Raw genomic sequence first — 1,153,433 nt, forward strand, 5'->3', positions numbered from 1 at the left:
GGGGTGGTAACTGTATATCTTAACCATACGTATGATTATGTATGTACTAACATCATAGTTGTTTACAAGCAGCTGAATTACAGTTTCTTTCTCGTTTCGTTCTGTCAAGTGTGAATCGACCTTCCAAGGAAGAACAAGTACAAAAAGTTGAGTTAATGTCATTAAAATAAGTTTTAGATCATTTCAGGGGAAAAATAGAGGAACTGCTGCATATATATATCTGCGTGAAAATTAATTTAATTTGGAAGTTTGTTTCATCCGGGTACTCCAAAAAGTTCGAATATTGATGTAAACTTTTATAAGTGATCCACGAGTGGGCAATTAATGAAAGCGATGAAATCCTAATACTTATTATGTCAGAAGACTACCATTTACAGTGTAGCGGTAAATACAGGTAGCAGTCGTGTCGTATCTACTTTCTACACGGAATATCTTTGTAAGTGTCAACCAGCTTCAGTTGTTGACGTAAACATCTGTGCGTAAACATGCGACTGGTATACTATACGCTACTTGTTTTTGTGTTTGATGTTATCAACGTAAGAGAGAAGTGTCACGCCGAAAGCACGGTACCATGGTACGAATCATTACCGGCAGTAGCGATGGACTACAAAGTCCACATAGACGCTGGTAAGGAAGACTGTTATTTCCAGTACGTGAATCCCGGTGCAACATTTTATGTTAGTTTTCAGGTGAGTGTGCCATTTTTCTTGAGAGGGACGTTAATTATCGATTCAACCGAATTCTTTAACATTAAATTTTCTAATTTGATCGTTATTTATACTTAAATTTTATGAAATAAATGGGTACCATATGGATAGTTCTAAAACGCGTTGGCGCATGTTGCCCATGAAGTTATGCAAAATAACAAAAAGATTTTGGTGTATTCTTTCGAGTTATTGATTTAACTTTTTATTCTAGGGAAAAAAAAACCGTAGTATTTGATATCTTCAACTCAAAAGAGGGAGGTGGCAAAAATTGGTGTCTGGCATGAGTATGTCGCCGAGAATTGTAATACAAATTTGTTGCTGGAATGTTAGAGCAGACCAAGGACAAACTGAAATATCAACGAGAATTAATTCTGTAATATTACTAATTGGGCGAAAAAAGTAAAGACCCAGTCTTATAATTTGTGTGGTTCCATATACTTCCTACACTTGACCCACTTTTCATCACCGACATTGTCAGTGACGCTGGCAGAGATAACCCAATGTTCGATGCAATCTCAGACTTCTGTTGCACTGACACCTATGTGGAATTTACAGTGGTTTCTTCCTGTTGATAAGCTCTGTACAGATAGTACTCACAAGGCTGTGTTCTGATTTGCAGTCCACCACCTGAATGTCTTTACCATCTCTGCACTGAATCTTTAGATGAATGTTATGCAGTTAAATTATGAATAAGAAAGAAAACAAATGTCATAATTTGTATGGAGAGGTGAAACCCATAATTGAGGTTCTTTATGGAAGACTTATGATAATCCTTTGGAAAGCCTTTGTTGTGGTGTCTACTGGCTTGAAGAACATATACATGCTCAAAGTGCAAGCAGTGAGCTATCCAAGACCAGTGGACACATGCAATAAAGAAATAGGCTGTGAATATCCACATTGACATGGTCTCAGGAGCTCTACCATTATCATGGTATGAAATCCTGATGAAGCATTGATCAGGAAGATGCTGCAGAATGCTTATTGGTTGGTTAGCCTTTCAACACTCTTCAGGGACTAGGCTGCCCATGCAAGTTGTTCAGTATGATCCACTCTCCACTGCACTTTATGAATGAGAGCCATGATCTTAAATTGATATGTTGCAGGGGTGACAACTTTATCTCATTTATTGGAGGAGAGAGGAATACCTTGACTGAAACTTAGGAAATCATGAAGGAGAAATAAATCCTATAGGTCTGATTGTTGTGAGCAGTAGCTATAATGTCATATATCTTGTGTTAACATGCCACAGGCTTTAGTATTCTATTGTTGTGTTTGTGATGTGTGCAACATTTAATTGAAGGTTTGTGAGTTCCACAAGAGGCAGATCACCTACCTGACAACAGAATTCTAGCTAGATGTCCAAATATTTGTCATTGGGCATTATGAAGATGCAGAATGCCGAATGAAACACAGTGCTCCATTTTTAATGCCAGCTCCTGTGGTCTAAACAGTTTTACACCCCCAAGAAGACTGCTGTGAGACTGATAAATCGTCGGGAGCATCTTGTTGTTCACAGCTATTTTGAATGGAACTTGATGCTATAGTCAAGAAACTGCTGAATTCTTTTTCTGGATTGTTAAGATAATGGCTAGAAATATTACTTCTGTAACTATGAGTATGTTATTAAAATACATTTGGTTGTAATGTAGAGGCACCACACTAAGGCAGTATGCAGATGCAGCTCTTTCAAAAATGAGTAGCTAGTGTAGTGCCCCCCTCCACCACCACCACCATGAACCATGCACCTTTTCATTGGTGGGGAGGCTTGCATGCCTCAGCGAAACAGATAGTTGTACCGTAGGTGCAACCACAACAGAGGGGTATCTGTTGAGAGGCCAGACAAATGTGTTGTTCCTGAAGAGGGGCAGCAGCCTTTTCAGTAGTTACAGGGGCAACAGTCTGGATGACTGACTGATCTTGGCCTTGTAACACTAACCAAAATGGCCCCTTCCTGTGCTGGTACTGTGAACGGCTGAAAGCAGCCCTGACAAAACTCTACCATCTGGTGAGCAAGATGTATGAGACAGATGAAATACCCCCAGACTTCAAGAAGTATATAATAATTCCAATCCCAAAGAAAGCAGGTGTTGACACATGTGAAAATGACCAAACTATCAGTTTAATAAGTCATGGCTGCAAAATACTAACGTGAATTCTTTACAGATGAATGGAAAAACTGGTAGAAGCAGACCTCAGGGAAGATCAGTTTGGAATAAATAGAAATAGTGGAACACATGAGGCAATACTGACCCTACAACTTATCTTAGAAGATAGATTAAGGAAAGGGAAACCTACGTTTCTAGCATTTGTAGAAGGTGGCAGGGGTAAAATACATGGAGCGAAAGGCTATTTACAATTTGTACAGAAACCAGATGGCAGTTATGAGTTGAGGAGCATGAAAGGGAGGCAGCGGTTATGAAGGGAATGAGACAGGGTTGTAGCCTATCCCCAATGTTATTCAGTCTGTATATTGAGCAACCAGTAAAGGAAACACCTTTCAGGCCAGGATACAATGAAAACTGGGATTAGTTTCTGCTTCATTGACCTTTTGGCTAAAGAAAGATATGCCACACTTTAAGATCTTTTAAACTTTATTTTTTATTATGAAGGATCCTTTCACTGCTCAGCAGTGTGGGATCCGCACCAGGTAGGGTTGATAGAAGAGATAGAGAAGATCCAACGGAGAGCAGCGCGCTTCGTTACAGGATCATTTAGTAATTGCGAAAGCGTTACGGAGATGATAGATAAACTCCAGTGGAAGACTCTGCAGGAGAGACGCTCAGTAGCTCGGTACGGGCTTTTGTTAAAGTTTCGAGAACATACCTTCACCGAAGAGTCAAGCAGTATATTGCTCCCTCCTACGTATATCTCGCGAAGAGACCATGAGGATAAAATTAGAGAGATTAGAGCCCACACAGAAGCATACCGACAATCCTTCTTTCCACGTACAATACGAGACTGGAATAGAAGGGAGAACCGATAGAGGTACTCAGGGTACCCTCCGCCACACACCGTCAGGTGGCTTGCGGAGTATGGATGTAGATGTAGATGGAATGACTCAGAAGTCTTACTTTGACCAGGTGATTGAGCTCTTTATGAACAGTCTTGAAGCACATTCTATGGAATAATCTTACTGAAATTTAGTTGTCATTGAAATGTTGCTTTGAAATCTTTTATGCATCAGGGATTCTGCTGAAATACGAAAGAAATTCTGTTTACAGGTTGCTCAGTTTGTTGAGTGGGAAAATTTCAAATACACGTCACTTTAAATTGACTACAGAAAACACATAAGCATTAAACGAATGCAACGTAACAATGTTTGGAATACCTTCTTGTGTGCGTTTCATGTACTTGAGGTGGTTTTTGTGGTGAAAACCATCCTGTGTGTACAGATTTTAAGAACCCATAATTTACTACTGAAATGGGTTTTGCTGTTGTTCCAGGATCCACTTGAAATGCAGTTTGTTGACTGGCTGTGGTGAGAATAAACTAAAATATATGTGTGAATATTACTGAGAGGGTACTTGTTACCCATCATGTCATGGAGATGCTGAGTCACAGATAAGCACAACAAAAATATATGAAAGTAGTATCTTAGTATCTGTTTCTGAAAGAACAGATACCTTTGATGACTGTGCAGATTCTCTAGAATGAAATGATAATTAAATCGACACTCTAGCTCCAAACAGGCATTGATGTACATCATTGGGGACATGTTGAAAATGTGTTCCGACCGGGACTGGAACCCAAGATCTCCTGCTTACATGGCAGACGCCTCTATCCATCTGAGCTACCGAGGTCACAGAGGATAGTGCACCTACAGGGACTTATCCCTTGCACACTCCCCGTTAGACCCACATTCCTAACATGTCCAGACCACTACCTTCGTAGTGCGCCTAATAGATGTTTCCCCATCACACTCAGTACTCATGGCAGATTAATCTACCAAGACCCGTATGAGTTGGGGTATAGCATGTGCATTTGCACAAGAAGGTCAATTGTCGGGTAGCCTGTTTGCAGCTAGAGTGTCGATTTAATTATCATTTCATTCTAGAGAAGCTGCTCAGTCATCAATAGTGTCTGCTCTTTCGGGAACAGATACTACCTTCATATATAGTTAAAATGTGGCTACCTGGCCATTGACTTTGTGCGAATACACATGTTATGCCTCAACTCGAACGGGACTTGGTAGATTAATCTGCCATGAGTAATGAGTGTGATGGGCAGACATCTATTAGGCGCACTACAAATGTAGTGGTGTGGACATGTCGGGAATGTGGGTCTCACGGGGAGAATACAAAGGATAAGACCCTGCAAGCCCACTATCCTCTGTGCCCTCAGTGGCTCAGATGGATAGTGTGTCTGCAATGTACGCAGGAGATCCCGGGTTTGTGTCCCGGTTGGGGCACACATTTTCAACATGTCCCTAATGATATAAATCAATGCCTGTATGCAGCTAGGGTGTCGATTTCATTACCATTTCACTAAAAAAAAGTATCAAGAAGTGAGCTTTCGTCATGAACACACACACACACACACACACACACACACACACACACACACACACGGGGTAAGGAGAAGGCTGGGGCGGGGAAGGTGTGGGATAGCAGGGTAGGGGTGGGGGACAGTAAAGTGCTGCTTGTGGGAGCATATAGGGATGAGGTGGAGAGAGGGTAGGGCACCTAGATGCAGTTGGGAGGTTAGACAGTAGGGGTGGGGGGCAAAGAGGAAAAGGAGAGAAGAAAAAAAACAAAACTGTGGTTGGCTTAGTGGAATAGAGGGCTGTGTGATGCTGGAACGGGAACAGGGAAGGGGTAGGTGGGTAAGGACAGTGACTAATGAAGGTTGAAGCCAGGAGAGTTACGGGAATGTGGGATATATTGTAGAGAGAGTTCCCACCTGTACATTTCAGAAAAGCTGGTGTTGGTGGGAAGAACACCGATGGCACAGACTGTGAAGTAGTTATTGAAATGAAGAATGTCATGTTGGGCAGCGTGCTCAGCAGTGGGATGGTTCAGCTCTTTCTTGGCCACAGTTTGTCTGTGACCATTTATGTGGACAGGCGGCTTGTTGATTATCATGCCCATGCACAATGCAGCGCAGTGGTTGCAGCATAGCTTGTAGATCACATGGCCAGTTTCACAGGTAGTCTTTTGATGGGATAGGCAATGTTTGTGACTGGACTGGAGTAAGTGGTGGTGGGAGGATGTATTAGACTGGTCTTGCACAAGGGGTTAGGAGCAGGTGTTGTGTAGCAGTGGATGGGGATATTGTGTATGTCCAATGGGCGGCAGAACACCACTATGGAAGGGATAGGAAGGATGATTTTCTGTTGTTTGACAATGTATGTTTGGGTGTTTACATGAAAGGCACTGCTTGTGTTTGCATTCACCTGCATCTGTAAATTGTGCAATGTATCATTTGTACACTTATTGTGACAGACTTACAGAATTCATAGTCACAGGCAGGTTCAGGAGCACATGGTGTTAGGAACACACTGCTTTTTTCATCTGCTTTGAAGTACTTGGTGCAGGATGACAAATCACCATGTGGCTGTTTCTGCAGTCATATTATGAGGAATCACTTTCCTGTGAAATCTCCTTCTGGAGCAAGGCAGCCAGAGGAAGTAAACTATTTATTTTTTCAAAAGCAAGCAATAAGAACATTATGTAAAGCACATGATAAAACATGTGTCAAGACCTCTTCTGAGGTAACTAGCTGTCCTCATCCTGAAAGTTGGTTTGAATAGTGCCTTACTATGTACTTGGAGATGATATGTCTGTGCATTCCTCTGTTTGAACTGACCAACCTAATCTGTAAGAAGAGACCTACAGTTTAACATTGACTCCGAAACACAGGGCAAGTTAGCAATTTCCAAATTTAACAAAGTGTTGCCAGAGAAAATTTATGGACCATCATAGGAATGAATCTTGTACCTTTGATTGTTATCTTACGCTGAGCCACACCAAGGACTGTGTGAACTTCTTACTAAGTTCTCTGTGGATTTTTTGTTCTTTTTTTGTCCAGTATTAAAGATCAAGTTCTATACTCAGTCATTTGATTATCTAGCTAGCATTACTGATACTCCAGTTAGTAGCACAGTTAATATCAACACTCATAGTAAATGGAACTCGGTATTTAATAATATATACAAGGTGTTTCACTATTAAAGGTACACACAAAACTGGGAGTAAAGAACAGTAAAACAAGTAAATAATCCCTGGTAAACATAGGTCCAGAAACCAGTGGTTCCCCAATATGATGCAAACACAAATTCAGTCATGTCAGTGTTACAATACTGTTAATGTCTGTCTGGATGGCATTCTGTATGGTTCCAAGGAAACGATACATGCATAGTGGTGCACCAGCATGCTTTCATGTGGTTGTTTGGTAATACATAGCATGGAATCTTCGACAACAAGTGTATTGGTTGTGGTTCGCCAGTAACATAGTGTCCTAGGCCCCTTACTTGAATCCATTAAATTGATACTTAAAATCTTTGGTGGAATGCAACCTTGTTGAAAGTATCAATGAAGTGTGAAAATGCATTATGAGTGGTCGCCAACGCATTTGGAACATGCCTGGGATTTTTGAATGTGCACGAGCATCTGTAAGAATTGTGATGAAGCCTGCCTTCACATGAACAGTGGCCACATGAAACACTTATTATAATGTGTTTGTTCTCAAGTACATAGCTGCAGTTTGGCCCCTGATGTTCTCTGTTATAAGATGTTCATTTAATCAGTCATAATATGTCTTATTGGGGAAACCAGTGGTTTCCAGACTCATGTTTATTAGGATTATTTGCCTGTTTCATTGTCCTCTACTTGCCTCTTTCATTTGTGATTATAATAATCAAACACCCTGTATAAGTAAATGATGTATGCTTTGCAATTTTGTGCGTAATGACAGAAATGTCAAGGAGTGGGTAGTAGATGTACAGCAGCTGAACAGCATAAAGAGAGAGACTGGGAAAAAACTTTTTCTGCTAAATGCACTCAGTATTCATCTGTAATATTTCTGAGCATAAAAGGAATACATTAAAATACCCGTAACTATAATTAATTGTTTCTGAAGCCTTTTGAAGTAGCTTATAATAATTAACCCATCATTATTTTCTGTACTTCATAAAACATGTTAATGAAGAGAGTAAGATTATGAGTATTAGAATTTCACATCAGTGTTTGTCTGTTCAGGAATTATTGCTGTTTCACGTGTTTGTTTAAGTGCATATTGTTTCTTGTAAAGAATTATTTTTGTTGATTTTTGTGTAGGTACTACGAGGTGGTGATGGGATGGCTGGCTTTGCTGTGAGGCATCCAAATGGGCAGATAGTTCATCCATATCAATGGCGACCTAGTGCAGAGTATCAAGAACAGACATCCACAGGGGGGTACTATAGTGTCTGCATTGATAATCAGTTTTCCAGGTTTGCAGCTAAGCTCGTCAACCTGTACATTACAGTTATCAGGTGAGCAAGTGCTTGTTAAAACTTAAAGTGGTATTCTGCCAGTTTCCACTTTCTCTTTGTAGATTTAATTAGATGTGTGATGATAACATCCTGTCATTATTAGTAGCATCTCCTCTAAGAGTGTGAGACTGCCTGCTTTTAGCTTTTACTTAACAATCGTACTGTTTACCTTGTGACATCCAGTAGTACACTTACTATACCTAAAGAAACAACAAATAGTGGGAAACATCACATTCTTATGATAATCTATGCAGAAATTTTGGTAGGTGTCATAACATCAGGAATGAAAGCTGAATAGTAACAAGTAGCTATTATGACCCGTTACTTATGAAATTTTTTCCTTACCTTCATGAATTAGTTTTTGAGTCTTTTCAGGCTCATCTTCAGATAAGACAGGCAGGAGTTAACACACTCCTGTTTTTAGCATTGTGCTGGCTTTGTTACTCTGATAAGAAGATGGGAAACACTTGAAAGTACTGTCTTGCATATTAGTTACATAGCATGTTGTATGCTTCTGCATGCCTTATCTGAAGCAGTATTACCATGATGGTAGTGTGTTTTTACTTCAAGAACATTGTTTCTAGAGTAGTTATTTAACTACTTTCAGACACACTCTTCTTAAATGTATCAGGTCTTTTTTGTCACTACTATATATGTAGTTTCACACATCTGAAAAGTGTGTTCCATTAAAGGTTGTGGTAAAATTGCGCTTGTGGTGTACTGCAGCTTTTCTGTTGTCTCCAGCTGTTTGTAAGTGTTGATGTGGTGAGTAATGGGAAATTAACACAAACAATTGTGAGTCAGTTGTCAGTAGCAGATCAGATGGTTGTTCATAATTTCCTATGATTCATAATTAAAGTTAGCAGGTATTTTGTTCTCAGTTTAATCACATCATCAGAATTCTCAGTTAAATCAGAAATCAGGCAAATAAAGGTGATTGCAATGATAAATGTATCTCTCAGGGCTATGACACATGTCAGTCTATGATGACAGTTGTGTTTTAGTGTTGAGATTCATTGCGATTGTCATTCATAACCAGTTTGTCACATTCCTACCTTAACTAGGCCTCAGGTTTTGCTACAGGTCAGTCTATCAGCACATATAGTTTTCTTCCCACTCTCCGTATTGAAAACAAATCAATGCATACACAGCTGAAAGGAATCAATTAGTGTCAGTGATTCTCATTGGGCATTATATGGTATCACCTGATTGGCTTTGAGCGATGGAACCTAAATGCCAACAACAGCACACAAGCACATGGCAAAAGAGATTAGTATACCATAAGTGCACTTTAACTCGGGACACTGCCTATACTATCATTTTTGCATATTCACAAGGTGGAAGATGTTGGTTTGGTTTATTTAGTTGTTCCATGTGTATTGAGTGGTGGAACTTATCTTAGATGAACAGAATTGAAATAGCTCTGCTGGTTATGTGGTTTGTGGATGTGCTTAACATTATCAAATCAGTTATTGATGTCGCTGAGCAAGAGTATTCTAACAGTTTTCAAATGAATACACCGCCATTTGACTGTATTGTTGTTTATTTAACTATGACCCAGGTTTTGGCCTTTTATGCCATTTTCAAGTGATTCAGTTTAACATATATTGCAGTACATAAAGCTGAAAATTAGCCATGAAATGAGAAATATAAAATATTTTTTCTTAATTTATGGCCAATTTTGAGTGTGATGTCCTGCAATATAGGATAATGATATAAACTCAATCACTTGAAAGTAGCATAAAAGGCCGAAACCTTGGTTGTAATTAAATAAACAACAATAGAGTCAAATGGTGGAGTGTTCATTTAAAAATTGTTAGATTTATGAGGATGACGAACTGAGGTGATCAGTGGTTTTTATGGGATGTGGGTATTTGTCAGTACTTAGAGTAGATTTTTCGAATAACTTGCCTCCAGTATTGCCGACAGCCTTGCCACAGTGGTAACATGGGTTCTCATCAGATCACCAAAGTTAAGCGCTGCTGGGCTTGGCTAGCACTTGTATGGGTCACCGTGTGGGTCTGTCGAGTGCTGTTGACAAGCGGGATGCACTCAACCCTTGTGAGGCCAGTTGAGGAGCTACTTAATTGAGAAGTAGTGACACCAGTCACAAAAACTGACAACGGCCAGGAGAGCGGTGTGCTGCCCACGTCCCCCTCCGCAACTGCATCCAGTGATGCGTAAGGGCAGGATGCATGGCAGCTGGTCAATACTATTGGGCCTCCAAGGCCTGTTTGGACGATGTGTGTTTTTGAATTAATTTTGCATGTGAGAATGTTTACAACAAAGGGCAAAGTGATAATGTTCAGAGTGGTATGGATCTGTGTGTCAGTCTGAGACAGCAGAGAATATGGTTTTATGATGAAGGTAGGCATGCTGGTTTCCCCCAAGTTGCTTCAGATGTCATCCTATTTATTATATCTGCGATGTATTAGTAACTTTGTTCTATTTAAGTCCTTAACCATGAAGTTAAGTAAAAAATAAAAATTTTGTTTAGCTTGCTGGTTACACTCAGTGACTGGGAAGCTACCAAATAAAGCATCCATCAAATGCCGTACTAATTCAAAATTAGGGAATAGCTGTAATACACACCGTATGAAATAGGGCAAACATTAAGTGCATTTTTTTAGAGTACCTGCTTTGTCAAGGAAAAAAAGAGGACTCTGATGTGTTACTTTCTTTATAAATATGGAAAGTACAGTCTGGGTGTCCAATGGTCTGAGTGGAGGAGAGGCAAAGAATAAGGAGAGGAGAAGCAGGGTGTATACGTGGACAAGGAAAAAAAAATCCCGGATTTTTACCGGTTAAGAATACGCTTTCTCCCAGGTGAAAACACACTTTTTCTGTGTTAAGTGACCGTATATTTTCCCTGCAAAACTTATTGATCCTTTGAATGGTTATGGCTTTATACACGGGCGCTGAATTTCCCAGCCGGAAAATATCTTTGATGTGCAGCAACATGTATGCTGTGTATTTTCATATTATGAAAGTATACTTTTGAATTCCACCTAACACCACATGTTACTTTCCGAATAATTGAAATCGAGATTGCGATGCGCTTTTGTAAGCCAGTTATTGCTCATGTCATGTGATCTCGCCAGCCGATGACAGCAGATATTCAGAGCATAGGACATGTGATGTAGCCAGCCAACAGCAACGTCACTGTTAAGTAGGGAAAGTTAATAGTTTAAATTAATATACACAGTGTTGCTACAAGGAAAGCAAAGCATTCACATATAATATTGGTCTCTGAGGTTAATAGGCTACAACAGACGCTAAGCTTTCGCGTATAATGTTGATCTTTTATGTGCGTGTTACACTTTAAGATATATCACACAAATGTGCCAGTAAAATTTTTAATAATGACTTAAATGTCTGATCTTCAGGGTTCGAAATTCTTCTAAATGGCTCGTCATCAAAGAGTTGTGAGAGTCAAACGCTCTGTGGTTTAGTTAATTCATGGTACATTCTCGCACATAGTTCAACTTACATAAAAGGATATTTACTTTGAAAGTAAAACTTTTCAAACCACCATTCGCAATAGTTTCGCGTGATCTGTTAGAAATAGGTTCATTTCAACAGTTGCCAGAGAGTGCGGAGAACAGGCGACACCGCGCTTGAGCAGCTACCACGGCGTAGGAAGCCCGTATGTACGTATGTGTAAAAACATTGAAAGATCATACTCATAAAAGAAACAAGACATCAGAGGATACTCCAAGAGCATCGGAATTTCGTGAACCATACTAAAATGTGGACATTTAAAATGCATACTTAAAGTGCACATTCGTCTATCCAGATTCCCAGTGAAGTAGACATCGACCTTACATTAAGCTTTTCAGTGTGGTTTTCGGGATGTAAATTTTCTTGGAGCACCAGTACTGTATTACATCATGTTTGGTTCGTTATTATGGCATAATGCCATACGGGCTAGAAGATGAAAACTTGCACTTGAAATGCTGCAAACAGTTGAAACTGGCCAGTACTGTGGAATTAAATATTCCGTTTGAAATACATTGACTGCTCTACCGAAAAGATTAATAAAAGTCAAATTTCTTTAGCAAACAGACAAAAATAACTTCTTTGTTCTGCAAGGTGATTAATGCTTGACTGTCAGAAAGGTGGAAATAAAACTAATAACATATTTGAGCCTTCCGTAATTAGTGAATGTGTTTTAATTCGTTTCATAGTGCCTGGCCACAGATATTCGTTTTGTTTTCATTTGATGTGAGAGTGAACGAAGGAGGAACAGCAAAATCATTAAATGTAAACATGAGTGACGTTGAGACTACCCACTAAACTCAGACTGCTTTGCGCATCATCCCTGGATCTATGATATTTGTTAACCGGGTCAATACCAAAAAAATCGAATTTTCAAAAATATGTTCATCTTGTAGCGCACATCTTCCTGAAAAGTCAAACATAAAACATATGTGTTCGAGGAAATGTAAGACATGTTGTTTGGTCTTAAGTATGCCAAAGTGCAGTGCCATGCCTCTTTAGACAGCATCCTTCTATCGCACGTCATTGTATTTTGTTCAGTGGAATTTAAATGCGTATATTTAGTAATGGATGCCATCAAACTATATTCAGAATAGTGGAAATTGAAATGTTCTGTTCTGCCTCTCCTGCTCCCATTCGGCCAGTTTGACAGCCTGGCCCAAACACCTTCGCGATTAATAGCGGATGGGATTTTTTGTAGTCGGGAGAACAAGAACTCTTCAGAAAATATGTACTCTTTATTGCCTATTAGCTAATAACTTGCTGTTTTGTGTGACATAAAATTAAATATAGGATACATAAAATCAATAAAGACAAGAGACAAGCAAGAAAGTACACATTTCTTCAATTCTTAGCTCCTAGCCTTTTTTTCTCTCTAAATTTGCTACAGATTTACATGGTGTGGTTTCCTTTCTGCGAAAGAATCTATTACCTCATCAAAGTTCGTCAAACGTTTTGCTACATGAGAAATCGAAATGGCGTTATCTAATACTGAAAAAGCTGTTAACACAAATATTACCCAAGACTGGTGTGGTTTCTCAATCTGATTATGTCTATTTTGTCACTGTCTGCTAGATAAAACAAAATAGGCCTTTCTAATATTGCAGCAATTTTGTAACACACCCCAAATAAACAATAATGTTTTGGCACAAATGGCCATTTTTATAACAAGACAGAATATAATTCACGAAGTACCAATATCAAATGCCTATTAGGCCTACTACAAGCAAAAAGCTTAATGTTAGGAAATAGTTTCACATTTTATTCACATGCACTAGTTTCTGAAAATGGTTCAGATGGCTCTGAGTACTATGGGACTTAACTTCTGAGGTCATCAGTCCCCTAGAACTTAGAACTACTTAAACCTAACTAACCTAAGGACATCACACACATCCATGCCCGAGGCAGGATTCGAACCTGCAACCGCAGCGCTCGCGCAGTTCCAGACTGAAGCGCCTAGAACTGCTCAGCCACACTGGCCAGCCCAGTTTCTCAAGCATGAGATCGAAAAGTAGTATTATGAAATTGTTATATAAATTTGGAATCATCTTATTCTTCCATAATTTGTATAATGTCCCTGTTTCATCTCCTTCCCCATTCTAACGAACAATCTTGTCATCACCAATTGTGTAGCTATTCCTGTGATAGTCAAAATTTGTTTGCCGATTAACTGCACTAACCCTGCCAGAATCACAGGTTTAGTTATCCCGCGATTATTCTCCGGTTAGGAGCTGTTACATATTCATACAACATGTTTTCCGCATTACTTCCAGAATAGAACTTACGCGGCTGCTAGCTGGGGACTGTACAACTGGTCCTGACTACTGTAGCGATCTGGCCCAAAATTTTCTGTCAAAATTTCATTTTCTTGGATACACCGAGAAGACAATATGTAATCTTTCTCACCAGTTATTCCTGTTAGTCGTGTATTTCCATTCAAGTAGTCTGAATCTAAGGATTTCGCTAGCAATTATAACAACGCTGATCAATCGCAAACCCAATCAACCACAAAATCAGACGGCAATTGGCATTCATCCATTTGGATTTACTAGATACTAAGCGCTTTTTGTGAAACAAGCTTTTATCCCTCAAGAATGTGAATTTGGTGCCCCCTTTTTCCAGTAGCATCTAGCTGCTTGCACAGCCAACAACCACATGCCTGTAGCCAGAAGTGGGACAATCTACTACTCAAACGCGACTCAACTGCGCACGCGCATGAGTCCGCTCATAACTACTGAAACAAATCTCATGTAAACAGTTGTGATTTCACACTCATCGGAGGCAATTTGTTGTTATAAAGCATTGCATAGTCTTCCTAAAGCCTTTGATCCTTTTTTCTGTTGGCACAGGCTTGCATGAGCACTGTGTATCATTGTTGTATATGGCCCATTTCCCTTGCAATTTAAGTTATATTCATTTTTTTCTGTCGTTTATGTTTTATTGTTGAAGAGTTATTCTGCAGTAGCGGGATACAGTAATATCCTTTGTCAGAGTACTGGTGCTTACCAGTGAATGTTACAAAAAGTTAACTGAAAACTAAAACAAGGAAAAATTCCCGAAATTCTAAAACATTCCCGGGTCTTTCCCGGTTTTCTCCCGGATGAAAAAATTCCCGGGTTTTTCCCGGTTGTCCTGCGTCGTATACACCCTGAGAAGAGAAAATGGGAAGAAATGTGATTTGCTGGTGGTTGGAATAAAAGTTAGATGAAGTTGTTCTACTACAAAGTAGAATAAATCAAGGCTTTCTCTTGGCCATCTACCAAATGCAATGTTGTTCTCCCTGTAGTTATTTGTTCATCAGTATTTGGTACCAGTTTTCTTATTCTCATACTTATTGAAGTACAGAAGTGAGATCCATATAGCATTTCTGTATTGAGGGTAAAAAAAAGAAACCATACACTTCACAATGAGATGTCATTCTACTTCTTCATTTATCCTTAATTGTACTCCAGTATCTAATATAATTAGTTGCACCCGCAGATGATGTACATTCGGCACACCAAAGTTTTATGTAACAGCATACCATTTCAAGTTCACTCCCATTTACAGAATGCAGTGGTAGTTTGACTTAAAATGTAACTGTCAGGCACATGGAGAATTTGTACCACTTTTATCAACTTAAAAAATTTCTTGTTGTAATTTTTCATGTAATTGCAATGTCACTCTTGCCCTGTTTCATTTCATTGCAGGTATGATCAGTGGGATAAGTTCACCAAGGAAATGGAAGAAATGAACTTAAGTGTGGAAAATTTCACGGTAAGTTTATTTGAGAGATGTTACTGCACAAAATATGTCACTCCTAAAGAACATGAGATTACAAGAATGCCACCAGCTGTAATTGGCATTACGGGTGGTCACTTCCATCCAGGAGTCTGAGTGACCTGCCTATCCTTTTTAACCTTACATAACCTATTCCTATCTCCTTCTTGAGAAAGGAACTAACAGTTGTGAAAACTAGGGTAGTGCAGTGTTCTTTTACTTTTATAGGTGTCTATCAGCAGTATTGAATATTCCACCTCAGAAAAGTATTTCCCAGCAGTTTTGCCTCGAAATAGTTTTCTCTATGAATTTTCCCTTTGATACATGTTGCCTTCAATGTGGTGCTGAAAGGTCTTGGCTGTAATACAAACCTGTGGGAGAAATTCAAATAAGCTCTCACTATACATTGAAGTGTTTTGAGGTAAACAGGCACATAAATTCATAGAATTCATTACTAATGCAAGCAGTATTCAGTAACTTTTGCATGTCGGCCACTATCCACCCCTTACCTATTGTAACTAGTGTGTCTTACTTTCACTGTATTTTTCTGCTTGTGTAAACATTCTCCATACGACTATACCCTCATATGTGCTTGAATGGTACTCTATTGGCAAGTGTTATGCATCATCTTGTGCGGTTTCTGATGAAGTTTTACACTACCGTTGTATCAATGTGTGCTGTGACTTATAAGAGCAAACAAACCTTTTTACATGATAAGTGAATATTAGCCATGTGCTCAGGCTGGTCTCTGCCCTGTGATGCATGGAAAATGGAGGTACATGCGTGGAGTGGTGGTATCTTGTGAAACGTATTGGCAACTGAGTTAGAGCACTGTCTCTTGTCTGTCTGCTGTTACAATTTGCAGTAATCGCCAACAACTCATGTCGTAGGAATACTGTTGCCCATTAGAATTGGCTCTGGTGGCAGCGATTTTCCCCAATTTGCCATATATGTGGTACCTCTTTGGCACAGTGGCATGTGTAAAGCTCGGTGCCTGCATGGTCTTGAATATAACTGATGCATTGAGATCCCTTGATTGACCCAGTCCACGGGGCTGATATCACATGTATTGCACATCCTATAGCCAAATTATTCCATTTGCGAGTGTAACAGGAGTGGTCTCTCTCCAACATAGCTTTTCATTAATGTACTTTAAGTTTCATAATTTAATAAAAAACTTTTTTTGCTATTTCAAGCACTAAACTGAACCTCATTTCTGTAAAAGCCAAAACCAGGTTGACTTTTAGTTACTCATGTATTCTAAGTCTCTGAACAGTTGAATTTCTGATTTTTAACTATTTTATTTACTTTCAACTGCTGTAACAAAAGGTGTCTTTATGGTGTCGTTAGAGGTGATCCACAGGGTTATTAGTTTTCTTATGCAACTACTATTTATCACAAAATTATTTGATCAAATGTTACCTAAGTTTCTACAGAGTAACTATATTTATTATCTTGATAATCTTTTTAGAAAGTTTCACAATAATGATTTTGTCACATCTTTCATGACAGTACAACAGTAATAATTCATGAGTAAAGGGAAACACTTACTGAGTAGCAGAACTGTTTAGTCTTTGACAATCTGAAACCTAGCGAAGTTCTCGTTCTCCTTCATATGTGCCTGTTGACAACTCAAGACTTTCAGTGAGTGTTCTCCTGTACTACTATATTATCTACATTCTGAGAGAACTTCCCTTACTATTATGTTTAGATAATACAGTGGTACATTTTATACACATGTTTAGTATTGTTGAATTGTCTGTCTGAGTTGGAGTCACCAATTTTGATTGGACAATACAAAATATTTGAAAGGTGCTTGTTAATTATTTTAGTTGCCTCGAATCAATACTGTTTGAATAGAAATCATTGTTTGTGTTATATTTTTATTTTCTGGGTAGTAGTAGACAACATTTCACTTTCATTCAGCTCCGAGGTGTATAAATTCCAAAACATTTCACATTGGATACGTAGTATTTTAGCAGGTGAAATGGAGAGTAAATTAATCAGATCCGTTTCAGCTGGTATGTGAGCATGTGGAGAATTACTTTTCAACTATTTTATTAGTATTGCTGAAAGACATCCATAAAACTGAAAGTGTTTCTGTTGGCAGTACTACACATTTTGCCTCTGAAGATGAGTACTTGCCGACAATTGTGTCTCATAATTGATTAGATTTTTGTAGAATGTTCATTTGATACAACTGTCTGGTTTACTAGCCTGTTTTGTGGTGGCATACCCAGTGTTCCAGAACATATTTTCTAAGTTAATACCTTTGGTGTTGCTTTCCTCAGTAGTATGGAACTCCATCTAATGTAATGTGGAACTCCATGCATAATTAAAGAGCATATCTCCAAACTGACACATCCAATCTCATACCAGTATTAATTTTGTGTTGGCAATGTTGCTTAGATGTTTTTCTGAATTATTTGATTGGATGGATAAAAATCTACTGACCAAGCGGCAGCAGAACACACACATAAAAGACTGTTGTAACTGCCAAGCTTTCAGAGCCAGTGACTCCGTCTTCAAGCAGAAGGGTTGAAGGAGAAGGAAAAGCACTGGAGAGGTCTAGGAAAGGTAGCAGATTTTGGGAAAGTCACTCAGAACCAAGTGTCAGGGGAGACTTACTGTATGGGGTGAGAAAGAGAGACTCTCTGTCCAATTAGATGTTTTTCTGTGATGCTGCTTGTTTTTTTCCCATAGTGGTGTTTATCTTGTTTACAATGGTATCTGAAAATGTGTCATTTCCTGGAGCTAGTAGAAACATTTTTGTAAATCACATGCTTGGTATATCATAGGTTTGACACTTCATTGTTGGTGCACAGGAGACCATTAGCTGCACAGTTGGTATTGATTTGTTAAGTTTGTGCAGATTTTGTGAATTATTTGTAATATGGTCGCATTTGGGGAAAAATTACAGCAAATATTATAAATATGCTAGAAAGAGCCCATATAATCAATCAAAATAACGGAAGAGTAATGAGTGGAGATGTGATGGCTTGCAAGAATGGTTGACTTGGCAGGCAATGAAATTCCACTGAGAAGACTACAAAACATTAAGCCTCAACAGAACATTTTTATTAACAACACTATTCTGGTACAGAAAACCGCAAAATAAAAAGGGAATGCTAATCATGGTGATAATTTCCAGTGCAATACTTCATGTGAACACTTGGTAGGGTTAAGCCATTGCAGCATAGTTATACTTTATTGAAGCTGGATATTATGAGTCAGTTTTTAATTAAATTAATAAATTGTGGAGAGTGTGCAGACCCATTTTATTGCAAGTTGTTTTCAATCAAACCATTCTTAACAAATAATGGTTATTTACCCATGGTATGAAATTAACCACGTCTTTTTAGCATTTTCTGCCTAATGTAATTATATTTTCTTAAGTACAGTAAATTAAACAATATTACAAGGTATGTAAACTGCAATTGGTATTTTAAATTAAATGTATATTTATTTTTAATAGCAGTATACAGACATTGTCTGGTTTTGCTGTAAAGTGAGTGAAATCTTAAACCCAAAGAGCATTATCTTCCACATCAAAAGAAGCAGGTTTTTTTAAATCCATTGTGTGCGTGTGTCGAGTACAAAAGTAGTCTCATGCAGAAAAAAATGGCTCTGGGAATGACAATTTACTGGATTATGTAAATTTTGTATTTTCTGAAAGTTTTCGTTATTTGGAGCTATGCCTCCTTGGAAATGGGGTTTTTGATTATGCAAAAAAATGGTTCAAATGGCTTTGAGCACTATGGGACTCAACTGCTGTGGTCATCAGCCCCCTACAACTTAGAACTACTTAAACCTAACTAACCTAACAACATCACACACATCCATGCCCGAGGCAGGATTCGAACCTGCAACCGTAGCAGTCGCACGGTTCCGGACTGCGCGCCTAGAACCACGAGACCACTGTGGCCGCTTTTGATTATGCATTCAGAGTTAATGTTTTAGATCTGCTATTGTGCCACTGTTACAGGAAGACCAGTCACTTATAAGTCAAACATAAAATTGATTGACGTTTCAAGACGTATAGCCTTCGTCTTGTTGATTGCAGATTGTGTTTTAAACAGGTAGTGTTGTTTTTAATTGTAATGACATGAAGAACATTCTGGCCCTCAACTCATATAAAAAAAAAGGTAGTTACACTGTTGAGAACTTGATCAGGGCAGCCATGCAGTCAGTTTACATTTCGGAGGTGATAGAAAGACTCCAGGAACAGATAAATTTAACTTTTCCCCAATTAGCTTTGTATCGGTATAGCACTAAAAATAGTGCGCAGCAGTGCAAATGTTGACTGTAAGCACTGCGGTTCCATTCACTCGTGGTACCTTCTTTTGACAACAGTAACCCCTTTTGAACTTTATGGCCGCCAGTTAGAATTCCTTATGGCTTGGTTCTGTTTTTTTCTTTTTCAGCTTTGATAGTTGTGTGCCAACAGTGATGAACAATATTATTGTGGTCAGGTTTACTGATGGAAGAGTTGTGTGATATGCACCTTGCTTATGTGTTCACTGAATGCAACAGAATAGTGGCACTGTGACACTATGCAGAGCTGGTCCTGCATTGGCAGCAACCACAGCACAGCCCCTTTGTGAAGAAGGGTTGCTGCATTACTTCGTGTTGTACCTTTTGGGACTGTACATTACAGGCTTTGTTACTCTTGAGAATATACATTCAGAGAAACAAAGCTGATTGTAGTAGAAACTGAATAAATCATAATTACATTATTACTTGTACCAAAATACTCAGATGGTATCCCTGAACAACCTCTGAAAGATTGTCGGAGTTCTGGTTCATCCTGTATTGTGTGTTGTTATAACAGGATGTTAAACATGAATCTCCTCCTCCATCCTTGTGTGGTATTAGGTATGATATGGTGTGGTTGGTTCTGAATCACCTCTTTTCAGTTATCTGGAAATGAACTGTAGATGACTTGGCTATAGAAATACTTTCATTCCAGGTAGTGGATCAGATAAGACTCTTACAGCATAAAAATTTCTCCTTTTAATTGATTTTGTTAATCAGCTGACAAGATGAAAGAAATTCACATGGAAATAAAAACAGTGTTAAAGCAGGAGATGCAGAAACAGATTGGACAAAGCAGACAATGAGTTTAAAACAAAGACATTCATTTTCATTCTTTTTGTGGATGTTATGGATGGCATAATGCTGCACAAGGTAACAGAGTTGGAAAGGATAATAAGTTAATTGCCTTATCCAGCTTAGGAGAATAAGAAAGATGAAGTTCACCAGTATTTACCGTAGATACGTGGGGAGAGGTTTTTGGTTTATATCGTATGTAATTTGATGTGAGCAAGAGAGAGAGAGAGGAATAATAGAATAATCTTTCTGATATCTGAAAAAAAAACTGACAGCTTCGAATATCTTTGAAGTGTAATAGAAGTGATGAGGGAGTCAATGAGAGTGAGGCAAGCAGTAGCATGTCTGAGAATTGTCAGGATTAGTACGAACAAAAGGTTTACCACAGAAGACCAAGTGAATATTATATCATTCCTATGTGCCGACCCTGGCCTATGCTTCTGAAAGCTGGACACTGGAGGAAAGGGATTTAAGCAGGAGACAGGCATGTAAAATGAAATTCCACTGAAACTGGGGTGGGCAGAATAAGAAATTATAAGATCAGGGAGACGGTAAGGAACAAATGGAATAAGCAAAGCTTAAGTGATACATACACAAAAAAGACATATGATACAATATCGAGGAAAATGAATGAATTGAGGCTCCAAGGCAAAAAAGATCAAGAGGAAGACCACTTTAGATTACTATTATCCCACATCCCTCCCTGTTCCTCAATTTGTGTGTGTGTGTGTTTGGTAACAATAATAACAGTAGTATTGTAGCATCTATTAAGAGCATTTCCACTTGTCTCAGGATGCATCAATTGTTCAACTTGCCAATTAACATTGATTGCAAATTAATACAAGAGTTTCTGACTTCTGTCCTTTATAATGTAGTCATGTTTGTCAGCATTACTTACTAACACTGTGTTGATATTCATAAACTTTATTTCTTTTTGCAGATGTCTATAAAGAAGGTGGAACATAATATAAATGAGATGCTGCAGTTGCAGTATCATAGTCGGAGTCGTGAATCGCGTGATTATAATCTTCTCCTGGATAACAACAGTTATGTTCAGAATTGGTCAATTGCACAGATTCTGCTCATAACATGTACTACAACCCTGCAAGTTTACTTTGTTCGAAAGCTCTTTGACGTGAAAGATGCCAGAGGTGGTCGCCCTCGTGCCTGAAACTGTGTCCTTAAGTTATGACACCAGAAGATAGTTGACATTGTTTTAGGAAGTAAAGTTATACACATAAACTTTCATCGTTGCCAGTGGCTTCTGAAGGACATAATACTACTTACGCATTTTTGTTCAGTATTTTTTGAGATAAGGTACAGGTAAAAGACTGTAATATAAGTTATTACTCATGTTTTGAAAAAGTCATTATTTTCATGATATTTAATATTATTTCAGTGCTGTTATGAAAAAAACTATTTTGTATTTGTTGTATACATCAGAATTATAGATATTTTTGACATACTGCAGTTCTTTTTCTCTTGATGCAGGGTTGAGCACTACCTAATAATAATCATAGTTTACCCCCAGTGTTAGATCCGACATAAGGACTGTGTTCAAAGTGTTCATATTATTTTCCAAATGCATTAGGCAGTACTTAATTACAATTACTAAAGCCTCCATCAGAAGTACAAATATTTAATACTACAATAAAGCCCCTTGGATGATAAATGCAATGTTATGTATTTATAGGTGATGAGATATGGGAAAATCTGTCAGTGGACTAGATTAGTAAGGGAAGGGATATTGTTGGTTGCAGTACTCTGATTGTCGTGGTCCCTGGCGAAGTTAAGTAACAAGTAAAAATCACCATACACCCAATAATAGATTACAATCTTTTCAGTAAATAGACACAGAGATCAGTTCATCTACTACAATCTTTGGAACAGAGAAAATGGCTTGCAGTACTGAAACAGATGGTTTTATTTTTACTGTACACAATACATATTATAAAAAAGTTGTTCATTCATACTGAATCTAAGAACCAGTTCTTTAGTTTTATAATCCTACATTCCAATATCATTTTGGTGCCAAAAACTCATTTATAATTGGCGCTACCCTTTCTGGATTATTCAGATGAACATGATGGGTTCCTTCAACAGTTTTATAAACAAATTCTTTTGACGATTTCTTCAACATGTTTAGAGTTTCCTCAATGATATTTTCCGGTTCTAGTTTTAATCCAGGCATGGCTTTGATAAAAAGGACACGACACTTAATTAATGCAGTCATCTCCATTAACTGATGATGTGTCCATCCTAGAAATCTACCTATCTTAAGTCTTTTATCTCTTCTGAAATAGTATTTTCCTTCAGAAGCAGGAATTATTCCCCGCTTCAGTAACACTTCACATGATTCTTTTGTCACAGATTTTGCAATCATTCCTTCATGCAGCCTTTCAATCATTTCCTCATATGTGTAGGAAGGAGTCTCCGCATCATTAAGAGAAACTGTGTCTAAGAATTTGTCCAAATTCTTGGCAAATTTTTTAGGCTCAGTGCTCATGTCAAGTGACCATGGCTTCAAAGCATCTAAGGCTATATGAGAGTCAATCTTGTCAGGAAATGCAGATGCAAAGATGAATCCTTCAGCTGCTCCAAAAGAATGTCCAAGCAGTGATACAGTTTCCCACCCAAAGTATTTCATTATTCTTCGTAAAAATAAAACTGATTCATTTCCATAATACGGAATGCCAGGAGGCAGATGAGAAGATAATCCATGGCCAGGAGTATCGATTGCAAGCACACTTATTGTTGGGTCCAGTAAAGGAATTAGAGTATCCCACGATCCAGCATTATCTTGCCACCCATGCAGAGCAAGGAGCGGTGTTTGGTTTTTTGGCCCCCACCAACGACCTGCCAACAAATAATACACTTTTTTTCTTTCATTGAAGAAAGACGAGAAGCACTAAAGAAGCTGCTTTTACATATTCTGCACACTCATATTTTAGTCAACTTATCACAAAATTCTCTCTAAAAGATATGTTGAAAATAAGGCTTGAATCCAGTCCCAGTTAAATGAGAATTCATAATGCCCCAGCAGTAAATCAATTCTAGTCTATAATCAATTACTGTATAGACAGCTTTGATCCCTTTCACAGTCATTCATCCATTCACATGTCGTGAATCTCATTATGAAGGACAGCCTTCAGAAATGCGAAACGAGTTACATTATACATTAACAGGCAGGAAAGTCATTGCAGAGTACCTGTGCAAAGCATTTTTCAGTACAACTTTGGTGCATAAAATTGGTTGATTGACATCTACAGAACAGCTGTTAAGAATGTTGGTTGACCACAAACAAACATGTTGGTAGGAATTTTTTTACAGTGCAGTTTCTGGGAGACACTTTTGATGTAAATGTAACAGAGGAAGAAGGCAAGCAGATGTATTCAAAATTTTCAACAATATTAAAGGCAGCAGAGAATAGTAATAGAGTGGTCACAGCTAACAATTGCAGAAAAGTAATGGACAATAGCTGAAGGAAAAAGATGCCATCAGGAAGTGTTTTAGCAAATAATAGCTTGAGTACAGTAGGTTGGAGGTCCAGTACAGAGGAGTAAAGAGTGTTAGGTTATAGTCTTGTAATGTATCTGAGTGAATATCAGTAATGCAAGGAGAGATACATGGAAGTTGAAGCAATTCTTATCTGTGACTTTAATAATTCTATCATCACAGTGCTTTACTCTCAAAGAGAGCACTGATCCTCAAATATATAGTCAGTATTTCCGTGTATGTTTTGCTTATGAGGAAAAGGTGAAAAATGTAAACCTGGCATTGAGACTTTTTGTTCCAGTTAAAAAAAAATCACTTTTCATATTCCTCCTTTTAGGACAACCACTTTGTTGAAAAAAGTTTCTTGTGATTAGTGCCCACCACTGAAGTATAAATATGGGTCAGTATCTTTAATGAACACTCAAAGTTTACAGTCATAAATATATTTTGTGATGTGAGGATAAGTTGAAATCATAAAGTAGCAACTTGATGAATAGAGTGGAAGTTCAAATAATCTTTACTTTTTATCCCACATATTTGTCATTGCCAAAGCACTTTCATGAGTAGGTGTATTACTCTCATGAAATATGACTTTTCTTGTGCGGTCCAGATATATTTCATCTAATTCTCATGAAAAATATGATCCTACTTGAAACTGGTTGCTAGTTTTTTTAACTGTTAAAATGAAAGAGTAGAGTCATCATAAACATTCAGTAACTTTGGTATTTTTGTGCATGTTACACATCAAAAACTAAGATTTTACGTTGATAAGGTATGCCAGTTTTACTGCACAGGGAAACTGGAAAATGTTATCAGTTTCTGAATTTGCACAAGAGACTTTTCCTAACATCAGCAGCCATCAATTTTAGCAAAACATTCTAACATATAATGTAGTTCCCACTTGTATCAAGAGACTTTTCAATAGAATTGGCGATAGCTCGCCATGTTATAGTCACTAGCTTATGAAAACTGTTATTAATAAGAAGATTAAATGTTTATATTTTAAAAAATATGACTTAAATAAAAAAAGCTAATTGCACCTGATAAGTCATTTGTTAGCCCAAAACTGGCTGAGAGTATGAAAATAAAAGCCTTACAACATAAGTGGTGATCTCCATGTCTATTGCAATGCTCAGTTGTGGATGTTCCCTTGAAAACCCAAAAGACTTTTATTTGTGGGAGCATTTGAAAGCTCATGTTTCGAATCTTGGTACAAGATGTAGAGTATCTTCATTGTGACAGGCTGTGATACAATAAACAATTCTCCAGGGATGCATTGGCATATCAAGGTTTCAATGCAATGCTGCTTGATACATGTATTCTTGTTAACAGAGGGCATTTGGAACATTTTATTTAGGAAAGCGTTTCATACTGTGCTGATAACCATTCTTTTCCTGTGTGTTTCCCATGATTAACAGGTTGAAGAGTTGTAGAAATTGAGCTCTAACGTAGAAATAAACCGTTTCTGGACCCATCTCCATATAACATATTTTCTTCCTGTACATATGAGGAATGTTTCCTGACAGATTGGCTATACCTTTATATTACACCCCATCTATATAAAGTCTTCCATCAGTTTGTGAGCATATCTTATTTCTTGTTATATTTTGAAGTAAAGGGTGTCCCATACTTATCCCTTTTTCTTTTATTACAAGTGCTGTGCAATTGTACCAATCATCCTTTGCATCCTGCCAACAGTGTATAATGTATATGGTCACAATGGAGGGATGTAGTAAGGATCAGTACTGGGCCCATTACTTTTCTTATTATTATATCTTAATGATGTGTCAGCTATTCTCCCCACTGCAAATATCACCTCTATGCTGAAGCTTTTAGTTATATCGAAATGCATGACCAAAAACTTGTGCAAACCATCCAGCACATAAATGCTGATTTATGTATCTTCTTTGAGTGGGCACAGAACATATGTTTGAAACATAACCCATCTAAAATTCAAGCAATCTTAATTTCTCACAAAAAAACTCATTGCAATGCAGTTCTAAGAATCTCTCTCACCCTTAAATCTCACAGGCACAGAAATAATCTTTTCTTCTTCTGCAAAAAACTTTGTCAATTCCGGACAATCACTTAAACAGGACTGAAAACACAACTGCAAGAAATTGTCAGTGTCACTTCATTCACTACCAAAATATAAAAAAGTATTTCATTTTGAGCTTAAAAAGAAGGTCATAGAATCACTAATACTACCCGTACTTGACTATTGAGATGTTATTCTCCAAGGACTTTCAAACAAAAGCTCATGCACACTAGAACTGGTGATGAATGCTTGTATGCAATGAGGTGTGCTACTTTGACCTATCGCTCCTGCCCATGAACAATTATCATGGCTGCATGCTGATGAGCATAGAGGCTATGATACTCTCTGTTTGCTGTATTGTCTTCTTAATCATTGCTTTCCCAATTATTTTTCTTTGACTCCTACTTTGCTGTTTGAATAGCACAGCAGAAATACTTATTCTCAAATGACAAAAATTCTCTCTATACCATCACGTAAGACTGTGATGTTCTCTAAATCGTTTCTGTACAAGGAATCCAAATTTAGTACAATATTCCTCAAAAAAATCAGAGAAATTAAACTCCTTCCAGACATCAAAAGATAGTTAATAGACAACCTTGTATCACGATAACCATCTCTCCCATAAGCTAGCCTGCAACTCCCTGTTGTCAGTCCACCATCCCCCATAATTTTCCCTCCCCTTTGTTGGCAGAGTTATCTATTTAACTTATTTTCTTTACTAACAGCCACTGTACAGTCATTTCAGTATCTTCTTTACCCCTTCCTCTTCCATAATAGTAAATGCCTGTTCAGATCTGCTAAACCGATCTGTATCACTCGTAAATGCCCTTTTACTGTTACTATTACTGTTATCATTATTATTAGTGTCAACTATTGTTATTGTCAATTATTATTATCATTATTAGTTCCTATTATTATTATTATTATTATTATTATTAATGTTTTGTAATATCTTTGGTATGTGTTGTTCCTGATCAGATATTATCTTTCCTAATTAACGTAACTTCCATAACAGATTAATTCTCAGAGATTCAACTCTTTGTAACAACTGCAACAGTTGCTATATAACAATATTACGACAAAATTAAAAATGTATAGAACATCCCATCATTAGGGTATTTACCCTGAATGCACTATTTAGCAAAGCTCAGCAAACATTTCTTACAGCTGCAAGATGTTTTATGGCTGAGAAATTAAAAAAACCAGACTTGAGTAATTTTATGGTAATGAACAAAATCATCTATGCTTGGATTCTACAGAGAAATCAAGTGTGCACACATTTTCCAGTACCTCCAAGACTGGATAACAGGAACAATTTGGTTGACAGCGTGTGTTACAGTAGCCTTAATCTGTTATCTGTTTGAAGAAGAGAAAACAGTCTTCTTTTTATTTAACAAAGTTTTTTAATATGAATTTCTTATGTAGAAAATGACACTTTACATGTTTTTCCAGTAATAACAAGGATTGCTACATTTAATTTTGCCAAGTATGGAGGAGCAGAGTGCGAGTTTCCTCAAGTCCATCCAAATTAAGATTTTTTGGGCAAATGCTCAGATAATTCCTTCAAAAATGTCACAGGCAGCTTCCTTCCCACTTCTGTTTGACAGAGTTAGTGAGTATTCCATCATCTCTAATGAATGACAATGGTCTATGAACAGATGTTGGCAAATCTTTCTTTACACTCTCTTAGAGAGAAAGTTCACACACACCTTTTAGCCAAGTGTGTGAAAGGAGGCATTTCTCAACTAGAAAGGGTAGTCATTTTAAATTCAGTGCCAGACACTGCTGGTCCAGCTGGGTAGTATTCGTACCTTAAAGTAACTTCTGCCCAAATATTAATTTTGTCAATAACAGTACACGACCACAATGCCACAACAAGGCTTTAAAAATGTCTCTTAAATTATCCATTGTTAAATTTGCATAAGAAAACTAACCTACTCAGCTAATCCTTAAAAGGTTTCCAGTATTTAAAATAAATAAGTTAATGACATGTAGCCTGGAGGTATCTGTTTTGAGTTCTTTGGCTGACTGATGATGATCCGAATTTTCACCAGGATGACCGGTTTACTTTCTCAAAGAATGGGATGAACCATTTGCAATTGAGGATAAGTCTTTGAGAATGCCACTCACTCATCCTGAGAGAAAAATCTGCCAAAAACCTGATGCAGGTGCCTCAAAGCAGTATGTGTAAGTTTGGCCATGGAAGTCTCAACAATTACAAATATGTTAAAGTTAAAAAGACTGGGTCATATTTTGGCTGACCATTTCATATGTGCTGGGGATTGTCTTCAGGTGGGATGAGATTTGTAATTTATACCTATACAATTTGCTGTTGATTATAGCTGTGACCTTCCACCATTTCTGCTTCAGCAGAAACAGCACCAAAAAGCCCCTACCTTATGCTTATGTATAAGCAAATAGTTTTAATTGTTTTGAGATATGTATTAAACCAGTGGCTTTAATCTTTTCTTTTCAACTGCTGTTATGGCATTTTATGGTAGTAAATTACACAAAAATATTATCTCGCCTGTTCAACTGAAAAATATTCCTTGGTTAAAGAGTCTGTCTGGCAGTTGAGAATTGGTTCTTCAACTTGAAATTAGAAAACAATGCACTAGATAACAATTTCTTAATGAGGAAAGTGACTTTAAAAACTGTGTCCCATACAGCAATATGTTCATCTGTATAGACGTGATCATCAATAATTCTGACGTTACGCGAGGTGCATTCAAGTTCTAAGGGCTCCGATTTTTTTTCTCCGGACTGGAAAGAGATAGAAACATGCGCATTGTTTTAAAATGAGACCGCATTCATTGTCAATACGTCCCAGAGATGGCAGCACCGTACGGCAGATGGAATTTTACCGTCAGCGACGAGAATGAGAACTGTTTTAAATACTTAAAATAGCGACATTTTGTATACTTAAACAGCGTGCAATCATTCGTTTTCTGAATTTGCGTGGTGTGAAACCAACTGAAATTCATCGACAGTTGAAGGAGACATGTGGTGATGGAGTTATGGATGTGTCGAAAGTGCATTCGTGGGTGCGACAGTTTAATGAAGGCAGAAAATCGTGTGACAACAAACCGAAACAACCTCGGGCTCGAACAAGCTGGTCTGACGACATGATCGAGAAAGTGGAGAGAATTGTTTTGGGGGATCGCCGAATGACTGTTGAACAGATCACCTCCAGAGTTGGCATTTCTGTGGGTTCTGTGCACACAATCCTGCATGACAACAAGAAAATGCAAAAAGTGTCATCCAGGTGGGTGCTACGAATGCTGACGGACGACCACATGGCTGCCCGTGTGGCATGTTGCCAAGCAATGTTGACGCGCAATGACAGCATGAATGGGCCTTTCTTTTCGTCGGTTGTGACAATGGATCAGACGTGGATGCCATTTTTCAATCCAGAAACAAAGCACCAGTCAGCTCAATGGAAGCACACAGATTCACCGCCACCAAAAAAATTTCAGGTAACCGCCAGTAATGAAAAAATGATGGTGTCCATGTTCTGGGACAGTGAGGGCGTAATCCTTACCCATTGCGTTCCAAAGGGCTCTACGGTAACAGGTGCATCCTACGAAAATGTTTTGAAGAACAAATTCCTTCCTGCACTACAACAAAAATGTCCAGGAAGGGCTGCGCGTGTGCTGTTTCACCAAGACAACGCACCCGCACATCGAGCTAACGTTACACAACAGTTTCTTCGTGATAACAACTTTGAAGTAATTCCTCATGCTCCCTACTCACCTGACCTGGTGACTTTTGGCTTTTTCCAACAATGAAAGACACTCTCCATGGCCGCACATTCACAAGCCGTGCTGCTATTGCCTCAGCGATTTTCCAGTGGTCAAAACAGACTCCTAAAGAAGCCTTCGCCACTGCCATTGAATCATGGCGTCAGCATTGTGAAAAATGTGTACGTCTGCAGGGCAATTACATCGAAAAGTAACACCAGTTTCATCGATTTCGGGTGAATAGTTAAGACAGATTAAAATTGTATACCAGAAGTTGCCTCCAGATTACATCTATGGTACATTCTACTGCAGGGTGAAAATTTGATGCTGGCTAATTAATTATGAGTGATGTATCACAGAAGTCAGTCTAGATGTCAGTGTAATGGATGTGGGCTGCTTCCTCATTTGCAGATGACAAGGACAAGGCACTAAAATACACAGAATGAAACTTTCGTGATACAGCCTCTGGCAGAATTAATAGTAGGATATAAAATGGCAAAAAATGTGAAACAAGTTGATAAATATTTTGAAACACATATTGAAAACAACATGCCCTTATATATCATATATACCATTTACTTGATTCTGATTTTAACACCATATGGTCACCATCCTGTTCCATGCAATCCTCTAGATGGCAAATGAAAGCTTCAAGCACCCACTTCAACATGTTTAATGGGATTTTCTCCACAGCTGTATATATGCTTTCCTTGAGTTCAACCATGGTATGGGTCTGTGTAGCATAAATTTAATTCTTTGAGTATACCCACAAGAAGAAGCCAGGGGCAGCCAAATCTTGCTACTGTGGTGACCATTGAATGTAGTCAAACCTGGAAACCAATCGAACAGGAAAATGATTCTGCAAGACATTCAGGGACTGCTGGGGCACTGCCTTGTCCTGTTGGAATCAAATGCAGTGTATAAAAAGGCCAACCCAAAGCTACACCGTACCACATTCACAGTGCATGGTTATCCACGCAAAGATTACCTTCATTATGTGGCACACAGTACCTGTTTCAAGAAGCACAAGGCCAAGGTTCATTACAACTTTAATTTGTTAGTTTAGTTTCCATACAACCTGCAATTTGTGTATAAGCAGAGGTTATCACAGATAATTTGCCGCAGGAAACAATCTGACATTGTTAGTGCCAATGCATGACTGGCAGCAGAATGGTGAGCTTCGAACGAGTGCTTGACATGCCTCTTACACTCGATCAGTGGTCCAATGTGTCCTTCATTGTACTGGACTATTTTCATTTACATAAGATGCAGATGGTGATGAAAGAGAACTGAACTGTGATGAGAGACTCAAAACAAACATGTCTCAATGCTCTGAAGTTCAAAAGGCCAGAATTACAAATGACTGTCCTTCCTCAAAGCAGTTTGTGCATACTTGTTTTGTGCAGGGGCAACAGTGATGCCATATTGCATGACCCAGATCCTACTGCTCATTCTGCCGCCCCCGTACACTGTCAGTGTGTATACTTGACAGTTCTACTAATGTAAATTAATATTTTTGAATTGGCTAAAACACCAAGATAGAGAGCTCTGTATTCAAATTACATAATAAATGAAGGCAATAAAATTTAAAGCCACATGAACACAGCTTTCCTCTTCAGAATTATAGTGAATATAATAATGAACTTGCTGAAAAGTATAAATAAAACTGGAAATGGTACAGGGTTATTTTTTAACTGTGATTCAATGACATATGTTTCATTGATATTTAGTTACATGATTGATAGTTTCCATTAAAATATTCTTAAAAGTATAATATATACATTTTTCTACAGAACTTAAGACAAGGATAGAATCAGTATTCAGTGAGTATAATGTCAAAACAGTCACAACAGTTTGAAAGTTTGCTTTAATAACTGAATAATGTACCACATTTGATTAAAATCCACCTATGTCAATCTGCTTCAACTTCAAGATTATGTTTGTGCAACATTCAATTCTTCAGAACAACATGGAATAGACTATAAATAAAAAACAAAAATACTTTAATCCAAAACATCTTATGGAACTGCTGTTACTCTATGTAACAATAGGATAAATCGGTTTTTATCACAGACATGATGACCGGTGATATCTATCTCATAGTATTATTTGGACCATTAATATAATTTCAGTGAGAGAAGCAATACATGAATCAGATACATAAAAAAGCTAATAATGCCAAAATATGTGCTCTCTATACATTAACATTTTTACATAGCTCCGAGGATGAGTTGGAGGAGACCACAACAGACAAGTTTGTGTGTTGCATTCTGCTGCTACACAGCATATCGAGGATCACAATGTGCTATATGTGTGTCTATTAGAGAAGAACAATCTTTGTGAGGGTTAAAACACAGGAAGATTTCTTAAGTAGTGATGTGAAACTTTTCGTATGGACCAGACATTATGAATGAGATCTATGGAATAACACGGTTAAATTACAGAGTAAAGCTATAAGGCTGTAGAGAAGTTTCCAGCAGGCATCCAGTGAGTATTCATTAAAATTGATACATACACACATTCTAAGTATGACTAGTGTTTCTTTAAAGTCAGTACCACCATTATACTGTTGTTTATTTACAGTGTTACATTTACACTTACATAATAATGATTTCAGCTTCAAAGTGCCATTATCAAGTGTTTTAAGTGTTATAAATTGCCTAAGATGGCATACTGTTGTATTAAAATACACTATGACAGTATGCCATCTTAGGCAATTTATAACACTTAAAACACTTGATAAGGACACTTCGCAGCCGAAATCATGATTGTGTAAGTGTAAATGGAACACTGTAAATAAACAACAGTCTAATGGGGGTACTAACTTTAAAGAAATATATTATGACTGTGGCCCCGCATTAGGAAAAAAAATTATTATATGACTAGTGTGTTTTCCCCAACAGAAGACCCAGCTTAAATAAGCCATTAATAAAAAGCATTACCAATTCATTTGATTACACAACCAAATCCATAATCCTGTCTCTGTCACGACACTTTTCTTCCCAGCCTGTATCTTTACCTTAGTTCAGCACATAAACTATTGTCATGATAACAGGAACTTGTTAATGAGATGTGATATCCTCTCTGGGTTATTTAGATGCAGATGATGAGTGCCATCCACATTATAATGATCCACTCTGCTGCCATTCTTCTTCATCATCTCTACAGTCTTCATGTACACTTCCTCATGTATACCAACAATAGAACCTTGATTACCTCTTATGCTAAGGTTGGAGCATTTCACATTCTGAGCTAAGCTAATAATAGCATCAAATGAGAGACGGCCCCAGACATGTATCCTCAGCCGTGGGTCCCGTGAGAAGTAATACCGGTCTTCATCACCATGAGGCACTCTAATTGCTCCCCTCCGAAGCAATATTTTACATGAGTCTATTGTTGGCGATTTTTCACTTCCTTCATAAAGACGTTTCAGTATTTCCTCATAAGTGTAACTTGGGGGCTTATTTTTTTCCATTTTGTCTTCGACAGATATGATCCAGTCAGCAAAGTGATAAGCTTTAACATCAACTACTGGCCTCACAGCCAACATTGTCCTGGCACATTCAATGCTAACATATTTGTCTACTTCTTCAGGATATGTTGCAGCATACGCTAAACTTGTCGCACTGCCAAAAGAGTGTCCAATCAGTGATACCTTTTTCCATTTGAAATGCCTTGTAATCAAACGTAGTGTTAACACAGCATCCACAAACTGATAAAATTTTCCAACTGGGAAATGGGATGAATGTCCATGTCCAGGAAAGTCAATAGCCAAAAGTCCATCCACATTTAAATGAGGAACTAAAGGGTCAAAAGTCCCAGCATTATCCTCATATCCATGCAAAGCAATTACTGGCTGGATATCCGTCCGTCCCCACCACTTACCTGTCAAAAAAGAAATACTGAAGTAGTCTGTAAAATATTGTAACTTACTAATGGTTTGTGTTGCAATTTTACCATGACAAGGGATTAAAAACACAATCTGTTGTTATTACAAGAATAATATTGTGAAAATACAATAGCCTATGTAATGTCTCAGCAACATTGTGCACAGAAATGATTGCTTCTTGTACCATAATAATATAATCAGGGATTAACAGCAAGTGTGTACCCACTTTGTGTTATGAAAATAAGATTGAATAGTAAAAAGAAGATACTGCTGAAATTCTGACTGAGATTTATTTTGGATGCTAACAATAAATTGCTAAAATGTGATCAATCTGCAAAATCTTGTGCAAATCAAGCTTCTAAAGAAAGTATCTGTTGTAGTCAACGAAAAACACAATTACTAGCTTCTGGTCAAATGTTAAATTTATAGCATTGAATAGTGACTTACTGGAGGAAACGTAACATCGACACCGCATATCACTGAATTATTTTGCTGAAGAACAGAGTTGTAGCCACCTGGGAAATATCCAACAGAGTGATCTGTCAGATACCTACATACAAGTCAATCAAACAGGAATGTGTACCGAATATTTTCTTCTCTTACTTTTTTATTTATTTATTTTAATTATTTATAGTTCCTTTTATTTTTTTCCTGTACTTTGTACAACATAAATTATCTGACCTCGATCTCAGTTAAGTAATCATTACCTGAACAAGGATGAGGTAATCAGTTTCTGAATGCCTCCTGCTAATAAATTGGAACATGCAGTTGGTTGTCTTAACTATAATATTATGTATTTTATTTCCAGAGGCTTTTATGCTTAAATGGTTGTTTCTTATTTGTACACAGTCTTAATGCTTAAAAGAGGTTTTCAGAATGTAATCTAATGTATATGAAATGTTCTTTGGTATCTTTTAGTAGTCTGAAGAAAACCACTCATGTTGTTTTAACATCCTCACTTGAATCATGGAAGAGTCACTGCACTAAAGTCTGTCATAGACCTGTCGACATTAATACCTACAGGTCCTACAAGCACATTGCATTAATAACATATCTCACTCTGGTGCTTAGCTCTGGGCTGTTGTATATGGGCAGAATTACTCAGATAAAACTCCAGACTCCTAAATGTTGCTCAACACTTCTTCAGAACAAAGTACATAGCTTCATACATCACTATTAACATACCTGTATCATAACAAGACAGAACAAGCACAATTTTATTACAAACCCAAATAACTGCAGCAATTAGGAACCATCACCTATGAAATTTTTTGTCAACCTATTTTCAAAACTTCAGTTATGAATATCTTTGCTTCTAGGATTTCTTATCATGATGCACTGCCTCAATCCTCTTGACCTAAATCTCCACTAACCTGGTTCACACCGCTTCACCTTTATGCTTTCCCTTCTCTCTTTTGTTCACACCAGTGTTGCCCCCCCCCCCCCCTCCCCCCAGATCATCTACTAACACTTCCCCTCCGCCAAGCACGCACATGCACACACCCTCTCCCCCCTCCCTCCTTCTGTCCCTTCTCCTCTCCTTCCCTGTCTCCCTCTTCATTGCCAAATTCCCCTCCTTTCCTCCCCTCCCTTCTCCCCTCTCTTAATTACTTATATGCTCTACACTTTGAACTCTCTTTGACTTGTTGCGCAGCAGTCATCTGTCAAAAGACCTGCATCACACTATCCCTCTAGGGGCCCTCCCTCCCCCCCCCCCCCCCCCCCACCACTTTGTGTGCCTTAGCTACCCCTCCATCTGTTCAGGCAACTGTTCCCTATAACTGGTAGTCAATAATCAGTCTATCGCAACTGTGTGTGTGTGTGTGTGTGTGTGTGTGTGTGTGTGTGTGTGTGTGCGTGTGTGTACTTCTACTAGAGAAAAACTAGAGCTCGAAAGCTAGTGTGAACACTGCTCTCTGTTATGTATTTCTGTACTCCTACATCGGTCTGCTAAAAGTGAGTGGTTGGCTTTCTGTTAATTTATGCATTTTCCCCTCCAGGAATTTCCATTATTGTTGAAAATAGTACACAGCTATTTAAGGCCAGCAAATTGATTGGTTTTCTTAAAAGAAGAGGCAGGACACGTAAGACTAGAGATTTTGTTAGACCTGTGTAGAATTAGACTGTGATTTTTTCCTTTCCTGTCGCAATCTATATGTTAGAATGTTTCTGAGCACAATGCTGAAGTTTTAGATCAATGATACAGCATCATTGTATAAAGTCATCAGAAAAATCCTATAATGACCAAATCATATTACGAGTTACTAATCTACCTGCTTAATATTACAACTTTAATTAAGGTGGATAGACATTACGAGTATGAGGACAAAATTATTTGTTTAAATAATGGCCTGGCAATTATCATTGCAACTCAGTACCGGTTGGATGACTGATCATGACTTTTTCTGTTAAGTATTCTTCAAATGAAGGGCAGATATGGTTTATATCATATGCGTTGTGTTAACTAATATGCATGAAAGTCCAATACAGCACACTCAGTCTGCAGTCAGGTTATTCTGTACATCCATATGAACTATGTATCCTTCTCTAGGGTACAGAACAGGGTTTTATATTATTATACTTAAGTCAATAACAGGTTGTCAGTGGAAAGCAGGCAAGAAATTGAAAATCCTCAAATATTTAATCATAAAGTAAAAGAACAGCTGATTAACCAATCATTCTATAATATACACTAATTCAGGCATGTACATTCTGCCTCCCTAATACTTGAATAAAATATATCCCAATTTTAGCAGCATATAGACAACTAATAGTGGTTTGTATAAAGATAAAATGGGTCATTTGGAGTATTAAATAATAACAGCAGCTGAGAAGTAAGGAGGAGGATCAGTGACATTTTTTTCCAAAGTAGTTGTCTTTCTTCTAAAGAATAAGTAATCTACAAGCACCGTATTTATTCTATTGTACCAGGTTTTTTCCCAGATTCATTATTTGAAAAAATATAGAATAATTTTACATTCATAGGTCAACATTTTTACACTGTTTGATAATTTAATATAGGGGTCATCTTACATTTACAGATGAAGCTTTGACAATTGAGATCGTGCAGATTTGTGTGTTAAACTTATTTTAAAACTATGTTTCATTCTGACAGTGTATTAATTCTGTAAATATTAACTGTTCCAGTTTACTGTAATGTACTATTTTGACAGTCTCTTGACAAATGACCAGGGTGGTAAGTATCATATTCAAACATTTTATGTTTTTTTATGTTATCCTTTCTGACATGTTCCACATTCACAAAAATCATCTCATTTTTTGGGTCTATGGAATGAAAACAGAATTTTATCTCATCTAATCTTACGTTGAAGAATTCAGAAAGGTTGGAGGGGGAACAGTGACACCAGCTTGAAATAGAATATGAATGAATGTGGGGAGGAGAGTGAAGTGCAGACAGCAAATTTTGTATTTCCAACTGTGAGAATGAATAACGTGTGCCTTGGCCTCAGTTAAACCGCATTTTGGCTGAATCCATTTGAACTCCGAATTGACATGACTTCAAACTTGGACAAGTATTCAACAATAGTATTCGTAATTATGTTGTTATTGCTGTCACTTGAGAATGGTATAATAGCCCAAAATCATGACTGAATAAACACTTTGGATAATATTCTAGATCGGAAATAATGTTCTTTCTAAAATGTTGCACGACTATGGAGGGGGAAAAAAAAGGGGGGTATTGTGGTGAAAACAGCAGTATTGGTTGCAGATTTGATTTACTTTCATTATTTAACCAAGATGTGTGTTTTGCCTAATACAAGGTATCTTCGGATTGTCCAGTATAGTGTTGGTAGGTGGGTTTTGGGTACCACGATTAGAGAAATGGCCAAAAAATACACTGTCCTCATCATACATAGTAAAATAAATCAAAGCAAGTATGTGCTCACATCATATGTTAAAAGCGTAACACCGAATAACCTTGCAGGTCTTTGTAGCACAGACCATTGGGTACAACGCATAGATCAGGCCTGTACGTAGTCCGTCACATGGTGGCACCGTTATTCATTCTTTGATCTGATATATGCCATTATGTGAAAATCCTTTTAAAGATGTTTAATAGGATACTACTTTTGCTACCAAAGAGACAGCAAATTTGTCATTTAAACCATAGTACAAAGTACACTACACTTACTCAGGTGGAAGAAGGAATTTATTCTGCTCACTAGCTTTAGAAGGGAAAAAAGGACTTTATTACAATTGTGTGTACTAATGTAACATCAAGATTCAGTATGTACAATGTCAAAACAGCTCTCAACAGTTTGAGAGTTTACTTTAGTTGGTAAATAATGTACCACATTTGATTCAGATTCACCTATGTCAGTCAGCTTCAACTTCATGATCATGTTTATGCAACTCTTGATTCTACATAACTAGATATATTGGATCGAAAACAAAAATACTTTGTTCTGAAAACATCAACTGCAAAGCTAGAATTAATCAATTTTGTCACAGACATGATAACTGATGATATCTCCCTTGTAGTTTTTCTTGAACCATTAATATCATTTCAGTTACAGAGAAATCACACAAAAATTCTATTAATGCCTAAATTTGTGGTCTACTTACGCAAAACACTTTTACATATATCAATGGAAGAAGACAATGAGTCCTCACGAAACAAGTTTGTGTGTTGCATTCTGCTACTACATACTACATAGGGAAAAAGAATGTTCTTGAGGGCTAGAGCATAGGAAGATTATTTTTGAAGCATTGATCTGAAACATTTCATATGGACCAAACATAAATCAGATCTACAGAACACCACAGTTAAACAAGAGGCTAAAAATATAAGGCTGTACAGAAGTCACTGTGGGCATCCAGCAAATATTCAATAACATTTCATTAAAACTTATACATACATACTATGTATGACTAGTGAGTTTTTCCCTGCAGAAGACCAGTTTAAACAATCTGTTAATAACAAACACTACCATTCCAGTTTAATTTACAACCATCTGTCATGCCTCTTTTCTTTTCTTTTTTCCCCTTTAGTTTATACAATTAATCTTTGTGTAGTAAACATGACTATGGTCATGATAACAGGAACTTGTTGATGAGATGTGATATCCTCTCTGGATTATTTAGGTGAAGATGATGAGTGCCATCCACATTGTAATGATCCACTGTGCTGCCATTCTTCTTCATCATCTCTAGTGTCTTCATATACACTTCCTCATATATACCACCAATGAAACCTTGATTACCTCTTATGCTGAGGTTGTAGCATTTTACATTCTGAGCTAAGCCAATAAGAGCATCAAATGAAAGACGGCCCCAAACATGAGTCCTCAACCGTGGATCACGTGAGAAGTAATACCTGTGCTCATCACCATGAGGCACACGAATTGCTCCCCTCTCAAGCAGTATTTTACACGAGTCAATTGTTGGAGATTCTCGACTACCTTCATAAATCCGTTTCAGTATTTCCTCATAAGTGTAACTGGGGGGTTTACTTTCTTGCATTTTTTCTTCGACTGATATGATCCAGTCAGCAAACTGATAAGATTTAATATCAACATCTGGTATCTCAGCCATCATTGTCCTGGCACAATCAAGACTAACATATTTGTCTACTTCTTCAGGGTAAGTTGCAGCATACGCAAAACTTGTCGCACTGCCAAAAGAGTGTCCAATGAGTGATACCTTTTTCCATTTGAAATGCCTTGTAATCAAACGTAGTGTTAACACAGCATCCACAAACTGATAAAATTTTCCAACTGGGAAATGGGATGAATGTCCATGTCCAGGAAAGTCAATAGCCAAAAGTCCATCCACATTTAAATGAGGAACTAAACGATCAAAAGTTCCAGCATTATCCTCATATCCATGTAAAGCAATTACTGGTTGGATATCCGTCCGTCCCCACCACTTACCTGTCAAGAAAGAAATGCTAAAGTAAAATATTGTAATTCACTAATTTTTTGTGTTTTAGTTTCACCTTGACCGCGAAGTCAAAACATAATCTGCTGTTATTTGTATAAGTAATATTCTTCATGTAAAAATTACAGGTTGATAGGCCGTAATCGATGTATAAAACTCTCCCCTGACATTTTGTCTCCCGCAGTCGGAGACAAAATGTCAGGGGAGAGTTTCATACGTCGACCACAGCCTATCAGCCCAGAAGTTTTAAGTGAAGACAATACCAGCCGTGAAAGCCTACATTGTATGATCATAAGCAATATCGTTAAAAGAAAATAGTCTTTCCTATGTCTCAGCAACATTGTGCACAGAAATTATTACTGACAGAAATGATTGATTCTTGTGCCACAATACTGAGTACTAACAGCCAGTATGTTCACACTTTTTTTTTGTTACAATTATGATTTAGTAGTAAGAAGACATGGCTGACATTCGTCAGTGAGATCAACTTTTGCTGCTAATGATAAATTGTTAAAAACTGATGAGTCTGCAAAATCAGTTTCTAATCAAGCTTCTAAAGAAAATGTCTGTTATGGACAACAGAGGAACATTACTACTACCTTCTAGTCAATCTGTGAAAAGTATAGTATGGAACAGTGACTTTTGGAGGGAGTGCAACATTGACACCACATGTCACTGAATTATTCTGCTGTAGTTGAAAATTTTACACAACAGAGAAATATCCAACAGAATGTCATCCCAGATACCTGTGTACAAGTCAATTAATCTGGAATGTGTACTGCATTTTTCTTCTTTTATTGTTTTAATTGTTTATAGTTCCCTTAATTTGTTTCATTACTATGTGCTACACAAACTGCCTGACCTCAACCTCGATTAAGTAATCATTATCTGAAAGAGGAAGAGCAAATAAGTTTCTAAATGTCTCCTGAAGTGATGGAGTTCATTAAAGACAACACTTGGCTTTCTCAACTGTAACATTATATATCCAGTTTCCAGGGGCTTTGATGCTTAAATGGTTGATTCTTATTTCTAATCAGTCTTAATGTTTAAAATAGGTTTTTTTGAAAATAAACTGATGGGCATAAGTTGTCCTTTAACCTCTTTTAGTAGTCTGAAATGAAGCTTTCCAGTTGTACTAATGTCACTGTACAAAGTCCATCTCGGAACTGTTGGCATGGATACTTACAAGTCCTACTAGCCTGCTGCATTAATAAAATCTGCCTCTATGGTGCTCAGCTCTGGACTATAGGTCCAGTTCTTTGATAATTATGAGTGCGCATTCAATAACAACAAAGAGTGAAGTTTGAAGTAGTTCGATGTAAAATATATCATGCTTGAAAAATCTTTAAAACAGTTTTGCATAGTACTATTTATTTCTTTCTTCTGCTTAAGATATACAAATAGATAGGCATTCAGTTATGATGGCTGAAAAGAGTTTTCACTGAGTAATGAGTCAACACTTTTTCAGAATGAAACACACAACTTCGTATGCCACCATTGACATGCCTGTATCAGAACACAAAAGAACAAGCACAGTTTTAGTACAAAACCAAATAGCTGTGGCCATAGGAACAACCACCTATGAAATTTTTAGTCAACCTGTTTTAAGAGTTTCAGTTATAAATGTCTTCCATTCCCCGAGTTCTTATCTTTGTGCACCGGAGTTGACGACAATGTGCAATCATTAGAGCACAGGAAGACAAGAATGTATCCTACTATCTAAGACTGGCAAATTTACTGGATTTCTAATAAAAGTGACAAGATATATATATGATTATAGATTTTGTTAGCCATACTGGTATGTATAATCAGAACATGAAATTTTTTCTCCCCTGGGAAGATTCACATATTTTAAGTTTCTGAGGACAATGCTGACATTTCAGGTAAATGATACAGCACAATTTTATAGAATTAAGAGAAAAACCTATAATTACCATATCACATTACGAGTTACTAGTCTATTTGCTTGATATTGTAGCTTTACTCAAGAGGATAGCTATTAAGTGTGCAAAGAAAAATTATGTATTTAAGTAATGTCCTGGCACATCAGAAGTATATTTAACAGAAGAAGTCACAAGAGCAGACATACATCGTAGCATGAGCATAATGCCATTTGAACCTACACATATGACAAAATACAGCACACTCAGCCCCCAGTCAGATTATTCTGCACTTCCATACAGACTATGCATCCTTCTCTAGGAATCAGAATGGTGTTTTATATTATGATGCAGAAGTCATTAATAAGGTGTCCCACATAATTAAACACAGAGTAAACCCAAATACTTAGAATCACAAATCTAAATTCTGCATAACTGTAACATTTGACTCAAATATATCCTGATTTTGACAGTATAGAGACAGCTGGTAGTTATCTGCATAAAGATGAAATGATTTGTTTGAAGTAATAGATAATAAAAGCAACTGAGTAGTATATAAGGAAGAACAGTGTTGGTTCCTCCCACCAACCCCACAGTAGCTATTTTTTTCCTAAACTACATGTATGAATTCCTCATTTGAAAAATACAGGGGTGTCATATTTGCAGATTAAACTACTGCTGCTGAGGCGAACATTTTTACAGTCTGTAATAGGTGAATATAGGGGTCATCTTATGTTTACAGATGAAGCTTGTGTAATTCAAGTCATGTACAGATTTATTTTTTTTCTTTAAACTACAGTTTGCCTGAATCTATTTGTAGTTTTAACAGAATTGACTTTAAAATTGGACAAATACTTAACTATTGTATACATTTCTGCAGGACATGAGAGAAGTCTAGATAGCAGCCATTGCTGTACATACATGTTTCATGCAGCAATGCAGCTGTGAAGTATGATGGGAACAAAAGAGGGTGTGTCAGCTGCAGGTTCTATGCAGCCAGTGAGAGAGCAGTGGACATATGACAGGTTTCAAAGCAAGAGACAAAGGAATATTGTCACATCCTCACATTAATAGAGACATGAAACATGCTATGTAGTCAGAAAAAAAGCAGCTGTATTCTCAGAGTCCACCAGAACCACAACCACAGAAACTGCAACAAATTCGGAAGAAACAACCAAATATTTTTGACAACCAAGATTATAAATTTCATTGCTGCTTTTACACAGAAGTACTTTGTCTCTTTTTTTTTCCGGCTTAGGTGAAACTATCATCCCAGATAATGATACCAGTGATGATGGTGATAGTGGTTATAGTGATGAAAAATAGTGGTACCACATACAGACGGCTTAGACAGCACGCAAAAATGGAAGTGAAGGTAACAACTAATGTAAAAATTTCTTTTTGTTCATTTTATTTCTCCTTGTACTATGGAGACTATCAATAAATATCTAAAGTTTAAAATAGGTATAATGTTAGCAAACGGAGAGCGATTTCAGTTGAGCAACCTTTTTTTTTTTTTTTTTTTATTAGAACTGGAAATGTTTTAATTACTTGACTGCAGTATTCTATGAAGTTTTACTGTATTTGGAATGTTTTCTCAAGTTAGAATGAAGGGAGAAACATCTCATAGGTATACAGAGGGCAAACAAGAAGTGCCATTCTGAGGAAGAGGAGAGGTCATGTTCGATCTTTTCCAAAGTAACTATCCTGGAATTTACTAAAACCAGTTAAGATAACCTAAATGTTGATAGCTAGATGACGATCTAAACCATACTTCTCTTTACTGTTGTACCATCTCACTCACTGCTTCCCTGAGTATGAGCCTGTAGACAACAGTTTTCCACCAGTAGCTCGTCAATTTCATGTGAGTGTTTAGCTGATTCTCAACACAGAATACAACATTTTATGGGTATCAAGTGGAGTAATGGATATTTAAGTAGGTCAGAGAATTTAAATAACTGAGGTCTGATTTATAGTAAAAGCAACAACAATAATATTATTTGAAAAATATCACCAGGAAGAAAAATTATAAAAATGGCCTTACTTAAGAAGATAAAATTTGAAGGTTTTAGAAATGACATTTCCCATCTTGTTTAGTATTCAGTGTATTTTTTCAGAACCGTAAGTTCAGCCTATTATGTTACAGAGATAACAACATAATTATGTCACTTGAGAATGACATAACAGAACAAAATCGCAATTCCGAATAAATGCACTGAACAACTATTTGGCCAAAAACTGTTGCAACTTCTAAAATATTGCAGGAGTTTGGACACAAGTAAAAAAAAAAAAAAGTTCCATAGGAGACTGATTTCTCTACCAAAGAGACAGTAAAATTGCCATTTAAACCTTGATAGGGAGTACACACATTCAGATAGAGTCAAGGAATTTATTTTGCTCACTAGCATCAGGAATAAGGGGACTTGTTTACAACTGCATGTACTAATGTAACATTATCTCTAGCATGAAGAATCTAGTGCAGAACATCTACTACCTTTTCAAAAATTACAGACTGAAGCACAGAAAATTTATATGGAGATCTGTTACTGTGAAGAGGGATATGTTCTTTAAGAAAATCACAAGCAAAGAGACAACAGTATTTAAGTCTGGAACTATAAGTAGTTTTCCTTACTTCACTCACAATCATCCCTAAAACATATTTTCATGTCAAATGCTTCTAGACAACAATATCAGTTACACGCCAATCTTTTCCATTATTACCAGCGGAAGTCTGTAAATGTTCACTGCTGATGAGATAACTTGTAAGGAAGTGTACGAGATGTATGACAATTTCCCAGACAAGCAATAAGATTCACAGCATTTGATCAACAGCCAGTACATTAGGGGCAAAGTATTTCACACAACACTAAAATCAACTATTAATATCTGTGAGCAGTTGAGTGAATACCAGCTGGCTACAAAATCATTATTTAAGCTACTACTTCATAACCAAAAGTCCACAGTTTTATAATACATCAGTCATATGGAATTATTTTTTACTTGGAGACAAAAATTATCTTGAGATAACAACACAAAATAGAAATACAAGGTCCAGGAGGGATTGTGTACATGCCTTTGTAGAAAAAGGAAGGGATGATTTTAACATACTGTCAGTGTAAATGTACTCGTTTGAAATGATTTACAGAAATGAACTTTAACTCTTTGTGATAAACTGTGTCACTAGTCCTTACTGTAAAGCAATGTGTGTGTTGCTCTTTGTCAACAAAAGTGGTGCAGCAACTGAAGGCAGGGTTAGGGGGTGGGGCGATTCAGGTAAATTCCCTTTTAAAACATTGCTGACGTGGCTAAAACGTAAGCATAAATATCATATCATCATTTAACTGAACACTGTGTTAAATTACACAACACATATTATTGTGCAGTGCTTACCATACGTACTCTATGCTCCATACAGACGACTACTACTATACATTCGTAATTTCTCCCCTCCCCTGTCCTTTTCAGCTCACACTGTTATTTCCTACAACAGCTACTGATGGTGATATGTGAGACTAGCTACACATCAGTACATGTTCCTAAGTTAACTTGTGAGATATAACTTATTGTCGGTGTGTCATAAAGCTGTTGCATTATTTCTACATCTACATCTATACTCTGCAAACCACTGTGAAGTGCCTGGCAGAGGGTATGTTCCATGATACCAGTTATTAGGTTTTCTTCTCATTCCATTAACATATGAAGCACAAGAAGAATGACTGAACACCTCTGTGCATGCAGTAATTATTTTAATCGTATCCTTGTGATCCCTTCGCGAGCAATACATACTGGGTTGTAGTATATTCCTAGAGTCATCATTTAAAGCTAATTCTTGAAACTTTATTAATAGACTTTCTTCAGATAGTTTACATCTGTCTTGAAGAATCTTCCATTTCAGTTTCTTCAGTATATATGTGACACTCTCCCATAGATCAAACAAACCTGTGACTATTCATACTACCCTTTTCTGTATACATTCAATATCCTCTGTTAGTCTTACTTGGTACGGGTCTCATACACATGAGCAATATCCTAGGACCGAATGCACAGGTAATTTGTAAGCAACCCCTTCGTACACTGATTGCACTACCACAGTATTCTACCAATAAACTAATGTACACCACCTGTTTCACACATGACTGAGTCTATAAGACCATTCCATTTCACATCCTTACAAAGTGTTGTACCCAGGTATTTGTATGAGCTGGCTGATTCCAACAGTGACTTAATGATATTATAGTCATAGGATACTATGTTTCTTCATTTTGTGAAGTGCACAATTTTACATTTCTGAACATTTAAAGCAAGTTGCCAATCACTGCGCCACTTTGACATCTTATCAAGATCTGACTCAATATTTATGCAGCTTCTTTGAGATAGTACTTCATCATAGATAAGTTAATAATTTACAAAAAGCCTGATTTTACCATTAATATTGTCTGCAAGGTCATTAGTATACAACATGAACACCAATGGTCCCAAAATACTTCCCTGGGGGGCACACGTTTATTTACTTCTCAATCTGACGACTCTCCATCTAAGATAACATGCTGTGCCCTCCCTACCAAAAAGTCTTGAATCCAGCCATAAATTTCACTTGATACCCCATATGATCCTACTTTTGGAGTAAGCATAGATGCGGTACTGGGTCAAACTCTTTTTCAGAAATATAGAAATACTGCATCTACCTGACTGCTTTGATTGAAAGCTTTCAGTATGTCATGCAAGAAAAGTACAACTTGGGTTTCACACAATAGATGTTTTCAGAATCCATGCTGATTGGCATTGAGGAGGTCATTCTGTTCAAGATACCTTATTATGTTTGACATCAGAATATCTTCCAAGATTCTACAACAAATCTGTGTCAAAGATATTGGACAGTAGTTTTGTGGATCACTTCTGCTTTCCTTCTTGCAGATGGGTGTGACCTGTGCCTTTCTCCAAGAATTGGGCATGGTTTGTTGTTCGAGGGATCTGTGATAGATTATATTCAGAAGAGGGGGCTGACTCAGCTGGAAATTCAGTACAGAATCTGACAAGAATTCCATTGGGCCCCACAGCTTTGTTCAATTTTAACGATTTCAGCTGTTTCTCAACATAATTGAGGCTGATACTTATTTCATTCATATTTTCAGTGGTGTCAGGATTAAATTTGGACAATTCTCCTGGGTTTTCCATTCTAAAGGAACTACTCAGTATAGTGGCACCCACCGAGTCGAGAGGACCCGCATCAGAGCAGCAGCAGCACTTGTGTGATAAACTGTAAATTAATTTAGTCATTGTTTTTTGTTCATGTGCTTCTGCAATGAAGTGAACTGTACATGTGTATTTTACTGTGATTAGAAAACTAACTGTAGTGTTCATTTTTGCGTGAGTCTTGTGAATATCATCATGTAGGGCAACTTCTTAGTGTAAATTTTCCGTGTGTAGAGAAATTTATTTCTGTTTAATAGCTTGCAGTCTCAGAGTTCAGTGAGAAAGCTGCACACCAACTTTTAGTGTTTCTTTAGTCTCCTTTGGTATATTTTTAAACTCAGTAACACCTTTTGAGACTTTATAATCTATTGTATACACAGTACTATATGGCTAGGGATTCTGCTTATGTGAGCAGACACAAGGAGAGTTGCCTGCTGTCAATAAACAGCTGGAAGCTGCGTTGGCTACCATCCACATTCTTCTAGCTAATACTCGAAGTTGCAGTGACGTCGGGGATCCATGGGCGAGACCTGTGACACTTTTGGTGTCACTGGAATCCCCTGGTGGCCTGGACATCACTGTGGCTTCCGATATGCAATATCTGACTGGTGCATCCTCACTTCCGAGTGGGTGGCAGACAGTGGTCGGTCCGCATGTCACTAGGCGCAAGGCGAAAGAGGGAGCAAGCAGTGCAGGTGGATCCCTACGTCTTTGCAACAGGTAAGAGGTGCTTCCCAGTGTTGATGATAACTTTGAGCCAGCAAGGGATGCTTTTCCTATTGGGCCAGTGATCGATTTTCCTGCCCAGACCAGACAAGTACAGAGGGTGGGTATGTTAGTCATCGGAAGCTCCGATGTTAGGCAAGTGATGGAGCCCCTCAGGGAGATAGCAGGCAAGGAGAAGAAGAATTCCAGTGTGTATTTGGTTTGTTTGCCAGGAGGTCTCATCCGTGATGTGGAGGAGGCCCTGCCGGTGGTTAACGAGCAAGCAGGGTGCAACCGGCTGCTTGTAGTGTCACGTGTCGGCACGAATGACACCTGCCACTTGGGTTCTGCGGCTATCCTCAGCTCCTTTCCGTGGCTGGCTGATTTGGTGAATGCAACTAGCAACACACTTAGAGTGCAGGTTAAGCTGTCTATTTTGTAGCATCATACGCAGGGTTAATCGCGGTCCTCTGGTTTGGAGCAGAGTGGAAGGTCTAAACCAGAGGCTCAGGCAGCTCTGCAAGATTATTGGATGTAAATTTCTCGACCTCCACTATTGGGTGCAGAATTGTAGGATTCCCCTTAATAGGTCAAGCATGCACTACATGCAGGGAGCGGCTACTAGGGTAGCGGAGTACATGTGACATGCACATGGGGCATTTTTACATTAGAGGCCCCCTCTCTTGGGAGCAAACACAATTTGCCTGTTAGACCAGTCACAGTGACCTCAGAGACTCTTGGTCCTCGCAGATAAGAGAGAGAAAAGTTTAATATGAGTTTAGTAAACTGCAAGAGCATCCAAGGAAAGGTCCCAGAATTAGTATCGCTTATTGAAGGTTATAATGCACAGATATATTTGGGAACTGAAAGCTGGTTGAAGCCAGACATAAAAGACAATGAAATCCTAAGTTCCAACTGGAATGTTTATGGTAAGGATAGGTTAGTCACCAGTGGTGGCAGCATGTTTATTGCAGTAAAAAATTCAATAAAATCTAGCGAGGTTATCATATTTTGAGTGTGAATTAATCTGGTTGAAAATGAGTATCAACGAATGGTCAAAAATGGTGATCAGGCTATAAATAGACCACCTAGGTCAGGATTTGTAGTTGTAGAGTACTTAAGGCATTAGTAATTTTCCTGATCATGCCATTGTAATAGGGGTTGACTTCATCTTGCCAGGTATAGATTGGGAACGTTATACCACAAAAACTGGTGACAGAGATAGGGAACCGTGTGGCATTGTTCAAGATGTCTTGTCCAAAAATTACCTTGAGCAGTTAGTTAGAGAACCAACTCGTGAGGGTAACATCTTAGACCTCCTGGCAATAAACAGGCCTGAACTTTTGAATCATTTAACATAGAGGAAGGTATCAGTGATCATAAGGCTGTGACAGCACCTATGACGACAGATCCTACAAGGAATGTTAAGAAAGATAGGAAGATATATTTGCTCAGCAAGGGTGACAGGATACAAATTTCAGAATATCAGCAGTCAGCATCAAATATTCAGTGATGAGGATGGAGATGTGGAGAACAAATGGAAAAAATTCAAAGGCATCATTCGATATGCCCTAGACAAGTATGTTCCGATAAGGTTTTAAGGGATGGGACAGATCCACCATGGTTTAATAGCCATGTTAGAAAAGTGCTTCGTAAACAAAGAGCACTTCATCTCAGGTTCAGGAGAAGTAAAAACCCCACTGACAAACAAAAGCTGAACGAAGCGAAAATGAGTGTAAGGAGAGCAATGACAGAAGCGTTCAATGATTTTGAAAGTAAGACGTTGTCAACTGACCTGAGTAAAAACACTAAGAGATTTTTGTCACATGTAAAAATCAGTAAGTAGGTCAAAATCATCTATCCATTCTCTCAGTGACCACACCGGCACTGAAACAGAAGATAACAGAGAGAAGGCTGAAATACTGAATTCCAGCTTCCAAAGTTGTTTCACCCGTGGAAGGTCCTAACGCTGTCCCTCGTTTCAATTGTCATGCGAACGTCAAAGTGGCAGATATTGAGATAACCAATCACGGAATTGAAAAGCACCTACAATTGCTTAGTAGTGGAAAGGCTTCAGGACGAGATGAGTACCTATAAGATTCTATAAAGATGATGCAAAAGAACTTGCTCCCCGTCTAGCAGTAATTTATCGTAGATCACTTGAGCAACGAAAGGTACCTAATGACTGGAAAAAAAGCACAGGTCATTCCCGTTTTTAAGAAAGACTAAGGCAGATCCACACAATTATAGACCTACATTGACATCAATTTGTTGCAGAATTATGGACCACATTTTATGCTCAAGAATTATGACTTTCTTGGAAGATGAACAGCTCCTCTATAAAAAATCAGCATGGATTCTGCAAACAGAGATCCTGCTAAACTCGGCTCGCTCTGTTCCTCCATGAGATCCACAGTGTAGTGGATGCTGTGTTCCTTGATTTCAGTAAGGCATTGGACACCATCCCACATTGCCATTTAATGAAAAAAAATATGAGCTTACAGAGTATTGGAGCAGACCTGTGATTGGATTAAAGACTTTCTTGCTGACAAAACTCAACACGTCACTCTTAATAGAACTAAATCGACAGATGTAAAGGTATTATCCAGAGTACCCCAGGGAAGCATTCCTGTTGCTGTTCACAATATATATAAATGATCTAGTAGAAAGCTTTGGTTGCTCTTTAAGGCTATTCACAAATGATGCAGTTGTTTATACCAAACTAGCAATACCAGAAGATAGTAATAATTTGCATAATGACCTGCAGAGAATTGATGAATAGTGCAGACACTGGCAGTTGACCCTGAACATAAATAAATGTAACATACTGCGCATACATAGGAAAAGAAATCCACTACTGTTCAGCTACACTATTGATGACAAACAGCTGGAGACAGCGTCTGCATAAGATATCTAGGCGTAACTATCCAGAGTGACCTTAAGTGGAATGACCATATAAAACAGATAGTGGGAAAAGGAGACAAGACTCATCGGAAGAATCTTATGAAAATGTAACTCATCCACAAAAGAAGTGAGTCATAAGGCACTTGTTACTCCACTGGCAGACGTTACAAGAGAGACATTGTGCATCATGGAGGGATTTGCTATTGGAATTTCGGGACATCACTTTTCAGGACGACTCAGACAACATATTACTTCCCCCCACATAAATCTCACGTATAGACCATGAGGAGAAAATTCGAGAAATTAGAGCCAATACAGAGGCCTACTGACAATCGTTCTTCCCACACACTATTCATGAGTGGAACTGGATTGGAGGGATCAGATAGTGGTACCGAAAGTACCCTCCACCACACACCATTAGGTAGCTTGTGGAGTATGATGTAGATGTAGAATTAATTGTTGGATGATTAAAGTCTGCAACGATGATTGCATTATGATTGGGGACTTGGGTACAAGTGAGCTGAAGTTTTCTGTAAAGTTCTGGTTACATCAGGATACACATCTAGTGGGCAATAGAAGGATCCAGTTACCATTTTATGCCCACCCTTGACAATGAGTCTTGCTCAGACAATCTCACATGCAGCTTCAGTTTCTATCATGGTGGGTCTGAATTTCTTATCTACTGCGGCAAATACACCACCTCCATTATCCATTTGCCTATTCATTTGATATACTCATACACTGAAATTTCCCCCCCAAAAATCTCACTGCTATCAGTTTCAGGTTTCATTACATAGTCAGATACTAGGCTTAGTTAAGCAATTATTACAATAAATTTATTTTAATCCTTAATTTACCATTGTGGAAACACACACCACCCCAACTTGACGAAAAGCTGTTATTTATTAACCGAACTGAAAAATCAACACAAATACTGGTGAATGATTTAGACAACAACAGTTAAGATGGTTGTACTTCCTATAATCTATTTGTATGTGTTAGACATTGAGTTTCAAACCATGTTTGATGTGAGCAATATACTGGCCACTGTTGTGAGTAATTCTCCTCAAAATTCAAAACCACCTCCTTGAGTCTTGACTCCAATTAATCCATACTCACACAAATGAGTGGACATGTCAAGGAGTATTTCCCATCTATGATTATGTTTGTCTGGAATCATACCACATTTTTATGATAGTGTTGGGAAATTAGTGTTTTTTAAGGTTGCTGTGCTTCCCTATCTTCATTACATTTCGCCCCTGCTACACATTTCTGACTGTTCGTTTCCTACAAACAAGTACAGTTTGCATTCTCTATCACCTGCCACATTTTAACCCAAGGAGTCTCTATAGCAGTAAATGTTCTATAAATTAAAGACCAAGGCTACATTGATATGTGCAAGCCAGCTGTACCAACAGTTCTGCTTTGAAATTTATTAAATGGTTGTGTATTCATGCTTGTTATTTGTATCACACAATGTAAATGGGATTAATTTCTCTCTCTCTCTCTCTCTCTCTCTCTCTCTGTCTGTCTGTGTGTGTGTGTGTGTGTGTGTGTGTGTGTGTGTGTTAAATTACATAACACAACTGATGCACTAGATATCAAGTGCAAATATGTGTACGTACCTGCAATATGCCCCCATGGTACTGGTATTTTTATCTCCTCTGGTTCTTTTCTTGCAGTTTCTGTACTGAAAAATTTGTTGCACCCACAACATGCTAAAACATGTGGAATCGTCCTCTGTACACCAGCAATGGTCCTTAATGCATTCATGCCTGGAAGGAGTTCAATCAAATATCATGTTGTCATCACTGACTTATGAAAGGAAACTATTTACAATCAAACCAGTTGAAATAATCGGTATCTGGAAATTATGGTTTTTGTATTTCCATCAATAGCTGGGTGCACCCCTATAGTTTATAGTTTATGCATGGAAAAATCTCTATGGAAGTAATTTTTATATGATTTTGCTGCAACCATCAACTTTTTTACTGAAATTTAATTATTACTAAAATACTGAGTTTGTGGAAGGAAGAGGCAGTCAACAGTGAGAATATTTAAATTTATTGTCAAAGAGATCAAGCAAGTGATTCTCTTCATGGGTAAGGATTTGGTGATATAAACAAAATGTAGCAGTAAGCATATGCTTGTAGCTGAACAAAAGAAATGAGCTTCAACAAGTGTTTAAGATGGGTGACAAAGAATGATGAACAAGATCAAATTAAGGAATTATGCTTAAGAGAGACAAATACCTTTATTTACGCTGCCATATGATAGTAATTGTTTATTACTTTAAAAGTGGCATCACATAAAAAATAATGCTCCTTCAGTTAGGCTAATAAGTGACAGTTTGAATCAAAAGTTGGAAATCAAAAAGTTTTCTAATTTAGGATAAGGCCTCAGCATATCATTCAAATTACACAAAGTGATTTGAGGATATGCAATCTCACTCCATCATTTTTAACAATTTCTTTTATCTGTAACATATAAAGAGAATGAGCACTGTAAGCCTCTGCTAACTGCAGCATTTCACATGCAGTGTAAACTGCATCTCATTGTGAAGCAGACAATTTCTCGTATTTGTTTGTGAAACATGGTGTGTAATGTAACAAGTGGTGGTTATTATTATTATTATTATTATTATTATGTATTCCTCATATTGTTATTGAATATAATTATTATTTTCATTTAATGCAATGACATGTTAAACTAGTGAAGTGTCATTAAATTGCCAGTCAAACACATTTAAAAAAATGGAACATCAAGGATGAACTGTAACAATATTATGAAAAGGGTAAAAGGGTAGTTGCTATTCACCATATAGCAGAGATGCTGAGTTGCAGATAGGCATAACAAAAAGACTGTCACAAAATGAGCTTTCAGCCAACAAGGCATTTATCAACAGTAGACCACACACACACACACACACACACACACACACACACACACACACACACCGGTCTCCAGCAGCTGAAGCCTGGCTAAATGATGTATAATAAAACAGCAGCTCATTGATGCAGTGTTTTATAGTAGCATCATAAATGCTGGGAGAAGTTCACTGTAACAGCCTGGGGCAATAGCTCAGTATCATCACTCTCATACCACTGAGCAACAATTTTACAAAAAAGAAGTTAAGCTAGCTTCATTTGGTGGAATGTCACGAGCTCATTACAAAAAATGCTAGTCACTCCCATGAAAAAGCACACCAGTCAGTTTGTACTACATGGCCATATGTCCCTTCACCACTGACGTTAAGCCACCCCAGTGACACTGTGTATATGTGCCATTCAGTTGTATGGAATCAGCACAGTAAGATGGGTCAACATGAAGATGCGTGAATGGTAGAGAGGAGCTACAGCTACATATATATCTACATCTACATTTACATATATAATCTCCAAGCCACTAGATGGCACATGCAGTGGAGGGTACCCTGCACCCCCACTACTCATTTTTTACTTGTTCCCCTCACCGAAAGAATGAGGAGAAAATGATTGCTGTATGCCTCCATGAGCCTCAATTTCTCAAATCTTAGCTTTGCGGCTCTTACGTGAAATGTTTGTTGGCGGCAGTAGAATCATTCTGCAGTCAGCTTCAACACCAGTTCTCTACATTCCCTCAACAGTGTTCCTCAAGAAGACAGTTGCCTTCCCTTCACTGATTCCCATTTGAGTTCATGAAGCATCTCCAAAATACTTGCCTGTTGTTCAGACCTAAAAGTGACAAATCTAGCAGCCTGCCATTGAACTGCTTCGATGTCTTCCTTTAATCCGACCTGGTGCATATCCCGAAGATCGTGCAGTACTCAAGAATATGTCACACTAGCAGTCTATTTACTTGCTCCTTTACAGATGGATTACACTTTGCCAAAATTTTCCCAATAAACCAAAGTCAACTATTCACCTTCCCTACCACAGTCTTCACATGCTTGTTTCATTCTACATTGCTTTGCAAGGTTATGCCCAGGTATTTGAATGACATAACTGTGTGAAGCAGGATAATATTCTTGTCTCTGCTGAACACTCAGAGACATGTGGATTCTAAAGTAAGTCTTCGAGCCACTAACATATCTGGAACCTATTCCATATGCCCATACCTAAATTACCCGTCTACAGTTTGGCAGTGTGTCAAATGCTTTTTGGAAATCTAGAAATATGGAACTTGGCTATTGCCCTTCATCCGTAGTTCACAGTATGTCATTAGAGGAAAGGGCAAGCTGAGTTTTGCACGAGTGATGCTTTCTGCAACCATGCTGATTTGTTTTTTGTTTTATGGTTTCAAGGAAATTTATTATATTCAACCTCCGAATACATTCAAGAATTCAGCAGTAAACTAATGTTAAAGATATTGATCTGTAATTTATGGATCCACTGTTTTTCCCTTCTTATATACAGGAGTCACCTGCAGCTTTTTCCAGTTGCTTGGGAGTTTGTGGTGGGTGAGAGATTCACATTAAATGCAAGCTAGGTTAGGGGGCAATGCTGAAGAGTACTTTTTGTAAAACCATACTAGAATTCCATGCAGATCTGGAGACATTTGTTTTCAACTCCTTCAGTTGTTTCTCCACGCCAGTGATGCTTATTACTACGTCGTCTATAAGGGAGTCTGTGTGATGGTCAATTTACTGTAGTTTGTATGATTCTCCTGACTGAATGATTCCTTAAATGTGAAATTGAGAACTCCGGTTATCCTTTTGTTATGCTTTACTGCCACACCAAACTGGTCAACAAGCATCTGGATAGAAGCCTTAGGCCCGTTTGGTGATTTTATGTAGGGTCAGAATCTTCTCAGGTTCTCGGCCAGATCTATTGCTAAGGTATGACAGTGGTGGTGGTGGTTGTTGCATGCTTCGCACATACAGGGTGTTTAAAAAATGACCGGTATTTTTGAAACGGCAGTACAAACTAAACGAGCAGCGATAGAAATACACTGTTTGTTGCAATATGCTTGGGACAACAGTACATTATCAGGCAGACAAACTTTCGAAATAACAGTAGTTACAATTGTCAACAACAGATGGTGCTGCTGTCTGGGAAACTCTATAGTACGATATTTCCCACATATCCACCATGCGTAGCAATAATATGGCATAGTCTCTAAATGAAATTACCCGAAACCTGGCGGAATGGCTTCACATGCAGATGAGATGTACTGCTTCAGCTGTTCAATTGCTTCTGGATTCTGGCGGTACACCTGGTCTTTCAAGTGTCCCCACAGAAAGAAGTCATAGGGGTTCACGTCTGGCGAATAGTGAGGCCAATCCACGCCGCCTCCTGTATGTTTCGGATAGCCCAAAGCAATCACACGATCATCGAAATATTCATTCAGGAAATTAAAGACGTCGGCCGTGCGATGTGGCCGGGCACCATCTTGCATAAACCACGAGGTGTTCGCAGTGTCGTCTAAGGCAGTTTGTACCGCCACAAATTCACGAAGAATGTCCAGATAGCGTGATGCAGTAATCGTTTTGGATCTGAAAAATGGGCCAATGATTCCTTTGGAAGAAATGGCGGCCCAGACCAGTACTTTTTGAGGATGCAGGGACGATGGGACTGCAACATGGGGCTTTTCGGTTCCCCATATGCGCCAGTTCTGTTTATTGACAAAGCCGTCCAGGTAAAAATAAGCTTCGTCAGTAAACCAAATGCTGTCCACATGCATATCGCCGTCATCAATCCTGTGCACTATACCGTTAGCGAATGTCTCTCGTGCAGCAATGGTAGCGGCGCTGAGGGGTTGTCGCGTTTGAATTTTGTATGGATAGAGGTGTAAACTCTGGTGCATGAGACGATACGTGGACGTTGGCGTCATTTGGACCGCAGCTGCAACACGGCGAACGGAAACCTGAGGCCGCTGTTGGATCACCTGCTGCACTAGCTGCGCGTTGCCCTCTGTGGTTACCGTACGCGGTCGCCCTACCTTTCCAGCACGTTCATCCGTCACGTTCCCAGTCCGTTGAAATTTTTCAAACAGATCCTTTATTGTATCGCTTTTCGGTCCTTTGGTTACATTAAACCTCCGTTGAAAACTTCGTCTTGTTGCAACAACACTGTGTTCTAGGCGGTGGAATTCCAACACCAGAAAAATCCTCTGTTCCAAGAAATAAACCATGTTGTCCACAGCACACTTGCACGTTGTGAACAGCACACGCTTACAGCAGAAAGACGACGTACAGAATGGCGTACCCACAGACTGCCTTGTCTTCTATATCTTTCACATCACTTGCAGCGCCATCTGTTGTTGAAAATTTTAAGTACTGTAATTTCGAAAGTTTGTCCGCCTGAAAATGTACTGTTGTCCCAAGCATATTGCAACAAACAGTGTATTTCTATCGCTGCTCGTTTAGTTTTTATTGCCGTTTCAAATATACCTGTCATTTTTGAAACACCCTGTAGCTATTGCCTATCATGTTTGCACATATACATGACTGCATTGTGAATAAGGTTGCCCAATATGTTGTTTTCTCAATACAGATTGCCTGATGTGTCTGTAGAGAATGGTGCACTACTTGCAGCCCTGTTGTACCATAGTGTAAGAAAAGTGGCTGTAAAAAGATTCTAGCCGACAGGGACAGGAGATGAGTGTCACACCTTGTCCATGAGAAACAGTTTCAAACCTGAATTGAATTAGTGTTGTCAGCGAATACAGACTGTTCATATCAACCAGTTTCTGAGTGAACACTGCGGAGGAAACTGTACTTCACAAAAGACAACTGCTCACAGTGTTACACAATTGGCCAAACAACCTGGAAACTGGATGAGAGAGGTGTGTAACTAGATCCAACAAGTGACAATTTTGCCTTTTTTTTTTTTTTAAGGATGCAAGGTGTCATGTGCATAGACAGGCAAATGAGGTGTTTAACCCACAGTACATGGAGGCTGTAGTTCAGGCCAGAGGTGGTTCTGTAATGTTATGGAGGCATTTTCCATACTACCATGATTGGAAGCCACTCTGGCTGATTAGTGTGAACATGAACCAAGATGTTTATTTCAATATTATTAGTGAGAAACTGTTCATGTTTATGTATACTGTGGACTCTCCTGTTGTCCAAGATGACGGCAGCCAAGTTCACAGGACTGCACACAAACTTTACTGGTTTGACACACATTCAGGAACTTTATGTCATCTCAACTGGCCTACTAAATCAGGTGGAAAATGTCTGGGACTGTTTGGAAAAGTTGATGAAATGTAGCTATCAACACTCTCACGACTATTAGCTCTACATGATCTAATCATCAGTGAGTGGCTTAAGCTGCTTATCACATACCTGAAGAAATTTGTGGACACACTTCTTTGACAAACTGAGGCTATTGTGCCATTATAAAGCACAGTCTGTACATTGAAAGAAGAGTACTGAAAGTTGTGGTAGTCTCTGCCGCGACTACCTTGCATATCTGCCACGACCAATCATACAATCTGATTTTTTATAGGTCTCTTAGTGTTGTTGTATCTCTATAGAAGGCTACTAATTTTGCCAGCCGCATTTTGCACTTGGCATCTGAAAGCTTTAAAAACTGCTGCCAGATGCCACAGCTTGTTTAGCATATGAAGTATAGAGGTGGTGTTACATGGTATCTCCTGGGATTCCTAATTTTTTTAATCTGATATGGTTGTCAACTTTTTTATTCAAAGAGCCAAGTGAGAAATATAGAGTGCCTTCTATGAATGATTACGAATTTGAATGAAATGTAAGCATTTTTAGGACATATTTCATACTATTAGAAAAAAAAAATTGTTCTGAAAATTACTGCCAGAATCAGATGTATATAATTATCAATTCATGAAAACACACAGAGACAAACACATAAATAAATTAAATTCCAATGATGAAAGTCTACTGGAGATACTAAGCAAATGTAACAGCACCACGAAGAGAGAAGAATATGGAAAGGAAAAAATTAAGATTGCACTTTTCAAATCAGTTATGTTCACAATAAGAAATAAGCTGGAACAAAATAAATGGAAAAAATAAAATAAACTGCTCAAAAAATGTTTAGAACCACCTGCATCTTTGTAAATATGTCCAGGCTTAGATTCAACAGGAGTAAGAAATGAAAGAATAAGTCTTACAAAACTAAAACATAGCTTTACTGTGAAATAAAAACAAAATACAGGTAGCCTGATTGAAAGTGCACATCTTTTTGCACGAGTTAAATCAAAATTTGCTGGTGAGTAATATTCAGTACTGTGCATTTTAACATGCTCAGATCCTCCTCAATAAGCCACCACAGGATGGTCAACATATTGCTACGAAAGCTGGTATTGATGGTAGCCCACGTGAGGTGAAACCATTATGTGCAAACCATTCAGTTTGATTGCTCCTTCCTCCTGGAGCAAGTTGTTCTTGATATGGGTGCAATGTAATCATGTATAATGTCTTGCATTATGAACGAATTGTCAAAACATCAACTGCTGTACTGGACAACAGGCCAGAGGATCCTGTCACAATACTGTACGGTCTTCAAATCCCCCCCCCAGTAGGGTGTAGAGGTATTTGACATATCTACACAATACTAGCCCTACATACAACAGGCACATTTCCCTGCTGAACTCTCCAAGACTGCATGCTGGAGATGTGCACAGGACCTGGTCGCCTTCACACTCTTCTATGACACTCAACAGGTGTCACACAAATTTAGGTCAATGTTCAAATCCAGTTGTTTATAATGGATACTTGAGAGGCAAAATTGATAGTGTGAAGATGGTTGTACGCTGTGCACTTTGACACAGACCTCCCAGTTCCCTCAAAAAATCATGTATGTAGTTCTGTTGCATTCTCCTCAGAGTATGTACTGACCATAATTTGTATGTAGTAGCCATCAGCTGGGGTTTTTCACTGTGGGGAACTACTACGAAGTAGATCTCTCAGTTGTGGTTCTCGCAACGGACGGTGGGGACTTGTCCCACTGGAAATTTAGTGATATAATTCTACTCCCTGTATTTTTTCGGGATTATTTCGAACAATTTGAGTACAACATGACTTTGCTATAGTACAAGTGACAGAGACCAGATGTAATCAGGCCCACTTTCTAGTGCTTTGTTGCAGAGACACGATGTCACTATGTGCTCTCTGTAGGTACGCTATTGAGCCAGTGTCACGGGCCAGTGTAAAGTGACCTGTATGCCCTCCACAACTCAGGCTTGTGAAATTGCAGTCATGGTGACACTGCTTCGCTCCCCCACTACAGCACAGTGTAGGGCCAGCTTGGGTGGGCCTGCTGGATGGAAAGCAATTCACGCATACCCCACACTTTCCCAACAGCAAAGTAAACCATGCTGTCTCTCTCCCGTTCTTGCCCTCCTTGGCTCCTTCCCACTTAGAGCGGCAACGCACTAGGCAGCTTGGCTGCGGCAGCCAGTACTACAATGACAGCTTATGGTAAGCCGCACACTGGGCAACCAGGATTCTCTGGCTGTGGCAGCCAGAGAAATGTGGGCAACTGCACGGTAGCCAGCTGGCTGCGGGCAACAGCATGTCTCGCAGTGAGCATATGTGGCTGCCTGCAGTCTCCGCACACTCGTCCAAGCAGCCAAGCTGTGTGTTTGTGTGACCGAGAAATGAAATACACCATGACTTTTGATATGGAGAAATTTATTCGTGAGGTTGAAAGCCGAAGACAGAAGACAGTGATAGTCATCTGAAGGAGGAGGAGTTGGGTGGAAATAACAAAAATAATGTGTGAGCAGAATATGAGTGAAAATGAGAAGAAAGAATTCGGTGTTTTTTTTATTTACTACATAATGAATATTTGTTATATGTACAATAATGGAGAAGAGGGTATCAATTTACACTTAACAATAATTGATACTAAATCACTTGGAAGCAGTAATAGTTACATACATTATCGCATAGGCTCAGTCGTTTATTGGTAGAATACCGGGAAAGTGCAATCAGTCTACAACAGAGATTACTTACAAATTACTTGTGTGACCACTCTAGAATACTGCTTATGTGTGTGGGACCCGCACCAAATAGGACGGGGGATATTGAATGTACACACAGAAGGGCAGCACCCATGGTCACAGGCTGGTTTGATCTGTTGGAGAGCATCACAGAGATACTGAACTGGAATACTCTTGAAGATAGATGTAAACTATCCCAAGAAAGTCTATTAACATAGTTTTAAGAACCAGGTTCAAATGATGATTCTAAGAATATACTGCAATCCCCTACATATCAATCACATAGGGACTATGAGAATAAGATTAGAATAATTACCGCACACACAGAGGCATTCAAACAATCATTCTTCCTGCGATAGGAAATAAAGGCAAAAGGACTACTATTAAGTTTTAAAAACACGTTCTTTTCCAAGAATTTTGTTCTTATTATATTATTACTTTCCATTTCCTTGCTTTGAGTGCAGTAAATTCCTTGATGATGGCACTGAAGTCAAATTTGGCAGGTGTATCATACTGCATTGACAAGATAACTGAATTTGACAGTCTGGTTCATTGTAAGTATTTTTTTAATCATCTTTAATTTGCTGAAATTGTCATAAATATCCCCAAAGATATTTCAATGTTTTGATAAGCATCTCATAACCCATACATCGAAAACAAAAATTTTAAAATATTCAAATGGGAATTGTGACCATGCTCTTCATCAGCTCTTTCTACTGGAGTTTGAAAGCAGCTTTTTAGTTAACTAGGTCTTTTGTGTCAACATATGGCACTAAAATCTGCTGCATATTTTTCAAAATAAGGTACACAGCTCTAACACTTTACTGGCTGGAAGTTAAAGTGAGATGAAATGACATGTTATATATGAGATGTGTTAACCGTGTCACTCACTGTTCTATCCAATATTTTGAAAAATTCTACCTTAAACAGTTCCACTCCAGTCCTCAGGTAGCAGAAATTCGCAAAAAACGGAAAGCTTTCAGTTAAACGGCATATTATTTGCTTCAAGACCTGTTGCCCAACCTTTGAGATTCAACAATAAGGTAGCAAAGTACTATCAAAAGCTCCATTGTTGAAATGAGCTAGCTGTCTAGGCAGCAGCTGTGTGAATTAAGCGCAGTATCAACACACAATCCAAGTGACTCATGTTTGGTCCTGCATTCATTCCCCCCCCACCCACCTCCACTCCTATTGCCATTCGTGAAGGGGAAATGTATAATGCGGGACCATCTCTCAGTTATGTTCCATATTCTGGAGTTGTGGGGTTGAAACATGAGTATACTTACAGTGATTTTAAAATGCATAAAGTGGACTGCTTGCCAAAACATCCGTTTAATTTATTAAATATGGAAGAGAAGCCAGGAACTAGGCTGTTAAGCATTCATCAGCCAACTACAATATCACACACACAACCCAAAAAACGAAACAAAAATTGAGTCCACTTCTGTGTATGCTTTATTAGTAGCTACAATATTTTTTGGATTAGGTCTAAATTTACAACTGTATAATTACCACATTTACTATTTTTAAAGTATTTTTTTAAAGCAATATGATATAAATGGAGCTGATATAACAAACAATTCAGAGCAATTCCATTATTTGGGTCCCACCAATGAAAATGAGCACTGGCCACCACTGAGATCTCTAGTATTGCCTCTCTCATGGCAATAGCTGAGTGTTCAAGTGACATCAACTCCTTGTGTCAAAAATCCTTGCACGGTCTCAACTTCGAGCGACCCTTTGAGGCGCAACAACTTTTGAACAGTGTACACATTCTGTACTGCGCCACTGACAATTGGAGACACAGAACTCTAACTGAACTGTACTGACAATCCAAGTTTAGTTTGGCACAATTATACAGCTGGCTATACCTAATGATTTCCTGCAGTTACAAAGAAATTATTTATAAAAACAAGACTGTGCCCAGTAGCTGGAAGAAAGCACGGATCACACCTGTTTATAAAAAGGATAGCAGAAGGGACCCACAAAACTACTGTCCAATAGCCTTGACATCCATTTGTTGTACAATCTTAGAAGATGTTCTGTGCTGTAATATAATGAGGTATCTAGAACAGAAGGAACTCCATGCCAACCAGCATGGATTTTAAAAAACGTAGATTATGTGAAACCAAACTTAAACTTTGCTCACGTGACATCTTTAAAGCCATGGATCGAGGCAGTCATATAGATGCAGTGTCTCTTGATTTCCATAAAGCATTTGAATCAGCACCACAGTTATGCTTATGATCAGAAGCGTGATCATATGGGGTATCAGATGAAATGCCTGACTGGATTGAGGATTTCTTGGTACAAGACTGATTGATAGATGTAGAAGTAACTTTGGGTATACCACACGGAAGTGTGTTGGATCCTTTGCTGTTTGTATTGTATATTAATGATCTTGTGGACAGCATTAATAGTAACCTCAGACTGTTTGCAGGTCATGCAATTATCTACAACAAAGTGCAGTTTAAACGAAGCTGTATAAATATTCAGTCAGACCTTGATAAAATTTCAAAGTGGTGCAATGATTGGCAAATGCTTTAAAAGTTCAAAAATAACTGTGCACTTCACAAAAGGGGGAAAAAAAACAAACATAGTATCATATGAATATAATATCGATCACAGTTGGAATCTGTAAACTGATGCAAATACTTGGGTTTGACACGTAGTTTGGACTTGGAGTGGAATGATCACATTGGCTCAGTCATGAGTAAGGCAGGTAGCATACTGTGGTTAACTGATAAAATACTAGGGAAAAATGTAATCAGTCTACAAAGGAGATTGCTTCCAAATCATTTGTGTGACCCATCCTAGAATGCTGCTAAAAGTGTGGGACCTGTACCAGACAGGACTAACAGATGATATTGAGTATGTACAGAGAAGGGCAGCACCAATGTTTAAAGATTTCTTTGACCAGAGTGTCACTGAGATGCTGAAAGAACTGAACTGCCAGACGAACTGGCTGTAAAGGCGCCGCTCAGCCATCATTGAGCTCGCGGCAGTTCGTTGCAGTTATGGTACCTGAAGTCACATGTCACATACATACGTGCCGTGATGAATTGTTCCAGAATCATAGTGTGTAGGTCACTTCCTCGCAAGTTGTAATCCACCTTAAACAAATTCACGCAAATGGCAATTTCTCCTCTCATTTTCTCTAAAGACCAATGGCGATGGAATAAGGACGATGGTAGCAGGCTCTGAGTGAGGCTGGAAGCTACTAGTCTGGACCTGCACATTGGCGGCAGGTGTGTGATGGTCGCCTTCCTGAGAACCTGTGTGACCACTCGGGAATCCGGTCCTGCATCTGCGACTGGGCAGGCCTACTTAGGATGACCACTGCCCACCCTGAATGGGGAAGGCCCTAGAAGATATGGGCTTAACATCGGAAGTCATACTTGAACCGGGCTGGGAATCCGCACCCAGTAGGTGAATCCTTATACTGCAGATGTAAACAAAAGAAGAATGAAATGATTATGACAATAGGGACATGGAATGTCAGGACCCTCCTGGATGTGAACAATTACAGGCCAGAGAGAAGAACCGCTCTTATCACCCAAGAACTAGCCCAGCTAGATATAGACACAGCTGCCTTGAGTGAGACAAGACTCTCAGCTGAGGGTCACATTAGTGAGGTACGTTCAGGGTACACCATCTTCTGGAAGGGAAAGGATGCAGGAGAACCAAGCATCCATGGTGCAGGATTTGCTGTAAAAACGAAAATAGTGAAAGATCATCGACTTACACCTGTCTCAATTAATGAAAGACTGACGACTCTTAGAGTACCCATTGGTTCAGACAGATTCATCACCTTCGTCTCTGCATATGCTCCTACTTTAGACAGTGATGAAGACACAAAGAATCAGTTCTACCACCAACTGAATAGTACTCTCTCTAAAATAACCATTCAAGATAAATTAATTTTACTTGGCGATTTCAATGGCAGAGTGGGAAGGGACAACCGTTTTTGGAGAGACGTCATGGGTAAACAAGGGGTGGGAAACTGCAATGCAAATGGGTTGTTACTTCTTGGTCTATGTGCTGAACACGAGCTTTTCATCTCCAATACCCAATTCCGTTTGCGTAACTGCTATAAGACCACATGGATGCACCCACACTCCAAACATTGGCATCTTATAGACTACGTTATTACGCGACAGCGTGACAAGAAAGACATTCTCATCACAAAAACAGCACTAAACATCGATGAGGGCTGTACTGACCATAGACTTTTAGTCAGCCGTTTCAGAGTACCAAAGTATCGCAAGCCACGATCCCACTTTTCAAACCCACCACAGAAAATTCAACATAAGCAACCTGAACAACAAAAACGTTCGCTCACATTTCCAAGACATACTGTCTGAACAACTTAACAAAGCTCCAGCAACCACAGATGATGTCTAACAAGAATGGACCACATCAAAGAAACTGCTGAGAAAGTTGTTGGTTTTGGTGCACAAAAAGAAGTGACTGGTTTGATGACAACCATGGAGAAATCCAAGCCATCATCAATGCAAAGCGGGATGCTTACCTATCCCTTGCTCAAGATCCGTCCTGCTCAGAAAAGAAAGCACACTTTCAAGAACTCAAGCAGAAATGTTAAAATGAAATACGAGTAATCAAGAACAAATGGTGGCAACAGAAAGCCACAGAACTCCACAATCTTTCCGATGCAAGGAACCTGCGTGGCTTCTACGCTGGTACTAAAGAGCTGTATGGATCTATCCACTCCTCATCAGGAACACTGAAAGCTGCTTACAACTCCACCATTCTTGCTGAAAGTCAGGACATCTTAAATCGTTGGAAAGAGCACTTTAGCTCACTGTTAAACCGCCCTTCTACTGCCTCTGGAGATTTTCTCAAAAATGTCCCACAGTACCCTCCAAAACCCTGGATGGCTGATCCTCCAACTTTTCAAGAATTTTGCAAGGCACTCAAGAGTGTGAAACCTGGGAAGGCTCCTGGACCTGACAGCATCCCAGTGGAGCTTATTGAGGGTGGTGGCTTGCCTCTAAAAACTAGACTCTTCCCTCTCATTCTATTAATGTGGGAAACCCGCAAGGTACCAGCTGACTTGAAGAACTCCACAATTGTCACCATCTTCAAGAAGGGCGACAGAAGTGTCTGTGGTAACTACCGGGGAATATCTCTACTCTCTGTCACTGGCAAAATTTTTGCAAGAATCCTTTTAAATCGCCTCCAGACACTTTCAGAGACTACATTACCTGAGTCTCAATACGGGTTTCAACCTTCAAGAGGGACAATTGACATGATTTTCTGTGCACGACAACTACAGGAGAAGTGCAGAGAACAGCAAAAGCCTTTACTACTTGTTTTCTACAATCTAGAAAAGGCCTTTGATACAGTTCCCAGAGAAGCCATGTGGATGGTCTTAAAATGCTTCGGATGCCCTGAACATTTTGTTGACCTGATTGAAGCTCTCCACGATGATATGACTGGACAGGTCCTCTGCCAGAATGAAACGACTGGTGAATTCCCAATAACAAGTGGGCTTAAACAAGGACGCGTTCTTGCACCAACATTATTTGCATTGTATCTGGCAGCTATGCTTTACGAGACAACCGTAAACAATGCAGGAATAGAACTAAAGTACAGGTTTGATGGAGGAGTATTCAACCAGTCCAGGCTCCATTCAGAAAGGTTCACCGGTACCACTCGTGTGACAGAGCTGCAGTATGCTGATGACAATGCTTCTCCAGCTCATTCACCTGCAGAGTTGCAGCTGTCAGTTGATTCCTTCAGCAGGGCATACGAACGATTTGGTCTCTCCATCAATATTCAAAAGACAAAGGTGGTGGCGCAACCAACTCCTGGCTCCTCCGTTCTTGACTTCAGCATATCCATTTATGATACACCCTTGGAACAAGTGGACCATTTCCTCTACTTGGGAAGCATACTGTCATCTAACTGCTCATCTGGAAAAGATGAGGAGAATAGATTATGTGCTGCCCATGTAGCATTTGGACGTCTTACAAAGCGTGTCTTCCTGAATAAAGACCTAACACTGTACACCAAACTGATGGTGTACAAAGCTGTAGTCATTTCCACCCTGCTATATGGTTGCGAAACCTGGATGTTATATTGCTGTGATCTGAAGAAACTAGAACGCTTCAACCAACAGAAGCTAAGGTATATCGAACCTGCTGTGCAGAGAGAATACAGGTGACCTCTGTCCACTTGTGTGTATTATTTTGTGTTTACTGGTGTTTAACAAGAGTTGCCACTCATTACACATTGTGTCAATCTGTTACAACTACTCTCTAACTTCAAAACGACTTTTACGAGTGATTAGTTCTCAGTAAATGACAGTGTCATCCTCAATCTTATAAAAGTACTGCTGACATTACTAAGTTAGCTATGTATATTGTAAATAGCAATGACCCTGTCATATTTTTCCAATGTGTGTTCAGTGTGACATTTGCTTCCAATTACAAGACTCCACCCAGAACAGTATTCAGAATCAAGTTTTAAAATACATTAATTTTCAAACACATATTTTATTAACTGATGGTTCACAAACTTATCAATAGTCTTTCATATATTAAGAAAGAACTCAGCCATTTGACCACCATTACCTACAATCTTCTGGATCCCAAAAATTAAGAGAGGAAGTTGTGTTGCACACAGTAGTTGCTTCTGATAAAGAAACTCATTTGACTTGAGACAAGTCATTATATTTGGGCAAAAAATAATTTCAACGCTATTATTATGTCAACTTCAAGTGTCAGGAAGTCGTTTCTGAAAGTATTTGCATGGAGTGTAGCCATGTATGGAAGTAAAACATGGATGATAAATAGTTTGGAAAAGAAGAGAATAGAAGCTTTCGAAATGTGGTGCTACAGAAGAATGCTGAAGATTAGATGGGTAGATCACATAACTAATGATGAAGTATTGAATAGAATTGGGGAGCAGAGAAGTTTGTGGCACAACTTTACAAAATAAGGGACCGGTTAGTAGGACATATTCTGAGGCATCAAGGGATCACAAATTTAGCATTGGAGGGCAGCATGGAGGGCAAAAATCATAGAGGGAGACCAAGAGATGAATACACCAAGCTGATTCAGAAGGATGTAGGTTGCTGTAAGTACTGGGAGATGAAGAAGCTTGCACAGGATAGAGTAGCATGGAGAGCTGCATCAATCCAGTCTCAAGACTGAAGACAACAACAACAACAACAACAACAACATGTCAACTTCATAACAGTCCTTCATAAAATCCTACAACCCACCTTAAAAACGAGTGATTGGGGGTTCTCTTGCAGCAGTCTGAGACACTGGAGCAACTTGAAACAAACAGCAGCATTAACAGACACTTAGATGCATATTCAGTAGGCAACCCATACACATATTCAGCAGGCAATTTGAAAGCCGTGCACTGGGTATCACTGCCCTGAATAATCTATGTTGGACCACAGATACAGTTTGCATGAGATGCCTGCCTTTTCTGCAGGAGACATATGTGGTGAAATAGAAGAATATGATCACTATGCAAAAGGCATATTAAATCTGTTGGGGATGACTAAAATTTTATCTTTGTTGTATTGCACTTTACCTTCAGAAGAACTTTGTAATATGTTGAATACACAGTCCTGTGGATCTAAAATATGCTAGCCGCATTGGAATAAGGCCTTACATCTTTCACTTGATTTTGTTCCATCACTATTACCACAGGTGATTCAAATTTTCAATGCTGACTAATGTCCTTCACAACCTATCTGATATAAAAAATGTACCATGTTGCACAGAAACAGATGTTTTTCAATGGCCGATAACTCAATGCACGTCAGAAAGTTTAACTATAGTAGTGACCACTTTACTTGCCTAATTGCTGCTTCATGGCTTCCCTTTGCCTGTGTTTCATTGAACATGTTTTGAGGCACCTCTAGGAATTTCTGTTGGTATTTAGATATTTGTTGTAACAGTCTCGCTTGCAATTAGACTGTTAGAATAAATATTTTTTTAAAGTTACCAGTTTCCTTGATTTTGGATATCCGCCTAAACATTTCCATGCTCACGTTTCTGTTGATGATAGAACATAGGACTCTATATGTGTGAAGCAGCAATGTTAAGAAAGATATTCTCCTTTCAGCCACACCTCTGTTCTCCACTCTGCAAACTCACCACTAGCCTGCGTACCTGTGGACACTTGACACACAGCTATGTTTGTGAAAGTAGGAAAGACTTGCAGCAGATAGTGAGTATGTTGCTGCCAAAACCGCTCTAAATTTGGAAGGCATGTTACCTAACTGAACAAGTTTCGCAATCACTTGATCCAATATTGAAATATGCTCATGAGCCAGAACATTATGACCACTTGCTTAATAGTGGTCTGTCTTTACAACTAAATAACATCACTGATTCCGTACGTCAGGGATCCGACAGATTGTTAGTAAGTTTGTGGAGGCAAGTGGCATTAGATATATACACATAGGTCGTGTAATTCACATAAATAAAGGGCCACTCATTTGCATATGTGGTGATGGTGCCCTATAGTGACCCAGAGATTTCACAGGATTTACATCAGGTGAATTTGGTCACCAAGACATCAGCCAACATGAGTTAACTATGATGCTCATTGAACCACTGTTGCGTGGTGTTGGCTCTCCGAAACAAAGACAATCATACTTCTGGAAGATGACATCACAGTCAGGGAAGAAATCAAGCATGAAGGGATGCAGGTGGTTTGCAATTGTTAGCGTGTCTTTGGTTACTACCAGAGGTCCAATGCGAGTGCAGAAGAATGTCTCCCACAGCATATTACTGCTCCCACCAGCCTGCGTCTGTGGCGCGCTGCATGTTTCGAGCCACTATTCAGCTCGATGACAGCGTTTGTGGAGACGTCCAGTGACCTAGTGTAGCAAAAATATGATACACCATAAGAACAGACACTTGTTCATTGATTGATGATTGAATCCCGTTGATCACTTGCCCACTGCAGTCGTAACTGATGATGTTGTTGGATCAGCATGTGAACACGTAAGGATGGTCTGCTGTGGAGCTCCACGTTCAACAGTGCACAATGAGAGGTGTACACTATCAGCAGACTTTATATAGCAGACAAGCCTCCAAACCCACATGTTCAGTAAAGGTTTGTGGACATCCAAGCATTAGAGCCTAGTTGTAGTTTCACTGTCCTACTTCTTCCATAGATGCTCATGACAGTAACATGTGAACATTCAACCGGCTTCGCCGTTTTCAAGATGCTGACTCACAAGCTCTGTGTAATAATAATCTACAGAGTCAAAGTTGCTTATCTCAGTGGATTTCTTGATTTGCAGCCCGCATTTTCATTAGGGTGATCCCCCATCAGTGTCTGCTCCACTTACAAACTTTTGTTACTGCATCATGTGCCCGCAACACCACCAAGTGGCAGCACCACCAAGTGGCATCCATCATCACAGTGGGCAGTGGTCATAATGTTTTGGCTCATCAGTGTATTCTATGGGCAATGAAGTCTCAATTTATGAGAAGTGAACATGGGAGTTCTTTCAGCAGATCATTCAGTACTACTTTTCCCAAGTCGTGTAGGAACAGGTATGAGGAACATGTCGACCTCTATCAGGACTTAATTCTTCCACACTGGTCCTGAATCTATGTGATTTTTTTGCAATGTGGGAGCCATATTATTAATATGGCTTGTGTTATCCCTCTGTGTCAGGAGAGGAGGTACAGGTGAGAGGGGACTTCCAACAATGATTAGTTGAAGAGAGGACTGTTTACCTCTTCAAGACACATTTCAAAGCCCACAGCAGGCTTTTTTTCACTTGCACTCTTTTGGTCTTTTGTTGATTTTAAAAAAAACTTTTTCTCCTACATACATTCTCTCTCTTTCGAAAAATATGTGGCAGTAATGAAAGATAAACACTAAACGTCACCCATACTTACTATTACATCTGACTCTGAAGATGAGCTGAAAAAACTGTTAAATGTGTTGACTGCATCCAAGTTTCAAAAACCAACATCAGGACCGCTACTAGTCCAGTACCACATGGCCAGCCTAACAGCAACAGGCCATGAGGGAAGACCTCGCAAGTGTCAGTGCAACATAATATAGGAGGGCCATCACCAATGCACCTCACTTGTGTACCATGTAGATTGTGATTTGACTGCTGTTTCCTGTGATCTGGTGTAATTTGATTTTCTACCAACTTACTGTACTCATATAATTGAAAAGCCTCTGACTTTGGGTGAGGGTGGCTATTTTCTGCGATAGTATTTTGACCTTGGCAAATGATGACTCTATGAGATAAGGATTAGCTGTTATATGAGAGGGGGGAGACAAATATTTGATCCTTGATTCACTCGTGCTTTTGCCACGCCAAACATTTTTTGTTTGATTCTGTATCATTAAGGCGATGTAACGATGTTACTGGCATCTAAAACAACATAGGCCTACATGATTAAGAATATGTGGCCTCGTCTCGAAATGAATAATTCCTGCATTAATACAACCTTGGAGAGTACTACAAACTGAATATTAAAATGAAGACAGGTGTTCTTTCAAATATATCTTTTTAATCTTTGCCTCAGCCATCTCTTCTTTCTTGTAATCATGCTGCTGGTCTTTAATGTCCATTTCCATTACTTCTCTGAAAGACAGCACACACTCCCAGAAAGTCATGACACTTTGTGGACTGACTACCACTGGAGCGGCACTAGTGTTTTACGATTAAGTGTTTCATAATTGGTATTTGTGAATTACTACCTGTAAAAGGCTATTTGATGGATTTATATGTCCTTGTTATAATCTCAAAATATTTTTAAAAATGAAAGAGGTCCCTTTTCCATTTGTATATCGACACACACATTTTACAGGCAAAAATTCCGAACCATTTTCTGCCTAAATGCAATACATGTGTCAGGTAATTTTTTAACATCATGCAAAATTTCTTTTGCTAGAGAAACACTGTGGTTCTGTGTAAAATCAAGGCACAAAATTCTATTATACCCACACAAATATCTTTCCACAAAAATTCTTCTCTGTTCTTGTTTTATTTAATAATATTCAATCCAGTGAGAGGATTTGTCATCCTTGTGCACAAAAGTAGGCCTATAGTAGCCCAACTTCTAACAAACAGATTCTAATTGACTAATTAGAGGGTTAAATTCTTTCCTGTGTTGTGTTTTAATATATTTTCAGCTTAGTCCCCAGCCAATGTCCAATCTAATTCATATACCATTGACAGATTACATTCTGATATGTACTTTATAACTATCAGATGAATTCTGAAAAAGCCCAGATTCCAGGTTTTACCAGTGTTCTGAGAAAATGGACCTGTAAAGCAATGAACTGTGATACAAATTTCTATCTTTTAGCTTGACAATTGCAGATCATCGAGTTATTTATATCTTTGGCTGACTCGTTACAACAGCCACTGAATGGAATTTCCCTGAGCCTTTTTCTGTGCAGATGAGACAAGAAACTCTTAGTGTAAATCATGGTGATTAGCTTTCCTGATAAACAGCCCATGTATATTTGAAGTATCAGGGAATGTCTAGATCCCCCATATGGGGTGTGTGTGTGTGTGTGTGTGTGTACTCATCTTGTGTTCCCTTCAGGTAATTTATCAGAGCAGGCAGCTAATTGATAGCCTTTATTGGCAGTGTTCATATGAATACCTTCAGCCTTGGACTTATATCTGGTACAGTACTGAGTCCAAATCTCTTACGTAAATGTCTTGTCATTTAAGAAATTATATGACTTCAGTCCAATAAGACTTTCCATTATCATCATCTCTGAACGCCTGGAAAAATATTTCACAGCAGCTTCTTATACTGTGTAATAGAAATGACTGCAATAAGTGCCACACTAACTCTTTTCTCCAGAATCAATCACAGCATGATGATCTAGGATTGAAATTCATATTAATAACAATGCAAAGGCTTAGTGTTAAAATTATGGGAAATGGACTGGACTGACTGAAGTATTGTAAGATAGCACTCACTCTGCTTAACACTGTTCAATATTCCGACTTTTGGAAAAAAAAAAAAGTACACTGGGTAAGATGTATTTTCATCTTTCAATGAAGTAAGATACTGCTCATATTTTACATCTGGCATACAAACTATTCTTTGTGGAGCATATTTATCCAATTATTATTTGGTTATGAATATATAATCAACAGAGCTCAGAACAAATAAAACAGAAAAGGATTTTGTAATATGCTAGTGATAATTCATTGTTCCCAAATTATTTTTAATTAAGGATAGTAGAACAACATGAGTTAAAGAAGTTGTTGCAAGTAGTCTACTTATCATCTGCACCGAGTTTTCCTTGTGTTTTATTTGCTATTAACATTACTTCAAAGAGACAAAATATTGTTGTTTTAGTTCACAAGGCTGTAAGCACAGCAGCAGTGTGTAATGAAATATGTACTTGACTCACAGAAACCTTGTATGAAACATATTACACTGGAACAGGTATGGAATATACTAGTGAAATGAAACTGAATAGCAAGAAATCCAGAAATTAAAATTAACTAAAGTGCAAAATTAATGTGAGTTACCGGGAACATACAAGGGATATCTTAAATTTTCCATGTTCAAAGGCATCGTTTCCTCGTCGCTTATACTTCTTTTCGCGGCATAATGCTTCAGGGTCATGCAAGCATTCATGTAATATAAAATGATTCAAGAGCAGTAAACTTAGAGTGAGTGATTGCTTTATTTCCTCGCAGTTAAATACGTTATGTTGGGAGAAATTGTCAAATTTTCTACTTTTGATGACATAAGTTTCAGATACTGAATCGTCTGCTTACTTGCTCTGCACGCCCTAACGGGTTATACGCAACGGATAAAATGTTCAATCCTTTTGTCGTACCTGTTCAAAGCTGCTGTTCACCTGCTCAACTGATGATCAACTGATGATTGTAATCGGTCGGTCGGGAGCAAAGTTCATTTTACTTCTTACTAATCCTTCATCTGCGTTACCAGTTACACATGATAACAGCCCGCATAAATACTGACACCCAAGGCATTTCCCCCGCCATGCTTAAACGATAATTTTAATTTGTTGAACACAATTAATCACAAATTTGGATAGAAATATATTTGTGAGAACAGATGCGCACGCTGTTTTTTTTATTTTAAAAAATCTTTTCCTTATTATTACTGCAACCACTGAAATGTTACGTCTATAAGAACGTTTAAAACTTAAAATTTTATTTCCTTTTCGTTGTAGTTAACAATGCAATCATTTTGATGTGAATACGAAAGCTTGAAATTCCTATATCATTACACAAACACCTTGTATAAAATAATATCCACATTTACTCCGGCACGGCCGCCCAAACAACGCCACCCGTCCCGTGGGTGGCGTCGGTCTCAGTAGAGGTGGTCGTGAGTATCATCTTTCCCTAGATCTCCATTAATCTTTCGTGAATGTCCCTTATTGCACACCAGAGAGGGAAGTGTGTTGATGTTACAGTCTCAAGGAAATGTGAAACCGCATAACATGTAAAGAAGAGAAATCGGTACGACTGCCAATTAATACTGTATGTAAAAAATTTGCCAACTCTCACCTAATGAGCTCAACTTAGTACCTGAACATGTATTACCTTTCTGACTAAAACAATTCTTTCCGGTTTCGACTACTCTTGGCGCACAACAAGCACCAAATATTAGCCCACCATATCATGGAAATATTTAAACGTCAGTTTTTTTTCCCCATGATCTTATTGACAACGCAAATACATCGTTATGTGCTGACATCCAAATTAATCCCCTTTACTACTTTTTAAGTTTCGTGTTATACATGTAACCATCGTCTGTACTAGCTGTTGGCCTAGTACATTAAACATCTCTTTTGTATACCCAAACTTGATAGTCTAACATCATCATACTGGTTCTAGATTTATAATTACGTAGATGAGCACCTACTTTCTGAACAGCCTAGAGTAATTTGCAATGCACTTTGGTTTCGGTGAGCTTTTGTGATGTATCCTTATCCAGAGCAGCAACTATTCATACATGTATCAGTGTGGCTTCTGTCGAAATGTACAGTGCAAAATGTAACTTCGCCCTTTTATGAGAACAGAGAAATTGGTGGGTGGGAGTCTGACCACTTCAGACAGGTATGAAATGCTTCCGTTTATTGCCATCCCTAGCAGCTGGACTTGGCAACACACTGCAGCACTGTAGCAAGCATCGTGAATACTTTGCTGCCTGCCCTAGGAGGAGGAAGCCACCTCTCCTCATCCTGCAGCAGCCATTAAGCTAGGCGACGATCACATGCTTACTCCCCCCCTGCATTCCACGTGAAAGGATTAAGTAGGTATAATACTGTCTTTAATCATTACTGAATTTAGACATTGTACTTTATTTACCTGCACCTGAAAATGTAGCTAATTTGATCTAGTCCTTCATTTAACTCCAGTAAGTATTACACTTGCATCTGCCACTCATCTCAAGTTGTTTTATTGTTTCATCCTTTGCGTGTTATTTACTTGATCAAATTATTTGACCCCACCTCACCAAACCCATCTTTTTCAGTACAGTGAAATACAGAGTGCGAGCCTCTGAACATCTCGTTAGTTCCAAAGGATAAAATGAGATGAATGAGAAGAATGAGAGTTCTACAGAGCCAAAAGTTCAACAGAGCATTAAGTGGAATGGCTGGGGGTGAGGAGGTAGGCGTAATACAACAGTTCTAAGCATAATTTTATTGTAACTAACCATCCAGTAAAATCCACTGATACTCTCAAAACCAAACTTTTAAAAACAACAATAAATAATTGATTTAAAACAATATGTCAAAAAACTTTACAATGCAACGTTTGATTTAATTTAAGGTGGCACCTTGCCCAAGCCCGCCCCCCCCCCCCCCCCACCAATGAACAATTGACCTTGCCGTTGGTGGGGACACTTGCGTGCCGTATCTGTTGAGAGGCCAGACAAACTTGTGGTTCCTGAAGAGGCGCAGCAGTCTTTTCAGTAGTTGCAGGGGGAACAGACTGGATGATTCACTGATTTGGCCTTGTAACACTATCCAAAATGCTGTTCTGGTACTGCTATGGGCTGAAAGCAAGGGGAAACTACAGCCGTAATTGTTCATGAGGGCATGCAGCTTTCATATATGGTTAAATGATGATGGCGTCCTCTTGGGTAAAATATTCCAGAGGTAAAATAGTCCCCCATTTGGATCCCCAGGAGGGGACTACTCAGGACGACTTCGTTATCAGGAGAATGAAAGCTGGCGTTCTACAGATCGGAGTGTGGAATGTCAGATCCCTTAACCAGGCAAGTAGGTTAGAAAATTTAAAAAGGGAAATGGATAGGTTAAAGTTAGATATAGTGGGAATTAGTGAAGTTCGGTGGCAGGGGAACAAGACTTCTGGTCAGGTGAATACAGGGTTATAAATTCAAAATCAAATAGGGGTAATGCAGGAGGAGGTTTAATCTACATCTACATCCATACTCCGCAAGCCACCTGACGGTGTGTGGCGGAGGGTACCCTGAGTACCTCTATCGGTTCTCCCTTCTATTCCAGTCTCGTATTGTACGTGGAAAGAAGGATTGTCGGTATGCTCCTGTGTGGGCTCTAATCTCTCTGATTTTATCCTCATGGTCTCTTCGCGAGATATACGTAGGAGGGAGCAATATACTGCTTGACTCTTCGGTGAAGGTATGTTCACGAAACTTTAACAAAAGCCCATACCGAGCTACTGAGCGTCTCTCCTGCAGAGTCTTCCACTGGAGTTTATCTATCATCTCCGTAACGCTTTCGCAATTACTAAATGATCCTGTAACGAAGCGCGCTGCTCTCCGTTGGATCTTCTCTATCTCTTCTATCAACCCTACCTGGTGCAGATCCCACACTGCTGAGCAGTATTCAAGCATTGGGCGAACAAGCGTACTGTAACCTACTTCCTTTGTTGTCGGATTGCATTTCCTTAGGATTCTTCCAATGAATCTCAGTCTGGCATCTGCTTTACCGACGATCAACTTTATATGATCATTCCATTTTAAATCACTCCTAATGCGTACTCCCAGATAATTTATGGAATTAACTGCTTTCAGTTGCTGACCTGCTATTTTGTAGCTAAATGATAAGGGACCTATCTTTCTATGTATTCGCATCACATTACACTTCGCTACATTGAGATTCAATTGCCATTCCGTGCACCATGCGTCAATTCGCTGCAGATCCTCCTGCATTTCAGTACAATTTTCCATTGTTGCAACCTCTCGATACACCACAGCATCATCTGCAAAAAGCCTCAGTGAACTTCCGATGTCATCCACCAGGTCATTTATGTATATTGTGAATAGCAACGGTCCTATGACACTCCCCTGCGGCACACCCGAAATCACTCTTACTCCGGAAGACTTCTCTCAATTGAGAGTGACATGCTGCGTTCTGTTATCTAGGAACTCCTCAATCCAATCACACAATTGATCTGATAGTCCGTATGCTCTTACTTTGTTCATTAAACGACTGTGGGGAACTGTGTCAAACGCCTTGCGGAAGTCAAGAAACACGGCATCTACCTGTGAACCCGTGTCTAAGGCCCTCTGAGTCTCGTGGACGATAGCGCGAGCTGGGTTTCACATGACCGTCTTTTTCGAAACCCATGCTGATTCCTACAGAGTAGATTTCTAGTCTCCAGAAAAGACATTATACTCGAACATAATACGTGTTCCAAAATTCTACAACATATCGACGTTAGAGATATAGGTCTATAGTTCTGCACATCTGTTCGACGTTCCTTCTTGAAAACGGGGATGACCTGTGCCCTTTTCCAATCATTTGGAACGCTTCGCTCTTCTAGAGACCTACGGTACACCGCTGCAAGAAGGGGGCAAGTTCCTTCGCGTACTCTGTGTAAAATCGAACTGGTATCCCATCAGGACAAGTGGCCTTTCCTCTTTTGAGCGATTTTAATTGTTTCTCTATCCCTCTGTCGTCTACTTCGATATCTACCATTTTGTCAACTGTGCGACAATCTAGAGAAGGAAGCACAGTGCAGTCTTCCTCTGTGAAACAGCTTTGGAAGAAGACATTTAGTATTTCGGCCTTTAGTCTGTCATCCTCTGTTTCAGTACCATTTTGGTCACAGAGTGTCTGGACATTTTGTTTTGATCCACCTACCGCTTTGACATAGGACCAAAATTTCTTAGGATTTTCTGCCAAGTCAGTACATAGAACTTTACTTTCGAATTCATTGAAAGCCTCTCGCATAGCCCTCCTCACACTGCATTTCGCTTCGCGTAATTTTTGTTTGTCTGCAAGGCTTTGGATATGTTTATGTTTGCTGTGAAGTTTCCTTTGCTTCCGCAGCAGTTTTCTAACTCGGTTGTTGTACCACGGTGGCTCTTTCCCGTCTCTTACGATCTTGCTTGGCACATACTCATCTAACGCATATTGTACCATGGTTTTGAACTTTGTCCACTGATCCTCAACACTATCTGCACTTGAGACAAAACTTCTGTGTTGAGCCGTCAGGTACTCTGTAATCTGCTTTTTGTCACTTTTGCTAAACAGAAAAATCTTCCTACCTTTTTTAATATTTCTATTTACGGCTGAAATCATCGATGCAGTAACCGCTTTATGATCGCTGATTCCCTGTTCTGCATTAACTGATTCAAATAGTTCGGGTCTGTTTGTCACCAGAAGGTCTAATATGTTATCGCCACGAGTCGGTTTTCTGTTTAACTGCTCAAGGTAGTTTTCAAATAAAGCACTTAAAAATATTTCACTGGATTCTTTGTCCCTGCCACCCGTTATGAACGTTTGAGTCTCCCAGTCTATATCTGGCAAATTAAAATCTCCACCCAGAACTATAACATGGCGGGGAAATCTACTCGAAATATTTTCCAAATTATTCTTCAGGTGCTGAGCCACAACAGCTGCTGAACCCAGGGGCCTATAGAGACATCCAATTACCATGTCTGAGCCTGCTTTAACCGTGACCTTCACCCAAATCATTTCACAATTCGAATCTCCGTCAATTTCCTTCGATACTATTGCACTTCTTATCGCTATAAAAACGCCTCCCCCTTCACTGTCCAGCCTATCTCTGCGGTATACATTCCAATCCGAGTTTAGGATTTCATTACTGTTTACGTCTGGTTTCAGCCAACTTTCTGTTTATGGGCGTTGTGACCGTTTATTAATGAGAGCAGTTCTGGGACCTTTCTATAGACGCTCCTGCAGTTTACTATTAGCACATTAATATTGTTATTCCTTGTTGCATTTTGCCTACTCCTGCCTTGCCGCGTCTCAGGAGGCGTCTTGTTGGGCCTAGGGAGGGAATTCTCTAACCTAAAAAAACCCCATGTGCACTCCACACGTACTCCGCTACCCTCGTAGCCGCTTCCGGCGTGTAGTGCACTCCTGACCTATTCAGGGGGACCCTACATTTCTCCACCCGATAGCGGAGGTCGAGAAATTTGCACCCCAGCTCTCCGCAGAATCGTCTGAGCCTCTGGTTTAAGCCTTCCACTCGGCTCCAAACCAGAGGACCGCGATCGGTTCTGCGAACGATACTACAAATAGTTAGCTCTGATTCCACCCCACGAGCGAGGCTTTCCGCCTTCACCAACTCCGCCAACCGCCTGTACGAACTGAGGATGACCTCTGAACCGAGACGGCAGGAGTCATTGGTGCCGACATGAGCAACAATTTGCAGTCTGGTGCACCCCGTGCTCTCTATCGCCGCCGGTAGGGCCTCCTCCACATCTCGGATGAGACCTCCCGGCAAACAGACAGAGTGAACACTGGCCTTCTTCCCCGACCTTTCCGCTATTTCCCTAAGGGGCTCCATCACCCGCCTAACGTTGGAGCTCCCAATAACTAATAAACCCCTCCCCCCGTGTGCCTGCTCGGACCTTGCTGAAGGAGCGGCCACATGTCCACTCACAGGCAGAGCGGGCGATGCCACACGGCCAGCCTCCACATTGACCCTCCGCCTCGTGCGCCGCGAACGCCGCTGAACCCGCCACTCCCCTTGGGGAGAGGGTGGCCCAACCGCGCCCGGTACCCGCGAAGATGTCTCGACAGCAGGGACAGTGGGTGAAGCATGTAACACCTGGGGTGTACCTTGCGACGCACCAGACTAATAATGAATAAAAAAATAACAATGCGGGTAAGCTACTACAAACAGAATAGTGAACGCGCGTTACTGTGGCCAAGATAGATACGAAGCCCATGTCTACCACAGTAGTACAAGTTTGTGTGGAAACTAGCTCCACAGATGGCGAAGATATTTATGAAATGCATGACGAGAAAAAGACAATGTTCAGACAGTGTAGGGAGACGAAAATTTAATAGTCATGGGTGACTGGAATTCGATAGTAGGAAAAAGAGAGAAGGTAACATAGTAGGTGAATATGGACAGGGTAAGAAATAAAAGAGGAAGCCGCCCTGGTAGAATTTTGCACAGAGCATAACGTAATCATAGCTAACACTTGGTTCAAGAATCATGAAAGAAGGTTGTATATATGGACGACGCCTGGAGATATTGGAAGGTTTCAGATAGATTATATAATGGTAAGGCAGAGATTTAGGAACCGGGTTTTAAATTGTAAGACATTTCCAGGGGCAGATGAGGATTCTGACCACAATCTATTGATTATGAACTGTAGATTAAAACTGAAGAAACTGCAAAAAGGTGGGAATTTAAGGAGATGGGACCTGGATAAATTGAAAGAACTAGGGATTGTAGACAGTTTCAGGCAAAGCATTAGGGAATTACTGACAGGAATGGGGGAAAGAAATACAGTAGAAGATGAATGGGTACCTTTGAGTGATGAAATAGTGAAGGCAGCAGAGGATCAAGTAGGTAAAAAGATGAGGGCTGGTAGAAATCCTTGGGTAACAGAAGAAATATTGAATTTAATTGATGAAAGGAGAAGATAAAAAAAGCAGTAAATAAAACAGGCAAAAAGGAATACAAACGTCTCAAAAATGAGATCGGCAGGGAGTGCAAAATGGCTAAGCAGGGATGTCTAGAGGACAAATGTAAGGATAATGAGGCTTATATCACTAGGGGTAAGATAGATACTGCCTACAGGAAAATTAAAGAGACATTTGGAGAAAAGAGAACCACTTGTATGGATATCAAGAGCTCAGATGGAAACCCATCCAAAGAAGGGAAAGCAGAAAGATGGAAGGAGTATTTAGAGGGTCTATACAAGGGCGATGTACTTGAGGACAATATTATGGAAATGGAAGAGGATGTAGATGACGATGAAGTGGGAAATATGATATTGCATGAAGAGTTTGACAGAGCAATGAATGACCTGAGTCGAAACAAGGCCCCAGGAATAGACAACATTCCATTAGAACTACTGATAGCCTTGGGAGAGCCACCCCTGACAAAACTCTACCATATGTTGAGGCAATACTGACCCTATGACTCATCTTAGAAGACAGATTAAGGAAATGCAAAGCTACGTTTCTAGCATTTGTAGACTTAGAGGAAGCTTTTGACAATGTTGACTGGAATATTCTCTTTCAAATTCTTAAGGTGGTAGGCTATTTACAATTTGTACAGAAACCAGATGGCAGTTATAAGAGTCGAGGGGCATGGAAGGGAAGCAGTGGTTGGGAAGGGAGTGAGACAGGGTTGTAGCCTATACCCGATGTTATTCAATCTGTATATTGAGTAATCAGTAAAGGAAACAAAACAAAAAAATTCGGAGTTGGAATTAAAATCCACAGAGAAGAAATAAAAACTTTGAGGTTCGCCAGTGATATTGTAATTCTGTCAGAGACAGCAAAGGACCTGGAAGAGCTGTTGAACAGAATGGACAGTGTCTTGAAAGGAGGATAAAAGTTGAACATCAACAAAAAGAAAACGAGGATAATGGAATGTAGTCGAATGAAATCGAGGATGCTGAAGGAATTAGATTAGGAAATGAGACACTTAAAGTAGTAAATGAGTTTTGCTATTTAGGGTGCCAAATAACTGATGAGGATCGAAGTAGAGAGGATATAAAATGTAGACTGGCAATGACAAGGAAAGCGTTTCTGAAGAAGAGAAATTTGTTAGCATCGAGTACAGATTTAAGTGTCAGGAAGTCGTTTCTGAAAGTATTTGTACGGAGTGTAGCCATGTATGGAAGTGAAACATGGACGATAAATAGTTTAGACAAGAAGAGAATAGAAGCTTTCGAAATGTGGTGCTACAGAAGAATGCTGAAGATTAGATGGGTAGATTATGTAACTAATTTGGGGGTATTTAATAGAATAGGCCAGAAGAGAAATTTGTGGCATAACTTGACTAGAAGAAGGGATCGGTCGGTAGGACATGTTCTGAGGCATCAAGGGATCACCAATTTAGTACTGGAGGGCAACGTGGAGGGTAAAATCGTAATGGGAGATTAAGTGATGACTACACTAAGCAGATTCAGAAGGATGTAGGTTGCAGTAGGTACTGGGAGATGAAGCTTGTACAGGATAGAGTAGCATGGAGAGCTGCATCAACCACAACAACAACCTTGCCCAAGAAAAACTTTACAACCAGAAGTGAATATAACACTTGCGCTCATCCTATCAAAATTACTACAGTTCCTCATTCATCTATGTTTGCTCAATGCAGACAGTTACAAAAGGAAACAACTATCAGAATTTGTCTGTGGAAGGGACACGAAAATAACCATCTGAATACAGTACATATAAGTCGCATGACAAGTTTTCAGACTCCTCCTCCCACTGAGTTGTCTTAGTTAAATATAAGCCACAGCTGAGCCACAGAGAGCACACCCTCTATTCAGACCCCTGGGCGACGATTGTTCCAATCACCAAATCTCACTATAACTCGAGAAAGTTAATGATCAGTACTATCCACGGTGTCACCGATACCGACCAAAGGCATGTTCTCCCTGGAAGATGTCGTTTAGCAGGTTGACACAGAATGTGGCTCCGCTCTTCCATATCGCTCCCTGGTTGCAACCATTCTCTCAGCTCCCGTCGTCCCTTACAGCATTTGGCAATGGGCGACATCCAAGTGGCACTGGTCACGCCACACTGTAGTACCAGTGCAGGAAGGTTGCACCCAACATTCAAAGGCGATGGACATGTGGTGATGATACCATTGGCACATCCTCCACTGCCAATACCAAGTCCACCGGAGTTGGGCACCTCTGAAACTTGGATCATGCTTTAGTCTTATCGGCCTGGCTGGTAACACGCATTCACAGAGTAGTCTGAGTGGGCAATGTGCATGCTCACCAAATGACTCCACATGAAATTATTCACATGGGAGACAAGGTTCATAGAAAATCTCTGTGGGTGTCTTTGATTGAGGTTCAATGATAGCAAAGTTTAAATTGACTTTGTGCAGAAAAGCATAGATGATTCAGTCCACTACAACACAATATTGCGTATCCCTACCAACGCTATGTTTTAAGAGGCTAACGACCCTAAGGATCGACATATTCAAGATTCAACATTTCCAGCACATAAACGCAACAAAATTATTTGGTTGAATCCACCTTAGCATAAGGCTTAACCTGCGATATGTGGACATGAAAAATTCTTTTATTTTGCGGGTAACTCACCAGCAAGGTGACTGGGATGACGAAGCGTAAGATTTGATGGGGAAATACTCCCCCATAATTTTACCCACCGCCTGACTTATTGCACCAAAATTCTTTACCCAAACCTGGTTGCCCACCTTCAGTGTGATCGGCCATCTACCGGCATTATAACGCCTTTCATTTGCTCGTGTCTCTTCTGCAAATTCTTCCTTGCATGCTTCCAGTTGGCATGGATTTGTGTACCGTCCACCCTTTCTGATAACAAATCACTAAGTGACCACAAATTCGCCAGGGGCGAATTAGGTTTAAAAGCAAACATTAAATTCGTTGATCTGGCCTTATGGGCCTCATGGGTATTAGTATTGAAGGCATACCCTAAGCATCAGAAGGTACTATCCCAGCGAGCCTGATCATTATGGTGGAATGCGATCAGCACTGCCCTCAAGTTCCAGTTCACCCATTCTGCCATAGACAGGTTGAGATAATATGGCGTGGTGGTAGTCTGAGCTACTCCCATTTCAAAAGAAAAGTTATGGAAAGCAGTGGACTTAAAGGACGTTGCATTTTCAGAAACCAACACGTGGCAGGGTCCAAACACTCCAAACATACTGCGTAAACACCTTATGAAGGCTTGTGAGGTTACACTGCAGGTAGGCATCAACCAGCAAAAACGCGTGAACACATCCACACAAACAAACATACAACGGTTTCCATCTTTTTAACGTGGAAGGGGTCCTACATAATCAATGTACAACCTTTCCATGGGCTCCCTCGCCTCTTCCGAAGCTAAGAACCCCTGCTTGGCGTTCCCCACTGGCTTTTACACTCTGATACCATTTGCTTAATCTGCTGCTCCATGCCTTTCCAAGTAAAATGCTGCTTCATTTTCATGCGAGTCTTAAAAATCCCCAAGTGTCCACATACTGTTGTTTCATAATAGTATTTGAAGACCATAGTGGTCAAAGTTTGAGACAGCACTACCTTGGGGTCACCCATCTCACGTGTCACACAATACAAAATACTCTCCTTCAGGCAATAGGGCCCAACAACCTCCCCACGCTGTATTCTCTGTTTAAGTTTGTGCAGTATGAGGTCTTACTCCTGCTGCAGAGGGACATCTTTGAACAGCAGTGGCAACCCACTCAAAATGGCAATACTGTGCTCATTGAACTCTCGTGACAAAACCCCATCACCCAGAACCACGCAGTTGTAGTTATCCCGACCGCTGGCCTCTCCGAAACCTCCCTCTTTCTCCTGCTGCTCCTCGAACTCTGGCTCGAAAATTCGGCTTAAGCTGTCAGCCCCAACATTCTCCGAGCCCCTAATATGCTTAACCCTGAACTTTAACGCCCAAATCCGTATCGCCCACCTCGCTATTCTGCCTGTTCGCCTCGGTCTTTCAAGCGCCCAGCTAAGCGATTGATTGTCTGTTTCCAACAGATGGTTGGTGTTCCAGATATAAATTAAATTTTTCGAGCGCGAACAGGACTGCTAAAGTCTCAAGTTCGTATAGGAATGCTTTGCTTCTAACGGAGAAAGACAACGTGAAGCGTAAGTGATTGGGCGTCTTCTCGACTCTTCTTCTGGCAACAAAACTGCAGCAACTCCCGACACGGGGGCATCGACCTGAACTATAAATTCCTTGTTGCGGTGACCAACGCTTTCTTTAAACCCTAAAAAGATGTCTGCTGCGAAAGTCCCCACTCAAATTTTTTACTCGTCTTCCGAAGCTCGTTTAAGGGGGTAGCTAACAGGGCAAAATTAGGAATGAATTTTCGAAAGAAATTAATGACTCCTATAAAACGAGCCATGGCCTTCACATTTTTAGGGGTTGCGAACGAATAAACGACTTTGGCCAATTCGCACTCCGCTCTGGGAGACGATATGCCCCACAAACGATATTTCAGGCTGCGCGAATTTAACTTTAGATGGTTTGACAGTACATTTGGCTTTTCGCAACCTATGGAGTACCTCGCAAACTTGCACAACGTGCTCTTCAAAAGTCTCACTAAAAATCACCAAATTATCTAAATAATGATAGACTCACTCAAACTTAAGATCCGAAAAAACTCTGTCAAGGATACCGGACAACACAGCTGCACCTGTCGATAACCCAAACGGAACTCTATTGTAATCATTAAGTCACCAGTCGGTCGCAAAGGCTGTCACCAGTTTAAATTCTTCCGCTACAGGCACTTGGGTTGTTTGGAGGAAGAGACCAAACATCGAGGTCATCGGTATCATCGGATTAGGGAAGGATGGGGAAGGAAGTCGGCCGTGACCTTTCAGAGGAACCATCCCGGCATTTGCCTGGAGCGATTTAGGGAAATCACGGAAAACCTAAATCAGGATGGCTGGACGCGGGATTGAGCCGTCGTCCTCCCGAATGCGAGTCCAGTGTGCTAACCACTGCGCCACCTCGCTCGGTAGAGGCAATTGACAGTATGCCTGATTCAAGTCGACGGTAGTAACAACCTTTGCCTTGTGGAACCAGGAAAAACACGAATGCAAATCAGTGAGACGTTTAGACTGTAGCACATATTTTTTTTTATTAAGTGCCCTATAATCCATCACAAGATCCACTACCCTCTGCGGTTTGGGTACCACAAATATAGGTGAAGAGCACGAGGATTTAGATGGTCTAATCACTCCGAATATTTTCCCGAGTAGTTTCCCTTAATGCTTTCATACGAGGTGGGGATAACCTATATGGTGGGCACCTTACAGGAATGTTGTCCGTTAATTCGATCTTAGACTCGGCTTCTTTAATCTCACCTAACTGATCGGTTAGTACATCACTGAACTCGTTACATAACTCGACAATCTGCTGTCTCTGCTCTGGCACCAAATTCTCCAGGTCATACACAGAAACGGTTTCCACCGTGTTCATTACGTGTCTGGAACCGTTAATACGGCGATGTACATGATACTAACAGAACTTGTAGGGATTTTCCCTGAAAAACGCGAAATAAAACCTCCTCTGACCCCACTGGGGCACCAGGCCTACCTTCCCAATAAAATCGGCAACCAGTATAGGCGGTACCGACAGACCACAAGACACTTGGACAGGAAATTCCCATGTAAACTCACCCATTCGTATCGTAACCTTAATTGTTCCCAAAATTTGCATTTGCTCTGATTTGGATGGTAGCAATAGCCAATTTTGTCTGATAAGTCTGGCAACTTGCAGTGTCTGCGGTGTGCAGACACCCATCTTTCATCCACTAAAGATGTGGAACTACCAGTATCGAGCAGAGCACACCCACGTTCTTCCTTTAGTGCTGTCCAAGAAAAAGGAACTCTATCGCTGGAACCGCTTCAATTCTCCTACCCCCTATCTCTTGGCAGTATGTCCCCTAGGCTTGCACTTGAAACATCTTACTGCCGTGATGACTGGGTGTTGTGTGATGTCCTTAGGTTAGTTAGGTTTACGTAGTTCTAAGTTCTAGGGGACTAATGACCATAGAAGTTTAGTCCCATAGTGCTCAGAGCCAACCATCTTACTGTAGGACAGTTCCTAACAACATGCCCACTGCTCTTACACTCAAACCACTTTACCCCCATGGAACCTGGCTGTTATATGAGGCCACAATTATCCTACTCTTGCTGTTGAGAACCTTTTCCTGTACCCCGTTGTTGGTCAGCACAGACGAGTGTTTGTACCCTTTTGATGAATTCATCTAATTGTCTAAAGCTCTGTGGGTGTTCACAAAACAGACCCTTGCAACGGTTGCTAGGACACATCCCCTGGAGAATATTCTTGATTACCTGCACTTCACTATATTTAAGACACAAGCTTCTGGCACTATGCTTTACCCTTAAACATACTCCTCTAACGGCTCGTTATCATGCTGAACTTCAAGATATCCTCTATCAATAGCTTCATATCACACTCGAGGGGACAAATAATTATGGCAGGTTAACTCCTGAAATGCACTAAACGACAGTATTGGGACAAGGCTGTTCTCACCTCAAAGTACTATTATCCATGATGGCGGCGATGACGTCATCCAAGATGGCGTAGTGTAGACTTGGCAACAGTGCATGACGTCATCCATGATGGCGGCTGTGATGTCCTTCTAGATGTCGGATTTTGGCGGGAAATTTGAATTTTGGGGGGAAAGTTCCATGCACCCCTCTCCCCCAGAAAAATGGCGGGAAGTTCAAATTCCAACTGGATAATGCATCACACCGTGGTTATCTCTACTAAGTCAACAAAAACGCAGGAAGATAGCTCACTTGGCCTATCTCCACTAACCTAAGACACCAGACCGCCACTTCCTTCTACGAACTGCCATCAAGTTTGAATTTTTGTGGTAAACAAATGTCACTTGGGGTTTCGCTACCAACCTAAGATAACTGCGTGAAGATAGGTCACTTGCACTAACATAAGTCACCTGACCGCCACCCCTTTCTACAAACTGGCACCAAAGTTGAATTTTGGCAGTTAGCAAAGGTCAATTCGCATATCTCCACTAATCTAAGAAAATGGCACAAAACAAAGGACACTTGTACTAACCTCAGTCGCCTGACTGTCACCTCCTTCTAAGCATTTGTGGGAAAAAAGCACTTGGACATAACTCTTGATTTAAACAATTTCATGCAGGTGTGTTCACCACGAGGTCTGGACTCCAACTTACTTAGTACACATCACCACCACCAGAGGGCCCTCTCATCTGTGACGTAATCCAAGATGGCGACACCCAGTGTGTTCACCACGAGGTCCAGAGCCCAACTGACTTAGTACATTTCGTCGCCGTCAGAGAGCGCTCCTTGATGTCAGATGATGACGCAAGTACCGCTATTCAAGATGGCTGCATACATTTTTTTAGCTATGTGCTCTAGGACAGTCACTGCACGATCCCATTACGTAATCTAAGATCATCTGCTTTCTCTCTCACGGGTTTATAATGGGATATGCGGCGCGTGTACAGCCAGTGAGCCCACGATTGCTGATGTCACAGTCTCTAGCCCACATGTTCATACTCATGCCACAGATAGTCTTATGGAAATATCCTAACGAATGTAACTGGACACGTGTGACATCCACATCGTGGATCTAACGTATCAATTACCTAAGTACTTTATTCCATTTCAGGGTTAATCATATTCAATAACTGAATGTATCATTTCGATATTCAATGATCAAATGAGAAGTTCCACATTTTCTCATTAGGAGCGCAGTGTTCTTTCATGATGTAGCACCCCCGCTCCTAGAATGCTACTCTCCTATTGGCTACTGCAGTAGTCACGTGATTCCACGTCACAATACACAGTCTGCAGACATGCAAACAACTCCTAGTTTTCCGAAATAATTTCAGTACAGACCTGTAAACTGTCCCTAAATGATGCAGTACACAGATGTGCAGACATCTACATCTACATCTACATGACTACTCTGCAATTCACATTTAAGTGCTTGGCAGAGGGTTCATCGAACCACAATCATACTATCTCTCTACTATTCCACTCCCGAACAGCGAGCGGGAAAAACGAACACCTAAACCTTTCTTTTCGAGCTCTGATTTCTCTTATTTTATTTTGATGATCATTCCTACCTATGTAGGTTGGGCTCAACAAAATATTTTCGCATTCGGAAGAGAAAGTTGGTGACTGAAATTTCGTAAAAAGGTCTCGCCGCGACGAAAAACGTCTATGCTGTAATGACTTCCATCCCAACTCGTGTATCATATCTGCCACACTCTCTCCCCTATAACGTGATAATACAAAACGAGCTGCCCTTTTTTGCACCCTTTCGATGTCCTCCATCAATCCCACCTGGTAAGGATCCCACACCGCGCAGCAATATTCTAACAGAGGACGAACGAGTGTAGTGTAAGCTGTCTCTTTAGTGGACTTTTTGGATCTTCTAAGTGTCCTGCCAATGAAACGCAACCTTTGGCTCGCCTTCCCGACAATATTATCTATGTGGTCCTTCCAACTGAAGTTGTTGGTAATTTTAACACCCAGGTACTTAGTTGAATTGACAGCCTTGAGAATTGTACTATTTATAGAGTAATCGAATTCCAACGGATTTCTTTTGGAACTCATGTGGATCATCTCACACTTTTCGTTATTTAGCGTCAACTGCCACCTGACACACCATACAGAAATCTTTTCTAAATCGCTTTGCAACTGATACTGGTTTTCGGATGACCTTACTAGACGGTAAATTACAGCATCATCTGCGAACAGTCTAAGAGAACTGCTCAGATTGTCACCCAGGTCATTTATATAGATCAGAACAGTAGAGGTCCCAGGACGCTTCCCTGGGGAACACCTGATATCACTTCAGTTTTACTCGATGATTTGCCGTCTATTACTACGAACTGCGACCTTTCTGACAGGAAATCACGAATCCAGTCGCACAACTGAGACGATACCCCATAGCTCCGCAGCTTGATTAGAAGTCGCTTATGAGGAACAGTGTCAAAAGCTTTCCGGAAATCTAGAAATACGGAATCAACTTGAGATCCCCTGTCGATAGCGGCCATTACTTCGTGCGAATAAAGAGCTAGCTGCGTTGTACAAGAGCGATGCTTTCTGAAGCCATGCTGATTACGTGTCAATAGATCGTTCCCTTCGAGGTGATTCATAATGTTTGAATACAGTATATGCTCCAAAACCCTACTGCAAACCGACGTCAATGATATAGGTCTGTAGTTAAATGGATTACTCCTACTACCCTTCTTGAACACTGGTGCGACCTGCGCACTTTTCCAATCTGTAGGTACAGATCTATCGGTGAGCGAGCGGTTGTATATGAGTGCTAAGTAGGGAGCTATAGTATGAGCGTAATCTGAAAGGAACCTAATCGGTATACAATCTGGACCTGAAGACTTGCCCGTATCAAGCGATTTGAGTTGCTTCGCAACCCCTAAGGTATCTATTTCTAAGAAACTCATGCTAGCAGATGTTCGTGTTTCAAATTTTGGAATATTCCATTCGTCTTCCCTGGTGAAGGAATTTCGGGAAACTGCGTTCAATAACTCCGCTTTAGCGGCACAGTCGTCGATAACAGTACCATCGGCACTGCGCAGCGAAGGTATTGACTGCGTCTTGCCACTTGTGTACTTTACATACGACCAGAATTTCTTCGGATTTTCTACCAAATTTCGAGACAATGTTTCGTTGTGGAACCTATTAAAGGCATCTCGCATCGAAGTACGTGCCAAATTTCGCGCGTCTGTAAATTTTAGCCCATCTTCGGGATTTCGCGTTCTTCTGAACTTCGCATGCTTTTTCCGTTGCCTCTGCAACAGCGTTCGGACCTTTTTTGTGTACCACGGGGGATCCGTTCCATCTCTTACCAATTTATGAGGTATGAATCTCTCAATTGCTGTTGCTACTATATCTTTGAATTTGAGCCACATCTCGTCTACATTCGCATAGTCAGTTCGGAAGGAATGGAAGTTGTCTTTTAGGAAGGCTTCTAGTGGCACTTTATCCGCTTTTTTAAATAAAATTATTTTGCGTTTGGTTCTGATGGATTTGGAAGAAACGGTATTGAGCCTAGCTACAATGACCTTGTGATCACTAATCCCTGTATCAGTCATGATGCTCTCTATCAGCTCTGGATTGTTTGTGGCTAAGAGGTCAAGTGTGTTTTCGCAACCATTTACAATTCGCGTGGGTTCGTGGACTAACTGCTCGAAATAATTTTCGGAGAAAGCATTTAGGACAATCTCGGAAGACGTTTTCTGCCTACCATCGGTTTTGAACAAGTATTTTTGCCAACATACCGAGGGTAGGTTGAAGTCCCCACCAACTATAACCGTATGAGTGGGGTGTTTATTTGTTACGAGACTCAAACTTTCTCTGAACTGTTCCGCAACTGTATCATCGGAGTCTGGGGGTCGGTAGAAGGAGCCAATTATTAACTTAATTTGGCTGTTAAGTATAACCTCCACCCATACCAATTCGCACGGAGTATCTACTTCGACTTCACTACAAGATAAACCACTACTGACAGACACAAACACTCCACCACCAATTCTGCCTAATCTATCTTTCCTGAACACCGTCTGAGACTTCGTAAAAATTTCTGCAGAACTTATTTCAGGCTTTAGCCAGCTTTCTGTACCTATAACGATATCAGCTTCTGTGCTTTCTATTAGCGCTTGAAGCTCAGGGACTTTTCCAGCGCAACTACAACAATTTACAACTATAATTCCGACTGTTCCTTGATCCAAGCACGTCCTGTAATTGCCATGCACCCTTTGACATTGCAGCCCACCCCGTACTTTCCCGAGGCCTTCTAACCTAAAAAACCGCCCAGTCCACGCCACACAGCCTCCGCTACCCGTGTAGCCGCCAGCTGAGTGTAGTGAACTCCTGACCTATTCAGCGGAACCCGAAACCCCACCACCCTATGGCGCAAGTCAAGGAATCTGCAGCCAATACGGTCGCAAAATCGTCTGAGCCTCTGATTCAGACCTTCCACCCGGCTCTGCACCAAAGGTCCGCAGTCGGTTCTGTCAACGATGCTGCAGATGGTGAGCTCTGCCTTCATCTCGTAAGCAAGACCGGCAGCCTTCACCAAATCAGATAGCCGCTGGAATCCAGAGAGAATTTCCTCAGATCCAAAGCGACACACGTCATTAGTGCCGAGATGTGCCACCACCTGCAGCTGGCTGCACCCTGTGCTCTTCAAGGCATCCGGAAGGACCCTTTCCACATCAGGAATGACTCCTCCCGGAATGCACACGGAGTGCACACTGGATTTCTTCCCCTCCTTAGCCGTCGTATACCTAAGGGGCCCCATTACGCGCCTAACATTGGAGCTCCCAACTACCAGTAAGCCCACCCTCTGCGATTGCCCGGACCTTGAAGGCTGAGAATGATCCTCTGAAACAGGGCAGGCAGCCGCATCTGGCTCAGCCAGAGACAGTTTCTGAAACCGGTTTGTCAGACGCACCGGGGAGGCTTTCTGATCAGCCTCCGGGGACGTCTTTCGCTGCCTGCCACGCCTTGGAACGACCTCCCAATCAACCACAGGCAAGGGCTCAGCCCCACTGCGGGCAGCAACCGGGGCAACCACAGCGGCAGACCGATCTGGGGACAGACGGGACGAGGTTGACATCCCCGTGATACCCAAGTCCGGCTCCCCACAGTGGTGCCCATTGGCAACAGCCTCAAGCTGCGCGACCGAAGTCAGCGCCGATTGCAGCTGTGAGCGAAGGGATGCCAAGTCAGCCCTCATCCGAACACAGCAATCGCAGTCCCTGTCCATTCTGATCGATGTTGAACAACAGTTACGGAAACACGAGTCCGTGCCTAGATAACGCAAGCGAAACACGCAAAGAATGTATAAACTAACCTGTACAAATGCCTAACGACTGCGCTACAATCTGCCGAATTTACGATTACAGTAACTAAAACTCGAAATTGCACCTCCTATACGAAACTCACACGCAATTTAAATAAAAATCTACGAAGTAAACACTAAAGCGCGATGCTACAACTGTCAAATACTATAATACCCCCGAAATATATGAATTAAACAATGCAAGTACCCAAAAACACGCAAAGAAATTAATTAAGCTATCTAACAAACAAGTAAGCTAGGGTTATACGACTTGCTGCTGCAGCTGCTTATCCAACGGCGGCAGGGAGCACACTGACCAACCGACACTGGCCGTTCACAACAAAAACAGAAGACAGACGACTACGCGAATTTACACTATTCAGGTACTAAGGCGCGATGCTACAACCCTCAAATACTATAATACGCCCGAAATATATGAATTAAACAATGCAAGTACCCAAAAACACGCAAAGAAATTAATTAAGCTATCTAACAAACAAGTAAGCTAGGGTTATACGACTTGCTGCTGCAGCTGCTTATCCAACGGCGGCAGGGAGACAAGGAGACAAGGAATCAACTCCTAAACTGTCCAAATAGCGCACAGCATAGCCTACAGGCCCGCTCCCAAAATAATACAACAAAGACTTGCATTCAACGCGCGCCACACTCCCTGCGAAGGGACGCGGCCGTCAGCTGTCAAAGCACACACAGACGTCTGTTCAGGACCGCACGCACTGTCACAGTCGCGAGCTGCCGTCGAAAGCAGGTACAAGTTGCCTGCCTCTGTTTTCGTGTATATAGTCATGGTTATGCTGACGTCACAGAATTCCAAGGCGCGCTCACACAAGACACGTCTCTACCGCCGATGACAAAATAGCACAGGGCGCATTGCTCCTAGCGCGACATGACACACCTGTGTAAACGTACTTAACTACCCAGTATGGCTCTCACCTCGCCGTGAAACGTCTGCATGGCGACTCGCCATCTAAAACCTTCTCAATCTTACCATCTAAAACCTTCTCAATCTTATTTCTTATTCTTATGTCGCAAAGCTTTTTTTTTTTTTAAAAAAAAAAAAAAAAGAGCCAAGTCAACCTCTCGAGAATTGTATAGTGTCCCAGAAATAGTTAACACTCGCTTTCTTGATGTCCCAGCTTGTATGAACGCAAATTCTTGTCCTAATAGAGCGAGGCATGCATACACACATACATACAAAAAACAGGGCAAATGCTGTCCAAACGTGGATATGACTGGATAAGTTCGAGTACAGTGCTATATTACGCCTCCTGATCAGTGCATCTGGGCTAGGTGTTGGCAGCTGTGCTACATTTATAGACAATTTTAGAACACAGAACGAGATGTTATGTCATGATCGCATGGATATATCAGACTTAAAATCGATAGAATTTCGAAAGACGACAAGGGATTAGGTATAAATTGACGCAATATACACAGAAATGCTACGAAATTGACGCAGTACTTGCTTACCTTCTCATTCGTGCTCAGCAGTTCGTGCACGGGAACAAGTATGTGGCAACAGGAAAACAGGAAAACAGGAATCAAGGAGGTAGTAATTTTTTTTTCTGTCGAGGCAGTATTATACTGTACGTCTGTTGAGGTACCAGTGATACACGTGAGTTGTCTACTGTACTTGATGCTTTTCGGGAGGACAGAGAACCATTCACCTCTCAACTGACTTGCATCTGCGTGAAAGGATAACAGAGCGTGGATGGGGTGATCGATTGGGATAGAAGTGCAATGAAGTACGATTTAATAGTTGACTGATTCATTCTAGAGAAGGAGAAGTTGCTGCAGGCGAATTTTTTTCCAGTGTTCTGTCCAGATGCATCAGTCACGTGACATAGCCTGCGTTCTACTCGTATACAGCCATGTGTTCTGTATGTGGCTTAAAGTACTGTCTGCTTGCGACCGTTAATGGTAAACCTGTCTGTCAACAGAGGACTTCAATCTCATGTGTGATGAAACTTGACACATTGCTCTAAGCGAACTTTGATTTATGTGATGTATTCCATCCCCCCTATCTCATCTTGGGTTTGAAATCGAGATTTCAGCGTCAAAACTAAGTTAGCGATAGGAGCTTGTGAGGCGTTGCAATCTGCGTGTACACATTTGCCCGACAAATGTGCTGTTTAAATAGTTAGTGATGGAAGGACTTGTAATTTTCACATGTCGGACACTGCTGCTATGATTTTATTTGTTTCCTTGTAGGATGTATCCCCCTCTACTAACGATCATTTCATATAGGTCTGCCGGCCGCGGTGGTCTCGCGGTTAAGGCGCTCAGTCCGAAACCGCGCGACTGCTACGGTCGCAGGTTCGAATCCTGCCTCGGGCATGGGTGTGTGTGATGTCCTTAGGTTGGTTAGGTTTAAGTAGTTCTAAGTTCTAGGGGACTGATGACCACAGATGTTAAGTTCCATAGTGCTCAGAGCCATACAGGTCTTTTCCAGGCATAGTATAATTTCTGAACGGTGTTTGGATCTGAACAGTGGACACTATATGTTTCCGGAAAGCTACATTGTGCTCGTATCACCCAGAGGAAATGTTTTACGGAAACAGTTTTTTCGTTTTACGGTTCGATGACATAGTTTATCGTAGAGAAACCGGGAAGACAGATGTATGTCACGCGCTTGAAATATGTCTCTTTACATTGGAATATTAACAGAGCTGCATTCCAAACAACTGATAGGTTGGAGACGCAGGCGATCTAACATTATAGCTTGTTTTTACTGCAGAAGGTTGTAGCCTTAGGAGTGCGAGTGTTTATGTTCTCTCATACCGATACCTTCCAGGTACCGATCCTAGACTCTAGAACAATACTTCGCAGTTGATAGCTTGGTTGATTTACGTAAAAAATGCGTCGAACTCCAGCCATCTCGATCTACATCATGCATAGAAATCAGTAGTTTCTTGTTCTTCTTAACTGTATGCCATTACATCATGACACTATGAAATCTGTTACTATAGAAATCTGTTACTATGCATCGATACGGAGTGCTAAGCTCCTCGACATGGTCACATCTCGAGAAATCTCGTGCACTTGCACGAGTAAGGACTTGGGAAGGTCGATTCATTCAGGAGACGTGGAGTGTAGCAGTCTTCTTCTGGTTGGTTGCAGATTAATTCGCTAACGGTGCTGCAAGGATGGTTGGTCGATGACAGTGTGAGGAGGGTCTTTCACTCTCTAATTTTACCTTAAGACAGCGAGAATGCTCTGTGACTCCCATACACATAGAGATAGGTCGTAAATTAAACACTGTGCTCGAAGTGATAGAAATGTGGAGTGCTGTCTGGTATAGTTAAATGATTTATGTGTTCGAGAATTAACACTGAATGTATGTACTGCTCGGTGATCTATTCATGTTCACAATGATACTTGCAAAGTGTAGAGGGGATGATTTAGCTGTTGTTTGTTGTTGTTGTTGTTGTTGTGGTCTTCAGTCCTGAGACTGGTTTGATGCAGCTCTCCATGCTACTCTATCCTGTGCAAGCTTCTTCATCTCCCAGTACCTACTGCAACCTACATCCTTCTGAATCTGCTTAGTGTACTCATCTCTCGGTCTCCCTCTACGATTTTTACCCTCCACACTGCCCTCCAATGCTAAATTTGTGATCCCTTGATGCCTCAAAACATGTCCTACCAACCGATCCCTTCTTCTAGTCAAGTTGTGCCACAAACTTCTCTTCTCCCCAATCCTATTCAATACCTCCTCATTAGTTACGTGATCTATCCACCTTATCTTCAGTATTCTTCTGTAGCACCACATTTCGAAAGCTTCTATTCTCTTCTTGTCCAAACTAGTTATCGTCCATGTTTCACTTCCATACATGGCTACACTCCAAACAAATATTTTCAGAAATGACTTCCTGACACTTAAATCTATATTCGATGTTAACAAATTTCTCTTCTTCAGAAACGCTTTCCTTGCCATTGCCAGTCTACATTTTATATCCTCTCTACTTCGACCATCATCAGTTATTTTACTTCCTAAATAGCAAAACTCCTTTACTACTTTAAGTGTCTCATTTCCTAATCTAATTCCCTCAGCATCACCCGATTTAATTGGACTACATTCCATTATCCTCGTTTTGCTTTTGTTGATGTTCATCTTATATCCTCCTTTCAAGACACTGTCCATTCCGTTCAACTGCTCTTCCAAGTCCTTTGCCGTCTGTGACAGAATTACAATGTCATCGGCGAACCTCAAAGTTTTTACTTCGTCTCCATGAATTTTAATACCTACTCCAAATTTTTCTTTTGTTTCCTTTACTGCTTGCTCAATATACAGATTGAATAACATCGGGGAGAGGCTACAACCCTGTCTCACTCCTTTCCCAACCACTGCTTCCCTTTCATGCCCCTCGACTCTTATGACTGCCATCTGGTTTCTGTACAAATTGTAAATAGCCTTTCGCTCCCTGTATTTTACCCCTGCCACCTTTAGAATTTGAAAAAGAGTATTCCAGTCAACATTGTCAAAAGCTTTCTCTAAGTCTACAAATGCTAGAAACGTAGGTTTGCCTTTTCTTAATCTTTCTTCTAAGATAAGTCGCAAGGTCAGTATTGCCTCACGTGTTCCAACATTTCGACGGAATCCAAACTGATCCTCCCCGAGGTCCGCATCTATCAGTTTTTCCATTCGTCTGTAAAGAATTCGCGTTAGTATTTTGCAGCTGTGACTTATTAAACTGATAGTTCGGTAATTTTCACATCTGTCAGCACCTGCTTTCTTTGGGATTGGAATTATTATATTCTTCTTGAAGTCTGAGGGTATTTGGCCTGTCTCATACATCTTGCTCACCAGCTGGTAGAGTTTTGTCATGACTGGCTCTCCCAAGGCCGTCAGTAGTTCTAATGGAATGTTGTCTACTCCGGGGGCCTTGTTCCGACTCAGGTCTTTCAGTGCTCTGTCAAACTCTTCACGCAATATCGTATCACCCATTTCGTCTTCATCTACATCCTCTTCCATTTCCATAATATTGTCCTCAAGTACATCACCCTTGTATAAACCTTCTATATACTCATTCCACCTTTCTGCTTTCCCTTCTTTGCTTAGAACTGGGTTGCCATCTGAGCTCTTGATATTCATACACGTGGTTCGCTTCTCTCCAAAGGTCTCTTTAATTTTCCTGTAGGCAGTATCTATCTTACCCCTAGTGAGATAAGCCTCTACATCCTTACATTTATCCTCTAGCCATCCCTGTTTAGCCATTTTGCACTTCCTCTCGATCTCATTTTTGAGACGTTTGTATTCCTTTTTGCCTGCTTCATTTACTGCATTTTTATATTTTCTCCTTTCATCAATTAAATTCAATATTTCTTCTGTTACCCAAGGATTTCTAGCAGCCCTCGTCTTTGTACCTACTTTATCCTCTGCTGCCTTCACTACTACATCCCTCAGAGCTACCCATTCTTCTTCTACTGTATTTCTTTCCCCTATTCCTGTCAATTGTTCCCTTATGCTCTCCCTGAAACTCTGTACAACCTCTGGTTCTTTCAGTTTATCCAGGTCCCATCTCCTTAATTTCCCACATTTTTGCAGTTTCTTCAGTTTTAATCTACGTAAAGCTGCATGTCCTCGGGAAAAATTACGGCTGTAGTTTCCCCTTGCTTTCAGCCGTTCGCAGTACCAGCACAGCAACGCCGTTTTGGTTAATGTTGCAAGGCCAGATCAGTCAATCATCCAGACTGTTGCCCCTGCAACTACTGAAAAGGCTGCTGCCCCTCTTCAGGAACCACACGTTTGTCTGGCCTCTCAACAGATACCCCTCCGTTGTGGTTGCACCTACGGTACGGCCATCTGTATCGCTAAGGCTCGCAAGCCTCCCCACCAACGGCAAGGTCCATGGTTCATGGGGGGGGGATGATTTAGCTATGATAATGAAATTGGGGAAACATGCTGTTACATGATTGGCCAGTGTTGAAGTTACTGTAAAATACTTCGTGCTATCAGCTGTGATGTTTATTATTTGAGTACATCGACGGTGTCTTTTCCATCCCATCCACGCACTGGTTACCACATAATAATTGACTGATATGGCTTGTTTGAGTTGGGGAAAAAGTTTTCGTGGATGGACAGAAACTTCTGGGGTTGTTAGCAGCGAAACAGTGATCGCATACATGAGTGGAATATGAGGAAACAGTCGAAAGGGAACGCAGAGTCGTCAGTGTGAGAGATGAGTCTAAGTGTAGAGCCTCTGAATGACATTTGGACTGTAATTTGGAGACCTACGCCAACTCCGTAAAACTCTTCCAGTTTGCTTATATTGTAACCGTCTTTTATTTAAAATCATCTATGTTATGCTATCAGCCGTAAGAATATGATTTACAACGTGCAACGTCTAGTTTACTGTGAACGGCCGTGGATCAGAACTTCTTAATGTCAGTTCAGAACCTGGCACTGGCCTCGAAGTCATGGCAGAAAAAAAACGACATGTTTGCATTGAACAAAAGCGTGATAGAAAACAGTGTTTGAAACAAGTAAACAGGATTAGAGGGATACGATCATTGGCCTAGAGTATAGCTGGTCAAACTTTAAAGTGGCCTCTCCAACGCCTGTATATTTAATAGGCGGAAGTAGCAGTAGCAGTTCGAGGAGTAAATTCGGTGAGGGACTAGGTAAGCCGTTAGGAATGCTTGGATGGCTGCATGCTGCGGTATTCTGGGGGAGAATTGCGAAATATCTTTCCCTGCGCCGGAGCCCCACCACGGCTTTGCGTAATTGCGTCAGCATCGGTGTCTACGTGGCTTCTAAATCGGTTGAGCTTTTATAGTTCTTAATTTTTCTCTGTTTGGGGGAAGAGAATAACGATGATAGCATGTTGGGGTGATTGATTTGAATGGACACGGATCTGTAGTACTTGTATGACGTTTGAAGATTTATAAGATTGCGTGCAATTCTATCGAATGGTCAAAACATGCTCCTGGCGCACTAACTGAGGTTGCTCTGTTTCTACACGGGTTGACTTCTGCTCAGTTCTGACTTGAAATGGAACGAACACATGCGCGGAGCTGTAGAAAAGGGAGCAGCTGGAGGATGTGTAGGGACTGGCTAAAACCAGGTTGTAACTTTACTGTAGCAGACAGGTTCGAGGAAGGTGACGCATTGCGAGATATGAGAGTGTCAGAAATATGACTGAGTAGTGGTTGTAATCATCAAAGTAATTGTCAGTAGGATCCAACAAAGGTATGTGCTTGAATGGAAAGTGCTGTTTCCACATCTCAGACATCATTTCTGAGAAGCTAGTGTACATTTCCTTATGACGTCAATCGGCACATCATCTACTACTACTGTTTGTGTTCCTTGTCAAGCAGTCATCGCCTATAGCTCTGTAGATGTATAGGAGAACCTCTGACATGGTATCAAGACAGAATATGCTAGATATACTACAGAAATATCTGGTTGGGGCGGTGTGAGGGAATCGCAAATACCGCTTAAATACTACTTCCTTAGCCGAACCACTTTCAAAATGCGGTAATTTTATCCCGAGGGTGCATTGTGGGCTTACACATTCCTACAATCACTGTCATGGTATTTGTCCGGAAAAAACCAACTCATTGAGAGGTAATGTCGTATCTAGATTCATAAAGCAGGTACACCTTTTAACCTGGATACTTGTGTGCACCTGCAGAACCAAAATCGCTTGGGACAGTAACGTGGGGTAGTGGCGATTGGCTTTTTGCTTAATATCTGGCCGATTACGTCTCTCTTTCTAAGACACAGTGGTAGGACTTGCAAGAAAAACATAAGAGACATGCCCACCCATCGTTGATTTTCGGTCAGTATTATTTCGTATTGTAGGCCATCAGTTATTGACGAAGTATTATACTTAGTAGTAGTGGTGGGTGGGTGATATGTTCACATTTGAGCAGCAGGTTTATAGGAACGGAAATGACTATGTCCAGTCGTAAGGATGGTATGGATTTGACTTGGAGTACTGTGATAGCGTAGGGAAGAGTATGTCAAGTCATAAGAAAGGTAGTGATATTTCTTTTTCCAGATTAGCTGCCAACAGCAGGGTGTATTTCCTATACTTCGCTCATTGTCGAATGCCGTTCAATCGAGACAGGGATCATAGTATTTAATTGTAAGTATAATAGTAAAACAAATATGTGATCGGTTTTCGTGAATAATTCCGTATATGTATGGCTTGAGGTGGGGATGGTTCACATTTCCCGTTAACGGCAGCAGCTGTCCGAATGCAGAGGCCTGTTGGAGTGTAGGACTGTATGTGAGTTAACTTTACCATCCTCTAGACGACCGAATAACGAACTAATACTTAGTATGTGTTGGGCTGCTTTAGTGATCAAGTGGAAATTTGAGAAAATTGTGTATGGAAGTGCGTTTACGCTAGACTGTTAGTCCCTCCCATGTAAACTGTTTGGTTGACTGCTTCTGCACATTTCACGCCATTATTTAGTTGAGAGAAGATCGATTGTGGTGTGTGCGTCTGGCATGTGGAAGACACATTTGCCTGTTCTCTAGATATGGGAAAGACCTTTGTTGGCATGTAAATTATAGGGATGATTTGGAATCTGTTACATCACCGACATCAGTATACGAGAGTGGAAATATCAGTTTCCTCTATATGTTTCTAGTTACTCGCGCCTCGCTAAAGTTTGGGGTTTGCAGAGAAATAATTTCCATTCTATATCTTGGTAATTATGTTGCACTAGCAATTGGTGGGATGCTGCCTAGTGTTTGATATCGAGAAGTAACGCGGAAATGGTATAATATTATGGTGAACCACGCGAAAATATGTGTGTTCTTGTAATACCAGAGTCTGGAGATGTCTGTAGAAAAGCGAGCAGGTTCGGAGCAGAAACAGTAACGCGTTTGTGCCGAGGGGAAACGATCTCGAATTTGTAGAAGAGTACTGAAAGCGAATTCGGCCCCCTGATGGTGCTTTGATGTAAAAGGGATGATTTTGTTTGGCGCTGAATGGCACGTCTGTCGAAAGAAAGAGAAGGCTGATGGTGCTTCCCTAGGACTGGGGAACATGGTGACATATATCCTGTGTGAGTGTAGGCATAGCATAATTTTTTCGGGTGCTGTACAGATATAAAATATAACTAACTGCACTGTAGTGTAAAATGTGTATAAATTGTATTGTAAAGTTAGTGTGGCCTACGTTGTGTAAAATATGTATACAGGATGCTACAAAAAGGTGCGTCCAAACTTTCAGGAAACATTCCTCACACACAAAGAAAGAAAATGTGTTATGTGGACATGTGTCCGGAAACGCTTACTTTCCATGTTAGAGCTCATTTTATTACTTCTCTTCAAATCACATAAATCATGGAATGGAAACACACAGAAACAGAACGTGCCAACGTGACTTCAAACACTTTGTTACAGGAAATGTTCAAAAAGTTCTCCATTAGCGAGGATACATGCATCCACCCTCCGTCGCATGGAATCCCTGATGCGCTGATGCAGCCCTGGAGAATAGCGTATTGTATCACAGCCGTCCACAATATGAGCACGAGGAGTCTCTACATTTGGTACCGGGGTTGCGTAGACAAGAGCTTTCAAATGCCCCCATAAATGAAAGAGGCCATTGAATTGGTCCGCCTCTACCAATCCATCGGTCACCGAATCTGTTGTTGAGAAGCGTACGAACACTTCGACTGAAATGTGCAGGAGCTCCATCGTGCAAGAACATGTTGTGTCGTACTTTTAAAGGCACATATTCTAGCAGCACAGGTAGAGTATCCCGAATGAAATCATGATAACGTGCTCCATTGAGCGTAGGTGGTAGAACATGGGGCCCAATCAAGACATCACCAACAATGCCTGCCCAAACGTTCACAGAAAATCTGTGTTGATGACGTTATTGCACAATTGCGTGCGGATTCTCGTCAGCCCACACATGTTGATTGTGAAAATTTACAATTTGATCACGTTGGAGTGAAGCCTCATCCGTAAAGAGAACATTTGCACTGAAAGGAGGATTGACACATTGTTGGATGAACCATTCGCAGAAGTGTACCCGTGGAGGCCAATCAGCTGCTGATAGTGCCTGCACACGCTGTACATGATACGGAAACAACTGGTTCTCCCGTAGCACTCTCCATACAGTGACGTGGTCAACGCTACCTTGTACAGCAGCAACTTCTGTGACGCTGACATTAGGGTTCTCGTCAACTGCACGAAGAATTGCCTCGTCCATTGCAGATGTCCTCGTCGTTCTGGGTCTTCCCCAGTCGCGAGTCATAGGCTGGAATGTTCCGTGCTCCCTAAGACGCCGATCAGTTGCTTCGAACGTCTTCCTGCCGGGACACCTTCGTTCTGGAAATCTGTCTCGATACAAACGTACTGCGCCACGGCTATTGCCCCGTGCTAATCCATACATCAAATGGGCATCTGCAAACTCCGCATTTGTAAACATTGCACTGACTGCAAAACTACGTTCGTGATGAACACTAACCTGTTGACGCTACGTACTGATGTGCTTGATGCTAGTACTGTAGAGCAATGAGTCGCATGTCAACACAAGCACCGAAGTCAACATTATCTTCCTTCAATTGGGCCAACTGGCGGTGAATCGAGGAAGTACAGTACATACTGATGAAACTAAAATGAGCTCTAACATGGAAATTAAGCGTTTCCGGACACATGTCCACATAACATCTTTTCTTTATTTGTGTGTGAGGAATGTTTCCTGAAAGTTTGGGCGTACCTTTTTGTAACACCCTGTATATTGCATTGTAAAGTGTTATTATGGTTTATATTATGGCCTGACTAGGGACGATGACTATGTGTCCTATATTAAGAGTGTTTCCGTATTTGACGATATGCATGGCAGTTTGTATGAATTAATTGTCACTACAATATGGCGATCTGTGTAAAATAACTGCTGAAAGTCACGTCTGCAGAAGGAAAAAAGGCGGGCAGTGCGTAGATATCGGTGGTATAAGTAATTCGATGGGTAAAGTCGATAAGAGCCAATCATAATGCTCAATTCATTGGCATCCTTTGTGCAGGGATATAGGAGCCTCGACATAGCAGACGGAATGTTTATGTGTGTTGAAAGCGGGAAGGGTGACGTGATGGATTTGGAGACCACTTTAGATCCACGAGGAACGCTACTTTCGGTGTTATTCCGCGCTATTTTCGTAAACCGGTTCTGTTAAGGCAAGAATTTTCGTTCATTCAAGCTGGGAATTCAAGAAAGCGAGTTTTAACTATTTCTTGGAGACTATACAATTCTCGAGAGGTCGACTTGGCTCTTATTTTTTTTCTTTTTTTTATGCAAAGCCATGTGTCGTAAGAATAAGATTGAGAAGGTTTTAGATGGCGAGTCACCATGCAGACGTTTTGCGGCGAGGTGAGAGGCACGCTGGGTAGTTAAGTATGGTAAAACACGTGTGTCATGCCGCGCTAGGAACAATGGGCCCTGTGCTATTCTGTCATTGGCGGTAAAGACATGTGTCTCGTGTGAACATGCCTTGGAATTCTGTGACGTCAGTATAACCGTGGCTATATACACGAAAAAAGAGGCAGGCAACCTTGCACCTGCATTCGGCGGCAGCTCGTGGATGTGACGCTGGATGCAGTCCTGAACGGACGTCTGTGTGTGCTTGACAGCCGACGGCTGCGTCCCTTCGCAGGGAGTGTGGCGCGCGTTGAATGCATGTCTTTGTTGTAATATATTGGGAGTGGGCCTGTAGGCTGTGCTCTGCGCTATTTGAACAGTTTAAGAGTTGATTTCTTGTCTGCACATCTGTGTACTGCATTATTTAGGGACAGTTTACAGGACTATACAGAAATTATTTCGGAAAACTAGGAGTTGTTTGCGTGTCTGCGGACTGTGTATTGTGACGTGGAATCACATGACTAATGCAGTAGCCAATAGGAGAGGGGGTGGTACATCATGAAAGAATGGGAAAATGTGGAACTTCTCATTTGATCATTGAATATCGAATTGGTACATTCAGTTATTGAATATGATTAACATTGAAATGGAATTAAGTACTTAGGTAATTGATACGTTAGATCCACGATGTGGATGTCACATGTGTTCAGTTACATTCGTTAGGATATTACCATAAGGCTATGCGTAGCACGAGTATGAACATGTGGGCTAGAGACTGTGATGTCACCAGTCACGAGCTAGGTGGCTGTACACGTGAGAGAAAAGGAGACGATCTTGGATTACATAATGGGATTGTGCAGTGTCTGTGCCTTAGAGCACATGGTGAACAAAATGTATGCAGCCATCTTGAATAACGGTACTTGCGTCATCACCTGACGTCATGGTAGTGCTCTCCGACAACAATGAAATGTAGTAAGTCAGTTGGGCTCTGGACCTGGGTGTCGTCATCTTGGATTATGTCACAGATGAGAGCGCGCTCTGGTGGTGGTGATGTTTACTAAGTAAGTTGGAGTCCGGACCTTGTGGTGAACACACATGCATGAAATTGTTTAAATAAAAACTTATGTCCAAGTGCTTTTTTCCCACAAATACTTAGGAGTAGGTGCAGTCAGTCGACTGTGGTTAGTACAAGTGTCCTTTCTTTTGCGCCATTTTCTTAGCTTAGTAGAGATATGTGAATTGACCTTTGCATTCCACCAAAATTCAACCCAGTTAGTAGGAAGGGGTGGCGGTCGGCATACTTAGATTAGTGGAGGTAGGCCAAGAGAGCTATCTTACCTCGATTTCATTAGCTTAGTAGAGATAACCAGGGTGTGGTAGGTTATCCTCTTGGAATTCAAACTTGGCACCTGTTTCTTAGGAGGAGGTGGCGGTCGGATGACTTAGGTTAGTGCAAGTGGCCTATCTTCGCGCAATTTTCTTAGGTTGGTAGCGAAACCTCAAGTGACATTTGTTTACCGCAAAAATTCAAACTTGGCGGCAGTTCGTAGGAAGAAGTGGCGGTCGGGTGACTTAGGTTAGTGGAGGTAGGCCAAGTGAGCTATCTTCCCTCGATTTTCTTTGCTTAGTAGAGATAACTATGGTGTGATTCATTATCCTGTTGGATTTTGAACTTGCAGCCATTTTTTGGGGGAGGGGGGTGTATCACTTTCTTACCAAAATTCAAACTTCCCACCAAAATCCGACAACTTGAATGACGTCACAGCCGCCATATTGGGTGACGTCATCGCCGCCATTTTGAATAATGGTTCTTTGGGGTGATAGCGCCCTTGTCCCAATACTAACGACAATCCACGATGCCTAGAGTCCATAACAGTTGTTCCAGATGCTCACTCACTATTGGATAACTCAATAACTGATAAAGATGAAAAGTGGTCAAGTCAAAAAATTCCCCTCTATCCTGTAACCTTGATAGAAAATGCAAAGCGCTAAGAACAGGATCAGTTGAACCTAGTGATAACGTACTTGACTCCCGTAGTAATTAAGTGTTTGCCAACTTAGCGAAAATATCAGTATCTTTCATAGAAGGAATAGAAGGTGCCTTGCTTGCAACTTATCCTAAGGTAGGCTGAGACAATTTCCCACCCATGGCACCTCTTCCACATACTGACATTGCCTGGGTACGTCCTAATAATGCGTTTAACTGTACAGACAATTTTTTACACTGGGTGTTGGATGGGTTAATGGTACACAGATCCTGTGCCCTACCAATGTAATGTGTAATCTCACTCTATTAATCTGTGACTGTGACGGCTCACTGAATTCAAAGAAGGTAACTATTGGCTGTAACTCGCCTAGTGCACACTTAATTGTGGATACAGCGTCACTCACCTCGCTTTCCTCCAGCTGCGGCGGTACAACGGGAAGGTCAACAACTTCCCACAACCACCGGAACTAATTCGGCCACACTGCCAGATGTACCTGTACACTTACTTTGTACAATAGTTACTTCTTCCGCAACTCCGACATCCCAATCGCCTCTCAGGCTGTCATGCTGAAACAACACAACACCAAAGTACTAATGGCATTACAAAATATAACAGTTCAATCTTAGTGAACTGTCATTATATATATATATATATATATATATATATATATATATATATATATATATATATATATATATATATATATATATACTTTGTACCACCCCCATGTCCAGACGCCACGACCACGATCTCTTCTAACCATAGTGTAACATAGCATTAAGTGGAAGGGCTAGGCGTGAGGAGGTAGGCGTAATACAACAGTTCTAAGCATAATTTTATTCTAACTAACCATCCAATACTTTGCACAGTTCCCCACAGTCGTTTAATGAACAAAGTAAGAGCATACGGACTATCAGATCAATTGTGTGATTGGATTGAGGAGTTCCTAGATAACAGAACGCAGCACGTCATTCTCAATGGAGAGAAGTCTTCCGAAGTAAGAGTGATTTCAGGTGTGCCGCAGGGGAGTGTCATAGGACCGTTGCTATTCACAATATACATAAATGACCTGGTGGATGACATCGGAAGTTCACTGAGGCTTTTTGCAGATGATGCTGTGGTGTATCGAGAGTTTGCAACAATGGAAAATTGTACTGAAATGCAGGAGGATCTGCAGCGAATTGACGCATGGTGCACGGAATGGCAATTGAATCTCAATGTAGACAAGTGTAATGTGATGCGAATACATAGAAAGATAGGTCCCTTATCATTTAGCTACAAAATAGCAGGTCAGCAACTGGAAGCAGTTAATTCCATAAATTATCTGGGAGTACGCATTAGCAGTGATTTAAAATGGAATGATCATATAAAGTTGATCGTCGGTAAAGCAGATGCCAGACTGAGATTCATTGGAAGAATCCTAAGGAAATGCAATCCGACAACAAAGGAAGTAGGTTACAGTACGCTTGTTCGCCCAATGCTTGAATACTGCTCAGCAGTGTGGGATCCGCACCAGGTAGGGTTGATAGAAGAGATAGAGAAGATCCAACGGAGAGCAGCGCGCTTCGTTACAGGATCATAATTGCGAAAGCGTTACGGAGATGATAGATAAACTCCAGTGGAAGACTCTGCAGGAGAGACGCTCAGTAGCTCGGTACGGGCTTTTGTTAAAGTTTCGAGAACATACCTTCACCGAAGAGTCAAGCAGTATATTGCTCCCTCCTACGTATATCTCGCGAAGAGACCATGAGGATAAAATCAGAGAGATTAGAGCCCACACAGAAGCATACCGACAATCCTTCTTTCCACGTACAATACGAGACTGGAATAGAAGGGAGAACCGATAGAGGTACTCAGGGTACCCTCCGCCACACACCGTTAGGTGGCTTGCGGAGTACGGATGTAGATGTAGATGTAGATCCAGTAACATCCACTGATACTCTTAACTCCATACTTTTAAAAACACGAAATAATAGTTTTATAACAATATGCAAAAAAGTCATACAATGAAACGTTTAATTTAATTTAATGTGGTACCTTGCCCAAGAAAAACTTTACAACCAGAAGTGAATACAACACATGCTCTCATCCTATCAAAATTACTGCAGTTCCTTATTCATCCATCTTTGCTCAATGCAAACAGTGACAAAAGATAACAACTATCAGAATTTGTCTGTGGAAGTGATACGAAAATAACCATCTGAATATAGTACATATGAGTAGCATGACAAGTTTTCAGACTCCCCCTCCCGCATAGTACACTCCCAGTATTCAGACCCCTGGGCTCTGACTGCTCCAATCATCACAGCTCACTATAACTAAAAAAGGTTAATGATAGGTGCTATCCATGGTGTAACCGATACCAAACAAGGATATTTTCTGTCCAGAATACTTCGTGTGAAAGGTTGGCTCAGTATGAGGCTCTGCTCTTCTCTCTCGCTCCCTGGTTTCAACCGTTCTCTCAGTAGCTGACTCCTGCCGTCCCTCATGACAGTCAGCAGAGGGCGACTGTAGTACATCCAAAGATGTGTAACACTAAGGTCTTTGAAGGTAAATAAAGGTCACAAAGGTGGCATGAACGTTCATTTGCAGAAGGTGTTTGAAGTGATGGTCATTGGTATCAATGCTATGCTGCAATCTTTTTATAATGGATTGAGTGGTATTCCTTATCACTTCGGCACTTATCGAAGCACATGCTCTGACAATTCTCTCTCGCATATCTTCACGAGTAGTTAGAACGTCTTTATAAACAATGTTTTTTGCGAATCCCCATAAGAAAAATATCCAGAGGCTTCAAGTCAGGCAAACGAGCTGGTCACTACACGTCTCCTATGTGTCCAGTCCAACGATTTGGGAGTTGTCTCTGCAACTCATTTCTAGTCATCAGTGAAAAATGTGCTGGACACCCATCGTGTTTATACCACTTCCTGTTCCTTGTTCCTAAAGGTATTTCTTCCAATAGCAGACCTAATGTTTCTTGCAGGAATGTGGTGTACTTCCTACTGTTAAGATTTCCTTAGACAAAACAGGAGGCTATAATTCTGTCCTCCAGAATCCCACACCACACATTCACCGACCACAGTTTTTGGTGTGCAGCTTGCCGCAGCCAACATGGATTTTCAATTACCCAATAATGCATGTTATGCAAATTAACATTTCCATGGTTTGTGAATGCAGCCTTGTGAATAAATAAAATCAAATTAAGACATGTGTCATCCCTCTGAATTTGAAGTTGAGCCATTGGCAGAATTCAATTCAATGCATACAATCCATGCCAGTTAATTCTTGGCGGAGACTGATACGTTAAGGATGACATTTATGGCGATGCAGAACACGAACAACACTACTCTGGGTCATACCAGAGTCCCTTGAGATTTGATGTGAACCAACACAGGCATCTCGAACCACAGTGGCAAGAGTACCAGCGTCCGTTTCCTCGTTAGTAACTTTCCTTTGCTGGATATGTTTCTGATGCATTATAGATCCAGTTGTTCTCAATTTATCATACACATATTTAAATGTACGACATGTATGGTGAGTATGTTGAGGATGCCATTCTCCATAAATGAGAAGCATATACACTTGTTCTTCGAAGGAATAAATCATTCAGATTGGCTTGCTTCAACCTTACTAGTCTTGATAATGATGATGATGATGAAGTTCCATACTCCTTGACAGACCGTAGGGGAATGACGCGGAAGACCTGCACTGCTGTACTAGGCAAGGTCCTAATGGAGGTGGTTTGCCATTGCCTTCCTCTGACCGTAATGGGGATGAATGATGATGATGAAGACGACGCAACAACACCCAGTCATCTCGAAGCAGGTGAAAATACCTGACCCCACCAGGAATCCAACCCGGACCCCATATTCGGGAAGCGAAAACACTACCGTGCGACCAGGAGCTGCGGGCATACTAGTTTTGCCATTCCTATTAGTGTTCTATTGCGAAACCATTGAATGGTGTTGACATGTCAATGGCACGTTAGATGGATACGTTGTATTTGTCGAATATTTACTATATACGAGATAGAATTGTCAGAGCATGTGCTTCTATAAGTGCTGAAGTGATACAGAATACCAGTCAATCCATGACAAGAAGATAGCAGCATATTAATGATACTAATGGGTATCACTTCGAACATCTTCTGTAAATGGACGTTCGTGCCACCTTTGTGGCCTTCGTTGACCTTCAATGACCTTACTGTTACACATCACTGGATTCGTCTCGATACCCGCTATAAGAAAATAAGAACCAAACTATAGCATCCCATTTACAAAAACAAAGTTGGCCTCTATATCTCTGACACGACCCCACCTAGCAACAAACAACCAACATTATATATATATATATATATATATATATATATATATATATATATATATATATATATATCCCTCAACACTTCTTCAATAAGTAGTCATAGACTTGTGAGTAACACTATGATCTGTTTCCATACTTTGATATAATAGACCTTTCCAAGGTGATACAACTCAAATGACAGACTATTTAATCTTCAATTGACCTTGTTTTTAGACATTCGTTAATGCTGATCCAAGGAAGGCTTCTGGTCGATGTATTCTTTAGACTGACGTATAGCATTGAGGTCTCTTTGCTCCACCTGTGCTGACTTCAAAGCATTGGTCACTGTACCCACAACACTGCAAACAGGAATGATAAAATAGAGGCTGGAGCATAAAGTAACACATGTTAAATAAATATATCGCTGATTTACAAAATTTAAATTATGTAAGTTTGCCTGAGATGCACAAATTGGCGCTATTCATTGCACACACACACACACACACACACACACACACACACACACACACACACACACACGAATTTTACACCATGTTAAAGAAATATTTTCTGTAACAGCAGCAAAAATTACATTATTGTGTAACTTACATTATTACCAACACCAAAAAGACGCTAGGATTTAAAGTTCTATCTCATCAATGAATTTTACCTTTCTCTGTTTCATACAGAACTAACCAAGAATTATGGCAAATACTGTACCTGTCATCTAACATGAGCTCACACACAGCATCAAAAAGGATACATGTTGCTATATTTCAACATCTGTATTAATTACAAAAAAATTATGAAAGGCTTAAAATTCTGCCTCGTCAGTGTAGGTACTGAATCATCAGCAACAGCAAGAAAAATTACATTCAGATGTAACTTACAATGTTTCTAGTACCAAAAACATATAAGCACCTAAAGTTTCTCCCTCTCTCAATGTGATGGTTACTTTCAGTAGCAGTACAAAGGACATGTGACTAAAAGAACATGTTTAGCAAAGCAGGTGACATTTGATTTTAGGCCTAAATTAGGCTGTGTGCAAAAACGAGCTTTTGAGGAAGGCTGCAACATTTATCGATCCAAACAGTGGGGCCACAGACCTCTGAAATAATAATAAAATTTAATTGTGATGCTCTAGAATATAAGGTGCAAACAAACGATGTTGCCGAAGATAAATGAACTGACCAAACATCTTTTTAAGGGCAAAGAGCAGGGGGGAAGGAGGCACATTGACAACATCTTTAATTTGTTGCACCACTTAAACTGTATATTTTCCTAATATGCAAATATAACTTCATAATGCTCTGAATAAGAGTTGTAAACGAAGAGCATGGGCAAAGAAAATCATGGACACGGTTTGCCCACTGAGAGGAAAGTTTGCTATCTCGAAAATATGATCTTTGCACCAAAATAATATTTATCAAATAGATAAAGATTGTAATTGTCAAAGCAAAACAAGTTTCTTATCATAATACACCAAATATAATTACAGATCTCTGATTGTTTATTTACAACATGTGTCATTGCAAACCGTAATTAGACATGTACATAATGTGTGTGTAGTGTAATGTTTATGTAATATGATGATGTTGATGGGAGAAGGGAGACAGTGTAACCCAGTGCCAGCACATAGCCTACTTCCCACAAATAGCCCCAAGAGCCTCACCGAGCTTAACATCCCCATCCGATGGATGCATAACCATCAACAGTGTCACATGCCCTTACTTTATGAGACACTGCGTAGAGTCTGTTGATCAGGAACTTTATACCACCACCTCCCCTCCCCTTGTTGGCCAAATACTGGCAGTGAACGTTTTTTTCACTGCCAGGTTGAAATAGTTCAAATGGCTCTGAGCACTATGGGGCTTAACAGCTGAGGTCATCAGTCCCCAAAACTTAGAACTACTTAAACCTAACTAGCCTAAGGACATCACACACATCCATGCCTGAGGCAGGATTCGAACCTGCGACCGTGGCAGTTATACGGTTCCGGACTGAAGCGCCTAGAACCGCTTGACCACTGCAGCCGCCTCACCGCCAGGGTGCAAACCGGTCTGCCCCCTGGTCGAATGCCACCACAAAAGTGTGTGTTAGTGACCTCAGCCATGAGGTCAGGTACAAATCTCTGCTTGTAAACGAAAATTCGTTCATGCACCAAAATAAAGTAATTTCTTAAAATATATAAGATTTTGAGTAGAAAACATAAATGGCATTAGTGTCATGGCTTAATTATTCCATAACATTTAGAAAATGACACATGTCTCATATTATAGCATTATACAGAAGGATTAAGTAAAACTTTGTCGGTGTTTACAGTTTCACAAATGCACCACACTTTGCAAAGCACATTGGAACCTCAAATGAAATATTTCCACATCTAAATTGTCTGTACTACTTATCAAGTACATGCATCTCACTTATTACCGCTACTGATATAACTTACAGGTTAGTTGACATGCTTAGTTCGATCTCTTTATCACACAATAAAGAAACCAAAATTTGTGAAGTGTATTACAAAACGCACATGGCACTACTGTTGATCTAACTTACAGATTAAAGTGAACTTATCAATGAGAATGTTTATATCTCCCAAGTAAATGATGTTATTGTCACATCTAAATTTGTCAGAAACTTGTCTTAGTTCAGCTAAAACCGATATCAAACCCCACCAAACATTGTAGTGACCGCCATGCTAGGGTATTAACTTTCTCTTGCAGTCGAAATGTTTGACTTTTTCCACTATTGCACAGTGGGGATTAAATAATACTTTGCATCGTAATTTTACAGTGAAATTGTAACAAATTCCTTCACTTGCTGCCATTGTTACAAGAAATTGTACCAAATTGCCTCTTACATCGCCATATCACATTAAATTGTACGTATTGTTCCATACTTCATTGATATTGCTGGAGCGTAACAGTGAGTCAATATGGTTACCACCACTACTTTGGATATTATTGGGAGGTCAATGATCGTTAATTGACGTTTGGTGACCATCATTACTCCAAATGCAATTTAACAATATTGGTCAGTTGAAAAGGTGGCTGCTATTGCCTCAAATGCAACTGAGCAGGGCAGTGATGGTCAGTTTACAGAGTCAGGGAATGATGGTTAAGCAGGAGTGTCATTATGTCCAACATTATTCGGGCAATGATGGTCAGTTGAAATGTCTTGACTACCATTGCACCAAATGCAACTGGAGCAATGATAGTCAGTTGACAAAGTCATTTCCCTTACCACAAACACAACTGGGGCAATAATGGTCAATTGACGTGGTGAATATTATTATTCTCAAAGCATAGTTTTATATAACATTTAAGGAAGATAATACATTAACAACGGATGTCAGCTATTGGATCTTAAATACTATTCTAACACTAGAAGCTTGTGAAAACATTGTAGTATCACTGCCTATACCACTTCCCTTTTATTGACTGTTGCCTCTCTGGCTAGTGTAGAGCTTAATTGTAGAGATGTGGCTTGGCTTCCAAGGTACGTATATCATGCAGTGTCAATGCAGAATCTGCAGAATGAAAGTTACAGTAATTTTGTAAAAGTAATTAAAATTCTTGTCACAGAAGTTGAGAATTTTAGGTGAATGTTGACAGTTCGCTATGGGTGACTTATTTGAGAACTATAATTCTGAAATAGTGTCATGTCATGAGAACAATTCCCAGTTGCCTCACTACAGTAATAGGACAAGTAATATGTTCTGAACAATTATCTGTGTGAGCATTAAAAGTGGGAGGAAGTGACATGTAATTGATTTGATCAAATATCAGAAGTATAGATACTTTCTGCTCAGATATTATACTGTCATATCTTTGAACACCCACGAAAGAAACAGCCATGCATATGCTTGTGAGAATAACTATGAGGCGTGTCTGGATACTAAGTACCATTTTGGACAAAAAACTCATAAATTTATGTTTTAAACCAAATTTATTTTTACAAGGAAGACCATTTCTTAAATTATTTTTCTACATAGTTGCCACTATTGTTTAGACATTTGTCATAGCCAGAAATCAACTTTTCTGTGACCTCTTCACAGAATGAAGCCACTGCTGTACACTGTTTTCTACATCGTCATCGCTGTCAAAGCGCCTCCCTCCAAAATCCCACTTCAAGTTCAGAAACAGAAGGTAGTCAGAAAATTCGAGACTGGGGCTGTATGGTGGGTGATTGAACTGCTCTGGACAAAATTATTGAATATTGTTTTGCGTGACTCTGGGAGAGTTGGGACATGCTTTGTTGTGAAACATTCCATTCCTTTTGTTTAGAACTGCCCCATTCTTGCACCTTCTGACTACCACTTCTTCTTGGACGTGAAGCAAGATTTTGGAGGAAGGAGCTTTGATGATGCAAAAGAAATGGTGTTCAGCAGTGGCTGTCTTCAATGATGGCTTCTTTATATGAAGTGGGTATAGAAAAGTTGGTTTCCCACCTTGAAAAATGTCTGGACAATGGTGGCTATTGTACAAAAATAGTTTAAGTAATGCTCTTTCTTGTACAAATAAATACTAATTTGAAAAAAATTGTGACTTTTTCCAAAATGCTACTTACTCTCCAGATTCCATCATAGTAACACCAGTCGAAGAGATTAGTATCAATTCCAAGAATTATTTCGTGTGTCTAAACTTAGAGCAGTTTGTTTTAACAGTGGATTTCATTTGTCTGTGCTCCAAATATCTGAACTGTGTGATTAACTTTATGACAGCAAATTTCAGTTCATTCCAATGGACTACAGAACCAAAAAGTCAACAAATGACTGCATTAATCATTCTGACAACATTAGTCATGAACAACCCAGCCCAAATTTGCAGTGCTTGGTTAACAGAATACATTTGAATAATATCAAAGTTGGATTTCGTTGTGTGAGCGTTCCCCAAACTCATTTACATAGCAGGAAAAAAAAAACATTTAGCTGGTTGTGGTGAACTAAGAGAACAGCTACTGGTGACGGAAACCAGGCACAAGGGTTTGGCATGTGGTAGTAAAAAATGTTACCTTCATCTCTGTATTTATGTGACTTATGCTGATTTGAAGTGTGAATGTCCAGTCAAGCTAGAAATTATTTTCCCCCCACATCTTACAGCATTTGACAGTGCGTATGTACTGTACTATAACCTGACACTGAGTGTCAGCAATAGGTTGTCAAAACTGTATTCTTATACCAGAAGGAGACGCTGTATATGGTGACTGCCATTACCCCAAAATAAATAGGGGTAATGATGCCATTGGTGGGTACCATTACATCAAAGTAATTGGAGAAATGTTGGTCAGCAGGGGGCAACAATGGTCAGTTTATAGTGTGGCGCAACGATGGTGAGTTTACAGGATGTCTGCCATTACTTCTTGGGCAATGATAATCAATTTACAGCGTGATTACCACTACCCCAGTCACAACTGGGTGGGGTAATGGTCGGTTTAGAGTGTGACTACCATTATCCCAAGCACAGTTGAGGCAATGATGGTCAGTTGACATGGTGCCCACTGTTAGTTCAAATATGTGGTTTTATTCCAGAATTAAGAAAAGTAATGCTTAGAAAGCCGTAACCTTATAGTGAGTCTTAGCAACTCGGTATTAAAACTGTGTTCTGACACGAGAAGCTGACAGTGTATGTGCCATAACCTGACAGCGAATGTCAGCTAATGGGTCTAGAATAGTATTCTAAGCATGGAACAAAATCATAACAAATTACCCCATAAATCATCATTGTTAGACAAAATAGGAACAAATATCCCTATACATCACCGTTGTAACATGAAAAAAAATTACCCCATCTGTCACTGACTATACAAGTTGAAACTTACTCCAACAAGCAAAAGCAATTAGTCAGCAAGTTGAGACATACCGATACCAGTTGTAGCAAAGGGGATGTGGCTCACTATGTCATGGACAGGGTACTGACTTGTGCATATGACATCCTGAATCTGACTAGGTATTTTGCGTGTTAGAACAACTCTTGACTTGCTGACATCGATAAGTCTGAAGTTATTACTAATTGATTTTGCTTATTGAAACAGGTGCAGCTTGTCAGGAAAAGTCTCAACTTGTTAGTTGATGACATATGGGCTATATGTTACAATTTTGTGTAATGAGGGTGATGCATTGGGCAATTGTTTCAGTTTCATTTGAATTGCATTTGACATTATGACCATCATGCCTCAGTTGCATTCAGGGTAAAGGTAGTCACCCTGTAAACTGACCAACAGTCACTAGCGTAATGGTAATCATGTTGTAAATTGACTCAAACTGCCTAAGGGGTAATGGCTGACACCCTGTTAATTCATTATCTTTGCCCCATCCTGTAAACTGACCATTGTTGCCCCTTTGCCAACCAACCGCCATTACCCCAATTACACCAGGTATGATGGTAGTCGCCAAATGAGCATCATAACCCTCAGTTACGTTTGGGGTAGTGGCAGTTACCTTGTCAACTGACATTCATTGCCTGAATTATGTTCAGAATGATGGTAGTCATCATATGTCAACTGACAATCATTACCCAGTTGCATTCAAGATAATGGCATTCACTCTGTAAATTGATGATCATTGCCCTCCCAGGATGATCAGTGCCCCAGATGTGTCTGGAGGAATATCAGTCACCTAGTCATCTGGTCATCATTACTCCAATAGCCTTTGGAGTAATTGTAATCAGCATATATCTTTTTAATATCATGTTGCATAATTTTCGTCTGTGGAATTTGAAGATGTTAAATTTGAATTATGAGCTGTTCAGAGTCCTATCAGCATGTTCTCTATGGGAAGAAACTTCTAAAGGTTACCACATTAGATAGAAATTTCATGTATAAATTCCAGCTCCAGCCCCATTAACTTTCACCAATCTGAAAGTGACTACTCTTAACTTTTAAATATTTTGACCCTCTGAATGGAACATGGGTCTGATGTACCACTATAGCTGGCGCTAACAATACTAACGCTGCATGGAGCCCATGAGATGGGAGAATCTGAGTAATATATAGTTGAGTCCCAAACGTCACCTAGTCAACAACACATTGTCAGAGCATTTGTTGTTTTCCAGTAAGTAAATTTTTTGATACTGTGTTCCGAAAACGTGCATTCTCTTCCTGGCCTGGCCTGGTGTTGCTAAAAGTGTCAAGATTTCGCTGGTCTCTCCAACCATGTGTTCCTAAAATTATCATTTACTTGTCAGTCTGGTTGACTAACGTTCCATTCTTCCAAGAGTTTTGTTTTCTTTGTCGGAACATTCGATCAATTAGAATGAAAATGTTGCTAGCACTCTATGGTTGATATTTTTGTATTCATAGAAGAACGAAAAAAATTATAACAACTTGCATTTTAAGTTTTAGTTTTAATCTTTGGGTTTTTCACACATATTTTACACTGCTGGCCATTAACAGTGCTACACCAAGAAGAAATGCAGATGATAAACGGGTATTCATTGGACAAATATATTATACTAAAACTGACATGTGATTACATTTTCACGCAATTTGGGTGCATAGATCCTGAGAAATCAGTATCCAGAACAACCACCTCTCGTCGTAATAACGGCCTTGATAGGCCTGGGCATTGAGTCAACAGATCTTTGATGACATGTACAGGTACAGCTGTCCATGCAGCTTCAACACGATACCACAGTTCAATAAAGGTAGTGGCTGGCGTATTGTGAATAGCCAGTTGCTCGGCCACCATTGACCAGACGTTTTCAATTGGTGAGAGATCTGGAGAATGTGCTGGCCAGGGCAGCAGTCGAACATTTTCTGTATCCAGAAAGACCCGTACAGGACCTGCAACATACGATCGTGCATTATCCTGCTGAAATGTAGGGTTTCGCAGGGATCGAATGAAGGGTAGAGCCACGGGTCGTAACACATCTGAAATGTAACGTCCACTGTTCAAAGTGCCGTCAATGCGAACAAGACGTGACCGAGACGTGTAACCAGTGGCACCCAATACCATCACGCCAGGTGACACGCGCCAATATGGCGATGATGAATACGCGCTTCCAATGTGTGTTCACCGCGATGTCGCCAAACACGGATGCGACCATCATGATGCTGTAAACAGAACCTGGATTAGTGCACCCAGGTTCATCATTGAGTACACCATCGCAGGTGCTCCTGTCTGTGATGCAGCGTCAAGGGTAACCGCAGCCATGGTCTCTGAGCTGATAGTCCATTCTGCTGCAAACGTCGTCGAACTGTTCATGCAGATGGTTGTTGTCTTGCAAATGTGCCCATCTGTTGACTCAGGTATCGAGACGTGGCTGCATGATCCGTTACAGCCATGTGGATAAGATGCCTGTCATCTCGACTGCTAGTGATACGAGGCCGTTGGAATCCAGCACGGCGTTCCGTATTACCCTCCTGAACCCACCGATTCCATATTCCCCTAACAGTCATTGGATCTCGACCAACGCGAGCAGCAATGTCGCGATGCGATAAACCGCAACTGCGATAGGCTACAGTCCGATCTTTACCAAAGTCGGAAACGTGATGGTACGCATTTCCTCCTTACACGAGGCACCACATAAACGTTTCACCAGACAATTCTGGTCAACTGTTGTTTGTGTATGATAAATCGGTGGAAACTTTCCTCATGTGAGTACGTTGTAGGTGTCGCCACCGGCGCCAACCTTGTGTGAATGCTCTGAAAGGCTATTCATTTCCATATCACAGCATCTTATTCCTGTCGGTTAAATTTCGCGTCTGTAGCACATCTTCGTGGTGTAGTAATTTTAATGGCCAGTAGTGTAATTTATTATGCAAGCTCGTTATTGCAATAATACTATATGCAATAAAAATTCGTTAAAACACGCTTTTTCTGTTCTGCTTATAGGTTTATAATTGAAGATCCAAAACACGTTTCAGACTGGACGAAAAAATCACAGCCCTCGCACTTACTCAAAATTACGTTGAAGAATCCAACTCGGAAATGGATTCAGATGAGTCATATGTTCCAGATGAGGACCTTACTATCCTAGATAATTGTAATGACATAGATAATGGCAATATTTCTCCCAATGATGACGTTTGTTATGATGAATCTTTTCAAGAAATATTTAAAGTAAATAGCGATAGCAGATAGTAACCATAGTTCAACACAACTTCTAGAGGAAGCAGAGTATCACTCCACAGCTGCCTACTGGTCATCTATACATTTTGATGGCGACGATAAAAATTAGAGTTGTCTTTCTGTTTTTTATAATGGTAATCAGTTCCCATACGTTCTCAGACGCGAACAGCAGCTTCCAACATCATGAAAGTACAGCTATCCAAGATGTGAGATCCTGCGAGTGCTGTGGGAGAAAACCCAGTGCTAGGAAAAGTGTAGCATGTTTTCTTTATTGATGACGTCATTGAGAAGATTGTAACACAAACCAATGAAAAGCCATTTTGAATGTACAGCTTACATAGACACTAATGTGCAGGAAATGTACGCTTCCATTGGAATCACAGTTCTTTGCGGGGTATTGAAATCTGTGAAGGAGCCTAGGACCTCATTCTTTCTGCTTCAGACTAGGAGAGGCCAAAGCTTTTAGGAATACTGTTTAGAGCATATCTATTCAAAGAATCAAGCATGAGGAAACAAAAGAAAAAATGTGACTCCTGCTGCTTCCATTATTGATGTGTTTAACATATGCCCATTAAATCCACCAAATATGGCATTAAAGTCATAGGCCTTGTAGATGTGCCTTATGCATATATTTATAATGCCTACATCTACTGTATCATAGGATGTGATGGAGCTACACTTTCTGTAGTAGAAAGAAAATATTGGATTCACACTTAATCTGTCTGTCTAAAGGGATATATGGCACAAACAGAAATATCAGTTTTGCAATTGGTTTTGTTCTTTAGAATTTGCTAAGGAGCTACTAACTCATGATTTGACTTTAGTTGGGACATTAAAAGTAACAAACTCCAGTATATCAACCAAGAAGTGATTGTCAAATTGGATCTAATCTTTATGGCTTTACGAAAGACAGGACCCTGCTTTCTTATGTTCCTTCAAAAAGTAAGGCAGCTCTATGCCTTTCATCAATGCAGTATTCCAATTTCACTGCTATTTTAAATAGTAAACTGGAACTCATATTTTTATAATACCAAAAATGTGGAACAGACAGACTGGATAATAAGTGCAGTGTTTATTCTGCTAATCATGAGACATGAAGGTAGGTATTGGCTATTTTTTACTACATGGTCTCCATGGTTGGATCAAATGCATGTATTCTTTATGTACTTTTTCAGGGACAAAATCGATATCACATTCTGATTTCCTCAAAGGAGTTCTCTATATTTTGTACATGATTCTGTGGAATCCAGACTAGCAATCCCTAGTCAGCCTAAAGAGCTACAAAATATCATTTCATCTGTAGAAGAAGAGGGAAGAAAGGAAAATATCGTCAGCCAGTGAAATAAATTTTAATTTCTAGTTGATGATGCTATATGTCCAATGGACAAGGGTAAAAAAAGAAAAACTTGTCGTTTTCGCCCATATAAAAAAAAGAGGAAAACTGCCTACAGGTGTACTTGCGAAGAGTCACTGTGCTTGGAGTGCTCACAAAAAGTGTACAAAATTTGTCCAATGAAAAATAAACCTTAAAGTTTCTTATTGTGTTACGTCTGAGTACTCAGTTTCTTGAGACTGTAACTGTAATAATGTAAAAAATTTATTTCTAAACGAGTAAAATGTAAACAACCGAAGACAGCAAATTAAAGTCATTTCCAATAATAAATTTGTATTTATTGCTGTTTTATCAATGGCAATGGTTTAAAATTTACTGTTATGTTTATTTGTACCTCAAGGAGTAAGTAAAAGATTTGGAAGATTGAAAAAGTCATAACGGGAGAGAAAAAATGTTTTAAGAGATTTAGCGATTTAGGAGATCGATTTTCCATCTTACTGCCAAATGAAAGATGAGCTGGTTAGAGGGTTAAGTTTCAAGTGTTATACTTGTAGTTTAGTTTTGGTGGGAGGATAAAAATGGATGAACATTAGTAAGAACTGCACATTTAATATATTAAGTGCTACATTTTATTTGCAGAGACCCAACTTTTCACTTTCAAAGATAATCTGATTGTAACTTTTGACTTGTCAGAGGTGACAGCCCCACTGGTCCAACCTATAAATTGATCATCATTGCCCCACCCAGTCGTTTTTGGGGTAATGGGAGTCACCTTGTCAACTGACCATTGTTGCCCCAATTGCATTAAGATAATCGTAGTCACCTTATGTCAAGTGACCATCATTGCTACCCAATAGTATCTGGGGTAATGGCAGTCACCAGTCAACTGATCATTTTGCCCCAATATCATACACCAATTGTTTGCTATCTATGGGGCAACTTGTGACAATTTCTTGTTAAACTGGTGAAGTATGGGACAATTTATTACAGTTTTGCGGAAACATAGCAATATACAGGGCAATATGTTACAATTTTCTGTAATATGATCATACATAGGGCAGTTTGTTACAATTTGCTGTAACATGTCTATGTATGGGGTAATATGGTACAATTTTACTGTAACATAGTGACACAAGGAGCAATGTGTTCCAATTTTTGCTATAACATGGCGATGTATGGCGCTATTTGTTACAGTTTTCCATTACGTGACGATGTATGGGAGGCGAAGTGTCAATTAGTTTCTACTACACGAATGCAGAAGATGACAGAAACTTTGTGCTGCAGGGTAAAGTTAATAACCTACTAGGTTATCACTTTAATGTTTGGATGACTTTGAAAAGTGGTTGGCAAACGTAGCAACCCTTGTTTCTTATCTATAAAATGTGTATTAATGCTGTTCAGTGTACTATTTCATTGAAATGTAATGGATCCAACATTACATGACAGCGCAAGTTAGTATTACAAGCTGAATATGACAAATGGTTTGGTCTGCAAGATCAAGTTAATAAACTATCATGGGGAGTCACTGTAATGTTGACTTACTTTGATATGGGGTTTAGCTGAACGAAAACGATTGTATGACAAATTTAGATATGGGAATAATGTTGTTTACCTTAGAAAATAGACCAATATATTGTCATTGGTAAGTACAGTTTAAGCTGTAAGTTAGATCAGCAGTAGCTCATGTGTGTTTTATAGCACTACAGAACAAAACTTCTCAAATTTTAGTTTCTTCCATGCTTGATACAGAGATTGAACTGAGCATGACAACTAACCTGTAAGTTAGATCAGTTCCGTCAATAAGTGAGCCATGTGTACATAACAAGTAATATATTTATTTATTTATTTATGCATTTATTTTACCTGGCAAGATTAGGGCCTTCAGGCCCTCTCTTACACCTAACCAGGCATACTCAGATTGAACGAGTTACAGTTTCTAAATAACATTAAGAACATTTAACGTATTATGCAGTATTGATGTCAAACAAAAAAATTTTAGATTATAACAGTAGTACAATGATAGTTATAACAATAAAAATAATTATAACAATCAACAATAATAATGATAATAATAATGATAATAATAATAATAATAATAATAATAATAGTGACTAAGTATATGAAAGTAAACATACATTTCTTTTGTGAATGTCAGTTAGTTGGGAATTTTCTCGTTATATTCTTGCAGCTTGTGAGTTATTCTCATCGAGCAGAGACATAAGACGATAGAATGGGGTGAAAGAGATATATAAGAGGTAGATAGGTTGATGTAGAACTTTTCATTTGAAGTTCCATTGCGCAAAGCAAAATGTGGCTCAGGTTTTGTAACTTTTGTTGCAACAAGTGCTGCTGAAAATGTACATTGTATGAGCAGTACTATTATGCAAGCTATGTCTATTTTTTTAAATACTACAGAGCAATCAAGTTACGACATTTGTGGACCGAGTTTTTTGTTCTCAAAATCGTATGTATTTTGAGAACTCACTTTTGTGTAAGTCTGAATTTTTGTTTGCAATCAGAGATATGTGAGTATGCTTGAATATTTCGATAAGCAACCACTGTGTGTTTTGATAGTCGAGATAGGTACTCACGTGATAAATAATTTTATTTTGGTGTGAAGTTCCTATTTTCAAGGTTTCGAACTTTACTCTCTGTGTATGGATCCTTGTCCACCATTATCTTTGGCTGTGTTCTGTGTTTGTACATCGCACTCAGAGCAGTAGATTTGCATATTACGAAAATATTGTGTTTAAGTGACACAACGAATTAAAGATCTTGTCAAAACGCTCTCTTCGCCCCTAAAATGATGTTTGGTCAGTTCCTTCGTCTTTCGCTATGTTGTGTGTTGCAATTGGTATTCATAGTATTACTGAATCCCTACTAATTTATTGTTTATAATCTTTAGTTCGTAATTTTTCTGTATGTGTTGTACAGGCCACCAATTCAGAAAGCATGAAGCTGTTGACCTCTGTACGTATGAAACTCGGCGTTTACAATTTTAAATATATTGTACTTAAAATGTGACTGCACCTGAATCATCTCGATGGTTTTATAATGGCTGTGACAACATAACTCCTGATGCCCACGATGTTCTACTACCTTGTTTACTTTCGTAAGTATGGTATGCAGACTTGGCCCTGACAAGCAGCAGTGAGTCCACTAGTGAGGAATCCTATAGATCAGTAACCAGTTGATAATTTAAAATTTTGTAGCACGAGCAGTGGATGCTTTTTTTTATTTGCAATGAGTGGCTTCTGACTTAGTCCACCACAAAAATAGAATTTGAGGGAGGTAATGGCAAAAACTAGTTTGTAAACTATTGTTTGAACACACTGTACGTCGTTCCGCAGTAGCAATCCTCAGATGTGTTCGACTTTAAAGCTTCAAATAACTTGAAAGCTTTAAATAATAGTGTACTTCAAGAAATAAACTATGTAACTGCTGATCCTGTGTGAAGGACACTAGGGCAATCTTCACCCACTGGAACTTTCAGACCACCAAGCCCCTTGTCCATTTTTCAGCACACCGATTCTGCACGATACTAGTTTACATACGTTTTGCTGATAGAACAAATGCTAGATGTTCCATGGTGTTGTATCTCTTACATTTTCTTAAAAATGTAATCCTTGGAATTACAAAATCACTTCTCTCCATAAGTAATTTTCTACCATCGTTCATTTTGCGATACTGAAAGTATATGTCTATGAATATTCTTAACATCGACCACAACCACCGTTAAAGTTTAAGTCTGTTTTTATCTGTAAAACTACATGGGATTTTGTGTATCTTAAAATGCTCTTAGAAAAATCAGCTATGTCACCTACTTCTTTCTTAAGATAGCATAACATCCTGGAGTGACGTGGATCCACTGCTTTTTACAGACACATTCACTTAAGCCACTTTCGCCAGGCAATTGGCAAACATGGTATGGGAACAATATGGGCAATAGTCTTTTGCTTCTGTCTCTCTCTCTCTCTCTCTCTCTCTCTCTCTCTCTCTCTCTTGATGAAACTGTACACATTGAACACTATATTTCTGGTTTGTTTGGGTAACACTTGTCGCTTTTCTAATCCATTACCCATAGCGAGCACTTTGTAAAAAATATAGCAGTCATCACATGCAGACTGGAGTGAAAATCACGACCTAACTCTCAAAGCACGCTCAGCAATGTGCGAAAAAGACTGAAACAGTGGAAGAACGCCATTGGCTAGAGTGCCACGTGGTACTCTTTTTCTTTCTACTGCTCATGTCCCCACCATCCAGCTTCTAGTTGCATGGGACTAGAAGCTGATCCACAGTCCACACTCAGACATTTGATGGATGGATATCTGCGCAGATGTATGTGTGTATAATTAATCGTTGCAAATGTTGTGTGTCCAAAAGACACAGTTTCAGGCTACTCCTGACCTGCTGTCAACCTAGAAAAGAAATTTCAGCCCCTATGGTCATGTGAAGGACCTTTTGGTCAGGACACAAACTTATAATGAAAGAACCTCTCCCGCAATGAGATTTTCACTCTGCAGTAGAGTGTGCCCTGGTATGAAACTTCCTGAAAGATTAAAATTGTGTGCCTTAACGAGACTTCTCCTGTGGCCTGCGTTCAAAACTTTTGTTGAAGGAGGGAAAAGAAAGGAAACGTATTGTCAGTGGGAGAATGAACGATCTAACTGGTGAAGACGGTGGCCTTTGAGGAGCGGCAATTTTCACTTACTAATTTACTTCTCAATTTACAGGGTGAACTCGATTATTAACATCTACACCTGCATGATTACTCTGCTATTCACAATAAAGTGCTTGGCAGAGGGTTCAGAGAGCCATCTCTATGCTGTCTCTGTACCGTTCCATTTTCGAACGGCTAGTGGAAAAAACGAGCACTTACATTTTGCTGTCAGTCCCACTTGATGCAGATCCAACACCGCACAGCATTACTCCAGGATAGGGCGGACAAGCGTGGTCTAAGCAGCCTCTTTAGCAGAGCTGTTGCACCTGTTCTGCCAATGCGTCGCAGTCTTTGGATTTCTCTACCTGCAACATTATGTATGTGATCGTTCCAATTCAGGTTATTTGTAATTATAATCTCTAAGTATTTGGTTGAATTTACAGCCTTCAGATTTATGTGACTTATCGGGTAATCGAAATTTAGCGGATTTATATTAGTACTCATGCGAGTAACTTCACACTTTCCTTTATTCATGGTCAATTACAGAGCATCATCTGCAAACAATCTAAGGGGGCTACCGAGATTGTCTCCTATGTCGTAAATATAGATCAGGGCCTATAACACTTCCTTAGGCAACGCCAGATATTACTTCTGTTTTACTCGATGACTTTCCGCTATTGCTACGAACTGTGATCTTTCTATCAGGAAATCACAAATCCAGTCGCACAACTGAGGCGATACTCCTTAGGCACGCAGTTTGATTGGAAGACACTTGTGAGGAACAGTGTCGAAAGCCTTCTGGAAACCTAAACATTTGGAATCAATTTGACATCCCCTGTCGATAGCACCCATTACTTCGTGAGTATAAAGAGCAAGTTGTGTTTCACAAGAACGATGTTTTCTGAATCTTTGCCGACTATATGTCAATAAATCGTTTTCTTCGAGTTAATTCATAATGTTAGAATGCAGTATATGTTCCAAAACCTTACTGCAAATTGACTTTAGTGATATGGACCTGTAATTCTGCAGATTACTCCTATTTCCCCTTTTGGGTATTGATGTGACTTAAGCAATTTTCCAGTCTTTAGGTATGGATCATTCTATGAGCGAGCAGTTGTATGTAATTCCCAAATATGGAGCTATTGTATCAGCATACTCTGAAAGCAAACTAACTGGTATACAATTTGGACTGGAGGTCTTGCCTTTATTAAGTGATTTAAGCTGCTTTGCTACACCGAGGATATCTACTTCTATATCCCATCTTAGCAGTTGTTCTTGATTGAAATTCAGGAATATTTGTTTCGCCTTCTTTGGTTGAGGAGTTTTGGAAAACCTGTTTAATATCTCTGCTTTAGTGGACCCTCATCAGTGACTTCACCGTTGTTATCGCGCAATGGAGGTACTGATTGTGTCTTGTTTCTTGTGTGTTTTATATATGACCAGAATCTGTTTGGGTTTTCTGCCAGATTCCGAGACAGACTTTCGTTGTGGAAATTTTTAAAAGCATCTCACATTGAAGCAGGCGCTATATTTCGAACTTCTGAAAAACTTTGCCAATCTAGGGCGTTTTGCGTTCATTTAAATTTGGCGTGAGGATCAGTACCATCCCTTATTAATTTATGTGGTATACATCTCTCAATTGCCATCGATACTATTTCTTTGAAATCATTCCACATCTTTTCTGCACTTACATGATCAGATGGGAAGCAGTGGAGACTGTCTCTTAAAAAGGCGTTAAAGGCATTATTCTCAGCTTTTTTAAGTAGATGTACTGTGTGTTTCTTTTCGATGGTTGTGGATGTTATGGTATTCAGCCCAGCAGCAACTGCCTTGTTGTCGCTAATCCCTGTATCCATCATGACTCTCCCTATTTGTCCAGATTATTTGTTGCTAAGAGATCAAGTATGATTTCGCAACCATTTACGCTTCGAGTGGGGTCATGATCTAGTTGTTCAAAATAATTATCTAAAGAAGCATTCAGTACAAATTCGGATTACATTTTTGGCTGCCGCCAGCTTTAAACGTATAATTTTTCCAGCATATCGAAGGCAGACTGAAGTTATCACCAACTACAATTGTATGATTGAGATACCTATTTAATACAAAACTTAAGTTCTCTTTGAACTTTTCAGCAACTATATCTTCTAAGTCGGGGGCGTCGGTAAAACGATCCAATTAACAGTTTAGTACGAATGCCAAGTAATATCTCTACCCATTCTATTTCTTGTGAACTATCTACTTTGATTTCACTGCAAGTTAACTACTTTGACAACAATAAATATTCCACCACCAACTGTATTTAATCTATCCTTTCTGAACACTGTTAGGTCTTTTGAAAAATATTCGACTGACCTTATTTCCGGCTTTAACTAGCTTTCTGTACCTATAACTAGTTTAGCTTCAGTGCTTTCTGTTGGGGCTTGGAGCTCTGGTTCTTTCCCAACACAGATACTACAATTTACAACTACAATATTGTTCGTTTCTACAATTACCTTACTGTGTTTTACCTGCCCCCTTTTAGACGGACGCCCTTTCTGTGGTTTTCTGAAACTCTCTAATCGTGAGGAATGTATAGATTAAGCACATCGATAAAGACTAAGGTATGAAAAAGTTTTTAGGTGGAAAATTATAAGCGCTATAGATACTGAAGCACAGCTGTCATGAGGAGACATTACATGTACAATGATTGGTGTCAGGCTGTAGCAGCAATGGTGATATTTAATTGTAGTTACATTGGTAAATATATTCCGGGCTTAGAATATTCTTGTCAGTCTGGTATGTATTTGATAAGATGAAGACAATTTTGTGGGTTTAACTGTCAGTGCAATTTAGCGATCTGTGTAAAATAACCGCTGGAAGTCCGAGAAAGAATAGTAAGATGGTGCTTAGACACCTGCGGCATAATTCGACGTGTAAATTCGATAAGAGCCAATCAGAATGCTAGATTCATAGACATCGTTTGTGCTGTGATGAGTCTCTACATTGCGAAAGGATCGTTTGCGTATGTTGAAATCTGGAAGGGTAAAACGTTACGATCGCTGGGAGACTGCATTCGGCGTTATTTTCGTAAACAGGCTCTGTTAGGGTAAGAATTTCCGTGCACACAAGCTGAGGCATCAAGAAAGCGAGCGTTAACTATTTCTGTGACACTAGACAATTCCCGAGAGGTCGACTTGTCTCTTATTCTTTTACAATGCGATGTGACGTAAGAACAAGGTTGGGAACGCTGTCAGATGAGTTTGTAATTATGCGCGTGCACTTGGCGGTGTCGCGTCGGTCGCGCTGGGGCGGGTACGTGTGGTTGAACGCATGTGTCAGCATACTCTGTGCTATTCCGCCTTCAATGGTAAAGACAAATGGCGCCTGGAGGTACCTCGAATATGAGACTGGCGTGAACGCACTTTGGAATGCTACGACAGTATAACGGTGACTGTATAGAGGCTGTTAGGTGAGGCGGAGCACACGTCGCTGGCCAGTCGCGCTACGAGCTGTCTAGGTGAACACGTATTTGGATAGGAATTTCTCAGAAATGATGTATGAAAGGGATGTAGTCGTCTCATGCCCACAGGACCCGAGTGGAGGCCTGTGCGTGGTTTGACAACCAAAGAATGCGTCACTTCGCGGTCCTGTGGACAGGGTGTGGCGGAGGGTGCTTGGGCATGTTGATTGCATTATTTTGCGAGCATGTCTGTAGGCTGTGCTATGCGTTATTTGGACAGTTGAAGTGTACTGAGAGTGTCTACACCCCACTGGGCTGCATTATTTAGGTGGAGTCTGAATGTCTGTACTTGAATTATTTGCGTAAATTAAGTTTTTTTGTGTGTCTGCAGACGGTGTATTGTGACCCCAAGCATAAAATGACGAGTGTTTTGGGTCAGTGTGATATATTCGATCCCTAAATAAAATGTTTCAAACTCCCCCTCCCCAGCAACCCAGCGCAGGCTGAGTCGTTTCCACCATTTTCCGCTCAACATCTTGGTTTACGTCACGAAAAGGTCGACAGCATCCTCTGCTGGTGGTAGTGAGTACTAGACCCCATGGAGAACAGCTTGCCATCACAGATAACTGTACTTGCGTCATCAGCTGGTGTCATGGAGGCGTCCTCTAGTGGCGACGAAATGTACTAATACAGTTGGGAGTCTGGAGCTCGTGGTGGCCCCAATAAGTGGTGCCCTCTTAGATTACGGTACCTGCGACATCACTACAGCGTCCTCTTGTGGTATCGATATGAACTAAGTCAGTTGGGCACTGGACTCAGTGGTGAATACACTGGGTGGTGCTGCCTGTAATTGTTTAAATAAAGGCTGGTGTATGGTTTCGACAGGTGATGATGAGCAAGCAGTCTTTCAGATGGATTATAATTTTTGCAAACAGACATAATGTCTGATGGGATAGCAGCAATCAGTGATTGTATAATGTTACTTATCCGTCTTGATTGCAATTTTTTATTCATATGATCGGTTTCGGTTCTTCCAGAACCATCTTCAGATCTGATATTTCAGTTACAGGAGTAACCTGTCCAAATCCAGCAACTTTCACATGCTGCGTGATGCAGTTACTCCTGAAAAAATATATCTGAAGATGGTTCTGGATTAACCAAAACCGGTCATATGAATAAAAAAAAATTGCAATCAAGACAGATTATAAGTAACATTATTATTCTGACAATTTGAGTTGTTTGGCTATCTGGATGTATATCTGTTCCATTATTTACTAGTGGATCGCATGTCTGTAGGCTGTGCAATGTTATTTTTGATGGTTTACAGTTAGCAAGCATATGTGTACAGCCTTATAAATGAGTTATGTAGGAGTGGTTTGCAGGTCTGTATGCTGTGGGGCCTGTCAGTGTGTGTTCTGTGATACATATACTCCATCCATAAATAAAATGCCCTCAAATGTACATTCCTTCCTCTCTCCATCAGCTTTTACCAGCAGCCCCTAGGAAGAAGTTGCGTCCTGGAGGCTTAGGTTAGTATGGTGAACTTGGTTTGCAAAAATTTTGTTAGGATGGTAGCAAAAGGGCAAGTGACCTGTCTTAAGTGCAAGAATTCAAACTCAGCCCTGGTACCTAGGAAGAGGTAGCGGTCTGGTCCTTGAAAAGAAGTTGAAACTAGGTAGTTGAAAGTGTAGCAAACCCCCTTTTCTTAGCTATATGAAGACAAATCATGTGGCCAATAGGAGTGCAGCATTCTAGGGGTGAAGGGGGGAGGGTGCTACGTCATGATTGAACACCACGCTGATAGTGGGGAAAATATGGAACCTCTCATTTGATAATTAAATATTGAAATTGTAAACTGAGTTACTTAATATGATTAAAATTGAAATGCAATTAAGTACTTCGGTCATTGATAGGTTAGATGCACTATGTGGGTGTAAGCATATTTACAGAAGACTGTCCAGCATGTGTATGGATGTGGCGGCCAAGGGTGTGTGATGTAAGCGGTCGGACACCCACAGGCCAGTGATGCGGCACGTGTCCGGTTATAATGTGTGCACCCTAGAGGGAGCAAACGACCTTGCATCATCACCTGGCGTTAATGGCATCATCTGGTGTTGACGATATGAACTGAACCACTTGTGCCCTTGAGCTTGTGGTGGATATGTCGGGTGCAGCCATCTTGAATAATGGTGCTTGCGTCATGATCTGGTGGCAGTGATATGAAGTAGACTCTATACCCTATGGTGGATGCACTGTTTGCCGCCATCTTGGATAACAGTACCTGCATCATCATCTGATGTAACAGTAGCGTTCTCTGCTGTGGTGCTATGTACTAGGTCAGTTAGAGTCCAGACCTCATGGTGAATACACCAGTTGTCGCCATTTTGGATCACAACACAGATGAGAGCACCCTCTGGTGATGGCACTGTGTACTAAGTCAATTGGAGTTTGGATCTCATGGTGAACATACCTGCACGAAATTGTTTAAATAAAGACTTATGCCCAAGTACTTTTCCCACAAATCCTTAGGAGGAGGTGGCGGTCGGGTGACTTAGGTTAGCGGAGGTAGGCCAAGTGAGCTATCTTCCCACGATATTCTTTGCTTAGTAGAGATAAACGGGATGTGCTGCATTATCCTGTTGGAATTTCAACTTCCCGCCATTTTTTCTGGAGGGTTAGGTTAGTAGAGGTAGCGCAATTGACTTATCTTCATGCCAAAATCCGCCATCTTGAATGAGGTCATGTGCTGTTGTCAAGGCTACAGGACGCCATCTTGGATACATCTGGCAACAATAGAATGTGCAGCAGCACACAGGTAGTCCCACTACTTACCTGCTCTCTTTTAACAGTATTTGTACACCATCTTGAAGCCTCATCTGGTCGTCTTTCTGCCATCCTTGTGACTGATTTCGGCATGCTTGCTTTTCCATACTAGAAACACGTTGCAGTTTTGCTTCGTCTCAACCCTACTGGTGTGATATAATTAAATGTGAGCATTTAGAACTGGCGCAAAATAATCGGCAACATCTACTCCCTTCAAGCCACACTGCAATGCATAATGAAGGCTACTTTGTGTACCACTGCCCCGCCCCTCTTCCCCCTTCCCAATTTTCACGTTAAAGTGGCAAATGGTGCTTGTTACAAACGTCCATTGGTGAGCTTAGTCTCTCTAATTTTACGTTGTTGGCCTTTCGTGAGATGTGTGTACGAAGAAACATGTTGACTCTTTTAGAACATACTCTTGTAATTTTAGCAATATACCACACAGTGGTGCACAATGCCTCTGTTGTAGCTTCTGCTGCTGGAAATGTATGAGCATCTCAGTGACAAATTCGCCATTACCAAACACATGTTTGTAATTTTCTCTATTTCCTCTATCAATCCTACTTCATAATAGAGCCAAACTGAATAGTGATGTTAAAGTATCAATTGAAAGGTAGTTTCGTAAGCTACATCCTTTGTGTGTGGATTGCTCGTCAAAAGGATTCTTCCAATGATAGTCTGTCACCAGCCTTTCCTAAGATAAGATTTGTGTGGTCAGTCCAGTTGAAATGTCTCCGCATGCATACTGACAGATGCAGTGGATGTTTTTGTTTCCACCAGTTGATCAGAGATAATGAGTGAGAATGCAGTGGGCATACTGGATACAAATTGACTTTCGATCTTTGTGGTACCTACATATATTGGCAGGGACAGTTGTCTGAAAACTACATGCCCCCTCCCCTTCCCATTCTTCTCCTAACTGACCCAGCTTTCTTGGAAACAGGCCAAGCAGAGAACATCTAAACCAACAGACATGTTTGGCTATCCTAATCACGACCCAGTATTTCACCGCCATAAAAATGGAACAATCACCATGCACCTCAATGTGGCAAAACGATCTGCTAGTTTGATTTCTGTACCCCTTATTAAGTCATTGTGAGAGCTTATAAAACAGCACACACACATATGCACATATTTTGCTCTTCTAATCACAGCCTAGTATTTTATTATGGCTCCCAAACCTGACTGAGGTTTCATCTTTCTACCCATTTCATGCATGGCACAATGGACCCTCAATTGATACAATGTTATAGGAACTTATAAACTGCCTGTATTTTGTGTCAAAATGCATAAAGATTGGTTCTTTTTTGAATCATCAGTATTCTAACTGGTACTACCTAATTACAACATTCTTCTGTAGCACCAAATCTCAAATGATTCAATCCTCTTTTGTTTCAGTTTTCCCACAGTCCATGTTTCACTACCATTCAATGCTGTGCTCCAAACATACATTCTCAGAAATTTATCTCTCAAATTAAGGCATATCTTTAATACTAGTTCATATCTCTTGGTCATTAATGCTTTTTTTGCCAGTGCTAGTCTACATTTTATGTCCTCCTTGCTCCATCCACCATGGGTTATTTTGCTGCATAGGTAGCAGAAATCCTTAACTTCATCTGATTTGTGATCACTAATTCGAATGCTAAGTTTCTTTGTTATTATATGTATTGCTTCAGATTCCTTAAGTTTTTCTTTGATGCACTCTCAATCTATATACTGCACTCATTAGACTGTTTATTCCATTCAAAAGATCCTGAAAGTCTTCACTTTCATTGAGGACAGCAGTGTCATCAGAGAATTTTATTACTGACATCCTTTCACCTTGAATTTTAATTTCATTCATGAACCATTCTTTTGTCATTGTTTTCTTCAGCGTGTACTCTGAACAGCAGGGGTGCAAGACTATATCTCATACATTCTCCACAGCAATGTCAATAGCTGTTGCCACTTCCCCCAATGATTTTAGAAACTCCTAGAAACAGTCATCCATCCCTTCTGCCTTATTTGCTCTTAAGTCCTCCAAAGCACTCTGGAATTCTGATTCTAATACTGGATCCCCTATCTCTTCCCTACTGACTCCTGTTTCTTCTTCTATCACATCAGACAAGTCCCCCCTCATAGATGCTTTCAGTGTATTCTTTTCTATGTGCTGAGTTAGTCCTCCTGACAATCATTCCTTTATTTTTCACATTTTTGTTTCAGCAATTTCGCCTTAGTTCCCCCGCACTTCCTATTTATTTCATTTTTTCCTCAGCGACTTGCATTTCTGTATCCTTGAATTCTGAAGATTTTTATACTTCCTTCTTTTGTCGATCTGCTGAAGCATTTCTCACTGTTACCCAAGGTTTTTTTTTTTTTGCAGTTACATTCCTTGTACCTACGTTTTTCTTGGCAGTGTGTGTGACTGCCCTAGTTAGAAATGTCTGTTTCTCTTCAATTGAACTACTCGTTCAGCTATTCATTGCAGCAGTATGTGTAACCTCAGAGAACTTAAAGTGTAGCTCTTAATTTCTTAGTAACTCCGTATCCCACTTCTTTGTACTCTGATCCTTCCTGACTAGTGTCTTAAACTTGTCTGCTTTTCATCATTACCAAATTGTGATCTGAGTCTATCTGCTCCTGGGTACACCTTACAATTCTCTATTTGATTTCAGAATCTCTCTGACCATGATGTAATCTAACTGAAATCTTTCTGTATCTCCTGGTATTTTCAAAGCACACTCCTACTCTAGTAATTCTTTAACAAAGTATTCAGTACGTGTTCTATAACAGTACAAAATGCACATGGCTTACTTGTTGGCTTGCTTTCAGGTTAAAGCATAGTTGGCACCAAAACACAACTCTGGTTGGATTATTGTACAACTTGGTAAAGACACAATAGACTTTCAAATTAAGCTGCTCATTTTTTTCCACGTCTGAATTGTCTGTTATTTTTCAAAATATGTAAAGATTGGTTCTATAACAAAACGAAAGACATGGACTTCACTTATTAGCACAAGTGGTGTAACTGAGAGGCTGAAGTCTACTTGGCACCATAACATGATTGTGGTTCAGTCTTTGTACTGACATAGTGGTAGGCACAATGGCCTGTGAACTTCAGTGTCACGGTGTTATATGCCCTTATAAACTGTATTTTTTGTCAAAATATAAAAAGATTTGTGCTACAACAGTAAAAAACACACATGGCTTACTTGTTGGCACTGCTGGTGTAAGTTACAGATCACAGTACATTTGGCACCAAAATACTACTCTAGTTGGTCATTGTATGTGCTTGGTACAAGATACAATAGACCCTCAAATTAAGAGGCACATTGTTATTTCCACATCTAAACTGTGTTATTTGTCAAAATATTCAAAGATTTGTTCTATAACACAAAATTCATGTGGCTCAGTTATTAGCACTACTGATGTAACTCACAACTTAAGTAACACTTGGTGGCAAAACATGACTGTGGTTGAGTCTTTGTACGCATGTGGTGTAATGTGCGATTGACCCTTCCATTAAGTGCCACAACATTCCTTCCACATCTAAGTTGTCTGTATTAATTATCAAAATGAGTATATATTTGTGCTATGACAATAGAAAGAACATGTGGCTCACATATTAGCACTGTTGGTGTAACTTATAGGTTAAGATAAACTTTGTTGATGAAGTGCCACAACTACCAGACACAAATAAGTTTTAGGTTACTGTATTCAAAAAGTATTGTTACCAGTTTCGAACTGATAGAACTTATCACTAAACGACTTTCATGCTTCTGCCAAAACAAATGTTACTTTGGTTTAGTGGCAACTTGCTCTAGGGTAAACAATATTTCACAGTTACAAGCGTGTATCAAAGATGGTTGTGCTAAGGACTGGTGTTTGAATGCAACTTACATGAAATTTCCATTTCCGATATTTGTTTTGAGTTTTTATCTAACTAATCATATTCATACTGTTGTTTGTATTTTCACACTTACACCCATTGGATTTCATTGTTAAATATTTTCGTTGCATCACAAAACAAACTAACAACGTGGGTCATGTGTTTCGAGTCAACGTATGGAAACAGAGTATTTACAAAAAGCATGAGTAACAAATGTACTGTGATATGGTGATGTAATAAAATGATATGGAATTTTGGGAAAGGAAGCCTGTGCTAGTTCGAAAGCAGTAACTGCACTTTCTGAATAAAGTAACCTAAACATGTGACTGATTGCTATGCGCACCATTGATATTGTTTCATAACAGCCATGGCCTCCTATAATGTCTTTATTTGCGTAATGTACACAAATTATCTTAGTTTGATAATTTGGTGCAAGACACAGTTGATATTCAATTAAGTATCGTAATATTATTACTATGTCTCAATTGTTACTCATTAAGAACTCGGCTTAGTTTGGCTACAACTGATACATGACCTGCCAGTCAAATGATCTGGGCTCACTATATTCAGAGACCAGAGCCCTTATCTTTCGTGCTGGAATCTGTACAACGCCAGACACAGTGCTTGGCTATACCCAGTACAAAACTCTGGATAAGAGTCAGATGACCGGGGCACAGGCGATGTGACAATCGAAGTCTGCCTACCTGGTGCTGGAATATGCACAATGACTGACACAATGCTTGCGTACATGCAGTAAATCACTCACACCCAGAGTCTGTTGGTTTTAATTTCTGTAATGTTGTATAATATATCTGTAATTTTGCATAGTAATGTTGTTAGGTCATTTCATTTCCAATTTGGTGTATATTGGCAGCTATTCCCAATATTTGAGGCGAAATCAGCATGTAGAATTTTAACACTTTAGGAAACGAATTAATTATGAGACAGACACAAGTGGATTAACAAACGGAATGAAATATTAATGTCCTGGCTGTGGGTGCTAAAGGGGGAACTGCACAGAATTATGAATGATACCTGTAGTCTTTTACTACTGCAAGGTACTGGTAGCATCAGCTTTGAGATCTTTTTTCGGATTTCCTAAATCCCAAGAATGACTGTGCAAGTAGAGCCTGTGTTTGCTTGCCTCGAACAAGTACCAAACGCAAAATTTCTGGATAGTGGACAAAGTTTATTTAAATATTAATTAATAAAACTAATAAAAAGGCGCCACCTCACAGATCGTTTGACAACCTAATGAAATACCAATCCATATATTGGTTATACAATAATCATGATAAACTTCAATGAAACATTATTACAGGGATGTGTAAACTGACTGATTTTAAGGATCCTGACTAGGAAGCGGAATGGTGCTGAGAGATGTAATTGTAACTAATATAGCAATAATTAACATTTATTCCGTCATTAAAAGTAACACACACAAAGATGTTAAGTTAATGCACAGTTACTTGGAATGCTGGCGTGTGAATCTCGACACATGGTACATTATACAACGCAACAATTGAAATGACACATGTGGGAGTAAGTTTGCTAAATTACTGGTAACAATTTACCAGCATCACACACACCACATTCACAACGATCACTCGCACCCCCCCCCCCCCCCCCCATGCGGGTTCGGGGCGAATAGGCCCGCGGTATTCCTGCCTCTCGTAAGAGGTGACTAAAAGGAGTCTTCAAAGTTTCGGCCTTATGTGATGGTCCCCACTTGGGTTTGACCTGCCATTTTCAAAATTTCCGTTGTTAGTGCGTGCCATTTGGGGAAGGACGCCTTACGTCGTGTTTTTCTATTGGTCCATCGTGCACCTCCATCTTGCATGCTATCTATTGTCGTGTGGAGGGATTTACACCCCATGTCTTCTGGGTTGCCTCCTCGTCTTGTGCGCAATCCACTTCTTAGCGCCCACGGCAACTGTGGACCCTTTCAACACCTAAAATCCAGCACGGTAGCCAGTCCGTTGTGGTGGGGTCGTCATGTACCCTCTTGGTGGTAGCCCCCTGACCACGCAGGGATCGCACTACAGATGCCAGAGCTGTTTCCTCCCCATGCATGCCAAGGAGTATGTGCCCATCTTGTCTGGGGCATGGGGACTCCGGGCAATGGGATATCGGCCAGGTACCCGTTGCTTTGGCTGGGTGGCGCCCTTGGGGAAAGCCCTCGTTCGGAGTAGGTGGCATCTGGGCGGATGTGGCGCAATGAAGCGCAATAAATCTCACCAAGCTGGTGGTCACACTGCCACCAGCATCTCTAAGCGAGGCAAAATTGAATTCGATGCTGCACAATACGATCCTCAGTCGTTCCCCTCGTTGGCTGCGCCATGGGAGGGACGCAGATCTAGTGCCAAGCAGGGGCCTTATGTACCACAATACCTTGTCTGCAGCAGGACTGATGGTGACTCCTTTCTTTCGACAAAGCCTATGTTTTTTGGGGAAGTGGCGGGTTTGTCTAAAATGAGGAATGGGTCCATCCTCCTCAAGACGTCCTCCCCAGCCCAGTCATGGGCGTTGCTCTTGTGTGATAAGCTGGGAGACGTCCCTGTTACCGTCACTCCCCACAGTAGCTTAAATATGGTCCAGGGGATTATTTACCATCGTGACCTCTTGTTACAGTCAGATGACGAGCTGAGAGCTGACTTGGAACGACGTGGTGTGCATTTTGTCCGTCGTGTGCACAGAGGACCCAAGACCAACAGGGTGGCCACCGGTGCCTTTATCTTGGCCTTCGAGGGTGCTGTATTGCCTGAGAAGGTCAAGGTAATGGTTTACCGTTGTGACGTCAAGCCATACGTCCCTCCCCCGATGCGGTGCTTCCAGTGCTGGAAGTTTGGGCATATGTCCTCCCGTTGCCCATCCAGCGCCACATGTCGAGATTGCGGACGCCCCTCTCATCCCGATTCTCCATGTGCACCTCCGCCTGTCTGTGTCAACTGTGGGGAACACCACTCTCCATGCTCGCCGGACTGCCCCGTTCTTCATAAGGAGCAGAAGATTATGGAATTTAAGACCCTGGACCGGCTTACTTATCGCGAGGCAAAACTGAAATTTGAAAGGTTGCATCCTGTCCCTCTTCAAACTTCTTATGCTGCAGCTACGTTATCGTCGCCCTCGCGAGCGGCAGTTGTCGCCTCCTCTGTGCCGCCTACAGTTGGCCCTCGGGGCCGTCCATCTCTGTCTGCCTCCCTCGTGTCTGGGGGCAAGCCTTCCTCTGTTGCCCCCTTAGCAGTTGGGGGCAAACCCCCTTCTGTCACTCCCCCCGCACATGCTTCAGGAGTAACATCTGCTCCAAAACCAGGGGGCTCGATCCCTCCCCCTCCCCCTCCCCCTTCTCTGCCGGCGTCGTCTCCGCCGGCGTCGTCTCTGCCGGCTCCTCTCTCGCGGAAGGGGTCCCTCGGGGCCCTCCCTTCTTCCGTTTCTTCTGCTACCCCGCCGGATGTCAGCCAGTGGCTGAAGGTTCATCCACCTGCTGGTCGTAGGGCTTCTGCGTCGTCGTCAGCCTCCGACGCTCCTTCAGAGAAACTCTCCCAGCCCTCTAAGCCAAAGGACAGACGCGAGAAGAAGGACCGGAACGTGTCCAAGAAGGAGGACGCTCCGGCAGTTTCAGTACCGCCTGCTGTCAATAGCTCTGGCTCTGGGGATGCGGTGGAGATCCTCGCCTCTGCCGCGGATCTCGCCCTCACGGAACCCTCGGGGACCTCTCCTATGGACACAGCTGACTCTCGCTCAGTGGCGGCCGTTGACTCTGCGGCGCCGTCTGCCTCTTAGTCGCCTTCACGCCCTCCCAGTCCCTTCCTGCTTCCATTCTCCAGTGGATTTGCGGCGGTTATTTCCGCCACCTGCCTGAGCTCCGGATGCTTCTGAGTGTTTCCCCTGTTCTGTGCATTGCTCTTCAGGAAACTTGGTTTCCAGCAATGCGGACCCCTGCCCTTCGCGGTTATCGGGGATACTATAAGAAACGCGCTGACTGTCAACGAGCTTCAGGTGGAGTTTGCCTCTTTGTTCACCACTCTGTCTGTAGCTCACCAGTACCCCTTCTGACGCCTTTAGAGGCAGTCGCTGTCAGGATTGAGCTCTCGCCGGCTATTACTGTTTGCTCTGTTTACGTTCCTCCGTATGGGCAACTCCCCTGACATGTCTTGGCTGCGCTGCTGGCTCAACTCCCGCCGCCATTGCTGCTTCTGGGCGATTTCAATGCCCACAACCCTCTATGGGGTGGGACTGTCTCTGATGACCGCGGTCGCGCTGTGGAGCACGTGTTGGCTCAGCTCGACCTTAGCCTCTTGAACACCGGTGCTCCCACGCATTTCAGTGTGGCCCATGGCTCGTTCTCGGCCATCGATCTCTCTCTTTGCAGCCCCGGACTTGTCCCATCGTCCCATCCCTTCACTGGAGAGTGCATCCTGATCTGTGTGGTAGTGACCATTTTCCCATCTATTTGTCACTGCCCCAGTGTCATTCTTCTGGGCGCCTGCCCCGCTGGGCTCTCAACAGGGCTGACTGGCCGGCTTTTACTTCCGCTGCCACCATTGCTTCTCTCCCACAGGGTGACATTGACGAGGTGGTCCGTGTCTTGACCTCGTCAATTATTTCTGCGGCCGAGACTGCCATCCCTCGCTCTTCTGGACTCCCTCGGAGGAAGTCTGTCCCCTGGTGGTCGCCGGAGATTGCTGAGGCTATTCGCGACCGTAGGCGGGCTCTCCAGAGTCATAAGCAGCACCCGTCTCTGGAGACCCTCATCGCCTTTAAGAAGCTCCGTGCCTTGGCCCGTCGTATTATTGCACGGCGTAAGCAGGAATGCTGGGAGAGGTACATTTCATCCTTGGGCTCCCGTGTCTCCCCGTCGCTCGTGTGGTCCCGCATCCGGCGGATTTATGGATACCAGACCCCTATGGGTGTCCCTGGAATCTCCCTGGACGGCGCTGTCTGCACGGACGCTGCCACCATTGCTGACCACCTTGCCACGCACTTTGCTACGAGCTCTGCGACTGCAACTTACCCTCCTGCCTTTCGCTCTCTAAAGGAGCGCGCCGAGCGGACGCCGTTATCGTTCCACACACGTCGTTCTGAAAAATACAATGCTCCTTTCAGCGAGAGGGAATTCCTCGCTGCCCTCGCCAATTGCCCTGATACAGCGCCAGGAACGGACTGCATCCACGCACAGATGCTGAAGCATCTCTCCAGGGACTGCCAGAGACACATCCTTACCATCTTTAACCGCATTTGGAGCGAGGGCGTGTTCCCGTCGCAATGGCGAGAGGGTGTTATCGTTCCCATCTTGAAGCCCGGTGCGGACCCTCTGGTGGTGGACGGCTATCGTCCCATTACACTAACCAACGTTTTGTGCAAATTGCTCGAACGTATGGTGGGGCGGCGTTTGTGTTGGGTCCTTGAGTCACGCGGTCTCCTCGCTCCATCCCAGGGTGGCTTCCTTCAGGGCCGGTCTGCGGACAATTTGGTGCGGCTGGAATCTGCTATCCATACGGCCTTTTCCCGCCGTCAGCATCTCTTTGCTGTATTTTTTGATCTGCAGAAGGCATATGACACCACATGGACATATCACATCCTTGCTACGTTTCATGAGTGGGGTCTTCGTGGTCAGCTCCCAGCTTTTCTTCAAAACTTTTTATTGCGCCACTCTTTCCGGGTGCAAGTCGGTGTCGCCTCTAGTTCATCTTATATACAGAAAAATGGGGTCCCGCAGGGCTCGGTGTTGAGCGTTTCCTTATTTCTAGTGGCCATTAATGGTCTGGCTGCAGCCGTGGGGTCGTCGGTGTCTCCTTCTTTGTATGCCGACGACTTCTGCATCTCATTTAGCTCAACGACTATGGGAGTCGCCGAACGCAGGCTGCAAGCAGCCGTTCGCAAGGCGGCATCATGGGCTCTGACTCATGGATTTCAGTTCTCTGCGGCCAAGACTCGAGTTATGCACTTCTGCAGGCGTCGGACGGTCCACCCTCATCCGGAACTTTACCTCGACAGTCAACTACTTGAAGTGGTGGACACTAGCCGCTTCTTAGGACTCGTCTTTGATGCCCGGCTCACGTGGGTTCCTCATATTACTCAGCTGATGCCAAAGTGCTGGCAGCACCTCAACGCCCTCCGCTGCCTGAGCTATGCGTCTTGGGGTGCAGATCGCAGCACGCTGTTGCGATTGTACAGAGCCCTTGTGCAGTCCAGGCTTGATTATGGGAGCCTGGCCTATGGGTCTGCATCGCCCTCAGTGTTGACGTTGTTGGACCCCATACACCACTGTGGGGTTCGGCTTGCAGCTGGCGCTTTCCGTACGAGCCCCGTGGATAGTCTGGTGGTAGAGGCCGGAGTTCCCCCGCTGCGGATTCGCCGCCACCGACTGCTCGCCGACTACGCTGTCCACTTGCATTGCTCACCGGGCCATCCCAATCATCGCCTGCTTTTCCCTGCCAGGGTTCTCCCTCTGCCCGACCGGCGACCTAGGTCTGGGCTTTCCATTGCTGTCCGCGTCCAGTCCCTGCTGTCTGAACTGGGGTCGTTCCCTCTTCTGCCGCCCTTCCGGGCCTGTGCACCCACGCCTCCCTGGTGTATGACCCGTCCGTCCGTCCGCCTGGACTTGGCACGGGAACCCAAGGACTCGGTTCCGCATGTGGCCCTCCGTCACCGTTTTCTTGCACTCGTCGCCTCATTTTCAGGCTGTGAGCCTGTCTACACTGATGGTTCCCTGGTGGATGGTCGTCCTGCCTACGCTTTTGCTCACGCTGCCCATGTTGAACAGTGCTCCTTGCCGGCTGGCTGCAGTATTTTTACTGCAGAGCTGGTGGCCATATTGCGCGCTCTTGAGCATATGCGTTCCTGCTCAGGTACGTCCATCATCATCTGCAGTGACTCCCTGAGCAGCCTCCAGGCTATCGACCGCTGCTATACCTCTTCTCCTCTGGTATTCTTTATTCAGGAGTCTGTTTTTGCCATTACCCGCTCTGGCCATTCGGTGGTCTTTGTTTGGACGCCAGGTCACGTTGGCATCCCGGGGAATGAACGTGTCGACAGGCTGGCCAAAGGGGCGGTCGACGCCCCCACTTTGGCGATCGGCCTCCCGGCTCGTGATTTGCAGCTGGCGTTGCGCCGTAAGGTGCTTCAGATGTGGCGTGACGAGTGGCGTAGCCTGACTTCTCCGAATAAACTGCGGGCTGTTAAGGAGACGACCGATGTGTGGCAGTCCTCCCTGCGGGCTTCTCACAGGGACTCTGTCATCCTGTGTTGGCTCCGCATCGGCCATACCTACCTGACGCACGGACATCTTTTGCGTCAGGAGGATCCCCCCCTGTGTCAGTGTGGGTCCCGGTTGATGGTCGCCCATATTTTGTTGGAGTGTCCCCGCCTGCGCACCCTTCGGCAGACTTTTAATCTCCCGGGCACGTTGCCTTTGGTTTTATGCGACGATGCCTCCATGGCTGATGACGTTTTAAATTTTATCCGTGGTAGTCGTTTTTATGGTTCCATTTAGGGGGGACCTGTCCCTTTCCCTTTCTGTGTATCTTGTCCTCGAGTGTCCCATTGGTCGCAGATTTTAATGTGTGTATTCGGGTGGTTGACTCTTTCCCAATTTTTGTTCCCATGGTCAGTCAACCAGTCTCCGACCCTCTTCTTTTCTTCCGTTTCTTTCTGCCCAGTGTTCGTCTGTACTCTTCTTGTCTCTAGTGTTCGCTGACACATTGGTGTTCTTTCAGTGACTGGGGGGAGGGGCGTCTTCTCCCCCCTTGGGGTTTTACTTGTTCCATAAATTTTGTTTCGCCGGTTTTTTGGAATGGGGGACTGATGACCTTAGCTGTTTAGTCCCCCTTAAACATCCCAACAACAACATCACTTGCACAACAAAAGTCGGAATGTAGAAGAAAGTTTCTTTACTCCATACGAACCTCACTGCATTAGAACTCACTGCATTAGAATTCCTACAACTCAGTAATTTTGTAAATAAATTTAGCAAACGGTAGCAGATCTACTCCATGATGAAACTAAGGATTCATTTCGAACACAAGAGGTGTTCACGCCAAATTGGAGCCTTGTGATTTGCAAAGAAACGCACGTGGTACGGTAGAGTAAGGGGTACAAAGTCTGTGGGAAACACACACATTGTATGGCAAAGTAAATAAAGGTTAACACAAGATTTCCACAAAGCGCACAACACATTCATACATGATACATGAAACCAACTAAGACTTTACATCACGTGGCAACACCACTCGTTCATGACGAGCTGCAGTTGCACAGATCGCATCGAATAAACTGAATACTCATGGAATTACTATAGTACCCGAAGTAGCAGCTACAAACCACACATGCATACTAGGACACGAGAGTGGCGACAGGAAAGACATGACATGAGTACATGGTAATGGATAAGTTATGAATTTGAAAATGAAAAAGATATTATCCTTTGGCGTTGACATGCCACTGTAATCATACATTCTCTAATCCATCTTTCTCTCCAGGCATAGTCGTACCGAACATCTGAGACGTTAAGAATTGCAGCAAAACCGAATATTGCTTTTCAGAATCAATGGAATGGCTCACAAAGAGATGTTTAAGATGTTAACAAAAACACGATTTGAATGAATATATTAATTTATTCAAATAAAGCACAAATATGGAAACGCATCTATCTGACGACAAATAAAGTTAATAGATAACTGTACCAAGATCTCCAAACTAAGTGATTCTTGGTGTTGACAAAATTACTTTGAAAGTTGAATAGGGCAGCAATGACTGCAACTGGCGTTCTGAAATAACTCACTATTTCCTACCAATTAATTACTGTCACTGTTTGGCTCAATGTTAGACTGAAGAAGACACGATGCATCTATTAATGCACTGATGGATGTAGAACAGATAACTGCAATGCTCATACTGAATTCTGACCACCGTGCAGGTGCTGCTAATCAGCTCACATTAAATTATCAGCGGAAGATGAACAGAGCCTTTAGCTCCATCTCTGGGTCTGGAATGTGATGCTAGGATCGCGCCTGGACAGACACAAACTTTGGACCTCAAATTCGTTACTGTAGTGGTGATGACAATAGGCTGCACAGATGTGGTCAGTGCCATGACCTATGTCATGGTCCCCTCCTGCTCTTTCGTTCGTTCCTGCTAAGACAATATGACCAACCACCATTTTGCGAAATTCCTTCATCAGAAATCCTGGCAAGATATAGCATTACGTAAAATCTCTAACTTCTCTTACCACTTCTCTCCTCTAAAATCTTTCTTCTATGTGATCTGCCACACAGTCATATGTGTTTTTCCCAACTGGAGTTATTCGCGGCCAGCAGGTAGACTCGCTTCCCAGGTCCTGGAAACGTTAAAAGCTGTGTTTTAGTGCCAATGCTACATACTAATTCTGTGCTCTCTTCATGTTCTTTCGATGGTCCTAGATTGATATCTACTGAAGGCACTCTTCTAAATATGCTGATACAAGTTCTTTTCCTCACCCTACAACTCTGCTTCCCCAGCCAGAGTGGAGATGTGCCATAGTCGAACGGAAGCTCCTTTACTCTAGGGGCTGCCTGGCGACGCAACTTTTACTTTGACAACACACAGCTTCCAAAGTGCACTTTGGACCAGCGCCATTTCTGCAAATGTGTACCAAGACTTTGTTTTTCTGCTGGTCCTGCACTGCCTGTCCTTATCCCATCGTGTGATTCCCTAAATTTCTTAGAGCGTACAACAGACCTACATCAGATTAAACTGGAAACATTAATGAAGACAAGAATTTACTAAGAAGTCAGCATGTACGATCACTGAAGTCATATTAATGTCCAAAGCTATTATTGTTAGATCATGACGCCTCATTCTCTTGTAGTCAATTATCATGCTGAATGAAGAGGCAAGCCGAATCGCTTACCGCTTTTGAGATGGACTATTGGTCCTGATGTCAGTCGGTAATCTGTCTTCTCACGATTTATTATATCTGGTTGTTCCATTTCAGATCTCTCCGCATGGAAGTAGCTGTTTCTAGTGATAGTTTTGCAATCGTGTAACCGTGTAATAGTGTCCTGTCAATGTATTCACAATACTTTGGATTTGTTTGTTCAGTCCATTGACACTCCCTGCATCAAACATCGATCCTCTCCGGGTCTTTCCCGCATTTCGCTACAGTTTAAGGTTCGTGAGTTCCTTGCATACAACAGCCTCATTGAGCTTCCGATGTTATCTACTAGGTCATTTATATATACAGGGTGTTACAAAAAGGTACGGCCAAACTTTCAGGAAACATTCCTCACACAGAAAGAAAAGATGTTATGTGGAAATGTGTCCGGAAACGCTTACTTTCCATATTAGAGCTCATTTTAGTTTCGTCATTATGTACTGTATGTACTTCCTCAATTCACCGCCATGATTTCATACAGGATACTCTACCTGTGCTGCTGGAACATGTGCCTTTACAAGTACGACACATGTGGTTCATGCACGATGGAGCTCCTGCACATTTCAGTCGAAGTGTTCGTACGTTTCTCAACAACAGATTCGGTGACCGATGGATTGGTAGAGGCGGACCAATTCCATGGCCCCCACGCTCTCCTGACCTCAACCCTATTGACTTTCATTTATGGGAGCATTTGAAAGCTCTTGTCTACGCAACCGTGGTACCAAATGTAGACACTCTTTGTGCTCGTATTGTGGACGGCTGTGATACGCCTTTCTCCAGGGCTGCATCAGCACATCAGGGACTCCATGCGACTGAGGGTGAATGCATGTATCCTCGCTAACGGAGGACATTTTGAACATTTCCCGTAACAAAGTGTTTGAAGTCACTCTGGTACGTTCTGTTGCTGTCTGTTTCCATTCCATGATTAATGTAATTTGAAGAGAAGTAATAAAATGAGCTCTAACATGGAAAGTAAGTGTTGCCGGACACATGTCCACATAACATTTTCTTTCTTTGTGTGTGAGGAACGTTTCATGAAAGTTTGGCCGAACCTTTTTGTAACACCCTGTATATTGCGAAACGTTGTGGTCCAATAAGATTCCCCTGGGTGCACGCCCGAATTTAATTTTACGCCTGAGAACTTTTCTCTGTTCAGAATGGCATGCTGTTTCTGTTTGCTATAAACTCTTCAATCCAGTCACATGGTTGACTGATAATCCTTGCGATTGTAGTTTCTTCATTATGTGGCAGTATGGAACTGTATCGAATACCTTCTAGAAGTCAAGGAACATGCTACTTGCCTGGGCATCTGTATCTACTGCTTTCTGAGCCTCATGGACGAACAGAGCGAGCTGGATTTAGAAGATAGTTGTTTTCAGAAACTGCATTGATTCCTATAGAGAAGAATTTCGGCCTCTTCTTCTGGCACAAGCATCGAAGCGCGCTGTGTGAGATCCTTCATTGCTCTGTACAACTATTTTGTTATATGTAAATTTTATATTAAGGCTGCACAATTAAATCAGGAGCCCAGGTACTAACATAAAAATCCGAATATATAGTGCATGACACCTGAGGAACTAATACACTACTGGCCATTAAAATTGCTACACCTCGAAGATGAGGTGTTACACGCGAAATTTAACCGACAGTAAGATGATGCTGTGATATGCAAATGATTAGCTTTTCAGAGCATTCACACAAGGTTGGCGCCGGTGGCGATACCTACAACATGCTGACATGAGGAAAGTTTCCAACCGATTTCTATTACACAAACAGGAGTTGACTGGCGTTGCCTAGTGAAACGTTGTTGTGATGCCTCGTGTAAGGAGGAGAAATGCGTACCATCACGTTTCCGACTCTGATAAAGGTCGGATTGTAGCTTAACATGATTCTGGTTTATCGTATTGCTGTTCGCGTTGGAACTAGCAGTCGCAATGACGGGCATCTTATCTGCATGGCTGTAACGGATCGTGCAGTCACGTCTCGATCCCTGAGTCAACAGATGGGGACGTTTGCAAGACAACCATGTGCACGAACAGTTCGACATTTGCAGCAGCATGGACTATCAGCTCGGAGATCACGGCTGCGGTTACCCTTGATGCTGCATCACAGACAGGAGCATCTGCGATGATGTACTCAACGACGAACCTGGGTGCACGAATGGCAAAAGGTCATTTTTTCGTATGAATCCAGGTTCTGTTTACAGCATCACGACAGTCGCATCCGTGTTTGGCGACACCGCGGTGAACGCACATTGGAAGCGTGTACTCGTCATCGCCATACCGGTGTATCACCTGGCATGATGGTATGGGGTGCCATTGGTTACAAGTCTCGGTCACCTCTTGTTCGCATTGACGGCGCTTTGAACAGTGGACGTTACATTTAAAATGTGTTACGACCTGTGGCTCTACACTTCATTCGATCCATGCGAAACTGTACATTTCAGCAGGATAATGCACGACCACATGTTGCAGGTCCTGTATGGCGTTTCTGGATGCAGAAAATGTTCGACTACTGCCCTGTCCAGCACATTCTCCAGATCTCTCACCAACTGAAAACGTCTGGTCAATGGTGGCCGAGCAACTGGCTCGTCACAATACACCAATCACTACTCTTGATGAACTGTGGTATTGTGTTGAAGCTGCATGGGCAGCTGTACCTGTACACGCCATCCAAGCTCTGTTTGACTCAATGCCCATGGGAATCAAGGCCGTTATTACGGTCAGAGGTGGTTTTTGTGGGTACTGATTTCTCAGGAGCTATGCACCAAAATTACGTGAAAATGTAATCACATGTCAGTTCTAGTATAATATATTTGTCCAATGAATACCTGTTTATCATGTGCATTTCTTCTTGGTGTAGCAATTTTAATGGTCAGTAGTGTAATAGACAAGGCAAATTATACTATTTCTTGTGTAATTAATTCTCAGTTATTTAATGCCAGAATGCACTCACCATTCCTCTGTCTAAAGCATTTAAGATGCACATCCTATGAATTTACAACTATGCGAGTGTCTGTGTATAAATACCAATGTGTTAGATACCTATAATATATTATTATTATTATTACTATTATTATACTGAGAGCCTTGTGAACAGCCTTTGGTGATGCCTGTGTTAAATATTTATGCGGCAAATTCAAATTTCTTAATCATTATTTGCAATAAATCCAATTTAATGTAATATTAACGTAATACTGCTGCCAACTACAACTATTACTGTCACAACTTGATTCAATACATCTTACATTTATTTAATTTGTGTGAACATTATATTGGCGGCCTTAACAGGACTTAATAATTATGTAGTAATTCATACGTGATTTCTTCTTTGTTTGTAAAATTCCGATTCCAACCATACTGAGTGGATGGATGTAAACCAGAGCAAAAGGAAGTGAGAAAATACCAGATGAACCAAAAGACAAATTCCATAACTGGATTTAAAACGTCACAATTTTCCACTTACCACTATTCATCTTCGTGAATAGGGCAGTAGTACTAATGCTTCAAAATTATTCTGTGTGCAGAATTTCTTATGGGTGGCAATCCGAGCATTACTGCTTACCAGTAACAGTAGCACATGTAATGGTGGCATTCCTGTGCACTACGCTTGCAATGAACCAAGCACCACTAGTTTGTTTCACTTTATAATAGGGCACCATTACACGGTATTTGACTATGTTCAGAATATTTCTTATATAAAAAGCCAAGTAACATAGAGTAGTGTGTTTGAGAAGTTGGATAATTAATTATTATTTTGTGCATTTAAATTTTCTATTTTCAGTTAATATCCTTCATGGAATCTGACTCTGACGATCAGAAACAAATTAAGAATCCCACATGTCAGATTGACGAGATCGTAAGAAAACTTGAAAAGTTATCTGTATCAGCACTGTTCTACAAATGCAAGAACAAACAGGACTAGTAACATAAATTAACAAAACTGCTCGCAACCGGGACGAATCGTCCACGATGGAAGCGAACTTAGTAACAAAAATGAGTGAAATTTCTCTTGCTCAGCAAGAGATTGCATGTATTCAGGACGAATCGTCTACAGCACAAAGTAACTTTTCTAACACAGATTAACCAAATTAATGAAATCGCACGAAGTCAGGGCGAATCGTCCATGGCGCAAGCAAACTTAGTAGTCGTAGTCAGCAGGAGAGGATGGATAATGCATGAAGGTGCACTGAAGGTGGAATATAGGTGTAGCGTCACATCAGGGTACCAGGAATGGCGATGAATAGGTGGGAAATTGGGTGCAAGGACTGGATTTTGCGAGTAATGTGTTGGATTCGAAGGTGCTCTAGGTAGAGCTGTAGTTGCGGAAAGTGGATGAGTTGGTATGGGATGGCAGTTGGGGAGAAGGTGAGAAAGAGAACATGCCTTTCAGGATTTCAAGCGATTCTTAAACTTTAGTAGAGACAGAGATCCAGGCAACGTTGGCAATAGGTGAGGATGGGGCAGATGAGGGATTTATAGGTTGAAGATAATGTAGAAGCAAGTAAATCCCAGTACACCCTCTTAGTAGTTTTAGTCAGTTTTGGGCTTTGTGTAGGATGGTAAGGAGATGTGCAGTTCATGTTAGTCTTTAGAGTTAGTTCTAATAGTTTATTGAAATAGCCAGAGGGATGGGTCGGTTATAGATGAAGAGACTGAAGTCTGGACAGCAAAAGTATCGAAAAGTGCGACCAAAGATGGAAGATTGCCTGTTCTGTGGATTTAATTTAAGTATACATGTATTACACCACTCGTCCAGGAGGAGATTCGGGTGGCCTTGGAGGGAGACATGGGAAAGTTGAAGGGTGTAGTGAGTGCCTATGTAGGCAGGTTCATCAGCGTACTGCAGGGGGTAGATTGACGAAGACAGTTTGGGAATGTCTGCAATGTATGGAATATAAAGGAAATTTGAAAGGATAGAACCTACAGGCAAGCTTACAGTAGGATAGAATTTGCAGGAACAGGTGTGATTGATTGCGACATGTGTAGGACGATGGTGAAGGAAGGATGCTGTAAGGTAGACATAGTTCACTTCGAAGCATAGATTTGTAGCTAGAAGAGCAATACGCAATGCCACACTCGATCAAAGGCTTTTGGATATTAAGGGAGAAAAATATGGCAGACTCATGTTTATTTAATTTATGCGAGATTGGGTGGATAAGCTAAAGAAATTGGTCATTGATGGATTAAATAAGACTAAAGCCACAATGGGTCTTGGTAATGGGTAGGTGGGTTGCAAGCTTCTGATGGATTTGTTGGGAAAGAATGGTTCCTAAGACTTTGCTGAAAACTGATGTGACGCTGTTAGATTGATTTGTCTGAGAGTGACTCATCAAGTTTCAGGCAGAGAAGGATTTGAACGTTTTATGCTCTGCTGATTAATAATCTTTGTGGAGAATGGTATTGTAAATGATGGCATGGGTTTTGTGATATGCTCTGGGACATTCCTTGAGGTGGCAATAGGTAATTATATTGTGCCCAGGTAAAGTGTTTCGCTATTTGGAGAGTGTCTATGTAATATCTTCAGCTGTTATTGGCGTGTTTAGTCCTATTAGTGGAGTGCTGCGTAAGTAATGGAAGTTTTATGAGAGAGGTAGGGTAGTCAAGTTGGTATGTTTATTTACAAAGGAGTCCCTTAAGCAATCAGAGCAGTGCTCATGTGAAATGGTAATGTCTTCCAGGTAAGGTTACCTGGAAGTGGTCTTTTGTTATGTAGGATGGGACAGGTGGGAGGTGGGGTTGTTTCTGGAGAGTCAATGGAATGGCTTCCAATAATCAGTCGATTTTATAGGTGTTTCGTTTAGTTTAGTGCATGCCATGTGCCAGTCCTGACATAGTTTGGGTAGTAAATAATTGCAAAGATGCCACTGAAGCTGTCAGTGGTGTGAAAGCGTTCCCAGTCATGAGTACAAAGTACTCTGTAGATACGAAGGGATTCTAGGAACAGGGAAAGAAACATGCGGAGGGACAATTATAGTACAGAGTTCAGAGTGGGATGATTTGGAAGTTGCATCTGAGATGGTGTATTCGTAGGAAGTCAGCCTCGCTTTGGTTGTCATCAGGATTTTGAAGGTTGGACTAATAGCTTTCGATTTATGGGTTTGGTAGAGCCATCCAGACAAGACGATTCCATCTGATGTGTAAGATCTACAGGACAGGTGAAATACTTTGATTCCAGGAAGAATGCAATAATTCTAATTACAAAGAAAGTATGCGCTAACAGTTACGAATATTAGCGAACAATCAGTTTAATAAGTCATGGTTGCAAATCACTAATATGTATTCCTTACAGACTAATGGAAAAACTGGCAGAAGCCGACCTTGTAGATCACTTTAGATTCTGGAGAAATCTAGAAACATGAAGCAGTACTGGCCCTATGATTTCTCTTAGAAAATAGGTGAAGGAAAGGAAAACCTATATTTATAACATTTGTAGAATGAAAGGAACTTTGTCTGAAATACTCTTTGAATACTCTCTCAAGTTAGCAGGGGCAAAATGCAGGGAGTGGAAGGCTATTTACAACTTGTAAAGAAACTAGATGGCAGTTATAATAGTTAAGGGGAATGAAAGGGAAGCAGTGATTAAGAAGGAAGTTCGAGAGAGTTGTTACCTATACACAATACTATTCAATCTGTACACTGAACAAGCAGTAAAGGAAACCAAAGAAAAATTTGAAGCAGGAATTAATGTTCAGGGAGAAGAAATAAAAACTGAAGTTTTCTGATGAAGCTGCAATTCTGTCAGTGACAACAAAGGTCTCTGAAGAGTGGTTGAACAGACAGGACAGTGTATTGAGTGAGGATATAGGATAACTATCAACAAAAATAAAACAAGGACAATGGAATGTAATAGAATTAAATCAGTCGATGCTGAGTGGAACAGATTGGATGAGACATTTAAAGTAGTAAACAAGTTTTGTTATTTGGGCAGCAAAATAACTGACAGTGATCGAAGTAGGGAAGATACAAAATATATGCTGGCACTGCCAAGAAAAGCTTTTCTGGAGAGAAGTTTAACATATAATATGGATTTAACTGTTAGGATGTCTTTTCTGAAGATCTTTGTATGGAATGTATGAAGGTGAAACACAGATTATAAACAGTTGAGGCAGGAAAAGAAAAGCTTTTCAGATGTGGTGCTACAGAAGAGTGCTGAAGATTAGATGGGCACATTGTGTAACTATGAGGAGGCACTGAATAGAATTGGGGAGAGAGAGATTTGTAGCACAAGTTGACTGAAAAAAGCACACATTCTGAGACATCATGGGATCACCAATTTAGTATTGGAGGGAAGTGTGTGTGTGTGTGGGGGGGGGGGGGGGGATAAAAATCGTAGTGGGAGACAGAGCTGAATGCAGTGAGCAAAACCAGAAAAATGTAGGTTACAATAGTTCTTCTGAGATGAAGAACCTTGCAGAGAATAGAGTAGCATGAAGAGCTGCATTAAACCATTCTTTGGACTGAAGGCCATAACGACAGCACTGGATTTGGGCTCAGCATACACTAAAGTCTGTAAGGGAATAATCATGGATTTGTCGGGTTGGATAGTTAGGTGTGTGGTGGGTTGGGTTCGGTACACAGCACAAGATTTGGTGTGGGACAAATAGATGATCAGAGCCAGTTGGATCAAAAACTTCTACTTTGGTTCGCCTCAAGATGTAAGAGGAGACAGTAATGACATCAGGTTTGTAATCTGTATCAGGAGGGGTGTCGACAGTGATGTGGATATCACGGCCATTGAGGATGCTAATGCAGTCTGGTTTTGAAGTAAGTGTTTAAGATGATGAACAATGTGCACGTGCACTAATAGTGGACTGTGCTATTGCAGCGTAGACTGCCAGAAAAAGAGTTGCAGACAATAGATGGACAGTGCAAAAGGAGTGATGATTGTGAGCTGCCAATTCCTTAAGGTGTGCACTGTGAGCCAGTGATTGGAGTGACAACTGAGAAAAGAAAACTTTTTGATTTTTTGATTGGGTGTATGTATTTAGCAGCCATTCACACAAGTAACACTTGTAAGAGTGGTTGGGGGGGGGGATGTATGGTACAGCCTTCTCCAGGACTCATTTGAAATGTTCGATACCACCTTCTTTATATGCATCCGGATAGTTATCGGACAATTCAGTACTTCCTAAGGCCGTGTGTGTGTGTGTGTGTGTGTGTGTGTGTGTGTGTGTGTGTGTACTGACCTATTTAATAAAGAACTTGATATTCATTGTGAAGGTGTGTGGAATGTTCTGGAAGGACGTGTGTTGTTGTAATTATCAGTGGATTGTTGTCATAGATAATATTATGTACATATACTTAATTAACTAATCAAGAAACTGAAGTAATAAGTCCTTAGCAATAATTAGGGACTGCAGAGATGTTAGCATGAAAAATCAATGCTTCTAATTAACAACCCCCTGCGGGTTCGTGGTTAGAATAGGCCCGCGGTATTCCTGCCTGTCGTAGGAGGCGACTAAAAGGAGTCTCAAACTTTTCGGCCTTATATGATGGCCCCCTGTTGGGTTTAATCTCCATCTCTCAAAATTTTCCGAAGAGCGAGCCGATTGGGGAAGGGAGCCTTACTTGGTGCATTGTGTCCATCTTGCGATCAGACCTTTCGCCAGCTTATACACCGTTGAATTGCAGTCCTGTCCACTCTCCATCTCTTGGGCATGACTCTTTTTCTGCGTGCAGATTACACCTTGCACTTTGCAGTGCCTCTTTCTGCACCGACGGCGACCATGGACCACATGTTGCATAACATCCAGCACGGTAGCCAGTCCGTTGTGGTGAGGCCGCCATGTACCCTGTTGGTTGTAGCCCCCTGACAACACAGTGATCGCTCTACTGATGCCTGCACCGTTAACTCCCCACGTATGCCAAGGAGTAGATGCCTATCCTCCTGGGGTATCGGGACTTCCGGCAACGGCCATCCTGCCAGGTGGCTCTTGCCGTGGCTGGGTGGCGCCCGTGGGGAGGGCCCTTGGTCGGAGTAGGTGGCATCAGGGCGGATGACCCGCAATGAAGCGTGGTACATCGGCTCTCGCTGGTGGCCAGCTGCCAGCAGTCTCTAAGCGTTCTCGGGCTCAGTTTAATGCTCAGAAGTACGATCCGAAAACGTTCCCCTCCCTGGCCATGCCGTGGGAGGAACGTAAGTCTCAGGATGGCAGTAGCAGTTATTCGCCCCGCTTCTTAGTTGGTACGAGGGTTGATGGGGAGTCTTTTCTCTCCACAAAGCCTCAGTTCTTCGTCGAGCATTTAGAGGACAAGTTTGGGTCAGTCCTGATACAAACGGCATCCTCTGCCCAGTCACGACGGTTACTCGCTTGTGACAAGTTGGGGGATGTTGCCGTTACAATCACACCCCATAAGAGTTTAAATATGGTCCAGGGAGTTATTTACCGTAGGGTTCTTGTTTTGCAGTCTGATGAAGAGCTGCGCGCCAATTTAGAGCGCCGAGGTGTACATTTCGTCCGGCGCGTTCATCGGGGTCCGAAGGAAAATCAGATTGCTACCAATGCCTCCATCTTGGCCTTCGAAGGGGATACATTACCGGAAAAGGTCAAGGTGATGGTCTACCGATGTGACGTTAAGCCCTATATCCCTCCCCCGATTCGGTGCTTTAAGTGCTGGAAGTCCGGCGATATGTCTTCTCGCTGCACTTCCAGCCTCACATGTCGAGATTGCTGACGCCCATCACGTCCAAATACTCAATGTGCCCCGGCTCCCATCTGTGTCAACTGCGGGGAGCACCATTCACCTTGCTCGCCAGACTGTCGAATTTTCCAGAAAGAGCGTAAAATCATGGAATAGAAGACCCTGGACCGACTAACCTATACTGAGGCCAAAAGGAAATACGACCGACTCCATCCTGTGAGGATGACATCTTCCTACGCTGCTGCTACAACACCTGTACTAGCCCCGTCTGTTTCTCCAATTGTGGCCAGACCCACGAGTAGTAAAACTCCTCCTGCCCCCTCGCCAGTGGGGGCTCTACCCACCGGGTTGCTCTTGTGCCACCTACCTCAGGAGCAACACCATCCCACCCATCAGGGACGTCTGTCCCCACTTCTAAGCTGGAGAAGTGTCCAACTTCTTCAGCTTCTCACACTCGCAAGGGGTCCCTTGGGTCCGTTCCTTCCCAGGTTTCCGCCAGCGAGAAGGCTGACGACAGACAGTGGCGTAAGTGCCCGCAATCAGTTGGTCGTAGGGCTTCACGATCCTCCTCCGTCCTGGAGACTGAATCGGTGAAGCCCTTCCAGTTGGTGCTACCCAAGGAACGGCGTGAGAAACCCAAGAAGAGCTCTCAGCCCAAGGAACTTACGGTGGCAGCCATCCCACTACAACCTTCCAGCTCTGCGTCTGAGGATGCGGTGGAGATTCTGGCGTCCGCTGAGGACCTCAATCTCGCCGGTCCATCAGACGCCATGGAAAGCACTATCACAGGTGCTAAATTGGAGGCAGCAGGTGACCCAGTGGCATAATCTTCCTTCCCAGTCCTGTCAAGCCTTTCTCAGCCATTGACAACACCATCCTCCAGTGGAACTGCAGCGGTTTCTTCCACCATCTAGCTGAGCTCCGCCAACTTATCAGCCTTCACACTTTCCTCTGCATTGCTCTGCAGGAAACTTGGTTTCCGGCAATGCGAACCCCCGCCCTCCGTGGCTATCGGGGTTATTATAAGAACCGGGCAGCTTATGAAAGGGTGTCTGATGGCGTCTGCATCTATGTCCTGAACTCTCTTCACAGCGAGTCTGTACCTCTCCACACACCTTTAGAGGCTGTCGCTGTTCGGGTGTGGACGCCACAGGCTGTTACCGTCTGCAGTCTTTAGCTTCCACTGGATGGTGATGTCACGCAGCATGTCCTGGTTGATCTGATAGTTCAACTGCCTCCACCTTTCCTGTTACTGGGCGACTTTAACGCCCATAACCATCTGTGGGGTCGGTCAGTGGCAACAGGTCGAGGCGCCATCATTGAGCATTTATTGGCGGAGCTCTATCTCTCGATCTTAAATGACGGTGCCTTCACACTCTTCAGTGTGGCGCATGGACATACTCCGTCACTGACCTTTCAATCTGTAGCCCTAGCCTTTTACGTCTGTCCAATGGAGAGTGCATGACGACCTTTGTGGTAGTGACCACTTTCCGATCTTTCTGTCACTGCCACAGCGTCAGTCTTCTGGGCGCCCTAGCAGATGGGCTATGAATCAGGCTGACTGGGACTTGTTCTCCTCCACTGCCGCTATTGAGCCTCTCTCTAACGAAGCCATTGATGCAGTGGTTCAATCGGTTACCACCGGCACCGTTACTGCTGCCAAATCTGCCATTCCCCGTTCTTCTGGGTCCCTTCGGCGGCGGACAGTGCCTTGGTGGTCGCCTGAGATCGCTGAAGCGATTAAAGCTCGCCGGCGGGCGCTCCAGCGTCACAAGCGACATCCCTCAATCGACCACCTTATCGCCTTCAAACGGCTGCGTGCACGAGCCCGCTGCATTATCCGCCAACGTAAGCAGGAGTGCTGGAAGCGGTATGTGTCCACCTTTGGCCTCCATGTCACTCCATCGCAGGTCTGGGCCAAGATTCGCCGCCTCAATGGCTATCGGACCCCTATCAGTGTCCCTGCGCTCTCACTGAATGGAGCAGTTTGTACGGACTCTGACGTCATTGCAAACCGCTTGGCAGAGCACTTTGCTATGAATTCCACTTATGCCAACTACCCCTTGGGCTTCCACTCCATTAAGGATCAGATAGAATGTCGGAGTCTTTCTTTTCGCACTCACCATCCTGAATTGTACAATGTTCCATTCAGTGAGTGGGAATTTCGAAGTGCCCTCGCCCCTTGTCCTGATACCGCTCCTGGGCCAGATAGCATCCACTCTCAGATGCTGAAACACCTTTCAGTGGACTGCCAGCGACGCCTCCTCGATCTTCACAACCGCATTTGGGTCGAGGGTGAGTTTCCGTCGCAATGGCGGGACAGTCTTGTTGTCCCCATTCTGAAACCAGGGAAAAACCCTTTGGAGGTGGACAGCTACCGTCCCATTAGCCTCACCAACGTTCTTTGCAAGTTGCTTGAACAGATGGTGAGCCGGTGCTTGAATTGGGTACTGGAGTCTCGGGGCCTTCTGGCTTCGTCTCAGGGTGGGTTCCGTAAAGGCCGCTCCACCGCCGACAATCTGGTGAGCCTGGAGTCGGCCATCCGTACTGCCTTTGCCCGCCATCAGCATCTGGTTGCTGTCTTTTTCGACATGAGGAAGGCGTATGATACGACATGGCGTCATCACATCCTTTCTACGCTTCATGGATGGGGTCTTCGGGGCCCTCTGCCGATCTATATCCGCAATTTTCTGTCGTATCGTACCTTCCACGTGCACGTCGCGGCCTCATATAGTTCCTCCCAAGTCCAGGAGAAAGGTGTGCCAGAGGGTTCTGTTCTCAGTGTGTGTCTGTTTATAATAGCCATTAACGGGCTCGCTGCAGCCGTGGGAAATTCTGTCTCCGCTTCCCTGTATGCTGACGACTTCTGCCTTTACTACAGCTCTATTGGCATTGCAGCTGCTGAACGTCAGCTACAGGGCGCAATCTGCAAGGCGCAGTCTTGGGCTGTAGCGCATGGTTTACAGTTTTCCGCAGCCAAGACCTGCGTTATGCATTTCTGCTGGCGACGCACTGTTCACCCGGAGCCGCGGCTTTATCTTGACGGTGAGCTTCTTAAAGTGGTGGAGTCACATAGGTTTTTGGGGTTGGTTTTTGATGCCTGGTTGACTTGGCTGCCTCATATTCGGCAGCTTAAACAGGCATGTTGGCGGCATCTAAATGCTATGCGATGCCTGAGCCACACAAGGTGGGGCGCCGACCGATCTACTCTCCTACGGCTTTACCAGGCGTTAATCCAGTCCCGTCTGGACTACGGGAGTCTTGCTTATGGCTCAGCATCCCCATCTGCGTTGCGGGTGCTGGACCCAATCCTCCACAGCAGGATACGCCTTGCCACTGGTGCCTTTCGAACCAGCCCTGTGGACAGCATACTTGTGGAGGCAGGTGTCCCTCCACTGCAGTTACGACGCCAACAATTACTGGCTGCTTATGCTGCCCATGTTTTTAGCTTGCCCAGGCATCCAAATTATCGTGTCCTCTTCCCGCAGTCAGTCGTTCATCTGCCAGAACGTCGGCCCAGGTCGGGTCGTATGATCGCCATACGCGTCAATCAGCTTCTCTACGGGCTTGGGTGTTTCCCTGTACCACCCTTTCCGGGCCCCTTTGCGTACACCCACACGGTGTGTGCCTCGCCCTTGCCTTCGGCTCGACTTGGCACAGGGCCCGAAGGACTCAGTCCCTCTGGTGGCCTTTCGACGCCGCTTTTATTCCATCCTGGCCACGTATCAGGGCTCTGGCGTTGTCTATACCGACAGCTCGATGATTGCTGGTCGTGTCGGTTATGCACTAACTCTAGGGAACCATTCTGAACAACGTTCGTTGCCAGCTGGCTGCAGTATTTACACTGCTGAGCTGGTCGCCATCTTTCATGCCCTAGAGTATATCCACTCCTGCTCAGGTGAGTCCTTTGTTATCTGTAGCGATTCCCTGAGCGGTTTACGAGCTCTCGACCAGTGTTTCCCTCATTCTCGTCTGGTGATGGCTATCCAGGAGTCCCTGCATACTCTTGCCTGTTGCGGCAGATCTGTGGTCTTTGTTTGGACCCCGGGCCATGTTTGGATACCCGGAAATGAAACGGTTGACCGCCTGGCGAAAGAGGCCACTAGTGCACCATCTCTGGATATTGGCCTCCCGGCGACTGATTTGCGGGCACTATTACGCTGCAAAGTTTTCGATTTATGGGACACTGATTCGCGCAACCTGCCCATGCCAAACTAACTCCGCTGTATCAAGGAGACGACTACTGTGTGGCGGTCATCCATGTGAGCTAACCGCAGGGAATCAGTCGTCCTTTGTCGGCTCCGCATTGGCCACACCCGACTCACGCACAATTATTTACTGTGTCGTGAGGATCCCCCTCTTTGTCGTTGTGGGGCGTCCTTGATGGTGGTCCATATTCTGTTGGAGTGCGCCCTTTTATCTGTGCTCAGGCAGACTTTTGCGCTGCCTGATACGCTCTCTGCACTTTCATCTGACGACTCTTCCATAGCCGACATAGTTTTGCGTTTTATTCGGGCAGGGGGATTTTATCACTTAATGTAAGTGTGAGTTTTTGTTTTGATTCTGGCCTATGGCCTACGATTTGTCAGATTTTTTTACATGTGTTTCTTGGTGGTTGGCTTTTCCCTTTTTGTTTGTATGGTCGGCCAACCACCGTCACACTCTTTGTGGTTTTAGTTCGTCTTGTCTGGTCTTTGTCTACGTTTCTCTTGTTCTGTGTCGTCTGTTGATCGTTTTTATTCTCTTTGGGTGTTTTTAGTATTTGGAAAAAGGGGCTGATGACCGTAGCAGTCTGGTCCCTTTAACCCCCACAAGCCAACCAATCTAATTAACAAAATGGTAATCTAAAAATCCAGTAACAGAAACCCTCACTATCTTGAGAAACAGCTTAAAAGTTATTTCCAAGCGATGTATTTTCATGTCTCCCTCTGTAATTACTATTCTTTGTAATCACATTTCAAATTAACTCTCCAATTTTTTTACATCTCACAGTTTTCCAATTTCTAACATTTGAGGCCTTATTTGTGCATTTTATGTATGTAATAAAACACGAGCTCTGCACTACCATTGTATGTTAGTAACCAAATCCAAATTGTAATTATGTAACTAAAATAATACAAGAGACATTATTGTAATTAAAGTCCAGAATGATTTTCTTATGGAAAACTAAAGATATTACTGTAAAAGAATGTCATTCAATTTTGTATTTTATACCTTATTTGGCTGTAACATCAGTTTCTTTACGTTTTGTAAATTTTAATTGTAACATCAGAATTGTATAAAATATATAATGCTTTATTTTGGAAGCTATTGTTAAAATTCTGTATAAAGCGATGCAGTGATGCTGTGACAAGTGAGTTTTGAAGTTATTTTTGGAAGTCAGATCAGTGAAATCGTCTGTGTTTTGTTTACATGTCGAATGTGCAGTTCGGATGTCAATGTGAATAAATTTTGTGAATCATGAAAATTTCGCATTCATTCATCAATGGACCAGGTAGAAGAAACATAAGTAACATTCAGTATGAATCGTTACAAGTTATTAAAAAAATGAGACACTTTGCATTGGAACAGTGAACTGCTAGTGTGGAGTTTTACCTAAAGACCTGGTAGTAAACTTCCCATAATGAGCACTATTCGGGATCTGTGCAAGAAATGGATGGCTGTAAGATCCATTCAGAATGAGCAGAGGAATAAGCGACCGGCAATGACTGCCCCTGAAACTATAAACAGAATTCACATGGAAATTGACAGGTCCCCTCAAGTATGTGAGGACGTTCACGACAGGCTGGAGTATCTCGTACATTTTCATATTTACCAAAAGATATGAAATTAAAAGATTGTGATGGATGGTGAAATTGTTGTAATTTGAGGAACAGGAGAAAAGAGTTCATTATTGTAACTGACAGCTAACATCAATTGCTAATGGTTACTTGGGCCCCTTGATTTACTTCAAATCAGATGAGGCCAAGTTTCATTTGTCAGGTAATGTAAACTCAGAGAACCTCTCTTCTCAGAGAAGATAAGTGTTTGTTGTGCATTTTCTGGCACATGTATTTTTGGCCCCATATTTTTCAATTACACGCTAAACAGTGCCAGATATCTATAGATATTTGACTCTGCTGTATAAAGTGTTCCAAAAAGATTGAGCAATCGCTCCCACATCCAGCCAAAGTATGGCGCACATCGTCAACTCATCCCTGGACTTAACAACGTGCAATTTTGTGAAGGGCACACTAAAAAGCTAAGTGTATGCTCACAATCCTCGCAAAATAGACGATCTGAAATGGAACAGTACTAGAGAAATTAACATCACAGCTTCAGAAGTAGTGTGTTGTTGGTAAGGTCACACAGTCAGTGATGCCTGGATGCCCTCGGCCACCACTTCCAGCATCTCTTATTAACAAGTAACTACATGTTTTTATCATTACTATTATCTATTTTCTTTGTTTCTTCATTGTTACTGGCATACCGTTTCTATGTGGGACACCTTATACAACATAGCTCAAGAGATGTTGAAGATCCTGAATATCTAAGTATAAACGGGGTATGTAAGTAAACAGTCATGAAACCAACAGGTAGTACAAATTTGTTTTAGCTTTATAAATGTAGCAATCCAGAACAAAGTGGACAGGGTTCCTTGAATATGTATTCATCCATTCACAGTGAATGTAATAGCTTAACATCTGCATAAGAACTGTTCAGTAGCACTCTTATTTCTTGTACATAAAATTAATACGACTCTGTGACACAGTGTTACTGCACATAAGTCTGAAGTTCAACAGCAACCCATTTTGCCTTACCTTATTTGATGTCTGAAAATAACTAACTACCAAACAGAGATAATGTGCCAAAATCTATCATCGGTCTCCAACCTCGCTTCGAGGTACATAATGTAAACCAAATAACTTTCTTTTCAGCTTATGTTTGTCTATAATTATAGAAACAAGAGGGTCGCGCCCTATGTTCAGTGCTTTTAACCAAAACATGAATAAAGTAAATGATCTAGCTGGAAATGACTTTGAAACCTGTGCTGTTAAAAAGAATATATTACTCTTAACAAATATAGGCACAAATCACAAGCTTATTGTGAGTATTTTGTACTTAATCAACCTTACAAAACAAGATATCGTCATTGGAAACAATGTGACATCATTTAGCAAGTCGACCTTCTTTTTCTCACATATTTAGGTTGAAGGCGTCGAATAAGACAGAAAGAAATATTAGCAACGCTGCAGTAAAGTTTCTCAGTACTTCTGCCTGCTGCTACATTAATTGGGACAATGTTGTTGGTTCAACATGCGAACAAACTGAAGTCGTCTGAGTTCGAACCCCTGTTCAGCAATAAGTGCTGGACGACGTGTTCCGAAAAACTTTTACCTGCGTGAGCATTGCACTCTGCTGTTAAATCTGCCACAGATAACCGCCTGTCTTGCTTTACAGATCGGGCAAGGATCTGCGCTCCACATTCTGTGATGAGGCGTGAACGTTCAAACCCCCTTGTTGGATGGTCATGGTTTTAGTGTCCTTCAATCACTTTGCACAGTTGCTCGCCATAGTATCACGTGAACAACCGCCCAACTTTGCAGTTCCCGTGGGGCTCGTTCCTAGACACCCGGTCATAAAAATCTGCACTTTGCTAACGTCACTTGTGTGAATGAATTTACCAATTTTCAGGAAGGATATATGGAGTGAAATACCGATGAAGCTTAATACTGAAGGCAAGCAAACGTTTTTATGTGTTACTATATTCTGCCTCACAAATGTACCGCACACATTACTTGTCACTAGTGGTGAACTGGTGCAGGGTATTCTCAAGTTGCCTCGATCTTTTTCGAAATACAGTAAAATGTGCTCAAAACTGAATCTCCTGGGACTAAAATAATTTTCCAAATTGGACAAGTTTCCGGATTACACCAGATTCACTCTACTACATAAAATTTGTCAAGTATCATGTACAAAAGTACAGTATTTTTTAAATTATGTATATACTGTATTTGTGTACCTAGACTCTAGCACAGTAAATGTTTATTTACTGTATATTGAACAATAGAACACAGGACTACTACAAATGGGTCAAATGGCTCTGAGCACTATGGGACTCAACTTCTGAGCTCATTAGTCCCCTAGAACTTAGAACTAGTTAAACCTAACTAACCTAAGGACATTAAACACACCCATGCCCGAGGCAGGAGTCGACCCTGCGACCATAGCGGCCTAATGGTTCCAGACTGCAGCGCCTAGAACTGCACGGCCACTTCGGCTGGCAGACTACTACACCAAGTGATGAATAACACATTAATTGAAAAATAACATCTCTATAATTTTACTCTAACTTTAAATTCGTTTATTACTATATTTAGATACATATCATTCCCAGGTTAATTTGCTTTAAGTTTCACTTTTTTCGACACATGTCAAGGAGGGAAACTTGTTTTAATTCCCCGTTCAAAAGTGTTTCTTCTAGGTAATTTTTTTGTACCAGACAATAGTTCCAACAAGTAGGGAGAATTTTGCATATGCTTCAAATTGCATAGTTTATGCATGTAATTGCCTCTTCTGGTGTATTAATTTTTCTTGGGACATCATTTTGCTCCTCTTTTTCCTTTGTCTCTTCATCATCCTCTGTGTTGTGGACATCTATTAAATCTGTTGCTGAAGTGAAACTAGTGAGTTGACCGAAAGTCATCACTTCGAATGTAATCCTCTGCACTACATGAAATGTTTCGCATTTTCATTAATTCAGCGACTGCTGTTGTATTTTCATCAACTTCGATGGCCACAGAAGCGTCTTGTTTTTCACCGCCAAACCCTGCTTTGTTGAAGCACTTGGTGACAATTTCAGGTCTTATTTCATTTACTGCCAATCCAATCCAATTTACTACATCCAGGACTGAACCTGACCATGCAAGAGCAAATGCACATTCGGCTTCAACTCTAAGAAAGAGATTGTATCAGTAATCGCCTATAATGACACTTGAGTGTGTAAATCTCCCTGGTCCATGGGTTGTGTAAGGCTGGTCGAATCTGCAAGAAAGCAAGCCAATTTCACGTTTGCTAACGTTACTTTCGGGTGGCAGGTTGCATTGTCTACGAAAAGGAGAACTTGGCGACTTCCTTTTTTTCATTTTGGCTTTGAAAGAGCCAACCATTCTTCCATAAGACCACTCACCACCCACGCCTTTTTATTGCTTCGCCATGTAACTTGAAGCTTACTGACATCTATGTTTTTGAAACAACGCGGTTTTGCCGTCTGTCCAATCACCAGTGACTTCTCATTTCATCTAACATGTTTCCACACAATAGTACAGTGAGTCTTTCCTAAGACATTTTTCTGCCGGTGCACTTTACACCTCGAATTGCTAGCGATTTTGATGCCAGCGCGCGACCATAATTCAAAATAATTGGACAGTATTGTCATCCATTCTGTTGCTACACTTCCCTGCACATCCTTAACTTCCCCACACACTTCATTCTACACGATATTGTGCCTAGCTTTCAAACTGTCCAACCATTCTGTAGATTCCTTAAACTCCGTAATTCCAATCTCTTTAGCGACTTTGAGTCTCACTCTGCAACATGAGCCTAGATAAAGGTAAGTTTTTTGGCCGCGCACTTAAGAACCATACCCATACTATTTCGTTGATTTCATTTCCGGCCTCCTTCGCCTTTCTTTCCATCAGTCCGTTTCCTTTCACCCATTCGTCCCGAATTTAATCCTTGTTTCTCAGTCTCATAAATTTGTGTTTTACCGCATTTGATACGCAACATAATTTCGCACACAGTTTCTTCCTCACTCGCGTCGATTACATTAATCTTTTCGGTAAGAGTTAACGACACATACCGTTTGCTCGAAATCCTGTTACTTTATCTCTTAAAGAGCTCTAGTCAACTGAAACTGGCAGAAAATGAGCTTGCCAACCGTACAAAATACCCACCTCTTCACTGCGCACATTTTAGCAGTGTGTTGGTAGATGCGTAACGATGTTCCTGAATGCGCCGGCTTGCGTCAATAATGAGGAAAACAAGAAAGCCGACAAATAGAACACTGACGATCGAATCGCTTCCTTTGATGTATTGCACCGACACTGAGCGTAACGTTTTCGTAGTTGCACAGAGCGGCGTAGTTTAAGTCCACACCAGCAGCGCCGTTCTGCGCTGTATCTCTTGGTTTTTCTCCGCTTAGCAGAGGTGTTAAAAGTAACGTCCTTATAGAGTCGTGAATAACTAATGAACTGTAATACAGTAGTGCCGTACAGGGTCTGTTCCGCATTATACAACGTCTTATTAAGTATGTTCTAATATTTACTTTCCGTTTCCGCGTTAGGCTCGTTCCGCTTTATACAAAAAAAATCAGCATTTAAAAGTGCACTGAATGCGTCGGGACTGAAATACTTGTAAAATTTGAGCACATTTCCGAACTATACACATACCGATTTGAGTGCCGTTTTACTGTATAATCGGGTGTAGAAACAGCTAGTATCATGGATTCATGGAATTTATTAGGATCTGATCGTAAACTCTCAGAGAGCGTGTTACACTCTCTGAACAGTTCTGTTTCACTAGGAAATGTGACACTATACCTCCGCTGAATAATTCGATTTTCAGAAATGCATTTTCTTCCAGTATCGAATCGGTTAGCAATGCGTCAGACTCCCTTGTTTGATCTCTGCAGAACGCTACTACTCGCCACTGGACAAGGAACTCGCCCATCACTCCTCGTGAACATGATGCAAAAACGTAAGACTCTCTTGAAGAAACATTGCTGGATGCTGTGGGTAATTCAGATAATTATTTCTTAGAGCTACAGAGGTGCAGCTGTAATGAGTGGTCGTCGTTAGTGTTCATTCTCTTCTCCAAGGCGTGTTGAACATGCCCATAAGTCGACTCGGATTAAAGCCCAAGCTATGAGTCAGAATACAGGTGTTAAAATGTTTTGTTATCTTAGTATCAGTCTGTTTTTTCTGTAGTTCTTCGCAACGAACACCTATGCTAACTGACACAGTGAGCAGGGAAGTCCCTTCTGTTTCCAAGGCGAGATGGAATTTTAAATCGAGAACTGTGCACGTTGTGAACAGAAAAAAAGTCTCTTGTACAATGCCAGCAGCACATTGAGCTTACATTTCAACAAACTACTACAATTACCCAAGCAAGAAGGCGGTGTCTGAAATTAGAGCATCCATCATTTCAGTTTGTTGTCGGTATTCAATCGTACTATGACACATGCTGATTCTGTAAAATTATTACAAAAACGAGCAGTTGATCCACTGACTCTACAACAAGGGTAGAACGTTTCAAAAGAGCCATACAAGACATCCCAGTTAGCACCACTGACAAGATTCCCAGTGCAGAGAATTGCTGTAGCCTGCGAAGAGACACAGGAAACTTCCACAAACTGTTACTGCAAAATAAATGTGTGATGGAATTATCGCTCAAGTTGTTGAATGCTTCCACTTTGCAGGGCATCTCGTCGTCATAACTTTAATTCCGAAAAGTTTTATTCGTACGCCAGCCGATTTCCACAAATGTTGCTGAAGAGGCCTTGTGAAATACATTCCTTCCTTCAACGCAATAATATGAGAACGGAGCTTCAGATGCTACAGTTATACATGAAAAATGAATTCAGAACTCGCACAGGTGCTGCTCCACTTCTGGAATTCGTGCTCGAAAATAATTTGCTAGAGTTGTTCAGTGAAACAATGAAACTCCTGAAAATGATTTTCAACGTCGCTACGAGGCTGTAGCTTGTCCCAACATGGAAGTAAAGGCTCCCAGTGTGAAAATAAATGTGAATGGAGGAATGTTGAAGAATTGGAAAAATTGGCTGAGGGAGCCATTATTATTCCAAGACAGATCTCACTCACAGCTATTTTCATCACCTGTAGATGACCAGACTGAATAGTTTTCAGTGATTAATACGCCATTTGGCATGTCACAACAGACTGACATTTCAGGTAGCAAACACTTTTGCAATATTTCGGACATACTTTGAGCTACTCATTCAAGGTATCCTCAGTTGTGTTGTTGTGTAGATGACATGTTGGGCTGTGTTATCACCTCATCAAATGTAGTTTTTTGAGCCAAGTGTGAAGAGCCTAGGACACATATTCAGTGAAGAACAACTCACGCTCCCACAGGAATATGTACATGCAAATCAGTAACTTACTAGGCCCCAAGAACCTCCAAAAATTAGTCATTCCTGAATAAAATTAATTACGTGAAATTCATTCCCAACGTGGCCCTGATTTACTGCCTGCTTTATCGACTGCATAAAAGCTGTTTAGCAACATTCCACTCAGATAAACGCTCAATGCTTGCCATCGATAGGTCATATTGTACCATTGATGCAGTGCTGTCCTACAGGTACATGTAAGACACAAGACAGCCCAATGCATTTGGGTCTAAAACATAAAATAATGCACAGCAAAATTATTTGCCGGTACTGAAAGAGGTATTGACTAGTTCACACATTGTCAAGAAATGTCATGTCATAACTTTATGGTATAAAATTTCACCATGTTAACAATCATTAGCCCCTCATTTCGCTATTTGATGCCCAGTCGAAAATTCCAGACAAGATGGTGCTGTTTTGGGTACTGTTCCTTGGTAACTACTGTATAACTACAACATCCAATATCTGCCTACTTAGCAGCAAAGAAACGCACATGCACTTTACCACATGTTACACGGCCCAGGTGTAGAGTTTGACTGGCATGAAGTGCTGGGTTTTCCCTTATACGTCAATCAGCAACATGCCCATGATGATTTCCCAATTACACCACGTGAAATAGCAACAAAGCAGGTCATGATCATCTGCTCTCAAAGATATTGTCGACTGTATGAATAGGTTGGTTGGACCACCAACCTAAAGGCACTGACCTAGCATAGGGCATATACAGGGGATAGGCAAAATAATGTGAACACCTGTACTAACTTTGGAATGGTTGGACCCCATTTGCCCATACTACAACTGTTATTCTTCTTGGAAAACTGGCCTATAATGATTGCATAGCCTCCAGTGGAATGTTATGAGGAAATCTGCCACGGAATCTGTGCTAGCATATGATGACAGCCCACACCATCAAGCTTCCACCTCCATGCTTAATCTTTGGAATCAAGCAGTCAGGATTGTAGGCATCTTTCGGCATTCTCCAGATGTAAGCCTGGCCCAATGTTTGAAATTGACTCGTCGGACCATATGATGTGTTTCCACTGATCAGCTGTCCAGGGCTTCTTTGTGTTGGTTGTCGTCACTAATGGTTTCAGTATAGCAGCTCGCCCATGAATATTCGCTTTATGGAGTTCTCGGCAGTCAGTGTCAATAGACACGGGGTCTTGAAGATGTTTATTGAACTCTGCAGTCACTTTAGCAGCCGTAATTTTGTGTTGTGACACAATTTGTGTAAGCATACGGAGATCCGTCATTTAGTTTTTATTTGTGCCCACTATTATATTTACACAATGCCTTTCCATGTTTTGTGTAGGCTCTCCTGGCTGTTGAAACATTTCCTCTTGAGACATTAAGTTGGTTGTCTTTGTTACTATTGCTCCAGCTAATAGAGATCCCAATATCTGCCCTCTTTGGAACTCTATTAGGTCTTTCATTGCATGTCGACCTCTGAACGCGAATAAGTAAGCGTTCACTACCCATAAACAACCTGCATTGATGTCTAGTCTGTACTGAACATGCACAGTCCAGCAAGACAACTTGCCTTACCTGTGCTCTTCACTGTTAAATGCAATCATCCAGTGTTCACATTATTTTTGCCTATTCCCTGTTTATGGCAACAGCTTAACACAACTAATGGTATCTTATTTTTAGCCATAGACGAATCTGAATAGTGAGTGGTAACTCTGCCCACACTCTGCCCCACATACTTGTGCTCCTCCACACAAGGAAAAGTGCAGAATGAATAGAATAGAATAGAATAGATCGGCATCTTGTGTACCGATGATGATACTGTCGAATAACATGTGGTGTGGAACTGCCAGGCCTGGGCCCATAATCAGTCACCCATAATGCAGTGTTTCAGCTCTTGGCCATTTGCTGATCACCTCTGATGAAGAGTATACATTGATTTCACCAGACCATTCTGAGGTGCATTGTGGCTGCTAGTTATCAATGCCCTCTCTAACTTTCCATATGTGGTGTGAATGGCTACCACCATCATACCAGCTATGATTCATGCTCTTTATCATATTTGTAATGGAAGGAGCATCTTCGGCCCTAGTTTCCAACAACAGCTGTCAATTCATGGCATTGGCATTTCAGGATTTTTATAAATGCAGAAGTACTGGTCACCTGACCTGATCAGCACCCCTTTCAATCCAGCATCCAATTGGGAAGCCAAGTGGAAGGTTAGCGCCTTCAAAGCACAATGGGCAAGATAATGATGACAACAGACTATGGGGAAGAGCTCAACATCTTTCACATAACCTACCGGTCCATGTCGATAAATGGACATAGCCCAGCTGAAATTTTACATGTGCACAGACCCTACAACCTGTTCGACCTGCTGTACCTGGCTGAGCTGGCCAATTACCCATGCACACAGCTATATTACTGCAAGAGCTCACATGTAAGAACTCCCACTTCTTGTCAGAGCCTCAGATGGGCCCTAGGCCCCATCATCAATGGAAAGTGGCAAATATTTGCAGTTGTGACAAACCAGAACATAATTCGGAGCCCTTTCCACCTTTCTCCTCAGCAGCTAACTAGACAAGACTCATGCTATCATGCCAGGGACAAGCCTGCTTGCCACTGCTGCAACCTCCACCAACATTTTAGGTGGCAACATGGGGTTGCCATTGGAGCCAATGGATGTGGCACTAATTCGATATCCTAAACAACTTCTGGCTCCCTCAGAGAACCCTCACCAAGCAGTGCCACAGAAACCATCAATCAGCTGGCAATTCCCCAGACTGAGCTGACATCCAACTTGGATGACTGTGATGAACTTCGGTGGCGATGAAGTCAGCACAGGCCAGACCATTTCTGGCATGATGTCCAATTAAAGGCTGCATGGGTTTAGTGTCTGACAGTGCTTTGGGTCTTCCACCCAGTCTGAGTCTTGACATAGAGCAAAGGTCATAAATAATCAGGCTCCATACATTGGCTGCAGCTTGCTCCTGTGGAGGATTCTGCTACAGCTGCAGGCATATCGTGTGGACTTGAAACATAACAGCCCATTAAGGCCTATTTAAAATGAACATTTCCCAGTCTAATTCAGGATTGCACATGTAAACAAAACATGTAACTCGTCTTGAAAAACTTATAACTGAAAAAATAAATGTTTAATCTATTTCAGTTCAAAGTGTAGAAGCTCTGTAAATGAAGGGAATAATTCCCGTGAAGGGAGTCTCCAGTAATTAATAAAAAATATAAATTATTGTAATTCCTTATTTGAGAGTTTATTCTCGAATGTACTAATATTGTAGTGTACTTACTGTTCTGAACAGACATACGTTTATATATGTATTTTCAGTTTTTATATGGAAATTTTAATTGTTAATTAATCGAAAATTCACTTTAAACAATGCCAAGGATTGTTCAGGATTGTTAAGAAATTATAAATAGTGACTGCCATGTTGGCATAAGGGGTAGGTCTGGTTTTAGTTGTGGGGCAGTGAGCATGTAGCTGCTCCTTTTATATTGTAAGTATTGTTTGCCTTTGTAATAATACTTTTATTTTGTTCTGAGGGTATAATAGAAATGATTCAAATCAATAAAAGATTAAACTTAATCGACTCTGCAGTAGTGTTACAGTGACCTTAATGTTCTCAGGACCACGGCTGCAACAGTTAAAGCGTAACTATAATCATCTCCATTATTACGAGTAGTTAGAGAAATGTTATAATTGGTGGAGCAGCTGGGATCAGGTATGAATCTGTAAACTAATCTTGTATTTTGTTTCAGAGTTAACCCGCTTGTTGAAATAATATTCCATTTTTACGAGAACAGCACAAAGAAGAGCGTGACTCAAACTACAAAGTATACTTATGTGGAAATGCAACTTGTGGAACCTGCTGTAAGCACAAAAATGTATTTGAATTTTGCTTTTGGAAACTGTTTTTTTCGTGTGGTTTGTCATTATGGAGGATAATTGAGAAACTAATAACAGGGAAGTTGATTATAATGGGGAGGTTCATGGAAACTTGGAAAACAGCGTAGATATTACTGCTAATAATGTAGTTAATCAGGACAGTGAAGTCGGAGTGGATAGTGACCACAGTAGGGAATGTTCACCCCTTTTGTGGATTTGCATGTAATGTATCAGCCTTTAATAGGTTAGTTTAACTTATGGAAGAACAAAAAAGATCAATGGAAGAACAGATAAAGACAATTGAAAAATCGTTTGATGAACAAAGAACTTTTTTGATCAGAAGCTTGATTCTATCGGTAAAAAGTTAGACAACATAAAAGCTAAATTCGTGAGGCAAAAGAGTTTCGAAAAATGCTGGGAAAAAGTAGACGAAAATTCCAGAAACGTGTCAACTATAGGAAGGGAAATTGTTACCCTAAAACAGGAAAACCAAAAATTCGAAGAGAGGCTAGATTCCATGTAAAATTTCGAGAGTTGCTACTTTAGAAGTGTTATAACTGTAAAAAGATTAGAAGCAGATCAAAATATACAAAATTTCACTAAAATTACAAATGATAATTTCGTGGATTTAAAAGAAGGCATAGGCACTTGTTTAGGTGAAATTTCGAACTTCAGACCTAAATTTCAAGAAATCGAAGATTCTGTTGCTGTGAAATCTTTCTGTAGTTAGTCCACCCTGGAGTAACGCAAACATAAAACATTTTCAGCGGAAGGCAATATACATCCAGTTGATTTCATGTTTCAGATTAAAGACAACGTGACTGATAAAATGAGCGATAATTTGAAAATGGGCAAATCAAGCAATCAAACCTGAAATGTCGTTTAATGAGGTAGAATGAGCTTTCATGAATAAATTCTGGTCAGAAACTAAACAAGCTGATAAACCACTTGATGAAATGAACCAAATAGATGCCCTAAAGCATAGGTTACCAAACAGGGTTCAATGTGGTAGAACAGAGTAGTCACAGTGTTGAGGTTGTTGAAGTGTGAGAAGAGAGAAATGAGTTTGGTGTTGAAAATATTAAATGTGATGATGTTTCTAATAAGAATGATTCATATGATGGTAAGAATAATGATGTTGATGATAAATGTTACTTACAGAATTAGATGAGATAGTATATGTAGAAGTTAAAGTTGATGATTTGATGCTGAATAATTCTGGAATCTCTGGTGTGTGTTCAAGTAATGAGTTAGAAACCAGTAGAGTAATGTCTGATGGATTAATGTTACCAGATGTCAGTGATGATGTGTCTGAATGTGTTTGTGAAAATGGAAAGGAAGATCTAGTTAGTGATAAGAGTACTAAGTGTAGTCAATGACCATGGTAGCAAATGTGTTCTCTCAGATGATAAAATTGTCATGGAAAAATGTGTAACAGTCTCCAGGTGGTAAAGTGATGAGTAAATGTGTAGACTCTGTCATAAAAACTAGTGATTGTGATTAATGGGTGAATTTTTGGGACATAGAAGAGGATTTATTATTTGAAAATGAGGTCAATGAACTGGATGAAGAATTTGGAAGTCCATATATTGTAGTACAGATTAATGATTGGATAAGAAACTGTCTTCTGGATACAGGCAGCCCATTTACAGGAATATCAACAAAACTAAGACAGGATCCAAAATAATAAAAATTTGACAGAATTTGCAGCAGCAGGGGTAAGGATAAAAGGGGCTACAGGAAAAAGCAGGTTAGTAACTGAGGATTTGAATGAAAAATTGATACTAGGAATGAACTGGATTGTTAAGGCTAAAGTAAATTTTATCTAGGGTGACAGGAAAATAACATTTCTTGAACCTGAAAGTGGAATTCATGGGGAAACGATTATTGTAATGGAAGATCATGTTCTAAGCAGTCAGATTAGAGATATGCAAGAGATTGATGGTGATGGTTATTGTGAGGAAGGGGAAGAATTTGATATTGAAGAGGGTAGTGCTAATTATTACAGTAAACTAGTAGCTAAAAAGGTATCTGAAACAGAAAGTCTTAGTGCAGAGAACAGTAGACAACATGAAAATTTTTTGTGCAATTATAATGACATATTTGGCATAAAACCAGGGAGAGTAAAAGGGTATCAATGTAGACTAAAATTGAAAGCTCATGATCCGTTTTTCACAAAACCGTATGCTATCCCAGTCTGTAAGAGAAAAGAGGTAGAAAGAGAACTTCAGAAAATGGAAAGATGGAAAATAATACAACGAAGTTGTAGTTCGTACAATAACCCATTAGTGATAGTTTCCAAACGAGATTGGGGGTATTTGTTTAGTGCTCGACTCTAGACACTTGAATAAATATTTGGAGAGAGAAACTGACCACCCTGAAAGTATAGATGAACTACTAAATAAATTTGAAAATGTGAAATATGACTAGTCCTGACTCGACTTAAGGATTTCATCAGATTGAATTAGGAGATTCTAGAAAATACACTGCATTTTTGTTTAATGGGAAATGGTTTCAATATTGTGTTGTACCATGCGGTATACATGTATCTGGCAGAATTTATAAGGGGATTGGACTTTGTTTTGGGTAAAGAACTCTTCTAAAAGTTAGTAATTTATGTGGAAGACATTTTGGTATCAAGTAAGACCTGGGAGACACATATGCAAATTTTAAAGGAAATTGTAGAGACAATGAGACAGGAGGGTATGACTTTGAAATTAGAAAAATTTAAGTTTGCAATGAAAGAATTAAAATTTCTTGGCCAGTGCATAAATGAAAAAGGGATTTTGCCTGATGGAAAAAGATTGAGGCCATCGCAAAATTCCCAAAACCTAGAAATAAAAACCTTTAAATTCTTTTTTTTGGATTAGTACACTTCTATAGAAAATTTGTGAAAACACACACTTAATGCACCATGCTTGAGCAACTAGTTAAGAAAAAATGCAGAAATAGCATGCCTTTGAAGACCTGATAATACATTTGTACTTTCTCATGACCTTTCTTCCCTAAATAACTTCTAACAAGCTTCCAATGATCACCACCATTTTGGTATCTTCTCAATTGATTACAGATTTTTCTAATTTCACTTTCCTCTTTGACATCTTTAAAATACACTCCTGGAAATGGAAAAAAGAACACATTGACACCGGTGTGTCAGACCCACCATACTTGCTCCGGACACTGCGAGAGGACTGTACAAGCAATGATCACATGCACGGCACAGCGGACACACCAGGAACCGTGGTGTTGGCCGTCGAATGGCGCTAGCTGTGCAGCATTTGTGCACCGCCGCCGTCAGTGTCAGCCAGTTTGCCGTGGCATACGGAGCTCCATCGCAGTCTTTAACACTGGTAGCATGCCGCGACAGCGTGGACGTGAACCGTATGTGCAGTTGACGGACTTTGAGCGAGTGCGTATAGTGGGCATGCGGGAGGCCGGGTGGACGTACCGCCGAATTGCTCAACACGTGGGGCGTGAGGTCTCCACAGTACATCGATGTTGTCGCCAGTGGTCGGCGGAAGGTGCACGTGCCCGTCGACCTGGGACCGGACAGCAGCGACGCACGGATGCACGCCAAGACCGTAGGATCCTACGCAGTGCCGTAGGGGACCGCACCGCCACTTCCCAGCAAATTAGGGACACTGTTGCTCCTGGGGTATTGGCGAGGACCATTCGCAACCGTCTCCATGAAGCTGGTCTACGGTCCCGCACACCGTTAGGCCGTCTTCCGCTCACACCCCAACATCGTGCAGCCCGCCTCCAGTGGTGTCGCGACACGCGTGAATGGAGGGACGAATGGAGACGTGTCGTCTTCAGCGATGAGAGTCGCTTCTGCCTTGGTTCCAATGATGGTCGTATGCGTGTTTGGCGCCGTGCAGGTGAGCGCCACAATCAGGACTGCATACAACCGAGGCACACAAGGCCAACACCCGGCATCATGGTGTGGGGAGCGATCTCCTACACTGGCCGTACACCTCTGGTGATCGTCGAGGGGACACTGAATAGTGCACGGTACAACCAAACCGTCATCGAACCCATCGTTCTACCATTCCTAGACCGGCAAGGGAACTAGCTGTTCCAACAGGACAATGCACGTCCACATGTATCCCGTGCCACCCAACATGCTCTAGAAGGTGTAAGTCAACTACCCTGGCCAGCAAGATCTCCGGATCTGTCCCCCATTGAGCATGTTTGGGACTGGATGAAGCGTCGTCTCACACGGTCTGCACGTCCAGCACCAACGCTGGTCCAACTGAGGCGCCAGGTGGAAATGGCATGGCAAGCCGTTCCACATGACTACATCCAGCATCTCTACGATCGTCTCCATGGGAGAATAGCAGCCTGCATTGCTGCGAAAGGTGGATATACACTGTACTAGTGCCGACATTGTGCATGCTCTGTTGCCTGTGTCTATGTGCCTGTGGTTCTGTCAGTGTGATCATGTGATGTATCTGATCCCAGGAATGTGTCAATAAAGTTTACCCTCCCTGGGACAATGAATTCATGGTGTTCTTATTTCAATTTCCAGGAGTGTAAATTATTTTAAACTCTCCGTCCTGACTATTCTTTCCATTATAATTTTCATTCTCCACTGACATTCTTGACACAGCATCGGCAATGACATTTTCCTTACTCTTTATAAAAAGAACTGTGTATTTAAACTGCTGTAAGAACATTGACCATCTGGTAATTCTCCCATGATACAATTTACACTCCTGTAAGTTAATGCTTTATAATCTGTATAAACTTTGACTTCATGCCCACACAAATAATTTTTAAATTTTTTGAATCTCCATACAATTGCCAAAAGTTCCTTGTCAGTACTCATGTAAAGGTTCTGCTTGCAAAGGCTATAGAATGATGATCATTTTTCCTGTTAATTTCTTTCTCTTGGAATAAATGTACCCCCAGTCCATAATCACAACTGTCTGTCATGATACAAAATGGTAAAGATAAATCAGGTCTAGTGAGGATTTCACTTTCTGCAAATTCTTTCTTAATTTTGTCAAATCAAGAGGGTAATCAATAAGCCAAAAATTGATTATTTTAGGACACTCCTCAGACACATTAACTAGAGTGATGTTTATGGTGCTCATGGCATGAATGAAAAATATCACATACCTACTAATAAAGTGCTTACCTTGGTTGAACACTATTCTTCCCCAAACCTATCCAAGGTTAGAGCACAGTCTACAAAGAAGCCCTGGATTACTCAAGGAATAGATGTATCTTGTAAAACAAAAAGAAAACTGTATCTGTCACTCCAAAACAGATCTGATGTTGATGCTGTTGCACATTACAAGAAATACTGCAAAATATTAAAGACTGTAATATGGATATCAAAGCAAATATATTACAAGGAAAATATAGTCATATCAGATAACAAAATAAAGACAATATGGGATATAGTGAAGGAGGAGACCGATAGAACCTGACATGAAGAGGGGCAAATAGCCTTAAGAGTAAATGATACATTGGTGACAGACATGTATAGTGTTGCAGAACTTTTTAACAAACATTTTGTAACTGTTACTGAAAAGATGGGGTTGTCAGGTTCTGTAGATGCTGCCATGGGATACTTCAGACCAGACATTTCAAGTAATTTTCATAGTATGAATTTGACCCTCACTGCCCCAACAGAAGTAATGTCCATCATAAAATCTTTAAAATCAAAGACATCTAGCGGGTGTAATGAAATATCAACAAAGTTAACTAAAGAATGCGATTCTGAGTTAAGTAACATATTAAGATCTCTGTGTAACCCGTTGTTTATCAGTGGAATATTTCCTGAATGGTTGAAATATGCTGAGGTCAAGCCACTGCTTATGAAGGGAGATAAATAAATAGCATCAAATTTCTGTCCAATTTCACTTTTGCCAGAATTCTCAAGATTTGGAAAAGTAATGTACAACTGGCTTTATAACATAGTGTCAGTCATCCCGGATGGAGTGGCCGTGTGGTTCTAGGTGCTACAGTCTGGAGCTGCAAGACCACTACGGTCGCAGGTTCGAATCCTGCCTCGGGCATGAATGTGTGTGATGTCCTTAGGTTAGTTAGGTTTAAGTAGTTATAAGTTCTAGGGGACTGATGACCTTGGAAGTTGAGTCCCATAATGCTCAGAGCCATTCAAAGTCACAGTTCAGATTTCTAAAGGGTTCTGATATTGAAAAGGCTATCTACACTTACAGTGAAAATGTACTTAACTCATTAGACAAAAAATTGCAGGCAACTGGTATATTTTGTGATCTGTCAAAGGCATTTTACTGTGTAAATCACAATATCCTTTAAAGTAAATCAGAATATTATGGTACAACAGGAACTGCTGCAAAATGGTTCAAATCTTATATCTCTGGCAGGAAACAAAGGATGTTATTAGAAAAGAGACATGTATTAAGCTATCAGGCATCATACAACTGGGAACTAATTACATGTTCCATCTTAGGGCCCCTAATTTTTCTTGTGTATTTCAATGACCTTTCATCAGTAACTTTACCAGATGCCAAGTTTGCTTTGTTTGCCGATAATACAAACATTGCAATAAATAGCAAATCAAGTGTAGTCTTAGAAAGATCAGCTAATAAAATATTTGTGGACACTGGTTCCTAGCCAATTCTTTGTCATTAAACTTTGAAAAAACACACTACATGCAGTTCAGAACTTGTAAGAGATGTCCCACGAGTATATGCCTAACATACAATGACAAGTGGAGGAGCACACCACAGAACTGCTGAAGCATCTAAACAAATCTCTATTTGCAATGCAAATTCTATCAGACATAGAGGATATAAAAATGAAAAAGCTGGCATAGTATTCTTACTTTCACTCCATAACATCATATGGGATTATTTTTTGGGAGTAATTAATGAAGCTAAGCAAAAGTTTTCTGGGCACAAAAACGTGCAATAAGAGTTATATGTGATGTGAACTCAAGAACATCCTGCAGAGGTCCGTTTCAGGAACTAGTGATACTAACCACTGCTTCCCAATAAATTTATTCCTTAGTGAAATTTGTCAATAAAAATATCACTTTTTCAAACCAACAGCTCAGTTCATGGAATCAATACTAGAGATAAGAATAATCTTCACAAGGATTTAACATCACTTACTCTTGTACAAAAAGGCGTGCATTGTTCAGGAGCACACATTTTCAGTTACTTGCCAGCTGGCATAAAAACTTAACAACCAATGAAATTCAGTTCAAGAGAAGCCTATAGGATTTACTGATGCCCAACTCCTACTCCATTGATGAATTTCTCAGTAGAACTAACTGATTTTGTGTGTGTGTGTGTGTGTGTGTGTGTGTGTGTGTGTGTGCGTGCGTATAAAGTACAATCTAACTTCTGTACCATTTCTTTGCAGTAACTTGTTCACTGTAAATAAGTATTGTGGTAGTTTCATTACATGTGTATTACATTATAAATAAAAAAAAATCGTTCTTAAATTTTAAAGCATCAATGTGATATTGGTAAATGAGTGCTGTAAAATGATCCTTCCAGATAGTGTTCATAAAAAAATAGATGGTCATTCCACTTGGGACCTGTGGAAGGTACATTAGCTTATTTGTTTTAGTTGTAAATATTTGTCATGTATTATTGTTTTTCTCCTACCTTCCAAACTTCACAGAAACTCTTCTGCGAACCTTGCAGAAGTAGCACTCCAGTTTATAATCTGCTACGAAGTTTCATATCAGCGCACACTCCACTGCACGGTGAAAATCTCATTCTGGAAACATTCCCCGGGCTGTGGCTAAGTCATGTCTCCACAATATCCTGGAAGAAGGGAGTGCTAGTTCTGCAAGGTTTGCAGAAGAGCTTCTGTGAAGTTTGGAAGGTAGTAGGCATGGTACTGGCAGTATTTAAGCTGTGAGAACAGGTTGTGAGGCATGCTTGGGTAGCTCAGATGGTAGAGTGCTTGCCCGTGAAAGGCAAAGGTCCCGAGTTCGAGTCTCGGTCTGGCACACAAATTTAATCTGCCAGGAAGATTCATATCAGTGCACACTCTGCTGTAGAGTGAAAATCTCATTCTAGGTTTCTTTAAAATCTACAGCAGATTTTTGAGTAAACCCCTTGGGATGAAGTCAAGCATGACAGTATGCTGCACCATTTGCATACCTTTTCAACTTAAATACCCTAAAGCTACAATGATACTTATACTTTCACTCTTCAGTGGTCTCACAAGTTCTCAGACATCATTATTTGGAAAACATTTTATTTCCCTTTAATGGCCTTTAACAAGTATTCTCTGCCACTCCTGGCCATGGTACCCTCCAGGTTCCCAGGATCTTGTCTCAAACATTAAAAGTAGGTGGCATAATGTGAGCACTCCTTGGGTTTGGGTGCATTGGCTGGCCTTATGACTCACTGGTGATTTTCTGGAGCATCACAGTACACTGGCAGTGTCTGTCATCTCTGTTTTCCAATGTCTGAGCATTGGAAATGTAGTCTTAATTGGTGTCTGCTTTGTCTGTCCCAGCACTGCTGACTTCCCCTACCTCCTCTCCCTCACCCCATTCATCAAGCTGTTCACCCAGCCAGAACACGTTGTCAGTGCTGCACTCATTCTCCAGAACACATCACTCTTGCCTTTCACAATTTTCTTTCAGATTTGTAGATAAGTTAGTCTGTAATCTTTAGTAATTTCACCATAACCTACATAACAAAATTCCTTTGCCTTGGCATCCTATTTTTTGTTTTAGTCTGGTATATGGAAAAGAGCTTAACAACCAAACGTATGTACATAATTCAAAGAAGATACTTTACCTTTCCAAAACTCCTGTGGAGTAGTACCATTCAGTGTTCTACGATGGAAATGGTTCTTTACGTAAACAGTAGCTTTGTATGCATCTTCCAAATGTAGCTTAGGTAGACCACAAGCAAATAGCATGCAATATGCCACCTGACATAGCTTTGTTTGTCCTTCCTACAGCACCATTCTGTTCTGGACTTTATGCATGCTGTTCTCCAGCTTTTGGAAATGGAAATTTAGACATCAAACACATGTGGTTTACTCTTGTCAGCAGGTTCAGAATCACATTTGAAGTGGTAGGGATCTGGTTGGAAAGCGGGAAGTTACTGGGACCACAAAATAAAATATACTAGAACACAAATTTATTGACAAAATATTAAAGTTCATACAGTCAAAAAATACACAGTTAAAAAAAATTCCTGAAATGCATGCAAGTAAGATGATTAAAAACAACAAGGGTCACTCCATGTTGGAAGGCCAAAATGAAATTATCAACTAGATCAAGTACTAAGCAGTTGCTAGAAAACTGATGATCAGCCAACAGCATTGATCATATGTATTCACAGAAAAGCCAGAAATAATTTAAAGTTTTAAGTAGCTGCAGTACAAGTGTTTAATAAGGGGTTAGAGATCAAGAACAATCAAAAATTATTCTTAGCAGCTGCACAAAGGTCTTAAGGTCCAGTGATAAGTATCTACCATGGTGAAGCCATTTCAAGTAATTCTACATGCAGTTTTCATTAACTTGATTGTAATACCAGTTTGCCAGTAACACCTACCAAACTTAAGTGGATAGAAAAACACCAAAGAACCTTAATGGCATTTATGATTCATACTGGGATAAAAGAATAAGTAGCAGGTGGCCATGTGACTATTTTATAATTGGTGAAGGTACTATGGGATTTACAAAAATCAGTAACTGTTTTGGAGAATTGTAAGTTAAACACAGAGGGCACTAATCATCTACAACTGACATATAAAACATTAGAGCAAGCGTCGATTTGCGTGGACACTCAAAAATAAACAGGGGCAATAGCTGATCCAGGGCGTATACGACCCGGGACAACCAGGAGATCCGGGAAAAACCTGGGAATTTTTTAGAATTCCAGGAATTTTTCGTTGTTTTAGTTTTCAGTTAAATTTTTGTAAATTTGACTGGTAAGTACCGACACTCTAACAAAGAATATTACTGTATCCCGCTACTCGGTCATTCTACGTCGAAGCAACAAATGAAACCATCGTTTTCAACCTTACTGTCTTGGATTTAAATGAAATTAAGTAAGCCTGTAGTACTCATAAATAGTACCACAAATTAATTTTTTTTCATATTTTTCTGATAAAAAAATTACTGTGTAACGGACTTTCAAAAATTGAAAAAATAACAAATGTTTGACTCATGGAACAATGTTGTTTTCTTTCTTTATAATTCGTGTTCTAATTAAGCTAGAACAATAAAATTTACGTCATTGTAAAGATCTTTTAAAGAGCTTTTATATGATACCAGTATATCTAAAAACAAAGACGATGTGACTTACCAAATGAAAGTGCTGGCAGGTTGATAGACACACAAACACACACACAAAATTCAAGCTTTCACAACCCACGGTTGCTTCATCAGGGAAGAGGGAAGGAGAGGGCAAGACGAAAGGATGTGGGTTTTAAGGGAGAGGGTAAGGAGTCATTCCAATCCCGGGAGCAGAAAGACTTACCTTAGGGGAAAAAAAAGGACAGGTATACACTCGAGAACGCGTGCGCACGCACGCGTGCCAACACGCACACGCACGGAGAGGGAGAGGAAGATTTGTAAAGGCAAAGAGTTTGGACAGAGATGTCAGCCGAGGCAAAGATGTTGTTGAAAGACAGGTGAGGTATGAGCGGCGGCAACTTGAAATTAGCGGAGGTTGAGGCCTGGCGGATAACGAGGAGAGGATATACTGAACGGCAACTTCCCATCTCCAGTGTTTGGCAGGTTGGTGTTAGTGGAAAGTATCCAGATAACCCGGACTGTGTAACACTGTGCCAAGATGTGCTGGCCGTGCACAAAGGCGTGTTTAGCCACAGGGTGATCCTCATTACCAACAAACACTGTCTGTCTGTGTCCATTCATGCGAATGGACAGTTGGTTGCTGGTCATTCCCACATAGAAAGCTTCACAGGGTAGGCAGGTCAGTTGGCAAATTACATGGGTGCTTCCACACGTGGCTCTGCCTTTGATCGTGTACACCTTCCGGGTTACAGGACTGGAGTAGGTGGTGGTGGGAGCGTGCATGGGACAGGTTTTACAAAGGGATCGGTTACAAGAGTAGGACACAGAGGGTAGGGAAGGTGGTTTTGGGATTTCATAGGGATGAACTAAGAGGTTACGAAAGTTAGGTGGACGGCGGAAAGACACTCTTGGTGGAGTGGGGAGGATTTCATGAAGGATGGATCTCATTTCAGGGCAGGATTTGAGGAAGTCGTATCCCTGCTGGAGAGCCACATTCAGAGTCTCATCCAGTGCCGGAAAGTATCCTGTCACAAGTGGGGCACTTTTGTGGTTCTTCTGTGGGAGATTCTGGGTTTGAGGGGATGAGGAAGTGGCTCTGGTTATTACCTTCTGTACCAGGTCGGGAGGGTAGTTGCGGGATGTGAAAGCTGTTTTCAGGTTGTTGGTGTAATGGTTCAGGGATTCCGGACTGGAGCAGATTCGTTTGCCACGAAGACCTAGGCTGTAAGGAAGGCGTTCGAGAAAGTGGTTGGTGTCTTTGATGAAGGATGGGAGACTGCCACCCATTCCACATCAATAATATTGCCAGCAATTTTCACCTATTGTTGAAAGTGACCCACACATTCCTTTGTTGTGAGGCAGCTGTAGTGAAATTATGTGATTAACTCTGAAATGTTTTGAACCTAGCTTAAATGTACTTTTGTACAAACTTCACAAGAGTCTGTAAGTACGTATGCCTACAACCAGTTAATGTTTGCATACTATTAACATAATGAAATATTTTTTACAGGAAGTGAAAGAATAGAGAAGTAATTTCGTGTAGTATTGAATATAGAAAGCTGGGGCATTCAACTTCAAAAATATTTTTAAAATTAGTTTGTTCACTTGAGAAATATAAAATGCCTAAAATTTAAGCTTTGTGCTGTAATCAATTCATTGCAAAGGGCCACAATAACCACAAGAAAAACATAAGGCCTGTTTCACAATGCATGATAGCTAGAAAACTATTCTTAACTTTAAATCAAGAAGTGTGTGACAATTGCCATAAAAAAAATTGCCGAAGTAGAAATTTGTGATACGTCTAGCACAGAAAATGATGGGGATATAATGTATTCTATGGTGAAATAAGAAAGTGACGTACAAGACATTGCAGCAAGTGAGGCCTTAAAAAGGTTGAATGCATCTTTGCAGTCCATTGGTGAATCACCAATTAAGAAGAAACGACTGTGTGAAGCAAAATCTCCTAAGGAAAACTAATGAAATTAACTTCAACAATTTTATTTATTTGTTCATCCGTGGAACAATAAATATTGCATAGATGTCGTCAGTTTACAACACATGAGCACAAATTTACATTTACAATGAAACATGTTTCTCATATTTCGTGTAGTTTTTATAACTAGTCATACACCTATTTATAATTACATTATATATTGGTGATAATGTCATATGTTGCCAATAATATACATCTATGTTAAATATTCTTTTACAGTATAACAACTTTTACTTACTAAAAAGGTTTTAAGCTTTTGTCTGAAAGTGAGGGGCTCATTTATTTCTTTAATTTCCTGTGGTAATTTGCTATACAGTTTTATCCCATTATAAAATATACTTTTTCGTGTCTTTGCCTTGTTCTTTCTATCTAGAGGGAGGTGGTGACAAGCTCTTGTTTCATGGTCATGTATTAGGCTGTTTGTGTTGTACATGTTGAGATTTTTCTTAATGAACATTATGTTCTGAAAAATGCACTCACAAGAAACAGATAGAATGCCTAGTTTTCTAAATAATTCTAGACAGTGGGCCCTGTTGTTGCTGTTTGTTATTATCCTTATGGCTCTTTTTTTGTACTTTGAACATAGTTTGTATGTTACCGGCACTTTTTCCCCAAAACATGACCCCATAGCTGAGGACTGAGTGTAGATATCCGTAATATGTTATTTTAAGACAGGTATTATTGCATACCGGTGCAAGGATTCTAAGAGCATAGCATGCTGTGGATAATTTCTTTGCCAAAATGTTGACATGGTTTTGTCCATTTCAATTGGCTGTCCACATTCAACCCCAAGAATTTGGTACTTGTTACACATTCTAATTCCTTACTATTAACTTTTATTCTAGTGGCATAGTGTTTTTTGTTCAATTGGAAGTTAATATAGTTATTTTTTATGTTTAGGGTTACTTTATTTTTTTAATGACTATTTGTGGACATCATTGAGAGCCTTGTTTGCTCTTTTTGACGGATGTGTTGGATTTTCACTAGTTATTACTATGCTGCTGTCATCAGCAAAAAGTATTTTTTCTCCATGTCTGATATTTTGTGGGAAGACGTTAATGTTTATAAGAAACAATATTGGGCCTAATACACTTCCCTGTGGAATGCCTATGTTCACATTTTTGGGTCAGACAGATGTTTTACAAGGGAATTGTTTGAAACTTGTGATATCTCAACTTGTTGAACTCTGTTTTCCAAGTATGATTTGAACCATTTCTTTGTCACACCTCTTATTCCTATTTGCCCTAATTTATGAAGTAAGATTTTATGGTCAACTGTATCAAAGGCCTCTGACAACTCTAAAAAGATACCACTTACATTTTCACCTTTGTCCAGTGCTTCTAAAATTACTTTAGTGAATTGTGCTATAGCAGACTGTGTACCTTTTCCGGGCCTAAAACCAAATTGGTCATTGGAAAGAAGGTTATACTTATTCAGGTAATTTAGCAGACTCTTTCTGACTAGTATTTCTATTATTTTAGAATTGATAGAAATCGGCATGTAGTTCCCTACATTTTCCACATCTCCGTATTTAAGGATAGGTATAACTTTTGCTTGTTCTAGGTGCTCCGGAAAGTATCCAGATTCGAAAGATTCATTATGTCTGTTAATGGTCCCTTTGTGGAGTCTATACATTCTTTAATTACCCAGACTGGGATTTCATCGGTCCTACTGAAGTTTTATGTTTTAGTTGGTGTACTGCTAGTGCCACTTCCCTTTCTGTAGTTGGCAAGAGCACCATTGAGTTGGTTGGTTCGTTCTGAGTAGGTAAATCATACGTATCTAGAGATTTCTGCTGTAATTTTTTTGCCATACTATTGAAATATGAGTTTACAAAATCAGCTAATTTTTTAGGGTTACCTACTGGTACATCTTTGTTTTTTAATATGTGAATTGAGGTCCTTTTTAGCACAGTTAGATGATTCCTGTTTGATGATGATCCAGGCTTCTTTGCTCGTTTTCAGCTTCAAGTAATATTTTATTGTTCAAAAGTTTTTTGCAGCACCTTTCTGTATATTTTCCTGTACTTTTTGCAGAATTGCAGAACTTCTGGGTTAGATTGATTATTTTTTATGGAGTTGAGATATCTAAGAGTTTCAAAGTATTTTTTGATACCTGTTTTCTCATGATTTCTCTTTGCAGTTTTAATTTGATAAAGAGTTTTGGGAAACATCTCTTCATACTGAGTTTAAAAATTGGCATGAAATTGATAAATTTCTGATTTGCATTGGTTTCTGCATAGACTTCCCTCCAATCTTCATATTCTAGCTGGGATTTAAACTGATACAGGGCTGATTTGGAAAACATTCTTTTGTATGTACACAGTTGGTCTGATAGGCCCAGGTTTTGAACAACAATATGACATTTTTTAATATCAATATATGTAGCTACATGATTTATAGATGAGGAAGATTCTTTCATTATTCTATCTGGACAATTAACAAGGGAGGATATTCCATAACAGCTTAGAATATTCACATATATATTGCTAGCCTTATCAGGCTTCATCATATTATTGTTTAAGTCACCACAGATAATTACATTTGCTTTTGGTCCAGAAACCTTGTCTAAGCTTTGATTCAATTTGGGAAGAATATATCAATGTCTCCACTGGGAGAGTGGTACACACAAAATATGACTAATTTTTTTGCTATGCCAGGTTCTATTATTTCAACCGCGGAAAGTTCAAAATGTTTGTCCTCACCCAGATCTGAAAGATCACATCTAACTTTAAATGACATACCTTTTTTTACAAAGATGCATGAACCTCCACCATTCATTGAGATTCTGCTAAAGTAACATGCAAGGTCAATTGAGGCTAATGCAATGTGTTCAATTTCCTTCCCTTTGCACCAGTGTTCAGTGATACACATAATTTGGCTATCAAAATTTTCCAATTCTACTTCTAGCTGTTGCACTTTGTTCTTTATGGCTTGAATGTTTTGGTGAAACACTGTTAGGCATTTGTTTTCACTTATCTTGGTGGTGCCTTTCCCTTTTGACCTGATGCTAAAAAATCCTTTAGATGAGCTGGTGGCATGGTTATTCTTCTGTTGATGATAGTGGAGGTGAGTCTGTTGGCAGTTAGAGTTGGAAGTTGGTGTATCTGAAGGTGTCTGCCTTATGTTAGTCTTGTAACTGAGGCTGGGTACCAACAAAGGTATTATTGCTTCCTTCCAAAAAAGAATAGGTACATGATCATGCAGAATCTGAGATGATCAGTCAGCTAAAAGATAAATTGCGGACATATACATCTCGAAATAAACAGATGGAAATTCTTACCATTTTTACCTAAAAGCTGGGGTGTTAAGAGGCCTCAAGATGAATTTAACGTAACAGATGACATGGCTCGAAGAGTAAAAGATTTGGTGAAGGCCAATGGAATTTTGTCTTCACCAAACCCAGAACCTGGCAAGACTCTTGATCAAACAACTGCTGCTTTTCTTAGAAACTTTTATTGTTCTGATGAGATAAGCAGGGCAATGCCTGGGAAAAAAGATTTCGTGCCTGTGAGTGATAACGGAGAAAAACTGCAAGTACAAAAACAACTAGTTTTCAATAATTCGAAAGAAATTTACGCGAACTTTAAAGACAACGATCCAGAGCTCCATATTGAATTTCCGAAGTTTGCGGACCTACGTCCCAAAAATTGTAGTAGTGGTACACAGTGTCTGTGTGTACTACCCATCAAAACCTCACTCATGCTGAATGTATGTAACATTCCTCAGCTGACAAAAGATGAAGATAATCCAATAAAAACTTACAAAAGACTGCATTGCAAGAGTTGTATGTAATCAGTCATTACCTGCTTGTCATTTTGGTGGCTGTAAATTCTGCCCTGGCTCAGAAACATTTAAGACATATTTACAAGATTTGTTGAATACTAATGATATTGGTAATGTAACTTATCAGCAATGGGTTTCCGTTGATCACACATCTCTAGAAACAATCATAAAATCATCTGACAACTTTATTGGTTGTTTTTTGATAAATTAAAATCGCTTACACGACATTCATTTGTTGCTAGTCAACAAACAACCTTCCAAAAGAGACTGAGAAATGAACTTAAAGAAGGCGAGATCTTAGCACTCAGTGACTTTTCTGAGAATTACTCCTTTGTCATTCAGGATGAATTTCAAGGCTATCACTGGACAAACATGCAAGCAACGATTCATCCCATTGTTGCTTATTACAAGGATGGGAACAAACTCGAGCACACAAGTCTTGTAATCATATCAGAAGCCTAACACGACACTGTTGCTGTGCATTTGTTCCAATTGTACTTGATGGACTTCCTGACTGTTAAATTGAGTAGAAAACCAAGAAAAATATATTATTTCTCTGATAGAGCAGCAGCTCATTAAAAAAATAGGAAGAACTAAGATGATTTCCAAACTGAAGCTGAATGGGATTTTTCAGCCACATCGCATGGTGAGGGAGCTAGAGATGGTGTTGGCAGAACAGTTAAACGACTTGCAGCTCGAGCAAGTCTGCAATGGCCATATAGTGATCAAATAATGACACCAAAAGACTTTATATGTTTGCCAAGGATAACATAGAAGGAATGAACTTAAAGTATGTTACTAAAGAAGATCACAAAAACGAAGAAATGAAACTTATGGAGAGATTTGAGAAATGTTGCAAAATTGTAGGGATACAAAACTTCACACTTTTATTCCTTTTAGCAAGGACAAAATAATAACAAAAGTATATTCAAACTCTGATGATAGTACAATTCAACTGGTGACAGTTTCATACAGCGATACAATACCTTTTGAAGACATAAAAGGATATGTTGCTTGTGATTATAATGGACACTGGTGGTTAACCTGTGTACTTAAAAAAAAAATTGGGAGAAGGATGAAATCACAGTTAGTTTCTTACATCCACATGGACTGTCAGCATCTTTGACATTTCCGAGTCATCCAGACATTCTTTCCATAAGCAGTAGGGAAGTAGTGGTAGTCGTGAGCCTTCAAACTGCTACAGGGCGAACATATAAGTTATCCAGTGCAGAATTGTTGACGTGCAACAGACTGATTAGTTCGAAGTATGAAGTGCACTAATAGGGTGCCTATTTGTAAATAATAGTAATTACTAACTTAATTTAGGTCTGATCTCAGGTATTCATCTTTCTGTGTTTTTTTTTTATCTTTTTAAGTTTTCACTTGGTATTTATTAATTACAGAAGCATGAAACATGTTCTTTTGTAAATTATAAGTTATTTTTAATTTCCACATTTACAACAACATACAGCTGGTGAGAAGTAGACCTAATATCAAAAATAAAGTAGTTTTCACAAATTTTTGAAGTACCACCCTTAACGTAAAATTGCGTTTGATAGTGATCCCATGCTCATCCCAAGTTGAAGCTTCCAGAATATGTAGATGTAAAGTGCATCATTCACATATATTTTTTGAGAATTTTAAAATTACAGTTTTTTTCAAAATTCTTTAAATTCAACAATGTTTTTTTTAACAATTTGTGTATATTTATTAAACTAATGATATTTGGTATCATACAAAAGCTCTTTAAAAGAGCTTTCCAATGAAGTATATTTTATTGTTCTAGCTTAATTAGAACACAAGTTTAAAGAAAACAACATTGTTCCGAGAGTCAAAAATTTGTCATCTTTTCAATTTCTGAAGGTCCATTATTTGGTAACTATTCGTCAGAAAAATGTGAAAAAATTAATTTGTGTCATGATTTATGAGTAATATATGCATACTTAATTTAAAAAAAAAATCTGAGAGGGTCAGGTTGTAGCACTTATTGATTTGATATGGAATTGCCCTACTGCAGAATAATACTGCAGCAATAAAACACGTTGTTGTTGTTGTCTTCAATCCTGAGACTGGTTTGATGCAGTTCTCCATGCTACTCTATCCTGTACAAGCTTCTTCATCTCTCAGTACCTACTGCAACCTACATCCTTCTGAATCTGCTTAGTGTAGTCATCTCTTGGTCTCCCTCTACGATTTTTACCCTCCACGCTGCCCTCTAATACTAAATTGGTGATCCCTTGATGCCTCAGAACATGTCCTACCAACCGATTCCTTCTTCTGGTCAAGTTGTGCCACAAACTTCTCTTCTCCCCAATCCCGTTCAATACTTCCTCATTAGTTGTGTAATCTACCCATCTAACCTTCAGCATTCTTCTATAGCACCACATTTAGAAAGCTTCTATTATCTTCTTGTCCAAACTAGTTATCATCCATGTTTCACTTCCATACAAGGCTACACTCCATACAAATACTTTCAGAAACGACTTCCTCACACTTAAATCTATACTCGATGTTAACAAATTTCTCTTCTTCAGAAACGATTTCCTTGCCATTGCCAGTCTACATTTTATATCCTCTCTACTTACACCATCATCAGTTATTTTACTCCCTAAATAGCAAAACTCCTTTACTACTTTAAGTGTCTCATTTCCTAATCTAATTCCCTCAGCTTCACCCGACTTAATTCGACTACATTCCATTATCGTAGTTTTGCTTTTGTTGATGTTCATCTTAGATCTTCCTTTCAAGACACTGTCCATTCCGTTTAACTGCTCTTTCAAGTCCTTTGCTGTCTCTGACAGAATTACAATGTCATCGGCGAACCTCAAAGTTTTTATTTTTTATCCATGGATTTTAATACCTGCTCCAAATTTTTCTTTTGTTTCCTTTACTGCTTGTTTAACATACAGATTGAATAACATTGGGGAGAGGCCACAACCCTGTCTCACTCCCTTCCAAACCACTGCTTCCCTCTCATACCCCTTGACTCTTATAACCGCCATCTGGTTTCTGTGCAAATTGTAAATAGCCTTACACTCCCTGTATTTTACCCCCCCCCCCCCCCCTTCAGAATTTGATAGAGAGGATACCAGTTAACATTGTCAAAAGCTTTCTCTAAGTCTACAAATGCTACAAACGTAGGTTTGCCTTTTCTTAATCTTTCTTCTAAGATAAGTCATAAGGTTAGTTCTGCCTCACGTGTTCCAACATTTCTACGGAATCCAAACTGATCTTCCCCGAGGTCCGCTTCTACCAGTTTTTCCATTCGTCTGTAAAGAATTCCCATTAGTATTTTGGAGCCGTGACTTATTAAACTGATAGTTCGGTAATTTTCACATCTGTCAACACCTGCTTTCTTTGGGATTGGTATTATCATATTCTTCTCGAAGTCTGAGGGTATTTCGCCTGTCTCATACATCTTACTCACCAGATGGTAGAGTTTTGACATGACTGGCTCTCCCAAGGCCGTCAGTAGTTCTAATGGAATGTTGTCTACTCCGGGGGCCTTGTTTCGACTCAGGTCTTTCAGTGCCCGGTCAAACTCTTCACGCAGTATCTTATCTCCCATTTCGTCTTCATCTACATCCTCTTCCATTTCCATAATATTGTCCTCAACTACATCGCCCATGTATAAACCCTCTATGTACTTCTTCCACCTTTCTGCTTTTTCCTTCTTTGCTTAGAACTGGGTTTCCACCTGAGATCTTGATATTCATACATGTGGTTCTCTTCTCTCCAAAGGTCTCTTTAATTTTCCTGTAGGCAGTATCTATCTTATTCCCTAGTGAGATAAGCCTCTACATCATTACATTTGTTCTCTAGCCATCCCTGCTTAGCCATTTTGCACATCCTGACAATCTCATTTTTGAGACGTTTGTATTCCTTTTTGCCTGCTTCGTTTACTGCGTTTTTATATTTTCTCCTTTCATCAATTAAATTCAATATTTCTTCTGTTACCCAAGGATTTCTATTAGCCCTCGTCTTTTTACCAACTTGATCGTCTGTTGCCTTCACTACTTCATCCCTCAAAGCTACCCATTCTTCTTCTTCTGTATTTCTTTCCCCCATTCCTGCCAGTTGTTCCCTTATGCTCTCCCTGAAACTCTGTACAACCTCTGGTTCTTTCAGTCTATCCAGGTCCCATCTCCTTAATTTAGCACCTTTTTGTAGTTTTTTCAGTTCTAATCTACAGTTCATAACCAATAGATTGTGGTCAGAGTCCACACCTGCCCCTGGAAATGTCTTACAATTTAAAACTTGATTCCTAAATCTGTCTTACCATTATGTAATGTATCTGATACCTTTTAGTATCTCCTGGATTCTTCCATGTATACAACCTTCTTTTATGTTTCTTGAACCAAGTGTTAGCTATAATTAAGTTATGCTCTGTGCAAAATTCTACCAGACGGCTTCCTCTTTCATTTCTTCCCCCCAATCCATATTCACCTACTACATTTCCTTCTCTCCCTTTTCCTACTGACGAATTCCAGTCACCCATGACTATTAAATTTTCGTCTCCCTTCACTACCTGAATAATTTCTAAAACATGAACGAGAGAAAAAAACGAAAATAAAAATTAAATTGCAAAGGAAATGCGCAGCAGGCTTGGATCTAGTGAGCTGTGGTAATTTCGGGGGCAGGAGGCAAATTCATATTATTGAAGGGAAAAAACCTTGTTTCACTAGGCACCATCATCCAGCGCATGTCGGTCTATCGATTATTCATATGATTTTGAAATGCACACCTGCTGATTTTTGCACACATTCTAAGTTGATTTCTGAATGAATGATAAGTTGATTTTTGAATGTGTGCCATGATTTCTCTGCCAGGGGAACGCTCGTCACATCTAGAAAAAAACTTTCCTGCAAACAACATGGGACAGGGCTATGCGAACTGAGAGGAATAAAGTCGAATCGGTGAATGCCAACTGCTGCTTGTTTCTGTGGTTGATTTGGTTCGCAAATATTCAGCATTGTTATAATGGCTAGCAAAATCCATAGATTCAGACTACCAGAGTGGAAATAAACGACTAACAGGAATAACAGGTAAGAAAGATTACGTCTTATCTTCTTGGTGTATCCAAAAAAGTGAAATTTTGACAGGAAATATTTTGCGAGATCGCTACACTAGGCAGGGCCAGTTGCTAGTCCCCGGCTAGCAGCTGCTAAAGTTCCATTCTGAGAGTAGCATGGAAAACGCATTGTACGAACACGTAATAACGCCTATCCGGAGATTAATCTGGATAACTAAACCGGTGATTGTGGTAGGGTTAATAAAGTTCACCAAAGAACGAGTTTTGACAGTGGTAGAAATAGTTAAAGAATTAGTGATGACAAGACTTTGTTAGAACGAGGGAGGAGGAGGAGGAGGAGGAGGAGGAGGAGGAGAAGAAGAAGAAGAAGAAGAAGAAGAAGAAACAGCGACATCACACAAATTATTGAAGAATATGACGATTCCAAATTTATAGAAAAATTCCGTCCTGCTACTTTTCGGTCTCGTGCATGAGAAAATGGAGCGTATGAATGAAATGTGAAACTATTTCCTAACGTAAAGCCTTTTGCTTGTAGTAGGCCAAATAAGTATTTCGTACTGGTACTAAGTGAATTATATTATGTCGTATTCTAAAAATTATCATTATTACCAAAACAGTCTCACTTATTTGGTGTGTGTTGCAATTGATGCAATATTAGAAAGGCCTATTTTGTTTTATCCAGCACACGGTGACAAAATATTTATTTATTTATTCATCTGTGGAACAATAAATATTATATGGATTTCACCAGTTTATAGTACATGAGCACACATTTACATTTGAAACAGGAAACAGATTTCTCATATTTTGTGTAGTTTTTATAACTAGTCATAAACACATTTATAATTACATCATATTTTGGTGATAATGTCACATGGTGATGATAATATACATCTATGTTAAATATTCTTTTACAGTATAACAACTTTTGCTTACTAAGAAGGCTTTAAGCTTTTGTCTGAAAGTGAGGGGCTCATTTATTTCTTTAATTTCCTGTGGTAATTTGTTATTCAGTTTTATCCCATTATAAAATATACTTTTTCGTGTCTTTGCCTTGTTCTTTCTATCTAGAGGGAGGTGGTGACAAGCTCTTGTTTCATGGTCATGTATTAGGCTGTTTGTGTTGTACATGGTGAGATTTTTCTTAATGAACATTATGTTCTGAAAAATATACTCGCACAAAACAGTTAGAATGCCTAGCTTTCTAAATAATTCCAGACAGTGGGCCCTGTTGTTGCTGTTTGTTATTATCCTTATGGCTCTTTTTTTGTACTTTGAACACAGTTTGTATGTTACTGGCACTTTTTCCCCAAAACATGACCCCATAGCTGAGGACTGAGTGTAGATATCCGTAATATGTTATTTTAAGACAGGTATTATTGCATACCGGTGCAAGGATTCTAAGAGCATAGCATGCTGTGGATAATTTCTTTGCCAAAATGTTGACATGGTTTTGTCCATTTCAATTGGCTGTCCACATTCAACCCCAAGAATTTGGTACTTGTTACACATTCTAATTCCTTACTATTAACTTTTATTCTAGTGGCATAGTGTTTTTTGTTCAATTGGAAGTTAATATAGTTATTTTTTATGTTTAGGGTTACTTTAGTTTTTTAATGACTATTTGTGGACATCATTGAGAGCCTTGTTTGCTCTTTTTGACGGATGTGTTGGATTTTCACTAGTTATTACTATGCTGCTGTCATCAGCAAAAAGTATTTTTTCTCCATGTCTGATATTTTGTGGGAAGACGTTAATGTTTATAAGAAACAATATTGGGCCTAATACACTTCCCTGTGGAATGCCTATGTTCACATTTTTGGGTCAGACAGATGTTTTACAAGGGAATTGTTTGAAACTTGTGATATCTCAACTTGTTGAACTCTGTTTTCCAAGTATGATTTGAACCATTTCTTTGTCACACCTCTTATTCCTATTTGCCCTAATTTATGAAGTAAGATTTTATGGTCAACTGTATCAAAGGCCTCTGACAACTCTAAAAAGATACCACTTACATTTTCACCTTTGTCCAGTGCTTCTAAAATTACTTTAGTGAATTGTGCTATAGCAGACTGTGTACCTTTTCCGGGCCTAAAACCAAATTGGTCATTGGAAAGAAGGTTATACTTATTCAGGTAATTTAGCAGACTCTTTCTGACTAGTATTTCTATTATTTTAGAATTGATAGAAATCGGCATGTAGTTCCCTACATTTTCCACATCTCCGTATTTAAGGATAGGTATAACTTTTGCTAGTTCTAGGTGCTCCAGAAAGTATCCAGATTCGGAAGATTCATTATGTCTGTTAATGGTCCCTTTGTGGAGTCTATACATTCTTTAATTACCCAGACTGGGATTTCATCGGTCCTACTGAAGTTTTATGTTTTAGTTGGTGTACTGCTAGTGCCACTTCCCTTTCTGTAGTTGGCAAGAGCACCATTGAGTTGGTTGGTTCGTTCTGAGTAGGTAAATCATACGTATCTAGAGATTTCTGCGGTAATTTTTTTGCCATACTATTGAAATTAGAGTTTACAAAATCAGCTAATTTTTTAGGGTTACCTACTGGTACATCTTTGTTTTTTAATATGTGAATTGAGGTCCTTTTTAGCACAGTTAGATGATTCCTGTTTGATGATGATCCAGGCTTCTTTGCTCGTTTTCAGCTTCAAGTAATATTTTATTGTTCAAAAGTTTTTTGCAGCACCTTTCTGTATATTTTCCTGTACTTTTTGCAGAATTGCAGAACTTCTGGGTTAGATTGATTATTTTTTATGGAGTTGAGATATCTAAGAGTTTCAAAGTATTTTTTGATACCCGTTTTCTCATGATTTCTCTTTGCAGTTTTAATTTGATAAAGAGTTTTGGGAAACATCTCTTCATACTGAGTTTAAAAATTGACATGAACTTGATAAATTTCTGATTGGCATTGGTTTCTGCATAGACTTCCCTCCAATCTTCATATTCTAGCTGGGATTTAAACTGATACAGGGCTGATTTGGAAAACATTCTTTTGTATGTACACAGTTTAGGAGTTTCTACTTGAATGTTAGGTTTTAAGATCTGGCACAGGTGGTCTGATAGGCCCAGGTTTTGGACAACAATGACATTTTTTTCTATAAATATCTGTAGCTACATGATCTAAAACAGCTTAGAATATTCACATGTATGTTGCTAACCTTATCAGGCTTCATCATATTAATGTTTAAGTCACCACAGACAATTACATTTGCTTTTGGTCCAGAAACTTTGTCTAAGCTTTGATTCAGGTTTGATAAAGGATATATCAATGTCTCCACTGGGAGAGTGGAACAAACAAAATATGACGAATATTTTTGCTATGGCAGGTCCTATTATTTCAGCAACGGACAGTTCAAAATGTTTGTCCTCACCTAGATCTAAAAGAACACATCTAACTTAAAATGATATACCTTTTTTACATAGATACATGAACCTCCACCATTCATTGAGATTCTGCTATAGCAACATGCAAGGTTATATGAGGCTAATGCAATGTGTTCAATTTCCTTACCTTTGCACCAGTGCTCAGTGATACACAAAATTTGGCTACCAAAAGTATCCAATTCTACTTCTAGCTGTTGTGCTTTGTTTTTTATGGCTTGAATGTTTTAGGGAAACACTGTTAGGCATTTGTTTTCACTTATCTTAGTGGCGTCCTTCCCTTTAGACCTGATGCTAAAAAAATCTTAGATGAGCTGGTGACACGGTTATTCTTCTGTTGATGACAGTGGAGGTGAGTTTGTTGCCAGGTAGACTTGGAAGTTGGTGTATCTGAAGGTCTTGTAACTGAGGCCGGGTACCAAAACTCCTGCAGAGTTGTAAGTTTCCTTGTTCTTGTGCTTCTTCTGTTTGCTTCTGATACTGCTGATGATGGTGAAGCTGGTGAAAAGTCTTTCACTGTTGAAGACTGAGGAGGGGCCAATACTGATGAAAGGTCGCTGGCTGCTGGCACATCAGTCGTTTTTTTTCTTTCTTGTCAATGATGCAGTTGCGTAGTATGTAGCTGCTTTGGAAACTTCTGTCCTAGTTGAATCATTTATCTCAGCTGCTTTTGAGGAAAGTGGAGATTCTAGTGCTGGACCTGTTGTCAGTGATTTAGTTTCATTTTCTTGTTGGAAATTTTCAGTTGCTGTGTTTGGTTGTGGAAGTGGTATGGTCATGCTGTTCTTGTCCTTAACTGCCTTCATTGCATTAAGGATTTCTCGACTAACGAATGATTTTCCGAGTTTATTTCTGTGAAGCCCATGCCTGGTAAAATGACTTCTCTCTGTAGATGGTACATCCACACATGTGGCATTTGGGAGGCTTCGGCAGATTTTCTCAAATTTCCTATCAGTAACTGTGATTTCTTTGTTGACACAGGATTGTTCTATAAGATCATGTCTTTGTGGGATACTGGCAATGAAGAAGTTAACATCTGTCATTTTCTGTAATGTACTTCTTAGAGCTCTTGTGGCGAGTTTGCCCTTGTTCCTATTTATTAAACAGTTGCTTCCCGGCTTCAAGGGCACCCGGTTTCGTTATTCCACTGACCTTGAACATAGTTTGCATATTTGTGTGAACAATATATTTCGTGTGTGACGGCGCAAAGTGCAAAATAAAATAGACCTCTTTGGCATTGTCTAACACTCTTTGTGTGCACTAATTATTCTGTTGTGTTTGCTGTAAATTTTTTTGTTCTTGAATGTGCAAATATAGTTATTAGTAAAATGTCCTTTTTTCTCCTTAATACTTATTCAGCTGCGCAAATTCAAATAGGTTATGCGCCCAGACTGCATTTGGAATAACTATATCAATAAAACAGTACGGAGAAAGAATTGGAAAAGTTCCAATTTACGTGAAGTGCGAGTTATCCTTAAAAGACGATCACAATTTTTTTCCGCATTATTTGTTGGTGTTCTTTACGGCAATAAAACTACGCAACCTGGAAGTTAGCAGTAGAAGCTTATTTACGTTTAGACGACCTATGGGACGTGGTAGATGGGACAATGAAATCCACAGATCAGAATTATTAAAGTAAGGATAGGAAAGCAAAATCAAAATTGATATTACTGATTGATTCAGTGAATTATGTTCATGTTCAAGAAGCTGCTACAGTGAAAGAAGTCTGGGACAATTTACAAAGTGCATTCGAGGATGGTGGTCTTAAGAGAAAAGTAGGAATATTACGTGAGTTAATTACCACTCGTCTGGACAAATGTAAGAGTGTAGACGAATACGTTAACAAAATAATAACCACGTTGAACCGACTGAGAAACATCAGATTCGAGATCGCTGACAAATGGATAGGAGCATTGCTGTTGGCATGACTGCCCGAAAGGTATGCACCTATGATTATGGGACTTCAAAGCTCGGGTATACCAATCACAGGCGGCAGTGTTAAGGTCAAAATCCTCCAGGACGTAAAGAGCGCTCCAAGCTGTTATACATTGGAGAAGGAAGGTGCATCTGCTCTCTACTCAAAAAACAAAAAGAAGAAACTGGTGAGGTGCTATAAATGTCAGAAGATGGGACATATTGAGTCTCAGTGCAAAGAAAAAGTAAGCCCAAGATCAGACACTCAGCAAAAGACGTATGTTACTGATAGCCCAGAGAGAAGGACCAATAACAAAGGTAGGCACTCTCATGTTTTTATTCTTTTGGTGGGATGAGTAATCGTGATATGGAATGGATTTTAGACTTGGGTGCACCTGTGCATATTGTTAAAGATAAATCACTTCTTTATGACATCAAAGATAACTCATATGCGAATATCTACTGTTGATGGCAACAAGCTCCAGTGTCACCTGGCTGGGAAACTAGATCTACATCTAAGTGTAAATGGTGAATCAGATATGGTTACAGCACACAATGTTCATTATCTGAAAAATATGGCAACTAACCTGCTGTATGTAGGGGAAATTGTCAAGAAAGGAAATACAGTCACTTTTGACTTGCAGGGTGCGAGAGTAATCAGTGAAAGTGGTGAAGTTATAGCTACAGCAAGTAACGGAAGGGTTATTTTTAAGTTGGATACCATTGACAGTAAACATAAAAATGTTATTCAGTATATTCAGCAGGTTTTTTATGGCACCTATTTAGATGTCCAAGCCTCCGGTGCCATAAAAAACCTTCTGCTGAATGTCTATAATAAAGGATATGGTAAAGGGAATACAGAATTTTAGTGTGTCCAAGGATCCTTGTGAGACATGTATAAAAGGAAAACAAGCAAGGTTACCCTTCAAGACTAAATCCACAGAAGTCTTGCAGTTAATCCACACAGATGTATGTGGCCCGATGGAGTGTGAATCCATAGGTGGGAGTAATTATTTTCTTACGTTTATTGATGATTACTCACGATATACTCATGTTTATTTTCTTAGTTCTAAAGACCAAGTGAGTGATATCTTTGAGGAATATTGCAATATGGTTGAAAGGTGGACGGGAAAGAAGATAAAGATCATCAGGTCTGATAATGGGAGAGAATATATTAACCAGAAATTGAAGAAACTTCTGGCAGAAAAGGAAATCGGGCATCAAACTACCATAAGGTACAGCCCATTTCAAAATGGGGTTACTGAGAGGGTTAATAGGAACATTGTTGAGAAAGCAAGGAGCATGACGACTGACACTGAATTATTCAAAGATTTCTGGGACAGAGGCAGTGTCAACAGCTGTATGTTTGAACAATAGATCACCTACAAAAGCATTAAAGAATAGAACCCCTTATGAGATATGGATAGGAAAGAAACCTGATATAAGCAATATAAGGGTTTTTGGGTGTGATGCAATGGCACATATTCCAAAACAGTTAAGAGGAAAATGGGATCCGAAAGCTAAAAAGTATATTTTTGTACGCTATTGTGAAAATTCAAAGGGCTACTGATTAATGGATCCATTGACTAAAAAGATTGTCACAAGTAGAGATATAATATTCTTTGAAAATAGAAAGGACTCTAAAGAGAGCAAAACCACTATGTCAACTGCACCTACTTCAGAAGGTGAAACCTTGTGTGAGGAAATAGAAAGTGAAGAAGAGGAAGATGACAGCCAAGGACAAATGGATACAATTTATGATGACAATGAGTTAGAGGATGAAAAAAATGAAGTAAACAATGTAAGGCGAGATTCTCGTGTACCAAAACTGAAGGAATATCCGGATTTTGAGATGTATACAGCACAGTCTTTTAATGATGAGCCAAGAACAGCAGAAGAAGCAGTGAATGGCCCTAACTCTCAAGAATGGAAAGAAGTGATGAAGAGAGAATTAGAATCTTTATATCAGAACGAAACCTTTGAATGGGTAGATATGCCAGGAGATAACAAACCACTGCAGGCAAGATGGGTATTCAGTTTGAAGAACCCTTAAAGCTCATCACCAAAATACAAAGCAAGACTTGTGGTAAAAGAATATTCACAAAAACAAGGGGAAGATTACGAAGAAACTTTTTCACCTGTAGTCAAGTATGTATCATTGAGATATCTTTTAGCCTTGGCAGTAAAACGAAATTTAATAATTAATCATATGGATGTTAAAACGGCATATTTAAATGGGAAATTGGAGGAGGAGATATGTCATTCCACCAAGAGAAGCCATAAAAACCAGATTAGAAAGTAAAAAGATTTGGTGTTTGAGAAAAAGTATTTATGGACTTAAACAAAGTGGACATTGCTGGAATCGATGTCTACATGAAACTCTAATAAATATGAATATGAAGCAATCCAAGGCAGATCCCAGCATTTACTATAACGGGAGAAAAGAAGAAATTAATAATAATAATAATAATAATAATAATAATAATAATAATAATAATGGCGATATGGGTGGACGATTTCTTAATCCTGACTGAAAGTGAAGACCAAATGAGAATTTTCAAGAAACAACTGCAAAACAAGTTTAAGGTGCATGATTTGGGAGAAGTGAAACGTTATTTAGGTATGCAGATTACTAAGGATGAAGAAAGACAAGAATTAAGCCTAAGTCAATCATCATACATGGAAAAAATATTAAAGACATTTGGCATCAGTGATTGCAAACCCATGAGTACTCCAATGGAAGTAAGAGGGAAGTGAAGTGCGAATGAGACTGATGTGGAATGTGACAAGAATGTTCCTTATTTAGAAGCAGTAAGGAGTCTCTTATTTGTCTCAAACATCACGACCCGACATTGCTTTTGCCACCAATGCAGTGAGCAGATATTGCAGAGACCCAAACGAAAAGCACTGAAAAGCTGTAAAGAGGACATTCCGATACCTAAGAGGAACCTCAAAGTATGAGTTAAAATACCATAGAGATGGTAACGCAAAACTAGAGGGATATAGCAATGCGGACTGGGGGAGTGAATTGGGAGACAGATACTCCACCACTGGCTGCTGTTTTAAATTAATGGGGGGCTTCACATCATGGTCCTGTCAAAAGCAAAAAACTGTTGCATTGAGCACCGTAGAGGCCGAGTATATGGCACTATCTTACACCACACAGGAAGCATTATGGCTACGAACACTAATAAGTGAAATAGAACCCAATTTAATTGAGGAGCCTATAACCATCTTCTGTGACAATAAGGGAGCCATAAGCTAGCTAAAAATAGTGCTAGGACAAAGTATATTGATATACGGCACCATTTCATTCGGGACCACATAGAGCGACAGAACATTGGCGTGGACTATCTGCGCACAGAAGACATGTTCGCTGACTTCTGACCAAACCCTCGGAAAGGGAGAAGTTTGAGAAGATTATGGGACTATTTGGTTTATCTTGTGGAAGCAACGCACAAAATATAAGTTCAAGGAGGGATGTTGGAATTGTGTGGACAATATATTTCGTGTGTGACGGCGCAAAGTGCACTGTGTAAAATAGACCTCTTTGGCATTGTCACACTCTTCGTGTGCGCTAATTATTCTGTTGTGTTCGCTGTTAATTTTTTTGTTCTTGAATGTGCAAATATAGTTATTAGTAAAATATCCTGTTTTTCTCCTTAATACTTATTCAGCCGCGCACATTCCAATAATTAGCACCTCCTATTATTAAACAGAATGTTCAAAGAATGTTCAGTTTTTTTTAAAACTTCACACAAAGTGGCACCCGGTTCCGTCATTCCACTGACCTTGTACATATTTTGCAAGTTACAGAAAATGTCGGCTAAGCCCTTTCCATGACTGTCTGAAAATATCTTCTTGTTCTTCTTACGTGTATCGATAGTTATCTTGTTTGCATGATAAGTATGTTCCACGTATTTTCTGGTATTTCCTTTCTTGTTATTATAGGGCTTCGTAGGCCTACTGAAATCATTTTTATCGGTGCATTTGACGAAAGTACTTCTTTCCTTTGGCTCTTTTCACATATTTCATATTCATCACACGTTAAAAATTTAAACTTATTTGCTTCTGGGAGACGAAAGTTGTTTTAGTTACGATTAACACAACAAAACTTTTTAGGCCTAATAAAGTTAGTTTTGTTCGTTTACAACCGTTTCACTACACTTCTTCCAGCTTCTGTACACTATCACTGATTCAAGATTCTCTACATATAGTTTAGCTAACATAAGATGGTATTTTAATGAAGAAGTAGTGCATTCTTCTTCGCATTCCGTTTGTAAACACACGATAGAACGATAGTTACAGTGCACATTTCCACAGTTTTTTTTCTCCTAAGGCATTTAAACATTGACGATGGATCCATTTTTGTGACCACGAACATAATTTAACATCATATTTCACCTTCTTACTACATTTTACACACACAGGATTTAAAAACTCGTATTTTTCCGCGGTTCGGTTTATTATTACGTCTATACGCGCCGCCATCTTTCAGATCGAGAAACCACAACAGTCTAAGATACTATTTTTGTTTTAACAGCTTTTTCGGTATTAGACAACGACATTTCTTTTTTTCGTGTAGCAAAATGTTTGACGAACTTTGATAAGGTGATGGATCTTTCGCTGAAAGGAAATGACGTCGTGTAAAGCTGTAGCAAGATTAGAGAGAAAAATCGCTAGGGCCTAAGGATTGAAGAAATGTGTGTTGTGTACAGTCTTGCCTGTCTCTTGTCTTAACTGGTTTTAGGTTTCCTATATTTAATTTTATGTCACACAGAAGAGCAAGTTATTAGCTAATAGGCAATAAAGAATCCAGATTTTCTGAAGAGTTCATGTTCTTTTGGTTACAAATAGTCCTACCCAGTACTAATTGTGGTTTTTTTTTTTAAGAGAGCGACAGGATGTCACCCGTGACTGGGAGCAGGAGAGGCACTACAGGAAATTTTAATTACCACTGTCCTGAAATAGTTTGATGACATCCACTACAAAATATACACTTTTGAGTTCCACAGAGCGAAATGCAGTGACGTAACGGTATAGGCATGTTGTTTGAAGAGGCGTGGCGCTGTACTGAACACTTAAGACAAAATAACGTGTCTTACATTTCCTCGAAGATATATGTTTAATGTAGCAGACTCTTCAGAAAGATGTGCGCTACAAAATGAACTTATTTTTGAAAAGTCTTTTTTTTTTATTTTTGACGTTCTGGTGCGCAGAGCAGTCTGGGTTATAGTGAGTGTGTGTGTGAGTGTGTGTGTGTTGCGGTGGGGAGGGGGGGGGGGGGGGGGTTGGGAGAGGTAGTCTTCACCTGACTCTCGTTTACTTTTTTATCGTTATTGATTTCTCTGTTTCCTCTAGGTTTACTGCTCTCACGTCAAACGATCAAATGAAAACAAGACGGATTTCTGAGGCTGAGAGCTATCGAGTGAATTTAAACACATTAATGTTTGCAGAGCAATAAAGTTATTTTTGTCGGTTTGCTAAAGAAATTTGGCTTTTCGTAAGCTTTCCTGCTGAGGCACTCAATTTATTTGGAACGAAGTGTTTAATTCCACACTATTGGTTAGTTTCAACGGATCGCTGCATTTCAAGTGCACGTTTTCATCCTCTATCACGTATGGCATTATGCTATAATAAAGAACCAAACATGAAATAATACGGTACCGGTACTCGAAGAAAATTTACGTCCCGAAAACAACACTGAAAAGCTTCATTTCAGGTCGAGGCCCACGTCATTGGAAATCTGGACATACGAATGTGCACTGTAAGACGAACTACGCATTTTAGTATGGTTCACGAAATTCGGACGCTCTTCGAGTATCCTCTGACGTCTTGTTTCTTTTATGACATAATGTAAAGCCTTTTAATGTTTTACTCGTACAAACATACGGGCTTTCTGCGTCACCGTAGTTGCGCAAGTGCGGTAACGCCTCTGGCAACGCTCTCTGGCAACTCTGCTGAAATAAATCTGTTTCTAACAGGTCGCGGGAAAATATTGGGACTTGTTCGAAAAGCTAATTTTCAAAGTAAATTTGCCCTTTACGCAAGATGAACTATGTGCGAGAATGTACGATTAATTTCTTAAATCACAGAGCGTTTCCTCTCTTTTAAAAATCAACTCTTTGATGACGAGCCATTTAGAAGAATTTCGAGCCCAGAAGATAATAGACTTATGTCGGTATTAAAATTTTTACTGTCGTATTTGTGTGATGTATCTTAAAGTGTAACATGCGCTAAACAGATCAACATTAAATGTGAAAGCTTATCTTATCTTGTAGCTTATTAATCTTAGAAACAAATACCGGTATTATATGCGAAAGCTTTTCTTTTCTTATAGCAACACTATGTATATTAATTTAAACCATTAACTTTCCCTGTTGGTGGAATTCGAATTTGTTGTTGTTGTTGTTGTTGTTGTTGTTGTTGTCTTCAGTCCTGAGACTGGTTTGATGCAGCTGTCCATGCTACTCTATACTGTGCAAGCTTCATCTCCCAGTACCTACTGCAACCTACATCCTTCTGAATCTCCTTAGTGTAGTCATCTCTTGGTCTTCCTCTACGATTTTTACCCTCCACGCTGACCTCCAATACTAAATTGGTGATCCCTTGATGCCTCAGAGCATGTCCTACCAACCGATCCCTTCTTCTGGTCAAGTTGTGCCATAAACTTCTCTTCTCCCCAATCCTATTCAATACTTCCTCATTAGTTATGTGATCTACCCATCTAATCTTCAGCATTCTTCTGTAGCACCACATTTAAAAGGCTTCTATTCTCTTCTTGTCCAAACTATTTATCATCCATGTTTCACTTCCATACATGGCTACACTCCATACAAATACTTTCAGAAACGATTTCCTGACACGTAAACCTATACTCGATGTTGACAAATTTCTGTTCTTGCCATTTCTCTTTCCTTGCCATTGCCAGTCTACAATTTATACTTTCGTAATACAGCATGCAAGTTACTGCACATCAAAGATCTTTCCAAAACGTGTTTTTTGACCTGAGTTTCGTTTTCTAAAGTGCCGGGAAACTCTATGCTGTTGTATAAAACCATGTTCATTCAAAGCATAAGTTTTACAGTTCTGAGAGAAAGTATACTGTCACTTATCACGGAAAAAGTGTATTTTCACCCGGGAGAAAATGTATTTTTAGCCGGGAGATCCGCGAAAAATTCTGGAATTTTTTCCTTGTCCACATATACACCCTGTGATCGCATATTCAGATGGAATTGCCTAAGCCAGGTGAGCAGCAATAGTAAATAAACAAATGGTAAGATAATCACACACAAATGAACAGTTCAGAAAATAAGTAATGCAGACTTGATGTCGTCAGCTGTCTTAGAAAATCACATACATTTTTCCAAAGGTGTGTTACAAAATCATGTGGAATGGTGCCAGCTAGACTGAAGCACACGGTGAAGCCCCTGATAAATAATGCATAAAATAATGACTTGACCTGTAACACACACATATAACAAAATTAGAGACTATTTTAATTAAATATAAAATCAACACATAAAATAAGTTTGAAAAGCACTGAAATTTTAAACAGTATTCTAACAAACTACAGGAGGCTGATGAATAAAGTCAATTGGGTAAGCACTAGGCACTAAATACTATTCAAATGAAATGCTAAAAATATCACAAATTGAAGGCTGGAAAACACTGAATAAATACAATTTTCATAAAATACAAGACACTAGATAATATACCAGGCAGGTAGTTTACAGTTAAGCTTAAGAGTAAGTACTTTGAACACTACTTTAATAAAATACAAGACACTTCAAAGTAGGCTGACAAGCATGACATAAAAGAATGAGGGACGATAATCTATAGAATGATATGACAGAAAATGGATATCTCACCCACAACAAGCCAGCTATGCTGATCAGTAATGTGGTGAGCCAACAACAAAATCTGAAATTTAATATATGTTCTTCACAAATTGTGAATGCACATCCAGAAAATCAACCAGACGCAGCCAAGTATTAAAACACTCATTGGTACCTTTTGCTCATAACAGCAGACTGGTAGGATGACACACATACTAGTTAGGCTAAAAAAGGAACCAGGATGCAGTGATTCATACACAGTCTGAGAACAAAGTACTGCCAATTACGAAAAGTTCTCACTGTATAGGCCCCATTAAGGGTACACAACCATTCCTTGAGCAGGCTTGCTCCCTTCAACAGTTGAATAACTGTCAGTTAAAACTCCAACTGTCATGATGGCACCAATACCATTCCACAGAGCAGGCCACTGCCTTCCTGCTATGTTTGGCCCAACAGAGGGCCCACATGTCCTCAGTAAACACAAATCTCCAACTACTCATTGCTGCCAACAAGTCACTTCCCCTTAGCTAGCAGTAAAATTATTAGGATTTCATGTAGATAAAAAGCTCAGCTGGGATATTCACATAGGGAAGATATGTGGCAAATTGACGCATGCCATATATCTGCTGTACAAGCTGAGGAGCAGTGTCAGTAATGCATTCTTCCATTTGCATGAGAGTTATGAAATACTATTATGGGGCAATTCCGTAGGCTCAAAATTAGTGTTTGAATAGCAAATGAAAGCCATAAGGTGCAAAGCAGAACTTAGCCCATATGAATCATGTCGAGATTATTTTAAGAAACTAAATATAATGACAGTGTCTGGTCTGTATATTTACAACTACCTTGTCTTTGTTAAAGAGAATCTGAGTAAATTTGACTTACAGTTCATTACCATAACATAAGAAGTGGACATACAATTAATATGCCATATGCTAGGCTTGCAAAGACACATAACAGCTACAAATATCTTGGTCCTGTCTACTTCAATAAATTACCTGAAAATGCCTACACAGTACCAATAAATAAATTTAAACCTAGTCTTTTGAAGTGGATCAAAAGTAAAGTAATTTACTCTGCTCAAGAGTTCCTTGAGTATGTGACAAATGACCTACTTTCCTTGTGAGAATGAATTATAAATTAACTGAAAACCATACATATGTCACACTGTGAACTATTTTATTACTGTTTCATGTACTTATTGTTAATTATTAATTATCTGTTGGATTATTTAGTTGTCATTCACTGAACTATGTAGTTCATTTATCTTGTAATAGATCTATTAGGAAACTTCTTGTGTTTATTTACATTTGCACAAATATGTATTGCATCCTTCCTGGATTACATATGTAATGCATCACTGACTCAGGGTATTTTTCCCAACAGGTGAAAATATTTCATTGTCAGGCCTCTCTACAAAAAGGGGGAAAACACAGATGTCAATAATCACCGGCCAGTATCCTTGCTTACAGCATTTTCAAAAATCTTTCAGAAAGTAATGTACTCAACAGTTGTTAGCCATCTCAACAGTAATGGGATACTTAGTAAATCACAGTTCAGACTTCAGAAATACTGTTCCACTGAGGCAGCAATATACAATTTCACTGTCCACACAATAGTCTTTAAATTGTAAAATTCACCAGTAGGAATATTCTGTAACTTACCCAAAGCATTTGATTGTGAGAAACATGATAGTATGTTAGAGAAATTACAATTCTATGGTGTAAATGGAACAGCATATGAGTGGTTTAAGTCATATCTACGGAACAGGAAGCAAAAAGTCTCTTTACATGCTTCAAGTGATTCAAAGGAGTTTGCCACTTCATCTAACTGGGGTGAAATTACATTAGGTGTTCCACAAGGTTCGATAATGGGTCCCTCCTGTTATTGATATGTGAATGACCTCCTTTCTTATGTGAAACAAGATGCTGAACTGACACTGTTTGCTGATGATACAAGCATAACTATCAATCCAATAAAAGAAAGTCCAATAGAAAATGATACAAATAAGGTCTTTGGAACAGTTATTAATTGGTTTTCTGCAAATGGGCTTGCTGTGAACTTAGTAAAAAACACAGTACATCCAGTTTTCTGCTGCAAAACGTATAGTTCCTTCAATATACATAACACATCAAAAGAAGTCAGTAGACAGCGTAGAGCATACTAAGTTTTTGGGTGTTTGTATAGATTAGAATCTTAATTGGAAAATTCATATTTTGGATCTCCTAAAGCGACTAGGTTCAGCAACTTTTGCAATCAGAATAATTGCCAATTTTGAGGATGTAGAAATTAGTAAGCTAACTTACTTTGCATACTTCCACTCTCTGATGTCATACAGAATAATATTCTGGGGCAACTCAACACTTAGGCGAAAGGTATTCACTGCTCAAAAGAAAGTAGTTAGAACAACGTATGGGGTTCATAGTCACACATCTTGTAGGCATCTGTTTAAAAGGTTAGGAATCCTTACAACTGCTTCACAGTAAATTTACTCAGTAATGAAATTTTTTCTCAGCAACATGGACCAATTTAAAATCAACAGCGATATTCACGATTACAATGCCAGAAAAAAGAAAGACCTACACTATCCTTTACTTAACCTATCTTTGGCACAGAAAGAGATAAAATATGCTGCTATAAAACTTTTTTGATAAATTACCAGATGAAATAAAACGTCTGACAGACAGCAGTAACAGTTTCAAAAACAAATGGAAATCATACCTCAGTGACAACTCCTTCTATACCATAGATGAATTCCTGAATATGAGTAAATAAATATAGAGATATATGCATTTTGTGCCATTTATTGGCATGGAACAGATGATATAAATATTTAGGTATAACACTATAATGTAAACAAAACAAAAAAATAAAAATAAAATAAAAAATTATTATTATTATTATTATTATGTTAACACTGTTGACCACAACTTCATGTAAATATGCTCAATGGTGGAATAAAACATTTTGTATTTATCCAAACTTGGCCCAGTATCCACATTTGATGCTGCTTACATGTGCTCTTTTGTTGCCTGGCTTCCACTGGCCTCCCAGCAATGTGCCAGAGATGAACATAGGGAACGTACAATTGATACTAGAGCACCAATGAGGTCATGCATTCACTGCACATCAACAGTCTTAACTCTATGCCTCCACTCTGACTTAAGTCCACTGTTAACCTTGGCATGAATAAGTCTATGATACTATAACTATTTCATATTACTAATTTTACAGACTGCTAGAGCATGGTCTACTGACCTAAGTTCAACATTTCTTTAATTTACAAGTACCATTTAGCTCTGAGCCACAACAAAGTAGCTCACCTCTTTTTAACATCTTGCATCCATCTTTGCCAGAAACAATATTTACATATTTCTTAACCAAGGCATAAAGAGAGAACAAATTTGTGGCTAAACCAGGAAAAAGTGTGACACATCTGATTGAAAATATACCTGGTGAATTGACAATATTATTTCATTTCTCTTCACTTATTTGTTCAACACTTTATCAGTACACTTCACAATTTTTGTCTGCTAATTTCTGGTGCAAAATCTTAAAGCCATCCCTTGTTGAAGTCACGTGTGATGATACTGTGGAATCAGTGGTTCACTCGTTCCAATTGAAATCCAACAAACCAGTGACTTGTCTACTCCCTGGGAATCCTTCTTTGATGATTCTTGCCTCTGGGCACAATTGGCCTGGAAATGGCTATTCCTCCAAATAATGAAATATTTGTCTTCTTCTTTTCTTGTTTGCCCCTGGAAAATCATACTGTGACTACTTACAGTGTTTTCTCAATAAAACACCATCAATGCCATGTTCATTCAACTGGAAATATTGTTACACGCTTCCATTTAGCAACTTTTCTTTGTTTTGTGATCTGAAATTTTCACCCATTGTACTCGATGCTATATCTATCAGATTTTGTAAACTCCTCAGCATAATGACTGCAGTTAGTCCAACAACTGGTTTATCTATACTCTGCAGTTTGTTGACTACATCTAGAATATGAGTTACGTAATTCCAAGCTTTTTTCAGTTTTGGATAATGAGATGACCAACAGAGCATCCCAGAGACGCATCCACTTAGATGAATTCTTCTCTGCAAGCGCACATTCCAGGGCATACCAAGCTTTCTGTGTCTCTGCTGTGTTTTCTGTATGTAGTTACAAAAACTTACCCAAATGCAAAAGCATGTGTCTGCATGTCTTTAGTCTTTTCTGCATTCACAGGAGCACTTACGGCCACAGTATAGTCACATAACTTTTCACGTTTTAGCATTATTTTTTCTCAAACTTCTGTGTGTTGTAATCTTCATTGCACTTCAGTTTGTCTACACTGGAGTAACAGTTTTCATAAGACTTAAATTTGAAAACCAAATTTGCAGACACTATGTCACACAATTGATTTCTCCCAAAAGAATGAGTTCAAACACTGATGAGTTTGATGAAACACTAAACCATGACAGTTACCACAAATCATGTGATCACACTTTCTAATACATTTGTTCAGTGATTTATATTCTTACTAGCATAACATACACAGCTCACTCCACAGATTTACCATCCTGGGCTCTTTATCTGTTCCAATGTGCTGTTGTTTGCAATGGGATGAATATGTAACACCTTACATAATTCTTAATGCTTTTATTCATATGTCTACCTTACATTGCAGACACAGTCTGACAAGGTGACAACACAAAATAGTCTACCACCATGAACGTGGTTAGAGAAAGAAGAAAAGACATGCCACTTTACCAACATAAAAACAGTACTTGATTCTTAAAGTGTTCCGAGAATAATTAATGTTCCATGATGTTTTGAAAATGCAGCTGGATGACATCTGGATCTTGCCATGATTTTTTTGAACGACAACCATTCAGGCATCTTCAGGTGCCACAATCTTGAACCTCATGGAATAATCATTATTCTGAGAAAACTTCAAGAATCAAGTACTGTTGTTATGTTGGTAATCTGACGCTGTATTTCATCACTGCTGTAACAATTTATCTGGCAGTGGACTACCCTTGTGTTGTTATTCTTTGTCATTCTGAATCTAATGTTGATAGTAAATACAAACGATATGAATAATGTAAAATATCCAGACCCATCATAAACACCAACAAATTCTAACAGGTTGAAGGAACAGTCAAATCTATATCAGGCTTCTTATGATCCCCTTGACATGAATTAATCTTTGATGATGAAGTCTGTAGGACTCAACCAGCAAGACTCAAAAACAGAATGTCTCTGACTACTGAGTGGCACTGAACTGAAACTCTTTGCCAGTTTAGTCTGGAATTGACCTGTGTCACATTAGGATGTTTGATGCGTGACAATGAACCTACAATTATGTGAATAAATTAATGAACTCTGATGTATAAATTCGTGTCATATCATATCGCACTCATACATACCCAAATTCCTATGTTGGTGACCCGGGACTAACTCTTCTCGCCATATTTTCTCACTTTACTACCCAGCCAGTTTCTGCATAACATCAATGCAGGCATTATCATACTCTGTTACTATGCATTTCACCTGAAGTCACATAGAACATTCATATGCAGGGCATCAAATTGTGTTCAAATCTGAACAATGACACAGTTGTGCAGTGTACCAACTGCCCTGTGAATATGTGGTGTCCTGCCCTCCATCAGTCTGCAAGAAATGGCTTGTTTGGACATGGAATATAAACTGACATGTTTGGTGCTCTGCAATGGCACTTTCAAAACTCTCCATGGGACTTAAATTCAAGTATGGAGCGTCATTACAGTGCAGGGTTGAGACACACTATCCATCCAGGTAGACAGCATGCTCTTATTGATGATACTGTTTTGACCATGCCATGTTCAGACAGTAAATATTTTCATGATTGTGCTGCTCAACCAGTCAAGCAATGCTCAGATGTAATTTTCCATCCTACTATTTTGTAGAACTAACAATGTGTAACTGAAGGCAAAAACTCAATCTTGGATGAAATCAACCGAAAATCATTTATCAAGACACCCTCATCACCATGCCATCCCAGCTGGCTGAGGTATCATGACTTTGCCTGACAGCTAACAAAGAAGCTGGCATCCCCTCCTTGCCATGTTAGCTGCTACGACACACTTCTGTCCAAATGACACTGAGATGACTCACTCGGCCTGATCAACACCTCGCGAGTGAATGATACTTCCCTGCAACAGTTGCCAGATGACATAACTTGTCACATAGTGCATGCTAATCTCCTGTCAGGTGCCACACGTCTATGCTGGTTCCACCTGCATTTTGGCTCTTCCACTCACAAGAGCCAATGGCTGTACACACTTTGCCACCATATTGTGTGACACACACTGTGAAAGCTGAATCATAGATGCTACCCAAGACACTCATCTACAGGATATGAAAATGCCCTCAATGATTGCAAACTGCAGCATTTGCGCCACCTGGAGAACAATGTTACTGCATTGAACAAGACAGTGCAGCAGCATGCCATGGTTCCACCAACATCTAGTGGGAAAGAAGCCATCTGCACAACATCTGTCCCTTCCTGAATGACTGCAATGGCTGCGTGACCAGATCACAACATACAATTTGCTGGTTTCAAGCAATCCTCTCTCACAACAGATGCCAAGTGCAGTACATGATCTACTGCCCCTGTCACAGTTATGAGCTCTCAACCTGACAACTCATATCCTATGATCTCTGTGCGAAATGTTCCAGTTACACCTCACCACAAATGCTTATGGACTTCCAGCCCACAAGAAATGATATATGCTTGCCCTGCCTTGTGGTCAGCCATGACTGGGTGGTCACATGCCCCTGCACAAAGATGACCATACCAATATTCAACCCCTCTTCTCTCTTCATCCTGTGCTTCAGTGCTCCACACTAGAGGGGGGGGGGGGGGCTGTGGGTGGGAGGGGGGAGAGGGGGGGGCTCTGTGGGTGGGAGGGGGGCGAGGGGGGGGGGCTCTGTGGGGACTCAACCCGTAAGACTCCCCAACACATCATCTCTGACTACTGAGCAGCAGTGAGTAGATACTCTCTGCCAGTCCCTCCTGGACTCGACCCATTAGGTTTGGACACTCAGTCCACAACAGAGTACTTACATTATGTAAATAAATTAGTGAACTGTAATGCATTGATTCACATCATATCATATTGCAGCTGTCCTAACTTGGGTTCTTACAGGACTTTGACTTGTTCTGCACCAAGTGTATGCTTTCAAATGATGTTGTTATGTATGTCACATATTGTGTGTTCTTTATATTCTTGAGTGAATAAATCAGTGACAACTAAAGGCTTCTTGCTTGCAAACACATTCTGCTAACAATTTTCTCAACTCAGGGTTGCTTCACACTCATCTGAAGAATGGTTGTCAGCTGAAATATTATGGCAAGATGTTGACATCATCTGACTGCAGTCCCAAAACCTCATGAAATAAGGAGAGGTGTTTTCAATATCTTATATTTTCACAATTCTGTTTTGAACTGCAGCTAGATTGTGTACAGTAAACCTTTACAAAATTTATTATGGAAAATCATCTATCTGTCACACACCAAAATTAAAAAGGAACAATAATTTGCCCATTATTTTAATGAAAATCTTGAGGTTGCTTTCTTGGGTGCCAGTTATTACTTTGAGAGAAATGGGAAGCTGCCAGACTGTCTTTTAGTTGGATGTGTTAGTGCTCGTCATTACCTATTGGTAACTAGTCTGTCAGCAGCACAACCATTGCATAATGGCCGTGTTGTTCCTTGGAGAAACATAGTCTCACTGTTGGCAAACAACTGCATGGTAGCAGCTGGACTTACCAAGCCCTCCCATTGCCCTTGATTGCAACTAGACTCAATCTCAAGACTGCAACCTCTCATCTGATATTCAAATGCCTCAAGTGTTTCATGGGCCTGGCAGTGAAATGTCTCATGCTATGATGATCCTTTCTCTAGTACTACAAAATTTCCTCAAGATGTGTCAGTTCATCTGATGGGTCTGTTATGCTTCTTTGTCTCAACAATGAAATTATTTCATTGTTTCACAAAGTCCTTCTTCCATTGTTTCACAAAGTCCTTCTTCACAAACTAAAACACACAAATTTTCTTTTTAAAAGCATCTCTGTATTATCAAGAGTAACCTTTAATCTACCAATGTTGGTAAACCCTTGTCCTTCTGAATCATAAATTTTGTAAGTTCCTCTGCCAGTTTTCTCCATTATACAGGGCTTCTATAAAAGATTCATTCATTTTCAAAGCTCTATTTTTTATTACATGTACAAATATAATTTCTACATTTATAGCTGAGTATGCCCATCTGGTCCCTCAGGCTATTACAGTAGTTGGGTAGCATGTCTGCCGGAGGTGGCATTGTTTAGTTAAACTAAATGGCTGCTCTGTCTGCCTCCAGGTATCTTGGGTTGACCTCTCTTACAGATACATCACAGTGTCAAAGGGCAATGCAGTGTCTGAAGTTTACAGAAAAGTGACTTACCTCGTGGGCATGTTTAGTTCCATTTGTCTTTAGCATATACATGAGTTACATACTAATAAGTCCAAATACAAGGAGGTCCTTATTTTGTAGATCATCTACCCTTTGCTGTATCTAGTACAAGTTTGAGGTTGTGGAGAGAAATCTGACCTGTGTGAAAGGAAATCTATGAGAGGAACCATATAAGGTCAAACCCAACAAAGACATATGTGTGACTTGAGTCTATGAAACAGTGAAGTCTGACACAAATTTCATGTAGAATGGCCAGGAACCCAATTACTGGATTGTAACACTCCAAAACTTTTGAGAGTAGTGCTTCATTGAGCCTTTATATTAAAGGACCAATTTATGAATTCCAAAATAAAAATATTATTTTCAAAGTAGCCGGTTTTCAGTGGGGTCCACGTCGTTTTACAACCATTGTTTCAAGATTGGCTCTGCATTTTTCTGTCGCTGAATTTGGCTACATAGTATAATACATGCCACTTCATGTTAGATGCATAGGTGCTCTTCTGAACAAAGCCGGTAAGCTGATTACAGGCTGTTTGAGGTTTACTTCACCAAATAAACCATAAGACTAGTGAATGAATGCTACCCAATTTACATGAAGAAGTGGCTGTCAGTGAGGACAAATATTGTTATATCCAAGGGCACACTCAGTAAGTGCCAGTGAAGTTCAGTAGCCTGCTCACCTGTCCCTACCTGAGGTAGAAAGAAATTAAATATATGTATCAGTCCAGCAATAGTTTAAAGAAAGTCTTAACATGGGTATTGACCAATGTAGAAAATGTGTTCAGAGCCATCTCTAAACTAATCCATAACTCATTAACTATTCTCCTTGCAGTATAAAAGGCAGATCTTTCTGGATGCTAAAAACCTCCAGCTGAAGTCAGTTTGACGTGTTTTTGTATCATCATTGCTGCAAATATAGAAAGTATTCACATCTGTCAAAATGTTACCAGTTTAAGGGCATATTAATGTGTTCAAATGCCATACAGACTACTTTCTCATAATGAAGTACACTGAAGGTTTATTTATCTGTTATAAAGTGATAGCACTAGTATGTCTGGATATTAATAAACACACTTTTTAAACGGTTTTGCATTTCATTTTTTAAGAAATCATGTTTTGTTTCCTCCACTTTGCACAAAATTAGTATTTTTCATTCTGCAGCAGAATGTATACGAATACAAAACTTCCTGGCAGATTAAAACTGTGTACCAGACCAAGACTTGAGCTCAGGACCTTTTCTTTTTGCAGGCAATTGCTGTGTTGCCTGATCTACTGAAGCACAACTCGCCACCCATCCTCATAGCCCTACTTCCACCAGTACCTCATCTCCTACCTTTCTACTTCACAGAAGTTGTCCTGCAAAACTTGGAGGACTAGCACACCTACAAGAAAGGATATCGTGGAGATATGGCGTAGCCACGGCCATGTTCAGAGTGAAAAATTTGCTCTGGAAACGTCCCTCTGGTTACAGCTAAGCCATGTTGTTTATAAGGTAGGAGGTGAGGTACTGGCAGAAGTAGAGCTATGAGGATGGATCATGAGTCATGCCTCAGTAGCTCTGTTAGTAGAGCATTTGCCTGCCAAAGGCAAAGTTCCCAAGTTCCAGTTAATGTGACAGGAAGTTTCATTTAGAGAATTCACCATTCCATCTCAGAAGTGAACAGTAGAACTGTGTAAGGAGATGACATCTCATAACAGCCAAATAATTAATCAGAGAGTGCAACTACAACAGGCTGGTGTATGAGACTCAAAAGATTCAAGAACAACATAATTGTGCATGTGCTCAACAAAAAAACTAGAAATCACATGGTTTAGTGCCCTTTGTAGACAAATCTCTATGTGGAAGATAATTTCCTGCAGGCTACCACAAGATCCTGGGGCACGTAAGACATGAATTCATCACAGACCCAGCACTCTGTTTTTGCTTCTAAGTGGGTATTTCATCTGTGAAGTCAAAGAATTTTTTTAAATTAGAATTTGTCAGTGCCAGTACATATAAAAAGGGTTATCAAAAAGTTTCTGTTCTCAGGCCATGCACTCCATATTTGGTGTGCCAATCAGGCAAAATCATCTTGAGCATTTTAAGGGATGAAGGTGTAATACTATAATCACATGGGGAGAGATCAGGACTCTAGTCTGGGGCAAGTGCTTGAGTGTTTCCCACTTAAGCTGGTGTAACATCTGCATCACAACATTTGTGATATGGGACATGCATTATCATGAAGCAGCGGCACCCCTTCTCAGTTTTTCCAGGAATCTTGCCTTAATTACACATTGTAATATCTCCCGCATTGTGCAGTACCATAATACTCCCCAGTGATGGAGACACCAGGTTCTTTGAAGTCAGTATAGATGAGTGTGGACTCCCAGCTCAATCAGCACCTTGTGTTGAATCATGGCAAGTATGGAACTTGATACATGATTCCACAATGGTGATTTTTGATAGGCATATTACCCCATATACAGTCTTCATTCTCCATTGGATGTTTACCAGTGTTTATTCTTTGGAAGACAAAAAAAGAATAACAACACATGGTACCGTTTGGACACAATTTCTAATAATGTTGGCATAGTTCTCATTTTCACATTTACTGCACGCATGTAAGAAATGCTTTGTTGTATACACACTGCAGCAGTGCCCTCAAATGGAAACTTTTTGATAACCCAGCAGTGCCCTCAAATGGAAACTTTTTGATAACCCATTATGAAAGGTTTCATCAAAATGAATGTGTTCTTCTCTCTCCTCATTAAAAAATATTACTACTTTTTTTGCACTGTAAAGTAGCTTTTACTACCCAGTCAATTACCTATAGTAAACAGCATGATTTTATATATGAAGAAGTAGGTGAAATATAGTGTTAAGAACTGTACTTGATTACTGATTGGCAATTGAACCAACATATCTTGAGAGCACTTGTAATTTTACCTTCCTGTAATCATTAGTTATCAAAACAATAAATAACATTTGTGATATTTAAAAAAAATAAAACTTCAGTAATTTACACATTTTATTTGTTCTATGTAACATTATTTACAGCAATGTAATTACATATGTTATATTTACAGAATGATCATATACACAGGGTTATGCTTTTCTCTTAAATACATCATCACTGCATTTCTACCATTAACAGAAATAAATAAATAAAGTTGATTCCTATCATAATACCTCATTCACACTAGAATACTGATCTCCAGCCTTACACAACAGAGTCAGGAACATTAATCATTACACTAATCAAACAGTACTTTCACCTATTACATGGCAAAGATCTGCTTTCAATACAAAAATATAGTAAAAATTTATTTTATGACAATACTGATTTAGAGTCATGGCCTCTCTTTTCACAGAATATTCTGCACTTGTAGAAAACAGCTGTAGAAAGCGTAAGAGACTGTGAACCTGTTGTAGATAAACTTATTCTACCTAATATATGAATTTAAATTTCAATTACTTTGATTATTACATATTTGGAATAATGCAGAAATTAGTTCCACTTTCTCTCTGTGGAAGGTGGTTCAAGTTTAACAATTTGACAATTGTGTATTTGATGACATTATCATTTATTAAACCAAAAATATATTTATTTAGAGACTGATCAATGGTGACCATGATGTGTTTTGTCAACATAAATGCAAAATATATTAACTATACCTGATTAATTAATTGAAAAATGTTTCTTTTTATAAAACTGAAACAGACAAATAGCTGTTTTCAGATCCCTGCATGAAATTCTAAAAAGGTAAACATGATGTTTCATAACAGGTCTTTCCCATAGTACTCAGCATAAGGTTTGATGTATGAAGAAATGAAGTTCTGTTTTCAGCAAGTAATGAAATATTACTTAACTTTTTAAGATGCTTAAGACTTCAGCTCTGCAGCAGACATAATATGTAAGGAGTAAATTTTTACCATCTCACCACCCATAAGATGCACAAGTAAATAACTAAACACATATACTGTAAACTTCTTGTGTTTTAAAATGCATTTTATTGAATTTTCATGACCATTTACTCTCAAATTTCCTTCAGTAATCACTGAATGTAGGACATAGAAATCATTTCAGCAGTGTGCTTACTTATTCCTCACTGTTGTATCAGGTAACATGGAATTGAAACATGAGCTATTCAAGAGGGAAAAATACCTTCAATAATTGTTTTCAGACATGGCTATAAATGGCCTGTGCAATGTAGTAATCTAACTTGTGACAAAAGAAGTAAAAGTAACAGATTATATCATATTGCTAACTGATCAATTAATATTGAATTAAAGAGTTTGTGTTGGCTAAAGGCATTGCATCCTGTTTCAAAGCCACAACAGACATTTTGCCATGGAAAATAACCAGGTATTTCTTACACACTACTGGTATCATTGCCATTTCACTTTTGTAGAGTTTCATTTGCCTGTTATAAATAAAAAATCTGCACGTATTAGTCCATTATGTATCAAATAACAGTTCAGTAAAAAAAAGAATCAGTCTTTAGCAAGTATCCAATATATTCCTCCTCCTCATCTACTTCATCTAATCCTCAGCAAGGAGTGATGTAATTCTCTGTTTTTATTTATTTTTAATCCAGTGAAGTAAGACTTTTGCACATTTTTCCTTCTTCTGGGGCTTCATAGAGATTCTCTATGTGTAATACTTACTGTGACAGGTAACCTACACATATGATCAAAATATTTTCTCCAATTTCCGCACTGAATTACAATAACAAACTAACTCACAAAAATAAATAACAGTGACAGAAGAATGAGTTCTCAAACACAAATTGTGAAATTATCTTGCTTAAGGTGAGAACTACAATATTCAGCTATTTTACAATGTTTCTATAGAATTTCTGCAACATTGTATTTGATAGTATTTAATAAATTAAGTAGCTTGGTAACATACTCTCAAATCACACTAATGCCTTACTTCTGTTCACTATCCAAAATTTTCAAAGTGATGGATGAAATAAGGCAATTTGCGACCTTTATTCACCTCTTCACAGGCAGCCATTATACTCTTTGTAAGAGGTCGAGGCCCACAGCTGAAGACTCCAATCTTACTTACCTGGAAACATAAAAAATACAAATAATAATAATAATAATGATAATAATAATAATATCCTGAAGATTAATGATAACAATAAAAATACTCTGCTTGAGTATTACAGAGTATCTGCATGTATCAGAAATAGCAGAAAATCCGATATTGAACCTTTTGGAACCCTATATTAGTAAGATATGAATTTCAGAGTTGATTTATGCGGGGGGGGGGGGGGGGGGATGCATTTGTCTGATGTATGTTAGTGTCATTTCTTAATTACACTAAGTTTAATATTTATTAGTTGTCTCATAAATTACTACGTTGGAATAACAATGGTAATAATAAAGATTCAAGGAAGTTTAAAATGTATTTCTATGAAACAGCGTTATCATCTACAATATGTTTCAGACTTTACATAAAAAATAGATGTATTCTAAAGTGAAGATGCTGGTGTGATGTGCTGTGAATTTACTTTATACATAAAATAGGGAGTTCGAATATAAGTAATACACATAATATAAAGGGGCAAATTTTGTAATTGTACTCACATAGCTATGCTTCTTCTGCACAAACTTGAGGAAAGATGACATATCTGGTCGACCAAAATGATTTATAGCTTTCAGTCCTGTGAACATGCTCATTTTTGAGAGTCTCTGGAAGTGATTCTCACAAATGTACTGTAAGAGATTTGTCACACTGCATTAGTGGGTATAGAAAGAATGTAATAATGACTAACTATGTGTACTTTTAAATCTCCTGCTATGCCAGACTTTGTAAATATACAATTAAATTAATATTTTATTGCAATATACAGTAACAGTCTTACTACAGAATGATTGAGTAAAATAATCTTGGGCTTCCCACTGTTTCAATTTGTTTGAATTCCATTTTGATTGGCTGTAAGACCAAGATACTATGATACTTCTGAAACCTGCAGCTAATCCCTTCAATCTTGGTAAATTTTGTTACACAGTTTCAGCTAAAAATCTTGACAACTTTTTCAGTGGCAATGAATGTTAGCTTATTATAGGTAAGTGATAACATGTAGACTTTTAAAGGACCTTAATTCTGTCTTACCAGCATTGTAGTCCTTAGATCAAACTTGTGGAAGAATTGTGTAATGAAGATGTGTATCTCCAAAACATTTGTTACATCCTTCTTCTCAACATCTCGCAACACTTCAATGAACCATTCAAAATGTCGATGTGAAGGACAGATCCACAAGAAATATACCTGAAAAAAGTAAATAATTTGTAAATGTCTTCTTCAGACAGTCTGGAATTATCAGTGTTCTGTTGTTTTGATTTGTACATTGTGTTCTGTAAATCCATATAGAAGGATAAATTTCAGGACTATGGAAGAAATCAAGTAATACATTAACAAAGGACAAGAAACTCATACAAATGTAAGTACACTTTATTAATAATTAAACCATGGAAAATCCAGGATAGAATAATGACAGTGTCATGAAAAGAGTAGATTGCTGCTCATCACATAGAGATGAAGCCCAATTGCAGAGAGGCACAACAAAAAGGCTAATGTACATATGAGCAATTAGCCAAAAGGCCTTCTACATAGTACTATACTGCTCAACACTATTTGTATTTATACTAGTTAAATGATACATGATATGCTAGAAGAAAATATAATACTTTAAAAACGCTGCTGTTTCCTGCTGTGTCGTATTATAAAGGTTCCTCAATAAGAAACATGCCAGAGGCATAATTGCAGAAAGCAGTACCTGTATGTTAGAAGTACCGACTCTGGCTGTTGAGACACTTGTCCCGCTGTGTTACAATGCACTGAGTCACTGTCTCATAAAATTCCTGGGGCTGTGATGTTAATCAGTTTCACACATACAGCTGGACATTGTCGTCTGAGGTGAATCATTTGCCCCTCAGAGCCTTTTTAAGGGGACCAAAAATGACGTAATAACAGGGAGAGAGGTCTGAACTGTGTGCGGAGTGGTCAAGAACCTTCCATATGAATTTCTGCAGGAGTGCCATGACTGTGTTGGCCGTCTGAGGTTTTGCATTGTCATGGAGCAGAATGACCCCCACAGGTGAGATTGCCTAGTCATTTTGATTTGATCGCTTAGCGAAGGGTGGTCAAGGTTTGCGAGTAACATTGGGTGTTCATTGTTGCCCCATGCTGCAGGAAGTGAATCAGAAGTGAATCATTTTTGGTCCCTTTAAAAAGTCTCTGAGGGGCAAACGATTCACCATGGATGATGAAATCCAGCTGTACATGTGGAACTGGTTAACATCCCAGTCTCGGGAATTTTATGAGACGACCATTCACTGCCTTGTGTCATAGTGCGACAAGGATGTGAACAGCCAGGGTAATTACTTCTAACATACAGGTGCTAGTATCTGCAATTATGCCTCCAGCTCATTTCTTTTTGAACACCCCTTATAAACAGCTGTTTGAATAAGCACATAGATTCAAATTTTTATATTATCAGGCTATTACCTTTTTGCATGCAACACCGGAATATCTGTTGGTGGATGTACCAAAGACAAGGTCATTTAGAATAGATGCATATGGAGTTACTCCTATACCACCTCCTACCATAACAGCCACTTCAAATTTATACCAATCTTGATTTCCACCTCCAAAAGGTCCCTCAAGACGAATCTGTAAAAACAGAAGCTGCAGTTTTTTACTAAAATTTTGACTAAAAATAGACAGAATGTGTACTGACAATAATGGACAAATGGAAAAATAACTTTTTAACAAACATGTGCACCCAATACCCAGCCCCTGCCCCTCTCCCCTCACACACAAAATAACATACTGTACTGTGAAAGGCTACGTAAGACAACATATAACGAACATATACATACCAGTGTAATGCATGGAAGAGGATTCTGACAAAAAGCTGCCAATGTATATTTTTCTTACATTCTCATAAGAAAATAATAATGGTTATTAAAAATGAGAGTGATAAAAATGGAACATTAATTTTGTGATGTATGCAAGTGTCAACAGTTCTTCTCTTTTCCAATTATTATATTCTATCGGAAGTGCTCATCAACATCAAAAGAATTTAGATGTAAGTGGGAAATTTAATAGATTTGTTAACTTGTTTTTCAATTAGTTTGAACCTAGTTTTCTTGTAGGTCAAAACTAGCACAAGTAAAATGGATTTAGAGATTTCTGTGGTAAAGCCAATACTGTAATCAGAGGTTTAATAATAAATGAAGATTGAAATTGCATTACGAGCATTGTCGTTATTTAATATAAAAATTATGAATGAAATTAAAAATGCAAGAAACAATAAATTCAAAACCAGAGTAATTGAAAAGTTGTCACTGTTTCCATATTGAGAGGGACATGAAATACTAACTGAATTCTATGGATTTTTTTCAAAGGTAGAAAATGAGGTTTCAGAATAACACATTTAAAGTTAGTCGGACAGATACAGAGAGATGGTAAACTGTTTCTGTAGAGTACAGTAACAGGAAATGATCATAATTAATAATACCTTATGTTACGTACCAGCGACATTTCCCACACATAATCAACATTTAGTAAGGCTGGATAGTGTCTTCACAAATTTTCAGAAAAAGTATTACTTAAAAATAAATATTCCTGATATTATAATTTTAGTAGTCACTTTAGTAGTCATCAGCTGATGATCATTTCTAGATTTTGAGTCCCATACATATGCTTATTACTCTGGATGACAACTGTTCATTCATTCATTCATTCATTCATTCATTCATTCACTTATTGTATTCTGCAGATCCCATCATGAAATGAATCCTCATGGATGTGAAACAGTCATATATACATTTAAAAAAATATGAGACACTTAACTTGTATAGTGTATTAACAATAAAATATTGTAGTAGGCCCCCAGTGCTTAATGATATTCATGCTTGTGCCACATAAATTTAATCAACTAAATTAGAAAGGAAGCTGCTACTTTTGACAATGGTTTTCTAGTTATGTAGAGCAGTGTAGTATAGTTATGAGAGCAGACATTTAATATTAATTGTCACTGAATAGGACAGCATATACTGTAACAATGGAAAACAGAACAGGATGAATCCAGCAACACTTATGAATGGATCACACAGGATATTTGACAGTGACAGAGTGATGCCTGTAACATAGATTCCACACCAATAATAGCCAGTGGACCAGAATGATTTCTCATACAAACTGAACGTTAAGAGAAGGAGATAGCAACAGCAAAATGACCAAAATGGTACAACAGACTATAACATCAGAAACATCAATGTAACAGCAGCACAGCTGCTCAGGCCTAAAATTCCTATAATTTTTTATAAAGTGGATGACAATGGTCCATATTTTGCATTTACTTGAAGACTTGATAGAATGTAATCATGTTGCCTGGAAAGAAACAAAGGCACTGTAATAATATATATGTGTCAAATATTTTAAATATGTACCAATCACCATCTAAATCTCATGACAGACATTATCAAATGATAAGAAAGCTGTAGTAAAACTACAGGATGTCTCACTCAAACCTCCCTGATACAATGTCACAATGTAGGAATATCGTCCACTTTGGTCGCATACACGCAGTCCGTCATGAATCCCCACATGAAGAAAGGGACATAATGTCGGGTGAATGTGGTGGCCAAGCAATGGGTCCTCTGCATCTGATCCAACAACTAGGCAGTTTACCATCCAGGAACTTGCGAACAGCTGTTGACCAATGCAGCCGAACTCCGTCTTGTTGAAAAAAGATGTTGAGTAGGAAGTCTTGTATCTGAGGGTACACAAACTGCTCCTACATGTCCAGATACACTGACCCATTCACTGTTTGTTCTGCAAAGAAGAACAGTCCAACAATCCTGTTGTGCATTACCCCGCACTAGATGTTTCATTTAGGGCTATCACGAAGATGTTCAATGACAATGTGCGGATTTTGCGAACCCCAAATCCAAACATTATGCCTATGAACCCTTCCTGATAGATGAAAGGTTGCCTCATCTGAGAATAAACATCTTTTCAGGAAGCTGGCATCCATGTCAATTCACTGCAACATATCTGCAGTAAATTGTTGTTGGCATGGTTTATCATTCAGTGTTAGATGTTGCAGAATTTCCACTTTGTGAGAACACATATGAAGAGACTGGTGAACTACATGATGCAACGTTGATCGAGGTACATCAAGTTGCCTAGATGTTTGATGAATTTACTTACATGGGCTTCTGAGCGAAGTTCGTCTGATGTCCTCCACTGTCTTTTCTGACACTCTGTAATGTGCACTGCCAGAATGCTTCAGAACACTTCTTGTAGCCAGAAACTTCCTATACCATTCCTTAATTGTTTTTACATCAGGTGGATCACATTCATACACACGATGATAATTTCTTTGGTCAATAATCGGCAATTTTGTTTCTGAAAACCACACTACTGCTTGAGCACATTGCTGTGGGGTTGCCATTTTCACTTCATGCGACCATACTGCCCTCTAGTGAGGATACTTGGCAGTTATGATGCAGAAATATAAATTCTTTGAGATGCTCTACAATGTGGTGCATTTTTCATTGTGATTATACTGTGGTTTTTCTCTCCTGGGTTCTTGAAATAAGGGAGGTTTGAGTGGACCCCCTGTACTTTAACTTTTGAACAGATGTTGGATATCACTGACTTCCCTATGTGTAAATCAAATGAGAATGATGGGCACTGAGTGATAGAGAGTGAGACCACTTCTTCTGCACCAAATGAAGTACTAGAAATAATGATGAAAATAGTTTAATGAAGGCACAAAAGTAATAATAAATTACTGAGAATGCAGGTTAGGCTTCATAAAAAGGAAAGGTAGAGTTTATGTAATTATACATTTAAGAAACTATATTTCATGGCTTTAGAGAAATAAGTATCTCCTTGTAGTGTACACAGACTTTGAAACAATATCTGGTAATGTGTCATTAACTATCTGTGGATAGAAATCACAGTAGCACTGCTAGGCATTAAAACTGCAACACAATAAAAATGGCACGCAACAAATGTCACATTGGCATGAAGTATTCTACACATTGGATACACAAAAGATTAACATTTTAATGTATACACACAAAGTGAGTTGAACACCATCTGCTTTGTGTATGTAAGGAAAGATTACAAAGTGAGTTTCTTATTCAGAAATCACAGTTCAATGATAGCTGTTGTGAAAGATGATTTTATGTCTCACATAACATGGAGAATCAACCACCAGCATGTACCTCAGATGTACTAAACAGGGCACTACTCAGATGACATTGGAAGCATATAGGGGGTGGGGAGGGAGTGGGGGGGGGGAGGTGAGGTGAGGTGAGGTGAGGTGAGGTGAGGAGAGGCGGTGGGGGAGGATGCAGGCAGGTGCTCTTATTGTATGGTCTTGCTAAAAAGTGGAAGTGAGCTGATGGCAGATAAAAAAGTAACCACAATCTAATAGCAGTTTTCTGTACTGTTTGCTTTGATGATCAGTGGTAGGCATACTAGGGATGCAGTTTCACCACTCACTATACAAAGGTACTAATATTGGCCTGAATCAAGATAGACTAGCAAGGGTACTCATTGCACATACTTGTCAATGTACCTGAATTCGGAACTGACATATACTAATGTGTGGCATGGCTCATCAGCCGAAGTGATCTTATACCACATTTTAAGCAACAAATGGCAGACTTTGAAATTGTTACTAATCCCTGTGTCCTCTGATATACAGATAGCAAATGTATTTTGGTGGTTTTTATTCCTTGCAATGAGAGCTTGTTTTCTATTTGAATGGATGTGTGTAAGTTTATGTGTAGCTTTGTATCTAACAAACTACCAGTTTTAAGCAGACAAGTGTTTTACTGCACTGTAGCATATCTATACTGTTACAGTTTTTCTCTAGTTGACAGAAACCTATAATGCACAATTTATTAACCATAAATGACAATCCTGGCAGTAGTTTTACTTCAAATACAGGATTCATCACATATCACCCACACTGTGACCTATAGGGAATCAAGTGTCAACATGATTTAATAGATGGTAGACTGCTTGTGCCTGCCTTCAGTATTTTGGCTTGAGTGAAATTCACAAAGAGCTAATATCTTATTTGACTTGTGTCTTGATAGCAGCAAACTCTTATTCAACAGCTAAGAGGTATCAGATAGATTATGTAATGGCAAGACAGAGATTTAGGAACCAGGTTTTAAATTGTAAGACATTTCTAGGGGCAGATGTGGACTCTGAACACAATCTATTGACTATGAACTGTAGATTAAAACTGAAGAAACTGCAAAAAGGTGGGAACTTAAGGAGATGGGACCTGGATAAACTGACTAAACCAGAGGTTGTACAGGGTTTCAGGGAGAGAATAAGGGAAAAATTGTCAGGAATGGGGGAAATAACTACAGTAGAAGAAGAATGGGTAACTCTGAGGGATGAAGTGGTGAAGGCAGCAGAGGACCAAGTAGGCAAAAAGACGAGGTCTAGTAGAAATCCTTGGGTAACAGAAGAAATATTGAATTTTATTGATGAAAGGAGAAAATATAAAAATGCAGTAAATGAAGCAGGCAAAAAGGAATACAAACATCTCAAAAATGAGATCGACAGGAAGCGCAAAATGGCTAAGCAGGGATGGCTAGAGGACAAATGTAAGTAAGTAGAGGCTTATCTGACTAGGGGTAAGATAGATACAGCCTACAGGAAAATTAAAGAGACCTTTGGAGAGAAGAGAACCACATGTATGAATATCAAGAGCTCAGATGGAAACCCAGTTCTAAGCAAAGAAGGGAAAGCAGAAAGGTGGAAGGAGTATATAGAGGGTCTATACAGGGGCGATGTATGTGAGGACAATATTATGGAAATGCAAGAGAATGTAGATGAAGATGAAATGGGAGATACGATACTGCGTGAAGAGTTTCACAGAGCACTGAAAGACCTGCACCAAAACAAGGCCCCAGGAGTAGACAATATTTCATTAGAACTACTGACGGCCTTGGGAGAGCCAGTCCTGACAAAACTCTACCATCAGGTGAGCAAGATTTATGAGACAGGCAAAATACCCCCAGACTTCAAGAAGAATATAATAATTCCAATCCCAAAGAAAGCAGGTGTTGATAGATGTGAAAATTACCGAACTATCACCTTAATAAGTCACAGCTGCAAAATACTAACGCGAATTATTTACAGAACAATGGAAAAACTGGTAGAAGCCGGCCTTGGGGAAGATCAGTTTGGATTACACAGAAATATTGGAACACGTGAGGCAATACTGACCTTACGACTTACCTCTAATCTTAGAGGAAAGATTAAGGAAAGGCAAACCTACGTTTCTAGCATTTGTAGACTTAGAGAGGGCTTTTGACAATGTTAACTGGAATACTCTCCTTCAAATTCTAAAGGTGTTAGGGGTAAAATACAGGGAGCAAAAGGCTATTTACAATTTGTACAGAAACCAGATGGCAGTTATAAGAGTCGAGGGGTATGAAAGGGAAGCAGTGGTTGGGAAGGGAGTGAGACAGGGTTGTAGCCTCTCCTCGATGTTATTCAATCTGTATATTGAGCAAGCAGTAAAGAAACAAAAGAAAAATTCGGATTAGGTAATAAAATCCATGGAGAAGAAATAAAAACTTTGAGGTTTGCCGATGACATTGTAATTCTGTCAGAGACAGCAAAGGACTTGGAAGAGCAGTTGAACAGACTGGACTGTGTCTTGAAAGGAGGATATAAGATGAACATCAACAAAAGCAAAATGAGGATAGTGGTATGTAGTCGAATTAAGTTGGGTGATGCTGAGGGAATTAGATTAGGAAATGAGACACTTAAAGTAGTAAAGGAGTTTTGCTATTTGGGAAGAAAAATAACTGATGATGGTCGAAGTAGAGAAGATATAAAATGTAGACTGGCAATGGCAAGGAAAGTGTTTCTGAAGAAGAGAAATTTGTTAACATCGAGTATACGTTTAACCGTCAGGAAATCGTTTATGAAAGTATTTGTATGGAGTGTAGCCATGTATGGAAGTGAAACATGGACAATAAATAGTTTGGACAGGAAGAGAATAGAAACTTTCAAAATGTGGTGCTATAGAAGAATGCTGAAGATCAGATGGGTAGATCACATAACTAATGAGGAGGTATTGAATAGAATGTGGGAGAAGAGGAGTTTATGGCACAACTTGATGAGAAGAAGGGACCGGTTGGTAGGACATGTTCTGAGGCATCAAGGGATCACCAATTTAGTATTGGAGGGCAGCGTGGAGGGTAAAAATCATAGAGAGAGACCAAGAGATAAATACACAAAGCAGATTCAGAAGGATGTAGGTTGCAGTAGGTACTGGGAGATGAAGAAACTTGCACAGGATAGGGTAGCATGGAGAGCTGCATCAAACCAGTCTCAGGACTGAAGACCACAACAACAGCAACATTGTTCATCATCATATATCACATAACACAGCAATGTAGTAAGTGAGCAATCACATACACTTTTTGAATAGCCTTTTGTCAGTCTCAAACAAGTATAAACATGCTCATGAAGGCACATATGTGAACTCAGTTTACTACAATTACTTAGATTCTCTTATGCATATGATACTGGAGTCTAATTGTAACCCATTTAGCAACAGAATTTGGAGGAGAATGTACCAATTTTAATACTTTTTTCAACACTTTTTTTAGGCATGTGCATGCCATATTAAAGTGATGCATGTGTGATATTGACTGCAGCCACATGGCAAAATGGCTTTGTCTGGTTGTTGGGTAACTAGCAAAAGCACTTCCACAAGGGGGCACTGATGTGGCACAGTGTGGTGTCATATGGCCATGCATGGCTTTCTTTAGAAGAGTTGCCTTATTGGAGGCACAATGTGCTGTTCAGGGTTTGTTGTTGCTGTAGAATTGTTTACCTTCCCAGAGGGCTGATCTCTGGGATAGAAATGGCACCCTGGCCTGAGGACTGTTGGTGTTGAGATACCTGTTTGAATTTGAGCCACTAGCCACACAGCCCATAATTTCTTCTCATCTGAAATCTGTTGAAATCTTTATGGTGAGCATCTACCATCATCTTTGAGTAGTAGTTTGAGAATCTTAAACACATGTCCCGAGCCCCCACATCCTGGTTAAGTTGCACATTGCAAATGTGTTTTCTATGCCTTGCATACATCCGGGTGAGCGCCAACTCATTAATTAATTGTATTAGGCCATTTGAAGCTGTTTTGAGCAAGCCTTGTGAGTTGCTGCAAGCATGTGTTATTTTCTGAAGTCTCTAGTCAACAGTAGCAGGGAAGGTACATACCTCATTGGTGTTCATGCCAGCTTCTCATGTTATTAATATAATTTAATGTGTTACAGGGGGCACAAACGTATTATTATTATTATTGTACGTACATGGTAAGGTAGCTTGGAAGGGAGCCTTACTGCATAGTCCTACATGTCTGCCATCAGGTTCCTCAATTGACAACTAATCCAAAGCAAAGAGCTAAATGATATACTGTTTAATTTCTTAATGCAGTGATTAATAAGGGTATCTGTCTCCTTTTACTTAAGCAGCTGGACACCTAGTTAAATTTTTGTGTTTGTACTGTAATTTTTGAATGGGTTTGACTACATTCGGGGTGAGCTTGACCTTTGTGATACTGCCACCGTTTTTTGTTGCTATCTATTGTTCTAACACCCTCTCCTGTCCCAGTGGGTGAAAGTTAATTTAAGGGTTTTTTGTTTACCATTCCTTGCCATTCAACAGCATTAACTCCTGATCTGTTTTCTTTTTAATTGGTTACTGAGAATTGCTCTTTATTTTACAACTTTTAATTTGCTTGTTGCTGTAAGGTATTTTACTTAGTTTATTAATTTGGTGTCAGAAGACATTGTGATTAAATACCTGGGTTGTAAGATCCACTTAGTGTCAAATATTTGCTACTCCATTTTTGTTTATTATTATTCTAAGGCACTTGTTCTGAGTCTAATTGTACATAGCCATTGATAGCAGTTTCTTTCTTACGGCAAAAATAAAGAAAAGAAAAAAAATCTTTGGTAGTACCATCATGAGCCTGGTTTTTAATATCTTACTTGTGAGTGAATTCTGACTAAAAATTGTTTTTATTATTCTCAGTAGACCATTCCTCCATTCAAGTCTGTCATCCTATGTATAGTAAGTACAATTTTGCGGTACCTCACTTACTGTAAACTTATAACTGGACATCGGCTGTAAATTTTGGAATGGCATGCTTTTTTTAATATTTCTGTGAGGCATTATTTTGTTACTAAGTGTGTGTTTATGGTACTAAAAAGTACAGTAGCCAACTGTATTTCTAAATTACTTTCTCTCTGGAGAATTGTAATATTTATTTATCCTGGCTTGCAAGAGATTCATAAGAGTTTCCATGTTAAGTGTTTGCTGTTTATTTATTTGGTGACTTACAATGTTAATAAATTGTTTTTAAAATTTTATTACTTTCATTGTTCCAGAACCTTATCAATCACCCTAACAGCTCCCTACCACTTTACTTTTGTATATTCAATTTATTGTTTATTGCATTTATTTTAATTTTTCTGAGTGTAATATGAGTTATTCCCTCTCTTCTACTGTGTACTTTAGTGTGACTTCCATCCAGGAATATAATACACATGTGGATTTTCTCCTCTCTTTTTTTGATCTTTTGTCTCATGTTTTGTGGTCTTGCATAAGGAGAGTAAGAAGGACAGATAAAACGAGCAGATATATATATATATATATGTTCAGTAAACTTCATTAAAAATATCACTAGTGACATATCTCAATGAGGAACCTGAAACTTTCAGCACAGGTCAGGAGCATGTAGAGGAACTCTGGCTCAAGTTCAAAAGAATAGTTGACGATGCACCATGCACTGGATAGTCATGTACCCAGTAGATCAGTTCATAAAGTGGGGATGGGGGAATGGAGGGGAAACCTTTGTGGTATACTGTCACTGTAAAGAAACTTCTAACGAAACAAAGGTTACTGCATGATAGGTGTAAACAAAGCATAGGGCTGTATATAGAGGTATGCTCTATGAAACACATTTGGCTGTCAAGGGAACAATGCATGATGCCTTCAGTGACTACCATAGCAGAGTATTATCAAATGATATTTCACAAAATCCAAAGAAATTTTGGTTGTATGTAAAGGCTGTTACTGGCACCACAGTTACATCCAGTCCCTAGTGAATGAGACAGAAAATGAAATTGAGAGCAGCAAATCAAAAGCTGAAATGCTTAACTCCATTTTCAAATGTCACTTTGCAAAGGAAAACTCAGGAGAATTGTCACTTGTCCCACTGAAAAGATGAACAAAATAAGTATTAATGTCAGTGGTGTTGAGAAACAACTGAAATAGGTAAAATTGAAGAAAGCTCCAGGCCTCGATGAAATCCCTGTCAGATCCTATACCAAATGTATGGCTGAGTTAGCCCTCTTTCTTACTGTAATCTATTTCAGATCCCTTGAACAAAAACAATGATCAGTTCCTGGAAAAAGACACAAGTCACACCCATCTACAAGAAGGGTAGTGGAAGTGATCCACAAACTACCATCCAATATCATCAACATTAATTTGTTGTAGAATCTTAGAACATATTCTGAGCTCAAATATAATGAGGTATCTTGAACAGAATGACCTCCTCAGTGCCAACCAACATGGATTTTGAAAACATCAGTCATGTGAAACCCAACTCACACTTTTCTCACATGGTATACTGAAAGCTTTGATCAAGGCAGTCAGGTAGATGCAGTGTTTCTTGATTTCCAAAAAGCATTTTACTCAAAACTGTACTTACAATTATTGTCAAAAGTACAATGATACAGGGTACCAAATGAAATTTGTGACTGAACTGAGGGCTTTTTGGTAGGGAGTCAGAGCATGTTATCTTGGATGGAGAGTCAGCATCAGCTGTAGCTTCAGGTTGCACCAGGGAAGTGCATTGGGACCCTTGCTGTTCATGTTATATATTAATGGCCTTACAGAAAATGTTAATAGTAAAATGAGGCTTTTTGAAGATGATACAGTTATCTGTAATGAAGTACTATCTGAGAGAAGCTCCATAAATATTCAGTCAATCCTGATGAGATTACAGTGTGGTGCACAGATTGTCAGCTTGCTGTAAATGTTCAGAAATGTGAAGTTTTGCACTTCACAAAATGAAAAAAATGTATTATCCCATGACTATAACACCAATGAGTCACTGTTGAATTCGGCCAACTCATACAAATACCTGGGTGTAACACTTTGTAGGGATATGAAATGCAATCATTTCTTAGTTTCAGTCACAGGTAAAGCAGGTGGCAGACTTCAGTTTATTGATAGAATCTTGGGGAAGTGCAATCAGTCTACAAAATAGAATGATTACAAATCACTCATATGACCAGTTTCAGAATATTGGCCAAGTGTGAAGGACCCCTATCAGATAGGACTAACAGGGGATATTGAAGGTACACAGAGAAGATCAGCATGAATGATCACAGGTTTCTTTAATCCATGGGAGAGTATCACAGAAATACTGAAGGAACTGAACTGGCAGACTCTTGGAGGCAGACATAAACTATCCCAAGAAAGTCTATTAACAAAGTTTCAAAAACTGGCTTTAAATGATTATTCTAAGCATACACTACAATGCCCTAAGTATCACTCACATAGGGGTCATGAGGATAAATTTAGAATAATTACTGCACAGACAGAGGTATTGAAACAATAAGTCTTCCTGTGCTCCATACATGAATGGGATAGAAAGAAGCCGTAATAACTGATACAATAGGACGTACCCTCTGCCAAGCACCTCATGTGGTTTGCGGAGTATACATGTAGATGTAGATGTAGATGTAAATGTAGAGTGACACACATTTTACCAAATCATCTCATCATTACTGTAGGTAAATAATTTGTTAATGGTGGCTTTACATTTACTCAAAAAAGTCACAAACACATACAACAGTAACAAAATAGTGTAGTCATTAAATAATGATGGTTCATCAAGTGGAGAATTATTTTTATAATAATTAGATGATGATCTAGTTTTGTAAATTTACCTTAGGATGATCTTCTTCAGGATTAAAGTTACAGGGGTCAAAGTAATTTCTTAGTTTCCAAGTCCATGGTCCTTGTGCTTTTATGTGGCAGGATAAAAAGTTTTCATGTGGAGCTGACGTTAATGTAAATGAATGGAATTCTTCTGGTTTGAAAGCAGTACAAGAGAGTCGTACCCACTGGCCAGACAAATATTTGAAATTTGGTGGCCTGTAAAACTTTAGTTTTATGACATCTGATGGCAGCAGCTCAGTCTCAATAATGTCAAGGGCCATATATTTTGTCCTCAGGCTGACAACCTGAAAAATAAAGTTTCCACACATAATGTTTTGCTTTAAGTTTTTTGAAATTTCTTCATGTTATAAACTGTCACTTATACACCTACTCACAAAAATAGTTGCAAGCTGTTTCAGAATGATGATAATTATATTGGAGTGAATGACAATCAAAATGTCTCCAGAATGAGATTTTCACTCTGCAGCAGAGTGTGCACTAATATGAAACTTCCTGGCAGATCAAAACTGTGTGCTGGACTAAGACTTGAACTCAGGGCCTTTGCCTTTCTTGGGCAGGTGCTGTACTAGCAAGGCAAAGGTCCTGAGTTCAAGTCTCTGCCTGGCATACAGTTTTAACATGCCAGGAAGTTTCAATCAAAATCTCACACTAATTAGATAGAGTGATACTTGGAAGGAGGAGCTGACAATCTGAAGTTCTTTCAGGATACTCTGCCAAAAGAAATAATAGTGCAAAACAAATTTATATTTCATTTAGTTGATAATTAAAGCAGCTGTGCAAATGGAGGAAATGTGACTGATATTCTGATATCATGAAATAATTTCCACTGCACTGAAAAACACAGTTTAGTATGGTTTGCATTCAGCAATACATCTCTCTCAGTTACTGTAGGTCCTCACAAATACTGGAACAATTTTCATGTTTCAGTTCAGTTCATGCTGTCTTGCATTTGTAGGTCTAGTACGAAAAGTTGAAAGGAAATAGTGCACTAAACATAACTAAATATCATGGAAAGGCATCTTCAAGAACATTTGTATTTTTAATGTTAAAGACTTTATAATTCACTATGTAATGGTATTCAAATCTTAAAACAAAAGAGAAATTCTAGTTAACTATTAAAGAAATGTGGAAAAAGTAAAACCAATAGAGAAATGAATAAAAATTTTACTTAAACTTTGAATCTTTGTCTAAGAAACAGACCAGAGTTATATGATCCAGGGCAAAAAGTTAAAAAAAGCCTTCAGCACCTGTTGCATTCAGACTAAGAACCCAGATACATAAGACAAAGATTATAATTATCAGTCAGTTATTATAAAGATTTCCAGTTTTTCTACAACCAGAGGTTTCCAGTGCAAGTTAGTATTATCTCCTTAATTAGTTAGACAGCACCATGTTCTGTGTTCTGTGAAAACTGGATTTATAAGTATGTACTTGACAGAAGCTACCAAGCATCAACTCCCATTGGTCAGATAAAACATATATTGTTCTTGAATATATCTGTAGAAAGCATGGAAGTAATTCTTTTTAATTTCTTGAGTGGCTGTTAAAATTTAACAGAACATGCAGAAAAACCTCAGAGAATGTAGGGATATAGAGGACACACAGGCTGTAGTTTCATGCCCATATGTAATCGTGAAATTAAAGTTCTTATAAGAAATGATCTATCAATATAAATAAATCTGGTTGAAAGCTATATTTGCTTCTGTACTTGTACGCCATCAGTACCAAAAAAGTGACAGAAGCATCTAGTCATAGATGATGTATCATGAGCTATTAGCCTGAAGTGAGAGCTATAAAGTTAATAAAATAGTTGGAATAACCACTAACTTCCTAACAAAAACTCTTGGGATTGTAAAAACCTTCTGGAACTAAATACACTGCCCAACAAAGTGTGAAACACCCAAAAACACATGGGTGGATATCAACGTAACTTTGAACACACACACACACACACACACACACACACACACACACACACACACACACACACACACACACACACACACACACCATTAGCAGGCATGCAAATAATCAGAGTTCCAAGACCCTATGACAGGTAGAGTGGCCACTAGTATTGTTCATGTTTTATTGTAGGCCAGGTGTGGTATATAATGGGTGTTAACAGCAGCAGATGGTGAGCGATTACTGGGAAGGACGTAGAGATACTAAGTACTCATGCGATTCAGGATTAACGGCAGATGACAGAGGTTGAAGGAGGCCTCATTGAGGACCTCAGTTTTGTTGGCTGGTCAAATTGTGCATTATCTGATGTTGGAAAAACAGGAAAATGAAGGCAGGCATATGTGCTGTCTAGGTTTCAGGCGACTGTGTCTGACCACCACACAGAAGGATCATCAGATTGTGCACTAAGCACACTGAACCCCTTCACACCCACACCTGCTACCCAAAGGCAATTAGTAGACACACTACAACATTCAGTATGGTGCGCCATTGGTCAGAGACTAGCAGCAGTCAGACTAGAGATTTGCTGTCATATGTGAAGGCTGCCATAAACACCACATCACAAATGGGTATGTTTGGAGTTCTGCAATGACTAGGAAACATGGACTGCTGATGAATGGTATCATATTGTGTTCACTGATGAATCACAGTTCTGCACTACCCTGGATGACCATTGTCGGTGAGTGTGGTGTTGAAGTGGGAGTAGTACCATTAGTACCATTTATCCAGTGTTTTGGAGAAGCAATGAGGTTTTGCTTCTGGTGTCAGTATGGGAAACCATCAAGTATAATTTCAGATCTTGGCTGATAGTGATTGAGTAAACTCTCACAGCAAAGTGGTGAACCGTAAACATCCTGGATTTCATGTATTTCATCTCATGCAATACATGCTCCCATTTTTCAACAGAACAGTGCTAATCCGCACATGGCACATGTCTCTATGAATTGTCTATTTGATGCTGAGGCACTCCTGTGGTCAGTTATACTCCCAGATCTGTTCATGATAGAATGTAAAGACCATCTCAGATTTCAGTTCCATCTCAGTGCCAATATCCAGGATATCAAGAACTAGTTAGAACAGCTATGGGCTAGTTCACTTTGGGAGAGGATACAATGCTATATGATACTGTTCCCAAACGAATCATAGCATGCATCCAGGGCAGAGGGTGTGCAACGTCATACTGATAAGCAGACTCATAATGCCAAGTCCTTACTAAATTTGCCTCAGTTTCTCAATTACAGCAGTAACATCATACAATCTCTCAACTCTTGAAGTATCATTTTGTATCCTCCTCTGCTAATGGATGCATAACATTTTTGTCAGGCAGTGTATATAACATTCACATAACTGTTTTCCTCATAACCTTACCTTATTTACTAAAAAAAAATCAAAATCATCCCAATGATGCTTTAATGTGTGGTGAGCTTAACGCTGATTCCTATTGACATTCGTAGTCATGTGAATCAAAAAGTTTGGGCCTGTGTGGAGTCATGATCATGAGTCATTTACTGAGCAGCTGTTCAAGGTTGCCCAGCCTAAAATTGGCCACTCACTATGAGTCGGACGCTATCTGTAGTGACCCCTATGGGGTACAGTATTATCTCTCAGCTTTATCCACTCAAAGGGAAAAGGTGCCTCTTCTGCCAGCTCCATCATTCCAAAAGACTCTTCTCTACCCTTGCTGCCATTAAAGCTTTACCGATACTCTGGCAAGGGGCCCTTACATGGTTGTGTCAATTGGAGGCAGTTGAACAACGGTTTTTTTAGTGAGATGTTATTCCTCTGACTCCTTCTTCCCTATTATTCATGAAATGGCGCCCATGTTTGATTCATTCCTTATTCTTCAGTTTACCATTTCACATTCAGATCCTGTACTACCCTCACCGGATATTATCAAATTATTTACAAGTATAAACAAACTTTCGCCAAAACTTACAGCCCATTTTTGCAATATACAGCATGATTAAGAAAGGCAGACACAATTTGAGCTGACTGTATCTTATGCACTATACTTGATTTCTGTCAAGTCTATTTGAACAATGAGGATGTAAAGTTTTGAATACTACCACTAGAGCAGCAGAAAGTGGTATAACGGAAGTAGGGTTCCTTATGATTATGAAGGTAGGGCATAGAGTGTTACTGTGAACAGTTCAGCGATAGGATTGTTCTTATTAGAGTTGACAGCAAACCAAAACTGACAACAATAATCCAAGTATACATGCCAAAGTTGCAAACTGAAGATGAAGAGATAGAGAAAGTCTGTGAGGATACTGAAAGGATAATACTGTACATAAAGGGAAATGAAAATCTAATAGTCATGGGGGACTGGGATGCATTTATAGGGGAAGAAGTAGAAGAAAGGGTTACGGGAGAATATGGATCTGGGACAAGGAATGAGAGAGGAGAAAGACTAATTGAGTTCTGTAATAAATTTCAGCTGGTAATAGCAAATACTCTGTTGAAGAATCACAAGAGCAGAAGGTATACTTGGAAAAAGGCTGGGTGGTATGGGAAGATTTCAGTTAGATTTCATCAAGGTCAGGTAGAGATTCCAAAATCAGATACTGGATTGTAAGGTGGTCCCAGAAGCAGATACAGACTAAGGTCACAATATAGGAGTGATGAAGAGTAGGCTGGAGTTTTAAGCAATCAGTCAGGAAGAATCAATATGCAAAGAAGTGGGATACGGAAGTATTAGGGAATAAGGAGGTACGCTTGAAGTTTTCTAAGGCTATAAATACAGCAATAAGGAATAGCTCAATAGGCAGTACAGTTGAAGAGGAATGAACATCTCTAAAAAGAACCATCACACAAGGGGGAAAGAAAAATATAGCTACAAAAAAGGTAACTGCGAAGAAACCATTGGTAACACAAGAAATACTTTTACATCTACATCTACGCCTGGTGGTTCATTGATCATCTGCCCGGCACTTTATTGTGAATAGCAGAGTAATCACGCAGATGTAGAAGAAATACTTCAGTTGATTGATGAAAGGAGGAAGTACAAAAATGTTCTGGGAAACTCAGAAATACAAGTCGCTGAGGAAAGAAATACACTACTGATCATTAAAATTGCTACACCAAGAAGAAATGCAGATGATAAACGGGTATTCATTGGACAAATATATTATACTAGAACTGACATGTGATTACATTTTCATGAAGTTTGGGTGCATAGATCCTGAGAAATCAGTACCCATATAACAACCACCTCTGGCCGTAATAACGGCCTTGATACACCTGGGCATTGAGTCAATCAGAGCTTGGATGGCATGTACAGGTACAGCTGCCCATGGAGCTTCAACACAATATCACAGTTCATCAAGAGTAGTGACTGGCGCATTGTGACGAGCCAGTTGCTCGGCCACCATTGACCAGACGTTTTCAGTTGGTGAGAGATCTGGAGAATGTGCCGACCAGGGCAGCAGTCGAACATTTTCTGTATCCAGAAAGGCCCGTACAGGACCTGCAACATGCGTGCTTCAGATAGTCAGGGAAGCAACCAGTTTTGAAGGATTCATTTATGATTTTTGTTAGTGGAGCTTTGATACCGTTTATGCATTTTTTCAGCGCACACATTGGGATTTCATCTAAACCTTTATCAAAGTCGGAAACTTGATGGTACACATTTCTCCTCCTTACACTAGGAATCGCAATAGCGTTTCACCAGCCAACGCCGGTCAACTGCTGTTTGTGTATGACAAATCGGTTGGAAACTTTCCTTATGTCAGCATGTTGTATGTGACGCAACTGGCGCCAACCTTGTGTGAATGCTCTGCAAAGCTAATCATTTGCATACCACAGCATCTTCTTCCTGTCGGTTAAATTTCGCGTCTGTAGCACGTCATCTTCGTGGTGTAGCAATTTTAATGGTCAGTAGTGTAAATAGGAAGCACAGGGAAGCTAGGATGAAACAGCTAGATGCAAAATGTGAAGAAATCGAAAAAGAAATGATTATCGGAAGGAACGACTCACTATGTGGGAAAGTTAAAACAACCTTCGGTGGCATTAAAAGCAACGGTGGTAACATTAAGAGTGGAACAATTCTTCTGTTAAATGCAGGGGAGAGAGCGGATAGGTGGAAATAATACATCGAAAGCTTCTATGACGGGGAAGATTTGTCTGATGTGAAACAAGAAGAAGCAGGAGTCGATTTAGGAGAGAGAGGAGATCTGGTCTTAGTATCGGAATTTAAAAGAGCTTTGGAGGACTATCAAATAGGCAGAAGGGACAGATAACATTCCAACAGAATTTCTAAAATCATTGTGAGAACTGGCAACAAAACGTCTGTTCACGTTGGTGTGTAGAATGTATGAGTTAGGCGACATACCTTCTGACTTTCGGAAAAATATCATCCACACAATTCCGAAGTCTGAAAGAGCCGTCAAATGCGAGAATTATCGCACACTGCTATCCTGAGTGGAAGTGAACAATAATTATATGCTAAATGGGATGAACAGCAGAAATGAGAACAGCGAAAAACTTAACATCAGGATGGATGGTCACGAGGTAGATGAAATTAAGGAATTCTGCTACCTAGGCAGTAAAATAACCAATGACGGACGGAACGAGGAGGACATGAAAAGCAGGCTAGCAACGGCTAAAAGGGCATTACCCCTTCCCATTGATTTGAATGACCTAAGAAAACGTATCACAGCCGCAGTGAACTCAGTGATGCAACACATCTGTCATGGAGAGCGGGATGAATTCAACTACCATCTAGATGTTATCTTTACAGCTGGAAGAGGGCATGCTGAAGGTGTAAACTTCCATGTATGTATGTTCAAATGTAATTTACAGAACTAACATGAAACATATATTGCAGGAAATATAGGCAATAGAAACTGTGTTCATCTTCTTTAATCGCCCTGTGAATACAGTCACTGCTACTTCTCACATCAGCTAGCTTTCAGAGGACACTTCTGACGTCTGATACTATATTAACATAGTCTTTTTCTGATTTTAAATGAAGATTGTTACACTCTGCAATTAGCGGAACTGAATTTTCCTCTCCCTGCTGGAGGGATTCTCTGTCCTAAAAACCTATATGTGCACACGACGCATACTGTGCTATCCTAGCAACTGCTTCCTGCACGTAATGTACACCTGGCGTGTCAAGGGGGCCAGAGGGTCCTGCAGGTCTCTTCACTCGAGAGCAGCAGTAGATAACTACACAGCCAAGGTCATCACAGAATCATCTGAGCTTCTGGTTTAAGTCCTCCACTTGCCTGCAAACCACAGGACCGCAACTTGTTCAGGAAAAGATGCTGCAAAATGCTAGCTCATCTTTCATCCTGGGTGCAAGGCTGATTGTCTTCACTAATTTAACCAGCCGTGTGTAGGAACCGAGGACAGCCTTTCAATCCAAGTGGCAGACGTGGTGGACCATGGTCTGTATCTCTGAAAAAGGCATTTGGTTACTGGCCTTTCTTTCTGACCCGACTAGTACTTACCTAGAGGTTCCTTCGCTCTCCTAATATTGGAGTTTGCAGTGACGAGCAAACCTACTCAGACCTTCCAGGGACATTGGCCTCAGCCTCTACAGACGACGCCTCCCATTTTGCCTTAACTGTCCTCTCAGCAATGTGCAATATCTCAAATCTGCTTTTGAACTGTAAGATGACAATTGTGCGGCCAATAGCCACTTTAGCCTTCCGCCTAGAGAAGCTAGTCACTACTCATCATCTGAATACTAGTGCTATGCTGTTTCTGGGTGTTGCTCTACCTTCAAGGGTTGGAACCCTATTATTTACAACGGCCCCTAATTCTAACAGAATCAGGCGGATGTGACGCTCTGGTAGCATGAAACTGACTTACTGACTCCGATAACTCCACAGCAATATTTGTGAGTTACGCCAACAATCAGGAAAATGAGAAGCACTGCTCAGCATAGACAATAAATAAATATCTACAGATCACTTATAAGCAACTAATAATGCAACTGAACCAGCCGATCTACACAAGGAAGCACTGCGCTACAGAGTCAGCTCATCCGATACTAGCGCTCGCAAAACACACAATCATAAAAATTAATGAGTAGGCATCGTGCAGTGGTCTGGTCTGATCGAGGAATTACGTTTTTCTGACACAGACAGTTAAGACAGTTAATCACCTCTTCACAGAAGTACGCAATACAACGACTAAGCTAAACACTAGATGCAAGCTAGATACTGCTGCTACAGACGGACTACTACTGCACTGAAAACACTTCCAAAGAATGTACAGCAAGTTCCTAACTTCATGAACACTGTATGAACATTCTCTTCATGATGTTATGTTTGGCAAACGTTCCAGTTGCAGTAAGTCATACTTGAATAACTTGGATTTTGGAAACAATATTTTGGGATTTGGCAGCTTTTGGTAACTTCATCAGACTTTGTGCTATATCTGCACGGTGCTAAAATGGGTTTCGGAACACTTTTTTTGGTGAAATAACATGTTTCACCTCATAAACCGAGAACTCAGCTTTTATAACAAGTGGATTTTATGCGCTTTGGAAACCTGCACACTTACTGTTCAACTACCACTTCAAAACTTGGTAGTTATTGACACGCTATCATTAATTAAAGAAGCGTTGGTTTGGTGTCTAAGGAATGGCATGTCCGCAGTGAGAATTGTCGTTCAAGATGACAAAGATCATGCGAGAGGGAAGCTAATGTGCGAACATGTAGATCCTGCTCTGAAGTGAAGAGCGAAGAGCAGGAATGTACTCCCACCACGTTCAAATTTTGATGGAGAAAATTTTTTGGTACTATGTAACATTTATTTATTTATTAGAAAGTATGATCTCTATCTATTCTTTTTTCTTATGCTTCTTTGGGAGGATGAGTGTGTAATAGGTAGGAGGGGGAGGAGGTTCATTTATAAATCTCCCTCCAGCTTTCTTCCCGTAATATTTCACTTAACACTGTGATCGAGCCTTTGTTCTTGATTTTCTCCTTTGACTTGGATCTAAGTTTCGAGTCACGTAAACGATTGACATATGGTTTTACAGCAAAATTTCTGCTGATTGTTGGGTCTACAAACAAGCAGTCGAAACCTATTGCACTACACCCTTCAATCCTCATAGGGAATTTTGTCGTGCAAAATAGCCCAAAGCTGGACATCAACAATTCTAGAAGCCCACATTCAATACTAGCTGACAGAAAATCGACATTAAATTCTTCACAAACAATGTTTCTTCAAAGTCTGCATAAACTTAACTAAAGACGTTTCTGGCTGCCAGAATGAGATATTCAGTCTGCAGCGGAGTGTGCACTGATATGAAACTTTCTGGCAGACCAAAACTGTGTGCCGGGCCGAGACTCGAACTCGGGACCTTTGCCTTTCGCGGGCAAGTGCTCTACCAACTAAGCTACACGAGCACGACTCACGCCCCGTCCTCACAGCTTTACTTCTGCCAGTACCTCATCTCCTACCTTCCAAACTTTACAGAAGCTCTCCTGCGAACCTTGCAGAACTAGCACTCCTGTGGGAAAGGATATTGTGAAGATAAGGCTTAGCCACAGCCTGGGGGATGTTTCCAGAATGAGATTTTCACTCTGCTGCTTTATCAAGCGTCAGATACTTCCAACTCGTGACCCGTAAACGCCAGTTATACTAGCCTCTGTGTGCTCTGACTCACTATTGCGGCAGAGCATTCAATGACCTCTTCGATACACGACTCATTAACATTACGGGCATGGGACTAAACTCTATTTTTTGCATATCTAGTCTTTCCCCCTTTCTTCTTGTCAGTTCTGCTGTAGTACAACGTTAACTGTTTCAATTGTAACCATCGAGTGGTTATAATTAAACATTCCCTATGTAATACATTATAAGGCGGAAACTAATTACCGTATGAGTATCAAACTTGGTACCATTTATATCCAAAGTATGGGGTGCATGATTTACATGCGTCACAGCGCCACCGTCCAATTCCAACTATGGCCACAGGTGCCGTGATCAGTCATCGTGATGCATAGTCTCACACACCCGGCCAGTACAGTGCACTTGTTGACGTGTCAACATGAGCTTGGACAAAAGGAGCAGGGCATTATTCGTGAAGCTGTATTATCAAAACAACAGTAATGCTGTAGCTGCACTCCGAGAACATTGTCGGCTGAAAGGATTACGGAAGCGTCTTCTTTCTCCACCTGCTGTGAGGAGCATGATGAAGTTCGAATCAACTGGAGAACTGGGCGTCGCTCCGAGAGGCAACCGACGGCGGTTGCGCCACAGGTATTTGATGCAATCACTGTTGCTATGGCAGACAACGCTGCGCACTATTTCTGATCGCCAGGCAGTGCACGTGCTGTGTTACGATAGTTGAAAATCCCGTGCTCTACTGTACGGAAGGTACTTCGAACCATTCTCAAATGGTATCCGTACGAGATCCACATCATACAGCAGCTTGCACCACAGGACGCACAACAACATGTTGACTTCGCTCTCCACTTTCTGGCATTGATTAAAGTTCATGAGAGCTGGCCCTTATCCATCCTATGGATAGACGAAGCTCATTTTTCTCTGATGGGTGAGGTGAACAGACAGAGTCTCCTCTGGTCACTGTGCATGAAGTTCCTATGTATGGTGAAGGGTCACCGTATGGTGTGGCTTCACGGCTACGTTCGTCACTAGCCCATTCTTTTTTGAATAGATTGGGACTCAGGGATCAAATACTTGCAGTGTGTCTCCAGCATGTCACACCTGAAGAGAGAGAGAGGCGCATTGAAGTCAACAGTTTTCATGCTAGATGGGGCCCCACGGCACATCACTCGTGAAGTTCACCTTCTTCTTCCAAACACTTTGGAAACGGTTGAATTATCAGCCGATTGTTTCCAAATGCTTGGCCGGCACTATCACCTGATCTCACTCCCTGTGATTTCTGGTTGTGGGGCTACCTGAAGGATAGGGTTTACCAGGGGAACATTCACACATGTGCTGATCTGAAGCGTAGCATATCAAAAGATGTAGCCAGCATACCTACGGACATGCTTTGTTCTGGTGTGCAGAACGCAATCCTGCCCTTTCAGACTCTTCGGGACACTGATGGGCGCCACACTGAGCCTCTTTTGTAGCAGTAACGATATCGGTATGTAATGGTATGATGTACCATAGCAGCACATTAAAAGTGTTTCAGCTGAATTGATTCTGCATTATTTCTCTTCCCCCAGGTCCTTGACGTTAATGCCATCAAGCTTGGTTCTCATACGGTGATTAGTTTCCGTGTTATAACGTGTTAAACAGGGGGAATTTAATTATAACCACCCGGTATATTTATTCTTAAGGTCTTTCCTAAAAAAAAAAGCCGAGGGTTAAAAACTAGAAATAACTGGGAAATGATGGGCAAAGCTTTAGTCAGGCTTGACGCTTCCTATATTATCTACAACAAGCAGTCTCTAACCAGGAGCATTCAGCTGCAGATCATGCCCTGTACGATGCCACCAGCTGATGGACGCGGTGTCACACCTAATCAGTTGTTCTAACTGTACATAAAGACATTCCATTGAATGTTTCATCATGGGCTTATCATATTGTTCAAAGAATAACACGATCCTTACACTACTAGTGGCAATCATTCTCAGTAACGTGTCTGACGTTTCCCTCATTTGTAGAATTAAGACTGCGTTTCAGACTATTGCTTGCACACACTACTATTATCATTTCACTGACCAGTCAGAACCTTATGACAACGACCTACTATCGATATAAACCCGTCCAGATGATAGCAGCGTCACCTGGCGAAGAATGACTGCTAGTCAGACACACGCACTGTGCATGTAGTCTTAGTGAGCATGCTGTCCGTATGTGGAACGGGTTTGGCCGAGGGCAGAATGTGATGGCCCGGAGATTCGGCACGAGTATTTCGGAAACTGCACGACTTGTCGTGTTCGAGGAGTGCTATGGTGAGTGTCTTGAAAACATGGAGACACCAAAGTGAAACACGTCCAGACGTCGTGGGGTTGGGTGTCCACCCCACATTACAGATATCGGACGTCTTAGACTGGGCAGACTCTGACAGAACTAACATCAGACTTTAATGATGGGCAGAGTACAAGTGTGTTTGAACGTACATGCACCGAATACTCCTAACGACGGGAATTCGCAGCTGGCGACCCATGCATGCGCCAATGGCAACAGCAAGTCATCGGCAAATACGACTGAAATGGGCACGTGACCACCGGCTCTGAACCATGGCGCAGTGGCAGATCGTTGCAATGGTCTGATTTATCCCGATACCTTCATCATGGCGACGGGAGGGCGCGAATCCGTCGTCTTCCAGAGAAACAGCTCCTTGCTATCTGTCCTGTGCGACGGGGGCAGCTGACGACGGCTCCATTATGCCCTGGATTACATTCACGTGTGCATCCATGGGTCCAGGGGAGCTCGTGCAAGGCACCACGATGGCCAATGAGTATCGTACACTGGTTGCAGACCACGTAGATCGCTTCATGTCAATCATGGTTCCCGACGGCACTGGCATTTTCAACAAGCTAAGGCACCATGCCAAAAGGCTAGGAGTACAATGGAGTGGTCGAGGAACACGATGGCGAGTTCCAATTGATGTGCTGCCCCCCTCCCCCAAACTGGCCAGATCTAAGCCCTATTGAACACATCTGGGATGTAACTGAACGTGGCGTCAGAGCTCATCGCCCATCTCACCCCCCCCCCCCCCCCCCCCTTCCAGGAATTTACGGGACTTAGGATGTAGGTTGCAGTAGGTACTGGGAGTTGAAGGAGCTTGCACAGGATAGATGCATGGAGAGCTGCATCAAACCAGTCTCAGGACTGAAGACCACAACAACAACAGGTTACTTGTGTGTGCAGATGTGGTGCCAACTCCCTCCAATGAGCTACCAAGGCCTCATTGCTTCAATCTGCTGTTATCTGTGCAAAATGTGGACGTACTAGCTATTAGGTAGGTGATTATAATGTTTTGGCTGATCAGTGTATCTAATCACGTTTTCCGAGATCCTTCTCAAAAGAGCCTGAATCATAGGTCACATCTGAGCTCTGCACTTGGCTTAAAACTACTAGTTACCTGGAAACTACTTCTGACAGGTTTTTTGTATCTGAAAGGGTTTCGCTGCAGAGTGAAAATTTATTCCCGTGTTCTGTACGTCTGGTCTCGAACTTCTTGGTGTACTTTCTTTTGTCCACATCCTCCAATGTATTAACGCTACGGTGCTGGATACACAGGAGATGGACAAAAGTATGGAAACACCAGACGTAACACATAACTGTAGCTAATACGGTGTAGGAAAACCGTTGGCATTCAAGACAGATGCCACTCGTCTTGGAATCGATAAATACAGGTTCTGTATGGCTTTCAAAGGTGTCTTATACCTTTATTCCAGAAAAATAGTGGCAAGTTCAGATAACGATGCTGGAGGTGGATACCGATCACGTACCTCTCTCACCAAAGTAGTCCACAGAGGGTCAGTAACAGGGGGATCTGGTGACTGCGGTGGTCAGGATAGATGCAGGAGATCATACTTGTCATACAATGAAGGCTTTCATGACCGGATATTTCAGCTGCCGAGATTTCTTCCAGGTTGTTTGGCCGCGGTCCACGGAACTCTTCTATTCCTGAAGTTTTGTCCAAAGATACGTCGGACATCTTCAGAGGTGCTCCTGGTTGTGCTGAGTCTTGCCGGCAAGACTTTGGACGAAACGTCAGGAATAGAAGAGTGCCATGGACCACGACCCGGAAGAATTCTCGACAGCTGATCATATAGTGTTCACAAAACAAGTGCTGGACAACGAGAGCCATGTGAACAGGAGGGACACAGCATCACCATTTCGAAACAAACTTTGTACCATGGGATGGACCTGATCAGCTGAAATGGGTACATAATCCTTGGCAGCATGCGACCTTACAGAGTAACCTTGATGCCCTTGGAATACCACGATATATTTGCCCAAGTCATCACCTCCCATTCCCTCCCCATGTTTCACTCTTGGGACGTAAACTCGACGAGAACTTGGAAACAGTGTGTGTAACAAGGCTGATCCGACCGAATGATTTCCTTACGCTGCTCCAAAATCTTCGTTTCATGTCTTCGGCGCCATGTTTTCCTGTTGCGGCCATTTTCACCACTGGTGAGTGGTTTCTGGAAATCCAACTCCCCCTTCAATTACCTGCTTATAGAGCTCCCATCGTGTTTTGGTGCTGACAGAGTTTGCGAGAGCGGCATTCAGTTCTGTAGTGACTTTTGCAGCTGCCGTTCCCTTATCTTTCGTCACATGCTCTCAAATGACCGTATTTCACGATCACTCAACACACGCATTCGTTCGTGTTGTGATTTAGCGGATTATGTTTTCCCGCTTTACGTGTACGCAGTATAAATCTTCTGTACAGTGCCTCTTGAAACACCCAACACTTCGGCTACCTCGGTTATGGATGCACCACCATACGAGCACCAACAATTTGCCCCACTTAACTGCGACATACAACACTTAACTACACAGAGCAATGTTCTGACCACGACTGTCACTTACATGTCGCTGAGACATGGCAAACGTATCGTTCATGGTTAAATGTAACAGCGCCACCTGCAGGCTTCGCTAGCATGTGCATTTACTTTCAAACATACGTTTGTCGCGATGTTTCCGTAACTTGCCCAATCCCTACAGGCTAGACTAAAGCTACCAGATTTGCAGCTGCTCCTGGATATTTCCACTGGTTGGGAAAGCCTGAATGTAAGCCAATCTTCTGGTCTAGGCCCAACATTACTATACCAAAGTGCATCTTGCGAACTGTTAACTCTTCTTATTGACACATTGCTCCAAACGTCTACTACCATTAGTGGACCAAATGGTACACGACGATAGCGAATATTTACACTACTGGCCATTAAAATTGCTACACCACGAACATGACGTGCCACAGAAGCTAAATTTAACCGACACGAAGAAGATGCTGTATATGCAAATGATTAGCTTTTCAGAGCATTCACACAAGGTTGGCGCCGGTGGCGACACCTACAACTTGCTGGCACGAGGAAAGTTTCCAACCGATTTATCATACACAAACAGCAGTTTACCGGCGTTGCCTGGTGAAAGTTGTTGTGATGCCACGTGTAAGGAGGAGAAATACGTACCATCACGTTTCCGACTTTGATAAAGGTCGGATTGTAGTCTATCGCGATTGCGGTTTAACGTATCGCGACATTGCTGCTCATGTTGGTCGAGATCCAATGACTGTTAGCAGAATATGGAATCGGTGGGTTCAGAAGGGATACGGAACGCCGTGCTGGATCCCATCGGTCTCGTATCACTAGCAGTCGAGATGACAGGCATCTTATCCGCATGGCTGTAACTGATCGTGCAGCCACGTCTAGATCCCTGAGTCAACAGGTGGGGACGTTTGCAAGAAAGAACCATCTGCACGAACACTTCGACGACGTTTGCAACAGCATGGACCATCAGCTGCGTTTACCCTTGACGCTGCATCGCAGACAGGAGCGCCTCCGATGGAGTACTCACGACGAACCTGAGTGTACGAATGGCAAAACGTCATTTTTTCGGATGAATCCAGGTCCTGTTTACAGCATCATGATGGTCGCATCCGTGTTTGGCGACTTCGCGGTGAACGTACATTGGAAGCGTATATTCGTCATCGCCATACTGGCGTATCACCCGGCGTGATGGTATGGGGTGCCGTTGGCTACATGTCTCTGTCACCTCTTGTTCGCGTTGACGGCACTTTGAACAGTGGACGTTACATTTCAGATGTGTTATGACCTGTGGCTCTAACCTTCATTCGATCCCTGCGGAACCCTACATTTCAGCTGGATAATGCACGACGCATGTTGCAGGTCCTGTACGGGCCTTTCTGGATACAGAAAATGTTCGACTACTGCCCTTTTCAGCACATTCTCCAGATCTCTCACCAATTTAAAACGTCTGGTCACTGGTGGCCGAGCAACTGGCTCGTCACAATACGCCAGTAGCTACTCTTGGTGAACTGTGGTATCGTTTTGAAGCTGCATGGGCAGCTGTACCTGTACACCCCATCCAAGCTCTATTTGACTCAATGGCCAGGCGTGTCAAGGCCGTTATTACGGGCAGAGGTGGTTGTTCTGGTTACTGATTTCTCAGCGTGTATGCACCCATATTGCTTGAAAATGTAATCACATGTCTGGCAGATTAAAACTGTGTGCCGGACCGAGACTCGATCTCGGGACCTTTGCCTTCCGCGGGCAAGTGCTCCACCGGCAGAAGTAAAGCTGTGAGGACGAGGCGTGAGTCGTGCTTGGGTAGCCCAGTTGGACAGCCGGCTCTCAGCCGCGGCAGCGTGCGGACGGCCCCGCGCGCCGGCCAGTGCTCCGCTGCAGGCGTTGTTTACTTCCGCGTCGTAGCTTTAAGGCTTGTGACCGTCCACCGTGAACAACATGTCGAGCGCTTACCGCCGTGCGACCCTTAAAGTTATCTTCCCAGCTGAACATGTGCGACCTCGTGCACATGAAGTTGAAACGTTCATACGTGAAGAAGTTCGTTTAGATCCTATCCCAATTATCGGAATCCATTTTTCGATCATGAGTAGTGTCGTTTATATTAAAATGACAAACATTGAGGTGTGTGAAGATGTTATTCGCCGCCATGCCAAATACTCTGATGGTCACGTCGGAGCTGTAACACTTGAACTCGCAGAGTACGGTCAACGCACGATTGGGGTGTTTGAACTACCTTTTGAAGTGCTGAAGGACGAAGTTGTCTCTGCGTTACAACCATACGGTAACGTAATCGGTTACGTAGAGGAAAAATTGCAAACCTTCACGACCTACCATGTCCTTAATGGTGTGCGTCAGGTCAAAATTGAACTGAAAATCCGTACCAGATAGGGTTGATAGAAGAGATAGAGAAGATCCAACGGAGAGCAGCGCGCTTCGTTACAGGATCACTTAGTAATCGCGAAAGCGTTACGGAGGTGATAGACAAACTCCAGTGGAGGACTCTGCAGGAGAGACGCTCAGTGGCTCGGTACGGGCTTTTGTTAAAGTTTCGAGAACATAACTTCACCGAAGAGTCAAGCAGTATATTGCTCCCTCCTACGTATATCTCGCGAAGAGACCATGAGGATAAAATCAGAGAGATTGGAGCCCACACAGAGGCATACCGAAAATCCTTCTTTCCACGAACAATACGAGACTGGAATAGAAGGGAGAACCGATAGAGGTACTCAGGGTACCATCCCCCACACACCGTCAGGTGGCTTGCGGAGTGTAGATGTAAATGTAGATGTAGATACCATCATACCTGACAATTGGCTGGATGCGAGCCATTGTCATGTACGACGGCCAACCCAGAACATTTGCGGGTTGTGGACAAGAAGGCCACGTCAGACCCGCCTGCATGCGACGCCGCCTGATCCAGACGCCGGTCGGCGAGGAAGCGTCCCCAGCGCTGATCACTCAGATCCCTGTCACACATGCCAAGTTTGCCAAGGAAGGTAGCACCTCTACACAGGGTCTTCGGGCTCCATTGACGTCTTCTGATCAGGTAGATGCAACCGCTACTGAGATTCCTTCTGAGGTGCCACAGACGCCAGATCCTGACCTGCCGAATCTTCGCAGCACTGTGACTGAAACTGCTACTGAGATGGAAGTTGATTCGGGAGTGGTACCTACTTCTGCTTTCCTTCAGACTGGCCCGGAATAAGACGAAAGCCACCCGCAATCAGACTCTGAATGACATGTTCGAAAACAAGGGTAGACACGAAAGAGAAAGAAACGTAGCCATACACCACCTGATGAATGCATTCTACAGATGGATACCAGGGATGCAGACCCGAAGATGAACGACAAACCGCTCTTTGATGACCAAAAGTCTGATGCGAACGACCCGCCGCAGGTGACCACTGGCAGCGAACACCCCTCCTTACTGGCGCCGTCGCCCCCACAGGTCGACGTTGAAGAGAGCCTATCCGCTGGGCCGAAAACTACGTCTCCTCTCCACGTGGATGATGTGCACAGCCGATGTCCTACCTCTGTATCAGTCTCCTGGGCAGACGACGTGGAGATCGAAGGGACTGGGGTGGACGGTGCTGATGATGGGGCGCCCCCATCGGTTGCGCCCGCGCCCGCAAACTCTCCACAATAGCAACCTCTTCAGCGGGCCGGCAAGATCGACTACCTCTCGCTCCTGAAGAAGGAGCCCCACCTGTGCCTGTGGGACTCCAACACCAGCATTATCGTGTCGCAACGATTAACCTCGCGACCATTCGTACGCCCCACAAACTAGCGCTGCTCCGCGATATGATTTATGATGCGGACATAGATATTGCGCTTTTTCAGGAAGTGCATGTCGCCGATTTTTCACCACCACATGGCTTCACGGCGCATATTTCTCCCACTTCGGACACCGGTAGTGGTGTTGCATTCATCTTACGAGAAGGTCTTCCTGCCGAAGATGTCCTATACCTCCCCAACGGCAGAAGTATGGCCTTTTACTCTCTTTGGTGTACGCATCGTCAACATTTATGCGCCGTCGGGCTCCAGCTACCGTCGTGAACGCAATGCCTTCTTCGAGAATGAAGTTACCCCCATTTTTAAGGGACCACACGATGACTGGGTCATGGGTGGAGACTTCAACTGCACCCAGCGACCTCAGGATCAATTGCCGTGTCACTCACCATGCGCAGCTCTGGAATCAGCCGTCACGCGGCTCCAATTTGTCGACACGTGGAGACATGTTCACGGTGATCTTATGGGCTTTATGTACTACACTGCGCACTCCTCTAGCCGACTGGATCGCATCTACATCTCGCGATCCCTAATTCAACACACTCGACAGGCTGAAATCTGGCCTGTTGCTTTCTCAGATCATGAGGCTTACTTCTGTGATGTTGTTCTCACGAGACAGGCAGTATGGCACGGACGTTGTTTATGGAAACTGAACACGGCACTTCTTAATTCACCTGACTGTCAACTTCTAATAGAAAACACTTGGATCACATGTAATAAACGCCGTCCAACGTATCTGTCTACCATATCCTGGTGGATCCAGTGTGCAAAACCTGCTCTTCGAAAAACTTTGATCCGGTATGACAAAGATGTTGTAGCCAGGATCCTACGAGAATGCTCCACGATGCCAGCCTCCCCTGAGCGCCATACAAGGATGAACCATGCTAAGGCACAAATCTCCAATCTCATGCGGAGGCATTTGAAAGGAGCGATAGTACGCTCTCGTACTGCTGATCGCATGCCTCATGAACATCCGTCGATGTACCTTATCATCCAAGAAAGCCAAAATCGACGCCGAAAATTGATTCACGCCCTAACAGACCTAGAAGGGCGTCGCTACGTAACCCAATCTGCAATAGGGAATGTGCTTCACGCCCACTACCAGCAGCTCTACGCCGCAATTCCACATTCCCGATTGATCGAGGAAGTCTCACAGCTCAACTTCGGTGGTATCCCAGGAGATACGGCGATTGACTTGATGTCAGAGTTGACTGATGATGAAGTCCGCGATGCGGTCCGGGCAGAAACCATCAATCGCTCCCCAGGACCCGACGGTCTTCCCCTCGAATTTTATAGCACCTTCCGTGATTTGTTAAGAGTCCATCTTCACCTCCATCTGTCGGGAACTGACGTACCTGTGCCGGACGCTGTCATGGGAGGAATTCTTATTCCTGTACATAAACCGCATGGTGGCAACAATATCAGTGATTATCGGCCCATCACCCTCCTTAACAGCGATATGAAAATCTTCAATCGCCTTTTGGCGGCACGACTTAAAACGTTGCCCGATATGTTGTGTCGCCAGACCAAGCATCTTTGGGAGGGGATAATAATGTCTGCACTACTTTGTGCCGCTACAGGGATATGATCGCCGTTACTCAGGCACAACGCCTGTCTGGGGCACTTGCATCTTTGGACTTTGGTCAAGCTTTTGATAGGGTTGACCATTCGTTCCTTACGGCCGTTCTTCACCATATGGGTTTCCCAGTCGCCGTTATCACGGTAGTGATGCGCCTTCTCCGGGGTGCCTCATCCAGGATTATGTACAATGGCAGACTCACTCCTCCGATAAAAATAGGTCGATCCGTACGTCAAGGTTGCCTTCTATCAGCGATTTTGGTAGGGTTGTCCATAGATCGCTACCGATTCTGTTGCACGGCCTATGCTGATGATGTAATCACCTGTTTACGTAATGCCGACGAGGTTCGAGCTGTTTTGACGTGGGTAGCGACTTATGGTGAAGCGTCGGGTAGCTCTTTAAACGTACGTAAAAGTCACAAGTTATGTTCATTGGCACGGGACTTCCCGTGGAGTGCGTTACACCTCTCACCACCGTTGATACCATTCGCTATTTAGGAATAGATTTTTCGTCTGATCTCCGGCGTTCAGCCACTATCAACTGCCGACGCCTGCTTTTAATGATCAAAGCAGGTCTTATGGACCATCGCCTTCGATCCCTAGCTATTCTCCAACGAGCTCGATATGTAAATAAATATATCGCATCCCGAGTTCCCCATGTAGCACAAGTTCTACCTTTTCCGCTTACTGTGGCACGTCGCATGCTGGCAGCGATGGCATCTTTCGTCAGCTCTGGACTGTTCTTCAGAGTTAACTATGCAACCCTTACTCTACCCCGTGAACGAGGTGGGATAGGTCTGTTTCACGTGCCGGATAGAGCTCGCGCCCTATTTGTCAGCTCCCAGAAGACGGTATGGACACGTTGCCCAGCGAGTCACACTGGTCCCCTCCTGTCGGCATATTCGCCGGGCTCACTGTCAGCCCCAGTGATGATCTCGGATGTTCCGGCCCAGTTCCATTATATCCGATACTTCTTTCTTGAACTCGGTTATCTACGCCTCACCTTGCCAAGATAACTTTTACTCAAGACAAAGGCAGTATACAATATCCTCCAATTAGGTCGTCCACCTAACCCGATTGAACAAAAGTTCCCCCAGGTTGACCGGCGTCATGTATGGCGCGCGGTGTTCGCCTGTTACCTTGACTCGTATGTTCAATCTGTATGGTACCTAAAGGTCAATGGTAGGCAAATCAACCAATTTCGCCTTCATCGTATCCACCTCACCCAATCACCTCTATGTTCCACGTGTGGAGTGCCAGACAATGACGAACATCGGTTTGTTTGCGGACCGGCGGCGGAGGTTTGGCACTTGGTTCGTCATATTGTGTCTTTTCTATCGCGGGACATTCCGGATCGGATTACTCCCCTTACATTATTATTTCCGGAACGTGACTATTTTCCTCGGACAAAGACCAACGCTATGAATTGGATTCGCGGACATGCCATTCACTACCTATCTGGACAAACTGTGGACTCTGTACTCGATTTTTGGACATACCTCAATGACCGTCATTATGTCGTTGTCCGACACCCAAAATACAAACAATTTTTCTCAAACTTCCTTGGGTGTGCTTTCCACGACGCACCTCGCAGCTGGAATGTGTTAAGCCAAGAGAGAAGAAGGTTTCCTGTTTGAACCAATGAACATTTCTGAACAACTTAACGGAACACATCAATTTCGAGAAGACGTGACTCAACATATTACCAGCGGGGCGCAGAAGGCCTCTGATCAATTACACAACAAAAAGAAAAAAAAAAAAAAAGAAAAGGAAAGGAAAAGAGAAAAAAATAAAATAAAAATAACAACAACAAAAATAAAAATAAAATTTAGAAAAAGGAAGATTTTGTTTTGTTTATAAGGATAGCCCTAACCTTGATTTCCCGTATCTCCCCTGGTATATAGGTAGCTCTCTGGAGTAGGTTTAGTCAGGAGCCAACGTCTGAAGTGGACCAGATTTATTTATTTTATTTATTTTTTGTTATAGGATGAAAAGTGGCGGTGGCACTTAGGTATTTTTTTGTAGTTCCAAAGGAAAAAAAGAAAAGAAACTACAAATTAAGTTAAACAATAAAGAAAAATAAAAAAATAAAGAAGTGGTTCTAGGAAAAATAAAAAACTAACTAAAAATATAAAAAATAAAAATAAAAAAGTGAAAAAAAAACAAAGAAATAAAAGTGGGTAGAGCACTTGCCCGCGAAAGGCAAAGGTCCCGAGTTCGAGTCTCGGTCCAGCACACAGTTTTAATCTGCCAGGAAGTGAAAATCTCATTCTAATCACATGTCAGTTCTAGTGTAATATATTTGTACAATGAATACTCGTTTACCATCTGCATTTCTTCTTGGTGTGGCAATTTTAATGGCCATTAATTTATGTCCCCCTTCAACCTAAATTTGATGTAAACAGTGAAGATTTCACAGCTTCTGGCGTTTTTCCAGTGATCATTCACCGATAACATGTAAGTTTAGAAACACCACCCACCGCGAGATTGGGTACTGCCAAATGTCGATGCGGGCATGTGACACAATAAGGAAAGTATTTAAGCGGAGCAGAGGTGAATGGGGGATCGTTCTAACGACGAAACGATACAAAGTGGAAATTATCTGACGTAAATCACTTCGACAAAGGCAGATTCTTAAGACCGATGGTTGGGGACGGGCATCTAGGAGACAGCGAAGCTGGTCTGCTGTTCGCGTGCAGCAGGATTGGAGGAAATCTGTGGCACATTTTACGACAGAGGCTAGTACTGAGCTAGGCACAAGTGTTTCGGGATACATGTTCAGCGCACGTTTGGTTGTACGAATAAAAAAGAGAACATTCTCTGGAAAACATTCTCAGAGCAAAACAAAATACTTTGAGAAAGTCCTCAGTTTCGTATGAATAAAAAAACTCGAAGCTTATTCCCTGACGAGAGAACTCTTTCTCACTACCTCCCCTCCTTCTTGAGAAGTTTCTCGATGTCTGTCGTACGCATCGTCCGGCACAGAATACGTGCGTTATCTTACATTTCACTTCAAGTCGCTCAGACATGCAAACTATTCAGTATACAAATATGGAACTAGCATCAATGTGTTCTGGAAGAGTCGCACTACGTTTCGATTTTAGTTTTATGTGCGGCAACAAGTTATTAATGCGATTACGGACAGTTTGCGAAGGTGCACTTTCTGACGATGTTAGCGAATTTTCAATACACAGGAAACTATTCTGTTTTTGATGTTAGATGAACGCATTATGCCAACGAAATCCTAGGCATACATCACATTTTCATCTACTCCAAATCGGAACTCTGTCAGAGTTTTCTAATAGGAGATATTTTTGGTTAAATGTGACGCATAATAGTCTGCTCGTGTGTCAAGTACTTAAGAGCCGCCCGTGCGGTTTAGTTACAAGAAACAGACCGCTATTTTAATAGACCAGTTGTTAATTATTCTGACTTGCCTACTTATTTCTGGCATAATAAAATATAAGATTTATATGATGAACATCAGAAAATGTCAGTGACACCGTTCTCTGGTGTATACCTAAGTCATCCTCTACAACAGTTTAAAAACCTGGGTCTGCTAAATAGCACAAAAACTTTTTTGTGAAGGGATTTCACCAGCCAAATAATGTTTTTATTGTCAAACTTTATAAACTTACGTAGTTTCTCTCATCAGTATTTATTCAGGCTACGAATATCTTTTTTTACATTCTGAGCAACTTAAGTTCTACCATTTTTACTACAAAAGCTCGGTAAAACTTAACCTCAACAGAACTTACTCAGATCAAAGTGTGCTACAGAGCTCCCTTTAAAAAAAGAAAAAAGTTCTCTGCTTGCGAGAAACTTCTCTAGTTTTGTTCACACGAAATCTGAGAACGTTCCTCGCATTGAGCAATTTCCCCCGGCCTTTTACTCAAGCTGTGAACATGCTCTGAAGAAGTATATTGTCCAACTCCCTTTATTCATTCAAACCTGAGAATGTTCCCCGATATTTCGAGAATAAAGTGTGTTCTCTATTTTATTCATGCGACACATTATTGAACTTTGGATTCGGCAGCAGGTGATCTCTACGTGTTCCTATGATGTCCCAGTGACATCGTCAGTTACAACTGCGGAGGATATGGAATATTGTGATCTGGCAGTGCATCAAAGGAAACATGTAGCCTGGCCCAATGCATCACAGTTATTGTTATACCTTGTCAATAGTCATGCCTAGATATGACGTCATCAAGGCCAACATACTCTGCACCATGGACGCATACCCGGTCGTCATTTATTATGCTATGGGGAACATTTCCGTGAGCTTCCATGGACCTATGGCAGTATCCTAAGCCACTAAAGCATTTATGGACTACATTGTTACATGATATTGTCAAACAGAGATAAAGGCATTCTGTTATAATAAAATGTGTGGATAAGAATTCTGAGCGAAGATGGCAAAAATTCCGTTATTGATAACTAGTTTCAACTCATTGACGAGCCATGTAGGCATGTTGTGTTGAAGCGGTATCGGCCTGCTTTATCAGCTTGTTTTCCATGGCAGCCTACACGTCATACACAAAAAAAGGGTTTCCAAGCCCTCGACCTATAAGGTGCGCTGAACCATAGGCGTGTTCTGGGAACAGTACTGGCACGCTTTGCCGATATCTTTTCCAGGTTCTACATGTACGGATGGGCACGTGTGCAGGAAGGTTGAGATGGTTAGAGGAGGAGATGGAGGGGGGGGGATCAGTAGAGAGGGAGGTGGCAGGAGGGGATGTAGAGAGAGGGAAGACGAGTAGAACATGGACTGAGAGAGAGGGAGTGGAGCAAATGGACAGAGACAGGAAAAGGTGAGATAGACAGAGGGAGGGGGCGGGGGAGAAAGATGGGTTGAGAGGTGGGAGAAGCAGATGGACAGATAGAGAGACGAGGAGGTGATGGACAGAAAGGGGGGAGGAGGAGGAGGAGGAGATGGGCGAAAAGTAGGCAAAACTGCAGAGAAAATGCCAGTCTATATATATTAGGTTGGTCCTCATTTTTCGAATTTCGTTTTTGTTCACTCATACCCCCTAGTTTTTTCCCATTGTTTTAAGAAGAATTTTAAGACCTGTTTTATTGAAACTGAAGACGAGGAACCCTTTGTGCAGTGGCCAATGATATGCGTCATGTAACTACACGTTGTTTATTACTGCTTACAGGTGTGCTTGACTACTATTGGCTGATAACAATCCATTGATATCTTACATTAACTTCTCTTTCCCTTACATTATATGCCACCTTAAGATCTTTCATAGCCTTTTTGGCACTTCGTTAGGAAGTGTCTGAATACCAAGAAAAAAGAATCTCGCTTAAGAAATCTAAATATATGCTCAACTTCTTCAACATGTCAAACTCTTGATTACAGTGAACTTATCACTCCGCTGCAGAGTAAAAATTTCATTCTGGAACATCTCCGCAATATCCCTTCTTCCAGGAATATTAAACCCTCAAGTTTTGCAGAACAGCTTCTGTGAAGTTTGGAAGTTCGGAGATGAGATACTGGCGGAAGTAAAGCTGTGAGGAGGTGTTGTGAGTCGTGCTTGGGTAACTCAGTTGGTAGCACACTTGCCTGTAAAAGGTAAAGGTCCTGAGTTCGAATCTCGGTCCAACACACAGTTTTAATCCACCAAGAAGTTTCATATCAGCGCACCCTCTGCTGCAGAGTGAAAATTTCAGTTTGGGGTTCCTTGTCTCCAGTTTCAACAAACCAGGCCTTAAAATTCTTCTCAAAGGGGAAAAAACCAGGGAGTATATAGGAACGCAAAATATGGATAAATATGGATCACCTTTACATATGTATAAAGTGAGATGACAAAAGTCTTGAGACAGCGATATGCACATATACAGATGGCGGTAGTATCATGTACACAAGCTACAAAAGGGCAGTGCTTTGGCTGGGTTGTCATTTGTTTTCAGATGATTCATGTGAAAAGAAAAGGTTTCCGACCTGATTATGATCGCACGACTGGAATTAACAGACTTTGAATGGGGAATGGTAGTTGGAGCTAGACATACGGATCATTACATTTCGGAAATCGTTAGGGAATTCAATTTTCCGAGACCCACAGTGTCAAGAGCATGCCAAGAATAACAAATCTCAGGCATTATCTCTCACCACGGAATACGCAGTGGCCGACGGCTTTCATCTAACAACCGAGAGCGGAGGAGCTTGTATAGAGTTGTCAGTGCTAACACACAAGCAACACTGCGTGAAATAACTGCGCAGATCAATGAGAGATGTTGCGGCGAACATATCCGTTACAACAATACGGCAAAATCTGGAGTTAATTGGCCATGGCAGCAGACGATCAACGCGAGTGCTTTGCTGACGGCACGGCATTGCCTGCGATGCCCATACTGGGCTCGTGACCATATCGGTTGGATCCTACAAGACTGGAAAACTGTGGCTTCGTCTGATGAGTCTCGATTCTAGTTGGTAAGAGGTAACGGTACGGTTCAAATGTGGCGCAGACTGCTCGAAGGTACGGACCCAAATTGTCAACAAGGCACTGTGCAAGCTGGTTGCGGCACGTTAATGGTGTGGCCTGTGTTTACTTGGAATGGGCTGAGTCCTCTGGTTCAGCTGAACTGATCATTGACTGGAAATGGTTATGCTCGGCAACTTAGAGACCATTTGGAGCCATTCATGGACTTCATGTTCTCAAACAATGATCAAATTATTATAGATGACAATGCGCCATATCACTGGGCCGCAAGAACATTCTGGACAATTTGAGTGAATGAGGTGGCCATCCAAATCGCCAGACATAAATCCCGTCGAACATATATGCGTAGTAACTGAGGGTCACTCCATGCACAGAATCTGGCGGCATGACTCAATGTTTCTGCAGCAGCCTTCCAATGACTTGTTGAGTCCATGTTGCACTATGGTGAGATCTAACTCGTTGCTAGGAGGTATCTCATGACTTTTGTTGTCTCTCGCTCTTGCTCTCTCTCTCTCTCTCTCTCTCTCAATGTATAAGCTGAGCGACTGTATTTATGTGTAAGAACTCCTGCCAAGCCCCTGGATCGAATAACGGTATCTAGATCTACGTGGTTACTCTGCAATTCACACTTAAGTGCCTGGCAGAGGGTTCATTGAACCATTTTCATGCTACTTCTATACCATTCCACTCTTGAAAGCGCGTGGGAAAAAGGAACACCTAAATCTTTCCATTCGAGCTCTGAGTTCTCTTACTTTATTGTGATGATCATTTCTTCCTACGTAGATAGGTGTCAACAAAATATTTTAGCATTCGGAAGAGAAAGTTGGTGATTGAAACCTCGCCGCAAAGAAAACCGCCTTTGTTTTAGTGACTGCCACCCCAACTCGCGTATCATATCAGTGACACTCTCATCCCTATTGCACGATAACACGAAACGAGCTGCCCTTCTTTGCACTTTTTCGATGTCCTCCGTCAATCATACCCGGTAAGGATCCCACACCGCGCAGCAATATTCCAGCAGAGCACGAACAAGTGTAATGCAGGCTGTCTCTTTAGTAGTAATAATAGTAGTAATAATCCTAATACTGATTAGTAATAAAAAACTTATTGGAAAAAATGAAGTTCTTCTGATTTTCAGCATTAAATAAATTAATGAGAGTAAGGAGAAGGAGATGGACGTTTCTAAATGTAAATTAAACTGACTTGAGAAGCGAAGATGTGCGTTATTATAATACTAGGAAGATGGTTGACAGCTATTTTTATAAGTTAAATGATCTCATCTAATAGATAACTACTGTAGATGAGAAGTACATACTTCAAACAAGCTTTCATACACCGTAAAAAGTATAAAACTGTATTAATTTCCAGACTGCAGACACTTCTTACAACTGAAGATTTTGATATGCTTTTTATGATCCAGACTGGTAAAAAACTAGTGATCTAGTGCAGGAAGACAGGCTAGTGTAGAACAAAGAAAACACAAATGCATTGTATTAATAGTGACACTCTGCGGTTTTATTTTTCATTGTGTTTGATTGTCAGACATTATTCCTCTAGTGAAATATAGATAACTTTCTAAAAGTGAAAGAACAATGTGCATTGACTACTCACATGTTTGACTATGAGTGACACCAGTACTGAGAACGTTGAGATGTGGATTGTGGTTGGGGTTAAACCTACATATTTCTAATATTTTGCAGCTATTTATTTACTTTGATATACTGTCAGTGCCTGATGGTTAAAAAAACCTTTTCACCAGTCAGCAAAGAATTTACATATTACAAGCAATGTAATACCTCCCAAGCAGTCCATGAGTACTTTTTGCAGGCAAAGATTTAGATTTAATGAAATAACTTCTTTAAAATATAGAAACTATACAATAAAGTTAATATGGCTATTTTCCATCTGTGTAGACTTCGCCAATGGAAGTTAAACTGTACAGAGAAGAGATAAATAGGCCTTCTTCTACCTACCTTATCAAGGGCGTAAATAACGCCAGGACCGATGAAAAATATCCAAAATCTTGGAGAACCAGTGAGTCTTGCCAGACCATGTATTAAACAAAGTAAATACAGCAAAATGTATAGACTGTGAGTGGTCCAAAAATAATTGTATGCCTTTTTCCTCACTGTTGGGTGAGCAAAGACAAATATTATAACCATTATAACGAACAGCAGCACACCTGTTATACCTGGAAGGAAATACACTGAAATCAGCAACATTGTCCAAGTACCAAACCAAAATTCATGACAACAGAAAATTAGTAAACTAATAGGGATGGAAAGTAGATATCAAATGTGCCTCACATTCTTTTGAATAGGGTCTATGCTGAGCAATTGTTTCATGATATTACCCTTTATTTTTGTTGATTCACAATCATAAACAAATTTTGTAAAATATTAATTTCATTGATATTTAAAATTATTCATCACCATTATATTCTACATGAATTACCCTTGACCCACTAATTAATATGTACTTAGTCATTGTAAATTGACAAAATTACCTAGTTGCCATATACCAATTAAAAATGAAACTAAAAGATATATAAGCCATATGGCTAAAAATTTTTCAACAATTTCTTCAAAAACTCCAAAAAAGTGACTACAGTTGTCCTTGCAGCTAAAGTTCTAAGTTGATCATTTCGTCACTTCTTTGCTTGCTGCTTAATTTTATGATTTCCTTAATAAATATTTTGGTCTATATGAGTACATGCTGTCATAGATTTAATATGTGGAACTTGTGTTACAAATACTATAATGAGATATATTGAAAAAGAAGCCAAATATTCTTTTTCATGGTCTATGAAATTTAGGCAGTTATTGTGTCAAGTGGAAAAGACACTTTTTTTTAAGTTTCTTACCTGTTAAAGTCTGGAACAGCCAAAAACTTATTCCTGGTTTGTAATCAGAAGGAAAATGTACTTCGGATGTAAGACATCGAAGGTGTTCAATAGGCTGCGTTGACACATGATAGAAATTGACAATGTGACCAACAGTGTGTACAAGTGAAAAAAAGCATGCAGTGCACGCAGCAATCTTATGGAACTGTATATGAGCATCTAGAGGTATGTACTGTTGCACAGAAAATTCTTTAAGTTTTGTGAGAAGGTTTCGTGACATAGTGAGCAATAGCAGGCTGTAGCAAAAGCTGAGTGAGGCAGCAGATCCTCTTGTTATGGCAATCCCAACGCCCATAATATGCCGCAGGTCTGTGTGTTCAGCCATGAAGGAATAATCTGAAACAGATTCAAGTTTATTGTATGCAGCACTGTAATCATACTAGTAAATAAGATGTTTATTGTACACTAACCAAACGTAAGATGATATTCATTAGAGTGCATCGGGGAGATGAAGTGACATAACACATTGCAACTCCTTTAGGTAAGTGCATTACTTATTGATGATGTCTGTTATGCGTAATTTGCCTGGGACATTAGTTGCATCAGTATACACTTTACCACTTAATGTATTTATGTATGATAAAAGCTTTTTGAGATTTTCTACAATGATATGCAGAACGTTCCTTAAAATGCTTATAAAAGAGAACTCTGGAAAATAGGTCGTCTAGATGCAAAAGTCATAATGCCCATTTTTTTGGTGAAATGATGGTGACAGACATTGTGTCAAACTCAACATCCTAAGAGTGAACGAATCGTACAGATTTAATCCACAAACTGGAGCTGCTGACGAACGCTTCGTATGCAGTAGCTGTAATGCAGCAAAACGTGTCATGTCCCTAGCAGTGAGCGAGACCCACAACTTTTTTGTCCTGCAGTAATAAATCAGTTCGACAGGCTAAATGTTGCAAAATTCGTACCACTGGGATTACACGAACATTTAAATTAAATTCTGTTTTCAATACATGTACGGCTGTTTTACGGATAGTGGTAAAATTTTTGTGTATTGAGACTGGCGCTCATAATCCAAGAGGCAACATTTACGCCTGAAGTATATGTTCATCAATAAAGCCAGTATGATTTCCTTTGCGTGCGCGTTCGAGTACTGGAGAGGCCTTAATAGTGCTCAGGTACAACCAGCGCTCTTCGGTAAGGGAAGGAAGATTAATCACCATGTGCAGAAGTGAAAAAATTCGTTTTGTTGAATAGTTTTTTTGTAAATAACTCGAATAACACAAATTATTTTATTTTGAAATTATGGGATGGAGAATACTTTTACCTTCTACTATAAAGGCAACTCATATTTTCACCTTAACAATGAACAGTTTTTTTGTGCTTGTCTGAGATGTTTTGGACATGACGAGTCCTGCAACTGGGCTTTTCAAATAGTTTCTTAGTTTAATACCCGTGTTAAGAGTACAGGCAATCAACATTATGCATCATCTCAAAGTTTGAGTAATACTGATTTCAGTACTAAGCGAAAGCATTTCTTGTCCTTGGTGATTTTTGTTTTGTGAGCTGCAGGCCGTGGTCCAAGGAAAATCTCTCTGCCTTAGATTTTATTCCCCAATGCTGGGGACATCATCAGAGGATATAAAAACACGGACAATAGTTTGAAGCGGCGCAATTCCCACAAAACAAGTCACAAAGAATGCAAACACCAGCTGTCTAAGCATGCACTGTGTGATGAAAGAATCGCAGTGCACAATTACTTATGTTATAGTTGTGAGACAACGCTTATCTCAAAATACACGCAAAGACATTATTAGAGTAATAACAACCAAAACATTTAGCATACAGTGCTAAAAGGTGGATTTCACTGAATATCTTCAAGTTAAGAAGAACAGTCTCTTGGTGAATCAGAGTCTATTGTTGGGTGCCCATTTTCAAACTGTGCTTCACCAGAATTTGCATTCAGTTAATATTTTTAACAGCTGGTATCGTGTGCTCCACAAACTTACGAACTGTCAGAAACTTGCAAACGTGTTGACTTCACATTTCAACTTTTAAATTGCCAGACTTACCTCCAGTTTCACTTTGAATACTAATTTTAGTTCATATCTGTTCTGGGCGTGCAGCTGATCACTGGGAGATTGTTTCTATTTTCATTGTTTTTTCAACTTCTTCGTCTCGGCAGGCTTTTAGTTTTTTCTTTTGAGCGCAACTTAAGTAAGATCTGTTTTTAAACATTGTGGTTTTAGCTTAATGTAAACGTTTAAGAGCAGTCCGTAGAAGGTCCACAGAAAAAAAAGGTTGGGCAGTAAATATTCTGTGCTGCTGTTGGCTGTCACTGTGACTTCACTAAGGAACAGCATCTGCCTCAGGAACAGCGCTATACCATGTAGGCCGCACGTGCGTACGATGTATTTGTGGTATGTTTTAGTTTCTACTGAAGCAATGAAATGTAAAGTGATGCTCTGCTGTTGCTAGAATGTTACTGCTACATTCTGTAACTTGTTCAGCTTTTAAACAGACACTGTTAAAAATTCAAGCACCCCTTCAAATAACTGGGAGGCGACTGAAACGGTGGTTTATCCAAGAACGCAAGATTGACACTGCAAGTGGAGCATATCCGAGTTTTCACCCTGGGAAAATTGTAACTGCCCTGAGAAACGGCACGCAAAGTAACCGGCTTCCAAGTATCCTCTTTGACTTATCGAAATTGTTTTGACCCCTGTAACAAATTTCTGATTTGATTGGGTGAAAATATTTTGCCCACTATTCCATTAGTTACACGAGGCACAAGAGCATTTTTATTATTTTTGTCGTCGTGCAGACCACGTTGTGTTGCTGAGAACTGAATTCGAAGATAATTATTACGTGCTCAAAGTTTCATGCAAGAATTTATCAGCTGAGCATTTCCCTTCTTTCATGCCACAAAGGAATTTTGTAAACTGGTTTGATCTGAATCATTACAAGAAACTTCATCTGTAAATCTACATTTATCATCACTCTTCTGTCGCGGTGAAAGCTTCTATAAAGTCTATAGATTCTTTATGGATCTCAAGTTCTTGATCTGATATCACTGACGCTACTACAACAAGGAAAATTGCACGATGGAAATGCATCGCTTTTGAGTACTTGTTTCCGTGGCAAACGTACCAGTCCTGAACGCAAGTCTCTAACATAAACAGTTGCTTTGAAATGAAGAGAGCATATTCTAGCATTTGCAGTATTCACTGCGTCTTATCTACAGCATTTCTACAGCCGAATCTTCTACTTACTGCTTCGCTAGGGAAAGCATGAAGCACTGCTTCAGTCTCTATAGTGTTGTGATCGTGAGAATTACACCCGACAACTGCTCAACCTGGCATCGCTTGCAAACTCTCAAAACACTTTCATTTCCAAATCAATCACTGAATAGAAGTAACTAAGTGAAAACGACAGCACTCATGAAAAAACACAACCTCCAACATACAAATAAGCACGCGAAGTGTTCCTCTCTGACGTCATGCCCACAAATGCACAAAACAAGTTTGCTCAGTGCAGCGTTTACTGCGCTCTCGTGAGGGAAACTAGCAGTACATTCCATATTAACGCACACACAGCTTAGATGGAGAGGAAATAAACTGTATTACACGGATAACTGATGTACTCAACTGTAATTTCCGAGTCACTTTCTGTTAGTTGTTTACTTGCATTGAGAGGGCTAGCTTGCGTCCCGGCCAAGAAAAATACCGCTGGTGGAATCGGTGCGCTGCGCATAGTCCACCCAATCCTATAGCACTCTCGTTAACGTCAATCGTGAAAGGGTACTAAATGTTTGCTGGCACACTTTTGATCGCTTCTAATTTACGAGTTTCCATGGTTAAGTTGAATACAAGAAGACATTTTTAAATAAATCATTCAAGTCAGTCACCTTCCTCGCCCTTTCCACTGCCACCGCACTGCGTGGTCTGAGGGACCGTTTGGTTCGGCCTCCTGGTGCAAGTTTTTTTTATTTGATACCACTTCGGCATCATTAAAATGAGATGAAATGATTTGAACAACACATACATCCAGTCCCCGAACGAAGAAGCTCCCCTCAATGCGATACCATACCTTTCCTTTAGGTATTAGATTTACCCATTTAATTTTCAGTGTTCTACGGTACTACTACCTTTCAAAAGCTTTTACTTTACTCTTATCTGTACTCTTCATCGTCCTCATTTCACGTCCAATAAGGCTGCACTTTAGACAAAGTCTTTCAGTAAATTCAATGTTAACAAATTTCTGTTTTTCAGAAAAGCTTACCTTTCTATTGGCAATCTGCGTTGCCTATCTTTCTCAATCCGCCACACACAGTCAGGTGGCTTACGAAGCAGATGGTATAGACGTAGACAACGTCAGAATCGTGTTACAATGGTTTAGAAACATGATACTGGACTTAAGCTGATGTATTGGCCACCAAATTCGCCTGATATGGACCCGATGGGATACACCTGGGACGCTTTCGGGTGCCAGTTCGCGGACCCACAAACCATAAGTCCTCAATAAGTACATCTACATGATTACTCTGCAATTCACAGTTAAGTGCCTCCCAGAGGGTTCATCGGACCACCTTTAAGCTCTTTCTCAAGCTGTGAGGACGGGGCGTGAGTCGTGCTTGGGTAGCTCAGTTGGTAGAGCACTTTCCCGCGAAAGGCAAGGGTCCCGAGTTCGAGTCTCGGTCCGGCACACAGTTTTAATCTGCCAGGAAGTTTCTTATCAGCGCACACTCCGCTGCAGAGTGAAAATCTCAATCTTTCTCAGCCGTTCCGCCCGGCATACGGGAGAAACAAAGACCTAAGCTTTTCCGTGCTACCTCTGATTCCTCTTATTTTATTATGATGATCATTTCTCCTTATTTAGGTGGACCCAATAAAATATTTTCGCACCCTGGGGAGAAAGGTGGTAACTGAAATTTTATGACAAGGTCCTACGTTAGCGAAAATCCCCTTTGTTTTAATGACTGCCATCCCGATTCGTGCATCATATTCGTGACATGTCTCTCCTATTTCTTGATAACCGTAAAGCAATACTCCAGGAGAAGGCGGACACGCATATTATAAGCAGCCCCTTCAGCAGAACAGTTACATTTTCGGAGTGTTCTGCCAATAAATCGCAGTCTTTGATTTGCTTTCCCAACAAATTTATCTATGTGATCGTTCCAAGTTAAGTTATTCGTAATTGTAGTCTATAATTATTTAGCTGAGTTTGCAGTTTTTAGATTTGAGTGACTTATCAGCAAGTGAAATTAGTAGTCATGAGGATGACTTCACACTTTTCAAAATTTTTTTGCACCATACCGAATTCTTGTCTAAATCATCTTGCAATTAGTTTTGATCATATAATGACTTTACGAGACAGTAAATAACAGTATTATGTGCAGACAATCTAAGAGGGCTGCTCAGATTGTCTCCTGAATCGTTTATGTAGATCAGGAACTACAGAGGGCCTATAACTCTTCCTGGGAAACGCCAAATATTACCTCTGTTTTATTCGATGACAGTTATTACGAACTATGATCTTTGTGACGAATCCAGTCATACAACTGAGACGATAATCCATAGCCGTGCGATTTAATTAGAATTCGATTGTGAGGAATGGTGCCAAATGCATTCCAGAAATCTAAAAATATGAAATCAAGTTGACGTCTTCTGTTGAAGGCACTTATTACTTCGTGAGAAAATAGAGCCATCTGTGTTTCACAAAATGATGTTTTCTGAATCCGAGTTGACTGTTTGTCAATAAATTATCTTCTTCGGGGTAATTCATGGTATTCGATACCAGTATTGTTCCCAAATCCTACTACAGTTTCAGCGGCTTACTCCTATTTCCTTTCTTGAGTACTGGTGTAGTTAGTGCAACTTTCCAGTCATTGGGTACGGATGCTTCTACGAGCAGACGGTTGTATGTGATTGCTAAGTATGGAGCTATTTTGTCAGCATACTCTGAAAGGTACCTGACTGATACAGAATCTGGACCGCAGGCATTTCCCGTATTGATTTACGCTGCTTCGCTACACCAAGAATATTTACTTCTAAGCTGCTCATATTGGCTGTTACTATTGATTCAAATTCTAGAATATTTTCTTCGTCTTCTTTCGTGAAGGAATTTTATGAAACTGTGTTTAACAAATCTGCTTCAGTGGCGATGGCATCAGTAACATTAGCATTGCTACCGCGCAGTGATGGTATTGATTGCATTTTCTACTGGTATACTTTACATACGACCAGAGATTTGTTGCGGAAACTACTATAAGGATAGCGCCATCGAAGTTCTCGCAAAATTTTGACCTTCTGTGAAAATTCTCTAATCTTGGGGATTTTGCGTTGTTTAAAATTTGGCATGCCTTTTTCGTTGCTTCTGAAACAGTGTCGTGACCTGTTTTGTCTACCATGGGGGAATCAGTAGCATCTCTTATTGATTTATTTGATATGTATCTCTCAATTTCCGTTGATTTCTTTGAATTTAAACCACATTTGGTCTACGCTTATATAGTCAAACTGGAAGGAGTGCAGACTGTTTCCTAGGAACTGCATGAACTGTTAATAGAGCACTGGTAGCACACACCTCTGGAAACGTACCATAGTCCTTTATTGAGGTGCAGGATCAACGCGCTGTTAAGCAAGTTGTCAAAACCTTTTGGCTCATCTCTGTACATTGAGTTCAGTAATTATACGAATTGTAATTTATATGTTTAATTAAATTCTTATGTAGGATTTAATTGATTATTTCACTACTTTCGTGCCTTGTTACAAACGTGTTCTATATTACACTGTCCGGTCACATTAATGCGACCACCGCCTATATTCGACGTCAATGTGCAATAACCATTCGCATACGGTAGGTGGTGGCAGTGACAGTGGAGGTTATACAGCATTATGCTTATTGTGGGACGCGGAAAACAGTGCAGTCGTTGTCGTTACGATGAAATGGGGCGATATATTTGTCGTCTAAAAAGGCTTGATCATTGGCTTTTCGGCCAATGGTGGAAGCATTTCCGAAACTGCTAAGTTGGTTAACTGTTCACGTGCCGTCGTAGTTAAAGAACACCGTGCATTGCAAAATTTGGCTATCCAAAACCGGCGCCGAGACAAATGTGGTGCACCACAGGCTATTGATGACAGAGATGAACGACAGCTGCGAGGAGTAGACGTTTAACTGTTGAGCAAATGACCGCCCAGATGAACCAGGAGGCTACCAACAGTTGCATATGGGTCTCCGCAGCAGGAGCCTCGTACATTCACCCATGCTGACTGTTGTTCATCGGCGACGAAGACTGGAATTTGCACTCCAGTACAGCAACTGGACGTCCTCACAGCAACTGGACGTCCTTTGAGCTCCGACGGGCGGCGCCTTCAGATAAATCACATTTTATTCTCCATCAGACAGATGTCCGTTGGCGTGTATCCGTTGGCGTGTACAGCTTGAAACATCCGAAAATAAACATACTGCATGCTTTATGGCCTGGGGAATGTTTTCATAGCATTCCCTGAGTGATGTCGTCATTGTGGAAGGCACAATGGATGACATCTATCCTTGGGAACCATGTCCAGCCATGAATGAAGTTTGTCTTTCCTCGGGACGATGGCATCTACCAGTAGAACAATGCAACGTGTCGCATAGCCCGCAGTGTACGTGGGTGGTTCGAAGAGCACCAGAATGAGTTTACCGTACTTTGCTGGCCACCAGACAGTCCGGATTAACATCCAATCGAGGATCTGTGGGCCCACACCAGTCGGGCTGTTCTCGCTGTGGATCGTCAACCGAGAAACCTAGCGTTGCTGGCTAAGACACTGGGGTGGGCGTGGCTCCTCATCCCTGTCGGAACCTTACAACACCTCATTGACTCTCTTCCTGTAGACCAGCTACATCCCGCTCAGCAAAAATTGGCTGGGGTGGTCACACTGATGTGACTGGACATTGTATTTAGATGGTATGAATCCTAAACATCTTCACGTTCTCTTGCGGCTGTTGTATTTGACGTTGCTCGCTGTTATCACTCATTTGTGTTTTCATAAATTATTTGTTTTGTTTTTCTTCTTTCCGAATACACGCTCTTAGATGATTAATTTCTTTAGGTTAATTCTTACAAAGAAGAAGACAGCAACCAGCCACTATTAATACTTCTATTTATCTAGGAAAATAGTGCCGTTACCGGTTTCGAACTGGCAAGTTCATCATCAGACGGCTGTTTATATGATTTTCAAGATACACTTTACATTATTGTCCGTTTTCGATTTTTATTCTTCCACCGTGGCGAAGTATTTTTGGTGTGTTGTTGCCCTACGGTAGAAAACAGTGTTAAAAGCGCCCTATGTGAAATTGTTTGGAGGTTAGTTATTTTCACATAGGGCGCATCTAACTCTGTTTTCTACCGTAGGGCAACAACACACCGAAAATACTTCGCCACAGTGGAAGAATAAATATCGAAAACGGACGATAATGTAAAGTGTATCTTGAAAATCATGTGAACAGCCGTCTGATGATGAACTTGACAGTTCTAAACCGGTAGCGGCATTATTTACCTAAATAAATAACATTGTTAATAGTGGCTGGTTGCTGTCTTCTTCTTTATGTGAATTGTTGTTGTTGTGGTCTTCAGTCCAGAGACTGGTTTGGTATAAGAATTAACCTACATTAATTGTACATAGCCACGGTCTCATCATGTCAGTTTTAGACAAAATACACTCCTGGAAATGGAAAAAAGAACACATTGACACCGGTGTGTCAGACCCACCATACTTGCTCCGGACACTGCGAGAGGGCTGTACAAGCAATGATCACACGCACGGCACAGCGGACACACCAAAGAACCGCGGTGTTGGCCGTCGAATGGCGCTAGCTGCGCAGCATTTGTGCACCGCCGCCGTCAGTGTCAGCCAGTTTGCCGTGGCATACGGAGCTCCATTGCAGTCTTTAACACTGGTAGCATGCCACGACAGCGTGGACGTGAACCGTATGTGCAGTTGACGGACTTTGAGCGAGGGCGTATAGTGGGCATGCGGGAGGCCGGGTGGACATACCGCCGAATTGCTCAACACGTGGGGCGCGAGGTCTCCACAGTACATCGATGTTGTCGCCAGTGGTCGGCGGAAGGTGCACGTGCCCGTCGACCTGGGACCGGACCGCAGCGACACACGGATGCACGCCAAGACCGTAGGATCCTACGCAGTGCCGTAGGGGACCGCACCGCCACTTCCCAGCAAATTAGGGACACTGTTGCTCCTGGGGTATCGGCGAGGATCATTCGCAACCGTCTCCATGAAGCTGGGCTACGGTCCCGCACACCGTTAGGCCGTCTTCCGCTCACGCCCCAACATCGTGCAGCCCCCTCCAGTGGTGTCGCGACAGGCGTGAATGGAGGGACGAATGCACACGTGTCGTCTTCAGCGATGAGAGTCGCTTCTGCCTTGGTGCCAATGATGGTCGTATGCGTGTTTGGCGCCGTGCAGGTGAGCGCCACAATTAGGACTGCATACGACCGAGGCACACAGCGCCAACACCCGGCATCATGGTGTGGGGGGCGATCTGCTACACTGGCCGTACACCTCTGGTGATCGTCGAGGGGACACTGAATAGTGCACGGTACATCCAAACCGTCATCGAACCCATAGTTCTACCATTCCTAGACCGGCAAGGGAACTTGCTGTTCCAACAGGACAATGCACGTCCGCATGTATCCCGTGCCACCCAACGTGCTCTAGAAGGTGTAAGTCAACTACCCTGGCCAGCAAGATCTCCGGATCTGTCCCCCATTGAGCATGTTTGGGACTGGATGAAGCGTCGTCTCACGTGGTCTGCACGTCCAGCACGAACGCTGGTCCAACTGAGGCGCCAGGTGGAAATGGCATGGCAAGCCGTTCCACAGGACTACATCCAGCATCTCTACGATCGTCTCCATGGGAGAATAGCAGCCTGCATTGCTGCGAAAGGTGGATATACACTGTACTAGTGCCCACATTGTGCATACTCTGTTGCCTGTGTCTATGTGCCTGTGGTTCTGTCAGTGTGATCATGTGATGTATCTGACCCCAGGAATGTGTCAATAAAGTTTCCCCTTCCTGGGACAATGAATTCACGGTGTTCTTATTTCAATTTCCAGTAGTGTATGATTAATTTCTGATTAAACAAACAATTACCTTGTGGAATAATAATAACGTGTCCTTTAAAGTTCAGGAAAGGATACAACGAAGTTTGTAAGTCATTACAACAAAAGACATTTTTAATTATGATAGTGAGATCACACTGAGTACAGAGTTGATATACAGCGGACTATTTTTGGGAAAAGAAGTCAAAATTTCATTTGCATCTTTCAAGGTGAGAGCGATAAAGGAAACTTTAACGTGAATTATATATATATATATATATATATATATATATATATATATATATATATATATATATATATATATATATAAAGTGGTTGATGTTGTGTACTTACGTATAAATCTTTCAATAAAGAGGGCCACTGTAATGACGTAGAACACGAAGAGATAAAATATATTCTGTCGGTTTTCTTCTAAATATGTAGTTATGCTGTCCCACCATTGCTGCAGGCAGTTGCGTCTTTGCTCTTGTGGTGGTTCAATATGGAAGGAAGTCATTCTGAAACAGAGAAATGTAGTTAATATGAGAAAGCACCGCTTCTCTCATTAAGCGTGAGATGTACTTTCTGTTGCAGGTTCATGAAACCAGTACGAAATAATGGAAAGTAGGTGGGACAAGCAGATTACAAATGCAGAACGCTTCTGCTGCTTGAGACCAAAATGTCCCTGGAACGCTTTTGTGGAGAAGCCTCACATGGCAGTCAGCGGGCAATACACGTTACTTTGGTGGCGTTTGACTAGGACGTAATCGATTCGAAGCATGGACGCGGAAGAATTCGTCATCATTAGCGGTGGAGTGGACTGGCTTGATATTCCTGTCCGTCAGTTCCTGCTCTAGAGTTCTCAATTAAATCCCAAACCGTCTTTACAGTACGAGATATAGTGAAGCAGGAGACTGCTGAAAACATGATGAGGAGGGGCAGATAGCTTTAAGAGTAAATGATACATTGGTAGGAGATTTGTTCAGTATTATAAGAATTTTATAACTATTACTGAAAGGACTGGGTTGTCAGGTTCATTAGATGCCGCCATGGCGTGTTTCAAAGCAGCCCCAACAAATAACATCAGTAATACGAATATGACTCTCACTGCTCCACGAGAAGTAATTTCAACCGTAAAAATCTTTAAAATAAAAAGAAATGAGCGGAGTCGTAAGATATTAAACAAATTATTCGAAAGTGTTCTTCTGAGTGTGGTAACATATTAAGTTATTTGCTTAACTAGCTGTTTTCCACTGGAACACGCTCCGACCGGCTGAAATATGCTGGAGTCAGCTTCTGTAGCAGAAAGAAGGTAGAAACATTTCATCACTTCACGTTCTATTTCACTTTCCCCAACTTCTTGGCGGTTTTAGAAAAGGTGATATACACTGCTGTAAAAAAAGTCGTGGGATATCCCCTAATGTCGTACCTCCTTTTGTCCGGCGTAGTCCAGCTTCTCGATGTGGCACTGGGTCAACAAGTCATTGGAATTCCCCTGCAGAAATATTGAGCGATGCTGCCAAATCATTAGAGCGATTTGTTCAGAATGTTCTTCAAACCAATGGCGAACAATTGGGCCCCGCTGACATGGTGCATTGTCATCCATAAGAATTCCATTGTTGTTTGGGAACATGAATTCCATGCATGGCTGCAAATCGTCTCTAAGTAGCCAAACATAGCCATTTACAGTCAATGATCGCTTTAGTTGGACTAGAGGACCCAATCCATTCCACGTACACACAACCACAATTATGGAGCCACCACCAGCTTGCACAGTCCCTTGTTCACAACTTGGATCCATGACTTGGTGTGGTCTGCGTCACCCTCGAACCGTAGCATCAGCTCTTACCAACTGAAGTCCGTCTGCTTAGCTGGGTGGTAACATTCTCGCCTCCCACACAAGTGCACCCGGGTTCGATTCCTGGTCGGGTTGGAGATTTTCTCCGCTCGGGGACTGGGTGTTGCGTTGTCCTCATCATCATTTCATCATCATTACCGGCGCGCAAGTCGCCCAATGTGGCGTCGAATGAAATGAGACTTCCGCTTGGCGGCCGAACTTCCCTCAATAGGGGCCACCCGGCCAACGATGCCATATGCTCATTCCATTTACCAACTGAAATCGGGAATAATCTGACCAGGCCACGGTTTTCCAATCGTATAGGATCCAGCTGATATGGTCACGAGCCCAAGAGAGGAACTGTAGGCGATGCCGTGCTGTTAGGAAAAGTACTGGCGTCATTCTCTACTGCCGTAGTCCATAAACGTCAAATCCTTCCACACTGTCCTAACGGATACATTCCACATTTATTTCTGCGGTTACCTCACGCAGTGTTGCTTGCCTATTAGCACTGACAACTCTGTGCAAACGCCGCTGCTCTCGGTCTTAGATGAAAGGCGTCGGCCACTGCGTTGTCCGTGGTGAGAGATAATGCCTGAAATTTTGTATTCTCGGCGTACTCTTGACAGTGTGGATCACGGGATATTGAACTCCCTAATGATTTCCGAAATGGAATGTCCCATGCATCTAGTTGCAATTACCATTCCACATTCAAAGCTGTTAATTCCCGTCGTGCGACCGTAATCACGTCGGAAACATTTTCACATGCCCTTTTATAGCTTGTATACGCGAAACTACTGCCATCTATATATGTGCATTCGTTATCCATGACTTCTGCCCTCTCAATGTAAACCTACTTCTTAATTGAGTACAAATAATTTATTGTCAAAGTCACAGTTTGGATTTCTAAAGTGTTCCGAAGGCTCTTTGTGTTGTGGTTGGCAGGAGAGCCAACACCGTATTACTAAAGGAGGCCGAAATGCACGCGTCTCAGCTCACGCAGGCTGGCGTGAGGTCTGGAACATGACAAGGGAATTAGAATTGAGAAAAACGGACGTAGCTGGTGGAATACTTAACTTTAATCCATTAATGAAGAACGTCGCTCGTGACAGTACATGATACACAATATCAATGGTAACTGAATATGGCGCTTTGCTAGGTCGTAGCAAATAACGTAACTGAAGGCTCTGATAACTATCGTCTCGGCAAATGAGAGCATATTTCACAGTGAACCATCGCTAGCAAAGTCGGCTGTAAAAATGGGCGAGTGCTAGGAAGTCTCTCTAGACCTGTCGTGTGGCGGCGCTCGGTCTGCAATCACTGATAGTGGCGACACGCGGGTCCGACGTATACTACCGGACCGCGGCCGATTTAAAGGCTACCACCTAATAAGTGTGGTGTCTGGTGGTGACACCACACTTTGCATATACTGAAAGCGTGTACTTAGTACATTAGACAGTAAGTTACAAGCTGCTTGTGTATTCTATGTTCTTTCTAAGGCTTTTGACTCCTTAAATCACAAAATCCTTTTAAGTAAATTAGAATGTTCTGGTGTATCAGCAAAACGTTGTAAAAGGGTTGGAATTGTATCTCTCTAACAGGATTAAAAAAGATCGCATGTTTTTATAGCAGTTAGTATCGATCAAAATGAAAAACAAGCCCTATAAGGATAAATCTGGATACAACAACTTGTCGAGTTTTGAGCCATTCTGTCCTGTGATAACCATCTGTCTGTTGACATTACCGGGGGCTTCCAATGTGATTACCACTCATTCTTACTCATCCTTCAACAACCTTTTCAAAGAATCACGAACGGAAACACGTGCGAACACGCCTGTCTGCTTGCGAATTTGGCCACAAGCATAAGATACAGGCTCCTATAACGAGTGCACGCTGTCTATTGGTGCGGAATACGCCGATACTTGTTTAATATCGCCATAGTCAGAAATCAGATGGATTAGTGTCACGTGAAACGGGGGACTATGCTGCTGGATCTTCTCGATGAATCTATCTCTGCCCAGGAGAGATAAAGTCGTTAAGAAGGGGAAGGGTGGACACGCCTCACATTAATGTCCACTAAGTGGTGCCTGGATACTTTTGATAACATAGTGTACAGCTGCGACAACAATGAGGTGCTGTTATACAAATTCAGGCAAAACTGCGTTACGATATTGGTCATGGTAAACACGCGATGCATCTGCACCAAGCATACTTACTGCCAAGGCTCATCTTCGCCGTACTAACTGTAGGGTAAGCTCTTCATCATACACTGTTTTAGTAATGGGTGAGTTGTTTACTGTGCACGCACTTCTGTACTCAAACTTTGTAATAAAACAGTGCTTGTTTTGTCGGAATTATTGTTTCGTAGTTCACTTCCATGCCTTCAAAAATATTACAAATGTGGAGTAGCTTTTTTTTTTTTTTTTTTTTTTGGCAGTTCAGATAATCTAACGAGACCTAGTGCAGGGTCCATCCTGACTTTCCAAGGGCCTGTCTATCAAGAAGGAAAAGCACACATTGGTTGACTAAGTAAAAGTGAAAATATAAAGTGAAGGATATTTTCTTACTGAGTCCGTGTAAAATCACTGTGGACAATCCGCTCGTCGCTGAAAGAGGTTACAATGGATACCGTATAGTGGCTACAGCTATAAAGAGGCACGCGTTTTGTGGTAGTTCTATAATTGATACAGTACGGGTCGATAGTTTTATGGGAGGAATCATTGTGTGTGAGTAAACCAAATTCACTTAACCGGTAAAAATCAGTAGACGAATGTCTTTTATGTGGGTATCCGACAAATACGCTGCTTCATTGTGTCTGAAAATGGTGTGTGGATAATAACATTCCTGAAATGGACTGGCCTGCTCAGAGTCCCGACCTGAACCCAATGGATGACTTAGAATGCCAACTTCGCTCTAAATTGCAGCGTCAAAAAATGTTCAAATGTGTGTGAAAGCTTATGGGACTTAACTACTAAGGTCATCAGTCCCTAAGCTTACACACTACTTAACCTAAATTATCCTAAGGACAAACACACGCACCCATGCCCGAGGGAGGACTCGAACCTCCGCCGGGACCAATTGCAGCGTCCAACGTCACTGTCTTCTCTGGTTTCTTGAGAAAGAATGGGCTGCCATTCCTCCATAGACATTCAAACACCTGATTGGAAGTGTTCCCAGCAGAGGTCAAGCCGTCATGAAGGGTGGATAAGCCCCTTGTTAATGGAGTCAGATAGTAAAGGGACGTAGTTCTCCGTGGCTAGCACCCATTTCATAGATTTTTCCTGAGTTTGTAACTGAGTACGACACGATAAAAACTACCTGTGTCTGGGATACTATTACAGGCACTCTTGATCAGTGTGACCCACCTGTTATGAATGATTCATTACTAGTTCTCAAGAACGAGCAAGGAGAATGGAAACTGTCACCCATGGTATTTTAATAGGAACCATACCTGAAATGATTTCGACGAATCGTGATATATCAAGTCAGGGAAACTAGATCGATTAATATATGTCTCTGTCGTGTCGTACTTCCCAATCTTTTACTGTTGTAATAACAAATCTGGGTGATGTAAGGTATTTCTAATTATGAAAAGCTACTGAAGCTGTGCAGTACTCGTAACATGAAGATAGTTGCCTTGTACTGTATTTTTATTAAGGAATTTCAGTATCTAACTTTTCAAAACATTCTTTTCGTCTGAACTGAACTGTCCTAGACTGTCCGATCTACTTCCAGTGGCACTTCCACTTTAGCTAAAAGTTGCGTTCTCTTGGAATGTGTCAACCAACGGAAGTCAGTCACTCTATAAACAAAACTTTTCATGTAATCTTTTTGTAATATTTTAACCCTTTACCTAGAGGCCATTCGGTCAATTGCATCTAGTTTCACCACTATGTAGAATGAGGTGTGGCAACACACCATCAGATTAGATTAGATGTGATTAGATTAGTTCTTGTTCCATAGATCATGAATACGACACTTCGTAATGATGTGGAACGTGTCAGGTTAATAAAAGGTGTCTATACAAGATATCACATTACACAAAATATTACATGACACTTTTTTTGTGGGAGTTGGGGAAATTACCCACGTACTATATCCAAAAATTCTTATAATGAGTAGGAGTTGCCATTATGAAATTCTTTTAATTTCCTTTTAAATGCTATATGGCTATCTGTCAGACTTTTGATGCTATTAGGTAATTGACCAAAGACTTTTGTGGCAGCATAATTTACCCCCTTCTAAGCCAAAGTTAGATTTAACCTTGATGAGTGAAGATCATCCTTTCTCCTAGCGTTGTAGCCATGTACACTGCTATTACTTTTGAATTTGTCCAGATTGTTAATATCAGATTTCATAAGTGAATATATATATATATATATATATATATATATATATATATATATATATATATATATATATAATAAGTATCTGCAGGATGATCTTGGATGAACTCCAGCAATTCTGATTACACGCTTTTGTGCAATGGACACTCTTTTACTCAATGATGAGTTACCCCAGAATACGATGCCATAAGAAAGCAGAGAGTGAAAATAGGCGTGGTAAAGCTAATTTACTGAGATGTATATCAGCAAACTTTGCAATGACCCTAATAGCATAAGTAGCTGAACTCAAACGTTTCAGGAGATCTTCAGTGTGTTTTTTTAGTTCAACCTCTCATAAATGCATACACCTAGAAATTTGAATATTCTACCATCATGTCCATACAGATTATTAAGGAATTGAACTTCAGGTGATTGTGTACACAGTTGTTAATAGTCACTCTGTTTCACCGAAAGCAGCTGCCACAATTCTCGAATTTTTGTTTGTATGCTAGAATACAATACCCATTTTCTTTGATTACGCTATGCGTGTTTGAATGGCTTTAGGCACATGGAGATATACCGTGTAAGATGTTCTTTCACTTGCACGGGAAATCCAAAAATAATGTAATAAACGGTACAAACCTGGCGACATTGGTCGATGTGTCGAGGAAATTCTGCTTGGCGCCTTTGCAGTCGAGGCCGATGGCGACGAAGTCGCCCTTGTATTCCTTCATCATGAGCTTGAAGTCGCTGTAGGTGAGGGAGTCCTTGTGCTGCAGGCCGGCGTCCTGGAACATGCCGTCGATCAGCTCCGTCACGTGCTGGTCCGACAGGCTGGTGGTGCGCGCTATCTCCACCAGGGACCGCAGCATCTCCGACAGCTCGCCCTTGTCTATCACGCCGTTGCGGTCGTTGTCGCACATGTCGAAGATGATACGCAGCTTGTCCTCTGTTTTGCCGCGCGAAAACAAGACGACGGTGTCCAGAAATTCCTGTAAATAAGCATTACAGTGAACACTGTAGCATTTGCGAGGTCAAGCAGCAGATCATAGAACAGAATCGTAATGAAAAGCTTTTATTCGAGATGGTATGCAAAGGTTCCCGGACCATATTAACTGAATCTGATACATTCTAGTTAGATCTCATTCTGCGCTATCGTCTTCAAAGCAGACACAGGTCCCACATTACATTACATTAATCCTTGTACCATAGATCATTTCGCATGTCGTAAAAACATAAGTTTTCTTTACACAAAATATTTAATTAATTAATTAATTTTTTACTTACAGTTGCTACTTCGTATCTAAGAATTCATCCATTGATTAGAAGGAGTTGTCATTCAGAAATTCTTTTAATTTGCTTTTAAATGCTGGTTGGCTATCAGTCAGACTTTGAATACCATTTGGCAAATGACCATAGATTTTTGTGGCAGCATAATTCACCCCTTTCTGTGCCAAAGTGAGATTTAATCCAGAATAGTGGATATCATCCTTTCTTCTAGTGTTGTAGCTATGCACTTTGCTGTTACTTTTGAATTGGGACCTGTTATTAATGACAAATTTCATAAGTTAATATATGTATTGCGAAGGCACTGTGAATACCCGCAGTTCGTTGAATAAATGTTGCAAGGTGATCTTGGGTGGGCTCCAGCTATTACTCTGATTACATGCTTTTGTGCAATGAATACTTTCTCTGTTAGTGAGGAACTGCCCCAAAATACGATGCCATATGAAAGCAGTGAATGAAAATAGGCATAGTAGGCTAATTTACTGGTATGTTTATCACTAAAATTTGCAATAACCCTAAAAGCATAATTAGCTGAACCTAACTGTTTCAGCAGATAATCGATGTGTTTCTTCCAATTAAATTTCTCATCAATGCACTCATCCAGAAATTTTGAGTATTCTACCTTAGCAACAGACTTCCGTTCATAGTCTACATTTCTCAATGGTCCCATGCCATTTACTGTACAGAATTGTATAAACTATATTTTCTCAAAATTAAGTGAGAGTCCATTTGCAGAGAACCACTTAATAATTTTCTGAAAGACATTATTTGCAATTTCCTCAGCTGATTCTTGCTTCTTGGGTGTGATTACTATATTTGTATCATCAGCAAAAAGAACTAACTTTGCATCTTCATGAATATAGAGTGGCAAGTCGTTAATATACATTAAGAACAATAAGGGACCCAAGACTGAGCCCTGTGGGACACCGGTCTTGATATCTCCCCAGTTAGAGGACTCTGCTGGTTTTTGTAGACTATCTGTACTGTTAATTTCAACTTTCTACATTCTCCCAGTTAAGTATGAACTGTTTTTAATACTTTTAGAATTCATTCCGAAAATCTATCTTTTGTTAAGGTGTTTAGTATTCACTGCGATACCACTTGAAATCCTTCTCCTCTGTATAAAATACACGCCCCGTCAACTATGATAAGAGGGAGAAGTCTCATGGAGCTAACTCTGTTTTTTCGTAAAAAAAAAAACATATGTATAGTGTAGCCTGTATGCAGTCGTGCATTGTCATGGTGTATTACCGAGTCTGTGTCAGCTCTGCTTACCCTTCAGCCCCTGAGGTAAGCGGCCAACTTCAATCACCTTACGGACAATGGCAGCCAGCGTCAATTAAAATGAAGTACATCTTAAGATATTACTGTCTTTGTAAGTATTTTTGTTTCTTGCTGAGCAGGCAAGCTACACTCTTAAGAAGCTCTTAAGTTAGTCGATGTTTTCTGGATTCCGTTGTTAGCTGCTAGATGCAACTTGTTATGAAATACGGCTGAGAACTGCTGGTCACACGGATATTTGACTTCGACCCGCAGGCTGCAGTTTGACGGCCACTGCCTTTAGCAACTTAGGTAAATCATTGCAATATGGCGACCCATTATGGAATGGAGGCTGGTCGTACTAACGTTGCGCAGGAGATCAAACAGCAAATGAAAGCGACCACTACCTTCGGGCGGTATTTAAAATATAGGTACTAAAAGAAAACAGTCGACAGTAGAGTGAGTGGTTACTTTTTACATTCTATAAGATACGGAAATGAATGCAGTTAGCATTCATTTCCGTATCTTTGGGAAGACTGCTCATATCCGTTAGATTGCCAGACTATGACATCTCTTTACAGATGAAACTGGCTCTCTCGTGTATCTACGTGTGAGACACTGTTCAATTTCCTGTAAGGGAATACTTTTAATGGAAAAAGGAAACTAACCTCTTAATCAAATGGGAAAATACGTCTACGCCTTCGTGTCATCCCTCGTCTGCCTATACATCACACATAAAAATAATAATACAAAACAGTCAGTTGTAAATTCAAAGTTTTAATGCTGTTCCTGGTCTCAAAAGCTTTCTTTGCTTTAATTACCCAAACAATCATCTACGTGCGCTACCTGATAAGAAGTGTCCGGACATGTATTGCGGCATTCACCACTGGAAGTCACGAGAGGCGGATTCCCTTCCCCCTACAAAAGGAGGCGGGAGTATCTTGATTTGGTTCAAATGGTTCAAATGGCTCTGAGCACTATGAGACTTAACATCTGAGGTCATCAGTCCCCTAGAAATTAGAACTACTTAAACCTAACTAACCTAAGTACATCACACACATCCATGCCCGAGGCAGGGTTCGAACCTGCGACCGTAGCAGTCGCGCGGTTCCGCACTAAGCGCCTAGAACCGCTAGACCACCGCGGCCGGCAATTTCATTAATGAAGCAGTGACAGCAAAGTGGCTGGTACAGGACACTAAATAACTTCGTACGTGAACTGGTCACTGGATGTCACTCGTGCAACATAAGTATCAAGGAATTTTCAGCCCTTCTAAGACTGCCCAATGTTGGTTACGTTTTTGTGAAGTGGAAACGCAAGGCACAAGTGATACCAAAAAATCGCATGAAATCAGTAAAAGAAATCACTCGTGAGTTCGAAATTGCTATCAAGAGTGCAGCTAGCACAATGACTGTGTGTAAGTTGTTAAGGAGAATGGTGTACAATTGTATTGTATTGCCGGCCAGGGTGGCCGAGCGGTTCTAGGCCCTACAGTCTGGAACCGCGCGACCACTAAGGTCGCCTTGAGGATGGAAGTGTGGGATGTCGTTAGGTTAGTTAGGTTTAAGTAGTTGTAAGTTCTAGGGGCCTGGTGACCTCAGATGTTAAGTCCCATAGTGCTTAGAGCCATTTGAACCATTTTTGAATACCCACTATTAGGTGTCCGAAAACTTTTGATTAGATAGTGTATTAAATTTTCCCTCCCCAAGTGAGAGTGACATCTCAACCAACGAACAATTCGGCTCGTAGGCAATTGCCCCACTGGTTCAAGAAGGATGTATGGGAAGATACTAGCAGTTTTCAGTGTGCTGATAAGCATTTTCGCGAAATGTATAATTATGGGAAGTTTTCTGTACCACTACATACACTCTAAGAAGAAAAAAAATATAATAAATGACGCGCCACGAAGGAATTACCCGAATAGCACGGAAATCGGCACAGACAAACAAATTACGATGTAAGAAAAATTGGATTATTTATTGAAGAGAAAGAGGATCACAAATTGAACACGTCAGAAACGTGTTGGTCTACCTCTGGCCTGTATGCAATCGATTATTCGGCGTGGCATTGATAGAGTAGTTGGATATACTCCTGAGTGATATCATGCCAAATTCTGTTCAATTGGCGCGATAGATCGTCAAAATCCCGAGATAGTTGAGAGCCCTGCCGATAATGCTCCAGACGTTCTCAGTTGGTGAGAGAACCGGTAACCTTGCTGGCCAAGGCAGGGTTTGGCAAGCATGAATACAAACATTAGAAGCTCTCGCCGTGTGCGGGCGGCCATTATCTTGTTGAATTATAAGCCCAGGATGGTTTGCCATGAAGGGGCGTAAAATATCGTCGACATAACACTGTGCTGTAACGACGCCGCGGAAGACAACCGAAGGGGTCTTGCTATGAAAAGAAATGGCCCTCGACACCGTCACTTCTCATTGTCGGGCTACATAGCTGGCAACTGTCAGGTTGGCATCCCACCACTGTCTGGGGCGTCTCCAGCCACTTGACGCAAGTGGAATTGTCTTTAGTGATGATTCCGGCTTCGAAGTGTCCCCGATGACCAGTGAAGACATGTCAGGAGACGCTCCAGACAGCGATGGGATCCCAACGTGTCTGTCGCACGCCATACTGCCTGACAATCAGGAGTGAGGGTCTGGGGTGCCATTTTTCTCCATAGCAGGAGTAAGATCCATTTGGTTATCATCTGCGGCACCGTTATAGCACAGCGGTAGGTCGACGACGTTTTACTCCCCATTTTGTTGCCGTTGGGAGCAAGTGATCATGGGTTTCCATTTCAGGAAGACGATATCCACCTGTACACTGCGAGTGTTTCTACTGCTTGTCTTTGTGCTTGCCAAACTCTACCTTGGCCAGCAAGGTAGCCGGATCTCTCTCCAACTGAGAAGGTTTGGAGCATTATGAGCAAGCCCCTCCAACCATCTTTGGATTCTGACTATCTATCGCACCAGTAGGACAAATTTTGGCACGATATCCCTCAGGCGGTCATCCATCAAGCCGAATAGCTGCTTGCATAAGGTCCAGAGTTTCTGAAGCTCTTTCTCTTGAATAAATCATCCAAATTTTCTGAAATTGCAACCATTTGTTTGTCCATACACATATATCACATGTGGTGGTTAATCCATCCTAATTAGCCAGTTGCTGTTGAGCGGGAGGGCCGGGCCACATAAGCAACATTCACAGTTTATAAGAACAACCCTTTCATTAACTTTTGTTTGGCCAAATAAAATTTTATCTTTAAAATTCAAAATCCTTACAAGCACGGGCAAGCACCCTATTCAAACAACGACATTAATCTTTAACCAAGCATTAAGTGACTTGCAAGTTAATTAAATTCTATACACAGTAAAGCTCCCAAAAGGAGACTACAATAATGAGATAAAGTTTAACCAATAATGGATATCACAAAAAAATTTTAACACAAAAGGAAATACCAACTGATACACCTCTTCGTGACACATTTTCAAAACAGGTGACGTCACATAGGCACGGGCAAATGCAAGCAGCAGAAGGGGGGCCCACTGGACCCAGACCAGAGGCGGCTACACCCAGAAGCCACAGTAAGCGGACGAGCTGGACAGCGTGCCGCACACAGTACACTATAACACACAAACCTTTTATAAAATCCTTTACAGATCCAAATCAGGGCCGCACGACTCGATTCGGTAATGTGGCCGAGTCCAGTTCTCACACTACAAGCCAGGTTCGGTCTTGCAAACTTGTCAAACACACCACAACCTCTGCGTCTTACCCCGGCCTGCTCAATAACGCTCGCCTCCGACTCTCACACGTCGCGCGGCTCTCTGGCTGTCCCCTTTCTAGCCGCCACGAACTTCGCGGCCAAAAGCCACGTGAAACTGCCGAACCCAAAGATCACACCATGCCGACCCGATCGATCAATCGATACGAGCCGGCACGGCTCATCACATTTACCGATTTCCGTTTCATTTTGATAATTCTTTCACGGTGCGTCGCTTTATTATTATTATTATTTAAAAGCGTTAGAGTGTATTTCGCTGGCTTCAGCGTGCTTCAGGGCCTACGCGGAACCTACCGAATAATCGATATCTTTCTGGCGCCTATTACCTGGTCAGAAACGGAACGTTGTAAGCTATTGCTCGCTGTTTAACAGAGAGAAGGCAGGCGCGTTACCTGGAAGGATATGCGGCCGTCGCCGTCCTTGTCGACGATGTTGAACATCTTGCGCACGAAGACGGCGTCGGGCTTCATGCCGAGCGCGCTGGCGAACTCGCTCTTGGAGAGCGAGGTGCGCATCACGGTGACGACCTCGCCCGCCATGTTGGAGCGGCGGCGCTTCTCGCCGGGCCGCAGGCCGAACGTGAGGGCGTACGCCTCGCGGAAGAAGTGCTCGAGCCGGCGCTGGCGGCGCTCGCGCGTCTCCGCGTTGGCCAGCATGGCGTCGCGCTGCCCGGGCACCGTCACCAGCCGCACCTGCGCACCGCCACCACACCTCCTCTGATCACGGCAGGCCCGCGGCTGTGCCTACAGACCCCGCCCAATCCTCCCCTGGCGTCCAACTTGGACTTGTCGTCTCCCCTACCCTCCCGTACCGACTTACCACAGGTTTTCTTTTGTTTAACATTCACCCCACTCCTCCATGTTACATTGCTACTAGGGGCTAATAAAAAAGATGGACCCAGTTCAATCAATTCTTATTTCATGAAATGCAAGTTTGATATAAACAATTTCTACATTATTAGAAAAAAGAGGACACGATAAATCATCTCTGTCGTTACTAATATTTTTATTTTTATTTTCATTTATGGAACAGGATACATAACAACACAGGGCGGTCCACTGATCATGACGGGGCCAGATATCTCTCAAAATATCTCTACAAAGAACGAAACTTATCTAGCTTGAAGGGGGAAACCAGATGGCGCTATGGTTGGCCCGCTAGATGGCGCTGCCATAGGCCAGATGGATATCAACTGCGTTCTTTTTTTTGAAATAGGAACCCCCATTTTTTATTACATATTCGTGTAGTACGTAAATAAATGTGAATCTTTTAGTTGGATCAATTTTTTTGCTTCGTGATAGGTGGCGCTGTAATAGTCACAAACGTATAAGTACGTGGTATCATGTAACACTCCGCCAGTGCGGACGGTATTTGCTCCGTGATACATTACCCGTGTTAAAATGGACCGTTTACCAATTGCGGAAAAGGTAGATATCGTATTGATGTATGGCTATTGTGATCAAAATGCCCAACTGGCGTGTGCTATGTATGCTGCTCGGTATCCTGGACGACATCATCCAAGTATCCTTACCATTCGCCGGATAGTTACGTTTTTAAGGAAAAAGGAAGTGTTCAGGTATATGTCAAACGTCAACCACGACCTGCAACAAATGATGCCCAAGTAGGTATTTTAGCTGCTGTCGCGGCTAATCCTCACATCAGTAGCAGATAAATTAAGCGAGAATCGGGAATCTCAAGAACGTCGCTGTTGAGAATGCTACATCAACATCGATTGGACCCGTACCGTATTTCTATGCACCAGGAATTGCATGGCGACGACTTTGAAGGTCGTGTACAGTTATGCCACTGGGCACAAGAGAAATTACGGGACGATGACAGATTTTTTGCAAGCGTTCTATTTAGCGATGAAGCGTTCATTCACCAACAGCGGTAACGTAAACCGGCATAATATGCACTACTGAGCAACGAAAATTCCACGATGGCTGCCACAAGTGGAAGATCAGCGCCCTTGCAGGATAAATGTATGGTGCAGCATTATGGGAGGAAGGATAATTGGCCCCCATTTCATCGATGGCAATCTAAATGGTGCAATGTATATTGATTTCCTACGTAATGTTCTACCGATGTTACTACAAGGTGTTTCACCGCATGACAGAATGGCGATGTACTTTCAACATGATGGATGTCCGGCACATAGCTCGCGTGCAGTTGAAGCGGTATTGAATAGCATATTTCATGACAGGTGGATTGGTCATCGAAGCACCATACCATGGCCCGCACGTTCACCGGATCTGGCGTCCCCGGATTTCTTTCTGTGGGGAAAGTTGAAGGATATTTGCTATCGTGATCCACCGACTACGCCTGACAACATGCGCCAGCGCGTTGTCATTGCATGTGCGAACATTACGGAAGGCGAACGACTCGTTGTTAAGAGGAATGCCGTTACACGTATTGCCAAATGCATTGAGGTTGACGGACATCATATTGATCATTTATTGCATTAATGTGGTATTTACGGGTAATCACGCTGTAACAGCATGCATTCTCAGAAATGATAAGTTCACAAAGGTACATGTATCACATTGGAACAACCGAAATAAAATGTTCCAACACACCTACGTTGTGTATTTTATTTTAAAAAACCTACCTGTTACCAACTGTTCGTCTAAAATTGTGAGCCATATGTTTGTGACTATTACAGCGCCATCTATCACAAAGCGAGAAAAAATCCAATAAAAACATTCATATTTCTTTACGTACTACACGAATATGTAATAAAAAAATGGGGGTTCCTATTTTAAAAAAACGCAGTTCATATCTGTTTGACCTATCGCAGCGCCATCTAGCGGGCCAACTATGGCGTCATCTGGTTTCCCTCTTCAAGCTAGACAAGTTTCGTTCTTTGTAATTGTTTCGTTTGAAGCTTATTTCGTGAGATATTTGTCCTGGTCATGATAAATGGACCACCCTGTATATATTACACAATTTTTCTTTCTGTATCTCAGTTGACTGATTCACGAAGAAGGTTTTTGTATGCGTCTTTTTACCGCTATGCCATGTTGTTGTTGTTGTGGTCTTCAGTCCTGAGACTGGTTTGATGCAGCTCTCCATGCTATTCTATCCTGTGCAAGCTTCTTCATCTCCCAGTACCTACTGCAACCTACATCCTTCTGAATCTGCTTAGTGTATTCGTCTCTTGGTCTCCCTCTACGATTTTTACCGTCCACACTGCCCTACAATACTAAACTGGTGATCCCTTGATGCCTCAGAACATGTCCTACCAACCGATCCCTTCTTCTAGTCAAGCTGTGCCACAAACTTCTCTTCTCCCCAGTCCTATTCAACACTTCCTCGTTAATTATGTGATCTACCCATATAATCTTCAGCATTCTTCTGTAGCACCACATTTCGAAAGCTTCTATTCTCTTCTTGCCCAAAATATTTTTCGTCCATTTTTCACTTCCATACATGGCTACACTCCATACAAATACTTTCAGAAACGACTTCCTGACACTTAAATCTATACTCGATGTTAACAAATTTCTCTTCTTTAGAAATGTTTTCCTTGCCATTGCCAATCTACATTTTATATCCTCTCTACTTCGACCATCATCAGTTATTTTGCTCCCCAAATAGCAAAACTCCTTTACTACTTTAAGTGTCTCATTTCCTAATGTAATTCCCTCAGTATCACTTGACTTAATTCGACTACATTCCTACGCCATATATGTATATATGTGTTGATGCGCTGTTCGTCCAGAATGGATTGGTAGTCAGGGGCTCATATTGGTAGCCAATTAAAATATTGTAATAATTCTTAGAAAGTATTTTTGGTACAAATATGCCCTTTCTTAAATAGTGATAATGTCTGTTGATATCAACAAACTGAAAGTAGGATAAATTAGAACGTAAGTTGCGTTTGTTGCAGGAGTCTAGTGCGAGTCGTTTACGAGATATCGTGTCGTGCAAAGTTTCCACAGCACAGCAACACTTGTTTATGCCATTCAACCAGTGTAGGAGTTGGATATGATGTGGTTATGTCGGCTTACAGCGTGCGTGTGTGTTCCTTGAGTGCATTGCTACTTGCTAGTCAGTTTGGGAGTAACGGTACAAGCAGTGTGTTGTAAGTGAACGATGGGGTTTACCAGTGCAGAAAAAGCCGACATGCTCATTCTGAATGGAAAGTGCACGAAGAAAGATGTCCCAGTAGAAGTCAAATGTCTCGGCAGTTATTTATCAACCTCTTCAACCAGTTACGCGAGTGTGATAGTCTAACACCTAGCCAATGTAACAGAGGGAAGCAAGCGACGACAGAAGAGGGGGGAATTAATGTCCTTGCTGCTGTTGCAGTTGATCCGCGCGGTAGCCCCTGTGCAATCGCAAGAGGAAGTGGCAGGAGTCAGGCAAGTATCCTACACATTCGCTATCGATATAGGATCCATCCCCATCACATCTCTCTCCATCAAGAGCTGAATGGGAACGATTATGAGAATAATGTTAACTTCTGGACAGGATACCCCAGCTGTATCACATAGCGTGTTCAGTGATGAAGCTACATTACCAGTCATGGACAAGCCTGCTGGCAATCCCTACTGGGTTCATCAGGTGAAACATCAGCGACCATGGATTGCAAACGTATGGTGTGGGACAGTGCACCTTCGGCTCACAGGCCCGTTTTCCGTAGGTAGAACACTGAACGCGCACAAGTATCGTAGCCTCCTAAATCACCATCTTCCACAGGTGCTACAAGACATTCCTCAGCAGACTAGGAGGTATGTATGGTACCAACATGATGGCTGTTTAGCCCTTAGTGCATAGAGTACTTCAGCATGTCTTCACGATTTATTTCAGAATCCTTGGACTGGACACACAGGTCCTGTATGGCGGCAGTCCCATTCCCCAGATTTTTATGTGTGGGGAAGCTGAAATGCTAGCACATGTGTAGCAGTCGTTCCTCACCAGACTGGAAGCATGTATTGCTACTGGCAGTGCTCATTTTGAATATAACCTGTGATGGTCAATTGTCTCGCTGTTTGTCAGAATTCACACAACTAGTGTATCAACTTAGGTTGTTCTTTAGTGTGTACTATCACAGGTGTATACGTGTCAGTGTAGGAACTTTACGAAATATGATATCTCGTAAACGATGCCCACTAAAACCTGCAACAAACACCACTGACATTCTAATTTACCCAACTTTTAGTTTGTTAATGTCAATAGTCATTGTTCCATTTAAAAAAGTGTGTGTTTGCACAAAGAATACACTATCTAAGTGTTATTATAGTCTGTTGATTGGCTAACAATACAAGCCCCTGACTACCTATTCTGTGAAAATTGCACATCAACAGCAATTTCCGTTTCCACAGAATTTGCGGTGCAGTTTTTAGGTGATTTCACCCTACACACACACACACACACACACACATACACACACACACACACACACACACACACACACACGTACACACACACACAAATACACGTACAAACGAAACTACAATATGTAAGAAAACAATGTTCGACGTGGAAAGATAATATTAGTAAAGCGGACATCTGTCTGTGGTGTGCCGCGCGGGATTAGCCGAGTGGTCTAGGGCACTGCAGTCATGGACTGTGCGGCTGGTCCCGGCGGAGATTCGAATCCTCCCTCGGGCATGGGTGTGTGTGTTTGTCCTTAGGATAATTTAGGTTAAGTAGTGTGTAAGTTTAGGGACTGATGACCTTAACAGTTAAGTCCCATAAGATTTCACACATATTTGAACATTTTTTTTGTCTGTGGTGTTACTGGCTACCTCACAACCACCCATCCCTTGAGGTCAGGTCAGGGTTGTATTTTGAAATGGGAACGCCCATTTTAATGTATATTCAGCCTCTACGCAAAAAATACGTACGATTCAGTCAAACCATTATGAAACTTCCTGTCAGATTAAAACTGTGTGCCGGACCGAGACTCGAACTCGGGACCTTTGCCTTTCGAGTCTCGCTGCGGCACACAGTTTTAATCTGCCAGGAAGTTTCATATCAGCGCACACTCCCCTACAGAGTGAAAATCTCATTCCAGTCAAACCATTGTTTGACATTAGTGAGAAATGGCGCTCTAATCGACAAATATCAAGTTTGCCTTGTTTTTGCAATTAAGAACCGACTCATGTGAGTCTACACTTCATTGACGATGCAAATGGAAACCTTTGTGTTCTAACGTTTGAAATTGAAATTCATACGTTACATGAGTGTCGCAAATGTTATTGTACAGTACAAATAGAACGGCTAGACAATGGAATTTCTGGCGAATAAGCTACTTATATGGTAACATAGTCTCTTGTTCTCTACGGGTTTGACTGTGGTGACTCCCCAAACCACTGGGATGATTGATTTCGGTGGCCACCCTCGAAGCCGCCATCAGGGTGATTGAATTCGTACTGTATCTCCACCCAGTCATCGAAACTCTACGTGGCTACCGGAGGAAAACAAATCACAACCATTGTAATAAGCTAAAATGTCCATGTAGTGGTAGTGACAGGCACACCTGCCGTGGATACTCACCGAAATCAAACATCCTCACTGTGAGCGTTAAAAGAACCCACTGAAATCTAGCACGTAAATAGTGAGAGACAAGAGGACTCATCGAAATAAAGCACCCAAATTGCGAGAGGAAATGGGACTCACTGATATCAAGCACCCTAATGGTGAGAGGCAAGGGGCTCACCGATATCAAGCACCTCAATGGTGAGGGCAAGGGGACTCACTGATATCAAGCACCCTAATGGTGAGAGGCAAGGGGCTCACCGATGTCAAGCACCTCAATGGTGAGGGCAAGGGGACTCACTGATATCAAGCACCCTAATGGTGAGAGGCAAGGGGCTCACTGATATCAAGCACCTCAATGGTGAGGGCAAGGGGACTCACTGATATCAAGCACCCTAATGGTGAGAGGCAAGGGGCTCACCGATATCAAGCACCTCAATGGTGAGGGCAAGGGGACTCACTGATATCAAGCACCCTAATGGTGAGAGGCAAGGGGCTCACCGATATCAAGCACCTCAATGGTGAGGGCAAGGGGACTCACTGATATCAAGCACCCTAATGGTGAGAGGCAAGGGGCTCACTGATATCAAGCACCTCAATGGTGAGGGCAAGGGGACTCACTGATATCAAGCACCCTAATGGTGAGAGGCAAGGGGCTCACTGATATCAAGCACCTCAATGGTGAGGGCAAGGGGACTCACTGATATCAAGCACCCTAATGGTGAGAGGCAAGGGGCTCACCGATATCAAGCACCTCAATGGTGAGGGCAAGGGGACTCACTGATATCAAGCACCTCAATGGTGAGAGGCAAGGGGCTCACCGATATCAAGCACCTCAATGGTGAGGGCAAGGGGACTCACTGATATCAAGCACCCTAATGGTGAGAGGCAAGGGGCTCACTGATATCAAGCACCTCAATGGTGAGGGCAAGGGGACTCACTGATATCAAGCACCCTAATGGTGAGAGGCAAGGGGCTCACCGATATCAAGCACCTCAATGGTGAGGGCAAGGGGACTCACTGATATCAAGCACCCTAATGGTGAGAGGCAAGGGGCTCACCGATATCAAGCACCTCAATGGTGAGGGCAAGGGGACTCACTGATATCAAGCACCCTAATGGTGAGAGGCAAGGGGCTCACTGATATCAAGCACCTCAATGGTGAGGGCAAGGGGACTCACTGATATCAAGCACCCTAATGGTGAGAGGCAAGGGGCTCACCGATATCAAGCACCTCAATGGTGATTGCAAGGGGACTCACTGATATCAAGCACCCTAATGGTGAGAGGCAAGGGGCTCACTGATATCAAGCACCTCAATGGTGAGGGCAAGGGGACTCACTGATATCAAGCACCCTAATGGTGAGAGGCAAGGGGCTCACCGATATCAAGCACCTCAATGGTGAGGGCAAGGGGACTCACTGATATCAAGCACCCTAATGGTGAGAGGCAAGGGGCTCACTGATATCAAGCACCTCAATGGTGAGGGCAAGGGGACTCACTGATATCAAGCACCCTAATGGTGAGAGGCAAGGGGCTCACCGATATCAAGCACCTCAATGGTGAGGGCAAGGGGACTCACTGATATCAAGCACCCTAATGGTGAGAGGCAAGGGGCTCACTGATATCAAGCACCTCAATGGTGAGGGCAAGGGGACTCACTGATATCAAGCACCCTAATGGTGAGAGGCAAGGGGCTCACCGATATCAAGCACCTCAATGGTGAGGGCAAGGGGACTCACTGATATCAAGCACCCTAATGGTGAGAGGCAAGGGGCTCACTGATATCAAGCACCTCAATGGTGAGGGCAAGGGGACTCACTGATATCAAGCACCCTAATGGTGAGAGGCAAGGGGCTCACCGATATCAAGCACCTCAATGGTGAGGGCAAGGGGACTCACTGATATCAAGCACCTCAATGGTGAGAGGCAAGGGGCTCACTGATATCAAGCACCTCAATGGTGAGGGCAAGGGGACTCACTGATATCAAGCACCCTAATGGTGAGAGGCAAGGGGCTCACCGATATCAAGCACCTCAATGGTGAGGGCAAGGGGACTCACTGATATCAAGCACCCTAATGGTGAGAGGCAAGGGGCTCACTGATATCAAGCACCTCAATGGTGAGGGCAAGGGGACTCACTGATATCAAGCACCCTAATGGTGAGAGGCAAGGGGCTCACCGATATCAAGCACCTCAATGGTGAGGGCAAGGGGACTCACTGATATCAAGCACCCTAATGGTGAGAGGCAAGGGGCTCACTGATATCAAGCACCTCAATGGTGAGGGCAAGGGGACTCACTGATATCAAGCACCATAATGGTGAGAGGCAAGGGGCTCACCGATATCAAGCACCTCAATGGTGAGGGCAAGGGGACTCACTGATATCAAGCACCCTAATGGTGAGAGGCAAGGGGCTCACCGATATCAAGCACCTCAATGGTGAGGGCAAGGGGACTCACTGATATCAAGCACCCTAATGGTGAGAGGCAAGGGGCTCACTGATATCAAGCACCTCAATGGTGAGGGCAAGGGGACTCACTGATATCAAGCACCCTAATGGTGAGAGGCAAGGGGCTCACTGATATCAAGCACCTCAATGGTGAGGGCAAGGGGACTCACTGATATCAAGCACCCTAATGGTGAGAGGCAAGGGGCTCACCGATATCAAGCACCTCAATGGTGAGGGCAAGGGGACTCACTGATATCAAGCACCCTAATGGTGAGAGGCAAGGGGCTCACCGATATCAAGCACCTCAATGGTGAGGGCAAGGGGACTCACTGATATCAAGCACCCTAATGGTGAGAGGCAAGGGGCTCACCGATATCAAGCACCTCAATGGTGAGGGCAAGGGGACTCACTGATATCAAGCACCCTAATGGTGAGAGGCAAGGGGCTCACCGATATCAAGCACCTCAATGGTGAGGGCAAGGGGACTCACTGATATCAAGCACCCTAATGGTGAGAGGCAAGGGGCTCACCGATATCAAGCACCTCAATGGTGAGGGCAAGGGGACTCACTGATATCAAGCACCCTAATGGTGCGAGGCAATGGGACTCACTGATATCAAGCACGCTAATGGTGAGAGGCAAAGGGACTCACCAATATCAAGCATCCCAATGGTGAGAGGCAATGGGACTCACCAAGATAAAGCATTGTGATGGGAACAGAAAACCATTACACCCACCCCATTATTCCTGGATCACGCTAAAGATAGTTTTCAAGCAACCACTGAAATGGCTAAATATATTGTACTGTACAACCGAGTTTGCAAACAAGACAGTCATCAATTACAGCGCCATCTACCACGAATGGAAAACAATGGTTCAAGTAACCTGTATGTACTTTTTGGCCAAGAACCAGAATAACCAATAAAAATAGGAGTCTCCGTTTAAAAATATGAAGTTGACCCCTCCCGCCCCCTCCCCACGCAGGAGAGATGGTGACCAGTTGTAACATAGACAGATGTCCCTTTGAATAATATTAACCTTTCAGCTAAAACATTTTTTTCGAGGGAGTGCGTCGTTTTCGAGATATTCGGTATTAATTAGACCGGATCCATCTCCATCTTTAGCCTTCTGCAGCAAATTAACAAGGAGGATGTCCTTTGTCGTTATTAATATTTCTGTTTTCTCAAAGAATAGTAAAATGCATAAGTATAAAAGCGGGACCCAAAAAACTTGCACAAGCATATCAATCGGTGTAAAATTAATACAGATAGGAGTCCAGTACCCGAAGATATATTCAACAATCTTGAAAAGGGAATGTTAAATTTTTGTAGGTAGTGTATTGGAACTAAAGACTGAATTGAAGAACTTTTCATTGGGCTAGTCAATCCACTCCACTGAAGAATACCGTAATGGAAATGCTTAAAAGGAAGTCTGCAAACAGGGAACAATGACATAGGCTTATTCTCTTACAGCGAATAGTGACAGCTTTATTTGAGCAAATGGATATAAGCCTATGTGATCTTTTACGGTTTCTCGAAAAAGTTGATTAATGGTGGGCTGCCATCTGCTCTACTAGTTATTTCTATTTTCTGCACAATATTTCGACGACCGATACAGCCGTCTCCTTCAGATGCTGCGAGTTTGCTGTTATGTGTACTCACTCACTGGACTCTAATAGAACTTGTGAATTATTGTCGACCTCGCCCAGTTATTTACATCCGGATTCGATTCCCGACGCGGTTTTGATACTCTTTCCTCGACATGTTGGTTAAAAGAAGAAACGACGAATCCCTGGATCACAGCGTATATAGAAAAGCTGCGCACACTGACATCTGTCTCAAGAGCCATAAAGAAATTTGGCGATGAAGACTCTGGTCAATAGAGCTCGAACTCTTTCAGACGACGAGAGCCTCGCCGAAAAATTGCACCACCTGCGAATATTGTTCCGAAAGCTAATGTTAAAGACGATCTAGCACTCAGAAACCTGGGTGTATATCGCATTCTAAGCGAATGCGGCTTGCCTTACGTGGGGTAGACTGTGAGAACAATCGAGAAGAGATGTTAGACACACGACTGAAACAACCAGGCAAATCAGTTGTCGGCGAGTGCTGCCTCGAGTACAATCATGAAATAAAACACGACGAGATCAGTATCGTGGTGCAAGCGCCAACTTCCTGGTACACCATAATTATGGAGTCTATCGAAATAAAGATGATGGGAAATCTAATAAACACGAAATTAGTCGACAACTGCGAACTCCTTTGATATCAGCTGTATTAGGTATGGGAGTGTGACACACGAAAATTTGTGTCGAGCCCGGATTTCCCGCTTATCGTTAATGGTCGCCTTAGCTGTCCCGGCCATCTGTGCAAGCTTCGTCGATCGATCCAAACCTCCATATGTAACACTGTCTACGCCCCTATTGCTCGCAACGTTACTTGAATTTCCGCAACAGAGTTAGCCAGACAGACATATTCATCATTACAGATAATTTTAAAACTGTGGCAACCACTTCTAAAATAGTTATACATGATTACTTGACACTTCATACAGTGAACAGTTTTTGAAAATACACGTGTTAAAACTAGTAACATGAAATTGAATGAAATGTCCAATGGTCCACTGTAGATGTATTTATTTGTTCACGTCATTAGAAAACCCACAAAACCGGTTTCGCAACTTTTGAGTTGCATCTTCTGGTGCAAATATAAACGCTATGTCATCGGTTACAGTATGCCGCAATGTAATAGTTGACGTGGCTAGGTAAATATTACAACACTCCTCGATTGATGAAAAAACCATCCTGAAATGAAAAAAAGAGCATCGCCTGTGATGAAAGTCAAGTCTCTGTTAAGTCGAGAACTATACACATCCGATTAAAATATGCTTTCGGTGGCCTGAAGGGTATCTATGAGGGGCATTTTGTTGCTTGACGTAGCCCGACAAGAGCATATTTTAATCGGAATGTGTACAGATCGCGACTTAGCAAAAGACATGAGTTCCATGACTGACTTCTTTTTATTATTCAGGAGTGCAGAAATCTTTACCTACTCACTACAATTGTTACACTGCGACATTTTGTAACCTGTGACATAGCGTTTATATTTGCACCGGAAGGTGCAGCAGAAAAGTCGCGAAACCTGTTGTGTGGGTTTATAAGCGACCTGAACAAATAGATCTACAGTGGGCCACTGGACATTTCATTCAGTTTCATTTTAATAGTTTTGACACCTGTGTTAAAAAAAATTGTTCACTATTTGAAGTGTCAAGCAATCATGTGTGTTCAACGTTAGTACTATCATCGTTGCTTTACCATCTAGGCAAAGACACTGCTGACGATCTGCAGCTATATTAATATTACGAAATTTATTCGCAAATTGCGAATTCTTTTGACATCATCGTAATATTAATATAGTTGCAGATCGTCAATAATGTCTATTCCTTCATACATCCAAGCATGTCTGAAGGAATAGACAATGTAAAACAACAAAGTAAACATTGACGTGGGAGCAAAACCTGCAGCAGCTGAAGAGGATGGCTGGGTTGGTCATCGAAATATTGTGCATAACATGGAGACAACTCGTCAGATCACGCTGAAACATACCATTAATATAAACTTATGTTAAGAGGAAGCGTTTCGATTTTCGCATATGGCGTTGGGGTTAAATATAAATAACATTTAGCCAGTAGGATATATAGGATGTTTCAAAAAGGACTTTACAACTTTGAAAATCCATATAAATTAATTCATAGTACCTGCAGAGGTGACTGTAGGGTCACTCTGTAGGAAAATACATTAAGTTTTGTCTCGCGTAGTTCGCTAGTGCCGAATCGCACCGTAAGGAGCGCTAGCGGCAGTTGCGTTAAGATGCCTACCTTCACTGGACCAGAGCGTGCTAGCTAGACCTGATACCATTCAATTTTTTTTTATGGGGATTCATCAATGATATCGTGATTCAAATGGCTCTGAGCACTATAGGACTTAACTTCTGAGGTCATCAGTCCCCTAGAACTTAGAACTACTTAAACGAAACTAACCTAAGGACATCACACATATCCATGCCCGAGGTAGGATTTGAACCTGCGACCTCAGCGGTCGCGCGGTTCCAGACTGTTACGCCTACAACCGCTCGGCCACGCCGGCCGGGTCAAGGATACCGTGTTTGTACGGGTGCCTGCTTCTGAGCAAGTTACACTTGCAAAGCTACAGCGAGTTTGGGAAGAACTGACTTCGGATGGGATGTGTGCAGGAAAACCAACGGAAGCCACATACAACAGCTTCAGTTTCATGTAAAAAAAATATTCCTACAAAATAACATTAAATCTAGCTCTGTATCTTCTTTCAATAAATTTATATGAATTTTTAAGTTGTAACGTCCTTTTTGAAACACCCTATATGTGTTTTCTGTTAAACTGTGGAAACTGGACTCGAGGAAGCGATTTCATTATGAGCGTTTGCTGGGAGCAGAGGCGAGCAGCGCTTACCTTGTGTGAGCCGAGGAAGGCCTCGAGTTTCGAAACGAACTTTCGGCGCGCAGCGAGCGTGTCGAACTCGAGCACCAGGTCGTGGTCGTGAGGGACGCGCACCAACACCAGCGGCCGCTTCCCGCCGCTGCCGCACGCCTGCAGTGCGGGCAGTCACACTACTTTCTGCTCTCCCAATAATTACATTATTTTATTGGACGTGTAAAGTTCTAACTAGTTTCTCCTCCTCGTCGTTTTCAGAGATACTGACGGTACAGCAAGGACGAGAGCGGCGTCAATACTTACGCATCAGGATCGTCTAATAAACAATGCGCTCAAATTTTTGTTTACCTGTATATCTGTTTATTTTATAATCTCTGTTCACAGCTCTCCAGTGAAGTTTGCAAACTTTATTAACACTCTACTTCTTTATTCTTCATGTCTACGCACCACTGTGTGCTGAAAAGTAATGCCTTCAAAAATTTTACGTGAAAACTCTTGTGTCTGTGGTCTTCAGTCCAGAGACTGGTTTGATGCAGCTCTCCATGCTACTCTATCCTGTGCAAGCTGCTTCATCTCCCAGTACCCACTGCAACCTACATCCTTCTGAATATGCTTAGTGTATTCATCTCTTGGTCTCCCTTTATAATTTTTACCCTCCACGCTGCCCTCCAGTACTAAATTGGTGATCCCTTGATGCCTCAGAATATTCCATACCAACCGATCCCTTCTTCTAGTCAAGTTGTGCCACAAATTTCTCTTCTCTCCAGTTATATTCAATACCTCCTCACTAGTTATGTGATGTACCCATCTAATCTGCAGCATTCTTCTATAGCACCACATTTCGAAAGTTTCTCTTCTTGTCTAAACTATTTATCGTCCACGTTTAACTTCCGTAATTGGCTGCAATCCATACAAATACTTTCAGAAACGACTTCCTGACACTTAAATCTATACTCGATGTTAACAAATTTCTCTTCTTCAGAAACGCTTTCCTTGCCATTGCCAGTCTACATTATATATCCTCTCTACTTCAACCATAATCAGTTTTCTCCCCAAATAGCAAAACTCATTTACTACTTTAAGTGTCTCATTTCCTGATGTAATTCCCTCAGCATCACCCGATTTAATTCTACTACATTTCATTACACTGGTTTTGCTTTTGTTGACGTTCATCTTATATCTTCCTTTCAAGACACTGTCCATTCCGTTCAGCTGCTCTTCCAAAGTCTTTGCTGTCTCTGGCAGAATTACAATGTCATCGCCGAACCTCAGTTTTTATTTCTTCTCCATGGATTTTAATTCCTACTCCGAATTTTTCTTTTGTTTCCTTTACTGCTTGCTCAATATAGAGATTGAATAACATCGGGGATAGGTAACAACCCTGTCTCACTCCCTTCCCAACCACTGCTTCCCTTTCATGCCCCTCGAGTCTTATAACTGCGATCTGGTTTCTATACAAATTGTAAATAGCCTTTCGCTCCCTGTATTTTACCCCTGCCACCTTCAGAATTTGAAAGAGAGAGCTTCTTAAATATAACAAACTTTAAGTTTCCTTTACTTTACGTCTATGGTCACAAACTTTTTGTTAACAGATTACCGGTTTTGGTCTATAATGACCATCACCATATCTGCAGAAAACATGGGGAAAAACCATAAATACACTCGCACATTGTCTACAGCTTAATAACAATACATAGACCATAATGAAAAGTACAACTGGCAATATATGCATGTGTGCGCTTTAAGTATGAAGAGGCATACCTGTTTCATAAAAAACAAAGTCCTAATGTACTGCAGCCATAGTGGCATCATCAAATGTTAAATGTAGAATCAGCACAAGTATCGTCGAATTGAAACGTAACAGCCCATTGAGGCCTATTTAAAATGAATATTTCCCAGTCGAATTCAGGATCGCACATGTAAACAAAATATGTAACTCGTCTAGAAAAACTAATAACTGAGAAAATAACTGTTTAACCTATTTCAGTTCAAAGTGTAGAAGGTCGGTGAATGAAGGGAATAATTCCCATGAAGGGAGTCTTCAGTAATTAATAAAAAATATAAATTATTGTAATTCCTTATTTGAGATTTTATTCTCGAATGAAATAACAGACATGTACTAATATTGTAGTGTACTTACGGTACTGAGCATATATATATATAAATTGATAATTAATCAAATGCTCATTTTAAACAATGCCGAGGATTGTTCGGGATTGTTAAGAAAATATAAATAGTGACTGCCATGTTGGCACAGATGGTCAGTCTGGTTTTAGTTTTTGAGCAGGGAGCATGCAGCTGCTCCTATTGTATTGTAAGTATTGTTTGCCTTTGTAATAATACTTTAATTTTGTTGTTATGGTATAATATATGTGTTTAAAAAACATAATACAAGATGATTTTTAATTTTAACTTTTCCGAAGTTAAAATTTTTAACAATTACTGAGAACTTAGGACTTAAGCTGCGACAGATCTGCAGAAAGGATGAGTACACAAAACCCCAATACATAAATACTTAACCGAAGAATAGTTACGATTTAATAGTTACGTTATAAAATATATATAAGTAACATCACATGCACGAGTCATGTTGTCAGTAGCACTAAAGTTCAAAACAAGCTCTTGTACAGTAGCCACAAGATGTTTGTGTTCAAAGTTCACCAGACAATATGACTCGTGCATATGATGTTATTTATATATACACTCCTGGAAATGGAAAAAAGAAGACATTGACACCGGTGTGTCAGACCCACCATACTTGCTCCGGACACTGCGAGAGGGCTGTACAAGCAATGATCACACGCACGGCACAGCGGACACACCAGGAACCGCAGTGTTGGCCGTCGAATGGCGCTAGCTGCGCAGCATTTGTGCACCGCCGCCGTCAGTGTGAGCCAGTTCGCCGAGGCATACGGAGCTCCATCGCAGTCTTTAACACTGGTAGCATGCCGCGACAGCGTGGACGTGAACCGTATGTGCAGTTGACGGGCTTTGAGCGAGGGCGTATAGTGGGCATGTGGGAGGCCGGGTGGACGTACCGCCGAATTGCTCAACACGTGGGGCGTGAGGTCTCCACAGTACATCGATGTTGTCGCCAGTGGTCGGCGGAAGGTGCACGTGCCCGTCGACCTGGGACCGGACCGCAGCGACACACGGATGCACGCCAAGACCGTAGGATCCTACGCAGTGCCGTAGGGGACCGCACCGCCACTTCCCAGCAAATTAGGGACACTGTTGCTCCTGGGGTATCGGCGAGGACCATTCGCAACCGTCTCCATGAAGCTGGGCTACGGTCCCGCACACCGTTAGCCCGTCTTCCGCTCACGCCCCAACATCGTGCAGCCCGCCTCCAGTGGTGTCGCGACAGGCGTGAATGGAGGGACGAATGGAGACATGTCGTCTTCAGCGATGAGAGTCGCTTCTGCCTTGGTGCCAATGATGGTCGTATGCGTGTTTGGCACCGTGCAGGTGAGCGCCACAATCAGGACTGCATATGACTGAGGCACACAGGGCCAACACCCGGCATCATTGTGTGGAGAGCGATCTCCTACACTGGCCGTACACCTCTGGTGATCGTCAAGGGGACACTGAATAGTGCACGGTACATCCAAACCGTCATCGAACCCATCCTTCTACCATTCCTAGACCGGCAAGGGAACTTGCTGTTCCAACAGGACAATGCACGTCCGCATGTATCCCGTGCCACCCAACGTGCTCTAGAAGGTGTAAGTCAACTACCCTGGCCAGCAAGATCTCCGGATCTGTCCCCCATTGAGCATGTTTCGGACTGGATGAAGCGTCGTCTCACGCGGTCTGCACGTCCAGCACGAACGCTGGTCCAACTGAGGCGCCAGGTGGAAATGGCATGGCAAGCCGTTCCACAGGACTACATCCAGCATCTCTACGATCGTCTCCATGGGAGAATAGCAGCCTGCATTGCTGCAAAAGGTGGATATACACTGTACTAGTGCCGACATTGTGCATGCTCTGTTGCCTGTGTCTATGTGCCTGTGGTTCTGTTAGTGTGATCATGTGATGTATCTGACCCCAGGAATGTGTCAATAAAGTTTCCCCTTCCTGGGACAATGAATTCACGGTGTTCTTATTTCAATTTCCAGGAGTATATATATTTGACGATGCTTTTGCTGATTCTGCCACTATGTCTGCAGTACATTAGGACTTTGTTTTTATAAAACATGTATGCCTCTTCATACTTAAAGCGCACACATGCATATGTTACCAGTACTACTTTACATTATGGTCTATGTATTTTTTTAAGCTGTAGACAATCCGCGAGTGTATTTATGTTTTTTCCCTATTTTTTGCTGCTGATCTGATGATGGTCATTATAGACCAAAACCGGTAAGCTGTTAACAAAAAGTTTGTGACCATAGACGAAAAGCAAATGAAACTTATTGCATATACGGGTCAGTGTTTTATTCGCCACAATGTCGCAGCTTGTGAAAACAAACTTTATTAACGGTCTACCTCTTCATTCTTCACGTCTATACATTTGTAGCGTGTAACGTGGCGGTGTGTGACGCAACTATGTCAGAGCGTTAGAAACAGCGTGCTTTAATCGAGTTTCGAATTCAAAGAGTTCGTTCACACATGGAGCACCAACCTCTCCTTCAGCATGACAGGGTCAGACGATACATGAGCGCTGCGGCATTTGCGACAATCCAACGCCCTGGGTTCACTCTCAACAATCATCCCCCATACAGTCCCGATCTGACTCCATCCGATTTTCATCTGTTTCCGAAATTGGAAGAATTCCTTCGAGGACTTCAGTTTGGTAGAGATGAAGCTGTGCAAGCAGAGGTGGGGTTGTCGCTACATCAACGAAGCCAGATATTCTACAGTGACTGTATCAAGATACTGGTCTCCCCTTGGAAGAAATGTGTTCGTCGCCAGGGTTACTACGCTGAGAAATAAATTTATAAAGGTGGAGAATAAACATGTAGAACGTTAATAAAGTTTGTCTTATTTAAAATTTAAAAGGCATTAAGAGTTTCAGCATGCCCTCCTGCTTCTCAAAATAGCAACCTGGCGGCGAATATATTTTTTTTCCAACCAGAGACCAGTTTGTTGATACAGTCACTGTGGAACGTTCGACTTTATCGAGGGAGCCGTAACCTCACCTCTGCTTGTACCGCTTCATCACTATCAAGGTGAAGTGCTCCAAGGGGTTCTTTAAGTTCTGGACACAAATGAAAGACGGATGTGGCCAAATCGCGACTGTATGGAGGATGATCGATGACAGTGAACCCAAGGCGTCGGACTGTGACAGATGTCGTAGTGCTCGTGTTTGGTCTCTCACTGTCAAGCTGAAGCAGAGGTTGCTCCATGTATAGACGAACTCTTCGAATTCGTGATTTCTGTTTGCTGAGGGCCTTGCAGTACCTTGCATCAATTCCAAATGCACCACACCCCGAATATCCTAGGACGCTGTATGCATGACTTTGCCTACTGAGCGCATAGCCTTGAACTTGTTGACATCAGTGATCCTTTGTGGAGGATCTCCGTTGAGGCTCTCGTTTTTGGGATAAAAACTGTGAACCCATCTTTCACCACCCGTGATTTCGTTCATAGTGAGGTAAAGGACACACCCAAATGCGACAGCTAACTTCTGCTGCCGTGTCATGTCTCTACGTCAACTCATCAGCTACTGCTGACTCTGTACAACCTTCTGACCATACATACCAATTCAGTCTCAAGAGTTGCGTCAGCAGTTAAGGGCCACATGACTTCTTGGTATTAGTTTCACACCGTCTACAGCATTCCAATGCCACTACTGTGCCATTTCACGAAGGTGAGCTTACTTCTTTTTGCGGCTCCAGTAGGCCAAGAGTCCTACATAATTGGACAGAACTTCATAGATTTTTCTACACGCTAGCTGTTGTTATATATCTAATATTTTCAAGGAAGAACAATATTCCTTCTGGATTTGACATTAAATTTTTCTCCACAGTTTTTGGTAAATGATGACTGTAGGTGATTCACCTCTTCTTGCTCACTTACCTTATTTCCCCTACACACAAATGTTTTAATTAATCAATTGTTTTGGATGATGGCAAGATTCTTTTCAGAGGTCTCTGTCTGTATTTTTGGTTTTCTGTACATCTTATGGCCAAGAGATGTGCCACATATTTGACTACCTGTACACCCTGCAATGAAGCTTCCCAGTGCTCTCTCTTTACAAAGTTGAATATTTGCCTTTATGCTATTCATATGTAGCCAGAAGACATTTCACTCGCCATTGGCATAGGGGACACTGATCCATGCTACGAAAGTATCGTCCATATAGACATATCCCTTAGCTGGTCTTTTATTGTCTGAAGTGCCCAACTTTCAGAAAGCTCCCCGTGTAAGTTAGAAACAGCTAAACTAAGAAGACCTCCAAGACTCACTTTAGTCAGTCAGTCAGTCAGTGATGCCAACAGACACGATGTACATTTTGTGAAATGGCTCTTGTAAACTGAAGGAAAGAGGACAAGGGAATGACTTGTTGTATAGAGGTTGACGGGGAATTGGGAGTTTGAAACGATATTAGAGCTACAAAAGCACACAAATATCAAATTTCTGAAGCCCAGAAAAGACATTTACATCGTGCATTAAGTGCTCGTCCACAGAGATGTATCTTACCTGCGATTCCTCGACCGTGAGGGCATCGTAGCCCTTGAAGCACACGGTGCGCAGCTTTTCGCCCTTCCTGTCGACTGTGTGCATGGCTGCCTCTGGGCCGAAGCGCACCTTCACCAGGCGGCGGTGGTTGGCGTGCAGCCACTCGCGGACCGCCATCTTGTCCACGCAGCGCTGCTTCAGCTCCTCCTGGCGCATGCGCAGACGCCGCCTCCTCCTGTTCTGGAGCTTGATCACCCCATAGCCGCAGCCAGCGCACAAGATGGGCACGAAGCCCAGGAACAGGCACGCGTAGATGTACGGGACCTCACTGCCCTGCGGAACAGGTTGAAAGTTAAGCTCTGGCTACAACCTCCAACAGAATTTTAAAGTCACTGTTAATACACTATTGTTCTCTCCATACGAAAATCAACCGGCTATTTGGTAGACCACTACATCTATCCCTGCATCTCCCTGTTCCTCATACCTTGACGCCATTCTAATAACACTGACTTGAGATCCAAACTATCTCTACGTCCCCTCTTACATTTGAATTCGTCGCATAACGTCAGCACTCCAAATACAAATTACTCGACCACATATGAGGGGTAGTCAAATAAAACCGAACACCCGACACAATGGATCCATGGAACGGTTCCATTCAAAATTAATCACCATACCCGTTAAGACAATTTGCCCACTGCGAGATAATACTATAAATTTCTGTTTCATAGAACGCGGTCGGCCGCTGAGGGATCCACAACTGCACCCATTCTTGCACTTCCTCGATCGACTGAAACCGACATCCAAACACGTCTTTCTTAAGGTGGCCACAGATGTGAAAATCACATGATGAAAGGCTTGAGCTGCACGAAGCGTTGCACCGTTTCCCAATCAAATCGATGAAGTGCATCTTACGCCCGATTGGCGGTGTGGGGAGGGCGTTAACGTGCAAACAGTATTCCTACAGTCCGAGGGCAAACGGCAAAGTCAACCGTGGAAACTTCTCCTCCAAAGAAATACAGAGCTAATCATTCATGTTCCAGTAGGATGATGAAGATATTCTTGTTAGACGGATAGGTCCATCTGTTCGCCTAGTTCTTCGATCGTCGAACCACAATCAATGTATAGCACTTTGAAGACATTTCGCACAATGACGCGCCATAAAGTCGAAACGCCGGAACATCCTCTGTACAGGCTCGGATGCTTCACCGTGTCATTTTCACATACTTTGAACTGAAGAGAGACATGAGTGGACGTCGGTTTCAGCCGGACGAGGAGGTGCAAGAGTGCGGTTGTGGATTAGTCAGCGGCCTACCGCGTCCTACGAAGCAGGGATTGATCGTGTCGTTTCCCAGAGGACAAATGTCTTAATTTGTGTGGGGACAACATTTGAATGGAACCGCTCTGTAGTTCCACTGTGACGGGAGTTCGGTTTTCATTTGACTGCCCCTTACATCTTGATCTTACTTTCTGCGAAATCTCCACCAACTGGCGCAGGCCCTTTGGATAAAATAAACCGTCATGATATTCACTTTCCTCAGATGATATAAATATTAATTTGTGTTAATGTAAACCACCGGGAAAATTATCTCGCCAACATACTCAAAATCATCCTTCTCTTAAAAGTTTAAAATGTACACTTTATTCACATTAAAAGAATACTGTTTGCTTATCTTCGATAAGAATCGCTTGGCAGAAGTTAACATGAAACCAGTGTGCAGCGAAGAAATAAATACAATAGAAACACCTTAATTGAAGCCTGAGCTTGCTTGTTATTGCTAGTAAAATCTTTGCATCACATCACCACGAATGAGCTGTTATTGAAAAGCATAATCGGTGTTTTATCAAGAAGCAACATCATAAAGAAGGAGAGGCTGTTAGTTAATGAGTAACGAGCATTGCACGAGAGTCAAAGTACAGATTCAGCAGACTCTGATGTTCCATTTCTCACGTATTTTCTTTTTCGTTTGAGGTCGTTGACGACTTCCGCTTGCCTAGACAATATAACTGTTTTTGTAATTAAAGGTTTCAATGTATTTTTTCATCAAATAATGTACGTGTGGTATACGCATCCTGAAAAAAAATGAAGCATCCAGAAGACATGGTCAGATGTCAAATTAACTTCGTACAAATACACTCCACTGGCGGATATGTAAGTGCTTTAGAGTTGCATTTTTCAGAGACAGTTAGAACTGCCACCAGGGTACGTTAGTGTTGTTCCTGTTTGTTGTTACCAGACAGGATGGGGCAGGTAAGGGGCGCGAACTGTGTCAGATGACGAGTGGACTCTGAGAAGGACATGGAGTTGCCGTACACTTGTGTGAGACCACGCTATCGTCTCCTGACAGAGTACAAAAGGGGCTTTGTTGCACTTAGGTCATTGTTTGGCCTGCTGGTAGACTCGTACAACATGCGGGTTTGTGGGGCACTCGGATGTGACGGCGACCTGATGTTATACTGGATAGGAACGTGAGCCTCCGGTCGACCAAGCCTGACCAACCAAAGGGAAGATCGCCGTATTGTGCATCAAGCATAACGTAGAGCCTTCACATCTGCGCGTGGAATAGGAGAAGAAGTGGACTCGCAGAAACACACGTGTCATCCTGCATCACTAATCTGGGGCTATCAGCGCCTGGACCAGGGAATTACGTTCTTTTGCATAGGCTGCCGTTCACATCACAACACAAACGGCTGCGTTGTGGCTAGTGCCGTGACTAAGAAACGAGGCCTGCTGACGGATGGTGTCGCATTGTGTTCAGCGATGAACTGCGATTCTGCGCTACCCCAGGCGATCACAGTCGGGGAGTAAGGCGGCAAACTAGGGAGAGGTCCCATTCTTCCACTGTTTTGGAAACGCACAGCCACGTTAGTCCTTGCATCATGGTGTGGAGAGCCATCGGGTATGACGTCAGGTCATGGCTGGTACTGAGTGATGGAACTCTGACGACGCGGAAGCATGTGTGGCACGTACCTCTATGGACTGTCTGTATTATGAAACTTCCTGCAGATTAAAACTGTGTGCCGCACCGAGACTCGAACTCGGGACCTTTGCCTTTCACGGGCAAGTGCTCTACCAAGCACGACTCAGGCCCCCTCCTCACAGCTTTACTTCTGCCAGTACCTCGTCTCCTACCTCCCAAACTTTAAAGAAGCTCTCTTGCAGCACTCCTCGCAGGAGAGTTTCTGTAAAGTTTGGGAGGTAGGAGCCGAGGTACTGGCAGAAGTAAAGCGTGAGCCCTGCTTGGTAGAGCACTTGCCCGCGAAAGGCTTGCCCGAGTTCGAGTCTCGGTCCGGCACACAGTTTTAATCTGCAGGAAGTTTCCTATGAGCGCACACTCCTCTACAGAGTGAAAAACTCATTCTGGAAACATCCCCCAAGGCTGTGGCTAAGCGATGTCTCCGCAATATCCTTTCTTTCAGGGATGCTAGTTCTGCAAGGTTTCGCAGGAGAGCTTCTGTAAAGTTTGGGAGGTAGTAAAACTGGCAGAAGTAAAGCTGTGAGGACGGGGCGTGAGTCGTGCTTGGTAGAACACTTGCCTCCAAAAGGCAAAGGTCCCGAGTTCAAAAATGGCTCTGAGCACTATGGGACTCAACTGCTGTGGTCATTAGTCCCCTAGAACTTAGAACTACTTAAACCTAAGTAACCTAAGGACATCACACACATCCATGCCCGAGGCAGGATTCGAACCTGCGACCGTAGCAGTCGCACGGTTCCGGACTGCGCGCCTAGAACCGCGAGACCACCGCGGCCGGCGTCCCGAGTTCGAGTCTCGGTCCAGTACACAGTTTTAATCTGCCAGAAAGTTTCATATCAGCGCACACTTCGCTACAAAGTGAAAATCTCATTCTGTCTGTATTATGCTGAGGTACTCTCGTGGCCAGCAAGATCATCGAGCGACGTAGCGCAGTGTTCAGCACTATGAACTCGCATTCGGGAGGACGACGATTCAGAGCCTCGTCCGGCCACCCAGATTTAGGTTTTCCGTGATTTTCTTAAATAGTTCCAGACAAATGCCGGGATGGTTCCTTTGAAAGGGCACAGCCGATTGCCTTCTCAATACTTGAGAAAATCCGAGCTCGTTCTCCATCTCTAATGACCTCGATGTCGACGGGACGTTAAAGCTGGTCTTCCCTTCCTTTCCTTTTGCCAGCAAGATCTACAGATTTGTCACCGATAGGAAACGCATGGGACAAGCTCGGTCATAAACTCCATCCCACTGACAGTATCAACGCATCAAGGACCAGTTACAACAGATAAGGCTCATATTGCCTTAAGAGAGTATATAACAGCTTTATGGCACCCTTACAAACTGAATCACTGAATAAATCCAGTCCAGAAGGGCGCTACGTCATACTTTTAAGTAGGGTCATACTGTCAAGGTTTTTGTAAATTTTGCTTGCTTTTGTAATCACTGAAATAATATCACATGCTCTCTTAATTAGTGAAGTTTCATGTCGTTTTCTTATCTCCTTCCGGGTACGTGATATTTTTGTCTGGCAGTATATGTAATTAATGAAATATATTAAGAATGAAACCTTGGCCAAGATATAGAGGGGCACTAACGGGAGCTAATAACAGGAGGTGCTGAGGGTGGGAGCCATGTCACTTACTGCCTGTTTATACTGCAGATCTCAAGTATATTACGGACTTCTACTTGCTTCTGAGTGTGGGATTCCTTTAAGTATAAGTCCGCAGCGTGGAGTGACCGCGCGGTTAGAGGCACTACGTCACTAATTGCGTGGTCCCTCCCGTCGGAGGTTCGAGTCCTCCCTCGGGCATGGGTGTGTGTGTTGTTCTTAGCAGCCATGACATCAGCAGTTTGATCCCTTAGGAATTCACACACATTTGAACATTTTTTGTTAATTTAAAAGTATTGCTGGTAAGCTCATTTAGGGAAATGAGAAGTTTTAAACCATGAACACCCAAAGTAGTACTCCAGTATTGCCATGCCTGTTCTTTCTTTTGCTACTGCCTCCATCCCGCATTGTGCGCAGGGTCGGCCGGGTTAAGTACGGATTTGGCATGGTTAATTTTAAGGGGTAGCCGGATGCCCTTCCTGCCGCCACCCCATACCTTCTGGGACGGAATTAGTGTACTCCAGCTGTCTGTGTCTAGTGTAAATCGTGAAATAGTGTGAATGTGTATCTAATGTCTGCGAGTCGTGTCACTGAGGCGCGACGTGGGGAACAGCCCGGTATTCACCTAGGAGGATGTGGAAAACCGCCTAAAAACCACATCCAGGCTGGTCGGCACACCGGCCGTCGTCGTTAAGCCGCCGGGCGGTTTCGATCTGGGGCCGTCGCGCCTACCCGAGTCCAGGAAGCAGGCGCGTTAGCGCTATCGGCTATTCTTGCGGGTCTAGTATTTCCGTGCCTGTGAGGTATGTTATTTGAAATTCCTACACATCATGAATGGTATGAGGTTATGATGCCTGTTGAGTGTCTCTAACGTTACTGCAACTTTTCAGGTGGAAATCACAACACATCATGCCCAAACAGGGTGCGCCTGCAGGTTCAAATGGTTAAAATGGCTGTGAGCACTATGGGACTTGACATCTGAGGTCATCAGTCCCCTGCCGACCGGGGTGGCCGAGCGGTTATAGGCGCTACAGTCTGGAACTGGGCGGCTGCTACGGTCGTAGGTTCTAATCGTTCTAATCCTGGCTTGGGCATGGATGTGTGTGTCGTCCTTAGGTTAGATAGGTTTAAGTAGTTTTAAGTTCTAGGGGACTGATGACCTCAGCAGTTAAGTCCCATAGTACTCAGAGCCATTTGAACCATTTTTTTCATCAGTCCCCTAGCCATAGAACTACTTAAACCTAACTAACCTAAGGACATCACATACATCTATGCCCGAATCAGGATTCGAACCTGCGACCATAGCAGCAGCGCGCTTCCGGACTGAAGCGCCTAGAACCGCTCGGCCACAACGGCCGGCACCTGCACGTTGTAGCCATCATGCGGACTACTTCGAATCATTGGTACGAGGGACACGCAAGGTCGTAACATGGCTGAACAACCGGAGAAAAGAAGGGACACTAAGACTCCTAGAAGAAAAAAAGAACGAAATAAATTATTTAAATTAAGTAATACATGAGTCCTAGAGGAAGAAAAAGAAACGAAAGAAATTGTAGAAATTAAGAACCACATGCATCGTTGTCTGCATGTTCATGAGCAGATTGTAATATTTCTGGCTTTGCGGCCATCACATTCAGGTACAAGAAGCTCTTCTTAGAGTAGTTGAGAAGGCAGTAGTGGCAAGATGACGTAATGTGGTGTGAGGTACCGATGACACATGGCTTGTCCGGTACGGGTACCGTGAGAAAGACCGCCTAAATTGTGGCTCTTCTCCGAGATTGGCTGCTCCGTTCGGAAGTTATGCGTGAAAATGACAAACGTCTGTTATTAATATTAGGCAAACTAATCAGCGTATTTACTTGCATTTCACATAAAAGATGTCTCAGCAGCGTGCTATCATTCCATTATTTCAGAAGTGTCAATACCCAGCAGAATGATGAACAACTGCTAAACGAAAAGGCAGAAGAAGCACTTCGGTGATATTCTGATCGCGCCTTACTTGGTTGGCGGGCGAAGTGGTTCGGCTGTAAGAACCGAGATGGACTGACAGTCTTGAAGTACAGACATGTTGGTCGACGCAGTATCAGTTAAGACTTAATTTGCTGTGTCTAGTTTGTAAATGTGAGAGCTGGTTTGGCAGTGTCGGAGGACAGACGTGTTGTCTGCCGCAGACTTTACTAGCAAACTCTTGTTAAATGGACATATGGTTGAAAACAGCGTCATTGTAATAACGGAAAACGCAGTTCATTATTTCGTTGAAGAATGGAAATTATTTGTGAGTCTAGAGTGGAATGTAATTGTGCAGTTTTCCGAGCTCTGCTCATAAAAAGCTAATGGCATCTCTCATAAACAAACTATTTGGGAATTTAATTACTTCTAAAATATTTGCTCCTCGCTAAGAGTTTATTACAGCCTCAAGATAAAGGATTCACGACCTACCGTGCTGTTTTCTGCGCAGAGTACATCAACTATAGATGACGGCTGGTTGGTGAACATTAATTATAACTTAAGCATTCAACTCAGGGCGGTGGAACCAAACAGGCAGCTCGCGCGTACTGCAGTCTTAGTGTAAATGAGATCAGTGACACGTCATCTATGGTAACGCAGAAGAGGTATGAAGGAGAGAAATTTTCAAGGGAAGGGATTTATCAAACACACGAATATCTCCCTCTCTAAACTACACATCTCTTTTTCAACTTGCCGTAAGGTATTTGGAAGCATTCCTTTGGGGTGTGAGCTACGTGGGTTCCAGTTCTTTAGATCGTACCAGCGGCCCGCTTACAGCTGACAGGCATATGACGATTGCTTAGTTTCCGCCATGTTTAGTAAACAGAATGCTGCCGGATTTGGTTTTGATGAATAGACGAATGACAGTAGCTGAAATTCCGGCAGAAGTTAGAGGCAGAGAGTCGCCACAAACTGTCTGAAACAGATGTCTGGAAAGTGGGCGCAGATATCGAGTAACCATGCATCGTTTAACACGTACACACTATCACAAACAGAGAGTGCATGGTACAGATAGGGGCAGAGTCAACTGGGAGACTGAGTGGCATTCTGTAGTGTTCAGCGATAAGTCTTACTCCTCTTTGTGGTGTTACCACTGACGGCAATATTCCCATAGATGACGAGATGTGACGTTACAGGGAGCAGCGATTCTTGAGATGCTTACCTTTCGAACTCCTGGAATCATTGTATGAGGAGTATTGAAAATAATAGTACTGCTGGGAAAATAGGGAGAACTGTCGGCCAAGTGCGGGGCTGCGGAATTTACAGGTACTCTCGCATCATTGTACAGACCCACGTAACATGTCCACGGCTACGGTGGCGCCTTCTACTGGTGTAAGCTGCAGCCCTGGAATAATGCCAGTTCAGATACTAAAATTCCTTACCAAGCTCCAGCAAACAAACTTTGTTAACTGAGACGGAATGTCTAGATCTAGCTAATCTTTTATTGATGACCGGTTTCGACTTCACGCAGAAATCATCTTCAGAAAATGAGCACTATGAGAACACGAATGGCAGAGTTACAGAAAGTTTAATGAATATGGCATCAGAGGAAAGTGGCGATGTAGCATTTACTCATCTGGTTGTTGCTGGTGGCTATTCGGACGCTCACGCAGCAACACGGGCATAAACAGCTGACTGATGTCTGCAAAGCCGTGGGTTAAATACTCATCGAAATTTCTGTAACGTTCATTTGATGAACATGACTTCTAAAAGGTCTAAAACGGTCATTAATTATTATTGCCACCTAGGCTGTTGTTTTAACTCAGCTCAGTCATCAGGTAGCTGTTACTTCTCAGGACCATTTTTTTCCAAATTTGCGAATGGCAACGAGCTTCTTAAGGTGACTTTCGGAGGGTATTTGCTTCCATGACATTAGGAACACAAGAATGTACTCCTGACCCGTGGGTCACACCTCAAACTGATGTGGGTCACGGAAGTGAGTTCTCAATGGAATCAAAATCTAATCATTTAATGACCTTTGTGTGAAGAATATCATCACAAGGTTTGATACATATGGTGTAACACTTTCCATCTCGGTGAGTGTAAGCCTTTTGATCTAGCTTAGTAAACTATGATACGTACGCCGATAATTTAGACAGCCTGAACAGTCGTTTGAAAAGGAGTGTGATGTTTGTAGTGGACTTCCCTCTGTCGTCGAGCAGTTCGTTTTGCAGGACGTACCTGCTACACAATGGTTCAAGAAAATTCTCGGCTATGTGAGTGATGAGCATATTTGAAACTACAGGAAATTACTGACATCGATCGATATTGACTGCTCTTTGGTGACTGACAGCATTAGGTAGCAGACAAGTTAAGTAGTCTAAGATGTATTCAGATAAGTTCTTTTCAATCTCAGGTTATAGATCCATTTCAACTACCGTTAATTCAGCGTATAAATTTAGCTTTGCTAAATGCAGACACACTGAACACAGTGTTGTTACACAGCTAGATAACTTACGGTTGCAGCGACCAGAAATAAGTCGATACCAGTCGATGTCATTCAGTTTCTATCGATTCAGCGGATCCCATCAGCTATTTCCCCAAGACTCGTCTTAGCTGATGCGTATACGCATGTCTACGGTCTGACATTCAGAAGAGCTAACGAAAGTAAAGAGAGACTAGTACTTCGTAATGGGTAGGTGGTACGACAATCCTGAATACGTACGTCTAAATATTTAGTCATTACTTTCACACTCCCATAAACAGTGAGGCGAACCGAATCCTGGCAGACTCCAGACGTAAATGATGCCCCACGTAATTCTGGTGTCTGCGAGAGTCGCTTAATTACGACGTTATTGGAAAATGGTTCAGACAAAGATTACCTGGCTGCTGAACCTCACTTGAATGACGTATTCTAAAAAATACAAGGAAAAATGGTTCCAGCCACTATATTTTTAGAGTATGTTATTAAAATGATTTTTGGTAGCGTAGAGCTCTTGGAAGCAAACAATCTTTGTCTGAAATATTTTCTTGCTGGTTGTTTTTGTGGCCTATACGGCGCAAGCCTCTTTATCTCTGCTTAATTTCTTCAACCTACATCAATTGCAACCCACTTACCGTATCCAAGCTTCTGAGTTCCTTTACAAGTCATCTCACACGCACCTCCATTATCAAACTGACGATTTCTCGATGCCTCACATGTCCTGTCAACTGATACCTTCTTTTTTCGCATAATTATTTTTGCTCAGTTCGATTCAGTATCTCCGCATTAGTTTCTCTATGTGCCCATCCAATCTTCAGCATCTCTCCGTAGCACTACATTTCAAAGGAGTCACTTCACTTCTTGTTTGAACTGTCTGTCATACACTTTTCGCTTCTGTTCAAGGCAACGCTTCAGACGAATAACTTGGGAAAAAGCCTACCTAAATATTAAATTTATATTAGATGTTAGTACATTTACTATCTTCAGAAACACTTCTCTTGCTTTTGCCAGTCTGTCCATTATCTGCTTTCTGCTGAAATAGCAACACTCGTCTATTGCTTTTATGTGTCATTTCCTAATTCCCACAGATACGCCTGATTTATTTCGACTGTATTCCTTTAGCACTATTTAACATTCGTTTTCGTTGACCTTGGTTTTTTTTCCAAGACGTAATCCATCATGCCAAAATTAACATAGTTCTTTAAGACTTTAGGTGGGACAGTCTGTATGTCCGCAGATTGTAAACGGAATAATCTGATGGTATGTTACAAACTTATGCTTTTTGAAAATAAACGAGTCCAAACTGATTGACGAAAAAGGAAACATGGAAGTGAGCTACAGCTTTACTGTCAACATGCTTATTAAGTAGTGAATGGATGCCGTTGATATCAGTGAACAGAATCGAAATACCATGTATAAAACAGCTTCTAACTTCTGGTTACAAATGAGTTGATATAAGAAATCTATGACGTTAAGCAAGTAAGGGAGAAAATTTTGAGATAAGGTTTGAAACTATGTTTAAAGTGTGTTGCAAGTGGCTTAGTGGTCTCGTTATCACGCGCTGGGTGAGTATAGTTTGGGTAATTTGCGCTCTATGTTAAGCAAAAGCTAGTTTTTCTCGCCGCTCACAGTTTATAGCGTCATATTTTCTGAACTATAAGTCGACAATGATTTAGTTCTGCAGGCACATTCAGTGATGTATGCGGATACTGTCCACAAAACGTGTTGCGAATCGTGTAAGTAGTCGAGAAGTAGTACACTCTAAGACAAAAAAAAAAAAAAGAGCACACCACGAAGGAGTTATCCGAATGGGAAATCGTTAGATGTGATGTACATGTACAGAAAAATTGGATGATTTATTCAAGAGAAAGAGCTTCACAAACTGAGCAAGTGAGAAATGCGTTGATCCACCTTTGGCCCTTACGTAAGTAGTTATTCGACTTGGCGTCAGTTGGCAGAGTTGTTGGATGTCCTCCTGAGAGCGTCTCCTGACACGTCCTCGCTGGTCATCGGGACTTATCACCGAAAACAGTTCCACTCCAGTCAATGAGATTCCAAGACGAAGACGTGTCCGGACGCCCCGGCCCGCGGTGGGATACTAACCAGACTGTTGCCAGCCGTACGGCCCGACAACCAGCAGGGCTGGTGAGTGTTGCCATTTCTTTTCACAGCTGGACCTCTTTCGATGTCATCCGCGGAACCTTACAGCACAGCAATACGTCGACCACATTCTGCGTTTTGTTTCCCTTCGCGGCAAGTCATCCAGGTATTCCATTTCAGCAAGATAATGCCTGACCGCAACTGCGAGAATTTCTATTGCTTGTCTTCGAGCTTGCCAAACCCTATCTTGACCAGAAAGATCGCCAGATGTCTCCATCGTCGAGAACGTTTGAAGCATTATGGGCAGTACTTCCAACCATTCCGGCATTTTGAAGATGTAAAGCGCCAGTTGGACAGAATAGGGCACGATATCTCTCAGGAGGACGTACAACGATTCTATCAGTCGATGTCAAGCCGAATAAATGCTTGCATAAGGGCCAGAATGCCTTGCATAAGGACCGGAGATGGATAAACGCATTATTGACTTGCTCAATTTGTGATGCTCTTTCTCTTGAATAAGTCATCCAATTTTTCTGAAATTGTAATCATTTATTTGTCTGTACATGAGCATCACACCTACAGGTTTTCGTGCCATTCGGATAATTCCTCCGTAGTGTGTCGTTTTCTTGTCTTAGAGCGTAAATTAAAACGCCCTGCCTGATGTGGCAGTTTTATTGCATGAACAACAAAAATGTAGTAAGGGATAAACATTTTTTCTTTCCTTATTTTGTGCGACCTTTCAGTTGGAAAATGTTTCGTAAAGGTCATTGTCAAATACTGGTTGAATACTTACCTTGCTGTTAAAAACTTAAACATAAGTTATAACGATTAAAAAGTAGATTATGACTGCATTTTAAATTTTTGAAGTCGGTCAATAATCATACAAATTATTGAAAATTAATTTTTTGCTGCCTATGTCAGCAGGGTGATGGGCAGCCTGCAAACAGTACTGGGTGTCGTGAGCTGGGTTAGCCGTTTAGTATAAGGGTTGACGAAAAAGCTTCCTTGGAAGGCCACACTAACCCCTTGTCTACAGGTAAGTGCTTGTACACCGGCATCGGTGTGACACCGAGCTGCATGTAAGCTGCAGCGACGGCCTCGGACGGAAACTTTTTGGTCATGACTGATAATTTAGCCTGTGGCGCACCTCGAAGTAGTCGTGTCCCTTGAGGTACTTGCAGGGCTCGAGGAGGCTGGCGTTGAGCTGCACTGGCTGCGGGCAGGGGTCGCTGGCCGTCCAGAAGAACACGTTCCGCTGGATGTGGTCGGGCCCCACGTCGGTGCTGTTCACGATCACGTCGTACAGCCGCACGCGGCGGATCTCCGCGATCTCCTCCTCGCTGAAAATGCTGCACCGCCACCAGCACGACAGCATTACAACCACGCCACACCGACTCATTCGTGCCCAGTACAAATGATTGTCACAGTAAGAGCGCAAGATGTGCGTTTTAAACGAAACATGGTTTTCTGTAGCAAAGCATGGTAATATTTACTGATTTTTAATGCAGACATTCGGGAATTATGTAGTGAGAAACACATACGGTAAATGACCATCACAGCTTTAGCGGCACTCTTGTCGTGAAATTTTTAATAGCAGTTTTATATAAATGCAGAGGTATTTCGTTTAATTTCGCCTTTTAATGCTCGGGTACTCGTGGGCTTGCTGATGTTAATCTGTAACTTAAACCTCCACAGAAAAAATTCCATAGGTATAAAATCACACATGTATGGCAACTATTGTCACCAAAACAGGAGATGACATTGCCAGGAAAAAGGCTCGTGCAAGACGGTCGATGTTTCACACGCGGTATCGGAAATGGCACAGATCTCCTGAAAACGAATGTCTTCGGGAGTATATACTGGGTACTTATAATTAAAGCTCAGCTACTCTCACGGAGGTCCAATGTGAGCTGTAATTATTGAATGGCAGCGAAACTTGACAGATGTGGTAATGCGTTAGGGCAGAACAGATTAATAATGGAAAAAAAGTTATTATTTTCAATTTTGGCCACCAGGTGCAAATATGGCGCTGGTGCTTATGTTCAGAGTGTGTAAGCGGCGGTTAGCGACAAAATCAGTATTATTGCTTTCTCACTTGCTTTGTCTTTTCCGCCCATGTCCTTTTCCTAGTCTGTTACATATGGAAAGAAAGAGCCAGCAATGACAACACTACTCCACCTTGTATGTTAGATATAACAGACAGGCGAAATAGCCTCAGACTTCAAAAAGAATGTAATTATTCTGACTGTAAAGAAAGCAGATGTGACAGATGTGAATATTACCGAACCGTCACTTTAATAAGTGATGGTTGCAAGGTACTGACACGCACCATTTACGGAAGAGTGGAGAAATTAGTAGCAGCAGACCTCGGAGAAGATCAGTTAGGGTTCCAGAGAAATGTATGGACATGCGATGCCCTACTGACCCTAAGACATATATTTGAAGATAGTCTGAGGAAAGGTATTTGTAGACCTAGAGAAAGCTTTTGACAATTGTGATTGGAAAACATTCTTCGAAGTTCTGAAGATAGCAGGGGTAAAATGCAGGGAGCGATGGGTTATTTGCAACTTGTACAGAAACCAGATAGCAATTATAAGAAGTGAAGGGAGTGAAAGGAAACGGTAGTTGAGAAGGGAGTGAGGGTTGCAGGCTGCTCTCGCTGTTGTACAATCTGTGCATTGAGCAAGCAGTAAAGGAATCCAAGGAAAAATATGGAGTAGGATTTAAAGTTGAAGGAGAAGAAATAAAAATGTTGAGGTTAGCCGATGTCCATACAAAGGACTTCAAAGACCAATTGAAGGGAACGCACAGTCCCTTGCAAGGAGGACTGAAAATAAACAACATCAACAACAGCAGCAAAACACGGGTAATGGAGTGCTGGTAAGATTAGATCAGGAAGTGAAGCAATAATAGTAGTCAATGTGTTTTGCTATTTATGCATAAAAATAACTGACAATGGCTAAAGTAAAGAGGATACAAAATGCAGACTGACAATAGCAATAAAAGGAAAAATGTTAACATCGAATATAAGATTAAGTGTTAGGAAATATTCTCAGAGGTGTTTTACGAACATGAAATGTGGACGAAAAACTCTTGAGACAAGAAGAGAACAAGATTTCGAATTGTGGTGCTCTAGTAAAATATTAAAGATTAGATGGGTAGATTCAATAACTACAGAATACATGCTGAACTGAACCGGAGAAAAAGAAATTTGTGAATAAACTTAAATAAAGGAAGAGATCAATTGATCCTGAGATGTCAAGGAATCATGACTCACTATGAACTGTAATCTGAAAAGAAGTTCTACAAACAAATGTTAAAAATGAAGGGTATAAATAAAGAACAAAATGAAGAGGTAGTAGAAAGCATACTGAACGTAACAAAAGACAGTGTCAAATTTCGAGAGGTTGTAGAGGATGCCTGGTGCGGCTGTACAGAGGACAGGAAGTCTTGCCCGGAAACGCTACAGAGGCTAGGCCACAACATAGGGTAGTGCGTTTCGTTACAGGTTCATTTAGTAAGCACGAAAGAGTCACAGAGATGAGCGAGCAATTGCTGTGACGGATGCTACAAGGAAATGGTTCTGCATCACGATACAGGCCATTGTTTAAGTTCAAAGAGCACACGTTAAAAGAAGAGTTAACAAACATACTGCTTCCTTCTACGTGGATCTCTCGAAAATACCACGAATATCTACATCTACATTTACATGATTACTCTGCAATTCACATTTAAGTGCTTGGCAGAGGCTTCATCGAACCACAATCATACTATCTCTCTACCATTCCATTTCCGAACAGCACGCGGGAAAAACGAACACCTCAACCTTTCTGTTCGAGCTCTGATTTCTCTTATTTTATTTTGATGATCATTCCTACCTATGTAGGTTGGGCTCAAAAAAATATTTTCGCATTCGGAAGAGAAAGTTGGTAACTGAAATTTCGTAAATAGATCTCGCCGCGACGAAAAACGTCTTTGATTTAATGACTTCCATCCCAACTCGTGTACCATATCTGCCACACTCTCTCCCCTATTACGTGATAATACAAAACAAGCTGCCCTTTTTTGCACCCTTTCGATGTCCTCCGTCAATCCCACCTGGTAATGATCCCACACCGCTCAGCAATATTCTAACAGAGGACGAACGAGTGTAGTGTAAGCTGTCTCTTTAGTGGACTTGTTACATCTTCTAAGTGTCCTGCCAATGAAACGCAACCTTTGACTCGCCTTCCACACAATATTATCTATGTGGTCTTTCCAACTGAAGTTGTTCGTAATTTTTACACCCAGGTACTTAGTTGAATTGACAGCCTTGAGAATTATACTATTTATCGAGTTATCGAATTCCAACGGATTTCTTTAGGAACTCATGTGGATCACCTCACACTTTTCGTTATTTAGCTTCAACTGCCACCTGACACACCATACAGCAATCTTTTCTAAATCGCTTTGCAACTGATACTGGTCTTCAGTTGACCTTACTAGGTAAATTACAGCATTATCTGCGAACAACCTAAGAGAACTGCTCAGATTGTTACCCAGGTCATTTATATACATCAGGAACAGCAGAGGTCCCAGGACGCTTCCCTGGGGAACACCTGATATCACTTCAGTTTTACCGATGATTTGTCGTCTATTACTACGAACTGCAACCTTCCTGACAGGAAATCACGAATACAGTCGCACAACTGAGATGATACCCCATAGGCCCGCAGCTTGATTAGAAGATAAAGAGAGATTCGAGCCCACACGGAGGCTTACTGGCAACGCTCTTCCCGCGGTTGGAATAGGAAAGGGTGCACAAAGTACCCTCCACCACACACCGAAAGTGGCTTGCGGAGTGCAGATGTAGACGGCAAATGACGGTCTGCGAGCAGTGCGTGGACGAGTTCAGCAACATTTATCTTCTTGAATACTGTCAGGTATTCAACTAAATACACAGGGAATACAATTTTGAACAAGGTAAAGTGGAACCATCACATAGTAAATTTTGCGTTTTGTGGGGAAGGCGAACCAAAGACAGCGCTTTGTTGGCAGAAGGTGGAGCAGATATACTAAAGAGACTGCATACATTACGCTTGTGCATCCTCTTCTAGAAAATGGCGGCGCACTATGGGATCTTTACGAGATAAGATTGACAGAGTACATCGAAAAGGTTCAAAGAATGGCAATTCGTTTTGCGTTATCGCAATTCGGGAGAGAGGTTAAAATGAATATGACAAGCGGGTCGGGGGACAGCCATTAAAAAAAAAAAAGGACCGTTTTCGTTGCGGCGAGATCTTTTTACGAAACTTACCACCAAATTTCTCTTCCAAACGACTAAAATATTGTGTTGGTTTCCTCCCACATAAGGAGATACGGCATCGTGGTGAAATAACAGCAAGCAGAGCTCGCGCCGCAAGATTTGTGTGTCCACTTTTATCACGTACTGTTTGAGAGTGAACGGTCGAAAAATAGTCTCAGAGTGGGTCTATCACGATACGTCACTTATATTCAACGGCTACAGCGCCTCAGTACTAAATTTTACGTATTTTAAACCTCATTAGTCAACTTTATATCCTGTTAGAGCTCTTGCCATTGGCACTCTCATCTTTCGTGGTTGTCTCAGACAATTATGCGCAGTTTGCCCCAATTTCTGGTAAGGATTACTCACAGACCAAAGGGTTCCATTGCAAATCCACTTCAGTTGTGAATGATATATCTTTCATTCGGCTCCTACTTTTGGTGATTTGTAGCTCCATTGTCGGCTGCCATACAGTGGTTTGTTAAGTCATAGGTGTGGGAATGGCAGGTCAGTTAAACACAACAGATCCATCTGGCGTCTTTTAGGAAGCACAGGAGCAGCAAAAGGTGCGTCTTCCTCACCAGTACATAATGAATTGACAAACTTCATGTAATCGTAGGTGGCGTTTTCAGGAACTAACTGAGGATGAGCGCAGTTTCAGAATGTCATCGAATGGCGCTATAAGCCTTCGAAGGAGCGAACGCCTGCTAGATAGGCCACCCTTTCGGCACCAAACGTGAGCGTGTAACAAACTGCAAGTGGATCTTCTCGCTAAAGGCACACCTCTACGTGATTACAATACATTCTTTGGTGTTACGCGGAGGGCTCATAGATCCACTCTCAGACTCTTCGAACCTATTGCTTAAATTATGAATAAAAATCATCAGCAATGAGGGGCGAAGACGTCCGGCATAAGAAATCACTCTAATTCCTCCAGAGGCCTTTTCAAAGACGAGCGGACAGATGTTCAGGGCACTCTCTTGCCCTTGGGGTGGGAAACAGCCACCAAAACTCGGAAGAATCAGCAATGATCAACGGCATGAGGATGCATAAGGCAATGGAAATTACTACTTTAAAGACAAATAATGTGTATCCTCAGGACAAATGATCTGCAATTGAAAAAGTGCCATGATGATTTCTCCATTGGCAAAAGATTCCTGATTAGATCCTCATTATGACCTCTGGGAGGGGACTGCCTAGGGAGAAATGACAATGAGAAAAGGATGGAATAATCAACGAAGGGATAACATTTTACGAGCTGGTGTATGGAATGCCAGAAATTTTTACGTAGTAGGAAAGTTCGAACATTTGAAAACTGAAACACAAAAGCTCAATTTACAAGTACTATTTGGAAAATCACAAGGCGCCATGACGAGGCTGTATGGTGGGTGATCATACACCTCCCATCGAAAACGGCGCAGGATCTTCTTCGTCGCGCTTGCAGTGTGCGGTCGAGAATTGTCATGAAGAAGGAAACGCATAACAGGTAGGTTATGCGAGCTGCACGAAATCAGGCGAAACCTTTCAGCATCCACTTCACACCTGGCGGGAGACATTATTTTCTGGTCATATTAAGTGCTCACTGTGCTCAATGTGCACTCAGAACTGAAAAGTGCTTATGAAGCCGTGGGCGGATATACTAGAGACAATGTGCAACATTTCTGTGCAAAGCATCACAGAGTTTTCTCTGGGGTTTTTATTTCACGACCGATTGGAGGTTAAAACAATATCCGCCGCAAATTACTTGTATGTCTGTCTTGACCACAAAATAATTTATTCATTTCCTGGACTGTTTCGGACACTGGCCATCTCAAAATGGCATGAAATAGATTAATACAAACCTGTCATCGATGTTGTTGGTACAAATTACAAGTGCCTATATACGATGGGGTTCCTGATTTAAGTATTACATTGAAGGGATAAAAAAGTAAATAAAATTACGTGCATTAAAAATTACATAAGACAGTATCAAACGACCTGTTATTATGAGAGAGTAATATGTATTATATTCCTCAATGTGATGTTGAAAGACGTAAGCTAAATTAGTAATGGATTAATATTACTGTAAACGGTACTTATAATTAGTACCGAAGACACTGATGAGACACTTAATCTAATAAATTAACTAATTTAATATTGTCTTAAAGATAGTCAGTGGAAGACTGCAGGGTAGAGTTAAATTAAATCTGCAGTTGTAAAAAAAATGAGTTAAGTCAATAGGAGCTACTTTCACGATAATGAGATAAAACCGTTTCTATTAATATTTGTTAACAGTTTAAACCTGGAATGCTTTTTAAAGGATAGGGGACTATGGAATTACTGCATAAAAATAATAAGTGTTTTCAAGCAAACAATGTAGTATCTCTCACAATTTATTTGGTGGACTTACGCCTTTTCCAGTAAATAAGACACGATAATTGTTTATTAAACTTCAGGTATCATTCAGACATCATATTTTATATAGCTTATTAGAAAAATAAATGGTTTCAACTGAAAAGTGACGCATTTACTTCAATTTGTATGGTAGACTTTTTAAACATTACTTTATGTGGTGCAGTGTATTTAAATATCGTAGTAATAATACAGATTGCAATATTTTACTCAGTGTCCTCCGAGGTTATTGGCCATTCCAAAAAAACAACTTGTGCAACATACTTCATTACTTTCCTAATGTCTTCAAGATTCTTTGCATTAATCGGTACACATCCTTATGGTTATGATGGTCGCATAGACAGTTGGACATTTCGGACTGCTGGCAAGCTCCTGGGTTTCCTATGTGGTGCTCAAACGATAAAAATGATATCATGCTGAATCTGATTTTTCTGTCCTTAGGTACATTTTCAGAAACACTTTCTAAAGACAGGCATGTCTGTTTATAGTAGGAAGTCCGGCAGACTTTGAAATCAGAAATGTCACTTGCGTTCACCGAAGTAACAGTATATTTCTTAGAGTATGTGCTGAAAGAATAATTTCTACACATTGTTTTAAAGTGTGAACTCTGTCGGATTTCCTGATTACCTTGTTTATTAATCCAAATTGTCTGTCAGATGGAAGTAGGAGTGACCCCTTACAGGCAAGTAATGAGAGATTAGTTTGAATCTCCCAATATCTACAAGTGAGAAAGGAATCTTACCATTGAATGATTCCGATCCTGTAGGGGGCAAGGATCAAAAAACAAACGTAACTCTGTACCTTACTACGTATTTCACTGTCAGTACAGATCTTCATAAATGAAAAGACTTCGTTACAACCCCTTTTCGCTTGACCTTCATGAGAATTTCCTCTTTTGAAGTTATAGATATTTCGTAATCTGCGAAAGGCTAATAACCCGTTTTCAAACGATATCGACTTTACGCGGGACGAATGCCTTACGTACAACGATGAGCCAAAACATTAATAGCTTGTTTGTCCATCTTTTGTCTATTTTTGGAAGGGAATGGATCTCTGATTCCGCGTGTCAGAGATCCGACAGCTTTGTAGATTTCTGGATGTACGTTGCATTAGATGTCTATGCACAGGTCATGTCATTCGCGTAAATAACGGGCGGTTGTATTGCGTAATCCGCGATGGCGCCTGAATGTGCCTATATGGCTTCTAAAGGGTTTACATGCGGCAAACGTGGTCACCGAAACATCAGCGTGAGTTTACTATAAGGCTCCTCAAACCGCTGTAGCACGGTTCTGGTTCCGAGGCAGGGATAATTACATTGCTGAAAGATAACATCGCTGTCAGGGAAGACATCAAGCATGAAAGGATGCAGGTGGTTATCAGCTGTAAGCATGTCTTTGTTTACTACCACAGGTTCGGTGCAAGAGCAGGAGAACGTCTCCCATAGCGGAATACTGCTCCCACCAGCCTGCGTTCGTGGCGCGCTGCACGTTTCAAGCCGCTGTTCACTTCGATGACGGCGTTTGTGGAGACGATCACCGACCTAGTGTGGCAAAACCTGAAGAGCCGATATGTTTCCATTGATCAACGGTAGAATCGCGATGGTCCCGTGTCCACTGCAATCGTAACAGACGATGCCGTTGAGTCAGCATGTGAACACACACAGGTAGTCTGCTGCGGAACGCCATGATCAGCACTGTACGACAAATGGTGTGCTCCGAAACACTTGCGCGCTCACCAGCATTGTGTTCTTTCCGCAGAGATGCTACAGATCATCATCCGTCGTACTTTACAGAGCAGACAAGCCTCTGAACCCTTCGTTCCGTGAAGAGTCATGAAGGTCCAGCCATTTAGCGCCGAGTTTCACTATCATTGTAGCTCTTTCCGTAGAGTTCACGACAGTAGCACTTGAACATTCTACCAGCTTCGATACACTCATTGACAGGCTTTGCGTAACAATATTCGGCCCTTTGTCAACGTCGCTTATCTCAATGGATTTCCCCATTTGCAGCCCATATGTTTGCTAGGGTGATCCACGTCCGTGTCTGCTCTTCTTACATACTTTGGTTACCACGTCACATGCCCACAACGTCACCATATGGCATCAAACGTCGCGGTGGGCAGTGGTCATAATGTTTTGGGTGATCGGTATATAAGCACGGGATCTGCCTCCTTTTTCCACAGAATGATGCATATTGCGTTACAGAGTGCCATACAACTACTAACTCGATTTCAGAAATACGGTGACTTAACCCCCTTTTCCAGTTCCTGATTCAATTATACAAATGAGAACTTCGTTTGACGTGCTTCAGATTCTTTATAACAATTAATTTCTTGAAAGAAATTTGGATGGCGACGACGGTCCAAGATACCTTGTTGTTGTTGTTGTTGTTGTTGTGGTCTTCAGTCTTGAGACTGGTTTGATGCAGCTTTCCATGCTACTCTATCCTGTGCAAGCTGCTTCATCTCCCAGTACCTACTGCAGCCTACATCCTTCTGAATCTGCTTAGTGTATTCATCTCTTGGTCTCCCTCTACGATATTTACCCTCCACGCTGCCCTCCAATACTAAACTGGCGATGCCTCGATGTCTCAGAACATGTCCTACCAACCGATTCCTTCTTCTAGTCAAGTTGTGCCACAAGCTCCTCTTCTCCCCAATTCTATTCAGTACCTCCTCATTAGTTATGTGATCTACCCATATAATCTTCAGCATTCTTCTGTAGCACCACATTTCGAAAGCTTCCATTCTCTTCTTGTCTAAACTATTTATCGTCCACGTTCCACTTTCATACATGGCTACACTCCATACAAATACTTTGAGAAACGACTTCCTGACACTTAAATCTATAATCGATGTTAACAAATTTTTCTTCTTCAGAAACGCTTTCCTTGCCATTGCCAGTATACATTATATATATCTTCTCTACTTCGACCATAGTCAGTTATTTTGCTCCCCAAATAGCAAAACTCCTTTACTACTTTAAGTGTCTCATTTCCTAATCTAATTCCCTCAGCATCGCCCGACTTAATTCGACTACAAGATACCTTACGACAAACGGATTTAGCAATAGCCGGACTCAAACCACTGTTCACTTGTCCTTGATTACGTCACTGCCGAGGACATAATCCGGTGAATGCCAACATTATGGTCTTAAGTGAGTGAAGTACAAGGTCGTGGTAGAGATCATATTCAGTAAACCCGGCCCATCCAGACCAGTGCCAGAGGCACAAACACCAGGTTAACGCTAGGGGGCCCCAGTGAGACATCTGAAGAGTAGTAGTCACTATGGGCGTGAGGAAGTGGAGTATGAAATAGGCGATTTGTAGCAGGTACGAACCCGTTCTCGGCGTTTTCGAACCAGAAGCGGTCGGCGTCGCGGATGCGGGTGAACTGCTCCCTGATGATGGCGCGGAACAGCTCGCCCGGCCCGTCGTCCGACTCGAGCATGCCGCCGATGTAGAGGTCGACGTTGTCCAGCCGGTTGTTGTACACCGAGGCGAGCCTGCGCAGCAGGTCCGGCCGCGCCGCGAACAGCTTCCGGTTGATGTGCGACCACTCCTTGATGCGGGGCAGCCTGAAGTACGACCTGCGGACAACAACCCGTCTCACAGCGTCCGCTTGCATTTCAGTCGCAGAATTAATCTAGGCACCAGAATGAGATTTTCACCCTGGAGCGGAGTGTGTGCTGATATGAAACTTCCTGGCAGGTTAAAACTGTGTGCCGGACCGAGACTCGAACTCGGGACCTTTGAATTTCGCTGGCAAGTGCTCTACCACCTGAGATACCAAGCACGACTCACGTCCCGTCCACACAGGTACTGGCGGAAGTAAAGCTGTGAGGACGGGGCGTGAGTCGTGCTTGGGTAGCTCAGATGGTAGAGCACTTGCCCGCGAAAGGCAAAGGTCCCGAATTAGAGTCTCGGTCCGGCACACAGTTTTAATCTGCCAGGAAGTTTCTTAATCTAGGCATTATTTTCTGTTTAAAGCTGTATGGGTTGTGTAACCTTAGGTTGCAGTTGTAGTGTGTGTGGGGGGGGGGGGGGGGGGGGGGGGAGCTGAGCACTGGGCGACTAGAGCAGCGTGGCAACCACAGCAGAACAGACGGCGAAACGAATGATTTCATGTATATGATGCCTGTGAGGTGCACTTTAAATCAGAATACACGGACCTATAAAAGCGCCATTATTTGATGGTGTTGAGCAAAAAAGATACACTACAGGAAACGTCAGTCTGGGTAGCTCAGATGGTAGAGCACTTGCCAGCGAAATTGAAAGGTCCCGAGTTCGAGTACCGGTCCGGCATACAGTTTTAATCTGCCAGGAAGTTTCTTAATCTAGGCATCATTTATTGTTTAAAGCTGTATGGGTTGTGTAACCTAGGTTGCAGTTATAGTGGGGTGGAGGGGAGGGGGGAGGGGCTGAATACTGGGTGACCAGAGCAGCGTGGCGACCACAGCAGAACAGAGACGGCGAAACGAATGATTTCATGTATATGATGCCTGTGAGGTGCACTTTAAATCAGAATACACGGATCTCTAAAAGCGCCATTATTTGATGATGTTGAGCAAAAAAGATACACTACAGGAAACGTCAGTCTGAATTTTTTTAGACTTTGTTGATCCAAAGTTTTCATTTTTGCACGCTGTTTCTCAGCTACTGTCAGAATTTGTGAGTTGTTGTTCTTTTTTAATTTTTTTGCAATAAATCGTCACTTTCCGCACAGCTAGGGTGGCGCTGCGACGCACAGTTAATTTAAACATGCAAAAACTTTAAAGGAAAAAAGAAAATATTAACGCTTGCTTGAGAGATAGTGCAGCATCCATTTTGCTTACGTTTTCCGAATTAATTTTGAGAAATTATTTTATTTACTTACATATTTTTAGATCTTGATGGTATTTCTGGTATTGCAGAGCACGAAGTTGTTCCCCTGGTGCGAGGCCATGTCTAGAGCTTATTTTAGAAATCAGTCTCTTGTCATTCTTCTTCTGGGTTTCGATGAACTAGTCAGGGATATGAACTTTCGCTACTCCTCGGATTGTTCTGATTGTACGAGTAAGCCATTGAATTATCGACTCAAGTCTCGTAAACGTTATTCATCGGGCGATAGTCTGTTGCTTGACGTAGGCCAAAACGATCATGTTTTAATCGATAAAGTAGTGACAGGTCGTGATTTTAGCGCAGACTGGAATTAAGACGTTTCTCGAGAACGAAAATCTGCTCTTTAAAAATCTACATGGGTTCTGCAAACAGAGACGTTGCGTAACTCAGCTCACTGTACTCCTTCATGAGATCCATAGCTCTGCAGACAACGGCTCTAAGGTTGATGCCGTGTTCGTTGACTTCAGGAAGGCACTTGACACCATTACGCTCTGCCGTATAGTGAAAAACATAGGAGCTTACCGAGTGTCGGACCAGATTGGCGACTGGATTCGAGACTTCTGTGCAGATGGTATTCGTCGCACTTAATGGAACAAAATCGGCATAAAAGTAAAGGCAATTTCCAGAGTACCTCAAGGAAGTGTGGCAGGAACGCGACTGTTTACAATGTGCGTAATTGATCTAGTAAAAAGCACCGGATGCTATTTAAGAGAGTTCACAGATGACGCGGTCTTCTATAGCAAAGTAGCAACGCTAGAAGACGGTACTGATTTGCAGAATGACTTGCAGAGGATTGCTGAATGGTGTGTGATAAGGTTTTGAGGGCACACGACAGCAAGGTCTTTAGCGCCCATTCCGAATGAATGGTGCAGGCGGTGCCAGTTGACCGTGAATGTAAATAAATGTAACGTTGTGCGCATAAATAGAAAAAGAAATCTACTGCCGTTTAACTACACTACTGATGAAGAGAAACTGCTGGAAACAGTATCTACCGTAAAAGATATAGGAGTAACTAACCAGAGTGACTTTAACTGTAATGACCACATAAAACCAACAGAGGGAAAATCGGATCCCAGACTGTGATTCATAGAAAGAGGCTTAAGAGAATGTAACTCTCCACGAAGGATGTAGCTTATAGGTCGCTTGTTCAACTCTCTCTTGAGTCCTTACCAGGTAGGACATAGAAGCGATAGAGGCGATACAGCAAAGAGCAAGTTTCGTCTCGGGATCGTTTTGTCAACGGGAGAGCGTGTTATGCTCAACCAGCTCTATTGGCAGACACTATCGTGATGCCATTTTTCAACAGGACAACGCTCGTCCACAGATGACACGTGTCTCTATGAACTGTCTGTGTAAAGTTGAGGGACTCACGTTGCCAGCAAGACCGCTAGATCAAGGTCAAACGCGTCCACAGATGACACGTGTCTCTATGAACTGTCTGTGTAAAGTTGAGGGACTCACGTTGCCAGCAAGACCGCTAGATCAAGGTCAAACGCGTCCACAGATGACACGTGTCTCTATGAACTGTCTGTGTAAAGTTGAGGGACTCACGTTGCCAGCAATACCGCTATATGAAGGTCAAACGCGTTAGGCTGTAGCCAGCCTCGCGCTTCATTCTGATTTAGGATATTTATTGAGTTAGTAACAAGATAGTTGGATTTCGTTTTTGAGAGTGTAATACATGCGAAATACAGGGCTTGATTGTCAAGGGACAGGAGAGATGATTGCTGAGGTTGCCCATTCCTAATTTTAATAAACCTTGTTATACAGATTCTCTGTGTAGTTAGAGGGAAGAACAGCAGAGCGGAAGCCAAGGGATACCGTTAGGACGGGTCTCGTGGGGAAACGGCCGCCCCGAGTCATTGTATGGGCTAAGGCCGGTGGTCATTCCGCCACCGTCATTCAGGTGGGTTGGCTGCTTCTGTGAGCGGATGGACGTTTCCCTGAACTGGCGGTGCGTGGGCTGGGGCACTCCACCTGCCGTCTCCAGATCGTCCGCGAGACCACCATATTTTCTATAGAGTGTCTACAAACTGCCAGTGACCAAACGCATAGTGGTCGGGTGTTATCGGACACCAGGCTGTGGAAACCGTGTGGCGCCAGGCATCTTGACAAGACAATACTGCTTCGTAATTTGGGAAGAGTAAAACTCCACCGTCAGAATCTACCTTGTAGGCTGGTACCACTATTAGAAACAGAGTCTGCATGGAGTATCGGCGGGAAAGAAAGCTGAATTACGGTTGGTCGGTGTTCGCAAACTATGGGAATGGTGGCTTACCATTCGTTGGAACTCACAGCTTCCCGAAAACGTTTCGCATAATGAGCGTGCTCTTTTGAGACAAGAATTCCCACTCGGAGAGTTAGAGACATTCATTTTGATTGGCCTACATGCAGTTTTGGCGGTGTCTCGTCGTAAGGGCAGAAGTGGCAGAACACAGGTTTTTAGATGCAGAATGGACGGAGCCTTTTTCGGAGACGTTTAGAACGCAGACGTCTTCGGAGACATTTGGGGAGGAAAGAGCAAACAACAGAAATTGATGCGAAGTAGTACTTAACAGTCCATCACCTTGAACCCGTTTAAGTTAACGCATAAGTCTCGCAAGGGAATAGGTACGATTTGATCTTACTTAATGTTAATAGGTCATTCTTTGTGTTTGACCTCTTGGCCACGATTTTGTTGGGTTTTCATGCATGCTTATCCACGTCACTTATCGAATCTATGCAATCAACATCACAAGACCGATTCCGCTTTTATATTCAATTAGACACTGTGTGAAGTCTGTTACCAAAGTAATCTCAATGCCCTCATGAGCTACACCGCTCATCCTAACAGTTTAATGTGATTATTTCCATGAACGTAGGTTCCGCACTCATTTCTCATAAGAGAACGAAATTGTTTGCTTGCGTTCGTCATTTATTCGATTAACTTGTCAATAATTTATAATGGTTCTGAATTCATGTTTATTCCAGTAGCCAGCTGTCTCCTACGATACTTTCTTGTTTATTAATTTAATACAAGATCTACAGCCACCGTTTCTCTGCGAAGGCCAATCTTCCATTCTGTATCCTTGCACGTGCATCATTACAATACTTGCGAAACATAGTAGGGCGATTTGTATATCGAGAGGGGATAATCAGTATACATCATAGGGTCATTTCGTAAAAGAATATACTTAAACCCAGTGGCGTCTTGCATTGAAATGGGCCTGTTCCATTTCTCGGCGAGCATGCCTCAATAGGGGCTGCAGCAGCATTATGGCATCCTTCCCAATGGAATCAGTGGGTGTGTCTACATCTACACCTACATCTACATATCCATGATTACTCTGCAATTCAGAATATATGACTGGCAGAGGGCTTATCGAACCACCTTTAAGCTACTTCTATGCCGTTCCACTCTAGAAAAACGTGAAGAAAAAACGAACACGTACTTATTTCCGTGCGAGCTGTGATTTCTGTTATTTTATTATGATGATCATTCTCCCTGTATATGTGGGTGCCAACAAAATATTTTCACACAATGAGGAGAAAGCTGGTGGCTGACATTTCATGAGAAGGTCCTGCTGCAACCAGAAATTCCTTTGTTTTAATGACTGCCATCCCAGTACGTGTATCATATAAATGGCACTCTCTCTCTATTTCGCCAATCTTTGACCTTGTTCAATGTCTCTCATCAGTCCTATCTGATGCTGATCCCACACTGCTCCAGAAGAGGGCGGACAAGTGTAGTGTAAGCAGTCTCTTCAACAGACCAGTTACATTTTCTAAGTGTTCAGCCGGTAAATCGCCGTCTTTGGTTTCGATTTCCCTACACCATTATCTGCGTGACAGTTCCAGTTAAAGGTATTCGTAATTGTAATCTCTAAGTATTTAGCTGAGTTGGCAGCCTTTAGATTTGTGTGATTTATCGTCTAACTGAAATCCAACAGATTCTTTTTAGTGGTAATTTAGATGACTTCACGCTTTTCATGATTTGGAGTCAACTGCCACTTTTTCCGTCATTTTTCAGTTCGTTGTTGATCAGCCAACGACTTTACATGACAGTAAATGATAGTATCATCTGCAAACAATGTAAGAGGGCTGCTCAGACTATCTTCTAAATCGTTCAAGTAGATCAGGGACAACAGAGGATGTACAACACTTCCTTGGGGAGTCCCAGGTTTTGCTTCTGTTTTACTCGACGGCTTTCCGTCAGTTGTTACGAAGAGTAGACTTTCTCGCACGGAATCAGGAATACAACTGAGACGGTACTGGTTGAAATGGCTCTAAGCACTATGGGACTTAACATCTGAAGTCATCAGTCCCCTTGATTTAGAACTACTTAAACATAACTAACCTAAGGACATCGCACACATCCATGCCCGAGGTAGGATTCGAACCTGCGACCGTAGCAGCAGCCCGGTTCCGGTCTGAGGCACGTAGAACCGCTCGGCCGCAGCGGGTGGCGAGACGGTATTCCATATGCACACAGTTTGATTATAAGTCGCTTGTGAAGCGTTTGAGTACGGAACTTTCTAAGAGTGAGCGGTTGTATAGGATTGCTAAGTATGGTGCTATTGTATCAGCATACTGTGAAATGAACCTGACTGATATACAGTCTGGACCGGAAGCCTTGCCTTTCTTAAGTCTTTTGAACTGCTTGGCTCGTCTTGGCCAGAAGAGGTGTAACGTCATACTAATAACTGGGCTAGTGCTGCCAAGTTATTTACAAATTTCACTAGATTTTTTAATCACTGAAATATCATCACATACCCTCTCAACCCGTGGAGCTTTATTTCGTTTCCTCCTCGCTTTACGAGTGCTTCGCTTTTCTTGTGACGCAGTGTACATTCATGCAAGAATCATACTGATGAAGAATCTTTTAGAAACGGCAGGCGCGTGTTGTGCAGCTGACCTGACGGTGTTGTAGTCGGGCAGGCCGTTGTCGCGGCCGCGCATGATGTTGAGCGCGCCCAGGTCCCTCCTGGAGAATTCCATGGGACCGAACAGCTTGTCCCGCACGTCGGAGCACAGCACCGTGTCCTCGCGCTCCGCGATCTGCGACGCCATCCCCAGCAGCAGCTCCTCCAGAGAGCTGTTCGACAGCACGTCCTGCGGCAAAAACACTTACTTTTCAGTCCTCGCTTCTCTGTCTAACGCCGTTCTGCAAAGTAACAGGTTTGATATGACAAGCAACGACGCAAACATCGATGATCAAACTGGAACCCTTGAACCTTGTAGTTGACGCAGACAGTCAAAAAATGGTTCAAATGGCTCTGAGCACTATGGGACTCAACTGCTGTGGTCATTAGTCCCCTAGAACTTAGAACTACTTAAACCTAACTAACCTAAGGACATCACACACATCCATGCCCGAGGCAGGATTCGAACCTGCGACCGTAGCAGTCGCACGGTTCCGGACTGCGCGCCTAGAACCGCGAGACCACCGCGGCCGGCGCAGACAGTCAAAGAAGTCGTATTTTGAGTCCATACATATTACAAATATGTATGTATAAATGTTCCAAATCTCCTCGTATACTGCTAGACCGATTTCAGCCTTACGTGATACATACATCACTTAAGTCTGGAAAGAATCGTTATCGGGGTAAGAGCCACTTACTATCAGAGGGGAGGGGGTGAAAAACGAGTATAGCCCATGACGCGCGAATACCCACACTATAGCTATACAGTATTTCAGAATGAGAGCCCTTAGTGACTTACGAGAAACGTCACACATAATTTCGTCCTTTACGAATCTTTTTCTCGCTGACAACCCGACAAAATTGTAAAAGGAAAAAAATACTTAAAGAAATCTCTTTTATTGGTGACCTGTTGCAGTCCAAAGACGGACCACCTCGGGCCCGCACTCTATAGCTAATGTGTGGAGACGGATCCGTGGAGCACAAAGTTGACTTGTGGACACGGGTCCACCCGGAAGGAATTGCGGAAGACTTCAGAGACTTCTGCGGTTCCTGCTCCGTCGATCCGTCTCCACACATTAACTTTGGAGTACATTCTGAAGACGGTCTACCTAACGACTGCGACCGGCTAATAGTAAATGTGAATTCTGCGACCTAGACTGGTTTTTAAGTACAATTGTAAAATTGAGCTCTATTTTCCGAAAATGTTTTCGAAAATACGAAAAGGATAAAAGATAATTACTAACTACATTTTCGCTGTTTGTACAGTAAAACTACCGCACCAGGCACGCCGCTTTAATTTATTACTTCGTTGCTACTAACTCTGTTCGCTACAAACTTCGCAGATAACATCCACACATGCTACTGAATTTATCTACAAAATTATGTTATTGTACGACACATAGTTCAGAAGGTATGACTGCGATGAGTAAAAATGAAATTGCAGGCTCAAATTTGCTACAGATACAGGTGAAATATATGTGAAATACATTAAATGAGACATGTCATTAAGCGCCTAAGCTACGAGTAAAAGCTCCTCTTAAGTCCCTGGATCAATTTCAGCCAAACTTGGTACACAAATTACTTACTATCTGGAAAGAAATACTGAGAGGGTGACGACCAGGAACTCCCTATTAGGATGGGAGTGATAACTTGGAGAGAGAAGAGGGAACAACGAGATCGACAGACAGAGAAGGCAAAGGAGGACATAGACAGAGCTATGGAGGAAGAGAAAGACAGAGAGAGGGGAGGGAGAATGGACAGAAAAAGAGAAGGAGATTAAACTTTTTCCTGCTCTTAGCTCGGATGGTACTGCAACCAGTAATATATGATGAAGAAGCAAACAGTCTTGGTTGCAGTGTTGTAATTATTACTCATTTACCAATGACGCTTTTAGCCTGATTCACGCATCTTCAGATTCACTGATATTAGATGGTGTTAGGCAAATGGGTACGGAGCATACAAAATGTCACAGCAAATAACTGCCCTCATCAAATATTCGGAAACAGTGCGCGGTGTGCTCGTTGAAGTATGCAATGTTGTCTAATAAATACAAACCGGTATCAGGCCTGCACAGATCTGTCACCATGTTAACACGTTGGAGGTATGGTAGTTCATAATCGGGCAATGTAAACATAGGATGGGGGAAATAAAAATCTCCCGAACGAGTCGATACGATTGGACGTGAATTTGTGCCAGCATTAACGTAGGAAAAGAGTTACAGCAGTTAGTTCTAACAGGATGGAGCAACTACCTATACAGCCGGCCTAACCTTGGAGCACATTTACACAATCTCACTCCTCACAGAGTTGTTAGCAGAGGTCAGTCTTGTCACGGCCCTAGCTGGTCACTCAGGTCACCTGAACTGTCATTGTGTTATTAATTTGTGTGGGGATCCCTCAGGTCTAAGGTGTATCGTATCGCGACAACCCTCTTAGTATTCAAGAACTGCAGCAGAAAATTTCGGATGTGATTGCAGCAATTCCAGCAGTCCAACTTCGATCGGCCTTCAGCAACTTGTTGACCAGGGCCCAGAAGTGCCAATAGATGAATTGTGATCACTTTCAACATGTGCTATAGTCAGGTTAATGCTGTATTTCCTTTCCTCTGCTGTGTTTCTTTTTACCCTGGACTTCTGTTTTCCGTACCACTTTTATTTGCTCCACCCTATAGTACTAAAAACGAAAAACGTAACAGTTAATGGGATGTGTGGTTACTTCTAGCTACCACGTATGGTTGATATCGTAATGGCATGCTCTCTATAAAGTGGCTCAGAGCGCTGTCGACAGTCGATTCTGTTCCTGGAATCTGTGGCTGATGTCGGAAAGCATTCATGGTACTAGGTGGCTGACAGACTATAATTTACTTCCACAGTGCATTCCAAACAAAGATGGAATGTCAGTTGTTTGTTGAGCATTTTAATATCAGGTAATTAAGGCAAATATAAAACCTCATAGTTGTTGTCAGAAAACTAGTCTAAATACTCGTCTGTAGTAAACTATAAAACTGACAACCCGTTAACTTCCATACATCAATTTGCTCCCCAGAAGCATTTCACTTAATATAAGTAACTGTTACAGAGCTTACAGCAATTGAAAATTCCACTCTTGTGACTAAAGTAACTCTGAGTGAACTATTTCATGTTTAATTGTGATGTTTTATCTGTACTTAATATGTTTATTAACAGCATGTCCGCTGGATATCGGCATCATTCTGTTCCTGCGAAATAATCAGTACGTTTCAAATATTATTATTAATAATGCAAATTACTACTACTATTTAGCATTACAAGCTACGAAGACTTCGCCGCACATTGAGTGATACTGAGTCACTGTGCTCTGTCGATGGAGAATGCATAGGACACTTGCCGGACTCATGCCACTTCCCCGTGCGATTCTAGGGACAGAACGTGCGGACCAACTTCAACAGCAGATAGAACATTAATTTCCCCTCTTCTGTCGTCATTTGCTTCCTTCTGTTACGTTGTCTGTGTGTTACACTATCACATCACGTAACTGCCGAGATGGTTGACGACTATTGGGATATCTTGCAGCATACAACGTACAAGAACAAACTACGTCCTCCTTGCACTCTCCACACACCATGGGCATGTAGGCTTCTTCTGCCTTGGTAAATCCCATCGTCCACTCATGACCTACTACTCGGACTGTCACACGCCAACGACTAGCAAGCAGCAGTGCACTCAAGGAACAGACAAGCAAACTGTAAACCAACATAATATCGTCCCTAGAAACTACGCAGACTGAATGGCACAAACAAGTGTCGACGTTTAAACTTTCCAAAAAACGATACTTCGTAAACGGTTGCACTTTAATCATGGAACAAACTCCACTGATATTCTGATTAACCCTGCTTTTAGTTTGTTAGTGCCAGGAGGCGATCTTTCATTCAAAAAGGCGTATGTTTGCGAAAGAAGTCACTTTCTAAGTAGTATTACAATCTGTTTATTGGCTAACGACAAGAGCCCCTGACTACCAATTAATTCTATGAAAACAACACATCAATCGAAATGCGGTGCAAATTTCAGGTGATTCACCCTGTATTTCTCACGTATATAAATATTTCACAAAGATTATTACTGCGTAAAGTCAAGCGCCGGCACGCCAGTCGGGAACGACAGGGAAGGGAAGGCTGTGAGGAGAAGTCAGCCAATCGCACGCTGACCGGACCTTCCTCCAAGACGACAATGCGACAGCAGCGGCCCCTGTGTGGAGAGGACATAAGCGCCGCGAACGGCTGGCGACGACCCAGTTCAATAGCAGCTTGAATGGCTCTGAGCACTATGGGACTTAACATCTGTCACCAGTCCCCTAGAACTTAGAACTACTTACACCTAACTAACCTAAGGACATCACACACATCCATGCCCGAGGCAGGATTGGAAACTGCGACCGTAGCGATCGCGCGGTTCCAGACTGTAGCGCTTTGAACCGCTCGGGGTTTGTGATGTTTCTGGCGTTGTATGCTAGTACACATCTGTGTAATTGCCAAAGTTATGTATTGTAATTTTCTTGTTGTAATAAATCTCATTAATACGACTTGTTTGATTGTTTGTCTATCGAGCCGAGTATGCAGGCTTCTTAGACACTACAAAAATGGTTCAAATGGCTCTGAGCACTATGGAACAACTGCTGAGGTCATCAGTCCCCTATAGCTTAGAACTATTTAAACCTAACCAACCTAAGGACATCACACACATCCATGCCCGACACTACAAAGATGTAACTTATTCCATCTGTATCTCTAGCGAATTACGACCTGTAGTTTTCTCTGAGTTCCGAGGACACTTTTAATTCGGCCAGTAACTCGTTGTCGTTTCGAAAAAAAATGACTGTTGCTGGCAACTGTCTGATACGTCGAGCGACTCCAGACAGTACTGGGCCGTGTGGCATAATCATCTTTGGCCGCGATACACGTTGGCAAAAGTGTTGGCTCGCTGCAGTGCTCGCTCTCATGATGTGGTTGAGGCACTGAACAACGCAAATAAGAGACAGATGGCGCTTTACATTTTAAAATTATTCCAAGTGTATTGCTAACAGGAAAAAAATACCGACATTTCGTTTTCGGACTTTCTACATGATACCCCTGTTCATCCTCACACCCACCTCTAGCGGTACTACAGCTATCTTACTTCCGGAATTTTTATACAAATAACGAGTCAGTTTGGCTCACAGTGCTGCTAGCTTTCATGAGTTATGCTTTTATGTCATCCCTTATCTTCCCAAGCCCTCAGTAATAGGCGTTCTAGGGTGTCTGTCACAATAACGTTTTGCAGGCAACAGGTGGTATGTGTGCCAATTTTGGTAGAAAATCTAAGAGAGATATGTTGATATGTTACTATCCTTACACCAAGTCCCGCTACCCCGACTCTAGAGGTGAAACGTCATCGCGACTGCCATCAATAAGTCTAGTGACGCCGAGAACTATGGCTTTGATAATAACATCGGTCGTTATCGAATAGTTTTACATATGACATCATCACAACCTCGCCCCTACCGCTACGTGTGGTGTATTACTACTAAAATATTTTTGTACAAATAATTGTACAAATAATATGTATACAATATTTGATTTAAATTGATGGAGATGTCCCTGAATGAAGCTTATATGTCCCCTATCTTCAGCCCTGCCGGGGTGGCAGAGCGGTTCTAGACGCAACTGTCTGGAACCGCGCGACTGCTACGGTCGCAGGTTCGCATCCTGCCTCGGGCATGGATGTGAAGTCCCATAGTGCTCAGAGCCATTTGAACTATTTGAACCTATGAGGGTTCTTTCCTCCACTGGAACCCTCGCAGGCAGACGAGCAACAACTCAGCAAAGTTTTTCATAATGAATAAATCCGCTCCAGTTTTAAGTGACAAATACTTTGTTTTGATAAAATCTTACATACGACTCGCGGGTCTGGATGTAAATCCCATCTTCAAGCGCTTGAAAAAACAAGGGGAACTAAGAGGGATACTGTACAAAATTAATGAAAATCAGAGGGTTCGATAAAATGTGAACGTCCGGTCATATCTTGATTGTGTACGAGAGAATCGTTCCAGTCATGTACAAAATCCAGCAAATTTATGAAGTAGCATTCGAGGTCCCGTGCGGGTGAGGCATGTGAAGATTCTTTGAGTCAACCAGCACCGCAGTGAGTTAACGGGGCCTAAGCGAAGAAACCATGAAAGAATCAGGAAACATACTGATAAGCCCAAAAATTATGACCAATGCGCACTACAAGGTTGGATGCCTCCTGGTGGTGCAGACGCAGAAAGAGAAGTATTTAAGCAGAGCAGAGAGGGATAGGGGATTACAATAGCGAAGATATGCGATGCAAATGGAGAAACCCAGCGAGATAAGCGACTTTGCCGAAGGGCAGATTATTATTACGCAGAGCCTGTGAACGAATATCTCGAAAACGGTGAAGCTGCTCGAATGTTCACGTGCTACTCTCGTGGGCATCTACCAAGTGGATGAAAGGCAGTGAAACTACCACTAGACGCTAAGTGATTAAATGTCCACGAGGATTTACAGAGCGTGGGGTTTGAAGGCTTGTCTGCTCTGTAAAGCAGGGTAGATGGTAATGTGTGGCATCTCTGCCGAAAGAGCACAGTGCTGGCGCACGCGCAAGTTTCGGAGCTCACCATTCATCGTACAGTGCTGACCATGGAGCTCCGCAGCAGACCACCCATACGCGTTCATTTGTTGACCCAACGACAACGTCAGTTATGATTGCAGTGGACACGGGACCACCGGGGTTCGACCGTTGATCAATGAAAACGTGGCGGCTCTTCAGGTGAATAACATTTTTGCCACACTAGGGCGAGGGTCGTCTCCACAAACACCGTCGTCTCCGCCATCGAAGTGAATGGCGACTCGAAACGCGCAGCGCGCCACGGAAGTAGGCTGAAGGGGGCAGTACTACGCTAGGGGAAACATTCTCCTGCTCTGGCAGTAATCGCAGCCACCAGTTCGGCCACGAACTACCTGCATCCCTTAATGCTTGATGTTTTTCTTGACGACGATGTCATCTTTCAGCAGTTGTCCCTGCATCGAGGCCAGAATCGTGCTATAATGGTTCCCTTAGCATGATAGGGAAATCGTGTTAATATCTTGTCCACCAAATTCGCCTGACGTAATTCCGATGGTTTCCATCTGGGTCGCTGTCGAGCGCCATCACCGCGTACAGAAATCAGCGGCCATATGTTTAAGGGAAATACATGACTTGTGCGCTAACACCTGGTACCACATAGCTCCACAAATCTACTAATGAACTGTAGAATCGATGATACGCAGAATCGTTGTTATATTGCTTTACGTAGGAGGCCCAAGGAGCTATTAAGTATGTGGTCATAAAGTTTTAGCTTGTCAGTATAAACACTTATTGTCAGGGTAATGTGATCTACGAACCAACTGCAAACGGCTATACATGTGGCACAGGCTTCAAGTAAAATGAAGACACAAATGCCATAGAATCCCAAGTTTTGAACCTCAGAAGAGTGCCCACCTCGCTGCAAGCCCGGTCAACGGACTGACGTGCGAACGGCAATGGAACGCTTTAATACACATACTAGAACTATTACCGAGGGCGGGATGGACAACCGAGGAAATCATAGCTAACAACATGGCCATACCCCCACGCTTTCTCCCAAAAATGGTTCAAATGGCTCTGAGCTCTATGCGACTTAACTTCTGAGGTCATCAGTCGCCTAGAACTTAGAACTAATTAAACCTAACTAACCTAAGGACATCACACACATCCATGCCCGAGGCAGGATTCGAACCTGCGACCGTAGCGGTCTCTCGGCTCCAGACTGTAGCGTCTAGAACCGCACGGCCAGTCCGGCCGGCCTTTCTCCCAAACGCCATCCACTACCAAGAGCGCTAAAACGATATTACTGTATGAAAGGTATTAACTGAGCTAGGCCAAGTATAGAGCAAAGAATAAAGGCAAAAAGTGTAATATATTATAAAGCAGTTATTAAAAAATAAAAATATTTAAAAGGTATGATGAAATTTTCCAGGAATAAAAATAATAAAGGCATATTGCAGAATATAAGAGCGGCGTAACCGACATACCACAAATTAAACATGATAGTGGACGATATGTCAAATATACAGAGTATGTCCTATTAAGAGTACAAGGCCATGGATGTGGACAGTGAAACACAACGTATAAGGTAATCTACATAATCATGGTGCTTGTTTTATACAAATAAAGGGTTTGTCAAGTACAAAGGACGTTCAAAAAGAAACGAGCCGGCGTCTGGAATGCGTAAACCGGTTACAGGAGGGTAATATCGTGGTGTGTGTAACGAGGTGTGGTTCCGACCAGGGAGTGGAAGTTCACAGCCCGTCGGTAGAGGCCATACGTGCACGACACGTGACTATACGGAGCTAGGTTTTGTTGGTTCTCTGATAGCGGAAGGAGTAGGAGGAACGGACATTCATGGACGAATGTCACAAGTTGTAAGAAGGCTGTTTAGGATTTTATGTTGGTAACGCCACGTAGCGCTCTGTATGAAAATTACTGACTGTGCTGTGTGCAGTGTGTGGCTGGTTGGCATTGTTGGAATATTCGCTTTTGTAGTGTTGGATGTGAACAGCGCGTAGCGTTGTGCAGTTGGAGGTGAGCCGCCAGCAGTGGTGGATGTGGGGAGAGAGATACCAGAGTTTTGGGAGATTACTATTGAGCACGATCTGGACGTGTGTCTGTAAGAAAACGGAAATTTGTTTAATTGGATGTCACAAAATTATATATAAACTTTTGAACACTATTAAGGTAAATACACTTTTGTGAGGTAAGTGATTCATGAAAGCTATATGTTATTGTTGATCAGGACCATTATTTTTGTGGGAATTATTGCGTTGCGCTAAAAAAAAAATTGTGTTTCAGTTTAGTGATGATCAGAAAAAGTAAAGAGAAAACTGTCTGAGTACGTTGAGTTTTGCTAAGCTGTTTGAAAATCAAATAACGTAGAAGTTTACCAGCACAGTCATTCATAATTTTTCAAAGGGGACGTTTCAAAGTGCACGGCGAGCACTGCATATCCCTTGCAAGGGTCAAGGGGTGGCACAAACGCTTCAGGAAAGGACAGGTGTCGTTAGCCGATGATGTGGAGCACCACACTGTATTACCGATCACATCATCCAGCTGGTGGATGCACTCATTACCCAGGACCGCCGAGTGACAGTGAAAGTCATAGCCGCCGTGATCGGATTGAGGGTCGAAAGTGTTCACAGCCCCATGAAGGGACGACTGCACATGTGCAAAGTGTGTGCCCAATGGGTGCCCCACAGTCTTCAACCATCCCAGAAAGCATGTCGAATGGCCCACTGTCTTGCTCATCTGCAGCGCTATGCTCGGGAAGGGATATGCGTTCCTGGCATGAGTGGTGGCTGGAGATGAGTCGTGGTGTCATCACTTCGACCCAGAATCAAAACGACAAAGTCTCCTGTGGAAGTATCAATGGCCACCACCACCAGAAAAAGCCAAGGCCATCCACACGAGTGCAGGAAAGACAATGTTGACGTTCTTTGACGAAGATGACATCCTTCTGATTGACTTCCTGCAACTTACTCGCAAACCTTGACCACCCTTTGCCTAGCGATCAAATCGAAACGACCAGGCAATCTCACCCATAGGGTCATTCTGCTCCACGACAATGCAAAGCTTCATACGGCAAACAAAGTCGCAGTACTCCTGCACAAATTCAAATGGGAGGTTCTCGGCCACCCTTCACACAGTCCGGACCTCTCTCCCTGTGATTACGTCATTTTTGATCCCCTAAGAAAGAATCTGAGGGGCAAACGATTCACCTCGGGCGACGACGTCCAGCTGTACGTGCGGAACTGGCTAACACTGCAGCCGCGGGAATTCTATGAGACAGCCATTCACCACCTTGTGTCACAGTGGGACAAGAGTCTCAACAGCCAGGGTCAATGCTTCTAACAGTACTGGTTTCTGTGATTATGCCTCCGGCTCGTTTCTTTTTGAATGCCCCGTATATGACTGAAGTGGATTTATGCGTCACCACAAACTTTAAAAACAATTTTGGATGTCTCTCAAAGAGTATACTATCACCTAAGTTTCATAGGAACCGGGTGAATGTTATAGGAACGCACAAAAGACGAACAAACAAACAAATACACTACTGGCCATTAAAATTGCTACACCAAGAAGAAATGCAGATGATAAACGGGTATTCATTGGACAAATATATTATACTAGAACTGGCATGTGATTATATTTTCACGCAGTTTGGGTACTTAGATCCTGAGAAATCAGTACCCAGAACAACCGCCTGGGCATTGAGTCAAACAGAGCTTGGATGGCGTCTACAGGTACAGCTGCCCATGCAGCTTCAATACGATACCGCAGTTCATCAAGATTAGTGACTGGCGAATTGTGACGAGCCAGTTGCTAGGCCACCATTGACCACACGTTTTCGATTGGTGAGAGATCTGGAGTATGTACTGGCCAGGGCAGCAGTCGAACATTTTCTGTATCCAGAAAGGCCCGTACAGGACCTGCATCATGCGGTCGTGCATTATCCTGGTGAAATGTACAGTTTCGCTGGGATCGAATGAAGGGTAGAGCCACGGGTCGTAACACATCTGAAATGTAACGTCCACCGTTGAAAGTGCTGTCAACGCGAACAAGAGGTGACCGAGACATGTAACCAATGGCACCCCATACAATCACGCCGGGTGATACGCCGGTATGGCGATAACGAATACACGCTTCCAATGTGTGATCACAGCGATGTCGCCAAACACGCATGCGACCATCATAATGCTGTAAACAGAACCTGGATTCATCCGAAAAAATGACGTTTTGCCATTCTTGCACCCAGGTTCGTCTTTGCGAACACCATCGCAGGCGCTCCCGTCTGTGATGCAGCGTCAAGGGTAACCGCAGCCACGGTCTCCGAGCTGATAGTCCATGCTGCTGCAAACGTCGTCGAACTGTTAGTGCAGATGGTTGTTGTCTTGCAAACGTCCCCATCTGTTGACTCAGGGATCGCGACGTGGCTGCAGGATCCGCTACAACCATGCGGATAAGATGCCTGTCGTTTCGACTGCTAGTAATACGAGACCGTTGGGATCCAGCACGGCGTTCCGTATTACCCTTCTGAACCCACCGATTCCATATTCTGCTAACAGTAATTGGATCTCGACCAACGTGAGCAGCAATGTCGCGATAAGATAAACCGCAATCGCTATAGACTACAATCCGACCTTTATCAAAGTCGGAAACGTGATGGTACGCATTTATCCTCCTTACACGAGGCATCACAACAACTTTCACCAGGCAACGCCGGTAAACTGCTGTTTGTGCGTGATAAATCGGTTGGAAGCTTTCCTCGTGCCAGCACGTTGTAGGTGTCGCCAGCGGCGTCAACCTTGTGTGAATGGTCTGAAAAGCTAATCATTTGCATATCACAGCATCGTATTCCTGTCGATGAAATTTCGCGTCTGTAGCACGTCATCTTCGTGGTGTAGCAGTTTTAATGGCGAGTAGTGTAGATATGATTTTTTATTTTAGATTTGTGTGGTGCGGTTCCTAAAGCGCAGAGCAGATGGCCGGCGGCCCTGGGCGGTTGTACTCACGTTGGAGTCCCACCAGGTGGAGCAGAGGCGGATGGCGCGGTGGCCCATCGACGTGGAGCGGTAGCGGCAGGCGGCGTCGCGCCGGTAGATGCCCGGCGGGATGAGCGTGTGGCCGAAGCGGAAGGCGGCGCTCTGGAAGACGTGGCTGACGCCGGGATGCACGTCCGGCTTGTAGCCCTCGTACGGCGGCAGCGCCTCCCCCATGAACGCCGGCAGGTACTCGTACGCGATGATGTTCTGCAAGGCAGGCAGGCACCTCAGGTCAGATAACGCAGGGCGAACTTCCCAAACAGTGCTGTGCAACTGTGGCCATAGGCAGCAAGACAGTCGGAAGGGAAACAGTACTTGAGAAGGCAATGGGACAGGGCCTGTCACCGATGTTATTCATTCTGTAGGTTGAGCAAACAGTAATGGAAACAAAGAGGGCATTTGCTAAGAAAATTAAAGTTCATGGAGGAAAAAAAAGAAAAAATCGCATTTTTCTCACGTGTTTTTAGAGTAGTATAGTGATACAGATTTTGAACATTATCAATGAAAAATCGCCGCCTACACAAAATATAGCAAAGTACGACGTATGATATGTAGTATATTAATCTTCTACACAAGGGATATGAACATGAAGGTAATATTATATAGCGAGAAGATGACGTAAGTGAAGATGAGATAGGAGCATGATAGTGCGAGAAGAATTTGACAGAGCAGTGAAAGACCGAAGCCGAAACAAGGGTCTGGGAGCTGCCGATAGTTTGGGAGAGTGATCCATGACAAAACTCTTCCATTTGGTGTTCAAGATGTATGAAACAGGCGAAATATCCTCAGACTTAAAGACGAACGCAATAATTCCAAATCGAAAGGAAGAATGTGCTGATAGGTACGAATATTACCATACTTTCAGTTTAATAACTCGTGGCTGCAAAAAATTAACACGAATTCTTTACAGAAGAATGGGAAAACTGGCAGAAGCCAACCACGGGGAAGCTTGATCTGGATTCCGGAGGAACGTATGAAAACCTTCGTTAGAAGGTACGTTAAGTAACGGCAAACCTATGTTTATAGCATTTTTAGACTTCGAGAATGTTTTTGACAACGTTGACTGGCATACTCTCTTTCAAATTCTAAAGGTGGCAGGGTAGAGTACAGGTAATGAAAGGCTATTTACAATTTGTACGGAAACTAAATGGCAGGTATAAGAGTCGAGGGGCTTGAGAGGGAAGCAGTCGTTGAGAAAGGAATGAGACAGGGTTGTAGCCTATTTCTCATGTTATTCAATCTGCTTATTGAGCAAGCTGTATAGAAAACAAAAGGAAAATTGGGAGTAGGAATTAAAGTCCAGGGAAAAGAAATAATAACTTTGAGTTTTGCCGACGACATTCTGTCAGAGACAGCAAAGGACCTGGAAGAGCAGTTGAACGGAGTAGACGATATCTTGAATGGAGGATACAAAATGAACTGCAAAATCAAAATAAGGATAAAGCGATGTAGTTGAATTAAATCGGGCAATTCTGAGGGGATTAGATTAGGAAACGAGCCGCTTAAAGTTGTAGATGAGTGTTGTTATTTGGGCAGCAAAATAACTGATGGCAGAACTAGAGAAGATCTAACATGCAGACCAGCAATGGTAAGAAAAGCGTTACTGAAGAAGAAAAAATTGTTAACATCGAATATAAATTTAAGTGTTAGGAAGTATTTTCTTAAGGTATTTGTATAGAAATGAAACGTGGACGATAAACAGTTTCGACAAGAATAGAAGCTTTTGATATGTGGTGCTATATAAGAAAGTTCAGATGGACAGGTCACGTAATTAGTGAGGAGGCACTGAACAGAAATGGGGCGAAAATAAATTTGTGGCTCAACTTGACTAAAGAAGGGGTCGGCTGACAGGACGCATTCTGAGACATGAAGGGATCACCAATTTAGTACTGGGGGGAAGTGTATGTGTGTGCAGGTGGGGGGGGGGGAGGGGAGGTTCAAATGGTTCAAACGGCTCTGAGCACTATGGGACTTAACGTTTGAGGTCACCAGTCCCCTAGAACTTGGAACTACTTAAAAATAAATCACCTAAGGACATCACACACATCCATGCCCGAGGCAGGCAGGATTCGAACCTGCGACGTAGCGGTCGCACGGTTCCAGACTGTAGCGCCTAGAACCGCTCGGCCACCGCGGCCGGCAGGGGGGGGGGGAGGGGGGGATGGTTGTGATAAAAATCGCAGACCAACAGATGAATGCAGTATGCAGATTCAGAAGGATGTAGGTTTCAATAGTTATTCGGAGATGAAGAGGCTTGCACAGGATAGAGTAGAATGAAGAGCTTCATCAAGCCATTCTTCGTACTGAAGACCACAACAGCAGCAACAACATATTAATGTTAATGATCTTTTCATAGTAATAGTTGTTTAAAGTAAAGCTTCAAAGTGATTTTGTGTTTTCTTTTGTTACATGACTTTTGCAGTGGCTGGGCGAGCGCTGATAGCTGTTCTCGTTCGGTGCGGGAATTTCACGTCGCCGAATTCAGTTTTCACATGTCGACGGCTGTCCACCGCAGGAAGCAGCCCGAAGGCGCCCCAAAGAGACTGATGACTATCGTTGTGAAAGGATAAAAAAGAATAATGTGAAATGTACTGTATGACGAGGATGTAATGAGCTCTCGTTATGGCACGCTCAAGTCAACATGTATGTTGTTGCTTAAAGTTCTTTTATACATCTCACTGCACTGTATTCTGTGATGCTAAATGAACCTATTGGAAATGTGTGGGAAGATAAAAAGTAATCATTGAGTTTTAAGAATTTCCTGAAGTATAAATGAAGACATTTATTTTCTACTGTGCCCCATCACTGATCTTCAGTCGACCGATTACCCAAGTCGAGAAAATATTTAAACTGTAAGCAGTCAGAGAAGGAAAAAGTGATTGGTTTTAAATGGACTGTCGAAATGTAATTCCAAAAGAATGACTGGTGTCTTTCAAAGATGGGATGATGTATTAACTGAATATGAACGAAAGTTGCGTTATTCCGCTTGTCTGAAAGTAGCCACAAATTTCATTAAGATGGAGAATATTTTATGAATATGAGAGCGATTGGGTACGAATAAGAGATTCTTTGCTACCTGGACCTATATCTCTGATCTCAGAGGATGGAACTTCGACATGTTTGCAGATTCTTGTCATCTGCATAGACCGCTGTATTGTAATTAAGCCAAAAAAAATTCGTCGGTCTGTATGTGATAAAGGATTCTTTACTTATTTCTGGCTTTGAACTTTATATCAACATGCAATGAATAGGATGATGTGCGAGCGGTATCCAAAAGAATTTTAATTTTCAGTCTTTGTGACATTTAGTGGCAGCCATGTTGTAACTAGGCAAGAAATGAAATACGAGCATCTTTGGTTGACACTTTCAGGCAGCTGGAGTTCGGCGTCCAGATAGTATAGAGATCGCCGAGAGCAACATTGAGGTAAAAAAAAGAAGAGTGTTGTCATTACGCCACAAATTTGAAGCCGAGGTCCGCCATCTTACATAGCCCAAATCATTAGGTTCACAGCATTTATACCTCCATGATGTCACTCTGACGTGCCCGTGCCCTGTTTCTACTAATGGGGATATCTACCGAATTTTCGTCGTATCCCAAGGAGAATCTTGTGCTAGGATTGTGTAGATACGCCGCTGTATCATCGAAAATGCCCCTGTCGACGTGATCGTAATCTAAAGTTCGAGTGAATCGCATTTCATTTTTAAGTGGAGCTGTTCATGTAATATTTTCTTTTTTATAGGTCAATTATAATTGTGCTGTTTACTTTTATTCTTTCCTGTGTTTTACATTTCCTTCCAAACCGGAAGGACTGACATCCGAGCCACACTGTATCAACGGTCTCGTCCCCGCAAAACACATGGCTATGTGACCGAGCTGACTGTTGATGCAGCATCTCATAATTATTTACTGTTCACGTTTCGACCCTCTTTAAAAAGAATATCATGGTTAGAACAGCCGGAGAAAGCGGTAATGCGTGTGTGAATAGCAATCTATCTGCTTCACAGTATAGTTATTCCCTCATGAAGTTTGTTGCAAATAATCAACTGAACTACAAAAGTAACTATGCTGTACATAATTACAATACCCGAAGAAAATATGACGTTCATTACGCCACATTAAGGTTGTCTTAGCACAAAAAGGGGTTCCCAATTCTGCAACCAAAAGTTTTGATTATTTATTCAGTAATATAAAATGTGTGACAGAGTGCGAAGTAAAATTTGAAACCAAAACGAAAACGTTTCTCTTTGACAATTCCTCCTACATTGCAGAAAACTATCTATTACTGTAATGTGTAAATGGTGATGGTTGGGAATTAATGACTGACTTCTATCATTATTAAAAAAATCAGAAAGACTAATAAATGATCAGCAATGAGGCATATTTACAAAAAGAAACTGATGTTAATATGACTCGTTCCAGATCATTACGATTCATAGCGCAAAATGATCTATGGAACATGTTACTAACTAACTAACTGATACATGCCCATGAAACTAACTAGCTAACTACTGGTATAATACAAAGCCTGGTATAGATTTACATATTTTTGAACGCTCAAACTCAAATTCAAATGAAAAATGCAGCAGACACTCAAAGTAGATGTACGTTCCAATTGTGTTCTGTTTCGTAATTCCTGAAAAACAGAGTCTCTGGCGAGAAATATTCCGGAAAAAGAAGTAATCAGGCTACTTTTAAAAACTTAGACCTATTGTTTCACTAGTTAAAACTATCATTACTAAATAAAGGCTTACATACGTGTTACAGCAAAATATCCGTTTTACGGGCTCTAAGCGTCTGAGACCTTTCCGTTAATCACATTTATAGTATTGCACAATGCTGGGACATTTAAAAAAATTATATAGTTTTTTACGTTGTAACTTATTATTATTGGTCGCACACTGAATGATGCGTCATAGGTAAGATTTCAGAATGAGAAGATGTGCAAACTTAAGTGAAATTAAGACACTGACAATCAAATAAAACAAGAACACTATTCTGCGTGGAGGTGTACGACTACGCAGTGTTGTTTTCTTGACATTTCAATAAAAATTCACATTGTTGACATGCACAAGATACGATAGCATGCCTTGCTTCTTTTCCCACTGCACACGTTTATGGATTAGCAAAGAACACGTAGGTAAGAACATTAAAAATGTTTTGCATACGAACTGAAAGCTGAAAATGTAACGAACAAGAAGCAATACCGCTAAGAAAACAAGCCTTGGTTTCGGAGTTCTAGGTTTTGCTGTCCATACAAATTCAGTAACAATGGAATTAAATGGATTACGAAAGCATAGCTTCACATCACTTTTTTCTATTTTGGTTATTCGAATTATACCAACAAAAAACGAAGTTACATTAACAAGGCCAAAAGATCGAAACAGCCCTCCTGACACTATATTATTCATGTAAGCACTGTAATTTTTAGTATTTAAAATAGCTGCATACACAGGACATAAGTAATGAACATAAACAATCATAAATAGTAGTCTGCTAATGTCTATGGGTATTTCAGATGGTGGCGAGCCTGGCTCACTCTGGCTTCCAAACAACTTACAGCGTAAATTTGTAGCACTATCTCCATTAGTTTCTTTACCTCCATGGAGAGTGACGTATTAAATATTATTGTTGGTTATCCAAGCAATGCAGACAATCATCAGCTAAGTTCTGACGATCCTCAGACATAAATTTTAAGCAAAAGTATTAATATCCTCCCGTATTATGTACCAGAAAAGAAGAACCTGCAAACTTTTAAATATCTAAAGAAATGGTAATGTACACGCCGCAATACACGATCAAAATAAAGTTCAAATGCATTTATGTTCGTAACAGCGTCACGTTCGCTACACAGTCCAAAATATACAGCCACGATTCTCCTGCTAATTTTTGTTGTATAAAGAGACAGCAACGGTACAAGCGGACAGATAGCTATACTTTTGAATACAGTATTGTATGAATGCAACTAGTATTGTTTATACCGATTTGCAACAGCAACTGCGGAAAAAAATGGTAGCGTCTTTGGTTAGTAGTCAAAACGTCCTCGGTCCGGTGTTCGAATGCCGCCACCGCTTAAAATTTTAATGAAAATTATAGTCAATGGCGGCTGAAGACTTCTACCATAAGAACTCCCCGTCATTCAGCCAACGGCCATGTCGAAGAGGGAGGAGGAACGGACAGAGATTCCGGACTAGTCCCCCATTTGCATCTCCGGGAAGGAAATGCCAAGGGAGAAGTGACCATGGGAAAAAGATCGAATAACAAACGAAAGGATAACGTTCTACGAGTCGGGGCGTGGAATGTCAGAATCTTGATTGTGGCAGGGAACGTAGAAAACCTGAAAAGGGAAATACAAAGCCTCAGTCTAGATATATGGAGGTCAGAGAATTGAAGTGGAAAGGAGACAAGGATTTCTGATCACGTGAGTAGACGGTTATATCAACAGCAGCAGAAAATTGTATAACAGGAGTAGGAATCGTTATGAATCGGAAGGTAGGGCAGAAGGTGCCTTACTGTGAACAGTTTGGTGATAGGATTGGTCTCGTCAGAATCGACAGTAAATCAACCCCGACAACGATATTTTAGGTATACATGCCGAAGTCGCAAGCAGAAGATGAAGAGATAGAGAAAGTTTATAAGGATATTGAACGTGTAATTCAATGCGTAAGGAGAGATGAAAATCTAATAAGACATGCCGGATTGGAATATGGCTGTAGGGGAATAAATAGAAGAAAGGGTTACCGGAGAATATGAGCTTGATTCTAGTAATGAGAGAGGAGGGAGAGACTAATTGAATTCTGCAATAAATGTCAACTAGGTATAGCGAATACTCTGTTCAAGAATCACAAGAGGCGGAGGGACATTAGGAAAAGGCCGGGAGGTGTGGGAAATTTCGGTTAGATTAAGTCAAGGACAGGTACAGATTTCGAAATCAGATACTAGACTGTAACGCTTACCCAGGAGCAGATATAGACTCAGATTATAATTTACTAGTGAGGAAGAGTAGGCTGAAGTTTAAGACATTAGTCAGGAAGAGTCAGTCTTCAAAGAAGTGGGATACGGAAGTACCAAAGAATGAAGAGATACGCCTGAAATTCTCGGAGGGATAGAGATTCTCCAATATGGAGCAGCTCAGTAGGCAGTTCAGTTGAAGAGAAATGTACATCTCTAAATAGAGCAATCACAAATGTAGGTACAAGGAAGGCAACTGTGAAGAAACGAGGCGTAACAGAAGAAATACTTCAGTTGCTCGATGACAGAAGGAAATCGAAAACGTCAGGAAAAGTCACTTATACAGAAACACTAGTCTCTTATTAACGAAATAAGTAGGAAGTGGAGGGAAGCTAAGGCGAAATGGCTGCATGGAAAAAGTGAAGAAATCAAAAAAGAAATGATTGTCCGAAGGAGGACTCAGCACATAGGAAAGCCAAAACAACTTCCGGTGAAATTAAAAGCAAAGGTGGTAACTTTAAGAGCGCAACGGAAATGCCACTGTTAAATGCAAAGGAGAGAGCGGATGGGTGGAAAGATTACATTGAAGGCCCCTGTGAGGAGGAAGATTTGTCTGGTGTGTTATAAGAAGATACAGGAGTCAGGAAGAGATGGAGGTCCAGTATTAGAATCCCAATTTAAAAGAGTTTTGCGGGATTAAGATCAAATAAGGCAGAAGGAATAGGTAACATTCCATCAGAATTTCTAAAATCTTTGGGGGAAGTAGCAACATAACGACTATTCACATTGGTGTGTAGAATGTATGAGTCAAGGGACATACCATATGACTTTCGGAAAAGCATCATCCACACAATTTCGAAGACTGCAAGGTGCGTGAATTATCGCACAATCAGCATAACAGCGCATGCATCCAAGTTGCTGACAAGAATAACATACAGAAGAACGGAAAAGAAAATTGGGGATGAGCTAATGTGCTAGATGATGATCAGTTTGGCTTTAGCAAATGTAAAGACACGAGAGAACAATTCTGACGTTGCGGTTAATAATGGAAGCAACACTAAATAAAAATCAAGAAACGTTCATAGGATTTGTCCACCTGGAAAAAGCGTTCGACAGTGTGAAATGGTGCAAGATGTTCGAAATTCTGAGAAAAATAGGGGTCAGCCGTAGGGAAAGACGGCTACTATGCAAGAGCCAAGAGGGAAAAATAAGAGTGCAAGATCAAGAGCAAACGCTGGCATTAAACAGGGTGTTCAAAAACCGAGCGAGGTGGCGCAGTGGTTAGCACACTGGACTCGCATTCGGAAGGACGACGGTTCAATCCCACGTCCTGCCATCCTGATTTAGGTTTTCCGTGATTTCCCTAAATCGCTCCAGGCAGATGCCGGGATGGTTACTTTGAAAGGGCACGGCCTACTTCCTTCCCCGTCCTTCCCTAATCCGATGAGACCGATGATCTCGCTGTCTGGTCTCCTCCCTCACAACAACGCAACGGTGTTCAAAACTGTTCAAATGTGTGTGAAATCTTATGGGACTTAACTGCTAAGGTCATCAGTCCATAAGCTTACACACTACTTAACCTAAATTATCCTAAGGACAAACACACACACCCATGCCCGAGGGAGGACTCGAACCTCCGCAGGGGACCAGCAGCACAGTCCACGACTGCATCGCCTAGACCGCTCGGCTAATAAACAGGGTTAAGACAGGGATGTAGTCTTTCACCCCTATTGTTTAATCTATACATCAAAGAAGCAACGGCGGAAATAAAAGAAAGGTTCAAGAGTGGAATTAAAATGGAAGACAAAAATGAAATGAGCGTGTGGCATTGTTGGCCGGCAGACCCCATCCGGGAAAGTTCGGCCGCCAAGTGCAAGTCTTATTTCAGTCGACGCCACATTGGGCGACTAGCGCGACGGTTATGAGGATGAAATGATGATGAAGACAACACAGCACTCACGCCCCATGCGGAGAAAATCTCCAACCCGGACAGGAATCGAACCCGGGCCCGCTTGCTTGGGAGGCGAGCACGTTACCACCCAGCGAAGCAGGCGGACAAAACTGAAGAAAAAAGGATGTCAGCGATATGATTCCCTGATGACAGTGTGAAGATGAATTACTGGATCTGCTGAATGGAGTGAACAATCTAACGAGTTCAGCATATAGGTTGAGAGTAGGTCGAAGAAAGTAGAGATCTGCGAGAAACTTAAAACATCGGTTTTGGCGATCACGAAGTAGATGAAGTTAGGGAATTCTGCTACCTAGGAAGCAAAATAACACACGAAGGATGAAGTAAGGAGGACACAAAAGCAAACTAGCTATGTCAAAAAGGGCATTCCTGGCCAAGAGAAGTCTACTATTATCAAACATCGTCTTTAATGTGTCGGAGATATTTCTGAGGATGTACGTTTGGAAGACAGCATTGTATGGTAGCGAAACTTGGCCATGAGTAAACCGGAATAGAAGAGAATCGAAGCATTTGAGAAGTGGTGCTACAGAAAAATGTTGAAAATTAGATGGACTGATAAGGCATTTCAATTAGAATCGCCGAGGCAAGGAACGTATGGAAAACACTGATAAGAAGAAGAGACAGGATGGTAGGACATCTGTCAAGACATCACTGATTGGGCATTATAGGGCATATTGTTTGCGTTTCTGTTGTAACGCATAGATATTTAAAGAAGAGTGGTGCTTCCTTTTGCGAACAAAAAATGAATACTAAACAGGAGAACTCACTTTTTGCAAAAAGACATTGTATATCTGCTCAATAACGTGAACTTTTCTTCACCAAACTTCTAGTGAAATCAGTGAACTTGGAACCTAGGATATTTGTATGGAATGCAATACCTGCGTTTTTTAACATACCAGATAAACCACCACAACTGTAGCCGAAGAGAAAGCCACACAGACGTCACAATAACACGTCAAAACCAATAAGACCGTTTCTCAACACAGAAAAAAAACCAGTTTCACAATTGTTGATACATTTGAGCCACAAACGGCAAGAATCTTTGACTCACACACTTTTAAAGCATAGCAGTTACATTAACAAAAATATTTCTTTATTAAAAACTGGAATGGAGTGTATGAATGTGAAAATCATTACACTTCAAAAAAAAAAAAATGTTACGTGACAAGAACGGAAAACAACAGAAATATGTACTTTTCATACATCAAACGAATGTTTATATTCTCTTGCTTTCAGCAGAGTAGGCTGCATATATTCGAAATATTTCTTCAGGAATAAGTTGTAGCAGATAACACTGAATCAGTGAGATTTGGCTGTTTTTACATTTATTTTACGAGCATTCACGCTCTTGATCATTTAGTAACGCTTGGAACACAAAAACATAACATCTGTTCCGTTAGTCAAATAGAAAATAAAATTAAAAACGAATATTAATTTTACAGCTGGCGTTTTCGCCACTAGGAGCGGTAGTTCCGTTCCATCTGTCAGACGGTAGCCGCTTTCACAGCACTGAGTGTCACTACTGTATGTTAGACTGTGTTCGCTAAGTGTTTATGACTGCAATAGACGTCAAAGCACTTGGAAGAACAGTTGAACGGAATGGATAATGTTTTGAAAACATCTTATGTTATGAACATTGACGGAAGTAAAACAAGTGTACTGGAATGTAATAAAATAATATCAGACGATTCTAAGATAATTAGATTAAGAAATGAAATACTTAAAGTAGTTGATGCGTTTTGCTATTTCATCAGCAAAATAACTGATGATAGCAGAAATAGAGAGCATATAAAATGCAAACGAGCAATAGCAAAAAAAGATGCGTAGATCGAATAGGTAATGAGGAAGTATTGAATCTATCATCATCATCATCATCATTTAAGACTGATTATGCCTTTCAGCGTTCAGTCTGGAGCACAGTCCCCCTCATAAAATTCCTCCATAATCCCCTATTCAGTGCTAACTTTGGTGCCTCTTCTGATGTTAAGTCTATTACTTCAAAATCATTTTTAACCGAATCCAGACGCCTTCTCCTTGGTCTGACCCGACTCCTCCTACCCTCTACTGCTGAACCCATGAGTCTCTTGGGTAACCTTGCTTCTCCCATGCGTGTAACATGGCCCCACCATCTAAGCCTGTTCGTCCTGACTGCTACATCTTTAGAGTTCATTCCCAGTTTTTCTTTGATTTCCTCATTGTGGACACCCTCCTGCCATTGTTCCCATCTATTAGTACCTGCAATCATCCTAGCTACTTTCATATCCGTAATCTCAACCTTATTGATAAGGTAACCTGAATCCACCCAGCTTTCGCTCCCATACAACAAAGTTGGTCGAAAGATTGAACGTTGCACAGATAACTTAGTCTTGGTACTGACTTCCTTCTTGCAGAAGAGAGTAGATCGTAGCTGAGCGCTCACTGCATTGGCTTTGCTACACCTCGCTTCCAGTTCTTTCACTATGTTGCCATCCTGTGAGAATATGCATCCTAAGTACTTGAAACCGTCTACCTGTTCTAACTTTGTTCCTCCTATTTGGCACTCAATCCGTTTATATCTCTTTCCCATTGACATTACTTTCGTTTTGGAGGTGCTAATCTTCATACCATAGTCCTTACATTTCTGATCTAGCTCTGAAATATTACTTTGCAAACTTTCAATTGAATCTGCCCTCACAACTAAGTCATCCGCATATGCAAGACTGCTTATTTTGTGTTCACATACCTTAATCTCACCCAGCCAGTCTATTGTTTTCAACATATGATCCATAAATAATATGAACAACAGTGGAGACAGGTTGCAGCCTTGACTTACCCCTGAAACTACTCTGAACCATGAACTCAATTTACCGTCAACTCTAACTGCTGCCTGACTATCCATGTAAAGACCTTTAATTGCTTGCAAAAGTTTGCCTCCTATTCCATAATCTCGTAGAACAGACAATAACTTCCTCCTAGGAGCCCGGTCATATGCCTTTTCTAGATCTATAAAGCATAGATACAATTCCCTGTTCCACTCATAACACTTCTCCATTATTTGCCGTAAGCTGAAGATCTGGTCTTGACAGCCTCTAAGAGGCCTAAACTCACACTGATTTTCATCCAATTGGTCCTCAACTAATACTCGCACTTTCCTTTCAACAATAACTGAGAAGATTTTACCCACAACGCTGATTAAAGAGATACCTCTGTAGTTGTTACAATCTTTCCTGTTTCCATGTTTAAAGATTGGTGTGATTACTGCTTTTGTCCAGTTTGATGGAACCTGTCCCGACTCCCAAGCCATTTCAATTATCCTGTGTAGCCATTTAAGACCTGACATTCCACTGTATTTGATGAGTTCCGACTTAATTTCATCCACCCCAGCTGCTTTATTGCACTGCAATCTATTGACCATTTTCTCCACTTCCTCAAATGTGATCCTATTTCCATCATCATTCCTATCCCAGTGTACCTCGAAATCTGAAACATTACTGGTTGTATTTTCACCTACATTGAGCAACTCTTCAAAATATTCCCTCCATCTACCCAAAGAATCCTCAGGATTCACCAGCAGTTTTCCTGACCTGTCCAAAATACTTGTCATTTCCTTCTTACCTCCCTTTCGAAGACTGCTAATTACACTCCAGAATGGTTTTCCAGCAGCTTGACCCATAGTCTCCAACCTGTTTCCAAAGTCTTACCAAGATTTCTTCTTGGATGCTGCAATTATCTGTTTGGCTTTGTTTCTTTCTTCAACATAACTTTCTCTGCCTACCTGAATTCTAGTATGTAGCCATTTTTGATACGCCTTCTTTTTCCTTTTACAGGCTGCCTTGACTGTGTCATTCCACCAAGCTGTTTGTTTCAACCTACTTTTACACACTACTGTTCCAAGACATTCTTTAGCCACTTCTAGTACTTTGTCCCTGTATCTTGTCCATTCCTTTTCCAATGACTGTAATTGACTACATTCAACTAACTGGTACCTTTTTGAGATCATTGTTATGTACTTGTGCCTGATTTCCTTATCCTGAAGTTTCTCCACTCTTATCCTCCTACATATGGACCTGACCTCGTGCACTTTTGGTCTCACAATCCGTATTTCACTGCAGATTAAATAATGATCAGTGTCATCAAAGAATCCCCTGAATACACGTGTGTCCCTCACAGCCTTCCTGAATTCCTGATCTGTTATTATATCATCAATGACAGATCTGGTTCCCCTGCCTTCCCAAGTATACCGGTGAATGTTCTTATGTTTAAAAAATGAGTTTGTGATTACTAAGCCCATACTGGCACAGAAATCCAAGAGTTCTTTCCCGTTCCTGTTGGCCTCCATATCCTCTCCAAATTTACCCATAACCTTTTCATACCATTCTGTTCGATTTCCAATCCTGGCATTAAAATCACCCATGAGCAGAACACTGTCCTTGTCCTTTACTTTAACAACTACATCACTGAGTGCCTCATAGAAACTATCCATCTTATCTTGATCTGTCCCTTCACAATGCGAATATACTGACACAATCTTAATTTTCTTGCTAGACACTGTCAAATCTATCCACATCAGTCGTTCGTTTACATACCTTATTGCAACTACGCTGGGTTCCATTTCTTTCCTTATGTAAAGCCCTACACCCCATTTTGCTATTCCTGCTTTGACTCCTGACAGGTAGACCACTTCCTCTTCTTTCTCACCCCTTACCCGAACGTCACTAACAGCTAAAACGTCCAACGCCATCTTACTTGCAGCCTCTGCCAGCTCTACCTTCTTCCCAGAGTAGCCCCCATTGATATTAATAGCTCCCCATCTCATTACCATTTGTTTGCCAAGTCGTATCTTAGGAGTCCCTGGTTTGTCAGTTAGAGGTGGGACTCCGTCACCTCCAAAGGTCCGAGGCATTTTGCTCTGATTGTTGACAGCATCATGTTTAAAGTACCAAGGAAGCAGGTTGCTAGCCTTACTTGCCCCAAGTCCCATTGAGTTTTACCTCTAACGGTTGAGGGACTAACCGGTGGATTTGGTAGTCTTTGCCGTATGAGCACAAAGGCGACCACGACTCAGAATATGTCCGAGATGCCCAGCCTTCTTCCAAAGTAACTGGTATCCTGACTGTCGGGACCACCTACTTGGCCACTCATACGTTGCCCGTGGTTCATGAACTAGGACATGACTACAGGAACTCACACCATGAACCACGTATTGAATCTAAATTGGAGAAAAAGAAATTGATGCACAGATTGACTGAAAGAAGGGATACGTTAATAGGACTTGTCCTGTGGCTTCACGATATCCTGAATCTGGTTTTGCAGGAATATGTGGAGGTTAAAAATTGTACACGGACTTCAACGCTTGAATATATTAAGGAAGTTCTAGTGGATGTAGAATGCACTAGTTGTGTAGAGATAAAAGGCCTAGCACAGGACAGGTTAACGAGGAGAGTTTCATCAAACAATTCTTTGGACGGAAGATCATAACAACATAAAAACAACTGGCAAAAATCAGGTCTGCTCCACTTGTTCGCTGTATTCGACCACCTTCTCCGGCGACCATCTATCAGCTTGCAACGTCAAATTGGAAGATCAATAGCCAAGGAATCGGACTGAAAAGCGTTTAAGAGACGAATGTGGTGTTTCTCCGTTGTGGTTCAACCTATGGATCGAGGAACCAATGACGCAAATGAAAGAAAGCTTCATGAGTGAGACTAGAATTCAGGGTGAAGTGATAAGATTTGATGATTACATTCTCATCCTCACTGAAAATGGGGAAGAATTACAGGACCCATTGAACACTCAAATGAGCAAAAATTATTGATTGAGGAAAAACAGAAGAAATACGAAAGTAATGAAGAGTAGCAGGAAGAAGTTTAGAAACGACTTCAACATAGAAATTTGGGATCACGAGTAATGGAGTATGAGAGGTATTGTTAACTTGGAAACAAAATTACTCATGACGGACGAAGCAAGAAGGATATAAGAAGCTGACAAACACAGTCAGAGAGGGTATTCCCGGGCAAAAGAGATCTTCCAGGAGCACACATTTGCCATAATTTGAGGAAAGACTTTTGACTATGGATGTTTGCATTATAGCATTGTATAGAATTGTGTTGCGGACTTTGGAACTCCGGAAAAGAAGAAGATCGAAACGTCTGTGATGGGGTGGTATGGATGGATACTGAAAACTGGGTGGAGTGGTAAGAAAAGAGGTGATTAGCCACGGAATCTGTAAGGAAATGCATATGTTGGCGATAGAAGAAGAAGGAGGGTGAAGACGAGAGGATACGTGTCCCTGCAGCAGCGAATAACTTCACGGTGCTCGAGGTGCGTGTATGGAGAAAACTGTAGTGGAAGATAGAGGCGAGGCAGACTTTGGAATGTAACCAACAAATAACTGAGAGAGAGGAGAGGAGGTTGCGACCAGTCGCAGCAATCCAGTAGAATGAAAAAAAAACGGTTGTCTGTCATCCTTAAATAGATGGAAAAGCATCTCCGGTAAAAATAAAGTGTGAGAAATAAAGTATCATATATAACTGATGTGTTAGAAATTAATGTGGTATCGACGTCACTGTACTACTGAAGCGTCTAATATCACCACGAGTGTGATACTAACGTTACTTTGCCTGACTTATTGTATGACAAGTAAAAATAACGTTACGTCCAAGAACAGTAAGTTCAAAACGATTATCGTGTGCCAGTCTGGTTTGAGGTCTGAGAAAATGTTTCGTATTTTATGAAGACAAAAATGTTGAAGCAATAATGACTCGACCTACCGTTAGAACATAATTTTATTCTATTTTGACGAAAATCAACAGTTTATTGTGAAAACTGCAAATGTATTTATATGTAATCATTCAAACAAATTCCATCCAAGTAAGGGTAAAAGATGGGACACAATACCGTTGGAAAATTAGTTATGTAAAATACTGAATGTGTGGAATGTAAGGAAATCTCGTTTTACAACGAAAACATACCCTAAGAGGAATTGTTGAGAGGCCATTGAAGGTAAAGTAAGAATCAAAATAATTTGTACAATTGATACCCTTATAAAATTACAAAATTAATGTTAACGATGTTCTTTCGTTCCTTTTACAGTTTAGGTGACTAGATGTTTTGTAACATATGTTTACATGTATTTGTGTTTATTTGGTATTGAGGGAGAATTACTTAAGATTTTACGCGTCGACAGCTGCGGCAGTTTGCATTATTCAGCGGAATCCTTGACTGATACAGAATTGCTCTAAATGGACTGCGAGTACGCAACACACATTCCGCTGTGCTTTTCTGTGGAGAGCACCATTTTTTACTAAGCAAGTGCAACGATTGCATTAATTACAGTTCTCTCTAGTCTGACGTGAAAGATAAAGCATGTTGATAGAGCTGGTCTCGTGGAGTAATTAAGCTTGTTGTTGAGGCAGCCATTAAAGTCCGTCGAATGTAATTTGCTATTGTACGAGAGTAATATGTCAGATTCAGAGTATTCTCATTGTAAACGAGTTTAATAATTACATAAACACAAAGTTTTACGTCAAAAAGTAAATAATGCTTTCTGTTCATTTAAATTGTGGCTCTAAGAGCTTTCGGACTATGATTTTTGGATGCTACCGGTCGAATCTGCAGAGGCGGTCAATACATCTAGGAGTATTTTTCTGTGAATTTCCTACGATACCAGACGGACATTCCATGTTTCGTTTGTGAACTGCATTATACTCTGGCAATTTCCGAAAACTCTCAAGTGAAAGTAAAAAATCGTTTTACTTTTCCATACGGCCGAGTAATTATTAACAGTTTTTCAGCTCATCAAGGAGCTCTTTGAGACAATCGCTGCGGTAGTAAGAAACATTGAATACGAAGTTAACTTAAACTGAAGTGGAATGATAATAATAATAAAAATAATAATAATCAACGACTTAAAAGTAAAAAGAAATGGAAGATTAAGTACAAAACAATAATTCTCTTCCAAGGCCGACACGTAGTAATAAAGTTTGCTCCACTTCTTTGTACAATGAGCGGTTTCCAGGTTTTGAAATATTGTACTCTGCGCCACACCAACCCTGGCCCTCAACAGCACAGATCACTCTTTAGTTTTTTTTCAAATACTGTGTTAAGTTTTAATTTTATGTTAATTAATTGGAACTGATAAATGATGCAGAGCACATTGACTTTTTCTACCGTTACGAAGCAACTCTAGTCAACTGAGTCAACCGCCAAAGTAGAAGTGCGCTATTGCCATTGCAAATAAGATTCCACGGACGCTGAATGTACACTGTCCACACGGTGGAGAGATGTTAAAACTAACACGCATGCAGTGTTAAGTGCAATCAAAAGCCACAAATTTATGTTAAGCTAAAGCATTTATGAACGTTAGCCCAACACTGACAACGTCTTTTGCTTTTTTAGTGGGAGTTGTGGCTATATTTCCAGAAAGTAGTATGCGACATTAAGTAACTGTTCCATTGTAAATGACCTAGTCAGTTTAAGCAGATAGTAACAACTTGCAGTTATTCAAGAGAATTCTTGCGGCTTACTATTTCTTATAGATAGGCTGTTATTTAAGTTTCCTAACGACCCTAATGTGTTTGGGGAAGCTAATTGGTACCAGAAGGGAAAGTGAGGCTTTACGGAAGTGACAGCGTTGATTGCTTCAAGCTGTTTTGCTGAAGCCCGCCGTCGCTTCCGCGATCGCTATGTTTAGCGAATCAGTAACAGTCGATGTTAATTTAGACATGGTTTCATAGTCATAAAGGGAAGGAATGTTACCGAATAACAGAAGTGTTTCTTCCTTGGTGAATTTTGTTTTATGAGCACTATGCCGTGATACAATTCGTATTCCGTGCTTTGTAATCAACAGAAGTTTTTCTGTATCCTAGATCAATTCTGAAATCTATTTGCAGCAACATGAGCGATGAGGGTACGTAACACTCTTGACTGTGATCCTCCTGATCTATGGGAGAGTCAAGATATGTAATTTCATTAACACTATTTTAGATGAGCAGATTATGCGCCAGTATTTTACTATGCCAACTTTCCTTCCGTTCAAAACTCGTCCATAATAAATACAAATATAAACATTACACTTGATTGAGCAGCATAAACGGCCAAAAACACTCCTATGTAGGGCATAACCACCTATGGCAAGATAACCTACACTAATAAGCGACAAAACTTCGCTAAGCCCCTGTTTATCAGCAACATTGACTGGAAGTACCAGCTTCTATCAAAGCCGGCAAACAGGCTATCGGAGGGAAACCGACGAGCTCGCCCACTGACGCACAAACAATCGCCAACATCACCCAACACTGTGCTTCCGATATATGACCTATTGGACACAAAATGATGACAAACCTAACTGTTGCAGGTTGCTGACGCTGAGCAAGAGCCCAACGCAGCCACCAGCGGCAGCCGCCGAGCAGCAGCAACGCACTACGTAAAGGTATCGACAAGCATGATACCCACTACTAACAAAGCCTACCCTTGCACGACCTATCGCAGGCAGCAAGACATCCGCTACTGCTCTTACCACCCGACCTAACTATCGCAGAGGTTTTTTTCCCATGGCTCTTGCCTTGGCACTTTTTTTCCTCTGCCCTTCAAACCGCTACCCTTCGTTCGCTTTTCGACCCGATCTATCTCCAGATGAGCGCGTATTAATGGTTAACCATAACCAGACGTACGCACACATCGCAGTACCCACATCCTGCGACACCTCACATTAGTGAATACTAACCCCTATGCAGAGATGGCAGTAGACCTTTTGAGTTGGCCATCATGCCGGTGTGGGCGTGGAGGGGCTCCACCTCTTAAAAAAAAAAAAAAAATGATTGCGCAGCCACACATCACTATACCGCACAGAAACTAGATATACTAGAATACGAGGAACGCGAGAAGCCCTGCTTCAGTATTTGTGTTCAGTCTACGAACACTCATGGAGCTAGATCACAAAGTTTGAATTTGAGTTAGTGATAAGCCACACAGGTCTTCCTTTGAAAACTGGCCCTTTTAATTGTTGAAGTACCATTTAGATACAAAGCAGATAAGCGTACTTCATATTTCCGAAGTTTAAAATCAAAGCTTGAAATACACAGCACTGGATGCAAGTTATTCGAAAAATCTACTCTCAGTGCCCATGAAGTCCTTATTGCTATCTATAAAATAGAAAAAAAAACGAAAAAGTAACAAGGAAAAATAATCCTGATCAAATTCAATAAGAAAAATATAATTACCATAAATAAAGAAACAACAGTATTTTCTTTTAGTATTAATAACGGAGAGTGGGATATCGCTTACAACGAGGAAACACTTGAATTACCCATAGTTAAAGAAAGTATGTTGTGGCCTGTTGCATGTGCCAGGATAAAAATTATTCCTTTGAGAGCTCACAAAATTTCGAGAAGAATTAATAGGATAGCGTTGATATGACAATATAAATTTGTTAAAATATGTTCAGTAGTTGAAACTAATGGTTTACGCAAATACGACATTCCGTAGAAGGATATCAGTGATGGGCGTATTGTGAACTTCGTTTTATTTCAGACACAATACTCTATGACACAGTCATAACCGGTTTCGGCCTACATTATCCATCTTCAGATGCATTAGGTCGCGAGCGACATTTGGCGAACAAAACGTTTTGTTCAACAAACTGTCTATGCGCAACAGTATCTGAAGGTGTACGATGTAGGCCGAAACCTTTTATGACTTTGTCACAGAATCTGACTGTGTCTGAAGTAGAAGGAATTTCACATTTGATTTAGTATTGAAAATATAAAATTTGAAAAATTTGATAGAAATTTTTTGAAAAAAATGTTTTATGTGGAAGTAAGTTTATAGTGATGAATAATTTGTGATAAATCTAACAACATAACTGAGTCTGCATACAATTTAATACTGATTGCAGTTAAACTTTGGAAGAGATATTTGAATCAATAACTTTATACTATTTTCTGAATGTAATTTTATCCTTTTCCGGGGCTACTTCTTATGAATACAAATTCTGGATTTATTTCCTGTAACTGTCGAAGAGGGCACGATTTCTGAATCTGTTGTTGGGATTTGTGGGTGGATTAAAATATCTTTGAGGTCATACTGCTCATCGAGCTCATCCATAACCCCAAGAGAGGCAATTTTATATGTTACACCCTTTGTGCGCCCCAACTATTGCTGGCAGCCTTTGTGATATCTGTATAACCAACCCCTTCTAACTCTCTGACGTACTTCTGCATTTTTACAACAATTCATAAAGCGTTGTAACCCAGACATATTGTGTTGAATAAATTATTTGCAGAAGGTATTGGAAGTTTGGTGGAGAAACTTTCAACAATGTCAAGAGGTGATCGGTAGGTTGACGACCTCATTAATACGACTAGCACATGGGTAGTGAAGAAGCCATTTCTCACCAAGGCACTAAACGGTGTTTTCAGTTTCGACATTCCGCTCACCCGTGCTCAGAACGGGCGCCGATGGAAGCGAACGAAGAAAGGCACATTTAAAGGGGGTTGCTAACAGCCTATTGGTCTAACCTCACTGTGTAAACATGAGGCTGATATTGTACTGTCTGTGATATTAAAAATAACGATGCAACCTTCCTTCGTCGGCGACTATACGACTAAAGCCGTTATGAAACACATGAAATGTCTCTGCTGTACGAGAATTACATAATGTGTTTGCCGGCCGAGCGGTTCTAGTCACTTCAGTCTGGAACCGCGCGACCGCTGCGGTCGCAGGTTCGAATCCTGCCTCGGGCATGAATGTATGTGATGTCCTTAGGTTAGTTAGGTTTAAGTAGTTCTAAGTTCTAGGCGACTGATGACCTCATATGTTAAGTCCCATAGTGCTCAGAGCCGTAGTGTGTTTACGAGTACAGGTTATGACGCAGAAACGCCGACATATGGAAGTCTGGGTCTGGCCATAGTCGTGCACTGATAGCCAAAGTGGTTGCCGGCAAGGTAGAGCAGGTATTCAGTCAGAGGGCTGGCTGCTATCTGTAATAATAATAATAATAATAATAATAATAATAATAATAATAAATACTGAGTAAGAGTTTCTATGATGAACGTAAACGGGTGTGACGTCCGATCCGACCAAATGCAACGAACAGTGACGAATAAAGTGAAGGAAAGAAGGGAAAAAAAAGAAAGCATTTAAGGCGATCGCTCGCGTAAAGTAGGACATCCCGGGTTCGAGTACCGAGCCGAAGAAAATTTTTACTGTCATCATTCCGTTACAGCTACTGGTCTATCATATTCACAACTGTGAATACATTTAATGGATTTCATAACGGCTGTAGTTTCCGCAAATACGGATTTGAGTCCCTTTCCGGTGCAAACTTTCACTGTCGTCATTTCCTTATACAGCTGATAGTTGTTCGCATTCGGAACTGCGAATGCGAATACATTTGATGTATAAACATGAAGTCTCTATGCTTTGTGGGTAATATTATACCTAAATTTATTTTTGTTGCAGCTGTTATGACAGAAAGTCACACAGAAGAACGAACCTTTGTTGTCTGTTCGAGTTTGCGTGGAATGACATACGAACAGGTGAGTAAATTTAGGAAGCCGAAACCTACAAGGTTGGCAATCAAAAATTTTGTTAAGCAACTTAAACGTACAGGTAATACTGGTAATGAACGTTCTGGGAGGTCATCCATAACTCAAGAAACGGTGATGCGATCGCACGAAAAGTATGTGCACCTAACAGGAGACTGAATAGGGAGCTAAGTATTCCACAATCCACAATTTGGAAAACCCTACACATTGATGAAACTTGCGTACCACGGCCACATGCTGGAAGGTAAGGATTGTGCAGGTCGAGAGGCTGGAAAAATGAAGAACGCCGTGGCACGTGTGTTGCCCAGTGATGAAGCAATATTGCACACCTTTAGGCATGTGAGGGGACACAAAAGCCGAAGCCCAATCATACATACACTGCAAGCAGCAAGATACTCTCAAAGCGAATGTGTGGCTAGGGCTGATTTCTACGGACTATTTTTTTTGTGTAAGATGGGATTAGGAAATCATTTGTTTTTGCCTCAGTTGTCCGTAATTATTTAGATGGAACTTTCCCAGAAGTTGAATTGACATAGTTCCCAGAGACTTCAAGCCCCTTGGTTTCCAAATCTTATTCCCATAGATTTCTTTGTGTGTGGTTTTATAAAGGCATAATTGAGACAACGTACTAGAGATAAAGTTGATAAAATTCCTCCAGATTAGTTAAACGGAGTGAGATGTACTAACTTTTCGCCCAGAAACTAAATTAGAAGCAAATTTTTGTTCAGCTACCAGAGGTATTGAAAAGAATTGGGGAGAAGAGGAGTTTGTGGCACAACCTGACTAGAAGAAGGGATCGGTTGGTAGGACATGTTCTGAGGCATCAAGGTATCACCAGTTTAGTACTGGAGGGCAGCGTGGAGGGTAAAAATCGAAGAGGGAGACCAAGAGATGAATACACTAAGCAGATTAAATGTGCTTTGTCAAATGATACTGACTCTTTTCAGTTAACATTGCACATACAGTGGTTACCCCTTCAGACCTATAACACATGACACCGTACAAAACATTTAAAACCAAATGAATTGACGCCAAATTGAGAAAAAATAGCTTCTCCACCCAGTATTTTTTGGAAAGAATATTGGTATTTTTATTCTACTTTATGGCATTTTAAAACAAATTTTGATTTTGGAGGCGTGAATGGGCTTAGAACAATCTAAAATTTTGACTTCCCGAACTTCCAAAACCATATTGCTAAGGTCCTATATTTTATAGAGGTCAAAGTGTGTGATTTTCTACTTCTAAAATACTTGTATGTGAAGGGGTTCATGATTGTTCACAAACAATGTTTTCACTCCTTTTTCATTGGTTGTAGAGTATCTGATTGGTTACGTTCTTCCCCAAGCTCCTCACTGTCACTACCTTGAGGTCTTGGTTCAGGTTCTGATTCCACTTCAGGACACAGAATACCATTTTATTCCTCTTTACAATGGGTACTGACGTTTTTAAAAAGATAATCTTTTCACTGTCTTGCCACCCCAGCTGTAATTACTGCATCAGGAAACCCAATTGGCCACTTTCTTCGGGGAGATACGAGGCACAAATTCATTTTCATGATTGTCCATTTCGCAAACTACATCATCTTTGTAGCTAACTATTGACACAGATTAGATGTATTGAGTTATGTGAGTACTTTGTTAGCATTACTATTCTTCAAGACATTTAGCTAGTGATACATATCCACAGAAATTGCACCTTTTTCATTTCCAGCAGCAACAGCTGAGTTAACATGTGTTGTAGATGTAGGTTTTTGTTGCTACCGTAACGTCAATTATCAGCTGGCGCTTAAGGGCTGGCAACTGCAAACTGGTAACATCTATTGGAGTTTATAGCTACCATGTAAAAGATAACCACTTGTGTTGTTTGGTTTTACTGTATTCACAAAACGTCTCCTTTTATATAAACGTAGTCTGAACCCCCTAAATGGCTACCAAATTTGGGGGATACTATTTTGTGAATCACTCCATACGCTGATGTGAGATTTCATGTTATTCCACATAATGATAAGATGCTCGTTTTCAGAAGACTGACATTGATTGCTGTCAGTGGTATTATTGACTGATGTTGGAATCAGACAGTTTTCAAATCGATACAAACATGTACAGGTTCAAATGACTCTGAGCACTATGCGACTTAACTTCTGAGGTCATCAGTCCCCTAGAACTTAGAACTACTGAAACCTAACTAACCTAAGGACATCACACACATCCATGCCCTAGGCAGGATTCGAACCTGCGACCGTAGCATCGTGCGGTTCCAGTCTGTAGCGCCTTGAACCGCTCGGGGTTTGTGAAGTTTCTGGTGTTGTATGCTAGTACATGGGCTTCTTTGTGTCCACCAAACACAAGTGGATCCAAATTTCAAGTCCCACAAGGGGATTTCATGTAATTAGCACCTTTAAATCTAATGTATGTTTTGGCTCATCAATCCTACAAATATTTCAACAGTTAAAAACCTGCCCATTTTCCAATATGTTTATGTTAAATGTATATAAAGCCTCCAAAACCCCGGCATCGATTTCAACCAAATGTGGCACAGAACCAGCAGGTTCAAATGGTTCAAAAGGCTCTGAGCACTATGGGGCTTAACAGCTGAGGTCATCAGTCCCCTAGAACTTAGAACTACTTAAACCTAACTAACCTAAGTACATCGCACACATCCATGCCCGAGGCAGGATTCGAACCTGCGACTGTAGCGAGAACCGGCAGCCCTCATGAGTATAAACACTGTGAAATTTATAATCTCATAGGTGCAATAGGAGCGTAGATACGTGCAAAAACGAGCTTTTCAAGCTCCAAGCAAATAGAGTGCCATGCACAGCAGGTGTATTGTGTGGGAAATTATAAGTCTACTTTGTAGGGCAGCCTACATGTCAGGGACAAGAAACGGTTTTCCAAACGCCAACATGAAGGTTGCCCTCCATGGCAGCTGTGTAGTGTTGCAATAGTGTTGACATGCTTTGCACGGCAGTGGTCTAGATTGCACTAGACACCTGCCTTGGAGATCCTGGGTTCAGTTGCAGGTAGCGCTGAGCATTTTTCCTCATCACCTCCAGGACAGTCCCCAGGTCCACTCAGCCTACTATCAAATGAGTATAGGCGATTATTTTGTGGGGGCGGGGAGGAGGAGGGTTGTAAAAGGCGATTGGGGTGATGGGCCTTTCACCAGCCCCCTCCAAGTGGCACGGTGAAAGGAAGCTGCAGTTAGTCAGGCCAGTAGCACAGTTACAGGCTTGTGACACAGACTCTTGGGTGTGGAATAAGTGTACACACAACAGATTTGTGTATGCACAAGCGGTCAGTGGAGTACATAATCCTGGAACCATCACATGGATGTGGTTACTCAGTAAATATTTGATCGTTTCAAGGAGTGTAGCACACAAGAATCCATTGACGTAGGAATGAAGGTTGGGACGCGTTGCAGGCTTACCTGTAGCGTGGCGACGACGTATCTGCGGGCACGCTGGAAGACCTCCTCGTCGGGCCAGTCCGGGTGTTGACGCTGCACGCGGCGCGCCACGACGTTGTGCCAGCGGAAGAACAGGATGCCGAACGTGAGCAGCGCCGGGTTCTGGTTGGTGCGCGGGTCTCCCAGCACTGCACACACGGCTCACGCTCTACTTCCACGTGGTAGCCACGCTGCAAACTCTAGCCACGCCCGTGTCACAAGGAGTAAGTTCCGTCATAAGTGTGCTAGACTCAGTGTGTGGCAGCTAGCTCTAAGGCAGTGGAGATGGCTGCTGGGTTGCTGTCCCACCTACCAAAGCTGTCTCATGCAGTAAAAGCGACCTATAAACCCCCAGCTTAGCTGTGCAGTTGTCTGTCCGGTCGCCAACTGCTGAATGAAGTAGCATTACTCGAGAATGTGTACTACAGGGCTTTCCCACTCACTTCCCACCAAGCATGCGGCGTTACATCAGGACAACCAATCACGTACACATTACATGAGCTATGTTACATTAAATGGTATAATTTAAATTTACAAGAAAAATAGATACAGAAATGTGTACAAATATTACATGGTTCACAGAAAATCCTGTCATAATCCATTTAAAATAAAGAAACGCAGTAACTGACATGATTTGTTCGGTTTTGTGTGTGTAATGCCGTACGCATGGTGGGAAAGGGGAGGGGACGTTCACACTGTAAATTCTCAAGTAATGCTGCCTTATTCAGCTGTTGACGTCCGTGTTCTTACGGGTCTTGCACCGTCCTCCGCCGCCAGCTCCCATCAATGATATAACGTTTTATTTTGTTATTATTGTAGTTGTTATTGTAAATGTTTTTAGTCATGTTACTATCTCTTTGTATATAAATACCTTTGAATATGTAGCTATTGCTGTACTGCAGCACTTACGACCTAAGGTTGGTCTAAATTGCAAACGTAAACTGTTTGCTACCTGTTGCTATCGATGCTGTTCTACTGAATTTTGATGTTTTATACCGATCGCTGTTAACTTTCCATAAAAAGAATGCTTTCTAAAATTTTATCGTCTAGAACAATTTCGTACGCGGCAGCCTTCCTTCTCGCTCTCTCTCTCTCTCTCTTCCATTTCGAATCTGAAACAACTTCTATATTCCAAAGTTCAGGAAGATTCCATTAGCCTTCAACAAAAGCTAAAAGTGCATCTTATTTTCCGTTGAGGTCACAATTGGGATTGGTCGAGGTTCAGGTGACAGCCGACTAGAAGACTGTGCGAACTTTGCGATTACTTGAGGGAACTGTGCAGTTTACGGCCTGCCTTAATTGCGCAGTTGTCTCCTTTATTCGTACAGTTTATCGTTCATGCTCCTGTCTCAAAAACTGACATATGGCCGGTAGAGAGGGCAGAACCACGTGCCCCTCCATATCCGCATCCAGTGACGCCTATGGGCTGAAGATGACACGGCGGCCCAGGGGGTACCGTTGGGCCTTCACGGCCTCTTCCGGAGGTGTTCAGTTTTTTTCGTTTTATTGCTCAGGCATTACGACATATATCAGAAACTGTCTATTTAAAGTGAACGCGAACGCTTTTAGGCCCCTTTAGTTTTGCATTAAGCCCTTTGGCGGAATCACATCTGCTTCAGGTCCAGGTGTTGTAGTAATAACTGGGCGTTTTCTCAGTATATAAGAACTACTCCCCCCACTATACGCCAGTTGAAGCAAAAATGCTTTATTTACTCCACTGTGGAGTCATACGCAGTAATAACAAGACACAGTGGGGCTAAGATGCAACCTATCACCCTTACAGCAAGACTATATTGGTCAGCGCAGGTAGTATTTAAAGAATCTTATAACGAAAATAGCACAGTATCTATCACTCGAAAATATGAAATGCTACCTAGCAAGAAAACACCTAGCACCAGTGTTGCATTCTTGGGAGCTGTCGTGGAATCCTTCTAGCAAACTTATAGCCATTCGTACTCCGTGTGACACGGGCTTTGTACTGACTCTTGTCTGTAACCTGTTCTCAAAAGCAAAATGGCAGAAATGTTATCTACATGTTACGATTAAGATCCTCAGCTGTGCATTTCATTGAGGATTCACACCAACTACAATGTATGGCCTAAATTTCATTACAGAGCGTTAGGAGTTTTCACTAGTGTTCATATGGCATTGCAAATGTAAATTTTATTACTCTGACTGCATTTTGAATTCCAATATTATCTTCAGAAATAAAAGTCGATGATTTCTCTGCCTCTCTAAAGCACCTATTATCAAGAGCGTGCAAAGCGTGGGGGAGGGAAAAATTGTTTTTCGCAAAGCGCTCTGGAGTTATGCCTCCCCACTTGTCAGTGTCAGTTTGGAGAAAGCCTTAATATGTAATAGATGTTGACTAGTTGCAAGTGTGCGCAGACCAATTTGTAGGGCGGCATTCTTGACTGCAACTGAAACTGCAAGATAGTTAGGTCCTATAAGCTCCTAAACGCTTTCAGTAGGGTTGTTCCTTTAATTCTCGAGGTTTTTTCTAACGGTAGCAACCAATATTAAAATCGATCAAAAACCTGAATGTAGAAATCACTCAGATGTATCTACCGTTACATGCCTGACTGCAAAATATAAAAGGCAGTCGAATGAAAACAAGACAGATGAAAAGAAAGTAAGTAAAGTGTTTATTATTTCAAAAGTAATCGCTATTACTGTTACTACATTATCCTACCGTGAGACAAGACGGTCAGTGCCTTCATGGAACAACGTTTGCGGTTGCCTAAGGAGCCGTGATTATGTCCAGGTGGGCAGCTTTTCGCCCGATGCAAATCGACGGTCACGGATGTCTTTCTTCGGGAAATTTGGAAATTTATGGTAAGCTCGTAGGAGACCAAATTGCTCAGGTCTTCGGTCCCTAAGCCTACGCACTACTTAATGTAACTTAAGAACTTTTAACACTGCAGCGCATCAGCAATCGTGAATAATTTAATGGTTATAAAGAATCCGCGTCGATTGCAAATAGAAACCGGATGTTGACCTAGGTTTCGGCGCGGATAACCACACCTTCTTCAAAACACACTAAAACTACAAACTACCTACAGAGACATGGTCCAACATTAATACAGGACGCCCAAAAGGGTAAAAGACTCGCATAAAATGTAAAATAAACGGTACGTGTGTACCATGTCAATAGCTATACTTAGCTCAAACTTCAGAAGCGTACTTCCTCACCCCAGCCAACGTTCGACGGGCCGCGGGTTCTCATGTAAACTGCCTCTTTAGGGAGTTTGTAGTTTTAGTTTGTTCCGAAGAAGGCGTTGTTATCCGGGCGGAAACCTAGGTGAACATCCGTTTTCTATTTGCAGTCGAGGCGGATTCTTTATAATCATTTAATGTAACTTACACTAAGGACAACACACACACACCCATGCCCGAGGGAGGACTCGAATCTCCGACGGGGGGAGCTGCCTGGATCGTGACAAGACGCCACAGACCGCGCGGCTACCACGCGCGGCCTTTAAAAATATGGAAATCACGTGTGGAAAGATCAGGACTGTATGGAGGACGTGCTAGGAGTAGCCAGCGAATCTTCTGCAGCGTAGTCGAAACAACCGTGGCAATAAGTTGGCAGCCACATCGTTCTTCAAAGGTGCTATAGAAAAACTAAGAAGGTATTGGCTGTTATTACATTTCGATTCGTTATATACGTATCTGGATGAGTGATGTGGGGGAGAAGAGAAACATGGCGTATTCAATATACTTATGCAAAACTTGTACACCGGAAGCATGGTCTCTGCATGTGGGTACACCGTGAACCATTGAACTGTCAACGAATATGATTAGAACGATCTTTGACCATCGGAAAGAATTGCCTTCACTGCATACAGTCAACAAATAATAGAGGAACTAAGTACAGAACTAGGCACAAGTGGCTTGGAGCTTCTGAGAAGATTTAAATACCGATTTCAAAACTGCTTTTTGCTCGGAATGGAATATTTTTGTATCTTGACAGTAGTAGAATGAGGGGCTTACATAGGCATACGACTCCAAAACTGAGATGCTCAACAGGCAATCTAAAGAAGGAAATGATTTCGGAGACAAATAAATCACCAAGAGGAAAGTGAAGAGATGAGGATGTTGCACTGATTGTTATTAAAAGAATGGACACACAGCAGTTAAATGGAGAATTGGTAAAGGACTCTAGAAAGCAGGCAGGCAGGACAAACCTTTACGAACAATGAAGGAATCATATCACAATAAGCAGAAACAGGTGGTGGAGGCATTTCCAGCGGTGAATGATAAATTGTCGACAGTGATCTCCATATAACATAAGCCGCCAGATGTGACACTAAAAGGCATTTTACTGACTAAAGATCACTAACGAGTTTGATCTCATTATCACAAATAACTATTGTTGGTAGCTATTAAGCTGAATGTGTCTCACTTTTCGGCGCAGTCCGAAGGCTATGTCGTAAGATTGTAAACAACTATGGCAGAGTAAGCCGGTGAGACTGGCTGGTACGTGATTTATATCGCAATTAAGGTGCCCGATGGTGGCGATCGATAACGGATTCAGTGACAGGTAAGAGAAGTTCTATTGATGGGCAACACAAGTCGAGCTGAAAAGCTACATGAGTTTACTACCGACCCCAATGAACTTGCAAACTATTGGATTTGTAGCTGGACACGTTAGAATGTCTTATAAGAAAAGCAAGAGCAGTCTTCCTCAATTTGTTTCCCTCTTGTAGTTAGTGCATTTAATTTAGTGTGTAAGATAAAATGTAACTCTTGAAGCACTTGGGTGCTTTGATAAACGCACCACGAAGAGTGCACGAGTTCGACCGCGTCAGTTATAAGTGTTCATCTGTCCTGCGCTACCGCACCCCATGACTGGGCGTCATCCACTGTCATTCACCGACCAACTGCGATGTTTTGGTATTGGTTTAGTTTTTCTGTTCAAGATTGAGAGGATTTTTGTACCTTATTGCGATGTTTTTCGACATAATTTATCTTGCAAGTAATTAAACAGTGCTTCGACATTTTTGAGACGGTTGTGCTGAGGCTCTCTGAAAGGCGTCTCGTGTTTTATTTGTTTCTTCTAAAACTGAAACAGGGACCTGCTATAGATTCAGAAGCGAGTGACTGAAAGGTGTCTCATGTAGCTCTATCATTCAGCAAGCGGATCTACATACAAACTAAGTAACTTGTGCTTCATTATTACAGCCTATTTGTTCAGATTTCTTGATGCGCATATGATCTGTCGTTTAAGTAACCCTGCTGACATCCGCTTTTTTGCTACTGCTTCGTCATTTGTACGACGTCATGAATACTGGAATGACATACTGCTGCATGCGCGCGCTTTATTGTGTGTGTGTGTTCACTATTTCTTGCATGTTTGAAGTTCCAAACCAGAGAAATTTTCTCTACTGAAACAAAAATGGAAAAAAAGGAAAAAAGGTACGCTTAAAGTGCGAATCAAGAGTTGAAGACTCCTGTCAGGGGCAAACACAAACAAACGCAGTCGCAGAGTAAGATTACGGCAACTGTGTTCTGGGAGAACCGAGGCAGTTTGCCGGTGGAGGAACGACATTCAAACCAGAGCGGTAAGGCGCAACCTACATAAAACTCTAATGAGTGGTTCAGATCAAAAGACGCTGCTTATTCACAAAGGGAATTTTGCTCCTTTACGATAACGCTAGGCCTAAAACTGCTGTGCAGACTCGGGAGATGACTGAATACTTCAGTAGGGAAGTTTTGGATCACACGACGTGTGGCGCTGATCTTGCTCCGAGTGGTTTCCACGTTTTTCGGCAGCTGAAACGTTATCTTGGTGGGAAATGATTCAACGACGTTGAATAAGTGAGAACCACCGTCAACTCTTGACTTTCAGAACGGCACCAAACGTCTTTGAAGAGGGATTCCAAACGTAGTTTTAAGGTATAACTACTTTAAGTAAAACCTAAAAATAGTCATGGTTTGAAAATAAAATGTTTGGTTATTTTTTATTAAATATGGACCTTACTTCAAAAACATCCCTCATATGTTTATCGGCGACACCGAGTGATACAAATGTGTATATAACGACATGCAGTGTACCCTTTCCTGTAATATCTTGCAAATTGTTTTATTATCGTTCACAACGCAGGGTCGTGTAGTATCAATTGGCTTACAGTATCAGCCACCACTGTGATTTTCCTTTCCTCCTCCAAACGGCAGAAGCGTACAGTAAGAGGAAGCAAGCTTGTGTATCCATGTGCACTGGAGTTGGATATCTTCTTCCTCTCTTCAGTGCTTCTCCGCTCTGAGTACTTGATGGTTTTGCTGCAGCTCAGACTAGCTCAGAGCACACAGAAGATATTTTGAGGCCTGTGGTATACGTTTTTAAGGTAAGTGATTAACTTCGTTGCTATATTTCTATGACAACTAAGAAACGTTTCATAATGATTTCCGTAAAAGAACGTTCAGCATAACAAAATCCTTCTGCGTGCTGTCATGCAGTAGTGGCTAGCCGGTTGGTTTTCAGTATTGGCCAAGACTAGTTTAATTTTTAAATTATTATTTCCTTTATATTACTTCTTTTCAGACTGAAACGGAGGAAAATGAGGTAAAAATTACAGGGATATGGAATGAAGGATGCGCGAAATTGGCTTTGAGCAAGGTAATGTCTAACAAAGTGATCGTGAGGGAGGCAGCTAAAGCGCTTTCAACGATTAGAAAAAAAAAAAAGATCGCCACCGAAGAGAACAATTAAAAGCAGGAAAATAATGTGCATAAAAGAGAGGTGAAGAAAGATGGACTTAAGTAATGTGTTACAGAATAAAATAAACAGGCAAAAGGTGGCCACGGAAAACCAATTACAAAGCGGCGAAGAACACTGAAATTACGGGAAATAATGGATCAACGGTAGAGATTGAAAAGTACATTGTGTGTGTGGAGTCCTTTAAAGAAGACTGGGCAGATGCTGGGCGCATGTTATATGCGTGGTTTAGGAGAATCTTTTGTGTTTTATTTGCGATATCTGTAAAACAGTGGGCTAAACATTCGTGAATGGAGCTGAAGGATAGTAAGAAGAAGTTCTTGTGATTAAGTATTCTATTATTATTCAGTAAGTATCAATGCACTGTATCACTGAAAACCTATGTAGCACAGAAAAGACAATGGTCGATACTCCAAGACACTCTCTGCAAGCCTAGTAATTATAGTTTACTTACGTTATATGTAATTAAGTCATGTTGTTGTTGTTGTTGTGGTCTTCAGTCCTGAGACTGGTTTGATGCAGCTCTCCATGCTACTCTTTCCTGTGCAAGCTTCTCCATCTCCCAGTACCTACTGAAACCTACATCCTTCTGAATCTGCTTAGTGTATTCATCTCTTGGTCTCCCTCTACGATTTTTACCCTCTACGCTGCCCTCCAATACTAAATTGGTGATCCCTCGATGTCTCAGAACATGTCCTACCAACCGATCCCTTCTTCTAGTCAAGTTATGCCATAAGCTCCTCTTCTCCCCAATTCTATTCAATACCTCCTCATCAATTATGCGATCAACTCATCTAATCTTCAGCATTCTTTTGTAGCACCACATTTCGAAAGCTTCTATTCTCTTCTTGTCTAAGCTATTTATCGTCCACGTTTCACTTCCATACATGGCTACACTCCATACAAATACTTTGAGAAACGACTCCCTGACACTTAAATCAATACTCGATGTTAACAAATTTCTCTTCTTAAGAAATGCTTTCCTTGCCATTGCCAGTCTACATTTTATATCCTCTCTACTTCCACCATCATCGGTTATTTTGCTCCCCAAATAGCAAAACTCCTTAACTACTTTAAGTGCGTCATTTCCTAATCTAATTCCCTCAGCATCACCCGACTTAATTCGACTACATTCCATTATCCTCGTTTTGCTTTTTTTATGTTCATCATAAACCCTCCTTTCAAGACACTGTCCATTCCGTTCAACTGCTCTTCCAAGTCCTTTGCTGTCTCTGACAGAATTACAATGTCATTGGCGAACCTCAAAGTTTTTATTTCTTCTCCATGGATTTTAATACCTACTCAGAACTTTTCTTTTGTTTCCTTGAATAACATCGGGGATAGGCTACAACCCTGTCTCACTCCCTTCCCAACCACTGCTTCCCTTTCATACCCCTTGACTCTTATAACTGCCATTTGCTTTCTGTACAAATTGTAAATAGCCTTTCGCTCTCTGTATTTTACCCCTGTCACCTTGAGAATTTGAAAGAGAGTATTCCAATCAACATTGTCAAAAGCTTTCTCAAAGTCTACAAATGCTAGAAATGTAGGTTTGCCTTTCTTTAATCTTTCTTCTAAGATAAGTCGTAGGGTCAGTATTGCCTCACGTGTTCCAACATTTCTACGGAATCCAAACTGATCTTCCCCCGAGGTCGGCTTCTATCAGTTTTTCCATTCGTCTGTGAAGAATTCGTGTTAGTATTTTGCAGCTGTGACTTATTAAACTGATAGTTCGGTAATTTTCATATCTGTCAACACCTGCTTTCTTTGGGATTGGGATTATTATATTCTTCTTGAAGTCTGAGGGTATTTCGCCTGTTTCATACATCTTGCTCACCAGATGGTAGAGTTTTGTCAGGACTGGCTCTCCCAAGGCCGTCAGTAGTTCCAATGGAATGTTGTCTACTCCGGGGGCCTTGTTTTGACTCAGGTCTTCCAGTGCTCTGTCAAACTCTTCACGCAATATCATATCTCCCATTTCATCTTCATCCACATCCTCTTCCATTTCCATAATATTGTCCTTAAGTACATCGCCCTTGTATAGACTCTCTATATACTCCTACCACCTTTCTGTTTTCCCTTCTTTGCTTAGAACTGGGTTTCCATCAAAGCTCTTGACATTCATGCAAGTGGTTCTCCTTTCTCCAAAGGTTTCTTTAATTTTCCTGTGGGCAGTATCTATCTTACCCCTAGTGAGATAAGGCTCTACATCCTTACATTTGTCCTCGAGCCATCCCTGCTTAGCCATTTTGCACTTCCTGTCGATATCGTTCTTGAGACCTTTGTATTCCTTTTTGCCTGCTTCATTTACTGCAGTTTTAGATTTTCTCCTTTCATCAATTAAATTCAATATTTCTTCTGTTACCCAAGGAGTTCTACTAGCCCTCGTCTTTTTACCTACTTGGTCCTCTGCTGCCTTCACTACTTCATCCCACAGAGCTACCCATTCTTCTTCTACTGTATTTCTTTCCCCCATTCCTGTCCATTTTTTTTCTTATGCTCTCCCTGAAACTCTGTACAATCTCTGGTTCTTTCAGTTTATCCAAGTCCCATCTCCTTAAATTCCCACCTTTTTACAGTTTCTTCAGTTTAAATCTACAGTTCATAACCAATAGATTGTTGTCAGAGTCCAGATCTGCCCCTGGAAATGTCTTACAATTTAAATCCTGGTTCCTAAATCTCTGTCTTACCATTATATAATCTATCTGATACCTTTTAGTATCTCCAGGGTTCTTCCATGTATACAACCTTCTTTCATGATTCTTAAACCAAGTATTAGCTATGATTAAGTTGTGCTCTGTGCAAAATTCAACCAGGCGGCTTCCCCTGTCATTTCTTAGCCCCAATACATATTCATCTACTATGTTTCCTTCTCTCCCTTTACCTACTGACGAATTCCAGTCACCCATTACTATTAAATTTTCATCTCCCTTCACTACCTGAATAATTTCTTTTATTTCATCATACATTTCATCAATTTCTTCGTCATCTGCAGATCTAGTTGGCATATAAACTTGTACTACTGTAGTAGGTGTGGGCTTCGTGTCTATCTTGGCCACAATAATGCGTTCACTATGCTGTTTGTAGTAGCTTACCCGTACACCTATTTTTTTATTCATTATTAAACCTACTCCTGCATTACCCCTATTTGATTTTGTGTTTATAACCCTGTATTCACCTGACCAGAAGTCTTGTTCCTCCTGCCACCGAACTTCACTAATTCCCACTATTTCTAACTTTAACCTATCCATTTCCCTTTTTAAATTTTCTAACCTACCTGCCTGATTAAGGGATCTGAGATTCCACGCTCCGATCCGTAGAACGGCAGTTTTCTTTCTCCTGATAACGACATCCTCTTAAGTAGTCGCCGCCAGGTGATCCGAACGGGGGACTATTTTATCTCCGGAATATTTTACCCAAGAGGACGCCATCATGATTTAATCATACAGTAAAGCTGCATGCCATCGGGAAAAATTACGGCCGTAGTTTCTTCTTGCTTCCAGACGTTCGCAGTACCAGTACAGCAAGGCCATTTTGGTTAGTGTTACAAGGCCAGATCAGTCAATCATCCAGACTGTTGCCCCTGCAACTACTGAAAAGGCTGCTGCCTCTCTTCAGGAACCACACGTTTGTCTGGCCTCTCAACAGATACCCTTCCGTTGTGGTTGCACCTACGGTACGGCTATCTGTATCGTTGAGGCACGCAAGCCTCCTCACCAACGGCAAGGTCCATGGTTCATGGGGGGAGGAATTAAGTCATATAAATAACAAAATAAAAATCATTACACTGGACTTTCCATAGAACATGACTTGGAGTAAGAGAATAGTGTACTAATACTCCCCTAACAATCAGAATTACAAAATTAAGCCAAATAAATTAAGCCGGCGGATAGTACATGACTTTCTCTCCTAATGTATGAATTTAGTGACATATTACGTTGTAGCGAAATGAAGCGTACAGCAGACAATTGACTACATACAGGAAACGAAATATGACAGCCACCGATCCACCTGTAGATGAGGCTGCCAGCTTAAGGAATACGTTGTGAAGGAAAATAAAACTGAGTGACGTAGATAACTGTTTTAAGTTTGTATTTTACATCATAAACACTCGTGGTTTCAAATCACAGGCCAACAAGGACGAAATAAAATCAAAATACAGCTCGCGAGCAGAAACTGAGCAGTATTTTCCTAAACATTTGCTTTGCTCTAAGAATTTTTTGGTCCCTGCCAGTACCTACGCACGCGACTCGTAGGTTGTTTAGCACATTCGAAATCGTAAGGAAAGCTATAAAATCCACTATGACGCAGAAGATGTCAACGTATATAGCAGTACTAGCTTCGATTCGTTTACGAGTCCCCAATTAAACTCTAATGATAAGTGCAGAAGGGCAAAAAATTATTTGCCCCCAGGAGACGTCACGTTAATTCGTGTTGCGCCACCTCTCGACTTAACAATGGAATCACTCCGGCAAGGATGAGGTCTTCAGGTATCTATGTGAAGCCATTCGCTGATAATTCTATACATATTAAGGCGAAAAAAAAACCACGACGCTCCACGAAGGAATTATCCGAATGGGGCCGAAATAGCTAGATATGCAGTACATATTAAAACAAACAAATGATTACAGTTTCAGACATATTGGATGATTTATTGAAGACAAAGATCTTCACAAATTGAGGAAGTCAGTAACGCTTTGTACCGCCCCTGGCTCTAATGCAAGCTGTTATTCGGCTTGGCATTGATTGTCAGAGTTGTTGGACGGCCTCCTGAGGGATTTAGTGCCGAGGTCTTTAAAACTGGTCCTTTAGATCGTCGAAATCCCAAGGCGATTGCAGGGTGCTGCCCATAACACTCCCAAGTTCTCAGTTTGGAAGAGATCCGGCGACCTTTATGGACAAGTTAGGTCTTGGCAAGTACGAAAACAAGCAGTAGGAACGCTCGTGGTGTGCGAGCGGATATTATATTGCAGAAATGTAAGCCCAAGTTGGCTTGCCATGAAAGGCAACAAACAGATGCGTAGAATATCGTCGACGTACCGCTGCGCTCTAAGAGTGCCTCAGATGACAAGCAGAGGAGTACTACCACGAAAAGAAATGGTATCCCAGCTGATCACTTCTTGTTGTTGGGCCGTATGGCGGACGAAATCAGGGTGGTACACCACCGTAATCCTGCTTGTCTCCAGGCACATCTTCGGCCTGGAATCTCATTGCCTGAAGTAGAACTGTCTTCAGTGATGAGTCTCACTTCGAACCAAGCTCCAAAGACGTGTCTGGAGGCTCCCCAGAGAACCTGACTGTTGGCCGCCATACGGCCAAACAACCAGGAGTGATTGTTTGGGGTGCAAGTTCTCATCATACTGTAGCAGTACCCATTTGGTTGACATACGCAGCACACTTACAGCACAACGGTACGTAGACGCTATTCTACGCCTCGTTTTATTACCATACAGGGCTACCCATTCTGGGGTTACCCTTCAGCAAGATAATGCCCGCTCGCACACCTCGAGAGTTTCAACTGCCAAACCGCTCCTCGTCCAGCAAGGTCACAGTATCTCTCGCAAATTGAGAAACTGGAGCATTATGGGCAGAGCCCTGTGAACAGCTTGGGATTTTCACGATCTAACGCGCCAATTTGACTGGGTATGCCTCAGGAAGGCATCCGTCAATTCTATCAGTCAATGCAAGCCCAAATAACAGCATTCGTAAGGGCCGGAAGTGGACTAACATGTTGTTGACTTGTTATATTTGCGAAGCTCTTTTTGTATAAATCATCATTTTTTCTGAAATCGTAACTATTTTTTTGTCTGTGTATGTACAATATATCTACCAATTTCCGTCCCATTAGGATATTTTCTTCGGGATGCGTGCATTTTTTTGTGTTAGAATGTTCTATTGGCAGTGTCTCTATATAACGGTATACTATGCAATGTCCTGCAAACCTGCATGCATGTCTGCAAACAGTACAGTATATACATGTCTAGGCAAAGGTCGAGACAACAATAAGTAAGTCTGTTCCTGTGTGGGACTCACTGTGATTTTGGAAGTGCAGGACGTGGATTCACCGTGACATACGGAATTTTGGGTTATTCTGGGAAGTGTGCTTGGTTAGCCGAAGTGGTTAAGGGAACGCTTGAGTAAAGCGGGAAATCCGAGTTCGAGTCACAGTCCAGTACAAATTTTCAAGTGGCGCCAATAAATTACACAGTTGGAGTCTCGCTGGTAATTGTATCCGTAGAGCCACTAAATTGCAGGATGCTAACTACTGCATTTCTGCCGCTGTTTCAAACAGTCCCTAATCAGTTTCGGTTTGGTGAAATGTCTGGAGAAGGTTACGTGCCATCAGCACTGAATTACAGAAGAGGTGTTATTGTGATATGGGGGTGGTTTTCGTTGTTAAGGTGTGGTCCGCTTATTGTTCTTAAGAGAACGCTAAATTCAGAAGGATTTGATAACAATTTACATTGTAATTCGTACAATAGAGAAACAGTTCGGAGACTATGAATGCTTGTATGACTAAGACAATGCACTCTGTCATAAAACAGCGTTTGTGAGGGAACTGTTTGTGGACAATAATGTTCCTGAAATGGACTGGCCTGTCCTGTCCTATCCTGTGGGATAAGTCACTACGTCTATTCACGCGAGATCCCAGCGTCGAACATCACTACTTTCTCAGATCTCCGCTCTTGAGAGAGAATAGGCTGCCATTCCTCCACAGACATTCAGACACCCCTCTGGAAGTGTTCCCAGGAGAGGTGGTGGTGGTGGTGGTTAGTATTTAACGTCCCGTCGACAACGACGTCATTAGAGACGGAGCAGAACCTTGGGTTAGGGAAGGATTGGGAAGGAAATCGGCCGTGCCCTTTCAAAGGAACCATCCCGGCATTTGCCTGAAACGATTTAGGGAAATCACGGAAAACCTAAATCGGGATGGCCGGAGACGGGATTGAACCGTCGTCCTCCCGAATGCGAGTCCAGTGTGATAACCACTGCGCCACCTCGCTCGGTGTTCCCAGGAGAGTTCAAGCCTTGAAAAAGGCCAACATTAAAGTCCACTAACGGGTGTTCGCATACTTTTGATCAGACTGTGTACATCTGGGCAACAGCAGACTCAAACAAAATTGCTTTACGTGACTGGTGTTCCTAATGCGACAGCCATAATTTTAGTGGCCTGAAGGAAGACATTTATGGTCATTACTTTGCTTCAGACGAAGACGTGAACGCCTAGGTACAATTATGATTCCGTAGGTAACCGCAAACATTTTCCATGTAGGCATTGACCGTCTTGTCTCATAGTGCGATACATATGGCGATTATTTTGGGGTTAATAAACAGTTTACTTACTTTTTTCCATCTATCTCGTTTTTAATTGAGTATACTGAGGTGACAAATGACAGAAGTCAAGAGATACCTCCCAATATTGTGCTGAACCTCCTTTTAGTTCGGCATACTGCAGCAGCTCGACATGGCATGGACTTAACAAGTCGCTGGAAGCGCCCTGAGAAATATTAAGCCATGCAGTCTCCATAGGCATCCATAACTGCGATAGTGTTGCCATTGCAGGATTTTGTGCACGAACAGACCGCTCGACTACGTTCCATAAATGTTCAATGCGATTCATGTCGGGCAATCCGCGTAGCCAATTCGCTCAAACTGCCCAGAATGTTCTTCAGACCAACTGCGAACAATTGGGTTCGGTGGCACAGAGGATTGTCATCCACGAAAATGCCGTCGTTGCTTGGGAATGTGAAGACCATGAATGGCTTCAGATGGTCTACAGGTAATTGAACCATTTACAGTGAATGATAGGTACAGTCAGACGAGAGGACCCAATCCATTCTGTGTAAGCACAGCCAGCCCACACCGTTATGGAGGCACCACCAGCTTGCACAGTGCTTTGTTGACAACTTGGTTCCACGGCTTCGTGGGGTATGCGCCACACTAGAACCCTACCATCAGCTCTTGCCAACTGAAATCTGGACTCACCTCAGAAGGCCATAGTTTTCTAGTTTTCTAGGGTCTAACTAATGTTATGAGCCCAAAAGGGGCGCTGAGGCGGCGTCGTGCTGTTAGCAAAGGCACTCGCGTGGTCGTCTGATGCCATAGCCCATTAACGCCCAATTCCTAAGCCTTGTCCTAACGAATTGATTTCGGCGGTTATGTCATGCAGTGTTGCTTGTCTGTTAGCACTGACAATTCTACGCAAACGCCGCTGCTCTCTGTCATTAAGTGAAGGCCGTCGGCCTTTGCGTTGTCTGTGATTCAAGGTAATGCCTAAAATTTGACATCCTCGGCACACTCTTGACACTGTAGATCTCGGAATATTGAATTCCCTAACGATTTCCGAAACAGAATTAGTCTAGGTCCATCTACCATACCGCGCTCAAAGTCCGCTAATTCCCGTCGTCCAGCCATTATCAAGTCAGATACCTTTTCACATATTTCAGCTCTGCTGATACACTGTCCTTTTATAGCTTGTGTACGCGATACTAGCGCCGCCTGTATACATGCATATCGCTATCCAATGACTTTTGCCACCTCAGTATATATTGCTTTCGTCTTTGACGGTCAGTAAGTACGCAGCGTCTGCCACGTCGCTGTGAGCGCCGCGCAGTGCCGGCTGGCCGCTTGTACTCACGGAAGAGGCGCTCGGGACTCATCATGCGCAGCATGTGTGGCGCCGGCGAGTTGAAGAGCGGGACGCGCATCGTGTTCCGGATGGGCAGCCGGCCAGAGGCGTCCGTCTTGAAGCTGCCGTTCTGGAAGGAGCGCATCGCGCTCACCCACGCCTCGCTCGTGCTGTAGATGAAGCTGCCGTCGATCCACGCCGTCATCCGGTTCGTCTGCAAGCACAGCACACGTCCTCTGGCGTATTATTCGCGCACTTCTCGAAGATACTAGGTGCGTTGACTGATGTACCCCAGCTCAGTCGATTCACAAAAGGCACTCGACCTGTAGCGATAACTTCTCGCTCCCAACCAACCCAGATTTTGGTAGCACATAGCACTGAAGTTAGCCGTGACAAGCCGAGTTAACGACACACGAAGTGAAACTCAGTACAGAGAAGAAAAGACAATATCGTTACGGTAATGGCCAGTGTCCACTGCGCTGCTGAGGTTGGTAACGACCCGAAAGAAGTGAATATCGGTCCAAAATCGCACGCCGTCGTGTTATTTTTTGTCGCTTCTTCACCCAATGGGACGAATGTGTTGCTGGAGGGCTCAATTAAAATTGAGATGCGATGCACCGTCATTACTTTCGTTGCGACTACCAATGAAATTGATTAACTTCTCATGATTGGGGTTCACAGTCGTGTAGAATTTCGTAAAAGACATATTCGCCACAGACCGTGTAAATTATTTGTTTTCATTATTGGATTTCAGCATTAAGGCCGTTACCTAGTGGTATAATGCAAAAGCACATTACAAAAATTGCAAAGACAACACATTGCTTCAGCACGTGTCAGTCTTCAAAAATCCTTCGACAAGTACACACACCGTAGTCATGTCTGCGCCGTTTAACTGTAAGTGTACAGCAACATTAAACAACTTCGTTTAATGTCACAATGTTCTTGCAGTTAAAAAGTCTCAGGCACGACTATGGCGTGTGCAGTGTTGCAGAATTCTTGAAGTTCTGCATATGCTCAAACACAGTGGTGATGTATTTTTTCTGTCATTTTTGTAATGTACGGAAGTGTACATGGCATATTCGTGGCATATTCGTGTTATCTATGCAGGGTGATTATGCTGCCCGTACCCATGGATTTTATGCAACCTCCAACACTTTCAAATACTGCACGCAAGATTTTCATATTTTCAAGCTTGCTACATTCAAACTGTTAGTCCCAGAGAAAAGTGAGCACGACCTCTGTATAGGAAATTTTAGTATAGTTACATTTTGTACATTAAATTTCCTACAGAAACGTTCTGTTCATTTTTTTTCTGTAGGACTAATGGTTTTACGTGTAGCAAGCGAGAGAGTATGAAAGTCTCGTCCATATTTTTTTAAGGCGTTGTGGGTTGCATAAACCTATCGGTAGCGGCAGATCAATTACCAGGTATAAATTTTTTATTTTTATACGTTTTGCAGTTTACCAATTGCAGCTGCGAAAATAAATACATTCTACAGACAATGGTGAATATGATGTCTATTAAAACAAAATTGTCAGCAGGTACAAAGAAAGTAATGCGCATATCCGTTACTGCAGTAGCTATACCCTGGTTAGAAAAATGACGTGATTGACAGCTAACTGATTATCTGATACCAGTCAGAGGATCCTAGCCACTACTTTTGTTCACTACTGTCGCATCGCTCTTCGTCCTCACGCCCCAGTTGTCGTAGTCAGATGTAGACAACAACAGCTACCACATAAGTAACTGTTGTGATTTGCTCTCGTCGTGTCGCTTGGTTTCTCTGAACTGATTTTTCTGTTCTACTAAACGTAATGTCCCAAACCACAGCAAAATTGCGCGGAAAAATGAAAAGGGTTTCAAAAATTCTGAAAGGAGAATTCAGTAAGTCAACACCGCCCATTTCCATGCCTAACTGTCAATCACCTTGTTACTTTGACCTACGTGAAGGAACTATTTTTAACGGAAAATTAATGGTCCTACGGTCACAAAAAGAATTGATTGAACATATCCATTGAGCAAAGTGCGGAACAACATGACTGTACATTAAAAGAAAGTAACTGCACTCCATCACTTATAAAATAATTGTTTCATTCCATAATTTTCGATCATTTTCATGTCCATTTTCATATTGACATAAAGAAGTAAAATATTGATTTTGTGTGATGGCTTGCAATCTCATTTACTAGAGTAGAATTGTCTTTAGTGACGAGTCCCGCTGTGAGCTGAGCGCCGATGATCAGTGAAGACGTGTCTGGAGACGCCCCTGACAGCAGTGAGTGTCGCCCCCCAACAAGCCCGACAACCAGGAGTGATGGTCTGGGGTGCCATTTCTCTACATAGCAGGATCCAGTGGTAGTCATCCGCAGCACCCAGATAGCACAGCAGTGCGTCGATGTTCGGCGGCCCCTATTGTTGCCCTTCATGTCACGTCATCTTGGGCTTACATTTCAGCAAGATAATACCCACCTGCGTACGGTGAGAGTTTCTTCTGCTTGTAGTCATTCTTTGCCAAACACTACCTTGGCCAGCAGGGTCGCCACATCTCTCACCAACTGAGAAAATTTGGGGTATTATGGGCAGAGCTCTCCAACCAGCTCGGGATTTTGACTATCTAACGCTCGGGAGGACATCCAAACCGAATAACTGGTTGTATAAGAGCCAGAGGTGGTACATAGCGTTACTGACGCGTTCATTTTGTGGTGCTCTTCCTCTTGAATAAATTATTCACTTTTTCTGAAATTGTAATCATTTGTTTGTCTGTACATATAAATCACATGTAGCAATTTCCGCCCCATTAGGATAAATCTTCCGCGGTGCGCCTTTTTTGTCTTAGAGAAGATTGGGTCGGTCCTGGAAACTTGCTGGCATAGCCTAAATGGTTAAGACGACCTGTCATGATAAACGGGAAATTAAGTTTCGAGTACGGGTCCGGCACAGATTTTCATCTGTCACAAACAGACGATGCCAGTCCGGTTTGGAAAATGCCAATCAATTTCGGAATGCAGTTATGAGCCAGTACATTAAGACTTGCTTAATAGGGTATTGCTCCAACTCAAGAACGCAGTACAACAGTGATGGTGCATGGTATGGATTCGACATATACTTTTTAGGTTTCCGGAGGAATGTGACACCAAATATCTACGCACACATCACGCAACAACAGCAAACAGTGGACCGTTGGTTAACGGGCGCGGAGCTGGCGCCAGGTAGTATCCCAGATTTGTTCCATGGGGATCAGATTGGCCGAACATTTTAACCAAGACATAACCGTTAGTTCAGTATCGTGATCCCCAGACCGCTTCAGCAGAATTCTGGCCCATCATATTCGGGCAAGACGTCAAGCATGAAGCGATGCAGGTGGTCTGCCGTAATGTTCATGTAGTCCACATCTGCAAAGTTGCCTTCCATTACAGCTGCAGGTCCAATGGAAGCCGAGGTGAACGTCGTCCATAGCATAATACTGCCCCGACCGTCCTGCGTCCGTGGCAGGGAGAATGTTTAGAACAGGCGTTTGCGTGGATGACTGCTTATCCGAACATGACCCTCAGCCAGCTGTAACAAGAAATATGTTGCATCCGACCAGGTGTGACCTTTTGATTGACCCTAGTTAGTGATCCTCTGGCGCGGAGCTCAACAGTGTGTAATGAACGGTGTGCGCCGAAACACATGTGCTAGCAGCAACTCTGTCTTCAAAAATGGCACGGATCGCCTATTCTGCTTTACAGAGAGCGTAAGCCTGTAACCTTCACGTTCTTTGATGAGGGATGGGCGTCCTTGAGCTTGTCGCCTACTGGTATGTTCACCGTCCTTCAACTACTTGCCATAGACGACAGCAGTACGCGAAAAGCCAACCACCTTTGGTGTTTCCGAGATACTCGCCCTCCAGGCGCCGGGCCATAAGAATTTGTCCGTCTTCAAACTCGGTAATGTAAATGGATTGCCCTGTTTATGACCTGTATCGCTGCAAGAATGGTTCCACATTCGTGCCTGTTTCGCTGACGTAATTTCCTTACGACGTCTCGCCTTCGCACCTCCAATAGGTGGCGTTCAAGCTCGCGGTGAGGAGTGGCATAGCTTTTAGCATTATTAGTGTACATAGGAATCACTATGAAATAATATTATATATAATATTCCATTACATTTCAGTACTCAGAAGTACGTGCGACCTTGTGAAACACTGGCACATATCGAAACGCATTGAGTCGTATATGCTCATGATACAATCCAATTAGTACATAAGCCATTGTAACACAAATAGTAAGGCAAGGCTATAGGGAGCCAATTATAGATCGTACGTGTACACTGGTACACAGGAAAAGGATGTTATTTAACAGTGATCTGGCTATCGAATCCTTCGCATGAATTTATATGCTCTTCTAACTTGACATAGAGTCGTACAATGACAACTACTTCTAATCTTTCTTATAAACGAAAAAATACGTACATATGTGTATGGATACTTACATATTACACAAACATATAACGAGATGAATTAAAACAACAGCGCCAGTACTAACAGTGGGAACGTTGAGATGCTACTAACACAGTAAACTGTCAAAAAGTTTTGCAACAATTATGTTACTGCCGAATATGAAAGGCAACTACGCTGTACGTGCAAGAATACACGAAAATAATCAGGTAATACTAACAACCAGAATTTATAATCGTGATTATAAAATGGGACCATATTTATTTCATCATCTCGCTGTATGCTATTATGAAGCCTATGACATACATATAGCAGACATAACTGTAAAACAACAACACAGTTACTGTAAGTACCTCGTTCACGGATCGTGTATACAGAACAGAAAGACCAGGATGATTGCCGGAATAAAGTCTGTTACAGTGCTCGTTCAACGTTCATTGGATATCTGTACAATTTGCCTTCTGAGCAACAAAGAGCATCACATAGACAAGTAACATGGATTATCTGTTGTGAAGCCGTAGTACAACTGTCTCATAAATCGGTACTGAGAATATTACATACCACTTACCGAATGTGCGATATATGTATCACGTGTTTAGGGTATATGTTATCTCATAATCAAGTGCTATAAACCAAGGGAACACAAATCATTACATCACAATGATGACAATCATGTAAATACCTGTAGCATAACGCTGTTTTCAGCACCTGGTCTGGTCAGGCCAGCAAAATCGGTGTAACCTTTTGTTATAAATTAGCGTCCAATGAGAACGCTGGAGCTACAAAGTGTAGAAGCCGGACGAAGACTACGGGCCCGCATGTCCTTTGGTTTGATGGAGAGGGCTGGGGCGGTGAGACGTACCTGCTCCCTGGGGCTGTTGGGGCTGGTGCCGGTGCGCCGGTCGTAGCCGGCGCGGTGGAAGGGGATGGACTTGCCGCCCTCGCACTCGCGGTCGTACATCTCGTCGCACTTCTCCACCTCGATGTGGTGCACCTCGATGGGGCAGCCGCTCTCGCTCGCCATCAGCACCTCGGAGCTCACCACCTGGCCTGAACAACAGTCACCCGTCGCTGACAGCCGGACACGCGTAGGTACCCGCAAAACAGCTCATCTCCACACACACACACACACACACACACACACACACACACACACACACACAGTCTCCCATGCCTTACGGACTATATACATTCCCGGGTTCGATTCCCGGCGGGGTCAGCGATTTTCTCTGCCTCGTGATGACTGGCTGCTGTGTGATGTCCTTAGGTTAGTTAGCTTTAAGTAGATCTAAGTTCTAGGGGACTGATGACCATAGATGTTAAGTCCCATAGCGCTCAGAGCCATTTGAACCATTTGAACTATATACATACTTACTTTAACTATATCTTCACGGTCCCTGCAGGTAGCAGTATGCAGCATTTTTCTACGGAACAGAAGGAGTTGTCAAGGAAGAAACTTTCTCAGTTTGTTTTTAAGTTTTATCTTGCTGTCTGTCAGAGATTTTAAATCACTGCGTAAGAGATCAAATTTTTTGTTGCTGCATTGTGCACCCCTTTTTGTACTAAAGATACAGTAGAGCATCGATTATCCGAAGCAATTGGGGGAGATGGGTGTTCGGAAAACTGGTTTGTTCGGACAATCGACTTGTACATGTTTATTTGCCAAAAAGAAGTACTGGCTCTGAGCACTATGGGACTTCACGTCTATGGTCATCAGTCCCCTAGAACTTAGAACTACTTAAACCTAACTAAACTAAGGACGTCACACAACACTCAGTCATCACGAAAAGAAGTACTGTACAGTAAATTTATTCATAAAAACAGACATCTCTTTTAGTATTACAAAGTAACATACAAAGGCAACTTCAAGAGGAATATATAGTATGTGGCACAGTTTATTAAACAAAAATATATCCATATGACATACGCATTTTGCATGAACAATACACACAGTATACAAAATTAAGCATTTTGTATCGTCAAGTTCACTTCTTCACACAGCAGCACACAAGTGGTCGTAACAGAGAACAGAAGGTGACTTGTTTGCACCGTGAGAAGCTTTTCTTGGGGGCGTGCAATCCTTCAAACTGCGCGGAGCGGCAAGCCTCAACTTTAAGCTGGCGCAGCTGTTGCTGTGAACAGCTTTGATACTGCCGCTACTTCTACGGCCAGTGAAAAGCCGACAGAAGTGTGCTGATCGTTGAAACACAGCGACTGGCGGCTCGGCCCGTCAGCAGCGCCTTGTGAAGTCCGCATTAGAGGCAGTGTTCAGCCAGCGGTGACCCAGTGCGGCGACTACTGTGGGAAACTTGGTTTGGGAGTGAGCGGGATGATGGACGGTAGGATGGGAGAGTAACAGGTGCGAGCGGGTACACAGTTCGGTTAAGCGGTCGTTCGGTTGACCGACGTTCTGATAATCGACGCTCTACTGTAACCTTAAAGTGAAGTAATGAAAGTCATTTTTCCTTCTGGTATTCTACTTGCGTACACGATTGTTCCTTTTGAACTGTAGTGGATTATTTAGAACAAACTTCATGAGGGAATAAATGTTGATACTGTGAGCTGTAGTCAGAATGCTCAACTTCTTAAACAGATGTGTATAAGACGATAGTGGGTGAGCACCACGTACTATTCTTGCCGCACTTTTTGCGCAATGAAGACTTTCTTTCTTACAGTCGAGTTATCCCACAACATTATTCCATATAACATCACTGAGTGAAAATATGCAGAATATGTCAACTTACTGTTTGCAATAATTCTAAGTGCAGTGGCTAAACTAAGTTCTTTTAAGAGCTCAAAAAGTGCTATTTCCAATTTAACTTCTCATTAATATGGACATCTAAGAATTTTTAATTTTCTACCATATTTATTATTTCGTCGTCATGTGTTACACTTATCATTGGTGTAGTGGCCTTAGATGTGTAAAACTGAAGACGTTATGTCTTTTTAAAATTGAGGGTGAGACTGTTTGCAGAAAACTAGTCACTGATACTTTTAAGTTCCTACCCTATGTGTTGTTTCCTCGACATGTCTTACACTTATTATTTGTGTAGTACCCCTAGATGTGCAGAACTGACCACGTTATGTCTTTTTAAAATTGAGGGTGAGACTGTTGGCAGAAAAACAGTCAATGATACTTTTAAGTTTCTGTCCTATTTGTTGTTTTCTCACCATGTGTACATTTGTCACTGGTGTAGTACGCCTAGAGTGCAGAACTGAATACGTTGTGTCTTTTCAAAATTGAGGGTGAGACTGTTTGCAGAAAAACAGTCAATGATAAAGTTTTTATCCTATGTATTGTTTCCTCGACATGTCTTACACTTATTATTGGTGTAGTATCCCTAGATGTGCACAATTGAATACGTTATATCTTTTTAAAATTGAGGGTGAGACTGTTGGCAGGAAATCAGTCAATGATACTTTTAAGTTTCTGCCCTGTTTATTGTTTTCTCACCATGTGTACACTTGTTGTTGGTGTAGTACCCCTAGAGTGCAGAACTGAATACGTTGTCGTTTTTAAAATTGAGGGTGAGACCATTTGCAGAAAACCAGTCAGTGATATTTTCAAGAACTAATTCTGCTTGTTGTATGTTGGGAGATTGTTTATATATTTGAGACACAATAGCGGACCTAAGACTGAGCCTTGGGGAACCCCATACGTGATTTCTCCAATTAGATTCATGTCCACAGACTGTATTTGCTGGATTACTAAGTATAACTTCCTACTTTCTTTTGGTTAGATATGACTTTATCCATCGTTTGGCTACACCATCAATTCCATGAAACCTCATTTGATCTAGGAGAATACCGTGATTCACTCAGTCAAATGCCTTTGATAGTTCGCAGAAAGTACCAACCAGTGCTATTTTATTATTTAACGCTTTTATGTAAACGGAATTCCCAGTGAAGCAACACCTGTGAAACCAAAACTGTGATTTTCTAAGTATATTGTTGTTGCTAACGTCAAATAATGTACTAGAATACATCACTTTGTCAAAAGTTTTGGAAAATGATGTCAGCAGTGAAATAGGTCGGTAGTTATAACCTTTCTTTAACGGCATATTTCAGTCTCTTTGGAAAAATGCCTGCAATGCATTACAAATTTCAGACTAGACTGGGCTTATTATATGAGAATAAATCTTTAGTACTCCAGATGAGCATTTATTTTTGAGAGATTGTATAATTTTCTTAATTTCTGGAGGAAGGGTTGGTGATATATTCGCAAGACTGAATTTTATGAGAGTTATTTTTTTCAATATACTACTGTGATTTTTATCTTGAACTGCTTGAGCCTATACTTTTTACTATATTTAAGAAATGATTGCGAAATACATTTGCCACCTGTGACTCATCATTTATAGCCCTTCCATTCAGTTCAGTATTGATGCTGTCTTGTTCTGTTGCTGGTTGTGCTGTCTCTCGTTTCACTACATTCCACACAGCCCTAATTCTGTTGTTGAGTTACTGATTCCTGAAATTGAGTGCACGTCCCTTGATTTTTGATAAGCTTTCTAAGTAATTTTTATTAGTTTTTGTAGAGCTCAACTACTTACTGCTTGATACCTTATTGTTCTTGCCAAAAGATACAGTTCGCTCTTCCTTTCACAGGGTATTTCGATCCATCTAGTTGTCCTTATCCTTTACATGGCTGTTTAGTGTCGTTTCTGATTAGCTTCCACGGAAAGCTATTTTCAAATAATGATATGAATTTATTATGGAATAGATTAAATTTTATGTTAGCATTTGGTTCATTGTAAATTTCATCCCAGGTGAAGCCCTCTAAACTATTCTGAAAAAGATTTGTCTCGGAGTCATCAATTACTTTGATCTCCACTGAGTAGTGTCCATACTGTAAAGCACTGTGATATTTACCATATCTAACTGTGCATCATGATCAGAGAGAGAGCAATTGTTAGTGGGCAAACAGTTATTTTCTTGCTTTGAGCTTTGCCAAAGAAAACATCAATTAGGGTCCTACTGTTTTTATTCACCCATGTCGAGAATCAGTTACTGAGATCAAACTGCACGAACCATATAAGGTTTCCAGACAATTTAGAAAATCTACAGTGAATCGCCACAGACCATTAACTGCTTGCTGCTGTCTGGCAGACAGCACAGTAAGGAATCCACATTCCACACCAACAGTTCAAGAGTTACCAGTGGGCGTCTATATACAGTTACAATTAAAAATGAACTACATACTTCTGCGAGCTGATCACTACAAAAACTACTTGTTTTAGTGATTTTGAACGTGTATTCTGTCTTAATACCAGGATTGGATAAAAAGTCGTGGCATAACATGAAGGATGTGCTTCAAATGGCCTGCAGCTGGTAGCAGGACAGTTGGCGTAGCGCACTGAGCGGGCGACGGCTGTGTTTGAATCAGCTACAGTGTGTACTGTCTGAAAGAGCGGGAAGCCAATTCAAGCGCCCTAACACTGCAGATTACTAATGCAATTTCTTCCGACATTATCTTCGTCCCACACTGATAAGAAAGTGGCGGCACGCCTTCTGATAATGCATCCCGTCATCCTTCATGACAATGAGCGATACGACGCTGCGAGGCCCGTGCAGCGGCTTCTGCTTACGTGGGGGCGGATCCACCGTATTCACACGATATGAGTCTGTGCAATTACGACCTGTTCGCTAAAATGAAGGAACCTCTTCTTAGCATGCATTGGAACACAAGAGAAGACGTCATCGGTGCCACCGTATCATAGGGCCGCTCTTGCGAGACACCGACAGAGATGGACGTACTGACGTTATACGACACCTTCGATCTCTGTGGGGGAAGGTGATCGAGATGCGGTGCGATGGGATTATATTGAGAGCATGTGACACGGTGAGCGTCTGTCAACAAACTCTCGTATGAATTATAACAGCGTTGTCACTACATTTTATTCAACCCATGTTTATGTAAGAACTTCACATTTTTACATATTAGTTCTGCATGAGGTACTGTAGTGTAATCTTTTATACTTATCTAACTCTGTTGTTATGCGGTGCTCAGAAAGGCGCAGGATGTCTACTTTTAAAAGCTCTCTAAATTTTATACCATGATCAATTTTGACGCTTGCAGCCTCATCACCAGTTGTACATGATACATATACAGGATGGTCCATTGATCGTGACCAGGCCACATATCTCACGAAATAAGCGTCAAACAAAAAAAAAACCTACAAAGAACGAAACTTGTCTAGTTTGAAGGGGGAAACCAGATGGCGCTATGGTTGGCCCGCTAGATGGCGCTGCCATAGGTCAAACGGATATCAACTGCGATTTTTTAAATAGGAATACCCATTGATTATTACATATTCGTGTAGTACGTAAAGAAATATGAATGTTTAAGTTGGACCACTTTTTTCGCTTTGTGATAGATGGCGCTGTAATAGTCACAAACATATGGTTCACAGTTTTCGGCGAACACTTTGTAACAGGTAGGTTTTTAAATTAAAATAAATATGTAATAAAAAATTGGGGTTCCTATTTTTAAAAAATGCTGTTGATATCCGTTTGACCTATGGCAACGCCATCTAATTGACCAACCATAGCGCCATCTGGTTTCCCCTTCAAGCTAGACGAGTTTCGTTGTTTGGAGTTTTTTCGTCTGATGCTTATTTCGTGAGATACTTGGTCCGGTAACGATCAATGGACCACCTTGTATATCGTATCGATGTTGCGTTATATTCATTTTAATATGTTTGATTGTTTTGTCTTTCAATAACGTGCTCTGTCCAACTAGGAACCCACAGCAGCACTCACGAAACGATACCCCCAGCTGCTGGTTTCTGCAAAATATCGCACATCGATTCGATGTACGTCAGATGATACTGCTAGATCCCTCACAATCGAACATTATATAATGATATGAAGACTGCGTTCCCCGTAGCCATAAATCTTAAACATCACTACCCATTCTTCCCGCGCTTATATGTGGATGCAACGGGAATATATTCTGATATACGGTACAATGGGAAGTACCCTTTACCATGCCCTTGATAGCAGTTTCCAGAGTACAGATGCAGATGTAAAATGCACTAATGTGGCAAACTTCACGTCGAAAGTAACTTTGCTGAATAACAAAGCTCGATGAAACTTGGATCACACATGAAAGACCAGCTGCAGTATAGAACAGAAGATACCTGAAAGAAATAAGCAATTAGACGAAGAGAAATACGACTTTTATTGAAAGACAGTAATTACACTCAAGTCAACGCGATTCTTGATGGCCTCCTGGACATAAAAAACAGCAGGACTTGCTCTTAATGGAGTGTCCGTAGCTCGTGGTCGTGCGGTAGCGTTCTCGCTTCCGGCGCCGGGGTTCCCGGGTTCGACTCCCGGCGGGGTCGGGGATTTTCTCTGCCTCGTGATGACTGGGTGGTGTGTGATGTCCTTAGGTTAGTTAGGTTTAAGTAGTTCTAAGTTCTAGGGGACTAATGACCATAGATGTTAAGTCCCATAGTGCTCTAGACTCCTAAGGAATTTTTGTGGTAGGGCGTTCCGTTGCTCCACCATCGCTGTTGGCAAGCGATTTCAAATGGCTCTAAGCACTATGGGACTTAACATCTGAGATCATCGGTCCCCTAGACTTAGAACTACTTAAACCTAACTAACCTACACACATGCATGCCTGAGGAAGGATTCGAACCTGCCACCGTAGCAGTAGCGCGGCTCCGGACTGAAGCGCCTAGAACTGTTCGGCCACAGCGGTCGGCTGACAAGTGATGGATGGTCGTTGGTGCACATGAACGTCCCCTCATATGACGACAGGAGGGAACACATAATATACACATTGTCTAATACGATCGTTTTGGTGGGCTAAGTGTTATGGCGTGGAAAGGCATAATACTGTATGGGTGGACCAACATTCAAATCTTTAAACACGGTACAATCACTGGTCAACGTTATTGTCACACTGTACTCCTTTCTCATGTGCGTCTTTTCAGGGACGCATTCGGCCGTTACTTTATTGCATGGCTGACCGTGGGCGACCTCATCGAACAACGCAGGTGGAGGAGTTCTTGAAATGAGAACATATTCGGCGAATGAACTGACCTGACCGTTCAGCCGATTTACATAGCATCGAGTACGTGTGGATTGCGCAGTGGAGACGTATTTCAGCATGACCGCATGCACCAAAGAATACCCATCAGGTGTCACCCACGCTGGTGGTGCAAGAAACTCCTTACCAGCCTTCCGCATGGAAACACGCTGCAAAGCATGCATTCCCGTCTGTGGCTCTCACACATGCTACTTGTTCTGACCAGATGAAACCACTTTTGTCTGGCTGTTACTGTGCTTTCTTTGATTTCTCTGGGAGAAGGCCGATCAAACTAGTACAGGGTGACACACGGGAGACGGACGGTTTTGAACTGCGTAGTACTGAGGGCGCGGTGGTGCGGGGTGGTCGTGGTGGGGATAGTTCTGATCCACACAAGACGCCATTTCATTTACTCAGTCACTATCGAGCAGAGGGACTTGCAACGTCGAGTGTTTGTCTATAACAGTTTCGTGAAAAGTGGTGAGTCTATTATTGTTACGCAGCGATTGTTTCGTGCGGTTTAATGTCGGTCGACATGGAGCTGTTCCGAGCCATAACACGATCCTCAGATGGGTGGAAAACTTCAGATCAACTGGATACATACTGCATAAGAAGCATCCTGGCGCAAGACACAGAGTAACGACACCAGAAAAAGGTTGAAAGGCAGTCAGAAGCCCAGGAGGGTCAGCTAGACGTCACGCTAGTGAGTTACGAATCAATCGTGAATCGGTTACACGAATTTTCCATACAGAATTAAAATTCCATCCCCACAAAATGCTGATTGTCCAAATATAAGGAAACTGATTTCGCTGTATGAGAAGACTTCACTTACAGAATGCAAGTGATTTTGGGATCGAATGAAAATGAAATTTTATTGATGAGCGATGAAGCTCATTTTCATTTAAACGGGACCGTGAATAAGCAAAAAACCTACGTTAATGAGCTCCAGAGCATCCACACGTTATCCACTAGCGTCCTCTACACTCAGAAAAACCAAGTCTGGTGTGCTCTTGGTTCTGTTGGCATTATTGGACCTTATTTTTTTGAAGAGAACGGGGCCACAGTTACTGTTAATTCGGTTCGTCACATTCATATGCTTGAAAAATTCTTGAAACCAGAACTAAGAAGACGACGAATCCCTTTAAAACGTGTTTGGTTCCAGCAGGATGGGGCAACATCGCACACCGCAAACACTTCAATTACAGTTCTTAGACGCATGTTTCCTGGCTGGATTATCTCACGTTTTGGCAATGTTCCTTGGCTTCCCAGGTCTCCCGACTTGGCAGTATGTGACTTTGCGGGCCGTTGTGGCCGAGCGGTTCTAGGCGCTTCAGTCTGGAACCGCGCGACCGTTACGGTCGCAGGTTCGAATCCTGCCTCGGGCATGGATGTGTGTGATGTCCTTAGGTTAGTTAGGTTTAAGTAGTTCTAAGTTCTAGGGGACTGATGACCTCAGATGTTAAGTCCCATAGTGCTCAGAGCCATTATGTGACTTTTTTCTGTGGGTGTACCTTAAGAACTGTGTCTATAACCACAAACGACGAAATTTGGACGAGTTGAAGAATGCAATCATTCAGGAAATTGCTGCCATCCCTGCAGAGATTTTAGACCGTGTGATGGAGGATTTTGAGAAGAGACTTGAGTCCTGCATTCGAATGATGGACATCACCTTGACAACATTATTTTTCATAAATAACTTTGTTAACTAAAATGGCAAATAATGAGCTTTGATTTTGTGTAAATAATCATGCATTAATTTTAAAGTTGGCTGAGTATTATTTCATTAAAAACCGTCCGTCTACCGTGTGTCACCCTGTACACACGAAATATTGGTTCACTTTATTACACAAATGAATAGAACTTTTACTTAACTCCGATACACTTCTTTGCAACAGGACTGATTAATAATTTACAACTATCGTTGACTGTGAAACCATCGCTTGATGCACAGATTAAGAAACTGTTCTCTTGAGGTAGGAATGTTTGCTCATTTAGAACAGTAGAAGTTCATCTGAAACTTTAACAAATCGTTGGTGCAACAAAATGATGTTGTCTGCTGTAGCTGAGGTTTCGAACTACGGCAGAGTTCTTACAAGTCCGGCTCTGTCTCGATCTCAGTGCGATTGTAGTGCTGAGCGAGAGGTGTCCTCTTCAGGAGCGTCTTCCATACTTCGTTACGGATTGCAGCAAGTCCTCGCTGATGTCTGTGGTATCGATATGCATTGCCTACTTTGGTGTGGCAACGTGATCTCTGGACGATTCCACTCTATTAGGAGCCATGTCCCAATGTTTTAACGTCCAGATGACCATCATCAGTTGCTGTGACGTCACTATAATCATTATCATCGAATAAAAGTGCCATTTTTGTTCTTCTCGCTGCACATTTCTTTCAGTTACCGTCTGCACTACACTCTAGCGCTTCTTTCTATGGATGGTCCACGTTTCATCGATTTATATTACTTGGCAGTGGCACACCATGCGGAAGTTATTTTTACTGTTAAAATGTGCACATAACTCTACTTGTTTGTTAGTTAATGGCTATGTCACTTTTGTTAGGGCACAGACACTTGTAACCTGGCACACCTTTCAGAACGTGATAATTAATTGATTCGCCATAGAGTGGTAAGTGGCAGAAGAATGGTGAATTTTTAGTAACAGACATACTGACTGAAGAGTGGTTCCTCTTTGGAGGATAAGGGACATGGCGACTGGCTAAATACTGTTCCTTCTTAGTGTGTAAGGGGCAAGGCTACTGACTGATGAATGGATCGCTTTAAGTGGGTAAGGGACATAGTAGGTGACCGAAGAATGGTCCAGTTTAGTGGATAAGGGACATGGCGACTGATTGGAGAATGGTTTCTTGTTAGTGGATAAGATATATGGCGACTGAGCAAAGAATGGTTCCTTTTTAGTGGATTAGCGACATGGTGACTGACTGAAGAATGGATGCGTGTTAGTAGATAAGGGAGACGGCAGCTGACTACGAATGATCTATTTTACTGGATAAGGGAAAAAGGACTACAAACGTCTCAAAAATGAGATCGACAGGAAGTGCAAAATGGCTAAGCAGGATTGGCTATAGGACAAATGTAAGGATGTAGAGGCTCATCTCACTAGGGGTAAGATAAATACTGCCTACGGAAAAAATTAAAAGAAACCTTTGTAGAAAAGAGAACCACTTGTATGAATATCAAGAGCTCAGATGGAAACCCAGTTCTAAGCAAAGAAGGGAAAGCACAAAGGTGGAAGGAGCATATAGAGGGTCTAAACAAGGGCGATGTACTTGAGGACAGTATTATGGAAATGGAAGAGTAAGTAGATGAAGATGAAATGGGAGATATGATACTGTGTCAAGAGTTTGACAGAGCACTGAAAGACCTGAGTCGAAACAAAGCTCCAGGAGTAAAAAACATTCCATTACACCTACTGACAGCCTTGGGACAGCCAGCCCTGACAAAGCTCTACCATCTGGTGAGCAAGATGTATGAGACAGGCGAAATACCCTCAGACTTCAAGAACAATATAATAATTCCAATCCCAAAGAAAGCAGGTGTTGACAGATATGAAAATTACCAATCTATCAGTTTAATAAATCACGGCTGCAAAATACTAAAGCGAATTCTTTACAGACGAATGGAAAAACTGGTAGAAGCCGACCTCTGAGAAGATCAGTTTGGATTTCGTAGTAATATTGGAATACGTAAGGCAATACTGAACCTACGACTTATCTTAGAAAATAGATTAAGGAAAGGCAAACCTACGTTTATAGCATTTGTAGACTTAGAGAAAGCTTTTGAGAATGTTGACTGGAATACTCTCGTCTAAATTCTGAAGGTGGCAGGGGTAAAACGCAGGGAGCGAAAGGCTATTTACAATTTGTATAGAAAGCAGATGGCAGTTATAAGAGTCGAGGGACATGAAAGGGGAGCAGTGGTTGGGAAGGGAGTGAGACAGGGTTGAAGCCTATCCCCGATATTATTCAATCTGTATATTGAGCAAGCAGTAAAGGAAACAAAAGAAAATTTCAGAGTAGGTATTAAAATCCATGGAGAAGAAATAACAAGTTTGAGGTTTGCCGATGACATTGTAATTCTGTCAGAAACAGCAAAGGACTTGGAAGGTCAGTTGAATGGAATGGACAGTGGGACAGTGTCTTGAAAGGAGGATTTTAGATGTAAATCAACAAAAGCAAAACGAGAATAATGGAATGTGGTCGAATTAAGTCGGGTGATGCTGAGGGAATTAGATTAGGAAATGAGACACTTAAAGTAGTAAAGGAGTTTTGCTATTTGGGGAGCAAAAAAACTGATGAAAGGATATAAACTGTAGACTGGCAATGGCAAGGAAAGCGTTTCTGAAGAAGAGAAATTTGTTAACGTCGAGTATAGATTTAAGTGTCAGGAAATCGTTTCTGAATGTATGGAGCGTAGCCATGTATGGAAGTGAAACATGGACGATAAACAGGATGAAGAGAAGAGAAGCTTTCAAAACGTGGTGCTACAGAAGAATGCTGAAGATTAGATGGGTAGATCACATAACTAATGAGGAGGTATTGAATAAAATTGGGGAGAAGAGGAGTTTGTGGCACGACTTGAGTAGAAGAAGGGATCGGTTGGTAGGACATGTTCTGAGGCATCAAGGGATCATAAATTTAGCAATGGAGGGCAGCGTGGAGGGTAAAAATCGTAGAGGGAGACCAAGGGATGAATAAACTAAGCAGATTTAGAAGGATGTAGGTTGCAGTAAGTACTGGGAGACGGAGAAGCTTGAACAGGATAGAGTAGCATGGGGAGCTGCATCAAACCAGTCTCAGGACTTAAGACCACAACAACAACAACAAGGGACATGGTGACTGATTAATTAATCGTTCCTTGTCTAAGTTATGTGGCGACTGAGTAAAGAATGGTTCGTGTTTAGTGGTTAACGGACATAGTGACTCGGTTGTTAGTGCGTAATGTACGTGGCGACTGACCGAAGAAGGCGAGCAGCGCAGTCCTGTTGCGGGCGGACGCCATCCCGTCCTGGCCTCGCATGAACATCTGGCTAAGGCGGCGCGGGCTCGGCCGGCTCTGGCCCGCCAGCATGTACACGCCGTCCGCGTACGACGGCGGCGTCTTGCGGGTCAGCTGGTTGTCTGCAACACCAAAACACGCACACACGTCAGGCATGCCGCTTTACCAGTCGCCTACTCGCCGTGTAATGTTTCTGGGCTATTTTTTGTAATCAAGGAATATAATATTAGCTCTATGTCTTTCATTCGATACGTCGTACTTAATACCGGGTGTGCAAAAAGTCAGTATCAATTTGAAAACTTAATAAACCACGGAATAATGTACATACAGAGGTAAAAATTGACACACATGCTTGGAATGATATGGGGTTTTATTAGAACAAAAAAAAGTATTGCTAGACCCATGAAAGATCTCTAGCGCTCGTCGTTTGGTGATGATCGTGTGCTCAGCCGCCAATTTCGTGCCGCCTTCCACGTCCCCAGACCTCAATCCGTGCGATTATTGGATTTGGGGTTACCTGAAGTCGCAAGTGTATCGTGATCGACCGACATCTCTAGGGATACTGAAAGACAACATCCGACGCCAAAGCCTCAACATAACTCCGGACATACTTTACAGTGCTGTTCACAACATTATTCATCGGCTACAGCTATTGTTGAGGAATGGTGGTGGACATATTGAGCATTTCCTGCAAAGAACATCATCTTTGCTTTGTTCTACTTTGTTATGCTAATTATTGCTATTCTCATCAGATGAAGTGCCATCTGTCGTACATTTTTTGAACGTTTGTATTTTTTTGGTTCTAATAAAACCCTATGTCATTCAAAGCATGTGTGTCAATTTGTACCTCTCTATCTACATTATTCCGTGATTTATTCAGTTTTAAAATTTATACTGACTTTTTGATCACCCGCTATTTGTACACTGGACATTTTTCACACAGTAGTCTTCAATAGTCTCACGACATGACGGTTGTGAGTACAGGCATTATGACCTCTAGTTGTTAGCAGAATTGTCGTTACAGTAGCATTTTGTGAGGAGCAAGTGTCGGATGTTGGTCAAACTACTAAGCGATCTGAATATTGCTAGCAGAGGCAAAGATACAGACGATGTCGATTTTTGGAAATTTGATTTGGAAACAAATTAACTGAGAAGTGTGAAGATTTTCAAGCTACGTTGTTGCTGAACTGCTACTTGCGCGTAATTTATGACGTGTTTGAAAAACGGAAAGTTTTTGTGGAATTTTTCTTTACTGTTTCAAGTTAGTTACTTTCGTTGTTCTGATTAAACAAAATTATCAGTTGAAATGCCTTGCACTCAGAATTATACATTTACCACTTCTTTAACATTCTATCAATTGATTTCATGGCAGAGTAATATTTTTTTTGTGTAAGTGGTTTTTGCAAACATGCTGACAGTTGTTGCAATATAGTTTTCGGATGCTACTCTCTTCTGCATCATTTAGCGAACGCAATTTCCTGCATTGTCACTCCACGAAAACGTGAATTTTTATTTGTGTGTCATTTTATTGCACTCTGCGAAACACAGTGCTGAAAACTGAAGTTTACTGGTTAGAATACGAGGTCTGTGCAAAAAATTCCGTAACATTCGTAATTTCGAGCCAGTGGTGTGTTGGAGTTTAATGCGGTTGGCATCCCTACGTACTTCTGTGTTTTATGTGAACTGCCGAAAGTTTCAATGTTGCATGTCCGTTAGTTATTGATCAGTTCGCGAATTTCGAGATGGCAGAGTTTGAGGAGCAACGCCTCTGCATTAAATTTTGCGTAAAACTTAAGAAAACCTTTACAGTGATACGCCAAGCGATGCAGAAAGCCTACCGTGATGAGTGCTTACTACGTACTCGGTGTAATGGGTGGTTCACACTGTTTAAAAATGGCCGGATGGGTGTTATCATCTTGGAACGCATCGTGTTACTGCCAAGTTCGTCCCACGGCGCATAATTCAAGACCAGAAAGACCTTCGCCTCGCAATCTGCGAAGAGCTTTTGGATCGTGCAAATGAGAACTAGATACTTCTTAAGAGAACCATAACTACGGTTATGATGTTGAGATCAAGGTTCAGTCTTCTCCGAGACCAAGAAAGGCCTATCAGATCAGGTCAAACAACAAAGCCATGCTGATAGTTGTCTTTAAGTTTGAAGGATTAGCTCATAATGTGATGGACAAACTGTTTATCTATGGTACTATCGGGACGTATTGCGACGACTGTGGCAAAATGTGGGTAGGAAACGGCCTGAAATGTGGCGAGACAATTCATAGCTCTTTCATCACGATAACGCACCCTCACATTCGTTTGAGTTGGTGCGTGACTATTGCACACGAAACGAAATCACTGAGTTGCCTCATCCTCGTTACTTACCTGGCCCCTGTAGACTCCTTTTTATTTCCAGAGTTGAAAATCCCGTTGAAAGGACGAAGATTTTCAACGATAGACGAGGTAAAATAAAATTTCCACACGTCATTTCCCGCTATCTGGCAAGAGGTGTAGCAAGGCTGCTTCTGGAGCGGTATACCAATTGTGGAAGAGACTATTTCGGAAGAGACCATGTGCAATAAGTAAAAGGTAAGAGAACAAAAATTTTGTGGACAAAGTTCCGGAATTTTGTGAACGGACCTCTTTGCAGTGTGCTGTGCAAGGCTTTCATTCCTTTAGCTAGTTTTCTGTTGCGCTGCATTTTTCATGTTGATCACTCCGATCAGTACCGAGTTTCTGTTGGCAAAGGTATGCCTTGTAAAAGTTAAGTCATTACCAGTTTAACATCACTGTCAGAACATAGCTTTGCAATTCAAAATCGTTATCAGGTAAAATGTAAGTAAGATCATTTCAGATTTCATTTCTTATGCAGACAGAATTATTCTTACAGTGTTACATTTGAGTGTGTGTCATTGAATGACTGGAATTTATTTATTCAGTTTGCTTTCGGAAAATTACAGAACATTTTCGCATTAACATTTTGGTTACTTATTCTTTCCAAATCCGTTTTATAATTTCATGAAGCATTGTTATTCTGTTTTGTGTTGTAACTGCAAGTCACGTACTGTGACGTACTGCATTGTAGCACTGTTCACTGCACTGCACAATACTGAATTTCATAGGACAGCTTCTTTAGCATACTGCTTCATGTTTTCTAATTATTTCGGTGAAAGTTAATTCAAGTAGAGCTATACAGTTTTAGATAGTTTTGACTACTCGCTTATCAGATGGCTCTTACGTAATTACACCACTCGCATTGTTCAATATTACAACACAAAAACGCACGAATAGGAAACCAGTTCAGTGCAGATTACTCCAGTTTTAGTTCACAACACCAAACAATAGTATTCACAAACAAGTTAACAGCTTCCACATCCGCAATACTTCTATATTAGTGTATGTGGAACATACAATGCATACATAGTACAGTGTCGTGAAACGAAGACGCGAAGCGCTTTTGGTGGGGGACGTGGCCAGTAGGCAAGAACGCTACAATCGCAGTTCAAGATGACTAAGAATCAGTTCCCCATCAAGCAGTGCTATGATTTACAAAGATTCTGATCGTCTGCGTTTCTTCTGTTAATAATATTATCTACTGATTTCTGTATTCCGTATAGTTTTAACGCATTTAGTGGAATAGAAATGTTCCCAGGGCTTGCCTGTGCCCCATGTCGCCTCAGAATGAAAGGTGCTTAAAACCTCGTGCAACAACAAGTAGGTGCTCCTTATGGCGTAGCTACGTGGAGAGCAAGCGGACACCCCTTTTCGATCTTCAGTCAGGTCTAGGCATCGTGACTGCTTTGTTTGGACGTACAAATCTAATTTATGACAAATTCCTAATGTTTGACACAAATTTATCACACTTATTGAAGTCATACGTCGGCAGTTTCAGAATCCTATGACACTCTTTATTTACATTTCTCGTTCCATTACTTACAACGATTTTGACATAGCTCATTCATTTAGGATCAGAACTTTTTACTTCGAATTCTTTTTTTTTTAACAATAGATGTTAAACGCACAATACTTTCAATTTTTTTAATGTATTTTTAATTTAAACGTAAAATTTACAATAAATTTAAGGAAATAGAGCCACACTCTAGTAATAAAATTATTATCCTTCCTGTCTGCTTTTTCTGCGGTAATCGGAAATTAGTTCACCGTTGCCGTTTTTGTATATTTTTCCAAAAATCTTTCATTCATTTCACATAAAAAACATTAGCACCTACCCTTATTGCACTTTTTATGCATTATTAAGACTAATTATTGCCAAGAAAAAATAATAGAAATTTGTTTAAATTCATCAATATCACGTAAAAAAGTTAACATATGTCTAAAGTTAAATTAGGAAGTTACATCGGAAATTGCTTGTATATATCTGTAGAAAGACACTTAGCTCTGCAAAACTATAAATGTAAAATTAAAAAAAAAAAATTGTCAAGCACCTAAATGTCTGTGACTCACGTCATGTGCAAATTGAAAGTAGTATTTGGTATATAGATTCACCATGGGAAAGATATGTATGTCTTTCAGTCATATTTTGTATAATTTTCTGATATATCTTAAGTCCTCTGCGTTGCGTAATTATGTACCACCATTGACAATACTGACATTTAAAACACGTACGTATCTCAAATATCACATTTTTCGACAACGTTAGTAAATATCCAGCTTCAGTTAACTCGCTGTCTTTATTTATTTTTATTATATGTATACTTTTACTGACTCTGCCAGCCAGCGACCACTCACGAACTGTCCTCACAGCCTCACTGTGCTGGTAGATTTCTCCTACTTTCCAAACTGAAAACAATTCTTGTGATGGTGCTGGTTAATAGTCTTCATGCAGACGAAAGTGTGGCGAGGGTCATTCTGCAAACTAAAATGGGATTCATCAGCGCAGAAGTGTCATTCCTATTATTCTGATCGTCCTACTCGGTTTTTCAAAGTTCACAACAAACCAGGTTCGACTTTGCATTTCCGCAAGTGAGACCTAAGCTCTCGGACTTGTGTCAAACAGGCAAACTGATCTGTCCCTCCGGTACACAGTTGTCGGGAAACGGTAAACCAAAAATTTCTGTGCGTGGGAATTTCTGCAGCGGGTAAGCAACGTAGCCGACTTCGATGGGAGTACATAAGCACCGACATGTAGGCAAGCTATTAATGTGGCATTCGCATCTTCCCGACGTGCGTACGGTATACAGTGGAACGTGAACAAAGGCGATGTTACTACCAAATGCGTCCAAACGGGATCAACGTGCTGTTATTCTTTTCTTGGTTGCCGAAGGACGAACACCGGTAGATATCCAATGGAGAAAGAAAAATTCTATGAGGCAGCACTTCTGTCGAAAACTACCGTTTTGGAATTGTGCGCCAAAGGGTACTGCTGCTACATGAGAACGCACGTCCCCAAATTGGGAACGTCGTAATGCAGGAGGTACATCAACTCAGGTGGGAGACATTCAAGCATCCGCCCTACATCCTGATTTCTCCCCATGTGATTATCAAGCCTTCTGTACATTAAAAAGGCCTTCAAAAGTCGACGATTTTTGTCGGACGAGGATTTGCTGCAGGCAATTATAGACTGTTTCACGCAACTGCGCTTTATCAAATGGGTAATTTCAAACTGGTCCGTCGGTAAGAGCGATTTTGACAGACTCGAATAACGATTCTGGACTGTACGGCCTTCGAACGGAAACTTCTTGATCACCCCATGTACAAGTCTTGGCGAAAGCAGATCAATCTGCATACAACTGTCTTTCAGATACTTCTGGTTCGTCCGAGGCCGTGTGTCACACCCGGAGTGGATGGTTTTGGGTGACACTGAACTGACCTAGGATAAACGTTGCCTGTGGTTTGGAACCGACCCCGCACACACCACATATACTGAGTGGGAGAGGCGGCCGGTGTGGCCGAGCGGTTCTAGGCGCTACAGTCTGGAACCGCGATACCGCTACGGTTGCAGGTTCGAATCCTGCCTCGGGCATGGATGTGTGTGATTTCCTTAGTCTAGTTAGGTTTAAGTAGTTCTAAGTTCTAGGGGGCTGATGACATCAGAAATTAAGCCCCATGGTGCTCAGAGCCATTTGAACCATTTGAGAGGGAGCGGGAGAGGGAGGGGGAGAGGGAGAGAGAGAGAGAGAGAGAGAGAGAGAGAGAGAGAGAGAGAGAGAGAGAGAGAGAAAGAGAAAGAAAGGAACGGTGGAAGAGAGGGAGGAGGAACAGGAAGGGAAATATATCTCATATTGGTGTTTAGAACTGGCTATAATTTCACTGAGAATATGGTTAAATATTTTTGTAACTGCATTATACTGATTGGTTCTGTGCTACAATGAAATAGTGAATAACGAAAATTATATGGACATGTTTATGAAAGGTGACGATTATTGAACAACAACATCAGGAGGAAGTAAATGTATTTTGAGGCCGGCCGGAGTGGCCGAGCGGTTCTAGGCGCTACAAACCGCGCGACCGCTACGGTCGCAGGTTCGAATCCTGCCTCGGGCATGGATGTGTGTGGTGTCCTTAGGTTAGTTACGTTTAAGTAGTTGTAAGTTCTAGACGACTGATGACCTCAGAAGTTAAGTCTCATAGTGCTCAGAGCCATTTGAACCATTTGTAATTTGAGACTGTTGTTACAATGCTTTATTGGTTGCCAACACACTGTGCTGGTAGTGGGGAATAACTGTCTAGTGGTTATTGTTGCTGCTTTTTTAGGTCGTGTGGTCCTCGATACGATTCCCGGCCTAGTTGCATATTTTCTCCGTTTGCTAGCTGGGTGTTCGTGTTGTTCTAATCATTTCGTCTTGTATTCATTGAGGTGCTAGTGTGACTTCAGGTGAGTTGCACTAGGCCACAGATCTACCATAGACGGGATTCTTTCGGCCAGTAATGTCATACGAGCATTTCATTTCCATTTCACACTTTATTTAGCGTAATTTATTCAACACTTTTATTCAAAGCTAGTGAAATACAATATCAATTTTCATGTCACACCACTGAAGCCTTTTCTCGTGTTATTCACAAAGGTGCTAAAAAGGCAGCAAAGCAGAGTCACAGAAACAGTATTAGAATTTACACAGCGTGGACTGGTTGCTTTCATCATTCGTCTCAACCGAGTTTTCGCGATCGAGTGAGTAACGTTCACTCTACAGTCATTCCACACAGAGCTGCATTCAGCAATGCTGTTGCTGTTTTCTTGAGCAGTTCTGCCTGCAGAGCCGTGTTAATTAGCAAATGCCACTCGCCAGTTCCTACAGCATTTATCTCTCCAGCTGTCACCTCACAGAGTAGCGTCTCTCCAGAGAAGACTTCCTTGAAGAGTAATAGCTGTCACTTTTAACTTCACTGGCATAAAAGGAATGCTTACCTTCCTACGTCACATGCGTGGAATGCTGTATGAGTCGCCAACTTACTTTTGGAATACTTCGAATGCCGAAACTGTGTAGTCCTTCGCTGAGAAATGCAAGGTAGCAGTTGTCGGATGACGCAAGTGGGAATCTGATTCGTAATGAAATATGCGTGAAGGCTGCTCTTAATTTTAAACAATGCCTACCTGTTTCAAAAGCACCTTAGACATTTGACCAAGTATTTCACGCAGTGTATCTGCTGTGTCTTCACTTTGTCTGACTGTTCTGCTGAATATTTCATGAAGGATATGGTAAGCCAACTTTTGAATCTTAATACAGCAAGCTCAATGGGACTTTCTCTTTTCTCGACCATGTTTAACAATTCGAAATTAAAATGTTGTACAGATTATTATTAGTAGTAGTATTATTATTCCAGAATGAGATTTTCACTCTGCAGCGGAGTGTGCGCTGATATGAAACTTCCTGGCAGATTAAAACTGTGTGCCCGACCGAGACTCGAACTCGGGACCTTTGCCTTTCGCGGGCAAGTGCTCTACCATCTGAGCTACCGAAACACGACTCACGGCCCGTACTCACAGCTGTACTTCTGCCAGTATCTCGTCTCCTACCTTCCAAACTTTACAGAAGCTCTCCTGCGGAACTTGAAGAACTAGCACTCCTGAAAGAAAGGATATAGCGGAGACATGGCTTAGCCACAGCCATTCTGGAAACATCCCCCAGGCTGTGGCTAAGCCATGTCTCCGCTATATCCTTTCTTTCAGGAGTGCTAGTTCTGCAAGGTTCGCAGAAGAGCTTCTGTAAAGTTTGGACGGTAGGAGACGAGGTACTGGCAGTAGTAAAACTGTGAGTACCGGGCGTGAGTCGTGCTTCGGTAGCTCAGATGGCAGTTGCGAGTCAGCCGCCGAGCGGGACGGACGTGTGGCGGAGCTGGACGTCTGGCTGTAGTAAACACAGGCTGAGTCGCTGCGTTTGAGGTTAGTGGTGCTGCTAAGCCGCTATTCGTGTTGCACTTGTATTCATGAAGTTCTAGAATGAATAGGTCGAATTATTTGAGGAAAGACACAATCAAGTTTACTTTCGATCGAAATTTCGTTCGACCTAAAGCATTTGAAATTAAAGCATGGTTTATCGAAAAAGTATTGATTAACGGTGATGATGTTGTCGGAGTTTATCTCTCGTTTGTGACAAATGCTGTGTATCTGAAGATGAAAAGTCCAGAATTATGTAGTTCCATTGTGGATCGTTGCGGAGGTAGCGTGAAGTTTAATCATTCTGATGGGAGTGTGAGTGACGTTGTTGTTAGTCATGCTGGGTACGGGATTCGTACGATCAGAGTGTTTGAGCTCCCTTTTGAAATTCCGCCCGAAGAACTTAATGTTGCCCTTCGGCCTTATGGCAGAATTATTTCCAATGTGGCAGAAAGGTGGTCTGAAGCTCATATGTTTCCTGTCTTGAACGGCGTAAGGCAAATTAAGATTGAATTACAGAAGCATGTCCCCTCTTATCTTAATATTTGTGGGTATCGTGCTTTGATTATCTATGATGGGCAACCGCGGACTTGCGCTTTATGCAATTCCACGGAACACATTCGTGCAGAATGTTCACGGAGGCGTGTCCCGCAGTTACCGCGTGACGAGATGCCGAGTTCCGGCCCTGTTGTTGGTATGAAGTTGTCATACGCTGCCGCTGCTGACTTCCGCAGCCGAGGCGAGTCGGTGCCGCCTGTGCGCGGGGAGCCTGCTGCCTCGCGGGCGGTTGTCGATGATACTCCGGCTTCAAGCTCTAGATTTGCGGATGGTCTGCCGATCAGCTCCGCGCCCCTCGAATCTATGCCGACGCCAACTTTTTCCAACTCTCCCACTGTGGTTGCTCGTTCTTCCGCGGACTCGGCCGAAGATCCCCAAATACCCGCAACGGAGGTTTCCTTGCGTCGTCAGGATTCCCACCAACGTGAGGATATTGCCACTAGCTTCCGAGGAGTGGACGCTCCAGGCATCCACTCTGCGGGAACTATGAACGAAGATAGCAATCTGGACATTGGTTTCACGTTGGCGCCCACAGAAGACACTTGCGTCAAGGAAACCACAACGAGCGATAGTGTAGAATTGGAGGCTGGGTTGCTACCAGTGGGAGCCATGGAAAAAGATGCGCCTCCTTCTGCCGTTGTGGAATGCGATACGCGGACTTTTGTCCGAAAAAAGGAACAGGCGACGTCAGACGTATCATCCGGTACTTCTCCTGACAGGTCGCAAACTTCATCTCCTGCTAGATCGCCGAAGAGATCTTCGAAGAAAGGCAAGAAGAGGAGATTGGCACACAAAGCAGCAGAGAGTTTAGCTCCTGCATTGCGGGAAAAGTTAAAACATTTAAGGGATAATGAACGACTACGAGAACAATGCCCAGTAGCACAAGTTAACGAGTGTACTGACGCGGAGATGAGTCGTGCCGATGTAGATGATCTTCAAAAACAACCTCGCGCACCGCTTGGCGTCGCAGGTTTGCAGACCGGCACTACTATGGATTTAGACCGAACTGTCTCAGGAAAAGGACTTGATTGGGCCGATGCCCAAGACGATCGCACCGACCACGGAATGGAGATGGACCTGACACATGCTAGTGGCATTTAATTTTTTTTTTTTTTTAATGTCTATTTTTCTTTCTGACAGACAGAATGGAATGGTACAGACGTGACTCTGCATGGGGTATACTTCAGTAGCCAATTTCTTTTACCTGCTCTATGCCGACGGAACTGACATATAATGTGACCACGATCAATATAAATCGTATTCGCAGTGAAACGAAAGTCGCTTCTTTAAAAGATTTCCTTTACCAGTCGGATACTGATATAGCCCTCCTACAGGAATTTAATGTCCACAACTTTTATGTCCCAGGTTTTCAAGAGATTTTAAATATTGCACCGGAAGCCACATGTGGGACTGCGATCCTTGTCAAAGATGGTATTGATGTGAAGGATATCTGTCTGTTAGAAAATGGGAGGGGCATCAGTTGTAAAATTTTTACTACTACTGTTTTAAATGTATATGTCCCCTCTGGTAACAACGCTAGAGATGATAGGGCTAATTTTTTTAAGAACGATATGGTCTATTTACTTAAGGGGAATCCGGCGGAAGCTTTAATCGGTGGTGACTTTAATTGTGTACTTCACAAAAAGGATCAGCGACCAAATTTTAACTTCTCCAGGGAACTGGCGGCTTTGGTGACAAACATGAAGTGGACAGACGTGTGGGAAAGCAAATACCCCACGTTAGTCAAATTTACGTACATCAGTAGTCGCTCGCAAAGCAGAATAGACAGAATATACGTCACAGCAAACCTGGAAAATAAAATCAGTAGTATCGAAGTAATTCCCACTACCTTTTCGGACCATCTCGCAGTGAAATGCAGCATTCGGTTTCAGAAGCAAGGAACGTATTGGGGTCGCCCCTTATGGAAGCTGAATACCCATATGTTGTTCGAGGGTGCCCTATCAAGAACAGTAGCGGAGGTATGGCAGGCTGCTCTACGTATGCGCCATAAATACAGCTCTCGCCTTGCGTGGTGGACCTCATGTGCTAAAAAGAAATTGAGATCATCCCTAATAGCTTACGGGAGGGAGCGAGCGATGTGGTCTCGCAATACCGTTGAATTTTACTATACATGCTTAAGGGAACTATCAGCTCAGCAGATGACTGATGAGGTTTTCATTGAAATAAAGAAGATCAAGGCTCACCTCATAAGTCTCAAGCGACAACAGCTGGAGGGTTTAAAAATTAAATCTCGTGTCCCGACAACGGTGGAGGACGAAAACGCATCGCTGTACCACTTACTCGAACATGAAAGAAATAGAAGACGAGCGTTTATTGCTTGTCTTAGAGTGGGCGATAACCGGGTGCTGACGGAACACTCTGACATTTTAAATGCAGTTTATGGATTTTATCGTACGTTATATACTGATACCCGGTATAATCTAGACTGTGCGAACGATTTGCTACGAACTACAGGTATCGACAACGTTATCAATGACGAGGACAATGTGTCCCTTACCACTGCAATCACATGTGAGGAGGTGTTTGATATACTTAAATATTCGCCTACCCGTAAGTCCCCAGGGCCTGATGGCTTGCCTGTAGAGTTTTATTGTAAATTTTGGCCTCTCATCGGTAATCAATTCACAGAAGTGATAAATGAAGTGTTGCAAGGTGTTACTGTTCCACGCGAGTTCAAAGAAAGCGTAACTGTGCTAATACCAAAGGGAAGGAACGCGACAGTTAAAGATCTCAATCAATTGAGACCAATATGTTTGATGAACTCGGATTATAAAATAATTGCACGTGTGCTGAAGGAAAGACTGAGACCTCTAATGGAGAAGATCATAGGTGACCACCAAACCTGTCTCTCGGGGCGGAATATTTTTAAAACTGTTTGTGAATATAGGGATGTCTCTGCAATTTTTGCAACGTCATCCTCACCAGGAGGCCTTGCCTTTATCGACTTCTCAAAGGCTTTTGACAGGGTCAACCACTTATTTTTGTTCAGAACGTTGACCTATGTGGGTTTTAGTCAACATTTTGTGCAAGTTTTAATTAACATTGTTGAAGGCATCCAAACACAAGTGTCTGTAAATGGGCATTTCACTCCACCCATTGAAATTCGCAACGGCGTCCCGCAGGGAAGTCCTTTGTCAATGCTCCTGTATGTTGTTGCACTGGAGCCTTTACTAAGGAGACTCGATGTCGATCTTGAGGGCATCACGATATCTGGCGTTAACAACGTCACCAATGCATATGCTGATGACGTTGGAGTGGTTATTCGTAGTAACGAAGATTTAGAGAAATTAACTACGAATATTCAGATCTTTTGTGAAGCTACAGGCGCTAGGGTTAACGAGGTGAAGAGTTCGTTTTTAAATCTTAAAGGTCTTCAAGATGTCCGTTTGGAATGGGCACGCTCCGTCGATCGTCACACCGCTCTGGGTGTCACCTTTTACCGATGTCCGCTTCAGACCATGACCTACAATTGGAAGAAAGTACTGGATACAATCAGAGGAGCCACAATACTCAATCAGACCAGACATCTGAACATTAAACAACGAATCAGAATAATTAATTGGTCCATTTTATCAAAAGCTATATATATAGGTCAAATATTGCCAGTTTCGAAACCCATTGCCAAACGTATAATGAGTATCATTTGCCGATTTATATGGACAGGGAATATTTTTAGAGTAGCAGTCGGTACAGTTACGTTACCTTCCGCTGAAGGTGGCCTAGGTTTAACAGATATATGGCGGAAGACTACGGCGTTATATATAAAGAGGACCCTACAAATTATAGAAAAACATCCACATAGTATTACAGCCAGGCTGTATCGACTCCTACAGCCAGAAAATTTACGTCCACCCATAAATATAGGCGGAATTAATTATAAATTGAAATATATTCGCCAGTTCTTTTTAGAGATTAGCTACATGGACAGTATTGTCACGAATCCACAATCAAGGAATTGCAGGAAATTAATGGAACTCTTAACAACGAAAGAACATGTCAACAAAATGGAGTGCAGATATCCCGACAAAGACTGGAAAAGAATTTGGAAAAATATTAGTAATCGTGAACTGTCTTCCGACATTCAGGCAACCTGGTACCGAGTTGTTAATAACGTAGTTTCCACTAACGAAAAGTTGCACTCCATTGGTCTTAGTGACACGATTGTGTGCACCCGATGTGACGCAGTTGACACATTGATCCACCGCTTTCTCTGTGGCGGATACGCCGAAATATGGAGGGGACTCCAACGGCGGGTAGCCTTTATAACCAGAACTGTTAGTACTGAGATCAATGTTGAAAAATTACTCTTCCCCGATGGTGTTTTCTTCCCTGTCCAGAAAACCAATGCTGTGTTGTGGTTGTTTGGCAATTATGTACATTACGTTATATCTGAACACGGCAATGACCGTGTTTTAGAATACGAATTATACGAACGAGCAAAATATTATCAGATATGTACGCGCAGGGACCACAAAAAAACTTTTGGTAACATGTTACACATTCTGTTTCAGAGACAAGGGATTGGATAAACATCTTAATAGCCCTCGTCTACGAAAAATGTAGTCACAGGCCAAAGTAGGGGATCGCTGTTGAGGGTGAAGTACGGTGGGGACTTCGTGTGCCCCAGGGCCGCTACGGTAGCCGTGAAGGCCTCGGACAGAACCCCGAAACGGCACTGCGGCTTCACACTTACTGCTGGATGAACCCCATATCTCCAGCAACTACTTTCATCTATGATGATTTTCCAGGATCTCAGTAATATCGGAAGGTGGTTTCGTTGCACACAATGCAGTGGAAGCTTCTTGCACGTGTTCCTCAGTTACAATCTTTCTATTTTTGTTTAATTTTTTTCAGTATGAAGCAAGAGTGACAATTTATTAATTCCCACGAAGCCTTAATTTTTCAATTTTCAGTTCTACGGAGGAGAAGCCTCACATGGCGAAGAAGCCAAACATCATTTCATTTCCCTAACTGTCACAGTTATTTTGAAAAAAAAATCAGTCGATATAGCATAGAAGCTCGCCGAAGAAGGCATAAAAGGAGAGCGAATGGATGGGCTGTGTGGGGAGAAGGGAGGCCCAAAAAAAAAAAAAAAAAAAAAAAAAAAAAAAAAAAAAAAAGATGGTAGAGCACTTGTCCGCGAATGGCAAAGGTCCCGAGTTCGAGTCTCGGTCGGGCACACAGTTTTAATCTGCCAGGAAGTTTCAGTATTATTATTGTTGTTGTTGTTATAAGAAATTCATGAAATTAAGACTAGGGCTTTTCTTCGAAGTTAGATATATATCTAACGATTCTGTGACAATTTTTCAGAGGTCGTATTATTCGTTGTAAACCGCAATACAATCTCTCTCTGTGACAATTACAACAAGAAATCGTCATTATCTTGGAATTAGAAAGAGAACACACAGAAATAACAGCAACGGAGCCAGACCGAGTAGGCAAGATATGGTGAACGGAAGCGCCGGCTAGAAGCGGGAGTGGGGATGGTGATGGGGGTGGGGGTGGGAGATAGGGCAGTGAGATGGATGGAGGCCCTGCGAAACGAAAAAACACAGATTTGTGTAGTGGTAGAGTTTTGAACTAGAATGATCGAATATTAGAGATGGTAGAGGTAACTTAAATAAGAGGAGAAAATAACTAAAATAAGAAAACATAATTAGAAAAAGGGAAAAAAGGGGTTTGATTCTTGCTTCGGTCTAGATGAAGAGTCTTGGACTAGTAATCAAAACATCGGGGTTGCGAGTCCGAATCCAACCTTAACTTAAATTTTGAATCAAAATCAATAGCGGTGGCTGCAGAAGACTCCCTCATTCTGCTAGGGCCTTCTCGAAGAGAGCTGAGGAGCAGACAGAGTTTCAAGGCAACCTCTTTCCCTTCGGATCAGATACTGCCCCTAAAAGACGGATGAATCAACAATGATCAACGGCTTGAGGATGCAGATGGCAATGGAAATCACTGCATTAAAGACACACAGTGTGTACCCAAAAGACATGTGGTCTGTAACTGAAAAAGTGCCATGATGATCTCTTCATTGGCCTAAGATTTCCTATTAAGATTTCCGGTATGGCAAAAATTGAATAACCGACGGAAGGGTAACATACAACGAGTCAGAGGGTGGAATTTCAGAAGGTTTAATGTGGAAGGAAGCTAGAAAATCATAAAAAGGAAATGTAAAGGCTCGACCCAGATATACTGGAAGTCAATGAAGTGAAATGGAAAAAAGGTACGGATTTCTGGTCAGGTGAATATAAGGCAACATTAACAGCAGCAGAAAATGGTATAATGGGAGCAAGATTTGTTATGAATAGGAAACTAGTTCAGAGAGTGAACTACTGCAAGCTAATGACAAGGTTGTTCTCAACAGAACTGCCAGCAAACAGACAAGATATACGATTTTGCAATACCTGTGTTACTCTGTCTTTGTACATGTGCTGATGGTTTTCCACATTCGCAATTGCAAATACGTTTAATATAGTAATAGTTACGCAGTACCTGCCGACGTCATAATCGAAAGATGAAGTGATAGGGTAAGTATATGAGGAGAGCGAACAGGTAATTCAGAATGTAAAAGAAAAGGATAATCTAACGCAGGTAGTTATGACCGAGTGGTTCTAGGTGCTTCAGTCTGGAATCGCGCTACCGCTACGTGCAGGTTCGAATCCTGCCTCGGGCATGGATGTGTATGATGTCCTTAGGTTAGTTAGGTTTAAGTAGTTCTAAGTTCTAGGGGACTGATGACCTCAGATGTTTAAGTCCCATAATGCTCAGAGCCATTTGAGCCATTTGATAATCTAAACACCTTGGGGTATTAAACGAGATAGTAGCTGAAGGAACAGAAGTAAGAGTCGCTTTGGTAGTAAGGATAACGAAGAGCAGTTTTCTCGCTTTTGGTCATTGTGAGACTGCAAAAGAACTAGTACGGCCTTTGCTTTCCTTTAATTATTTCTTCAGTTTCTTTACTCCAAATTTTAAACCCGTTTATTTTCCTTAGCCATTCAGATTGCTTTCCTATGGCTTTACCAGCTCCTTTATCTACACAATACCTGATGTTTTCGAAGTTCAAATCATTTTTTGTGGGTGTTTTTATTAAATAAACCTTTGTTGACTGTTACGGTCGCAGGTTCGAATCCTGCCTCGGGCATGGATGTGTGTGATGTCTTTAGGTTAGTTAGATTTAAGTAGTTCTAAGTTCTAGGGGACTGATGACCTCAGATATTAAAGTCCCATAGTGCTCAGAGCCATTTGAACCAGCCAAAGTTTTTTTGGTAGAGACCTAGGTCTTAAATTGAAAGATCTCTTAACAATCTTACTTTAAAACTAGTTGATTTTTCTTTGTTTGAAGATGATCAGACGTTGAGTCTCTTCCTTAGTAATACGACTTTTGCCGTAACTAAAAAAACTGGCGCTCAAAATATCGTGTCCTCTGAAAATTTTAATTTCTCGCACTGAGGAAACAGATTTTTTATTCGTTACAACATAGTCTGTAGCTGTTTACTTGCTCTGATATCCTACGTGTATTTGTGTGTATTTTTCCCTCGTAAGAACGTATTAATTACTTTGTGGTTTTTGTTAAGTACGGAAGCTTCTCGTCTGATTATCGTTTCCATTTATTATATTTTCTCCGTCATTTCCCAGCGTGTCCGTTATATGGCTATTACCTACTCTGGCATCGAGTTCGTGTTACGATTTTTTCCGTCGGTGTATGTTGTTATACAGGTGTGTTGAAGAACATCAATGCACAGGTGGGCTTAGCCATGACAACAGTTTAAAAATCGAAGGAAAGCATTACGTCCAATAATTTCCACAATAAGAGATCACTCCTTAAGTTTTATATTTGATAATTACCTGCAGGCTAAACAATGAAGTTCCTGAAGATTCACTTGCAGTCACTCTCTAAAAAAGGGTATCGCAGTAAAACACAAAAATATGGGGGCATCAGGATATTAAACACTTCCTGTGAAATATATTTAGGAGTATTAAATAACAGATTAAAGATCACTACAGAAGTGTTACTTCTGGAAAGACAAAGTAAGGGACAGAAGGTAATATACCTTCACTGTACAACAAATAAACAGAAATTTACCACCAGTGGCGGATCACGTGCCTAAATTCTGGGGAGGCGAGGAAAAATATTGTAAAATCCCCTTTCCTTTTCTTTTAACATACTCATAGCCAGGGTTCCTAAAGACTACCGCCATCGCTACTATTACTACTACTGCTAATAATAATAATAATAATAAGAGTGACGCTTGCTTTTATTTGCAATAATAATAATAAGAGTGACGCTTTTTTATTTGCAAAAAACTGGTAGAGTGGGCATTTTTGCGTTGTTACTTGTAAAACAACTCGACGATCCTACCTCTCCCCGGATCTTTGGGTAACAGTGTCATACCACATGTCTCGGCTCTCAGTTATTCGCAGTACTGGTTTTTCAGTTGGGGTACAAACAAAAGCTGATTAGTGATTCTGGTCCCGATTGTTCCTCAAATATGTTTTATTCATTTTAGACAAGAAAAAGTCCTTTCCACTGTAGCACTTGTTGCAGGAATGTTGGCATTAGACGAATAGTTTGAAAGCTTCCGGAAGAATTTGGTTCGTTTCATTCTCAATCATTCTTTGATAACGTCTCCCAAACTGACAGTGTGAAATGTCTCTTTATGCTGGGAAGAAAATACAGTCTCCAGTTCTACACTCAACTGAGAGCGACTGTAACAATGTAAAATACGTTTGTAATAATGAACACACAGCGTCTTTACGGAAATGCTGAGCGTAATTGGCGAACAGAGTAGTATCACCTAATTTAAGGAAGAGCAGTTTATCACAATGTCAAAATCTTGCTTCTAATTCTGTTACAACATTGTCCAATACATCGAAGTACACCTGTTTGTGTTTTGACATCAATGTATTCATCTATCAGTTCAGCCTCAGTCATGGAAGCTTCAGCTTGTGAGTTAGTGAAGCGTTTCGTGGAATGTATGCTACGCACTGTGAGACAGCGCGCTCCAACCAGCTCGGTATTTTGACGATGTAGCTCGCCATTTGGACAGGATTTAGCACAATATTCCTCTGGAGGGCATCAAACAACTCTCTCAATCAATGCCAAGCCGAATAAGTGCTTGCATGAGGCCCAGAGACGGACCAACACGTTATTGATTTGCTCCATTTGTGAAGCTGATTCTCTTGAATAAATTGTCCGATTTTTCTGTGCATGTACATCACATCTACTCATTTCCTTCCCATTGGGACAATCCTTCATGGTGCTTTTTTTTCTTTTTTTAATACATTACAAATCGAAACTTGGAGAAATGCTTTGTCCGCTGTTGTGTGTCAATGCTTGCAGTCTAAAAGCAGTCGTCTTCTGAAAGCCTTTACCAGTTTAGCTACTTATGAATAACCCTGTGTGAGACAGATAACCGACTAAAAGGCGTTGAAAAGGATTTAGAGGAGGTGAAGAAAGGAAGGAAACCTGACCTACGAGAAGAACTAGGAATATCACTTACAAGAATAAATCTGATAACGGTTCCGTGTCATATTTGGAATAAAACAGAACGGTTGTTGGCTCAGTGCAGTCATTTGGCGCCGTATACTGTATGTTTACAGAAGAAGCTGGTATACGGAAAGACAAATGGTGTGCCTTTAAGCAGACGCAATTGGCGGCGCTGCTACAGATAAGAAACGCTTTGGCGAACGGGTGGTAGTACTCGTATGATAAAGTAAAACAGGCACAAGAGTTGCAGATTGTAAAGTAAAACGTGTACTTGATGTCTGAATACTTTTGTTTCCTATCATATCTATTCTTACGTACTTTTAAGTATAGACAGCCACGTGATGGGAGCTTGACTGTAAATGCACAGCTATGGATACCGTTCCTTGTATCTGAGCGTGATTGTGATAAAGAACAGTAACTTCATCTACCACTTTGTTGAAAGGGAGGTTAAATTACAGCAAGTGGGTTACTCTGTCTCCATCCTAACAGGCCTTGGGAGGCCTAACGGTACCGACCGACAGCCATATCGTCCTCACCCGATAGGCGACACCGGACGCGAATATGGAAGTGCACGTGGCCTGCACACAGCTCTCCCGGCCGTTTTCAGTTTCCAGTTTCGAAACTATAGCCGCTACTTCTCAGTCAAATAGCTCCTCAATTGACCTCGCAAGGGCTGAGTGCTCCCCTCTCGCCAATAGCACTTGGCAGACCTGAATGGTCTCACATCCAAGTGCTAGCCAAACCCGACAGTGTTTAACGTCGGTGCTCTGACGGGAGCCGGTGTTACCACTGTTGCAAAGTCGTTACCTCAAGTGGGATAATAGGGTTATCAAAAGTGCTGCGAAAAATACGAGCACCGAACAGTAGTAAAATCTGAATTTTTCGTGGGAGCTTGGATTGTTTGTTGAAGGAAAGTGAGATACTGGTGTGGAAAACTGTTCAAGGCTTGCATCATTCAGAATTCCTCAGTGGGGGATAAGCCCTCCTTGTCATCATTCCATTCCTTTACCGGTGGTTCCCCACCACATTTATGGAGTGTCACATGTGCGTGTCAGCGTTACATAGCACCCTGTAATAGGCTAGTCACGGGCTTCCGTTGAATGTGAACGAATGTGGAGATCCAGATGTTCGTCGGACCGTCAAGCTGTCACGTTCTCTCAACTCTCTACTACCTCCTTTTTGAGGCTTGTTCGCTTCTTTAGTTAACACAAGAACGTAATCACCATGGAAAAAAGGTCTTACGTTAGCTATATACTAACTGCAAGTGAATTATAAGGAAATTCCCACCAAATGACTGAAACAGAGAGTAAAAGCTTCAAATATTCATAATAATTGAAGTCCTCGCAATATGTATACGCTGTTCCTTAAAACTGTGCTTAACACGCATCCCTTTTTCGGAAGTGATCAGGTCGAACCTTTCGAATTAGGACATGACAGCCAAATATGAAGACCGTGATGGGTAATAATATAACGAGTTTATTATTATTAAATAAATTAAAATTGTTTCCATATTTGTCAAACATTCTATTTATAACCAAACTGTTTTTTAAAGTACGTTGACCTCATTAAACAAGTTAAAGGCATTGACTCGTGGTCTAGTCATAGTGCCTTTGGTTACTAAAACAAAAGTTATGAAATCTCTTGTGCGAGCTCAAGAACTGCTTAGATTTAGAATAAAACTTTCAGCTACAGCCCGAATACTTCCGATAAAACGATTCTCTCTCATTCTGGCAAGGGCGTTGTCCACAGAGGATGGAAGAGTGGATACATCTTCGAGCCATCATCTTGCCACTGGGACGAGAAGCTCTCTTTATAGATGGAAGAATCGCAAATGATCTACGGCAGGAGGATACAAAAGGCTTGTAGCCTTCTAAAACTGTATCATGATGACTACTTCCTCTGCAGTAAAGTCCGGAAGGAAACAAACCCCCCATTCGAATCTTAAAGTGGGGGTTGCCTAGGAATGGATTAAAAGATGAGTGAAGAATAAGGCTAAAAAGTTGCAGAAGCCGGGGCGTGGAATGTCAGAAGTCTGTGTGTTATTAGAAAATGGTGGAATGTGTAAAGATAAATGATCATGCTGAAGTTTTACGTGGTATGTGATAGTAAAATAAACAAAAAGAGAACAAAGATTTCTTGTCACCTGATTAAAGGATAAGAGCAACAGTTTCAATGAATGGTGTAACAAGTGTTGGGATTTTTATGAATAGGAAGGTGAATTATGTGGTGAGTTACTATTAACAACACAGCAACTGATTTGTTATTCTGAGGATTGAAACTGAGCCACCGATAACCACCAATGGAAACGTTTAATAACGATATCAGAATAGTGTTTAGAAAAGGGAGAGAGTGCATGAATAAATAGACGATTTGGTAAAATATGCTAAGGAAGGTGCAAATTTATAACTCTCGATTATTGGTACAGTTTTGTAGGGGACGAAATGGAAACTAGAGTGATTCTAAACTTGGATTTGGCGATCCAGGGTTAGTAGACGTTAATGTAGGCTATATTTCAGAATTGAACCCTGAAATTCATGTTTACCAGTGCACTATAAGAAGCTTAGTTAAATTAAAAAATCAAGGTAGAAAACAGAAACAGCTTAGTTAACGACTGCTTGTGCCATTACCTTAAGAAAGTTCCAAGATTATGTAAACCCCAAAGTCTGTGGTTAAGCTATAGTTTTGTAATATAATTTCTTCCAGAAGAGAGAGAGCCGCAAGCTATACAGAAGAACTACTGTGAAGTTTGGAAGGTAGGGGAGAGGTGTTCTCAGAAGTAAAACTGTTAGGGCGGGGCATAAGTCTTCCCTGGATAGCTTAGCCGATGTACCGTTTGCCCTCAGAAGCCAAAGGTTCTTGGTTTGAGTCCCGGTCCAACACACAGTTCAATATGCCAGGTATTGTCCGTACGTATACTTGTTCTTGAGATAGTTAACCATGACTCTCTTAAAAAATGGTCACTGAATAATCGATATTTGCTATTCGGTTTTCATTTTTTTAACGATGGAAGTTATTTAAAGTCTATTTACTGCAGTTCCGGATGTATCGATACGCTTTAAAATGCAACGATGCTCATATAAGCGTAGAAGTTTGAAATTAACCTGTAAACGAGTCCTACCTTATAGGTTCAAGAAAAAACAAGAAATTTCTTTGGGCCATTTTCCATTTATTCACTGTACCGGAATTGGAGCTATGAAAAGTTTGTCTAGCGTGAAGAATCAGAGTTTAGCGGTCTAAAACTAATTATTCTCCCTATCTGTATTGCGAAACATAATGAAAGGGATTTTTTTTCTAAATTTCGTAATTGTTTCCCATTGGGACGCATTTGGCTCAAACGTGCATACAACCTTGCTCTTTGATGGTGAAAAAGCGTGGCGCTCTGTGACATTGCGCTCGGGCTCGGCGACGCTCCAAACAGCAAGGTGTTGACATATGCTACAAAAAGGCCAGAGCTCAATTCATGTGAAGTGTCCAGTGGGTTAATTTTGTCACATTGGCACCAAATTCCATCACGATTCTGTCCATGGCCACCGTGGACGTTTCACACCATGGGAAGGATGTGATTCCCCTCTCTTACCCGTATTTCACCCCTTCTCTTGATGCTTCTGCGATGGAGGTTAGAACTGCGACGCCCAGCCTCGAAATCATGCAGTTTTGTTGTAGGTGGCCGAGTAAAACATTTCAGATACACCGACACCCAGAATCGACACCAGAAATGCCTCAAGGCGTCAGTGAAGCAGCCCTTCCCTTGGAGCGTTGATCTCCACACATTTCGCAGTCTAAATCGACAGTTCACAGTGCGATGAGCGACAGGTCGACTACGTCCTTGACATTCTTTGACACTACAGACACTCGAGGATGATTCAAAGCTTATCTAAGGACATCGTCAGCCTTCAGTCCAACTGAAAGTGATCGCACCCCTTTGGAGTGTAGCGTGACCGCATTTTTCCCCTGGTGTGCGGGCGGAACCTCCAGGGACCGTTAAATACCATTCGACGAAATTTGGACACCATCCGAAGCGGCAAAGGCTGTTTATGCTTTTCAATCCCTTCAGTTTCGCTCTCTTCTACTGCGTTTCATGGACGGGTGCGGCTTGATATAGACGTGAATAAATCGGCAAAGGTGTCCTCCGAGACCTCTCAGTTCAGAAACATTCTCGGTGTCACCCACTAACCTTTGTTGGGCACATTAAAAATGTTCCTGCACAGAGGCAGCCATTCATTCACTGATTCCTAGATGCCGGCATCACAGCCATCCCTTTCAACACACCTAATGTTTCGCAAGCAGCCAACAACTGACTGTTCAGTGACGTAGTGCCACACAGCTGAGGTGCGTCGAAATGGTCGCCTGTCATATCGGTGCCTAGGAATCAGTGAATGGCTGTCTCTGTGCAGGAGTTGTCTAAGAGAATCGTACAGAAGACTCAGTGTGGGAAGAAGTGAGATGCTCAAAGACTGTGGAATGGTGATGTACATTTGAAGTTCTCCACTGCTGGAGATAGTGCGTTAACTAATACCACAGTATAGAGTTCAGCTGGAGAGGAATGTATATATCTGAAGTGGCAGTCACACAAGTCGGACAGGCAGATGTTATCACAAGGACAGTAATGGCGTGCAAGCATTAAGCAGCAGAAGAAATACTTGAGCCGTAGACGAAAGAAAGAAGTCAGGAAGGAGGAATACAGCAATATAACTCACTTGGGAATGAAATTCGAAAGTGCAGCCAGCGCGAAATGACTGCAGTAAAAACTTGAAGAAATCGAAAACCATGCGGTCGCCAGAACGACTGATAAATCATATAGAAATGTAAAAGCAACTTTTGTTGAAATTAAAAGCAAATGCAGCAACATTACGAGACCTAGTTAAACGCAGAGGAGAGAGCGGATAGGTGGAGAGAACTGAAGGCCTCTACTGGAGCGAGAACTCGTCTGATGATGTGATAGAAGAAGAAATGGCAGTTAATATGGAATAAATTCTGCGCTAGTATTAGAGGCAGAGTTTACTAGATCTTTGGAAGACTACCGATCAAGTAAGGCAGAACGGATGTATAACATTCCAACCAAACGGGACCATGCGGCAAGTTGGTGTGTAGAATCTATACGATTGAGGACATGTCATTACTTTAAACAAAATCATCCACACAATTTCTAAGACAGCAAGGGCAGATAAGTATGACAGCTATCTCACAATCAGCTTAACAAGTTCATGCATCCAAGTTTGCGATAAGAATATTATACACAAGAATGGGAAGGAAAAGCGAGGATCTGGCAGGTGAAGATCAGTTTGCCTTTACGTAAGGTTAACGTTCTAAAGATTCAGTTCTGAACCTGCGCTTAATAATGGAAGCAAGACTTCAGATAAGTTAAAACACCTTCGTAAGATTTATCGACTCAAAAAAAGTTTTTAACAACGTAACTTGGTGCAGAATGTTGAAAGTTATGAGAAAAGTAGGAGCAATATACAATATGCACAAGGACTGAAAGGGAACAATAAGAGTAAAGAACTAGAACCAAGTGCTCAGATTAAAACGGGAGTAAGATATGGATACAGTCTTTCGCCTCTACTGTTCGATCTATACATCGTAAAAGCAATAACAGGAAGAAAAGAAAGGTTCAGGAGTGGGATTAAAATTGTGTCAAAGGATATCAGTGATTCGGTGATGACATTTTTGATCACAGTGAAAGTGAGGAAGAATTGCGAGACGTATTGAATGAATGAATAGACTAGAGACTACAGAATATGAATTGAGAGTAAAACGAAGAAAGGCGTAAGTAACGAAACGCTACAGAACCAAGAATAGCAAGAAGCTAATGATTACAATCGATGATTACGAAGCATATGAAGTTAAGGAATTCTGTTACCTTGGAAACGAAAGAACAGATGATGAACATAGCAAGAGGAGCATAAAAAGCAGACTAACACAGACATAGAAGGCATTCGCGGCCAAAGAAGACTACTAGTATCAAACAAAGGCTTTAGTTTGAGGAAGAAATATCAGGGACCATATGTAGGAAAAACTGGAAGAGAAGCGAATTGAAGCGTTTGAGAGGTGGTGCTAATCAAGGATGTTGAAAATTGGGTGTACTGATAACGAATGAGGATGTTCTACATAGAACTGGCAAAAAAGGAAATATATCGCACACTGACATGAAGAAGGGGCAAGAGTGTGTAAGCATTGCTAATTTGCACCTGTGGTGTAGGGGTAGCGTCCTTGATTACTACACAAGACGTTCTCGGTCCATGGTTCGAACCCCGACACAGTTTAGATTTTGAATAAAAATCGTCATCAATGGCGGCCGAAGAGTTCTGTGATAAAGAAGTCACACTCATTCTCTCAACGGCATTCTCAAAAGACAGAGGTTGCCCTTAGAGTGGGAAACTGCCCCAAGGTGGACAAATCAGCAATGAGGATGCAGAAAGCAATGGAAACCACTGCATTAAAGACAGTTAATCTACATAGAAAGGACATGTGGCCTCTAATTGCAGAAGTGTTATGATGATCACACCACTGGTAAAAGACTCCAGACTAGTGCCACGTTCGGATCTCTGGGAGGAGTGCCAAGGTGGGAGGGCACCAGAAGGAAAAGATTGAATAATCCAGGACAGCATATCATACTACGAGACGGGACGTGGAATGTCAGAAGATTGAACGTGGTAGGGAAGCTAGAAAATTTAAAAAGAGAAATGCTAAGTCTCATTCTAGATATATGGGGGCCAGAGAAGTGAAATGGAGAGAAGACAAGGGTTTCTGATCAAAACAGTACAGGGTAATATCAACAACAACCAAAAATGGTTTCACGGGAGTGAGATTCGTTATGAATGGAAAGGTAGGTCAGAGAGACAGAGCGTTACTGTGAACATTTTAGTAATGGGGTTGCTCTCATCATTATGGACAGCACACCAGCACCGACAGCAATAGATCAGGTAAATATGCCGACGTCGCAAGAAGGATATGGAGAGATAGAAAAAGTGTATGAGGATCTTGACTGGGTAATTCAGTACGTAAAGGGAGATGAAAATATAATAATCATGGGGGATTCGAATGCGGTGGTAGGGAAAAGAGTAGAAGAAAGGATTACGGCACAATATGGGCTTCTTACTACGACTGAGGGAGGAAAAAGACTGAGTTCTGCAATAAATTTCAGTTATTAATAACAAGAATCACGGTAAAGTATTCTTGGAAAAGGGCGGGAGGTACGGGATTATTTCAGTTAGATTACATCATGTGCAGACAGAGATTCCGAAATCAGATACTGGATTGTAACGTGCACACACGAGTAGATACAGACTCAGATCACAAGTCAATAATGACGGAGCGTAGGCTGAAATTAGAGACTAATCAGAAACAAACAATACACAAAGAAGTGGGATACGGAAGTACTGAAAAATGAAGATAATACGCTTGCAGTAGTCTGTGGCTATATATACTGCGACAATGAATAGCTCAGTAGGCATTCAGTTGAAGATAAATGGACACCTCTAAAAAGGCCAGTCACAGCAGTTGGGGAGAAAAACGTAAACACATGAAAGTTAACTGCGAAGAAACCATAGGTAACACAAGAAATGCTTCAGCTGATCTATGAGAGAAGGAAGTAGAAAAATGAAACTTCCTGGCAGATTAAAACTGTGTGCCCGACCGAGACTCGAACTCGGGACCTTTGCCTTTCGCGGGCAAGTGCTCTACCAACTGAGCTACCCAAGCTCGACTCACACGCCGTCCTCACAGCTTTACTTCCGCCAGTACCTCGTCTCCTACCTTCCAAACTTTACAGAAGCTCTCCTGCGAAACTTGCAGAACTAGCACTCCTGAAAGAAAGGATTTGCGGAGACATGGCTTAGCCACAGCCTGGGGGACGTTTCCAGAATGAGATTTTCACTCTGCGTAGTAGCCTCTGCATTAGCTATCTCAGATAGCTCTGTTAGAGATCAGCAGTAACTGCAGTTGAGTTGACAAACTGTTGTTAGTAGCAGTCGCTGGGACTAGTCGTGTTACTTCTGTTTGTCTATTCTGAAAAAGATTGATTATTTTGTATGTCGTCCTTTGATTGCGACACATCTGTGCAATTGCACTTGTGGGTGATCATGTAAAAGGGACTACAAAAGTTCTCAGTTCAAAGTCAGGTATTTGTATTTGTCTTGTTGCAATAAAACTCAGTAATATGTGTTGTTTGATTGTTGGTCTAGCGAACCGAGTATACAGGATTTCTAGGCATAAAAAATATCCCTCATTAGAATGCCAAGAACAATTCACAAGTGTAAATGTAATTAACACACTAATCTATTCTGTCACTACTTACATGGATGAGATGTGACTCTCCGGTATGGTTGCCCAACTCTCTGCCTATTCATAACGAATCCCACTCTGTCATATCATTTTCTGTTGCTATTGGTATGATCCTATATTCATTTGTCACGAAATATTCCTTTTGGCTTCACTGATGCCCATTACATCTTGATAGAGGGTTTGCATTTCCCTTTCAAGATTTTCTATTTCACTACCGTGTTAACCGACTGCTACGGTCGCAGGTTCGAATCCTGCCTCGGGCATGGATGTGTGTGATGTCCTTAGGTTAGTTAGGTATAAGTAGTTCTAAGTTCTAGGGGACTGATGACCACAGCAGTTGAGTCCCATAGTGCTCAGAGCCATTTGAACTACCATGTTAACACTTCCGAAATTCCACTGTCTTATTCTTGGTACATTACCTTTTCGTTGGTTTTTCAATCTTTTTCTCATAATCATGACACTTATTCAGTTACAGGCCATATGTCCTATGGATAACATTTTATGTTTTCAGTGGAATGAATCTGTTGCCTCCTGAATCCTCATGCCGTTGTCATTGCTGACTCTTCAGTCATTTAGAGGCAATTTCCACACCAAGGTCAAGAGATTGCCCTAAACATCTGTTTGCTCCTCGGCCCTCTTTCACAAAGCGGTGGCAGAAAGCGGATGACACCTTACACTGGAAGACTTCGACTAGTTGATAATGATTTTTGTTCTGGTATCGAACACAACACCTGTGGTGCTTTGACTATTAGTCACCTATAGCACAAGTGCTCACTATGTCAGTATTTCATAATTCCCAACAACCATCCTTGGAAATGAGTAGTAAAAATCAGATTCATGTGTGTTCACCTCTTTCCACAGTTAAGCTTGGCGGCTTGTTGCAATGGGTGTACCACGTGATCGCCGCAATTGCTGCTGGGGTCAAGACGTGAGGAGACGTGGACGATGCATTGAGTCTGTGAACAGCCAAACACGGGAAAGCTGGTCCAGAACCGGCGCGCTCAGGTGCCGAGTTCGGGACTTCACCAACATGTAGCGCTGGATGTAGCCGCTCTGTGGACACGAGCAACTCAGTGAGCAATTGGTTTCTTCTCAAGGGCGAGAGGATGACGTTCCAGAGGAGACGCGGACAGGTGCTTCCACATTACGAGAGCAGCACTAGCACGGTGCCTGAGTGAGCGACATTGGTTTTCGATCAGATGAGTGACGAAACATGGTGCTCAGTGAAGGGTGCAGGCTATACATTCAGTATGGCGAATTGTCGGTAATATTGCGCATGGATGGTCCGTGTGTACACTGTGGTGTATTGAGGTTTTATGTGTCGGCATGCTGGGCTAATAGAAGCCATGTTCAACTTACTACTTTTCTGCTCTGAGAGTGACTGATTTTGTAAGTGTCACGTAGAAAATTATTATTTTATTATTATTATTACGGTGCGAGTGTGATTGATGGCAATGTGCCATTCTACAGAAAATTATGTTGTGAGCTTGACTGACGTTTTACGTGTCATTATACACAAAAGTGTAGTTGCGAAATTTGTGTAGGTAGTATTGTAGTGTTGAAAGTAGCGTTGTTTCGTGAGTAGCTGGAAATGGGGGTAGTCATAGATCTAGATTAATTTGAGCGCTAATGTAAGTAAGACCTGTGTGATTTTTTATTTGTGAAAACTGTTTTATTTTGCCATTTTGGTGTCTAGTGCCAAGGGCAATATATTGTGCTGTCGTTTTTGGCACAGTTGTCCTTCCTAGGACAAACTTAATTTTTGTTATTTTATGCTGGAGGAATCTTATGTTACCCTCTCATTTCGAGTCCTTTCTTCAAGAACTGTAACTGGACTGCTGATTAAAGTTCACTTGTATTAGTTATCGTCAGTTGTCAAAAAGTATATTTTATGTTAAATAAACAGTTTGAAAAACTGTGGTCGTGCTTGCACAACACCCAGCCCGAACACCAGTCCACCCAAATCCCACGCTACTAGAGCACGACAAGAGGCCATTCTGTAATGAAAAGAGCTGGTTAAAAGGTGTGGACGTTGTCTTCCGTAAGTTCCGAGACAACAACAAAAAAAAACTTTGTTGTGCATGTGGTACGGTTATTACCTATGTGTATTCTGAAGGACGGTGAATCCAATGGTAGGGTACAAGGTGTTGATTGCACACGCCTGTCACAGAACGACGGGGTCGGAGGCTTGCACGCTTAGTAGAAAATGCGGAGATCTGCCGCACAGCTCACGACAGGGTACAACGCTTGTAACAACAACGATGCTGTACTATTGTACATATAAATAATATTTTTTCTTCTTATTTTTCGATAAACTTGTGTAATTGATGTTCTAATTTCATTTCTTTTTTGTTTCATGCCATTGTGTTAAGAAAACTGTAAACAAGTTTCAATGTGAAGATTAATGTTTATGTCAAATGTCAAGTAATATAGTATTAGAATTGAAATGTAACAAGCGTTGAAACTGTTGTAAGATGTTTAAAACTGTAACTGTGCGTCTGGTCCATACGTAGGCAATGTGTTAGGATATGTAGAATGCAGAACCTCGGGTGAATACCCGGCCTGTCAGGGAGCGGTAAAAGGTGGGTGGCAGGCGAGCGCGGGAAAACGCACGCGGGCACTGCACGGCACAACGGGCTCAGCAGCAGTAGTTGGAGTTTGGAACTGGTTTGAGCAACACCTTCTGGAGCGAGGAGGCTCTCCTGGAAGACGTTGTTTCAGTGAGCCTCGGGTATGCCGTTCCAACGCCCACACAACATGGCAAAATTCCATAGGCACTAAATGGAAAAGTATTGCGACGCAAAGAAGAATTAAAGTGCCGATAGGTCAAGAGCCATAGCTGTGGTTGTATGTGTACTCTGTGCCTCGCCATCTCGCCGCCCGCCAACCGCCGCATCGATACTAGCAGGTTGAAACTTTTAGTACTGTATTCGTATGGATCAGAGAGTGAACTGTGCAATAATAACCTAAATTATACCAGAACTTTCCTATCATTTAATTATCCTCACAACTAACCTAGACAGGGTCCTTTCCAAATGTTGTGCAATCTGAGTGTCCCAAAATAAAAATAAAAATTTGTGTTAATAGTAATTATTTGCAGACCTAGTTATGTTAGAATGGTGTTTAAAGAAATGTTTCGTTAATGCACCAGTAAATGAATAACGATAGTCTAACGAAGTTGAAAGATAACTTTAATATTAATATAGTAATGAAGTTTAATTATTTCGAGACAGATATAAAGGTATTTAAATGAGCACTAACTAAGATGAAAAGAGTAGTACCTTATATACTGGAAATCTTGAACGCATAATAAATTCAGTAATCATTTCTTTAATACAGTGATCATAACAGTTTCAGCCGCCCCCCCCCCCATTTTTATTCATTTGAATTCTGAAGTGATCTAAATTGGTTTGACCAGCAAAAGTTAAAGTCAAAATTTATCAGTGTTTTATCTTTATCAAAATTGACATTTTGTGTGTGACACGAAAGTGATATTTCTAGGGTAACCTATGCCCGATTTTAATCAGATTGATAGACAGTATAAAGATTTGTAGTATACATTATAGTGTAGTGTTATGGATTCATGGTTTTTCCATATCTGTACAGAACGTGAAACTATCAATTCAATAGATTTTCTGGTTCTAAAATTCTACTATATTATGCAGTGTTACTCCTTGTTGTTTTGCATGAATATCTGCCAAATTGTACAGGGAAGAAACTCAGTTAATGGCTAATTAGGCTGGCGACCGTATTATTATCAAATTGGTAGCATCTCCAGTGTTGCTTTTGGTCCATCCTGACGTGTAATTGCATTTCGAACTTGCTTGACGGATCATTGTTATTACAGAGTGGGTGTAAGTTTGATTTGTTACCATTCAAGTACACGCGGTCGATATCTATACAAAAATCCTTTCTCATAAGGAGAACCCCGCTCACCTACCATAGTACAGGCTTTAACGAGTACTGTGTCACGCGGAGGTTACACGCTGGTGTGTTTCCGAGCACAACTGCATTCCAGGTCGATGGTTATGTCTGGACAAGCCATCAACCAGTCATTCAAGAGTGAGTATATACACGAGGGAGTGAGGGAGGTATTATGCCACACGGGTGTTCTTCTGGGCTTTTTGTGTCATCTGTGGAAGTAATCGAAGGCCCAAGACGGGTGTGGACTTCGTGAACATTATTGTCAACCACTTGAATCCCTTGATAATGGCATCATCCAGCATGATAACTGTGTGACAAGGTCACAATAGTGCTACACTGGGAGCACGATAGAGATCTCACATTGACGTATTGGCAACTAAAGTCACCTGAGCTGAAACCGACGAAGACAATTCGGATGATATAGAGCACCAAATTCCGTGCTCACAAACCATCGTCCTGTAATTTACAGGACTTGAGTGGTCTACACGCAGACATCTTGTGGTACATAGCGCCGGAAACCTACCGCAGAATCACTGCTGTACTGCTTTCCAAAGATGGATCAACATGATAATGTTGAGCAGGTGATCGCACTAGGAGGATTAAAAAAATGTAGAGTAATAATTTTTTTCTGAATGCTGGTTAGTTTTTTTCAGGGTTCCAATACACCATATCTGGTAACAAAACCCAATGTTTCAACCTCCATTCAATGTGACGTTTCTACGCCACGTTATTGGGAGGTCGTGTATGCTTGCATGATACCACTCTAATGACCGACGTCGGAGCCAACGTCTTGCTGCATCAGCAACCTCCACATCATCCACGAACCACTTCGCACAGAGTGCATCCTTCATTGGCTCATACAGACGGAAGCTGGAAGGTGCGAGATCCGAGTTGAAGAGTGGATGAGGACGAGGAGTTCAATGAAGTGAACTCCTCTCGGGTGTGCACACTTGTGTGACACTCAAACTTGTCGTGGACAAGGAGAAGTTCGATAGCCTTTTTTGTGACGCCGAACATTCTGAAATCGTTCCTTTAATTTCCTGGCGGTAGCGAGTGAGTCACAGCGGTGTTCGGCCGGCCGGCACGCAGAAGATAGGACAGGTTTGCGCTACCTTTTTTTACAATGATGAGAGACGCATCCATCACCGACACTGCGTGCTTTTGTTCACTACCATGTCTCCGTAGACTTTCTTCAAGCGCCTATGAATACCTGTGACACTTTCGCTTCCCGTCAAAAGATACTTAGCTCTCTACTTGGCACGCACCTCCGTTACGGACGCCATTTTGAAGGCTGTTTATAGCGCCGCCACCTATTGGAACTTCATGAAACCATAGGGGCTGAAGTGGAAATGTTTCACGATGTCCCACAACAAATTTCCCATTTTTTCAACCGAAACTGACAAAGAAAGAAGTGTGTTACATTTCTTATTCACGCGCCCTGTATACAGGGTGGTCCATCTGAAGTTTCGGATAAGATTATCTCGAAAACTATACATCGATTAAAAATAGTGGGTAAGACAGGTTCGTTAGCTCAAAGGGGGACGTCCAATGATATTACACGTAACTTCCAGCCCGCACCACCTTGGGTTGGGCGGAGAGAATCTTTTAAATCTTAAATGGAAACCCCCATTTTTTATTGCAGATTCGGATTCTCCATAAAAAAGTAACCAAGTTTTGTCTGAAGCATTTTTTTAAACCATTGACAGATGGCGCTGAAATCGAGAAAAATTTAAATTGGGGAATAACTCCTATTTATTTAGTATTTAGAATGATCCGAGAAGGACGCATCAAATCGATACAAAATGTGCACCATTTCTTTCATTACGCCAAATTAAGCAGTGTTTTTTTTGTTTTTTTCTTTTTTTTTTTTTTACAAAATGCTGCGCAGTTGCATGCAGATCGTTTCCCAAACAGACAACATTCAAGCGAAAACATTATTCGAAATTTCACTCAACGAGCTCGAAATTGTTATATTCACCATCCACCTCGTCATCAAGAATACAATGAAACTGACGCTCGTACCCTTACGGTTCTCGCCTGTGTTCAACTGGATCCCTAAATGAGTACTCGTGCAATTCAGAGACAAACTGGAATACCGAAATCAACTGTTTTGAGGATTTTGAAGTCACATAAATATCATGTATATCATATCACACTGACACAGGCATTAACGCCGAAAGATATACAAATACGCCTCCATTTCTGCCAATGGGCCTTGGAAATGATAAGAGGTGACAATGATTTTTTTAGATACGTTATGTTCACCGATGAAGCCACATTCAAAAACAATGGCGGATTAAATCGTCATGACAGTCATTATTGGTCAATGAACGCTGGCACAGACCCGTTGACAATCAACACAAACGGTCTTTAATAGTCTGGTGAGGAATTTTAAACGGTTGCTTGATAGAACCGTATTTTTTTGACCAAAATGCTAGTGGGTAATCTTACTTACAATTTCTCCGTGATGATTTGTTGGAGCTAATGGAAGATGTTGATTTAGAAACTAGGCAACGAATGTGGTTCCAACAGGACGGAGCAGCTCCCCATTATGCTAAAAATGTGCGGAACGTTTTAAATTTATGGTACCCTGGTCGGCGGATAGGACGCGCCAGACCAATTCAGTGGCCTCCTCGTTCACCAGACCTAACATTTACTGATTTTTTCTTGTGGGGTCATTTAAAAAATATTGTTTATGAAAGACAGCCCACAACCCGAAACGATATGGAGCAACCCATTGGAAGAGGGTGTGCAGTGATTCCACAGGATATGCTACTCAGAACTGTGGACAACTTTCGCAGACGATTGACTTTATGCATTGAAGCAAATGGTGATAATTTTGAAAATTTCTACGTGGCTAATTTAATTAATTAAGCACCCCAAATTGTGAGAGGCAAGGGGACTCAAAATAATGAAGCACCTCAGCATGTGAGAGGCAAGAGAACTCACATTAATGAAGCACCCCATGGGGAAATCATTCTACTACGTCCATATCGTTGTTCCTGTGTAACGCTAAAAGTAGGATACAGTACATTTTGAACAAAAATAGTTTAATTTGGCGTAATTAAAGAATTGGTGCACATATTTTATCTATTTGATGCGTCTTTCTCGGATAATTCTAAATAAATCAGAGGTCTTCCCTAATTTTACTTTTTTTCGATTTCAGTTCCATCTGTAAATGGTTAAAAAATGTTTCAGGCAAAACTTGATTACTTTCTTTATGGAGAATACGAATCTGCAATAAAAAAATCGGTGTTTCCATTTAAGATTTAAAAGTCGCCCCCCCCCCCCCCCGACGCACCCAAGGGGGCGGGGTCTGGTTGTCACGTGTAGTATCATTTGATGTCCCCCTTTGAGCTTACGACCTTGTCTTACCCGCTATTTTTATCCGATGTATAGTTTTTGATATAATCTCATCCGAAACTTCAGATGGACCACCCTGTATGTATTGGGTGATAGAAAAAATATGCCGAATGTTTTGAGAGGTGGTAGTACTACCAAAGCAAGAAAAAAATGTCTATGAACATGGAATCTGAAATGCATACCGTAAGAGCTATGAACACTTGTTCAGCTTCGCTGCTGCGAAACACATCTATTCTATCGAACCTCTCAAAATACCACAACTTTAACACGCTGTATATAGTCGTAGACTGCAGAAAAATGAAATCTGGAGGAAACAATCTGTGGGAGTCGAAGGTGCCCCCAAAAAAACTATTATAAAAATTACAAATCTAAGTAGCTGAAAGGTAATTCAATGGCCTACATATACGGACAGCCCTATAAAAACGAAAGTTGGAGGGAGCATTTACTATTTACGCTAGACTCCCACTGAAAAACATATCGCAATATTCAAGTCCTAATGGGGTGAAATTTGTGTCGAAGCAGTTCTGGGTAATGCAACGGAACACAAGCTACGAAACAATGTGGACCCTAAAATATTATTCACAGACACAGAAAAGATACTTTCTCTGACGTAGACGCCCGCGTCGTTTGTTCCTTTTTTTTTTTTTTTAATTGGTCACCTTAACAGCGTTAAATGGAGACGTTAATGGTCTACATACGTCGCGTCCGTACTATTTTTCGGAGAAACGTAAAATTTTAATGGGAAGATTTGTTATGTAGCGCGGAGGAGGAGTCGAGAATGCGAGTGGTATTGTGCCTCTTCAATTCACGGAGAAATCAACGAAAGCAATTGATAGGAACGGAACGACCCATGATTCTCACCAGCAGGGAAAGAAACTTTGCATGCAAAAAATAGTGTAAAAAGTCCAAATTGATAATTACATATTGTATTAAAATATTAACGTTCATGAGTTCCTGTTTTTGCTTTTATCCGATTCATAATTTACACCTTCTACTGGAACTTTTTCTTTGCAGTCAGATGTAGAGACGAGCACGGATATGACTCTGCACAAGCACATATTTGTGCTGTTTTCATCACTATTCGTGATTCATCGGTCACTGAAACAGTGAATTCGCATAACACAGTGACAGTAAGCAGTGCACCATCTACACTGTCCAGTCTCATTAAACTAACCACCTGCCAAAATTCTGAATAAACACCTTTTACAATGGGACGTTCAAGGTGAAACATCCCCTTCTTGGTACATTATTGGGTTTTGTGTGTGATTTACCGAGGCCATCAAACAGTTAATTATTATGATTATGTGCTTAATGGATGAAGGCTATCGGTTTTCCTGCTGTGGTTTCGGGGATATTTCAACCGAGTGCGGCTGTTCTGAGACTGAATAGTTAATGACTGAAAGTTTGTCTATTATTAAAGACCAGGTTGCGATGTACAAACTAATATGTATTTTCTACAAACACACAAATTCGGAGCAGTTGCTACCTTCGCCTTACAAGTTTAATTACGGTTATACCTTTTATTGGTTGCTGATTTTAAGTACTTCGTCACAAGCAATGGCGATGGTTAACATTCGCAACAATCCTCACTCCAATTCATGGTTGTTGCTGGCCGACGCGGTTGACGCGAAACACGTAATTCGGCACTTGTCACTTTAGGTTTCAAATCACTCGCGAATCGATATCGATGAGGGTCAACTCCACGACGATCAGGGGGACGCGCTCATTGGTCATACAACGAAAAATTTACCGTTTACTACTCACTCGACCAACATAATTGCCCGTCTCTCCAGTACTACTTCTCAGTCGACACTAGTCTCACTGCCTCCTGCAGCGCTCGACAGTCGACTCTTGTGTGCTATCGATTTGGGTGTCGGATACTATCATCTATGTTTGTGGGATCACGGATCCCGTACAAAGTGGACAGTCAGTGAGGTTCTAGCAGGTGCCGACAGGGATAGGGATCCATACTGACTCCGGTGCCGTAGCCAGCTGCGGAAGGTTTCTCGGTTGAGGACACATGTCCTGAACAGACAGATTCTCAATGGGTTTAAGTAGGAGGAGACCGTTGGCCGGGAGGAGTACGGTAAACTTATCCTGGTACTCTTCGAACCACACACCTACACTGCGAGCTGCGTTAAATGTTGCGTTGTCTTGCTGGAAAATGGCATCCTACCGAGGAGAAACAAACTGCACGTAGGAGTCGACGCGGTCGCCTTGGATAGGTTCATACGTATGCTGATCCATTGTGCCTTCCAGAATGACAAGATCACCTAGGGGATGACTCGAAAACATTCCTCAGACCTTAGCGTTCCCTCCTCCTGCCTCGACCCTTCCGACAGTTGTTGCAAGACATTCACTTTCGTGGCCAAGCGGTTCTAGGCGCTACAGTCTCGAACCGCGCGACCGCTACGGTCGCATGTTCGATTCCTGCCACGGGCATGGATGTGTGTGTGATGTCCTTAGGTTAGTTAGGTTTAAGTCGTTGTAAGTTATAGGGGACTGATGACCTCAGAAGTTAAGTCCCACAGTGCTCAGAGCCATTTTGAACGTTCGCTTTCAGATGTTTCACGTCGTACACGTCAACGGCCATGCGTCCGATGGAGCATAAAACGTGATTCGTCTGAAGAGACCACATGTCGCCCTACAGTGAACTTCGAGTTGTAGTATGGTCTGGCAAATTCCAGCCTTCGTGGCGCCAGTTCTGGATAGTGCCCTTTTGCAATGCATGGTATACGAGGATCACTCCGAAAGAAATTCACTCTATTTGTTTAAAATTCATCTTTTATTCTACATATTTGAATGTTCTACAATGTGTAGATACATCCTTTAGGAACAATATTTTCATTTCTCCACATAATTTCCTTCCCTCTCAACTGCCTTACGCCATCTTGGAACCAGCGCCAGTATACCCGCACGGTAAAATACTGGGCCAACCTGTTGGAGCCACTGTTTGGCAGCGTGCACAAGGGAGTCATCATATTCAAACCTTGTTCCACGAAGAAAGTCTTTCTGTTTCCCAAAGAGATGATAGTCACATGGAGCCAGGTCAGGACTGTAAGGCGGGTGTTTCAGTGTTGTCCATCCGAGTTTTGTGATCGCTTCCATGGTTTTTTGACTGACATGTCGCCGTGCATTGTCGTGCAACAGCAAAACATCCTACTTTTGCCGATGTAGTCGAACACGTCTCAGTCAAGCTTGACATTTCTTAAGTTGTCACATATGCATCAGAATTTATGGTGGTTCCGCGTGGCATGATGTCCACAAACAAGAGTCCTTCGGAATGGAAAAACACCGTAGTCATAACTTTTCCAGCAGAAGGTGTGGTTTTGAATTTTTTTTTCTTGGGTAAATTTGCATGATGCCACTCCACTGATTGCCTCTTCGTCTCTGGTGAAAAATGATGGAGCCAAGTTTCGTCACTTGTCACAATTCTTCCAAGAGATTCATCTCCACCATTCTCGTACTGTTCCAAAAATTCGCTGCATACCGTTTTTCTTGTTTATTTGTGAGCCACTGTCAACATCCTGGGAACCCAAACTGGCAGAAGCCAGCCGGTGTGCCCGAGCGGTTCTAGGCGCTTCAGTACGGAACCGCGCTGCTGCTATGGTCGCAGGTTCGAATCCTGCCTCGGACATGGGTGTGTGTGATGTCCATAGGTTAGTTAGGTTTAAGTAGTTTTAAGTCTAGGAGACTGATGACCTCAGATGTTGAGTCCCATAGTGCTCGGAGCCATGTGGGCCAACTGGCACAAACCTTTTTTAACACCAACACTCGTATTCTGGAAATACTTCCTTCCCCTATCCCAACGTAGCGTTACAATTCGTTCAGTGTGATGCGTCTGTCAGCAGTCACCAATTCGTTAACTCTCTGCACATTGTCTGGAGTGTGTGCAGTACGAGGCCTGCCGCTGCGAGGACAATCCTCAATATTGCCGTGCCCTCTTTCATCACGTAACCTGCTTCCCTACCGACTAACCGTACTGCGATCGACAGCAGCATCTCCATACACCTTTTTCAACCTCTTGTGGATGTTTCCCACTGTCTCGTTTTGACAGCACAGGAATTCTGTGACAGCACGTTGCTTCTGACGAACGTCAAGTGTAGCAGCCATCTTGAAGACATACTGTGACGGCATCACTCAAAGGAACAGGTTGAACTAAGTCGCCGGCACGGTAGCTCAGCGTGTTCGGTCAGAGGGTTAGCTGCCCTCTGTTATAAAAAAACTGAGTTAATAGATCAGAAAAGAACTTGAGTGTCTTACGACGTCCGCCCCGATCAGATGCAACCAAAAAAAAGTTTGAAAACAAGCGGGAAGAATGTATCTACACACCGTAAAACTTTCACACATGCAGAATGAAAACTGTGTTTTTACAAAAATAAGGTGCGTGTGTTTTGGAGTGACCCTCGTACTTTAACCACGGCATCACGCGAATAGTTTAGAAACTTAGCCGTTTCGGGAATGCTTCCAACCTTGTCCTGAAAGCCGATGCTCTTGCCCTTTTGCACACTAGATAAATAACTCCGTTGCATTGTTTGTCTGTGTCCTTCCACCCGCCCCTCCCCGCCACAGTTTGTACCGTCTCCAGTGTTAGCGCTATGGGTGGTTATTGCACGTTGACGTCGAACATAGGCGGTGGCCAGTTTAATGTGACTTTACCGTATATAGCTTACGTTGCAAAGCACCGGCATACAACTAGCCTGGAATATTTACTTTCAAGAAATACCAACTGCATTTCGCAAGGTACTTACACTGTCGTTCCAGTCAATACGAGCCACATTGCAGTATGCAGCAGAGTTAAATGTCATCCTCCTTTTCCGGTTTTTGCGCGGAACAACTAGTTCAGGCAGGCGATTAACCAGAATGCCGTCTGTGCTCGGCCTAGAGAGAAGGGTAGCTCCGATCACGATTTGCGTGTAGCTCCTTTTTTCTTCATCGAGCAGCGGAAAACAGTCGCGAGTTGTGTAAGCGCGGCGCCTAACCGTGATGTCATGTAATGAGGCACAGAAGGCTGCAAGCAGATCAAGGACCGCCGTTGGAAGGCAGACTTTGTGCGCTGCAGCGCGCAGTGTCGTTCGGGAGCGGCGCTAGATGCAATCTGCAGAGGCACGCCGCCAGGGAAACGTCGCACTTACTCAGGCCGGGGCGTGGCCGACGGGCCGCGGCGAGGCGAAAATTTAATATATCAGCGCAGTTTTGCAAGTTAAATTGGCAGCGCTGGTCACAGGCTCGGCGAGCGGGCGCGGTCGTCGCGTGTTTCAGCTGGCATCCTACTGTTGGGGCTTGTCAGCTAATTGGTACATGCTCATTACAGCGGCGAACACGTGCTGCTGGCAGCAGGCTGACGTATGCACGCGTCCGACAGCCAATGTTCCCCCGTGTTCGCCGGTACCGTAATGGGAGGCGTAGCTTTGTGCGCGGGATACGTAGAGAGACTCGGCTGACAATATCTAAGTTCCAGCGTTCCCGCTGAAATGTCTTTGTTTCGCGATGTTTACTGCACTCGACTGTTTTAACTGTCGTGTTGCGACGTCTGCGCTCGTGCGCTGGCCTACTAAGCACTGCAGCTCACGGTGTGTCGACGAAAGCCATTTCGTTGTGCGAGTACTCAATGTCTGCGTCATCTGCCAGTCACTAGCGCACCGGTCTTTCCAGGAACTCCGTCGGCGCTTCTGCTTTTTGTTTTGTACTTTTACTGTGTCCCTCTCGCAAGCGGCGTGTCTGTAAGGTGGATCTTGAATAAGAAGAGTAAATGCCTGACAGTTCAGGTTTATTATTTATTTTTTATTTTTTGTAAGAATAACCTCGCAGACATTTGATTTAAATCAATTTTATTAAGGCACTACCAGTTTCGTGGCTTGTAGACGCAATGGCAGGAGCGTCTGAACTTTTAAGTCATAGTACACAACATGGCAAGGAATTTAGGTGGTCCTATCAGAAGATAGTTAAAATCATAATGTCCGTAGGGCGGACCATGGTTTTAAGTATGAAGCTTGGGCCTTCTGCATTCTGCACCATGATGGTTACCTTATTTTAATGTTTACATCCACACGTTTTCCCTCGCTCAACTTTTTATTCATTGACTGTCCGCTCTACGGGTGTTATTGTGTTTATTAAGAAGCCTGGACGTTCTACATTTATTGCTAATTTGTGTGCCATGTCTGGATGTTTATATGCACCTGATAGTGAGGCTACAAGCTACGGAAACGGTAATTTAAATACAGCTGTTTGCAGAGTTCTTGCTACACGATGTACCATCACAGCTGCAAACGCCCAGACCACACAGTCATTTGTAATTCACATTAAATTCTGGAACGGTACACGGAAGCGACACTTTATGCAACAATTCGCATCGAGGTTGTTGCCAATTCTGGTTAGAGGACGCTATAACTGAATTACAAAATGACTACACCATGTATAGTTTTATTTGTAATGTGAAACTAACGTATTTTAATATGTCGTATGCTAGCACAACGACGAAACCCGTATAAAGGTCACATTTTTCTCAGTTTCTATGCGGAATTCACATCTGTGCCCGTAACTACTATGACTACAAGAAAACATTGTTACGGACGCCATTAGATGCTGTTTCCTCCACAAAGATGTGTGGAATATAAGATGGTGTATGAGTACCACTTTTTACTGTAATTCGAGTAACAGAGGGAGCTTGAAAATGCCCCAAAGTCGGAGAAATTAGCTAATAACTAAACCATGAAATAATGTGATTATTGCAAAACTAAAAAAAGACTATGAGGAAAAATAATTTCCGTCAAGATTTTCGTTTTTTCTCTTTCGTGCTCTCGTTTTCTTTTCTATTTTCCATTCTTTTCTCATACTCCATCTCGTTTTCTTTTCTAGTTCTTTCTTTTGCTTTCCTTATACCCCTTCTCCTTTTCTTTGCTAGTTCTTTTTTTTTGCTGTATCATATTCCTCCTCCTTCTCTTTTGTACTTCTTTTTTTCTTTCCTCATATACCATGTTTTAGTCTTCAGCTCCTTTCGTTGTTTTTCTCTTTCTCTTTTCTTAATTTACTTAGCGGGAACTAGCTGTAACACTCATATTGATTATATTATGATTTTGTTTTATTTTAGTTTAATAATTTAATTTATATACCAAAACTCTAAATGATTTAAACATCCCATTTAAAATTGAAATTAATTTTGTGTTACAAATGTAGATGGTGTTGTTGTAAACAACAAAGTGGTGCTATTCCTAGTAGAAGTCGGCAAGTGGATAAGTAATTATCTCAGAGACGAAGACAGTGGTATGTTTTGAGGTCCCCGGCGCTCCACTAGGGAGTCCTGGCCAAGTCTCGCTGTTGTACCAGGTTGGAGCCCAACTGCCATCCAGGGTTTAGGCATCAATGGCTGTTGCATCGATTCCCAATAATGTACCACGTTCTACGTCCACTAGTGGCCACAATAAAGCCTTGTCGGGGTCCCGAACTTAATCTCATTGTTGAAAATGTAAACATTCTCTGTTAGACGTCCATATTTGTTAGCTGTATATGTCACCTTCCACGGTACTTCCTCCTCTTATCACCATGTGATACGCCGTGTAAATAGACGTAAAACGAATTTATAAAAATTTTAACTTATTAGACTTTATGGATGTCCTTCTCCTTAAAAATTGTATTAGTTATTTTTTGTTGATTTTAGGTTCCAAATTCCTTCAATAATTTGCCGTTTTCATTCAGAATGTGTTCACTTTGATTTCTTATTACTTGTCTAATCGGTTTGTTCCCTTCACTAGTGTTTATATTTTATTATTGTGGCAGGTGGTATGTAGTTCCTGCGGTAATGAATACCTCAGTAAGCAGTTCAGTTGAAGACGAATGGACGTCTCTAAAAATGGCAGTCACAGAAGTTGGACAGACAAATGTAGGAACTAGGTAGGTAACGGAGAAGAAACACTGGATAATAGAAGAAATACTTGAGCAGTAAACGAAAGAAGAAAGTAAAGGATAGGAATACAGCAATACAACCATTAGTCACTTACTAATGAAATAAATACGAAAGTAGGAGAAACTAAGGCAAAAAAATGAGTGTAGAAATAATCGAAGAAATCGAAAAATAAACGGTCGTCGGAAGGTCGGCACCAGCATACAAAAATGTCAAAACAACCTTCGGTGAAATTAAAACAACGGTGTCAACATTAAGAGTGCAATTGGAATTCCACTGCTGAACGCAGAGGATGGAAGACTTAAGGTCAAATAAGTCAGAAGTTAGAGACAATATTCCATCGGAGTTTCCAAAATCGTTGCGGAAAGTGCAACCTAACGACTATTCAAGTCGTTAAGTAGAATCTATAGGACAATTCTACAGGTAAAACGTAAAATTAAAAATACCTTCAGCCGTCTACATGTTGAATACAATCTCTTTATGCGACCAGTTTCGGCGTGTCACTACGTTATCTTCAGGCCTTCTGACCGACGTGCAAGAGAATTACAACCTTATATGCTGTCACATTGGGGTCAGCATTAAGTATCTGGTCTCCTTAGGCTTTTGGTTTCAAGAACGTGATCTCTTCGTTTGTTGTTCAAAATGGTTCTATGCACTATGGGACTTAACATCTGAGGTCATCAGTTCCCTAGACTTAGAACTACTTAAACCTAACTGACCTAAGGATATCACACACAGCCATGGGCGAGATGCGATTCGAACCTGCGACCGTAGCAGCTGCGCAGTTCCGGACAGTTGAAGTCTCTCACCCGTCTTGTTCAGAGAAGGTTGACAGGGAATTATCCAGGTATTCGCCAAACTGCTCTTCTTTGGGAGTCCCAGAGGATATACCGTGATTCATCACTCCAAATCACTCTTTTCCAGTGGCCTACTCTCCAGTGGTGGTGCTGTTTACACCATCTCAAGTGTTGATTTAGCCTTGACTACAGCTATATGTGGCTTATGAAGAGATGTTCGACGTTTGTATCCCATTCGTTTTAACTCCCAGCACACAGTGTGCAAGCTGGACCGCTGCTAGTACACTGGAATTAATGAATGATTCCTTCCGCTGATTTCATGGGATTTTTTCACCACTGCCCTCCGGAATGCTCGACGGTTCCCGTCTGTCAGTACATTGGTCTTGCTTTAGCTGTGGTTGTTCCTTTGAGTTTTCGCTGCGAAATCACATCACCACCAGTCAACTTGGAGGGCTTTAGAAGAGTTGAAACGTCCCTCGGGGATTTGTTACGCAAGTGACATCGAATAATTGTCACATTCGAAGTCTCTGAACTCTACTGACCGATCCTATTTGTTGTCAATGCTTCAGTGCTGACAACATAACACTCAGTTGTGTACTACTATGTGTAAAACGGCAGGGAGAGGCAGGCTACAGACTGGTGCAGCAGCTGTCTTTGTAGGGAAGCTGGAGGGAGTAGAAATTAGTAGCAAACACATAAATACAGTGAAGAAGTTTTACTTAACTAACAGCTTTCTCCAAGCGTTGCGAGACACTTTACAGAAGAAGTAACAACAATAAAGTCCAGCTACCTATTACAGTAAGCAAAAGAGCATCATGCTGTGTGAGGCTCCTTTTATCAATGCACGAGCTAAATGTCGGAGGCTGACTAAGACTGAAGACTGTCGAAGACTGCGACTGATACTGGTCCGTATAGCTGCCGCCGGCCATCCTACACTAACATTGCTACACCACGAAGATGAAGTGCAGCAGACGTGAAATTTAAACGACAGGAAGAAGATGCTGTGATATGCAAATGATTAGCTTTTCAGCGCATTCACACAAGGCTGGTGCCTGTGGCGACACCTACGACGTGCTGACATGAGGAAAATTTCCAACCGATTTCTCATACGCAGACAGTAGTTGACCGGCGTTTTCTGGTCGAACGTTGTCGGATTGTAACCTATCGCGATTGCGGTTTATTGTATCGCGACATTGCTGCTCGCGTTGGTCGAGAGCCACCTGTTAGCAGAATATCGAATCGGTGGGTTCAGGAGGGTAATACGGAACGCCGTGCTGGAACCCAAAGGCCTCGTATCACTAGCAGTCGAGATGACAGGCATCTTATCCGCATGGCTGTAACTGATCGTGCAGCCACGTCTCGTACCCTGACTCAACAGATGGGGACGTTTGCAAGACAACAACCATCTGCACGAACAGTTCGACGACGTTTTCAGCAGCATGGACTATCAGCTCGGAGACCATGGGTGCGGTTACCCTTGACGCTGCATCACAGACGGGAGCGCCTGCGATGGTGTACTCAACGACGAACCTGGGGGAAAGAATGGCAAAACGTCATTTTTTCGGATGAATCCAGGTTCTGTTTACAGCATCATGATGGTCGCATCCGTGGTTGGTGACATCGCGGTGAACGCACATTGGAAGCGTGTATTCGTCATCGCCATACTGGCGTGTCACCCAGCGTGATGGTATTGGGTTCCATTGGTTACACGTCTCGGTCACCTCTTGTTCGCATTGACGGCACTGTGAACAGTGAACGTTACTTTTCAGATGTGTTACGACCCGTGGCTCTACCCTTCATTCGATCCCTGCGAAACCCTACATTTCAACAGGATAATGCACGACCGCATATTTCAGGTCCTGTACGGGCCTTTCTGGATACAGAAAATGTTCGACTGCTGCCCTGGCCAGCACATTCTCGAGATCTTTCACCAACTGAAAACGTCTGGTCAATGGTGGCCGAGCAACGGGGCCGTCACGATACGCCAGTCACTACTCTTGATGAACTCTGATATCGTGTTGAAGCTGCATGGGCAGCTGTACCTGTACACGCCATTGAAGCTCTGTTTGACGATATGCCCAGTCGTATCAAGGCCGTTATTACGGACAGAGGTGGTTATTCTGGGTACTGATTTCTCATCATCTATGCACCCAAACTGCGTGAAAATGTAATCACTTGTCATTTCTAGTATATTTGTCTAATGAATACACGTTTATCATCTGCATTTCTTCTTGGTGTAGCAATTTTAATGGCCAGTAGTGTATGAAGTTAGATATCGCATAACGTTCGCACCATCAAATCGTGCCGACCACTTTGCAAGGCAGTGCTACGTGAGTGGGACACGGACGTCAGGAATGTGGGTGTCGGCATGTAATTGACTCTTCTGGGAACTGCGAGGACGGCTTCGCGTATTCATTGTGTTGGCTGCTGACGGAGGTAACTGTAGCCGGGTGCCGAAACTGGGCCGTGGAGTTACGCGGCCCTGCAAATAATTGGGTCGCTGCGCTTGTGGCGCGGCGCGGTTCGGCTCTGCTTTCGGATCGGCCTCTCGGGTTGCGAGCGCAGCCTTCGGTCGGGGACCGCCCCCGGGTGGCCGACTGGTCTCAAGCGTGCGTGGCCGCCCAGCTGCGGGAGCCGAGAAAGCTCTGGTGGGGCGCTGCCGTGGCCGCCTCTGCCGCTCTCGGAAGTCGGGAGGCGACAGGAACGTAGTAAGTGGTCTCTCAAGGTCAAGAGGAATTTTCGATACTCGACTTTGATCAATGGCGTAATGGCAATATTTACTGTAACATTACTTCTTGGTACGCATTTGGAGATGCATTTCTTTATACCACTATACGTTGTCACATTTTCGTTGGTTCCGAGACAAATTATTTTTTAAATCTCTTCTGTGAGTGAGAAATAAATTAATGTTTCTTCTGTCTCGGCTGGAATTGCAATATTTAGTCGATTTATCATCCTTTTTTCTGTGAGATAAACGTTTTCTAATTAATTTGTGCTGTTTATAGTGATCTCCACTGCAGATGCAGTACCTTTTTTCAACGCTACTCGATTCGTTTGGTTTCCGACAAATAATTAACATTTTTCTAGTGACAACCGTTTCGATTTACTCGTGATCAAATATAAAAGAAGCTCATATCCGAAAAATTGAAAAATGATATAACAAGTGGCAACACTACGTACAGCCATTACCTATGTAATAATAGCTGTTATGTAAGCCAAAAGGTACCATACCCGTTATATACACTGAAGCGCCTAAGAAACTGGTGTAGGCGTATTCAAACACAGGGAGAAGTAAACAGCCTCCAATGAGGTCTGTATAAGACAAGTGTCTGGTGCAGTTGTTAAATCGGTTACTGCTGCTACAATGGAGGGTTATCTAGATATAAGTGTGTTTGAACGTGTTTTATTGTCGACTCAAGAGCGATGGGACATAGCAGCTTCGCGGTAGCGAGTGAACCGTGAATATCAGGCGTAAAACATCAAATCTCCGATATCGCTGCGGCTACAAAAATATCTTGCAACAATGGGACCAACGATGACTGAAGAGAATCGTTCAAAGTGGCAGAATTGCAACCTTCCGCAAATTTCAATTCTGGGCCGTCAACAAGTCTCAGCGTGCGAACCATTCAACGAAACATCATCGATATATGCTTTCGGAGCCGAAGGCCCACTCACACATCCTTGATGACTGCACAACAGAGAGCTTCACGCCTGGCCTGGGCCCGTCAGCACCGACTTTGGACTGTTGATGACTGGAAACATGCTGCCTGGTCGGACGAGTCTCGTTTCAAATTGTATCTATCGGATGGACGTATGGAGACAACCACATGAATCCATGGACCGTGCATGTCAGCAGGGGATCGTTCAAGTTGGTGGAGGCTTTGTAATGGTGTGGGGCATGTGCAGTTGCAGTGATATGGGACCCTTAAAACGTCTAGATAAGGCTCTGACAGGTGACACGTACGTAAGCATCCTGTCTGATTACCAGCACCCATTCATGTCCATTGTGCATTCCGACGGACTTGGGCAATTCCAGCATTACAATGCGACACTCCCCACGTCCAGGATTGCTACAGAGTGGCTCTAGGAACACTCTTCTCATTTTAAACACTTCACCTGGGCACCAAACTTTCCAGACACGAACATTATTGAGCATATCTGGGATGTCTTGCAACGTGCTGTTCAGATGAGACCTCCGCACCCTCTTACGGATTTGTGGACAGCCCTGTAGGGTCCATGGTGTCGGTTCACTCCAGCACTACTTCAGACATTAGTTGAGTCCATGCCACGTCGTATTGCGGCACTTTTGCGTACTCGTGGGGCCCCTAGTGACATTAGGCAGGTGTACCAGTTTCTTTGGCTTTTTCCCCTTAAGACTTGCTGTTCATAGCGAGGAGTACCAAATCCAATCTTATTAAGTTTTCAAGAAGTACCAAACCACGGCATCAGTCTTGGTCTCCTTAGTACTTACGTCACAAACAGCATGGCCGACATTTGTCTACGTGACATTGTATGTATTAAGGATGTGTCTGGCGTTTTTATGTTAGTTGTGAGTTTCTAATTAAATTATGGAGTCTGATATGTCAGATGAATACTGTGAATCACGAGCGGAAACTACAGAACGACAGTTATCCAAACTTAGCACAAGTTTCTGTCGAAAGGTATCAGACCCATTTTTATTTATGCAATAAGAAATAAACAAATAAAACGTTAACAGAGACACTTGGCGTAATGTCTTTCAGCATCTGTTTGAATATAACAAAAAGCTACAGAACATATTCTGATGCTACTATGGTAGTAAAACTTTTTTTGTCTCTCCTTTTAAATTATATTTTATGGATTTGGTACCTTTTGGAAATGAACGTTTCATATAAACATCGCTATGTACCGCACTCTCCAGTTGATCCACATGGTTTAAGTGTATTTTTTTACAGTCTCTTCGATATCTTTACGATAGACCAATCTTGTTTTCTTAAGTTCGTACTGTGTGTGTCGCGGTATCCTTTCCAACTGTAGATCTCGTTTCCAAGCCGATACTGGATATGTATTGTTTCCGATAAACGGTGCTGTTACATTAATCTGTGACTGAACACTGTGGTTGTTACCGGAAATACGTATACCTTAACAATACGTTCGGAGACAATTAAAAGATACTGCTATACTGTATATTAGAATCATACGTAGCTTACTGATGTAATGCAGATCATAAAGGTTGCCCTAAAGTGAGATGAAAATTGTATCTTAAGAAAAATACGCGAGAGTAGTTGACTGATTAGAGAAGACGGCAGAACCACTGACAAAGTAGCGTTCGATGTACGTCATAATGATATCGAGTGTATGAAAATACCGGTTGATTTAGTGAGATACAGGGGTAGAGAATGCCATCATATAAAACGGAATGTTACGTACAACTTAATCTGTTTCCTTAGGTCCCGCCTAACCACCGCCTCGGAAATAGAGACGTCCTGAGAACACCAAGAAAAATTGAAAACGATCATTTCAAACGTGATTGCTGCTTGTGAACGACCGAACTGTCACATTCGAATCTAACCTGGACCTCGCGCTATGCTATCAATCAGGCACAACAGGAGGATTTCTTACATTTACGTTCTTTGACTTCATCGACTCGCAACCAAACTGTAACATTGGGACCCATCTTAGACTTGGGGCTACGCTGTAGATCATTCTGTAACGATCAGTTCTACTAGTTCGCATATTTTCCGCTACACGCGCTACTTTCGTCTGTTTGCGACACTAGTTAGTACATAACCCCAGTTAAGGTTGCCAGCTTTCCGTATCTAAATTGTTTTATTCACGTTTTTAAAATATGACGCTGTAGTCGTCACGTTTACGTCCCCTGACGCATGTTCGATGCGGTACTGTTAAAAGCCGACGGCTAGTATCACAATTTCCAGTTTATCCGCCTTTCCTCGTGCGTTAATTCTAAAATTTCTTGTTCATTCAGGGAAAAGAAGATTTCTGGAACTCCACTGAGACAGCACCAGAGGTTGTAGCACGATCGCAGGCAGAGGACTATACAGGGTGAAAAGTATTTAAACCGACAAACTCTGGGAGGTCGTAGGGGACATCAAAACAAATATTTTTTCCGAATGTCATTTTTTCCTATGAGGATTATTTAAACCGGTACTACGCTCTTCAGTCGTTAGAGGACTTATTACGATCTTCAGTTGTTAGAAGGCGTATTACGCTCTTCAGTTGTAGGCAATTGCTGTCCACCAGTGCAGTAGTGCATTGTGTCTGTTTACTAGTGGAGCGATATACCTGGAGTGAGTTCACTGATATGGTTGGTGCGTACTACGTAGCGCGCCACAACGGACGAGCCACACAGCGGATTGATCAACAAGTGTTGTTCTTCATTAATGTGTGATTCGGTGTTGTTGGGGACTGTTTAATTGGGCTGTATCTGCTACCTAGGCCATTAAATGGCAGGCACTACTACAATTTTCTCGCCAGAGCATTTCCAGACTTGCTGGAAGACGCACCGCTCCCTACAAGCCAACGCATGTGGTTCCAACATGACAGGACGCCAGCACATTTCAGTCGTCGTTTGCGTCGATTTCTGGACCGACGGTTCCCAAAAACATGGACTGGCAGAGGTGGTTCTGTACCATGATCTGCTCGATCCCCAGATATGTCCCCTCTGGACTTTTTTGAGTGGGGAGAGATGCGCAACCTTGTTTACACAACTCCTGTTGCATCAGAAGAGGATCTGGTAGCCTGGATAGTAGCAGCAGCAGGAACAATTCAAGATTTCAAGATACTCCTGGGGTTTGGATAGCGTCTTGAAAGGAGGATATAAGATGAACATCAACAAAAGCAAAACGAGAATAATGGAATGTAGTCGAATCAAGTCGGGTGATGCTGAGGGAATTAGATTAGGAAATGAGACACTTAAAGTAGTAAAGGAGTTTTGCTATTTGGGGAGCAAGATAACTGATGATGGTCGAAGTAGAGAGGATATAAAATGTTGAGTGGCAATGGCAAGGAAAGCGTTCCTGAAGAAGAGAAATTTGTTAACATCGAGTATAGATTTAAGTGTCAGGAAGTCATTTCTGAAAGTATTTGTTTGGAGTGTAGCCATGTGTGGAAGTGAAACATGGGCGATAAACAGTTTGGACAAGAAGAGAATAGAAGCTTTCGAAATGTGGTGCTACAGAAGAATGTTGAAGATTAGGTGGGTAGATCACATAACTAATGAGGAAGTATTGAATAGGATTGGGAAGAAGAGAAGTTTGTGTCAAAACTTGACCAGAAGAAGGGATCGGTATTAGGACATGTTCTGAGGCATCAAGGGATCACCAATTTAGTATTGGAGGGCAGCGTGGAGGGTAAAAATCATAGAGGGAGACCAAGAAATGAATACACTAAGCAGATTCAGAAGAATGTAGGTTGCAGTAGGTACTGGGAGATGAAGAAGCTTGCACAGGATAGAGTAGCATGGAGAGCTGCATCAAACCAGTCTCAGGACTGATGACCAAAACAACAATAATTGGGGTTTTTGCCCGTGTCAGACAGAACATGATCCGACGGTGTAAACTTTGTTTACATGTCAATGGAGGCATTTTTGTAAATCTACTGTAATTCACATTGTGTTGTGTTAAAAGTGTTTGTTGGTTAAATTAATTTGCCGCCAGAGAAATCTTCCTCTACCGGTTTAAATACTCCTCATAGGAAAAAATGACAGTAGGGAAAAATGCTTGTTTTGATGTCCCCTACAACCTCCCAGAGTTTGTCGGTTTAAATTCTTTTCACCCTGTATAGGAAGCAGTGTAGCGGGTCTCTGCCACTGCGAGTGGAGCCAGTCACTGGTCAACAGTGACCAGCCACGCCTGCTGCGAGCAGCCGCTCTGTTGTGCAAGTGCGACGCCCGCCATTAGGACAGCTGCAATCTGTGTTCACGGGACGCAGGCCACGCCCCTGCGGCTGCGAAGGCGGTCTGCCGGCACAGTAATGGGTCACGGACCATCGCAAGCCTTTCCTCACCATCAGCACACTAGTCACCTTCCACCATGCCTGCGGGCTCCAGTCATAGCTGGGAACTTGACAGCTGCTGCAGATTCTAGTGGAAAAAGGCACCAAATAAAGCTTTGAGGGTGCAGCAGGTGCTTCAGTAGTACATACTTAATAATTATTTTTCCCGGAGTTGATGCAACTGCACACCAAAATGGATTTAGTGCAACAAATGTGGCTGCTGTTAGCCGTTTAGAACCATTTCTACACCTAGATTTGCATCCGTTGTCTTCTATGCAATTCACAATCAAATTGCTGACAGAGGATTCATCGAATTACCTTCATACTATTTCTCTACTCGATTTTCTTACTCCCGAATAGCACTTGGGAAAAACGAAGCCTTCAGTCTTTCCGTCCGGGCTTTGATTTCTCTCATTTGGTAAGATGATCATTTCTCTAAATATAGATGGGCGCCAACAAACCAGCTTCGCCTTCGAAGGAGAAGGTGATGAATGAAATTTCGTGAAGAGATCTCGCCGGAACGAAAAACTCCTTTGTTGTAATAATTGCCACTCCAACTCGTGTACTATATCCGTTTCACTATCTCCTCTATTTCAAGGTAATACGAAACGAGCTGCTCTTCTTTGAACTTTTTCGATGTTCTCTGGTAATCCTGTAAGGCAAGGATCCCATGCCGCGCAGCAGTATTCCGGAACAGGGATGCCTCGAGCTTCCTCTCAGTGGCCACGTTTACGTTTAGACTAGAGTTGCAGTCTACCGAAATTACAAAAAATGGTTCAAATGGCTCTGAGCACTATGGGACTTAACTTCTGAGGTCATTAGTCCCCTAGAACTTAGAACTACTTAAACCTAACGAACCGAAAGACATCACACACATCCATACCCTAGGCAGGATTCGAACCTGCGACCGTAGCGGTCGAGCGGTTCCAGACTGTAGCGCCTAGAACCGCTCGGCCACTCCGGCCGCCCCGAAATTGCAGTTCGGCAGTTTAGCTACGGTACATAAATGATATTGTAAATTAAGTTTCCTTTAATTTCCGTCTATGGTCACAATCTTTTCTGTTTAACAGATTACCGGTTTCGGTCTTTAATGACCATCATCAGATCTCGGTACTGATTTGTTACTTCAGTTTACAGAGCCTTTTGAAGCAGCAAATCAGTACCGAGATCTGATGATGGTCATTAAAGACTGAAACCGGTAATCTGTTAAACAGAAAAGATTGTGACCATAGACGGAAATTAAAGGAAACTTATTACATATACGGGTCACTGTGTTTTTTCGCGACGATGTCGCAGCTTGTGAAACTACTGCCATGGCTGGCTTACGACAGAGTCATCTCTTTGTTTCACGTTATAGATCAACATTTTTCAAATAAAATCTGAATTAATCATTAAAGTTGCAATTTTGCTACAAATAATGTTTATTTCTAAGTAACAGGCAGAAGTACAAGGTGTAGAAAAAAATGTACCGTAGGTTATGCAGCCCTTAATATACCCTCACTCAGTTTGTAGCTTGTTCACTGCTTACGATTTCTAGGTCAATTTCGTAAGGCACTGATCGCAGACGCAAACAAAGCGATCGAAATGAGGCAACGCCCGATAGGTATGCAACACTCCTAACATAAAGATAATAGAGTTATCATCTCAACTGACCAAGACTTCTAGGAAACCTACCTTAGTCTAAACTTACTTACGATAGTCTACAGTAGCCTACGATAGTTTTGTTATGCTTTTAACACAAGTAACATCTCCCCCTCCAAGACTATGATTTCCTCCTCTTCTATCTCCTCCTCCTCCTCCACCAGCTTCTTCTTCTCCTCCTCTTCCTTCTTTTCGTCTCCTTCAATACTTTCTGAGTACCCAGAAAGCTGGTGATTACTCTGGTAGTAATTATCTTGTTTCTAATTTCCCCAAATTATCACAGGCTCTTCACATATTTGCTAATTCCCTGATGTCATTAAGCTAACTGAGTCGAGTGTGGCCTGTGCTATGACTGGCCTTAATTATCATTCCAATAACAATTGAAGTAAATAAGAATCATCCAACGACTTATTTGCGCAAGGATACGAAGTATCTTGGCTTCTTTCTTGTTGTAACCATATTTAGCTCTTCTAAAGAAATGGCTCTTAGCACTAAGGGACTTAACATCTGAGGTCATCAGTCCCCTAGAACCTAGAACTACTTAAATCTGACTAACCTAAGGACATCACATACATCCATGCCCGAGGCATGATTCGAACCTGCGACCGTAGTGGTCTCGCGGTTCCAAACTGAAGCGCCTGGAACCGTTCGGCCACACCGGTCGGCTTAGTTCTCCTCTCTTGCTTGTTTAGCACTGCCTTCATTGTTTGTAAATTTTTAAGCAGTTTACTAATGTGTTTCTTAAAATCCAAGACCTACGTCCTACTCTCTCTCTCTCTCTCTCTCTCTCTCTCTCTCTCTCTCTCTCTCTCTCTCTCTCTTATGTGACCCAATTTTAACTAAGAGAGTGTTGCTATTTGTGTGAGATATGACATTGTCTTGTCACTCCAATATATGATTTAAATTATTTACGAACTTCCAGCGAGCTGGAGTAGCTTGGCTCAGAAACTTCAGTTAATCAATAGAGCGAAAAACTAGTCCAACTCGAAAATTATTACTTTTTATTCATTCTATGACTGTATGCACTTTAAATGTTTACTGCACAGTTTTGACTTCTTCGGAAATGCTGTTTTCGACTTTGGTATGATGGTTTGAAAATTGGTCTTGGCCCGAAACTAGCCATCGAATGAATAAAAAGTAATAATTTGCAATTTGGACTGGTTTATCGTTCTACTGATATGATTTACATTCCTGGTAGACATTTCGCGATTCAAGTGCCCAAGAAATAATTTTTTCTTTACACTTTGGTTCCAGTTAATGCTGCAAATGAAGTTTGAATTTTATAGGGGCTGTGACAGAGGCCATAAATTTGTTTTTTTGTTACATCAAATTTTATTACGTCGGAGGAAATGTCAAAATTCATAAAAATTAGATCAAGTTTTGGAGCGAGACTCGACCCTGGGCACCTCCTTTATGTAGGCAGCACTTCTTCAGTTGGGCTAGCCGATCTCGTCTCATATATTGAAATACAACTTTAAAATGACATATAGTCCTTTCATTCCACAGCGGGCTTAATTTATTAATTTCTCTCAGTGGTGTTCCAACTGACAAGCATATCATTTGCATATCGTATAATATTTGCTAGTTCGTTATATACTTCAGTGTCGAAGTTAACGAGAGCGTCTTTGAATATTCATTAACTTTCTTCCCATGTTGACTAATTTGTCCCTGCATGTAAATAACACAAATCTGTCCTTCTTGCTGATAGCACCCATTCACTCCATTACTAAAAGGACTGATACAGTCTTATGAGAACGTTGTTGTTTTTAATTTCTTTCTTTGCTGTCAAATTACATCAAGACTTATGGTTGACAACGACAGAGAAGCTGAAATTGCGACGGCGTAGTAAAAACAGCTACAGCTAAGACGAAAATAACGTCATTTAAAGATTTTAAAATTCAGTAGTCTACAAATTCAACAACGGTTAAAGGGTGAATCATTAGATCATTAGAAAACACCCAGTCGTATTTCGAACACGTGCCTCGAAGGAGAAGTCATTAATTCTACTCGGCGTTTGGATTTTCGTCTCCAGTAAAAGTTTGACTATCAAGAATGTACAGGGTGGTTGTAATCAAACTTTCGCTACTAGACACGACCCCCAATGAAAAACGAGTGATCGTTAGACAATGAAGCTTTGTGGGAACACATGTAAGTACACACTAAAGAGAAATATTGAATAAACCACTGAAAGGGACACATTTTAATTTTCGCATGAGAGAGTAACATGTTCCATACGTTACTCAGTCTGACGATCGTCAGCATCCAGAACAGCCTGGAACCGCACTAGGGATGGCTTTACTGCTGGCGGTAACGTGACACAGCTCGTGCCCGTCCAGCATTCTCAGCCGTGGCAACAATAACTTCAACAATTTTTGTCGCAGCTGATCGTCGGCCGCTTCCAGGAGCAATTCCCAAATCACCAGTTAATTCGAACTTTCGAATCATGATCTTCATTCCCAGTGTGGAAAGAGGGCCTCTCTGTATTCCTTTAATGCATCGATACTGCCGAAGAGCAGTAACACTTTTGGTGTTGTTTTGACAAAACAGCTTCGCGAGTAAAGCCCTGCTGACCTTGTCCAGACCCATGTCTGCTGTCTGCAACTATAATGCACACTGGTGCACGTGTTCCACCCTCAATGTCGCCGTATCGGTAGTGGAACCTAAAGGCAAGTCATGACGCTAACACTACTAACAACGCAAATCCTGAAGCGCACAGTCTGAACATCATTCGTACAAAGTTGGGTACCCTTACTGTAAACAGTTTTTCGTCTACACTGGCTCAAGCATAAAATTTCATTACATACACAAAAAGCTTTGATTACATAATAGTTTTTTCACGAAGTTTCCCTCCATAGGGGACATGGCCAGCATAGAAGTTACTAAACTGATCTTTTAAAATTGGATTCTCTTCTTATTTTAGATAATATTAAAGATTTTGATTGCAACAAGTGAACATATCTTCTGATTTGACCTGATTTAAACGGAAAAAGATAAAAAAATGGTAAGGGCGCGCGAAACATAAGCACTATACTTACAAGGGAAAATCCTCATCGAGATCCCCCCCCCCCCTATTCCCACCCTCAGATTTAGTGGTAAAATGGCCTAGTGGTGTAAGGTGTCAGGCAAATCCAACACCTTCCATGAAAACCCTGACATGATAAGCAAATCCAGTAGTATGTCACATAACTCCGAATAAATCGTGAAATTAAATTAACCAAAGTAGTACGAGTAACGAGTGAGCAAATGGAATACCACAGACTAACACAAGAATGCCTAAGTGCATGTCGTACCTTCCCACCGTGAGACCGACGCAGTTCCGAGGGGAGAAACGAGAACAGAAGCCGAGAGCACAACCGTGTTAAGCTAGAAGGCCCTACGATAAGGGACGGACTGGACACCCACGTCGCCAGCCTACCTCTAAGACTACCACCTGCACGTCTTAGCGTGAGACTTTTTCACGTCTCTGTTACGTTAAGGACCACCCCCCAGCCCATGTTAAAAGCTAGAGCCCTCCAGAAAAACAGTATAGATCTTACGATAACACAAAAAGGGCCACTACCACCCGCAAGTTTTAGCCTGAGACTTTTTCGCGTCTCTGTTACTTAGGACCACCCGCCAGTCCATGTTAAAAGATAGAGCCCTCCAGAGGAACAGTATAGATCTTACGATAACGCTAAAAGGACCACACCAGCTGCAGGTTTTAGCGTGAGACTTTTTCGCGTCTCTGTTACGTTGCAAACTTTAAAAACATTGCCCCACCACGAAAAGTATAACGTTTCTCATTGGACAGACAGAATTCTTGTAGGCAGAGCTTAAGGTTAACATTGAGACCCTGATTGGTCAGATGAAAACACAGCCAGATAGTTTTTTTTTAAACCAACTTTGGTAAATTGTAGTAAGGAGAAGAGAGTTGCTTCCGAGATGGCGAGGTGAGCGGAACTGTGCGCCGGCCGCTGCCGCCCTGACGCTGCTTAAACACCGACAAGGTAATGAACGCACGCGATGCCGCATTTTTGAGCGCATGAGGCTTCACTCAGAACTGCAGAAGTCTCATCTGTTACACCCCCTTTTTGCGTAATGCTAGTGTCGATCGTAAATTAAAGCTCATGGTGTTCACATTTGCCACTTGAAGTAAAAATCTCAAACGTGATGATTTTTCTGTTATATAATTATTGAGAAGCCACATCAGCCACTGTAATTTACGAGAAGTCAGATAAGTAATTAAAGATAATTGAGGGTCACTGTAGACCATTTTGATAGTTTTCTCTTTTGTGAAACTTAATTTAAACCTAGATTATAGATGTGATATGGCATAGGTCATCCTTCGATCTATTGTAGAACTTGAAAACCCACTCAGGGAATATTCGTTCACATTTTTGTTGAACGCAGTTGGTTTTTACCATCCTGTATTAAAACATTTCCTTTTATCAATAGTGCAATTTATAAACGATGTTTTGTGAGTAGAATAAAATTTCCAATGGTAAACTTAACTGCTTTTTCGACGTTATTTTACCAGCTAATTAAAAATAGGAAAGCCTTGAAACCCTTCCAGTAAATTTAGTTAGTATTAAGATACTTTTACAGGGAGTGCAGTGGAGCTGACGCTGAGATCATTAAGTATTTGGTTATATCATCGCTAGTCTCACTGAACTCTTCTGAATTCTACATGTCATGTGTGGTCTGGCGTCTCCTTACCAGCAACAGGTCCCAGGTTCGAACTAGTTAATTCCCTAAAAAACACGCTCATAGCGTCGTTGCGCGAAAGTGGTAGGGAGACACGATATAGAACAAACAGACACCACCATGAATGTTTAGAGTGGATATCCCGTCAAAAACTGAATGCAGCTCAGTCTTGAAAACATGAAGAAGACGTACTGAACTGTGAAAAAAGAAGCAAATTAGAAACTGTGAACGTCTTAGTTCAAGATGTCCAACATAGAGTCAATCTGAGTAACCAGGGCGTCGTGGGTGTGTGGTCAAGAAGGAAGAGATCTGGTCCAAATCCTCTGCGTGCTCTCTCCCCCCCCCCTCCTTTTTTTCAGGAAACTATCAACTGTTCGTCCGGTCACTGGCGTGTGTGTTCGCTGTATTCAGTTTTGAACATGGCAGTTATTCAGCAACCGTATACTAATTTTAACATATTATTAAACAGCCAACCGGTTACAGATAAACAGTAGATACATTTAACTAGGTTTCGACACGTACTAGGCATGTCTTCATCAGAATAAATGTTCATAAATCGTAAAATTACTTTGCTAAAAAGCAATTCTGATTACTGCTTTTTAGCAATGTAATTTTACGATTTAGCAACATTTTATTTTGTTGAAGACGCCCCTAGAAGAGGTCGAAACCTAGGTCAGTGTACCTACTGTTTATTTGCAACCGCTTAGCTGTTTAATCCAATGTTGATCCAAATTTGTGTCTGTGTCTTGGTGTAACGTCCAATTGCAACACCGAGGTCTAAAGAAGGGGCCTCCAGACGTACGTACCTCCTATTTGTTCTACCCAAGTACCACATGTTACGTCTCTTGCGTTTCGTTTGGAAGTTTTGACTCTTGAACTCCTTTGTTGTAACGTAGTTCACACCAGTTTATGTATTGTTTTCATTTCTGTGAGATGTCTATGTGGCTTCTTGCCTGCTGTCACGATTCATCACATTACGGTAATACAGTCTTACCACATTATTCTATAACCAATGTGCAGCATGACAAGTGCCAAGACTACAGAAGGAGAACAGATACGTCAATTACCGGACGGAAAGTTCATAATTTTCACAATTTTATGGAAAAAATGGGATACGAATTGGATTTGAACACGTATCTCCCGTTTTACAGTCCAACATCGGATCACGTAGCCACGACGCGGTGGTTCCTGTAATTCGCTCGATGTTACACATCTTGAGATTGGGTCGTTCAAGGTTTCTGTTTTGCGTCTTTTATCGGACTTCAATATACCTTCTTCCGTTTCCACGGTTGATATGTTTTCATTTTTTGACGAGTTTTCCACTGGACCATTTTACCACTAAATCTAAGAATGTGCGATGGGGAATTTCCCGTGTTAGTGGTGTATTCGAGCAGAAAACTTTCCACTAAGTGCATTTAGTTTCGTTTATGATCTCTGCAAACTCTTTCTTCGTTATATACGAGAAGCTCTCTGGGCACCAAACTGACTTTTGGACTTAATTTCACACAATATTTCTACTCCTTTCCATCAGGTAACGCAATGATTCAGTCCTGTCTTCGTTGTTATTAAAACACTTGTCTCTTCTGACAATACTGGAAGCACCATAAAACATTGCTCGTAAATTCGCATGCCAGAACGCTGCGACAAAATTCCCATAAGCGATCACAGCACAAGAAAAAACCAAAAATTAAGGTCAGTGAATGCTGGCAGCTTGCGTGAAGAGCAGGGTATTGTAAGGAGGTCGACTGGTCGAAGAGACCGAAGATTTGTAGTCTGGCTTATACGGTAATTGAATTACGTCAGTTTTCCGAACAGATAAGTGAACAACGATGTCAGAGATTAATCACCTGGCATTTTGCGCTGCCAGGGCCGCGCCGTTTCAACACGGTTGCCAGCATTGCGTAAAAGTGGTTTTTCTTAGTGGTCAGATCTCAGTCGCAAGAATCAAGAGGCCAAGGAGGCGAACTCTTGCTGCCAGGAATCGTCAGTAGCGGCATTATTAACTGAGACGCTCGTCGTTTTCTGCGAGTGTATTATTAGTTGTAAGACATTTGTATGATGAAGTAGACTTACTAAAACTGTATCGTAGATCGAGAGGACGAAGCACAACTTCTGCTGAAGAAGGAAGCAAGATAAATTCTGCCACAGATTTGTTAAGGGAAGCCACTCAGGTATTCGAACAGAGTAGTTTGGGAAAATAACGAAAAAGCCATGTTGAAATGACGTACGGTGGTCTGAACACCACATTCTCCACTGAAACTGCCTCGCAAATTAAAAATCTGTGCTGAACAGAGATTCGAATTTGGGACTTTTCCCTACTGTAGACAAGTACTCTGCCAACTGAGCTATACAAGCACGACTCACGACCCGCCCTAACTGCTTTAGTTTCATCAGTATGTAACATTACCCTACTTACCTGTACTTATATGCCATCGATAGCTCCGCCTCCGTCGAACCTGTCTGAAAAGTGATTGACCCTAGTAGGCTATTTCAAAAGACATGGTACACACCAGATTTACAGTCCAAATACTGTAATTGCACTTCGATATTAAATAACTTACTGTTTATGACTGTTTACGGCCAGATCGTGTCTCATATGTCAGAGTTTATGCACAGCTAACCGGCTAGCCACATACTACAATCTGTTGATGTACTATAATGAGACTGTCAGAGTGCAGTAACTGAAAACTGAAGTGACCCAAAAGTTTAAGTGTGGCAAGTAAATCCTGATTACACTGTCCTTTCAAATGTACAAAAACAATGTGCACAGCAAATATAATTCGGAAATAGCACAGTTCGGCGTTTGATCCTGTTGTAACAGTAGGCCTTATCGATTATTAGCATAGTTCCTGAAAGTAACTGCAAGTTTACAGTCAATCACACAAAAACAGTTACGGTATTAACGCTCGGACAAGAAATTTGTACAAAACTCGGCACCTTCTTACAACTTGTGATTTGTTCTAACTCTTCTGCATGCTATGCGCAATAACCTCTGGCAGATATCTCCCTTACATCTCACTTTTCGCAGACTGACTAAAATTGCCCCAGCCAGCCTCTCTTTATAAACATAAAATAATTAAAAATAGTTTCAGTTATTGCTGTCCACTGTCTTTACAAGTTCAATTAGAGATTTCTATTTCTGAATAGTGGAATCAGATTTGTTTGACTGATGATTAACTGCTGTTGAATTACACCCTCTAATTTGCCAAAATACTGTATTACATTTCAGTAACTAAGCTTTAACTATGAATGCTAATATCTGAAACTAAAAGAGTGTAAGTGTTGCTAACATTTTCGGCTGGTCCCGGCGGAGTTTCGAGTCCTCCCTCGGGCATGGGTGTGTGTGTTTGTCCAGAGGATAATTTAGGTTAAGTAGTGTGTAAGCTTAGGGACTGATGACCTTACCAGTTAAGTCCCATGAGATTTTACACACATTTGCATTTTTGCTAACATTTTCTTGTCATTAGCTGGCTCGATACTTCACTTATTTATGCGTATTTCTGATGTACCTGAAATTCAGTAACTGGATACATATTTACTTAGGATCAGTGACGACTAAGTTTTATATTACTGGTGTTTTGTAATTAGCACAGTTTCTAGGTAATTGAATTATGCTTATGAGTCCTAATTAACTAAAAAATGTGATAGTTAATAAAATTGTCTAAGTCCTGAGTTAAATTCAAGATTTTTGGTATTGTTCTCAGTGTAATAAAAATAACACACCTGAAAATATTTGAAAAAAATGGGGGAAGAATCCACCCGCTTTATTACAGGAAAAACCATCAACCTTCCAAACTTCACAGAAATTCTCCTGCATGCCCTGTAGAACTAGCAAGCACTCCTGGAAGAAAGGATACCGCGGACACTTGGCTGAACGACACCCTAGGCAATCTCTGAGGGAGGGTAGCAGGTCGTGCTCAGTCTGTAGAGCACTTCCCACTAAAGTCAAAGGTCCCGTGTTCGAGTCCCAGTTCGACACACGGTTTTAATTTGCCAGGAACTTTCAAATCAGCGCACACTCCACCGCAGAGAGGAAATTCATTCTGGACTTCAACTGTATTAACTAACGAGCCATTCGTCCAGTCTCGGGTTTCGACCTGCAATTTTCCGCATTTCTAACAGCACTGTATTTGACTTTGAGTCGTCCTCGTTAACCTCGTTGGGTGTCGCCCAGTCCAAACATTTACGAAGAGTTCTACGTTTCGGTACGTAATAGATGAATCTGAAATACGACTATCCACTATTTTATTACGTTAGTTCTTTGCAATCAGAAACTTAACCACGCAAGAATAAATCACTTTTCTGTCCTTCTTTGGACCATGGACAGTGTTAATTGAAAATAGAGAATTGTTATGAGCATAGTGCAATCGGTTGATGTCTATCGTCTTCACTGATTCCACGGTAGGGGAAAATAATTACTATCATGGATACGCCCCAGAAATACAAAAAAAAAAAAAAAAATGGCTCTGAGCACTATGGAACTTAACATTTGTGGTCATCAGTCCCCTAGAACTTAGAACTACTTAAACCTAACTAACCTAAGGACATCACACACATCCATGCCCGAGGCAGGATTCGAACCTGCGACCGTAGCAGTCGGTTAACACGGTAGTGAAATAGAAAATCTTGAAAGGGAAAGTCGCGCGGCTCCGGACTGAGCGCCTAGACCGCTAGACCACCGCGGCCGGCCCAGAACTACACTGGGACTGTGATGTGTAAGCTATGCAGAAGGAATGAAGGAAATTACAAGAAATTTTGAGAAGTGGTATGATTTACTGATAGCAGTTATAGCCTCTACATAAGTGAAAAAGAATTACAGGACCTGCTAAATGGAATGAAACAGACTAGCGCAGATCAAGAGAGCGTTCCTTTCCCAAATAAGTCTACTAACATCAAACACGAGGATTAATCTGAGGAAAATATTTCTGGAGGATAGCATTGTTGGAATTCAACCACAGATTATCGGAAAACCGGAAAAGAAGACAATCTGTTACAGAATGACGCTGAAAATTAATTGAACTAATACGATAATACTTGATACTGATTGCAAAACCGAAGAGGAGAGGAATATGAGGAAAAAAGCAACTAGAAGAAGGGGCAGGCTGATATAATACACTCCTGGAAATTGAAATAAGAACACCGTGAATTCATTGTCCCAGGAAGGGGAAACTTTATTGACACATTCCTGGGGTCAGAAACATCACATGATCACACTGACAGAACCACAGGCACATAGACACAGGCAACAGGGCATGCACAATGTCGGCACTAGTACAGTGTATATCCACCTTTCGCAGCAATGCAGGCTGCTATTCTCCCATGGAGACGATCGTAGAGATGCTGGATGTAGTCCTGTGGAACGGCTTGCCATGCCATTTCCACGTGGCGCCTCAGTTGGACCAGCGTTCGTGCTGGACGTGCAGACCGCGTGAGACGACGCTTCATCCAGTCCCAAACATGCTCAATCGGGGACAGATCCGGAGATCTTGCTGGCCAGGGTAGTTGACTTACACCTTCTAGAGCACGTTGGGTGGCACGGGATACATGCGGACGTGCATTGTCCTGTTGGAACAGCAAGTTCCCTTGCCGGTCTAGGAATGGTAGAACGATGGATTCGATGACGGTTTGGATGTACCGTGCACTATTCAATGTCCCCTCGACGATCACCAGAGGTGTACGGCCAGTGTAGGAGATCGCTCCCCACACCATGATGCCGGGTGTTGGCCCTGTGTGCTTCGGTCGTATGCAGTCCTGATTGTGGCACTCACCTGCACGGCGCCAAACACGCATACGACCATCATTGGCACCAAGGCAGAAGCGACTCTCATCGCTGAAGACGACACGTCTCCATTCGTCCCTCCATTCACGCCTGTCGCGACACCACTGGAGGCGGGCTGCACGATGTTGGGGCGTGAGCGGAAGACGGCCTAACGGTGCGCGGGACCGTAGCCCAGCTTCATGGAGACGGTTGCGAATGGTCCTCGCCGATACCCCAGGAGCAACAGTGTCCCTAATTTTCTGGGAAATGGCGGTGCGGTCCCCTACGGCACTGCGTAGGATCCTACGGTCTTGGCGTGCATCCGTGCGTCGCTGCGGTCCGGTCCCAGGTCGACGGGCACGTGCACCTTCCGCCGACCACTGGCGACAACATCGATGTACTGTGGAGACCTCACGCCCCACGTGTTGAGCAATTCGGCGGTACGTCCACCCGGCCTCCCGCAAGCCCACTATACGCCCTCGCTCGAAGTCCGTCAACTGCACATACGGTTCACGTCCACGCTGTCGCGGCATGCTACCAGTGTTAAAGACTGCGATGGAGCTCCGTATGCCACGGCAAACTGGCTGACACTGACGGCGGCGGTGCACAAATGCTGCGCAGCTAGCGCCATTCGACGGCCAACACCTTGGTTCCTGGTGTGTCCGCTGTGCCGTGCGTGTGATCATTGCTTGTACAGTCCTCTCGCATTGTCCGGAGCAAGTATGGTGGGTCTGACACACCGGTGTCAATGTGTTCTTTTTTCCATTTCCAGGAGTGTACATGTTAAGACCGCAGGAAATGACTTCTGTGGTACTAGACAGACTAAAAAGCACATATTATAGGGGAAGTAAACAATGGAGTATGCGGGTTGATAGGGGTACAAGGAGATTTGTGATCGTTGGTACCTTAGTACGTACCCTCTTTATTGTGTTAGCTGTTATTTCTCTGCATCTAACTATATTCCTGCAAACGCATCACATAGCTTACTATATGATGTTTCCTTCATGGTCGAAAGTGTCACTGCCCAGGGGAAAATAAGCATTAATGGTCCATGTACTTTGAAGTATGCTGGCGTAAGGTGTCGTCACTGACTAAATCTTCCAAAATGGCTTTGAGCACTAAGGGACTTAACATCTGTGGTCATCAGTCCCCCAGAACTTAGAACTACTTAAACCTAACTAACCTAAGGACATCACACACATCCATACCCGAGGCAGGATTCGATCCTGCGATCGTAGCAGTCGCGCGGTTCCGGGCTGAGCGCCTAGAACCGCGAGACCACCGCGGCCGGTACTAAATCTTCCAGCTGGCGTCTGTCAGTTTTCTTGCTGCGTGGGTTTACTTCGTAACAGGCTACGACAGTACACAGCGAACAGACTAGTTTCATAGAGGGATAACATTGAGACTAAAATTTGTAGTAGCAAGATTACTGTTATTGTCTGCAAGAGGACTATTACCGATGAGCTTGTACTACAGAACACAGATTCTTTTCCAATTAAGCAAATGTTCATGTAAATAAAGAACCATATTAATCCACCTATGCATTTGTGTTAGAGGATACCGTCCACCCATAACAACATCCTCTTCGTTGCTTTCTGGTGGTACAAGAATCCACAGTGGCGACGAGGATACTACAGGAAGCACTAACCAAGCTGCAAACGTTCTACTCCTAATAGCTGTACTTAATAGTTTGCAAGTGAAGTAAACACTGATGTATTGTTGTTCTGTACACTGTTCTCAGACAACAATGAAAATATCTGCACTTCTACTCCTAACAACCTGCATGTTAATTTTTCTTCTATTTGCAGGAAATAGCCTGTTTAAAAAAATTAAGGATGTTAGGTGTAGGTGCTGGTCTGAGAAGAAAATTTGGGGGAGGAGAGGAAATCTTGGCAGGCTACATTAGATCAGTTAAAAGATTGGTGACACATAAACCGTTCGCACATAATAACAAGGCTTGGATGTAATGCCTTTTATATGCATTTATTACGTTTCAATTCAGTTATTTTTGCCAGCATCACTGCTACAGTGATTAGTTGCTCCTGATCTGGAGAATAAAGATTCTACTTAATGCAATGACAGTGTGTTTGCCGATGGTATCGAGCGTATCTCTGAGCTTTTAACGTGTTTCCATCAGAACAATGAGTATCTAAAGATGTCTGTAGAGCGAAACAAGTACAAAAGCAAATGATACGCGACTAGTGGCGGTTTGTGTTTACATTAATATTAATATCCGATGTCGACCGATGTTGCTACAATAACTAATCAAACAATAAATCAACTCAGAACCTTACAAAGCGACTGGTTACAATTTCTTCCCAAAGCATACCTCTTTCTCTGTTCCTTTCGCAATCATAACGTTTTGCGATTTCTCCGGAAAATTAAATTATGATTACATATTCGTCACTATCTGTTGATAAATGAATGTGTGCAGATTCGATTTGTTCTGTCAGACTTTAAACCAAAGTAACATGTTAATGCTGATCTCAAGGTATGCTGTTTTATCTACAATAGCTAAATAGAATTATTAGGAACCAGCTGAGTAACCCAGCGTATCTGGGGTTTTATTTATATCAGTGCCGGTACTTCATAAATTTTATTTTTGACTTATTAAGCTTCTTTGTATAAACATTTGAAGTAGTACGATTGGGGAATTGAACGAAGAGCTTGTTTGCTTCACTAACACGGGAGAGAGCCACGTGCGAAAAGCAACTGACACAGAGGTTTACGATCGCAGCGTGTAGCGTCTGGCCTTGTACTTTGTTTACGGTCTGGACATGACATAAGCTCACTGGAAACTGTACACGTTTAAAGCGAAATGATAATTTGTTAGGAAGATACGTGATTCGGGATGCAGAAACTCGCTTGTATTATGTTACGTTTGAGAGAAGTGGCTTTAAGCCTTTGTGACTGAAAGGTTCTGAGGAGCGAGATAATGGCATGACGGTCCTCATCAGAGCTACATCGCGCCTTTCTACCGGAAAGTTCCCAAAGAGCGACTTAGAGCCCGATATTCTCGAGCTGCAGCAAGTCTTGCCACATGATCTGTATTGGATTCTTGAGAATGATAGGCTTCAGACTTTTAGCCATTCTGGTGTATTCAGAAGGAGTTTCTTGAAGTATCCTTACTTGGCAATTTTGGCTGGAGCTTGAGATTAATTAATGTTCTGCTATAGCACAAGATAGTAACGAAAGGAAACTGTTTATGTCACGGGGACTTACTCCATACTGATGCCTTCATTATCAGACGAAACTGCATAAAAAGTTCACAATTACACTTCACTACATGGCCCGTTGTTTCCATTGCGCACATTCAATAGCCCATAATCTGTGTATACGATACAGTGAATCTTAAGGAAAAAGGAAAAACAGACCAATGTAATACAAAAGCTTACAAAGAGAAAGAGTTTGTACTTCTATATTCACTTGATTATGTAACTTTAGCTTTAAAAAGCAATGTGATATGCAAACAAATGTTTTCTCTTCATCTGATTGTTCATTTTCAGATGCTGGTGGTCTTAAAAATGTATCTGGATTACGAAGGACAGTGACTGAAGTACAACTAAAACTGCATTTGCGTTAAATAAAATTCAGTATGTTACTGATGTATCAAAGCTCCCGAAGTGACGAAATATCATATCTTGGACACCAAAAGTGTCATTGTTCCTCATACTCCGCCGTGACCAAATTAAGTTTTGTCGGATGCTGTTTCTGAACACTGGAGTTTAAGGAATTATTTTATGCTGACTTTTGTATTCATTCTCTCATATCTTTCTCATCTGTACAAGCATTATGGGCGATTGTAATAAATGAAAAGCACCAGGTCGCTTTTGTTCTACAATATTACTTTTATTGTTAACCCGTTTTCGGATTACTAGGCCATCTTCAGACATTTACTGAGTATTATCGCCAAAGAAGTTAAATGTTAGGAAACAAAATTAGAAGAGAAGTAACACATCTAGACTGAAGTAGAAACACACAGTAAGTAACATAATTGCAATGAAAAAGTAAAATCTGAACAGTAGTTCCTGTCTACTCCATTGTTATTTATGTGCTGTTGAGTTTTTACTTTTTCATTGCAAAGAAGTTACTTACTGTATGTTTCTACTTCAGTCTAGATGTGTTACTTCTCTTCCAATGTTGTTTGCTAACATTTAATTTCTTTGGTGATAATACTCAGCAAATGTCTGAAGATGGCCTAGTAAGCCGAAAACCGCTTAACAATAAAAGTAATAATGTAGAACAAAAGCGACCTGGTGCTTTTCATTTATTGTAATGTTGTTCTACCAAGAACCGACGGAAGATTCTGTTAACACCTAAAAATTGTTCTTACCTTCTTTAGTAGTTGTTTCGCTTCAAATGTATCTACTTTTACCTGTAGTATAACTAACTAATATTTGCATACTGTTTTAAATCAAATGCTCTGTATATGTCACCGCAGGAGGATCTTGTTTATGTTTGAAAATCACCTGATGAAGAAATAAACGTTTTAAAAGTCACACCTGACTACTGATACACTTAGAAATATCGGCTGTTATTTAGAAGTCTTGACTGTCTCAAGTGTGTCAACCGTAATTTACTACGTTTAAGGGAGACAAAAAGTGCATTGTTCTGTATGTAGCTCAGTTCATCTCTTCTCACAGACACAGAAATGAAGTAGCTGTTGTTCTCATTAGTACCCAGCAACCGGTCTGCATGGGTGACATACAGCATATCCAGTGGTGGCAAGAAACTTCTCGAACGGATACCTATCTCAAGAGCACCTGACAGGTGAATAGAAGTGTTTATCTCTGTCGGCGTACGTCCATCCGCGAGCAGATGATCATATATGCTGAAGGTCTGTGTGGACAAGCAGCGCTCGCAGTCCTCGGGCACCGACTCGCCGAGGTCGTAAGTAATGGACTCAGTCAGCCGTTTCATGTAAGCTTTACTTCGCGGGCGCGCACACACACACTGTGTTGCTACCTCTTTATGTGTAGACCTACTTAACCTCATTTCTGTAGTGAATCAGTACGCCCGGGCTCTTGGCGTGTGGTATTGCAAACATAGCGGCATCGGTATTCTTGCTCGTATTTCCTCCCACACGTCCCCGTATATTCCCCTTTCACGTGTACCTGTGAACTACCTGAAGCTTACAGTCCTTTCACCCGCGTTGACGTAAAAAGCGGGTGCAGCAATCGTATACTCCGATCAGCGAGGACAAATGCGAGAGTGGAAACTTCCAGTTCATCTTGCGTCCTACTTATAGGAAGGTGGAATGAAGTATCCTCCGCTGAGTTAAACAAAACGGCTTACAAAAATGCAGGTGCTTTGCTTGTACTACTAATACGCCTACACAAAATTCTTGGCGTACGTATTGCCCTTAAACGCATGGCAAAAACTGTTTCCGTAGCTCGAATAACAGGTGTTTGCTCTGATCCTTTACTGTCATTCTAATGCATACATTTCTTGCGGGAAAGTATTCAGTGCAGGAAATGGAAGGAACAGCTTAAAGCCTCGTCGACAGTGAAGTCGGGCAAAACAATTACGAAGAAGGAAATCCTGTTGGTCATGCTGAAGAAACCATTCACCTGAAATGACTTAGAGAGCCAACGTATATATAAATAAGTGTGGTCGGACGGGGATTTAAACACTGCTCTTTTGGGTCAGCCCTGCCTCTTAACCACTGAGGCACCTTAAAATACAAGCAGTTGAAGGAATAATATTTTAATATTTTAATATCCAGTTTCTCTGCGTCACTTGTTGCTTTCCTAATGTATTTGTTTTTACTGATCTCTTTACCCACGAAATCTTGCGAGTCTTGTTTGGACGTTCGCTATTAAATGCAAACTTAAATTCTGACACTAGCGATGCTTCGTAACGAGACAATGGCCAGGTGTGCAACCTTTCTGTGCATCACATAAGAAACGCACGCTGTTTTTTTGTGTTTCAAATTATCTATTGGAGTGATAAACTGACTACAGTCAGCAGCTCGGCTGGTAATCGGTCATTAATCCAGTGATTGTTTATCTTACAGCGCGTGTACTACAATATCCATCATTCTTTCGGAACTTTTGCTAAAGAGTTTCGATATAAGTCCTTAGTAACTCACTGCAGACTGAAAAACATTTTCACAAGCTACATTTTCACAAGAGGTTCATATGACATTCGGTTAACATGAGAGTTTAAGAAAAGGCACTTTCGATTATTTTATAGTTCTGAATTATGCTACTCTAAACTCTTAAAGCGTTCGTTTTCCTTTACAAACCTCGAACCTTTTATTACGTAAGATCGTTCGTACTTAGTTCAAAGGGTTCAAATGGCTGTAAGCACTAGGGGACTTAACATCTGGGGTCAACATTCCCCTCGTATTTAGTATATGAGAAGATAACAGCTTTCTAACGCTTCATTGGTAGTCTTTCTTATTTTATTCAAGCACTGAAGTGATGGAGTGGCCTGAAAACTGCTCAAAGTTGATTCTTTTTAATCATAAAGTCGGTCAAATAAAAACAAACAAAAATTGAAATATAAGCTCGTAGGCTTTCATGACCAATATGAACTTGAATAAAATCATTTCGGAATTATCCTTTAACAACTAGAAAATAGCAGCTATGCTATAATCGAAAACACCTCATAACACACCGTATCACAGAAACATTAACACTGTGAGGTCTTGAATTATCCTGCATGAATTAACTGTAGGCTTTTTAGTTATTTACCAGTAAAACTGCGATTCTTTAAGGGAGTAAATAATTCAAAAAATGAAATTTTCAAAATGTCCCCCAAAAAGTTTTCGTTCTTTTATCTCTATTTGCTTGAAGATTTCAATACAAAATCTTTATCGGTTGCTGAGTTATAGTGGAATATGTATCTTGTTGTGTTTATATTACCTGAACATTCCGTGCCCTCTTCATCCATTAGTTACTAACATTAGTTTTCTGACTGAATTGTACTTTGACATGCAACTTTCATGCTTCTGTGTTGCAGAACGTCACTGTAATAGCGATCTCATACTTTTTAGGCATAGTTGAGTCATTCAGTCGTTCGCCTTAGTACTGAATTATAATGAGTTATTGAGTGTGCAGACTACTTTCTGTAGCTGTCTCTGTGCGAACTTAAAATGGTTCTTTTTTACTTAGAAAAGGAAAGCTTAAAGCATCTTATAGAACTAAAAAGGGTCAAACGATACTCAGTGACGAACAAGGAAGCGGCAGACCATCTCTTTGTGGAGAACCGGGAATCACAAGAGAGGAGGATCGATCGTATCACAATCGAGGCGATAGTGGAGAAAGTGATCAGTAATGGTTCAGTTTTCAAAGCCCATACGACATCTTGAACGTGCCAGTGAAGGCTTCCCGCGGGGTTCCGCGTCTGCTCACACCCATTCTAAATGTCCGTCGAAACGTTGCAGCTGTATCAGGAGAATCAAGACAGCTTCTTCGCTAACTAATGAAAAAGAAATGGCTCTGAGCACTATGGGACTTAACATCTGAGGTCATCAGTCCCAAAGAACTTAGAACTGCTTAAACCTAACTAACCTAAGGACATCACACACATCCATGTCCGAGGCAGGACTCGAACCTGTGACCGTAGCGGACGTGCGGTTCCAGACTGAAGCGCCTAGAACCACTCGGCCGCTCCGGCCGGCGCTAACTAATCACCATGGTTTGTAGCATATGTCTGACTGGCGACATACCATCAGAAATCCAAAGAATTCCGAAGATAGCTAGGGACGATAAGTGCGAGAACTGTCGCGTAATCAGACTAACTGCTCATGTATCCAAGTTGCTGACAAGAATTTAATACACAGGAGAATGGAAAAGAAAACTGAGGATCTGTGAGATAAAGATCAATCTGGCTTAGGAAAGGTAAAGGCTCAGACAGATGGTCTTGCAGTTGAGTTTTTATAATGGAAACAAAAAAGAAGACAAGATCAATTTTGTTTTCCATTCTTCTGAATATTATTCTTGACTGCAACTTTAATGGATGAGATATCAAGCTGACTGTGCGATAATTCTCTCACTTGTCGGCTTTTGCTGTCTTCGGAATTGTGTGGATGACATTTTTCCGAAAGTCTGATGAAATATCTTGTACATTCTACACATCGTTTTGTTGCCACTTCCCTCAACGATTTTAGAAATTCCGATTGAATGCTGTCTATCCCTTCAGCAACATCTCATTTGAAGCCTCACAAAGGTCTATATTCTGATTTCAGTACTGGGTCTCTTATCTCTTCCCTATCGACTTGCCGGCCGCGGTGGTCTCGCGGTTCTAGGCGCGCAGTCCGGAACCGTGCGACTGCTACGGTCGTAGGTTCGAATCCTGCCTCGGGCATGGATGTGTGTGATGTCCTTAGGTTAGTTAGGTTTAAGTAGTTCTAAGTTCTAGGGGACTGATGACCACAGCAGTTGAGTCCCATAGTGCTCAGAGCCCTATCGACTTCTGTTTCTTCTACTATCACGTCGTCAGACTTGTACTCCATCTCACAGAGGCCTTCAATGCATTGTTTTCATCTATATGCTCTCTCGTGTGCATTTAACAACGGAATGTCCGTTGCACTCTTAACGTTAACACTCTCGGATTTAATTTCACCGAACGTTGCTTTGACTTTTCTATAAGCTGAATCAGGCCTCCCGACAATCTTTTTCGATTTCTTCACGTTTTTCATGCAACCTTTTTTCTGTAGCTTCCCTGTACTTACTGTTTGTTTCGCTTCTAAGTGAGTTGTATTTGTGTATTCACGAATTTCACTGAACACATTTAGTACTTCCTTCTTTCGTCGATAAGCTTAAGTATTTCTTCTGTTACCCATGGTTTCTTCGCAGTTACCTTCCTTGTATTCACGTTTTTCTCTCCAATTTCTGTGATGGCCCTTTTTAGAGATGTCGATTTTTCTTCAACTGAGCTGTCTACTGAGCTATTTATTAACGCAGTATCTGTAGCCTTAGAAAACTTCATTTCTCAGGACTTCCGTAGTCCACTCCTTTGCGCAATGATTCTTTCTGAGTAGTCTCTCAAATCTGGGTCTACTCTTCATCATTGCTACCTTGTAATCTGACTCTATATCTGCTCTTAGGTAAGCCTTACAATCCAATAAGTGGTCTCGGAATCTGCCTGACAATGATGTAATCTAACTGAAATCATCCCGTATCTATTTCCAAGTATAATTCCTCCTCTTTTTATTCTTGAACAGAATATTCGCTATTAGTAGTTGATATTTATTGCAGCACTCAGTTAGCCTTTCTCCTCTCTAATTTCTAGTGCCAAGCCCATATTGTCCTGTAACCCTTTCTTCTAGTCCCTCGCCTACGACCACACTCAAATCCCCCATGACTGTTAGATTTTCATCTCCCTTCACGAAGTGAATTACCCGTTCAATATCTTTATATACTTTCTCTACCTTTTCATGCCCTATTTGCGATGTCGGCATGTATACATGTTGTTGTCGGTCTGGGTTTGCTGTCTATTCTGATGAGAACAATCCTACCACTGAACTGTTCACAGCAACTCACTCTCTGCCCTAACTACCTGTCCATGACGAATCCTACTCCTTTATACCATTTTCTGCTGTTGTTGATGTTACTCTGTACTCAGAAATCCTCGATCTTTTTCCATTTCACTTCACTGAAACCCACTGTACCTAGACTGAGCCTTAGCATTTCCATTTTCAGATTTCATAGCTTCGCTACCACATTCAAACTTCTCGCTTTCCACATATCTCGACTAGTATAACTTTATCCTTTCGTTGATTATTCAGTCTTTTACTTATGGTCACCTCCCCCTTGGCAGTACCCTCCCGGAGATCCGAATGGGGGACTAGTCCGGAATCTTTTGCCAGTGGAGAGATCATCTGATACTTTCTCAGTTACAGGCCACATGTGGATACGCATTACGTACATTTTAGGTAGTAGTTTACATTGCCTTCTGCATCATCATGCCGTTGATCACTGCTGATTCTTTTGTTTTTTAGGGTCCGTTTCCCACCCAAAGGGCAAGAGAATGCGCTGAACTTCTGTCTACTCCTCTGCCCCTTTGACAAGGTCGATGGCAGAATGAGGGTGACCTGTTATACCGGAAGTCTTCGGTCAGCATTGCCGATGACCTTCATTCAAAGTTTAAGCAGTAACTCAATTCGAACTTAATGAGATACTGAATCTGATTGCGGAAAAAGGGAATTAACAGCGCAGCGTTACAAAATTAGGGTATCGTTTGACGGGAAACATCCCGAGGAACCAAAGCATCGCCATTTTATAGCAGCAGGAAATAAGGGAAGTAAGAACAGAGGATACCAAAGTATAAATGTAATAGAGTAGGCAGGTTTAAATGTATCTACATAGGTTGGAAAAAATATGGAAACACTTGAAATTCAGATGTTAGCCAAACCTGCTGATGGCGCTGTTGTATTTGTCCACGAACGGCACCTGTCCGACGCCGTCAATATGCCATTCGTTGTCAGAGCAATATGCTGTGAAGTATTTCCATTAGGTGAGGTTCAACAGCTGTAAAGTATCTTATAAAATGCATTTTAACCACAAACTGTTTCGGTTATCAACTATCACCCAGGATTTAGGATACAACACATAAGTTAAAAGCATCCCGTATTCCTTTGAAGCTGAATAACACTGGATAATTTTGATATTGTTCAGCGTCAAAGGAGTGTGGGATGCATTTAACAAATCTCTTGCATCGTACATCCTGGATGATGGTTAATAACCGAAACCGGCAGATAACTAATAGGACAACTGATAGATAAAATGTGTTCTATGAAAGTATTCTTTGCAGTTGTGAGTGCATTGTGCCGGAGGTAAGTGAATTAGAAAGTGGGCACATTATTGGTGCTCATGTGGAAAGTAGGCTATTCCAGGAACGAAGAGCGCCGATGTATCAGGAGGCACCGTATCGACGATTTATAGCGCATACAAGGATAGCCGGAAGAACATCACCCGCTAAGTCACAATGCTGATGAAATCGTTTGTTGATTGATCGTGAAAGGCGATCGCTGAAGAGGATTTGATGAAAAATAGGAGCACAACAGCTGCAAAAGTCACTGCAGAACTGAATGTAGCATTCGCGAAACCTGTTAGGACCATAACCAGGAAATTATAGGGCAAATGAAATTACAACACCATTTATCCGTGATGTAAATGCTAAAACATGGTGGAGGCGCGGTGATGATTTAGGTGGCCATATTGCTTTACTCCTTGGGCAGCATGCGTACTCTGCACAGTCGCATTACTGGCAAGACTTTTGTGACCATTTTGCTGATCAGGTCCATCGCATGTTACGACTTTTCTCCCCCAATGGAGATACTGTATTTCATGGCCCCTGTTCACACAGCTCGCATGATGCATGCCTCGTTTTCTGACACGAGAATGAGTTGTCGCATGGCGCTTGGCACCACAGTAACCAGATCTCAATATTACTGAGCCTTAGTGGTCTATTTTGGAGAGAAGGGTGAGTTATCGCTATCCACCTCCATAATCGTCTCCTGAACTTGCCGCTACTTTACAAAACGAATGATATAATATTCCCACGAAAACCATGCAGGGCTTTTTTTTATAAATTCTGAGACGAGTGGAAGCTGTTTTGAATGTTAACGGTTTTCTTACAGTGCATTAGGGCTGGTAATGTACTCTACTGGCCATTAAAAATACTACACCACGAAGATGTACTACACCACATAGATGGCGTGCTACAGACGCAAAATTTAACCGGCACGACGAAGATGCTGTGATATGCAAATGATTAGCTTTTTAGAACATTCACACAAGGCTGGCACCAGTGGCGACACTTACAACGTGCTGACACGAGTAAAGTTTCGAACCGATTTCTCATACACAAAGAGCAGTTGACTGGCGTTGCCTGATGAAACGTTGTTGTGATGTCTCGTGTAAGGAGGAGAAATGCGTACCACCACGTTTCCGACTTTGATAAAGGTCAGATGTAGGCTATAGGGATTGCGGTTTATCGTATCGCGACTTTGCTGCTCGCGTTGGTGGAGATCCAATGACTGTTAGCAGAATATGGAATCGGTGGATTCAGGAGGGTAATACGGAACGCCGTGCTGGATCCCAACGGCCTCGTATCACTAGCAGTCGAGATGACAGGCATCTTACCCTCGTGGCTGTAACGGATCGCGCAACCACGTCAACAGATGGGGACGTTTGCAAGACAACAACCATCTGCACGAACAGTTCGACGACGTTTGCAGCAGCATGGACTACCAGCTCGGAGACCATGGCTGCGGTTACCCTTGACGCTAAATCACAGACAGGAGCGCCTTCGATGGTGTACTCAACGGCGAACCTGGGTGCACGAATGGCAAAACGTCATTTTTCGGATGAAACCAGGTTCTTTTTACAGCATCCGTGTTTGGCGACATCGCGGTGAACGCACATTGGAAGCGTGTATTCGTTATCGCCATACTGGCGTATCTCCCGGCGTGATGGTATGGGGTGCCATTGGTTACACGTCTCGGTCACCTCTTGTTCGCACTGACGACACTTTGAAACGTGGACGTTACATTTCAGATGTGTTACGACCCGTGGCTCTACCTTTCATTCGATCCCTGCGAAACCGTACATTTCAGTAGGATAATGCACGACCGCATGTTCAGGTCCTGTACGAGCCTTTCTGGATACAGAAATTGTTCGACTGCCACCCTGGCCAGCACATTCTCCAGATCCCTCACCAACTGAAAACGCCTGGTCAATGGTGGCCGAGCAACTAGCTCGCACATTACGCCAGTCACTACTCTTCAACACGTGTTGAAGCTGCATGGGCAGCTGTACCTGTACACGCCATCCAAGCTCTGTTTGACTCAATTACAGGCGTATCAAGGCCGTTATTACGGCCACAGTTGGTTGTTCTGAGTGCTGTTTTCGCAGTATCTATGCAGGCAAATTGAGTGAAAATGTAATCAGATGTCAGTTCTAGTATAATATATTTGTCGAATGAGTTCCCGTCAATCATCTGCATTTCTTATTGGTGTAGCAATTTTAATGACCAGTAGTGTATTATGTTTTTGGTGTTTCCATATCTTTCTTCAGTCCCCGTAGGTTCGAATATGAAACTCGCACAGGACAGACTAGCGTGGTGAGCTACATCAAACCTGTCTTCGCACTGGAGACCTCAAGAAAGACATAGCATCCGGGAAGTGCTCATTAGCAGCCTTTCTCCCCTCACCCTCTCCCCTTTCTTTTAGTTTCTGATGCTGGGACCAGCTACGAAGAAGTGTGCGACGTAACTGAGCATCCAGCGCGGCGATGCGACGAGAGCAGGTGGGGACACAAGCAGAACGGAATCTCGGCGCGGAATGCGCGCACACGCTAGCACTTACGGCGCCGCCACGGGAGCGCGACCTGCTTAGCTAATACGGCCAGCCCACACTACGCGACAGTGATGAGTGGCGTCTCCAAAAGGGCACGACAGCCATCCTGCCGCTGCTATACACTCTTGTCAACACGTTACACGTGGGCCCCACGACCTTCACACGATATAATTGCATCTGGCCTTCCGCAGTCGTCATCGGAAACACGCCGCGTCGATACAGGAAACAAGTGATTAAGTTTTCTCATGTTGTCAAAATGGTTCAAATGGCTCTAGCGTCCGTAGCGCTTGCGCGGTTTCAGACTGTAGTGCCTAGAACCACTCGGCCACCCCATCCGGCTCTCGTGTTATTATCCGAGTCAAGAGACCGTTCTGTGGAAACATTTCGACAAGTTTCCCATTCGTTATCTTCAGGCGAAGATTTCAACTGAAGATGACGACTAGGAAACTTGTCGAAACTTTCCCCAGGAACGGACGAATTGACTCGGCTGATAACCTGAGAAAATTTCTCCATCGAGATTCGCCTTGAAAGCCTGCATTCTCATATAAGTACACTGGTACTAAGGAAAGCGCATCGCACTCTGAACGATTTCAGTACAGTGGGGTGTATACTATACTACTGGCCATTAAAATTGCTACACCAAGAAGAAATGCAGATGATAAACGGGTATTCACTGGACAAATATATTATACTAGAACTGACATGTGATTACATTTACACGCAGTTTGGGAGTATAGATCCTGAGAAATCATTACCCAGAACAACAACCTCTGGCCGTAATAACGGCCTTGATACGCCTGGGCATTGAGTCAAACAGAGCTTGGATGGCGTGTACAGGTAGAGCTGCCCATGCAGCTTCAATATGATACCACAGTTCATCAAGATTAGTGACTGGCATATTGTGACGAGCCAGTTGCTCGGCCACCATTGACCAGACATTTTCAATTGGTGAGAGATCTGGAGAATGTGCTGGCCAGGGCAGCAGTCGAACATTTTCTGTATCCAGAAAGGCCCATACAGAACCTGTAACATGCAGTCGTACATTATCCTGCTGAAACGTAGGGTTTCGCAGGGACCGAATGAAGGGTAGAGCCACGTGTCGTAACACATCTGAAAAGTAACGTCCACTGTTCACAGTGCCGTCAATGCGAACAAGAGGGGACCCAGACGTGTAACCAATGGCACCCCATACCATCACGCCGGGTGATACGCCAGTATGGCGATAACGAATACACGCTTCCAATGTGCGTTCACCGCGATGTAGCCAAATACGGATGCGACCATCATGATGCTGTAAACAGAACCTGTATTCAACCGGGAAAATTGCGTTTTGCCATTCGTGCACCCAGGTTCGTCGTTGAGTACACCATCGAAGGCGCTCCTGTCTGTGATGCAGCGTCAAGGGTAACCGCAGCCATGGTCTCCGAGCTGGTTGTCCATGCTTCTGCGAACGTCGTCGAACTGTTCGTGCAGATGATTGTTGTCTTGCAAACATCCCCATCTTTTGACTCAGAGATTGAGGCGTGAATGCACGATCCGTTACAGCCATGCGAATAAGATGCCTGTCATCTCCGCTGCTAGTGATACGAGGCCTTTGGGATCCAGCACGGCGTTGCGTATTACCCTCTTGGACCCACCGACAGTCACTGGACCTCGACCAACGCGAGCAGCTATGTAGCGATACGATAAACCGCAATCGCGATAGCCTACAATGCGACAACGTTTGAGCAAGTAACGCCGGTCAACTGCTGTTTGTGTATGAGAAATCGGTTCGAAACTTTTCTCACGTCAGCACGTTGTAAGTGTCGCCACCGGCGCCAATCTAGTGTGAATGCTCTGAAAAGCTAATCATTTGCATCTCACAGCATCTTCTTCCTGTCGGTTAAATTTCTCGTAGGTATCACGTCATCTTCGTGGTGTAGCAGTTTTAATGACCAGTAATGTATTAAGTGGTTTCAAGTGTCCTCATGAATTAACACGATGAAAAAATTACGATAAGCCGACCGAAGTGCTGTCACTCCTAAGGCAATAATACTGTTGTTGACTAAAATAAAAATAGCGAGAAGTTTTCTGAACTCCCTAACCAGGTTAACGATTTTGTTTGGATTGTGCGGTAATTTTCGCATTCTGTGTTCCCGATTGATTTACAGTTCATCTAGCAAAGATGCTATCGGATGACTTTAGTTTCCAAAACAGCCTGAAACTACCAGTCGATGGAACAATATAAACGATAGTCGATGGGATTTCGGAGAGAGACATTAAAATATTTTTTTTCCATTTTGTCGGCACCTTAGCAGTTTTATGCAGCCCTTGAGGTCTTCGTCTCTTACGCCATCTCCTCGTGTGGCGCCACCCAAAGTGTTCAGCTAGTTGCTGCATCTACTGATGAGCCAGAACCTTATAGCATCTTGGTCCGCCTTTGGAACACAATACACCTTGTGACGGTACGTCACAGAAATGGACTTTTGGAGAAAGGGGAAGGAAGTTTTCGTTGTGCGACTTGTGAATTATAAATTATTTCAAGACTGTATATGTGTACGTGATGTATAATAGAGATTTAAAAAGTTAAATAATACCACCAAAAATCACAAGCAACGATATGATATAAAAGTAAAAAGACATTCTTTTTATCTGTGTAATGAAAATGAACATGACCAGAGACTGTTGCTTTATTGAAAGCTCTTCTGTTTTGTTTCGTCTAGAGGTAGGCTGCCATTGTAGCGGTGGAAAATATTTAATGTAAGTTTTGTTGTAATTTAGTAAAATAAACTTATAATTGTCATCAGAAAGTGTGTATTATTGACTTAGTTTCACCTCTCATGATCGCAACTATTAATTATAAATATCAAAATTTTTACAGAACTTTCTAGTGCAGGGAGCTCATCTCCCCTAGCAGATTTTACTCGGCCATTACGCTGACTGTATTATTTAATTAAAATTTCGTACCATAATATTAAATGTAAATGTGACAGACTTCTCAATTTTGATCTTTCATTAATGTCAAAGTTGAAGATAGCAGTGATAAATTTCATTTTCTAAAATCCACAGCACTGAACGAGTTCAGTATGATTCATTTTGGCCGTCTAACGGCAGATGAGATTCTCTCCAGCTTTGCCTTGCAAATAATGAACAAAAAATATTGAAAATCATTACATTCCGCAGTATCTCAGTTAATCTTTATGTAGTTTGGTACATAAATAACCAGTAGCCCCTGAGACCCATATTAATAATTACAGTTTTGCGTAAAACTACTTCTGTTTTCTTTTCTAAATAGCAGCGCTCACGCAAACTGTTTATTGGATGCGGTGAGTCGCCGTTGTGTTCAAAAAAAATTTATATCGTACGTACTTCGGTGCAGCCGATGTCGGTCCGAGTGTTATCGCGGTTTAAGTTAATTAAAAGTCTCATGCTAGCCCACAATATTTAAAGCTACTCCAACCAAAATCATAAAATATAATTATAAAAATAAAATATATATAATTATCCCGTGATAAAGTGGCTACACACACAAACATATACACTTATACCGTGATAACATGCGATTCTGCTCTTGGTTGGTTACTTTAGACCACCGAGGCATGGATACTTCATTGGTATTTAAACACAGACATTGTAACCATCAATGATGTATCCACTCCTCGGTGGGCTGAAATGACGATTTACTATCTGACTCAAAGTGCGGGAATCAGGAATTATTTGAGCATAATCGTGGTGAGTGCGTGACATATGAAAGTTTGGATCGGTTGTGGAAGGATCTCAGACAGCCGTTGTGGCTGAGGCGAACGATGGCGATAAGCGAGAAATTCGGGTTCCTGTCCTCGTCCGGCAATGCATAGTCGCAGAAAGCGAATTTATTTCGTAACGTTTAGCTCAAGTGTAACTGTCAATGACAGTGTCAGTGGCATTGTTTTGTGAAGGTACAGGCACTATAAACACAGACATTGTCACCATCAGTGAGATTTCCGGAGTCATATGGCACCAGATATCTCTCCAACGGTCGTGCATTTCCCTGGAACTAGAGGTCGGTGTTTTGTGGGTGCCGAGTTGGAGACACACAACGTGTGTTCAAATCTGGCGAATTTTGCGGACAAGGAATGAAAGCGAGTTCACAATCATGCTCCTCAAATCGATGTAGAACAATTCTGTCCTCCTGACACGCATGGTCATCCTGCTGGGAGATGCCATCACATGAAGAGATCCAAACCATCCGCAATAATATTCACACTCTGAAGAACGAGGGTGACTTCTTGTGCCGGGAGTTTCTGGCCGCCATTGCTGATGATTTTTATTCAGAATTTGTGTCGAGGTTCTAACAGGAACATAGGACGTTTTCATTTCTAGTCAAAGACGCTACCCCTTTGTTGTTCGCCGTTGTTTTCGGCATTTGATCTGGGCGGACGTCACACGAAATCTCTTCATCGTTGAATACTTCAGTTTTTTTTATTACAAAGTGAAACCAGCACCGTGATCGAACACGCTGAGCTACCGCGCTGGAACACATAGACCACTGGTGCACACAATACCAAGACGTGGCTGCCCAAATCCTGACCGAACCCTCGCCACGCTTCATTTTTGGGACTTAAACTCGGCTAGAAGTTGAAAAAAATTTGAAACAAGACGCAGGCGACCAAATGACTTTCTTCCATTACTGCACAGTCTAGGTTTTATGGTTTTGGCACCACGTTTTCCAGTTAGGGGCATTTGCATACTGTTGAGTGATTTTGAATTCCATTTCGCCATGTAGTTCCCTGCTTAACGAGATTCCTTCGTGTTGTTTTGGTGCTAATAGGGTGCGTGAGTGCGACATTCTGTTCTGTATTAACTTTTGCAGTTGTCCGTCCTCTTTTGTCACATTATGCAGGTGCTGTGGGTAATGGCGTCATACCGAAACTGACCAATGATGTAATGAGTAACATGGCGCACTAAAAATGTCACCTTGTAAAATGAATGTGGCACCCTGTAGCGGATAATGAAAATTTTTGTGTTAAGAAGTGTTTTTTTAACAATACGATAACTGATTGACCCTCTTGCTTTCCACATCACACCCGGCTGATTTATTTCTTTGGCGGATGTTAAAAGGTGGAAGTAACCCGCAAACACTGAAAGAGTTATAAGACTGTATTCAGCTTGTGATTTCAAGAACTGTGGCAACAGAAATTCTACGAGTGAAGACCGACTATTCATAACATGCCTCTAACGCTGTTTTTACAACAGAGGGACTTCATCCTCGGCATATACGATAATTAAAAGTAAGTTTAATTTAGTCATAATGCGCCTTAGTTTCCGCCCAACTCACATGGGCGGACGTGGCTGTCTTTCGGTAGCTGGCCAAGCAACCCCTCGGCAGCCACTACAGCTTGATATTATCTGTTATTTTAGCCCATTTAGACTCCACGTCCAAGGGGGCGGGGAGGAGGTGTTGTTCAGCGGTTGTTGTGAGAGGTGACAGCTCAAATTACTAAATCTTGCAGCTTATGTATTCCTAAGTTATATACAAGTTTAGTCATGTATTCCGACTGCTGCATTGCGTAGGCACAATAAGTAAGTTATTTTATCCATTTTGGTTAGAGAACATCGCAGCTGTTTGCGTAAATCACACTGCAACCATCTGCAAGTTCCTTGGAAACTGGTTTATATTACCGTTTCTAGTCTCGTGCCTGAGCCCATTGTCACATGTTGCGTTAACTTCTTTACAAGTTTTACATATGTGTCCTACAATATAACAAAGTTTGTGTACTTGCATGGTACACAAAAGGTTTTCCATTTACGGGCTAAAATGTAATAATTTTTTGTTATTACATAATATTACACTTGTATGTAATCAGAAAAATTATGTTATATTTTAGGACGCGAATGTTGGTTAATTGGTTGCTTGGGGAAGGAGACCAGACAGCGTGGTCATCGGTCTCAACGGATTAGGGAAGGATGGGGAAGGAAGTCGGCCGTGCCCTTTCAGAGGAACCATCCCGGCATTTGCCTGGAGTGATTTAGGAAAATCACGGAAAACCTAAATCAGGATGGCCGGACGCGGGGTTGAACCGTCGTCCTCCCGAATGCGAGTCCAGTGTCTAACCACTGTGCCACGTCGCTCGGTGGACGCGAATGTAAAACATGTTGTAAACAGTGCAATCAAGAAAGCTTTATTATTATTTTTTAGGACACAAATACAAAATATGCAAGGAAGTTAATGCAACCATGTGACTATGGGCTGCGACTCAAGACTAGTAACAGTACAAGAAAAAAAATAAAAAAATCTTGTGGCTGGTTGCAGTATTTCCTTTAATGCAACTATAAGAAAACTTTCGTAAATTGCTGCGCTTCTTGGTGTTGCCATTTTAACAGAACGCACTATGTTTCCAAAAGGCATCAACTTCCTCGGTATGTTAAGAAGATTGTTAGAGACGCCAAGTTTTCCTCCGGGTTAGAGAAATGAACAGAGCAGTAAAGAGAGCGAGGCATCGTGGGCAGTGATCAAAGGGGAAGCCGCCGTGCCGTGGGTTGCGAGTCATCTCGTGCGGACATCAAGAGCCTCCAGTGCCATGAAGACAGAAATACGGGCTGCCCTACGAGTACTGCTCACCTCTTATGGCGTGCGTGTAGCAACGGCGGCGCTGGTGGACAAGCAACAAGTGAGCTGCTGTTATCGCCAAGTGAAAACTCTCTCTTACTGCCACCGGCAACTGTGTACGTAATTTGTGGCCTACTAGCTTCTGCGTGTACGGGCGTCAGGGTCCCAGACTTAATGAGGTGCTGCCAGCGGCAGACGTCTGTTTTGTCTAACGGCTATTCCTACAACATGCGACAAATACTGCTATACTAGCTATAATGGCCAAGTGTACACGTCACCAGCCTGATGATGACACGGTAAAGTGTGGGGGAAACACTGACTACACTACCGGCCATTAAAATTGCTACACCAAGAAGAAATGCAGATGACAAACGGGTATTCATTGGACAAATGTGTTATACTGGCACTGATATGTGATTACATTTTCACGCAATTTAGGTGCATAGATTCTGAGAAATCAGTACCCAGAACAACCACCTCTGGCTGTAATAACGGCCTTCATACGCCTGGGCAAACTTGGATGGCGTGTACAGGTACAGCTGCCCATGCAGCTTCAACACGATACCACAGTTCATCAAGAGTAGTGACTGGCGTATTGTGACGAGCCAGTTGCTCGGCCACCATTGACCAGACGTTTTCAATTGGTGAGGGATATGGAGAATGTGCTGGCAAGGGCAGCAGTCGAACATTTTCTGTATCCAGAAAGGCCCGTACACGACCTGCAACATGCGGTCGTACATTATCCTGCTGAAATGTAGTGTTTCATAGGGATCGAATGAAGGGTAGAGACACGGGTCGTAACACATATGAAATGTAACGTCCACTGTTCAAAGTGCCGTCAATGTGAACAAGAGGTGACCGAGACGTGTAACTAATGGCACCCGATATCATCACGCCGGGTGATACGCCAGTATGGCGGTGTCGAATACACGCTTCCGATGTGCCTTTACTGCGATGCCGACAAACACCGATGCGACCATCATGGTGCTGTAAACAGAACCTGGATTCATCCATAAAAATGACGTTTTGCCATTAGTGCACCCAGGTTCGTCGTTGAGTACACCATCGCAGGCGCTTCTGTCTGTGATGCAACGTCAAGGGTAACCGCAGCCATGGTCTCCGAGCTGATAGTCCATGCTGCTGCAAACGTGTCGAACTGTTCTTGCAGATGGTTGTTGTCTTGGAAAAGTGGGATCGAGACGTGGCTGCACGAGCCGTTACAGCCATGCGGGTAAGATGCCTGTCATCTCGACTGCTAGTGATATGAGGCCGTTGGGATCCAGCACAGCGTTTCTTATTACTCTCCTGAACCCACCGATTCCATATTCTGCTAACAGTCATTGGATCTCGACCAACGCGAGCAGCAATGTCGCGATACAATAAACCGCTATCGCGATAGGCTACAATCCGACCTTTATCAAAGTCGGAAACGTGATGGTATGCATTTCTCCTCCTTACACGAGGCATCACAACAACGTTTCACCAGGCAACGTCGGTCAACTGCTGTTTGTGTATGAGAAATCGGTTGGAATCTTTTCTCATGTCAACAGGTTGTAGGTGTCGCCAGTCTTGTGCGAATGCTCTAAAAAGCTAATCATTTCCATATCACAGCATCTTTTTCCTATCGGTTAAATTTCTCGTCTGTTGCACGTTGTCTTCGTGGTGTAGCAATTTTAAAGGCTAGTAGTGTATACGTCGCAACATGACGCTGCTACATTCCTAAGGAAAAAAAAAAACTGAAAACTGTTACAGTTTTGGATGATTTTTTTCCTTTATTTCTGCCTTTGGACACATACACGTCACTGACTCTGTAACATATCAGCTTTAGTCATTATGGTGGATTAAGAACTGAGGGCACTTAATATCTAGTTATATGATTTGTACTGAAAATATTATAATAAATGCTTGAAAAATCCTAGAGTCTTCATTACAGGTCCATACAGTCCAGCGAAATGAGACCTTCTCGTGAAAGTTTCTAAGACCCTTATTATCACGACGTGAATAAGTAGTTCGTTAACAGGTGACAGGGTGTTACGAAAGGTGCGACAGAAGCTTGTTCTTTCCTTACACTACTTCAGAAAAGGATGTTTCCAAAAAAGAGCAGAAACTGTCATGTACTGTAACAGTTCACAGGCAGAAGCAACTGGATTTAGTTGAACAATGTTAACCAGTAATCTAAAGTACGTAATTAAGAGAAACTTGCTGAAGAACATATGAAATACATGGAATAATTAGTTTGTTCATAATATTAAGATCAATGTATGTCGAACGATAAATTATTGTTTCCAAAACGAAGATAAGTTTATCCATTACATGAGTCTGCTCAAATTAACATTTCTTTATGATTCTGTTCCTCCTTAAATATCCAGACAAGGACTGTGTAATTTTGAGCTCCCTGTGGTAGAGTATTTTGTGAGAAACAATGCCAACTGTCTTCTTTTTTATTTAGTGTGTATTCACCCTGGTTTTGGCACTGTTTCTCGCCTTTCGAGTTGGTAAATGAAATTCATCACATCGTATAGTATAAAAATGTAACTTTTTATGCATTACATATACGTCCATATTTAAAAATTTAGGCTGAATGGCTTGTAATATTAGGTCGTTATCCTAACAGATATATTTAGCTTGAACAAGCAGATTATTTCTGCAAACTGACAGAGAAGCTTTTGGAAACGACAATACAGATGAGGCTCATAGTAAGAAACACTAGATCCAATATATGAATTTTGTTCTCTAGGAATGACTTGGTTAGTACCCGAAATCGAGTGAGAATTCGGCGATTTGTATAAAGTGTGCAAATATATTATTTTAAAATATATTAGTAATGTTACAAAATGCTCTCGGTGTTATAGACGCGTCTTCGATTAATTAATAGAATATCTCCATATTACTTGGCAATAGTGAAGCTGATTATTTTCCTACGCCCGGGTTCCCGGGTTCGATTCCCGGCGGGGTCAGGGATTTTCTCTGCCTCGTGATGGCTGGGTGTTGTGTGATGTCCTTAGGTTAGTTAGGTTTAAGTAGTTCTAAATTTTAGGGGACTGATGACCTAAGATGTTAAGTCCCATAGTGCTCAGAGCCATTTGAACCATTTTTTGAAAGCTGATTATTATCCGTAGGTAAATACTAGGCTGCTGTGATTTGTCGATAACATCAGCATTTCATCGTCGTGAGTGTGTGACTGTTACGAGCAACACACAGGACGGAGAAAAAGTTGAAATATGGCAATTCTACCTCTCTCCGTCACTATTGCCTCCAGATCAGTTTCACTGTAAGCTCGGGTACGACAACAAACACTCACACCGCCATTTGTATAAAATTCGAATTTGTAAATCTTACTCTGCTTGTAGAACTCAAAATCTAGCATGTTTTTTCAAGCGCGGTCCAGTGCAATAATGCTAGAAAGTTAAGCACAATTGTGGAAAAGAGGAATATGAAGTGCGTTCGCACTTTTTGAATGAGTGCAATGTCTTGGCGAAATTTACAAGGAGTCCACAAAATATCATGTTAACTTTGGAGATCAATACCTGCTTTTCATGGACAATAATTTGAGTCGGTATAGCGCTGTACGGAAACGAAGTCTTCCGCAACGGCACTCTCGTACAAAAGAAAATGAAAAAAAAAAAAAATGGAAATTTGTGGTAAGGACTAAGGGACCACTCTGCTTAGGTAATCGGTCCCTAGGCTTACTCACTACTTAATCTAACTTAAACCATGCCCGAGGGAGGACTTGAACCTCCGACGGGGGCAGCCGCGCGAACCGCCACAAGACGCCCGAGACCGCACGGCTACCCCGCACGGCGTCGTACAAAATATTTTCGGACTTCTTGCAACGTCAGTTCAGGGTTAAACTTCGATCTTCCGACGATTACTTCCATTGTCTTCGTCAGGAGCAACTGACTGTCTAAAGTGCCGCTATGGTGGCCTTACATGGCCTGTAGATGGCTTCTGATTGGTCGGTGATTACGAAATGCTGTCGCAGATGTCATCAGTGTCTGCGCTGGTGACGACAACGCTCCTGTTTGTAGCGCAAACTTTGTGACGAGTATCTCTGCTTCTTCTCTGCATCGAGAGCTCCCTTCCATACATTGCCAAGATTTTGTCCATTGTCACGGTTGAAGTTCTACTCGCACATTCTTATTTCTACAGCCACTATAGTCACAAAATTCCAGTATGTAGAAGCCTGGGACAAGACTTTTGCCACCAAACGATATTTTTCGTTCGTTAGTGAGGCTGCGCTCAGCAACTGCAGATTTCTCCAGCTCTAATTTTTCACCATGCCGTTTATGTTCCGCTACGGACGGACAGATCGATGTAATCACGTCTGCACTCACAAGGGATATTATAAATCCTAGGGATCTTGAGGCCGCGACTGTCCTTAATAGAGCTTAGCAACTCATTTACGTTCTTAAGATGTCTGAAAATAGGTCTTACACCTCGTCTTCCCAGAACTCTGCCAACTTTGTTGTGTGTAGCGCCACAGAAAGAAAGGAATAAAATCGGGGGCTCATCACGTGAATGTTGAACATTTTTACGTTCTCTTTTCTTTGAGAATGCTGACTTCATATCACGTGAACCAAAGCTGTTCTTACGGTACCTCAGATGATTAATTTCGGAATACAAGTGGTCCTTGCCAGAATCTGTGTACTAATGAATTTAAAACTGCTCTCTTTTGGACTGGATCAGCGAAACTCTGGGCGCAAAGATATAAGCTTTTTTGATGAATACATTTATTTCGTCTCCCTTCATTCAAATTGACCATCAATGTATCCGGATCTAAATGGTGTAAACCAAGTGCGGTATGAATTGAGAAACAAACTGCAGCCGACCAAGTATCACGAAAGCCTCATCAAATCCCTGCGCAGCTGTCTCTTAGGAATGGGATCGACTGCCAATAGAAGTCTTGAGCCTCCAGACAGCAGGCCTTGTCGTTGCCAATAAAATGTAGCACCTAAAAGTAACAAAATTCCTATTAACTTTTGTATTTTTGTGGAGAGAACACAACAGCTTTGTCAGTTGTTGAAATGTCTAGCTTCTGCATCAGAATGAATTCTAGCTAAGGTTCCAGTATTCCGAAACCCTAGTGACGTACTATCCAAGCAATAATATCTCGCTTTCCGATATCCCTGCCTTCGGTAAGGACTTCGCGGCTGGCGTAGATCCTAAGACGGAAAAAAAACGCCCCTGGTCATCGGGGCTCAATTCGAAGTGGGTTCATCACTGAACGCTGTTGTACTCCAGTCAGTGAGACTGCACTGGCCGAAGACGTGTCTCGAGACGCCACGGACAGAGGTAAGGTACTATCCCGACCGTCACACGCCATACGGCCCGACATTCAGGACTGATGGTCTGGGTTCCATTTCATTTCATAGCACGATCTCTTTGGTTGTCATCGACTGCACCCTAATAGCACAGTGGTACGTAGACGATATTCTACGCTTAGTTTGGTTGCCGTTTATGGCAAGCTAACCTGAGCTTACATTTCAATAAGTTAATGACCGCCAAATCGAGGCGAGAATTTCTACTGCCTGTCTTCGTTCTTTGCCTAACCCTACCTTGACCAACGAGGTCGCCGGATCTCTCACCAACTGAGAAAGTTTGGAACGTTTTGGGCATGATCCCCCAAAAAGCTCTAGATTTTGACGATCTAACGAGCCAATTTGACGGAACGGGCACGATATCTCTCCGGGAGACATCAAACAACTCTATCAGTCAACGCCAAGCCGACTCACCGCTTGCATAAGGGTCAGAGGTGAACCAACACGGTGTAGACTTGCTGAGCACATGAAGTTCTTCCTCTCTAATAAATAATACATTTTTTTCTGAAATTCTGATGATTTGTTTGTTTGTACATTTACATCACATCTATCGATTTTCGTCCCTTCAAGTGTATGTCGCCGCCAAGCGATCGGGCCGCTTCTCTGCGCGTTTATGAACATTCGCACTCGTGCCTCGAGCAGTGTCACCCTGCTAATAACACTCTGCGTGCCCTTTAGGATTTTGCGTCGAACGTTATCGGACTGCCACAATAATCTTGTCAATTCTGTGAAAGTTCGAGAATCTGGCTTCTTTGTAGCTCGACTACGCTTTTGCATGTCACTTGCTACTTATAGATGTTTGGTGTATTTGCAGGTCCATTGTATCGATACGTGCGTTAAGTTCGTCACGTCTTCGAATTTAAGGTGTTCTCCATTTACCCGATTTCCGCCACCGCAGATACATATGGATGCACATACAGGGTGTTTCAAAGTCTTTGTAGCGAAGTTCTGTGTCTGTTAGATCACGTCGTGGGGAACAACTTTCGTTAGGAACAGAATGTTCGCTGACGCTTCCGACGACGCTAGGCGGCCTTTAGCATTCGCCGGCCCTATAACGACGAGATTTCGTCGAACTAGCAGGAACTGCTGACCATGTGCGCTGCTTACCACGTTTCACTCGGCCTGCTTTAATTTTTTCGAAAATCTCATTTAAGTATCTCGAACCATTCACGAAATAAAAGGGGTTCAAATGTCAAATAATTCACCCAGTGTAAATGACAACACTCTGACGAAGAAAATGGAGGTAATCCTGTAAATTTTTATATCATCTTTCTGTAGCACGACTAGATTTATAGAAGGATAGCACTGCGAAGAACTTCGCTACAAAGTGAATAATGCAGTTGTTCTGGAGAAAAATCGTTGTAAGTATCGCAGTGCAACAAAAATACAATGTCGAATGTTATCAACACCCGTACAGATTGAAATTCTAAATTATTTCACTGATACGATACATTGCATCAGCACCAGAGGTCGGTACCATCCAGGAATTATCGTCCAACGCAGGAGGCAGTCATTTCCTATCATTAGCCACTTAGAGGACACTCATAAACTGGAATCTATTTATGCCTCCGTCACGAGACCTTCTGAAGTCCGCTCCACCCGCCGCTAGTTGCGTCAGCCACCACAGTAGACGCTGATACCTCAAGTTCTTTCCTCATCCACAAAATAGAGAGCACATGGATATCATTCCGCGGTTGCGGATAAATAAAGACGCACAGCCATATTCGCCCAGCTGCGGTTCATCAGATTTTTCAGTCCCAGCAACAGGCCCTGTGTACCGTTATCGCCTGCCGATACAGACCATCCGTTGCCGCCGTTACAGCTAGTACTTATAAAATAGTGATAGCTGGACAGCAGTGTTAAGTGATCATATTCAGAGCCAGACTTACTAACTGTTGTGTGTAGTAGTCCAGAATGAACATCTCTCAATTAGATAGTTCTCTTTCGGTGCGGTAGGTTATATCATCATTTTGCACTTTGACTGCAGAGAGTCGCGTCTTTCATCACTCAAAGCTGAGTATTTTATTGTACATCTACATATATACCCCGCAAACGTGGCAGAGGGTATCCTACAACACTGCTAGTCACTTCGTTTGCTGTATTACATGCATAAAGAGCGAGGGAAGAATTACTATCCATGTACCTCCTTATGAGCCTCAATTTCTTTTATCTTTGTGGTCCTTACGCGAAATGTGCGTTGACGGCAGTAGAATCGTTCTGCAGTCAGCTTCGAATGCAGGTTCTCTAAATTTTCTCAACAGGGTACCACGAAGAAAAAACGACCCTTCGGGGATTCCAATTTTAGTTCCCATAGTCTCCGTAACAGCTGCGTGTTCGAACCTACTGGTAGCAAATCTGGCAGCTCGCCTCTGAACTGCTTCCACGGCTTCCTTTAATCCGACATGGTGCTGATCCCAAACACTCGAACAGTGCTCAAGAATAGTTAGTTGTACTTTGCAGATGGACCACACTTCCCTAAAATTATCCCATTAAACTGAAGTCCACCACCATCTCTGCTGCAGACCTCGTTCCATTTCATACCACTTTTCAACGGTGCGCCAAGATATTTAAACGACATGACTTTGTAAAGCAGTTCATTATTAATGCTGCATTCGAATACTATCGGTTTTTTTCTCCCACTCATCTGCATTCACTTACTTTTTGTTTTAATAAATGTTTATTACTTGTGTCATTTTGTGTTACCCACATTACATGTATTTTAGGTAAACGCCCTGTGATCACATCTGTTGCTAGCGTGCAAGCGAGCTACCTTGAATTGCAATGATTTATCTGTCGTAGGAGGTTCGCTTCCTGCTACCTTGGATGTTGGGCATCAGACTTGTTTTGATGAATGCAACAGCATGAATATTAAGCGACACGAGTATTGTGTTACTTAAGTACCGCGTTAGAGAGGGTCACGAGTGTACCAATTTGCACTCAGCATTATTTGTCTTGCATAATGTGCCCGATTTACACTGAACGACGAAAACAGACGTAAACTGCTCTGAATCTTGGAAGTCGCAGCCTGATGCAACTTTTTTTTTACTCGGCTACCTGTTAGACCCGGTCTTGGTGGAATGGTCGCTCTTGACCCAGTTCCGTATTTGACCACCGTCGAGGCGTGCCGCGATTTTCTGGACCGGATTCCGTAGACGGAGACTGACATCTGGTGATCTGAGCCTCATTCTTGTACAATGTCCACGTTACTGCACATTCCCTCTCAACAGATCTCCATGTTCAAAGTGTCAAATCTTTTCGGTCTTCCGACTCTGAAATGAACAATGAATCGAGTGTAGCTCGTGAATTTTCGCCACTGCTACCAATTACATTCAAATCCTTTCTGGGTTTACTGCCGCGGTACAATCTATATATAAAAAATTATGTATCTCCGAAAGTTCTTCATCTATTCCTTTGAAATTCTGAGACAACTCTGTATTCGAATACGAGGCTATTTGTATACACAGTCTGTAAGTAGGATGGTCAAAAATATCGCCTTAGATGTCTCACAGCCTAATAGAGGGAACCTTTGTCCTTCATGCACTGTCCATAAAGCATTAGTTTATCCTAAATTTTTGACTGTTATTTACAAGAAGAGACATGGGTGCAGCTTAAGCGTCACATTTTGAGGCTGTGTTTCACTGCAGTCACTCCAAAGGTCCGAAAATGAGTCGTGATGTGGCGTCTAAATATATGGGAAAATCGAAATTATTTGTACAAAAGTAAGTAAGAAGCTATAAATTGGTTAAAAATGTGAATGACTTCGACAATGCGCTGCCCTCGTGTCTCTTCTTGTGGTCCCAGTCAATACTTCAGAGTAAACTTATGGATATAGCATGAAGGGCAAAGGTTCCCTGTTCCCTCCATTGGACTATGAAAGAACTAAGCCGATATTTCCATATCTGTGTGTAATGCCGACCACGCTCTTCTTAACAGACTATACCTACTGCCGGATCGTCACGTAAGACGTAACACGTCTTTTATCCCGTGAAGGTTACATATAAGCGAAACGCGATTTCGGCAAATATTGGAGCGTCAAAGGGTACGTATGTTTTTGTTTGGTTAATGCGCTGGTACAACGAAGATACTGAAGTAAGGACGCTTTCTTAAATGGAACCGTATACTTTTTATATCTGCATTCGATAGCTATTGACAAGACAATTACAGTAACGTAGTGTTTCTTAATGTCGACGTTAAAGCATGTAAAAAATTCGAGAAACGTCCTAGAATGTGAGAACACTGTGGTTGGAAACGGCATTTGAGATGCAACCACTGTCAAATAGGCGTCTTGAAACAGGCTCCGCAGTTGTATGCCGTAAGGCGGGGACGAGCTACGAGAATAAAGCTTTATTTCCCTTTGAACTTACGACTTAGATGCAGGTTCACCTACGACTGTTGTTTATGGAAATATGAGATGGCCTAGAATATAGAGTATCACAAAGGAGTTAGGAAAACAATTTCATATATGTGTATCCTCCAAGAGATATCCTTCTGAAATGAAGAGGTCTTATACGCTGCAAAAAGCAACTACTGTATTAAATATCTGAATGTTAGAAGGAAGATTAGACATATCTTTTCCTGTAGATGGCTGTGTGCTTCTTAGAGGCAAAACAATGTTGCCGAACAACTGTCTCTACCTACACGGCTCTAAATTATATAATACGGATCATATGGGATACATCCGTTGAACTAGCATTTTATTCAAAATTCTTTGTTAACCATATGTTCATTGCAAAATAAATATTCTTCTTAACGAAACGCCCTGTCATGCTGAACGTAAGCGCGTAATCACAGTGATACCGGCTACGTGCAATAGAGTCTGTCGACTTATTTGACATTGAAATACAATTTCGTGCACATATACGTAAAATAAACAATTTACTAACAATGATTTGGTAACCAGCCAAATCACATTACAGAAATTTTATCTCCCACCAAAAATAATTATACAGGGTCTTTCAAAAATGACCGGTATATTTGAAACGGCAATACAAACTAAACGAGCAGCGATAGAAATACACCGTTTGTTGCAATATGCTTGGGACAACAGTACATTTTCAGGCGGACAAACTTTCGAAATTACAGTAGTTACAATTGTCAACAACAGATGACGCTGCGATCTGGGAAACTCTATAGTACGATATTTTCCACATATCCACCATGCGTAGCAATAATATGGCGTAGTCTCTGAATGAAATTACCCGAAACCTCTGACAACGTGTCTGGCGGAATGGCTTCACCTGCAGATGAGATGTACTGCTTCAGCTGTTCAATTGTTTCTGGATTCTGGCGGTACACCTGGTCTTTCAAGAGTCCCCACAGAAAGAAGTCACAGGGGTTCATGTCTGGCGAATAGGGAGGCCAATCCACGCCGCCTCCTGTATGTTTCGGATAGTCCAAAGCAATCACACGATCATCGAAATATTCATTCAGGAAATTAAAGATGTCGGCGATGTGGCCGGGCACCATCTTGCATAAACCACGAGGTGTTCGCAGTGTCGTCTAAGGTAGTTTGTACCGCCACAAATTCACGAAGAATGTCCAGATAGCGTGATGCAGTAATCGTTTCGGATCTGAAAAATGGGCCAATGATTCCTTTGGAAGAAATGGCGGCCCAGACCAGTACTTTTTGAGGATGCAGGGACGATGGGACTGCAACATGGGGCTTTTCGGTTCCCCATATGCGCCAGTTCTGTTTATTGACGAAGTCGTCCAGGTAAAAATAAGCTTCGTCAGTAAACCAAATGCTGCCCACATGCATATCGCCGTCATCAATCCTGTGCACTATATCGTTAGCGAATATCTCTCGTGCAGCAATGGTAGCGGCGCTGAGGGGTTGCCGCGTTTGAATTTTGTATGGATAGAGGTGTAAACTCTGGCGCATGAGACGATACGTGGACGTTGGCGTCATTTGGACCGCAGCTGCAACACGGCGAACGGAAGCCCGAGGCCGCTGTTGGATCACCTGGTGCACTGGCTGCGCGTTGCCCTCTGTGGTTACCGTACGCGGTCGCCCTACCTTTCCAGCACGTTCATACGTCACGTTCCCAGTCTGTTGAAATTTTTCAAACAGATCCTTTATTGTATCGCTTTTCGGTCCTTTGGTTACATTAAACCTCCGTTGAAAACATCGTGTTGTTGCAACAACACTGTGTTCTAGGCGGTGGAATTCCAACACCAGAAAAATCCTCTGTTCCAAGGAATAAACCATGTTGTCCACAGCACACTTGCACGTTGTGAACAGCACGCTTACAGCAGAAAGACGACGTACAGAATGGCGCACCCACAGACTGCCTTGTCTTCTATATCTTTCACATCACTTGCAGCGCCATCTGTTGTTGAAAATTGTAACTACTGTAATTTCGAAAGTTTGTCCGCCTGAAAATGTACTGTTGTCCCAAGCATATTGCAACAAACGGTGTATTTCTATCGCTGCTCGTTTAGGTTTTATTGCCGTTTCAAAAATACCGGTCATTTTTGAATGTGTTCAAACTGTTGACCATGGACTGAAAGGTACTATTGCAATCGCCGTTCGAGAGAACTATGAACAGATGTAATTACAATGGATGACATGGTGTGAAGCATGCACTGGCGATTCGACGACACCTTTCGTTTGGTTCAAATGGCTCTGAGCACTATGGGTTCAAAAATGGTACAATGGCTCTGAGCGCTATGGGACTTAACATATGAGGTCATCAGTCCCCTAGAGCGTAAAACTACTTAAACTCAACTAACCTAAGGACATCACACATATCCATGCCCGAAGTAGGATTCGATTTTTGTATTATTAATTCTGGAAAGTAACTTAAATCGCCCGTATAAGGTTGCCTTTGAGATACGTTGTCATACGTTTGGTTACCTTTTACCTATGTTCTCATATGATTATCTCTTCAAGGTTAATATGTAATATTAGATGTTTATTCATAACAACAAAAAGTTAAACTTATTAAAATTAACAAAAGTTAGTATACAGTAAGAGAATACAGACGTTTTCTTACGTCCGTAAATATTTTTAAAATTATTAAACTACTGCAACCTTACTCACGCAATACCTAACAAAAGTCACATAGGACAGACACTGTAATTTAATTTTGTTTAAAATATCTGATAATTATCTTTTGACGTAAGAAATTTTTGCTCTTCATTGCTGTTACATCACGAATTCGTTTTAGCTGCAGTAAACTCAGGTATCACTTTGTTGTGCGAACCATTCAAAAGCTGTTTTTACCAGTGCTTGAAACGCCTCCACATGAGATGGGCCAGCATCCTTTGTGCGTCTATGTTTTCTTCTATTTTATCGTCTTGCACTTTCTGCTGTTCGTTTGCCTGCAATGTGTTTTCAACAATTACTATTACTTTCACGAATGAACCATTGTTTGATATCATCGGCATCACACAACTAGTATATTTGTTTGTCATTAGCTTACCTATACCCTCCAAAACGAATCACCCGTATCGGTTATTGAGTTTTCGTGCTCCCGTTTTATTATTCCATACCAGGCTTGGTTCAAAATCTTCCTTTCAATCAAATCCCACGCATATACAACCATGTAACGACACTCCGTTAAATTCATTTGGTTTAAAAGTGACAAAAAGACTTACACGTTATGTCGAACGTAAAAGGTATTTTCTATAACATTGTTTTAATGTTTCAGTAGCACTTTGGTCCATTGGTTGAAGTAAGAAGACAAAAATTTTGCTGTTAATATTCCATTTTCTCTCTCTAACAGTTCAGCCGAATGATGGGCTGTCGCTCTATCCAGTAGAAGTAGCACGTTTCCTCGTTTACCAGTTTCGCCTTGAACTATATTTACTTCAGCAATGAAGGTGTTGTGATACCCGTCAATGAATATTTGGGTGTTTATCCATGCACTTTTATGATTCCTAAAAATTGAGGGAACCTTGACTTTTTAAGTATCTGGGGTGTTTGGGTTTTCCGAAGAGAAGCAAAGGAATGTTACGGGCCCCAGTAGCATTTTCACAATCTAACATTGTTACTCGTTTTTAACTAGTTTTATACCCTGGAGCTGAATTTTGACAGTAATGATTTCTAATTTAAATTGTTTTCATCATCGCTGTAAACGAAGCCCAAGTCGCAATCTTTTTCGTATAATTCTTTTTTTTTTTTAAACAATCTGTAAAATAAGTCGCTAAATCTTTATCAGCTGACAGTTTCTCACATCTTATTTCATATTCGAGAATTCCATGACGAGATTTGAACCTGTACAACCATCCGTTACTTGCCACAAACGATTTTTCACCACCTAGTCGAATGTTGTGTTCCAAAAATGAACAGCATAGGGACAGAAGTGATGACACTTTCTGCAGGACCTGACCATCGTTTTGCAGGACAATACTCAAGCACGTACAGTGCAAGCTGTTACTGATTTGTTTGACTGATGGGGCTGATAAGTGTTATACCATCTACAGCACTCTCCTGACTTAAGCCCTCGTGAGATCAACTCGATTTCTAAAGTGAAGGATGCACTGCACGGCATTCACTTCAGAACTGCTACAAATTTGACGGGCAATAGACCGCGCCGCTCGAACTGTCAACACAACTGGTACTGCTAAGAGTATCCTACGACTTCCACATCGCTGGCAACGGGTCATACACAATGCTGGTGACTACTCTGAAGGGCAGTAAAACTTTGAAACACGTATCTATTTTTTACGAGCTGTAGGAAAGTTGTACTTATGGCTTATTGCCTGATGGTTAGGATACTACTAAAAATCTGAATTTGCAGTAACAGTACACGAGGCTCAATGTCAGAGAGGAGGAGACTAAGAGATGGACAAAGGAGTGGAAGGAAATGGACATAGAAAGGAGGAATGAACAGAGAGGGTGGGGGGAGGAGGAGATGGAGAAAGTGGAAGGAAGTAGAAGAAGATGAACAGGAGCTGATGAACGGAGAAATATAAACGAGGTAATGGACAGAGACGGGGGAAGTATAAGATTAGGATGTATATCCAATTCCCACACATATTAGAAACGTGTGCTTTGTCTTTCCTTTCTTTTCCATTTATTCACGGGTGGCTTGGAACACCTAGTAGTCCGCAGCTCGTGGTCGTGCGGTAGCGTTCTCGCTTCCCACGCCCGGGTTCCCGAGTTCGATTCCCGGCGGGGTCAGGGATTTCCTCTGTATCGTGATGACTGGGTATTGTGTGCTGTCCTTAGGTTAGTTAGGTTTAAGTAGTTCTAAGTTCTAGGGGACTGATGACCATAGATGTTAAGTCCCATAGTGCTCAGAGCCGTTTGAACCATTTGAACATCTAGTATGAAATAGAGTACTAAAATAGCTATTAATGTGTTCACGGCTTACTCCCAGAGGATTATTACTGCAAGACGATAAATAGGCTGAGACCCTAGTATTGTAAATGTTTTACATGAATACGAGGACATCCGGACTGCTAAACTACTGTAGCACGGGCTTTTGGGAGTGTAGATTTCAGCAACATAAGCGAAATGGTTAAAATTATTTCTAAAATAATTTTTCACTGCTCTAACTATTGCTGGAGGAATTCTCTCGACATCAGTCTTTATAGTGAGAAAAATGTTCTTCTATTACTATAAAATTCTAAACGTCAAGAATGGTGCTGCAAAACTGATATTGAATGAAGGCCAGTTTTTGGCACCTCAGAAATGAAAAATTATACACCATTATGTTATCTATCCCTTCTATCTTATTTGACCTTCAGTCCTCCAAAGTTCTTCTAAGATCTGATTCTAATATTCTAATACTGGATCCCCTTTCTCTTCTAAATCGATCGCAACAGACGAATCTTCCCCCTCATAGAGACCTTCAATGTACTCTTTCCACCTATTCGCTCCCTCCTCTACATTGAACAGTGGAATTTCTGTTGCATTCTTAATTCTACCACACTTGCTTTTAATGTCACCGAAGGTTGACTTCCCGGTATGCTGAATCAGTCCTTCCGGCAGTCATTTCTTTTTCGATTTATTCACGTTTTTCATGAATCCATTTCGCCTTAGCTTCCGTGCACTTCCTATTTATATCATTCCTCAGCGACTTGTGTTTCGATATTCCTGAATTTCACTGAACATTTTTGTACTTCGTTCTTTTATCGATCAGCTGAAGTATATCTTCTGTTACCCATGGTTTCTTCGGAGCTACCTTCTACGTACCTACGTGTTCTATCCAACTTCTTTTTACAGATGTCCTCTCCTCTTCAACTCCACTGCCAACTAAGGTATTCCTTATTGCTGTATCTGTAGCCTTAGAGAACTTCAAGCGAGTCTCGTCAAGTCTTGGCTCTTTCGTATGCTACTTCTTTGCGTATTGATTCCCCTTGACTAATCTCTTGCACTTCAGCGTATTCTTCATCACTACAGCATTGTGCTCTTAGTGTATATCTACTCCTGGGTACGCTTTACAATCCAGTATCTGATTTCATCTGGATTGTTGGTAGTCTATAAAGTGCGTTATAGGTTTGTTTCCATTCGCTTTTGTTTCACGATTATTCTGAATGGGTACAAATTAGCGACAGTTGGGCTCTACTCTCAAAGCTTGTTACATGATTTATTGAATGACTTTGTAGGAGTTATCTCGATTTACTTGGTTTTGGACCCATTTGCTAGTTTGTAATGGTCTTAGACATACGCTGTAATCTGTAATATTAGTGCCTCTCAGGTACGTAAGTAAATTTAGGTTTCACTGCAGTTAATGCTAGTTTGTTCTTAGACCAGATATTGACCATCACTTGGCTCGAGGAGTGCACTCGTTTACGCTCTGCATCTATATCGATAATCCGCAATCTACCTTACGGCGCATGGTGGAGGGTACCTCATACCACTAACGGCTATACAGCTTCTCCTGTTGGCAATTTAACTTTGGTGTGCGCGTAGCACAGGCCTGTTGTGTGTGTATGCAGCACTTGTAGATCGCAACCTATACTCGTTGGTCACATGGTGTAATCACACATGCCTTGCAGACTATATAGCCCCTTTTCTGTTCGTTTCAGTGTTTGGAAGATCGCCTATCTATGCGGATCCATATTTGGCACGCCATTAAGCAGGGACTTTTGTAAATTTTGGGATGGGGATCATGGAATGTGAGCCGTATAATATTTTATATTTTTATTTTATTTACCGTGGTTCCGCTCTTTTACTTTGGGATCTATGTCTTTTCATGTCGCTCCTGCTGTGGGAGAGATTTTTCCGCAGGCCTAGGATGCCATATAGCAGGGATGCGCTATATTAACCTGTGTTATTTATGGACTTACTTTATGTACGCAAATGGGATATTTTTTTCTTAAAAAATTTAGTGTAAGTCCTAGTTAGCTTTTCTTTTTTAAGCTAACAATTTGGACGTCATTATTTATTTATAACTTTGCAGGCGCACCTGAAGATGGGACATAGGTCCCAAAACCGGGTTGTGCTTTCATTTTAGGAAATAAAAAAATCACAAGTGTAGCGGATCTCTCCATTGATGACCCACGATACTGCCTCATGAGCTTCATTCAGCAAGTGACATCTCTCTACGTCTGGCAGGTGCTCCTGGGAATGAACTCTGCAGCCGACAGCGGTCCCCGCGGACACAGATACAGTGTCGCAGCGGCGCGCCTACCGCGAGGTTTCGCAAAAGGCGGCCGCACGCGCGGCTGTGGGCCCAGCGAGTCCTCGATCCCCGGGCGGCCAGTACCTTGCCGCGCCTTTCTCACAGTACCAGCTGCAGGCGGCGCTCCTGTGACGTCAGCCGCGCCGTGACCACCAGATCACGCCGAGCGGCACACCGGCCGGCGCGCCAAACCTCGCCAACCTGCGCCCCCGATCCGCCTGCCGGAGCGGCTCCGTTGCTACCGCTCTATTCTCTTTCCTACCGACCCAGCTCGTGACCTCGCGCTGGTATTTGCGGTGGCGTCGTTCAGACCGTTAAGCACCATTCTCCCTCGAGGGCAAACGACAGATGAGCTGCCTTTTTCTGCCCACAGACACACCACAGCTCCGCAGATATCGAGTGTTTACTTTTTCTTATGACTGAAGCATGTATCACTAGTCGAAGAGTAAACACCGCTTTCAAGAAAATTGGCAAGGCAAGGTAAGAAGCTAAAGCACTTGCTCTGTGTGTTTCTGCAGCAGACTATGCAGTGCCAGTATGGGAAGCATCTGCACATGCTAAACAGGTTGAAGTAAGTGTTAATGAGACAATGCGAATTGTTACAGGCTGTCTCAGACCCACACCAACGGGTGATTTTTGGCTACTTGCTCGAATGGCCCCATCCAAGATGAGAAGGCAGGTGGCAGCAGACGCTGAGAGAACAAACAAAGAAACAGATTCTCGACACCCACTGAATGGGCACGTCACTTTGTAAGTAGGCTGTTTAGGTTTTTTTATTGGTAACGCCGCCGTCACGTAGCGCTCTGTATAAAAATCACTGGCTGTGCCGTGTGCAGTCTGTGGCTGGTTTGCATTGTTGTCTGCCATTGTAGTGTTGTAGTGTTGGGCAGCGGCAGCTGGATGCTAACAGCGCGTAGCGTTGTGCAGTTGGAGGTGAGCCGCCAGCAGTGGTGGACGTGGGGAGAGAGATGGCGGAGTTTTGAAATTTGTAAGAATTGGTGTCACGAACTGATTATATATATATATATATATATATATATATATATATATATATATATATATATATATATATATAATGACTATTAAGGTAAATACATTGTTTGTTCTGTATTAAAATCTTTCATTTGCTAACTATGCCTATCAGTAGTTAGTGCCTTCAGTAGTTTGAATCTTTTATTTAGCTAGCAGTAGTGGCGCTCGCTGTATTGCAGTCGTTCGAGTAACGAAGATTTTTGTGAGGTAAGTGATTTGTGAAAGGTATAGATTAATGTTAGTCAGGGCCATTCTCTTGTAGGAATTATTGAAGTCAGATTGCGTTGCGCTAAAAAAATATTGTTTCAGTTTAAGCACATTCGTGTATAACTGTTCAAAGAGGACGTTTCACATAGACCAGTCTTGTATAATTTTTCAAAGGGGACGTTTCATAACTTAGGCTCGGAGGCTTAAGTCTTGAAATAGCTTTATTGTAAGAACCAAGATCCTTGACGGTTCACAGGAAGATAATGGAGTCCGTAAATGGGAGAATGAACAAACCGCACTGCAGATAATACCAAAATAGTAAATGGCACCTGGAAAAAAAATTCCTTATACAGTGTGCAGAACACTAAATAGGCTAACGGCTGGTGTACCCAGGTGCAAAACCAATCTGTGCAAGTGGGGACTGCTTGCTAACGATGACGACGTTCTTTGCGGATGCGGAGAGGTACAAGACGAGGCACATCTGCTCATGTGCCGACTACTGCCGGAGCCCTGCAGTTTTAGTGACCTGCTACAAGCCAACGACAATGCCGTAGCGGTGGCTAACTACTGGAAAAATAAAATTTGATCTGGACACGGAAAAGTTAAGTCAAGTCAAGAAAATAAAAGAGGCCTTCGGAGAAAAGAGAAGCACTATGGGACTTAACATCTGAGGTCATCAGTCCCCTAGAACTTAGAACTACTTAAACCTAACTAACCTAAGGACATCACACACATCCACACCCAAAGCAGGATTCGAACCTGCGATCGTAGCAGTCGCGCGGTTCCGGACTGAAGCGCCTAGAACCGCTCGACCACCGCTGCCGGTCCAGCCTTAAGCAAATAAGGGAGAGGTGGAAGGAGTATATCGAGGGTCTATACAAGGGAAATGGACTTGATAGCAATATTATAGAAATTGAAAGGGACGTCGAGGAAGATAAGATGGGAGGTATGATACTGCGAGAACAATTCGGCAGAGCACTGAAAGACGTTAAGTCGAAACAGGGCTTCGGGAGCAGACGAAATTCCGTTAGAACTACTGATAGCCTTGGGAGAGCCAGCCGTGACAAAATGTATGAGGTAGGCGAAATACCATCAGACTTCAGGAAGAATATAGTAATTCCAATTCCGAGGAAAGGATATACCGTCAGCTATGAGTATTATCGAACTATCAGTTTAATAAGTCGTGGTTGCAAAATGCTAACGCGAATTCGTTACAGAAGGATAGAAAACTGGTAGAAGCTTACCTCAGGGAAGACTAGTTTGGATTCTGGAGAAATGTAGGAACACGCGAGGCAATACTGATCCTACAACTTCTCTTAGAAGATAAGTTAAGGAAAGTCAAATCTACGTCTATAGCCTCTGTAGACTTAGAGAAAGCTGTTGACAATGTTGACTGAAACACTCCGTTTAAAATTCTGAGGGTAGCAGGGGCAAAATATTTTACAACTTGTACGGAAATTAGACGGAAGTTATAATAGTCGAAGGATATGAAAGGGATGCAATGGTTGAGAAGGGAGTGAGACAGTATTGTAGACTATTCCCCGTGTTATTCAGTCTGTACATTGAGCAAGCAATAAAGGAAATTTGGAGAAGGTGTTAATGTTTAGGGAGAAGAAATAAAAAACGTGGCTTTAGCGATGACATCGTAGTTCTGTCAGAGACAGCAAAGGACTTAGAAGCACAGTTAAATGGAATGGACAGTGTCTTGACATGAGGGTATAAGATTAACATCAACAAAAGCAAAAAAGGGATACCGGAATGTAGTCGAATTACGCCAGATGATGGTGAGGAAATTAGATTAGAAAACGAGACAAAGTAGTAGAGAGTTCTGCTATTTGGGCAGCAAAATAACTGGTGACGGTCGAAGCAGAGAGGCTATATGATGTAGACTGACGCTGGCAAGAAAAGAAATCTGTTAACATCGGATATAGACTTAAGCGTTATTGAAGGTACTAGTGTGGAGTGTAGTCATGTATGAAATGAAACACGAACATCCAAAATTTTATACAAGAAGAGAATAGAAGCTTTTGAAATGTGATGCTACAGAAGAATGCTGAAGTTTAGATCGGTAGATTGCGTTACTAATGAGGGAGCACTGATTGACCGCTGTTTGTAAAAATGCTGTCAGTTTGGATCTTGCTCCTTTGCTGTACATGAGCTGAAGTTTCAGTACTAAAACCAGACTGAAACAACAGAATAATGGTTCTGGTTAATTTTTCGTGTCAGAATCTTTTAAGACATCTTCACTGAAACATCCAGAAACTACTAACTGTTTCTTCTTGTCTGACAGGTATCTCAGTAATATGTCTACATTTTTTTATAAATAGCTGAAAATTTCGTATGGTGTATCTGTAAACCGGTACAATTACAAGAAAAGTGTTCTGCAGCAACAACTCACAAGCGTATGCTTCTAGATTGTGATCTAGAATAAAAACTCTTGATTTCATATTGTTGACTTTGTGTTCAACTTTTACTTATGTCGGAACTCATCTCTTTTGCTCGTTAATTCTGATAGAAATTGATGCTAGAATATAATCCCTTATATTTAACTTCTCTGTCCTTTAACGGTTTCGCAGAGGCACAGAATATCTATCCAGAATTTTCTACATCTTCTAGACTTACGAGAGGCTCATTTCCCTTACTTTTCAACCCCTTAATATTCTGAAGAAACAAACTTTACTTTTCTGGAAAGTGTAAAATATGTTATAGCCTTGTTCTACTTTCTTTCACGATTGGTTACCTAGCACGTAAGCTAGCTGAGAAGGAATCCAACCTTGTGAACTGAGACTTTCTTGCTTCGTCCATGTACTGTACTGATACTCCTCAAATACAGGCATTACTGATAGTAAGACCACCCTTTGAGTCTTCTCGGCTCTTATACTTCCCCAACAGTCTTTAGGAGTGCACAAAATAATGGTTACGTACGTCTTCCCTATGTAGTATCTCATTATTTTCCATCAATAGTCGATATTATTTTTGCCTACCTGTTCTTCTTCGCACAACTTTAGAGGTTCACTAAGGCGTTTAGTCTTTGAATGTTTGAATTATAGAAGATATCACTTATATTCGTCTGTTAAGTGTCTGTAATTTATTTTCCCTTTTGATTTTTTTGAACTGTTGGTACTGCTATTCCTTTCCTGCTACGTGACTAAGGGACTATGAAGCATGGGTGAAATTAGAACCATTTCTGACCAGGAGCCCGCATCTATGATAACAAATTTTGCTCTACAGCCAGTCACATGTTAAGGCAGAACAATGATGAGGAAAGGTTTCGTTTACTAAGCAACGGCAGGGAACCAAATGGAAAATCATTCCGAGTTTGAGAAATGTCCCCACTAACGCCACTATTTGCACGTGCACAGAAGCTGTAGCCTCTAGTTCGGAACAGTAGTAACAAGGGATGAGAAGAGTTTAAATACAGCAAAATGGCTTCAACAATACTGAAGGAATGGGCGGAGGAACCAACAGCCACAGAATATGTGTTAGAATTCCATTTGGCAACCAACCAACAAGAAATGACTTTAAACAACCACGGCTGCTAATATTTGACTGCTGCTGAAGAGTGAAACATCTATAAGTTAATAGGATATAATGCTTTCGTAAGAGGAAAATACTTCAAGGCGAAACACAAAAAATATGATGCACTTATATACACGTATATCATATCTAAGAAACGGTGTTAAAGTTCGTACTCACTTTCATGGATGAGGGATACACGGTTTATGCGGTTACTGTCTGTCGACGCTTCGAGATGAAATTTCCCATCAGGTTATCATGTTCCATTTGCATATATTTCACATGCAAATGAGATGTCGATGCTTCCTTTCACCGCCTGCCGCTACATCACGCTCAAAGATCGTCACAGCCTTGCACCGAATCCGCTTGCGCGTCCAAACCTTTTATCTAGTGCGGTGGCTGGCGGCAGCTTTGAGCTGTCTGTACCTTCCCCCACTCTTCGTCAGGCCTGACACGTATTAACATCCCGTCCCGTTCAGATATTGCATATTTTGCATGCATTAAAACAATATTGACATAACGTATTAGTAGCTTGTGAAGACAGCATTGTCGAGCTGACAATGTTACGAAACTCTGAAAATTTAATACTCGTTGCGGCTGTTATTATGAAGCGTATACACGTGGGCTCACCTTTACTGGAGACGGCCCAGCATATTTATGGCTGACTTTCGTATTCTGCTTCTCGTGACTTGGCACACGGTAAGAACATGTGATGCTGGTCTGTTGTTGCAATTTATGTACAGATGCACGGTGAAAGGCCACTGGGACGAACCTCTTTCACTCGATTGAGAACGAGCAGAGAACGAATGCACTGCAAAGAGCAACATTAAGGATGCATATCTCAGTCGAGAGATTTTTCAATTACTGAAGTTGCTACCGTTTGTAGTTTTGTTTAGGAATTCAGAAGTTGCCTGTTTCCTTGTCTGTGTAAAATTACTCGGCACAGATTTATCTTACATGCTGTCACGTTGAATGTAAATATCTTCTACGAAGTGTGAAAAGATTACCTTCTCAGGTCTGCAAATTTCTTACCATACCTGACGCATGGGAAGACTTTAGACCAAACCAATACTTTCGCTCGACATTTCGAAGCAATTTTGTCACTGTATCGGTCACTTGACTGGTAAAATGAGAAAAAATGTTCAGTTTTATGTTGGATGTTTGTAAGTTACGTAATCTGTTAGTTATATGTGTATGCAAATACCAAACCTGGCATTGCTTCTCAATTGCTGAATATGTATGGGAATTGCATACATGTCCTAATGTCCTTCTGCCCCCTCTCTTTGTCCATCTCCCCCCCCCCCCCCCCCCCTCTGTGTCCATATCTTCTTCCTTACTCTCCGTAACCTCATGCGTCTTCTTTCTCCCCATTTCCTCCTTCCCTGCCCATCTCCTGTTCTACTTCTCTGTGATGTTGAGCCTTGTTTATTCTTACTGCAAACGGAACCTTGACTGGGAGCTGAAGTCGCTTCAAATTAACGGGCAAATGGTTGAAATGAGTGGTATACGGGATATCATCCAGCTGCTGGATGTGAGGATAGTAGCTTCAAACCCAGTATTTTGCACAGTTTTAATCTGCGAACTGGTCGCATAACAACATTTCGCACGATTCAGACTCCGTAGTAGTATTTTAATCATAAGCCAATGCGCTATATAAACTACTTCCCAATTTTTTGTTAAAACCAACTGCGAGGAAGAAAACAAAACAGCACATTCTTGTGCAAACATGCTCTGTGAAAAATTATATATATTTCCATTATAATAACTGGTGTCGCTCAAGATACATTTTTGCTCTCTCTCTCTCTCTCTCTCTCTCTCTCTATATATATATATATATATATATATATATATATATATATATATATATAGTCCATGTCTGTACATATGTTTCTTCGAGTATATATATATATAGTCCATGTCTGTACATGTTTCTTCGAGTGTATATATATATATATATATATATATATATATATATATATATATACTCGAAGAAATATTTGTACAGACATGGACTATACATTTTTCATATACATATTACATTAAATAATCAAACATTGTTAGCAAAGAATCTTAAAAAGTGCTTGACCAATTTACTTCAAATTTTTACGCGCTGCTCGAATAAAAATTCATACTGACGTAGGAGGCATTTTTTAACAACAATTTATAGCACTAAGCCTGAAATTGTTATTTAAAAAATATGTCTCCTACGTCAGTATGAATTTTTATTCGAGCAGCGCGTAAAAATTTGAAGTAAATTGGTGAATCACTTTCCAAGATTTTTTTCTAACAATGTACCCCTGTTCTATGTAATATGCATTAATATGTACATTAAAATCTATAGTCTATGTCTCCCCAAATGTTTCTTTGAGTGTAATGTAAAAATTTGAAGTAAATTTGTGAAACATTTTTCAAGATTTTTTGCTAACAATGTATCGCTATTTTATGTAATATGTATATTAAAAATATATTGTCTATGGCTGTACAAATGTTTCTTTGAGTATCGTGTAAAAAAACTAATAAATTTGTGCAGAACGTTCTGAGCTTTTGGAAGCAACGTTTCCTTTTTGAAGTAAGTCGATCAAGAACTACTCGGGATTTTTGGCAATGAACTTAAACAACGTCTTGTCTTCATATAGTAGTACAGAATAAGTGGTCATTTAGTCAATCGCTGCCGAAACAACAGAACCTCACAACCTATCTTTCCACAAAAAAGTATGGCACTAACTGTATTTGTAAACTGTCGACACCGCGTAAAATTATGCGCCTGGAAGTAAGCAACACTCATTACCTTCCAGCCGTACGGGAGAACTATGCTACCAGGGAACATACAGTTTTAACCCCTTACCGCATAATGTGCCAGATATGGCACATACCACATTTCTCTTTGTCAATCTCATATCTGAGAATATATTTCCAAACTGCATGTTGAGACAGATATGGCACGCAGTCAAGAGCAGCTGTGCAAGTAGTGTATGCCATCTGTTGGGAGAGTGAGGAATTACGTGTTATGAACCTTGGCTTTGTGCTGCTAGCTGTTTACATCCAAGTTTGTCACACAAACAGTTGCAGTCAGGTACAGTAGACGATTGATTTCAGTGTTTATATTATTTGCAGAGGAAAAAGGACATCTGTGGACAGTTATAAAGTTGTTCATTAGAATACATATAATACTGAAAAATAGTTTTGTGACGGATATGGCACAACATGCAATCGGGTCCAATCGAGTATGTGGTTGCATTTTACCTAAGGAGGCAGCAATGAAGAAGAACGGTCGAGGCAGCATGGAGGAAAAGATAGCAACAGTAGACGGTGTGCAACTGTCAGTAGTCTCCTGGTTTGACAATAAGTAGTCAACACTCCGTCCACTTACGTTGGATGCAAACCAGAAGGCGAGATCAAGAGGCTTTTCAGGGAGGAAAAATAATACAAAATGGTACCTTGTCCACGCTCTGTGATGATCTACAATGACTACATGCGGGGTGTCGATCTATTAGTTTCTATGCTAGAATATTATAGAATTCAAATCAGTTCAAAGAAATGGTACTTGAAGATATTCTTTCATCTAGTTGACTTGGCTTGTGTGAACAGCTGGCTGTTATGGAGAAGAAGAAATACGGACTACATGCCCCTTGTTGATTTCAAGGTCGCAGTTGCAGAGGCCCTCTATACAACTGGGAAATCCTTATCGAAGAAACGTGGTAGGCCAAGCAATGAAATACAAAAACAGCTTGACTGCAAGAAGAAGATAGGCCATACAGCAGATCTCCCATAGCGTCAGGTGCGACTGGATGGGATACATCATATGCCTATCTGGCTGGAAAACCGTGGTCGTTGCAAGTATCCAGAATGCAAGGGAAAATCTTATATAGTGTGAATGAAGTGCAGTACAACATTGTGCTTGAATAAGGAGAGAAATTGCTCCATCAAGTTTCATAATGAATAAGAGAAAAATGGAAACAGAATGTGTGTTATTTTCTCAAAATATGTGTATTGTAATCAATAGAAAGTGTAATTGTTTTACATAGATACAGTTCTGCTAGTTCATGTACGTATCTCATTGTGTATTTTCCACATTGTGCCATCAATCCCAAAACTGGTATCAGTTTATTACTGCATGCTGTCCCATATATGGCACAAACCCTTAATTCTTAAATAACCGCCCCTACATAAGATTTAGAATTTTTAAACATTTTTTATGAAATCAGAGCATAGAACATAACGTGTAACATTTTTTTCAGAAAAATAAAAAAAAATCATGCAGTAAGGGGTTAAATGTAGCACGCAGTTTTAAATACAAAAGGTCGGAAGGAAGGAAGATAAAAGTCTTTTCGACGACGAGATCATAACGGACGAGCACAACCCGGTTGGGGAAGCATGAGAAAGGAAATCAGCCTTGTCCTTTTCTAAGCAACCATTCTGGCAATTCTTATAGGTAGTTAGGACAAACTATCAGCTGTATTTATTGGTTTTATTCACTTATTACCTTTTGCCGATATTCAGGCTATTTTATGCCGATGACACCTGATGATCACGCTAATATAGGGAATCGTGAGCATATTTTTTGCAGAAAATAATAAAAAACGGAGTCCTCAAAGCTTCTTATCGTCTGTGGTGCGTATGACGGCAGAATATCAGCACAAATGTTGGTAGGAAGTAGGGCATAACTTTCCACTTCTTAAAAGTAGCTGAATTGATGTTCTGTCACCATACGCACCACATAGGATAAAAAATTTGACGACGACGATTTTTTTTATCTTGTACATAAATTATGGTGATGATTCCCGATATCAAAAAGCTTATCAAGAGGCGTGGAGGGGCCTGAAGGTGGTTTATTGTAACACCAAAACTAGTCAATATTGCTGATTGTGTATCGTTACTATATAGACTCTAAGACAAGAAACAAGACACACCATGAAGGAATTATCCAAACTGAACGGAAATCTGAAGATTTGATGTAAATGTACATGTAAACAAATGATTATAATTTCAGAAAAATTGGGTTATTTATTCAAGAGAAAGAGCTTCAAAAATTGTGGAAGTAAAGAACGCGTTACTCCACCTCTGGCCCTTATGCAAACAATTATTCCGCTCGGCACTGATCGATAGAATGGCTGGACATCCTCCTGACATAATATCGTGCCGAATTCTGTTCACATGACTTGCTGACTTACATGATTTGCATTAAAATCAGAAGATGGTTGGAGGACCCTGCCCCTAATGCTCCAAATGTTCTTAGTTGGGGAGGGATCCGCGGAACTTGCTTTACAAAGTAGGGTTTGGAATACACGAAGACAAGCAGTAGAAACCATCGCCCTGTGTGGGCGGGCACTATCTTGCTGAAACTGAAACCCAGTGTGGTTTGAAACGAAGGGTAACGAAATGGGGAGTAGAATATCGTCAACCTACCGCTGTGCTGTAAGGGCACCACCGATGACAGCCAAAGGGGTCCTGCTACGAAAAGAATGGCACCAGAGACTATCACTCCTGGTTGTCTAGCTGTATGGTGGCGACAGTCACGTTGATATACACAATTGTCCAGAGCGTTTACAGTCACATCTTCGATGGTCACTGGCGCTCAATCTGAAACGGGACTCATCACTGAAAACAATTATACTCCAGAATGAGATTTTCACTCTGCAGCGGAGTGTGCGCTGATACGAAACTTCCTGGCAGATTAAAACTGTGTGCCCGACCGAGACTCGAACTCGGGACCTTTGCCTTTCGCGGGCAAGTGCTCTGCCATCTGAGCTACCGAAGCACGACTTACCTTCCAAACTTTACAGAAGCTCTCCTGCGAAGGTAGGAGACGAGATACTGGCAGAAGTAAAGCTGTGAGTACCAGCAGAAGTAAAGCTGTGAGTACCACGCGTGAGTCATGCTTCGGTAGCTCAGATGGTAGAGCACTTGCCCGCGAAAGGCAAAGGTCCCAAGTTCGAGTCTCGGTCGGGCACACAGTTTTAATCTGCCAGGAAGTTTCAATTATACTCCAGTTAAGGAGAAGACGTGACTGTAGACGACACGGAAAGCGGCGAGTTTCCAACCTGGCTGTCGCCCGCCATATGTTACGACAATGAGAAGTGAAGGTCTGGGGTACTATTTCCGTTCATAGCGGAACCCCTTTGCTTGTCAACCGTGGTATCCTTACACCACTGTGGTAGTCGTCGATATTCTACTGCCCTGTTTGGTACCCTTTCATGGCAAACTGTCCTAGGAGTTATAATTAATCAAGATAATGCCCGACCGGACATGGCGAGAGTTTCTACTGCTCGTCTTCGCGCTTGTCAAGCTCTGCAGTGGCCAACAAGGTCCCCAGCTGAGAACGTTTGGACATTCTGGGCAGAACCTCCAACCAGATCGGGATTTGGACAGAATTTGACACTACGTCCGTCGGGAGGACATCTAACATCTCTATAAATCAAAGTAAAGCCGAATAACTGCTTGTTTAAGGGCCAGAAGTGGACAAACGCGTTATTGACTCGCTTCCTTTGTGAAGCTCTTTCTCTTGAATAAATCATCCAGTTTTTCTGAAACTGTAATCAATTGTTTGTCTGCACATATACACCACACTTATCGATTTCCGTCTCATTCGGATAATCCATTCGTGGTGCATCGTTTTCTGTCTTAAATTGTATAAGATAAAATAACTGCTGCTGTCCGAATATGGATAGGAAGATTGAGGTACGGTGATCCCGCGAGTCCATTGTCTGAACCACATCTCCACATTTGTATTTTAAATGTATTCACGTCGTAGTTAGTGTGACAGTAAAAATTAACTATCGTAATTACCTTGTTTTAGATTGTCTTACACTACAGGACCCCGCTACAGGGAAGCTTAAATATTAAATCACAGAACAATGATCTTCTACAATGTTACAATGGTTAGTATTTTGCCGTTGCTCTCTGTTACAAGAAACTCTCTGTTGTTATTTTCGACATCAACTATCGTTTTTCATTGCCGCCTCGAAAAATGAATCGAATAAAGCAGCAGATTTATTGATGCAGTAATATAAATGGATTTAATACGTAAAAGGTTTCTGGCGAAAACTTCTGATTACATTTTTACTCTTTCCTTATTTTCCAAATGTGTTATACGTCCATCGTTCTGCATTTAGGCATTATGTTTTGGGTGTCCAACCCACGCTGAGATCTTTAGGTGCTGCGATCTCTGTTAAGTGTAAGCTGTACCAGGCAGGACTCCAGTCAGACCGTATTGGATGTGAACGATTACAAACGTTTGATTTAGAGTACGTATTGGAATCCAAAGTCAATTTATTAAGCTCGTATCGGTCACCTCATGGAGGACTCAAAACGGCCGAGAGGGATATAGAGTGCACGGAATACTGGTCACGTCTCCCAGAAACGTAGTAGCGACCGCTGAGTGCCAAACTAGGATGTAAGTATAGCGAGACACGAACAGTGTGTCGGACGCTATCCATGCGTCTGTACACCAAAATTTGGAACCTAACCTATAGTATGTAGACCATGATCAGCAGTATTGGATCGTTTTACTTTTCAGTGCGTAATGCATTGGACAATTGAGGACAGTGACGTAGGGTGGCTTTTATATTATTTGACACCACAGTGTTTTACTAGTGTCAGGTAAGCTATTGTGAATAACTTAGCCGAAGCTGATCGGAAGATCCAAATCAGTTGAGAATAAAGAATTATTCATCAGCGTCTCTTTATAGTTGAAATATGACGTTTTTTTACGAATCGCCGTCACAGTATACACACCCGAAAATAAAACTAGTACACCTCGCAATACGATGTGGATTTTGATCTGATGACGGCATGACCTGGGGAATAGTGGATGTACTAATAATGGTTCCAACTTCGTCCGCCAGCAGATGGCATAGCTACCATTTAATAGGGAACGCTTACAACGAAGAAGTTCAGTATATACGTGTGTGAAGCAAGTAAGCAACCATGCCACGTAGGGCCTTCGTGCTTCCTTCAGCCAACTGAAAAATTGAAAGGGGTCAAACTGTAGCCTTCCAAGTGGCGGGATCGTCCTTTCAGAGAATTTCCACACAAGTTGAATGTGCTGCCTCAGTTGTGCAATCAGTAGTCACGTGAACATTCTCACACCCGTAGACGAGGTTCTCATCGTCCATGTTGCACGGTCGCCCACCAGGACCGTCCTATTGTTAGAACAGCGGTGGCAGATCATACAGCTGCAACAGCATAGATAATAGGGCTTGTGAGCTGAAACGTTTTAACACGAACTGTTGCGAACCGGTTATTAGGGGGTGAGAATATGGACACGTACATCTCTAGCTCGTTCTCCACTGACGTCACACTGTCGGACGACTTGGTAGATGGAATGACGATGAAAGCAGATTCTGCCTGAACGCAGCTCGTCGTCATTTGCCCGCACAGCGTAGTCCTGGTAAGTATTGTCTCGTAGACTGTGTTCGTAGCTCGATGACCGCACCGCTGCCCTTATAGTCTGGGGTGCGATAAGCTACTGGTGTTTCTGGAAGGAAGGATAAGCAGCGCTCGGTACATGCAGAATATTGTTAGACCCGTTCTTGCGATAGGAAGGTGATGTGCTGTCCCGCCCATATACTGCCCGTTAAAGTAAACGTGCTCTGAAAGACGTGCAGAAACCTCCCTGGACAGCACGATTTCCTGAATTGTCTCCATTCGAGCACTTAATGAGACTCGTCACCCAACAACTGTTGGGGAACTACGTATGAGTCGAACTGGCGTGGCATCTGTATCATCGATTGGATGCCACAATCAGCGACTGCGTTGCCGCCGTCGGAGGCTACAACACATTTAGTATACTTCAGCACGGGTAGATACCTGGTACCTCAGAACAGCTTATGGTACTGATCTGTAACTGTAGTCATTTCATACACACCATATGCAATGTTGCAACAATAAAGCTTGAGTTAATTGGAAACCTCTAAAAGGATGTACACTACTAGTCATAAAAATTGCTACACCACGAAGATGAAATGCTACAGACGCGAAATTTAACCGACAGGAAGAAGATGCTGTGATATGCAAAAGATTAGCTTTTCACAGCATTCACACAAGGTTGGCGCCGGTGGCGACATCTACAACGTGCTGACATTAGGAAAGCTTCCAACCGATTTCTCATAAACAAACAGCAGTTGACCGGCGTTGCCTGGTGAAACGTTGTTGTGATGTCTCGTGTAAGGAGGAGAAATGCGTACCATCACGTTTTTTCCGACTTTGATAAAGGTCGGATTGTAGCCCATCGCAATTGCGGTTTATCGTATCGCAACATTGCTGCTCGCGTTGGTCGAAATCCAATGACTGTTAGCAGAATATGGAATCGGTGGGTTCAGGAGGGTAATACGGAACGCCGTGCTGGATCCCAACGGCCTCTTATCACTAGCAGTCGAGGTGGCAGGCATCTTATCCGCATGGCTGTAACGGATGGTGCAGCCACGTCTCGATCTCTGAGTCAACAGATGGGGACGTTTGCAAAACAACAACCATCTGCACGAACAGTTCGACGACGTTTGCATCAGCATGGACCATCAGCACGGAGACCGTGGCTGCGGCTATCCTTGACGCTGCATCACAGACGGGAGCGCCTACCCTGGTGTACTTGTGGTGTCACCGCCAGACACCACACTTGCTAGGTGGTAGCCTTTAAATCGGCCGCGGTCCGTTAGTATACATCGGACCCGCGTGTCGCCACTATCGGTGATTGCAGACCGAGCGCTGCCACACGGCAGGTCTAGAGAGACTTCCTAGCACTCGCCCCAGTTGTACAGCCGAATTTGCTAGCGATGGTTCACTGACTTCTACGCTGTCATTTGCCGAGACGATAGTTAGCATAGCCTTCAGCTACGTTATTTGCTACAACCTAGCAAGGCGCCATTATCCGTTACTATTGATATTCTGAAATATGATACCGTCCAGACCGACGTTCGTCATTAATGGATTAAAGTTAAGTATTTCACCAGCTACGTCCGTTGTTTCTAAATTCTAATTCCCTTGTCATGTTCCACACCTCACGCCAACCTGCGTGAGCTAAAACGCGTGCATTTCGGCCTCCTTTAGTAACCACAACAGTACTCAACGACGAACCTGGGTGCACGAATGGCAAAACATTATTTTTTCGGATGAATCCAGGTTCTGTTTACAGCATGAATGGCAAAACGTTATTTTTTCGGATGAATCCAGGTTCTGTTTACAGCATCACGATGGTCGCATCCGTGTTTGGCGACATCGCGGTGAACGAACATTGGAAGTGTGTATTCGTCATCGCCATACTGGCGCATCTCCCGTCGTGATGGTATGGGGTGCCATTGGTTACACTTCTCGGTCACCTCTTGTTCGCATTGACGACACTTTGAACAGTGGACGTTAAATTTCAGCTGTGTTACGACCCGTGGCTCTACCCTTCATTCGATCCCTGCGAAACCCTACATTTCAGCAGGATAATGCCTGATCGTATGTTGAAGGTCCTGTACGGGCCTTTCTGGATACAGAAAATGTTCTACTGCTGCCCTGACCAGCACTCCCCAAATGAAAAGTCTGGTTAATGGTGGCCGAGCAACTGGCTCGTCACAATACGCCAGTCACTACTCTTGATGAACTATGGTATCGTGTTGAAGCTGCATGGGCAGCTGTACCTGTACACGCCATCCAAGCTCTGTTTGACTTAATGCCCAGGCGTATCAAGGCCGTTATTACGGCCAGATGTGGTTGTTCTGGGTACTGATTTCTCAGGATCGATGCTCCCAAATTGAGTGAAAATGTAATCACATGTCAGTTCTTGTATAATATATTTGTCCAGCATTTCTTCTTGGTGTGGCAATTTTAATGGCCAGTAGCGTACTAATTCCTTTTCCCGGCACTATAGTTGCCCTGCAGTTCATCAGCGCTACGTGGTCTTCGTGAACTCGAGCCGTCCCTGACTAACACGAAGATAAACACAGAAATCACCGGTAAAGTTCACTTAGCAGAACCGCCTGGTACGGAGGTAGGCTACGCAAACGGACGAATGGCGGCGGACGATCGCTCGCTGCTGGGATAAACGGTGTGCGGGGCAACCGTCTGCCGACAATGGTGTTGGCGGCGCGTAGTCGGTTGCCTCCATTTGTCTTGAGCGGCAGACCGCGGTTATCCCGCCACCATCTCCGTCAGCGCTTTAGCAACGTGAGGAATCACGCCGCTGCAGTTCCTGCCTGTACCCGGGTTCGTTTCTCGCCGGTTTTGAGCTACAAGCACCCGTCCGTCATAAATCAAGTTTCCATCAATGCTTAATAAACCGCAAACAAGATCCGTAGTGGGCTGTAATTTGTTTTTATTTATTTATTTAATAGTGAGAGTAGCTAATTTCAGCTACGCTTGAGTGTCAAGCACTTTGTAACATCTGTACTTCAGGACATTTTCAAATCAGTCTTAATTACAAGTAAAAAGTAGCCACATTTCTTCATTTTACTCGTAATTAAGAGTGATTTGAAAATGACATGAAGTACAGATGTTACAAAGTGCTTGTCAATGACGCGTGTCGAAACTAGCTAATCGTACAGTTAATAAAGATCGCATTACACCTTACAACGGACCATGTTTACGTTTATTAGACATTTGGATGCTATGGAGCCCCATAAACATAAAAAAGATTTCCATCAGTGCCACTGTTCAATCTGTCCAAAACCATTCCTACTTCGTCGTCACCAGCGTAGATCCGTCGTGTAACTGCCCCTCCAATTTAATTTTAGCGCATATCTCAGTCTTTTGTTAGAAACATTAGAATGATGGTTACCGCTAGAACAACCGGTCTTCTGTTATATTTTTTTTTTCTCAACGCGAGATTAACCTGACCGTCAACGCCATTCAAAATAACTCATTTCTGGAACAACCGATGTTCAGTGTTTTATTCCTGTAATAAACCTAGAAATCGAACAGAGACTGAAAAATTTGACTCCCTCAGCTTCAAGATAAATAAACTCAAAACATTAAATTAAATAGGCAAATAAAATAAGATAGTTCGTCCTACGTTCGCTGCTCTTCTCGAAAAGTGATAAGTGGTTGAATACTACCAGAGATCGTCAGCGTTCTTCTCTTGATTCTAACTTTTTGGAACTCCCAATGAATCATGTTGTAATCGAGGATCATATCACTATTTCATGAACCAAAGTGTCCAAATTGTTGTTGAAGAACTCTATTTTTGTTAATTTGTCCGTCTTCAATGGCTACAAGTTGATAAAAGCATATTATGTAGGAACAGGTAGTAGATCAGCTTCTTTCTAATTTTATTGTAAACTATGAACGAAATGTTAAGTTTTAAGTTTTCTCCTGCCTTCACGTCGCAAGTGCGTTGTGTCTCCTCCCGTGATAAATCTTTTAAAGCCAATATTTGAGTTCATTGCTACTGCATTGCGTAAAGCACTTCCAGACTAGGGATGGACGGCAGCGGGAAGCTACCATATGGACTACATGGTACAAATCTTACACGCTGCAAGTGAATGAATATCATCTAATAAGCCACGCCACATGTTAAGATATGTCTCAGCCATGCTGTACTAGTTCTTATGCCATGTGTTCGTTGCTTGTTTCTATCGGCATTTTTATTGAAATAACACTGATCACTTTTCCCGTTTTCTATAATAACACAATATTTCAAAGCAATGTAAGTTGTACGTAAAAAAAAGACTCGTTTTTTAATGAAGGTTTATTTAAAAACCAAAAGTTTTAGAACAGCCGCTGTGGGTAAATCATACTTCGGTTTTTGCCAATTATTAATTAAAAACCACTTGTTATAGCCGAGACCAAACAAATAACCAAAAATACTGGTTATTCAGAACTAAAACACAGGTATCGGTTTTAGCTGAAGGGTTTTCCAATCGCTAGCAAATCTCCTCCAAGCGCTAAAAATCCGGTCTTTAAGCCAATCTTCGAATCCAATAAATGCTTCCATCCCCATACAGTGTCCCTATCAAGTTATCTGTCTCTATTGCACGTTCTTCACCACGATCCCTTTACATATTCCTGCTTCACTCTCGGAGCTCGCTTTCATGCCTCTGAATGCCACATACATACAACTCAATAGCGTTCATCTTCTCCGTCAGCATCAAGACAACAATGTCACATTGATCACCATGCAAGTCACATCACCACACCAACATCAGCACTTCTTCAAATTTGGCCATCTAATTTACCCACCTCTCTAGCCGACGTCGCTAACATCTACATCTACATGACTACTCTGCAATTCACATTTAAGTGCTTGGCAGAGGGTTCATCGAACCACAATCATACTATCTCTCTACTATTCCACTCCCGAACAGCGAGCGGGAAAAACGAACACCTAAACCTTTCTGTTCGAGCTCTGATTTCTCTTATTTTATTTTGATGATCATTCCTACCTATGTAGGTTGGGCTCAACAAAATATTTTCGCATTCGGAAGAGAAAGTTGGTGACTGAAATTTCGTAAAAAGGTCTCGCCGCGACGAAAAACGTCTATGCTGTAATGACTTCCATCCCAACTCGTGTATCATATCTGCCACACTCTCTCCCCTATAACGCGATAATACAAAACGAGCTGCCCTTCTTTGCACCCTCTCGATGTCCTCCGTCAATCCCACCTGGTAAGGATCCCACACCGCGCAGCAATATTCTAACAGAGGACGAACGAGTGTAGTGTAAGCTGTCTCTTTAGTGGACTTGTTGCATCTTCTAAGTGTCCTGCCAATGAAACGCAACCTTTGGCTCGCCTTCCCGACAATATTATCTATGTGGTCCTTCCAACTGAAGTTGTTTGTAATTTTAACACCCAGGTACTTAGTTGAATTGACAGCCTTGAGAATTGTACTATTTATCGAGTAATCGAATTCCAACGGATTTCTTTTGGAACTCATGTGGATCATCTCACACTTTTCGTTATTTAGCGTCAACTGCCACCTGACACACCATACAGCAATCTTTTCTAAATCGCTTTGCAGCTGATACTGGTCTTCGGATGACCTTACTAGACGGTAAATTACAGCATCATCTGCGAACAACCTAAGAGAACTGCTCAGATTGTCACCCAGGTCATTTATATAGATCAGGAACAGTAGAGGTCCCAGGACGCTTCCCTGGGGAACACCTGATATCACTTCAGTTTTACTCGATGATTTGCCGTCTATTACTACGAACTGCGACCTTCCTGACAGGAAATCACGAATCCAGTCGCACAACTGAGACGATACCCCATAGCTCCGCAGCTTGATTAGAAGTCGCTTGTGAGGAACGGTGTCAAAAGCTTTCCGGAAATCTAGAAATACGGAATCAACTTGAGATCCCCTGTCGATAGCGGCCATTACTTCGTGCGAATAAAGAGCTAGCTGCGTTGCACAAGAGCGATGTTTTCTGAAGCCATGCTGATTACGTGTCAATAGATCGTTCCCTTCGAGGTGATTCATAATGTTTGAATACAGTATATGCTCCAAAACCCTACTGCAAACCGACGTCAATGATATAGGTCTGTAGTTAAATGGATTACTCCTACTACCCTTCTTGAACACTGGTGCGACCTGCGCAATTTTCCAATCTGTAGGTACAGATCTATCGGTGAGCGAGCGGTTGTATATGAGTGCTAAGTAGGGAGCTATAGTATCAGCGTAATCTGAAAGGAACCTAATCGGTATACAATCTGGACCTGAAGACTTGCCCGTATCAAGCGATTTGAGTTGCTTCGCAACCCCTAAGGTATCTACTTCTAAGAAACTCATGCTAGCAGATGTTCGTGTTTCAAATTCTGGAATATTCCATTCGTCTTCCCTGGTGAAGGAATTTCGGAAAACTGCGTTCAATAACTCCGCTTTAGCGGCGCAGTCGTCGATAACAGTACCATCGGCACTGCGCAGCGAAGGTATTGACTGCGTCTTGCCGCTTGTGTACTTTACATACGACCAGAATTTCTTCGGATTTTCTACCAAATTTCGAGACAATGTTTCGTTGTGGAACCTATTAAAGGCATCTCGCATCGAAGTACGTGCCAAATTTCGCGCGTCTGTAAATTTTAGCCCATCTTCAGGATTTCGCGTTCTTCTGAACTTCGCATGCTTTTTCCGTTGCCTCTGCAACAGCGTTCGGACCTTTTTTGTGTACCACGGGGGATCCGTTCCATCTCTTACCAATTTATGAGGTATGAATATCTCAACTGCTGTTGCTACTATATCTTTGAATTTGAGCCACATCTCGTCTACATTCGCATAGTCAGTTCGGAAGGAATGGAAATTGTCTTTTAGGAAGGCTTCTAGTGGTACTTTATCCGCTTTTTTGTTTCTGATGGATTTGGAAGAAATGGTATTGAGCCTAGCTACAATGACCTTGTGATCACTAATCCCTGTATCAGTCATGATGCTCTCTATCAGCTCTGGATTGTTTGTGGCCAAGAGGTCAAGTGTGTTTTCGCAACCATTTACAATTCGCGTGGGTTCGTGGACTAACTGCTCTAAATAATTTTCGGAGAATGCATTTAGGACAATCTCGGAAGACGTTTTGTGCCTACCACCGGTTTTGAACAAGTATTTTTGCCAACATACCGAGGGTAGGTTGAAGTCCCCACCAACTATAACCGTATGAGTGGGGTATTTATTTGTTACGAGACTCAAACTTTCTCTGAACTGTTCCGCAACTGTATCATCGGAGTCTGGGGGTCGGTAGAAGGAGCCAATTATTAACTTAATTCGGCTGTTAAGTATAACCTCCACCCACACCAATTCGCACAGAGTATCTACTTCGACTTCACTACAAGATAAACCACTACTGACAGACACCAACACTCCACCACCAATTCTGCCTAATCTATCTTTCCTGAACACCGTCTGAGACTTCGTAAAAATTTCTGCAGAACTTATTTCAGGCTTTAGCCAGCTTTCTGTACCTATAACGATATCAGCTTCTGTGCTTTCTATTAGCGCTTGAAGCTCAGGGACTTTTCCAGCGCAACTACAACAATTTACAACTATAATTCCGACTGTTCCTTGATCCAAGCACGTCCTGTAATTGCCAAGCACCCTTTGACATTGCAGCCCATCCCGCACTTTCCCGAGGCCTTCTAACCTAAAAAACCGCCCAGTCCACGCCACACAGCCTCCGCTACCCGTGTAGCCGCCAGCTGAGTGTAGTGAACTCCTGACCTATTCAGCGGAACCCGAAACCCCACCACCCTATGGCGCAAGTCAAGGAATCTGCAGCCAATACGGTCGCAAAACCGTCTGAGCCTCTGATTCAGACCCTCCACCCGGCTCTGCACCAAAGGTCCGCAGTCGGTTCTGTCAACGATGCTGCAGATGGTGAGCTCTGCCTTCATCTCGTAAGCAAGACCGGCAGCCTTCACCAAATCAGATAGCCGCTGGAATCCAGAGAGAATTTCCTCAGATCCAAAGCGACACACGTCATTAGTGCCGACATGTGCCACCACCTGCAGCTGGCTGCACCCTGTGCTCTTCATGGCATCTGGAAGGACCCTTTCGACATCAGGAATGACTCCTCCCGGAATGCACACGGAGTGCACACTGGATTTCTTCCCCTCCTTAGCCGCCATATCCCTAAGGGGCCCCATTACGCGCCTAACATTGGAGCTCCCAACTACCAGTAAGCCCAACCTCTGCGATTGCCCGGACCTTGAAGGCTGAGAATGATCCTCTGAAACAGGGCAGGCAGCTGGATCTGGCTCAGCCAGAGACAGTGCCTGAAACCGGTTTGTCAGACGCACCGGGGAGGCTTTCTGGTCAGCTTCCGGGGACGCCTTTCGCTGCCTGCCACGCCTTGGAACGACCTCCCAATCAACCACAGGCGAGGGCTCAGCCCCACTGCGGGCAGCAACCGGGGCAACCACAGCGGCAGACCGATCTGGGGACAGACGGGATGAGGTTGACATCCCTGTGATACCCAAGTCCGGCTCCCCACAGTGGTGCCCATTGGCAACAGCCTCAAGCTGCGCGACCGAAGTCAGCGCCGATTGCAGCTGTGAGCGAAGGGATGCCAAGTCAGCCCTCATCCGAACACAGCAATCGCAGTCCCTGTCCATTCTAATCGATGTTTAACAACAGTTACTGAAACACGAGTCGGTGCCTAGATAACGCAAGCGGAACACGCAAAGAATGTATCAACTAACCTGTACAAATGCCTAACGACTGCGCTACAATCTGCTGAATTTACGATTACAGTAACTAAAACTCGAAATTGCACCTCCTATACGAAACTCACACGCAATTTGAATAAGAATCTACGAAGTAAACACTAAAGCGCGATGCTACAACTGTCAAATACTATAATACGCCCGAAATATATGAATTAAACAATGCAAGTACCCAAAAACACGCAAAGAAATTAATTAAACTATGTAACAAATAAGTAAGCTAGGGTTATACTACTTGCTGCAGCAGCTGCTTATCCAACGGCGGCAGGGAGCACAAGTACTAATGAGGTGGCACTCGATTCGGAGGTAAGTCGATCCGAATCTTGGCGGTGCGAGAGGTTTTCACGTGCAGTATTTGGACATTAAGGGGAGGAGAGGTGGCTCCTTAAGATTCCTGATCACCAGTCTTCGCGCCGATGTCCTGTATTAAATTCCAAACGTCTCTGCAGTGTCTCGTGAAGGTGCGCCATGTGACATTGTTGACGGTGATCCGTCCATGTATCCATGGATACATTAAGCTTGGCGGCCCCTTTGATGCTATTCGAGAGGAGCAGGCTATGTCCCGCATGATGTTTCTTCTTCTCCCACCTGTCTTCACTATCACACAATACAAACGTAAAACTTCGTTATACACGCATCAGTTACACACACTACGGTCTACAGATGCACGTACGACACAACTCTCATACATCCACAGGGGAGGGGCCAATCTGCGCGGAGAAAGAACAATCTTTTCCGACAGGTGGCTGAACCCACCCCGTGGCATATCCCACTCGTCAGTTGATTTTTGCCATTTTTTAACGTTTTAATTTCACGTATAGTTTTACATCTGTAAGGCTGGGGGCAGACATTTACCTGCTGCCAGGCCTCTCGTCACCCCACCCACCTCAGTGGAAAAAATGCACGGAGAAACGTGATTCAGTTCGTTGTCTGCCATTATCTTCTTTGAATGGTAGGTATCAAAGGTGGAAGATGATTTTTTTATATGGAAAATAATATAAAAAATACGTTTCGTGTCATTGGTAGTACTGGCATTTGGTCGTGATCAAAAGATTGTATCAGTAAAAACATGGCATTTCAGTCTTTGATCGCTATGATAACAGCGAACCAGCAGTTATGTACTGACAAGTTACTCTGTAACTGCAATATGTGATCTGAAGATGGGCAGCTAGCCTGAAACCGGTCACTGAAAATAAAAAATAGAGATCAAAGACTGAAATGCCATATTTTTCTTTAAAGAACGATCACGGCAGTCTCATTAAAACAATCATGTCTAGTTTTGATAAGCTTGTCTCAGAGCCTAAACTATTGTCTTCTAATGCTAGACATACTTTCAGAGGTTATAAGGTTGTGATTAGTTACCTTTCAAACGTAAACCTACATGAGGTGTAAGTACCATTTGAAGGTATGTAATGAATATAAAAAGCAGAGTAACACTGGAAAAAAGAACATTTTATCAAACTTAGGCATAATTTAGAGGTGGAAATTTCTGAGAATGTACGCTTGGAGCACAGCATTGCATGGTAGTGAAACATGGACTGTGGGAAAACCGGAAAAGAAGAGACTTGAAGCATTTGAGCTGTGGTGCAACAGAAGAATGTTGAAAGTTAGGTGAACTGATATGGTAAGGGATGAGGAAGTTCTCTGCAGAACCGGTGAGGAAAGGAATATATGGAAAATACTGACAAGAAGAACTGACAGGATGGTAGGACATCAGTAAAGACGTCAGGGGTCTAGAAGGAGCTGTAGGGGTAAATATTGTAGAAGAAGACAGATTGGAATACGTCTAGTAAATAACTGAGGATGCAGTTCCGAGATGAAGAGGTTGAAACAGCAGAGATATTCGTGGCGTGCCATATCAGACCAGTCACAAGATCTCCAAGTCACTCATAAATCAACTCCCTTCTCAAGTGAATCTTTTCAGATGTGTATTCGACCCTGACTTCATTTTTGTGGATGACAACGCACGACCGCATCGAACAGTGCACAGGGAGAAGCTCCTGGAGCTGGAGGACAATCGACGACGGAACTGGCCTGTACGAGCAGCTGTCAACCGCGTTGTTGCAGGAATGGATCAAGAACTCCTTGTCAGCTTTGTGGCCAGAATGGGAGCATGTTGCAGAGCATGTACTGGCGTCTGTGGTGACCACACAAACACTGTTAAGGGCCATCTCTCGCGTTTCGTAATGACCAGGTGAAATGTAACAGAATGAGACGACATATAAAGCAGAGAGAGATATCTAACCGATCTGAAGATGCATATGTGAGGTAGGTAACTCAATGACCACATATTGCAAACGTACATACTGTAACCACTTAGTCTGATTCAACCTTGTCTTCATACTTTGAATGTAATGGTTTGTCGTTGAAATGTAATGAAATATAATTTTTGTAAGTATAGTCATCGAATATAAATAAATATTGAAACACAGATTTATAAAATTGTTGCAATAAAACCTTTTAGTTATTTTCGTTTGGTTATTGAAAGGACCTTGGAAACATTTAGCAACAAAATCTGCCTTGTAATTACAATGTTATTCGAATTTTTAAATTATATATTATTGCGAAACCATATTTTCTGTGTTTTGGCTACGTTAAATGTTTTAATTCGAATTATTTCTTATTCTGGAATCTTTATCCGGTTCTTTTTTTAATCCAGATATTGTGTCTTATTTTATTTGAAATCGTGGAAATTAACGTTTTAACCAATGTAAAAAACTAAATTCTCGTTCTTAAAACCTGTATAAGGAGTGGCTGTAGCATTTAAAGGACGTCAGTCGTTGGTTCAGTTCTGACAAGCTCAGTGCGATCCGAATAAACAGCTTTTTAAGAACATCTCACTTTTCGGCTACATCATTGCTGTAAAAGTTAATTAGCTGCGACAAACATAGCCTGAATATTACGGCGAGTGCAGTATCAAATTTACAAGTGGAGCAGACTGCAGCGAACATATACCCTGCTATCTTCAAACATCAAAAATGTAAGCTCAATATTAACTCGCGTAGCCCAACAAAGTGGTTACGTTTAACAGCGGACAATCATAAATTGCGGTGACTTTTTGTCTGGGAGTAGCAGTGTCATTCCTGTACGTCTCCCTGCGTATTTCTTTGAGTTATCTTCTGTAGTCTACCGTAACAGTCCTTTCTATGTGTGATCAATTTCCATCGAGTTGTTACTTGGCACTGACACATCACGCGAAAGTTACTTCCGTCACTTAGTTTTTCCCACAAGTGTGTTAGTAATGTTAAGAATTAGCTATTATTACAATTATTATCATTATTCTATTATTATTATTATTATTGTTATTATTACGAACGAATATATCGAGATGTTGCAAGAAAGTTATTGGAGACGAACAATGTTGGCTACCGCATGAAGTATTTATATGTGCCGGAGGGCGCCTAAATCCACTTAACCACGAAATTTTTCTCTTGAAGATGACCTTGTATTGGCGTAGTACTCACGGTGATCGACGCAATGTGTTGAAACTTCCCCTTTGAATGGAAAGAAAGACTGTGCTGGTAAACTTCTACATTATATGATACAGAAACAGCTAAGTAAAACTGAACGTACTAATACAGTTTTCTCTTTACTTATTCTGATCATCTCATAACTGACACACCGTATTTTAGCAGAACACAGTCCGATTTTTAATAATCCCTACAAAGAATAGCCCTGACAAACAAAAAACCAATACCCTTCATGAATCAATTACCTCACAAAAATCTTCGTTACTCGAACTACTGCAACGTAGCGAGCGCCAATACTGCCAGCTAAATAAAAGATTCAAACTACTGAAGGCACTAACAACTGATAGGCATAGTTAGCAAATGAAAGACTTTAATAGACAACAAACAATGTATTTACCTTAATACAGTTCAAAAGTCGTAATATATATACAAATTCTTGACATCTAAATTTCCTTTTTCTGACGGACACACGTCCAGATCGTTCGCTCATATTAACATTTCAAAACTCTGGCATCTCCCCCCCCCCCCCCCCCCCTCCCCCCACATCCACTACTGCTGGCGGCTCACCTCCAACTGCCCAACGCTGCACGCTGGTCACATCCAGCTGCCCAACACTACATTAGCGAATAATCCAACAATGCCTCCAACCAGCCACAGGCTGCACACAGCGCAGTCAGCGATTTTAATACAGAGCGCTACGTGGCGTCACCAACATAAAAACCTAAAAAGCCTACTTACAGTTTGATAGTCAAAGGCAAAAACTTAACTGTGAACTCAGCACAAGAAAAAATAATTGAAATGTGTGGCTTGTACATCGCCCCAAAAAAGAGGTTTAGACTCTGAAACGAATAGTGACTAATTTAAATCCCAAATACACTGATTGCTTGCGGTCTCTTCTTCTCCTTCATTATGAACTAAATCTCTTAGCATTATGAGTATATAAGCCTCGTCTGAAAAGTATAAAGAGTGGGCTGCAGTGACGCAATGCGCCTTATACCTGGTGGGGACGTGAACGGCCTAAGCGACTGCATTGCTCAAGAGAACCCGCGAACGCTCTGCCGAGTAGCGTGAACGGCGGCTGGTATTCCGGCGCGATTACACGGGCCGAACGCCAGATTAGGTCGGCCGATTACTTCTAAAGTGTCCGACTCCGAGACGTTAATAAATAGCCGACTGGCTAACTGCCGGCATTTTGTGCGCTTATTAGACCGACCTTTCCAATACCTCTCCTTCAATAACTGCATTCCGCAGACTTGCCGCAGCCATTTCTACTTAAGGTCTCGTCCACGCGGAGACCTAGGATTCGTTATCCATTTTCGGTCCGGAAAGAACTTATTAAAGGCACAAACAGTGTAAGAAAAACATGTGTTACAGGCACCACAGTACTGGAATAACGCAGAGTCTCATGTTTGCGACATTTTGAACAGTTAAACTAAGACTGTAGGAACTATTTGGTGATAACCAAAACAAACCTACAACCAAAATTAACTAATAACGTTATGAGGCACACAGGCTGTGTGTGTGCTCGGTCCTGCATGTCCTACATGAGATACCTGGTTCTCTGATTAGAGATTGCAATATATTTACACACTCATGGATAGATGCAAAGAGGTCGGTGCAATGATTCATGCTGCACTTAACTGCAGATCACTCTACTGTTGGCACCGAGTGAGGTGGCGCAGTGGCTAGCACACTGGACTCGTATTTGGGAGGATGACGGTTCAATCCCGTGTCTGCCCATTCTGATTTAAGTTTTCCGAGATTTCCCTAAATCATTCCAGGCAAATTCCGGGATGGTTCGTTTGAAAGGGCACGGCCGACTTCCTTCCCTAATCCGATGAAACTGATGATCTCGCTGTCTGGTCTCCTCCCCAAAACAACCCCAAACCTCTACTGTTGAAACATCATACAGAGGGTCATGATGCAACTGAACTCTCCCGCCGATTGTTCTGGGAGCTCACTTACCCCATTAGAAGCAGCCAGATAAAAGGAACGTTTCAGTGTCAGCCTCTCCATTATGCACAGAGGGCGAAAGATAGATGCAGTACCGATGTCGTATTAGTATTTTTGAATGCAAAAAACTATTTATGTACACTGTAGGATGCAGAATTTTTTGCCGGCCGCGGCGGTCTCGCGGTTCTAGGCGCGCAGTCCGGAACCGTGCGACTGCTACGGTCGCAGGTTCGAATCCTGCCTCGGGCATGGATGTGTGTGATATCCTTAGGTTAGTTAGGTTTAAGTAGTTCTAAGTTCTAGGGGACTGATGACCACAGCAGTTGAGTCCCATAGTGCTCAGAGCCATTTTTTGCAGAATTTTTTAATGAGTATATACTTTATTACACCGAGTATTACGTTACTGGCCAGTTTTAGCAGTTTTCCGTCTGTGAAGTGCGCATCATTCTGCAGGAAGGAAGGAGTATAGGTACAAATATTGTTATCATTGTTACCTTAATATGTGCCAGGTCAGTGTCTTTTATTTTTGTTTTCTGCCTTTAAAAGTATACTACCTGATGTATTCTGCACGATCATGAGCGCAAAAAAAAAAAGAATAAAAAAAGAGAGGGGGAGAGAGAGAGAGAGAGAGACTTTAACACTATGGAACTTAACTACTGACGTCATGTCCCCTAGCCTTAGAACTAATTAAACCTAAGTAACCTAAGAATATCACACAAATCAATTTCCGTGGCAAGATTCGAACCTGCGACCTTAGCAGCAGCGCGGTTCCGGACTAAAGCGCCTAGAACAGCTCGGCCACAGCGGCCGGCTAACTGCACCGCGAAGTCTAGTACGCCTGTCAGTACACATTGCTTTTGTGCCCTTATGATGACACTTCAACACATGGCCTACTGCCCAGGGGAAAATAAACACCCATATGATGACACTTCAACACATGGCCTACTGCCCAGGGGAAAATAAACACCCATATGATGACACTTCAACACATGGCCTACTGCCCAGGGGAAAATAAACACCCATATGATGACACTTCAACACGTGGCCTACTGCCCAAGGGAAAATAAACACCCATATGATGACACTTCAACACGTGGCCTACTGCCCAGGGGAAAATAAACACCCATATGATCACATTTCAACACGTGGCCTACTGCCCAGGGGAAAATAAACATCCATATGATGACACTTCAACACATGGCCTACTGCCCAGGGGAAAATAAACACCCATATGATGACACTTCAACACATGGCCTACTGCCCAGGGGAAAATAAACATCCATATGATGACACTTCAACACATGTCCTACTGCCCAGGGGAAAATAAACATCCATATGATGACACTTCAACACATGGCCTACTGCCCAGGGGAAAATAAACATTAAAGGATTGCCTCTGGCATTTACGTGGGAGTATTAAATGACCTAAAAACATACTATTCCTAGTAGCTATAATTAATGGTCTGCAAATGAAGAAAATACTGATGTGACATTGTTCAGTACACTCACCTCAGTCTGCACTTATACCCCTAACACTTCAAAACTATAGCCACTGGCCTCTAATATAATACGCAGTGTAGTAAAATATATCAATATAAAAAACTTCTAACAGCCAATGGTGGATATACATACATCAAAAAAAGTTTTGAGTCACCTCGGTCCCGGGAGTTCCGGAACCAGTACAGAAATTTGGAATATAGATCAACATAAACATCATTTCCGCCCGTTTATTGCTCATGAAAACCACAGGTTGCATGTTGTACCACCATACAGCGAGGCCTTCAGAGGTGGTGGTCCAGATTGCTGTACACACCGGTACCTCCAATATCCGGTAGCCCCTCCTCTTACATTGCTTTATGCCTGAATTCGTCGTGGCGTACTATCCATAGGTTCATCAAGACACTGTTGGTCCAGATTGTCCCACTCCTCAATAGCGATTCGGGGTGGATACCTCAGAGTGGTTGGTGGATCACGTTGTCCATAAACAGCCCTTTTAAATCCATCCCAGGCATTTTCGATAGGGTTCATGTCTGGAGAACATGCTGGCCACTCTAGTCAAGCGATTTTGTTACCCTGAAGGAAGTCATTCGCAAGATGTGCACGATAGGGGCACGAATTGTCGTCCTTGAAGATAAATGCCTCGCCAATATGCTGCCGATATGGTTGCATCATCGGTCGGAGGATGGCATTCACGTATCGTACAGCCGTTACGGCACCTTCCTCGACCACCAGCAGCGTTCGTCGGCCCCACATAATGCCACCCCAAAACATCAGGGAACCTCCACCTTGCTGCACTCGCTGGACAGTGTGTCTAAGGTGTTCAGCCTGACCGGGTTCCCTCCAAACACGTCTTCGATGATTACCAGCTTGAAGGCTAATGCGACACTCATCGGTGAAGAGAACGTGATTCCAATCCTGAGCGGTCCATTCAGCATGTTGTTGGACCCATCTGTTCCGCGCTGTATTTTGTCGTGGTTGCAAAGATGGACCTCACCATGGACGTCGGGAGTGACGTTGCGCATCATGCAGCCTATTGCGCACAGTTTGATTCGTGACACGACTTCCTGTGGCTGCACGAAAACCATTATTCAACATGGTGGCGTTGAAGTCAGGGTTCCTCCGAGCCATAATCCGTAGGTAGCCGTAATCCACTGCAGTAGTAGCCCTTGGGCGGCCTGAGCGAGGCATGTCATCGACAGTTCCGGTCTCTCTGTATCTACTCCATGTCCGAAAAACATCGCTTTGGTTCCCTCCGAGACGCCTGAACACTTCCCTTGTTGAGAGCCTTTCCTGGCACAAAGTAACAATGCGGATGCGATCCAAACGCAGTATTGACCGTCTAGGCATGGTTGAACTACAGACAATACGAGCCGTGTACCTCTTTGGTGGAATGACTGGAACTGATCGGCTGTCGTACCTCCTGCTTCTAATAGGCGCTGCTCGTGCATGGTTGTTTTCATCTGTATGCGGGTTTAGTGACATCTCTGAACAATGAATGGGACTGTGTCTGTGATACAATATCCACAGTCAAAGTCTATCTTCAGGAGTTCTGAGAACCGTGGCGATGCAAAGGTTTTTTTATGTGAGTAGAAAAAGGTTTTAGCATTCACAAATTACGTCCAGGCAGTGGATCCACACATAAAGAAACGAATAGTATGTTCAAAAATGTTCAAATGTGTTTGAAATCTTATGGGAATTAACTGCTAAGGTCATCAGTCCCTAAGCTTACACACTATTTAACCTAAATTATCCTAAGGACAAACACACAGACCCATGCCCGAGGGAGGACTCGAACCTCCGCCTGGACCAGCCGTCCATGACTGAAGCGTCCCAGACCGCTCGGTTAACCCCGCGCGGCTTAATAGACATCGAGTAAAGACTATCCGAACGTCATGCAGTGATCAGAACCTGCCTATAGGGACTTTGCTTCTCGATAAAGAGGAAGATAGCCGTTACATCCCGGTTGAAACACGTTTCTGAACGACAGACAGTTCTATGTCGCCAGTAGAGGGGACCTCTTAAACCATCCTCTATCGGTGTCCATGCTTTTACTTCCACACCTGCCTCTAAATCTCTGCTACACAAAATGAATACACAAAATAGCCTTCAATTTTTTGTTGCATTAGTACGTCGGCGAAAACCGTTCGGCCGTCTTCAGCATTCGCGTGAACTGCAGGGGGGGTCAAAAATATGGAAACGGCACAAACACAAAAGAAAAGGTTCAAATGGCTCTGAGCACTATGGGACAACTTCAGAGGTCATCAGTCCCCTAGAACTTAGAAATACTTAAACCTAAATAACCTAAGGACATCACACACATCCATGTCCGAGGTAGGATTCGAACCTGCGACCGCAGCGGTCTCGCGGTTCCAGACTGTAGCGCCTAGAACCGCACGGCCACTCCGGCCGGCACAAACACAGCACATTACGCTGTCTATTGACATTTAAAGAAGCTTCCAATCTTCTCGGTATCGATAAATGCAAGCGCTGTATGGTTTTCGGACAAATATTGCACCGTTCTTCTTGTGAACTAGTCGCAAATCTGTGTAGCGGTGATGGAGGTGGACAGCGACGACACACCTCTCCAACATAGACCACAAAGATTCAATAATAGTGAGATTCGGACGCTCTGGTAGCCACGAGGGATGCGGCGACTTATCCTCGTGATCACAAAACCAATCCTGGGTGATCTGAGTCGTGTGAACAGAGGCCTGTCGCCTTGGAAAACAGTATCAGCACTAGGGAACAAACATTGCATCATGGGATTAACATATCAGCCATATGGTCACAACAACAGCGCAGCCTTCAGGTTTGGCTGTCACCTGCATTTATGTTCAAGCATGCACTGCGGTATTTCCATATTTTTGCCCAGCCCCTATGCTATAGTGGTAGTGGGTCGTTCTTCTCCATTGCCTCAAGCTCTACGCCGTATTGCTCCAGTATTGACCAAGAAATTGCACTACCGCAACCATCCTGTGAAGGCCCGTGATGGTTCTGATGTCCAAGAGCTGTTTTTTGGACGAATTTTAGCTGACTTTAAATCCACCTAAAAATGCTATGCCACGATATTTTCAATAGGTCGTGACGACATTAACGTCGTTAGATACGAAACTCCAGTTTAGCTATCGTACCGAGACATTCACTTGGAATTGCTTAGGAAGATGTCGAAAAGCCTTTATCTGAATGCGGGCTGGGATTTTAAGCACATACCTTCCAAAATATCACTGTGAAGTTCTTACAGTGGTGAAATTTGACTCATATTTCTGTGACTCTTGAAGGAATCTGCGTAATGTGCGCTATGGTGACGGAGTCCGTGTAATTGCCTTGAAACACAACCCCACATCTTCATCTATGGCGTCTTTTTGTCTGTCTAAATTCGACTTTCAGTTACTTAGCTACTTCGTTTTCCTTCTCAGCTATTGTAACGATCTACATCTACCAACGAACCAACTTCAAGCTATTTCACTGCCGTTTCACTTTTGAACAGCTCGCGGGAAATATGAACACATAAATCTTTCAACGCGAGCTCTGATTTCTCTTATGTTATTCTGATGACATTTCTCCAAATATAGGTGGGCAGCAAGAAAATATTTTCTCATTCAGAGGAGAAAGCTGATGATTGAAATTTCATGAGAAGATCCTGCCGCAAGATAAACGCCATTGTTTTATTGATTGCTTCCCAATTCGCGTATCATATTCATGGCATTCTCTCCTCTATTTCGCGATAATACAAAGTGAACTGCCCGTCTTTGAACTTTTTCAATGTGCCCCATCAATCCTGTCTGATAAGGAAGCCATACCGCGCAACAGTACTCCAGAAAAGGATGGACAAGCGTAGTGTAGGCAGTCCCTGTTGTCGACCTATTGCATTTTCTAAGTGTGCTGTCAGTTTTGGTTCACATTTCCCACAACATTATCTACCTAATCGTTCCAATGTACGTTACTCCTTATTGTAGTCAGCCAGTATTTAGGTGAATTCGCAGTGCTTGGAATTATGTGACTTATCGTACAACCAAAATTTGGTGGAGTCCTAATACTCATGTGGATGACTTCACACTTTTCGCACCGCACAGATATCTTGTCCAAATCATTTTGCAATTGGTTTTGACCACCTGATGTCTTTAGAGGACCATAAATACACCATCATCTGAAAAGAATCTAAGAGGGCTGCTCTGATTGCCTACTAAAACGTTTATATCGATCTGGAACAGCAGAGGCCCTATAACATTTCCTTCGGGAACGCATTTCTGTTTTACTCGATGACACTCCGTCAGTTACTATGAACAGTGGCAGTTCTGACAACTGAGGCGATACTCTTCGGTCACGCGATTTGATTAGAAGTCTCTTGTGAGCAACTATGTCAAAAGCCTTCTGGAAATATGGAAATATGGAATCAATTTGCCATCCCTGTCGACAGCACTGATTACTTCGTGAGGGTAAAGAGCTAGTTGTGTTTTACGAGAACGATATTATCTGAATCCGTATTGGCTGTTTGCCAAGAAATCGTATTTTATGTTAGAACACAATAAAATTCCAAAATACAACTGCAAATCGATGTTAGTGATATGAGATGTGGATCATAAGGACTCGTTACAGAGTGGACTCTGATTTTATTGTTTGTAAACAAGACCTGTCAACGTATAACTGTATTGACTTTCACTCTTGTTTACGAATATTTCGCGCTGCAGTTGGTGTAGCCTTTTGAAGTAGGCTACGTTTCTCATTACGCAAAATTTCGGTCGACGTTTAATAGTGTCTTAGCTGACTTGTAAGGTCGTGACGCATAATGAAGCATGAAATCTTTCGTAGCGTAATTAACGGTCTTCGAGTAACAGCGTGACTCAGGCGAACCTTACGCTCATGTTTCTTGCGCTGACACACTGTCCGCATCAGCAATTTAGCTGCTTCGTAAGACGGCCCAGGAATGTAATGCTGAGAGAAATTTTCAGAAAACGTCTTGACCTAAAAGCGCTGCAGTTTGACTTGTTTGACACGGTGGTTTAACAAAGCTAATTAGCATAATACTCGAATCATTCATTTTTATTTTAACTGCCAAAGAGCTTCGTTTAGGGAAAGGATCGCAAGCGTTTCGGCTCGTATAATGCCGAGTGGTGTGGCACGCGTAACCGCGCACATATCTCATCACAGGAATGTAATTTTCCGCAATTAGTGTCACAAGCAGCATGCAAGAAGAATAGCTTATGAAGATGGTCTTCCAGTAGTTATGTGTCACTACAGCCAGTTACAACTCAATTCACGTCGAAACCGCCAATGTGACAATGTGTAAGACAGTAAGGAGTGATGGCATGGCATCAATAAGTTGACGAAATACAAGTTAATATATCCCACACATCTCAGCACAGATGTAATTTATTGTTAAATATCTTCAACATTTCGCGGCCCTGTCAGCAACTGTATAAATATTAATTTCAATTTTTATAATCAACAGTCTCAGTTGCACCGTTTACCTAGAATTTACCTAGGTTTCAATCGGGATAACCCAACCTTCTTCAGAATAACAGTAACTACCATTTGTCCATAGTTTTAACTTGACGATGTCCACTACGGACGAACGGTAGTTACTGTTATTCTGAAGAAGGTTGGGTTATCCCGACTGAAACCTAGGTTAACTCTAGGTAAGCGGTGCAACTGAGGCTGTTGATTATTAAAATTAAAATTAGTAATTTATTGTTCCTGGTCACCATGGGCAATCGTATCGTTCTGTTAACTAAAAGCGAAATCTGCAGGGTGGTGGTAAACCTGGACGCCCTGCATACTTTTACGATTGCAGGGCAACGGAAATTCTTTTATTGTTGTGGGAATTTTACATTCTAGGATTAGTGGGACCCTTTGATGCAAGAAACTTTGTCTGTTACAAATAGTTTGGTGAAGTTTCGCCATCGATAACGAGCTTTTAATTCTGGAAAAAAGTGAAATCATCTTCACTTCTGATGCTAAAAGGAGTCAATATATTTTCCTTTTTCATTTGTGGATGACACCAAGCTATTAAAAAAGGTATTTTACAGTACTTCACGACATATGAAACATGATGGAGGTCCAGGAAAATCTAAATTCTGATAACCGAACGGAAATTTCAACCATTGTCTTCTCGAATGCGAGTTCAGCATGCTAACGGAATTAGCCAATGGGCGCGAACTGCGCGACCGCTACGGTCGCAGGTTCGAATCCTGATATGATGTCCTTAGGTTAGTTAGGTTTAAGTAGTTCTAAGTTCTAGGGGACTGACGACCTCAGATGTTAAGTTCCATAGTGCTCAGAGCCATTTGAACCTATGGGCGCGCAACGCCGAGGTTAGTTCCATCTCCCTCCGTCGAAGTTGCGGTGGTATAAGGTTCCTTTGAAGTGTTACGAAAAAGTTGCATTTTCTTTGACAAGTAGTTTGCGTCTTCAACGTTATAACACGAAGGTAGCTACTGAGTCCACTGTTACGGGGTATTTTGATTGCTTGTAACCTAGCGATAGCGTATTCCAAAATTAGAGCAATGATGATTTATTTGGGTTTTGATACACTTGTTAAAACGGTTAGAACGTATTATTTTGGAGTTTAAATTACACATATGTTAGATCCCAAACATTACTTAGAGATAAGGCAGTTATAATGAACATTAATGAATATCTGGGTAAACAACTTACATCTTATGGTAACAACTTAAGCTCGTAACACTGTTCAAATATACCACCGGAAGTCTTAAAGTAAATGTACGAGCATAATACGTCAGACAGCATGTTGCCGCACGCTCTGAAATATCCCTGCTGTTTATTGTACAACAAAGTAGGCAGCTAGCATCTTATCTCTGCTGGTGTTTTATACAATAACAACTTCGTTTAACACCACAGCAATAAATCAGTGGGAATGAGATATAGAATACCACAAGAAAGAAACAAGTGGAATGAGATCTGCCGATCGCTTTGGCCCTTCCAATACAATGGTGAGGCTGTTGTTCAGGCAGTGACGGACATTAGTGCAGAAGTGTTGAAACCACATCCTCTCGCACACAACAAGAAGTACACCTCCAAATACGCTGACGGCATATCTTGTCTCTTTCTCTCTTTTATATAAACTCAAATCAAATTCTCGCGTCCGTTTGTATGTACAAGCTAATCTGAGGTACGGTTGTAAGGATTTTGACGCGATTTTAACTAACAGAAACACTGGTTCACTAGGAAGGTTTTTGTATATAATTTATAAATGTTTTGTATAATCAGTCTGACTTCAGAAGAAATGAAAGTAGGTTTTGAAAACGACGCCATTGTCACGAACGCGAACCCTCCAACGTCTGCATACGTAACGGTATGTCACTTGCAAACGGTGGACGCAAAAAGCCTTAAGAGACAGGGGCGGTAGACCGTTGTCTGCCCTTGTCACTGACAATAGCTTCCCGTCCCGGCAGGAACTGCTGCTGTCAGTGAATACGGATCCTCCTCAGCTAGTTTATGAGTGAAAATTGCGAAAGGAGCTGCTTCCAATAGACGTTTAGAGTCTGGTAACTCGCTGAAAGGCATTGTTCACAGTGACAGGTAAAGCTGCAGGTCTTCAATGGGACAAGCAACATTTAAAAGCGGACAGAAGCTAACTGGAGGTGCATAGCGTGATCCAGCGAGTCACGATTTTTCCTCTTTCCAATTGAAGCAAGACGTCGAGCGCATCAACGGCCCGACGCGGCCACAACTCGTGGAGAGAGCAGGTCGAACGTAGTTCTAGGGTACTTTGAAGGCCTTTTTCGCACTGTGGTTTGGGTCGACTCACTAAGACTATGAACAGGAAGCTTATTTCAATATTCTGTGAGAGAGGGTACTTTCCTTCGTCCTTTATTTTCGTAATGAATTCACTACGAACACCCGCATCTGTCGACGTAGCACCACACGTGAGCACAGCCGTGGTCGCGGTCGTGGTTTGATGAAAACTCACGAGGAGAACATAGAGAGTGCCATGACCGATTTCCAAGAAACTTGGCTCGGTGGAAGAGGAACCAAAATAAGCGAACACGTCTCTCGGCTTATCAGTACATTAAAAAAAATGGCTCAAATAGCTCTGAGCACTATGGGACTTAACTTCTGAGGTCATGAGTCCCCTAGATCTTAGAACTACTTAAACCTAACTAACCTAATGACATCACACACATCCATGCCCGAGGCAGGATTCGAACCTGCGACCGTAGCGGCCGCTCGGTTCCAGACTGTAGGGCCTAAATATCAGTAGATATTCGACCGTCTCTGAGAGAACTACAGTCAATATTTTTCGAGGTATTTTACGTGCCTTTTATTGAGAAAACAGTCCAACATCAGCATTGTGTAGTGACTAGCGTTACGACTTCACACTTCTGCGCCCCGTGCTCGAAACCAGATTATTATTTTTATTTTTGTTTCTCATTTATCTACCCATGTCTGTAAAAGATAACCGCACGAATATTTTCCACTGTACACTGAAAAAACAATCCTTTTTCGCCTATTAATTGTATGGGTGATGAATGACTTTAAAAGAGCAATAAATGGTTGAAAATTTTTTGAAATTTTTGTCGGCGAAATTTCTGTAGTGTACCGTGATACATAACCAATTGCAAGCGCTAGTTTCCGGCAACGTGATTCTGAAGTGTGGTTTGCCGCCAAATTATTATCAACGCTTGACATCCAGCATTGTGAGAGGCGGTCGCTGAAAGTGTTACCTGGGTGAATTCCCGGAAGTTATTTGAAAATCTTCGCGATTGTAGAACGGGTTTCTTCCCCGAAGAGATGCATACGGAGAGATGTCGGTGTGGCAAACCTGCCTTTGCGCGATGCTTGTGGCGTTCGGAATTTCTACATTTCAAACGTTTCTACGATTGACATAATTCTAGCGAACACTTCGAATCTTCGTGAAGAATAAACATAAGGATAAAATATAAAAAATGATATAAGAGTGGAATACAATAATAAGAGACTTGAAGAAATTGCAACCCCTGAAAATACCACACACACACACATATATATTGTATAATAGATGCATGACATATATTGTGAAACCTGTTTTTAATTTTACAATTAATATAGCGCCCTTGTATTCCCTAACCAAACAATGTCGTGTGATTAGGGCCTCCCATCGGATAGACTGTTCGCCGGGTGCAAGTCTTTCGATTTGACACCTCTTCGGCGACTTGCGAGTCGATAGGGATGATATGATGATGATTAGGAGAACACAATACTCAGTCGCTGGGCGGAGAAAATCTCCGACCCAGCTGGGAAACGAACCCGTGCCCTAGGATTGACATTCTGTAGCGCTGACCACACAGCTACCGAGTAACCTACAACCAACATGGGAAGATAAATAAAAAAAATACAAAATAAAATAACTAAAAAAATACTCAAGATTCGAACAAGAGAACCAGAACTGAAAGGGCGCAAGGCTAGCCACTACGCCAGCACCTGGGCTGAGTTCGGTGTGCGCTAAAAGTCATCTAAATTACATGGAAAACATTGATGATCGTTTTCTCAGAAACAGGCCATTATTACGGATAAGCCGACACACGCGTCGTCTTATTTTGGCTCCTCTTCCACTGTGCGAAGTTTATGGGTAATCAGGTTATGCCACTTATCATGTTTTCCTCGTCAGTCAGCCTAAGGCACTTGGACTGGCCCCCTGTATCAACCGATCTTAATCCCACAGAAAATGTCTGGGAGCATTTGGAACTGAGGGTGCAACACAGCAACGACATCCCCTAAATTTGGTAGCTCTATCGGATTTAATGACGAATGAGTGGCTTCATTTGCATATGCTAGAGCTGCCGTCCTCGCAGAAATGAAGTGTTGTGAAAGTCAAACACGATACTACGCACCCGGCCGCTGTGGCCGAGCGGTTCTGGGCGCTACAGTCTGGAACCGCACGAGTGCTACGGTCGCAGGTTCGAATTCTGCCTCGAGCATGGATGTGTGTGATGTCCTTAGGTTAGTTAGGTTTAAGTAGTTCTAAGTTCTAGGGGACTGATGACCTCAGAAATTAAGTCCCATAGTGCTCAGAGCCATTTGAACCTAAGTGGCACCCCGTGCCACCACGCATGTGCTGGCCCCCAATGACAATGACGAATGGAACCTAGCAAAATTCGTTCTCCACACACGGATTGCCTTGGTTTAAGAATTAGGGCTGCGCCAAGAGAAACATATTTCAACTGATGAAAATTGCGACAGCTGCAACTAAATGATTTATGAATTAGGACTAGTTTCCTGCCAGTTTAGTCATATGTTCAGGGGAAAAACTGAGGACCCACAGAAGATACAATAATCCTAATTAGAATAATCTTAAACGAGAAAGCACCGCATCGATCAAGTGTTAATTAGCATGTAAGGAATAACGCCCAAAAATCTCCGTAAGGGTGAATAATAGAAATCCTGCACAATATTGGGGTCATAAAGTACACAGCACTTTTCGTTAAAATAACCAGACCAAACAGAGAAGCACATAATCCTAGAAAAAAAAATTGTTGGAAAGAACACCCACCATACGTTGAAAACAACAACCTAACTAAAACGAGCTTACTGGAAACACGCGGTACATCGTCTCAGATACAGCGGACAGTTCACTTTCGCAGAAGAGTGTTCATTTGTTTGTTTGTAATTCATACAAACCTACAGTCTCATTCCGATCTTGTTGAAATTTTGCAGACTTTACCTTCAAGACAAGAGTCTGATCAGGGTTTACGTAAGAGTTCGTAAACTGACTTGAAACATATTGTATTTTTTTGCTAATATTTAAATAAGAAAGATTGTTACCAAAAATCTCTGGAAGTTCTTGGCCGATTTACTTCAAATTTGTACATTCAGAAGAAAGATGAAACACCCAATAAAATTAATGACAAATTAAATGCCTAACGAAATACACTCCTGGAAATTGAAATAAGAACACCGTGAATTCATTGTCCCAGGAAGGGGAAACTTTATTGACACATTCCTGGGGTCAGATACATCACATGATCACACTGACAGAACCACAGGCACATAGACACAGGCAACAGAGCATGCACAATGTCGGCACTAGTACAGTGTATATCCACCTTTCGCAGCAATGCAGGCTGCTATTCTCCCATGGAGACGATCGTAGAGATGCTGGATGTAGTCCTGTGGAACGGCTTGCCATGCCATTTCCACCTGGCGCCTCAGTTGGACCAGCGTTCGTGCTGGACGTGCAGACCGCGTGAGACGAAGCTTCATCCAGTCCCAAAAATGCTCAATGGGGGACAGATCCGGAGATCTTGCTGGCCAGGGTAGTTGACTTACACCTTCTAGAGCACGTTGGGTGGCACGGGATACAATGCGGACGTGCATTGTCCTGTTGGAACAGCAAGTTCCCTTGCCGGTCTAGGAATGGTAGAACGATGGGTTCGATGACGGTTTGGATGTACCGTACACTATTCAGTGTCCCCTCGACGATCACCAGAGGTGTACGGCCAGTGTAGGAGATCGCTCCCCACACCATGGCGCCGGGTGTTGGGCCTGTGTGCCTCGGTCGTATGCAGTCCTGATTGTGGCGCTCACCTGCACGGCGCCAAACACGCATACGACCATCATTGGCACCAAGGCAGAAGCGACTCTCATCGCTGAAGACGACACGTCTCCATTCGTCCCTCCATTCACGCCTGTCGCGACACCACTGGAGGCGGGCTGCACGATGTTGGGGCGTGAGCGGAAGACGGCCTAACGGTGTGCGGGACCGTAGCCCAGCTTCATGGAGACGGTTGCGAATGGTTCTCGCCGATACCCCAGGAGCAACAGTGTCCCTTATTTGCTGGGAAGTGGCGGTGCGGTCCCCTACGGCACTGCGTAGGATCCTACGGTCTTGGCGTGCATAGGTGCGTCGCTGCGGTCCGGTCCCAGGTCGACGGGCACGTGCACCTTCCGCCGACCACTGGCGACAACATCAATCTACTGTGGAGACCTCACGCCCCACGTGTTGAGCAATTCGGTGGTACGTCCACCCGGCCTCCCGCATGCCCACTATACGCCCTCGCTCAAAGTCCGTCAACTGCACATACGGTTCACGTCCACGCCGTCGCGGCATGCTACCAGTGTTAAAGACTGCGATGGAGCTCCGTATGCCACGGCAAACTGGCTGACACTGACGGCGGCGGTGCACAAATGCTGCGCAGCTAGCGCCATTCGACGGCCAACACCGCAGTTCCTGGTGTGTCCGCTGTGCCGTGCGTGTGATCATTGCTTGTACAGCCCTCTCGCAGTGTCTGGAGCAAGTATGGTGGGTCTGACACACCGGTGTCAATGTGTTCTTTTTTCCATTTCCTGGAGTGTATATTGCGGTAAATTGATTGTAACTTATCACGAGAATAAATCATAGCAGCGGGTCCCGTCTTGGAGATAAAACAATCAGACGTCACTAAATCTCTGGACGAGCCTAAGCTCGAGAATTTGACAGAAACGTGGTTGTAAACTCTTATTTATTGATTAGTTGCAGTTGTTACATATGACATATATCCTGGAACATGTTTTAGTCCGTGCTTCACGGTTGTTTACGACAAAAGTCGCTAGATTGCGGGCCGATCAAGAGATCGAACAGCACCCGTGACCTCTCGAACTGGGACGTTAACAGCTTGAACAGTTCTAGGGGACTGATGACCTCAGATGTTAAGTCCCATGGTGCTCAGAGCCATTTGAACCATTCTTTTTGATACTACACAACAGTAAAGTGATGTCTCCTGATGGTGACTTTTTTTTCGTTCGGCGTGCTTACAATGTATGCAATTGGAAACAAGTGCTGCCATCAATATACACAGTGAAAACGTGATTACAGGCTGGTAAAGCAGATCTGCTGGATTCGGCGCCTACTCGACACTTGGGTACGATACTGTAAGGAGAGCGACGACTCGAGCTGACGCCTTGTGTGGGGAGAGGCACGTGTCGGCCCGGCGGGCAGTTTATGGACTGTCGGCGCCGGTGCGTGGCGCCGCGGCCGGCTGTACGTCAAGACTGGAGCTGGCGGCTGGGGCTGCTCTGCTCGTGAATTATTCACCGCGCGAGCCGCTCGTATCTAGCAATAGCCGACACCGCCAGTCGCAGTCCAGCAGGTGGGCACCACCGACACGCACGGCGTCTGTGTTTCATCGACGTCCCGTGTTACAACAGCCGAACACGCACTTACGGGCACGACGATAGTAAGGTTGTAGAGCACTTACCGACAACGCGTGGTCATTACGCCATATTATAGGCAGGCATTCCTGTCAGGAAGGTCGCAGTTCGTAGTAATAGACGGAAAATCATCGAGTTTAACTGAAGTGATATCAGGTGTTCCCCAGGGAAGCGTCCTGGGGCCTCTGCTGTTCCTGATCTATATGAATGACCTGGGTGACAATCTGAGCACTTCTCTTAGGTTGTTCGCAGATGATGCTGTAATTTACCGCCTAGTAAGGTCATCCGAAGGCCAGTAACAGTTGCAAAGCGACTTGGAAAAGATTGCTGTATGGTGTGTCAGGTGGCAGTTGACGCTAAATAACGAAAAGTGTGAGGTGATCCACATGAGTTCCAACAGAAATCCGATGGAATTCGATTACGCGATAAACAGTACAATTCTCAAGGCTGTCAATTCAACTAAGTACCTGGGTGTTAAAATTACGAACAACTTCAGTAGGAAAGACCACATAGATAATATTGTGGGGAAGGTGAGCCAAAGGTTGCGTTTCATTGGCAGGACACTTAGAAGATGCAACAAGTCCACTAAAGATACAGCTTACACTACACTCGTTCGTCCTCTGTTAGAATACTGCTGCGCGGTGTGGGATCCTTACCAGGTGGGATTGACGGAGGACATCGAAAGGGTGCAAAAAAAGGGCAGTTCGTTTTGTATTATCACGTAAAAGAGGAGAGAGTGTGGCAGATATGATACGCGAGTTGAAATGGAAGTCATTAAAGCAAAGATGTTTTTCGTCGCGGCGAGATCTATTTACGAAATTTCAGTCACCAACTTTCTCTTCCGAATGTGAAAATATTTTGTTGACCCCAACCTACATAGGTAGGATGGTCATCAAAATAAAATAACAGAAATCAGAGCTCGAATAGAAAGGTTTAGGTGTTCGTTTTTCCCGAGCGCTGTTTGGGAGTGGAATGATTGTGGTTCGGTGAACCCTCTGCCAAGCACTTAAATGTGAATTGCAGAGTAATCATGTAGATGTAGATGTAGATGAATACCACGGATGACCGCAAGACCATCAACAATAGTCTTCCTCAAGGCTCAGCCCTCGCTACTCTATTACTTAGCTTGCACATACTCCAGCCACTCCGTCGAGGAAGTTTGGTTATGCTGATAAGCTGGTGATAACAACATAGCACAGACAAATTGAAGTTATTGAAGCTGTGTTAATAAGAGACTTAAGGTCCGGATGTTTCAAAATGTATATCGGGTTTTTAAGGCATTGTGGCACTTATTACATTCGAGTTACAATTTTAAATAGTACATTAAAAGAAAGAGCAACTTGAGCAATTCTGTTTATATGCCTATATGTATGAGCATGTGCTGTTTCCTGAGACTTCCATGCTGCTACATGACGGTGAAGGTTTTCTCTTTCATGTCCTCTTCAGTGATGAACTGACATTTCACCTAAATGGAAATGTGATCAGCAAATCCACAGAAGTATGTAAAGTTGCAACAAGACTCCCCTAAAATGATTTTTTTGTGTCATATTCCGAGGGAAAGTTTATCGGCCTTATTTTACAGTGAAACAATTATAACCGGTATTTCTTATCTACATGTGCTATAACTATGGCTCTTTCGTCAATTGGAAAAAGCTGAAACAGAGAGCTTTCTTGGTGTCAAGATAATGCTCCTCCCCACTGGGGTAAACAGTACACGATTGAAACTTCCTGGCAGATTAAAACTGTGTGACGGACCGAGACTCGAACTCGGGACCTTTGCTTTTTGCGGGCAAGTGTTCTACCATCTGAGCTACCCAAGCACGACTCACGCCCCGTCCTCACAGCTTCACTTCTGCAGGTACCTCGTCCTTTACCTTCCAAACTTAACAGAAGCTCTCCTGCGAACCATCCTTTCTTTCAGGAGTGCTAGTTCTGCACGGTTCTGTTAAGTTTGCCAAGGTAGGAAACGAGGTAGTGGCAGAAGTGAAGCTGTGAGGACGGGGCGTGAGTGGTGCTTGGGTAGCTCAGATGACGGCGGCACGGTAGCTCAGCGTGTTCGGTCAGAGAGCTAGGTGCCCTCTGTTGTAAGTAGGCTGTTTAGGTTTTTTTATTGGTAACGCCGCCGCGACGTAGCGCTCTGTATGAAAATCACTGGCTGTCTGTGGCTGGTTTGCATTGTTGTTTACCATTGTAGTGTTGGGCAGCGGCAGTTGGATGCTAACAGCGCGTAGCGTTGCGCAGTTGGAGGTGAGCCGCCAACAGTGGTGGACGTGGGGAGAGAGATGGCGGAGTTTTGAAATTTGTAAGAATGGATGTCATGAACAGATATATATATATATTATGACTATTAAGGTAAATACATTGTTTGTTCTCTATTAAAATCTTTCATTGACTAACTGTGCCTATCTGTAGTTAGTGACTTCCGTAGTTTGAATCTTTTATTTAGTTGGCAGTAGTGGCGCTCGCTGTATTGCAGTAGCTTGAGTGACGAAGATTTTTGTGAGGTAAGTGATTTGTGAAAGGTATAGGTTAATGTTAGTCAGGGCCATTCTTTTGTAGGGATTATTGAAAGTCAGATTGCGTTGCGCTAAAAATATTGTGTGTCAGTTTAAGCACAATCTTTCTAAGGGGACGTTTCACTGTAACAAAAAAACTGCGTTAATGGATCAACAACGAACTGAAACGGGTGTCTTTCGACGTCCGCCCAGAGCAGATACAACGAACAAAAAAGAAAAAAAATAGATTTAAAAAAAGAGAAGAAAAACAGATGGCAGAGCACTTTCCCCCGAAATGCAAAGGTTCCGAGTTCGAGTCTCGGTCCGGCACACAGTTTTAATCTTCCAGGAAGTTTCGTATCAGCGCACACTCCGCTGCAGAGTGAAAATCTCATTCCAGTACGCTATTTGCTAAACAACATCATACCCGACCGCTGTATTGGCCACAAGGGGCCACGGGATAGCAGCTTGTTTTGCATGGCCTCCACGTTTACCTGATCTGACCCGTGCAATTTTTACCCTGGGGGAGGGGGGTTCATAAAAGATCATGTGTACGTACCTCCGCTACTAGCTGACCTAGCCGACCTAAGAAACGAGAGTGAAACAATTTTTGCAACAATTACTCCACTCATCAAGACTGGGGAAGAACTGGCCTGTCAGCTCGATGAGTGCCGTGTGACGAATGGTGCTCACACTGAACTTTTGTAAGAAAAACTGAGTTTCTCTCCCAATTGACGTATTATTTATGATTGTAGCTTGAATGTAATAAATGCTACAAAGTCTTAAAATCCCGATTTTCAATTCGAAACACTCGGTAAAATGAGGTAATATTTTCGGGAATGGGGACATTAGACGAACCGTAACAAAACTGAATCCACTTACTTGCAACTGAATAATAGCCTAGTCAACCGTGAACTGCACATACTTTTCGAAAGTAATCGGCTGGCCCTAGCAAATATGCATGGTACCTTGGAGCTATACTTCACCCTACGCTGTCATTTAAACAGCACTGACAAAGACTGCAGATAAATCGAGTTCAGAAAAAATTATGAGGTACAACAGGGGGTACTGCTGCTCGACCTTACCATTATCTTCCCTCGGCCTTGTCTACTCAGTGGCAGAATACTGCAGCCCTGTCTGGATAAACAGCAATCAACGAAACTGGTTGATACGAAACTAAATCTAAAAATGCGGACTGTTAGTCTACGGGCACCATCAAGTCTACTCCGGTATTTTGGCTACTTGACCTGCGAAGAAAGAATATCCTCCTGAGGGAGTGTAAGAAAATCTGTAAGAACCTTCAGCAGCCAATTCATGAAGACATAAGTGCTATCCGAACAACAGACTCCTCTCCAGACATCCCCCACTTATAATAGCTAGCAACCTGATAGACGAAAACTTCAATCTCTACGAAGCGTGGATGAATAAATATGACGGCAACACTCCACCATAGCTCCATAGCTTTCTCCATACCAATCCATGGGAACTTTATCTGCTCGATGTCATACACTCAACAGAATCCGAATTTACAGTGGGAGATACGGTGACTGCTGTACAAGTAGGAAAATACTAACACTGAGGAGTGCACTTGTGGCTCTACAAGACGGACTGTCGGACATATTGTTGAAGAGTTCCCTCAAAACTCTCACCCTGGCAATCACAGCAGATGCGATCAGTTATATAAATAATATGTCTCTCAGTTTGCAAATTATGTTCATATTTTAGGCATTACCACGCGTTTCACGTGCAGACGCGGTAATCTTATTTAATTTCTCACTGGTACATGAGAGAAGTTAGCTATCACTACAATGGATGACAGCTTGTGGTTTCTTAGACCTGTTGTTTGCGGTACATTAATACAATTTTGACCGTCAGATGACGTGTGCAAATGCGCTCGCTATTGTTACCGGTACACACGACCGCTTCCGCCGGCATTTCAATTTTGTTTTGTGCTTCGTACGGGTCTGGTGGGTGTCTATTCAGCACTGGTGAGTCACAAACTTTACTCAGAGGTTAAATTGCTTTCCTCCCATCCCTACAGGTGCACGGTCTATATAACCCCGTTTTTGGACGTTTCAGTGTTCGAAAAACCGCCTATCTGCCTTCGTGCGGATTCATGTGTGTCGCAGCCCTAGGCCCGGACCGTTGGAGGTTCGAGTCCTCCCTCGGGCATGGGTGTGTGTGTGTTGTCCTTAGCGTAAGTTAGGTTAAGTTAGATTAAGTAGTGTATAAGCTTAGGGACCGATGACTTCAGCAGTTTGGCCCCATAGTCTCTTACCACAAATTTCCAAAATTTCCCGGACTGTTGTAAGTTCTGTAATGGAGAATTTGGAGTGTCGGGTATTTAATACCGTATAAATTTCATTCCATTTAACGGTGGTTTCCGCTCTCCCAATTGGAGATCTTTGTCTTTTTATGTAGTTCCTCCTCTGCAAGAGGTATACTAGTAAACCTAGGACCGAAGTAAATATTCTGTTGCATGTCATGTACCACGGCCAGACTATTTTAAAACGGTTTAACCTAATTTAACCTCATCAAAAGACCTAGTGATCCCAAGCACATCAAAAGAGCAGAATTATTTGCACAACTCAACAAGCTGGGATTCCACTTCTACTAAACCTCAAACTTCTAATATTATGACTTCAAAACTGACTGCTCTTAAGCCAACACCGACAAAAACTTTGGACGAAATATTAACTTGTTCCTTCTGTTGATAAAACCACGAATCGTAAGAGGGAGACAAGAACTGAATCCAAAGTGATAAACTCTGCTGAAAATACAGAAACCGAAAAAAAAGGAAGCTACAACAATGAAGACATTGTAGAAGATTACGAAAGTAGCTTTGATTACTGGAATGAAGATGAATGTGCTGGGTTTGGTGAAATCTGTTACGAAAGTAGTAAAAAAAGACTATAGGATTCTGTCTGTTTCCTGTTCAAGAATGACACATGAGTATTGTTCAACATTTGGTAACAAGTGTACTTGCTGCGGTAAGATAAAGACTGACTAATTCTTGAACAAAATCAACAACTCATTTTGGACTAGAATATTTAACACTATAATTCTCTATTCATTATGACATTATTCCAAATAAAGCAATATGCACTTTTAGTTGACTCTTTTCGTCATATATAGCCATTTTTACTCTTATCAGCCGGAACATTATGAGCACCTACCTAACAGCCGGTATGTCCACCTGACACGGATAACAGCGGCGACTCTTCATGACATGGACGCAATGAGGCCCTGTTAGGTCGCTGGAGGAAGTTGGCACCACATCTGCACAAGCACGTCACCAAATTCCTGTAGATTACGGGGAGGAAGCGGCGAGTTCCGACGTCGCGTTCAATCACATTCCATGTGTGGTCGATCGTGTTCAGATTTGGCGAGTTGTCGGGCCAGCACATAAAATGGAACTCGCCACTGAATACCTCGAACCACTCCATCACACTCCTGGCCTTGTGACATGGCGCATTGTCTAGTCTTTCAAAAAAACTATTGCTGTCGGGAAACATTATCGTCATGAAGGGGCGTAAGTGGTCTGCAACGAGTGAACTTGGTCGTCATGGTGCCTTGCACAAACTCCGCTGGACCCATGGATACCCACGTAAATGTTCTCCAGAGCATAATAGAGACGCCACCAGCTTGTCTCTGTCCCGCTGTACAGGTGTCAAGGAGCCGTTGCCGTGGAAAACGACGATTCGCTCTCTGCCATCGGCATGGTGAAGAAGGTGTCACGATTCATCAGACTATGCAACGCTCTACCACTGCGCCAACGACCAATGCCGACGTTCAAGTGCCCATTTCAGTCGCAGCTGCCAGTGTCGTGGTGTTAACATTGGCAGATGGACGGGTCGTCGGCTGTCCAACATAAAGTCTGATGTTAGTTCTCCCACAGTTCGTCCCAAGTCCTGTTATACCAATCTGCCCAGCAATTTAAGTGGCAGTGCCTTAAAACTATAGTATATTAAAATTTTATAACAGTATGGACGAACATTCTGCCAGAAATAGAAAAAAGGTAAAAAACAACAAATTTTATGATGAAAAAAGTGATCCAACTCTACCATACTTACTCTACCTTCTATTTATCCCAGAATGTGATGCCACAACACATTAGCTAATGAAAACAGGAAAATTAAATTAAATTTGAAAGTTTCCTCTCCAAAATATGATATTAAACCTAAAGCAAAAGCTACAGAACTTAGACGATTGAGATCCATAGAACGTGACTTCCAGTTCAAATTTATATCAATATAATTATTTAAGAATGTAGAATATTCTGATTCATGTGCTGATTTAATCACATGCTTTATTTCTAATAGTGTGGTCAGGCTTTGTGCAGTACTGTGAATGGAATATGTTGTGTGTCATCTAGGTTCACGGACACTCCATTTGTAGAAAAGCAGTTATTAATTTTCTAGAAGATATCACCTACGGTTTCAAATGTAGAAGTTTTTCCATCAGGGTTGACAAATTCGTTTATGGAGTAAAGGAAAGATGGTCGTCTTTAAACATTTATGATAAATCATGCACATATAGGCAGAATTTCATGTAGCCAAATGCGCTGAGCAGATGCTTCGAGACAAAGAGATGAGGAAGAGTTTCAGCGACTTACCGACAGCTCCCCAGTCAAATGCGCTGAGCAGATGCTTCGAGACAAAGAGATGAGGAAGAGTTTCAGCGACTTACCGACAGCTCCCCAGTCAAATGCGCTGAGCAGATGCTTCGAGACAAAGAGATGAGGAAGAGTTTCAGCGACTTACCGACAGCTCCCCAGTCAAATGCGCTGAGCAGATGCTTTGAGACAAAGAGATGAGGAAGAGTTTCAGCGACTTACCGACAGCTCCCCAGTCATATGCGCTGAGCAGATGCTTCGAGACAAAGAGATGAGGAAGAGTTTCAGCGACTTACCGACAGCTCCCCAGTCAAATGCGCTGAGCAGATGCTTCGAGACAAAGAGATGAGGAAGAGTTTCAACGACTTACCGACGGCTCCCCAGTCAAATGCGCTGAGCAGATGCTTCGAGACAAAGAGATGAGGAAGAGTTTCAGCGACTTACCGACAGCTCCCCAGTCAAATGCGCTGAGCAGATGCTTCGAGACAAAGAGATGAGGATGAGTTTCAGCGACTTACCGACAGCTCCCCAGTCAAATGCGCTGAGCAGATGCTTCGAGACAAAGAGATGAGGATGAGTTTCAGCGACTTACCGACAGCTCCCCAGTCAAATGTGCTGAGCAGATGCTTCGAGACAAAGAGATGAGGAAGAGTTTCAGCGACTTACCGACAGCTCCCCAGTCAAATGCCCTGAGCAGATGCTTCGAGACAAAGAGATGAGGAAGAGTTTCAGCGACTTACCGACAGCTCCCCAGTCAAATGCGCTGAGCAGATGCTTCGAGACAAAGAGATGAGGAAGAGTTTCAGCGACTTACCGACAGCTCCCCAGTCAAATGCGCTGAGCAGATGCTTTGGGACAAAGAGATGAGGAAGAGTTTCAGCGACTTACCGACAGCTCCCCAGTCAAATGCGCTGAGCAGATGCTTCGAGACAAAGAGATGAGGAAGAGTTTCAGCGACTTACCGACAGCTCCCCAGTCAAATGCGCTGAGCAGATGCTTCGAGACAAAGAGATGAGGAAGAGTTTCAGCGACTTACCGACAGCTCCCCAGTCAAATGCGCTGAGCAGATGCTTCGAGACAAAGAGATGAGGAAGAGTTTCAGCGACTTACCGACAGCTCCCCAGTCAAATGCGCTGAGCAGATGCTTCGAGACAAAGAGATGAGGAAGAGTTTCAGCGACTTACCGACGGCTCCCCAGTCAAATGCGCTGAGCAGATGCTTCGAGACAAAGAGATGAGGAAGAGTTTCAGCGACTTACCGACGGCTCCCCAGTCAAATGCGCTGAGCAGATGCTTCGAGACAAAGAGATGAGGAAGAGTTTCAGCGACTTACCGACGGCTCCCCAGTCAAATGCGCTGAGCAGATGCTTCGAGACAAAGAGATGAGGATGAGTTTCAGCGACTTACCGACAAGCTCCCCAGTCAAATGCGCTGAGCAGATGCTTCGAGACAAAGAGATGAGGAAGAGTTTCAGCGACTTACCGACGGCTCCCCAGTCAAATGCGCTGAGCAGATGCTTCGAGACAAAGAGATGAGGATGAGTTTCAGCGACTTACCGACAAGCTCCCCAGTCAAATGCGCTGAGCAGATGCTTCGAGACAAAGAGATGAGGAAGAGTTTCAGCGACTTACCGACGGCTCCCCAGTCAAATGCGCTGAGCAGATGCTTCGAGACAAAGAGATGAGGAAGAGTTTCAGCGACTTACCGACGGCTCCCCAGTCAAATGCGCTGAGCAGATGCTTCGAGACAAAGAGATGAGGAAGAGTTTCAGCGACTTACCGACGGCTCCCCAGTCAAATGCGCTGAGCAGATGCTTCGAGACAAAGAGATGAGGAAGAGTTTCAGCGACTTACCGACAGCTCCCCAGTCAAATGCGCTGAGCAGATGCTTCGAGACAAAGAGATGAGGAAGAGTTTCAGCGACTTACCAACGGCTCCCCAGTCGGGATGCGCGAGGTTGTTGAACCAGCCATCGTAGCGCTGCTTCTCGGTGAAGCTGTACAGCTGCTGCTCTGTAACAAGGGAGAGGCGCGCGTCAGTGCCGAGTGCCGCTGCCGCTGACAGAGCCAGTTCTTGCGTCCGGAGCGGCGCCCGGACAGGCAGACATGAAAACTAGATTACTGCCGAGTTACTAACAAGCCTCTTGCGCTGGAGGTCAGAGCCACTACGAACACTCCTAGTGTCTGTTGTTATACAGTAACAACCCTACTCGTCATTAAAATTGAAACATGAGATTTCACTTACTGCGCAAATTGTAGTATAGCTAAAAGAATTTCCGGGCGGGAAGGAGCGCCGGTCACGGGCACCAACCCGCCCTGCGGATTTGTGTCGAGGTCCGGTGAACCGGCCAGTCTGTGGTTGGTTTTCAGGCGGTTTTCCATCTGCCTCGGCAAATGCGGGCTGGTTCCCCTTATTCCGCCTCAGCTTCACTATGTCGGCGATTGCTCCGCAAATAAGTTCTCCACATACGCGTACACCACCGTTACTCTACCACGCAAACGTAGGGGTTAAACTCATCTGGTGTGAGACGTTCCCTGGGGGGTCCACCGGGGGCCGAACCGCACAATAACCCTGGGTTCGGTGCTGGGCGGCGGAGGGGTGAAGTGGACTGCGGTAGTCGTCGTGGGGTTGCGGACCACTGCGGCTGCGGCGGGGACGGAGCCTCTCCGTCGTTTCTAGGTCCCCAGTTAACAAAACATAACATAACGTATATATGCAGGTGATTCGTGGATATACAGGCCGCGAAATTTAATACACGTAGCTGCCGTCTCTAAAAGCAACACTGGCTCTAAACTGCTTCGGAAAGAAGTCGAACTGAGCTCTGATGACGGGTACGTCGTTCCATACTGCTTCTGCTCTGTTTAGTAGCTGGCAGGTGGTGACGTGTCAGGCTCTTGGTAATCCATCACCAGATGTCTCCCATGGATGAATGACACACTGAGTTGAGATACGTCCAGGCAACATACGGTCTTGCGTTATCTTATTGAAAAATAATGCCAAGGAGACCACGAATATAGGGCACAGCCGCCGGCCTTATCACATCAGTACTGCAACGGATGCCGTCTAATTTATAGGTAGTGTACCTAATTGGCACCGGCCAGAGTGGCCGAGCGGTTCTAGGCTCTATAGTCTGGAACCGCGTGACCGCTACGGTCGCAGGTTCGAATCCTGCCTCGGGCAACGATGTGTGTGATGTCCTTACGTTAGATAGATTTAAGTAGTTCTTCTAGGGCACAGATGACCTCAGAAATTAAGTCCCATAGCGCTCAGAGCCATTTGAACCATTTGAACCTAAGTGGCACCCCGTGCCACCACGCACGTGCTGGCCCCGAATGACAATGACGAATGGAACCTAGCAAAATTCGTTCTCCACACATGGATAGGTCCATTGCGGTTGTTTAACAGTGAGGGCTGCGCCAAGAGAAACATATTTCAGCTGAATGAAAACTGCGACAGATGCAACTAAATGATTTATTAATAAGGACCAGTTTCATGACGGTATAGTCATATGTTCAGGGGAGAAACTGTAGACCTACAGAAGATACAAAAATCCTAATTAGAATAGTCTTAAACCAGAATGTACCAATTCGATCAAGTGTTAATTAGCATGTAAGGAATAACGCCCAAAATCTCCGTAAGGGTAAATAATAGAAATCCTGCACAATAATGGCGTCATAAAGTACACAGCACTTAAAATAACCAGACCAAACAGAGAAGGACATAATCCTAGAAACAAAAATTATTGAAAAGATCACCCATCATACGTGGAAAACAACAACCTAGCTAAAACGAGCTTACTGGAAACACGCAGTACATCGTCTCAGATACAGCGGACTGCTCACTTTCGCAGAAGAGTGTTCATTTGTTTGTTTGAAATTCATACAAATCTACAGTTTCATTCCGATCTTGTTGAAATTTTGCAGACTATACCTTCAAGACAAGAGTCTGATCACGGTTTACGTAAGAGTTCGTAATCTGACTTGAAACATATTGTATTTTTTTGCTAATATTTAAAGGAGAAAGATTGTTACCAAAAATCTCGGGAGCATTTGGAACTGAGGGTGCAACACAGCAACGATATCCCCTAAATTTGGTAGCTCTCTCGGATCTAATGACGAATGAGTGGCTTCATTTGCATATGCTAGAGCTGCCGTTCTCGCAGAAATGAAGCTGTTGTCAAAGTCAAAGGCGATACTACACACCCGGCCGGTGTGGTCTCGCAGTTCTAGGCGCGCAGTCCGCAACCGTGCGACTGCTACGGCCGCAGGTTCGAATCCTGCCTCGGGCATGGATGTGTGTGATGTCCTTAGGTTAGTTATGTTTAAGTAGTTCTAAGTTCTAGGGGACTGATAACCACAGCAGTTGAGTCCCATAGTGCTCAGAGCCATTTGAACCTTTTTTTGATTCCGATCTTGTTGAAATTTTGCACACTTTACCTTGCCGAAAACAAACCAATCTCGTGCTTCCAGGAACGCGACGTGGCTCTAAGATCCTGCGGTGGAGCGAATAAAGTGTCTGTCCTCTCTGGCGCTAGTTATATGTGGCCGTTGAGATCTCGCCTGGTGTTATTGTTTTCCTCCGGAATCCGTCGACTCTACGCAAGACAGTTGAGTGTTCGCGAACAACACGAGCACCAGTTTCTCAGAATCAATAACAGCAATCTCGATTGGCTACGAACCCAGACGTCGAATTCTGGAACGTGCTTTAATGCGAGACATAACACGATCTTTTCCTATACAAGCAACACTGAAATGCGTCAGTGTATAACCAAGCCTGTGGCACACGTCATGTCCGATTGACGTTTTTTTACGTGTCTTCTTCATCAAGCACTGTGCTTCCTCAAAAAGCGTAATAACACTTAATACCGGGTGGCTATATTTAAAGTGCAGCTACTTACAGAGGTCCACAGTGGGCTGTAATTATTGTATGGCAGCGAAACTTGGTAGATATTCTAATGCGTTAAGGCGGAACATATTCACACTGAGAATAAAAGAAAAAAGTTCCAATTTCGGTCATCAGGTGCAAATCTGGTGCTGTGATTACAAGAAAGACGCATAGAAATGTTTGCATATGTAATGCGTTAGGAACGGGATACGGGAAGAAAAGATTAAACAAGTGAGAAAGACATAACGTTTATTTTACTACAAAATGTGATCAAAAGTATCCGGACACTTGGCTAAAAATGACTTGCAAGTTCGTGGCGCCCTCGATATGTAATGCTGCAATTAAATATGGTGTTAGCCCACCCTTAGCCTTGATGACAATTTCCACTCTCGCAGGCATACTTTAAATCAGGTGCTGGAAGGTTTCTTGGGGAAATGCAGCCCATTCTTCACGGAGTGCTGCACTGAGGAGACGTATCAATGGCGGTCGGTGAGACCTGGCACGATGTCGGCGTTCCAAAACATATCAGAGATGTTCTATGGGATTCAAGTCAGGACTCTGTGCGGGCCAGTCCATTACAGGGATGTTATTGTCGTGTAACCACTCCACCACAGGCCGTGCATTATGAACAGGTGCTCGATCGTTCTAAAAGATGCAATCGCCAACCCTGAATTGCTCTTCAACAGTAGGAAGCAAGAAGGTGATAAAAACACCAATGCAGGCCGGTACTGTAATGTTGTTGTGTTCTTCAGTCCTGAGACTGGTTTGATGCAGCTCTCCATGCTACTCTATCCTGTGCAAGCTTCTTCATCTCCCAGTACCTACTGCAACCTACATCCTTCTGAATCTGCTTAGCGTATTCACCTCTTGGTCTCCCTCTACGATTTTTACCCTCCACGCTGCCCTCCAATACTAAATTGATGCCTCAGAACATGTCCTACCAACCGATCCCTTCTTCTGGTCAAGTTGTGCAACAAACTTCTCTTCTCCCCAATCCTAGTCAATACTTCCTCATTAGTTATGTGATCTACCCATTTAATCTTCAACATTCTTCTGTAGCACCACATTTCGAAAGCTTCTATTCTCTTCTTGTCCAAACTATTTATCGTCCATGTTTCACTTCCATACATGGCTACACTCCATACAAATACTTTCAGAAATGACTTCCTGACACTTAAATCTATACTCGATGTTAACAAATTTCTCTTCTTCAGAAACGCTTTCCTGGCCATTGCCAGTCTACATTATATATCTTCTCTACTTCGACCATAGTTATTTTGCTCCCCAAATAGCAAAACTCCTTTACTACTTTAAGTGTCTCATTTCCTAATCTAATTCCTTCAGCATCGCCCGACTTAATTCGACTACATTCCATTACCCTCGTTTTGCTTTTGTTGATGTTAATTTTATATCCTCCTTTCAAGACACTATCCATTCCTTTCAACTGCTCTTCCAAGTCCTTTGCTGTCTCTGACAGAATTACGATGTCATCGGCGAACCTCAAAGTTTTTATGTCTTCTCCATGGATTTTAATACCTACTCCGAATTTTTCTATTGTTTGCTTTACTGCTTGCTCAATATACAGATTGAATAACATCGGGGAGAGACTACAACCCTGTCTCACTCCCTTCCCAACCACTGCTTCCCTTTCATGTCCCTCGACTCTTATAACTGCCTTCTGATTTATGTACAAATTGTAAATAGCCTTTCGCTCCCTGTATTTTATCCCTGCCACCTTCAGAATTTGAAAGAATTCCAGTCAACATTGTCAAAAGCTTTCTCTAAGTCTACGAATACTAGAAACGTAGTTTTGCCCTTCCTTAATCTAGCTTCTAATATAAGTCGTAAGGTCAGTATTGCCTCACGTATTCCAACATTTCTACGGAAGCCAAACTGATCTTCCTCGAGGTCGGCTTCTACTAGTTTTTCCATTCGTCTGTAAAGAATTCGTGTTAGTATTTTGCAGCTGTGACTTATTAAACTGATAGTTCGGTAATTTTCACATGTGTCAACACCTGCTTTCTTTGGTATTGGAATTATTATATTGTTCTTGAAGTCTGAGGCTATTTCGCCTGTCTCATACATCTTGCTCACCAGATGGTAGAGTTTTGTCAGGACTGGCTCTCCCGAGGCCGTCAGTAGTTCCAATGGAATGTTGTCTACTCCGGGGACCTTGTTCGACTCAGGTCTTTCAGTGTTCTGTCAAACTCTACACGCAGTATCGTATCTCCCATTTCATCTTCATCTACATCCTCTTCCAATTCCATAATATTGTCCTCAAGTACATTGCCCTTGTACAGACCCTCTATATACTCCTTCCACCTTTCTGCTTTCTCTTCTTTGCTTAGAACTGGGTTTCCATCTGAGCTCTTAATGTTCATACAAATGGTTCTCTTATCTCGAAAGGTCTCTTTAATTTTCCTGTAGGCAGTATCTATCTTACCCCTAGTGAGATAAGCCCCTACATCCTTACATTTGTCCTCTAGCCATCCCTGCTTAGCTGTTTTGCACTTCCTGTCGATCTCATTTTTGAAACGTCTGTATTCCTTTTTGCCTGCTTCATTTACTGCATTTTTATATTTTCTCCTTTCATCAATTCAATTCAATATTTCTTCTGTTGCCCAAGGATTTCTACTAGCCCTTGTCTTTTTACCTACTTGATCCTCTGCTGCTTCACTACTTCATCCCTCAAAGCTACCCATTCTTCTTCTACTGCATTTCTTTCCCTTATTCCTGTCAATTGCTCCCTTATGCTCTCCCTGAAACTCTGTACAACCTCTGGTTCTTTTAGTTTATCCATGTCCCATCTCCTTAAATATCCACCTTTTTGCAGTTTCTTCAGTTTTAATCTACAGGTCATAACCAATAGATTGTGGTCAGAGTCCACTGTAATAGTGCCACGCAAAACAACAAGGGGTGCAAGACTCCTCAATGAAAAACACGAACACACTGTAACACCACCGCCACCGAATTTCACTATTGGCACTACACATGCTGGCAGATGACGTTCACTTGGCATTCGCCATACCAACATCCTGCCATCGTATCGCCACATTGTGTACCATGATTTTTCACTCCACACAACGTTTTGCCACTGTTAAATCGCCCAATGTTAACTCTCCTTACACCAAGCGTGGCGTCGTTTGGCATTTACCTGCGTGATGTGTGGCTTTTGAGCAGTCGCTCGACCATGAAATCCAAGTTTTCTCACCTGCCGCCTAACTGTCATTGTACTTGCAGTGAATCACATAGTGTATTAACTGTCGGCTGGACTTTTTTTTATATATGACCACCGGAGACCTTATCGGGAGGCTACACCCGTAAAACGACGCGATCAACAGTTGCTTGCTGCAGTTCCAGTGGAATACGAGAAACGTGTTCCTGATAATGGGTTTCACATCAGGTAGAGAACGAACGTGTTCCTAGTGAACGCATTCTTTCAGATATTCCCAGAACCAAACGTGTAATGGATTCAGATCAGATGATCTTGCAGGCCACACATCTGGAGAAACTCTGGAGATAACACGTTCATGGAAGGTTATATTAAGCAGGTCTTACACTGGGCAATGGACTTGAGGTGTTGCCTCATCTTGTCTGAAGGAAATTGTTTCCACACAGCTGCACTCTTCCAAACTAGGAATCACACACTATAGAAGGAGATCTGGACAACGTGCATACCTCGCCGTGCACTTGCCAAGCTCTCTGGGTGTATTCTCTTCAAAGAAGAACGGATCGTGAATAAAGGTGCTTGTGAATCCACACCACACAGTCACGGTGACGGCAGTGTCTCTTCGTGCACAACACGTGGTTTTAACAATACCCCAAATATGGCAGTTCTGCGGTCGTGCAGCTCGTGGTCGTGCGGTAGTGTTCTCCCTTCCTGCGCCCGGGTTAAAGGGTGCGATTCCCGGCGGGGTCAGGGATTTTCTCTGCCTCGTGATGACTGGGTGTTGTGTGCTGTCCTCAGTTAGGTTTAAGTAGTTCTAAGTTCTAGGGGACTGATGACCATAGACGTTAAGTCCCATAGTGCTCAGAGCCATTTGAGCTATCTGCGGTCGTTCCTTGGTACACACACCAAAAAAAGTTTTCCATCGCCCCGGTTCTCAAAACTCCAGAAGATAGACGTTGTCTGTAGATACTGTGTCACAGACACAGTCCCTTTGACTGTTCAGAGATGTCACTAAACGCGCCCCACATAAAGATATAAAAAGCCATGCATGAGCAGCGCCTCTTATACGGAGGAGGTCCGACAGCCGATCAGTTCCAGCCATTCCACTAGAAATGAGGTACAGAGCTCATGATGTCTGTAATTCAACCATGCCTAGACGGTCAATTCTTCGGTTGGATCGCGTCCACATTGTTACTTTGTGCCACGAAATGCTCTCAACAAGGGAAGTGTTCAGGCGTCTCAGAGTGAACCAAAGCATGTTTTTCGGACGTGGAGGAGATACAGAGAGACAGGAACTGTCGATTACATGCCTCGCTCAGGACGCCCAAGGGCTACTACTGCTTTGGATGATCGCTACTTACGGATTATGGCTCGGAGGAACCCTGACAGCAACGCCACCATGTTGAATAATGCGTTTCGTGCAGCCATAGGACGTCGTGTTAGGACTCAAACAGTGCGCAATAGGCCGCATGACGAGCAACTTCACTCCCAACGTCCATGGCGAGGTCCATCTTTGCAACCACGACACCGTGCAGCGCGGTAAAGATGGGTCGACAACATGCTGAATGGACCGCTGAGGATTGGCATCACGTTCTCTTTACTGATGAGTGTCGCATATACCTTCAACCAGACAATCATCGGAGATGTGTTTGGAGGCAACCCGGTCAAGCTGAACGCCTTAGACACACTGTCCAGCGAGTGCAGCAAGGTGGAGATTCCTTAATGTTTTAGTGTGGCATTATGTGGGGCCGACGTACGCCACTGGTAATCATGGAAGGCTCCGTAACGGCTGTACGATACGTGATTGCCATCCTCCGACAGACAGTGCAACCATATCGTTAGCATATTGGCGAGGCATTCGTCTTCATGGACGACAATTCGCTCCCTCGTCGTGCACATCTTGTGAATGACTTCCTTCAGGTTAACGACATCGTTCGACGACAGTAGACAGCATGTTCTCCAGACATGAACCCTATCGAACATGCTTGGGATATATCGAAAAGGACTGTTTATGGACGAAGTGACCCACCAACCACTCAGGGGGATCTACGCCGAATCGCCGTTGAGGAGTGGGACAATCTGGGGCAACAGTGCCATGATGAACCTGTGGGTAGTATGCCACGACGAATACATGCATGCATCAATGCAAGAGGACGTGATACCGGGTATTAGAGGTATCGGTGTGTACAGCAATCTGGACCAACAGCTCTGAAGGTCTCATTGTATGGTGGTACAACATGCAATGTTTGGTTATCATAGATCTCTATTCCAATTTTCTGTACAGGTTTCGGAACTCTCGGAAACGAGGTGATGTAAAACTTTTTTTGATGTGTGTGTATTACTCTGCCTCATGTCGTCAAATTAGATCCTTGCCAGAAACCGAAAAGCAAATTCAGAACGTTGCTGCAGACGATTCAGATCACGAGCTGGTGCCGATATAGTGTTGCTGGTTGCGTACTTTCAGCAGTACTTTACACATTTCATGCCATTACTCGTAGATGTGTATGAGTACCTATGTTCTTTATATCTCTCATTTTCGCCTCTTTTATCATATTTCAGCATTATATGCATCTCGTTCATAACTTCCACCGGGGTATGATGCCTTCCTGTTCCAAGTGCAACACCAAGCTCACCCATGTTTTCGAATTTCATTATCATGTTCTTCTAAGCATTTAATGACATCTGGCCTCTCCTCAGACATTTCCGTCAGCGATACCCTCTCAATGGACCACTGTAATTGTTGCCCTAACCATGAAACAGTTTCACTAACAGCACATGGTCTCTTTACTGCCATTCACTCGCATTTTGGCTTGTCAAATGACAGTTTGGGTGTCATAGCGTCATACAAACAGTGAACAGCGCCAGATTTGCACCTAGTGGCAATAATTGGAACTCATTTTTCCATCGCAAATCGGTTCCGCATTAACGCATCAGTATGTCTGACAGGTTTCGCTGCCATACGATAATTGCAGCCCACACTGGACCTCTGTGAGCAGCTGCACTTTAATTATAACCATCCGGTATTTTTCAAAATCTCTGGTAAACTGTTTTTGAGGAGTCGGTACTGTTGTGCATATACAGTAGTGAGGGCTTAAAATGTATTCATGTTGGCCACTCCAGCTTCACTCTTCAGCCCGTTACCGAGACCCGGGATCGTTTTACACAATTAGGCCGAATGGCGCAACGTGTAGCACACTCGTATGACTTTCGCTACCGATGCAGAAATTGCGAAAATTGCACATTCAGGCAGGTAGGGTGCCGTTCAGAGTTTAGAACGTCGCAGCTGGCAGCTTCTGCGCATGTCATTACACGCAATAACACGACGTCGGACTCTGGTTGCAGCATAGGTGTGACTGTCGTTGCGTGTCAAGGCTACGTTCTCAATACCGGTTACGCACAATAAAGGAATGCACATGCGTGATTGTATATTATTTTTAATAGACAGTATTTCAGTGGGCAGTATTAATATTTATTTTTTCTGTTGGATGTGTGCTTCTGGGAATGGTTACTAATCACCAGGTGTTTTCCCACTTGCGCACGATTGTGTCCTATAGTAAATAATTATACAGGTTCCGTTTACAACCGTAGGACACAGGCGTAAGCATGAATATAAAGCACTCATCACAGGCGACCGTTCGCTAAGCACGAACCAAAATAACCGCCGACTAAAATTATAATGTGGCCGACACTGGGATCAGAAATTAAAGCTGTTAAGTAATGTTGTGAGTAATAAAAACCTGTTACTGACATTTGTGCCTATGCTGTTATCAGCAATAGTACCAAAACAATGAATTGAAGTCGGTCACTTGTTTTACCTATGACAGGGTCTATGTGATCATTCCGTTCCATATCCACACAAATTGTGAATCACTGACACTATGCTTCTGCCTTTTTTTTTGAAGTGCATTACTTTACATCTCTGAAGAACTATTTTATTTCTTTATTTATCCAAACTGAACGTATTAGGGCCATGAGCCCCTCTCTTACATTGGACCAAAACTTCACACATACAGTGCCTTTTTTACATCATGGTCTCCTAAGAAATAACAATTTTAATAGGACAAATAGTATTAAAATGATTTACGTGTCTGAGGTGGCAATGTGAGTAATAATACTGACTATGAGCTAACAAAGTTAATGCTGGCAGTACTTCCACTACTATAGTTGCTGCCACTAATAGTGATAATAGTAGTAATAGTAACAACAGTAATGACGAAAATAACAATAATGATAGCGGCAGACATAAAAAGAATTTATAATGAACAAGATAGATGTTTTCTGATGTGTAAAGTTCTGGGAAAAGGAAATTTAAGGAGACTGCACCAGCTAAGAGTACTAGGAAAAAGAGAAGTTGAGAAGAAGGATGTACAAGGATAACGTGTGCGTACAGGGACAATCGTAATACTTATTGTTGATATTGCTTTAGTAAATCCGCCATCAACTGTCTTCTGAAGCCGGAGATGTTATTCATTTCTCTAGTATAATGCGGGACGTAATCCCAGAGTCGGGATCCTACTACTGAGAAGGACTTCGAGAAAGTGGCTGAATGATGGGGTGAGACAGAAAGAATTTTCATCTGATGGTAATGGGTGTTTCTGCCATGTTGTTCACAAAAGAGCGCGAAGGTCGAGGAGATATACGAGGGACACTGTTGATGAGACAATAGAGAACAGAGAGTATGGAAATCTCTGAGCTTGTCTGCACGCAGCCAAGATAGCTGTACTTATGATGATGAAACATGAGATACGCTGAACACAGGCATTCATAGCCATCGGTAAGAAATGGCTTAAAATGTGTAAGGTCCTGCTGAAAGCGTGCAACCAGCAATATTATAATGGAACCAGTCCGTTCTTAGCTTGGCCCGAAGAAGGTTTCCACCCACGCTGGAACATCTTGTAACAGTGGCTCGGAAGAGTAAGGAAGAAAGTGATGAATAATGGAAGTTAGTTGCAGCTGTATTCGGAAGAGTTATCGTGGCGAGTTACAGTCTGAGAGCTGCGTTCCAGCGCAGTATGTTTGCAGTGGAGCAGCACTGCTGATCGCAATTTTGCTGATCCCGAAAGACGTAGGCACTAGCGACTGTTGTCAATTTACATTAAGATCATCAGGGTACAACGTTTTCTTATATTGAAAATACAGCCAGTCCTTCATGATCAAAATATTATGCGATATTTCCTGATAGAAAACGTGCCATCTTGTGTAATCAGGCCAGTGAAAGTACTCTTTACTAATGTGAACGAATTTCACACATTGCACTGGGCTTTTACAGCATGGAGACAGAACTAAAGAAATTAATTTACAGCTACAATGATCGCAGACGCAAGGAATAGGAGACAACAGAAATTGTTGTATGATTTTATAATGGAACTTAACCCTAGATTACTAAAACATCGTAAAATTTACGACTGCAGTTTTTATCTCTTCTCGGTCCCCACCCACCCGGACACATGAGCAAAACGCACTCTTGAGTAGCTTCCCGGCAAATATTGTTGTTAACAATGGTTAAATTATTTATTGGCGGTTTTCTGACACTGGTCTCTTGTAAATTATACGAATTTTTCAGAATTATTATTTTTATTTTATTGTGAAAAATATATACTACAGTTGCTGAAAATTACAGCCATGAATAAAATAATATTATGAATTTTTAGTTTTTTAGTAATTGGCATATTCGTTTTATTGCTTAGAATTAACCTTAGTGTGGCACCTTAGATGAAATATCAAGTGCCACAGTTAAAGGAGTGTTATATCGCGTTGACGCTCTCCAATGCTAATCTTGACTTCTGCTACTGAAATCACGCAGTATGGATGGTGCCGAGTTTAGTTTTGACATTAACATACTGGGTGATTTGGTTGGGGAACTTCACCCGAACAGCAGCAGCAGCAGAACGTACAACTACCTTAAGGGAGATTATGCTCGTTTTGTCCTTCGAACAAATTAAGAATGATGACATTTTGTAACCACTGCTCAACAGCATCTTTTACGCAACACTGAGCTAGGTCGTGCTTATATTCTAATAATACTGTCTAAAGTAGAAGACTCTACTCACTTTGTGTCTAAAATACTCCTGGAGTTATCGTCGTGATGCATTACATTAATTATGATTATTTTCTAATAACCTTTTGAGCAATAAAATTGTCATTATAGGGCATAAAACCTGACGTTTCGTACTTATTTTGTACATAACATATCATTGGGATCTAGTATCTGTAATTAACCAGTGCATAACACATAAATTATGAATTCATTTGAATAAAATTTGGAACAGTACAATTTACGATGATTTAGTAGCAATTTCCCCTTTTAGGGTTGATTGGGACTGTAAATTGCTAGAAGTACTCTTATCTTCTGCGTAAGTAAATTGCTAAGTCAGCTACTTTGCAGACTGTGGTGCAACTACATTATTCGGTCTAGTTGGAATACATCTCGTCTAGAAGAAAAGGAAAATCAGTGTTTAACGTCCTGCTGGCACAATAAGGTCATTAGAGACGGAGCACAAACTCGGATTAGTGAAGGGCGTAGAAGGAAATTGACGGAGTCCCTTCAAAGAGCCACCCCGGCATTTGCCTTAAACGATGTAGCAAAAATTATGAAACCTAATATTGGGATGGTCGGATGGAGATTTGATGCGTCGTCCGCTAAAATGTGAGCTGAGGGTGCTAACCACTGCCCCACCTCGCTCGGTATGTCTCAGCTATATGCGTTATATGTGCTCTACGACCAAGGTGCGAATCGCCCTGTAGCGTCCTTCATCCATTGAACACGGAAATCTAGTTTGAAGGAGGCGTAGCTTACATAGATACTATTTAGAATAATCCTAAAAGTCATTAAAACAAATCAATTTGTAAATAACACTCTTCCCAAGCGACTTCGGAATAGTGTTCATGAGTCTGGAAGACTTATCAACGGAAGAGATAAGCATCATTTGTCAACTGTTTGACTGGTCAATGCAAAAGCGAAACTAAAGTGTTCGATAAACTACTAGGAGGCCTTACAGGAAATCTACTGCCCCACGAGGAAAATTTCGCTCTTGAAACTTCGAGAGTGTCCGTTCCACTAAATGCCGAGCGTTGTGGCCGAGCGGTCCTAGGAGCATCAGTCTGGAACTGTGCGACCGCTACGGTCACAGTTTCGAATCCTGCTTCCGGCATGGATGTATGTGATGTCCTTAGGTTAGTTAGGTTTAAGTAGCTCTAAGTTCTAGGGACTGATGACCTCAGATGTTCAGTCCCAGAGTGCTCAGAGCCATTTGAACCATTCGTTCCACTAAAGGTCAACAAACTTGTATCTCTCCTTTTGAACCAGCTCAATGACCCTGACTTTGAAACAAGAGAAAGTCATTCATACGTGAGGAAATACACTGTCCAGTTAAAGTAATGTGAGTACCTGTCAAAGGGCCCTTCAGAGCACGGACCTGCGAGACGCGCAGGAAGAGAATCAGTGGGATTGTGGAAGATATCAAGAGGGATGACCAACCATGCTGACTCCAGTTCCGTGGCGACCTGTGCTATATTTCTCGGTTGAATATCCACGACGCAAGCGGCCCGATCAAGAGGGTCCCATAGATTATCGATTGAGTTTAAATGCGAGGTAGTACGGTGGCCAGGGGAGAACGGTAACTTCTTCCTGGTGCTCGCTGGGACTCTACGAGCTGTGACACGTTGCATTGTCCTGCTGGTAGGTGCCATCGTGTCGGGGAAAAACAAATTGCATGTAGAGGTGGACGCAGTCCCCAAGGATAGATACATTGTGCGATCATGAATGACGAGATCCACCAGGGAATGACACGATTACATCCCTAGATCATAATGCTCCTTCCTATGTGCTGAACTCATGCGACGATTTTTGCACGGTGTTTGATTTCAGGAGTCTTATGCCACTGGCCGGCCGAAGTGGCCGAGCGGTTCTAGGCGCTACAGTCTGGAAGCGCGCGACCGCTACGGTCGTAGGTTCGAATCCTGCCTCGGTCATGGATGTGTGTGGTATCCTTAGGTTAGTTAGGTTTAAGTAGTTCTAAGTTCTTTGGGACTGAGGACCTCAGATGTTAAGTCCCATAGTGCTCAGAGCCATTTCTGCACAGTGTTTATACTCATGAGGGCTGCCGGTTCTCGCTACAGTCGCAGGTTCGAATCCTGCCTCGGGCATGGATGTGTGCGATGTCCTTAGGTTAGTTAGGTTTAAATACACTCCTGGAAATGGAAAAAAGAACACATTGACACCGGTGTGTCAGACCCACCATACTTGCTCCGGACACTGCGAGAGGGCTGTATAAGAAATGATCACACGCACGGCACAGCGGACACACCAGGAACCGCGGTGTTGGCCGTCGAATGGCGCTAGCTGCGCAGCATTTCTGCACCGCCGCCGTCAGTGTCAGCCAGTTTGCCGAGGCATACGGAGCTCCATCGCAGTCTTTAACACTGGTAGCATGCCGCGACAGCGTGGACGTGAACCGTATGTGCAGTTGATGGACTTTGAGCGAGGGCGTATAGTGGGCATGCGGGAGGCCGGGTGGACGTACCGCCGAATTGCTCAACACGTGGGGCGTGAGGTCTCCACAGTAGATTGATGTTGTCGCCAGTGGTCGGCGGAAGGTGCACGTGCCCGTCGACCTGGGACCGGACCGCAGCGACGCACGGATGCACGCCAAGACCGTAGGATCCTACGCAGTGCCGTAGGGGACCGCACCGCCACTTCCCAGCAAATTAGGGACACTGTTGCTCCTGGGGTATCGGCGAGGACCATTCGCAACCGTCTCCATGAAGCTGGGCTACGGTCCCGCACACCGTTAGGCCGTCTTCCGCTCACGCCCCAACATCGTGCAGCCCGCCTCCAGTGGTGTCGCGACAGGCGTGAATGGAGGGACGAATGGAGACGTGTCGTCTTCAGCGATGAGAGTCGCTTCTGCCTTGATGCCAATGATGGTCGTATGCGTGTTTGGCGCCGTGCAGGTGAGCGCCACAATCAGGACTGCATACGACCGAGGCACACAGGGCCAACACCCGGCATCATGGTGTGGGGAGCGATCTCCTACACTGGCCGTACACCTCTGATAATCGTCGAGGGGACACTGAATAGTGCACGGTACATCGAAACCGTCATCGAACCCATCGTTCTACCATTCCTAGACCGGCAAGGGAACTTGCTGTTCCAACAGGACAATGCACGTCCGCATGTATCCCGTGCCACCCAACGTGCTCTAGAAGGTGTAAGTCAACTACCCTGGCCAGCAAGATCTCCGGATCTGTCCCCCATTGAGCATGTTTGGGACTGGATGAAGCGTCGTCTCACGCGGTCTGCACGTCCAGCACGAACGCTGGTCCAACTGAGGTGCCAGGTGGAAACGGCATGGCAAGCCGTTCCACAGGACTACATCCAGCATCTCTACGATCGTCTCCATGGGAGAATAGCAGCCTGCATTGCTGCGAAAGGTGGATATACACTGTACTAGTGCCGACATTGTGCATGCTCTGTTGCTTGTGTCTATGTGCCTGTGGTTCTGTCAGTGTGATCATGTGATGTATCTGACCCCAGGAATGTGTCAATAAAGTTTCCCCTTCCTGGGACAATGAGTTCACGGTGTTCTTATTTCAATTTACAGGAGTGTAGTTCTAAGTTCTAGGGACTGATGAGCACAGTAGTTACGTCCCATAGTGCTCAGAGCCAATTGAACCATTCTTATGCCATTGGACATAAGGCATCACTTATCTCAAAAGGCCACACTTTGCCACTCAGTGGACGTACAGTTGCGATACTGGAGTGCAAATTCCATCTTTCGTCTCCAATGAATACTGATCAGCACTGGTGCAAGAACCAGGCGTCTGTTGAGGAGGTCCACGCGCAGTGACGTTCCCTGAACGTTCGTTGACTAGACACTGCTGGTAGCCCCTTGTTTCATCTGGGTGGTCTGTTGCTCAACAGTTGGACCTCTGTTCGCCCTTACACATATCCGCACCATTATTCTCTCCTGTTTTCTATAGCCTGTGGTGCAGCACTGTTGCTTCGGTGCCAGTTTTGGATAGCGCCATTTTGTCATGCACGGTACATTTTAACCACGGCGACACGCGAACAGTTTACGATCTCAGTTGTTTCAGAAATGCTGCCACCAGTGGCCTGAAAGCCAATGATCATGCCGTTTTGGCAGTCAGATAAATCGCTCGGTTTCCGCAGTACGACAATGACTGTTCTGTTTTCCGCTCCCCCCCCCCCCCCCCCCCAAATATGCTTTATGTACTGCTAGTGGTAGCCTGTGCTGTCTACGAGCGGTTATTCCACGTTGACGTCGAACATAAGCGCTTTTCGCATTGCTGTAACTAGACAGTGTAGCAGCTCTTGTTCTTGTCACTAGAGACTCGCGAATGGAGTAGGGCAGGGTGAAAGTGATAGATAAAAACTACTATTAACTTTCCTCATAGATGGTACAGTGCTTGCAGAGCTTAGATGGTTATCGAGACCTTAAACACTAACGGTGTATTACTGTACCTTAAATCCAAAATGAGATTTTCACTCTGCAGCGGAGTGTGCGCTGATATGAAACTTTCTGGCGGATTAAAACTGTATGCCGAGCCGAGACTCGAACTCGGGGCCTTTGCCTTTCGTGGGAAAGTGCTCCAGAGCCGGAGGCTAGCACTCTATCCACTAGACAATCATGATCACATATACCAATCTAATGAAACTAATTTTCTACGTATACCAAGTAACTACCAAACAGCACCAGTGAGTATCTTATTTTATCTATGAAGTTTATTTCAGCCAATGCAGACATAAATTGAGTAAATGTTGTACCTGTCTCAATCGACTAATGATTATCAACGCCCCGTAAACATTTCTTAGCTGGTAGCTGCGTCAAAGCTTGGTACGAGTCAAAGCTTGGTACGAGTCAACATATTTCTGAGTCTCCTGCAAGAGGAGTCCTTACGTTTATCGGCTATTGATAATCCCTAGCGCCGGCCGCGGTGGTCTCGCGGTTCTAGGCGCGCAGTCCGGAACCGTGCGACTGCTACGGTCGCAGGTTCGAATCCTGCCTCGGGCATGGATGTGTGTGATGTCCTTAGGTTAGTTAGGTTTAAGTAGTTCTAAGTTCGAGGGGACTGATGACCACAGCAGTTGAGTCCCATAGTGCTCAGAGCCATTTTTGATAATCCCTAGTCAGATGAAACCTGTTTAATTAATCTGTTTCTGTGATAATTGACTGAAAGTTCTTGAGTAAATTTTTAGCTTGAATTAATATATTGACTTAATTAGGTTTAGTTTCTCCAATGCTGCGTAGCATATCGTCCAACAGGTTTCCTAATGCGAATTCGATCAGCTGACAGGTTTTATCTTCTTCTAAGTTCATATGGAAGCATTTAAGTCGCTTTGCAGATGTTCATTTCCAGGTGTCACGAGGTATTCCTCTACTTCCGTGTCCAGCCGGAGGTTTCCAAAACAGTGCTGAACATGCCCAGGCGCAGAACATGCACAGCAAGCATCAGTTTTCTTCCAGCAACGATTATATGCATACAGCGTAGACCAATTTCTCTCAGCACTTCACCATTTGAAACATGGTCGTGATAGCTGATATAAAAAATTCGCTTCAAGCATCGCAGATGAAAAACATTAGGCTTTTGTGGTGATTTTTCTTATATTTTCCAGGTACAGCCGCAGCTTGGTGGGCCTACGTATGGATTCTAATTGTCATATGGACCACATTCGTGGGAAAACTGCGGAAGCTTTCTTAATTATAAGGTTGTCACATACGAAAATCGTTCTTGTAGTACCTCTGTTGCACTGTCATTTGAGTAGATACATTTCCACTTTTATGAACGTTGTTTTTGTTTTATCTCTATTTATTTTTAGTCCTACAGAACTGGCCATTGCATCCAGCTTGTCAGTCATAATTTGTGGACTTCTGGTGTTTCCGCCCAGACGAATTATGTCATGAGCAAAATATAGATCGGTAAAACTAAAATGGTCATTAAAACGTTATCCACGTTGGAGTTGTCCATAGTTTTCTCATTACGAATTCTACGACTAATGCGAAACGGAATAGCGACAAAGTACCACTTTATCATCCGTCAGTCTGCGTACTATAAAAAAGGGTACAGGTTTCTGAAAACATCGATAATATGTTCAAAATGGTTCAAATGGCTCTGAGAACTATGGGACTTAACAGCTGTGGTCATCAGTCACCTAGAACTTAGAACTACTTAAACATAACTAACCTAAGGACATCACACACCTCCATGCTCGAGGCAGGATTCGAACCTGCGACCGTAGCGGTCGCGCGTTTCCAGTCTGAAGCGCTTAGAACCACTCGGCCACCACGGCCGTCGTTAATATGTTCAGGAATTCCGTACAGGCCTGTTCGAAATTGATCAGTTACCTCAGCAACAATTAGTGCCTGCAAGAGCGGCAGCACCATTAAGGTAATTATGACAACGAAGGGTTTGCAATGAGAGGACATTCAGAATTACCGTGGCGAGAGGAGAAGCCAGAATGCCACTGTAGGTTTGAGAGACTGGACAAAGAATTTGTAAACGAGTTATGCTAGTCATTTCGAACTCAGAAGAGCGATTCTCCTCTAGAAACAATAATTTATCGATCAGCCAAAAACGAATGTAGTAGAACAAAACCACAGGAAATGAAACAGATGGACATTACATTTGCTGACAGTTGCCGTAGTATTGATAGAGGAGAATCCTTGCGAATGGAAATGTTTGGATGGGTAAGACGGAACACCGAGTGCTGTAACGGCGAGTGATCGGATAATTTGCTCGGCCGATTTAGAACGTTGTTTCTGGCCCCGCTAGGCGTGTCTGATGCAAGCTGTTTTCCTGAAAGGAGGCTGAGAAAGCGAGCGAGGCCGCTGCGTTCCGGACGTACCGCATACACTGCACACCATCCGGCTGCTAACGGCTATTAGTCAGCCTACAAACAGGGCGCAGACCCAGAGGTCTCGCGCCCCACGCCGTCTGTATGCGGCAGACAGACACTGCACGCCGTTAACTGTGCAGCACGTTTTCTAGAAGGCAACTTTGTGCAGGGGCCAGTGATCGAAGAGGGGCGGCAATCGCTTCATTGGCAGCAGGAGCAAAAGTGACTGATCCGTCCTTGTCGCATTAGCCAACATGGCCTTGCTGTGCTGAAAGCAAAGGGGAACTGCAGTCGTTATCTTACCCGAGGACATGCAGCTTTACTGTATGGTTTAACGATGATGCCATCCTACCGAATAAAATATTCCGAAGGTAAATAATGTCCTATTCTATCCTCCGTGAGGCGACTACTGAGGAGGACATTGTCATCAGGAAAAAAAAAATTTGGAGTTCTACGAGTCGGGACATAGCATATTAAGAGCCCTTCGCGGGACAGGTAGTTTAGAGAATTCTTCTGATTAAGTGCCGCTGGCTGATTTGCTGCTTTCTCCTTTCCATTTCACTGACTACTTTGAGTTTGATATTTGCTGGTGTTAGGGTGGCAAGTGGGTAAGTCCCCAAAATTTACCCACTTGTGGCCATAGCATCGACAAATATCAGACGAAAAGTAGGCAGTGAAATATGAAGGACAAAATGCCATAAACTGACCCATGCCACTTAATGTATAACCATCAAAGAGTTACAACTCGCGTCTAGTGAAGGAAGAGCTTTATCCAGCGGACAGTACCGCTAGAAGGCCGACTTGAGACCCGCTGGCTATCGTTATGTTTGGACTTTATGCAAAATACAAACCTAGACCACAAAGTGGAAATCACACTGTCAACTACAGTATGGACAGTGCTGGATAGGTTAAGAACAGAAATTGCAAGACGTAAAGCAAACGTGGTTAAGTGTAGCTAATCTGAAGGCGATCAGTGCGAATATGGGAAACACAGACGAGTCACCATTTGCTCGTGTGCCCACTAATGGAATTTCTTTGCACAGAGGAAGCTCTGTTTCTGAGCAATGACAAGGCCATTAATGTTTTAGCGTTCTAGAAGAAGAGATTGGTTGGTTGACTGAAGGAGCGGACCAAACACCGAGGTCATCGGTCCCATCGGATTAAGGAAGGATGGAGAAGGAAATCGGCCGTGTCCTTTAAAAGGAACCATTTCGGCATTTGCTTGAAGTGACTTAGGGAAATCACGGAAAACCTAAATCAGGATGGCTGGACGCGGGTTTTAACCGTCATCCTCCCGGCTGCGAGTCCAGTGTACTAACCACTGCGCCACCTCCTTGGAATAAGAGAGTTTACAGGTTTCTGCGCGGACACGAAAGTAAGTAAAGTATTAGAGAATTTAAGCAGTACTCAATCGAACTGGGGAGAAAACATTTTTATGGCACATCTGGACCGGCCGGAGTGGCCGTGTGGTTCTAGGCGCTACAGTCTGGAACGGAGCGGCCGCTACGTTTGCAGGTTCGAATCCTGCCTCGGGTATGGATGTCTGTGATGTCCTTAGGTTAGTTACGTTTAATTAGTTCTAAGTTCTAGACGACTGATGACCTCAGAAGTTAAGTCGCACAGTGCTCAGAGCCATTTGAACCATTTGAATGGCACATCTGGATTAAAAGAAGAGATTGGTTGATGAGATACATCGAGTATAACTTGCAAATTTCCTGACATGGAGAAATGTGGGGGTAAAATCTGTAGATGGAAACCAAGGCTTGAGTACCAAAGCTTGGATGTTGTAGGAAGGTTGCAGTAGTTAAAAATGAAAAGCCTTCTATAGAATACACTGTTGTGGAGAGATACGTAAAATCAGCCTTTGGGCTGAAGACGATAACGACAACGTAACGGAACTGTACATTTTCTGATGCAAAATAGTAGCATCCAGAACGGGAGGACGAAACGAAATGAAACTTCGAGAGATGAGAAGTTATGTGGTGTTATTTTACTGGTTGTAACATAGTAAAATTTACAAAGAAACTGGAAATGTGAGCTCTCTAATCAGTACCCTCTGGGGTGGATTCATGCACTGATTCCCCTGAGCCAAGTTGGCCCACAACTGTTGTAATGGACCTTGATATTCTGAACACTGGCACTGGGACGGAGATTATGTGCGAGCTGGTTCCACACCTGTTCTATACTGACAGATCTAGAGATCTCGCTGGCCACGATAGTACCTCAGAAGCACTTAGAGAATTTGTAGAGACACGTGCCGCTTGTGGACGAGCATTGTCTTGCTCAGAAATGGATCCACGATAATGTTGCATTCGAGGTGACAGAGAAAGACAGGGAATGCCCGTTAGTACCGTTGTACCATTGGAGCATAATTACTACCAGCCGTGGCTCCGCACACCACAGCACCGGGAATAACACTACTGTACCTCTACAAAACAGATTTGTAGCGTTACGCTGTGCTTGGTACACAATACAGCGATCTTCTCCTGTTGTAGTCAGACCTTGTCGTCTGGAAACTTGACATATGTATCTTAGTCCTTACTTGTCCATGCAGTCCAGCGTCAGGCGACTGTCAGATCCAAATGCCCTGCAAATCTGTGTATTACACTACTCGACCAGCTGACCAGATGGGGATCCACAATGAGACACATATCAAAACCTGTCTCGCATGTGCTTCACAGCGATCATTCAATACTGACGCTATTCACGCTCCTTATGTATCCAACCGGGCTTCGCAACAAGACTTGACACAAACGCCACGAATGCTCTTTCATGATCGTTCTAATGGTCACAGAGAATTGTAACTATACTCGTACATACCCACCGATGGTGTGTATATGCACGAAGTTACACCGACATCTGACCATGTCTTCTGAGTGTTTCACTCTTTTTGTCAGGCACTTGTAGGTCATTGATCCATTTCTTTATCATTTTTTCCTTACACGCCACCAGAATAATTTTTGAGCAGCAAATCTGCTTCTTGCTCTGTGGGATACAAATAAAATAAAAGCTTTAAAAAAACTTCTAATGATATCATTGACTGAAAACGAAAGGAATAATCTACAAAGCAGAAAGGAAAATTCTTTAGTGATTTACTAGGACAGGCAACAATTTGGAATAATCAGAGAAATGGGCATCTCCAAAGTAGAGTTCGCTTATCAATTCTCTTCGTCTGTAATGTAAAAGAGTCGTTTTGGAAACAATCTGGTAGGTTGTGACGAAGCCAATCGTCGAGAGTATCCTTCCTTCCAGGAGTGCTAATTCCGTAAGGTTTGCAGGCGAGCTTTAGTGAAGTGTGAAAAGAAATTAAGTGGTGACAGTAGAACTGAAGGTGTGAGGACAGGCAGCAAATCGTGCGTGGATAACACAGTCGGTAAAATCATCTGCCGTAAAGCTTCAAAGCATATGCCGTTAGAGAATGAAAGAAATATTCTGCAAATACATAAGATGTTCGGATTTCTCTTTACAAAACGCTTAAAGAGCGCAGGGCAGCTAATGATTTTAACCGTAATCCACGTCGAGGGTTTTATTGTTTCCTAATTGCTGGAAGAAATGTGAAACACTTCTGCTCCAGTCTCCTGCACAACCGTAATTTGTTGTCACTCTGATGACTAATGCAGTTGCAGGGAACTAAGGTGCTTGCAATGCCTTTTGCTTACCTCTGTTGAAGTAATGGAGCAGGGAGCTGCGATGGGAATCATTAAAACAACTGCGTTTTATGTCGCGGCAATATATTTCAACGACAATTTAATCACCTAGTTTCTCCTCAGATGCGAAACCTTTTTGTTGACATCCACTTATATGGCGATAAATAAGACAAATCAGAGCTCGCACAGGAAGATTTAACTGTTTGTTTTGCATGCAAGCTGTTCGGCACTGGAAGGGTGGAGAAATGGTCTGAACCCTCTGCCAAGTTCTTAACTGTCAATCGCAAATCGGCATATAGATTTAGATATGGATAACCAATGGAACAAGAATATATTATACACTAGAATATAATATGTTCCGTGTGTGTCTTCTTGCTGTAAAATATAAAGCTGTACTCATCGCCAAAGATGGTTTGAACACATCCATGCTTTATTAGGCAAGATAATGTTGAAGGTGGTGTACCTTTGTTTTCGCCATTCTTTCAAACGGCTTACCCAGCCAGTTACAAGGAGCACCTTGGAAATTTCAGATATACATATCACTGCACCAGTGAAGTAAGCGATAAGTGATAGAAAAAGGACCGACTAAGAGTTTAACACCAATACTTACTTACTGAGTTATCAAGCGATGTAGCTACGTATAGACAAATACTCATACTTCTAATCGACAAATACCCATGTACGAACATTAGGGAATAAAAGGTAGACAAATTCACTAAACAAGCAGCACGAGGAAAGCTTACCAAACGATCAACTAGAGGAAACTCTACAGAAAACTTCAACAGAATTTCTCCGCCTGTGGTCAAAAGAAAGTTAAGATGCACGTCGAAAGAAAGATGTGAAGGAGAATGGGCTATAACTACAAAATGGGCGACCATAAACGATTTTTCCTGGCTGTAAAACGTCGTACTTCTATAAAGTCACCACGTTATCTTATCATTTTTTCGAGTCATCAGTCTCATAACTGATCTGATGCGGCCCGCCACGAATTCGCCTCCGGTGCTAAACACTTCATCTCACAGTATCACTTGCAACCTACGTACTCAACTGTTTGCTGGACGTATTATAATCTCTGTTTTCTTCTGCAGTTTTACGCTCTACGGTTTCCTCAGGTACCACTGAAGTTATTCCCTGTCGTCATAACAGTTGTCCTACTATCCTATCCCTTCCTCTTCTCAGTGTTTTCCATATATTCCTTTCCTCGCCGACTCTCTGGAGAACCTCCTCATTCCTTATAAGTCCATCTAATTTTCGACATTCTTCTGTAGCACCACATCTCAGACGTTTCGAGTCTCTTCTGTTCCGGGTGCCCCCGAATCCATGGTTCATTAGCATACAATACTGAATACTGTTCACATTTCTCCTGGCTCTCATTACTTTCGTCTTCCTCCGATTCACTCTCAGTCGATATTATGTATTCATTAGACTGTTCATTCCATTCAGCAGATCCTGTAATTTTTCTTCACTTTCACTCAGGATAGTATCGCCAGTGAATCTTATCAATTGATACCTTTTCACCTTGAAGTTTAACTCCACTCTTCAATCTTCCTTTTATTTCCATCACTGCTTCCTCGACGTATAGATTGAACAGTAGGGGTAAAAGACTACATCCCTGTCTTAAACACTTCTTTCGAGCACTTTTTTCGTGATCTTCCACACTTATAGTTCCATCTTGGGTCTTGTACGTTTTGTATATTACTCGTCTTTTCCTATAACTTACCCCTATTTTTCTGAGAATTTCGAACATCTTGCACCATTTTACAATGTCGAAAGCTTTTTACAGGTCGACAGGTACTATGAACGTGTATGGGTTTTTCTTTAGTCTTGCTTCCATTGTCAACCGCAACGTCAGAATTGCTCTCTGATGCCTTTATGTTTCCTAAATCGTAAATAATCGTCATCTAACACATCCTCAATTTTCTTTCTCTTCTTCTGTAAGTTATTCTTGTCAGCAGCTTGGATGCATGAGCTGTTAAGCTGATTTGCAATAACCTTCGCTCTTCTCGGCTCTTCCAATCTTCGCAATTGTTTGGATATGTTTTTCCGATAGTCAGATAGTATGTCGCCAGACTCATACATTCTACACACTAATGTAAATACACATTTTGTTGCCACTTCTTCCAATGACTTTAGAAAATCTGATACACTTATCTATCCGCACAACCTTATCCGTCTCAAGTCTTCCATAGCCCTTTTAAATTCTGTTTCTAATACTGGATCAGCTCTCTCTTCTATATCAACTCCCGTTTCTTCTTCCATGACGTCATCAGACAAGGTTTCGTTCTCACAGAGGTCTTCAGTGTACCCTCTCCACATATCCGCCCTTTTTCTGCATTTAACAATGGAGTTCCCATTGCACTATTAATGTTACCACCCTTATTTTTAACTTCACCGAATTTTGTTTTGACTTTTCTACTTGCTGAGTCACCCCTTATCTAGCAACATTAAATGGTCATGTAATAGTTACGGTCTTACTATCACCGGTTTTGGCCAGCCCCAAGTGCTGATTGCTCCTGCACAGAGGGCCATCGAACAGTACTTCACCTCTTATGGTCGTACTGCGATCTTAATAATGAGAGAGGCACACAGAGGAAGAGTATTACATTAAAGGGGTGCAACTGGGCCGTCGATAAACCAGTTTCAACAATAGGAAACATGACTTTGTATTCCAAATAATAACCTTTCCCAGCACTAGAATATTTATGTTACTGGAAGCTAGGATAAATATTGTTCTGTCTGAAAACTTCTCAAGGACATGACGATACGTATCTTTATTACTGTGAAACACCGGTTCAGAAGAATATGGGTCATACAAAAATTTGCTGTAGTGAACATAATAATTGTATACTTTTCATCCATACTGTCGTAATTCGTTATAATTACACACGTTCTCGTGTATCTAGTATAAAAAATAAAAAGTAAACCTAAACATGAAATACGGTATTACAAATACGTGACATGTATTCGCAGTTGCGAATACGAACAACCATCAGCTGTATAAGGGAATGACGGCAATGAAAATTTGTGCCGAACCTGGATTAGAATCCAGATTTCCCTATTTATGCTAGCGGTCACCTTAACTGCTTTGTCTATCCGCGCACGACTCACTGCTAGACCAAAACTTCCGTATGTCGTTATTCCTGCGTCACAACCTGTTCTCGTATCCACATTATGCAATTTACCGTACAGGAGAGGACGTTTTAACTGAAAGCCGCTGCCCAGTATCGGAGGATAGATACGATATTGCAGTGCCTGTGATGTTAAGAACAATACAGTGTCGCGAAGGAACAGACACCGTTCTCCTTACCAACACAGGCAGTGATATACCGTAATGTCGGCATTTTGCAAATATATCTGCACTAGACTGATCCTCGAGGAAACCTGTTGAATACAACAGGATGTTGCGAACTGCTACAGCAAAGGACAGGACTCGTACCTGCCATTACACTGTCAGCTTCTTGTCTGCGGCAATACGTCAACGTTTTTACAAGTGGAAGTAGTGTTGTTTACGTCCCAGCTCTGATTTACGCCACAAGCGCAACAGACAAGTAGCGACAAACCATTTTTGCAATAGAAGATGCCACATACATCTCCCCCATAGCACCACGTGCCTTCAGCGAAGTAAAGTCCTAACGAACGGGGCAGCCTGACCGAGCGATCCAGGTCACGGAAAGCGACAAAAATTCGAGCCAATCACGGCGTGTCTCACGTACGATACGGCCGGCAGTCCGCTCATTAGCGAACGGCCATTCCCGAGATACAGCTGACGCACGACAGATCCTAACGAACCGGTCGCAAAAAGATGAGGAATTCCACTGCCTTCCAGGACGGCGGCTCTCGTCCCAGTTGTAGCAACAAGGCTGTTGTACTAACGGCTAACAATTCAATCCGCCGCGAACGCCTTGTCTGCGGCCACGGCATCTGGCGCGTTCTGCGGCCTGTGGGCGGTGGCAGAAGTAGTGTAATCTTGTCCTCTTCCCGAAACAACAAAACCGCCGCGCACAAAAACCGGATTTTTCCGGTACTCATTCCTCGGGTTCTATTGGTGATAGAAAGGCAGGGTCAAATCTTTTTTATGGCCCTTGGGCTGGGGACCATTTGTAAACCCAACAGACGGATCATCTTAATGTAACTATTCTGCAATGTAGAGCCAAAGTTTGAATATTACATTCTTCTTTCAGCTTAGACAAATGGAGCAAATCGGTTAGTTTTTCTTGCATTAAAAGTGGTCTTAAGGGCCTTATGAAGGCACCAGTTAGTTCATGGCGGTTCGTGGGAAAACTCGAAAAACATGGTTTTCAGGTACCAAAACCGAGTCGCGGGCTCCTCGACGGCTATGCACAGCAAATGAGCAAATTTCTAGGATGTATTCCTAAGATCTCGACCTGCAATAACCCTGAATATTTTCTTGATATTATCAGCCTCGGAGATAGCGATGTTCAAAGTTACTTTACATACTGACAGACTTCAGCTACGCAAGTAAAATCCAGTGTCAGACGAAAATGTAATTTACAAAGTGACGAAGCGCGGAGAAATATGCTGTAAAGTGTCTCCGTTATCATTAGACGTGTTCTGGGAACCCCTGTTGTTGTACTGAAAATGCTAAATTTTTGTGCGGGTGCAATCCAGGCTGAGGTATAAAATTGTATACTTCGTGTTATTTCAGTTTCACATAAGTAAACTATCAAAATTTTACTGATCCATCAAGTTCCTCTCACATGAGTGACAGACTCTGCTGAAAAGAAGGGAGCTAGCAGGAAAATACTCCTATCGGAGAGCAAAAATGACGAATATGCTCCTGTTTAAAAGACTCTGACTGAAAAGTAGGTTACCAGCTGCCGAATTCTACATTCCTCAGCACCATTAAGGGTTTTCTCCAACATTTTGGCATGCGAACATATTCGCAGTGTTTTTATGCTGAGAGAGAAGGAGACGATGACAATAGGAAAGGGGCAGAAAAGTAATAAATACTGGAAGATAGTAAGTAGGCATGGTGTAGAAAGGTCGAAGGAGACGATGGCGGTGTGATAAAAAGAGAGAGACACAGTGTAAGTACAACATAGTTGACGGTGACAGAACAGAGCTAGGAAAATAGTGAAGGATACAGTGCTAGTGAGACAAGAATAAAGCGAAAGTAGAAAGTGGAAGTGGGTGAGAGAAAGTGAAAATGAGAGACATAGTATATGATAATGAGAACGAGGAAGAAAGAGATAGCGACAGTGAGAAGAGACGGCAGCAGTGAGAAGGGTCGAATGAGATGGTAGCAGTAAGTAAGAGCAACAGGGAGAGAGTGACAGTGAGACAAGACGATATTAGTGGTTGTGGTTGTGAGACAGGGAACAGTGAGAGAGAATCACAAACAGATGGTGACAATGAATTGGCCTTGGTGAGTGATTGAGAGTGGGGATGTCGGAGTGGATGGGTATGACCGACTTACAGTGATGGACAAGAGCATGTGAGAGAGTTACAATTAGAGGGGCATGTGGGAGGGAGAGGTGATTGCATGTTCAATAGATCGCTAATATATTCGCGTGCAAAAATTTTTGGGAATATTTTGAAAGGTGTTCAGGAAGGTAGAATGAGGCAGCTGATGCCCCACTTTTCAGTCAGAGTCTGTTAATGAAGAGAAGGATATTCCCCTTTTGGTGCTACGCTAGGAATATTTTTCCCCTGGTTGTATAATCATTTTAAACACAGTTCTATAGCTTTAAATTATGAAAGTACTAAGTCTTTATTGCCTTGACACATAATACCCTATAACAGCCTTTAATGAGATGCATTCTTCATTAAACAATTTCAGCCACTTTTTCTTTTTAACCTGTCGATGTCAACCATTTCAATGAAGTGTAGCCCCCCAGCAAGGTGCATTGTTGCTGGCTTTCCTGATGCCAGATCCTGATGCGTAACAATGCCTGAGGAGATGGTGAAACGGAGCAGTGAAGGAAGTGGCTCCTCGTCTACTCAGGACCACACACACACAGGACACATCTTAGTTATCGCACACTCCCCATTTTAACATGGCACTTTTACCTCAGTCAGTTCCTACGAGAAGACGATTAAGTGACAGATTGTTTACTGGAGAGGGAGGGGGGGAGGCGCCTCATCTTTTGTGGTATCTAATCACGTTTATCTCTGCCCTGCTATGGTTGAAGCCTCTCTCCTGCCTTTGACTTCACTAAGTGGACGGTACTTGAGATTAAGCTTTTCCACTGAACAAAAGGTTCACGTCAATGAAGTGTCTGTCACTGACTTTGCTCCTTTCGAATTTCACTATTTTTAATCTGAAACAGGTTGAACAATACCATTATTATCGAAAACTTAGACACTGTTACTTATTTTCTGCTGTCGACTGAAGATATACAGTGCGCCATTATTTCCCTTCTCTATTTTCATTCGTGGGTGGTACCTTGAGCTAAATTTTCATCTCTCAATAACTTCTGTACCCAGAAACCGCTGTAATCTGCTCTTGGTATACCAGTCTAAATGTGCTTTTACGTCTGAGGATTCATCAGGTGACCTCACGAAAGTACATAGAACGCATCGAAGTTGAAGGAATGCGGTATCAACCTTGGCGTCTGCATGTTGGTATCGTGGATGAACTGAACGAGCTGGTTTTCACAGGATCACTGTTTTCGGAAACCCATGTTGATTCCTACAGAAAGGATTTTCGTTTGAATAGGTTAAACCAATAGATCTCTTGCAAGTAACAAAACCGTTTTCGACTGTGCCAATTTACTTCTGTTATCTTCCTTGATTTAGTCACCTCCATACAAGGTGTAAATTCTCTACTTTTACTATCAAAATCATTTAATATAGGAGGAAATAATACGGTTCTTGAATCATAATGGGACATAAAATCTGGGACTGCAAAGAGTAAACTGTTCCATGATATGAAACGGAGAGATAGTCCAGTTGGAAAAGTATTTGTATGGCTCGAGGGAAATTGATAATGGCTAGTGGTGCACGAACAATTGATGGTTAACTTTTTGGAAAAACCTACTAGGTAATCACATAAAAACATGTTCAAACAGTTTTCTCGGTATCAAACAGATTTTTCTGTTCGTTACTGATTTACACTATTCGTAAAGTACACAGGATAACTTCTTATAGATAACTTAAGAATGACGTTTCAATCGACTTTATGGGATGAAAACTTCCTTCGATGAAAAAAGTTGCCTCTTCAGTCTCTTTTATGGAATGAAATCTTTCTCTGGTGCAAAAGTAACCTAGGTGTGGGTCTGAAACATTTGCGCGCACTCTCGTTACGAGAGCGGTTATGTTGAGCTATCGCTTCTAATTAAATTAATGCGGCTGCTTGTCCCTCTCTAACGGCTGTATACTGGCTTCAGTGATTCGTGGCAAGTGCCCTTGCAGGAAATAAGGTTAACCTGAGATCTGTGACTTCTGTTACAGGCACGAAACTGATTGGGAGCAAGGATAAGGTAATATTCATCACGTTCCCCCACGCCGTAATGAAAATTATCAGCAAAGATATAAACAGCTAGTAGCTTTTATTTGCGCAGTTAATATTGCCAGAACATTAAATGTTTTCGTGGTTTATCGATTTCATTTGAGAACAGCAGATGTGACGGAAATTTGTCTCCAATGCAAATTAACGCAGTTATTTTCAGTCATGAACCAAGAATTTAATGTTTATTTAATAAAATTAATAAAAATATATATCAGGAAGCTGATGTGGAAAGGACAGGACAATTTATTCGTGGAGGAAAGAGTGGTATGTTGTGGAAAGAAGTTGCCTTCTTTGTAAATGTTCAAATGTGTGTGAAGTCTTATGGGACTTAACTGCTAAGGTAATCAGTCCCTTAGCTTACACACTACTTAACCTAAATTATCCTAAGGATAAACACACACACACACACCCATGCCCGAGAGAGGACTCGAACCTCCGCCTTCTTTGTAGTAACGATTGAATTCTGAAATATGGAGAGGAGAGCCGAAGTACTGAGACAGTGAGAGCAGCATTTTGAAACAGAATGAAGAAGCCATAGTTGGGTGATGGCGGCACTGGTGTAAGTTGTTCATTAAATTCTAAGAAGGACCATCTAGTTTTGAACCTCTCTACGGAGAAGAGAGACTAACTAGGGAGAAGACGGAAGAGAGAAGATGGAACACGTTAAGATTTATTGAGAAGATCGACGAAGAAGACGACAGAAGCAAGAAGAATAAAACACTTCGAAAGGAAGAGAACTGAGAGATTCTCGTCGAAGAAACGCAAGTGTAAGTACGTACTATTAACAGGACCCGTGTCTGGGGAGAAGATAATAGTTATTTATTTTGAGGTAGAGAATTGGAAAGACAGTGAACTACAACGATAGTTCGCTGTGTGAACAGGAAGTGACTATTACGTTGTCCTTCATGCTAGGAAATACAGCCGGCCGGAGTGGCCGAGCGGTTGTAGGCACTTCAGTCTGAAACTGTGCGACCTCTACGGTCGCAGGTTCGAATCCTGCCTCGGGCGTGGATGTGTGTGATGTCCTTAGGTTAGTTAGATTTAAGTAGTTCTAAGTTCTAAGGGACTGATGACCTCAGATGTGAAGTCCCATAGTGCTCAGAGCCATTTGAACCATTTTTTAGGAAATACAGCCTTCAACGTTGAAATTTTTATGACATCATTCATTGTGAGAATCAGACACACATTACATTTAAACGTGAAAGTTTTAATATATTGATGCCAAGTTGTCTGAATATATTGTGTTGTGGGCGTCCATTGGTAAAATTAAAACCGTGTATTCATGCATTTAACCAGTGGATCCCACTTAAATATTCCGTCACAAGGTCCCGAAAGAGTTTCAGTAGCAAGATGGAGCGCAGAAGCAGAAATTTTAATCATCTAATGTATTACGACTAATGTTCTATATTTTTCGAGACAACACTTAGCTATCTTAGCAGCTTCTCGTGCAATAGGAAACACCTGCCGAGCCAGGGGTAAGCGAGCTCCCACAACGGGTGCCATGGCTGCAGTCACAAGTGAGGAAAGAGTAAGAGAGTTGTACACCTTTAGAGGCAGCCAATTTGAAAAAGATACCTAACGGCTATTATCCCGTAAGTTTCGCTCCGGGACGATTTGGACGATTTATTTAAACAATCAGAGGTTAACCAATGTCGATAAATGTATATAATTCTTAGTATCTACACCAAAGGAAAACATATCTAAGTACAATTAGCGAATGACCATCACGAAGCGTATTTTAAGAACCCCGTTTTCAAGACGTTCTTTAGGTCTATGTCGAGGTCACTAGAACCAAGGGAGTTTCCCAGGAATAGTAGGCTGGGAGAGGGAATCGGCAGTGAAATTTCAGATTTTTAAGAGTAATTATATGTTGTCGTTAGTAACATCAAATAGTCCTATACCACACAGTGGCAATAATTATAGTACAGAATGGATCTTAAGTGTTCCTCACAAGCTTTTAATAGTTGACAAAAAAATCCAGACAGTCACAGCAGCTGATGAAAATGAAAGGGCTACAAGGAGACAGCCACTGCCAATGAACAAATAAGTGATTACGTACGATTATTTACGTTATCAAGAACCAGCAAACGAAGTAAATGCTCTCTCACTTGATTTACACATTTCTCTTTCTTCGCAGACAGACCATGGAACATGCCAAGACAGAGAACTACTACATTAAGAAGTGTTGTATTCATGCTAAATGTTTTATATTACCTTTTTTGCATGTTAGTGAGGCTATACTTCGAAACAAGTGATTTCACGGTTTAAAAAAGTTTAAAAAACCATTAAAATGTTCCAAAACCTTTTGGTAGTCGCCATCAGCTATTAGTAGTTCCTTTTTGCACGAATAAACACAACCGGTTTCCGAATGATTCAATCGCATCCTCAGGTGTGTGCATATAACTAATTTAACATTGGTTCGTTGCCTCGCAACATGTTACAGTTTGAGTAATTAGAGGGAATTAACAAATAACTGTGACTGGAAGCGGTCTCTGAAGAAACTGTTGATAAAAAATGCAATAAACAATCACGGCTAAATAACAGCCAGTATGGCTTTAAATTACATTCCACAACATTTTTCGCTCATATATCAGCTATCATCGCCCACGTTCTTGATGCTCAAGGTCCCTGTTTCTCAGAAGGCCACCGGAAATATTATCGCATTAAATGTATTGAGTTAAGTTTTTCTGATGTGCTCTGTTTTACGCTGAAGGATGGCGTAAACAATGTTATGAATTTTCAGTCGAATCGGTTCAAAAACGTTGCAACATTAAAGGAACCACCTCACGAACAGGAAAAAGTTTGTATTATTCCGTATCTTAAGATACACAAGCACGTAAGCTTTGCCGTGTATCTGTGTTTCTGACAAAGCCTTATACATTGTTGTTCCTTAAATCGGAAGTACATCTTCTCTGTCCTTCCCATTGTTTCTCAGTCCATTGTATGCTAATTACAGATGTAGCACGATATTACAGTACAAGCTAGCTAAAAAAGCAAAACACTGAAGCACGATTTTCGACAGAAGGCAGAGAAGTATTCACGTTCAAGAATATATTGCTTTGTACCACTCTACGAGAGCCCGCTACAGCGAGTACAAAAAGGGACCAGAGCCGTTTTAGGAACACAATAATTATTTTATGGTGATGGTAACTCTGAAACTATTTTTGTAGTGTTATACATGTACAAACGCAGTACTAACTTGCAGACATCTAAAGCAATGCATTACAGAAGTTCTCTGGAATGATTTGTTCAATTTATGGCTAAAATTACCGGCTTCTTTCTGTTGTTCATTTATGAAAAATACTTAGGGCTTGGCGCTGAGAAGAAGGCTTTCCTCATCAAAAGAGCTCCATTGATATCGAATAAATACGAAGAATTGAGGAAACAACTCACCACTGCGTGGATAAGAAAGTAGATAACATGGTAAAACGAGAGAAAAAGAAGCTAGCTTACTACAAAAGGATATTAAAATCTTTGAAAAAGAGGAATCGAGTTAGCCGAACATTAAAAAGTGGGTGATTCGATAGTAGAAAAAACAGGAGAGCGTGAAAAAAAGAAATTAGGACGAAAGAACACGACATTGATAGCGACTTCAGAATACTATGAGCTGCCCCTAATGAATTTTTATAACACTTTAATTAGCTTCTGCCAGGAGTTTTGTATCATTGTGTAAGGGATGAAGGTTTTTAGTAATAGCGTTATTCACTTCTAATAGAGGTAATTTTTCCTTTTGCTTTCGTAATTACGTACATCGTTTTCCTCTGAACTCCAGGGAACAGTATGTAACTGAAGTAATGACCCATACAGGATAATTTAACAGTAGGAAATCAGCTGTAGTATCGTAATTAATTTCATCGAGCTGGTTATGCATAAGGTCACTTACAAATGGATAAAATACGAAAATATATCTGGTTCTACAAGGGCATTCAGTAAACAACCGCAATTTTTCAGGAATCTTTTTAAAGGAATGGATACAACACATTTATTAATCCATCGCCCCCCCCCCCCCCCCCCCCCAAGTTCTATGCACTTACGTCATCGGTGGTAAGCTTCTCCAGTTCCACGTGCAAATTATTCTTGAGGTCTTGTGCGTAACTAGTTATGCAGTGTTGCGTGGACTTCCTCATCATCCTCGAATCTTGAGCCACTAAGAGCCTCTTTCAGTGGATGAAAAACGTGATACTCTGACGATGGCTGAACCGGGGGATACGGGCCTGGGGCAAGAAGACGAACTTCAAGTCTCCACGTATTTCTCGTTCATTTCTGATGTCAACTGTTTTGGAAGCGACCCCTCAAACTCTTTCTTGAATATCACTACGTGATGAGCAATACAGTGGTCTGATCCGACACTAATGTTCACCGTTGCTGCAATATCTCTCACCGACGCCTGTTTTTCCTTAATAACTCATCATCTTTCTCCGTGACTGCACAGACGGGGCGTATGGGCGTTGCGAATCTTAAAAACTTGTTACACACTGTCTGAACTTATCTGCCAACTGGTAGACTTGTGTTCGACGCGAACAACCTTCACCATATAGCACGGGCATTCGACGGTGAATTTCGGTTGGCTTCAACCCTTCAGCTAACAGAAATCCAATGACGCTCCGCTGTTCCATCTTGTTGCAAATCTTCAAGGGTGCTGCCAAGTTATTTCACTCGCGGTATCCAGTTGGTTAGGCATACGTGCCAGCCCCACCTGATAATAATTCTACGACACCACAAAAAAATTACAAAGAAGCACAAACCTTTTCGAATAATAAAGATAAGCGGCCATTGTTAACTTTTTGAATTAGTTATCCGAAGAAATAAAATAACAAGAACAAAATAAAATGGCCATAAACACAAACAACAACGGTACAAGGATATCTAAAGACAAGTATTATACAAGTTATTAAAACAATAACGCACCTTTAACGAAAAAAACGTGTGTCCATATGTTTGTGTGACCGAGACAGAGGAAAAGAGAGAGAGAAGAGAAATGGCAGCTAACAATGGCCATCAGTTTACACTGTAAAGATGACTATCAAGTTTCTGAGAGAAAGAATGAGAAGAAGAAAATAAGGTGACAAAAATGGAAGCAAAAAATTAACACTTAAAAGCAAAAAGTTCTCCAAAAGTGACACAGGAAGCCTCACAAGCATATGGCTTGTTCATCTGCTAAAGGCAGGAATCCTAAAGAACGTCCATTGTTTGAAGAAAATACTAGCCTACTCTGCCTCCGGCTGGGAAGTAAATCAAATTATGCTGTTTGATTTCATTTGAAAATTGAACTCACTTGCAGTTTCGTGGTTCGAGGGTTCTTTTCCTTCTTCTTCCTTTTGCTGGCCTTATCCTCTCTCCCCCTCCCCCCCCCCCCCCCCCCCCACGAACCATGGACCTTGCCGTTGGTGGGGAGGCTTGGGTGCCTTAGCGATACAGATAGCCGTACCGTAGGTTCAACCACAACGGTGGGGTATCTGTTGAGAGGCCAGACAAACGTGTGGTTCCTGGAGAGGGGCAGCAGCCTTTTCAGTAGTTGCAGGGGCAACAGTCTGCATGATTGACTGATCTGACCTTGTAACACCAACCAAAACGGCCTTGCTGTGCTGGTACTGCGAACGGCTGAAAGCAAGGGGAAACTACAGCCTTAATTTTTCCCGAGGGCATGCAGCTTTACTGTATGGTTAAATGATGATGGCTTCCTCTTGGGTAAAATATTCCGAAGGTAAAATAGTCCCCCATTCGGACCTCCGGCCGGGGACTACTCAGGAGGAGTAGGAAACGTAGTAAGTGAATATGGATTGGAGGAAGAAATGAAAGAGAAAGCCGCCTGGTAGAATTTTGCACAGAGCATAACTTAATCATAGCTAACACTTGGTTCAAGAATCATGAATGAAGGTTGTATACATGGAAGAAGCCTGGAGATACTAGAAGGTATCAGATAGATTATACAATGGTAAGACAGAGATTTATTCCACTCCCTCTGGTGGGACGCATAACATCGCTGTTTGATGCCCCCCCCCCCCCCCCAAGTCAACCAACCAACCATCCATAGAACACATCTGAAATTCTTCTTCGCATTCGCTGGTATTAGCAATGTCATCAGTTGATCGTATCATTGACGTTATGAACAGGCGAAACTGTAATCCTCTGGCCATAATTGTGGGTTCCTTGATTGCTGTGGGAGATGGCCCATTGGAACAACATATGAAACAATAGCTCCCTTTTTTGCGTGAATGATAAAAAAATTTGCCGAACTTGATATAATCATTTGGAACAGGAGTGCTTGATAATTTACAGCTGTAATTGACTATTACAGTATCGCTGGATGCATACAATTACAACTCTTCTCTTGAAATAGAATGTTCAACGTTTATAATAGTACACTTGCGTCTGAGACTTGAATAGCTCTGTAATCCTTCTCGATGATGTTGACTTCTCCAGCTGAGGTCACGAAATAGGTCGGAGCGCTTCCATGCTCGGCTCTATATTGCCCTCCTTGAGAGGGCGCTACTGTGCTGAGAGAGAGGGCGTGTCGTCTTCAGTCTCTCCCATGCGTCATTGCGGATTGCAGTGAGGATCGCTGAAGTCTGTGATGACGACGTGTGTTGCTGTCTTTGGACGACACCACAATCGACATTTTTTCATCTGAATTTTAATCACATGTTGAATCTTTCTATTATTTCCATCATTTCTTCTTCGATCAATAGATTTGCCAATAGAGGCGAAAGATGATATATGTCTTAAACCCTTTTTATCCCTAAGCTGTCAGGTTAGCCGAGGACACTATTGCGCTACTTGCTGGACTCGGGTAGGCGCGCCGGCCCCAGGTCGAATCCGCTTGGCAGATTAACCATGAGGACCAGTGTGCTAGTCAGCCTGGATGTGGTTTTAAGGCGGTTTTCCACGTCCCACTAGGTGAATGCCGGGCTGGTCCCCACGTCGCGCTCAGTTACTCGACTCGCAGACTTTTGCAGACGTTCGCAATATTTCATGGCTTACACTCGACGCAGACAGCTGGGGTACACTAATTTTCGTACCAGGGAGGGGGGGGGGGGGGGGGGGGGGGTACGTGTGGCGACAGGAAGGGCATTCGACCACCCTCTGACACTAACATCGCCAAATCCATAGTAAGCCCCGCTTTGCAGTGGAACAAACGCCCAAAGAAAATGATGACACCCTTTTTAACCCCAGCCCTTTGCTCTTAGTCAGCTGATCTTATTCTTGCCTCTTGGTTCTAGTACATATTTTATATCATCGGTCTATAAACCCTTTATGTTTGCAGACACACGTGCCTCGATACGTTTGAAAGGTTTATAGAGGCACAGTTGGTACATGATGGGATTTTAAGGACTGAATTGCTTACGTATTGTGTGTTGCCTTTTTTCCCGGGGTCAATTTTTTTTCTTAAGAATGGGGGAGAATCCCATTTTGCGAGAACAGTCCGTAATTATCTACATTCAGCTTTTCCTGGCAGATGGACTTGGTTTTCAAATGCTTTGGGCCGCTTGCTCTCTCTTTGGACATCATACCCTCCGAAATCTTTGTGTGTGGTTTATCAAGGCTAAAATGTAAGTGGTAAAGAGTAGCAGCATAGAATTGATAAGAGGAATGCGAGGCGGAGTGGATCAAACCTCTCCGGCTATGCTGAAGCGAGTGCTTCCATCTGAGTCACAGCGATGTCAACTAAGCCTAGACTCAAGGCGAATCGCATTTATGGTTCTGTTGTGATTTGCGTTGCATTATACAAACATGTCGCACGTGTTTAGTTAATTTGCGTTCCCACAGAAATATATAGACTTGATGGTCATCCTGTATTACAATATATTATTGAAGGAAAGATACATGACAAAAGGTCTGTTTGGTGACGGAGAAACCCGTGACTAAAAGATATTCGAAGATGGCACAGATGTACGTCAGAAGAAGCTTACGACGTCGCACTGTCTAGATTAGAGCTAGATATCTGGATGTCAAACTTCACTAAGAAACTGAGCCTTAAAAAAACTATGAATATAGAGCGTGTATGGTCTATACGGATTGTCTCTGTACGAAGCCCAAGACTGGTGAGTGACAGAAAGCTTCGGCGGCATTTCCCAGTCACCGGTAGGCATGGGAGACCAGTAGCGCAGCATTGCCCCTTGTTTCTGGACGACTTCGCATTACAACACTCAGCCGCAGCGGGATCACAGAAAAAAAGAAAAAAGAGAGCAGCCTCCGGAACTTCAAGGCTGGCGGCCGCTTCAGTGGCCACACGAGTCACCTGGACTTGCCTGTTCCATGGGTATCCCCGCATGGCGCGCTACGACATAAAAGCGACTGTTATATGCCCGTTTCTGCGTGTTGTTTCATTTATTTGGAATGCGTACTAGATGGTCTTAATTTGTTGACAGTAAATTATGATGTATATGGCAATTTTTTTTCATTTGTAAAAAAAAATGGTTTAAATGGCTCTGAACACTATCGGACTTAACATCTGAGGTCGTCAGTCCCCTAGAACTACTTAAACCTAACCAACCTGAGGACAACACAAACATCCATGCCTGAGGCAGGATTCGAACCTGCGACCGTAGCGGTCGCGCGGTTCCAGACTGAAGCGCCTAGAACCGCTCGGCCACAACGGCCGCCTCACTTCGGTAACATAACCGACATTCAAGCCAATGTGACACGCGAATTGAACGACATCACGAAGAAGAGCTTTTCTGGCAGTTTCACATGGTTGTACGAACGCTTTATGCGTTGGATTCAAGTGAGTAGAATTGTAAATGTAAATGCCCTGTGGCTAGGGCCTCTCGTTGCGTTAACCGTTCGCCTGGTGCAAGTCTTTCGAGTTTACGCCACTGTGGCGACTTGCTTGTCGATGGTGATGAAATGATGAAGGTAAGGACATCACAACACCCAGTCCCTGAGAGGAGAAAATCCCCAACCCTGCCGGGAATCGAACCTGGGCCGTTAGGCATGACATTCCGTCGCGCTGACCGCTCAGCTACCAGGAACGGACAAGTAGGGAGAGACTACATAAAACAACTAAAGCATTTAAACCACTATCTTAAACTTATCTTTCTTTTTTTATTAATCTAGTATCAAAGCTTTTTTCGAACTGGAGGGGTGCTGTATCAGGAAGAAAATACTTGACGCTGTAGTTTGAGTCATAAACTTCTAAGAAGCTATGTTTTGAAGCATTTAGCGCGCCAGCTTTCTCCTACCGTGATGGATTTTAAAGCAGTAATGATTTCTTTAGTTAAGATGCTGCATAGGACGAAGCGAGTGTAACCTCGGGAAAAAGACCATAAAACGCCAGTTTTATGCGTTACCCTCACAGGGCGCATCCACCAGCAAACTTGCTTGACCGTCCTTTATGTTTACGTTCTGTTTTGACTTTAATGGCTGACTTGCTGAGAAACAAGTAATGTTAGCTGGAGATACTGACATCAGACTTAAATGTTACTCACTATTAGCGGTCAGTTCCAGTAATTTATAGAGGTCTGTATTACTTCGGTAACTAACCTCTAAGGTTGTGTTGTATGTATTGTATTGTAAGTTAACCGGGGGCCAGGATGCGACAGAGAGGCTCCGTCCCCGCCGCAGCCGCAGTGGTCCACAACCCCACTACGACTACCCTCTGCCGTCCCACATCGAATCACTCTTTCAGGGTTACTGTGCAGTTCGGCCGCCGGTGGACTCCCACGCAGGAAACATCTCACTCCAGACGAGTGTAACCCCAAGGTTTGCGTAGAAGAGTAATGGTGGTGTACGCGTACGTGGAAAACTTGTTTGCGCAGGAATCGCCGACATAGTGTAGCTGGGGCGGAATAAGGGGAACCAACCCGCATTTACCGAGGCAGATAGAAAACCGCCTAAAAACCATCCAGCTCACCGGACCTCGACACAAGTCCGCCAGGAGGATTCGTGCCGGGGACCAGGCGCTCCTTCCCAATCCGAAAAGGCGTGCTTAAACCGCACGGCTAACAAACTCTAAGATTAGTTGTATGTATTTAATTTTGTTTTCTCTCTAGAAACCTATGTACTCATGAAAGTTACGGAGAGTTGATCGGGCCACAAATCAGGACTGCCATGTAGTATTGGTAGGAAGCTTCTCCTGCCACGTAACATTGGTATGGAGCACCTCGCGGGCTATCGCGATTCCAAGGATTTATGTTATTCACCGCTAGATGGCAATAGGATGGTTTCCACTGTCGCAGGGCACTTTAATTCACCGTAGTTCAGCCAATTTGTACCAAATATTTAGAAACTGTGTGCGCTAACCTTCCTCGTAAATCAGTCTTCCTATTAATGAAAACCATATCAAAAACACTACAGTAGTTTGCAAGGGTATCTCAAAGAAACAGGCAGAACTGTGGTGGGGACTTGGTTTTATATATGTACAGAAGATAGATGAAAAATGTCGTGTGACGACGGCCTCCCGTCGGGTGGACTGAACGTCTGGTGCAAGTCTTTCGATTTGACGCCACTTCGGCGACCTGCGCGTCGATGGGGATGAAATGATGATGATTAGGACAACACAACACCCAGTCCCCGAGTGGAGAAAATCTCCGACCCAGCCGGGAATCAAAACCGGGCCCTTAGGATTGACAGGTCACGCTGACCACTCAGCTACCGGGGGCGGACAGAAGACAGATAGAAAAGGCAGACAGATTTTATGTCAAACGACATTCTAGCATACAATAACACCAGGTCCATACAGTGCGTTGTTATAGTGTGTTACGCTAGCAACGATTAAACTTTCATGCAGCGTGGTAATGAACTGCAGCAAGGTTTAGTAAGTAGTTCGGGGATGGTTTCTATTTCTGTAAATGAGACCCATGAACTCCAAAGCTTCGTTAAAGACTAATTGGGTTTCGTTTGAAACCTCCTTTGTATTAAATTGCACTGAATGTATCTGCGCAACAGTGGAAATACCGACCGTGTGCAGTGAGTGTCTCTTTACAAGGTAACCTGGTCCGTTCACTCATGGCATTTGCTGTGGACAACGGTGGTGGCTACTTTACTATTCGTCCTCAAGCTTGCAGTCAACACTAGTCGATTCTGTCTCTTCTTCTTCTTCTTCTCTCTCTCTCTCTCTCTCTCTCTCTCTACAATACTTATAAAGCGCAGGCCGATACACGTCTCATTAAAAAATTAAAGTCGTACGGCATAGATGGCTGGGAGCCCCGAAGAACAGGTTCAGCTGCCTAATTGGAAGAGCTTTTCAGACCCTTCGCGACTTCGCTTTAGACTCCAGCATCCAACATCTCTCCCTTGTTCGGCTCTAGTTTCAGATCTTCAAGAAGAATCAGCCGTTATTCCTCTACAAACATCCAGATACCTCATTTAGCGTGTCCCCAGCGCAGTTCAAGTGGTGTAAACACAGCACATATTTCCTGGGATGTGAGCTATTTCCCGCGCAATGTTAATGGTAGAGGGTGGCGGATGTTCTTTCTGTTGCCAACCCTTTCCTCAACGGGATGGAAATTGTGAACACCAACATCATGCGTCTAATGAACGTTTTCAAAAGTTTGCGAATGGCGTAACTGAGGCGGGACGGGAGAACCAGCCAGATATTCACGTAGTAATCTGGCAGAGAACCCAAAGAGATTCCGGTCGTATAAAAAGTACACCGGTGACAAGACGCAATCATTACCTTCACTGTGCGATAACAATGGAGATGTTATTGATGACAGTGCCACTGAAGTATAGTTACTAAACACGGTTTTCCGAAATTCCTTCACAAAAGAAGACGAAGTAAATATTCCAGAATACGAATCAAGAACAACTGCCAATATGAATATCATAGAAGTAGCGAAGCACCTTAAAATATTGACTTTCCGATTCAGATTGCATACCAGTCAGGTTCAGCCTGTACTGATACAATAGCTCCATATTTAGCAGTCATATACAAGCGCTTCACGCTTAGAAAAATCCTTTCCCAGAGGCTGGAAAGTTGCACAAGCCACACCACTACACGAGAAAGGAAATTGGAGTAATCCGCTGAATTACGGCTTTATATCACTAACATCGATTTGCAGTTGAATTTTGGAACATGTGCTGCGCTCGAAAATTATGAATCACCTCGAAGAAAACGATTTATTGCCAAATAGCCCACACGGATTCAGAAAATATCGTTCTTGTGAAACTCAACTAGCTCTTTATTGTCACGAAGTAGTAAGTACTATCGGTGAGGGACTTCAGATCAATTCTATTTTTTTGGATTTCTAGACTGCTTTTGACATCGTTCGTCACAAGCGCATTCTAATTAAATTGCTTGTCTATGAGTATCGCCTCAGTTATGTGACTGGATTCGTGGAGGTCGCAGTTCTTAGTAACCAGCGGGAAGTCATATCTGGCTTCCCCAAGGAAGTGTTATAGGCTTCATCCGAATCTATATAAATAACTTAGGAGACAATCGGAGCAGCCCTCTTAGATTGTTTGCACATGATGATGTCATTTTCCGTCTTATAAAGTCATCAAATGAACAAGAGGTATTGCACAATGATTTAGGCAAGATGCATAAAGTGGCAATTGACTCTAAATAATGAAAATTGTGGAGTCATGCACATGAGTACCAAAAGGAATCCCCTAAATTTCAGCTACACAATAAATCTCACAAATCTAAAGGCTGTAAATTCAGCTAAATACTCACGGATTACAATTACGAAGAACTGAAACCGGAACGATCACATACATAATGCTGTGGAGAGGGCAAACCAAAGACTGCGACTAACCGGATTAACACTTAGAAAATGGTTCAAATGGCTCTGAGCACTATGGGACTTAACATCTATGGTCATCAGTCCCCTAGAACTTAGAACTACTTAAACCTAACTAACCTAAGGACATCACACAACACCCAGGCATCACGACGCAGAGAAAATCCCTGACCCCGCCGGGAATCGAACCCGGGAACCCGGGCGTGGGAAGCGAGAATGCTACCGCACGACCACGAGCTGCGGACTTAGAAAATGGAACACGTCTATTAAAGAGACTACTTACACTACACTTGTCCACCCTTTTCTGGACTATTGCTGTGCGGTGTGGGATCCGCATCAGATAGCATAGACGGGGGACATCGAAAAAGTTCGAAAACGCCAGCTCATTTTGTACTAATCACGGCATGCGGGAGAGAACGCCAGGGGTATGACACACGAATTGAGGTGTAAACATTGAAACAAAGGTGTTCTTCGCTGCGGCAGGACTTGTCAAAAATTTCAATCACTAATTTTCCGCTAGGAATGTGAAAATATTTTCTTGGCGTCCACCCACATAGGGAGAAATGATCATCACAATAAATAAGAGAAATCAGAGCTCGCATGGAAAGATTTAAGTCTTCAAGTTACTAATGGTTGCCTTTCAGAGTTACACACAATTTATTTTAAACCAGTAATTCCAGATTCAATAATAAATAAAAATACCACACGTTATTAAGGAAGGAATAAACATCTGTGGAAATAATAGTGTTTTCAGTGAGTTACAATATAGCAAATCACCTTTAAATACAGATACAGCAGATGATGTTTTAAAAGCAAGCCACTGTGATCTAGGCAGAAGGCCTTACACGCCAGGAATGGCCATAAATTAAGAATTGTTTAAAACTCGCTGCAACTTGCAAATTACAGGTATTGAAATATTAAAGGCAAGTCGCCACGAACACAGCAGAAGGCATCAGACGCCAGAAATGGCACTAAATAAGGTTTTAAGGCTTACTGCTAAAATACAAATACCAAATTAGAATTTTAAGGCAAATGACCACAATCTCGGCTGAAGCCCATACACGCCGGGAACGGCAACAATATAAAAAATCTTGAAACCTGCAACTGATCACCAAACGGGTGAAATAAGATAATGGTAAACTTTGTAATACAACCCTTAACATCCACTGAACACTGTAATGTTAGATTTATTTCAGAAGGCGACCAGAACAGTTAACTAGGCATACATAACCGTTAATGTAGGCATTACAAGGTATTGTAATAAATAATACAATAACAAAACAGAAGGACCATTGCATAAGTTCCTTAAAGGGTATTGAGGCAGATTGTACCTCCAGAAGGCGTGGACTGAATGAGCGTTACACTGAACTACTGGCCATCAGACCTCCTTTTAGAACACACATGTCTTACAAGAACCAAGGGGCCACAGACGGTGCTCCAGGAATCGACCTCCGAGAAGGTCCAGCAACAAACACTTTCGCGAGCGATGAGATAAGGAGCCAAGAGTTGCATTCACTTCACAAGATGGTAACTCACACTAGCGGAAGTCTAACGAATGACTAATCTTGCTTAAGCTACCTGACGTCGATAACCAAATGCAACGATGGAACAATACGCCAAAGCCGGAACAGCGGTCTGCACTACGTCCCCATAATACAATGTTTAGAGCGCCCAGAATAAAGAAGGAATCGCTACCACCAGAGTAGAAGAATATTTTGAGTAGCAACTGTCCTACGACACTCCGCTGCGCCACACCTGAAATCACTATTACTTCGGAAGACTTCTCTCCATTGAGAATGATATGCTGCGTTCTGTTATCTAGGAACTCTTCAATCTAAACACACAATTGGTCTGATAGTCCATATTCTCTGACTTTGTTCATTAAACGACTGTGGGGAACTGTATCAAACTCCTTGAGGAAGTCAAGAATCACGGTATGTACCTGGGAACGCGTGTCTATGGCCCTCTGCGTCTAGTGGACGAATAGCGCGAGCTGGGTTTCACACGACCGTCTTTTTCGAAACCCAAGCTGATTCCTACAGAGTAGTTTTCTAGTCTCCAGAAAAGTCATTATACTCGAACATAATGCGTGTTCTAATATTCTACAACTGATAGACGTTAGAAATATAGGTCTATACTTCTGCACATCTGAAAACGGGGATGACCTGTGCCTATTTCCAATCTTTTGCAACGCTACGCTCTTATAGAGACCTGCGGTACACCGCTGCAAGAAGTGGGGGCTAGGTCCTTCCGCGTAGTCTGTGTAAAATCCCATCAGGTCTAGCGGCCTTTCCCCTTTTGAGCGATTTTAATTGTTTTCTATCCTTCTATCATCTATTTCGATATCTACCATTTTGTCATCTGCGCGACAATCTAGAGAGGGAACTACAGTGCTGTGAAACAGCTTTGGAAAAAGTAATTTAGTACTTCGGCCTTTAGTCTGTCATCCTCTGCTTCAATACAATTTTGGTCACAGAGTGTCTGGACATTTTGTTCTGATCCACCTACAGCTTTGACATAAGACCAGTTTGGTATTGCTCACTGAACTGTGTCACGTGCATGGGGAGCATGCCGAACTTTACAAGCTGCTGCCCGAAAAAGAGGAGGTCAACTACAGCATCAGATGACCGTCACACTGTGCAAGAGGCAAGAAGGAACACTTGTCATTCAGTACGTACAGCTGCAACGACATTTAACGCGACTGGAAGGCACGCAGTCTCACCCTGCACTGTGGGACGGTGACTGCATGTGGGTGATCTCCATGAGCGACGACCACCATGCTGCTTTCCGTTGCTACCAGCACTTCGGCGGCAGCGTCTGCGATTGTGCCAAGAGCGTAGCGACCGGATTAATGACGTGTGGTGTCGGGGTGCTCTTCTCGAATAAGAGCAGATTCAGTCTAGTAGCGATTTTGGAAGTACCCTCTTTCGACGAGATTTGAGATAACGTAACACCTAAGAAACATCATTTTGGTGCAGGGATGCTTAATGATGTACACTTACCTTGTGCGCCTTAATCTATGCAAGAGGGCACCGAGCAACACAGGTGGCCGAGCTTGTAGAACGAGAGGTTATTCAGCGAATGGACAGGCCTACCTGTTCCCCTGACTTCAATCCAATGCGTTGGGGACACAAACTGCAACACGCCCACATACACCATCGGCAATCCAACAGTTCTGAACTGCGGTGGTGGAGGAACGGATCGCTCTAGCACCACAACTCCTTACCAGTCTTGCGACCAGCATGGGAGCACGTTGCAGAGCTTGCACTAGTGGCCGCAGTGATTACACACCCCTTAAGAACCACGTCCCACCTTTCGTATTGTCCAGGGGAACATCATAAATCGCGTTGACTTCAGTGAAATTACTACCTTGGAATATAATTGTCATTTATTTTCGAGTAACTGTGCATTTCTTTACGTGGCCTTCTGTAGTATACTGTAATAGTTTTTTCTAGATGTGGTCCAAGTTTCGTCGAGCTATATTACTTGAGAGTGATACGTCAAGCGAGAACAGCTACTTTCGTCCTTAAGTTTACCACAGTAGTGTATGTCCATCGGACAGGTCACACCGTTATAGGGTTACGCTCTACCAAAACTACGGTTCGGTTTTTTGTTACACTACATAAATGTCGTAGTAATTGGTAGGATTACCGGTAAGATTGGTAGTATTGGTAGGGGAAGAAACGGTACTTAATGTGAGAGGGGAACTGGAAACCGACCACTTCTTTTTATTTATTTTCTTTAAACGTGATTAGAACCGAACATCGTTCATTGTTAGTTCATCATGCATTTTACATCCTTACAAAATATGAATTGCATTTAATAAGCAGCCGGCCGAGGTGGCCGAGCGGTTCTAGGCGCTCCGGAACCGCGCTGCCACTACGATCGCAGGTTCGAAGTCTGCCTCGGGCATGGATGTGGGTGATGTCCTTAGGTTTAAGTAGTTCTAAGTCTAGGGGACTGATGACCTCAGATGTTGAGTCCCATAGTGCTCAGAGCCATTTTATGTTAAAAAAATTAGGTGATTCCTTACCTTCTGCGACTTTATGTAAGCAAAACAGTTACTTTTGTCACAAGAAGAGTTTATATGTACAAACGTAAAAATATCTACATAATTACTGGTGTCATTTTGTAATCAATACAACGTTGTTAATCAAGATCAAAGGCCGCGCCAAATGGGTATGCAACACGTCTAACGTACAGGTAATGTGGTTACCATCTTAATTGGTGAAATCTACTAGGAAAACTACCGTACTGTACGCTTAGTCTACGTCAGCAATGTTTGATATGTTTTTGTTTAGCATTCTTTTTTTTTACATTTTACCTTTCTTTGCCGAAATTGCATTTTCTAGCGTTATGTGATAAATACGTGTTATTTCTTTTTCTTTTGTTTTTATTGCCAAATGGCTCTGCTGTAAGTTACAAATAAATAATTTTCGAATAAAACCTGAACCAAAAAATGACAGTTTCAATTTGCTATAAATACTATTTACTGTTAAGTCACAGATGGGATGATAAGTATGTGGAACAAAAATGTTTCGTAGGTTACACAGCCCTTTATATATCCAACCCAATTTATAGGTGGTTCACCACTCCCACAAGGAAGGAAAATAGGTTTTAACGCCCCGTCGACATCGACGTCATTAGAGACGGAGCACAAGCTCGGGCTGCGTCAAGGATCGGGACCGAAATCGACCACGCATTTTCAAAGGAACCATCCTGGTATTTGCAAGGAGTGATTTTGGGAAATGAAGGGAAACCTAAATCTGGATGGCCGGACGCAGGTTTGAAACGTCATCCTCCCAAATGCCAGTCCAGTGCGCTAACCACTGCGCCAACTCGCTCGGTACCGCTGCCGGTTTCTAGGAGAATCTAGCAACACAGTTACTGCGTACGCAGAGTGATCGAATTGAGGTAAAGCCCGACAGGTATGCAACACGTCTAACGTACAGGTAATGTGTTTACGATCTTAAATGACCAAAGCTACCAGGAAAATTATGGTGGTGTGCACCGTTGTGGCCAAGCGGTTCTAGGCGCTTCAGTCCGGAACCGCGCTGCTGCTATGGTCTAAGGTTCGAATCCTGTCTCGGGCATGGATGTGTGTGATGTCCTTAGGTTAGTTAGGTTTAAGTAGTTCTAAGCCTAGGGAACTGATGACCTCAAATGTGCTTACATAGTGCTTACAGCCATTTGAACCATTTGAACGCTTAGTCTACGTCAGCCTACGGTAGTTTTACAACTCTGCGCAGCACACTAGAAATGACTTCATAGCCGAAATTGTACAGTAGTGAAAAAGACAAAATAAAACGATACTTCGATGCGACTAATGGCAGACAATGTGATATATTGCTGTCATTTAGAAAATCGGATTTGGCTGTAGACTCATTACAACTAAAATAAATATTTTCCTTCCGAGATTTCGGACTTGTCGTGTCCCTCTTGAAAACACGACGGTGGATGCAGGCGTGACTTTCGCAATTTCTTCGGCGGACAGGAGCCTGTCGGCACGCCGGCCGCGTGTTGGCTTATAGTGGCTCGCCGCTAATCTGTGTGAAGCGCCACGTGGCCGGCAGGAGCCCGCATGCACGCGCTGCACGTGCTGAGCCTCCGAGGTCGACAGCCTGCGGCCGCCTATCCAGTCTCCGCACGTGCAGAAGCCGCCGCATTCCTGACTGGACGCCTCCGCCGCTCCTCTGCAAGGCTGACACGCCGAAGCACCACCAACTCAGGCCCCTCCTAGCTGACTCTTTTTTTTCCTTCCGTTTTATCTCACTTTATAATTGTTTTTACGTAATGTTCTATCTGGTTTGATGCGTCCCCTACAATTTCTTTTTCTGTGTTAATACACCAATCTATAGAGGTACAAGTATTCTGAATATTACTTGCAAAATCCATAGCAGTAAAATAAATGAAAAGCTACGAAATATATCGGATGTAATTTTAATGGAGGATAGGGGAAAAGTAAGCAAAGATGATGTTTTCGCACTGAAACAGGTAATACTTATACAAAAGAGACAAGAATTTAATCTGGAAACCAGCTTAGCATATGCGAAAATGAAAAAGCGTTTGACGTAACTCGCAGTGACAAGCTGCGGGCAGTAAAAGGAAAAAGAGGAATCCCTGAATATCTTATCTAAATCGGAAAAACCCTATATACGAACGTCAGAATTAGAACTGACAGGGGAAAAAAAGATAACATCTGAAATTCAAACAAATCAAGGACGAAAACAAGGCTGTAGCATGTCACCTACATTATTCAATATCTAAGTTGATGACATGATAAAAAGAAGGAAGAGAGATTTGACGCCATATGGCATAAATATTGAGAGGAATAAACGTATTAACGCGATGTTATTAGCATATCATCAAGTTATCATAAAAGACATCGAAGGTAAATTACAAATGGCAGAACATAAACTAAATGAGGTAAGTGGAAGCTACAATTTTACAACATCTATAAATAAAACTAAAACCATGGCATTTCTGGGTATTCACCCAGTACGAACAAAAATAATGTAATAAACCGACAGAACAGGTAGTTCATTTCAAATATTTAGAACCTAATATATCATACCATCAATATATATATAACAGAACTAATACTTACGAGAGTATATGTACCACAATAATAAGTTAAGGATAGAAACAAGGAAAGATACATAACTTAAATTTTATAACGTCCTGGCAGTTCCCATTTTATTAAACGGGGCAGAAACTTAGACGCTCAAAAATAAAGATTTACGGCAACTGGAAACATCACAAATTAAAGTTCTAAGGTATGTGGAAGGCTGCACTGCGGGATACAAAATTAGAACCGAAGTAACAAGGGAAGAAAAACAAAATTGGAAATTTGTGGTAAGATCTTATGGGACCAAACTACTTAGGTCATCGGTCCCTAAGCCCTCACAGTACACAGTACACACACACACACACACACACACACACACACACACACACACACATATATATATATATATATATATATATATATATATATATATATATATGTGTGTGTGTGTGTGTGTGTGTGTGTGTGTGTGTGTGTGTGTGTGTGTGTGTTGTCCTTAGCGTAAATTAGTTTAAGTTAGATTAAGTAGTGTGTAGGCTTAGGGACTGATGACCCCAGCAGTTTGGTCCCTTAAGAATTCGCACGCATTTGAACATTTTTGAAGCCGCACGGAGATAAGGGAAGAAATGAGGATGTTACCAATAACCCAAAAGGCAATCCAGTAGCACAAAAAATGAAGAACAACAAGTACTTCGTATGCCACCACAAAGGCTTTCTATTGTAGCAATGGATTATAAACCATGCGGCAGGAGAAGTGTGGGAAGACCGACGAAGAGATGGTGAAACCAGAACAGGCCCTAGGCCTGATCCTGGAGTTGCAGAAGCAGAAGGAAGAAGAATAAGAAGAGATAAATAGAGAGAGAGAAAGAGGGGAGGGGAGGGATATCTTAATTTGATTACAGTTAGCACATACATAGACACAATATTTTACAGTCTTCACTTCTTCCGTCCTCCTTGAATGTTTAATCCACATGATAAAATTGCGAACCGTATGATGGTGTGTTGTTTTGTAGTCGACTAGGCAGGATAGTTTTTCGGAAATTCAGGACTGGAGAATCTGCCAGCTCATCTATATTTTCTGTTTGCTTGCTAATATAAAGCAAGCCATATTTCACACGAGTAGTTCTCTTTGCTAAATCCATACGTATTCGTTGACAGAACCTTGGAACGTAGCAGATGACACTTGTTTTTGTCACTGAAGGTTGGAACCTGACTTCGAACTGAAGCGAGTAGCTGGGAACTATCGTGAGGGCGACAGAGTATGGACTGACTGTCGAGAGAGGTAAGGAATGCGAGAGTGTGGTGGATAGGAACTTGAAGCGAATTCTAGTAGAGAATCGAAATGTTATCTGACGCCGTTTTCGTGATTTGTATTCTCATGTGGTTATATTATTTTTAATTTTATTTTTGAAGGAAGTAAATCTGAACTAAAATCGTCTTTTGAGCTTTAAATGTTGTTAGCATATTTACCGACGAGAGATAATGACAAAATTGAGTAAATGAAAATTTGTTGTTGACAACCACCAACAAACACTTCCTTAATTTTTTGAATAATGATACAGAAAAAAATACGGTCTCCATTAAATTAACTGGTAGAGTGTTCTTATGTTTCTTTAATTTTTCAGAAACCTATTTATTAACAAAATGTTTAGTGAACAATGTTGCTAGCATACATTTTGTAACTGTCGAAATTTAGGAGATAGTGTGCAGCATTTTAGTGTAAGTAACTAATTAGTTATTGAAATTATGACTGGTACTGACTGGTGCAGACAAATGCAGATTGACTAATCGGAGGTCAGTACTCTTGTTCATGTATCACTGCGCGAGTGTGATCCGCGAGGAGAAAAGGTTCTACGTTAGAAGCAATCTCATTGGCTGCGTTACATATTAATACGTGGATTGGCGGAAGCAGAATTTGGTCTGTCTCTATGGCAGCACCATCTCATATTGCGGAGACGGACGAGCGCTGCGGCTGTTGTGCTTAGCGGGACGCGCTCTAGTGGGAAAGTTGTGTACGTGCTGACTGTACGGAACTATGTGCACAACAACAATGTTGAGTGGAATACTCTCTTTCAAATTCTAAAGATGGCAAGACTAAAATCCAGAGAGCGAAAGGCTATGTACAATTTGTACAGAAATTACATGGCAGTTATAAGAGCCGAGGAGGACCAAAAGGAAGCAGTGGTTGAGGGTTGAGAAGGAAGTGAGACAGGGTTGTTGCCTATCACCGAGGTTTTTCAGTCTGTATATTGAGCAAACAGTAAAGGAAGCCAAAGAAAAATTTGGAGCAGGAATTAAAGTTGAGGGAGAAGAAATAAAAACTTTGAGGTTACCCAATGATCTAGCAATTCTATCAAAGACGGCAGAGGACTTGGAAGAGCAGTTGAACGGAGTAACGGAGTGGACTGTTCCTTGAAAGGAGGATATAAGTTGAGCATCAACAGAAACAAAAGGAGGATAATGGAATGTAGTTGAATTAGATCAGGTGATGCTAAGGCACTTAGATTAGGAAACGAGACACTTAAAGTAGTACTTAAGTTTTCTTATTTGAACAGCAAAATAACTGATGATGAGCGAAGTAGAGAGGATATAAAATGTAGATTGGCGACGACAAGGAAAGCGTTTCTGAAGATAAGAAATTTGTTAACGTCGAATAATAGATTTAAGTGATAGGAAGGATTTTTTGAAAGTGTTTGTATGGAGTGTAGCCATGTATGGAAGTAAAACATGGACGATAAACTGTTTAGACAAGAACAGAATACAAGCTTTTGACATGTGGCACTACAGAAGACTTCTGAAAATTTGGTGGGTAGATCACTTAACTAATGAGGGAGAGAAAAAATAATTTACATCACAACCTAGCTAGAAGAGAGAATCAGTTGATGGATACATTCTGAGACATCAAGGGCTCACCAATTTAATATTGGAGGGAAGTGTAGGGGGTAAAAATTGTAGAAGGAGACCAAGAATATACTAAGCAGATTCAGAAGCATGTTAATTGCAGTAGGTATTCGGAGATGAGGCTTATACTTGATAGAGTAGCATGAGGAGCTGACTGGACAAATTCAGTGTTAGGACTGAAGAACACGACAACATCTGCATGCATTGTTATACGTTTTGGTGAATTATTTAATTTTGGCCTAATAAATAGTATTTTGTGGTATTTTTGTTACCATTATTTAACGACTGTATGAATATTTGTTCATTAAGGATTGACTGAAGTTTTTCGGTTGGTGTATCACATAGTTCAGTTGAATTCTTTTATCACCGAATGTCAAGTACTACATTTCAAGCTTCTTTTGGTCCAGGAACTTTTGATGTTTAAGCCTGAAACGTGCTATAAGATTCTGTAACAAACGATCATCAGCGATACTGGTCCGTAATTTAGTGTAGGCGATTTTTTACCCTTTTTGTAAACAGTAGTGAGCTGCACTATTATTTTGCTTTCACACAAGACAATACACTGGGTAGGTGATTTCAGATACAGGTATAGTTAAGTAAAAATTCCATCGCGTATTCATTGTAAAATATAAACTCTCTATATCCATGACATGTCGAGCACCAGCCTTTCCTCAGAAATGTCTGGTGGAGTAGACCTTCCACCCTTTTCTCTTGCCCGGGCGACCACTGTGACGTTTGTAAAGAGTGACAGGACGATTAAATGAATACACTTGTACTAGGAGGACAGCGATAGGACCTGCACGTCTATGCGTCTTACAAGGAACCCCTTGAGTGCGAGGCCACAAAAGGCCAATGATGTTTACGGCATTCGATGCCTCACATGTTGTCTACCATATAACCACAGTATTTGATGCTAATGGAAACAGGGGTGGGAGTAGAGGTATCCAATGGCGAGAAAAGCAAGAGGCTACAGAGCGTAGTTGAACTGCTTAGTCGACGAGGAACTCACAACAGTGCTACAGTGCTAGTGGTGTTGCTACAAAGCAGAAAAGTGACAACGATGAAGAAAGCAAAGATTGCATTATATCTACAACAGATACTGAAGTTGATATTTCGTTATAAAGCAACCAAGGAATTTCACAGAGAGGGAAAGACGTGGCAGATGGGATATTAGCCCATCTGGAAAATGAGTCGTTGGAATGTGTGGTGTCGTATACATTCGAGTGTGGGGAAAATGTACATGAGTGCAACGATGACGATACGTGCTAAAGTGAAAGTCATAGGTGTTGTGCAATGTAGCTTTTCATCTTTGTCGGGCAAGGAGCTGCAAATCTCGTAGCCAGTGAAACGTACTAAAGGGCCATCTTTGCCACAGGAACGGGTTGTAAAGTCCGCAGCAATATGACCATGTAGTGCATAAGAACGACTACTGATATTCAAGGGAGGACGAGGGGCACTTGTTACAAAAAGTGGTGTTTGCGGGTTTCAAGGATGCTCGATACAATTTACAGGACGTGCATGATAGTGACCTACTACGTTATGCACGTCACATTTTGCACGACGTAGATTACAGTTATTTCAAGGGAAGCAGTGGATAGTTGCATAACTTCAAACAGTGCAACAGAACTAGAAGATGTAAGATATGGTTCCAATGGTTCTGAGCACTATGGGACTTAACTCATGAGGTCATCAGTCCCCTAGAACTTAGAACTACTTAAACCTAACTAACCTAAGGACATCACACACATCCATGCCCGAGGCAGGATTCGAACCTGCGACCGTAGCGTCGAGCGGTTCCAGACTGTAGCGCCTAGAACCGGTCGGCCACCCCGGCCGGCGAAGACGTAAGAAACGAAATGTCAAACAAAGCAACAAGTTGGCGATGCACAAGAAACTGCGGAATCGGCCCGAAAATTTATAGATGTGATAAACAAACTCATCCCATCGTTCAGTAAGGCATTTGTTTTTAACTGCGACCAATCGGGATTTGAAGATAAATGCATGTGGAAGGAACCCTGGAAATTAGAGGTACCAAGAGTGTTGTATCAGGATCAGCTAACGTATATCCCTTAACGCGTACGTATAATTATGCCAAGTGTTAATGTGAATTTTAAGTTGGCTGTACAGTTATTTTTTGGGCTGCGAGAAGTTGGAGGCCCTCTACCCTCTACGGTTCCTCCTCGTGTGCATGATTTCGCAAGAGCAGTATGGAATATTTAAGTCACAACAAACAAATGTGGGAAAATGGATGTAATGGAACTACAACTATGGTATGAGCTCTGCTTTTGACCAATATTTGGTCAAAATAACTTGCTTTTGCTTCATTTCTGGTCTGCATACAAAAATCATTCTTCTTTAGAGCTAATTATCCCTCTGAAGTGGGTGACATTACAGTTCATACGACGTGGAACCATTGGACAAATTCAGTGCGCGGATGTTTGTTGTTTTCCTTGCCTATAAAACATATTATCGACTTTCTGCAGCTACTCATTAAAGGATAGCCAGCTTCACGATAAGCTCCAAGGTAGTCTGTTTTGCTTTCGATTGCATGCCATCACACTAGATCAGTTCTCATCACGCCGGTACAGCTATATATGCATTCTTTAATACTGGGTACCTAGATGAACGTCCTCGCAAGGAGTTCGCCTTCTGTCTCACTGGTGAGAACCTTAATGATCACTGTTGCGCGCGAGTTTTCATTTGGTGTTCATGGTACAAGTTAATGGTTGTTTTGAACACTTCTTGAATATCGGCGATGTCTATTTTGTGAAGTGTAATACATTCATCCCATAGGAGGTTGATCTGTGCACCTCCCGTCCTCCTGATGCACATGGTGAGTCATTAGTAGCTAATATTTTCCCTGTCATAAACTTTCGACCTCTAGCTCAAGGGGTCCCTTGTTACTGTACGCCCGGAGCGAGACAGGCATCCTGTCACTGAGCACAGTGCACTCGGTCGCGCGTTAAGTGGAATTAGCCAGCTGTGAAGTGAAAGGTGAGGCGGAGATAAGCGGCGTGCCCGAGTGACGGATGGCGGTCAGCTGAGTGGCAGGGTGAGGCGTGGCTGACGAGTGGTGCGCCCGGCACGCCGTTCACAGTACCACTTGTTTAGCCAACACCGCGACCGCCGAATGCGTGTGAGAACGCACTGCCCTCTCTGGTCTCCACTGACAGCTGCTGCTCCGAAGTACGCTTCACATCGTGACCGATTCTCTACGTATGTCCACCGCAGATTTACTATGTACCTGTGCGAGCTGAAGCTGAACTCCACTGACAAAGTTTTGAAGGTTGTTCGGCAATTGTTTAGAAATCACTGTCTGACAAAAGAAAGTGAAGCACTCAGAAGAGATGGTCGGGTGTGAATGTAATTTCATATACGTATACATCCTCGAAGGGTATGTGAAATGGGTAGAGTTGAAATTTTCTGTCAGAGGCAGAATAGCCATTAGTGTTGTCCGTAGATACAAGGACTTCTGCGGCCAGGAGGTTCCCCCAACTGAACATGTTGGACACCAGCTTGTACGTCAATTTCGTCGCAGCTGCAGTATACAGATATCAATCACCACTTACAGCAATTGTAGGCCAGATTGTCTCAGGAGAAGATGCGACGGCTTTATAAAGCCTTTCCTAACCGAGTCAGTGCAAGAATCTACACCGGAGTGGGTACAAAACCATACTAACAGATAAGGGGCACATACTGCCAAGTTCCTCATAAATCTGGCTCGATTTCGTAATCACTAAAGTAACTTCGTAGACTGTATATGTTATATTGTATGTAATCCGGGGACCTGGAAAGGACGGAGGGGCTCCGTCTTCACCGCAGCTGCAGTGTCCACAACCCCACGACGACTATCGCAGTCCACTTCACTCCTCCACTGCCCCACTTCGGACCTAGGGTTATTGAGCGGTTCGGTCCCCGTTGGCCCCCTCAGGGAACGTTTCACACCAGACGAGTTTAACCCCTATATTTGCGTGGTAGAGTAATGGTGGTGTACGCGTACATGGAGAACTTGTTTGCGCAGCAATGGCCGACATAGTGTAACTGAGGCAGAATAAGGGGAAACAGCCCGCATTCGCCGAGGCAGATGGAAAACCGCCTAAAACCATCCACAGACCGGCCGGTTCACCGGACCTCGACACAAATCCGCCGGGAGGATTCGTGCCGGGAACCAGGTGCTCCTTCCCGCCTCGAAAGCCGTGCGTCAGACCACACGGCCAACCAAGCGGGCTAACTTCACATATACTCTCACCGCCTGGCGTTTCCTCCTCTTCTGAGTGTTCCACGTTCTTTGTCAGGCAATGTACATTCGACGTCAAGATGCGATTCTTCTCAGAAGTGATTATCTTGCGTTGCCAATCTTCACTTTAATTGTTTACTTCTTCGCCCACTGCCACTTATTCTACGGCGTGAATGGTGAAACTCATCTACTACGACTAGTGTTTCGTTTCCTAATCTTCGAACTCAGTTTATCGCATTGTCGGTTAAGTTTGCAAAAAGATGTACCATGAATACTAGTATATACTATATCACGAGCTATCAAATGCTACTAATATACACTGAAATGGCAAAAGTCGTAGGATAGCGATATGCACATATGCAAATGGCGATACTGTTGCTTACATAAGGTATAAAAAAGGCAGTGCATTGGCGGAGCAGTCATTTGTACTACAGTGATTCATGTGAAAATAGTTTCCGGTGTGACTATGGCCGCGCGGCGGGAACTAACAGACTTTGGGCGCGGAATGATACACTTGGGACATTCCAATGCGGAAACCGTTAATGAATTCAGCATTCCGAGATGCAAAATATCAAGGGTGTGCCGAAAATATCAAACTTCAGGCATTAAGTCTCACCACGAACAATGCAGTGGCCGACGCTCTTCACTTAACAATCAAGAGCAGCCGCATTTTCGTAATGTTGTTAGTGCTAACAGACAAACAACAATGCGTGAAGTAAATGCAGAAACCAACGTAGGATGTACGATAAACGCATCCGTTAGGACAATGTGGGAAAATTTGGCGTTAATGGACTATGGCAGTAGATGACCGGCGTGTGTGCCTTTGCTAGCAACACAACATCACCTGCAGCCTCTCTCCCAGACTCCTGACAATATCAGTTGGACCCTAGACGACAGGAAAACCGTGGCCTGGTCAGATGAGTTCAGAGTTCAGTTGGTAAGAGCTGATGGTGTGGTTCGAGTTTGGCGCAGACCCTATAAAGCCATGGACCCAAGGTACTGTGCAACCTTGTGGTTCCTCCATCATGGTGGTGGCTATGTTTACATGGAACGAATTGGGTCCTCTGATGTAACTGAACCGAAGGCTGGAAATAGTTATGTCTGCCTACTTGGAGACTATTTGCAAGCATTCATGACGTGATGTTCCAAATAACAATGGAGTTTTTATAGATGACCCTGCACAATGTCACCGACCCACAATTGTTCGAGATTGGTCTGAAGAACATTCTGAACAATTGGATCGCCCGACATGAGTGCCATTAAACATTTATGGAACAGAATTGAGAAGTCAGTTAGTGCACAAAATCCTGCACCGACAACACTTACTCAATTATAAACGGCTATAGAGGCAGCATGGGTCAATATTTCTGCAGGGGACTTACAACGGCTTGCTGAGTCCATGCCATGTCATGTTGCTGCTCTACACGTGGCAAAAGGAGGTGCGACACAATATTAGGAGGTGTCCCATGACTTTTGTCAGCTCTGTGCACATGTAATATAATAGTGATATTTCGAAGTTTTTTAATAAAAGATGTTGTGCATCAAGGAGGAGAGTGGATCATCACCAATACAACCATCAACATTTTTTCCGCAATTTCCCTAAACTACTTGAAGTATACACCGGTATGTTTTCTTGGAAAGGCCAAGGTCCTATTAATCCTCCTTATCCCGTACGAGATTGTACTCCAACCGCAATAACTTCGTCGACAAGGCAAGTTAAACTCTTTTCTTTCCTTTATAGAACGACGCAGAAAAGATTTTAGGATCTGTGTTACGTGGAAGACTCAGAAGTAATTAATGATCTGATTTGTAATTAACTGAGTTTCAAATATTTTCTGATTAGTTCATACATTTCTACACAATATATACGACTATATGTAGACATGGAAGACCGTTTATGTTACTGTGGCATAGGGTATGAATCTCTGTCTTAGAGTGTCTTTAGTTACATTCTGAGATCACAATAAACTTCTAGCATCCAGGTAGGAACGCAATCAGTAATTAATGTGCGGTCTACTTGTACTGATAGTATTTTCGTATTATTTCTAGCCGTGAGAGAAAATGCTATACGCAACAGTGAAATTAGGCTGAAAGTGCTTCGAAAAATCAAATGTTATATGCATAAACATGCAACCGTCACCGCCGAGCTTCTCTGTCGACACTATGCATCTGGACTCATTGCCTTATGCTATGGATGCCAAACACGTTCACGGAGGGTGGTAAAGACCATGATTCATCAGAGCAGCAGACCTTCCTGCAGCCGTAAAACGTCCAAGTGTCGCGCTCTTCACCCAAGCCCAGTTTTTTTTTAGCGCTGATCAATGAGTGTGACTCGCGAGTGACATGGGACTGTTCGTACATGTGAACGTGTGGTGCATGATTATCAGTGAATATAGTTCTACTGAACACTCAGTTGCTCCGCAGTGCTGCGCTTGAGAACTTGTACCCTGCACCGATTACTGGACCCATCATGGGTACGCCGCCGTCTCTTCATTTCTCCAAATTGATAATGACCGCGATAAATCCTAAATGTAGCAGTTCTGTAACACAAGGGGAGGATTCATCTAATCGCTGTGGTCACCATCTGATTTTAACTTTATCACTAATCTCATTTCTGCTACTCCTCATTCTTTCGTTTTTCTCTCTTTCCATATTATGAGCTCAATAGACTGTTCATTCTATTGATTCTGTTCTGTAATTATTACTCGCTTTCACTGAGGATTGCAATGTCAACGAATCGTATCGTTGATATTCACTGACCTTGGATTTTAATATCACTCCTGAATCTTTTATTTTCGGCAGCGTTTTTTCGATAGGACGAAACACTGCCTCCCTTCTTACACTCTTTTTAATTCGGAGCACTTCGTTCTTGGTCCTCCACTCTTGTTTCTCCATGTTGATTCTCGTACATATTGCATATTACACATCTTTCCCCACAGCCTACTTATATTATTCTGAGAAATTCAAGCATCTTGCGGTATTTAATATTAACGAACTCTTTTTTTCTAGGTCGACGGGTAATTTCTTGACTTGCTTCCAGTATCAAGCTAAACGGTAGAATGGTTCAAGAAATTTTTTAGATATCAGATGCCACAACCAAAAAATTATGAATAGACAGTTTCATTTTGCAGTTCGGCTGTCTTACAATCAATATCAGTTACATCACACGATCAGCTGATTTCGGCCATTTGCTATTTTCAAATGCTTCTACGCATAAATGACTGACGCACAGTTTATTACGAGTAAACACCTGAAAATGGAACATCATAACAGCTGAATGTAAATGCCTGCGATCGAAATGCGGCCAAGGTGGAGAATGGAATTGTCTTTCAGAACGCTTATTTTAGGAACTAAAAATTTATTTAACGGGCTATGGAACTACTTGAAGTGAGTTCGAATGTCATTATTAGCTGTAAGGCCATCTGGAGTTGGTAGTCACGCGATTTTGAAAAGTTTTCCTTCTCGGAATGTGAGCTGTGCTTCTCAGGTGGAACAGTCGCAGGTCATTAGTGTACGAAGAGAGCACTGTCGACAATGAAAGCAGGAAAGGGGAAAAGATACAATCTTCCGTTGAGAGACACCCTATCAACTGGAAAATAGGTGGTGATAGAATTGCCGTCTCCATACAATCTTGATGGCTGAGATGGTCAGTGCAGTTAACTTCGGGGTTTGAACAAGTGATCAAGTGATTTTTTTTTCTATCAGCGTTGACTCTTATGTATCAGCATGATCAATATTTCAGATTCCATATGAAACTGTGTGTTCCCTTATAAATTGGTTGGGAAAGTTATATCGCAGGTCAGAGATAGGTAACCAACTTTGACAGAACCGTACCTGGTAAAGCACAGTGGTTGTTAATGTCTACTCACATTAATAACGACAAAAGATATAATACAGGATTACAGCTTATCGCCTATGTTGTGTAAGTAGCAAGTAAGAGAAGCAATTAAACAAATAAAAGGAAATTATAGTAGGAGAGAAATACACAGATATTCACTCCTGGAAATGGAAAAAAGAACACATTGACACCGGTGTGTCAGACCCACCATACTTGCTCCGGACACTGCAAGAGGGCTGTACAAGCAATGATCACACGCACGGCACAGCGGACACACCAGGAACCGCGGTGTTGGCCGTCGAATGGCGCTAGCTGCGCAGCATTTGTGCACCGCCGCCGTCGGTGTCAGCCAGTTTGCGGTAGCATACGGAGCTCAATCGCAGACTTTAACACTGGTAGCATGCCGCGACAGCGTGGACGTGAACCGTACGTGCAGTTGACGGACTTTGAGCGAGGGCGTATAGTGGGCATGCGGGAGGCCGGGGGGACGTACCGCCGAATTGCTCAACACGTGGGGCGTGACGTCTCCACAGTACATCGATGTTGTCGCCAGTGGTCGGCGGAAGGTGCACGTGCCCGTCGACCTGGGACCGGACCGCAGCGACGCACGGATGCACGCCAAGACCGTAGGATCCTATGCAGTGCCGTAGGGGACCGCACCGCCACTTCCCAGCAAATTAGGGACACTGTTGCTCTTGGGGTATCGGCGAGAAACATTCGCAAACGTCGCCATGAAGCTGGGCTACGGTCCCGCACACCGTTAGGCCGTCTTCCGCTCACGCCCCAACATCGTGCAGCCCGCCTCCAGTGGTGTCGCGACAGGCGTGAATGGAGGGACGAATGGAGACGTGTCGTCTTCAGCGATGAGAGTCGCTTCTGCCTTGGTGCCACTGATGGTCGTATGCGTGTTTGGCGCCGTGCAGGTGAGCGCCACAATCAGGACTGTATACGACCGAGGCACACAGGGCCAACACCCGGCATCATCGTGTGGGGAGCGATCTCCTACACTGGCCGTACACCTCTGGTGATCGTCGAGGGGACACTGAATAGTGCACGGTACATCCAAACCGTCATCGAACCCATCGTTCTACCATTCCTAGACCGGCAAGGGAACTTGCTGTTCCAACAGGACAATGCACGTCCGCATGTATCCCGTGCCACCCAACGTGCTCTAGAAGGTGTAAGTCAACTACCCTGGCCAGCAAGATCTCCGGATCTGTCCCCCATTGAGCATGTTTGGGACTGGATGAAGCGTCGTCTCACGAGGTCTGCACGTCCAGCACGAACGCTGGTCCAACTGAGGCGCCAGGTGGAAATGGCATGGCAAGCCGTTCCACAGGACTACATCCAGCATCTCTACGATCGTCTCCATGGGAGAATAGCAGCCTGCATTGCTGCGAAAGGTGGATATACACCGTACTAGTGCCGACATTGTGCATGCTCTGTTGCCTGTGTCTATGTGCATGTGGTTCTGTCAGTGTGATCATGTGATGTATCTGACCCCAGGAATGTGTCAATAAAGTTTCCCCTTCCTGGGACAATGAATTCACGGTGTTCTTATTTCAATTTCCAGGAGTGTAAAAATTAAGTTTCTCAGACCGTATACCTCTTCATCTCAAAAGTAATGAGACTTAAGATTGCATTATGACTAGCATTTTTCCGAAAGATGAACAGTGATAAAAGGGAGATAATGAATAGTCGAGAGAAAAACATTGACCTGCTAAATAACAAAACTGTTGAAGAAATACGAAAAGTAGATAACAGTTTATCTGTCTGAAAGCAAGAGAACACAAGATGACCACAGCAAAAAATGTATAAAAGTAATTTGCTGGAGACAAGAAAAGATTTCTTTAATAGAAATACTCTACTAGTATCAAGAATCGACATGGAAATGACCAAAAAGCTACTGCAAAACACTAATTTTACGGAAGTGAGCAGTACATCGCTGAAACACTAGAGAAGAAGAAACTGGAAACAACTGAAACAAGCTGTTACAAAAGGATGTGACGAGAGAAATGGGTGTCGTAATTATTTACTATGCGGAAATAAGCACAATACAGGTACATGAGGGATGAATTCGGCCAGTCGCAAGACTGTCATAAAAGAAATACCAACAGGTTACTCTCGTTTTTGATAAGACCACGAGAAAAAAAAATCTTGGTTTAAAACATGAATGTGGTCCAAATGTAACGATGTGGAGCGGTGAATAGCCATTTTTTACACTTGCTGGCTAAATAAAGTTAATGTAATTTCTTTCGTCTACCGCTGTACAGGACTTCGAATTGCTAACCTCCGGTTGATCTAGTGACTGAACTGACTAGGCTTACCAACGTGAAAGCACACACCAGATGTCGCAGGGATATTCTGGTTGGGTTGAAATTGGAACACACAAGATCTTGCGCCTCCCTGTTTACTTTGATTATGGTCTTGGCATTTGTTGATTGTCTTCAATGGTGTTTTTAATTTGTTTCGTTCTCCTCCTGCCGGGAGAGAAATTGTCAGTGGCAATTAGAAACAAATAAACTAATGAGCCAGGACATTATGACTACCTGCTTAATAGCTTTTTGGTTCGCCTTTGGAATGCACTACAGCAGTGATTCTGCGTGGAATGGATTCGACAAGTTCTTGGTAAGTTTCTGGAGGTACGTGGCACCAGATGTTTACGCAAGAGGTCACGCAGTTCCCTTCAATTACGGGTCGTGGCCGCGGAGTTGCCACTCGATAGCGTCCCAGATGTGTTCCATCTGAATTTGGTCAGGCGATTCTGGTGGTATTGAACGAGAGTTCACCTACACGCTCGTCAAATGAATGTAAGTGGCCCGCAAAAATGTTCAAGTAGTCCACAGCTCTCAGTGTACCTTCAGTTCCTACCACAGGTCACATCCAAGCCCACACAGCATAATACTGACCCCACCAGTCAAAGTCTGTGGCGGGTTCAAGTTTCGAACAGCCGTCCGCCTGGATGACGCCATCGGTCTGGTGTAACAAGAAACGTGATTTATCCTACTAGCGTCACGATACCACTGCTCCAGTATCTTGTTGATGTCGTGCCCACTGCGATCATAACTGATGACGCCGTTAAGTCGACATCCCACGTGGTGGGGGTCGTCTGTTGCGGTGCCACATGGCAAACAATGTGCGCTGAACAGTGCGCTTCGAAACACTTGTCCCTGCGCCACCATTGTCCACTGTTGTCAGATCTGACAGGCATCGCCGACTATCCCGCTCTACAGAACGGACGAACCTCCGACCTCCATGTTCTGTAACCAAGCTTGGTTATCCAACAGTCTCCTACTCGTGGTTTTTTCGTCCTCCCACCACTTTTCATTAATTATATTAGAACAAATAAGCCCTCGGTCACAAATATTAAGTCGTGGTCGTGTGGCAGCGTTCTCGCTTCCCACGCCTGAGTTCCCGGGTTCGATTCCCGGTGGGGTCAGGGATTTTCTCTGCCTCGTGATGGCTCGGTGTCATGTGCTGTCCTTAGGTTAGTTAGGTTTAAGTAGTTCTAAGTTCTAGGGGACTGATGACCATAGATGTTACGTCCCATAGTGCCCAGAGCCATTTGAACCAACAAATATTAAGTCAAAATTGACCAGGTTTCGACGCCACTATGAGCGTAGTCTTCAGAATTAAATTAACTGTTCTAAAACAGATTAGGTGTATAATACATTAATAAAACTAAAATTTGTACTTACTGGAAAGAGATGCAGTACTTACAAGTCACTTTAAAAAAAAATCGAAGCCGGAAAGGCGATGTCATGAATAGTTGTAAATAAGATGGCGAGTCGCTAAGGGCTGCTCGTACTTGAGTGAACAAGTGTTGCAAAATCTCTCTCTCTCTCTCTCTCTCGCTATATATCTGAAGAAATTATAAATAGCCTATCAGTTACAAAACCATGTTTTCAATGCTTATAAAAACGTCTTCTTCAGATGCAAATAGATGTAACCAGGTTACATATTATATGGGAGGTACATTAAAATATTGCCGAAAGACAGCATTAAAATGTAAAATTTCAACTCCATGATATTTCTGCTGAGGCCTTTCCGCTATGTTTAACGTTCCTCCGCTACAACACGTAACAGTTGACACTATTTCCTCCTGGGTTTAAATAAACCTTCCGTTTTACAACTGGCAGGCTATTTATTATTTCATCACGAAGATTTCATCCTATGGTTGCTGTTCCAGCCATGTACAAAATTTTAAAATGTACATATTCACAATTGTTCCAGTGCCGTTCATCGTGTCACAACTACAACTTCGAATGTTGTCAATCTCTAGCAATGCAACTAAATACAGAAAATGTTTCTACAAGGAAAGTGATAATATATTATGCATCAAGTGGTTCTCGAAGACTTTAATTTGTACTTAGGTATATTGCATAAAATATAGATTGTATAGAATCATATTTGTTGTATTTTGCCGCCATATTCTGTTGACAATAGTTCAAGGAAGATATTGCTTATAGTCACCAGAAACTCTGCAGCCGCTTTAACTTTCTGCCATTGTTATTGCCTGTTTAAAAGACAAGTATATATTGTTTTGACATGTAAAGGTATCCTCGTTCGATTTACAGTACTTTCAGACAATTGTAATGACAATGTTCCGTGTACAGTGCTTCGTAAGTAGTAAGGTATTCTGGAAGACAGCGTGCACACGTAAAGTAGATTTAGCTGCGCTTTCAAAGGACTTTATCGTCCCTAGCGTACGCGCTTGTCGGTTTAATGCCGCATTCGAGACAAGCGCCGGTGCACATAACGTGGTTATAGAGGCGGCCTTCGCCTTTTCAGAGCTGGGGACGGCTGTGTGGCGCTGACGACTGCACAGCCTTGTGCCCGGATTGATTCTGCCGCTGGGTTTCCTGGCGCGCGAGTCTTCTTTATGGCCACAGACGCGCACTCGTGCCAGCGTGCCTCTTACGAGTCTGTCTCCAGGCGGCAGACTTCAGAGGAACCTCAGCTGTATAAATCGCTACCCTTATACAGATAGGTATTTTCAGATTAGAGACATAAGAACGTTCCTCTTGCAGTCTGGAGCACAACGCTGAATCATGGGCTGTGTGTACACAGCAAAACAAAAGAATCAAAATGTCTGAGATGTTCTGCAGAATCAGTGACAGATCGATAGAACATATTCTAAAGCATCAGGAAATAGTCGGTGGTATTAGAGAAAGCCATAGAGATCAAATTTTTTTGGCGAAGACAAGAGATTGGAATTCATACATATTATAAAAATGGATTTACGTATACATATATGCATGTACGTATCACGTCTTCTCCTGAACTACTGTACCGCTTTCAACCGAACTTGGTACATACATCACTTACTGTCTGGAGACAATCGCTATGAGGCTAAGAACCACATACCTATCAAAGGTGTGCGGCTTAAAAAATCGTGTAGCCAACGACGTGCTAATACTCGTACTCTAGTCATTTACTATTTGAGAATTATACCAGTTAGAGACTAAATGTGGGGCTGAGTCTAGGAAAAGTACGAAATTGCTTTTACACATATCACATGAAATGATTGGTTTCTGAAAACTGTTTGTCCCACTGATTTCGAAGTGAAACCACCTCCTAAAAAACTTATTTACTTTTTGACCATTTGTTCTTATATTCCTCTGTTACTATGATAATGAGATTACTTCTCTAAAAGGAATTTAAAGTATTTGTAGTCATGTTATTGAAGCTCAACGGTTAATCTGGTCTCACCATATACCATACGGATGGCTCGAATTTGCCATGGAACTGGTCTTTCTGCCTGAATCAAGATACCCGAAAACATTATATCCTTTGATGTCAATGACAGTAAGTATCACAAGTAAACAATTTCAGAGTATCAGTGGTAGAGAATTTGAATAAGGTTCTCAGTGTAAGAACAGCTACATTTGGCTTTTACAAGGTGTCGCGAATTTACCTATTCATCAACCTTCTGTTCCAGAAATCTAGTGAATTCCTCCTCAGTATTCGTAACAACTGAGTGTCAACCCGAACGGAATTTGTGTTGCCGACCAGGGGGACTATAGCCACCAAGTCATGGAGCTTTCAGCGAGGAGCGAGGAAAAGAAAATCGCCGGGAAGGGTTCAAATGGCTCTCGGCTCTATAGGACTTAACTTCTGAGGTCATCAGTCCCCTAGAACCTAGAACTACTTAAACCTAACTAACCTAAGAACATCACATACATCCCTGCCCGAGGCGGGATTCGAACCTGCGACCGTCGCGGCCGCGAGGTTCCAGACTGTAGCGCCTAGAACCGCTCGGCCACTCGGGCCGGCGCCGGGAAGGGCCATTGACTGATCGAAGTGGCGGATAAGCACCAACTAGTGTTTTTGGCCGGCTACAGGGACGGATCATCTGTACAACAAAAGCTGGTTCAACAGAACTGACAACAGAACATTTTTTTGCAGATATTAGAGTATCACAACGCAATTAAAGCTAACGATAGAATATTTATAGACGAAAACCTTTCTGCCGAGTGTGTGTGTATTATAGCGTGGGAAAAGGCTTTACAGAGCAACAGCATAAGTTTCTATCAAATAATTCGATCGTCAAGACGAAGATACCGAGCTGGATACTGTGATACAGGGTGTGAAATAAAAGCAATCCATAGTTTTAGAGTTGTTTGCACGGACCAATGTTCATAAACATGGGCTGTAAAATGTATACTATAAGAGCTATGAGCTGTTTTTCATCTTTGCTATTTCGAATGAATTACAGAATGCAATAAACATAAGAGTAAACAAATGAGAACACATCATGGAGCTTCTAATGTAATCTGCTTGCTGTCGCATACGACCCGCAATTGCGAGCCATCGCTTAAGCAGGAGTCCATTTCCCGTGTGGAATAATAGGATTTCACTACGCTAGTAAGTGTAAAGATAAGTTACAATTTAAAAGCATTTCATAAACTTTTTAAAACACAAACTGGTTCCGTTAGAACTAAGGTGCACAGATGTTTACTCCATGCTACATCCACGGACAGTACCACAGAAATGTGTTCTCATTTGTCTACTGCGTTCCGTAGATGGTTCATAATGGCAAAAGGGATGTGTTTCACAGTAACGAAGATGAAACTCTTGAGGTATGGATTTTAGAGCCCATTCTACTGGGTATTTTTGTTTTTGTTTCGGGAAAAACAAAACCCTTACAAAATCGCTTTGTTCCATTTGTCTAACTGACGGTCTGTCTATCTGTCCGACTGTTAAGAACCCTTTTTCTCTGGAGCAAATAGAGGTATCAAGCCCAAATTTATGTCACATATTTAGGTCTGTGGACGCTTGGCGATGTATAAAGAATTTAAGTTTCTAAGTCGATTCAGCCAAAAAATAACGGCCATTTACGTCACATATTTTGATACCCAAAATCTTACTCATCGACGGTTCACAGTACAAGTAAAAGAAAAAAATTCGAAATTCTTAATTCGTAATTATATAACACAAATTAAAAAAATTATTCTTCTGTCTGTTTGTTTGTTCATCTGTTAAAACCCTTTTTCTTTGGAATATTTTGGCGTATCAAGTTCAAATTTATGTAAAATACTAAAGTCTATGGTACCTTGTGGGTGTAAACATTATATGCCATAGAAAGATACGGCCATTACGTTACATACTTTTGTACTCGAAAACTCACTCATCAAAAACTATAGGGATCCTCCTGTTGACCTAGAATCATGAAATTTGGCAAGAAGCGAGATTTCACAATACAAGTTTAGGGAAATATCCGAAACTGTTACTTTGTAATTATATCACACAAAAATTATATTTCTTTTACCATTTGTCATCCGACTTCAGACTTGAAATTAAAACATTCTCGAAAGTCTAGGGCCGGCCGGAGTGACCGAGCGGTTCCAGGCGCTTCAGACTGGAACCGCGCGACCGCTACGGTCGCAGGTTCGAATCCTGCCTCGGTATGGATGTGTGTGATGTCCTTAGGTTAGTTAGGTTTAAGTAGTTCTAAGTTCTATCGGATTGATGACCTCAGATGCTCAGAGTAATTTTTTGAAAGTCTAGGAATCCATGGGACCGATATCTTGCGAGATTCCCAAAATGGGTAAACTGCCTGTATACATAAGTACGTTTGTACGGAACCGTCAGGGCGTGAGTAGTATTCGCTCCTGGCCAAGTTTTTTGTTCGATGTTACCATCTCTCAAGATATGGAATATTTTATTTCAGCACTCTGTTTGTTTTGTGCAGATGGTGTCCCACAGTTGGTAAGAAAGTCACCGAGAGCTGCTAACAAGACAAAACCTTACTTGCAAATTAAGGTTTGTTTTATTTGCAGCTCTTGATGTTACATATATGCGGCTTTCTTCAAGTTTTACGTGAGTAATATTTCGCTGATAACTCTGTTATAAGGCACTTCGGCCTTTGCTAGGAGATCACGCAAGACATTGCTTGAGCATGTAAATAACTGCCAGAGCCACTCCGGTAAGAGTTTGTGTTCAAAAATGTTCAGATGTGTGTGAAATCTTATGGGACTTAACTGCTAAGGTCATCAGTCCCTAGGCTTACACACTACTTAACCTAAATTACCCTAAGGACAAACACACACACCCATGCCCGAGGGAAGACTCGAACCTCAGCCAGGACCAGCCGCACAGTCCATGACTGCAGCGCCCTAGACCGCTCGGCTAATCCCACGCGGCTAAGAGTTTGTGACAGCTATACGATAGAGGAATGTGTTGTAATTTCTGCGGAGTCCGAGACACCTGAGATTTTTTTTTCGCTTACACATTCTTTGGCTACGTCGACTCACAGCAGTACTGTCTCATTCCAACCTAACTCATACCTCAGGCTACGCTACACGACTGTCTGCCACCAGAATCAGGTATTTTGTTTCCTTATTCGCTGGCTTCCCAGCCAGTCACAAGCACTGTGGAAATGTCACTTAGCGGATAACTCCACACTAGTGTCCCAGCCGGACCGTTAAGTCCAAAGGTTTTATCCCACTTGGACCCGAAGGTAAAGACCTGTTACCGTCGTTAGGAACATGCCGCAACAAATCTGACAATGTCAACTGTCTACCATGCAATATCTACTGAACGCTTCAGCACTCCAGTCGCTGTCCGCCTGTTAATGTTATATTTATCTCTGAGAAGCTGCAACTAAATCTTTGTTTTCATATAATTTATATAAAGCGCCCATTCGGACAGCCGCGATTGTTAGCACGCTGTTTCCGGGATTCGGGCAGGAGCGCCAGGCCCGCGTAAAATCATCCGTGCGGATTAACGAGAGACGTGTGCCGGTCATTCCGGATAGGCCTATGGTTTCTAAGCGCTTCCTCACACGCAACTGGGTGAATACTGTGCTGGAACGCACGTACAGCTTCAGTTACACGACTCGTAAACATTACACGCAGCAGCACGGGTACTCATGTTCCGTCCCGGAAGGTAAAGTCGTGGCGACATAAAGGGCATCTGGCCACCCTGTCGTTAACAATGTCAAATCCGATAATAACCTTCCTGACCCCGTGTAAATCAAGCAAACAACTAGGAACAAAACAAGAACAAAAAAGGGCGTATTATTGTTTCTTATTTTAAACACAATGATGGGAAAATAGTAACCGTCTCACAATTGCATTTTTACAGGGTAATTGAATTTAAATGTCAGTGGTCGAAAGCAGCGCATTTTCGTGAAAGAAAGTGATTGTAATATACTGTGTTTGCTATGGTCACACTACGAGTAGTTCGCTGTCAGAGGGGCGACGGGTATGGAAAATTGAAAACTTGTGGTAAGGTCTTATGGGACCAAACTGCTGAGGTCATCGGTCCCTACGCTTACGCACTACTTCATCTAACTTGAACTAACTTACGGTAAGGGCAACACACACACACACCCATGCCCGAGGGAGGACTCGAACCTTCGACGGAGGGAGCGGCCGGGGCCGTGACAAGACACCTTAGATCGCGTGGCTATCCCGCGCGGCGATGGGTATGATAGGAACAAAGGGCCACTCGTGTATGTACACTGCAGGAAAATAAAAATGCGACGTCCTCAAGAACGAGGTCATTTTATTGTCAGCTGATGTGACCGGCAGTTTTCCCTGTAGAAGTATATGATAATAAATTCAGGCTAAATGAAACACACATGACACAGTGAGACAGTAAAGGGTACTCAAAAGTTGCCCACTCTGGCGGCAATGCAGGCGGGTATCCTCACCTGCAAGCGATCACAAACCTGTCGGGCTGTTGGTGACCAGGCCCGTCCGAGAGTCGCGGTTCTATTCTGTCAAGTATCAGACAAGCTGATGGTAGTGCAGAGGGGGTCCCAACTGCGGAAAAATGGGAGAGGATTACCACTTCCGAAGTTAGTCTTGAAACCAAGAGAAACTTCAAAAAACCTTGATCGGAACCGGGAAATTGGAACATTATTATTTCTGAGACATCGTGCTTCGTTAAGAACTTGTTCCAGCCAAATATAAAAATTCGTTTATGTGACAAGCTTATATATGTATTATAAGTATGGGTGCTTGTATGTGTCACAACGTCTAAGTGTCACTGATCGAAGTGACTGAGTTGTCCATTCGTCCTATCAGAGAAAGCGCGCTATTTACTTTATCCTGCACAGACGTCAAGATTAGACATTAGATTAGATTAGTACTCGTTCCATAGATCATAAATACGACACTTCGTAATGATGTGGAACGTGTCAGGTTAATAAAAGGTAACTATACAAAATATTACATTACACAAAATATTACATGACACTTAATATTTTTAATTTTTTGTGGTGGTTGAGGAAATTACCCACTTACTATATCCAAAAATTCGTCTAATGAGCAGAAGGAGTTGCCATTAAGAAATTCTTTTAATTTCATTTTAAACGCTATATGGCTATCTGTCAGACTTTTGATGCTATTAGGTAGGTGACCAAAGACTTTTGTGGCAGCATAATTTACCCCCTTCTGAGCCAAAGTTAGATTTAACCGTGAGCGGTGAAGATCATCCTTTCTCCTAGTTCAAATGGTTCAAATGGCTCTGAGCACTATGGGACTTAACATCTATGGTCATCAGTCCCCTAGAACTTAGAACTACTTAAACCTAACTAACCTAAGGACATCACACAACACCCAGCCATCACGAGGCAGAGAAAATCCCTGACCCCGCCGGGAATCGAACCCGGGAACCCGGGCGTGGGAAGCGAGAACGCTACCGCACGACCACGAGCTGCGGGCTTTCTCCTAGTGTTGTAGCCATTCACACTGCTATTACTTTTGAATTAGTTCGGATTGTTAATAACAAATTTCATAAGTATATATATATATATATATATATATATATATATATATATATATATATATATATATATATATATATATTGAGGCTCTTTAAATAAGTGTTTCAGGATGATCTTAGATGAGCTCCAGCAATTATTCTGATTAGACACTTTTGTGGAATGAACACTCTTTTACTCAATGATGAGTTACCCCAGAATATGATGCGATACGAAAGCAGAGAATGAAAATAGGCGTGGTAAGCTAATTTACTCAGATGTACATCGCCTAGTTGCCAGCATCAATTAGCTCTTTGTTAATGTAGCAAGTACGATTTTGCCGACTAAGATTGTAGCTTTGGCGCCAGCTGACGTGCCTATGAGCCACTGCCACTTATCATGGCGTACAGGAAGGGTATTTGTGAAGTTAGCGCATATAATCCCGTTTTTAATTGAAAAAGACAAATCCAAATTAACACGCAAGTAACGTTATCAACATCACTTAGATTCCAGAATAAGATTTTAACTCTACAGCGGAGTGTGCGCTGATACGAAACTTCCTGGCAGATTTAAACTGTGTGTCGGACCGAGACTCAAACTCGGAACCTCTGCCTTTCGCGGGCAAGTGCTCTACCAACAGAGCTACCCAAGCACGACTCACGCCCCCTCCTCACAGCTTTACTTCTGCCAGTACCTCGCCTCCTACCTTCCAAACTTTAGAGAAGCTCTCCTGCGAACCTTGAAGAACTAGCACACCTGACAACAAAGGATATTGCGGAGACATAGCTTAGCCACAGCCTAGGAGATGTTTCCAGAATGTGATTTTCACTCTGCAGCGGAGTGTGCGCTGACATGAAACTTCCTGCAGATTAAAATTGTGTGCAGGACCGAGACTCGAACTCAGGACCTCTGCCTTTCGCTGGCAAGTGCTCTACCAACTGGGCTAGCCAAGCACGACCCACGAGTCGTCGTCACAGCATTACTTGTGCCAGTACCTCGCCTCCCACCTTCCAAACTTTACAGAAGAGCTCCTGTGAACCTTGCAGAGCCCGCCGGTGTGGCCGTGCGGTTCTAGGCGCTTCAGTCTGGAACCGCATGACCGCTGCGGTCGCAGGTTCGAATCCTGCCTCGGTCATGGATGTATGTGATGTCCTTTGGTTAGTTAGGTTTAAGTAGTTCTAAGTTCTAGGGGACTGATGACCATAGATGTTAAGTCCCATAGTGCTCAGAGCCCTTTGAACCATTTTTTAACCTTGCGCAACTAGCAGTCCTGAAAGAAAGCATATTGCGAAGAAATGGCTTAGAAACAGCCTAGGGGATGTTTCCAGAATGAGATTTTCACTCTGCAGCGGAGTGTGCGGTGATATGAAACTTCCTGGCAGATTAAAACTGTATTCCGGAACGAGACTCGAATTCGGGACCTTTGCCTTTCGCGGGCAAGTGCTCTCCCAAGCAAGGTATGGTAGAGCACTTGCCGCGAAAGACAAAGGTCCCGAGTTCGAGTCTCGGTCCGCCACACAGGTTTAATCTGCCAGGAGGTTTCATTACTCAGATTAATTAGTTACAAAAGTATAAAGTGAGTGTGAGAAACGATGTACCGTGCTCAAGGGCGCCCAGACGATAGTTTGTAGGGGGTGCGGTTAGACCAAGTGGTATGGAGTATTATTAATATATTTCTAAGAAAAACACGTAACCATGTTATACTTTTTCCTTTGCTGTCAGGTGAGAGTTCCTCCGCCACAGACCCGCTTGCCCCAGAGTATGGACACCCTTGACTGTGGTTGATACCAGAACAGTGAATTTAATTTCAAAACCTTATTCTTAAGAATTTACTCTATTTGCTAGCGATTCATCAAGAACATTAACATATTTAATGACACTATGTGAGTATGGAAGTAGTTGCCAGTGGGTAACTGATGAAAACAAATCAAATTTCTTTCAACAAATGGAAATTTTATTCCTGAAACCCCCCCCTTTTTTTTAAACAGATTTAAAATTATAATCAGAAAGCACCCTCTAAATATCAAATTACAATTTATTAGAACAAATTTTGACAGTATGAGCTTTCGGGCTGAGAACCTTGCCGCTCCCTTTTGACACGGCCGTAGTCACGACCGCTCAGAACAACTTCTGAAAGACTACACTGGTGCAAATCTTCAACTCATCAGATTACTTTAAACTAAAAATTTTAACAACTCATACAAGCACATAAACTATGCACCCCATAGGAGGGATGGAAATGGTACAAAACACTAACATTAAAATATTAACTTGCCACCGAAGGTGCAACTTGATCTAAAAAAAAAGCTCTTACGGTGGAAGGGTGGCAACTTTATATACTAAAATAACCATTTAAATAAAACCAATGAAATGCAGTCTTACATAAAATATTCAAGGTTAGCCAAACATGCTCTACATTACACATATACTGCCTCTTAAGATGATAGGCAAGATAAAAACATATTTCAGGAATTCGGACGTTACATTTCAAGCAATAAATTCGTTAACACCGAATCCGACAAACATGACAGAGGGAGCTATTAACGTACGGCAGACCGACAGACAGACAGACAGACACTAACTGCCTAACAAATGCGGACGAGAGACAGACGAGCAAGCTGGGGCGAGAGACTGACCAAGAAAACAAGTCGAATTTAACAAGTAAATGAAACAACATATCACGAATCACTTAATCTCTAATAAACTGCGATGTCTGGCAAAGACCTGGCGCAGCACCCCCAAAACGCTCTCCCGAACCGTCCGCTGCCAGTCGCTTCAACGGACGCACGAAGGAGCGCCGATCTCCGGTGTCACGGCGTCGCAGCTCGCACCGGCCAGACCGATGTCGTGGGTTGACTCCTGTTGCTCTCGTGTGGGCCGCGAAGCCACAATCCCTCGCTATACGGCGCGGCCCACTGGACTGACGTGGCGACCTCACATGCGCCGACGCTCAAGACGGACAAGTCATCTTGTGTCCCAGTGCGCGACCGACCAACCGATCGAGACTCCTGTTGCTCTCGTGTGGGCCGCGAGCCACAACCCCTCGCTATACGGCGCGGCCCACTGGACTGACGTGGCGACCTCACATGCGCCGACGCTCAAGACGGACAAGTCATCTTGTGTCCCAGTGCGCGACCGACCAACCGATCGATCCAACCGCCAATGACCACTGACTGAACAAACTGGAGCAGACTAGGAGCCTAACACATACTAACGCTCCGGACGACAGACAGACAGCCCGTTAAATGTTCGGGAACAGGCAACCTTTCCCCTTTCCCACCAGAGGTAGACACCAAAGCTGAGCTTGCCACAGCGGCGCCACCGCCAGAAACGGAGGGCGACTGCTTCACACTATGCGCTGCGACGCGCTCTTCAAAACAGCAATTTTTACTACGGCTCAATATCCCTTTGTGAATCCCTCTAGTCTTCTAAGATTACGAAACGCTGTGGCTTATGTAGTATGAAAATTAAAATCAACTGTGTCGTGATGCAATGCAGCAAAGAAGCACGGGACGTGGGCAGTGACGGATGAGCCCTGAAGACGGCGAGACCGGTCCCGGCAGGCGAAGGCCGCAGCGGCGGCGTGGTCCTCCGCCTCGCCCACTTCCGCGGCGCACGTGACGGCAGGTGCGGGCGTGGCCGGCGCGGCCTTGCGCCCGGTACTCCACGACCAGCAAAACCGCCGCTGCGCCTGCAGCCGCGACTAGCGGGAGCCCGCAGCCCGCTGCTTCCTCCTGACGTCACGAGGAGGGCTGCAGCCGCTGCCGCTGCTGCCGCGCTGGCCCGCAGCATGCGTTTGCCCACACTCCGTGACACAAAGGACAGTAGTATCCCGTTGACGACGACGTCATTGGAGGACGTGCTCAGAGTGGGTAAGGCTTAGGAAGGAAACCGAACGCATCTCTTTCAAAGGAACCGTATCAGCGTTGTCCTAAGTTATTTAGTATAACGCCGTCTAACAGCAATAAAATGTAAAGAGAACTGCAGATATAAAGATTTTGCCTTGATAGAGTGTTGGTACACTGGACAGGACTAAGCTACCATTCTCAGATCTGCAACGGTTACGCTTGTAACTGTAATCGTAAATTATCAGTTTTACACAATTTCATTTTGGTGTACCCACGGTCTACAGGTTATCAAATTATGCTGTGCAATAAACCCCAGAGCCGAGCGCGATTAGCCGAGCGGTCTCAGGTGCTGCAGTCATGGACTGTGCGGATAATCCCGGCGGAGGTTCGATTCCTCCCTCGGGCACGGATGTGTGTGTTTGTCCTTAGGATAATTTAGGTTAAGTAGTGTGTAAGCTTGGGGACTGATGACCTCAGCTGTTAAGTCCCATAAGATTTCACACACATTTGAACATTTTTGAATAAACCGCAGATTTGTTTTCATACTGTCAAAAAATGTGTATGAAATCTTATGGGACTTAACTGCTAAGGTCATCAGTCCCTGACCTTACACACTACTTAACCTAAATTATCCTAAGGACAAACACACACACCCGTGCCCGAGGAAGGACTCGAACCTCCGCCGGGACTAGCCGCACTGTCTATAACTGCAGCGCCCGAGACCGCTCGGCTAATCCCGCGCGGCTTTCGTACTATCGTAACGGACTGTGAATTTGAATAAAATTACATTTACGTAAGTCACTAAAGTAAATATACACTGACGGAAAAAAATCGCAAGCCCAGGAAGGGGTTGTGCGACATAAACGAAAGTCGGTAGGCATGTTTCTACATCTGAAAGATGACGCCTGTTCGTATTTCTCGCCAGTCGCATAAGAGTGTGTTAATAGCGCCACTATTCGAATGCAAGTCAGCTTAGCTTTAAATACACGCTATAACGGTAGTGAGCGTTAGTTATTTTGAGACGGCACGTGGCGTGCTGTTGTTAATCAAGAATGCCTTTAAGCAAACAAAGACGCCATCATCAATACCTCACTGTGTTTGAACAAGTTGGTGTAATAGGGATATGGGCAGCTGTACGTTTCTTCGACAATACTGCAGAAGGACGTGGCACATATGTAGCCACAGTGTATGATAGCTGGCATCGGTTGTCAAGAGAATACTGTATATGGTCGCAAGATGCATGGGCTCTGGACGGCCAAGTGGCTTCACGGAGAGGGCAGACCATCGTGTCAGGCGTACGGTTCTGTCCTTATCGTATTCACCTGCAGCAGCAATCTGAACAGCAGTTGGCATCACAGTGACTCAGCGAACTGTCACAAATTGGTTACTTCCGAGCTAGACGCCCTATACCGTGCATCCCACTGACCCCAAACCACCGCCATTTCCGGCTTCAGTGATGCCAAGAGAAAACTCATTGGAGATCAGGGTGGAAGTCTTTTGTATTTTCTGATGAAACGTGATTCTTGCGCGGTGTCAGTGATGGCCTTGTGTTCACTGGAAGGCCAGCTGAGGGCCTACAATCAATTTGTCTGCATGCTAGACACATTGGTCTTATATCTGGGATGTCAGCAGGAGTACTCTCGTGGTTATCGACCTGTTGTGGTGCCACTCACGAACAGCATCCCTGGGAGTGTTTTCCAAGAGGATAACGCTCGCCCACATACTGCTGTTATACCCCAACATGCTCTACAGAGTGTCGACATTTGGCTTGGCCTGCTCGATCACCAATGGAACACATATTGGACATCATTGGACGATAACTCCAGCAACGTCCACAACCAGCATTAGCTCCCTATATAGACCGACCAAGTGCAACAGGCATGGAAGTGCATCCCACTAACAGCCAACAGCCATCTGTACAACACAATGCCTGCAGATAGGCATGTTTGCATTCAACACCCTGGCGGTTACGCCAGTTACTAAGTGCCAGCATTTCACATTTGCAGTGGTTTTTCTCGCCCTTACTTTATCCTATGCTCTTGCATATAGAACTTACATAAGTGTATTTCCGAAATCTCAGTACTTTATACTAATTATTTTCTAGTATTGCGATGTTTTTTACGTCAATGTGCAATTTCCAATACATGCTTAAGAATCATAAAAACGTGTATGTAAAGGTTACATTACTTTGACCTGATTGATCGTCTTCAGCCGACTATGTCAGGTGTTTACAAGTAACAAAATATTTCAGATATACAGGGTGTTACAAAAAGGGAACATTCCTCACATACAAAGAAAGAAAATGTGGACATGTGTCCGGAAACGCTTACTTTTTCCATGTTAGAGCTCATGTTATTACTTCTCTGCAAATCACATTAATCATGGAATGGAAACACACAGCAATAGATCGTACCAGCGTCACTTCAAACAATTTTTTACACGAAATGTTCAAAATGTCCTCCGTTTACGAGGATACATGCATCCACCATCCGTCGCATGGCATCCCTGATGCGCTGATGCAGCCCTGGAGAATGGCGTATTGCATCACAGCCGTCCACAATACGTGCACGAAGAGTCTCTACATTTGGTACCGGGGTTGCGTAGGCAAGAGCTTTCAAATGCCCCCATCAATGAAAGTCAAGAGGGTTGAGGTCAGGAGAGCGTGGAGGCCATGGAATTGGTCCGCCTCCACCAATCCATCGGTCACCGAATCTGTTGTTGAGAAGCGTACGAACACTTCGACTGAAATGTGCAGGAGCTCCATCGTGCATGAACCACATGTTGTGTCGTACTTGTAAAGGCACATGTTCTAGCAGCACAGGTAGAGTATCCCGTATGAAACCATGATAACGTGCTCCATTGAGCGTAGGTCGAAGAAACTAAAACATGGAAATTAAGTGTTTCCCGACACATGTCCACATAACACCTTTTCTTTATTTGTGTGTGAGTAATGTTTCCTGAAAGTTTGGCCGTACCTTTTTGTAACACCCTGTATATACACTCCTGGAAATGGAAAAAAGAACACATTGACACCGGTGTGTCAGACCCACCATACTTGCTCCGGACACTGCGAGAGGGATGTACAAGCAATGATCACACGCACGGCACACCGGACACACCAGGAACCGCGGTGTTGGCCGCCGAATGGCGCTAGCTGCGCAGCATTTGTGCACCGCCACCGTCAGTGTCAGCCAGTTTGCCGTGGCATACGGAGCTCCATCGCAGTCTTTAACACTGGTAGCATGCCGCGACAGCGTGGACGTGAACCGTATGTGCAGCTGACGGACTTTGAGCGAGGGCGTATAGTGGGCATGCGGGAGGCCGGGTGGACGTACCGCCGAATGGCTCAACACGTGGGGCGTGAGGTCTCCACAGTACATGGATGTTGTCGCCAGTGGTCGGTGGAAGGTGCACGTGCCCGTCGACCTGGGACCGGACCGCAGCGACGCACGGATGCACGCCAAGACCGTAGGATCCTAGGCAGTGCCGTACGGGACCGCACCGCCACTTCCCAGCAAATTAGGGACACTGTTGCTCCTGGGGTATCGGCGAGGACCATTCGCAACCGTCTCCATGAAGCTGGGCTACGGTCCTCCGCTCAAGCCCCAACATCGTGCAGCCCGCCTCCAGTGGTGTCACGACAGGCGTGAACGGAGGGACGAATGGAGACGTGTCGTCTTCAGCGATGAGAGTCGCTTCTGCCTTGGTGCCAATGATGGTCGTATGCGTGTTTGGCGCCGTGCAGGTGAGCGCCACAATCAGGACTGCATACGACCGAGGCACACAGGGCCAACACCCGGCATCATGGTGTGGGGAGCGATCTCCTACATTGGCCGTACACCTCTGGTGATTGTCGAGGGGACACTGAATAGTGCACGGTACATCCAAACCGTCATCGAACCCATCGTTCTACCATTCCTAGACCGGCAAGGGAACTTGCTGTTCCAACAGGACAATGCACGTCCGCATGTATCCCGTGCCACCCAACGTGCTCTAGAAGGTGTAAGTCAACTACCCTGGCCAGCAAGATCTCCGGATCTGTCCCCCATTGAACATGTTTGGGACTGGATGAAGCGTCGTCTCACGCGGTCTGCACGTCCAGCACGAACGCTGGTCCAACTGAGGCGCCAGGTGGAAATGGCATGGTAAGCCGTTCCACAGGACTACATACAGCATCTCTACGATCGTCTCCATGGGAGAATAGCAGCCTGCATTGCTGCGAAAGGTGGATATACACTGTACTAGTGCCGACATTGTGCATGCTCTGTTGCCTGTGTCTATGTGCCTGTGGTTCTGTCAGTGTGATCATGTGATGTATCTGACCCCAGGAATGTGTCAATAAAGTTTCCCCTTCCTGGGACAATGAATTCACGGTGTTCTTATTTCAATTTCCAGGAGTGTATGTAAATACTTCCATAACCCGCCAGGGTAGCCAAGAGCGCTAACGCGCTGTTCCCTGGACTCGTGTAGGCGCGCCAGCTCCGGATCGAATCTACCCGGCGGATTAACGACGAGGGCCGATGTGCTGGCCAGCCTGGATGTGGTTTTTAGGCGGTTTTCCACATCCCGCTAGGTGAATAGCGGGCTGGTCCCCATATTCCGCATCAGCTACACTGCTCTCAGACATCTGAACACATTCGCACTATTCCATGGATTACACTCGACGCAGACAGATGGGGTACTCTGATTCTGTCCCAGGGGGTACGGGGTAGAGGCAGGAAGGGCATCCGGCCACCCCTTAACCATGAACATGCCAAATCCGATTAACGATGGCTGAGCCTGCGTAACTGCAGGACAAGGCTAAAGCGATAGATAGATAGAATCTGTCAATACTTTTATATCTACACTCTCTGATCAAAACATCTGGACACGTATTAGCGCACATTAGTATGTGGTGCGTTTAGCCTTCCCTTTTATGTCGACTTGAATTCTGCTGGAGACACTTTCAATGTGGTGTGTGAATTTCTGTAGAGGAATGGCACCACATTCGTTCTCAAGAGTGGATACCGGAAAGGTTGTGATGATGTTCGTCACTGCTGGTCTGCAGCGAACTCGACGATCTGAGTCATCCGAAAGGAAAGATATATCACTGAATAATTTGTTACTCAGATCTCATCCAATATCAGTCCACGTTCAAAGTCTCCTAGCTCTAGTGACCGACCTATGCTGCTGTTCCTGCCTCTCTAACAGCAACACAAAACTCCCCACTTCCTTTTATATTGGCGGCACCACCTCTCGTTACCCCTAGTGATCCGTTTCGCATTACTTAGGAGTTTTTTTGGATGCTTTTGATGAGATAGTGTAATTCTTTTGTTTTTTTATAGTGATGCAGTCCAACACCAGACTGGTCTGATTCAAATTTATAGCCGGCCGTTGTGAGCGAGAGGTTCTAGGCGCTTCAGTCTAGAACCACGCTGCTACTACGGTCGCAGGATCGAATCCTGCCTCGGGTATGGATGTGTGTGATGTCCTTAGGTTAGTTAAGTTTAAGTAGTTCTAATTCTAGGGGACTGATGACCTCAGATGTTAAGTCCCATAGTGCTTAGAGCCATTTGAACCGTCAAATTCATATAGGCGGTGTAAGCCTAGAAAGTACGAGGCGCATTGAATAAGTATTGAACACAATTTGTTCTCGGACAATTTAGGCTGGAAAAATGCGTAATTAGTTGTGGGACATCGTGCAACATTCCCGCTATAGTTTCATGAAGTTCCTGTACGTGGCGGTGCTATACGTGGCCTTCAAAATGGGATCTGTAATGGAGGCGAATTTCAAACAGAGAGCTGCTACTGAATTTATTTTGGTGGAAAACCAGAGAATCACAGATATTCATAGGCACTCGCAGAATGTCTGCGGAGAGCGGGCAGTGAACAAAAGCACAGTGAGCAGTTGGGCGCAGTGTCTGTCATCATCGCAAAGAGATCGTAACCTCCTGCGTCACGGCCAGCCGAACATAGCTGGGACTCCTGCAGTGTTGGAATGAGTGGACACTCGACGTATCACAATCAAAAATCTCGCTGCCCAACTGGACGTCTCTGTCGGTGGCGCTGACAAACTCGTCCACCAGTTGGGATACCCACCCTACAGTCCAGATCTCACACCTTCTGACCTTGCATCTGTTTCGCCCAATCAAGGATACATTCTGTGATAAGCAGTGTGTGGATGATGGGGAGGTTACTGATGCAGAAAGATATTGGGTGTGACGTGTACCCGAAGGGTGGTACCAAGCAGGCTACAGACCCTGCCAGTAACGTGGCGTTTGACCGTCACCTTCAATTGGGATTATTTGAAAAATTGGAATTCGTAGCAAGTATATTTCAATACTGAATAAAACCAACCTTCTTTCATAAAAAAAGTGTTCCAGTACTTACTGATCGTCCTCGTATACATGGTGGTCCATTGATTGTGACTGAGCCAAATATCTCTAGAAATAAGCGTCAAACGAAACACCTACAAAGAACAAAACTCGTCTAGCTTGAAGGGTGAAACCAGATGGCGCTATGGTTGGCCCGGTAGATGGCGCTGCCATAGGTCAAACGGATATCAAGTGCATATTTTAAAATAGGAACCCCCATTTTTATTACATATTCATGTAGTACGTAAAGAAATATGAAGGTTTTAGCTGGACCACTTTTTTCGCTTTTTTGATAGATGGCGCTGTAATAGTCACAGACGTATAAGTACGTGGTATCACGTAACATTCCGCCAGTGCGGACGGTATTTGCTTCGTGATACATTACCCGTGTTAAAATGGACCGTTTACCAATTGCGGAAACGGTCGATATCGTGTTGATGTATGGTTATTGTGATCAAAATGCCCAACGGGCATGTGCTATGTATGCTGCTCGGTATCCTGTACGGCATCACCCAAGTGTCCGCACCGTTAGCTGGATAGTTACGTTATTGTAGGAAACAGGAAGTGTTCAGCCACATGTGAAACGTCAACCACGACCTGCAACGAATAGTGATGTCCAAGTAGGTGTTTTAGCTGCTGTCACGGCTAATTCGCACATCAGTAGCAGACAAATTGCGCGAGAATCGGGAATCTCAAAAACGTCGGTGTTGAGAATGATACATCAACATCGATTGCACCCGTACCATATTTCTATACACCAGGAAATGCATGGCGACGACTTTGAACGTCGTGTACAGTTCTGCCACTGCGCAGAAGAGAAATTACAGGACGATGACAGATTTTATTGCACGCGTTCTATTTAGCGACGAAGCATCATTCGCCAACGGCGGTAACGTAAACCGGCGTAATATGCACTATTGGGCAACGGAAAATTCACGATGGCTGCGACAAGTGGAACATCAGCGACCTTGGCGGGTTAATGTATGGTGCGGCATTATGGGAGGAAGGATAATTGCCCCCATTTTATCGATGGGAATCTAAATGGTGCAATGTGTGCCGATTTCCTATGTAATGTTCTACCGATGTTACTACAAGATGTTTCACTGCATGACAGAGTGGCGATGTACTTCCAAGATGATGCATGTCCGGCACGTAGCTCGCGTGCGCTTGAAGCGGTATTGAATAGCATATTTCATGAGAGGTGGATTGGTCATCGAAGCACCATACCATGGCCCGCACGTTCACCGGATCTGACGTCCCCGGATTTCTTTCTATGGGGAAAGTTGAAGGATATTTGCTATCGTGATCCACCGACAACGCCTTACAACATGCGTCAGCGCATTGTCAATGCATGTGCGAACATTACGGAAGGCGAATTACTCGCTGTTGACGGTCGTTACACGTATTGCCAAATGCATTGAGGTTGACGGACATCATTTTGAGCATTTATTGCATTAATGTGGTATTTACAGGTAATCACGCTGTAACAGCACGCGTTCTCAGAAATGATAAGTTCACAAAGCTACATGTATCACATTGGAACAACCGAAATAAAATGTTCAAACGTACTTACGTTTTGTATTTTAATTTAAAGAAACCTACCTGTTACCAACTGTTCGTCTAAAATTGTGGACCATATTTTAGTGATTATTACAGCAACATGTATCACAAAGCGAGAAAAGTGGTCCAACTAAAACATTCATATTTGTTTACGTACTACACGAATATGGAAAAAAAATGGGAGTTCCTATTTTTAAAAAAAACGCTGTTGATATCCGTTTGAGCTATGGCAGCGCCATCTAGCGCGCCTACTATAGCGCCATCGGGTTCCCCACTTCAAGCTAGACAAGTTTCGTTCTTTGTAGTTTTTTCGTTTGACGCTTATTTCGTGAGATATTTAGTCCGGTCACGATGAATGGACCACCCTGTATAAGACTGCTTCCCAATACGATGCTCGCAAGTTGGTCACCACAACCTTCCTCCGTGTACAGGCACGGAGTACAATAGATTCGACGTGCCGCTGAAACGGGAGCGCCGTATCTCCACCGCGGCTGTGCAACAGCGAGTCGGTCGCAGCTCGCGGTGAGCAAGCGCAGCCCCACCGGTTGCGCCCATCGCCGCTCACGCTCCTTGCGCAACGAGCAGCGAGCGTCCAGCCGGCCTGCCCGCCTGACGCCCACCCTGCATGCGGAGCTTCTCGTCGCGCCTGCTGCACTCACGACAGCCAGCTTTCGCTTTCTTCTCTTCCTTACTTTTGCAGGCCGTTATGACGCCAACAAACGCCTCGTGTTCCACAGACAACTCATATCAGCGCTCTTCAATACTTTTTCTACAACTACACTACTGGCCATTAAAACTGCTACACCACGAAGATGACGTTCTACAGACGCGAAATTTAACAGACAGGAAGAAGATGCAAATGACTAGCTTTTCAGAACAAGGTTGGAGCCGGTGGCGACTCCTACAACGTGCTGACATGACGAAAGTTTCCAACCGATTTCTCATACACAAGCAGCGGTTGAACGTCGTTGCCTGGTGAAACGTTGTTGTGATGCCTCGTGTAAGGAGGAGAAATACGTACCATCACGTTTCCGACTTTGATAAAGGTCGGATTGTAGCCTATCGCGATTGCGGTTTATCGTATCGCGACATTGCTGCTCGCATTGGTCGAGATCCAATCACTGTTAGTAGATTCGGTGGGTTCAGGAGGGTCATACGGAACGCCGTGCTGGATCCCAACAGCCTCGTATCACGAGCAGTCGAGATGACAGGCATCTTATCCGCATGGTTGTAACGGATCGTGCAGCCACGTCTCGATTCCTGGGTCAAAAGATAGGGACGTTTCCAAGACAACAACCATCTGCACGAACAGTACGACGACGTTTGCAGAAGCATGGACTATCAGCTCGGTTATCGTGGCAGCGGTTACCCTTGACGCTGCATCACAGACAGGAGTGCCTGCGATGGTGTACTCAGCGACGTACCTGGGTGCACGAATGGCAATGCGTAATTTTTTCGTATGAATCCAGGAACTGTTTACAGCATCATGATGGTCGCATCCGTATTTGGCGACATCGCGATGGACGCGCATTGGAAGCATGTATTCGTCATTGCCATACTGGCGTATCACCCGGCGTGGTGTTATGGGGTGCCATTGGTTACACGTCTCGGTCACCACTTTTTCGCATTAACGGCACTATGAACAGTGGACATTACATTCCAAATGTGTTACGACCCGTGGCTGTACCCTTCCTTCGATCCCTGCGAAACCCTACATTTCAGCAGGATAATGCACGACCGCGTGTTGCAGGTCCTGTACGGGCCTTTCTGGTTACAGAAAATGTTCGACTGCTGCCCTGGCCAGCACATTCTCCAGATCTCTCACCAATTGAAAACGTCTGGTCAATGGTGGCCGAGCAACTGGCTCGTCACAATACGCCAGTCACTATTCTCGATGAACTGTGGTATCGAGTTGAATATGCATGGGCAGCTGTACCTGTACATGCCATCCAAGCTCTTTTTAACTCAATGCCCAGGAGTACCAAGGCCGTTATTACAGCCAGACGTGGTTGTTCTGGGTACAGATTTCTGAGGATCTATGCACCCAAATTACATGAAAATGTAATTCCATGTCAGTTCTAGTATAATATATTTGACCAATGAATACCTGTTTGTCATCCGTATTTCTTCTTGGTGTAGCAATTTTAATGGTTAGTAGTGTAGTTAGTCACTTTTCCAGTCTTCCTCGGCCGTTTTCTTTATTTCTTGCTGTCTAATTCGCCGCATCAGTTATTCAATAGTTGCTTTTGTAATATTTTTAAGCTCACCGGAAAAAATATTTCTCATTCCTTAAAATAGCACACTGGTCGCTTTGGAGCGCTGTAGGTTGTGAAGAACATGTGACCCTACACTGGCGACATACGAGGTGCGACAATAAAGTAATGAGACTGATTTTCTTTGCAAGGTGTGGCAACCCTGCAGGCTTTTGTGGGCATAATATCTTTGACCTTTGTCTATAAGCTACTTCTAGTCCAAGCGGCACATCGATGCAACCGCTTAGTCGTGAGTTGTGTTGTAATAAGTTAACACGTGTTTGTGTCTCTCGTCACGGAAATGGAACCGCATAATATTGCGCAACGGTATGCCATTTCTTTCTTGCGTTAAATTGGGTGAAAACGCGACGACAACTTACGGTAAGCTTCTGAAGGCTTTTGGAGAGGAGATTATGTCAAGAGCTCAAGTTTTTCGATGGCATATAATGCTTAGTGAAGGCAAACTAATGTTGAAGATGAAGACCGCAGTGGACGACCATCAACCTCACGGACGGATGTCAGCTTGGCCAGGGTGCGTGAACTCGTACGATCTGATCGAAGATTAACCATGAAAATGATTGCAGAAGAACTGAACATCAATCGAGAAACTGTTCGTCTAATAATAAATGAAGATCTTGGTATGAGAAAGATTCGTGCAAAAATGGTCCCCAAAAACCTCACATCACAACAGCGAGAAAAATTTGGCAGCCGATCTGTTAGAGCAAACGGAAATCAATCCAGAATTGTTATGCCGTGTTATCACTGGTGACGAAAGTTGTTTTTTTCAGTGCTATCCAGAGACAAAACGCATGTCAAAGTCAAAAGTGAAATGCATGTTTATATGCTTCTTTGATTCCAAGGGAATTGTTCATAAAGGACGGGTGCCTCCTGGACAAACAGTTAACCAAGATTACTACAAAGAAATTTTTGAAAGACTTCGTAAAAGAGTTCTTCGTGACTGTGTCCCATACTGCTCTGGCGGTACAGCAATTTTTAACATCAAAACAAATTTTAGTGCTACCACAGCCACCTTATTCACCAGATATCGCTCCGTGCGACTTTATTCTATTTCCAAGAGTCAAAACGGCGGTCAAGGAACACCATTATCAAACAACACAAGATGTCCAAAAAGCTGTGAAGAGAGTCTTGGAGGATGTTACAGGAGATTAGTTCCAGAAATGTTACCATCAATGGCAGAAGCGCTGAAAAAAAGTGTGTGCAGTCAGAAGGGAACTGCTTTGAAGAAGAGAACACTAAACTTGACCAGAACGGTAAGCAACATTTTTTTCAAATCAGTCTCATTATTTTATTGTCGCACATCGTATGTCATGATAGTGAAGTATCAGTCGGCTGTATGCAATCGGTGCGGACAGACAGGCCGACATGAGGATGTGACAGGGTGGCAGAAAGAATTTACGAGCACGACCGTGCCCACGGACGTACACTGAATGAAGCTGCTCGATTTGTTGATGTATCATCGCAGATTGTCCATTGTGTCTACGAGGAATGAGGTACCCCACTCAGCCATGTAACACGGTGACTGTTCGTAAGAAAATCCTAACTGCCAGGGGTAGGAAACCAGTGTCACACCTCTGACAATCTGCTCCAGATCCAACAGAAATATCTGCTGGCAGTGAATGCAGCACTTAAGGTTGCACATCTTCAATCCGCTAAACATCATAGATATTCGACAGCACACAGTGAAGGTAATGACTGTGTCTTGTCACCGGTGTACTTTTCATACGACCGGAATTTCTTTGGGTTTTCTGCCAGATTACTACGTGAATACTTGGCTGGTTCCCACGTCCGCGCCTCGCGCGCGGTACAGGTACAGCGGACCGCACCGACTCATAGGAAGCGCCTGAGGGAGGAGCGGGAGGGGGATCGTCCTATATATACCTGGCGCCGCCCCTCCGCTGGTCAGTACATCAGCGCACCTGATGATGATGGCAACGTGGTCGATTGCCGAAATATTGTGTCCTATGCTCATTCATACCAGGCAGTTCATCCAAGATTTATTTCATCACATGATGGGTGTTGAATGTCATCTAACCAAAACCTTTTTCGCGATTGTCTGCTTCTAGATTCAAGTTTCTCCAGTTCCGTTCCTTCAACATCTCTGTGCCACTCTCCATCGCATGAGAGAAATCTGTGGCCGTTCGTGCTCCCCTCCTCAGTGTACGTTCAATATCCCCTATCACCCCTCTTTGTTAGATATCTCATTCACTTGAGCAATGTTCTAGGATGGGCCAGGCGATATTTTTGTATGCTATCTACACTGCACACCGACAGAATTTCCTAGTATTCTACCAATGAAACGAAGTCTTTCATCTGCTTTACCCATGAGTGAGACTATGTGAGCATTCCATTTCACATCGATGCAAATGAATGCACCAAGGTGTTTGTATGAGTTGACCAGGTTCAACTACGACGCACTGATATAATCTTAGGTTACAATGCTTTCTCAATTTGCGAAGTGCTCAGTCTCACATTTTTGAACATTCAAAGGTAGTTGGTAATCTTTGCACCTCTTTGAAGTCTTATCAAGGACTGAATATTTTGTGCACTTCTCTCCAGCCAGTACTTCATAGAACTTCATTATGAGATAACTGCTTCACCTGTAATGGATCGGAGGTTGCTATTAATATAGTGCACCAAATCATTAATGTACAACATGGACGGAAAGGGTCCCTTCACACTTCCCTGGTGCACACGGGACGTCACTTCTACATTTATTGAAGATTTTTCGTCCAGTACAACATGCTATGCACTCCCTACAGAACATCCTCAATCCAATCAATTCCACTTGATACGCCATATGACCGCACCGTCGATTATAAGCGTAGACGTTGTACTGAATCAAATTCTTTTCGGAAATCAAGAAATAGTGCATATGCGTGACTGCTTTGCTCCACGCCTTTCAAGATACCATGTGAGAAAAGTGCTAGTTAAGTTTCACATGGTCGATATGTTCGGAATCCACGCTGTTTCGCATGGTGGAGATCATTCTGTTCGAGATGCATCATAACGTTTAAGCTCAGAAAATCTTCTAAGATTCTACACGAAATGGAAGCCAAGGACATTGGAAGGTAATTCTGCTATCCGTCTTGTAGACGGTTGCATTCTGTGCACTCTTCCAACTGCTGGGCACAATTTTTGTTCTCTGGTGTTACGGTATATTACAGTTAAAAGAGGGACAGACTCAACGTCGAATTCAGTGTAGAATCTGACAGGGATTGCACCAGGTCCTTGTGAAGGGGCAAAGATTATGACAACCACTCAGACAGTAATTATTTTTGAAACTTCCTGGCAGATTAAAACTGTGTGCCCGACCGAGACTCGAACTCGGGACCTTTACCTTTCGCGGGCAAGTGCTCTACCAAACTTTTTTTTTTTTTTTTTTTTTTTTGCAGGCAAGTGCTCTACCTACTTTTTTTTTTTTTTTTTCTGGAGAACAAAGTTTATTTACCACAACATAACAGTATCACAGTGGTATCAACACATGTATTCAGACAACAAAAACAAGTTCCTAGGCAATAGCCTTGATTTAAATAAAATTAAACAGTAAAATGAACTAGAATAGTACAATGAATTTATAGATTGGAGCGACTGGTGATTACCCTGTGAAATTTTGTCAATAAAGCATTTTCATAAGTTTTTTTTTTTATAAATGTTTAAAGGGAATTATAGGAATTAAAGAAAACACCCTCCTGGCAGAACAGACAAAGCAGCATCCGCGTCCCGCCAACTTGTGGGTAGACGCACACCGAATCCCTAGGCAGTCAAGCATGGTCCAGGCACGTCTTCACGAAGAATATTGCATTTTCCGGTACATGGGACTGAGTCCTGGTATTACACACTCTCATTGAAGTCATCTTCTCATACCTGGGACACCCCAGCTGCAGGGGGGATCGAAGAAGGCACTACCCAAAAAGTTGGCATAGTACTGACGGTATCGCGGATGGTGCATGAGAAAAGTAAAGCGATCTTGCAGGAATGTCCAAAAATCAAGAACACTCTTATCACCTTCATGGAACAAATAAGAGATCGAGAGACCTTTTATCCAGATCACAGCGTTGGTCTTCGTACTTGGGAAGTATGTCTCATCTGGGAACAGAAGAGATTTCGGTGTAATGGCATGGGGAGCCGTACGTAGAAGAAAGGCAAGCATCTTCTGAATCAGCTGCCACACCTCTGCAGAAGATCCACACATCAGTCGATGTTCGTCCGTATCAAGCGTTTGACAGCGAGGACACAGCGGCGAATCTGTCATTTTTATGGCATGTAGACGAAGTTGTGTCATGTATTTTCCATTAACGACCAAATACCAGGTCGCACGTGCGCTCGTGTCTAGGTATATATGGTGTACAGAACGCCATACCACGGATCGTAGGATATCGCCTTTCCACAACATTCCGAGTGTGATTTCTCATCATGATTCGGTAAACATCACGTGCCATAGGGGGTCTGGTACTAGGCAAGTCGGCATGGACGTAACTGTATTCGATGAAAAAGGTCCGGATATGTGAGAGAGGGGAAGAAATATGGGCTACTGCAACGGGTGCCACTCGAGAGGGAGGGGCCACTTCATCAATCAGGCTTCCCGATAATCCGTTTCGGCGGCGGATCCACGATTTAACCATCGTACTTACATAAAGGGCAGCTGCTCTCGCTCGGACGTTGACAAGGCCGAGGCCGCCATCTCGAGGAGGAAGTGTCAGCGTGTCGTAGCGGACTTTGAAGATAAGACCCGCGCTAACAAAGTAGCCGAACGCCGCCTGAAGTCTGTGTGCCATTGCCTTTGGCATCGGTAAAATCTGTGCTAAATGGGGTAGTCGCGAGACTAGATGAGTGTTAACAAAATCCACCCTTTGTAACATGTCCAATGCTCTCAGGAGGTTGCCACGAACGTTCGTGCGGATAGCTTGAAGCAGGCGTTTGTAGTTAAATGAGATCGTGCGCTGTATATCACGCGTGAAGGTGATCCCCAAACATTTGAGCTTGTCCACTAATGGCAATGGTGCCACACTCTCAGCTGGAAGGCCTCTACCGACGGACATAGCACTAGATTTCGTCAGGTTCACACGGCTGCCCGCAGCAGCCCCGTACTGGTTGATCCACGCCACTGCCTCTCGCACTTCATCCTCCGATAGAACCAAGAACACCAAGTCATCTGCATAGGCGCGGCAGATGAAAGAAGTCCCCCTCATTGTTATGCCTGTCAACCGGCTCCTCAAACCGTGTAATAGTGGCTCAAGGGCAATGGCGAAAAGCAGCATCGACAGCGGACATCCTTGACGGACCGACCGCATGACGTTAATAGGGCCCGCCACACGGCCATTGACCAGCACCCGCGACGTGGCACCTCGGAGAAGCCGCAAGACGAGGTGTATAAACCTGTGGGGAAAGGCCATCCGTCGAAGTACGTTTTCGAGAAAGTCATGACTCACTCTATCAAAGGCGTGGTCGAAGTCCACTGTCACTAAGGCACCACGACTGCGACAGGTCATGGTCAGGGCTATAACGTCACGGTAATCGCTGAGTGCCGTCTGAATGTTACTATCACCTCCAAAGCACGTTTGATCCAGAGAGATAACTTGAGGGACGACGCGCCTAATGCGAGCGCCAAGAATCCGGGTAAAAATCTTGAAGTCACAATTTAACATGGTCAGCGGCCGATAATGTTCCACTCCTCGACCTCCCGATGGCTTGGGGATCGGGATAAGCAAGCCTTCTACGAATTCGGGTGGGAGAGGAAAGTCAGGGTTCATCAGTTCTTCATACATCGCAGTCCAGCGTGAGCCCATGATGTCATGAAATGTGCGGTAAAACTCCAGCGGGAACCCATCTGGACCTGGGGCTTTGTTTGCCGCACCCTTATGAAGAGCATCGGCGACGTCATCAGCCGTAATTGTCGCCGTGAGAATCTCCGCAGCAGACTCGTCCAGGGTATCTGTCAAGGAACGGAGGACATCAGACATTACCGCCACGTTCCGGTCCTCTGCTGCATAGAACTCGTTGTAGTGATCCACAAAGGCTCTTACGATATCATTCTGGGACGTCAATCGACGACCATCTGGCATGTCGAGGGCGTTGATCAACCTTCTACGACACCGCTGCTTCTCTCGGATAACATGATGCATGGACGGGAGCTCTCCTGGTACACATTCGTGACATCTTGCGCGTACTACTGTTCCTTCAAGGCGGTGACGCATAAGAGAAATTACCTTCGCCTTAATACGTTGAATTTCAACCTGTCGTTGAACTGAGGGGGCAAGGTTTGAGAGTTCCCGGAGAATTGTGAAATAGTATTCCATGGTATGTCGGTGCCATAACATTTTATCGCGACCGTAATTCATCATAGAACGACGTAAAGCAGGCTTGGCGCAGTCGATCCACCACCGAAGTGTTGAAGGATACGCTGGAAGGCGTCTCACACAGTTGTTCCACGTCGTCTCTACGACCTGCCTACATTCCGGATCCTTGAGATGGGCCACATTCAGCTTCCACAGGCCTCGACCGCGCCACACCTTCTGCCTCTGGAGCGAAACAGTGCAAATGTAGGCGATATGGTCGGAAAAGGCGGTAGGCCATAACTCAGCGTCAAGCGTGGCAGTTACGAGTCCTGGGGACACGTAGACACGGTCAAGACGACTTGCTGAGTGGCTGGTGACGTACGTATATCCAGGCCGATCGCCATGCACGCGGTCCCAAGTATCGGTGAGTTTCAGTTCATGCACAAGCAGCTTGAGTTCCTGGCATGTGGTGAAATGGGGATGTTGGTCCTTTTGGGATAACACACAATTGAAGTCGCCGCCAAGAACAATATGGTCGTAGCGTCCGACAAACAAAGGAGCGATCTGTTCTGAATAGAATCGCGACCGCTCCCGTCGCTTGGCCGTGCCCGAGGGAGCGTAAACATTGATGACTCGAACACCGTGGAAAGTCACAGCAAGACCCCTAGCCGATGGTAGGTAAATCACGTCATCTACATCAATGCCTTCCTTTAAAAGAATAGCTGTCCCACTGCCACCGTCGGCACACGGCGTGAGGTAGGAAACATAGCCATAGACATTAGGAAACGTCGCCAGGCGAACTTCCTGCAAAAGGGCAACATCTAGGTCCGACGCCCTCAACATATCACGGAGCAATTGTAGTTTGACAGGGGTGCCAATGGTGTTGACATTGATGGAGCCAATCCTGTAAGCTTGTTGTAGAATTGGGACTACAGGGACGCTCATGGAGGCACGAAGAGCAGCAGCGAACAAGAATGTTGTCCCAGTAGGCTGCACATCCCCATCCTGTAACCCTGTCGATTAGGAGTCGTGGGCTGGAGCAGCGGCATTCGCGGCTGTCTCACTAGTTGGTGTTTCGTCGGCTACATCGTCAGACCACGCAAGGGTGCGTGGATGGTGTGCGTCCAGTGGAGTACCAGCAGAGTCCGAAGGCAGTGTCACGTCGGTGGTGGAAGAGTTGTCCTGGCTCAGCTGTTGTTCAACGTCCATAGGTACAGCGCCTGGTGCATGCAAGGATGGTTGTACGTCCGACGGAGTGCAAGTTGGTGCTTCCACCATAGATTCGTCCTTCGGAGGAACAACTTGATAATTTTGATCTTCATCGTCTTGAGACTGCGTCCTGCAGGTGTCAGACAGGGCGATCCGCCGTTTCCGACGTCTCTTCGGCGACCGTTGCTTGCGCACGTGATCTTCAGTGTCCGAAGACGCCTGGGGATCCGGATGTTCAGACACAAAAGCATCGGTAGGCACAATCATGGAGTCAAGGGCCATCCTCTGTCCTTGAGATTGCTCACCACTGCACACGTCGGGAGGAGGAGGCAAGGGCGTTGGTCCGTCCGCAACAGCCTGAGGCAGTACCGGAGACGACGATGTACCAGTAGTAGGAGCCAGTGGTGTTCGCGGTCGGGGGTCGCTATGGAGAGCTTCGACAAACGTCAGCGGTAGCGACGTCGGAGCGGTCGTGGCCGGCAGGTCCCCAGGCGGTAACTGTGTGATTCTGCGCTGCAGACAGCTGGAACGGAGGTGTCCTTCTTTGCCACATCCCGAGCATGTCTTCGGCTGTCCATCATAAATAATAATTGCACGGCAGCCACCAATATATAAGTAGGACGGCACATGTTTGGTTAGTTCTATGCGGATCTGCCGTACTCCATTGAGAACCGGGTATGTAGTGAACTGAACCCACTTCTCAGCTGTGTGGCTAATCACTTTTCCATATGGATGGAATGCAGATACCACTACCTCTGAAGGCACCTCGAAAGGGAGTCCAAAAACACGTATCGTGCGCAGTCCAAGTCCCGCATGTTCCACAGTTACGTCACCGATGTGTCCATCAGAGTGACGGAACTTAAGACCACTTCGAGTTGCATCTAGAATTTTTTCACATATGTCTTCGTTGACCAATTTCACGTATACCACACTGCTCACTATAGAAAGGTGGATGCCAACAAGATCGTTGCAGTCAATCTTGACTTCATCTCTAATAAACTGTTCGATTTCCAGTGCTTTTGGTCGGGCATATTCAGGTGCAAAGCTAATCTTCAGTGTCGATTTTCGGTGGGCATAAGCCATTCTCTGTCGAATGAAATATAGCGCGCTAAGACGGCAGAATCACGTAAACAACTCCGCGAGCGAGCTGCGCGGCGAGGACGTAAACAAGACGTCCGTGCCGCTAGCGTGCCGAAAGGCGACTGCGCCAACTGAGCTACCGAAGCACGACTCACGTCCGGTACTCACAGCTTTACTTCATATCAGCGCACACTCCGGTGCAGAGTGAAAATGTCATTCTGGAAACATCCCCCAGGCTGTGGCTAAGCCTTGTCTCCGCACTATCCTTTCTTTCAGGAGTGCTAGTTCTGCATGGTTCGCAGAAGAGCTTCTGTAAAGTTTGGAAGGTAGGAGACGGATACTGGCAGAAGTAAAGCTGTGAGTACCGGACGTGAGTCGTGCTTCGGTAGCTCAGTTGGTAGAGCACTTGCCCGCGAAAGGCAAAGGTCCCTAGTTCGAGTCTCGGTCGGGCAAACAGTTTTAATCTTCCAGGAAGTTTCATATCAGCGCACACTCCGCTGCAGAGTGAAAATCTCATTCAGTAATTTTTTTGTCCCTAGCACACACATAAATGAGATAAAACATACAGCTGCTGATACTGGCATAAGGCACATTCCAATATACAATTTAGTGTCTTGCGTGGGATAGTGCAGAGGTAGTAATCTATCTCATTAGTAACTTGATAATGTCTAAGAACCGCAGTCATATATACTATTTATCAAGCCAACATTCAATTTTCTCAACACATACTAATCGCACAGGGATGAATGAGGTATCGTAAGATAGGATTTTTAATGGCTTTTGACTTTGCATCCCAACTTAGTGCTAAAAAAAATGTGGAAATGTGGAAAATTATCATAAAAGAGACCTTTATCTATCATAGATAAAAGGACATCGTGGATAATTTGTATACAGAATTGTCACAGATAATAACAAGACGAATACATTTTCCGAAACGACAAACATATTTGCAGTTGTCGCCTCGAATTTTGATTTTGTTATAGCTTTAAGTCAGCGCCGGCAAGCTAGTCGAGAACGACGGGATAGAGAAGGCTGTGAGAAGACAGCCAATCGCACATTGACCGACCTCTGTTCCAGGACGACAACGCAACAGCAGCAGTCCCTACGTGAAGAAGACATAAGCGCCGCGCCCGACTGCTGAAGAACCACTGTTATAGCACCGTCAACGATAGCGGCTTCGACAGCAGCTCACGACGGACTTTCTTCAGTTAGACACCAGCAGTTACTGCAAAGACCGATTATTTCGTATGCCGCCCTTTGCTTGCGACACACATGTGTAATTTCCGAAGTGTCTGCAGTACTGGATGTGTGATATGTCCTTAGGTTAGTTTGGTTTAAGTAGTTCTAAGTTCTAGGGGACTGATGACCTCAAATGTTCAGTCCCATAGTGCTCAGAGCCATTTGAATCTGCAATACTTTTTTGTAATATAACTCATTAATACTAACTGTTTGATTGTTTGTCTAGCGAACAGAGTATGCTGGATTCCTAGACACATCAGATTTATCTATTGCTGCTACGGCCTAACGTGCTTACATAAACTACGAAGTGCAATTAAAATCTTAAAATGCAGTTAGAGGTTATTGTGGCCTTAGTGATATGCCATGTAAGAAGCGAAAACTACCTTCCAAACCACACATTTCGTATTTACTACAGCTGTGACTCCAGTCCGACGTGCTGACTGACACCCAGTTGTATCCTGTACAATTCTTACATTCACTAGATCCGTCAGGGTTACCACCACTCAGGCTTATACTAAAGAAAACCACTATTATTATGCTGATAAGAAATCTGAACGCTAAACAGGGCTTAATCAATTGAGCATGCATGGTTATACCAAAACTCAATGAAGTTACAATTAATGCTCAACTGATTGACACGGGGAAAACTGGTTGATACCATGGATAAACTTTACTACATCTGATCCATACAAGCATCTGTACTGCTCTGTGAAGAGTTTTGTTCAAAATTGTGTGCTTGGAAATTGATATACAAGGATGTACCATAAATTCATGATTATTATTTCATGCCGTTCGCTTCATTTTTAAAGATGTTTTCTCTTCATTCCCACAGCTACCGTAATCCCAACGACTTATTCGGGATACGTTCATTACTTAAAGCTATAGAGTGTGTGAAGGTTTCGCTCGTGTCCCCTGGTAGTCATCGTTACGCGTACAGTGCAGCCGTCACTAAGGAGATTAATTTCGGTGCTTTTGTACGTGTATTCCGACCGGGAACGAGTTGCACGTTAGTGGCAGGTTACCGAACACTCTTGGTCTCGAGTCGAGACCAGGTGGCCGAGCTGAAAGCGCGCCGGCTTATGCAACACGGCTGCGAAACCCCGAGTCAGCTTACTGCGGCCGAATCGGCTACCGCTTCCGGCCGCAGACCTGTCGCCTCACACGTCCTCACACCCTGTGGCTCTGCCAGGAATGCTGCTCACCGCAGAGGCGAAGTTTCGCAACCAAACTTTCGTCTTTTCTCATTCTTCTTTCTGACATAACAAGGAAAGATGCAACAAGATTACGCAAACCGATACTGTAGTTTCTGTGGCATAACGTAATGAAATCACTGGCCTCACAAGTCCCTCTTTGCAGCAGAACACTGTGCTTAACAAGCTTAATGAGCATGACTTACTCACAATATGTTTCTAATCCACACATAGAAATAAAGAGCTTTCAAAAATTATGTAATTTGAACTGAGACAAAAATACTGCTTACATTTATTGTTCAACACGATTTGGAGGGAAAATCTTAAGATCTATTTAGAGCCACATATTCGTTGGATTTCCAGTCTCCAGTACATAATCTCAGGCAAAGTCTGTAATTGATAAAAAGTTTGAAATCAACATTTAACGGATCGAATCTCACTGACAAAGCTGCTGGACTCGACCTGACTTTCAGTATCATTATGAAAAACAAATACATCAAAAAAAGTTTTGCATCACCCCGGTTCTCAGAACTCCTGAATACAGACGTTGACTGTGGACATTGTATCACAGACAGTCCTCTTGACTGTTCGGAGACGTCACTAAACCCGCCGAAGATGTAAAAAAATATGCATGAGCGGCGCCTACCAGACGGAGGGAGTCCGACAGTCGACCAGTTCCAGTCATACCACCAAGGAGATTAACGGCTCGTGTATTCTGTAGTTCAACAATGCTTAGACAATCAATACCGCGGTTCGATCGCGTCCGCATTGTTAGTTTGCGTCAGGAAGAGTTCTTAACAAGGGAGGTGTCCAGGCGTCTCGGAGTGAGCCAAAGCGATGTTGCTCGAACTTGGAGGAGATACAGAGAGACAGGAACAGTCAATGACATGCCTCGCTTAGGGCGCCCAAGAGCTATTACTGCAGTGGATGACCGATACCTACGGATTATGGCTCGGAGGAACCCTGACCTCAACGCCACCATGTTGAATAATGCTTTTCGTGCAGCCACAGCACGTCGTGTTACCACTGAAAAAGTGCGCAACAGGCTGCATAATGTGCAACTTCACTCCCGACGTCCATGCTGAGGTCCAACTTTGCAACCACGACACCATGCAGCGCGGTACAGATGGGCCCAACAACATGTCGAATGGACCGCTCAGGATTGGCATCACGTTCTCTTCACCGAAGAGTGTCGCACATGCCTTCAGCCAGACAATCGTCGGAGATGTGTTTGGAGACTACCCAGTCAGGCTGAACGCCTTAGACACACTGTCCAGCGAGTGCAGCAAGGTGAAGGTTCCCTGCTGTTTTGGGGTGGCAATATGAGGGGCCGACGTACGCCGCTGGTGGTCACGGAAAGCGCCGTAATGGCTGTACGATGTGTGAATGCCATCCTCCGACCGACAGTGCATCCATATCGGCAGCATACTGACGGGGCATTCGTCCTCATGGACGATAATGCACGTCCCCATCGTGCACATCTTGTGAATGACTTCCTTCAGGATAACGACGTCGCTCCACTAGAGTGGCCTGCATTTTCTCCAGACATGAACCCTATCGAACATGCCTGGGATAGGTCGAAAAGGGCAGTTTACGGACGACGTCACCCACCAACCACTCTGAATTATCTACGCCGAATCGCTGTTGAGGAGTGGGACAATCTGGACCAACAGTGCCTTGATGATCTTGTGGATAGTATCCTACGACGAACACAGGCATGCATTAATGCAAGAGGACGTGCTACTGCGTATTAGAGGTACGGGTGTGTAGAGAAATCTGGACCACAACCTCTGAAGGTCTCGCTGTATAGTGGTACAACATACAATGTGTGGCTTTCATGAGCAATAAAAAGGGCGGAAATGATGTTTATGTTGACCTCTTTTCCAATTTTCTGTACTGATTCCGGAGCTTTCGGAACCGAGGTGATGCAAAACAATTTTTTGATGTATGTGTTTTAGCTGAGCCGGCCGTGGTGGCCGAGCGGTTCTAGGCTCTTCAGTCCGGAACCGGGCGACTGCTACGATCGCAGGGCATGTGTGTATGTGATGTCCTTAGGTTAGTTAGGTTTAAGTAGTTCTAAGTTCTAGGGGACTGATGACCTCAGATTTTAAGTCCCATAGTGCTCAGAGCCATTAGAACCATTTGTTTTAGCTGAGCCCTTCTTTGTTACTCATAAACATTACAAACGCCTTTTAGGCGGCAGTGGGATAACTCCATCATTATCTGACGTCTAGTTAAAATGAATAAAAGATACTTTTTCCTCTCCTTCGACCTTGTGCCACAATCCTCCAGACCTCATGCATTGCTGTGTTCTAAAAGTGAGTTCAGATGGCCGTCTTCAATTAAAATTCTCTTAAGTTCGGAGAGGTTTTCGTTTTCCCCATGCTGACAGCCCGTTGCTAGCTCGTTTCTCTTTGCATTAATAATATTATTAATACGAGGAAAGCAGAGAAATAATCCTAGGAAGTTTAAAGGTGTCATTCTCGTTATGAGAGGGTTGGCAAACCATCCGCAGTTACTGATGAATTCCAAAGAATGAAAATATTTGAACAGACAGTTGTGTATCCATACTGTGAACCGGGAGATCACAATCGAGACCGACTGACAGCTACAGGAAGATTTCATGCCCATTTTATAGTACAAGAAATTTCTAGATTACGAAACTTTGGTAGTTTTCGATACTCAAGAGAAAAAGAGAGAACAAATGAAATGCCACACATCCTCATCTTGAAACCCAAGAACAATGGTAACTCTTTTGTCGTTTCCCATAGAACTTCTCTATATAAGGCAAAAGAAAAAAAAACTGATGTTAGCATGTACAGGGAAAAGTTCCAAATACCTTATCAGCCTTTCAAAACAAACCACGAGGAATAATTTCAAAGCCATTTGCTTATTGCACGTTTAAGGCTCGTCCGAACATCTCGAGCGGTCACGGACAGCTACAGGAGTAGTCAAGATACTGATCTCATTTACAAGAGAACCCAGGCTCAACTTCTTGTCTGGACCTCCAGCACACATTTTGCATGATTTGGAATGAGGCGAATGTCGAAATAGTTCCTTTTGATAGAATGATGCTGGTTTTCTCAACAACAGTTCCTCAAACCGAGCTTGTGCTCCGTCACTTAAGTACTCGTCCTCGACGGGACACGCTAGCCCCCTAATATCTAGTGCCCCTTGCCTTTTCATCAACATAAAATCACTTTTTGTTGTTATAGTGCTCAGGTACACACTATGATTTGCAAGGCAGTCAGTTACCGAGAACTTCAGGTCATTGATGTACAGTTTTCTGTGCACAAATAGACATTTCGTCTTCCAGAATTAACATCTAACGGACAATAATATGACAGTTTCACCTTAACACGGTTGTCTTCGACCATAAAATCGTATTTCAAACATGAACGAAGCCTACGTTACACATCTACCCATAATAAGTTGTCTTTCCCACATAGTTCAAATGGCTCTGAGAACTATGGGACTTAACTTCTAAGGTCATCAGTCCCCTAGAACTTAGAACTACTTAAACCTAACTAACCTAAGGACATCACACACATCCATGCCCTAGGCAGGATTCGAACGTGCGACCGTAGTGGTCGCGGGGTTCCAGACTGTATCGCCTAGAACCGCTCGGCTACTCCGACCAGCTGTCTTTCCTATTAGGTGGTGAAACAATGTCAACGAGTGAAATGGTACTGGATTTGAATGTACTTCAGTGGCTTCTGTTGTGAATTTCGATAAAATACAAGTGATAAGTACAGTGGCAAACAGAAGCAGAGGTGCTGCCACCCACATCAGGATAAATCTTTGATAAAGAACGCATCCAGGCGCTAATACTTTTAAAAATGCGTTATTTCAATGCCACGACCGGTTTCGTTCTATCACGCTCATCTTCAGACGTTTAACCTTTCCGATTACGTTAATCTTTCCGTCAGCAGCATTTCTTGTGCTCCGTTATTACACAAGAATATTTGAATATTTGATATTTAGCGCCGCATTATATGTCGTTTCGATTCTAACAAAAAATTATAAAGTGCCTGTAATTGGTTAGATATAAAGTGAATCAATTGTTCACAGTTACATATGTTCCACTAGACGGCGCTTGTCTTCCTTTGGTCCTTATGCTTTTACAGAAGAATGTACAAATTGTTGCAGTGCAGACAGCACCCATATTCTAAATAAATGACTGCGGATACTTCACAATATTCTTCATGTCGATTTCATCCTCAGGCATGCGCTTTAAATTACAAAGCCATCAGATTGCACACTATAAGTTAGAGATTTAAGTACGCACAAACGCATTATACGGATAGCTTTCGATGAACATTACAGTTTTTTACTTAGTTGAGAGCAATACATAATTTACAAACGTGGAGAGTGGGAGTTCAGATTTAATAGCCTTATACTGACATTACAATCAGGTTAGGTCCATTTTTCAACTTATTAGTTAAACAAAAACTCTTGCACCATCTGCCATAGCAAATTTGATCACCTAGACAGAAATATATACTGATTTGCACTTATGCAAAGAATATTCGCGCATGTTGGTTATTTGGATGCACCAAAACAAAATGGTGGCGCTATTCGAATAGCTGCTCTGTCAGAAAGCATCTATAAAGATTTAGTTCCCAAACAGGAACTTGTGCTGCTACACATCTCATTTGCAACCAGACGAGAATGTTCTTGAGTAACACGATGTGGAATTAGTGTGTGATAATTTTCTTATTACGCTGTATGAGAACGTGACGTATTTCACATGTAGACTTTCTCTTCCTGTTCCACACCATCTATTGTCTGCGCTGTCACGCGCTCGTTTGCGCTGCTCTTCCATAACGATGTTTCGAAAGGGACTGCCAAATGCAAGGTGTCTAACGTACAGCGCTAGCGCTGTGTCCGGCGTTGGGTGAAAAGAAATGCCGGAGAAGCACGGCGCTATCACCGTGCTCTGCGGCCCATTCCTGAAAGTTTAGTAGGCGTCCTAACGGTTTTGGAGTAGTCATGGGCCATTATTAGCACTTCAAACTGGGCTGTCAGAAGCCTATGTAGACAGAGCTGTGTATGAATCAAACTGAAACCTTGATAAGTAACGGCAGTAGACTGACGTGCAAAACTTACCGACGTCAGTAACTTCCGCATGTGTCACTGCCACGTAACATAGATCGATGAACGTTTGACCATCAAAGAATTGCTATAGTGTGGGTACAGAAGGTAACTGAAGCGAGACGAACAGAAATGACACTTTAATTCAAAAACAATAATTGCACTAAAATCATTGCACTTTATTATAGCCCTCTGGACACTACAAGAGTGGGGACATGGTTCTTAATAGGATGTCTGATCACCAGAGGCGGTAGTGCCTGCTTTGCAACGTGCTCCAACGCTGGTCACAATGTTGTTAACGAGCTATTGTGGTAAGGCTTACCACTGCTCCACCAGAGCGTGGCAGGCCACTTCACTCACCTAAAGTCCTCTTGTTCCGAGAGCTCCTCCAACTGCACTGTCATATATAAAAATGTAGGCAGCGTCGAATGTGCCCTAAAAAGTCGCAACTGAGGAAGCAGTACAGTGTCACAACATCATTGACCGAAGAGTATACCGTGTTCAAAGATTTGGAGGCCAGTGCTTCAACACCATAACAAGTGGACCACCAAAACGATCATGTTAGATCATGTTCGTGGGAACATTCCTTGTACGTCACTTCTCTGCATATGAGAGCACATCCAGAAACACTACTGAATCTGCCCCCACCCGAGAGGAGCACGCAACCCCACCCCTCGTTGGTCATGTCCCTGTGTTCTTGGCACCGTCGCAAAAGGTGCCGGCAATGAGCCGGAGTCAACAGAGAACAGCGTACTGGTCGTCGGGCAGAAAGACGACCTCTGTGCAGTCGCTGTACCACTGTATAGAGTGCAGTCAGTTGTTTGAACTACACGCACTGTTTGACTTGGGTCTCTTCCTGCATGTTGCACAATGTAGAGGTCAACTGCTGCTGTAGTCCGTCGTGGTCGACCACCCCATCTTCTTCAGGCACCGGTGTTTCCCCATACACGTGAAACAATGCAATGAGTAGTACCAAACTAGTGGGCTACACTCGTCACATTTCGTCCTTACTCCAGTTTCAAGGCGATTAATCCCCGTGCGAGGACATCCAAATGTTATCTCCGGCTCATGTTGTAAAGAAGAACACCGTCACAGAGCACCGTAAATAGTCGTTGAATGACACACGACGTCTCTTCCCGCTCCTTCAACAGCCTCCAAGTGCGGGGCCAAACCCATTTCCGCGATAGTCACATTGACCTCAAGCCAGTGATGTCCAACTTTCTGTGTACGGCTATGAGACTTCTGACAGCATGCTCCCATTGTAATTCGTTTCCACAAAGTTGTTAATATGTTATGCTACTTTATCTATCTCGTACCAATATACACTCCTGGAAATGGAAAAAAGAACACATTGACACCGGTGTGTCAGACCCACCATACTTGTTCCGGACACTGCGAGAGGGCTGTACAAGCAGTGATCACACGCACGGCACAGCGGACACACCAGGAACCGCGGTGTTGGCCGTCGAATGGCGCTAGCTGCGCAGCATTTGTGCACCGCCGCCGTCAGTGTCAGCCATTTTGCCGTGGCACACGGAGCTCCATCGCAGTCTTTAACACTGGTAGCATGCCGCGACAGCGTGGACGTGAACCGTATGTGCAGTTGACGGACTTTGAGCGAGGGCGTATAGTGGGCATGCGGGAGGCCGGGTGGACGTACCGCCGAATTGCTCAACACGTGGGGCGTGAGGTCTCCACGGTACATCGATGTTGTTGCCAGTGGTCGGCGGAAGGTGCACGTGCCCGTCGACCTGGGACCGGACCGCAGCGACGCACGGATCCACGCCAAGACCGTAGGATCCTACGCAGTGCCGTAGGGGACCGCACCGCCACTTCCAAGCAAATTAGGGACACTGTTGCTCCTGGGGTATCGGCGAGGACCATTCGCAACCGTCTCCATGAAGCTGGGCTACGGTCCCGCACACCGTTAGGCCGTCTTCCGCTCACGCCCCAACATCGTGCAGCCCGCCTCCAGTGGTGTCGCGACAGGCGTGAATGGAGGGACGAATGGAGACGTGTCGTCTTCAGCGATGAGAGTCGCTTCTGCCTTGGTGCCAATGATGGTCGTATGCGTGTTTGGCGCCGTGCAGGTGAGCGCCACAATCAGGACTGCATACGACCGAGGCACACAGGGCCAACACCCGGCATCATGGTGTGGGGAGCGATCTCCTACACTGGCCGTACACCTCTGGTGATCGTCGAGGGGACACTGAATAGTGCACGGTACATCCAAACCGTCATCGAACCCATCGTTCTGCCATTCCTAGACCGGCAAGGGAACTTGCTGTTCCAACAGGACAATGCACGTCCGCATGTATCCCGATCCACCCAACGTACTCTAGAAGGTGTAAGTCAACTATCCTGGCCAGCAAGATCTCCGGATCTGTTCCCCATTGAGCATGTTTGGGACTGGATGAAGCGTCGTCTCACTCGGTCTGCACGTCCAGCACGAACGCTGGTCCAACTGAGGCGCCAGGTGGAAATGGCATGGCAAGCCGTTCCACAGGACTACATCCAGCATCTCTACGATCGTCTCCATGGGAGAATAGCAGCCTGCATTGCTGCGAAAGGTGGATATACACTGTACTAGTGCCGACATTGTGCATGCTCTGTTGCCTGTGTCTATGTGCCTGTGGTTCTGTCAGTGTGATCATGTGTTGTATCTGACCCCAGGAATGTGTCAATAAAGTTTCTCCTTCCTGGGACAATGAATTCACGGTGTTCTTATTTCAATTTCCAGGAGTGTAAGTTACTGAGGGGCAGGATAAAAGTCGAATGCTGCTTGCCTGATATACTATTATTATATGCCCTCACAAAGAAATAATCAAAACAGGAAATCTGAGACTTTTTAATAAGGAAAATGAAAATCGAAAAGACTGTCGTCAATCCATATCCATACATATTATAAAAATCTTTTCGTAAACCAACCTTGCTGCCCACACCACTTACTGTATGGAAAGAATCACTGTGCGGATAGAAACCATCTGCCTATCAAGTGGGTGGGGGTGGATGAATATTTGAGAATGAGTCACATAATGACTTGCAACACACTTTACGCGTTATTTCAAAACTTTACCAAACTTGTTCTCGCTGACAACCACCACAAAATGACAAAGGAAAAAAAGGTAATAATGATATGACCACAGATAGTGGTATGAAGTATGACGTTATAATTTATTGCTTCTTTACTACTAAATGAATTCGCGATACATTTTGCAGACATTTTTCACGTATACCACTGAAATACAAGCAAAATTATCATTGTATGACACATTTCAGAAAAATAAGACGTCATAAACAGTGAGCTGCGTGAAAATGAAACTTCACGGCGACGTTCATTAGAGATACAGGTGGAATATGTATACAAATACGTGTGAAATATATTAAATATATGTAAAATATATTTTACAAGTGCACACACGAGCTAAAGAAAGGGTAAAAGCCTCATCCGAAACCCCTTGAACGGTCTCAACCAAATTTGATATACATATTACTTAGGATCTGGAAAGCAATGACAATGAACACACTTCATACGCAGCGGTCGCAGTGTAGACACATTATTGCTCCAAGGTGACCAGTTTCAACAGTCTTATGCTGCCATGGTCTGATCTTCCGGAGCTTGTTATAAAATTGACATGTTACATTACCCTGAAGTCAAATCATAAAACTCACCCCCCGCTTATACATGTATCGATAAAAATCCAGTTGGCAAAATACACACAGTTGGTAAAATGTACACAAACGATAAAAAGCACAAGACATTTTTACGTGAGAAGTGATTTTATGCTTTGATTTCACGTAGTGTAACACGGAAATTTTATAAAAAGTTCCAGAAAATCAGGTGATGCCAGTATAAGACTACTGAAACGGTCATCCTGGAGCTATAAATGTGTCGACACTGCTATCGCGGCGTATGAAGTGTGCTCGTTGGCAATCATACCGATAGCCCCACAACACAGAATATGTACCTCACTGGAAACAAATACTGTGGGGGAACCACGAGACTGCTATTGATGTGAGAGTGATAACGTGGAGAGACAAGCGGAGAGGGGATGGACAGATTGTGGGGAGGAGGAGATGGGCAGAGATAGGGGAGAGGTGGACGCAGAAACAGGGAAAAAATGATTGAAATGGCTCTGAGCACTAGGTGACTTAACATCTGAGGTCATCAGTCCCTAGAACTTAGTACTACCTAAACCTAACTAACCTAAGGACATCACATACATCCATGTCCGAGGCAGGATTCGAACCTGCGACCGTAGCAGTCTTCCAGTTCCGGACTGAAGCGCCTCGAACCGCAGAAATAGGGAGGGGAAATTGACAGAGAGGGGGTAGACGAAGAAATGAACAGAGAAAGAAAAGAAGAGAGGGTGGGTAGAGACAGGAGGAGGAAGAGATATGCAACATGGTTGGTGGAGGAGATACTCCTAGAGAGGAGGAGGAGGAAATGGACAGTGAAAGGGAAGACGAGGTGATGAATGGAGAGAGGGAACGGGGAGAAGATGCACAGAGAAAGGAAAGAGGAGGAGATGGACATTGAGAGCTGGAGGAGGAGGTGGACAGTGAGAGAGGGGAGTTGGAAAGAAAGTGATGGATGGAGATAAAGTAGGTGGACAGAGATGAGGTGAAGGAGAAGATGGACAGAGAGAGGGGAGAGTAGGAGACAGACTAATAGAAGATTGGAATAAATACTTACCTGGACAATGGCAGACTCTCAGCTAGCAAGAAATATAGTTCTCTAATTGCAATTTTGTTAGCACGTCACTGTGTCTTACACTTTGAACAAGTAAAACCGTTCTATTACTTTGTATTCCAGAAATTTCTTTCATAAATGATTAATTCGACCCACTGTATGCCACACGTTTGTGTTGAAATGTTCTTATCGAGGTACTAATTGCCTTAAAGCACTACAGTCATTTTTATATCAAGTTCAAATGATAATGTCAGTCATCGCTCTTATACTTTCGAGTTGTAAAATTCTCTGGGGAGACGGAGCTCCAACTGCGAAACGCCCGCTAAGTGAAAGAGAGAGCCCCCCGTTCTGGAGGAGAACAACATTGGCAGCCTTTCGCTTTCTCAGCGGTAGAGGCGAGCTATTCTCTGCTGTCTGATTGCGACCTTAGATAGCGACAAATGGAAGTGCTCCGCCAAGACATTTTCTTCCAACAGCATCTGACAATAAAACTGCTCATAATTGGAAGAGGCAGAGTCCCAGATCATAGTAAGATACTCTCCTCATCATCTTGAGTACAGATCGCACGACAGAGTCGGAGCTTCCGCATGGCAGAAAACAATGTTTGTAAGTCCAGGTTTTACTGTGAAAAGTGCCGTTAGCCAAGGAAGATCGACAACTGACGCGTGCCGAGTATCTTCAATTCAAGCGTCAAAGAGTTGGAGGCAGAGTTATCTAAGAACATTTTCAGAAACCTATTCAGTGGAGGAGAACTGGGCTAGCTGTTGGGCTAGAAACAGAAGAAAAGAGCTTGGGTGAACCTATTCTGAAAGGTGAGTTCGAATTTAAATCATGCAGAACTAAAGTGAAACATGAAATGCTTAATCTTGTGGACTATATATACTAACGGGGAAAGGTGCCCACAGAGTCTTAGGTAAATACTGGGTGGTTATAACTAAAATGCAGCTACACGTAGAGATTCGGTGTGAGCTGTAATTACCTTATGATAGTGAAAATTGGTAGATATTCTAACACGTTAATGCAGAATCGATTTTCACACGCAAAGCTGCAAAATTGGCGCTGTGAATGCAAGAAAGACGTATAGAAATGTTTCGATGTGTATTAAATTAGTAATGGGACGTAGGCAGAAAAACGTCAAACAAGTGAGAAAGGTTAAAATGCTCATTTTATTATCAACCGCTGCTTAGATAATTTGTTCAATATGAGCACTGGAGTCGACGATGAGAAGCTATACAGCGCCAGATTTGCACCTGGTGGACAAATTTGGAAATGACTTTTTCCACTGTAAATCGGTTCCACACTAACACATTAGCTTATCTACCATGTTTCGCTGTCATACGATAATTACAACCCACACAGGACTTTCACAAATAGCTGCACTTTAATTGCAACTAGCCGGTAATATGATATCCATCCGTAAGAAGACAAAAGCCATAAAATGTTGCAGGACTCTATTAGTCCATGGATCTAAAAAAACAACCACAATTGTCCTAAACTGTATAGAGCAGGAAGTTGAAGCTATACTCTCAGAAGATCAATCTGGATTCTAGAAAAAATAGGAGAAACAGAGAAGCAATCCTAGCTATAAATGTACCTACAGACAACCGACTGGAAATGAATCTAAGTACATTCTTAGCTTTCACAGAAATGCGAAAAGCCTTTGATACAGCCAAATGGGACAATGCGCTTGAGTTCTTGAGGCAAAGCAGAAATAGACTATAAACATCGAAGAATAATATGGAACCTTAAAATATTGACGTTGTGCATATCTTTAACCTGCATATAGAAGAGGCACATGAAAGTCAGAGAAGATGTGAGTACATTTCAAAAGAATAACTGTGTTAACAAGATATGCCGACGGCATAGCTGTCATAACTGCAAGTCCAGAAGATCTTCAAGTCATCTTGATCAAAATATTTGAGAGAAGAGTATACCTTGTACTACGAAAATAAGTGAAAAAGGGAAGTAATGGTGTGTGATAAAGAAGAGGAAATCGAAGTCCATATTTACGTACGTAATGAACTTCTTGAACAAATTCACACATTCATTTGTTGATGTGGTAAGATCAGCGGGGATGAACGGAGCAAACCAGTGGTCAAAAGGTCAAAACTGCTCATACAAAACCTGTGTTCAACAACGAGAAGAACAAAAATTTCAGCTTCACACTGCACCATCCATCAAATGAGGAAAACGTTTCTTAAAGTCTTTGTTTCGAGTGTGGCATGTTGTAGCTGTGAAATCTGAGTACGGAGGAAGAGGAGAAAACAAATTCTATCGGAAAGTGGGGTTACAGACGCATGCTCAAAGTGAAGTGGACAGACATTGTTTCAGACGAAGAGGACCTTCAAAGAGTTAGTAAGAAGAGACACCTGTGGAAATCGGTTATCAAAAGAAGAGTGCAATTTATTGGCCATATACTATATGGGGAACTCCTGAACCGAATAATAGAGGAATGTTAATGGAAAGAGACTCAAAGGAATGCAGTGCAAGGACCACATTATGAAAGAGGTAAGACGTAACATTGCAAAATGATTCGTATCTTTGTTGTTACAAGATTTCTGTTGAACCAACAAACAAGTAGATATTTCTACCGTCCGCATCTCGTGGTCGTGCGGTAGCGTTCTTGCTTCCCGCGCCAGGGTTCCCGGGTTCGATTCCCAGCGGGGTCTGGGATTTTCTCTGCCTCGTGATGGCTGGGTGTTGTGTGATGTCCTTTGGTTAATTAGGTTTAAGTAGTTTTAAGTTCTAGGGGACTGATGACCATAGATGTTAAGTCCCATAGTGCTGAGAGCCATTTGAACCATTTTTGACATTTCTACAGATAGTTCTGAATGATGTAGTATGGGAACATTTCAGCATGTCACAGCTATCACTAACGATCATAATGTCCTCATCACAACGCTGAACTGCCGTTGCGTAGCGTTAACACTGTGGTTTGATTCGCAGTTTCATGAATCGATTCATTTGGATCGTTCTGCATATAGCTAAGAATAAAGACGTCCTTTAAACTTCATTTACATATACTCTTTGATGACAAAGCTCGGTAATGACAGCTTGATCAGGGCGCATACCTTTAAAGGAGAGAAGTGAATGTGTGTGTGAGGAATTTGCTGCCGCTTTTATAATACGAAGTGGGAGCTTACAGGTAATAGAATAATCTTACTCGTTGGAACACATTAGACAATATCGAGTCTGGGACAGAAAGAAGGTAAGCATCGGTCATAATATCGTCTGTATTTTATTCCAGATCTAGTTTTCTGCTAACAGCGCAGCTATCATTAGTGCGTTGTAAGTAGTCATGTAGACTCAGCATAATTATAACGAAACATATTACAAAATAACTTTAACATGTACAATCATCAATCAAGGCTTGTTTCTTGTACATCTACAGTTATATTGTAATATGTATTGTTATAAAAAAAATGAAGTGATCGTGTGGCATTGTTGGCCGGCAGGTCCCATCAGGGAAAGTTCGGCTGCCGGACATTGGGCAACTTACGCGTCGGTGATGATGGAATGATGATGAGGACAGCACGACACCCAGTCCACGGGCGGAGAAAATCTCCAACCTGGCCGAGAATCGAACCCGTGCCTGCTGCAGTGTATGCAAGCGCAGTACCACTCAGCGAAGCAGGTGGACTGTATCGCTATAAATATGCTGAGTCTACATGACTACTTATAACGCACTACTGACTGCTGTGCTTTAGCTGAACTGTAGCTCTGGAATAAATACAGATGATATTGTGACCGATGCTTACTTTCTTCCTGTCCTGAAGTTGGATTGGGTTGTTTGGGGGAGGAGACCAAACAGCGAGGTAATCGGTCTCATCGGATTAGGGAAGGACGGGGAAGGAAGTCAGCCGTGCCCTTTCGAAAGAACCATTCCGACATTTGCCTGGAGTGATTTAGGGCAATCACGGAACTTATAAATCAGGATGGCCGGACGCGGCATTGAACTGTCATCCTCCCGAATGCGAGTCCAGTGTGCTAGCCACTGAGTGTCCTGAAGTACATGACAGTCGTGGGGTACAATCATTCCCATGAAGTCAAACCTGATAATCTTCGAAGCTGTTCCCTTGTTGCCGGTACTGAAAAACGGACAAGATTTTTTGACAGCATGTCTATCTTTTTCAGTCATCTTGTCGCCGTTCATTCTGCAGCCTTTTCCCTGCAGCCGAAAGACGAGGTTTTGAAACGTGACGAGCAAGCGAAGGTATCTTCATGCTGTTATTACAGTTTCTGGGAGCAGATTACATCGCCTGAAACAATTTAGACGTGGAACTATCACGATCCCGGAAGTCTCACAACCGCGGCATTGCTAAAGCGTGAGAAGAATTTAAAATTTCGCGTCGAATAAATGAGTTAGCTCTCCTGACACTGATGGAAAATGAAAAGGTCTGCCAACACGATGAATGATAACGAAGGTCGACAAAACACATGAAAACTATTCGTTATAGAAGGCCTTCACGGCAGCAGTTACGAGTCAGTAACTCCTGACGGGGAAGATAGAAATGATGCACGAAACCTCTAATTCGACGAGGCAAAAAAAGAGCAAAAATATTTTCTAGGGAGATATCGTCGCGAGAAACTCCGTTCGCGTATGAAACGGTACAGTGGTTGATTAAAAATATGGAAACACCGCGAGGTATGTATGCTTAAACATAAACGCAGGTGCTAGCGAAGCCTGCAGGTTGTGCCTTTGCGTTTGACTACGAACGGCAACTGTGCAACGTCCTTAATACATTGCAAGTGTCAATCGGGGTGAGAACATTGTTCTGTGCCGTTGTGAATGCGATACGTCGGAGTTAAGTGAATTCGAAGAAGAGCAAATTGTTGGTGCTCGTAACGGTGGGCGCTTCCGTAACCAAGACAGACGAAGTGTTTGGTGTTCCAAGAGGCATCGCATCGAAGATTTATACAGAATACGGGGGAAGCGGGAAAACATCATCCGTGGCCTGTCTCGTCTACTTTGAATGGCTATCAGTTTCCTTCATCGTTATATGAACTTGCCACTGTTTTGCACTATTCTCTTGTAAACCATAAAGGAACTGTATTTATCCATTCCGAGATGACTCGAAGTTGTTCTGAACACCAACGATTTTCGTACACCGTATTAGGCATGGTAACGTGTAGTGTTTTTGGTGTTCCCATTGTCCACCCCTGTAACTGAACGATGAGAAAGAATGAAATGACGGTATTCGAACTAAAAGACGATGTGGTTCTTACCAATATAATTGTTTTACTCTCATGGTCCCTTTATTAGGCTGCAGAGACAAACAGCAGCCTCCAGGAGGTGAAAGCTAGTTCATTGGTTACGTGACTAAGTATACCAACTGCAGGAAGGAATTATACGGAATCGAGAGTCTGACTAATATATTATTTTTACTCTATACACCTGTGAGTCATAGTAACGCTCTTTCATGCGACTCAGTATTTACTGATATTCCTACTTTTCACTCGTCAGAGAGGAAGTTTTTGCTTTCTCGTTAACAAATTTGTGTTCACGTATGAGCCGATCAGGATCGATATTCTAATAGAGCCTAGTATGTAATTTTTCTGTTCCGTAAGTGCGAGTTTCGTAAAAAAACATTTAAGCAGAACTGAGAGGTCAAATTAAGTAGTTGCACGTTATAAGTAGTCGTTATATATTGCACACTGTCAAATCGTTGTTATGTAGTCTCTTTATCAAATAAACTTCAATACATCATAATATTAGATCGTATTAACACGTTACCCTTCTCAGTGTAATAGGCATTCTAATGTGTACTTGTAAATATATTTAAGAGAAACGTTGAAATATTCAGTGCTATTATATCGTACGTTATTCGTATCGTATGAGAAATACAAACAAGAATCAGAACACGGATCGAACGTTGCAAACGATGGAGTGTCCCAGAATAACCTTCATCCCATTTTGTAGCAGCTTTCGGTAATTCCACAAGTGACAGCTGTTAACACAAACGAAAAAGGAGTGACGAAATCGGATGTTCGTTTAATTGTGCGGAAAAGCAGGGAAAAGGGCCTACACCCACCTTCGCTTACTGAGATCACCGCACAGGTATTATGCCCTCTCCACGATACTGTGCGTTACAGCAGACAGAGTGGTACTCCGTCCTGCACATCGAAAAAAAAAAAACAAATACATAAATAATTATTACTGTGATCGTACGCAGTCCAAATAGAGCCTATCCCAAGCAATTTTTAATGCAGATTTCTGCTTCATCGCAGACCAGGGTTAATTTGGAATGGAACGCGCCGTAACGGCGTTCCGGCACCTCACAAGGAACTTTTTTAAACTCATTGTGACAAGTCGGCACCGGAGAGTTAAAATAGTACTCACATATTAGATCGCAACGTAACTATAAGCTGCCGCTGCGCCGGCGCCAGTGAACGTGCAATGGGTTACCAACATCATGTGATGGGCATTTACCTGAGGTGAGGCACTATGTGTATGAGCGGAGAAAGGGGAAGACACTATACCCTAGATAAGTTGAGTTTCGATTCGAAATTGTGTTCGCTTCATATTGGTAACCTTCGTGTCGACAATCTTTTGTTTACGACTGCCAGCAACTTCAGAAAAAAATGTTCAAATGTGTGTGAAATCTTATGGGACTTAACTGCTGAGGTCATCAGTCCCCAAGCTTACACACTACTTAACCTAAATTATCCTAAGCACAAACACACACACCCCTATGCCCGAGGGAGGACTCGAGCCTCCGCCGGGACCAGGCCGCACAGTCCATGACTGCAGCGCCTGATGAGACCGCTCGGCTAATCTCACGCGGCGGCAACAACATCAGAGATCTTCATTATAGCCAATATAAGTTGGGCTTAGTTCCGAAGTTGTGATCGGAGCATATCGCCTTTTTATTCAATCTCGTGGTGTTATTGTTTTGATTATAGGAAATTATGGTATAAAAAACTGGATTTCAGAACAGAATTTTTTAAAGAAATGATTTCTCATTTTAACTTTTATCACAAGTTTTCAAAAATCGAAATTTGTCAATTTTATTAGTTTTCCGGGTGGAGGGGGTTGTATCTACATTTACATCTGCATACATACTCCACACGCGGCCGTAAGGTGCGTGACGGAGGGTACCTTGCAACACTACTAGTCATTTACTTTCCTATTCAATTCCAAAACAGAGTGAGGGTAAAAACTACTTTCTGTATGTCGCAATATTTATTTTCGTGCTCCTTATGTGCCGGTAGTACAATCATCCAGTAATAAGCTTCTGATTCCAGTTTCTGTACATTTTCTCAATAGTGTTCCTCGAAAAGAATGTAGTCTTCCCTGCAGGGATACCCATTTGAGTTCCCGAAGCATCTCCGCAATACTTGCGCGTTGCTTGAACAGATAGCTTCTGATTAGTTTCAATGTCTTGCTTTAGTCCGACCTGTTACGGATCCCTAATATTCGAGCAGTACTCAATAACAGGTCGCACCAGAGTCCTATATGCAGTTTGTTTTACAGATGAATCACACTTTCCTAAAATTCTCTTAATAAACCGAAGTCGACTGTTCGCCTTTCCTGCCACAACATGCTTGTACCATTTCATGTCACTTTGCAGCGTTACTATCAGGTATTTAAACTATGTGACTGCGTCTAACCGGACACTACTAATCCTGTGTCCAAACTTTAGGGGTTTGTTTTCCCTACTCATGCGCATCAACTTACATTTTTCCACATTTAGAGCCAGCTGCCATTCATCATGCCAACTATACATTTCGTCTAAGTCATCTTACATCTTCCTACAGTCACTTAACTTCGACACCTTCCCGTACAGCACAGCATCATCGGCAGACAACCGCTGATTGCTGCCCACCCTGTCCACCAAATCATTGATGTATACAGAAAACAATAGCGGTCCTATCTCACTTCCGAAGGTGTGGTTAAAGAGGGGGGTTGCGACGCTAAAATTTTAGAAAAAATATGCGGGCAGTGACCTATAATTATGACAACTATCTGCTGTGAAATTAAGCGAGCATAGACCACTTATAGGGCACTTGACGTGATGTGAAGTGTATGTACTAATACCACAGCATACGGGGAAATATTTTGCCGGATCTATGGGTAGTCACTGGGGGAAGCTTACAAGCTACTCTGTCAAGGGTCAGGCTGAGATATCCTGAAGGCTGAGAACTTGTGTCATGGACACACTGGAACTGTCCATCAGCTCGCTTCCCGGCTTCGTTAGTATCTCTCAGAAGTGCGAGAATGACGCGTCCCGGAGGTTTACCGCTCTATAAACCTCTGTAGGCGACTATTTGTGACGCAGCGATGACGGAGCCCCAAGTATTTAACAGTTCTCCGTTAACTGCGAAAATGCAGTCTTCCACGACCAAGGTCTCTGCAAAGGCGTTCGTCGTTGAGAAAAATGTGTCGAATTGAAAGGTTAATATCTAGAGAAGGACCGATACCAAGTCCCACGGCCGCAAATTTATATTTTCGAAGTGATAACTGTAACTTTGCTTTGAGGCGACGAAAGTCATGGGATAGCGACAGGCACATATACAGACGGCGGTAGCATCGCGTACTTGAGAAATAAAGGAGCAGTTCTCTGGTGGAGCTGTCATTTGTATTCAGGTGATTCATGTGAAAAGGTTTCACATGTGATTATGGCCGCACGACCTGAATTACCAGACTTTGAACGCTGAATGCTGGTTAGACCTAAACGCATGGGACATTCATTTCGGAAACCGATAGGGAATTCAAGATTCTGAGATAGATAGTGTCAAAAGCATGTAGAAAATACCACAATTCAGGCATTACAACTCAACACGGGCAACGCAGTGGCCGACGCCTTCATTTAACGACCGAGAGCAACAGCGTTTGCGTAGAGTTCTCGGTGATTACAGATAAGCGACACTGCTTGAAATAACCGCAAAAATCAATATGGGTCATACGACGAATGTATCAGTTAGGACAGCGAGGTGAAATTTGATGTGGGCTATGGCAGCAGACTACCGACGCGAGTGCCTTTACTAACAGCACGAGATCACCTGCAGCGTATCTCCTGGGCTCGTGACGATGTCGGTTCGACTAGGGACGACTGCAAAACCGAGGCCTGATCAGACAAGTCCTGACTTCAGGTAATAAGAGCTGACCCCCCGAAGCCATTGACCCAAGTTGTCAAAAAAGCACTGTGCAAGCTGTTGATGGCTCCAAATAGTGTGGGCCATGTTTACATGGAATGGACTGGGTCCTCTGGTCCAACTGAACCGATCGTTGTGTGGAAATGGTTATCTGCAGTTATTCATGAACTTCATGGTCCCAACAACTATGCCATTTTTATTGATGACTAAGCGTCTTGTTACAAGGCCACAATTTTTCACCATGGTTTGAAGAACATTCTGTACAATTCGAGAGAATGATCTGGCCACGCTAGTAGTCTGACACGAATCCCATTGAAGATTTTGGGACATTCTCGAGAGGTCAGTTCGGGCACAAAATCCTGCACCGTCAACACTTTCGCAGTTATGGACGACTATAGGGGCAGCATGGCTCAATATTCTGGAGGAGGTTTTCAATGAATTTTTGAGTCCAAGTTAAAACTAGGAGCTGCACTACGCCGGGTAAAAGGAGGTCCGACTCGTTATTAGGAGGTATCCTATGACTTTTGTCGCTTCAATGACCTTGCTGTTGTTGTTGTGGTCTTCAGTCCTGAGACTGGCTTTATGCAGCACTCCATGCTACTCTATTCTGTGCAAGCTTCTTCATCTCCCAGTACCTACTGCAGCCTACATCCTCCTGAATCTGCTTAGTGTAGTCATCTCTCGGCCTCCCTCTACGGTTTTTACCCTCCACGCTGCTCTCCAATACTAAATTGGTGATCCCTCGATGTCTGAGAACATGTCCTACTAACCGATCCCTTCTTCTAGTCAAGTTGTGCCACAAGCCCCTCTTCTCCCCAATTCTGTTCAGTACCTCCTCATTAGTTACGTGATCTACCCATCTAATCTTCAGCATTCTTCTGTAGCACCACATTTCGAAAGCTTCTATTCTCTTCTTGTCTAAACTATTTATCGTCCATGTTTCACTTCCATACATGGCTACACTCCATACAAATACTTTCAGAAACGACTTCCCGACATATAAATCTATACTCGATGTTAACAAATTTCTCTTCTTCAGCAACGCTTTCCTTGCCATTGCCAGTCTACATTTTATATCCTCTCTACTTCGACCATCATCTGTTATTTTGCTCCCCAAATAGCAAAACTCCTTTACTACTTTAAGTGTCTCATTTCCTAAACTAATGCCCTTAGCATCATCCGACTTAATTCGACAGCATTCCATTATCCTCGTTTTGCTTTGTTGATGTTCCTATCCATTCCGTTCAACTGCTCTTCTAAGTCCTTTGCTGTACGTAGTCTTTTTTGGTCCCGTATTCATACGTGGCGATCGGCAGGGAATTGCCACGCTAATGGTTCTTGACGCTCATCCTCCCTATCGTATTCTATTTATATATACAACTAGGACGCTGAGGCAAGCCGAATAACCCATCGGCGACTCCCTGTTCACGCATCACCTCGCTGCCTCGTCGCCTACCAGTTGCAGTCGCCCATGCGCGGTGCACCGCTTCACGCGAGCCTCACGCATCCGTCCCCTCCCCGTTCCCCTATTCTTCTCGCTTGCCTCTCACCTTAGTGGTTTTTGCATCCCTACGCGTCACTCGCTGGAGGCCGTCTCAAGGCCTACGTCTGCCTCGGGACTTGCAGAATTGAGAGTATCGGCTTCAAGTCTCTTTCTTTTTTCCATTCTACAGTCTGTAGCCGAAGGCCGTTATGCGGATTACCTTGAACCTGCTCCAGAAACTATTAACGTTATACCGGCTGATACACCAAGGTCTTGTTGGACTCTGATGAGTCGCGAGGGAAGAAGAAGTAGGTCGGCCATAGACTGCACAATACATGTACAACTAAGCATCAGCTGAAAAAAATTGTTGTAGTGTTTTATCCGCATTGTCCATGATAAGAAACTACTGTAATCGATATAATTTCATAGTCGACTATCGGTTGTTAAATCCAAGTCGATCACGATAAGTAACGGAAGACTTTTTGTCCTAACCTAAATTTACGTTACATAAATTCTGTTTCTCTATTCATAAGACATGTTTATAACAGCAACACGACATTTCGGAATGCTTGCTGATTCCACAGAGACCAGTTCATATTCTTTGATGAAATGAGTTAAATTTAGCACCTCATATTTTGTTACCATGTTACTAAACATCTTAAAACGATAATAGGTTGCATGGAGAAATGAAAATTTGTACCAACCACGAAATTTGAACCCAAGTGCTCTGCTTGCTAGGCAGATGTACTAACCAGTATGCCACTCTGGCACAATGTCTGTGGACAACTGCACAGCCTAACCTAACATGCCTCTCTCCTAACTCCTATCACGCCGCAGCCCACTTGGTATGGCCCCTCAACTCGAATAACATTGCAAAGGCTCTCCTACAGCATTGGAATAGCTCCTCAGCATCGAACAAAATGGGGCATCCCGCCTGAAACCCAGGCATACGTGCTTAAATCTAATGAAAGCAAATGGTTCTAGAAAACTTTTCAAGTCTCAAAAATCTATGATGTATATACGCAGATAGAGCGCAAAAAAGTGGCTCTGAACACTATGGAACTTAACATCTGAAGTCATCAGTCCTCTAGAAATTAGAACTACTTAAACCTAACTAACCTAAGGACATCACACACATCCATGCCCGAGGCAGTTTTCGAACCTGCGACCGTAGCAGTCGCGCGGTTCCGGTGAAGCGCCTAGTAAAGCGCCTAATAAAATTTTGTGCAAGCCCAGGATTAGGCCCTGGGTCTGCTGCTCAGTAGGCATATTTGCTAACCACTGTTGAGCCTCTGCAGTGCTGTACTGGGAATACCAAGAGGGGTGAGGTGTGCCTGGGATTTAGGATTGAGGAGGGAGGTACGCTAGTGTAGTTCTGCAGTTGTGCAAAGCCACAATGCCAGGGTTGTACAGTGGTTAGAACATCTTCCTAGTGAGCAAGAGACTTGGGCTCAATCATGGCCTTGGTCCAGATTTTTATTCGTCACTTCGTCTGCACATATATACATCACAGATGTCTGAGACTTTGTCGGCCGATGTGGCCGAGCGGTTCTAGGCGCTTGAGTCTAGAACCGCGCGACCGCTACGGTCGCAGGTTCGAATCCTGCCTCGGGCATGGATGGGTGTGTTGTCCTTAGGTTAGTCAGGTTTAAGTAGTTCTACGTTCTAGGGGACTGATGGCCTCAGATGTTAAGTCCGATAGTGCTCAGAGCCATTTGAACCATTTGTCTGAGGCTTTAAAAGGTCTCTAGAACCATTTAGTTTCAGTTGATCGTTCAACCAAAGCTAGAGAACAAAAGATAACGTCTTACGCACGCATCTGCATCTCAAGTGAGCCAGATGAACTAATATTAACGATATTTTAATCATAATTTTAAGTTCACCATAACTGCGAAAACATTACAAGCTCTTAAAATTTAATACCAGTTTTGGGATAAGCATAATATTTCCATTAAGATGAGATATATTGCACTTTAGTTGCTACCACATTAATATATACTATGATTCATTGAATGCTTAAGTGGAAACTCTTTTATATAAAAACTAATATAAATTATAATCAAATGTTTTTTTTTATTCCAGTCTTTGATCACAATATCAATTCTTTTGACGGTGACCGGTTTCAGTCAATAATGACCATCCTCAGATTGTTTCTACACCATGTCTTAAACTGATAAGGCCGTAATGGCATAGTCAAAACATATAAATATACTCAGCACAGCATTGTCACATAGGTCTAAAATAAGGTGTAGAATATTTAGGATCAATAAACTGTAGATACTCTAGGAATTGGTCTTTTATTTGAAACAAATTTCATGCATTTCCGTGTATGTACGTGTAAAAAATTACATTACGGCACTGGAAAAATTGAATGAATTATTGATTTATTTTACCCTGCAACCCAGTATTTTTTCACTAATGTAGTCTCTATCTCGAGGTAGTGTAACGAACAACTCTGGGTACATTTAGAGCGTACGACAAGCCACAAGCGAATTGTCTTTACTTAAATCCATCACTTGCACTCACATTGAAATATCGTCCAGAACCATCACCACATCTCTGCTAACGACGTGCAGCTTGTGCCCTAAATTTGTATCACCTGTTTCCACCAGCCGCCTCACAACTACCACGTATCACTAGCCTTTTCTTTCAAAAGATCTACAAAATGCTACAAACTTCAAAGTACATTGGGAACCCCAATAATTCCAAACCGAGGATAATAACCTTGAATATACGAGTGACGATGTAACTCGCTCATTCTCCGCAAAATCCCCAAAATTTTCACGTGTGTTGAGTAAACTCTCTGAAAATAAATTCCTTAATTCGAACACTTTTACTTTAAAGTAGGAAGAAAAGCTTCAGCCACTTCATCATATTAAAGAAGCAGTTTTCGTTAAATTCTTCGGTCCTAATTTCCTCTCTCAGCTTGTAAAGGACGTCACTCGTATGAGCTTCGAACTCAAGCGAACTCACTCCTTTTCCTACAAAATACCGTCCAAGAGTCCCAGGCAACCTACCATTACCATAGCTTGGACAAAATGGTAGATGCCGAGCTCACAGTGGAGGTAGCTGCGTGAAACTGAAATTCACATCCTGATCTGAAAACGCGCGAACACTCAAAGCACACCAACACTCTAAGCACTCCGTCCTCAGGCCAAAAGTGGCCCATCGGGACCATCTGACCGCCAAGTCATCCTCAGCTGAGAATGCAGATAGGTTAGCACACCACTCTCCCGGTCGTTACGATGGTTTTCTTTGACCGGAGCCGCTACTATTCGGTCGAGTAGCCATTCAACTGGCATTACGAGGGTGAGTGCACCTCGAAAAATGGCAAAAGTTCACGGTGGCCCAGATGGTCACCCATCCAATTGACAGCCACGCCCGACAGCGCTTAAATTGGGTGATCTGTGGGGGAACCGGTGCATCCACTGCGCCAAGGCCTCTCCACCGGACTACCTACCTATTTCATAAGCATTTTTAGATGTCCACTTTCATGAGAGTTCACATTCTCACACAAAAGGTGACGTGACTGACGATTATCACAGAGTGGAACATTTTATATCAAATCTCCAAGTTATTAATGTCAAAGTTCCGTATTTTAGTGACCAGTTGACCTGTGAATTTCCCTCATTCAAAACCAAGCTATTTTCTCAAATACTACTTTGTCCCAGTATGGCCACGTATTTCCGCTCCATGTGGTCATTTCCATCATGCACTCCCTTTCATATCCACCTCCACTCCTTCCTCCCCTTACAGATAACTTTCTAAGTCCTCCACTGACAACTTATCTCATCACCCACTCCAAGATACTGCCTTCAAAATAATCATCCTAGCTGTATACTCTGTTTTAATGCCTTACCAAACCTGATTTACTTTGTTTTCCACTACAAAGATTCTCTAGCGCAGAATACCTTCTCCAACCTTTCATCCTTCCTATCGCAAACATTGTTAACTTAACATCATAGGGCAACATCTGTGTAAAGTGATGGAATTATGTAGAAGCAACACAAAGCAGAGCAAAATAATTCCATTTTCATTCTCACATAACACAATGCTATGGGGTAGAATGAACTTGTTGTACAGTGGCCAGATACGCTTGAGACCATGATGTCACTGCGTTTACATGAAATGACCGTTTATTGAGGATAAGAAAGAATAGCAGGCAATATGCGTGTGGAGGCACATGGTAAAAAGGAAAGATTTCGATGAATACAGATGACACGAATTTGCTGTTCCTCTTAAGTGGGTGACTTGCATCACTGAGAGAGATTTGGGATTTCACGAGGCTACAAAGAAACTACGACTTCGGGTTCTGAGAACTGAAGGACGAGGTTAATACCTGTCACTCCAAAAATAGCCAGAAGCTACTTAGCAGCGGTCACTGTACCATGCGACAAGTAACACAAGAAAAAAAATAGAAGGTCTTGTGACGGACACGAACCTCTGAGAAACTGAGAGAGTATTGCAACTGCAGCAGTTGTATAAAGCAGTGTTTCTCGTAACGAAAATGACCTTATCAGCTGGCTGTTTCCTTTGATCGGGGATGACGACTCCTTTTGCCAATTGAGCTCGAGTCTTGTGATCCGTAAGTTAACAATCTTAATTCACCTAGAGTCCTTATAGGCCACCACCAGCTTGTTGCGGACAACGTGGGTCCATGGCTTCGTGGGGTGCTTGGGCCGTACCAACAGCCCTTACGATCTGAAATCGGGACTAATCTGATCAGACCAGGTTTTCCAGCCGTCTAGGGTCCAACTGATACGGTCACGAGCCTAGGAGAGGCGCTGAAGGCGATGTCGTTCTGTTAGCGAAGATACTCGCGTTAGTCGTCTACTGCCGTAGCCCATTAAGACCTAATTTCGCCTCACTATCCTAACGGATACGCACGTTGTACGCCCCACATTTACTTCTGGGGTTTTCGCACACAGAGTTGATTGTCTTCTAGCACTGACAACTCTATGCGAATGCCGCTGCTCTCGGTCGTTACGTGAAGAGCGTCGGCAACTGCGTTGTCCTTGGTGACAGGTAATGCCTGAAACTTAGTATTTTCGGCACACTATTGACACCGTGAATCTCGGAATATTAAATTCCTATCAATTTCCGAAATGGAAAGACCCATTCGTCATTCTGCATTTCAAGCTCTGTTAATTCCCGTCGTGCGGCCACAATGACGTAGGAAACCTTTTCACATTAATCACCTGAGTGCAAATGATAGTTCCGTTAATGCACAGCCCTTTACATCTTGTGTACGCGGTACTTTTGCGACCTCAGAGTAGTTTCGTAATTAAAGTGCTACAGAGCTGTAGTCTGCAGTCATAAGCCAAGAACACTGCAAAACGATCTGATGTGTTTGCTGACAGGCGCTCGTCAGGTGATATCTTTTGTAAACTAGCTCACAACTTTCGCTGTTACCGTATTTCGTACGTTGTTTGTACTGCCTCTACTGTGGTATTTCTAAAGTGTTGAACAAATCTTTTATGAAGGAAAAATTGGCAGCTGCGTCGTTGGTTATATTGCTTCTTAGCAGAGAAGTAGTGAATACATAATAATAACGGACCATTGGTACGGAATCGTCATATATGGTGTACCATACCCTTACGGTGAAAATAAGTTAAATCATAGAAGATCCTAAAACGAGTACTTTTAGAAGATGGACATAACTTACGCCTTGTAGCTATAATCTAACATTAAAGTAACAGGGACGACTGCCAGTCCCAAATGTACATACGATTTGAAATGGTGTAGAAGATTGTGATGCATTCTGTTAGATATCCCAGTTGTCTGTTGAGCCATGATAAAGGCACGTATAACCCTACCAGACAGCCTCTCTATGTAATTTAATTAGGTTTCCAAGGCCGCTGTCATCTTGGACAAAATAATTTTGGGTATTGGGCCTCGTTATTGTAAACTACTAAACCAACAAAATTTAGTTTACCATGACGTGGTCCAATACCAAAAATTATTTTATCCAGAAAGCGCCTCTATGGTTTCCACTGAGATTTGATAGCCCGATGGTTTTGTTTAACCCTACAGGAACAAATTTGTAGGAGTAAGTGTTCCGAATGGGTCTGAGCACTATGCGACTTAACTTCTGAGGTCATCAGTCGCCTAGAACTTAGAACTAATTAAACCTAACTAACATAAGGACGTCACATACATCCATGCCCGAGGCAGGATTCGAACCTGCAACCGTAGCGGTTGCTCGGCTCCAGACTGTAGCGCCTAGGACCGCACGGGCACTCCGGCCGGCAGTGTTTCGAAACTTAAGGCTTTAGTAAAGACGAACAGACTTTTATATACCTTCGACTCCTGGGTCGTTGGAGAAGGTGCACGAACACGGATAAGGGAGGGAAATAAGTCGTGCGATTTCAAATAAACCATCACGACCTTCGCCTTCACTATATTAGGGAAATCACAGGAAATCTGAAACTGAGTGCTTGGATCGTTGCTCTCCCGAATATGATACTAATGTCTCTCCTCTACGCCATTTCGGCCGTTGGTCTTCCCAACGCAACATTCTGATTCTGATCCGTAAAAACCTTTAGATTCGTCGGTTGTCTGTCTATTTTTTATGGTAAAGGCTTGTACATACTTTATGTGTAAATTCCCTAGTAATCTTCACTGAAAGTTAATGATCCATTTCTATCACAATAACTGCACTTCGCTCCTTGGATTATAAAATGAATTGTCATGTTTCTTGTTTAAGCATATTAGTGAGCTTGCGTGGTATACAGTCGTAACTTATTCATTCACCGCTCTACTGCGATTCCTTGACTGCCTGTTTCCCGTTTACATGTTTGATACGTATAGATCTACCCGATGGTCAGTTCCTGTCAGTACCTTCATCACTATCTCTTCCAGCCATAGAAAATCACCAGTTGATAATTCTGCAAAGTTCTAATCGTCACCTGAGGTTAAATATTCCGCGTAATGGAAAAGATTTACCCGTGAACTCTAGATCATAAATACACTATGTGATCAAAAGTATCCGGACACCTGGATGAAAATGACATACAAGTTCGTGGCGCCCTCCATCGGTAATGCTAGAATTTAATATGGTGTTGGCTCACCCTTAGCCTTGATGACAGCTTTCGTTATCCCTGGTGTACGTTCAATCTAGTGCTGGAAGGTTCCTTGGGGAATGGCAGCCCATTCTTCACGGTGTGCTGCACTGAGGAAGGTATCGATGTCGGTCGGTGAGGCCTGGCACGAAGTCGGCGTTCCAAAACATCCCACATATGTTCTATAAGGTTCAGTTCAGGACTCTGTGCAGGCCAGTCCATTACAGGGATGTTATTGTCGTGTAACCATTCCGCCACAGGCCGTGCATTGTGAGCAGGTGCTCGATCTTGTTGAAAGATGCAGTCGCCGTACCCGAATTGCTCTTCAACAGTGGGAAGCAAGAAGGTACTTAAAACATCAATGTGGGCCTGTGCTGTGGTAGTGTCACGCTAAGCAACAAGGGGTGTAAGCCCCTTCCATGAAAAATACGACCACACGATAACACCACCGCCCCAGAATTTTACTTTTGGCGCCATACACGCTGGCAAATTGCGTTCACCAGGTATTCGCCATACCCACACCCTGCCATCGAATCGCCACATTGTGTATTGTGATTCGTCACTCCACACAACGTTTTTCCACTGTTCAATTGTCCACCGTTTACTCTCCTTACACCAAGTGAGGCGTAATTTGCCGTTTACCGGCGTGATGTGTGGCTTATGAGCAGCCACTCGACCATGAAATCCTAGTTTTCTCACCTCATCTCTAACTGTCATAGTACTTGCAGCGGATCCTGATGCAGTTTGGAAATCCTGAGTGATGGTATGGATAGATGTCTGCCTATGCCGCATTACGAGCCTCTTCAACTGTCGGCGGTCTCAGTCAGTCAACAGACGAGGTCGGCCTGTACGCTTTTGTGTTGTACATGTCCCTTCACATTTCCACTTCACTATCACATCGGGCATAGTGGACCTAGGCATGTTGAGGAATGTGGAAAACACGCATACAGACGCATGACACAAGTGACACCCAATCACCTGACCACATTCAAAGTCCGTGAGTTCCGCGGCCGGCCGGGGTGGCCGAGCGGTTCTAGGCGCTTCAGTTCGGAACCGCGCTACCACTACGGTCGCAGGTTCGAATCCCGTCTCGGGCATGAATGTGTGTGATTTCCTTAGGTTTAAGTAGTTCTAAGTTATAGGGGACTGATGACCTTAGAAGTTAAGTCCTATAGTGCTCAGAGCCATTTTTTTTAGCTCTTCGGAAGGCCCATTTTGCTCTCTCACAATGTCTAATGACTAGCAAGGTAGGTGATACGGAGTACGTGGCAGTAGGTGGCAGGACAATGTATGAAATATGAAAAACGTATGTTTTTGGGGGTGTCCGAATACTTTTGATCACGTAGTGTATGTTATCAAATGTCATCAGTGTCTTCTCACGCAGTGGACACGCATTATTAAATACAGGTTGCGTCATCAAACTTCTGGCAGTTTTTCTACTCTCTAGAAAATGATTTTGGATCCATTATAAATTGTTACATTCGTGTAACTTTAACCTCGGTCTGACACTTGTCTTGTTGACCTAAGCCGGCCGCGGTGGTCTCGCGGTTCTAGGCGCGCAGTCCGGAACCTTGGGACTGCTATGGTCGCAGGTTCGAATCCTGCCTCGGGCATGGATGTATGTGATGTCCTTAGGTTAGTTAGGTTTAAGTAGTTCTAAGTTCTAGGGGACTAATGACCACAGCAGTTGAGTCCCATAGTGCTCAGAGCCATTTGAACCATTTTTTTGTTGTTGACCTAAGTGCTTATTCCCCATAGTGCAATGGAAACAATACTAAAATTTTCAGTTATGTTCACACCTCGAGTTACACAGAAATGACAATTGACTTGTTAAATCAGTACAAAAACTACAAACGATTGCAATATCGCAAGGGGTAAACTGTTTCAGGTCGCAGGAGAAGTAAAGAAGAATTATCTCCCTGTGGTGAGACTCTTCATATCACATACAGGATGAATCAGAAGCCCCTATCACTGTTTCTTATGCAACCTGCAATGCCTTCAAGTACCATGCACAAGATATTCATATTCTTTCGCTCGCTACGCCCAAATTTTTTTATTTCTACAGAAAAAATGGACTGAGTCTTTTTGTAGGACATTTAATGTAGTTAAATTTTGTACTGGGACGAGTTTTCACTAGCTTGAAGAAAGATATACAAGCGTAACGTTCAACTGCGTTTTTCTTGAATAACTCTAAAACAGTGGCCTTCAGGGGAAACGTATATCAGTACAAAATTTAACTGCCTTAATTTTCCTACAAAGAGGACCTGCTCATTTTTTTCTGTAGGACTAATAGTTTGCACGTAGTGAGTGAGAGAATGTCAAATATTGTGCATGGTATTTGGAGGCACTGCGGACTGCATACAACCCAGAGATAGGGGCAGGTGAGTCACCCTGTAGATGGTCGGGTCACATCACTGTGACGACCGCCTGTGTTCGATGTCAATGCGCAATAACCATTGACAGACAGCAGGTGCAGCACGGCAGTGGAGAGCATATAAAGCGTGTCGGTGGGATGTGGAAACAGAGCAGTTGTTGTACTGTGCAAATGGAACAGTTTATATGACGGGAAAATTGCATGATCATTGGCTTTTGTATCATGGGTGAAGACATTTCCGAAATGTCTCCTCGGTTAAAATATACTGCGAAAGGAAAAACGGCGCTATCCGAAACTGGCGAGGCAACTGTGGGTGAGGGTTGCGGAAACGTGTATTGGCGACGAAGAGTGGAATCTACATGCCATTACCGCAACTGGATGACCATTGACTGTTGACAGGTGCTCTTTTCAGATGAATCACGTTTTATGCTCCATCAGATAGATGGCCATTGGCGTGTACAGCCTTGCAACAATCGTTGGAAGGCTTCAGACTGGAGGGTTGGTTCAAATGGTTCAAATGACTCTGAGCACTATGGGACTTAACATCTATGGTCATCAGTCCCCTAGAACGTAGAACTACTTAAACCTAACTAACCTAAGGACAGCACACAGCACCCAGCCATCACGAGGCAGAGAAAATCCCTGACCCCGCGACTGGAGGGCATTCCCCGGGTCATCTCGTCATTCTGGTAGGCACAATGGATCAACGCAAGTATGCATCTATCCTTGGGGATAATGTCCATCCCTACATGCCGTTCACTTTTACTCAGGACGATGACATCTACCAGCAGGACAATGCAACGTGTCACACAGCTCAAAGTGTATATGTACAGTTCGAAAGAGTACCAGGCTGAGTTTACCATGCTCCTCTGGCCACATAAATGTGACTAGACGGCATATATTCTAGCAGGTTTCCTTTCATAAAGGTATATCACTGTTCTTTTAGTAATCGGCGGTGATGTGTAGATGTTTTGTCGTAACGGCCCCTTGTCAGTTAGAGGGTCTGCACAAGAGACAAGCAAGGTGGACTGCCGACCTCCCTTCAAGAGCTCATATCAAAACATCGCCAGTGAGTGTAAACATCAACAGACCTTCCTCATAAACACGGCACTACTTCGTGGAAAGACATGTCACAGAGATCCACCAATTGGAACTAATGTGACCAAGTGTAGCACTGCCCAGAATCGTGTTAGAAGCACGCCAGCAGTCAGGCCGGCAGTGTGTACCTACAGCAAGGACAGCTCCGGCCAATACCTACGCTTGCTGTAGCTCAGTAGACACTCGACGAAGTCTTCCGTAGAAATTTGTATCTTTTTGGGTTAATGCCACTTTGGAATTATGGAGCATATTATTTTGGTTGTTATTATTTGTTTTCATTGTCCTGTAACTTTTATATGACTTTACCACCACAAGAATTATTGTGTTTATTGTTGTTCTTGAGGTTGTATATTAGTGCACGCCAAGAAGGAGTTTTAGTTAAATGTATTCAAACTTAATAGTTAGTCCCTTCCTGCTTACTGCAGGACACTACAAGTTCGTTCATAAAGTCTGTTTTAAGGGCGAGGAAGCGAAAAACGTGCAAGTGCCAATACTACTTGCTCGTCACGCCTAAAGGAACCGCTTGTAGGAAACACGTAGTCGGTGACTCAGCCTGTCTATTCGCCGTCTTTCTTGTCGCCTAATCGACCCTGCATCGCTGTTTCCTCGTCTGTTTCTTTTGTTTTTCTTCTTCACATTTCGCTACGCTTGCCGGTAAGCCCATCAGTTCCGCCAGAAGTCCATTTGCCCGCTTCCGTAACGAAAGATGAATGAGAATTCCGCTTACAGCACGAACTTTTGTTTACATTTCGGGCTGTTACAGGAAAGTACATCTACGTCTAGATCATTGTACTCTAACACACATTTCAATACTCATTTTTTTAAAAGGGCAGATGCCCATCAACATGAATTCTGGATATGACGTAAACTTTTATTTATTAAGATTTTGAGCATGGCTGCACTTCAGCAACTCTGCATGGTAAGACCTTCAATGGATTGGAAATAACAGCCAAACAGTTTTAAAATCCACGTTTATTAAACATTGACTATAGTTTCGATAGTTTTAAAACATTTTTTAGAATCACATATCATCTGTATCCGATGTGGAACTCGTTATTTATTACTACATTTCATAAGTTTTCTCTGTATTCTCCATTCCAAAATACAGTATTACCACACTAAATGAGCACGATTGATTTCATATCTTTCATATTGACCAAAATGATGATGTTATTACATCTCAAGAATTCCAGACTTGAGTCCTTTCAATAAATTTTGAAAAAATAACGAACGTATTAATTTAAAAGATATCTATTTTAGTGGCTTTTTAATGTTTGTACATGACCCCACGTTTTTATTATCGTTGGAAAGAAAATTAAAAATTAAAAAAAAAGTGTAACAAGGTCGTATTAGTCCTATAATTTGATATTTTCTTCCACCAAAGCGTCCTACAGAACATCTGCGTAAAATTCACTGGTGATGTTTGTGGATTTCCTCCGTCTTATGCCTTTTTATGGGAAATTTACCAGAAGGATAGCATGCGAGACATCAAGACTCGTATGGAAACTTGTAAACAGTCGCTTTTCCCGCGCTCTATCTGCGAATGGAAAAGAAAAGGAAGTGACTAGTTACGTTACATACGGTGGCCTGGCAGAATACTTATGTTGGTGTAGATGTAGATATAGACACAAGTGTTTCGGAATACACTGTTCAGCGCACATGTCGAACATGGAACTTCGCAGCAGACGGCCTCGAAATGTTCTCATCTTGGCTCAACGACGTCGAAAATTTCGACTGAAGTGGCCACGAAATCTTCGGAAATGGCCCGTTGATTAAAGGAAACGTGCCGGCTGATGGGACGAAACGCATTTATTGTTACAGCATGTCGATGGTCGTGTCCAAATACTCCACCATCCTGGCGAACGCCTGCTAGAAACATACACCACCCTATGACACAGGCCCGTGGGGACAGTATTATGCTATGATAGACAGTCATGGTTCAAATGGCTCTGAGCACTATGGGACTCAACTGCTGTGGTCATCAGTCCCCTAGAACTTAGAACTACTTAAACCTAACCAACCTAAGGACATCACGCACATCCATGCCCGAGGCAGGATTCGAACCTGCGACCGTAGCAGTCGCACGGTTCCGGACTGCGCGCCTAGAACAGGTAGACAGTCATCTGAGTTTCCAAGAGACCTGTGGTAGAAATCGAAGGCACGATGACAGCTGTGAACGTTATTGCGGACCACTTGCATTCCGTCTTTCTTGATATATTTCTTGACGGTGATGGCATCTTCCAGCATGATAACCATCCGTGTCACAAGGCCGCAACCATACCACGGTGGTCTGAGGAGCGTCGCAGTGAGCTCACGTTCTTGTCTTGGCATCTAAATTAGCCTGATCTGAAACCGAAATACTCTTTCTGGACGTTACCACGTGAAGGTGGCAGGGGTAAAATACAGGGAGCGAAAGGCTATTTACAATTTGTACAGAAACCAGATGGCAATTATAAGAGTCGAGGGGCTTGAAAGGGAAGCGGTGGCTGGGAAAGGAGTAAGACAGGGTTGTAGCCTATCCCGACGTTATTCAAGCTGTGTATTGAGCAAGCAGCAAAGGAAACAAAAGAAAAATTCGGAGTAGGAACTAAAATCCATGGAGAAGAAGTAAAAACTTTGAGGTTCGCCGATGACATTGTAATTCTGTCAGAGACAGCAAATAACCTGGAAGAGCAGCTGAACGGATGGACAGTGTCTTGTAAGATGGATACAAGATTAACATCAACAAAAGCAAAACGAGGATAATGGAATGTAGTCGAATTAAATCGGGTGATGCTGCGGGAATTAGATTAGGAAATGAGACGCTTGAAGTAGTAAATGAGTTTTGCTATTTGGAGAGCAAAATAACTGATAATGGTCGAAGTAGAGAGGATATAAAATGTAGACTGGCAATGGAAAGGAAAGCGTTTCTGAAGAATAGAAATTTGTTAACACCGAGTATAGATTTAAGTGTCAGGAAGTCGTTTCTGAAAGTATTTGTATGGGGTGTAGTCATATATGGAGGTGAAACGTGGACGATAAATAGTTTAGACAAGAAAAGAATAGAAGCTTTCGAAATGTGGTGCTACAGAAGAATGCTGAAGATTAGATGGTTAGATCCCATAACTAATGAGGAAGTATTGAATAGAATTGGAGAGAAGAGAAATTTGTGGCAGAGATTGACTAGAAGAAGGGATCGGTTGGTAGGGCATATTCTGAGGCATCAAGGGATCACCAAGTTAGTATTTGAGGGCAGCGTAGAGGGTAAAAATCGTAGAGGGAGACCAAGAGATGAATACACTAAGCAGATTCAGAAGGATGTAGGTTGCAGTAGGCACTGGGAGGTGAAGAAGCTTGCACAGGATTGAGTAGAATGGAGAGCTGCATCAAAACAGTCTCTGGACTGAAGACCACAACAATAACAACCACGTGCTAATTCCGAGCCCACGAATATTCGGCCCATGCCGACTATTTAGCTTACATAGGGGACTAACTGCTCTCACCACGTGATGTGATTGCCACACCCGCTATGCCTACTGCTTCTGTAAGAGGAGCATTTAATCAGTGACACTGTCGAGACTTTGGCTCCTTATCGCTGGCTATTAGAAGTTTCACGTCTCTATGAAACTGAAACGGAATGGTTTGTACCCGCAGCTGAAGGAGCGTCCGAGGGCGGCGGCCGCAGAGACTGCCTGCGGCGGCGGCGTGCTCGGCCGTCTCAAGGTCGCTGGTGAAAGCCGCCGTGTGTGCTTTGCACAAGGACGAGCGCCAGCGGCTTCCACCAAGGCTGGGAGCCTGGCTCCAGAGCTACCTGCCTACCGGCAACGCCACGAGATCTCCTGTCCAACACGTCTGAAAATGTCCCTAGTTCATACCTTTTGTTTTTGACTTCTTGACTCTGGCCCTAATCTGTTCCAAAAGGCCGTGCATAAAAAACGGGTTTTTTCGGGGCTCGTAGCTTGGGTTCTGTTGGCGGTAGAAAGGTAATACCAAGTCTTTTGGATAGCGCTTAGGCTAAGGACCTTTTGTATAACCAACTGAAAGCTCGTCTTACTGTAACTATCGTTCGGTGCAGGTCGAAGTTTGAATATTTCTCCAGCTTAGGCAAATAGAGCAAATCGGTTGGTTCTTTTCGCACTACAAGTGGTCTACGGTGTGCTTTAAGAGGCATATGGAGCCACCATTTAGTTCTTTAGTTCCTGAGGAAACGAGAAAAGCTGGCTACGCACAGAAAATGACTGAAATTCTTACGATGTATTCCTAATGTGAGATCTTGAACGGTCTGGAAAATTTTCTACAAATCTTTATCGATTGCCGAGCTACAGAGGTTCGAACTTACCCTACTTGTACATTTAAAACACTCACGTCATTTTAGATGTAGGTGGGAGACTAGTTCATGAAGTGACGTAACACGGAAAATATACTGTAAAGTGTCTCCGTTATAATCAGAACGGTTCTGCGAGGCCGAGGTTGTAGTACTAAAGCACGCTCAAAATTTTTGTGCACGTTGAATCTGGTCTCAGGTGTAAAATCAATGTTGCGTTCTTTCAGTTTCAAATAAGTAAGTTATCAAAATTTTACTGCCGAAAAAGTTATTTTCATGTGAGTGAATCGCCCTACCGTAGCAGTTTGTGTGTGTGTGTGTGTGAAATCTTATGGGACTTAACTGCTAAGGTCATCAGTCCCTAAGCTTACACACTACTTAACCTAAATTATCCTAAGGACAAACACACACACCCATGCCCGAGGGAGGACTCGAACCTCCGCCGGGACCAGCAGCACAGTCCATGACTGCAGCTCCTAAGACCGCTCGGCTAATCCCGCGCGGCGTAGCAGTTTAAAGAAGGGAACCAGTGGAAAAATGCTCCTATCGGAGCACAAAAAGACTTATATGCTCCTGTTTTAAAAGATTCTGGCTCAAAAGTGGGGTGTCGGCGGCCTCATTCTACCTCAATCTGCACCTTAAAAATTTTACCTAAAAATTTTGGCATGCGAACATATTCACTTTTTCATACTCTGAGAGAGAAAGAGACTGTGGCAGTGGGAAGGAAATGTAAAAGTAATTAATACTGGAGAGAGTAGACAGTGGTTGTAGCATAGAAAGCGTGAAGGAGACAATGGCTGCATGAGAGAAACAGAGGAACATAATTACAATGGAATATAGTGGACAGTGACAGAAGAGTGCTAGGTAAGGACAGTGGCAGAGAGAGAGAAGTAAAGAGAAGGTGAAAGTGGAAGAGGGTGAGATCCAGTGATAATGAGACAGTCTATGACAATGACAACGAGGAAGAGAGATAGAGAAAAGACAGCAGGAGCGGGAAGGAATGAATAAGATAGTAGCAGTTTGAGAGCAGGAAGGAGACACCGCGAGAAGACAGCAGTAGTAGGACAGAAAGAAGGAGACTGTAGATGTGAGACAGGAGACAGTGACAGTTAGAGGCACAAGTAAGTAATGACAATGAGTTGGGCTGAATGAGTGAGTGAGAATAGGCAAATCGCGACGGATGGATATGAGATACAGTGATGGAGTAGTGGATGTAAGCGAGTAGCAGTTACGGGAACTTATGCGAAGGAGATATGAGTTGCGTATTAAAAAGAGTGCGAATATGTTCGCATGCCAAACTTGTTCCGCTGATACTTTAATAGCTACATTGGTTTCCACTACTTATTCATTATCAACAGCCCACAAATATTTCTTGACGATAGAATTCTAGGAGTTCATATTTCCTTGAGATTTCTGCTAAAGGAACGCTGTCGAAGTCCTACAAGTGCTTTGCTTGGATCCTCAACGGAATACTTTGACGCAGGCATCAGCTAAGAAGCATTTATGCGCTATTAATAATGACTAGTCAGTGAAAACCAGTATAGCTTCCGTGGGTGACTATTGCTCCGAGCTAGAGTCACGGAATAATTTCAGATTTGAATATTAATATTTACGATCTTTTAAATTATTTAGTGATTTAAATATCTAGAAATGAATATTTATGAAGGTGCAGATACTGTCCCCTTGACAAAGTGCCTTCTGTAGAAAAATAAAAATGAGCACAAATATTCAGGAGAAAAACTACAAAAAAAATGGTTCAAATGGCTCTGAGCAGTATGGGACTCAACATCTGTGGTCATCAGTCCCCTAGAACTTAGAACTAGTTAAACCTAACTAACCGAAGGATATCGCACACATCCATGCCCGAGGCAGGATTCGAACCTGCACCCGTAGCGGTCTCGCGGTTCCAGACTGCAGCGCCTAGAACCGCCGGCAGGTCATCAGTCCCCTAGAACTTAGAACTACTTAAACCTAAGGACATCACACACATTCATGCCCGAGGCAGAATTCGAACCTGTAACCGTAGCGGTCGCGCGGTACTAAGACTTCACTTCGATAAATAAATAAGAAGAAAAACTACCACTATACTTGACTCCCTTACATGCACAAGAGTACGAGAGCTGTCTGTCACATGTCTCCACTCTCAAATTAACCTGTATAAAAGTCTTTCGTATTCTTATAATATAAAGTCAGGTAAAACGAGTACTAAACTTCTCAGGATTATACGAAAGACGGAAGTAATGAGTACTAGGAATAGGCGCAATTACAAACTTAACAACAGAATTGGAGAACACATACGAGTGTTACCCAGAAGGTAATGCACCGCATTTTTTTCTTCAACAGTTCTTTGTTGAAGATAGTGAGAATTACACACACGAAAGAATGGTGTTTTATCTACACACCCTATTCTTCCACGTATTCTCCGTCCCGTTCTATGGCCTTCCTCTAGCGCGAAACAAGACCCTGTATGCCCTGGCGGTAGCAGTCCTTGTCCCGGTGGTGCCGGCCGCTGTGGCCGAGCGGTTCTAGGTGCTTCAGCCTGGAAACGCGTGACAGCTACGGTCGCAGGTTCGAATGGATGAGTGTGATGTCCTTAGCTTAGTCAGGCTTAAGTAGTTCTAGGGGACTGATGACCTCATATGTTAAGTCCCATAGTGCTCAGAGCCATTTGAAGCATTTGTCCTGGTGGCGGAGCCAGTGCTTCACTTCCTGTGCTGATTGACAGATGCAGCGCCAATTGCTGAGTCGTAATGCGTCTGTCCTCGCGAACGACATCAGCTCGTTGGAACATGTCAGGTGTGACAGCCATGGATGGTCTCCCCGACTGTTGCAAATCGTGGAGCTCCTTCTGATGCCCAGTGCCAGCGACTAACTTTACTTCTGTTGACAGCACAAGCGTTTTTGAATATTCCCCACAGTTTCTTTCTTTGCATTGAGAAATTCAATGACGCCATTTCGAAACTGTGCTGCAGCTACGCTATCTCTTGGATGTGACGGAAACTTGACACGCTCACTCAGGAGACTTCAAGTAATACGTAAGTGACGTTCCGCATTCGTAGCATTGTTTTCGGCCAAGAAAAAAGTGCGATGCATTACTTTCTGAGCAACCCTCGTAGAAGACGAAATGATAGAATCCTGCTGTGTTGGAAATTACATAGCGCGCTACGGACAAAGCAAGGCAAACGTAAGATGAGGTCTACTAGTACAAGGAAAGAGACAATTGTTCATCAGAGGAAGTCTACAAGCATGACAGATTTAATTTGAGTAAGAAAGTTCTCTGGGAAAACTGAAGCGTTTGACATGTATTATAAAAGGATAGCGAAAACTAAGTGTAGTGGTAACAGAGACTGGAGTGTCTATGACAGATGCTTGAGTATGTCGGGTTAAGTGGGACTCTGCTGACGAAAAGATTGCTACGGGAGAGAAAATTACGGCAATCAGTAGAATGACACTGTGATATGCGTGACGAAGGAAGAAAAGAAAAATGGACTTATTGGCGTCAAATGTCCCATCAACAACGAGACTGAGCAGCAGAATGAATGAAAAAAAGCATAGGAAGGACACTGGCAGATGCATTTCGTAGAAAGCGTCCCGGCATCCGGCTTTGCGGATGTAAGGAAACAAGGTAAATCCTAGATGTGAATTCCCAGATGGTGATTTGAACATTCCTTCACCAATGTACCAATGCCCTCGGTTGAAAGGGGATGGGGTCCAGTGATAAAAGTCCGGCATGTAGCATTTCTGGCTGATCTGTTATACGAGATGACCGGTTTTCCCCCCTCGTTCATTTACTTGAAATGATGGTCCCGGAAAAAGAGGGATTGGGAAAACCCTCCGAGTGGGTGTGTAATACAAACTGGAAAAGCAAACGAGCCCATGGCACTTCACAGTTAGCGAGAGCAATGGTGCCTGCGAGGTACATAACACTCAACCCCTTACACACACACACACACACACACACACACACACACACACACGCTAGCGCGCGCACACACGTAGCTTCAAAACTTCCATAAAATGCAGAAATGAAAGCCGGTACTTACATACCGGAGTTATAGTAACGATGAGACCAGAAGTAATAAAAAGTCTACTTCATACAAGTACAGTAACGCGTGTTTTTTTTTACTATCGTATTGGTTTTCTATTTACGAAAAATCTCTGTAAAATGTACTATGTTCATTTTTTTACAACTCACTCGTATTCGAAGCACAGAAGACGTTTTGTTAACATTCTCGTATAATGAGGTGTATTGTTGTCATTATTTCTTTGAAATATTTTTCTTTATCGTAACACGAGACACTTTTGTTACGCTATTTCTTAGTCTGCCCGTACTTTCGATGACTTTCGTCTGAACTGAACGTTTAGGTTCCTTTAATGTGAATTACAGAAAGATCCATTCAAAGAAACCAAACGTGTGTATTCAGTAAAAAATAAAAGTAGTATACCCTTCGCGGGGTTCAGACCATTCAGCGGTATTCTAGGTAGGATACTTACAAACGTGATCAGAGAAAAAATTTGGTTTTCAAGGTATAGGATTGATAATTTTATCAAAGCAACATGCTTGCTGTCACTGTCACACACATGGCTGTAGTAGCAGGAATTAACTTTCAACCATAGGAGGTCTTTTGGTTTCTTCGCAAAGATAGTCAACCTTTTTGTTTGTGCAATAACTGCAGTGAAGTGCCAAAGTAATACATAGTGAATACATGAATGAGATAGAAACTGAACAGCAGATCCACGAAATAAGTACACTTATTGTTTTCTGTCAGTTATATATCGATATCTCAAACAGTCGGTACTCGTATGTCTTCCTCGCTCTGTTATAAATCATTCTTCTCAGCATCTCCATGAGAGCCTCGAATATTGATTGCCACCTTTCACTGTCTTACCTTAATGTCTGAACAATTCAATTTCATCCTTAATTCTAAGGTACCGCTGTGTTACTTCGTATGCACAAGAACATTCAACTTCATTTTCCATTTTCCTTGCAAGAAATGTCTCTTACATTTAAATTGATCATCTTTTCTTTTGTTATACTTGGCCAAATTTCACTTGATTCTGAAGCTGCTTCTTTACTTTTTTCTTTTACCCTATGTTCCTCATCCTTCAGCACGCAACAAGAAATGCTGATAAAAGTCACAAATCGTTTGTCACCTTCTTCACAGTGAATCGGCGGTGCGTTGTTCCATACGTCTCCCTTTCTCGTCAACAGAACAAAACCGGGAAACAGTGGAAAAGGCAAGAAATACTGTGCAGAAGTTTCAGTAAGCCATCGACTTTATTTTCCCTTTAAATTTCACACAAAGTTTTCGAGAGGGAAATGTACAGAAAGAGGTGAAGTCATTCTACAGAGTAGTCATTCTAATCTCAGTGATTTCTGAGAATCTGCCAAGAATAGGAAGGGTGCCGTTGACTATAAATAACACGTCATTACTTGCCTGGTTTTATTGTTTGTTTCCTTCTCTTCATTTTCTCCGGTGGTTGGTATGCCGTCGCAGTGTAGGGAAATAATTGACAACAGACCATGGATTATTTGTCAGTTACTTTTACTTTCACTCTAATTTGTCACTTACCCTTTGGGAAGAAAGAAGATCAGCACCAGCTGTCTGTCAATTGTGCAAAAGTTGTCCTGCGTGTGTCCTCAGTGTAACTGTTCGTTTGTTGTAAATTAGCCCAATAGTTGCCTAAAGATGTGTGGAAAAACGGTTAAAAACTACACATAGGCTGACTTGTAACCAAGACCAACGGTCGTTTTCTGACTCGTGTATTCGACCAAGGTCTGCACTAATGCTCTGGTTGTAAGCTATCACGTTAAACTAAATAAGCACGTTTCACGGTCTGTTTCCTTCGAAATATCTAGATGTGCAGAGGGTATCCGCTCATCAATCTCTTTTCTCTTGTCCCACTAATACACTTTTAAAAAAAAAATAAAAAATAGAGAACGACGAATCCAGAAGGAATTATGCGAATGGGACGAGAGTCATTAGATGTAGTGTACATGTACAGCCAAACAAATGATTACAGTTTCAGAAAAGTTGAATGATCTATTCAAGAGAAAGAGCAAGTCAATAACGCGCTGTCCACCTCTGGCTCTTGTGCAAGCAGTTATTCGACTTGGTATTGACTGACAGAATTGTTGGATATCCTGCTGACAGATATCGGCCAAATTCCATATTAGCTGCTCATCGAGACCCAATTAAAAGCTGTGCCTGGGGACGCCCGAAGGCGATGGAATACTAACACCCTTATAGGCCGCCACACGGCCCGAAACCAGTAGTGATGGTCTAGGGTATCATTTCTATCCATAAATCCGCGGCACACTTTCAGCACAGTTTTTTTTATTCACTCTGGGACTTAACATCTAAGGCCATCAGTCCCCTAGAACTTAGAACTACTTAAACCTAACTAACCTAAGGACATCACACACATCCATGCCCTGCAGCACAGTGGCACGTCGACGAAATTCTACGCCCAGTTGGTTACCAACCATGGCCAGCCATACTGGGCTTACATTTCAGCAAGATTATGTCCGCCCGCACACGACGAGAGTTTCTACTGCTTGCCTTCGTGTTTATCATACCCTACCTTAGCCAGCAAGGTCGCCGATCCCTCCGCAGTTGAGAATTTTCGATGCATTATGGACAATACCCTTCAACTATCTCGTGATTTTGACGATCTAAAGCGCCAATTGGACAGAACTTGGTACTATATTCCTCAAGAAAACATCCACCAACTCTGTCTCTGCCAAGCCGAATAACTGCTTGCATAACGCGTTACTGACTTGTTCAATTTGTGAAGTTCTTTCCCTTGAATAAATCATCCAATTTTTCTGAAATTATGATCATTTATTTATCATTTTTTTGTGTGTATATACTAGGCTTCGAAGGTTCACTGCCCTGTTTTACGAACTTAGATTCTCTCAATATGCAGTTTCTTTGAAGACAATAAACAGCAGCAACTGATGCTTCTGGTCTTAATGCTAAAATCATAAAAATGGCACTGTTACCTGGCACGTGACGATGGAACCTATTCCATCACTTTCAAACCTCTAAACGAGCACTAGAGCGCTTTGGCCCCTAGGTGTTTGATACAATTGCAAAATATATTTGTACTTCCAGAATCATCACGGATACTCATTTAAATAAACTACTCTTTTAAATAACCTGGAATGCCGGTGACCACTAGAAGTAGACCTTCGATTCCAGGACCGAACTGTCATTCCATTTCTGTTCTCGTAATACAGTTAAACGCTTTTGTCGGCTACTCACTCCACAGCTGGGAACGTGTGTTTTTCTCTTCACAAACACCTTCGTGAAACCACAGTGAACGGTCGCATCAGTAAGACAAACAGACACTGAAGTCTCTTCCTTGTTTGCTCTACCACGTGAGTACAAAAATTGACTTCTCATTCCCGGCTGACTCGACAGATCGCGAGCTTCGTGCCGTCCTGCAGCAGGCAAAAGTGAAGGGCAGGATTGCTTGCAAAAAATGACCCTCGCCGTTATTAACGTAATTATGCTCCCAGAAGACAAAGAGAGTGTTTTGTGACTGTGTGCGAGCACGCGTGCGCTCGTGCTCGTGTGTGTGTGTGTGTGTGTGTGTGTGACAAAAACAACAGATTGGATGAGAGAGGGAGGAGGGGAAAGGAGTTAGAGAAAGAAAGGGACAGATATAGGAAGACATAATGAGATTGGCGGAACTAGAGAAAGTGGGAAGAAGACTGAAGGTTATGGTTCAAGGTCTCGTCGATCTCGAGGTCATTGGAGATGATGACGAGTGAAAAAATCGCCTTTGGGTTTACTGAATATATCAGCACGGGATCGAAACTAAATCACGTGTTCCAGAAAGGGTTTGAATATTTCTCCAGAATACATGTCCAAAGACTTCATTACTAGACCATGTCGTTGGACGTTAAAGAATTATTTCCAATATAACACCATTCAACAGCCACAGTATAAATTTAATTGCTAAAATTATACTACATTTATAGTGCTGTGAAACATGGATTTTCCTAATTTCTTATACGACATTTGATTTTCTTCAAAACAAATGTTAAGTTCTCGTTATCACTTATAGGAACAATACCAAATCTAAAGAACAAAAATAAAAGATAAAATAAAAAAGAGCAATTAATGGTCAGAAAAATAACATGGTAATAATCAGAGGATTATGATATCAAAACATCACCATAGGATGTTCGAAAGGAACTTTCAATGCAGGACAACCTTTGATGTTAGCGAGATGTGGGAACCAGTTGCAGAAATAAATGAGTAAAGAAAAACAGACATCTAAGTAGGTAAGGAAATGAAATACCTGGAAAATAATTACTTAGTACAGATAATCGAAGAGAAATGGGAGAATATGACAGTAAACGGTGTACATAATGGAATGACAGTAGATGAAAAATGTTTACGAAAAGAAAGAAATGACTAAAAATCTGATAATTACGAACTGAGATTAAATAACAAAAGGAACGGCAAACCATAATACAACAGGACGTGACTGATAATGAAGATGATAATGAAGATGATAATACTAGCGATAGGGGGAAATTTAAAGTCTATCTCAAACTGCAACTGGAAATCTGTCACCTAATATTTCACAAAACACAACTAAAGTAATTCTAAAAACTGGGAGTTTACTAATTATAAAACGACTGCTTTGACATCACACAAGATTGAAATAAAAATAATGATTGATTTCCAGGTCGAGATTAAGTAGCATATCAAATATTGGAATCAGAGAACCTTGCACAGTATCTACCAGACGGTTACCGACATTCCTCTTGCATATGTTATCGTAAAAAAACGTGTTTCTCACTGTAGAATGGAGATATCTCTTCAAATGACTGAAATGTCGAAAGTACATGCCATAATGTATGAAAGAGTAATACTCTTTACGTCGCATATCCCCGTTGTTGTTGTTGTTGTTGTGGTCTTCAGTCCTGAGACTGGTTGGATGCAGCTCTCCATGCTACTCTGTCTAATGCAAGCTTCTTCATCTCCCAGTACCTACTGCAACCTACATCCTTTTTAATCTGCTTAGTGTATTCATCTCTTGGTCTCCCTCTACGATTTTTACCCTCCACGCTGCCCTCCAATACTAAATTGGTGATCCCTTGATGCCTCAGAACATGTCCTACCAACCGATCCCTTCTTCTGGTCAAGTTGTGCCACAAACGTCTCTTCTCCCCAATCCTATTCAATACTTCCTCATTAGTTATGTGATCTACCCATCTAATCTTCAGCATTCTTCTGTAGCACCACATTTCGAAAGCTTCTATTTTCTTCTTGTCCAAACTATTTATCGTCCATGTTCCACTTCCACTCCATACAAATACTTTCACAAATGACTTCCTGACACTTAAATCTATACTCGATGTTAACACATTTCTCTTCTTCAGAAACGCTTTCCTTGCCATTGCCAGTCTACATTTTATATCGTCTCTACTTCGACCATCATCAATTATTTTGCTCCCCAAATAGCAAAACTCCTTTACTACTTTAAGTGTCTCATTTCCTAATCTAATTCCCTCAGCATCACCCGACTTAATTCGACTACATTCCATTTCCTCGTTTTGCTTTTGTTGATGTTCATCTTATATCCTTCTTTCAAGACACTATCCATTCCGTTCAACTGCTCTTCCAAGTCCTTTTGCTGTCTCTGACAGAATTACGATGTCATCGGCGAACCTCAACATTTTTATTTCTTCTCCATGGATTTTAATACCTACTCCGAATTTTTCTTTTGTTTCCTTCACTGCTTGCTCAATATACAGATCGAATAACATCGGGGAGAGACTACAATTCTGTCTCACTCCCTTCCCAATAACTGCTTCCCTTTCATGTCCCTCGACTCATAACTGCCATCTGGTTTCTGTACAAATTGTAAATAGCCTTTCGCTCCCTGTATTTTACCCCTGCTACCTTCAGAATTTGAAAGAGAGTATTCCAATCAACATTGTCAAAAGCTTTCTCTAAGTCTACAAATGCTAGAAACGTAAGTTATAACCCCGTTAATAATGGAAATTATAACAAAAACTAAGCTACAATTTGAAAGGATATTAGAAAAGACTGACAATTTCTCCATATTTATTTAATGTACTCCTGTAAGAAACATTTAAAGCATCAACTAAATTGAAGTAAAATAAATAGAGGGAAAATCCAGTTGATGCACAGTAGGATTTTGAGACGACGTTGCAGTACCGGTAGAACCAAAAACGGATACAAGAAATACCCAGGACTATATGACATTGCGGAACTGTCGACTACATTTATTTTTTTTAAATAAAAAGGAACAATTGTGTGTTACGCTAAAAAGAAAAGCGAAGTATACATATAGAATTTCAAAAGGAAAATTCATGTCAAGCCATTGAATTACTTTAGTTATGTAAGATTAATCACATATGCCAGAGGACAAAGTTAGCAAAAAGCCTGTTGCAAATAGCAACAATTCTTAATTAGCAACCATTTCATCTTAATTCTAAGAACATTTTTGACTGATCATTTATTTGAAGTGTTTGGTGAAATTACAAACTAGATTACGGGTATGGAAAAGGAATGTATGATAGATTGTGTGCATCCTACAACAGCAATATTGAAACTATAGAAACTCAAACGCTGTAATGATAATTTGAAATGTAATGTAGCGTTAAATTTCCTGTCTAGTAAGTGAGTTACAATGCAATAAATAAATAAATAAATAAAACTGAGCTAACGAGACTGGCAACTGTTTAAAAGCATCTTCAGCGAAAGGATCGTGTTTCAGATCACCTCTCCACTAAAAATCTTATATGGCACGAAGAAATCTTCAGGGAAAAAGACTTGTTGTTGGAACGGTGGGACAGGCGCTGGAGTTATGCCTACCGAAGAAACAAATAATGCTCTTAATTTAGTGTGCGACAGTCAAATGTTCAATTATATATATCCCCCTTACACGTAAAAACATTTAGTTAACACAGATAAAAACGTTCCTATATAAGTGGGAAAGCGGTAATAGATCGAACAGCTACAGAATGATTTTCCTACTTCAGTTGGCAGGATGGATAGTTATAAGAATAGGAAGAGCCAGTTATAATGGTACTGAAACAAATATATAAAAGTAGTTTTACAGTATTTGTCATAGAATGTGGTATTCGAAGGAAGTGGATGAGACCGAGTTTTTGAAGCCAGTGTGGCATTCGTCTTCTCGAACGTGAAAAAAACACATTAAAACCGCGTTTAAAAGCGCCAAGTCGTTCGCCGCATGTCTAGGTGAGTACAACTGCGCTTAATGTGGGGGATCCCAAACACGCGAGCGGTATTCCCTGGAGGCAAACATTACACCTTCTCCGTAAGAAGATTTTCTGCACCACGTGTGACTCATCTTCAACGTAACCATTACTTTCAAGGCTTCATCCAAATTAGTGCAACTAAAATTTGCGTCAGCGATATGGATCTAGAGGGTCTTTCACCTTTTCTTTTATTATATGCTGAATTCCGCGAAGTGTGATGACCACAGTATGAATGAGCAACATCCGTCTTATCCCGAGGCATAAACCGGATACGACCGAGATGGCGTTGGCGATCTGAGTCAGCGGACGGCTGCTGGCGGAGACTTCAATGCTCCATAGTAACAGCAACCCGGACACGAGGGGCCGGCCGTGGCCTTGAGCTGCTCGACTCACTCTCATACAGTTCAGTTGCCCGAGACGCGCTCTCCAGCGCGTCGCGCTCCTGATTACAATTGGCGCAGGTTTTTCAAATACAGTTTCTCAGGCGTCTACCGATCTCTGCAGTAAGTGACTGAGTTAATTATTTGGCAAGATTGCGTTTAGAGATAGAAAAAATTAGGTAGTAAAATGTTTAGATAGTACAATTCAGAAATTATGGATGTAGGTAGTGAAAAGCATCAAATAGCGTCAGAAATTAACATTTTGTCAGCATACAGAAGAAGCAAAGAAAAAGATCAGGAGATGTAATTAGTTTCGTTATCAGTTACTGTTAAGTCGAAGTTTAATAATAGCTCTTTATTTTTGAAAACACCAAGAAATGAATTGCTGAGTTTGAAATTAAATGTCCATTTTTCAGAACTGGTTAATGTCTTTATTTTTGTGAATGAAAACATCACTCCTAACCTACAAATCAGGGTAAACAGTTTCATTGTCGATTCCTCGACTGTTGGACTTATCTCTACAGGACCAATGACCTTAGCGCAATATGCTCTTGTACCGCAACAAAGTATGTAATACATTTATCTCGTGCAGTTATTAGGAATAAAAGTTCTGCTTTCATCGTGTAGTGAGTCAGAAATTACTAATACTATTTTCTTGTGAATAAAAATGAATTTAAAAGTAAAAAATATTTTCTTACAGAAAAGGAAATCAGGGAAAACTAAACTAAATTACGAGACTTCTGTATGATGATGTATGCAAGTAAGCGAAAAATTTTGTGTAAAAACAACAGTGAGAGAAATACAGCGGATATCCAGTCAGTCTGATTCTGTCTCTTGGAACTGCCAAGAAAAGCGTAAATACACGGATGAAGGAACATACAGTCTTCGCCAAATAGGGAAAACAGAAAAAAATCAGATGTAGCATATCATGCTTGTCAGTCGGGAAATCATGAAGTAAAGTTTTCCGAAACCAAAATTTTATCTACGGTGACGAATTATTATGCACGGCTGTATAGAGAAGCCATCGAAGTACGCAAACATGGAGACAATTTTAACAGAAACAAAGAAGTCATGGAATTTAGTGATATTTAGGCAGTTACTCTATGAAATCGATACAAAAGTTTTATCTTTGACAGAGACAATGGATAGTTAAGTTTTTGTCAGATACCATCTCTATCGATCACATTTAAACTTCGACCGTATCCCTTTCCCGCAATATTTATGTCGCTCTCCGACGTCGGATCTTACAGTTGGCAAGACTGAGCGGAACGAAGTGCAGCTCTGAAGATAAACCATTAGGAACGGAAAGTTTCATGGACCACGACCATACAACCCGTGAGTTTCACCAGCAGCTAATACACGCAGTACTGAACACCTTCGTTGTACGATCTAAGTTTGTTCTAAGGATGCTTTCATGTCGTTTATACACATAGAATGACTTTAAAATAAGAACGACCAAGGAACAGCAATTGAACATTCACTGGCTAGAATATTCACTACTGGCCATTAAAATTGCTACACCAAGAAGAAATGCAGATGGTACGCGGGTATTCATTGGTCAAATATATTATACTAGAACTGACATATGATTACATTTTCACGCAATTTGGGTGCATAGATCCTGTGGAATCAGTACCCAGAAAAACCACCTCTGGCCGTAATAACGGCCTTGATACGCCTGGGCATTGAGGCAAACAGAACTTGGATGGCGTGTACAGGTACAGCTGCCCATGCAGCTTCAACACGATACCACAGTTCACCAAGAGTAGTGACAGGCGTGTTGTGACGAGCCAGTTGCTCGGTCCCCATTGACCAGACGTTTTCAATTGGTGAGAGATCTGGAGAACGTGCAGGCCAGGGCAGCAGTCGAACACTTTCTGTATCCAGCAAGGCCCGTACAGGACTTGCAACATGCGGTAGTGCATTATCCTGCTGAAATGTAGGGTTTCGCAGGGATCGATTGAAGCGTAGAGCCACGGGTGGTAACACATCTGAAATGTAACGTCCACTGTTCAAAGTGCCGTCAATGCGAACAAGAGGTGATGGAAACGTGTAACCAATGGCACCCGATGCCATCACGCCGAGTGATACGCCAGTATGGCGATGACGAATACACGCTTACAATGTGCGTTGACCGCGATGTCGCCAAACACGGATGTGACTATCGTGATGCTGTAAACAGAACCTGGATTCAACCGAAAAAATGACGTTTTGCCATTCGTGCACCCAGGTTCGTCGTTGAGTACACCATCGCAGGCGCTCCTGTCTGTGATGCAGCGTCAAGGGTAACCGCAGCCGTGGTCTCCGAGATGGTAGTCCGTGCTGCTGCAAACGTCGTCGAACTGTTCGTGCAGATGGTTGTTGTCTTGCAAACGACCCCATCTGCTGACTCAGGGATCGAGACGTGGCTGCACGATCCGTTACAGCCATGCGGATAAGATGCTTGTCCTCTCGACTGGTAGTGACACGAGGCCGTTGGAATCCAGCACGGCGTTCCGTATTATCCTCCTGAACTCATCGATTCCATGTTCTGCTAACAGTCATTGGATCTCGAGCAACGCGAGCAGCAATGTCGCGATACGATGTATTGCAATCGCGATAGGCTACAATACGACCTTTATCAAAGTCGGAAACGTGATGGTACGCATTTAGCCTCCTTACACGAGGCATCACAACAACGTTTTACCAGGCAACGCCGGTCAACTGCTGTTTGTGCATGAGAAATCCGTTGGAAACTTTTCTCATGTCAGCACGTTGTAGGTGTCGCCACCGAAGCCAACCTTGTGTGAATGCTCTGAAAAGCTAATCATTTGCATATCACAGCATCTTCTTCCTGTCGGCTAAATGTCGTGTCTGTAGCACGTCATCTTCGTGGTGTAGCAATTTTAGTGGCCAGTAATGTATTTTATATTCCACGTTATTCATTAACTTGGTTGATTAGTAATCGTTTAGGTTCGTGTCTCGTTTGAGATCGGCATCACCTGCCGTAAATTGTTGTGCATATTCATTTTTATTACAAAGTTACGAATTACGTAAAGTGTTCAGAAAATTTTGTCTAGGTATGAGAACGAGAGTAGCTGAAACAATTGTCGCATGCCGCACGTCTTGTAAGACGGCGTAATAGAGCACTTACATCATGTAGCGGGAGACGTGACTTCCTTCAGAAAGAGACGGACGCCGCTTACCGAGTGCAGACCCAGGCGCGGAGCGGCAGCTCCGGAGCGGAGGTCGAGATATGCGAGGAACGAAAGGTCACGGCGCCGCAGCAGCAGCAGCAGCCGGCATTTCAATGCCACTTATGCCGGCGAGCCGAGGCGAGGCACTCACCCTCGCGAGTACACGGCGAAAGGAGCCGACAGCCACCTCCTCCAAGGCTCGGTCTTCCATAGCGAGAAACTTCCGTGTCGACTCCTCGCGTTTCTGCTGGTACGTCCGTTGCAAGCAGAGTGGTCGTCGGTTTATTTGAAGAGCATACTGCCCCACCTCACGTACATTATTTCTGTGCCCGCGAATAGGCTTAGGGGAAGCATTCACAGGCCTTTCATTTTCTAAATACAGAAGCAGTGTTCAATAAGACTGTTACGGACGAAAAACAGAGCCTATCGAGAAGCCTGTCAATAGGAAAGGCTAGAGAACTTTGCACACAAGGAAGTCCATCGACGGAAGGCGGGCAGTACAGTGTTGTCGACATGTGGAAACGGAGAGATTTATCTGACGTCCAAAAGGTCATGATATTTGGCTCTCGGCCCAATGGCGGAAATATTTTCGATATAGCTAAGTTTATCAACTGTTCGCCGGCCGCGTTGGCCGAGCGGTTCTAGGCGCTTCAGTCCAGTACCGCGCAACTGCTACGGTCGCAGGTTCGAATCCTGCCTCGTGCATGGATGTGTGTGATGTCCTTAGGTTAGTTAGGTTTGAGTAGTTCTAAGTTCTAGAGGACTGTTGACGTCAGGTGTTAAGTCCCATAGTGCTCAGAGCCATTTGAAGAACCATTTATAAACTGTTCACGTGCCGCCATGGTTAAAGCAGCATGGCAAAATGGCTCTATACGAAACCGATCCTGAGGCACCTATAATGCACCATGGGCCTTAGTGATGAACGACGCTGTTGAAATGTGTGCGGGCAAATATACCGTGATACCGCTGAGCAATAACCGCATAGATGACTCAAGGGGCCAACAATAATGTCCCCTCAACGAATTACCATCGCTCTACTGCTAAGACACGTAATAGCATCTCAACTTCTGCCAATTCCTTACACATTCCAGCTACCTAAACTTATGTAGCAAAAGAGCAGACAACTTCGCTTTCCGATGCCCCAGTGAACAGAGATATTCGACACTACCCGACAGATGTCACCCAGGTAGTGTAAGGAATTGGCAGTAGTTGAGATGCTATTACATGTCTTAGCAGTATAGCGATGGTAAATGGTACCAGAGTAAGGAAAGCGTTTCTGAAGAAGAGAAATGTGTTAACATCGAGTACAGATTTAAGTCTCAGGAAGTCGTTTGTGAAAGTACTTGCATGGAGTGTAGCCATGCATGGAAGTGAAACGTGGACGATAAATAGTTTAGACAAGAAAAGAATAGAAGCTTTCGAAATGTGGTGCTACAGAAGAATGCTGAAGATTAGATGGGTAGATACATAACTAATGAGGAGGTATTGAATAGGATTGGGGAGAAGAGGAGTTTGTGGCAAAACTTGACAAGAAGAAGGGATCGGTTGGTAGGACATGTTCTGAGGCATCAAGGGATCACTAATGTAGTACTGGATGGCAGCGTGGAGGGTAAAAATCGTAGAGGGAGACCAAGAGATGAGTACACTAAGTAGATTCAGAAGGATGTAAGTTGCAGTAGGTACTGGGAGATGAAGAAGTTTGCACAGGATAGAGTAGCATGGAGAGCTGCATCAAACCAGTCTCAGGACTGAACACAACAACAACAACAACAACAACGAATGTTCAGTAACCGTTACTGGTTATGGGCTTCCGCAACAGGCACCTGGTTCATGCATACATCCTGGCTGCTGCTCATCGGCGACGAAGGCCGAAATTTGCACCCCAGTACCGCAACTGGAAGTCCACTGAGTGGCGACTGGTGGCCTTTTCCGATGAATCACGTTATATGCTCCACCGGACAGATAGCAAACATCTACATCTACATCCATACTCCGCAAGCCATCTGACGGTGTGTGGCGGAGGTTACCTTCAGTACTTCTATTGGTTCTCCCTTCTATTCCAGTATCGTATTGTTCGTGGGAAGAAGGATTGTCGGTATGCCTCTGTGTGGAGTCTAATCTCTCTGATTTTATCCTCATGGTCTCTTCGCGAGATATACGTAGGAGGGAGCAATATACTGCTTGACTCCTCGGTGAAGGTATGTTCTCGAAACTCCAACAAAAGCCCGTACCGAGCTACTGAGCGTCTTTCCTGCAGAGATTTCCACTTGAGTTTATCTGTCATCTCCGTAACGCTTTCGCGAGTACTAAAAGATCCTGTAACGAAGCGCGCTGCTCTCCGTTGGATCTTCTCTATCTCTTCTATCAACCCTATCTGGTACAGACCCCACACTGCTGAGCAGTATTCAAGCAGTGAGCGAACAAGCGTACTGTAACCTACTTCCTTTGTTTTCGGATTGCATTTCCTTAGGATTCATCCAATGAATCTCATTTTGGCATCTTCTTTACCGACGATCAAGTTTATATGATCATTCCATTTTAAATCACTCCTAATGCCTACTCCCAGATAATTTATGGAATTAACTGCTTCCAGTTTCTGACCTGCTATATTGTAGCTAAATGATAAGGGATCTTTCTTTCTATGTATTCGCAGCACATTACACTTGTATACATTGAGATTCAATTGCCATTCCCTGCACCATGCGTCAATTCGCTGCAGATCCTCCTGCATTTCAGTACAATTTTCCATTGTTACAACCTCTCAATATACCACAGCATCATCCGCAAAATGCCTCAGTGAACTTCCGATGTCATCCACCAGGTCATTTATGTATATTGTGAATAGCAACGGTCCTGTGACACTCCCCTGCGGCACACCTGAAATCACTCTTGCTTCGGAAGACTTCTCTCCATTGAGAATGACATGCTGCAACAGTCGTCGAAAGGGTCGATGACGCAGAAAGGAGCGTTACGAACTGTGGAATGATTACGCGGCATTCCCTGGGTTATCCAGCCATTATGTAAGGCACAGTGGATCAACACAAGTATGCATGCGTCCTTGGGGACCATGTACACTCCTACATGCATTTTTTCTCGACGTGGTAGCACTTACCAGCATGACCATACAACGTGTCACACAGTTCGCAGCGTTATGTGCGTGGGTCGAAGAGCACCACGAAGAGTTTACCAAACTCCCGGGTTACGAACCCAGTCGGGATGACCTCGGTCGGGCTGTTCGCGCAGCGGACCCTCAACCAACAAACCTTGCGCAGCTGGCCACGTCAGTAGAGTCGGCATGGCTCCACATCCCTGTATCTGTCTTCCAGAACCTCAGTGCCTGTCTTCTACACGCCTCGCAGTGGTCCGCGCGGTCAAAGATGGTTATTTAAGCTTTTGACAGATGGTCACATTAACGTGACTGGTAAGTGTATGTCGAATGAACACGACATTGCGCCTGTAGAAGTGTCAGATCTCGCCATGAATCTATGTGCAAGTAAGACGTTTTGGGCGTAAGAAACGTTCTGCCAGTCGTACTTAAAGTTTGGAGTAGCTTTTCAGTTGGTGCCTCTTATTCACTCCAACAGAGGCATACAGCTGTTATCCGTAACGCAGCAGAATTGTCTCTGCAGGAAACCCAGATCACGTATTCCCTTCTGACATTTGTCCCTCTTGCTGCGCAGTGGTCTTAGCGTAGAACGGCTTATGTAACTTATTTTCTAAAAGTCTCCTCGTAGTTTTATACATTTTGATTACATTCCTGAATGAGGGAGTCCTAGAGAACGACGTAATGGTCATTCAGAATGTCCTTCAGCAAGTGACCAGCGATTTATGGTCTCTTTGTCAGCAGAGAACACCATGTCAATCTCATTAGATCAAGAGGGTCTCCTCATAGGATACGGGCAGTTTCGCGGAAGTCGAAAAGCGCGCTTCTGCGTGGATATTGAATGCCGGGCAGGCACCTGAACTCGTGTGACCAGTGATTGCCGAGTTTTCCCCACAGACTTCAGAGAATAATACAGCACGACATTTTTGCCTTCCTGCTTGTACTTCAAAGAGGCACGCACTCAGCACCTCCCGTCCAGCACGGGGGAGTCAGTTGTGTTCACTCTGAAAATTTGGTGCAGACGGTAGTGTTGCCCCGTTCTGGACAGTGTTCTTGGTGCATAACGTTGACCAGTCATGAAGACATTGCTTCAGTCCAGTGGTAACAAGGTGTTTAAAAATGAGCGTCTTTTATGAAAATGGAGGGAAGTTGCACTTGCTTTCTCCTTCTTTCTCATGAATTACGCCTGTCACCTTATGTATGGGTCGCCTCCCCTACTCAAAGAGGGGGTTATCATCGCCCGCCGTCTCACAGTGGCAGACGCACAGTAACTGTTTAGGGAAATGTAAGTGTCGCCACTGCAGTAGCTCGATCCATACTATGCACCTGGTTACTTGTTACCTTTGCCACGCAATTTGTGTTGTTTAACTGAGTTATAACTTGTGGCTTCCTATTTCAATGTTAGCTTTGATTCTGCGAACTGCCCAGACTAGAAGATGTTGTGCTTCACCTGTATCAGCGGCCGTCAAACTGATAACCGCGGGCAGCATGCGGCCCTACTCAAGTATTCGTGCGGACCGTGGTGCTCAGTTGGATTTTGTAATAATATTGCGTCTAGCAACTAACAGCCGAATCCAAAACAACGTCAAGAACTGCTTAAGAGTGAAGTTATCGTGCACAGTAAGAAAAATTGGTGACAGACACAGTAGTATTTTACACTCCTGGAAATTGAAATAAGAACACCATGAATTCATTGTCCCAGGAAGGGGAAACTTTATTGACACATTCCTGGGATCAGATACATCACATGATCACACTGACAGAACCACAGGCACATAGACACAGGCAACAGAGCATGCACAATGTCGGCACTAGTACAGTGTATAGCCACCTTTCGCAGCAATGCAGGCTGCTATTCTCCCATGGAGACGATCGTAGAGATGCTGGATGTAGTCCTGTGGAACGGCTTGCCATGCCATTTCCACCTGGCGCCTCAGTTGGACCAGCGTTCGTGCTGGACGTGCAGACCGCGTGAGACGACGCTTCAGCCAGTTCCAAACATGCTCAATGGGGGACAGATCCGGAGATCTTGCTGGCCAGGGTAGTTGACTTACACCTTCTAGAGCACGTTGGGTGGCACGGGATACATGCGGACGTGCATTTTCCTGTTGGAACAGCAAGTTCCCTTGCCGGTCTAGGAATGGTACAACGATGGGTTCGATGACGGTTTCGATGTACCGTGCACTATTCAGTGTCCCCTCGACGATCACCAGAGGTGTACGGCCAGTGTAGGAGATCGCTCCCCACACCATGATGCCGGGTGTTGGCCCTGTGTGCCTCGGTCGTATGCAGTCCTGATTGTGGCGCTCACTTGCACGGCGCCAAACACGCATACGACCATCATTGGCACCAAGGCAGAAGCGACACTCATCACTGAGGACGACACGTCTCCATTCGTCCCTCCATTCACGCCTGTCGCGACACCACTGGAGGCGGGCTGCAAGATGTTGGGGCGTGAGCGGAAGACGGCCTAACGGTGTGCGGGACCGTAGCCCAGCTTCATGGAGACGGTTGCGAATGGTCCTCGCCGATACCCCAGGAGCAACAGTGTCCCTAATTTGCTGGGAAGTGGCGGTGCGGTCCCCTACGGCACTGCGTAGGATCCTACGGTCTTGGCGTGCATCCGTGCGTCGCTGCGGTCCGGTCCCAGGTCGACGGGCACGTGCACCTTCCGCCGACCACTGGCGACAACATCGATGTACTGTGGAGACCTCACGCCCCACGTGTTGAGCAATTCGGCGGTACGTCCACCCGGCCTCCCGCATGCCCACTATACGCCCTCGCTCAAAGTCCGTCAACTGCACACGTCCACGCTGTCGCGGCATGCTACCAGTGTTAAAGACTGCGATGGAGGTCCGTATGCCACGGCAAACTGGCTGACAGTGACGGCGGTGGTGCACAAATGCTGCGCAGCTAGCGCCATTCGACGGCCAACACCGCGGTTCCTGGTGTGTCCGCTGTGCCATGCGTGTGATCATTGCTTGTACAGCCCTCTCGCAGTGTCGGGAGCAAGTATGGTGGGTCTGACACACCGGTGTCAATGTGTTCTTTTTTCCATTTCTAGGAGTGTATTCCGTAAACATTTGTGATCCTGTCTCTTATTGAGTATTGCATTTGAATATAAATACAACTGCTAATATTAATCAATTAACCACCTGCTTACGCACAAAACACAACACTACATCAGGAAATTACAGTGTCGCAACTTTGCGGTGGGTGAGGTTTGCAGAAATGTCAACCAACAGTCGACAAGATGAGTACAGTCTTACAGTGATGAATAGTTGGGGACCAGCGGCCAACCTATAGAGCTGTTACTGTAGTTGGTCTATTGGGGGCCCATAGCATACTAATTTATGTAGGTTACCAGTTACTAATAGGATCGGTACATGTACAACCCGAGGTACCGACCCACAATGTCGGTATTGGCTCTTGTGCAAAAACTTTTTCACGGCCACAGCTCTATATAGTCTTCCACATTTTTTGATATCTTCCCATAGTGTTAGAGTCACTTTGTAATTTGATTTGAAATGTACAAAACTTTTCTTTCAGTTAATTTCATTGCGATTGATGTCAATATATACAACAAATAAACATCTCTTAATCTAATTCTTAACATAGATTTGAAGACCCTTCAACTTGTTTACAACTTGTCATGGTTAGGGGACCCATTTATATATAACCTGTTGTATACCAAACTGGTTCACTTTACCGTATTCGTGTTGTCCTTGTCCACTGTGTAGAACGACAAGAATAATTTACAGTACTTATTATTTTGTGAAGCCCACGAGCATTGCACTAGCTCGTATTATGTTACTTCAAATTGGTTCTGTTAACAAAGAGGCTATAACTTTCAGCCTTTACTTCGATACATCGCAGATCGGTTAAAACTATTATGCCTAAAAAATTCGGCTGAAGAGATGACATGCAGCTTTGAAGGACAACATGTTGAGCATCATCGACAAAAATTTCGTGTTCGAGAGGACGGTGGTTTAATTTCCCGTCCGGATACACACATTTAGGTCTTCCATGGTTTTTATAAAATCTCCTAAGGCAAATACCGTGATGGATAGATAGAAAGTTTACAGCCGATTACCTTCCGCGTCTTCAATTATAGCATGTGGTACGCCCTAAGCCTCCCTTTTTTCCCCCTTTCTCAAAACGTACTTTCAAAATTTACTAGATTCGAATTCATAATGTTTTTCGGTGCTGTTATTTATTTATGATAAAGATCTTGGTCACGGTCGACGTGTCAGAGGTGCAGAGAGCATAGAAATTTACGTCGCAGATGCTTTTTAGATCCAGTGACTCCACGGAGAAAATTGTGAGCTATAAAACAGAATGTCAGTAGACTACCCAAGACGCAATAGCCTTTATACGGGGTCTGACGCAATTAAAAAGTTAGTACCGCTAAGGAACCGCTGTGTACGTTGCTAATTGGAGAGCGGTTTTACCCTGTTGGGCTAGAAGCCATAAACCTTTATTGGCTGGAGCCGCGTAAAGACCATGAACCTAATTTCTGTGAGCCTATAGTGAATGAACAACGTTGAGCGAAACAACATTCTTGCCAGCCACGGCGGTATTCATCAAATGAGAAAACGTCTACCACCACCTGATGTGTCGCAGTGATGAACTCTACCGTTTTTTCCCCCTTATATTTGTGTATTTTTTCCTGCTGACGTCTCTAACGGCCAAGTCGTCGATGATGCGTTAAGCTCTGATCTTAAGATGTAAATGAACAATCAGGATACTGGACACTGTGATGCGGTTTGCTGCTGATATACACCTAACAAACGCCGTGTTGTACCTTCCTACTTGAATGAACTTCTTACAGCGTCGTTAGTTATTCTGCTGCTGCAGACGCCGATGATATTGATTCCCACTTACGACACCCGCAGTTCTTGTATTACGGGGTGAGTTTGGACCAAACAGTCATTTATCAACCATATAAACCCTCAAACAGTTAAATCTGACTTACAAACAAACAAAATCTACAAATATGCATGAGTAAAAATATTTTTCAACAGTGAATAGAAGTGATACTGAATAAAAACTGAAAGTAGTGGTACACTGTAGACGAAGTGGTTATTAAGAGTTGATGGGTCAACTCTCTTTAAGAAGTGGAAATCTCTACTTACAAAAGAGCTTCAACATCACACGAAACTAAAACACTTCCAATAGTAGTGAAAACGTAGATTAAAGGACGGGAGCGCTCAAATCATTTGCTGTTCTACCATAAGAATTTAAATCGTATACAGCAGAGATAGAAATAGCTCATAGTAATACTAGTAATTTCTAACAAGCGAAACACAGTCTGAAATCTTTGTCTAGCGATCCGAGGAAGCAGGTTTCCTGGACACCCCACAATTGACGGCTGGGCAGGATTCAACAGCCTTCGAATTTTAAGGGGACTTGACTGCTCACTACCCACAGTAAGACATTGTAAGGTAACGATTTTGATTTTATGAGGATGCATTTAAAAAGAAAATCGCGTTGTAGAAGGGACACAGTCTGACAAATAGGCAATCCATGTCCCTAACCTCACTGGCGGTAAAGAAAACCCGAGGTCTGAAAAACTCGTTGTGGCCTTGAAAGAATTACAAGGATGCTATTATAAAGATTTTAAAGGCATTGCCAACCTTACAGCTGGGTGTTAACATTACGAACAACTTCAGTTGGAAAGACCACATAGATAATATTGTGGGAAAGACGAGCCAAAGGTTGCGTTTCATTGGCAGGACACTTAGAAGATGCAACAAGTCCACTAAAGAGACAGCTTACACTACACTCGTTCGTCCTCTGTTAGAATATTGCTGCGCGGTGTGGGATCCTTAACAGGTGGGATTGACGGAGGACATCGAAAGGGTGCAAAAAAGGGCAGCTCGTTTTGTATTATCACGTTATAGGGGAGAGAGCGTGGCAGATATGATACACGAGTTGGGATGGAAGTCATTACAGCATAGACGTTTTTCGTCGCGGCGAGACCTTTTTACGAAATTTCAGTCACCAACTTTCTCTTCCGAATGCGAAAATATTTTGTTGAGCCCAACGTACGTAGGTAGGAATGATCATCAAAATAAAATAAGAGAAATCAGAGCTCGAACAGAAAGGTTTAGGTGTTCGTTTTTCCCGCTCGCTGTTCGGGAGTGGAATAGTAGAGAGATAGAATGATTGTGGTTCGATGAACCCTCTGCCAAGCACTTAAGTGTGAATTGCAGAGTAATCATGTAGATGTAGATGTTTCTGAGCTGTTTTCGAGACCATTTGCCGTTTCAGTTGAAAGTGCCTCTGTGTGTGTGTGTGTGTGCATGCGCATGTGCATGTGTAGCGGATTGACCTGCAAGGTCTACTACTAAAGCTAAATCTTCTTACGTTAATACTGTGCAGGACGCCTACACTGCGTTCTGCGTTCTGCGTTCCTCATGTAGAGTTTCCGAGTTTCCAAGATGAGGTTGCAAAAGTGCTACAATATTTCGACCGACTTTTATGTGTGAAAGACCTTTTTTCGATTGTGGAAGTCGCAATTACGTGGCAACTTGAGTGCTAAAATATGTGATATTTTCTGCATCTGTCCGTATACCGACAGATTGTATAAGATAAAAATTATGTCTTCAGTGCTCCGAAATAATTAAATAATACTGCATATTTGTTTTGTTTGTGACCTATGTTGTTGAGAAATGTGAATTATAAAACCAAGTAGCATGCAGTGTGAGTGTGCTGCCATTTAAATGCGCCGCGTTCGCAGTTTTCTCTTCTTCCCTCTGCTCGTGCTAACACAGCATGGCATGGCGGTGAAGCGAGGCTTTGCCCGCAAACCCAATGTTGGCCGTCCCTGGTATAAACGAACTCAGAATTTTACTGAACCGTATTGCTCCTCTTGCGTCTCCTCAGTTGTTTGGTACTCGAAATACGAAATGCGTATACAAGATAAAGCATTTCTACCAGCTGTAAAGGAATTATATAAATATTTTTTTATGAATATATAGACACTAGCTCAACTACCAGAGATTAATGCGTAAAGCATTTGCTGAACAAAAGAAGCTTTACGCTCTTCGTTTATTAGTTTTAAAATAAGTTACCTTTCGCTGTTATCCTGTCCTACTGTTAAGACGTGTTGTGCCATTTCTTGCTGCTAGCTCCTGAAATTCTGGAAAATTATTACTATTATTATAATTTTATGCAGAGAATTTAGATGGAGGTGACGATCTTCACGGTGATGGTGCTCAACAACAGAGGCACGTCAATGTGTTCGCCCGCATCTCGTGGTCGTGCGGTAGCGTTCTCGCTTTTCGCGCCCGGGTCCCCGGGTTCGATTCCCGGCGGGGTTAGGGATTTTCTCAGCCTCGTGATAGCTGGGTGTTGCGTGTTGTCCTTAGGTTAGTTAGGTTTAAGTAGTTCTACGGGACGGACGACCATAGATGTTAAGTCCCATAGTGCTCAGAGCCATTTGAACCATCAATGTGTTATTTTTTTTCCTGCCGTGGCCGCTACCGTCAATTTCAGTATTTTGCTGCGACGTTCACAACCTGCAGGCTTTCTTTTCATTTAATTTCGAAGTCCACGCATTTACATTCTAAGATGAATAAATGTATTTAACTGTAATTCTTTTTATCCAGGCCACGGGGGATGATTGCACTCAAAATGTACGTGCCTCTGTCCCGTTCGTGTGTCCGCATACATTTGAGTGTGTACAAGCGTAACTGTATTTAAGACTCATTTCCTACACAGTAATAACGCATTTTTTTTGACCACTCATTCGCGAATGTACGTGCCCTTTTATTTGATGTAGTCATTCGGTCGTACTCTTTAATAACATTATTTGTAATATTCGTGGCTTTGTTTCTACAATTGATCTTTGCCTGTGACGCAACAGCGCTTCACGCGAAATATTTATTACGCGATTTCCACAATAGCTTTTATTTCAAAATTTCGAAGACCGACTGAATAGAGATTTTTTAACAATAACAATAGTAAAACATAATAATATACGAGGACGCGTTACACAACCTACCGATACGAGAGAGATGCGCCTATGAAAATCATACATAATAAACCTGCTGTTTTCAAATATGCATGGTACAGATAGGAAACTGTCAGCGAAGCCACAGGAAAAATCTCAGTCTTTATCCATTCTTTCATGCAACCAGCCTGAACCATGTGCATTTTACATAAAGAGTTTAAGTAATATTTCCCTGATTTTGCTAGGCTTATATTTTACGATTGACCAGTCCTTCTTTTCATTTGCTTGGCTTGCAAGTTCCTAATAATGTGTTGACTACTGATGCATTTTGTTTTTCTTTTTGACCATGTGTTACCTGAAAAATTCTTGCTCTCCTCTAGCAAGGCCTAGATTTCATACTGTGCCATTTGAAATAGTTTTCACAGAAAGTTCAGCCGTTTAGTGCCTCGAAACATCAACAGAAAGTTTCTCAGTCTTGAATAATTAACTTTTTTGCTTGTTTTCCTACATTTAATTGGAAATGTTAAAGCTCTCTCAAAATTCAGCTGAGAGTTTCTTGATTTTATGTGCTTTTTTTCTTGTTTCCTTACATCAATCGCAATTCACGTGTTTAAAAGCAAATATTGAAGTGTAATTTTTTTGTTAAATACAGTCTTTTTCTGGGAGACATGTTATATGTTTGTGACATGGTACCGTATCACTGCCAGCTCTTCCGCATGCTAAAGTTTTTCAAAATTTGTACTATTATGTATGCCGTGCTATAGCTAACATTTGGATCGGTCAGGGGAGGGGCTGGAAGGTTATCCGCATGCTAAGAACACTATGTATAGACAGAGTTAGCACTATGAAACTATTTATTATCCCCGTGCAGTAGAGTGCGCTTGTTAGGACACATAACTCATTCCACCACGTGCATTTGGTCATTTAATGTGTGCACTTAATTCTCAACCGTATGCGCTACTGGGGAGCAATAATATGACCAACTGACTTTCGGGTATGCAGCCGGGTGACGTCCGCGACAACCTCCGAAATTTCGACTGGAGCACATCCTACCATTTTCAAGACGAATGTGTTCTGTTGTCGAAATATCGGAGGTTGTTGAGGACGTCACCCACCTGTATTTCCTTAAGTTATTTAAACATTCTGTACGACAGGAGATAAGATAATTACTTGAGCATTTGATACAACGAATTTATACATAAAAAGAGGTTCTGAGCACTATGGGACTTAACATCTATGGTCATCAGTCCCCTAGAACTACTTAAACCTAACTAACCTAAGGACATCACACAACACCCAGTCATCACGAAACAGAGAAAATCCCTGACCCCGCCGGGAATCGAACCCGGGAATCCGGGCGCGGGAACGCTACCGCACGACCACGAGCAGCGGACTAATTTATCATATAATGACTTAGTCTTACCGAAAGATACTAGCGGAAATCGCCTGGAATAACAGGAGCTTTCATTGTGCCTCTAGCGAGAAAACGCCATCACTCTTTTCACTGCAGAGGCTGAATTTATGATTCTGCGGGGTGAGCGATCTTGAGGACCCCTTGACCCTCTTGCTTGGGAATACGTCTATTAACTCGCATTTGCGCAGTTTATCGCCCGGCACCTCGGCTAATTTGACACAGCTGCAATACGGCCCGCTGGTACGGGAAGCGATGCCACGCGCCTGATTGGTGGAGACCCCTGCTTCTGCAGGCTAACGAGCTCCGTGACTCTCGCTCGCCGCTCGTTTGTTAAGCAGGATAATAAATACGCGCTCTGCGGTCCGCGGAACCACGAGCGGGGATCGCCCCTAGCCCCCCGCCAAAAGAATTACTACGGAGCCGTAAAAGTCGGCTCTCTTGTCACTGCAGACTATAGCCGTGTTTTCCCTCTTCTCAGCCCACTCAAGACATTTGTTGCAAGAGTTTACGAGTTGCAGCAAGTAATAAAGCAAAATCTCCTACAGGTGCAGATAATTTAGGTTTAAGGGCGCATTCTTTGAAACTTAAAATCACAACAGATACACTTTGCTGACAATGAGGTACACTCCTGACCATTAAAACTGCAGCACCAGGTATGACGGCAAATAACGAAATTTTACTTACCGTGCAAATATACAGCAAAAAGGAGATTAAATATATAGATGCTTTGGAGGTGTGACAGGGTGCTACATTTACGAGAAGCATTCAATAAGTAATGCAACACATTTCTTTCTGAAAAATTTTTTTGGCTAGAAAACACTATTTTTTAACATGATCTCCGTTCAATGCGACGGCCTTACGCCACCTTAATAGGGGGGTCTGTATGCTGCAAGGTACCACTCTACTGACCGACGTCAGAGCCAAAGTCTCGCTGCATTTTTAACATCCCTACCATCCATGTACTGCTTCCCGTGGAGTGGGCCAAACAGACGGAAGTCGGAAGGTGCGAGGTCCGGGTTGTAAGGGGACGAGGAAGAACAGTTCATTCTCTATGGAGCGCAGCTTGCGTGAGATCTTGCGCTGTTATGCAGGAGGAAACGTACGTTTGCATTTTTGTGGCGACAGACGCACTGAACGCTTTTCTTCAGTTATGTGAGGGTAGTACAATATCACTTCAGAATCGATCGTTGTACCATGAGGCAGGACGTGAATCGGAACAACCGCTTCATAATTCCAGAAGACCGTTTTCATGACTTTACTGGCTTGGGGGTAAGGAATCGGCTTTGAAATTTTCCTTCAGAGTAAAGGTGGTATGGCGGCACTCCATTGATTGCCGTTTTGTTTCCGGTTCTTGGCTCAAAAATGACTCTGAGCACTATGGGACTTAACTTCTGAGGTCATCAGTCCCCTAGAACTTAGAACTACTTAAACCTAACTAACCTAAGGACATCACACACACCCATGCCCGAGGCAGCATTCGAACCTGCGACCGTAGCAGTCGCGCAGTTCCCGACTGAAGCGCCTAGAACCGCTTGTGTCCGGTTCTAAATGGACCCATGTTTCATCGCCTGTGACGGGGCTCGATAAAAAAATTGTCACGATCAGCCTCATACGGCACAATAATTATGTACAAATGGTCCTCTGTTGCTATTTATGCTTTTTTGTTAGGCGACGAAGAACCCATCGAGCACACACGTTTGCGTACCCGAACTGGTGGACGACTGTGTCTGCACGAGCAGTGGAGACGTCCAGTTGAGCAGGGAGGTTCCAACACTGCGAGAGTCACAGCTGTGCGCAGCCGGCCGACATGTGAGACATCGGATAGGTTTGTTACGATGGTAACACAAGCCTCGCCCAACTACTCGCTGTGCTTTTGTTCACTGCCAGGTCTACGTAGACATTCTGGAAGTGACGCTATCGTTTTCGGCCAAAAGAAACTCAATGGCAGCTCTCTGATGGAAACGCACCTCTGAAACAGACGCCATTTTGTATAGCGCCGCCACCTATCGGAAGTTTGGGGCTGAAGTGGGAATATTCCACGATGTCCCTCAAATGAGTTGCATTACCTGTTGAACGCCCCTCGTAATAAACAAAGCTGCCAACTCAGGCAATAAGAATGGCTTTATTTGTGCTGTAATAAACAAATCTGCCACCTCAGGCTGTAAGAATGGCTTTGTATGTACTGATCATGGAGTTAAAATGAACTTGGATGAGAGGTAAAGATTTGCATTCAATGCTGCTTCAACTTGGTGACGGAATTTGTACAGCCTGGTGAGTGGTGATTCGCCAGTCCCTCAGCAACCCATGGCCTGTAAGAGATCTTCAGATCGTGATGTCCAGGCCAATGGTCGAGTATCCTCTGTATCATGGTAGGTCAGGACAACACGGTCAGCATGTGGTCTTTAGTTATCTTGTTGAATGATGATGGCATGGAGACTCTGAAGATAAGAAAGACCTACAGACCTCAACTCGTCAAAAATGCAACAGCTGCTATCCAAATTACCAGCTGTGTGAAGAAGAGGGTGTCGTGTTATGCACCAAAAACCACCATGTAACATCACACCTGTGGGTGGACCCATATGCCAATGTCCAGTGCAATCTGGCAACTTTTTTTCTGGGCAGAGTGTCAACACACAGGTATCCCAATCGTCGTGTTGTATGCACAATGAGACTTGTCTGAAAGCATGATGCAGTGCCACAGTGCCCTGTGGTATCGCTGAGTCACCACCATTGAGCCTCTTTCTGTGCTGCCACATGAATGAAAGCTGCAGTAGTCGCTGTACTGACAGTCTATCGAGCTCCAACCAGCGTCGCACTATGTCAGGGTCAGCCAAGGTGTGCAGAACTTCACGCAAGGACAAGGTGCTGTTCACCTACTCGGCACTGCCTGGTGCCTCTCTGCCCTGTATGATCCTTCTCAATATACACTGAAGCGCCAAAGAAACAGGTATAGGCACGCATAATCAAATACAGAGATATGAAAACAGGCAGAATACGACGGTGTGTCTGCGCTGTTCATTTTTGGAACACAACTTACGACCAGCTTAGAGACAGAAGTGATGACACTTTCTGCAGGACCTGGCCATCATTTTGCAGGACAATGCTCAAGCACGTACAGTGCTAACTGTTACTGATTTGTTTTACTGATGGGACTGCTAAGTGCTTTACCACCTACTGCACTCTCCTGACTTAGGCCCTCGTGAGTTGAACTCGATTTCTAAACTGAAGGCAACACTTCACGGCATTTGCTTCAGAACTGCTACAAATTCATCGGGCAATACACCGCTCCGCTCGAACTGTCAACACAACTGGCACTGCAGAGAGGATCCTACGACCTCCACATTGCCTGCAACGGGTTATACACAATGTCGGTGACTACTTTGAAGGTCAGTAAAACTTTGACCCAAAAACTACAAAATACGTTCATATCAATAGAGTCCCATATTTCAAATACTTAGATGAATTTCTTGAAGCAACGGGGCGTGAGAAAATAGCACAAAACATTCGCCTCCAAAACTAAAGAGAGCCTATGGAAGAACCTACAGGGTGTACTATAAAAAATGGTTGTCCAAACACAATGAAACTAGGCAGTATAATAAAGCCTTAGAACCTGAAGTGCTGCCAGTGAAACCTTGAAAGTCCACATAAAAGGTGACCTAGAAAACGTATTAAACTAAGGAAGTATGATCATCAGAAAGATACTAGGGCCAAAGGAAACAGAATAGGGACGTAGACTAAAATCTCGTTAAACAACTAAGAAATTGTCCAACCTCGCAGCAGACATTAGAAAAAGGTGATTCAAATTTTATGGGCGCACCTTGAGGCTTCCCAAAACTAGACTTACGTACAAAATTCTTGAATAAGTACAAGGACTTAAAATTATATCCTGGATACAAGACGTCAAAAAGGACCTACAAAAAGCTCAGATAAATTATTCTGTTATTTTGGACAGAAAGCTATTTAAGCAGAAAGTTGACGGATTGGAAGTTAGTTCAGGGAACGAAGCACCGAAAAAATGCAGACCAAAATGAACAGAGGAAAAAAAGAGAGCCCATGCAGAAGAAAATGAGAGCAGTGTGGAAAAACGAAAAAAGAATCAAGAAGCTTTGCATGATCCAACAGGGTCTAAAATAAAGCATCTGAGGTGGACGACTAAGCTGTGTGTATTCACTTTCTGGAAGTTAATCTCATTGCCAGCGGCACTTATAGTTTTGAACAGGCATTCACTGAAATTTGGAAGAGAGGAAAGAACCATATTCGTAGACATTACTTGCTGAAAGCGGAAGAGATAGCTGAGGAAGAAACTGGTGTCAGAAACACAGCAGGACAGTGAAGCAACCAAGATGTGGGCAGTGCAGATGCTGAACGGAAAGAAGAACTGGATCAAACTGCTTGTAATGATGATGCTGTAGTACTAGAATGTAAATAAAAAAGTATTATTACTGTAATAACAAAACGTGAAACTTATATAATCTACCGATCTGTGTGATTCTTGATGAACATATGTATAAGCTTAAGGATTTTACATTTACTGTTAACAAATTATTGAGTCACAAAAAGAGACCAGAATTAACTGTTCTACATCGAAAAAAATGAATAACTGTATTTCAGTTTTAGAATCATTCGGCCCTTGAGGTCGATTAAGCACCGGATTCGTTATGTTTAGATGTAATCGGTATGTTGAGAATAGTTGAATAGGTTTGCCAATGGTGCTTCACATACTTTCTATCCAGATGGAAATTTCATTTGCATTGGCTTGTGAACAAACATGAAAACAATTTTCAGACTCTTTCGGCGATCGAATGTGGGACAGGCAAGCCATGGAAGTAACGGTATTTTCCCAAAGGCAGGCAGTATAAAACTTTTTCACAAGTTGCGAACGAACATTGTCCAGTTAGAGTACGGCTCGAGGAATGTGCTGAAAGAAAGTGTCCATATGTATGTTGTGTGATGTCATGCCCTACGTGAAATTTTCAGGACGCATAACGCAATCTGCATTCTTTCTTCCACGTTGTTGCTATTTTTCACAAGCAGTAGTTTATGTAGGTGGTAAAGTGAGTGGGTTTGGAGAAGCTGTTGCTAAGTATTGCTGAGTATCAGGTTATTTCGCAGGCAGTGTCTGTGCAATGCTTCCAGTGGCCTTGAAGGATTTATTGGTTGCTAGTTAAATTTACGACATGTTATGTGTCTCCCCCGCTGCTTGCAAGCAACTGGGAGCAATCAGCTGGAGAAGACCCGTCGGTACCGCGTAAGAGGATCCAGGTTACACATGTTGAAAAGTGACTGGAATTTTAAATCTAATCACATCAGGTAAGTCAGCCACACATAACATGCTTAGGACCAGCAAAGGTATCCTAAACGGATGTTTCTCCTGTGGTTGGACATGTATAACATTGAAATGTTGGTCTAATTGTTTGTACGCTATTGCTCAGGAAGAAGCTGTTCCTGTTTCTTGAGGGGTGATTAGCGACCCTTTAACTGTGTTTCCAGTGCAGACCGCCTTGACTCCATAATACTAAATCGTGGCTATTATGGAAACAAGGCAAGCGCTGACATATCACCGGCGTCCTCACCAAACCAGTACTGGAATCTCCAACTACGTGGCATTATGATTTTCAAATACATAATCCCAGCAGCGAACCCTACTTGCGCTCCGAAATGTTCATGAGCACCTAAGTATGCTTTTATAAGCCTTTGTAGACATCTTTACTTTCAGAATGACCATATAATCAACTAAAAATTACGCTGTAACAGCTCACAGTTGAAAGAACGTGGTGTGGACTGTATCCTTCCATTTGTGTTTGCATTGTGTAAACAAGTCCAGCGATATGAAGCAGTATACATGTAGATTATTTTCTGAAGCCAACATATCTAGTTAATCTATAAACCCAGTTTTCGTCGTTTTCGTCATCTCTGCACTCAGATGGATTACTTTGGGAATTGCAGCTCTAGCAGACATTCTTTTGCACACGTGGTTCTTGGCTTTCGTTCGCACCGTGTTCCCAAAACAATTATTATACATTTCAACACATTATCTTATGGTGTGTGCCAAATGTCTATCACTAAGTTTCATTCTACTTCCACTATTTGTTTCAGAAAGTTACTTTTCCCAATGTACTTTCCGTCCTGCCAAAACTGAATTTTGTGGGTACTGTCAGTAGACGCATCAGCTGTATAGTCAACGACTGTTTACACTCGCTGGAAGCCTGGAAGTGTGAAGTAACTGTGCGAGATGGCGCATTCTTAAGACACTGGACTAGACCGTCCAAGTGTAAGCTCACCGTGGTTGCCGGCTGCCTTAAATAGCAAATGGCAAGGTGGTTCCTTCAATAAGGACGGCCGGTTTCCTTCCGTATCCTGCCAACCGGAACTCGTGCTCTGTCCGTAGCGACGTCGTCTGCGATGCATCATTAAGCAGTAACATTCGCTGCTTTTCACGTGGGTAAATCAACACTCTGCCACAACCGTCACAGACGTGCTTCCTGTTCAGAACAATTCCATACATTTTATAAAGTAAAAACGAAAGCATAATTGCACTGTGTATCGGGAAGCAATCTCCAGGCGTTAAATGTGAACAAATAATGCTGATATGAAATCATTGCAGAATGAAAGTTGGACATTCTGAACCAATGGTTCCATGTAAACGAGGCTTCATTCACGCGAACGTAATCACAGAGTCATACAACTGTGGATAGTTTGTCTTCAGCAACAAACTTATAAGCTTGCATACTTTTCTCTAAATACACTGCTGACCTGCAATCCTGTATGGACACAGTCATAAACATGTCGTACGTCACCCTGCGAGTCAGTACCCCTCACTGCTGCTACCACATTTAGTCAAGGTGCATTTACCGATAATGCATACGGGAGCAAACGCCGTTTCATGCCGCACATAGTGACACAGCGCTGAACGGATTTTTGGTTTCTAAACGCTCAACGGTGCAGGAATTAGTACAGCTTCGATGACATTCAAAATCTTAAAATGAAAGTAGAGTGAAAATATTAAAATTTTTATTACAAAATAAAATGGTTGAAATGATAGATTGAGGTGTAAGCAATATAATAATATTCTAACCTCGTATAGAAAATACGTGAAGATAAATAAATTAGTTGAGCACTGAAGTCAATGCTGTTAATGTTGTGACCAGGAGAAACTACATCCGCCTGGCCGTAACCGTGGGCTCTTTGATGGCTCTGTGAAAAGACTCATCAAACGAGAACATGTGAAATATTAGTTCACTTTTCACTCCTTTGCTACAGAAGTTTTGTCTAAATTACAACTGTCACTGACTATGAAAGCATCACTTGATGCACCAAGTAACAAATTGTGCTGTGGAGATACAATATTCGACATTTACAACACTGCATATTAATACGAAACTTAGACAACTCGTTGGTCCTGCGTCTCCTTCACATGAGGTCACGAACTGGCCTGAGCTCTTGCATGCTTGGCACTACATTTACCTCAGTGTGATGGCGCTGCTGTGCTGGGAGGGAGGCGTGGCCTTCTGGAGTGACTGCCACTGGTTGCTGCAGATTGCAGGGAGCCCTCCCTAACGTCTGTGGTATCGGTTCGCACTGCTGACTTCGGCACCGCGTCGTCTGGACGATATCACAGTTAAAATAAGCTCTGCTTACTAACAGTTCATACGCAAGATTGATTACTTTGCAAATATGGAAGAGGCTTTAACATTGGCAGAGTCGCTACCCCAATTAGACTGAGTACCCTATCAAAACAAATTATGAACTTTGCTCAAAATACATACTACATGTGACTTTGTTCTTTGTGGCTCTCCTAGACAGAAAAAAGGAACTTCGTGCTTGGGGACAGGCTCCCATTAGAAGGTGAGACAATGGCAGTTCGTTTCACTTCAATGACGGGAAGATAATTTGTGGTCGTGTGCGTAGTTTAATCAATCGTAGCATGTTGTCACTTAATTCCAGAACATTCATCTATGAGCATTCTTCTGCACAATGTCATCGATGGTCGCAAGAGATGGGAACCCGAGCTTGAGATCATGTTGGCCATGGGGATCGACAGACGTCTTGGGAAGCCTGTTCAGTAATGCGAGACGTGTGTGTGTGTGTGTGTGTGTGTGTGTGTGTGTGTGTCTGTGTGTGTATGTGTGTGTGTGTGTGTGTGTGTGTGTGTGTGAGAGAGAGAGAGAGAGAGAGAGAGAGAGAGAGTGAGTGAGTTTATGTGTGTTTGGACACTATCCTGTTGACACTATCAGAATGGGAACAGAAAGGTCAGAAAGACGTATATTACTCGGATCAGTCATCTCTTAACGACAGCAGGGATATGCTCTCGCTGTATGCTAAGGCTCCCCGTAAATCCATACCAAATCCTAAGCCAGTATGACGCACGAAACAACCATCACACATTTAGAAACTCAAATACAGTTCACGGTTCACCTTTCTCCCTTCCAGTCAAATGCGTCCGCTCAATTGCACGCTTCTTAACAGCCCCACCTTACGTAAGAACAATCCAAGCCAATGAAAACCACTAACGTTCTGAACGTGTATACTAAATGGGACAATTATAGTTTAAGACCTTCTTTCACACCGTCCGCACCTATGCAAATGCTGTAAGAATCTCCGCATCGTCTAGTTTTACTACTCTCATCAGACCAATGAACATCATGTACTCCTGAATAGTAGTCCAGCCTCCACCACTCGTATCCTCTATCAGCTGATAACGCTCCCACATCTCTTACAATACCTGAAATATGTTCACCACTCTTGCGTCTCTCGAAAAACCGAAACTTAAAATCCCACTGTACCTACCATCCTTGGGAAAACTGCTCTGCTCCCGAGCTGACGTCACTACACACCACCTTCCTTACGTCTCTACACACTTGACGACTTTTTCCAGGAAAATATCAACGTTTTCCTCTACCAGGCCATAAAATAATTCCTGAGCTCTACCCATTCTACTGTCTCTCCCATTCCCACTGAAGAAGACAACACGCTTATTGTGTATATAACTGTAGTCCTATCCGCATCATACCTCTTAACGTTTCCCAGTACATATATCACACCATTTCTCTACCTAACTCCCTTCCTCCCCACCTTTCATCATTTACATCCACAGTCTTGCCTTTTCCCAATACTCATCCGACTCATTTTCTCTACACAACTGCAACCTTAATCGTGTACTACTATTCAAATGTTGTCTTTCCACCTTTCTAAACACTCATCTCACATCCTTTGTTTACATAATTGCATTGATACCCTTCCCCTGACTTTTCTCGATACTTACCCCATACACTTTCTCTACATAACTGCAGTCCTACCCGCGTCCTACCATTTACATTCAATCTCTCGAACTTTCGCAACACTGATCCCACATTCTTTCTCATATCACAATGCCAGCTGCATCCCGGTATTTCAACTACAAAATGTTAGCAGAAGTCAACAGTACAGTAATCGTAACTCACTTCAAGACCACTTGTACCATCTACGTTTCGTTAGCATAAAATTATCGTTTTTATATTTATTATTTCAATTTTTATTTGTTTTATGCAATGGCTGAAGCACTGGCGGCCGAAGACTTGCGGTATGAGAATTCAGTCTCATTTTGTCGCCATAACTTAAATAAAAGCGGATATATTATACAAAGTTAATTACAATGTCTATCTCTCTCTAGTTTTTACCCTTTACAGTTCCCTCTAGCACCATGGAAGTTATGGCCCGCTATTTTAACAGATGTCCGATCGTCCTGTCTCTTCTTCTTGTAGTCTAGATATTGTGCAGGCGGCTGCTGGTGGACACATAGAGCATTTGTAACAGCACAAGTAAAACATTAAGATTTAGTGAATATTTTGCAAACCATTCCATGTTTGTAGTACGTTTTCTTTTCAATAAATATATAGTTTTGATATCAGGTCATTGCTTTCGAAACGCCCCGCATATTGTAATAACGTGAATCTATATTTTACATGCCATAGTATCCACTCAATTTCCTTCCAGAGCAAGACAAAGAACCAAAAGTCGTACCTGCGAGTTTATCTTCGTCCGACACGTCCGACACAACAATTTTAATTTCGGCGCCATAAAGTCTTTGCCGCTTTTCTCGCCTCCCACTCGTCATGTGAAAGTACCATCTCACTGACTGCGAGAAACTGACGCGCTGCCAATCTATGAGCTGTAGAGAAACACCGCCGCAAATTCTCTTATTTTTAGTTCTATCGAATGAAAACTGAATTTAATCTAATCTAATTCTTGTCAGCAGATTGTATGCTTGAGATGTTAAGCTGATTGTATGATAATTCTCGCACTTGTCGGCACTTGCAGTCTTCAGAATTACATGGATCATGTTTCACCGTCTTTAAGGGGGGGGGGGGGGGGGGGGATCACTCGTTTCGTTTTCCACTAGCTTATTTGGTTCAACCCTGAAACCCCTATCAGTCGGCATAGGGCGGAGATAAATGCCCTGAAAGTGAACCGGCAGCCTTTGGCGATAAAGCCGTCGGCGGCGGAGCCCTGCCAGTAGAGACGTAAGCGGACGCTGCCGGCGCCGTGCGCTAATTGGCTGCCCGCGGGACGGGACAGCCGGGCTGTTCCCGCCGCCCCGCTGTCTCACGGGCTGTCGCTGCCTCTCCCTCTGCACTCCCTCCTCGCGCCAATTACCGGCGCGTTTCACAGCGCGCGGCGCCTCTATAGCTGATTAGCTTACCGCTAAGTAGGTTTCCAGGATGTGGACTAGATGAACTTTCCCTTCCACTTCAACAGGCGCCGATGCCCGCTGTGCTTTTCAACTGCTGCTTCGACAGTCGCAAACACGTACATAAATAATGACGCCGGTCTTAATTCTTCGAGACAGTGACTTGTCGGCGTGGGATTATTTAGCAGCGCATTAGCTTGCCAATGAATTTACAGCTGCTGTCATTTCTCTAACTGCAGTGCATTTAAGATATTACTCCGGCGTGAAGCCGTTAATACGGACACGAATGGTTATGCGCATGTGAGAGGGTCGAGCGTGAGGTATAACACTTTAATCGGATAATAGTGATGTGAGTACCGAAATGATTACAACGGTAATTTTCTGAGAAACGAGTCTTAATGGTTGCTGGAGAGTGACATGATCACACTGAAAAATGCATTGAATCTATAATAGTCTTTGATCATAAATCTTTACGCTAATGATGAGGTTTGATCAGTTAGATCATCACATTCTTGTGTTTCCTTAATCTTATAAACAAAACAAATAAAAAATTGGCTCTGAGCACTATGGGACTTAATAGCTGAGGTCATCAGTCCCCTAGAACTTAGAACTACTTAAACCTAAGTAACCTAAGGACATCACACACATCCATGCCCGAGGTAGGATTCGAACCTGCGACCGTAGCGGTCGCGCGGTTCCGGACTGAGCGCCTTAACCGCGAGACCACTGCGGCCAGCCGTTAGCGTGTTTCCATTGACAGTATGCTGATGGTGATCATGTGTATTTATCACAGTACCATTATGTTTTTCTGTCTTCTAATAGTGTCAATCTATGCTATAAATTTTGTATGTTTTGTTTATTAGTTTAAGAAGACATATGAATCCCATAAAAGTGATCGAAACCGGTACCTGAATAAAAAATTTCAATCAAAGACAGCTTTCGTTTCCGTAACATATGTTAAATGTATTGCTCACAAATTAAACTGCAAGGTCCATGAAATCGGGCTATTATTTCACAAAAATTTTAGCTATACGAGAGAGAATCGTGATTTCTTGTGAAACGTTTAGGAGTTCCCGACGTATTTTTCTTTTGTCCTTTGTTGTGGATTTGACTTGGAATGCATCAAAATGACAACAGACCAGATGAAGGCGCAATGCGTCGAGTGGTACGCACAATTTATATCTGTGACAAAGGTACTGCGGATGGCAATGTACCACCGGCAACGACAAGCATAAAGAGGTAGTTCAAAAACTTAAGAACAGTAGCGTTAAAGGTTTCGTCGAACCGGCCGCTCCCTGGCTCTCAAGCACATGCTGACACACTGCAAGATTACAGTCCAGCCCCCCACCCCCCCAAGAAGTCAATTAGTCGTACATCACGCGAACTGCAGGAATCTAGATTAACTATCCTTTTTGCGTACAAAAAGCAAATGGTCCAAGCATTGTAGCCAATAGTCCTCTGCTGTATGCCGGCATCCATAGATGCTGACTGTCACTATTTGAAAAAAATTCTATTTTAGGTGAAGCAACGCTCCACATTTCTGGTCATACGAATAACCGCAACCTTAGGAGTATCACATCCGCTTAATGTTTGATGTAGCCTAGAGTCTTAGGCCTGTTTTTATTTGCAGAGAAAATCGTAGCGTGAAATGTTTACCTGGACACGCTCGAACAGTTCGTGCCACCACAGATGAAGAAATACAGCTCTTCATCATCTTACAGCATGATGTTACGCTCCCACAGCGAAATTCGAACGTGTGGGGTGTGTTTAATACATTTCCTTTCCCTTGGCCACGCGCTTTCCCTACGTCACGCCATTAGATCTCTTTCTGTGGAGTTACGCCAAGGATCACGTGTACACAACACAAGTGAATGACGTTGCTAGCCTATGTGCGCGAATCAAATGGTTCTGAGCACTATGGGACTTAACATCTGAGGTCATCAGTCCCCTAGAACTTAGAACTACTTAAACCTAAGGACATCACACACATCCTAGCCCAAGGCAGGATTCGAACCTGCGGCCGCAGGAGCAGCGCGGTTCCGGACTGAAGCGCCTGGAGCTGCTCAGCCACAGCGGCCTGCCTGTGCACGAATCAATGAAGCAGTCAGAAATGTTGATGCTGAGTGCTGACCAATTCATGCGCAGAATTGGAATATCATCTTAGTAGTATACGAGCGACGAGTGGGGCACATATTGGAATTCTGGCATAACATAAAAGACTGTGATAGCTACTGTAGCTTCCATGTTACGATATTTTGAAATGATAATGGCACTTTTGGGCGCCCTGTATTTTTCTACATAGTTTCCACCTTTCACAAATTTTGGGAGCGTGGAGTCACGTTTTCTTGCTCCGTCAACACAGAATGTTTCGCTGCCGGTTGCACTATCCTGTGTAGTTATCCTCCTTCTCTGATCATAAGTGAACTACTTTAGCTGAAGGAAGAGATGAAAGTCACTTGGTGTGACAGTGTCGCAGGGAGGATGAGAAAACCACATAGCTACATCATAATGACAATGATTTTCTTTTCGTCGCGTATGGCTGATCCTCTTCATGGATAGCTTTCAAGCCTTTCTTGAATACTTCAGCTCTCATTAGCATTGTAGCGGTCTGGGGTCAGACCTCTACTGTTGTCAGGACGATGGAGTGTGTCGTGTAGTGGAGCAGGCCTTTCGGTGCCCTGGGCGCTGATGACAAAACATCAACGGAACAAGAATTTATTCATTGAAGTTTACAATCGTGTACTCTCCTCGACGCCGGCTCCTAGCCCGAAGTTGCTCATGCTGACTCAGCGAAGTCTGACGGGCGCTGCCATCGGTGTGCGGCTCACATGATAGTGGTATCGTGCGTGTGTGTGTGTGTGTGTGTGTGTGTGTGTGTGTGGAATCTCTGGGAGACGTAGCCCTACAACAGTCGAGGCTGACCCGCATGGAGAATGCGAATTACCGGATCACTCTCATTGACATCGGTGGTGTTGCGCTCGTGTCATCTCTCAGCAGTTTTGTATGGTGTGGATATGGTCCACAGCACAGCCCTTGCACCAAGAAAGGCCCGGGACGTCAGTGACTGCTTACAGGGCTCTGTCACAGGCAACTCCAATAAGCACGCCTCCCGAATTCTGCGACAGCTGCACAATGCTTCAAGCATCATCAGTTTGTTTCAACACGGCGTAGGTAGAAGTCTCCAAGTCTTTTCACTAGAGTGTGTGATGCTGGCAGCTCACGGCGTCAGTCTGGTAGACCAGTCAGGCAGCAGTCTCAGAGGTGGAAGTCATGTTGGCGATTGGTAGCAGCAAGTCATAGGCTCAGCCTCGTAGCTGCTGTACTGCAACGTAAAGAATGGATACAATGACTCGGAAGCCTGGGTATTTATTACTGCTGCTTTGAAGTAGTGACATTATTTCGGGCCAGTGATGTGCGAGTGTAACCTGCTTTTCTGGGCTGGTCAGTCGTCCTCTCCACTCTCTATTTTCGCAAGAATGCCTTTCAGAGCTTTAGCTTGTTGCTTTTCGGCCATATCAGCTGACTGATACGTGTTCTTGCGAAACTTTTACTCTCTCTTACGAAATTAGGTTGAGCTGTTACAATCACGTAATGGTTTCTGTTCACTTACGTCGCACTGTTGATATTATACTTGAAGCTTCTCACTTGCGTGAGGTGAGGCAATCTTTTCTGTATTCGTTTCGTTTTCTGCAATGTCTGCTTTGTGCCTGTTTGTCGTTTTGATTGCGACACGGGTAGCTGGTCTCGCTTGGTGCTGGCTGGAGAGAACTTTGAGGAACGTAGAAAGTTCTATGGAAAATACAAACCTAGAGTCAAAAGCCTCTTAATTGGCAAAATTTGTAAGGTCAAAGATTCTACCCTCGCAGGGAAACTATGCGGCGTGGTATTGTGCTACAGACACTCTGAACGGATCAAATACACTAAAAATTATTTCGGAGTACAATCTGTTAAATGGACAGAAACGTGACAGATCTATACAGTTTCCTAAGTGCAGCTGTAAACGAGCTGGAGAAAATTCGTACGGTAGTGTACAAATTGTAACTGTGAGCGAGTACGAGTCACATATCGGATTACAAGTGAATACAAGGCATAGTTGATCGATTATTTTCTCTACAAACTCATAGCACATATACACTGGAAACATAACTGATTCTCCATTTAATGGTTCGCAAAACGCTCCAGTCCCACCAAGTGGAGGTTTAACAATCATTGTGGTAACGGAGGGATTCACTCAGTTCATTCTAGGAACGCACCGTAAAATATCAATTAAAGTAAGTAAAGTCAGAGTGAACATTTGCGTACCTTACTGTGTATTACGTGATATTTCCTCCAGTATAGTGCGACTTCAACAAACCAACTTTTTTGTATACTGTACGCAAAAGATTAGCGTTGAACTATAATAAAAAATTTCTGAAAGCGATGACGGTAAATGGTAAGTTTCTAAATAAAAATCAGAGACTTTCAATCTGATAGCGACGTTTTGGAAAGATATCGTCCTAATAGAGGCTGACGCCAAGCTCAAGTCATCAACCTTCACATTTTCTGGGTCGCCAGCCGTCTTACATTCATTCCCTGCTGCTGCATCCTCCAATTTAATAATCCTCTTCTCATCCTGGCTGAGGAAGAGAGCCTATTGTTCTTGGTAAGCCTGTCTCTACCGAAAAAATAAAGATTAATATGTTGTTTTAGAAGACTGCATGTATATTTAACGTGGTGTTTTCACGTTTCCTTCTGCATTCCCATATCTTTTGTCATTGCTGGATCTTCCACATTTACATGCGGACAGATCTAAGATGGTGTCCTTAAACTGAATCCCTGTTCTCCCCTCAGAGTTCTTTTTACAAGAAAAAATTTCAAATATCTGAGGAGCACAGTTATTTTCATTTATGGAAGGACATTTATTTACTATCATAGTTACTTGTAGTAATGGGCAAAATAAACAACGTGCGTAAAAATTCACTATATATAGAACTTTCTGTAAGTCATGTAAACGTTTTATCTAGAACAGTGGCTTGCAGCTGGTAAAATAAAATTGCTTCGAGGCATGCTTGTAATATATTGGGTTGTAACTGACCCACTTATCGCACTGACATTAATCCGTTTATCTAGTGGAATTTCCGATTCAGACGACCGTAGGACACTGCGTGTTTAGATAGTTGCTGTGAACACGTTCAGTGTCTTCCCTAGCAACTCCATCGCGCCAAGAAAAAAACGCTGCCATTAAAGATATTTAGCAGGTGAGCCGCGTAGTATCTAGAACACAGCGCCACGGCCCGCTTTCTAGACCCTGTGACATCATCTTCCTGCCTCTGCGCCTCCCGAGCTCATTTAACATTCCGTTGCCGCAATATGAGTTCACCGCAGTCGACCGCGTCCCTCTTTGTCTCTCCCATCAGAATGTGTTTACAAGTATAGCTAAATTTTCGCAGTACCGTATTAGCGACTTAGCGATTATGGTTCTCTCTCTCGATGGGACTCACAAACTGTTGAGCATTACGCAGTGCAGTCGACCGCACAAAAAGGCAATGTGTGGAGGTAGCGACATTGTGCAGCTGACGATGTTCACATCTGTCTCAGTTGGGCAAAGCACGGGGGACTTGTCGTAACTGTAAAATGCTGGGGGCTCATTTTCAAGCAGACCACGCCATGTGAGACATATGTTTATGGTTCTGTCCTTAAAGTCTTCGGCTCTCTCTCCTTCTTAGCGTTTATCTCGAAAGTAATGGGTTAGCCGTTTTGCCATATCTCCTCTTTCTATTGTTGACACTTTCCGGTATTAAACAAACGTCGTACTTGTCGGATCCGATGCCAGTCCGCCGCTTTATTGGCGTCCCACGTTGTCGTAAACAGCTGGGTCAAACTAGAGAGCTGTTTTTGCTACAAAGTTGTCCCACTTTCTCATTACATGGCCGCACACTAGAGGGTCTCGGGCTTCTTTCACTTTATCTAAAATGGAAGCGATGGCCAAATCGTCGAACATGCTCATTCCGTATGTAGTCATGTAGAGTCAGTCAAAGAATCTATCGAGGCATCTTCAATTTTTTGATTCAGAACTTACGATATCGGAATTGGAAGTGAAATTTTTATGATGTACACCGCCTTTCTTGCTTCATCTTCCACCAAAGCATTTATGTGCCACTAACTCTCTGACTGAACAAAATAGAAATGAATCACACAGTAGTTGAGCATATCTGCTCTGCCTCTTCTGTTAATCAGTAAGTGAGGTGGTACCGTAGCCAGTACACTCAGATGGTTCAGATGGCTCTAAGCACTGTGGAACTTAACATCGGAGGTCATCAGTCCCCTAGATTTAGAACCACTTAAACCTAACTAACCTAAGGACATCACACACATCCATGCCCGAGGCAGGATTCGAACCTGCGACCGTAGCAGCCGCGTGGTTCCGGACTGAAGCGCCTAGAACCGCTCGGTCACAACGGCTGGCAGTCAATACACTGGTCTCGTATTTGGAGTATAAGGGCTCAGATACTCGTCCGGCCACACAAATTTAGTTTTCCCGTGGTTTCATTTAAGGCGAATGCTAGAGTGATTTGTTCGAAAAACAAACGGTCGGTTTTCTTCCCCATCGTTGTCCAATTCGAGCTCGCGTTCCGTCTCTAATGCCAAAATCGTTTTCGGGACACTAAATCTCAAATTTTCTTCCTCTCATATATTCGTATGGCAGTCTGAACTGGTGTTCAAACTGATGAAAAAGATACGCCACAAGTGCTTTGTAGGCCCGCTCTTTTGTGGAAGACTTACGAAAAACTACTAGTTTTAAAGCTGTGGATTTCCATCGGAGACATAAGAAATAAAAAAAGGAGGGAACAATGTGTGAAGATTATTGTTATGTGGAAAGTAAAATTGCATTATCAGCTCATACCCAAACTTACCTGAATGAAATAAACGTTCCACTTCGACTTCATCATCATTTGACGACAACTCTTTCATCAATCACTTTTAATGTCTGAATAATACAGTCCGAGGAAACTCGACGGAATTTACTGTTCCTAGTTCAGCTTGGCATTCATGCAATACATCGTAGCCTTATCCCTATTCCAGTGTCGGCCAGAGTGGCCGAGCGGTTCTAGGCGTTACAGTCTGGAACCGCACGACCGCTACGGTCGCAGGTGCGAATCCTGTCTCGGGCATGGGTGTGTGTGATGTCCTTGGGTTAGTTAGGTTTAAGTAGTTGTAAGTTTTAGGGGACTGATGACCTCAGAAGTTAAGTCCCATAGTGCTCAGAGCCATTTGAACCAGTTGAACCTCTTCCAGTAACAGAATGAGGGATGTCACTCTTAGGAATGGGGATGAACCATCACAAAATTTGATGTAATTTAGGGAGACCTTAAATCAGGATGACCGGATGGAGATTCGGATTCTCCTCCCATCAGAAACGAGTCGACTCCGTAAAGCTCGTTACTTTGCTCGGCGCCAGCATAAAACTGATGATACAACCATGACCCGATTTTCTCTAACCTTCTGGTCAGGTGCTCATGCGTAAAAGGAGGAATAATCTAGGTCCAAAAATATGATCGTACGTCAGACAGGACAAATAAAGTATTAAGGATTGTGTGTTAAACTACATGAATTTGTTCTTTATGTTTAGACCAGCATTGAACGATAGTTCGATGCACGTTTTCTACCATACAATATGTAAAACTCCTGACGGCAGTCGGATTCAGTCCTATGACAAACGAGACGGCACCAATCAAGAACAACAGAATAGAAATCGCAATCTTCACTAGTTCAGCCAGTAGCACGTGCATTATATTCGAGCAACCACAACAACACAATATAATGAGAGAATACTATGATATCAGGAGCTACCTGTACTACCAAGAGACTGAACCAGCTACTCAATGCCACTACAGGCAACAGGACTACACCATGGCTACCTATTCTATGGACTACAAATACATCATAGCACACAGAAAACTTATATCTCTTTAGAATAATTAAACACGCCTTCTACGTGATTACAGAACTAATACAGAACCCTCTCTTGAATATGGTTGAACACACCCTTAGCGTGAAATTAAAACAATATAGAATGCACATTCTTGCACCCTCATGGCTGCGTCATATAACATCACACTTACGTATAATAAACGCTTGATTTTCGAACACACAGATCAGCCACTGGCCTTCTTCAGTGCTCAGTACCGCACCACAATAAGTTCAACCTAACACTTATTCAGCAGACTACCAATCAATGTGGACAAACCAAAGCACCTGCTGGTGCTCTATACACTACAGCAGTAACAAATCTCTACTGTTGCCCATCACTAACTGTGGTTGCTATCTTCTATGCCACCAGGAAAAACACTGTGCACCCTCCAGGTAGGCGACGCCCACGACTGCTTGGCTCTGCGGCACACCACGGTCCAGACTCGTAATTCGGTCTCGGTTGCTGCCGACTGACCCCCTCATTTCCCACACTCAGAAGTGTGGTCAGTTTCCCTCAACAGGCCCGGTGCTGCCCCGTGACTCGTCCACTGCTGGCCACAACGACATCCGAAAGTGTCTGCAGCGTGGCCCATCTCCACGTTCTACTGACCGCCACAACCAGCACAGACTGCCAATACGGACAGCTTGGGCTGCTGCATCTTTGCCTGGTCCTGACGCTGCTCTAAGGCTTGTCCGCTGCTTCTACCGCAGGGCAACTGCCTAACTTTTTTCAGCTCATGCCGTCCCAGACTGGCTCAGAAAAATGGTGCTGTGGCTCAAACACTATCAACTGTGCCCTCTGGCCAAACTACAAGCGTCAGATCTAAAAACATTCAACAGCCTAGGGCACGTAACTGTTTCCTTATGCGATCCAGGCTGTTGAATGTTTCTAGCAAGTAAAACAGATCACTCCTTCGGATTCTCAGAATGAGAAAATTCAGTCAAAGAGTCAGGCCAGTGATGTCGCAGCGGGCTCGGTGGGAATGAAGTCAACCAAACCTCGAAATACAATTTCGTGGCACAACTAAAAACAATTCGTCCTGATGGCGAAAGAAATCAGAAGTGTGCCAATCATAAAGTCTTGGTTTGCCTCACAAGAGAAAATAATAAGGTTTGTACTTCTGGGATGAAGGAGAAGGGGGGGGGGGGGGCGGGGGGGTTACGCTTGAGAAGCTCTCTCTTTTTAGTAGTAAGAGGTAGTTGCCAACAAGGTTAAAGGTTATGTGCAACAGATATACAAGAGAGTTAATGAACGGAATCAGGAGTTGCGTGAAATATTGTATTATACGTGTTTTTAAACTATTAGGTTGGTGGACAACTTCGCAGCGTTTTTTTTTTTTGCGTGTTGATATTACGGTTACTATGAGTTTATTACCGATTTTAATTTTTTTTAATTTGTAGTTCACTATTGCTGTTTCAGTTCACATATTGTCATTTTGTCATTTGGAGGTACCCCTGAAAATTGGAGTAGCAAGTGGAGAAATCGGAACATTACCGAAATATTCTTCGGTTTGAATTCAGTAGAGGGGTGACAGCAGTGGAGAGAGACAGAAGCATTTTCCCGAATCATAGGGATAATTCCACTGGACAGAGAACGACAGGAAAATGGATTTCTCGTGTTATGGACGATCGTTTTGACATTAGGATTCTCCACGTTCAGCAAGACCTTCGAGGTTTCATGATCATTTAAACTCTTTGATCCATGATGATCCGTGTCAGTGTACTCGAGAAACGGTAAATGTGATGAACTGTGATCATTCCACCATCTTGCGAAATTTGCACGCAATGGGGACGGTTCAAAAATCGGGTGTAGGGATACCGCATGCTGTAATCCAAAATCACAAAAATCAGCGGGTGGTCTTAAGTGGATATTTGCTTCCTCGTCATAAATTGGCTGTGAACAACACCGATCACTCCTGTCCTGTATCGTTACTGGTGACGAGAAATGGTGTATACGCTAATACCTGTATAAGGAAAAAGAAAGGAATGTCTGAGCCCAAACAAAGCAGCAACTTCCCACACAAAGACGACATCCAGAAAAGATAATGTTAAGCATACGGTGGAACAGCGAAGGTGTGGTGTACTAAAAATGGCTTCGCCGAGATGCAGCCGTCACTGCTGACATTTATTGTGACAGCTGAGACGTCCTGCAGACAACTCGAGAACAACGAAGACTGCGTGGAATGGCGCCCCTCCACGACAACGTCCACACGCACTCTGCTAGACTGACAGAAATCACTATACAGGAGTTGGGTTGGGAAGTCATTCTGCAATCACCTTATTCACCTAATCTTGCGCCCTCGGATTTTCGTCTTTTCCGCGCTCTGTCGAACAACCTTCTAGGAACTTCCATCCGGGATGAAACTGCGCTCCTGACGTGGCTCAACGAGTTCTTCGCCTCAGAATACGTGATTTCTACAGTCGCGAATCGAAAAGTTTTTCAAGCGTTGGCAGATTATTGCAAACAGTGAAGGATACTATATTACTGATACCTAAAATCTCTGTTACGTGTATATGTTGTGTTTATTAAACATGGAAAAACGCTACGAACTTAGCAACAGCCTAATAGTACGTTATTAAAACTTTGTGTTCTGCCTCACTGCAGGTCTTGTCATGGGAGAAGCCTTGTTACAGAGGTCCACCGCATCTAGGGAAGTGATTCCATTGGTGGTTTCCTGTTGCCTTCCACTGATGATGATGAAATGATAACGAGGACAACACAATACCCAGTCCCTGAGTGAAGAAAATCTCCGACCCAGCCGGGAATCGAACCCGGTGGTTTCCTGTTGCCTTTCACTGATGATGATGAAATGATAACGAGAACAACACAATACCCAGTCCCTGAGTGAAGAAAATCTCCGACCCAGCCGGGAATCGAACCCGGTGGTTTCCTGTTGCCTTTCACTGATGATGATGAAATGATAACGAGGACAACACAATACCCAGTCCCTGAGTGAAGAAAATCTCCGACCCAGAGGGGAATCGAACCCATGTCCCTTAGCGTGATAGACCGCCGCGCTGACCACTTTTTTTTAAAATCTCATTTTGTTCGCATATGTCCGTTGCATCTGGTCGGGGTGGACGTCGTAAGACATCCGTTTAAGTTCGTTGTTGATCTATTAACTCAGTTTTTTTATTACAGAGGGCAGCTAACCCTCTGACCGAACACGCTGGGCTACCGTGCCGGCATCCACTCAGCTGTCGGGGCGGACGTAACGTTATCAAGCACTTAGTCAAGTACTTTTGTAAAATGAAACCTGGTGGAACGATGTCTTTCTCCAAATTTATCAAGGCTGCGGTTCCCACCCAAGAGAAGTATATCGTACTATAACTGCGTATAATATTAAAGTTGTAATGGTACATATATCAGAAAAGTATCAACTGAGAAAGGCTTGTGTCACTAGTGAAAATGTTGCATAAAAATATGAGGGACATAGACAGAAATATATCTATTAGGTCGTGAGAAATCCACTTACTAAATTTTAGAGCAGTTTTAAGAGACATACAGAAGAATCTTATAAAGAAAGGCATGAGAGGCGTTCGACATCTGCAAATAAAACCAGCCGAAAATATGAGGCACGATCATCTGCCAAGTCTACATAGCTGAGGCGTCTATTGCTATCAGGCCTTCTCCCCACTCCACGTCTACGACAGCAGGCTTCACACAAATCCTGTCCTTTTCCGCACAGAGAGTCTCTCGCTAATAATCGATGTTCCATTCGAGATGCAATCCAGTGTAACTTTCACGCACCGCGAATACGGCTGATAGCAATGTCGTTCGAAATGGACGCCTAGGGGCCAAATTCACAGAGCGAATTGGCTGCGTGCAGTCTGGGTCAACACAGATTTTCCAGGAACCCTTTTTTTAAAAAATTTAAAAGCCTTTACTTGCTGCTAGCGGTCACCGGCTGGTCTTGTTGACCGAGGGCGACGATTGCTAGTCTTGTGGTCCCACGAAACAAGTTAAAAATTCGAATGACATCGCTTCAGTGAATATCAATTCAGAGTGCAACAACCTTAATGTAAAACAGTCTAATCGTGAAGTGATAGTATACACGCGGCCTAAATGACCAGGATTCGAACCTGCGACCGTAGCAATCGCGCGGTTCCGGACTGAAGCGCCTATAACCACTCGGCCACCGCGGCCGGCAGAAAAATCTCCTCTTATTACACAGTTTGTATTAGTAATTACAACTTTCTGCATTTTTCTGTTATATATATATATATATATATATATATATATATATATATATATATATATATATATATCTGTTGACATATTGTGACAGCAATTTGACAGAGGGGTGAAAAATCGAAGTCTGGACAAGGCAAGATGTATGACACAGGCGAAATACCCTCAGACTTCTAAAAGGGTAACTCCAGTTCCATGGAAAGCATATGCTATCAGTTTAATAAGTCATGCAAAACACTAACACGAATTCTCTACAGAAGATGGGAAAACCGACAGAAGCGACGTCGGGGACGATTAGTTTGGATTCCGGAGAAATATAGGAATACGAGAGGCAATACTGGCCTATGACTTATATTACAAGGTAGGTTAAGGAAAGGCAGACCTATGTTTACAGCATTTGTAGATTTACAGAGCTTTTGACAATTTCAACTGGGATACACTCATTGAAAGTCCGAAGGTAGCGAGGGTAAAATACAGGGAGAAACCGATGGTTCAGAAGTAAGCGAGGCAGGATTTTATCTTGTCACCGATGTTATTCAATCTGTGCAATGGAAAAGCAGTAAAAGCAACCAATGAAAGATTTGGAGTCGCAGTAAAAGTTCATGGAGGAGAAATAGAGACTTTGAAGTTTGCCGTCGACATTATAATTCTGCCAGAGGCAGCAAAGGACATGGAAGAGCAGTTAAACGAAAACGACAGCGCTTGAAAGGAGGAAATGAGACATCATTAACAAAAGCAAAACAAGAATAATGGAATGTGGTCGAATTAATTCTAGTGACTCTGAGAGAATAATATTAGGAAACGAGTTTCTGGAAGTAGATGATCTTTGCTGTTTGGGCATCAAAGATATTTGTCTGGAGTGTAGAGTCACGTATGAAAGTGAACATGGACGATAAACAATGTAGACAAACGGAGAACAGAAGCTTTTGAAGTGTAGTGCCACAGAAGAGTGCTGATGATTAGACGAGTAGATCACATAACTAATGAGGAGGTACTGAATATAATTAGGGAGGCGTATCATGACTCGAAGAAGGGATCGGTTGGTATGACAAATCTGGGACGTCAAGGGATCACCAATTTGGTGTTGGAGAGAAATAGGGGGGGGGGGGGGGCAGGGTAGTGGTTAAAAATTGTAGAGGGAGACCAAGAGATGAATACAGTAAGGAGATTCGTAAGGATGTATGTTGCTCAGGGTTGACTAGCATGGAGAGCTGCTTCAAACCTGTCTTCGGAAAGAAGACCACAACAACAACAAGTCCGTTGACAGGGCTTGAAACAGTTTTGTTCTGGATAACACGTGCTGACTCGCGGGCAGCCAGCTTAAGGCGAACTGCAAAGTACGCTTACGAGGTGCATTGTTTTGAAGAAAGATCCTGTGAATAGTAGCAGCGCTGGATTGAAAGCCCTGTTCACCGCGGCAGCACGCAGCTTGGTGACGTCACAGGAAACGCGGCGGAGTGACGGGTGCGCGCGGCACTGACCTCAGGCACCGCTTCCAGAGCCCCTGCCTGCCACCAGACTGGCTGAAGGCGAGCGCCGGTAACGTCTTGCTTAACCTAGCGGGTTGCGTCAGCGAGCGGGAACCGCGGCAGCAACGGCGGCCACCAAGTGTGTCGGAGCCCGCGCAGAGGCGACCCAGAGGCAGCGGGCCTCCCTGACTTGTGTCAGCAGACATCACACGTCCGTCACAACCACCTGCCGACTTGTACCACTCACACCCTCTCATTAAGGGCCACGCGGCTGGCGGAATGCACTCGAACAAAAACGCCTCGCCTACCTGTTCTGCAAGCACTTACAATAACAGGCGTGCATAGTAATTGAGAGTAATGGCTCCGCTGACAGCTGAATGCAGTCGCTGGCGCACTGGTTATCCAGTATAGAAATTTTACAATGTAAAGACGCCGCGCCGCAGACAAGGTAGCTGACGCACACTAATGTGGTGGATCTCGGGTTCCCGTAAATGGCCAAGGTTCGTGGGAAATTAGTACGTAGGTATGACGATGGTCGACGGCTGCTGAATTGTTTCCTAAATGTAATAAAGTATTAACGTAAACCTGCATCTCTACTCCGCAATCCATCGTACGGTGTGTGGTGGAAGAAACTTTGTGTACCGCTGTTACTCCCTACCGTTTCATTCCAATGCAGAATGTTCCCCTGGAAGAACGAGTGTTGGTATGTCTCCATGTGAGCTTCAGCCTCTCTGACTTTGCATTAACGGTCTATTCGCGACATATACTTAGAGGGAGCAATACACTGGTGGCTCCTGTCGGAATTTTAATGAGTAAACAGCGCTGGGATACAATACGTGTGTTTGTAGCATCTACCACTCAAGTTTACAGATAATACACTACTGGCCATTAAAACTGCTACACCAAGAAGAAATGCAGATGATAAACGGGTATTCATTGGACAAATATATTATACTAAAAATGACATGTGATTGCATTTTCATGCAACTTGGGTGCATAGATCCTGAGTAATCAGTAACCAGAACAACCACCTCTGGCCGTAACAACGGCCTTGTACGCCTGGGCATTGAGTCGAACAGAGCTTGGATGGCGTGTACAGCTGCAGCTGACCATGCAGCTTCAACACCATACTACAGTTCATCAAGAGTAGTGAATGGCTTATTGTGACGAGCCAGTTCCTCGGCCACCATTGACCAGACGTTTTCAGATGGTGAGAGATCTGGAGAATGTACTGGCCACGGCAGCAGTCGAACATTTTCTGTATACAGAAAAGCCCGTACAGGACCTGCAACCTTAGGTTGTGCATTATCCTGCTCAAATGTAGGGTTTCGCAGGGATCGTATGAAGGGTAGAGCCACTGGTCGTAACACATCTGAAATGTAACGTCCACTGTTCAAAGTGCCGTCAATGCGAACAAGAGGTGACCGAGACGTGTAACCCCACACCATCACGCTGAGTGATACACCAATGTGGCGATGACGAATACATGCTTCCAATGTGCGTTCACCGCGATGTCGCCAAACACAGATGCGACCATCATGATGCTGTAAACAGAACCTGGATTCATCCGAAGAAATGACATTTTGCCATTCGTGCACCTAGTTTCGTCGCTGAGTACACCATCGCAGGCGCTCCTGTCTGTGATGCAGCGTCAAGGGTAACCGCAGCCATGGTCTCCGACCTGATAGTCCACGCTGCTGCAAACGTCGTCGAACTGTTCGTACAGATGGTTGTTGTCTTGCAAACGTCCCCATCTGTTACCTCAGGGATCGAGACGTGACTGCACGATCCGCTACAGCCATGCGGATAGGATGCCTATCATCTCGACTGCTAGTGATACGAGGCCGTTGGGATCCAGCACGGCGTTCCACATTACCCTCCTGAACCCACCGATTCCATATTCTGATGACAGTCATTGGATCTCGAAAAACGCGAGCAGCAATGTCGCGATACGATAAACCGCAACCGCGATAGGCTACAATCCGACCTTTATCAAAGTCGGAAACGTGATGGTACGCATTTCTCTTCCTTACACGAGGCATCACAACAACGATTCAGCAGGCAACACCGGTCAACTGCTGTTTGTCTATGAGAAACTTTCCTCATGTCAGCACGTTGTAGGTGTCGCCACCGGCGCCAACCTTGTGTGAATGCTCTGAAAAGCTAATCATTTTCATATCACATCATCTTCTTCATGTCGGTTAAATTGCGCCTCTGTAGCACGTCATCTTCGTGATGTAGCAATTTTAATGGCCAGTAGTGTATTTATTTGTGAATATTTATGAAAAAAATAGATTGTTGCACTCGAGGAAGTCCTTCCAATGTATAAAACGTGACTACTTTACGAACGTCAATGAAAACGAACAATGAAAACGTAAGTATGATATTATAATTTATTAGTACCGGTATTTATTAAAAATATAGGTTCTTGATCTTAAAGAAGTCCTTCCAGTGTGTAAAATATAAATTTCGATGTTATAGAAATTAATTAAAAGATATGTTTTATAAGCTCAGTAGATCGTAGGAAAAATTGGTAGGAAGGCACTGAACGTGACGTTAATAGACTGGCCTGAAAGTTGCAACAATACGAGAAAGCATTCTCTAAATGCTCGACTGTATTACAGTCTGAGAAGAGAGAGAGAGAGAGAGAGAGAGAGAGAGAGAGAGAGAGAGAGATAGAGAGAGAGAGAGGGAGAGCTTGGTGAGGTGGGGTGGCGTGGGGGGGGGGGGGGGGGGAGGCAGGCAGAGCATAATTATGGTCGTGAATGTTCTAGAGTGTTCCTCAAGCTATTTGCATGCAAACAAAGAACGGTGGAACATGGCATTCTATCAAGGTACCCAAATGCCAGAAAAGGATCCAGATGGTCTGTAACAATCTCCATATGACGTGCACCATGACAGGTATGTGCGGCCTGGCAATGGGGCCTGTTTACGACCCTGACCATAAATGAGCCAACTTATGCCTGGACACATCCTTGTTGACATACTGAGTCCTTGGCTGTAAGGGGTGTAGGACGCACTCTCGAGCATGTGTCAGCTCGATTTAATTGAAACTGGTATTTACCGGAAATGCAGCACGGTCGAGTGTCAGTCGCTGAGCTCCGTGTTGAGATGTCAGCAAAGGGACACGAGTCTGTCGTGGGGTGGTGGAGCTTACGCGGTGCGTCTGCCTCAGTAGAGTCCTGGTAGAAATGAGATCTTGGCGCTACACATCCAAATCTTTGACTATCTCACTCCCAATAGACCGCCGATCGCTCCGTATACCCTATATTTTTTCTGTTGGTATTGCGAACATGCAGAGGACGAATTATTACTTCAAAAATAACAGTAAAGTGATCATGTCAGCGTTCCAGAATATGCTGGTATTATCGATAGATATAGTATGCTTTATCTGGACAAATATAAGTTCGTGAATGGCCAGTGTAGAAGAACAATGTGCAGACAACACATGTGAAGTGTCTCATGTAGGAATCCATGAACATTGTTTTTTTCCGCTGTAAGACACAAATTCTTCTGGTTCATTAATTTATTGTCTATGAAGCCATTTATTGTTTTATACGAGACACATTTCGATGATGTACAGTGAATTTCCCACAGAGGATGCTACGGAATTTTGGCTATAAATCAAAGAGAGTCACTTCTGGTGTAGTACGAACTGCCTGGAGTCAAAAAATTAAATTCACTATCTCTGTTTGACGTAATATGTGGGAATTATTGACAAAAAATTTTCACACAATTTTAATGATATTACATGGTAACTGACAGTATGTTGCAGCGAGTTAGGTCTTCAAGCGAGCCACTCATTGTAAGCCAAAGACAGTACACGTGCAAGGCCTAACAACTGCATCACATCTGTCGAGACACATTATTTATGGGCCTTAACCTCATCGTCAACAGCGACTGTTGATCCAGTAAGAGTATCCGGGCCCAAATATGACCATCAGTCATCTCGCAGTGGCCGTATGTCTGTGGCTGTTTGGAGCTGGAGGTGTTGTCGTGGGTATGGAATGCTTCACAGGTTAGATGCTGCCCAGTACACCCACGTTTGACAACTATATCCTGAGTGAGTAATCTGTTTACAGCAGGACCAATCTCTTATACACATGTCAGCAAAGGAGCAGGAGGGGTTTGCAGAAACGAAGGGCGTTTCTCTTCTAGACTGGCCTCCTTCTGCACCAGACCTAAAGCCTACTGTACAAGTATCGACAGAGACGAATTGCACTACGAAGAAAACTGGCCTGACCCAGCGCCAAGAGCCAGTGATGGTCTATGGTCTATGGACCAACCTTGCTGCCTGGGAGAAGGTGGCAGAAAATAAGAGGTTAATCACCCACCTCATAGACTCCCTTGGCAGCTGAAGATTGAAGATTGTAGCTGAAGGCTTTCGGACGGGATATAAAGCGCCAAAGAAGCCACACGCTGTTGCCTTTTGAGAACCGAAAGTATCTTAATAAGAACCTCGAGTTGTTCGCTCTATCAATTTCGTATTTGTACTGATTAAACAAATTAAAGGAGTAAAGCAAGAGACCGAGCGAGGTGGCGCAGTGGTTAGACACTGGACTCGCATTCGGGAGGACGACGGTTCAATCCCGCGTCCGGCCATCCTGATTTAGGTTTTCCGTGATTTCCCTAAATCGCTCCAGGCAAATGCCGGGATGGTTCCTTTCAAAGGCCACGGCCGTCTTCCTTCCCCGTCCTTCCTTAATCCGATGAGACCGATAACCTCGCTGTCTGGTCTCCTTCCCCAAACCAACCAACCAACCAAAGCAAGAGAACTGCACTAAATAGATACGAACCTATCTTTGTCGGCAGCCAGTTGCCTACCAAGCCGCAGACGACGACACTTCTGCTTCGTACTTTTTTGTCGTCCCTGTTTCGATATGTTTCTTTTTCGTATGTTCGTCAGTGGTTCCGGTGGGATGTCGCATGACATCTTTGAACTTATTCGAGGAGAATAGCATTAGGTTTTTTAATTTACTTTTTTAATTTTTATTATATTACAGAATATGCCCAAGCCTGTGCCAACACTGAGCACAAATACGTTATGCTATATCTGGTGATGTTTAGATAATTATTACCAATCTACGAAATGCAGTGCCTTTACTAGGTCTGCAACGCTACGAATGACTCGGCGCAGTTTTCTTGAATGTTGTTAGAGGGTGCGTTATGGCTCTAAGCACTATGGGACTTAACATCTGAGGTCATCAGTCCCCTAGACTTAGAACTACTTAAACCTAACTAACCTAAGGACATGACGCACATCCATGCCCGAGGCAGGACTCGGACCCGCGACCGTAGCAGCAGCGTGGTTCCGGACTGAAGCGCCTAGCGGGTGCGTACTTATGGTGTGATAAACTTAATCCTGCTACTACACTCACAATTAAACGTGTTCTTTACTTCTATTGGAACATTAGTAAATCCCGTGGACGGCCGTTGTGGCCGAGTGTCTCTAGGCGCTTCAGTATGGAACCGCGCGACCGCTACGGTGGCAGGTTCGAATCCTGCCTCGGGCATGGATGTGTGTAACGTCCTTAGGTTAGTTAGGTTTAAGTAGTTCTAAGTTCTAGGGGACTGATGACCTCAGATGTTAAGTCCAATAGTGCTCAGAGCCATTAGTAAATCCCGTAATGTGACTGGTTCTTGGATAACATGGCTGGCAATTTAAGTTTTAGCCAGGGCCATTTCTTGTGGAACCTGCGGAGTGTACAACAGTTCAGTTAGCCGAACACTTGTGGTTTGCACGTGCGAAAATATTGTCTCTTTAATACTGAAGTTCACCTCGCGGGATTAGCCGAGCGGTCTTAGGCGCTGCAGTCATGGACTGTGCGGCTGGTCCCGGCGGAGATTCGAGTCCTCCCTCGGGCACGGGTGTGTGTGTGTGTTTGTCCTTAGGACAATTTAGGTTAAGTAGTGTGTAAGCTTAGGGACTGATGACCTTAGCAGTTAAGTCCCATAAGATTTCACGCACATTTGAACATTTTCGAATACTCAAGTTCCACCCTATGCACTGTTACCATCGGAAACGGAAGTTCTTGTGTAATCTCCGAAATTCTTTGACTCATGCGTTTTGCAGCATCATCCCACGTTCAAAACCGCTTTACTAGCTACTTGTCGCCGTGCTCACCACGTAATTGTCCGTGACAGCCTGCTCAGATATCATGTCTAACACTCGCGCCGTAAACATAATCCACCCGCAACATTTGGACGTCATGCACTGCCGGATGGTATACCACACGTAAACGTGGTGTGCGTGTGAGCGTCTGACGCAGCAGGGCAGGACGCACTGTTGTCGGAGGCAAGTCGCGTCGCGCTGTGTCGCGTGGCGTCGTTGCAGCACCGGGAGAAAGCCGCTGGATGGCGCATTGCGAGAGCGCGGGGCTGCCCTCACACCTCACCTCGGGACTGTGCGGGCCGCTGCGCACGTCGCCGTGGGCAGGCGTCAGCACTGCAGTTCGAAAGACGTCCAGGAAGGGTCACCGGTGCCCTCTCCTTTACTCCGTAACTTACCGTTGCTACAGAAGGGCGCGTATGTCACCAAACAGCTGCGTCCGGCACCGTCAGCCAATGCCTAGATACAGGATCTAAACATGCCATCCCCACTGTATAATTTAAAATGATAGAGGGTAACTAACAAGAAATTACCTTTTCGACATTTCTGTCTAGAGAGACAGACATAGCGATTACGTCGTTCGTTTTAGGGGACATGGAATGCAGGTACGGAACGTCTGTGTTGACTATTGAAGAACCAGAAATTTAAATTAATCGTACCGCAAACCTGGTATACTTTGACCGATTTTCAGATTCAATTGTGATTATCAGGACTGTGATATTTATGTTAGTGTACATAGGGACTTGTCTGAAAGGATTACTTACTAATTAGCACAATACATTTTTTAAATACACAGGAAGTAAGCGAAAAGATGTAGGTGGCCTAAGGTAGCATGAATTCGGGGATACACTGACCGACCTATACTTCCACCACAACTTTCAGCTACTATTTCATTTCTGGTGAGTATTCCAAAAAACACAATGAAATTTTGACCACCCAGAAATAAGTTAATTGATCTTAAGTTTTCTTAAGTGCGTTAGTGAGCATCATAAAGCAAAAACGTTGTACGGTACGTAAATCAGACAGTGTGATCCATCATCAAAATTATAAATACAGTGAGGTGGAATACCACAGTGACACTCATAGCTCCAAATTTAGCTTAGCGTAATACCTTCAGTTTCACCCCCTTTACGCTTAAGTCCCCATTTCAAAACATATATTGCATTTAGGATTAAGGTTATTTGTGCTTCATTTGTCGTGGTCTACCTGCTTAGCTGGGTGGTAACGTGCTCGCCTTCCACGCAAGCGCGCCCGAGTTCGATTCCCGGTCGTGTTGGAGATTTTCTCACTGGCACGCAAGTCGCCCAATATGGCGTCGACTTAAATAAGACTTGCACTTGGCGACAGAAACTTCCCCGGATGGAGCCTCCCGGCCAACAAAGCAATACGCTCATTTCCATTTTTTTTTTTCATTTGTCGAGATTGTGTCTAGCACTTGCGGCCAAATAAACTGCATTCCTTGTATCTGAAGATGTTTGACATAATACACTCCAGGAAATTGAAATACGAACATCGTGAATTCATTGTCCCAGGAAGGGGAAACTTTATTGACACATTCCTGGGGTCAGATACATCACATGATCACACTGACAGAACCACAGACACATAGACACAGGCAACAGAGCATGCACAATGTCGGCACTAGTACAGTGTATATCCACCTTTCGCAGCAATGCAGGCTGCTATTCTCCATTGGAGACGATCGTAGAGATGCTGGATGTAGTCCTGTGGAACGGCTTGCCATGCCATTTCCACCTAGCGCCTCAGTTGGACCAGCGTTCGTGCTGGACGTGCAGACCGCGTGAGACGACGCTTCATCCAGTCCCAAACATGCTCAATGGGGGACAGATCCGGAGATCTTGCTGGCCAGGGTAGTTGACTTACACCTTCTAGAGCACGTTGGGTGGCACGGGATACATGCGGACGTGCATTGTCCTGTTGGAACAGCAAGTTCCCTTGCCGGTCTAGGAATGGTAGAACGATGGGTTCGATGACGGTTTGGATGTACCGTGCACTATTCAGTGTCACCTCGACGATCACCAGAGGTGTACGGCCAGTGTAGGAGATCGCTCCCCACACCATGATGCCGGGTGTTGGCCCTGTGTGCCTCGGTCGTATGCAGTCCTGATTGTGGCGCTCACCTGCACGGTGCCAAACACGCATACGACCATCATTGGCACCAAGGCAGAAGCGACTCTCATCGCTGAAGACGACACGTCTCCATTCGTCCCTCCATTCACGCCTGTCGCGACACCACTGGAGGCGGGCTGCACGATGTTGGGGCGTGAGCGGAAGACGGCCTGACGGTGTGCGGGACCGTAGCCCAGCTTCATGGAGACGGTTGCGAATGGTCCTCGCCGATACCCCAGGAGCAACAGTGTCCCTAATTTGCTGGGAAGTGGCGGTGCGGTCCCCTACGGCACTGCGTAGGATCCTACGGTCTTGGCGTGCATCCATGCGTAGCTGCGGTCCGGTCCCAGATCGACGGGCACGTGCACCTTCCGCTGACCACTGGCGACAACATCGATGTACTGTGGAGACCTCACGCTCCACGTGTTGAGCAATTCGACGGTACGTCCACCCGGCCTCCCGCATGCCCACTATACGCCCTCGCTCAAAGTCCGTCAACTGCACATACGGTTCACGTCCACGCTGTCGCGGCATGCTACCAGTGTTAAAGACTGCGATGGAGCTCCGTATGCCACGGCAAACTGGCTGACACTGACGGCGGCGGTGCACAAATGCTGCGCAGCTAGCGCCATTCGACGGCCAACACCGCGGTTCCTGGTGTGCCCGCTGTGCTGTGCGTGTGATCATTGCTTGTACAGCCCTCTCGCAGTGTCCGGAGCAAGTATGGTGGGTCTGACACACCGGTGTCAATGTGTTCTTTTTTCCATTTCCAGGAGTGTATGTTGCAGCTGACTCACCGCCTGAACCACAACAGCTTGCAATTTGAGCAATATATCACTGACACTTGTTTTTCTTAGCTCCAGTCACATTAGCAATTACAAATCTGCCTTCACTGTATACCGATGGTTAGTGTAAGTATTCCAATATTTCCACACTGCCCCGGGCATACCGCGCGGGTTGGCCGAGGGGTCTAAGGGCGTCTTGTCACAGCCCGCGCGACTCCCCCGTCGGGCATGGTTATGTGTGTTGTCCTTAGTGTAAGTTAGTTTAAAGTTAGATTGAGCAATGTGCAAGCTTAGGTACCGATGAGTCAGCAGTTTAGTTCTTTTTTCCATTTCCAGGAGTGTATGTTGCAGCTGACTCACCGCCTGAACCACAACAGCTTGCAATTTGAGCAATATATCACTGACACTTGTTTTTCTTAGCTCCAGTCACATTAGCAATTACAAATCTGCCTTCACTGTATACCGATGGTTAGTGTAAGTATTCCAATATTTCCACACTGCCCCGGGCATACCGCGCGGGTTGGCCGAGGGGTCTAAGGGCGTCTTGTCACAGCCCGCGCGACTCCCCCGTCGGGCATGGTTATGTGTGTTGTCCTTAGTGTAAGTTAGTTTAAAGTTAGATTGAGCAATGTGCAAGCTTAGGTACCGATGAGTCAGCAGTTTAGTCCCTTACGACCTTACCACAAATTTCCACTTTCACTGGCATCGCCACAGTTTAATAAAGGGTGTGTCTGTAATCCTGGGATAACAATAACCAATGACCAGAGTAGCCTCGAAGCGAGGAAATTATGTACATGATTACACGATCTCAGAAATCGTAACTCATTGACAGATATATACATGTGACCTAAAAACTAATCAGTCGTCTGTTTTGAGAATTAATCGAGTATCATAAATGATGCAATTGAAAACACCGACCGCTTTGCAGTTAAATATATCGGTGGATTTAACATAACTCGATTTTAATATACGTTTTCGTATACAATTATATAAGTCGCAATAGGTTTGCAACCTGTGTTGAATTTCCCATTTAACTATTACTTTCCTCTATTTTGGAATGTAAGTATGAAAAATAATGTATTTTTGAACAGCAGTGCTGGAAAAACTTTTTACAGATAATTACAGTTTTGTAGCAAACACATTGGTACTCTCGCGTATTTTACATTTGTGGCTAAGGGCAATTGCCCCAAATAAAACAGAATAAAAATTTGAGTACTCATCTTTTTCTGATGATATCCATAGAAGAGAGAACTTTGTCCATAGATAGGTGAGGCTGATGATTTCCAGAAGGGACACATTGCGTCAGTTCTAATATCAATTTTATTTTCTTCATATCTTGAAAAGCCTTCACACACATTATAATGTAGCAAGACACCACTGTGAAAGTTTTCATAATTTTTCACCAAGAGGTTCTGAAATGTTACTAGACGGTGCAAAACAAGCAAATTCAAACTGATAATACAAATAAGCGTATTCACGCGCGCATATTAGAAACAAGAAACTTATTGCAATCTGTAAGTTGCTTGCAAAGAAGTACAAAACTACAATGACTTATTCTGGAGACCATTTCCAATATTTATAACATATATATGCCGGCCAGGTCATTCTATAAACCTCTTTGTCATGTTAATAAAATATTTTCCTGTTAGTGAAAATTGGACAAACTGATAGCTTTTCACGCGCAGAAAAATCCGACAGCAGAAATGGTTATCAAGGTTCTTTTAATGAATAACGGATTAAAAACCGAAAGTACTAGAATGTATGGCCTATGAGTCATTTTTCAAGTTTTGCTAGAAAGTCATTTTACACTGAATAAAAAGATTTTTTGTGAAGCTAACTGCAGTTTCGTAAATAAAGATAATTTTTTTAGACAAACAGTAATGAATTACTGTCGGGAACAGCCTAATCATAACTTCATGATTTGTGTGACACGTATTACGTTTCAAACAAACTAATTAATGGAAAGTTACATTGTTTAATGCAACATTTCTCTTTGAAATTATATTTCAATTCATATTCCTCTATTTTTAAAGCGAAATTAAGAGGGTGACCGACCTTCTGGAATGTCATGTTTACGCTTTGTAATTTGCGAAACTGTCCTGATTTATTACAAACAAATAAGGGAAACATTATTTCCGAAAAGTCTCGAATGTATCTTATTCTTTTTCAAAGACCATCTGTCACGTATTTCAAAACTGAAGTGGTATCAAAAACTTCAACACCAAAAGTCGTAACGAAAGCTTCATTTTGCCAAACTGGCCTAAAACTTGGTTCTTTCACACTTATCAGTGCGATCTTCTATGACCGTCTTCGTATCCAAATCGTTAACGATGCTGCCTGTAGTGTGGTAGGACCCGAGGTTCAATTGCTGGCCCCTCTTCGGGTTCTTCTGAGAGGGGGATTTGGAATGGGATCCACTCAGCCCTGGGAGGCGAAATGAAGAGCTGCTTGGATAGAGAAGCGGCAGCAATTTCAGGATTCACCTACTGACAATAACGGCTGACGGGACTGGTGACATGCTGATCACATGTCCAACGACCAGACTGCGTTGTAGGCAGCAATCGGCCGGCTGAAAAAGACATAAGGTCTACTCCCTGAGTGGTGTTTATGTTTATAATTTACTCTGCAATAGACAGTGAATTGTGCGAGCTGCGGAACTTCTGTCATGATGCTCATTAGGTCAGAAAACACGTCTACTACTTCTTCACGTTTCAAGTAAGTTAGAGGGAATGAATAATGGAACCATTTTTCATTTTCACACTCGGATTTTTTTGGTTACCAAATTTCTGCCTCTCTGCCGTACTGAAGATGGATCATTACTGGGACGCTTATTGCACTGTGGGTACTGGAAATCAGTTACGCTTGAGAGCAAGATTGTAAGTAATAGGCTTAAGTCAGGGGAGGTTGGGGGGGGGGGGAGGGCGAGGTAAATCTGTAGACGTAGTCAGGTAGCCCTTTAGAGGTCAGTCTGGTGAAGAGGCTCTTGTGATATTTTGTAACACATCGGCCTTTACTTTGAAAGCCTTGAAACCCCAGTGCGAGACAATGTTTTCCAGCGAGAGTTCTCAGGAGCAACGCGCTACTTTCCCTGACGGTAAGGCTCGGAGTGGAACCGGCCGCCGTTCGCACGTGTAGATCGTGGGCGGCCCGCCCAGACCGCCAGCTCCGCACAGTAAATCCGGGTCCGGGCCAGCGAGAACAATGAAGGAGAGAGAGAAAGAGAGAGAGAGGAGAGAGGGGGGAGGGGGAGGGGGAGAGGGACGGAGAGCGAAAGCAACCACTGACAAGCGCCCGCCGTCCACGCAGCAAGTGCAATTTGCCAGCCTCCAGTTGGTTCACTACTGCTACAGGTGCTCGGACGTCCTCAACAGCTGCTCACTGGTACGTCTGTACATTTCGGGCTTCGAAGCTACAGTAGAAACGTCCCTTTCCACAGACCTCAGAGGTTGGGGGAGTCATACGAAGTCCCAAGCGTAGCCACCGTAGTAAAGCAACTTACTCTGTGGTGTGCTGCCGGCGGGGCGAATTACAGGATGTCCTGCAGCTTAAGCAGTCGGAAACATTTATGCCGATAGATAGCGTTAAAAATGTTACTACTCCTATACTACTAACACAAGGTACAGTCACGTTAATGTGACCAGAGCATATGTTCGCCGTAAACGTGCCTTAAGTACACTCAGAGTACAGCTAGCTGCACTACCAGAGAACATTATATAAAACATAACGGAGGGACGTGGAAAATAGTGAAGTCGTTGCTGTAATGAAGAAACGGAGAGACTGAATTGAGACCAAAACCGCCTGATCATTTGATTTCGGGCAAAGGGTGGAAGCATTTGCAAAACGACTAAGTTTGTAAACTGTTCGTGTGCCGCCATGGTTAAAGTATACCGCGCGCAGCAAAATGGCGCTATCGGAAATCGGAGCCGAGGCAACTGTGGTGCACCGCGGCCCATAGATAACAGTACTGAACGACAGTTGTGGAGTGTGTACAGGCAAATAGACGTGCAACTCTTGAGCAAGTGACCACCCACATGAACCAAGGCATTAGCAGCAGTGTCTCCTCTATGGCAATTCAGTGAACATTGCTGCGTGAGGGCCTCAACAGCAGGCACCAGTTTCATGCACCCACGCTGACTGCCGTCCATTGGCGACCAAGACTGGAATTTGCACGTCAGTACCGCAACTGGAGGCCCACTGAAAGCCGACTGGTGGCCTTTTATACTCTATCGGACAGATGTTCGTTAGCGAGTACGAACTGAAACGTCTGAAAATAAAACCTCATAAAAACCGTCGGAAGGGTCCGGGTCGGAGGAGGTCAGTGTTATGTTCTAGGGATTGTTCTCGTGAAATACCCTGGGTGATATCATCATTCTGGAAGGCACAATGGATCAACAGAAGTAAGCACGTATCCTAGGGGACCATTTCCATCCTACGTGCAGCCTGTTTGTCCTTTGCACGATGGAATTTACGAACAGGGCAATGCTACATGTCACAGCTCGCAGTGTACGTTTGTGGTTTGAAGAGCACTGGGATGAGTTTATCATACTTCCCTGACTACAAAACTCCCCGGATATAAACCCAATAGAGAGTCTGTGGAACCAGCTTACTCGAGCTGTACCCGCCATGGATGCTCATCCACCTCTTCTCCTCTCGCACGTCTTCGGTGCCAAAGATCGCTATTCAGGTTTTTGACAGGCATTGATGTGTCTGGGCAGTGTAAATGCTCTGTAGCAGTCTAACAATTCTCAAAAGGCCGGCCTCTGTGGTAGAGTGGTTCTAGGCGCTGCTCCTACTGTCGCAGGTTCGAATCCTGCCTCGGGCATGGATGTGTGTGATATCCTTAGGTTACTTAGGTTTAAGTACTTCTAAGTTCTAGGGGACTGATGACTTCAGATGTTAAGTCCCACAGTGCTTAGAGCCATTTCAACCATCTGAATTCCCAAAAGCTTCTTAGATTCTACTACTGGATCGGGAAATGTACGGACATGGTGTTTCCTAGTAATAACGAATCTCTTGGAATAACTTTTTTTATTCCACATAATTCCTTCAGTCAACTCGACCCGTTCGCTTTATGACCTCTTTACTTTTCTTTTCACGATGTGTAACTGTTACCATTATACGTCGTGGTATGTTATACACGTAGTAACGCAACACTGAATCATCAGAGCTAAAAGATAACATTACATTTTTCAATATAAACGCACTGTTCCTGACTTCTCAAAAAAATTGTTCAAATGTTCTTATGGGACTTAACTGCTAAGGTCATCACTCCCTAAGTTTACCCACTAATTAACCTAAATTATACTAAGGACAAAACATACATCTATGCCCGAGGGAGGAGTCGAACCTCCGCCGGGACCTGACTTCTCATCCGATCTTGCGAAACAGAAGCTTTCTTTTACACCTCTAGAGAGGTGCACTTCCATACCGTTATACGAAAGGACACTTACGCATTCCTGGAAATCCTGAATTAAATGAAGTGTCAGTCTACTTCTGATGTGCAAATGTGAAATATTCTAATCATTGATGTTAAGCCGTGTTCCTTTGAAAACGTAACACCACATGATACTTGAACTCGATCTCATAAGGATGTTATTTCCCTTCGAGTCTTCTTCTATTGCGACCGCTGGTTCTAATGGCCTTTAATATAACGTGTTGTAGTCTCACTGGAGATGAGGTGTGCTCATTGCGACAGACAGCTTTAATGGTAACGGAATGGTGTGTAGCTTTCCTGGCTATGTCTATCGACGGGGAAGATCCACAGTTAAGTGACAGATTATCTTGTGATATCTAAAACATACGCTCTTTCCTCGTGGAATAATACAGTCACAGACCTAACAAATTTTATTCCGCAGTGCTCGACAAGACAGCCATGAAATATATCTTTATTTGCATTTGTGTTTTTTTTAAATAGGATTCCTTTCTTTGTTAAACCTGAACTGCTGTTTGAACAAGGGCCAAGGCCTTCAACAGTTGATCTTCAGACAAGCGTGTGTCGTTGAACAACCTGCAAGCAGTCCTTGGGAGGTCATTGTCGTCGAATGAGTCTTATCGTGACAAGTTAGAAACTTATCTCGTGACAGTTCGTGGAAGAAGTGATAATTAAAAAGCCACAACATAGTCAGCTGTTATTCCGTCCGTACACTGTACAATGAGTTGTCACTACTGCGTAATATCACCACCATTAACAGTGCAGCCAGCAGCTTGCAGTCTCCGACCGATTCATACAGTAAATACATCACTATCGCCAGAAATTCAATAAAAATGTCTCCTTCCTGACATGAAACACTCGCTATCTGTCACAATCTGACACTTCACGACTATAGCTCCGAATCGTTACTTCGTTTTCTAATCCCGTCATTCGAGAGATATGCCAGCGGAATAGGTTGGTAATGGTGATATTATTTGGAATGGCAGATGGTTCCTCTTTGGGCTGCTGCGACTCCAGAGATGGCGACTAACAGATCATATAGGGATGGACCTTGGCCCTCTACGTGAAAATACATACCTGTAACTAAGCAAATACTGGTTTTTCCCTTGTGTCACAATTTCATTATTAATGTTACTGCACAACCTACGTTTCGGGTTACAAGCCCTTTTTCAAGTATACTACTTATTCCCAAAGATGATAATGCACAGATAAACATGACGAAAAGGCGAAGATAATCAGTCATCTCAACTTCTTATTGTGTGTGAATTCCTAAAGGACCAAACTGCTGAGGTCATCGTTCCCTAGACTTACACACTACTTAAACTAGCGTATACTAAGAACAGCACACCCACCCATGCCCGAGGGAGGGGCCGCACAATCAATGACATGACGCCTCTAACCGCACGGCCTCAACACCATAAGGTATCGATCGTAGCTTAACGTAAAATTACGTCAATGACCCTTTTTTAACAAATTACATACAGATTCTGTGGTGTTCTTTAAGTCTGGTGAAGACTGACCTCCCTGTCTGTCCAATGTAGCAAGACTGACACTCACGGCATGTGATTTTATAAACCCCACTTTTTGTAATGGCTGGTTGTTTGTCTTTTGTATTGAACAAGCAACTACCTATTGTCTGTTGGACATAGAAAAACACAGAGAAACCCTTTGACCTCAAAATGTTACTTATCCTATCTGATGTTTTCCCCATAGAAGGTAATCTGCATCATTTCTTTTCCAGTTTTTTGTGTTTCTCATTGGGGACTGTAGGGATCTGGCTTGCTTCTTCATCTTTTTACCTAAAATTTTATCAGTGATGTTGGGCATTTGTCTGAACAATATCCACAAATGCATAATAGATGTACAAGTCTCACACACAAACGAAAAAGGGGGCTAAATTCAACCAATTAGAAATTTTAGAAATTAAAAGACAGATGTGTACTTACACCTATTATTAAAGGAGCAAACCCAATTCAATTATTCACCCCTTTTACATGAGATCACAACCCCAGGACAGTAGGGCAACTTTTGGCCCCAGTCCATCGTTCTTGGCTGATGCGTAACTTTAGTCCTGTTCTGTTAGTGTAATCGCGGAATTGTGTAATAATGAAAGTAATGTGTTAAAAAAGTTAATTCACGTAATTTCACATTAAGCTCTGAATCGACACCTTAAGAAATTGGGATGATTATCTTTGCCTTGTCATCATGTTTATCCGTGCATTATCGTCTTTGGGAATCAGTAGTGTACTTGAAAATGGGCTTATAACACGAAACCTAGGTTGTGCAGTAAAATTAATGACAAAATTGTGAACCGAGGCAGAAAACAGGGTTTGTTTAGTTAGTTTACAATGTTCCACCAAGAACCCACAGTTGCTTCAATTAAATTGATATGCGTCTTACACGGTGGGTAGATCATCAGGTCGTATCTTGTTTCTGAAACCTTAGTAGTTACATCGATTCACGGTAGTGTGCGTGGTGATCATGACAGGATCTCTCCAAGACCGATGTAAGCACCGATTGCGATAGGAATAAACTGCACACTATTGCTGAAATTTTAAATCCATTACGAAAAATTTAAGTGAAGTAGATAACGTGATTACAATGTATTAATAGCCTGACGTCCTGGACCTGACGGGATACCAACTCAATTCTACACAGAGTACGCGAAAGAACTTGGCCCCCTTCTAACAGCCATCTACCGCAAGTCTATATAGGAACGGAAGGTTCCAAATGATTGGAAAAGACCACAGGTAGTTCCAATTTTCAAGAAGGGTCTTCCAACAGATGCGCAAAACTATAGGCCTATATCTCTGACATCGATCTGTTGTAGAATTTTAGAACATGTTTTTTGCTCGCGTACCATGTCATTTCTGGAAACCCAGAATCTACACTGCAGGAATTAACATGGATTCCGGAAACAGCGATCGTGTGAGACCCAACTCGCTTTATTCGTTCATGAGACCCAGAAAATATTAGAGACACGCTCCCAGATAAATGCCATTTTCCTTGACTTCCGGAAGGCGTTCGATACAGTTCCACACTGTCGCTTGATAAACAAAGTAAGAGCCTACGGAATATCAGACCAGCTGTGTGGCTGGATTGAAGAGTTTTAGCACACAGAACACAGCATGTTCTCAGTGGAGAGACGTCTACAGACGTTAACGTAACCTCTGTCGTGCCACATGGAAGTGTTATGGGACCATTGCTCTTCACAATATATATAAATGACCTAGCAGATAGTGTCAGAAGTTCCATGCGACTTTTCGCGGATGATGCTGTAGTATACAGAGAAGTTGCAGCATTAGAAAATTGCAGCGAAATGCAGAAAGATATGCAGCGGATAGGCACTTAGTGCAGGGAGTGGCAACTGACCCTTAACATAGACAAATGTAATGTATTGCGAATACGTAGAAAGAAAGATCCTTTATTGTATGATTATATGATAGCGGAACAAACACTGGTGGCAGTTACTTCTGTAAAATATCTGGGAGTATGCTTGCAGAACGATTTGAAATGGAATGATTATATAAAATTAATTGTTGGTAAGGCGGGTACCAGGTTGAAATTCATTGGGAGAGTCCTTAGAAAATGTAGTCCATCAACAAAGGAGATGGCTTACAAAACACTCGTTCGACCTATACTTGAGTATTGCTCATCAGTGTGGGATCCGTACCAGATCGGGTTGACGGAGGAGATACAGAACATTCAAAGAAGAGCGGCGCGTTTCGTTACAGGGTTATTTGGTAAGCGTGATAACGTTACAAAGATGTTTAGCAAACTCAAGTGGCAGGCGCTGTGCATTGCGGTGTAGCTTGCTGTCCAGGTTTCTAGAGGGTACGTTTGTGGATGATGTATCGAATGTATTGCTTACTCATATTTATACCTCCCGAGGAGATCACGAATGTAAAATCAGAGAGTTTCTAGCCCTCACGGAGGCTTTCCGGCAGTCGTTCTTCCCGCGAACCATACGTGAGTGGAACAGGAAAGGGAGGTAATGACAATGGCACGTAAAGTTGGCTCCGCCACACGCCGTTGGGTGGCTTGCGGAGTATAAATGTAGATGTAGACTGTCACGAGGGTCAAGGATATTTGAGTTGCTAGGTTTATATAGTAACTTACATTACTTCAAACGCCTTTAGTATGGGAAGAGTTTTGTAGATTTTAGAAGTCGTAAATACGATGGCTGAAATCCATACGACGCCTTGTTCTAAAGCAGAACGTTTCCGTCTGAGCTGAAGAAGAGCAGCGTCGAATGCTGACCAGCATCAGTACGGGATGATCTTTTCTGCTTGAGAGCTTCCTCCGGGGCCGGGGTATTTCCCAGAGACACCGCCGCCCCTCTTTAGAATGCCGGATGCCTCCTGCGCCTGCAAGAGTCGTGGCTGGTTGCCATGCGACGCCGCGGACGGCCTGCACACTGACAGACCCACCTTCTGTTCCAGCAACACGCTACTTCATCTAGACGGGAAGAGAGAGTAGCAGACTGTAACTAAAAGGATGCATTAGCGTACTACCTATAATAGAATTCTGATCATTGTTTTGTTTTCGGTAATTCAACAATTGTAAAATAAGTGTCGTCATCAAACGTTGTCTCTGTTGTCTAGCGGTTAGTGTCGTTGGCTACAAATGCACAAGTTCCAAGTTCGATTTTCGGTCAGCGCCAAAGACTTTTTCTGTGATGCGAAGATTTGGAAGAGATACATCGACCTTTATGAAGCCTCTTGAATAAATAAGCAGGAATATTGACACTTGGTCCATCAAAGTGATGACAAATAGAAAAGCTTCCACAAGAAGCTTGAAACTACTGTATTTATCAACACGATTCGTACGAAATTTACAATATAAAAAATATATATCAGTTTTTAACATAGCTTTGCGATGAAAATTAATAACTATTTTCATACAGACAGGTTATAAAAAGTGGAAAAGAAACTGAAAAGTTCGAAAATAATATACACTAGGTGATCGAAAGTATCCAGTCACCCCCAAAAACATACGTTTTTCATATTAGGTTAATTGTGCTGCACCTACTGCCAGGTACTCCATATCAGCGACCTCAGTAGTCATTAGACACTGCGAGAGAGCAGAATGGGGCGCTCCACGAACTCAGGGACTTCGTACGTGGTCAGGTGATTGGGTGTCACTTGTGTCATACGTCTGTACGTGAGATTTCCACACCCCTAACCATCCCTAGGTCCACTGTTTCCGATGTGATAGTGAAGTGGAAATATGAAGGGGCACATACAGTACAAAAGCGTACAGGCCGATCTCGTCTGTTGGCTGACAGAGACCGCCGATAGCTGAAGAGGGTCGTAAAGTGTAATAGGCAGAGATCTATCCAGACCATCACACAGGAATTCCAAACTGCGTTAGGATCCACTGCAAGTACTCTGACAGTTAGGCGGGAGGGAGAAAATTTGGATTTCATGGTCGAGCGGCTGCACAAACATCACGCTGATAAATGCCAAACGACGTCTTCCTTTGTGTAAGGACGTAAACATTGGACGATTGAACAGTAGAAAAACGTTGTGTTGAGTGACGAACCACGGCACACAATGTGGCGATCCGATGGGAGAGCTTGGTTATGGAGAAGGCCCGGTGAACGTCATCTGCCAGTCAGTGTAGTACTGATAGTAAAATACGGAGGCGGTGGTGTTATGGTGTGGTCTTGTTTGTTGTGGAGGAGGCTTGCACCCTTGTTGTTTTGCGTGGCACTATCACAGCACAAGGCTATATTGATGTTTTAAACACCTTCTTGCTTCCCACTGTCAAGGTGCAATTCGGGGATCGCGATTGTATCTTTCAACACGATCGGTCACCTGTTCATAATGCACTGCGTGTGGCGGAGAGGTTACACAACAATAACATTCCTGTAATGGACTGACATGCACAGAGTCCTGACTTGAATCCCATAGAACACCTTTGATATGTTTTGGAACGCCGACTTCGTGCCAGGTCTCACCGACCGACATTAATACCTCTCCTCAGTGCAGCACTCCGTAAAGAATGGGCTGCCATTCCCCAAGAAACCTTCCAGCACCTGATTTAACGTATGCCTGCGAGAGTGGAAATTGTCATCAAGGATGAGGGTGGGGCAAACCATACTGAATTCCAGCATTACCTATGGAGGGCGCCACGAGCTTGTAAGTCATTTTTAGCCAGGTGTCCGTATACTTTTGATCACATAGTGTACAAAATGTGCAACGAGATAAGATAGTAGAAACGCAAACCTATTTCATTTACCTGACTTCTATACCATGCTACTGTATTGAAAGAACCAGTCGTTGAAAGCACAGCGGAACCACCCGGCAGTTGGATGAGGAGAATCAAAACAAACAGCGGCAGGAAAAAATAGCCAGTGAGAAGGAGTATGCGGGAAATTAAACAGAACAGAACAGATTGTTGTGAAAGATGGCCTCAGAGATGCGATGGGTATGGAAAGAAGAAAGGATATCATTTTAACACCCCGTCGACGTCTAGATCACTGGAATCAACGCACCAGTTGGTACTGGACAACTAACCATCCCGGCGTCTGACTGGCGTGCTTAAGTAGTACCATGGAAGATCTGACTCACGGCGTCAGAAGCTGGCCTGAAACCGCACTCAGCCATCCTACCACCTGTTGTTACTTAGCTCGTGGATACCTAAGCTATATCGGAATATGTGTCGTTATAATTATGACCTTCTGTAATGTACTGATGACAGTTGCACTGTTTGAAATCTGTATCTGCAACAAAAAAGACCGATGATATTATGACCGTTGTTGACCTCCTTTCTGTTCTTAGTTAAGCTAGAGCTGGTCTCCTGAATTAGGAATTTCGAGTCTAGTATAAGTCGCTTGCTATCTATGACCACAAAAACCTCAGATTTTGAATCACCGGTCGGAGGAGGGGCTTAAAGTGTGTGATATTGGTAGGAAGACGTCACTAGGTTGGCGCAGGGGAAGAAAGCCTCCTTCAACAAAGTATCTTTTCTTGTGTGAGTTACTGATGTGAAATTGAAAAGACGTTCCTGAAAGTTACGTCTGGAGCACAGAGAAACGGAAAAGAAGAATGTGAAATGTGGTGCTACCGGAGAACGCTAAAGAACTAATGCAGATAAGAAACGAAACGAAGAAATGATAAAAAAATTCGTGAGGAAAGAAGTTTGTGGAAGAAGCTTATCTTAAGGTAAGACACAAAGTGCCAGACATCTGTTAGAGCATGACAATATAGTTAACTTGGAGCTAGAAGGAGTGGTAGAGGCGAAGAAACATATTACTTTCTCCCACATGCATCTTGTGAAATTACCACGACGAGAAACTTCGTGAAATTAGAGCTAGTACGGAAGTTTATCTAAAGTTTCTTCCCACGCGACATTCACAAATGTAGCAGGGAAAAAGGGGGGGGGGGGGAGGGAATCCGTTAGTGGTACCAGAAGTACCCTCCGCCGCACACCGTTAGTAGTATCGATGTAGATGTAGAAAAGTAGAGATGTATGAAAGTAGACACCGACCATAGAGAGGATATTGGTTGTGAGGTATAGTTGTATGGACATCAAAAGAAAGGAGATGATGGGAAGGCTAATATGTTTTGCGAAGTCTTTCGCGACGGAGTCCATGTATAAAACATTCTCGGGAAACTTGCTGCCTCAAATCAGAATATAATCCAAAGCTTTCGAAGACTGCCTCCATCATCGTCGCCGGGGTCTAAATCTGACTGCTGTGAAACTGGCGATGTTCTCACCTATCTCCAGACGGCGGAATCTGATCGGCTTGATAACGTCACGAAGACAGCGCACGCATCCATCGATCACCTTTTCGGTTACTGTCCGGTTTTCCGAGAACATTTTATCCTAAAACAGACTAGCTTGTTCTTTCATTTCTATTTGTTCAGCTGACATCTAATACATATTTCCTCAAAAGATGGACTGCTCCTTTACTGCTGTTTGAGACGGTAGGCACGGTGAGACACGGGATTTCCGTCCCTCCTCCACGCTAGTCGATAAGAGCACAGAACAACACAACACTTAACATCCATCGCCTGTGGCGCCTACGACACGTGTTCTTACGCACGTAATACGACTTATACTGCCATCTTCCAGCTGTTGGTATCTTGTACTTTCAGTTTTACTTGGAACTGTGCCGTCCATATTTAATAGTTCAGTATTCCTCCAGCGATGGGATAATTCTATGACATAATATTTGAAGATACCGTACAGGACTCTAAGTAAAAAGTCTGATACGAGAGACAGACCTTTTGGACGTCTATCCATCATACAGTATCCATCGTTATATCACACCGGCTTAAGCTTCACATCTGTTACATAGGTTGGAGAAATAATAATACTAAACCTGCGTAGGCAGTGTTCATAGGTCGATGCCATGTTGTTAAGAGATTGAATGTGCGTCACACCATCGACTGCTTCTTAGTTCATCTTTCTGCTAGGGGGAAGAAAGCCCCAGAAAGTAAATCCCCATTACCAGCCAAACAGATTACTGAGCTTAATGCAGTACACAAATTATTTTTCTATAGATTGAAAAGCACTATAAACTGATTCCGTTTCGGCTAGTACTCACCGTTTACGTATCCTGATAAAATAGGCCGGATTTTGACGAGGCGGCAAATGCTAGACTTCCGCTCTTTTTCTTAATGTATTCTGCGCATTATGCAATTGTCACATTTTTGTCCAAGAAACAAACTAAACAAATCAAGGAGGCACCGGCATTATGAGCACGAGTATTTCATTATCAGAACGGAAGACATGCTATAAATCACATATTAGCGTTTCGTATGAGGAAGAAATATCATTCAGTACATTATAATTTTGAGTCATAGTGGTGGAAAACACATTAATGGTGGAAACCTTCAGCATAGGAATTCAAATCATTAGTGATTCTGATAATGATAGAAAACGGGCATCTTCGTATCTTGTGTATTAGAAAAGACGAGTAGTGGATTTCAAATAAGTTTCGTTTTACTTTTATTTCCCCTGGAGAACTATTACTCAGCAGCAGCAATTGCAACGATGAAAGTGAACGCGCATCGAATATGCTTGGCAATGTATGTGGTTACTGTCAACAGTACGAGTGTTGTCAATACGTCATAAAACCAGGAGGAAGTATAGTAACACTTGACATCTTCGACCAGTAGAATCCGTTATGTTTGTCGGTTTAACATCAGCATGAAACATATTACGCCAAGAGGGATTTTCCTAGAGATGACTCAAAGCGGCTTTCTGTGGAGTGTCAGTTCATCTTCAGAATAACATGTTATTTGAAGCACGTACTGCCGCGCGGTCTATGGGCGTCTTGTCACGACTCCCGCGGCTCTCTTCCGTCGGAGGTTCGAGTCCTCCCTCGGGCATGGGTGTGTGTGTTGTTCTTAGCGTAAGTTCGTTTAAGTTAGGTTAAGTAGTGTGTAAGCTTAGGGACCGATGACCTCAGCAGTTTGGTTCCATGTGAATTTACACACATTTGAACATTTTTGACACACGTACCTTGAACTGGAAGATGCTGAACATCAAATAGTGGTCTACCTCTCTTCTTTGTGCAAATACAACACTTTTACACTTTTTTAATCTGCGGGTGTTAAAGACGTGATTTATTCTTGGACTCAACCTGGTCGCTACGGAAGTGAAGTAGAATTATTATAACTTAATATGGTCATTCTGTTCAAACGGGTATCTAATACGACTTTTCTGAAGTGGAACGAAGCCGTTGGCATCACAACACCAAATCATATTGTCACCAGATGGCTTGAATGCGGTACATTCGCTTTACATAGGTGAGAGGATAAGAACTAAAGCAGGATTAATTTTAATTTTAATAATCAACAGACGCAGTTGCACCGTTTACCTAGAATTTACCTGGCAATACAGCAGTACAGCACTCGATGCTGCCACATCGCGGTCGCGAAGTGGGGCCGAGGCAGTTTCAGATAAGTTTTTACAGTCTGACGATAATTTATGGATTTCTAGTTTTACCTTGACGATGTCCACTATGGACAAACGGTAGTTACTGGTATTCTGAAGAAGGTTGGGTTATCCCTACTGAAACCTAGGTAAGTTCTAGGTAAACGGTGCAACTGAGGCTGTTGAATAACAAAATTAAAATTAATATTTATACAGTTGCTGACAGGACCGCGAAATGTTGAAGACATTTAAATGTTGAAGATACTAAAGCAGGGGTTTCCAACCATACTCAGAGTATTATCCGTGATTGCAAACACATATTAACTAGTACCCTCCTTCCATCATCCTAAGTAAGCATAAGTAAGCTTTAAAATTTAAAATATCTTTTGCACACTTTCTTTTTAAAAGGAGGACAGATAAATAATATTTAGTCTTTGTAGGTGTTTTATTAAACGACGGGAAAACCAGGCAGTCAGACAATCAGTACTGCCTATTTCACTGTATGTTTTTATGCAATGGTGAAGCAATTCTCAGTGCTTCGCGAGTACTACCTTCAACTCCTCTTCAAAAAATAAACAGATTGTCCACATTGAGGTTAGACACTCGCTACAAAACAACTCCTCTCCCTAGTGACATTTTCTTCATCCAAACCCTGCACCTCCACTCAAATTCAGCCAAACATAAATGTGTCCACTGTACTTACTGTTTGTAAATCACTTGATCGCTGTTCTTTTCACTTTGAAACAGGCAGAAATTGGAAGGCTTCAGGCTGCCTATGCTTTGTGTCTCACCACTACCTGTAATAATGACAATAATAATAACGCCGTGTAGGCCCTACAGTAGTGTAGTAGCCATTACATAGTTACTATTGTGTTATGCTGTCAAGTAGCTGGTTTTCGGGTTGCGAAGTGAATAATGAAGCAAATTTTGGTCCTCTGCGGGAACTACCCACAAACCGGAGAAGGCATTTTCAGGCGATATTTAAGCATGTGTGAACTACATCTCAACTTTCATGCCGTAGATACATGGTACAAAGCATGTGTGTGGTTGGTGGACTATGCGAGAAAGATTATGTTCATAAATTCGTCTCACAAGCTACAGCCTCCACCACATTGTACACGCGTTAATGCTGGTATTTAAAAATGTATTGTTGGTTCCTTGCGATCAATATTAACCTTCTTTCTCTTTCATGCCAATGTCTCTCACTGATAATCGTTATCTCCATTCTGTTTGTTTCCTATTTGCTATTGTCTTGATCCATCCTTCTTTCTCTTTAGCTGCCTATTTATCTCTCCCATTATCACCATGTTCTCTCTCTTTCTCTCCCAGTGAAACTGTTTTTCTGTTGCTCTCTTTCAGGCACAAAAAACCTTGAATATTTCGAATGCCAAAAATTTTGGTGAATAAGCGGAATGAGGATTCAGGCAGACGGTTCCCCCACTGTGCTGCCAGAGTCTTTTAAAGAGGAGCATATTCGAATGTTTTGTGGCCCGCCTTGAGCATTTTTTCACTGATTTTCCATGTTACAGCAGTGGGTGCTGCTTACGTAAAACGAATTCTATAAGTCGCTAAAGTTTTGACAATTCATTTATGTACTTCGATACATTTACACATTTTGACAAATATGAACAAAAAATAACTATGCATAATACATAGTCAATACAAATAGTCTCCATCCAATGTACGTTGAATTTAGACTACTTTACATAAAAATGCACAGCATTTTTAGGCTCTCCCCCCACAATATATAAAAAATACGACGTTTGTTTGCACGCACAAAGAATTTCATATGATAAAATCATTTTTCGTAATGTGATTGCACTGGCGGGAGGCACCATAGAACACTTTCCATGTCAAAACAGCCTGCGTAGGCCTGAAGTACACGTTATATAGAGACAGAGCATCATTAAGTTTTATTGGTGGTTACTAAAAACAGAGTTTGTTGACCTCATAACTCTTGTGACGACACCAGAAGCCTTGCCAGGTGTTCACTACGTCATTTAAAACGACAGTTACGCCTCACACTGGATTTTACTTGCGTAGGTACGGTACGTTTGAACCTCTCGATGTCGGCAACAGATAATGAAATCAAAGAACCTTTGGATCTCGGTAACAGATAATGAAATAAAAATAAAAAAAGTTTCAAGATTCCCAGAGGGCATCATCTTAAAAACATATAGTGAAAATTTCGACGATTTGCCATGTACATAAATAAAAAAGATGGTCATGCCCATAGCTGGTACTTCCCGTAACCAAACATCATGCTTTTGCGGGGTTTTCTCAGGAACGCTCATGAACAAACGCTGCTTTTACAAACCGCATAAGGTCTGCCCTAGATAATACAAACTGCAAAAGAACCAAATGATTTGCTCTACTCGCCTTGATTGAAGGAGGTGTGCAATGTTTATATTTCGACGTTGTACTGTAGGATAGCTACAATATGTCAGTTCTTATGATAGTTAAGGATATGCTCACCAGCCCGAGGGCTAGTCAAAAGACTCGAGCCTTCATCTCTGTGATCAACAGAACTCGATGTATGACCGCCCGAAAAATTTCATTTACGTGCGCGGCTTTTGGATCATATTGGTTGGTGTTGTGCATGGCCCGCGATTTAAGTTACGTGATAGACTGCAACTGTCACTTCCAACAACTAGAGCATACATACGTTTGCACCGTGCGTGCTTTCTTCAATTTTCCAGTGAATACGAAACAATTTTAAGTACGAATAATAGTGTATAGAAATTAATTTGATTTATAATTTTGTTTCCTGGTATTACACTATTATGCTATTCTTCCGTTTTGAACAGATCATTTTGTTGCAACTTGGTAAAAAGAGGGAACCGTTAATGCTACTATTTGACTGTCTTTTTAGGACAGTATGTCCAGTCTATGTAAGTAAATAATCTAATCTGGAAGCCCTGTGCTGTGAACTAATATGAAATCTGAATTTACAGGCATTATATCTCATCAGAAGTAGCAGGACACTCCTACGCAATGCGGAATTGAACACTAGATATCACAAGAAGCGGTCCTGCTGTTTGAAATGAGGCAGGGAATAACAGCGAAATAAGTCGATCAGGAGAGCTCAGTGACTTCGTATTGGACCAGTCATTGGATGTTAACTGTGTAATAAAACCATCAGGAGCATTTCAAAACTTCTAAGGCTGCCCAAGGTGACTGTTAGTGATGTGACTGTGAAATGGAAAATTGAAGGAACACCACACGTAAAGCAAGAGCAGGAAGACCACACGTACTGAGGGACTAAGAGAGGAATCATTGAGCAATGCGCATGAAATCAGCGTAAGCAATCATTCGTGAGTTCCAAACTGCTACCAGGACTCCAGACAGCAGGAGTTAAAAATAATGCTGTACAATGGTTGAGCAGCTCCTCATAAGCCGCACATTACTGTAATCAATGCTAAGCGACTCCTGAGGTGCTCTGAATAACGACGCCAGAAAACAGTGAATGACTGGAAACGAGTGATTTGGAGCGGCGGGTCAAACTGTACCCAATGGTAATCCAGTGGAAAACTTTGTGCCTGTCGAATGCCTGGAGAGCGTTACCTGCCATCATGTGTAGTGCCATCAGCGAAGTACAGAGGATGCAGTGTTACGGCATATGGGAGTATTCTTCGTGGCAGGGTGTGGTCTCGCTATTTCCCTTGAGAGGACGCTAAATGTGGAAGGAAATGAACACATTTGACGGCATTGATTAGTGCGTTCATCAGAGGAACAGTTCGGGGAACTGCGTTATATAGAATTGTGCTGTCCTCATTATTTCATCATCATTCCTGAAAGTAGCGAGATTGGACTGAGTAAAGGTTGGGAATTTGTACGTGCAGTTGAGTGCTCCACGAACGAAACATCATCATTATCATCGTCATATAGTATGATGTGTGAGGCAATGGTTTGTGGACAATAACGTTCCTGAAACGGAACGGACAACCCAGAGTCCCTACGTGAATCAATGGAACGCCCTCCAGTATAACCGTCCAGCGTCGCTACCTCTAGTTTCTGCTCTTGGGAGGAGGGCTTCCCATTCCTCTTCAGACATTCTTATCCTCTTTTAAAGTATGCACGTCAGAGCTGAAAGAGACTGGCCAGCGCAGGGTTCCGACGTGAACACAATGGAACACATTTAGGATGATTTAGTAGGCCGACTTCGCTCCAGTATCCAGCGTCCAGTGTCACTACCTCTGGTTTTGGCTCTTGAGGAAAAATGGGTTACCATTCCTCCTCAGCCTTCAGATGCCTCATTGAAAGTGTGGACAACAGAGCTGAAGCCGTCATAAAGGCGAATGGTGGACACACACCATAGGAATGTCCACTAGTAGGTGTCTGGATATTTTTGACCAGATAGTATATTCCCCGCAAGCCACCGTACACTGAGTTTCAGAGGGTACTTTTGAAGCAAGTATCGAACCTCCTCCCCTTCCGTATTCCCTTCCGGAATCGAACATGGGAATAGTGTTTCCGTCGTGGTAATTTCACGAGACAAATGTCAGAGAAAGTAATGTATATAGCCGCCTTGTTGCAACGTATATTCTCGGATTTTCATCCGTGATGTAGAACGTCTCTGTACGCTGTCTTGCTTACCAAAGAACCCAATGACAAAACACACTTACCTTTATTGGGTTTTCTCTACCTCTTCTCCTAGTCCATATTGCTATGGGATTAGCCGATAAGGAAACACACTCGTGGTTATCGACCGCCAGGTAGGGGAGACAAAGCGACCAGCTGAGCAGCTGTGAGTGGGCAAGGCTAGCAGCAAGTAGCAGCGCTCTTGATTTCCGCCTGGCGGCTGGCCAAGGTCCCGGCTGTTACCGTTATGTTAGCTGCTGCACCTCCAGCCCCCAGTCGCCGGCACGCACGCCCTCCCGCTTTCCGTTTCGAGACAACTCGCCCGGCGCCGCTACAACAGCTGGCTAATTCTGCGTCAGTCTTCCACTTTCCACGTCTCACTTTGTATCACGTGATAGTCTGCGAGCACTGTAATATGACGCTCGTCTGTGTGTCGCTTGCACAGAAGCGAAAGTTCTCCCTGCTCGGGCTGTAACATCTGGTTTCAATTATTTCCAGAACGAATTTTCACTCCGTACTGAATTGAGTGCTGATTTGAAACTTCCTGGCCGGACCGGGACTCGTACCATAGAACTTCACCTTTCGCGGGCAAGTGCTCTACCAACTGAACTACCCGAGCATGACTCAGGACCCACCCTCACAGCTTCACTTCCGGTAGTACATTTCCTAGCTTTCACGCTTCACCAAAATACTCTTGCATATCTTGTGGGACTAGCACTCCTACAAGAATCGAAGCTCCCATGTTCGAGTACCTGTCTGGCACACATTTTTAATACTCCAATTATTTTCGCAGCAAGTGTTTGTTCCCACGAACGTTCGGGACAATAAGGGAGTCAAAAACACTCAGTCCGTGTGGCTGTGCCAACAGTTTTGAGACTTAATCCAAGACTCCTATGATACCGCTTGTTCTCTCCATGTCGAACAATATTGACGATAATAATGTCCTCTACCACTACAATGCGAACCAGTTACCTACATGCTGAACAACTCATTAAAAATCGTTGACCTAGATTACTATATGAGCCTAGTTGTTGCTCATCTGCCATAATCAGCTTTTATTGTGAACAAACCGAATCCAAAGGCCTTGCGGTAGTGGCACCATCTGTTCTCCTCAGATCAATGGAATTAAGTGATGTCCGGCCGGGCTTGGCTAGCACTTGGGTGGGTGACCATGTGGGTCTCGCGAGCGCTGTGAGCAAGCGAGGTGCACACAGCCCTTGTAAGGCCAATTGAGGACCTTGAGAAGTTGCGGCTCCGTTCACGCAAACTGACAACGGCCGGGAGAGTGGTGTGCTGACAACATACCCTCCATACACGAGTGCAGGAGGCCTACCCGCTGAGGATAACACGGCGGTGGATCGGTAGCCCCGGGCCTACCGAGGCCTGTTCGGACGGAGTTGAGTTAGATTTTCACAGATTACAAACAAGAAACACGAAAGTAATGAAGGGTAGCACAAGTGGAGTTAGATAATGTTAGCAGCAATATTGGAATCCAAGAAGTACCGGTAGAAGAAGTGAGATAAAATAACACCTGATGACCGAAACAAGGTGAACATAAAAAGCATTCTAGTATAGTCTAGCAGTCTTGTGGCTCTGAGCACTATGGGACTTAACTTTTGACGTCATCAGTCCCCTAGAACTTAGAACTACTTAAACCTAACTAACCCAAGGACGTCACACAGCACCCAGTCATCACGAGGCAGAGCGGATGCTCCGTGCATTGACGTCTCGTATGATGTGATTGTATAAACAGAGCTGGTTATCGTTAGTAATTAAAATTTAAAGTGACTTGGATTGATGATTTTTTTATTTATATTAGCACAGTCGCTAACGTTGTAGCATGATACCAAAAATTCTTGTAACTTCGGACTGTTGCTGTTTAACTGGAAATGCCCCTCATTTTGACAGTAGGTTCCCGTAGGTTACTTGAGGTTTTACTGTTATGTTTGGATATCTCTTCGACGTCACTACTGCCAGTTTTTCAAGTTGTGACGTTAAAGGCAAACTGTGACTCAGGGGCAGTTAGGCGAAGAAAAAACACGCGCTGCGGCTCACCATTTCACTCGTCTTGTTTACATTCCTCCGACAGCTCGACTCTTTTCGCTAGGCGCGAGAATGATATTTTTAAACAGAATCTCTCATCCACTCACTGAGCGGAATTTCCGGGAAGGCGTCACCTAAGGTCATGTGCGGTTGCTCCTTGAAAGCGTCGTTCGCTGATGGGTAGCTGTGGCGAATGTGTGGGGTCCGTTGTTCTTCAGTGTAGGATAACGCTTCTTAGTTGGTAGGTGTGTAGAACTGTCCACATGTGCGATTCACCCTAATATATCAACGAGTGGTAGTTACGGTACCAGCATTTTATTTGCTGCGCTCTCATATTTGCTCGTTCTGAAAATCGTAATTTTTAGCCACTATACGTTGTTCGCTATACGTTGTTCAAGACATAAATCTTCCGTGTATTCTTCCACACTGTGTCTGAGCGATAGTACCGTAACGGCAAAAATGTAACGTGATCGAATTATACAGGACGTATCGTAATTAACAACGAAAATCAACAACGGTGGAAGCACGCGATAATATAGCGTGTTACAAAAAGGTACGGCCAAATTTTCAGGAAACATTCCTCACACACAAAGAAAGAAAATATGTTATGTGGACATGTGTCCGGAAACGCTTACTTTCCATGGTAGAGCTCATTTTACTACTTCTCTTCAAATCATATTAATCATGGAATGGAAACACACAGCAACAGAACGTACCAACGTGACTTCAAACACTTTGTTACGGGAAATGTTCAAAATGTCCTCCGTTAGCGAGGATATATGCATCCACCCTCCGTCGCAGGGAATACCTGATGCGCTGATGCAGCCCTGGAGAATGGCTTATTGTTCAACAGCCGTCCACAATACGAGCACGACGAGTCTCTACATTTGGTACCGGGGTTGCGTAGACAAGAGCTTTCAAATATCCCCATAAATGAAAGAGGGTTGAGGTCAAGAGAGCGTGGAGGCCATGGAATTGGTCCGCTTCTACCAATCCATCGGTCACCGAATCTGTTGTTGAGAACTGTACGAACACTTTGACTGAAATGTGCAGGAGCTCCATCGTGCATGAACCACATGTTGTGTGGTACCTGTAAAGGCACATGTTCTAGCAGCACAGGTAGAGTATCCCGTATGAAATCATGATATCGTGCTCCATTGAGTGTAGGTGGAAGAACATGGGGCCCAATCAAGACATCACCAACAATGCTTGCCCAAACGTTCACAGAAAATCTGTGTTGATGACGTGATTGCACAAATGCGTGCGGATTCTCGTCAGCCCACACATGTCGATTGAAAAAATTTACAAATTGATAACGTTGGAATGAAGTCTCATCCACAAAGAGAACATTTGCACTGAAATGAGGATTGAGACATTGTTGGATGAACCATTCGCAGAAGTGTACCCGTGGAGGCCAATCAGTTGCTGATGGTGCCTGCGCATGCTGTACATGGTACGGAAACAACTTGTTCACCCATAGCACTCTCCATACAGTGACGTGGTCAACGTTCCCTTGTACAGCAGCAACTTCTCTGACGCTGACATTAGGTTATCGTCAACATCACGAAGAATTGCCTCGTCCATTGCAGGTATCCTCGGCGTTCTAGGTCTTCCCCAGTCGCGAGTCATAAGCTGGACTGTTCCGTGCTCCCTAAGACGGCGATGAATTGCTTCGATCGTCTTCCTGTCAGGACACATTCGTTCTGGAAATCTGTCGATAGAAACGTACCGCGCCACGGCTATTGCCCCGTGCTAATCCATACATCAAATGGGCATCTGCCAACTCCGCATTTGTAAACATTGCACTGACTGCAAAACCACGTTCGTGATGAACACTAACCTGTTGATGCTACGTACTGATGTGCTTGATGCTAGTACTGTAGAGCAATGAGTCGCATGTCAACACAAGCACCGAAGTCAACATTACCTTCCTTCAATCGGGCCAAATGGCGGTGAATTGAGGAAGTACAGTACATACTGACGAAACTAAAATGAGCTCTAACATGGAAATTAAGCATTTCCGGACACATTTCCACATAATATCTTTTCTTTATTTGTGTGTGAGGAATGTTTCCTGAAAGTTTGGTCGTACCTTTTTGTAACACCCTGTAGAAGCAAAAGTGTTCCCGTAATCATTGATCCGCAATGTGACTGTGACATTGTGGTTCCGAACCTCCATTGACTTAAATTTGAAATACTGCCCGCATTAATATAAATATTATTGAACTGTAAACTTTTCGATTAAGTTCCTATCTAAATGAATTCAAATTCCAACCAGGCCTACGTAAAGAAGAAATACAATATTTGTTCGGCGCCTTCTACGCTACAAAGTAATTTGCTCTCGTATCTGTTAAACTACAGGGCGTTGACAAAATTGTAGAAATACCATAATCACAAAACATTACCATGCTTAATACGGTGTAGAAAAGAGCTGTCATTCAGAACAGCTTCTAGTCGTCTTCGAAGGGATAAATACAGGTTCTGAATGGTTTTCAAGCCAATCATATCCCATCCTTCCTGCAAAATTGGGCATGTGGAGGCAGACTGCGATCACACACAATTAGTCCAGATTTTATGATTTCAGCACTGCATTTTCCTGCTATGGGAATTAGCATTACTGATGAGTGGTTATGGAATTCCAGGACGTCCTGCAGTTCTCTGCTAGTGGAGCACCCTTAGTGTTTTTCTGGGGATGACAGGGTTCGCCAGTGCGACATTAATTTCTGCATTGACTTTTGTAGCTGTCGTCCCCTTGCCTTTCGTCAAAATTTTCCTCAGTGACTGTCTGTCACTATCAATCAGTAAAACTTTCCTCCGCAGCAGAAGATGTTTCTCTACTCTCCCCATATGCGGTGTAAATCGTCGATACGGTGCCTCTTGAATCACGAGGCGTTTCGGTCCACTTGGTTGCGGAAGCACCCACCACAGTTGGCTCCGACATGATGCACTCAGAACTACACAGAATACTGTTCTGACCCACAGACAGACACTTGTAAACGTACTGAAGACGTGCAAAGGTGCCATTCGTGGTAAAATACAACAGCGCAACATGCCGGTTTGGCTATCATCTGTATTTATGTTCAAGCATGCATTTCTCAGAGAGTTTCCATATTTTTGTCCAACCCCTGTAGGCGTTCCATGTGTCACCCTCAAATTTGGATGCACTATCTCATTAATCTCTTCAGTGAGTTACGATTTCTTTCACCTCCTCCAAGACTATTTCGTAAACCTTGACTCTGTAAAATTCACTTCTCCATTTCTTCAACCACATCAACGGCATTGCTGTACACTTTAGAGATGACCACAGGCAGACAAAGTGCTGAGGTCATGTGATATTAGATGGCTAGGTGGAGGTAGTGCTCGACCTTTTCATCTTGGACCATATTGGTGCTACAGATACTGCCTTACATCAACAGCAAAATGTGCCGGTGCCCCAATATGCGTGTACCACATTTCCTAAGCATTGTTACTGGGTGAAATATGAGCCCAATTAGATGTGAACATAATCAAAAATCTTGCACTTCGAATTCATTTATAATAAGACAATGCGTCATATTGAAGTCTGTGACGGCTTATAACCACACGCTAGCAGTTATCTCGCAAGCAGTGGACCCATGTTTACTGGAAATCTTTTGCTTCTAATATCGTGTACTTTCGCACGAGTTAGGTTTCGCTGTAAATTATGATGCATCCCATTCAGCTACTTGGTCATGTTCTCGCACTAATAAAGTCACCTATAAGGCAGTCTGTGCCTCTGTTAAGCATTTTTCTCTTCAGGTTTTCCCACAGTTCAACATTGCCTCAGTCACAAAAGAGCAGGGCAACGGCAAATTCTGTTCAAATGGCTCTGAGCACTATGGGACTTAACATCTATGGTCATCAGTCCCCTAAAACTTAGAACTACTTAAACATAACTAACTTAAGGACATCACACAACACCCAGTCATCACGAGGCAGAGAAAATGCCCGACCCCGCCGGGAATCGAACCCGGAAACCCGGACCTGGGAAGCGAGAACGGTACCGCGCGACCACGAGCTGCGGACGCAAATTCTGTTATCTGAATCATAGTTATTCCTTATTCCAGTTGTTCGTTTGTTTCAGGATTTGGCGACGTAATGACACACCCGCTCGACACTGATTTCAAATGCTCTCGAAAATGTTCATAAAGAGACGAGTGTGCTGGGAAGCGTACCACACCAACACCGACTCAAAGGAAGGCCTCAGCGCTTGTTCGTGACGTCACGTCAACTATGCACGGCGAACGCCAGGTCTGTTGCAGGCATACTCACAATGGTGCTGTCTCCCTCTCCGACACAGGAAAATGTGAAACTATTGACAGTAGTTGACCAACACACATTGTTCTGAGAGATTTCTGCAATCAATTAATAGTGCAATTCATTACACTTCTTACTCCTGAACTTAAATTTCCACCTGTTTTAAGGATTGACATACAAAAACAACTTCATGGTCCAGCAGCAACAGAATTCGTGCTTCTTTACCTTATTTGTAAATCTGAGGAAGTTACGTTTGTACTGGGTTGCTTGTACAAGAAGCTGTGAACATTTTGGTGCTCTTCTTTAGGTATCTTGGTTAACTATGGGGTGAGGAGCACTGAATGTTAATGAAATATCTTGCGATTGTACACATTGGGGGAGGGGGTGGGGGACAGAAGAAGAAGCAAAAGAGTGATACTTGTTTTATCAAATAAAGTTTCTGCTTTCAGTTGCAAGACGGGAATATTTATCTTTTCTAATGTACATGTTTAAAAAAGTTTAAGCTCAGCAGTATTTTCGATGTATGAAGCTAATTTGTTTCTTGTTCAGAATTCCTTTCGTTGAAAACGACTGTAATCTAATGACTGGCAACAGTTGGACATTTACACATGTAAATTAGTTCACATTTCCAGTGACGATGTCAAACGAAAATAAATAAATAAATAAAAGAAACGAGTTAATTGTAAGGGGGTTGGGGTAAGTTTCGATAGTAAAATGGATCAAGTAAATACAGTTAGTTGAATGTAAAATTTCCGAAGCTTGCAATGTGGCAAAGCATCTTCTCATATTGATCTACGTTTGTTTCGACAAAATTCAGTAATACAGAATTATGATCTTCATTTGTAGCTTTACGATAGAAAGAAAATCTTTCATCTAAATAAAATTGCAGAATCCAAAACAATACCAAACATTTTGTCCAAAAAGAAGAGATTTATAGTGGTAAGCACGCCCAGGCGTTTCTGCCTGCAACAGACCTGGCGTTCGCCGTGCCTAGCTGACGTGACGTCACCAACAAGCGCCGAGGCCTTCCTTTGAGTCGGTGTTGACCACACCCAGTGTGGATTAACAAGATGACGAAAGACGAAAGGCAAGGCGTCCGTCATATTCTTGAAGGAAAGATCCCGGCATTCACGTGAAGTGGTTTAGGAAATGCAATGCAAATTGAGATCAATATCTCAGCGCGGAGATTTGAACACACCACCTACGTACTGACCGAGCGAGGTGGCGCAGTGGTTAGCACACTGGACTCGCATTCGGGAGGACGACGGTTCAATACCGCGTCCGGCCATCCCGGTTTGGGTTTCCCGTGATTTCCCTAAATCGCTCCAGGCAAATGCCGGGATGGTTCCTTTGAAAGGGCACGGCCGATTTCTTTCCCCGTTCTTCCCTAATCCGATGAGACCGATGACCTCGCTGTCTGGTCTTCTCCCCCAAACAACCCAACCCAACACCACCTACTGCGTGCGTCTTCAGCGTCCTCACAATTACGACTCTATAGGCGAGAGAAATGGAGAGAGAGAAAGTTAATGGCGCCACATGACTCACTGCCATTGACAGGTGTCAAACAGCGTGCTTAATGTTCCCACGCAGCTGATTGCCGTCAAGACAAGCTTAGACCGTCTCTCCAGAAGGTACCGTGTTTAGAACATAAAGTATGAGACTGATGTAGAACCTAGTGCTCACTATCTGAACTCTGCTCATTGCCCATCAAATTGAGGAGTAAACTGGCACCTACAAGACTACCGAAGACGCGACGATGCGTCAGCAGTTAAACGCAGCAAATAATTGATACACATTCAGCTTCCTATATCCAAAACATCGACGTCAGTTACACTGTCTCGATATCGAATAAATTAATACTATCCTTCCCCACTGTTTCCAAAAAATTCTCGTCAAATTTCCAAGACTCTGCATTAATTTACTACAAAATATAGAAAAATATGTATGTAGCGTGACTTCAAAAGTAATTACAACTGCAGCAGAATTCAAAATTCTGCAAATGGAATACCATGTTAAATCGCTTCGTTACTGTGGCAAGTTTGGTCAATTATCTAAAATGGCTCTGAGCGCTATGGGACTTTACATCTGAGGTCATCAGTCCCCTAGACCTAGAACTACTTAAACCTAACCAACCGAAGGGCAGCACACTGAATGCCCGAGGCAGGATTCGAATGTGCGACCGTAGCAGCAGCGTGGTTCCGGACTGCAGCGCCTAGAACCGTTCGGCCACAAGAGCCGGCTCGTCAATTATCTCTTTATGGCGAAGATGTCGCATGAAATGCTTTCCTAAATGAAGGCTGTTTGTTTAGTTCAAAAAAATGGCTCTGAGCACTATGGGACTTAACAGCTATGGTTATCAGTCCCCTAGAACTTAGAACTACTTAAACCTAACTAACCTAAGGACATCACACAACACCCAGGCATCACGAGGCAGGGAAAATCCCTGACCCCGCCGGGAATCGAACCCGCGAACCCGGGCGAGGGAAGCGAGAACGCTACCGCACGACCACGAGCTGCGGCCCTTGTTTAGTTTATTTGCACAGAAATAGCTCAGATTATTTCAATGAAGCATCTCCATCAATGCTCCAGTCTGTTTGTAAAGTAGCAAAGTATTCGGAGACAGCGAAAATGCTGTTTTTGTGCTGTCGTCTAATATTGTTCAAATATGTTCAGTTAACTAGCTTAAATGTTACTCTACTTCATAGTGCAAAATGCTACACCAGTTATTGAAAGAGAGCGAGACGCTATGGTGCTAAGCATAAACATGACGCTAAAAATTTACATATAGTAGGCTTTCCTACGTTAGCAACATAATTGTAGTTTCTGATGGTGGAACACCGTGGCTACTAAGGAACGAAAGTAGTACCCAGATTTATTCATTTCAGTTGTCAACACACAAAATCTTTGTGCGAGTTCAAAAAGTTTTCACACTGTCCTCATGAGCTGTATGGTCCGATTGCTCCCCAATGTCTGACGATTGAGTTTCGTTTGGTCATGATATGAAACAAACATGATATTCAAATCCATTTTGACTTGGTCGTGTGTTTTTCCAACAGCCAACAAGAATGCAGTACATGCCTGTGTGGAGTTGGAGAACGTGTCGTCCAGAAATACGCTTAGACCGTGACCCATTGTAGACTACGATGCGCTCAAAGTAACGCCGCAAGCGCCACTTACAGATAGACCAACCAGACCGGTTCGCAACAACATAAATTTTGCGGTGGCCGACATACCTCGTTAACGCATCGACACATCATCCAGTACCGCGTCTTGCATTGCATCGCTCCTTCAGTGTACATTTCATTCTAGAAGATGAAGTACAGCCTTCGAGGGGTACTACGACGTATCACCGGTGTTCATCTTACCTCGTACATTTCATTCACTGACAAACGTGCCAAGGTGGTTCGAACGGTGCGTAAAAATAGTGTACCATGATTAATTTTTCACTAGCGAATTTTTCCATTTACACGCAGGACTACGTACATACGTTACTACTGAACTGTGAGGTTTCTTTACCGAAGGCTGTTCACCCAGACGGACGAAGAAATAACAGTATCTGATTAGGCTGGCATCTGCAGAAGCGTTGACATCCGTAAGCACCAGTTCTTCTCGTCATTATTCAACTCATCAATAATTTTTGTCAATATTATTTGTTATTCAAAGTCTCGAAGCATGTCTCTCTCGAATCACGTTAGTCAGCAGTTAATAGTGAGTCAACTGAAGGAGCAATTACGCAAGCAGGAACCCAGAAAATCGCACGAAGATTGTTATTTATATAAGACCGATTTACGATAGAAGAGGCAACAACACAGTGTCGAACTTTGGCTGTGCGATTAAACTATATCGCTTTATTCTGTTAAACTGAAAATCCTCTTTAGCTACACACCAAAATCCATTGTACAGCGCATGGTAGAGGGTACTTCTTGGCAATACAGGATGTACATAAAAGAATGCCCCAGTTTTAGTGGTATATTATAACAGTTTAAGACTATTTACAACAAATTATACATCAAATTGAACCTAAACTAACGAGTTTATTCTTAAAAATGTTCAATATGTACACCTTTGATTTTTCAGCTAACATCCAACATAAAATCCAAATCGCCTCTCGCTTTGGTTAACAAGTCCAGAGTAATGAAAGCAGAAACCTCCTCAGTTCTGTATTTCAATTCTGGCACATCATTAGGTAATTCCGGAACGTAGAGACGATATTTTAAAAAGCCGACAGGAAAAAATCGCATGGCGCAAGGTCAGGTGAAGGTGGAGGCCAGCGAAAAAGAGGTCTGTCGTGCTGGTCAATCCAACGGTCAAGGACTTAGTGGTTTAACCACTCTCCTATAAAGGTATGCCAATGGGGAGGGGCTCCTTTTGTTGTCAAATAAAGTTTTCAATTCGGCCTTCTAATTGGAGAAAGAGCCATTCCTGCAACATATCTAGATAAGCCATCCCTGTTATGATAGCTTTAGTGCAGAAAAATTTTGATTTTGGGGAATCTCTTTGATATTGTTCATGAGGGTGTTCTGAACCCCGGATACGAACGTCATGGGTGTTTTTCTTCCCAATTAGATGAATAGTAACCTCATCACTGAACACCACACGATGAAGAAAGTTGTCTTCTCGCTGCAACACTTCACTTGAAATGTGACAATGAACGTCGTGGACATCTGGCTTTAAGGCATGTACCAATTGTTACCCGTATGTGTAGATGTTGCCTTAAAACCTTCCATGCTGTCGTCTTTGGCATCTGAAGTTCAAGACAAGCTTTCCAAACAGACTTCTTAGGACTACGAAAGTAAGATGCTCTCACATGATCTACAACTCTTTAGACACTTTTGGTCGTCCGTGTCTTTTCCTATACACGCACAACTGGTCTTTTCGAATTGACTATACCATCGGTGGATGTTTTATCCACAAGGAGGATCACAATTAAACTTTAAAAGAAACGCACGTTGATGTGGAATTACAGGTTCACTCTTAGAAAACTGCGGAACACGAAACGCTTTACGCTCAGGAGTCGCCATTTTGCGTATGCAACGTATGTGGCTCTGCTAAAATTGTCTGAAACTGTTTTCGTTACTCTGTGATTGTGACTTTGAACCAACACTCTGCAATACTTAAAGTTTGTACTATTAAAATTTATAACTGGAACATTGTTTTATGGACATCCTGTATTATCTGTTTTCCGTCCTTTTCAATGCACGTTCTGAGCGAGGGAAAATGACTGTCTGTACGCGGCCTAACCTCTCTTGTCTTAAGGTGATACTTTCCACCCGAAGTGTGCGCACAGTCGCACAGCCTACCTCGAATACACGTTCTCAGAATTTACCCAACAGTGTTTCACGAGTACTAGGTCGCCTTTCTTCCGAAGATTCTCACTGAAGTTTCTCGATCATTTCTGCTACACCTGCATATGGCCTGAACCGACGTGTTGCAATGTAAACAGTGGGTCCCTGAATTTATTCGAAGTCTGTTGTCATTGCTTACTTTACATGGGCTTCAAACTCTGAACCAATACACGAGAATAGGTCGCACTAGCAGTTTGTACGAAATTTTGTTTACAGATACGTTGCATCTTCCCAGAACCGTTGCATTAAAATCTAATCATTTCACCTCCCCTAATGCTAAGTTTATGTAATTGCCAGATTTCTTATCGCTTCTTGAAAATGAATATTCCCAAATAGTTTACATATGTCATGGGAAATGCTCAAATTGTTCGCCAGTGCTTTATAATCGAACAATAACTTGTTGATTGTCTTTGTTGTAGGATTTCCTTGCATTTATCTACATTTAAAATGAGGTAGTAGCTTCACACCACGCAGATTTTTACCCAAGTGTTTCTGAATTTCCTTACTATCGTAGAACCTCGGTGATTTAGTGTGGACAACAATAATGTGAGTGAACAATCATATTGTGCTCCTCATCTTATCTGAGAAATCGTTTATGTATAGTGAGAACCTTACAGATTTCGTTATGCCTTGGGGCCGTAAGTGTGTAAGTAGGCTGTTTAGGTTTTTTTATTGGTAACGCCGCCGCCACGTAGCGCTCTGTATGAAAATCACTGGCTGTGCCGTGTGCAGTCTGTGGCTGGTTGGCATTGTTGTAATACTCGCCATTGTAGTGTTGGGCAGCAGCAGCTGGATGCTAACAGCGCGTAGCGTTGGGCAGTTGGAGGTGAGCCGCCGACAGTGGTGGACGTGGGTAGAGAGATGGCGGAGTTTTGAAATTTTTAAGAATGGTGTCATGAAGTGATGTATATATTATGACTACTACATTGTTTGTTCTCTATTAAAATCTTTCATTTGCTAACTATACCTATCAGTAGTTAGTGCCTTCCGTAGTTTGAATCTTTTAGTTAGCTGGCAGTAGTGGCGCTCGCTGTATTGCAGTAGCTTGAGTAACGAAGATTTTTTGTGAGGTAAGTGATTTGTGAAACGTATAGGTTAATGTTAGTCAGGGCCATTCTTTTGTAGGGATTTTTGGAAGTCAGATTGCGTTGCGCTAAAAATATTGTGTGTCAGTTTAAGCACAGTCGTGTATAAATAGTTCTAAGGGGACGTTTCATAAGTGATGTTACTATCCGTTTTGTTGAACATTCGTCGTGCAATACAACCGTACTGGGTTTATTACTCAATTATTCGTGGAGCCAATCACATATCTGAGAAGATACTTCTACAGTCATTTGATAATTTTGGAGCATTTGATATATTTAAGTACCAAAGGTTTTGGCGTCATAGCTACATGCTACAAGGTTGCACGAAGTACATCAGTAACGGCATTTACAAGGAAAGGTAGTTCTGCAGAAATCCATCTGAACTAACTGCAAGTGAGTGAAGGGAAACCTTGAACTCTCTCGGAAGAAGAGTGGTGCAAATGGCAACCTCTCATTTAATAGCTTGTATATCCGTTGTGCTGAACAACAGGAGTATGGAAGCAGAGTTAACGTTAACAGAGAATATATGGCTACGCCGATAAGAACAGAAAATGGATGTAATCTGTAATTAATGTAACGAGGAGTTTGTAAAAGAAATTACAATGGTTTTTAAGGTTCACAAAGTGTATATCAACTATCCAGGGATGTTGCATCACATCTAGAAATAGATATTTAACTTTAACTTAGTATTCGTTTTATTTTCAGACAGTTCTACTCTTTCATAAGTGAAGGACGGCGGAGCGTACCTATACTTGGGCCTGAGAGAGCTGCGAAAGCTTAAAATTATAACATAAGTCATCATGGTGGCCATTACGAAAAAAGCAAATATATCTGATGAAAAATAAATTAGGATTGCTCTAACGATTCCCGAGAGCTACGAAATCGAGTCGTTTCTAGTACTCCTACTTAGAACACAGGCGAGCCGAGATGTGACGCTAAAATGCGAGGTCATTAATGTTGATGATCAGTTCATGTTACTTTCTACTGCTATGGGTCGACGATATTGAATGTAATGAATAGCACGATTAATTGGACAGTCTGGCTCATTTCCTTTTGTTGTCCTTGTGCTGTGGACGAACGATCTTGGTATTTCTAGAACTAGATGTTTGAAACACTTTTGGCACCTGATGTGTTTCTACATCTACATACATACTCCGCATGCCACCTTACGATGCGTGGCGGTGGGTACCTTGTACCACTCCATTCTTGTTCGACTCGCAAATAGAGCGAGGGAAAACCACTATCTATATGCCTCGGTATTATCCCTGTTTTTTTCTATCTTATCTTCATGGTCATTAAGTAGAATAGTTCTGCAATCAGCTTCAAATGCCGGTTCCCTAAATTTTTCAATGGGTTCCTCCGAAAGAACGTCGCCTTCCCTCCAGGAATTCGCATTTGAGTTCCGGAAGAATTGTCGCAATCCTTGCTGTTCGAACTTATCGGTAACTAATCTAGCGGCCCACCACTGAATTTCTTCGATATCTTCCATTAAAGTGACATCGTACAGATCCCAAACAAACGAGCAGTACTCAAGAATAGGTCGCACCAGCGTCCTATATGCGGTCTCCTTTACAGGTGGACCAAACCATCCGTAACTTCTCTCAATAAACCGAAATCGACCACTCGCCTTCCCTACCACATGCTCACATGCTCATTCCATTTCATATCGCTTTTCGACTCTACGCGTAGATATTTAAACGACGTGACACTACTAATGATGGATTCGAACATCACGTTTTTGTTTTACCTACTCATCAGCATTAACTTGTTAGAGCCAGTGCCGTTCATCACTCCAACTAGAAATTCTGACGAAGTCATCTTGCGTCCTCCTATAGTCCGTCACCAACAATACCTTCAACACACCATCAGCAGCGAAAAATCACTGACTGCTGCCTACCCTGTCCGCCAGATCATTTGTGTATGTAGAAAACAATGCGGTCCTATCACATCTCCGTGGGACACCCCTGATGATACCCTTTCCTTTAACGAACATTCGCTGTCGAGACCGAAGTACTGCATTCTAATACACAAGACTAATGATGCTGTGTATGTGATTGAAATTGATTGTACATGAATTGAATATCAGGTTTATTATATAGCTAAACAGGGTGTCACAAAAAGGTACGGCCAAACTTTCAGGAAACATTCCTCACACACAAAGAAAGAAAATATGTTATGTGGACATATGTCCTTAAACGCTTACTTTCCATGGTAGAGCTCATTTTATTACTTCTCTTCCAATCACATTAATCATGGAATGGAAGCACACAGCAACACAACGCACCAGCGTGACTTCAAACACTTTGTTACAGGAATTGTTCAAAATGTCCTCCGTTTGCGAGGATACATGAATCCACCCTCCGTCGTATGGAATCCTTGATGCGCTGATTCAGCCCTGGAGAATGGCGTATTGTATCACAGCCGTCCACAATACGAGCACGAAGAGTTTCTACATTTGGTACCTGGGTTGTGTAGACAAGAGCTTTCAAATATCCCCATAAATGAAAGAGGGTTGAGGTCAGGAGAGCGTGGAGGCCATGGAATTGGTCCGCCTCTACCAATCCATCGGTTACCGAATCTGTTGTTGAGAAGTGTACGAACACTTTTATTGAAATGTGCACGGGCTCCATCGTGCATGAACCACATGCTGTGTGGTACTTGTAAAGGCACATGTTCTAGCAGTACTGGTAGAGTATCCCGTATAAAATCATGATAACGTGCTCCATTGAGTGTAGGTGGAAGAACATGGGGCCCAATCAAGACATCACCAACAATGTCTGCCCAACGTTCACAGAAAATCTGTGTTGATGACGTGATTGCATAATTGCGTGCCGATTCTCGTCAGCCCACACATGTCGATTGTGAAAATTTACAATTTGATCACGTTGGAATGACGCCTCATCCGCAAAGAGAACAGTTGCACTGAAATGAGGATTGACACATTGTTGGATGAACCATTCGCAGAAGTGTACCCGTGGAGGCCAATCAGTTGCTGATAGTGCTTGCGCACGCTGTACATGGTACGTATACAACTGGTTCTGCCGTAGCACTCTCCATACAGTGACGTGGTCAACGTTACCCTGTACAGCAGCAACTTCTCTCACACTGACATTAGGGTTATCGCCAACTGCACGAAGAATTGCCTCGTCCATTGCAGGTGTCGTCGTCGTTCTAGGTCTTCCCCAGTCGCGAGTCATAGGCTGGAATGTTCCGTGCTCCCTTGGACGCCGATCAATTGCTTTGAACGTCTTCCTGTCGGGACAGCTTCGTTCTGGAAATCTGTCTGGATACAAACGTACTCCGCCACGACTATTGCCCCATGCTAATCCATTCATCAAATGGGCATCTGCCAACTCCTCATTTGTAAACAATGCACTGACTGCAAAACCACGTTCCTGACCTGTTGATGCTACGTACTGATGTGCTTGATGCTACACTCCTGGAAATGGAAAAAAGAACACATTGACACCGGTGTGTCAGACCCACCATACCTGCTCCGGACACTGCAAGAGGGCTGTACAAGCAATGATCACACGCACGGCACAGCGGACATACCGGGAACCGCGGTGTTGGCCGTCGAATGGCGCTAGCTGCGCAGCATTTGTGCACCGCCGCCGTCAGTTTCAGCCAGTTTGCCGTGGCATACGGAGCTCCATCGCAGTCTTTAACACTGGTAGCATGCCGCGACAGCGTGGACGTGAACTGTATGTGCAGTTGACGGACTTTGAGCGAGGGCGTATAGTGGGCATGCGGGAGGCCGGGTGGACGTACCGCCGATGCTCAACACGCCGGGTGTGAGGTCTCCACAGTACATCGTTAATGTCGCCAGTGGTCGGCGGAAGGTGCACGTGCCCGTCGACCTGGGACCGGACCACAGCGACGCACGGATGCACACCAAGACTGTAGGATCCTACGCAGTGCCGTAGGGGACCGCACCGCCACTTCCCAGCAAATTAGGGACACTGTTGCTCCTGGGGTATCGGCGAGGACCATTCGCAACCGTCTCCATGAAGACGGACTACGGTCCAGCACACCGTTAGGCCGTCTTCCGCTCACGCCCCAACATCGTGCAGCCCGCCTCCAGTGGTGTCGCGACAGGCGTGAATGGAGGGACAAATGGAGACGTGTCGTCTTCAGCGATGAGAGTCGCTTCTGCCTTGGTGCCAATGATGGTCGTATGCGTGTTTGGCGCCGTGCAGGTGAGCGCCACAATCAGGACTGCATACGACCGAGGCACACAGAGCCAACACCCGACATCATGGTGTGGGGAGCGATCTCCTACACTGGCCGTACACCTCTGGTGATCGTCGAGGGGACACTGAATAGTGCACGGTACATCCAAACCGTCATCGAACCCATCGTTCTACCATTCCTAGACCGGCAAGGGAACTTGCTGTTCCAACAGGACAATGCACGTCCGCATGTATCCCGTGCCACCCACCGTGCTCTAGAAGGTGTAAGTCAACTACCCTGCCCAGCAAGATCTCCGGATCTGTCCCCCATTGAGCATGTTTGGGACTGGATGAATCGTCGTCTCACGTGGTCTGCACGTCCAGCACGAACGCTGGTCCAACTGAGGCGCCAGGTGGAATTGGCATGGCAAGCCGTTCCACAGGACCACATCCAGCATATCTACGATCGTCTCCATGGGAGAATAGCAGCCTGCATTGCGGCGAAAGGTGGATATACACTGTACTAGTGCCGACATTGTGCATGCTCTGTTGCCTGTGTCTATGTGCCTGTGGTTCTGTCAGTGTGATCATGTGATGTATCTGACCCCAGGAATGTGTCAATAAAGTTTCCCCTTCCTGGGACAATGAATTCACGGTGTTCTTTTTTCCATTTCCGGGAGTGTATTACTGTAGAGCAATGAGTCGCATGTCAACACAAGCACCGAAGTCAACATTACCTTCCTTCAATTGGGCCAACTGGCGGTGAGTCGAGGAAGTACAGTACATACTGACGAAACTAAAATGAGCTCTAACATGGAAATCAAGCGTTTCCGGACACATGTCCACATAACATCTTTTCTTTATTTATGTGTGAGGAATGTTTCTTGAAAGTTTGGCCGTACCTTTTTGTAACACCCTGTATTATAACTGGAACAAAACAACAGCAAAACAAAGCCCATTTGTATGTCTCACCCACAATGGACTCCGTAAGAAAAATCTTTTCGCATTGTTTGTGATCTTTTATAGACTGCATTCCACTGCTTTTATTTCTTCCACTGATTGCAGTTCCTAAAACTAGAGGAACAAATATGAGAGAATGACACCCCCATCCCCCCAACAAAATAAATAAATAAAAACAAACTGCTAGCTTTTGGTTGACCCAATAGTCTCGATTCTCTACTACCAAATTGTCGGATATGTTAAGGATGGGTTTGGTTTTACAAAGGAGTAGTTCGAAAGGAAGATTACTGCTAAATACTCCATGTGAGATGTCATTAGAGATCGAATGTGGGAGGCTCAGGGAAAGAAGTGGTAGTACTTGCACACATCCCACCATTTATCTGAAGCAATTTAGGTAAATCACTGAAAAACTAAAACTGGATGGCCGGACGGGGATTTGAACCATGGAAAAATAAATGTCCATGTCCGGTCGCATATTAGAGCCTCGCCTTGCTCGAATGTGAATTCACTGGACATAATCTCTGTGCAACCCCCTCATTTCTTATTCGTCAATTTTCAGCATCTTCCGGTAATGGCACATCTGAACACTTAAATTCTCTTGTTTTGCTGCTTTTCGTTAGTCCATGATTCGCTGTCATCCAAATTTTTAGTAAAATATTTGACTTTAAAAAGACTGGTTCGGAACACGATTGTGTGGCGAAGGGCCATGTGTTGGTGGCCACCTTGTCCCAGTGCACACAAGAATACAAATCTGATTCAACAATACTAGGATTCCTTGCCGCGTTAGATTTGTTTGCAAATAGGTAACCGACTCATAAAGTTATAGTTGGTGACTTTTCAATCTACCTTCGATATGTCGGCAGCAGTACATGCTTGAAGTCGTTGGCACGCAAAAAACATCGAAATGACACTATTTCCTTCGTCCAAAAAATATTTAGAGCAGTCAGTCCAGGAACCCACATAAAGTGCAAATGGTTGCAATAACATACAAAGCCTCTTAGAGTCAAACAAACCTGAGTAAACAGAGAGTATCCTGATGGATTCAACAAAATGTTCTCAAGGTCGTTATAACAAGACTGAATAGCGTTATATTCAAATCTAACAAAAATTAACGCGAAATATATATATTTAAAAAATCAGATAAAAATTCACTTGACGCCCCGTCAAAAGAGACAGTCTCGACTCCTTTCAGAGTTACTAATCAAGCGTCTATCGGGTGTCCTTTAAATTCAAAGGAATAGTGGTGACGGCAAAGGGGAATTTTACGCCAAGTAAATTAATAAGGGACGGAACAGTCCCCCATAGCACACAAAACAAGTTAGCATACTCTCGCAGAAATATGCCAGATTTAAAAGAACGTAAAATCCCCATGACTTCGAATATATAATAGCTCCCAACATGAATAATTTGTAAGTGGTTACCCTCGCTGTAGGGAAGCAACTAAAAGTCACTTCATAAAGGCAAGCTTCCGAGTCCACACTGTAGCGCCAAATACAGAGATGGACAAAAATATGGAAAAACGAAAACGAGTACGTATTACCATAACTAATACTCCGTCTTCAGGCCACAAGTGGCCTACCGGGACCATCCGACCGCAGTGTCATCCTCAGTGTAGGATGCGGATAGGAGGGCCGTGGGGTCAGCACACCGCTCTCCTGGTCGTTATGATGGTATTCTTGACCGAAGCCGCTACTGTTCAGTCGAGTAGCTCCTCAATTGGCATCACGAGGCTGAGAGCACCCCGAAAAATGACAACAGCGCGCAGCGGCCTGGATGGTCACCCATCCAAGTGCCGACCACGCCCGACAACGCTTAACTTCGGTGATCTCACGAGAACCGGTGTATCCACTGCGACAAGCCCGTTGCCGCCGTAACAACTATGGTGCAGGAAATCGGTTGGCATTCAAAACAGTTTCCAGTCGTCTCAAAATGGACAAATACAGGTCCTGTAGGGTTTTCTGTGGAATATTATACTATTCTTCCTGAAAATAATGCCAAGTTCAGGTAACAATTTTAGGGGAGGATAGCTATCAAGCACCTTCCTCTCCAAAGCAGACCACAAAGACTCAATAATATTGGGGTCTGGTAACCAGGGGAGATGCGACAATTATCCTTGTGCTGATAAAACAGTTCTGTAAGATGCAAGCTGCGGAAACTGGAGTTCCGTTGTCTTGGAATACAGCATCATCATTGGGGAACAAATACAATTTTCATGGGATGGACCTGACCAGCCGAAATGGTCACTTAACCTGCGATCTTGCTGAGTAATGATGGAGACCGTGGAATTCCACGATATGGCTGCCCAATTCATCATGTTTAATTCTTGCGACTTAAACTGTGTCATAATTTGAAAACAGTGTGCAGCAAGACTCATCCTGCAGAATGACTTTCTCCCAGTACTCCATAGTCCAGGATTCATGCTTCGGCATCACTGATGAGTGGATCTGGATTTCCAGTCCGCCCTACAATGCCCTGCTTGTAGGGTTCCCTTTGTGTTCTTTTGGTGCTCACAGTTGTCGCGAATGCGATATTCAGTTGTGGAATGAATTTTGCAGTTGTCGTGGCCTTATTTTACGTCACAGTCCTCTCCAAATGACCATCTATCACAATCACTCAACACACACTTTTATCCGCGTTGTGAGTTAGCGGATGTTGTTTTCCGCTTTTCCTAAGAGCGGTAATAGCCTTCGACAAGCACCAAATACTTCGGCCACATCGGTTATGGAAGCACCATCATACGAGCAGTAACAATTTTGTCATGTTCAAATTCTCTTAGCTCCGACATGACGCATTTATAACTACACATAACACTGTTATGGCCACGACACAGTCTGGAACGGCGCGACCGCTACGGTCGCAGGTTCGAATCCTGCCTCGGGCGTGGATGTGTGTGATGTTCTTAGGTTAGTTAGATTTAAGTCGTTCTAAGTTCTAGTGGACTGATGACCTCAGATGTTAAGTCCCATAGCGCTCAGAGCCATTTGAACCATTTTTTATTTTTATTTTTTAAAATTTTTGTTATATGTATATATTGTACACGACTGACACTTGCAACATATTGAGACGTAGCATAGGTGCCGTTCGTGGTCAAATACAACAGCGCATCCTGCAGGTTGGATAGCGTATGCATTTCCTTTCAGGCAAGCATTTCTCGCGGCGTTAACGTATTTCTGTGGAAAATTGGAAGACAGCAGAACACGAACCTACTACCTACCAGTCTGTAACTCAAGGTCTCTATCCAGTTCTCTGTGCTATTGGTTAGCATTTTGAGAATTTAGAGAATTGTGATACTTTGATGGGAAACCTTGTTTATTTTGAAGTTTTGAGAAAAACTATTTTCATTCGGCGATTACTCTATTTTTAAATTGTAACTAAGATAATACAGAATCATAATAAGATTATAAAAATATAGTATCATCAAAATGGCACGAAAAAAACTGACGTATAATTAATAATCGCGTAGCACGTATTCACCTCCCTTGGAACAGCAGTGTTTCGTGGAACACAGTTTGGGAAACCATATTCAGTGTGGTCATACATCTCTGGTTGGGTTGGGTTGTTTGGGGGCAGAGACCAAACAGCGAGGTCATCGGTCTGATCGGATTAGGGAAGAACGGGGAAGTAAGTCGGCCGTGCCCTTTCGAAGGAACCATCCCGGCATTTGCCTGGAGTGATTTAGGGAAATCACGGAAAACCTAAATCAGGATGGCCGGACGCCGGATGGAACCGTCGTCCTCCCGAATGCGAGTCTAGTGTGCTAACCACTGCGCCACCTGGCTCGGTACATCTCTGGACTTTCATGTTCCATCTTAGAATGTGCTGAAGGACAAATCATCCTTTCGTCATAAACTGACATTTCATTACAATGAATAGTACCATAAATCATGACTAATAACATAGAGTAGCAATGAATTATAATAATATATCGTCAAAATATCAAGATAAAAAGGGATGTTACCAATGGCTTTCTCGTGGCACTTATTCAACTCCCATGGAACAATGTTCTGCGGAACTCGGTTTGGGAAACTATACTCTATGTAGCCCACCCGGTTGGCCTTGCGGTCTAACGCACGGGTTTCCGGGCGGGAAGGAGCGCCTGGTCCCCGGCACGAATCCGCCCGGCGGATTTGTGTCGACGTCTGGTGAACTTGCGAGTCTGTGGATAGTTTTTAGGCGGTTTTCCATCTGCCTCGGCGAATGCGGACTGGTTCCCCTTATTCCGCCTCAGTTACACTATGTCGGCGATTGGTGCGCAAACAAGTTCTCCATGTACGCGTGCACCTCCATTACTGTACCACGCAAACATAGGGGTTGCACTCGTCTGGTGTGAGACGTTCCCTGGGGGTCCACCGGGGGCCGAACCGCACAATAACCCTGGGTTCGGTGTGGGGCGGCAGAGGGGTGAAGTGGACTGCGGTAGTCGTCGTAGGGTTGTGAACCACACCGGCTGCGGCGGGGACGGAGCCTCTTAGTCGTTTCTAGGTCCCCGGTTAACATACGATACAATACAATACAATACAATACTCTATGTAGAGGTCATAGGCCTTTGGTCTTATTGTTTCATCTCACCTTGTCCTGAAGGCTATATCACATACTTGACATTAACTGACATTTAATTATTACAAATCGTACTAAGAATGACATGTTTATGATAATCTTCACTGCGTTGTTGCCCTGGAACGGCACACTGCCATAACACGAAAGTTATAAGAGCAAAACAACGAAATACGTAAATCCAATGTGACATCTGCTTTATCGATTGCTATCGAGTTTCGGCTCGCATCGAGTTTTACAGAAGACGCGTCATCTGACGTCACTCTGCATCGAGCGAGGCCCACGAGAAAGACAGGCAGAGGCGCTTACGTCACACACGTGACGTTGCAGGTCTTACGAGTGCCAGCAGCCGTCTCCGGCAGGGAATGAACAACTATTTCCGAAGAGTTTAGCAATTCTTGACTTCATGGTTAAATGGTTGGAAGTTGTCGATAGCGCAAAATTAAGAACTTTATTGGGCACCATTTAAGTTAAATATGGATTTCCCGTGGGCCCTGAACGGAGCTGGGCGTTAACGAAGTGTGGCAGGCAAGCCGACTAGTGTGACGTCACAAATTCGTTGCAGGGCCCTTATATTCCGCTGGCTCCGGCTGTGAGAGTCGGGTGAAGTGTACGACGCCCGAGATGGAAGTGGAACAGGCTGACGGAGACCTTGGCGGCCCGCGGCGGACGACAGCTGAGGCCGCGGCGTTCGCCGAACCCGTCCCCAGCGGCGGCGGTGTGTAGTGTGCGGCGGTGCTGAGGCAGCCCAGGCGCCGGCACGCACCCGCATTCCAGTTGCACAACCGCGCGCGGTCGGCGCTTTCTACGGGACAGTGCGCTGCGTGCCCAACTCGTCTTCACTCGCGCAAATCCGAGGACGCCTGCGTTTGCTCGCCTCCTCACGTCGCCCGGACAACACGCTGCCGTGGCGTCGGCGAAGGCCTCGTGTGCAGTTCTTCTCGTAATGTCGATTGACTGCCACAGAAGCAGGAACACGAAGGCTCACTTCATTTTTCTTTACAGCTGACTTTGACTCGAGGCAGGGACGGTATTTTTCGAACATGAGTAAGACACATCGGAAGAAAGCGCTGAAAATAATCATCTAGATAGGTGTTGAAGCTGCTTTATGGGGGCGTCAACACCTCTTATGAGGGCATGCTGAAAAGTAATGTCTCCGAATTTTTTATGTTCCGATTCCCAGCAGTTCGTCAAATGGCTCTGAGCACTATGGGACTTCACATCTGAAGTCATCGATCACCTTAGAACAACTTAAACCTAACTAACCCAAGGACATCACACACATCCTTGCCCGAGGCAGGATTCGAATCTGCGGCTGTAGCTCAAATGGTTCAAATGGCTCTGAACACTATGGGACTTAAAATCTGAGGTCATCAGTCCACTAAAACTTAGAAAGACTTAAACCTAACCAACCTAAGAACATCACACACATCCATGCCCGAGTCTGGATTCGAACCTGCGACAGTAGCGGTCGCGCAGTTCCAGACTGAAGCGCCTAGAACCGCTCGGCCACAGTGGCTGGCCAACAGTTCGTCCAGACACATAGCACCCTCTCGTTCAGATTCACAGTGACAAACCAAACACGAGCCCTGCGATATTTGCAACAATCCGATGTCTTTGGTTCCTTGTTATCGATCATCTTCCATACAGTACCAACTTGGCACATCCGATTCTCAACTGTTTCCAAAACTTAAAGAGCGCCTTTTAGGACTTCACTGTGATAGTCATAAAGCGGTGCAAGCCGAGGTGAAGCTTTGGCTCCATCAGTGAAAAGCATTCTACGATGACAGTATCAACAAACTGAGAAAAATGGTTCTCAGCACTATGGGACTCAACATCTGAGGTCATCAGTCCCCTAGAGTTATAATTACTTAAACCTAAGGACATCACACACATCCGTGTCCGAGGCAGGATTCGAACCTGCGACCGTAGCAGCAGCGCGGCTCCATACCGGAGCGCCTAGAACCGCTCGGCCACATCGGCCGGCCAACAAACTGATCTCTCGTTGGAAGAAATAGTTACAACAGGTTATGTTCAGGAATAAGGTATATATAATATTATTAAGAACGTTTGTTCTATTTAAAAAGCTTTCCAAGTTTTCAGATAAAAAATTTGAAGGCCTTACCATTCAGCATGCCCTCGTACGCTATTAAAGAAACGAAGGGTATTAAAAGCGCCTAAACCTTTTATATTAATAAATTATTTCTGCTGCAGCATGTCATCCTAGTCATTCTGCAAAAAATAGACACTTTAAATTGCCACTACGTTCCAACATAGCAGAAAAGGAACGTAGCTTACTTAATACAAGAGAATCACGTGATGCACAGTGTTAAAAGCAACCTCGTGATCGTTCATACAATGAAGAAGGAATACTTCACGCACACACAGCAAGTAGTAGAAACTTACGCCCATCTAAAAAGTGAGAAATCTAGTGCGAAATAACGATTACCACTGCATGGGTGTTGGTGAAATTTAGAGTTTCACGAAGTCTAAGAGGAATCAGGTCACCAGAATCGAGATGCTGCATGAAAAACTATTTGTATCGTTTCCCTCTTGTGGTCACCCTCACTGTCACATCTTTTAATATGCGATCTTAATACAACGCAGGACTCATATCAGAACCGTGACATATACAAAATTTCCTATTCTGCTTATAGGACTGGCTACACCGGACAGACAGAAAAGAGTTTTAAAACGCTATATCAGGAGCACACGGAATTAAAAAGATAGGAAGAAAACCCGCCTTCGCAGTTCATCCCTTACAAGAAAATAACATGATACACAGTGCTGAAACAAACCTCGTGGTCCTTCACACAATGAAGTAAGGGTACTTTAGGGACATATATGAAGAATTAGAAATTTACATCCAGTTGAAAAACTGAGAGCAAAAAACGCTCCGCGAGCAATGTACTCTTAGAAACACCTCTATTACGGACATCTGCAACCCCGTTATTAATAAATATCCTTTTCAGTTAAACGGCAAGTTCGTAGCTGTGTCCATATGTTTGTAAACAGGCTTTTGTAAGCAGTCCACAATGCGTCCAAGCTACGCTGACGCTCTTGGCACTCATGCTACTGAGCAAATAACTTTCTGTATTGATGCAGGTTCCAGAAGAAATTGATAATGGGCTAATGCTAAGGTCGAAACCGGTAGTGGACTCCAAAAAGTTTTAACGTTAAATTTGTTATTTTAGAACAAATGTAAATCGCTAACTCTGAAGAAAAGGCAACAGCAGTTTTGAACCTCAGCAAGATGGTTACAGAATTTTTTATATTTTCAGCTGAGTAAATACCATTAAGGAATGAACTAAAAATTAATAGCTCCTCGTAAACCTTTCGGGATGTGAGGTCGTGGTCCAAGAAACTCTTCTTTCCCTGTATCCCTGACATTTCGTCCAGAAATTTCGCTGGACATCCTCAGAGGCGCTCCCCCTCTGACTCTTGTCGGCAAGACTGAGCGGAGGAGCGCCTCTGAGGATGTCCAGAGCTGTCCTGGACGAAACGTCAGGGAAACAGGGAAAGAAAAGTTTCTTGGACCACGACCTCACATCCCGAAAGGTTTACCAGCAGCTATGTCATCTGGTCGTGAAAGCCATCATTCTATGATGAAAAAAAATTAATATCCTTTAAAGATGAGACCGATGTGCTGAAATGCGAGTACATCGAATACCCAAAATGAAGAAAAATCTGCTTCCTTTTTTCGTAAAGTGGTGTTCTAAAGACAAGATTCAAACAAAAATATTTTGTCTTGTGATCACTGTCTATAGCAAGCGTACTTTGCACTTGTTCCTGCTCAACTTTTAAAAGTTTTTATTTGTTACTACTGATCTATAGATAAATTTACCCCTGTATAAAAACATGTTGTGTCAAAAGCTATCGTTCCTCTGTGACTTCGGTATTTCGTGCAAATGAACTGTGAAACGTTTCACTAACGAACTGTCACTCGCTTTCGTGTTCTTGCCAAGTTTCTAGCTCACCTTTCCGTAAGTGGAACGGACTTCTGTGATGATGGGAATACCCCTGTAACTGTTGATTAACAAGGACTCATAATTAAACATACACGTATTCAGCTGGGAATAGAGATGTCACAGACGAAATACCCTGTGTGTCTGCAACTCCATATTCTTTATGTTTCCTGTTATTTTGGTTGCGATTTCCCAAGATACAGCAAGTAAAGGATGTTTCAAATACATCGTGCAGGCGCTTCAGTCCGGAACCGGAGTAGTGACTAAGTGCACCGAAATTCGGCGCCAGCCTCGTTTATTCAACATAAATATGTGACAATATGTATAAGAATGGATGTCTGAACTATGAAGATCCCCTTGTTTTATTCTCATGCAATATTTTTTCCTTAAAATGTAAAATGTACGTGTAACAAACTGGTCGTATATTTTTTGAAATTTTCTTCAGAAAGCAGAGAACTCCGAAGAGTAGCAAAAATTACTGGTAATTTGTATCTAGAGGAGCGAACTGGCGAAGTAGTACGATAATGAACCTTCTTTCAGGGACGATATAGTTGCATTTTCGTTTCGTAGTTTAATCAAGACTATTAATTGTTTCCACAATCACTTCCTGAAAATTCACACGTAGTCCTTCAACAAGGCAAAGGTGGGTTTATCATAGCTCACAATTCTCCTCTAATCACGCTGTTGTTCTGTCTAATGACCACGATGCCGACGGAATGTACCCTCTTTTCCCATTTCTCAACGTTAGACGTTTTTTGCTGCACGGTCAATGGTAAATTACAAAAAACAGCTACTTATCATTTTTGGACTGGATAGAGATTGTAATCCAAAGAAGGAAGTCTGCAACTTGACGTTCACTTCACACTACTGAAACCGTTCTGGAATTTGTCTCGTGAATTAGGGATACCATGGAAAACATCCGATTTAATTTAAACTGTCAAATGAAGTGTATTGTCTTTACCACTGCGCCATCAGTTTCATACAATAGCGATAGAAAGTGCATCTGAAATCTCACTTATAAGAGGCAATCAAAAAGTTTCCATTTGTGGGCACTGGTGCAGCGAATATGCAACCCAGCGCGACTCTGATGTGCGTATTCAGGGCGTAATGGGCACAAGTGCAGATATTTCTGTTGGTGACTTAGGACGGTCTACTGGGCAACATTACATCAGTATTTGCGCCATTTTCAAACTAACAAAAAAATATGGTTCAAATGGATCTGAGCACTATGGGACTGCCTCGTGATGACTGGGTGTTGTATGATGTCCTTAGGTTAGTTAGGTTTAAGTAGTTCTAAGTTCTAGGGGATTGATGACCATATATGATAAGTCCCATAGTGCTCAGAGCCATTTGAACCATTTGAAGTATGGGACTTAACTTCTGAAGTCATCAGTCCCCTAGAACTTAGAACTACTTAAACCGAACTAACCGAAGGACATCACACACATCCATGCCCGAGGCAGGATTCGAACCTGCGACCGTAGCAATCGCGCGGTTCCACACTGTAGCGCCTAGAACCGCTGGACCACTTGGGCCGGCCAGGACAGCAGTTTTAATTACTGACTACCCATTTATTTGTCAATCATTGTTTGTATCCAACTGCTCTGTGTTTGTACTTGACAGTTGAAACATTTCCTTCTTTGGAGCTTACGTTTTATCTGGTTCTGTTGCGCCGACTGTATTATTTGTGGCCGTTCGGAGTGGCCGCGTGGTCTAGGGCACCATGTCACGGATTGCGCTGCCGCGACCGCCGGAGGTTCGAATCCTCCCTCGGGCATGTGTGTGCGCGCGCGCGCGCGCGCGTGTGTGTGTGTGTGTGTGTGTGTGTTGTTCTTAGCATAAGATAGTTTAAGTAGTGTGTAAGTCTAGGCACCGATGACCTCAGCAGTTTCCCTTAGGGATTCACACACACACAAACACACACACACACACACACACACACACACACACATACATACATAGATACATACACACACATATTATATGTGACGCATGCGAATTTCACTATACAACACAGTTTTGTGTCAGGTGATTTTAGTATTTCGACGTATAAACAGGCACCCTCGGACATTCGGAACTATAGCTGATCGCCAGGAAGAACTATTACAGCTGCAAGTGATGGAAAACAAAAAGCGCGAAGACCTTATCAGCTGACAAAGGCAAGGGTTGGTACTCTCAGGGACTGTGTTTGGTTCTCATCAATGCCTTTCCAACATGCCCAATACGTAGATGACAAGTTGCCTTGTACTAGCGGACGAGAACAGTTTGGAAATGTCTCAAGACTTCAAATTCAAATGAACAAAAACGTCGTGTGATGCAAGATGAATAACGTCGATTTAATAACAAATAAAACCACCTCTATGCACATTATTTCAGAGGAAAAGGGGGGACTAGACCTCATACAGGTTGGGGGAGGGGAGGGGAGGGGAAGGGAGGGGGGAGGGTACCAAGTCCCGTTGTCCCTTCAAGTCAAGTTTCTCGGGGTAACACTCGGCAACAGGTTTTTCTTCCGCTTCAAAATCACGAAAAAACGACAAAATCTTCCAGATGAGGAAGGCACTGCTGCCATCCTTCTTCAGTGACGAACACTAGACTAAGACAACAGATTATGTAAGGCAGCTTGTCCTCCCAGCCCTCCTATGCGGGTGTACTGCAAAAGTTATGAGTACTACAAAATAAGGTCGTCCGATGGCTCCTCAAGGGTTCTGCTTAGAGATGATACTTCTATGCCGGACTCAAATGGACCCCGTTAAAGAGAATATCCAGAGACAAAGCTATTCAGTTTTCCTAAAAAACAGACCTACTTGAACATTTATTACAACTTGTCAACGACATCGGTAACTCTCGTCCGCATTTAGAGTTCCACTGCGCTACATGGACAAGGGTGGTAGCAACTATACTTGAGATCTTCATAAATATTCGGAAATAATGTGGAAGACGACATCCTGGAAGGTCGACTCAGGGCCCCAAAGGTCCATTACAGCCTGTCTCTTCATTGTCACAAATAAAGTTGATAGGGAAACTTTGAAAAACGATTTCGCCTACACACGTCAAGTAGTTGGTTGGTTGTTTTGGGGGAAGAGACCAAACTGCGAGGTCATCGGTCTCATCGGATTATGGAAGGATGGGGAAGGAAGTCGGCCGTGTCCTTTCAAAGGAACCATCCCGGCATTTGCCTGGAGCGATTTAGGGAAATCACGGAAAACCTAAACCAGGATGGCCGGACGCGGGATTGAACCGTCGTCCTTCCGAATGCGAGTCCAGTGTGCTAACCACTGCACCACCTCGCTCGGTTTACACGTCTAGTAGTAAAAGCGACGTGCTCAAAATACATAATAAGTAAATCAATAAATAAATTAATACGTATTCGTGCTGAAAAGTAATGCCTCGGAATTTTTTATGTGAAAAGTCTTAAAGATTTCATTAAACAAAAGTCTACAAATTTATTTCTCTATGTAGCCACCCTGTCGACAAACACATTTCTCCCAACGAGGGGCCAGTTGTTAATACCGTTACTGTAGAATGTTTGACTGATATGTCTGATTTTGTTGACAGAGCCACAACCTCACCTCTCCTTGCCCCGCTTAATCACTATCAGAGTGTATCCCTCGAAGATGTTCTTTAAGCTTTGGAAACAGATGAAAATCGGACGGGACCAAGTCGAGACTGTATGGAGGATTATCGAAGACAGTAAACACAAGGTGTCTGATTATTGCAGGTGTTGCAGCCCTCATAAGTGGTATGGCAGTGTCACGGTACACAGATTGCATTCTTCTATGGATTTCAATTTGAGGCACATTTCGTGCTCTTAGAAATTCGATTACAGCACGCTGTTTCTCAAGCACTGACGAAGTTACATTACACGCTGCCGTTTTACACGTTTCAATTTGGAGCCCTCTCACGACAGAGGGTTCGAACTTGCGTCAGCGAAACAGCATGACACTTAATACCTCAACCGATACTGAGAACAAAATTAAAAATTCGGAGGTATTACTTTTCAGCACGCATTCGTAAATAAAAGTTGAAATTAAGTCACTGACTTATGAATGTTGTAATGTTCACAGTGAAATATCGGGAGAGGAATTGTTGGTGTCGTGAATGCACAATCAAATAATGGATTATTTTGGCAGAAGTACTTTCTTGTCTGAGATCGCGTCGAGTGGCATGTCGGTCCAGTCATACGCTGCTTGAAAGCTCTGATCAAATGAGAGCCCAGAGGAGAGCTCACGCGAACACACCTTCCAGATTCTTGGAAGGCAGCGGACAGCTCAACACTTGTCCGCCAGGCTGTGGCGCGTCGGACGGCACAAAAGTAGGCGACGGAGGCACGCACGCTCAGCTGACTCACTTTCACTGGAAAGCGACAGTAAAGCGCCCGTGCCGGCGATGAGCAGCACCTCCACCCTAGCCTTCAGCAGCGACCAACGATGGGAACCGCTGTGTGCGGCCCACAGACATCAATGCTCCAGAATCTACGTATTGTTGATCACTTTACGGATGGTTGCTGCAATTATCTGTCCCTACACTGTACTACATAGACAATTTTTGTACATTATATAATCATAGGGGTGAAAAAATAATAAGGGAACCTTTCTGAATCAGAATGCCTTCTAATACAGTTATTACCTAGAGAGAAGCGGAATATTTCGAGCCGCCCGGTGTGGCCGAGCGGTTCTAGGCGCTTCAGTCTAGAACCGCGCTGCTGCTACGGTCGCAGATTCAAATCCTGCCTTGGGCATGAATCTATGTGAAGTCCTTAAGTTAGTTAGATTTAAGTAGTTCTAAGTCTAGGGGACTGATGACCTCAGATGTTAAGTCCCAAAGTGCTTAGAGCCATTTGAACCATTTTGGAATATTTCGTTTGATTTTATCTTCGTTCCAATCCCGAATTGTTATTGATGTACAGAAACATATAACATCCCATGTCATCTGCAAAAATGCAAGAAAGAAAATTACGGAAACACATACTACTGCAAAAGTATTTTTTTTTGTTTTGACAAAATTTCGTTTGCTTGCCATATTCACTCATCATTTACTTACAAACTCCGTTTATCGTTTATAAAAGTGGAAATGAGAGGTAAGGCTGTCTCTTGATTTCAATGAGAATGAAACGAGGGTGACTGTATAAAGCTGACATGAAAACTTCCTCGGTTGTGCACTTTACTGTCGGACTTCGAGAGGAAAGAATACGTCCCTTCAAATCTCATTAATGCGTTGGCTGTTAACTGCTCCTTTTCGTAAGATGTTGTAGGGTAATAGCTTTGCTTTGAGAACAGTCGACTACAGGAGTGGAATACGAATTAAAAGTCTACAGTCGTCGTACCCTGTAGAAATAATATCCTCGCAGCAGCATCCGGATTACTACCACAAATAAAACTTTGGTAATGGAAATTATATGGAATACGCCTGTCCTCGTTGAAATACGTCTTATTAGATAGAAGAAAGAGTGAGGTTACTCGTTCAAGATCTTTAACAAATCTTCAGTTCAAAAATTGTTCAAATGGCTCTGAGCACTATGGGACTTAACATCTGTGGTCATCAGTCCCCTAGAACTTAGAACTACTTAAACCTAACTAACCTAAGGACATCACACACATCCATGCCCGTGGCAGGATTCGAACCTGCGAGCGTAGGAGTCGCGCGGTTCCGGACTGAGCGCCTAGAACCGCTTGACCACCACGGCCGGCAAATCTTAAGTCAATGACATTTTTCTACCAATGTGGTGCGCTTTGAAATGTTTTAGTCTACAATACCTAACCATACCGAAAACATGAGAACACGGAAGGTAGACTCTCATACCTCAGACCAAGTCACCACAGCGAGAGCCGTCCCCCTCTACATTCATTCTCCACAAATCGCTTCACCATACACGTTGTCTGCAGTATGCTGTGTCATATATTTACATTCCTATTGAATTCAAGGCTGGTGCATGTTTTCTATGACGACTTTGTCTGTATGCCATTTTGCTTGTCTTTCAATAGAGATTCACGGAATTACAAGTGGAAGTCTTCATGCTACACACAACACTAGTTTTGATTCATATCTTCCTAGACACAAATTCCTGAAGGAATTTTCGTGACTCATCACTGCATGGACACGTTTATATTTGCTACGGATCCCTGATGGACGAATGAATGGAGTTCCACAATGGGCTCGACAAGCTATTATTTTACACATATATATAACATTTTTTTCATAAGTATTGTTCTTAAATCACAATTTTGCTACTGACTTCACTCTTACAAGGTTACTCCAAAATTTGTGAACTTTTCAACTGATTTATCACTTGTAAATCGCTCAAATAATTTAAAACTCTTCGCCTACTAATGCATGTAAGTTATACTGACGTGCAGTATCAACTACATATTTGTACAAACGCGAGCTGTGTCCATTTATGAATTTCACACCTTTATTGAAATTCCTTCTCTCAGTATTTTATACAAACCGACTACATCTGCTACAACTGATTGGTGCACATGGCGAACCCATGCTAGACCAACAAATTTACAGAGGTTGTATAGGATTATTTTCTGAGTATTTTGGTGTAAGGAATACAGACGTTCCGTAATGCGGTTCCCGTCGCTGCGGGAACAGCTGAGCAGAATGCCGCTGTATCGCTCTTCCACCGCTGTCAATAAACCCTTAGGCAACTAACACATCGGCCACCGTTGCATTCTGCTCTGTATTAGTGTAATGTACAACCGTCAGTATCGGGAAAACGAACTTGAGATGGAAGCGTGCAGCACTGAATGCACACTTTAGAGTAAATCAAACGTAGCTGTTGTCAATAGCAAGAACCGTGAGTGAATGGAACAAGATTTTTTCCAAACAAGACATAGGGCACATATCGTTGACATCTGCACTGTTGCGTAGGTGTTTTCAGAGCAACACAAATACACGGTTAAGACGGGCGGGAGGACTAGGTAAACGAAATGCAATTATTCTGTAATTAGCAACAGGAGACCATTGGCCTCTTATACCAATATACTCAGAATATATCCCTAAGAGACCAAAATTTGGTGGTGGAGGTCAGGTTCAACCTGCACATGGCGAGCTGCTGAAAAATAACAGGACATTACCTTTGAATGGAGAATGATGATCTGGTGCATTTGTTAGGCACCATGTAAATAGAAACGCCCTTCTTGAGAAACAGCAGACGGTAAAATGTCTTGCCAGTGAGATAGACGCGCTCATAGGTGGAGGATGATTATCTGCTGAATTTTTTATGCACCATGTAAATAGTAACGGTTCTAGCGTTATTCCCACAGAATCCCCAGACACTAGCTACTGGGATAGACCCACTGATAGTAGGAATATTGTGATCTGCTACATTACTTAAGAAATATGTAAATATCAATGGTCTCAGCACTGGTAAGTGAGATACACCAGACGCTACGTTCTCTAGCTGTTGAAACAGTCACACTGATGGGTGGGGGATGGTCTACTATCTACGCAGCATGTAAATAGTATTGGCCCCAACATTGTTCCCTGTGGAACATTAGATGCAACTTTCTGCAGCTGTTGAGATAGACGCACTGTTGAGTGAGGGATGATCCACCGACCTACGTAAGCAGTATGTAAACAGTATCGGCCCCAGTAGCCTTCATTGAGGAACACCGTACGTCTCGTTCTCTGCCTGGCGCACTGCGGGAGTATTTCGTTGTTCACTGCAGGTACTCACGTGCAGAGGTGGTGCGGGCAGCGAGGATTGCGGCGAGCAGCAGGAGCAGCGGCAGCCGCGGAGGAGGAGGCTTGGGTGGTCGCGGGTCTGCGGGCCCACGTCGCGCACTCGCCATGGCACACACTGAGGCGGCGGTGCCGGCGCGCCGCGACGCGGCCCACAGAGAGAAAGTTCCCCCTCCCCGGCCAGGTGCTCGGCCCACACGCTCCCAGCTCGCCACTTTCCCGGACGGGACGGGACGGCGCTGCCTCTTCCGCCAGACTCCGAGGACGCAGCGGTAGCCACCGCCAGCTGACGCCCAAGGCTGCACTCCTGCTCCTGCCCTCTGCAGATCCATCCCGACTGACTGTCTCTCACCATTCCAAGACACTGTAATCCCCGTGTCTCAAGCTTATATACTCTCAGATCTCAAGAAGAATGTACTGATACCTGTTCCAAATATGGCTGTTGCTGGAAATGTGAAAGTTACCAAACTATTTCCTCTCCTCAGGTCTTCAGCCATCAGGTTAGCAGCAGTTCTCCATGAATTCCTGTCTTCAGCCTAACCGCTTGAGAGAGATGTAGTTCGTGCATCTCGTACCCTGCACGGTCTGGTTTATTTATTATAGTGCAGGCCTTCCTCTTGTGTTATTCCCTTTTAGTGGTCCTTTTTAATGATACCATCATGTCTCAGGAGATGGTTAACCGACAAGTCTCTTCTCTAACGGATAATCTTCAAGAAATCTGGTTCTATTCGTCTACTCTATGGCAGACCTCTTAGTCTGATATCTTGTCCACCCAGGAAATCTTGAGCATTCTGCGGCAGCACCAAATCATGAAAGGTATTTTGTGCTTCTCCGAGCGTCCATGTTTGACTTCTGTACAGCAGCATACTCCAAACCAAATCTTTATAAGGTCTTTCCTGCCATGTTTGTCTATGCAGCTTAATGCAAAACGTTTTCTTGTCTTGTTAAAAGCAGCTGATGGTTCAGATTTCAGTGTTCTTCCTTGATCTTCGGTCTGATGTAATTTTACTCACTAGAGGAACAAATCATTCGTCGGTCTCTAGTAGCTCATTGTTAAGTGAACATTGGACAACGATGTTCTGTCTGCTTACTTCTAAGGTTATTGTTTTGCCTTTATGATTTTTCTGCTTACAGGATGAGCTCAGAGTGATTTACACCTGGGCCATAATCGTTTGTAAGAGATCCGCATCTTCACCACCACTGCCATTTCAACAGCAAATCTCAACATGTTTATTTTCTTACCATGGATTTTAATTCCTCCTGTCGCTTCTTGTTTCTCCCTAACTTCACTTGTTGCTCTCTCAATATATTCATTTAAAAAGACAGGAGGGGATAAGGAGCCATGTTTTACACCCTTCTTAATAGTAGCTTCTTCTTTATCTTCTCCACAAAATGCCATAGCCTCCTCTATGCCGTCCGTGCACTACTCTCCTTTCATGATACATTGTCCTACTCTCTCTCAGCATCTCAAAAACATGTCGCCAGTTTACCCGATCAAATGCTTATTCTAAGTTGACAAAGACAATAAATGTGTCCCGAGCCTTCCTTAGTCTTTTCTCTAGAGTTAATCGTAAGCCGAGTACTGTTTATCCTGTGCCTACAAGCCTTCTAAAGCCAACCTACCAGTTTAATAATTTAATAAGATATGCTTTCAAAATATTGACTCGAATTACCCTTGTATTGCATTGTATTGTATATTAACCGGGGGCCTAGAAACGACGGAGAGGCTCAGTCCCCGCCGCAGATGCAGTGGTCCACAACCCCACGACGACTACCGCAGTCCACTTCACCCCTCCGCCATCCCACACCGAACCCAGGGTTATTGTGCTGTGCGGCCCCCGGTGGACCCCCCCAGGGAACGTCTCACACCAGATGAGTGTAACCCCTATGTCTGCGTGGTAGAGTAATTATGGTGTACGCGTACGTGGAGACCTTGTTTGCGCAGCAATCGCCGACATAGTGTAACTGAGGCGGAATGAGGGGAACCAGCCCACATTCGCCGAGGCAGATGGAAAACCACCTAAAAACCATTCACAGACTGGCCGGCTCACCGGACCTCGACACAAATTGGCCGGACGGATTCGTGCCCGGGACCAGGCGCTCCTTCCCGCCCGGAAAGCAGTGCGTTAGACCGCACGGTCTGCCGAATTACCCTTATATGACGAAAGTCAAGGGATACTTCCTAATATCGTGTCAAATCTGATTTTTCCTGACATAGAGCAGCAACTCGTAGTGGCATGGACTCCGTAAGTCGTTGGAAGTCCCTTCAGAAATACTGAGCCATGCTGCTTCTATGACCGTCCATAACTGCGAAAATACTGCCGGTGCAGGGTTTTGTGGAGAAATTGGTCTTTCAGTTACGCCCAATGAATGTTCGAAGGCATTCATGTCGGCCGATCTGGATGGCCAAATCATTCGGTCAAATTGTCCAGGATGTTCTTCAAAAAAATGTTCAAATGTGTGTGAAATCTTATGGGACGTAACTGCTAAGGTCATCAGTCCCTAAGCTTACACACTACTTAACCTAAATTATCCTAAGGACAAACACATACACCAATGCCCGAATGGAGGACTCGAACCTCCGCCGGGACCAGCCGCACAGTCCATAACTGCAGCGCCTGAGAGCTCTCGGCTAAACCCGCGCGGCATGTTCTTCAAACCGGCGGTATCTGCTGCAGTCCGGACGGTCAAATATGCGCTCCGCTACTTCCGCGGCAGTGTTTTCTACTGCCGCCAGCGCGACACGAGGGCGCTGCCACGAAAGTTTACGCTCCTACTGAGATGTAAGCATCCCCTTTCCGGAGCTCCAGTGGCGGGTGTACATTCATGAAGCGAGCCCATTTCGTGTGATTGTCAGTTAAATAATATTTACAGAATATAAACGTAGGCTTCCGCTAGCGTTGTCACATTCAGTAAAGTTTTTCTGGGTTTGTGACCGCGTCAATATATATAAAACTACCGACATTTCGGTCTCTGTTGCAAATGACCTTCTTCAGGGTGTTTTTGTGTACTTCATTTACAGACCTCCATAGGGGCCAAGGCTGTCATCTTCAGAATCAACATCACGTTGAAGAGTGACAGATTTACAAATCTTTTGTATCTCTAAGAAGTCTGCTCAAAAAATGTGGAATTTTGTCCACAAAATTTTTCTGTGCTTTTATTTTACTTATTGCGCACGGTCTCCTTCGAAATACTGTCTTCCACAATTGATACACCGCTCCCAACACCTTTTTCACTTCCGGAACCAGTCTTAATAGCCCTCTTGTTGGATTACGTGAAGCGCTGTCTGCGAATTTTCTTTTATCTCGTCTATCCCAGCAACTCTTCGTCCTTTCAACGGGGTTTTCAGCTCTGGAAATAAAAAAGAGTCAGCGGGGGCAGGTCCGGAGGATGTGTAAGCCACGTAGAAAAAGGCAGCACAGTGATTTCGTTTGTTCTGCAATAGTCAAGCACCAGCGGGGATGAATGTGCGGGTTTGTTATTGTGATGCAAGGGCCATAAATTGTCTTGCCTCATTTCAAGCCTCAGATTTTTCTGTGCTTTCATTTTACTTATTGCGCACGGTCTCCTTCGAAATACTGTCTTCCACAATTGATACACCGCTCCCAACACCTTTTTCACTTCCGGAACCAGTCTTAGTAGCCCTCTTGTTGGATTACGTGAAGCGCTGTCTGCGAATTTTCTTTTATCTCGTCTATCCCAGCAACTCTTCGTCCTTTCAACGGGGTTTTCAGCTCTGGAAATAAAAAAGAGTCAGCGGGGGCAGGTCCGGAGGATGTGTAAGCCACGTAGAAAAAGGCAGCACAGTGATTTCGTTTGTTCTGCAATAGTCAAGCACCAGCGGGGATGAATGTGCGGGTTTGTTATTGTGATGCAAGGGCCATAAATTGTCTTGCCTCATTTGAAGCCTCAGATTTCCTCGCAGGCGTCGCAACAAGTCCCGATAGTACCACAGATGAACAGTTTGTCCCTGTGACACGAATTCATGATGAACTAATCCTTCAGAGTCAAAGAAAACTATCAGCATGGCTTTGACATTTGACCCGACCTGAAGAGCTTTTTTTGATCTTGAAGAACCTTTCCCAACCCACTGTGAAGGCTAAAACTTCGTATCAACATCACAGCCGCAGAACCGCGTCTCATCACCAGTTATGACTCTCTTTCTCATTTGCGCTCTCCGAAAATTCTTCACAGATTGAGAGGCGAAGGTCTCCCTGGTCTTGACTCACGAGCCGTGGTACGAACTTGACGGCTACACGATGCATTCCAAGATACTCAGTCAGGACAAGATCCAACTGAAATATTACATTCTTCTGCAGTCTCTCTGACAGTCAGTCTTCGGTTATTATGCACAATTTCATTAACGTTCCTAACATGAGCGTCGTCGGTAGACGTCGAAGGCCGTCCTGGACGGGGGTCACCTTTAACTTCCATACGGCCATTTTTAAACCGTGTGAGCCATTCATAAGACCGAGTACGGCTTAAGCACTCATCACCATACTCTTCCTGCATCATTTGATGTGTCTCTGTAAAGGTTTCCTTGACAGTCATGCAAAATGTAAAGCAGGCGCTTTCCTCCTCTAACTCTGCCACATCCAAGTTCGCAAACTGTGGGAGACAACGTTTTACTCAATACACCACTGAACAATTACTAACAGACATACAACAATGAAACGTCCTGCAGTTACACATTAAACACAAGTGTGTGCAGGGATGCTAACCGCATTTCGCTCCAACACACCATTGGCGCGAAATTACGACCGTTCCGGAATTTTTTAAGCAAACCTCTTATATTTTTACGTTTAAATCCACTGTTAGCAACTGACGCTGCAAATTCGGCAACAAAGTTATGTTTGATTTTGATATTTGATATTAGATGTACATAAATTAACATCTGAATTCTCTGTTCATGAACGGCTTCTGTTCCTCGCTTCTGCATCCACTCAAGAACCACACAGCTTGCAAACCGAATCGTAACAAGCCAATCGCGAACAATTGTGGCCCAGTGACATGGCGCATCGTTATTTGGCGACATGACGTCTATGAATGGCTGCAGATGGTCTCCAAGTGGCCAAACATAACCATTTACAGTCAATGAGCAGTTCATGTTGACCAGAGGACTCAGTCCATTCCAGGTAAACCATGATGGAGCCATCATCAGCTTGCACAACGCATTGTTGACAAACTGGGTCCATTGCTTCGTGCGGTCTGCGCCACACTCGAACCCTACAATCATCTCTTACCAACCAAAATCGGGACTGATCTGACCAGTCCACGGTTTTCCTGTCATCTAGAGTCAAACCGATGTGATCACGGGCCCAGGAGAGGTGCTGCTGGTAATATCGTGTTGGGAGCAAAGGCGCTCGTTTCGGTCGTCTGCTGTCATAGCCCATTAACACCAAATTTTCCCGCACTGTCCCAACTGGTACGTTCGTCGTAGGTCCCACATTGTTTTCTGTGGGTATTTCAAGCAATGTTGCTTGTCTGATAGTTTGTTAGCACTGACAGCTCTAAGTAAACCCCCTGCTCCCGGTCGTTAAGTGAAGGCCAAGGGCCACGCGTTGTCTGAGAGATAATGTCTGAGAGTGTGGATCTCGAAATATAGAATTCTCTGACAGTTTCTGAAATGGAGTGTCCCATGGATTTATCTTCAGCTACCATTCTACATTCAGAGCCTGTTAATTCCTTGTCGCGCGGCCATAATCACGTCGGAAACCTCATCAGTGAAGAGTGGGATTAAAATTCACAGTGAGAGGATATCAATGACAAGATTAACTGATGATATTGCTATCTTCAGTGAAAGTGAAGAACAATTACTGGATCTGTTGAATGGGATGAACAATAATGCGTACAGAACATGGACTGAGAGTAAACTGGAAAAAGTCAAAAGCAACGAGAAGTAGCACAAATGAGAATAGGGAAAAAGTTAACATCAAAATTGATGGTCACGAAGTTGACGAAGTTAAGGAATTCTGCTACATAGAAGCAAACTAACCCATGACGGACGGATTAAGAAGGACAAAGGAAGCAGACCAGCACAGGCGAAGAATGCATTCATGCTCAAGAGGAGTCTGTGGGTATCAGACATGGGCTTTAATTTGATGACGAAATTTCTGAGAATGTAGTTTGGAGCATAGTATTGTATGGTTGTAAATCATGGATAGTGGGAAAACCAGAACTTAAGAGAATCGAAGCGTTTGAAATGTAGTGCGAAAGAAGAACGTTGAAAACCAGGTGGTCTGATAAAGAATGAGGAGGTTTTCTGCTGAATCAGCGAGGAAAAGAACATAAGGAAAACATCGAATAGAGGGAGGGCAAGATTTCAGGACATTTCTGTTTATTATTTACATGTCAAGTTCCGAAGGACTAAATTGAGGAACAAGTCTCCAAGGTCATGGAACGTGTCAGTGCCCGAAATTACAACATAAAAGTAATAGCAGAAAGAAATAGAATGTTTATGAACCCTAAAAAAAGTCAAGCCACAAGTTTAAGTAAACGCAATCAACAATTTCACATAAGAATCACCTTAATTTTTCAAGGAACTCCTCAACAGAATAGAAGAAGTGACTCATGAGGAAACTCTTCACTTTAGATTCGAAAGCGCGTGGATTATTTCTAAGATTTTTGAATTCTTGTGGCAGCTTATTGAAAGTGGATGCAGTGGTATACTGCACACATTTCTGCACAAGAGTTAAGGAAGTCCAATCCAAATGCAGGTTGGTTCAAATGATTCAACTGGCTCTGAGCACTATGAGACTTAACATCTGAGGTCATCAGTCCCCTAGAACTTAGAACTACTTAAACCTAACTAACCTAAAGACATCACACACATCCATGCCCAAGGTAGGATTCGAACCTGCGACCGTAGCGGTCGCGAGGTTCCAGATTCAAGCGTCTACAACCGCTCAGCCACACCGGCCGGCAATGCAGGTTGGATTTCTCCCGAGTACTAACTGAGTGAAAGCTGCTTATTCCTGGGAACAAGCTGATATTGTTAACAAGAAACGTCAGTAAAGAATACATATATTTAGAGTCCAATGCCAGAATACCCAGAATAGTGAACAGGGGTCGACAAGAGGTTCGCCAACTTACACCACTTATTGCCAGAACAGCCCGTATTTGAGCCAAAAATATCATTTTAGATGGGGAAGAGTTACCCCAAAATATAATACTATACGACATAAGCGAGTGAAAATAAGCAAAGTAGATGAATTTTCGCGTCGAACGAACACTTACTTCAGATACCGTTCGAACAGTAAAAATGACAACATTAAGGCTTTGAACAGCTTTCCACGACAATTTACTATCTACGTATCTGAACGCCTAGAAATTTGAGCTGTTCAGTTTCATTAATCATATGACCATTCTGTGAAATTAAAACTTCGAATTTTGTTGAATTGTGTGTTAGAAACTGTAAAAGCTTAGTCTTACTGTGATTTAGCGTTGGTTTATTTTCTACAAGCCATAAACTTATGTCATGATCTGTACACTTTCAAACCGAGTCAATGTTGCACACAGCATCCTGTCATACCAAGCTAATGTCATCAGCAAATAGAGGGCATATCCTTCATATAAGTAAGGAACAGGAATGGCCCCAATACTGATCCCTGGGGCACCCCCCACTTGATCATACCCCACTCATACCCCACCTCATAGCCCTTTTCAATACTATGAATAATGACCTTTAGCTGTCTGTTGTTAAAGTAAAAGGTGAACTAATTTTGAGCTACTCCAACTTCTTTAGCAATATTTTGTGATCAACACAATGAAACGCCTTAGTTACATAAAAAATATGCCTAGTGTCGAAACCTTTGTTTAACACATCCAGTGGCTCACAAAGAAAAGAGAATATAGTATTTTCAGTTGTTAAACGACTTCTAAAGACGAACTATACGTTTAATAGCAAATTAGATGATATAAAATGATCGATTTTCCTTACATACACAGCCTTTTCAATAACTTTACCAATCACTAATCGTTTAGGAAACTGACCATTCCTAAAGGAAAAATTACAAATATGGCTAAGTACAGGGCTAACATGTACAGCACAGTACTTTAATATTCTGCTAGGCACTCCGTCATATCCATGAGAGACCGTAGTCTTCAGTGATTTCATTATTGATTCAATCTCACCCTTGTCTGTATCACAGAGCAGTATTTCAGATATCAACCTCGGAAAGGAATTTTCCAAGAGAGTTATATGATTCCCTGTAGAAATTAAATTTTTATATAGTTCGCCAGCAATGTCTATGGCTATGCTGATGTTTCCCTGCACCGTGTTTGGAAAAAGGACCAAAAAAAAATAGTTCAAATGGCTCTGAGCACTATGGGACTTAACTGCTGTGGTCACCAGTCCCCTAGAACTTAGAACTACTTAAACCTAACTAACCTAAGGACATCACACACATCCATGCTCGAGGCAAGATTCGAACCTGCGACCGTAGCAGTCGTGCGGTTCCGGACTGCGCGCCTAGAACCGCGAGACCACCGCGGCCGGCGGAAAAAAGACAGTCTGCGTCAGATCATATCAATTCAGGAGATCTACCAGCGTCCTTTTTCTTGCACAATCATATACAAAATTAATATTGAAGTCACCATATATAACTAATATCTGGTACCTCCTATAAAGTCAATCAAGAACCCTCTCTATCTTGAGCACAAATGCTCTGGAGTCAGAGTTATGGGACCTATAAACAAAAAAATTTGAAGTTTAGTTTCACTAAATTCAACTGCCTCTGTAGAACATTCAAATATCTGTTCAGTGCAGTGCCTTGATACGTCTACGGACTCAAACGGAATACTGGCTTTTTACGTACATGGTCACTCCCCTACTCCACAAGGAACTCCTTCAAAAACAGCCAGCTAATTTGTATCCTTGTATAGCTAGACTCTGAATTGTCAAATTACTTAAGTAATGCTCCTAGATACCAACAAATTCAGGGTTACGCGAGCAGCGGTGTGAAAAGAACAATATGCAGCGGCATGTAGTTTACTGACTTTAATACCTCTTATATTTTGATGAAATATGCTACTTCCTTCTCTACTTGGAAACATGACGTCCTCTGAAGGTGATTCCGTAATTAGAGGGACTTCATTTAAGCATGTATACCTATTAGCTGTCTTCAATCTAAAAAAGGTGCGCTGGCCGCAGTGGCCGAGCGGCTCTAGGCGCTACAGTGTGGAACTGCGCGACCGCTGCGGTCGCAGGTTCGAATCCTGACTCGGACATGGATGTGTGTGATATTCTTAGGTTAGTTAGGTTTAAGTAGTTCTAAGTTCTAGGGGACTGATGACCTCAGATGTTAAGTCCCAGAGCCTTGAATCATTTTTTGAGATGGCTGCTTATGACTTGAGAAACCGTGGTGTCCAGCGTGTCCCACCGAGCTGATGGTCCTGCGACTGCGAGGTTGGCAGCCAGCCAAGAGTACTAGCTTCATCTGAGACGTTTCTGTTAATAAATAGTATTCAGCTCTGCCTTGTCAGTTAATTACCCCAGCACTTGACTCCCAACCGCCAAAAATCGTGCGCACACTTAGAAAAACAAAATGCCATTATGTAGAGGATATTCTCTGCAAGGAATGTACTATATGACGTGATTTAAAAAAAAAACAAAACAAAAAAAAAGGTTGACAAATTTTAGGACACCCACAAAATAATGAATCTTTTTTTTTTGTATGCACGTGTCCAGTCAGTGTAAGCATTTTGAAAGGAGGCAGTTTCCTGACTGAAGCTGTTTTTTCTTTTATTCCAAATACTGTTTTTCGTTATTAGCGTCTAGCTGATTTCGCCAACTTCAACATTACCAAATTACCTCAGTCATCTGTGTCAGACGAAAAGTTATGTTACGCGAGCAGCGGTGTGAAAAGAACAATATGCAGCGGCATCCCTAATAAGCACTCAGCACAAACACTGCAGCTACGGGGGCAATGTGTATGTTCCTCTATATTTAACATCATCTCATACCAGAGTTCAGTGAATAGAATGAAAAATGTATGTTTTCTGAATTTGTCTGTCATTCATTGTTTCTTTATCACTGTAGAGGCATCCTCATGTTCATACACCATCTGTTATGACGTTCCAATGGGACTTAACATCTGAGGTCGTCAGTCCCCTAGAACTTAGAACTACTTAAACCTAAGTAACCTAAGGACATCACACAGATCCATGCCCGAGGCAGGATTCGAACCTGCGAACGTAGCAGTCGCGCGGTTCCGGACTGAAGCGCCTAGAACCGCTCGGCCACCGCGGCCGTGTTATGACGTTCCAGTTTTTTTTTCTGTAGTGATTTTACTTTGAATAATCCAGGTTCTTAATTCCAAATATTTATATTTTGTTTTCGTCACATTATACAACATCAATTTTCCGCTTTTTCTTTGCTTTCACCATTTACTAGATATGTAAATATTTTATTCTGCTGTAAGTTTTCTCGTTAATATTTTCCCTAAAAATTTTTACGGTTCCTGTGAGGCTCTGTTGCCTTCTGTCATCCATTGTCTTGGCTGTAGTTTCGTCTTGCCTATGACATCATCTGTAACTTTTATAACTGCGTTCCACGTCATCATCATGGTGCCTTTATGAATTTCTTTTTTCTCCTTTGGGATTTGACTTCTGTTTTCTTCAGACTGTTCACAAGTGCGGTATTATCATCTTGCATTAAAATAGATTGGACTTCTGGGTTATAAATTATCGTCATTTATCTTTAACTTACACTACAAAGAGCCAATGACAAACAGAAAACAAGTAACAAGAAAAAATACAAGTGAACAGATGCCAACGAGAAGGATCGCAATTCCCATTGGATTTCTCATTAAAAGTATGAAAGATAAGGCTCAAATGTTTTTAATGGACACACATTAAGGTCTGCAGACTGCAGTTCAATACCAGAAATGTTTCTAAGTAAACGGGGTCAGTACCGGAAATGAGAATCGTTTGAAATATGGAGGTTTTTTCTTTTGTGTCCACAGTCTTTTGACTGGTTTGATGCGGCCCGCCACGAATTCCTCTCCTGTGCCAACCTCTTCACATCAGAGTAGCATTTACAACCTACGTCCTCAGTCATTTGCTGGATGTACTGCATCTCTCTCTTCCTCTACGGTTTTTGCCTTCTACAGCTCCCCCTAGTACCATGGAAGTCATTCCCTGATGTCTTAACAGATGCTCTATCATCCTGTCCCTCCTCCTTATCCGTGTTTTCCACACATTTCTCTGCGCAGAACCTCCTCATTCCTTAACTTATCAGTCCACCTAACTTTCAACAGTCGTCTGTAGCACCGCATCTCAAATGCTTCGATTCTCTTCTGTTCCAATTTACCTACAGTCCATGTGTCACTGTTTCTGTGGGAGTTCCGATATGTTAAAATTACTGGACCGATTAAGTTCTGAACAAAGGTGTATTTGGTATACTACTAAGGGAAATCATCCATGGGAAAGTGTTATCAGGTTCCTCGGTAGAACACACTAAATCATTCCGAACTGATTAACCCGCCAGAGGAGCAGGTTATAGAGTAGAATCACTGGCCACGACTGCAAAGAAGATTACAAAATGCAGCATATATTATGTGAGACACTTAGTGTAGCGGATGTGTTGAGATAAACGGATTGGCATTGACGTATGATGGAATGAAATCGATTATCTTAAACAACTGACTATTTGAAGGTAACTTTGCGGACGAGGTAGCGAAGTGAAGATTTGGAGCTGGTGTAAGACGTAAGTCTTATTGAAAAGGCAGTTACGTTCTCCTTATCGTGTAACTTTTTGAAAAAGTGAATTAAATAAAATGTTCTGTTAAATTTGGAATGAAATATTGTGTTAAAAAATCTCTTTTATGTTTGTTAAAATCCAAGGCTAAATTTTCTCAGGGCGCTATCGCCAGAAACATCATACGTATTCCGTCTTACTCATGATGGATACAAAAAATATCTTTCTTTAATGTTACTCGCTAAGCAAATTAAATATGATAGTCAATTAATTATTTATTTTTCTCTGTGAGGCTTGATTTTCCAGTATAGCTGCCTATGTGCAATGGCAGCGTATACAAATGAAATAATTGTTTTTAATAAAACTGTACCTCTGGCCTACAGAAAGAAATGAAAAATATTACAAGGCACCGTTCTTCATATATTTAGATTATCGTATTTAATGCTTTTTGCAGTTAAATGATTATTAAAAGAGTTTTACCGTTTTTAACACCAATGTCGTCGCTGCAATAATCGACTTACACAAAATGGCCAGGGCAACATTTAATTATTACGTAAATGATAATTATGGGTCAGAGAAGGTACTTTTTGCTACCAACAAAAACACATACTACCAAGCTATTTACGTATATACGAGTATTTAACAAAAATTATCATGACACTACATATACGAAATAATTATTTACAGACCGTGATCTATACTCGACCATAAGATAGGACATCAGAACCAACCATACTCAGAAGACAAAGAAGAAGACAAGAACATGAAACAAAGAAGTCTTTTTCTTATATACTACGATACAGAGATAATAGTAATCACAATTCTATGAGAATGTATAGCGGTTCCATTGTAGTTAGATATCGATAAGTTGATTTACATTTTTTTTTTTCAAGAAGCGATGCTATATCCTACTCTAGAATATCATTCACATTTATTGCAGCACTGGCAAGGTGATCTAGAGGCCAGCAGCATTTTAACGTTAAAGTAGCTACAATGCGTGACCTCGCTGGGACCGCCGGTGCAGTAAGGGAGGAACGGTCGTTTAGTATTTGGCAAACTTCCCTGAGCTGGCTGGGCTGGGAAGATTTTCTTTAAGATAATCTGACAACGTGCCGCGACTGAAAATAGTAGGGCTCAAGTAAGAGATCACGACTTTGTTGAGCTGCTGTGGGGAATTTGATAAAGTTCAACAAATCAGTGTGAAACCCAATGAAGCATGGGAAGGATATTATTTTTTTTATTTAGAGTGTAGTTTGGATTTAACGAGTCTATATTTTATTTATAACACATGAACATGTGACATGATAACTCAGTGGCACAGAACAATACGTAGATTTCCTCCTTCGACCTCCCAGAACTGTACTCATCTTAACATTTACCTTTGGCAAGAACATTAAAAAAAGCCACATTCACTACCGTACGGATTCCATATTGACTGTAAGCCCTCGTATACTGAGTAAAGTGAACAATTCTCAGTTCAGAAGACGTCTGACATGCCTGCTAAAACATTATGGACCGCAAACCAGTGATGGATATGATGACTGATTTAGACCTGTTTTTTGAGAAGCCGTTTAGAATGATGACGGTATGTGAATTTGAAACATTATCAGAAATCAGTGTTGGTGAGAAGGAAATCGGAGAATAGGTCAATGAAATTATTTTCAGCGGACTGGTGTCGATAGCCTCTGTAGTCAGAAGAGGGAAAAGATGAGGTTTGAAAAAGACGGAAGGAATTCTGTATTCTGAGGAAAAGCTGAAGTAGAACTGGTTAACCTCTTGTAGAAAATTCTGTTAGCACTCGCAGGTACCTTACACACCACTGAGAACACTAAAAAAGTGGAAACGAAGACTGTACCGAGAAGTAGAGTAATTCAGGAAAAGGCAATACAAATATTAATTAATAAAAATTATTAGAATGAAACAAGAAGGAAGGGAAATAAGGATTTTAAAAGGAACACAAACAGGCTCGACCGCAAGAAACCTTCATTTTTGTGGTTACCGGTTTCGGTCAGTTTTTGACCATCATCAGACTTTATACCATATTGTCCGAAAGTACAAACCTTCTCAGCAGTCCTTGTCGTAATTAATCTGCTGCACTAGACAATCTCTTGCAGAATCAGTACAAATGCTTCATCTTCCATAATGATGTGTATATACAGGAGTCCAGCAAAAGAGTTACTGTTTTCAAAATTAAAGTCTCAAAGTCTAAGTAATATAGAAGAGTGTAACAAAAAGTATATTTATTGTGAAAGCTGTAAGAATTTTATACAGAAGTAATACAAAAGTTTCGAAACAGCTCGAAAGGCTGCTAAAAGATGGGGCTGTACGGTGTGCAACTCGTAGAGTATTATGGTGCATAATTAAACTTGTCCTCTGTAAGCAATCTTTGCAACCACATCACAATCTTTTCACCACTCGCTGCACGGAGGTGGCACAAACGAAGAATGAAATTTGTCATCACATCTTATAGAGTTTCAACGGAACTCCTCCAGCGTGGTTTAATGGTTATCGAAGACAATATCTTTTAATGTGTCTCACAAAAGGTAGTCACAAAGAGTCAGGTCGAGTGAATATAGAACCAATTTCTTCCATGCGCCGATAAATTTGCAATAATTCAGCTTACTGACTCTATTCTCGAAGTATTTGTCAAGGAAGCGAAACACTGTTCGGTGCGATGTGGTCTCGTCACATCTTGCATGAACCAGTAAGTGCCTGATCGACCTTCCGACACTAGCTGTGTGGCGACAAACAGTTCCCGAATTGCAACGTAACGTTTGCTAGTGATCGCTTCTCGCATGAGGAAGGGCCAATGGTGGCTCTGTTGCATACTGTAGCCCAAACGGTAACTATGGAAGAATGCAGTGTATTCGCTTGACGCAAATGGCTATTTTCAGAGGGACAAATTGCCAGTATTATTTATTCATGACTTCACTCAGGGATGTGTGCTTCAGCCGGCCCGTGTGGCCGAGCGGTTCTAGACGCTTCAGTATGGAACCGCGTGACCGCTGCGGTCGCAGGTTCGAATCCTGCCTCGGGCATGGATGTGGGTGATGTCCTTAGGTTAGTTAGGTTTAAGTAGTTCTAAGTTCTAGGGGACTGATGACCACAGATGTTAAGTCTCATTGTGCTCAGAGCCATTTGAGCCGTGTGTGCTTCATCTGTGAACCAGATGCAGCCAACATCACATCCTTCGTTATTAACAATTGCGAGGATCTCGTTCGCAAAGTGAGCCCGTTGTCGCACAGCTCGTACAAATGTGGCCTGTTAGCTTTGGATTTTGAATGGAAACATGTGTGAGCTCTGTCTCTATATTTTCAACGTGCATGGAACTCTTGAAAGCAGTCTCTGCTGCATTTCTTCGAACGGACTTCGTTGGATTTTGCTAACTAATAGCAGAAACTGTGGCGCCATTTTCAGGAGTAACTATAATTTGCTTGGGCTCAACTTCCCACCTACATCATCAGCCACGCTACTTGTCTATTGGAATTTGGCGAAGAGCTTGAGATTCACTTCCGTATTGAGTTGTTTTGGAACATTAAATCGCTTTGAAAACTATTCCCTGTAGTCGTAGGACTGTGTCCTAACCTGTGGTATTCCAGTACCAGAAAAAGAAGTTGGTCAATGGAATGCATGATTTCAACCTCCTGTAACGGATTGCTCTGAGCTGCAGCACACTATATATATATGCACTGCGTATTGCGATTACAGCGCCATCTGTTAGCAGCCCTTCGAGCTATTTCCAAACTTCTGTATTTTGCAGCTACCCCCCCCCCCCCCCCCCAAAAAAAACGTTCGTTGCAGTCGTCTGTCGATCTTAGTTTTCGTAATATTTAATTGCGAAATCGGGGACTCCTTCGCTGGACATCCTTTATTATTTTTGGACCGATCTTGAGTCACATACAGAGTCTACAGCAGCCAACAAAAGAGTTTCTCCTTAACAGTGACAACCCCTGTCTCTTGTGTTCGTGTCTATTACAGTGTGTTTGTCTTTGGCGTCGCTGGCATAATCTTACGATTCATCTGCTAACATTGGCCTATCTGAAAGCGCTTTGTTTACAGTCGATTTTCCGTATACCATCTACAGATAATGTCACATGATACGATATTACAATGCTCACGGGTCAACCTATATGAGAACGAATACTGATTTTAAAGTTCGGACAGTAATGAATGCTGCGTACAGCGCGCACAATTCAAAATTAAGATCGATTGTGTGCTGTATTATGAAATACATGCAGACCTACCTTTGGGGAGAAAAACTATAGTGAACATATATAGCGTGGATATGTCATTTCCTTGTTACGATGGTGGAGAGAGACACAGCGTCCGTTGACACACAGTTCCTGCAATTGCTGCAGGATACGAGCAATCGGTCTACGAGATCTTAACACAAAGTTCCTGCAATTGCTGCAGGATACGAGGAAGTGGTGTATGAGATCTAAATGATACGGTGACCTACTGTTTGTGTTATCAGGGTTCATATAGGTAATACGGGAAGCCAAGAGTATTGAAGTAGGCCAAACCAAAACATATATGTTTTAAATGAAGTGAGATTTACGTAAAGTAGTTCGAGAACATGCCGTGAATGATGGCCTACCACACTAATGTGCTAAATGAAGGCCAGAAATCTAGGTTAAGCGTTTTGAAATTTGCAAACTGTATAATCAGATTTCGCTATCCCAACCTGAGTAGATCATAAAAAAACACACATAAAATCACAGCCCACGGTGGCAATCGTAAAACTTGAAGTCTCTGTCGCTGCCTCAAATCGATCACTCGAAACTGGTGGAAAGACTAATAATAAATGAAAATCATTTGTTTGCTTTTGTTCTACAATATTACTTTTATTGTTAACCGGTATTCGGCTTACAAGGCCATCTTCAGACAGTAAATGTCTGAAAATGAAAAGCACCAGTTTACTTTTGTTCCACAATATTACTTTTATTGTTAACCGGTTTTCGGCTTACGAGACCATCTTCAGATATTTACTGTCTGAAGATGCCCTTGTAAGCCGAAAACCGGTTAAAAATAAAAGTAATATTGTAGAACAAAAGCAAACTGGTGCTTTTAATTTATTATAATGTTGTTCTACCAAGAACCGACGGAAGGTTCTGTCAATATGAAAAACTTTTAAGTTCAAAGTTAGCTTATAGATACTAAAATATTCTTAGCAGTCGGTCACATTCTGTAACCAAACTCGCAAAAATTTGCTAAATTCTGCCAAATAAGGAAGTATTTCACGTGTGTGACTGACTTATTTTAAATTACAATATGCCTGAGATGACAAACGTGGGGTGTGACTCTTCGGCCAGTAATTTTCTAGCAGCAAAAGAGTATGATATGGTTTTTGATAAAGATAGACGCTGTCAGTGGTAGAATTCATAAATGGATTAAATGTGACATAGTTGTGAGGCTCATGATACTACTGCTATCGACGCTTCTGAGGAAGAAATTGGTGCTTTCACATCCGAGGAGGATGATAAGTTCTGTGCGCATGCCGAAAGAAGAAACAGGAGTTCAATGTGGGCAGTCGAAGATCCTACGTAAGGTCCAACCAACAAAGCTCTCATACCAGGTTGGTGGGTGAACAATAAATTTAGTATAGTAAGGGAAATAGAGAAACGGAAAAATGAAACAGGCGCAAAGAAAGCAAGGTATTAGAGGATGATATCCTGTGGGTCCGCTTCGTTTGTTGAGTGATCAGCTCGGCTGTCTACCATGTGGAGGACACGGGTTCGATTTCCGGTAGTGTGAAGTATTTTTCCTTGATGGGAGGACGAGAGCAAGGTGCACTCTGCCTCACCATGCCAACTGAGGATCTACTAGACCCAGGGTAGCGGCTACAGGTCACACAAACTGACAACGGCCGGGAGAGTGGTATACTGATGTATACCTATGGTGGTATACTACCGCATCGAATGATCGAATGACTCATTGTCGGATGATATCACGGCCATCAGTCGGTACCGACGGGCCTGCCAAGGCCTGTGAACAGAATTTACGTTATAATTTACGTTATGATAGCACATGGAAGATCTGTCAATGAACAAAGTATGTGTTTAAATGTAAGTTATTTAAAGATACACTGACGAACTAAGCAATGGTACCCAGTTCCTAAATATGTATGGGAATTCGATATACGTCCCAATCTCCTCCCCCTCTGTCCATCTCCAGCATCCTTCCCTGCCCATCTCATCTTCCCCCTCTCTATGATGCTGAGTCTTGTTTATTGTTATTGGAAATGAAAGCCTGATGAATAACTGAACTTGTGTCACTGAATGGGTAAATCGGTTGACATTACTGATATACAGGGTATGAGAGAGGCCTCTCCAGCTTCTGGACCTTGGAGGATATTGGTTAGAATAATATTCTGCATAGTTATAATCTGCGAACGGGTATTATTACAAAGATAGTTATTACTACAACCTCACTGTTTTCTATTAAAATTGACTGCAAGGGAGAAAACCAAACAGAATAATTTTGAAGCGGTTTTTCTAATGGTTTAAATACCCTGCTATTGCAGTTAAATATGACTACGAGAAAGAAAACGATGCCGCATATTTTCATTGCAAAGCATAGCATTCTTTTTCTCGCTGTCGGTGTTTACGGAAAACCTGTACATAGTTATCTTAATGTGAAGTGCAAGCTAATGTTTACAATTTCAATCATTAGTTTAATCACATTCAAATGTTAGTTGAGCTGTCGCTTAAAATTTGAATAACTCATTTTTGAACGTTTGAAGATTGTTGGTAACAATATTAAACTGTGATTTGTCGTTGTACAGTACAAGGTCCTGTCAAATAGCCTATGCGGGATCCCAGCGTGCAGTAACCACCCACACACGGCAGGTAGCAGCAGTAGCAATGGAGAAATATAAAACGTGTTGGGTTCCACCGAGGATTTAGGGGGTAGGGAATGGAGGGCTGGGATTTTAGCAGCTGGCAGGGGTGAGCTGAATAACATTTATTGAAGAATTAATTTGCAACGGTAATGTAGGAAGCTACTGTGGTGATTGCGTTTGTGACTGCGGGACCAGTTTGGCACCACCAATCCACGAATACTGACCCGCAGAGTCCTTTCTGTAACTCAGATCAGTATAAGAACCCACCTATAGCGTCACCACCCTTCAAATACGATAGACCACCCAACAAGATACTTTGGAAAGATTTTACCTTCGAAACTCCATAAATGGAATAATAATAATTTATGTAGCCTTTCAAAAAAGAATTCTCCAAAATTTAAAGATTCTCACTTAATACAAAATGTAAAACTTACTCCAAATTCTACTATTACTTGAAAAGTTAACTTAAATCATGTAGTAACAAAAACTCAATCTAAATAATCAATGTCAACACTACTACAAATTTACACATTAAAATACTCAAACAAGTAAATTCCAGTTGCATTCAAATTATTCTCGTCGGCGAGAACTGCCCTACCGCAACAAATTACAACGCATTTAACATACCATAACAACTTATATCATATTCAACAACTAATGAACCAAATGTTGGTATTGGGACAGCAACCAGCCACAAATTTACTTTCAGTTCCTTTATTCAAAGGGTACCGTTACCGGTTTCGAATCATTATGATTCATCTTATACGTTTTACACGCCTTCCTGATAACATGTGGTGCGTTTTTTACAGATTAACTGTCGTGAAATGTCAGTTTGGAGTGTTTGTTTTCATAACATTCGTCCAACAGATTTGGATACATTGCCAGTGCATTCTTATTGTTGCACTGTGCTCCGAAGTATAGTATGCTCTGCATGCAAAACGGCTCTATCCGAAAAGGGGGGCAGCTTTGGTGCAATACAGGCCATATAGCGGAGTCAACGGAGACCAAAAAAGGACAAACAGGGAAAAAATTCTTTTAGTCGCAAATTTTTCTGCAGTGGTAGAGGACAATGTCATGAACAACATAAAAAAATACCCATCACTGGCGACTGAGCGTGGGATGGGGGGTGGGGGTTGAAAATGACCTTTTTTACGCTTTTCTTGAATAACTCTAAAACAGCGGCTTCTAGCTAAAATGTTTCCCAGTACAGAATTGATTTACATTAAATTTCCTACTCAAAATATCGGTAACAATTTCCGCGATGAAGGGAATGGAAAAATCTCAAATTGTTAAAAATAGTGTTTTAATGGTGTAAAATTAATGTTTATGTTAAATAAAGTGAGTGAAGACCAGTTATTAAATGACTGTACCATATCTAAGTACAGTAGATCAGCATTGAGGGATAATTTGTTTTTTAGGTTGCGACTGGTGGCAGTGGGAGGAAGTGGGTTGGAAGGTAGAAAAGTGAGAGAAGACAGGTAGCCAGAATGACGTCACTTATTTCCCTCATTTCTGTGTCGACAAAACGAAGAGTGATCAAGTGAGTCCTACTCTCTCGACACCACTACGTCTCAGGAAACAACACGCTGTCTCCCAAGCATACAGTCCCTTCCACAGCACATCTTGTAGATCATTGGTGACGCAGTGCGCAGACACACCTGGAGAGCGTTTATTTTCCACAAAATCCGTTGTGCGCTGACACTTATGGGAAGTACTTATTTTGCACAAAATGCCTTAATACTAAATGGAATATAGATAATGGTTACTAAGGTCAAGTGTAGTTTACGCTGCAAATTCAGTTTGGACACGCTTACACCAGAGGTGTTCGAGAAGAGGTATTTGTTCAACCTGTTTTAACTCGGATAATTCTGGGAGATACCAGTGCCTCAGAAGGAGAAAAGAGGTATGTTATCAACATTTTGAGGAATATGGAGGATATTGCTATAGAAAGAACTGAGGGAGATGGTTGCTTGGCACCAATTTTAAACAAATTCAAGAATAAGCTGGCTGGTCTAAGGAGAATGGACCTGCTGCTTTGTGGATCCAGTATTTCAACATGGTCTCATTAACGAAAAAGTTCGTGGGTTCTGAGCATCGTGGTGATTGGAATGGCCATTTGGTCTGTGTTAGAAAAATGATACCATTCTTTCATGTAAGTGGTCATTTACAATTTGTACAGAAACCAGATGGCAATAATAAGAGACGACGGACACGAAAGGGAAGCACTGGTTGGGAAGGGGGTGAGACAGGGTTGTAGCTTCTCCCCGATGCTATTCAATCTGTATATTGAGCAAGCAGTAAAGGAAACAAAAGAAAAGTTCGGAGTAGGTATTAAAATCCATGGAGAAGAAATAAAAACTTTGAGGTTCGCCGATGACATTGTAATTCTGTCAGAGACAGCAAAGGACTTGGAAGAGCAGTTGAACGGAATGGACAGTGTCTTGAAAGGAGGATATAAGATGAACATCAACAAAAGCAAAACGAGGATAGTGTAATGTAGTCGAATTAAGTCGGGTGGTGCTGAGGGAAATAGATTAGGAAAGGAGACACTTAAAGTAGTAAAGGAGTTTTGCTATTTGGGGAGCAAAATAACTGATGATGGTCGAAGGAGAGACGATATAAAATGTGGACTAGCAATGGCAAGGAAAGCGTTTCTGAAGAAGAGAAATTTGTTAACATCGAGTATAGATTTAAGTGTCAGGAAGTCGTTTCTGAAAGTATTTGTATGGAGTGTAGCCATGTATGGAAGTGAAACATGGACGATAAATAGTTTAGACAAGAAGAGAATAGAAGCTTTCGAAATGTGGTGCTACAGAAGAATGCTGAAGATTAGATGGGTAGATCACATAACTAATGAGGAGGTATTGAATATAATTGTGGAGAAGAGGAGTTTGTGGCACAACTTGACTAGAAGGAGGGATCGGTTGGTAGGACATGTTCTGAGGCATCAAGGGATCACCAATTTAGTACTGGAGGGCAGCATGGAGGGTAAAAACCGTAGAGGGAGACCAAGAGATGAGTACACTAAACAGATTAAGAAGGATGTAGGTTGCAGTAGGTAGTGGGAGATGAAGAGGCTTGCACAGGATAGAGTAGCATGGAGAGCTGCATCAAACCAGTCTCAGGACTGAAGATCACAACAACTACAACATAGCCTATGCATCAGGCATTATGGTCTAAATTGTTCTTTGGTTTTTGACGGTTGAGGTGCTGTCAACAGTACAAAACGAGCACAGCAGAAGAGAGGGGTGCTCACAAAAATCAGGTTTAATGAAAACATGATTACCATTGTTCAACAGGACCATCTTGTCGCAAAGGAAAAGAACAAAACTGGGCTTATACAACTCCTCTGTGACAAACTGACAGCGAGGGGAATACAAACAGTAGTTACTACAGGCAATCTGCTGGTACTGTAATGATACACTGTATGATCAAAAGTATCTGGACATTCCCAAAAACATACCTTTTTTCATATCAGGTGAATTCTGCTTGCCACCTACTGCCGGGTACTCCGTATCAGCGAACTCAGTAGTCATTAGACATCGTGAGAGAGCAGAACGGAGAACCCCGCGAAACTCACGTACTTCGAAAGTGGTCAGGTGATTGGGTGTCATCTGTATCATAGGCCTGTACGCGAGATTTTCACACTCCTAAACATCCCTAGGTCCATTTTTTCGGATTTGATAGCGAAGTGGAGAAGTGAAGGGACACGTACAGCACAAAAGCGTACAGGCCGACATCGTCTGTTGACTGACAGAGACCGCCGACAGTTGAAGAGGGTCTAACGTGTAATAGGCAGACATCTATCCAGACCATCACACAGGAATTCCAAACTGCATTATGATCCACTGCAAATACTATGGCAGATGACAGTTAGGCAAGAGGTGAGAAAACTTGGATTTCATGGTCGAGCGGCTGCTCATAAGCGACACATCATGCCGCTAAATTCCAAACGACCACTTGCTTGGTGTATGGAGCGTAATGATCGGACGATTGAATAGTGGAAAAAAAGTTGTGTAGAGTGACGAATCACGCGATACAACGCGACGATCCGATGGCAGGGTGTGAGTATGGCAAATACCCGGTGAACATCATCTGCCAACATGTGTAGTGCCAACAGTAAAATTCGGTGGCGGTGGTATTATGGTGTGGTCGTGTATATCGTGGAGAAGGCTTGTACCCCTTGTTGGTTTTCGTGGCACTAGCACAGCACAGGCCTTCATTGATGTTTTAAGCACCTTCTTGCTTCCCATTGTTGAAGGGCAATTTGGGGATTTCGATTACATCTTTCAACATGATCGAGCACCTGTTCATAATCCACGGCCAGTATCGGTGTTGTTATATTACAATAACATCACTGTAATGGACTGGCCTGCACAGAGTCCTGACATGAATTCGATAGAACACCTTTGGGATGTTTTACAACGCCAACTTTGTGCCAGGCCTCACCGACCGACATCGATACCTCTCCTCAGTGCAGCACTCCGTGAAGAATGGGTTGCCATTCGCCAAGAAACGTTCGAGCACCTGATTGAAAGTATGCCTGCGAGAGTGGAAGCTGTCATCAAGGATAAAGGTGGACCAACACCATACTGAATTACCCATGGAGGGCGCCACGAACTTGTAAGTCATTTTCAGCTAGGTGTCCGGACACTTTTGTTCAGATAGTGTATGTGTGTCAGACAAAGCTGCCCTGCACTACACTGTCACGATAACAGGGTAGTAGGTCGACTTGATCCTTTTACTCATCGCTTTTTCACGACCTGGCACTAACATATACTTCATGAAGCGAGGTAGGGGCAAGGTTGAATCCAAATTGTTTTCAACGAACTTCAGCAACTTCCTTTTGCTGAAACCATTCTTCTCCTCCATGCGTTTAGCGTTTGTGACACGGCCTCCGCTGTTTACAACAAAAGCAATGGCGGAATTGTTAAACTGTTCAATAAAATTCCTTTGCAAATGAAGACAATATCTGACATCTCCACGAACTCCCTGACACCAGCAGAAAAGACTGCAGAGGCTGGTGAGAAAATGTTTCTGGAAATTTACCAAGCGCCTGAATATCAGAAAAAGCTGAATAAACTCCAGCAGCAGCATTCTTAAAAGCATCAACAAAACCAAATCCAGACCTCGCCTCACCGCCGCCATCCATAGGAGCTGCGCGCCACCACACTTTTAGGTTTTATTTACAATTGTATTAATTTTATTAATTTTCTTTTTTTCTATAATGCCTTTACAACATCATTTCTTGTTATTTACAGGTGTTTGATTACTTATATACAAACACAACAATGACTCAATTGACCCCGACCACAGATCGAGTGGAGATGGAATCGAGGGGAGGATGGGTTGTTGTACCCACTGCCAGTCAGACTCAGTATCACCTGAAGCTACACTGGGCGACATTTTTGTCGATGTTCTACTCGATGAGTGACGCGATGTGGATGTTAAAACACCGGTATTACATGTACCATGCTTTGCGGCGTGTACCATGGTACGTATACGGATGGTGTAGAGTTACGGGATTCTATTTGCAACCCGATGATGATGATGATACAGTTGTTGATTTTTGAAATGTAGCAGTTCAAGTTAAGATGTTTTTTACAGTAACTAATGTAGACCGTGACCCGTTTCTCCAGCAGAGGGCTCTGGTATTCGACGCCGTTTACGATTGGCCTTCCATGACGTTATGCCCCCTTTGGCGCCTGCGCTGTTCTAGAAAGCCAACATATAAATTGGCGAGCTTCGCAGCGACGCGACAGTAGCACCTGAAGATGGCGCTCGCTGAAATATTGTGCGGTTTTTACAATATTATCCGGCATAATTCGCGGGAATCTATCAAGCAGATCCAGCGCCGGGAAAGTCTCAAACAGCACACCTAATGTAGACTGTCTACTACTCCTAAGTTCAAGGGACATAAAACATTAATTTTATGCCATTAAAACACTATTTTTAATAATTTGCAGTTTTTCCATCCCTTGTAACGCAGAAAATTTTATTTCCAGAGAAAAACTAAATAGAACAATTTTTGTAGGAAATTTATTGTAATTTAATTTTGTACCGGGAATTTTTTTTTATAGAAGCCGCAGTTTTCGAGTTATCCGATAAAAACGTAAAAATATGATCTTTAAATGGCCCACCACCCTAACGCTCACACCCCACAGGTGGGGATTTTCAGTGTGACGTTGATGATACACTTCCTTACCACTTCATAAAAATTTGCGACTAGATGAATTTTTCCCCTAATTTTCCTTCGTTGACTGGACTAACAGATGACAGGGGTGAACTACGGCTGTAGCAGAGTTGTGTATGGACGAACAGACGTTCAACCTTTTCAGAAATTGACCGCCCAGATAAACCAGGGTTGTCTCCTCAACGACTGTTCAGCGAACGTTGCTACATATGGGCCTCCGCAGCAGGTGCTTGGTTCATGCTCTTCATCAGCTGCAAAGACTGGAATTTGCTCATTAATACCGCAACGGGACGACCATTAAGTGACGAGAATCACGTTTTTTGCTCCAAGGTGAAAAGTCTGAAATCGAAGACGCTGCAGCTATAGTCGGAAGGGTCCTTGCCAGAAGTCACTCCCTGGGTGATCTCGTCAATATGGAAGGCACAATGTGTCAATACAAATATGGATCTATCCCTCGGGACCATGTTCACCCCTATATGCAGTTTGTTCTTCCTCGATACGATGGCGTCTACGAGCAGAACAGTGCTACGTGACACACAGGTCGCAGTGTAAGTGTGTGATTCGAATGGTACCAGCATGAGTTTACCGTACATCTCTGGCCACCAAACTCTCTGCATTTAAACTGAATCTAGAATCTATTGGAGAACCTCGAATCGGGATCTTCATACCATCGATCCTCACCCGAGAAATCTAGCACGGCTGACCATGACACTGAAGATGGCAATGCACCGCGTTCCTATCGATAACTAATGAGGAGGTACTGAATAGAATTGGGAAGAAGAGAAATTTGTGGCACAACTTGATTAGAAGAAGGAATCGGTTGGTAGGACATTTTCTGAGGCATCAAGGGATCACCAATTAGCGTCGGAGGGCTGCGAGAAGTGTAAAAATCGTAAAGGGAGACCAAGAGATGAATACACTAAGCAGATTCAGAAGGATGTAGGTTGCAGTAGGTAATGGGAGATGAAGAAGCTTACACAGGATAGAGTAGTATGGAGCGCTGCATCAAACTGCACTGAAGACCACAACAGTAACATGTAATTAAAATTATACATAGCGTATACTCACCCAAATGTCTATTAGAGCATCGAGAAAAATTTGAACTAAATTAGTCAAGAACTTTTTGAGATTTCTGTTAGCAAATTTCCTCTTTATACTATGTCTGCAAAGATGTTTATTCGAGCATTGGGGAATAGTTAGAAGTAAATTGACCTAGAAATTTTCGTGATTTTTCTGACGATGACTTTTAGAGATTTTTGGTAATAACTTTAAACAAGGACTTGTCTTCATACGGTAGTATGTGTAGAAGGTGTGTTGTTTAGAAATCCAATAATTTGTGTTGTATAAGGTTGGTTTTCCTGTGTGGATCTTGCAGATACCACGCTGCATGAGAAAACAAGATAGAAACCTTCTTTCGATATAACGACACGTGGTTAAATGTTTAATTTCAATTTTGTTAGATCTGAGACCATTCATGTTATGCAGTATACAGAGTGTAACGGATACAAGTTCAGAAATTATTTTTGTATGCAATACCTTAAAATGTACACACATCGTGTGTTGGTTGTTTTTTCTCCGTGTCGGGTTGTGTGGCCCACAGACACGTCACGTAATGTAGTACCCAATGTTTTTCACATGATAGTACACATCCATCATTCAACACCTGATTTGCTGCCTAGGACAAAAGAAGCATTACTGGCTTGCTACTGCCACACGTACTTGGAATTACTAACCAACCTAAAATATGTTTGTAATAGCTATAATTATTAGCCTGCAAATGACGTAAATACTATGAAATGTTGTTCAGTACGCCATCCTCAGAAATGTCTGTACTTCCGCCCAACACACACTGTTAACCTTAGGGTGAAATTTTATGATTTGGATTGCGTGAGCTTCGGATTTATGTAAGTTATATTATACACAGGGGCACTAGAGTTGATTAGCAAAGTGTTAACTTTATTACTGATGGGATTTGAGGGTTTAATTTTATGTTGTGTGGGCAGTATATTTGAGCAGTTACGTAAGTGTGTCTTCATCAGTATTTTATGTTTGGTGGGGGAACCAAACTGCTGACGTGATTGTCCCTACACTTACACACTACTTAATCTAAACTACACTAAGGAGAAAACACACACACACACACACACACACACACACCCATGAGGGATGACTCCTACCTCCGACAGGGGGAACCGCGTGAACCGTGGCAAGGCGCCTGAGACCGTGCGGCTTACCCGCGCGGCTTATGTTCGGAAGTACTTTCATAAATCACATGTGGGTGTTTCTTGTGTGGAAATTCTTTTGGTGGGATGGTTTATTGCTTGGGAGTTTAATTTAGACATTTTTTTCTTTTCTTTTGGGGGATGTCGTTCATATCACACTATAATAGAATATGTTTCAAGATAGATGCATCATCTGTTGCGGATTTTGGCACTGGGTGACGATCCCCGTTGATAATTGACTGCTGCGATTGTAAATTTTACTCAGATCGATACTTTCCCGAGGTGCGGGTTAACTGTATATGCTAAGACCGCCGGTCACCGAAAATTTTATGTTTTATTATGGGAGCGGAAGTTATTACACTGAGAAAATATCGAAACATAACTGCGAGTGGTATTTTGCCAAAGAATGGATTCTTTCAAATGGTTCAAATGGCTCTAGGCACTATGGGACAACATTTGAGGTCATCAGTTCCCTAGACTTAGAACTACTTAAAGCTAACTAACCTAAGGACATCACACACATCCATGTCCGAGGCAGGATTCGAACCTGCGACCTTAGCAGCATCACGGTTCCGAACTGAAGCGCCTACAACCGATCTGCCACAGCGGCCGGCTTGCGATTCTTTACTTGTGTTATTAGTATTCTGTACTATGCGACAGTTTTCACTGGGGAGCGAGTGAAGACCTTATGGTATGAGGATTCGATTTATGAGTTAGCTACGGGGAAGTACACCATACGTATATTTTGACAGCTCCAAACAGCGACACGTGTGTAGGAGAGCTAACTAGCCACTCTGAGCAAATTCCAACAAGAACACCTGGAGAATAATCAGCACCAGCACAGCTATAGAATAAAATATGTTGTGTGTGAGTAACACTGCATGTACAATGACAAAACATGGAAAAGGGGAGCTAAAATCAGAGTGAAAGTCAGTATGACATTTCCATAGTGACAAGCAATCTGTACGTAATGCTTTATACCGAAAACTTCATCTGTGTGTTAACAACTTCTTTGCCCGGTCCGTATTACGTCTATATACAAATTTACCACTACAAAATGCTACACTTCAGCTCATGCACAAAGCTAAAGCATTGTGAAATTTTGATTGGTTCGGTGGTACTTAATATTGTAATTCTCAAGGTAAGTTTAATATGAAATGAGGTTATTGTAAGAGTAAATCAACTGCAGCATTACCCGTAGCTGCGAGGACAGGGTTCGTAAGAGACAGTGGTTAGCCAGTTCAGCTCTACAATGAGTGGAATTCATAGCCACTATGTGTCAACAAATAACATTCTTATTGTAGAGTTTAGGATACACTACACCTCTTTGCTCTTCTTGTGAAACCACATTTTTCTGTTTTCAGCGCTAGTGAGTGCCGAGAACGGTCGAGATGTGCGCGTGCTCGCTCTGAACGGCATGAAAGAATTCAGACTTCGAAGAACGTGGAACACTGTACTAAAAATAAACTATTAGAGTGTCGTAGGCAACCTTTGGTTACCTACAGGCATGATTCAGATGTTTACTCAAGCTTGCTGGCCGCCTCCTCACAGGAGGCGCCAGTAGCGCTCTTAGCACGTGAAGTCGAAACTATAGCGTCCGTGACTTTTAGTGTTGATGGGATAACACTCCAATATCAAAGACACTCCTTTCACGAAATGCAGCGCCAACAAGTTATGCTTCAAAACACTCGTTTTCATTTTACTCGAATGTTCATCCCATCATCAGGTATGCATTTCTGCATCGTGAAGTTTTTTGTTTACTTATCATTTTTTACAATACCTGTCTTAAAACCTTTCATTGCAAAATTCTGCAACGCTATTAAAACCTTCAGTTTAAACAGTCGCAATGTTATAATACTTCCACAGTGGATAATTACTTACGTACGTTAATATGGGAAAGAACAGGAAAACAAAATATGGTCAATAAGAAAGCAATAATAATGTAGCGAGCAAAATGTAATATCCACGACTATATTTCATTCTGAACAATATTCACGACGACATTGTGTTTGGAATTTGAGCGATCATTCTCGTGATATTAATAAAAAAAGGACTTCATTGATGCTAAAATAATAATAATTAATTATTTTTAGTGAAGTAATTTAATTTTCTGTGAAAATTACATCTTCTGTTATCTATGACACTTCTAGAATAATCCTTCTTCTTGCTCCAACTGATCGGACGCGATTGATGTCTTGTAGCACTGAGGTCGGTAAAAACTGTATTATGTTGTTAAGTAATATTTGAAAAATAGAGTTTCTGTGCCATTGAAATCAATACGTGTGTTTGATCTTTTATTTTAATATGATTCTCGTCCTATATAAATGTTAAGTTTTCTGTTCAGCTACAATGGAGCGCAGCCATTAGCGCCATTGATCTACAGCACGGATTATTGGTAAAGTGATGAATAATGAGTGATTAACATGGAGAAATGTTTTTAAATGTTAATGAATATATGCACAGAAAAGATTTAATATATATATATTATTTGTTGAGAGTGAACCAACTCCTGAACCAGAATTGATAAGTGACTGTCTTATGTTGGCCGCCATCTTAGTCAAATATTGCAGCGGCAGTTTTAAATCAACTACTAAGGACACAAGAACATTGACGGTCAATTTTCACGATAATAAAATCATAATTTCGACTTAAATTATGAATAGTCTTTAAATATTGTGCAAACAGTATCTTAAGTGGTGAAATTTTTCTCTGCTAATGTATGAACCCTGAATATTTCGGAAGAACTATTAGGAAATATTTTTTGACAGGAAAGAATACATTAGTGTTGTGCGCATATGGTGTTGTGAGTAAAAATAGTTCATTTTGTTTAAGGAAAAATGTTGCCACCTTGAATAATAGTTCGCTAACTTGTGAGAGATCACTCTTGTGAAAAAATTTAGTCCCATTTACACTGCTTGACAGAAGACATTGGTACACGTTCTCCGGTGGAGATTTGTTTGACAGGATAACTATCTTTAGCCGGGAGAGGCAGCTATTAAATGAAACCTCAACATAAGTAATTGATTTTGTTGTAGTCCTGCCTCCGATTTGTAAAATACCGCAGTCCTAACAGCACGCCACAATGTGTCCCACGCGGAGTACAATGCTCTCTCCTGAGCCGGATTGAAACTAATCACAGGTCTGGCAGCCGGTTGCCCATCCTTGGATTAGACTGCAGAGTGGCCACATCCACTCAGCCCCTGTAACGTTTCTGAAAACGGCTCATGCATCCTTCAATTGATCTATTAAGAATCGTTGATAATTTCGTGGAGTTCTATACTGCCTGGATGTATGCCTCTGATCTCTGAGCATGGAACTTCGGCGTGCCTGCAGATTCTTGTCATCTGCATAGTCCACCATAGTTAAAAAAAAGAAAAAATGTCCACTAGTCTATACATGATAAAGAATTCTTTTCTAGCTTTCAACTTAATATCAACATGTGACGAAATATACTGATGTGGGAGCAGCGCTGAACATTATTTTAAGTTTGCGTTCTCGTGACATTTCGTGGCATCAATGTCATAATTACACAAGAAACCAAATTCGAGTATCTTTGGCTGGAAAGTTCAGAAAGTTACAGTTCGACAGCCGGCTAGTACGGAGATCACTTGGTATGTTACTTAATTCCAATGTGAATTGCTGCTTAGTCAATGCGCTTAAAGAGTCCAGTGCGGTCGTACGTAACCTAACTACTGTAATAGCGACACAGAAACACAAAATAGAGAGACGAAAATCGTGCTTCTAATCTACGTAATAACCAGCTATCCTATATGCACAGATACAAGGGGGAGTAATAAACTTTAAAAACAAAAATACATAGATAATTTTACTTTTTGTGGGTACATATTTGCAGCGCTAGTAAACACTGAAATTCCCTCTCTAAAGTACCGCAACAAGACGATAGATTGGCCAAAACAAAGTGGCACAAAAATGGCTTCAAATGGCTCTGAGCACTATGGGACTCATCTGAGGTCATCAGTCCCCTAGAACTTAGAACTACTTAAACCTAACTATCCCAAGGACATCACACACATCCTTGCCTGAGGCAGTATTCGGACCTGCGACCGTAGCTGTCGCGCGGTTCCAGACTGAAGCGCTTAGAACCACTCGGCCACAGTGGCAGGCCAAAGTAGCACAGCTCATAGATAAAGTAGATTGCAAAGAAACATAAAATAAATTACATAGTTATATGTTTTCTGGGTGTCAATTAGAACTTCATGACTTTGCCTCCTATAAACTTACTCGCATTGATGCACCTTTACTTACTGGAATTATTGCCTCAATGCATTACCCTGGTTTCAACTGATTAACCTGAACTAACCGGTTTTTAAATTCAAAATTAATTTCTTGTCAACAGTACTTGACTGAAACACTGATTTTGGCTCACTGTCTTTTTTTTTTCGAGTTACAGAAATTATTTATCTCGCTCTTCTTCAAAGGTACAGGGACACAGTAAAACTCTCTGGGTGCTTTGGAAACTACGGAATCTTTTTATTAATTTTGTAGATTAATATATGTGACTGTGCTTTTAGATTGAAAATGTTGGATGCTTTTTCTCTGCGCGTTTCCAGACAAACTGAATATTGCTGCTATTGAATCTTACTGCGAGAAAGAACAAACTATAAATACATGCCTTCAGTCAAGTAACTTAATCGCTGATTGTTTAGAAGTCAAAGCACTACTAAACGCCAAGAGTTGTAATTTTAATTCCATGTCTCCGTAGATATTTATACCAATATTTATTCCAAACACAGTAGTCCCAAGCGTTTTCTTGCTATACCTGTAATTTTAAATTCTCTACGCTAATCTTTGGTCTGAAAAGAACAATAACGTATTCAATTCGTGTTCGCCAGTTTTACATCCAAATACAAACTTTTACCTTCTTTAGGTGCGCCCTGGTATCTATCAATGCTCTGCAAAACTGGTTACGTTCCCCTATTCATCGAAATATTCTCTACATAACTGAGAATAATCCTTAGTTTCATTGCCACTACATTACCGTTGCAGCAGTACGCATCGTCCTTTGCCACACACATGTGCTTCGTCACAGTTCTTAAAAACGTACCCGCTATTGGTACTGAAAATAGCTACGTAACGGTATGAAGGACGGTTATTATCATTACAATGCTTTTGCAGCAATAGTTATTCGTTATTCGTGACATCGGATGGTCAATACTCGTTAATGTTCCGGGAATTCGCTGGCTTCTCCATGCTGCTACTACTATGATTGTTGCACTTTCCCAGTGTGCACCAGATGACACGTCAGTCATCCAACATCCTTGGTCCGCCTCCTCTAGTTTATTTACACTTCTGATGAACGTCATTCCCTCTTTGGTTTTTAGTTCGACAAACGTTACAAAACGAAAACAACTATGTTACGAAAGTATACATAATAACAACATATATTTATATTAAAATACAAATTATCAGTTTTTAGCTCGATGACCAGTGTGAAGCTAGTTAAAGCGACGTTCCCAAAATGAAACGTTACTACCTCTATTGTGTCACTAGAAAAGTCAGTGCCAGTCAGTAGACAACTATTAAACAAAGTGTAAACATGAAAGCATGTGACAGTACTCCAAAGAACGACAAGTCAACATAATGAGACTGGAGAACGAGGATTGATCCCTTTCTCGGAAATGTGTTTCTCCTAACGGATAAAGAACAACGTACGTACGCAGCGATGGCCGGGTACTGAGCTAGGGCTTAATATCACAGCACGAGATTACCGCCAAGGTCGTAAATTGGACGCCAAGAGCGTGCCCAGCACCTGAGCTGCGAGAGAGGGGAGAAGGGGGGAAGGAGGGAGGTTATGGTGGGGTGCGGTGGTGGAGAGGAGGGGACAAGTCATATAAAAGTAGAAGGGGAAGGATGGAGGAAACGAATCACACTTGCTTGCAAAATAAAATAATTAAGAAACTAAGTTCATTAATCATTAATGCTATCACTTTTAAATAGGTACCATTTTCAAGAGGCAGATACATCGCTACTGCAGGCTCTATTTTCTATGTGTTTTAATACACTTCTGGCCATCAACACTGTAACAGTCCGAAGGCGGCATGAAACAGACCTCAAAGGGGCAGTAACTATACAAGTAATTTTTGTGTTGATCAGAACCGGGAAGCATGTATTAATGAGTTCTTACTGCAGAATACTTCTCTGATAATGTTGAGGTCTGCAGGTCCACTCTAGGAAACTTTCAGTTATTTATGAGAGATCTGGATGCATTACTGAGCAACCCATCAGACGAGAAGAAACAGTTATTGGTTTGTGGAGATTTCAGTGTAAGTCTCTCAAGAGATACGGACAGGAAAAAATAAACTAAAATCATTATGTTTCAATCTCATTTCAGTAGTCAGTTTTGCAACTTGTGTGCATGGAAGATATTAGAACAGTTATTGATAACATTGTTATAGACAGTGCTCAGATTGAAACAATTCATGTATACCCAGTTGTTAATGGACTATCTGATCACGACGCACAATTAATGGAAACAAACAGTATGGCACCCTACAGCTCTGAGGTACATCCATATCATTAGTGAGGCTTATTAGTGAAAACAGGATACAATGTTTTAAGAGTAAGCTTAAGAGGTAGTATGGGATGAGGTACATGTAGAGAGAGAGATGGTACTGCCAAACTCAATTAATTCCATAGTAAATTTGTGTCAGTATTTGAAAGTTGCTTTCCTAAATGATTACTCGAAAGATGCATTAACAAAATAAGTAAGTCATGGATAACTAAGGGAATTAAAATCTCATGTAAGAGGAGGAGTGAAATTTATGTAGAGGCCAGAGTAAGTCAAGATCAAGATCCGAAATTACTTGCCCACTACAAAAATATTGTATTATTTTAAGGAAAGACATTAAAATATTCAAAAGTATGCATGCCCTGGCAGAAATTAATGATGGAGAAATAAGATATTCTCAAATGGAAGACAGGACAGCCCTGTACAATATATCATAACAGTTAAAGTAAATGAGAATGTTGTGATTGATAATTCACACGTTGCGAAAACATTTAACGATCATTTTGTAAATGTAGAAGCGAAAATAAGATAATGGTTCAGTTGAAGAAGCAAGAAAATATTTCTAAAATGTCATTCCACAAGACTTTAAGCAACTAGATTTACCAGCAACAACCTTCAGCTAGGTTGATTGCCTTGTAAAAATTCTAAATAACAGAAACTCATGTGCTGTTGCTGGAATTCGGAACAGAATTTGAAAATTCGTTCCAAATTAATAATTTCCTTAGCGATATACCTAGTACATCACTGGCAAAGGGAACTTTTGCACAATGATTCAAATATACAAGTCTCAAATATCTTCATAAAAAAGGTGACTGGAAGTTTTTAAAAAAAAAGTTCGTTCATTCCCTTGCTAAACATTTACCACAATATACGAAAAAGTATTGCACTCAACGGTAGTCTCACACATTAAATACACTCCTGGAAATGGAAAAAAGAACACATTGACACCGGTGTGTCAGACCCACCATACCTGCTCCGGACACTGCGAGAGGGCTGTACAAGCAATGATCACACGCACGGCACAGCGGACATACCGGGAACCGCGGTGTTGGCCGTCGAATGGCGCTAGCTGCGCAGCATTTGTGCACCGCCGCCGTCAGTTTCAGCCAGTTTGCCGTGGCATACGGAGCTCCATCGCAGTCTTTAACACTGGTAGCATGCCGCGACAGCGTGGACGTGAACCGTATGTGCAGTTGACGGACTTTGAGCGAGGGCGTATAGCGGGCATGCGGGAGGCCGGGTGGACGTACCGCCGAATTGCTCAACACGTGGGGCGTGAGGTCTCCACAGTACATCGATGTTGTCGCCAGTGGTCGGCGGAAGGTGCACGTGCCCGTCGACCTGGGACCGGACCGCAACGACGCACAGATGCACGCCAAGACCGTAGGATCCTACGCAGTGCCGTAGGGGACCGCACCGCCACTTCCCAGCAAATTAGGGACACTGTTGCTCCTGGGGTATCGGCGAGGACCATTCGCAACCGTCTCCATGAAGCTGGGCTACGGTCCCGCACACCGTTAGGTCGTCTTCCGCTCACGCCCCAACATCTTGCAGCCCGCTTCCAGTGGTGTCGCGACAGGCGTTAATGGAGGGACGAATGGAGACGTGTCGTCTTCAGCGATGAGAGTCGCTTCTGCCTTGGAGCCAATAATGGTCGTATGCGTGTTTGGCGCCGTGCAGGTGAGCGCCACAATCAGGACTGCATACGACCGAGGCACACAGGGCCAACACCCGGCATCATGGTGTGGGGAGCGATCTCCTACACTGGCCGTACACCTCTGGTGATCGTCGAGGGGACACTGAATAGTGCTCGGTACATCCAAACCGTCATCGAACCCATCGTTCTACCATTCCTAGACCGGCAAGGGAACTTGCTGTTCCAACAGGACAATGCACGTCCGCATGTATCCCGTGCCACCCAACGTGCTCTAGAAGGTGTAAGTCAACTACCCTGGCCAGCAAGATCTCCGGATCTGTCCCCCATTGAGCATGTTTGGGACTGGATGAAGCGTCGTCTCACGCGGTCTGCACGTCCAGCACGTACGCTGGTCCAACTGAGGCGCCAGGTGGAAATGGCATGGCAAGCCGTTCCACAGGACTACATCCAGCATCTCTACGATCGTCTCCATGGGGGAATAGGAGCCTGCATTGCTGCGAAACCTGGATATACACTGTACTAGTGCCGACATTGTGCATGCTCTGTTGCCTGTGTCTATGTGCCTGTGGTTCTGTCAGTGTGATCATGTGATGTATCTGACCCCAGGAATGTGTCAATAAAGTTTCCCCTTCCTGGGACAATGAATTCACGGCATTCTTATTCAATGTCCAGGAGTGTAGAAACAATTTACTTAGCTTATCACAGTTTGTATTCCAGATAGGTTTTTCGCCTGAGAGATCATCAAATAGTATGAGCCTTAAATCTACATGATTATTGAGCAATTCACAATTAAGTCCTGGCAGAGGGTTAATCGAACCACATTTAAGCTACTTTTCTACCGTTCCACTCTCGAATAGCAACGGGAAAAAACGAACAAAAAAATGTCAATAAAATTCTTCTCGGTTAGAGACCGCATTGTCATTTATAAAATTCCAACGTTTCGGCGTCTGTTGCAAGACGCCTTCCTCAGGGAGTGTTGCTTACTGCTGAATGAGCGCAAGTGTGGGTACATATATATACTATGGAAGAGTGTTGTGATTGGATGTGAGGGTGCGGAGGAAGGATACTAGGAATTCATTTTATTAGCGTTTGCATTGCGTCTTGTTATTGGCGGAAATAGGCGTTTTCCATTGGAGTTTCCTTTACTGCCTGCCACTGGTGGAAATCGGCGAATAGGAGACTTAGCGGCGACTGCAGCGTGGCGTTGTTTACTAACTGCCTAGTATCGACTAGGCCGCGTCAGCGCTCTGTGTACCATCCTCCGCTGTGGCCTACCGCACGGCTGTTGCTTTGCGCGAGCTGTCCTTCCGCAAAGCTGTCACAGCAGGCAGCCAAGACGCTGGAAGTCTGTACCCGTCTTCTCTGTTCATATTATTGGGTCGCTTGGCTATTTCTATAGCCTCTCTAATCTTCCTCCTCAAACTAAACGGCTGTTTCGCCAGTACTCGGGCCTCTCGAAATTCGATGTTCATCCTGCACTGCTCATGATGTTCTGACACCGCTGATTTGCTATATTGTTTGAGGCGGATATATCTCTCATGTTCAGTTAGCCTCGTGCTTATTGGACGCCCAGTCTCACCTACATACACCAGTCAACATTCACACTCGATTTCATAAACTCCGGCGGCATGAAACTTGTCAATTGTATCTTTTGTCGAGCCCAGAATGTCTTTTATTTTGTTGTTGCTACGAAAAATCGGCTTAATACCTGCCCGACGGAGAATTTTGCCCAGACGTTCAGTAACCCCTTGTACATACGGTAGCACGGCGGTGTTCTGTGCTTCGTTCTGTATTTCCCTGTTGCCCTCCTCCTTCGGCGCCATGGTTTTGCGTATCAGCCTCATGTGGTAGCCATTAGCTCCAAAAATGGTCCTGAGGTTCTGCAGTTCAGCTTCACTCTTCCATGGTATATATATGTACCCACACTTGCGCTCATTCAGCAGTAAGCAACACACCCTGAGGAAGGCGTATTGCAACAGACGCCGAAACGTTGGAATTTTATGAATGATAATGCGGTCTCTAACCCAGAAGAATTTTATTGACATTGACAACGGCCGCGGAAGCCTACGGTTACATTTGAACAAAAAAAAGTTCAAATGTGTGTGAAATCTTATGAGACTTAACTACTAAGGTCATCAGTCCCTAAGCTTACACACTGCTTAACCTAAATTATCCTAAGGGCAAACTCACAGACCCATGCCCGAAGGAGGACTCGAACCTCCGCCGGGACCAGCCGCAAAGTCCATACCTGCAGCGCCTGAGACCGCTCGGCTAATCCCGCGCGGTGAAAAACCGAGCACTTAAATCTCTTTGTTATGGTGAATATTTCTCCCTTTGAAAATGGGTGCCAACAAAATATTTTCAGACCCTGAGGAGAAAGTTGGATGTCGAAATTTCATGACAAGCGTCTGTCGCAGCGAGAAATGCCTTTGTTATTCTAAAACTTTTAGTCTGGCAATGTTTCAATTGTTCCACATTATCACATCATCTGACACTCCTAGTTGTAAGGTTCTGTAACCAACAAACATGGTTATAGGAATGCGGGCCCAAACGATGTTGCTGAATGCCTCATTTACGTTGTGGGTCTTGCTGTGCAAGCACTCCCTCAGTAGGTCAGGGTGGGCAAGGTCTCGTAGATTGGTTTGGTTTGGTTCATAATTCAATCACGGATAGAGTGTTTGTGTGTGAATGTGTTGAGATTGTCAGCTGCTTGTGCCTTCCTAAATTTTCACCATGCATCAAGGGCTGGCGGGGGTACGAGGTGTAGACAACCTCCAAGATGATGTACTCCGGGCAACGCTGTAACATGGTACAGCGGCGAAAAGTCTACACATTCACGGCTGCCGGATGCGACAATGCCTCCCGGCCCACACAGAGGCAAATAGAGCAGAGTCTTAGCATGAAGAAGCTGAACGTATGCCAGTTCAACATAGAAGGCTACACGAGGACCAAGGGAGAAATCCTCGAAAAGATCTTAACGAGAGAACGAGTAAGTGTCATACCCCTACAAGAGACCCACCTCACAGATGAAACCATCAATCGACTCAAAATACCAGGATTTACAGCTGTGAGCTACACTGGACACGACAAACATGGCATAGCCACCCTAGTGAAGAACGAACTCCTAAGGAATTTGGACACCAAAGTGGTACCAGCAGAGCATGCGATAGGCATAAAACTGGGAGAGATGACACTGTATAATGTCTTCAAACCTCCAACACAGAAATGGCCCACAGGTATCCTACCCGAGGCTAACCACCCAGCCGTTTACGCTGGCGATTTTAACTCTCAGCACACCAGATGGGGAAACCCGAGATCCACAGCTGAAGGGATTGGACTAAGTGACTGGACAGACAACCGGGACCTACACCTCCTTTTCGACCCCAGGACACAGCGACCTTCAAATCAAAGGCGTGGGGCACAACGTCAACACCTGACCTGACCTTCGTCACACATGGAGCAACAGGTACACCCGTGCGAGCTATAAGAAGGGTCCTCGAGGCGTTCCCCGGAGCCAGCACAATCCAATAATAGTGGAGATCGGACTATCAATCCCAGTCATAAAAAGCCCCCAATCCCCCGGTGGAACCTGAGGAAAGCTGACTGGAATAAATATCGACCCTATGTTGAGAAAACGATAAATCGGATACCACCAAAACCTGAGAACTACAAAAGATTCTTAAACTTAGTACAAAAAGCGGCCCTAAATTGCAGCTGTCCTGAAACAGACCTCCAAAATCCAGCTAAAAACAGTCGAAAAGAGAGAAATTTCCCAAGAGATAAGCAGTTTATTGCTTACTAACCCAACCAACATGGGCATTGTAAAATAAGTGGAGACAGAAGAGATACCCCAGGCCTTAAAGCTAACGAAGACAGGAAAAGCAGCCAGACCTGACAACATCCTTCCAGAATTCTTAAAGGAATTGAGAACTTTAGGAAGAAGGTGTCTGGCCAAACTTTGCACGGAATGCATAAGAACGGGGGTTGTGCCTAAGGAATGGAAAGAAGCAAAAGTCATCGCAGTGCTGAAACCCGGAAAGACTGGAGATAATCCTAGGAATTACAGACCAATATCCCTGCTATGTACCTCCTATAAATTATTCGAGAGAATATTGCTGGCTAGATTAACTCCATACAACGAAGCCAACCTCCCAACATACCAAGCGGGTTTCCGAGCAGGTAGAAACTGCTGCGATCAAGTACTGTCCCTCACAACCTTTATTGAGAAAGGCTTCCAGAACAAGATGAAAACTGGCCTGGTCCTCATAGACCTCACATCAGCTTACGACACAGTATGGATTGAAGGATTACTGCTTAAGCTAACTAGAATCATAAATTGCAAGCAGACTTACAAACTACTCAAGAACATACTAACGAACAGAAAAATCAAGGTCTCACTCCATTGTACGAACAGTAAGAGCATGGTTCTGAATAATGGTCTGCCACAGGGTTCGGCACTAGCACCTGCTCTCTTCAATCTATATATAGCTGACTTGCCAGAAACTAAATCACGCAAATTTGCATATGCAGATGACCTGGCCATCGCATATCAGAGTAAAAACTACAACGATCTCGACGAAACACTGAAGTCCCGAACACCTATTACTCCAAGTGGCACCTACTTCCCAACCCCAACAAAACAACTAGCACCATAATGCACCTCAACAACAGAGAGACACACAGAAAATTACAGATCTTTTCGAATGGCCAAAACATAAGACATGAGGATAAGCCTAAGTATTTGGGAGTGAAGCTAGATCGGACCCTAACGTACAGCTCACACCTCGAAGACACAAAACAAAAACTAAAATCCCGCAATGCTATCCTTTTGAAACTGGGTGGAACAACATGGGGATGTGGAGCGAGCACTTTGAGAACTTCAGCACTAGCCCTTGTCTACAGTGTAGCTGAATACTGTTCACCAGTCTGGAGGAGAACTGCACACGTATCTAAAGTGGATGTCCAGTTGAGGGAGACAATGCGAATAATCTCGGGAACACTCAGGGCCACCCCCTGTGCATGGCTTCCTGTACTAACGAACATAGAGCCTCCAGAAATCAGGCGATCACAGCTAGCCCTAAAAACCTACAGGAAAATTATAGACAACCCGGACCTCCCTATCCTCCCTATCCAACAAGATCTGACACCGACAAACAGGCTTAAATCCAGATCACCTTTTTGGAAAATCGGTGAAGAACTACAAGCCTTTGAGCCGAGGACGGCCTGGAACGAAGTATGGTCGGCAAGTGAATTTAAGAACAAAAATTTAGTACACGATCCGAACAAGAAGATTGATGGCTTCAACCTACCAAGAAGAGTGTGGACAGCTCTAAACCGGGTCAGAACGAGTGTTGGGAGATTTAAACACCTGATGAACAAGTGGGGCCTGGCAGACAGCGCTGTATGTGAGTGCGGTGAAATACAGACAATGGAACATCTACTCGTGTGCAAAGTGTTTGGCAATGGTGGTGAACTCATGGACATACATAGACTCAGTGCTCAGTGACTCAGCCATAGAGTGGCTCAAAAACATATCTAATATAGTGTAGAATTATATTGTTTTCTTTTTTAGTATATAGTGATAAGAATATTGTAAATTATGCCTCTGTGATGCCGAACGAGTATAAGGGATGGAGGACATAGGAAAAGTGTTGGCTTCTCGTCAGTGGATATACTGTACAGTGGAAGAAAGCGGCCCTCACTTCTTTGTTCTTTGTCTCCAGATCTCCGGAATTCTCCCAATGACATTTCCATAATATTGCAGAAACTCCTTGATAATTTTGTCCGTCAATCTATACGTCATAGACTTGGCATAACAAAGATTTTTTCCACCTAGCTTGCTCTTGAGTGTACGAAGGCGGCTGCCTGTTCTCTTTCTAGCATGCCTCACACAGTCTAATTTTATTACTGGAACATCATAAGGTTTACTCTGGCAGACAGCATTGAATACTTTGCTTCCTTCATCGCCTAGGTACTCAGAATACAGTACACTTCTCTCTAACTCAGATCTACTGAAGACTGCTACAGTATCTAAACCTCCATCCCCCTTGCCTTCATAGTTTTTCACACAGGTAGGTTTCTGAAGAGCCATCCTCTTTCGATCTGTGCCTATTACTGAGCATCCATCGCAATATTTAGCATGTATCTGAAAGTTAACGACTTTACCTGTGTCAACGCTTGTTGCTGTAGAAATGTGCCCTCTCTTCTGCCAGCTTCCATCAAAGGCGTTGAGTATTCTGCTGCTGTAGTGAGTCCATCCAATATGTTATTAGTGTGCCTGTAACATTTTGTTGGGGTTTTCGCAAATTAAATACTGCACATAAAACTTTACCACCTATAAGACCCTTCCCTCTGCATCGAAGGCTATTCACTAATTTCACATTAGTGTCATATAAATTATCTTTAGAACACTGTTGCGATGTGTAAAATAGCTTTCCACTGCTGCAGACACTGCACACTATTTTCAATTTACATACTAGTCCTATGCCACATGCATCTTCTCACAGTCTGACTTGAACTTTACGCAATTTTCAGGCCGCCGTTTTACTTAGCACACTGCAATAATCTTAGTTCTGCTGTAATATTAGTACTTCCACACCTCTCGTCTACCTCGGGACACGTATCAACTGCTATCTTCTTTCTCACGCAAAAGAGGCATGCTGTTGCTGCACTGATTTTGCCCTTCATTTTCTACAGTTTTCCGTTATTCCAGAAACACAGATTACTGTACACAGCACAAAACCTGGCAAGAAGCTTCGTATTCACAATCATCAGCAGCGAACGCGTCACGATTTTCATAGAAAGAAGCCGTTGTTTACAAGCACGCCTGCCGACATTCGGCTATCGAAATGTGCTGTAGCAGGTTAACCGTACATTTCTCTACAAAACACACGAAAAACAACACTCTAACTGTAAAAAAGCCGGAGATAAGACTTTTTTCGAAAAGTGGAAAAATTATGACAGATTGACAGCGGTAACCAATTCTTTTCTAAAACTTATGATACTTATAAATGTCCAGAAAAGAACATAGTATCTAATTACGCAAAAACTTATTGTTTCGAAAAATTTCAGCCTGTCCTCTTACCTAAAGTTAAGGTCCATTGAGCGGAAGTTCAGTGGATTCGTTCACGACTGCACTTTCTGATGAATGACCGATCTGCGGATTTAGTCCGTCTAATGATTTGGCATTTTGTTCACTAGATTTCGTTATTACGTACATTGAATACAGAAAGTACACAGCACATAACGGCACTTCAAGGTTTTATTAAATTGCTTTGCTGTTATAACACGCTCGCAATTTTAGCGAGCGGTTATACTGTGGACATATGAGTGTGTGTGTGTGTGTGTGTGTGTGTGTGTGTGTGTGTGTGTATGTGTGTATGTGTTTGTGTGTGTGTGTGGCGATTATACCATTTGGGGCAGTAAGTTTCCAATACTTTTGTGTTGCTTCTTTCGTGTGTGCCACTCATGTTTTAAATTTCAGGCAGCCGAGGCATTAAGAATCTGAACAATCAACTTATCGACTGGCACAGTTTGTACTTAGACCTGTGACTTTAAAATTTGCTGCGGAGATTGCAAACGAGTGGTCTTGCTGATTGTACATTTGAAGCGGCTTATCTGTTGCAGCTGCTGGTATCACAAAAGATGAATCTTTTTGAAACATTCATTATTATTTAATGTTGTATATTTACGGTAGTCTTTAGGTAGGTTTTAGGATAAATTACTAGCTGAGATGCGTGACTAAACTCTGTGACCTCAGGGCCTCTATTTTCATATACGTGCGCCAAACCATTATTATTATTATTTTAATTAAATATGTTTGCTGTAGACGGCATTACCTCCTTGTGTAGATGAAAGTTTTAAAAAAATGGTTCAAATGGCTGTAGGTGCTGTGGGACTTAACATCTGACGTCATCAGTTCCCTAGACTTAGAACTACTTAAACCTGACTAACCCAAGTACATCACACACATCCATGCACGAGGCAGGATTCGAACCTTCGACCGTGGTACATGTTTTCCTTCACCTCACTGGCTCACGTACTGCTGCGCGTCTTTCATTTGAAAGGTTTTGGATTATAAATAACGCCTCAAAATTTTTGATCTTGCGTTTGCACGGTTATATTCTGAAATCTCCCTCACCGTGTCATTGCCGTAATCTCTTACTTTATGGCTGTAGCCGATCCTGTTGCTACTTCCGATATTGGTCACCTACTTTTGCAAATTTGGTAATTTGTGGTAAGGTCCTCTGGAACCAAACTGCTGAGGTCATCGGTTCCGAAGCTTACACACTAGTTAGTATAACTTATACTAACTTACGCTAAGGACGACACACACACACACACACACACACACACACACACACACACACACATACCCGAGGGAGAACACGAACATCACCTACTTTTCTCATACTTAAAGCTGGCGTTGCGTGATTCAAAATTGCTTGTGGTATCTGCGCACTTGAAGAAATCAATGTCATGATCCTCATTTAGTTTGTGCCTCCAAAAATTAACAATTTTTACTGTTCCCTTAAATAGTGTAAACAGATACACTATACTGATTGCTTGTTTACCTATTTACTTGACACTTAGGGTGCCATGCCGTAACATACTAGTACGTTGCTGCCGGCGATGGTAACAACGGCGCTCCCGCAATATTACTTTCGCTGCGTCTTAGCGAGAACTGTCGCTCCATAATATTACGCACGGCCCTTCTCACTCAGCTCCTAGCTACTGCTAGTGATATTACTGGTCCTGCAGTTCTCAGAAGGGAGACAAACATCTGTACATACTTCTGGCACTGAGATGCGCCGCAAAGATTTTGGCTTTGCGAAACAAGTGTATGCTGCACTCGACTGTGAGTCGTTGGACCAACGTATTCTCACTCGGAGTAACATGTCAAGCGGTAGCCCACTAAGTGACGCTGAAATTCACACCATTCTTCAAGAGTCGTAATATAATCTAAGTGATATTTTTGACAGCGATGACACGGATGAAGATACAACTTATGCTGGATCAGGGTCAGCTAAGATAATTGCTGTAATTATTTTTATATTTTTCATATATTTCCTGCATAAGTTCGCAGAAGAAACGATTTATGGTGGTATTTCCTTTCCTTATTTCCTCGCACTTACACTAAATGTAAATGTCGTTTATATTCGTTCAACCTACACATGTAGTTTTAGAATCGGGCACTGATATGAAAGCACGATGCCAGTTGCTGAAGCTGGGCCATCAGACGCTCTGAAGCATTTGCAGACATGAAGAGGGAGCGGGAAAAAATGTGCAAGACGATCATGTTCTATATATAGATAAATAATCTCTGCCATTTGTATAAATAAGTAATCCAGAACATGCAAAAGGTATTTTTTCCCTACCCGAAAACAGCTTCATTAGTTGTCATTGTAGTGATGAAAAGTTACAACGCAGGCTATGTATTTGAAGAGGAAATATTAACCTTTATTCCAGTCTTAGAGAAACATATTTATGATTATTCTTGAATCTGTACCAAAGGGACAAAGTACTGTAAAAATGGCTGGCACTGGGTGAAAATGACAGAAAATGGCTGGCACTCAAAAGGCCGTTAGGCCATTAACATAAGTGACCGTTATGTACTGCTACCTGTCTATATCATTGATCGCTTGAAGAGACATGCGTCACGTTTAAGGCTCAGTCCTCCTTAGGTTTACATTACGTAATCAAGATTTGTCTTAATGATGGTTATTTGTCCTGAAGTTTTGTCTCCTGGTTCTGAAACGTTATAGCAATTAACCATTACTTGTGAGTCTTGTCTAGAACTTGATTACCTCTTAATATTTTTTTTAATGTGCCGTGCGCCATTCCCCTCACCTGCTTCTTTCCACACTTATAATATTTATAGATGGCAGTTTCGTTTTAGTATAACACGAAACCTTCATCCACAACCAAGAGCTCTTATGATCTATCACTTATTATGATGACATTAGTGATGGTACAGAGATTTTGAGAGAGAGAGGACGGGTGGTGGGTGGTGATGGGGGTGGGGGGGTGGGGTGGGGGAGGAAGATTGCTAAAAGTCAGAGCTCGCAGACGAAGGGAATGTGAGGTAGTGACGAGATGAACGGAGTAGATGAGATCAGAGTTAATTGGCAAACACTCCTTGAAAAGGAATGATTGAAAGACAAGAGGGAAGCATCTGGCATCCTGAATCAGCCCAGAAAAAGGTAAAGGCGAAGATAATGACACTTGACTCGACTTGAAACGGTAATCGCGGACGTGTATCGCATTCGCCGACAAGTGCGCGCTCACGTGATCGGAGTGGAGACGGCTCTGGCCTGTTCGCGCTGAGGGCTGTTCTCCTTGGGATCGCCACTCTACGGGTAATCCTCTGCAAGAGCTGCGCGCTCTTCTCTGCAGAGATGCTGGCCCATAACGGGCGTAAACCTCTACAGTATCCCAGCGACGCTGGAAGACGTTTCTGGCGAAAATCAATAGCGTGTTAACATAGCTCAAATCCCTGAAGAATGCTTCCTTGTCTTTAAAAAAAGATCTGTCCTTAAACTGAAGGGTAGTTTGAACCACTGTTATGCTTTATTAGCCACGGTCCTACTGGACTGCCTTCCTCCGATCTTAGAACTGGGTATACCTATCCATCTATAGGCGGACTTATAACTAAACGCGCATTCCTAGCCACTATGCGCTTTCGCATTTCTGTGATATACGTATCATCACGAGCTAAAACAAGCGATAAATGATAGAAGAAATTCGTGGCCTGCGTGGGGTTGAACCATGACCATTAGATTTATAGCCTGTCATTTAGCCGTTGAATCAGCGAGACACACTTTCCCATGATACAGTGTGATCCATATAAACCTGAACTACTTTAATGCCATAACTTTTGTACCAATAATGGGACACATCTGCAGTTTTGCGAGATGATATACAGAACTTGGAGATTACATATATACATACAAAGTCCTCATAGCAAACGTTCAAGTGCCCTCAACCAGTATCGATGCACAACTGTTTCCGTTTCACCATATTCCACGGCGTTCTGTAAAGTTTATTCTCGCCTATGTGGGTTATTTCATGTGTAACAGCCCCACAGAATTCTACAGTTGTCTGTGGTCTACTCTTGTACACTCGGATTTTAACATACCCCCACAAGAAAAAAATCTAGGGGAGATCGAGAGGGTCACAAATTTTTTTCAGATTATTCTCTCACCAGCGTAGCTGGTTACAATCAGCATGGAAGTGTTAGACGAGTGATAGGTTGCTCCAATCTTGTTGGAAATTACCTCCTGTAAGTTTGACGTCATTCAGTTGCTCCACACCCGCTGCTTTGTGTGTTGATTAACCTGACACCTGACACATAGAACCATGCCTCGTCTGTAAACTAATTTTTAGAGAGAAGGTCCGTACGTTGAATTAGAATCTCCCGAAACCATCGACAGTAATGTATTGTTTTCTCATAATTTGCTACTTGCAGTGCTTGCATCGTTTGCACTCTGTATGGTCGCAATGCCGATTTCGTCTAAGCTGTCATGTGCTATACGAAACGCCTGTCTTGTGGCTCAGTCGACGCAACGGCTTCCTTGGTTCTCCAAGCGACTTCGAACATTATCTACAACCTCTGCACTCAGTGGTTGTCTATGTTAACCACTCTCACTGTTTAGTACACCAGTTGTCTTCAGCTTCCTTACAATCGATAAAATGGCCTTTCTTGGGACATCGCTCACATTTAAGTCTTTCCGGAATGTCCATTGTCTTGTAACTATTGAGCCTGTCTTTAAAAATATTTTCACAATAAAACCCCGCTCTCGAAGAGTGTACTGCATGTTTCTTCCGGCTAAAGACTATGAATGAATCACTAGTTTGTTCGTTATTGCCACTCCGCCCGAACTACACAATCACAGACTTCACGAACTGTGACGGCGGGGCCATGAACGAACTAACGAAAGCGGAGAAAGCTCGGCATTATACACTGGACTAAGGACCTGAGCTTGACAACAACGGACGGCACTTCTATTTCTCCCAGAGCTACTGTGATCATTAAAACAACTTTCTTGTTTCTATGAGCTTTCGGAGGGAAATTATGATCCATTGAAGTAGTCCCGGTTTATGCTGATAGCCCTGTGTAACAAATATCATAAACTACGTACTGCATCTCTAGGAACTTACATTGATACTTCTTTTGCTTCATCATCCCATAAAATGTTACTTTCGGAGCAGGTCAAACCTTTAACAATTTGTGTATTGTTTAGGAATGTTCAATGATACCAGTGAAGATAATAAATTACATGAGCTCTTTAACAGTGACAAAAGAAATTAAATCATCCGGGAATATGTGGTACACATTAATTTCCTGAATCTGACAACAACAAATGTTTATCTCACTAAATTGTTGGTTATGTTTTTCAGAAAACGAATCACCATGGTCTCGAGCATCTCCAACTTTTCGTGTTTTCCTCGGACTCACTTTGTATAAAAATTTTAAAAAAAATGTGCAACTCCTGTGAATAACGGATATGACACAAGGGGTTCGGACATTTCATAACGTGAATAAAAACTAAGATCTTAAAAAAAAAAGCTGGTCGCGGTGGCCGTGCGGTACTAGGCGCTGCAGTCCGGAACCGCGGGACTGCTACGGTCGCAGGTTCGACTCCTGCCTCGGGCATGGATGTGTGTGATGTCCTTAGCTTAGTTTGGTTTAATAAGTTCTCAGTTCTAGGGGACTGATGACCTAAGATGTTAAGTCCCATAGTGCTCAGAGCCATTTGAACGTTAAAAAAAAGGTAACTGATGCTCATTATCTAAGATGAGTAAAACGTAATTGTATTCTGTACCTAGGCAAACTATTCAGATGTTTAAGAACACGAAATGAAAGGTGAGTTTCCATAATATCCGGCATACCACTTTCAACTGTCAGAACATGTTTGATTCATATGTCTGTAAGATACCTTAATATGCCTGTGAGAAGATGCACATGGGGACGGTTGGTGGTAATTACAAAACACAATTCACAAATTGATCAATGTGATTGACAGCAACATATCTAGCTTAAACGCGCATCTCAGAGCAAATAAAAAAATATATCTCACATCAACCCAGTTTGACGAATTTAAAACTAAAACGCAAATATTAGAGTGATGGAAGAAGATTTTGAGCAACAGGCTAGGAAAGCAGGTAGTTTCATACATGACGGAACCGAATTATAAAAACAATTCATTGAGAATTTTTCTGAAATTCTTGGAGACATTGCTTAAAATAGTTGTTTTCTGTTCCCGAAGTATGCTATTTCATCCGACATGTTCCAGTGTACTAGCTGATAAGTCCTTTATTGTAGACGTTCCATATATATTCTGTATGAAGTGAGTCAATCCGCATATCCGTCACTGCTGCTCATATACATCTCGAAACACTCAGATGTTGCCAAGGTTATTTAGAGTGAGCTAGAGAAGTTTCGTTGGGAAGCACTTACACATCCTCCATTCAGCCCCGATCTCTTCCCATGTGATTTCCATATTTTTGGAGCCTGAAGAATATTCTTGGCCGTTGATTTGCTCCAGACATAGAGGCACACGCCTGGGGAAAATCATTGTACTTTAGACCACCGCAAACATTTTTCAATGAAGGCACTGACTGTTTCGTCTCACAGTGGGACAAGTGTGTTAACAGTTATGACGATTATTTTTGAAATAATTAAAGTTAACTTACTTTCTCCATCTCCCTCGTTTTCATTTGACAGCCCCTTATAGAAGTTGATGTTTTACCCACTATCATTACAGGCTGTCTGAAACCTTCGGGGACAAATTGAAACAAGCGGTAGTGGTTCTACAACAGATAGGGAACCAATGGAAGGAAATGCATATTTATTTTCTTATGGACATATGCGGAGTATATAGAGGGTCTATACAAGGGCGATGTACTTGAGGGCAGTATTATGGAAATGGAAGGGGATGTAGATGAAGAGGAAATGGGAGATATGATACTGCGTGAAGAGTTTTACAGAGCGCTGAAAGACCTAAGTCGAAACAAGGCCCCGGGAGTAGACAACATTCCACTAGAACTACTGACAGCCTTGGGAGAGCCAGGCCCAACAAAACTCTACCATCTAGTGAGCAAGATGTATGAGACAGGCAAAATATCATCAGACTTCAAGAAAAATACAAGAATTCCAATCCCAAAGAAAGCAGGTGTTGGCAGATGTGAAAATTACCGAACTATCAGTTTAATAAGTCACGGCTGCTAAATACTAACGCGAATTCTTTACAGACGAATGGAAAAACTGGTAGAAGCCGACCTCGGGGAAGATCAGTTTGGATTCCGTAGAATTATTGGAACACGTGAGGAAATACTGACCCTACGACTTATCTTAGAAGGAAGATTAAGGAAAGGCAAACCTACGTTTCTAGCATTTGTAGACTTAGAGAAAGCTTTTGACAATGTTGACTGGAATACTCTCTTTCAAATTCTGAAGGTGGCAGGGACACAAAAGGGAAACAGTGGTTGAGAATGGAGTGAGACAGGGTTGCAGCCTCTCCCCGATGTTATTCAGTCTGTTTATTAGGCAATCAGTAAAGGAAACAAAAGAAAATTTTGGAGTAGGTATTAAAATCCATAGAGAAGAAATAAAAACTTTGAGGTTCGCCGACGACATTGTAATTCTATCAGAGACAGCAAAGCACTTGGAAGAGCAGTTGAACGGAATGGACAGTGGTTTGAAAGGAGGACATAAGATGAACATCATCAAAAGCAAAACGAGGATAATGGAATGTAGTCGAGTTAAGTCGGGCAATGCTGAGGGAATTAGATTAGGAAATGAGACACTTAAAGTGGTAAAGGAGTTTTGCTATTTAGGGAGCAAAATAACTGATGATGGTCTAAGTAGAGAGATATAAAATGTAGACTGGCAACGGCAAGGAAAGCGTTTCTGAAGAAGAGAAATTTGTTAACATCGAATATAGATTTAAGAGTCGGGAAGTCGTCTCTGAAAGTATTTGTATGGAGTGTAGCCATATATGGAAGTGAAACATGGACGATAAATAGTTTGGACAAGAAGAGAATAGAAGCTTTCGAAATGTGGTTATATTGATCTGTTACAGCCCTAGCAGTACGCCTGTTGTTAAGCCTGCTTGATGAGGACTGCAAACTCTGGAACAATAGTCTACAATTGGTCACACTATCACCTTGTATGTGATTGCCTTTACAAATGCTCCTCACTTTCTTAGAAGGCCCATCACAAATCTAAGTCTTCCATTCATCTTCCTTAATAGTGACCTCAAGTGATCATCCCATTTCATGTAGTTCCTTAGTATTACTCCCCAAGTATTTGACTTGCTCCAGATGTTCACTAGCAACCCTGTAACCAAACTGCCGGGTTCTATTTTTATGGGAGTTGTCTTAAATTTATTCACAGAGCTGCCATTCATTAGACTAAGTGCAAATGTCATACATATCTTCTTTCATTTAATTTTCAATCGTCCAACTTACGCGAAATTGTGCTGCTGACCCTAAGTTACTGATACTGAAAATGTCACAGATCTGTATATTGTAAATAGTTTATTAAAAAAATGATTTTGTTGTTGTGAACTGAACTAAACTGGTTTCCTGTTCTTTAACTTTGTACGTGTTGGTGTTGTAATCCTGAACAGTATAATTCCTGTAATTATGTAAACGCTATTTGGTAAAATATATCGCCAAAATTATCTGAAACTGTGTAACTGTACTTGAAATAACTTTCACCAAAATAACTAGCAAATTTAAAACTGTATACTGAATAAGCTGTCCTGTGAAATTCTGTTTTGCGCGGTGCTGTGAACAGTGCCACAATGTGTGAAGTCACAGTACATGATTTGCTGTTCCACCGCGGAAAACTAATATAATAAAAGTTCTACATAAAATTAAAAACGAATTTCGATGGAAAAATGTTCAAAATGCGTCAGTAAAAATCCCCTGTAAATTTACGTACTCAAACAGACTAAACAAAATTCCAAACGTTAAATATTGCACAGGCGACTATAACACTGCACTATGAAGATAAGACTGTGCGTAAATGAGATCTGCACTAAGCCTTACCTAAATTGAAACTGATAAGGATTTTGAAATGCAATGATCAACTGTAAATCATTTAACTGTGTTCTGACTGCGATGTTCAACTGGCCTTAACAAATTTTGATGGCTTACCTGTGGCAACGGAAAATTGGTACCGCTCGAAAGTAGTGAACATTAAAATACAGCGCAGCACCAAACCAGGAAAAGAAAGAAAAGCCTTCAGCATTGAAGGCAAAGACGCGCAGCTCTGCTAAGCATATTACAATTTTATGAATCACTGTGTTCTGATCAGTGCAATGCGACGACACACAACTGCAAAATGAAGCTTTTGGTGAAGGCACAATGGAAGAAATTAAACTAACTGAATTTACCGAATGATTAAAAAGGGACTAGTATGCAAAAACCTTACTGATACTCTGGTTTCTTAACAATTGCGATCATCTTTACAAACATCACTCATACCAAGAAATGCCATGAGATTAGTTAATAGAATGATAAAAGAGCGGTGAATTTCTTAGAATGTAAGATATGTGTACAGATAACTTTCTTTCATCATGTCTGTTCAATCAAACTATCTAACTCAAACAAATAAAGAAAAAATCCTGTGAATTAGTTTTTCACAAACTTCTCATATATTACCCGTGAGCAAAAAATGCAGCAACAACATTACCTGAATATCTACGCAATTCTCAAATCAATGTTTATAAAATCATAATTCCAAAATATAACATCCTTTGCATATTTATCTCTGCGCTCTGTTGGCAATTTTCAGACCGCTGAGTAGTGTGACCAACATCCGACTCACTAACAATTTTTCTCAAAACTGGCAACTATTCAAACTGTTTGAAAAGGTTCAAAGCCGTCAGCCCAGTACGGTCCTTCAGCATTTACCATAATCATGAGTAGCCTAACTGACTGAAACAATAATATATGGACGAGTAAATCTTATAATTTTCTTTGGTTCATGCTTAACATTAATTCCAAATTACTTACCTTCAAAAAACCTCCTCAATTCCGGGGAGTGCACTTTCAACCTTTACCCAAAAAAACTCTTAAAACATAATTAATCTGTGAAAATCACGTGTTGCAAAGAATATGTTATCATCAGCCCCCCCCCCCCAAGGCCAAATACTAGCCTATCTCAAGTAACACACAATTAATCACATTATTAATAGTACGTCAATCATATTTCATATCAATACAATACTAGTTGTCTTTTAAGGCAACCGAATACCTCGTCATTATATACATTAACTACACTTTTAATCCTTGGCGCTTCCGGTCCTCGATGTGCACTTACATGGTTAGTATCTGATGCTACATATCAATAACGCCAAACTTTCTCATTCATAACATGTTCATACTTGTATATATGTTATCGAGACTGTGTCACGGAAGTTAAAGCTCTCTGAGAAATTAAAATAAGTCAGCAAAAATAATAAATCACATCCAATCACTCTAATATTAATTTGGTCGTAATAAGCATCGAAACGAAGCAAAACAGTGCATCCACAGAATATTTGAATTCGAAAAAGTCACCGGAAGTCGCAGGGTGGGGCCTAATATTTCCTAAGTCCGATCGTTTCAGCGTCGCCGTATTGGAGGTTGTCCTAGGTCGCACGGCCCGAAGGGTGAAGGATGACATTACTTGTACCCAGAACCTACGTGGCGTTAATATCGACTATTGAAGACTTCTGTCCGAAAAATATCCAGTGAAATTTGAAACCATCTGCGCGCTATCTGTTGTCTTTCCGCAGGCGTCCCTCAGAATTTCCACTGACACTGGAACAAGGCGGAAAACATTTCCGGCTTCATGATGTGTCATGACGATTAGCATATCGGAAAAAGCTGTATTACAAACAAGCTCATGTTAGATATACCAGCTGTGTGACACTGTTACACTATTTGACATTACCATGTGGATCTCTTAGCGACGAACACTGTTTCACGAGACGACTACATTATCTTTGACCATCATATCTCTCCCTCACTAGCTGAATGGTCTTACAGGACAGTTGCCCAAACTACAAAGAATAGTTTTATATCACTTTAAGGGTATGGTTCACAACAAAAATGACTGCTGGCATGCTTCTGGGTGGCTCGAATCTCTCTAATTTTATCTTCGTGCGTCCTTTTCGCGAGATATTTAAAGTATAAAGTATAAACGAGTAAGTTTGTAACCGCATTTCAGTGTTAAGACGCCTATGGAATTCTTTTGCTCAAGGGCACCTGGAAGGAGAAATTGTGAAAAATATGGAATTTTAGTTTTTGGATATTAACATTTTACCGAGTTTTTTGTTTAATTTGCTTCAAGAATTGCGCATCTATCTTCATTCTAAGTATTTAAAAAAAATACATAAAAAGGGTCTGCGTTGCTCTTTGTGGGCTTTTTGTTTGTTTGTCGGAGAAAGATTTTTACATATTTTGAACTTCACTCTATTTTCGTCGATAGGGATAGGAATTTTGCGTTGTGTGACATTCTGTGCAGGGGTTGGCAGCTCTGCCAGAAAATAAGGCAGTTGTGGAACAAAGTTGTTGTTGTGTGGTTTTCGAGTGCGGGTTTGAGCATGTTGTTCTGAAGTGTATTGAATAGGTAGAAAGAGTGAGTGCATTCTTGTCTGAATACCATTTTTAGAGAAAATGCCGCGAGTGAGTAATAGAACATTTCAAAAGCAGAAAGATAAAGGAAAGAAGCATATTTGGCAGAACTCTTCTGCAAACGTAGAGACTAGATTTGAAGCAGATTGTGAAGCTTCTTCCTCCCAGTGTAGTGCATCCAAGAGGAAACTGAATATTAGTGAATACAGCTACAATAAAATGTCTCAGTGTACATGAAATATTTGAAATAAGTGTACTGTCAGACATTTTTATAAACTATATTAGCTGTAAGAATTGTAATCAGGAAGGTATTGAGGTTCAAGTCAAGTGACATTTTGGCCCTCAATGTGAAATAATGCAATCATGTGATATTTGTGATGACTAAGTATCGTTTTTTAATTGTCACTCTGTGCAAAGAGAGCCAGGAAAGTTATTTGAACTTAATTTGAGAATGGTTTATGCCCTTCGCTCTGTTGATAAAGGTGTAGTCGCAGGACGAATGATGTGAGGTCTTCTGGGCTTACCAAAGCCTCCCATACTAGGGGCGGAAGTGAAAGATACTGCACAAGAAACCATGCAGGAGGACGCTTAAGAAGCTGTTATTATCAATGACAGTGTCAACAAAAGGGGCCTTATTATAGGCTTATATGGTTACTGGCAAAAGAGAAGACATCAGTCGCTGAATGTTGTAGTAACAGCCACTAATGAAGACATTACGAAGGTACTGGTGTTGTAATTTTATCAAAAAGCTGCACATGCCCTGTCAGAATTAAAATAAACATTCTGAAAAGTGTCAAGCTAGTTATAGTGGAGGTAGTAGTGGTATGGAAGTTGAAGGGGTAAAGAAAATGTTTGAAAGGTCTATCCCATGGCACAACGGTACATCAACTTTCGAGGTGATGGTGACTGCAAAATTAAAAAAAAAAGAAAAAAGACGGAAGAATTGAAACCCTGTGGTAATGTTGGAATGTATTGGTCGCACTCAGAAGAGAATGGGGTCAAGATTGAGGCAGCTCAAAACAAAATTAGGAAGAAAGCAACTTGCTGATGGAAAGCCTATTGAAGGTAGGAAAAGGCTGACAGACGATGACCTAGAAAGATTGCAGTGATATTATGGGCTTTGTATAAGACAGACTACCAAACGTATAAGTGATATGAGAAAGACAGTTTGGGCATTATTTTTTCATACGATATCGACAGTTGCAAAACCTGAGCACAGTTTATGTCCACCTGGTCCATCGTCATGGTGTAAGTAAAAGAAATTCAAAAATACAAGAGAAATCTATGACACAAATACAATTTACCTGCAGCAGTTATGGAAAAAATTAAGCCATATTTAGAGAAATATCAAATGAAACATTACTGAAGAAATAACTACACGAAAAAACGCAAAATTACAATGAAAGTGTCAATAATGTAATTTGGTGTCGTGTTTTTGTTGAAATTAGTACGCTACATTTTGGAGTCTGTGGTGCAGTAGCTGTTTACAATAAAGGAAATGTGGTTAAGTGTGAAGTTCTGAAGAGGCTAGGACTAAAACCAGGATGCTTAACAATTCAATCCATGGCTGTGATAGACTCTGAAAGAATATGAAATGCTGAAAGAGTACAAAACACTTAAGAGAACAAACTTCAGCAGAAAAAAGTGTAAAAAGAAAATTGTTAGATGAGATTAAATACCCTGACAGTGCGCCCTATGCAACTGGGATGTTTTAGACAGGTAACAGATTTTAAAGCTTCGTTCCTCAAACGTACATTTTTTTCAAAGTATAAGGACCATTTTATTTAAAACTATAATACATACAGGGCTCGAACTTTCCCAGTCTGTTCTATTATGTATGTTTGTATTTGACAATGTTTCTGCTGAATTTAATGTTACAGAAAGAAAGGCACGAGATATTCTATGTTATATTTTTTGTTAAAATATTAGTATTGAGGTGAAAAAATATTAATTTTTCATATTACAGTTAATTTCTCCCAAAACATTTTTAAATACAAATACCGACTAAAGCCTGAAAGGACCCGAGTTCGAGTCTCGGTCCGACACACAGTTTTAATCTGCTAGGAAGTTTCATATCAGCGCACACTCCTCTGCAGATTGAAAATCTCCTACTGGAAACATCCCCCAGGCTGTGGCTAAGCCATGTCTCCGCAATATCCTTTCTTTCAGGAGTGCTAGTTCTGCAATATTCGCAGGAGAGCTTCTGTAAATTTTGGAAGGTAGGAGACGACATACTGGCAGAAGTAAAGCTGTGAGGACGGGGCGTGAGTCGTGCTTAGGTAGCTCAGTTGGCTGCCGGCACGGTAACTCATCGTGTTCGGTCAGAGGGTTAGCTACTCTGTGAAAAAAAAAAAAGAGTTAATGAATCAACGACGAACTGAAACGACGGGTGTCTTGCGACGTCCGCCCCGAGCAAATACAACTAACGACGAAAACGAACAAAAGTAGACTAAAAAAAAAAAAAAGGTAGAGCACTTGCTCGCGGTAGGCAAAGGTCCCGACTTCGAGTCTCGGTTCGGCACATAGTTTTATTCTTCCAGGAAGTTTCATATCAGCGCACACTACGCTGCAGAGTAGAAATCTCATTCTGACTAAAGGCTGTTGAACGACCTGTAAAATTAACATCTTAATATCTCAAGTAGTTTCCAAGGGAGACGTACCTAAAACTTGTAGTTTTAGCAAGGAAAACATACAACCTTCCTGGTGTCCTTAAGGAAAGTTTCCTCTGTAGTGATGGACGTAGTAATCTTTTAATTTCCTGTTAAAATGGGAATATTTTTTCAGAAGGTTGCTTTTTTTACGTCCCAAACAGTGTTTCCTAATTATGGCCGTTGTTAGAGTAGATTTTGAAAATAATATTAGTTTTCTAATGTTATTCCGTTATTCCTCTTTAACCATTCATTACATTCGTGGGGTAATTTATTACCCCCACGTCACTTTTTTTTACAATTTCGTTTCTATCGCAGCATTACCACTCCAGTTCTATATAATTTTGTTGGTGGCTGTGCTTTTAGATTGTACAGGCGTATGGTAACACGCGAGCTTTACTTCTATAGATACGTGCCAGTTGGGTTCAAAATCTATTGCACAAAGCTATAAACGTTACTTTTCTTATTTGCCACCACAAATTGTTTGTAATTTTTTTCTACAGAATGGAGAGACGTTTGAACGATGATCAAATTTTGAAGTTATTGTTAGCCAGTGAAGACTGTTGACTCAGTGGATGAACCAGATTTCTTTCGAGACTCAGCTGAGTATGGCGACGAAAGAGAAATATCTGTTCATGAAAGTGACAGTGAAATATAGGACAACAAAGAGGCAGAGGCAGAAGAAGCGCTTGTTGGCGTAGAAAGCCAAGAAATAATAAGACGCTATGGCTACTGTTATGGGGAAATGTCGTTACAACTAACACAGCAAGTTGGTGCATCGAGATTTTAAAAAACAGCTCGAGATGGTATTGGTCAAAGAAAGTATCAAAGCGAGGAAAATATATTCCACAAATTTTTCTAAGGACTTGTAAACTGCAGTAGACAAAGTTCTATGCAAAAATTTAGATAATGATAGCAGGGTCGAAGAATCTGCAGTGGAGATCCAAGCGGGAGCGTATCACCAAAAGAACTGAAAGCTGTCATAATGCCACTTATGTCCACTCCTAAAAGACACAAAAACTACCAAAATATACTCCAAATGTGTGCAAAATGCATTCAATTGGTTAAAAGGTACGTCTTGACCATCATGAACGAAAATAAATGCTTGGTTGATTCATTCATGTTCCTATTGTAATTTTTTATTGACAGTCATTGTTTATTTTTGCTTTATAGTTTATTTAACTGATCAGTATTTGATCTCAAAATATGTTTGTGAACATTGTTGAAGATTTTCTTTGTTTTTTTTTTAATTATTTCAGAAAACGGTTCAAGGGGTGAATGTTAGCGTAAGAGCCTGAATTGTCTATAAGGTCATGTACTTTTTTATTTTTTTACAGTGATTGACTTTTCATAAATGGAACTCTTACTTTTATTGAGTCCTTAACAGTAATTTAAAGAAACTTAGAAGAAATACATTTCACATGGTTTTTGTTGCTGGGGTCAAAAGCTACCCCACAAAGTTATTAATGTCAGTTTAAATAGTGAGTGTATTTTGGGGTTAAATACGACACGATGTTTCCAATACCTTGTTTTGGCGGTAAAGTTATTCTTCAGCACAGGCTTCGTCTTAATGCCTCTCGTCTACAGTGGTTGTTTTGTCAAAAGTGATTGTGATGGTTAAAGGAAAGGTACGGATCGCAGCTGGCCCTGAGCGGCCACACAGCCACTTTCGGTTTCGAGGCGCGTGACTTGAATAGTCAGTAGCTGTGAGAGCGCACCGGTGTCAGCTGGGATTTCGCAGGAGATCGGCTGCGTGTCGCGTGAAGTGGGTCAATAGCGGGTTACCCGACCGCCGTGTGGCCTCGAACGAGATGCCGTGGGCCACTCCCAGATCGCAAGGGTCCCACACTGACCAGCGGGAGGCTCCCAGGAAAACTTCAGGGTACCTGGCAGAGCTAGGTCCCGGACGTCCAGAGTTCCAGGATGTGATGAAGAACAACTGTGGTACGCAGCCCGACACTGACTGACCAGCGCTCTATGTGCCACACATCAAACAAAGTAGCAACTGCTCGTACAGAGAGCTGCGGGCATCCACTGAAGGTAATGTTATGCATCTGGTGGACGGGCGACGGTGTACGAATTGCTTCCCCCAGGTTCAACCATCGTTTCTGACATTTACTGGCAACAGCTAAGATGTCTTGCAGTCGCTGTTCAAATGGTTCAAATGGCTCTGAGCACTATGGGACTTAACTGCAGTGGTCATCAGTCCCGTAGAACTTAGAACTACTTAAACCTAACTAATCTAAGGACACCACACACATTCATGCCCGAGGCAGGATTCGAACCTGCGACCGTGGCGGTCACGCGGTTCCAGACTGTAGCGCCTAGAACCCCTCGGTCACCGCGGCTGGCAGTCGCTGTCCAAGAGCAACGACCAGGAAGACTGCGTGAAGAAATGCCACTCCATGATAACGCCCGCCCGCATTCTGCTAAACTGACAAAAAGCACTATACAGGAGTTGGGCTGGGAAGTCATTCCGCACCCACCCTGTTCACCTGATCTTACGTCCTCAAATTTTCAGCTTTTCCGCTCACTATCGAACAACCTTCAAGGAACTTCCTTTCCGGACGAAAATGCGTTCCGAAAGTGGCTCCACGATTTCTTCACCTCAAAGTCACGTGATTGCTACAGTCGCGGAATCGAAAGTTACCTCAGCGTTGGCAGACTGTTGTAAATAGTAAAGGAGAATATATTATTGATGAATAAAGTCTCTGTTACGTGTATCTTTTGTGTTTATTAAGCTTATGGAGAAACCGTACCAACTTACGCACCAACCTAATTCTTTGAGTTTATTAAGAGCCCTCGATTTCGCAAAATGATTGCACCAAGGCAGTCAACATGTTTGTCATTGTATTTTTATTCAGTTAACAGGTTCCACCAAAAATTATAAGGGAAATAAAAGCAAAACTAAAAATGTTGATAGACAATGGGGCATGAAGTTACAAAACTAAAATTACCGTGGAGAAGAGGTAGTGGATATGATCAACTATATTTCAGCCGAAAGAAAAGTGTAGTTTATATCCTCGACGACATAGAAGCCGGTAGAGATAGAGAACGGAAAGGACAAATATATGGAAGGAAATCACCGTCGTTCATGTCTACGAAAGCACCTGATATCTTATCAAAGTCATTTACGGAAGCCATAATACAATGACGATTACATCAGATATCATTTCTCTTGTTACACCTGAATGGCTTTTTTCCTTCTCCATTCCAAAACGCGAATTTTGGATATAGCTGTGTGGAGTGAGTTTCGTCGAGAGCATGGTACTGTAGTTCCTACAGCATAATGGACGTAAGCAACTCACACTGCATGACTGGCCTCCAAGGTTGCGTGTTATCACGAAATGTGAACTTTAGTCACCATATGAATAACGACAATGAGGAAGCTTCTCGTTTCGGAAAATATCAAACACCTTTTTTCTCTCAGCTTCTTCCCAAGTAGCGCAAGGCAATAGGTCCCCATAAATGATTGATTCACATTTATTATTTCATGAACTGTCGCGCGCCGTCACATCGGGTTACACACCGCATCTTTCTGTGGAACGTTCCCAGTAAGGTCTAGATGATTGTCAGGAAGTATCCTGTACTGTGACGTCCACATCAACAAACGCAAGAGTCGTGCCGACATCGTACGTTATGGCTCTCGCCACTACGCAGCCTGGAGTTCATTCCGAAAGTCGTTCCCTGATTAACTCATGTAGTTGCTGATCACACCTGCAAGCGGCCTTCAATCAAGTCCATTCCTGATACCTGTTCTCGACGCTCTTAGCCCACATTCTTGTTGCAATACTGGCGCTAATTTCTGTTGTGGTCTCCAGTTCTGTGAGGCTCAGCTAAACTGTCGTCGAGCAGAAGGTTTGTTTCAGCCCGCAGCGCTTAGCGATTGTGGTCCTGTTAGAGATACTGGCATGCCGTTTTCATCCTTCGACCTTTGAAACATCTGCTCCAGCTAGTTATAAAAAGGATTAGTTTTAACGAGGACGCCGAACCAGCGAAATTTCGGAAAGGTCAAGAAAATTTATGTGAGAAAACTGGAAGTGATAAACAGTTTCGGTTCCTCGTATATATGGGTGCCTGTCAGGTAGCGCATTACCGTTATAAAAGACGTAATCTCTTTATTTCGCTCCTTCTTTCTCTCTCATCTCGCTCTCCCTGTATCTGTCATAAAGTCATATCCATATGCTGATATCGTGAAAAGACTTATGGAAGCACGTATACCAAATGAACCAGCAGTATATGCCTCAAGAGTCCACTGTATCCTCATGGTGAAGTGTTATGGTTAATGGCCAATTGAACGCCCCCTTTTTCTCAACCTAGGCACCCAAATTTAGTGGACGACAATTTTTCAACTTATCCATTCCTGCAAATCACAAAACTTCCAAAAAATCAACTTTTTCACTATCTGCAAGCTGAAACCTACATTCAATGAGACTAATGATTTCCTTATTTCTAATTTCACATGAAAAAAAATAAATAAAATGAAAACTAAAAATGAAAAAATCTCAATTGGCGAAAAGGAAAAGCTATTCCTTAATAGCCCAATTCCTAAAATGGGAATGAATATGTTAGAACATGTCTTGCTAGACAATGATCTCATCTAGGACCGACTGAACGTGCTTGTGTAACGTAACGTGTAGTTTTCTAAACAATGGCAGGTCAGTTCCTAGCCGAACACGCTTGTTCCATTTCAAATTTTCATTTGGCTCTCAAGTTTTGAAGGATTAGTCCCTTTAATTATTCATCGCTAATATTGCCCAGCCTGTAATAAATTATCTCGCTTATTTAAATAACATAATGAAAAGTGTCCGCAGCTCGAGGTCGTGAGGTAGCGTTCTCGCTTTCCGCGCCCGGGTTCGATTCCCGGCGGGGTCGAGGTTTTTCTCTGCCTCGTGCTTACTGGGTGTTGTGTGATGTCCTTAGGATAGTTAGGTTTAAGTAGTTCTAAGTTCTAGGGGACTGATGGCCGTAGATGTTAAGGCCCATAGTGCTCAGAGCCATTTAAACCATAATGAAAAATACGTATATCATTTGACTCAGTGTACAAGTGGATGGAGTATTTTCGATTTCTGTTGTAAAAAACAGCGGGAGACTGACTAAGTGTGCTTCTTGCACTTCACGTGCCTTCTTCCCTACATTTTGTCAGGACTGCAGTGCTCCATGGTTGTAGTTCTAGCTTAATTTTGAATAATAGTGTTAATTGAGACTTAAATGACTTCTATTTGATTCACTGCAAACCTTGACTATCAATTCAATTCAATTGGGTCTAAGCACTGTGGGACTTAACGTCTGAGGTCATCAGTCCCCTAGAACTTAGAACTACTTAAACCTAACTAGCCTAAGGACATCATACATATCCATGCCCGAAACAGGATTCGAACCTGCGACCGTAGCAGTAGCGCGATTCCGGACTGAAGCGCCTAGACCTTAATTATCATTTACTATCTATATTAGCAAACTTTGTGTTTCAGATGATAATTTCCCCGGGGAAGCGAAAGTTTTGTGATGTGACAATGCACCGATCGTGTGTTATCAGATCCATATTTTAATCCTCTCTTTCAGAATCTGCAGTATGATAAATTTTGTTGGGCACTGCGACGTATTTCGTCGCATTATGCTACATTTTGACGCAGTCAACCATCACTCAACGTATCGTTCCCCTACAGCGGTTTACGCACCTAGTTTCATCAGAAGGGGAAAATTTAAGGTGACAGAGTACTGCGGCTAAGTGGGACGCTTTGTATGAATCTACCACAACTAAATAAAAGCCCGCGCTTTAAGTGGTGATAGATGTTACCATTCTTTTAAAAATCTTATATCATCTATGATGTAAACCGACAGCTCAGATTGACTGTATTTGATTAGGACAGTGGTTATATATGGATGTGAAGCATTGACGCTAACCAATACTGATAACAACAACTGAGAATATCTGAACGAGGAATGCTGAGAAAAATTTATGGAGGGATCAGAAGTAATGATGGTACCTGGAGAACAAGGACCAGTAATGATTTGGATCATCTCATACAGTGAGCTGATGTTATAAAGTTAATTAACAGTAAAAGAATAGGCTGGCTGTGAAATGTCCTAAGGATGGATGGCACAAGAACTACAAAGAAAGTCTTACACTGAAACCGACAGGAAGAAGATAAGTGGAGGACCACGTAAGCGATGGATAGACAACGTGGAAGAAAACATCAGAGCCCTAGGAATCAGAAGATGGAAAAGGAAAGGAAACGAGATGGTAGGATGGAAGCAAATTTTCCAGAAGGCAAAGACCCTCTCAGGGTTGTGAAGCCACAAGAAGAAGACCATTCACTTTAAATTAAACATGAGTATTTCTAGTCCCACTGTAGCCTTTTCAATATGTCCAGTCTTAGAACAACCCACATTCTATCTTGACTCCAGAAATTACTTTACGGGAAGTAGCACAGACACCAAACTGAATACTCATTTCTGTTTAGGCGGCATCATACGTTACCATCAGGGTGATGAATATCTTAGGACAGTCACGTCTGATGAGCGAAAATACTTAAGTAAATCAAACAATACGCGCCCTTTGTTGCCCTACCTGTTCATCAGTTACAACGGTCGCCCAGTCCCCTGCAGTCTAAACTCTTTTTCCAAACGGTCATCGTCATTCAAGTTCCAGCCTGGTAACGACCCTGACCACGTCTCAGTTTCGGATGCGCAAATCTGGACAGAAGTTTGAAACTATCCAGAATTTATTCAATTAGTAAAACCGGATCCCTTGTGGCACCGCTTTGATGTCCGTTTCTGTCTGTCTTTCCGACTGTTAAAAACCCTTTTTCTCAGGAACGGGCTTACGACTCAAGTTAAAATATATTTCACTTAGTGAGGTCTGCGACTGCTTGGTGGTGGAAAAAATGTAACCTTCTAAGCGAATGCAATCAAAAGATCAGCTATTTATATCACATAAAAATGTTTTTGCCGTTAGAACTCACAATGCATTCATCACTCGCCAAAAGCATAATAGAAAAATATTACTGCATGTTGCAATAAGTAAACAAAAAATAAATTATTAAATCTTCTCTCTTTACATATGTAAACTGAAATCACAAGCTCACTTCTTTTTTGTATATCAGGATTAGTCTTGTGAGCTACTATAGACATTTTGATAAGGTCTTCGAATTCTCTGGACTGATATCTTGCCAGTACCTATATTTATAACAGGCAAAAATCAAGTTTCTTGATTCTCGGGATGGATGAACTGTCTGTATACATCATTAAGTTTGTACGAAATCCTCTGTGCGCCAGTCCTCCACCCACTTCGCAAGTTTTTTAAATTAATCATTAAATATTGTTCTTTCCATTTCGGTTCATTGAGGTGTGGTCTCAAGTGCTCATTAAGAAGATTAAACATCGTATCCACTGTAGAACTTCTTGTAGACAGCTCTTTAAACAATTGAGTGTGTTATGGACAGCTTAATAATTAAATTCGTCTACTGGTATTCCAATAACGATTTTTACTTCGCTGAGGTACGTTTCGAAGTCCCTGTTTCGTCATAATGCCTTCACCGAAATAGGATTGCCAACTTTCACTGGAACCAAAACCGGACAATTAAAAAATGTATTATTATTATATTACTGTTCTTCTTCTTCTTATTATTATTATTAATGTTATTATTATTCACAACGCATTACACGATATATTATAGCCTATTATAGCTACTACAACAGGAAACATGCACTTATTTAGCACGATACTCACCGCTAATATTGCGAATACTGCGAATCCAGCCATTACAGCGAGCCTCTAGTTTCTTTGCTAGTTATATTTTTGAATTATTCTTCTCTTCTGACTTCACGGCATTAAAAATCTCTTTCCCCTTGTCGGATCTGACAAATTTATCAAATTCAGCGCATTTCATACGTTAGTTAAAATTCGCAAATAGTTCGGCTTTCACATTTTCCAATTTCAGTTTGTTCCTTTCACTGCTTATGATATTTAGAGTCACACTGAAAACCCGCTCTGCAAACTCATTGGCTGGCACACGTTGAACAGTTTGCAGCAAATTATGTTTTCTACATCTCAAAAATGCCAATCGTTTGTTCGAAATACTTGAGCCTTGTAAGTCGTTAATGAATGACGAGACGTCATTCAGTGCACATAGTTCAGAAACTAGTTCGTCTCTATGTTGAAATAATCTACAAGTTTCATTATGTTTTCGATTTTAAGGGGCTCTTCAAGATTTCACAGAGAGCTAAGTTTGAAAACTGAATCTTCACTGAAGTCAAATCATTTTTCCAGATATTCCAGAATCCTAGTATAGACTTGCTGAGGTTCTCTGACTAATTTTGTTTGTTCACACTGCGGACATTTTTTCAGCTCTTGTAATACCTTGAATCCAAAGAAATTATTTCTTTGTCTATTAATTTCTGTACGTAACTTCAGGAATACAGAATATCTTTCCGTTCTCTATCTATAATCACTTTCCACGTGTTTTATGGTTGTATTAAATAAATGAATAACACTGTGGACAAAATATATGTAAATTCACTTCATTGTCGTTTTTATGGGCTACGAATGTACAAATGAATTCGGCAGTATTGTCGTCACCCTAGCATAGAAAATAGGACGTGAACGAGGCCAGTTCTGGAGCAGTCTATCTACAACAAGAAAAAGAATAAAAAAAAGCGTGTAGAAACATGCCGGTGTACTCTGACTGCAGAACTCAAAAAAAGTTCCTCAGCTCATCCACCTTCTTTGCCCTTAAAGTAAATTCATTAAATATCTTAACCACTAACGATTCAACATCGTATGATAGTTTTAGTTCATATTTCGCAGTATCGTCAGTGTATGCATGTGACAATGTCCTGCAAGGAGATGTGGTGTTCCAAAAATGTTTTTCAATTCCACGAAAACAGATCGGTTTTTCCAGTAATTGACGGAACAGTTGTCCACACCGTGAGAAACTAGTTACGATCCGGAAAGGCCAGTCTTAATTATGGTCTCTTTAAGCTTCTTGGCTGTAGAAGTTGACGTTTCGTCAGCGCCTTCGTAAGAATATATATCAGCTGAAATCGTTCCCACTTCTTGGTCGAAGTGCGGGATTTATTTGAAGCATCACATGAAGTCGAGAATGGAGTTGTACCAAATTTTTTCAGAATTTGTAGCAGAGAATGTGGAGCCAATACATTCCCTGCTGTAGCTTCAGCCGACAAGTGGAGGAGAGCTGGTTGCATATAGTTGCCCATCATCACACTTTGGACTGATGTCCTGGATTAAATTCCAAAATTTTGTGCAGTCTCTTGAGGTGAGGACATGTGATACTGCTGATGGTCATGGTCTGTCGTATGGCGACATTAAGCGCTGCTGTCGCCTGTTGCTGATTGACAGGAACAAGCTGTTTTCTGTCTCTAGATTTTACCTCTACCTGCTCTAATCACCGTACAACATAGACATTACGCCACAATACAGAATACATTATAGTCACTAACACTCAAGAGATAATTGTCACACACCTCTCAAACTTAGTGAAGGAAACTCGTCATCGTGTACGAAAGACGGAAATACCTTTTCCATTAGGTGGCTGCGACTATCTCGCAGGGTATGCCGGCCAATCATGCTATACTATTACCAATATAACTGTAACTTGGTTCGATACATCATTTGAATATCTTTGTCGATAGTAAACAATCTACATCTACATCCATACACCGCAAGCCACCTGACGGTGTGTGGCGGAGGGTACCCTGAGTACCTCTATCGGTTCTCCCTTCTATTCCAGTCTCGTATTGTTCGTGGAAAGGATTATCGGTATGGTTCTGTGTGGGCTCTAATCTCTCTGATTTTATCCTCATGGTCTCTTCGCGAGATATACGTAGGAGGGAGCAATATACTGCTTGACTCTTCTGTGAAGGTATGTTCTCGAAACTTCAACAAAAGCCCGTACCGAACTACTGAGCGTCTCTCTTGCAGAGTCTTCCACTTGAGTTTATCTATCATCTCCGTAACGCTTTCGCGATTACTAAATGATCCTGTAACGGTACGGATCCCACACTGTTGAGCAGTATTCAAGCAGTGGGCGAACAAGCGTACTGTAACCTACTTCCTTTGTTTTCGGATTGCATTTCTTTAGGATCCTTCCAATGAGTCTCAGTCTGCTTTACCTACGAGCAACTTTATATGATCATTCCATTTTAAATCACTCCTAATGCGTACTGCCAGATAATTAATTAAATTAACTGCTTCCAGTTGCTGACCTGCTATTTTGTAGCTAAATGATAAGGGATCTATCTTTCTATGTATTCGCAGCACTTTACACTTGTGTACATTGAGATTCAATTACCATTCCCTGCACCATGTGTCAATTCGCTGCAGATCCTCCTGCATTTCAGTACAATTTTCCATTGTTACAACCTCTCGATACACCACAGCATCAACTGCAAAAAGCCTCAGTGAACTTCTGATGTCATCCACCATGTCTATTATGTATATTGTGAATAGCAACGGTCCTATGACACTCCCCTGCGGCACACCTGAAATCACTCTTACTTCGGAAGACTTCTCTCCATTGAGAATGACATGCTGCGTTCTGTTATCTAGGAACTCCTCAATCCAATCACACAATTGGTCTGATAGTCCATATGCTCTTACTTTGTTCATTAAACGACTGTGGGGAACTGTATCGAACGACTTGCGGAAATCAAGAAACACGGCATCCACCCGTGAACCAGTGTCTATGGCCCACTGAGTCTCGTGGACGAATAGCACGAGCTGGGTTTCACACGACCGTCTTTTTCGAAACTCATGTTGATTCCTACAGAGTAGATTTCTAGTCTCCATAAAAGTCATTATACTCGAACACAATACGTGTTCCAAAATTCTACAATTGATCGACATTAGAGATATAGGTCTATAGTTCTGCACATCTGTTCGACGTCCCTTCTTGAAAACGGGGATGACATGTGCCCTCTTCCAATCCTCTGGAACGCTACGCTCTTATATAAAGTAGATGACGTAAGAGTTGTCTGATTGCCTCCAGTTTGGACACGTTTTCCTCCTACAGGCGTTGTATCTGTCGAAGTTACAGTTGGGTTCGAGGATCGTGTTTGCAGTTGCTCTCCAATCTTTAGCCTCGCGATGGAATGGGAAGCTCTCCTTCCCTCCGGCCGTTGCATCCGGTACAGGTACCGATGTGCGGGAAAAGCGCGCGTGGGTCGTTCTGATGGGTAGCCGGTGGTGATTCAGCCACTAGGCTTACTGTGCGGACACATTTGGAGTTGCAGGAAATCAGCCAACTGCCAGCAAACTACGTCACACTAACTCGTACACTACTGGCCATTAAAATTGCTACACCAGGAAGACGACTTGCTACAGACGCGAAATTTAACCGATAGGAAGAAGATGCTGCGATATGCAAATGATTAGCTTTTCAGAGCATTCTACATCTACATCTACATCCATACTCCGCAAGCCACCTGACGGTGTGTGGCGGAGGGTACCCTGAGTACCTCTATCGGTTCTCCCTTCTATTCCAGTCTCGTATTGTACGTGGAAAGAAGGATTGTCGGTATGCTTCTGTGTGGGCTCTAATCTCTCTGATTTTATCCTCATGGTCTCTTCGCGAGATATACGTAGGAGGGAGCAATATACTGCTTGACTCTTCTGTGAAGGTATGTTCTCGAAACTTTAACAAAAGACCGTACCGTGCTACTGAACGTCTCTCCTGCAGAGTCTTCCACTGGAGTTTATCTATCATCTCTGTAACGCTTTCGCAATTACTAAATGATCCTGTAACGAAGCGCGCTGCTCTCCGTTGGATCTTCTCTGTCTCTTCTATCAACCCTACCTGGTACGGATCCCACACTGCTGAGCAGTATTCAAACATTGGGCGAACAAGCGTACTGTAACCTACTTCCTTTGTTGTCGGATTGCATTTCCTTAGGATTCTTCCAATGAATCTCAGTCTGGCATCTGCTTTACCGACGATCAACTTTATATGATCATTCCATTTTAAATCACTCCTAATGAGTACTCCCAGATAATTAATTAAATTACCTGCTTCCAGTTGCTGACCTGCTATTTTGTAGCTAAATGATAAGGGACCTATCTTTCTATGTATTCGCAGCACATTATACTTGTATACATTGAGATTCAATTACCATTCCCTGCACCATGTGTCAATTCGCTGCAGATCCTCCTGCATTTCAGTACAATTTTCCATTGTTACAACCTCTCGATACACCACAGCATCATCTGCAAAAAGCCTCAGTGAACTTCTGATGTCATCCACCATGTCTATTATGTATATTGTGAATAGCAACGGTCCTATGACACTCCCCTGCGGCACACCTGAAATCACTCTTACTTCGGAAGACTTCTCTCCATTGACAATGGCATGCTGCGTTCTGTTATCTAGGAACTCCTCAATCCAATCAATTGGTCTGATAGTCCATATGCTCTTACTTTGTTCATTAAACGACTGTGGGGAACTGTATCGAACGCCTTGCGGAAGTAAAGAAACACGGCATCCACCCGTGAACCAGTGTCTATGGCCCACTGAGTCTCGTGGACGAATAGCACGAGCTGGGTTTCACACGACCGTCTTTTTCGAAATTCATGTTGATTCCTACAGAGTAGATTTCTAGTCTCCATAAAAGTCATTATACTCGAACACAATACGTGTTCCAAAATTCTACAACTGATCGACATTAGAGATATAGGTCTATAGTTCTGCACATCTGTTCGACGTCCCTTCTTGAAAACGGGGATGACCTGTGCCCTTTTCCAATCCTTTGGAACGCTTCGCTCTTCTAGAGACCTACGGTACACCGCTGCAAGAAGGGGGGCAAGTTCCTTCGCGTATTCTGTGTAAAATCGAACTGGTATTCCATCAGGACCAGCGGCCTTTCCTCTTTTGAGCAATTTTAATTGTTTCTCTATCCCTCTGTCGTCTACTTCGATATCTACCATTTTGTCAACTGTGCGACAATCTAGAGAAGGAAGCACAGTGCAGTCTTTCTCTGTGAAACAGCTTTGGAAGAAGACATTTAGTAATTCGGCCTTTAGTCTGTCATCCTCTGTTTCAGTACCAGTTTGGTCACAGAGTGTCTGGACATTTTGTTTTGATCCACCTACCGCTTTGACATAGGACCAAAATTTCTTAGTATTTTCTGCCAAGTCAGTACATAGAACTTTACTTTCGAATTCATTGAAAGCCTCTCGCATAGCCCTCCTCACACTGCATTTCGCTTCGAGTAATTTTTGTTTGTCTGCAAGGCTTTGGCTATGTTTATGTTTGCTGTGAAGTTCCCTTTGCTTCCGCAGCAGTTTTCTAACTAGGTTGTTGTACCACGGTGGCTCTTTCCCACCTCTTACGATCTTGCTTGGCACATACTCATCTAACGCATATTGTACCATGGTTTTGAACTTTGTCCACTGATCCTCAACACTGTCTGTACTTGAGACAAAACTTTTGTGTTGAGCCACCAAGTACTCTGAAATCTGCTTTTTGTCACTTTTGCTAAACAGAAAAATCTTCCTACCTTTTTTAATATTTCTATTTACGGCTGAAATCATCGATGCAGTAACCGCTTTATGATCGCTGATTCCCTGTTCTGCATTAACTGATTCAAATAGTTCGGGTCTGTTTGTCACCAGAAGGTCTAATATGTTATCGCCACGAGTCGGTTTTCTGTTTAACTGCTCAAGGTAGTTTTCAGATAAAGCACTTAAAAATATTTCACTGGATTCTTTGTCCCTGCCACCCGTTATGAACGTTTGAGTCTCCCAGCCTATATCCGACAAATTAAAATCTCCACCCAGAACTATAACATGGTGGGGAAATCTACTCGAAATATTTTCCAAATTATTCTTCAGGTGCTGAGCCACAACAGCTGCTGAGCCCGGGGGCCTATAGAGACATCCAATTACCATGTCTGAGCCTGCTTTAACCGTGACCTTCACCCAAATCATTTCACAATTCGAATCTCCGTCAATTTCCTTCGATACTATTGCACTTCTTATCGCTATAAACACGCCTCCCCCTTCACTGTCCAGCCTATCTCTGCGGTATACATTCCAATCCGAGTTTAGGATTTCATTACTGTTTACGTCTGGTTTCAGCCAACTTTCTGTTCCTAGTACTATATGGGCGTTGTGACCGTTTATTAATGAGAGCAGTTCTGGGACCTTTCTATAGACGCTCTTGCAGTTTACTATAGGCACATTAATATTGTTATTCCTTGTTGCATTTTGCCTACTCCTGCCTTGCCGCGTCTCAGGAGGCGTCTTGTCGGGCATTCACTCAAGGTTGGCGCCGGTGGCGACACCTATAACGTGTTGACATGAGGAAAGTTTCCAACCGATTTCTCATACACAAACAGCAGTTGACCGGCGTTACCTGGTGAAACGTTGTTGTGATGCCTCGTGTAAGGAGGAGAAATGCGTACCACCACGTTTGCGACTTTGACAAAGGTCGGATTGTAGCCTATCGTGATTGCGGTTTATCGTATCGCTACACTGCTGTTCGCGTTGGTTGTGATCCAGTGACTGTTAGCAGAATATGGAATCGGTGGGTTCAGGAGGGTAATACGGAACGCCGTGGTGGTTCCCAACGGCCTCGTATCACTAGCAGTCGAGATGACAGGCATGTTATCCTCATGGCTGTAACGGATCGTGCTGCCACGTCTCGATCCCTGAGTCAACAGATGGGGACGCTTCCAAGACAACAACCATCTGCACGAACAGTTCGACAACGTTTGCAGCAGCATGGACTATCAGCTCGGAGACCACGGCTGTGCTTACCCTTTACGCTGCATTACAGACAGGAGCGCCTGCGGTGGTGTACTCAACAACGAAGCTGGATGCACGAATGGCAAAACGTCGTTTTTTCGGATGAATCCAGGTTCTGTCTACAGCATCATGATGGTCGAATTCGTGTTTGGCGACATCGCGTGGAAGCGTGTATTCATCATCGCCATGTTAGTTACACGTCTCTGTCACCTCTTGTTCGCATTGACGGCACTATGAACAGTGGACGTTACATTTCAGGTGATTTACGACCCGTGGCTCTACCCTTCATTTTATCCCTGCGAATCCCTACATTTCAGCAGGATAATGCACGAGCGTATGTTGCAGACCCTGTACCGGCCTTTCTGGATACAGAAAATGTTCGACTGCTGCCATGGCCAGCACATTCTCCAAATCTCTCACCAATTGACAACGTCTGGTCAATGGTGGCTGAGCAACTGGCTCGTCACAATACGCCAGTCACTACTCTTGATGAACTGTGGTATCGTGTTGAAGCTGCATGGGCAGCTGTACCTGTACACGCCATCCAAGCTCTGTTTGACTCTATGCCCAGGCGTATGAAGGCCGTTATTACGGCCAGAGGTGGTTGTCCTGGGTACTGATTTCTCAGGATCTATTCACCCAAATTGGTGAAAATATAATCACATGCCAGTTATTGTATAATATATTTGTCCAACGAATACCAGTTTATCTTCTGCATTCCTTCTTGGTGTAGCAATTTTAATGGCCAATAGTGTAGGTCTACAGTATAAGAAATGAGAGGTTTGCCACTCGACAGCGCTGTTTTTGACTTCGGAATGGTTTCCACAAATAATTTCACACGGTGATCCTCCTCGAGAGACAGACATGCTTCGACGGCAGTGACAGTGTAACGAACAGGGGGTGTTAAGGAAGTGCGCTGACTGCAGCCGTTATGAAATTCACGAATTGTATTCGCAGTTGCTAATACGAACAGCCATCAACTGTTTAAGGGAATGACCGCAATGGAAATCTGAGCCAGAGCAGATTCGAACCCTGATCCTCCGCATTTAGGAAGGGTTTCCATTAATCGCTTAGTCTATCCGTGCACGACTCACTTTTTGGGTAGTAACTTAGTACAGAGTGGCATCATCACTTCTTATGCTGTCTTCGGTGACGACGGCCAGCGAGTAATGAACACGGTTTGAAAACTGAACTGCTGCCTCACGAAACAATGTCCGTTATTGTTCAGGAGAAGTTGCATGTCCTGTGGGTGCACCTGGGCACCTAACTGGCAACCCCGGCTGTTCTTCATACTCTGTGAGACAAGCACGCTTGCTAGAATTCCCTCCGTGATTTTTCTACCTCGAACGCCCCTGGAAGAACGCACGTGTGGCATTTGCCTTAGCCCGAATCCTATAAGGACTGAACGTATTATTCCGTCTTACATTTCTTGAGGCTTTCTCCAGATCCAAAATCCCTAGGAATCAATCCTGACCATGAGCACCGGCCGCTGTGGGCGAGCGGTTCTAGACGCTTCAGTCCGGAACCGCGCTGCTGCTATGGTCGCAGGTTCGAATCCTGCCTCGGGCACGGATATGTGTGATGTCCTTAGGTTAGTTAGGTTTACGTAGTTCTAAGTCTAGGGGACTGATGACCTCAGATGTTAAGTCCCATAGTACTCAGAGCCCTCTGAACCACCTGACTATGAACGATAACTGTTGCTGTATTGGTTTTCTGCTTTCGCGGAGTACTCGTAATAGCTGTCACTCTCTCACAATGCAGCACAGCCCTGCATCGTTGAGCTGGTGCGTCTCTGGCGCTAGTTCCATGGATAGTCATTTTGATCTTTGAGTCGACTTAGATGCTTATTTGTCTTCTACTCGTCTTTGGCGGCGCGGATTTAACAGCAGCAAGTGCGCTCTCCTAGAGAGTTGTGTCTCTATCGGCGGTGAGTGGGAGTCACGTGGGACTGTGTACGTAGGCAGGACTGCAAGAGGACGAGTCGGAAAACGAAGGAGCGGGGCCAGCGGCTAAGGCGTGTTGAGTCGTGAGGGCAGATCCACTGCCCCTGATGATTTGGTTTTCCTAGAAGTCGGAAGGACAAGCTCCTTCGAGTCTGTTATAAGCTACGCTGGACGATTGAATTGGAGTCGCTGAGTTGCTTCTGTGGGTTGCGTGTCCCGTAATCGAATATGCCAGTGTACTAAAAATCCTTTGGAATTGTTTTAGTTGTTTATCACTTACCTCGGTGTCGTGACTAACTATCTTGACGGCAGTTGAGGAAGTGTGGCGACGCCCAACCAAACGGCATGAAGTGTGGTTAAAGACGTAGCTAGAAGTGCAACGAGTAGTAATTCCGGCTCCGGCGTTTCAAGACACGCCGAGATACGTCCTCTGTTCTACCTTGTAGCTCATTTGGTGGTTTTGCGTGTAAAATGTGCGCCGAGATAATTCTTGTCATCTTAACTTTAGAGCATGATTTTTAGCGAACTTATTAATCGAAGTTTAAGGGAGGGCACTGGCCAAGTAACTCACGGAGGCTAATTTGTTTCTATTCAGTTGTATTGATCACCTGTTCTCTAGATAAGTTTGTGTAGTTTATGTCCTTGAATATTGTCTGCCGTTGATGTGTGTTTTGTTACAGATAATTGGCAGCGATCGACGCGAGCATACTGGGAGCAGAGCACCACGGGGGCAGAGAGATATTTAAGGCCCTGTCCTCTCCTTTACATCTTGGGTTATGTTGTCACTGTTGCGTGATTCCATATTTCCGGTGGAGAATTATAGCACCCGAAGTTCAATTGTAGTGCAAGGTCGAGTACACTTCTATGTCATTTCCTATCTCGTCGATCTCTCGTATTGATTTGAATCCTTGGTCTGCTCGCGTCTATCGCTAATTCACACGCAATATTGAAACAATCTCATTTTAGGGGTACTGTCATATGGTCATGTTCTAGTTGCAATTATTCTAAAAATAATGTTGATTAATCAACTGAGTAAGTAAATTTGAAGATTGGTTTGGTCAGAATTAAAGCACCTCCTTAATTGTTTTAGTCATTTGTATATACTGATTGGCGACTCCATGGAGTGCTGTGTGCACAACGATCATGAAGGCCTACGTGAAATTAGAAGGAAGGTCAGCGTTGGTCGTAATATTGTCTAGTCAACATATAATTAATTCTTTGCAATTTGTAACAGTAGCTTTCACTCACGAGTGCGCTAAACAATCTCTGTATCCACAATGTATTTTTAAAACATTCTGCTTTCATAATTCTGTAATTAAGTCTCAGAAATATTTATAAAGTGTTCATAGGTTCCAACGGGACGAATGAGATGTGTGTGTCATCACGTCGTTAAGTACGATAAAAAATTGCTCGTCTGCACCCTAAAATATTTTTATAACACGTAATGTGTTTCATGGCATTTTTAGCTCCTATATCGTGACACATTGTATAATTACCACTGTTTATGTATTTGACTTCTTGGTTTCAGTGCAGTATTTTACGTAAATTAAGAACTTTGTATCTCTGTCTTCCTACGCCAGACGGAGGGTAATGTGCTATAACAAATTCTGTTATATTTTATGTCATGTTATTTGTATATTTTTCTTCTTTATTAGCCCTGCAATCTGACACGAAATAATTTTACCTGTTGATTTTTATACTTACACGTTTTTTAAGTTGTTTGAAAATAACACGCCAGCGTATGCTGGCAAGATGTGCATTTCCCCCTTTCTTTTTTTCTATGCGTTTTTAATGCACATTTTTAAATATTCAGTTAATGATTTGCAAGTTCACTTTGGTATTTTGTGGTAATATCTTCCCAAATAAAATATTGCTAAGTCTTCACGCGACACACGCCACATAGAGGGCGTTCCAAGGCCCTGTCACACCGAGGTCTACTGTATAGGTGAATGTAAACAGCGGCTTCAGTTATTGCGATCGTTTCTTAGCTTTGGTTACTGATAATAACTTGATACCAACGCCTATGAGTTTAATTTGTACACCACAGGTATGTTCTTTCCAACAGATTGTTTATACTCAGGTGTATTTGTGTTTTTTTTGTTTTTTATTCACTGTTCGCTATGTGAAATTTTTAACTTCCAGCACTGAAGATGATCACTATGTGATTGAAAATCGATATTGCTATCAATAAACCACCAATATTACTGCCAACGCTGACCATTTGTATATAGTTTTGTTTAGGAAAGATGGCTAGCCAAACCTTAATAGATCTGTGTTATTACCCTTAATCTGTTCCTCATCTGATTGGAAGTAATGAGAGTTCTGATGGGAATTGTATGGACATTTGTACTATTTAAATAAAGCTTTAGCTGAGTTTATTTACCTAGTCATATTCAAATTTCAAGTTTTATGGATCTTGTTCTGGTTAAAGAAATTTGTTATTTGTCCAAGTGATCGGGCATCATAAGGCAGTCTCCTGTATTATTGTGATTTTATAGTGCTTTTGATTGTAATAAAATATGTAGCAACTACAACGGATTACTATTGTGATTTTGGTGTGTCACTACCATTACAACATTTCAGTCGTGCTGTCCTCTTCAGCAGACACACTCACTTCTCTATTCCGTGCTAAAGCATTACTACGAACAAAGCTCCCTTTCCTGCCACTAGAAGAAATTGGGGCAGATAGAGTGTATTCAATCAAAAATCTGCTGGGTGCACGAGAGGAAGGGCAATTCCTCAGGTTGCGCTAGAGGGCCACGTTTTTGGCGCTACACGGTCGGAGAACGCGCTCCCGCCGCTATCCACCTACTCCAACCCAACACGACCCGGTCGCGCACCTCCTGCCTGTTTTACAAGCGTCACCGCCGCCACTGATTTGCATCACGTCGCAGACTGATCGTTACAGGTCGAAACGGTAGTGATTATACAAGCTGTTGAGATCCGTAATAGCATTACTAGCTCAAAATCGTTCTGCAAATCTCTATCACTGCCGTCATCCAAGGTGAAATGCCGCCCAAACTGAGGTCTCTGCTCTTTACGCCGATGCAGTGCGACAGAAATGCACATCAGGTCTCTAAAAGAAAAGCTGACTGGATGAAATCAAAAAATCATTATGAACTCTAGGCATACGTTACTTGTTCAAAAGTATCTGTACACCTATTAGTGGTCATTAACGCATGGTGCATCCGTCCTTCGCCTTTATGATGGCTTCAAATCCGCTAGGCACGCTTTCAGTGAGAAACGGTCGCACATTCTTCCTCAAGAGTCCGAAACAGAGAACATAGTTTATGAACTTCGAGAATGCTGAAGTAGCTGCGGATCAGCAACTTCTGCTAGTCAATAGAACGAAAAACCAGCCCAAAGTTGCAAATTTTACTTTATTATTCACTCGATGACGAGTTTCGGGGCGAGACCGATTTTCAAGTCACTGTAACACGCTAGAAAACGGCATTTACGGGATGGCATCTTAGGAAATGCTATTTTCGACTGTGCTACGATGATTTGAAAATGGGTCTCGGCCCAAAACTAGTCATCGAATGAATAAAAAAGTAAGATTTGCAACTTTGGGCTAGATTTTCGTTACACAGAGGAGGAAGACCTTCTTTTGCTTGCCCCACCGCCGTATTCCCTGCATTCGGCACCTTCAGATTATCACATTTTTAACCTATTGAAAGAAGTTGTCAGTGTTCCCAAGTTCGCTGGTGATCAGGAAGTCCAGGCAATACTGCATAACTGGTTACACACGCGCCCGTGCCGGCCATTGTAGCCGAAGAGTTCTAGGCGCTTTAGTCTGGAACCGCGCTGCTGCTATGGTCGCTGGTTCGAATCCTGCTTCGATCACGGTTGTGTGTGATGTCCTTAGGTTAGTTAGGTTTAAGCAGTTCTGAGTCTAGGGGACTGATGACCTGAGATGTTATGTCCCATAGTGCTTGGAGCCATTTCAACTACAAGCCCGCAAGAATTGTTCGCAAGTTGAATTGAGAAGTTTGTCTAGCACTGGCGTAAGTGCACAGGATTTGAGTGAGATTACTTTCAAAAATTTATAAGTGTTGTTTCCCATTCTCGTAATAGATTCTTTAAAAAGAAATCCAGTCGTCTATTGAATGACACTTGACGAAGGGGTAGTAGTTGGTATTTGCTGTGATAGAGATTTCGACTGCAAATGAAGTGTGCCAAGCGTTTTTTGGTGTTCATCCGAGTTGTCAATGAATTTTTTGTACGGCGACTGAACCAGTGAGCTTCTTTAGGCGTTTAGAGCGTGTTGCTTTGCACTGACGCTGACTTGACAGCAGCTAGAACACTGAATACCATTTTCGGTATCAGAAGAAGGCGACTGGATCGGTTGTCGCAATAAAAGCAAAAAAATGGGTTCAACAAACCGCTGAACATTCGAATGTTCACAATTAACGCAGAGATCATTACGAATACCACAGGGCTTTACTAGGGATGACACTGCTCGACGCTGTACGCCGTTTCCTTCCTCTAAACTTAGAGCTCTCACACCCCACCGGCTGTGGGACAACCTACATTTTACCGTGGGCTCCGGACCACGGCATAGCTTGGGAATTTTCACGTTAACAAAATATCATCAAAGGTCAAAGTGATGAGAGCCAAAATCATAGCATCGTCTGGTGATCGACGGTTGACCATTGCATTTACAAATGGGTCAAATGGCTCTGAGCACTATGGGACTTAACATCTGAGGTCATCAGTCCCCTAGAACTTGCAACTACTTAAACCAAACTAACCTAAGGATTAGGATTCGAACCTCCGACCGTAGAAGTCACGCGGTTCCTGACTGAAGCGCCTATAACCGCTCGGCCACCGTGGTCGGCGCACGAACTCCCCTTTTGATTATATCCCATAAATGTTCAAGAGGATTCATGTCGGATGATCCTGAAGACCAAATTAGTCGCTCGAATTGTCCAGAATGTTCTTCAAACCAACCGCAAACAATTGTGGCATGATGACGTGGAGCATTGTCATTCTTAAAAATTCCCTCACTGTTTGGAAACTCGAAGTCAATAAATTAGTGCAAATGGTCTCCAAGTAGCTAAACGTAACAATTTCCAATCAATGGTCAGTTCAGCTGAACCAGAGGACCCAGTCTGTTCCAAGTTAACATGACTCACACCATTATGGGGCCATCACCAGCTTGCCTTGTTGACGACTTGGTATAAGGCTTCGTGGAGCCTGAGCCAACTTGAACCCTTCCATCAACTGTTACCAACTGAAATCGGGTATCATCTGATCAGGCGTCTAGGGTCCAGCCGATGTGCTCACGAGCCCAGTAGAGACGCAGCAGGCGACTTCGTGCTAGCAAAGGCACTCGGGTCGGTCGTCTGTTGCCACAGCCCATTAACGCCAAATTTCGCTGCTGTGTCCTGACGGATAGGTTCGTCGCATCTGCCAAATTAATTTCTGTGGTTATTTTATGCAGTGTTGCTTGGCTGTTGGCACTAAAATTTCTATGGAAACGCTACGGCTCTCGCTCATTAGGTGAAAGCCGTCGGCCACTGCGTTGCCCGTGGTAAGCGGTAATGCCTGAAGTTTGGTATTCTCTGCACGCTCTTGCCATTGTGGACCTCGTAATAATGAATTCCCTAACGATTTCCGAAATGGGATGTCCCATACGTCTAGCTCCAACTAATAATTCGCATTCAGAGTCTGTTAATTCCCGCTTTGTGGCCATGATGTTGATGTGGGGCGCTCAACTGCGCGGTCATCAGCTTCCGTAAAAAAATCCGATTTTTACACAGTCCAATTTTTTACACAGTCCAATTTTTTGCACAGTCCAATCTAGCCACTGTCACGAATGATGACGATGAAATGATGAAGACAACACAAACGCCCAGTCCTCGGGCAGAGAAAATCCCCAACCCGACCGGAAATCGAACCCAGAACCCCGTTATCTATAGTCAGCAACGCTAGCCACTAGACTCCGAGCTGCGGACGGCTTGCAGCCATAATCACACCGGAGACCTTCTCAAATGAATCACAAGTGACAGGTCCGCCAATACACTGCCCTTTTATATCTAGTGCACATGATACTCAAGCCATTTGTATAGGTGCATATCACTATTTCATGACTTTAATCACCTCAGTTTTAAGGTGGATATATTTCCGCACCTTACAAGCACTCATCCACATACCTTGCCGTGAATTACAAACACAATTACATATCATTTGATAGGTTGTACTTCGTATTTATGAATATTTAAAGGAGACTGACATTGTCACATATGCCTTTAAATACACTCCTGGAAATGGAAAAAAGAACACATTGACACCGGTGTGTCAGACCTACCATACTTGCTCCGGACACTGCGAGAGGGCTGTACAAGCAATGATCACACGCACGACACACCAGGAACCGCGGTGTTGGCCGTCGGACGACGCTAGCTGCGCAGCATTTGTGCACCGCCGCCGTCAGTGTCAGCCAGTTTGCCGTGGCATACGGAGCTCCATCGCAGTCTTTAACACTGGTAGCATGCCGCGACAGCGTGGACGTGAACCGTATGTGCAGTTGACGGACTTTGATCGAGGGCGTATAGTGGGCATGCGGGAGGCCGGGTGGACGTACAGTCGAATTGCTCAACACGTGGGGCGTGAGGTCTCCACAGTACATCGATGTTGTCGCCAGTGGTCGGCGGAAGGTGCACGTGCCCGTCGACCTGGGACCGGACCGCAGCGACGCACGGATGCACGCCAAGACCGTAGGATCCTACGCAGTGCCGTAGGGGACCGCACCGCCACTTCCCAGAAAATTAGGGACACTGTTGCTCCTGGGGTATCGGCGAGGACCATTCGCAACCGTCTCCATGAAGCTGGGCTACGGTCCCGCACACCGTTAGGCCGTCTTCCGCTCACGCCCCAACATCGTGCAGCCCGCCTCCAGTGGTGTCGCGACAGGCGTGAATGGAGGGATGAATGGAGACGTGTCGTCTTCAGCGATGAGAGTCGCTTCTGCCTTGGTGCCAATGATGGTCGTATGCGTGTTTGGCGCCGTGCAGGTGAGCGCCACAATCAGGACTGCATACGACCGAGGCACACAGGGCATCATGGTGTGGGGAGCGATCTCCTACACTGGCCGTACACCTCTGGTGATCGTCGAGGGGACACTGAATAGTGCACGGTACATCCAAACCGTCATCGAACCCATCGTTCTACCATTCCTAGACCGGCAAGGGAACTTGCTGTTCCAACAGGACAATGCACGTCCGCATGTATCCAACGTGCTCTAGAAGGTGTAAGTCAACTACCCTGGCCAGCAAGATCTCCGGATCTGTCCCCCATTGAGCATGTTTGGGACTAGATGAAGCGTCGTCTCACGCGGTCTGCACGTCCAGCACGAACGCTGGTCCAACTGAGGCGCCAGGTGGAAATGGCATGGCAAGCCGTTCCACAGGACTACATCCAGCATCTGTACGATCGTATCCATGGGAGAATAGCAGCCTGCATTGCTGCGAAAGGTGGATATACACTGTACTAGTGCCGACACTATGCATGCTCTGTTGCCTGTGTCTATGTGCCTGTGGTTCTGTCAGTGTGATCATGGTATGTATCTGACCCCCGGAATGTGTCAATAAAGTTTCCCGTTCCTGGGACAATGAATTCACGGTGTTCTTATTTCAGTTTCCAGGAGTGTATAATTGTTAGCGCCTATTGCATGAAAGGTGGCGGAGTGTCTTTATTATAGAAACGGCGTAAATAATGATTGACAATACTAGTAGAGGTTGGAACGCCAGTGGAGGTGAAACGGCTGACATAACTCAAGCTCTGGGAGGAAGGCCCTCACAGATGTTGCTTTTGCTTAAACACAGGAAGTACCTAGACGGACGTCGTGGCACCTGAGCTCAGGAGCACAAAAAGGTGACAGCCGGCCGCTATTGTAGTAGGGCCGGAAGGATAACCGGATAATACTTCAGAACTCTGAAAATTTTGGACGCATGTGAGGGGAACGAAGAAGCAATACCTCGGAAGCCACGGAGGCTTGGTTATTTCCAAGGATTTTTACTCAGAAGCGTACCATTGTATGAGTATAGGTTTTTTCTGGCAAACTTTCCACGGTGGACGACAAAAGACTAAAACATGGTTGGTAGGCTTTCGGGAGAATCTGGAGAGAGGGAGAATACTCAGTGGCTTCGGGGATATGATTCGGTTTCGGAATTACGAGGGTAGGGAGCAGAGCCTAGCTGGGAAGCCAGCAGTGGAAATACGTAGTCTTCTGTTGTGAGCGGTCCTGTGTGACGGTCGCTCCACATCAGCTTCGTTGGAACAGACGAACTTGCTGTCTTTGCTCTCAGGAGAGTTTATCGTTAGAACAAATAGGCACTGTACTGCTGCGAACCTATACGATTCTGGACTTCATCTCCGGGTTGGAAGTCGTCGTTCAGTACGCAGCGTTCAGTAATTGAGAGCAGTTCCTCTGCCTACGTTGAGACGTTACCTGAACTCCGTCCTTGTGGTTAGGAGTTCGCGTTTCTCGTCTGTAGAACACAGAGAGAAGAAGACAGTTTAGAGTATAATGGTCAGAGGACCGCCATCTGCCGTCCAAGTGTCTGAAAGAGTTTATGTGTGGCTGGAGTTCTACCACCGTCGCAGTCGAGTACGAGAACCATCACTTCGACGCACCAGATGCAGTACATATGGTAATATTGCAAATTGCTTCGCCTTATTAGGGCTATCAAGGCTAAACAGCTGTGATCACGTTAGTTTATTTCCACTGAGGTTCCACACCTGCGTAGATCGTCTTTGAAAGTAGTGTCTTCTAGCGTTTGGTACGTATATGATGTCAGTCATTTCGCGTTATTGAAATTAGACCCCGCAGTCATAATAAGGGTTAGAGTTGGGCAATTGATCAGTAATTTTACTTAGTAACTGCTTCAGGGGGTAGTCAGACAGGGTCAAATCTTCATTTTAGCGTTGATTATTCCCCGTTGCGCACATTCATTTTACACCCCCCCCCCCCCCCCCCCCCCCATCGAGTAGTAACTTGGACATTGTATATTTTAATTAAGTTAAACTGCTACTTAATTTCATTTTGCATCAGTTCACGAGGGGAATGAAAACTCTCGGAACCCCACAGTGTTCATTACGACTGACGCACTGCGGTGAGACCGATGACCTCGCCACACGTCAGCTGAGTCCGCCGAGGCGGGGCACGCCCACGAGCAGCTCTCATTGTCGGACCCTGCCTGCAGATTACCTGACACGGAGCACGTCGATGAATATTCAGGCAGGCTGCTCAATGGGTCTCTGCGGCCAACGCAGGCGAATTGAGGGAGAGGCGATCGCACTGTCGCGGTCCGACGCCAAACGCACCTCAGACACTCACTTCATAGTGACGTCTGCGCTTCAGGTACCATAGATTCAGATTAGCTTGAGCCAAGACAATGTAGCCTTTCGTTAGAAATCTTTTGTTTGGGCATACTTAGAGTCCATTCGCCACATGAATACGCATCCAAGCTGCAAATCAATGTCTGCAGGAAAATAAATTAGGAATGTGAGCGGAAATTAGGAATCTGAGTGGTTTCCGAGTCTTAGTAGACAAGCAAAACTGCAAATAATACTGAAAGATACACTTCGTTGCTCTAGAGCTTTTAGTCTAAAATATTTCCACGTCTTTAGAGCAATCTTTCTACGCAAACAAATAGTGTTCAATACAATATACAATATTGGAAAAAATCGCAACTCCAAAAAAATAGTTAATGTAGAATAATGTAATTTGGGTAATACATTTGTCTAAATAACATATTTAAGTGATTAACATTGCAAGATCACAGGTTAATGTGCGCAGGTGAAATGCCATGCCATGCACTCGACCTTCAGGCCACAAGTGGCCCAGCGGGACCATCGGACCGCCGTGTCATCCTCAGATGAGGATGTGGATAGGAGGGGCGTTTCGTCAGCACACCGCTCTCCCGATCGTTATGATGGTTTTCTTTGACCAGAGCCACTAATATTGGGTTGAGTACCTCCTCAATTGGCATCACGAGGCTGAGTGCACCCCGAAAAAAGGCAACAACGCATGGCGGCCCGGATGGTCACCCATCCAAGTGCTGGCCATCCCCGACAGCGCTTAACTTCGGTGATCTGACGGGAACCGGTGTTCACTGCGGCAAGGCCATTGTTAAACGTGACATGCTGGTGTATTAATAGCCAGTGTAACTACGAGAATGTTGGACGAAATGTAGTGTCGTACAGGTGCTGGATGTCAGTCTGTGGGATGGAGTTCCTTACCTGCTGCACTCGGTCGGTCAATGCAGGTACAGTAAATGCTGTTTGTGACGACGCTGGAGTTATCGTCCATGATATCCCACATGTGTTCAACTGGAGACAGATCTGGTGAACGAGCAGGCCAAGGCCATGTCGTCACTCTGTAGAGCAAATTTTGGGTTTCAAAATCGGCATGTGGACGAGCGTTATTCTGTCGGAAAACACCCCCTGGAGTATGTTGAAATAATCAGCAACCAGTTACATGAAATAAATTTAATCTCTTAACCGGTTTCAGGCACTTAGTGCTCAATAGGTATAACCTATTGCATTATTTGCGAGTGTCAACAATGTGATAGGTATAACCTGTAGAAGGGCAACAAGTGCCCGAAACCGGCTAAGGAGTTAAATTTCTTTTATGCCAATGGTTACTGATTATTTCGATATATACAACTACACTTGCTGACCATGGATGTAATATTAATACCTCTGGGATACTGTTCATGAATGGCATCACTACAGGTCGACTCACGAGACTGATGTAAAAATCTGCAGTCAAGGTGCGAGGGATAATCACTACAGTGCTCCTGCTGTCATATGAAATCGCATCCCAGACCATAACTCCAGTGTGTCTAGCACGCAGACAGGCTGTTTACAGGCCCTCAAGTGGCCTCCACCTAACCAACATACGGGCATCATTGGCATCGAGGCAGAACCGTCTTTCAACCTCCAATGAGCTCTCGCTTGACATGTGGTATGGGGTCAGTGGAATGCATACAAAGGGCCTCTGGCTCGGAGCTGTCCCCGAAGCAGCCCATTTGTTACAGTTAACGCGATGGTCTCCCCTCTCGGAAGTGCCATGTGGCCATAAGGAGTCCGGTATTCTTGCGACCGTACAATCTCGTGACCACTACAGCCAGCACCCACGTACAGTGGCTATATTCCTGCCAAATACTTCTGCAATATCGCAGAAGGAACATCCAGCTGCTCGTAGCCCTATTACACGACCTCGTTCAAACTCAGTGAGGTGTTGATAATGGTGCCTTGTCACTTTAAAGGTATTCTTGTTTAACATCAACTCACAACCTCCAATCTCAAACGAAATTAACGCTCACGATCGTTACAGAGTGTACTTAAAGGAAACCTGATTTGCAACCTCATAGTGTAGCTACCAGTGACACTCTTATGAGACAGGCCCGAAGTATGAATAGACATGATCTTTCAAATATACAGTACTGGCCATTAAAATCGCTACATCACGAAGATGACATGCTACAGACGCGAAATTTAACCGACAGGAAGAAGATACTGTGATATGCAAATGATTAGCTTTTCAGAGTATTCACACAAGGCTGGCGCCGGTGGCGACAACTACAACGTGCTGACATGAGGAAAGTTTCCAACCGATTTCACATACACAAACAGCAATTGACCGCTGTTGCCTGGTGAAACATTGTTGTGATGCCTCGTGCAAGGGGGAGAAATGCGTACCATCACGTTTCCGACTTTAATGAAGGTCGGATTGTAGCCTATCGTGATTGTGGTTTATCGTATGGCGATATTGCTGCTCGCGTTGGTCGAGATCCAATGACTGTTAGCAGAATATGGAATCGGTGGGTTCAGGAGGATAATACGGAACGCGTTGCTGGATCCCAATGGCCTCGTATCACTAGCTGTTGAGATGACAGGCATCTTATCCTCATGGCTGGAACGGATCATGCAGCCACGTCTTGATCCCTGAGTCAACAGATGGGGACGTTTGCAAGACAACAACCATATGCAAGAACAGTTCGAGGACATTTGCAGCAGCATGGACTATCAGCTCGGAGACATGGCTGCCGTTACCCTTGACGCTGCATCAAAAAAGAAATGGTTCAAATGGCTCTGAGCACTATGGGACTTAACATTTGAAGTCATCAGTCCCCTAGAACTTAGAACTACTTAAACCTAAATAACCTAAGGCCATCACACACATCAATGCCCGAGGCAGGATTCGAACCTGCGACCGTAGAGATCGCGCGGTTTCAGATTGAATCGCCTAGAACCGCTCGGCCACATCTGCCGGCGCTGCATCACAGACAGGAGCGCCTGCGTTGGTGTACTCAACGACGAACCTGGGTGCACGAAGGGCAAAACGTCATTTTTTCAGATGATTCCAGGTTCTGTTTACAGCATCACGATGGTTGCATTCTTGTTTGGAGACATCGCGGTGAACGCACATCGCAAGCGTGTATTCGTCATCACCATACTAGCGTATCACAAGGCGTGATGGTATGGGGTGCCATCGGTTACACTTCTCGGTCACCTCTTGTACGAATTGACGGCACTTTGAACAGTGGACGTTACATTTCAGATGTGTTACAACACGCGGCTCTACCCTTCATTCGATCTCTGCGAAACCCTACATTTCAGCAGGATAATGCACTACCGCATGTTGCAGGTTCTGTACTGGCCTTTCTGGATACAGAAAATGTTCGATTGCTGCCCTGACCAGCACATTCTCCAGATCTCTCACCAATTGAAGTCGTCTGGTCAATGGTGGCCGAGCAAATGGCTCGTCACTACTCTTGATGAACTGTGGTACCGTGTTAAAGCTGCATGGGCAGCTGTACCTGTACACGCTATCCAAGCTCAGTTTGACTCTATGCCCAGGCGTATCAAGGCCGGTATTACGTCCAGTGGTGTAATCACATGTGAGTTATAGCATAATATAGTTCTCCAATGAATACCCGTTTATCATCTGCATTTCTTCTTGGTGTAGCAATTTTAATGGCCAGTAGTGTAGAAACTACTCTACCAACTGCCGTTGATGTCATGATGTCACGAAATTCCTTCTTGATGTGTCATTTTCCCCGTCTGGGTATAATCGCGACAAGGTACTTAACTGCAGGAGTTACTACTATAATTGACAGCTATCAGGAAGAACCTTAGCCGACATTCGTCATCGGAGACAACCATCATTACCAACCGTCATATTAGTCACAAGACCGACATTTACAATAAGGTATTCGCACACTATTTGAAATTTCTATCTAAGTTTCTTGCAATATGCACGAAAATTCGGAAGCAGCGAGAAACAGCGAAGCTTGTCGCCCGTTCGTGGTCACTGCCATGAGCAACACGGAAAATGATTAGGATGTAGAAACCACCGGCTAGGTGTGCGGTCTAACGCACTGCTTCCCGAGCGGGAAGATGTGTCGGATCCCGGCATGAATCCGCCCGGCGGATAAGTGTCGAGGTCTGATGTGCCGGCCAGCCTGTGGATGGTTTTGAAGGCGGTTTTCCATCTGCCTCGACGAATGTGGGCTGGTTCCCCTTATTCCACCTCAGCTACCCTACGTCGGCGATTGCTGCGCAAACACTGTCTCCACGTACGCGTACACCATAATTACTCTACCACCACACAAACATTAGGGTTACACTCGTGTGGAACGAGACGTTGTAGGGTGGGGGGGGGGGGGGGGGGGGAGGGAGGCGAGGGGGGTCCACTGGGAGCGGTGTGGTGTAGGGGTGCAGGGACTGCTGTAGCCTGTTGAGTACTACTGCGGGGTACCGCGGGGACGAAGCCTCTCCGTCGTTTCTAGGTCCCCAGTTCCATACATTCATACATCATGTAGGCCACTCTTGTGGAGGGGGGGGGGGGGGGGTCGTACCCCTGTCTAACGTGTATATCGAGAATACTGTTCAACGCCAGCCTCGTGACGTGGGCGTTGTTAAATGCCGAAGTACGTTATTAAGTATCGCTTGAATCTAAAATTATAAGAAATAAACGTCTGTTATAATAATGGCCACCTTTAGAGACTGAAAAACTGCAACATTTAACTGCGTTCGTAAATACTCACTGTAGCTCTGCAAGATGACAACGCAACGCACTGAAGATTTTTTTTCGTTGCCAGATGTTTTTATGTATTATTTTTCAGTTTTCATGTTACGCCTTACTCTAACGGAGCTTCTTGTCCTTACATAGAGTGCCCATTTTGTAATACATTTCCGGAAATTTTGAGGTTATTAGAGAAATTTCCTTTTGCATCACTCCTTCACGGCTACGTGTCCCTCATGAAAACAGCAAAATATCAAATTAAATTCCTTTATTTCATTGAACCAATCAGTTGAAAGAAAGATCCAGTCATTACCGGTGACATAAGTTGAATCAGGAAGAAGTTTCTTTGAAACTGAACGGAAGGAACTGTCACTGTCCTTTCATTTAAATGCTGTGAACCCGCAAGATATTTCAGTATATTCGCAGTCATCACGGCCTGTTGCTTCATAACTAGAAAACTGCAACTCAGCATCAGCTGCTCTTGTTCACTGAAATTAGTGCAGTCTGAATGAGCTGTCATATTTCCAGATACGTTAATAAAAAGCTCGCCTGTGCTGTACTTTATGAATTCCTGTGCAGTTTCTTCTATTGGGTAAACATGTGATACCACCTCACTAGCATCTTCCATAACGGATGTAATTGTCTAGAAGAGAACGTATTTTGTACTTCCAGTCGAGAGTTTATGAAACCCTTCTGGAATGGCAGAGGCATTGCTTTTTCCACAACGCATTTCAGAAAAAACCTCGAGGAAGCGTTTTAGTGTGTTTTTCCCGTCTTTGAAAATTAAGGCCGTAACTACTCCAAAGAGGGGCCATCTCGGCCGTAGGAATCCTTGAGTTTATGACATCAAAGTGTCATTGACCGGTTCAAGAAAATTTTCTTCCTGGTATTTGATAACCAGGTATTTAAGAGCTCGGGCACAATGGTATGAAGACAGCTGTGCTGTCATTCGTACATTCTGATACGCTCATCCTCTTACTTCTACTTGAGCTTCGTAATGTGACGTATGATGCTTATACCCCTGCTCTGTATTACTAACAGATTTTTTAAAAAAGCTTCTTGTTCAGGACTGCGTAGTTCGCAGAGTTTCTGCATAATCTAAAACGTGGTTTCCAAACAATTTAAGAAAAATACGGGACACCAGAGAAATACCATCCTCTTTCCGCTGGATTCATAGGGTTTGGAAAATTGGATTTTCCTGTAGAAACTCCAAACTCCTTCTGAGTTCTTGCCTCCCGTATAATAAATTAATGCTACAATTTGGTTTCCAGCTGCTTCCAACTACTTTATTACATTTAGGAGTAGCTCACTAGTCACTATAGTATCGAAGGCAAAATACAGGCTCTTTCCGCGAGGACAACAAAGCACGAACCATAAACACCATAACGTTTTTGTTTTGTCGCAAAATTACATCAGGTGATGAGTCATAGCAGATACGACCGTCCATATTAATCTCGTCAAAACATAAGACTTATTTTCTCTAGAGGTTCGGAAGTTTCTGTCTTAGCCTTCATGAGATCCAGCGCTTCTTCCAGAATTCCAGGTCTGCAGCTGAATTGTATGGCCCACTTCTGAAGTGGTGACCAGCAAGAAAAAGGGTATTCTTTTTCGCAAGTAAGCTCTTAAGATGAGAGCATTAGCAAAGTCTGTAGAGCCCTGCTTGACTCCTTTTATTACTTAGTACGAATGCCACCCGGTGTCAACCACTGACGCAAAATGCTGTTTACATTATCTCTGATTAGTAGTTTTGTTGCAAAAGAATCACATCTATTTACTTCCACAACCTACTTCGAACATTTGGCGTTCGGGACCATGTTGCTTTTTTCCAAAGCATAGTTTTTTTTCTTCAGCACCTGTATTTCAATTTTTAATCTTTTTTCCTCGTCACGAAGAACGTCCAAGTTAAGAACTACCTACATCTACATCTACATTCATACTCCGCAAACCACCCAACGGTGTGTGGCGGAGGGCACTTTACGTGAAACTGTCATTACCTCCCTTTTCTGTTCCAGTCGCGTATGGTTCGCGGGAAGAACGACTGTCTGAAAGCCTCTGTGCCCGCTCTAATCTCTCTAATTTTACATTCGTGATCTCCACGGGAGGTATAAGTAGGGGGAAGTAGTATATTCGATACCTCATCCAGAAACGCACCCTCTCGAAACCTGGCGAGCAAGCTACACCGCGATGCTGAGCGCCTCTCTTGCAGAGTCTGCCACTTGAGTTTGCTAAACATCTCCGTAACGCTATCACGGTTACCAAATAACCCTGTGACGAAACGCGCTGCTCTTCTTTGGATCTTCTCTATCTCCTCCGTCAACCTGATCTGGTACGGATCCCACACTGATGAGCAATACTCAAGTATAGGTCGAACCAGTGTTTTGAAAGCCACCTCCTTTGTTGATGGACTACATTTTCTAAGGACTCTCCCAATGAATCTCAACCTGGTACCCGCCTTACCAACAATTAATTTTATATGATCATTCAATTTCAAATCGTTCCGCAGGCATACTCCCAGATATTTAACAGAAGTAACTGCTACCAGTGTTTGTTCCGCTATCATATAATCATACAATAAAGGATCCTTCTTTCTATGTATTCGCAATAATTACATTTGTTTATGTTAAGGGACAGTTGCCACTCCCTGCACCAAGTGCCTATCCGCTGCAGATCTTCCTGCATTTCGCTACAATTTTTTAATGCTGCAACTTCTCTGTATACTACAGCATCATCCGCGAAAACCGCATGGAACTTCCGACACTATCTACTAGGTCATTTATATATATTGTGAAAAGCAATGGTCCCATAACAGTCCCCTGTGGCACGCCAGAGGTTACTTTAACGTCTGTAGACGTCTCTCCATTGATAACAATATGCTGTGTTCTGTTTGCTAAAAACTCTTCAATCCAGCCACACAGCTGGTCTGATATTCCGTAGGCTCTTACTTTGTTTATCAGGCGACAGCGCGGAACTGTATCCAACGCCTTCCGGAAGTCTAGGAAAATAGCATCTACCTGGGAGCCTGTATCTAATAATTTCTGGGTCTGATGAACAAATAAAGCGAGTTATGTCTCACACGATCTCTGTTTCCGGAATCCATGTTGATTCCTACAGAGTAGATTCTGGGTTTCCAAAAACGACATGATACTCTGCTGTTTTAGAGCGATAAAATTTAATTTTCTTTTGAGATAAAAGGAGATAGTGCTCTGTATCGTACTCTTCTCTTTTCACATCAGCGATCTGTTTCTGATATTAGGTATTAATAAAACAAAATTAATTTAGATTATTATTATTATTATTATTATTATTATTATTATTGATGTTATAGACACAAAAAGTTTGTGATCACTACATATAAAAAAACAATGACAGTTCCAAAACCGATAATTCATAGAAACGTATTTTCAAAGAGGATGAATATCTGGCAATTACCTGTACTTTATTGATGCTGGTGCTTGCGAAAATCTCGAATGCATCTCCATACCAGTTTGGAAATTTTTGTAACGGCACAACGACACCCTTTAATTTTCTTTTCAAAGGTAGTCCCAGAAGCTTATTTTTAAGTTCAGTTCATGATATTCAGGGAGGAAATGATCTGAACAAGACCCTGAATTATTCATGTTAACAGGATAAAATCCTTTACGGCGTGAATCCGTTTGTGCCGTGGTTCTCTGTCTTTCGGAAGTCTATGACAAATGATATTCGCAGTGTTATATGAAGCAGTTCTGCATTCGGCAAAAGCACAGTGATTTCTGCTTTTGCTCGTAGTACTACAAAACAGCCAGCGATATGAATAACTAACAAGTAACTCCATTCTGTTTATTTCAACAGAGGAATCGGGGAATTTGCTTGCATTAACAACGCACTGGAAAATGGAAATGCCCTGTGGCTAGGGCCTCCCGTCGGATAGACCGTTCGCCTGATGCAAGTCTTCCAACTTGCGTGTCGATGGGGATGAAATGATGATGATGAGGACAACACAACACGCAGTTTCTGAGCGGAGAAAATCTCCGACCTAGCCGGGAATCGAACTCGGGCCGTTAGGTATGTCATTCCGTCGCGGTGACCACTCAGTTACCAGGGGCGAACAACAACGCACTTACGGTAAATGATCTCGCTTCCCGCTTCTAGCACTCCGTACCCCTAATAACGTCACTACCTTTCGACGCTAGCCCTAGCGGGAACCTAATATGTCGTGCCCCGAGGATGGGCGGCAAATGGTGGCAGCTTTGACAATGAAGTACACTGCTGTGGCAGGCACAAGCATTTCGGAGCACATCGTTCGGCACACTCTGTTGAATATGCGGCTCCGTGTATTCCCATGTTGAGCCAATTACATGGTCAGTTAGGATTTTAGTGGGCTCGTCATTACAGAGATTGGAACGTTTTGCTTGACTGGTGAATCACATTTCCTACTGTAACAATGGGTCTGAGCACTATGGGACTTCTGAGGTCGTCAGAACTACTTAAACCTAACGAACCTAAGGACATCACACACATCCATGCCCGAGGCAGGATTCGAACCAGCGACCGTAGTGGTCTCGCGGTTCCAGACTGAAGCACCTAGAACCGCTCGGCCACATCGGCCGGCCTACCAGGTGAGTCGTCATACCCCAAACGCAGTCATTCATCCGAACGGCTGTTCAAAACATGCTCCACGCGATGACCACAGGTCGCTGGGGGTAGTATTATGATATGAAGTGTTATAACTTCCTTGCACGCTGTGTTTCTTTAGTGGATACAGGCTCGAGGAACAGCTGCTGTTTATGAAGGGAGAATTCAGAAATTCATTTACTCTATTTCTAAAATCAAATAGTAAAAATAATTCATAAGTTTATTACTCTAGTTAAAGCGTCAGTTGCTAACAGTAGCTTTGAATGTTGAAACATTTATAAATCTGTAACTTTTCGATACAATGTCTATTAAGAAAATGTCGAGTCCTGTTTACTATGAAAGTCTGTAAATGTTATTCAACTGGCAAACAAACAAAATGGGGTCATTGGGTGAATGTCCGAGCTCAGGTACACCAGCCGCTGGAGCTCCAGCGAGGGGATGCTTGTATCCCATTGGAAACGGCGTCATCGTTGGTAGCAGCACTCTCACGCAGCGGTGGCGGCTTTAGGAAATGCGGGGGAGCGCGTACCTGAAAATGCGACCGACCTGGTAGCGACGGATTCCTCATGGGGGACATTCAACTGGGCTTCAGTGGTTCCTGCGGTAGTAACTGAACGTACCACGACAGCTGCGAACTATGTGAATATTATTGCGTATGCCCTTCGTTCCTTCAGGCTGCATAGGTTCCCCGACGGCAAAATCGTCCTGTCCGTGTCACACGGCTGGATTTGTGCTACAGTGGTTTGAGGAAAATGACTCACCTTGATGTCTTGGTCACCCAACTCGCCTTATCTGAACTCAATGGACACATCTGGGACGCTATCTGGCGCCAGCTATCCACAGGCCCCTAATTTACACGAACTGCATGACGTTTGATGAGATACATGGTGGCACAAATCGCTCAAACGCGAATTACATGACCTTTGATGAGATTTATGGTAGCACAAATCGCTCAAACACTACCAACGTCTTCAGAATCCCCTATATACTTTCAGGAGTGCTAGTCCTGCATGGTTCGCAGGAGAGCTTCTGTAACGTTTGGAAGGTAGGGGATGAGGTACTGGCGGAAGTAAAGCTGTGAGGACGGAGCATGAGTGATGCTTGGGTAGCTCAGTTGGCAGAGCACTTGCCCGCGAAAGGCAAACGTCCCGAGTTCGAGTCTCGGTCGGGCACACAGTTTTAATCTACCAGGAAGTTTCATATTAGCGCACACTCCGCTGCAGAGTGAAAATCTCATTCTGGGAACATCCCCCAGGCTGTGGCTAAGCCATGTCTCCACAGTATCCTTTCTTTCGGGAGTACTAGTTCTGCAAGGTTCGCAGGAGAGCTTCTATAAAGTTTGGAAGGTATGAGGCGAGATACTGGCAGAAGTAAAGCTGTGAGGACCGGGCGTGAGTCGTGCTTCGGTAGCTCAGATGGTAGAGCACATGCCCGCGAAAGGCAAAGGTCCCGAGTTCGAGTCTTGGTCGGGCACACAGTTTAATCTGCCAGGAAGTTTCATACATATATATATATATATCAGTTCATGACATCCAGTCTTACAAATTTACTGTCTGTGATGGACACACGTCCAGATCATCCACTCTCAAAAGTCCGCCATCTCTCTCCCCACATCCACCACTGCTGGCGGCTCACCTCCAACTGCCCAACGCTACGCGCTGTTAACAGCCAACTGCCCAACACTAGAATAGCAAATTCCAACAATGCAAACCAGCCACAGACTGCACACAGCACAGCCAGTGATTTTCATACAAAGTGCTACAGGACGTTACCAATATAAAAACCTAAACAGCCTACTTAAATTAGTTCTAAATTTCCGAATATGCTGTACGCTGCTCACGCGCAGAAACAAAGGACATGCGAAGTCAACCTATTCTGGCCAAGCTCAGTCCTATTACAGAAATGGATTTTTATTTTTTTGTATCTTATTAATTTTTACTGCGTTGTCTACTTTGTTTCCGTGACACGTTGAAAAGCTACACAAGGTCCTGGTATTTTTGCTTAGTGTTCTACAAGAGAGACAAAACATCTGAAAACAAAAATGCATTTGCGTTTGACAGAGAAAAACTCTACACAACTTATAAATAAGAACGTAAACAGATGAATATATTTTAATGAAAATTATTCGAGCAGCGAAGAAGTCAGAATTATTTGACGAGAAAAGTAATTTACGGTGTTATTAGGCACTTAGGAAGAAAAGAAAATACATAGGATAAAGCAAAAAGGCGCTACTTATCGTGTTATAGATATTGTTTGATTTGTTTGCAAATATATATGTTATCGAACAAATAAATCTACACGTTCTGAAAGCTTTCGTATTCTTTCAGTTCCCAGGAGTTTAAAGAATGTATCACTTGCCCTTTGACAGGGACCTCCACTATGAATTCCGCTTTGGTCATTAATAAACTCTACTACCATTGCTTCTTCATAGATTTTGTACTATATTTCGATTTTTTTCGTGGAAAGGGTTGTTCCTCATAACTCACTTTCACCGTCCGGATGCTAAACTGTACAGGAGACAGTTCTCACAACAAACTGACGTGTAAACGAAAATGACCACTCGAAACAGGGGGCGCTGCACAGGCGCTGCAGTAGACTCATTTGTCTCGAGCAGGCAACTGAGACGAAAACCGACCGTGTAAAAGGGGCTTAACTGGAGTGTGTTTGGCCGCGGCGTTCACAGGCACTCTCACGTCGGTGGACGGCCCCACGTAGCACGTTCACGGCTGCGGCGGCGCCTCGCGGGGGAGAAAGCTGCGGCGGCAGTGTGAAGCCCGAGTATCTCATACCTGTCCCCCATATCGACACTCGTGCTGTGCGGAATCAGTATCGTTGTCAGATACTAAAATGACAAAAGACAATCAAGTGTGTTCTGAAGCAAAGGTATGGTTTTGGCGTCTTCGAGTTCTTAGACATTTTGACATAACCGTTAATTGCACCCGCGTTTGGTAGCCGTGCAGTTCGAGGAGTCATGTCACGGACTGCGTGGCCACTCCCGCCGGAGGTTCTTAGCATAACTTAGTTTAACTTAGTTTAAGTAGTGTGTAAGTCTAGGGACCGATGACATAAGCAATTTGCTCCCTTAGGAATTCACACACATTTGAACGTTAATTTCAAATGACTTGCGTATGACATCCAAGATACAGCTCACCATTGCTCTTGTCATTTCTTCAGTATGATTTTCTAACCCGTGGGAGTATCAGAACATGTCTCCCATTGTGCATTATTTAATTGTTCTAGATAGTACAGAATGTTTATATACAATATATACGTGACTGTAAGAGGCCCCGAAGATTGGTATATAATTAATGACGTGGCGAAGAAAACCTTGGGCATGTTGTACACGGGTCTGGAACACTCCACGCTCTTGCCGGCTTGGTGGCCAATAAAAAAGGTCTACGGCCATCTCTGCATATTGGTTAGTTTTCACTAAGTGAGATCTCGCAGGTTGTGGGTACTACGATGTTTAGTACGCACGTCTCGTTGTGAGTAACCATTAATAAGCGCTCATCTAGAGATAGATTAGATTGGGACGAAAGTTGGACGAAGAGTAGCGATTTGAAGGGCAGAGGAAGAACACCTGCAATGGCAAGAGGCAAGGGGAAAAAACCTCTGTGTTTGTTGGGTCGGTTTGTAGGAGCAGTAGCGGTTCTCTTCCTGCTTTTGACAGGTCACGCAAGGGTAGATTTTCATTAGTATCAGGCAAGCGGATACCTTTGATGTTGTGGAGCGAGGTTACTCGGCGGTTGCAGCTGGTTACGTTGTTGGCTTCTCGGTCAACATCAGAATAACGGAACAGTTGGGTTCATCATCGGCTAGTGTCCGATAGCTCTTATATCGGATTCACAGGGTAGGGTAGCGTTGGCGGTTTATTCGTACGCTAGGGTGTGAATTTGAAGGCCTGCGGTAGCCTGTTGGTCGGCTGTGATGGCAGCTTCCATATCCAGCCAATGTTGCTGATGTGCAGGAGCTTGCAGATGTTATCGCTTGTGAATGTATGTTAGCTCACCGTATAAGGTTATGCCCTAGCAGTGTCTTTGACCGCTTATGGTTCCACCTGTGGTTGTCACAGCAAATTGCTAGCAGAATATAGATAAAGGTGTTGCTGCCTACTTCTAAAGGATGCCGCGTTTTCAGAACGGGGAGAAGGACTCTACAGAGAGTGCGAGTGAAGTGCTAAGTGATGGATTGTGCCTATGAACTCATACCCGCATCATTAGGTATCTGCCGGCCTCTGTGGCCGTGCGGTTCTAGGCGCTTCAGTCAGGAACCGCGTGACCACTACGGTCGCAGGTTCGGATCCTGCCTCGGGCATGGATGTGTATGATATCCTTAGGTTAGTTAGGTTTAAGTAGTTCCATGTTCTAGGCTACTGATGACCACATATGTTAAGTCCCATAGTGCTCAGAGCCATTTGAACCATTTTTCATTAGGTGTCAACATTTTCGCCAAAAATGCCACTTAAAACTACCAACAACGACTGAAAAGGAAGTGCTGTTCAATCTTATAGTGTTGGCCACACACTTAGGTTCAGGTAACTACAGATTACTGTCAGGTTTTCTCCCGTCATCTAGGGGTAGCGTTTCTGACCAGTAATCAAAATATAATTGGTTCAGTGTTAAAATACAGCAGCTGCTTAAATTTTGAATAAAAATCATCATTAACGGCGGTCGAACACTTCTGGGATAAGTCACCCACGTTCTGCCAACGAACTTATCAAAAATGGCGGAGGAGCAGAGAGACGTTCTGGGCACACTCTTGAGGATGAAGAAGTAACATAAACCACCGCATTAAAGACACATTAAAGACAATAAGGTGTATCCACACCACATGTGTAATTGAAAAAGACTCATGACATCTTTCCAATGGCAAATGATTCCGGATTAGTCTCTCATTGGGATCCCTGAGAGAGGCTACCAAGGGGGAGATACCATGAGAAAAAGATGGAAAAACGAACGTAAGTGTAACACTGTACGAGTCGGAGTGTGAAATGTCAGAAGAATGAATGTTGTAGGGAAGCTAGAAATGCTGAAAAGGGAAATGCTAAGGCTCAGTCTAGATATATTGGAGCCCAGCGAAGTGAAATGAAAGAAGATGAGAATTTATGATCAGACGAGTGAAGAATAATATCAAAAGCAGCAGAAAATGGCATAACGTGGGTAGGATTCGTTACGAATAGGACGGCATGGCAGAGAGTGAGTTACTCTGAACAAATTTAGAGGTAGTATTGTTCTCATCAGAATCGACAGTAAATCAACACTGACAAAAATAGTTCAGGTACACAAGCCCACGTCGCAAGCAGAAGTTAAAGAGATATAGAAAGTACACGAGTAATTCGATACGTAAAGAGAGAATATTTAAGGGAAACTGGAATGCGTTGTAGGAGTAGGAATAGAACAAAAAATTATTAGAGAATGTAAGCTTGACAGTAGGTATGAGAGAAGACAAAGATTAATTGAGTTCCTCAATAAATTACAGTCACTACTAGCAAATACACTTTGGATCACATCATTGTTAGACTAGGTCCCAAAAGCAGATACTCTATTGTAAGGATTACCCAGCAGCAGACGTAGACTCAGATCATAATTTAGTAACTATGGAGGGCAGACAGAAATTTTAGAGAATGATACAGAGGAATCTGTGTGGGACAAAATGGAATACTATAGTCGTGATAAATAATGGTATTTGTTTGAAGTTCAATAAAGATGTGGATACTGCGACAGACGGTTGAGATGAAGACGAGGGAACATATTTAAAAAGAGTAATAGCAGATTTTGGAAAGACAAACATAGGTTCTAGGAACGTAACTCCGAAGAAACTTTGGGTAGCAGATGAAATGCTTCAATTGTCCAGTGAGAGGAAGAAGTACATAAATCATTCAGGAATGAAATAAACAGAAAGTGCAGGGTGGCCAAGGCTTTGTGCACGAAAGATGTTAAGATTGAAAAAGAGATGATTATCAGAAGGGTTGATCATCCTACAAAATGGTCGAAACAACCTTCGCTGTAATTAAAAGCAGAGGCAGCAACGTTAAAGGGGCAATGGAATTTCACTGTTAAACACAGACAGCTGATAGATGGAAAGAGTACATTGCAGATCTGTATGAGAGGGGGGGGGGGGGGGGGCGGCTTGTCTGATGACGTGACAGAGGAAGAAACCGGAATCGATTAGGAAGAGATAGGGTATCCCGTGTCAGCTGTGTTTGTATCCGAATTTAAAAGAGCTTTGAAAGACTTAAGATCAACTAAAGCGGAAGGGATAGATCACATTCAATCGGAATTTAGAAAACCATTAAAGAAAGTTGCAACCAAATCACTATTCAAGTTGGTGTGCAGAGTCTGTGAGACTGGCGACATTCAATCAGATTCTAGGAAAGACATCATCCATTCAGTTTCGAAGACAACCAGAGCAATTAATGGCGAAAACTATTGCACAATCAGCTTAATGGCTCATCCATCCAAGTTTCTGACAAGAATAACATACAGAACAATGGAAAAGAAAACTGAGGATGTATTGCATGACAATCAGTTCGCCTTCAGGAAAGTCACAGCTACCAAAAAGGCAGTCTTTATGTTGAGCGTGATAGTAGAAGCAAGACTGTAGAAACGTCAAGACACGCTCATGGGATTTGTTGACCTGGAAAAGGCGTTCGACAATGTAAACAGTGCAAGAAATTCGAAAGACGAGTTACATGCAGTATGTACAAGAACCAAGAAGGAACAGTAAGACGAGAAAATCACGAACGAAGTGCTTAGATCAAAGAGGGGGTAAGAGAGGGATGCAGTCTTTCGCCCCTGTTGTTCAATTCGTACATCGAAAAAACTATGAGGTAAATAAATGAAATATCCAACAGGTATTAAAATTCGGAGTGAAAGGAAGATTCGCTGATGGCACAACTGTCCACTTGCATGGTGAAGAAGGATTAGATCTGTTGAGTGGTACAAACTGCCTTATGAGTATAGAATATGGACTCATTGTGAGAGTAAATAGCATAAAGACAAAACATAATGAAAAGTAGTGCAAATGAGCATAGCAAGAGACTTAACATCGAAATTGTTCGTAAAGTAGTCGAAATAATGGAATTCTGGTACCTTGGAATCAAAATAACCTATGACAGACGAAGCAAGGATGACATAAAAAGCAGACAAACATAGACAAAGAGGGCATTCCTGGCTAAGAGAAGACTTCTCGTATTATACATGGCTATTGATTTGAAGAAGAAATTTTTGAGAATGTGCAGTTGGAGCACACCACTGTACGGTAACGAAACATGGATTGTGGGAAAACTGAAAGGTAAGAGAATCGAAGCATTTCAGATGTGGTGCTACAGAAAAATGTTGAATATTAGGTGGACTGAAAAATAAGGAATGACGAGGTTCTCCACAGAATCGGTGAAGAAAAGAACACATGGAAAACACTGATAAAATAAAGGGACAGGATAACAAAATACGGCCCAGGACAGCACGGAATAACTTCCACGGTACTAGATGGAGCTGTAGAGAGTAAAAACTGTAGATTGGAATACATCCTAAAAATAATTTACAATGCAAGCTACACTGAGATGAAGAGGTTCGCACTAAACAGGTGAGCAAAGGCTTTAGATTTTCAGAGTACCACACTATCAAGACCGCATAACAATGGGAATAGCAACAGGATGTTGGCAACCAACCATCAGGTGTAAACGAAGTGTATACTGCAAGGCCACAAACCCTGCTGGCTGCGATGTGTTCTTGTGTTCTGTTGTTTCTTTTCTCTGTCTTGTAGATTTTTCGTTTTTCATATCAACAGCAATAGACTGCACTGATAGTTAGCAGAATTATTATTCTTCATACCATTATTTTACTTTACTTTAAAACCAAGTCAACACACAAATTTTCTTTTTCAGATGAGTCTGCTGTATGCATTAGCACAACATCTTAGGAGGCTTGTGGCAAAAATCTGGATGAAACAAACAAAGATCAACAAGTTAAAGCAGAATGACAGCATAAGCCAAGACTTAGTTCTAGGACATCTAAAGTTAAATTGAAGTGTGCCATCTACAATATTTACTTACGTTAGCAATTTATTAGACAGTACATCTGGTAAACTAGTCATAAAATGTGTATTACATATAAAAAGAAAATTGATCACTTGATTGCAGTATGACGACCCTATGTCAAACATGAAATGCGGCAGTAAATCAAATAGCTATTCCAATTTCTCAGATGTGTAACAAAACCTCACTAAAATCTAGTTTACAAATACTACTCAGCAAAGATCATAATTATAACACATAGAAAATACAACCAAAAAACATCTAATTACTACAACTAAGTTGAACAGGCATGGCAAAAATGTCAATGTGAGAACAGAATTGAACATACAACAAAAACAGCAAAACTCAGAGGAATTCAAACCAGAAAATGCTTTAACAGAATAACATATAACGAATATAATATTCTTAAAAACATAAATAATAATCTGAGGACGCATAACTCAATAACATTGAAAGCAGGAAAGGTAATAGTGTGGTTGTTACGAAACGAAAATTATGCAGGAAAGGTGCTAGACCTCTTTAAAAATGACAATATCACAAGTATACAGCACATCCCAACCAACACGTTTAAAGAAAATGTCAAACAAACGTTGAAAACTGTAAAGATAAGAAAGCATGCAGTGTTACAAACACACCAAACTTCATCTTTATGAGCACAGCCCAAAATTCTAAAGAACTGAACCCAATATAACCTATAATTGACTTAATAGTCCAACTTACATTTTAACTAAGAAACTAGATACATTAATAACCAAGATACATACAAACAAAAATATTCAAAAAATTCTAAGATATCAGCTAACACTATGAAAGACATACAGATACGACAGGGACAGAAATTTACACTGTTTGATACAACCAACCTTTACAGAAATATACCACTGACAGAAACAAGTGATATAGTGAAGAAAGACCTTTTAACCACATAATCGCACATACTATCGAAAGATATGAAATAACTAAATTACGGATCCTCTTCACATCACAAAACTACTTCAAATTTGGAAACAAAATGTACAGATCGTTATAAACAGTTGCAATGGGCAACTGCATTGCAGATACAACTACTGATATACGTATTTATTACTAAGTTAGAATAAAAAAAAATTTCATTGGAAACTGGCTCACTTCAGATAAAATTATTTCCGTTACACGTACGTAGAGGGCACCCTATTACTGGTAAATGGTAACATAATAACCTACAAATGATCCACCAAAAATAAAACAGCTTACACTCTAAAATAAAATTCCCAATATAATTTGAAGAAGCCAGTAATCTTTCTGGACTTAACAATAAGCAATAATAACTACTGCCATAAATTTCAGTTTTATAGGAAAAACACCATGACAGAAGTTATTATTATAAGTCATTCCTATCACTCTAATTCCCATAAACTTGAATTCTTTAAAACAATGATCAGTTGGTTCAAATGGCTCTGAATACTATGGGGCTTAACGTCTAAAGTCATCAGTCCCCTAGAACTTAGACCTACTTAAACCTAACTAACCTAAGGACATCACACACATCCATGCCCGAGGCAGGATTCGAACCTGCGACCATAGCAGTCGCGCGGTTCCTGACTGTAACGCATAGAACAGCTTGGCCAGCCCGGCCAGCAATGATCAAGTGAATCATGACCTTATCGCTTAACACCGACACCATGCAAAAAGAAATAGGAACATTATGAAACATAACACAACAGAATGCTTTTAACCTAGCAATAATACCCATGCTATATCATCAATGCATAGAACCAAAAACAGGAAACGTAGATGCAAAAATAACGCTGATAGGTGTAGAAAAATAATGTAAAAATATACTTACATAACAGAGTCATACATCACATTCACATGACCATAAACGCAAAGCAGAACACAGAAAAAAGTCAATGAAAATTCTGCATCCCGCATTCAGAGGAATCATAATGAATTTTGTATAATAACTCGAAATTCATATCCACGCAAACGATTTCCAGACAAAATTCGTAGTGAACAAACAGAACTAAAGCGCAACAATATTTAAAAAACCTAGAAGAGGCAGGATACTTTGCAGCATCTCACGATGTCAAGAAACAAATCAAAACAGCAGTACACTCAGCAGAGATTATATCTCTGCACAATACGAACGCAGGTGGTGCTGCGAATTAACATTTATGAACAGATTGTCTTCGAACAACACATTCCTAATAGCAAACACTTACTCATGGGTGTTACAAGGACGAAATTTCAACTGCTTCTTAGCATGCTACCTGAATTATACTATAACAGGACAAAATAGAGCCATATTATTTCTCTAATATGAAACCATTTCTTACTTGCCTCTCCCGTTCGCAAAATTCATAGGCCACTGGACTTTTTATAGAATATGATCACTCTTCGGTTCATTCATCAGTGGCTCGAGGTCAACACCTACGAATTGCTTACATGTCACGAGGCAATTTCCCGATAAGATTTAATCTGTATGCTCGGTAGGAATATAACCCGGACCTTTGCATAACATCACACAGCCCACTGTACACTGAAAGAACGTACGTTACAACTAACCCTCAGCCTTCTGACTATATTATTATCCACTATATACTTCCTCCCCGAGGTATTACATAGAGATACAGTCTCTGTGAAGAATGTTGAAGTAGGTGATTTTGGCTGAATGGAGATTCGAGGTCATTTCACAAAATAACGCAGATGAACTTTAAAAATACTTTGATCTGAAGGAGACGTCTAGTAACTAAACCTGAAGCTCGAAAGACACTATTAATAGAATGCAAGCAAGCCAACGAGATTCCCAGTGACATCACTGCAATATGATGTTCCCCACTGCATAAAATGACCATGTAAGTGTCTGGAGGAGGAGAACTGAGCGTGTTTGGAGTCTCACCAGCGGTCCGAGTGCCACGATGTCGCAGCCGAACGTATAACCAGCAGATAAATACGTCTGAAAGGGATCGTTCCGATTGCAGACTTGAGACCGAATGGTCTTCGCGCCTTTTACCGCTTCTTGTAGGCCGCGAGGTCATTGCTGTGGAGAGATAAAACCGTGTTTGCGTGCCCGAATACAGTGCCGTGGACGTTTAACATCGGTTTGTGATATTCTCACGAACAGTCCCCGACTGGCTCAGTGTTTGCTGTGGCTTTTCAATTTTTCTAACGGATATGTGCAAACACGCTTCTCGTGTTTGCAGTCGGATATCATTATTTAAGTTAGACAGTATTCCTTCGCAGCAGCTGTTCGATATCTTTTGATGGTTACAATAGCTACCGCCGCAAGACACGACTTACGATAGTCACACAGCAGTGTCAAGGTTAGAAGAATAGCCAACAGAACCCTGGGACACACTGTCTATCGGTAAACATTGTAATGTGAGTGTGTGTGTGTGTGTGTGTGTGTGTGAGAGAGAGAGAGATGTGTGTGTGTGTGTGTGTGTGTGTGTGTGTGTGTGTGTGTGTGTGTGTCTGTCTGTGTGTGTGTGTGTGTGTGTGTGTGTGTGTGTGTGTGTCTGTGTGTGTATGTGATATATATATATATATATATATATATATATATATATATATATATATAAAAATTACCCTCAAGTAATCATAAAACCGGCTCTGATTGGTTGACCCATGTGAATAATTCGCACCTGTCCTGATCAGTCATCGATAGGTGAAACTATAATAGAGATATAAGTGAATGTAAGTCTATGTTAATAAAAGCTATTTCATTTTGAATAGTAGTTATAAATATTAGTGTCATTGTAAAAACTTTGTATCATTGTATACAATATGATTAACTGTGAAACACATAAGAATCATTTATTGTGTTTATCAGATTAATTTTTTATAACATCTTTACTGTACAAAACTTTTTTCAAAACAATCTCAGCAGTTATAACGTGATCATCATTCACTTTTTGGTTGTATATGTCTTAGCACAAACACATAATTGAATTTGCAAATTCATGAAAAAGCATTGCATAGCCGTCCAGGCGAGGAAAAATAGTTGTGGTAAATATATACCTGCTCTTCGAAACCTCTGATATTATGCTAAATTAATAGTCATAGCAAAGGCTACTTTATTGGCAATTGTTTTCTTATCAGGATAATCATTCATGGATCAGAAGGTGTGAGATTAATGCGGGAAATGACCACAGTTCTATCGGAATGAATGCATTTACCTGTGATGATGTACTCGACTAAGGGAGTAACAACAAATCTTGCACCATTAATTAATCCCTGATTACCGTTAACATTTCTGATTAACACAATTTTAGCCTTTTTCTTTCATAGCAATTGACATGCTAAACAGGACGGATTAAAAGAGTTCAAGAATTCTGCAGGTACAACTGAACATTGTTTATTCCTTCAAGTGGGATAGAATGAGAACTGAGATAAAAATGTATCTCTCCGGGTAAGAAATCGAAAATGTCATACTCATTAATTGCTTTACAGTTACCATTTTCTAAGCATAAGGTCGCCTTTGATTAGAACTGCTACACGTTTGGTTCATTGATTCCTGTGGCGTTGGAAATGCTGGTTACAAAACTATCGTAATTAAAACAACATTGCTTAGGAATTTTGATCGCTTCATTGAAGTAGGAGCGTAACGTAACGTTGAAAAGCCCGTAAGTTAGTGAAAAGTTAGTTTATAAACATTTGGGTTAACGGCAATGAGATTGGGAGAAACGCAACGCCAAGTTGCAAATGCAGCAAAGTAAAAGCAAATTAACAGTTAGATAAATCAAGTAATACAAGTATACAGTACTTCCCTATGATGATGAACGTACACAACAATCGCTTAAAGGAAGTAGGCCTAAACAATTCCAACCACTTTTGTGTATGGTAAAATTAGGTCGACGATATATGTCTCCTTCTAAATTCTTTACATCGGCATGTATAACTGAAATCGCATGACAAACTACATTTGGGTAAGGAATCTAAACAACAGCGGCTCTCATCAAGGTGGCTAGCTTCAGCTCTTGTTAATTAAACAGATGGTCAATAGATGGCACCTTCTACGTTGTTTTTATTAAAATATATTCAAAGATAATTTTTTTAAATGAAAACTATAGTCTTCAACTATTTGTGAATATTTCCTCGTTAGCAGTGAACGAAATCTTGAAAATAATGTCTCAGTCGTTGACTCTGATTAAGTAATACGGAAGACATGGCGTACCGAAAACAAAACAGCGTTTGTAAATAATACAGGGTGTTTGAAAAGAATATACGTATTACAAAGTATTGTTTTATCCAAACTATCGATCGCTGCACCTCGGCTCGGCTGTTGGAGAAACGAATACATACTCTAGTTTATATTAATAGCCAAATAGCCTCTAGATGTCAGTTCTACCCCCATGAACCATGGACCTTGCCGTTGGTGGGGAGGCTTGCGTGCCTTAGCGGTACGTAGGTGCAACCACAACGGAGGGGTATCTGTTGAGAGGCCAGACAAACGTGTGGTTCCTGAAGAGGGGCAGCAGCCTTTTCAGTAGTTGCAGGGGCAACAGTCTGGATGGTTGAATGATCTGGCCTTGTAACACTAACCAAAACGGCCTTGCTAAACTGGTACTGCGAACGGCTGAAAGCAAGGGGAAACTACGGCCGTAATTTTTCCCGAGGGCATGCAGCTTTACTGTATGGTTAAATGATGATGGCGTCCTCTTGGGTAAAATATTCCGGAGATAAAATAGTCCCCCCTTCGGATCACCTGGCGGCAACTATTTAAGAGTATGTCGTTATCAGGAGAAAGAAAACTGGCGTTCTACGCATCGGAGCGTGGAATGTCAGATCCCTTAATGGGGCAGGTAGGTTAGAAAATTTAAAAAGGGAAATGAATAGGTTGAAGTTAGATATTGTGGGAATTAGTGAAGTTCGGTGGCAGGAGGAACAAGACTTTTGGGCAGGTGAATACAGGGTTATAAATACAAAATCAAATAGGGGTAATGCAGGAGTAGGTTTAATGATGAATAAAAAAATAGGAGTGCGGGTGAGCTACTACAAACAACATAGTGAACACATTATTGTGGCCAAGATAGACACGAAATCCACGCCTGCTACAGTAGTCCAAGTTTATATGCCAACTAGCTCTGCAGATGATGAAAAATTGATGAAATGTATGATGAGATAAAAGAAATTATTCAGGTAGTAAAGGGAGACGAAAATTTAATAGTCATGACTGACTGGAATTCGGTAGTAGGAAAAGGGAGAGAAGGAAACATAGTGGGTGAATATGGATTTGGGGAGAGAAATGAAAGAGGATGCCGCCTGGTAATATTTGCACAGAGCATAACTTAATCATAGCTAACACTTGGTTCAAGAATCATAAAAGATAGTTGTATACATGGAAGAATCCTGGTTTTAAATTGCAAGACATTTCCAGGGGCAGATGTGGATCGGACCACAATCTATTGGTTATGAACTGTAGATTAAAACTGAAGAAACTGCAAAAAGGTGGGAATTTAAGGAGATGGGACCTGGATAAACTGACCAAACCAGAGGTTGTACAGAGTTTCAGGGAGAGCATAAGGGAACAATTGACAGGAATGGGGAAAAGAAATACAGTAGAAGAAGAATGGGTAGCTCTGAGGGACGAAGTAGTGGAGGCAGCAGAGGATTGACAGGAAGTGCAAAATGGATAAGCAGGGATGGCTAGAGGACAAATGTAAGGATGTAGAGGCTTATCTCACTAGGGGTAAGATAGATACTGCCTACAGGAAAATTAAAGAGACCTTTGGGGAAAAGAGATCCACTTGTATGAGTATCAAGAGCTCAGATGGAAACCCAGTTCTAAGCAAAGAAGGGAAAGCAGAAAGGTGGAAGGAGTATATAGAGGGTCTATACAAGGGCGATGTACTTGAGGAAAATATTATGGAAATGGAAGAGGATGTAGATGAAGATGAAATGGGAGATATGATAGTGCGTGAAGAGTTTGACAGAGCACTCCAAGACCTGAGTCGAAACAAGGCCCCCGGAGTGGACATCATCCCATTAGAACTACTGACAGCCTTGGGAGAGCCAGTCCTGACAAAACTCTACCATCTGCTGAGCAATATGTATGAGACAGGCGAAATACCCTCAGACTTCAAGAAGAATATAACAATTCCAATCCCAAAGAAAGCAGATGTTGACAGATGTGAAAACTACCGAACAATAAGTTTAATAAGCCACAGCTGCAAAATACAGACGAATGGAAAAACTAGTAGAAGCCGACGTAGGGGAAGTTCATTTTGGATTCCGTAGAAATATTGGAACACGTGGGGCAATACTGACCCTACGACTTATCTTAGAGATAGATTAAGGAAAGGCAGACATACGTTTCTAGCGTTTGTAGAGTTAGAGAAAGCTTTTGACAATGTTGACTGGAATACTCTCTTTCAAATTCTGAAGGTTGCAGGGGTAAAATACAGGGAGCGAAAGGCTATTTACAATTTGTACAGAAAGCAGATGGCAGTTATAAAAGTCGAGGGGTATGAAAGGGAAACAGCTATTGGAAAGGGAGTGAGACAGGGTTGTAGCCTGTCCCCGATGTTATTCAATCTGTATATTGAGCAAGCAGTAAAGGAAACAAAAGAAAAACTCGGAGTAGGCATTAAAGTTCATGGAGAAGAAATAAAAATGTTGAGGTTCGACGATAACATTGTAATTCTGTCAGAGACAGCAAAGGACTTGGAAGAGCAGTTGAACGGAATGGACAGAGTCTTGAAAGGAGGATATAAGATGAACAACAGCAAAAGCAAAACGAGGATCATGGAATGTAGTCGAATTAAGGCGGGTGATGCTGAGGGAATTAGATTAGGAAATGAGACACTTAAAGTAGTAAAGGAGGTTTGCTATTTGTGGAGCAAAATAACTGATGATGGTAGAAGTAGAGAGGATATAAAATGTAGACTAGCAATGGCAAGGAAAGCGTTTCTGAAGAAGAGAAATTTGTAACATCGAGTATAGATTTAAGTGTCAGGAAGTCGTTTCTGAAAGTATTTGTATGGAGTGTAGCCATGTATGGAAGTGAAACATGGACGATAAATAGTTTGGACAGGAAGAGAATAGAAGCTTTCGAAATGTGGTGCTACAGAAGACTGCTGAAGATTAGATGGGTAGACCACATAACTAATGAGGAGGTATTGAATAGAATTGGGGAGAAGAGGAGCTTGTGGCACAACTTGACAAGAAGAAGGGACCGGTTGGTAGGACATGTTCTGAGGCATCCAGGGATCAACAATTTAGCATTGGAGGGCAGCGTGGAGGGTAAAAATCGTAGAGGGAGACCAAGAGATGAATACACCAAGCAGATTCAGAAGGATGTAGGTTGCAGTAGGTACTGGGAGATGAAGAAGCTTGCACAGGATAGAGTAGCATGGAGAGCTGCATCAAATCAGTCTCAGGACTGAAGACAACAACAACAATAACAACAGATGTCAGTTGTCTCCTGTTTTGCTTGGCAACCGTGTTCACAATTGTTACTCCGCAGCAGAAATCATTTGGTGTTCTCGAGTATGTGAAGTGAAGTTCCGTGATTGCAGTGCAAAGACGTTTGAGGTTGAGGTACCGAATTGAAGCTCCTAATGGGTGGAACATTTGCTGATGGTATCGTCAGTTTCTACATACAGAATGTGCATGTAAAGGAAAGAGTCCTGGCTGCCCTCGTGTTCCTGAAGAGAATGTTGCACGAATTCAAACTGCTTTCCAACGTAGTCCTTCAAAATCAACTCGTCGTGCCAGTCGGGAGTTGCAACTGCTACAACAATTTGACATGTTTTTTAGGCGCCTGTTGGTTATGAAGCCGTACAAGTTACAGCTGTTACAAGCTCTGCCTCGTGATGACAAACGCAAACGTTTAGCATTTTGTAACGCTATTGGCAATGATGACACATTCACACAACGTAGGGTGTTCAATGATGAAGCGACTTTGCATGTTGGTTGTCAGTTAAAGAAACACAATGTTCGAATTTGGGGTCTATAGAACTCTCATGAAGCCATTGAACTTATACGAGATTCACCCAGTCAATATGTGTTGTGCGATATACCGATGATCTATTTAAGGCCCTATCTGGTTTGATGGAAACACAGTTAACGCTCAGGAGTACCTCGGTATGTTACAAAACCGGTTGTTTCCGAGGCTGCACGAAGACAACTGTATTTTTCAACAAGATGGGACACCCCGTCACTGTTCTCGCCAAGTGCGTGAACATCTGAATGAAGCTCTACCGAACCGTTGGACTGCTCGTCAAGGAGCCGACGACTTTAGCATGTCTCAACTCGCTTCACGTCTCCGGATTTGACACTCTCTGACATCTTCCTGTGGGGTTTTGTTAAAGGCCACGTTTATGTACCACAACTCCCATAGAACCTGGAAGAGTTGAAGAACCAAATCCGTACTGCCGTAAAATCAGTGACGAAGGACATGCTTGCCCGAGGAATTTACTTATCGATGAGATATTCTTCGTGTAGGTGATGGAGGACATATTGAATATCTGTAATCAGAACTTCAGAGGTTCATAAATATGTGTGTGAAGTTTCATATTCGTATATCTTAAACATCGGTAAATATATGCATTCGAAACACGTATATTCTGTTTGAAACATCCTCCCCCCTCCCTCTCTCTCTCTCTCTCTCTCGCTATGGACCGTATACAACTTAAGACTTATGGTGCTACTTTTTCTTCCGTTCTTCCGAGTACTTCTTCATTTTCTCGCCAACTGCTCATCTCTGCTCATCTGTCCACACTCTCTTGGGTCAAGGTTTTGGCTCATCTTCTTCACAGTTTGCGTTTTCTATAAGTAGCCTAAAGTGATTCCTGTCACGTATTATTTCTTTACTGCTTCTATCCATCCTACAGTTTTTTTCACCTTACTAACGTAATTAAAAATTTTCTTTGTAATGCGTGTGTCTTCCATTCTTTTTAAATGTCCATAAATTGTATCTATGATCTTTTCTGCATTTTTATATAGGTCTTCATTTCTCCTTTTAATCCACCTATTTTCCTTGTTTTTCTCAGGACCTAGAATTCTTCTAAGTATTTTTCTCTCTCTTTTATCTAGTTCTCTTAATTCACCTTTCTCATTTAATGTTAGGCACTCTGATCCATACGTTGCTTGTCTCCTAATAACTGAATTAGAATGTTTAATCTTCGCTTGTATGGATATTGATTTCTTATTGTAGTAGTTCTTGTTAATTTATATGAAAATTCTAACTTTTTTATTCTTTCTTTATTTGTTGTGTTATCCAGTCCATTGGCTTGGATCCACTCCCCCAGGTGTTTGGATCTTGCAACTCTTTTAATTTTTCCATACTTTGTTTTCATAAACTTTTCTGTATTACGTTTGTGTTCTACATACTCGGTTTTTTCCTAGGATATTTTTAGCCCAGTCTTTTCAGCAATCTCGTGTAACAGATCAAGCATAACTGTTGTGTCTGTTCGGTTTTCAGTTATCAATGCCATATCATCCGCAAAGGCTAAACATTTCACTTCAAATTTGTTCTTTCCTTGGCCCATGCTTATACCCTTTGTGCCTCTGTTTTTTAATGTGCTTTCCCATGTTTTTACTACTTTATCTAAAACCAAGTTAAAGAGAATTGGGGACAGTCCGTGTCCTTGTGGAACTCCTGTTTTGATTTTGAATGGTTTAGAAATATCGCCTTGAAACTTAATTCATGATGATGTATCTGTGAGCGTTTGTTCAACAAGTCTTCTGGTGTTTTTATCTATCCCTGATTCATAAAGTATCTGGAATAGTGTTCGTCTGTCAACTGAGTCGTTGAAGTTAGTAACGCAATCTGACTCGAAAGTATATGGAGAAGAGTCACACACAACACTCTTACATAAATTCTGTGTGACACAAAGAGGAATGGGGCTTGCATATCAAAATATAGTCTGCAGGACATGAATTGTTTCACGAAACCAACAGACAGCTTTGAAGATGTGTGCGCTCTCGGCTTATAGTGTCCAGTTGTGCTAGAGTTCAGCATCTCCTGTTGTGTACGCGTTAATTCAGAATGCACATACATGAAATAGTCAATTAGCTGAACGGTTATTTAATAAAAGTCGAAGTTCCTATCGGACGTGCTATCGTGGCAGTTCTGTGAAGCAGTGCAACTGCAGTTCTCATACCAGCGTCCAGGAAGACATCACATGCAGCCTTACCTTACTCGGTTCCTGGAAGCTAATTAGCATGCATAACGATTCTGCTGCTCGTCATTTATTATTCTCAGTTCCTATCCTGCAGCTGAATGGAACTTTATGTAAGTGACTGTGAATAGCATGTCGGACTTCTGTAACATGAGCAGTATAATGGCATGGATGTCTGTAGGAAAATTAACACGGTTGATTGGAATACCTGTGCTCAGCGTAGATGCAGTAGTATGAGATCCAGTATACCGACAAATGCAGTCATATGTGCTCTCATTTGACGTCAGTAGTACAATATATAATAAGACATCAACGATTCAGGTGGTAGAGAGAGGAACGCGTTATAAAGGAAGTCGGCAGTGTGCGGTGTTAATGTACTACTGTAAGTACTAACTATGCAGTAATACAACAGGACAGTGAGTGCTTTTAGACCAATTTCTATTCAGGAAATGTGAACGACTTGTTTTGTTACTCGTGTTGAAAAAGGAACTGATTCTTCACGGCTGTTTATGTCTTATATTTTTCTACTACTTTCATTGTAAATTAGTATAGTAGAATCCCGGTATTTCCACTGATTTCCACTACTGTTTATCATCGGCAAACGAAATCGCGCAGGCGGCATCATTACATCATACGAAGTTGGCAATAGCCTTTATGCAGGTTATCGCGAGAGGCGGCAACGGGCGACCGCTTCCTCCAACCACCGGCTACCTGAGGGACACGCCCCCTTGAATCGGCGCCGCCAACGCCCGATAAGAGGCCGCCGAAAGGAGCCTCCAGACTCCCGAGTTCGGGCTACAGTCTCCAGAATCTCCAGTCTCCAGAATCTCCAGTCTCCAGAATCTCCAGTCTCCAAAATCTCCAGTCTCCAAAATCTCCAGCCTCCAAAATCTCCAGCCTCCAAAATCTCCAGTCTCCAAAATCTCCAGTCTCCAAAATCTCCAGTCTCCAAAATCTCCAGTCTCCAGAATCTCCAGTCTCCAAAACCTCCAGTCTCCAGAATCTCCAGTCTCCAGAATCTCCAGTCTCCAGAATCTCCAGTCTCGAGAATCCTTAGTCTCGAGAATCTTCAGTCTCCAGAATCTTCAGTCTCGAGAATCTTCAGTCTCGAGAATTTTCAGTCTCCAGAATCTTCAGTCCTCGGTTTATGTCGACATCAGCTTAGTTCAGACAGAGTTGCGGGTACAAGTGTAACAGACGTTGGACTCTGCTTGCTATCCGACAGTGATTAAATTTTCAAATAGAACTTTTGCTAGCAGCAATACTTGTACATAATTCAAGCTATTATCTGGATTTATATCAAGGCATGCAGTGAAATCGTTGTACCAAGTTACGTATACAGTTATATTAAACTAGTGCCAGTGTGTGTTTTTCAGTCTGTATTTTCTGCCAGAGATCCCAACGCCAAGTATCTCGGCGAAGTTATTGAACCAACAGGACTCGAGAAAATAGCACAAAACAACCGAGTACAGAAATTCAAGAAAGCATTCGGACTTGTTCAAAGCATATATAACAAAAAATGCCTGTCAAAAGGAACTAAAATCAGACACTACAACACAGTTATCAAACCTACAGTCACATATGCAAGTGAAACGCTCTCACTGAATAGAAAACTAGATTTACAAGATATTAAGAAAATAGAGAGAAAAATTATTAGGAAAATTCTGGGACCACGATACACACAAGATGGATACAGACTACAGACCATCGAAACAACTGAAAAACTATCAAATATCGAAAGTGACATCAGAAAAAGACGAATGAAATTTTATGGACACCTACACAGATTACCTGGAAACAGGTTAACTAAACGTCTATTGGACTATGTGACATCACTTAAAGCAACAATACCCTGGGTAACTGAAGTTAAGAAGGATTTGACAAAAGCAAAAATTGACATAACAGACGCATCAGACAGGGATACATTCAGAAGAAAAATTGACAAGTGGAAGTTTACTTCAGAGACGGCACCAAAACCATACCGACCAAAGTGGACTGAAGAAAGAAAGAAGGCCTTTGGGAAGAAAATGAAGAAATATTGGCAAAACAAGAAGAACCTAAAGAAATATTGATAAATCACCTGCTTATCGTTCTCCTATGGGGACATTCGCTAATAATAATAATAATAATAATAATAATAATAATAATAATAATAATAATAATAGTAATAGTAATGACTATGTACATGAAAGTAAACATACTTTTTTGTGAATGTCATTCCTATTGTTAGTTGGGAATTTTCTCGTTATGTTCTTGCAGCTTGTGTGTTATTCTCATCGAGCAGAGACATAAGACGATAGAATGGGGTAAAAGATATATATAAGAGGTAGATAGCTTAGAGGAAGGGAAATAGAATGGTAAAATTCGAAGTTGTGATGGAGAGGAGAAAGAAAGAGATGAGAGGGGCGCAACAATGGTGGCTATACCGTCCCTAATATGTAAGTTTTGAGTTCCCTCTTGAATGTTGAGTAGTTCTGGATAAGACGCAGATCACAGCGGAGTGCGTTCCACAGTCATATGGCTGAGATGGAGAATGCACATTATGTCATCCATACTGTTCAATGTGCATGACTGCTTAAGTTTGGCAGTCAAAATTTGTAGTACTGTTAGGTAATCCCATCCACCACGGCAAGGGCATACCACATCGAAAGCGAAAAATTTATTTTGCAATAATCCTGAGGCCAAGACCTGCATAACAAGCAAAACGGCATCGGCTTTTAATTGGTTGGGAGACAAAATCCGCATAAAAGGAAAACGACATTGGTTTTCGGTTGTCCTGGGACCAGAAGCCACATACAAAAAAAAAAAAAAAAAATGGCATCGGTTTATAATTCTGAGACTGTCGCAGGACATGTTTAATACGCTGTCCACCGTTTAATGCCACATGAAGAAATCGAGAAACAGACAGGTCTCAGTGTCTCTGGGGTCACACTCAGAATGCGCTGCTCAATGCTTGCCTTCAACTCAGGTACGTTCGTAATTGGAGCACTCAGCAAAACATCTTAACATCTTACACATAACCAAACAGTCATAAGTCACAGTGGTTAAGATCAGATGATGTGGATGGCCAGACCGTAGGGAAATGATGGCTGATAATTCTAGTATTTCCGAAACGCCTTTGCAGCAGGCGCTTTAGTGGCTATGATTTCAATTGGCTAAACTTTAGACATGGCAAGTGGCGCCCACTGAAAAGATGCTTTAAAAGAAGCTGGTCCATTCTCTGTCTGATTTAAGGTGGTTAACCAGTAACACACCTTCTTAGATTAGATTAGATTAGATTAGTTTTTCGTTCCATAGATCCGTGCTGAGGAAATCCTCGTGGATGTGGAACATGTCATTTTTTTAAAGCTCAAATAACAGTACTAATAGTATGAATATATACAATACATCATTTGTTTCTATTAAAAAATTCGTCAATGGAGTAGAAGGAGTTGGCCACTAGTAGTTCTTCAGGCTCCTTTTAAACCGATCTTTATTTGTAACTAAATTTTTTATGTTTGCTGGCAAATTATTGAAGATGAGTGTTCCCGAGTAGCGGACCCCTTTTTGAACTAAAGTAAGTGCTTTCAAGTCTTTGTGCAGATCATTTTTGTTCCTGGTGTTGATGTATGAACTGAGCAGTTTGTTCGAAAAAGAGATATATGATTTAGAACAAATTTCATTAAGGAGTAAATATACTGAGAGACAGTAGTTAGTATACCCAGTTCTTTGAAGAGGTTTGTACTGGACGTCCGCGAATTTACTCCACAAATAATACGTATTACACGCTTTTAGACTCTGAAAAATTTTGTTTGACTTGAAGAGTTACCCCAAAATATTATACCATATGGCATTATGGAATGAAAGTAGGCAAAGTATGCAAGCGTTTTCATTTTTATGTCGCCTGTGTCTGCTAACACTCGAATTGCAAATACAGATTTGTTAAGGCGTTTCTGCAGTTCTGTGGTGTGCTCCTCCCAACTGAATTTATTATCAAGTTGGAATCCCAGGAATTTAAGACTGTCAATCTCTTCTATCTGCTCTTCTTCAGCATATGCTGGGTGGTAACCTCTTACAGGTTCTGAATTGCATATAGTGAGTCTTTTCGAAGTTTAATGTCAGTGAATTGGCTTTAAACTATTTATTAATATCCACGAAAATATCATTAGAAGATCTTTCTAGATTTACACTGGACATACTATTTATTGCAATACGTGTGTCATCTGCAAACAAAACGAACTCTGCTTCTGGCAGTGTAACTGATGAGAGATCATTAACGCACACAAGAAAAAGCAATGGACCTAAGATGGATCCTTATGGGACACCACATGTAATTTCTTCCCATTCTGATGATGACTGATGACTTAATTCACTAGTCCCTTGCACTGACACCCTTTGTTTCCTGTTAGCGAGGTATGACTTGAACCATTTTGCAGCACTGCCCGTGACACCATAGAATTCTAATTTATTTAAAAGGATGTTGTGGTTGTGCTGAAAAACTGTATCCTGCTCTCTCTTTATTTGCATGGTCAATGAGGTGGGTCCTCAGCAGCACAGTCTAGTATCCCTCTGAGTAACTTCACAGTCCTGGCGGCTCTTACATCGTGTTAATCATTCGGTTTGCGCAGTGCCTCACAGTTTGCTTAACTATGGGTTCTCACTCCACTTTTTGAATAAAGCTTTATTTTCTAAGTTCACAAAAGCGTGTTTCCAGACCTCGCAAGAAACGGCATTTTACCTTCTTCCACTTTCAAGTTGTGAAACAGGCTTTGCTGATGGCCTGTCTGCACTGTGAGTGCAGTGACAAGAGCATAGTGGCGGCTCTTCAAAGAAAGGTCGTTTGACAGAGTGGCACTGATCTCTACAGCTGCCAGGTACTGCCTTCTGAGAATTCCCCCCAGATACCCAGTCCCCTGTCTGGCTATTCACCTGTGCGCTTGCAGCTCAACTTAATATGCTTCCACAGTGACCTCTTATTTAAATGAACCACGCTGTTCTGTATAAACACGCAACTCTGTTAATTGAGTACTGGTAATGACACACATCTCCTTTATCGGTATGGATTATTTTCCGATTTGAATGGTCTTCTTAACTCTGGTTTATAAAAATTACAGAACAGTTTTGGAAAAAAAACTGGCCCCATAGCACTTGCCGCGTCACCTGCATACGACGCCTGGCAACATTCAGTCTCGCAATGGCAGTGGTCATAACGTTTCGGCTGTTTTACGTTACTAACGCGGTTCTTGGTTCATGATGATGATGATGATGATACTTGGTTGGGGAGGAGGGGGGGGGGGGGCGCTCAACTACGCTGTTATCAGCGCCCGTCCAAATTCCCAACCTTTGCTCAGTCCAAACTCGCCACTTTCATGAATGATGAGGACAACACAAAAACCCAGTCATCTCTATGCATTTGAAAATCCCTGATCCCGCCGGGAATCGAACCGGGGACCCTCTGCTCGGGAAGCGAGAACGCGACCGCGAGACCATGAGCTGCTGTCTTCATGGTACATGGTGCACGGTCCCAATGGCAGGTTACCTATCTACGAGGGCTATCCACAAAGTACATTACGTTTTCGTTTGTGTCCGTTAGGTGTGGGGCTAGCGAGGCCATCTTGGTATCATGGCATTCCGCCGCGGAGTCGGCATCCTGCCGTACTAGTGAGAGGTTCGTGCTGTACTCCGTTGAGTTACTGTGACAGTTTGAAATGTCAGCGCTAATTGAAAATGCCGCGAAGTGTGAAGTGCATGCATTAATAAGGTTTCTGACCGCAAAAAACTGTACACCGATAGAAATCTATCGGCAGCTTTGTGAAGCGTATGGGGACAACATAATCACTGATGGTGGAGTGCGTAAATGGGTCATAGAATTTAAAAATGGCCGAACTAACGTTCACGACGAAGAGCGAAGCGGAAGACCCAGCATAGTGACTGCCGAACTTGTCGAAAAAGTCGATGCCGAGGTCCGTGAAAAACGCAATTTCACAATAACGGAACTCTCTATGAGTTTTCCACAAATTTTACGAAGTTTGTTGCACGAAATCATTACCGAAAAGCTTGTTACCACAAGTTTTGTGCAAGATGGATACCAAAAATCTTGACAGAGATTCACAAAAGTCAGCGAATGGCTGCAGCGTTAACTTTTTTGGACGCTTACGAGAAAGATGGCGACTCATTACTCGATCGAATCGTTACTGGTGACGAAACATGGGTTAAGCATGTGAACTGCGAGACAAAATTGCAGTCAATGCAGTGGGGGCACACAAATCCTCCCCCCCCCCCCAAAAAAAAACCAAGAAATGCATGCAGACAATGTCGGCAAGGAAGGTGATGGCGACTGTCTTTTGGGACAGAAAAGGTGTGATTTTTGTGGATTTCTTGGAAAGAGGCACTACAATAAATTCTCAAAGGTATTGCCAAACTCTGCACAACCTCAGAAGAGCAATACAAAACAAGCGCAGGGGAAAGTTGGGCTCAAAGATCTTGCTGATTCACGACAACGCCTGGGCCCACACTGCAAATGCCACTCGTGAAGTTCTCGAATCTTTTAAGTAGGAGTTGTTTCCTCATCCGCCGTACAGTCCCGATCTGGCACCGAGCGACTTCCACTTAATCCCAGCAATGAAGAAGTGGTTGTTTTGATGACGACGCACAGCTTCAAGAAGAGGTAACCACGTGGTTGAAGGCGCAGGCGGCCGAATTTTACGACGAAGGAATTTCCAAGCTCGTCCATCGCTACGATAAGTGCCTTAATTTAAATGGCAACTATGTAGAAAAGTAGTATTTAAGTGTGGCTTTCATCTGTATATAATAAAAAAAAATTTCCAATACTTTATTTATTTTTAATTCCAAAACGTTATGTACTTTGTGGATAGCCCTCGTAATTACTTCTATGGGGCAACAAAAGTTTCATTACCAATATTTCGTATAATTATTGATTGAAATTAAAATCTTAATGCTGCCATAATCTACTTATTAACAAGTGTAATCTTAGATTAAAGGTTTAACGCAGTAGGAAACTGTGTGCTTGCCTTGATTCAGCTTAGCTCACGGTGCCTAAATTGTCATACTATATTTGTACTATATTTGAGAATGAGAGCAGTTAGTGCCTTGCAACAAACTTTACACCTAATTTCAAAACTCCATGAAAATTTTTCTTGCTGACACATCCCTTGCAACATAGTGAAACGAAAAAAGTTTATTGCTTATCACATTTCCGCTGTTCATGCCGTACAACTGCCACACGGAGCACGGAATTTTAATTTATTACGTTTTGCTACGAACTTTGTTCGCCACACATTTTGCAGGTAGTGACCACATATACCACTGAATGTCACTGTACAGTATGTAGTTCAGGATTTACGACGACATAAACATTGAGATGCGTGATGGTTCAAATGGCTCTGAGCACTATGGGACTTAACATCTGTGGTCATCAGTCCCCTAGAACTTAGAACTACTTAAACCTAACTAACCTAAGGACATCACACACACCCATGCCCGAGGCAGGATTCGAACCTGCGACCGTAGCAGTCGCGCGGTTCCGGACTGAGCGCCTTAACCGCTAGACCACCGCGGCCGGCGAGTTGCGTGAAAAACTAACTTCTACTTAAAACGATGTGCAGATTACCCAACCTATGTACTCATCCAGTGTTTTATAATGACAGTACTTAGCGCCTCCCAACAAACTTTACACATATTTTCAAGCTTTTTTTCGCTTAACTACAAACATTTAACATACTAACTAATTTTTAACGTAATCAAATGTTTGAAGCTGTTTTACGCATAGGAGCTCGATTCTTTAAAGAATCAGGAGATTTACAGGTCTGTGTAGATGGCGCTACTCCAGTGTAGTTTGTGCGGTTGCAATGATATACTAATCATCCCGTCTCCAAGAATGTACGAGGGAGCAGTCAAATGAAAAACTTAAAAGTGGGACACAAACACAAATGTATCATTTTTCGACACAGTCGCTGAACACACTTCCTCCAGCATATAGGAAGTGCGTGGATTCCACTGGAAAAAAGAGGAGATTCTTTGGTCGGATACACACCCATTCATCCTCCTTCCGCTGCACCTCTTCGTCGTGACGAATTCCTTTCCTGCCATCGTCTCTTTTAGTGGTCCAAACATGTGGTAATCACTTGTTGCAGGATCTGGAAAATATGGCGGACGTGAAATAGTACTAAAGTGCAAGTCATCGATGGTTGCAACTGTTGCTACGGCAGTATGAGGCTGAGCACTATTGTGTTGCAAAATAAGGTCTGCAGGCTTTATTCTTACTGCTGGCCGAAGATGATTTTTCAACCTCTTGGAACATGACGCGTGTTTTCCCTGGTCGTGTAGTGTTCCAAGACAGTGCCTCGTTCATCCCAAGGATACGTCAGCAAAACTTTGCCTGCAGGTGACTTCATCTGCAACTTGGCTCTGAGCACTATGGGACTTAACATCTATGGTCATCAGTCCCCTAAAACTTAGAACTACTTAAACCTAACTAACCTAAGGACAGCACACAACACCCAGCCATCACGAGGCAGAGAAAATCCCTGACCCCGCCGGGAATCGAACCCGAGAACCCGTGCGTGGGAAGCGAGAACGCTACCGCACGACCACGAGATGCGGGCTCATCTGCAACTTCTTGGGTTTTCGTTATGAGAAAAGGCGCTATTCCTTACTTGCTCTCTTTGTTTCAATTTGGTGGCAGTGTATCCAGGTCTCGTCTGCTGTAACGATTCTCATGAAGAAACCATCACCTTCTGCTTCAAAACACCGCAAGAGTTGTTCAGACTTCAATGCGTCTGTTCTAAAACGAGCTTCCGTGGCACCCATCTTGCAGACATTTTGCGAAATGAATTATGTGATGCTCTGAGTCAGATCTGCGGCTACTTCATCCACTGGCGCACGGAGATTTTCCTACGCAATGACTTCAACAGCTGCCGTAGACGTTGGCGTCACGACGCTGTGCGCCTAACACGGGCGCTGAGTGTCTGTCGCAGGAGTCAGACCATTTCCAAACTTTCGACTCCACTCATACACCTGCTGCAGTGATAGACGTGAATCAACATACTGGGCCTTCATTTTCAAAGGGATTTCCATCGGTTTACTACCTTCACTGCTCGGAGAACGAATGGCAGAAAGCTGTTTTTCTTTGGTGCATGTCGCAAGCAGAGCAGTCTGTTTGAACTGGAATTGTGGTGGCGTTTCGCTTGTCTGTAGTACGCTGCCGCATTTTGAGGTTTTAATTTGACTACGTAGTACACTCTACACTAGTTTGAAGCTACTGTATGCCCTTGATGGTGCTGCGGTTTTAATTATCAGGGGCTTTTTACTCGTAAACAGCGATACGGCCTCCTATGTGTGGTGAACTGTGAAATATTTATTGAATAGGAAAGCGTAGAAGATCATTGTAGCAAATGTGAAATCTAATACACTACTGTTTATAAAGAGTGAAACACTGATATGCAGTGGTCTGCAACACGTCACTATAAGAGGATGTGTAGAACACGGTGAAATGTGTAATGGTAGTGAAACACCAACATCACAATAGTAATCCGTTGGAGTTGCTACATATTTTATTACAATCAAAAGCATTATAAAATCAAAATCACAACACTACAGGAGACTGCCTCACAAGGCCAGATCACTTGGACAAATAACAAATAAATTTCTTTAACCGGAACAAGTCCCATGAAACTTGAAACTTGAGTATGGCTAGGTAAATACACTCAGGTAAAGCTTTACTTAAATAGTACAAATGTCCATAGAATTCCCTTCAGGACTCTCATTACCTCCAATCAGCTAAGGAACAGATTAAGGGTAAGAACACAAATCTTTTAAGATTGGGCTAGCCAACTTTCCTAAACAAAAGTGCTTTAATTCCGACCAAACCAATCTTCAAATTTACTTACTCAATTAATTAATCAACAATATTCCTAGAACAATTACAACTGGAACATGACCATATGACAATACCCCTAAAATGACGTTGCTTCAATATTGCTTGTAAATTAATGATAGACGCGAGCAGACCAAGGATTCAGATCAATACGAGAGATCCACGAGACAGAAAATGACATAGAAATGTACTCAATTTTGCACTGCAATTGAACTTCAGATGCTATAATTCTCCACCGAAATGATGGAATTACGCCACAGTGACAACATAACCCAACATTTAAATAAGAGGACAGGGCCTTAAATATCTCTCCGTCCCCGTGGTGCTCTGCTCCCAATATGCTATCGTCGACGGCGGCCAATTATCTATAACACATCAACGGCAGACAATATTCAGAGGCATAAACTACACAATTTTATCTAGAGAACAGATTATCAATACAACTGAATAGAAACAAATTAGCCTCCGTGAGATTAATAAGTTCGCTAAAAATCATGCCCTAAAGTTAAGATATCAAGAATTATCTAGGTGCACATTTACACTCCGAAGTACCAAATGAGTTACAAGGTAGAATAGATGACGTATCTCGGCGTGTCTTGAAACGCCCGTGCCGGACTTACTCGCTACTCGTTGCACTTCTAGCTACGTCTTTAAACACGCTTCATGTCGGTTGGTTGGTCGTAGCCATACTTCCTCAACCGCGGTGAACATAGTCACGACACCGAGGTAAGTGATAAACAACTAAAACAATTCCAAAGGATTTTCAGTACGCTGGCATATTCAATTAAGCCGCACGCAACCACCGAAGCAACTCGGCAACTCCAATACAGTCGGCCGGCGTAGCTTATAACAGAGTCGAAGGAGCTTGTCCTTCCGACCTCTAGGGAAACCAAATCACCATGGGCGGTGGATCTGCACTCACGACTCAACACGTCGTAGCCTCTGGCCCCGCTCCTTCGTTGTCCTCTTGCCGTCCTGCCTACGTACACAGTCCCACGTGACTCTCACTCACTGCCGATCGCGACACACCTCCCCAGCAGACAGCACTCGCTGCTGTTAAATCCGCGCCGCCAGAGATGAGCTGAAGACAAATAAGCACCGAAGTCGACTCAAAGATCAAAATGACGATCGATGGAAACTGGCACCAGAACCATAACAAGTGACGGAACCATAACAAGTGACATAAATGGGAGACAGGCGTTGCGCCCATAGACCTAACAGTGCCCTTATTATGTGACTGGACAGGTCAGTGTTACCCAACGCACAGTTAGTGTGGAGCGCCATATGGTTTGGAAACGTGCAACCTATTGCCAAGATGCCTCGTCGATATCAGAGCGTGGAATATCGTCATATGAGTATTTTCGAATGGGGCAGAATGATTGATCTGCGCGGTCAGTCGTTCTGTAACACTGCGGCTCTTACAGGGCATGTTGCTTCAACAATGACATGTAAGGGAAACCAATGGTGAGAAGAGGGCCGTACGCAGCGCCGACAGAGTACTGGATGACATTGTGTGACCACAGAGTAAGATGGTCACCGGACAGAACAACTTCGTGCGTAGTGATGGCACACTACAACTGGTGTGGACCTGCCTGGGTCGATGGTTTGACGCTGTCTTTTGTGGACTGGACTGGTGGCACGCATGCCATTTGCATCGGCTTTCATTGTCCATAACCCGCCAAAGCCGCACACTGCCATGGGAAAGAGGACGCCAACACTGGCGTGCTGAGTAGCAAAATGTAGTGTTCTCAGACAAGTCCTGCTTCAGCTTGTCCTACAGTGATGGCTGTATGCGTGTTCTACACCACCATCGTGAACGCAATCGGGCAGATTGTACTGTTGAGCAGCATAGTGAACAGACGACAAGTGTGGTAGTTTGGGCCGCCGTTACCTCTCCCACGCGATCTGATCTCCTATATCTTGAGGTCAATCTGAACATCCACCGCTATATCATAGAGGTCTTACAGGCCGAGGCGCTGTCTCTTGTGCAGGCCGTTCCATATGCCATATTTCAGCAGGACAAAGCCCAGACGCATGGGGGCGAGGAATGTGGAAGCCTTCTTCGAAGAATGACAGGTGCCACTGCTTCCTTGGCTTATGGCATGGCGATCATAGAATATGTGTGGGATATGATCGGTGGGAAAATTATTCGTACAGTTTCTCCTGCAGCCACAGTTCGTGGTTTTTGGACGCACCTACAAACCACGTGTCATAGCAGTCCCCAACAGCATTTTCAGGCGCTCTTTGATTCCGTGCGATGGTGTCTAGCGGCTCTGATTGCATCATGTGGTAGAGCTACTCTGTAGTGAATTACCATATTCACAGTGCATGTAAAGTTCTGTAATGCAAATCATTTGTGTAGTGTCATGTCGCTAATGGGCGGAATGCATTTCTTTGTGATCACATGACTCGGTCTTGGAGTTTCACTTTTTCCAAACGCCTTCGGCGTTGGCTAAGAGATGTCCCCCTAGAGGTGGCGCCGCTTCCTTGTCGCCCCCGCGGGATGCAGCTGTCAGCCAAGGCCGAGACGGCTCGTACTTCCCGGTAGCCCGTCCGCTCATTGACTTGCAGATTGGGAGCCGCCCCAGCAGGTCAGCGAGATCGCCCGACGCAGCCACTGGCCGGACCGCATCCTGTTTGGCTGCTCCACGCCGTGACAGCCACAGCCAGGCAGCCAGCTGCTCGTCGCATGTCTGTCCACAGCCACATTTGGCTCCACTGGTTGTGGCGCGTAAACTGTGACAGTATAGATTATTTCGCCGTATCATTATGAGTCTAGTCGTAGTAACGACATATGGTAAATACCAGCAACTGCCTGAATGAGATTTTCACTCTGCAGCGGAGTCTGCGCTGATATTAAACTTCCTGGCACATTAAAATGTGTGCCGGACCGAGACTCGAACTCGGGACCTTTGCATTTCGCGGGCAAGTGGTCTACCATCTCAGCTAGGAGACGAGGTACTGGCAGAAATGAAGCTGTGAGGACGGGCCGTGAGTCGTGCTTGGGTAGCTCAGATGATTGGTAACTCAGCGTGTTCGGTCAGAGGGTTAGCTGCCCCCTGTAAATCAAAAAAAAACTGAGTTAATGGATCAACGACGAACTGAAACGGGTGTCTTGCGACGTCCGCCCCGAGCAGATACAACGAACAAAAATGAACAAAATGAGATTTTTAAAAAAATGGTAGAGAACTTGGCCACGAAATGCAAAGGTCCAGAGTTTGAGTCTCGGTCCGGCACACAGTTTTAATCTGCCAGGAAGTTTCAGTGCCTGCATATTAATTTTAAGTATTAGATAGTAAATGAAACTTTTCTTTAAACAATGTTAAAATTTTATTGAAAACTACAAAAAGTATTTATTTCTTTTTTCCTGTCACGTGAGGAGCGCGCATTTAAGTGGCAGCCGGAGGTGTGAATGACGTCTCCGGACTGAGTCTTAACGAGCCCGTGGCTACAGGAAAGGAGATATTGCTGGAAGCAACACTTATTTGCTACGTCAACTATTTTTAATGATGTAAACTTGCGAAGAAATTGTATATGAAACTCTGTATTATCAGTACTGATTGAATTTTGTGTCGATCAATATTTAGGTATGAAACTTCCTGGCAGATTAAAACCGTGTGCCGGACCGAGACTTGAACTCGGGACCTTTGCCTTTCGTGGGCAAGTGCTCTACCAACTTTTTTTTTTTAAATCTCATTTTGGTCGCTTTTGTTCGTTGCATCTGCTCGGGGCGGACGTCGTAAGACATCCATTTATGTTCGTTGTTGATCGATTGACTCAGGTTTTTTTTTTATTACAGAGGGCACGTAACCCTCTGACCGAACACGCTGAGCTACCGTGCCGGCATCAACTGAGCTACCCAAGAACCATTCACGACCCCTCCTCAGAGCCTTACTTCTGCCAGTACCTCGTGTCCTCAATCTGAATATTTAGGTATATGAGCTACAAATACTTCAATCGTAGCTGTGGATATGTAGGGAGTTTTAGTGTATTCCTAGGTTCCTTACTTAAAACTGTCTCTTGAAACTGTGTAAGGAGGCACGTATGGGATAGCGAAGTGCAAAATTTTACAGATCTGAAAATTTAAAGGAAGTTGTCAATTTTTCATTAGTGACAGAATACCGTAACGAACAGAACCCTCATGTTACTGCTTGATAAGTTTCTTTCTTCGCACACAATTTGCATCGTGAATGGCAGGCACACTACTACAGTAAAACACTTCCAGTAAATGGGATTAAAAAAGGAAGATATGTCTCACTTTCATTTCGTGGAAGTTTAACTTTATGTTTCGCATTATCGGCGTTGTTACCTATGATGTGCTTATTCACTAACAGTAACACCTTTTGTTATTAGCTAGTAACAGTTTCATCCACGTATTACGTTCCGATGAGTATCATATTGGTCGGGACAATGCGAGCAGGAAATTCATTGAACATTTCCATCAACATGAAACTATTTGCTTGTTACTCATCTAAACAAAATACTTAGGTACAAATACTCAAAATCTGTAAAGCAAGTTTTCAAGTAAGTTTTGCACTAAAATAACTTTTATGTGATGAGGCAACGAGAAACAAAGAGAAAAAAAAGTCAAAAAGAGGAGAAAAAATGTCACGATTCACTAACATCATTGCCAAGAAAAGCAGGCGGTGAATGAATCCAAACTAGAAGGCAGCACATTTCTAAAAGGTGAGACAAAACACACTATACAGTGAAAATCAAGATTACCGAAGAAAGGTAGTGTAAGACAGAGAACGAACATAATACTGTTGTTCTGCTGTTGTTAAGGAAGTCAGAATCTTTACGAAAATATCCAGTTTTTAGAGCAACATCCAAGGGGAAAATCAGAATGCCAGTATAGCAATGGAAAGTTCTAATGAAGAAGAATAAAATACGGCGAAGACCGATGTTCTTGTAGAAACATGTTGCCGCTATCCCTTCAGCACGGAAAGATCAGCACTAGAAAGACGAGGAATAGAGTCTTCGTAAAGAATAGTTTACATATGTGAAGTAAAATTCATTGTTCGCGGCATATCTTTGTTTTTATCACGAATCCATCTGAAATATTCTGTAACTTGCAGATTTTCCATAGCATTCGCTGTTCACCCTGTCTCAACTCAATGCACTGTGTCGTCTCAAGCACTTAAAAAGGGCGAGGCGTTGGAAACCAGTGAGCCCATTACCATATTAAAGACCGGAAATGAAGCTACATAGAGCACTGTACTACAAGTCAATGTGGTCCAAGATCTTCAATAAAAGCATTCTCTAATGTATGCAATATTTAGTACAATAAGAATCATGTACCACCAACGGAAGTATTTTAGGAACCAGCAAAGGTCTTAGAATCAGTTGGAGGACTAAGATATTCAGTAACTGAAACGTTCCAGAATTTCTTTCTGAGATGTGAAGCAGTAGTATTTTTTTACGTGTTGCCTGACTGCTTCCCTGGACAGTAATAATATCATTGTTCTCAGATATTTGCTAACAATGACGTAGTATATCGCAGGATACATTATTTTCCCATGTATATTCAATGAATGCTATCGGATTTTCGATTTTACAAAAAAGGGGAAAAAGGACAAGGCAGTACAAATATTCCAAAGGAGCATAGCACTGATACATCCATCACCACAGAAGTGATAAGAGAATATATTCTAGATTTCAAAGCCTGGTGCCCTTAAAACTACAAAAAGCATATAAACTTCCTTTATGATATAAATACTTTATGACAGCAAATCAAAAGCAAGTTTCAAATACCTAAACACAGACAGATTGCGCTGCGATGACGGCATAATAATTGAGGCTAACGCAAGAGAGTAATTAAAGGACCTCGCACTATTATTTCCACTGTTCAGATGTAGATGTGAAGCAGCACGTGGTCTTACAAGACACACACAAATGCCAGCAAAACACGTCTGAAGAACAATTGCAGTACGCAAATCAGATTGACCAGTCGCTTATTTGTCTCCCCATTACGCGTTTTGGAGAATCATCATGTGTACTGAATTGAATTAGTAGGAGATAATTGGTAAATAGAAGAGATTTTCTGACAAACAGTATCACTTTCTGAAGCAGAAGGTGAATACAAAACTATTCCACCTTCTGTTGCGAGGCAATACTACAGATGACCCGTAAAATAGTAAATACAAACAGTTTATGTTTCATTAAGTTAGTAGTTATAATTTCTTTAGCATACAACCACTAATGTCAAGACGGGTGGTAACATGGATAGGTGGAGCAGAGAATCTGGTGCTGTCGTTTTTAAAGCAGGGCTAGGAGCTTATATACGAATAACGTTATTTGTTTTTACTTTTTCAGTTTGTGATCTTCTTAAGTGTATGTTGTTCAACACAGACAGCCAGACGATTGGAGCCTAACTCCCGGAACGCTTTACTGACGATTATGTTCCTAGCCTTAGTGGTTGTTTGCTGAAGTAATCATAACAATTATCTGTCATCTGCTACCTTTGGTCCTGCAGGTGGATGACATTAGAATACATTAATTTAAATGACCCTGGAGGTTGAAGGTATAATCCTACGATAATGGCGGTGAAAAGATAACAGGACTGATAACGTTTTTGTGTATTTCAATTGATATTCCCAACAGGTGCAGGTAGATCGAAGCTAAAATGATCGCATTAACAGCACAAACGGTTTTATAGCAGTATTCGCCACTGTTCAGCAAATGTTAGTGGAGATGGAGATGATTGAGGCATATCAGTCACTGCCTGAAATGCCGTAGTTTAGCTCTGTTGTACGTTACGAATATTACTTTCTACAGAAATTAACAATACCTGTCCTTGTGGTCTTTCGTCAAAAGACCGATTTGATACCATTCTTCACACGATTGTATTCTGCACATGGCCCTTCACCTCTGCATAATTACTACAGCATCAATATGAACCTGCTTACCGTTTCCAAGCCGTGTTCTCTCTCCATAATTTTTAGTGTACACACTTCCTACTGCTGTCAAATTGACAGTTCCTCGATGCCTCCAAATGCGTCCTATCAATCAATCCCTTCTTTTAGTGAAATTTCTTTTTTCCCCAGTTTGTTACTCTGCGTCTTCATAACTTAACCGATCTACCCATCTAATTTTCAATATCCTTCCCTTGTCTGAACTGCTTATTCCTCACGTTTCACTTCCGTACAAGGCTAGGCTCCATACAAACACCTTGAGCAAAGACTTACGAACACTCAGATTAATATACGATGGTGATAGATTTCTGTTTTCAGTAACGCAATCTTTGCAACTGTGAATCTACTTCGACCATCGTCGGTTATTTAGCTGTACAAATACTAATACCATCGACTACTTTTAGTATCTCAGCTCCTAATACAATTCTATCTGCATTATGTTGTTCAATTCGACTACAATCCATTACCCTTATTTTATTTTTGTTCATATTCATTTTATAACCTCTTTTCAAGACACTATCGATTCCTTTCAACTACTCTTCCAAGTCCTTAGCCGTCTCTGAGATAATAACTATGTACTGGCAAACCTTAAAAATTTTAATTCTTCTCACTGAGCCTTAAAATACCCTTTACAAAGTTTCTTTGTGGTTACTTTTACTGCTTGCCAAATGTACAGATTAAATAACGTGGGGGTACAACCCTGTTTCATTCCCTTCTCATCTGTTGCATCCCCTTTATGCCTTTCGACTCTTATGATTTCCGTCTGGTTTCTGTACGCTCTGTCGGTCAAAAGTTCTTATCACCCATAATAAAAACCATATACTTTATTTCATGCAAAAACACATCGTAAAAACTAAATAGATAAAAAAATATTTTCTCACTCTATCGTTAAGCACATTATAATATGTTTTACATTTTAGCGTCTTGAAAGTACTCATCCCTTGCCCTCAAAATAGCTGCACAAATTCTTGCCATTCTGGACGTATGGTTTTGTAATGTTTTGGCAGTAACTGCATTCCAATACCTTTGTGGATTATTGAATAGATCTTCAACAGTAAATGACCTCAGTTCATTTCACAAGAGTTCAATTGGATTTAAATCAAGTGATTGAGTTGGCCAAATCATATTCTTCAGTTCCCCATGCTTATCTTTCCTATTGACATAACCTCTGCACAATTTCAGAAACATGTTTGTTGTTATTTTCGTGCTGTCCGCCCGCCCGCGGTAGCTGAGTGGTCAGCGCGACAGAATGATAATCCAAAGGGCCCGGGTTCGATTCCCGCCTCGGTCGACGATTTTTAGCCAGCACGGTAGCTCAGCGTGTTCGGTGAGAGGGTTACGTGCCCTCTATAATATAAAACTGAGTTAGTCGATCAGCAACGAACTTATACGTGCACGGTAACTCATCGTGTTCGGTCATAGGGTTAGCTGCCTTCTGTAATAAAAAATAAAATAAATAAAAAACTGGGTTAATGGAGCAACCACGAACTGAAACGAGTGTCTTGCGACATCCACCCCGTGCAGATGCAACGATCGAAAACCAACAAAATGAGATAAAAAAAAAAGAAGAGAGATAGATGAGTGGTGGCCGGCACGGCGTGTTCGGTCAGAGATCCGGTTGGCCTCTGTAATAAAAAACTGAGTGGAACGATCAACCACCGAATTCAAACAGGATCTCTTGCGACGTCCGCAACGACCAAACACAACGATCAATAACGAACAAAATGCCAAAAAAAAGAAAAAAAAGTGGCCAGCGTGACGGATTGCTGTCCTACGGGCCAGGGTTCGATTCCCGGCTGAGTCTGGGATTTTTTTCATTTTTTCAGCTCGGGGACTGGGTGTTGTGTTGTCTTCATCATCATTTCATCCCCATGCAAGGCGCAGGGCGCCCAATGTGGCGTCGAATGTAATAAGACCTGCACCAAGACGGCCGGACCTGCCCCGTAAGGGGCCTCCAGGCCAATGACGCCAAACGCTCATTTCCATTGTCATGCTGCAGAAGAAACCCACTACAATAAGTGTCTTACCAGTTGATCAGAGCCATGTGATATCCTTTCTTCTTTAATGTTCCATTAATTCTCACATGTTCACTGACTTTATCACCAGCAAAACGTCCCCACGCCATGACCGAACCTCCGCCATGCTTCACCGGTGTCGTCACACATTGACTTTTCATATACTCTGCACGAAGTCCACGGACAAACATTTGAAGATGGTTTTCAGGGTTCTGACCATGGCTGTGCTTCAGCAACTGTGCATGCAAGGGCTTCATTGGATTAGAAGTAACACCCAACCAGTTGCAAAATACAAGTTTATTAAAGGGTGGTTTCGAAGGTTTTAAAACCATCATCTTCGGAAGATATTGTACGTAGATCTATAGCCACTCTAGGAGTTGTTGACTCTGTCTAGTACGTGTAACCCACGTAATCACCATCATACACTGTATTTTAAATGGCCTACACAGATTCAACGACTCCGATATTGGCTATAGATAATCTGATTCTACGTACAATACGGTCCAGAGAAGATGGTTTTGAAACCATCAGAACCATGGTCAAGATTTAATAAACCTGTATTTTGCAACTAGTTGGCTGCTATTTCTAATTCATTGAAGCATTCGATTATGGCTTTCAAACACTTCAGAATTAGATTTGCCCATGAACAGCACCTTGGATTACTACCTTTGTTCCTACTGCACAACTAGAGTAGACTTCCCGATGCAAAGCTACAAGTACAGCACGTTTTTCAGTTTCACTCTCCTGCTACCGTCCCATTTGGTTGTAATATGGCACGAACCTAATAAGATATACAAACACAGCGGTAGAAGCACACAATGTACTGTTAAGCAACGAGAAGCGATTTCTACACAGGTAGCTGAAGGAACGATGCCTAGTCAAACGGAACAGCATTAGGTAAACGCACGTCAGTGTTGTTGTGGATACATCATCAGCGCCGCCCTATACGAAGAACCATTCAAATACACAAGAGACGCGCTTAGTCTTTAGATGTTTATACTTGTTTTATTATCAGAAAGAGAACGTGTTAGACTATTCAAAAGGAATTTACTGTTTTAGCCACAAATGTATAGTTGTAATAGCTGACAGAAAACTTCTGACCGTACTCTAAATTGTTGATAACTTCCATACCCTGTTTTACCCATACTACCTTCAAAGATAGTATTCTAGCGAACATGTCAAATGCTTTCTCTAAATCTGCATACGCAATGGTCGTAGGTTTGCCTTTCTTCAACTATTCTCCAACATATCTTGCAGGGTTTTAACCTTTTTAAAAAAACAAACAGCTTTTTTTATCAGGAATACGTTCGAAGAGATATCTTTAGTGCTTACCAATAGGATTTATAACTCTCGAGCCGGCCGCGGTGGTCTAGCGGTTCTAGGCGCTCAGTCCGGAACGGCGCGACTGCTACGGTCGCAGGTTCGAATCCGGCCTCGGGCATGGATGTGTGTGATGTCCTTAGGTTAGTTAGGTTTAAGTAGTTCTAAGTTCTAGGGGACTTATAACCACAGCAGTTGAGTCCCATAGTGCTCAGAGCCATTTGAACCATAACTCTCGAATTGTGATATGGTGTATTAAGTTTCACCTCAGATACCACTGACACGCTGCTACTTCAGATCACCATGCCAGTTAATTAATTTTGATACAGCCACGGACCTCTGGTGAGGTCACAGCTGCAGTCCACCTGTCAGAGTTTCAGTGGACTTTTGACAAGGAACGAGCACGGCCCTGCGGACCAGGTGCAAAAAGGGAGCTGTCCACAGGTGACGGGCGAGGTCGCGACTCTGTTGTATTCCGCGACGACGATCCTTGGGGCTGATGAGGCCACGGTGGGTGTGTCGGCTTACTGCATGTCGTCACCGTCGAGGCCAGATTAACATTCCGCAACTCGCAGCGCAGACATTCCAACGCACTGGCATTCGTCACGCGCGATCAAGTCCTGCCATAGAGAGCAACAGCAGACATTTTGAATGCTTCCAGAATGAGATTTTCACTCTGCAGCGGAGTGTGCGCTGATATGAAACTTCCTGGCAGATTAAAACTGTGTGCCCGACCGAGACTCGAACTCGGGACCTTTGCCTTTCGCGGGCAAGTGCTCTACCAACTGAGCTACCGAAGCACGACTCACGTCCGGTACACACAGCTTTACTTCTGCCAGTATCCGTCTCCTACCTTCCAACTTGGAGTGCTAGTTCTGCAAGGTTCGCAGAAGAGCTTCTGTAAAGTTTGGAAGGTAGGAGACGGATACTGCCAGAAGTAAAGCTGTGAGTACCGAACGTGAGTCGTGCTTCAGTAGCTCAGTTGATAGAGCACTTGCCCGCGAAAGGCAAAGGTCCCGAGTTCGAGTCTCGGTCGGGCACACAGTTTTAATCTGCCAGGAAGTTTCATTTTGAATGCTTAATTATCAGCAGCGTGCCGTATAAAAGTAACTCGACTGTTATTATGGACCAGTACTGCAAGTTTTTCACTCTGTCTCGCATCATTTCTCTGAACTGTTCCAAAACCGAAGCGACGAACTGGAATCTTGATTTACACTTCTCTGTGATGAGTATATCTAAATTATTTCTTTCTTATGTGTTCGTTTTAATTTTTAGCACAGTGCAGTAATTAAGAAGATTTCTATCATTTTTATTGTTGGATATTACATGCAAGTCTTTTTTTTCTTGGACTGTATTTGTTACAGACCCACCATAGGGTGCTTGGATTAAACGACGGACGTTGTTCTCATCGACTGTTTTGACCTTCAGGGAAAGCTAGGATGGATGCCCTGAGGTTTATCGTCGATTCAACAACTTCCAGTTGATATAATGTTATCTGAAGATACTCTGAACTTTCCAAAACCGAAGCGACGAACTGGAATCTTGTTTCACACTTCTCTGTGACGACTGTATCTAAATTATTTCTTTCTAATGTGTTTCTTTTAATTTTTAACACAGTGCAGTAATTAAGAGGATTTATACCATTCTTAGTGTTGGATATTACGTCCAAGTTGTTGAATGAATCCTCGTGCTCAATATTAGCCATCCTAACAATATGGAACATCCTAAAAGTGGCTATCTTTAGGATCCTCGTGAATGTGGTTTTCCATTGCTTAGGTACAACCTGTTACCTGTCTCGCTCAAGAAGCAGAAGTGTGAACACGACCGCGCCCGTGTATTAGAGACTCTTCTGGCAAGAGAAAAGTGTCGTGAAGAACTTCGACTCTTGAACAAGAGATTGCTGCATTAGAGTACGACTAACTGCTTAATGAAAAATGAATTACGTTGACTATTATAAAGTTCCAACAAGTTTGGTGGCATAAATGAAGGGAGGAAAATGGTACAACATTTGATAAAACAAAGAAAACCTTTTGCAAACCAGGAGCTAGAGTGTAATATTACCTTGTAACATTATGGATTATTCAGGCAAGTATGTCGAAGAAGATGTAATACTGAAGAGTAAGGGAGATAGGAACTTTCTGAAAAACTTCCGACAAGATACTAGTAACAATAGTGGATGCAACAGCAAAGCAAGAAGTAGCATAGCATCAAAACTGCAATCTGTCGCGGTTCTAGGCGCTTCAGTCCGGAACCGCGCTACTGCTACGGTCGCAGGTTCGAATCCTACCTCGGGCATGCACGTGTGTGCTGTCCTTAGGTTAGTTAGGCTTAAGTAGTTCTAAGTTTAGGGAACTAATGACGTCAGATGTTAAGTCCCATAGTGCTTAGAGCAATTTGAACCATTTTTGTAATCTGTCTCGTCACTTATTTCATATCAGGCGGCCGTGAATGGAAGACTGTCAGATAACATGATATCAATTGGAAGTTGTTGAATCGACGATAAACCTCAAGGCATCCATCCTAGCGTTTTCTGAAGATCAAAATAGTCAATGAGAGGAACGTCAGTTGTTAGCCTCCAAGCACGCTATGGTGGGTCTATAACAAATACAGTGTAAGAAAGAAAAAAAAAAGTCTCACCACTAAGGAATTATCCGAAGGGGTTGGAAATCGGTACATGTGATCATTTCAGAAAAACCTGATGATTTATTCGAGAGAAAGGGATTCACAAATCGAGCAACTCAATGATGTGTTGGTTCACCTATGGCCCTTATGCAAGCGGCTATTCGGCCTGTCATTGATGGATAGCGCTGTTAGATGTCCTTCTAAGGGATATCGCCCCAAATTTTGTCCAACTGGTACATTAGATCGTCAAAATACCGAAATGGTTGAAGGGCTCTACCCGTAATGGTCCATACATTCTCAACTGGGGAGAGATCTGGGGGCCTATCTGGCCAAGGCAGGTTTTTGGCAAGAGTAAAGACAAGCAGTAGAAACTCTTGCACTGTGCATAAGGAAAATTTTGATGAAATGTAAGCCCAGGACAATAAAACGGGGAGTAGAATATCGTCGATGTGCCACTGCGCTGTAAGGGTGGAAATAATAATAAGAAAAGAAATAGCGTCCCAGACCATCATTCACGGTTGTTGAGCCGTATAGCGGGCGCCATTCAGGCTGGTATCCCACAGCGGTCTGGAGTTTCTGCAGATACGTCTTGAATGGTAATCGGGAATCAGTTCCAAACAAACGGATCTCATCACTGAAGACAATTCTACTCCAGTCAGTGAGGGTACAGGCCGAAGACGTGTCTGGAGACACCCCGAATAGCCGTCGGACACCAACCTGACTAGAATGAAATTTTCACTCTACAGCGGAGTGTGCGCTGATATAAAACTTCCTGGCAGATTAAAACTGTGTGCCGGACCGAGACTCGAACTCGGGACCTTCGCCTTTCGCGGACAAGTGCTATTCCAACTGAGCTATCCAAGCACGACTCATGCCTCGTCCTCACAGCTTTATAGAATATAGAATATCGTCGATGTGCCACTGCGCTGTAAGGGTGGAAATAATAATAAGAAAAGAAATAGCGTCCCAGACCATCATTCACGGTTGTTGAGCCGTATAGCGGGCGCCATTCAGGCTGGTATCCCACAGCGGTCTGGAGTTTCTGCAGATACGTCTTGAATGGTAATCGGGAATCAGTTCCAAACAAACGGATCTCATCACTGAAGACAATTCTACTCCAGTCAGTGAGGGTACAGGCCGAAGACGTGTCTGGAGACACCCCGAATAGCCGTCGGACACCAACCTGACTAGAATGAAATTTTCACTCTACAGCGGAGTGTGCGCTGATATAAAACTTCCTGGCAGATTAAAACTGTGTGCCGGACCGAGACTCGAACTCGGGACCTTCGCCTTTCGCGGACAAGTGCTATTCCAACTGAGCTATCCAAGCACGACTCATGCCTCGTCCTCACAGCTTTAATTCCGACAGTACCTCGTCTCCTTTCTTCCAAACTTCACAGAAGCTCTCCTGCGTACCTTGCAGAACAGGCATTCCTGGAAGAAAGGATATTGCGAAGACATGGCTTAGCCACAGCCTGGGGGATGTTTCTAGAATGAAATTTTCACTCTACAGCGAAATGTGCGCTGATATGAAACTTCCTGCAGATTAAAACCGTGTGCCGGACCGAGACTCGAACTTAGGAACATTGCCTTTCGCGAGCAAGTGCTCTACCAACTGAGCTACCTAAGCACGACTCACGCGCCGTCCTCACAGTTTAATTCCGCCTGCCCTGTGAAAGGGAAAGGTCCTGAGTTCGAGTCTCGGTCCTGCACGCAGTTTTAATATGCCAGGAAGTTCCATTCATACCAATCTGACTGTCACCCGCCATACGGCCCGACAACCAGGAGACAGCCACTTTTCTTTTCTCTCTCTCTCTCCCTCTCTTTTCCTTTTTTTTTTTTTTTTTTTTTTTTTTTTTTTTTTTTTTTTTTTTTTTTTTTACATAGCAGAACCCCTTAGGTTGTCATCCGCGGAACGGTTACAAGGCAACAGTACGTCGGCGATATTCTACGCCCCTTTTGTTGCCCTTCGTGGCAAGTCATCCTTGGCTTACATTTTAGCAAGATATGCTTCTATTCGCGCTTTCCAGATCCTACTTTGATCAGAAAGGATGCCCGATCACTCCCCAGTCGAGAAAGTTTGGAGCATAATGGGCAGGACCCTCCAACCAGCTCGGAATTTTGGCGATTGAACGGAATTCGGCAAGACATCCCTCAAGAGGACGCCCACCAACTCTATCCATCAACACCAATAACTGCTTGCATAAGGGCCAGAGGTTGACCAATGCACTATTGACTTGCTCAATTTTTGAAGCTCTTGCTCTTGAAAAAATCAGCCATTTTTTCTGAAATTGTAATCATTTGTTTGTCTGTATATGTATATCACAACCACCGAATTTCGAGCCGCGCGGACAATTCCATCATGGGGCGTCGTTTTTTCTTTCCTTAGAGCGTACATAGCATCTGACTCGATTACTTCCTACATGAATTACTTAAGTACCGACATAGTCACCGCATGATAACCACGTCTCTGTTTTCAAAATGCTATTGGTGATCCTTCCTGACCACAGATACCACTTCCTATCAGTGGAAATAACAGAATTAATGCGGAAACAGACAGAACAGCAACAGCACGAAAACTAATGTTATGAAGCATACTGCCAAAAAGTAAATTAGAAGCTTCTGTTACCATTAATTTAATCCAGGCGCAAGGCATGAATTGATAACTCCATATCACAATACGTAAGTCCGATACATAAGCCAATACTTAGTCAGCCGTTACAAAGAAGTGGTTGAAATAGTCTGAGACCTCCTTTGTCTCCCCCCCCCCCCCCCACCTAAGGACATCACACACATCCATGCCCGAGGCAGGATTCGAACCTGCGACCGTAGCTGTAGCGCGGTTCCAGAGTGTAGCGCCTTGAACCGCTCGGCCACCCCGACTGGCGGACAAGTAGTGATATTCCCTGTAATTCCTGGGGAGGGGACAGAGTCAATTGGAAAAGATAGTTCTTCAGTGAGGTACCTGTGAAACACGGCTCTCAGCATTTTCCCTACTCAGTCAATAGTAAGTTGCAGTAGTTTACAAGAGAAATGCATTTCGTACGTCGTGCAGACGTTTTCTGTTTTACTTATGCAGTCGATAATGCTTAAACTTGTATTTGAAACACTCATCTTTGCCACTTTATAAAAATATTAAGGGATATTAGATTATGCACTGTGGCAAAGGGAGGATATATTTTTTGTGATTTATCGTGAGTAGGACATGAGGAGAGTGGGTTACGTGTATCCGTAGCTACATATCGCACAGTGTACACTACTGGTCACTAAAATTGCTACACCAAGAAGAAATGCAGATGATAAACGGGTATTCATTAGACAAATATATTATACTAGAACTGTCGTTTGATTAATTTTTCACGCAAATTGGGTGCATAGATCTTGAGACATCAGTACCCAGAACAACCACATTTGGCCGTAATAACGGCCTTGATACGCCTGGGCATTGAGTCAAACAGGACTTGGATGGCATGTACAGATACAGCTGCCCAGGCACCTTCAACACGATACCACAGTTCATCAAGAGTAGTGACTGCAGCCGCTTGGCCACCATTGACCAGACGTTTTCAGTTGGTGCGAGACCTGGAGAACGTGCTGGCCAGGGCAGCAGTCGAATATTTTCTGTATCCAGAAAGGCCCGTACAGGACCTGCAACATGCGGTCTTGCATTATCCTGCTGAAATGTAAGGTTTCGCAGGGATCAAATGAAGGGTAGAGCCGCGGGTCGTAGCACATCTGAAATTTAACGTCCACTGTTCAATGTGCCGTCAATGCAAACAAGAGGTGAACAAGACGTGTAACCAATGGCACCTCATACCATCACGCCGGGTGATACGCCAGTATGGCGATGACGAATACACGCTTCCAATGTGCGTTCACCGCGATGTCGCCAAACACGGATGCGACCATCATGATGCTGTAAACAGAACCTGGATTTATCCGAAATAATGACGTTTTGCCATTCGTGAAACTAGGTTCGTCGTTGAGTACACCATCGCAGGCGCTCCTGTCTAGGATGCAGCGCCAAGGGTAATCGCAGCCATGGTCTCCGAGCTGATAGTCCGTGCTGCTACAAACATCGTCGAACTGTTCGTGAAGATGGTTGTTGAAATTTCCTGGCAGATTAAAACTGTGTTCCCGACGGAGACTCGAACTCGGGACCTTTGCCTTTCGCGGGCAAGTGCTCTACCATCTGAGCTACCGAAGCACGACTCATGCCCGGTACTCACAGCTTTACTTCTGCCAGTACCTCGTCTCCTACCTTCAAAATTTTACAGAAGCTCTCCTGCGAACCTTGCAGAACTAGCACTCCTGAAAGAAAGGATATTGCAGAGACATGGCTTAGCCACAGCCTGGGGGATGTTTCCAGAATGAGGTTTTCACTCTGCAGTGGAGTGTGCGCTGATATGAAACTTCCTGGCAGATTAAAACTAGGCAAAGGTCCCGAGTTCGAGTCTCGGTCGGGAACACAGTTTTAATCTGCCAGGAAGTTTCATATCAGCGCACACTCCGCTGCAGAGCGAAAATCTCATGCAAGATGGTTGTTGTCTTGCAAACGTCCCCATCTGTTGACTCAGGGGAAGAGACGTGGCTGCACGATCCGTTACAGCCATGAGGATAAGATGCCTGTCATCTCGACTGCTAGTGATACGAGGACGTTGTGATCCAGCACGGCGTTCCGTATTACCCTCCTGAACCCACCATTCCTTATACTGCTAACAGTCATTGGATCTCGACCAACGCGAGCAGCAATGTTGCGATACGATAAACCGCAATCGCGATAGGCTACAATCCGACCTTTGTCAAAGTCGGAAACGTGATGGTACGCAGTTCTTCTCCTTACACAAGGCATCACAACGTTTCACCAGGCAACGCCGTTCAACTGCTGTTTGTGCATGAGAAATCGGTTGAAGCTTTCCTCGTGTCAGCACGTTGTAGGTTTCGCCACCGATGCCAACCTTGTGTGAATGCTCTGAAAAGCTAATCATTTGTATATCCCAGCATCTTCTTCCTGTCGGTTGAATTTCGCGTCTGTAGCACGTCATCTCCGTGGTGTAGCAATCTTAATGGCCAGTAGTGTAGAATGTATATGGGCGTGCTGAAAACTAATGCCTCCGAATTTCTTGCATTTTCTTAAATAAAGCAAACGTGAATATTTATTTATTTCTCAGCGCGGTCATCCTGGCGACTAACACATTTATACCCACGAGCGACCACTCTGGTGACACTGACACTGTAGATCGCTTAACTTTGCTGCCGGATCAACAATATCACCTCTGCTTGCACCGCTCTGTTATTATCAAAGTGATGTCCTCGAAGCTGTTTTTTAAATTCTGTAAACAGATGAAACTCGAAGGGACCTTAGCTGGGACAGGGCTCGATGACAATGAACCCAGGCTTCGGGTTGTCGCAGATGTCGCACTGCTTGTGTGTGATATCTGGCACTGTCATGCTGCAGCATTTAAAAAGCTTTTTACTTGAAAAATTCGGAAGCCTTACTTTTCATTAAGCCCTCATTAATATACACTACTAATAATTCACTGTAACATCCATTTTTTTCATATGAGGATGTGGTTCGCGTCTTCTCTGTCTTCACCACATTTTCTATTACATTACAGTAAAGCTAATATTGTGTGCTTTTAGCAGAAAAAAACGTTATGCTCTGAAACTGGTGTCCTGTGCTGGCATTTGAGCCTGGCTTATAAGCTGTAACTGAGTTGCTTAAATCTAATATGGAGTAGAAAGTTTGAGAAGTTAGAAATTCTTTCAATTTAGAGGACCTTTTGTAGCGTGCGATGTGTTTGAAAAGTTGCGGAGATCTGTCATGTTGCAGCAGGCTGCAGGATGATGTAGGAGGCAACATGGCGGGTTGCGCGCAGAAATTACAACGTCACCTCATTTAAATCAATTTATCCACACGCGGGTGCCATCATCTTACAGTTAATAAAATCTCTGGACGTATATCTCCATCTGCATTATTTAATCATAATTTTCGAGTACGTTGCATCGGAAAAAACACGGTGGGATGAAATAATATCACTAAAGAGTTTGCTATCGCGTACCAAATGAAACGTTTAGAAGACACCTCTGATGGCGTTGCTGATGATTTATTAAGCTAAAGAGAGTCAGGTTATTTCATTGCGGTGTATTGAATAAGGCAGGGCCACCGCTGCAGAATAGGACAAATTGAAAGCACAAAATCTCAAAGAAACTACGTTTGATCGCTCACTTTGTGGTAGAAGCGATAAACTACAACTCGCTCTCTACTAGTTACAAAAAAGTGGCAATACTTCTCACATTTTCTTCTCGTAATTTTAATTCACTCGAAGCATTAAACCTGCCGAGAAAGTGGAAGTAGTCCATGTCCACATTCAAAGTTCCGCAATTATTCTGAAAAAGACCTTTGAAAGTATATGCCATTAAACTCCACCTGATTGACTAAAATGTTAGGTATTAACAGCATCCAGCTTGGGAAAAGTGTAGATATTTTGATAAATTGAAACGAAGGGTTACTTTGGCAAAACTCATCACTTAAGTACATCTAAATTCAGATAGGAAAATTGTACATACGACTGAAATTCACTGGATGACCTCTTGCACCCTCCTTTCACAGCCTCGCTCACACCTTCTCCATTGACCCAACTCGCGTCAGTTCCAAGTGAGCGTCCAGTTCCTGCCACATTCAAGTCGTCGATCGCATAATCATAGACTCTAAAGTTCTTATTATGATTTTTATCTGAAAGCAGTCTTTGCGATTTGACAACGTATTTACTCTAGGTAGAAATTTTATTCTCCTTGACTGCTGCTTTCAATTTTTTTGAATGTCTCAATGTACTGTAATGTGATTCATAACACACTGATTTTTTAGAGGCTAATAAGGCATTTCATGCTTATATGTATTAATGGTTCTTTACAACGTGTATGTAATTAATTGTAGACAATATTCGGGCTTCCTTCGACTTTCGTCACTTGATAATGAAAGTAACAAGGAACAAAGCGAAACCATCAAATAAACCATTGCTAGAGCTCGAGATGTTTTTTTATCACTGTTATTGTCACAGTGGCTTTCTAGTTTTTCACACGAAAAAAAGTATTTAGGAAGGAAGGAGTCCCAGGAATATCACTACCTGGTTAATTTCTGTGCTGAACCTACATAAAAGAAGATTCAGAGATAAATGTTGTGTTAAAAAAGAAGTAATGTTTACTGAGGGCCCACTGTCAACAATACCAGATAAATCACAGGCTATATCTCAACATACCTAGTCTTAATTCACAGAAAACAACGTCTTAAACCATAAGCATTAATTTCTAACAGGCAAAAGTGATATGGTGATAGCATAAAAAACATTAATAGTCATACACTAAATTATTAAATGCCTGAAATTAATCCTGATACCAAGGCAAAAGGAAGTCTACTCAAGGATAAAAACAACACGCTCAGTTCGGCATGTTTTACAGTTTCAAAAATCTCATCTCATTTTTGAATAAGGATTCTAGGTTCATTTTTCATAGTTTCTGTATCTACGGGATCTGTGCAGCTAAAGTATTAAGGTACCTATTTACTAAAAGCGAGAAAGAAAAAAAAATGTGCATTGCAGGCACTCCACGTCTTACGGAGGCCTCATCAAAGATATAGGTAATCTTACACTCACTGCGCAGAGTAATTAGTATTTACCCAAAGAAAGTTTTGGTTACCACCTAAAAAGAAAGTTGTATGATTCACCTTTTACTCGTTTGCACGTGCCATATATGCAGCCCTGGTGTTACCTAACCACGGTAATACTGAACTTGGCCTTCCACGACCGTTATCGGGAACGCGCAGTGACGTTAGAGAAAACTACGGTTCTGTAGTTTTTGAACACTGCATAAGTGTCTCTGAAATTGGTAGGATTAGGGGTAGTATTGTTAGGATTGATGTGGAAAGAAACACAAATGTGTGAGAGAAACTGGGAGCCGACGACTTTTCCTTGTTTTGTTTTGTTTGTTTTGTACATAACTAGAACCTCTCTTCGTTTAGTGTGAGTCCAATGTGTTTTTTATATCCTTACAAAATATAAATTGCATTTTACTAGTAATGGAAATTAGTTGGTCGCGTATCTTCAGCGCTATTACGTAACCAACTCATCTGCTCTTGATGCAAGTACATGCAAGTACATGCACGCACAGAAAAAAATCGATATAATTATTGTTGTTATTTTTTATTCAATAGAACGCACTTCATACTGATCAAAGGGAAGAGTTTACTGTTGTTACTGATTAGTGTGAAAGCAGTTTATAAACAACAGAAATATTTTATAAAAGTTCGGCGAAGTGTTGAAGTGAAGTTTGATATGTTTTTAGTTTGTGGTGCTTTTTAACTTTACTTTTCTTTTGATATTGTATTTTCTAGCGTTGTACGATGAATCTGTATTACTTTGTTAATTTTTTACAACATACCTATGTTTCACGTAAGAAATCAACAGTGTACGAATAAAACCTAAAAAATCGAGACTTTCAAGTTTGCTGTAAATGGTGTTTATTTTAAATAACAGACAGAAATATAACTTCAAAGAACCAAAATATTCCATAGCTTACGCGCCTCTTTATATATCCTCACTCAGTTTTTAGATGGTTCTCTGCCTCCGGTTTCTAGAGAATCTAGTAAGACACTCATAGAATAAGCAAAGAGATTGAAATGAGGCAACGCCCGATATGTACGCAGTACACCTAACGTACAGATGACGAAGTTGCGATCTTAACTGGCCAAGGCTACTAGGAAAACAGCCGCAGTCGACGGTTACTTATGATAGAGCACGGTGGTTTCACAACTCTACCATATTGTAAACAAGTATAGTGGCTGTGAATGATTTGAAGACAGTTGTACATATACTGTCAAGTTGTTCAGCGTGTCCTCGAGAAATAACACGATAAAAATTCACGATAAGCCGACCGAAGTGCCGTCGCAACCAAGTGCAGTAAGACTGTGGTCGACTAAAATACACTGAAAAGCGCAACCTATTGCTAAGGCGAATTTTGGGGTCGTCATGTCGTTTTGGCTCCTCTATTTGCGTGCTAAGACAATGTGGTGCCAGAATTTCAATATCTACCGGGACGGCAGACATATAACCCGCAAATAAACAATTATTATTTAACTTCGTATTTCCAAAGTGATAAAAAGCTTTATGACTGTCCTCGTGTTCGTGGGAAATCAGCATGGTTTTTGGGAAGTAATAACAACAAGCGTTAATCGAACAGCGATCTACGGACCCACAATATAAGACACAAAAATATTTTTCACATACTACGAGTGTTGACGTCGCAAGCAGAAGATAAAAATGGAGAGAGAGAGAGAGAAAGAGAGAATATTGAGGAAACTGAACTGGCATCTCAGTGCGTAAAATAGGGGTAACAGACTAATAACCATGGAGGATTGGAAATCTGTCGTATGGCAAGGAATAAAAGACAAAGCTACTGGAGAATATGGGTTAGACAGTAGTAATGAGAGGAAAAAAGGCTGTTTGAGTTGTCCCATCAATCTGAGAATATGGTAACAAATACACTGTTCAAAAATCGCTAGAGGTGGAGGTATCCCTGGAGATGTCATGAGGGCGCGGGAAGATAACAGTTGGGTTACATCTTGGTACGAAAGTGATTCAGAAATCAGGTACGGGATTGTACGGAGCAGTTATAGACCTAATTCACAATTTAGTAATGCCGTAAAGTAGGCCGAAGTTTAAGAAAATCGTAAGGAAAAATCGACATGGAAAGAAATGGGATCATAAAGCATTGAACAAGTTGAAGTTCTTTCACACTATAGAATCTTCTGCTGGTTAGGTCTCTACGTGTTTGTCGACCTTATTCTGTGGATGTATTGGACCAAATGTCATCACATCTTTTGGATGGTCACCCGTGCAGGTGAAAGGATAAAATATAAAAATGCAGTAAATGAAGCTGGCAAAAAGGGATACAAAACGTCTCAAAAATGAGATCGACAGTAACTGCAAAATGGCTAAGCAGGGATGGCTAGAGGACAAATGTAAGGATGTAGAGGGTTATCTCACTAGGGGTAGCTGCCTACAGGAAAATTAAAGAGACCTTGGGAGAAAAGAGAAACACTTGCATGAATATCAAGAACAAGTTCTAAGCAAAGAAGGGAAAGCAGAAAGGTGGAAGGAGTACATAGAGGGTCTATACAGGGGCGATGTTCTTGAGGACAATGTTATGGAAATGGAAGAGGAGGTAGATGAAGATGAAATGGGAGGTATGATACTGAGTGAAGAGTTTGACAGAGCACTGAAAGATCTGAGTCGAAACAAGGCGCCGGGAGTAGACAACATTCCATTAGAACTACTGACGGCCTTGGGAGAGCCAGTCCTGACAAAACTCTACCATCTGGTGAGCAAGACGTATGATACACGCGAAATTCCCTCAGACTTCAAGAAGAATATAATAATTCCAGTCCCAAAGAAAGCAGGTGTTGACTGATGTGAAAACTACCAAACAATAAGTTTAATAAGCCACAGCTGCAAAATACAAACGAATGGAAAAACTAGTAGAAGCCGACCTCGGCGAAGTTCAGTTTGGATTCCGTAGAAATATTGGAACACGTGGGGCAATACTGACCCTACGACTTATCTTAGAATCTAGATTAAAGAAAGGCAAACATACGTTTCCAGCATTTGTAGACTTAGAGAAAGCTTTTGACAATGTTGACTGGAATACTATCATTCAAATTCTAAAGGTGGCAGGGGTGAAATATAGGGAGCGAAAGGCTATTAGCAGTTTGTATAGAAACCAAATAGCAGTTACAAGAGTCGAGGGGCATGAAAGGGAAGCAGTAGTTGGGAAGGGAGTGAGACAGGGTTGTAGCCTCTCCTCGATGTTATTCAATCTGTATATTGAGCAAGCAGTGAAGGAAACAAAAGAAAAATTCGGAGTAAGTATTAAAATCCATGGAGAAGAAATAAAAACTTTAAGGTTCGTCGATGACATTGTAATTCTGTCAGTGACAGGAAAGGGCTTCAAAGAGCAGTTGAACGAAATGGACTGTGTCTTGAAAGGAGGGTATAAGATTAATATCAACAAAAGTAAAACCAGGATAATGGATGGAGTCGAATTAAGTCGGGTGATGCTGAGGGAATTAGATTAGGAAATGAGACACGTAAAGTAGTAAAGGAGTTTTGCTATTTGAGGAGCAAAGTAACTGACGTTGGTCGAAGTAGAGAGGATATAAAATGTAGACTGGCAATGGCAAGGAAAGTGTTTATGAAGATGAAAAATTTGTTAACGTCAAGTATAGATTTAAATGTCAGGAAGTCGTTTCTGAAAGTATTTGTATGGAGTGTAGCCATGTATGGAAGTGAAACATGGACGATAAGTACACTTCTGGAAATTGAAATAAGAACACCGTGAATTCATTTTGCCAGGAAGGGGAAACTTTATTGACACATTCCTGGGGTCAGATACATCACATGATCACACTGACAGAACCACAGGCACATAGACACAGGCAACAGAGCATGCACAATGTCGGCACTAGTGCAGTGTATATCCACCTTTCGCAGCAATGCAGGCTGCTATTCTCCCATGGAGACGATCGTAGAGATGCTGGATGTAGTCCTGTGGAACGGCTTGCCATGCCATTTCCACCTGGCGCCTCAGTTGGACCAGCGTTCGTGCTGGACGTGCAGACCACGTGACACGACGCTTCATCCAGTCCCAAACATGCTCAATGGGGGACAGATCCGGAGATCTTGCTGGCCAGGGTAGTTGACTTACACCTTCCAGAGCACGTTGGGTGGCACGGGATACATGCGGACGTGCATTGTCCTGTTGGAACAGCAAGTTCCCTTGCCGGTCTAGGAATGGTAGAACGATGGGTTCGATGACGGTTTGGATGTACCTTGCACTATTCAGTGTCCCCTCGACGATCACCAGAGGTGTACGGCCAGTGTAGGAGATCGCTCCCCACACCATGATGCCGGGTGTTGGCCCCGTGTGCCTCGGTCGTATGCAGTCCTGATTGTGGCGCTCACCTGCACGGCGCCAAACACGCATACGACCACATTGGCACCATTCGTCCCTCCATTCACGCCTGTCGCGACACCACTGGAGGCGGGCTGCACGATGTTGGGGCGTGAGCGGAAGACGGCCTAACGGCGTGCGGGACCGTAGCCCAGCTTCATGGAGACGGTTGCGAATGGTCCTCGCCGATACCCCAGGAGCAACAGTGTCCCTAATTTGCTGGGAAGTGGCGGTGCGGTCCCCTACGGCACTGCGTAGGATCCTACGGTCTTGGCGTGCATCCGTGCGTCGCTGCGGTCCGGTCCCAGGTCGACGGGCATGTGCACCTTCCGCCGACCACTGGTGACAACATCGATGTACTGTGGAGACCTCACGCCCCACGTGTTGAGCAATTCGGCGGTACGTCCACCCGGCCTCCCGCATGCCCACTATACGCCCTCGCTCAAAGTCCGTCAACTGCACATACGGTTCACGTCCACGCTGTCGCGGCATGCTACCAGTGTTAAAGACTGCGATGGAGCTCCGTATGCCACGGCAAACTGGCTGACACTGACGGCGGCGGTGCACAAATGCTGCGCAGTTAGCGCCATTCGACGGCCAACACCGCGGTTCCTGGTGTGTCCGCTCTGCCGTGCGTGTGATCATTGCTTGTACAGCCCTCTCGCAGTGTTTGGAACAATTATGGTGGGTCTGACACACCGGTGTAAATGTGTTCTTTTTTCCATTTCCAGGAGTGTAGTTTAGACAAGAAGACAATAGAAGCTTTCGAAATGTGGTGCTACAGAAGAATGCTGAAGATTAGATGGGTAGATCACATAACTAATGAAGAGGTATTGAATGGAATTGGAGAGAAGAGAAATTTGTGGCACAACTTGACTAGAAAAAGGGTTCGGTTGGTAGGACATGTTCTGAGGCACCAAAGGATCACCAATTTAGTATTGGAGGGCAGCGTGGAGGGTAAAAGTCGTAGAGGGTGACCAAGAGATGAATACACCAAGCAGATTCAGAAGGATGTAGGCTGCAGTAGGTACTGGGAGATGAAGAAGCTTGCACAAGGTAGAGTAGCATGGAGAGCTGCATCAAACCAGTCTCAGGACTGAAGACCACAACAACAACAACAATTTCAACCGTCAATCATTTGTGTGTTTCAATACCCCTATTTTATACATTGTGTTGTACTGGTATGGAACTGGGGACCTAGAAACGACAGAGAGGTTTCGTCGCCGCCGCAGTCTTCAGTGGCTCACAACAGACTACGGCAGTGCACTATCCACAATGCCGTCCCACGACGGTTTCTGCGGTTCGGCCCCCAGTGGACCCCCCCCCCCCCCACCCCCCCGACGAGTGTAACCCCAATAAAGGGAACCAGCCAGCATTCGCCGAGGCAGATGAAAACAACCTTAAAAACCATCCACAGGCTGGTCAGCACACAGGACCACGCCTTCCCGCCCGGAAAGAATACATGGTATGGTTACTGTATATATACTGGGTGTTACAAAAAGGTACGGCCAAACTTTCAAGAAACATTCGTCACACATAGAAAGAAAATATGTTATGTGGACATGTGTCCGGAAACGGTTACTTTCCATGTTAGAGCTCATTTTAAATTTTATTACTTCTCTTCAAATCACATTAATCATGGAATGGAAACACACAGCAACAGAACGTACCAGCGTGACTTCAAACAATTTGTTACAGGAAATGTTCAAAATGTCCTCCTTTAGCGAGGATACATGCATCAACCCTCCGTCACATGGAATCCCTGATGCTCTGATGCAGCCCTGGACAATGGCGTATTGTATCACAGCCGTCCACAATACGAGCACGAAGAGTCTCTACATTTGGTACCGGTGTTTCGTAGACAAGAGCTTTCTAATGCCCCCAAAAATGAAAGTCAGGGGGGTTGAGGTCAGGAGAGCGTGGAGGCCATGGAATTGGTCCGCCTGTACCAATCCATCGGTCACCGAATCTTTTGTTGAAAAGCGTACGAACACTTCGACTGAAATGTGCAGGAGCTCCATTGCGCATTATGTCGTACTTATAAAGGCACGTGTTGTAGCAGCACAGGTAGAGTATCCCGTATGAAATCATGATAACGTGCTCCATTGAGCGTAGGTGGACGAAACTAAAATGAGCTCTAACATGGAAATTAAGCGTTTCCGTACACATGTCCACGTAACATCTTTTCTTTCTTTGTGTGTGAGGAATGTTTCCTGAAAGTTTGGCCGTACCTTTTTGTGACACCCTGTATATATATACATTTATCTCTGCTCTCATCGATTAATGTTTGAATTATATTCTTGTTTCTAATCTTACCAAGGGATTTTGAAATGTACTACTTCTACATAATCTGGTATTCTATCTCTCTTTACTGACGTTAACAGTTTTAAAGTGGTACCAAGAAGATAATTCCCCAGTAATTATCTAACACTCTTTGATCTCTTGTTTCTATACCAGAATTTTAATACTTTCTTTCCATTCTCTTGGAACCCTAGCTTAAAGAAAACACTAAGCTGCTGGTGCAATAAATGTCCACCATGTTTTATTAGTTCATTATGTACACCAACTGATCCTGGAGATTTTCTGTTTGTAAGTCTTTTCATTGCACTATATATTTCCTCCATTGAGAAATCTATTTGAGTGTTATCTTCTGTGCTTTGGTGTTAAGTTTTAGTTTCCACATTTGTTATGTCCCTATACTGTAATTTAAAACAGTTTTCCCACTGAATTTGGATTACATTTTATATCTGAATGTGTTTCTGATATCTTTTGCTTTGCTTTTGGAGTATCTACCGTACTTTCCTTTATGTTCCTAAAGATAATGTGCTAATGGATATCATAGGAAGTAGTTCGGTTGAAGAGAAATGGACCTCTCTAAGAAGTGGACAGATCCATACATATTATAAAAATGGATGTACGTATGTATGTATGTATGTATGGTCTACATCTCCTCCTAAACCACTGGAGCGATTTCACCAAAACATATATACATATCACCTAATATCTGGAAAGAATAGCTGTGGGGGTAGACCCTCCTGCCTACAAAGGAAGTAGGGGTGAAAAAGCAGTGTAGCCTGTCTTGTACAAAGATCCATATTCAACTATTCGAGAATGAGAGCGCTTAAAGAGCTGAAACAAACTTCAGACATAATTTCGAACCTTTCCAAAACTTTCTCTTGCTGACAGCCTCCACAAAATGATGAAAGGATAGAAAAGATATCGCTTACTACCTTTAGACTAGTCATGCTGTAAGACTACCACATGAAGCATGGCGTTTTACTTTACTACTTCCATGCTACTAACTGTATTCACGACACATATTGCAGACAGTTTTCACATTTACCTCTGAATGTACTCGTAGTAGCAAAAGTAAATGATTGGGTGACACATAGTTTAGAAGATACGATGTCATAAACACTTAGATGTGTGAACGACTGTCGCGTAATGCATGCATCAGATTTATTAATTCTTTGCTACTAACTCTATTCGCAACACGCTCCACAGCCAGTATCCACACATGCTGCAGAATGTACATGCAAAAATATATCATTGCATATATAGTTCACGAGATATGACGTCAAACACTGGGATACAAGAAAAACTGTGGTACAGTACTTGACATTTTAATTTATGACTTGTTTACTACTTACCCTGTTCACAACACATTTCGCAGACACCATCCAGATAGGTCGCTAAATGTACTTAGAAAAATGGATCATTGTAAGATACCTCGTTGATTTATTATTTTTTTTATTTTACACTTGTAGTTCAGTGAAACTAAATTGAGGAGAAAAGCTCTAAGGTCGTGGACTGTGCCAGTATAAGAAATTACAACATAAAGGTAATAACAGCTAAAATAAAATGTTTATGAACCCAGAAAGGACAAACCATAAGCTTAAGTAAACGCAATCAAGAATATAATATAGGCATCACCTTAATTTTTCAAGTAACTCCTAGACAGAATTGGCGTGACCCAGGAGGAAACTTCAGTTTCGATTTAAAAGCGCGTGGATTACTGCGAAGATTTTAGAATTCTTGTAGTAGCTTACTCAAAATGGATTGTGCTCCCTGCCGCCGTTGGATAAGCAGCTGCAGCAGCAAGTCGTATAACCCTAGCTTACTTATTTGTTACATAGTTTAATTAATTTCTTTGCGTGTTTTTGGGTACTTGCATTGTTTAATTCATATATTTCGGGCGTATTATAGTATTTGAGGGTTGTAGCATTGCGCCTTAGTACCTGAATAGTGCAAATTCGCGTAGTCGTCTGTCTTCTGTTTTTGTTGTGAACGGCCAGTGTCGGTTGGCCAGTCAGTGTGCTCCCTGCCGCCGTTGGATAAGCAGCTGCAGCAGCAAGTCGTATAACCCTAGCCTACTTATTTGTTAGATAGTTTAATTAATTTCTTTGCGTGTTTTTGGGTTCTTGCATTGTTTAATTCATATATTTCGGGCATATTATAGTATTTGACAGTTGTAGCATCGCGCTTTAGTGTTTACTTCGTAGATTCATATTTAAATTGCGTGTGAGTTTCGTATAGGAGGTGCAATTTCGAGTTTTAGTTACTGTAATCGTAAATTCAGCAGATTGTAGCGCAGTCGTTAGGCATTTGTACAGGTTAGTTGATACATTCTTTGCGTGTTCCGCTTGCGTTATCTAGGCACGGACTCGTGTTTCGGTAACTGTTGTTAAACATCGATTAGAATGGACAGGGACTGCGATTGCTGTGTTCGGATGAGGGCTGACTTGGCATCCCTTCGCTCACAGCTGCAATCGGCGCTGACTTCGGTCGCGCAGCTTGAGGCTGTTGCCAATGGGCACCACTGTGGGGAGCCGGACTTGGGTATCACGGGGATGTCAACCTCGTCCCGTCTGTCCCCAGATCGGTCTGCCGCTGTGGTTGCCCCGGTTGCTGCCCGCAGTGGGGCTGAGCCCTCGCCTGTGGTTGATTGGGAGGTCGTTCCAAGGCGTGGCAGGCAGCGAAAGGCGTCCCCGGAGGCTGATCAGAAAGCCTCCCCGGTGCGTCTGACAAACCGGTTTCAGAAACTGTCCCTGGCTGAGCCAGATGCAGCTGCCTGCCCTGTTTCAGAGGATCATTCTCAGCCTTCAAGGTCCGGGCAATCGCAGAGGGTGGGCTTACTGGTAGTTGGGAGCTCCAATGTTAGGCGCGTAATGGGGCCCCTTAGGGATACGGCGGCTAAGGAGGGGAAGAAATCCAGTGTGCACTCCCTGTGCATTTCGGGAGGAGTCATTCCTGATGTGGAAAGGGTCCTTCCGGATGCCATGAAGAGCACAGGGTGCAGCCAGCTGCAGGTGGTGGCACATGTCGGCACTAATGACGTGTGTCGCTTTGGATCTGAGGAAATTCTCTCTGGATTCCTGCGGCTATATGATTTGGTAAAGGCTGCCGGTCTTGCTTACGAGATGAAGGCAGAGCTCACCATCTGCAGCATCGTTGACAGAACCGACTGCGGACCTTTGGTGCAGAGCCGGGTGGAGGGTCTGAATCAGAGGCTCAGACGGTTTTGCGACCGTATTGGCTGCAGATTCCTTGACTTGCGCCATAGGGTGGTGGGGTTTCGGGTTCCGCTGAATAGGTCAGGAGTTCACTACACTCAGCTGGCGGCTACACAGGTAGCGGAGGCTGTGTGGCGTGGACTGGGCGTGGACTGGGCGGTTTTTTAGGTTAGAAGGCCTCGGGAAAGTGCGGGATGGGCTGCAATGTCAAAGGGTGCTTGGCAATTACAGGACGTGCTTGGATCAAGGAACAGTCGGAATTATAGTTGTAAATTGTTGTAGTTGCGCTGAGCTTCAAGCGCTAATAGAAAGCACAGAAGCTGATATCGTTATAGGTACAGAAAGCTGGCTAAAGCCTGAAATAAGTTCTGCAGAAATCTTTACGAAGTCTCAGACGGTGTTCAGGAAAGATAGATTAGGCAGAATTGGTGGTGGAGTGTTTGTGTCTGTCAGTAGTGGTTTATCTTGTAGTGAAGTCGAAGTAGATACTCCGTGCGAATTGGTGTGGGTGGAGGTTATACTTAACAGCCGAATTAAGTTAATAATTGGCTCCTTCTACCGACCCCCAGACTCCGATGATACAGTTGCGGAACAGTTCAGAGAAAGTTTGAGTCTCGTAACAAATAAATACCCCACTCATACGGTTATAGTTGGTGGGGACTTCAACCTACCCTCGGTATGTTGGCAAAAATACTTGTTCAAAACCGGCGGTAGGCAGAAAACGTCTTCCGAGATTGTCCTAAATGCATTCTCCGAAAATTATTTCGAGCAGTTAGTCCACGAACCCACGCGAATTGTAAATGGTTGCGAAAACACACTTGACCTCTTGGCCACAAACAATCCAGAGCTGATAGAGAGCATCATGACTGATACAGGGATTAGTGATCACAAGGTCATTGTAGCTAGGCTCAATACCATTTCTTCCAAATCCATCAGAAACAAACGCAAAATAATTTTATTTAAAAAAGCGGATAAAGTGCCACTAGAAGCCTTCCTAAAAGACAATTTCCATTCCTTCCGAACTGACTATGCGAATGTAGACGAGATGTGGCTCAAATTCAAAGATATAGTAGCAACAGCAATTGAGATATTCATACCTCATAAATTGGTAAGAGATGGAACGGATCCCCCGTGGTACACAAAAAAGGTCCGAACGCTGTTGCAGAGGCAACGGAAAAAGCATGCGAAGTTCAGAAGAACGCGAAATCCCGAAGATGGGCTAAAATTTACAGACGCGCGAAATTTGGCACTTACTTCGATGCGAGATGCCTTTAATAGGTTCCACAACGAAACATTGTCTCTAAATTTGGTAGAAAATCCGAAGAAATTCTGGTCGTATGTAAAGTACACAAGCGGCAAGACGCAGTCAATACCTTCGCTGCGCAGTGCCGATGGTACTGTTACCGACGACTGTGCCGCTAAAGCGTAGTTATTGAACGCAGTTTTCCGAAATTCCTTCACCAGGGAAGACGAATGGAATATTCCAGAATTTGAAACACGAACAGCTGCTAGCATGAGTTTCTTAGAAGTAGATACCTTAGGGGTTGCGAAGCAACTCAAATCGCTTGATACGGGCAAGTCTTCAGGTCCAGATCGTATACCGATTAGGTTCCTTTCAGATTACGCTGATACTATAGCTCCCTACTTAGCACTCATATACAACCGCTCGCTCACCGATAGATCTGTACCTACAGATTGGAAAATTGTGCAGGTCGCACCAGTGTTCAAGAAGGGTAGTAGGAGTAATCCATTTAACTACAGACCTATATCATTGACGTCGGTTTGCAGTAGGGTTTTGGAGCAAATACTGTATTCAAACATTATGAATCACCTCGAAGGGAACGATCTATTGACACGTAATCAGCATGGCTTCAGAAAACATCGCTCTTGTGCAACGCAGCTAGCTCTTTATTCGCACGAAGTAATGGCCGCTATCGACAGGGGATCTCAAGTTGATTCCGTATTTCTAGATTTCCGGAAAGCTTTTGACACCGTTCCTCACAAGCGACTTCTAATCAAGCTGCGGAGCTATGGGGTATCGTCTCAGTTGTGCGACTGGATTCGTGATTTCCTGTCAGGAAGGTCGCAGTTCGTAGTAATAGACGGCAAATCATCGAGTAAAACTGAAGTGATATCAGGTGTTCCCCAGGGAAGCGTCCTGGGACCTCTACTGTTCCTGATCTATATAAATGACCTGGGTGACAATCTGATCAGTTCTCTTAGACTGTTCGCAGATGATGCTGTAATTTACCGGCTAGTAAGGTCATCCGAAGACCAGTATCAGCTGCAAAGCGATTTAGAAAAGATTGCTTTATGGTGTGTCAGGTGGCAGTTGATGCTAAATAACGAAAAGTGTGAGATGATCCACATGAGTTCCAAAAGAAATCCGTTGGAATTCGATTACTCGATAAATAGTACAATTCTCAAGGCTGTCAATTCAACTAAGTACCTGGGTGTTAAAATTACGAACAACTTCAGTTGGAAGGACCACACAGATAATATTGTCGGGAAGGCGAGCCAAAGGTTGCGTTTCATTGGCAGGACACTTAGAAGATGCAACAAGTCCACTAAAGAGACAGCTTACACTACACTCGTTCGTCCTCTGTTAGAATATTGCTGCGCGGTGTGGGATCCTTACCAGGTGGGATTGACGGAGGACATCGAAAGGGTGCAAAAAAGGGCAGCTCGTTTTGTATTATCGCGTTATAGGGGAGAGAGTGTGGCAGATATGATACACGAGTTGGGATGGAAGTCATTACAGCATAGACGTTTTTCGTCGTGGCGAGACCTTTTTACGCAATTTCAGTCACCAACTTTCTCTTCCGAATGCGAAAATATTTTGTTGAGCCCAACCTACATAGGTAGGAATGATCATCAAAATAAAATAGGAGAAATCAGAGCTCGAACAGAAAGGTTTAGGTGTTCGTTTTTCCCGCTCGCTGTTCGGGAGTGGAATAGTAGAGAGATAGTATGATTGTGGTTCGATGAACCCTCTGCCAAGCACTTAAATGTGAATTGCAGAGTAGTCATGTAGATGTAGATGTAGATGTAGATGTAGATGTAGATGTAGATGTAGAAGCAACAGTATACTGCACACTTCTGTGCACTAGAGTCAAGGTAGTGCGATCCAAATGCAGATCGGATTTCTGCTTAGGATTAACTGTGTGAAAGCTGCTGATTCTTGGGAACAAGCTGATATTGTTAACAAGAAACGGCAGTAAAGAATGTATATACTGAAAGGTCAATGCCAGAATACCCAGACTAGTGAACTGGGGTCGACAAGTTGTTCGGGAACTTACTCTACTTATTGCCCGAACTGCTGTTTTAGATCCAAAAATATCCTTTGAGAATGGGCAGAGTTACCCTAAAATATAATACCATGCAGCATAAGGGAAGGAAAATATGCAAAGTAGACTCTCGTGTCGAACGATCATTTACTTCAAATTGTGTTCGAATAGTAAAAATGGCAGAATTAAGTCTTTGAACAAGATCCTAAAGGTGAGCTTTCCACAACAGTTTACTATCTGTCTGAATATCTACTAATTCGAACTTCAGCTTCACTAACCATATGTCCATTCTGTGAAATTCAAATATCGGGTTTTGTTGAGTTGTGTGTTAGAAACTGTAACAACTGAGTCTTACTGTGATTAAGCATTAGTTTATTTTATACAAGCCACGAACTTACGTTACGAGCTGCGCTATTCGAAACAGAGCCAATGTTGCTTGCGTCATCAGCAAACAGAAATATTTTAGAATTGCATGTAATTCTAGAGGGCGTACCGTTTAGATAAACAAGGAACAAGAGTGGCCCCAGCATTGACCCTGGGACACCTCCTCCCCCCTCACCATTCACTGTTCCACACTACGGCCCACATCATAGCCATTCTCAACACTGTGAATAATGAGATTTTGCTATCTGTTGTTAAAATAAGTGGTGAACCAATTGCGAACAACTCCCCATGTTCCACAATGGTCTAACTTCTGTACCAATATTTTGTGATCAACACAATCAAACGCCTTAGTTAAATCAAGAAATGTGCCTAGAATTCGAAACCTTTTGTTTAATCCATCCAGTACCTCACAAAGGAAAGAGGATATAGAATTTTCAGTTGTTAAACCACTTCTAAACCCGAACTGTACATTTGATAGCAAATTAAGTGATATAAAATTATCAATTATCCATGCATACACAATCATTTCAATAACTTCAGCAGACACTGATGGCATGGAAATAGGTCTAAAATTGTCTACATGATCCATTTCTCCTTTTCTCTCTTTTTATAAACCGGCTTTAGCACTGATTACTTTAATCGTTCGTGAAACTGACCATTCACAAATGAAAAATTCCAAAAATGGTTAACTACAGGGCTAACATGTGGAGCACAGTAGTTTAATATTCTGCTAATCACTCAATCAAATCCATGAGAGTCCTTAGTCTTTAGTGATACAATTATTGACTCAATCTCCCCCTCATTAGTATCACAGAGGAGTATTTCAGATATCAAACTCAGAAAGGCATTTTGCAAGAGAGCTATATGATTCTCTGCAGAAACTAAGTTTTTATTTAATTCATCAGCAGTCCCAAGAAAATAAATTTTTAAATACTGTACATACATCAGACATACAATAACATAAAAAGTTTTACTACTAACTGACTTTGTACTTTGGACCTTATCTGGTGACCAGACAGTTCCTTCTCAAGTGACCATTCGGTTTTAATTTTATCATGTGAATTAGCTATTCTACTTGCATACCATATACTCTTTACCTTACTAATAACACTTTTAAGCACCTTACAATACTATAAGTAATGGGCTAGTGTAGCTTGATTGTGACTACTTCAAAGATTTTGACATAATTCCCACTTTGTTCTACATGATATCCTTATCCCACTAGTCAGCCACCCAGCTTGCCTTTTAATACTAGTATCCTGTTTAGAACGTTCTAATGCAAAGCAACTCTCAAACAGCATGAGAAATGTGTTAATGAAACCACTGTACTTGTCATCTATGTTAATGTCACTGTAAACATCATGCCACCCTTGTTCCTTAACGAGGTTTAGCAAACTCTCTATTGAAGTAGGATTACCTTTTCTACATAGTTTGTAATTATATACAGGGTGGTCCATTAATGGTGACAGAGCCAAATATCTCACGTAATAAGCGTCAAACGAAAAAACTACAAAGAACGAAACTTGTCTAGGTTGAAGGGGGAAACCAGATGGCGCTATGGTTGGCCCGCTAGATGGCACTGCCATAGGTCAAATGGATATTAACTGTGTTTTTTTAATAGTAACCCCCATTTTATATTACATATTCGTGTAGTACGTAGAGAAATATGAACGCTTTAGTTGGACCACTTTTTTCGCTTTGTGATAGATGGCGCTGTAATAGTCACAAACATATGGCTCACAATTTTAGACGAACAGTTGGTAACAGGTAGGTTTTTTAAATTAAAATACAGAACGTAGGTACGTTTGAACACTTTATTTCGGTTGTTCCAATGTAATAAATGTACCTTTGTGAACTTATCATTTCCGAGAACACATGCTGTTACAGCGTGATTACCTGTAAATACCACATTAAGGCAATAAATGCTCAAAATGATGTCTGTCAACCTCAATGCATTTGGCAATACGTGAAACGAAATTCCTCTCAACAGCGAATACTTCGCCTTCAGTAATGTTCGAACATGCATCGACAATGCTCTGACGCATGTTTTCAGGCTTTGTCGGTGGATCACGATAGCAAATATCCTTCAACTTTCCCTACAGAAAGAAATGCGGGGACGTCAGATCCGGTGAACGTGCGGGCCATGGTATGGTGCTTCGACGACCAGTCCACCTGTCATGAAACATGCTATTCAATACTGCGAGCTATGTGCCGGACATCCATCATGTTGGAAGTACATCGCCATTCTGTCATGCAGTGAAACATCTCGTAGTAACATCGGTAGAACATAACGTAGGACACATACATTGCACCATCTAGGCTGCCATCGATAAAATGGGGACCAATTATCCTTCGTCCCATAATGCCGCACCATACATACTGAAGTTCCACTTGCTGCAGCCATTGTGGATTTTCCGTTGTCCAGCAGTGCATATTAAGCCGGTTTACGTTACCGTTGTCGGTGTATGACGCTTCGTCGCTAAATAGAAAGCGTGCAAAAAATCTGCCTTCGTCCCGTAATTTCTCTTGTGCCCAGTGGCAGAACTGTACACGACGTTCAACGTCATCACCATCCAATTCCTGGTGCATAGAAATATAGAAATATGGTACGGGTGCAATCCATGTTGATGTAGCATTCTCAACAGCGACGTTTCTGAGATTCCCGATTCTCAAGCAAATTCTCTGCTATTGATGTGCGGATTAGCCGCGACAGCAGCTAAAACACCTACTTGGGCATCATCATTTGTTGCTGGTCGTGGTTGACATTTCACATGTGGCTGAACATTTCCTGCACCCTTAAATAACGTAACTATCCGGCGAACGGTCCGGACACTTGGATGATGTCGTCCAGGATACCGAGCAGCATATATCGACCTTTTCCGTAATTGGTAAACAGTCTATTTTAACACGGGTAATGTATCACGAAGCAAATACCGTCCGCACTGGCGGAATGTTACGTGATACCACTTACTTATATGTTTGTGACTATTACAGCGCCATGTGTCACAATGCGAAAAAAGTGGTCCAACTAAAACATTCATATTTCTTTACATACTACACGAATATGAATTAAAAATTGTGGTTCCTATTTTAAAAAAACGCAGTTGGTATCCGTTTGACCTATGGCAGCGTCATATAGGGGGCCAAAAATAGTGCCATCTGGTTTGCCCCTTCAAGCTAGACGAGTTTCGTTCTTTGCTGTTTTTTTCATTTGACGCTTATTTCGTGAGATACGTGGCCCGGTCACTATCAATGGACCACACTGTATAACATTTGTTTCAGTACAAAAACCTTTTAGTATTAAAATTCTTGCATCATGGTCTGAAAGGCCATTGATCCTTGTACTAACAGAATGCCCATCTAGTAATGAAGGGAGAATAAAAATGTCGTCTGTGGCTGTGCTACTGTTTCTGTGCACTCTGGTTGGAAAAAACACAATCTGCTTCAGATCATATGAGGTTAGGAGATCTTCCAACATCCTTTTTCTTGCACAGTCACACACAAAATTGGTCAAATAACTTACAGATTTGCTGCCGGGTGACGGCATCACCTAGCAGCAAACCCGTAAGTTATTTGAACATTCAATTCGCCGGGAAAAATGAAGGTCTCACATACAAAATTAACATTAAAGTCACCACATATAAGTTATTTTAGATACTTCCTATAAGTGAACCAATAGCCCACTCTAGTTTGAGCAGAAATACTTTGAAGTCAGAGTTAGGGGACCTATGAGAAATAACAATTAAAAATTTAGTTTCATTTAATTTAACTGCTCCTGAACACAATTCAGATACTTGTTCGGTGCAGCGCCGTGACACGTCTACAGTCTCAAATGGAATATTGTTTTTTACGTACGTGGCCACTACCCCACTCCTTAAAGAACTCCTTGGAAAACAGCCAGGTAATCTGTATCCTGGTAAATGAAGCCCTTGCAATGTCAAATTATTTAAGTGGTGCTCCGATATACCAATTGTGTCAGAGTCAACATCTACAAGCACTCCACTAACGTTATCTGTGAGGCCTCTTATATTTTGATGAAATGTGCTAATTCTTTCTGTACTTGGATACCTGACCTCCTCTGAATGTGACTCCTTTGTTAGAGAGACTTCTTTAAGTAGGTGTACCTATCAGCTGACTTCAATCTAAAAAAGGTGCAGCTCTAACACCAACAACCACAGGAATCTTACCATGGGTGATCCGACCACCACCTACTGCACTGTCGCCTATACGCTTTGCTAGCCTCCACTTCCCATACCTGTTGAGGTGTAGGCGATGCCTAGTGAAACTGAGTCTATTGACAGATTCAGCTGGCACCACTGCAATGTGAGCCATGACCTCCGCCATCAGTGTCTTCTCCAGCTGCATGTTAAGACTCCTAACAGCAGCATTAAGATGAGGCCGATCACGACACTGAAACAGTTGCACGAAGTGTACATTAGAGGCACCAGTCTGAATTGGTATTTTACCAGATCACCACCTACATCACATTACCTGTCCCTATCAAGACAATTCCCTGCTCCACTCACAGCCACTACCTGATACTCTCTCGTAAAATTCCCACATACCTCCCTATCCCGTCAGTCACCTTAGCCAACCCTGTACTAGGTTTCACAATGCTGGTGATCTGGTACTCACTCCCCAACTTTTCCTGCAACTGCTGGTCCACACCTCTGCGATGCGAATACCTAGCAGCTTAACCCTCTCCTTTCTGTTAGAATTTGCAACTGACCTAGGCTTCCTAACTGCTGAGGAATGCCGTATGCTTCCTACACCCACAGCTACAAGAGGCTCCTCTCCACTTAACTCTGACAGTTGGTCAAATCTATCACTTATACGCGAAGTACGACTGTTTGAATATCCCCTTCTACTAGCTGCCTTCTTACCATCTGTCAGTTCCTATTCTCCAGCACCCTTCACCCTCTTCAACCTGTCTAGTTCCTTCTTTGCGTCTTGTAACTGCACCTGAAGGGCACAGGTCTTACGCTCCACCTCCTCTATGAACTTCTGCTAAAAATTCTGCGTGCCCGGGAGAGGATCTCGCCAGAACGCCCACTGGCTTCCTCACTGGATTCCCCCCCCCCCCCCCCCCCATGAAAATGAACAAATCCCCCCACACCGTATCCACTACTCCAAAACTACTACAAAGCCCACACTTTCTACTCACGGTAAAATTTTAACCGTTACTGAGAATACCAAACGTCTACGTTACCTAAGTTCAGTTACAACAGCCGAACTATTTAAAGAACCAACAATAGTGATCTCGAAATTCTTTCTCTACTAAAACTACTAAAGCACAATAACACCAAACCTTCACACAATTTCTTAGCTAAAACCAAAAATTCAAGCGGCCACTGGAACACTCAGCGAAATTAAAAAAGTGAATGAAAATATTACTTACGTATTTCACTAGAAACGATAAGAATCGTCAGCTAAAAACTACCGCACGAAATTTACTAAACGACTACAACGCACAAACAACTCTTAAAAACACAGTGGGTGAAAGTTTCCGAAAGTTCATTAAACCATTATTTCGCCAGAAACAGCACGAGGCGCCGCTGAAAACTACTAAATTTAATAATTGTATAACAGTGGAGAAACAACTTCGTCAGAACTTAAGAACAACAGCAGGTGCAACTGCACGCTGCGAAATGTAAACACACTGCTAATATTTGGATGAACGATTCAAAACTACTAAATTTAATATTAGAATATAGTGCACAAACAACTTTATGTAACGCATGTGACGATATGACGACAAATACTGAGACACGTGAAAAACTGCTGCATCATGCATGACTTATTAATTTATTACTCTTTACTGCTAACTCTATTAACAACACATTTTGTAGACAACAGGCCATACACCGCTGTATGTACCCGCAAAATTACATCATTGCCCGACACATAGTTCAGGAGATATCTCATACCTGTGTGAACATGAAAGTACAGAGCGAAGGTCGCTAGAAATACAAGGGAAATACGTGTACAAACACATGTGAAATATGTTAATTATATGTAATATATATGTTATATACGCGTACGTGGGCAGAGCCACCCTTGGAACGATTTCAGTCAAATTCAGTACACATATTAGTTAAAATCTGCAAAGCAATACCCTAGGCAATACCTCCTGTTCGGGTGGCTGTCTTAACGTACAGAGAGATGGAGGAAGGGCGTGACGGACAAACAGAGTGGGAAGAGGAAATAGACACAGATAGAGAAGAGGAGGAGGAGGACAGAGGGATATGGACAGATAGAGGGATGAGGAGGAGATGTGCAGAGTAAGGGAGGAGAGGAGATTGACGGAGACAGGGTGGAGAAAGAGATGTACAGCAGACGGATGAGAAGATGGACAGAGTAAGAAGGGGAGGAGAAAAAGGGCAGAGAAAGGGAAGATGGGGAGATGGGCAAAGAGAGGAGTGAGGAGAAGATGATCGACGAGAGGTAGTGCAGGAAATGGATGTGAAGAGACAAAGGAGGAGATGGACTGAGAGGGGGGAACCGGATACGAACAAAATGCGGGGTGGAGGTGATGTCCATTTTCAGTGAAATTTACATATGCCATCTGACTGAAGAACAAAATAACTCAGATTAAAGTGTTGAACGTGGATGTTTCTAAACTTTGTCTTTAGTTGTGCAAACAATCACAGCACCAAAACTGTTACTGTAATTACTCACAAAAGAATATAAAAATTAACGCGTCTGACTTTCTGATAAAGCTGCTTGAAAACTCACAAGATAGCTCTTTACTGAAACCTTCTACTGGTATTAAGCCGCTGCACTGATATGATATTTTCACAAATACACTCTAACTATCACTGTATCTTACAATGGACACGAACTTTGACATTAATCAAATTTATTGGCCTACCAATGCGCACACAATGGTTGTCTGCTTTACAACTTGTCACTATTAGGATAATGATGAGACGCCAAAAATCAAACTCTATTTGTTGTACTTGTGATGTGCAAAGCAAGACGGTATCTCACCAATTTTCATAAAATGCTTCTCAGCACACAACTCGCCGTGCACAAGGCAAGTACGCAAACACAGTCGTGAAATTATAAATGAAAATGGAAAGCTAATCTTAACGACTGATAAATGAACTATGCCTCATTAAGCTATGACAATAACACACCTTTTCGTTAAGTTCTAACAACTAGACAAAATAGCGAAAATATTTCCTAAAACTCTCCCACGTACAATAGCGTTCCTTGAAAGTTGTTTCAACCGTAACACAAAATCATACGTTGCATTATGAAATTCATACAGCAGTCTGCAAGCATACGTAATGTAAGAATACAAGGTACAGTTATTTATATAAAAAAACTGGATTACTTTAAAAGTTAGCTTTTGTTAGTCTTCCATTAATCTTTGTTACGTATCTTCCCTCCAAACATGTTATTGCAAAATCCCTATTTAAATGATACTGCCTCCATTACACGGCAGTTCAGCTTCAGCCAAGTACTGTACATTGCCAGGATGTGCAACACTCACTGTTACAACACACCCTCTTCAGAATGAATTAACCTCTCTGACCAATATCTTTATTCTCAAACACAGTCTTAAAAGGAATACACTCCTGGAAATGGAAAAAAAGATCACATTGACACCGGTGTGTCAGACCCACCATACTTGCTACGGACACTGCGAGAGGGCTATACAAGCAATGATCACACGCACGGCAGAGCGGACACACCAGGAACCGCGGTGTTGGCCGTCGAATGGCGCTAGCTGCGCAGCATTTGTGCACCGCCGCCGTCAGTGTCAGCCAGTTTGCCGTGGCATACGGAGCTCCATCGCAGTCTTTAACACTGGTAGCATGCCGCGACAGCGTGGACGTGGACCGTATGTGCAGTTGACGGACTTTGAGCGAGGGCGTATAGTGGGCATGCGGGAGGCCGGGAGGACGTACCGCCGAATTGCTCAACACGTGGGGCGTGAGGTCTCCACAGTACATCGATGTTGTCGCCAGTGATCGGCGGAAGGTGCACGTGCCCGTCGAACTGGGACCGGACCGCAGCGACGCACGGATGCACGCCAAGACCGTAGGATCCTACGCAGTGCCGTAAAGGACCGCACCGCCACTTCCCAGCAAATTAGGGACACTGTTGCTCCTGGGGTATCGGCGAGGACCATTCGCAACCGTCTCCATGAAGCTGGGCTACGGTCCCGCACACCGTTAGGCCGTCTTCCGCTCACGCCCCAACATCGTGCAGCCCGCTTCCAGTGGTGTCGCGACAGGCGTGAATGGAGGGACGAATGGAGATGTGTCGTCTTCAGCGATGAGAGTCGCTTCTGCCTTGGTGCCAATGATGGTCGTATGCGTGTTTGGCGCCGTGCAGGTGAGCGCCACAATCAGGACTGCATACGACCGAGGCACACAGGGCCAACACCCGGCATCATGGTGTGGGGAGCGATCTCCTACACTGGGCGTACACCTCTGTTGATCGTCGAGGGGACACTGAATAGTGCACGGTACATCCAAACCATCATCGAACCCATCGTTCTACCATTCCTAGACCGGCAAGGGAACTTGCTGTTCCAACAGGACAATGCACGTCCGCATGTATCCCGTGCCACCCAACGTGCTCTAGAAGGTGTAAGTCAACTACCCTGGCCAGCAAGATCTCCGGATCTGTCCCCCATTGAGCATGTTTGGGACTGGATGAAGCGTCGTCTCACGCGGTCTGTACGTCCAGCACGAACGCTGGTCCAACTGAGGCGCCAGGTGGAAATGGCATGGCAAGCCGTTCCACAGGACTACATCCAGCATCTCTACGATCGTCTCCATGGGAGAATAGCAGCCTGCATTGCTGCTGTACTAGTACTAGTACTAGTACTGTACTAGTGCCGACATTGTGCATGCTCTGTTGCCTGTGTCTATGTGCCTGTGGTTCTGTCAGTGTCATCATCTGATGTATCTGACCCCAGGAATGTGTCAATAAAGTTTCCCCTTCCTGGGACAATGAATTCACGGTGTTCTTATTTCAATTTCCAGGAGTGTATATCGATATTACACAGGTTCAGCACATTTACCAAATTCGCAATTTCATTTACATTTATGGTCAAAACTTCCTGAAAATCGTCGTGGCAAATGGAATAGCCCCTTTTCAAAATCGGTAGGATGTGATGGAGTAAATGAAGTGAAATGAGTACAGGAAAAGTATGAAGAAATAACTACGATAATGGGCATCGGAAGGACAAACTCAGCACACACAAAAGCCAAAGCAATATTTGGTGACATTAAAACTAAAAGAGTCAATTTTTAGAGCTTAAAGAATGCTATTGCTGATCACAGAGGAAGAAGCAGATAGATGGGAACAGTACATTGAAAGCCACTATAAAGTTCTCTCGAACAGAGCAGGGGTAGATATATGCGAGAAATATCGTATGGTCAACTAAACAACTCATTCATCAAAGACGCTGCCGCGTTCGTTTAGCCAAGCGGTCTGGTGCGCTAAACTCATGGACTGTGCGGCTGGTCCTGGAGGAGGTACGAGACCTCCCTCGGGTATGGGTGTGTGTGTTTGTCATTAGGATAATTTAGGTTAAGTAGTGTATAAGCTTAGGGACTGATAAACTTAGCAGTTAAATCCCATAAGGTTTCACACACATTTGAACATTTTTTTGAACAAAGACGCTATTAAGAAACATGTACAGAAGAATGGAAAAAACTGAACCTCTCTTCAGTTTGATTTTAGGAAAGGTTGTTGTTGTTGTAGTCTTCAGTCCTGAGACTGGTTTGTTGCAGCTCCCCATGTTTATCCTGTGCAAGCTTCTTCATTTCCCAGTACCTAATGCAGCCTACATCCTTCTGAATCTGCTTAGTCTATTCATGTCTTGGTCTCCCTCTACGAATTTTACCCACCACACTGCCCTCCAGTACTAAATTTGTGATCCCTCGATGTCTCAAAACATGTCCTACCAACTGATCCCTTCTTCTAGTCAAGTTGTTCCACAAATTTCTCTTCTCTCCAATTCTATTCCATACCTCCTTATTACTTATGTGATCTACCCATCTAATCTTCAGCATTCTTCTGTAGCACCACATTTCGAAACTTCTATTGTCTTCTTTTCTAAACTACGTATCGTCCATGTTTCACTTTCATACATGGTTACAATCCATACAAATACTTTCAGAAACGACTTCCTGACATTTAAATCTATACTCGAGGTTAACAATTTTTTCTTCTTCAGAAACGCTTTCCTTGCTATTGCCAGTCTATATTTTATATCCTCTATATTTCGACCATCATCAATTATTTTGCTCCCCAAATAGCAAAACTCCTTTACTACTTTAAGTGTCTCATTTCCTAATCTAATTCCCTCAGCATCACCCGACTTAATTCGACCACAGTCCATTATCCTGGTTTTGCTTTTGTTGATGTTTATCTTATATCCTCCTTTCAAGACTCTGTCCATTCCGTTCAACTGCTCTTCCAAGTCCTTAGCTGTCTCTGACAGAATTACAATGTCATCGGCGAACCTCAAAGTTTTCATTTATTCTCCATAGATTTTAATACTTACTCCGAACTTTTCTTTTGTTTCCTTTATTGCTTGCTAAATATACAGATTGATTAACATCGGGGAGAGGCTACAACCCTGTCTCACTCTCTTCCCAACCACTGCTTCCCTTTCATACCCCTCGACTCTTATAACTGCCATCTGCTTTCTGTACAACTTTTAAATAGCCTTTCGCTTTCTATATTTTACATCTGCCACCTTCAGAATTTGAAAGAGAGTATTCCAGACAACATTGTCAAAAGCTTTCTCTAAGTCTACAAACGCTAGAAACGTACGTTTGCCGTTCCTTAATCTTTCTTCTAAGATAAGTCGTAGGGTTAGTATTGGCCCACGTGTTCCAACATTTCTACCGAATCCAAACTGATCTTTTCCGAGGTCAGCTTCTATCAGTTTTCCATTGGTCTGTAAAGAATTCGCGTTAGTATTTTCCAGCTGTGAATTATTAAACTGATAGTTCGGTAATTTTCACATCCGTCAACAGCTGCTTTCTTTGGAATTGGAATTCTTATATTCTTCTTGAAGTCTGAGGGTGTTTCGTCTGTCTCATACATCTTGCTCACCAGATGGTACAGTTTTGTCAGGACTGGCTCTCTCAAGGCTGTCAGTAGTTCTAATGTAATGTTGTCTACTCCGGGGGCCTTGTTTCAACTCAGGTCTTGCAGTGCTCTGTCAAACTCTTCCGCACTATCATATCTCCCATTTTATCTTCCTCTGCATCCTCTTCCATTTCCATAATATTATCCTCAAGTACATCGCCCTTGTATAGACCCTCTATATATTCCTTCCACCTTTCTGCTTTCCCTTCTTTGCTTAGAACTGGGTTCCCATCAAAGCTCTTGATATTCATACAAGTGGTTCTCTTATCTCCAAAGGTCTCTTTAATTTTCCTGTAGGCAGTAGCTATCTTCTCCCTAGTGAGATAAGCCTCTACATCCTTACATTGTCCTCTAGCCGTCCCTGCTTAGCCATTTTGCACTTCCTGTCGATATCATTATTGAGACGTTTGTGTTCCTTTTTGCCAGCTTCATTTACTGCATTTTTATATTTTCTCTTTTCATCAATTAAATTCAATATTTCTACTGTTACCCAAGGATTTCTACTAGCCCTCGTCTTTTTTCCTACTTGATCCTCTGCTGCCTTCATTACTTCATCCCTCAAAGCTACCTATTCTTCTTCTACTGTACTTCTTTCCCCCATTCCTGTCAATTATTCCCTTATGCTCTCCCTGAAACTCTGTACAACCTCTGGTTCTTTCTGTTTATTCAAGTCCCATCTCCTTAAATTTCCATCCTTTTTCAGTTTCTTCAGTTTTAATCTACAGTTCATAACCAATAGATTGTGGTCAGGGTCCACATCTGCCCCTGGAAATGTCTTACAATTTAAAACCTGGTTCCTAAATCTCTGTCTTACCATTATATAATCTATCTGAATTCTTGCATTTATACAACCTTCTTTCATTATTCTTAAACCAAGTGTTAGCTATGATTAAGTTATGCTCTGTTCAAAATTCTACCATGCGGCTTCCTCTTTCATTTATTAGCTCCAGTCCATATTCACCTTCTATGTTTCCTTCTCTGCCTTTTCCTATTCTTGAATTCCAGTCACCCATGACTATTAAATTTTCGTTCCCTTCACTACCTGAATAATTTCTTTTATCTCATCATACATTTCATCAATTTCTTCGTCAACTGCATAGCTAGTTGGCATATAAACTTGTACTACTGTAGTAGGCGTGGGCTTCGTGTCTATCGTGGCCACAATAATGCGTTCACTATGCTGTTTGTAGTAGCTTACCTATACTCCTATTTTTTTTATTCATTATTAAACCTACTCCTGCATTACCCCTATTTGACTTGGTAATTATAACCCTGTATTCATCTGACCAAAAGTCTTGTTCCTCCTGCAACCAAACTTCACTAATTCCCGCTATATATAACTTTAACCTACCCATTTCCCTTTTTAAATTTTCTAACCTACCTGCCTGAGTAAGAGATCTGACATTCCATGCTCCGATCCGTAGAACGCCAGTTTTCTTTCTCCTGATTACGACGTCCTCTTGAGTAGTCCCCGCCCGGAGATCCGAATGGGGGACTATTTTACCTCCGGAATATTTTACCCAAGAGGACGCCATCACCATTTAACCATACAGTAAAGCTGCATGCCCTCAGGAAAAATTACGGCTGTTGTTTCCCCATGCACTCAGCCGTTCGCAGTACCAGAACAGCAAGGCCGTATTGGTTAGTGTTACAAGGCCAGATCAGTCAATCATCCAGACTGTTGCCCCTGCAACTACTGAAAAGGCTACTGCCCGTTTTCAGAAAAGGTAAAGGCACGAAATATGCAGTTCTGACGTTTTGATCGACAATGGAAGCAAGGAAAATCGAGATACTTCAATGGATTTTTCGGCCTGTAAAAAGTGTTCGACTACGTGAAATGTTGTAAGATGCTTGAAATTAAAAAAAAAGATATATCCTGTTGGGAAAGACGGTAATGAAGAGTGTGTGGAATAAACGAGGGAAAGATGTGCTTGGATAGAAAGGAAAGTAAGACAGGTATGTAGTCCTTCTCCCCGTTTGTTCATAGTTCATATCAAAAAAGCTATGATGGAAATAAAAGAGAACTTTCCTACTAGTCCGTAGCAGTCCGATAAAAATTATTTTTCGTCCTCTACCATATTGGAAATTAGTGGGAAAATATTTTTGACATTCAGTGTAACAAGAATAGGAGAGAGAAAAAGATAAGGAGGGAATGAATTGGTAGTAAACATGTCATATGGAGATAAGAACGCTGACAATAGGACGATTTCGTAAGTCCGTTAGAGTAAAAACATTTTTCTCATAAACATTTATGCGTCTTTCAAGACAAACTAAAGAGTTAGACAGTAACAGGTACTATTTCCTCACCAAAATGGAGTACAACAATAACTTGTAGCGTGTTATTGCACTATTGTAACAGGGTGGGTAATGCGATTTCAAGGTGACACGAGAGCGCGTACAAATCACATCGAGCTAGAAAATAAATGTGACAAGTGAGTACTTTCAAATGCGTGGTCTGTGGTGGAAGCAAGAGAAGTAGCTTTATGTATTTATTTGTTTGTTCGCTTCAACTATTAAATCTATACAACAGCATCTTTCGCAATTATTGTTGCAGAAAATATAAATAATTAAGTAGTTGAATGCAAAAACACTTAATTACTTTGTTAGTTTGTTAGTTACATATCTGATTGTTCATATTCCCGATAAACATTATCTGGCAGAATGTGTAAACTAAACAAACATATAGCCCATAGTTAATAAAAGAAGAGACTATGTGTTGACAACTTACAGGTTTAATTTCTGTGTAAATGACTAAATTTTTGTGTTCAGTAATTTCCGTTTGATACAGAAACAATTGTTAAGGAGAAACATTTTTAACATACATTTGAAAACACTTCTGCTGTCTGTCAGACATTTTATTTCTCTTTGTAGATTGTCAAACAGTTTTATAATTGTGTACTTCACCCCTTTATGTGTCGAAGTTAGATTCATTAAAGGGTAACACAGACAATTTTTCTCCTTCTAGGTTGTGAAAATCTCTGGTTCTCACAAACACAGATGGATTGTTGATAACTTGCTTAAAGAGATACCTGCAAGTTACACATGTATGAACATCACAGCTAATTTTAATTGCTTTATTTCGTGCCATGAGTACTGTCTGCTTAAGTTAGGCAGGTTGTCAAAAGGTTTTACAATTACATATTTCACCCCTTTCTATGTCATAGTTAGATTCGTTAAAGGATAACACAGACAATCTTTTTCCTTCTGTAACGTTCCCCTCTTTTTATTTATTTAGGTTTGAATTGTTTGATTGTTATTCTTTATTTCTATTATTCGGAATCTTTTTTTTTATTAAATTGAGCCTGAAACTTACGTAATAAATACTTCGCGTGAAGTACGATTTGCAGCATAAACAAAAATTAATTTCGGAAATGTAATCCACTGAATATTAAAAGTAAAGCTTTTGAACAACGCGCGTGACTGACTAGATACATTCAGAAGGTACGTACATTCACGTGCGAGTGGTTGCGGTCTGATGAGAAATTTTCATTGTGAAATAATTTCGTCGTAACACACTCGGAGATTGCGAACGTACATTCAGAGTAGAGGCACGTACGTTCTATCATTCCCCGTGGCCTGGGTAAAAGAATGGCAATTATTTAAATCTAAGAGTATTTCTTTTGCATCGGACTAGTATTTTTATAAGAAAAAGAAGATTGCAGGTTCTGAATGTCTCGGCAAAACGAATCGGAAGTAATTTTAGCGGCCACGAAAGGAAAGTAGAGAGCACAATCACGTACCTCTATTGTTGAGCAGCGCCGTTTTGAAGATCTTCGGTTCCATCTAAAACTCGCCTTCTCTGCTTAACATAAATACTCCATAGGCATGGGAATAAGGCTTGTTGTGCGATGAAAATAATATAAAACACATCTAGCGTCTTTTAACTCATTCATTTACCACACACACACACACTAGTAATTAGACAGTACGACATCCCACCAGCCCATCAGAACAAAAAGTAGTCGTTCATACAAGAAATAAAAAACGAAGGGCGAAATTGTTCCTATGTCTCTCAAAGATAAAAAGTTTACCAGATATTTCTCTGGTGTGTCACTGGAACAATTTTTCAGCACCTCTGCGATTAAATCACAATATTTTCAGTTCCTTTATATCGCCCCCTTGGGCGAATTGTCTGAAGAAATGTCAATTTTGCGGGCAATGAGCCCAAACACTTTGCACACTGGTAGTCCTTGACTGTTATTCACACGTAATGGGATTGCACTGTCAGTGTCTCTCTCCCGATCACTTCATTCTACAAACATGGTTTTGATGCCAGTTTTGACACATGACAATGAGGACAAAACATTTATATAAGGATACACAGAACACATGTAAAACACACATAAACTTACATACTATACACACAAAATTATTACATCGTCCTTGACACAAAATCATCACATTTGGATAATTGTTACATCCTCCTATTACCTTCTTTCTTCTCTCTTTTTTTGTATTGTATACACAAAATTATTTTATTATTTCTTGGTACATCGCATTATACAAAGGTATTACATTGTTTTATACATAGTCTATCGCTATATAAACAGTCTTCTTTTACACTTGCTGCTCATAAAATTCATAATTCCTAAGTCTTTTTTTTTTGATTAAAAAAATTTTCAGGAAAGTCACATATTTATTAGAGTGTTCGGATCTAGATTGTGGGTTAATAGTCGCGTCTGGGGCAGCAAGAGGCGTTAGCTCTTGCTTAGAGTTGGTTCTGCTTTCCACTGCTTCTCTCTTCTACGCCAAGATCTGCTTAGTGACATCCTTTCCGTATTTTACTATTGTCTCGTCATGGGTAATACAAACATGTAACAAACAAAAATTCACATGGATTAATACTTAGTCTAACTTAATACTAATACATATATATACATATAAACATAGGCGTTGTTCAAAGGTAACGTGGGGCGTGAATCATGAGCTGGGGTAGTCAGACTTTATTTCGGGTTTCAGGAATCTGTGTTTCTACATGTCTTGGCACTTCGTTGGGTGTCCATTTAAACGTAGATTTTGCTTTGCATTTAAATTGTCCTTCTATGTTATGCCGTTAGCCAATAATGTGTCATATGCACATAACTGCACTCGCAACAATCAATTTGGTGGCGCGCTGCGCGCCGTGTGGAACTCGGCAGTTGCGCGGGCCCACCGCCGTAAAGCGATGCCGCGCGTCTCGGTCCAAACTTTTCAGTGTCTCGTGCAGTGTTCGCAGAGTTTGCAAAAAAACCAACCGCACTTGTTTCCACTTGCTGTACACCTTGGCTGTGGGAAGGGACCACTCGGTGCCTCCGAAGTCCACTGCACAAAGGTAAGTACTGCACTTCACTATTTGGATAGCAACGGCACACTGTCCTATGTAGTGCACAAACACTTGTACCGCCGCAGTCTTCGTCGATTCACTATGTCTCTTTTACCTCGAAGGAAAAGGTTCGTGATATGAAACGTATTTTCACTTGTCTATTTGCATATAGCTCACCCCAGCTGGTTGCCCCGCTTACCCACCTCTATAATGAGTGCCTGAGGCAACAACAGTTCCCAAGAAGGTGGAAAACTGGGAACGTCGTCATCATTAAGAAGGGACCGGACAAGGATCCTGCAGAAGTAAAGTCGTACAGGCCGATCTGCCTGTTAGATTTGTTTGGAAAAATCTTGGAAAAACTGCTGGCTGACAGACTGGCAGCTCATAGAGTACTGTGCGGGATGAGCAGTAGGCAATTCGGTTTCAGGCCGGGGCGGTCGGCATCTGATGCAATCGCCCTGGCGGCCGAGGTCTGTGGCTCAACCCCGCACAAATACGTGGTGGGCATCATGGTGGACATCAGTGGCGCCTTCGACAACCTGTGGTGGCCCTCGCTCTTCTCCTGCTTGCGGGAGAAGGAGTGTCCAGGGCCGCTATATGGCTGCCTGAGGAGCTACTGTGAGGATCGGGAGGTCTGGCTATCATCCCCTAGCGAAAGGGTAGGGAAAGCTGTCACGAAAGGATGTCCCCAAGGATCGGTCCTAGGGCCGCTCTTTTGGGACATCCACATGGAGCCATTACTAGACAGCCTGCAACGAAGTGAGGATGTGCTAGAGGTGACAGCCTACGCTGATGACCTCCTCCTGATGGTCGGTGGCCGTAGCCGAGAGGACATAGAACCTAAAATAGAGAGAGCGTTAGACAGACTCCTACAGTGGTGCCACACCACGAAAATGACCATATCACCAAGCAAATCGACATACTTACTACTTAAAGGACAACTAATCAGGAACCCTACGGTCAGAATTGACGGCACACCGGTACTGCGAAGACGAGACACACGTTACCTAGGAGTCATCATTGATGAGAAATGGAACTTCGGAAAACACATTGAAACTGTAACCCAAAAAGCTCTGCAAATATTAAACAACCTCATTTCCATAGGACACAAAAGATTTCACCTACCTCCACATCTCATTAAACTTTATCACAATAGTATCCTAACTTCAGTAGTGGGTTACGGCTCCGGGGTCTGGGCGCACAGACTCACGAGGGTTGTGCCCGCCATGGCAGTGAGAAGGGTTCAGAGAAGCATGGTTCTAAGATCTGTGGGCGCTTATAGAACATCTCCAGGAGGGGCCCTATTAGTCATAATGGGGCTCTGCCCACTTGACATCAAGATTAGGGAGCAAGCAGCCTGGTATTGGGCAAAAAAAGGGAACCAGGGGAAAATAGAAGAAATCATGGGTGTGAGGGTAGAGGACAAAAGGGGGATTAGAAGAAGGGGGGAAGAACTTTGGCAGGGGTCCTGGGAAACAGAAGAAACCGGTCGCAGAACCTTTCAGTTCTTGCCGAACGTGAGGGAGCGCTTAGAAATGAAGTACTTTCAGCCAACACGGGGACTGATCCATTTTCTCACTGGTCATGGACCCTACCCGACATACTTATGTCGGTTTGGGAAGAGGGCTACGCCAGCGTGTGACTGTGGCGCGCCGGAAGGCACTCCGGATCATGTGATTTACGAGTGCCCTCTCTTCAATGATGTAGCGACTACACTTCGAGACGGACTACCGAACCATGACACGTATCAACTCCTCAGACGTGAAGACACTTTTCAGATGATTAATACTCTGGCCAACGAGGTATCACGGAAAGTGTTAAATGAATATCTGAGGGAGATTAACTAAGAATGTGAAAATGAACACCGATATTGTCTAGATCCCTTTTCCCATACCGCCAGCGCGCGGACTGGCCGACTTTACATCACAGTTGGGATCCGCCGCGCGCAGGATTAGGGGGAGGAGGGGTTAATCTCACCGACTTAGAGATGCACCGGATTTGACTTAGGATAAGTTAGCTCCGTAGGACTTAGAATAGGATATTATGTTAGGTTATGGAACTGCAGCGAGATAACATCTTGGCCAGCCCAGTGCCGGGGGCAAGCTCTTTGGGGTTAGCCCGAAGAGCAAGGCTTGCAAAGTAGGTTTATATATTCTACTGGCACATATGTGACGCTGCAGGTGTAGAAATTAGCAATTAGTGACAGTAATAGTTTCTTAAGTAGTAGGGATAGTTAGTATAATGCCCATTGTTATAGTAACCTGTAGCACATCATATTTTGTAGCATGCTGCATAAAACAATAATAAATGTATTAATATTACGACCCACTAATGCTATTAAGGAAGTGGGTTAATATTGTATAATTATTATTATTAATGATGAATAAAGGTTTTTTTTTTTTTTAAAAAAAAATATAGCTCACAGGTCACTGACACTGAATAACATTGTCACACTGTCCTGTCCATTCAGAAACAAAACTGTAGCTCATGATATCACTAGCTTGTCTTTTATGATAAATGCCCACGTTCGTTATTTGTTCCAGCGATTTTTTACTGAACCTTGTCGGCGTACCTTTTTGCTCATAACATTTTTATTACATAAATTGGTAGGTGATTGTGTTCTCAGAAAGTACGTGCCTCTAATACTATATTTCGCGATCGTGACACTGTCTGACATCTCATAGAGCATAGGAGAACACGTTTGAGAACAACAGCACTTTTTTTACTCTGTGTCGTGCTACTGATGCACTTATGTATTGAAATAACAATACTAAGACATGAACGCACTATAAGTGCTTTTAGAAGTTGTCTCCAAATGAGGCAAAGTTTGTTCATTCTCTACCCGCGAGTTACTATGTGGGAGGGGGGATTCTTTCATCCTTTCTTCACCCAAGTTTGTAGCAACGCATGGTACACACACATCATAAACATAAAGGAATAAAATAATAATAGGAAATGAGTAAACAGACATAAATAAATCACTATACATAAATTGCTAGGTAGTACAAACAACAGATTAATAGTGAAGCTTGGCTGCTGTGCGCTACTGCCTCTAAAGTCTGTGCTCGCGTATATGGTGTTTTTTTTTGTGTTCATATTTGTGTTACTTCTTCTCCTTCCATCAAATATCTTCCGCTCAGATTGGTCAAAATATTATAAACACATTTAAAAAATATAATCAATGTACTGCATCCCTCTAAAGTCAGCGTACATCCTTCGTAATTTCATACTAAAAAAATAGATTATTAAAATTCTTTGGCGTTACTGGGTATCACGTAGTGTGTTTCTCAGTGATCTTGGTAATGTTTTATTACGTCAATCGTCAGTCATAGTGACATTAATGTAACTTCATGACTTTTCCCCGCCGATTGAAGTCTCGCAGTATCTCGCCGAGCGCCACCTGTAAATAATTGTGTTTGTTTCGGCGTTACCTCATTTTTTCGGCTAGTTGGCTACCTGTAACTTACCTTATACATACTCCTTTATTTTTTTTTTATAAGGGACGGTGTTACGTTTGCTTCAGTTAACATTCACAGATTGTATCTCAACATCGTACTTGCATTCAAACATGTATATAAAGTTAAAAAAAAAATTATCTGTATGACAGTAAGATCACACAAGTTGTTATTCATGTATCCTATCTTTAGGTGCACTTTTCTTAGATCAAGTTACTGTGCGTATATATATATATATATATATATATATATATATATATATATATATATATATATATATATATATATATATATATAGTACCCTACACTTTCATTAGCAGTTAGGAATCCTTTTATATAATTGCAGCATACAAAAAAAAATTTAAGGTCGTGTTTTGTGCGATATATTTATAGATAAAAACTCGTGGTATGGATACGTCAAAGACACAAAATACTTTCTCAGCAACCTATCGTGTACTTGCGTCACAAATTTAACCTTTGTACCTTAGGGAGTCCAATATTTTTCTTTGTAACTTACCCTGTACCTTACTGCCTTGATACACAAGTGGCAAAAAAAAAAGAAGAATAAATAACTTACATCTATTTTGCTGTGAGGTCTGTGCCAATTGTTCGCTCCAGATACCTCCGTACATAAACTTAAAACTGTGACCAAACAAAAACCATTCCGTCAAAACTTACAAGTACACTTCGTGTTAAACATCGCTAGTCACCAACTGACGTGTATGTCCTAGCTTACCTGTGTCTTGCGTCCACGTTCACTGACAAATGTAAACAGAAATAGTGAAATGCTCTGATTCACTTAGCTGCATAAGATGTATTTTCTTTATCCTAATCGTGCTCGTTCCTTTTTTTACAGTAACTTATTTTATACTTGTGCATTATTAGATATGACGTATGATACTTAATTATAGTAGAATTTTCTTAAGTCTCTGTGTGCATACAGCCCTTTGATCTTACCACTGTGAGGGTATGCAAGTAAATAACAACCGTCGTGCGGAATATGTGCGATTACGTACGGACCAGTATATTTCATTTGCCACTTAGCGTTTTTCTTAGCTAGCAAGGAAGATTTCACGTGAGTTTTGAGTAACACCTTTTCTCTGATTGTAAATCTGGTAACACCATGTAGCCGTTTATCATAATGCTTCTTTCGGCATTGGGCCTGTTGTGTGATAGAGATTAATACTTGCCTTATTTTTTCATTTAGGTCGACGGGTTGTCTAGGAAAAGACGGGATAGGGTTTACCCATTCATTATTTTCTTTCTTATTGCATATTAGTTCTGACGGCGTAACTGCAGTGTCGTATATTGGGAGATTGTTTACCACCTGTTCAAAAACTTTTAAGTATTCAATCCATTTAGACTGCTTGTTGGCTACGTATGTCCTCATAAACCTATTCAATTCACGGAATATTCTTTCAATAGGGTTTGATTGCGGGCTATACCGGGATATCACTATTTGTTTAACCTGTTGTTCTTTCAGAAATTTTTTCCAAGCATGGCACGTAAAATTGGTTGCGTTATCTGTTAAGATCGCCTGTGGTTTCCCAACAGACGGGAAGTAGTCGTTTAGCATACGTCTGATAATAGGCTTAGCTGCAGTTGTTTTCGTGGCATATAATTTCACATACTTTGAAAATACATCATATACTCCAATAATATATTTTACACCTCCCCTGGCAGAGGGTAAAGGACCCATAGCATCTATGCATACTAGCTCTAGTGGGTTTTTTGGTAAAATAGGATGCAACTCTGTCTCGCAGTTCAGATTGACAGGCTTAACCTTCTGACAAATAATACAAGTTTTCAAAATTTGTTGTGTGCGTCGAAGCATATTGGGAAAGTAACAGTACATATTTAATTTCTTATAGCACTTGCGGGCACCGTAGTGTCCCCAAGCGTAGTGAGTATGCCAAATTAAACTTTTCTCATATGCTTCGGGCACACAAACGCACCATGTATCGCTGTACATGTTCCTCCTGTAAAATAATACATCCTTGTGTAATTTGTAATGTTGTCTTATGGGTAAAGGGGGGTTATTGTTTAACTGGAATCTAACTTTTCTCCACCGGTCAACTTCTTCCTGTAATTTGGCCATATTATTGCACATATCCAAAAAATATTTCCTGAATTTTGTGTCCTTGATGAGCATAACTTTAAATTCTGTGTTCTCTCCTACCAATTCTTCGAACTCAGGTAGTCCTTGTGGTAATCTTGACAGTGCATCGGCGATTACGTTATCCTTGCCATTCACATATATAATTTCAAAATCATAAGACTGCAAAAATAACGTCCACCGCGCAAGGCGATTGTGTAGCAACCTACAAGTGAGTAAAAAGCTTAATGCCTGATGGTCGCTGTAGATTCGTATATGTTTGCCAAATAGATAATAGTGGAATTTTTTAATAGCCCACAAAATAGAAAGGGCTTCCAATTCTGTTGTGGAATACCTGCGCTCGCATTCTGACAGAGTACGACTAGCAAAACTAATTATCTTAACATTGTCGGAGCTAGCGCCTATGTCCAGCTGAAATAGACAGGCTCCTAGTCCCGAAAATGAAGCATCCGCCGCTATACAGAAATCTTTGCTCATGTCAGGATGTTCTAGTATTTTAGAATTAACCAAAGCATGTTTTATTTTTTCAAACTCGGTCTGGCATTGAGGCTTCCAGATCCACTGTTTGTCCTTCTTTAAGAGGCCCAATAATGCAGGGCTATTGAGCAATTGGTTCGGCACGAACCTGCGAAAGAAAGAACACAATCCCACAAATGCCTTTAGCTGTCGTTTTGTGCACGGCGCGGGAAAGTTTTTTATGGCTAACATTTTTTCTGGGTCGGGTCTTATCCCTGCCGGCGAAATTATGTGACCGAGAAATTTTATGTCTTTTCTCACAAATTTTGATTTGCTAAGGTTTGCTGTGACACCTGCCGCTGAAAACCTCTGTAACATTCTTTCCAAAAGCTCTATATGTTCATCCCATGTAGGTGTTGCTATTAATATGTCATCTATATAAACTGTGAGTTTGTCAAGAAGGTCAGGTCCTAAAACAGTGTCGAGCGCAGTTATGAAAACGCCGGCACTAACGTTCAATCCGAACGGTAGAACACAATACTGGTAGGACCTACCTGCAAATATGAATGCTGTATACTTCCTACTATCAGGTGATAGTGGGATTTGCCAATATGAACTACGGAGGTCTACACTAGTTAAATATTGCACCCCATGAAAACGCTGCAGCTGTTTTTCCAGGTTTTCAGCTCGGGTGGTTACGGGAACTATAATCTTATTAATTTCCCTTGCGTCGAGAACGAGTCTCACCGAATTGTCGGCTTTCTTGACCGCTAATAGTGGACTGCAATAAGGCGATAATGAAGTCTCTATGATATTCCACGGGAGCATTTTCTTTATTTCTTGAGCCACTGCCTCTATTTGTGACCAAGGTACAGAATAGGTATTCTTACAGAAAGTGTCGTGGGGCCGGACATCCATGCTATACTGATACGTCCTAATGACCCCGGGTCTTTTATCAAACACACGAGCATAGCGTAACAATACACTTCTAAGCATTCAGATATTTTCTGTTCAATTTCATGCTGCTCTACCTGCTGATACCACAGTTCACTCGAGTCGCTATTTCGTGAAGTATTGACCTTTAGGATTTGGATGTGTATATTTCGACAAGCTTTGTCGTTCCTACTCTTGACTTTTATTAAGTCCACACTACAGTTCTTTCCGTTAATATATAAATGACACTTTCCAGATTCCAAGTCAATTTCAGCACACTTTTCCCTTAAGAAGTCCATGCCGAAAATGCACCGTTCTGTCAACCCTTCTACAACTAGAAAAATTGACTGAAAAACAATGTGTTCAATCTGCACTTCGACCATGGTTTGCATTTTAATTAACTTGGATTTACCGCCTATGGCTCCTAATATCCTACAATTTTGTACTGGATAGGTCGGTAAAGTCGTGTGGATATTAATCTCTTTAAATAGTGCCTTGGACATCACACTAATTTTCGCACCAGTATCTACAAGGATATGCGTAGGTACTTTTCCTACTACGGCCTGTAAATTAGCTTGTACTATACCATCACCTTCACGTGACTGTAGTTCTTCCTCCTTGGTCAATAAATCACGCATATTCGTTTCATCTTGGTACCTGAGCAATTTACTTTCATGACAGCATGGATCGCCCCCACGACAATCTATGGCCAACATTGGGGAGCATAATGAGGCCATGTTTAGTTTAACGCTCCACGGTTCATATCTGTTTGTGTTTCGTTTGCGACTTCAATTATGTTTACCCCTGACGTGTTGCTCCTTAGTTGAGTATTTCTGTCGTGATTTTGCCCTGAGTTTAGCGGAATAGTGTCACCTAGCGTTTCTGATTGATAGGCTTGGCTGTTAGCAGGATATTGCCACTGCCTACTTTGATGATCTCCCGTGTGGTTGCGGCTAAATTCAGGCTGGAAATTATTATAACTATTTCCCCACTGGTTCCTATTGCCATTTCTGTACCAGTTACGTTTTCGGTCACCGGAATAACCAGAAAAATTCCTATCCCCGTTTTTTCCTTTTCTATTGTATTGCGGATGGCAGGTCTGATTGTAGCAGTTGTAATTTCCTCCCGAACTCGGGCCTGGCATCTGTGCTGTAGGGGCGCGATCGACAAAAGCCGGTCGCGATTCAGCCGCGCACGCTACATTGTTGACGCCGTAATGCGGCTGGCGCTGTATAAGCTGGTTGCTACCGCTGCCACGAAAATTGTTTTAGTAGGCTTGATTTTGCCTAGCATCCTCATTAATTAAATCGATAGAATCTAATACAGATAGGAAATATTCGAGATTGCTCTCTGGTACTTGTACTAATTTTTCTCTGATACTGATCGGTAATTTTGCCTTCAGGATGCGCAGTACGTCTGTGTGTGTGACGGGCTCGTCCCAGAATCGCGTTTTGTTTAAGTATTTTTCAAAATACTTCCGGAGTGATCCAAATTTTGGATTGTATGGCTCCGGGTTAAACAGAGCTTTTCTCAATCTCTCTTATACACCATGGGACCAATACTTAGATAAAAATGCAGCTTCAAATTGTTCTAATGTCTGACAATTTTCCGACATTTCCATTGCCCATAGGGCACCATCCCCTTGAATATATCCAGTTACATACTGTATTTTTTGCTTTTCAGACCAGGTCTTAGGCAACACATTCTTAAATGACTTTATAAAAATTACCGGGTGGACGGATTTTTTTTCTGGGATAAACACTTGAAACTGCCTGTGTTTTATAAGGCTTTCCTCTAACAGGACAGCCGACAAAGTTGGTTCGGTTGTCTGGTGTCTCTCTCGTTCGTCGCGGTAATGTTGATTACCGTAACGACCTTGGTTTGGTGAAAACATGGGTACATCGGGATAAAGATAACTGTTTGCTGCGTCGTCACTCTTACCTGTGCGTCTGTCATCAAATTCCTCTTCTGCATGTTGTTCTCTTTCGTTCTGTGTATGGTGTTTACTCTTTAGTTGCTCGTCTACATGTTTTTTCCAGTCAGGTAAGTCCTGTGTCAGAGTCTTTTGTAACTGAGCTAGGTCAGTTTGAAGTTTAGTTACAGACATGTTTTGGGTAGTGTACACCTGTTCTACAGTGTTAGTTACTGCTTTTTTCAGTTCTGTTTCTAATGTATGGTTGATATGTTTGTCTTTTTCCTCTAAAAATTCGTCAAACTGCTGTTTTTGTTGTTTCGTCATGTCATCAACTTGGTCTAGAGCCTCCTGCATTTTGACACTAAGCTCGGTCTGTTGAAGACTCATAGCTTAAAAATTTTCGGTTAAGGTACGGATCTGTTCTGGCATATCCTTAACTGTGGACTTTAAGTTATCAATGTCTTGGCTCATGTAATTTAAATCTTCGCGTACTACCTCAATCACTTGATCTGCTACTTCTCTTTTTAACTGGGTCAGTTGAGTCGTCAGATTATTTTGCATGTCGGTCAGGTTCTTCACGCCATTGTCTATTTTGTCCATTTGTGTCGTTACACTGGCTATCTGGGTAGTGACAGCGTTTATCTGCGCTGTGACATTGTCTGTGTGAGCTTGCATTTGTGCTGCAACATTTTCTACTCGTGTGTTAACAGTACCTATCTGAGCTACAACATTTTCTGTGTGAGCTTGCATTTGTGCTGCAACATTTTCTACTCGTGTGTTAATAGTACCTATCTGAGCTGCAACATTTTCTGTGTGAGCTTGCATTTGTGACGCAACATTTTCTACAACTTGAGCTGCAAACTGCGACATTAAATTTGTCTGCATCTCTCTAAACATGCGTATAAGGTCTGTTTCTACTGGGTCTTGTGTATTGTCAGTATTCGTATTTGTTTCCGTAGTCGACACATTGTCGCCCGTCGCCTGCGACTGAGCACTGCCGGTCGCTGCGACTGTGTTTTTGGTATTCGCAATACTTTCGGCCTCAAAGTTTTGTAAGGGTTGGACTATTGATTCCTCATCTGACGAACTATCCATGGTTTTTGTCTGAGATCTGAGTTTCACCATGCCGATTCACAACACAAAACAGCGTGCAGCCGAACTTCACTATCACTACAGCTCGTACTACACGTAAATAAATCACAGATGGCTTTGCACTCGTCCGTGAAAATTCACGTAGTAAAATATGTCTCTGGCAAAACAGAAGACTGATAAATGACTCTTACTTTTTTCGCGCTCAATCAATAAAAATTGTCCGCCATCTTGTGATGCATTTACATATAATAGAAAATGAACTAATGCAATTTTTACGTAAACTAAAAAGAAATGGAAAAGAATTTGGAAAAAGGAATTGATGCGTTCTACGCAGTGGGTGACGAAAAAATGAAAAAAAACTGTCCCACATTTACTTTCAACTAAAGCGGATTAGTGCTGTTGTTCTTACCTTACGTGTGTTTTCTGACGGTTTTGTAGTGAGAAGAATTAACATTAAATGGTCCAAAACTTTTTTTTCGAAAATTAGTAATTTCCATGTGGTTTTTCGTTTCTGGTACGTAGCTCGCATGACATGCAACAGAAACAATGTGTTGTAGTGGCAATAATGGATGGCAAGAAAAAAAGCTTAAATATTTCAACTAACAATTCTACTGATATTTACTGAAATTATGGTCATGGCACTCGGTCGCCATTGTAACGTTCCCCTCTTTTTATTTATTTAGGTTTGAATTGTTTGATTGTTATTCTTTATTTCTATTATTCGGAATCTTTTTTTTTATTAAATTGAGCCTGAAACTTACGTAATAAATACTTCGCGTGAAGTACGATTTGCAGCATAAACAAAAATTAATTTCGGAAATGTAATCCACTGAATATTAAAAGTAAAGCTTTTGAACAACGCGCGTGACTGACTAGATACATTCAGAAGGTACGTACATTCACGTGCGAGTGGTTGCGGTCTGATGAGAAATTTTCATTGTGAAATAATTTCGTCGTAACACACTCGGAGATTGCGAACGTACATTCAGAGTAGAGGCACGTACGTTCTATCATTCCCCGTGGCCTGGGTAAAAGAATGGAATTATTTAAATCTAAGAGTATTTCTTTTGCATCGGACTAGTATTTTTATAAGAAAAAGAAGATTGCAGGTTCTGAATGTCTCGGCAAAACGAATCGGAAGTAATTTTAGCGGCCACGAAAGGAAAGTAGAGAGCACAATCACGTACCTCTATTGTTGAGCAGCGCCGTTTTGAAGATCTTCGGTTCCATCTAAAACTCGCCTTCTCTGCTTAACATAAATACTCCATAGGCATGGGAATAAGGCTTGTTGTGCGATGAAAATAATATAAAACACATCTTGCGTCTTTTAACTCATTCATTTACCACACACACACACACTAGTAATTAGACAGTACGACATCCCACCAGCCCATCAGAACAAAAAGTAGTCGTTCATACAAGAAATAAAAAACGAAGGGCGAAATTGTTCCTATGTCTCTCAAAGATAAAAAGTTTACCAGATATTTCTCTGGTGTGTCACTGGAACAGTTTTTCAGCACCTCTGCGATTAAATCACAATATTTTCAGTTCCTTTACACTTCCAAATTGTGGAAATCTCTGGCACTCACAAACTTAGATGGATTGTTGGATCGATGAACCCTCTGCCAGGCACTTAAATGTGATTTGCAGGGTATCCATGTAGATATAGAACTTGCTTAAAGAGATATCTGCAAGTTTCGCTTGTGTGAACATCACACATAATTGTAATTGCTTTCTTTTGTGCCATAAATATTGTTTGCTTAAGTTAGGACTTACTCTAGAATTTTATCCAGCAATACACCAGTGAATGTAAATACGTAAAATATATTAACGTACTTGTTTCTGTGTCCCTACAGTTCTCAAATATTGTAATGACAAAAGCAGCCAAACCTAAATGTTGTAGCAAGTCTACTATTTGCTGTCTCCATGTTTTCATTGACATGCACATCTAAGAACATAGAACTTTCCACTTCTTTTTTTCTAATTTTTGATAGTATAGTAGATCAACAGAACATAGGATAATTTGGAAGAAGTTTTTTTGATTTTCAAAGGTTAAAGCAAGCCTATTCGAGTGAATCTAGCCAGTAACTTTCACAAAAATATGTATAATTTTTTCTTTGATACTTCTTTGCTTGGCTTCACAGTAATGCTTGTATGATATGCAAAGAGGATTAATTATATCTTCTGATACAAATCCAAATAAGATGGAGGATCATTAACATAAAGCAAGAGCAGTTGCTAGCCAAGGATTGGAGTCTGTGGTACTTGCATAGTAATGTCTTACCCAGCTGGTAGTAAGGCATCCGTCTTTGAATTACTCGAGTAAACTATGTTAACACTCAGCGCGTCGTTCCTCAGATAAGAGAAAAATCACGCTTGTGCTGAAGTATGTGTTGCACAAAAGTCTAACTTTTCTCTGACCAACACAAACAAATGCCTTAGATAAGACAGGTGCTGATATTTTATCATTTAAAATACAACAGTGCAGATGTGTATTGAAATATGGTGTTATGTTAGTAGTGACAATCAGTGGATTTTGTAATATTTATATGGGTTGATATCTGAATAGCGTCATATTGCTTAGCAAATGACTGCAAATCCTAATTTTGTTTCCATACAATACAATATTTTTAGTATCATTTTTCATACAATTTTTCTGGTTTGTAGACCACAGCATATTACATAATGGAAACACACCCTGATGAAGTTATGTTACAATAGTGGCCGAAACGTTGGTACATCGTTTTACAACCAGACCTGGTCTATAACCCAGTACACTTTTATGGTAAAATATCCCCACTGTTGTCAATTTACCAGTAACGATTTTTTTGTGTATCACTTTGTAGGTAATGTGATCCATCTGTTGATACAGGTGTTAGATGTCTACCACTGCTGAAACCATACTTACGCAATTTTTACTTTTATCCATTATGGTAAAATATTAACAGATATCTGTATCACACCAGTTTATGTGATAGAAAATTATTACCCTTGACCTTTTTGCTTCTAATATTGATTTGCGAATGTATTTATGCGCATTCCATCACTTTGTAGATGTTTAAGGCACAGATAATAACCATTTTTCTTGTACAGAGGAACTGACAAATCAAATAGTGCCAGAAGCTATCATACCTGGGGGCAAGAGGGAGCCACAGAAACCCTCCGTTTTTCTTTCAAGAAAGGTTTTTAACAGTGTCAGAACTGGAACTTTTCTATGGCTACTTGCAAGTCTTCAATAGTGTTCGAAAATGTTAAAAATTCTTCATGCCCCTGGTGATCCAGTAGTCTACACCTGGTGCTAAGTGTGTCACAGCTTTCATAAGGGGCTGCTCAGCAGCATGTGCTCTAATGACAAGGGGGTGGCTGGAGGAAGAAGTATGATGGTAAATCTCACTGGGTAGCTACCTTGCGCAGAAGTGGAAAAATCTTTATTGTAACTAACATATAAAGACAAGTTGTAGTTTAACGCTGTTCCCAAAAATTTCAAAACGTTCTTGACGCAATTACTTCAGACCTTTACACGATAATATAACGAATCTTGAGACAGACATAGACTACGTTATTTAATGTATATGGTACATAAATCTGTATGTAAAACACAAAGGGGAGACATTGTTAGTACAAATGTCGATAAGTTCTTCACTGAATTATTTCCTATTTTTACACCATATTCTAATAAACTTTTGGGTGGATATAGGCTACTTATTTTTAAGCATATATGGGGAATAAATATATATATAATATGTAAAGAAAAATTTCCAAAACCGTCGAAATGTTACTGACCAATTAACTTCAAATTTTTACCTGATTCTCTAATAAACGTTTAGACGGACACAGACAACACATTTTTAAATATAGATGGTATATATAAATCTTTATCTGTATAAAAAAGTGGTATAAAACAAGTGTTGTATAAAAAACAAGTGGTTGTTTAAAGTCGTCACCAAAAATATCGAATAGTTCTTTACCAAACTGCTTCAAATTTTACACGATACTGTAATAAACGTTCAGACAGACATAGGCAGTATATTTGTACATACAAATTTTATATATATATATATATATATATATATATATATATATATGTTTTTTAACTTAGACATAAGAGGATTTAAACCATATGACAAATTGTTCCTCCACACACACACACACATATATATATATATATATAGTACATAAAGAGGAAACTCTGGTCTTGGGAAGTTATTGACCAATCTAACTCAAATATCTACCTGAAACTCTAATATGCATTCGTGATGGATGTAGGCTACATATACCCTTAATATATATGGTTTTAAATATATGTATAGGACATACATAGTTAATGTTTGTACTAAAAGTTCACAAAGTTCTCGGCCCATTTACTTCAAATTTTTATCCAAGTCTCTTATAAATGTTCCGACGGACATAATCGACACACTTTTTTGAACATATGTAGCGTATGGTAATACGTAATTGGGAATCGTTGTTAGTACAAATCTCGAAAAGTTCTTGACTGAATTATTTCCTATTTTTATACGACACTGTAAAAATACTTTCGGACGGACACGGGGTAAATATTTTGTAAGTAAACATGGGAAGTAAGCATATACGTAATACATAAAGGGGGAGCGTTTCTAACAAAAAATCTCGAAAATTTCGTGACCAATTTATTACCAATTTTAAATGATGCTCTAATAAACATTCGGACAGACATTTTTAAAGACATGTAATACAAAAATATGTACTTATATATAAGCGAAACGTTGTTAGGAAAAATCTCGAAAAGTTCTTGGCCGTTTCATTTCAGATATTTGTACAATACTCTGCTAATTTACAGACGGACATACACTATTTATTTTTCTTGAATAAGAATGCACAGATTTTCTGTTAAAATTGACTGTGAGATAGAAAATGCTGTAGTTTGAAAATGAGGAGTTTCGCACTCCGTTTTAACTTAGACATAAGAGGATTTAAACCATATGACAAATTGTTCCTCCACATATATTTTTCTCTTTATATACAATTAGAAACAAAAATTCTATAAACAACAGTGTGCTGCATGTCTGAAGTCAGCTTTAAGAAGAAAAAGTAATGTTGTATTTATGGCTGATCGACTTATGATTAGAATAATACTGCGGAATGTGATTCATACGGGACATTACAATACTACCCATTCACAGGTTAAAACACTGTGAAATAGTGACGTTGAGGCTACAGTCTTCATAGATGCAACAGCTGGATATGTGTCTCCTGGACCTCTTATATTAATGATCCCAACCAATTTACCCTTTCATTTTTCGTGGCTTCATTTACCAATCGAGGTTTTGTTTGCAATAACAATAAATAAAGCTCAAGGTCACAGAGAGAGAGAGAGTGAACAAGAGATAGACAGACAGGCGAAGGAAGAGAAAATGGATGGATAAAGGGGGAGAAAATGGATGGATAGAGGACAGAATGAGGTTTCGACATACACATAATTCCCCTAAAAGATTTTAGCAGTTGATAATTGTTGCCGGGGTCGTTAGTATAACAATAAGGGAACAGTTTAATGGCTGATTTGCAATGCTCGTAGCTGTGGAAGATGACATCAAAATACCGCGTTGCCCAGTGTAGTTATAATAACAAATTATAGGTGTTGGCACAAAAGACAGACAAGGTTTCTTCACATTTAATTATTTATTAAAAATAAAAAAATAGGTGTAGGTCTCGCCATATTGGCCGGGCTGCTACCCAGCTCCCACTCACCAGCGCTGTCCCACTACTGTCCACCACGGGGACTTTTGGCTGCTGGGTTTCCCCCCTGGCCCGATGCGTCCCTCCTTAGCCAACCTGGTAACCTCTGATTCATCAAGGGTTACCATATTGATAGCAGGCTTAGTGCGGACGCCAGATCGACATGGGAAACTGAGTACCAGGGCTCCCGGTCTCAGACTATCCACAACACCTGGCCTCCAAGTAGCTGGATTACAGGAGCACGCCAACGCTCCCAGCCGAAAGCGGACTGCACCGCTTCGGTACTTCGCGTTCGAGACGTACTCTTACTTTTGCCACAGTCAATTATTTCATTGATATATTCAGGGACTAGAACTTGTCTGAATTCGAAGATTGTTATTCCATATCTTGCCATCTCTAAAAACACTGGCTAATGCGACTCGTATCTTACCTGTTTATACTTTCGCTGATAGATGGCTCTGCCGCTGAGAATCGATGGGTAACGGTACCTTACTGCGCAAACTCGCCCGTTCGGTCTGCCCCTGGGCTCAACGGGTGGCGGAGAACGTGCCACTCTTGTTACAGAACTAATCTTGTGCGAACGTGAACAGCGAAAAACCGGTATGAAGTGCAGAGAGGGTACAATGGTCATGCACTCCGAGATTTATTGATTTCGTTAGTAATTGCTAAATCAGCTCAAATCACATTAAGTTCTACTCTTAAATGCTGTTAACGTTTCAGTATACATATTCTGCACCGTTCTGTTCGTGAGTAACGTGTTTCGTTGCTTTAAAAAATCATTACAATGTTCTTAACACCTTTGACTTACAGAATGACTTAAGTTGGAGCAAATATTTAAGATGACCATATTTCACGGTATCGACGCTGGGACGAGTTTTATAACGGCTCAGTGCTCTGTAATTGTTATATGTTACTAAAACTTTCAACGAAATGAACAGCAGGCACCAAATGACAATGTAACAAAAATAATCTAAAACGTAGGGACATTCCTAGTTCCGTATAACACACTTAAATCTTAATAGTTAGTTAAGTATTAAAAGTTAGTACACTGGACACAGCACTTGCTTTGGTGGCTACACACAGCTTTTAACACTGAGTTGTTCATGCCCCCATAATTCTGTGATGAAAAAACTGGATTCAACAAATGTTTGCTTTTTTTTTAACTTACTAAGCCATAGAATTCCAAACTCTCTCTATTATGAATGTATACCTCTTTAAAAGTAGATAAATTGTATAACGTATCTAAATTTGACCGCCAAAATAGGATTTAATTTAAAACGGTGTAGTATCATGTTGTTTACGACCTAGGATTGTAAATACGTTACCTACCTCTCCTGAAATTCCAGACTGAAAATGCAGTATCGTTTCTACATCTACATGACTACTCTGCACTTCACATTTAAGTGCTTGGCAGAGGGTTCATCGAACCACAATCATACTATCTCTCTACCACTCCACTCTCGAACAGCGCGCGGGGAAATAAACCTTTCTGTTCGAGCTCTGATTTATTTTATTTTGATGATCATTCTATGTAGGTTGGGTTCAACAAAATATTTTCGCATTCGGAAGAGAAAGTTGGTGACTGAAATGTCGTACATAGATCTCGCCGCGACGAAAAAGTCTTTGCTGTAATGACTTCCATCCCAATTCGCGTATATATCTGCCACACTCTCTCCCCTATTACGTAATAATACAAAACGAGCTGCCCGTTTTTGCACCCTTTCGATGTCCTCCGTCAATCCCACCTGGTAAGGATCCCACACCGCGCAGCAATATTCTAACAGAGGACGAACGAGTGTAGTGTAAGCTGTCTCTTTAGTGGACTTGTTGCATCTTCTAAGTGTCCTGCCAATGAAACGCAACCTTTGGCTCGCCTTCCCGACAATATTATCTATGTGGTCCTTCCAACTGAAGTTGTTCGTAATTTTAACACCCAGGTACTTAGTTGAATTGACAGCCTTGAGAATTGTTTTATTTATCGAGTACTCGAATTCCAACGGATTTCTTTTGGAACTCATGTGGATCACCTCACACTTTTCGTTATTTAGCGTCAACTGTCACCTGGCACACCATACAGTAATCTTTTCTAAATCGCTTTGCAACTGATACTGGTCTTCGGATAACCTTACTAGATAGAGAGATTGCTAGATAGAGATAGAGATACTAGATAGAGATAAATAGAGGTGATAGAGATATGATGGAGATGCTAGATAGAGATACTAGATAGAGAGATAGATAGAGATTGCTGATAGAGAGCATCATGACTGATACAGGGATTAGTGATCACAAGGTCGTTGTAGCTAGGCTCAATACCGCTTCTTCCAAATCCACCAGAAACAAACGCAAAATAATTTTATTTAAAAAAGCGGATAAAGTGTCACTAGAAGCCTTCCTAAGAGATAATCTCCATTCCTTCCGACCTGACTATGCGAATGTAGACGAGATGTGGCTCAAATTCAAAGATACAGTAGCAACACCAATTGAGAGATTCATACCTCATAAATTGGTAAGAGATGGAACTGATCTCCCGTGGTACACAAAACAGGTCCGAACGCTGTTGCAGAGGCAACGGAAAAAGCATGCGAAGTTCAGAAGAACGCGAAATCCCGAAGACTGGCTAAAATGTACAGGCGCGCGAAATTTGGCACTGACTTAAATGCGAGATGCCTTTAATAGGTTTCACAACGAAACATTGTCTCGAAATTTGGTAGAAAATCCGAAGAAATTCTGGTCGTATGTAAAGTACACAAGCGGAAAGACGCAGTCAATACCTTCGCTGCGCAGTGCCGATGGTACTGTTACCGACGACTGTGCCGCTAAAGCGGAGTTATTGAACGCAGTTTTCCAAAATTCCTTCACCAGGGAAGACGAATGGAATATTCCAGAATTTGAAACACGAACAGCTGCTAGCATGAGTTTCTTAGAAGTAGATACCTTAGGGGTTGCGAAGCAACTCAAATCGCTTGATACGGGCAAGTCTTCAGGTCCAGATCGTATACCGATTAGGTTCCTTTCAGATTACGCTGATACAATAGCTCCCCAGCTTGGCATGCTGGAGTTAGTTAAAGTCCAAACAAAGCAAATGAAGAACCTGTTAACTGTGCTACAGGTCCTAAATACACACGTCAACGGAATACACAAGAATGCAGCAGGCCGAAGTGGGCGAACGGTTCTAGGAGCTACAGTCTGGAACCTCGCGACCGCTTCGGTCGCAGGTTCGATTCCTGCCTCGGGCATGGATGTGTGTGATGTCCTTAGGTTAGTTAAGTAGTTCTAAGTTCTAGGGGACTGATGCATTACCGTTACCACTAAGCAAATGCAGCTCAGTAATACCGACTTCAGCGGAAGTTTTATTGAAGATCTCGAACTTGAACGCAATATCACGTAGACTGTGTGGACACATTTTGGATCCACATAATCATTTAGCTAACAAAATTTCGAAGGATGTTTAGAGATATTTTACGAGTAACCTAGTACAAGGGACCTGTGGTTTCCCATGGCTCACCACAGAGCAATTGCATTTCATTTTATTTCTTATCCCCATTTATCATCGTATCAGTGTCTCATAGAAAATATCTGCACAACGGGGCATATATTGACAGCACTTGGAGCATGTCTTGTTTGGAAACCAACTTGTGCGATTCTCTCACGGTACTTGTTGTTGCCAACAGTAATGCCCATTTTCTCTTCTCCCTCAAGCTTGCAGAAATACTGTTCGGTTCAGTTTTTCCGGCATTGTTGTGAATTGTTTATTTATTTTATTTAGCTTCACGAGATTGAGGAATTAATGCTCTTTTTTACATATGACCAGGAACTAGAGGTGCAAAACATAATATTACATAGCAATCACAATAATAGTAATATGCATCATTAAGAAAAATAGTAGCACTAATAAAGACGATAAATATTGGAGGAATTAGGAATGATATTAATTATTAATATATAGACTTAACAATAATAATTTGTGTTACTAAAAAAGTAATGATTTGCAGTAATAGTAATAATAATAATTACACTAATAATAACAAAGTAATGGAGGCATTAAGAATGATATTGATTAGTTTAGCACTTTTGAAACCTTGTTTTTTATAGGAAGAATAAGAATAGATGATGAAAGGGGAGTGACAATGGCTGCTAGAAATGAGAGAATTTCAATAGAGAATTCTGTGGTCACGGGTAGGATAAAGTAGTAGGGGGGGGGGGGGGAGGATTGGTGAGAGTGAGTTACAGAAAATGATGGATATTGTGGTAGCAGGTGGGTCATTAGTGGCGTTTTGAAGTTTGAAAGGACTTTAATTTTTCCAATACTTTGAGGAAGATTGTTCCAAAATGGGTTCCTGATACAGAAAATGATTTAGCGAACCTGGTATTAACGATGGTAGACAGAAGTACGGATAAGCTTGCCAATGAAGAGTTGGCCGAAATGCACCTCTTGTACGACTTCACGGAATGCTATGGAAGAGTGCCCTACGAAGCTATGTCGAGCTGTTGCCGAGGTAGTAGCGACCACATCACAGTATTTTGACAGGCGAGGATACTGCATTATTCTGTGTTTTGTGTTGTAGGTCTTGGTGATTGGATATAACAGGATTTTTCCTGTTTTAAAGGTTCTTGTACAGATACAAAGGTAAATAGGGATAGGGCGTCCATACCTGGAGGCAAGCAACAGCCCCGCCTCTCCCTCCCCCCTAAACATACTCCCACGTGTAGCCCCTCTACAAACTGTCGTATGGGTAATCTTCTTTAGTACTGGATGCTGCAACGCAACTTCCTTGTGTGGCTCCGTAAACTTTCCCGGCGTAGTAAGTGGTTGTATTCGTGTCGGGTTTCCAGCCGGAACACATCATCATCTGGACACTGGTCGTAGCCGGGCCGGGATAGTCTCATTCGACAGGCGTAGTTCCAAAGTGTTGGTTTCTTCCAGGTCAGTCACCATCATGCGTGGGGAGGATGCGCTTGCGCCGAGGCTAGCTTTTCGAACTCATGCTCTGTGATCGCAAGCCAGCGCGCTTTCCGAAATTGCTGCAATGTAGCCCCGGAAATCAATTGTTACATGGATCAATACGTTCAGACAAACCGCGAGTACGACAGGACGAAGAGCTGATGTCCGTTGGTCCGTCAGATCACGTAGAACACTGATGCACTGAGAGCTTCAGCCCCGCAATTACCACGGCGTTCTGCTCGCTGAACTTGGACTTTCCCATAGTTTAGTGTGGTGAATTCTTCACGATGACCTTCATTACTGTCCCTACAACTTGGCGACAGTGCACGAACTCTCGAACTCTCTGAATGCGTCTTCAGTACTCAGAGGAACGCATCTGAGTCACTTCTCGAAAACGTTCCTGAGGACACCTTCTTTTATCGGTGGTGAAGTCCATTTTCACTTGACCGAAAGCGTCAACAAACAGAACATGCTCTGCTGGGCTGGATCTTCCCCGAAAATAGGCCTCTGCAGTCCTCTAAAGTCACCGTGTAGTTGCAATTTCCTCAGTTTGGATTGTTAGTCCATGGTTTTTTGATCAAATTGTCACACTGACGTGACAGTGGCCGGTATGTGAATTCGTTGGATTTTTTTTTTTTTTTTGTTGTTGTTGTTGTTCCGCGACTTGATGAACTGGACTTATGACACATTTGGTCCGAACAGGACGGAGTAACGGGTTACACGTCAAGGGCATCAACGGCTGTTTTGAGGGAACACGTCCCAGGCCACGTCATAACAGTAATGGGCGATTTGGAGTGACTCGCCCGCTCAATCGGTTTCGCCCATTTCGTTTTTTTTGTGATTTTTTTTATCCTGTGTTTATTTCGACTGTTCAAGGGCCCTACAAGACCTGAAAGCTAACACACGTGTAGAAACTGCCAACATACACGCTGCTATGGTAGTAAGGGTCATGGGAAACCTCAGAAAACGGCTGATTAAGTATATTGGCTGTGGAGGGGCGTCACATATCTGATACGATTTTCAGAACTGTTTAAGACAAAACTCTTGATATGTACTTACATCATTAAAAAAATTGACTCATAAAATGGGTTCTATTCCTTTATGAAAAAATAAGTTATGTTCCCGCACCCTGTACAATCAGAGGAGCGTATAGATCGTGATTAGTCATACCTGGCCGTAGCTCTGGTATCTTAGTGTGACACATTTCCAGATCGTTATTAATAGTCTTGAGGGCAGTTAATCAGTGATCGTGCCCTACAACATTATGTAATGAAATATTGGCCTCTCGTTTCAATGAACGGGTAACCACAGACAATACACAATACATTCTCTCGCAGCATGGCCTTACCTGTAGATAATAACTGTCTGGCTGAAGCCGTTGTCCGAGGACTGCTTGCGTAACACAAGTGGGACAGCGGCTATTGTCGGCGCAGACAAACGAGTACAGGCGACAGCTCTGGCCCACAACGGCAGTAGCGGCCACACACAAACAAGACAAGTGTTATACCGCGCCCTTACTTTCTACCAGGTTTAGTCTACCTTTGTACGTCGCTGAACCGCGGTGAGCGATACCTACGTGCGACTTAGTACCAAAGTGATATTCCAACACACAAGCCAGAAAAAGGACAATTTCATCGCTGTGCGCTAGCACGCTCTATATGTAAAGATACTAGCGCAATAACTAAGATTTATATGCCACAAGCCTCTAGGCAATGGTTTTCGCGAGTTATCTTTCTTTCCTGTAATTGCATAGACGTCACAGAAAAATATCAGAGAAATTCAGGGTGAAGACTGGAATATGACAGGGGGATTCCCTCTCAATACTTCTGGCTAATATGGTTCTGTAAAGAGCACTGAGAAAGGTAACAAGCCTGGAGACAGGAATACAGCTACATAAAAGAATCAACACACTGGCCTGTGTGCCAGTTTTAAGAGCACAGAATGAGCAACGTCTGGCTTATATGGCAGCACTGTTAATAGAAGAGGCAGTGGGAGCACGCCTGAAGATAAATGTTGATAAGACCAAATACCTCGTTGTGAGCAGAAAGAACGATGACAGACCTTTAGATATAGATGGTAAAATCTTTGGAATGGTAAAAGAGTTCAAATAACCTGGGGCAGTAATCAGTGAAAGGAATGAGATCGACCAGGAAATAATAGCAAGAATCCAGGCAGGAAACTGGTCAAGGTTTGCACTCGGAAAACTGCTGAGGTCGTGGTTTCTATCGAGATCCACGAAGACTAGGATCTACAGGACAATAACATAACCAGACTTCTTACACAGAGCAGAGACCTGGACTATGACACAGAAGGTACAAAAAAAAAACTCCTGACAATTGAGAATGTTGTTCTGACACAGATTTTTGGGCTAATGAAGGATGGAAACGAATGGAGAAAAAGGAAGAACAGAGAATTACGGGAGTTGTACAAGACGCTGGACATTGTGGCTGAGACTGGAGAGAGGAGACTAAGGTGGTACGGGAGAATAATGGTGTGAGAAGGTCAGCTGCTGGAAGAAGACATCAGAGGCAACAGGCCAAGGGCAAGACCACGGCTGAGATGGACTGGCGGGATCAGAGAGGATATGGACTGAGAAAGTTGGAGAAGGCTGACTGCTGAGGCCGAAAACCAACTGCAGTTTATGTGGCCAACTAAGAAATAAGTAATTGCGTAGATATAATGAACTACTAAAACTAAAATTTAAAAAATACCTTCTCTATCTGCCTCCCTCCCTCCCTCCCTCCCTCCCTCCCTCCCTCCCTCCCTCCCTCTCTCCCTCTCTCTCTCTCTCTCTCTCTCTCTCTCTCTCTCTCTCTCTCTACGACACACATTTCCCTTCTCCTCACATACACCCATACACTTAAACCAGTGTAGGAGATACTCGCTAACCACATGAACACAAGCGATACCTAGTCAGAGAGCGTAAAATTATTTTTAATAATCATCGTTCTCATTGAACTGAATAACTTTCATTTCACTTTCCAAGGTTCAGAACTAAGTAAATGCAACCTACGCACTAGTGAGAAATTAAAAGCGAGAGCTCTATAGTAACGTTATCATAGTAACGTTATCACCCGAAAAAGCATTCATTCACGTATTTCACATGTTGTCATACACCTAAACCTATAGTACACTCCGCAAGCCATTTTACGGTTTGTGGCTGAGAGTACTCCTGTTATCACCATCCTTTGCCCACTTTCTTTTTCATTCATGCTTGAGCCCTAATTTTTCTAATTTTCTATCGTGGTCATTTCGAGAACCGTATGTGAGAGGAAGTAATAATGTGCTCGACCCTTCTTCGCACTACTCTCTAGAAATTTCCGTGATGCAGGACACCTCTCTCGTAGAGTCTGGCCCTACAGTCTGTTAGGCATCTCCGTAACGTTCACTCGCCAACCTTTCTTTTGAATAATTTCAATGTCTCGTTCAGCTTTCTTTAGTTACAGTACCGTCTTGCACAAGGTTGAGTTCTACCAAAGCTACAATTCGATCGTATCGTTTTGGTTCGTACCTAAATGATTTAGTAGATGGTGGTTTACCGGCAGTATTGGTAGCATTGGTAGGGATATAAACATAGGTGAGTGAGTGAAAGGTAAGATGGGGGTCGACGACTTCTCTTGATCTTTTATTTCTTTTGCAAGTGATTACGACAGCACTTTGTTCAGTGTTGGTGCACTTTGTATTTCATATCGTCACAAAATATAAATAGCGTACTTTAAGTGACAAAGGTAAGAAAAGGTAAGAAAATCAATATAATAATTGTTATTTTGTACTCGGCAGGACGCTCTTAATCATGATCAAAGGCTAGAGTTCCCTGTCATTGTTGATAAGTGCGAAAGTTGTGTATGAATGACAGAAACCCATTTTATATAAGCTCGATGACATATTGAAGCGATGTTTGAAGTTTTTGCTAACTTAATAATTTTTTTGGGGGGTAACTGCATTTCCTAGCGCTGTACGATAAATCCGTACTTCTTTTTTCTTTTACTACGACATCTCTCTGTTTCACGTTTGGAGACAACAATTTTCAAATAAAACCTGAATAAAACGTTGACAGTTTGAATTTTGCTTCAGTAACAGACAAGAGATTAACTATGCAGGACAAAAATGTTCCGTAGGTTACGAAGCACTTCATATATCCTAACTCAGTTTCCAGACGGTTCACCGCTTCCAGTTTCTAGGGAATCTAGTATGACACTGATCGCATACGCGAAATGAGGGGTCGAGAAAGGTAAAGCCAGTCAGATATGCAATACACCTAAGGTACAGGTAACGGGGTTACGATCTTAACTAAGGCTACTAAGAAGACTACAGTAATTAAAGCTTACTTATGATAGTCGACAGTAGGCTACAATCGTTTTACAATTTTAGTCCTGCAATACATAATCGTAAGGCTGTCTGTTGTAACCCTGGAAGACAGAATTCCACGTGATGTAGCAAATGGCGAACGCGTATCATAGGTAAGCAGAGTGGAATGGACATGGTACAGTCAAGATCTATGGGGGACCGGTCTAGTGTTAGCAAGTATAAAAGACAGTCGTATTCGAGGCCAACTCGGGATTACGCTCGAGGATTGTGCACGACGATTATGCTGCGGGGAGACGTAGTAGGAACGGCAACGAAGCGGTTCGAGAAGATGTGAATGTATCCCGTGTTGTTCAGCGTTCTCTTAACCGATACCAGATATTTGCTGTCATTTTATATTACGGCTCCCTACAAAATGATACAGAGAGTTGAGCTGTATGCCACTGCACAGTTGCTCGTGCTTGACGCCCTACTTGCATGCGAACATCTCTGACAATGAAATGCTTCACATGGTTCTGAGCACTATGGGACTCAACTTCTGAGGACATCAGTCCCCTAGAACTTAGAACTACTTAAACCTAACTAACCTAAGGACATCACGCACATCCATGCCCGAGGCAGGATTCGAACCTGCGATGGTAGCGGTCTCACGGTTCTAGATTGTAGCTCCTAGAACCGCTCGGCCACTCCGGCCGGCTCTGACAATGAAGTGGAATCTGCTGTCACTGTAATTGGATTCATGCATCCAGTTCCATCTTTTGCTACGGTATGCGACATGGATTACAAAGTGGCATGATGTCCAAGGAAGACTGGACGGCTGGCATTGTACCTTTCCCACAGCTGTAATTGACATGATTACATCTACATCTACATCCATACTCCGCAAGCCACCTGACGGTGTGAGGCGGAGGGTACCCTGAGCACCTCTATCGGTTCTCCCTTCTATTCCAGTCTCGTATTGTTCGTGTAAAGAAGGATTGTCGGTATGCTTCTGTGGGGGCTCTAATCTCTCTGATTTTATCGTCATGGTCTCTTCGCGAGATATACGTAGGAGGGAACAATGTTCACCGTAATCACCCCATGAAAGATCACACTGATCGCTTTACAGCGCTGAGAGTGTACCATGCGGCCGTGATTCCCACTGCTGACGTGTCATGACAATAAGTCGGTTGTATGTGCCAGTCGGTTGCATGGAATCAAAGCAGTAAGGCGCCTTATTAGCCGAGGAACACTACTGGCAGTCGGTTCGGTAGATTATGTCATACGGTCAGTGGCGGGAGCCTATTAGAGGACCGCAGCTAGCCACTGAACCACTACATGTCGGGCCCAGCAACAGTTCTGTCCGCTTGGAGTTGCCCAAGATTGTGAGACACAGAGGTGACAAAAATCATGGGATACCGATATGCATATATGAAGACAGCGGTAGTGTCGGGTACGCATGGTACTATACTGTGATTCATGTGCAATAGTTTCCGATGTGATTATGGTCGCAAAACGGGAATTAACAGACTTTGAGTGCTATGGTGTAATTGAAGCTAGAAGCTTGAGACATTCTATTCCGGAAATTGTTAAGGAAGCCAATTTTTGAGATCCATTATGTCAAGATTGTGCCGAGAATACCAAATTACAGGCAATGTCTCAACCAGGGGCAACTCAGTGACCGAAGGCCTTCACTTAACGACCGATAGATGCAGTGTTTGCGTAGTGTTGTCAGTGGTAACAGACAAGCGATACCACGTGAAACAGCCGCCAGTATCAATGTGGGACGTACGACGAACGTATCCGTTAGGAAGGTGCTGCGAAATGTGGCGTTAATGGGCTGTGGCAGCACACGATCAACACGAGTGCCTTTGCTGATAGCATGACAGCGTCTGCAGCGCCCCTCGTGGTATCGGTTGGAAAACTGGGGCCTCATCAGATGAATCCCGATTTCAATTTGGAAGACTTGGTGTTAAGGTTCGAGTGTGACTCAGAAACCGCGAAGCCATGGACCCAAGTTGTCACCAAGATACTGTGCATGTTCGTGGTGGCTCCATAATGGTGTGGCCCGTGTTTGAATGGACTGGGTCCTCTTGCCCATCTGAATTGATCATTGACTGGAAATGGTTAAGTTCGGCTACTTGGAGAACACCTGCAACCATTCATGGACTACATGCTCCCAAACAGAGAAAGAGTTCTTATGGATGACAATACGCAATGTCACTGGGGTACAACTGCTCGCAGTTGGTTTGATGATCATTCTGGACATTCGAGTAAATGATTTAGCCGCCCGGATCCCATCGGACATTTATTGGACATAAGCGAGAGGTCAGTTCGTGCACAAATATTGTACCGGCTACACTTCCGCAATTATGGACTGCTATAGAGGGAGCATGGCTCAGTATTTCTGCAGAGGACTTTCAGCGGCTTGTTGGGTCCAGGCCATGTCGAGGTGCTGCACTAAACATGCCAAAAGGATGGAAATGCACGCGCGTAAGATAAGTCACTCGAGCAAGTGCTCTCAGCCCCACAGTCCTTCAATAACTTCTTGCTACAATACAGTGAACATCTTCTTTGTTACAGTGCCTTACAGCAATGTTAATTTCTTAATAAATAAATGAATATAAGAACACCATATAATGTAGCCTGGCAGATGAGACAAATGAACAAATCTTTGGAAAGTAGATTGCATACAGAAGAACTCATTTCTGAGACTGAAACAAAACCTGCAACATAAGCGTACCTTGACAGAACAGATACTGAGCCGTTGGTACAATACTGAAAAGAATCTCATTCTAGATTTCGAGGAGAAACCTACGAGAGAGGAGAAAGTCTTAGATCAGTTTTATGTTAATTTCAGTACCTCACTATACCTGGTTTGGTACTATTTTCATTGGTATCAGTCGATTCCTTAATACAAATATACAGTGCGAGTATCAACGAACAAGCCAGACTGATCATGAGCATTACTATTTATGAATATATAAGCGCAGCGCGGGATTAGCCGAGCGGTCAGAGGAGCTGTAGTCATGGACTGTGCGGCTGGTCCCGGCGGAGGTTCGAGCCCTCCCTCGGGCATGGGTGTGTGTGTTTGTCCTTAGGGTAATTTAGGTTAATTGTGTGTAAGCTTAGGGACTTATGACCTTAGCAGTTAAGTCCCATTGGATTTCACAAACATTTCAACATTTGAATATATAAGCGCAGACAAGAAGTAGACTTTTCTGTACGGCTCCGTACACTCAATTACAGTATACTTTTAGCATCGTTTCTCTTTAATATATTCAGTGATAACGGGCACCTCGTTAGCTGAAACAACATATATCCATGTTTTCGTTACATACAACCAAACAACTCGTAGAACGACGATAGCGACATTCAAAGGTAACTGAAAAAAATTCATGACACTTAGATAGTCAGACAGCGTATGATACAATCCTTGGATCAGTCTACACCTACATCTATATGATTACTCTGCAATTCAGAATTAAGCACCTGGCAGAGAGTTCATCGAACCACCTTTAAACTATGTACTTCTCTACCGTTCCACTCCCGAGCTGGGCGCGGAATAAACAAATACTTAAATCTTTCCATGTTAGCTCCCATTTCTCTTATTTTATTGTGATGATCATTTCTCCCACCATAGGTGGGCCCCAGCAAAATATTTTCACACTCAGAGTAGAAAGATGGTGATTGAAATCTTATGAGAAGGCCCTTGCCGCAGCGAAAATCACCTTTGTTTCAATGACTGCCACTCCAATTCGTGCATCACATCCGTGGCACTCTCTTGCTTATTTCGCAGTAATACAAAACAAGCTGCCCTTCTTTGTACCTTTTCCACGTTCTCTGTCAATGCTATCTGATGCGTAGCTCACACTACACAGTAATACTTCATAAGATGGCGGAGAATCGTAATGTAAGCAGTCTATTTAGTAGACATATTACATTTTGTAAGTGTTTTGCCTCTTTCTTGTTTGACATCCTCACAAAATTACCTATGTCGTCATTCCAATTTATTTTACTCGCAGTTGTAATCCCTATGTATTTAGTTGAATTTAACGCATTTAGATTTGTGTCGTTTATCGTGTATCTCAAATTTTGCGGATTCCTTTTAGTACTCATGTGTATGACTTCACACTTTTATTTTTATTTTTTTTTTTATTTTGGTCATCAGTCTACTGACTGATTTGATGCGGCCCGCCACGAATTCCTTTCCTGTGCTAACCTCTTCATCTCAGAGTAGCACTTGCAACCTACGTCCTCAACTATTTGCTTGACGTATTCCAATCTCTGTCTTCCTCTACAGTTTTTGCCCTCTACAGCTCCCTCTAGTACCATGGAAGTCATTCCCTCATGTCTTAGCAGATGTCCTATCATCCTGTCCCTTCTCCTTATCAGTGTTTTCCACATATTCCTTTCCTCTCCGATTCTGCGTAGAACCTCCTCATTCCTTACCCTATCAGTCCACCTAATTTTCAACATTCGTCTATAGCACCACATCTCAAATGCTTCGATTCTCTTCTGTTCCGGTTTTCCCACAGTCCATGTTTCACTACCATACAATGCTGTACTCCAGACGTACGTCCTCAGAAATTTCTTCCTCAAGTTAAGGCCGGTATTTGATATTAGTAGACTTCTCTTTGCCAGAAATGCCTTTTTTGCCATAGCGAGTCTGCTTTTGATGTCCTCCTTGCTCCGTCCGTCATTGGTTATTTTACTGCCTAGGTAGCAGAATTCCTTAACTTCATTGACTTCGTGACCATCAATCCTGATATTAAGTTTCTCGCTGTTCTCATTTCTACTACTTCTCATTACCTTCGTCTTTCTCCGATTTACTCTCAAACCATACTGTGTACTCATTAGACTGTTCATTCCGTTCAGCAGATCATTTAATTCTTCTTCACTTTCACTCAGGATAGCAATGTCATCAGCGAATCGTATCATTGATATCATTTCACCTTGTATTTTAATTCCACTCCTGAACCTTTCTTTTATTTCCATCATTGCTTCCTCGATGTACAGATTGAAGAGTAGGGGAGAAAATCTACAGCCTTGTCTTAGTCCCTTCGTAATACGAGCACTTCGTTCTTGATCGTCCACTCTAATTATTCCCTCTTAGTTGTTGTACATATTGTATATGACCCGTCTCTCCCTATAGCTTACCCCTACTTTTTTCAGAATCTTGAAGAGGTTGCACCATTTTACGTTGTCGAACGCTTTTTCCAGGTCGACAAATCCTATGAACGTGTCTTGATTTTTCTTTAGCCTTGCTTCCATTATTAGCCGTAACGTCAGAATTGCCTCTTTCGTGCCTTTACTTTTCCTAAAGCCAAACTTATCGTCACCTAGAGCATTCTCAATTTTCTTTTCCATTCTTCTGTATATTATTCTTGTAAGCAGCTTCGATGCATGAGCTGTTAAGCTGATTGTGCGATAATTCTCGCACTTGTCAGCTCTTGCCGTCTTCGGAATTGTGTGGATGATGCTTTTCCGAAAGTCAGATAGTATGTCGCCAGACTCATATATTCTACACACCAACGTGAATAGTCGTTTTGTTGTCACTTCTCCTAATGATTTTTATTATTTAGTCAATTCCCGCTTTTTGTGCCATGCAGATATCTTGTGAAAATCATTTTACAACTTTTTTTGATCATTTCATGACTTTATAAGACGTCAAATGACGGCATCATCCGCAAACATTGTAAGAGGGCTGCTCAGATTGTCTCCTAAATCGTTTATGTATATCAGATACAATAGAGGGCCTTGGGGAGCGCCAGATATTACATACGGTTTTCTCGATAAGTTTCCCTTAATTACTATGAACTGTGACCTTTCTGATAGGAAATTACGAATCTAGTCACACGACTCAGACGACACTCCACAAACACGCAATTTAATTTGAAACCGCTTGTGAGGATCGGTGTTAAACTCCCTCTGGAAATCTAAAAATATGTAATCACTTTGACGTTCTCTGTTGATAGCATTCATTACTTGGTGAGAATAAAGAGCCGGTTGTATTGCGCTTGAACTGTGTGAATCACCTCGAAAAAAACGATTTCTTGTTCTTGTGAACGGCATTTTCTGAATCCTTGTTGGCTATTTGTCAAGAAATCGTTTTCTTCGAGATGATTCAGAATGTTCGGGCACAGTACGAAATGTTTCAAAATCATACCGCAAATCGCCGTTATGATATGGGTCTGTAATTCAGTGGTTTACTCCTTTTTCCTTTCTTGGGTGTTGATTTGACTTGTGTATCTTTCCCGTTTTTGGGTATGGAACTCTCTACTACATAGCGGCTGTATATGATTGCTAAGTATAGAGTTGTTGCATCACCATACTCTGGAAGGAATCTGACTGGTATACGATCCGGAACAGAGACCTTGCCTTTATTAAGTGATTTAAACTGCTTCTCTACACCGATGATGTCTACTTCTAAGTAACTAATGTTGGCCGCTGTTCTTCATTCGAATTCTAGAATATTTGCTCTGTCTTGTCTGGGGAAGGAATTTTCGGAAAACCGTGTTTAGTAATTCTGCTTTAGTGACACTGTCATCAGTAACATCACCATTGATATCGCGCTGTGAAGGTATTGACTGCGTCTAGCAACTGATGTACTTTACATGCGATCACAATTTCAGTTCTGTGCCAGGTCCTCAATCTTGGGATTTTGGCTTTTCTTAAATTTGGCTTCCTTTTTTCTTTGATTAAACAACAATTTTCCAACCTGTTTTCTGTGCCATGGTGTATCAGCACCATCTCTTATTAGTTTATTTGGTATATATCTCTCGACTACCGTCGATACAATTTCTTTGCATTTGAACCACATCTGGACGACGCGTACATAGTCAGATTGAAAAGAGTGGAGACTATCTGTTGGGAAGGTGTCTAGTATTCATCTTAGATGTTTTCATTTTCCTGCTCTTGACGGCTTTTCTTTCTTAACCGAAGAGCGAGGAGAAGTAGTTTTTCATACGATGTCATTCTCTCAACTAACTATTTGCCAATGAGAAGTGAGATATTATAAAAAAGTGGCGCCACCAGTTGCCACGTTCATAAAATCGACGGCACGTAGCAGTGCTATGAGTACCTCTTTGCTAATGAGGACCTAAGCTAGGTTGACCTGGAGAGGTGACAGAATGGCAGAAAAGAGATAAAATATCTTGAAAGTTGCCATGACAACATCGTGTTTGAAGTGGCGCGACTTGTTGGCGTACCAACGCAGGCGGTCCAACATGTCTATAAGGGCCTGCCGCGATGCAACACGCTAACACGGTTTGTGAACAGTAGTCGTACAAAGGTCCTAGCTAACAGCGACCGGAGACGAGTGTCACGCCACGTCAATGACAGTCGGTCCCAAACCCAACCGGAGTTGCTGGTATCGGCGAATTCAGGTCAGTCTCAACCAGTTTACGAGCCAACATTGCGAAAGTGTGCTAATATGGAAACTACAAAAAGAGTGCAGGAGTCTCAGGTTCTGCTGTGACTGATTTGTTTAAAGACGCGTTTCGATATAATCATAAGCAGATAATGAGAGAAAAAACTACAAAAGCTCAAATAGTACAGTGGAAACAAATTGGTAACTGACAAAGTTATAACAAGAATATTTTACAACGTGGTACAAAAGTTATACATACATGAACAGGACCTACATGTGAGTAACATGTAGCCATGTAACTTAAACGTATTCCAAGAAGACACTGGCCAGTTGATGCAACCTGTGCCACGTAAATTGACAAACTAGCCATTAGGTGGTATCATTTGTGTCGCATAAGCCGTACATATTGACATATAAATTGCAAGTAACAGAAGATAGAAAGACAAAGCCCTGTAGGGCTTTAATAAAATATACAAAAATTTTCCTCAAGCACAAAGCTAGAGAATATCATTAACATTACAAATAGTGTATAGCCGATTAGGATGAGGGGAGGGTGGTGGGTGGGGAGCGGGAGGGGAAGATACACATAGAGGATAGCATGAGAGGAGAGAGGGAAAGGGGAACAGCAATAAGTTTCGAAAGATCACTTTATTAGCGGTAGGAAAGGTACAATAGCATAAAAATGCCTCTCAATATCAAAAATTGGGATAAGCATGGCCTCGTAGGGCCTTAGTTACGAAACGTGCCTACTTCTTGTAGTGTAGTACAGGTAAAGAAGGTTTACTACATGGAGTGAAAGTCCAAAGGGAGATGTAACCAGGAGGGGGATGGGGAGAGAGCATCCAACCAGTGGAAATACTAGTAAAAAATAATTTATCTTCGTTAACATTTCTAAAGTCATGGGGAGCTACATAACATTAATAGGCTTGTAACATGCGTAGAATTGACGCCTACGGAGTCAAATAGCTAAGCTATGACACAATTTTATAAAATTAATTGAAAAGAAATAGACAGTTTTTCTTTTTATGTATTTCGAACATATGAGAGTGTAGTCACAAAAATAGGGTGTGGCAGTGGGAGAGAAAGGATCCCGGGGGGTGGGGTTTATGCAACCAGGAGAGGCAGCAGTTGCGAGGACGAATATCATCTGACCAGTAAAAATGTAATCAGGAAACCTAAACTAATGAAGCCTTCTTATGTCATAGAACCTTCCTAACCTTAAGAGGTTTACAACATGTGTAAATATTGAGGCCGATGAAGTTAATGTGCCAGACATTGTCAGAATTACTTAAAATACATTTAAAAGAATAAACAGTTTTCCTTCTTGTTTCATTCGACCGTATGAGAGGGAATAAAATATTATGATACATATCACATAAGAGTCTAAAATGCGTCTATACACCTGTTAGGCATTCCCTATTTTGTTACCTCAGGAAGTTCATAAGTTCGTAACTTGGCTTAAACAATTTTGTACTTTATTCGTTTTCTATCGTGTACATGATTTTAAACTCTTACATGATGTTTATTATAATGTGTTCTTCCTTCTCGTTCGAATCAAAACAATGAGGGAAACTGTTTATTCTTTTAAATGCCTTTTATGTAATTCTCATAATTTTTGGCACTTCTACTTTACCAGCGTCCATATTTACATATTTTATAGGCCTCTTATTGTTTCGCAGGTTTCTGTGACATTTAGAAAAGTGCACTAGCTTAGATTCATGATACTCTCTAGTATTTGAGATTCGGAAAACTTTTTGTATCCCTTCAAGTTACGTATAGAAGGCATAACAGCAGATTTCCGCATTTCTTTGAAGAGATGGAGATATTTCATTATCAGAGATTTCCTTATGCCACCTTACTCAGTGAGCCGTTAGTAATGATAAACACCTAATTTGGGAAGCCTTCCAGAAGCCAACCCATTAATATAATGAAGGGGGCTTCAAATGTCCAAAGGGGGACACACAATCCCTCGTAAGTACGGCTCTATGTTGTGCTATACCGACTGCTCACTAGGTGAGATAAGAATTTGTAGCCCATGAATCAAACAGTTCTCCTAATAGCCACTGACAGTGCGTGTGTCTGAATTATTGTTAACATTAAACCAAGTTACAAATAGGAATAAGATTTTATACCCCTTTTGTACACTGCATTTTCCTTGAGATCGTAACAATTTTTTATACTTCTAACCACATAAGTTATTTTCACAATGTGAGCCAATATCTACGAGCTTATTATGGACTCAGCTTGCATTATGTTTCTGTAATATTAATTTCTCTTTTAATGTTATTGTTATTAGCATCTGCCTACAAATGGATTCTTACTCTTAACATAATTACTGGATGTATTTTAATAGTTAATGAGACCACTATCAATAACTATGGACGAACCACCTGCAGCTTCCACCTCGATGACTTCTACCTTACCATTTACAACCAACCTATCCAGCTAACTAACACACTAAGATATCTTGGACTACCCATCGACTGGCCATTAACGTGGAAACCTCACCTACTAAACGTGCAACAGAAGGCCCACAATAAACTAAAATTACTAACACGCAGAAAGTCGGGCGTCTATCCCTCCGCTATTCTCCACACCTACAACACCCTGATTCAAATGTTGCATGGCTCTCCACTCCGCCAAAGTTCTATAAGTCCCTCCAGTCCTCGAACACCATGCACTCCGGCTCACTTTCGGCATCCGTTCACCTTCCCCCACACCCACCCCATTCCTCATCAAATTCCCACCCTTCCTCATCCATATCAAACACCGTGTCTCGTATACTATCCACAAACTAGATCACCCCCTTGTCTCCAATCTGATCGCCAACCCTCGTATGCTGCCGCACCTTCACCAACACCCCTCTCCGTCCATACACCTACATACACATTCCAAATTTTACCCCAACGTAGCTTCAATCAACGCCCTCTCCTAGACAATGAGATCCGCCACAATATTTATGTCTCCTATCAATTTTAGTTCCTCACGACATAACCCACTGCAAGTCAACGTTCCTCTCTCATTTGCCTTCTCCATCCATACCCATCTCTTTCCTCTTGCAACCACTCCCATACTAACACAACACACTAATCGTCGTTCCATGTCTTTCCTCCGACTGTTTCCCACTAGCTACCTCAACTCCTACCCTATCTTTCTACACACACGCCCTCCTTTCTACACACACGCCCTCCTCCAGTTAATACTTTTCACGTTAGGGCAGGTCCTTCGGATTTTAAGTAAATGTGCAATGCTTCAGTGTTTCTTTTTTTCCAGAAGATTTTCAACCTCCTGAAACGCGTTTCTAAATTGTGGATATTTTCGGATTTTTTGTTTTAGTGGATTCTTATTATTGTTTTGACGGTAATTACTGGATGTGTTTTAATAGTTAATGAGACCACCTTTCAATGCGAACATTTTAGGGCAGGCTTTACAGTGACTGTTACTGACATTAGATGAAACAACAAGTTTACGTTACCAGTCACTGTTTATTTATCTCCGCGATTCGTTTCAAAGGTTTAAACCTCTATCATCAGGTAGATTTACATTTGTTAATATGACATTTATGTGTGTGTGTTGTGTTACGATTTTTTGGAGGAACTTGTAAACAAATATGGCGTCTGGAAACTACTAGGTGCAAACATCGTATAGCAGAAGAGAAAGCATTATCGCAAAGTACAAAGAATACACATCGTATTTGTTTACAAAGTATGACAGTATACATGTGATGTGTTACGGCACCGAAAGGAGCCTGTGACCACTGGAGGTAATCTATTTTACTTATTTTATGTTTACCGTTAGATATAGGTTTAAATTTTTGTCAAAAGAAACCCAAAACAACTTTCTGAAATAGTGTTTTGTTTTCTCCACTAGACAGTGCCACAATTTTTTCAAAAAAATCGTAACACAACACAAGCACACACACACACACACACACACACACACACACACACACACACACACACACACGTCATATCGACAACTGCAAAGAAAACATTGGAAAATGCTCGAAAACTGGGTGAAAAACAAACTGAAAGAACTTTATATTAAAAAAAAAAACAAATGTTCAATACACAGCTTTATAATGCAGAATTACAGGTTGGAAAGTTGCTTCATAGACTAGAATATGATTCCATAACCGAAAAAGTCAGAAAGTACACCGAGTTAATCTTGGAAAAACTCCGTGCCTCATCAAATGCCGCCGTTGCCAGAAGATGTCACGGTGGTCGGTCGATCCCGATTGACTTTTTACGGCCAGAAGGCGAAGCTTTTCTTGCTGCAGCTTATCTAAACGGCTGTTTCCTGAATTTTGATTCAACACCTGCTGCTTTTCTACAGCGGTTTCTCAAGTTTGAAACAACAGACAAAGACTGCGCTTTGTCTGTTGTGCGGTAAGAGAAACTGATAGTTTTCAGGAAGGGATTCATGTCCGGATACGCACATATTTGACGCTGCAGAGCGGCGAAGTCTGAGAAAAAAATGGCTCTGAGCACTATGGGACTTAACTTCTGAGCTCATGAGTTCCCTAGAACTTAGAACTACTTAAACCTAGCTAACCTAAGAACATCACACACATCCATGCCCAAGGCAGGATTCGAACCAGCGACCGTAGCAGTCGCGCGGTTCCGGACTGAGCGCCTAGAACTGCTCGGCCACCGCGCCCGGCCGGAGTCTGAGAACAAACGGTTGTAACCATTTGTCCCGATTCGTTTTGATGTCTGAAAATAGAAATCACGCAACCCTTAGTCATCTTTGTACTCCGGATGGACGACCTGAGCCGTCTAACATTGCTGCGCATGCGCAGCCATTGTGCGGACGCTACTGTGGATCTTACTTATGTGGTGCACCAGTGCAAACGCTGTTGACAATAGTGCGACTTGTATCAGTGGCCAGTTGCAGAAATGACCAACGTGGTGCTTGCGTATGGCAAAGCGGATTGCATTTGAAGATTGTATGCGGAACATTCCCCAAACAGATGTACGCCTCACCATTCCACATTCGGGCCATCGAGAGACGCCTCAGAGAAGCCAAAAAGTTGCACATGGGCATTTTCTACCTTGTGCTTGTTACTTGCGAATATTATCCCCAGTCTGATAGACGCCTAAACGTGATGCGGATCGTCCACGCTCAGAATGAACACTACAGTTAGAGGAGGACGTGCTAACAAAGTGCGGCGAACCCAGACGGCAGCACTCGGCAGGTGGCATAGGTGCTGCACACATGTGAGAGTCTCGTGTAGCGTGTTGTCCATGAACACCGGCTGCATCCATGCCATCTGCAGAAATTTCAGGCATTACAGGAGGAGGACTCCAGGTACAGTTTGTGCAGTGGTATTTACAGGGTGTTTCAAAAATGACTGGTATATTTGAAACGGCAATAAAAACTAAACGAGCAGCGATAGAAATACACCGTTTGTTGCAATATGCTTGGGACAACAGCACATTTTCAGGCGGACAAACTTTCGAAATTACAGTAGTTACAATTTTCAACAACAGATGGCGCTGCAAGTGATGTGAAAGATATAGAAGACAACGAAGTCTGTGGGTGCGCCATTCTGTACGTCGTCTTTCTGCTGTAAGCGTGTGCTGTTCACAACGTGCAAGTGTGCTGTGGACAACACGGTTTATTCCTTAGAACAGAGGATTTTTCTGGTGTTGGAATTCCACCGCCTAAAACACAGTGTTGTTGCAACAAGACGAAGTTTTCAACAGAGGTTTAATGTAACCAAAGGACCGAAAAGCGATGCAATAAAGGATCTGTTTGAAAAATTTCAACGGACTGGGAACGTGACGGATGAACGTGCTGGAAAGGTAGGGCGACTGCGTACGGCAACCACAGAGGGCAACGCGCAGCTAGTGCAGCAGGTGATCCAACAGCGACCTCGGGTTTCCGTTCGCCGTGTTGCAGCTGCGGTCCAAATGACGCCAACGTCCACGTATCGTCTCATGCGCCAGAGCTTACACCTCTATCCATACAAAATTCAAACGCGGCAACCCCTCAGCGCCGCTACCATTGCTGCACGAGAGACATTCGCTAACGATATTGTGCACAGGATTGATGACGGCGATATGCATGTGGGCAGCATTTGGTTTACTGACGAAGCTTATTTTTACCTGGACGGCTTCGTCAATAAACAGAACTGGCGCATATGGGGAACCGAAAAGCCCCATGTTGCAGTCCCATCGTCCCTGCATCCTCAAAAAGTACTGGTCTGGGCCGCCATTTCTTCCAAAGGAATCATAGGCCCATTTTTCAGATCCGAAACGATTACTGCATCACGCTATCTGGACATTCTTCGTAAATTTGAGGCGGTACAAACTGCCTTAGACGACACTGCGAACACCTCGTGGTTTATGCAAGATGGTGCCCGGCCACATCACATGGCCGACGTCTTTAATTTCCTGAATGAATATTTCGATGATCGTGTGATTGCTTTGGGCTATCCGAAACATACAGGAGGCGGCGTGGATTGGCCACCCTATTCGCCAGACATGAACCCCTGTGACTTCTTTCTGTGGGGACACTTGAAAGACCAGGTGTACCGCCAGAATCCAGAAACAATTGAACAGCTGAAGCAGTACATCTTATCTGCATGTGAAGCCATTCCACCAGACACATTGTCAAAGGTTTCGGGTAATTTCATTCAGAGACTACGCCATATTATTGCTACGCATGGTGGATATGTGGAAAATATCGTACTATAGAGTTTCCCAGACCGCAGCGCCATCTGTTGTTGACAATTGTAATTGCTGTAATTTCGAAAATTTGTCTGCCTGAAAATGTACTGTTGTCCCAAGCATATTGCAACAAACGGTGTATTTCTATCGCTGCTCGTTTAGTTTGTATTGCCGTTTCAAATATACCGGCCATTTTTGAAACACCCTGTACAACAACGCATACTCCAGCCACAATTCCCGAACTTGGTGCTATTCATGGGTGAACGCAAGTTTTCTAGAGATGACGTATTAAACTTAAAAAGCGTGCATGTTTTGTCCGACGGAAATCAGATTCAAATTCACCATCACGGGGTCGGTATTAACGGTGGCTATATCATTGAGTCATATCTACTGCCAAACAAATTAACAGAGCCGATCTACCTCATATTTATTAGAGATGTTTTGCATACACCATTGGATGTAGCGCTAGGAAATGTACGGATGGACGTGTGGCTGCAACACGAGCTCCAGCACACTTTCATGTGCAGAATCACCCGAACATCACACATCCCAATAGATGGATTAGTAGGAGGGACCAGTTCCTTGGCCAGCATGGTTGCCAGATTCTAACGCCTCTCGTGTATATTCTCTGCGGTAGTATTAAGAGTATGTTGTATAGCACGTCTGTAACGTCAGCGGAGAACTTGAGTGCTCAAGTCCATGGCGCGACTGAAATACGTCAAATGGAACCGCATATATTGGTTTATGTGTCTGAGGATCAGCACCTCTGATGTACGCTCTGCATTGACGTAGGAGGTACGCAGTTCTAAACCCGTTTGTAATGGAGACAGCACAATGTGCTGGTCAGTTTGGGTTTATTAACGTAATGTGGAACACACACCCATCTCTGAATTCGACGCTCACTAGCCCCTAAGCCGTGCAATTCCGGATATCCGTTCCTTCTTGAAAACCGATCAGTGTGCTTTCCCGCAAAACATAAGAAGAGTTGTCGGTGTTTTTTTTTTTTTTGGGGGGGGGGGGGGGGGGGACACCCTGTCTGCCATGTAAAATAGACAGCAGTGCCTCTTGTTCGCGTATGGAATTTCCGTGCAGCATTTCTGCGATTTTATGTAGAGACTACTGTACGTCAATCTTGAATGAAATAGTATGCCACTCATATTTCTCTCGTTTAAGCAATACCCGGTAAGAAAAACAAAGAATATGTATTTTCTTTATTGATTTCTACAAAACGTAAGAACTGATTTCTCGCTTTGTGCTGTTTTAATTTTCATGTTCACAGCACGAGATTGCAGTCGAGCAAGTTAGAAGTTGAGTACACCAAAAACGGCGAGCAGAGCTGACCGTTGTATGAACACACGTCGTTAGTCTGTAATCGCAAAAAGATCGACATCGGCATAAACGTTATAAGTAGACATTATTACTGTATTCTGACAAAAGTACATTGAATATTTGATTAACATTCTTGTGTAATCGCTCTTATTATTAGATGTTGTTCAATTGCTGCAGGACTGTATTTGAGATTACAATATTCCTCTATTGCAACGACAGCTGAAATTCCATTCAGTAAAAGTGATTATTTGTCTACTGAAGGAAAGATTATATACGTTTTGGGATTGAGTTACAGTAATTTTTAATTCTTAATTATCGTGCAGAAAGGCGTCAGCAGAGATAATGCAAAAACGTTCGCCGTCGTGTAACGAACCATGAGCTCTGACTAAATTACCAACGCCGTTCGCCATGTAGATGGACCAAATCGGATCCGGTCAATCTAGAGAGACTATATAGGCCAACCAACCAAGCCTATTGAAAGAGCTATGGATGTTAAACTATCAGTAATACAGTTATATACCTGGCTTATAGATCGTCTTTGGAAGAGAATAAGCCGGCCGCGGTGGTCTCGCGGTTCTAGGCGCTCAATCCGGAACCGCGCGACTGCTACGGTCGCAGGTTCGAACCCTGCCTCGGACATGGATGTGTGTGATGTTCTTAGGTTAGTTAGGTTTAAGTAGTTCAAAGTTCTAGGGGACTGATGACCACAGATGTTAAATCCCATAGTGCTCAGAGCCATTTGAACCATTTTTGAAGAGAAATACGGTACTCTAATTTCTGTGATGCCAGAATGAAACGCACAAGTGACAGCTTCGTAATATCATTTAGTATTATAATCTCCGAATGAGAACAGAACCTAAGGATTGAGTTATCGTTTGTTTTATGCCTTCAGGTGCTACGAATGTAAGCCAGGACCATTATTTCGACAAACTGATAAAATTAATAACATTATAATCATCTTGGTATTGAAGCTCTTTTTTTCCGTGTTTGCTTTAACAATATATATGTTTTTGGATAGGGTCCGCCTTTAGCAAAACACAGTTTTGTTTTATAACCCAAACATGTTTCACTGCAGTGCAGCATCCTCAGTGGGCTTTTATTTTCCATCTGTTAAAGATAAAGAACGTTCTTTGTTGTTTTGTATACATGTAGCTATTAGTTTTTAAAAAATGTAATCATAGATATTTGAAAAAAAAAACACATAAATTATGAAAATCCATACCTTTTTACCACATGGTGTGGTTTTTCTGACGTCTTGTGTTTCTACAATGACCGACAGTTTGTCATCTGCAACCACTTATACCTTAAAGTACATAAATTGTTTAAGCCAAAATTACGATTTGAAGAACTATGTTATTATTATGCCTGAAATTATTTAATTCTGTGTGTGTGTGTGTGTGTGTGTGTGTGTGTGTGTGTGTGTGTGTGAGAGAGAGAGAGAGAGAGAGAGTCTATTTACATGGTGTTTCACTTACTCTTTTTTCGTCTTCATCACTGTCAAACACTGAATATTGAGTTGCCACTGCCACTGTCACTGTCACTCACTGTTTCACTGTTTATCAGCTATAAAAACAAAACATGGCTGGCAGTGGAACAGCTGGAGGTGTAAAAACAAGATGGCTGACAGTGGAACAGTTGAAGGTGTTCCTGGCGGCTGTTTTGAACCTTTCAGAGGTGACTGAGATATTTTTTTTGTGTGTGTGTGTGTATGTAAAAGGGGGAGACAGAGAGAGAAAGAGATGGAGAGAGAAAGGGAGGGAGAGAGAGATTTTAGGTTTCAGGATCTTTTTTTTCTGGTGTGTGGGGGAGGGGGTTTAAGATCTCTATAGGTTGGTTTTGTCTGTTAGTCCTTTGAGGGCAGAGAACAGAGTGCCATTGCAGAGAGCTGTGTATTCATTTATTATTTGTTTGCCTTCTACTATGGCTTTTTGTATCTGGTAATTTTCTTCGATTATCAGTTTTTGTGAGGGGCTGTTGCTGCATTTGAGAATTTTCAAATCCGTGTTGATGTTAGTTGGGCTATGTTTCTTGTCCATGAGGTGTTCAGCAAATGTGGAATGACAGCTGTTACTTTTTAATGCTCTTTTGTGTTCTGTATATCTGGTATTAAAGTTTCTGGTTGTCTGTCCTATATAAACTGCTTTGCAATCCTGGCATGTTAATTGGTAAATACCAGATGTGTTGTGTTTGTCTGTGCTTGTGTTGGTTGTCCTTAGTTTTTTCTGTGTTGAGTTGTCTGTCCTGTAGGCTATTTTTATCCCTTGTTTTTTGAGTATGTTGCCTATTCTGTGTACTGTTTTGTTGTTATAGGTGAGAGTGAACGATCTGTTTGTCATTGTGGGTGTTTCCTGCTCATGTGTGTTCATTGGTGGGTTCTGTGTGTTTGTAGGTTGAGGCTTTTGTTTTTGATTTTGTGTGTTGTGTGTCCTTTTTAGTTTTGCTTTAATTTTGTGGTTTAGTTTATCTATAGTGTTTGTGTCATATCCATTCTCCACTGCTATTTGTCTGATTGTCTGCAATTCATTCTTATAGTTGTTATCAGTGAGTGGGGTTTTGTTTAGCCTGTGTAGCATATATTGGAAGCTGGCTAGTTTGTGTGTAATCGGATGATTAGAGTCTTTGTGAATGGTTGTGCTAGTGGTGGTCGCTTTCCTGAATATGGAGAATTGGTGTTGGTTGTTGTGTCTGTATATTGTGAGGTCAAGGAAGTTTAGCCTTTTGTCGTGTTCTGTTTCTATGGTGAATTTTATTTTTGGGTGTACTTTGATAATATCACTGTGTAGTTGTTGGATGCGACTTGATGTTTCATCTATAAGGCATATGATGTAATCTACATAACGGTACCAATATATTATCCGGTATTGTTTGGGTCTAACTATTGTTTCGAATATTTTATTTTCAATGTGATTGAGAAAGATGTTGGCTAGGACTCCACTGACTGGTGACTCCATTGGAAGCCCATCTTCTTGTGAGTAAAACTGATTGTCAAAGGAGAAGTAGTTTTGTTGTGTGATAAGTTTTAGGATGCTAGCTGTTTCTTTTATGTGGGGTTTGGGAATTTTGGCTTGTTCTTCTAATTGTTGTCTGATGATGTTGATGGTTTCAGTGGTGGGGATATTGGTGTACATGGATGTGATGTCAAATGATGTGAGTGTGGCTGTTGTGGGTATGTTGATGTCTTTGATTTGCTGTACCAGCTCTTCGGTGTTGCGTATGCTTCTGTTATTTGTGTATATGTAATGTTTCTGTATGTATGTGTGAATTTCTCTGGCTAAGTGGTATGTGGGTGCACTTCTGAAATTGACTACAGGGCGTATAGGAATGCCATCCTTGTGGAGCTTTAGTAGGCTGTTCAGTGTGGGTGCTTGGGGGTTCTTTTGTTTCAACCATTTTGCTTTCTGATTTGTGAATATGTGTGAGGTATTTTTTCGGAGTGTTATTGTGTTTCTCTGGTATCTTTGTGTTGGGTCACTGGTTAGCTTTGTTATGTTGTTGTCTTCGATGAATTTTAAGGTTTTTTGCTTGTATTCATCCTGTTTTATTATTATCATGGTGCTGCCCTTGTCTGATCTTGTGATAAGTGCCTCATTGTTTTTAAGTTTGTCCTTTATTTTTCCAGAGGTTTTTTCTTCTTCAGTTTTTGTTCTTGTCAATATGTTGTTTTTGTTTTCTTTTATTATGTATCTTATATCTTCTGTGATTAATTCTCTTGTCAGACCTGCATTGAAGTTTTGGTTATTGTTTCATTCTTGTTGTTTTATGATGTACTCACTTTCTGTGATAAGATTCTCCACTGTCTTGTGTGTGATGTGTGTGTTGACATTGTATTTTGGGCCTTTTTCTAGAAAACTTATTTCTTGGTTGGTTAGTGGTCAAAAACAAAAGCCTCAACCTACAAACACACAGAACCCACCAGTGAACACACATGAGCAGGAAACACCCACAATGACAAACAGATCGTTCACTCTCACCTATAACAACAAAACAGTACACAGAATAGGCAACATACTCAAAAAACAAGGGATAAAAATAGCCTACAGGACAGACAACTCAACACAGAAAAAACTAAGGACAACCAACACAAGCACAGACAAACACAACACATCTGGTATTTACCAATTAACATGCCAGGATTGCAAAGCAGTTTATATAGGACAGACAACCAGAAACTTTAATACCAGATATACAGAACACAAAAGAGCATTAAAAAGTAACAGCTGTCATTCCACATTTGCTGAACACCTCATGGACAAGAAACATAGCCCAACTAACATCAACACGGATTTGAAAATTCTCAAATGCAGCAACAGCCCCTCACAAAAACTGATAATCGAAGAAAATTACCAGATACAAAAAGCCATTGTAGAAGGCAAACAAATAATAAATGAATACACAGCTCTCTGCAATGGCACTCTGTTCTCTGCCCTCAAAGGACTAACAGACAAAACCAACCTATAGAGATCTTAAACCCCCTCCCCCACACACCAGAAAAAAAAGATCCTGAAACCTAAAATCTCTCTCTCCCCCCCTTTCTCTCTCCATCTCTTTCTCCCTCTGTCTCCCCCTTTTACACACACACACTCACACACACACACACACACACACACACACACACACACACACACACACACACAAAATATCTCAGTCACCTCTGAAAGGTTCAAAACAGCCGCCAGGAACACCTTCAACTGTTCCACTGTCAGCCATCTTGTTTTTACATCTCCAGCTGTTCCACTGCCAGCCATGTTTTGTTTTTATAGCTGATAAACAGTGAAACAGTGAGTGACAGTGACAGTGGCAGTGGCAACTCAATATTCAGTGTTTGACAGTGATGAAGACGAAAAAAGAGTAAGTGAAACACCATGTAAATAGACTCTCTCTCTCTCTCTCTCTCTCTCTCTCTCTCTCTCTCTCTCTCTCTCTCTCACACACACACACACACACACACACACACACACACACACATAGAATTAAATAATTTCAGGCATAATAATAACATAGTTCTTCAAATCGTAATTTTGGCTTAAACAATTTATGTACTTTAAGGTATAAGTGGTTGCAGATGACAAACTGTCGGTCATTGTAGAAACACAAGACGTCAGAAAAACCACACCATGTGGTAAAAAGGTATGGATTTTCATAATTTATGTGTTTTTTTTTTTCAAATATCTATGATTACATTTTTTAAAAACTAATAGCTACATGTATACAAAACAACAAAGAACGTTCTTTATCTTTAACAGATGGAAAATAAAAGCCCACTGAGGATGCTGCAACTGCAGTGCAACATGTTTGGGTTATAAAACAAAACTGTGTTTTGCTAAAGGCTGACCCTATCCAAAAACATATATAATAACATTATATTAAGAAGGGTTAAGCTGTCTTACACTGGGCGTGAAAGCGTTCGACAATGAGGAGCTGGTGAAATTTAGTGACGTCACAACCTGAACTTTTACTCCATATCATTCCGAAGTGTGAAAGCCTGAGGAAGAAAACTGAGATTTTTGTTTCGTGGAGAGCAACGCGGCCAAGAAGAAGCAAGAATGAGTTCTACATCACAAGCAGAGCTTGGGAGATGTTATACTGAATTACGTAGTTTGCAGTTGAAATCCGTGTTGATTGGGTTTTGGGTTATAACTAACATCCTATGACAGTATGGTTTTTCAGAGCACCAGCACATTGAGGACCTGTGGTAAGGGCGTCGTTTTTGGCACGATTAGTTGGGAAACGTCATATTTTTATTAAGGAATTTTCATATTTTGTTGTTTTCGTATTACATCTTTCATGTTTTGAAAGTATACTGTTTCAGGGCGAACACTCACTAAAAACTTGTCGAAAACTTGTTGTTCCTGTTACTATTTGTTATAATTACAAGGCAGTAAACGACATTTGGCGATTAAAGCTTTCAGGATAGAGTAATAAAGACATTCATAAACACACTCATCTAAAACCCAAGTCCAGCTTGGTGTACTGGAGAGAAGCGCAGAGCTGTAAAGGCAGGTGTAGTTGGGTCATCTCCCGCTACCCATAGAGTTTTCGAGTGAGTCTTTTTAGATTTTGTGAATAGGCCACGGAACATTGACCAACAAACTGAAGGATTGCTTTCTACTCCACTGCCAGATTCGAATCGCAGTTCGGGCTTTATTTATTTATTCAATCAAAACATTTCGCAGATTATGCGATGTATAGTTCCTTTATAAATATTGTGTGCAATTATGTGCACAACTACCCACTTACAAGCGTGGTCTATCATAGTTTTACTAGCTGCTTTGGTCAGTTAAGATCGCACCCGCGATGCCAGTATGTTAGTTGTGTTGCATACCTATCGGGGAACACCTCCTAACGATCGCTTTCTTTACGTACACGATCAGTGTTTTACTAGATTCCTCTGAAAACTTCCGGAAAATTTTTGTTGTATGCAGTTATCCTCCTGTCTGTTACTTAAAAATAAACAGTATTTATAGCAAAGTTCAAAATTGAACTCGTCAATGTTTAATTCGGTTTTATTAAATTGTTGACTGATAGAGTGATTGTACGGTGGCACATGCACTCACACTCACACACACACACACACACACACACACACACACACACACACACACACACACACACACACACAGACACACGTGGTCACGCGCGCACACACTTGAATGAAGTACAGAAAATTTAGCACTATTTTTCCAGTACATGTATGGTTTTACTGGCTTCAACCACTAGAAGTCTTGCACTACTTGCAGTGAGAGATTTCCTACTTCGTTGTTTACAGCCCTGCCTATTACATGTTCTGGATATTTTGCTACTGAGGAGAAGCAATGATCTAATGAGAATGACATTAGCGCTGTACTAAAATAAGAGAATGATGAAATAATTTTAACCTTACGTGGAAGACTATTGGTATTTGCAGTTATAGAAGTTAATGTTCTTCCAAGAGTTGTGAAACTGCCATAGGCTATCGTAGACCATCATACCCAAGCATGAACCATGGTAGTTTTACTAGCAGCTTTTGTCCGTTAAGGTCATACCCGCATTGCTTGTGTATTAGTTGTGTTGCATGCCTGTCAGGGATTACCTCCTAACGGTCGCTTTCTTTACGTTTACGGTCAGTATCTTATTAGATTCCTCTAAAAACTTTCGGAGCATTTTTGTTATACATAGTTATCTTACTGTCTGTTACTTAAAAATAAACAATATTTGTAGCAACATTGAACTCTTCAGTGTTTAATTTAGGTTTTATTTAAATTTTTAATTGATAGTGTAAAATACAGAATGTGAATACAGGAAGCAATACAGATTTATTGTAAGTACTAGAAACACAATTTCCTCAACAAAAAGGTAAAGTAAGTAACACCACAAACACAAATATATCAGACACGGCTTGAACCCTTCTTCGAAATTATACAAAACACGTTTCTGTTGTTCGTAAAGCTGGCCGACGTAGCCAATCGGTTCTATGCGCTTCAGTCTGGAACCACGCGACCGCTACGGTAGCAGGTTCGAATCCTGCCTCGGACATGGATGTGTGTGATGCCCTTAGATTAGTTAGGTTTAAGTTTCAAATGTTTCAAATAGCTCAGAGCACTATGGAGCTTAACATCTATGGTCATCAGTCCCCTAGAACTTAGAACTACTTAAACCTAACTAACCTAAGGACATCACACACATCCATGCCCGAGGTAGGATTAGAACCTGGGACCATAGCGGTCACGCGGCTCCAGACTGCAGCGCCTAGAACCGCACGGCCACTTGGCCGGCATGAAAGAGCAGACGTTACGCGATTAATTAATTTTTTCCTTACAAAGTGCAATGTATATTCTGTAACGGTATAAAATACGCAACGTACTGAATGATGTCTTGTTCTCATTATATGCAAAACAAAGAACCAACCAAACAAAAAACAAGTTCATTTATGTTTATTTCCCTACCAAATCCACCAATATTAACGGTACTACGTCAATTTTTTAGTGTTCTAGAACTTCCGAATTGTAGTTTCGGTAAAGTACAACTCTAGTTCTTACTGACTGGATGTGGAACTTGGCTTTTTACCTTGTAACACGTTCATGAATTTTGAAGCTGTTATTTATGTATACAACAAACAGAACAAACTGGCTAGTCGAAGGACAAGGAAGGAAATGTTGGTTTTAACAGAGCAAAAGTAGCAATTTTTGGTACGTCCGTTTTTGTAAATAAATTGTATGGTTTGCGAGCCAGATACAGCCGAGAGTTCCACTGGAGAGTGCTCGAGTCACAAATCGCTATGAGAAACGCTTTCCGCGTGGTGTACCAGCTCGTTTCTGTGTATCGACCACGACGGAAACAGGGAACGCCGTGTTTCGCGATGAGAAACGCGTCCCAGCTCTAGTGCGGGGCGGCAGCCGTGGCCCGCGGTTTCGATTCCCGCTGCGAAGGCCGCAGCCCAGCACAGCGCGGAGAGCGGCGAGAGGGGCGGCGCCGCCGTCACCCGACCCCGCGGGCCGCGGCCGCCTTTCCGAGTTATGAGGGCGTCGCGCCGCACCCTTCACCCTGCCTCTCCGCGCCTGCTGGAAGCAGCGCCACGCACAGATGTTATCCGCGGAGAGAAGGGGAGTGGCGCAGAGGTCTACTCCTGTTCGTGCGCAAGGATGATCTGAATTGATATGTGTCGTGTATGACTTCGTACAGTAGGGAGAGATAGGCTACAGAGTGCTGCGGCTATTGCCGTCATAATAGACCGGAGCAGAAATGACTAGCGAACAGGTTACCACACCAGACACGAGACTTCCTTAACTTGTCTTTCTCCAAGTATAGAAAGGCTCAGTACAAACAATGCAGCAAGAGTTAAAGTCAGCTCTCTGTGTCAACAAGGATGAGGCCCTCCGCCCTAAAGAAAGGACTATCAAAACTATGGAGTCGGAGTGCGACTAGACGGTGTCTGTGCAGCATTCCTAGCAAAGTGGCTCAAATTGCGAGTGAAATGTGTCTTCTTGTGAACGCAGTGCGTGGCAACTGCTGGCAGTCCTATATCACGGTGACAGAGGGTGCTCGTGGTATGGAGCCGCTGGAGGTGCGGGTCAGCGGCCGTGCACCATTGAGTCCGTCGATTCCCACACAACTGCTATCTCCATCTGATGGTAACTTGCAACTCCGTTGCCATTTTATCAAGGCAAGTGGGGTGGTATCGATGTACCACAATATGGGCTCCTTGCACGAATACCAGTACCATAAGACGTTAAATATATAAGATGGCAAGAACTATGCCCCTTACATGAAGTCATTAAAGATCGCCTAACTCACACTGAGCGAACAGTACGGCTGAACAAAATGACTGACAAGGCACAATGCATCTTGTAGACGGTATAGTATGGACGTATTGGAATAATTAATGTCGGATGATGGTTTTAAAGTAATTCACACGACACGAAAACTTTGTGGAAACACCTAGGTTTACTGGAGGCTAGTTTATCCCAGTGACCATGACGAGCTGGGGAGCGGCGAAGGGAAGCGACAATAGGTAGCTTAGGGCGGCTCAAGCTCTGAGAAAGCGGTAACAGGGCGCGGCCTCCAGCTGCCTTAAGACGAGTGAGAGTGAGTGGGTGGTTGCTTGACCCCATGCTGGTGTACCGGGAAGCAGACGCAGAACTTTTACGCCTGTTGATAAATTTCCGTCATCCCGTTTTCAGTGAAACATGTGGGAAAGCCGCGCAAAGCTACGGTGGAGCGGTCAACAGAGGTCAAAATGTGTGTGTACGTGACTATAGCAACTTCACGCTGAATTCAGGGTCCGCAGAGTCTGAAGTAAATCAGGTGAAGAGCGACAGAACAAAATACCGCGGCCTCCGATGGGAACGTACGACCGAGGAATTTGAAGTACTCTCCTGGGAGTCAGAATTCCGGAAAAATTTGTGTTTGTGCAGACGCTAACCTTGATGGGTGGCCTGGAAGGAGCAAAATAGCAGAATTTGAAAGGAAGGGAAATTTTGTGGGAATTTGTTCACTTCCCAGAGCAGGCACTGGTCGGCACTGGGAAGCGACGCATAATCAACGTGACTTGCGCTGCAATTGGCGTAAGTGATTTTGCTGGAGGGGAAACCGAGACGAAGAGTGGATTGGGAGAAGTCTCCGTAGTGGTCTTCCATTCCCAGCTTGACTAGAGTGCGGACTTGGAGTTCTTTACTCAGCTTGCCTGAGAGAGAGTGAGCATCTCTGCAGTTTAGGACTTAGCAAACGGAATGGTTGAGCTTGGAGATAGAAAGTTTTCATTCAGCTATGTACTGAGCAAGATAGCTAGAAGTGAATGGACGAGCGCAGCCTTGCAGCACCACGATATCGGCCGACGTCCGCATAACTACGCCGCGCCGCTACGCTGAATTCGGTGATATTGCGCCCGCTCCCGCCACTGATTAATTTGTTGGATCACGTCGGTAAAGTTTCCACGCGGGTTGCATGGGCCGTGTATTGTAGAATTCTTCTCGCACTTCGCATTATGCCTGGGTCAGTCGATAGGAATTACTTTTGATTTATCGCGCTTTACTCCACGCAAACGTAATTTATTACTACTGCCTGTTAGGAGAGTCGTGTAATGTGATGATTGAAGGTCGTGAGTTAAAATAAATCTGTGCTAATCGACTGCATCTGTTTTCAATCAAGTAGTTGAAATCCCCAGTCACTTTCTTAATTAATTTTATGTTCAATATTTGCATCTGGTGTTCAATAGCTGAATATAAAATCAATGTGCACCCCTTTTTAATTAAAAGGGGTCAATTCTGAATCAATGTCAACACTGCCACCGCAGTTCAATCAGAAGTCACAGATCCTCATTACTTTCTTTGTGTTATCTGACATTGCAGCAATTTTGCACTCTCTGTTGATCTATTAGTCAATTACCTGGGATGAACACACACCAAAACCAGGTAAGTAACGGGTGGGGTGTTACAAATATAATGGATAGAACCACAGGTAAAAAAATATTTCTTTCTATTATGCCGTGGTCTGATAGATTTTCCATTAAAACCCAACGTTTCGTTCCCATCCCCAGAGGACGTTTCCAGTGGGCATTGTAGGTTCTTCGAATATGCTCCCTCACAGCGGCATGACGTCACATGCTTTGAATACCAGGGTGCATTTGGTCGTTGTTGCTATCTGACTTACCTACATAATATGCCTTAATTTGCTTGTAGCCCTTGAAAAAGAACAAATTAACAGGAATAATACTGTTTTTCAACTTCAGTTTTCACCCTTTTGCACCGACAAACTGTCCTAACAGGGGTATGATCCAACCATAACATACTTTTTGAACATAATTTCAAAAAATTAGAATCAGTAGGAGAATACTGCTGATTTTTTGTAACATTCAACCACTTACCACTTTTCGAGAAAAGCAGCGAACGGTAGATGGACTAAGTTTTCTTTTAATTGCCTATTTAATTTAATATTTTGATTGTACTTCGCCTGAAACTGAGTCAAAATTTTTCAGTGTTTATTCGATTTCTACGTTTATTACAGCAAATTATGATTATGTTTTATCGACATCTGGCATCCTTACTAGAGCAGCAACATCACGACCGTATTGTTGGACAGCAAGTCAAGGAGGAACCGTGCATGTTACAATGAACGTGGTGCAGCTGTAAAGGTTTAACTGTAACTTAACAGGTAAGATTGAATTTGGAGGAGTGAAAATATGTGTCCTTTCGAACATGCTACCTTTATTTTGATAAGAGATTCATTTTTGTTTCACAATAAATTTATGTTTCACTTAATTTATTCATCTATTCTTTATTGGCAATGAACGTAAACCGATAAATGTTCGTAGTTTGCTTTACTGCTAACAGGAAGTTATAGCAAGAAGTTACCCAGTGGATGATATGGTGAGGAAATGCTCCTTGGCAGGCTACACGTGAAGTACAATATCTGGTAGTACACTAATTTGTGATTAAGCTGTTCTTCGCCGTATCCTCTCTCGCAGTGCTGTTACACGAGTTAGGCATTCTGATATTTTTAGTTCAAAATGGAATGTTCATGAAATTGATGTTTACCTTGCAAGGTGCCACTGGGCTACAGTTACATGCTAAATGTCCCTGATCTGCATCAAATCAATTCTCTCGATATGCAGCTGCCTGCCCCCCAAATGAGATGTGATTGGACAAACTGTGCACAATGGAAACGATTTGGAAGTTAACTGCCATGACAACAGTGACGTGACAGCTATCCTTGCCAAACCCAATAGTTTTCTGAAGCAGAGGAGAGAAGAAAGGGAAGTGGGTAGATGGTGAACAATAATTCCCAGCTGCACTGGGCAATGCAGTACTGCAACGATGAAAGTTCAAAATTTGTGACAGACTGGGATTCGAACCCAGATGCTCCACTTCTCCAGAATAGTTACTTGACTGTCTCGGTCATCCAAAAACGCCTTCATTCCGACCAGAGTTCTCAAATTATTGCACCCTGCACTGCAGCTTCTCTCATCCATTACACCTGCTGCTCGCAAATTCTTCATTTTCGTAGGGTTTCCAACAGTACTCATGCACCGAAACAATAACACGTGAGTAGGAGGTATAATGGACAAGGGACATTTCAGTGCAGCGTACGATAAGTTGTGAATCAGGGTCGCGAGGGAGGCGTGTCAGGATGGTCGTGGCAGTCAACCTTTGGCTGCGGAGCGGTGCAGACGTCCCAGCCGTTCCGTGTCTCGTTTCCAGGTAAGTTGTTCACCACACCACCGCTTTGGTATTGAGTGTCACTTCTTGAGTGTCCTTCTCCACCGTTCATTTAAGCTTTCATTCAAACTCGATCTTCAAAATGGCTCTGAGCACTATTGGACTTAACTTCTGAGGTCATCAGACTTAGAACTACTTAAACCTAACTAACCTAAGAACATCACACACATCCATGCCCAAGGCAGGATTCGAACCTGCGACCGCGGCGGTCACGCGGTTCCAGACTGCAGCGCCTAGAACCGCTCGGCCACCCCGGCCAGCAAGCCCGATCAGAGTTGTAGTTTTCGGGCATTTCTGATGTGCTTGTCACTGAAACTTTGTAGTACCTGAAAGATCTGAAAGATAAATTGAGTTTTTTCTGCTATTATATCTTATAAGGTGTGCTGCTTCTGTGGGCATTTTTCTCAGTAAAACATTTATTGTTGTATGATTCTAAACATTTATGTAAAGAGGTTTTAAAATTATTTATTGTTTGGGGCAGGCTTTGACGCCCGTAGACATTTTGTCTGTTTAGTAATGTTTCAAATCCCAGGGCAATTATGTACTATAATTTTGGGTAACAGCAGTTTGTTGTTGTCAGATAAAATCTGTTGGAAATTGCAAGCCAGGGTTTGTGTTTTATTGGGAATTATTGCCTTGTATTTATTGAGTTGAAGTATCCAGCAGCGTGTGTCCAACGACTCACACGTGTCTGAGCTACCATTAGAAGTTCGAGTGGATTCAGTCACCCTTGCTCCTCGACCCTGCGGCACAGTGCTCGGTCATACGGCCGAAAAATGGAAGACCTTCGAAACTTACGCTGTCCGTAATTGGGTGGGACAGATCTGCAATAAGCTACGCCGACATGTACCTTTATGTTTCACGATAGCTGATTGCTGGGTAATAATTATTTACGATGGTCAATCCAGGGCCTGATCCGGATGTGGACAGATAGGCCATGTACATACGGAATGCCTGCAACGCCGTCTGACGATCGGATTCGACCATCGATTGTGACCTCAATGCCGATTAAGTACGTTGCAGCTGTCTATGACGACCTTCCTATGTTGTTAAAGGCCTTGGAGGTTTCTGCGACAGTTCCTCAGAAACCCCCAGTGTCTTCTAGCGCCGATGGCTCTGTTACACTCTCGTTGAGGTCAGACTGCACGCATGCACCGCTGCAACAAGACGACTTTGTTGTGGAAGTTTAAGAACAGGACGCCACATTCGCCCCCCCCCCCCCCCCTGCGCAGGAACACAGGTGAGACAGCGTAAACAGAAATAGCTGAAGCGACATAAGAAACGGCGCATAGCGACTGAGGCAGTAGAGCAGCACGAGGGAGCGAAATCGACGATGAGATGCGTCAGCGAACACGCCGGTCCGACGCTGCCGATCCTAACGTACCACATGGCTCGATGTCTTCCCCGCTACTGACGAGACCGCGCATTACGGAGATGCAGAAGATCACTGAAGCCGCATCCCTGGGGATGCACCCACGTCCACGTCTGCTTCTCGAGATCCAGTATTGACCTCCCTGGGAGACAGGGAGCAAGAGATGGAGATGCATAGTGCGTTTCAGGTTCCATTGGCCACGCCCCCTTTGACGGCGACTAGGACGGCGTGATCTGCATCCTCCACTTCCTATGTCTTTGCCCTGATGATGCTCCTCACTGCGAGTACTGCCCTACTGTAATACCAAGGACAGCCTCCATGACTTGATGGAATAGACATACTGGCTCACCACGAGAGATGGCATGAGCCCCCTCTCATACTTCTATCTTAGTCTGAGTAATTCGATCTTCCTCTCTAATTGCATGCGGTGAAAAGTCGCTATTCCTTCATACGCGGACTTCCCTCGCAGTGTCTCTCCGGTGACAGGTGGGCTCTGCTGATCTTGAGGAGGTGTCAGGTAGTCGAGTGAATGCTTTCCAGACGCCAACATTGTCATAAGAGCTGCGGAGACACGCCCGCAGGAGCCTGAAGGAGCGGCTGGACTTTAGATTCCGTTACTTCGCAGAAACTTAGCGAAAACACTTTCTGGCGGGCTACGAGCGAGGTATGGGAATGACTTGTGTTCCCAGGCAGTCTTGGCTGGCAAATTCTCGCGTTTTATGCAAAATCGTAACTGTGATGGCTTGCTCAGGACATAGGTCTGTGACGTAGCAAAATCGGCGCAGAAATTGGCGCCAAGAATCTCCACTGGTGGAATGGTAGTACTTCGGCAATAGAGTGGAATTTTCCGCCGGTTTTCGAGTTGCTGTAAACACGGCCACTGTCGTGGGGGCGGAAATGTTCTGTGTTCGGTTTGTACGAGTACTCTTGTAGGAGTCGGCTCTCGCCTTTCGATCGGAGTAGGTTAGAAGACTGAGCTCTCGCTGCTCTGGACAGCCTGCCTTCCGTTGGCTGTCTAATATACTTTTATTTAATCGTATCTGTTTGACGAAATTGCTGAAGTTCCGACTTCAACTTAACTTTCCGAGTACAGTTGGCAATTGAGCGTTCTGCGTACAAGCGGCCTATGTTGTCTGTCTTGAGCAGTTTTGGCTAAAGTTGACTGTATCGGAGTTACTGTGTTACTTCGCTTGTTAAAATCAATCACTGTACCGTCAGTGAGTGTGTGGCGAGCCATCTTCGTCTCCCTCAGAGGCGCATTTGTATTGCTAGGAAGTCTTTAGTCTGGAACAACCAGACCAGGATAATTTGTTTCGGGCTATACTCGCGACATTATCATCGCCATGACGGAACGTCGAAGCAACCAGCCATCGCCTCTGGTACGCCAGATCGTGTTCTTGCATTTAAGAAGACAGCTTGGTAATGCATGTCCGCAGCACCGGCAGATTAGTGATTTTCCTAGGTGATAATCAGAGCTCAGCAGAGCGCTCCTGTTCGTCTTTTTCTAACTTTGTTCTGTCTTGGGTGTTCATTGTCTGAGTTCTCAATACTGTAGCTGCAATTAATGTTGGGTTGGCTGTGTGTTCCCCTTAAGATTTGAGTTGCAAGGAATTGGCTCCACATACCACTTCGTCATAAATGTCACGATCTAGTTTAGGAACAACTTCACCTTCACAGCATTTATTTGAGTATCCAGTTTGAGCCAGTTTGATGTATTGTAAGTGTTTCATGTGTTTTGTTTATTATTTTGAGTTTAGTCATAATAAATCATATTGTTATTTTGGACAGAACTGTCATTCTGTTAATCAGTAGAGCAACCCTTTCATTTCTCACTACGTTAATGAAACTTTCCTTTACTTAACTTATTTATCAAATTAAATTATTGCAGGTGCCAAACTCTTTTCTACTCCACTCGCAGGGTCGATTACAGTCAGTTCGCGTTTCTTTCTAATCCATGTGCAAGAGCAAAAGTCGGAGTAACCATCATAAATGTCAACGGCGCTTTTTGTGCTCTCAAAACCAGTTTGCTCCAGGAAACATTACGAGATGAGGACCTGGTTGTTGTTTCCTTCAAGAAGTCCGACCAGGACTCTCTCGATACCATGTCGCCTACGCCGTGCCTTCAGATGTGGATGGAGGAAGTACGGCTATTCAGCTCAGGGAAGAGATTATGGCAGCTGGTGTATTCTCTTTACCGTCGGCCAGTAGGTACGTACTCATGGCTGGTACACCTCATTTGGTGAACCTGTACGCTCCTTCCGGAACTGACAGATGGAGGGAACGCCGCACCTTTTATGCCAAAGACATAACACTTCTCTTTCAGGGTAATGTCGACGACTTGGAAATAGGTGGAGATCTCAATTGTGCGCTTCGACCATCCGATCAGATAACACACTATACCACATGCCTGGCACTTCAGGTGCTTGTAACGAACTTGGCTTTGTTAGACACATGGGTCATACAACACGGCGATCGACAGAAATGCACCTACTTTATTAGCGATTCCGCGAGCCCTTTGGATAGAGTTTACGCGGACTGAGATCAGCAGTTGTCGACTCTAAGATGTGGCCAGCAGCGTTCTGAGGACCACCTAGTGTAAATGTGTAGTGTCTTCACTCCCTGCCAACGCGTCGACGCTGTAGGGGGTCCGTGGAGCCTCAATGTGTCCCTTATTGATACATTAAATTGCAGACGTGAGGTGGAACAGCCGCCAACGGTGTTTACCCCCATGGTGTGCCAAATCCACACTAGCTAGCTATGGAAGTGATAGAGCATGCTGATATACCACGACCACTGATTTCTACTGCACTGCGCTCCGTGAACTGGCTGTGCAACTGCCGTCGCTGGAACAATCGGCAGAACGCCACATGGAGGAACACTTGCGGTGTATCACTGCGATACGATTCGAGGGTGTGTGGGTGCATACTAGGACAACTTCTAAATCAACTCCTGTTTCTTCTTCTATAAGATCAGACAAATCTACTCCCTCATAGAGGATTTCAATGTGTTCTAGCCACCTATCCACTCTCTCCTCCGCACTGAACATTGGAACTCCCGTTGCACTCTTAATGTTACCAAAGTTGCTTTTAATGTCACCGACGGTTGTTTTGACTTCCTGTATGCTGAGTCTGTCCTTCCGACAATCATTTCTTTTTCGATGTCCTCATTTTTCCTACAGCCATTTCGTCTTAGCTTTCCTGCAACTCCTCTTTATTTCATTCTTCAGCGACTCGTGTTTCTGGATTCCAGAATTTCCCGGAACATTTTTCTACGTCCTCCTTTCATTAATCAATTCAAGTATTTCTTCTGTTACCCATGGCTTCTTCGCAGTTACCTTTTTTGTACCTATGTTTCCCCTCCCAACTTCTGTTATGTCCATTCCTCTTCAACTGTACTGCCTACTGCGCTTTTCCTTATTGCTGTATCTATAGCCTTAGAGAGCCTCAAGCATATCTCGACATTCCTTAGTACAACCTTATCCCACTTCTTTGATTGTTGATTGTTTCTGACTAATACCTTAAACTTCAGCCTATTCTTAATCAGTAATATATTGTGATCTGAGTCTATATATGCTCCTGGGTACACCTTACAATCCACTATCTGATTTCCGAATCTCTGCCTGACCATGGTGTAATCTAACGGAAATATTCCCGTATCACCCCGCTATTCCAAATATACCACCTCCTCTTGTGATTCTTGAACAATGTATTATCTGTTACTAGCTGAAACTTATTACAGAACTCAATTAGTCTTTCTCGTCTCTCATTCCTTGTCCCAAGTCCATATTCTCCTGTAACCTTTTCTTCTATTCCTTCCTCTTCTACTGCATTCCGGTCTCTCATGACCATTAGATTTTCATATCCCTTTACATACTGTCCCTTTCAATATCCTCATACAGTTTCTCTCTCTCTACATCTTCAGCTTTCGACGTCGGCATGTATACCTGAACTATCGTTGTCGGTTGTGGCTTGCTGTCGATTCTGATTAGAACAACTCTATCAGTGAACTGTTCACAGTAACACACTCTCTGCCCTACCTTCCTATTCATAACGAATCCTACTCCTGTTATACCATTTTCTGCTGCTGTTTATATTATCCTATACTCATCTGACCAGAAATCCTTGTTTCGTTTCCACTTAACTTCACTGACCTTACTGCATCTAGATTGAGCCTTTGCATTTCCCTTTTCAGATTTTCTATTTTCCCTACCACTTGCCAGCTTCTAACATTCCACACCGTGACTCATATAACGTTATCCTTCCGTTGATTATTCAATCTTTTTCTCGTGGTAACCTATCCCTTGGCAGTCCCCTCCTGGAGATCCGAATGGGGGACTAATCCGGAATCTTTTGCCATTGGAGAGATCATCATGACATATCTTCAGTTACAGGCCACATAGCCTATGGATACACGTTTTGTGTCTTGAGTGCAGTGATATCCATTGCCTTCTGTATCCTCATGCCGTTGATCGTTGCTGATTCTTCCTTCTTTAGGTTCAGAGAGTGCCCTGAACCTATGTCCATTCCTCCCCCTCTTTCAAAAGGCCTTTGGCAGAATGAGGTGACTTCTTATGCCAGAAGTCTTCGGCCGCCAGTGCTGATTATTAATCAAAATTTAGGATGCGACGGGGCTCGAACCTGGGACTGAAGACTTTTTGATTATGAATCAAAGACGCTACCTCTTTTTTTTCGTTTTCGTTCGTTGTATGTACTCGGGGAGGATGTCGTAAGACATCCGTTAAACTTCGTCTTTGATCGGTTAACTGAGATTTTTTTTTATTACAGAGGGCTGCTAACCCTTTGACCGAACACGCTGAGCTACCGTGCCGGCGAATCTCATTTTGTTCCTATTCGTTCGTTGCATCTGCTCTGGGCGGACGTCGCAAGACACCCGCTTCATTTCGTTGTCGATCGATTTACTCAGTTTTTTTTATTACAGAGAGCAGCTAACCCTCTGATCGAACACGTTGAGATACCGTGCCGGCGCCTCTAGATCACGGTTGCAAGTCGTTCAAGAGTAACGGAGCATCTGGCTTCGAGTTTCAGTCTGCCACGAATTTCAACTTTCGCCGTTACAATACCGCAATGGTCAGTCCGGCTGGAAGTCATTTCCCACTCACCCCTTCCCCTTTCTTTCCCCTTTCACTTTTTCAGAAAAAGAAGTACAGGCCACATCATCCACAGTGTTGTGTGAATACTACTGAACGCAGTTGAGACGTTCAACTATCAACTGAAATGAAAGACAGGTCTGCTTTGACAGCAGTTCATTGTTATAACAATGGGAATAGGAACCAAAGACATGGTTTATAAATGAAACTATATCTTCCAATCCACAGGATATAAGAGAAAAGTGGAACACAAAAATCTGTACAATGAATGAAACAAAAATTAACTACTGAGTGGCAAGGTCTGTGGGGAAGTGGTACGTAGGGAATAGAATCTGGTAAATAACTCACACTCCACTGAAACTAATCAAATACTTGGTTCCGTATTGAACATGATGAATGTACAGATGTTTAAGGGCTGAAGGAAAGTACATGCCGGACCTCCAAATGCCTGAATCATTAACAGACATCGAGGGCTTTGTCTTTCCTCACAAGGTCCCACTAACTTTGGAAACAATCGCGCCCGCCACCGTCTGGTGAGTCTCATCCCGCATTCCACTGGGTACCGTGAATTTGCCATAATACTGTGTATGAGATAGTGGACTGGTCTTTAGTGCCACAGAAGCAGAAAACTCGTCCTGGAGCCCAAAGAACTCTAGCCAAGAAGTCTCGACGGAACTCTGACGATAAGTGTCTCTAAAGAGATGCCTGCGCGATGCCTCCGTGAGCTATCTGAGGAGAAGCCCCAAAAAAGAAAAAAAGTAAGCAAATTATGAGGGTTGACTGAAAAGTAATGCCTCCACCTTCGTAACTCTTCAACAGCATTGGTATGCGGCAGGTACTGGCTTGTTTCGTAGCCTCTTCTCCACAGCTCCAGGTGGCGGGAAGCCTTAGCATTGAACCGTTGTGTTGTTACACTGTAAAGTATGGGACCCTGCGAAGACGGTCGGCAAATGTGATTTAAGCAACATGCAGTCATTGAATTCTTAACAGCAGAAGGTATCAACCCAAAGGAGATTCATCAGAGAACGAAAGCAGTTTATCGTGATTATGTTGATTTAGTACTGTGCGTCGCTGGGTGAGTAAGTATGCAGATGTTGAGGCGGGAACATCTGACCTGTATGACAAACGACCTGTGACAGCAACCAACGAATTTCACAAGCAAAATGTTGGCAGACTTATTCAGGACGGGTGTCGTATCACTCAGAGAGAAATTGGCATTTCACAAGAATGTTTCGGACACATTATTGCTTGCTTGGCTATCGGAAGGTCTGTGCATGAGGTGTATCCTGGATGCTGATTCCTGAAATGAAAGCGCACAGGCTTGAAATTTGCTCCTCTCGAGTTACGAGAATGAAGGTGACGCCTTTCTCCGTTCAATTATTACTGGAGACGAAACGTGGGTACATCATTACGACCTGGAGACGAAACATCGATCTATGGAATATCGACACAAAGACTAGCCCCAGAAAAAGAAATTCCGAAGACTGTAAAGCTGACAAGTGTGAGTATTATCGCACCATCAGCTTAAAATCTCACGCATCCAAGTTGCTGACAATAATAAATACAGAAGAATGGAAAACAGAACTCAGGATGTATTAGGTGATGATGATGCTATGATGGAAATAAAAGAAAGATTCACGATTGGGATTAAAATTCAAGATGAAAGGATATCAGTGATACGATTCGCTGATGACATTGCTATCCTGAGTGAAAGTGAAGAAGAATCACACGATCTGCTGAATGGAATGAATAGTCGAAGTAGTGCAGAATATGCACTGTAATTAAATTGAAGAAAAATGTAAGTAACGAGGAGTAGCAGAAATGAGAACAGTGAGAAACTTATCAGGATTAATGGTTACGATACAGGTGAAGTTAAGCAATTTTGCTACCTAGGCAGCAAAATAACTAATGGAAGACATCAAACGCAGACTAGCTCTGGCAAAAAGAGCACTCCTGCCCAAGAGCAACACTAGTATCAAACATATACCTTAATAAGGGGAGGAAATATCTTAGAACGCATGTTTGGAGCACTGCGTTGTATGGTAGTGAAACATGGAATGTGGGAAACAGAAGAGCATCGAAGCATTTGAGATGTGGTGCTACAGTCGAATGTTGAGAATTACGTGGCTGGTAAAGCAAGGAATAAGGAGGATCTGTGCAGAATCAGAACGGGAAGGAATACATGGTAAACGCTAACAAGGAGAAGGGACAGGGTGACAGGACATCTTTTAAGACGTATGGGAATGACGTCCTTGGTGCTAGAGGGGTCGGTAGAGGGTAAAAACTGTAGGGGATGACAGAGACTGGAATACATCCAGCTAATAATTGAGGACGTAGGTTCCTAGCGATAGTCGGAGATGAAGAGGTTGGCACAAGATAGGAATTCTTGGCTGGCAGCATCAGATCAGTCAGAAGACTGATGACTCAAAAAAAAAAATCTTTACAAGATTCAGAATGTGCATCAAATGAAGCCTCAAGACAGGCTACAATACCGTGACATTGCCATTCGTATTTGGGTACGCTTAGGAATGGATGTATGTGACTTACGAATTTTCTTTGGGAGGACGGTGCACATTTTTCTTTGCACGATGCTGTGAATGCACCGAACTGTCGCATACGAGACTCTACTAAATTCTAGGGCAAAGCCGCCACGGGAACGGTCTGCATTAATTTCCTTCTCTTCCCCCAGCCAGGTACAGGGTTGTAGTGGTAGATGTGGCTGTGCCGCAATTTAATTGTTGTTGTTGTTGTGGTCTTCAGTCCTGAGACTGTTTTGATGCCGCTCTCCATGCTACTCTATCCTGTGCAAGCTTCTTCATCTCATGGAAATAAATCAGTTTAATTGTACATAATCGTCTTCCCCCACCTCCTGGCCTCCCCTCCCATTCCTCCCCATCCTCCACCTGCCCTCCCGGCAGGAAAAATCGAATTTTGGCAGGAAATTAAAGAAAATTGTGGAATTTTAAAATGGCGGGAATTTCTTTGTGCTGAGGCTGTACTGACATCACACCCCAACTACCAAATTCAGAATGGTAGGTGCCCTTTTGGGGACTAGAATCCCAGTACTTTCGGGCGGGGGATCCAAGTGCACCACACTACATAGGGAAATGGTCAGTCTCAGTCCAGCTGCTGAAGAGGAAGGTTAGGTTAAGTTAGTGAGTGGGAAACTGAAATAATGATCAGTCTTAATTACATGATTAATCATAAAGATTAGTTCTAATTACGTATCTATATGCTTAGCGCTAGTCTTGGAGCGCCTAAAATCGCAATACCGCTCAAAAATTGATTATGTCATACAAATGTTGTTATTCTGCTGGAAAAAATTCACAATACCACTCGAAACTAGTAGCAGACGCACTCAAAATGAATAGTCACTCCACATAGAGTGAACCCTTTAACAACAAGACGAAACAAACCTGTCTGCCCCACTTGTGAATTGACGGGAAAAAGCTGGAGTGGCAGGTAATAACTTTATTTTTAGTGGGAAATGGGTTCAATTGATGAGGTTTTGGTACAAGACAGAGAGGAGTTTAATAAGTGTATTACCTGAAAGCATGCAGCTGAGGACTGTGTCTCTAGCCTCCCCTATGAGGAATCGAAGGAGGTGATAGTGGATGAGCAAAGAGTGAATACTTTTCAGCAAATAATGGGCTGAAGATGCATTTCACAACTCAAAGAGACTATTGCCTCTGCAGGAGTTGATTGTCTTTCTGAAATGGCTAAACAATCCACATTGTAGGAGATGACTTCGCATTCCCACAACCAACCCTTTTTATCGAGTGCATGTGTGCCTCCCTGTTTGACAACGGAGTTCGCTACGGGCACCTCCCGCTGCATTGGTGTATGTTCTGCTCGACAAACACCCAACAGTCCTCCCTGGTGCTCAGTATCTAAAAAAATTCTCTTTATTTCTAGACAACATCGTCCTATTCCACTGCCCATCTAGAGGTCACCTTCGTACTGCTGCTGTGTGCACTCATAATCAATGAGACATAATGCAACACACGTACTGGGAACTGAGAAGACCATTGTACTAACACAACTACTGCAAAAACCACCCCCAAAAGATAGCACAAGGAGATACGGATGGCAGCTCTACATGTGTTCACCTAAGTGTGCAGTCATGGACTACACAGCTTAGAACTAGTCTTGCACCTCCTGCTACCAGCACTCATCCTTCCATCTCCTCACTGTAGGTAGGAATACAGGCTTGTTCTATCCTCTTGCTGATGGCACACAAAGAGCTATCTGGTGGCAGTGATATACTTAGTCTGTGGAAATCAGTCACAGATGGACAAAACACTCCAGAACAGGATGCTTCGAGCAAAGTGTTATACTTATTTCTTGGAAAGATTGCTCCCCCGGGAACAATAACTAAATTCTGGAAAACTCTCCAGAACGCTTTGTCCAACGTCCACTGGTTGGGAAATGAGCCGCTTTCTCTACCAGCCCGGCGCTGCCCATTGCTGTAGCTGCGAGCCCTTCGTTATTCGTGCAGACAAACGCTGCACATACACAATATACACAATATGCCTCATCTCCAGCAGCCCACAGAACAAAATACAACTGAGCCCACCAAGCCATCAGCACTCTCTCATGCAAACGCTTGCCATTCTGAGAGTGAAAACATTTCAATGTAACAATTGTATCTAATGTCAGCTTATCTCTTATAAGTGAGCATCTTTAAAAAAAAAATGTGATCGTGATAAAGCAGACCTGTTGCCACGAAAATAGGCACAGTCCAATTTCTTTTAATTTTATGTGCAAAATCGTTACAGTTTGAGAGCATTCATTGTGCAAGAGGGCATTACACTCATTTCAGATGACTGAATTATCAACATAGTACGGATCTATACAGTTATTTTACTTTACATTACTGGATACAATTCGCATCTCCCTCTCCCTCTGTCTCTCTCTCTCTCTCTCTCGCCTCTGCCAGCCGTCATTTTGTAACATTCAAGGATGTGAAGAAAAAACTACAGCACTGCCGCCAGTTATAGATGATAAAACTGCAGACGTTGGAGCTGTATAGCAATACAGCTGGCTTATGTATTATCTTATCTCACATCTCCTACACATATCCATCCTACGTAAAATCGGAAAAGCTTCGACTTTATGCTGCGAAAACTACCGATTACTACAAAATGTCCTCCTCAGTTAGAAACTTCCATCAGAGCAAAGAAAGAGTGAGAATTTAAAATCCAAAGAAAGAATACACTCACACACGTAGTCTAACGAAACACCAATCTTAAACGATTCGAGAGCGTCCCTCGCATTCAAATCAGTGTCTGTAAACGAACTGTCATGCATGTGGTTATTACAAACATTTCAAACACATGAATGAAAATTACAGAAAAGAGCTTTTCCTCAGAGATGAGTGTAATCCCCTCTTGCACGATGAATCCGCTGAAACTGTACCGATTTTTCTCATAAAACTAAAAGAAAAATGGACTGTGTCTACTTTTGTGGAAACGGGACTGTTTTATCAGCGTCATAATTGTATTTTTTAATAGATACTCTCTTATAAGAGATACATTGACATTAAATACTCATGCAATATACATTGACATGAAATACTCTTGCAATTGTTACACTGAAATGTTTTCTTTCTCAGAATGGCGAGGGCTTGTGAGGGTGGGTGCTGATGGTGTTTGCCTTCCCTAGGTGGCCTGAATTGCACTTTTGGACACACCACACACAGCTGTTCTTGTTTCAGAGGGGGAGGGGGGGGCATCATTTATGTCACTTCTGTGGCCTGCTGGAATTGAGGCCTAGCCACATCCTCGGCAGAAGTCGCTGCCTCCGACTGCGGCAGACCGAAGACTCTGCTCACAAATACTACGGCGGCTCATTTCCTAACCTGCAGACATCAGAAAAACTGTTCTGAAGGGTTCTCCAGAATTTCGTTGTTGTTCCAGGGAGGGGGAAGGAGTCTTTCCGAAAAATACGTTTAATACCTTGTCCTTGAGTCTTTTGTCCATATGTGATTGTTTTCCATAGGCCAGAAATAGTATACCATCAGCGACAGAATAAAACAGGCCTGTATCCCTACCTACAGTGAGGAGAGAGAAGGATGAGGGACGTTAGGAGGGGAGGTAGACTTGTTCTAAGCTGCTTAAACTGTGACCGCACATCGAGGCGAACACAACTCCTTGTGCGATCTTTCGGGGTCAATTTTTGCAGAAGTCGTGTTATTACAATGGTTTTCTCAGTTCACTGCATTATGTGTCATTGTTTACGAGTGCTGCTTTTTTCGTGATTTAGATGTGAAATTATAACAATGAAATATTTTCTATTAGTTTTGTAGACGTTTATTGGCCTTCCTGCACTTCAGTGATGATTTGCTGTCCTATCCCTTCTACAATGCATCAGTGTCCAAATTACTCAGCAGCTATATGAAGGCGACCTCTCGGGCACAGTGGAATAGGACGTAGCTGTCGAGAAATAAAGAGAGAATCAATTATTTGAATTTTGAGCAATAATGCTGTGGGGTGTTTGTCGAGTAGGGCATACGCTAATGCAGCGGGAGGCGTCATTAGCGAACTCCGACGTCAAACAGTGAGACACACATGCGGTAAGTAAAATCGGTTGGTGGTGGGCATTTGAAGTCATCTGCTGCAATGTGCATCGTTTGGCCATTTCTGAAACGCAATGGCTCCAGCACTGACAATAGTCTCTATGAGTTGTGAAATGCACCTTCAGCCCATCCCACTGCATTACCATTATTTGCTGAAAAGTATTTACTTTATTGTCCTCCTGCTTAGCTGGCGACGTGCTCGCCTCCGCCTCGTGCTCGCCTCCCGTGCAAGTGGGCATTGGTTCGATTCCTAGCCGCGTCGGAGACTTTCTCCACTAGGCCACTAGGGCACAAGATGTTGTGCTGTCATCATCATTTCATCATCATACCGGCGCGCAAGTCGCCCAATGTGGCGTCGACTGAAATAAGACTTGCACTTGGCGGCTAAACTTCCCCGAATGGGGCCTCCAGGCCAACGATGCGATATGCTCATTTCATTTCTTTCACTCTATTCTCGTCCATACTCACCTCTTCCATTCCTTGTGTAGGGGGCTATAGACACAGTCCTGAGCTGTATTCCTACACGTATTAAACTTCTCTCTGTCCAGCACCAACATCGATCAGTTGAACACATTTCCCACCAAAAATAAAGCTAGTACCTTTAACTCCAGCCTCTTCCCCGTCAGTTCGTAAGTGGAGCAGAGAGGTTTATTTCGACTTGTCGTTAAGGGGATCATCCTATGTAGCCTGACTATTTTATGCACGAGATCTGTTTCAAAAATTCTCGAACATTCATGATTTCTCGCCAGTGATGTGGTGGAGTGCAATGTGATTGGCGTCCCTGCACATACCTGTGTTTAATGCGTAACTGCCGGAAGTTTCATTGTTGTATATCTGTTAGTTATTATTCAGTGCTGTACGGAGAAGCAGGTTGTGTCACACAGTCTGCGAATTTCAAGATGGTGGAGATAGAGGACCAACGCGTCTGCATCAAATTTGCGTGAAGCTCAAGAAAACCTCTACAGGGCACACCAAATGGTGCAGAAACCCCACAGTAACGAGTACTTAAGCCATACTCGGTGTTTTGAATGGTTCATACGATTTAAAAATGGCCGAACGGAAGTTAAAGATTACCCTCGTTCAGGATACCCTTCGATTCTAGCAATGGCGCTTATGTGAAAAAAGTCAACGAAACTGTGTGTGCCAATCAAAGACTGACTGTCCGAGAGATTGCATTAGAATGTAACTTTTAAGATGGATCACGTCATGAATTCCTGACGTAGCATCTTGGAATCAACTGTGATGCTGCCAAGTTCGTCGCACGGCTTATGGCAAGACCAGAAAGACCTTTAATTCGCAGTCTGTTAAGAGCTTTTGCATCGCGCAAATGAGAACGAGATGTTCCTTAAGAGAATCATAACTGGTGGTGAGACGTTAGGCTACGGTCATTATGTTGAGACACAGGTTCAATCTTTACAATGGGTTCGGACAAGTTCCCCAAGACCAAAAAGAAGCTAGTCAGTTCAGCTCAAATGTCAAAGCAATGCTGATAGTTTTCTTTGACTCTGAAGGATTAGTTCATCACGAATTCGCGCCACAGGATCAAACTGTTAATTGATGGTACCGTCGGGATGTGTTGCGACGTCTACAAGAAAATGTCAGGAGGAAACGGACTGAAAAGTGGCGAAACGCTTGATGGCTCTTATGTCGTGATAACGCAACTGCACATTCATCCCTGTTGGAGCGTGACTGTTACACAGAAAACAAAATCATTGCACTGCCTCATACTCCGTACCCTCCAGATCTGGCCCCAGCGGACTTTTTTTCCAAAGTTGAAAACGCTGTTCAAAGGACGAAGATTTGCAACGATAGACGAGATAAAGGAAAATTTGGAGACGGCCCTTCCCGCGATCCAGCAAGGAGCATCCCAACACTGCTTCCGGAAGTGGAAACGGGAGCAGTGTATCAATTGTGGAGGAGAATATTTAGACCATCACGCATAAAAGGTAAGCGGAGAAATTTTTTTTGGACAAAGTCAGATATCGTATGACTAGTACTAGTTTCAAGTGGTATTGTGAATTTATTTTCAGCAAGGTAGTACCAGTTGAATGAAATTATCAATATTTGAGCTGTATTGCGATTTTAGGAGTTTCTTGTGTAGTGTTATGCATGTAGATGTTTAATACCCTGACCGTTATGGTTAATTATGTAATTAGAATTAATCTTTACTTGAATTTCCCACCCAAAGTAAACAAAGTACACTAACCTAACATTCCTCTCCTACAGCTGGGGGCCGGCCGGAGTGCCCGAGCGGTTCTATACGCTACAGTCAGGAACCGCGCAACAGCTACGGTCACAGGTTCGAATCCTGCCTCGGGCATGGATGTTGTGATGTCCTTAGGTTAGTTAGGTTTAAGTAGTTCTAAGTTCTAGGAAGTCCCATAGTGCTCAGAGCCATTTGAACCATTTGAATCTGCAGCTGGACAGAGACTGATCGTGTCCCTGTGTAGGGGGTGCACTTAGACTTTCTGCCCAGAAGGACTGGAATTCGAGTCCCGGAGCGAACACCCACCATTTTGAATTTCCTGTCAATTCCAGGTTGCGGCGTCGGGGTGTGACGTCAGCACAGCCTTGGGACAAAGAAATTCCTCCAAGTTTTGAAATTCCAACCATTTTTTGAATTTCCGCCAAAATTCGAAACTCCTGTCAATAGGGCAGGTGGAGGAGAGGGAATGTGATTGGAGGGGAGGGGGTAGGCAGGGCGACTTTGCATAATTAAACTGATTAATTTGCATAATTAAACTGCAACATTGCCACATCTTTAACTACAACCCACACCAGGCTGTGGGAGGAGGACGAAATTTTGCAACACTGCGAACTGCGCTTATCGCTGCTTTGCCCTGCTACTTTACTATGCCACATGTTTTGCAGGAACATTCTCTGCTCTCAGATTACGTGACTGTGTGACTTCGTGCAAGGGAATCCATACGATAGATTATAGTGAGGGGAGCCGGACCTTGACGTATGGAGTATATTTAATGTTTTGGTAGACAAACGTCGTCCTGTAAGTAGCCATAAAAATGTTTCAGTTCTAATCATTCTTTAAATCATTTTCTTTAAAGAAAAACAGCTGACTACATTATATATTTTTCCTTTTCCCGGGAGCTAGGGGAGGGGACCGGACCCCCCTGCATCTGGGTACGGGTGCCCCTGACCGTGAAGTGTGGTTTCACAAGATCTTTCATTCTCGGTCCGTTTTTCGTGGAGGAGTTGACCCTGTTAGGTGTACAGTGAGTTCTGCACGTTATAAGGGACTTTATTTTCATGCATGTCGCTTGCTACGTGGAAGTTTTGCTTCGAGAAACCCCCAGTAACAACCGTATAATCTCTTGGCAGTTTCTGGATGTATCCTCCGACCGAAAACCATGTGGCCTCTGGTTGTGAGGATATCTGAAAGTTCATGTCTATCATGGACGTATCCAGATTCTTCCTTTTCTGAAGGATAGCATACAACGACTTATCGCTCTGATTGCACCACATATGGTGCGAGCAACTGTCCACCATGCAATGTCAGCATGTTGCTGATTCGGGGGCGCAAATTGCAACTTGTGACAGTATCCTAAGAAACGTGCCAGAACGACTGTTGTCATATGTTTGATAGTTTCTCCTCTTTTCATGCAACTTCTCTGACTGCTTACAGAGCCAAATTTTCACCTGGTGGAAGAAAGTGTAATTATTACTTTTTCGGTATACTCCGCAAGCGCACTGATTAATGACTGTACCTACGATGTTTCAGGTTCCTGCGATGTATACACGCCACACTACAGAACTCGGAACACCATCAGATCAGTTGTAACCATCAGGTGCATATACAATAGATTCTTAACTTACGACATTAAGGAAATTATTATCAGAGTGGCATATTATTCATACCAAAAATTAGACACGTGAAAACACTCCTTATAATAGCATAAAAATAATCAAATTAAGGGGACAGGCCCTGAACAGGCTGCATTTTTAGCATTATCTTCACCCTCACTCTGCAACTGATCTATAAATGAGAGATCGCTCAAAACTCTTAGACACAATTAGGATCATTAGTCAAAGCATTTCCCAAAAAAATCATTTAGATATTTTTTATATTTTGGTACTGATAATATTTATAATAGTATAAAAAACGGAACAGTATTTCACTGCTATACCATTTTGTTTGGACTGCACTACTTGGAAGAAGAGTCAGAGTACAAACAACATTCACATACGTGTTTTGAGCCTCCAATTTCCTTCTCTGATGCTGATATGTGAAAACACAAGTAATTTATTTCACTACAACAAAAATATTTAAAAATGTAGCTCAAATATCACCGACATCATCATCACGTTATAAATTTTCAGGAAATAGTAGGCAAGAGTGGTAGAGGAAGTCATTCTAAATACCTGTACCAATTTTTGTGAGTTTAACTTCAGGCATTTAGGAGGACAGTGTACCTGAATGATGAAAATTCAAGTTTTCGGTAAACCGCAAAAGAAGGTTATGGATGGTATGCTGTATTCGAACATTACAGCATTGTTTTTCCTACTCATCTGTCTTAACGTACTTTTTCTACCTTTAGAGCAAGCTGACTGTCATCACATCAACTATAAATTCTAAGTTATCATTTACCCTCCAACTATCACTCATTGACGATACCTTCCCGTGCACGACAGCACAATCAGTAAACAGCTGTAGATTGCTGCTCACTCTGTCCGTCAGATCATTTGTGTACATAGAGAATAAGAACAGTCCAGAAATGTAGGCATATGGATTCTGCCTGATGACCTTCATCCACACTTTGCAGGATGTCATGCGAGAAAAGGGTTAGCTTGGTTTCGCATGAACGACACTTCTCAAGGAAGTTTATTATTTCGAACTCAGAATATGTTCAAGAATTCTGCATCAAGGCGATGTTGCGGATATTGGTCTGTAATTATGTGGGTGTGTTCTTTTCATTTTCTTATATGTGCACCAGTCACCTGCGCTTTTTTCCTTCACTCGTTTGGGACCTTGCACTACGCTAGAAATTCGTGACAACTGGAACTTAAGTAAGGGGGGGGGGGGGGGGGGGGGGCAATATTCCAGCGTACTCTCTATCAATATGAACAAGTATTCCATCCGGACCAGGTAAGTTATTTGTTAGTCCATGTAACGGACAAAAAACGATATGTTTGTGTGATCCTCCTGTGTGAATGATTTCTTAAAAGCGAAATTTAAAAATTCAGTTTTCCTTTTGATGTTTTCCTTGCCACACTAGACTCGTCGACGAGTGAATGTATGGAGTCCATCAGCCCGCTCAGCGATTTTATGCATTTGTGTCATCTGACCTGTCTCTAACGTACTACCGTACGATTTGGAATTCCACGCGCATGATACTCACGGCACAGACATACGGCAAGGGTTTGAAGCTTGTCCCTTCATCCACCGAAAGTGTAAGTTCCTCTATCGCTGATTACTGCTCTCATTGCCTCAGGGTGTCTGCCCCAACTCTGATGGGCAGGCTCGACCCGTTGGGAAATCACAACCTGAAGTGAAGAGAGCATTAGCGTCGAAGATGATGACCTTTTCAACGGACCATATCTTGTGCTCAAATGCTTCCTTCACCTCGGGTTATGATTTACAACGGTTCGGCAGTGCCCATCATTGTTGAAGCAGGATCATGGTCCTTAGGATTGGTACAGGACACAATACGCTGGCTTCAACACACTTCTCATGGTACCTCAAACGGTAGTTGTCTCTCTACAGGGAGAACTATGGCACTAAAGAACACTACTAGGTGGTAGTAAGCCAGGCATTGGTAGGTAGGGGGTTGCTACTCTGATTACACATTCACAGTGAGATGTTAATACGCAGATAGGGCAAGGTAAGTAGTGAATATTATAGGAACAGGAATTGTGAAACGCGATATTCTGTCCACAGGTTATATTGGAATAGGATTTTTCTGAATGGTTAGTTTCAGCGGATAATACTGATGCTTCCCTTACAGAGAAGGCAGAGTTGTTACTTCTCAAAACAAAAGACAAGCAAACAATCGGCAACAGCTGCGTTCTTTTACTAAGACCTCCCAGCCATGCCCCATATCATTTCTATTCCTCCGACTTGTAGTCCTACTTCCCTTGGTATGTGTTGTCAGATAATGTCTTTTATTCCCTTTTGTACCTTGGCACACTATCCGTGCTCTAGGGGTAGCGTCTTTGATTCAAAATCTAAAGGTCTTCGGTCCCAGCTTCAAATGCCGCCGCTGCTTAAATTTTGATTTATAATCAGCATTGGGGGCCAAAGACTTCCGGCATAAGAAGTCAGCCTCATTCTGCCAACGGCCTTGTCAAAGAGGGCGGAGGAGCGGATAGAGGTTCAGGGCACTCTCTTGTCCAAGGGGTGGGAAACTGCCCCTAAAAACGGAAATATCAACAATGATCAACGGTATGAGGATGCAAGGGCAATGGAAACCACTGCATTAAACACACGTAACGTGTATAAACAGGACATGTGGCCTGTAATTGGAGAAGTGTCATGTTGATCTCTCGATTGGCAAAAGATTCCGGTTTTGTCCCCCATTCGAATCTACAGGAAAGGGCTGCCAAGGTGGAGGTTACCATGAGAAAGAGATTGAATAATCAATGGAAGGATAACATTCTACGAGTAGGAGGGTGGAATGTCAGAAGTTTGTATGTCGTAGGGAAATTAGAAAATCTGAAAATGGAAATGCAAAGGCTCTACCTAGATACAGTAGGGGTCAGTGAAATGAAGTGGAAAGAAGACAAGGATTTCTGGTCAGATGAGTGTAGGCTAATATCAACAGGACCAGAAAATGGTACAACAGGAGTAGAGTTCGTTATGAATAGGAAGGTAGTTCAGAGAGTGTGTTTCTGTGAACAGTTCAGTGACAGAGTCGTTCTTATAAGAATCGACGGCAAACGAACACCGACAACGTAGTTCAGGTTTACATGTCTACGTCGAAAGCTGAAGATAAAGAGATAGAAAAAGTGGATGAGGATATTGAAAGGGTAATAGAGTATGTAAAGGTATATGAAAATCTAATGGCCATGGGAGACTGGAATGCAGCAGTAGCGGAAGGAGTAGAAGCAAAGTTTACAAGAGAATATGGGCATCAGACAAGGAATGAGAGCGGAGAAAGACTAGTTAAGTTCTGTAATAAGTTGCAGCTAATAATAGCGAATACATTGTTCAACAATCACAAGAGGAGGAGGTATATTTGGAAAAGGCAGGGTGATACGGGAAGATTTCCGTTAGATTACATTGTGGCCAGACAGAGATTCAGAAATCAGGTAGTGGATTGTAAGGTTTACCCAGGAGCAGATATAGAATCAAATCACAACATAGCAGTGATGGAGACCACGCTGAAGTTTAAGACATTAGTCAGGGAGAATCAATACCTAAAGAAGTGGGATACGAAAGTACTGAGGAAAGATGCGATATGGTTGAAGTTTCTATAAGCCTATAGAAACATCAATAAGGAATAGCTCAGTAGGTAGTACAGTTGAAGAGAAATGGACATCTCTACAAAGGGCCATAACAGAAGTCGGGAGAGAAAACATAGGTACAAAGAAGGTAACTGCGAAGAAACCAAGGGTAACAGAAGAAATTCTTCAATTGATCGATGAAAGGAGGAAGCAAAAACATGTTCCGGAAAACTCAGGGATACAGAAATACAAGTAGCTGAGGATTGAAAGAAACAGGAAGTGCAGGGAAGCTAAGACGAAATGGATGCATAAAAAATGTGAATACATCAAAAAAGAAATGATTGTCGGAAGGCCAGTCTCAGCATACAGGAGAGTCAAAACAACCTTCGGTGACATTAAAAGAAAGGGTGATAACATTAAGAGTGCTACGGAAAGACCACTGTTAATGCAGAAGGGAGAGCGGATAGGTGGGAAGAATACACCGAAAGACTTTACGAGGGGGAAGATTTGTCCAATGTGATACAAGAAGAACTAGGAGTCTATTTCGAAGAGATAGGGGATCCAGCATTAGAATCAGAATTTCAAAGAGCATTGGAGGACTTAAGCTCAAATGAGGCAGAAGGTACATATAACATTCCATCAGAATTTCTAAAATAATTGTAGGAAGTGGCAACGAACGACTTTTCACGTTAGTCTGACTTTCGGAAAAGCATCATCCAAACAATTCGGAAGGCGGCAAGTGCTGACAAATGCGAGAATTATCGCACACTCAGCTTAACAGCTCATGCATCCAAGTTGCTTACAGGAATAATACACAGAAGAATGGAAAAGAAAGTTGTGGATGAGCTAGGTGACAACCACAAGGTTAAAGACACATGAGAGGCAATTCTACGTTGCGGTTAATAATGGAAGCAAGACTAAAAAAAAAAAAAATCAAAATACGTTGTTAGGATGTGTCGACCTGGAAAAAGCGTTCTACAATGTAAAATGGATCAAGATATTCGAAATTCTGAGAAAAGTAGGGTAAACTATTGGGAGAGACGGGTCATATACAATATGTACCAGAGCCAAGAGGGAATAATGAGAGTGGATGACCAAGAACGAAGAGCTCGTATTAAAAAGAGAGTAAGACAAGGATGTAGCCTTTTGCCCCTACTGTTCAATCTGTACGTGGAAGAAGCAATGATGGAAATAAAAGAAAGGTCCAGACGTGGAATTAAAATTCAAGGTGAAAGGATATCAATGATATGATTCACTGATGATATTGCTATCCTGAGTGAAAGTGAAGAAGAATTACATGATCTGCTGAACGTAATGAACAGTCTGATGAGTGAAGAGCATGGATTAAGCGTAAACTGAGGAAAGACGAAGGTAATGAGAAGTAGTACAAATGAGAACAGCGAGAATTAAACATCATGATTGATGGTCGCGAAGTAGATGAAGTTAAGGAATTCTGCTAGCTAGACAACAAAATAACTAATGACGGATGGAGCAAGGAGGACATCAAAAGCAGACTAGCTATGGCCAAAAACGCGTTCCTGGCCAAGAGAATCTACTAATATCAAATATCGGCCTTAATTTGAGGAATAAATTTCTGAGAATGTACGTAAGGAGTACAGTATTGTATGGTAGGGAAATGTGGACTGTGGGAAAACCGGAAGAGAAGAGAATCGAAGCATTTGAGATGTGGTGCTACAGACGAATGTTGAAAATTAGGTGGACTGATAAGGTAAGGAATGAGGAGGTTCTACGCAGAATCGGAGAAGAAAGGAATATGTGTAAAACACTGATGAGCAGAAGGGACAGGATGATAGAACATCTGTTAAGACATCCAGAGTTGGCAACACTGCGCCGACGCGGACACTTCGAATATTTGCTGCTACAAATAATTATAAAAAAGCGTTGTTATTAAGCTGTTTTAAAATGTTTACAGTTTTTATAAATATAATCTAAGTGTTGCTAAATTAGTGGAAGTGTTAGTGACGTCGAAAATAAGATTAAACTGGGTAAGAAACGTATTTTTCTTCTCGCGTCTGTAGCATGGATCCTATGCCTAATTTCAAGCTCGCGAATAGTAAGAACGCAGTGAATTAAACTTATAGGTAAACGTTTCCAGTTGGTGTAAATATAAGCGTTTACTCATTAGTGTAAGTGTTAGTGAGGTGTTGAAGAAGATTAAAAGGGGTAAGAAGTTTATTTTCCTTCTCGCGCCTATAGCACGGATTTTAGGCTTATTTTCACGCGCGCGTATCTTAAGTGAACAGTGACTTACATGTAATCACCAGTTTTTTATTCAGTACTCTTTCAATTTATTTATATCAGCCTGAATAGTTTCTAGGGTCCTTTGTTTACGTTTTAGTCAGTACTTAAATCAGTTAATACGATTTATGTTTTTACCATGAGTGAGACGTGTGTGACATGCCGAAGGATCGTTAATTCGGGGTGTGGTGTGATGGGTGCCGTAGTTTCTTTCATTGGGGCGAATGTAGTGACGTGGGAAATGGGGACATAAATGAGACTCACCAGTGGTATTGTAGGATCTGCAGTAGAGATAGGAAAATACCGGAGCAGGAAGGGAAAATTGCAGCTCTTCAAGCTGACTTAGACAAGGCAAGGTAGGATCTGGACAGGTTAAAGAGGGAGAAGGGTGAACAGAGGTGGGAAGTGGCAACAGGTAATAGGGGGAACAGGCAAAGGAGAGTGTCAGACAGCTTTGTCATAAATCTTGACAATAGATTTGACCTGTTGTCTCAGTCAGAATCTGATGAACCTCATGTACCTGAAGCTGTAGAAAGGGCACAACAAGCTTTCAAGGACTTGAAAAAGGTAGAGAAATTTGTAAAGAGAAAGAAAGTTCTCTTGTTAGGTAGTTCCCAGGGTAGAGGTGTTGGCGAACTACTGCAGGAAAATCTAGGTCCAGAGTACCAGGTCACAAACTTTTTCAAGCCTTGTGCAGATCTGGGTGAGGTAACAGAGGACGTAGGTTTTTTATGCAAGGATTTCCCAAAGCAGAATGCCGTGGTTATAGTGAGTGGTCCGGGAAATAGCATTGACAGAGACTCTGAATACTCCATAGAGAGTGACCTAGTGAAGAGGGCATCAGCAACGAAGCATACGAGTGTGGGATTTGTGTCTGTGTTGAGACGCCATGATCGCCCTCATTTGAACTCTTCCGTCGGGAGGGTGAACTTGGAGCTGGAGGGGCTGCTTAGAACAGATGTGGGGTCCCATATTGGTTTGATTCCTGTGGATGCTATCGATAGGTGGGACTACACTATGCATGGCCTTCCCCTCAATAGGAAAGGGAAAACTGTCTGGGTTGATTGCTGAAAAATTAAGGGGGGACACTGTCACAAGTGGTAAAATACCAATGGTCACAGGTGCCAGAGGGATGCCTTTTTTACGATATGGAAGGGGGAAAGAAAACGAGTTTTAAGAGAGATTGGCAGACACACTCGGTTTGAGAAAACAGATGAACAGGAGTCAGATTTTAGCGTACAGCCTCCATTTAAACAATGTTTAACAAGAAGTAATCAGTAACTGCCAGTTCATCTTCGCCAAAGCAGTTATAATCCCATTAGTATGCAGTATCAGTTATCTTTATTACACCAGACCATTCCAGGACTCAGAAATAAAGTTGATGAACTACTCATTTGTATCGATGAAATGAATTCATCTAACCAAATTGACATAATCTGCCTCTCTGAACATCAAGTGACCATTGGTATAGGTGTGTTAGACATTTCAGGATTTAAGCTAGCTCCCTACTTCTGCAGAGTAGATATGGATGGAGAAGGAGTTGCCACATTTATTAAAAACAGCCATAAATTCAAGAACACTGACATTAATAAATTCTGTTTAGAGCAGCATCTAGAAGCATGTGCAGATCCTATATAATAGTAACTATCTACTGAGCACCTGCAGGAAATTATAATCTATTCATAAATAATGTAGAAGCTCTTTTGGGTTATTTAACAGGAAGAAACAAAGAAATTTTGATTGCTGATGACTTTCATACAGATTTTCTAGTACAATCTTCCAGTAAACATTTACTGGAGTCAGTAATGTTGTCTTTCAATCTAACTCACACTTTAAACTTTCCAACTAGGATCACTAAATCCTCAAGGACAGCCATTGATAACATTTTTATAGACAAATCAAAGGAACAAAATCATATCATAAAATCTGTAATAAACGGACTATCAGATCATGACATACAGCTCCTTGTTTTAGATGTAAATTCTAAGCATATTATCAAGACTGACTACCTCCTGTACTCAGATTTAGCAATCAACCACAAATTGAGTGGTTTAGAAAACTGATCACAGATATGAACTGGAAAGATGTTTATAGTGCACATGACATGAATGAAAAATATTACACATTCATCAACATTGTCAGTAGCATGTTCGAAAACTGTTTTCCTCTGAAAGTTACTCAAATTAAACAGAAGTCTATAATAACACAATGGATTACACAAGGAATAAAGATCTCCTATAAGCCAAAAGAAAAATGTATCTGTCGACGAAGAATAGATCCAACGCTGATGAATTAGCTAAATACAAGGAATACTGTAAAATATTACAAAAAGTAATTCAGACATCTAAACAAATGCACTACGAGAAGAAGATAGCAATATCAGGGAACAAAATAAAAACAATGTGGGATATAGTGAAAGAGGAGACTGGTAGAACCAGAAAGGAAAAGGAGCAAATAGCATTAAGGGTAGCTGACACATTAGTAATCGATGGGCATAGTGTGGCAAATCTATTTAGCAGGTACTTTATATCTGTTACTGATAGAATGGGTTTGTCAGGATAAGTAAATAATGCCCTTGAATATCTGAAACTACCCTTTACAAATAGCTTCAGGTACATGAATATGTCACTCACTTCACCAAATGAAATAACTTCCATAATAAAATCTTTAAAAACAAATCATTCTAGTGGGTACGCTGAAATAACAGCAAAGTATATTAAGGCATCTTCTTGTGAGTTTAGTACAATTCTAAGTTACTTGTGTAACCATCAATTATAACTGGTGCATATTTTAGCCAGTCAGGAAATGTTCATACTAATCCTGTATTCAAGAAAGGGGATAAAGAGGTATCATAAAACTACAGACCGATTTCACTTTTGCCAGCATTCTCAAAAATTTTAGAAAAAGTAATGTACAGAAGGCTTCTCAACCATCTGACTTCAAATAATATATTATCAAGAAAACAGTTTGGATTTCTGAAGGGTTCTGATATCGAGAAGGCTATTTACACCTACAGTGAAAATGTAATTAACTCATTAAATAACAAATTACAAGCAGCAGGTATATTCTGTGATTTGTCAAAGGCATTTGATTGTGTGAAACACAACATCCTTTTTAATAAATTGGAGTTCTATAGTGTCACAGGCAGTACTGCAAAATGGTTCGAGTCATACCTCGCTAACAGGAAATAAAGGATGTCAGTGCAAGGGACTAATGAATTAAGTCATCAGTCATCATCAGAGTTGGAAGAAATTTCATGTGATGTCCCACAAGGATCGATTTTAAGGCCATTGCTCTTTCTTGGGTACATTAATGATCTCTCATCAGTTGCACTGCCAGAAGCAGAGTTCGTTTTGTTTGCAGATGACACAATTATTGCAATAAATAGTATGTCGAGTGTAGTTCTAAAAAGTTCTGTTAATGATATTTTCATGGATATTAATAAATGTTCCCACCCAGCATTTGCATAAAGTATGAAGAAGAGCAGATAGAAGGGGTTGACAGTCTTAAATTCTTGGGATTACAACTTGATAATAAATTCAGTTAGGAGGAGCACACCACAAAACTGCAGAAACGCCGTAACAAATCTGTATTTGCAATTCGAGTGTTAGCAGATATAGGCGACATAAAAATGAAAAATCTTGCATACTTTGCCTATTTTCATTCCATAATGTCATATGGTATAATATTTTGGGGTAACTCTTCAAGTCGAACAAAAGTTTTCAGAGTCCAAAAGCTTGTAATACGCATTATTTGTGGAGTAAATTCATGGACGTCCTGTAGAAACCTCTTCAAAGAACTGGGTATACTAACTACTGCCGCTCAGTATATTTACTCCTTAATGAAATTTGTGCTAAATAATATATCTCTTTTTCCAACAAACAGCTCAGTTCATACATACAATACCAGGAACAAAAATGATCTGCACAAGGACTTAAAAGCACTTACTTTAGTTCAAAAAGGGGTCCACTACTCAGGAACACCCATATTCAATAATTTGCCAGCAAACATAAAAAATTTAGTTACAAATAAAGATGAGTTTAAAAGAAGCCTGAAAGACTTACTAGTGGCCAGCTCCTTCTAGTCAATCGACGAATTTTTTAATAGAAACACATGATGTATCGTATATACTCAAACTATTAGTATTGTTATTTCAGCTTAAAAATGATGTATTGTATATACTCATACTATTAGTATTGTTATTTTAGCTTAAAAAAGTGACATGTTCCACATCCACGAGGATCTCCTCAGTACGTATCTATGGAACGAAAAACTAATCTTATCTCATCTAATCGCGGAAATGACTTCCATGGTACTAGAGGGAGGTATAGAGAGCAAAAACTGTAGAGGAAGACAGAGATTTGAATACATCCAGCAAGTAACTGAGGACGTAGGTTGCAAGTGCTACTCTGAGATGAAGAGGTTAGCACAGGAGAGAAATTCTTGGCGGGCCGGCATCAAACCAGTCTTCTGTCCACACATCATCGTTTTCTCCACGTCTGACCACTCCCCCCAGTATGTCGGTTTTTTGACTATCTACTTCAGAGAACAAAAAAAATTAACTACTTAAGGCTTCACGCCACTTATATAGGCTTCTCTTTCTTCTGCTAGACACCATGCTCTTATACACTCCGGGAAATGGAAAAAAGAACACATTGACACCGGTGTGTCAGACCCACCATACTTGCTCCGGACATTGCGAGAGGGCTGTACAAGCAATGATCACACGCACGGCACAGCGGACACACCAGGAACCGCGGTGTTGGCCGTCGAATGGCGCTAGCTGCGCAGCATTTGTGCACCGCCGCCGTCAGTGTCAGCCAGTTTGCCGTGGCATACGGAGCTCCATCGCAGTCTTTGACACTGGTAGCATGCCGCGACAGCGTGGACGTGAACCGTATGTGCAGTTGACGGACTTTGAGCGAGGGCGAATAGTGGGCATGTGGGAGGCCGGATGGACGTACCGCCGAATTGCTCAACACGTGGGGCGTGAGGTCTACACAGTACATCGATGTTGTCGTCAGTGGTCGGCGGAAGGTGCACGTGCCCGTCGACCTGGGACCGGACCGCAGCGACGCACAGATGCACGCCAAGACCGTAGGATCCTACGCAGTGCCGTAGGGGACCGCACCGCCACTTCCCAGCAAATTAGGTACACTGTTGCCCCTGGGGTATCGTCGAGGACCATTCGCAACCGCCTCCATGAAGCTGGGCTACGGTCCCGCACACCGTTAGGCCGTCTTCCGCTCACGCCCCAACATCGTGCAGCCCGCCTCCAGTGGTGTCGCGACAGGTGTGAATGGAGGGACGAATGGAGACGTGTCGTCTTCAGCGATGGGAGTCGCTTCTGACTTGCTGCCAATGATGGTCGTATGCGTGTTTGGCGCCGTGCAGGTGAGCGCCACAATCAGGACTGCATACGACCGAGGCACACAGGGCCAACACCCGGCATCATGGTGTGGGGAGCTATCTCCTACACTGGCCGTACACCTCTGGTGATCGTCGAGGGGACACTGAATAGTGCACGGTACATCCAAACCGTCATCGAACCCATCGTTCTACCATTCCTAGACCGGCAAGGGAACTTGCTGTTCCAACAGGACAATGCACGTCCGCATGTATCCCGTGCCACCCAACGTGCTCTAGAAGGTGTAAGTCAACTACCCTGGCCAGCAAGATCTCCGGATCTGTCCCCCATTGAGCATGTTTGGGACTGGATGAAGCGTCGTCTCACGCGGTCTGCACGTCCAGCACGAACGCTGGTCCAACTGAGGCGCCAGGGGGAAAGGCATGGCAAGCCGTTCCACAGGACTACATCCAGCATCTCTACGATCGTCTCCATGGGAGAATAGCAGCCTGCATTGCTGCGAATGGTGGATATACACTGTACTAGTGCCGCCATTGTGCATGCTCTGTTGCCTGTGTCTATGTGCCTGTGGTTCTGTCAGTGTAATCATATGATGTATCTGACCCCAGGAATGTGTCAATAAAGTTTCCCCTTCCTGGGACAATGAAATCACGGTGTTCTTATTTCAATTTCCAGGAGTGTATTTATGTTGATTGCTTTCTCGCCTGCCATCCCCTTCAACTCATCACAATTAAAGGAAGTTCCCTGCTAGTTAACTGACTTCATGCCCCTTTGAGTCTTCAATAGAGTCAAAAAATTCGACATATTCCTCTAAACAGGGTTCAAACGTACCCTCGACGTGGGCCAATAGATTCCTCATAAAGGTCTCAAACGCTTGCCTGGGGTGGGCAACAAATGCTCTACCCTTGTCTTAATTCATCTTGCCATTACACTTTTTTGTCGCCTTCTCCACTAAATCTTCACCCTCTGTTAATTGAAATCCTCTTCTGACACGATTCTGCCATCATCACAACTTGTATATACCACTATGTGCATCAGTACCATCACCTTCCGGAAGTCAACAAGAGAATGCAACACTGTGACAATATTCTTAATCTCTCTTGGCGGACAACAGAAGCGCAAGGCAATCCAACACTTACATTCCTTACATCCTGCTCGCCTATTAAGGAACTTAGAAACTGAACAGCTGCACATTATAACGAGCAAGACAGAAGAAGAAAACAGTACCCGTGAGTTTAATGTTCTCATTTTGAGAATACGGAAGGAGCAATCTGTTTTATTTGCTACAAACGACCTAGATCACATAAATATCTCGTTACTTAAGACAACCGATTTCAAGAGACTTTGCTGTCGCTTTCAGGTCTTAAAACATCTTTTTGCTGTGAGACGTATTCATTTTACGTTGAACCCCTCACCAAGCTGTCATGTGCATAAAAATCTGCATGTTATAAAAGGTTTGTCGAAACCGGTTGTCTTAAATAAGGAAATATTTACGCGATCTAGACCGTTGAACGTTTTTAGCAAGTTCCCAAGAAGAAGAAACCCTTACATTCTACTCAGTAAGATTCCTTTGTTTGCATGGCGCGGAAATGTCCGCTCGTTTCTATGTTCCTTGGTCTACCGCCCTTTACACACCTCACAGCGAAATCTGCTGCATCAGTTTTCACTTCATCAGGGCCAAATGCCCGTTTTTAACGAGAGATTTGTAGTTTGTGCTCCTCGTCCTAATACTCCTTCCTCTTGGCCCCCCTCTGGTCATTTCGTCCATCCCTTCCTTATCAGCATATCCCGCCTGATGTATCTGGGTCTGACTTCTCTGGTACCTCCTCTCCTTTGACTGTTTCCACTCAGTATAACGAGAGGGCTTTCTCCATGTTCCATTCCTACCTGCTTCCTTGTTCTTCTTTTTCCGATATTCCTGATGGCTCTCCTTCCAATGACCCATCAGGTTCGCCATTACCCCGTTGGTAGTTTTTCATAGCATATTCTAATAACATGCGAGCAGCAAAAAGGAGCATCGATGAATCGATTTGAGCTATCGCAATGTGATGAGCATGAATGCTCTCACTCTAGCTTAGTACTTTTAATCTGTAATGGACGTGAATAAGAGAAATCATTTATTGATGGGGTTGCTGTACGAGCAACGAAACAGATGTTATAGCGATTTTAACTGAGAGATGCGAATAAGAAATCAGTTTCATGAGGCGTGAGGTGTGCCAGCACAGATAGCATGGTTGACAGGCCCAAATGATTACGAAGTGAGCCGAGTATGTGCGGGGTCGTACTAACTTGCAGGAGCAAGAAGGTGGTGGAACATAGGCACAGAAGAGGCAGAAAATTAATGTATCCACACGAAGACACACCTCCACGATGGAAAAAGTGAACTGGTCCTACTAATGCCCTCCGACAAGGACACAAAGGTTCTGTCAGTAAATAAATAAGGAAAAGCAGGAAGTAGCAACAACAAGTGTATAAATTCATAATTCCGTAATTCGAGTGCTTAGGAGTCAGTAAGAATGTGTTAAGAATGAGCACGTTTAATTTTATGGAAAAGATGGTGGCTGATGTCCCAGCAGAGCAGTGGGGGGTAAGGGTGCCAGGAACGCCACTGTTAGGAACGTGGAGTTCTGGAGGAGAGTGGGACGGATGGGTGTCAGCCAACAAGGGACGATCAGGGTGTTCTCCTTCAGAGGGCTGGTTGTGATGAAATGTTACAGATTGTCAAGCATTCTCTCATCCAAGAATTTTACTAGCTTTCACAATCATGATTCCCCTAAGTGTCACCTCTCCCGTATCCACAGTTACTTTCTTGCTCCACTCTGGGCCAATAACAGGCCAAGAACGTGTTCCTGAACACTTCGTATGACGCGCACTCCAACTTCGGAGATAGTCATCTTGTTGCCGTCTCGTCATCGAGGTAACGATTTATGAAATCCAAAAAAAAGGCTTACTGAACAGTTTAGGGGGAAGAACTGCTTACACTGGCTAATCAAGAACGTGTGATGAGACCCACGACCGTTGTTTCTAAAGATCTGTAACTTGTGCTCAGTCATAAAATGCTCGTAATGGAACTGCTTATAATTAGGTGACCATAGAGAAACTTTTTGTTTACCATCCAACTCCGGCTCGTTCCGCCCCTCTTCACATATCTTTCGCATTGTGCGTACAACAATTTCCTGCTTGGCTGTCTTTAATGGTTCTACCATTTCGCATCAATGACGTTCATTTCCCTCTCTTCAACATCCTTGTATCTGCTGTTCCATCAGTTCTATTCAGCTTCACCACGCAAATAGTAAGCGCCCTAAGGCGCTAATCTGTTGCTACCACTGGAGGATTTGTTTCAGTTCAAGTCCTATTGCTTCTGACCATTCCTCCCGTCTCTTGATCATCTGTCTCATCCCCCTTTCTGTATAAGTCACTATTTCCGCCGTTTCTTTGGATTCACTCCGTATTTCCATTATCCAGTTCTGCACCAACTTTTGGTAGGTCACCCTCGGGGCTCGCTCAAATGTTCATCCCGAAACTTGACATGATTCGTCCCCCATTGCTCTCCATGTTGGTAACTCTGGGGAATGCGTGTGCACCCACCTTCAGAGATTCATTTCTGCCGTCCCGCATGTGAGAATCTGTGTGTTCGCCCAGATATGATCTGCCCTTGCGCCTTCCTTCTCTTGCTTATATGTGGTCCCATGACCAGCCGGAGACTGTGCAAGACTGTTCGTGACTATTCAGCTCATCATTCAGCTCATACTTCTCACTGATCCCCGAGCATATTATCTTATGTTCCCAGGGTCCATCTATTCTCTCTCTCTCTCTCTCTCTCTCTCTCTCTCTCTCTCTCTCTCTCTCTCTCTTTCCTCCCAAATTTTTTGAAATCCAACTGCTCTCGCGACATGTAGACGCCTCATCGGGGTTGTGAGCATCTCACAGAAGGTGACATAGAATTTTACCAGTCCAATACTCAAATTAAATAACTAACGATCAGCAGTAAGAATGACTGTGCTGAGAGTCTAAATACTTTATTCAGTAACATAAAGGAACCCAAGGAGGAAAACAGTGTATTGTGGCCTCTGCCGTCGTCGTGTTTCATCGGGGGCCTGGCTATATGGCACCTAGGGGTAATCCCTAGGGCACCATGGATTGCACGTAACACCACCATCTTCCTAAAGATGTTTGTTACGATTATTTATTACATGTTAAGCATTTTATCTTCAGCTTCTCTTGCGTCCTCAGTTCCCTCTCCACCTCCAGTGTCTTTCGTCCGTAACCCCTACTTCCTTCGGCGCATATTCATCCGGGAGGATTCCCCACAATCTCCAGCAAGGTAACCAAATCTCCTACAGATCGTGTAGAGTCCTGGCAAGGTGGAATGGACTGAGTACAGGGCGCTCGATGTCCGTTTAAATTGCATTGTCCATATCTAATGCAATACAGCCTACCATCTGTTTCTCTACTGTTCCGTCGAAACTCCTTATAGTTTTCATCTAATCTTTCGAGCACTAGTCCATTCTTCAACTTTGGCTACTGAGACATTTATCTCCTACAAATTCTCAATTAGGATTACGTATTTCTTCTGAACGAAATTAAGGGTCTCTGTGCTGTTACACTTAGTACGCCGCATCAACACTATCTATCGAATACATCCCAGATCAGAACGCCCTTCTAAAATCACAGTGCCGCGAAAATGTCGATCAGACACAAATGGGCCAGATATACACACGTTACACAGTTTAAAAAAAATGTTGTTCAAATGTTTGTGAAATCTTATGGGACTTAAGTGCGAAGGTCATCAGTACCTAAGCTCACAGAAGTGCAAGTCTTATTTCATTCGGCGCCACATTGGCCGACTTGCTGCCAATGAAGAGGATGAAATGATGATGAATACAACACAACACTCAGTCCACGAACGGGGAAAATCCCCGACCCGTCCGGGAAACGAACCCCAGCCCAGTGCATGGGAGGCAAGCATGTTACCACCCAACTAAGCAGGCGGACAACTAATCGGTCCTCCACCGAAATAAATAAAACACCGGGTTCCACTATGGACATGGTGACTACATCTATCTTTGCGAAGTGGAGGAAAGCACATACACGAACCTCAAACATTCCATACTTATATGGATATGGTGTGTGTTCTCGGACATGCTCAAAAGAACAGGCACCAATCCATATAAGTATATACCGGCCATGACCTTCCTCTTTTGTGCGGATGCACACATATTACCTGAACTCTTACGGCACTTGGTAAGAATGTCTTCCACGAGTAATGAGTGTGTGGGGTAGGGACACTACAAATGCAGTGTGTGGACATATAAGGTGAGAATGTGGGTCTCGCGGGAGGCGTGCGCGAGGTAGTTTCTGCAGTCGCACCATCCTATGAGCCCTCGGTGGCTGTGATGGATAGAGCGTCTGCCATGTAAGCAGGAGATCCCTGGTTCGAGTCCCGGTCACGGCATACATTTTCACCTGTCCCCATTGATATATATCAACGAACGTCAGCAGCTGAAGGTATTAATATATAATTCTAATTTCAAACACTTTGTCTTGAGTGAACCACCGAAAAACACGTAATATCTCACAAGATCTCCCTAACTTTAGAAATAAACTTTCACCTATATTCCACCAGGCAGCGTGAACTAACGATAGCACTGTGTATGAGGAACTGAGCTGCACCAAAGTAGCCACAGAAGCTGAAGCTGAAGAGCTGTCCAGGATACAAAAAAGTCTCGATGGAATCGAAAGGTAAGTGCCTCTACACACTGAGAAGCAGAAGTGCCTCACAAGCAATGCTCCTCCGAGCTCTCCATGGAGAAGCTTTTTTTTTTTTTTAAAAAAAAAAAGCCACTGCTTTTCCAGGGGGATACAACGAAACAAACCCCCAAACCCCGTAGCCAATCTCTGAGTTCTCCAAGCTAAAAAAATTACTGACAGTCTGGTAGCACAATCCCCCTCTCGTTCCTCTCGAAAAAAGATGTGGCTCAGACCAGAGTGAGTAAACCTATACTTCCCTTTTCTAGAAAACTATGCCCAGTTTCCCATTGTTTCTGCTTTTTTAGAAACCGTCAAGTCATCCTGTTTTGTGCTCCCTACGTCAGCACTCAGGTCAACAACCATCATGTCCTGATAACACAAAGTCATGCCGGCTCTAAAACGAACTGCCAATCCAGATCGACCAGCGTTCGGCCCCTGGCCAGCAAGCAGTACAGAGGGTAATTTAGCTGAAAAGGATGAATAGGACAAAGCGTAAAGAAACGCACATATTAGCTGAGGTTTCAGCTATTTCCTTATCCCAAAAAGCTGCAAGTTACGCTGAAGCGTCAAAGAAACTGGTATAAGCGTGTGTATTCAAACACAGAGAAATGTAAACAGGCAAAATACGGCGCTGCGGTTGGCAACGCCTATATAGGACAACAAGTATCTGGCGCAGTTACAAGTATTAGATCAGTTACTGCTGCTACAACAATAGGTTATCAAGATTTAAGTGAGTTTGAACGTCGTGTTATAGTCGGCGAACGACCGAAGGGACACATCTCCGAGGTAGCGATGAAGTGGGGATTTCACCGTACGACCATTTCACGAGTGTACCATGAATATCAGGAATCCGGTAAAACATCAAATCTTCAACATCGCTGCGGCCGAAAAAGATTCTGCACGAACGGGACTAACGACGATTGAAGGGATTCGTTCAACGTGACAAGCGTAACCCCTCCGCCAATTGCCGCGGATTTCAGTGCTGGGTCATCAACAAGTGTCTGCGTGCTAACTGTTCTACGTAACCTCACCGGTATGGGTTTTCGGAGCTGAAGACCCACTCTGGTGCCTTTGATGACTGCACGACACAAAGCTCTCCACCTCGCCTGGGCCCTTTAACACCAACGGTGGACTGGTGAAGACTGGAAGGATGTTGCCTGGATGAGTTTAGTTTCAAATTGTGTCGAGTGGATGGTCGTGTACGGGTATGGAGACAACCTCATGGACCCTGCATGTCCTCAGGGGACTGTTCAAGTTGCTGGAAGCCCTGTAATGGTGTGGGGCATGTGCAGTTTGAGTGATATGGGACCCCTCAAACATCTAGATACGTCTCTGACAGATGACACGCACATAAGCATCCTGCCTGATCACCCGTACCTATTCATGTCGATTGCGCTCCCCATACATTGTTGAGCATATCTCTGATGTCTTGTAACGTGCTGTTCAAAAGAGATCTCCAACTCCTCACACTCTTCCGGATTTACGGACAGCCCTGCAGGATTCATAATGTCAGTTCCCTCCAGCACTATCTCAGACATTAATCGAGTCCATACCACGTCGTGCTGCTGCACCCCTACTTGCTCGTGGGGGCCCTACACGATATTAGACAGGTGTACCTGGTGCTTTGGATCTTCACTTTATGTTGTGACAATGACTGCCAGACGCCTGTCCCGTTTACGTGAAAAATTCTTCACCAGGGTAAACAATGGTCAGGAGCGAAATGACCGACAACGGAGCCTGAGCCCAGTGGTCGGGAAAGCTCACTGGAGCCCCGACACAGCTCTTGTAGCACGAGGAAGTCTGTCTCTAAGGGGCTCCATCCACTGGCTAACAGGACGCTGGTTGCTGTATAGGCTCGCTGTGACTCTTCTAACTCACCGGCCTAGTATAACATGCAGACCCAATACAATTAATCGTAATTACATTATTAGAGATACATTATGGCATATGCGATCATCTTATCTGAATAGGATGGAAATCAGTAGATGTAACGTACATGTATGTGTAAACAAATCTCTACAATTTCAGAAAAAATGGATGATTTATTGAAGACAAATCTTGTCTTTGTGCTTGCCAAACCCTACCTTGGATTAATTGAGAACGTTTGGGGCATTGTGGCTAGGGCCCTCCAATCAGCTCGGGATTTTGACGATCTAACGCACCAGTTGGACAGAGGACTTCCAACAACTCATGGCCGGATGTACCCGAGACTACTGCAACGTGCTTGAAGGTGTACAAAGGTCAATGGTAGTCGGCACAAGGGGCATCCTGAGCCCAGCTCCCTTTCTGTGAGCCGCCTATTGGTGGACCTTGTGTTCTCTGAAGCACCAGTTCACGTCTGATCTATGATAATGATGAACCCCGAGCTTTAAGTGCCTCTCTGACTATTTCTCGGTCCTCTCATTCTGTCGTTTCTGTACTTCAACCGCTTTCTTCTTGACGCTGTTTCACCCATTCCTGTCAACATCGTCGAATAGTGGTACCATTCCTATACAAACGTCGAGCAACTCGCCGATTACTCCAACTGGCTTCTTTGAGCCCAATTACGAGTCCCCTCTCAAATGGTGACATTTGCGTATATCGTACGCTCACCTGTCGGCGACGCATAGTTACTGTCCAACTGAGTACACGGAATGATATTTGCAAAGACTTTTTGCCCTGCTATCGGCATCTCTCTCCTGTTTACTATCCTTGCAGCCACTTGGTGAAATTCCGCTGCAGCGTCACACATTTATCTATTGGATGTCAATGTTTACAGTCCTGCATTTTCCGTCGATACATGTACGGATTTCAATAATTTGTGACCAACTTTCATAACTCCATCGTGGTGCGTATTTTTTTGCTGTTTTTATTTTCTCAAAGTGTATAAACGTATAAACACTTGCATCACTTGAGCAAGCAGCCTGACGCTTTTCAAACTCGTCTGTCTATAAGAAATTATTTGTTCATGGGCACGCTGTCTCATAGCTGTAAATAATATGATTCATAAATAGGAAAAATGCCTTAAAAATTAATACGATGGAAACGTTTGATGTCTCTGAACCTATATGCAGGTACTTACCTTAAAAATCATAATGTGACTACATGTTTGACTTATTAACATCTTGTTTTCTAGAAAGATCACAAATAAATAATGTTACTTTTGCTATATCTCATCCATCCGAATTGAATGAGGTTATAGAACGAAGTGATTAAATTATACCTAGCAGACCCTAAAAGTGCAGATGTGTCGTGTAGGCGTTTTGTATCACGATATTTGTTAATAAGTCCATTTGTCGCTCAGGTTTCTAATGGACAGTACAAACAACCCAAAGTACACACGAACATGATAGCCACATACAAAAAATCACGGTTCTCAATTACTTCATTAATGTAAGTATATGAATTAACAGCTATTGATTGCTGTTATTTTATTGTATTTGTATTGGTTAGGATTTTAATTTACATTTTTAATATTTGTTAGCACTGCAATATATTTTTATGATAGTAAGTTAAATTAAATAATGTATATTTCGACATCTCCACAAAATATAGAATTTATTAGGTACAATAAAAAATCATTTCATTGTACATTACGAACTACAGTATTGCTATGAAGTGGTAATGTAAAATTAGTTACTGAGTTGAGCCATGTGATTAAATTATTTTACAAATACGTTATCCTTTCAGTTTCCTCTAGCATCATAGCATGTTTACATAAACTGTTCTCAAGACCTGTACCTGTATTTAGCGAGAAGAAGTAGGGTTTGTATTAAAGATGTGGTTAAACGAGATCCCAGTTGCTATGCCCCCAGTTTTGTATATCATCTTCTGCACACTTGAAGAAAGTTTCCTTGTACAGCCGGCCGGTGTGGCCATGCGGTTCTAGGCGCTTCAGTCTGGAACCGCGAGACCGCTACGGTTGCAGGTTCGAATCCTGCCTCGGGCATGGATGTGTGTGATGTCCTTAGGTTAGTTAGGTTTAAGTAGTTCTAAGTTCTAGGGGACTGATGACCTCAGATGTTAAGTCCCATAGTGCTCAGAGCCATTTGAACCATTTCCTTGTACCTTGCGGTAGCTAGGTGAAAATATCCGTGAACCGAATTTCAATTTGAAATCTACAAACGTTTTCTCAGCCCTCCAGCTACTGATCCTGTACTCCCTCAATCCACAGATCATCTCTGAAGAGAACGGCATGAAACCTTAATCAAGGAAACAGTAAAAATTATAGGCCATGCAGTTCACACGAAGCTGGATGTTACCGCAAAGATCGACTTGGTCGGAACACTAGGTTGGTCTGAAATAGGAAAGGAAGTGTCTGGTATCTTACATTTCAATATTCACGTTACGTAATACAGTGACCATGCCTAACACTAAACCAGGGTGGCCCTATGGGGATCTGAACTCCTATTCGCTTAATACGAGTCCAAGATGCTCGTTGTGCACTTAACATTCACCAAGTCTGTGTGTGTGTGTGTGTGTGTGTGGAGCCTTTGATACATACCTAACTAGTGTGAACTGCACCAAGAGTAAGCTTCACTTTGCGGCTCTACCGCCTGCCCCCTTGCTATGTCGAAATCACCACCCCAACAGTGCTACAGGACCTCTGCTGTTGCTAATTTACATACACGACCTAAGAGACAATATGAGCAGCCCTCTTAGACTGTTTTCAAATGATGCTGTCATTTAGCGTCTGGTAAAGTCATCATACGATCAAAAAATTGGAAAATGATTTAGCCGAGGTGTGAAGAATGGAAATTGACTTTAAATAATGAAATGTGTGACGTCAGTCACATGAGAACTAAAAGGAATCCGTCACATTACGGTTACACAGTAAATCACACATGTCTGACAGCTGTCAATTCAACCAATTAAGTAGGGACTGCAGTTAGGATCAACTTAAAATGGATCGACCACCAAGAAAAGGTTTTGAGAAAGACGAACGGAATACTGCGTCTTATTTGTAGAACAGAATATACGGTAGAGCTACTAAAGAGAAGGCCTACACTACGCTCTTCCGTCGTCTTCTGGAGTAGTGTCGCTCGGTGTAAGATACTTACCATATAGGATTGACAGAGGGCATCGAGGAAGATCAAAGAAGGGCAATTCATTTTGTATTATTGCGAAATAATGGAGAGAGTATCATGGATACGGTACGTGAGTTCGGGCAGCAACAGATTCTTTATGTAGAGATCTTTTCACGAAATTTCAGTCACCATCTTTCCTCTCCACCTATGAAAATATTTTTTTGTTGCCCAATTATACAGGGTGAAATGCTAATCCTAATAAAAACAGAAAAATCAGAGCTCGCACGGAAAGATTTAGGAGTAGTTTTCCCCGCGCTCTCTACGAGTGCACAACGGCAGAGAAATTATCTGAAGGTGGTCTGAAGAATTCGCGAGGCACTTAAGTATGAATTCCAGAGTAATCATGTAGATATAGATGTAGACGCAGACGCTAGCGATTCCTTTTTCATTGTTTTATTTGTGATCACGGCAAAGCCGTAAGAAACAAAGCAAGGAACGCTAGCTATGCTATTTAAAGTTTCGGTGCCCTTTTTCACGTGACATGAAGTGGCTGACAACCAGGGAGAGATTGGTCTTCCGGAATTATTACTCAGCACAGTGCAGTCTAAATTTCCTCATGGTTTCCTTTTATACATCTCTACCCACTTTCCATCATAGGGCTTATTTCTCTTCCCTTTCTTCTCCGCATCATTATTCCTCCTTATCCGTCCCTCTCTCCCTGTTCCCCTTTCCCTTTGCCATTCCTCATTTTTATCGCCTGCATAAAACTGCATTCCGACGGAAACGGCAGCCATCCACTCTTCCCGACGCCCATCGCCACATCTCGCGGGATGCATTGTGGTATAACTATAACTATACGTATCGGAAGAGAGAGGGGGTGGAAAGAATTATTAGCATTCCATGTGGATCCTCAGATTCTGGATTAAAGACAGTCGTACTGCTCTACAAGGAATTTTTTCCTATGCCATTAGGAAATACCTTCCCGCCTCCAAATTTTTAAAGAATAGAACTCCGATGTATAAAATGTACCTCCCAAATTATATTTCATTCAGAGATGAAAGTTATATGTGGATGCTGTCAGAAAAATGTGTTGCAAATAAAGCTGGCCGTTGTGGCATAGCGTTTCTAGGCGCTTCAGTCCGGAACCGCGCTGCTGCTACGGTCGCAGGTTCGAATCCTGTCTCGGGCATCGATGCGTGTGATGTCCTTAGGTTAGTTAGTTTTAAGTAGTACTAAGTCTAGAGGACTGATGACCTCAGATGTTAAGTTCCATAGGGCTTAGAGCCATTTGAACCATTTTTGTTGCAAATAAAGTACAAAGTAAAGAAGTAATAAATTAATGGTTGGTGGGCTCGATTATGCCAAGAATCATAAAAAGAAATTCACCAATATATATTACACAGTTCATTGTCGACAGTCAGCCCCCGTAGCGCAGCGGTAACGTTACCGCCTACCACGCAAGGGGCCCGGGTTCGATTCCAGACAGGGCATTGGGCGTTGTGTGTCAATCATCATTCATACGCAAGTCACCTAAGTGGCGTCGACTAAAAAGCCTTGCAAAACGGCGGCCGAACCCCGAAGGGGATATCCCGGCCAATACATGCCATACGATCGTTTCAACTATCTGTACTGGTCAGTGCGCCGTCGGCAGCGACTGAAAATAGATAAAACTGAGTTTGGTGCCGTTATTAAAATTTTCATTTGCAGGGTTGGACAGCTACAGAAAGCGAAACGGAATTGGATGAAGTTCACGCGGACTCTGCTCCACGCCTTTCACTTTTGGATTAATAAATTTAGACAATGTCGACCAAACACCGAAAATGAAGCGCGCTCCAGCCGTCGGAGGTGACCACAGGGAAAACAATTGACAAAATCGATGATATGGTAATGCATATCCACCGAATAAAAATTCATGAGATTTCTGAGACAGTAGGTATCTCAGCTGAGCGACTGCATAATATCCTGCACGAAGGATTATGGGCTATGAAGAAGCTGACTGTGAGGCAGTGCCGCGATTGCTCACAGCCGACTATAGCCGCATACGGCACAATATTTGAGCACAACGTCTGACGGTGTTTGATCGAAATCCACAAGACTTTATACGCCGATTTGTGACTGTTATTGAAACCTGGATCCATTCACAACAGAGTGAAAACAGCAATCAAAAGAATGAACAAAAGCCGGTGAAAATATGTCAAAGAAGGCAAAGGCCATTTTGTCAGCAGATAAGATCATGGCCACAGATTTTTTGGAATAATCGTTATTGATTACGTACAGAAAAGCACAACCATAACTGTTGCCAATCATGCTTCATTGTTGGATCGATTGAAACTTGCGTTGGAAAAAAAAACCAAGGTCGGCACGCAAAAACGTACTCTTTCACCAGGATAATGCACTATCCCACATTAGCGACAACAGTAGCGAAAGTTGATGAACTGGGTTTTGAACTGGTTCCCCCCAGACCATCTTCCCTAGACTTTGCCTCAGGTGACTCCTTCCTGTTCCATAACTTGAAACTTCGGCTTGCTGGGACGAAATTATCATCAACTGAGGAAATCATAGTTCAAGTGTGCGTACCTCACAGAACACTATGTAGAGGAATAAGGTGAGTTGTTTACGAAATAAACTTTTTTCTTTTTTTTTTATGAGATTCATCGAAACACAAAGCGATTCCTGTTGCAGATATCGGCAGGTATGATAGAGGATATTACCTTCGATCCTTTTATTCGCAAAGTAGGTTATTACTTTGGATGTCTACTTCTAAAGCTATACTCCGCAAACCAATGTTCAGTGTGTGGCGGAGGGTACTTGGTGAATCACTGTCGCTTTCCCTTCTAATCTACCCCTCCGTTTCTTGTTGTTGCTACTGTCCACGACGGTGAAGTCTTTCTCAGAGGACTCGACAGGAGTAGGATTTACAATAAACTTTTTACTTATCTTTTCTCGCACAGTTGGCTCCAGTCCTCCATGTCCAGGGGTACGATTCTTGAACCTGAAATTACCACATTTTAGGTTCTCGTGGTTCAATTGATCTCAATAATTTTAAATAATATCTTTGCAGAATTTTTGTTTTCACTATAATTTATTGTCTCACATTTTACTGTATCACACTGTCTCTTGAATTTTCACATTAACAAACCCGAAATTACATTGTTCGTACAAAATACAGATATATATCCGATCACATAAGTGGCATGTTTACTTACTACTTTACTCTGCGCTAATAATAATATTCCAAAGGGATTGCAATTTTCTTGAAAAATGAATTTCTATTAATTCAGATTATTATTTTATAAATGGCTCCTGAAATAGATATAGTAAACAGTTACGTGGTTCACAACCCCACGACGACTACCGCAGTCCACTTCACCCCTCCGCCTCCTCACGCCAAACCTAGAGTTACTGTGCGGTTCGGCCCCCGGTGGACCCCCCAGGGAACGTCTCACACCAGATGAGTGTAACTCCTATGCTTGCCTGGTAGAGTAATGGTGGTGTACGCGTACGTGGAGAACGGGTTTGCGCAGCAGTCGCCGACATAGTGTAGCTGAGGCGGAATAAGGGGAACCAGCCCGTATTCGCCGAGGCAGATGGAAAACCGCCTAAAAACCATCCACAAACTGGTCGGTTCACCGGGTCTCGACAAAAATCCGCCGGGCGGATTCGTATCGGGGACTGGCGCTCCTTCGCACGACCAACCGGACGGAATAATAAACAGTACTACATTGCATAATTAATAATATAAATTTTAAATGGGCCAAATATTTGGTAATTTGAAATGTGAAAAAGGACACTTTTAACTGTACATTCAGAGCTAGTAGATGTCGATTGTCCCACACTCCGAAAACAAAGTAATTCCTTTTCATAAATCTTAGCTTGAAATATAACCTATTGTGTATAAAACTATATGAAAATTTTCAGAAAAACAGCTGAGGCAATACTGACCTGTCCAAAACTTGAAAACTATTTCTGGTATTGACTACTATTGTCGAAGAAAATAATACTAGAGGAGGATATCACTTTACACCCTGTTTCCAATTGCAGTCCCGAATGATTTGGGGGAAGGACGATTGCTGGTAAGCCTCCGTGTGGATTCGAACCTCTTAATTTCACGACTGGTGGATGTATTCACAAATATCCGCGCAGACATTTACTCACAGGCTTTTTTTTTATTTTTAACAAGAGAAGATAATTCCAGTCCAAAAGAAAGCAGGTATTGACAGATGTGAAAATTACCGATCCATCAGTTTAATGTCACGGCTGCAAAATACTAACACGAATTCTTTACGGGCGAATGAAAAAACTGGTAGAAGCCGAGCTCGGGGAAGATCAGTTTGGATTCCGTAGAAATGTTGGAACACGTGAGGCAATACTGACCCTACGACGTATCTTAGAAGCTAGATTAAGGAAGGGCAAACCTACGTATCTAGCAATTGTAGACTTAGAGAAAGCTTTTGACAATGTTGACTCGAATACTCTCCTTCAAATTCTAAAGGTGGCAGGGATAAAATACTGGGAGCGAAAGGCTATTTACAGTTTATACAGGAACCAGATGGCAGTTATAAGAGTCGAGGGGCATGAAGGGGAAGTAGTGGTTGGGAAGGGAGTGACACAGGGTTGTAGCCTATCCCCGATGTTATTCAATCTGTATATTGAGGAAGCAGTAAAGGAAACAAAAGAAAAATTCGGAGTAGGTATTAAAATCAATGGAGAAGAAATAAAAACTTTGAGGTTCGCCGATGACATTGTAATTCTGTCAGAGACAGAAAAGGACTTGGAAGAGCAGTTGAATGGAATGGACAGTGTCATGAAAGGAGGATATAAGATGAACATCAACAAAAGCAAAACGAGGATAATAGAACGTAATCGAATTAAATCGGGTGATGCTGCGAGAATTAGACTAGGAAATGAGTCGGTTACAGTAGTAAATGTGTGTTGCTATTTGGGGAGCAAAATAACTGATGATGGTCGAAGTAGAGAGGATATAAAATGTAGACTGGCAATGGCAAGGAAAACGTTTCTGAAGAAGAGAAATTTGTTAACATTGAGTATAGATTTAAGCGTCAGACAGTCGTTTCTGAAAGTATTTGTATGGGGTGAAACGTGGACGATAAATAGTTTAGACAAGAAGAGAATAGAAGCTTTCGAAATGTGGTGCTACAGAATAATGCTGAAGATTAGATGGGTACATAACATAACTAATGCGAAGGTATTGAACAGAACTGGAGAAAAGAGAAATTTGTGGCACAGCTTGACTAGGAGAAGGGATCGGTTGGTAGGGCATATTCTGAGGCATCAAGGGATCACGAATTTAGTATTGGAGGGCAGCGTGGAGGGCAAAAATCGTAGAGGGAGACCAAGAGATGAATACACTAAACAGATTCAGAAGTATGTAAGTTGCTGTAGGTACTGGGAGATGAAGAAGCTTGCACAGGATAGAGTGGCATGGAGTGCTGCATCAAACCAGTCCCAGATCTGAAGACAACAACAACAACAACAAGAGAAGTATTTCGTGGAATGTAATTAGAAAAAAAAAGAGGTAGACTTTGATTTTACGCAACAGAAATCTATGAAACTGCCTTGCGACCGCATAAATGGCGCGTCAAACTACTGAGCCTCAGGTGCCTCGCCGGGTGCTGGGCCAGGTTGTTCCGGTCCCCTGGAGGCCCCCTGCGACCACCTCCACGCCGCCGCACCTGACCTCCTTTCTGGGCTGTATCACTGCCCCCATCACATGATCTCGTATCTGCGGGTCAAGGCGAGTGCCGTTCGAAAACACGGCCACCGAGAACGCCACTGGGCTTCGCCCCGGCTGCATCAGACTACACCCACGGACGTCTTGTCCAGCGGGGAACAGCCTTACACGGAATGTGCGCGGTTCTTATACGCCGCGTTTCTGAGGCCGCTAACTACCTGACTGCGCTGGACACATGTTGCACTTGAGTGATGGAACGTATTCGCTGCATTGAAACATCGTGTCAAGGATGAGCCTCGTTGCAGCCTCGTCGGATGGTAAAACTAGGCCTTTTGTGAATGAATAATGGCGCGGGAAGACAGATTCTTTAGTCAGAGCGTCTTAAGAGGTGCACAATCCCTGTTGCAGGTCTAACGGCTTTCAGGAGCAACAAAAACATTCCAATATTTCAATTATTTATTGGCTGAAATAAAAACTTAAAATGCTGTTATGATCTCCTCATTAACAGGTGTGATATTACGTTAAAGGTTCCACACAATAAGTCATTCATTAACGTTGAGAAGCCTGTATATGTCTAAATGCACTGTAGCTCACAGCGTGCATATTGGCCAGACTTTATTCATTCAGTATTTGACAATAAGAGCACTTATCGATTAAAAAAAAAAGTTTCATGAATCATCAGTGCTGTGACAGCTTTGATGGGGCCCCCATGAATTCCTTTCCAAGGCCAACCTCTTCATCTCAGAGTAGCTTTTGCTTACTACGTCCTCAGTTATTAATTCATCTGCAGCACCACTTCTCAAATTCTTCCATTATTTTCTGTTCCAGTTTTACCACTATCTATGATTCACTATCACACAGCACTGTACGCCAAATGTATATTTTCAGAAATTTCTTCCTCGTATTAAGACCTATGTTTGATAACAGTAGACTTCTCTTTGCCTCTCGTCTTTACTACGTCCTCCTTGCTTCGTCCGTCACGAGTTATTTTGCTTTCAAGATGACAGAATTGCTAAGCTTTTTCTACTTCGTAATCACAAATTTTGATGTTAAGTTTCTCGCTATTCTGGCTATTCTGATTTATGCTGCTTCTCACTACGTTTGGCTTTTTCCGTTTTACTCTCAATCCATACTCTGCACTCATTCTCATTGGAATAGTCATTCCATTCAACAGATCCTGTAATTCTCTTCACTTTCAGTGAGGATAGGAATTTCATCAGCGAATCTTATCACTGTTATCCATTTACCCTTAATTTTAATCCTACTCTTGAACCGTTCTTTTGTTTCCGTTGTTGCTTCTTCGGTTATGGATTGAAAATCCCTGCCTTACACCCTTTTTAATCTGACCACTTCGTTCTTGGTCTTCCAACAAAGTTAACACACAATTTCAAACATATTCGAAACTTTTTCTCACTGAGATCCCTCCTGCCTCCCCCCTCCCCCCTACATACACACAAAATAAATGAACGTTTATCGATGACGTCATTTTCGCTGTTCGTACAATAAAATGTCAGCATCAGGCATGACGTTTGCAGTAGATGAAGTGGTTTGAAAAGGGCCTCCTTGTGAGTCTCCATTTGACCAGCGGGTCGAATAATGCAGTATGTGGGACATTCGAATGAGACCGTGCTCCGATGTTGCGCTGCGTGGGAACTTGAAGGCCGGCATATTCGTTGTCAAGATTCCGATCACCACAAGGAAGAATCGCCGTATTGTGCGCCAAGCACATCGTAACCCCTTCACATCTGCGCCTACCGTCCCAGAATAAGTAATAGACACATTCTGTGTCATCCCGTAGCATTACACAGAATTACAGTCCCTCGCGTAGGCTGCCGTCAACACGACAATAGAAATGGTTATACACTACTGGCCATTAAAATTGGTACACCAAGAAGAAATGCAGATAATAAACGGGTATTCATTGGACAAATATATTATACTGGACCTGATATGTGATTACATTTTCACGCAATTAAGGTTATTAGATCCTGAGAAATCAGTACCCTGAAAAACCACCTCTGGCCGTAATAACGGCATTGATATGCCTGGGCATTGAGTCAGACACTGCTTGGATGGCGTGTCAGGTACAGCTGCCCATGCAGCTTCAACACGATACCACAGTTCATCAAGAGTAGTGACTGGCGTATTGTGACGAGCCAGTTGCTCGGCCACCATCGACCAGACGTTTTCAATTGATGAGAGATCTGCAGAATGTGCTGGCCAGAGCAGTAGTCGAGCATTTTCTGTATCCAGAAAGGTCCGTACAGGACCTGCAGCATGCGGTCGTGCGTTATCTTGCTGAAATGTACGGTTTCGCAGGGATCGAATGAAGGGTAGAGCCACGGTCGTAACACATCTGAAATGTAACATCCACTGTACAAAATGCCGTCAATGCGAACAAGACGTGACCGAGACGTGGAACCAATGGCACCCCATACCATCACGCCGGGTGATACGCCAGTATGGCGATGACGAATACACGCTTCCAATGTGCGTTCACCGCGATGTCGCCAAACGCGGATGCGACATTCATGATGCCGTAAACAGAACCTGGATTCATCTGAAAAAATGACGTTTTGCCATTCGTGCACCCAGGTTCTTCGTTGAGTACACCATCGCAGGCTCTGATGTCTGTGATTTAGCGTCAAGGGTAACCGCGGCCATGGTCTCCGAGCAGGTAGTCCATGCTGCTGCAAACGTCGTCGAACTCTTGGTGCAGATGCTTGTTGTCGTGCAAACGTGCCCAATCTGTTGACGCAGGGATCGAGATATGGCTGCACGATCCTTTACAGCCATACGGGTAAGATGCTTGTCATCTCTACTGCTAGTGATACGAGGCCGTTGGGATCCAGCACAGCGGTCCTTATTACTCTCCTGAACCCACCGATTCCATATTCTGCTAACAGTCATTGGATCTCGACCAACGCAAGCAGCAATGTCGCGATACGATAAACTACAATCGCGATAGGCTACAGTCCGACCTTTATCAAAGTCGGAAACTTGATGGTACTCATTTCTCCTCCTTACGCGAGGCATAACAACAACGTTTCACCAGGAAACGCCGGTCAACTGCTGTTTGTGTATGAGAAATCGGTTGGAAACTTCCCTCATGTCAGCACGTTGTAGGTGTCGCCACCGGTGCTAACCTGTGTGAATGCTCTGAAAAGCTTATCATTTGCATATCACAACGTTTTCTTCCTGTCGGTTAAATTTCACGTCTGTAGCCCGTCATCTTCGTGGTGTAGCAATTTTAATGGCCAGTAGTGTATTTTGAATGGCGTCGTAAGCGTGAAGCATGGACTGCTAGTTAATAGCGTCGTGTCGTGTTCACCAATGAATCACGGTTCTGCTCTACATCGGTCGCCTATCGTCAGCTAGTATGACGGCGACCTGGGGAGACGTCCCATTTCCAATGTATTGGCGAGTCACAGCTGTGTTACTCCGGGCGACGTGGTGTTGCGAGTCATTGAGTATGACTTCAGGTCAGGGGTGGTGATATTGATGGAATTCTGACGGCGCAACGGTACGTCACGGACATGCTGCGTCCTCATGTGTTACCTCACATGCACCATTATCGCGGTGCCATTTTTCAGCAAAACAATGATCCTCGACACATTGCAAGTGTCTCTATGAACTGTCTGCGTGATTCTGAGGTATTCACCCGGCATCAAGATTCCCAGATTTGATTTGTCGTCAGTAGAACTTGTGTGGGATCAGGTCGTATGCCGACTCTGTTCAGTGCCGTTATCGAGAATGTCTAACACGTGCAGCCAGCATAGCCCGATTATATCCGACTGTATTTCATTAGCATTGATTTGCTTTCGTCTTTGTTCATATCATGCCTGCTTTCAACACACTGTCAGTTCCGTTCAAAAGTACTTATACCTGAAATAAAATTCTTTCTCCAAATTTCTCTTTTGTTTCCTTTACTGTCTGCTCAGCGTACAGACTGAATAACTTCGGGGACAGGCTACAACTCAACCTCAACCTTTTGTCAACATCTTCAAGTAGGATAACTGTCCTTGTTACAAGATCGGAATCGTGCCGCATTACAGTGAATTCACATATATCTCTCGGCAAACCAATGTGCCTGATCTGTATCCACGGGAACATAGATGGAGCGCTAAGTGCGTTCCCGTAAACCATCGTCCCATAATTTGAGGGAGTTGGCTGACCTATGCGTAGACACATGGTGCAATATACCTCTGGAATCCTGTCAAGGGCTTGTAGAATTCATGCCAAGCTGAATCACTGTGTTTTAAAAGTGGAACAAGAATTACTTCCTCTTTGTAAATTGAAGTAAATATTTGCTTACATGGTAAGATCTTCCTGACACCTTGACCATGTCTGTATTGGAGATGTTTCAACCGCGAAGCGTTTCGAGAACTATGGAGGGGGGGGGGGGGGGGGGGGACGAGATCAGAAACAAGTAACAGATAGCCAGGTATTCAACTACTTCGTTCTATTGATTTCACAAAGTAAAAGAAATGCGAGGAAGCTTTTACTGTGTGGGAAAACTACTTATTCACAGTGTCAGATTATCAGTGGTGAGAGCCTGATCTCCACGGGAAAATGATACAACTAAGTAGTGTTAACGGACAAGTTGTTCCAGCCCCTCTAGAGTTCTAAATGGACATATAGCAAGTATAACTACTCTGAGAAAGATGGTGACGACACTGGTTGTCCTGAGAATAATCAAGACACACTGCGAAGGCGTCGTGTGTGACAAGCTTACCTACATTGTCTCAAAGTGATGTTCGCAGTCGGCCACGGCGGTACCCACAGTAACCTAGTGCATTTTCTCACGAAGTGACCGAATTGTTACCGCGATTTGATCTCTGCAACTCTGACTCCAAGGTGATGGAGGTCAGTGCTGAAGATAAGACGGTGGCAGCCTCTTGGGCGGTTCTTCACAAACGATCAACACCGAACAGACGACACGAAAGACTGCGTAAGATTGTGGTGGAAAGAGTGTCTCTTCTAGTTTTGTTACGTTGGTTGAGTGTCTTCACCGTTGAAAAAACATGCTGTCAGTGTCACATAGCAGGCTGTTTTGGTGCCTCCCGCCCCTTCCTTGCTGCGACGCAGGGAAGTCTTCAAAGCTGACTATTCCATTCTGGCGCCAACCCGAGGGCGCAGAGTAAATGAGTGTTCTTCCGCGACAGCGTGGCCACGAAACAAATTTGAACCAAACGATTTTTCTTTTCCTCTACCTACCGACGCCATCTCAAGACTTCTTTAACTATAAGATTTACTGGCATCACAAATTTATCTTACCTTACCATCCTATGTTCCTATAGTTCCCCAACATACACTCCTGGAAATTGAAATAAGAACACCGTGAATTCATTGTCCCAGGAAGGGGAAACTTTATTGACACATTCCTGAGGTCAGATACATCACATGATCACACTGACAGAACCACAGGCACATAGACACAGGCAACAGAGCATGCACAATGTCGGCACTAGTACAGTGTATATCCACCTTTCGCAGCAATGCAGGCTGCTATTCTCCCATGGAGACGATCGTAGAGATGCTGGATGTAGTCCTGTGGAACGGCTTGCCATGCCATTTCCACCTGGCGCCTCAGTTGGACCAGCATTCGTGCTGGACGCGCAGACCGCGTGAGACGACGCTTCATTCAGTCCCAAACATGCTCAATGGGGGACAGATCCGGAGATCTTGCTGGCCAGGGTAGTTGACTTACACCTTCTAGAGCACGTTGGGTGGCACGGGATACATGCGGACGTGCATTGTCCTGTTGGAACAGCAAGTTCCCTTGCTGGTCTAGGAATGTTACAACGATGGGTTCGATGACGGTTTGGATGTACCGTGCACTATTCAGTGTCCCCTCGACGATCACCAGAGGTGTACGGCCAGTGTAGGAGATCGCTCCCCACACCATGATGCCGGGTGTTGGCCCTGTGTGCCTCGGTCGTATGCAGTCCTGATTGTGGCGCTCACCTGCACGGCGCCAAACACTCATACGACCATCATTGGCACCAAGGCAAAAGCGACTGTCATCGCTGAAGACGACACGTCTCCATTCGCCCCTCCATTCACGCCTGTCGCGACACCACTGGAGGCGGGCTGCACGATGTTGGGGCGTGAGTGGAAGACGGCCTAACGGTGTGCGGGACCGTAGCCCAGCTTCATGGAGACGGTTGCGAATGGTCCTCGCCGAAACCCCAGGAGCAACAGTGTCCCTAATTTGCTGGGAAGTGGCGGTGCGGTCCCCTATGGCACTGCATAGGATCCTACAGTCTTGGCGTGCATCCGTGCGTCGCTGCGGTCCGATCCCATGTCGACGGGCACGTGCACCTTCCGCCGACCACTGGCGACAACATCGATGTACTGTGGAGACCTCACGCCCCACGTGTTGAGCAATTCGGCGGTACGTCCACCCGGCCTCCCGCATGCCCACTATACGCCCTCGCTCAAAGTCCGTCAACTGCACATACGGTTCACGTCCACGCTGTCGCGGCATGCTACCAGTGTTAAAGACTGCGATGGAGCTCCGTATGCCACGGTAAACTGGCTGACACTGACGGCGGCGGTGCACAAATGCTGCGCAGCTAGCGCCATTCGACGGCCAACACCGCGGTTTCTGGTGTGTCCGCTGTGCCGTGCGTGTGATCATTGCTTGTACAGCCCTCTCGCAGTGTCTGGAGCAAGTATGGTGGGTCTGACATACCGGTGTCAATGTGTTCTTTTTTCCATTTCCAGGAGTGTATCAATGGGTCTACAATCGCTAGCAAAACGGTGGAAATTGCGTATTAAATTTTTCAACTCACTTAATATGCTCGTAATCGACCTGCAATATTCTAATTTACTTGAGATGATATTACGTTTTACCCAGTCAATTGTCTGACATGCCACAGAACATGCAAGTAGACTTTTCGTCTAACTAATTAAACATATTCTCACTGTATGTGTGAATAGCTTTCTCGATATTAGAATTCCTTAGAAATTCAGACTGTGACTTTCGTAATACATTACTTGTAGTCAGATGGTTAAGACGCCTCTTTTACGAGTATATTATCTTCCCCAGAATTTTCTAGATTGTTGCCAAAAGTGAAATAGGACGGACGTGAAGGTATTTCTTTGAACTATGTCCACGTCGCTTAGAAATACGGGCCGGCCGCGGTGGTCTCGCGGTTCTAGGCGCTCAGTCCGGAACCGCGGGACTGCTACGGTCGCACGTTCGAATCCTGCCTCGGGCATGGATGTGTGTGATGTCCTTAGGTTACTTAGGTTTAATTAGTTCTTAGTTCTAGGGGATTGATGACCACAGATGTTAAATCCCATAGTGCTCAGAGCCATTTTTTGCTTAGAAGTACGGTGTTGCATGGAAGGTCGTGATTTTTGTTCTGGAATTCGTAGAAAGACACCTATTTCGTAAAAGTCAGGTTCTTAGAGAGTTAGAACGGGAGACTCGCACGTGCTGGCTTCTAGAAAGCCATGAGACTCGTACAGCTTTCTGGTATTCTGCTGTAATGCCGTTTTAGCTGGCGGTTGACGGCGATGTCTCAGTACGTCGGTGTCTGTTTAAACTTCATTTCGGCTGTAGTCTAATACAGTCTGTGCCAACCTTCCATAGGTGAAAGTCCTGGATGAATGACAGGTTTCTTTCAACGTTATATTGGGGTTAGTGTTAATGTTGGCATTTAGCATATCTCGCTTGCGAAGGAGGGGAAAATTACAATCTCGTGCTATAAAGAAGAAAGGAATTTCCATACATAATGGCTCCGGTTGTCCGTAGAGAACCGGTATAAGAGAAGGTAGCGACCATTGTTGCTGACGATACAGGGCGTTGCAGCAGAATACCCTTGTCCACGCGTGAATGCAGATGTGGGTTAACCTCAGCGTTGCGCAAAGGAACAGAGCCCCAGAGCCTCGTAATGCACGCGGGCAGCCGGAATCCCCGCTCGATTCTAGTCGTTTCTCTTTCTCGTGTTTACAGACTCACAACGATTCTGTAGAAATAAATCTATTGATTTGCTATTAACAGATATAAGATTCATAAAAGTGCAGTCGTAATTTTAAAAACAATTATTTCTAGATCTTCGTTCGCTTACAACATTCATTTATGTGTTGCAATATTGATATTTATCAGTGGAAACTAGTATTTGAAGGGCATATTAAATGGGTGTCCTGAAATAGTGCTAGGTCCTCTTAACATAGATAATAACAGACTGAAAATCGATTACGTTTCGAGTTTGATATGAAACTTGCCTATTAATGCCATTGCCGGCGTTGCTACCCCTCTGTTACACGGAAAACGGAATAATTTGCATTTATAGAGTAAAATCAAAGCTTTTTATGTATATCTTTTAAACGTAAGCATAAAAAGAATTATAAAATCTTTTGCAAGATTAATATAATATTACAATCAAACAAGAATATAAACAATATTTTTAGTTTCCTCGCCAATCTGGGTCAGTAAAGTACATTGCATTTCAACCAGAACGAAGGAAATCTAAAATTACGTAAAACTTCATGGATACGTTCACCGGATCGCTGCTGGTGTTCCCCAGACGTTTTGACAGAGTGCATCCGAACTAAACAAAGAGAAAGACTTCAGAATTGTGATTAAGTCTTGAGAACAATGCAGGAAAGAAGCAGTGACACTGTATCACTAGCACAAAAGTGACGGCAACTGACAACACTGCAGAATATTTTAATCTTAGGGCCAGCCACGGGTGGCCGACCGGCTCTAGGCGCTTCAGTCCGAAACCACGCGGCTACTACGGTCGCAGGTTCGAATCCTGCCTCGGGCATGGGTGTGTGTGACGTCCTTAGGTTAGTTAGGTTCAAGTAGTTCTAGGGGACTGATGACCTCAGATGTTAAGTCCCATAGTGCTTAGAGCCGTTTGAACCATTTTTTTAATCTTACCAAGTACCCTAATGGGAACTGAGAAATGAACAGCATTGCTTCAGCAATGATCATGTACGTGACAGCAAGTCCGGGTATAATATAAGCTATTTGAAACTACGACAGCTAAACTTTGTAACGAGATCACACGAAATATTGTGGCTATGGTCTAATGACTGTTTTGATGCAACTCTCCCCAGCAATCTATGTTATGTAAGTCTCTTCACCACTGTATAGCTACTGCAACTGTCATCAATTTGAACCTGCCACATTTCAAAAGCTTCTCTTCTATCCTGTTCCTGCTACTTATCAAACAAGTGTCACTTCGGTATAATCCTACACGTCCCACAAATACTTCCAGAAATAACGACTGAACATTTACATTTATATTTAACATCTTATCTTTTTCAGAAAATTTTTCATTGTTATTGCCAGTTTGCTTTTTATTTCCTCCGTATTTCTGTCATATTCATACAATATTACGACGGGTATTAATACGTGGTGACATATTAATGTGATACTCAGTTAATTTTTACTACTTTATACACAGCACAGCGCTTCAAGAGGAAAATTAGGAGGGTTGGGGTATTGTGGCCCGTCGTCGAAGATGCTGCAGTGGATGAATAGCACTTCAAATCGCTGCGTTTATCTCAATCGTTGACCCTCGTAGATATGACGTTTCTACGTAGTATCTTTTTGTTCATTCAGCTCTGACTTTCCTCTTATGAGTTTTTTTGTTCTTTCCATTGTTTTCGAAAACTGTGGCGCAGATGCCTTCACTTCAAAATAATTTTCTCATTTTTACAGAAGCAAAGAAAATAAAGTAAATACAGTAACTCTTTAAGTGCGACATCTCTGTTCTTCTTACAGTGTTTACAGATACTTCTACTACATGCGGCTGATCCAGTTTTAGCGTCAAATATCGGAATGACGCTGCAGAAGAGGAAATGATGCCTGGCGGGTCTCCAAAAAAATTACATTTATTGAGAATCAACGAGAAAGCGTTCAGTCACTCAAGATATGAAATATTTGTTAGACTGAATTTCAAGCGAACATTTTGGCTAATAAACGTACCCTGATAGCGAAAATGTCTACGGAAGGCGCACCGAAAGACTATTTAAAACTAAGACAGCTAAACTTCGTAATGGGATCATATGAAATACCACGAATCCTTGCAAGGTTAACTATTTACGTATACTAGGTGAACGATTTATTGATATTCAATACATAGGGGCATAAGTGCAGCTACAGTTATCATTGATAATTTGCACATTATACTGGTGGGTTAGATTTTTTTATCTGCGCCTAACAGTCTTCCTGCAAACGTGTTAATTAACTTGCTACATAATGTCTTCTGCACAGTGGTGACTGTATCACTATGTGTACTAAGCCTGTCATTATAGACTAACTTTTTGCATCCACGCTTCCACGCTTCAACACCTGACCTGCTTCACAGGGAAAAAAAAAAAAAAAACAAGCAATAATACACTCCTGGAAATGGAAAAAAGAACACATTGACACCGGTGTGTCAGACCCACCATACTTGCTCCGGACACTGCGAGAGGGCTGTACAAGCAATGATCACACGCACGGCACAGCGGACACACCAGGAACCGCGGTGTTGGCCGTCGAATGGCGCTAGCTGCGCAGCATTTGTGCACCGCCGCCGTCAGTGTCAGCCAGTTTGCCGCGGCATACGGAGCTCCATCGCAGTCTTTAACACTGGTAGCATGCCGCGACAGCGTGGACGTGAACCGTATGTGCAGTTGACGGACTTTGAGCGAGGGCGTATAGTGGGCATGCGGGAGGCCGGGTGGACGTACCGCCGAATTGCTCAACACGTGGGGCGTGAGGTCTCCACAGTACATCGATGTTGTCGCCAGTGGTCGGCGGAAGGTGTACGTGCCTGTCGACCTGGGACCGGACCGCAGTGACGCACGGATGCACGCCAAGACCGTAGGATCCTACGCAGTGCCGTAGGGGACCGCACCGCCACTTCCCAGCGAATTAGGGACACTGTTGCTCCTGGGCTATCGGCGAGGACCATTCGCAACCGTCTCCATGAAGCTGGGCTACGGTCCCGCACACCGTTAGGCCGTCTTCCGCTCACGCCCCAACATCGTGCAGCCCGCCTCCAGTGGTGTCGCGACAGGCGTGAATGGAGGGACGAATGGAGACGTGTCGTCTTCAGCGATGAGAGTCGCTTCTGCCTTGCTGCCAATGATGGTCGTATGCGTGTTTGGCGCCGTGCAGGTGAGCGCCACAATCAGGACTGCATACGACCGAGGCACACAAGGCCAACACCCGGCATCATGGTGTGGGGAGCGATCTCCTACACTGGCCGTACACCTCTGGTGATCGTCGAGGGGACACTGAATAGTGCACGGTACATCCAAACCGTCATCGAACCCATCGTTCTACCATTCCTAGACCGGCAAGGGAACTTGCTGTTCCAACAGGACAATGCACGTCCGCATGTATCCCGTGCCACCCAACGTGCTCTAGAAGGTGTAAGTCAACTACCCTGGCCAGCAAGATCTCCGGATCTGTCCCCCATTGAGCATGTTTGGGACTGGATGAAGCGTCGTCTCACGCGGTCTGCACGTCCAGTACGAACGCTGGTCCAACTGAGGCGCCAGGTGGAAATGGCATGGCAAGCCGTTCCACAGGACTACATCCAGCATCTCTACGATCGTCTCCATGGGAGAATAGCAGCCTGCATTGCTGCGAAAGGTGGATATACACTGTACTAGTGCCGACATTGTGCATGCTCTGTTGCCTGTGTCTATGTGCCTGTGGTTCTGTCAGTGTGATCATGTGATGTATCTGACCCCAGGAATGTGTCAATAAAGTTTCCCCTTCCTGGGACAATGAATTCACGGTGTTCTTATTTCAATTTCCAGGAGTGTAGCTTGCTCTTGCGACATGTAGTTGGAGGTTCTAACCGACCTAAGAACATACTACTCCCAATAGCAATAATTATTAGTCTGCAAAGGAAGTAAGTACTGATGCAATGTTGTTCAGTACACTGGCCTCAGTCACCAATACAAGTACCTTCACTTATACCTCTGACACCATGTATATATCACGGTCATTTAAATTCAAAGTAGCTGCTTTCTTAACAGATGTTCAAATATATTTTCAGTGTGCTATCGCTTACACAGAGGCTAAAACAGAAAGTATTACACCATGACACACCAGTTTCATATTTATCAAGTTCGGTGGAGACGCTTATTAGGGGAAAGCTAGGATTTAACTCCCGTCCCTTCTGCCCTATCTTGGGCATGAACACACTCCAGCATTCGTTGTATCATGGAAGCAAACAGCTTCTGACTTTAATCTTGGGAGGTGTCTTGCCATGCCTTAAGCACACGCTGCGTCAGTTCATGAAGACTGCTGGCTAAAGGCTGGCATAAATGTATACGTCATCCCTTGGCATTCCACACTTGCTCCATGGGTAAAAATCAGAGGACCAAACAGGCCACTCAGGGATCCGCACACCCATCAAAGCATATACGCTGTGAATCGCTGTGTGGGGTCCTGCCATACCATGCTGAAGCATGCCACTTGGTGCCTTGGTCTTATAAAATGTGCAGGGTTTACCGTTCCTACTAAATACAGGCGAGCATTCAGCCTTCCTTCAACAATTATCAAATCGGCCTTGCTGTCATATCCAATAACTCCCCAAACAACGATTCCAAGAGCTGGAGAGGTACGAGTTTCGGGTTTCACTTCCTCCTGCTGCCTTCCAAATGGTCGTCTACGGACACGTAGGCGTCTCTTTGACCACAAACGGTTCCGGTGGCGCTCTGCTATTACCCTCCGCCACACACCGTCAGGTGGCTTGCGGAGTATGGATGTAGATGTAGATCAGGAGCGAGACTCATGGTTGATCACCGCCGGATGCTGCTCGGTGTCGAATTTAACGCTGGCTGTCTGCACAGCGCAAGTCTCTACTGCCTGTGGTATGGCGTCAGCAGTAAACGACGCATTTCAACGTGAGAACTCAACCTGGCACTCACTAGTCTGTTCCAAACGGTTCCGGTGGCGCTCTGCTATTAACCTCTGTCCGGATTTCAGCTGTTGTCACCCGTCTATTCTTCAGAGACAGCTGAACAGTTTCACAGTCTTCTCGTGATGTACTGCACCAGTGCTGCTTTTTCCTCTCCTGTCAATCCAGAATTAGGACTTATGACCTGTTCCAGCCTCACCAATTTTTTCTCGACCTTCCCATGCTGCTTCTTCCAACAGGATTGTATTTCATCGCTTTTCGAGGAATTCTCTGAGGTGACAGACGCAACGGTCTTTCTAACCCTGTTTTCGTTGGATTACTTTTTCATTTAATACCTGTACCCCCAGTTATATCCCCATTTTTTATTCTGTCTTCTCATGTGCAGCCTTTCACTGATATAAGGAACTTCATTTCTAATTTCAATTTGTTTTAGATCTTTTTGACCTTAATGTCCAATTTCCTGCTCCTTATAGCGCCGTGAATAATGTTATGACTATAAAATTTAATTTTGATTTCTCTTCCAGTTTTATCTTTCGATAGTCCTCTTATTGTGCCACATATGTGTTGATACGTGTCAGTTTTCTTATTTATGTCTTTCTCTTCTTCAAAAGTTATGTCGCTTCCAAGTTACTAGAAATGGGATGACCTTTCTATTATTTTATCAATGACTATCTTACGTCTTCTAGGGTACTTTTCTAAAAATGCCATTCCTTTTTTGCTGTTAATATTTTAATTTTTAAATCTTAATTTCTAAAATCAATTATACCCCCTCCCCCCCCCCCCCCCCCAGACATAAGAAAGATGAAAACATCTTGAGAGCCACGGGCAAAGGTACGTTAGTAGAAGGATGTTTAAGCAGCTGCTCGAAAGGCAGTCTACGTTCACCCATGCACGTAGTTGATAAGCAGCTACAGCTTAAATTACGACACGGAAGGTCATTATACAGCTCCCATGTTCAATCACACCTTACGTTATTTAGTTCTCACAGACACGCTTTAACCTAGATGTCTAAATATATTGCTTATCTATTATAATAGCTCCGATCTAGCGATTATTTCACCATATGAACCTACTTATTACCCCACAAATACTGCGTTCTTACTATCACCATATGAATCAACTTATTACCCCACAAACACTGCGTTCTTACTACACTTTCTAGACACCGTTCTCCATAAAAATGTGCCGACATTTATACCTATTGAAATTCTTTGTACCCTAACTTCTGATAATAATCCGTTATTAGTATCCATCGAAGGTACGTCACCAGGCAGAGAGATAATTAAGCCGCGTGAAGGAATATGAACTGGGAACTACACAATCAATGACATCAAACAGTGCCGGCCGCGGTGGTCTAGCGGTTCTATGCGCTTCAGTCCGGAACCGCGCGACTGCTACGGTCGCGTGTTCGAATCCTGCTTCGGGCATGGATGTGTGTGATGTCCTTAGGTTAGTTAGGTTTAAGTAGTTCTAAGTTCTAGGGGAGTGATGACCTCAGAAGTTAAGTCCCATAGTACTCAGAGCCAGAGCCACATCAGACAGTGAGTGACGTTGTCCCTCATATACATACGCTTGAAGAGCTGGACCTGCAAGTTGAGCGCAGCTGCTAACCCAACACCTTGCCCGCTCCCCTTTTCCGTCGCACAAATTATACCTCCGAAATTCCTCCTGAGTTTCTTCAGTTGAAGAAAACTAATGGCTGCATACGAAAACTCTTGAAAAGGACGCATAATCCGGCAGTAAAAACTCAAGTAAACTAAGGAACTCACCGAAGAAAATAAAGCAACATGAAAATAACGTATGGTACTATAGGCTTAGCCTGATTAACCCAGGTTATAATCTGTCTGGAACGTCATTCGGAAAAATTCTTTGTAACCCGCATGTTATTCCACCACGACATGACGAACCTAATGTGGTTATTTCACCAAGAGGAAAGCCGCAGGTTTTGACAAACGGAATTGCATTTTCCTTTAATCCAAATTCTGTACTCTTCGATCCCTACAGCTCGTTACTGTTAACAATACTGTCCAAACCCAACACCGGATAAATCTTGATTAATAGTCTGCAATGTCGGCCAAAAACATCCGGCATAAGAAGTCACCCTCATTCTGTCAGTGGCCTCGTCAAAGTGTGCAGAGGAGCGTGCAGAGGTTCAGGACACTCTCTTGTCCTTGCAGCGGGCAACTGACCCTAAAGGAGGGAGAATCAGCAATTATCAACGGTATAAGGGTGCAGCAGGCAATGGAAACCACTGCTTTAAAGACACGTGACGTGTACCCACAGGACATGTGGCCTGTAACTGAAGAATTGTCATGATGATCTCTCCACTGACAAAAGATTCCAGAATAGTCCCTCATTAGGAAATCCGAGAAGAGATTGCCAAGGGGGAGGTTACCATGAGAAAAAAATTGAATAATCAACGAAAGGATAACGTTCTACGAGTCGGGACGTGGAATGTCAGAAGCTTGCACGTGGTAGGGAAACTAAAAAATCTGAAAAGGGAAATGCAAAGGCCCAATCTATATACAGTAGGAGTCAGTGAAGTGAATTGGAAAGAAGGCAAGCATTTCTGGTCATATGATTATAGGGTAATATCAACAGCAGCACAAAATGGTATAACGGAAGTAGGTTTAGTTATGAATAGGAAGGTAGAGCAGAGAGTGTGTTACTGCCAACAGTTCAGTTTTAGGGTTGTTCTTATCAGAATCGACAGTAAACCAACACCGAAAACGATGGATCAGGTATACAGGCGGAAGTCGCAAGCTGAAGATGAAGAGATAGAGAAAGTGTATGAGAATATTGAAAGGATAATACAGTACTTAAAGGGAGATGAAAATGTAATAGTCATCGCGGACTAAAATGCATTTGTAGGGGAAGGAGTAGAAGAAAAGGTTACAGGAGAATATGGGCTTCGGAGAAGGACTGAGAGAGGAGAAAGACTAATTGAGTTCTGTAACAAGTTTCAGCTAGTAATAGCGAATACCCTGTTCAAGAATCACAAGAGGAGGTGGTATACTTGGAAAAGGCCGGGTGGTGTGGGAAGATTTCAATTAGATTACACCATGGACAGACAGAGATTCCGAAATCAGATACTGGATTGTAAGGCGTACCCAGAAGCAGTTATAGACTCAGATCACAATATAGTAGTGATGAAGAACAGGCTGAAGTTTAAGACATTAATCAGGAAGAATCAATACGCAAAGAAGTGGGATATGGAAGTGCTAAGAAATGACGAGATACGGTTGAAGTGCTCTAAGGCTATAGATACAACAATAAGGAATAGCTCAATAGGCAGTACAGTTGAAGAGGAATGGACATCTCTAAAAAAAGGCCATCACAGAAGTTGGGGGGGGGGGGGGGGAAACATAGGTGCAAAGAAGGTAACTGCGAAGAAATCACGGGTAACAGAAGAAGAACTTCAGTGGCTCGACGAAAGAAGGAAGTACAAAAATGTTATTGGAAACTCAGGAATAAAGACATACAAGTCGCTGAGGAATGAAATAAAGAGGAAGTGCAGGGAAGTTAAGACGAAATGGCTGCAGGAAAAATGCGAAGACATCGAAAAGAAATGATTGTCAGAAGGACAGACTTAGCATACACGAAAGTAAAAACAACCTTCGGTGACATTACAAGCAAGAGTTATAACATTAAGAGTGCAACGGGAATATCATTGTTAAATTCAGAGGAGAGAGCGGATAGGTGGAAAGAATACGTACATTGGAAGCCTCTATGTGGTAAAAGAAGAAACAGCAGTCGATTTCTAAAAGGTAGGGGATCCAGTATTGGAATCTGAATTAAAAGGAGCATTGGAGGATTTAAGATCAAATAAGGCAGAAGGAATAGATAACATTCCATAAGAATTTCTAAAATCATTGGTGGACATGGCAACAAAACGATTAATCACATTGGTGTGTAGAATGTATGAGTCTGGCGACATACCAACTGACTTTAGAAAAAGCATCATCCACAGAATTCTGAAGACGGCAAGAGCTGACAAGTGCGAGAATTATCGCACAATCAGCTAAACAGCTCATGCATCCAAGTTGCTTACAAGAATAATATACAAAAGAATGGAAAAGAAAACTGAGCATTTTGGATTTAGGAAAGGTAAAGGCACGAGAGAGGCAATTCTGATGCTGCGGTTAATAATGGAAGCAAGCCTTCTGAAGAATCAGAACACATTCATAGGATTTGTCGACCTGGAAAAAGCGTTCGACAATGTAAAATGGTGGAAGAAATTCTGAACAAAGTGCAAGATGTTCGAAATTCTGAACAAAGTAGGAGTATGCTATAGAGAGAGACGGTTCATATACAATATGTACAACAGCCAAAAGGGAATAATAAGAGTGGACGACCAAGAACGAAGTGCTCGTATTAAAAAGTTTGCAAAAACAGACATAATGTCTTATGGGACAACAGCAATCAGTGATTTTATAATGTTACTTACAAACCGTCTTGATTGCAAATTTTTTATTCATATGACCGGTTTCGGTTCATTCAGAACCATCTTCAGATCTGTAAAAATAATGATACTAATTTACTATTTCACGGAAGCAAATCTTTTTCATCCTATCTAATCAACATCAAATGTACCAGAGCGTACCTGATATTTCACTTACAGGAGTAACCCGTCCAAATCCAGCAATTTTCACATGCTACGTCACATAAAATTGGTTGGCAGAGTGCACGTCATTTATATTAATTATAACACTATTACCGACAGGTGGCGTCTGGTACATTTGTTACATTCCATGTGCACATACTATATTCAGTAGATCTTTTTTATTAATTAAAAATACTTAATTAAAATATGTAGATGTCAAGGTTAAAATCTGTACTTGTCAGCATTAATAAAAAAACAGTAAAATTATCATTTTTATACGATCTAAAAAACCTAGGGCGATTTATATATCTATGTTGATGGTGTGAACTTGTTTTCCTCTACGGTCTGCCTCCGTATTTCCCGCCATTTCGGTGTTGTGCCGCGGTCCGCTCAGTCGTCTGATGTCCATCGCCGCGGGCAAGAGGGCCGCACAGGAGGGCCCGCCAACGACGCCAGGCACTGCACGCGTCTTCCGGCTTCTCCACCGCGCACCATCTCTCATCCCTCGGCCTGGATCTCCACACGCAACAGTTGTCATCTTAGTAGGTCGTCATAAATGCTAAAATAGGCTTTATGATTGAATTCGCTGGGGCGCATATGGCTGCGACAAAGCACTCAGTCACGAACATTGAACACAATTTAGACATCCTGTATAGAGCCCATAAGGGACGGTTTCTTAACATTTTGGAAGAAATTGAAATATACACCCACAAAAATAAAGATCCGGATTTAATCCTCAACGAGCAAAGCAGACCGCAGAGGAAAACAAGTTCACACCATTACCATGTTGTTGTTGTTGTTGTCTTCAGTACTGAGACTGGTGTGATGCAGCCCTCCATGCTACTCTATCCTGTGCAAGCTTCTTCATCTTCCAGTACCTACTGCAACCTACATCCTTCTGAATCTGCTTAGTGTATTCATCTCTTGGTCTCCCTCTACGATTTTTACCCTCCACGCTGCCCTCCAATGCTAAATTTGTGATCCCTTGATGCCTCAAAACATGTCCTACCAACCGATCCCTTCTTCTAGTTAAGTTGTGCCACAAACTTCTCTTCTCCCCAATCCTATTCAATACCTCCTCATTACTTACGTGATCTATCCACCTTATCTTCAGCATTCTTCTGTAGCACCACATTTCGGAAGCTTCTATTCTCTTCTTGTCCAAACTAGTTATCGTCCATGTTTCACTTCCATACATGGCTACACTCCATACAAATACTTTCAGAAACGACTTCCTGATACATAAATCTATATTCGATATTAACAAATTTCTCTTCTTCAGAAACGCTTTCCTTGCCATTGCCAGTCTACATTTTATATCCTCTCTACTTCGACCATCATCAGTTATTTTACTTCCTAAATAGCAAAACTCTTTTACTACTTTAAGTGTCTCATTTCCTAATCACCCTATTTAATTTGATTGCACTCCATTATCCTCGTTTTGCTTTTGTTGATGTTCATCTTATATCCTCCTTTCAAGACACTGTCCATTCCGTTCAACTGCCCTTCCAAGTCCTTTGCCGTCTCTGACAGAATTACAATGTCATCGGCGAACCTCAAAGTTTTTACTTCTTCTCCATGAATTTTAATACCTACTCCAAATTTTTCTTTTGTTTCCTTTACTGCTTGCTCAATATACAGATTGAATAACATCGGGGAGAGGCTACAACCCTGTTTCACTTCTTTCCCAACCACTGCTTCCCTTTCATGCCCCTCGACTCTTATGACTGCTATCTGGTTGCTGTACAAATTGTAAATAGCCTTTCGCTCCCTGTATTTTACCCCTGCCACCTTTAGAATTTGAAAGAGAGTATTCCAGTCAAACCATTACCATAGATATATAAATCGCCCTATGTTTTTTAGATCGTATAAAAATGATAATTTTACTGTTTTTTTATTAATGCTGACAAGTACAGATTTTAACCTTGACATCTACATATTTTAATTAAGTATTTTTAATTAATAAAAAAAGATCTACTGAATATAGTATGTGCACATGGAATGTAACAAATGTACCAGACGCCACCTGTCGGTAATAGTGTTATAATTAATATAAATGACGTGCACTCTGCCAACCAATTTTATGTGACGTAGCATGTGAAAATTGCTGGATTTGGACGGGTTACTCCTGTAAGTGAAATATCAGGTACGCTCTGGTATATTTGATGTTGATTAGATAGGATGAAAAAGATTTGCTTCCGTGAAATAGTAAATTAGTATCATTATTTTTACAGATCTGAAGATGGTTCTGAATGAACCGATACCGGTCATATGAATAAAAAATTTGCTATCAAGACGGTTTTTAAGTAACATTATAAACGTATTAAAAAGGGTGTAAGACAAGGATGTAACCTTTCGCCCCTACTGTTCAATCTGTACATCGAGGAAGCAATGTTGGAAATAAAACGAAAGTTCAGGAGTGGAATTAAAATTCAAGGTGAAAGGATATCAGTGATACGATTCGCTGATCACATTGCTACCTTGAGTGAAAGTGAAGAAGAATTACATGGTCTGGCGAACGAAATGAACAGTCTAATGAGTACAGAGTATGAATTGAGAGTAAATCAAAGAAAGACAAAGGTAATGAGAAATAGTGGAAACGAGATCAGCAAGAAACTTAACATCGGAATTGATGGTCACCAAGTAGATGAAGTTAAGGAATTCTGCTACCTAGACAGTAAAATAACCAATGACGGACGGAACAAGGAGGACATCAAAAGCAAACTAGGTATTGCATAAAGGGCATTCCTGGGCAAGAAAAGTTTACTAATATCAAATATCAGCCTCAATTTGAGGAAGGAATATCTGAGAATGTACATCTGGAGTACAGCATTGTATGCTAGTGGAACATGGATTGTGGGATTACGGAAACAGAAGAGAATCGAAGCATTTGACATGTGGTGCTTCAGACGAATGTTGAAAATTACGTGGACTGCTAAGGTAAGGAATGGGGATGTTCTGCGAAGAATGGGAGAGGAACGGAACATGTGGAAAACACGTATAAGGAGAAAGGATAGAATGATAGGACAAGACATGAGGGAATGACTTCCACGGTACCAGAGGGAGCTGTAGAGGACAAAGACTGTAGAGGAAGACAGAGATTGGAATACATCCAGTAAATAATTGAGGACGTAGGTTGCAAGTGTTACTCTGAGATGAAGAGGCTATTTCTGCGCGGAAAATAAGCTCCTATAAGGAAGAAATTTTAATTGATATATTCCACCGCCTTGGGAACATCTGAGTACCAGCTACATGTGATTCGCCACTTTGAACACTTTGTACTACTGACCCGTTTTTACGAGGCAGATATTTTCGATCGTAAACGGTAATGAAAGAGCTATCTGAGCGGCGCTGGGAATTCAGCACGATAGATTTTATAGTTTATCGTTGGTAAATTTAATAATCATCAGTGATTTGCATACTTGCTGCACTGAAGGTGTCTAGCTGTCGGTTTTTAAGGCAGCACCTTCGTAAGTGGAAGCATAAAGCATATGGTCCGTGATGTGTGGTCACGTTTCCTTGTGGTAACTACCTCCCACACAGGTTCTACCGGTGGCATCGTCCTGCCGACATGGTAATTTGTGCCGCACCTAGAGGATAGGTGTAAGTGGAGCTGTAATCGTACTCCGTCCGTATTCCCACTGATTTTCTAACGTGCATAAGACGAAAGAGGTGCACTCGCTCTTTATAAATCTTTCCCACTGAATATCCTAAAAGAAACATTACATATCACGTATGTTAAAGAGGGCAATATTTCAAGAAAGAGAAATTAAGCTAATTTATCTTGTTTTACTTACGACTGTGAGTTCAGAGGAGATTACGGAGGAAAACCAGCAACAGAACCGGCTTAAAATAAGTGAACAAAGGAAGGCATACCAAGATTGAATCCTATGACGTGAAGATAGTATGGATCATTTTGTACACTAACAAAGAATTTTAGAATAATTTGACAGTGCTAGGTGTCAGTGTTACAGGTAATATTGTACGCTCACAAAGAATTTTCGAATGTTGTTGTAGCACTCGACGTAAGTGCTACAGTTAGGTTTCACCTACGTTTCATAACTCAGTTTTGTGATAGACTTTAATTATGTGTAGTGACATGATTAATTATCATAGACTATAAGAAGCTGTCGGTTAGCAATTAAAAATGTGGAAGTTTAGAAACAGTAAGTAAATATCATTCCTTTCACAAAGCATAACCTTCCAATTCCAGTACAACAAAGTCGGACTCATATAACGGACGCAGTTGTCAAGAAGAGAGATTTTCGTGTGTTTTACCTGAGAATCATAATTCACCTATTAGCTGGCTAGCAGTGATATGGACATATGTCCACCTAGTATCGCAAATGTAAGCATTCCTTTCGATTTGTGGTTAATTATTTACAGCAAATTTCGTTTTTAAAGTGCAGTTGACACGAATAACCTTAATCGAAATCTTTGCGAACTAAACATCAGCTATTACTTCTGGCAGACTTCTCTGCAATGAATCTTTCTCGTTTTAGTCAGTAAAAAAGTTGCCAACGACTGAAATTTAAACATTTTACAATTTTGTTTTATTGGAGATTAAAAAATAGTCTATTTATTCTACTACTGAACGAAGATTCTTCTGCTTAATGGTTTGTCTCCTCTTGTTTCTTACTGAAATCACTAATTTTATCTGTGTTATGTAAATTGAAGGTGGAGGAAGGAGAAAGGGAAGGATACCAGCTGCATCCGGATTTTATGCAGCATCAGCAGCGATGAGTGAAAATGTTTGTCCAATGGGGATTCGAACCCAGGAGTTCCTGCTTTTTTTTTTTCCTTCGGTGTTGTTCGTTGCGTTTGGTCTATTCGAACGTCACATGACATCCGTTCAATTTGATCGGTGATTCCTTTACTCAGTTTTTTTTTATTATTATTACAGGGAGCTACCGGCACTCTGACCGAACACGCTGAGCTACCGTGCCGGCAGACTAGGCAGTTGCGTTAACCAGTGTGCCACCCAGTCACGATGTTTACTGCTCATGCGTGGACTGTCAGCACGCTCCCCAGCTGACTCACTCCCACTCCCACATAGCACCACCACCTTTCCACAGTCCACGTAAATGTCCTCCATGCTCGTTGGTGTTAGATTCCTACTGGAGGTCGGACGTAAGTGTGCATCTGAACTGAAGATTACGGATTCATTGTCCATCGAGAAGAATCAGTTATATCAATGTGTGGTGTCTGTTCTTTTGGACATGTCGGAATGGCAATGAATATACAACATTCAGTGCAGATCCACACTTACATTCGACCTCCAGCGGGAAACTAAAAATCAGCGATCATGCAGGACATGGGCAGGGGCTGTGGAAAGGTGGGAATGTGTGTGAGTCAGCCGGGGATCGTCCCGAGGCGAATAAACTGTATGAATGCGTGATGTCTGTTCTTTGAGACATGTGTAGCGGAAGCCGCCGAGCGGAGGGGACGCGAGCATGGCAGCAGCAGCACTTCTCTGATAATCTGTAAATTAATTAAGTCTTTGCTTTTTGTTCACCTGCTCCTACAAAGAAGTGAACTGTACGTGTGTAGTTTACTGTGTTGACTAGTGGTAAGAATATTATCGTGGTTTTTGTTGTGAATGGCATTGTGTAGAGCAGCTTTCTAGTGTAAATTTTCCAGTCGCTAGAAACCCCGTCACGCCACTAAGTTTTAATTTTATGCTAGTAGACAGCACACAGTTTAGATCAGTGCATTCTTGTTTGAATATTTGTCTCGTGCAGTAACTTTTCGGCAGGTATCTATAAATACATCAACTATAGTACAGAAATTTATTTCTGTTTAATAGCTTGCGGTCTCAGAGTACAGTGAGAAATCTGCACAGCAACTTTTAGTGTTACTTTATTCTCCTTTGGTATATTTTCAAACTCAGTAGCGCCGTTTGAGACCTTGTATCTATTTTACACACAGTACGATGTGGATAGGGACTGTGCTTGTTGTGAGCAGATACAAGCAGAGTTGGTTGCTGTCAGGAAAAAGCTGGAAGCTGCGTTGGCTACAAGCTTCTAGCTAATGCTCAAAGTTGTGGTGACGTTGGGGCGCCAGTGACGAGATCTGCTACACCTTTGGTGCCACTGGAATGCCCTGGTGACCCGGACGTTCTGCGGCCTCTGATACGCAACAACTGACAGGTTCCGCCTCACTCCAGAGTTGGTGGCAGACAGAGTTCTCGTGTCACTGGGAGGAAAGCAAATGGGGGGGCAGGTCGTGAGGCTGGCTCCCTACGTCTTAGATACAGGTACGAGGTGCTACCCTGTGTTGATGATAACTCCGAACCAGCATGGGATGCATCTCCTGTTGGGCCAGCGCTCGATTTTCCTGCCCAGTCTGGACAAGTACAGAGGGTGTGTATGCTAGTCATTGGGAGCTCCAATGTTAGGCGGGTGGTGGAGCCCCTCAGGGAGATAGCAGGCAAGGCGGGAAAGAATTCCAGTGTACATTCGGTACGTTTACCGGGAGGTCTCATCCATCATATGGAGGAGGCCCTGCCGACGGCTATCGAGCGCACTGGGTGCAACCAGCTGCGTGTAGTAGAACATGTCGACACGAATGCCCCCTGCCGCTTGGGTTCTGAGGCCATCCTCGGCACCTTTCGGCGGCTGGCTGATTTGGTGAAGGCAACCAGCAACGCACCCGGAGTGCAGGCCAAGCTGTCTATTTGTAGCACCCAGGGTTGATCACGGTCCTCTGGTTTGGAGCAGAGTGGAAGATCTGAACCAGAAGCTCAGGCGATTCTGCGACTTTATCAGATGTTAATTTCTCGACCTCCGCTATCGGGTGCTGAATTGTAGGGCTCCCCTTAATAGGTCAGGCGTGCACTACACGCAGGAAGCGGTTGCTAGGGTAACGGAGTACGTGTGGCATGCAAATGGCGACTTTTTAGTTCCCTTGGAAGCAAAGACGATTTGCCTGTTAAATCAGCCACGGCGACCTCAGAGAATCTTGGTCCTCGCAGATCAGAGATAGAAAAGATTAATATGATTTTAGTAAGCTGCAGGAGCATAGAAGGAAAAGTCCCAGAATTAGTATCGCTTACTGAAGGTTATAATGCACAGATAGTATTGGGAACAGAAAGCTGGTTGAAACCAGACGTCACTGACAACGAAATCCTAAGATAAGCTTGGAATGTTTGTTGTAAGGATAGGTTAGTCGCCAATGGTGGCGGCTTGTTTATTGCAGTAAAAAATTCGTTAAAATCTACCGAGGTTCTCACGGATTCCGAATGTGAATTAATCTGGGTGAAATTGAGTATCAAAGAACGGTAAAAAAGGTGATCGTATGCTTTTATAGACCGCCTGGGACAGCATATGTTGTTTCAGAGCGCTTCAGACAGAACTTGCAGAATACCATTAGTAATTTTCCTGATCATGCCGTTGTAATAGAGGGTGACTTAAACTTGCCAGCTATAGTTATGCCACCAAAACTGATGCGAGAGACAAGGAATCGTGTGGCATTGTTGTGGATGTCTTGTAGGAAAATTACCTTGAGTAGATAGTTAGAGAACCAACTCGAGAGGGTGGCGTCTTAGACTTCCTGGCAACAAACAGACCTGAACTTATTGATTTAGTTAACATAGAGGCTGTGACAGCATCTATGACGACGGGTCCTACAAGGAAAGTGAAGAAAGGTAAAAAGATATATTTGCTCAGCAAGGGTGACACGATAAAAACTTCAGAATATCTCAGCAGACAGCATCAAATATTCGGTGATCAGGATGAAGATTGCGAGAACAAATGGAAAAAATTCAAAGGTATCATTCAATATGCCCTCGACAAGTATGTTACGAGTAAGCTTTTAAGGGATGGGAAAGATCCACCATGGTTTAATAGCCGTGTGAGAAAAGTGCTACGTAAACAAAGGGCACTTCATCTCAGATTCAAGAGAAGTAAAAACCTAGCTGACAAACAACAGCTGAACGAAGCGAAAACGAGCGTAAGGAGAGCAATAACAGAAGCGTTCAATGATTTTAAAGTAAGACTTTGTCAACCGACCTGAGTAAAAACCCTAAGAGATTTTGGTCGTATGCAAAATCAATAAGTGGGTTAAAATCATCTATTCATTCTCTCAGCGACCACACCGACACCGAAACGGAAGATAACAGAGAGAAGGCCGAAATACTGAATTCGGTCTTCCGAAGTTGTTTCACCGCTGAAGATAGTAACACTGTCCCTCCTTTATATCATAGTGCTAACATCTAAATGGCAGATATTGAGATAACCGATCGCGGAACTGAAAAGCGGCTACAATCGCTTAGTAGAGGAAGCCTTCAGGAGCAGATGAGATCCCTATAAGATTCTATAAAGCTTCTGAGAAAGAACTTGCTCCCCTTCTAACAGTAATTTATCGTAGATTGCTTGAGAAACGAAAGGTACCTAACGACTGGAAAAAGCGCATGTCTTTCCCGTTTTTAATAAAGGTCGTAAGACAAATCCACAAAATTATAGACCTATATTGTTGACATCAATCTGTTGTAGAATTATGGAACATGTTTTATGCTCAAGAATTATGACGTTTTTGGAAAATGAACATCTCCTCTACAAAATGAGAAACAGCTGGACACAGCTTCTGCCGTAAAATATCTAGGCGTAACTATCCAGAGCGACCGCAAGTGTAAAGATCATGTAAAACAGAAAGTCGATGAAGCAGACACCAGACTTAGATTCATCGGAAGAATCTTAAGGAAATGTAACTCATCCACGAATGAAGTGGCTTATAAGGCGCTTGTTCACCCAATTCTTGAGTACTGTTCATCTTTCGGGGATCCCTATCAGGTAGGAATGAGAGCAGATAGAGGAGATCCAACGAAGAGCGGCGCGCATCGTCACGGGATCGTTCAGCTGGCGAGAGAGCATTACGGAGATGCTAAACAAACTCCACTGGCAGATATTACAAGAGACGCGTTGTACATGACGGAGAGATTTACTATTGAAATTTCGGGACAGCGCTTTTCAGAAGGAGTCGGACACCATTTACAATACTGGCCATTAAAATTGCTACACCAAGAAGAAATGCAGATGATAAACGGGTATTCATTGGACAAATAACTGACACGTGATTACATTTTCACGCGATTTAGGTGTATAGATCCTGAGAAATCAGTACCCAGAACAACCACTTCTGGTCGTAATAACGGCCTTGATACGCCTGGGCATTGAGTCAAACAGAGCTTGGATGGCGTGTACAGGTACAGCTGCTCATGCAGCCTCAACACGGTACCACAGTTCATCAAAAGTAGTGGCTGGCGTATTGTGACGAGCCAGTTGCTCGGCCACAATTGACCAGACGTTTTCAATTGGTGAGAGATCTGGAGAATGTGCTGGCCTGGGTAGCAGTCGAACATTTTCTGTATCCTGAAAGGCCCGTACAGGACCTGCAACATGCGGTCGTGCATTCTCCTGCTGGAATGTAGGGTTTCGCAGGGATCGAATGAAGAGTAGAGCCACGGGTCATAACACATCTGAAATGTAACGTCCACTGTTCAAAATGCCGTCAATGCGAACAAGAAGTGACCGGGACGTGTAACCAATGGCACCCCATACCATCACGCGGGGTGATACGCCAGTATGGCGATGACGAATACACGTTTGTTTCCAATGTGGGTTCACCTCGATGTCGCCAAACACGGATGCGACCATCATCATGCTGTAAATAGAACCTGGATTCAACCGAAAAAAATGACGTTTTGCCATTCATGCATCCAGGATCGTCGTTGAGTACAGCATCGAAAGCCCCCCTACCTGTGACGCAGCGTCAAGGGTAACCGCAGCCATGGCCTCCGAGCTGATAGTCCATGCTGCTGCAAACGTCGTCAAACTGCTCGTGCAGATGGTTGTTGTCTTGCAAACGTCCCCATCTGTTGACTCAGGGATCGAGACGTGGCTGCACGATACGTTACAGCCATGCGGATAAGATGCCTGTCATCTCGACTGCTAGTGATACGAGGCCGTTGGGATCCAGCACAGCGTTCGGTATTACCCTCCTGAGCCCACCGATTCCATATTCTGCTAACAGTCATTGGATCTCGACCAATGCGAGCAGCAATGTCGCGATACGATAAACCGCAATCGCGGTAGGCCACAATCCGACCTCTATCAAAGTCGGAAACGTGATGGTACGCATTTCTCCTCCTTACACGTGGCATCACAACAACGTTTCACCAGGCAAAGATGTTTGTGTATGAGAAATCGGTTGGAAACCTTCCTCATGTCAGCACGTTGTAGGTGTTGCCACCGGCGCCAACCTTGTGTGTATGCTCTGAAAAGCTAATCATTTGCATATCACAGCATCTTCTTCCTGTCGGTTAAATTTCGCGTCTGTAGCAAGTCATCTTCGTGGTGTAGCAATTTTAATGGCCAGTAGTGTACTTCCCTCCTCATACATCTCACGTATTGGTCACGAGGAGAAAATTCAAGAAATTAGAGCCAGTACAGAGGCTTACCGACAATCATTCTCCCCACGCACTATTCGCGAGTGGAACAGGGTTGGAGAGATCAGATAGTGGTACCGAAAGTACCCTCAGCCACACACCATTCGAAGGTTGCGGAGTATGATGCAGATAGGTGAAGATGTCTGAATGGCAATAAATCCACAACCTTCCGTGTGGACGCTCATTCACGATCTACCTCCAGCGGGAATATCAAGTTATCGAGCATGGAGGACGTGGACGTGGACGTGGGTAGGTGACTCTAGGTGGACCTGCAGGGGAGCCTGCCGAGATAGTCCGACCATCTGCAGCGAACTCCATGTCTCGGTAATGTAGTGGTTAACGCGACTGCCTAGTAAGCAGGAGAACCCGCGTTCGAATCCCAGTACAGCACACATTCATTCATTGCTGCTGATTCCGTGTAAATTCCCGATGCAGCTGTTGTTACTAGCTCGTTCCCTTTCATTTCTCCGCCCTTCACTTTCAGTTTACATAACATGTACCACTGCTGCAGATTCCACTGGTGTTTGTTCTTTCAGACATGTCCGAAAGAAGAGACACCATACACTGATATTTATGTGCATACGTATTTCATAAGTCTATTAGTTGTTTGCACTTGTTTTCTCGGTGAGTTTTATTTCCATCACTACACATTTCACAGACATTATATAAACTTTAAGGAAAATATCGAATAAGTTCGTGTAATAATGTTGGTTGTATTGATGTTCATGCATTTTTTTTCCATTTTGCGCTGTCATCAGCAGTGAAGCCAGCTTATTAGCTAAATTTAGTGTTGTATTGTATTGTATGTTAGCCTAGAAACGACGGAGCCGCAGCCGCAGTGGTCCACAACCCCACGACGACTACCACAGTCCACTTCATCCCTCCGCCACCCCGCACCGAACCACATTTTCAAGGTTGGACTCCCCCCCCCCCACCTCCCACCCACAGGGAACGTCTCACACCAGAGTGTAACCCCTATGTTTGCGTGGTAGAGTAATGGTGGTGCACGCGTGCGTGGAGAACGTGTTTGGGCAGCAATCGCCGACTTAGTGTAGCTGAGGCGGAATAAGGAGAACCAGTCCGCATTTGCCGAGGCAGATGGAAAACCGCCTAAAAACCACAGACTGGTCGGCTTACCGGACCGCAACACAAGTGCGCTGGGTGGATTCGTGCCGGGGACCAGGCGCTCCTTCCCAATTCGGAAAGCCGTGCGTTAGACCGCACGGCTAAACAGGCGGGCATAAATTTAGTGTTAGCTTTATTTGTGAGCTGTGTCCTTTTGTTATAGTTGTGTATTATAAAATGGATCTATGAAAAACTTAACAGGAGGCATTTACTTAGTGATGTTATGATTTTGGCTGCGATGTATTCTAGTATAGATTCTACGGAAAGCTGAAAGCGTTGGAAAACGGTTTTGACCCATGATGATTTAATCACTGACACAAGCTGCGAACACTATATAACTATACATGGCGTCACTAAGTTTTTCAACTCAAATCCTACGGCCGCTTCGTTGAAACCGCGGTCCACTTCATACCGACAACGTTATTCTTTTTCTAAGAAGACATGTGCAAGCACATGTATATTTAAGAATCCTGATGTACAATGTATATATCGAGACTGAGTGGTTGTAACAACTTTTACTACTTGAGGGGCTCCTATGAAAAACGTGTGGTCGTAGGACATACCTCGTAGATGTATTTTTACGGACATGCTGAAGAGAAAAAACGAATAAACCATTGAAAGAAACACATTTTGATTTCCACATGACACGGTAACATTTGTTTACGCTACTGGTTACGAACATTGCTCAGTGTGACCACCATCTGCAGCCACGACAGCCTGGAACCGTGCTAGAGATACCATTTCACAATTGCTCGCGGCACTTTTCGAAAGACGAACCATGAAATGTTCATCTGTCGTGACAGAGCTCGTGCACTGTTTGACGATCGCTTATTGTAAAGCAGATGCATTAAGTTGTTCTGAAAGCGGTGCTGATATTCAAGATAATAAAAGCTAGTTAAAAGCTGAGCAACTGTTCACCAGGTATCCAGTCTAGTTTACCAAATTGCCAACCAGACTAACATTAATTATGATCTTTTAATAGTCATCTTATGACAACCGGTGATATATAAAGAGGATTTAAATAAAAAGAAATGAATCAGTTTATATTTGGACATTTATTTTAACATTGATCGTTGTTCCATTAAAATTTCAGCATATTAAACTTGATTTATAACTAAACTGGTGCCTTATTTAGGATCGTGAAAATGTGAGTTTGTAATCTTACAGAACACATCAAATATGGAGCCAAGATTGGGAGACTGCATGCAACACTGCATTCATAAAATAACACACGAAGAACGTTGAAACATATGCAAGAGGAAATAAACCACAACCAACCGATTCAGTTTTCACCCAAAGAAGTTACGGTCGTAACGCAATCCTGTCCGTCATGAAATTACCACACACTGGTATATGAAATTCACACTAATTGTCTGTGAAATCTTCCCACAAAGAATAGCTGAGGGCTACTTTGATGATTACACCACATGCCTCACGTGGCCAACTTGGTTTACACAAAGAGAGTAACTCTACAGTAATTTTGATAATTAAAATAAATTACATCGAAACACAATTTACAAAAGAAAAACTTCGAACTGGTTACTATCGTCTTACTATTATCCTGATGGGTCAAACAATTGCGCTTAGCCAGACATTACCACTTGAGACGCTCGCCGCGGACAGACTGGCTTAGGCCCCTACCAAGGATGCCTCACAAATACAATTGGAAGAGACCAGAGAGGGAGCTTCCTGTACCAGCATGACAATGGACGGACAGGACCATACCAAGAATAGAAATCTCTTTGCTTTTAGAAAGCGTAGCTATCTGTTCCGGCATTGGTCCTACTGTTCTCTAGCAGACAGGCTTGTCTGCTACCATCAAGCATGCAACTAGAAATAAATTTGTTCATTCATCCTTTCACACAGAAGGGAAGGGGGATGTCAGTATCTTAGCAAAGAAGTTACGGTCGTAACGCAATCCTGTCCGTCATGAAATTACCACACACTGGTATATGAAATTCACACTAATTGTCTGTGAAATCTTCCCACAAAGAATAGCTGAGGGCTACTTTGATGATTACACCACATGCCTCACGTGGCCAACTTGGTTTACACAAAGAGAGTAACTCTACAGTAATTTTGATAATTAAAATAAATTACATCGAAACGCAATTTACAAAAGAAAAACTTCGAACTGGTTACTATCGTCTTACTATTATCCTGATGGGTCAAACAATTGTATAAGCACGCGGTACTGGTCTCACAAAGTACACCCCACGTGGGTTGAACATAAAGAAAAGTTGATACATTGAAAAATATTGTCAAGACGAGACGTTTTAATATCAAGCAGATTCGCATTTAAGATTGATGATCTTAGAGTTACGGATCTCTAACACGTGGTTCCACTTAGCTCACAAAGTAGTGACAGAGCAACTACTGGAAGATATTCTGAACTTCAGACTCGAATTACACTGCGTTGCAAATTTAACATAACATAAGATATTTTAGATCTAAACCTGAAACAAAGGTGATTAATTTTTTAGTTAGGCTGAACTTAAGACATCCAGGCTTAGCAGAGATGCGCTTAGCCAGACATTACCACTTGAGACGCTCGCCGCGGACAGACTGGCTTAGGCCCCTACCAAGGATGCCTCACAAATACAATTGGAAGAGACCAGAGAGGGAGCTTCCTGTACCAGCATGACAATGGACGGACAGGACCATACCAAGAATAGAAATCTCTTTGCTTTTAGAAAGCGTAGCTATCTGTTCCGGCATTGGTCCTACTGTTCTCTAGCAGACAGGCTTGTCTGCTACCATCAAGCATGCAACTAGAAATAAATTTGTTCATTCATCCTTTCACACAGAAGGGAAGGGGGATGTCAGTATCTTAGCATATACACTATATAAAAAAAAGCGGATGGAGGTTCCATATGAGGCTGTCTGACATGAATAACATATAAACTGTGTTTTAAAGTGTAGTAGTGTGACAGATCGTTCTTGTTTATGTGTAAAAGTGACACGTTCCACTGCTCAGTCTCCTACCAGATAGTCAGAAACATCACAGTAAATTTAGAAGTGGAATGTATGCCGTAAATGACAACAGATTTAAGAAATTAACATGAAAGAAATCCAACAGAGACCTTTCAACATTGCATCCAGCATTCACAGCCATGGGAACACTAACGTCTTCAACAATTTCTGACGCAATTGGCCTCTTTCAGAAGCAAATCCCATATATAACTATGCGACTGCTAACAAGTTATCATTGCTTTATTTACGTGCTCAGATGCCCGTTTTTTAATTAATAACGTACTATCCATTCTCCCCTCATGTAAATGCCATCAGTTTATGATCAGTGACACTTCGACCTCCTACAAATAAAATTATGAGGGCATGCTAAAAAGTAATGCCTTCGCATTATTTACACGAGAACTCAATTTTTTTTGGTAAAACAAACGTTATTAACGTTCTACATTTTTTCTCTTCATTTTTACATATTTGCAGCCCTCTGTCGCTATAGGACTCCGAACTGTAGAGTGTAACATGGCGATGTGTAACGTAATTATGTCATTGTGTAAGAAAATGCTTGTTGTATTCGAGTTTAGAATTCGAAGAGTTCGTCTACACATGGAGCAACCTCTCCATCAGAATGACAGTGCCAGGCAACAATCAGATGCCTTGGATTCACTGTCATCGATCATTCTCCAAATAGTCTCTACTTGGCCCCATCCGATTTTTATCCATTTCCGAAACCTATAGAACATCTCCGAGGACTTCACTTTGATAGTGATGAAGCGGTACAAGCAGAGGAGAGGTTGTGCCCCCGTGAACAACATCAAACGTTCTACAGTGACGGTACCAACTAACTGGTCTCTCGTTGGCAGAAATGTGTTTATGTCCAGGGTGACTATACCGAGAAATAAATATGTAGATACGATGAATAAAGATACATAATTCAACACAGCTCTTTTTTAATTAGAAAGCTTTAACAATTTCCACATAAGAAATTGAAGATTTTTCAGGGTGTTCACGTACACCCATTTCGAGTAATAGTAATTGGTCACAAAAAAGAAAATAATAATAATTCAAAACAATATTTCGTGCGTTAACGTCAAGTTACTAGCTTCCCTTACCTCCTTGAAAGCAGTATGAAGCACAACAAAGGTGCAGAAGACAGAGCTAGTAGCACTAGCTACCCTGTAATTTAGATAACGAAATAACAAACTAAACAGAAAATGAAAACAAACTACACTCCTGGAAATGGAAAAAAGAACACATTGACACCGGTGTGTCAGACCCACCATACTTGCTCCAGACACTGCGAGAGGGCTGTACAAGCAATGATCACACGCACGGCACAACGGACACACCAGGAACCGCGGTGTTGGCCGTCGAATGGCGCTAGCTGCGCAGCATTTGTGCACCGCCGCCGTCAGAGTCAGCTAGTTTGCCGAGGCATACGGAGCTCCATCGCAGTCTTTAACACTGGTAGCATGCAGCGACAGCGTGGACGTGAACCGTATGTGCAGTTGACGGACTTTGAGTGAGGGCGTATAGTGGGCATGCGGGAGGCCGGGTGGACGTACCGCCGAATTGCTCAACACGTGGGGCGTGAGGTCTCCACAGTACATCGATGTTGTCGCCAGTGGTCGGCGGAAGGTGCACGTGCCTGTCGACCTGGGACCGGACCGCAACGACGCACGGATGCACGCCAAGACCGTAGGATCCTACGCAGTGCCGTAGGGGACCGCACCGCCACTTCCCAGCAAATTAGGGACACTGTTGCTCCTGGGCTATCGGCGAGGACCATTCGCAACCGTCTCCATGAAGCTGGGCTACGGTCCCGCACACCGTTAGGCCGTCTTCCGCTCACGCCCCAACATCGTGCAGCCCGCCTCCAGTGGTGTCGCGACAGGCGTGAATGGAGGGACGAATGGAGACGTGTCGTCTTCAGCGATGAGAGTCGCTTCTGCCTTGGTGCCAATAATGGTCGTATGCGTGTTTGGCGCCGTGCAGGTGAGCGCCACAATCAGGACTGCATACGACCGAGGCACACAGGGCCAACACCCGGCATCATGGTGTGGGGAGCGATCTCCTACACTGGCCGTACACCTCTGGTGATCGTCGAGGGGACACTGAATAGTGCACGGTACATCCAAACCGTCATCGAACCCATCGTTCTACCATTCCTAGACCGGCAAGGGAACTTGCTGTTCCAACAGGACAATGCACGTCCGCATGTATCCCGTGCCACCCAACGTGCTCTAGAAGGTGTAAGTCAACTACCCTGGCCAGCAAGATCTCCGGATCTGTCCCCCATTGAGCATGTTTGGGACTGGATGAAGCGTCGTCTCACGCGGTCTGCACGTCCAGCACGAACGCTGGTCCAACTGAGGCGCCAGGTGGAAATGGCATGGCAAGCCGTTCCACAGGACTACATCCAGCATCTCTACGATCGTCTCCATGGGAGAATAGCAGCCTGCATTGCCGCGAGAGGTGGATATACACTGTACTAGTGCCGACATTGTGCATGCTCTGTTGCCTGTGTCTATGTGCCTGTGGTTTTGTCAGTGTGATCATGTGATGTATCTGACCCCAGGAATGTGTCAATAAAGTTTCCCCTTCCTAGGACAATGAATTCACGGTGTTCTTATTTCAATTTCCAGGAGTGTATATTATCCCATACAGGAAGCATTACGCTCACAATTATTTGTCGGTGTCGAATACAAAGCATACATTTCCTGCTTGATGGCACCCTAGATGTCGTCAACACGAATAAGCTCAGGTGATCGTTGCGTAAGCGATGTAGGCTGAATGAACATAAGCACCCTAATGAGAATACAGGGTTTCTCAAACCATTCTTACCCAGTTGAGGAGCGGTTGTATGACACGTTGTCTTGCTGGTGGTTATGAACGCCTGATGATTGACTGCACTTTTCCGTTGATCGTCAACTTGTTCATCACCCAACATTAGTGCAAATTTGAGAGGACATTACAAAAATTTCTGCGGGGCAACTCCTTCATTAGGCTTACGAGGTACAAAATAATTGGAAAATTAATTGAGTATGTAATATAAATTCTTGTCAATGGCCACCATGAAACCATATTGAATACAGAGCTTGTTTAATGGACCGTCAGCTGTGTCGTGCCACTTCCTTTCGATAAAGAGCATAACTGACTAAATTCAGCTGAGTTGGATAGCATGAATTGCCTGCAAAGCAATCTATCGTTGTTACGTAAGCTCATAATCCTTGGCAAATACGAGGATTTGTGCCTACAAGGGCCCCGTTTTGTATTCCATAGACGATAAGATAAAAATACATGAAACATGTGCCTCAACGTCACCTTGCTACATACGCGCCGAGAGTAATTTGCCCGCTCAGATTTGCATACGGAGGCATAAGGTACAGCATTGAACATTAAACGTGACCGGTGAGCCAATTTATCTGCAGCCCGACACGCGTGTAGGTGGGTTATCTGTTTTCTGTAACTGCGCTTGAGCAATATGACACGGCATAAACAGTACTGCCCTGAAAGGAAAGTCAAATTGCTCTGATTGTTCCACGCTAGCCATATATGTCTGTTCGTGCTGTGCCAGTAATAAACATTTTAAAGGATGACAGAGTGGTCATTCAGTGTTGCGAAATTGTGACGGTGAGAAGGTACATGCAAATGGGAGTGGAAATCTTGTATAATCAGGCAGCATAGTGAAAAAGTCACAATCAAAGTAAATATAATTAACTCATTTTTTCCCAACTGCTTGGTGTCGTTAAAGGCGTACAATATTTCGTGAGGCAGCCTATCTAGTTACACAAGGTGCTGCAGAAACAGTTTGGAGTACTTGATATTGAAATTAACTAATTGTGAGCATGTGATTCTTGCTGTTGATGTTATGGACTTCAGCCGAATACTGTTTTGATGCAGCTCCCCACTCTATCCTGTGCAAAGCTCTTTATCACTACCGCAACCTACATCGACTTCATCAATATCTAGACAAGCCTTCGTCTTCCTCTGTAACTTTTATTCCCCACAGCTCGCCCCCTACTGAAAGTGACTCTTTCTTCACGCCTCAGTATGTGTCCACTAATCGATCGCTTCATTTAATTAAGTTTTGGCATAAATATCTTTTCGTCCCACATCCATTCACTATCTCCTCATTAATAACCCAATATTCAATACCTTCAGGGCGCGATAACAAAGATGATGTTATTGATGACAGTGCCACTAAAGCAGAGTTACTAAACATGATTTTCTGAAATTACTTCGTCAAAGAAGAAGCTAGTATTCAAGAATTCTTACCAAGAACAACTGCCTCCACGAGTGACTTCGTGTAGTAAAGCAGCTTAAAACATTTAATAAACGCAAGGCCTCCGGTGCTGAGCGTAAACCATTCAGGTACCTCTTAGAGTATGCTGATACATTATTCCATATTTAGCAATCATATACAACCGATCGCTTGTTGAAAGGTCCTTACATAGAAACTAGAAAGTTGCACTGTTCACACCTCTACCCAAGAAAGGAAATAGGAATAATCCGCTAAATTACAGACCCATACCGCTAAAGTTGATTTGCAGTAGGATTTTGGAACATATATTGTGTTCCAGCGTTGTGAGTTATTTCGAAGAAAACGATTCATTGACAAACAGTCCACACGGGTTCAGAAAATATCGTTCTTGTGAAACACAACTAGCCCTTTATTCTAACGAATTAATGAATCCCATCGACAGGGGATTTCAAACTGATTCCATATTTTTAGATTTCCAGGTTTTTGACACCGTATTTCACGAGACACTTCTAATCACATAGGCCCTCTTCTGCTCCCGATCTAATAAACGATTTAGTAGACAAGATGAGTAGCACTCTTCTATTGTTTGCAGATGATGCTGTCATTCACCCTCTTATAAAGTCATCAGATGATCAAAGCAAATTGCAAAACGATTTAGACAAGATATCTGTATCACAGGAAAACTCGCAAATGACTCTAAATGCCGGCCGGGGTGGCCGAGCTGTTCTAGGCCCTATAGTCCGGAACCGCGCGACCGCTACGGTCGCAGGCTCGAATGCTCCCTCGGGAATGGATGTGTGCGATGCCCTTAGGTTGGTTAGGTTTAAGCAGTTCTAAGTTCTAGGGGACTGATGACCTGAGATGTTAGGTCCCATAGTGCTCAGAGCCATTTTTTTGACCGTAAATATTGAAAAGTGTGAAGATATCCACATGGGTACCAAAAGAAATCCGCTAAATGTCAGTAACACTCAGTAACACGATAAATCACAGCAATCTAAAAGCTGTAAATGCAACTAAATATTTAAGGGCTACAATTACGAACAACGAAACTGGAACGATCACATGAAAACGTTGTGGCTAAAGCAAACCAAAGACTACGGTTTCTTGGCAGAACAATGAGTAAATGTAACACGTCTACTAAAGAGCCTGCTTACACTACGCGTGTACGTCGTCTTTTTCATAAGATAGGACAAACGCAGGGTATCGAAGAAGTTCAAAGGAGGGCAGCTCTTTTTGTATTATCGCGAAATAAGGGAGAGAACACCAAGCATGTGATACGTGACTGGGGTGGAAATTATTAAAACAAAGATGTTTTTCGTTACGGCAGGACCTTGTCATAAAATTTCAGTCACCAACTTACTCTTCAGAGAATGAAAATACTTCTTTGGCGCCCATCATCCCATCATTATAAAATTAGAGAAATCAGAGCTCACACAGAGAGATTTTAGTGTTCATTTTTTCCACGCGCTGTTCGAGAGGGAACGGTAGAGAAATAACTTGAAGAGGGTCCATGAACCCTCTGTCAGGCACTTAACTGTCAGCCTAAGAGTAGGTCAACCGATCTAATGTTAAGCTTTCTTCTGTAGCACCAGATTTCAAAAAGATGCTATTCTCTTCTAGTGGACTGCTGCATCGTCCACGTTCCATTTCTTGCAGGCCTACATCGCAATCAAAGAGCTTCAGAAAGGACTTCCTAACTCTTAAATTTATATAACATGTTAAGGAAGTTCTCTTTTGCAGAAACGCCTTTCTTACTATTGCCGGTGTGAATATTACACTGAGGTGACAAAGTTATGGGATAGTGATACGCACATATACAGGTGGCGGTAGTATTGGGTACTAAAGGTATGAAAGAGCAGTACAATGGCGCCGCTGTCTTCCGTACTCAGGAGAGCACATTTAAAAAGGTTTCCGCTATGATTATGGTTGCATGACGGGAAGTAACAGGCTTTTAACGTGGAATGGTATTTTGATCTAGAGGCATTGGACATTCCATTTCAGGAATCGTCAGGGAAATCAAAATTCCGAGATCCACAGTGTCAAGAATGTGCCTAGCATACAACATTTCAGGCACTATCTCTCACCATGGAAAACGCAGTGACCGACGGCCTTCACTTACCGACCGAAATCAGTGACGTTTGCGTAAAGTTGTCAGTACTAACAGACAAGAAACATTGAGCGAAATAACCACAGAAGCAATTTCGGACATATGGTGAAGTATGCATTTGACGGTGAGGTTAAACTTGGCGTTAGTGGGCTATGGCAGCAGACGACTGACGCGAATGCCTTTGCCAACAGCACATCGATTGGACCGTAGACGTCTGGAAAACCGTGGCCTGGTGAGATGAGTGGCGATTTCAGTTGGTAATAGCTGATGGTAGGGCTCGAGTGTGACACAGAATCTATGAAGCCATGGACCCAAATTGTCAACAAGGCACTGTGCAGGCTGGTGGTGGCTCCATAATGGTGTGGGCTGTGTTCACATGGAACGGACTGGATCCTCTGGTCCAACTACACCTATCACTGACTGAAAATTTTTATGTTCGGGTACTTAGAGACCATTTGCAACCACTCATGGACTTCATGTTCCCAAAAAGCGATAGAATTTTTATAGATGACAATGCGCCAAGCCACCGGCCACTTTTGGTAGCGACTGGTTTGAAGAACATTCTGTTCAATTCGAGCGAATGATTTGGCCACCCAGATCGCCCGACAATATATAGTACATAATCGGAAGGTTATTTCGTGCACACAATCCTTAACCGATAACACTTTCGAAATTATGGACCGCTATAGACGCAGCATGGCTCAGTATTTCTGAAGGGGACTTCTAACGACTTTATGAGTCCATGCAGCGTCTAGCTGCGGCACTGCGCTGGGCAAAAGGAGGTCAAATACGACATTAGGACGTATTACATGATTTTTGTTACCTATGTGTATATCCTCTTCTTCAGCTTTCGTCAGTCATTTCGTCATCTGCTGCTTTCAGTGTCTCGTTCCTTAATGTAATTCAGACTTCAAATATTGCAAAACGTCTCGGTGGGTGGCTATGTACGTAAAAACTAGTATTTCATTTGAGTCCGTATGTATATCAGTACACTGCACTGAACACGTATTTCATTGCTGTCTAATTGTTGTTTATACGTCCGCTAAATGACTTCAGAACGTTTATTTTCAAACTAGACAGGGCTCTTGATTCACGTCCAAGGAAGTATCGAATTAGTTATCTGTGGTGACTTCAAGAATAATTTTGTAAGCGATTGGGCAAGAAAAAATATGTTTCAAGCTCTCCTAAATTCATATGATCTGATGCAGACTGTACTTTTTCCAAACAGGGTGCAGGGGAATAGTTGAACAAGTGTAGACAATATTTTTATTGGTTCTTCATTACTAGGTGGACATTCTGAGATGATGCACCAATTTTTCACTCGAACAAATGCTATACATAATTATAAACTACATAATAAAGGTAATCCAACGACAATAGAGAATTTCTTAAACGACGTTAAGAACAAAGAGCGGCGGGATGTTTATAAGGCTGATAATATAGACGGTAAATATAATGCCTTTCTTAACAGATTTCTCATGCTCTTTGAAAGCTGCTTTCCATTAGAACGTTTTAAACACAGTACTAGCAGTAACCCCCCATGAACCATGGGGAGGCTTGCGTGCCTCAGCGATACAGATGGCCGTACCGTAGGTGCAACCACAACGGAGGGGTATATGTTGAGAGGCCAGACAAACATGTGGTTCCTGAAGAGGGGCAGCAGCCTTTTCAGTAGTTGCAGGGGCAACAGTCTGGATGATTGACTGATCTGGCCTTGCAACATTAACCAAAACGGCCTTGCTGTGCTGGTACTGGGAACGGCTGAAAGCAAGGGGAAACTACAGCCGTAATTTTTCCCGAGGACATGCAGCTTTACTGTACGATTAAATGATGATGGAGTCCTCTTGTGTAAAATATTCCGGAGGTAAAATAGTCCCCCATTCGGATCTCCGGGCGGGGACTACTCAGGAGGACGTCGTTATCAGGAGAAAGAAAACTGGCGTTCTGCGGATCGGAGCTTGGAATGTCAGATCCCTTAATCGGGCAGGTAGGTTAGAAAATTTAAAAAGGGAAATGGATAGGTTAAAGTTAGATATAGTGGAAATTAGTGAATTTCGGTGGCAGGAGGAACAAGACTTTTGGTCATGTGAATACAGGGTTATAAATACAACATCAAATAGGGGTAATGCAGGAGTAGGTTTAATAATGAATAAAAAGATAGGAGTGCGCGTAAGCTACTACAAACAGCATAATGAACGCATTATTGTGGCCAAGATAGACACAAAGCCCATGCCTACTACAGTAGTACAAGTTTATATGCCAACCAGCTCTGCAGATGATGAAGAAACTGATGGAATGTATGATGAGATAAAAGAAATTATTCAGGTAGTGAAGGGAGACGAAAATTTAATAGTCATGGGTGACTGGAATTCGTCAGTAGGAAAAGGGAGAGAAGGAAATATAGTAGGTGATTATGGATTGGGGCTAAGAAATGAAAGAGGAAACTGTCTGGTAGAATTTTGCACAGAGCATACCTTAATCATAAAAGAAGGTTGTATACATGGAAAAATCCTGGAGATACTAAAAGGTATCAAATAGATTATACAATGGTAAGGCAGAGATTTAGGAATCAGGTTTTAAATTGTAGGACATTTCCAGGGGCAGATGGGGACACTGACCACAATCTATTGGTTATGACCTGTAGGTTAAAACTGAAGAAACTGCAAAAAGGTGGGAATATAAGGACATGGGATCTGGATAAGCTGAAAGAACCAGAGGTTGTACAGAGTTTCAAGGAGAGCATAAGGGAACAATTGACAGGAATGGGGGAAAGAAACACAGTAGAAAAAGAATGGGTAGCTCTGAGGGATGAAGTCGTGAATACAGCAGAGGATAAAGTAGGTAAAAAGACGAGGGCTGCTAGAAATCCTTGGGTAACAGAAGAAATATTGAATTTAATTGATGAAAGGAGAAAATATAAAAATGCAGTAAATGAAGCAGGCAAAAAGGAATACAAACGTCTCAAAAATGAGATCGCAGGAAGTGCAAAATGGCTAAGCAGGGATGGGTAGAGGTCAAATGTAAGGATGTAGAAGCTTATATCTACATCTACATCTACATGACTACTCTGCAATTCACATTTAAGTGCTTGGCAGAGGGTTCATCGAACCACAATCATACTATCTCTCTACTATTCCACTCCCGAACAGCGAGCGGGAAAAACGAACACCTAAACCTTTCTGTTCGAGCTCTGATTTCTCTTATTTTATTTTGATGATCATTCCTACCTATGTAGGTTGGGCTCAACAAAATATTTTCGCATTCGGAAGAGAAAGTTGGTGACTGAAATTTCGTAAAAAGGTCTCGCCGCGACGAAAAACGTCTATGCTGTAATGACTTCCATCCCAACTCGTGTATCATATCTGCCACACTCTCTCCCCTATAACGCGATAATATAAAACGAGCTGCCCTTCTTTGCACCCTCTCGATGTCCTCCGTCAATCCCACCTGGTAAGGATCCCACACCGCGCAGCAATATTCTAACAGAGGACGAACGAGTGTAGTGTAAGCTGTCTCTTTAGTGGCCTTGTTGCATCTTCTAAGTGTCCTGCCAATGAAACGCAACCTTTGGCTCGCCTTCCCGACAATATTATCTATGTGGTCCTTCCAACTGAAGTTGTTTGTAATTTTAACACCCAGGTACTTAGTTGAATTGACAGCCTTGAGAATTGTACTATTTATCGAGTAATCGAATTCCAACGGATTTATTTTGGAACTCATGTGGATCATCTCACACTTTTCGTTATTTAGCGTCAACTGCCACCTGACACACCATACAGCAATCTTTTCTAAATCGCTTTGCAGCTGATACTGGTCTTCGGATGACCTTACTAGACGGTAAATTACAGCATCATCTGCGAACAACCTAAGAGAACTGCTCAGATTGTCACCCAGGTCATTTATATAGATCAGGAACAGTAGAGGTCCCAGGACGCTTCCCTGGGGAACACCTGATATCACTTCAGTTTTACTCGATGATTTGCCGTCTATTACTACGAACTGCGACCTTCCTGACAGGAAATCACGAATCCAGTCGCACAACTGAGACGATACCCCATAGCTCCGCAGCTTGATTAGAAGTCGCTTGTGAGGAACGGTGTCAAAAGCTTTCCGGAAATCTAGAAATACGGAATCAACTTGAGATCCCCTGTCGATAGCGGCCATTACTTCATGCGAATAAAGAGCTTATCTCACGAGGGGTTAGATAGATACTGCCTACAGGAAAATTAAAGAGATCTTTGGAGAGAAGAGAAACACGTGTATGAATATCAAGAGCTCAGATGGCAACAAAGTTCTAAGCAAAGAAGGGAAGGCAGAAAGGTGGAAAGAGTATATAGAAGGTTTATACAAGGGCGATGTACTTGAGGACAATATTATGGAAATGGAAGAGGATATAGATGAAGACGAAATGGGAGATAAGATACTGCGTGAGTAGTTTGACAGAGCACTGAAAGACCTGAGTCGAAACAAGGCCCCCGGAGTAGACAACATTCCATTAGAACTACTGACAGCCTTGGGAGAGCCAGTCATGACAAAACTCTACCAGCTGGTGAGCAAGATGTATGAGACAGGCGAAATACCCTCAGACTTCAAGAAGAATATAATAATTCCAATCCCAAAGAAAGCAGGTGCTGACAGATGTGAAAATTACCGAACTATCAGTTTAATTTGTCACAGCTGCAAAATACTAATGCGAATTCTTTACAGACGAATGGAAAAACTGGTAGATGCGGACCTCGGGGAGGATCAGTTTGGATTCCGTAGAAATGTTGGAACACGTGAGGCGATACTGACCTTACGACTTATCTTAGAAGAAAGATTAAGAAAAGGCAAACCTACGTTTCTAGCATTTGTAGACTTAGAGAAAGCTTTTGACAATGTTGATTGGAATACTCTCTTTCAAATTCTGAAGGTGGCAGGGGTAAAATTCAGGGAGCGAAAGGCTATTTACAATTTGTACAGAAACCAGATGGTGGTTATAAGAGTCGAGGGACATGAAAGGGAAGCAGTGGTTGGGAAGGGAATAAGACAGGGTTGTAGCCTCTCCCCGATGTTATTCAATCTGTATATTGAGCAAGCAGTAAAGGAAACAAAAGAAAAATTTGGAGTAGGTATTAAAATTGATGGAGAAGAAATAAAAACTTTGAGGTTCGCCGATGACATTGTAATTGTGTCAGAGACGGCAAAGGACTTGGAAGAGCAGTTGAACGGAATGGACAGTGTCCTGAAAGGAGGATATAAGATGAACATCAACAAAAGCAAAACGAGGATAATGTAATGCAGTCAAATTAAATTGGGTGATGCTGAGGGAATTAGATTAGGAAATGAGACACTTAAAGTAGTACAGGAGTTTTGCTATTTAGGAAGTAAAATAACTGATGATGGTCGAAGTAGAGAGGATATAAAATGTAGACTGGCAATGGCAAGGAAAGCGTTTCTGAAGAAGTGAAAGTTGTTAACATCGAATATAGATTTATGTATCAGGAAGTCGTTTCTGAAAGTATTTGTTTGGAGTGTAGCCATGTATGAAAGTGAAACATTTACGATAACTAGTTTGGGCAAGAAGAGAATAGAAGCTTTCGAAATGTGGTGCTACAGAAGAATGCTGAAGAGAAGGTGGATAGATCACGTAACTAATGAGACGGTATTGAATAGGATTGGGGAGAAGAGAAGTTTGTGGCACAACTTGACTAGAAGAAGGGATCGGTTGGTAGGACATGTTTTGAGGCATCAAGGGATCACAAATTCAGCATTGGAGGGCAGCGTGGAGGGTAAAAATCGTAGAGGGAGACCAAGAGATGAATACACTAAGCAGATTCAGAAGGATGTAGGTTGCAGTAGGTACTGGGAGATGAAGAAACTTGCACAGGATAGAGTAGCACGGAGAGCTGCATCAAACCAGTCTCAGGACTGAAGACAACAACAACAACAACAACTAGCAGTAAAACGTAGCCTGGGCGTTTCACTAGTGGGATAAGGTTATCATGTAGAAGAAAATGGAAATTATATCAAAATGTTAGAAGTTGTCACAATCGAGCTACAGTAGCCCATTACAAACAGTACTGTAAGGTACTTAAATGCTATTAGGAAGGCAAATAGTATGTGGTAAACAAATATAATAGCTAATTCTAAGAAGAAAATTAAAACCATATGGTCAGTCATGGAGGAAATGTCTGGTCAGCAGCACAAGGTCGAGAACATAAAGTTAATATGCAGTAAACAAATTTCTGTAAATCAGACATATGGACAGTACTTAACAATCACTTTGAGAACGTAGCTAGTGAATTAAACAAATGCTTAGTTTCTGCGGGCAATCATACAACTCTCTTAGAAAATGGCTTTCCATGACTGATACATGAAATTGTGATATTGGCAAGGGGGAGACTGAGTCAATAATTTAATCACTGAAGACTGAGGACTCTCATGGACATGATGGAGGATCTTGCAGAACACTAAACTAGTGTGCTGCACTGTACTTAGGTATATTAGTAATTTTTTACTTTCGGAATGGTCGATTTCCTGAAGGATTAAAGTACTCAGCAGTAAAAACGCTGAATAAAAAGCGAGAAAGGGAAAATGTAGACAATTTTAGACCTTTTTCTAGCCATCAGTGTTTGGAAAGTCATTGAAAGTGCTGTGTATGTAAGGATGATTGATCATTTCATTTCACATAATTTGCTGTCAAATGCACAGTTTGATTTTAGAAGTGTCTTTTGAGTCATCAGTCTTTTGACTGATTTCATGCAGCCCACCACAAATTCCTCTCCTGCTCCAACCTCTTCATCTCAGAATAGCACTTGCAACCCACGTCCTCAATTATTTGCTGGATGTATGCCAATCTGTGTCTTCCTCTACAGTTTTTGCCCTCTACAGCTCTTTCTAATATCATGGAAGTCATTCCCTGATGCCTTAACAGGTATCATATCATCTTCTTCCTGTCAGTGTTTTCCACATGTTTCTTTCCTCTCCAATTCTGCGCAGTACCTTCTTATTCCTTACCTTATCAGTCCAACTAATTTTCAGAATTCGTCTGTAGCACCCTGTCTCAAATGCTTCGATACTCTTCCGCTCCGACTTTCCTACAGTCCATGTTTCACTACCATACAATGCTATGCTCCAAGCGTACATTCTGAAACATTTCCTCCTGATACTAGTAGATTTCTCTTGGCCAGAAATGCCCTATTTGCCATTGCTAGATTGCTTTTGATGTCCTACTTGCTAAGTCTGTCATTGGTTACTTTGCTGCCTAGGTAGCAGAATCCCTCAACTTCATCTATTTCGTAACCATCAGTCCTGATGTCAAGTTTCTTGCTCTTCTCATTTCTACCACTTCCCATTACCTTCGTCTTTCTTCGATTTACTCTCAGTCCTTATTCTTTCCTTATTAGACTGTTCGTTCCATACAACAGATCAACTAATTCTTCTTCACTTTCATTTAGGATAGTTATGTCATCAGCGAATCGTGTCATTGACATACTTTCACCTTGAATTTTAATTCCACTTTCTTTTATTTCCATCAATGCTCCTTCGATGTACGGATTGAAAAATACGGCAAAAGGCTACAACCCTGCCTTACACTGTTCTTGGTCATCCTCTCATATTAACCCCTCTTGCCTCTTGCACATATCGTATATTACCCGTCTTTCCCTATAGCTTGCTCCTATTTTTCTCAGAATTGCGAACTTCTTGCAGCATTTGACATTGTCGATTGCTTTTTCCAGGTCGACAGATCCTATGAGCGTTTCTTGATTTTTCTTTATTCTTGCTTCCCTTATCAACGGCAACACGAGAATTGCCTCTCTGGTAAATTTACCTTTCCTAATGCCAAACTGATCGTCATCTAACACATCCTCAATTTCCTTTTCCATTATTCTGTATATTATTCTTGTAAGTAACTTTAATGCATGAGCTGTTAAGCTAATTGTGCGATTATTCTCGCACTTGTCAGCTCTTGCAGTCCTCGGAATTGTGCGGGTGATATTTTTCTGAAAGTCAAATGGTATTCTGAAAGTCAAATGGTATTCTCCACGCAACGTGAATAGTCGTTTTGTTGCCACTTCGCCCAATGATTTGAGAAATTCGTATGGGATTTTATCTATTCCTTCTGCTTTATTTGATTTAGGTCCTCCAAAGCTCTCTGGAATTCTAATTCTAACACTGGATACCCTATCTCTTCTAAATCTACTCCTGTTTCTTCTTCTATCGCATCAGACCATTTTTCCCCTCATAGGGGCCTTCAGTGTACTCTTTCCAGCCGCTTTCTCCTCTGTGTTTAACAGTGGTTTAACAAGTGAAAATGCTATGTTCCCTTTTCTGTGAGGTACTTGATGGATTAAAGAAAAGTTTTCGAATACTTGGCATCTTTATTGATTTAACTGGGACGTTTGAGTGTGCTGATCACAAAATATTGCTCCTGAAGTAGGACCACTACGAAATACGGGAAGTAAAGCACAATACTATTGCTTCTCCTCTTACTTTAAGAACAGGCAGCAAACGGTCATTCTCCACAATATTGAAAACAGGTATGATGTGGGATGCCCAGTGATCAGTGCTAGGGCCACTCCCGATCCTTACTTATATAAATGATATGCCTTCTAGTATTACAGGCGACTCTAAAATTTTTCTGTTTGCTGATGACGTAAGCTTGGTAGTAAAGGACGACGTGTGCAACGTTGGTACTGTTTCAGATAGTGCGGTTCAACGCATATATTCATGGCTTGCAGAAAACTAATGCTATATCACATAAGACTGAGGTTTTACAGTTTCTAACACACAGTTCATTAAAACCTGACGTTTTAATTACACACAATGGGGATATGATTAGTGTGACTGAACTTTTAAAATTTCTAGGTGTTCAGATACATGGGAAACTGTCGTGGAAAGCCCACGTTCAGAATCATGGTCCAAGACTTAATGCTACCATTTTCACCTTTAGAACAGTATCTGAAATAAGTGATCGTTCAACACGAAAAGCAATCTACTTTGCTTATTTTCATTCGCTTATCACGCATAATGTTATATTTTGGGTAAATCTTCCCATTTTCAAAGGATATTTTCGGCTAAGAAACCGTGGTTTGGCCAGTAAGTGGTGTAAGCTGGCGATCCTCTTGTATACCCATGTTCATTAGTCTGAGTATTCTGACATTAGCCTCTCAATATATACACTCCTGGAAATTGAAATAAGAACACCGTGAATTCATTGTCCCAGGAAGGGGAAACTTTATTGACACATTCCTGGGGACAGATACATCACATGATCACACTGACAGAACCACAGCCACATAGACACAGGCAACAGAGCATGCACAATGTCGGCACTAGTACAGTGTATATCCACCTTTCGCAGCAATGCAGGCTGCTATTCTCCCATGGAGACGATCGTAGAGATGCTGGATGAAGTCCTGTGGAACGGCTTGCCATGCTATTTCCACCTGGCGCCTCAGTTGGACCAGCGTTCGTGCTGGACGTGCAGACCGCGTGAGACGACGCTTCATCCAGTCCTTAACATGCTCAATGGGGGAGAGATCCGGAGATCTTGCTGGCCAGGATAGTTGACTTACACCTTCTAGAGCACATTGGGTGGCACGGGATACATGCGGACGTGCATTGTCCTGTTGGAACAGCAAGTTCCCTTGCCGGTCTAGGAATGGTAGAACGATGGGTTCGCTGACGGTTTGGATGTACCGTGCACTATTCAGTGTCCCCTCGACGATCACGAGAGGTGTACGGCCAGTGTAGGAGATCGCTCCCCACACCATGATGCCTGGTGTTGGCCCTGTGTGCCTCGGTCGTATGCAGTCCTGATTGTGGCGCTCACCTGCACGGCGCCAAACACGCATACGACCATCATTGGCACCAAGGCAGAAGCGACTCTCATCGCTGAAGACGACACGTCTCCATTCGTCCCTCCATTCACGCCTGTCGCGACACCACTGGAGGCGGGCTGCACGATGTTGGGGCGAGAGCGGAAGACGGCCTAACGGTGTGCGGGACCGTAGCCCAGCTTCATGGAGACGGTTGCGAATGGTCCTCGCCGATACCCCAGGAGCAACAGTGTCCCTAATTTGCTGGGAAGTGGCGGTGCGGTCCCCTACGGCACTGCGTAGGATCCTACGGTCTTGGCGTGCATCCGTGCGTCGCTGCGGTTTGGTCCCAGGTCGACGGGCACGTGCACCTTCCGCCGACCACTGGCGACAACATCGATGTACTGTGGAGACCTCACGCCCCACGTGTTGAGCAATTCGGCGGTACGTCCACCCGGCTTCCCGCATGCCCACTATACGCCCTCGCTCAAAGTCCGTCAACTAAACATACGGTTCACGTCCACGCTGTCGCGGCATGCTACCAGTGTTAAAGACTGCGATGGAGCTCCGTATGCCACGGCAAACTGGCTGACACTGACGGCGGCGGTGCACAAATGCTGCGCAGCTAGCGCCATTCGACGGCCAACACCGCGGTTCCTGGTGTGTCCGCTGTGCCGTGCGTGTGATCATTGCTTGTACAGCCCTCTCGCAGTGTCCGGAGCAAGTATGGTGGGTCTGACACACCGGTGTCAATGTGTTCTTTTTTCCATTTCCAGGAGTGTATATTCTCTACTGTCGTTTCTTATTAACAGTATAAGCTTATTCCGAAGAATTAGCAGCTTTCACCAGTTAACACTAGCCAGAAATCGAATCCGCTTTTGGATCGCACTTACTTGACTTTTGTACAGGAAGGCGAGCAGTATTTTTCAATAAGCTACCACAAAAATTTAAAAAATCTTACCAGTAATCCACACCATTTCAAATCTAAACTGAAGAGTTCCCTCAGGGATCATTCCTTTATTCTATGGAGGAGTTCCTTGAAAAATTAAGGTGATTTAAACTTATAGCTTGACGTCTTTTTAGGATTCATAAACATTTCATTGTATCTACTATTACTTTTCTGTTGTAATTTCATGCACTGACACTTTTCATGATTTTCTCCTGATCTTGGTCTTACGAAACTAGACATGTAAAATAAAAGAATAAATTAATAAAATAAAGAAGGTACTAGAAAACTTGGCTGGCGTTCCACAAACTTCACACTTCGGAAAAACATCCGTAATGCACAAAGTATATAAACAAAATACTTTCTCACAAAGCCTTTCTTTTTAAATCGAGGACGAATATGTTTTTCAATTAAAATCAGTGAAAATACGACACGTGACCTGTATATAGAGAGAAAATACAGGATATCCCCGAATACCGCCGACAAACTTTGGGAGCTTGATTGGCATTGTTAGAAAACAATTCGTTATTACCATAATAACCTTTGTGAGTGTATTACATTCTCTCTCTCTCTCTCTCTCTCTCTCTCTCTCTCTCTGTACTTACTGGCATTTATACCATCCTATGACGTCATAGCTTTCATGATTATGCAAATTCATGCCCCTCCTGACGCCACAGCTGTGGAAGTAACATAAGAGCAGAAGCCATGCGTGCCATCTGTCTGTGAATCGTGTAAACTTTATTCTGTGCGTTAGCGTATTTTACCTATTTGGGCACCGTATTCTCTGAGGCAGAGACTGGAGACCTGTCCGCTTTTGCCTAAACGAATGTGGGAAATCACCTATTTACCACACTCAGTCTGAGCGGTGAATAGATAGACGCTCGCTAATCCACCGCGGCTAGTTCACCTCTCGCTGGCTAGCGTTTAGCTATCCGAACAGGTTATATGATCTATTACGCTGATAATGAAGATACCTGCACAGGAGTGCACCCTGGGTATCGGTCTACACCGTATTAAACGCACAGTAGAACTTGGTACTTCGCGGGGGGGTTCCCACAAATACTGCTGTCGCTGTGTGGGCAGACTGCTCTCGATCTCCGTGCGAAAAGGCCGCGGATATGGAACGGCATGCTTTCAGCACACAGTTCTCCCGGTCGTTGTCAGCTTTCGTGACCGGAGCCGCTGCTTCTCATCAAGTAGTTTCTCAATTGGCCTCACAAGGACAGAGTCCTCTCCGCTTACCAACAGCGCTCGGGAGACCCGGACGGTCACCCATCTAAGTGCCAGCCAAGCCCGACGGCGCTTAACTTCGGTGATCTGAAGGGAACCACAGCAGCAAGGCTGCTGGCTTGGGTAGGCAGCACGTAGAATAAACAAGCACCTGTATTTCTACGCAAGCATTAGTGACATAAGGCAGTGACGTAGCTTAAATGACTTCACACTGGATGTTACAGAATGAAGTTTTAAAAATTTGGGAGATTGTAGAGGATGAAATTCTGAACATTTTGATACAAGGGACCTACAGCCGAAAATGTGAAAATTTCCACAGCCACCAATGGGCTGTTGAAAATCCACAAATTTCCCAATACAAGAAGTTACCAGGTGAGATTCTAAGTGAAACTTTGGGCTGGAATTCTTGGTCATCACTGTATTGGAGCAGACATATTACCAGCTCGTTTGAACGGTGTATCATTGTATTCGACCTTCCTGGAGAACGCCTAACCAGAACTTCTGGAGGACGATCCTTTGCAATTGTCCACTAGTTTGTGGTTTCAGAGAGATGGTTGTCCAGAGCACTGTGATCGTCACGCCAGGGCATATGTTACAGGTAATTTGAAGAGGTTCCCCAGTCCCTTGTCCTACGCACTGCCCTGAGTCAGCCGAGTTGACTTGTACCTCTAGGTTCATGTAAAGCCCCTTGTGTACTCAACATCAGTGGGAACAGTACCTGAGCTTACTGAGCACATCTTTAGAGCTTTTGATACCGTCAGAGGGGAGGGTGGGATCTTACAGGGAATCAGACTACACACAGTTCGTCCTTGTGCGTTAGGTAATCAGGTTTGTGGTCGTCACAGAGAACATTTATTCTTCAGCAGTGAAGCCTCAGATTCGATTTACAGTATTTGATTGTACTCTGCGGTCAAGTAACGTTTTTCAGAGTGGAATACGGTGGTGTTTCTTTTAGCCTACCGAGTAGCAGAAAGTCCTCCCCTTCTAGCAGCAGTTTTTTATAGTTCGCTGGAGCGTGAAAGGATGTCTAGCGAGTGGAATAAAGGGCAGGTCATTCCCATTTTCAATAAGGAACGTAGGACAGGCGCACATAATTATGGCCCTATATCGTTGATGTCAATCTGTTATATAATTATGGAACATGTTTTACGCACAAGGATTGTGACGCCCTTGGAGAACTAAAATGTTCTCTATGAAAGTCAACATAGATTCTGAAAATAGAGATCTTTCGAAACTCAGCTCTCTCTGCTCCTCCTTGACATTCACTGCGCTGTAGACAACGGCGCCCAGGTTGGCCGTGTGTTCCTTGACTTCAGGAAAGCATTTGACACCGTACAGCACTGCCGTCTAGTGAAAAAAACAAAGCTTACTGAGTAACGGACCAAATTTACAACTTAATTCAAGACTTTCTTGCACTTAGAACTCAACATGTCGCTCTTAAAGGAGCAAAATCTACAAATGTATCCCAAAGAACCGTGATAAGATCGTTACTGTTGACAATATGTAGAAATGGCATGGTTGTTCTTCTTGTGACAGAAGTTTATTCGCCCAGTGCGCACAAAAATACACCATGATTACCAGTTTCAAAGAAATTTAAGTCTCCGTTTTCAGATCATTTATACAGAAAAATTTTTTCAGTGCCAGTCCATGTCGTCGACTGTTTAATTGGACACAACTTATAGACACGACATTCCATAGTACAGTCTCTCGTCACACTATAAGTAGGTAAGACGTGTAACCGGAGCGGTGGTCTCGCGGTTCTAGGCGCTTCAGTCTGGAACCGCGCGATCGCTACGGTCGCAGGTTTGAATCCTACCTCGAGCATGCATGTGTGTGATGTCCTTAGGTTAGTTAGGTTTAAGTAGTTCAAAGTTCTAGGGGACTGATGACCACAGATGTTAAGTCCCATAGTGCTCAGACCCATTTAAACCATTTTAAGACGTTTATAAAGTGTTTTCATGTTGTGTTCTTGTTGAAATGTCAATAAGAACGAAATGGATTAATAGTGTAAATTTTTTTCTATGGAAATGATCTAAAGATGGCGATTTAATTTCGCTGAAACTAGTAATCATTTTTAATTTTGTGTATTTGTATGTTTATACTCTGTGATCGCCTCGAATACATGTGACAACGTGAGGTAATCATCATATGTAAATAGTACAGTAGAAAGCGTCCGAACCTCTTTAACACTTTTCGCAGATGGTGCAATTGTCTATAAGAAAGTAGCGGCGACAGAAGACAGTATCGATTTTCAAATTGGCCCACGCAAGTCTGATGGATGGTGCAAGCTCTGGAACTTCCCTGAACGTAAATAAATGTAACATATTGCGCAAACATAGGAAAAGAAATCCAGCTATACTGCTGACGACAAATCGCTGGAAACAGTATCCACCGCAAAATGCTTAGAGTAAGTCGATCTTAAGTGGAATGAACACACAAAATAAATAGTAGAAAAACAGACTGAGATGATAGGAATATTCTTAAGGAAATGTAGTAATGTATTTCACCCACGAAATAAGTGGCTTACAGCTCCCCCCCCCTCCCCACCACAGTAGCTGCTGGCACGATAGCTTAGCGTGTTCGGTCAGAGGGTTAGCACCCTCTGTAATAAACAAATCAAATGAGTAAACAAATGAGTCAACGGCTCAACACTGCACTTGAACGGGTGTCATGGGACATCCACACCGAACAAATGCAACGAACAAAATCGAACAAAATGAGAACAATAAGAAGAAAGGTAGCTGAGTGGTCAGCGCGACAGAATGTCAATCCTAAGGGCCCGTGTGTGATTTCCGGCTGGGTCGGAAATTTTCTCTGCTCACGGACTGGGTGTTGTGTTGTCCTAATCATCATGATTTCATCCCATCGACGCGAGAACGGTCTACCGGACGAGAGGCACTAGTCACACGACGTTTTTTAGTTGTTTACAAGGCATTTGTTCGGCCGATTCTTGGATACTGATCATGAAAATGGGATCCCTACCAGGTAGGACCGACAAAGAGATACAGAAGATCCAACGAACAGCTGCGCGTTTCGTGACCGGATCATTTATTTGACGCGAAAGCTTTACAGAATGCTCAACAAACGCCATTGGCAGACGTTACAAGAGAGGCGTTGCACATCACTGAGAGGTTTACTATTGATATCTCGAGAGACTACTTTCGGGAAGAGTCGAACAACATGTTGCTTCCTCCCACATACATTTCGTAAAATGACCACGATGAAAAAATTCGAGAAATTAGATTTAATACTGAGGTTTACTGTCAGTCATTCTTCCCAACCGTCATTCGTGAGTGCAACAGTTGGGTTTCAGTTGTACAAGGACTACCCTACGCCACACACCGTCAGATGGCTTGCAGAGTATTGACGTAGCTATAGATGTATAAGTGGGTGGCGCTGTAGAAACTTTATTTCACATTTCCGGCTGTAGGTTCATCATTGCAGAATGTTGGCTCTGAGCACTATGGGACTTAACATCTGTGGTCATCAATCCCCTAGAACTTAGAACTATTTAAACCTAACTAACCTAAGGACATGACACACATCCATGCCCGAGGCAGGATTCGAACCTGCGACCGTAGCATGCAGAATGTTCTGAGTTTTATCTTCTACAATCTCCTTGTGTCTTAAAACTGCACCTACTACAGTCGAAAGTGAAATGACAGCTTAAGAAATACTGCTATACAGTGCAAACGCGAAAAGTATTATTTGCTAAAGAAGCGGATAAACTCAGTACAGTATATGTGTTCTCAGCATGCCCCTAGAAAAGTGCCAACTTGTACTGCGCGTATAATACATATCTTAGACCACAGAGGATATAAACTGCTCATGGCGTCAACATACTGGAAGCAACATTCTGATCAGTTGACGGATGGATTACATCTGTTGGTAGCTTATGCAATAAACATTAATTATTCTTTACTGTAGTAGGCTGACTTTAACTTGCCCCCCTTCTTGCAGCGGTGTACCGTAGGTCTCTAGAAGAGCGAAGCGTTCCAAAGGATTGGAAAAGGGCACAGGTCATCCCCGTTTCCAAGAAGGGACGTCAAACAGATGTGCAGAACTATAGACCTATATCTCTAACGTCGATCAGTTGTAGAATTTTGGAACACGTATTATGTTCGAGTATAATGTCTTTTCTGGAGACTAGAAATCTACTCTCTAGGAATCAGCATGGGTTTCGAAAAAGACGGTCGTGTGAAACCCAGCTCTCGCTATTCGTCCACGAGACTCAGAGGGCCTTAGACACGGGTTCACAGGTAGATGCCGTGTTTCTTGACTTCCGCAAGGCGTTTGACACAGTTCCCCACAGTCGTTTAATGAACAAAGTAAGAGCATACGGACTATCAGATCAATTGTGTGATTGGATTGAGGAGTTCCTAGATAACAGAACGCAGCATGTCATTCTCAATGGAGAGAAGTCTTCCGAAGTAAGAGTGATTTCAGGTGTGCCGCAGGGGAGTGTCATAGGACCGTTGCTATTCACAATATACATAAATGACCTGGTGGATGACATCGGAAGTTCACTGAGGCTTTTTGCAGATGATGCTGTGGTGTATCGAGAGGTTGCAACAATGGAAAATTGTACTGAAATGCAGGAGGATCTGCAGCGAATTGACGCATGGATCACGGAATGGCAATTGAATCTCAATGTAGACAAGTGTAATGTGATGCGAATACATAGAAAGATAGGTCCCTTATCATTTAGCTACAAAATAGCAGGTCAGCAACTGGAAGTAGTTAATTCCATAAATTATCTGGGAGTACTCATTAGGAGTGATTTAAAATGGAATGATCATATAAAGTTGATCGTCGGTAAAGCAGATGCCAGACCGAGATTCATTGGAAGAATCTTAAGGAAATGCAATCCGACAACAAAGGAAGTAGGTTACAGTACGCTTGTTCGCCCAATGCTTGAATACTGCTCAGCAGTGTGGGATCCGCACCAGGTAGGGTTGATAGAAGAGATAGAGAAGATCCAACGGAGAGCAGCGCGCTTCGTTACAGGATCATTTAGTAATTGCGAAAGCGTTACGGAGATGATAGATAAACTCTAGTGGAAGACTCTGCAGGAGAGACGCTCAGTAGCTCGATACGGGCTTTTGTTAAAGTTTCGAGAACATACCTTCACCGAAGAGTCAAGCAGTATATTGCTCCCTCCTACGTATATCTCGCGAAGAGACCATGAGGATAAAATCAGAGAGATTACAGCCCACACAGAAGCATACCGACAATCCTTCTTTCCACGTACAATACGAGACTGGAATAGAAGGGAGAACCGATAGAGGTACTCAGGGTACCCTCCGCCACACACCGTCAGGTGGCTTGCGGAGTATGGATGTAGATGTAGATGTAGATGTAGACGTGTCTGTAAATACAATGGTAGCGTGTTGTGAAGCATCTGACTGTACCGAAAAACGTATAAAAGGAGGTAATATTTAGTTCTGGACGTGAGGTATCAGTGATTTGCATTGTTGGCTGGCAGGACACGAGGGCACATCAAGATTGACAGAAGCACGCACATAGCAAAATGGTGAAACGATTAATACCCGTATACCGTATATCGAATGAGAATTTCGATACGATATTGGACCCAGCTCCATTCAATCAGATTTCTATTTTCAGTGGTTTGTTATGATCCAGTTTGTGAATGTCAGTATACATTCTTCAACAATCTATTGCCTTTACTTCCTTCTTTCTCCTGCGATTTTTTTTTTGTCTGGTCCTAATGATCCAGCCGTCTACAGCCTGACCGAGAAAGGTCTTCCTGGTGAAGGAGAGCCCGTCGCGGTTTTCCGAGTGATGCACGGCCACAACGTGTGTTCATCCACACCGTGTTTCGTAACAGAGCGCTGCGGCAACGTGAAAAACTGCACAGCGTGTCGAGAGACGTGGAGGCGGCGCGGCTCGCCGCGGACACTGGACAACGTCCATAAGCGATGGCGCGAGACCAGGCCATTAATCTCGGCCGTCGGATACACCGGCCATCCCCGTTTGCCAGTGAACTGTCAGCCGTAGCGTGCGCTGGAGCGTGTAACGCCTGCTACCTGCACAGGACTAAACAGAACGCCCTTTCGGTTTTTTTTTTCAGTTTGTGTTCATTTCATGATAAGATCGGCACAATACTTGCACAGTCATTTAGCAAAATTATCCTGACTGAACTAGTCTTATTTGGCACAGAAATAGCTAATTGCAGTACAGATCGCTCGTCGAAACGAAAACTATCAGCGCCATATCGTCTGCGGGAATGAAAAGCTTATACTCTCAGCAGCACCATAGGGCTCAATCTTGGGTCCGCTATTGTTTTCCTTGAGTGTCGACGACATCTCGTCAATTCTGCCCTCCTGTAAATATCATGTGCCGCGCGGGAATAGCCGAGCAGTCTAGGCTCTGCAGTCGTGGACTGTGTGACTGGTCCCGGTGAAGGTTCTAGTCCTCCCTCCTTATCCTTATGATAATTTAGGTAAAGTAATGTGTAAGCTTAGGGACTGATGACCTAAGCAGTTAAAGTCCCATAAGATTTAATATATATATAATGTCTCAGCCGACGACTACCACTTCTCTCGTTCATTGCTGTCAGTGACCTCATATGAACTCTGACTGACTGCATTCTGTCTTTCTTGTCCTACTTTTCGTAAAGTAATACAAACTCTGGATTTCTCTGCTATAGCTACCGCTATTTTTTACGATAGTTATTTCCAAGAAGGTAACGTCATCAACAGGACCTCATATTTAAAAAGGAAAAAAGCGCACTTACGAGATATCAGCTCCAGGAATCTATCTCGCACAAAAATGTGGACCATATTTCTGATAGTACGCAGTTATGACCTTCTGAATGTATGGCTTTGAAACTTGGCACGCACCGCTTGTTTATGCCAAATTCCACCCCAATGTAGCCGACTAATGCCAGAGTGCGAAGTACTTAGCAGACAAGTGACAACGGGAGCCCTCCTATTCGCGATATGTTGAAGGCGAGAGAAGAGGAGGGGGAGGCGCACACATTTACTCGACATCTTTTGAAGCCGTGTTCGAGAACGTATGTTATTCTACGCGAGAAATATGGATTGTAATTTGTCAACGTCACGCACATATTATTTTAACAATAGTCTCGTATTGGTATTCTGCATCTACATACAGAACTAAAAATCAAAATGAATAAAGCTAAGCAACTGAAAAGTTACTATGAAGTTAAGTCAATAATTTCTATTTTACTTTGGGCCATACCAGTCACGCTGAAGAACAGCCCATCTCCTGCAAATGTACTTCACTTGCATAGTGTCAGCTTTAACATTCAAAGAAAGTAACACAGCACAGCAATGTTTGTAATTAAATAGCGCTGCGCTACTTATTTCACCATCAGAGCTCACCATGTGCAGCATCGTTGACAGGACTGACTGCGGACCTTTGGTACAGAGCCGAGTGGCGGGTCTGAATCAGAGGCTGAGACGGTTCTGCGACCGTGTAGGCTGCAGATTCCGCGACTTGCGCCATATGGTGGTGGGGTTTCGGGTTCCACTGGATAGGTCAGGAGTCCACTACACGCAGCAAGCGGCTACACGGGTAGCAGGGGTTGTGTGGCGTGGACTGGGCGGTTTTTTTTAGGTTAGATGGCCTCGGGCAAGTACAAAGTACAGAAAGGGCATCAGCCTCAAAGGGTGCGGGCAAAGTCAGGACATGCGGGGACCAAGCAGCGATCGGTATTGTAATTGTAAACTGTCGAAGCTGCATTGGTGAAGTACCGGAACTTCAAGCGTTGATAGAAAGCACCGAAGCTGAAATCGTTATAGGTACAGAAAGCTGGCTGAAGCCAGAGATAAATTCAGCCGAAATTTTTACAAACGCACAGACGGTGTTTAGAAAAGATAGATTGCATGCAACCGGTGGTGGCGTGTTTGTCGCTGTTAGTAGTAGTTTATTGTGTAGTGAAGTTGAAGTGGATAGTTCCTGTGAAATATTACAGGTGGAGGTTACACTCAACAACCAAGCTAGGTTAATAATTGGCTCCTTTTACCGACCTCCCGACTCAGCAGCATTAGTGCCAGAAAAACTGAGAGAAAATTTGGAATACATTGCACATAAATTTTCTCAGCATATTATAGTCTTAGGTGGAGATTTCAATTTACCAGATATAGACTGGGACACTCAGATGTTTAGGACGGGTGGTAGGGACAGGGCATCGAGTGACATTATACTGAGTGCACTCTCCGAAAATTACCTCGAGCAATTAAACAGAGAACTGACTTGTGGAGATAACATCTTGGACCTACTGATAACAAACAGACCCGAACTTTTCGACCCTGTAAGTGCAGAACAGGGAATCAGTGATCATAAGGCCGTTGCAGCATCCCTGAATATGGAAGTTAATAGGAATATAAAAAAAAGGGAGGAAGGTTTATCTGTTTAGCAAGAGTAATAGAAGGCAGATTTCAGACTACCTAACAGATCAAAACGAAAATTTCTGTTCCGACACTGACAATGTTGAGTGTTTATGGAAAAAGTTTAGGGCAATTGTAAAATGCGTTTTAGACAGGTACGTGCCGAGTAAAACTGTGAGGGAAGGGAAAAACCCAGCGTGGTCCAACAACAAAGTTAGGAAACTACTGCGAAAGCAAAGAGAGCTTCACGACAAGTTTAAACGCAGCCAAAACCTCTCAGACAAACAGAAAGTAAACGGGCTATGCGTGAAGCGTTCAGTGAATTCGAAAGTAAAATTCTATGTACCGAATTGACAGAAAATCCTAGGAAGTTTGGGTCTTATGTTAAATCAGTAAGTGGCACGAAACAGCATATCCAGACACTCCGGGATGATGAAGGCACTGAAACAGAGGATGACACGCGTAAAGCTGAAATAGTAAACACCTTTTTCCAAAGTTGTTTCACAGAGGAAGACCGCACTGCAGTTCCTTCTTCAAATCCTCGCACGAACGAAAAAATGGCTGACATCGAAACAAGTGTCGAAGGAATAGAAAAGCAACTAGAATCACTCAACAGAGGAAAGGCCACTGGACCTGACGGGATACCAGTTCGTTTCTACACAGAGTACGCGAAGGAACTAGCCCCCCTTCTAACAGCCGTGTACCGCAAGTCTCTAGAGGAACGGAAGGTTCCAAATGATTGGAAAAGAACACAGGTAGTCCCAGTCTTCAAGAAGGGTCGCAGAGCAGATGCGCAAAACTATAGACCTATATCTCTGACGTCGATCTGTTGTACAATTTTAGAACATGTATTTGCTCGAGTATCATGTCATTTTTGGAAACCCAGAATCTACTCTGTAGGAATCAACATGGATTCCGGAAACAGCGACCGTGTGAGACCCAACTCGCTTTATTTGTTCATGAGACCCAGAAAATATTAGATACAGGCTTCCAGGTAGATGCTATTTTCCTTGACTTCCGGAAGAAGTTCGATTCAGTTCCACACTGTCCCCTGATAAACAAAGTAAGAGCCTACGGAATATCAGACCAGCTGTGTGGCTGGATTGAAGAGTTTTTAGCAAACAGAACACAGCATGTTGTTATCAATGGAGAGACGTCTACAGACGTTAAAGTAACCTCTGGCGTGCTACAGGAGAGTGTTATGGGACCATTGCTTTTCACAATATATATAAATGACCTAGTAGATAGTGTCGGAAGTTCCATGCGGCTTTTCGCGGATGATGCTGTAGTATACAGAGAAGTTGCAGCATTAGAAAATTGTATCGAAATGCAGGAAGATCTGCAGCGGACAGGCACTTGGTGCAGGGAGTGGCAACTGAACCTTAACATAGACAAATGTAATGTATTGCGAATACATAGAAAGAAGGATCCTTTATTGTATGATTATGTAATAGCGGAACAAACACTGGTAGCAGTTACTTCTGTTAAATATCTGGGAGTATGCGTGCGGAACGATTTGAAATGGAATGATCATATAAAATTAATTGTTGGTAAGGCGGGTACCAGGTTGAGATTCATTGGGAGAGTTCTTAGAAAATGTAGTCCATCAACAAAGGAGGTGGCTTACAAAACACTCGTTCGACCTATACTTGAGTATTGCTCATCAGTGTGGGATCCGTACCAGATCGGGTTGACGGAGGAGATAGAGAAGATCCAAAGAAGAGCGGCGCGTTTCGTCACAGGGTTATTTTGTAACCGTGATAGCGTTACCGAGATGTTTAGCAAACTCAAGTGGCAAACTGTGCAAGAGAGGCGCTCTGCATCGCAGTGTAGCTTGCTCGCCAGGCTTCGAGAGGGTGCGTTTCTGGATGAGGTATCGAATATATTGCTTCCCCCTACTTATACCTCCCGAGAAGATCACGAATGTAAAATTAGAGGGATTCGAGCGCGCACGAAGGCTTTCAGACAGTCGTTCTTCCCGCGAACCATACGCGACTGGAACAGAAAAGGGAGGTAATGAAAGTGGCACGTAAAGTGCCCTCCGTCACACACCGTTGGGTGGCTTGCGGAGTATAAATGTAGATGTAGATGTAGATGTAGACACAGTAAATCGTTTCATTCGTTTACACTGTATTTGTGAATCACAGTTTAAAAATAATAAAAGCAGAAGGCTCTCTGGCACCAGCTACAGTAGAGAAACCGCGGGGTTTGGCTCAATGAAGAAAGTATATTACCCATTCTAAAACAGTATTTCGCAATCATCTTAGTCACTTCACTGTACAGTAGTTCTCTTTCGAAAATTAAGAGACTGCTGTGGGGTGCAGCGAGTGACAGCCGTTGCGTGCACATGTTTAAAAGCTAAACATTCAGGAAATCATAACTGCTTACTAACAAAAGTATGGGCCAAATTTTCACGCAGGATGGATTTCTGGGACCGATATCTTGCAGGTATGCTTTTTTCTGCTTAATATATGAGGTTAAGTCGATTATGTTTGCATGTAAGTGCTATCTTTTGTATCCAATGTAAGTCTTTTTTTGTAGCATGTGAATCGTTATGAACATAACTTAAAATTTGTAGAACGGCAGGATAGATGTAAGAGAACTCCTTAGGACCTTTGTCTTAGCAGACGAAATAAAACAGTAATTGTTTTCTTAATCTTTATTCCCCAAATTGTTTTAAAGAGTATGGTTCATAGTACTTTTCATTCCATCACATACACCACTGTATAAAATTTAAAAACAAAAAGTGGAAAATGGAGAGAGCAAAAGTGAGCAGTTACTTTAAATGATCATCAAGATTTCCGTGATAGGCAGAATTGTACTAAATACACAGACAAAAAGAATATTGCAACACCAAAAGATAATTAATGTAGAGTAACGAAATTTCAGGAATACATTTGTCTTGGTAAAACATTGAGGTGATTAACGTTGCAAGATCACAGGTTAACACAAGCGCGAGAGAGGCCACTGCAAATGTGGGATGCTGGTACATTAATAACCGGTGTAACCGCCATAATGCTGAATGCAGGCAAGCAAAGGAGCATGCATCGCGTTGTACAGATGCCAGGTGTCAATTCGTGGGCTGCAGTTCCATCCCTGTTGCACTCGGTCGATCAATACAGGGACGGTTAATACTGGTCGTGAATGGCGCTGGAGCTGTCGTCCATTGATGGGTATGTGTTCGAACGCAGACAGATCTGGTGATCCAGCAGGCCAAGAAAACATGCCAACACTCTGTAGAGCATATTGCGTTGCAATAGAGATATGTGGGCGAGTGTTATACGGTTGGAAAAGAACCCCTGGAATTCTGCCCGTGAATGGAGCACAGCTGGTCGAATCACCGAATCACCAGATTGGCGTACAAACTTGTAGTCACGGTTGGTGGGATACTCAAGGGAGTGCTTTTGCTGTCATACGAAATCACACCCCATACCATAACTCCAGGTGTAGGTCCAGTGTGTTTAGCACGCAGACATGTTGTAGCACACATACGGGATGGTTGCACGACCTCAACTGGCGGTTTCCTAACACAGCAGACCCCCCCCCCCCCCTTACACTCCAGTGACCTTTCGCTCGACACCACTGCAGTCGCAAGTGGCAGTGGTTTGAGGTTCAGTGGAATGCATCCTACAAGGCATCTGTCTTGGAGCCATCCATGAAGTTACCGATTTATAACAGTTCGTTGTGTCACTGTGGTGATAACCTTTGCTCAGATTGCTGGTGCAGATGCCACAGAGTCCCAAGTCAGACACTATGGTCGTTCCTCTCGATAGTGCCACGTGGCCGTCCGCAGCCCGGTCTTTTTGCGATCGTCCTTTTTCGTGATCGCCGCTGCTAACATTTGGTCTTCGGTGGGCCTGAAGGAGCTTATAGGGATACCATCAGTTCATGGGCGATTCTTTAGGAAACCTTGTAAGGTGCCAAGCTAATCCAACACCTTCCATGAAAACCCTGGCATGATAAGCAAATCCAGTAGTATGTCACATAGCTCCGAATAAATCGTGACATTAAATTAACCAAAGTAATACGAGTAACGAGTGAGCAAATGGAATACCACAGACCAACACAAGAATGCCTAAATGCATGTCGTACCTTCCCACCGTGAGACCGACGCAGTTCTGAGGGGAGAAAGGAGAACAGAAGCCGAGAGCAGAACCGTGTTAAGCTAGAAGGCCCTACGATAAGGGACGGACTGTACACCCACGTCGCCAGCTAACCACTAAGGCTCACCACCAGCACGTTTTAGCGTGAGACTTTTTCGCGTCTCAGGTACGTCAAGGACCACCCCCCAGCCCATGTTAAAAGATAGAGCCCTCCAGAAGAACAGTATAGATCTTACGATAACGCTAAAAGGACCACACCAGCTGCAGGTTTTAGCGTGAGACTTTTTAGCGTCTCTGTTACGTTGCAAACTTTGAAAACATTGCCCCACCACGAAAAGTATAACGTTTCTCATTGGATAGACAGAATCTTTGCAGGCGGAGCTTAAGGTTAACATTGAGACCCTGATTGGTCAGATGAAAACACAGCCAGATAGTTTTTTTTTTTAAACCAACTTCGGTAAATGTAGTAAGGAGAAGTTAGGTGAAGAGTTGCTTCCGAGATGGCGAGGTGAGCGGAGCTGTGCTGCCCGCCGCTGCCCTGACGCTGCCTTAACACCGACAAGGTAATGAACGCACGCGATGCCGCATTTTTGAGCGCATAAGGCTTCACTCAGAACTGCAGAAGTCTCATTTGTTACACCCACTTTTTGCGTAATACTAGGGTCGATCGCTAATTAAAACTCATGGTGTTCACATTTACCACTTGAAGTAAAAATCTGCAACGCGATGATTTTTCTTTTACGTAGTTATTGAGAAGCCACATCAGCCACTGTAATTTACGACAAGTTAGATAAGTAATTAAAGATAATTGAGGGTCACTGTAGACCATTTTGATAGTTTTCTCTTTTGCGAAACTTAAATTAAACCTAGATTATAGATGTGATATGGCATAGGTCATCCTTCGATCGATTGTAGAACTTGGAAACCCATTCAGGGAATATTCGTTCACATTTTTGTTGGACGCAGTTGGTTTTTACCATCCTGTATTAAAACATTTCCTTTTATCAACAGTGCAATTTATGCAATTTATAAACGATGTTTTGTGAATAGAATAAAATTTCCAATGGTAAACTTAACTGCTTTTTCGACGTTATTTTACCAGCTAACTAAAAATAGGAAAGCCTTGAACCCTTTCCACTATATTTAGTTTGTATTAAGATTCTTTTACAGGGAGTGCAGTGGAGCTGACGCTGAGATCATTTAGTATTTGGTTATATCATCGCTAGTCTCACTGAGCTCTTCTGAATTCTACATGTCATGTGTGGTCTGGCGTCTCCTTACCAGCAACAGGTCCCAGGTTCAAACTAGTTAATTCCCTAAAAAACACGTTCAGAACGTCGTTGCGCGAAAGTGGCAGGGAGACACGAAATAGTACAAACAGACACCACCATGAATGCTTAGAACCTCAATGGTTTTGTTTACATTTTTTTCGTAAATAACTGAGCTGCGGGTTCCGAGACAGCTATGCACATATGCACAGGAAATGACTGAATGTTTTAAGGTGTATTCATAACATCACGATCTCGAACAAGTTATCCCACCTGTATACGTAAAATACGCACGTAAAATCAGGTGTGAGGGGCGAAAAGGTACTGGGTTCTCACGTCTGTTTTCGCCTCCAATGATTTATTAATTGAATTTTTATTAATTTAACTCGTTTTCTATGATTAATATATGTATCTCTACCTGGGAATTTATTAGGTTCCTTATTGTTGTGTTCACAGGTGATGGCTCATACAGGAAGTGGCGTAAGAGGGAAGAAATACCCTTCGAGAAGAACGGCATGGTCAAAACATTAGCGTCAAAGGTGCCTCTCGCATTTATGACATTCCTTGCAGAACCTAACAAATCATTTTTTGAGTTATGGTTCTCTGGTAAAAAGGGTAAGACATCTATCATACCTCACCATCGACCAAGAAAAAGAACTGAGTTCGGGGTTATCAGGATGGCTGATATTGGATGCCCATCACGCCAAAGGTTGTTTGGCAGTCAGTGACCACGTCCTGTGCAACAAATAATATTGTTCATTCAGCTTCATTTGTAAAAGGCTTATCTGGAACGAAGTGGTTTCATGGGTTTATGATTCACAATCCAGAAGTGTTCAACAGACAACAGAAAGGCACAGAACCTATGAACCCTGCAAGTGCTTTCACAGTCCAGAAGTATTCAACAGACAACAGAAGGGCACAGAACCTGTGAATCCTGCAAGTGCAATAAAACCGATTTGTTGGATAGGTTAAGACAATTTCACGAAATTACATGAAGTGATGAGAGAAACCTATGTTGTGATGAACAAACCACACTGCATTTACAAAATGGATGAAAAAGGGTGCAGACTAAAACTACACCATGCACTATGGTGTAGTAGATTTAGTGGCTCCAGAACACAGAGAAAATGTATCTTTGTGACTTGTGCGAAGGCCCTTGGCCAATAAACCCCTCCCATCATATTGTTCAAAGGACAGAGACTAAACACTGAATGTACAGAAAAATTAGCAGCTGAGTCAAAACCCTTGATGACACACGTTCTTTGTCGTCCTTGGTTTTCATTGAGTGGATAAACATTTTGCGAAGTATAAAACGACTTGCACGGCTTTGTTAATCTTTGATTGAACTTCCGCTCATCGTGATGATGCAGCAGAGGAAAATGATATTAGTATCTTCCGAGCTACATAACACGCCCTGCAGCTAATGTAGAAGCATTTACTCAATCACTTAGAGTCATTTTGGTGCGATGAAGTCTTGTGATACTGGGAAAACAACTCTGCCAAGAGAATAAAAAAAAATGTCGTTAAGTAATCTTTTCTCAAAAATGTGACCTAGCTTTGGCACTGAGCAATGTAATTTCTGGATTCTGAAACACAGGGTTTTACCCCATTGACCTCAATGTCGTTCCTCTTGAATTTTCTGGAATGAAACTGTCCACCTATACAAACAGCAACTGGTGGCGTGGAAGACTTCATGACTATAAAAAGGGGGATGAAGAGGCCCTTTATGGTGATGGAAACGCTCCTGGTCTGCTTGATGGATCTGAGATGCAATCTTTGCCTGCAGTGGAAACTGATGAAGCCAACATACGGGTAGCTGATGGGGTGAAAGTCAACCAACCGACCTCACAAGGAACCCTCGGCCCTCTTTCCTCGTCTGGCGGGAGGTCCTTTGCTGACATCTTAAAAACCCCTAAAACGAAGAGGAGTCACAACCACAGAAGAAAAAGTTTGAATCGCATGTGGAAAAACTAAGATGAAGTTTATTCCAAGATAAATATCGGGCATTAATACCAATATAACGGAAGAAAACATCAAAAACTTCGGGGGAAAACTTTCAAGTAGGCCCCAGCATCTCAAAACTGGATGCATCCATATCCTGGTATTGCTTCGTCTGCACTGATACGTTGTATAAGATATGACTGACTGTTCACACTGCCGGCCGGTGTGGCCGAGCAGTTCTAGGTGCTACAGTCTGGAAACGCACCATGTTTGTAAGCTTTCCTGGGACCAAAGAAAGAGGCGCTGCTGAGAACTAGTTGTGCTCCTACTGCGAAAAAGCGTTGTTCCAGTCACAGGCCGAAAACCTCAATTTTTCTCATAACTTTTCTTTTAATATCTAATAAAAAATTTCACTGCTTATTCAGCATTTCACTGGCTCAAACCCATCCTTACGTAGACATGGCATTATGGAGTGGTGTTATTGGGCACCCATGTACCCCAAAAGAAACATTTTCTACGTTTTTGAAATTTCAGAGTATAACATACTTGAACTGTTTTAAATGAACAGATTTTTTCCTTGGAAGCTCAAGAGCTGGCCTAAAGGCATGTTAAGTTTCAAGTTAACCGAATGAGTCGTTTCTCCCCGGAAAAATGCCAAATATTAAGGTGGCCTTAGGGTTTGGCGCACCTACTTTACCTGGAAGTACGCATACTGCGGCCTTTACGGTAGAACAACTAAATCAAACTATTTATAGAAAAGTTAGATGCCAGACAACTTCATTGGAAGCACTCTCAAAAAGTGTAATCTACCCACAAAGGAGACAGCAATACAAAATGCTCGCCTGACTCACACTTGGTTATTGCTCTTCTGGAATGCTTCCAGACAGGGTAGATATAGGAAATGAAGAAGATTCGAAGAAAAACAGTGTGTTTCGTCATGGGTTCATTCAGTAAGAATGAAAGCATCACAGACATGCTGCTCAAACTCCAGTAACATACGCTACAAGAAAGGTAATATGCATCTCAGTGCGTTGACTGTTAGAAGTCTGAGAGTGTACATTCTTAGTAAAGTCAGCCAATACACTGGTGTGCAAAAATTTAAGAACGAAAGTAACTATCAAGTGATGAGTCGCTGCCAAATAACATAGCTCGATAACACCCCATAGAAAGAAGTGCTGCATTATAGTGCAGAAGATAACAGAAGTAAGTATGCAATCAGATGAACAGAAATGGCACCTGTATTCACCGCGATTGATGATGGTCCTCTAGACATTTCAAAAGGTGGGACATAGATCCCAACAGGGTGTTTGATAACCATGGATGGCAATGTACAAGGGTCACTCCAAAAGAAATACACACTACTTTTGTAAAAATATAGTTTTCATTCTGCATGCGTGAAAGTTTTACGAGTGTAGATACATGCTTCCCGCTTGTTTTCAAGCTTAGTTCAACCTGTTCCCGTAAGTGGCGCCGTCGCAGTATGTCTTCAAGATGGCTGCTACACTTGACGTTGGTCAGAAGTAACGTGCTGTCATAGAATTCCAGTGCTGTGAAAACGAGACAGTGAAAAACATTCACAAGAGGCTGCTGTCGATCGCAGTACAGTTAGTTTGTGGGCAAGCAGGTTACGTGATGAAAGCAGGCACGGTAATATTGAGGATTGTCCTCGCAGTGGCAGGCCTCGTACCGCACACACTCCAGACAATGTACAGGGACTTAACGGTTTTGGTGACTGTTGACAGACACATCTCAGTGAACGAATTGTCACGCTACGATGGGGCAGAGGAAGGAAGTGTTTGCAAAATACTGAAAGTGTTGGCGTTAAAAAAGGTTTGTGGCAGGTGGGTTCCCAGGATGTTGACAGTGGCTCACAAAGAAACAAGAAAAACGGTATGCAGCGAACTTTTGGAACAGTACGAGAATGTTGTTGTTGTTGTAGTCTTCAGTCCTGAGACTGGTTTGATGCAGCTCTCCATGCTACTCTATCCTGTGCAAGCTTCTTCATCTCCCAGTACTTACTACAACCTACATCTTTCTGAATCTGCTTAGTGTATTCATCTCTTGGTCGCCCTCTACGATTTTTACCCTCCACGCTGCCCTCCAATGTTAAATTTGTGATCCCTTGATGCCTCAGAACATGTCCTGCCAACCAGTCCCTTCTTTTTGTCAACTTGTGCCACAAACTCCTCTTCTCCCCAATTTTATTCAATACCTCCTCATTAGTTATATGATCTACCCATCTAATCTTAAGCATTCTTCTGTAACACCACATTTCGAAAGCTTCTATTCTCTTCTTGTCCAAACTATTTATCGTCCATGTTTCACTTCCATACATGGCTACACTCCATACAAATACTTTCAGAAACGACTTCGTGACACTTAAATCTATACTCGATGTTAACAAATTTCTCTTCTTCAGAAACGCTTTTCTTGCCATTGCCAGTCTACATTTTATATCCTTTCTACTTCGACAATCATCAGTTATTTTACTCCCCAAATAGCAAAAATCATCTACAACTTTAAGTGTCTCATTCCCTAATCTAATTCCCTCAGCATGATCCGACTTAATTCGACTACATTCCATTATCCTCGTTTTGCTTTTGTTGATGTTCATCTTATATCCTCCTTTCAAGACACTGTCCACTCCGTTCTACTGCTCTTCCAAGTCCTTTGCTGTCTCTGACAGAATTACAATGTCATTGGCGAACCTCAAAGTTTTTATTTCTTCTCCATGAATTTTAATACCTACTCCGAATTTTTCTTTTGTTTCCTTTACTGCTTGCTCAATATACAGATTGAATAACATCGGGGAGAGGCTACAACCCTGTCTTACTCCCTTCCCAACCACTGCTTCCCTTTCATATCCCTCGACTCTTATAACTGTCATCTGGTTTCTGTACAAATTGTAAACAGCCTTTCGCTCCCTATATTTTACCCCTGTCACCTTCAGAATTTGAAAGTGTGTATTGCAATCAACATTGTCAAAAGCTTTTTCCAAGTCTACAAATGCTAGAAACGTACATTTGCCTATTCTTAATCTTTCTTCTAAGATAACTCGTAAGGTTAGTATTACCTCATGTGTTCCAACATTTCTACGGAAGCCAAACTGATCTTCCCTGAGGTCCGCTTCTACCAGTATTTCTATTCGTCTGCAAAGAATTCATGTTAGTATTTTGCAGCTGTGACTTATTAGACTGATAGTTCGGTAATTTTCACGTATGTCACAACCTGCTTTCTTTGGGATTGGAAATCGGCAAAAGCAGGATGTTTTGCTGTTGCATGACAATGCACAGCCACATGTCAGTGAAAAAACCACGGAAGCGATCACAAAACTCGGATGGACAACACCGAAACACCTACCTTACAGTCCTGACCTGGCTTTACGTGACTATCATCTCTTTAGGAAACTGAAAGACTCTCTTCGTGGAACAAGGTTTGAAGATGATGACTCCCTTGTGCACGCTGCCAAACAGTGGCTCCAGCAGGTTGGTCCAGAATTTTACCGTACGGCCATACAGGCGCTGGTTCCAAGAAGGCGTAAGGCGGTTGAGAGGGATGGAAATTATGTGGAGAAATGAAAATATTGTTCCTAAAGGATGTATCTACACACTGTAAAACTTTCTAACATGTAGAATAAAAGATGGATTTTAAAAAAAAAATAGTCTGCATTTCTTTTGAAGTGACCCTGGTATAGTCTGCAAGATACTCCACGCTGGCCACTAGGTTGATAAGTAGTTCTTGTGGTAGAATATTCCATTTCTCCATCAAAGTAGTTAACAACTCCTGGATGATCGTTGGTGCATGTAGACATGCGGCAATACTGATGAATTCTTCTCGGGTTGTCAGCCGATTGGTGGCGTCGTCTTGTCGCATCGTTTCAATGAGTTTCGTACCCATCATCTTCTGGCGAAGAATACGCTGAGAGAGACTGCAATCGCAAATGCTGCAATACGTCTCGTTAACGCATGCTACACGTGCTCAGAAGGATTTCTGTTGAGGGAGTGGTCAGACCAATCCATTTGCCGAATATCCTCTCGATCCAAGACCACCTCCACTTGCAAAGTTCGTGCAGTCTCACCAAACAGTGAAGTCAGGGACGTATGCCTCCCTCGAAAACACGCACATAGGGAAGAAGTACGATATCAAAATAACATTGGCCAGTGAGTGCATTATGTTCAAGGGTTTGAAGGTCAATATGCCCATGCAAAATTATGCCTCCCCACATCACAACACCTACACTACGAAAACGATCATGTTCCACGTTGCTGGACGTACACTCGTGTGATGATAGGTAGGAACACGTAAACACCCAGAAACATTGTCGAACATGATCATTCAGTTGATCCAGGTGCTATGGTGTGAGCAGGCATAATATTGCCTGGACGTAGTGACCTCCAAATCTTTGAACAGGGTATAATCTCCGGTCAATGTTATTGTGACACTTTACTTATTCCCTAAGTGTGTCTTTTCAGTGGTGCACGCAGTCTTTACTTCATTTTCCTGGGTGACAATAAGCGACCACATGGAACAGAGTAAATACAGGAGCTCTTGCAACGAGAGGATATTCAGCGAATGAATTGGACTTCCTTTTTCCCTAACTTAAATCCCCTCCTGTACATGTGGGATTCGCTAGAGAAACGTATTGCGGCATGCCATCGTGCGCCGACGTCCGTGCAATAGTTTTCAACTGCATTGGGTGAGGAGATAAACCTCCTACCTCAAGAGCTGCTTACAAGTCTTGTGGTCAACATGCGAGCACATTGCAGGCCTCTCATTGCATTCCATGGAGATCACAGGGCATATTAAGAACGTCTCGCCTTTTTTTAATATCCAGGGGTCCATGAAGAAACGCATGGGCTACAATGTAATTCTTGTCTCTGAACAAAAGGGTTATTTCTGTTTGGCTTCATTTTAATTTTTTCAATTACCTTCTATACTGTACTGTAGCATTTTTCATATGTATGGTTCAAGTTTCATCAAGCTACATTACTTACCAGTGCAAAAGTTACTTTTGTCCTTAAGTTTTGCACAAAAGTGTACAATGATAATCCGAAACCTTATGACCACTGCCTTCGTGACGTTGGATGCTACCTGGTGGCGTCGTGGGCATGTGGCATAGTAACGAAAGTATGTAAGCTGAGCAGATACAGACTATCATCACCCTAGCGAAGATGTGAACTGCAAACGGCGATATCCATTGAGATAAACGACTTTGGCAAAGGGCAGATTATTATAATGCAGAGGCTGTGAGCGAGTATCTCGAAAACAGCGAAGCTGGTTGAATATTCGTGAGCTATCGTCATGGGCAACTACAGAAAGAGATAGAAGGACAGTGAAACTACCACTAGGAGCTAAATGGTTGGACGTCTCTCTTCAGAGAACGTGGGGTTCGGAGGCTTACCTGCTCTGTAAAGTAGATCAGATGGTGATCTAGGGCATCTCGGCCAAAAGAGCACAATGCTAGTGCACGCACAAGCGTTTTGGAGCACACCATTCATTGTACAGCGCTGAACATGGAGCTCTGCAGCAGACCACCCCTACGTGTTCACAGTTGTCTCAACGACAGCTTAGACCATTGATCAATGGAAACTTGTCGGCTATTTGGGTGAATCACTCTAGGCCGATGGTCGTCTCCACAAACGCCGTTACCAAGGCGAATTGTGGTTCGAAACGTGCAGTGCGCCACGGACACAGGCTCGTGGGAACAGTATTATACTAGAGGATAAGTTACATTTTCCTGCACTTTCATGGGACCTGTGGTAGTAATCAAAGAAACCCTGACAGCTGTAGACCTCCTGCATCCTTTCATGCCTGATGTCTTCCCTGTCAGTGATGTCATCTTTCAGCAGTATGATTGTCGATGTCTTGGGTCCATAACTGTGCTACAGTGGTTCAAAGAGCATTATAGTGGACTCACATTGATGTCTCAGCGACCAAATATGCCCTCTGTAAATTCTGTGGAAACCATCTGGGTCGCTATTCGGCATCATCACCACTTATGTAAATCAGGGTCTCGTTATTTATGTGAATTGCATGACCTTAGAGAAGACATCTAATGCCACCTGCCTCCAAGAACATACCAACAAACCGTTGGACTCCAGATACACAGAATCAGTGATGTATTTCGTTCCAAAGATGGACAAATGAGCCATTAATCAGGTGGTCATTATGTTTTGGCTCATCAGTGTTATTGCTTGCCGGCTGCGGTGGTCTAGCGGTTCTAGCCACTCAGTCCGGAACTGCGGGACTGCTACGGTCGCAGGTTCGAATCCTGCCTCGGGCATGGATGTGTGTGATGTCCTTAGGTTAGTTAGGTTTAAGTAGTTCTAAGTTCTAGGGGACTGATGACCATAGATGTTAAGTCCCATAGTGCTCAGAGCAATTTTTGTTATTGCTTCTTCCTACACATACCTCATAGAAAGACCATAAAGATTAAATTAGAAATTTACTGCTTATTTACCTTTCTGTCACAGTTGCAAATAATCATTGTTGATGACTGGTTTTGAACTCTTGTGTTCATTTTCAAACCATTGCCTGCATCTGTAATGTTTGACTGTATCATAATTCTTATGCAATATCTGAAAGACTTGTTCATACACCAGGCCATCACAACAATTTTTTCTTGTTCACCTGGTGTATATACAAGTTATTCAGATGTTTCATTGGAATTATGTTACAATAAAATATTAGAGATGCAGGCAATGATTGGAAAAAAGCATGAAAACATTTGAAACTAGTCGCCATTGAAGATTATACGCAACTGTGATGGAAAATGAAATAAACAGTAAGTAAACCAAGTTGTTGGTCCTTTATGACAACACAATATTGGTACTGCACAAATTAGAAAGGTCTAATCAGACTTGAAGACTTACCGACAGTTGATGTCCTTGCACACCACTCGCAACTAGAATGCAAAAGATAGGCATGGTAGTGGTAAACCAAGTACCCTCCTTCTGGCGGGCTTGTATGGTGGTCTGATGTACAGTTTCGGATGCAGATAGAGATTCTAACAATGGATAGATGGACCATGGTGCAGCAAATCACTTACCAATTCAATGCTGGGCAACAACACCTGGAGAGCAATCAAACTATCTATAAACACCTCATTGTTATGGGGTACATAATGCACCTCCCTGCACTTGTACCTCAGTTCATCATGTGCCACAAAATTACAGATTAACAAGACTGCAGGACATGATCTTTAGATATTTAAATCATGGAAGAAGGTCACCTGATCTGATAAGAGAGAGTATGTGTTGATACATGTCATTGTCAGAGAATAAGACATAGAAAACCACATCACACTTGTCAATAAGGCACCGTTCAGGCAAGTGGTGAAGTTGTTCTCTTGTGAAGGATGTTTATGTCAGATGAAACAATGTCCCTGAAAAGTCTGGTATTGTCTCTCACCAAAACCCAAAATAGTAACCTGTTAGGTCCTTCTGCTTGTTCACCTATCACAATCCCTATATGACGTGTACCTTCAGCATTACAATGTGCCCCCCTCTCTCCAAATTGCTTCTGAATGGTATGAGGAACACTCCACAGATGTTAGTGTGCTTATATGGCACCCTTGGTCACCAATCCTACTGAAAGCAAGTGAGATGTTGACACATCAGACAAAACTCCATGAGTTGTGGATAGTGTTTGAGTGGTTCTGGGTCTCTGTGACTCCATATGCTTTTCACATCTGCAGAGTATCTCTAATTCTATTGCTCATGAGTGCAAAACAAGAATAGTGCCCATACTACTGAACAGCTTCAGATTTAAACTTTGACAAAGTGCTTCATGTTGAACCCAGTAGTCATAGGAAACAGCAATGATTTCTAATTTACAACAGTGTGGAATCACACTGTTAGTAGAACCATCAAATCTAAATAAATGATTCTGTGACTGTTAATTTTAATGTGCACTATTATGTTGAGGACAGTGGACTCTGAAATTAGGTAACCAACATAATATGAAAGCTGAAGATAAATGAGTGGTGGTATTTATATGACTGGAATGCAGCTGCTGCACAGAACCATAATGATCACAGGTCCACTATAGCCTCTGCTACTGAGCTTCACCTGTTTGTTATGCACACACACACACACACACACACACACACACACACACACACACACACACACACACAGTGGCTGTAATGAATGAATAGAATGTTTAATGATGCCAGTCTGCTGTGCAGATCAAAATTGGTAATCATTAATTAAAAGAGATATTGATTCAGACAGTGTTTATTCATTCATTGCAAATATTTGTAAGTGTGATGACTGAATACTGTCACATTGTAATAATTTTGACCTTTTAGACCTTGTGTGATGTTTTCTCATTGTTCACTGTGCTTGTATTAATTTTTAAATAACAACAATTAGAATTTATTTTAGATCCTAAAATTACAGGAACTCATCCATAACCACACCTTGTTAGTCATTAATATTTCAAGAGCAGACCCTCCAGCTATCTTCAGATTGAATCCAATGATTTATAGCTAAAATACTAGCATCCAATGAAACAGAAATTGACAGATATTAGCTGCATACAGGCACTGCATTAAATGAGATTGCAACATGTGAAAATTTGTCATGGAACAGGACTCAAACTCAGATGCTTTGCTTCTCTAGACAGTTGCCTTAACCACCTTCACCATCCAAGCAAGCCTCTCGTCCAGCTGAAATTTCCACATGCTGCACATATATAGTGTCCTCTGTCCATTACCCCTATATGCTGGCAACTATTCAGCCGAGCCTTGCAAGGGTTTAGACAAGTGAGTGTATCCACATGGAAGATATCATTTCACAACCAAGTTGCATATATCTGTATGTACATATTTATATGTGTAATATCTGTTCTTCTGGACAAATATTAGCATCCAGTCATGGCCTGAGTGAATTGGACAGTTTTCAGCCAAAATATTAGCATCTGGCAAAGTATGATTATGGCAGAATTCTCTAATTTTATGGATCTGTTAATACACCCTGATAACATAAACATTTATATTTATTATCACAAAACCACACATAATTACCATCTTACAGTTCACAGTTTTCACTAATCTACAAAATGATTGTTTTAAATATTTTTAGGTGGTGTTGGACACCTTTCATGAGTGTTAAGACCTACATTATACAATAAACGCCTGTACTAATTATTTCATTTTTGACTATTGTCTTTGGTTCATTTCAGACCATCTTATGTCATGTTCATCGAAATAAAACATACTACACAAGTGGCATGTACAATGGCTACAGCTAGTGCTCCATAAAAGATTATTCATACATAAATTACACATATATTATGCACAGAGTGTTACAAAATTATATAAGGAATATACTTAACAGATATTCTATCATCTTATCCCTTCTTCTCGTCAGAGTTTCATGTATGTTCTCCCTTTCTGATTCTGTGGACCACTTCCTCATTCCTCACATTATCAGGCCACCTAATTTTAAACAGTCTTCTTTAACACCACCTCAAATGTTTCGATTCTCTTCTGCTCAGATTTTTCCATAGTCAAGTTTCACTACTATACAATGCTGTGCTCCAAAAATATGTTCTCAGAAATTTCTTTCTCAAGTTAAGGCCCATGTTTGATAAAAGTAGATTTCTCTTAGCCAGGAATACCCTTTTTGCCAGAGGCAGTCCGCTTGCTAGTCCTTGCTCTGTCAGTCATGGGCTATTTTGCTACCTTAACTCCATCTGCTTCATGATCACCAGTCATGATCATTGATATTCTTTCATTCTTTCACCTTGAATTTTAGTTCTTGAATCTTTTTATATTTCTGTCATTGCTTCTTCGAAGTATGGGTTGAACAGTAGGAGCAAAAGACTACATCCCTGCCTTACATCCTTTTTAATCTGAGCACTTCATTCTTGGTCTTTTGCTTTTATTATTCCCTCTTGGCTCTTTTATGTACTGAATATTACCTGTCTTTCCTTATAGCTTATCCCTATTTTTCTCAGAATTTTGAACGTCTTGCATCATTTGACATTGTCAGATGCTTTTTCCAGGTAAACAAATCCTATGAATGTGTCTTGATTTTTCTTCAGTCTTGGTTTCATTATCAACTGCAGTATCATAACTGCCTCTCTGGTGCCTTTACATTCCCTAAAGCCAAACTGTTGATCACCTAACACATCCTCAGTTTTAATTTCCATTGTTCTGTATGTTAATCTTATCGGCAGTTCTGATGCATGAGTTGTTAAACTGATTGTGTGATAATTCCCACACTTGTTGGCTCTTGCAATCTTCGGAACTGTATAGATGATGTTTCTCTGAAACTCAGGTGGTATTTTGTCAGGCTCCTTCATTCTACAATCCAACATGAATACCTGTTTTGTTACCTCTTCCCCCAATGATTTTAGAAATTCTGATAGAATGTTATCTATACCTTGTTTGATTTTAAGTCAACCAAAGTTCTTTTAAACTCTGTCTCTAATACTGGATCCTCTATTTCTTCCATATAATCTCCTGTTTCTTCTTCAATCATGTCAGCAGACAAGTCTTCCTTGTTATACAGGCCTACAGTGTGCTGCTTTCATCTGTCCACTGTCTGCTCTGTATTTATCAGTGGAATTCCTATTGCATCCTTAATTTTATTGACCTTGCTTTTAATTTCACTGTAGGTTGTTTTGTCTTTTCTATATTCTAAGCCAGTGCTTCCAATGGTCATTTCTTTTTTGATTTCTTCACATTTTTCAAGCAGCTATTCTCCTTAGGTTTCTTGCCTTTCCTATTTCTTTTATTCCTTTGTGACCTATATTTCTGTATTCCTGAATATTCCTGAACATTTTTGTACTTGCTTCTTTTGTCAATCAACTGCAGTTACCTTCCTTGTGCCTATGTCTTTCTTTTCAACTTCTGTGAAGCTATTCACTATCACAGTTTCTATCCATTATCACAGTTCATTATCACAGCTATTTATTGTAGGCTCCAAGAACTTCAACTCTTCTTTCTTTAATACTTCCACACCCCAGTTCTTTGTAAATTGATTCTTCTTGGCTGGGCTCTTAAATGTCAGCCTACTCTTCATCATTACTAATTGTGATCTAAGTCTACATCTAGTTCTGAGTCAGCCTTAAAATTCAATATCTGACTCCAGAATCTCTGCCTGACCTTGGCAAATCCAACTGAAGCTAATATAACTGAAACCTTCTTGTATCTCCTGGCCTTTTCCAAGTATACCTCTTCCTCTTCTGTATTACTAGTAGCCCCTGAAAAAAGCAAAACTTCATAAATGTTTTTGAAAACTTGTGATATAAAACCCTGTTATGAAAGCAGTTGAGAACTTTGTAAACAGATCTTCTGACAACAAAGTACACTTGAGTTAATTTATTTCAGTCTCCACGCATGTGTTCTGTTTTCATCCTGTTAAGATATTATTAAAAAAAACTATATTTTGGTTGTTTATTAAACAATTTTTGTCCAAATTTTGTTGAGCTATTTACCTGTGATAAAGATATACACTGAAGTACCAAAGAATCTGGTATAGGCATCTGTATACAAAAACAAAGATATGTAAATTGGAAGAATATGGGGCTAGAGGCAGCAACACCTATATAAGATAACAGGTGTCTGGCACAGTTGTTAGATTGGTTACTACTACTTCAATGGCAGGCTATCAAGATTTAAGTGAGTTTGATGTTATAGTCAGCACACGAGCGATGGGACACAGCATCTCTGAGATAGCGATGAAGTGGAGATTTTCTTCTATGACCATTTCATGAGTGTACTTGAATATCAGGAACCCAGTAAAACATCAAATCTCTGACATCACTATGATCAGAAAAAGTTCCTGCAAGAACGGGACCAATGACAACTGAAGAGAACCATTTAGTGTGACAGAAATGCAGCCCTTCCATAAATTTCTGCAGATTTCAATGTTGGGCCAACAAGTGTCAGTGTGTGAACCATCCAATGAAACATCATTGATATGGGCTTTCAGAGATGAAGGCCCACTCATGCAACCTTGATGATTGCATGACACAAAGCTTTATGCCTCGCCTGGGCCGGTGATCACTGACATTGGACTGTTGATGACAGGATGCATGTTGCCTAGTTGGACAAGTTTCATTTCAAACTGTATCGAGGAAATGAATGTGTACAGGTATGAAGACAACCTCATGAATCCATGGATCCTGCATGTCAGCAGAGGACTGTTCAAACTGGCGGAGGCTGGAGGCTGTGTAATGGTGTGGAGCCTATACAGTTAGAGTGATATGGGACCCCTGATACATCTAGAAATAACTCTGACAGATGAGATATATGTAAGCATACTGTCTACATCCATTCATATCCATTGTGCATTCTGACAGACTTGGTCAATTCCAGCAGGACAGTCCGACACCCCACACAGTCAGAATTGCTACAGAGTGGCTCCAGGAACACACTTCTCAGTTTTAACACTTCCACTGCCCATCAAACTCCCCAGGCATGAATGTTATTGAGCATATCTGGGATGTCTTGCAACATGCTATTCTGAAAAGGTATTAGTCGAGTCCATGCCACCTTGTGTTTGTTTTTGTACAAAGTTCGGAGGATAATTATGGTCTGTGAAAGCTTCAGTGAGACCCTCGGTATATTTCAGGAGTGACTGAAGCCTTTACAGACCATAATTATCTTTGAACCTTGTACAAAAACAAATCTCCCATGCCTTGTCTTTCCAGTCTCCCACCACCTCCCGAAGTCCCACTGTCTGGCCACAGAGGAGCATTCCCCTCATAACTCAGTACCACCCAGGACTGGAGCAACTGAATTACATTCTCTGCCTGGGTTTTGACTACCTCTTAATTGTGCCCTGAAATGAGAAATATCCTGCACACTATCCTTACCACACTCCCACAGTGGTATTCCACTGTCCGCCGAACCTGCACATTATACTCATCCGTCCTTACACAACCTCTGATTCCAACCCCTTACCTCATGGCCTTACCGCTGTAATAGACCTAGATACAAGACCTGTCCCATAGCTCTTACCCCTGTAATAGACCTAGATGCAAGACCTGTCCCATACATCCTCCCAACACCACCACCTACTGCAGTCTGGTCACAAACATCACCTATCCCATCAAAGGCAGGGCTTCCTGTGCAACCAATCAAGTGATCTACAAGCTAAGCTGCAACCACTGTGCTGCATCCTATGTGGGCACAACAACCAACAAGTTTCCTGTCCGCATGAATGGCTACTGACAAACTGTGGCCAAGAAACAAGTGGACCACCCTGTTGCTGAGCACACTGCCAAACATGACATCCGACATTTCAATGACTGCTTCACAGCCTGTGCCATATGGATCCTTCCCACCAACACCAGCTTTTCTGAATTGCGCAGATAGGAACTTTCCCTGTAATACATCCTATGTTCCTGTAACCCTCCTGGCCTCAAATTTCATTAGTTGCTATCGACACCCATGCAGCCCCTTCCCTGTTCCCATTCCAGCACAACACAGCTGTCATACCACCATCCCACTTCTTCATTCTCTCCTTTTTCAATATTTCAGTGCCCCCCCTCCCCACCTCCCCCTGCCCGCCATCTAATCTGCAGCACTTCACTGTCTGCCACCTGTACAATACTATCCCTCCCCCTACCTATCCCAGCCTCCTCCTTACCTCTACCCAGTTGCCACTCCCATCATGCACTGGTGCTGCTGCTCACAGTGTGGTTTCAGTTGCATGAGAATGCAGTCATGTGTATGAGTTGCATTTGCATGAGTGTGTATGTGTGTGTCTGTCATCTATTGTTGACGAAGGCCTTACTGGCTCAAAGTTTTATTTGTGACAGTCTTTCTGTTGTGCCTATCTATGACTCATCATCTTTGCTACATGGCAAGTGGCAACTTTCCTTTTTATAATATTGTTAATAACCTGTATCTTGATTATTGCTATTTAGTTTTTGAAGATATTGCAAATCCCCCCCTTTTCTCTCACTCTCTCTCTTTCTCTCTCTCTCTCTCTCTCTCTCTCTCTCTCTCTCTGTGTGTGTGTGTGTGTGTGTGTGTGTGTGTGTGTGTGTGTGTGTGTGTGTGTGTGTGTGGGCCCACGCACGTGTACACGCATGCATGTGCCTATGCATGTGCGTGTACTTATTCGGTTTCTCATTACATTTTTCTTTAAATGTTAACTCTTTTCAGTGAAACAATAGAAAGACTAGGATGGAATATCAACAGTTATGGAAAGGATAGATTAGTACTCAGCATAGACATGACACAGTGAGTTACAGACAGGCATCAAACTTTCTGTCAAAGCCTTCACTGAAAAAAAAAGATACACACATTCACACAAACAAGCACACCTCACACACACACAACACATGCGCACGCAGGCGCACACACACACACATGACCATTGTCTCTGGCCTCTCTGATCAGAATGCAACAGTCTGGGGTGTGGTGGCAAAGGGGGAGGGATAGAAGGGTACAGGTGGGGGAAAGGAATCAGTGCTGCCTGGTAGAGAATGCAGTGACTAGAGGTTACAGGACAAGGCTGCCACATGCATCCTGACAAGGCTGTGGGGAGGGAAAGGGTGGTGCAAAAAGGGAGCAGAAAGGAGAGAGTAAGAGAAGAGACCAGGGAGTGCATTGACAGAGAGCAGTTCACAATGAGGGCAAGGTGGACATGAACTAGGAGGAGGTGATAGGACAGATATTGTGGCAACAATGATTGGTGGATGTGCAGGCAGTATGTTACCTAAGGGTGAGGCCTAGATAATTTCAGGACCAGAGAATGTGTTGTAGGGATAACTCCCATCCACACAGTTCAGATAAGATGATGATGGAGAGGATCCAGAGGGCCCTGATTGTGAGGCAGCCATTGAAATCAAGCACATTATGTTAAGGTACATGAGAGTGGCCATTCATCCTGGTAGACAGCTGGTTGTGGTTGAGAGCTAGTGCATTTTGACAGCTGCCACGCCTTCCACACCAATAATTCCCCCCCCCCCCCCCCCCCCGCCCCCATACAGCTCAGTCATGTGGGGATGGCATATCTTCAATGACAAGAAATCCCTTGTCCAATTTGCTGAAGATCTCATACAGGCTTTAATAGAAAGGCACTATCCCCTGACCTAGTCTGCAAGTAGATTTCCTGTACCACCATATCCCCACACACCCTGAATCCTCCCATAACCCCCATGAAACAGCTGCAAAGGAGCACCCTCTTTTTCAGCCAGTACCACTGTGCAGTGGAACAACTGAAACAAATCCTTCATCAGGGCTTTGAATATCTATCATCAGACCCTGAAATGGATATAATGCACAAGATCCTTTCCATGCATCCTAAAGCTGTATTCCATCACCATCCAGCCTCCGCAGCATCCTAATCCATCCCTATGCCACTTTCAAACACAACCCCTTGCAACAGGGATCCTATCCCTGTGCCAAACCCAAGAGCAAGACCTACTCAATGCATCCACCAAGAAATTCCTATTCCAGTCTGATCACAGACTTATTGTACTCCATCAGAGGCTGCACCATATTGTGAAAACAGCAATGTGATGCACCAGCTCTGTTACAATCATTGCTCAGCTTTTTGTATGACCACCAACTAGCTGTCTACCAGGATGAGTGCCACTGCCAAACTGTGGCCAAGAACAAAGTGGACCACTCTGTGACACAACAACAGCTTAACATAACATGCTTAATTTCAATAGTTGCTTCACAAGGGGGACCATCTGGATCCTCCCCTCCACCACCAGCTTTTCTGAACTGTGCAAATGGGAGTTACCCCTAAACTCATTCTCTTCTCCTGAAATCATCCTGCCTCAACCCACAGTAATCTACAGTTACTGCACCCTCCACCCAACAGTTTCTACTCCCCCTGGCTTAACATTTCCTCTCAATTCACATCCTGTTGCCCTCACTGTGAACCTCTCTCAGCCAATGTACTCTGGTCTTTTACCCTTCTCTGCTTTTCTCCTTTCTGATCAGATTTTTCCACCCACCTTTCTCCTCCACAGTCTCCTAACACTGCTCCTGGCAGCCTTGTCCTACCTCCTCTATTCCTGGCATGCTCCATCAGTCAGCACTGATTCGTTTCCCTCCACTTGTATTCCGCTATCCGTCCCCTTTTGCTGCCCCACTCCAGAATGTTGTTCCCTTTCATCATGCTTCAGTTGCATTCTGGTTGGATTGGCAAAAGAGAGCAGTCATTTGTGTGTGTGTGTGTGTGTGTGTGTGTGTGTGTGTGTGTGTGAGTAGTGCTTGCTTGTGAGAATGTGTGTGTGTGTGTGTGTGTGTGTGTGTGTGTGTGTGTGTGTGTGTGTGTGTGTGTGTGTGTGTTTTTTCCTTTTCTGAAGAATACTTTGACAGCAAGCTTAGTACGTAGCAGTCTTTTTATTGTTACTGTCTGCAATTCAACATTCATCTTTACAGTGAATAGCAGTAATTTAGGAGTGGATCAAGAACACTGTGTTTGAGCTCTCAGAGTTATTTAACCATGTTTTCTTTGGTAATCGAGGGACAGTGTCTTTCTGTTGATATATTTATGATCCAAAGATTTTTTGTTATCACTTTAACAGGTCTAGTCTCTGGCTTCTCCTTTGATGTAAATAATGTGCAACATATTTGACCAGTTGTTTATATCATTATTTTCAGATAGAAGAGTCATCTGTGAGTTAATTTAACACTGATCATTAACATCTCTGAGTTTTTGATAAATTTGGTGCATTTTCTAGCTGGCTGAGAATATAAAATAGTACTGCCTGGACTCAATCTGCAGTCTTTTAGAACATAGTTACAAGACATGCAGTTAAAATGTTGATGGAAGAGATCCACCACAGTTGGCTACAGGCTATAAATTCCATTGATCAAAATAACTTGTTTGTTTATTTTTTCTTGTTATAATATGCAAATATTGTATGGGGGAAAACCGCAAAGGAAGAAATTCAATATACCTGCAAAGTTTTGCCACAGAAGAACATTAAAAATTAAGTTGGAATGTAAGGCACAAAAATGGAGTACATTGCCTAATAAAATAATGAAACACTTATAAAAGGGGAGAAAACAAAATGGAACTTCACAGGGCTGAGAGGGTACGTGAGATTATTTCTATGATTGCAAAATTTAGTCATGACACTGCATCCCCTCTGGCCTGGGTGCATGCACTGCATCAATTTGTAAAAATACCAAAAAGATGTTGCATTCTCTGCTGAGACAAGATGGTCAACAACTATTCTAACTAGCCCTTTACACCCTGGATGGAGTTAATAACGAAGCTGGTCCAACACATATTTTGTTGGAAACAGATCTTGGAATCCTGTTGACCACAGTTGTCTTCAACATTATACAGTTAATACAGCAGATGAGCTCCGTCCTGTTGAAAAATGGTAGCATGAGAGATAACACATGAGGAAGCAATAAGTCTATGATGTACCACTGTGATTTTAGAGTTCGTTCAAACACTACCAGCTGTGACCTGAAATTATATACAATGACACCCCACACCTGGCACAGGAGTGACACCACTATGTCTCTCCTAACGATTGGAGAAATGGGACCTCTCCCAAGGTCGCCATCATACTCAGTAATGATTGTCATCTGGAGTAGTTCAGAATCACAATTCAGAACTGAATTTAATGTGATACCATTCATCAACAGTCCATCCTTCCTGGTCATGGCACCACTCCAGCTGTGGGGGGATGTTAATGACAGCTTAGATGGTAATTCTCTTTTCTGGCTGCTGATAGTTTCTGACCGATGGTGTGAGGTGACACAGAATGATGCAGTTAGTCAATTATTTGTTCTTGGATAACAGTTGCAAATGTGAGGTGTTACAATGTGGTTGGTGCACAGCAAGTCAGTTCTCCCTTATGGCAGTCAGATGTGGTTGACCGAATCTTGATGACAAGTATGTCTGCCCTCACATTCCCATGATATCCAACACTGGGTCACTGTCGCATCTGAAGGCCCCACAAATCTGCATACCATGTATTTCAGTCAGCCAGCCAACCAAAGACCCACAATGAGGCCCCTTTAAACTCCTTCAGGTTCTGATAATACTGTCTCACACAAGTACAAGGCATCTCTGTGTCCTTCACAGTGGTCATTCAACATCTAATACTGTCCAAGCCCCTGACATATGCTACCAGACTTGTAACAACATTAAATGTGAGCAACACTAATTCACTCTGTTGGCCATTCTACATGTCACAGAGAATTGCAATTTAATTATTTATATATCTTCTCATGGTGTGTTCTCATACTACTTTTGTCAGGCAGCGTATTAAATATAAGAAAAAACTTCAAAACAATTAAAAACATATTAGTTGAATTTTATGAGGCTGACAAATAAGAGGTAAACAAAAATAAATAATAATAATAAAAATAGAAATGAAGCAATGACACTGTAACACTGTAATATATAACTCAAATTAATAATAGGCCTATGTGTTTGATATGTTCAAATCAGCTTCCTTCATTATCCAGCCATAAATAATTGAGAGGAGAGTCAGAAGATGTGTTAAAATGGATATGTAGGCCTATAACTCTGAAATCAATAACATGTTGTGTAAAGACAGGTAATTGGGGCATACCAAACATATAATGCCCAAGAATTTCATTTGCTGAAATGTATCACACAAAAAAGTGACAAAAATTATTGACAATGTTGTCTGAAGGACTACCAAATTTTCACAGATGAAGAGATAATAGAAAGTAAGTAAAACTCATGAACTGTACATAATGTCAAAAGATTTATGATGTAGAAGTAATTTTACTGCAGTCATATGACTTGTCATTCTTTAGTGATATGTTTGCCAGTTAGAGTCCCTCATTCCAGATAGCTGTCAACCTGATGTTTTAGAATGACATTTTTGTAGTTGTTGTTTGGCTGGGAAGTATGGTAGAACAAGTATGAAACTGTAGAAAAAATAATGTGGAATATATCACTCTGACCACTTTATAAATTAGAACCTCATATCCATCCCCAAGGTATATTCCCAGTCTTTAACAACAGACTTTAAAATACTTTCAGACAACCCTCTGATAACGTTATCATACATGAGAAAACTTTTTTTTTTTTTTTTATTCTCTGGTGATTTCAGTTACATATTCTCCTAGTATTAAACTTTACCAGCTTCAACTTTTCTGGTAGTGAGTGTCACATTCTTGCATTTTACTTTCATGGCTGTCTTCTCACACAACAGGAGTTGCTAAAAATTTATAATACTTCATTCAATAATGAACTCATTAGTAACAATACAGTGGAACAACAAAGAAAGAGAGAGGAAGTATGAGGAGGTGGGGAGAGGAATGGGCAAGAAATGTTATAGGTCACCTTCCGATACATTGTTATGTTGATCCTCAAGGTGACTACATGAAACTTAATTGTCAGTAAAAGTGGTGTTCAATAAATCAGTGAAGCTGCAGTGCTGAAATAGTTGTTTGGACATTGTGCACTGGCCAATACATCTCTTGCTTGACTTTTAAATCAGGAAATCATCCTCCTTGCCCCCCCCCCCTTCACCAACACACACACACTCACATACACAACCAGTCTCTCCTAATTCAACTTCATTGCCTGGTGGATAATGAGAAGAGAGGATATATTGAAAGGCAAGTTCCCATCTCCGGAGTTCGGATAGGTTGGTGTTGGTGGGAAGTATCCAGATAATCCGGATGGTGTAACACTGTGCCAAGAAGTGCTGGCCATGCACCAAGGCATGTTTAGCCACAGAGTGATCCTCATTACCAACAAACACTGTCTGCCTGTGTCCATTCATGCGAATGGACAGTTTGTTACTAGTCATTCCCACATAGAAAGCATCACAGTGTAGGCAGGTCAGTTGGTAAATCACGTGGGTGCTTTCACACGTGGCTCTGCCTTTGATCGTGTACACCTTCCGGGTTACAGGACTGGAGTAGGTGGTGGTGGGAGGGTGCATAAGACACGTTTTACACCGGGGGTGGTTACAGGGGTAGGAGCCAGAGGGTAGGGAAGGTGGTTTGGGGATTTCATAGGGATGAACCAAGAGGTTATGAAGGACCTAACCTTGGAAAAATTGTGTCAGAATGAGCAGATACAGATTTCCACCCTACCAT

At 42.5% G+C, this 1,153,433-nt stretch overlaps 3 protein-coding genes and 1 pseudogene across 13 annotated transcripts; 2 read left to right on the forward strand and 2 right to left on the reverse strand.

Annotated features, from left to right (window-relative positions):
• Positions 1-428: 428 nt before the first annotated feature.
• LOC126353940 (transmembrane emp24 domain-containing protein 5) lies at positions 429-22,009 on the forward strand. Its single transcript, XM_050003218.1, has 4 exons — positions 429-689; positions 7,982-8,178; positions 15,366-15,432; positions 21,485-22,009. Exons 1-4 carry the CDS (start codon positions 486-488, stop codon positions 21,713-21,715), a joined length of 699 nt encoding a protein of 232 aa, XP_049859175.1. The 5' UTR covers positions 429-485; the 3' UTR covers positions 21,716-22,009.
• Positions 10,100-10,218, forward strand: LOC126357302 (5S ribosomal RNA; annotated as a pseudogene).
• Positions 22,010-22,444: 435 nt separating the features above from the next.
• Positions 22,445-201,272, reverse strand: LOC126353938 (probable serine hydrolase). Of its 11 annotated transcripts, XM_050003213.1 has the most exons (7): positions 194,990-201,272; positions 179,180-179,384; positions 124,913-125,058; positions 109,854-109,989; positions 105,732-105,894; positions 51,915-52,064; positions 31,667-33,702 (listed from the first exon to the last, which is right to left on the reverse strand). In XM_050003213.1, exons 6-7 carry the CDS (start codon positions 52,060-52,062, stop codon positions 32,861-32,863), a joined length of 990 nt encoding a protein of 329 aa, XP_049859170.1. In that variant the 5' UTR covers positions 52,063-52,064; positions 105,732-105,894; positions 109,854-109,989; positions 124,913-125,058; positions 179,180-179,384; positions 194,990-201,272; the 3' UTR covers positions 31,667-32,860. The 11 variants fall into 11 exon arrangements, with proteins under 11 accessions (XP_049859166.1, XP_049859170.1, XP_049859171.1 ...); XM_050003214.1 differs by lacking the exon at positions 124,913-125,058; XM_050003211.1 differs by lacking the exon at positions 109,854-109,989.
• A 14,810-nt stretch (positions 201,273-216,082) lies between these two features.
• On the reverse strand, positions 216,083-798,899 carry LOC126355596 (dual oxidase). Its single transcript, XM_050005959.1, has 22 exons — positions 798,563-798,899; positions 552,210-552,293; positions 401,701-401,862; positions 389,550-389,737; positions 384,264-384,468; positions 368,890-369,056; positions 343,989-344,225; positions 332,366-332,562; positions 325,932-326,180; positions 316,067-316,268; positions 303,834-304,145; positions 297,207-297,344; positions 284,177-284,476; positions 278,105-278,454; positions 271,655-271,818; positions 261,211-261,585; positions 260,321-260,538; positions 232,120-232,416; positions 220,595-220,759; positions 219,200-219,355; positions 218,671-218,799; positions 216,083-218,146 (listed from the first exon to the last, which is right to left on the reverse strand). Exons 1-22 carry the CDS (start codon positions 798,897-798,899, stop codon positions 218,018-218,020), a joined length of 4,761 nt encoding a protein of 1,586 aa, XP_049861916.1. The 3' UTR covers positions 216,083-218,017.
• Between the last annotated feature and the right edge of the window lie 354,534 nt (positions 798,900-1,153,433).

The sequence above is a fragment of the Schistocerca gregaria genome, chromosome 3, assembly GCF_023897955.1.
Source record: "Schistocerca gregaria isolate iqSchGreg1 chromosome 3, iqSchGreg1.2, whole genome shotgun sequence".
Lineage (NCBI taxonomy): Eukaryota > Metazoa > Arthropoda > Insecta > Orthoptera > Acrididae > Schistocerca > Schistocerca gregaria.

Bases quoted from the DNA above. Each gene is read 5' to 3' on its own strand.
- LOC126353940 (XM_050003218.1), top strand. From the start codon at position 486: ATGCGACTGGTATACTATACGCTACTTGTTTTTGTGTTTGATGTTATC. The intron at 690-7,981 runs GTGAGTGTGCCA...ATTTTTGTGTAG, and splicing joins CATTTTATGTTAGTTTTCAG to GTACTACGAGGTGGTGATGG. The intron at 15,433-21,484 runs GTAAGTTTATTT...TTCTTTTTGCAG, and splicing joins TAAGTGTGGAAAATTTCACG to ATGTCTATAAAGAAGGTGGA.
- LOC126353938 (XM_050003207.1), bottom strand. From the start codon at position 65,985: ATGGAGAGACCAAATCGTTCGTATGCCCTGCTGAAGGAATCAACTGAC. The intron at 52,065-65,921 runs GTGAATGAGCTG...AACTCCTTCCAG, and splicing joins TGACAGCTGCAACTCTGCAG to GCATGAATGCATTAAGGACC. The intron at 33,703-51,914 runs GTACGTACACAT...CTTTTTTGACAG, and splicing joins ACCATGGGGGCATATTGCAG to GTAAGTGGTGGGGACGGACG.
- LOC126355596 (XM_050005959.1), bottom strand. From the start codon at position 798,899: ATGGATCTGCAGAGGGCAGGAGCAGGAGTGCAGCCTTGGGCGTCAGCT. The intron at 369,057-384,263 runs GTGAGTACAAGC...CCGTGTGTGCAG, and splicing joins GAGTCCCGAGCGCCTCTTCC to TGCTGGGAGACCCGCGCACC. The intron at 316,269-325,931 runs GTTCGTACCTGC...GTGGCGGTGCAG, and splicing joins TTCGAAAACGCCGAGAACGG to CATTTTCAGCGAGGAGGAGA.